Below are 1,153,433 nucleotides of genomic sequence, written 5' to 3'. Positions count from 1 at the left end.
TTGGCACTCCGGGGGAAAATCTAGGACACGAAGCAGCGCCAGGTGCTCGCCGAGACACAAAGCAAACAGAGCCAAGACTGAGGAATGAACAGAGAGCGAGGGTCTCAAAGGGAGAAGGACCTCTACACGGCAGACAGCATGGCCTTTTAGAAACTGGATCGTCTTGAAAACACACAACGCGGCCGTGTTTGCTCGCGCTGGGCGCACGGCCCGCTTTTCATGGCCGCGATCGGGGCCTGCCGGTCGGGTGCGCGCCCACAACTCGCGGCGGCCCCGAGTCTCCCTCGAGTGCCTGCTCTCCTCCCCCCTCCCTCCGGTGACCACGGCGGTGACTCACGAGAGAAGGCTGGATTGAGGTGACGAAAAGCAGTCCGGTCGTTCTCAGCAGCTGACCACAACGTCGTGAGGGCTTCCTTTTGAGAGTTTGCTAGATGCAGTGTCTGCGTTCGGTCCTCGTGCAGCAAACACAGGCGCTGTCATCGCCCGAGAGCCCGCTACAGAGCTGCCGCCGCTGCGTGTTCGCAAGCCGCAAGCCTTTACGCAATCAGCAAAGAGTCTGCAGCCGTTGATCAGCCATGCGAGGTCAACGCAGACGACTATAATGTGAGGAGCTGACCTGTTCGCGCTGAGAATTGCCCTATTGGCGGAATAGGTTAGATTTGACATAAGTAAGTTAGGCTGTAAATTGTGCTGCGCAGTGTATCGGTATACAGCATATAAGCTCAATTTAAAGGCCGGAACGGTGCACGAAGCCATTCACTTGTTAGGGCGCTCCTCGCAAGCTTTAGACTGAAGGAGGCTGCGCCTATTCATATCGAGCCGATATCCTGGCATATAACATCTGTAATGAAGACAATATTAGCACATCCGTTGACTGTGAAAACGTTGGTGTTAGCAATACGCTGAAATAAATAAACGAGGCTGTGCTCTTAATGTCCAAAGGGAGCCAGCACACTCGCTACCAAACATGCTACAAGCAGTGATTACCAAAGCTCAAGAAAAAGCAACGAAAACAAGCCGCCATTCCACCTCCCCTAACCAGCTCCCCTTTCAAAACACAGGTCACCGAAACATTCATTCAGCGCACGTTCGCATTGTAAAGCTAGATAGTTGAAACACGAATTGTTCGCGTTAAGCAGGGAACACATGTGCGACAACTTCGCCGACGCGCCGCACCGATCGTCGCGTGCGAACTGCCATCCCACTGCAAGCAGGGACACACGGAGCGGTGAGCATCGCTGCGCCGCTCTACCCAAGCTCCGCCCACAACCGCTGTCGCACTTCGCCGCCGTGCAGCGGTGCCTCAGCGCTGCTTGTGATCGTGTAGAAATATCCCAAGAAAATACAAGATTGTCTTGTTATCAGAAAGTCTGCTCGAGCAGCGACAAAGCATGCCTGCATATGTTGCGAGCTTTCGGCAACGGCACCGCTCGCAGGCGCTCCGGGCGACGAGCTCTGCTACTGCCTGGCTGCCGTGGTCGTCGCTAGGCCTATAGCCTCTTTCGTATCGAAGCCGCAGCGGCCGGCGCTTCGGAAGTCGCCTGAGCCATAATAAAAGGCCTACTCCATACATCGCTCTACTGTCAACAGCATGATCTCACAATAAAGTAATAATATGGTCAATTTCCGCGACGCCTTCGGCAGCGAAGCGAGCGGGCGCCAGGCGAGCCGGCCAGCGGCAGCTGCGAAGCTGTTGTGGAAAGAAGTTTGCTTGTATCGCAGTCGTTACTTTTAGCAGCAGCTCAGTATTGGTCAGCGATCCTCAAAAATGACATATTCTTTCACATTTCTCATCCCAGGGTTTATTATTTAAGTCAAGAACACACTTTAGCTCGTTTTTATGACACCGGCAGACGGGATCCAGGCTGGCCGGCAGGCCGGCATGGCTCGGCCCCGAGCGCCCTGAGCATCGCGCTCTACGTCATCATGACGCTGCCGCTCTCCGCGCTCGCATTGGCTCCTGCTTCCCGTCGTTGCGTTTGTCGCATGCGGCTCGTCGTTGGCATCCAGCAGGTTGGACGCATGCGACGAGCTGCGTTCGGTCGTTGCGACGACGGTCGCAACGACGCGCCGCAGCGAATCGCACGCACTTTTCGCACATGTGTCCCCGCCTTTATACTGCAGGCGAGCGCTCTTTCCAACGGCGAAGGCTCACGCAGACTGCGCATGCGAGTAAACAGAGTTGCTGCCTTCGCCACGTTAGGTTTGCCTACCCAAGCCGGGAGCTTCGATTCTTTACTGTTTACGGGTCGTTAAGCGCTGCGTAAGTTACTTCACTTGCACCGCTTCCACGCCGGCACTTTCCTTCGTATGTCCTGTCTCTCCCTCGCCCCGTTCTTGCCCGCCACCCCCGCCATTCTTTTTCTCCCCATAGTAAGGGGCTAAACCACGCGGCGCGCTCTCGTAGTACACGTTGTGGCCTTCTTATCGTGGCGCGGTTGGCACGAGTTTGACAGGAGGCCTTGCAGTCTTCCATTCTCCACAAGTTGCCGTGGACACGCGTCGCCGCGAATTGAGATGTAAGCCGGCGCACGCTCTCGACACGCCGCGCTTGAGCACGAGAACAACGCAGTTTCTTTTCCTCTTCACTCTTCCGCGGACGGCACGCGAAAGGAACAGAGTAGGAAAGCACAGCAAGCGATTCGCAAAGGAAGCTGAACTCGGCCTGGCAGCAGGGCCTGGTTGCGTATATTCGAAACTTTCTCCCAGCCCTCTCGCATTGGCAAGCAGTCGCTAATCGGTTTCCGGCGCTCACTGCAGCCGTATAATCAGGCAAGCGAAGCAACGGGGGAAGCCAAGTTGAACAGCTTCCACGCGAAGAGACACTCGCAGTCCGAGCAAAGGTCGCTGCTGTTTCGTTTTTAGTTCTTTCTGCCCGCTCGCGGAACGTTAGTTTTCCCCACGGGAGCGTAATTGTTAACCGGGGAGAGCGGGCCGCTCTGTTTGTGCCAAGTGCGCCAAGTTGCGGCGACCAGCGCGAGAGGTGGCCCGCAGGCTTAATTGTCCGCCGCGCGCAGGCGTCGTCTTCGCCGCTGAGTGATGCCGCCTCTCGCGGGAGGCGCGCGCCGATGCATCCGGTGCGCAGGACGCTGCCAACTGGCCGTCGCTGCGCCCGGCCGCAGGAAAGGAAACGCGCCTGCTACCGTGCCGGAGCACGCCATTTGTCTGTCTCGGCGATCGGCTCTCTTTTGCGCGTCACCCAAGAAGAACGCGGGGCGCGGGCACCGGTCGATGATTACCGCACGCCCCCTTGCGTCTTTCCAGCACCGTTTTTGACTGTGCGAACGCTGTGTGGGATGGCTTAAATAGGAATCGTCACAACCGTTTGTACGCAGTATGCTTCAAACAAGACCTCAGTGTGCTCTTTTCTTTTTTTTTTTCCTTTCGATTTTATCCATTACTACCTGCTACTCGCCTCACACGGTGGCTGATCCAAGTTATAGCGGGAGCGTGGCTTCGGCTCAGCCGAGAAACGAGAAGCGAAAGGAACACAAATCAAACGGAATTGAAATAAAATTGTCGCGGTATTCCAATCATGGACACCTTGGATCTTGACACAGTGTTAAAGCGCCGGAGGTGGCATGTGTCTTCTTCGAACGGTCGCGACGATTTAGCGACGCCGCATCTCAGTGCCACTGGCAGATCATTTCCAGTTCGTGCCACTGCGTCGCCTTCCGCGTGCGACAGAAACGAGTTGTTCACCAAAGCCGCGGCGGCCGAGTCCGGGACGCGTCGAGCCGCAGCGGCGTCCGCCTCTTCCAAGGCTGATCCGCGGAGGAATGCGAGCGCCCTCGTCTGTCGACCAGGGGCGCTCGTTGGGCCGGCCACCCGTCGAGCGGCGACCACGACTGCAGGCGGCGGCGGCGGCGGGCGCGCCGCATTCGACTGATTTGACGCCCACCGAGGGCTCTCCCGGTGACAGAGAGGCTCTCCGCGGCTCCGGGGGCTCCGGTGCGGGGGTCTCCTTGCTAAGCATGACGCATTCGCCTTGGCGTCTCCGCCACACCTTGCACCTGGCAGGGGCGCACGAGCACTGCAAAAAAAGAAAAAAAAGAACGGCTTCACGAGTTTTAATTGTGCTGCGTCGTAGTGAGTTGCAGTGTGCCGCGAGTCACCGACCGCGCATCTCACCCACCGATCGTACGGCGCCTGGACATACGGCGTCTCCGTTTGGAGTGTTGCGAATCTTTGTTCGGTGAGCAGACGCCATTTTGTGTCAGGAGTGCGTACAGCTCTGGTATGGACATGGAGCTTCTAAATTCCTATCTGAACTCGCGTGGCCCATGCAGAGAGCCGAACATGCTGCCTTCTGAAGTAGTACTGAGGCGGTGCGACACTAAGTTTCTGACCCAAAATGGCATGCATGGTTGTCTGCAACTTGATCGGCCGAGTTGGAAATCCAGACACCCTAACCGATTGCGCCGCGAGGCTCGCGGGTCTGCACGATAAGGTCCTAATGCACGACCTCATTAGCAGACACAAGTGATCTGACGACTGTACTAGAGGTCCGACAGAAGTTCAGACAGCAGGCGCTTCCTCTAGAGCATGCGCAAGTTGTCGTTGTGGAGGTGGACGGACGTTATTTCGCGCCACCGTGACTTGAATGAATTTCGCGTGACTTGAATGGTGTACTCAACTTGTTCTTGAGTGGAACCGCATTTAAAATCACGTTCATGTGTGATCCGCTCTGAAGCTTGTTACTTCTGAAAACTTCACACGCTTCAAACTAGAGCCCAGTACAAACATGCATCCAGCGCTGGAGCATCCCTTGCGTCGGCGACCATGTAGCCAGCTGCGGCAATAGTCAGCATTTCAATGACACGTAAGCGAACCAAACTACCCAATGATAATGCCTAAATCACACTGCAGTAAAAAAAAGGACAAAATCTTGGCCAATATGCGAAAAAAATATTTTGTCGCTTTGTCGTAACGACATATTTTTGTCTAGTATTTTACTGCTTAAGCAGTATGAGTGTCATAGGTGAAAATGCTGACGTGTGTCTCTGCGTTACCACCGAGAAGAAGCCTCTGGAGCCGGCAGGTAGCCGAGCATACAAAAATAATTACCGAGCCATAAAGCCAGCAGAAGTAAACCGAAGTGTTAACGCAGCAAAGGTAAAGCATAAAATCATTAGCGAGCATAAAAACCAGCCAAAGTAAAGTGAAATAAATTGGTCCAGCTTTCAGGCAGCGGGATGGGGTAAAAGGGAAAAGCCTCAAAACGAAAAGCGTCATCTTAAAGGCGCATTCTGCTTGCGCAGTTCGTCGCACCAGACTATCTCAGCGTCTGTCAATTTTTTGATGTGGTTATGCCGCCACGACAAGGGAGAGTACATTACTACAGAAAGTTCTGCTGTTTAGTGCGATAATTAGTGTAGTTACACGTTCATGGCCAATAGAACTACAAAAATTGGTTGTGACGACAGAAAATTTTGTGTTGTGTTTTTCGACTGGTATATTATGGTGGATATCTGTCAGTAATACAATAAAACCCAAAGAATTAGTCGCGAAATTCATACCATGACAAGGAGAGCACAAAGGAAGCATGTGTTGTTCCGCTGCCAGGCACTCCTGCTAGACTGTCTGTCAACAAAGCTTCATGAAGCTTCGACTTGTCTTTTTAAAAAGGCACTGAGAACAACTGCATCCAATCATTGTTACCGTTAAAAATTGATTCGCTGGGTTTTCCTGGCTATGTTGTCGTTTGTTCAGCAGCAAAAAATGGCGCCGTGAACTGGATCTAAATGTCTTCCCGACAGTCGATTCACACTTGCGACGTCCTTACCGAAAAGGACGAGTTGCCATTGTATTGAAGTGAATGGCCGTGTAGCCTACCCTCTGGGATCCGCGCCAAAAATCGGCTTCGACGCACGCATATTACTTGAGGAAAAGGCCGGTTATGGCGACACCTATATATCGTTTTTTTTTTTACTTTTCTAGCACATAAAAGCTCCGTTTTCGATGGCATCGGTCTATTCGTGATTAGAACGCGGGGCTGTGTATCTATACAGGCCAACTTCTATATGTCCTCAGCGCCCCTTCAAGCACCAACGTTTCAAAAGTCGTCCATCGTAGAGTGCAACGTTAATTGCAGCTGTTGGTTTCTTTTGCATGAAGGGTAGGCGCGTAAGTGTAACTTTTCAGTTGCTATCTGCGATGTATTATCAACAGCCTATTATCATAAATCCGTTCCGTCGCTGCAAGGAGGGGAAACAACCATTTAGGTACATACGCAGTTTCAACGAAGCAACTCCTCCACAGAAAGGGCATGTTTGTACTCTTGTCGAATTCCTGGGCCAATTCTACGAAACTCCGCACGATTTCGTTTTGCCAGAGTTTATAGCAACGACCGCTACTGTCTCTAAATCGAGAGCGACTGGCCCCTTATTCAGTCAGGACTTTTATAATGCTACAACTTTGTTGGTATGGTATGGTATGGTATGGTATGCTATGCTATGCTATGCTATGCTATGATATGATATGATATGATATGATATGATATGATATGGTATGGTATGGTATGGTATGGTATGGTATGGTATGGTATGGTATGGTATGGTATGGTATGGTATGGTATGGTATGGTATGGTATGGTATGGTATGGTATGGTATGGTAACGTTGCAAAGCTGTACATAGGCTATATGAAAGAGCAGAGGGATCCGGACTAATTCCGACTACCTGGAGTTCTTTAACGCGCACTAGCAACGCACAGCACAGTGGCGTTTTTGCACTACGACTCCATGGATATGCTGCTGCCGCCGCGGCCAGGATTCTACCCCACGACCTTCGGATCAGCATCCGAATGCCGTAGCCGCTTGAGCCACCTCGACGTGTTGGTTTACTTTCGTTTTCTTGTCAATTTACCTGTCAGATTAAATTTTTGAGTGTGCGCGTTGAAAAAAAAATCTCGAAATTTTGTTTAATTAAGCTATTGTCGATTAACGTGAAAACCCTTGCTCGATCACCTTCGATCTCAACAAAGCTTCATTCACAGCAAATGCCTTAATGATGCACTAACTGTTATCGGCTTAAATAACTAGGCTAAATTATTCGTCATTACCCTACGTTGTTTTTTCCTATCGTCCACTGCGGAATGGTAAATTGCTCGTCGGCACATTTTATTTCAACATTTTCCCCTTGTTTGCGGGATCTTTAGTTCTGGGCACGGGGTGCTAGGGGAGTCTGTCCGACAACTGGATTTTATTTCAGTAAGGCTTCGCACAGAGTCTATTGGGGATCTGTAGGAAATAAAAGGGCGTTGATTACAGTTTGAAATAAAAACTGGTATGGCGCAAGAAACGGGGACACAGAAGGCACACCATACCAGTTTTTATTTCATCATGAACCAACTCGCCCAAACTAGAGTTTTACATTACCGTTTGGCGTGGCCTGTCATTTTCGTCTTGCTCTAGGTGGTCTCTGCTCCATCCTTCAAATCTGCTGTGACCCACCACTGTGTCTGATTGTCTGTGGCGTTCGGCTGCTGACTCCAAGGCCGTGCAATCGAATCTCTGTCGCGGCGGCCGCATTGCGTTGGAGGCGAAATGCGAATCCATTCGTGTGCTGTGCTGCGCTGTCAGCGCGCTCTAAAGGAACACCCAGGAGGTCGAAATCAGACCGGAGCCTTCCACTACGGCGTCCCCCACAGCCAATGTGTCGCTTCGGGACGTTAAACCCCACATACCCAATGCCAGATCTGCTCCGGATTAAAATACCTAGGCGCCCACACCTCCTGACCGCTAACGCTGGCGCGTAAGCGCGCCCAGCTAGCGCAAGGAGGCGCTCCTCTCGGCGCCGCTGTCCAGCGCGCAGTCCGGCCGCGTCGCGGTGGCGCCTCTCGCTCAAAAGGGCCGCGGTTCGTCAAACGCGGCACCGTCCTCGGTAAATCACACGGTCGAATTTGAAACAAAGCGGCGTCAGAATTTATAGCGATGTTCCTCGGAGGCGTATTTTACGCGCGTCGACTGGGGCCCTTTTCGTGGACCCGTTTGTCGTGCGCCGGCGCTGTCGCGGTACATTGTGTAACGCCCGAAGGGCCCGACCAACAAAAGCCACGGCCGGACGTTTATGGAGCGGCCGGTGTGATCGTAAATCAGCGGCGCCGCTCGGGGGCGCATGCGTCGCCGCGCGGCCGCCTAACGTATGCAAATTGGCGCCGCTTCGCAGCAGCAGCAGCCGCGGAGGGCGCATGCCGCGCCGTCTGCCGCGCGCGCGCGCCGGATTAGCGCCTGCTTTCCCCCTCTCCCCCCCCCCCCCCCTACTGGAGAGAGAGAGAGGGATAGCGACACCGCTGCTCCAAGTCCGCGGGATCCAATGTCAGCCCCACGCAGCGTCCCCTTTCCTTCAACGCTGCCATGTAGAAGATTTAGGTGACAGACTTTTCGATTGCCGAATGAGGACCCCGAGTGCGACTTCCTTTGTTCGTTCGCCTATTTGCTGCCTGTGCATCATTACTCGCGCGCTGGGGGCCACTCGTCTGAGTATACATCATCGTCGCGGCAACACAGACCCAACAGTTAGCAGCCGGAAGCAAAGCAGTGCTTGCGGTTCTCTTGCGAAGACTGCGAAGGAGTCTGCTAACTGATTAGGACGCTCTTGATTCTACAGCAAAGAAGGTCCATTTCATTCGGATTTCGAGTCTGGGTTCGCAATAGACTGATTTGTTTCGAGGTCCCGGACGGGCACAAGTGGGCCCCACATCTTGACATCACTTATTTCTTCGCCAAAAGGCATGCGTTCTCACCGCTTTGGAGCGCAACTGTCCCTTGTAAAGCGCTCTGACGCTCGATTTCAAAGCTCAAATCGTAGGCCTGCATGTAAAAAAAAGAAACAAAAAAAAAACTACATATATCTTTGATATGTCTGTGTTAAGTGTCGTCCAAAGTCCGAAGTAGTGAAAAAAAAAAGCACAATATCGAATACTAAACGCTCTTCATTGCTTCTGGAGGCCACCGCGCCTTCATTTGGAGCGATTTTCCTCGAGTACCTGTCTACCGACACGGCAGATGAAAGTATCGCTTCACCTTCGCTCGTGAGCCTAGTTGCAGCCGTCAGTCGACACCGGCCGGATCCAAGAACAGTGGTCCCTTGCGCAACGATGCCCGCCGCCGCCAGTGACGGAGCGTTGCGCACTAGTCCCCAAACGAGTGCTCTCCATAGGGCGCATTAAGCAGGGGCCGTGGTAACAGCGCGGCCCCGGGGCATCCCACGGGCGCGCGGGAGGCTGTCATCGGAGCGCGATGCCCACGTGCTCACGCCCGGCGAGCGCGGTTTCACAACTTCGCGCTCCTTTCTCGTGACCGCAGTAACCGTCCTAACGGAATCTAACCTTGAGACCCGTCTGGCGGGATTTTCCAATGAGATCATTAGGAGCAGAGCGCACGAGTGGACGCTCCTCGCAGTCGCGCTCGCCGTGCGCGCGCTTGCGACACCCGCGGCCCAACAAAGAAGACGGCGCTGGTTCTCGGGAAACCGGGCTTCGCCGAGACGAGCCGTATTATACAACCACGACGAGCGCCGGATGCATTGGAAATGCGCCGCCGCCAAAGCGCGCGCGCGCTCGTACACACACACGCTTTACGAGCCATCCCGCACAGGTATTAAAAGGCGCAATTAACAACGGGTCCGCGCGGCCGACTCGTACGCGGAGCGGAACGGAGAGAGGCCTACGGGCGCCGTGCAATCGCCCTTCGCAGAAAGGCAATTCGATGGACACGTGGAGAGCGAACGCCGGTCGAGCGCTGCACAGCCACGCAGCTTTGCCCGCGTGGCCGTGGAAACCGGCCGTTGCCGGCCTCGCGCGGTCAGACATTGGACCAACCACAAATTTCTACCATAAAGTAGCGCGCTGGTCTGTGCACATGAGGGGTTGCTGCGAATACTCCCCGAGTTGGTTCGCGAACTTCGTTCTTGATTGCAAATTCATTCTGCGGAGCTTCCATTCATACCACATAGGGTATGGTCATCCATTCCTTAGCGCAACTGGATATCAGGACTTGCGAGTGAATCACATTGGAAATCACGTTGGAATTTGAAAACAATATGCATAGTCTCCAGGCCAAGAGATATCAAACATGACACGCAGACTGGCTCAAAAGTAGAAGTAAAATCAACGAATTCCGCGTATTATGCTTTTGTCCATAATACGCTGGAATATATAGTCCCCCTTGAAGCAATGCACAAAGTTGGGCGAGTTGGTATGCATGTTGAACTTAGCAAAGCGCAATAAAAAGACAGGGACAAGAAGAAGAAGCACGCAGGACAAACGCTTGACATCAACTAGTTCTTTACTCAGGAAAAAACACATATATACAGATACATAGAGGGCGGAAACAAATTATTAACCAAACAATGAATCGGCTTTATCACAAGTGTGTTTAGCGTGAACAGGTATCAAAGTAGGCAATTTCCTTGCGTGATAAGGTCAGGGAAGGAGTGCTGATACAATTTTCAGCTTTCTTTACAATGCGATAGGCCTCTATAATTTCTCTGTCAAGCCTCTTTTTTCCTTTACCGCACGTGCGTGTGGCATTAAACTGCGGCTCATTTGCTTTACATTTTTTACATGACTTGCAGTGTTCTGCCAGGTGCCCATCCGTTGCTACAGCTTGCACAGCACGACGGTGTTCCCTCAACCTATCGTTCAGGCTCCTGCCTGTCTGGCCAATGTACGACTTCTTGCACGAGAGCGGAATCTCGTAGACCACCCATGTGACGCAGGTTGTGAAACGGGTGGCATGCTTCGTTGTGCACCCAGGATGGTCATTCACCTCGTTGACAGCTGGACACATCTGTGAGAGCTTATTGGGCGCTTATTGGTCGCACCGGCTTAAAAAAGTGGCCGAGAAGTGCGGGGTATCCGTCGTGTTTTCAGCGCCCAATAAGCTCTCACAAATGTGTCGAGCTGTCAACGAGGTGAATGACCATCCTGGGTGCACAACGAAGCATGCCACCCGTTTCACAACCTGCGTCACAGGGGTGGTCTACGAGATTCCGCTCTCGTGCAAGAAGTCGTACATTGGCCAGACAGGCAGGAGCCTGAACGATAGGTTGAGGGAACACCGTCGTGCTGTGCAAGCTGTAGCAACGGATGGGCACCTAGCAGAACACTGCAAGTCATGTAAAAAATGTAAAGCAAATGAGCCGCAGTTCAATGCCACACGCACGTGCGGTAAAGGAAAAAAGAGGCTTGACAGAGAAATTATAGAGGCTTATCGCATTGTAAAGAAAGCTGATAATTGCATCAGCACTCCTTCCCTGACCTTATCACGCAAGGAAATTGTCTACCTTGATACCTGTTCACGCTAAACACACTTGTGATAAAGCCGATTCATTGTTTGGTTAATAATTTGTTTCCGCCCTCTATGTATCTGTATATATGTGTTTTTTCCCGAGTAAAGAACTAGTTGATGTCAAGCGTTTGTCCTGCGTGCTTCTTCTTCTTCTTGTCCCTGTCTTTTTATTGCGCTTTGCTAAGTTCAACCCCCTTGAAGCTTGCGAGCTCAGATATGCGTTTGCCTGCATAAACTATATATTCTACGGCAGCGCACAGACATTGAAGCGTTAATCCGAAAGCCGAGGTCCGAACGCTTGGCAACATACCTTTTGTAAGAACTTTTTTTTTTTTTAGATAGTAAGCTAAATGCCCCAAAACCAAGCATGGCATCGATGTCGTGCTAATGCACTCTGTACACCCCAGTAGCCCGCCTGACCTAAGTGGACGCAGGGGACGAGAAATTAATATTTACTTCCACTTACTCCATAATTGGGAAGAACAGATTCTGGTAAAAACAAGCCGAAAAGGAAACAAGAGTTTGCGGCTCTGTGGGCGCGAAGATTCGACCTCAAGTATACAGCGCTTAAAGAACAGCCACGAGATGGCTTATCTGGACCTCAGATAACTGTCGCTCAAGTTCGAACTTGAGCGACATTTATCTGAGCTCGTCGCAGTCCTCGTTGTTATTTTCAGGACTGTTCTCTGGCAGAAAGCAAGCAGTTTCCGTCGAATCCAAAAACAAGCACGAGGAAACAACAAAAGGCATCACACCTTGTGGCGCACCTTGCGTCGCTCTCAGGAGCACCACACAAAAAACGACATCTTGCAATTTTCTGTTTAAGCTCAAACTAAATTGCAACCGAAAGGCAACGCCCTTTGTCGCTTTCGCCATTCTAAACATTCCATTGGCAGCAGGAATAATATAAACATGGCTTGAAGCTGATTGCATGACATAAGCATGCGAAATGTTTGTGAGACATTGTCAGCCCTTGTGATAAACACGAGCACCTGGTCTAGAAGCTTTTCGTCCTCGCTCAAAATTGTTGGCAAATCGTTCGGTGCACACAATGAACGCCCGACGAAAAGCTATTCTGTCTGCGCATGCGCGGCCACAACGGCGGTGGCGTCACGAATAGCCATCCGTTAATACGAACAAGGCCGAAAAGGCGACTGCGAGACCGTTGTCTTCGGTCGAAGGTCCAGCAATGTGGAGCCGCGAAGTCTGCGGGCACCGCAGGAACCTATCGAACGAGAGAGAGACGAAAAAGAAGAAACTCTGGACACGCGATTCAATGGTGCTGATTTTACGCGGCCACTGCCAACTTATCCAGTGTCGCCACTTCAGTGCCGCGGCAAGGCCGCGTCCTTGTCTCGATTCACAATTTGCGCTTTATGGGGGCCGCTTCTTCCCGCGAGCGCCAAAGCGGTGGGCGCAGAAGGGCGCCTTTTTGTCTTTGGGGCAGAGATGGCCGCTGGGCCCTCCTCCCCCGCCGGCGCGAGACGCCGCGGGGCTTTTCTCTCGCAGCGGCGGCGCATTATGCAGCCGACCTTCGCTTTCTAAAGACGCTGATTGCAGGTGTAGCGTCGGTGATGTGGCTGCCCTTGAAAAGCGAGAAACTGGAGAAAGTGAAGCAAAAATAAGCGCGCAAGGAGGGGCCGCGATCTGGAAGTGGTCCAGCGCGGGAAGCGGCCATCCCAGCGCGGCCTTGCTGGCCGCGACGCCCTAATTGGCAGAGTGGGCCGCCTCAAGGACCGATGGGGGTTCGCCGCCCGCGCTTCGGGGCTCGGGCTCGGTGTCTCTCGACCAACGGCGGCCGAAGCAGCACGTCTGGCGTACCTTTGACAAAAGGCGATGAAGGACGAAGCCCGGCCAGGCCCAGTTCGCGTGGTATCTTTCTGCCGCGCACATCGCGGACGAGGGACGAACACTCGTGACGCCTTCGGTCGAGGGCCAAGCTGTGGCGCTGCATCGACCGCGGCCTGCTTACCAGCCTAGCTCGCAACGAGGAGGCGTTCTCGAGCGCATGGCGGCGAGCTGGTCATGCCTCGCATTAGCCAAGGTCGGTGGGTCGGCCGGCGAAAGGCCAGAGCGGCTATGTATGACAAATATAGTCATGCGCAACCAGACGGGGGCGGTTCGCCGACTCGTGTAATGAAGCGCACGATCCGCGGACCCTGCCAGGGCACGTTCGCGCGGCCAGACCGCGGCGGGGCTGCGGCCTACATTTCTGCGGGGCCCAGGCCCGACGGACGGAACGCGAGGACAAGATCAAGGGGACTTTCATCTTCGCATTGCAGTGCACACAATTAGCAGCGGTGGCCTTGGGACCACGGCGCGGACACCGCGCCTTTGTTTCTCCGCCGGCCTCGCTCGTCTAATTGGGCGCCGGATAAAAGCGCCGCCTGCCAAAGTAACGGGCGATGCGAAAACTCGGCAGAGTCCCAAAGCAGGGCTGCCGGTTCTCGCGGCCTTGATCCTTAAGAGCTTCGGCAAAAGGCGCGTATTACACAGGGAGAGAGTCGGCGTTGCGTAACCGCTTTCAAGGCTGCTCCATCCCGCGGGTAGGCGTCGCGGCCAAGGCGTTCGACATCAGGCCGAATTCCCCGCGCAGCTGGGTGCAGCGCCCACGTCTCTGGCCGCTGGAACAGGTCCCCCTGACCGTGAAAGCGGCGAAAATAAATACATCACCGGCGCGGCACAACTGGGCCTCGAAGGATCGGCTCCGCCCGAGGCCTTCTTGTTTCACAACTTTAAACGCCCGATCGCCTGGTAACTGACAATCGCCGCGGCCAAAGCCTTGGTGCCCATCGATGTATTCCGAACACGCGCCATCATCGGGTGCACCCCAAAACGACCGCCAGTGAAAGTGCTGCTCAGGGACGCCTCGTGAATGGCGCGGCCGCCGCCGCTCGCAGAGATACGCGCCCGTTGGCAACAGGCGCGCGTCGGTGCGCGGACGCGTTATCGCCGCCGACGGTCTTGCCTGCGGCCCACGACCGCGCTGCGGCACGCGTCCCGCGTCAGGCATGCGGAAGGACGCGGTTTTCGGCCACGCGTCGGAGAAGCGTCCGCGCGCCAGCTTTCTTTGGGAGGTGCGCAGGATGTGCCCCCGGAGACAGAGGTCCCCGTACTGAGTGGACCGGTAAGCGGGTCTTCACTAAGGAGGGGTCGTGACGTTATTGATTTTTTATACAGCGCACACTGCAGATTTCCGAAAAGTCCGATGGGTTTCGGCTGTAGTTTGGCATGACAGGGACGAAAAAGCACTCAGAAAGACGAGAGCCCACTGAGTGTCTGTCTTTTCGGCTCTCGTCTCTTTACAGCTTTTTCGTCGTATCATTCCTGAAAGTCATTGGCTTGGCGAGAATTATTTTGTCATTGATATTGGAGAGAATGCACTCTTAATTTTTTCGTGTCTCCAGAGACAGCGCCCGAAGAAAAAAATTAAAACAAACGTCGAATGCCGACCGCAGCTGACGGTTGCCGGGCTTAAGAAATAGGAGGTCCACTCCGTACGCTTATTCTCTATGGATTACTGAACTCCCAACCTCTTGGCTGAGTGTTACCGTTCCCGGAGCCGAAAGATTCGTAATCCTCGCAACTCTCATCATGTCCGTTTGCGGCATATACTTGACATATGTCAAACCTTTTCTGTCAGAAAGTTGGGCGAATTGGTGAACGTTTATGTCTGTCTGTCATGCCTGGCTGTCTTTCGTGTTTCCTTTGCGCTTTATTTTGCATCATTTACCAGTGCACGTCCAGGGGCTACTTGGCCAAATACGTTAAGAGAGCACACTGCGATGAAGGAGAAAACAAAGAAAAAGGGGAGACAGGGCAGACTGCGCTTGTCCTGTCTCCAGCTCTTCTCTATTCTCTCTTTCAACGCAGTTTGCTCTCTTAGCACCGCGCTGTGTAATGGAATGCGGTCGCCATGCAACAGCAGCAAAAAAAAAAAAGCAGCAAGGCAGCGCGCGGCGTCATGGCCGTGCAGCCCTGACCATGACAGCAGGCGAAAGTCGAGGTGGGTGGAAAGAGCGGAACAGCGCGTCTGGGTGACATGCGCATTTTAAGGAACAGTTTTCAGTGCGAAAACACTGTTCCGATAGGTAAACCTCGAGCAAGATCTTGCAGTGTTTGTGGGTTTGTGTCACGTGAAATGAATAAATAAATAAACACAAAGACTGAAATATATATCCGCCACTGGGATTCGAACCTGCGGTGGCGCGAACAGATCAGCTTCGCTGGCCACTGTGCGACAGCACTATGCTATCGCCGCAGCCGATCACGCTTCGTGCTAAACTGCAACACACTCCCTCGCTGTGCATTACACATTGCCTTCTTCATGAACTAATACTACTATCAAACTAATATTCTCGTTTTGAGCTATGTGGCGGTAGTGACAGATCTGCGCTGCACGCCTTGGTGTGGACAACGCTGTGGCAGAAACACAGCACTAGAGCAATACGCGTTGGCGTTGACAACACTGATGCAGAAACATAGTACTGGAGCATAGGCGGCCGGCGTACATTTGCTAAATTGGCATTAACGATGAAAAAGTTTGGAGACGCGCGTAACTGGCCCCCCGGGGTCAGTGGACACCTCAATCGCGCATTGAGGTACGTGGCGGTGGTGTCCGCCTGCAAAAATCTGTGCATTCGCACAATATTTCGTGCTTAGCAATGCTAAACCAACCGCCATTTTTTTTTAGCGGTGACATTGCAAGTGTTCCGTGTCACTTTTCCTAAAAAAAATCTGCGCATTTTGGTAGGCGTGTGCCTTGCAGACTTTTGTTGTGAATGACTTGCTGCGGGAACACATGTCGCTTGAAGGGCTTCTCAGAGGCAATCATGTCTCTTCAAATGGCTCGCCAATGTTCGTTGCTTTTGTTGCGCGGCTAGAAACAAGATTGACCGGTTTCTCAGTCCGACGAAAGAAGGGAGAGCGTTTGCGAGCATGTAATAACAAAAATAAGACAGTGGGTGGAAACAACGATAAATCAAAATCAGTCAAGATTAAAAAAAAAAAAAATCTCCTTCAGCGGATGGCTTTTCAGGATTCCTCGATGTCTTAGCGATAGCATGCATATGAGAGGGCGCTGCGCGCTCGTTTCGCTTTCAGTGAATTCATGCAGCCTCAGGTCGCATGGCAACCACCTCGTTCTTATTACTAATGCACAATAGATGTTGGCAGGCACTTTCTTCCGTCTCATTCCGGCGAGAAGGACGGCCCGCTGTTAAGTCAACGTTACAGACGATCGGCAGACTAGTTTGATGATAAATTAAGACCCTTGCCAGGAACGCGAGGCGACGCCCACTACCTCCTTTGCCGTGTTGGTCTAAGCGGCAGTTAGCTGCAGCAGAGTAAGATGCTGATCGGATTGTAGCGTTAAAAAAGGGAAGCTTGTGACACTGTCTGCTTGGCGTCGCTAGCACAGAGCGATGTTCAAACCTGCCAAATGCTATCACTCACACACGCAAAAACAAAAATGTTTTTGAGGCCAAGTTTTTCACTTCAATAGCACTTGCAGGGCTCATAATCATCGCGTTATGCGATCATGGGCATAATTCTTTCTTATACTTCGGAAACTAGTTTGCTGCCACAGTTGTTTCGATGTGATCCTGCGCGATCATTAAGGCTCACTATACGCGCACAGGAAATGACTAAGAAAATTGGAGGCGACGCTTAAGCTGACGTTAAGAGTATGATGCGATAGCGTTAATGTGTTTTACCTATATATGCGGAAGCGGTCATTCTCGGCTTTACATTCATAGATCGTTGGAAGTCCTAACACCCTTCCTGGAGCAGTGGTGCAGCGATGCACCACTGTCTTGGGATGGCAGGTGCTGCCACCGGTGGGGCTTGCGCGACACAGGTTGCTCTTCCCGATTGACCAATCATTAATTTAACTGCCATCTGCCACGGTGGGCAGTTTGCTCACAGTCCGGTGGGCAGATTGTGATACAAGGTCACGCGACCTAGATCGCTCACCTAGGTTGCTTGGTTTTCTGGCTCACAACGCCAACAACGCCGATGACGACCACCGAAGACGACGACGACAAAGCCGGATTTTCTGCAAAACGGAACCTTAACGGTGTTAAGGAGGAGAGCCAGGCTTTTTGATTATCAACTGCTCTGTCGTACACGGCGATCTTCTGCGCAACGAATTTGGAAGGAGATTAGCTGTTGATCATCCTACTCACGCAGTGTCTAGTGCCTCTGCGGTTAGTAAGCTGCATATTATCTTCTGGAAATTTATGAAGTATTTCTGCAGAACGACACACAATAGCCACAGAAACTAACTACGGCTGGATTCGGAACCCAACGCGCTATTCTAAGCTGTAACTGCCCCACGGGAGCAAGGTACCGAAACCAATGGGTTAGCCATGGCACATGTATTTTGCACTGTTTCGCCACTTCTTTATCGTGCCTAACTATAGCGCAAAGCATGGCGACCTCGCAACATAGGAAACAACCAAAACGACCTTCTTCTGTAGTAGGACATGCAAGATCAGTTTTAGGACATCATCAGGTCATGTAAGTATATAAAGTAAGGGAATTACGCTGAAAAGAAACTTTCGGAAATTAGTCGGGAAACGAACCATTCACCCTTGGATTGCGAGTCACACGCGCTACCCCTAGGCCACGCAAGCACGTTCGTGCGGAATGGTTAAAGCGGGACTTTATATGCTTGTCGTGTGGTCTTTCACATGATATGCAAACAGTGTCTGTGTCTGCGTGGGCAAAAGTAGCCGCTGACGAGACCCATTGACGTAATCACGTCATACCCGTTAAAGGCTTTTTTTTTTTTTTTTTTACATGTCACTGAGTCGAATTGCTTCAGCACGGGAGTATACCCTACCCACAGGGACCTCAGACGACGGCCTGTGCGTCAAAAAAAGGGAAAGAGGGAATGCTCTCGGTGGCTTCTCTTGAGGGAATGCCCGGCGCCAGCGCAGTGCTCAACGCAGCCACTTTGACGCTTCCAAAGCGAGTCAGCGGGCAAATAACCACAGCTGCCTTTGAACCACGACTCGTGAGGTGATGAGGTCGCTTTTAAAGAAAAAGCACTTGCTTGGTTCGTAAGGCAGTTCAGAAATCATGCACTTTCTAGTCTTGCTGCAAACAGTCCCTCTGTAATGTCCATGGCAGAATGATTTGCAGCCGGCTTCAACTCGCAGCTGCTGCCGTTTTGTGTGACGTGTGATGCTAGTTGCTGCAAAATAAAAGGTACAAAGAAAGCAACTAAATAGATTTAAAGGTGCATCAAAGAGGATTCTTAGCTCGTCTTTTTACCACGGGAACTCGATCTACACGCTCCGAGCATTCTTGGAAACTTCCAATTATTGCCCTGTTCCCTATTAAATCCCCTATTAAATTTCCCTATTAAATCGGATTAAATGTCCCGGTTCCCGCCTTCATTTTGAACTGACCTCCCAGAGTAGGAGGAGCCAACAAACACGTGGAGTGACCTTCAGCCAGCCACGTGGCGGCTTCGCTTTCGCTTTTATTTGTTTTTGTTTTTTTGGTTTCCGTGAATGAATAATTTCAGTCGCAGACAACGTAGCCGCAAATCAGGCTCACGAAAATAAAAATAGGCGTGGACTCTTTGCTTTACGTATCTCTCCACCGATGGCAGAGCGGCAAGCCGCCACGCCACTGGCTGAAGGGCACTCCACCCGTTTGTTGACTCCTCCTACTCTCGGAGGTGAATTCAAAAAAAGAAAAGGCGGGACCTGGGACGTTAAATTCGATTTAAATTAGGGGAAATGGCCACACAGTACAATAATGCGAAGTTTCTAAGAATGCTCGGTGTGTGTAGATATATAGTTCCCGCAGTAAACAGATGAGCTCAGAATTCTCTTAGTGCACCTCTAAGGTTAAAAAAAAAATTCTGTTTAAATGACTAAGTAGTTCAAGGTGAAAGAGTGTATCCAGTGAGCGGGTGCGTGCAATATGGCTCTGACGACGCCCCCCTCGTTAATGCATGGGCAGACAGTCAACAAACCGACATGAGCTGCTGCGGCTACAGCGCTGAAGAACGGCAGCCGCACGAGTGCGCCTCGCCGTGGCCGCCACCAAAGCAGCACGCGTTCTGCGCGACGTCTCGTCCCTGCTCGGAGAGGCTGATACCGAAACGCCATATTTGTTCCTTGATGCAAGGGAGTTGGGGAAGTCGGAAACCTGAGCCCTTCACAATAAGATGGTACGACATAATTTGCGTGCTACATTGTAACGGAGTACGTTGTAGTAAACTGGGGTCTAAGATGCAGTAAAAAAAAAAAAAAAACAGGACAAGTTCAGTCTCTCACCTAAACATCTTAAAAAAGAGCGCATAGCCATGTCAGCATATGCGCATGCCCAGAATAGCCTACACTGCAGTATGTTCAAAAGCCAAGAAGACTATTGGGCTCGCTGACACTTGCTAAATAGTGCGTGAGCACGCCATCTTCGCACTCGTATTAAAAAAAAAAGAGCATAAAAAGCACGTGCATGAATGCATTGCGATGGCTAAGCATGCTATGCAGGGGAAAAAAACTAATTTTAGCGCATATTCACGGGCTTGTTCCGATGTTTTGCAATTTTGGTTTGGTTTATAGGGGTTTAACATCTCGAAGATTCTCGGGCTATGAGGAAAGCAGCAGTGAAGGGCTCCGGAAATTTCGACCACCTGGGCACAGTACAAGGGCCTCTAGAATTTCGGCTCCATCGAAATTCGACCGCCGCGGCCAGGATCCAATCCGCGCCTTTCGGGTCAGCTGCCGAGCACCATAACCACGTAGCCACCGCGAGGAGGTAGCCATTGCGCTTGCTGCATCGGACCCGAATTCGAAGGTAATCATCACAGATTAGCGTGGAGCCTTGAACACTACCTGGCTGGCGAAGTTTCACTTTTAGCCTACCATATTCTAAAGCTGGCAGTAAGGGAATCGGACCCTTCACCAAAACGCATAGTCTGGACTCCGGGCCATCAATGCCTTCGAGGTAACGAGATTGCGGTCGCGGCCGCCCGAGCGCATACCCACCGGGCACCTCATCCAGGCTCCTCCGGCTCAGACATTAGGCAACCGCTGCTGTGGTTCAGGGAAATTCTGGAACACTATTGAGAACGGCATCGGCTTTTCCCGGTCCCTGCTAAGGGACTGAGTAAAGCAGATGAGCGAACTCTGAGGCGCCTGCAGACACACACTTTGTTGTGTGCTGCAATAGCGAAACATTTTGACCCCAAAATGGATGGGCGCTGCCCTCACTGTGGGGAAGTGTCCGACAACTTCCACATGGTTTGGGCCTGTCAGGAGAATCCTTCCCTTCCCCCCAATCCTTCCCCTTCGCGAGAGGCATGGGAGGCAGCCCTGCTCAACTGCTCGGGGCTGGAGTCTCAAAGGGCTCTAGTCCAACGGGCGCGAGTAGCGGCCTCGTCCAGCGCGGTCCCGGACTAAGGACTCCACTTATGTAAAGGGCTATTGTTGCCTGCAGACTCTCACTGAATAAAACATTTTCAGCACCAGCACCGCAGTTTTGCAGTTTTCCAATATTCTACTGAGCAAACAACAGGTGATCGAAACGCTCTATTTTAAGCACAACCTTTTTGTCGAGCAATTACATCCTAACAATTCCGTCTACACCTCTGTTTTTAGCATAACCGAGCAGGAAAGCAGGCAGTCATGGGTTTTTGATCCATAGATGGCTCGAAGAATAAAAACCAGACCCTGGAAGAGACGCAAGACTTTTTGCCGGTCATATCTCCCCCTTCCCCCCCTCCCCCCAACACATCTGGCCATCCTGTAGCACTCAGCTTCCGGAGATGTGTAGAATGGGAGACTTCTTTCTAAGAGGCAAACTTAATCGGTCCGTAGCGCCACGCAGTCGCAACAGTCCACAGTGCTTTCGCGCACGGGGTCGGTCCCAGGAAGGGTTGCATGCACGCACGCTCGCAAGTTCGCACCCGCGAGGAGTGAGGAAGGCGCGGGGAGGGTGCTTGAACTCGCGGTCTTCTCAGGGAGCGGCCGGATCAATAACCACGCACGCGGAGACCGCGCAGGTTGTGCAACCACGAGCGTGACGAACATGACAGGAACGATTACTGGCGCCGCAGACAGAGCGGTGATTAATTAGCACAAACAAAGAAAAAAGGGTCGAGGCGCGTCATGGATTCCCCGCGTGTAGAGCGGCACATCCGCCCTCGCCTGTTTGTGTTTTGCGTCCCGTCGCGCGGAGAAAGCGGCTGCTGCGCCCTTCCTGGTTGAACTTGGTTGCGAAAATCATCTCCAGCCAAGTTTGAGAACAATGGGGTGATTCCTCCAAAAAGGAGAGAAAAAAACGAAGAGGAGAGGGGACAGAACAAAGAAGGCGGGCTGCGTGATTGACAGTTCTTTCCGATCGCCGCCGACTTCCTTCAGTTCCTCCGTTCTTGGCGGCGCGCAGAGCTCGTTCCACCCCGCTGGGGCGCACGCTGCGACGACGAAAGGGGGCCCGCAGAGATGGAACTGGTGCGCCCGGGAGACAACCCGTGCCGATGAACTTCCGCGTGCACCCCGACGCCACCGGCGCCGTCGGCGTCGTCGACGTCGGGGCTGCCGGAGCGCGCGGAGCCCATCACTTCTCGCGAGCGCCTTTTTTTTTTTTTTCATTCTTTCGCTGCTTTCTTTCGTTCGCTTCCGAGCGCAGAGCCTCGCTCGCTCTTCAGCGTTTTCCAACGACTTTTTTTTTTGTTCTTTTCTTTTTTTTTTGTTTCTTTGAGCGTGTTGTCAAACAAATGAGCCGGTTCACAACGGCAACGACGAGTCGCGGCCCCGCTTCCCTTTTGCCGCTTTTCTCGGTTTCCTTTTGTTTGGGCCCCGGCTTATTGCCCTGGTCGTACAGTGTGAGCGAGACAGACAAGGCTTTGCGGGCGACGACAAAAGCCGCGATAGACAAGCGTTCGTCGGCCACAACGCGACAGGAAATGTAACGTCGTCGGCTGTCGCCATTTCTTCCTTTTGTTGTGAAGTCGCTCTCGAATTGCCTGCTGCTCACGCTTGTTTGTTTTGGGTGAAAAGCACGAATTTTCTTTGTTGTGTGGAGAAACCTTGGAAGCCCTGTAGCACACTTTGGCGATAAGGTCTCTTTAAAAAATGAGCTCGCAGCGTGAACAAAAACACTGTGGCAAATTGATGGCACCAAACGCGCTAAAATTGTGTATCTAGATGTTGCGGCTCCGATTCATCAATACAGACCGTCACGATAAACTTTTGCTGCTATCGCCGGAATTCATCGTGAAAAGTGATAGCTTAAACACTGCTGTTTTCCTATTGACCTTTTCACTGTCTGCGGCTTGACTCAGCGTGCGCGCGTGTTGGACTGTGCTGCGCATGGGCAGTAGATTCCTGTATGAAATCCGCCATTCAGAAAGCTGCTGGCATCGCCCTGTGGAAATATGGCTCCGTCCAAACAGGGAAATGTGAAAAAGTCTGCAGCTGTTGCTACAATGAAAATTTGGCCCGAGGGTAACTATGGAAAAGCTGCGGCTCTGCATTGTCATCCCAATCGACAGGCATAACGAAGAGAGTTGAAACACTCAGCAAGTGCGTATTTGTTGATATATTTTATTAATGAATACCTACCCACAACTCACATTAGAGGTCTGCATGTAACTCGCAACATTAGGCGTTGTCTCAATCTTACAGTATTCGTTATATCCAACTGAGATATTTATCGGGTTATGCGTAGACTGTTGCCAAAGAAATACCGAGCTTTCGCTTCGAGTAACGTAACAAAGCACTACGTCGAGGCGACACGCATGTTAACGCGAATGTTAAGTGGTATAAACACGGTGTGCTGTAGAGAGACATCTCTCTTTTCTAAACAAGTGTGCCGGCCTTAAATATCGATACATAACCTCTTTAAAAAAAAAAAATAGCGTTGTTCAGCCAGACAGTCCTTGCCGGTGACGAGATTCGCACGACAAATGTCTTTCGATGACATTGCTACAATGACTGCGTCGTCTGTGAACTTTCATAAACTATTCGGCGAATATTATAACACCTACACGTGTCAAGCGTACAGCTGCCATATACCCACGCAATGCAAAGCTGAGAGGAATTCAGCGTCACAAATACAGTAGCGTCAAGTGCTTCTGTCACTGTGTTAACGTAATGACCCGAGCAGCTAGACCGATGGCTGAGTTGCTTTGACAGCGTATGCTGTGGCACTGCTGATAATTGCAACACAAGGGCTTTGGCTTTCATGTCCAACATTTTTGGACAAAAATTTTTAATATTAGGAAATTAATTGCAAGGTACTGCTATGGAAATATTGAAGGTAATGGTTCGTGCTTCCGATGTGCAGCAAGATTTTCTTTTAAAATTTTGGAGCACTTGAGTCTGTTATAAAGCACCGATGGGGAACGTTTTTGTCGATAGCAAAAACGTTAATAACAAAAAATGCAAGCCTGCCGAAGGGAGTCCTGCCAATATATTGATTGTTCTAGTGAAATCTTACGACATATGAAAAAATTACGTTCATAAACAACTTCCCGTTGAAAAATGCGCTTGTCCGGAATTTCTGGGTATGGCAAGGATGGCTTTTTTAGATAGATGGAAGTGCAGTAGTAGTGAAACAGATGAGGTACGGGGCAAGAAAGTTCGCTGAAACAAAAAAAAAAAAACACCAGTGAGCGTTTTGGAATCCCGTTGGCGAGAAGATCGTAACGGCATTCTTCCGTTCCACGCAGTCTGTTTGCACTATGCATGCTGTGAAGAGGTCCACTTTAGGGAGTTGTATACTGAATTTGTCGGTACGCAACGAAACGTATTATTCGGCACACTTCTATATGCTTGACTTGTAAGCCCTGTTCTATTTTTTTTCCCCCTAAAATGTCTACTTGCTTTCGGCTATTTGAGGGCTAAAAGTTATATAGTTATATACGAGAAAATGAAAGGCGCGGTAGCTATCTCGCTCTGGGTGTGACGGTTAGCACACCGCTACCTGTGCTTTTGCTACAGGGGAATTTGCAGTGTACAGGGCTGGGCGATTTCCATCGTTACGGTCCAGTAAACATCTGGTTTGAATTCACTCACGCACTGCAGCGTGCGTACGTGATAAGCAAAAGCGTTGACAGCTGACAGTTATATTCACACGTACAGCGCGAAACGACGAGGACGACAGCGCCCATGTTGGTCCTCTCTCTGATGTCTCCGTCCTTTTGCGCTTCAGATACGAATATAGCTGCGTGCTACGCGCCTGCATACTTCCTCTCGCTTCACCCTTTTCTCTTCCTTCAACCATTCCTTCACCGCTTGCTTCAAGTGGCCACCCAGAGTGAGACAGACGGCTACAGCGCCTTTCTTTTCTCACTGAACACCTGTTTTTCAGGCTAGCTCGCCGAATTTTATCCGTGTAATTCTAAGGCACGTATGCATTAAATATCAGTATCCGCTGTTTTTCCGTCAGTGAAAACTACGTCCGCATGCTTTGCACGTAGTAGACGTTTACATACCCCGATACGAGTTACATCATTGCAAAGCACAAGACTTCAGAAATCAAAAGCAATTGATCTCATAATGCTTGAAGGACGCAGAGCTGCACAAGAACAGTCGGAATTGACCCATGCACACTGTTACAAATGGTTTGGTTTAGTTTGGTTTATGTGGGTTTTACGTCCCAAAGCGACTGAGGCTACTAGAGACGCCGTAGTGAAGGGCTCCGGAAATTTCAACCGCCTGGGGTTCTTTAACGTGGAATGAAAGGCGCACTGCTTAGCTACAATAGCATATACCACGCAAGGTGGGGTCGAATACAACTCAAGAACGAAGGGGCATGCAGATGGCCCTCTGAGGAGGCGCTCCATCCAATGACGTCGACCGATGTTCATGAAGTCGCCGTTAATCCGATTAAGTCATGGTTAGCCCCCATGCTTCTGCCACCCCCTGGGATGTCACATTATAGACGGATACAACTCAAGAACGAAGCGGCAAATGCCCCTCAGAGGAGCCCCTCCAGACAATGGCGTCTTCCGATTCTCCCCCTTGACCGATTCTCTCCCTCTCCCCGTTAATCGGCTCCCTTGGGCCGGTTAGCTTGACGTCGCAGGGGGTGGCAGATGAATGGGGAGTAACCAAGGCTTATTCGTGTTAACCGCGATGCAACGGAAGTCGGTAGACGCCATTGGCTGGAGGGCCTCCTTTGAGGGGCGTCTGCCGCTTCGTTCTTGAGTTGCATCCGTCTACAGCAGCTTCAAGGACTTCACGACGTCATGAGATCGGTCGACGCCATTGGCAGGAGGACTAGGGGATATTCAAAATTCCGCAAGTGCGCTTTCCCGCATAACAATGCTGCCCCCAACAAGATGGCGGACCATGCGTTTCCAGCTGAAACAAAGCAAGATAGACTGGTTTTTTGTTTGATTCTTCCAAAATACGTTTCTTACATTCTATCCACACCTTTAGGGCCTGTCCTGATGCCCATGTAGTTCCTTTATAGCGAAGTCGGCCATCTTGTTAGGGGCAACATTGTTATGCGGGAAAGCGTACTTGCGGAATTTTGAATATCCCCTATTGGGGAGCATCTGCCGCTTGGTTCTGTTCTTGGCTTTCATCCTCTGGCCAGACACCTGAATCGCACCGTGGGGGACGAAAAGATGAAGGGAGTGAAAGTAGAGGAGTTAAAGGTTGCCGCTTTAAATAAAGGAAAGACGCATCGCGGCACCAGAAAGGATCATGAAGAAAGGAAAGGCGCGGTAACTGCATGTCGAAGACGAGTGGTTTATACCGAAAAAAAAAAAAAAATTGTTACAGACATTACTGCCTCAAACATACGGAGTCTGCGGTGACAGGTAGTTTAGTCAAATATTTATCATTTAGAGGCCCTCTCCCTTAGCATTTTAGCACTTTCACCAAGGGTGTAGCCTCGACAGACGTGTCCAGAAAGAGAAACTGCGTGTAGGCTTTCCTGAAAAACAAACCGCTGTATGCGGAGAGAGAGAAATTTTATTTTTCAGCTCATGTCAGAGCCTACTCAATCGCCCTTTCGATGGGCGCTACGTAGAGGCTGTGACGGAGCAGGACTGGCCGCGTTGCCTTTCGACTACCGTTGGCGCAGGAGGTGAAGGAATGCGCAGTTCGCGCAGTGCGCGCTCAGCGGCGCGGCCGGCAGGTTTAAATGTTCCTCAAGAATACGTATAAAGCACTGACCCGCAATATTCTTGCAGGTGCAGCTTGTAGTATACCCTTTTGGGCTTAGTGTCTTGAAATGCGTTTCGAGAACACAAAAAAGTGTGAAATTTTCTTTTATGTGAAATCTGCTTTGGTTTGACGCAGGAGCGAGTATATAGAGCGCATATGATTGCGCTACAAGGTGTGCTATGAGTCGATTTGCATGCAGTCTAAGAACGGTATACCCCTCCTCCAGCCTCTCTAAAGCACGTTCAGCATAAGCAGGTATGGCCTTCCTGCAGGCACAAACTTTTTTTTTTCGCAATTTTAGCTGTTTGATTTACATGGGTATAAAAAATTGCCCTAGTGACGAAATCTGGAACTGATGACATCGAATTTCCACCATCGCGCGGTGCCTGAAATGCCATAAAAAAAAATACGTCGTGAACGCCACTGTCGTCACTTGCGCAATCAAATTACAGCCTTCCTCATTCTCAAAGCTGCAGTTAACTATCGAAATGGCGCTCAATGACGACAGCACCGTTGAGGAGGATGCGGCAGGAAGCAGCAGCGGCCCAGCGCGCGCTGGGCGTCTAATGGCCGTGTAACTTTTTTTATCGCTGGCGGGCGCACACCTTTCAGCCGCGCGCCCAGGGCGACAAGGGATCCCCCGAGGGCGGCGCGAGAGGACGGGGCCGCCCAGCTCGCGGCCGCGAGCGGTGTCGCACGCGCTGGCGGCGCGGCAGCGTGCCGGGCGCCCACCACCGCGGGGTCCGGGATTCGGGCGTCCCAGCGGTGGCCAACGCGGCCGTAAATAAGATTCCCGCATACGGATCTCGGCTGACGGGGCCTGTTTAATGCGCGTCCCCCCCACCACAGCCTCTGCTGCGGCGCGCCGCGGCTCTCGCAGCGGCTGAGGCGTCCGCTTTTGTTTTCGGCATTCCTGGAGCGAAAATTTACGAGAGACGCCCGTGGCCGCGGGGGCAAGAAGAAGGGCTCCCCCCACCACGACGCGGAGGCGCTGCGCTGGCCAGCGCCGCTTTGGCGGCGCCCACCGCGGCGGCCAGGGGCACGGAATGTCAAAGGCCGGGGGAGATCTTTATAGACGTCATCGGGCTTCCACGACGCCTGCGGAGGTGGTGCTGGACGGCGGGGACCGCGACGCGCATCCTGTTCTCCCGACATTCCTGCGCCGAAGCGCCGCCTTTTCTAATTGGAACAGCCTCATCTGCACGCCTCGAGGCATTCGCTGGCTCACCACACGTGAAACAACGCGACTGACTTCCTGCTGGTTTTGAGCTCTGTCCGACAAGACTTTTTTTTTTTCCTTCCTTGTAGAAGCTAACCATACAGGCGTTGTTACTTGGAGCGCAGCTGGAGTTCAGAGCAGAAAAAAAGAAAAACAAAACCGTCTGCTTTTGCCTATACGGGCGCTGCTCTGAAGGAACACCGACTCCTGATGTTGTTCGTCTCGAGCACGGTGCGCTGTCTGTCGAATGGAAATGGTATGGCATAGTGAGTTTAGCGTCCTGAATCTGTACGTGCAGTAAGGGATATTAGCGGAAGGCTCCAGAATAATTTAGGCCACCTGACACTGACACTGGGCAGCAGGCGGGCGTCTGTGCACTTTGCCTCCGCCGAAATGCGGCCTCAGCTGCCGGGATTCGATCCAGCGACCTCGAGGCCGAGGTCAACACCCGATAGTCAAATCAACTGAGCTACCCCGGCGGGGCGTCAAGAGGAAAGTATGTAAGGGCTGAACTTCTAACCGAAAAAAAAAAAAAACGATATAAGTATGCCAAATTCAAATTTTGAAATTCGGTTTAAATCGAAGAAGATCCTTGACATAGCTGCTTGTGGAGTAGCAGTTACACTCAGGGGAAGGCGAAAATTAACAAAGTATGGAAGCCACAGGCGTGATGACACTGTGGTAGCGTCGGATTAGCGCAGTTCTGTGTTTTGATGCACTGCTCCGCCACCTTACACGCCTCTGCGGACCGGCAGGCTTCACCTCCTGGTCGTCTGCTAGAGAAGCGCTGTTTTTTGGCTGTCATCGCCCACCCATATAGGCAGTTACTTGGCAAAGTATGTTTTCTGCACTGCGTACGTAAGTTCACTGGCGTGCAACATGGCATAAGCGCTACGAAAGAGTGTCACGTTCTGGACATCTCGACGGTTCAACAACATTTTCCATCGCTGCCGCCAACACGCCGACCACATGACGCCTCAACATTTCGCTCAGCCCAGCACAGCGACGCGATGATAACATGAAAGCGAACTTTTTAGAAGCAAGCCTCCACTTGCGATTTTGTCTGTCGGTTCCATCACTTCACCACGATTATTTCTTTTTACTGGCGATAGCACCACCTTCTACAAGCGCAGCTCTAAGTACTACAATTTCTTTCATTATTTTGAAATCCACTGCTCATGCTGACAAAAAGAACAAGACTAACTGTAAGCTACTTTTCACAGCACAGAAGTATAACGTTATCCCACCGAAAAACAGTCACTAATCCACCCGTTGAAAAAAGATGTTCGCCGAAAGAAAAAAACGCAAACTGCGTTGTGAAATAAAGACAGAAAGAAGATCGCCGAATTTTCAAAAAATAAAAACATAGAAGTCCAACCCCTAGATGTTCTCGAGCTGAGTTAATTGCGACATTTCTCACACTACCAAATGCGAGAGTCTAAAATACTACCCCTAAGTACTTTCCGTTGCCATTAAATCAAACTCCTTAGAAAAAGTTATGTTAGCGCAAAAGCAGAGCCGAAAACTTTACCAGTAACTCTTAGAAAAAAAGTAATAGTACTTACTGACTTTATGGGTAGTAACTGGTTGTCACATATGTTACTACCCTGTCAGTAGCTGCAGTTAGTAACGGGAAGGTTAGTAACAGTTACTAACCCATTGAGTTAGTAACGGCTGCTACCCGCCGTTAGTAACGGGAAGCTGGTATATATTTACTTTAAAAAAATGAATAGAAACCTGCATATGTTGCTAGATTCATCGTACGGTGTGCTGGCGTGGCCTGTCAAATTTATGCGTGCTCGAAAAATAAAAAAAAGCTTCATAGTGAACTTGACTAATTCCAGAATCTAGACACAGCTATCAGAGCGTGCTGGCCGTAAATCACACTCAGGTTTAAGCTTATCGCGCATTACATGTACAAATTATGCGAGGTGATGGCATCAGCAGCCCTACCGTGCGCACACAAAGGTTCAGAATGTAGGAAAAGCACAAATCTGAAAGAGTCACACTCGCGCACTGCGCGTGCACAGGTAAGTCTTTCTCAGTCTTATATACTCCGTAAATCAGGCTCTCATTTACGGGCTAGTGGCTCTTACCGGTTGAGCTAAGATACCAGCGTTAATTAGGAAGTTGAGATTGTAGAAGCAGCTTAGACTACCTAACCATATGCCCCTGCAGAAATGTTTAGTTACAAAACCAATTTATTGGCACGACATTCTGTGTCAGTTATATTCTTTGACTTTACTTTAGGTTTAAAGGAACGGTTACTAACACAGGTAGTAACTAGCGACCATAGTTAGTAAAAAGGTAGCAAGGGCTACTTTTACTAACTATACCTTGAAGAGGGTAGTAAATAATAGCTGATGAAAAGTAGTAAAAGGAAGTCAGAGTTAGTAACTGTTGCACTTACTACCTTTATACTAACTTTTTTTTAAGAGTGTGCGTAAGAGTGTACCAGCTGGCCAAGCATCACGATTAACTCCATAAAGAAAGCTTCGCCGGCATTTGTCTCAGGCGCGTGTTTGTCACTGTAGCACGTGACGCTGTGAAATGCACGAGGATAAGTCATTCAAGGTTTGTTGCTTTGTCGACGTGTTTGTTACCTCCTCTGATGAATTCCATTTCAGTGGAGCCCTGCATCCATTTCAACTATGTGACGGCGTCCAGTTTTAACCAAACTCCTGCCGCTGCTGCCAGGCATTGCTACGTAATCCATCTAATGGCTGATTAAAACCAGCAAACAAATAGTATGATATTGTAGTTGCTGCTGTTTAAAAAACAATCTTGGCACTTGGCTTCATTAGCCAATCATGACACCAATATGTGGGAAACGGACCAAGAATAGTTCTTTCGCATTAATTGCAAAATAGTATGCCCACTTTTCCAGCTTCTAAATAGCCCAAAATGGACAGACCAGAAAGGAAATGTACGGAGGTTATTAGCGACCTGTTCACGATTAAAACAGACATTTTCTGTTCTTACAGCAGATGCATCCGAAGTACCAGTCACGCGGCCCTTCGCTTTATAAAAAATTTCTTGAAATATGCATACACCTCATTATAATTCAGTTTGTATATTTGTACAGTAAAACAGTGAGCATAGACAATTTTCTGCACGGATTAATGTGCATTGTGTGCTGTGCGGTCTTTTGTTTTGCTGCGGTCCTGGTCTCTTAGGATGGTTGGCGTCGTATAGACGCACAGCGCGTGCGTTTTGTGCATGGTTTTATACCGACCGGACTGTTTGCGAAAGAAGGTAAGCGGTGCCAATTTTTCCTATTTGGTATGGATAACGTGCTATACTCCTTTTAATGAATGACGTGTAGCAAGGTGGCACTGTTATTGTGCAGACAACGCGTTATCCTGCCCTACTGAATTTTTCGTCGCAGGACAGTGAACAGCCCTTAGTGGACGCGTGCAAGGTAGTCATTGTGGTCTTTACCTTTATCAGATATTTGTTGCGGTGTGCATGCATACACTCAGTGACGACGCTATTTAGAAAGGCCCCAGCCAGCGAGAAGTCGTACTAGGGCCGATAAAACTGTGTACGCGCTGTTGTAATGGGAGTAGAGATGCGTGCAGTATAAAAGGTAACATAAAAGTGCGTGGCGCTGCTAGCCGTCCGCGTGCATTGGGCCACTCTGAAGACGGTGGCAAGTGCCGTCGCAGGCGTGTGTTGTCTTCTCGACAGTGCAGGGCGGCAGTACACGCCGAAGGCCTCGATCAAAGCGTACTGTCGTTTGTGGAATGGGAACCACAGTTTTTGAAATTTGAGGGAACCCCATCGTGCTTATGACCAGCGCGCGGCCGAGCCGTAGTGCCAGGCTTTCGCGAGTAGACTTTCATATTCCCCACAGCTGTCGCCTGCTGACGCGTGCACAACAATAGCGCCAACACCGAGTCTGGGGTGATCTAGTTAACGAGATGGGCCTTAATAGCTGGTTGTTATATGTAAATTTATAAACTTCGCTATTTGATACCTATAATCTTGGTACCTCAGATGGCGGTTACAAACGACTGCAGTATTGGATTCATGCATTATTAAAAGAGCCGCCTACACTTTAACTCTCACTTTTCGCCTTTGGACCACTTTCTGTCACTGTTGTATAATTGTATTTGTTATGGATTTATTATCTGACCTAAATTGTCTAGATAGTTATGGTATGCCAATCTTAAGCTGGTCCTTTCCTTCCATCAGAGCCACCAAAGTTATGGATTTTAGGCAGCGTAACAAAGGAGAAGAAGCCCGCCAAGACCAGCGCGCCTGGCACAAGGAGCTCCTGCGCTAATAATCCCACTTCAAAGCGTCATGTTTTCAAAGTTCCTTGGGCTGTTTTCGACCAATAAACATGATTTTGCACAAACTGCCTGGAGTCATAATGAACGTTTAGCCAACAAGGACAACAAAATACGACAAAAAACAGTTCACAGAAAATATAAGCCGAAAACAGAAAGTCTGTAAAAAAAAAACATAAACTTACTTTTCACAAACGTTTTCTGTAAGTCAAAATAGAAAACGTATGTTAAAAAACAGACAAAGCTCAAAACAGAAAACACTACACTACAGATATTTACTGGCAACGAAGCTGCCAGAAAATTTATGTATTTTTCGAAAAAAAAATTTTGCATTGATATATATACACGCGACCAGAGCGCTCGGAAACGATCACGAACACTCGCGGCAGTTTCTGTGTGGGTGTGGAGAATGTTGTCGGTGTTTATAGTAGCAGACGACTTAAAAAAAAACAGCAGTTGCTAACACTGGGCCGCGGTTCGCAGTGTCCTGTATTAATCCGCTGGATAATCGCAAGAGTGAACGAAATGGGCTTTTTAATGTTTGTCTACATCAAACAATCCGGGTATCAAAATTCTAGAGCTCATAATTTTTTTCTTGTGGTAAGTTTCTTGTTTAGGTAACGAGAAACGTTTAAGCAGCGGACAACTTTTTCGTTGCGGAGGAATTCTGTGCGCGGAGGCTGAATGTGGGCGGAGCTTCAGTGCAGACTTAAGTTGTATCCGACTATAGATGCCTTATTGCAAACTTCGTTGTCATCTTTAAATTGAGCGCGGCTTAGAGCGGCGTGTATTCTGATCCGGACGACTCTCGAGAGCGCTCGCTGCTATCGCCGCAAGGGTCGCCCAAGTCTGAATGAGATTCTTTTCCGCATTCATTTTTTGCTCCTCTAATATTGGTAGCGGCCACCTGTGATGTCAGGACTGACAGCTAACAAGCAACGTTATTCCCCGCCATCGGTATATCAAAGATGCGGTTAACCAATGGTAAATAGGCAAAGTAAAGAAGCGTAAATAGAATCTGCACAAAATACGACCCTAAATGTGATTTTTTTTCATTTTCACGGTACTAGTGTTAGCAGTCCTGTGTGCGCACAGCCGTCAACACACTGAGCCTAACACCAGGACTCAGTTGGCAGGAAGAATGAGGGAAAAGGGAGAAAGAAAGACGCCTGTTTCAGTTGAGTGCTCGGGCTGCTGTCGTTACTCCGCTCCCGGCGTTTGGAAAAATTAAATCACATCTGCACTCTGAGTCGTCTTCAGAACAAGGCACTTGAAGGAACACCACTGCTCAGATCTGGAATAATTATACTTTCTTCTCGATAATGGTACGTTGTCACTTGAAGAAAATCAGGTCAGGAAACCCAGTCATGTGCTAATACCAGGCCGGATTCAAGCACGATTTCTCCTATGAGTTATTCCCCGTGTGCAAAGAGTCACATCGATGTGCAACCGCCTGATGAAGACACTTCGCAGGGTCCCTTTTAATAATAACAATAATGCCTCGCATGCGGGAGGGGCGGGTTTCGATCCCCACTGCCGCCGGGTATCCACCGATGATGTACACAGTAGATATACAAGCTTTCCCCTGGGTCTATGACCCCACCTTGTGAAGTCGAGAAAACACCTTGTGTCTTGGCGCTCTTGGGCTAAAGCTGCGCTTATGACATAAAGGTTCACTATCGTAGCAAATAATAATCGTAATCATCATCATCACAATTTTTTACTTTTCCGCCAAAGAGGCAACCATGAATCGTGCTATAGGTGGTCGCCGAACATACAAAGGCGAAAGGTTGCGTTGTGTTCATAGGCAATGTTCACATTTGATTTTGGCCTAGCTGAAACTGAGGGTATTAACGTGCGCTGGAGGCGATAAACAAAGAACATGGAGAAACAAATCTTCGCGGCCCTATGAAATGACGGAGCTATATATCTCGGAAATTAGATTGAAATTTTCGCTTCAGCATAACACTCCCTTCATAAGCTCATCGGATGTCGTCAACATCATTCAATTGTAGTACTAAAACGATCTCGCTCAGAGTTGAGCATTTGCATGGTAAGCTGAAAAATATATTGAAGGTGCTTTAGGTACGCCCAGTGTGACTGACAGTTTGATCAATTTATTAACTGTACTGATCCTTACAGCGTGGTACAACTTGTATTCAAGGGAATAAATCTCTCATAGCTGTAGCGTACTTGCGCGGAATGGTAAATAAATATTCTGCTAAACGTAAGCTACGCGGACGAAAGCATATGCTTACAAATTTCATGAGCGAATGCCTTGTGGAAAAATTATTACTCTTCCATAACGCGGGTATTTAACGTTATTTTTTGTGTGTGCGTGTGAGTGTGGAACGGGCAAAAAAGAAAAGCGCACACCGTCAGTGAAAGAAAACAAGGAGAGAAAGGAAAAATGATGAGTCAATTGCGGTTTTATCACATATTGTGCAGGCGAGGGGAGGGAAGCGGGGAGCTCGTTATGCCATACATGGAGGAAGCCAACAGTCGCCACAATCAATGAGCAAAGGAGATTGTATTATTTTGATATGTGGTGTTGATCAATGGTAGATTCATAATGTAATTATTCCATCACTTAAAGTTAACTGATTACAAAGCAGAAGAATAACAACCACGTGCCTCCGGTGTGATCCGAACAATCTCCGAATTTCGCGTCCGGTGCTGAACCAACTGAGCTACAGCGATGGCTGTCCAATCTTCTGCTTTCGGGGGTATTAATTAATGTGCAGTGTAACCTAACCTCGAGAGTGTTCAACAGTGCCACCCTCGTCCATAGCGGCGTACGTAATACGTCCTGCATTACCGCGAGTTCCGTGGTCGAACGCTGATGGCGGAAGCTGTGCGAGAACACTCTTGTGCTACCTGTGGCATCAAGATATAGCGAATAATAGGATATAGCTCCGAAATCTTGCTTTTATCGCTCTTCGTTTTCATGCTGGAGCGACATAAGTCTCCTACCGACAGCGATATAAATTGACAACATTTCATCTTGCACCCGATATCGTTTTCTTTTTTTTTTTTCTCGAAAAAATGCGGATACGATCGGCCCCCTTGTTTAATGCGAAACCGCAGTAACGAGCAAGAAATGAGATTGAAATACAGATGGCCCAACATCTTGGCGTGGAGAACATTTTGTGGGAGTCACTGGTCAACTTCAAGCAGCAGTGAAGTAATTTCCTTGAGTACCGATATTTTGGCATTATATTACCTTAATCTCGCGGTGATCTTTAGCCGCAAGGCACTACTTAGACTGGTTAATGAATCCTTAGAGAGTGAGAGAGAGTGATTCATAAAAGAACAGTAGCCGCTGAAATGACCAGTAAAAAAATAAATACGGTGTTAAAATTACCTGTTTTTTAAGCAAAAGTTTGGTCATGCCTCTGCGTTGCATTCGAGTGGCGCATATGAATACGGCGAGGTGTCCGGAGCCGCAACTACTGCATCAGGCACCATATTCCTCTTGTTTCAGCATCGAGGAAATAAAAGCAATTTGAAATATGGCATGTGACACTGGAACTAACAGGCCGTTCTACCATACTCTCCTTCTTTCGAGAGACGTTAGTCTGGCAGACGTAAGGAAATATATGCAATCGGCATTAATTTTGTTGCGTTGTGACTGCTTTCGACAAAAATATCAACACAACCATGACATGTTTCCTAACAGACTTGCAACACAGTGCTCTTCAAAAACATCGAAGCTGATTGTCCTGCCATACGACTAGTTTTAGAAAAGCTGAAAACGGTATCGAATGGCTCCTAAAGCGTTGCCGAGCGGAAGTGTCTTAACCGCTCAGGGAGTGCTACACTGAAGGAAATGTACCAAATTTAAGTGCAGAAAATTCATTTGACATTGTGAGCAGCGTTTCTGTAACTGCGCCTGCGGAAGCCCATCCATCTGGCTTTTATCCTTACGTATTTCGCATGTTTACTTGGAATTTCATTTTCAACATCGCTTCAAAATTCTTCACATTTTTGGCCGTAGTGGTTTGGCCTATGTCAGTATCAATGCTTATCCGTTTTCGGTCTCGTCAGAGTCAACTATCGAAAAATTCTGTTTCATATCCCTTTGGTTGCACCTTGAACGATGTTGTTGATGAGTCGTGTGTCGAACGCAAGTAGTCAATTTTTAATTAATAAGCGTGAAATGATTTTAGATCCCATTCTCGCCAGATTCAAGCGAACATTGTCCCGAAACCGTGGCGAAGCCGACGCTGAAACTACTCTGGAGCTGAAGCAGAAACTGTCCGAAATTTACCGCCCGAATGGTATCCAGCTGAAAAAGCGTCCCCATCCCAGCGCCCCGAGTGGAATTCAAAGTAACGCAGGTGCAAATAGATCAGTTTCGTTTCCCGACAGCCCAGACCACTAGGTTATTGGTGAAACGCCTCGCGCTGTGTTCGAACTGGAATATTGTTGTTGTTGTCCTCTGTTAGCACATCGTAGCGAGTAGATTGTCTTTGTTGTCGTCGTCCTTCTTCAGTTCCTTCTGCGCTTCCGAAAGCTCGGCGTAGTGCCGCAACCGTCGCCGTGTAATGGAGCCAGGAAATAAAAATGCTCGCCGGTGGCGCCAACGGCAGCTTGATGTCACTGCACACGAATGTGAGAAGGCGGCCGGACGCGTCGCTAAGACTGAAGAAGAGCGACCGAGCACTACGGCGCGTCCAGCAGAGACAGCAATGCCCAACACGAGGAGGAGAAGCGGCTAAACGCGGCGGCACACAAAGCACCAAAAGCGGCGGGGACGACGAGTGCGATGGCGAGCTGGAAGAGAAGCGGCTGATCGTAGCGGCTCGCTCAGCACCGAAAGCAGCCAGGAAGGCTAAGCGCGCGGAGCAGAAGTGGGCGAAGGCGGCGGCACGTTCAGCAGCCAATTTCAAGCGCGGATATACCATTGAACCGTCCTGTAGAACGTGCTATGACTTTCGTGTAATGCATTTCGTGCTTACACCTCTACCCTCGACGAAGAGATGGAGTACAATTTTACGTAAATATTTTGGAGTTTAGCAATAATCGGCATAGGACGTATAGGTATTGATGTGAAGTTTAGGCCAATATTTTCTGCGGCTACTTGAACCGGAAGAGATCCCATTATAAACCACCGTGGTAAAGACTCTTGAGATACACTTAATGTTACCCTAACAACCCGGGATTGTTAGGCAGCGTTCAGTTAAATATAACTGCACCTTTAGCCGCTGACGCGGCCATGTACGGCGGAATATAAAAATATGAAACCAAAAGAGGGCGTGGTGCGGTTGATTTGTGCAAGATTTAATTTTCGATATCTATAACCAGATACTTAAGCCAGTTTTGTAATGCAAGAAAGCCCACGCGTGGCGTTTAGGGACATCAGTAGTGTTGAATACGAATCTATCGGCTTTCGTCTTTTTTAATAACCGTTTTTTGACTTTCGCCAGCAATACGTCGCGCCGCGTGCCTCTGATAGCAGCTTCTCAGAACATTCCGCCATCTCTGTGACATCACTCACATCATTACACCATGTGGTCTGAGTTCCCGCCACGGACTATAGCCGGATAGCTCAGTGGTTATGGTGCTCGGCTACTGACTCGAAAGACGCGGGTTCGATCCCGGCCCCGGCGGTTGAATTTCTTTGGAGGAGAAATTCTAGAGGCCCGTGTACTGTGCGATGTCAGTGCACGTTAAAGAACCCCAGGTGGTCGAAATTTCCGGAGCCCTCCACTACGGCGTCTCTCATAGCCTTAGTCGCTTTGGGACGTTAAACCCCATAAACCAAACCAAATAAAGAATGAAGCGGCAAATGCCCCTCAAAGGAGGCCATCCATACAATCGGTCGATCGATTGTCATGACGTCGCGGGTAATCCAGTTATTCGGTGGTTAATTACTTTGCACCAGCTAGCCTCTTGCGATGTCTCGCTCGCAGGTACAAGGGGATAACCGCAACGCCATGGCAGACGAGGGACGCTGTTGGCTGGAGGGCCTCCTTTGCCACTTCACCATTGAATTTTATCCGGCTATGGTTTCACTCCTTCAGCATCGTGCTTTCACCTGCTTGAAGACCGTCGTCCTATTTGCAGAAGTGTCATAAACTTCCAGTCCACATTTCTACACCTCATTTCAAAAGGAGGCGCTGCAGCGGATAATTGGTTTTGGCTGCTCGGCTGCCGACAAGAAAGACGCGTGTTTGATCCCGGCCGCGGCGGTCGCATTTCGATGGAGGCGAAATGCCCGTGTACAATGTGATGTCAGTGCACGTCAAAGAACCCTAGGTGGTCGAAGTTAAACGGAGTCCTCCACAACGGCGTCCTTCATAGCCCGAGTCGCTTTGGGACCTTAAACCTCATAAAAACATAAAACTGATATCAGAAAGAAACAACGGCCTGCACAGCTTCAATACATGTCACGTTACAGCATTTGTACGCAATGCAACGCCACCGCCTGCTCGCCTATGTACAGGTGGCCTGATAATTCCACCAGCTCTTGGTTCGCCCATGATGACCAACTGGATTAGCGGTGTCCTTTCAGTAATGTCTGTCGTCATTAAGGTTGATGAAGACATCGTCCCTCGTTTCTTCAGCTGGGGAGGAACGGCCAGCTCTCTATACTGTTATTCGGTCTCATAGCCGAGAGGATTCTGGATTATATACTTTGCGATCCTACGAGTGGTACTGTACTGTGGATCATATCAGGAAGCGTTTTTTGTTAATTTGAAAGTTCAAAAGAACAACCATCCTGAAGAAATGCCCCTACCAGCTGACTCGCGAAATAATAGAAGCAGCCAAGATTTGTAACCTCAAGAATGAATGCGTTAGTACACCTTCTGTTTCACTTCCAAACAAAGAGATAGCGTTCCTGTCTGGTTTTATGTGATTTTGACCTGGTTTTTTCCGGTAGTTCTTCCTTCGTTTTTACTTTTGTTTTTACTCTCCTTTTTGTACCTCTGTTTTATCTCTTTTAGTCTTCGGGTTAGCACTTTTTACATCTCATTTGCCACCACTTTTTTAGCCGTGTTAGTTGTTGGCTCTCATGCACTTCAGATGTTTTTCGCCTCGGTCATCATCATGCTTAGTTACCGCGATTTGTGCTTTTACCACTTTTAAGAACGATTTCTGCCCAATGTTTGTTACGCAGAAAAAAAGGGCAACTGAAAGAATTTCTTGTCGCTGCTTCTTGTAATCTTTCTTCTTTTTGCTGTCTTGGTCACCTGTCTACTGTATGCTTAACTCTTGAATATTTTTTCTTGCTTGTGGCTTGACACGTGCAGTGATTTTAGGTTTTACCCTAGTGGGCGGTTCCTTGAGGGTGTATATGTAGAGGTTGGCGCCTTTTCTCAAATAAAGTTGCAGTTCAGCGCTCGTGTGTGTCTTTCCTCGTCTTGTGTCCTTGTGTAGCATGCGCTGTTGAAAAAAATTTAGTTGGTGAAGCATGTTAAATAGAATCCAGCGCAAAAAAAAAAACAACGGGCAAGGGACGAAGTAAGGGACGAAGTAAATGAACGTCTCTGTGTCCCTTACTTCGTCCCTTGTCCGTTTTTTTTTTTTTTGCGCTGAATTCTATTAACATGGCTCTTGTCTGTACTTGAAACTTGAGGCCCGCTGTAGCTGCACTGTCGTCAACCCTAGAATCTTGTCATGCTCTGAGGCTTTTTTTTTATTTCTTTAGGTCCACAGGGTTCCAACGACGGTTGTGAGAGCGGTCCTCGTGTGCGCAGTTTGTTCGTTTTCCTCTGATCCTTTCTTGCCATCTCTTGGATTTCTCCCTTGTCGCGATGAAAGCCAGCCAACCAGCATCTCCTCTGAGTGTCAGCTTCCTGCATTTCCTTCTTTATTTTCTGTGCCAATAATTCTTACTGCCTTTCCTATAGTTACGTTACCGTCTATTAATTTGCAGATTATTTATTCTTCGTCAGATTTTTAGTCGTCGCTGCTACAAATCCTCCCCTTCCTGGTGTATAGCGGAATATGCACCATCAAGCAAGTCTAAATGGCTGCACGTTCGTCTTGTTACTTCACCCGATTCTTCCTACCAACTCTCTCCAGCTATAAATTTTGTTTCAAATGAATGCTAATTGCTAACTTTGTCCTCTACCATTCTGCTTCTGTCACTGTATTGGGGTAGAAGATTTAGCCAGCAAGTGGTACACTCTAAACACGAATATGCCTACTTGGTAGTAAAAACGGAGCCAGCTGTCCTCTAGCGTACTCATTTTTATAAGAGTGAGCTAGAAGAGAGCTTCATTCCTTTTACTCCTTTCTGCTTGGAGTGCAAGGTGCAAAGGTGGCGCTGGGAAATCCGCAGACACTTGCTCTCTCCGCCTGGCGCAGCACAGGAGCAATCAGCGGTCGCTGCGAAACATGCGTGTATTTCAGTGATTGATGACGTGATGTAGAATGAGCGCTTAGAGCTCTTTTGAGAAGGGTTGAAATGCGGGCCAGTTGGTACATTGTAAACGGAGAAAAAACCAGTCACACAAGACGACGGACAAGAAGAGTGTACACACCACAACGACTGGACTAACAACTGAAGTTTATTGGAAAATACATGGTCCGAGGAAGGCCAGCAGAGCATGCGCAACAGCATCATCACTAATCACTGCGCAAAAAGAGACAAAGACAAGAAATCTAAACTATCGTGGACGACCTAAAAAAGCAAATTCTTTTTCAAGTAGACGCACCGAAGTTGTGCTTATACAATCAGAGCCTAACAAACCGATATGATATGCCTCCAGTATTTCCCGCTCCTGTTTTCCCTTGCCTCTACCAAGAATGGTGGTATTGCCGAACAAAGGATAACAGCCACATTCATTGCAATGGCGAGGCAAGTTTGCACCGCCACCGGACCCCAGGGAGGAGTGATGCTCACGAAGCCGGTCATTAATACACCGGCCAGTTTGGCCGATGTAAACTCTCTCGCATGTGAGGGGGAACTTGTACACCACCTGTGCGACACATGTCGTGAAGCGATTCTCGTGCTGCGTTGTGCAAACGTGGTTCCTTTCCCTGCCTCGAGAAATGCGCGAACACAGTCCCGACAGCTTGCAAGGAGCAGAGAACACCATGCTCACTCCCTGCTTGGCCGCCACTTTTTTCAATTTGTGGCTCACTTTGTGCACGTACGGCATGACCTCGAACTTCTTTCGTTCAGTTGGCCCAACGTCAGTCTTCTTCGTGCGTCCTTTCTTGAGGTTCTGAAGCAGCGATTCAGCCACTGCCTTCAAAAGTGGTTTAGGGAACCCCGCGGCTTCCAAACCTTTGCACTGATTGTCAAGGCTGGTTTTGATGGCATGGTGACAGCTTTTTCCCAGTGCATTGCGGAAACAGTTCATCGCAATCCCTCTCTTTACAATCTTAGAGTGCGCAGAACCGAAAGGTAACAAAGCTTTCTTGCTTCTAGGCGAAAACATCCAGCATAAATGGCCATCGTCAAGGAATGTTAGTTGCAGTTCTAGGAACCTGATAGAATGATTGCTAGGGAGTTCATGAGTAAAATTAAGAGTGCGTGAAGAAGCTTTAAAAGCAGTCAAAACATCGTCTACTGCTGCGGGCAGAGTGTCATTAGGTGAAAGGTCTAAAAATACTAAAAAAATCGTCCACGTACCTAAAAACTTTGCACACACGCTTGTCATGAAGTAAGTTTTGAAGTGTTCTGTCAAATTTTGCTAAAAATATCTGGGAAAGCACTGGGGCAACGCTAGAACCAATACATATTCCATTTTTCTGAAGGAACAAGGAACCTTTGAATTCAACAACAGTAGATGACAGGTAAAAAGATAACAACTCCAAAAAAGAATCAACCGGCATGCCACATGCGTTCTGAAAGTTCACAGGACTGCAATAATCAATAAGATCACGCACGGCTGCAAAGAGTTCATCGTGGGGAATGCTATAGAAGAGGTCCTCAATGTCAACCGAAAAAGCCGTGGTGGCACCGGGGATGCCGAGATTAAGTGCGTCAACAACCGCAGCCGAGCTGGCCACGCTATAAGGGTCCTGTACAGGAAGGGCCGTCAACTGCTGCTGAAGAAATTGGCTCACTACCTTCTGCCATGAACCAGTCTCCGTAACGATGGCTCTCAGAGGGCAACCCACCTTGTGTGTTTTGGCTGAAAACAACACTTGCAGGCGGTCACCCTTGCTTTTGATGACACCATTCGAAAGTTTCTCCAAGTTGTTTTCTTTCAGGAGCTTCATGGCGGCGGTCTTTATCCTTGAGGGCTTCCGACTAGTAGGCACGAAGTTCTTCGACACAGCAGCCAATGCCTTCTCTCCAAAAGACTTTGTCGGGAGGACCACGAAGCCACCTTCCTTGTCCGCTTGGAGGAGGGTCAGGTCATCTTCGATGAAGTGGTCGACAACTCGGTTTAGCGCTCGTTTGTATTTTCCAATAAACTTCAGTTGTTAGTCCAGTCGTTGTGGTGTGTACTGTTACGATTCATCTTGAGACCCGAGATTCCACGTGGCGGCAATTTTGACGGGTCGTTGTACTTCAACTTGACCCCACGATGACCTCGCAGAAAAGGGTGACTTTCTGGGAAGTGGCCGACGAGGCTCTTCCCACACTCGGCTCGGCGAAAACGACCTCCCCTTCGAGAAGCAACCGACGACAGGAGAAGAAAGGGTGTCCCTCGTCTTGAAAAAAGAACCCGGAACGAATCAGAGGAAGCCTGCGCAGCTGCGGCTGTGACGTCAACACGACACAATGCTATAGGAATGCGGACTGCGGACTTAGGAATGCGGACTTGCCAGTTCCCACGTGCGGGCTCTAAACAGGTGTCTTGGCCAGCTGCGTCTGTGACGTGTGGTGGCGATCTTTTGTGCCCCATGAGTTACCGCCTAGTGAGGGGGCTCAACAGGTCTTCGATGGTGGTGCTGGTGCCGATCTTTTGTGTCGCGATGGAAGGTCCCCTGGTGCAGGGGCGGAGTCTTGGGCTATATAACCTGCGACCAAAGTGGGCACGAACGCTCTGGACCTTCGGTAATAGGTTCATCCAGTGGCTCTGAGCCTTGGTTAACAGGCTCATCCAGACGCTCGACGCTATGAACTCTTAACTTTTGATTCCTTGCTCTTCTTTTTGTAAATTTATGTAAATAAGTGTCTTAGTTTCTTGCCATTAAATCTGCTTGTTTTTTGTAATCTCTAACCATCTGAAGTTAAGACAGTTCCTTCATCCCGGACGAGCCCCCTTGGTGACGCAACAACTGGCCACGCTACCTCGAGACGCAACAACTGGTACCAGCGGTGGGATCTGCTACCTTGAGTTACAACAACTGGTGAACAGCGGTGGGATCCGAAGCCGTGGGATCCGAAGCCGTGGGATCCGAAGCCGTGGGATCCGAAGCCTGGGATCCGAAGCCTTGGGATCCGAAGAGACTGGTGAGATACGAAGACCCAACAACTGTGGATCAGCGATGGGAATCTGAAGCCACAAGCGACAACAACGGTCGGCCAGCGAGAGTGCAGCTGTCTTGGACATGATCACGTGTGTGGGTGAGTGCTTGGCTTTTCCTTTGATGTGGACCAGGTTCTAAGAGAGGGTTAAAATTTAGAACTGGTAGACACCTGTGCTTAAATCTTACAGGTTTGGTATTTTTGCATAGTTGTTTTGGAAATAGCTCAGACTCAGAACTATCATGGACCTACAGAAACTGCAGGAGTCGGACCTGTTGCTGTTGTGTGAGGAATTGGGAATTGAGACAAGGGGTTTGGCACGAAAACCCGCGATCATTCAGGCCATTACTGATTTGGGGGCAGATGATGAGGAGCTCATTGAAGAGTGGAGTCTCATCGAACAAAAAAAGAAAGAGCAGGAAAAAGAGCAGCTCAGACAGCAGGAAGAGCGAGAAAGAGAGGAAAAGTGGCGTCAGCGCGAACGTGAGAATGAAGCAAAACTACTGAAGCTAAAGGCTGAGCTCAGTAAGTTAGAAAAAGAGTTGAGTGAGAGGTCGGGCAGTTGTCCCCAGCAAGTAGTACCTCTTCTCAACAAGGAGGCAGGCGAGAAGTGTAAAACTATTCCGCAGAAAAGCCTCCGCGTGGAGAAAGAACAGGAAGAGCGAAACCTTTGCGAGGAAAAAGAAAGGTGTGACGCGCGTACTGTTAGCCCTGAGGCAGATAGCGCGTTGGCAGATAAGACAGATGTCCCGCGCCAGAAAGAATGCAGCGAGGTTCGGTGTGAACGCAATGACAAAGCCAGAGAAGGGACACCGCTGGTGCAGCTGGCGAGCGCTAGCAGTCAGGAAGTTGAGGCGGTACTAAGGGGCACAAAGAGTGAACGGGAATTGCCTGACGGCAACAGTGAAGCGCCAGGCAAGAGCCCAACGCTCTCCGGAAGGTGCCACAGAAACGCGATTGATTCTGTAACCCGAAAGGGGTTTGATGCTGCTCCGAAAGAAAGGCAGCAGGAAAATGAGCTTTGGTGCTCAGATGGAACCACAGGAGTGGACGATTCAACAGTTGAGCCGCCACCTGGCACTGTGAGTAGTAAACCGCAAGTAGCGTCGCGGCGCAGGAAAAACCGCGAACGCGACAAGCGAATGAGGATTGCTAGGGCAGGTGTTAATGCTGATGCGAGGGCCGGCAAATTAACTCGGGACAGCACCGCGAGAACTGTTGAGGGAAAGGGTAAACCAACAGTGTCATTTTCCCGGAGGCGGCTGGGCCCGAGGAAAGCCAAGGTCACTGCCCTTGCAGGCCGAAAGCACCATTGTCCATCGAAGAAACATCGCGAACGCGACAAGCAATTGACAAGTGCCAGTGCAGGTGTTGATGCTGATGCAAAGGCCGGCAGATCAACAAGGGACGGCACCACGAAAGCTAGTGTGCGAAAGGGAAAATCAGTGAAATTTACCCGCAGGCGGATAGGCCCGATGAAAGCCCAGGTAACTGCCCTTGCGGGCCAAAAGAGGGACAGACGGCGTGGTCGTTGGACACGTGACGCATGCTACATGTTACGAAGAATAGGGCTCGACAGCCACACAAAAGGGCGCCACAGAGAGAGCGTGAGTCGGAGGGGGTCGCTGCAGGCAGGGACAAAGAAATGGTGGAGGCACCCTTTCCTCAGTAGGTCGAGCGGAGGCGGAACCAATCAAGCACGCAGTTTTCTTGAAGCACCTGCTTGTGGACCGGCCATCCGACCACGACCGCGCAGGGCGCGGCTAAAGAATGTCCAATTCGGGGAATAAGTGTTTGCCATTTTTTTTTGTTACATTGACTCACTGTAAAAAAAAAAAAAAAAAAAAAAAAAACCGGGACAGGGATGAAGGCAAACACAGTTTCAGTTTTAGTGGTAGTGGTTTTTGTAAACTTGATGATTTTCGATCAGTTTGCTGCTTTTAAAGATATTTGATTTTAAAGAGTACGTGCAAAAAGGGTACATTGCATGAAAATGCGGACGCGCTTTGCTGTTCTTTCTAAGCGGTCCGGAATGCTCTTTATGAACCAAAATTGCTACTATAAGTTTTTTCGTGCGTTTTTGAAAGTGAAGGGCACAGTAGCAGGTTCGGGTTTTCTCAGCTTGTGTGGGTCCTGGGAGTTTTCAGTGTGGGCTATTCACAACGGCTTTACTAACCGGATTATAGCACCCTCTTTTGGAACTGGTTTGCTCGGAGGAAAGTTGAGTGCTTGCTTGCGCATGTGGTTGAAGTTTCAGAGACGCCTCAAAGAATTTGGCCGGCGTAATAGAAGACCACGTTGCGAGCGGCAGAGGGCTTCTGGCATACTTCTGGCATGCTTCTGCAAGTCGTCTCTTCATGCAGCAGCGATGACTGCTACTCGCCGAGACTCGTCTGGCGGGGGAGGTAGCTGTTACGATTCATCTTGAGACCCGAGATTCCACGTGGCGGCAATTTTGACGGGTCGTTGTACTTCAACTTGACCCCACGATGACCTCGCAGAAAAGGGTGACTTTCTGGGAAGTGGCCGACGAGGCTCTTCCCACACTCGGCTCGGCGAAAACGACCTCCCCTTCGAGAAGCAACCGACGACAGGAGAAGAAAGGGTGTCCCTCGTCTTGAAAAAAGAACCCGGAACGAATCAGAGGAAGCCTGCGCAGCTGCGGCTGTGACGTCAACACGACACAATGCTATAGGAATGCGGACTGCGGACTTAGGAATGCGGACTTGCCAGTTCCCACGTGCGGGCTCTAAACAGGTGTCTTGGCCAGCTGCGTCTGTGACGTGTGGTGGCGATCTTTTGTGCCCCATGAGTTACCGCCTAGTGAGGGGGCTCAACAGGTCTTCGATGGTGGTGCTGGTGCCGATCTTTTGTGTCGCGATGGAAGGTCCCCTGGTGCAGGGGCGGAGTCTTGGGCTATATAACCTGCGACCAAAGTGGGCACGAACGCTCTGGACCTTCGGTAATAGGTTCATCCAGTGGCTCTGAGCCTTGGTTAACAGGCTCATCCAGACGCTCGACGCTATGAACTCTTAACTTTTGATTCCTTGCTCTTCTTTTTGTAAATTTATGTAAATAAGTGTCTTAGTTTCTTGCCATTAAATCTGCTTGTTTTTTGTAATCTCTAACCATCTGAAGTTAAGACAGTTCCTTCATCCCGGACGAGCCCCCTTGGTGACGCAACAACTGGCCACGCTACCTCGAGACGCAACAACTGGTACCAGCGGTGGGATCTGCTACCTTGAGTTACAACAGTACACTCTTCTTGTCCGTCGTCTTGTGTGACTGGTTTTTTCTCCGTTTACAATGTACCAACTGGCCCGCATTTCAACCCTTCTGCATACTATTTCTTCTTCCGTGGGCGTCTTTCTAAATGTTCATACTCCGCGCAGTCAGGCTACGCTTTGTGTTAGTGCAATTGCTTCCATCACTTGTCGAGCGCGCACCCTTTCCCATTGCCTCAAGGTCAACATTGCTCCACCAGAGCTGGTGGCGTTCTTCGGGTTGCTGGAGCCTTCGACCGGCCATTGGAAGAGAATGGTCAAGATCTGGAAATCGGAGTGCTGGAGGCAAGTGAGGCTTCTGCACGATTGGTTGCGAGTGTTGTGCCTCGCGGGACGTGACGAGCTGTCAGGAGCTCGCTGCCTCCAGGAGCACCGCCGTTTGGCAGGCCAGGCAACGGAAGCGTTCTGGAATCAGCTGAGGGTGCATCTGCCAAAAAAAGAACGGGCAAAGGAAAACAGAGCCTCAGTGGTATACCTGGAAGGTGCGACAGTGCCCAAGGATGTTGATGACCTGCTGAAAAATGGCCCTAAGTACAGCCTCACACCAAGCTTAAGGAGCCATGAGCTGCTAGCCACCGTACATCGGCTGGCTGATAAAGCACACAAGGATGAGAAACAGCGCTGTTTGTCTGAAGGGGTGGACGTTCTTTTGAAGGTTGATGGCAAGCAGTTAGTGCAGAGCAAACGAGCGCTAAACCGAGTTGTCGACCACTTCATCGAAGATGACCTGACCCTCCTCCAAGCGGACAAGGAAGGTGGCTTCGTGGTCCTCCCGACAAAGTCTTTTGGAGAGAAGGCATTGGCTGCTGTGTCGAAGAACTTCGTGCCTACTAGTCGGAAGCCCTCAAGGATAAAGACCGCCGCCATGAAGCTCCTGAAAGAAAACAACTTGGGGAAACTTTCGAATGGTGTCATCAAAAGCAAGGGTGACCGCCTGCAAGTGTTCTTTTCAGCCAAAACACACAAGGTGGGTTGCCCTCTGAGAGCCATCGTTACGGAGACTGGTTCATGGCAGAAGGTAGTGAGCCAATTTCTTCAGCAGCAGTTGACGGCCCTTCCTGTACAGGACCCTTATAGCGTGGCCAGCTCGGCTGCGGTTGTTGACGCACTTAATCTCGGCATCCCCGGTGCCACCACGGCTTTTTCGGTTGACATTGAGGACCTCTTCTATAGCATTCCCCACGATGAACTCTTTGCAGCCGTGCGTGATCTTATTGATTATTGCAGTCCTGTGAACTTTCAGAACGCATGTGGCATGCCGGTTGATTCTTTTTTGGAGTTGTTATCTTTTTACCTGTCATCTACTGTTGTTGAATTCAAAGGTTCCTTGTTCCTTCAGAAAAATGGAATATGTATTGGTTCTAGCGTTGCCCCAGTGCTTTCCCAGATATTTTTAGCAAAATTTGACAGAACACTTCAAAACTTACTTCATGACAAGCGTGTGTGCAAAGTTTTTAGGTACGTGGACGATTTTTTAGTATTTTTAGACCTTTCACCTAATGACACTCTGCCCGCAGCAGTAGACGATGTTTTGACTGCTTTTAAAGCTTCTTCACGCACTCTTAATTTTACTCATGAACTCCCTAGCAATCATTCTATCAGGTTCCTAGAACTGCAACTAACATTCCTTGACGATGGCCATTTATGCTGGATGTTTTCGCCTAGAAGCAAGAAAGCTTTGTTACCTTTCGGTTCTGCGCACTCTAAGATTGTAAAGAGAGGGATTGCGATGAACTGTTTCCGCAATGCACTGGGAAAAAGCTGTCACCATGCCATCAAAACCAGCCTTGACAATCAGTGCAAAGGTTTGGAAGCCGCGGGGTTCCCTAAACCACTTTTGAAGGCAGTGGCTGAATCGCTGCTTCAGAACCTCAAGAAAGGACGCACGAAGAAGACTGACGTTGGGCCAACTGAACGAAAGAAGTTCGAGGTCATGCCGTACGTGCACAAAGTGAGCCACAAATTGAAAAAAGTGGCGGCCAAGCAGGGAGTGAGCATGGTGTTCTCTGCTCCTTGCAAGCTGTCGGGACTGTGTTCGCGCATTTCTCGAGGCAGGGAAAGGAACCACGTTTGCACAACGCAGCACGAGAATCGCTTCACGACATGTGTCGCACAGGTGGTGTACAAGTTCCCCCTCACATGCGAGAGAGTTTACATCGGCCAAACTGGCCGGTGTATTAATGACCGGCTTCGTGAGCATCACTCCTCCCTGGGGTCCGGTGGCGGTGCAAACTTGCCTCGCCATTGCAATGAATGTGGCTGTTATCCTTTGTTCGGCAATACCACCATTCTTGGTAGAGGCAAGGGAAAACAGGAGCGGGAAATACTGGAGGCATATCATATCGGTTTGTTAGGCTCTGATTGTATAAGCACAACTTCGGTGCGCCTACTTGAAAAAGAATTTGCTTTTTTAGGTCGTCCACGATAGTTTAGATTTCTTGTCTTTGTCTCTTTTTGCGCAGTGATTAGTGATGATGCTGTTGCGCATGCTCTGCTGGCCTTCCTCGGACCATGTATTTTCCAATAAACTTCAGTTGTTAGTCCAGTCGTTGTGGTGTGTACACTCTTCTTGTCCGTCGTCTTGTGTGACTGGTTTTTTCTCCAGCTCTTTTGAGGTCCTTCAGCAAAAGACCACCGATCGTACTACCGCTACCGGCCATGCTTCGTTACGCCATTCACGGCACTACCAAAATCTAATTGCGGGCAGTAGGCGGTAGACGGTGTCCAAAGAAAATAATATTTGCTCTCTGATTGACTTTCCGATCTTGCCATCGCAACCCTGCGCGCATAATGCTTTGTCTGTGGCGAACTTAGAGGGAAAATAGTTTTAACATAGCGAATAGATTCTAGGGCAAATGTATACAAGACCACATGGGGGCCTCCTGCGCTTTCGCAGCGGGCAGGTGATTTTGCGCATGATCCACTGCGCATGCGCAGGAGGTGCTAGGCTAGTCAGGTATGGCTGCGCAAGTAGATCTCCGCCATGCCCTAAAACTCTCTATTACAAAGAGTTGCTTTTGTCTGTTTGAGGGTTTTAGAAAATATAACCCACTCGAATAGAGAGTTTTGGCATAGCAGAGACCTTTACAGGATTAACGCATACCTGCTGAGCACGCCTAGCGGCAGGTGCCCCCCCCCACCACCACCACCTGCGCGTGACAGTAAGCATACTTTGATCCGGCGTATGCCGACGCTAATAAGTCTCCGCTAATCTAAAACTCTTTAATAACTCGTAACTTATCGCTCGCGCCCACTCACGGCAATGAACCGTAACGCCACCATGGTAGCAAGGCTGAACCGCATCTTCTGCATTGCAGTAGCGTTTGCTCACCTCTTGCTGTCTGTGGTCGTCTATGTAGCGCTGTTTTGTCTGTTTAACAACCCTGAACCGACTCGTCCAACAAGCTTTGTTACACTCTCAAAGTTAGGTTACTTTTAAACATAAATACCCCCAAAAGCAGAAGATTTGACAGCCGTCGCCGTAGCTCAGAGGTAGAGCACCGGACGCGTAACATATTCAGTAATAGTCTAAATTGATGAACACCACAAAATAAATAAATTAAAAAAAAAATCCCCTGTGCCCCTTGGTTTCTGTGGCTGTTGGCTTCTTTCATTTTTATAACGAGCCCCTCATTCCCTTCCCTTGTTTGCTTAATTGCTTAGTGAGGGCCTCGGTTCTGGCAGCCTTGATGCCATAGGAAGCATAAGAGGGTTCTCACGCAGCTTTCACCCTCTCCGTTCGATGACGTTCTACGTCACAACTGCGGTAACTCAGGACGTTCTACGTCCGCCGCTTATGAACGTGGGTGGCGCTGATGAACACTCTCAAAGTTAGGTTACTTGTAAACATAAAAACCCCCAAAAGCAGAAGATTTGACAGCCGTCGCCGTAGCTCAGAGGTAGAGCACCGGACGCGTAACATATTCAGTAATATTCTAAATTGATGAACACCACAAAATAAATAAATTAAAAAAAAATCCCCTGTGCCCCTTGGTTTCTGTGGCGGTTGGCTTCTTTCATATTTATAACGAGCCCCTCATTCCCTTCCCTTGTTTGCTTAATTGCTTAGTGAGGGCCTCGGTTCTGGCAGCCTTGATGCCATAGGAAGCATAAGAGGGTTCTCACGCAGCTTCCACCCTCTCCGTTCGATGACGTTCTACGTCACAACTGCGGTAACTCAGGACGTTCTACGTCCGCCGCTTATGAACGTGGGTGGCGCTGATGAACACTCTCAAAGTTAGGTTACTTGTAAACATAAATACCCCCAAAAGCAGAAGATTTGACAGCCGTCGCCGTAGCTCAGAGGTAGAGCACCGGACGCGTAACATATTCAGTAATATTCTAAATTGATGAACACCACAAAATAAATAAATTAAAAAAAAATCCCCTGTGCCCCTTGGTTTCTGTGGCTGTTGGCTTCTTTCATATTTATAACGAGCCCCTCATTCCCTTCCCTTGTTTGCTTAATTGCTTAGTGAGGGCCTCGGTTCTGGCAGCCTTGATGCCATAGGAAGCATAAGAGGGTTCTCACGCAGCTTCCACCCTCTCCGTTCGATGACGTTCTACGTCACAACTGCGGTAACTCAGGACGTTCTACGTCCGCCGCTTATGAACGTGGGTGGCGCTGATGAACACTCTCAAAGTTAGGTTACTTGTAAACAAATACCCCCAAAAGCAGAAGATTTGACAGCCGTCGCCGTAGCTCAGAGGTAGAGCACCGGACGCGTAACATATTCAGTAATATTCTAAATTGATGAACACCACAAAATAAATAAATTAAAAAAAAATCCCCTGTGCCCCTTGGTTTCTGTGGCTGTTGGCTTCTTTCATATTTATAACGAGCCCCTCATTCCCTTCCCTTGTTTGCTTAATTGCTTAGTGAGGGCCTCGGTTCTGGCAGCCTTGATGCCATAGGAAGCATAAGAAGGTTCTCACGCAGCTTCCACCCTCTCCGTTCGATGACGTTCTACGTCACAACTGCGGTAACTCAGGACGTTCTACGTCCGCCGCTTATGAACGTGGGTGGCGCTGATGAACACTCTCAAAGTTAGGTTACTTGTAAACATAAATACCCCCAAAAGCAGAAGATTTGACAGCCGTCGCCGTAGCTCAGAGGTAGAGCACCGGACGCGTAACATATTCAGTAATATTCTAAATTGATGAACACCACAAAATAAATAAATTAAAAAAAAAATCCCCTGTGCCCCTTGGTTTCTGTGGCTGTTGGCTTCTTTCATATTTATAACGAGCCCCTCATTCCCTTCCCTTGTTTGCTTAATTGCTTAGTGAGGGCCTCGGTTCTGGCAGCCTTGATGCCATAGGAAGCATAAGAGGGTTCTCACGCAGCTTCCACCCTCTCCGTTCGATGACGTTCTACGTCACAACTGCGGTAACTCAGGACGTTCTACGTCCGCCGCTTATGAACGTGGGTGGCGCTGATGAACACTCTCAAAGTTAGGTTACTTGTAAACATAAATACCCCCAAAAGCAGAAGATTTGACAGCCGTCGCCGTAGCTCAGAGGTAGAGCACCGGACGCGTAACATATTCAGTAATATTCTAAATTGATGAACACCACAAAATGAATAAATTAAAAAAAAAATCCCCTGTGCCCCTTGGTTTCTGTGGCTGTTGGCTTCTTTCATATTTATAACGAGCCCCTCATTCCCTTCCCTTGTTTGCTTAATTGCTTAGTGAGGGCCTCGGTTCTGGCAGCCTTGATGCCATAGGAAGCATAAGAGGGTTCTCACGCAGCTTCCACCCTCTCCGTTCGATGACGTTCTACGTCACAACTGCGGTAACTCAGGACGTTCTACGTCCGCCGCTTATGAACGTGGGTGGCGCTGATGAACACTCTCAAAGTTAGGTTACTTGTAAACATAAATACCCCCAAAAGCAGAAGATTTGACAGCCGTCGCCGTAGCTCAGAGGTAGAGCACCGGACGCGTAACATATTCAGTAATATTCTAAATTGATGAACACCACAAAATAAATAAATTTAAAAAAAATCCCCTGTGCCCCTTGGTTTCTGTGGCTGTTGGCTTCTTTCAGCTTTGTTAACGTACTTTGAGGGCATTTACTGACGGGAGAGTTGGTGCATCGTTATTGAAATAGAGCTCGAGAATGGCATACGGGACGGAAGGAAGGCTACAGGGGCGCAGGGCGCTCTTAACCACTGCACGTTTTATTGCACGCGTTTAAGATATATACACGCATTACAATTTACTGTCGAGAAAAAAGTGCCAATGACGCGCGAGTGCTACACGAGATGTATCGTTTTGCCACCTGACGACTCAGCACTCTTTTGTGAAAACTTCATATGGCGTGTTGATTTGTGCTGCAAAGGCTGGTCGTCCGAAAATGACCCCTGAATTGTTTCAGTTATGAGATATCATGCAAGCGCGAAGCAGTGCTTCTACAGCAGCTTACATGGCGCACTGGCTGTAGAATATGGAGAATACCTTGTCTTTCGCGCCCTTTGTCCAAAGATGCCCTTGCGCCATAAAAGCGTATTGAACTATCATTATCATCGTCAGAACCTCAAAAATGATATGTTGTTTATCCGACGCGATGTTCTTGGCGACGCCTGATCAGAATAGTGGCACAAGCCGGGAGATACACTGACGGAATTCGGCCAGCGCTCGCGCTCGCTGTACACTTTTTACTCTGATAGTGTTGTAAGGAAACAAGAAAATAAAAAGTCAACATACTAGTGACTAGCAAGGCTATGTAATCAATACGCGGCCATCGTTGCGGTGCCCACTCGGGCAGAGACGTCGGGCAGAGACGCACGTATTACCTCTTCTGTTATACCTCAAAAGGCTCCATAATCCCTCTTCTATACCTTTTACGCTTCTCAACAACAAGCACGTCGTGAAACAACCATAGCGCTTGCAGTGAGCGCCAAGATTACCTATCTCATAGCCTTAGTCGCTTTGGGACGTTAAACCCCACAAACCAAACCAAACCAGTGTTTCGATCATCGTTGTATACAGTGCTCGCGCAGCCGGTCATTAAGGCAAATGTCCGCCCAACGTAATCTTTTCCACAAGATGGCGGCACACAGTACACAACTCTTTCCGTGCACGGGCCATTGCTTAATTTTGCAGCTTGGCGCGGAGTATTACATCCGCATTCGAAGCAAGTGCTGCGTAGCTGGAAGTAGTCGCGCTCTATCCAGCGCGTACTAAGGAACTTTAACGCTGCAGCCTTCACAATTTCAAATGGTTTGATTTTTTTTTTAATAGCGATGGAGAGTAATTATAGGCGTTTGTCGTCTTCTTCACGTCGGTGCGTCGAAAGTAATCACCAAATGTAAAATGTAGCTACAAGTTACTGACAGGCGATATGAGAAGGATGGAATAACCGGAAGACCACTCCGTGCTCAATCGCTTCTCTAACTGGCCGCAATTTCTTACTCGAAGGGAATGATGCTTTTTGCACAGCGCGACCACCTAATTCTCTGATGCGGCCTCAAAGGAAAACGCATAGCCAGGACATGTTTGATACCCACATGCAGCAGTATAGGAGGGCGCAGAAAAGAAATTTATATTATACTTATGCCCGAATTTTCGCTCGGCATCAAGTAATCGTCAGGCTTTATTCTCAAGTCCCTATTGACGCCTGATAGACTGCCTCAAAACTGTTTTGTGGCACCAGAAAAACACCCTTTGTTGTGCTCGGGAAGAAATTTTTTTGAAGTACGAAGTACAGCTGTCCAGCTTTTTAATCAAGTATCCATTGGTGGCTAATAAAGGCACGCGGTACACAGCACCGCTGTATTCAGCGTCTACGAATAAGAAATCGTTTTCACTGCGAGTTTCGTAGCGCCATTGGGGCGCACCGGTTGTTGGCCGCAGCGAGCTGTGGAAGCGCGCATTCCCTGGACGCCATCACCTCTAATAAATAAATAAATAAATAAATAAATAAATAAATAAATAAATAAATAAATAAATAAATAAATAAATAAATAAATAAATAAATAAATAAATAAATAAATAAATAAATAAATAAATAAATAAATAAATAAATAAATAAATAAATAAATAAATAAATAAATAAATAAACTGTAAAGAGCGGTATCAATTTTAATTTGCAAACACAAATACATTTCCAATGAGTGTGAAATATTTTAAATGAAGGAATGGTGTCGTAAGTCCTTCTGCTCACATTTCAGTGCAACATAGTACAATTTTAGATTTGTGCAGTCTCTTTTTATTCAAGTGATATTCTTCCCACTGGTATCGCACTGTTTGTTGGGAAAAAAATACCGACCGACAGACAAAGCTGTCCGAAATCAAGACGCGAGTCGGCTCGCCACTATCAAGGTTGCCGCAAGCAAATGGTGAGGGCTGCAGGCGTCATGGCTCAAGCCAAAGTGATGCGCATGCGCTGTAGGCGCAGTGTCATTGGCCTGTTTTCACGTCAGTCTTTTAGCACAGGCGTACAGAAGCTCAGCCAACACAATGGACACACTACTGTGCCAACCTGAGTTGCCGCCTGTTGTCTTCAAGCGTAGACGAAGGAGTGTTTTGGTTAACACGAGCATGATCAAATCCTAATTCTTGCGCTTTCCATGTACTGCTTCTTAACCCTGTTTCGAAAAAAAAAAACAAGAAGAAAGGTAAGAGACCTAAGCAACTCCTTCTGCAATGCAGGGAAGCGCGTTTGCTGCTTTTCATTGCCATCAGCTGTCGTCGCCACCCTTGCAGCTTTATTTTCTACGAGTGCGTGTTGGAAATCGAAGAAACTCTCTGGACGAGTTGCGCGGTGTTTTTCTGCGCTCTACCCAAATACTTTCTATATCCACAGCAGTGGGTTCCAAGGGAACTAAGTACAGTTTAAAAAGAACGGTGTACTGCATTTAAGGCCGTGAGCTTACTTCAAAACTTCTTCATACACTTTCTGGGGCCAATATTGGGAGCCAAAAGCATATGCCTGCACGAAGCGGCAAAAATGAGAGCAAAAATCCACATAAATCATCACATTTAAACAGTAATCTAAGATCTTAAAAGATCTGAACACTTCGCATATACGCGCTGGACGCGAGTGTGGAATAGGAAAGCTTTGTGCTTATCTTCCTTGAATACGTCAAGGCTCTGACATAATTGTATACGCCGCAGCTGTTACGCCTGGTGTGTCTTGATCAATACAGTTGCCGCATACGGCGAACGCATGCATCGCTGAAGAGACAGCGTCATAACTAGCGACAGTTGTCTCACCGCGTGAACAGTCGCGAACATTTTAATAACTAACCACACCTAATGAATGGCCCGTTCATTTCGATCTTGGCATAGTTATCCTGCAAGTATCGAGTGTCTCATAGAACAAAAAGCGCGCTGACTCAATTTCTTGTAACAGCCATGAAGTTTCCGTAACCCTTGACGGCCGCTTGGTGGATATATGGCGCTCTGGCCATGAGCATCCCTTCACGGATTTGATATTTGGAATTTCGATGGGGCGAAGTGCAAAAACTTTGGTGCACTTGAGATCTTGGTTCATGTGCGCAGCCCTATAAGAGATCGAAGTTAAGCGGGAGACCCGTTCTGCAGTGTAGTCCAGGTGTAGTTTCGATGTTATTGCGTGCTTTTATTGAAGAAAGTGACGAAATGCAAAACCGTGCTCTCAACAAAAAAAAAGTCTAGCCAGAGTTTCCCAGGTTTGACCTTTAAGTAAATCAAACGGATAGTAGGTACGAGTGTTAAGACAACCTAAGGCTTAAGAACGACGGATTTATGCACGCCTTAAGAATAGGAAAACTTTCTTGGTGTTGTTATAACAATAGGACGCAGTGCACCTGGCCCACGCGCGGAATCGTTAAAGCTGCTTGTTCTCGTGGTCCGTCCACGAGAAAGGCGATTCCCGCAGTGACACGCGGGCCAAGGGCACTGCGGAGGCAATAAGCGGTCCAACGACCCGGTGCCGCCAAAAGCATGCGTCGCCGTGAGGCCGGGCTTTAATTCCGCCCCCTCCGCAAACGGCGAAATACCTGCGCCCTGCCGCCGCCGCGCGTAGTTAATCAGTTCGCCGCCGGGCGCCGAGAGTATTTTCGGCTTCTGTCGCTAAGATTTCACGCCTTTCGCGCGACCAGTTCCGCTATGCAGTAAATCAGGCGGGCCGAAATATCGGCAAGAGCGGCTCGATGATCGTATCGCGCTGTTTGCATCATAAAGCGTGTCGGGACGGTCGGCCCTTTCTTTGCGGAACACAACAGGCGGACCTGGGGCCGCGGTGGATAAAAAAGCAGCGCCAATCACGCGGCGCCGATTGGTCGGCGCGGGCGGCTCAGGCGGCGGCGCCTCGCGGCCATTGGCGGAGGGCTCCCCCTCGGCGGGCAACAAATTTTCGGCGCTGAATCCGACAGGGTCCTTATGTGCTCCGGCCCATTTTTGCTTCTGGCGGCGCGCACCAAAGACCCCATAAAGCATGCTCCGTCGCATTTCTTTCCCGGCCAGGAGAATGTCAGGAGGAGACAAAAGCCGCGGGCATATCTTGCCCGGTTTCATGGAGCACCGTTTGTTTCGGCGTGCGCCGGCAGACGCTCTTTGATCTCCGCACGCGCGCGCCTTTTGTTTTGATCGGGACCGATTCACGCGGCCCGGAGAAAGGCGCGCCCGTCATCCGCCGGGTGACGGGGACGAGCCGCGCGTTCTGCGAACAGCGCGCCCAATCAAGTTGCCTTTGCGCCTAATTGGAAAACAGACGCCCTTCTCGCAAAGCTAGCCAGGCAAGGCGCACCGAGTTTTACTGAAGCTTCGCTTCGTCTAAACTTCAGGTCCTCGCGAGTGCGGCCGAGCAAAAGGATTAGTCGTTAAATGAGTAAATAAAAAGAGCGCGGAACAGAGAAAAGGGGAAAACTAGGAGTATTATCAGCAAACGCGCACCATGAAATAAAGGAACACGAGCCTGTTTTGCGACTGCGCAAGCTGATTTATTGTGCGAGTGCATTCCCGTATGATTCTAACAACGCCTGTAGAAATAACTATAAATAGGCATGCGACGGTCCAAGTGCATCTAGAGAAAAGCTTGAGTGTCATTCCTTGCTGAGGTGGATCAGCGGCTGCGGTGCTCCGGCACTCGAGGTCACAGGTTCGATGTCTGACCACAGTGGTCGTATTCTGATTGCGACAAAAGGCAAAAACACTGATTGATCGATAATGCGCCGTCCGTGAGGAGGCCCTGTTAAGCTTTGGCGCATAAAAATATTGCAATTCTAAACGTTTATTGTCGTTAAATTAAGGTGGAAATTAGTTTTTATTCGCAACCAAGCATAAAATTGGCTTTGCAACCGCCTTCGCAAGCCAACCCCTAAATAAAAAGCAGTGGGGCCGCATTTAATGCGAACCTGTTTCATGCATGCTGCAGTCTGTTGCTGCCTGACCACGTTCACCGACCGCGCATTTCGGCTCTCTCTCAAGAGCTCCAGCGCTGGCTTTGAGTGACTGCAAACGCTGGCTCCACTGGTGACTTTCTTTAAAGCCTTAAAACAAATGTTCGGCAAAGCTGCCCGCAGCTCTTTAGTGACGCCCGTGATAGTAGGGGATATCATTTGCGCAGTGCAGCCTCTCTTATTCTTGCAGATAACGAAACCCCACGGTAATTTGTACTGAGTTTAGCGCCCGCCTCTGCATAACCTCGTCGCTCAGGTTCACAAACCCGTAGAAAGAAGCAAGCTGAGGCTGGTTTCAACCAATGGAAACAACTGTGTTTTAAAGCACAGCTGTTTTGTAGGCCCACTTTAAGTGAAATCAGCACCCTGTACGTCAAGCAGGACGCGCCGAGCAGTCTTGTCTGATCTCGTGCCGGACAAAGGAAGCGAAATTTTGAAGAAGGTACTGTATTTAATTTACTATACTGGTGCTGGAGCGCAATAGCATAGGCCCACGAGCAACCAAGACACGAGCACCGTGCCCTTGCAAAGAGAGTACCTGAGCGAATATTTCGCTGTATTTATTCAGCACTATAGACCGCACCCTTCCGCCACTCAGACAAGCCTGTTCTTCGTGGCACTGTGTTATCACAGCTGCCCATGATGGGGCAGGAGCGGTTTTGGTGAAGCAGAATAAAACGGCGGTCACATTTCAGTTACGAGCAGCAACAGGCCTCGACTGGGGCGTGCGACGCAAGTCTTGTCTAGCACGCGGTCACGCACTTACGGTATTTCAAGAACGAGGCCCAGATTTCTTTCCGGACGATGCCTCGAATTGTGCAGGATGCCAAGGCATACAAATGTATCGTGCCAAAAGAAATATATATACGTCCCTTGTCAAATGCCTGGACACCAGGAGCGCACCAAAAAAAAAATGCATTTTCTTGTATGCGAGTAATCTGAACACGCGTGTACGAACACCGCTATGCAGCCATACATTTCAAGCGGTGTACATTGCCAGCAAGAAAAATTCAGATGTTTCGCGGCACACGTAACTGCTCTCGTTGGTGTGCCAACAACCACCAGTAATTCTGAAGACAGGTTACCTTGCATGCGGAGAGACATCGAACACTTTCTTTTCGTTTAAAGCTTTTCCATCCTCCTATATTCCTCCCTTTATATATACCAGGTGTTTCAGGGAAGACTAAGTAATTTTCAAAATAGGGTTTTTGGGGTAAAAATATGGATTTTGTGGCATAGTATCAGCGGTGTTTGCGGACACCAGAAATCCGGTGAATTGTCTCAAGTAGTAAGTTGGTTAACTAATTTCTGAAAATTAACTTTTGAACTATCACAGCTAGGCAACTGGTTGCGATTAGAGGTTTGTAGGCGGTCGTTAGTAATGGCCACATCAATTTTTAGAATTTCGAGAACATGATTATCCTCGGCGCTATGCCTCGACAAAATCTGGCTACATCGTGCCAAAATACTTGCGCTTTCGAAAAGTATATAGGCAAAGCAACCTCCCCAGTGTACGTAACTAGTAAAAAAAAGCCATATTTTGTCGAGCCACAGCGCCAAGGGCAATGGCGTTTTCTAAATTCGAAAATTGATACGGCTATTACTAACGACCCGCTAGAAATCTCTACTTCCAACTAGGTGCCCAACTCTAACAGTTAAAAAAACAATTACTAACCATTAGTTAACCAGCTTCCTACTTAAAACGATTCACCGGTTTTCTAGTGTCCAACAACACTGGTAATACCTATGCTGAAAAAGCCATATTTTTACCTCAGAAAGCCTATTTTTCGGAATTACTTAAAATCTTCCCTGAAACACCTGGCGTAATAGGTCTCTACGATAATCGCTCTAAGGACAGCAAGCACAGAAATTTATCTCCAGCCCTCCATTAAGGCGTCTTTAGCCCGTGGGCAGCTCAGGGCATTAAACCACACCGCACACTACACTATACTGGACTACACTACACTACACCACATAACACCAACGCACTACACCACACCACACAACAAAACACCACACAACACCAACACACTACAACACAACATCACACCACACACACAGCACAACACACCGCACACCATACCGCATCGCACCACACCGCAACCGAACCGCATCATACCAGGTCATACCGCACCATACCACACCATACCATACCACATGCAACGTCCCACTTTACCCCTTACACACCGCAACCACAGCGCACGATACAGCACCATACCTTATCATACTATACCCACCCTACCACACCATACCTACCGTACCTTACCGTACCATACCTTACCATACCATACCGTACCGTACCGTACCGTACCGTACCGTACCGTACCGTACCGTACCGTACCGTACCGTACCACACCAACTTTATGACTAAGTCATGCTGAAAGCTCCACGTATGCCGGGGGTGCAAGCAAAATGGAATGAAGAAAACAGACCAGTTATACGTTTTGCAAAGATGGCAGTCACAGTCAGCCACACCGCACAGCGTTTAATTTGAAAATGGGCAATCGCAGAGAAAAATTTACGGCAAGGAGGGCTCGCAGAAGAAAATATAATTGCGCATTTAGGCAAGTAGTTCACTGCGAATCCTGGGAGCGTTAGGGAACATGTTCCATCCGCTGGAGCGAATGTACCGGCTGCCCCCCCCCCCCCCCCCCCCCCAAAAGCCTCCTGTAGAATTCTGTCCAAGACTGCACAAAACGGAAATAATAATAATAATTCAAGCTGACCAAAACGCCAGACGCCTCAAAAAGTTCGGAGCGCCAAAAGGTTTAGCCAATATCTACTGAGAAGTAAAACGTTAAAACTGCAAACCAATAGAAATCGCGTCCGAGAAATAACGGACAGTGTGTACAGCCTTCGTCAAAAGTTTTCAGGCCAAAGGCTTTTCTTTCGGCCCGCATTATGGAGCCATGCATGGCGTCACCATTAAAGACCACAGGGCCTTGAAATGCTAGGGGAAGGTTTCTTCCCGCGGTAGAGAAAAGTTTGATGCTTTACGTGTTCTTTGAATGCGCCGCTACAGGGGAAATGAAATGAACATTCATTCTGCTAGAAGTGAACGCTGTGGCCTAAAGACTTTTGAGGGGGGTGTAGATGAACTTGAAACCGGGCATAGCACAGGATTTCTATATTCATGTAAACGGCCCTTTAATTCTTGGACACGGTTTCCTGCATTTGCAAAAAGGAAATAGGGAGGGGCGCATACTACACACCCCCTGTATCGGTGGCTCAGTGGCTATGGAGTTCGGCTGCTAAGCGCAAGGTAGCGTGATCGGTCCCCGGCCTTGGCAGTTGCATTTAGGTGTGGGAGAAATGCAAAATACGTCCGTGTGCTATGCGATGTCAGCGAACGTTGAAGTCATCGATACTCGAAATTAATCCGTAGCCCTCTTTCCCTCCTTTCACCCTCGCCTTTATCGCTTCCCTCACGAGCAGCCTCCGTTGAGTGAGGCTGCTCTTGCACTTTTCCTCTCCTAATTACAATCATTAATTATTATGCCACACCGATCACTGATCGGCCCAACACCGCGTGGAGAGCGCTCCTATCGGGATGCACGAAGCAGCACCCGATCTCCGCAAGGCCCCTCGTCGGACAGCGCCGTGTTGGAGAGTGGCGAAACAGAGGGGTGCAGGAGCCATTGCGTCACGGCGTCGCGTGCAGCAGCAGCAGTGCCAAAGTGCGGAAGATGCGACCACGCGCCGGCAGTTCCGCTCCGGCGTTCGTGGTCCGGCGGCGTCCCAGTAAACCTCCGCGGGGACCTTGGTTCGGCTGCCAGACAAAGGCGGCCGTTCTCCGCCGGCTGCCCCTGACAGTTGCAGGCCGGTTGCGCGCCCATCCCGGCAGAGAAGCGCAGCTCGGGTCCGCGGCGCAAAAAACAATGAACAAAGACTCGTTATTCGCAGCCATCCTCCGGGAGATGCGTGCGTCGTATTTGTACGCGGCATCGCGCGCATGGCCGCGAAGGATAACGCCAACCGGCCGCTCGCGCGGAAAGAACATTTGGGGGAGCCGTTGTCAACCGTTATGCGTTTTTAACTGCCTTCCAACGGCCCATAGCGGCTCTGGAAATACTGGATGCAAGGACAGACGGAGCCGGTAAGCCTTGTTTTCGCCGCTATCGGCCACGAATCGCCATCAACCGCCGGCGGAGCAGCACGATGCCTGAATGATCCGTCTCAATGCCGTTCGCCGCATTACGTGCAGAACATCGCGGTTTCGCCAGGCCGCGGAGATCGTCCCCCGGGGATGGCTCGCTGGGCCTCCTCGCCCGCCTCGTTGCCGGCAGTGATTTTGTTTGTTCGGGAGGCACTCCGGGAAGACGACGACGCGGATGGCCCCTTCCCTCTCGCCCTTTTATTTTTTAATCAAGTGTCACGTCAGCCCTCCCGGCACCGTTATGCTGACCGCAGGCACGTCGCACGCCGGGTGACATTTTAATCGGAAAGTCGCGCAAACATTCTGGGAGCGGCGGAATGGGCGCCTATGCATTAAGCCTCCATCGCCTTCGGACGAGCGCCAGCAGCTTTACGGCTCGGCACAGTCAAGCACGATTTATTGGATTCCGTGAACAGTTGTCGCACATATAGATTCGTTGCTACTGCAAGTTTTTGACTCACCTGTCCTTTCCGTTAAGTGCAGATTAAGCTTATTTCACCGTGCAGTAATTCGCTGAGTGCGCAGGATTGGCTCGGTACTAATGAGTTGATACGAAATACAGTTTTGTTCCGTAATGAATTAGCTGTACCTTCATTATCTCTTAATGTCCGGGAACCGGTCGAGACGTTATTAATGTAATGTAACCTCCCTCTGCTCCTGGCCGCCTAACTGGGGATGTATGCCTGCGAAAAGCGGCCGATAAAGTTCTACAAGCGACATCGGCACACAGGCTGGACCAATTTCGATTTATAAGTGCTTAGTTTTTGGTTATATGCTAGATACCACACACTGTGCACTACTTCACACCTTTAAAAGAGTTTCAAGAACAAAACATCTACAATACAAGCTCTTGCATTGTCGAGGAAGCTTTGATCCTTAAAGCATCAAAAGCTTTCCAGACAGCCGGTGTAGCTCTTTGTTCCCTTCGCGAAGGGTGCTCATCATTTGAAATACCCGTTTAGAATTGCTGCAATTGTGTTTAGAACGCCGACTGTATGGGTGGTTTATATGAATAAAATCCCTTTTTCAGTGGTGTAACGGTGCGAGATATAGACACCGCAAACTATTCTTAATGTCGAAAACTGGTTTCCGCTGTACATGCACCCCAAACGGCATTTTTCAAACAAACGTTTGCACTCCAACGACAGCTTCCGCGCAGATATAGTCTGGGACGTTAAGTCCGCAGTTATTGGGGCACAGGCTGTGCTTCTCTTCACAACTCTCCCCATGCATTCAACGTGATCCGACGTAACTTCCACGCTAGCGTTCCTCGCGTCGATAGAGCTTTAGCATTTTGAAATACTGAGCAGTTGGTGTAGTGGCCAAAAACACGTAAACGACACTATTAGGCCGCTGCAGGGCTCTCAGAAAGAACATGAAACCCTCACGTGAGAGCGTGGGGGATACAACAACGCGGCAATTTTACCGAAGAGTCGAGACCAAGCAATTGCCATATATTCGCGCCCGGCAATGTCTTATTTTAGTTAACTGAATATGAGAGAAGATGCTGACACCCTGAAGTGGCTCCGCCTGCTCGCAGTCACATAATACTGGAAAAGAAAAACAAACCAACAGATCAGTCCAGTGAAAATGGTGCATGTGCACGCACACAAGCAACAAAAGCGCGATGCAGCAGCAGCCCTCACTAGCGAGGTGAATGCAACATGTACAGGTGCGGACTATGGGTTTCTAAACCTCATTGCACGCTACCTAATAGGAATTGGAAGGTACAGCCTTTGTCAAAAGTTTAGAGCCCAGGGGGTTTGCTTCTGGGCCACACAGCATTGCTCGTAATGCGTCCTCAGCGTCCCAAATCTCCTGAAGGTAAGGAGATTTTTGGTCCTGCTCCCTCCGATGCGTAGGACTTCCATGAGTGCTACAGGAGCGCCACAATAGTGCTTAGAAGCAAACCCCATGGGCTCTAAACTTTTGACAAAGGCTGTACACATGTGTTTCATGGACGCACATAAAGCAGATTTCTGCCGGGAAAGCCGCGATTATGCTTGTAACAATGTAGCTTGCTCCGTTTACTTATGTCCGCCCTTGCACTCTGATGCAGAAGAAAACATGGTTAGCTTTAAAAAATAACGGATAATATTCTTTTTTGGCAGCAATACTTTAAGCCACGAGTGCTTCTGCTTAGACAGCTCTTGCTGGTTATCCAGAATAACTGGCCAGCGATTAGGTACTGCCAGGTCGTTCTTCAACAGCTGTCATTGCAACATCACGCGACAGACAACTGCGACAAGAGATATACGCGCCATCTTAAGCGTGGCTGCCCGGGCGCAGTCGACAGAGCACACACACGTACCCAGAAATTCTTTACAAGCGCATTTTCGACAGAAGTTGTTTATGAAGGCAGTTTTTTTTTTCATATACCGTAGGATTCCATTATGACAATCAATATATGCGGAGATCTTCCCTCGGCAGGCATTTTTTTTTTTTGCTAACGTTTTTGCTATCGGCAAAAACGTTCCCCATTACCTTTCTACGGCAGTCTTAACTACTACATGCGAGCGATGGACAAACTTCAAAAAAAAAAAAAAGCGTTTGCTATACACATGGGAAGCATGGACCATTACCTTCAATATTTCTATAACAGTACCTTACAATATTCTACAGTTGCTTCACAATTAAAATTAATGTTCAGGAATCCTGGACTTGCACTATGCGAAAGATGCCTCCTGTATATTTTGCACATTCCCATCCTAATTTGAGAGTTTGGCATTTTTTCTTGCGGTAAGTGGATATGCCATGTCTGCTCAGCAGAAGTGGTCAACAAATATGATTTCGGATCATTCATAAACTTAGTCAAAGTGCACCCGCTTTTGTTAAATATGGGACAAGCATTTGTTCCATCGAAAGGCGTTCCCAGCACTCCTTTACTTCCAAGAGTGTACTTGACCGCCCATTTGCCACCTCAGGCGTTAGTGCAGTGTTTAGCAGAAGGAAATGATGTACATAGTTCGCTCCCATCAAACATTTTTAGGAGCCTTCGCAGCGTTTTAGAGGAAAATTGAGTCAAGCAGATACGTATCACTGTACGTGCACGGGATTGTTGCAGCTTTAGGCTCGATCCCAAGCTGTACAAAGAGCGAGTGCATTATCCCAATTTTTTTTTTGTCCCTTCGCATTCGCATAAAATTTCTTGCTAAGGCCAGCGACAGACGTTGATGACAAATCCATCTTTGTCAGCATTAGTCGGTTGATCACTTTGGTCTTCAGTAACTAAACAGCCCGCTGCGGTGGCTCAGTGGCTATGGTGCTCTGCTACGGAGCAAAAGGTAGTGGGTTCGAATGCGGGCCGGGGTGGCCGCATCTTGATGGAGGCGAAGTGAAAAAAAGAAAAAAACGCATAAGTCGATACTCAGTGATGCGTTAGTACATGCAACGCAGTAGATTTCCGCGATTGAATTAATAAGTTCGTTGTAATTTTCTTGTTATAATGAAAGTATTAAAGTCACGTTATTCAGACACTCCACATGTTTTCTTGATAATTTGTCTTCTTTATTTAGGATTGTTTTTTCTTCGAGATTAGAAGATCCATGTTTCCATTCTGTTTGTCTTCTTCATTTGGGATTTTTTTCTCAAGATTAGAAGATGCATGCCTCCTTTTTGAGGAATGAAGACATGCATCTTCTAATTAAATAAACAAGACAAAGTATCACGAAAACATGTGGAGTGTCTGAATAACACGAGTTTAATACTTTAGATAGAACAGAGGAATGAGATACGGGTTCGATATCCCGACCGCAGTGGTCGAATTTCGGTGAAGGCGAAATTCGAGGCCCGTGTACTGTTCGATGCCGGTGCATGTTAAAGAACCACAGGTGGTCGAAATTTCCGGAGCCCTTCACTACGGCGTCCCTCATAACCTGAGTCGCTTTGGGACGTTAAACCTTAATAAACCAATAAACCTTTTTTGAGCAATGTTCGTCAGAGCGAACATTGTCATGCAGGCGTTTCGGAATCAGGGTGTAGAAGTCTTATTTGAAAATACTGGAAGATATCTATAACGACTGCACAGCTACCATACTCATTCATTAAGTCAGCAATACAATTCCAAAAAGGAATGGTGTCAGGCAAGGAGACACGATCTCGCCAATGATATTCACCGCCTTTTTATAGGAGGTATTCCGAGGCCTGCAATGCGAACAGTTGCGGATAAGAGTTAAAGGATAATACCTAAGTAATTTGCGATTCGCTTATGACAATGTCTTGCAAAGTCACTCAGGAGATGAGCTGAAAAGCATGATCAATGAGTTAGACAGGCAGAGCAGAACGGTGGGGCTAAATATTAACATGCAGAAAACCATAGTAATGTTCAACAGTCTCGCAAAGGAACAGCAGTTCACAATTGATAACGAGGTGCTGAAAGTGGTAAGCGAATACATCTGCTTAGGGCAGGTAGTGGCAGCTGACCCGGATTCTGAGAGAGAAATAGCTACAAGAATAAGAATGAGGTGGAGTGCATAGGGCAGGTTCTCTCAGCTCGTGGATGGCAGCTTACTAATATCCCTCAAGAGAAAAGTATACAGCAGCTGTATCTTATCAGAACTCACCTATAGGGCAGAAACGTGGAGGCTAATGAAAAGGGTTCAGCTTAAGTTAAGGACAACGCAGCGAGCTATGGAAAGGAAAATGATAGACATCGGAAGCGGGCAGAGTGGGTGAGATTAAGAAGTTTGCGGGGATAGGGTGCCCCAGCTGGCACAGGAGAGGGCCAATTAGAGAGATATGGGAGAGGCCTTCGCCCTGCAATGGGCTATAGTCAGGCAGATGGTGGTTATGATGATTATGTACTCTTACTGCCGTACAACGTTCGATCTCAGACTGTCCAAAGTCGATCCAGATTCGCGATGGCTGACTTTCGCTGCCATGTTGTATATACCCCAGGAGTGCCACCACATCATTAACTAAGCAATCAGCCACGTCCGCATTCATGATGAGCATGTAAGGTTTTCCTAAGCAGAGCATTATGAATTCTCGGCGCATCCTCCCTTCTCAGCAACAAAAAAGATGCGGCGCGTGAGGAGCGCTCTGGCTAGTCACGTGATGCGCCTAAACACCACCGACACCGGCGCTCAACCGGAAAATGAGCCATTAGCAACTGTGATACATAAGACGCTCGTGTGCTGAGACTCTGGAGCTTGTTAAATATCCCCAGGTGGTCGAAATTAATCCACAGGCGTCCACTACAACGCCCCTCATAGCGTTCCCACGGCACGTAACTTTCAGCAAATCACAAATCAGTACAAACAAAAAATGTGAATGTCTAAGTGCCTGAGCTGCAATACTGGTGTACCGAGAACGGCAGCGTTCTAGCGCTGCGTACGAACCCACAACTTTAACTGAGGGGAAGAGATGAGAAGACGCGCGTGACGGTGCAAGACGCCCAAAAAATATGCACTGTCGAGAGCGAAAGGGGTGCATACCAGGTGAGCCTCGACTAAACTGCATCGCAGTGAGCGACGAATAGAAGCGAGGCAAATGGCATGCCTGCAGATGAAAAGGGTCTTCATTCCAGCTCTCTTGGCAGAGGTGGCGACTTGAACATGGCAGAAAGATGCAGCCTAGTCTATAGTTTAGTCGAAGCTCACATACGTAAGAAGCTCGCTTACATGACAAAGCATGGAATGTTATGACAGACTAGGCCTCGAAACGCCTTGAGGTAGTAGTTGGCCATACGCGCTACAGTCTTAGTTCCAAAGTTCACAGTCGACCACGCGGCACGCGCAGCGATCGAGGCGCATATTTTCTACAGATTTTGCATCCCTTCTCCGAATAATACCAGTGATTTACATGCATTGAGATTAAAAAGAAAAAAAAAAACACAACGGCCTGATTTCTTCCTTGGTAAAACTCAGCCATTTCAGGAAGGATGTTGAATCAGGAATAGTTACCCCGCTGTGTAATAGTGCGCATGTCTATAACAGCTGTGTGCAGAATAATTCAGGAAACATTTGTCCATGCTCGAGTCCCAAACAGCTGCCGTTCCTTCTGCAGGGTTAACCTGTGAGTATGACCCATAACGCGGGGGAAAAAAATAGAAAAGGGCTGTGCAGGAACTGTTTATTCTTGTTTCCAGAGAGAGAGGGAAAGAGACAAAACGACATCGAGAGGGCAGACAGAAACAAGTGCCACGCATTAATACGTGCCGCGCTCGTAAAAGACACGAGCGACGGCCTTAACAAGGGTCGTTCCGATTGAGGCCGCCGTTAAACTTCTCCGGCGCAGAGGGAACATTTCGAGCGCGCTCGTGGACGCCGTGGCGGCGAAGGTCCGATTCCGCTTGATACACGGCGAAAGCGAAACCATTTCCGCCGGAAGGTCACCCAAACGAGCCCGCGCTACGAATCATAACAGGGTCGTTTAGGAGATATTTCCGTTCGAACGCTGTACGACGGCGATTACGCCTGATGGGCGGCAGCGCGGCATAATGCGCTCGATACCGGAAAAAGTGCGGCCACCCGGAGGCAGCTGCGCAACAGCCGGATCGTGCGGCGCACCGTTTCTCCGGCGGCGGCGGCTAAGCACCGCGTGCGGCCCGAGAAAGTGTCCAAAGCGGCGGGCATCGTCAAGACGATCACGAAGCCGCTGATGACGGACGAGAGTGACGCCTCGGAGGACACGCGGGCCGCCTGATGCGCCCAGGGGTCGGCGCCGCGCGCTGGCAATTACTGCGGACGCTGCCGGCGGACAAGTGGGTCGCGCGGCCGTCGCTTGGGCCGGTCGCTTTGGCAGGTCGCTCGGAGCGCGCGCTGCCCGCGTTGACGTGAACCGAGCGACCTCCGCCGCGGGCACGATCTCTGGCGCAGCCGTCGTTTTGTGGCGTACGGGGAAACTTCTTCCGCGTGGAACAAAAAGTGGAACGCCATGCTGCGCCGCTGCACAGAAGAAGGCCCGCGGCTGTGTGCGCGCGAGCGCACTGCGACGCACCGGCCCCTGTGCCGTGCTCGACCGGGATAGAAAGCATCGCCGAATCCGACGGGTGCTCAGCCAGCGCGAAACAGAGCACGAAATTGTGATGAATGGCGGGGCTGCAACATCTCAGAAGTGAATCAGCTTGCTTCATGCACTGCACTATACCCGTCTAAAAGCATATCCTGTGCGTCCATGTTCGCGCAAAAAAAGAAAAGAGAGAAACGAACTGCAATCAACGGAATGCTCACTAGTCGACCTCACAGCGCAAGCTACGAAGTTATTGAGTTCTCAGTTATGCGATAACAACCACGAAAATGGTGCTCGCGTTTCTCCCATAGCAGACAGCTCATCCTCGTGATTACACCCGCAAACGACACGCAGTAACACGCGCACACTCTCGCATCGAACGTTGCAGCGGCAACACAGCAGAGCGATCCAACTGTGTCGAATGAGGGTCGCACCCTTTGACGGCCGCTCTAAACATTCCGACATGTTCCGAGCCGGTCGAATCCGATGGCCCATTGTTGGGAGCGGCGCCAGCGCACGCAAAGCCCACGGGGTGTCGCCGTCGATGGCGCAACGGCTCCGCCGACGGCATGTTTAGCGCCGTCGTCGCGTCCAATGTCGCCAGCCACCACCAACACGATGAGCGCGCGCGCGGACGAAACTGGCGCGTGCCCAAATCACGTGCGTGCACTATTTCCGGCTTCCGCGTTGCGCATGCGGCATACAGATGGACCAGCTGTTGATGGTGCGGCACCGCTCGCTCCGCGGCTGATCACCTCGCCGCCTCCGCCACGCGCGAGTAACGGACGCGCCGCGGGGGAGGCGGCGCCGTCGTCGCGACACTCGGCGACCATCGGCGGAGACCGATTCTGCTACAACAGCTCGCGGCTAATGCTCGTCGTCAGGGTCGGGGATACGTGAACAGCCGGCAGATGCAACTCCGACGGAGACGGAATGCGAAACGTTTCGGCGATGAGATCTCCGCGAAGGGTGAAAAAAACATTAAAAAAAAAGCAATGAAAAACTAATGGCTTCGGTAGCAAAAAAAAGCAGCGCGAAGTAGGCAAAAATTTGCTCATCTTTGTTTCCAAATTCCTGCTCTTTTTTTTTCCCATTATGCAGTTCTTTCTCTTCCGTTTATTTTTTTTTTATTTTATTTTGAATAAACCTCTTAAAAGGTGTTCGGTGGCATGCTGGTCGAAATTAACCCGGAGCTTTTCATGTACGGCGTACCCATATAGCTACACGTCAACAACGTGTAGATTTGAGATGCACATTCAGCACATACATCAACTGCTGCAAGCGACTTATATTTCTCTCAGCTAAATATTTCGCGAATGCGGCTAAAATGACCGCTTACGTATATTTCGCGGGACTAAATTTCGCGGAGTGGCAGGCCCCTGAGTTTTCCCGTCCTTCGTGAGAGTTTCCCGCTATTGTATGCTGCTTACGTAAAACAGGTGTATCGGAGCAAGTACTATGTGCAGTGGACGAAACGGCGAACTTGAGAAAAAGTGCGATGAGGTCCATTCACGCCGCATGGCTCACTGAAGTGTGTCGTGGACTCGACAGACGCAAGGACACTGTGCAGAAGGGGTAGGCTGCGGCAAATAATGTGAAATATAAATGTCTTTCAGTAAGAATGAGTTCCGGCTCGTGGCGTTCATTTGTATCAACCACATGCGGAAGTCGGGAACAACATGCTCTCCTTGGAGAGAAACTGACATTTTGTCCGAGTTTTACGCGGGAACAATTTTTTTTGAATTATTATTATAAGCGATTCTCGAAAAATGCGAAAGCTTGGTCCTCGCGAAAGTTGTCATTTACAGTATTCTACTGACCAATGTTGATCAGTTTCATTGCTAAGTGCTTGCAGAAAGCCAATGAAACAACTGCTGACGAACTTCTGAAGGAACCAGCGCACAAAACACAACGGACAAGAAAAAGGTGGAACACGACGGACAGGAGCGCTGAACTTACAACTTTATTTCGGAAGTACAGATGCAACGTATATATATATAGCCATGTCAGGGGGGCGTGCCAAACAAGGAAAGAAAGAACAAGTGGAATCAGCAAGGTCATGAAGAGACAACAACAACATGCTCATGATTACAAGAACATGATTACAACAAGAACATGATTACAACGCAAATGTCCAAAAGTGCCGTCACATTGGTATCCATTGTCGGGACTGCAAAGATGTAGAAACAGGATGTGTGCCACACTTTGAAAAAACTCGGGTAATGGCCACAATCAGAAACACGAGGCCCCGTGAAATAGTTGAGGCAATCACAATAGCTGCGTTAAAAGAACAGTGCATTAGCCAGCCTTCAGTGTCGCTATCTGAGAAAGAACTCGCCTATCTGGCAAAAAATTCGAGGCACTAACTTTTTAACTTGCCACTTTATGCATCCGTCTTTTTTCCCGCCAACTTTATTCCGCTATTTGATACACAAGACTTAACCTTATGTTTCTGTGGGTTTTACCTTTTAGCTGTTAGCTTTTCCGCGGTGTTTTCTTAATTTTAGCTGTTAGTATTTTTGCCGTGTTACTTGTTGGCATTTTATCTTTTTCATTTCCATTGCCCTGTTAACTTTGTTGCTTTTATCGCTTTTATTGGTTTTTACCTTTTTGTTTTTATCTGTTTTTTATTATCAGTATCAATTTTCATCTTCACGAAGTCTGGCATTTTTCCTTGTTTTTTCCCTGTTGAAACTTCTCACCTTCACTTGTTATATTGGTTAAGATCTTTGGTTTGCTTGTGTCGATTGTCTCTTCATGACCTTGCTGATTCCACTTGTTCGTTCTTTCCTTGTTTGGCACGCCCCCCTGACATGGCTATATATATATACGTTGCATCTGTACTTCCGAAATAAAGTTGTAAGTTCAGCGCTCCTGTCCGTCGTGTTCCGCCTTTTTCTTGTCCGTTGTGTTTTGTGCGCTGGTTCCTTCAGAAGTATGTATTACCAACTAGCCCAACAACAAGTGTTGCTGACGAAGACCGCAGGCGACAACAAGAAATTTAAAGTTTCAGTTATACTTTGAAAAAAAAAAAGTAAAAATGATTTTCTCTTGATTGTGTAGTCGGCGAACACAGACTTTTACACCTTCATTGTCCGCTTTCGCCTTTACGGAAATATATCTTTGGACCATTCGGTCACGATGCTCCAATATCAGCACGTAAACTTCGTTGGTGTCGGTTTAGATTGCTCGCTGGATGTAATGTGCGGTGAATGACTGGAGCTTATATTTGAAACCCGCTGCGGCAAATCGCGTAAGCCATGTATCACAACCCCGACCAACAATTATAAGCAACAGAGAAAAGACCGAACCTAAGCAGTGTATAGCAGTGTATAAGCAGTGTATGCGGCGAATGAACTTGGCGCGGTGATGGAGCCTGCAGTGACACATCGACGCATTACACGTGTGCGCATTTACAAGTGGCGTTATCGTAGAAATGAGCCCTCGACTGTAAAAGGGACTCGTTCCGCGCTGGTTTCGTGCGCACAGTTTGGAGGAATGATTCGCTACGATGACGAAAGCCAGAGGCAAGATTGCGCCCACTGCAGTACAAAGGCCGTCTGCCGCTGATCTCCAGTTAGCCCTGTCCCGCAAATTTACTAATCTCAACTCCCCACCTGGCTCTGCCACCGCTGCCCATGCTGTTTTTCCTTTGAAGTGCACTTTGTGAATCTGACGGAACAGCGGTTTTACATTCAGATCATTGTGTGTCCTGCCAGAGCAGACTTCCTCCTCCCACTTGGAGGCGGGACCACCGTATGCGTACTTAATTATATAGTAGGAGTAGTACTATACTTGCATAATTAAAATAATTGGGGGATCAATACAAGGTATAATGCGAGTCTCCACATTTTCAGACTCACTAATTCGCGAAGCCGGCGTCATTTAGGCCCTGAAGTTTCCCGGCAACCGCATGTTAACGAGCTCGCTGCACCTTGACGCCATATCGCCCCTCTAAGTAGTCACGCGGTGGAGGTATTCTCGCCGACATCTACCAGTTCCCATTTCAAATGGGAAGTGGTAGTGGGCTCTATTTCTGGCTATATTTCGGGCCATATTCAGTGGGCTATATTTCTGCTTTCAAATTAACCTCTGCAGATCTGCTTGCCGATGCATGCATCCTGCGTTATAGTCTCAACATCTATAGATACCGCCGGAGTGGCTAGGCAGTGTTTACTCCCGGCCATCATAAGCTAGCCTCTACGATAGCCCGCAGGGGCGACGGTATTTCGATGAAGGCGAAATGTGCAAACGTCCGTGCACACAAGCATCACATACTTGTTTATGTGCCATAAAACCCCATATAACTAACTAACTAATACAAGCATCAATGTACAGGGTGTTTCACCTAAGACTTTCTGCAATTTTTAAAAATAAGCTATTTGAATTAGATGCGCGCTTTTTCTGGCATAGCATTGTCAGTGGTGTAGTACATCATAATTCAACTAAGACGTGCTAGCTAGCAGGCTTGTTAACCAATATTTAATAGTTAACTTTTAAACTATTACCGTTGGGCTCCTTAATTATTGAGAGGCATGCAGCCAACCGTAAGCAATGTCCATATCCGTTTTTAGAATTTCGAGAACGCGATTATCCTGGGCGCTGTGGCCCAACAAATTTCGCCTACATCGCGCCAAAATACATGCGGTTTGAGAAGCTTGCAGGCAAAGCAACCTCTCCAGTGAACCTAACTCGTCGAAATAGACAAAATTTGTTGGGCCACAGCGCCGAGGATAATCGCGTTCTCGATATTCTAAAAACGGATATGGGCATTACTTACGGTGGGCTACGTGCCTCTCAATAATTAAGGAGCCCAACGTTAATAGTTTAAAATTTAACTATTAAATATTGGTTAACAAGCCTGCTAGTTAGCACGTCTTAGCTGCATTATGATGTACTACACCACTGACAATGCTATGCCAGAAAAAGCGCGCATCTAATTCAAATAGCTTATTTTTAAAAATTGCAGAAAGTCTTAGGTGAAACACCCTGTATATGTTAAAGGACAACAGCGGCCTTATTTCTACACGTTTCATTTCGTCTTCTGCCATTGGTCCGCTGCTCCCAATCGCGTAGGCCGTGGCTATATTCTAGTTCACTATAGCCGTGGCGCATGACGTCACGCTAATATTGATGCCCATGATGACACTTCGCCACACGCCCATGCCGCCCCGGCGGACAGGCAGCGACGCCGACGAATCACGGAGCGCTGCGGTAGCTCATCCACCAAGGAGAGGAGGAGGAATTCCAGGAAGTGGGCATTTTGTATTTGGTTTGGCTGTCGCTGGGCAGAAAAATTCAGGGGGCACTTTGACTGTCTAAAGTGGGTAGAGGCGGAAGCGTTTTCCGCACCACCTTCGCTGTTTCTGTGGCACTGGTGGCGTCACATATATTTGAGTACTAATTACTAAGTGATGACAAATCACTAATTAATGGTTAATCACTGATAAATGCCTGAATACTAATTAACTGCTAATTAATGACGCTTAAGCTTCGCCTTTAGGAGGGGAACGCGACAGCGCGTTGTAGCGCTGCCAGGGAGTCCACGGAACGCCACCACCCGTTCGGCGCGATGCGTTGCCCTTTGAACGGAACGCTTTTGAGGAAAGGAAATGGCGCAGTAATTCTCTGTCATCTCGGTGGACACCTGAACCGCACCGTAGAGGAAGGGAGGAAGTGGGAGTGAAAGAAGATAGATAAAGAGGAGCCGTAATGAAGAAACTGAAAATTGTATTTGAGGAAAGGAAATTACGCAGTAACTGTGTCACAAAATTCATGGGGCACTTTTTTGACCTAAAGTGTGGTCACTGATGTGTGGTTAAGATGTTAAGCTTCGCCCCTAAGAGTGGAACGCGACAGCGTCTTGCAACGCTGCCAAGGAGTCCATAGAACGCCATCGCCCATTCGGTTCTACGCCTCGCTCGTCCGTAAATTGGTTTTTGAGGAAAGGAAACGTATCTGTCTCTCATTTGTCGGTGGACACCTAAACCTCGCCGGAAGGGAATGGAGGAGGATGAGAGTGAGTGAAGACACCGTATTCACTAGACGCGCCTTTGTTCATTCCAAACCATCGAGCTGGCATGGCGGAGTGGATAGATGCTCGTCTCTCACGCCGAAGACCGGGGATCGATTCCTGAGCTCGACCAATTTCTTAATCGGTTTTATTTATTTATATGGCCTGACTAGTAAAGCTAATTAGGCTAATTGGGTAATTAAGCAATTAACTAAGCTCAGTCCCACTTGGAGCATCACTATACGATCCCTTCAATTGGTTGCATGGTTACTAGCCAAAGTACAATTGGCCCCGTTTGAAATTCGCGCACTGTGACGTCACGACCGTTTCCACCAATTGAAAAGCGTGACATTTTCTGTCGACAACTGCTGCTTACAACGATGAGACATTAAAGGCTTCCGCCTTAAAAGACGTGGATTCAGTCGCAAGCCCAAGAAATACTTTGAACGAGACTACAGTCGGATACAGCTCAAGAACGAAGTGGAAAATTCCCTTCAAAGGTGCCCCTCCAGCCAATGGCGTAGATAGATTCTTCCCCTTGAGCTATTCTCCCCCTGCACCCCTGGACCGCTCCCCTTGGAACTGGTAGCGTTAAATCGTAGGGGGTGGCAGATGAATGGGGAATCACGACATCTTAATCGGATTAACTGCCGCGTTATGAAAATCGGTCGACGCCATTTTCTGGAAGGCCTTCTTTCAGGGGCTTCTGCCGCTTCGTTCTTGAGTTGTGTTCTACTATAACACCGAACATTCGCTTCCGTTAATTTTATTAAGGAAGTGAAAAACGCACTGTCAAAAGAATTAATTCGGCGCGCAGAGGACAGCGTCGAGGCGAATTGCCAGCTGAATCCATGTTTTCCGCTTAACACTAACACGGCCTAACATGAAATGTCCATTTCCCGAGATTGCGGCGGTGAATGAAGTGCTTTTTTAAGAAACTGCATAGATGGTGGCGACTCTTTTCCCACCGGAGAAATTTGAGAAACTCTATGGCCCGGGATTGATTGTTTGCTACTCCATCGCGTGTTGATTTCGTCGCAGTTGACGGCACGACCAAGCGAAACACAAAACTAAATGAAACGTTACAAACTACATCCCCTGGTCGTTGACATTAATCCCAAGCCTTTGTTGCGAGGTCTTTCATTGCTTTGGGTCTCTCTCAGATGCGGGTTCTAGGTGCTAGGATCCACTGTAATAATAGGTTTTACAGAGAGAAAGACGGATAACAGTAAGCTCAGACTGATTCTGCGGGAGAAGAGCCACCCAACGTCATATAGTCAGTCAATGCAGAACACCGACCGCTGCCAGCGGTGAGCGGAGTGCGAGGAGAACCGACACCACCTACGGAACGAAGTAGAGACATGCGCCATGCCCCCGTGTCGAACACGATTAAGTCGGCCAAGGCGACTCCATTTGTTCAATCACCGACGCTCGCAGAAAGAAAAGCCCGAGCCGGCCGCAGCAGATCGGTGGCAGCCCCCCTCTCGCCGCGAGCTCAACGAGGAACGGCGGCCTGCTCGCCGCGGCGACCCCCGCGCAACAGGGTGTAACAGGACTCGTATATCGTTCGGCGTACGCGCGCGCTTGTTCGTGACAAGAGGCGCTCGGAAAAAAAAAAAAGGCGACCGCGTCGCAATTCAATGTCGCCGGCAGCCGGCGTCCTCAGACGCATAACTCAAACGCGCGCCGAATGGCCGAGCAGCCTCGGTGGAGCTCTCCTCCCAGTGGACGCACGACGGGAGTGTTCGGGGAATCGGCCGACATCGCGCAGGGCGGCCTGGATCGGCGGGGCCATTTTCGAAGCTGTGCAAACATTGCATGCTGCGAGCGTGATGTAGCGCCCGAGGTAGCAGCGCAGCGCCGCAAGCACGCTGATTTACGGCGCTGCGTGTGCTGCGGCCGCCGCTCACGCGATTGCTCGCCCAGGGCTGGTGTGGCGGCCGTGGGCAGCGAGCGCTGTCGCTGTGCCCCGGCGCTGCCCGCGCCGTCACGCGCCTCCTCAGCGCCGAGAGGCGGCACAGATGGAGCCGGCAGAGGACCCGGAGCCAGGAAAATGCCATCATCCTTTTGCTCGGATTCTATTCTGTTTTTTTCATCCAAGCAGGGCCCATCCCACGGGGACACGGCTTCGCCAAGACCAACGATGAGAGGTGAAATCCATCAGGGTATGGAACGAAACTGAGACATGGTAGTCTCTATCCCGGCTGTACTCGTTCCAAGAAGCAACACATAAAAGCAATAAAATATTGCATTTACACAAATCCCAGCCCTAACTACTTCCCGACGAAGGGTGTAAAAGCCGAGTACCCGAAGAAAACAGCCTCTTCAGTATAGTCCTAACTATAGACCGATAAGGTTTTGTGATTACTGGCAAGAAAGCTATCAACACCCTGCGTCACTACGTTTCTCCGCAACTTATGGATCATAAGTAGCGCGCAGTGGACTCTACAGGAAGGTTAGCGCTCAACTTTGGTCAATGTCAGTCCAGTAGACTGCGAGTCCGGACGTCTTCTGAAGGCTACACTTGGCGCAGCGTGGGCTCTCACATTGCCGCGCTCCGCTGCCCCACAGACGCATCGAGAGATGTTAAGCTCTGCAGAGTACTAGAGGCACGACTCAGACAATGTTGCTGCCGTGAATGGTCAGTACGTGAGTACGCCAAACAGCAGAAAGTCCATCCTCGAATGTGACCGCCTTTCCCTGTATGCCAACTTTCGTGATCTATACGCCGCGCCATTATCCCACATTACAGGATTAGCTGAACTAGGAGCCTGTGGCGTTTCCAAAGTGTGCTCTCTTCTGGGGTCAAAGGGCTTCTTTCTGACGGAAGAAATTTGTATTCTTCCGGGATTTAACTGCGAGCCCCTAGAGGTCTGTCACCACCAGTTCGCCGCAGCCAAATATATAGACTCTGCACGTCTTGGCTAGTCACAGAGGCGGATGGTCGAAATGTCTCGTTTAATACTGTTCTGCAATTCTGAGAATGTCGTGCACACCTAGCTCTCACAGAACGACATCACGAAAATCAAGGGCGCAAACACAACTTTTTAGGATCAATCCCGATTGCTCAAGATGAGCGTACGTACAGTCTTTGTCAAAAGTAACCAGGCTGCACGGTTTTTTTCTCAGTCGTATATTAAAGCTATTGTGCCAGCCATCAAGCTCTAAATCTCTCTATGGTAAGAAGAACCCCTGTTCTCACCTTCAAATAACTTTTTGGTCTTTAGGGAAGCCTTGAGGGCGCTGTTATACGAGTGAGAAGCAAACCATGGAGCCAGGTTACTTTTGACAAAGACTGTACGTACAGGTAGCTCCAATGTGAAATAGAATACATTACCATTCAACCAGTGACTTCTTCGTCAGTATGAGAAAAAACACTTTTTTTTTGTTCTATGGAGTTTTCCTCTAAGCGTATAATGCCCATGCGTCAATGCAACTTCACTGCAGGAATAACAGAATTCGTTCTTGCATGTAAACGAACCATTCCCTTCCATATCCATTTGATAACGCTATGCACGCAATGCGAAAAAGCGCTTTGCAGTGGCGTGTCCTAGCTTTCATGCGGAGAGTGTGCAGTTGCCGTCCTGAAGGAGGCATACAATGGCAGTAATAGCCCTCGCGGGAGGTTCGGTGCGTCTGTAGGGAAGGGATCTCAACACAGTCGGATACAAGTCAAGAAGGCAGCGGCGAATGCCCCTCAAAGGAGGCCCCCCAGCCAGTGGCGTCGACCAATTTTCATGACATCGCTGTTGCAATGAACCATAGGCTAGGCAGGAAAGGGAAGGGTACGATCCTTCGTCCTCGTGCCATAAGGAGTGGGCTATTCGTTGTTCGAGTTATATCCTAGTTGTATTAGTGGTGAGGAGAGGTAAAGGGGGGAAGTTGGAGAGAGGGTGCGGGGTCGCCAGTGCTGAGGAGACCCACTGCACGGGGACAAAGGACCGTCTCCTCCTCTTTCTTGCCTAGCCTCTGCTGCATTGCCGCAGAAAGCTGTCCGGGAGAATCACAGGTGACTGGCAAGTTCCTCTATGAAATGGGATTAACCGCGACTTCACGGCAATCGGTCGACGCCGTAGGCTGGAGGGACTCCTTAGAGGGATATCTGCCGCTGCCTTGCTGACTTGCATCCTACTATAGATACTACTATAAGGATATAACCAGTGTCATGAGAGTGTTCTTGTGCACGATAGTTTCCACCCGGCCTGAGCAATGAAAATTCAACAAGAGTACGTGGTCACCGCTAATATGGCACCTTCGCAGGGACAAATGTCCGGTGATGACATCAGGTGACCGCTGAAGTGACGTGAGAGTTGGCGACACAGTTATATATTGTGTCATTCCGTTGATATAGTGAGTCATTTACAAAGTCACAGAGCCCCTGGTTTTCTCTTTTCCATCAGGTAGCAACTCTTGCGTTGACGCCAGCGAGCCTCCACCGACGTCACCTGCGCAGTTCCGCGGCCTTCGGTCCAGAGGCGAACGCAACCCCATGAGCCCGCGTGGTGCCGCGCGCGGTTTGTCGGCGCGCTCCTCCAAGGAAAAGAATTCCGTTTCGGGAAACGCTCTCGATCCTGGTCGCGGGGCCTTAATTTCGCTTCCTCCCCCTCGAGGAACATAAAGTGCGCAATTTATGCCACAAGGAAGCCACGTGTTTGCAAAACGGGGGCTCCTCCGCGGTGGCCTTTACGAGCGTCCGGGGCGCCCTCCTCCTGGCCGCGGGACCGCTGGTGACGAGCCACTGTAAAGCTGTCAATCGAAGCCGGAAGGCCGCTCGGCGGCGGGGCGGGGCGCACCTAAATCACGGCCCGCGCACGGGGTCGCCGCCGAGGCCTTCTGGGAACGGCTAATGCCATTAGCACCTCGGGGGAAATTACGAGCCGGCGAGCGCGGCGGCCGCAGTGAGAGCCCGTCGACGCTTCTCGGCCGCCCACCGGACACCACGTGCGTGAAGGACGGGCCGCGGCGGGAGGCAGCCCCGGGAACGCCGCCGCGCGCTGCACGGCGATAATCTGCTATTCTGAGTGCGGCGCCAGTCAGTTACGCAGGCCCGAATTCTTGCCTAAAATGCGCTGGGATGCCCGATGCGGGATACTCGGCTGCCTCATAAACTGGGACCCCAGTCGTTCCAGGTTGTATTTCTCTTTACACAATTAGTGCAAAGTTTGCATGTGCTGAAGTACGCCTCTCTGAATGTATCGGCTATCACGTTCCTGCCACAGATAAATCATTTGGTGCGATATTTGAAATCTAGACCACTGAGGTGCAAGTGCTACTGCAACTCAGGAAGACTCGCTCGATCTATCACCAGAGATGTTTTGCAAGCAGGGCCTTTAAAAGTGAAATCCGATGCGGAGACGCTATAACGCGTGTCACGAAATGCCAGGCTCCTCTCCTAACACTCCATCTAGAAGAAGAAACGAGTGAACGCCACGATGTGCCAACTTTCTACACTGCTCGCACAGTGCCCCCAGCGAGGCGGGGGCCTCGGGCGGAAACGTGATGCACTCTCGCGCAGCACGATAGCAAAGTGCGCGGGCAAGAGGGGCTGAAGACTTCGTTGACAGCGTCACGTGCACCGCTTGGCCCCGTGATACGTTTCCCCGTTCTCGGGGCGCGTCAGAGAACCGGCGCCGAGGCAAAGACCTCGCGGGGATTCCGGCGCGCCGTGGGAACCAGCCGAAGGGGGTAAACGCTGCGCAGCGTCGCCGCGGGGAGCGATCCGTCCTTTTGTCTTCCCGCATCCACGGACAGGTTCCGCGCTGCCCCGGAGACACCTGTTCGCCGGCCTGGATGAATGATTTTTGAGTCAGGGCGACACGAAACTGGCAGCCCGCTTCGACGCCGCTTTCCCTTGCCGCGGCTTCCCACGCGCCGCATGTTTGGATCCCGGCTACAGCGCTGATTACCGGAAACTGTCACCGATGCAGCGCCGCAGAAGGGAGTGACGACCACGCGATGGGTGCGCGAACAGCGCGCGAGAGGGGGACGCCGAAAGCGCGGGTCAAACGAGGACAAACAAAAGGGCGAGCTGCACGCCGAACGAATGATTTGATGCCCCGCGCGAAGCTGGGGCCATTGGCCGCTCGTGTCAAAAGTGAAAGCCTGTCGACGTTGCCCCACGTACTACTAAACGACTTGAGTGTCTCTGCGAATCACCCCAAAACAAAAGACACCTGTGGATGAACTCTGGGCGCGGTGCTCGCGTCATACGGAAGTCCGCCGTTAGCACTGAGCGCAGGTACGTAGTCGGTCAGCAAGTAGGTAGAAGGCAATGGGTCAATAAGCGCATGACATGACTCGTTCCATCCTAAAGCAACATAAAAGGTGGGAATTAATGAGCTGAAATAATTTAAACCCCCCTTCACAATAGTAATATATTTATCGCGTGACGGCTACACATGCGAACACGTTTACTGTACCGGCTTCTCTGGAGTGCCCGTCGCAGCGGCGGCCTTCGGCCTATAGCTGGAAGGAACTTGATTACAAAACCTATGGCTGACGGCTTCCGCATGGGAGTGAAATGGTGTAGAACAGATTAAACAGGTCTGTCTCTCTCCCTGCCCTCGGTGGGCGGCTATACCCATATACCCATAAAGAACACACACGGCTTGGGAGATGCCCCTCACCCTCCGCCCACAAGACCTGTAATACGCAACGCCTTACCTCACCTTCCCCAAGAACCCCTTTGAGGAGGTAGTTCGCACCCCTACTGAAACAACTCCAAGAAATCTTACCGTCTCTCCTGAACCAGCACGCCCATAAACTGATGCGAGGAAAGCTGTGCCGTGGGCACGGGCCGGGTGTGGGGAATGAAGTCTCTCTGATTCTTTCTTCCTATCCACCTGATCAAGAGAAACGTGAAGCCTTACATAAATGAAGTGTACCTGTTGGCGGCCGGCTGTTGTAGGCTGGCTATTGTATTATATTTACTGAGTTCGCTCGAAATTCGTCGTGGATGAAGAACCACGTGTTTTAAACACTGTAAACGCGCCGCTTTGCAGGAACATATTTTCTCAAGAGAAAACGTACAGGGTCAATCACACTTAGAGGGAACACGGCTCCACGTGACTGCGCACACGAGGAGCACCATTGCGACCAAGCCGGTAGCAAACCAGCGCAAAGGGGCAGATGACACGAAGCACCACGTCGAGTTCTCTCTTCTAATGGCCACTCTGCATTGATTCATGAACGGGTTAGATGCAGTGGCACTCCGCAGGTACGTGGCCACGCGGAGCCGTGTTCCCTCTAAGTGTGATTGACCCTGTACAGGCCTCGCAATAGGCAGCCAAATTGCTACCATTTCCAGACAAGTTCGCATGCTCTCTCAAGCGATTATTGGCCCATCTCCCATCTAACCAACGTAACTAATGTCGCACGAGTGCGGAACCTCGTAGACCACAGACGATACACAGAGTTCCGTGAAATGAATGGGTTTGCTTTTTCTCACGTCTAGGTTTTAGAGCAAGTAAGGAAATGAAATTATGAAGAATAAGGAAATAGAAATGAAATGATACGAATACTGTGCGTTTTAGAAAAAAAAATGAATAAATGGTATAAGCCATTATAAAGCATTCTTACAGCTCAACAGGATAATAAAACGAAAACGAGAGGAGAGAGGTCAAACGGATGTTTTCGTGTTCTCAAAGTGAAGAAGCTATAAAAGGGGGAGAGAGGTTAGTCAAATGGAGCTAACTGATTTGCCACAATCATTGTCATTTTTTGGGACTAACTGCAAAGGGTCCACCTGTTGGTACCCTAAAGGTAACGAGTACAACAGTTAGTCCCTGGCAGAAACCGTCTAAAGAAAAATGCGAACGAAGTTATGTTTCTGAATTCATTTGGAGTTGGATAGCAGCAGAAATAAACATACAAGAATATACGAGGACTCGAACCCACGACCTTTGGATTAGGAACCGAGCGCGGATATGATATAGCAGACGGCGCAGAGCAAGAAACAAAAGCTTTATATATACTATATACGTAGCACGCAAACTGCTGTGGTTTACGGCTCGCAGTTTTCTCAAACATATTGCAGTTTAGTGCGAAATAGTGATTTTCGTGTCGTATGCTTTTGCAACAAGCTGCGGTAAGCCTTAAATCATACGCATAGCGGTTTAAATCGCACTTCTGACGGAAAAAAGAAGTGCCGAACCGTGTATACTTTACGCCCGTTACTTCGAAAGCACAACTAGTTGTTCTTTGTCTTTTTACGAATAAGGTGGGCTTATTTGTAGCAACTGGCAGCGGCACATTACGGTCTGTTGAAACCAATTATAGAAGCTCGTGGTTCACTTCGTTTTTTTTTGTTTTTTTTTGTTACTGATGGGTAGGAGCGCCGGTTAACTGACTGGCTGTCTGCCACTTACAGTTCGGTGTCGCCGATGCTTACACAGCATTCCATAATCTTGTAACAAGCGGCAAAGAAAGGAAATTACGCACACTTGCTTAATTCTTACAACTCACATTGGGCACGTATTGGTATATGCATAACATGCTTATGCACTATCTCAGCTGCCGGTCGCTTCCGTTCCACGAAACCTTTATCTCGTGCGGAAGAGAGTATCCGCTTCGACGAGCACAGCGGCGGTGCTCCCCCTGGCCTAAAGGCTAGTTCACACATGCAAGCGACTGAGCGAATCGGGCGATTGAGCGGCGCGTCGCGGCGAAAAATTTTGTTGCAACCTCGTCGCGGCCGCTCGAGCTGCCGAGACGACTCAAAACAGTTTTTTTGCAGGCTTTACACGACTCATGTACTTCGAAAAATCGAATAGTATATTGCAGTTGAGGCTTTCTCGCGCGATTTTCGTGTGCTGCTATGCTGCGGTTCGTCCCTCCGTTGGTCTCTTTGTCAGCATAGCCCATTGAGTCTGCGAACGGCACACATTTCTGGTAAAGAGACCTGTCGTGTACAAACTCGGGGACTAACGGCGGGTTTTGAGGACTAAATTAAGTTGTGTTTGCTCTCCCACTAGGCCGGTTTATTTCTTAGAGATTATACAGGGTGTTTCACCTAAGATTTTCTGCAATTTTTAAAAATAAGCTATTTGAATTAGATGCGTGATTTTTCTGGCATAGCATTGTCAGTGGTGTAGTACATCATAATGCAGCTAAGACGTGCTAACTAGCAGGCTTGTTAACCAATATTTAATAGTTAACTTTTAAACTATTACCGTTGGGCTCCTTAATTATTGAGAGGCATGCAGCCCACCGTAAGTGATGTCCATATCCGTTTTTAGAATTTCGAGAATGCGATTATCCTCGGCGCTGTGGCCCAACAAATTATGGCTATTTCGACGAGTTACGTCCGAATTACGACGAGTTACGTCCGAATTTCGACGAGTTACGTCCGAGTTACGCCGAGGATAATCGCGTTCTCGAAATTCTAAAAACGGATATGGACATTACTTACGGTGGGCTGCATGCCTCTCAATAATTAAGGAGCCCAACGGTAATAGTTTAAAAGTTAACTATTAAATATTGGTTAACAAGCCTGATAGTTAGCACGTCTTAGCTGCATTATGATGTACTACACCACTGACAATGCTATGCCAGAAAAAGCGCGCATCTAATTCAAATAGCTTATGTTTTAAAATTGCAGAAAGTCTTAGGTGAAACACCCTGTATATCTTTGGTACGCTTGAACGGGTACAAAATCGAACAGCTCGATATGTCTATATACATATACATATGTATATATATATATGTATATACATATGTATGTATATACATATATATACATACATACGAGGGCGAGTCGAATGAGAATGAGCCAACCCACACAGCGCGTAATAATGGTTCGGTCCGTTATCTGTGAGAAATGCACGTAGCACACAGGCATCTCTCATTTAAGAAAGTGACATGTAGGTGTGAGGATAAATGTTTTTTAACACTCTCATACACTGGGTTGAACACGGTTGCGTGACATAATGGACGCTTCACAAGTTGAACAGCGCGGTGTCGTGGGGCTCGAAAGCCCCACGACACCGCGCCAGAAAGGTGTTGACTTTTTTTTTCGATCGTCAGGGGCCATTACTGACCGAATTTGCTAAACCGAATTTGCTAATTTGCTAAAAATTAATCGTTTCCAATATTGTGAAACACTGGATCGGCTGCGCGTCGCCATCAAGAACAAACGATTTGGAAAATTGACGGATGGGGTCATCTTGCTCCACGGCAATGCCCGTTCCGAAGTCGCTGATGTGGTTAACACAAAACTGGCAAAGTTCAAATGGGAGACGCTGCAACATCCACCATACAGCCAAGACCTAGCGCCCTGCGACTTCCACATTTTCCTGCAATTGAAAAAACATGCTCAAGGGAACCAGGTTCGTATCGGACGATGACGTGAAGGAGTCAGACTTTCTGAAGCAGCAGCCCAAGGAGTTTTATGGGACGGGAGTCACGCAACTCGTTAGTCTGTGGGACAAATGTCTAAATGCTCGTGGAGACTACTTTTAAATAAAGTACCCCGTTTGTCATATATTCGCACTGGCTCATTCTCATTCGACTATATATATATATATATATATATATATATATATATATATATATATATATATATATATATATATATATATATATATATCAGATAAAGTCACCAGAAATTGAACAACACAAGAGGATTTAATTCACGGCGTTTCGGCTGGAGGGCCAGCCTTTTAGGAGTCTTGCCCTCCAACCGAAACGTCGGGAATTAAATCCTGTTATGTTTTTGAATTTCTGGTGACTTTATCTGATATTGATTAATCAGCTGCCAAAAAGTCAATTTTGATATATATATATATATATATATATATATATATATATATATATATATATATATATATATATATATATATATATATATATATATATATATTCCGCCGCGGTGGCTGAGTGGTTATGGTGCTCGGCTGCTGGCCCGAAAGACGCGGGTTCGATCCCGGCCGTGGCGGTTGAATTTCTTTGGAGGAGAAATTCTAGAGGCCCGTGTACTGTGCGATGTCAGTGCACGTTAAAGAACCCCAGGTGGTCGAAATTTCCGGAGCCCTCCACTACGGCGTCTCTCATAGCCTTAGTCGCTTTGGGACGTTAAACCCCATAAACCATAAACCAAACCATATATATATATATATATATATTCCCCAAACATTGCATCATGCCCTTGAAGTTCAACATTCTAGAATCTACAGTGAACTGCAACACTCTGCAAGAAACGGACGGTTGTCACCTTCCACTAAGGCGTACAGATCCGATCATACGGCTTTCTTTGATCGGCAGTGACGGCGCAAAGAACGTGAAATTTAACAGCTGCTGCCGAATTCGAGACGCTGTGCAAACGATTTCGAAGGAAATAGTCAAGCGTGTACCTATGCGTCTCTGAGGGCAAAAGTGCTATACAATTTTAAAAAAAAACGGCAGTACGTGCCTAATGAGCACTTCGGCCCTTACTGCCGCGCCGCTTCCCACGCGAGCATGACGGCGCATTGCTTCTGCTTTGGAGAAGGGCGGGCGCAGCTGCAAGCGCTCGCGTGCTCCCCCTCGTATTACTGCGTAGCTGCATCCGTTCGCCGCTCGTGTGGGTCGTGTCGCTCTTGCAGTGTGGCTGCGCTTGAGCGCAAGTATTTCTTCCGGAGCTGAAGGGCCGCAGTCGGATGTCCCTTTGCTCCGCAACGCTATGAAGTGCGCTGGCTCCTCTACGTCAAGCTATCGCCATCAGGTTCCTCATTGCAGTGCAGCCGCACGCTTCCTGCCAGGGAAATAAAACGGCCCGCGCCTAATCGCGACGCTTGCCGAGTTGCATACGAAAGCGCGTCCACTCACCAAGGCCGCCGGAGAGGGAGCACCGCGGACGTAGATATCATTGGCGCGATTGGGCGTGCGCGATCTGACAGCGGCCCGGAAGGCTGGAAGCGTCGTCCTTCCCGGGACACGCGGAGCGACAGTGTCACTCGGGCCCCGCGCGCGCTGACACGGGGAAACTCGCGGAGGCTGGCCGAGGATCGACGGCGTCGACGCGTCCTTGTCATGCGCGTCCCATCCAGTAAGCAGCGGCCAGCGGAAAGCGCGCAGTCAAATGAGCCGCTAGACGCTCGTCACGGCTATTTTTTACGCCGACGTTTAGCCATTCCGAGAGCGTCGGGCGTGTTCGCCGGGGTGCGAACGGGATGCGCGCGTGCCCCGCGGCCGCACCTCTGCCCGCTTTGCATACGTGCGCCCACGACAAAGGGGCGCCTTGTCCGCGACACTGCGGGGACGCCGCGGCCGGCCGTTCCACTTGCGCGCACGAAGCGTCCGGTTTGCGTGGAGCGGGCCCGTGGACCGGCTCGTGTCAGCTCTCATATGTTCTCGCGTTAGCCTCTCTCTCTTCGCAAGAGTGGAAATGAAGAACTTCCTTTGTGACGCACATGGGCTCAAGTCAAGCGGAACGTGAGCGCCTGTGACAATGTCGCATATAAGGATATAGCGCTTATAACGAAGAGTTACTCCAGAGTCTTGCAGTCCTGTTTCGTACGTTAGTAATGCGCAATATGAGCAACGATGTTATCACCCGTGGCATATGTCGCTGTAATGACGACGCTCAGTGGTCCTGAAGAAACTCGCAATAAAAAGTAATAAAATGGTAAATAAAAAAATTGCCGACGATTATGCTATTTCCTAATGCGAAATTTGAGCGCAGCTCATCAGCTATTTCAGCTTTTCAATAGACTGGGGCAAAGAATGCGAGCAAGACATCTGTGTGTACAATTAGAGACAGCTTTTTATTTTTCAGGCATATTCCTTCTTCAAGAAACACTCCACTAACGGTAAAGTTACACTTGAGAGAGATTACAATACAAAATTATTGCACTTAAACTCCATACCACAAGAGAGAGAGAGGCAAACAAACAAAACACAATTTGTTCACTGAAGCTTAAACGGCGGCTCGGGCGGTCAACGCCCTTCTTATATAGGCTCGCTCCACGTCTGTCTGTTCTTCGCGCCAAGGCAGGCGTGCATATACACACAGTGTCGGTTGTGCAGTCTCCTTCTCGTTCTCGCGCTGGGCGCGCGTCCTCATTGGTCAAAGGCCGGGAGTGGCTTCGAGGAGCATCTGGAACTTTCTGTCGTGGCGCCGCCGTCATCGCGCGAGTGAAGAGGTGGAGGGCATCTCTTAACGCACGTAAGGCTACATCCTCTCCGTCAACATCTCGTAGAAACGACTCGGACAGTCTGGAACTGTCGACGGCAATCCCCCCGTGCGCTGCGTCGGCGAGCGGTGGGAGAGGGGCAGCCACACACACAAGGTGCCCAGTGGTTCCTCCTCCCCAGTTTTACGACGCGCGCCAGCGAGAGCCGTCCGCGCGGCGCTATTTTTTTTTGTTTCTTGCTAAGGAGGGGAGGAGGTTGTGCTTTTACCCTCTCCTGGTTACAACGGACAACGGCGACGGCGACGCCGCGAAACGCAGAAACGGGCGCCAAAGAGCTGCGCTCTAAAACAGACTTTTGAACTCGTTCTGAGCTGGAGCAAAAAGTATCACGGTGGACACGTGGTGCCTAAGCGAGCCGTCCTTCTTTGAAGCACTGCAGAAATGCAGAACACATCCGCTTGTAACGTCCAGTGCAAATGTGTTTCTTCGGGCTTATCGGTTCGAATAGAATCTTTCAATGTCAGGCTTCATTTCTTCATATTCATTACGACCTCTGAAATGAATGATTCAAAAGTTAATAAACAATTTCTGTTCTCAGTCATGAACTGATGTTTGGTTCGTTTTGGAGATGTCTCTAAGGCGAAGACTGTGACCGTTAAGTGAAAGTCACCACAGCGCAGTTCCCTTTTTTGTTTTACTATGGGGTGAGCAAAAAAAAAAACAGTATGTATCAGCTAGCGTCCTGTAGCGAATCGTTCACTCTCACTTGCAGCACCAACGAACCACCTTTGTCCCTGTCAGGTAAGTTGTCCAGTTGACTTTTTCCGCTTGTTACATGTATGTTTGAAATATGAGCAAGCCTGTAACGTAATATTTTTTTCTATGTGCAGTAAATAAGTCAGTATGTATGCGATACGATTATTACCGTCCGAAATCGAAATACACATCCTGTATACAAATTGTGCACAGGTGTTCGCGTAATGCTTGCGTGATATGTAGAAAATTAGAGCAGTGGTACACCTCTGTATTGTTTGCTCACATGCGTGCTAAACTGCCGGCAGGAAAATTTCTCGCCTGTTACGAACGAACACGGCCACGCGGTACGCGCTATGTTTGCATTCTTAATGAATGTTTCAAAAATATTCTGATTCGGTGAGCATAATAAGTACGGCACCATAAAACTCGTGCGGAAACGTCAAATTAAAAGTACCTCAATGCAAACGAGTTAGCTGGCCACGAAAAAAAGTGAAGGAAGCGAAAATTGTCCCACGGTTACGGGAATGCACTCCCCTGCTATGCTGCAGCGCCGAAGGAAGGCGCCGTACACCTCTCACTCTTAACATCCTGAGTAAAAAGGAGTCGTACGACTGGAGAAGGCTCCAAGCTCGAAATTTCTTCTCGCCCCTGTGGAGGAGTTGGACGGGTGCCAGAGGGCGGAAGAGGTACGGTGCAGAAACCGAAATTTGTAAATTTTGCGGCCACGTAGCAACATTAGATCACATAATTTGGAGATGCGTTCGTGCCCCAGGGCGCAACGCGATTAAAGCTAGCGATGAATGGGAGACCGCACTGAGAAGCTCCGACGAGAAAACTCAGCGCTTCGCCGTCCGCCTGGCGGCCGAGGCTGAAGACCTCTTCTCCTAGACGGGGTCGGATGTCCTCCGGCTGCGGTGCGACAGACTGCCTCTCCGGACGCCTGCGAGCGGACCCGGAGGTGGCTGCCGCGCGATATTCGGCGGAAATAATTGTTCTTCCTCCTCCTCCTCTCTGAAGACGACGACGACACCACGAAATCTGGAGTTGAGGCGCCAACAGCTGTCGCTGTTAAACAGCCTCGCAGTGACAGTGACGCGTGTGTGGCAAGTGTTGCACCACGAGCGGAGGTCCGGCAAGGAGCAGCTTCTGAGCGCGATGCACGTGGACGAACACGTGAAACTGGCCCCATTTTGCGAAACTCGTGCTGGTTAAGCTCCCTAACAGGAAAAACCGGGTCGTCCCGAAACTGTTATTCTGCCAGGCCGTAACGGTCTCGCTTTATCTCCACGCCCCGGGGATCAATCCGGCTGCTACTGGGAATGAAAGAGTTGGGGTGCACAATGTCTACACTCAAGAGTGACCGCCTTAAAAAATTCCACTTCCACTCTGCCGAGTGAACCTGCAGCAAATGTCGTCTTGGAATCCTCCACTTATGACCACCACCTGGAAAGTGTATCCACGCGCGATGAAAGTGCCGCAGCTGGACGACACACTGCAGATTGAGCATGTGGCCCATCATTCATGCCATTATGTCCGCCTGGCCTGCTTAAGAGCCGTGAGATATAGCGCGAGGCTGACACGTTTAACGGCTACTAACTAACGACGAAATGCATCATGCAAATCAGATCCGAGAACACTTTCACGGCAACTTTTCTTGTTAGCGGGGACCCTGAAATCATTCTCGCCTAAATGTGTAGACATTCTCGTCTACGCGTGTGAAAGAGGGAGAGAGCGACGCTGGCAGCCAGTGGTGACGTGAAGTGTGAGCGTCTATTTGACGAAGCGTACACGGGACCCTTCTGGGCATGCAGGAGCATTGATGTGGTGGCTCACCCACGTTTGCCAGAGCGCTATGTACTGACCGCATACATATATGGCTTAATGCAGTTTCTTGTTCCAAAAGCTGTTCTGACTTGCAAGGTGTGAAATTTTAGATCACCAAAGAGATATGGCGACGTACAGCAGATGATGACCGTTCCGAAAGCGGACGTTGCAGTATACTATGAAAAGTTGAAGGCACTCTGGGATAATTACTGCCCGTGCTCCCAAAGGAAGTGGACAGAAAAGAGGCGCCATTGTTCTTGGTCGCCATGTTTCTGGGAATCAAAAAAAGAAAAAAAAGCTGGATGGTTTCCAGACAAATCAAGCATAATGACTTCAAGACGAAGGTGTTTTCACAGCTGTTGTGAAAGCATTCATAGTCACACCCAGACATTCAAAAGCTGTTACTTTTCCACCATAGTAATGGCGAAAAAAATCTCGAAGGAGCATGCTTTATTCGTGTGTAACAAGCGCGCTTAATTTGCTGCCCCTCCACCATTTCTCTTTTTTTTCTTTTTGGCTTGGCTTGCGTGACATGAAAGAGAGGGCTTCATTTTATTTATTTTTTAAATTGTCTTCGGCTTAAGTCGTCAGGGGTAGTTACAGACCAGCTTATCCAAGGATAATGAGGTTTTTACACCGTATTGTAAGCTCTGAAAACTAAACCATTAATCGTGAAAAAACAGGCACTCTTTTACGAATGCTGCGAGTCACCCGAATAACGCACACTGCATTACTTTCGACATTCATTTAACAATACCGTCAACCCTTCTACGAGGGTCCTTACAAACAGGGTAATGAAGGAAATCAAACTTCAAAGACAACAACAATATTCACAACATCAGCGCTAAATTCACAAAAACTGTCATCTAGAGTTCATTCAAATTCAGGTAGATCACTTTTTTCTGTAACACGCATTGGCAATATATCCCACATTTCGATTACGCGAGGAAAAAAGGAATGTATGAAAGTATCAGCTGCGTTGTAGGGCTGGATGCCCTGATTATGATTTGTTCTAATGCTCCGTTTTTCAGGTGCTTGTACGTACGCTTTTTTTCCTGCTTTTGATTTGTCCTTGGAGTATCGGGAAAAATAGTTTCATTCGTGTTTTTGACTGCATATCTTTAGCAGGTCGAGGTTACAGGAACGAAGCATTTCTGTAACTGAATCTGTCCTTCGATATCGGAAGCAGACAAATCGTACCACGTAACTGTGAACTCTTTCTAATTGTTTTTTAAAATAATGCTGGTGAGTGCTCCATACGACTGACGCGTATTCAAGAACTGGCCTTATAAAACTTTTGTAAGCCATTAGTCTCACATCGCGAGTAGCAAGCTCAAATTTTTCTTCAGGAAACATAACCTCCGGAACGATTTTGAACATACGTCGTCTATATGCGTGCTCCAGTGCCTTAATATTTAAACTGTCTTGTATTGACCAACCACTTGTCACAAATAAAATATTGATATAAAAGAACGGATTTTGTTTTTTGTTGTAATATGAGTGTGTTGATTTCGAATAGTTCATTCCCATGCTCCATTTTTGCACTGTCCGCTTAAGGAGTGTAAACATTTGGCCATTTTAAGCTCGTCATCCGTGTTTCTGATTTTAAAATCAATTAGTAATCTGCGAGCAGCTATAGTTGTACATTTGGTTGCATGGCAGCGGAGATGTCATTAACAGTACACCAAAAATAGCAACGGTCCCAGTACAGAACCTTTCCGGACTCCCGAAAGCACTGCGAATGAACCGGAAACATGACCATCGAGTCCTGATTCCGGTTCGTTAAATATGCTCGAATCCATTTCATTATAGTCGAATTAATTTCAGTTCTGTGCCGTTTTAAAATCAATTTACTATGCGACACCTTTCCAGATGGTTTTACAACATCTACAGCGATTACGTCAATCTGTTGCCGCGCACATTCGCCTTTGCGAAATCATGAATTGTCTCTGTGAGTTGTGGAGTAGTTCAGTTCAGTTCAGTTCAGTTTATTACCTTAAAGACCCCCGTAGGGGTATTACATAAGGGGTGGATTATACAGAAAAATAAGTACAATGGTTGCCATGTGGGTTCAACATACAATATGATCTGTTAGTGCTTTGCAAAAGTTGGATGGGCAGGTGATAGCGGCGATGCTGTGGGAAAGGCCGTTCCAATCTAATGCTGCTCGTGGGAATAAGGAGGCAGCGAACGTGGTCGTATGGGTCCGAGGCCGGGCAACTTGAAGAATGTGACCAGTGCGATGCGATATGCGAGCTGGTGATGTGATGTAGCCTGCGTAACCGTGGGTGCTGTAAAAGAACTTATGAAACAGTTTTAGGCTGGCAATGCGGCGACGAATAACAAGGGTTGATAAGGCGGATTCTGCTTTTAAAGACGACACGCTGACTTGGTATGAATAGGTATTGTGGATGAATCTAGTGGCACGGTTCTGGACGGATTCGAGGGCATTTATGAGGTATATTTGATGTGGATTCCATATGGGGGATGCATATTCTAGTTTCGATCTGATTAGCGATTGGTAAGCCAGGAGTTTAACTTGTTGGGGAGCGTGACGTAAGTGGCGTTTCAAAAAACCTAGTGTTTTATTCGCGGATGATATTACATTTGAAATATGTGTGCGTCAAGATAAATCATAAGATAGCGTGACTCCTAAGTACTTAAATGAGTTAACTGATTCTATTGGGATTTGAGCTATATTGTACGAAAAAATAAATGGTTTAGTGCGACGGGTGAAGGATACAATCTTGCATTTCTGAGGGTTAAGTGTCATCATCCACAGGTCGCCCCATTTCTGAACGTTAGTTAGGTCAGTCTGGAGGGCTTCTTGGTCGGAAGAGTTATTAATAGTACGATAAATGACGCAATCATCTGCGAACATACGAATGTGACATGAAAGGCATGTTCTGAATCCGTGCTGATGTGGGTTAAGTAAACAGTTAGCTCTGCAGTGTCATCTATGGCCGCTGTGAATACGGACTAAAGAATTTATCAAAGTGATCTGCAATGTCTTCTTTCTTTATCAGAGCCTGATCTTCTTTTGTTGATCTCCCGTACTTGTTCCTTCCTATCACTGAAGTATCACCACACTTTTGTAGCGCTTGCTATGTTCTGAGCATGCGGTTGATGATGACGATGATGATGATGTTGTCCTCGGGCTTAATGGCACATACCCACGGTTGGGGATTGGACAGGGTGCATAGCGGATACAAACGGTTAACCTCCCTGCCTTTCATCTTCTTCTTCTTCCTCATCCTCCTCCTCCTCCTCCTCTGAGTAAACGGCTATGCGTTTCATCGAAAAACTTTCTTTTAGATTGTTGCAAGGCCTGCTCCAGCTCATATCGAAGTCGTGAAATTTGAGCGGGTTTACTTTCTTTTTACGCAATCTTTTTATTTTTTTCGTATGAATTATAACCCAGGGGATCCAGGGGCTGCGATGCTTCGTCTTCTTTATGCTAATTAGGACATATCTCTCTAGGCAATGCTCTATAGTTATTCTAAGGCGTTGCCGCAAATGTTCTACCATTTTGGAATCGTAGAAAGCAGTAAACAAACTTTGCGGGCTCCAGCTGCCCTCGTATAAAACACGCAAATGTTTTCATTTCCGCAAGAACAAAAAAAAAAGGGAACTTGTTGAAATTAAATAAACATTACAAAAATCGGGGAGTTAGACCTTGACTGGGTATATGCAGGAAGAGTTATGTATACAAGTCCTTTAGTGTGTCGCTAGCAGCATCATATAGAGAGGTGTGACTTAGATATGGGCTTTTAGAGTTCACTCTCTGTGCCAGATGGCTCAAGTACGATGCCAAGTGGACAGAGGCGATGCGAAACAAGCCCAAAAAATCTGGGCAAACGTTTCCATATATATAGTTTGCGTACCTGCCATCACGTGCCGCCGTGCGCTAGATGAAAAAATTACTGTGGGAAAATTGAATGTTTGGTATATCCCGTTGGTTTCCTATGGCGAGCCCAGGAGGCATTTAATAAGCATTTTAAAAGTCAGATTCAGCAGCGTGTAGGAGTAGCAAAGTAGGCCGTCACTATGTACTACTTCGCGCACCATCTTGCAGCACTCTTTGGTTTTTCTCTCAGTTACAAATGCAAATATTCCCACTGATTGGATTGGAGAAACTTTATAGATCTAAAAGATCAATGGGGTCGGATGCATGGCCCCCTAAAAGAGGGCGACCTTTCCCACCCAATCCGCAGGCTTGGCATGCGTGTTCTTGCCAGGCTCCCTCAGGAGCCTAAGCCAGGCCTCCCGGGAGGGAGCCGGTAGAAGGTCTTTCGTAGGTGGATTTTCCTTACAGTCCCTATGAGGCGTTCGCTGCTGGCGGCCGAAAGGTGGCGCTAGTTTGTCATGAACAGGAAAGCTGGGCATGCACACCAAACGAAGCAATCGCAAACAGTCATTACGAAAGACAAGACGCGTTACAGAACTGACGCGCCCCTCAAAGTGAGAGGCAAGGAAACAGGGGAAATCTTAAACTGAGCATGTGGCGCGAAAAAAAAAAATTTGGCTGTTGCTTAGCTAAGGTTAAGCCTGGATATCTCGAAGCGAAAAGCTGCGGCGATGCTCGTGGTTTAAGGTTATACTTGCTGTTACACGTAGGGTATAGCTTTCTGGCTTTTTCGAAACGTATTGTCTTAGCTATACAAAGTTTGTACGGAGGCGGAGGAGGAGACGCGCGTGTAGTGAATAAGGTGCTATCTTAGAAGGTTGCTTTAGACATGCACTGTGGTGTGCATTACTTTCGGGTGTACACCAAGATATCAGAGACAGGCATTTGCTTTCCTTAAAACCAATTTTCATTTCTTTTCATTTTCCTTCCCTTACGGCGCGGTTCAGGTATCCACCGAGATATGAGAGAGACAGGCGTCGTTTCCTTTCCTTAAAACCAATTTTCTTTTCATTTTCCTTCCCTTACGGCGCGGTTCGGGTGTGCACCGAGATATGAGAGTTTCCTGGCGCTCTGTTTGTCTTTCAGTTATTTTTTTATTTGTGATATTTTATTTTTCTCGTGTCTTTTTTTTTAATTTTTGTTTGTCAGCGGCGGCGACGGCGGCCACCTGGGCCGTGCACGTCACTCGGTTTCGCGCATGCGCAGAAGTAGCAAATCTGGCCTCCGGCTCACGCGAAGCGCGGTGTTGACGAGCCTAGTGAAGCTTTTCGATTCAAAAGGAGGGAGGACTGGGAGGGAGGGAAACAGGATAGGGTAGCCTATGACATACCAGATATCGCGGAGGCAGTAAAGCTCTTTGAACCTCATTGCACAGAGTAACGGATGCAAGTACGATGAAGAGACAGTTCGAGAGCGGCTACCAGCCCAGTAATGACAGTGGGCGGCACAATAAGCACTAAACTTGGTAATCCATGGACTGGCTCCCGATTGGTTGTGCTGCCGGAAGAGGCTGATTTTAAGTAGCATGTGGGTACACGTGCGTCCAAAGTAATACGGAGCACGCTTCGGCGTGCGAACTTTTCTCACGCGTTAAGCAAAAAGAACGAGTACATGAAGGCTTCCGGGGTTTATAAGTGAGCGTACCAGCGGGATTTTCTGGCACGTATGTTAAGTACCTTAAAAATTTTCGATAGGTAAGGCGTGAGAGGAGCTTCATCGTCGAAGCGTGCTTCGTAATATTATGGCTACGACCGCATTTTTATTTTAGAAATCTAAACATATCTTTTAGACAATCTCAAAGCGGAGGGGCTAAAGAAATAATTCACGAACATGCATGGTCCAGTACTCGCAGCTTCTGGCTCATACGGAAGGTAGAACCGGATGGTTGTGCATCCGACGTCGAAAGAATTAGATGCGGTGCTCTATGTTGTGGCCTCCTGTGAGTGCCTTTCGGGAGGGCCGCGAAACGCTCGCAAATCTGCAGGCAAAGCGTTCGCGTAAAGAATGCGAGGAGCCGCGGCGGCTGGCCAGACCGATGCGATAGGGAAGGGGGGGGGGGGGGGGGGGGGGGTGCTCCCTGACATGCGCGCGGGGCGGCCGGCCGAGGGAAATGAAGAGCAGCGCCGGAGCCATTCGGCGGAACGCGGCGGCGTCCGAGGAGGGAAAGAGGCGTCTGACACGGTCTCGGATATCCGTCTCCATAACTCAGCGCCACTCCAGCTTGTGCAACGGAATCGGGATGACGTCAACGCGTGATCTCTTCCAAGTAGGACTGGGCTCCGCTGTCATTATTGAGGGGCCATCGTGCCAGATCGCCCCGCGTCATTTACATATAAACAACTCACGCCAATCAACATCGACACTGATCCACAAGAGGCTAGTGACAGACGGCGGCGAGGAAGCGCGTCAACGTCACTGCGGCAGCGGCCCATTTCAAAACCAGCCGAAACGCGGCAGAAGAACGTCGATCGCCTGTCGGGGGGAGCGCGTGTCGCTCGCCGGAATCCCCGCTGCGGCCGCCCAAGGACGCCGCGGTCACGCTGCGCGGCGCGGGACGCGAGATCACGACCCAAGCCCGCGACCTCCCATCTGGGTCGCCCCCGCCTGCGGGCCCAACACCTTTGGCCGGGACTCCGCCACCGGCGGGGGGCAGCGCAGAAAGCGTATTTGCCCTTGCACTGTCCAGGCGATTGAATGAAAGGAAAAGCTGCTTGATTTCGCTCCCAAGCGACGCTGTTCGGAAGGGAGAAGACGGAAACACAATTTGCCCCTTCGCCGTGGACGGGCGAATGGGGCAGACCTGAAGTATGGCGGAGGGGAATGTGTGCCGCAGCCACCGAGTGACGTATACATGTTGGGCGCGCCTCGAAGCCATGTTTCAGTTCCGCATGCACGCACCGGCTCCGCTCGTACTGTGGCGGCTGGCGCTTTTTGTCCCCCGCTTGTAGAAGTCCAACGCGCATCGTGATGCGACAAGCATGCGTTTCTTCTCCGAAGCGGACTTTGCACGAGTAGGAGAAACAGAAGCGGCTAAAGATCAGCGAAGAAACACCCAGAACGGAGAAGATCTGTGCTTGTTTTGATAACGCAGATTAATCGAAAGGTATTGCATTACAGCTTGGAGCTGGGTTAATACGTTGGTGTGCGACGTTATATAGCCTGTTGAGTCGTCCCTTACTCGATGCCAGACTCTGCACTGCTGTCTTCACGTGACGTCGCATGAATCTATCGAACAGCAAGTTAAATACTGTCTCTTTTTTTCTGTTTTGATACTCTTACAATCTCGTATTCAGAAATGTGCTTAGTAGTATCCAATATAAACAGACCCAAATGACTGATAGATCAATTCAATCGATCAGTTGACCGACCGACCGACCGACCGACCGACCGACTGACTTACTGACTTGTAGCGCCACCACATGCGCAATCGTTGAGGAGAACACGCGGTAACTACCACGCTCCTTCAAACTTTAGAAATAGAATACCCTAGGTTGCAGGGGACAGCTGACATGTCCGACAGCTTGCGACTCCACGCTTCGGACTGCCGCGAATAAATGTGGGTGCCTCCCCACCGTATCGTTGCTGTTTTCACACGGATGAAATCTAGCGGCAGTCATCTGCCTTCCCACTGTGACCACGGTCACCCGGAATGGGCCGCCAGTGCCGTCCCTTCACCGTTCACCATGGACGGCAGACCTGCACAGGCTAAATGTCGTCGCGAGTGGGAGCGCAGACTGCAAGCTTTGCTAGCGTCAGCAGCTCGAGAGTGTGACTCGCGTGGGGTCGACGGGTGGCGGAGGGAAATGAAAAAGAGGCCACTTAATTACTTTCTTCACGGTCCACAAACTGACACGTTTTCAACGCCAGTGCCTCCCCTTCCCCTAACGCAAGCAGTGTCTTCCAGCTCTCGCGCGTTCGGCGCTGGTGCGGCGGTGCCCGGGCGAAGCATTTAACCAGAGCCGGGCGGCATCGGCGCTGGCGGTTGATCGGGCCGCGTTCGGGGCTGGAGCGTGCGCCGCCCGCCTCTCGGCGAGTGTCAAGAGCCGTGAAATCAATTGCGCTGCCCGTTCTGGAAGGGGCGCGGGGAGGGTCGCGGCCCGGAGGCCGAACTGGGCCAGCGCCTGTCAGCGTGCTTCGGGTCTCGCCCCGCGCCCTCCGACCCCGCGGCGCTTGACCCCGGCCGCTGCCCTCGAGGCCGCACACCCGACGCCCAGCCCATTACGAGCGCGGCGGCCTCCGTGCACGCTCGCTTCGATTCCCCGGCGCGCTCTTGTTACCGATCGCCCGCAACTGCGCCGCCGTGCGAGGCTGTGCGGCAAACTCAATCACAGGCCTCGCGCCGAGTACGTGTAGCGAAGGAAACCATCGCGTTCCGTCTTCTTTTTTTATCCCGCAGGAAACTGCACGCCGAGGGTGCGGGTGATCCGGGAAAGAGAGACACCTGCAAGTGTTAAACGAAATTGCCGCGTGCCTTCCCGCCGACGAAGTCCGCCTTTGGGTACAACCTCGCTGTGACCTTATGCATGATGCAGTTATACGGACCATACCTCATGCCAATGGAAGAACCGATCTGGCGGGGAAAAGGAAACGGGTCCGGCACATATATGCTGTCCGTAGAATTTTCAGTTGCGATGAGTGTTCAGCCAAGTACCCTCGCATGCGGAGTGCGCATCCGACTCACGTTCATTGCACGCCGTGACATTCAAAGATGGATCAATAAGCAGCATAGCTCCAGAATAAACAACTCGTACCGCCCCCCCCCCCCCCTTTCTTTTTGTTCGTGCGACGGCGTGGAAATATTCGAAGGAAGCTGAAGGCAGCTGTCAAGCGTACGTCTCTCAATTTTTCAGCAAGCTTTCCACATAATTTTTCAAAGATTACTGCGTGCGATGAATATGCTCATGAAAAGGAGAAAGACTGCATGCATAAAGACTCATTCGCTGAGGTTCCCATGCTCGTGATTTCCATCAAGGCGTTGTTTAGTTTCCCACATGCGCTTGAGTTTTTCCAGGCAACACGAAAACTCTTTTTTGCATAGTTTCTTGTCTTGGGCAAGCTGTCGGTGTTTATGACCAACTTCATCGGCAGAGTCTCTGGGACAGTTGGTAGGCAGTGAGCTATGCAAAGGAGGAAAAAAAGACAGGCAGCTTACTTTAACATTTCATCGGGGTCGAAGAACAAGGTATTGTTTTATGAGACGGCAGCCGCGTCGATGATTGATCAAGATCAAACTGTCGCTAAACCCCATTGTCACGTCTCTGATGCGTTTCTAGCAGCCTATGCCATCGCTCACGTCATTAGGACGCCGCTCGCAGCGTCACAGAAATAGCGAGCCGCTACTGACCGGCTTCCTTGGCCGAGAGGAAAGAAGAACGCGTTCAGGGGTGTATTGCCCAGAACGAGGATAGTAAAGACACAGCACGATGCCGTACGACTGGCCGGCCGTCGGAGGCATCGCATATGCTGCACAGGCGTCACCGCACCGCATGGCAGCAAAGCCGCGAGGGGAAAAAAAAGGAGGCGCAAGGAAACAGCGGTTTCGATGAAGTGCAAATGGTTTGAAGGCCATCTGAAGCAAGAGCGAGCTATTTACACCCATCCTCAAGTTTTTATTTTTGCTTTAGACGCGCTCATGAGGAAACAGCGCTGACATGGGGTGAGTGACAGTTCAGCTTCGATCACGATGCCGAAATCGAGACCTCGCAGCCGAGTAAGGCAGTGTAAGGAGCATTTCTGCGCTGTGTACTACGTCACCGCACCTCCCTCTAGCATTCGGAGAGGGCGCGGCAAAGAGTATATAGCGGCTGCGGTGTGTGCGGGCTGTTCGTCTGCATGGCGCCCCGTTTCCTGCCGTGCCCGTTATTTCCTACCGCAGTGCACCGCAACGCCGCGCGAATCGGAATGCCGCCTCGCGCGAGCAGCCGCCCCGGGAGCGCGCCAAGGTTCCGAGCTCAATTCCCGGCGGCGAATAACGGATGATGGACGCCTCTGCAGGTTCGCGCAGCGCGGGAGGCGCCGCGCGGGGGCCCGCCGCGGAGGTGGAGACTACGCGATCCGGGAATGTGGTAGCCGCCGAACACTTCTGCCGCGAACTGCTGGCGCTCCAGGGTGAACGCGGCGTTCTTTGCCATTTTCGTGCCCGAAACTTCTGTCATCAAAGTCTTGAGTGTGAATCTTGAGGGCACGCGTTGTTCCGGGGTACATGGAAGCAAAGGAGGAGACTGGAATATTATTTATTTTCGTCTAAACACTTGCACTAACTGGTAGTGGGAAGCCCACGCACGAGTGTAGAGCGAGCAACTCAGGGCCTCTGCCATTACATCGCATAAAGCACCAAATTTGCGAAAGGAAATGAAATGTTATATTTCAGTGTTCATGCAACCTCTGTTGCAACAAATTTCACGTCTTACCTGCTTCCTTTTAACGTTTCGCAGCAACAACTGTACGAGCGTATAGCCGTAGCACAGCTGCTCAGGTTACATGACTCAGTAAACAGGGTTTAAAATAATTTGACACCGCGTTACATTCTAAACTTCTTGATAAACTTAATGCTGCACCAAAATAATCGTCATTTAGTTCACTGGACTTTAAGCTTTTTGTCACTTTGCACCCAGTTAGCCTCTTACAGTTCGACTGACTCCGCTGCTGCTGATGTGACGTCAGGAGTGGGCCGAGGCTTCGTCCTTGGGCCACTACTTACTTCGACGCAGATGAACGATTTGACACATGACATTTCTTCTAACAGTCGTCCTTATGCCGATAACTGCATTTTAACGCGATAGCCTTGAAGGCCCCGTTACCCAGAATATCTGGCGTCGGCGTTGCCGGCTTTGAGAGCAAAAAATCACAAGAATGACTCTGGCAGGTGGTGCCCAGAGAGCAACCTGGGAGGCAGGTGGGCCACCTAGGTCACGTGACCCTGAGGCGTCATCCCAACCTGCCCACCGGAATGAGAGCGAACTGTCCACCGTGGCAGGCGGCAGTTGAATTAATGATTACTTGCTCGGGAAGAGCGACCTACAAAACGGAGCAGCCAGGTTCATATCCAAACATTATTCAAGAGAAGCTAGCGTCACTGACATGAAAAATACTATCGGGCTAGAACTATTGGTGGAAAGGCGGAAAAAAAGTAGGCTCAAGCTGACGCAGTTCATATATTATAATGTGACAAAATTCGAGGGCAAAAAAAGTGGCGAACAGCGGCGGCTATGCGTTTCGGCTTGGGCGTTCTGGAGGGAGATGGCGCCAGGAGCGCGCGCAGCTAGAGCAGCGCGCTGCCCCGGCTGCGGAGCTGGTTACGAGGGACAACGGCGACGCCGCGAAACGCAGGAACTGAGCGAGATGTAACTCCACTGTTCTTGTTTTGTTTTTGCTCTTACCGTTAAGACCTGTTTGCACTTTTGTTGTTTTTATTATCGATTGCATTGTGAAACTCACTTCCCTGCTGTAATGTCTTTTGCGCTGCAGGGTACAGTGTAAATAAATAAATAAACAAGCAAAAATAAACCTGGGCCGTAAAAGGCCCACCGGTTGCAGCACCTGCCATCGCAGGGCAGTGGCGCATCGCTCAACCGCTGCACCCCTGCGCCAGGTGGGGTATGGGGACTTCCAGGGATCTATGAATGACCTTCTGCATATATGGGAATTAACTCAGTACGTTATCGCGTCATACCCTTACGACGGAGCTTAAGAGTCCCCTCCAATTTTCATACGAAGTGATTAATTGTTTTAATGATCATTGTCACCTCCAAGAGTCAACTGCCACGTTTTGCAATTGGTGCAGCAACTTGCAAATAATCGAACATTAATTTGAATAAAACCTCTCTGATGTCTTTCTGTAACAAATATTGCTCCTCCATTTTCATTTATACACTGTCAATGGTCCTGCCATACATGAAGTTTCTAAATTACTGGCGGTGCATGCTTTCAACAATGTGGAAAAATACAACTGAAGGTGGATAGTCTCCTTAAGTACCTTGGTGTCATTTTCACGCATAACATGTCATGTTCTAATCACATTGATTACATGTATTATAAAGAACTGAAAAATAGTAATTCGTCCATCCTGTTTTTGATTAGCAATGTGTAGTTCGGAACTAGTATAAGCGGTTAGAGATTAATAAGTTCAAACCAATCTATAAAACCCCTGTGCGATTTATATGCCGTCGTTATGACCTTGACTTCTCACACTCTTCTGCACTTCCTTCGCTGAACTTATCCCCGCTCCGTTTACGCCGCCGCATTGTACAAATAAAATCCGTGCATTGCATCGTCAATTTTTCGGCTAGGCTCTCAGGTAACTGTGTCCGAATCCCCAAAGAAAAGACACGAGGACCAAAACTTGATACCCTACTACACACGAACTAGCGTGTTCAAATTCACCTGGTTAAATTCGCTCATGTCCATCCCGAAGTTTTTCATCCGCCATTCAATATGCATAATAACTGCACATCCGTGCCTGGCGGCCAATTGCAAACTTTTTTGTTTATATTCCTTTTTTTCTGTGCATTGTATTATTCTATTTGTTCAGTCGTGCATATCGCTGTATGTTGTCACCGATGTGTATATATGTTCTAATTTTTCTTCAACCCACTTCTGACACATTGCGCTGCAGAATAAATAAAAAAAAGATAATGAAACAACCAAGCATAAAAATAAATCAATTTAATTACAGTGTTTGCCCGTGTGCTCTAACAGGCATGCGTTGATAAATTTTGTTTATTCGTACAAACATATGAATACGGAAAATAGAAAGGAAAAAGCGCGGATAACGAAACAAAAAGTGCTGCCAATACCGTAAGCAGTGCCGCAGGAGCTCAGAAATTATGTCGATGTGTACCGATCAGTGGTGGTAACCGTGCATCTCTCATAGATAGCAAAACAGAGCGGCTATAATAACTGTAATAGTCTGGTTTAATAATAATAATTATAGTGATAGTATTGCGTCCTACTCATTGTTTACTTCCAGAGGGATAGCTAGGCCATGTGCGTTAACATGTCGCTGTGTCAGCTGAAAAAGATAGCCAGCTGTTTCTGCTAGGTGCTTTGCTTGCCGGTGCAATAAGTAACGCCTGGTATCTCTAATAACATAATTCTTTAAGGATAAAAATCGACGTTTCCAGCCGCCGACGTTCACCTAACGGAGAAAGCTCACAGAACTTCGCATGTCTCATAGTGAATAGTTTCGAGAAAATTTGATATAATAAATCTAGCTATATGGGACATAATGTATTTGGAGGCATAATAAATGAATAATAAAATAAGCCTCTCCCGCACCACTACTGTATCGCGGGTTCAAGCCAATCAAAATAAATGAATTGGCCCGTAGGCAATTGTAATTTCACCACCCGAAGGTGGAAAGAAATCAATAAGGGAGTACTACTATAGCGACCCACAGCCTGGAGAGCGGGCCCGGGGAGGCTCCCCTGACCTCCCCTGGGAAGTAGCGGAAAGGGAAATGGGACATGGGAGGTGAATGGGGACAGCGAGTGTTTTGCTCTGATCCTTCAATGACTCGACTCCATTACTGGCCTGCCTGGCCAGGACAGGGAGAGCGTCGAGTTGCCCAATGGTGCGGCCCCGCTCACGGGATGCCCGACCACCCACCATACGCAACGGGCTCCGACCGCCGTCGCATAAGAGTGTTGTGCGATGTCTATATCTTACTACACTATTCAAAAGGGTAGAACGCGCCTTGCCTGCCTGAACAGTGACCGCAGATTAAAAGAATGACTTGGACAACAAGGTTCGAATACGCCCTGCAAATTGAATAACGTCCGCGGCCTTTGCTTGCGATAACGAAGTTATCGGTGGTCCCCTTGGATGTTTTGCTATTTTATCAACACAACGCACTGCTCTCACTTTGCTGGCAGTACCACGAAATGTGGAAGCATGGAAAGCTTACGGCAAGGCAATGATTTGCTTACTTGAACTGTTGGGTGCTTTTGCGTAACATGCGCTGCGTAGCAAAACAATGGTAGCAAATAGTAGCAAAAAAAAAAAAAATAACAGGCACACCTAATAACATCACGTGTTGGAAATGCGATAGCATTAGCAGCTGTCGATGCCTTTACCGGAAGTGACGTCACTTCCAATCTAATGACGTCACTGCTATCCCGCCATTCACCAAATTTTATGAATGACGACACCTGTTGGCCCCATGGGGCTTGTAATGATGTCGTATTAAAAAAAAAGGGCGTGTCAATCACTGCAGGTAGAGAATGTGCAGAACGGTGTGTGAACACGCACACAAATGGAATTAATGATGACACAGAGTGCCCCCCCCCCCCCCCCCCAAGAAAAAGAAGTTGATTACATGCGCAGTAAATGAAACACGGTGTACTACTATATGGTGGCACTACTGAACATGTAGGTGAAAAAAAAACAAGTCATTAAGGGCCAATAAAACATACTGCATTAGGGCTGGTTTTCCTCTACAGAGACGATACAAAGCCTTCTGAGAATCCGTTTCTTTTTTCTCTTTCTTTTTTTTCAGAGGACGCGGAAGAAACCAGCTTTTCCTAGGGCCGCCGAAAAATGCTACACCAGCCAAACCGTTTCGGCAGCGTGAGATACAGCGCGTAAAACTTCGCAGCGGGTGTCAATACATCTTCAGTGTATGACATGACTCTATGGAAGCCAATCGGCGCGCACAGGAAACAACATGCGATATGTCGCCGGCTCTTCGGCAGGACATCAGTCACCTTCCGTTGGGGACCGATCCCATGCATACCACCGAATCCTTTTGCAGTCCGCTATGACTCATGCTCCGTCATTCTGCCCTCTTTTCAGCTCTAGGCGTTCGAGCATTTATTGGCCAATTTTTGTCTTCCGTTGTTTTTAAATTCTCCCTGTTCCATTTATCGATACTGAAAAGTAGGCAAGATAACCGCTGGTCCTTAAGGGTAACGGAGTGGGTTCCAAAAGAAGGCAGGCGTAGCAGGGGGCGGCAGAAAGTTAGGTGGGCGGATGAGATTAAGAAGTTGGCGGGGATACGGTGGCCGTAGCTGGCAAAGGACCGGGTTAATTGGAGAGAGATGGGAGAGGCCTTTGCCCTGCAGTGGGCGTAGTCGGGCTGATGATGATGATGAAGATGAATCAACACTTGGGGCGCTGTTTTTATTATGGCATTTTTTTTTCCTTTTATATCATGCGCGCAGTAATTGACATTAGATACTAGGGCTAGTGGTGGGGGAGGGGGGTTTCGGAAATTTAGATCTCTTGGGGTTCTTTAACGTGCACTGACATCGCACAGTACACGAGCCTCTAGAATTTCTCCTCCATTGCAACCCGACTGCCAAGGCCGGGATCGAACCCGTGTCTTTCGGGTAACAGCCGAGCACCATAACCATTGAGCCACCGCGGCGGCTAACCTTCCAATTCATTCATGCAATACCATGCCGCAACACATAAAGCACCGCATACGACATGATGAGGATGGTGCGGGTTCGGCTCCCACTGGTGGCATCTCCTGTTTTTTCTTGTTGTTATCTTCCTTTACCACATAAAAAAAAATAATAATAGAGCCATTTCCTCTAGCCAATTGATAAAAATCGCTGCTATATCGAATGGTGAGTCATCATTGTTTGTGATGGCGTAAATTTACTTTCCTTAGATTTGTTTAGTATCATGTTTTGTTGCCATGTATTGTTACCATAGGCATTTGTACTTTTACCGTGTCAAAACGACTGTTTTTCTGATATGCTTTTCTTGTTTAGTGTTTTGCTGTCAAGTGCCAACTGTCGTTTCCATGTAGGGGGGCGGGGACCAGTCAACCTGCGGTTGCAGCTTTTAGCCCCGTCTCCCCCCATCTTTTTGGATGGAAAATAAAGTTTATCTTATCTTTTCGGCATGGCTCCAGTGATGTTAGCTTCTCAACAAACCACTTAGCGTACCTTCGATATTTTTGTGATCACAGAAGCTCATGTGCCTCCGCAGGCGGTGCGCGGCCGCTCGAGCGGGGCGCGGGCCGCGTATATCCGGCCGCGTTCGCTGGCCCAGATCGGCGGGGAGGCCTTGAGAGAAAGGCCCCGAGAGGCAGGGGAGCCGCTGACAAAGCAGCGCGGCCGGAGAGGAGGGGCAAAAAACAAGACGGGACGAGGCGAAATTGCGATAAGAAATACGGTTATGACACAAGTTGAGTTTGGCGGAAATCAAATATTCATGAAGAATAAGCCACGGTCCATTGGGGGGTCGCACAGTATGAGGAAAAGGCGACATTTGCATACCACGACGACTTCGCCGGATTGCGTACACGAGGGATTTGAAATGCAGCAGCAGAGGAAAATGAAAACGCTTACGGCTCCCCCTGACGTGTTTTCGCGGTTGTCGTCTTGTCCGAGTTCACAATCCTCCCACCCCCGAAGAGGAAGTTGGCTAAACGCCGCTCCTCGCGAGCCCAGGCGCTGTTCCGACGCACAACATGCGCGGCCCTTGATCGCCGCTGCCGCGAGACGCACGCGGGGGAGGAGCCACTCGGTAACGGTCCCCAGCCAACGGTCCGCACGAAGAACGTCCCCTCCCGCTGATCGACAGCGCGTGTGCGGTTGCCGCCGGACACGCGTCAGGCGCGTCGGTGCTCTGTGGCGCTCGTGCAGCAGATCTCTGCAGTGTCAATGCAGGAATGGGCATTGAGAATAATTACAACTCGTTTGTCGCGCGTATGCATGTGCAAATGTGGCGTAAAACGACACTGCGCCTGCCACCGGACGATCGCCTGCGTGCAGAATCCAAAATCTTATTTTACATTTGCTATGTTTATGTCGGATGGCAACATTTAGATATAAACAGACATAGCACGTCACACTCCTCCAGGTAGGTGGCACGAATTAAAGCCTGCGCTCTTCTTTTAATGCAACGACTAATGTTGCATTGTCGGTTTTGGTTCTGGTATCAGTTTAGCGGACTGTCTTGTGTCTTGTCTGTGTATATGTATTTGTTGATTGGCTATCAACTGTCACGTGAGTTAATGTCATAAATATTGATGTCCTCGTCAAAGAAATGTTGTTCATCGTTCCACTCAACCATTGAGTCTCGTCTCCGTTCTCCGGGGTCCAGACCCCGGGCCCCAACTCTAGAACTGACACATAAACCAAGTCCACCTAGGTCACGGGCAGACACTGTAAGAAGTACTGCTCCTGCCACAACACAGACTGCCATTATCCCCACCAGACTAGACTCGTATTCATGAACCCAGCCCATCTTCCTTGCTTCTTGTCTCGTGCTCTCTGTAGCAGCCAATAAATCGATTCCCAGCCTATAGGTAGACATGCCAAAGTCATTTGGTTCAGCCGAACGGAAAACTGGGCGAGTTGGTACAGATTATTCGAACAAAGCCGAAGACTAAGCAGGGCACACACGTTTTTTTTTTTTCGGGGTGAGGGAAGGGGGGAGCAAGGTGTTGGAGAAATTTTGTTTTATTTTATTTTTTAAACCTTTACGTCCTTGATCGGAGCATGGAAACTGCGATGACGGCGATAACATCGCAGGGTTACTGTAGTAAACGGTTACAGACGGAAAAGAGCCCAAAGGAACCAGAAATAAACGGAAGTTCGGAGGGGCTTGCGCATGTACCCCCTAGCTTTGTCTTCGTAATGCATGTCCTTTGCTTGTATACAACATCCCCGCAACGTGTCCACGTTTAGCAGTGGTGCGAAGAAAAAATTAGTCACCGTCGCACTGAGATGTGGAAAACCGGATTTTATTGTTTTGTGAGTTGTTAGACGTTCCTTGCACAAAGCAGCGAAAATTGACCCGTTGAACTGGTTATCCACGAGCGGGAATGTTGATAAAGCCCCCCTAAAACTCTGCTCTTGCCCATTTCTTCTGTTTCAGCCTCTTGCCATCTATTGTCAATAATGCTGCATACTTATGGCTTATTGTGTGTCATTTCAAATAAAACGTCACACATTGCTACCCAGCAGGAAGGCAGGAAAGCGAGTTGATGAGCGTACAGTTTCAAAAACTAATGTGAATGCAGTCCCGGGCGTAACTGGGAGTACTTTAACGTGCTACATAATCCGCGCCTTTCTTTTCAGCACTCAGCACAGTGGCCATCCAGAGAGAGAGGGAATGACTCAAAGAAGGTGAGCGAAGGTTTATGCGGGGATTTTTAACTCGACTTCCTCCCACCCCTCACCAAGAAATCTGGCATCAAGGTGTGACACGACAAATCACTTACTTTTCATATTGAAGCGCTGAAAGTACTTGTCTGTGCTACTCAAAGCCGAAGTGAGATAAATCTGGTAGTCAATTCAAATGCAGTTATGAACGACTCTGCGATGTCCATGCGTCACACGGCGACCACGGTTGCTCCACAAGGACATCTCGCCTCTGAGTTCCAGTCGGTGGAACGACGATGCAGTCAGGTAAAAGCAATGTGCTCAGTTTCTCTCCTGTTCCTTCGGCACAAGAACTGTGATCCCCGAGATTCGTGCACAGCTAGGCCACTTCATTCCAGAATTCTGAGGTGGAAGTGGCTTCAGTTCCCGCTCGCATACCGACAGTTCGCCGCCATTCATATTCACTGTTTTTCTGTGGGGTACCTCATGCACGGCTAAAGGTCACGGTGCCGTCAACTATCCGTAAAACTGTATAATGCCCAGGCAGTGAAAACGTCGGATAAAAGATATGAGTTTGCCGTATTTCTCTACAAATGGTCCCTTCGTTGCGGAAATGTGAAAACGTGGAAGCTTTATTAGCAGAATTACCTAAGTTTTTCCGGTGATTTGCGAATGTGTGAGGATGGTAAAACTAGACGCAAGTACGCAGGCGAATAAAGTAAGAGCAAAATTCAAAATTACCCCATCATCAATCTATGCAGCATTGCGGCCACAGAAATTTTAAATGAACTCGACCTAAGGACAAACAGAAGTTGGCCTTGATAGACTACGGCATACTGCTCTCAGAGAAAACGGAGCTGTTATAAGCTAGAAAGGGGAAGAGAAAAAAAAAACGGTGTCGCCACCACCGGCCGATTCCGCAAGTAAACTGTGTGCGCCAACACCGAATTCTTTCGCGAATCCCAGAGGCTATGCTGCATCGCCATTCAGTTGAAAACAGCTGAAACCCCTCCTCCTCTCACGAGTTTGAGTCGAGTGCCAGGAACATTTTTAAGCTCGGCTTGCTCAGCGATAAGGCTTTTTAGCTCCCGGACAAGCGTCAACATAGCCAGAAATAGCCAGAGAAGCCGCCGCGGTGGCTCAGTGGTTATGGCGTTCGGCTGCTGGCCCAAAAGACGCGGTTTCTATCCCGGCCGCGGTTGTCGAATTTTGATGGAGGCGAAATTCTAGAGGCCCGTGTACTGTGCGATGTCAGTGCCCCTTAAAGAGCCCCAGGTGGTCGAAATTTCCGGAACAATTCACTACGGGCTACCTCACAGCCTGAGTCGATCGAAACCGAATCGAAACCCATCGAAACCCATCGAAAAATCGAAACCCATAAACAACCAGAGAATCAATTTTTACTCAGGGCAGCAATTAAATGGAGCTCTCTTCAGTGTAGCTTTCCGCTTTTCTGCCGTTAGCGCGAGTTTTTGCATGAATAGGTCTTTCAGCAGGATTCCTGCGCCTCTCGTAGATGACGCTTCGACCCTGCAAGATAAATATATTGGAAAGGGCAATTTCTGCAATTATGCTAGCAATTAGCGTAGTTCTGCGAACCCGCTCGGCTGCTGACCCGAAAGACGCGGGTTCGATCCCGGCCGCGGCGGCTGAATTTCTTGAAGGCGAAATTCTAGAGGCCCGTGTGCTGTGCGATGTCAGTGCACGTTAAAGAACCCCAGGTGGTCGAAATTTCCGGAGCCCTTCACTACGGCGTCTCTCATAGCCTCAGTCGCTTTGGGACGTTAAACCCGAACAAAACAAAACAAAGTTCTGCGAGCAGAAATGTAAATTACTCGAATTCTCACACTCTGCATCGCCGGTGATACGACGGGCATTACCGGGTTAATTGAGACGGCACGAAAGCCGTAGCCTCTAATAGCAACCGCTGTGATACGATTTCCCATGCAGTGTAATAACTGAAAAGTCGGGCAAACCGATGTTTAGTATTGTATTTAGCGGTGCCGCAGCAGCTTTGTTTGCACTGCTTTCAGAGCGAAGGCCTCTCGCAGCTCGACGTGCGATTGCTCTAAGCCTTGTTTTCAGTTTCTAACTGCGGTCCGAGTGCCAGTCCCCTCCTCCGAAGTGATCCCGAGCACTGCCTGCCCGGCAGCATGCATCGCTGTGCCCCGGCGAGAGACGTGCGCGGCCGACGCATGCGCGCCGTGTCCGCCGGCACGCATCAATCACGGCTGTGGACGCCGTGAGCCCGCAGCAGCGCGGGGCGCCTGCAGGAGATGCATTGTGACGACCGCGGAGCGCCTGTTTTGTAAACATTCGTGTAATTGTCGGCTTGCTCGCCGGCGCTGCCGCGCGTGTCGCTCTTTTCTATGCGCGGCCGCTTTCTCTCCCCTTGCAAAAGCATCGGAGCGGCGTGTCTTGGCGGAGCCTCCCGGGCCGTGAAATCCGCCGCGCGTTGCGTAGGCGGCCGACAACTGGGGCGTGAACAGTCGCCGTTGTAAAACACTTTCTGCCGGCCGCCGCTGTTCAATGCCAACAAAGCGGCAACAACTTTCCGCGCGGCTGAAGACAACGAGGCGCCCCCCTCCGTCCCCCCCCTCCGCTTAATCTAATTGGCATCTCGCGACGAAAACTGCGGAACCGGCGGGAAGAGGGCGGCGGGGGGAGAGCACGCAAATAAGGAGGCCCGCGAATTGCCGCCGCATCCAGGTTAGATCCAGGGGACGGCCACGCACAATGGCCGCCGCGCGACAGCGGGCCGAGGGCGGAGCTATTACTGCGCCCCTTTGGAAACATCGCGTTTCGGGTCGGAGATTGTGGGCTTGTTTCTTTGTTCCTTGCATTGTGCGGCTGTCCTTTGGCGCTGCTTTGTTCCAGGCGCTGTTTTGTACACAGCTTGCCCCGTCGTCGCCTCCGCCGTTACCCTCGCATCATATTGCGGCATGTTCAGCCTCCCTCCGCACTGCTCGATCGCCGGAAACGGCAGTGTTTAAAGCAAGGGGCCCCCTGCGCGACAATTTACGAGAGGTCACCTTTGTGCGCATCGCTGCAACCGTCGGCGTACATCTAACACAGAAAAAAAAATCATGTCCCGCTCTCATCACCTTTCAACCTCTCTCCGTTGAGCCTAACAGGGCCTTTAATCCACTGTTCTCAGGGCAATTCATAGTTAATGATTGGTGTATTTTTGAGTGTTAAAGCAAGACTGAAAGCTATGAAGCACAACTACAGGGCTCCGGATTGATTTAGACACCTCTTTTTTTTGTTTTTTTTTTTTGTATTAGCATGCACCGAAATCTCAGTTCAAAGGCGCTTGCGCACTTCCAGTCTGCATATATAGGGTGGCCACTGCCGTGTTTTTTTTTTTTTTTTTTGAAATTATTGGAGCCCTGGTTGACTCTGGAGGTGCAAAATGGCGGTAATGTTGATATGAGGTGTCATTAGCCCCATAGTAATCTTCTGAGCAGCTACTTTTGTTGTGCATCGTAGTGACGTAAGCGTTGTATGCTTAAAATGCCACTGTCGTCTATAAACTTCAGAGGTGACTGAGCTGGCGTGCGCCTGAGTGTTGCGTTCGCAAAAGGTGTGCTCGGACGCCATCAAATTGAGCGATCGTAAAACTTCACAACCGAGATAAGGTGACAATGGATTTTAGTGGCAAAGTCATGCTTTCAATACAGGCGTGCAGTCGAGTGCTTAAAGCTTTAACCGTTAGTTAATGGCGCATAAGTTATGCATCTAAATCTTCTTAGACTCCAAGCTGCGTTTCAGGAACGTAATAGACCTATAAAATTCATGTCTATTCATACGTCGTGCGCATTTCCTGTTCATTTCAGAGTGCCAAACAAGGCTAATTTACCTTAATGCTTTCCGCACTGTCATCTTCGTCTTATCACCAAACGTCGTTTCTTCATACTTTAAGGAGCTGTTCATTTGAATAATAAAAATTAAATGTGGAAGTTTCTCAACCAAGGAGAGAAATGTGGTATACGCCCGGGTCATCTGAAACTATGTATCATTTTATGCATCATTTTACTCCTCTGTGAGCTTTCTTTTGATTCTCAATGGAGTAATTCGTGCGATTATTAATTTTTGTAGACACTGTACGTCCTGGCTTTGTAGCAACTATTTGGGCTTGTTTTCGTAACATTTTCTTGGGACAGCGTCAGTATACTCACGAGCAATATTAGCAATTCTTTTCTTTGTAACCGTATCCCTTGCTGCCCCGCGTAAGGGGTTCTGGGACCTAACCCACTCGTGCAGGCAATAAACTGAACCGAACTGAACCGAATCGCGCCCCTGGCAGCGCCTTTCACTGCAGCCCCCGGCAGAGCACAAGGGGCGACGCTGTGCGGGCCGCGGCGCACTTGACCGCGCCGCGGCATCCGCCTGGGGCCACCCGCGGACCACCGGGCGGCCGCTTAGCGCCGACAGCGGGCCCTAACTCAGGCAAATTAACTTTACGGCCGCGGCACCAGGATGGAGCGGCCGGAGGGGACGCGACGAGCGACACACTGTCGGGCGGGGGTGACGCGGCGCTAAGTTACGGCGCGCGCCCCCGCGGCCGTCGGACCTTCCTGGCGCGTAAATCTACCGCGCACCTCGCGGCTCCCCCGCGGCGGCGCCAAATTTATAGCGAAAGATGGGCCGCCGCGCGCCGCCTATTATACGCGCCGAGCGGAGGCCCGGTTTTGTGTTTCTGCGACGGCGCTAACGCAAGCCAAGGTTAACCCAGGGTTAAGAAATGGGTTGTCGCATAAATCCTCCGGCCGGGAAATGAGGAATCCCGGGAGATATCCGTCTCCGGACAAGCGCCGACTCGGTTTGTTTGCGGGGCGACTTTCGGTCTCGCCCGCCGCCGATCGGGGTCGCGCGCGCAGCCGGCGTGAGGGAATCATTCCACTTTCTTGAGAGACAACCCCAATCCCGATCGCGCGGCGGAAGAGGGCGCTGTCGCAACCGCGCTCTTCCTCGGGAATCCATCGCGCAGGATTAACGCACGCGTCCCGCCGGGTCACGGAGAGGCGACGACGACGACGCCCGAAGGCCGCAACCGGACGCGGGGGGCGACAAAAGCCGGACGCCCGCCGTCGTCGCCTCCGCGCGGTCACGCTCGCGCCTGCGCGCCGCACTTTTCCGGTAACCTCAACGCCGGCGGGTTGTTTTCGCCGAGGAGGCACTGCTTGCGCACGAGCGCTGTCGACACTGCCGCCGCAGAACACGAGGCGTTCTTATTGCACGTGGCAGTCATCATTCTCAGCGCACTTAATCGCCATCACCGTGACGCGTCAAATAAAGGTGTCTCAGACCTCGAATCTCCCTCACTGTGGCTCTCTCAGGCGCTGTTAACCAACGGGCGGCACGCGGTGGTGAAATGGCCGACCAGCCGCAGCGAGACAAACACGAGCTGAGAAATTAACGCGCGGCCGCGGGCAATCAAAGGAGATAATATGACTCTGTTGCAAGGCTGGTGGTGAAAGGAGTCGGCAGGGGAGTTCTGTGCACCGAAACAGCCCCGCTGTCTGAGACTGATCATGGCTGCGCACGCAATTTAGAGCTCCATTAAACGAGAACTTTCAGTGCAAATGGAGTTAGCGACAGCTTAGCTCCCGCACGGGCGCTGAAATGAAATACAGTCCGCTTCATTTGCAACACACTTTCCTGCAGAGGTCCGTGTGTAATAATGCACCTGCATCCTACAAACAGAATTTTTGAACGCTGACTTACTATAAGTTGTTTTTTCTAAACTGCCACGTCCGCACGAGTTTTGCGCATTGCGTGTGACGCAACTGAACATGGTGCAGGGCGATGGCAATCGAAAGCAGGCGTATTTTGCTTCAGAAATTGAGCGTAGTTTTTCTGATGCCTCCCCCGTGTTTGCCTCCTTGCACGCACTATTGCTCACCGAAAGCTACACATTTGCCACTGCAATAGTTATCATACCAACGTTACCTGCTTTTATGGGAATAAATTACAACGCGAAATATCGCCTAGTTAGCCGAATGCGACAGGACCGTCGGCTATCGTTCTTTCAGTCGATTCCCTCACCTAGCCCTGCCGTTCTCCTATCACTCTACGGCACATAACCAATTTTTATAGCGCAAATGCGGGAACCTTTCCGTCCCATTAAAGAGAAGCTGTCGCCAAAGGTAAAGTCAATACCTGACCTCTTACTACGCTCGTCGACAGATAAGGAAAGAGAGCGCACCCGGATTCGCCTTCTTCCAGTCAACACGCTTGCCCACCAAGCGGCACATGCCGAGGAATCCTGTACGAGTACTATATATATATAACCACCCGCTTCAAATGTTACAAGTAGTTGCCGGCTGTTTTAGCGCAGGTCTCTCGAACCTTTTTCTTCATGCCTGAGCGATTACTGCGGAAATCATGCCGCTTGCTTGCAAGCGTGTAAGATCTTCAGGAAAACGTCCAATGCTTGCGTGAACTGGGCGACACGCAAGAAGAACACGCATGACGATGAGTTCCGCTCCAGTCCAGTGTTCTTGGTCGCCGTCCAGTGCGCGCAAGCATTCGAGATTTTTCGGAAAATGCGGCTACCTAGCCCGACATGTTTTCCCTAGCAGCGCACAGTGCTGTCGTTAATTTGCAGAAAGCATAAATCAGTCCGAGTCCGCAGTGACAAAACAGATTGGTCTAGCAGACTGGCATTGCTGCAGGTATTTGTGTCATACGGCCGCTAGGTGCGATCGCAGAACATTTGCATGAAGACAGTCGTCAGCATTCAGGTGGTGGCTATGAACTTCGTGTACAATGACAAAGCATAAGGGTAGCTCACACAGGCTGCTGAGGGGCAGAAAACTCACTCAAATGTCCTGCAATGCCCTTTCTCCCATCTGTCTGTTCTCCAACACGGCATGGTCCGGAAGCACTGTCCGAAGGCAAGGTCTCATGACGCTACTTCTGCACATCGTACATCATACACTGTAAGGGGCGTCCTGAAGCCACATACTCTGGGTTTTGTCCCCTAGAGACAAGCATGACGTCCACTGACGTCATTCACGTGTTTGCAAACGGCCACAACCTATTCTCACATTGCCCGCCTGCTGGGCTGGCGTTTAGAATGGCAGTGAAGTAATTATAATTAATGCAATACTGGCGTGAGCGTGACAGCTTGAGCACCATTACAGCTCAATCGCATGCGATGCAAGGGTTGGCAAGCAGTGTCCCAAAAGTTGCCCAAGGAGGCGCTCTGCTTGGCCATCGTAAAGGGCCACGTCGGCGGCATATTTGAAACCAGTGGCACAGCTGTATGTGCCCCTGTCCCCCCCGTCTGCCTCCTCTTCTGTTGCAGGGCACGAGAGATCAGCCTCGAAACGGGGAACCGAGCAGCGTAACGCGGTGCGAGACGAGAAGAGCATGGAAGGACGCGAAAGGAAAAGCCCGAGACACGCGGCAATGATGCCGTCCTCGGAGGCGCGCGAGCACGTGACCCAAATCATAAACCCAGGCGGTATTTTCATTGCGCAACCGTTCCATAAAAAAGATGCATAATTGCGCACGCTTCTTGACCTCATTGAGGGTTCGCGCACCTCGGTGTGGTAGAGGCGGGGGGGGGGGGGGGGGGGGGGGGGGGGGGGGGGGTTGGCGGTGACGTTGGTCGCGCCGCCGAGTGATTAGCCCGCGTACTATCGGAGCGTGTGTACACAACAACCGGTCCGCGGCCGTGCCAAGTGCGCGCAAGTCGGAGCGCGGCTCATCCGAGAAACCGGTGGACCAGTGTGGGACGGGTCCGCCACCTCTGCTCAGCGGTACCCACGGCCGCTGCTGCGCACCGATAAATCTCGGGCACGGGAGGCGCACCAGCATTAGCCAGCGTGGGCCGCGGCGGCAGCCTGGCTGTTTGCGTAGCATAAAACGAGATGGCTATCGGGGAGCGCAGCTCCGCCCTCGCGCCCCGAGACCCGCGGCGCGCCACGCGGGCCGCGTCTCGGAAATGGGCGCATCTCTCCGCCCCCGTGCTGGCCGAGGAAGCACCGACGCCGCTGGGAGGCGCGGAACGCGTGAATCGCGGTCGTTTCTTACGGTCTGCGTGCAGCACGTGCACTCTACGGGAGTAGCCACCACTGCCTGACTGAAGTGACGCCAAAGATGATACAGCAGCAACACCCCTCCTGCAAGTACTGTTACCTTGCCGCGATGTCCCCTTTGTCGCACGAAATAACTGCCACCAGGACGATCATTTCGAGAGAGCAAAGACTTTGTCTCGAGTGTTGAAAGCTGCCACAGGCATTTATCTGGGTTACATGATTATCCACGGCAAAAGATTGTGAAGGTTTGTTAAAATAATCGGCGTACTCTCGCCACGATAATTACAATACGGAGGGCCTGATAGAAATAAAAATGTTCAGAAAGACAGGGCACAGAACAATTAACCAGGAAGATTACTATGAAGAGCAGGTACAGATGAGTGAATCGTAAAGTGAGGCTGCAAGATGCACCCTAAAAAGGTGCCTCTCAGTGCATGAGATAACCACGCAGCAGCTCTGAATTTAGTTACGATGAATATACTGTGCCAAAGTACTCATACGCTCACCAACACCGGCCAAGAATCTTGTCACAGTACGTACGTTCACTGTTCACCGTACGTATGTACGATCTTGAACCGTTGCCTATAAACCCGAGTTACTACCCGAGCTTACCCGAGTTACTCGGGTAAGTTCGGTGGAGCGTTGCGCCAGCTGCGCGAGGTGCTGCTCGGGAAGAGTAGCATGGGTCGCACATCCCTGCTGCGGTAGAAACAGCCACCTTAACCGTTGCGTCTCAACCGCTGCGCCACTGCGCTGTCGTATGAGGACTCGCCGCAATCTATGAATCTGAAGCACAGAATGACCAATTCCGCATGTATGGGCATTAGCCCACTAAAAATGTCACGTCATACCCTTAAGGAGGAACTTAAGCATCCCCTCCAATCGGTTTAACTACGTTAGACCCCTGCAAAGCTTTTGCCACTTGTTTATCTCATACTTTTCGAACAGGGTCGTAAATCGGATTTACGACCCTGTTCGAAAATTATGAGATAAACAAGTGTGATACATAATGTCATTCACTTTCAAGATACAAAGTTCCGCGCGCGTGCCTGCTAAAGGCCGATTCACACGACGGACCGTTCGCCCGCGGCCCGCGCACTACGTGTGCATACGTCAGCACTTTGAGAGGCGCGCTGGATGCATGGATGGATGGCGGCCGACAGCGCGCCCCTCAAAGTGCTGACGCATGCACACGTAGTGCGCGGGCCGCGGGCGAACGGTCCGTCGTGTGAATCGGCCTTAAACATCGGTTTCGTGTGCGGCACGAAGAACAGCATGATGCAAATGGAACACGGAGGTAAACCAGAGATTATGAAGTGCAGTGTAAGGAAGTACAGAGCAGTAAAGAGTAGCATAGAATTACGGCAGTGGACGACGAAGGCGAAAGGTTTCTTCCACTAGTACTCCAAAACACGCAGTAGACTTCGACAGAAGACCGCTCGACGTCGTTCGTGGTCCCCGATCAAGTGTACGATACAGTTAGAGACTGACGTGAAGTACGTGAACTTCCCGTTACATACTTATTGCAACGAGCTGGCGTCAATGCGCGCGTCCATACGCCTCTTCATTCCCTGCAACCATCAGACAAACTACGCTTGTCAGTTCTGTGCACTCAGTTACCGACGATGTTTAAAACTCCGAATGGTGCAGGCATTCGTGGCTAAATTTGGCATCCGGTACAAGCTATAGTTAAGGCGCTGGAGCGAGCAAATCTTTTCTCGGGGAACGCGCACAGACACACAAATTACGCGGCAGAAGATGTTTAGCGCGAGAGGGGACGATTGAGGAGGGGGCGCCCGCAGAGGTTCTCCGCCGCCGGGAGAGCGCGACAACGTCGCCGCCCGCGGGATGATAATCAGATCTTGGTTGCTTTGTCAGCGCCGCCCTCGTCGGCTGTTACTCGCGCCGTCAGTGTTTCGCCGCCTCAGAAGGAAGGAGGAAATGTCGCGTTTGATGAACTGGAAGTGCCATTAAAACGACATCAACCTTGAGAGTTATTGCCGAGCTTCATTTCGTTCACGGCGAGCCATTTCCTCGTGCGCGCGCCGCGTGGTGGCAGTGCGCGAAGCCGCTATGAATATTTCAAAGCCTAACGAGATTGCGGCATTACATCCGCGACTGCGGGGGCGCCCGTTTTGAAACAATACCCCAGCGGCGGCGGCCGGGAGAAAGCACGCAGCGAATGACCCAAAAGCGGCGAAAGACGGATTCACGGGGAAAGTCATCAGCATCCGCGCGCGCTGGGAGCCGCCGAACTTGAGGACACACACGTCGCCGCCGCCTTGGCGCGCCTCTAATCCCGGCGCGCGATTCGCGCCGCCTCGCCTCTAATCGGCGCCGTCGTTCATCAGCGGGCGCTGGGGTCGCGGCCGAAAATGTGGCTCGCTTTCGCGCGGAGGTCGGCCGCGGCAGCGACCCAGAGACGGAACAAAACCGCGCCGGGCATTGAGCGTCTTCCTGCCGATAACAAGAGGCTAACGACGCCCCCTCGCGGCGGCGGCAGGACTCTCCCTTTCGCACGCTTCTATTTCGAGGGAGGGCTCCCCGCGCGTTACATAATAATAGCGCGACTCCACGCTCCCTTGGGCAAACCCCGCCGGCCTTTTGTCCGCCCTGAGAAAGCGTCACCGGCGTTTCTCACAGTCCTCCTAATATAATTAGTCTGTCTGAGGTGAATGTCAAGCAAAGGCCTTTGTCTTTCGGCCAGGGGCTGATGACTCCAGGCCCCACGGTCGGCCGACCTTCGAGTTAAATAACTGGCGTGTGAAGACGCCCGAAAATAAGAATGTCGCTTCATTAGGGGGCAAAAATTCGCCCCCCATGGGACGCGGATGACCTGCGCGAGGACCTCGCCGGTGTGAAAAGCGAGGCGTTTCCGCGTGTCTCCTCCCCGGGCGGGGGTCGTGCGACGCGCACCCGCGCGACGCGCAAATTGGAGGCGGCGTCGTCTCCTCCGGTTGCCCAGGCTGGAAACACATGCACCCGAACGCGCTCCGAATGAGGCGCACACTTGCAGCACCGCCTGCGAAACGGAACGGATTTTCGCTCCAGACGGAAGTTTAGCGGAAAAACAATTTATCTGGGCCTGACCGTGCAGCACCCTGAAACGAAAAGTGCGTTCAGAATTTCACAGCGAGCATTGCCCACGCCTGGTCGAGCGATCGATTAGCTTTCAAGTCGATCAAGTAATAATTCAATTACGGACAATTTGCTTACCCAGCTCAAGAAATGCGACCTATGAAAGCCTTAAAGCTGAGTGTACGCTTCCCTGGGGCTTGCTTCGCGTGAAGGTAAATTGCTTTTTGTGGCAGCAAAACACGAGCGTTGTACTGAAAGTAATGCAAAAGTTGACCTAACGTCTTTATTACCTGGTACACATTGCCATAAATCTGCGCCTTCAAGAGAAACTCGTTCTATAATAGCCATTCGCTTTTTTTACGGATAACTTATGGATTTCTCGCAGGAAACTAATGGATCGTTTTCACTACATGCAGCTAATAGCATGGAATGCGAAGGCAAGACAACCGATGGTCGTTAAGGGTAACGGTCTGGGTATCAAGAGAAAGCAAGCGTAGCAAGGAACCTGCAGAAAGTTGAGTGGGCGGATGAGATTAAGAAGTTTGCGGGGATAGGGTGGCCGCGGCTGGCACAGGATAGGGTTAATTGGAGAGGTATGGGAGAGGCCTTTGTCCTGCAGAGGGCGTAGTCGGGCTGCTGCTGCTGATGATGATGAAGACCTAATAAATTCCAAGGAGAAGCAACGGGCCGTCACGAAGTTTTGACGAAGGAAAGATGCAGGCTGTCCGACCATTCACCGACACCATTCACAAGAGAAATAGGCTTAGATTAATTAAGAAGTTTAAGCAAGGAATACCAGCGTTGAGAACAAACCGTGCTGTGGGAGAACATCAAATGCGACCACTCATAGAAATCATCAGCGAGTAGACGAATTAATACTGGCCCAAAGGTACCGCTTGTGACGGAGGCTACTTTGAGCAGTTATTGGCATAAAGAGTTGCTTTACAAACATGTAGAATTTAAATGACGTATTTCAGTTAATAAACAATTCATACGAACTTTTGCTTACTTTCGGTACAACCCTCGTATCAAGCACAGCAGTTTCTTTTTCATTTTCATTTTTGCTCTCTGGTAACCTCCTGATGCAGAATATGAAGTTTGATTTTAAACTTTATACGTCTGAATAAATAAAAGCGGTTAAAAGCGCTTAATGAACGTTATTCCCTATTAATGGAAAGCCGTCACAGCTCATAACATATATACCTTTCCACCTTTGGTTGTCGATAACACTGAGAGATTCGGTGAGACCAACTGATATCGCTGGTTCAAGACCGCATTATGACCGCAAGTTTCAATCCCGCTGCTCTTTGAATGCGAATCATTGCCCATTGCAGCGGTTTAAATGTTGAAATTGAGTCACAGAGAAATGTTGAGTTGAGTGAAATGTGGTCGCAGATTCCTTGTCACTGAGGCAGTTTTTGTGATGCAGTGAAACAAACCCAGTCGCTAGTTCTGCGTATGACTGCTGTCCTCTGTTTTCTTTCGCACTGGTTTTTGTTCAGCACGCAATGCCAACTAGCGCACATCGCTGTGCAGTAACGCACCCTTTAGGTGACTGGCGCCCGGGCAGTAATTACTTGCGCTGTGCATGCGTACCTGCATCCAACTGTGGATAAAAAAAAAAAAAAAACAATCCTTTCTGCGCATCACCACACTTTCTCCGACAGCACTACAGTTCATGATTACGCCTTGCGTTAACATTCGTTATTTATTCATCCCCAGGGGAAACGACACAAGTGTTGTACTCACGCCGTTTTCCTTACACGAATAATTCACCGTAACCTTGGTCAACGTGAACGTAGCCATTTAAGCGTTAAACGCATCATCGAGCACAGCTGCACTCTTATTTCGAACAGCGCAGTTACATCTGTCGGTCGTACGCGTTTATTTCCATACAGTCTTTCCGAAACCAGAGAAGGCCTGTTTCTGTGGTAGCGTATATTGCGCGCTCATTTGAGCCAAAGCCAGTTCGCCGAGAGCCCTTGGATGAATGGCGCCGCGAAAGTTAAAAGTAAAAAAAAACGGCGGAGCTTTTTCCCATATGGAGCTCGGCAGACGCTTTTCCAGTTCAGGGATGCGCGCCTCGTAATCACCGCGCTCGAAAGTGTCGCGAGCCTTTCGCAGCCGCTCCCGCCGTGAGGCAAGAGCAGCGGCGGCGTCTGCCACAATGCGCGTCCCGATAAAGCGCGCAGCGACAAATAAGGCCGGCCCGGCCGCGACGCTGGCGCCGCCCCCCCACGCTTCTTCCGCTTTTGTCTGCGCGCGAGCGGTGTCGCAATCGGCGCGCCCTCCCTCCTCAAGGGTAATTAAAGCGGCCCGTGTATGACACACGCGCGACCCCCGGCCTGAAAGGAGCCGCGTCGACAATGGCGCGGAGGCCGGCAGTGAAAACAGCCGGCTGAAAGGGCTCCTTTCAAGCAGGCCTCCTCGAGCCGGCAAATCCTCGATTACGGAAACAACAAACCCGAATACCCGCGTTGTCCTGACGCAGCGCGTTCATTTAGGCCAGCGGCGCCATCACCTAGAGGGCGCGCACGGAGATGCGCGCAGCCTTAATGATTCCCTCTCCAGTATCAATGTCGGCAACCCGCCCCCGCTTGGCGAAGAGGATCGCCCTCTTGGCGAAACAGTCCGTCCTCGTCGATGAGGTGATGATCCTTGCCATTGTTGCCGGCCCATTTGGTCGTGACTGGAGAACGCCGCGCGTTGCCCAAGTGGCCGCCGGGCAAAGCCGGCCTCGATGGGCGCCCCCTCCTGACGCAAGGCTCTGCGCGCAGCTCTGGCGGAAAAAAGCACCTCTCGGAGCGCGCTGGCCCCTCGTAACGGGAGCCGCGCTTGTTGTACAACTCGCCAGGCCACGGCCTAGCGGGACGAAAACGAAGCGGCGAAGGAAGCATGGCGCAGTTCAAGGCTGCATACCATAGACGGAAGCTCTTGGGACCATTAAAGTGCGGAGTGAAGCCCGCGAATGTTCTCGCCTCAGAGCTGGACACACTGCCGCTGACGCGGCGGTATTCCGTCGTGGCCAGCTCTGACACATGACGCAGGGGCTGCGGTGCAGGCCAGCTCCAAAACAGATTCATCCAGGAACCAGGCACTCGATCATTATAATTGGGCATAACCCTCTCGCCGGACACCGTGTAAGGTCCGTTGAAAGGCGCCATGAATAAAGATACACGATTGAGTGGCTGCTAATCATCGAACCTGCGGCAGATCTTCTTTCCCGAGGCTGCCTTCACGGCATTTCCGATCCCCTGAGTTTAAAAGGACGGCCGCTGTGGAAGGGAAGCAGCCGCTCTTCCCGGGGCCCCGCGGAGGCCCCCTGGACGGATGGCCCCGCGAACCCCACGTCAGGGGGCGACCGCCCAGCAGCGCTCGAGAGCGTCTGACGCGGCTCGCGGGCCACCGCCGACTGGAATCCGAAGCCGGTCACTCGCGCGGCGGAGGCCGCGTTCTCGCGAAGACGGATGAAGCTCGGCGTGATTCATTGCGCCGACCGCGTTGCGCGCTGGGAAACGGCTGCCGTAGCTGCAGCGGCGAAGAGCTTCGCCCCTCGGTGCCCGGGAACCGCTGCGGTTCGACCGCCGGCGACAAACGTCGAGGAGACGAGGCTGCGTCGAGTCTTTCGGCAGGAGGCGAGATAAAGCACGCGAAGGACCGGCGGGTGTCCCGGATACTCAGGCTATCCGTCTTCGACGAGCGAAGCTGTTTTGTCCCAGAGCACACTTTGTGTCACTGTTCACACCGGGCGCTGCTTTTCATGCGAACAGGATGCGAGCGTTGCGCGCAGACGCACTCTCCGCAGACTCCTCTGCGCCTATGTTTTGTTGGCTGCTATTTCGGTGATTTTTCACAACACAGAAAAAACGAAAAGCTCGACGCCTGTTTAAAACACCCATCTTCCGTTGCGTAAGAAGTACGGGCTGGTCCAGAGAGCTATTTTGATGTGCGTACAGTTTCTCCTCCAGTTCATGATGAGTCGTGCACTACTACAAAAACGAAAGCAATGGAAAATTAAAAAAAAAAATGTGCCTAAGGCAGACGAACTTTAAACCATGTGGTGGTGGTAGTGGTTTATTTTAAAAAATAAAAATAAAAAAGTTAAGCAAGAGAGCGTTGCCGGCCGCGGCAATTGCTATCTAATATCTTAAGCACCCGAGCTGCAGCCGGCGGAAATGAAAGGGAAAGGGAGAGGATAGTGAGGAGAAGTATGTTCCACATTCCGTGCTTGGGACATCGAATCCCCGAAGTTTGAATCGAAGCCGCCGCGGTGGCTCAGTGGCTATGGTGATCGGCTGCTGGCCCGAAAGACGTGGGTTCGATCCCGGCTGCGACAGCTGAATTTCTTTGGAGGAGAAATTCTAGAGGCCCGTGTACTGTGCGATGTCAGTGCACGTTAAAGAACCCCAGGTGGTCGAAATTTCCGGAGTCCTCCACTACGGCGTCTCTCATAGCCTTAGTCGCTTTGGGACGTTAAACCCCATAAACCAACCAAACCAACCAACCAACCGAAGTTCTATGCGCACATGGCCACCGCTTACGAAACAGATATTCGTAAATGCATACGTAGCCTGCAGCGACTTCTCAACAGTTGCCGTTCCGTCGAACCAGGGGCACTGCGAGAAGGTGCGCGTTTGTATCAACGGCTTATCGCCACCTGCTCCGGCCTTCACTGCGGAAGCTATGCGCGGTACACCCTCATGGCGCTGGTGACGTCGGGTCCAAGCCATGTACAGAAATTAACCAAAACATACCCTTGGCTGGGGACGTTTGTGAACCGCCTTTCCTACGTCCAACAGCTGTTATATTTATTTTATTTCACCATTTTTTCATGAAGCATCTCCATAGTCAGCCAGAGAGCCATGTCCGCGCTCCTGGTGAGCCTGCCTTGGTTGGTGTACGGTGTTATTGATTTCAACATTTTTAGGTTCCCAAAAGTGCAGTTATGAATTTAGTTCGCTGTGCTATATCAGCACTTCAGAGGTCCTAACTCTGACTGAGGCGTCTGTTGCCTGGAGAGACAAGACATGGACGCGGGACTTAACACATAGTAGCATGGGGCCCTGTTAGGCAGTCAGGATACGCTGCGCTGATTAATGTGAAAGTACGCACGCAGGGCAAGCTGACGTGCAGGCTGATTCTGTTACTTCGCTTGACGCATACCTGTATATTGTATCCTATTTCTCTCTCTCTCTTTTTCCCTATTCGTGGAGGCGTTCAGCAGCGTAATGTGGCTGCCTAAACTTATATAGTGGCTGTAACCATTAAAATCTCTGGTAAGAAAAATTACATCGTTTCCGAAAGAAACTTTATTGCAAGAAAATACTGTTTTGGTTGGGTTTTGCTTGCTTACGGTATTGTTGCGTTTCACTAAAGTGAGAAAGCCTTGCCGGCATATAATGTCCTGACTGATAAACGACTTCACTTAACCCGATTATTCAAGCAATTGCCACACAAGCCAGACAGCAGGAGATAACCGAGTTGTTGTAGAATAACAATGCGTAAGCTCTGGCAAGCCGATGCTATCTTGGTTTCTTCAATATTTCGTGTGGCAGGTGTCAAGAACAGGGGACCTCGCACAACGTGCAGTTCAAGTGCTTCTCGGCCTCTGTACAGGAGGAACACCTGAAATGATCTTTGGAGTATTCCACGGCGAATATACATCTTGAACTGTTATCCCAGTGCGACGGGGCGCCAGCCTTGGTAATTGATAGGCACTGTTCGCTCGCAGCCATGCGCAAACGTGACAAAGAGAACTGTCACAAACAAAGCGGTGAGCCAATAGCTTGCAAGGAAAAAGCACCTGGAAAGTACGAATACATTTTAAGAAGGATCCTTAAAATCATTTCTTCAAGCCCGGGACGACAATTAAAAACCTGAAAGAATTATTCAACACCTCTTTCGTTGGTAACTTTGACCTACCTGATTCATTTAACCACCTGTACAGCTTCCATTTTCGATGACAAGATTGCTTACTTGCGATGCCTAATACATAAATTACACAGCTCAGTACAACTCAGACCTCCACCAAAGAAGGAACAGCCCAGCCTCAGTCCGCTTCGGCCTCTTACATTTGCAGTCGCTATCAAGCGCGCCTGCACGCGCGACATTTGGTCGGTAATTGGCCGCCGTGCAAGTGAGCCTTGTTGTTTAGACACCCAAGACTAGCGGGAACGTCGTGTAGCTGCCAAAAGGGGAGTCTGGCGGTATTCTTCGCTAGAGGGAGAAAACTAGCGGTTGGGTCGTGCCACATGTTGCGTCAGGCCCGGGTACAGTGCGCTCCCTGATTTGCCACTGTTACATGATGATAGGTACGCCACAAGGATAAATCGGTGGCCAGGCACGCCTCCGGACATTAGGCCGCCCTTAGCGGGGGCCGCGATAAGAGCTCCTGGAAAGTACTCGCTTAAGAGCCGTAGAAGGTCGTGGGCAGAGTGTGCGCGGGCCCCGGCGGCACGAAAGGGCCGGCTGTCGGCTGAGATGCGCCCCGTTAGAAGTCTATTGCACAAGGTCCGCGGCCGAAGGTCGCTGTCTCAGAAGAAGTGCGCTTTGATCAGCCCGGCGCATCATCCTCGCCGCAGTGAAGAGAACGATTGGCGGCGCAGTCCTGGAGCCTGGCCAGCAGCGCCCGTCCAAGGATTGCCGCGAGTGCGCTCGACGTCGCCGGGCTTCGGCGAGTGGCCCGCGGTGCGCGGAAGCCGCGCGGCCGACGTGTTAATGAGCGCGGCGGGAACGGCGACACGCCTGGTGGTGGTGGCCTTCTCCCGCGACGGGCCGCGTACACTGGTGCGCCCATTTTCTGTTTGATGGTGATGAGGAGGAGGATAAGCGGCCTTTTCACTCCCTCGCTCCTGGTGTTTCGTTTCAGGCAACAACGGCAATGAACCTCCGCTTCGGGTCATTCGTTTGTTTGCGTAAGTGAGCGAAAAAAAAACACAGTCTATCCCTGGTAAACGCTTGAGTGGAATCTACCAAGACGCGGTGTAGAAAAATACACCTTTGCTCGGGAATACTTTTGAAGCTCCATGATGGCACTTTGCGCGCAACTGCTCTCGTACACACACTGAGGCTTGTCAGTTTACTGTGTCGGCGTGCAGGCACTCGCATTCCACTTTCTTTTCTGGCGGAAGGAGTTTGGATTGCTTACATTTCGAGACAGAGCAGCGTCGCTCCAACAAGAACGCTTTCTCAAGTTGACGCGGGCTCTGAAGGGCTTTTTTTTCTTTCCCTATAGGTCAAACAATGTTTGCGCATGTACTGACGTTTATTTTTTTTTTTCCTTTTTGTATATCGTCCGAAAAACAGGCGTCACTCGGAAGTCCCGCGGTGGTCCGTCACTTGCGTAACCTTTTCTCCCTCCGGCGGATCGATATTTGGTTCATTATGCAGCGACCAGCGGCCCAGCCCCTGACACTCCTTTCGAAACATACCGGCAGGCTGCCAGCATTCTGCGGACAAACCGCTGATGCAGCGCAGGAACGCGACACTCTGACCGACGAGGCGGCCGCAGTCAATGCAGTGCGCGCAGCGAAGGGCGCCTTCCGGCGGCAGCCGATCGGAAGCGCCGCTGGGTTCCGCGGTCCTTGAACCGCAAGGCCGCGGCCAGCGCGGGGTCTCCGTCCAGGCCCCGTCCGAGGGCTCCGCTCGGACCGACCTGCGGGCGCCTGCGCGTGTCCTTGCGAGGACCTCCGCTGGAAATGACAGGCGTGTCAGTGTGTATCCGCGTAAGGGAGAAAAGCCGTAATTCCCCCGGCCAGTGTCCATTTACAAGCGGCGCTGGCGGGACGCCGACTATGCAAAAGCGAGGTTCGTCAGCGCCGTATGCATGCAGGTGCCACCGATGGGTCCTGCCGGGGCGCGCCGTCCACTCGCCGCTGTTTTAGAATAATCCTTTCGGTTTTGCATAGCCATCAAGCAAAGGAACAGAAGCGCGGGCTTCAAGGCGTCTCATTCGGCGACTTGCAATGTACGGAAAGTAGTTATTATAATGCGGAGCCTAATCTGCCGGCCCGCTCAGATACCGTCGGGAACAGCGTACTGTGGTGCGCCGTGCCCGATACCACGGTCGATGACAGTGTTCGCGTGGGTCGCCCCTGGAGAGACCCGACGTCTCCCCTGGCGAGACGCCGCTGGTCGCTCTGCATGCGGCCTGCGGCGCCCAGTGCGAGTTTAGGGGCCTCTCGTCAGTGCTGGCCGGAGATGGTAATTGACCAGCGCTGTGCGTAAACAGAAAATTGCTTCAAACGCAGCTCTGCGGAAAAATAAGACTTCGTAAAGCGTCACCTGCGCGTGATGGTCAGTTAAGCTCATCTGTTAAGGTCTAATAAAGAAGGAAACGCAGCCAATTACTGCTTCCCTTGAAATATACGTGTCTTAATCCCTGGAGTGTCACCTGTGCTTTCAAGGGCAGCTTAAGCGTACATAATTGCAGAAATGATCATGCGTCGCAAGTCGTGACCCGTCAAATTCGTCTCTTGCGTAGGTATTGCATATATATACTGCAGAGAGATAATGAAGTGATGTAGTATTCGACAAGTAAACAGGCCCACTTCTGCCAAAGCCAGTACAGCAGCAAGAACGGCAACGGGATCATTTCTTCGGGTGCAGTGTGACGAAACTATACCACTTCCATATTTTCAACAATTGATTTGTGCATACTCCTGTCTAGCGAGCAATTGCACACAGTATAGGTTGCCTTTTGCAGCTGTTTCGCTAACAAGAGCATTGTGATGACCACTAAATACGGCTTCATAAAACATTTCCACCTTGAAGTCCTTTAAAGCTACCATATCGATACTTCCTCGGGTTTCTGTGTAGGTAGTTATTGAACGTGATGAATATAGCACAAAAGATGAACAATAGCAGAAGGCAGAGACAAGGCGCTGCATCGCTATTAAATGTTCGTCAAGACATCGACACATGCATACGATGCTCAGTGCTGTACTCAGCGTCGGGAACAAATGAAGTGAGGACGGGGCAACTGAAATCAGCAAGAACAAGCTCAAAAATAGTAACGAAATAAGATCCAGTGCAAACCAGTTGGCTGTCAGTTTTGAAAAATGCTCATCGCACTTTCGAGGCGATAATTAACCATGAAGCCTTTTAATCACTCCGTTGAAATCTTATCTCATTCCTCTGATCACCGTTGAATTTTTCCATCCGCGTAGTTAGTTCTCGGGCACGTGAGCGCACGCACACACATACAGCAGAGCTCAGTATGACTTGGTACACGCAAGACGTTGTGCAAGCTGCCTTCACGAACACAAAGAAGCCCGATAGAGGTGAAAACGTATGCCTATCAAAAGGGCTTTCTGCAGGGCGTAACACGCTGCATACTCGAGATATGTATCTAAAGCGCAAACCGCACTATTGGCACCGTCGTTGGGCTGCAGGTAATACTGAGCGCGACTCTATACTGAACGGAGGGGACCCGCGGTCGGGCTCCGGCGCGAGGCAACGCGTACGTGAAGGGCCAATTGACGCTGGCAACTTGGCAACGGGCACGCCGCTGGCTTGATGGATACCGCACGCGGTGGCGCTGTTTTCACCGAGCCGCGAAGATAAGCGATGGCCATCCCACGAGGAAACCCGTGGGGGGAGAGCGGGGCTCGTTTTCCTGGGCCAAAATAAGCGCGTCGTTCGCCTCGGAAGTAGAACAAGATCCCAGCATGTGTCTGCGGGCGGCAGATTTTTCTCCGCGAGACAAGCGGAGAAGTGTCGGCCGCCTCCGGGAAAGAGTGATGGATCTGGCCACTTCTGTCGACATTGTCTTTCCTGCTGCCGCCCGGGCGGTGTCGCCAAGCGGATGCGGGCCGCCGCCATGCATGCTCTCTTTTGCCCCCTCCCCGGCGGGCATTCATCACAGCTGCCCATCGCATATGCGCGGCACGCGCGGGGCCAAGGACGCGCACCCCCAGTGCAGAGCACAGTGCTCGGCTGCCGGCGACACCGCGTTCCCTTAGCAGCGCGAGGCACGGCCGCCGCAAAGCGTTCGCACTCGCGGCCTTGCGTGCTGAGCTTGTTATGCCACGGCAAACGACTGCCGGTGCAAACTGGGAATGTGAAACGCCGCCATCCCGCCGGCCGAACAACAAGGTGAATGAGCGAAAAACAAAAAGGGCGCCCATTCATGGCGCCGCGTGATGAACAGCGCGGAGTGACGTTTGCCATAAACGCGCATCGGTGGTGCCCCTCGGGGCCGGTTCCCTCTTTGGGGCCTCACGCGCGAGCAATTGGACAAACAGATCGCGGTACCGGAACGAAGCTGCGCGGAATCCACCTGATGCGCATGGCACGCACCAATTAGGGCGCCCGTCGTGAGGGCCCGGCTCTATCGGCCGTGCTGCGGCCGCTTGGGGATGCAAATGGCGGCAATCACACGGCCGAGCAGCGGTCGTTTATCGATCATGGGGGTCGTGACCCGGCCAAAAGAGAGAGGCCGATATGCTCGTGTCTCTGCCTTTCGTGGCTGGCCTGCAGCTGACCGGTTGCGCGCGGCGTCACGAAGAGAGCGCCCACACGGTCGCGCGCTTCCGTCGGCCGCCAACGTGACGAGCGCGCCCGCCTGCAAGGCTGTGATGCGCGGGCTTGTCGCCTGAAACTTCATCCGCACGTATGCGCTCAGGAGCTTCAATGCGCGCTCGCAAGCTGCTGGCGCGCATAGTCTTGGTCGCTGACAGCTTCCAATGTCCCGACATTGTTAGAGTGCCCATCGCGATGGGGCGCGCTGGAAGCGTATGCCTCCGGCGCTGTCCAGTTTCAGTTTTTGGAACTGACTGCGCAGCATCGCGCGCTCATTCCGTTCAGCTGTTGAAAAAGAATATTTTTCAGTTCCTCGCGGCTATTATCTGGCTCATACAGGGAGAATACAAGACCTGTTTTACTCAGAGGATGGCGGATTGCGCTCAAGGTAATTAATCAGGATTTGAACACCAGCATCACACCTTAATTCTCCTAAGAATAACGTTGTAAATGTAATTTTACTAATTCTGCTAAAAATGATACTTTAGCAGGATGCCTCACATGTTTACTGCATGAAGAGTAAATAAACCGAAAAAGTTTACTGATAGAGAGCAGATACTCTGTGAGGACTAGTTGAATAACGCCAAGGGCTTGAAGCTGCGAAGGTCGGTGTACAACTGCGCGCACCGCTGTCGCTGAGGCTTGAAGATGTAGCTTGTTAAATCATTTTTACATCTCTCTTTAGGCCTCAGCACTCAACAAGTTATATCATAAGCCAGTCTGTAAAGAACGCGCGCCGCTTTATAAAGCTTACAAAAAGGCATCTCCTGGAACATGGGAGTTATCGTTTTGGACCCCTGAATACAGAGTGCGCACGCACAACGCGGTGGGTATTTCCTCCCTTATGACAGAGGATAACATGCGTAGGGAACGCAGCCCCACTCTAGGCCTACGCATGCGTGATGGCGAAGGGACCGATACTAAAGCATTCATAATTAAGGCCTGGAAACTCCGTCAATGTCGCCTGCGTACCGAAACAAACGGAATATAAGTTAGCAAGCGATATGCTCTCGGATCATGTGTACACGAGTCGGATACAACTCAAGAACGAAGCGGCCTTTCCCCGTTATAGGACCACCCAAGTTCCAGCCAATGACATCGGCCGATTCTCATGAGCCTGCTAGCGTGACAATGCAGAGGGGGGGACTATCACCTTTCATCTGCCACTCCCTGCATTGCCACGCTATGGCAGGCTCGTGAAAATCAGCCGACGCCATTGGCTGGAACTTGGGTGGTCCTATAACGGGGAAAGGCCGCTTCGTTCTTGAGTTGTGTCCGACTGTAGAATGATGACGGGACGGCTCTGTGTAGCGCAAAACAGAGAGGACAGATTCGAAACACTATGGGAGGCCAAACTATGCCGACTCAAAGCACGACCCCAGCTGGGACTGTGTTTTGAGCCACCGAAGTTACAAAAAAGCTTTGACAGGTGGCTTCATTTTGCAGAAAACTTCCCCGTCGACGCTGCTTAACCTGTGGACAGCAAACAATGTAAAAAGCTAGTTGTCGGACCGGATGTTGGTAATGCCGCGAACAAGGTTAGTTGTTTTTTGTAGTCAGCTTGAGCAGCTTGAACTACACGGGTACAGAAGGAGAGGAATAGGGAACGTATAGCAACGGTACGAATAAAATAAAGCGCGAACGACGAGTCAGTTTTATTGGACGAAGATTCCGCCAGATCATGACCATGAGTAGGTATAGGACGCTAAAGGTGCGAGGAAAAACGCGAAAGTTTGAAACAGTAGACGTAAGGGCGCGGTACGCCATTGCATTATATCGCCAAAAAACTTCTTTTTGGTCTAGTTGGTGCACTTTGAATTCAGAGAAAAATAGCAGCGCTAAAGCATGCAACCACAGAAGAGGAAAGTACTGCTCTTGTGTCTCGTTCTTTCTTCTTTTGTGGCTGCGTGCTTTAGCATTACATCGCCTTCTGACGTGTCAAGGCTGCTACCTGTGCGGGCTCTTCAATCAGCGTAAAACGTTGGGGCAAAACGTGCGTCGAAATAAAACGAAAACCATTTTGCGATTCGCTGATTTTCTTGTTTAGGAGCGATCTGAACTCATGTTTTTTGCAGGGTCCCCTTTCCTTGAGCTTCTAAATCGTCAGGTAAATTGTTTACGAAGCCGCGGTTAGCCGCCATCAAATATCAAAAGCTCGTTAGTGCCTGAAAATTAGTTTAAGTATGTATGGACAAACCTCGGCATCAGGAAGCCTCTAGGGCATAATCGCTCTTGTGAGCATGACTGGTCGCAGCGGACGTGACGTGCGACGTGTCTTCATTTTATAGACACACTCATGGGGCGTGGCCGGGCCCTATGATTCCAGAGGACAGAGTATACCGGCTGACAAAACGTAACTCTCGGGTAGGACAAAGTGTTGGTCCTCTACTTACAACAGACGGCGCGTTGCGCAGGTGCAGGGTGGTACCTACCCCGATTAAAAAGGCTTCCACTAGATGGCCCTGGCTGTCTCACTATTTTCTTTCTGGCGGTGCAGTTTATTCGAAGGATGTGCTTGTGTTTGCTGTAGCTCCACTGCTCTTTGTGCAGCAGTCATCTCAAAATCAAAGGCGAGAATAGGCGAGACGAAATTCTGACTTTCCGGGGTAATAAAATGCAGCGGCATTACTCATAAATTGCCACTTTACAGAATATACTGCGGTTGCAAGTGTGCAAAGAACAAGAAACAAAGTTCCACAAATGATGCTTATTTAGGCGGAACTAGACAACAACTGGATGTCATCAAGGCTACAGATATGCGCACACCTGAACATTCTAAACGACTACACACGACACTTGAGAACGCTTTGGATGCTGCGCTGCACACGTGTTTCAGCGGCCAAAGCGAACGTTGTCCTAGCTTGAGAACAGCTTAGAACGAGCCGGTTTGCTGCTCAAGCCTCACGAGTCCACCTGTGAAGCTACACCTATAATCGTTAGCAGCTTTGCACTAGAGTACGGCCTTCAAGGCGTAATTATTTGCGTATATGTGTTAATTTGTTCATATCACACCGTGTAAAGGAGGCGAACAGTCACCGAAACCAAGGAAACCATGGGGGAATGTTTCTACGTAGAATTTTTTGTTTTTTAATTTGTGGTGCTGTTCAATAGGAACTTGGTCGAGTATAAATTTTTCACTTCAACGGTAACTGTTTAGAAAGTAGAATAAAAAACAACCCCATGCCGTCGGTGGGATCTGAACCCCAGACCTTCGCATGACATGTGCGGTGCTCTACCAACTGACGTACGAAGGCAGCTGTCCAATGTTCTACTTTCGGTGGTATTTATGTTACATGTAACCTAGCCTTGAGAGTGCTACCAGCGCTACCCTTGACCATAGCGGCGGGCATTCTTTCTAATATTGGTACTTGATTTCATAAAACCATCAATGCTGTCTGTACCTTGCTAGGACCCTTAAAAGGGCGCCAATTTGCCATCTTATTGTTGACAACAAAGTTGGAAATAAATCATGCAAGTCCTCCTCATGAAAAGTCTACGCACGCGCCTTTTCGTGACGTCCATTGTATTAGTGCTCCTGCAAGTGCCTCGTAACGGTCACTACAATGCAGATCCAAGTTCCTGACGAACAGCATGTCGCCACTGTATGGGCGCTAAAGCAACTAAGTCCCCATGCGCCCGCATAAGCACAGTGGCTAAAATGAAAAAGCATCGCGCGGCATCACTGTTGTCCCTTTTTTTTTCTGTGGGCAGTAATTTATAAAACGCCAGCCTGTATCTCACACTTTAATCCTTCTGCAAACGTAGTCATGCGCACGCACACGTAAGGATGCGGCGTCCCTTCAGATCGCGTGAGATAAGCTTCGGGCTTTCGATATAGCCAAATACCAACCAGTTCAACCGCGAGTAAAATAAACGGCAGGGCGCTCATTCCGCCAGGCGCTCCATGGTGGCCTTGGATTTATGCGACGCGGCTTCAGGTTTCCTCTTGAGCCCAACACAGCTTGCGGACTGCAGTGCTGCGGTGGTCGGCGCCTTTCCCGCGAACTGGGGAAGCGGTCTCTCGTGCCGTGGCATATAGCAACGGACGTTGCGAGCTCACCGCGGCGTGGGTTCTGAATCCGTTCCCTGATCAATCTTTGTCGCCTCGTAATGTTGCAGAGCATCCTAAGTAGTCGTTCAGGATTTCTCGAGCTACTAAGAGGGTTACTGTTCGTTTTTTTCGTCCTTCATGAAAAAGCACAAGTGCACTTGGTGGCACGTAAGACGAGCTCAATTTGCTTGCATTTTCTGCGCGTGCTTTGTATTTCGGAGGGCGAGAAAAGCGAGAATCTGGCGCGTTGTGCGAACACCGCTGCTCTCGTAGGGCCTGGATCCCAAAGCCAGTGTGTTACGTCAGCTCTGCAATAACTGTGGTGTGGAAAAATGCTGCGAAGGCAGTGATATTTCTTAGGATGCGCGCGAATGTAGTGACGTGCTTGGGCCGCGGCCTACACCTTAATACCGTAACTTTGGAGAATTAAAGCACCGGTGCATGGTGAACTGATTTGCTTTTGCGGTGGTTTGTGCGTTGTTGCAGTCGTAAACAACGCTGGTTATAGCAAAAAGGCAGAATAGTACGCGGTCAATTTGAGCAAAATGACGACTTATGCTCACGAGGAAAGATTACGCCTGAAACATTGCGTTTCAGTCTATGGCTTCATCATTAGGCTGACTACGCTCACTGCAGGGCAAAGGCCTCTCCCATGTCTATCCAATTAACCCTGTCCTTTGCCAGTTGTGTCCACCCTATCCCCGCAAACTTCTTAATCTCATCCGCCCACCTAACTTTCTGCCGCCCCTGCTACGCTTGCCTTCTCTTGGAATTCACTCCGTTACCCTTAAGGACCAGCGGTTACCTCGCCTTCGCATTACATGCCCTGCCCAAGCCCATTTCTTCCTCTTGATATCGACTGGGATGTCATTAACCTGCGTTTGTTCCCTCACCCACTCTGCCTGCTTCCGGTCTTTTAACGTTACACCTCTCACTTTTCTTTCTACAGCTCACTGCGTTACTTAAGCGGAACCTTTTTCGTTAGCCTCCGCGTATCTGCCTCATAGGTGAGTATCGGTAAGATACAGCTGTTGTATACTTTTCTCTTGAGGGATGTTGGTAAACTGCCATTGATGATCTGAAAGAACCTGTCATGTGCGCTGCACCTCATTATTATTCTTCCAGTTATTTCCGTCTCATAATCAGGATCAGCGGTCACTACCTGCCCTAAGTAGACGCATTCCCTTACCACTTCATGCACCTCGCTGTCAATTGTGAATTGCTGCTCCCTTGCGAGACTGTTTGACATTAATTTGGTTTTCTACATGTTAATTTCTAGGCACACACCGCCCTGCTCTGCCTTTCTAACTCACTGATCATGCTTTGCAGTTCATCTCCTGAGTTACTTAGCACGTCAATGTAATCAGCGAATCGCAGATTACTTAGGTATTCTCCATTCTCTCTTATCGCCAACTGTTCCCAGTCCAGGCCTCGGAACATCTCCTCTAAAGAGGCGGTGAATAGCATTGGCGAAACCATGTGTCCCTGCGTGACACCCTTCCTTATTGGAATTTTATGGTTTTTGGTGTATGGGGTTTTAACGTCCCAAAGCGACTCGGGCTATGAGGGGCGCCGTAGTGTAAGGGTCCGGATAATTTCGGCCACCTGGGGTTCTTTAACGTGCACTGACATCGAACAGTACACGGGCCTCTGACATGTCGCCTCCATCGAAATTCAATCTCCGCAGCCGGGATCGAACCCGGCCGTGTCTTTCGGTTCAGCAGTCCATACATTGTGTGCCTGTGGAAGCGCGTAGTTCCAGAGGTAACGTAAAGGAAACGCGTACAAGGTGATCGCTGCAGTCGCCTCGCAAGAACTCCAACGGGGCGTCCCCCTTTACACCCTTGGAAAAATTCAAAATTTCAAAATTGCAGTTAGCAATGGAAGGAGGAAGAGAGATACTTTAATGAATAAAGGGGAGGTCTGCCTACAATGCAAGGAGGCTAACCTCGAGACCTCCGGCACCGCGTTTAAAAGAAAATGGAGGAGGCTTTTAAACGCGGCCCCGGAGATGTTCAGGTTAGCGAATAAAGGAGAGTGAAACATCGGATAGCATCTTCGTAACTTGCATGTTTACAAGAGGGAATTGGTTTCCGTTGCTTTTAGGGATGAAAATGTACCCCAGGGCTTGGGCACAAATACCTTTCCCCTGAAAGGGAGTGCAATAGAGGGCAGTTTACTCCCTTTTTATTCCTGCAGAGGCTAATTCACTGCTAGTGCCCCTTACATGGTAACTTTGGCACGCGTGTGCAGTGGTGAGATGCGTGCGCCCGCGTGTGCTATGGTGGGATGCTTGTACGCCCACGGCCATGGCTGACATAGGTTCATCAAGCACCACGCCGATACAAAAATAACGTTGCGGAGAGTAGGACTGCGCTCTTCTAATGGCGAGCTTCCGAAAGGGTTGTTTATTACCTTTCTCCTTCCATGCAGCTGCCCTGCAGAGGTGAAACACGAGGCTGAATTACACTAATGTGCGCAAAAGAGGACGCTCAAAGGGCAAGCTAAAGAACCCCAGGAGGCGTTTGAAATTAACCCGGAGCCTTCCACCATGCGACTTGTCTCATGGTTCTCAATGCAGCTTTGACCCGTAAAAATACATTAATTAATAATTCACTTTCGTCTTAACACGCTGATACTGAAGAAGAGGATAACGCAAGTTTTTTTTTATGCTTCACTAGCACTGACAGCAAAGGAGACAAGAACCACGTGATTCCGATGAGTCCATTCCTGTCTTGGTGTGCGACAGAGCGTGCAAATGCAGACGCCACTGTGGCCTCCCATGGGCGGCACAAGGGACGCCTTCGCGCCTGCCTGCCTCGTCACCGTAGAGCCACAAACGAAGGTCCCTCTGACCGCGCCGTGTGCATCGACGCTTCGTACTGTGTGTGCTTCCTGGCGGCTGAAGCTCGCGGCAAGCGAGCCTTTGTTTGACGCAGCCGGTTATGAAGACATCCGCCTGTCTGGCCAATGTATAACCTTGTCACAAGACAAAAGGGCCCTGTACGGCGCACCTTGCACGCACGCATCCCACGTGCCTGCACCCGTGCTGCACGCCCCACCACTCAGCCCTTGTTCCAGAGCGGTTCCTGCGTTCACTCTCGAGCACGTGCCCCTAAATTCGCCGCTGCTGAAGGCACAACACGTGCACCTTGTGCGCGCTGATGACCTCATTCGGCTTTTATGGAGCGTAGCGGCAACGCAGCCAAAGCGTCCTTGTCCCGTTTCTTAAGTTTACCTTATAACCATATTTAGTGTCAAAACATGCGCGAGCATCAAAGGCTTATTCGCAGTCATCTAGAATCGACCTATCGCATTCCCAAGCGCTCGCCAAACTTCTGCATGCGAAATGGACGGCTACTACAGTAATCCCTGGTTGTGCCTGTATCGTGCGGCAGTGCTTGTTGTGTCCCGATTTTTCTCACACGCCACGTTAAAAAGTCCCAAGTCGCCACTAGTGCAAGAAGATGACGGACCGAAGGAAGGCAGAGATAACAACGCTCTAGCGTATGTCCTTTCTGCTTCTCTTCCGTCGGTCGTCTTTTCCTTCATGCCTCAGACGTCGATTCGCCAACTAGCCCAACTAAACGCTTGGTCAAATATATATGAGACATATTACCGGAGTAGACTACTACACGCAGGTGAATTCATGGGTGACTCTGGCAGGGGGTGGTTGGGAATGGGGCGGGTGGTCTCCTGTGAACCATTCTAGTGCGAACTTTCCTGCTCGAAAAAAAAAGTGGGGTTGGGAACGGTTTCTGTGTGCAGATTTTCTCACATGTGAGGGTGAAGAAGTTTTTCTCAATTGAACCCGACCCTGCTACTGCACGTTTCGCAGTTGATAATGGTACGAGAATCGAGCTCCGCTGAGGGTTCGTTCATTTTTTTTATTTCTCTCTTTCATCAGTCGTCGTCAGTGAGGCCAGGAGCTGGCTGACACGTTTCGTTGAGCTTGTAGGAGGCTCATCACGGTCGTTCAGCGCTGAGACAGGCGAAAACTGAATGACGACGAGAGACGACACCAGCGTAACTCGGTGCCTTTCTTGCCATCGCTGCGTGAACTAGTTGCGATGCTGCGCGACAGCCCTGATGGGACACGAGCGAGAAGCACACTGCTGCCACCACTTGCCGGCCCGCAATGAATGAAGCGGGGCCTGAACGAAAGTGCAACTTGCGTGGCGAAGGCGAAAGCAGCTCGGGCCGCCCTGCAAAAAGCAGAGCGGGGGGTGGGGGGTGCAGCGGGGAGGAGGGGACTCCCAATAAACTGGTTTATCTGTCGTGCGCGGTTCGATCGGAGGCCGCGCGGTTGGTCATGCTCGTGCAGGGCCCATCAGGCACGGCCGCCGACGGAGCCGTGAGCGCGCGTCGCCCGGCGGGAGAGGAGTCGGCCGCGGACCCCCAGGCGCGCCGCACGACCGCGCGGGGCGGCGCCGGCGACCAGTCGCCGCCTCGCGCACAAACAGCCGGCCAAGCGCTGCGCCCCCGAGGCGCGATCTCCTTTTGAGGTGCGAGGGCTTCCGGACGGCCAAAACGCAGCACCGACGACTGGCGAGGCTCCCTTGAGTCAGACACTTGTCCTAGTGAAACTGGAGAGCTTTGGATTAATTTCGACCACCTGAGGTTCTTTAGCGTGCACCGCTGTGCCACTTTACAATGGCGCTATTGCACTTCGCCCCCAACAAAACGCGACCGGCACCTAACCCGCGAACTCGTACACAGCAGCCGTCCGCCACAGCCACCGCGGCAGCTGATTTCGAGAGCGACTAGCAATGCTGCGAATACTCGACGCCTGTTACTACTTGACACAGAACATCATGTGCGCCCTGGCGACATGAAAGACACTTTAAGATTGCTTGGTTGGCTTATGGGGTTTAACGTCCGAAAGCGACTAAGGCTATGAGAAACGCCGTAGTGGAGGGCTCCGGAAATTTCGATTAGCTGGGGTTCTTTAACGTGCACTGACATCGCACAGTACACGGGCCTCTGGAATTTCTCCTCCAAAGAAATTCAACCGCCGCGGCCGGGATCGAACCCGCGTCTTTCGGGTCAGCAGCCGAGCACCATAACCACTGAGCCACCGCGGCGGCCCCACTTTAAGATGAGCAGACGTCTGCTCATTGTGCAAGGAAGTGTTTAATTAAAAGTGGAGAGCTTCTAGGTGCACACACGCCTCTCCACACAGCCTGATTTCCCTTTCCACCCATGTGGAGTAGCAAGATATGTCCACGGCAAGGATAATATTTTTCGCAGTTTCTTGCATCTCTCTCTCTTTCAACCGTTCCAAGCACTGCTGCTATAACAGTCAGCGTGCAACGGTATTGAATAGCCGCTATTTCTTTCTACGTCATTCCAGACCGCTATTCACAGATAGTCACCCTAGAATACATTTCGAGCCCTCTGGTACGACCTCGTTACATGATGACTCCGCAACGTTTCGTCAGAAGCCTCATGTTCCCTACACCTCAAACCATCTGATGTACCATGTGATGCCACTCGCCTGGCTACTCTTGCTATTCTCAGAGGACATTGACCTTATAGGGCAGTGGTAGGAGACATATTTTGTTTAGCTTACGTAACGCATGCCGAGCAGTACTAGACACCATCAATGTAGCTTAATCCTGGCTAGTCTTAACACAACCACCGTCACCACCACCGCTGGTCGCGGTGGTGGTATTGTTCAATCCAGAGGAAATTAAAACCTCTCCCTGATTCCACGCGCCCGCAAGAGAAAAAGACTTCATTCGATGAAGACAGTTCCTCAGTTGCAAACTTCCCTAACCGAAAGTACGTACCATCCGGGCCATCCAGCTTCGCCACTCCGTAAGGAGTGAATAGATACTGCATTAATACCCCTGTCAGACGAGCAAGTTTAGTGTCATTTTCAACGAGTGACACTCGCCTGTAGTGTCATTCGCATCGTGTCACACGATGAACTTTAATGATACTCGCTGCTGAACGCACTCGGCAAGAAGTGAGTTTGGGGAACTCACTTCACTTTTCCCGAGGGGCGAAGTGTATAGCCTCGGTAGCAGCGTTTCGAAATTAGAATACAACGTCGGCAATAAAGATGGCGTTTTATTGAACGCAGCTAATTTTTTTTGCCCTCTTGTTCATGTAAATTTATTTGCGTTGCCATTAAATATATATACTGCACATATTCCGACATTCTTGTTTTCAGCTGCAATAATTTTTTAGGCAGCTGCAGCGGTATGGCTATGGCGGCTAGCATGGCGACCGTAGCAACCATCTGCAACCGTTTCGGTGTGACGGTGCAACAGTGCAGTGTTTGCAATCCAACGAGGTTCTTTGTCAGTGCAGTGAGTGTGTGCAACATGGAGTTCTGCGCAGCGGCTGATGCAAGAAGAGAGCGGGCGTCAGCTGCGCAGAAACGTTATCGTCGTGGGTCGCCATGATGCTTCAAAAAGGGAAGTACTGCTCCTGGCTTGTCTCGTCTTGCGAAGCCTTTTTTGTAATCGCAGATATTGCACAAAGCTCCTTGATAATCATAAAAAATTGCTTGCAGTTTGGAATCTACTGTACATTAAAGCTTTGAAGCGCGGAAAGTAATATTTTTTGTGCCTTACTTGAAAAGCCATCGTCACCACCATCAATTCCGAATGACACTTTATTTTTCCGTGTAGTTTCGTTTTAAAGACAGCACCAGCATGACCGACCACATGCGAATTTAGAAGTGCTTGTAATTTCGTAGTATTCCTACTACGCGTGACTTCAATTATTTTTTTTTATTTATTTACCTGTGCTTTTGTTTTCGTATTACAGGCGTTCAACCTGCTTAAAAGCTGCGCTGTCTCCTTCTTAAATGCAGATTCGTGTTTCATCTTTTTTACCTGTTCTCTCGTCGTTCTACCCTCGGTCTGTGGTATTCGTACACCATTTGTCAAAAGCTAAGAGCCAAGGGGGATTTGCTTCGAAGCCGGGTACTGGGATTCTGGTAGCAACCATGGAAGTCCTAACCTTCGGAGGAGGGAGGACCATAGTTCCTCGTATACCTTCAAGGGATTTGGAGCGCTGGTATTGTATAACGGGCCTCACGGCTTGGCCCATCAGCGAACCAAATTGGGCTACAAACGTTTGACAAAGGACATACGTTAACTAAAAGACAGAACAAAAGCAGCGTTTTGTCGAAGAGGACCAATGATGCCGCCTCTTCGTTCGCGGTTTCCCAAGAATTCTGTGCTTCCCCCGCTACCTCTTCCGAAAGAGGACAGCGTCGAGGGGTGAAGTGCCGAGGCGGCCTCCTGGCGTGTTGACCCTTCGCTGTCGGAGAAAGGAGCGCGGTGCACCGGCGCGCTCCCTTTATGCATCGCAGCTCGGCGGGGCAGAGAGCGCACCAGGGTCAGCGCTCTTGGGAGTATCGGCGCGCGTAACCCAGATCCACGCGCGCAAGCGACTCCGGCTCTTTCCTCACGATCCTGGGCGCTACGGTTTCCCGTCATAATAATTAGCCGGACTTCGTTACGCTTGATTAGCGGCAATGGGCGAAGACGAGCGCGCCATAAATAAGGGTCGTGCCGCGGAGGCGGTGCGCATGGAAATAATGGCCGCGTCGCCCGGACGAGTCACGGCGCGGGGCCCGCAACAATGGGGCGCGCGCGCGGTTCGCGATGAAGACGCGCGCGCCGCACCTTCGGCGACACGGCGCGAAGGCAAAGGGCGCGCCGAAAGCGCGCGGCGGCGGCGAAAGCGCGTCGCGGGGCCTGGAGAGGGAGTCCGATTAATCACCGCGTGAGCGGCCGTGACAGCGGGCTAAACGGGACCCGCGCCGCCCGACAGTCGCGGCTCAGGAGGAAGCGCCAACAGATCGCGATCACGGGCCGCGTGAGTAATGGCAGCCACCTCCCGCGGCGCTCGAGCCGCCTCCGGAACCAGTACTCGAGGCCTTCGCGACGCACAACGCTAATCCCCGAGGCCCAGTCCTGCGCGGTCATTTGTCGGAGCGGGCGACGTAACGCGGGATTCGAAAGCGTGATTGTTCCGGGGGCGTGACTTCCCCGACGCTGCCTTGTACCTGGGTTTAGAGGTTCATTGAAATCTGCCTGCCCAAGAACTCGCTGAGAACTCTTCACTGGTTCACTGGTATGCGCCTCGCTAATTGACTGTGGTTCACTGGGCGAGTTTGTTTATACCCGCCATAGTGTAGCAGCGCGAAAGATGACAGTCTGTCGTCTTTCGCGCACTTACAGTATAGAAAACGGCTACTCCTCCGTACGGCTGCGCTTGGGTGGACGTCAATGAGTAATTACTCCCTCATTACAAATCTACTCCACCTTGGGGGATTGCCCTAAACATCTTACCAACACTGTCCCCACTTCGAGTTATTGATCAATTCGCTCTCGCCCTACCATAAGCTTGCCGTCCCGGTTAGCTCAGTTGGTAGAGTGACTGCTCCGGTGAAGCGGAGGTCCCGGGTTTGAACCCCGGACCAAGACGAATTTTCTTTAACTGCGAAGTTTCTGAGAAAGCTGTATAGCTTCCTCTTGTAGCCGTATGTCTGCGCTTGGGTGGACGTCGATCAGTAATTACTTCCTTATTAGAAAACTCTCGAGTATGTTTGCGAGTATGTTTTGAAACTCTGTTTTGAGAGTTATGAGAGTTATGAGTTATGAGAAAACTCTGTTCGCCATGACGATGACGCCGCATGAGATTTCCAACGTGTCTTGACACTCTCATTCTCAAACAACCGCTGGATGGAAAGCCGAAGTATCGCTCTCCTGTGCTCTGCACTCTTTATAGGTGCGCGGTCGGACAGAGAGTTTTATTTCGGTTATCTTTCGTCACGATATGAAGGAAGCGCGCGTAACCCTGGAGCAGTACAAGACTGCGGTGGTCAAGGCGGGATGGTTATGGTGTGAGGCAACCCTTAACATCCGGGCGGTGAGACTGAAGCGTCGCAGAGTTGCGCGACTGTCTTCCCCGCGCCGCTCGTAACACTATTCGCGCAGCGGCGACCACATGATCCCGCTGACGGCTGACGTCATATGTTCCAATTTGTGTCGGCTCATACCCAACATGTGAGCCAGAGGGGGACAGCCACTCCCATCGTGAGCGCCGTCTGCTTTGTTAACAGACTGAGGGGGTATTGTATAGCCACCACCGGGAGGAGGAGGGCTGCCTCCAAACTGTCTTGTCGTGTGGCTCCTGCCACTCGAGAAGCGGCTTTCCCACAGAGCTTGGAGCTAAATGGCGGTCCTTCGCGCCACTCTGCTCCCTGCGGTCTATAGAGGAGCATATAACTTATTTATTTATTTATTGTACACCTCAAATGCCCCTGAATAGGGGTATTACATGAGGGGAAACAATACACAAAATAAATCTGAAATGAATGACATGGGGTTTAAAACAGAACATTTTCAATGGCTTTTTTTAAAATGGACGGGGCTGGTGTGGAGTGCTTATTTATTTATACACTACTTATTTATACACTATTTATACACTACTATTTAACACTACTGAGGCGTAGTGTTCCAAATATGTTCCCAAGGGAGCAGAGTTACGCGACGGTTTTCCAGCCGCTCGTAACACTATTCGCGGAGCGGCGATCACATGATGCCGCTGACGTCAGATGTTCCAATTCATGTCTGCTCATACCCAAGGTATCAGCTGGAGGGGGCCAGCCACTCCCATGTAGTCTGCTTTGTTATCCGACTGAGAAGCATTGTGAGCCCCCCCCCCCCCCCCTCCCTCCCCCACAACGGCAGGAGGACGCCGCCAGCTGCTCCCATCTTGAGGGCAGTCTGCTGTGTTATCCGACTGAGGGGGTATTGTGAAGCCCCCACCGGGAGGAGGATGGGGTAGGGTGCCTCGATGCGCGCCCGGAGAGCGGGCGCGCATCGAGGCACCCTAGGATGGGGCCAGCCGCTCCCATTTTGAGCGCAGTCTGCTTCGTTGTCCGACTGAGGGAGTACTGTGAACCCTCACCGGGAGGAGGAGGGGTGCTTCCAAATTGCCTTCTCGTGAGGCTCCTGCCACATGAGAAGCGGCTTTCCCGCAGAACTTGTAACAAATTTGCGGACCTTCGCGCAGCTGTGCTCACTGCGGGAACATACACAGGAACACTACTGAAGCGCGCGTTCAGCGCCACCAACACCGGTGCCCAGCAACGTTGAGGTGGCCGGCCCGGTCTGGTTGCTTTCGAAGCGACCGTCGGAAAGTTGAACAAGGCGCTTTATATTTTTTTTTTCAGTTTAAGGCCATAGATGGTTCTTTAGACCGTTTTCCACCACCGATATTGCCTCAAGAACGCCGCATATTTGAAAACGACCATGCATAAGTCATGCAAGAAGTGAACGGCAAGGACCTCATGGTGAAGCACCTCTAGCGACAATATCAGCATGAATGCGACGTTGAACTTAACAGAGCACAGGGAGTACTTTAATTACGTTTGCTTATGCGCAAGCTGATCGAACCATATGATGTTTACTTGACAAAACACTGAAAGCGAGAACGAAGTTGAAAGGATATCAGTTGCTTCTTGTTGTCTCTTTTCCACCAGGATATACAGTCTCTCCTCGTGATCTCACCCTGTAATTTCATATCATGCCTTAAAGTTGCGCTTGCCACTCGCAGCTATCGACAACGCCGCGAAGTTCAGAGGCAGACAAGTGCACCTGCCGGTACGACTGTCTTGATCGTAATAACTGCTTGGAATACCGTGGTTCGGTAATAAGCCCGAGCGGGCTCCTTGAACCAGCGCTAAGCAAGTGTGGTGGGAGCCAGCGGGTAAGCAAGCGCTCAACGATAAAGCATTAACCAGAGAGCTCTTGTATGATATGGTGCACTTGCTTTTACGCACCAAAGAGCTACCGTTCACCGCGAAGTACTCTAAAATCTTACCTGCTGCGACGCCATGCGCCGCAAATTCGTGCTGCATTTTCTTTTTGCATTTCATCGCAGGGAACGCCTCCTGACAACAGAGGCAGGCATATAGATCCTCAAGCACCTTGGCTACCCAGCGGTGCTTCACGCTATACAGCCAAACACAAATATTCCATCACCGTACTATGCTAGGGTACATGACGCCCCACTCCCAAAGAATGTGTCTGCAACCAACAATGAAGGCAGAAGGAATACCAGAGTGAACTACCTAAAGCGCACAGCAGGAAGAAGCCCGAAGGCGATATACGTGGACGCTGCCCTGCAGCAGCTGTAGGGATAAGCTCTTCCTGCAAGGAAGTAGCTGAGCATTTCCATCCCACAATGTACAGACACTGTAGCTGGGGCTTCAGCGATAGTACTAGCCGTCCACCCCGGAGACGCGACCAACCGAGAACTCCACATTATTACCGGCTCCCAAGCTGCATGTTGGCTCCTCACTGCAGGCAGAATACCTCAAAGTTTAGCGCATTTCACTACTAATTCACTGACTACAAAGTCGTCACTCAAACATGAGATCACTTTGGTCCCGGGCACTCAGGACTGGAGGGTAAAGAGGTCGCGGACCGACTAGCTCGAGGGCATATAAACCGAGCGCTCGCAGTCCAAGAACCCACAGCCACTCGAACCACTGGGGTCTTAAAATGAAGACTCCACTCGCGGTACCTCTTCTCCGTCCTTAGGGACCTTTCACACTTGCCCAGAAATCCGGCGAGCGAAGCGGATTAGGCCGCTTTTGACGCCGACCAGGGCGGAAAGAACAGGTCCTAGTTTTTTCGGCGAGCGAAGCTGATTCGCTCGCCGGATTTTTGGACAAGCGTGAACGCGCCCTTACTCTCCTTTTGCGAAAAAATGTTCTCTTCTACTACTAAAGTCCGGCTTAAAAAAAATGTACGTAGTGGTCTCTCCTGAATTCTGTCCTTCCTCCATGACCAACCTGAACCGCGTACTCGGGAGGAGACGTGGAAAAGAGAGGGTCCAGCACAAGCCGTCGCGCCCCTGTTCACAGCCAGTTTCTGGGAAGCGGGGGAATGCACCAAGAAACAGCCTCGAAACTCCCTTGCAGCGATCCTCCTTTTCACGTTCCGTGCTTGATTGCTTTGACCCCGGATAGTGTTATGGTTTTTTTTTTTCGGTCGCATGCTTCGCATTCATATTTTTCCCGCCCCATCCTTCTTTCTTTCCTTCGAAGCACCAGCCTCCTCTTCTTTTGTTGCCAGGCGACTGTCTTCGTGTCCCGCCCCTTTCCCTTAATTCGCTCTCTGACTCCTCTTTCTCGATTGCCTTATTCTGTCGACAGACCTAACCAGGCCTGTGCCATGGGCGCACGTGTTTCTGGTTTGGTGGGTGGTGGTGGTGGTAGTGGTTTATTAAAAAGAAAAAAAAAAACGCATGCGGCTTCTGTAGGGACAGCGTGGTGCAGCCGGTCACTAGGCTTATCCAGTGCGGTGGGTACCGAAGCGGCTCTAATCGGAAGAAGAAAGATGGCGGGGGACGCTGGACATCATGGAGGAAGGGAAGAACTCCTTCCTGGACATCAACATGCAAAAACCGGTTCAGTGTAGCCTTCGCTCGCAGGCGTCACGCCGCAATGGTGGTGGTAGTGGTTTGTTTAAAAATAAAAAAGTGAAGCAAAAGAGTGTGGTGGTGGTAGGTGGTGGTAGTGGTTTATTAAAAAAAAAAAGTGAAGCAAAAGAGTGTTCCCGGCCGCGGCAATTGCTATCTAATATCTTAGGCACCCGAGCTGCAGCCGGCGGAAATTAACGAGAAAGGATAGTGAGGAGAAGTATAGAGGGGAGCGACAGCAAGAAAGGACAGGGGAGAGCTTTGTACACTATTTACAAAATACAAAAGGAATCAAGTTCGCGCCGCTCGCGCGCTAATGTCCAAGCATTGTCCGAAAATAAGTTCGCGCGAGCGGCCACTGCGCACAATCGGCTGTGCGGCTCTGCGTAAGGGTGCGCGGGCAAAAGGTAACCTGGTTACTTTTACTTTTTACTTTTAATTTTTAGCGCGATAGCACTAGAGCGGACTTTCCGAGGAAAAGCCGTGAGCACTGTAAGCCTAATTCAGGATCGGTCGACGGTGTTGTGACGTCACATGCTGAGCTGTGAAACGAAAATAATTAAAATGCAATGTTGTAGCATCACTCAAATGTCATTATAACATGTAATGATTTAAAGTAAACTAATTACGCTGAAAAGAAAATTGCTCTAGTAAGTAGAGAATCGAACCCCTGAAATTTTGGGTTGTGATTCACACGTGGCACACTTAGGCCACGGAGGTACTTTTTTTTTCTTTATTGCATGGAAGAACTTCCGTAGAAAGGAGGAAAACTTCAATCAGACTGGTTCGCGTCTCAAGTTACCGGGCTGCTTAATAGGAGCCCGCCATAGCCCTAACTCAACACTGCATCCCCATCAAAACATCAAAATTAAGGGAGGCACACACATGCTCGTACGACTTGGTTAAAAGGAGACCTTACGTGTCTAGTATGCCTACTAATGTACGCTAATGAGTGCGTGTAATTATAAAGAGGAACTAATTAAAAAAGAATTATTAAAGAATTTATCTGTCTGTTTATTTCGACATTTTCAGAGCTTCTGCGTTACAGAGAGGAATAGTTATTATATAATACTAACAAAACTCAGAACTTTTGAAGGATGTAAAATCAGAAATGGTACCGATGGAGATGGGGACGTGGTTCCAGTCCGATGTTGTCTTTAGTAAAAAAGTTTTGTAGTGAACATTGTGAGCCTATATGAACCTTTTAAGCAAAATCGATGCGGGAAGAGGCGTAAGAAGATGGGGAAAAAAAGCTCGCGCTTGAGCTCTGGGTTAGTGCAATAAATTTTATGGAAAAGGCAGAGACGCGAGATTTTCCTGCACAGCGCCAAATCAGATCCAACTCAAGAACAAAGCGGCTTTTCCACTTCAAATTACCGTCTTCCCGGTAACAGCGTCGGTCGATTCTCATTGTCCTGCTAGCGTGACAATGCAGGGAGTGGCCGATGAAAGGGGATAGTCTCTACTTCCATGGGCGGGGTTAGATTTCATGGAAGACATACCGGCAGAGCGTGAATTGTAAGTTACGATGTAACGAGCGGGCCGGTTTTGAATGGATTCAAGCAAACAAGTGAGAAATGTCAAATGAGCATCCCAAACTCAGAGACATATTCTAGTGTAGAATGGACCTGTGTTTTGCGCAACAATAATTTTAATTAAAAAAGGCCTAGGGGAAAACTGCGACGTAAAAATCCAAGCATGCGGTTACCTCTCGCTCTCATAATTGATGTGCGTTTGCTGCGACAAATCATTAGTTATATGGACACCTGAATATATGTAAAAAGTGACCGTATAGACTTTCCCTCGGAGGGTCCCGTTTTCCCTGTTTCTGGCTTCTGGTGCAAACGTTGATTTTTCATTTCTTTTTCATATTGTGAGAACCCCTCAGTACACTCACTCATTTCTGCGTTTTTATGGGCTCGTGTATATACTGACGTAACCGGCGCGAAGGTTCAGCTTCTCGCTGCACGCGGATGCCGCGTCATTCGCTGTCGGTCTTGGTGAAACGCCTGTGCGGTCGCTCGCCAACGTCGTGTCACACGCGGCCGTCCGCACCCGGCGGCCGCCGGCTGACGAGGCCCGCTGAGACGCCGCTGGCCAAGCCAGCGAGTCGACAAAGCGGTGATACTTAACCCCCCATGGCGACCCCATCGCCAGCTTGTGCGTCTCGTACCCGGCATGATGAATGGACGCACTTGCTCATTCAATATCGGTGGGCTGCTCAAGTTTGGAATTCATAAGTCATTAATCTTGGTTTCCCCGCGCCGGCTATTAATTCGCCTCTTTACACGAAGGCCTCTTTGTTTCGGGCCGCCAGAGGTTGCGCGCCGCTCCAGGGGCCAGCGAAGATGCGGCCGCGCATTTTCGCAACATCACGGCGTTCGCCCGCTCCGAACGTGACTCGTTCGAATCAGCGGGCGCGTGCCCGATGACCGGCGCGGCGGTGGCGCCAGCCGACCGCTCTGCGACTGCGCCGAGCACTTGAGCTACGCCCGTGACATGTGCAGTGCTGCTTTGCACATTTAGCGAGCCGGGCGCTTGCTTAGGGCATGATCATCCGCAAGGCAGCTTTCATCCACGCCCAGTGATGGTGGCATCGCGCTGATATCAGTCTTTGAAGCGCTTTGCTGGTCTTCGTTCTAATGCGCGTTCCAGCGGGCATGGCGCATGCGTGCGCACTCAAGGCCTTATCCCTCACACTAACTTGAAACCGCGTCGCTATTTTCTGCGTCGAGAATCTGCACAGAGCTGGCACCTGTGGCAACGAACGACTGCGGTCTCAAATTCGGCATCTTCGTTCCGTCCGGTATAGACTACCGCACGCAGCCGAAGGTGCGCCGCAACTCACACTGCTGAGTGTTCTTGGCCCACAAGATCAGCACAAGACTGCGCATCCTTTTGTACGAAGCCGGGCCATGCTGTTCAAAAGAGACGAGGCGTACGAACGCGGCCCCCATGCAGTGCTCTCTGCAGTGCACCGCTTGTCATCTATTCGGAGACAGAGGCGTGAGCGAGTCAACAAAGTAAGCATCTTTCCTTGCCTACCGATCTTTTTCAGTGCGGTGACGTAACCCTGAAGTGGTAAGGAATCTGAGCAAATATCATCTAACGCCGATTGCATCCTCTAACGGAAAAAATCGTCACGGGCTTTTTTTTCTTTTCTTTCGCAACACGCATTCAGTGTGCAGCGCTATTCTGCGGGAAGTCAGGAGGAAGGAATAAAACGGCAAACGTCTGAAGTCACTTCAGCGGGACCGCAAGGGCAAATTTTCTGGTCGCTAATGGTCTTAGCCGTGGCCAAGGCCACTTCCACACTACTTCCACTAATCGGGTATTCTAATCGAAGTTCCGAATCTGCGAAGGAACACAAAATCCGACTCGGCCAATAAGAATTCAGGACTTGAATCCAAATCACTCATAGAAGCACGCTTTTCGGTTCGCGGAGTAAAAAAAATGTGCTCCGGATCGCCGATTGGAATTCACCCTTAGATAGGAAACGCACAGAGGCTCGTCTCCTGAGCGGAATTTCCGGATGGCACAGTCCGCTGGAGCGGACTCGAGCCCCGCAGGTCGAAAGACGCGAAAACGAAGAAGGCGTGCACTGCATACAGCTTTTCAGAGGAACACGGTTAGAGAAGCAAACACGGCTGCGCTATTTGCCTGAGCAAAGAAGACGTAGTGTACAGTGGTCCGAGTTTTCAGACACCGTTGCTTGTACTTTCAGTGAACCTGAAAACATCAAGCGACTTCCGCCACGCTTTCCGCGGTGAACGAGGAAGGGTTAAACAAAAAATATATATATATATTCTTCCATTTCACTCACATTCATTCTCGTATCAAGAAGACGGCAGATTCTCGTGACCATAAAACAATACGTCTCTCCCTGGCCGACCATGGCGAGCAGCGCTGAAACAACGTTTGTCGGAAAAGCCAAAGCGAAAATAGAGGCAGAGAGCGCGCACGATGCCGGGAATCGTGACGGCGCTGTTTCGGCCGCCATTCACCTTGTTCATGCTGATTTCGAGCAGCTAGTAAATGGCCGCGGCAGAATGAGACGGCCGAGTGACGATCGATTCCCAGGCGCTCGCCCAGAGTGCGGCACTCAGGCCGGCCCATCACTGCCGGCCGGCAGGGATCATTTAGCCGCCAAGGTCGCGACCTTCGTCCCGCGACAGGGCTGCCGCTGACACGCGCATAACTCGAGCGAAACAACGCAGCTAATGCGATTTTAAAAAGGCCCACGGCACGCTGATGCATCGAAGCTCTCGTCATGTCAGTAGGGCAGCCGCCGTTCGCCGCTGCCGGAAGAACGCCCTGCACCGGCAGCGCCCGTCGCATGAGACGTCAGCAACGAAGAGTGAAACCGACTCAGATCGGCTTGAACTGCGTTCCCGCTTTGAGGCGGGTTGCGAGCTTCGCAGGGCAGGAAAGCGTGCCCTCGTCTGATATCTAGTAATGGCAAAGCGTAAGCGATATACCCTTGAGCTCGGCGGCGGTTGCCTTGAGGCAAGGCCGCGCCACAGACCCAGTGTAGTGGCTCACGCAGAAATGTACTTGACACGGGTGAAATCTATGAGTTGTGCTAATCGGACGCTCGTATACTTAAATATAAAATGTGGCGCCACAGTGTAACGAGTGGGTGCGCTTTTGTTTGTTTAGTTGCTCGTGCACTTGTTTCTATCCCTGTCTCTATCCATCGAAACTTTGAAGTACGGTGACGGCGACTGCTTTTCTTAATGCATCTCTGCATGGGCTGTGCTAGCGATCGTGTTCCGCCGGCGGGCGCGGGTCCATGACCTACGTCTTACGATTCTTTTGAGTGTGCTAAAACTGCCGTTCACCTCGCGTCTCGAGGCCTATGACCACGGATTCCCCCCAACATTCCATGGACTGATCAGTGAGCGCCGCCAAGTAGAACTCAGCGTACGCAGGCAGAAACAAAGCCTCACGCGGACCGAACCCGGATGCGCCGCGGATCTGTTTTTTCCTGAAAAGGCGGATCATAAAGCGCCATCCCCAGACGTGCCCTGTAACCCCTGACGCTACTGCTGCTCCTGCGATGACCCCAGCGATCGATCACTTAATCACCCCGAAAAAGGCAGAAGCTGTGTACCTACCGCGGGTTCCTCTGCGGAGGATAGAAGACACTGCACGCAGAGAGGGCCGCGTATGGGGCACCCGTGCTCGCATTGTGATCGCAGAACATTACCGACTGTTTTGATGGCACGGTCGACAGAGGTTGCCCAAACGGAGGACGCTCCTTCTGGGTCGCGTATCGCAGTCCGGGATGCCCGAAAGCGCGCCGCAGGTCCGCGTGACGGTGCTTCTGGAATCTCGGCAGTCAGTCGCGATATTGTTCATGGTGCCCCTTCTCAACCATTAAAGCTTCTCTCTCTTCCCGGTGCCTGGATCGGATTCCGCATTGTCGGAACGTAGGCTGGCCTGCATGAAGTGGCGTCCGAGTCGGATGGCGGCACCGCTGAGCCTGTGTCCTCTAACAGTTCAATAGAATGACCACGCCGTTAGTGCACTCAAGTGCATTTATAGTTAACTAACCATATACTATATTCACATTATAAGACTAAGTAAAAGGTTTTTTTTTTGTCTTCGTTTCCTTGGACATGTCGCCTTGTCGTCTTGAAGTGGCATACCAAGCATAAAAACAACAAAAAGCGACATAAATTTTTTTTCTACGGCAGAACCGAGCTGGATCGAATTACAGCCCATTTCATGTCAGCTAACCTGCTGCTAATATTGGCAGTTTGCCTGCGCACAAGGTTGAGCTAAAAAAAAAAATGAAACTTTTGTTGCTTTTCTTTCTTTGTTTTTGTTTCTTTACTTGGGCACGCGTGCTTGTCAAATCTTCTGAACCGAGGCGCAGCTGTGAGCTACAAACGCAAACTGAAGGAAGTCTAGACTTTTTAACTGATTGCACCTTGATTGAGCGCGCGTGCGTGTTGGACTGTGGTGCGCATGCGTAGTAGATGCCTGTATGAAATCCAATGAGAACGCTGCTGGCACAGCCCAGTGGAAGCGTGACAGCGCCCAAAAAGGCAAATGTGAAAGGTCTATACTGCTGGGTCGGATTCAACCACAAACACTCTTATGCATTATATCTCGTGCCTTTCAGTTTGCACTTTTTGGTGAATACGCACTTCGCAGTGCAATTTGCGTAAAAAAAAAAAAAAAACGTGAATTGCGCTTTTTGCTTGCGAAAGAAAGTTCAGGGAAAGAAAAAAAAAACGTCTTCAGTTGATAAACGGTGATCGCCGATTCCGGGCCAGTAGTAAACCGATGCAGGTCCTTATTGATACCTGTGCCATGCTCAACGAGAAAGACACGTTCGAGCACGCGAAAGAAGCAAAGAATAAAGGCGGGTCTACAGATCGCAGATCATTCGCACTACACTTATTTTCGGACAATGCTTGGACATTAGCGCGCGAGCGGCGCGAACTTGATTACTTTTGTATTTTGTAAATAGTGTACAAAGCTCTACCCTGTCCTTTCTCGCTGTCGCTCCCCTCTATACTTCTCCTCACTATCCTCTTCCTTTCCCTTTCGTTTCCGCCGGCTGCAGCTCGGGTGCTTAAGATATTAGATAGCAATTGCCGCGGCCGGCAACACTCTTCTGCTTCACTTTTTTATTTTTTAAATAAACCACTACCACCACCTCTGTGCAGAGGCGATCAATGTTGTGAATTTAGGCGGTCTCAGCCCTTATGTCGACACAAACACTCGATTCACTTATGGAGGGTTTGATGCATGTGTATTAACAGCTACATGACATAATTTTCTATCAGGCAGAACAGCACACATTGCGTCTTTGCCGGCTTTTTCATCTGCAATGACAGAGCATTAATTGCATTCGACAGTGTGAGGCAACGAACACGCAGCACAAAAAGGAAGTCAAGTGTACGAAAAGAAAAAAAAAACTGACGTGTAGCGACGTGCCATTTTTCGCAGCGCTTAAGTAACACAGTTAATGCGGTCATTAAAGGTCATTCATCTGCCACCAGTTTTGTGAGCAATGTACAGTAGTTTCCCGTACAACTTGTATTTGGCTCTGTGTAGCTCTGTTCGCATCCTATCGCTTTCATCCCAGCAGATATATCGAGCATGTATTTAGCGACACGGTTGCCTCTATCTTACTTTTGACAAAGCAGTTCCGACAGCACTGCATATGAGTGGATATCACTGTTCCCTTGCCTGATATGCAATAACCGTACATGCCGGTGAAAATGCTCATGCCGGTGAAAACGCTCAGCAGTGTAGACGTTTACACGCATTCTACACAGTCCGGCTGAGCTGGTTTGTCGCGTCGGAATGTGCTTGCCACATTCATGGAAATGCCGTTAACCGGTCCGCCGAACGGGCGGCGGGGTCGTCCGGGCGGGTCAACCCGCCTTCGACGTGTCGGTTCACTTGACGCTAAGAAGCGATCCGTACAAACACGGCAGGGTTCGGAGCGTTTTTTAGCTGACAGCCGCTCGCCTGAGACCAAACTCGGTGCGCTTCCTGTTTCGTGGGGAGACCAAAGTCAAGACCCGTATACTTGCAGCCGGCCCCACTTGAAGGGCTATAGGTTTATTATTCAAACGTCGCTGCGGCGATCAAAATCCTTTCCTCCTGTTTTTATTTTATTTTTAATCAACGAGTAAGAAATCCAAGCATACTTGGATACCGCAATACCGATTCGCATCGCCCATTTGACCTCGACTTATATAAAGTAAGAGGGTTCGCACAGAAATATTGTCGAGAAAATGGCGACAGTCCTATGCTACGTACGGGTTGGAACTACGAAATGCAGTTTAGTTCAACAAGAACAATTGCAGTTAATATGTACCGGGCGTCAATTATAATTACCCGATGTGCGGCTACGTTTATGTAGATGCTAATTGTAATTGTTCTTGAAGATGTCTGAGCGAAGAAAACAAAGCAGGGCCCAAGAGTAGGGAGACCCTTGTCGGAGATGCACGAGCAGTGTGCGTCTTCCTTCTGTCGAATCTCGCTCTTTCCTCTTTGGCATTTTTTTTTTCTTCAGCCGCCAAACCAACTAGGCACAAATCTCACTGCAGCAACCATTTTCTTGCAAGATACGAGTTTCGAATGAAGGTGCACGTGATACGCAGATAGACGAGCTTCGCTAAGGAACGGTGCGTAAACACGGCGCCCAGTCGCCGAGCCACGCGCCAGCCCGGTGTATGGTCGGCGCACACTGGCGGGTGACAGACGCGTGCGTGGAGGAGAGCCCCAGCCGCGGACCGCGCGCACCCATGCGGCGGCGGTCCCAGGCCGGGCCTAATTACGGAGCCGCGTATCCGCGCACGAGAGAAACCCGCGCGGAGGTCGTTGGCGCGCTTAACTTGCCATCCACGACCTGCCCAATTTATTTCCGGAGGGCCTCCCCGTACCGCACTCGCGCATCCGGCTGGAGCGCACGCTTGATTTAATTAATTGAGATGCAGCGCGTTTCTCGTCTCACGACCAGCGCAAAGGGCGCGCGTATTGGCCCCAGGGGGGGCGGCGCCCCGAGCGTGCAACGCGACTGCAGCCATCGTTCAGACCGCGAACCTGTTGCGCGCCGCAGCGCAAACACGGGCTTAAGTAACGCCGCCGATGAATCACGCTGCGCTGCGCAAATCAAAGCGCGCGCAGAAACGGCGCTCTGTTTGCGGAGAAAAATCGCGGTCGCTTTGGTCGCAGCGGTCGCGGGAGCATTCGTCTTGCCACAGTTCTGGCCGTCCATGCGCGGACCGCCCGCGCGCCGGCGCGCGCTCATGAATGCATGATGTGGGGCCGCCTCGTGGGATCGGACGCGGGTCGTCAGCCCCGCCACCCGAGGTCTCTATGAGAGGCTACGCGACTGCACCGATGATGGCCGGACGCTTCTGCCGCCCCAGAGCGACGAACGACTCCATAGCGCTTCGATAGGTACGGAATTCGAATACATTCGACAAAACGCTGACAGCTTCGCATCTGCTTCTCAAGTCGCACTGCCGATTGCCAAACGTACCTAAAGTTTCATTGAAGCGTTCAGCCCACCGTGCTAGGAACTGCTTCTTCCACCATGCCCAAAGCCACGGGAAGGTTTCATGACGCAATCAATGTCATAACTTCATGATATGATTCCATCACATAACTCCATGACATAGTGTTTCTTTAGAAGCTGTTTGATTGAAACTTCAAGCAATGCCCATTTTCCTGGCCGATTTTTATGTGAAATGAAACTGTTCACAATGATTAAAGCTGCTCGGTAAAAAGCGGAGCCGAAGAGTTCGTGATCTAGCGCACACTAGCTTGTAGGCATGTGTACCATTCGTACGCCTGCTGAGTGAGCAATGGTGTGCACTTATAGTGCTATAAAATCTGCATCCCCCTAGAATCCTCGCCTTTTCGACTTGAACCTCATGCGCATAGTTTGGCGGTGTCTTGCAGACGGTCGCGAATAGATTCCACTGCGATATTTGAACTCCCGCCGCAGTCGCTCGTTGCCGGCAAACGCGTGAGCTGCTCCGTTCGGTGGAACGAAGGTGTACAGTCTTTGTCAAAAGTATACAGCCCAAGAGGTTTCCTTCTGAGCCCTGCAGCATGGCTCGTTTTGCATCCTCAGCGACCTTAATCTCACAAAGGCGGTTGCAACTCGCGCCCTCGACCCTCCCAAGCCTAGGACTGCCAAGTGTGCTTGAGAGCCCCGCTACATGATTTGGAAGCAAACCCCTTGGACTGTATATTTTTTACAAAGGCTATACCTATTGGAATCAATATTAGATCACAACAGACGGAACCATTTTTTCGGCTCCCTAAGCAGGAGGAAAGCTTCAACGTCACTGCTTTTCTGTCACCGCTCTGGCTGGCTGCGCAGTTCCTAGTGTCGCTAATATTACCAATCTCCAAAGCCATCAAACCAGCTGACCGCAGCTTTGCAGAACGATTAAGAATTTCACCAGGTTTATACTTCAGATTGCCAATGACCTGTCACAAGTTGCCGTTGTAAGTATCATAACAGACGGTCATTGTGTTTGTAAAAATTTGCGTTACGTTCAAGAGTTTTCAGCCCCGATTGAATACAGGCACGTTCTGTATTGTGTGCCCTTCAGGCTCACTTTGCTCATGGCATCAGTGCGGGCGTGTGGCTCCAACGTAGTGACGGTGGCCTTGGCGGATGCTGGTATGGTCGCCCCCAACTGCCGTAAAGCATATAGCTCGGAACTTTCAAAACGAATTCCGCGAGTTTCGCCAAGAGCAGAGAGAAGGCTTGTGCTGTCGGAGCGCCATGTCGCCGTACGTGTCCAGGCTGATCGCAGAGGGGTGCTCTGTGAGCTGAGCTCTCTTGTGCATGTCTCCATACATGGTTCCCATTGCCAAACTAGAAGGGCGGCGGCTGCGGCGCTATGGCACCGATGGCACATGCCTTCGTCGGGGTAGTTTCGAATAGCTGGTGTCCGCGTGTCCTTTAAGTGGAGAATCAATGCGAGGTGCTAAATTTCTTCAGTTCCTGGCGACTATACCGTGATGCTAGATGCGTAGAACCGACATTCGCCCAGCATCAGTTTGGTTAGGTAGAGTACGTTCATGGACTAAGCCTACAGCCGTGCGCTCTATAGGAACTTGGACGACGCTTAAACTTTGAGAGTACGATGCGATAGCGTTAGAGATCCCTCGTTTCCCCAGTACTCCTTTGTCGCCTAGGCTCTGGCTACACGCCCATGTATGCGGAATTGGTCATTATGTACTATCGCGCTCAATATGAGTTGCAACGCGCGGTCATCGACCGGGATTCGTTCCGTGGGGTGCCTCCTCCAAACAGTCGCTCGGAATTTTGGGAGAAACTTTTTCCTGAGCGGGGGTTCTGTTGTTTCCTGGAACAGCAGTTTCTCCCAGAATTCCGAGCGACTGTTTGGAGCAGGCACACCACGGAACGAGCCCCGGTCGATGACCGCGCGTTGCAACTCATATTGAGCGCGATAGTACGTTACTTTACCGCCTCCCCCGCCGTGGCCGGTTGCTCACAGCCCGGTGGGCAGGTTGTGATGACACCACAAGGTCATGTGACCACTCTGGACTACCGGAGTGGCCATCAGAGCAGGTTGGGATGATGTAATAACAAGGTCACGCGACCTGTTTCGACCAATCAGCGAATTTCTTGACATCGGACGGCGGATTTTGCTCCTGACGTGACCTTTAATGCCATCTCATTAATGAGCATACTCTTTCAACATCAAATTATTATTAAGCCTTATCAGTTCTTTGATGGCACTGTGAGGCTTCAGAACTCAGGCATGGGTAAGCTAATTCACTACGTTCAGCAAATGAGCTTGTTAATCTAAGCGCGTCGCCCACAGCTGCAGGCTCGGCCACGACCTCGCATTCTTCGGAGGTATACCGCGATAACGCGACGAGCGCAAAAACTGCTGCGCACCTACAAGCTCTGCACCCGCTGCATGGGCGCACCGCAGGCTATAGCAAGTCCAAAATACATTTGCTATGCATTTTACACGTGTCAACATATGTCGTCAATGCGCACGCTCAGCGTAAGGCGCATAGCTCCGCGCTCGCTGCTCTAAATGTCACAGATATGAGACGTGTCCTCCGAGGAAGCGCGGGAGCAGCTCGTCTCGCCACGGAACGCAAACACGGCAGGTAAAACTGCCGCGACGCAGAAAGCAGCTCAAAAGAGGGGCTATATTTGAGGTCCTGCGTCCGTGAACTGGCAGCAGCAGACAGAGTGCCAGGCCAGCGGTGCTCAAGCGATCCTGAGCGAAGCCAGACGCCAGTGACTCGGGAACAAATACTGGGGAGACGGCGTTCCTCCAGTGTTTACGTTCAAGGTGGAGTGCTCGACGCAGCGACCTCTCGCTGCCGAAGCGCGTCTCCCGCAAAAGCAGGAAAAGAGTGGGCTCTCCTCTCGTGGCCTTCCCAGAAATGGGTCTCACGCGGAGAGCTCCAGGACGATGTGGTGCACCCCTAAGCGCCCACGGCTCTGCGGCCGCCACCAGCCCCTGTGTCGCCGCCACCGCGCAAGTTCGCAGGCCCGCGGTGGATAGGCGCCGTCGCATAGCATTCCCCAACTGATCGGCGCCAAGACGATCTCACGGAACCCCCGAGGCGTAAGTGCCGGAACATTATAGCGAAGGCTACCGTGTGTTCGCGGTTTCCTTCGCAAACAGCTATAGACATCGCGAAGCGTGTGAATAAAAGCACCTCTCTTGGACCGGGCTTCGTAAACTTCCTTCACGAGCCGATATCACCTGCTAAGTACACGGAAAGCCCACACTGCCCTTTCCATCGAGATAAAATATGAAACAGCGCTTAACAGTTCCTTTGGTGTATATTGCCTTCCGCCGCCGTGGACTGCTTAGTTCGACAGGTGTGGTGGTGTCATGTGGCAAACCACTTTAAGCGGGTATCCGTAAAGTGAAGACAACTGTCTAGCGTCTCCGGTTGCACACTTAGATGAAACACAGCGGCTGTGCATATACGTGGAAAGGAGACGCACTATGTCCTGATAGTTACTGATAGTACCTCGGAAGCCTTTCGCGTCCCGCAGCCAATTATTTTCCAACCCTGCAGATAGGAACTTAGCGCAGGGAAGACACGCAAGTACTGCCAACAACTTATTCTCAATTATTTTTCCCAAAGAGAAAGAGAACACCGATCAAGCTTCGATCGGTGCCCCGCATGAGTCGACTGGCACCCTGTAGTCTACATACTAGGTTTTGAAGCCCTTTGATAGCATGCTGACACAGTATGGCGCCTTGATGGCAAAATCGAAGTGATCCCGTAAAGTTTCTGAGCTTGTAGAAAAGTTCCCGCTGAATTGAATCGCCTAGTTTTACATTGAGGAGCGTCCTATTACTCGTCGCTGAAAATACTGAATGAATTAACCTGCAGAATGCTACGATATTTGTGCAGCGACATTTGGCAAGCTTTAAATCACTAGAAGGAATACCTCACAAGTTATGAAACCACCACTAGCCTCCGTCGTAATAGGGGGGAACGCGCGGTCGTAAGACGACGCCACACGCTTCCAAACGCCTCTCGGACGCTGCATGTGGCTGGTATGGGCTCTTTCAGAAGCTCCAGCGTGCCTAAATGCGCTCGAATTTTAATGGGGTTCACGGGAAAAAAATCAAACGTTTTAGTGAAGGAGAAATGTTGGCGCGCAAATAGTCGGCTAAAACTATTATTTTACAAAACAGACGGCAAAATGCAGAAAAATCGCACTTTTAAACGTGTCCTTCCTTGTTATCTCCCGAAAAAAAATACCCCCCCCCCCCCCCCCCCCCATCTTTTTCTATCCTGATTGTTGAGGCACAGTTTTCATCCATATCGAGACTATGTTTTGCGTTGACTGGCTTTGAAAATTTTGCGCATAGTTTCTGCGTAGATTTGAAATTCCCGCCAGCTTTAACTGGTACGACGTGGCTCTATCTGGTGCCGAGTTATTTTGATACTACAATATACCGCCAACCTTGCACGTGCACGGTGTCTCGGACCTAATTGCACCTGCATTAACTTCGATTTTCTTTTTTGCTTGGGCTGTATTGCTGTTTATTTCTTTTTTTTTTTTCTTCACCATGCGCGACCAAGAGCAAGTGGGAACCGGGGCTAATCGGTGCAGGTGCCGTCCGGTACGCGGGCAAGACACGGGTGCACCGCTTCCACAGAGCGCGCCCTCGCTCCTGAATGTTGATAATCCTGTTTCACACATTCCAGGCCGTCTCGAGACGATAGTTTCAAACGGAAACCGAGCGCTCCCCTGAAACTGGAGGGGGCAGGGAAATTTCGCTCGCGAAGGCTCGTCGCCTAGACTGGTTACAGAGAACGACTGGGTGAGGGCACGCAAGGAAAAGCGTGGATAACATTCTTAGCCAGCAGATCTGGGGGGAAGTTTTCGGCCATCGCTCCGGACAAGAAATACTGCGCTTGAACCGAAATGAAAGCCATGCGCACTTTGCTACAGTAAGGCAGGAAGACTCAACAATCAAGTCCTCTGGTAGCGTTCCAACATGCCTCCCTGACACCTGATTGACAACAACTTGGTTTTTCCAGAGCTACTCGCGCTATGAGGGACGCGGTGCTGAAGGGCTCAGGAAATTTCGACCACATCCGCAAGTCTATGCCCGCAACTTTCAAAGGTGAAAAGTGAAAACGTGGCAAAGTTTACGCCATGCTATATTGCTGGGAATTCACTTGTCCGCACTGGTGACGCTTCACTCTTGGTTCGTAGCACAGCTCGAGACACGAGCGTCCTCGCCGAACCCACACAATGCCCGCCTGCCTAGAGGGTTATAAGTATACGGTTCCGAGTTTTCCATGTTTATTTTTCTTCAAATTCAGGGGCTCTTTATCGACGTTGATTATTTCTCTTTGATTCGGTGTTTTTCGGAGCATCATTTCAATGCTCTCAAGGCAGAACGCTGGACTAGTTTGTGCTTCGTGATTAATTCCTCTCTTTTTCTGTTCCTTTGTTTAGCGCTCGTCCTTTCTTTTCCTGTCCCAGTCCTATGTGCTAGTCTTTTTAATTAATAATTAAACTCATTTAAATACCGCAGAGAAATCGCTGCTTATCGGAGCTTGTGCTGTAAAGCGAGTGTTCAATTACTGAAGAAAGTATAAAACACACCTGACATTACACAACTTTACTGAGCACATGATAAACACAATACACAATGAATTAATGCGCCAATAAGTGAAAATAACAACTGAAACGCGACGCTCTCGAGAACATGAAATTACTGAGCACAGCTTGTACTTTGCAAATCAGGCGACCAAACTTTTAGCATACACAACTTTAGTCAGATCACAACTAGAATATGCCGCTTTCATCTGGAACCCACATCAAGCATATCTTGCGGATAAACTGGAATCACTTCAAAATAAGGCTGCTAGGTTTATCACAAGGAAATACGCGCGCTACTCCAGCATCACAGATATTAAATCATCTCTAAATTTAAGCTCTCTTGGAAAGCGAAGACTTGTAACCCTGCTATGTCACTTTCACAAGATGTATCACAATCACTCGCCATTCACAGATTCTCATATCAAACCAGCACATCGCATTTTCCCCCGATTAGACCACTGCTTCAAAGTGCAACCCCAGATAGCTCACACTGAACTTATGCGTCATTCGCCATTGTTCCTTGCCATCTATCACTGGAATAAACTACCTGCAGAAATTGTTCTCGAAAACAATTACGACGCATTTCTTAACAAACTGAAGAGCTTACTCTTTGCTGGCCCTTAATGAAATATTATCAGAAGTGTATTCTTTTTTAGATTGTCTTGAACAATGTGGTCCACGTGTGTGCGTGTTTTAAAATACTTTATTTATCCTGTTGTCTTCCCTATTTATCTGAGCTCATGTTTGTTTATGCTTTGTGATATTTTTCACTGTGTTATGTAATACGATTGCTTTATTGTTTTTCTTTAACCCCCTATGTAATGCCTGTAAAGGGCCTTTAGGGTATTTGAATAAAAAAATACCTAAACTTATAGCAAAAATGTACATGTACTAACGGGGACAAAAGTTTCCAGGGCGCTTGCACCAGGAACAAAAGCAGGAACCTTTGCTATTAGTCAGTAGCTCGTGATCACTCTTGTTGTGGTGAAAACCGCACTAATGTTCTTAATCTGTTGTTGTCAAACGAGGTGGTCGTTGGTGCACATCGCTCCTTTGCGCCTAGATAGCGTTTCGTGTGTCGTCGAGACTTTTGTCCCCTATATTAGTAAGCGAAATATCTGCCAGCCATCTGAGCACACCCCTAGCACCCGGGAAACGCAGGCCAGAAAACGCGAGTTCTACGTTTGCGCTTGAAGCGGGGATGGCATGAAAATCGGGGGCAGCTTTTGACAAGACCGAGCATGCCTTTGTGTGTGCTCTCCAGAAGCTGCGAGAGCATACTTCAGCAGATGGGACTTTATGCAGTGAATATTCTAAGAGTTCCTTTTTAAAAGATGGTAGGTCTTCACCCAGAGTTCACGACGGGCGAAAACCATACACGGAAGTCTTTTTCTGCTGTCATTATTTTGCGTTCCCTAGCCGGATTCACAACTTGCACTTTATGCCTCAAGTCATTTGTCCAGAACTGAAAACTGGCCATAATGTTCCTGTTTACAACGGCTTCCCACTTTTTCTTAATCTCAGGGAAGTGTTCGCGTAAGCTGCGCACGCATTTCTCTTGGACGTCAGAGCTCACTGTGTCTAAGAATATGGCGGTCTTCGCACAAAAACTTGGCGCTCAGGAAAGCATTGACTCTGATCAAGTGGGAAGAGTGTAGTGTCTCATCTTCCTTTTTCCAGAAAACCTATTCCTGGCCTAAATACTTGGAAACTGTCATGCTGGTAAAGATAGAACAAGAGAGCGGGACATGTTTCGACAGAAAGGGATGACCGCAAGTGCAGTTCAGTAGGGCAGAAAAAATTAGGGCAGATTCCTTCCCAAGTCGATGGCGCTTTTTTTTTTTTTTTTTTTTCAGGGCAGCTGAAATTCGAAGTGTTTTGGTTTTGACCGATTTAAAGAAAACCGCCTTGGGAGTTATTTCTCGGGGTCCATCGCTATATACCGAAACCACGGAACCCTAGATATAAGTAGGGCCCTTCCTTCAGCAGTAAAACCCGATTTCAACCCGGAAATGCATATTTCCGTAATATTGTTAGGGACATATGAGCCGTGTAGGCTATAGCTTCACGGAGGTGTTCTGGCAGGTTTTGGTTCGTATGTTCCGCGGTTAACGGCGCTTACGCCGACAAACCAAGCATAAGACGTTCACTGATACCGATGGTGTCAGTGGTTCGTCAACCTTTGGAAGCACGTGGAATTGATAAATGAATAAAGTTGGGCTAGTTGGGGCTTTTGATCCACAGTCAGCGACATATTACTAGCGACAATAAACGGCAGTTGAAGTCTTGCGTCTGTCCTGTGTGTTTCTGCTCTCTGTCCTTTGTGTGTATTTTAACGCTAGTAATATGTCGCTGTCTGTGAAATTGATAGTACCAGAGCCAGAGCCGGAAGTTTGAGCACGGGCTGAAAGGTCACCACAGATGACGCGTGTCTTCGCATGCAAGCTTGGCATTTGATGTTGATGTCTCCCTGCTGATACAAATAAACGAGTTTGTGCAGGAAAAAGCCATTCGCTCGCAACTTTTCACTCGGCATTACCACTGCAGTACGCGCGGAATAAACGGGTTGTTCAGTTCAAGCTGCCCTCTTCTGGGAAATGCCTCTTTGTTGTATTCCTCTGCGCAAAGCAACCTATGACTCAGTGGACGCCAAAGTCGCTCGTCACTTTCACAGTGCCACTGCCTCGAAGGTACATGTCCTGTGTGCAGGACAACAGCCCAATTCGCTTCCTGTGGCGCCTTGCTTGACAGCATTGCTGTCAACAGCGCATCCTGCTGACGATTCCTAGCCGACTTCTGAATTCCGCGCGCAGTTCGGCCGCTCTCCTAAGAGCGTCTTTCCCATTTGCCTGCCCGCCACATTCTTTTACCTGTGCAGCGGGAACCGAGACTCTCTTTCCGTTCAGAAAACTACTGCAGTCATTACTTTAGTGGGGGGTCACGAAAGGCGTTTTATTCGGAATGTTCTCACCCCCGAAATACCTGCTTGGGCGTTTACCCCTAGCAGTCCTCTACAAAAAATAGAAAAAGTTACTACGGGCCTTCCCGAAAAAAGTGTCCGGCTAGGTTCCTGCTCCGTTTTCTTTTCTCCGGGTGGTTTCACGCGAGCCCGGTAAGGCGAATGCAAGCGGCAAAGACTCCAGCCTTGGCACAAGCACATTTCATACCCAGAAATTCTGGACAAGCGCACTTTTAGAGCAAAATCTTTTCTTCATGACTAAAGCTGCAAAGGCCGATTCATCGCTGAAGCCTCGATCTTGAATAAATAAAATAAATATTGCCGCGACTGGGATTCGAACCCGCGGCGGCGCGAACAGGTCTACTTCGCTGTCCACTGCTCGAGAGCACTATGCTATCGCCGCTGCTTTTCGTCTTCATTGCATGGCAGTTCAGTGTACACTGACAGGCTTCAAGTCCGACTCAACCAGGTCGCATCACGCAACCCGTCATACACAATCACACCAGCATCCTGCTCGCAGTTTGTCAGCACATCAGAAATCCGACGATGCCAAACATGACGATGCCATAACAGTTTTTGAAACGAAGTCATTCTCTTAATAAGCTCTGCAGCACGATGAAATCCAGCGGTTCTTACACAAAACCGAAACCGAGCGCACGCGATGCACCGCGGTACTCCCCTTTGGCACTAAGCATTGGAATGTCCTAATTTAAAGGTTAATGAGCGGCTTTGCTTAATTAGTTGCCTGATTATAATTTTTACATTAACTGACGGCCACTGTGTCTGGCATGCCAGTTCGCTCCCGAAAAGATTTTTGCTCGATATCAAAGTCGATATTTTCAGGTTATTTTATAAAGTGTTCGCTGGAACACCCTGTACATGCTCGGGTAAAGGTCACTGCCACTGGTGGTGTCCACCCTTCGATGTCGCAGATGCGAGTGTAGGCCGCGGGACTGCTAAAACGCCGGCAGAGCCTCATTCACTCTTCCACGCCGTTCCGCGTTGCCTCGGTGCGGGAACAGAACACCCTTCAAAGCGCGGGCAGGAGCGTCGCCGTCCTCATGCCGCTGGATCTCCCTGCCCCCCTACATACCCATCTGCCCCGTCAGCGCCTGCGCTTTTATTGGCGGTTTTCATTAAATCGATGCCAGGCTGCGGTGGCGCCGCGAACTAGTCCGAGAAGGATCGGCGCGGCCACAGTGCCGTCGTTTGCTTCGATGATTGAGTGGTCCACCGGCATATTCAGGCGCTGCTGTCAGTTTTTATGTAAAAATGTATATATTGAGTTTTCTCGTTAGCCCGAAGAAGAGCCGCTAAACGTCAGTGAACGAGTTTTCTAGCGCCAGCAATGCAGAGGGAGCACGGGAACGGGACGTTTCCGCACTGTAGTGGAACACTAGCAAGACCATGGCAGCGCAATTATCAGGCACCCAACCTACATTTTTCAAGACATGATTTGCCCAAACTAGTAGGGCGTATGTAGTACATAACCGGCGCTGCTTGTTATTTAGGATCGCTGAACTCTGAGCATACATTACTAACGGGCACATTTCAAGCGCGAAGAATTTTGTGCGGGACTGCCCCTGTACTCGAGGGCCTCATTGCGGCATGCGTGCGTGGTGCTTTCTTTTACACTGATAATGGACGGAACGTGATATCAGGATTCCATTCGAATTCCATTTTATTCTGACTATTTTTTCAGTTTAATTGGTGGTGGTGGTAGTGGTTAGTTATTAAAGAGAACAAAAAAGGAAAGAAAAGATTTTTGCACTTTTTCGAAAAGCACCTGAGCTGCGGACAGGGTATGGAGAGTGGCATGAAAACACTGAAAATGGCGTCGCAGCCACCGCGATTGTATTGCCCCACTTTAATTGCCCCACGCCTTGATGTTGCTGGAATAGGTCAGAAAGACGGGCGGATTGCAAGAGTAGAATAGAATTGGACGCAGATAATTTTGTCATAATGACCTTAAATTCATTTCTTACCTTTCATCTACTCCTTACGAACAAACTGAGTCCATAAGGTGCGGTGAAATGTTCCCAGATGACAGTCCAGGGAAAAAGACGATTTAATTGTTCTCCCTTTCCTCCCGTGCACAAGATTATAAATCTGTATTCACATCTGAAGTAGCACTTGGTTAATAAAATTTATGACCCCGGAACCACCGAAAAGGACAGAATGGCAGATCTTTATAAATGAAAACTCAAGCGACACTGACCGGCAAGCTTCTTGTTTTCTGCGAAGATGCAATCACTGGGTCTTGCTTATCACACCATCTGCTTTTGCCATTCACCTGTTGTACAAGACTATTTATTGTCGATGTCATGAATTTTAAATTGTCTCCAGAACGCGCGTCGACCGCCTGCTGCTCCTCTTTCACAAACAGTCGTTTCCAAACGAGAGCAGTTTTTTCCATTTTTTCTCGTTCGTTTCTTTTATAGCCCCGAGAAAAGAGACTGGCTCGCACGAGGTTACCACCTTCCACAAACAAGCGCGAATTAATCGCGATATTTTAAAACAAGCGCGATTTTACATAGGCTGACCCCGGGAGCAATTCTACGTGGCGCCGCCATATTGGATCTAGGGTGCGCTAATTGGATCAGGCCCTGAAAACCTTCAGTACCCGCAGTTGCTCCTTCGCCGTCTTTTATCGCGTGATTCACTTATTTTTCATGTGATCCCGCTCTACCTTCCTTGTTTCCGCTTTGTCTGTCGTCTTCTGAGAACCAAAGGAGAACATCTCTACTACCGGAAACTAAACAACTTCTACTCATCAGTTTAAAAAAAAGTGCTGGGTTTTAACTTCGTTAAACCGAGTAGACGTGCGGAAGCATGTGTTTAGCCTGGTTGGCTCATGGTTTTGCTCTGCTGGGTCGTCAGGTTAAGCTCTGATCGAAGTTGAGCGGATCTGATCCGTTCGCGCTGCAGATGGAAGTTGATGAAGACGACGATGGGCCATGTATACAGCGCGAGTGTGTGCTGCAGTTTAAACACGAAGCGGGATCGGCTGCGGCGATAGCATAGAACACTCGCGCAGTGGCTGTTCGCGCAGCCGCGGGTTCGACACCCTGTCGCGGCAACATTTACTCTATTTCTGTATGGGCGCCCTCACGGTCAAGCTTCGCTCAAATTCGGTGAGCCGGTTTCAGACCTCGTGAAGTAGTGTTATCGCACTAAAATATTGGACGGCTGAAAACGCGGCCCTTCTCGTTCTTCGGACAATGCTTGGACATTAGCTCGCGAGCGGCGCGAACTTGATTGCTTTTGTATCTTGTAAATAGTGTACAAAGCTCTCCCCTGTCCGTTCTTGCTGTCGCTCCCCTCTATACTCAGCACGCGCTGAGGTGCTTGCCCAGCCATGCCTGCTGTTCTTTAGGAGACAGCGCATTTAACTGTCTAGTTCTCTCATTAAGCAGAATCACGCATTCTTTGCGTTTGGAGCAGGCAGCGCTGCGGCAGGCCTTAGCTCTCAAGAGGCGCTCATGGAACTTGAGTTTGTTAGCTACCTCCAAGATCCTCGAGAGGACTTGACCATGCTTCACTCTTCTCCGTTGGTGAAAAGCGCCTTCATCAAGTACAACACCGCAACTTAGGCTCGCCTGCTCCTGTAGAAAGGCGGCTTTCATTTGCTTCGCTTATAGCAAGGTCGAATTGCGAAGCTTTCCCGACCGCTGGTTTGAGAAAATGCTGTTGCTTAAGACTTTCAAATACTGGTAACATCGTCACTACAGAGATTAAAAAGATCGTTTCTATTATTGACTTCGTTTTTATTTATATATTTCATTTTATAGTTGCCGCTAATGAATACTTGCAGCCCTTTTATTTTTGTATCTTCTTTCCAGTTTTATACACACAACGTTCAACATGAGACGTCTGCAAAACCCACTGCCGGAGAAATAACTTATCGGCTTCCCCAAACGCCGGAGCTTGTCCCTTTCAGTACAGGGCAAAGGCAGCTCTAGGCGAATGCTGCATGTAACTAATAAAGAGCCCCAAAAACACTTTGAAGCTTACGCGATTGCAGTTTAGCGGTCACAGACAACTCCGCGGGAGGAACATAAGCTTTAAAAAAAGATTTTCCTAGTCTACCAAATATGGCCCCTCAGTTTCCTTCCCTTGTTTGCTCAGTTAAATATGGCGTCAGTCCAATGCTTACCTTTTAACGAAATCAGTGGCGCCGACGGTGCACCTTGAAGAAATAGCAGCCTAATTAAATTCGTGCGACCAGGCTAGTTTAAGCTCTTAAAAATAGCTTGCTATATTGGGCGCACTAAAAATTATAGGTACCATGGAGAAATTAACTTAGGTAATCACCGTATCATCGATTTCAATAATGTATCAAAGTTTCGAAGTATCGAAGATACAGTCTCTAGCATCTGCACCGAAAATACAATTTTTAAGGGGATCGATCGGGTGTCCCCTATCGGTGTCGAACATACTTTTTGAAGTATCAAGCTCAGCCCTGGTGTGGAAGGATCGACTGACTGATTGACTGTGACTGACTGACAGACTAAAATATGCGGACAGGGAGATATGAAAATATAGCCGTTAAATGAATTACTGCGTTGCTATGCAGCTTTCCCGCACACTTCGTAGCTCAAGAGAAATTCGTCCTGGTTCTGAGATTGTTCTCGTGATCACCGACTGTCCGGGCATGTAGCTGTACTAAATAACCGCGACTCAAGCAGTCGATTAGCAGTAGCTGCTTTCCGAATAATAACTACAAGTATAGAGAAAGTGAGCGTTTCTACTAACGACAAGTATAGATAGTAGAAACGCTCACTTTTACTAGAAGGAGAAAGTGACGGGCGGGAAGGGCACCGGTTTGATCTGATCGGCCAGTTACTAGAGCCATGGAGCGTTCGTGGTTTAGAAGCAGTACAGTTCGCAAGAAAGTGAGTGCCGACGCACAAAGGAAGTAACTATGCGTAATTCTACTGGAGACGACATGGAAAAAGTAAAAAGCTTTAGAATGCAATGTACTAAACGTCGCAGGAATCGAATATTCAAGAACTGAACGGAGAATACTAGCACATGACAAGAGACGCATATTCAGAACACACAGCGCAGGCTTCGAAATTATTTAATCGCAAACCAAAAGAGGCATGCGCATACGGGTGTACGCGCAGCAGCCATCATGAGGGCTTATCACACCAAAACAGCAGCAAGCTGACATTAAGAACATCCGTGAGACACACTAATCGCTTACACAGCGAATGTCGGCATGCGACAGGCGAGGATGATGAAAAAGTATAGAAAAGTAAAATGAGTATGGCTATGAAATGAAGCTGCAATGGTGAAAACACGAGTGTAAATGGTAAAAATAAAAACATAGGGGCGGTAACACTAAAAAGAAAATGAAAAAGGAAAAAAAAACATGCAATTTTATTGCTCCCTCTTTGGCCACGAGCGTTGCCCTCTCAATTCTTCTGGCACAAGTCCGCGTATGCTGCGGTGTCACGTTTTCATGTCCTTGTATTTTCCGCTCAGTTTTCAAATAATCGAAGATGCGTTAATTAGCCCGTCGAAAGTATTCCAGAAATCGCTAGGATACAACTGTGCACGATGCAATCGGAAATAGAATACTCGTACCAGTGCACTGGAAGCATAACGATTTACGAAAAATCCCACTCGTAAGAGGGGAAAGCGAGTCATAAGACCACGGTAACAGGGATCCAAGCAAAATAGTTGTGCTGATGACGAGGTACGGTCCCGGGAAGGCACCGGTCTGTGGTGCGTGGCGGAGAAGACTGCACTGAGCTCGAGTAGTGAGCTTCCTCGTTGCTTTATGTCCTTGAAATAACCCTTGACCGCGTTTTGTGGAAGTTCATTTCCAGACTAATTATTTGTCTTCCGTGTGAAAAGTCAACACCACCTTCCCAAACCTATGGCCGGTGATATATTGCTTGCTGGCTATATGAGCTCTGGCATCACAGGTGGTAGTGACTAGTAACGTGGGAGCTAAATTCCGATGGAACGCGACTCCTGCATGCGCCGATTCTCCCTTCCGCACGTGGGTTTAGTTTTTCTCCTCCCTCCGAGTCGTCGGGAAGCCGTCAGGCCGCGGGGTGCACGGCTGCTCCCCGCGTGTCTGCGTGTTCCGATTGTGCGTGGCACCCTAGCACGCGTTCACCCCAAAGAGCGACCGGTAGGTCCCCGAAAAAGCTGAAGGAAAAAAAAAATTAAAGACGTGAATTTGTGAGAGTTTTGAGGTACGCACTTGCCGCGAAGGCGGTACCATTCCAACGATTGGCGAGCTTTCACCATTTTATTCGTTTGTTCACGATTTTTCTGTTTTCCTCGGACCAACAAGCACGAAGGCTTTGCGTAGCGTCATTATTAAGGCGGAAGCCTTTAATACCTCATCGTTGTAAGCAGAAGTTGTAGACAGAAATGTCACGCTTTTCAATTGATCGAAATGATCGTGACGTCGCAGTGCGCGAATTTCAAACAGGGCCAATTGCACTTTGGCTAGTAACCCTGCAACCAATTAACGGTATGGTATAGTGATGCTCCAAGTAAGTGGGACTGAGTTTAGTTAATTAGTTAAACAATTAGCCTAATTAAACGTTACAGTCAGACCAGAAAGATCAATAAAACCGAGCAGGAAATTGGCCGAGTTGTCGAATCGAACCAGGGTCTCCGGAGTGCGAGACGAGCACGCTGACCACTACGCTATGCCAGCTCGATGGTTTAGAATGAACAAAGGAGCGTCTAGTGAATACGGTGTCTTCGTTCACTCCCATCTTTCTCCCTTCCATTACGGCGAGGTTCAGGTGTCCACCGAGATATGCGGGACAGATACATTTCCTCTCCTCAAAAACCAGTTTACCCACGAGCAAGGCGTAGAGCCGAACGGGCGATGGCGTTCTGTGGACTCTCTGGCTGCGTTGCAAGACGGTGTCGCGTTCCACTCTTATACCCGTGTTACGGCGTTTTCAACGGCAGTTCAGTTAACCCTCGGTTGAGTATTTCAACTGTCGTTGAACGCAACTGGATTGACTTGCTGTTACACGAGCACTTCGCGTTCAGTTCAGTCACCACGCTAACCACGTGACATTGCATCTAGAGCGAATTGAAAATAAAGAAAAATAGCGTATACATTTTTTTGTGTAGTAAATGATCGTCTTGTACAGTCAGGGACAAAAGTCTCCGGACCAGGTGTTCCTCTAACGAAGCCGATAGCTCTGCTATTGGTCGGCGGATGGAGACCACACTTGTGGAGGTAAAAGTTAAATTTTTGTTCTTTCATCTCCACAAGTGCGGTCTCCAGCCGCTGTCTGATAGTAGAGATATATAAGCTTCGTTTGAGGAACACGTGGTCCGGAGACTTTTGTCCCCGACTGTACATATTCTTTCCTATAGCGGCAGATCTTGTGTGCTTTATTTTTGCTTTTGGGTAAAAAGTTGCGTGATGATGTCGGTTCAGAGCTAAGACTATCCGATGTGGGTCGGTTCGCTGGTTGTCGTCGTTTTTTTGTTTTTGTTTCCCCACTTCGACTGCTCGACGCACGCGCTATGTCTACGCGTGTTTAATGAGTCTCCAGTTTTATTTGGAGTGTTTTCTTAGTTCGCTGCTTTGCGCAAGCCGCAGTACACTGAGCCAAGACAATCCACTACGGGAAATTTTTTTATCCCTTGGACGCCATCTTAATTGTCAGTTGGCCGTTCAACTGGGACCCCTGATCTCAGTCGGACTAAACTGCAGTTGAGATTTGAACGGCAGTTAGCGCTGCTGTGTGACACTGCTAACTGCCGTTCAGTTCAACTGACGGTCAACTGAACTGCCGTTGAAAACGCCCGTGTAACAGGGGTATTAGAGGCGAAGCTTAAAGGGAAACTCCGGCGATTTTTCAGCCATTTTAAGTTAACGGCTATTTTGTGTTCCTAAGAATCTCCTCTAATGTGTACGATACAGGGTTTTCCAAAGCAACCCTAAAATAATTTTCAAACAGCAAAAAGCGCAAAACTCGAAACCGAAACCGCGAAACCGAAACCGGGGAGGTGCCTTCATGCGGTATTGACTGTGACTTCACTAGCGCTGCGAAGTTCGTAGCCGCGCTGTCGACGTGACTGAAGCGCGGAGAACAGCTTTTCCGAGACCAGCGAGTCTTTAGAAGACGACTTATTCGACGATTTCGGACTGGGCGAGTCGCCTTTCAGGTATGATCCAGCGCCGCGCTAGCTAGCCGAGTCGCACCACAGGCCGCATCACCTGCAGCACGGAGACAGTCTGAACTCGGAGAAGTAAGTATTTAAGTCATTTCACGTACATGCATTGGTGACACAGTCGTCAGAACAAAAGTTAATGTGATGCTCCCGCTGATAGCTGTTCGTGTGGCGAGTGCCGGCCGACCCAGCCTGATGAAAGAATCTGCTGCCGGAACGTTGCCGCGGTGCACAACGTCCTTACAGGGGAATGCATCACCAACAGTCCTCTCTTTGCGAAGCTTTGTCTCGACGGCGAGCTTTTGGAAGTGAATTAAGTTCTACATTCAACGTACTTTGAGCACGCTCACTGTGGTCCGCTTCCTCTTGACGGCCGCGCTTCGTACAGCTGGCCGCTGCGATTGGCGGTTGTGCTCGAATAACGTTGGTACAGAATCTGCCTTCAAGCGCCGGTTGAACAAAGCCTTAGCGAGTCCAAAGCTCCCTCTGAGGTACACGCTGTCTTCATAGCAATCTGTCGCGAAATGTTCCGAGCACAAGCGGGAATGATTCCTCGGAGACCAGTTGACACGGCGGACAGCTCTCATCCAATTGTTGCGAAGGTTCTTATCGCTAGGAAACCTGTGGTAGATCACTCCCGTTGTCACAGATGAAGAATTTGTGCAGCCCACAGCACATCAGAAGTTGCCATGACCCATCACTCTGCCGTACACATCACATCAGACACGTTGAGATGGCGCGAAATTGCACAGGTGGTCGAAATAACTCCGGAGACCTGCACTACAGCACCTCTTTCTTCTTTTCTTCTTTCACTCCTCCCTTACGTCGCGGTTCGGGTGTCCGTTACTGCGCCATTTACTTTCCTCAAAATCAATTTTCAGTTTTCTCCTGCACTGCCAACGCCAGCGCGCGCCCGACCAGCTTGACACGCCGACACGCTAGTGACGTCACAGTACAGGGTGGCCTGTAGAAGTTGCTCGATCAATGAGTGCCGCTCGCGTCGAGGAGCGCTTGTCTTCAAAACTCGCTTGCGAAAAAACTACGCCGCTTTCAGGTGCGAAATTTTACATGAGATGTCAGACTACCATAAAGAATACAGACTTGAAATTTCATTTCGATCGATGAACATCGAAAAATCGCCGGAGTTGCCCTTTAACATCTTAACCACACATCAGTGACACAAGCAGCAACACCGCGCTTAAGGCTTTCGCCTCACCGCACTTTAGGTCAACAAAGTGCCCCCCCTGAGTTTTAGCCTCTCTTCACAATTTCGCCGTTTTATTCGGAATTTCGCTACCGTAACTGCTAAAGCTCCGAAATAAAGCTTCGAAGGGATTGCTTCTGGTCTAGATTGTGATTCTGTCTAGATTGCGTTGAAAAAAAATATTCCGTACTTTAAATATATATGCGACCTTGATCAGAAGTGTTCAGGGTTTAGTTTAGAAACGTGTAGTGGGGCGCACTGATGGCCCCTATGGAGCTCGAGAGGCTGGGAGGGCTGAAGGCAGTCTTACGTCCACTTCTGAGGTTTGGAACTTCAGGTGTGCCGGAACGTGATAACAATGCGGCTCACATGCAAAAAAAAAAAGGGAAAACCTTGCATTTTGTATACTTATCAGTGCGTAACCGTATTTTCCACACCTCACATTAGTATCTATCATTTTTCTGAGTTCATTGCAATCTCACTTATGCTATTCTTGATAGAATATTCAAAAGCAATCCATCCTCATAATCACAAACAGACCTTTCCACTCTGGCATCAGTCTTCATCTGTGCAAAAAACATTTTATCTTTTCATAATTTGTTTCTCCATAATCTTGGTGTTAAGCTTTTTTCAACTTTTCAGCAATCAACCACCTCACAAATTAATTGACCATGATCTTTTGAAGAACCATGATTCCACTGCGTTTGCGGCAAACTACAATTTTCTACTGCTACAGGTTCACACTAGTAAGACAAATGACATTAATAGAACTTTTGAATTTTTAAATACTTTGCCATTGCCAATGAAATCCTGTTCGTTCTTTTTTAACCAAGGGGTGCGCATAGAGGCTAGTATGCATTACACAAATTGTACGCGCTTATTGAATGTGAATTTTTATAATTATCATGCACTCGTATGATTATTACTATAATTAATATCTGGAAATGAAATAGAAATCACTTAATAATTAATCTGCTATTGTCTGTTCGTTAACCAGCTCGTTTAGTTCTTTCAGTGCTCATTTCCAAAGCCTCGTCCGCATGCAGCGCCTGCCGAACCATCCTTGGCCTATGCAACAACGCGAGTCTGCCGTGGGGCTAACACTGCCACTGGAAGAAGCATAGAAGACGTATGCTACCGCCGCACTCCTTCATTCTTTGAAGCCAACAACCACAACAGCAACAACCCCGCAAGCACCGACGAAACACAAGCGACGTAAAAAAGTGCGCGGTAAATGACTGGAATCCATCGTAATCTTGGTGCAAATCATGGGCGTTGGTTTAAACAACAGATACTTCGGTGTTGGATACATAAAATTGCATTGGACACTTGAGCTCACGCAGCAGCGCTTGCCCTCGCTTCTGTTCAGTGCGCACTTCGGGTTCAGCGCTCGCAGGCCCCTCATCTGTTTCCAAAATGTCTTTTACTGTCGTTACCTGCTACTGCAAGCAAACGACCAGTCTTTACAGAGCCGCCGCGGTGGCTCAGTGGCTATGGTGCTCGGCTGCTGACCCGAAAGACGCGTGTTCGATCCCGGCCGCGGCGGCTGGAATTTCTTTGGAGGAGAAATTCTAGAGGCCCGTGTACTGTGCGATGTCAGTGCACGTTAAAGAACCCCAGGTGGTCGAAATTTCCGGAGCCCTCCCCTACGGCGTCTCTCATAGCCTCAGTCGCTTTGGGACGTTAAACCCCATAAACCAAACCAAGTCTTTACAGACGCGACAATCTTTTTTAGCCATCTCTGGCTACAAGTCTAGAAAAGGCAAATAAGCACTGCACCAGTCGTGAACGGCTCTTCTCATTTTTTTTTCCCCGTCGCAATCCCTTTCTAGGAGGCTTTACCCGTACAAATACGTACCCATTTCAAATCATTCCCTGGGTGCCCAGGCGAGCCGTTCTTCTTCCTTTCTTCCTCAAAAGCTTAGGCATGCTCCAGCTCGTTGTAGAGGGGGAGAAAGAGGTGAGTGGCACACAAAGGCCGTGCACTGCCGTCAGTGCACAGTTCACAGCAGGGACCCAGCCGCCGCTCCACTGTTCCGTTTCGCTCATTTAAAGTAAGTGCACGGCCTGGTCACAAACGGGGTCGGTGACCTCCTTCATCCGGAGTGCTGCTATGGTGGCTAGTGCTGCTGCTCGCCACATTCCGTCGTGAGGAAGGGCGGCGAAATTGGTCGGGAGCTTGTGACGACCACTGTCTGCCCCCCGCCGTACGGCGGCAGCCATCCTCTTTCCGGGAAGGCTTCGGGGAAGGCGCCATCCCAGACGGGGATAGAGCAGCGGCAATACTCCGCGAAGCGGCACCCATCGTCGAAGAGTGCTCCTTTGTGGCAAATGGACGACCCGGAGAGCAAGGCCTCGCTGCCGTCGCAAAAAGAAAAAAAAAATCTGCAATTAGGACGGCGTCATCCTTGGTCTGTCAACCGTCTGAAAGGGTAGAAACATCTTGGGACACGCCGGCCCTTTGTGTACTTTTCGGATGCCGTTCTCGGAAGCTAAGTGGGAGCCGGCGTTAACGCGCTTATCCCCGCCGTGGGGCGCGCTTGTCAGTGGCCTCCGCCTTTGTTCTTCCCAGCCGCCAAATGGTCTGCGGCCCGCAAACATCTTGAGCGCTCTTCGCGGCGCCTTGACGCGGTCACATTGTGCCTCTTCTCAGCCGCCGCGGGTTACAGAGCAGGTGCCCGGTCGCCGCGGCGGGGGCCATTGGAGCGCCCTTTTTTTTCCGCGGCGCCCCGGGCGCGACACCGGCCCTGTTCGATGCTGCGCTCGTTGACCGCGGGGCCGCCTTCGCTGGAGTGGCCGCGCACCATCATTCACGGTCGGCGCATGCTGAGCCGCTTCGCTCCCGGCGGTCAGGCCTAGCGGTCTTACCGCGAAAAGCAAATGACCGACCGCTATGGCTGTTTTGGCACATCTCAAAATATAAATACGGTCCTAATCCCTTTAACCATCGGCATGCATGAGGTGGATGAACTTTGCCTCGTATACGTCAGTCACGCGGTATTTCATGTGTGTACCGTGGACGAATAAGGCAGCATCCCCTGACCAAAGCTGAAAGTCCTTTTCCACTCGATTGGAACGCGCCGTGATGTCGTGCACGTCGGATTTCGTCCGCTCGGATACGATGACGCGCGAGTACTAAATGAGAGGACGGAGGCTGGTCCACCCCGCTCTATGTGCGCCCCACGAAGTGAACTCAATTCCGTTACACTACGCAGTTTACTGCTGACATTAAATCCCTAATCGAAGACCTGGCCATTAATGTTGCCGCACACCCCGGGCTTCTGAACCTCGCAATGCATCACCACGTATTCAGCGAAAGCGCATCGAGGTACAGCTGCGAAACTTGGAAACATTGGAGAGCGAACTGAATGTCCTTATGTTCAACTACTTCACCGAATCAAAGAATGTTACGGTATCGAAGAATGTTACGGTATCTGTGGCTATAGGGAAAATAAAGAAAAAATTAAAACATAATTATCTACACTGACTTTCTGCGCATGATCACAGTGTTACACTCGAAAAATGCAATCTAACCCTTACTAGGCTACATAATACATAATGTGTTAATCGCTAACACAATTACAAATAATTCAGTTTTGCTGGGTCCCAGCCACATAGGAATCAGCGATAATGAGAGAGCTTGATGCATGTTCCGCTGCAGCCAGAGACGCAAAAATACAAGTAAATATACCACATAAAGTTCCCACGAAATGTATACACAGAAAACTGAGACCAAAATGGCAGACTTTGTATATGCATACACCGATACTGAGGCTTTATTCAGTCGCGATCGCACTCCATGTCGAAAATAAGTGTGTCGTCGCATTGTCACATAAGTATCCCCATACTGTCATGGACAAAACGCTGGATCATGGACAAAACGCATTACACACAAAGCATGTTACTGATGCTTAAGCCGGTACTTTATGCGAAGACTGTGAGGTCTAATTCGTTTTCAGTTCGGCGGCTTCCCTGTTTTATTTGTGCTGTAATTCAGCTCCAAAAATACTGCTCGATTGCACCTAGCGGCAAAATTAGACAGCAAAATTTATGGCCTCCGCAATCGAGCACACGATTATAATCAGGAGTTTGAGACTATAATGTTCAAGAAAGAACTTTGTAAACCAAGTGAGCAGCAACAATAATTATCAAGAAGATGAGGATAATTGTTTACTTATAGCACCCGGGAATAGCCAAAGCGCATGCGCAGGGCCCTAACCAGAGGGGCATTATTGCTTACCATAGCGGCCGCTGCGCCAGCTTGCGCCAGCTTGCGCCAATGCGCTTCTGTCGCAGCCATGTAAACTCAGCTAGTGTCATTCTTCGCCATCGTTTTTTTTTTTTTTTCGTGAGGGGCACGGCTCGTTAAAGCAGTCATGTGCAACAAACTAGGCCCAGTTCTCACTCTTTACAAGGAAACGTTGCCTAGCAGAACAGTCACGAGCAGAGAAACTAAGTGCGCTATAAAAAAAAAAAAAGAAACAAAAACTCTATCTCCATAATATCATACACATGAGATAGAGGCACGTCAGAAACAGTGTATAGAAATGCACTGTGATGAGTTTTTAGGGAGTTGGATAACACTTTCGTTTTTGCGGCGCTCAAAAGGTCGTTGTTTCTTGTGTACCATTTTTTGCAGGCGTTTATACCTGTCTGAAGAGCAGTAGGGCCACTAACACTGATAGTCGCTTTAAATAGCTGATGTCATCAGCTTAAGGAAGAAATGAGAACTGAGTATTGTAGCTTCGACGCCATTAACACTTAACAATATATAGTGATATGAGTGAAAACAGCGCGAAAGAAGCCCGAAGGCGAAACGAAGAAAGGACAGGAAAGAGCGCTGAACTGGCAACTGAATTTTTATTGAGCGAAATTCGTACAATGTATAGGAAGGTAGTGGTAAAGATAATCAGATGCAGTCAACGTCACATGGTGTAAAGAGCCATAAGAGCGAAAGAAACATAACAGGGTGAACAAGCTAAAAGTCAACTGAATCAAACAAGGGATGATAACAAAATGAGAAAAAAAATACACTTGATGACTATGAACAGTGAAAGTAACAAGGTGTAAAGAGCCATAAAAACGGATAAAACATCTATAGCGGGTAACAAGGATAAAACCGATAAAAACTGACGAAATGAAATTGTGAAAGGAATAAAAAGTGACTTAATGTGACATCGTGGGGCTAAAAAAGTGCACATACCTTAACAATAAAACGATGAAACAGAAAATACTGAATTATTGAAACACGCATAGTCAGCAATAAAAATTTAGCAATTTAGTCCTAAAAAGGCAAGTTCACTCCCGTACAATGATTTTGACGCGTCACTGACACATTCCAAGCCCTTTCTTTTTATAAAGAAGGCTTCCTTTAACTCCCGGGCTACGCTGTCTCTACTTCTATCTAGAACGACAGTTTCGCGTAAACGAGGCATGCATTTGCATTCTTTGCAATGAGGCGCTAGATTAGAGCCAGTGCCTTTTTCAAGTGAACGCTCGTGTTCCCTTAAACGTTCGTTCAAGCACCTTCCGGATTGTCCAATATAAACTTTGTCGCAAGTAAGCGGAATCTTGTAGATCACCCCTTCCCTACACCTGACGAACATGTTGGCGTGCTTTACGCCACAGGTTTGCTCACTTAGTTTTTCGTTATTCTATTACACAACGTAGCTAGCTTGCAAGGGGCAGAAAACACTACGGGAATCTTATATTTATTGGCGACTTTTTTCAAATTATGTGCTACACGGTGGGAATACGGGACTACGGCTGGTCTCACCCTCTTGTCGCTTTCCTGAATAACATTTTTCTTCCTGCCTTTAACTTTCTGAAGCAAAGCTTCAGTCACTGCCGATATCACTGAATACGGAAAACCTGCCTGTAGTAACCGTGCGGTCTGCAGTTGGAAACTTTCTTGCATGCAATGCTCACATGATTTCATGCAATGCTCACATGCATGCAATGCTCACATGCTCACATTAGAGCAGATCCTAATCCTGATTTGGCTATGGATCGTTTCACTGTTTTTGAGTGAGCTGACTCGTAGGACAGCAGCTCTTTTTGACTTCGAGGTTTGTGCATCCAACAGAATCTGTCTCGTTCCAAGGAGAGTTCCAAGTCCAAAAACTGTAACTTGTTGTTCTGTTGCAATTCACAAGTGTATTCCAAACCATGACTGAGTTCTTTAAACGCATCCAGAATTTCATTTGTAGTGGCTCTGTAAGTTGGTGCGTCTTGCTTGGTTAACACAACTAAAAAATCGTCATCATACCGGAAAACCTTTAAGACTTTGCTCTTGTCAAACCTGTCGTCCAGATTTCTGTCAACTGCTGCGAGAAAAATAGTACTTAACACTGGCGCAACGCAGGACCCTATGCAAATTCCTTTCTTCTGTATGTACACCCGATTGTCAAACTCGACCACAGTAGCACTAAGGTAGAATTCCAACAAAGATAGAAAACTCTCCATTGAAATACCCGCTGAATTTTGAAACAAAACACCTTTCTTTTCCATACAAGACTGAACAGTTGGGAACAGATCTTTGTGTGAAATAGAATAGAAAAGGTCCTTGGCATCTACCGAAAACACGCTACCAATGCTTTTGCAGGATTGAAAGAACGCTATAATTTCCGTCGAGTTCTTTGTTCCGAAGGGATCCTCAATTACAAGCGAGTTTAAATGCTTTAACAGGTATTCGCTAATAAGCCTTTGGTAAGCGTAGCGCTCACTAACAATACACCGGAACGGAACCTCCTCTTTATGAGTCATAGCAGTGAAAAACATGGTAAGAGTCTTTTCTTTGCCCTTACTTATATAATTTGCCAACTGTTCCAATTCCAGGTTCTTGCAGAGGGCGACAGCTCGCGATTTCACTTTACTGGGCTTGAGGCTCGTCAGAGTGAAGTTCTTTTCCACCGCACAGCGGGTCTTTTCTTTGTAGATTCCGGGCGGCACCACCACAAACCCTCCTTCCTTGTCAGATTGTAGCAACCGCAGATGTCTTTCCTTGAAAAAAATGACGACGGCGTTGACTCCAGACTGGTCGCTTGGGGACTTCTTCGATACTGTTCTTGACAGAGCATCCACTCCGTCCAGCAAGCAGCGCTCCCGATTCTCCGGGGAAGCTTTCCCAGAAATACACCTATTCAGTGACAGGTGCTCGTGTGCCCTAACCGCAGGTTCGAGGCTAAACTTCGGTCCCTTCTCAAGAACCCTGTTGACTTCATCCGTAATCTGAACATGCCCCAGCACCTTCACGACTCCGCTTCTCTGTTTCTTGCCAGAAGCCTTAGGAGTGTGGTTCAAGATGCGTGATTCAAGACGGGCTCCTTTCGCGCTGTTTTCACTCATATCACAATGAACCAACTAGCCCAGCAAAAAGTTCTGCTTAACAATATATAGCCCCGAGCTGGATTTTAACCCCCGCCAGCACAAACAGACCAGCTCCGCTTCCCGATGACAGACCACTCACCTACCGCCACTTGCTTTCTTTGTCTTTTTCACACGCTGGATGCTCCAGCTGGTGGTCTGTACACTACATGTATACGACTGGTATGCTGATTGCGCGAAAAAAAAAAGTGACACAAATTTGCCAATCTCTGTCGCTTCATTTTCCACTCATAAAGCTGCACCTTTCGCCGCGCACTGTTTTCTCAGAGCAACCATGCCTAGTGCTCTGTATTCGTACGTAGCAGACACAAGACACTTGAACGTTAGGCTGGTATCGCAACTATTCTTTCCGTTCCATCCTTGCTGTCCGTTTCTGAGTGAATGGCTCCACTGACGAGGGCAATGACGAAGTGCAAACGAATCAGGGTGAAATCTAATTCGAATCAAATCAACTAAACCACGTATAATAAAGTACTATAACACCATTTACGCTTGTCGTAATAAGGTCTGTATTTAATGCGTTCGCATTAGAACGGCCATGCGAGTGAAAACCGCGTCCGTCTCTCGGTGTACAGCCTCCGAGAAATGCTAAAAACTTTACATTTGGCCTAGAGCGGGATTTGAACCCGCAGGCGGTGTGAACAGGTCTGATTCGCTTGCCGCTGCTTTAGACCACTCGGCCATCGTCGCTTTTTGTTCTTCAACATGTTATTTATTACAGTGATGCCACCTTCTATGCGCATGAACTACGTACAAAACATAAGGAAAACAGTGGCACACGAACGCGACGCACAATCGCCGACACCTTTCCACCCATGTGTTAAACTGCCAGCCTTGCACCCTGTGCTTTAGAAACCGTCGTTTTCAACCAGCCTTCAACAGTGTCCGTTACAGTCTAAACGCGAAAGCACGAGGGCACTCGGACCTGTGAGCCAAAGTTGAAACGCGTGGACGATCTGTAGCCTACGCTTGATAGCACTTTATTAAACGCTTGATAAAACTGGACATATCATTTGAACAAATTGGACAATATCCCAAACGATTTCAAAGAATTGAAAGTATGCGAAGCAGTTTTCCTTCCCGTGTGTAAACTGCCATTTTCTCGCATTGTGTCACTAATCTGCGCAGCAGCGCACAGAGGGCGCCAGAGATCCGTGGCGCACACGCTAGTTGACGTCACTTCGCAACGTGGTCGCCACGAGTCAGTGCGCCAATGAAACTGGAGCCCACGTGCTAACGCATTCCTATGCTAACGCGTATCACATGCTAATGCATAACGCACATGCTAACGCATGTCATTGATCACCCGAGAATTTTCTCCGAGACAGTCATGCCCAAATTTGTTCACGCATGAAATGTGCCCATTAGTCTTGTGTGCTCAGCGATCGTTGTAACATACAGTACCTCGTATTTACATCGAAAGTTCTATCGACAGGCGTATAATCTCTTTAGATATACAGACTGAGCACCTGTAGAAGAACTGTGCTGTCATGTTCCGGCAAGCGCTCCACTGCACAGTGGAAACCTCCTGTTCACATGCTCTCTCTTTTTCTGGCACAAAAAAACTCATGCAATGGCGCTTAGTGGCTCTTCCATCTCGGCAGCGGGAAAGCATCCATGTAACAGCGCTCCTATGATATATGTTTGCAACATTACTCGTAAAACGACGTCTGAACGTGCCGTCGAACCACTATAAGGCAACGGAACGGCGCTGTTCCATGCGCCTACCTTCTTGGGCTAGTTCGCGACGCCGCCGCAGCATGGCGTCGATGTCGTGTAAATCGCTTTTAGGTATCGTGGCCACAGCTGAAACGTGCGCTTGCGCGGTGAGCTTGGTCGGATTGGTTGATTAGTGATTCCCATTTTTTTTTTTTTAAAGAGCTATGAGTGAAATAGTGGTACGTTCGTATTCTGTAAATTGATTTAATAAACCGCATTCTGTTCGGGAGCAGTACCACGTCCAGGGACATGGTATGGTCAGCAATGTATACCCATTTTGTTCCCTGCATCTCCAAAGCAGATGACTTGACAGCTCATTGTTCGAGCCTGAGCCCGATGGGTGGTAGCAGTAATAAACTACATGACACAAAGTGATAGGCAGCTGAGCACCTCGGGTGGGATCCCCTTGAACCGGAGGCCAAAGCAGCGTGCAGGAGATAAGCCGGCCTAGTAGAGATTGGAGGCCAAGTGGGCAACTGACATCCTTCTTCTTCCAGGCGAAGGAGACTTCAATATGTCCGCCACGAATACCTCGCTGTAATCCTCGAAGCAGTCGGCCAAGGCCGCGAACAAGACGTGGCCGCGGAGTGGAACACTATCGACACAAGTACTGGGACGTCAGACTCGCTTCGAACATTAATGCCTCTAGACCGTCTGAAATACTGCTGCAGTACCTATCTGCTTCTCAGTATTGATAAAATGCTGAAAGGCCAAATGAAAGGAACTCGAAATTCGCGATGAGTATCAGAAAACATTTCCGTTTTCACTGGTGCTCCTGTCCTCGTAAGAAATAATGCACTGTATCTGAACAGCATGATTTTAGTTACTGGTTCAGGATGAAATTACTGATTTCTCATCCGGAAATAATGTAAATTATTAATCTGATAAAAAAAAAAACGGGAGACAGATAGTGAAAGTGTCTTATGGGATACCCTTTGCCAACGAATAGTTTACTTGGTAAAGTAAACTAATGCAGTAAACGAGCATAGTAATATTTGGAAAAAAAAAAACAAATTGAAGAAAGTAGCTGTGGTAAGCATTTGTTTATAAGGCGTGTCGTATTAGAATCAGTATTCCGCCGAATAAAAATATAGAAGGCATGTAAAACCACTGCAATTTTTTATCTGCGCAAGCTTAAGCAAAACTGGGATGAACACATCATTTTTTAGCGTTTTGCGCATTTTTCTTCATATTTCCAATGAAACACTATAACAACACGCGAAGCCTATCACTTTAGAAGAAGCTTGTCCTCTCAAGTTCACCTGAACCTGCTAACAAGAAACATCGCAACAATTAAGCGTTTTAACAATTCACAAGACAGTTCTGATTACTGTGACCAAATGATGCAGGTGCACAGCATAGTGCATAGGTGCACAAACTGCTGCTTAAAGAATGTTCAAAAATTCTCGTTTCGTGTTTAATGGAAGTATTAGTCCACGGTACTGTCGGTTTGAGCATTGCCATCTACGTAGGGTTTTAAATTATCGCCTAAAATAATCACGTTGCGTGATCTACGTAGGGTTTTAAATTATCGCCTAAAATAATCACGTTGCGTGGGCACATAAACTAGGCATCACAAAGGTGATCGTTGTACTGGATACGCTAAGCAGCGGCTGCCGTGTGCCTTCCAAATCCAGAGACGTGGAGAGTAGGAATACGGTACTCTGGCAAAGCTTTCAGTGACTCTCCGCACCTCTATTCGTATAACGAAACTTCCCCTTCCCTTTCTTGCCTACTGTCTGCCTCATGAAAACCAGTCAACGCCATTGGCTGGATGGCTTTTTTTTTTTTTGAGGGGCATTCTCCGCTGTTTTCTTGAATTGTGACTGACTATAAGTAAAAGTGAATTCCATTACTTGGCAGGAGACTTCCAACAAAAGAAAAATAGTATGCTGGCGGAGTTCGCGGCATCGGATTCAGGTTTGCGACATTAGTATTCGCATCAATATTTGTTGAGAAACCCTTCATAGTCATGCAATTTTGTCTATCAGCCAGAGGCTGATTTAAGGAGGGTACGGCCAGTTAGGGGGGAGCCTCCGCCACCTAGAAAGAAATTTTACATACGGAAACCATGCTGAACCATTTTTTTTTTTTCGAGGGAAAGGCTCAAGAAATCCATGTTTTAGATGTGACCCGTCACCCAACCGTTCCTTCCAGAGTACCAATAAATCCGTCTCTGCTCTCAGAGTGGGGTGGCCACGGTGTTTTCTAATCATAGTAATTTTCTGCGTTGTAAAATAACTAGATTTGATGGTTATAGCTCGCAAATAAAATCAAGACAAAAAAGAAAGCGGAATCTAACATGCGACCTTGTCCCATATAAGCGCATGAGTAACATAAGAACCTTTTTGCTGTGTTTCTCACCCAGTAATGGTTCTGAGAGAGAGATATCAGAAGAAAACAGACAAGATATTCGCCACTTTACAGCCCACTTCAAGTATGTGTAAGAAAAAAAAGCAGGAAATTGCCAGTGCAAAAACTCGGCGAAATTCATCGGCTCAGGCAACATGTTTCGGATTATAATCTTTTATTCCAACCGCGAACCGAGGCAATCTGACGCGCTCGGGTCGGCCGCTGGAGGGGGCTTCAAGTGCGCGGAAAAGGAAGAGAAAATGAGGCCTTTTAAAGTGGCAGAGACAGCGTTTATCCAATCTCGCGCGACACGCGGACCGGCGCGAGAACGCGTGACTGTTTAGCGCCCAGAAACGGCGCGAAGCGGGCGCGCGGCCGGCGAGGGGCGGCACGGCTCTGTGGGCCCCGGGCCGGAGCCCGCGGCGGCGGCGCCAAGACGCGGCGTCTTCCCGGAGCGCGCGCGTCCGGCACTTTCTCGCGGCGAGAAAGGGTGCCCGTCTTCCGTCCGCCCCCTCGTCGGCAGAAGATGCACGGCAGCAGCTCATTGGCGGAGTGGTGAGGAATCACCTCGGCAGGCCCACCGACCCCGATCAGACGTGCCCCTCCTGGGCGAGGGGGAGACCGACGTCTTGCGGAGCGCGTGCCCTCCAGTGCCAGCGGCTCCTTTGGCACGGACGCTCCTCCGCGCGCACCGCCGCCGCCGACACCGCCGGGCCCCCCCGGATACCTGCCGGCCTGGGGTCCTCGCCCCCCACCCCCCTGGATTACAGAGAGCCGCCGCAGCGCTGGATTGTGCGCCGCTCGCGGACTCCGACCAGTGTGTGTGTTTTCGCGTGTTCAACCGGCCGCATCTGCCAAGGTACGAGGCTCCATCCACACCTCTCGCGCCGTCGGGCCCTCTCTCGGCTCGCCAGCCCAGAGGGGGCCCGGTCTTTCGCTGGTAGTGCACGACCCGGGACTCCGGCGGCGCGATGCGCGGAGTAGCGCGGTGTAATGAGTGTGGCAGTGAGGATAAAAAAACTACAAAATCTGCCCGTGGTCAGATTTTGTGGTTTTTTAACGCCCAAGGAAATGAGAATAGTGCGGTGTCTTTCGAAAATTTTGAGGGCGGTGACATATCTCCTCGAGAGAACAACTTCTAAGAGCGAAAACAAGCGTCCTGAAATAATGTGGGAACGTGTGTTTGGTTCGGGCATTACTTTCGTGTTACCCGCCCGTCCTTTGCCACATGAAACGAGGCGGACGTTTTATTTTGGTTGAGCATGTGCATTAAGTCAATAGCCTCACACTGTTTTCCACAAGCGTCAGACCGAAGTCGGAAGTCATTCGACACTGATTCGCAGTGTGACAGAATGCACTGATCATGCAGGCGCGCGTTCTTTGTAAATTGCCCACTCCCTCTTGTTCGATAGCAGTGACGGTGCAGCATTGATTGACCTTTTTCTTTTGTGCGAGAATTATCAGCTCGAGGCAAGTTCAGTCTTTAAAAAATGCGGTGAATGGCTTGTCAGCCGGCTCCCTCAAAAAGAACTAAAAAAAAATCAATTGCCAATTTCGCAAGCTGAATAACGAAGTAAAAAACAGGCGCGAGCCGAAATGTCGCTTTTCTGCAGAATGCGCACATGCTACTGACTGAACGCAAGGATCATTTTGCGCGCATTTAGGACTTAGCAAATTCCCGCATCGTGTGGAGACCGTAGTCACTTTTTTCAAGGCATTACAGCTTCGTGTACGTTACTCTTTCTTTCCTTCCGCTCAGTTTCGCTGCTGTTAACGCAACGACTTACCTTGAGATGAGATTGCAAACAAATGAGCACTCTTATGCTTAATGTTCCTTTCTCCATAGACAATAGCGTCAGGCACTCCTGCCAGCCAAGCCGTCATTGTTTAACTCTCCTCGGAGCTAATAGTGTGGCTGCTCGCTTGTGCCGATCTTGTGTGTCTTGATTTCCGCTTTACGCCTGGTATTCTTCAGCACATTTCCCTCATTTTTCTTGGCTGCTGACACATGCTCGAAGTTCAGTCTTCCTGACTAGTTTTGTGTTAGGCATGATTGCGGTTGCGAGTTGCAGTTCGTGCCTGTGGCGCCTGGTACAGCAGGAAGCATCTTCTCTGCCGGATATATTTCATGTTTACTGTGCGTGGAACTGGTCACAAGCTTCTTTTCTTGTTGCTCGGGTTGAAGGAAAGAGAAATGCCTTCGTTTCATGTTCGCATGCGCAAGTTTGGACATGCATGAGCGGTGAAAACCGAAGTTCCTTTCTCAACAAGTACGTGCCGGAAGAAGAAACGGTGCCTGGAGCAGAGGGCGGATGTTGCGCTTCCATTAGTGCGACACAGAACGGGCAAACGATGCGAAGGCATTGAATGTTTACAAGAAGGCGTCTGTGTTGGCTGTAGATTCAGCGGAGCGATTGAGGTAAATACTCCGGCAACTCTGAGGCGAAACTTCAACGCGCTTTCATCGCACCTAATCTAGACCCCGTGAAGTTTTATGGGTGCACACGTCGGCGCAATCCTCTTACAGAGGCGAGCGGGTCAACAAGGCGTCTGAAGGTGCTTAAGTGGGGGCTTGTTTTCTGACCGCACTGCCACAGTGAGTGCAGATCCTAACAGCACTGCCGTCGAAGCATTCACGGCTCTCGCGAGGAGCGCCGACAGTGATTCATGAGCGAAGTGCACGTGGGCGGTCTGCTGGGTCGGCGCAGAAGAGGGGACGGGCGCCCGGGGCGCAGCGCCGGTAGCCGAGAGACCCGTCGCTCGGCGCTCCGCGCAGTCAGTGCAGCAAGACAACGCGCGTGGAGTGATAGCCACTTGCGACAGCGGGCAATTAGAGAGGCCCCTTATTATGGCCACTCGCCGTCGCGCTGTACCGTTACGGCCCCTTCGGGAGCGGGGCCGGCGGAGCGTCCCTTTCCCTTTCAGCGGCCCAAATATATGCACACCGCCGATGCCAGCTCCTTTTGTCCGACCCCGGAGGCGCCTATTAACACGCCGGCCCCGCGTCCAGAGACCCACAATGAGTGCTGCCGGATAGCACGCGCCTGGTAGCTTGCACAAATCTGCTCGCGCTGCGCCTCCCTGGGTCCTTTGTCGCCGGGGTGGCTCGAGACTGTTTCGCCACCGGGCGTCCCCCAAGAAGCACCGAGCGCGAACCGCTGCGGCTGGGTTTCCGACCTTGGGGCAGCCCTCGGTCACCGCTTGCCGACTCACAGGCGACAATTAGCAGCGTCGCCTCAGCCTGTGGCTCTCGGCTGATCGACTGTCCGGAGAAGCGACGTAACGAGTAAGGACGCGTATCAAGAGACTTCCGAAATGCGGTCGACTCTGCATAGCAGAATGTCTTCACCTTAGATCATTTTCCGAGACATGATTGCATCCTCTTTCTGTACAGTTTAAACCATTTTTTTTTTTTCATGGTGATCCTTGAGTGATGGAGCGGGTTCAGTAGTTTCGGTATCCACGGTTGCTGAACGGTGCAGGGTCCCACACATGGTGGTTCCACCTTATCTTGATGGTCATGAGAATTTCGCGTGTCTCTTAGTTTTAGTGCCGAGATACTTTGGGTCGAGGTCTGCGCTATTGGACGCGGCGCTGGAAAGCCATCATGGTGGCTGGACATGTCCAGAGAAGACTGTGCAGACCAGTCATGTGAAATATCTTGGGTGTGTCCACCCCTCTGCTCTGCATGCCAATTGTTCCCTCTTGCCTGGGAGCGTTGCGGGGAGGGAGTAGTAGAGCGCGAAGCATACTATAATGCTCGCTCTTGAAGAGTGTCTTTCTTAGCAGCGAAATGACGCCGGGGACCGTTTCTGGAGGATTTGCGTAGAACGTCGAAAGGTATCTCAGCAGCTGTCTTGATGCAGAAACGGATGTATACTGTTTCTGGGATAGGCCGCAATACCCCTGTAGCCAGTCAAGCGTTATAATGCTTTCGTGTTTACGGGTATTCCGAGCCAGATACCTAGCTCCATTCAGTACGAGGCTCGTGCACTGTGCAGACCCTGATGTAATATTCTAAAAAAATCATTGATAAGTGCTGTGTAGAGGATGCTGTGTTGCGCGGAAGTAGAAACACAAGGAGTGAGCGTAAATCCGTCTTCCGGATTAAGTTTAAGATTATGTTGGGAATCGGTAATCCTGGTGCCCGCAATAGGTTTGCGTGTGTTCGCCGCACAGAAGCCCCAGCTGTAGTTAGCAAGCAGGGCAAATAGCCTGGGACGAAGGTGGCTAATTTTAAAAGTGGAAATCTATTCTCTCTTTCTCTATTTTCTGGCGACGCTGGCATACTGAGAGGATCACAGCGGAGTACTGCATTCGCAGGTAGCATCTAACGTGTCCGATGATTTTTTTTTTGCTTTAAAAAGAAGCCACCAGTAGGTTTTTGTTTTATTCAAAAACTGGACCATAAGTACTGATTCTTGTTCAAAAGACTCTAACCTAAATACAAATACAATCAGTAAATAGTCTATCATAAGCGTGACTGGAGGCAGCCTAAAATTAAATAATCGCTAGCGTCAGAGATTCCAGGACAATCATTCCGCCATGCGAAACCGGTCTTGATGCGCAAAATCAATTCACTTATCCCTCCCGCCTCATTCTCGCGAACTTATGTTTGTTCACTCGTGTTCAATGATGCTGATGTCCACCTAGTGGCCGGAGCCCGAGTGAGACCAGCGTTCGCCTTGGTGAGGTCGTTAAGCAAAATTTGAAGCGGTTGAAATCGCGAGTGGCGAGACTGGGTGCGAAGTTAAAAATATTTTATGTGGACGAGGCCATTTCAGTTTTATTTCGCCCGCGTAATTGAGCCGCTTTTTCTGTTTCATTAATTTTTTGTACGTGCGACATCATTGCAGTGCCGTCACCGACAGTGGTGACGAAAGCATCCAATAGCCATTTCCACATCATTTCCTGGTAGCTGGCTTGACACGATGTTAGTAAGTAATAGCCGAAATGACAGACTTGCTCCTTTTGTTTACTATGCGCGATTGTCAACAACCTGCGTACACCCAAAATACTACTTAGTGCGCAACAACTGTGGCACTCAACAGAGATACAGCTGCAGAGAAAAAGTAAATGGGGGCCGCGTTCGCTGAACCACGCTTACGCAAGAGGGCAGCGTGACAGGCTGCCGCACGAGCGCTGGCCAATCATGATAGCCGACGAGAATACGCCACCCAATTGCGAGAGCTGTGCTCACGTGAGTTCTGTGAATAACGCCCCTGATGTTCTGTGCGAGGCTGGAAGTCGCACACTGGTTTACGTAGTTAGCCTCGCAGACCACCCCTCCTCGTCTCAAACCGTACTTTCTACTCCAAATGGCAAACGCTAAAAAAACAAGAACATCTTCAGAGTCATCAGCCGTATGTCTACTGAAGCTTAAAGGGGTAATAAGGATAACTCCATCCAATAGTCGTTCTTAGTGAAAATAGATTCAGTGGCTCTTTCCTGGCATATTGATGTTTTTCCAGCAGCAAAAGACGCATTTACTTGTGAGAAAATTACATTGTAAAATATCCTCGCCACACTCGATTCCAACTCGTGACGTCTACACCGAAAAAGATTCCGTGATCTACGTTTTGCAGTTCATGGCGCGGTAGCCTAGCCTCTGGGATCCGCGTTAAAGAACAACTGTGTCGACGCACCGCAGTTTATTTGCGAAATCGGCCGGTGATGGCGGCACCCGTATGATCTCTTCTTGCCTACAAAAGCTTCTTGTACGGTGAAATAGTAGAGTCTATGTTATCAGAATGCGGTAATCTATTGACGCGGGCCAAACTCAGTTTATCATCAGTGTCCGTTTAAAAGGCATGGAGGAGGGGGTCTACCACTTTTGCTCGCTGTTGTGCGTATACGTTGATAGGGTTGTAAATCCTCAAGTGCAACGTTTAAAACTGTAACTTCCAAGGAATATCAGCTCAACTAGGAATTTACTACATCCTGATTCAAGTGCTTTCAAATCAAATAGTTCGTGGCGTCCTGTTCATGTCTTGTCCTGTCCTGTCCATGTCCACATTGAGGAAAGACGAGTCGTCCACACACGGCTCTGTACAGCGCTAGGTAAAGTTACCAGGAGCACAGTGCTTTCTTCACGTAAACTCCGTTTCGTGGCTCGAGCCAGAATCCTCACATTGACCTGGCACTTAACACGGGCCAGGATACAAATCACTTTTGCCTCGCGCCCATTTCCCCCTTTCTGTCCCCCGGTTGGCAGTGTGCGGCTGCTCGAGAGTGGGTGTCCGCAGGATGCTGTAGTCTCACACAGCGGGCGCCGACTGCTTCAGGTCTCCGCAGTCTGGGCAACACGACCCTCTCCAATGCGCGGCGGGGGTGGCGAGAATGCATGTCTCGCAAGCGAAAAAGCGGCCAGGGATACAAAAGCCGTTTGAAAGACTTTGTAAACAGCATAGGATGCATAAAAAGAGGAGCATGAAAAACATTGCATGGGTCAAGCATTTGCCACCGTCGGAAGGAGCCGATGGTGCGCGCGCAACGGTTTTGTTGTTTAGAACGCCGCCAGTTGTACTCTTTATGCGTTGGTCAGAAGACACAGGCACTGCTCCAAAGCCACAATGAAGTCTCGCTCTATATTCAAGCCAAGTGAAGGTAGCCTTTCAATATTCTCATGTAGGGATTGAAATAGTCCTGCGCCCAGAATACCTTTCGCGTGATATGGCGATTTTAGCGCCCATGGAGCCTATTGCACTCGAGACGTTCTTGGGTCTGCAGTAATTGCTGCACCACATCTCCTTAGTCCTTACTGTCATTGCCGTCGAGTCAACGTATTCCAGTGACCAATCTTTCTTGTACGTACATTATTTTTCTTTTTTTTTGCGTTTACAAAGCCGTAGAGTTGCTGCATGTCAGTGGCACTTAAAAGGAAAGCCTTCCATGCTAGTAAGCATGGACTGTATACTGCAAGGGAACTACATAGGAGAAATCAGTGCGGAAAAGTTCAACTGGTTTTCATCATCATATGTATTTTACAGACATTAAAAGCGCTAAACTGCTCATGTGACGTTTAATCAGCGTGAAGACGTCAGTTTTGCTACTAAGAGAGCAGTAATGCTGGGACTGCGAGGGGCGAAATAAACTCGCTCTCCACGCAGTCTCGATCTCATTAGGCTCTCCTCCGCAGTGGGAAAGACGCCGCACTTTCATCAAGAAAAGGGATTGTGAAAAATACAGAGGCCACAGGGTCTGCTTTTGAGCAGTATGGTCTGGTTCTTACGGCGCCTATACACCTACCAAGGTACCCAGCGCTCAGGATAGAACTCCTCCTCACCCTGGACAAGGCTTCGGGAGTTTCGTAAGTGCCCCACTACAAGGCTCAAAAGCAGACCCTTCATAAACACATAAACAGTGTACTCGTTCCCTGCGCGAATATTTATGCCTTTTTGGCCGCTTTTGGCGCTTGTCTCTTCTTGCGGATTTATTTATGTTCACTTAGCAGGCCCGAAAAAAGATTCGCCTGAAGGCAAAAACAAACAATCACTACAGCGACTGCTCGCGGGATCGAATCGGTGGTATATTCGGTATTCGGTATATTCGCGGAATCGGTGGTATATTCGGTGAGAATCGAACTCACGAACTCCTCGTGTGAATGAGCAGCTCAGTGGCGTTCTGCAGGCTCGATATGAAGCGAGTACTAAACCTCGCAAAGCTTTGGCACGCAAAGATACGTATTTTAAAGGAATGCGCGGACAACAAATTTTTTTTCGTTTTTTTTTTTTGCTTTCGTTTGAGCGGTGCGTAATGCATTAATACACGGAAGTTCGACTACAGCTGCTAAATAATTAAAATTTCATTTCTCCTCTAATGTTGTTTCGATTCCGGTTTCAACCGCCAAACGGTAGCTGTAACGCCATAGATGAGTTGAGCGACGTTGAAGTTGTGTGAGGTAAAAATAAGCGAGCACTGTACCTTAATTTCCGGTGTACAGTCCGCCCCTAGAGTAAAGGTTCGCAGAGCTCTATTTTGGCTTTTCTTTTTTTTTTTACTGGACTGTCCGCACTCGGTACATTGTCCGTACGCGGTGCATGTGATCGCATTGGACATTTAATGCAGTATTGGATGATATTAAAAACGAAAATGCTGTACAGTGCTTAACCAAATTTTAACTTTTAAACATGTATAGACCGTGGGCTGTGTATCAGAATAAAGATAATAGTTACTTGTTCATTTGTTGTCCTGGCGGCTCCTAGGGACAGGATTGCAAAAGAGTTGGAGCGATTTATAACGACGAGCGAGCAGTTATATCGCAGTATGTTCATGCCCCACCTGACCTCAACACAGCCGCCGCGGCGGTCGTATTTCGATGGAGGCGAAATTGTTGAGGCCCGTGTGCTGTGCGATGTCAGTGCACGTTAAAGAACCCCAGGTGGTCGAAATTATCCGCAGCCCTTCATCACGACATTCCTCATAGAATCGCTCTGGGACGTTAAATCTTGTAAACCAGACCTCAACATTGTTTTAACTCATCTCTGACGTCATAGCCCCGTTTGGCTGTTGAAATCAAAATGTAAACAACACGTGAGAAAAAAAAATTACCAAGGGCACTTAAGGAACTTAAGAGCGAGTAATGCGAAAGCGTTGCAATTGTATTCCAATTCTGTTCTAATTCTATTCTTTTGTAGTTGGTGCACTCGTAAGTACTAGTAATATTACTTATGACGTCGCACCGTTTCAACCAATCGCGAGTTTGTAACGCCAATTTTCGGTCGACGCTGGATTTTCGTCCCGATGAGCCATCTGTTGCTTCCGCATGAATAAATTATAAACCCTGTACCGGACGTTGGCGAATCCCGCGTAGCCACCCATGTTTACTGGTGTCTTGCGCATCGTTTCAAAGAAAAGAACGTAAGCAAAGCTTGCTGTAGCTACGCCGTTATAAGAAGTACAAGGTTCTCATGGCAGCACAGAAAACTGCTTCGTATCACACAAAAGATAGCCAAAAATAAGGTATCAACAAGCAAACGTAACGGCATCAAAACTAAACGGTAGAGAAGTTGCGCAACTCCACCACTTACGCAACATCCGTAACAACTGAATTGTTCAAGATATATATGCCTAAAGGAGACGACGTTAGCAGTTATGCCAGGTGTCTCAGCTAAATGTAACCACGCTTTTAAAAAACACGGGGTCTCGTAGACGTCTGAAACCAAATTAGAGTTGTTTAAAGTCACGTGACCTAGTGTGCAGTATTTTTTTCGTTCTTCAAGGTTGAATAATTAGTTACGCTTAATTAACTAACTTTTTAATTATTGACCTGAGGAACAAAGTGCCAATGGAAAAGCTGTAGATCGCTTTGAGAAATTGGCAGCATTGGCAGCAAAGTAATATTTACGTAAAGTGGTTTTTTTACCGGCCTTTAACCATAACCCGCACAGTAAGAAAAAGCTTCCACATGACAACTGTACCACTTCAACGTCCCAAGACGCGCCTTAAAGCATAAAATCCGTTTTTTCTGAAGTCCTCTCCTCGATGAGACTTTGGGTGCACATTGGGGCAGAAAAGTGAGCGAGCAGCTGGTCACGTGATAACTTTCTTTTAAGGCCAATAAATGAAGCTACGTAAATCGTAACTTGACGGAAACAGCACTACTAGCGGTTTTTCGAGGTGATCTAAAACTTTTGCATTGGCACTTTCTTCTTGAAGTTAATAATTGAAAAGTTAGCTAATTCAACTTATCTAATTAACTTTGAAGAGCGAAAAAACACTCAAGACTAGGCCACGCGACTATGAACAACCCTGAGTTGGTGTCACTGGACTTGGACACTTCGCCTCTTTTAAAAGTTTGGTTACATTTAGCTGGGACACCCGGTATACACAAACACAGTCTAAATTTAAAATAATGTCTGTAAGAAATGGCTGCATTATAGGCCCATAGGCTGCCCCGCATAAAAGGAAAGATGCTTCCATGGGCTGAAATGTTTACAATCGGCATTCCGCTTCATGTAAGTGAGTAATGCGGTGGACACTAGGTCGATCAGTAGTTTCCGCCTTTCCAAGAAAATCAGCTGTCCAGCTTGGTCCAACGGTCTGGTGATGCAATATGCTTCATTCTGTGAAATGAATAAAGATGAAGGAGTGAAGGTTAAAGGAACTGGGTGTTTTATACATCATGCACATTTGAGAGATGGGAAGCGCTTTTGTAGCTCAGCGTAGTTCAGCTGAGTGTCTCAAATATCTTTCCTCAAAGGAATGCGTATATTGATCAGAAGGGTCCGGACATGCGGTATTATTATCTGCGTGACTTCAAGAAACCGCATGCTGAATAAAGCAACAGTGAGACTAATTGCCGATAACCTGATGGCAGTAAAACACGGTGCATCAAAAAGGCTGTGAATTAGAAATCAAAGAAAACCAACAGCTAGATATCCAGGTGCGGGGAATCGATGCATTGTTGAAGCTCAGTTGAGCAATCGCACCACGAGCCTTACTCGGCTACTATTTCCAAAGGTAATTACTGCAGCTGTAGTGTTACGCGAGCGGCGAATGGCAACTGCATATAATTGTAAGTGCATCACAATGGCGGAATTGCGCTCGCGAATGACGTCCTGTTTATTTCCGCCTGTGTATGTGAAAATGTAAGCGTAAATTCCTAATGCTTCTAAAACAGTTCTACTATTGTATGTGCGCCAAATTTAGCTTTCGCTCTTGGTCACTTCGAAACTTTAGTAAAATAAATTCTCAGAGTTTGATGCGTTTATCCTTTCAAGAGCACTCTTCTTAAACATGGCGCAGAATGAGTGCCAAAAACTCCGGTCTTCGACTCCTGACAGCAGAACCCTCTCCAAGCTGTCAGACGAGACATTTGCCGCAGGCCTTCCACATATCTGACCACAGCCGTACGACTGAGGACTACCGGCCTCAAAACCGGTCACGCTAAAACAGAGACATGCAGTGAGCATAGGGGATTGGTTGATTGACGGAGAAGCTCTTGACTGGTGGCCACCATCCACCTCCGGCATGCTGCGTCAATGTCCGCTTTCTATTGTTTCGAACTTCTCGCTATTTACACATCCTAATGCCACACTTCACGCACAATGACTTACTTCTGTGTTGTAGCCACCACGGTGCGGGCGCCTTCTCGATAGTCAGTGGAGCTATATAACTCTGCTGAATTAGTCCTTAGGCATAAAAAAAACAAACAGCACCGCTGCATGGTATGAGTCACTTACAGTTTGAACGAATCAAAGGCAATGCAACGATGCCGCGCAACAGGCACGGCCTTCTAGGAGCCCGGTAGAACGTCGGTAAGTTCAACAACGATGACGCTCCACGTCAGTAGAAACTGCCCGCGTGACTCCTTTGTTAACTGCCTTTGCCCAAGGCTAACGGCTCTCCAATTGTTCCCTCGATAAAGGGGTAACCAAAACCTGTAATTTTGTTGCGACTGCGCAATAATTTCACTGAAAGACGCGGTCGCTATTGATAAAGCCGTTACAGCTTTGTTCAGAGCTCTGAGTGTTTGCGACGCACATTCACAAAAGTGTATACATAGAAGCTAAGTCGTTTTGGTTGCGTTTAAATTAGCGAAAATGTAGGTAGTGAGCCGTGCTTCACTACTGACTGTTCTGACCACACCTTTTAGTACTTTCCGTCGAATTTCAGTCCTGCGTCTCGCCTTCCTTGTCGTACAGCCCTGAAGAATAATTCTTCAGCGTATGTCCAAACTAAATTAGAGGATTTTGAGGAAAGGAAATGGCGCAGTATCTGTCGCGCTTAACGGTGAACACCACAACCGCGCCGTGAAGGAAGGGAAGAAGGTGGGAGTGAAAGAATAGAGGAAAAGGTGCCGTAGTGGAGGGCTGCGGAATAATTTCGACTACCTGGGGATCTTGCACTTACATAGCACAGCACACGGGCGCCTTTTGACTAGAACTTGTATAGACAATTTTTTCAATGGCCATGGTCTTGATCGATTACATATGAAAGATCAAGGCCGCATGCGCTGTTCTTTGCAGTGTATAAATCGCAAAAGATACGTTGTATAAGCTCAACGATGAGAGTGACCGACAAAGCGGGAAGTTGAGTGGCATTTTATCGGTGCACTGGCAGGACGTATGTCCGCCGAGTACAGCTTCTGCTGAGAAACAAGGGCTGTATGGTGCCAAGTCATCAGCCCATAAGGATGGAATAATCGGCCACGGTTCTCTCCTAACGGAGCTTCATGCATAGCTGCTTTTAGTCGTGCCCGTACTTCTGCGAAATGAGCGCCGGACAGAAAACATAGCCCCCGCAGCATAGCAAAGTACGATCACAGCCGTTGCTTTCGTGGAACTGCGTGGCGACGCGGTCTGCGTGCAAAATACGGGCTCCCCTTCGGTGCCCGTCCCGATGACGTCACACGCTGACGCGCAACGGCTTCGATGTGCCCGCTTCCTTTCTCGGCTGGCATTCTGGCCGTTTTCCTCCTTGGTCCCCAGCGCCGCTGGCTTGGACATCGGTTCCTTTTCTCGGGTTATAAAAAAACCGTCTGCCGGGCAAAACAGACTGGCGCTGCCGATGGGCGGCCTAATGAGCGGGCCTCCGCGGCGCGGCCTCGTGTGCGCGCGAATAATGAAAAAGCCCCGAACCGGGCACGTGTGCGCCCGGTGAAATTCAATGATGGCCCGCTCCACAATCACGTTTGCCTCGCAGCTCCCGCGGGATGTGCACGGTCGCGCTGTGTGCCGGATGCGATTACGCGTTTGCCATGCACGACCGGCGGGAAATCGCCGACCCGCGGCCCACCGCGGACCAGGGGGAAGGCGCAGCAGTTAGCGCCCGCGTACGGTATCAATAAGCCCGCCTTTGTTGCTCTTTTGTGGGTCGTTCACCTTAAACTGAACCGCTCGAGCAAACCGCCGGGTCGTTAATCACCGGCCGGCCCATATATCATGGCACCACGGCTCCCTCGCGTCTCTGCAACCTTGCGCGAAAACGAGAACCAGACGTGCTCATGTTGCCGGTGACGTCACTGCGGGAGGGCCCAGAAAGTCGAGCCGCTCGCGCAGCATGCAAGCGGAGCATCCTCGTACCTGCCAATGTGTCTGTAGCACAGGCCGCGTTTTTGTTTGCTGGGTAGTTGGTTCTTACCCTGCCGAGCATGCCCCGAGCCGAACTGTCGAACACGGTCCACCACCGGCTCCGCGTGCTGTCTACCTTTTTTTCTTTCGCTGTAGCTTTCTTTCTTCTTTTTCTTTATTTCGCTTCGCAGTGGGACCAATGAAATATTCGCGGGCCATCTGGAGAGTAAGGTTTCCGACGTGAGCGCAGCTACAGGTTGCGTGTGCCTGAATGAAATGCGGAATGGCGAGGCGGTGACGCTTGACCGGCTATCCACTCCTGCTGAGGCAAAACTAGCTGCTTCGCATGCCTACTACTGCGGCGAGTGCAGTTCTTGCAATGCTATGATAAACTCACTGGGAAAAAAGTTTCCGCACTCACACACTCTCTTCTCCTCCTAGTTTAATGAGAAAGAGATGGGGCTGTGTAAGCGCATGCATCGCTTGTCCCTGAAGCTGCATCTTTAGTATTCTTTCATCGGCATATTCGATCATCGTATGGCAGGGTTCTAACCTCGCGCCAAATTCACACTGGGGCCACGCTGTGTCTCAAGCACCCCACCAGTCACAACCGAAAGCGACATCGAGCCGCCTCACTGTGGCTTCGCGAATTAGGGAGGCCCTGGCGGCGGTGGTCTCTCACCGCGGTCTCCGATGGCCGCTGAAAAGGCCGCTAACGAGGCGTGAGGACAACGACCCAGAAGGGCCGTTTCCGTTCCAGCGGCGGGAACGTGAGAGCGCGAGCCGCCTCTTCGGTGGACGGCGACCGCTTTTGTCTCGCCCCGTCCTTCGTCGCTAATCAATTAACGGGCGCGCCAACGATGCCAATCTGGGTCCTCCCGGCGGGTCGGGAGGAAACGACATGTGCCGCTACCTAACGACGTCCCCCGTGTAACGGCAGAAAGAGAGCGCCGACGCAGCGGAGCACGAAACATTCCGTGCGAAGAAATCAAGCCAGTTAGCGGTGCAAATCAGCCCTGCAGAACACCTGCCCGCGGGACCCGTCTTCTTTTCCTGCCTGCCCCGAACTTCCGCGCCCCCGCCACCACCTGCGTGCGGCGGATGGGCCGGCGCGCAACACATTGCGCGGCCAGGCTCCCACCCCCACTCCCCCCCTTTTGTGCTCGGAACGGTTGCGGGCTGCAGCCCCGAGTGCTCGAACAGCTTCTCCGCGTGCCGCCGGTCGCATTAGGCTGCACTCCTCCGGGTTGGACACACGACGACCGTCTTCGGCGCTCCAGTTACCGGGGCAACACCTCCTGGTGAGGGTCGTCTAATGCGGATGACACAGCATGGCGTTTTGTTTCTTTACGGCCATTTTTAGTTTTTTTTTTTGTTAGCGCATTCTTGAAAAGAAATTTTCATGTGCAGAAAATCGATGAGGTGTGGTGGTAATATGCGTGAAAAAAGAAAGGCAAAACGAGCACGCAAGATAGCTACTAATTCATCATGTCCGTCTGGACACGAACATCCATTAACTACTCTTCGGAGACAACGCCTACACGTTTTCGGGTTGGAAACTGCGGCCATAAGTGAGCGACGAAAGAAGCCAACGAGAAAAGAGGGAGAGAAGCGGTATTAAGTTGGAGACGTGCGTGTACACAGTCAACAAGAAATGGCGAAAAAGCACGCCTCAGGTTGGAACTGAACCCACGACCAAACGTGTGTGGGTTGCAGCTTGGTAACTGCAGGACTACTGCGGCTGCGATCTACTCACCTGGTTCATGCGATAAGAAAGAGAAAAAAAGTTCCTAAGAATTTAGCTGCAAACAGTAACCGGGCCTCTCACGAGAGCGCAGGATTGCGTCCATTCCTGTCCACAGTCGTCCCGAGAAGGCGGCGTACCTCCATGAGTTGTCGGAGGTACAGAATTCTGCCTGTTGGGCGACTGGTGTGGCATGCGAGATAATCCGATAGTGTCAATGAACACAGTTTAAACGATCACTTTGTCAAAGTAATTTCAGCAAGGTTAACTTCCACACGCTCCGGCTGGTCGCAGAACACGTGGCATGGCGCAGGGAGTGCTGATCATGCATATCGACGAAGGTTCGTTTCTGATCTACAAAAAAAAAAAAAAACACTCTTGTTGACTAACAGACTCAGTAACTTTCGAAAAGCAACTTCACTGAAGTAAAAAAAAGGCATATATATACCTATCGAATCTGACACCCTTGATGTCATAGGTAACAAAGAGGGTTCTCGCAGTTTCCGCCCTCACCGTTCGACTACGTTCCTACGTGGCACTCACGATAAAAGAGGACATACTTCGTTCGCCGCTATGGACGAAAATGGCGCTGGTGAACACTCTCAAGGTTCGGTTACACTACACATAAACACCCCCGTAAGCAGAGGATTGGACAGCCGTCGCTGTAGCTCAGTTGGTAGTGCACTGGACGCGAAATTCTGAGGTGGTGGGTTCGGATACCACTGGCGGCATGTGGTAGTTTTTTCTTCAGCTTTCTTATAATTTATCTTAAAGCCATAAAGTAACAATTAATTTCCAAGTAATTAACACTACAAATTAAACAGAAAAAAAACATCCCTATTCTCCTTGGTTTCGACGACTTCCACCATGAATCTCCTTCTTCGTTATTTTATAAAGCACAAAGCACATTTTCGGATGAGGGATGTGTTCTAAAAGTCCGCGCCACAAAGGGATTAGCTAAAATGGTCGTTCGGTTTCGGACCGGTGACGCCACTTTGCGGCGCGTTCTTCCTGTTTTCTCTCCCGCCGTCCCCCGTCTCGGAGGCGCGTTCGTCAACACCCACCGAGCGTCGTGCGAGGAAGGCTGCCGCGCAAAACGGAGCCGCGCTGTCACGCGCGAGTGTGTGTGCTTCTTTCGTTGCGCACCGCGTCTTCTGTTGCTTCACACGTGGAGCGATTCTAGTGCGCGCGAAAATCCTGGTAGCTTCCCCAGCGATCAAAATTAGCCGGAAACTGTGGTTATAGCTTTTAGCTTATAAGAGGTGCTGAAAAAGGAGTGCTTTGTGAGGATGTAAAGCATTGTTTTGGGCGTCTTGGTGGCACATTATGGTTAACAAAGGTTCCACTGCGAAAGAGTTGTAAAATGAGCGGCCATGACTGGAGGACACAAATGCGCTGCACAGAACATCGTTGCGTATTTACAAATCAGTCTAGAAATAGATAACTCCCAAAAAAATGCGCACTCATGTGTAAGATGAAAGTCGCAGCTCTTACTAATCGGTAAAGAAAGGTATCGCCAGAGAGTGTATTACGCAATCATTCAAGAAGTCTCGTTTCCACAGGTTGGCCGAGGGCTCGCAGTGCAAATGGGCCAGTTTGCTGAGTCGCGGTTTACCAGCGCGAGGCCTAGCATTTATTGCAAGACAGCGCCTGAAGCCGCATGCGTCACGTAAAATAAGATAGAAACCGTGCGACGCGAAAGGAACGCTCGTCGCGCCTTACGCAAGTTCTCACACGTGCAGACGGCGCTTTGACGTAGTTTTTTGGGCAGCGACCTTGCGTACAGAACAGCCTACAGAAGCTACAATACGAACAAAAGCGAGTCTTCTTGCGTGTGTAGGCGCAAAAATAACGTCGTTTCGTACCGAACATACTTTGTTAACGAAATTTTCCTGTCGTGCAAAAGTTGATATGTTGGTCAAGGGAGCCGTCGTGTTAGCTAAGGTCTAGTAGACCACGGATTTGCTTGTTCACTGACTAAGGACAGGAAATCTTAGCAGTGTGTCTATAAAAAAAAATGCTGATGCTCGGCGATGTTCGGTAAAATTGAAGTTCTCCACACTGTGTACTGTTCGATATTCGTTGAGGAGGTCGCAGTCAATCGGAGTCCTCCGCTACAGCGTACCTCACAGCTGACAGCGTTGCTGTGGTTCGTAAAGTCATATTCATCGTCATCATCATCATCATGGAAAGGAAAATGATAGGTGTAACGTTAAGAGATCGGAAGAGGGCGGAGTGGGTGAGGGAACAAACGCGGGTTAATGACATCTTAGTTGAAATCAAGAGGAAGAAATGGGCTTGGGCAGGGCATGTAATGCGAAGGCAAGATAACCACTGGTCCTTAAGGGTAACGGAGTGGATTCCAAGAGAAAGCAAACGTAGCAGGGGACGGCAGAAAGTTAGGTGGGCGGATGAAATTAAGAAGTTTGCGGGGATACAGTGGCGGCATCTGACAAAGGACAGGGTTAATTGGACAGACATGGGAGAGGCCTTTGCCCTGCAGTGGGTGTAGTCAGGCTGATGAAAGTCATATTAGTTTCGATTAATGTAATCAGTCACAAGTTACTTTATTACGCCTTAACTGACAAAATGTACAACCAGGTATGCCCAGGAAGAGTGGGCCCCACTCCTATCGTTTTTTTTTTCGTGTAGTAGGATCTCACACTATAGTAGGATGCAAATCAAGAACGAAGCCGCTTCTCCCCGACAAAGGTGCTTCTTTGGCGTCGGCCAATTCTCATGACCCTGCTATCGTGACCAGTTTAAAACAGTTTAAAACAGCGAATTAAAACTGCGAACCGAAACCGAAAATCAGTCTGTGGCCAGGGTCGTTGCTTGGCGTGGAGCCGCGATGAGGTCGCAATTATTATTAGAAAAGCACTCGTACGCGCGCTGAACGGCTGAAATAGCGAGCGAAAACGACGACTCCTTTCATTAAATGCTTGAGACGACCTATTTATTACAAGTCTCAAAATTTCGTCACTCAAGCGGGGAGCGGGTATTAACGTGCGGGTAATGTATGTGACGTCGCAAATGCAGTGTTGCCCACAGTAGTCATCGGAACTTAGGCCACGGAAACGGTAAACTCCTTCCTTACCGCGGGAAAACAGGTGGTTTCAAGGTGGTGTGCGTAAAAAATGTAATCACCCGTAAACTGAGAAGTTTGCTTTATTCCAGCACGTCACAATGTATAGCTAAAAGGCTCTCCTTTTAATGCCACAAGAAAAACAGCATGTGTATCTGTTTACGAAGAAAAAACAAAACTTTGATTTGCAAAATTTGAGAGACTCCCACAAAAATCAAAATCATATTAAGTATACTCACTCAGAAAATAGGAGAATAAAAATCTAGAATTAGGTATTATGCGTTGCTATGACAGAAACAAGATTTCAAAGTTACAGAACTCTTGACGCTAAACTTTACGATCAGCGAAGAGAAAATCAATCGCTCGCGCGAAACACTTTGGATTACTCCACAGAGCATTAATTGCCAATGACGACCTTGGGCTGCGTTGTAGGAAACTTGATACGCTTCCCTGCTGGCGACACGGAATCGTTCAGAACATTCTCGGTGCCTTCAGAGAGGCTCGGAAAGCGGCGAAGCTCCAGTAGGCTACGGCTAAAACGAAATTTTGCAGACAGGCAGCTGTCGATAGTTCGGGCTGAGCGGAGCGGTCATCTCTGTCCGAACTAAAATGAGACGAATGGACGTCATCTTTTCGCACAAAGCTGTCGCTAGCATCGACAAAGTCAAGAGTCGGTGCTGCGGAATCGCAAGAACACCGCCGTTGCTAAGAAGGGTCGCGATGCGAGACGAGGACGCCACCTTGGACGACGTGCTGCCCGTGATCGCCGCTCGTTAACATGTTTCGAAAGTTCAAAAATATACTCTCGTGCGGCTGACGAACAAACCGAATTCGAAACTACAGTTTTACATACTGGATAGCCAAACCTGGTAGAAGGAATGAGAGAAAAACCTGCATAGGTATCGTAACCGCAGCAGTGGCCTAGTGGTCTGAGTATCCGCCTCGCATGCGGGAGATACGAGGTTTGATCCCCACTGCCGCCGGACACGACCCCCCCCCCCCCCCCCCCCCCCCATCTGATACAATGGGTACAAGCTTTCCCTTAACGTGGTGTTCGGCTTATCTGGGGTGAAATGTTTGGGAAACGGGTCTTTGACCCCACCTTGTGTAAACAAAAATACCGTGTGCCATGGCGGTCTTTGGCTAAAAACTGTCGTTGAGACATCAAAATTCGTCATTAGTGTAAGTTACATTGGAATATGGTAAACTCGAAAACGCCCCCGAGTTGCCCTCTAAGTGCTAGGATATAGTGCTGAAAAGCAGACCCCGTGGCCTGGGAACTTTTAGGCACTCTGAATTTACATTTCTTTAGAGAGAGTCTCGCGCAGAGGAAATATGAGGGAATTTTAGCATAGTGCGTGCCGCGCGTCGCCTTAAGGCATGTGAAGATCGCCCCGAGGGCGCCAGATGGCACCAGGTGGCACCAGGTGCCGACCAGCTACGCACACACTTTACGCGACGATACCATCTGCATAGCCATAGCGTGCGGTGCTCGCTAGGTGTGTCGATATACGTACTATGCTGAAAGCCTCAATATACTGCTTTTATGCTCGGTCTAGAAAGTTCTTTCATCTGGAGCGGAGGGTATTAAATAGTTTTAGCAGAACCGGACAGCGGTACGGCCACTACGCCAACCCGTTGCCTTTTGTACCGTTGCTGCGCTTGCCAGGCCACGTTTTTTTTCCGCACGGTCGTATAGTTGCCGTAGTTAGCGTCTTTACCGTATGATGGTGCTAAAGCACCCGACTGCCTATGCATTTCGTCACGGAATTGTATTCCGTTTTCGTACTCGTGTCAGGTTTCTCTGCAAGGTGTTACCGGGATAGTTGGCGGCCGGTTTGTCGGAGGCATTATCCCAGTCAGCAGAATCAACATGCGCTCTCGGAACAAGAATTCTTGCGCGGGCAGTTTAAAACCCCTTTCTATCGAGAAACTAACCCCTGGCATGGCAGACATTCATCCAGTCATTGAACTGCTACGCTTAGAACCGCACGTGCTAGTGGGTTGCAAAACCGTCTTTGTGCTCGTTTCTATCATTTTTGTTTTTTACTTCTGAATGAAGTTTAAAGAATTCGTTCCGTTCTTTTTTTTTCCCTCCACACAATGATAGAGTTGCGCTGCCAGTATTATTCGCTACTTTTGCGACAACAAATCCCACTGCCGCGACAGTTGCATGAGGGAGTTCATTTTGTTCAACATTCGTGCTAGCTTCTAATCAGAAGCGCAGCGCCTGCTCGTCACTGTTTCTGTTCAGTCAGATGTACCTCAGAGCTGCAGCCTCCGCCCTACTGGCGGATATATGCTCCTCTGCAGGAATTTGTGTAGAGCCCTGGGTGGTATTTAACTGCGCCATGAATGTTTGGTGGGAGCAGGGGCACTAATATGCAAATAATAAGAAAAATAATAGGAAAACTACTGTTGCTGCTGTGATTATGATCATGATGATGGATTATTACGATTACTGGTCTAGGGCATCAATGGAAGAACAGGGTCAGCAGCATAATAAGCATGAGGAACCGTTACGAGAGGCAGCGCCATAGGTGCACCACCGGCAACTGCGTCAAAGTTCCACCGCGAGCACGAGGTACTAAAGAGAAATGTGGCCTTTCACGCTAAACAAACGAGAGGAAGCCAGTCAGATATCACACCGAAGCGGAATGGCGAAAACATGACCGCGCGCGTAAGAGGCTTTTAGGTGCCCCTCGCGAAGCGCCGCGGTCCTTGAGACCGTGCATCCTGGCTGTCACCGCAGAGCAAGTGGGTCACGCCGCGCGTTCTTTGCCGGCTTTTTCGCTTGCGCGGCCCGCCCGTGGGAAACGCGTAAACGGCGGAGGTGCGCGCACCCATGAGGCAATCGCCGGGGCCGAACACCCGAGCCGCCCACGCGCCCCGAGGTGGCGCAAAGGCAGCCAGGGGCAGCTCGCGATGCGGCAAACACGCCATTTCCATATTCGCGTTTGCTCAAGTCTGCACTTTTCCTTCGCAAGGCCCCCCTTTGACCTTTCGCAATGCTCCCGGTCGGAGGTTGTCGCCGACGTGCGCCAACAACGCCCGGGTCGGCACATGGTAATGCGCACGCGACCGAGATCCTATCGGCTGCGCGCCGAGCGCCCCACTGCCGTCAGCGGCGGACGTTTGCTCACAGGGCGGCCCCACAGCGGCTACCGCGCTGCGCCCACGCCGACGTTGGGCCTCCGCTTTTCCTGGCCCGGCGAACCCCGGCACGCCTAGCGCGATAAGTGCTGCTGCACAGCAGCCGGAACAGTTGGGGCATTTGCTCAGCGCTCTGCACATTCCCCCGGGCGCTGTTTCGCGCTGGCATGGCTGTGGTAATAGTTATCCTCTGGCGAGCAACCGTTTTGCTGTAGATCGTCGGATGCGCGCGAAGCACGTACACGGGCGACACCCCGTCTCACGGGGGCACTCCGCAGTTGGTTGCTGTTTTGTACTTTTCCTTTTTGGGCACGTGACCAGCCTTTCGGGCCGCGCTGTTACGAACCAGCGGCCGCTGATGTTTCACTGCTATTTCACGTCTGTTTACGCGGAGGGCATTGCTCCACGGCGGTGCAATTATGCCGCGCGAGAGTTCTTGTACGAAGACGGGAAGCGGTTTGCAAACAGCGCGTTCACTGTACTTCGGACGACAACGGCACCAAGTTTTGGGAAGGAAAGCGATGATTGATTTGTCGCCGTCGTCTATTTTTGTGCTCCCGCGCTGTAAAGACACGTCACGTCTTTAGAAAGCTGGAAAGCAGTCGAGCCTGACGACGCCACCGCGCGACTGCCTGGGCTGTGCGTGGCGTACCCTCCGCAACGCTGAAAACTTGGCTCTTTGTCTGCGGTGCAAATTATTTCGTGTGCAGGAAGGGGAGGCAGTTGAAAATACGTTTGCCGTGCTGAGGCGATCTCGGTCCTGTCGATACGGACGTTGTACGGGCAGTGCGTTGGAATGAAGATGCGCAGAAGGAGAGGAAAAGCGAACATGGAACTGACGGAAATACGAAAAGGAGCCCATGGGGACGTGCTGCGAGGGCCGCCACCTTTTTCCACGAGTACCTCCTTAGGTCTACATTCTGAAGGTGCGGAGTATGGAGCCAGACGACGTAGGCCAGCACATTATGGGGTGGGAAGCCACCTGAATAGTACCTTTATAGTCGGATACAATTCAAGAACGCGGCGGCTTTTCCCTGTCAAAGGATCACCCTTCCAGCCAATGGCATCGGCGGAATCTCATGATCCTGCTAGCGTGACAGTGCAGGGAGCGGCGCCACAGTGGAGAGAGGGGGTCTATCCCCGACCATAGAGGGAAGGGATTATCCCCATTCCTCTACCACTCCCTTCTTTGTCACACTAGCAGGGTCACGAGAATCGGCCGATGCCGCTTGTGTACTGTGCAATGACAGTGTATTAAAGAACCCCAGGTGGTCGAAATTTCCGGAGCCCTCCACTACGGCGTCCCTCATGGCCTGAGTCGCATAAACCAAACTAAACCAAACCGGCCGACGTCATTGGTTGAAAGAGGTTCCTTTGACAGGGAAAAGCCGCTGTGTTCTTGAACTGTATCCGACTGCAGCAGGTCAAAGGAGATCGGTCAAGGAGGAGAATTGGTCGACGCCATTGGCTGGAGGGGCTCCGTTGAGGGGCATTTGCGGCTTCGTTCCTGAGTTGTATCTTACTATAGAAAAGTAAAAAAGGTAGTACAAGAGGGTATTAAAAGGTATAGTAAAAGAGGGTATTGTGTGGCGAAAAACATCCCATTTGCCAATATATCAAGCGAGCAGGCCTCTTTTAGGCTCCTGTTAGGGCCTCGCCATCTTGACGGGCCCTTGGGCGTCCCGGCTAATTATGGTCGGGAGAGCGCGGGCGAGCCGCACATGAAAGTTCTCCCACGGCGGCACGTGGTATCAATGTCGATGCCACCACTGAATGGGCAAGCAACACAGATCCCCGCCCTGTCGGGGTCTCGTGTCCCTCATTTCTCACCTTAATCTTGGCTTCTAGAGTGGGGTGTGCTAGGTGTCGGTGGAGTTCTTCAACAATCTCCCTGTGTCCGAAAAGACCGGTCAGGACTCGCAGCAGTTCCTGTGCAGGGTCTCGAGTTTGAGATTGGCTGCGTATCCTAGTAATTTCTCTGTAACTTGATCGCCATGTCAACGCTGCCATCGTCTGCGTGAGACGTCAGCCTTCCCGTTGCTATGGCGACGCATGACGTCATCTTGCTCTCTCCCCGCAGCCAGGAGGGGCCGGTCGTGCCGCGCTCCTCGAGGAGTCGCGCCATTGAAGTCACCGACGAAGAGTCTATATCTGAGTCTAGTTGCTCTACTGCTTCTGAACAGCTTAACTCTAAGGCGACAGCCAAGCAAGCTAGGCTTACTTGCCCCCCCCCCCCCCCCCCCCTCAATTGTCACGCCGCTCTCTGCACTATCACCCTAGCAGGTCCATGAGAATCGACCGACGCCATAAGCTGGAAGGGGCTCCTTTGTTGGGGAAAAGCTGCTTCGTTCTTGAGTTGTATGCGACTATATATAGTCCCGTTACGATTAAAGCCGATGACGTGTGTGTTAGTGTACGTACTCGCAGGTGGTACAGAAAATCCCAGCGACGGCAAGAAAATAGGGTGACGTCATCTAGCGGCCGTATAACGCACACAGCAAGCCGAGCACCGCCACTTCAGGCAGTACAATACACGTCGTTTGTCTATATACCCCCTCCGACCGACCTCAACGTAGCTCCACTTTTCCCGACAACATTCGTACCAAAATTCTGACGCAACCGATTGCCATACAGCGTTAATCCGGAACGCTGGTGTCATACAGTTTCTCGTTGCATACAGCTTACATGTGCTAGTCAAGTTGGAGGCTAGCTTGCCACAGGGATTCGAACCGGCGGCATATGCACCTTCAGTTGTATGCCTTCCCAGACTCTCTTACCCTTTCCATTAAAGCGCGGTTCGGGTGCCCACCGATATGTGAGGCAGTTACTGCTCCATTTCCTTTCCTCAAAAACCAGTTTACTGTCACGCAACCGTTCGTACAGCGTTCCGCGTGGTGTCATACGTGCGTGTGCGTGTATGGGTGGTATGTGTGTGGGTGGGTGTCAGTGCACCCAGGGACAGTAATGCTTTCTCCCACGCGTAAGCAATTTTAAGTGTCTCTGGCGAGTTTTTTTTTTTTTTTTTTGCGAGTTGCTGCATCTTCGTAGAAGCAGTAGCACCCTTTCGTTGCAACTCCCGAAGCGCTGTTTGTACTTCTTCAGCTGTCTTCAGTGATTCCTCTACTGAGATTTTCCAGGCTTGCGTTGCGAGCGGTCTTTTCATCTGGTCCGGTTTGTATGACGCCCATTCATCATTTTTTACGACAGGATTGGCGGCGCCCGTTTTCTTCGGAAGTCGGGAGGGCGATGCTTCGGCAGAGCGCGCGTTCGGCCTCTAAGTTGGATGCCCGAATCGGGACGATCTGTGCGAACAGAGATCCCTCCTTGCCAAGGATTCATGGAAAGGAAACCAGTTCACGTGTGCGCGGGGTTGTGAGCCGACCGAGCGGGAGGCAGTGACACTGAAAATTCCTAGCCAGTTATCGACGGACGCCGCCGTACGCGAAGAGCATGGGGAGGACGCTTATTCAAAGCCACGAGTAAAAGTGACTCAGCGTGAGACAGCATATCGCCAGAGCACAATGCATTCATCGAATGTAACGGAGGCGGATTTTGTATGTTCAATGCTGGAATGCATTTGACGTCTGCATTCGCGGTTCTCGGAGAACATTACGTCCGCAACTTTCTTCTGTTCGAACCCCCAAAATCTCATCCAAGTGGCCTGGGAAGATGGTAGAGTGCAATGTTATCCAGGTAGAGTTCGAAAGAGAGAAGAGGCAGGAGAACGAGTGGACGAAGAAGAAAGCTTCGATAGAGGACGTGGTTTTCTATACGAAAGCCCCCGTGAGAAGATATCCGCGATTGAATAAAAGGGGATTCTCATGCGCATATAATACCGTCGGGAAAGAGTAAATGGACCACGAAAGTGGCTTTAATGTTTTATCGGCTGATAGGTGAACGCTGCAGTGAAAGATTGATGAATTGAACAAGGACTTTTTCCACGGAAGTCCTTCAGGTTGGGTTTGAAATATAAAAGTTGAGAATTACTGACACTTACCAATGTTCACTAGCAGCACGCCGTTTCGGAACTTACTCGGTCCCTTCTTCAGGGACGACTGAATAACGGATTGAGTGGATCCCGAAACACTGGGGCTGCTGATAAATATTGGTTGGCGTCAGTATTCATGAACTTTTCGGGAATGGCGAGGGCAATAGGTTCGTCCTACCGTGCTTAACACCTACCGACAGAGCAGACCGTTATTGCTACGACAGGCTTGAAGGGATAAAAAACTTTTATCCCTTTCCATGATTCATTTACTTTTCCGGCAGACAGTACATGTAGGTACCTGCGCTTTTCTGACAATCGATTTGTCTCAGGCACTGCACCCGATTCCTGCTCCCGGAACGGTTTGACCGCCATGGTGAAGGGGTTTTCGCTAAGCAGAGGAGCTAACTTCCAGAGTTTTGCAAAGAGTCCATTATGTGTGATAAGAAGTTTTTTTCTATTTTCTAAATAGTTTTCACCGGGTATATAATATCCACAGGTCATTTTAAACTTTAGCACAGAAGTAACCAAAGCTTTCGTCATTTTGTGCAAACGAGTTGTTCACTTACATATTGCAGGGACCTGTGCAACTTTATTAATGCAGTAATGCATTTAACGCCTACATTCGCGGACATGAGACGACCTTGGATCTAGACACAAGTTTAGAGCAGAAACTTACGAGGGTGGTGCGAAGAGCAAAGGGGCGCGATAGCACGTGGGTACCTGAGCTCGGTCACTTTTATCCTTGCGAGGAGGAGGAGGTTGTGGGCAGCTGGAAAGCGCGGTGACTGCCTCGCGAAGCCCCCCCGCCTGTGTTCGCTCGGTGGCGCTCAGCGTTGAGGTCTCGTCCAGCATTCGCTGAACTGACCGCAAATTTTTCACTCTAACGTGTGATACAGATGTCGCACTATCTCAGATTGGCGCCATGAAAAACGCTCGAGGCTCCTATAAACTAATGTATACAGGGACAGGCGTTACACTAACTGCTCGATAGCTGTACGTGAAGAGGGCTGCGTTCAGGGAAGATGATGTAGGCGTCGTAGCGCGTCGTAACCCAAAATTCCCGAACTGACTTCTCTCCTATGAGGATGTCGTTCAGGTTCATCGAGGAGTAGCAGCACCGCTACTCCCTGTACGCATTTAAAAGTGTAACTGTGACGGAAGCAGTGCATAAACTAGCGTATACCTTGTGCTTACGTGTAGTTTATATGTGCGGGTACCATGTTCCATTACCCCCTTGTGGTCTATATTTTTATTGATGCATGTATCTGTGTTTTGCAGTGTAGTATTTTCCATCACTGCTGTAAACAATGGGTGCAATACAGCTTCATAAGGATTAATTAGGGCGTCGTGAAACTCGGTAGACGCCATTGTCTGGAGGGGCTCCTTTGAGGGGCATCTGCCGCTTCGTTCTTGAGTTGTATGCAACTAGTCGGACGCAATTACGCAGCGGCTTTTCTCTCTCAAAGGACCCCCTTCCCGCCAGTGACGTGGGCCGATTGTCGTGACCCTGCTAGTGTGACAAAGCAGGAGATCCTTTGACAGGGAAAAACCGCTGCGTTCTTCAGTTGTATCCGACTGTATAGTATTTCACAGCGAAGAAGCAAGGCCATAATCCGCGGCGCGTCATTGCGAGATGCTCTGATCCCAACCGATAGTTCTGCGCAGCGCTGTGCGAGCAACGGGCGACTTCAAGCAATTAAGACAGCAAATTACCGCAAGAAGACGTTCATCCCTGTATCTCGTAACCTGCTTGACAATAAGGCGATCGATACGCAGCATTTAACGCACTAGAATTCTTTCCAGCCTGAGTGCAAAGTATTCAGCCCAGCCCAACTTGGACTCAGCGCTCAAAAGAATGCAGCTGATGCAGCCTAAGCGCGTGGGAATCGCACCTTTGGCAACGCTGATGGACTGGGCGCAACGTCCACACTGCGCAATGCAAGCGCGCGGAGCAGTCGAAGAAACGCCGCGTTCCGGACTCGGGCGCAGCTTTGGCGCCGAGCCCGTTACGGATAATCTGAGAGGGAGGGGATGGGGGGGGGGGGGGGGGGGGTAGTGATGCGCCACGTACAGGTGCGCTCGCCCCCAAATCGAAGCACGCAATGCACTTTTGACGATAACAGTCCACCTGCGCTCTGGGCAGCCAGAGGTACCATCTGCCTTGGAGTCCGTTGAAGGAGCCGGCCCCGATGGGGTGGAAGGACGGGCCCCGGTCGCGTGTCTGACGGGCACCGCCGGAAGGAGGAGAGCCGTCATTATCCGCGGCCGCTCAGAGCCCCGGTTTTTTGGCGCGAGAAACGCACTGTGTAAAAAAAAAAGGAAGAAAAAGGTAACGGGAAGCGAGGAAACACGCGCAGGCTGGCCGTCCAACTGCTGCCCCGGTCGTCTTCAGGACGCGCGCAAAACAAACACCTCTCGTTCCTTTCTTCCACCAATCGCTGATCAGCTCTCAGTCGGTTGAACTCGCGTTGCACGCAGCACCGGGAAGCTCCTCTTTTGCTGTGTAGTATTTACGTAAGTTCCCTCCGGGTCCTGGCAAAATAGAACTCGCCGCTGGTTTTATTTATGAGCTCTGCGCAAGGACATAAATGCTTCCATAACTTTATCACGCATATGCACCATTTGTAACTCGGAGGGCGATAAGGAACAGGGTTCCGGAGAAACCTCAGCGGCGCTTTATCTGCGCCGCGGAGGCCGCCTCTGCCTCCGTTTTCCGCTTGCGGTCATGGTCCGCGTCTTCAAGGCCTTGAGTTCAGTGAGATTTCTTTGAGCACGTTGCGAAGAAGTGAGCGCGAAAACTAGAAGAGGGGAAGAGGAAATCCATGATGGTATAGTAGCTCGAAGGAGGAGGCCGACAGGAAGACAGTCACCATAGTTGTCGCTGTCTTCTTCACATGTAGGCCTAATAGCAGCTAGTCCGGTAGCATGCTCTCCTGATCAGCTCGCATACTTTGCGTGGACAGTCGGTAAAAAGTATTATCGTGAGCAAAAGTTACAACCCCCCCCCACGGGTTGTATGATGCATGATTCCATTAGTACGATTTTGACATCTCCGCCATTTTGGAACATAAGCTCTTTAGCCACATCAAAACATACTTGCCGAAATTGCATTTTCGCGTGTTTTACGCATGATAGCGTCTAATGCGGCTTCCAGGCATCGAAGTATTAATTAAGATGAAATTTTAGGAGCTTTTTCTATTTCAGGATTCGGAAATCTGTTCACTCAAAATTCCCTCTCTCAATCGGAAAATGGGTATCGGCAACCCACCAACGGGTGTCGAGACCGGCACAATGATGGCGTCCCGCATGCAGCGCGGCATGGTTGGGCACGTGGTCGGGGTGGCTGGATTGGGGTATTTTGCTCACAGTAGTAACATCCGGTATGCGGTGGGCTTCTACTGGAGTCATTTCACACAGTGGATGTTGATGCCGCATCTGTGGACCCCTTTGGACGTCTTGTACAGATCATGGTGACATAACTCCGCATAAAGCGCGCCGTCAGCAGCCGCTCACGGTTATTTCTGAACCATCAGAGACGCGAGGCTCTGCAGTGGGCAGTTTAGAAGGAGCGAAGTTGACAGCGGCTTTGTAAAATCGCTTTTATTCATTTGCGGAACTGCAAGTTCCGCAAAAGCGAAATCTGCAGCTCAGCTTCCTCGCAAGGCTTGTGTTCCAACCGGAAGGTCTCGAACCGAGATGACACCCTCACACTCATCATGGGAAAGAGAAGTCCGGGTGGTCGCGCGCTGCCTGCACGAAAAGGAGGGAGAGCGGCCATTGTCGCCATTATTCCGTCGTGAGTGGGTTGTTGGTTGTTTGGGCTCGGAGTATTGAGGGGTGAAGGGAGGAGCTTGGGGCGACGTGGCGGGGTCAGTCTAATTTGTACAGCTGTAAATTTATAGGAAATTTTTTATGAGGTAGCCTACCAGCAGGCGAACAAAGGCCCATTTTCTTCCATTTCCTGTCCAGCCTCTGCTACAGAAGGTTGATCCCTATTCTGTGTTGTACCATTGTACTCTTTCGACAGCTCACTCGGAGCCTTCTTGGAAACCAACTGGAGGCATTCCTGAGTGTACTCAGAAGCGGTGCACTCGACTCTTCGTTTCCACGAAGAATGCGGAAGTCATCTCTGAACGAGACCTTTTCGTTCGAAAACAAGCGTTTGCGGAGAATCTGACTTTCAGATTTCCGCGAATGATCCGCACGGAAGCGGAGGTCATCATCATCATCATCATCAGCCTGACTACACCCACTGCAGGGCAAAGGCCTCTCCCATGTCTCTCCAATTAACCCTGTCCTTTGCTAGTTGCCGCCACTGTATCCCCGCAAACTTCTTAATCTCATCCGCCCACCTAACTTTCTGCCGTCCCCTGCTACGTTTGCTTTCTGTTGGAATCCACTCCGTTACCCTTAAGGACCAGCGGTTATCTTGCCTTCGCATTATATGCCCTGCCCAAGCCCACTTCTTCCTCTTGATTTCAACTAGGATGTCATTAACCCGCGTTTGTTCCCTCACCCACTCCGCCCTCTTCCGATCTCTTAACGTTACACCTATCATTTTCCTTTCCATAGCTCGCTGCGTTGTTCTTAACTTAAGCTGAACCCTCTTTGTTAGCCTCCACGTTTCTGCCCCATAGGTGAGTACCGGTAGGATACAGCTGTTATATACTTTTTTCTTCATGGATATTGGTAAGCTACCATTCATGACCTGAGAGAACCTGCCATACGCGCTCCACCCCATTCTTATTCTAAGAAGCGGAGGTAAACTTTATAAAGAAGAGGTCTTGTGCCCCTCCCCGCGGTGGGCTAATCTTCTAGGCCGGACGCCAGGTGGCCGACCGACGATGTCGTTCGGCGACCTCTTCGGCCCGCTCCGTGACTCGGAGTTGAACCTCCGGGTCCGAGCTGAGCAGCGCGGGCTCCCACCGCGATTGGGTAGAGAGCTGCAGACTCTGCGATAACTTGTCTTGATTACATGAGTATAGGATGCGCGGGGTGTCTGCCTTTTGGTGTCCACAGAAAGAACAGACGGGGCTGAACTGCTCTGGGAACCGTATAGAGTACATACATGTACGGATTAAAGAAAGTGTCTGTTTCGAGCTGCCGCCAACTTACTTGTGTTTTACTTTGAGATCTTTGTGCTTCTGGGAATATTTGTCTTTCTTTCTTAAATTGGGTTGTAATTTCCTTGTAGGATGTTTGGCCGACCTGAGCTCGGGGTAGAGCGCCTCCCGGTTAACTACGAATCCTCGGGCAAATTGGTACGCCGCCTCGTTTCTAGGATGGTCCGAATGGGCGGGGACCCAGATCAATGTGATGTGGCGGCTATTGGAGATTTTTTGTAAGATTTTGATGGCTGCGGAGTAGGCCTTTCCTTTGGCCAAATTTGGAATTGCGGTTTGAGAGTCGCTGATGATGTATGTGGCAGTGGTGGAGGTAGTGGCTAAAGCTGTGGCAGCTTCTTCGGCCTCCTCCGGAAATTTTTTGTCGATCGTCGCTGATGCAAGGGGAGAACCTCGATGATCGACAACTGCCAGGGAAAAGGCGTCGCTGTGCGCATGTTCTGCCACGTCCACGTGCGCCTTGTCTTTCTGAACTGACAATCTTTTGTAAAGATTCATGTCCTATCCTTTCTTCTGTCCGTATCGTAGTGTGGATGCAAGTTTCACATAGAGCATGCTGTCAAGTCGTGCTTTTAAATTTCGCGAGCTTTCATTTTTTGACGAATAAAACTGCCTACGCAGCGGTCACCTTGTGGGAAGCACGTGGGTCGAACCGTTTTCATGGCACTCAACAATTTTCCAATTCACACCTGAGCGTTTAAAGCATTTTTTTAATTGTAATTAAAATCACTTGATCAATAAATAAAGCACGCGGAACAAAAAAATACTGGCCGGTGCTTGAAATAACTGCTAGTAGTAGTAGTAGTAGTGGTTTTGTTATTTTGCATTGAATATGGAAGGTAAAAGAATTTTTACCCCGGCATCTGCTATCGCTGCTGGAAGCACCTGAGCTGGGGCAGCGGAAATGAAAGGATAGCAGGCAGAGTGTAGAAGTGAAAAGAAAGAGGGGAGGGGATAGTAGAAAGGACAGGGGGAGGAGCACACTGACAATAAAGCTATTTACACGCGCGTGAAGGTCTGATAGAACACAGTACAAACACACGCGCACGACACAAAGCAGTTCCCTTAACTATCAAGCTCTTGCCCCCGTCACGTGTACACGGAAGGGTGACAGGTGGCAGCAGGACTTCGTCAGCCTCCACCAGATTCTATGACTGCATAGACACGTGCATACACAATCTCCTGAACAATAGCGTCTGCAATTTGCTCTCTCCCACGTGGCTTCCTGGAAAACCTAGCTTTCTTGTGGTGAGGCTGTCTTCAACAAGCAATCGTAACACTGCATATTGTCGGGCCTGTAAAACGAGGGCGAAGTGTAGTTCGCGGAAGGGGCTGCGAGTCAACCCTCCTTTCGCGGCGGAGTTGGGGGTTTTCCTCTCCAGCCACGTAAAAGACCGGTTGCAACATTACTTGATTTGTAGAGCGCAACAGGTGGGTCGAATATTTGGCGTAAACTTGTCTCTTGACCATCTCTTTCCGGACGACATTGTGCCGCGGAATGGCATTTGGCCTTCTGTCCTCCAGGCTTGACTACAGTGTCACAAAAAGCTGTCTGCACGTGCACAAGAAGAAACGCCTACCTCCCAGCTACCCCACGCTCACTACCACGAAGGCAAACAATAATACTTTGCATTACCACTCTCACTCCCTCACGCCTTTTCTCCACAACTACTGCCATGACGCGAGCTGGCACTGAAAATCTCCTCTTCACATGGCAAGCTGCCCCTCCCTCTTCCTTAACATACATACATACATACATCTTTATTAACTCTCACAAGGTTACATCAGTAACAGAGGAGAGAGGACGCAAGGCAAAAAGCTGCGTTGGTGCAGCTTGAGGGCCACCCTGCGCCCCCTGCCGGCGGTATCGCCTGGCAGCTAATCACAACAGCAGTGGAAGAGCGCACTCACAAGCACAAAAGAAAATACAGCCACAAAATATATACATCAACATTTGCATGACGTTATGCCTCTGTTATCACTCGACATTATTGGACAAAAGAAACTGCTCAAAATTTTTATGTACAGGAAACGCATTTATAATCAACCGAGATACAAATCAAGTAGAAAGAAGATACACAAAGCTATATATATATATATATATGTTCTAGTCATGATGTCAAAATGATGCACATTCAAACAAAGGAACACATTCAAACACATTCAAACAAAGGAATAAGTGTTATTAATTTATGCCGTGAAGTCTTTTCAAGTATGATGTTGTTCTTGTGCAGAACATTGAGGTAGTGTGGTAGACTATATGTCACTGACTGCTTACCGTATGTAGTGCGGCAGAAAGGTACGGACCATGACATTTTGTTCCGTGTGTTATAAGATGGAATCGAACGAATGAGGTTGAAACTTGATAAGAGGAGATCATTCTTAGTTGAAACAGCATTTTTATACATAGAGATTAACTTGAATGGGAATAACTCTGAGAGTTTCATGATACTGAACCTTGCAAAGTAGGAAGCCGTATGAGTACACCATGGCACATTAGCTATTAATCTAATTGCTCGTTTTTGCGCCATTAGAATTTTCATTTGGTTTTGCTTGGTTGTTGTCCCCCAGACCATGAGACAATAAGTTATATGTGGCAATATAAATGCATTGTAAATTAATAATTTAACTCTAGGCGGAAGTGTGTGCCTCTGGCGGCATAGGATGCCATTAATCTTGTTTATTTTAGGGCAGATATTCTCAGTATGTTTATCCCAATTAAGTGATTCGGTCCAAACAACACCAAGACATTTCACAGCTGGCACGACATCAATTTTTTTGTTTCCTAACCAAAGGTCAAAATTTGCACGCACCATTCTGTGTTTAGCTCGGAATATTATTGCTTTGGTCTTCGTGATGTTTACCCTTAGGTAGTTCTTAAAGGACCATTGACGCAGGAATTCTAAGAACTTATTGCCGTGTTCTAGCAGGTCTCTTTCTGTGTTACCTGAGGAAAGCATTGTGAGGTCGTCTGCATACGCTATTATGTTGACAGGAAGGGGAGCAGAAAATATATTAATGTAAATATTAAATAACAGGGGGCCCAGAATGCTGCCTTGTGGTACACCAGAGAGGATAGCTTGCGAGGTTGATATAGTGTTATTAAGGGAGACCATTTGTTTACGATATTTCAGATATGATTCAATTAAAGATAAGCTGTTACCTCTAATTCCATAGTTATTGAGTTGTGTTAATTCCTGGAACGCTTGGATTACGTCAGACAAGCCTGATCGCCAGCTGGCCATGGCAGAGCAGGGCCAGGGAGCTTTGCGCCTGTGCTCTGCATTCACTGTACAGCGAATATAGAGCACAGATAAAACCGATTTGGGCGTGCAGAACGGCTAGGCCACATTCGAAGTGGAACGAAGCCCTTGCCTTAGCCTCTTCCATGACACTCTTCACTAATATGCTGTTTTGACGCCGACGTAAAAATCTAAAACACTCGGGGGCGCTCCCCCTTTTGTGCACAGCATATGCATACCTTCGTCAATCATTCAGCGTCCGTGGCTCACTGGGTGTGCCACTGTAGAAAACAGCGCTGGATTGCTTTGGTCCGCTCGACGCCCCTGTTTTCCAGTGACCTGGCCACCTTGTAAACACTGAACTGCTATAACAGGTACTCATGCTCACAAGCGCTTCTTGTCGCACAGAATATGGTTTATCGGCTTTGCCCTTTTCCGTTATCACCGCAAGTAAACTTTTTAACTTTTTTGTATGCGCCATCACGGGAATAGATTGAGTAAAAATTGGGGCGCGCATGCGTCCGGACTAATTACGTTTCGTTCTTCATCAAACCCGTGTGTTTTTTTTCCACTTTCAGGCTTTTTTTTTTAAACCACTTTGTTCAGATGACAGGAATGCAGAAAGAATCTCTTGCTCGTCATTTACAAAAATAGTACAGGAATTTAAAAGAAGTAGTGGCATGACTGATTATGTTACGTCACTTTGGCTATACCTTTGACCGCGAAATCTCAGAATGCTGGCGATTGTGTGTATTTCCGCCGAAATGCGGCCGGGAACCGAAGTTGCGAACTCGAGCTCAGCAGCGGAATGCCGTAGCCGCTGCTTATGGTTTTATGGGGGTTTAACGTCCCAAAGCGACTCAGGCTATAGAGAGCCTGCGCTGCCCAGGTGGCAATGCAGTTATTCCACTAGGCGACTAAAAACTGCTGCCGTCAGTCGCTTGGGCCGCTACAAACGCGAGAGCACATTCTGAACGATTAGAATCCCGCGTTTGGCTGACAGCATATATTTGTCTCGCTTCTGTAGACATAGGCCAGATACCTGACACGCACCACGTGTGGCTTCGACAGCGCCCGGAAGCTCACGCCAATAAGCTCAGGAAGGTGGCGTGGAATAGCCCCAAGAGCGCTCCCCAAAAAACTGCTTGCTCGTCTCGCTATGCTGTGTGTTACGGCGCTGCAATCGACACGGCAAACTTCAGCACAGGTTCCCTATGAGGGACGCCGTAGTGAAGGGCTCCGGAAATTTCGACCACCTGGGGTTCTTTAACGGGCACTGACATCGCACAGCACACGGGCCTCTATAATTTCGCCTCCATCGAAATTCGACCGCCGGGATCGAACCCGCGTCTTTCCGTAGCCGCTGTGCCACGGCGGCGGGCGCCGAACGAGGAGGCCAGTGCAAGCAAAAGAACGCGACGCGGGCTAAACGCGCCTTTGCCGAGCACGTCCTTTGTCTCGTTTTCACCAGATCAAGGTGAACTGTGCGCGACGAAACCTCCTTGTTTCGCTGAATAATGCATAGCGGGAACTTCGCATTCCCGCTTCTTTCTTCGAACATTTTCAAAGGTGTCCCAGAAAGGTGCTGCCCACATGCTACCGCCACGCGCCGCGAAACGGGGTGATTCCAGCTTTCTAGCACGCGAACACTCGGCTGTGCTCTTGCCGTGTAGCTACGCGAATCTGCGCCACACTTGGATACCAGTAAGGTCTGCGCAAGACCGCAGTCGCATACGAGCATGGAGTCCCAGCCCCTAATGCATCTCGCAGATATTCCGCGTTTACAGTAGGGGTGTGCGAATGGCCGAATCGAATGCGAATAGCGTAGCTTTGCTACCGAATCGAGTCGCTTTGCGAATATTCGTACAAACGAGTAAGAGTGCGAAACAAAGAAGCGCTAGCGGTGGCGCTGCCGTACGGCGCTATCCGGCAAGGGCACTTTTCTAGGCGTCCGCCCGTTTCGAAAGGAAGGCAACACTATCATCATCATCGTCATAACTTACGGAATTACAACTCTATATAGCCGTCAAAAGATGCAACACTGATGTCCACTGGAGGTACGCAACCCGAAGTCGGTACATTCTCTATGACCGTCAGGCATACTCAGAAGACAATTACTATCTGTCGCTGATGACGGCAGCGAATAAATTGCGGAGAACCTCAGTAGGTGAGCGGGGCGAGAGCCACGCGTGAGCCATGGCCTCCATGATTGGCTAACGCCTCCACGCGAATGGACCGCGTTGCGGTGCTGAGCCCTCCATCGCGTGTAGACCGATCGCGGCAGCATGCTGTGAGGCATCGAAGTGTGCACTGTTTCTGAGCTAGTCGTTGAATAAAACTACGGGTGCTTTGTTCGAACTTCGTGCCAATTATTCGAGCGTCTGACAGCATATTCGATCCGTTTCGATTAATTTTGAACGTGCTCTGTTTAATTCGTTCAGAGAATCGGGAGAATCGGAATTTTCGCAATTCGAAAATTTTCAACCCCCGTGTTCGATTCGGTGAAAGTTCAAAATTCGTCGGAACGGATCGAGTATGCTTTCAAGTTCTCGAATGCGCTCTAAACAAAGGATTGAAAAGGCAGTAAGCTGTCTCTTTTCTCAAATGGAGTGCGCTTACTTACTTCTTTGTCCCATGTAGGTTTGTTCGGGTTCAGAGTGCAATTTTCGAATAATTGGTACAAAGAGTTGCTATTGACAGGCAGGAACCACAGCGACAAAAGCTATTGACGTCGCTGCCGTGAATTTTCGTGGAAAAAGGTGACGTGGCTGTAGCCCTAGGCTTGAGGAAAAATAAACGGACTGCACATTTCCTGCTACGCCCGTGCCACACGCGCACAAGAAATGGCAGCAAAGGCTTCAGGCCTTACGTTTGTTAATGCTATTATTTTCGGAGTGGGTGCTACACGTTCCACATTTAATGTCATTATACGAAAATCACGATGACGACAACGCTTGCAGGGCAGTCAGAAATTCGATCTGTATATAAACAGTGCTAACTAGCACAATATCTCGGGAATGTTAATATAAAAGTTATTCTGCAGAAAACTGCGCTGTTCTTGCTTCACGGGTCGCAAAAGTAGCCATAATCGCACGTGTTAGCACAAAGGCCGTGAGTATGTCAGAAGTGCTGTAAAAATGGCGTCCTTCGCGTCGAACGTGCAGTACAGATGCCTCATCTGAGTGAAAGTTATGTATTAACCATTTGGTACTTGTTAGGAAATGGACAACTTGCAAAATTGCGGGAAAGCTGACTTACAGGAAGATGTTGTCCAACCAAAAACCCTCGTTCACAGGCACGTTTTCGCTTCCTGCCCTGCTGCCTGAAGGGTTTAGCGCGAGGGGAGATGAGTCAGCAGCCCTGCACTGTGTCCTTCTTGGAAAAAGTGTGCGGGGCTGCCCCCAAATCTGCGTGAACCTGAAGCCCCGCCGGACATTACCAGCTTCCGAGGTATACAGTGTAAAGGAAAGTTGTGCAAAGGTTACAATGATGCATTCCCTTGACGAGAACCTATCTCGACCCGCTCCTCTCGTTCGCGCCTCGGCTTTATTGTGTCCTTTCAACAATTTCCCTGGCACGGGTATTATTGGTGTCGCTGGTGCTGGGTTCATATCAGTTGACGAAAGCGGATGTAGCATGTACCGCCTTTTGCTAAAGATATTCGTGAACACTTTTCTAGAAAAAACAGCGCACAAAGACTAGCCGAAGGAACAGACGCACACGAGCACTGACTAGCAATGAGTGATCGTATAAACACGCAGAACGACATGTGCGCGGAAAGAGAGAAGGGAAAGCAACAACAGCAAAAGCGCTCCTGCCGCACCAACGTAGCTTACGAGGTGCCCTTTTCTTGCGGGGCCTCGTATGTTGTATCAGTGATCGCCTCAAAGAACTTGCATCGTCCCTAGATGATATTGTTCCCAAAAGTTACCTAGCGCTCCGCTATAAATCGTGCCAAGAATGCGTTCCGCCTTTTGATCAGTGCGTAATCCTCAAATGTTACTCCGAGCAACGCATGAGCGAAGTCTATGAAGCCCTTGTCATCGCGCGCGAAGGGGCTTCATGCACAAGCAAACCCTCAATTTCACGGTCCCACCACGGGTTGACATATCTTCACTCATGATTGACAAGCCTAGTCTTTTTGCTGTTGCTTCCCCTCGCCCAGTGCACGCGGCGGAGGAGTCCAGCCACTCCCAAGATCCCGGTCTGCTTTGTTATCCAGCAAGGGGGGTATTGTCCAAGAGAGACCCTTACGTCTTATTTTTTGAAGGCGAGCGTGCCGCCCCCCCCCCCCCCCCCCCCCCCCCCCCCCCGCCTCCCCGTCTCCACACACAAGGGAATGCTTCACTGTAACCTTTCCACAAGAGCCATTTATTCCTTATTCACACGTAACTGAAAACGCTAGTGAATCCTACCTTCGCCGCGCATAAACCGGTTTTGATTCACCACGGTGGGTGAGCACGCGCGGTTCCACGAATTTGGAAATTTTCGCTGAGGAGCGCCACTCTGACTTTTTCGTTCAAAGAGTGCAGCGGAATTTGACTCACTTATCTCCTCTCTCTCTACAATCCCTTTGCCGGCAGAGCAGGAAATGTAAGTGTAGCACGTGAACTGAGCTGTTTGGTTGGAAGAAAACTTATATTTCTGCAATTCTGCACGTTGTCATTTGGCTGTGCCACCACCTAGAGGTACTAGCAGTCCTTGCAAGGCACCAGATTTTCATTACGCGTTTTCGCGTGCACCTGGGATAGCGAGTGGTTCACCTGAGCTTTCCTTCTACCATGGGGCGAAAGGACGCAAAGGGAACAAAGGTAAGGACGCTTGATTTGAGCGCATTTCTGTTTTTCTTCAGCGATAGCCGACATCCCCGACACAAATGTTGCAGAAACGTCGCCACTTGTTGGTCGAGAGCATCGCGCGACACTTTTCTTAATCGCTATGTCGCAAAAGATATTAGGAAGAAAACATTTCGTCGGCACCAAGAAAATACCCTACAAAAGCTGTTTTTCACTGCGGTTCAGTGTAAGGTGCTGCAAATATCGGCCTCGCTAGGGGCAACCGCGGTCCGCTGTTTTGGTGGGGGCCGCAGCCTATCTCAACTGCAGCTGCTACATTCTTAATCCGGTCACCTTTATTAAAGGCGTACGTTTTCAGGATTTCTATGCTTCTAGTTTATAGGTTATGCGCAACCTTTAGCTATGGTTATGCATAACCTCTTCGAGGCGCCTGCACCCGCCACGTGCCTCCGCACCCGCCAGTTCTGCGTCCCCGTCGTGAAAGCCGTGTAAGAAGGTAAATTCTGAAGTCACCGCAAACGATGAATGCTCTGTAATGCACCAGCAACCGTATGTTGAGTGCGCGAAAAACGTCGTGTACTCGATACCTTTGTCCTGTGGCCGAACCTATATCGGCCAAACGGGAAGGAAGATGCCTCAACGAAAGCCTCATGGAGGACAATAACAACGTCATGGGGCTTCTCGTCACCTAGGTGTGCACTGCCGTAACTGTAAGCAATCCAAGGAACGTGGGCCCCTATTAGCAAGAACCTATATTCTTCCTAGGTACGCTGACAGATACGCCAGACAGATTGCTGAGGCTGAGAGATTGCAAAGAAAGCAGAAGACTGTGTCAGTACAATCATCGTTGTTTTTAAGTGAACAAGAACTTGTTTTCTCAGGATTGCAAGGAGACAGTTTATTTAAAAGGTCTTGGTCTTTCGTACTCGGTTTCCACGTTATCACACTTCGTATTTTTTTTTTTTTTTTGCTGGTCTCATGTATGGGCCACGTGGGGGTCGCTGCTGCTGCCGGAGATAGCGTCTTATTGTTTTTTTTTTTTTCCTTTTGCTTCGCGTGCGCGCTGAACTGTATATATGTAGGCGCAGCGCGTGGCTATACACTTAGTTGTAATCAGAGCTTTGTGGTGTTCCTCTGTCGTCCTTGTCCTTTTTTCGCGCTGTGGAATTGGAAGGAAGGCTGCCCCGTCGCCGCGCTTATCAGCCTAAAGGAAAGGCGTATTATCAGTGGCGTTCCGCTGCTCATTTCTGTGGGATATTCGTCCATAAATGATGTCCAAGGTTTCTTTTGGGGGTGGAACACTACTAGGGGCGCGAAACTTTTTTAAATGCATCGTCAAGCGATTGTTGTGATCTGTCCGACTGGTGTGTCGCGATAACACGCAACAGTGCGTCATCAAATCTATAAAATAATGGCAATAAAAACATCTGAAAGCCAGTGCCTAGGCGCTCAAACCGTATATTTGTGTTTGCGCAGCTATTCCTCTGCAGACACTTTTACGGCACGTTGCCGCTCATATCATCTTCGAACGCAGTGACATGCTTTCCCAAACCAGCAGCCTGCAGTACAGTGAACTAGATATTCTAGGTCACTGTATTGCAGTGTGTCTAGATATATTCGCAAGTTACACAGCTAGACGCGCGAAAAGAGGGAATGCCACGACGGTGGCCGCTGGCAGCGCAGTGCGTTTCCGTGCGTGTCTTTGTGCCGTGTTGCTTGCTCGTCGTGATATTTCCTGCTCCTTTTCTTGCAATCGACAGAAAATACCGGAGCAACCGCATGTGCAGTGTGCCACAGTGCACCAACGGGGCCGTTCACAGCGAAATAAGCCTGCATTCATTTCCGAAAGACCCTCGTTTCAAGAAAGAATGAAGGTTTGCCATGTTCTTAGACTTTTATCACTTTTAGTCTTCGTTTTGTTATCCGTCATTTCACTGCGGTTTTTAGCAGCTTTAATTTCTAGCCATGTTCTTTGTTTTATCTTTCTCATAGTAAAAAGGTTCACTCTGCCTTTATTAAACCTCCCAATTGATCCTTTGATTCGCTTTGGGTGTTTGTCTCTTGGCAATGATGCGTTCTTGGTTGTTATTTGAGAAAAGAAAAGTTTTCCAAGTCCGTTGCTCTGCGTGGGAGTGGTGGTTGGTGTGGAGCTATCACCTGAGCTGCAGTTTTATCCCTTTCTAGAGCTTCACCTTGAGATTTCAGTTCGCTTATGGTGATGACTTTTATTTCGCTTGGGTCACGGTTCGGTTTGTTGCAGCTGGGTTTTTGTCTTTTTTTTTCGGTTGTTTTGTTCCCTGCGATCCTTTTTCCTTGGTCATGAGGCCACGTAGAACAAGCGTTGTGTATACTTAGTTAATCACGTGGGAGTGAAAACAGGTAAGAGAGCCCGAAATGCAATAAATGAAGTTGCGCGCATCTCTCGTTTACTTCGGTGCCCTTGTCCTTTGCGCTGGTTTCCACGAGGCAGAAGCGCCGCATTCGAGCGGAAGAGTCGAAGACACGAGACTCTGGCATTAGTATAGCATCTGGTAATCCTTTCATCTGCCACGCCCTGCGATGTCATGCTAGGAGGTTCAATGTGATTAATGATTAACCACGACTTCATCAGAATCAGTCGACGCCATTGGCTGGATTGCCTCCTTTGAGGGGGGCATTTGCCGCTTCGTTCTCGAGTTATATCAGACTTACAGAAGCGCACTGTTATTTTTTTTTTTCGAAATGACGCAAACTAGACAAGTAAGCACTGCAGTCTGAAAATGAAGACAATATTGTTTTTGGTAACGATAAAGCTGAAAGAAGGGAAGGCCACTTTTGCCTCCGGATTTCCTCCTCCAGCTTATCGACAACTCAATCTAGAAAATTACGCTGGCGACCGACTTCCTTTCTTTTCTTTGTAAAGCAGCCTCTTTCTCTGCCGTGCACGACGTATTACAGACTTATTATAGGCGCCCTTGAATCCCATAAGCCTACATTTTATCCCACTTCGTCAGCAGTGCCGGTAACGACGAGGTTAAGGAATGAATAAAAATAACAGCGACAAAATAAGAGCAGCGCCATTGTTTAAGCGTGCTGCGGTGCAGCACATGCTGGCCACCAACCGTGCTGATCAGCGCCGAGTCAGGTGGCACAAAGGCGACGTGGTAAAATAAGCGCGGTATTGGCGTTTTCTCCTGGCGCTTCCCATCGTACAACGTATAGAAGATTCCGCATGCGATCCGCCGGGTCTTTTAATGAAGGCTCCTTACCCAAGACTTCTTGATGACCCCTTTGCTCGTACATCGCGCTTTGGCGAATCCTTTTTGTCAGCAGACTTTTCGTCAAGCGCCGCGCGCTGTTCACCACCCTTTTAGGCAACGTCCAGCATGTTTTCAATTCTCTGCGTATCCGCACTTCTACAGATACCGTAATTCGAGCATGTTCAGTGGCAAAAAAACAAACAGCAAATGCTCTTTCACAGCCGCCTACAGGACAGACCTGCTCAGAGCAGAGTGGTAATGCTCCGACGTGCACGAAATAAGCACATAGAATGGGGCACGTTATGAATGCTTTCATTTTTTGCCTTCTCGTAGCCGCGGCGCTCTTCTCACGTTGAAGACACTAACCGCTTATACCATCCTGAACTGTCTGTGATGTGTGGATGCAATGTTACGCATGAGCCGCCGCGGTGGCTCAGTGGCTATGGTGCTCGGCTGCTGTCCCGAAAGACGGGGGTTCGATCCCGGCCGCGGCGGTTGAATTTCTTTGGAGGAGAAATTCGAGGCCCGTGTACTGTGCGATGTCAGTGCACGTTAAAGAACCCCAGGTGGTCGAAATTTCCGGAGCCCTCCACTACGGCGTCTGTCATAGCCTTAGTCGCTTTGGGACGTTAAACCCCATAAACCAACCAAACCAACCAATGTTACGCATGATGTTCTCACGCGAATGGCGTGCGGCTCCTCTCGCCTGCAGTCAAGCCGACATGAAACGCAAGAAAAAGTTTCTTGTGGCATTTTAAATTATATATGCGAGAATAACTGTGACCGCCGTGAAATTAGTGATACGGGGAAAAAAAAAAAAAAAGAACGCTAGCGGTGTACTCGGCTGCAGTGGCAGCAGTTGTCAAATTATATTGCGCAATCTGTAGCGGGGAAATCCGCAGGATCGTTTTTGCGCTGCACGGTTCGAGTTGTCCATTGGTGGAAAAACTGCATTTCCGTTGGGAATTTCTCGAAAGGAATGGGATTGCATTACAAATCATCCCGGATTTAGAATAATGACATTGCATTATTTCAGTCCGTAGCTGGAAAGTGCTCCATGGCAGGAGGAACGTAGGCGTTTCGCGGGCTCCTGTTGCTGCGCGACAAATGCGCCCATGAAAAACAGAAGTTCGGACCTGCGCTGGACGCGTTGCCGTTGCTGTGTCCTAGCCTTCCGGCGGCGTCCCTGAAGCGCCACCCTTCTGCGACGTCTCCCCGTGTTTGCCGACCGACTCTGCCCGCACCCCATGCCCGCACGTACGTTAACTTGTACTTCGACGCGTAGTACTTTGCACGACGTTACTCGGAACCTTCGACGTACCTGACTTCAGTCCTCTGGGATGGCAGTCCGCATTGCTTCACTTCGTAATTCTAGTGGGCACCGGAGATGAATGCGGGTACACTCTAAACACAAGGGAGTGAGAACAGAGTAAGCTTGCCTCTAGCGCACACCCTTTTAATAAAAGGGAGTGCGCTAGAGAGGCAGCTTACTCCCTTTTTGACTCCCACATGGGAGTATTCGTGTTTAGAGTGGATGGTGTGCATCCAGCATGACTGACAGCAGCTCCCCTGTGCGATGAAAGCTCAGTATAACCTCTGCCTATTTGTAACCTTTTCGCAGAGCGATCGAATAGGAAAGGTGCTGCATTTAAATGAAAGCTTGGAGCGCCGTCTTGTCCAGACGAAGGTCGCTTTACAGCATACCATCTTCCTCAGCGGCTGTGCCCTTCCGCCACAGGTGCGCTATAGCCGGATAAAAGCCAAAAATGAGAGGGAAACACCCCTCATAGGAGGCCCTCCAGCCAATGACGTCGACAGATTGTCAGGATGTTGCGGTTAATCCGCTAATCCGTAATTATAACCTTGCCGCGCGGTCACTTCGAAGGCCCTCGAACCGGCAGTTTATCGACTCAAAGGCCAATTGAGCGCTGCTACACGGGCGGCTCCAACATCATCATCAGCCTGATTACGCCCACTGCAGGGCAAAATGCCTCTCCCATGTCTCTCCAATTAACCCTGTCCTTTGACAGTTGCGGTCACCGTATCCCCGCAAACTTCTTGACCTCATGCGCCCACCTAACTTTCTGGCGCCCCCTGCTACGCTTGCAGTCTCTTGGAATCCACTCCGCCACCCTTGAAAACCAGCGGTTATATTGCCTTCGCATTACATGCCCTGACCAAGCCCATTCCTTCCTCTTGATTTCGACTACGATGTCATTAACCCGTGTTTGTTCCCCCGCCCACTCTGCCCGCTTCCTATCTTTACGGGCGGCTCCGATGGCCGTCAAATTATCGAGTCAACGGAGGAGCGCGGAACTCCATCGAGATTTCGGGGGCCTTCGATCGGCTGCTGCATGTGCTCTCGGACGCGGAGCGCTCGCAGCAACGCGCTGGGAAACAATGTCAGACCAGTATCATCTCTGAAAAGTATGGAACTTCAAAATATGCAGCTTATTTCGCAGAAAAAAAGTACCGGCCAGGAGACAAAACACTGCAGCACGCATAATACCAGTGCGGCCAGCAATACAAAAACAACCAACATCAGCTTTTATTTCAAGAGTGCCTAATATTACTGTAACGAATAAACATTTTGTTTTAACCTTTTCAGGTGAAACTTTTTGGTTGTTTGCTGGCATGCCTGCGAAATTATTGGTGGTGATGGTGGCGCCACAACACGTTGTTGCGAGATGATGGAATCTCTCGACGGCGATCGAGTTTGCCGTGTATAGCAGCGTGTACGAACTCCTTCGAGTTCGATAGCGGTTGATAATCTCGAAAGCTTTCGACTCACTAGCCTTTGGAAGTGTTCGTGTGGCAGTAGCATTAATCACCTAGCACCTGCCAGCCCCTTGCATTGCTACGCTGCCAGGTGCAAGGGGGTTAAGCACGATGTCGTGACAATTAATTGATGCCATTGGCTGGACGATCTCCTCCGAGGCGCATTTGCCACTACAATCTTGAGTTGTATCCGACTAGTGTTTTCATGCCGCAGTATAGAATAATGAGGCCGGGTGTGGACGACACCATGACACGCTGCATTGGTGACGTCGTCGTCAAACGCGAAACTCGCGCCCGTCAGATAATCTTTCTCTCTTCCTTTCTTGGAGATGCGCTAGTCAAGGCTTGCTCCTTTCCTGTTTTAAAAGAAAGCGAACAATAGAAGATGGCAGATTGCATGGCGAAACAAATAATCGCGGTGCGAATGATGGACAAAAGACAAAGAGGGAACAATAACAATGCGACAGTGTCGTTGCATCTGTTCTTAGAATAAAAGCACCCTTTCTCTCGTCTATTCCCACCTCGGCAGGACGCTAAGGTTACGCGATACACCATTTTAGAAAATAGTGTTCAAACAATATACGAGTATCGGAAAGAAACTGTGATGCTGAAGGTATGTGAGCATTTTCCCCAAATGACGGCTGTCCAAGCGGGGAAAGATATTCCTGCCTTGAGGGTTTAGAAAACAGCGCGCCTGTGAGACGTGGCCGATGGCCACCTACGTAGGCGACTGTCTCAGACCGGGCGTGCTTTCGGTGAGGAGGGCCCAGCCGCCCAAGGGCAGAGCAGGAAGCAGAACGCCTGCGGAGCCGCGGCGCTTCTTGCCGACCAGTGGTCGCCCACCGTGCAGCCGCGTCTTCCTGTTTTGAGACAGCGGACGCCGAGCCGCCTGAAACGATTGCCGGACGCTGGGCCCGGCAGATGCGGCGTAGGCTCATCGCCGATTCCCTCCGCGCGGCCGTCAGCCCCAAGCAACGACTCCCTGCCGCGGCGGCTGTTGCTTCGGTGGAAATGAACGAGTGGCGACCTTTGCACTCGCTCCGGGTTTGCTGAGGACGTTCATCATCACTCGGGCTGACAAAAAGGGCTTTTCTCGCACAGGTCAATGAAAACTTTCCTCTGCAAATGCAAAGCAACATGTGCCCTGAACATATCCGATAAGCGGCTAGCATTTTTAGATGATCTGCACGGTCATGTGTATCCGGTGAACTTTCCTGGGAAGTCTGTATAGGTAATACACTAGTGTTGGTAAGCCAAATGATTTGAAGGAAAGTTACTTCGTATGTCAACACTTCGACACACGAACACAAAAGGAGACGGGGCAGGCGTGTGTTAAAGTGTTGCGCTACAAAATCCCGTTTTCAGATAATGAGCCAACAAGGACCCAAACAAACGCTGCTGAAATTACTTCGTATATTTTTGTCCGAGTAGTTTTGTCGATAGGTGGGAATGGTGCGGGTTTGATTCTGAGTGCTTGGCGAGTACCATTTTTTATCCTTTCCGTCCAGCGGCGATTCTGCTTGAGTTTATCACCCGCCCTTCGCCACTTAACCGTCGCATAGCAGCGTTAACTCACCCAATAGATTCGCTAAGTAGGAATTCTGGACTAATCCCTCACAGTGACCCGTGTTCCTACTCCTCAACCGTACTTTTCGTTTTCAATAGCCCCGTTTGCAGTGTGGAAGCCATGCTGTTATGTCCATTGCTCGCATGCTTTTGCGTAATCGCGTTGAACATTCTTGCGTACACACACCGCTGTTCCTCGGTGGTATTGGAGTTCGGCTGCTGAGCGCAAGGTCTAGGGATCGGATTCCAGCCGCGACGGAAGCATTAACATGAAGGCGAAATTGCGGCATCCCTCACAGCCCCAACGTGCAGCTTCGGGATTTCCCACATTCGTGGCGGTTGTCTTGGCTTTTTAGAACTTAAGTTTACTTGCCTGTGCATGTTCACGGCGCGGGGGATGATTCGCTGGTGGAGCATAACGAGTAACTTCGAAGACTGTCGAGCGAATAACCAATGCAGTGGATGAACGCTTCAGCTTCACAAGCTTGAACTCAGGGGTGAAAACACGTGCACACCACCTCGTACTCTTCCTGCAGCGCTGCTTTTCGCGCGGTTTCTGAGACGCGTTCCGCCTCTGCTGGCAACGCGCATATGACACGCGCCTGCCCCCTCAGATGAGGATGGCGACGAAGTGAAATTGATCGTCAGTTGGGGGAATAGAACGGGTAGAGCGCATCGTCAAAGAAACCGTTACATTTGAGCGCCAAGAGAGTCCCGGCAGGTGATTTCCTCCAGAGGGACATCATGTCGCAGCCGCGGTTCCGGCTTCGTGCACGGATTACGCCAGAGTGCTCAGCTGGCGCGCCACCAGGAAGAGGCGCTCAGCTGACGCGTAGGAAGGGCTCTTCCTCTCCGAGATTTCGCCCCTTCGCGCTTGAATGCCTCGGCGGAACGTGGCAGACGCCCAAACTGGGCCAGGCGCGCCCACGGTGAGAGACGGGCAGCCGAGGTGGCAACGAAAGTGTATCACCCAGATTTGCCGACGCGCCCGAGCGCATAAATGATGCGCGCCTTGGCGGGGCTGCACCGCCGTGGCTGCACGCGTCCTTGATAGGCCTATTTTGGTGGCGGCGAGAAAAAGGGAGAGTCTGCCGGCGACGACGAAAGTAAACACGCCCTACGGAGAGCGAAAACGCGGCACCCTCATCCGCGAAGCGGAAAAAAACGCAGGCATGCGGCGCATGTCCGGGGGGATGCACGGACCGCATATTTGCCCCAGGGGGAAATGCAGCCATCGGAGCTCTGACAGCCGTGGCAGGGCTTGGGAGCCACGGTCGAAAGGGCGCTCCGCTGTCACTGAACGCCTGGGGCATTAAAAAAAAAGTTTTGATTGATTGATTGATTGATTGATTGATTGATTGATTGATTGATTAATTAATTGCACAATCTACACATAATGACTGCCGTCGCGGCGCATGTACACCATCCGTTTTTGCGTGCAGCGAAAGTTGACAATGCTGAGTCTGGAAAGGGCGATCTGCAATTCTATGACAACTATTTTTCGAGTCAGGAGATGACTGAAGGTTAACACTGATTACTGTGAAAATTGCCACTCAAAAGAAGACGAAGTGGGTCATTTACGTTAAGTCCGCTGGGATTCGAATTAAACGCCACTATTATACTAGTGCAAGGCGCCCTCACATTTCTCCCTCTCTCCGAATCCTTTTTAAAAGCCGTTTAATCGTCAGACACAAGTAAGAGGTGCAGATTGCTTTAAACCGGAGTGGCGGGGGGAGGGGGGGGGGTAAATATCTCGTAACGGGGGAAGGGAGGGGAACAAACCCAACAATAGTACTGCTAAGAGAATTGAGGGAGGTCTCGGTTCTGGCAGTCTTGATGCCACACGAAGCATAATAGGGTTCTCGCACAGCTTCCGGCCTCACTGTTGAATGACGTTCCAGGTCACACACGGGCTAATACAGGACGTACTACGTCTGCCGCTATGGACGAGGGCGGCGCTGGTGAACGCTCTGAAGGTTTGGCTAGGCGCAAACATAAATACCCCCGAAAGCAGAAGACTGGACAGCCGTTGCCGTAGCTCAGTTGGTAGAGCACCGGACGCGAAATTCGGAGGTCGTGGATTGAAATCACACCAACGGCATTTGGTTGTTTTTTCTTCTGCTTTATGATTGTCTTGCAGCGACAGATAAATCACAGTATTATTCTCTCATTGATGAACACCACAAATTACAAAAAAAACAAAAACAAAATTGCCTATGCCCGTTGGTTTCGGTGGCTGTTGGCTTCATTCATATATCTTGGTTGTAACTGGGAATTTTGCGGAAAGCTGCGGGAAGCACAGACTGATACGATAAACAGGGAAGGGAAACACGTCTTTTCACCGAACTAGAGTTAACCGCATGTCCGATATACCGCACGTGTTGCAGGTCTGTTATGGGTCAAACAAGTTAGTGGCATTACTTGCTAACTCTTTTATTCCAAAAAAGTGAAATGAAAGGCCCTAGTTTTGCTAACGGTGCAACATGAGTCAATGAGTTTTTAGTCGAGGGGTTGTTTTAATGCGCATACGAGAACGACGGGATACATTTCGCAAGGTTGAAACAGCAATTATATTATTTTTTAAATGGTTGCGCCTTTGGTCAGTAATACTGAATGCCTGCTTTGAGGCTTAATACGAGAGTACATGTTTAAACATCGCGTAAGCGAACTGGGCGTCTCCATTAACCTGAGCTGTTCGCAGCAGACATGTTTTCGTTCAACCATGTTGCAGCTGATTAGGTACAGGGATGATTATCACAAAAGCGTGGGTAATTGGGTAATTAGCTAGGATGCATTAACTTCTCTCTGAGGTCCTGTCCATGGAACAATAATACGCTTCTAAGGAGGAGAAAACACTCATTGATCATCGGTTGCCCGCCTTGTAAGCTTCGTATTATAAGCGTGTGTTTTCAAACATTCGCCACGAGAATTACCGCTGACATCACCGCATCAGAAATCGACAGCACAAAGCCTACCGCGGGAACCCTCTCTCACGTGACCAACGCGCTGGGGAGCCGCGCTTATCAGTCAGCCGACCAGATAGATCGTATAAGCTCCGACTCGACACGGCATCGCGCACCGGCATTAGCATGTGACCGCGCTACGTGACGTCGATGCCGGGGCACGCGATGCGCTTGGTTACGCAACAAGGCGGAAGGCTGCGAGGTAGTGGCGGTAGGGGGGTCTATGTATTTGTCGCAGAAGGCGCCCTATGCGAGAGTTTTGAGAAATGAGTTGTTCTTACATTATCATTTTTCTCTAATTCCGTATTATTAACATTGCCAGTAATGCAAAACCGTTATTGAAAAGCTTGAAGAATTTTAAGCAATATGGTTTCAGCGACAATAACCATTTTTGCTGTAAGCTCTGTCAGCAGAGGGCAACAACACAGATGGAATCTGTGCACATAGTTTTTGTGTTGGGTTTTATGGTACGTAAGCGGCCAATGTTGTCATGCGTTTGCATAGCTTTGAAAAAAGAGAGTAGTTTGGATATTATTAAATGCCGCCACACTGTATGCGAGGCCTAATGGTCGGACAAAGTGGCGAGTGGCTCGACTTCTGCAGACATCCTGTCGTTAAACCTTCAACGCCTCGTGCCGCAAATTCGTTCGACATACTGTTTGCACGCCGTTTACTCATTGCAACTTGACGCTTGAACACAGTTTGGCGTCAACATGCTCTCAGTAGCCACGCTTTCCAGTCAGAATGTACGGCTCCTTTGTAATGAAGCTGTGTGAAGGAAAAGGGGGAGTAGATGTGCATCCTCCAGCCAACGTCTAACAATTCGGGATGTCTCACTTACTGACAAGTATTACGGGACGAATATTTGCTGGGTAAGAGGTATTTGTTGAACAAAAAATCGTCTACTGCATCCGGGCCTCGGAGCTTGCTCGAAGCCTTCGATTTGGTATTTCATACAACGCGGACTAGCTGCACAAAATGGACCAAATGTTAACTGTTGCCAATTGAACGGTGACACACCGATTCCGAAAATGTTAGCGTCGCTAACAAACTTTTGCCTTTGAATATGGGTTTACTATCTAGCATAACGTGGATGTGATGGTGCTTCTCTTTAATTCATCGATAACTCATGGTTCCCTCATAGGAACCGAGGTAATCCGCATTAGCGCAATGCTCACGCGTAATACTTCCTTAGGCGCGTTCCCCGGGGCCCGCTGAATTGCTGCGAGCCATTCATGTAACACCTACAGCTCTGAAAATGATGATTATCACCTTCTGAGGACTTTGTAGTGGTAGAATAATAATCATTGGAAAAAAAATCGTAACTGAGATGAGAAGTGTCTTGCGGGACCCAAACGGAACAAGATTGTTCCTTTTATGTCGTTTACCCACCGTGATGCTAGCTTCAAAGTTATGCGTATCGAACTGTCCCGCGGTAAGAGCGCCTGCGGCGAATGCTTAGATCGTATCACCAGCGCAGTGCCTCTGCCGGACGACGAGTGCAGCCTGACGAGGTGTAGACCTCCTCCCCACTCCCCGCATCTTAAGCTGAACCTCTGCTCCTCGGAGATGGGAGAGGTTGTTTTCCGCGACCATTTCACACCGTTATCCCGCATGTTTCCGCCGAAGGCTGAGGACGGCACCCGTATGTTTAATTCCGGTCACACTGAAGTTTTTCTCATCACGTCTTGTTATTGACGATCGGTATACCTACAAAAGGGCAATGCGAGGCTCTAGCGAAAAGAAAAAAAAAAAGAAGAAAGCAAAAGAGAAGGGAACGTAAAACAGCTACCGTGTGTTATTTGACAGAGCTCTTGTTGATGTTCATCACACGTTGAGCCTCTCCATTGGAGACATTCCGCCGCGTCTCTTCGCATGCATGGCGTATACCAAAGCCGCGTATACTCTATGCGATGCCAGCGGACGCAGTGAACACAAACTTGCCACACGCACATGTTTGGGCGAACAGGTGGCATGTCGCCTTAGCGTCCAAGGTGGTAAAACTGGGCAGGGGAGCGTGATTTCTCTGTGCCTGCTCCTCTTTCTATCGCTGTCTTATTTTTTTTATTTTTCTTTCAACTTGCAGCGTCATCTCACGAGCGTTCCCTTTGTCTTGTCTTTGCAGATGGAAATAGGCTTGAGCGAGCCTTGCATGCCAAAGGAATGGTGGCCGAACCGAGTAAATACCCTCTTCCTCTATTCTCACCTACCCTCGACCGCGGTGGTCCGAGCCGGGCGAGCCGGTGCCGCCACGACAAGGGCGGTTCGCGCCGGCCGCCCTTCGCATGCACCGAATGGGCGGGTCGTGACAGTCACCGAGGCCAAAAGGTCCCCGGGCCCGTCTCCTTTCGGGAGGGGTCGCGACCCTCCCGCGTGCCAACGGCCAGCCGCCAAGAAGGGCGCGACAGATGCGGCGGTCAAAGCAGCCGCGTTGCCTACAAGGGGCTCACACGGCTGCGCTGCAGTGCGCGGCCATGTCGGGCACAGGTCGCAGTCAGGTGCACGTTTATAGTGCGCCACAAAGCACACGCGTTTCACCTTCATACTATGACACAGCTCATTAGTTTAATGATAAATCGCCTTCGTTGCTAGGAGCCCGCGTTGGGAATGCAACCCCGAACGTATGCGAATAGTCTTCCTTCTTGAGAGTAGGCGTTGTATTTTGGGCGCTGAGCTGAATATCGCGGGGTCGACAAGCGGCACTGCTAGCGTTTTCCCGCGCTCCGCCCAACAGCGCTCTTGGTTTCCCCCATCGCTTAGACGTGTCGTGTTGACGTACTCGACAGTAAAACGCAGCACGGTAGCCGAAACTAGGAACCGGTAAAAAGATAGGGAAACACGGCTGCCCCTCGACAACGTATGGGTTTTGCGTCAAAGGGCAGCAAAACAAACAAGTACACGAACCGAGGACACGGCCTCTGCGGCGACACTCAAAAAAGAATACGATTATGGGAGAAGCGGTAACGACGCAACTGTGATCATCATAACCGTCGTCATCATCCTCCAGGTAGGGTTCACTGCAAGAGGAAGGCGTCTACCCCTGGTCTACGATACGCCAGCTGCGGACACGTTAACCCCCCATCCCCCCCCCCCCCCCCAAAAAAAAAAAAAAAAAAAATCCACCCTTACTTGTTTCACGTGACTGCCGCCAGCAGCAGTTTACCATTACAAGCATCAATTGGCCCGAAGATTTCACCGGTGCTTTTAATCCCGACCTCGGCGGTCGCATTACGATGGAGGCGACATGCTAGAGGCCGGTGTACTGTACCCAGTACTCCCACAGTCGCCACCATTTATGGCGGAGTTTCAGGAATCGCTGCCGGGATCGCCTAGCAGCAATAAGCTTCCATTGATCAATCCGCACTTTTTCTGTAGTTAAAATGCAAGAATGAAGAGTAGGCGCTCTACGCGGCATTCGTTTAGAGGCACTAGCCCGAACCAGCTTTCTGCTGATGGCATCAACACCATCGCATTGCGTTTCCTCGTCTTTCTCAGTAAACGTTTTTCTTTATGCATTACTAGAAATAATTTACGAATATTTTAACTTTCCTTACTGATTTTCCAGCGGAGTAATACAGAACGCCACGGACCGCGTCCCAGTGTTAGCAATTGCAGTTTTTTTTTTTTAGGTTGTATCCTACTATAGCCGCTACATCGAAGGAATCAATCACGTGGTAGCTTCAGGGGACTGCTGGTTACTGCTGCAGAGCGGCAGCGCGGCGGGGCAGCGCTGCAAGCGAGCCTGACAGGGCCGCTGGATGCTGGAGCAGGTCAGCACCGTGGCGGGATCGCAGAAAACCGCCATAGCTAGCAGCGTGAAGATGCCCCACGCACGTGGGGTGTACGAAGGGCAGCAGGAACGCCGGAACAGGGGCCGCTGCCGACGCTGCTGCAGCTAACGACGACGGCCAGAAGAAGTCCTCGCTGTAGGCGCAGGAGACTACGCGGCCGACGGCCTGGAAGGCCTACTTGAAGTAGGGACACGGCCGCCTGAGCGGCCGACAGCCGGTGGAGAAGCCCTTTGAAACAAATAGCCCTAGTTACGGCGCGAAAGCGGCGCGGGACGCACGCGGGGATCCTCGCACTCGAAGTCCGCAGGACAGGGAGCACGAGTAACAAGGCGCGGCGAGGGCTGAGGCACGACGGTAGTGCTCTTGCCACTATTTTGTTACAAGCTCTGCGGGAAAGCCGCTTCTCGTGTGGCAGGAGCCCAACGAAAAGGCAGTTTGAAGCACCCCTTCTCCTCCCGGTGGGGGCTTCACAATACCCTCTCACTAGCTTAACAAACCAGACCGTGCTCAAGATGGGAGCAGCTGGACCCCTCCGTCTCATACTTGGGTGTGAGCCGACATTAACTACAACATTTGACGTCAGAGGGACCATGTGATCGCCGCTTCTCGAATAGTGATACGGGCGGCGCGGGGAAACAGTTGCGCAACTCTGCACACTGCGGGAGGATGTATAGGAACACTAGACGAAGGCGGCGACGTCGAGAGGCGCGAATACTTCGCGGGAGGAGCTGCAGCAGAAGGCATCCGCTCTCCTCGGGGGTCCAGACGGAACGAGAGTGCGTTCGGAATTTGTCGCCTTTCTTACCCCAAGGCTGATGATGATGATGTGTTCGTGGTCTTTCTCTTTGCAACGGAAGATCGACAGGGTCACCCGGATCTGTCAGAAAGTAGAAAAAATGAAAAAAGAAAAGGAATGCACTTCCAAAGTATTGCAGGTGGTGACTGTTCCCGGCGCTCATGTGATATTGACGCGTGTGTGCCACCAGAGCTCCAACCATCTCTTCGTCACCTCCACCGCGTCCCAGCATGGCTGCCCGTTTAGCCTGCTGGAGCCAAGTGCGTTCGCCAGCCTGTCCGCAGTGGTGCCTGGGCCCGTAATTCGGTCCCTTCTTCAGGGGTGACTGAAATGCGAGCCAGCAGCAGCAGCAGGGAGCGGCCTTCGCTTTCCCTTTGTCCGTTAACGTATGGAATCATATTTGCTAGCGCTTAGTGAACACACGAGTCAAGAACACAAATGCACAGGACAGAGCGTCTGTTCTGTGTATGTGTTCTTGTCTCGTGTGTTCACTAAGCGCTAGCAAATATGATTCCAAACGCTTTCCAACTAGCCCAAGTTTCCGCCTTCATAACCGTTAACGTAAGCGGTGGTTAGACACTTTTATACTCCATCCTATAACTAGCCTGCAACTCTAAGAAAGGCAGAGACCTCCTCAGCCAATCAAGAGAGCGCGTTAAACGTGTTCCTCCGCACCAAGCTGTCTGCGTGTCATCTGCTCGCGGAGTACACAGATATGATTCGAACAACGTGTAAATCGACGCCGTCCATGTTTCATAACCTATTGGAAGCTCACGTACGCTAAACGTAAGCATTTGTCATGACGTTACGCTCGTACTTTGTCTTTTAGTTCAGTGCATGCAAACTAAGCCGCAACGATTAGCTCAGCTTTGTGGCGCCGTCTGGTGATTACAGCGGGAAGCACTTGGCAACAAATCGACGCTTCCGTTTAGGACTAAAAGCGGCAGAATAGTCACTCTAAACAAAAAAAAACAAATTTATCGCTCAAACATTTTATTATAAGCGTGATGAGACGAAGCGAGAGCCCTGTGCCCCATATATGGCAAGTAAACGCACTGAAAACGGTAGTAACAACCACAAATTCAGTCCGAGGCGAGAGGTCCTGCTTCAATGGGTGCCGCCATTTTAAGGCGAAAGCCTTTAATGTCTCATCGTTGTAAGCAGCAGTTGTCGACAGAAATGTCACGCTTTTCAATTGGTCGAAACTGTCGTGACGTCACAGTGCGCGAATTTCAAACGGGGCCAATTGTACTTTGGCTAGTAGGGATCGTATAGTGATGGTCCAAGTAAGTGGGACTGAGCTTCGTGAATTGCTTAATTACTCAATTAGCCTAATTAACTTTTCTAGTCAGGCCATGTAAATAAATAAAACCGAGTAGGAAATCGGTCGAGCTCGGGAATCGAACCCCGGTCTTCGGCGTGCGAGACGAGCATGCTATCCACTCCGCCATGCCAGCACGATGGTTTAGAATGAACAAAGGCGCGTCTAGTGAATACGGTGTCTTCGCTCACTCTCATCCTCCTCCCTTCCCTTCCGGCGAGGTTTAGGTGTCCACCGAGATATGAGAGAGAGATACATTTCCTTTCCTTAAAAACCAATTTACCGACTAGCGAGGCGTAGAACCGAATGGGCGATGGCGTTCTATGGACACACGCACACGCGCGCGCGCGCGTGTGTGTGTGTGTGTACACACACACGCGCGCACACGCGCACACACAAACTGTCACGCTGCTCTTGTCTTTAAAAACACACATATTAAAAACATGGGTTCTAGCCACCGCGGTTCTAGCTCAAACTACTTGGCCTTTCTTCTGCTGCGGAAGAGATGGTGGTTTAAATCTACTTGCGGCTCTGCAAGTGCAGTACACAGGATCAAGAAACAAAAAAGTAATAAATTCTAATTCACTGGTAAGACCGCTCATACCTGCTACATTCTTATCTGTGGCATCGACTAGCCGGTCCTGAATATAGCCCCACAGTCGCACTCCTGCAAGTGGCGAAATGCGAAACTTATTGGATCGGGAAATAGAACAGCAGCGGAATCACTGCCGGTGGCGGTGGAGTAGGGGGGTTTCTGCGAACAGACGAAAATGCCCTTGAATCCCGTATATTGCTCGCAGGAGCATGACGTCATAGCCGCTGTTATGAAAAAGGAGCGTGTATACGTGGCTGCTGGCAGCACTCGAGCGCGGAAGCAGAGCCGCGCACTACTGAACAAGTGTGGAAGTGAACTCTTGCTACCGACTGGCAACAACGCTTTATTCAGTACCCAATACTGCATGCAAAGCCTGTCCTCGAGTGTAACGTGGGAACAGCTGCATGCAGAACTGCATATGACAAATTAGTTCATAACAGAGCTCTGCGTGATAATGCTACTCCGCGTCACCTTGGATGGCAGAATGGACGGGTTCCAAGCACGACTGTGAAGGAATGTGCTTTTCGTGTCCGTGAAACACTAAACGTCCATTTTACAGGACCTCTCTGCTCGCGCTGGGGTTGAACTGCCAACACATTCTGCCCACATCCCAACAAAAGACCCTTCGGCTTCATAGTGGAGGTTGTCATGCCTGGAAACAAACAAAAAAAAAACGACTAACGCGCTTTTACGCGTTTACAACTCCAGTCTGTTGCGTAACATCATCGCGTAACTAGTTGCTTAACATGCGAAAACGCGGATCGCGCCAGTTGGTCGCATGTCCGGTGGACGTATAGAAACGCGGCAGGGGTGCGCGGCGTAGCGGTTCATATAAATCGCTCGCGTCACGTTCCGGCCCGACAGTACTTCGGTGCAAAGCTCCCGGTGTTTTCGCAACGTCTGGAAGTAGACCGTCCGTCAGTGACGCCGCAGTCTCATCCCGTGCCGCCGCAAGCAGCGCGCGTGCCCGTCACGCCCGGCAGGCCCGCGGCGAAGGTGACGCGCTGCGTCGCTGCGGCGGCGCTGGGCGCACACGGATCCGCTTGGGCGCCCCTGGCGCCGAAGGCGAAAGGCCGCGCTCTCCCTTCCTGAGCCCGCAAGCGACCCAGTTTCTCAGTCGTTGAGACAGTGCTTACCGTCGTTACACCTGCCCGGAATTAGCATACAATTCCGCCGCCGCGGTCTACGGCATCGACTTGGAGCGGAACATGACTGGCAAGTCCCGAGTGCGCGCCCAGCGCCGGAGCCGCTGCGCGCGACGACGAGGAAGCGTGGTGCCGGAAGGGCCGGGTCCCCGGCGCAGTCGGCGAGGGGCGGTTACTTCAGCGCATCCCTTGTTGTCAGGAGGGCAGTGCAGTGTGGCAGGCACGTTAACTGTCGTTATAGCAAATGGGCTTGTGGCCCAGGAGGACTATTCAAAGAGCGCACATGATTTCAAAATTGCGTCGGTAAGCTGTTCGATATTGCAGCTACTGCATTCTACTCGCACCGAAGCGGAAGCTGTACAACAATGACCGGAACCGAATGCCAGACGTTCCCTCCCCTGAAGAGGGGACACACTGCCCTGGCGAGGAGGGCATTATCTCCCTTGTACTGATGGCAAGCGCAGCTTGCGTTGTTCAACACAGCTTGGTGGTATACCTGTGTTTGTGAATATCGGGACTGGCACCAACGCAAGTCGTCCAGGCATTCCCACGGGGCAACGGTATTTGCCCGCGTGCTGCTCTGCGTTGTGGTCCGGGCGCGGACGAGTGGCTCGCGAAAGCGCGCGCAGCGAAATGCGGGCGGCCCCGCGGGACGCTCATTTGCGCAAGCGGCGCTGATCAGCGGCCGTTCAAGCGCGGCTGGCCCCCTTTCGCGTGCTTCGTCACGGCGCCCAGGAAGTGCTCCCCGGCCGTCATCATGGTCCGATCGTAAACACTGCGCCCGGTGACATCTCGCAGCTCGACCAGGCGTAATGCTGCGTTAGCATAGGGCCGCCGCTCTGCGCTGGCGCACATTACTGTGACAGATTGCATTCGACGCATCCCCCGCACAACTGGGCCCCGCGGCGGATCGGCTCGCCATTGTTCCGGCCCTCCCGCCGCCGCAGAGCGCGCTATTGCGTCTCTGACGCGAGAAGAATTGACCCTAATCTCCCGCAGGACTCCGAGAAAGACTGGCCTGTTACTCTGCGGCTGCTGCCGAAGCGGTTTTACAAGCCTGTAGAGCACGGCGTCGAGGTCAGCTGCCGCTTCTCCAGTGGTGGCCGCGCGTCTTCAGGGCTCCCCGCCTCCTCTCTTCAAAAGATACCGCACTGCGAAACACCTCGATCTGAGCTGTATGTAAGCGAATCGTCGCATTCAATGTAATTATGGGCTCGTCATCAGGCACAAGCACAGCCTTACTGGACCACAATAACGCGGCGTTCTGTGAAATATTCATTCCCACACCAAGGGTAATTTCTGACCACTGAAGAAAAAAAGGTTCTACAGGCGACTGCTCTTATACACTGTTGTCGGCAGTTCACTCTTGGAGAGATTATTCGCATGCTCTTAGAACTGCATACATGGCGATACCATTGCAACGATTGGACGTTGCTTCGGGCGCGCCTCTTTTGAGACGCTAACGTTATGGAGCCTGTGTCGCAGAAAAGCCGGCGTCGTCGTCGATGTCGTTCACCGTGAGCGAAAATCCACGAAAAGTCACTACACAACCAACCTAGGTGGGCCACCAGCGTCACGTGACCTTTTGGCGCCGTCGCAACCTGCCCACCGGATTGAGAGCAAATGCCCACCGTGCCAAGTGGCAGTTAAATCCGTGATTGGTCGCGAAAGGAACAACCCTTAAGGCGGAGCTTAAGTGCCCCGTCCAATTTTTTGGGGTGGAAAGACTGTCAGTTTTGGCCCTTTTCGGCGCACGAACAGCACTAGTACGGCCCGCGCCATCTACCACGCCCGAGACGATGGCAGAGGCTGGCTTGGGGTTGTGGCGAATTATCAAACTGGCCGAGTGAGGAAGTTCTGCTAGGTAGACAAAAAATAGCAAACCTTTTTTAGATAATATAACGTACCGCGATGCAGATGTTTCCATCCATAAAGTGCGCGGTTAGAACCTTCTGTTTTGCGGTCTGCCTGTGTTGCCGACGGTGGCAAAAGGAGCCGGCCGGGACACACACAAAAAAAGAAACTGGTTAGATAAACACAGCTCAGATTTCCAACTTTCATTTCTCCGACCATCATTGCTTCGAGTGAGATTATCGGTATCAATTGTTTTGCAAAACTCGCTCAGTGAAGATAGTTGCAGCCATGAGCTTGTTGCGTCTACATTTACTTGCACGATTATAGTCTGCACAAAAGTTGGGAAGACTGTGCCATGTTTGTCTCGCCAGTTTTCTCTTCTTTGTCCCCGCTTCGTTTACAGCCATATATGATGGTCGAACTATGTGCCAACTAGCGCGCCAAAAAATGAAACTTGTTGACGCTCCGGCGCCTCGTTCTACGCACTGTCGTGGCAGCAATATTAACATCTTCATCGCGCTTCTTGTGGCTTGATGTTCGTTCCTATCGTTTGCTTCTTTTATTCTTCTTATTCGCTGGCCTGCCTCAACTGCTTTCAATGTGCGCCGCGGTACATCCCACGCTTATGTGCACAGTGGGCGTTTCTTTGCGCCTTCCGCCCCATGACGATGCAGGGTAGCCAGACAGATCTGATAACCTCCCCGCCTTTCCATCTTTTATTCGCTCTCCGCCTGCTCTGACGAGTGGCCACTGCGGCCTGTGCGGAATTCGTCGGTGAGTGTGTACTACAGGTTAGGCTTGAAAAGGGGCCGTTGGTTCTGCATACTGATTTGCAGGAGTGTGTTAAATTCTGAGCGAGACACGTTGGAAAAACGACACAAAACAACTCAGTGCAAAAATAAACATCAGTGGAAAGTTCGCGCTCAATTGTACCTTGTCGCTTCGTTCTCCGTGTCCAGTCCCTTGGTGTGAAGTTAGCGCACACCTGCAAATCTACGCACACGAGTGGTTTATCCGAAATAGAATCAGGAATGCATGTTTAAGCGTAAACGAAGGAAGGGAGGAAAAAAACTTTATTTAGACTAGCACTAAGGCCCAGTGAAGAGCTCTTGCTCCGCCAAGGCCCACTGATAATCTGCCGAGCCCGAGTGAAGCCAAGCACTCCATGAATGGGGGGGAGGGTAAGGGAAATAATGAGAGGTAATGGCAGTGTTACATGGGTAGAGAATGTGTTCCTTGTCTGCCTTGATCTCAGGACAGTTGGGACAGTAAGCTGTGTCGCGCCATCCGAAGTTGTAGAGCATTAGTGGAGTGCGGAGAGCGTTAGTTTGAACTTTGCGAAGGACGTGTGCTCGTTCCGTATTGAGTGACGGGTGAGGTTGGCTTAAACGAGGAACCCTCATTTCAGTCCGGCACAAGAATTCGGGCGCAACTAGATGAAGTGACGTTCTGCGGTGAAGAACTGCAACTATCGACGTGACGGTAATTTTCTTTTTTTCGAAATGAGCCAAATTCATCTTGACGAACTAAGTTATCCGCAGCCACTGCAGCGCTAGGCAAGCTTCCAATTCCACTGCACGAAAAAACGGACCAAGACGACAGAGGAACACCACAAAGCGCTTTGTGGCGCTCCTCTGTCGTCTTGGTCCTTTTTTCGCGCTGTGGAATTGGAAGCCCAACAATTCGTTTTGAGCAAGCTCTATGCAAGCTGTCCGGTGTTATGCTTTGAAATGCTAGTTATTTCGCCCATTTCATTTTGATAGTATTTCCAAAGGAAACAACGACCCAGGTAGCACCGAAACATTGCGATAATGTTACATTTTTGTTACGCTCAAATGTTATTTCTATGTCCTTTTTTTTCTAATGTTTTTGTAATGTTACATATTAATGTTCGAATAACCTTCCCCAAACATTCATGAAACATGTAAACAACATAAATGCAACATTCTCGAAAATGGTGAAGCAGCCCCGCACAAGCATGCAGGCCTGCCAGTGGTGACGGCACACAACTTACAACACTTTGCAAGAACCAACAACAAGAGCGACACCTTCTCCACTACACTACAGCACAGCAACTCGTATTCACTCACCTCCAAACGGATATCATGCCGCCGAGCTTATATACTCGCTACTGCGGGATGTCCCATGAGTGACAGTGGGGAATGGGTAATAACTAAAGTTTTGTGACAAAATAATGGGGCTCTTCATGTAATCTATGGCGACTGCTATCTAAGAGATGTGGTTACAAGGTAGTGTTAGTTGAAAAACATCTTTACTCTAAGAACAGTGAGAAAATGTCTGGAAATCCGTGCTCGAAATATATTTGCAATGTTGTTTTATAGTTGCGACTCTAACATTATAATAAAATTTAGAAGATTATATTAAAACAACGTTTGTTTAGAATGTGAAAGTAACGTTTCCTATGTAACTTATAACGTTATATGTTAATTTTTAATGTTAATGTAAAGTTACTATGCAACATGTAACATTACTCCAACTTACATAACATTTTTATAACACTATTCTAATGTTCGGTGCTACCTGGGGACAAGTTAACTTACCCTTGCAGCTTATATTCAATTAGTTTCGGTTTCTGGAGTTGACTCATTTCGAAAAAAAAAAAAAAAACACTAATGCACCCCATAACAAGACTGAATTCCGGTATGCATTTATTTTAAACACATCGTTTGAAGGTAGCTATATTTTTCCAGCGTTTGCGATTTCATCAGTGCGTCTTCTGATGCACAGAAAGCTTATTTTGAAAGACTGCGCTAACTTCGCATCGACATTGCACGCCGTCGCGCACCACCGCTTTTGTGCGCATGCGTACGTAAAAACCCGCTCAGTAATCCTAAATCCTAATGGTAAATCGAGCTACAGTTAGTAATCAGAAATGAGCTAGCATCCTGCTCCGAATGCCCCCCCAAATGATAGTCAACCGCGGCACCAAGCCGACTAATTTCAGCCAACTAATTTTCCTCCGCCAGTTTTCAGCTGATGCAAATGAAAGACGACGTTCTCTTTGCCTGCCCTCCCTTCTCGATCTCGTCATAACGTTGGCCATGATCTTTATCAACCTCACTGCTGTTTCCCAGCTAAGCATTTGAACGTCAGTACCGACGCTAGGGCAAAAATGCGCTTCGAACGCCTCTCGCGGCATGAACAGGAAGTCCACGGAAGTTCTATTTTTCTTTATCTGCCGTCGAGAACGTCTGGCATTGGAGCTTCGCAGGACGGCCGTTCCACCCGCTTGTGACGAAGGTGGCCCCGAATCACTTCCGATCTGCCGACGGCCCACGCATCCACGTTTTTCCCGCCAGGTATGCAGCTCAGCGCAACTGACATCACCGCGATAGGCTCCGTGTCTCCACGCGGAGGGCGGGCACCGAGCGGATAGTGCGGCAGAAAAAGGCGCCGCCTCTCTGCCTGGCCGTGCATCTAGAGACTGCCGGCCGTAATTTCAGTGGAGGTAACCAGGAAAGTGGTATGAATGAATCACGTTCCCGGAATACGTGACCGCCCAAGCATGAAACTCATATTCTTTGGACGCTGTGACTCGAGTTTTCCAAATTGCTGCCGAGTTATGATCGACTTCGGCGATCTACGATCGTTCTCTTCTATCTACTCCTCTTGTCTGAGCAACACGCTTAGGCGAATTGTTCGCGTATGGCAGCGGCAGAAGCTGCCAGAAAAGCCCAACTTACAGCGTCTGTAACCCAGTGTCGTATTGCTTAGTGCGGTATAAATCCATCGGGAATAACCGCATGGACAGAAACCACTCACTGCACGCTCAACTGCAGCCTGCCAAGTTTAGCCGATGTCCTTGATTATTACTATTTCACGAGGGTTGCGTGATCCGTAGGCATGACCTCGCCTACCCCGCGTGTTTTCCCTTTGGCTACCGACCTTCACCCACGCTAGCCAAGTTTCGTCTGACGGTGCATCCAACGGCACAGCTCCTCTGCGCCGCAGGTAGTTACGCGTTCATCTGCCGCACTGACGTCAGGCCTGGTCGGGCAACGCGGAAGCTCGTGGCCCGCCCGGAGCCCGCCGAGAGGGCCGGGCCGCGGGCAGGTGCTGCGGCCAACGGCCCCTTTGGCGGAGGCGGCGGCACCTGGTCGGCCAACAGCTGTGGTCCACTCAATGGCCGCCGCCGCCGCTCGCTCGCTCTCTTCTTCATTGAGGCGCGGAGAGGGGGCGCACGCCGAGCGGCGAGGGGGCCAAGACGCAAGGAGAAAGTAGGAGGGCCTCATAAGTCAGGTAATCACTGACGTCACGGGACCTTGAAGCACGTGCAGTTTCCCGGCGGACCGGCGCGAAGACGCTTACCAACAGACGCGTCTCGGGCAGCCTGCGGGTCGGACGCGCTGCTGCCGTCCGGCCGATGCGCGCCGCTCCTCGCGCTGGATACCCATGCTGGACTCGCGTGCGCCTGCAAGCCAAGACGCTGGGCGCGCGCTGGACCGGATTAGTGTGTGCTCCGTGGCCGCTCCGACAGGGTCGCCGCTGCACGGATGACTCTGGGAATGGTGAGTGGCGCGCCTCTGGGCTCGGACGCGTGCTCGCGCGACCGCGCTCTGTCGCCCGAGCACGCGGCCCATCTCTGCTGGCGCGAACTGTCCACGTGCGGTCCCAACACGCGGGGGTCTTTCGGTTCCATCTTCTCGCACTTACCTACTCCAGCACTGAACTCGCTTGTTTTTTTTTTTCTTTCGCTCTTTTATTTTGTCAGGGAATTTTTTAAAGGGTGCCAACTTTCCATTTTTGGGTAGACAGGAATAGTTCCGACATCAGCCTTTTTCTTTTTCTCTGCACTTCATATTTTTTTATGCGTGTGTGCGCGTGTTCGTGTCAAACTGATTCGCTCAGTTAAGTGTAAAAGTTCCTTTGTGTGTTTATTGCGATTGGTGCTTCGGCACGACGGTTTACCAAACACCCGAACTTCGGCCTGCGCCGCACCAACGTTCTTTGCCGTCAAAATTCGAATCCATTTCTTATGAACCGCGCTCTTTGAAATTGCTTGTGAGCTTGAAGCGTCGCAGTGTGATGTTCTCAGCTAGGCTCGCCTTCCGCCATAGGCAGACATGTGTAGGTCCATTCACCTACGAAGAACGACGCCCGTCTTGGAATGTGCTCCTTGCTGGGCTCTTCATCCCTTAACGATGGCATCAAGATGCGGAGGACGCTGCCACAACCTGCCCCGCATGATTAAGTTCCGTGTGGAGGGAACATGCGCCGCATGGCTCCTTTGTGTTAATGCTGACGGTGTTTCTTCTTTTCCCCCCCCCCCCCCCCCCCCCCCCCTGTCTCCCGTTTCCTCCACTTGGAGTGCATGAACTCTCTGCCGGTACTTTCCTCCGTTGTTTACGCATGCCACCTACACGGTTCATGCATCGTTATTTTTCAACCGAGCGTCTATTGTGCCGTGCCCCAGCGTTTGGTACTAAAGATAGCTTTGCCGCCATGCCATGTTTATGCGTTGCTTTTTGTTTTTTCTGCCAACCTCTATAGGTAAGCATTATTCACGGGCAACTGATACCTTGCGCCGAATCGATATAATAGCTTCTCTTGCTCACTGCGTTTATAATTATTTCCTCCATCGTAATTTCCTTGAGCGACGCACCCGTTATGACGGGGTGATAGCAAAGATAAAGAATCGGAGGAACCCCCTCGGACACTGTTTGATTCCGGCCCTGCTTATCCCTTCGGATTCTCCGTGCTTTGGCGGTGCTTGCCGACCTGTTTCCGTAGTCGCCCGTCTTATGTCCCCTGGAAGCGTGTTTAAACCACCACGGCATTCGAGTGTGGGCTGAAACACCTCGGCTCCTTCTTTGTGCCAGTGCGGCTTTTTCGTCTCGCTGTTTTCGCGCTATTGCGCTGAATCAGACGCTGCGGAGCGCGCTTTGTTTACGCGCTGCTCCTCGACCGAGGCGAGCGCGGCGATGTCGCCCCAATGAGGTGCGCGTGTTGGGCTTCGAAGCCTGCGCCTTCGCCGAAACCGGAGCCCGCGGAGAGAGCGCGCGGGTTTTCGCGCGGCACGTCACGATTCCGAGACACTGGGCACCGCTGGCCGCGCCGAAAGCGGAGCCAACTGCGTCGCTCTTTCGGCTGCCGCGGAGAGAGGCGTTGCACTGGCGCGGTTGCGCAACCCGCGCAGCTCCCGAGGGCTGCTTGGGAGAGATAAGTCTTGGCGCCAAGTGGGGAATTTTAATGTCGTGACCACGCTCTTCTGATTGGGCAACGTGTTTTGTCGCATTTCCAGCGTTATGAAACTCGCGCGGCTTTGCGCGAACGTGACGCGGGCCCGTTGCCCCGGCGAAAATAGATTGCTCACACCGAGCATGCATTTCGCGGTGTTGAACGCACACACGCACGAGGAAAAAAGGAATGGGTGGGATCCGCCGCCGTGGCCACTAGAGTGCGTTCACGGCGAGGCCTGGGGAGTAGAGAACGCTCCTACACCGAGCGACGTTCACGTGGAGCCCTGGAAATTTGTGGATATAGTAGGAAAGTCATCCCTTAAAAATAAATACAAATTATCGCTATTGAACTGCCATGCTTGGTGTGGAATAAAACTCAGCAGACCCAGTGCTTATACTGGGACGGTAGCGCATGTTCAGTTTTGATTCCTCGGTCCAGCATGTATCACCACAGCGTTAGCATCTTAGGTGTTGCAGTGTGTTCTATTCACCATTCGTGGGTTCTAGTTCTACGCGACTACTGGGTAAGCCGCACAGTGGGTATTTTATGGTCACTTTTTTTTTTTTGCTGTGACATGTACGCGGTCGGAGATTTACGTGAAGGCAGCGGTGGGTCGACATTTGTTGTAGTTGAATGTACTCGCCTCTCAACAATTGGCGGAGCACGATGCTAGTTGAAGTGCCTGCTTGCGATTCGGCACTGTTGCTTGTTCGGCTCAAACATGCGCCTCCACTGTGTCAGATAAAGCACCGCGAAATATTTTACTTTTGGGCAAGAGGCCTCTCTGCATGTAGTAATGTCGCCATGAGTGGTGTGAATGCGAGCAATGTATGGCGCTTGTGTCTGCATCAGATTAGTTGCACACTTTCTTGGCCAGATGTCTCAAACTCACCTCGCCAAGCGGGCCGCATCGGTAAACTTGTCTGCCGCGGGCCAGTATTCGAAAATAGGAGAGAAGGAAGGAAGAAAGGCGAGGAGGCATCGCACTCCTCACGTCGCCTGTGGCCACCAATTTTTTTTTCTGCTTTGGACGGATCGAACCTTAAACGGTGATTCAAAGCTAGTGTTAGTGGATATTATCCACCCCTCTATTTGAGCAGAATGTGTGCCTTCTTGCTGATCTGCCAATAAGATGCGTTTATTAACTGGCCGCAGTCAAGGTGTGATGGTGCAGTACGGATGGAAAAGCAATCAAAAGCAAAGGCCGAAATTTTTTTGGCCAGTTGACCGCGTGTTCGAGAACCCTGCTATAGGGTATCGGCGTCCATCCCATCATCTTTTCTGATGTACTTTTCGGATTTCATATAAAAAGAACTCCCTTAGTTCTTCACTCATGTTCTTGGTTAGCTGAAGGCAACAAGGTGGATTTCCCGTCAGCTTTTCCGATAATTTTATAAAATCGCTCTTTCAGCAGAACGCATGCAGAAACTTTTCTTCTAAGGTGAATTGTATGGGAAAGATCCCTGCGGGGCTGGTCACAGATTTGCGCAAGTGTGTTTGTGCACGAGGTTACCATAAACGGTGCCCGCGAGCGGTTGCTTTGTTTTTTCACCATCCAGTGAAGTTATAAATGTGGCAGTAACGCCTGCACAGGGAAGCAGGCTATCCTCAGTGCAGCGTACGAATGCGTGAAAAAAGGCGAGTGTTTACGCGCGACTGCCTGTGAGCATTTTGTCGCTACAAAGGGTTTGTTTCATCAATGTCTGTGCGTTAACCCCACCCTTACTTCTGCGTTAAAGCGTTAGCGCGGCCACTTAAGGGGGTGGATGCGCTTGCGTTCCTGGAATAAGGCGAATCATGATCCGTTAAGTATTCATGACGCCGTGATTGAGCAAACAAACAGGAATGACGCGGGCGTCTTCACTTTGTTAGTTCTTTTTATTGTTCAATGCTTTCGAGGGGGACTTGAATCGCAACATATTGGCTAGCTCTCGCATGATTCATATGGCGCTCGGGGATTGTCGGGCAGGTCTTTTTTTTTTTTTTGTTCTAACGATAACTGCAGTGCCATTCCACACATCCGGCCTCAGTGCCGTAGCTGTTTGTGGAGGTCGAAACAGCTCCATTCTTGAATCCGCTTCGGATCTAACGGATATCTGTCACGCTCTGATGCTCCTGCAGAGAGGTACGAAGAAAGAATGCCAATCTTCGTAATAAGCAGCGATAGTGCAGGTGGTCGCCCACTTTCACGTAGCCCCGTTTCTTTTCAGACGTGTTTCGATTTGCGAGGGCTGGTAAACGCAGCGGACGAGCGTCGTTGTCATGCTACTCAGAGCAGCGCCAGCCGGCCCTTGCGCCGCTTTCGTCGAGGCTTCAATACACTGTTGAAACTTTGTGTCACGTGGTGCCCCGTTTCGCGCGAAAAGCGCAGATAAGCAAAAGGAAGAAGCGGTGGTGGATCATGCAGCGCGAGAGGGTTGTGCGGATGCGCGCGTGTAACGGCGCACCTGCGGGGCAGCAGTTCGGGGCCGGCCCCCGGCGGCGGCCTAACGGTTGCGTGATCATCAACGCTCCAGCGCGCTGTCCAGCGGCGCGCGCCCGCTCCCTCTCCGGACGCCATTATGCGGCGGCGAAAGTGCATCTCCGACGGGCGGCGCGCCACATTGTCCGCGCACGGCGGCGGCCGTCCAGGGCGCGGCGGCTCCCAAGGACGCACGCCATCCGTGGCGCGGAGGAAGAACGGGCGCCCCCACTGGAAGGCCGCCGTGCGGGTGTCGCGCCGACACTTTCTTGCTAATCGCGAGGGGTGGGCGAGCTGGCGATTACTGCGCGCAGCTTCCGACGACGACGACGAGGCGCGCGAAAACAGCACAGGCGGGCCTTGGGCAACAATGTATCTGGAGAGAAGATTTTTCTTTTTTTGTTTGTTTGCATGTGCTGCCATCGACGAATGCAAGTAACATTTCGTTCCGTCGCAACAAGTTTTCCTCGCTGACTAAGTGGATACGATGTGCATGGATATCTTTTTTTCTCATGAAATGTTTACAGCCAGTTTCCGAGAGGAGGGTCTTCAGCCCGTAAGCCTCGCCCCGCCCCTTGGTGCATGATGACACCATGCTGCAACCTCGAATAGCGGTGATATCAATCCAGAGTGCAAGAAAGGATGTAAGCTGTCCAAGTTCGCACCTTGTGCCCTTGTAGCTACTGTGTAAAAACCGAGTTTGCCCATCGCGCTCCGCCGCTCTGCCATGCGTCTTTGTCATCTCGACGCCTAGCATTTCGCCCCATTCTTGATATCAGAGAGTTTTAGCTGAGCGAGTTTGTGCGCTCGCTCCGCTCAGCGAGCTAGCGAGAGCGCTACTGCGCATGCGCGAAACGCTCAGGCGGGAGCGCTCGAGCGGAACGGCTCCTCGGTCCCGCTCCCGCGCGATGAGCGGGCCTCGCGCAAAGCCTTCTGGGCTCGCGCTAGCCGGACCAAACCTAAACATTCAACATGGCAACCGCCAGCGCTACTTCTGTGACAACAGGAGAGGGTCTTGCAGGACACTTTTCGTCATGGCGAACAGGTTGCAGGCGGTGTCGGATAACTTGCGAACGCAACTCGATCTCGATAGACGAACGCATGCATAGATGATGAATACACACGCTAGACAACGCTACACATGCGTACACGCGCACGCTGCGAGGGATGGCTTGCGTGGTCTTGGCTCTCGCAGTGGCAGACTTCAATTTTTCGTAATACGAAAACTTCACTCCAAAGCACCGCTGTTACCAAAAAGCATACAGCAAACGTAAACAGCTATTATTTATGTATTCACACATAAATCAGACACTGTTACTTATGACTATTTTCTGGCAAGTCCAGTTACCACCTCCAGGAGGCGCAACGAGGCGCCTCGCTTGAGCGGACGCGGAAGGCCGTAAGGAGACTCTTGCTCGACGCACCGCTGTGACTCCGCTGGGAACTGCGATCGGAGCGGTCAGTAAACCCGCTAAAACTCTTCATCAAATCAGGCCAATTTCCTTTATTTCTGCCTTGTAGAGATACAGATGCCCGCGGCAGCGCACGGTTGTTTCTGATCATGCAGGTTGTGGCAAACAAGCTATGGAAGAGATAGGCATCAGCTGTCAGAAACGTGTAGTACAACTACAGCAACCATTTTCAGACCGCGTTGCCGTGGCGTTTGTGCGCCTACGTCCATTTAGCGGCTTCAAAGGTGCAAATAGATGAAAAAGAATGTGTTGCATAAGGTCTCTGTCTCTCAGCCGGGCTCGGTTGGCGTGAGCCTGTGAAGCAAGCCGAAGGCTGGCTGAGACTGGGTTCCGAAGAACATGGGTGAGCTCTCACCCGAGGCGGCCCTGTAGAAAATAGGGCTAATCTGTGCTCCCTAAAGGGGGGTACGGCGCCTCGGGGCTGGCGGTTATTGGGAAGTGGTGAACCGCAGCCCCAACTAGAACATCAGTAGTATCTCTGATGATGGGCTGGATTGACTTGTGCGCAGTTGTCGACTGGAGGATCGGCTACCTGGACACAGTTAAGTCTGTGACCTGGGCTGTGGAGTACAAGGTTTGCTCCCAGGACGGCTAACACTGGGAGGGGTAGTGTCCTCCTGTAACCTAGCGGGGTGCTGCCACTAGCGATGAAGGCTCTAGGTGTAACGCTGGGGGTAGTCGCGCGCTCCTGTAATCCAGTGAATAGGAGGCGACGCTAATGATGAACCTGGGAAGGGCTGCTGGTGACCCTGGGAGCGAGAGAGTTCATACGCCATGAAAGCCTAGGGATAGGCTGCTGCGACCAAGTCTCAAGCAGAATCGCTGCAGGGAAATCCCCGATGAATAAAGTCATCAGGGGTAGGGACGTCCCTGTGTAACCCGAGCCCTTGGATCACTCGGGAGCGCTGCTTGGGTCTGTCCTCATTCCCCCTCCGGGAAACCAGGGCCATCTCTGGGAAACGCTGAGGCCTTCGGGCGTCTCAGTGGGCTAAGAGAGCGAGGGCGAAGCGAAAGCAGAACTGGCGCTTGCGTCCTCTGAGAGTCGCTCGAAGCGCGGCACGAAGAGACTACCCGAAGTCGAGGGTGCCTCGGCGTCTGGCAGGGGTGCGCAGCACGGAAGCGCACCACGGGGAGTAGCGACCCCGGCTGTCCGAAGCTCGTGGGTTGGACCCACACACGACCAACGAGGTGGCAGTAGTGGACCAGTCCGCCGCGCTCGCTGGGAGGGCTTTCGAGCCCGAGGATGACCAGACCAAAGTGGTACAAGAGCAGTCTCTGGTGTGGGGGTCCACCAGTTATAGGGAAGTGGTCTGACCCTGGCCGACTCCGTGTACGGCCGGGGGGAAGCTCTTTGGGCAGACCGCAAACTTCCTACCGCAGCGGTGGCTTAGTGGTTTGAGCATTGCTTCGCATGCGGGAGGTGCGGGGCTCGATCCCCAGTGCCGCCGGGTACCCACCGGTGATACAATCGGTACAAGCTTTCCCATGGCGTGGTGCTCGGCTTCATTAGAGTGAAGAACAGCCTGAGAAATGGGTCTTTGACCTCACCTTGAAAAGACGAAAATGCCTTGTGGCATGGAGCTCTTAAGCCCCAGATTCCCTTGCCCCCCCCCCCCCCCCAAAAAAAAAAAAAAAAAAAAACTGTGCCGTTGCTGCCCTATAGCATCTCGCCTCAGAATGACGCATTCAGTGGGGTCGTATTCGGAGCACGCTGACAGGCATTCGCTCCCGCATTTTGTCCTTTTTTATTGCTGCAGCGATGGGTGGCCCCTCGAAAATATGCGAATATTCTTCAGAGATGGGTTTTGCCGACGCCGTAGCACACGTACGGTGTGTGGACGGCCTTTATTTGTCGGCTTTCACGGACAGGCGAAGTAACCGATTGGTGGCTGTATTAAATGCTCTCTGCAGTGCAACGATCCCGTGAGTACATGAAGTGCTTGAAAGCCTCGAGTGTGGCTTGAGGGAGAAGGGAAAAATTGTCGCTGCCGTCGCAGTAAACATTGTTACGTGTGCGTGAATATGCTTTTATGTGCCCCTCGCTTTTGCGTGCCATTTGTGACGAGTATTTTCTGTAACCTTCGCACATAATTGTGTTCTTAAATCTAACCAAAAATTTGCCGACGATTACGTTACTTCCTAATGCGAAATTTGAGCGCAGTTAATCAGCCGTTCCAGCTTTTCGAAAGATTGAGACAAAGAATTCGAGCAAGACAAGTGTGTACAATTACAGACTTGTTATTTTTCACACATATTCCTTCTTCAAGAAACACTCCACTAACAGTTCTTGATTGTCATGAAGGAAGCTTTGTGGTCGGAGAAATAGATGGATATATTCTCGACTTGCTGCACCAATGCCTGGTTCTCAAAGACGAGGTCTGCGCATGTATTTCGCGAGGTTATCACAGCTGTCAGAGCCGTTACGAGCGAGAGGAACGGGATGTTCTCCCGCGTAAGTGGTGAGAAATTCCCGCTTGTTTTTATATCTACATTAAAGTCCCCACTACGGCGGCGCGAACGGCAGGGTCCTCTCGGCGGCGGCGCTTAGCCTGTGTCTCAGCGACGCGCACTTCTGGATCATCTCGATGGCGGCGACGGGAAGCTTCCCCTTCGGAGGCACGTACCTGTGGATTCTGACGGCGACGGCGCTGGGCCTCTGCTCTGGCAGCTCGTTTAGCAGCAGCGGCAGACGAAGGACTTCCATCGGTTGCCTCGCTCATGGCTCACAAAGAACTTGCAGAGAGCAAACTATTTATACAGGCAGGCGGTTCGCAGTGACAAACGGCGGCGGCTGTGCGTTTCGGTTCGGGCGGTTGTCACCCAACTTCGCGCACTTGTTGCGTGCGTTCCCAGACACCCTTAGAGCGTGTGGGCGTAGTGGTCTCGGACACAAAGGAGATGCCCTCGACTCAGCGTGGCAAGCTCAGCGGACACCAGCTACCAAGTGACAGGAGGTTTTTCGTCGTTTGGTGCCCAGCTTTCGCCGGTCGCAAGCCAGCGAATGGGTCGGAGCCAAACGTTCACAAAACAAAGTTATACAGCAATGAGACGATACAGAGGATTTCACAATCGCTAGTACAAGCACATACAAAGTGATTAACAAAACAATGCAACTGGTGCAAAGTTTCACTTGAGAGAGATTACAATACAAAAGGATTATTGCACTTAAAGTGCACTGCCACAAGAGAGAGAGAGACAAACAAAATACAATTTGTTCACTGAAGGCGGCCCGGGCGGTCAACGCCCTTCTTATATAGGCTCGCTCCACGTCTGTCTGTCCTCACCAAGGCAGGCGTGCACAGCAGTGTCGGCTGTGCAGGCTCCTTCTCGCGCTGGGCGCGCGTCCTCATTGGTCAAAGGCCGGGAGTGGCTTCGAGGAGCATCTGGAACTCCAGGGGCTCCTTCTCCCCCGTTTTACGACGCGCGCCGGCGAGAGCCGTCCGCGTGGCGCTGTTTTTTTTTTCTTGCTAAGGAGGGGAGGAAGTTACGCTTTTACCCTCTCCTGGTTACAACGGACAACGGCGACGCCGCGAAACGGGCAGCCGAAGAACTGCGCTCTAAAAAGAGCCTTGTCGATGAACAGTTCCCTCATCGCAGACAAATAGTGGCTCCCAGCAATGTGTATGAGCACTAAATGTATATAATGTCTTAAAACAGAAAGGCGGTCGCTACCGCAGTTTTTGTTTTTTCAACATAGTTATATTGCGACGCGTTCAGTGTATGGAGTCATATGCTATTGGGCCGACACTAGTTGGCCTCTCTGTAAGCAGCTCCTGTAATGTATGTGGAGGCCTTCGCTCTATCATTATAGGCCAGGTGGATGCTCTGCCTGTAGGCTGTAGTCTTCACTCCCTCTTCTGTCCCTCATGTCGACTAGTTTTCACAGTCGAATTCGTACGCAGCGCATATACCGCTGGAAGCTTCAGAATTCGAGACGCCTAGTTTTTGCGAGTGGTCGGCTGCAAGAACGGTCTACTCCAAATGAGCAGCCTGTCTCGTTAAAAAGGCCGCAAGGATGAACCTGGGACGCGCGTTTACTCGACGCTTTTAAGGCGAAAGGCTTTAATGGCTCTGTCGTCTGTTAGCAGAGGGTGTCACACCTTTGGCAGCGTTTAACTCGTGTTAACTCGGGAACTAAAAACGATAGGAGAAAACGAATGGTTGCTTCAGATAGAGGAGGAAAAAGTGAACCTAGAAGCCAAGTTTCATGACTGTAGATTAATTGGTTAATTAATTATAGGCAAAAATGTCGAAATTGCGTCGAAATAGCGCGGACGTCGATATAGCCACGGGAACGGTGTGACGTCTTATCTATCGGAAGTCGTCACGGCATAGTAAAAATTGTCACAGAATGGTCGGGAAAACGTCGGATTTGTGTCAAATTAGATGGAAAAAGGTGTAATTAAGCGTAATTCACACTTAAGATCCACGAAAGATGTATAATTTGGGTATCGATATAGCCACGGGAACGGTGTGACATCACATCCACCGGAAGTCGTCACGGCATAGTGTCCTAGGCTTTCGCCTCTTTTAACACTTTAGTTACCAAAGTGTCCTCGCAATATTTATTTTTCGCAAAAATTTTTTCCTTCCAAGTGGATCGTGGTTGTTTCTTTTTACACCGTGCCGTTTCAGGTTGTTGTCAGTTCCTTTACTATGTTCTGATGGGAACCGGGTTTTAAAACTGTTCACGCCTAATTGTACTGGCTGGCAGTTGCGACTCTCTCAAAACTAGCTGAAGTGCTCGAAAAGACATTGAAGATACAAGAGGGTAAGTGTGAAGCCGTGTATGTCTTTCTATGCAGCAGTACAGAGTTCTGAGTGGCGCAGTATGAACTGACGTTGGATAAAGGTCTTCTCTGTGCATCGCAAGGAGTAACCGTAATCTGTTAGGCATGGTTAGGGCTAAAGTGGTATTCGCTTGGAAGTAAGTGTTCACTTTACGTTCTAAAATGCCAAGAAAACAAATTCAGGGGGGCACTTTGGTGACCTAAAGTGCGGTGAGGCGAAAGCCTTAAGCGCGGTGTTGCTGCTTGTGTCACTGATATGTGGTCAAGATGTTAAGCTCGCGACAGCATCTTGCAACGCTGCCAGGGAGTCCACAGAACGACATCGCCCGTTCGGCTGTACGCCTTGCTCGTCGGTAAATTGGTTTTTGAGGAAAGGAAATGTATCTGTCTCGCATATCTCGGCGGACACCTGAACCTCGCCGTAACGGGAAGGGAGGAAGATGGGAGTGAATGAAGACACCGTATTCCCTAGACGCGCCTTTGTTCATTCCAAACCATCGAGCTGGCATGGCGGAGTGGTTAGCGAGCTTGTCTCGCACTTCGGAGACCGGGGTTCGATTCCCCAACTCGACCAATTTCCTACTCGGTTTTATTTACTATTATTACTCAATTCGTCATTAATTATCATGCAATTATCATAGAATGCCTTAAATCGCGTTCCGATGTCATTCGAATGCCATCGATGAAGTATCGATTATGTAATGATTGGCATGTGCCCATATGAGGCATGTAACCGAAACGCGGAAAAATCTGCCGACACGGCTGCTAACGACAGTATCAGGCATTAAAGGCTTTCGCCTTAAAACTGGTATTTCGATCGCGCCGGTTATGCAGTCAATGAAGAGAGAGTACCTTATTAGAATATTCGATCCATTTAAAATTTCACAAGAAATCCTTATCTGTGGCTGCGGCGGGCTTTAATCTACCAAAAAGCTTCCCAGAAAGGGGGCTCTTCGCGGTGCTCGCGAAGTTGGCTTTTCAGTCAAAGGTTGAGCTACGGCTGACTAATGACAGCAGTGCGCCCACTTTGCGGCCCGAAAGGAGGTAGCCGAGCGCCGGCGACTAGCAGTGTTCGCTGGCGGGTTCACAGCGCGTGGGTAATTGTAAACGAATGCTGGGATACGCGCGCAACGGCTTCTTGCAGGGCCGCCGTAGTGTTCAAAATCTAGTTTCCTAAGCCTGGAATAAAAAAAAAGAAAGGCGCACAAGGGATTGGATGAAAGCGACGCAAGCAGCGCGCGAAGGCTCGCTCGGGACCCGGACGGTAACGATGCCTCCATCGGCGATGTCGAGGAAGGGCACGTTCGCCGATGTTCGGCGCACATCGCTTCTGCCGAAACCACAATGGGCGTTCCTTCGCCGCGAACCGGGTGACCCCGAAACCTAACGGGGTGAAAGGAAAAACTCGGGGGTCTCTGAAGGAGCCGATCGGTGGAGTAACGACCCATTAGCGGAAGAAGACAACGGTAAACCCTCCGGGCTGCAGCTGCTGCTATTTGCGGGGGAGGCCGTATTGACAAACGCGGGAGAGGGCAGCCGCCACTTGCGCGCGCGGCCTCCCTTTGCCGGGAGGGAGGACGGCTCAGCTGCGGGCCGCTTTGAGTCGCGGGGCGGGCCGGCGCATTGATATCAATTTGCCGCTCGAAGCGACCTTTTGTGGCGGCCGCGAAGAGGCGGAGCGCTTAATTTCATACGGGCTGTCCATCTCGGGGCGAGCGCGGCTCGCTAATGAGACCATGCCCGGCTCGCGGTCATCAATCAGTATCGTTAGCGCCGTAAATCCAGCGTCGCTGCTGTTGTTTTCTGGCAATGACCCGCGGAGTCACGCGCAGCTCGTCCGTCGGCGGCCCCCTTTCATGTGCCGGGCCCCGCTTTGTCGCTTTTGGCCCCCGCGCGCCGCCGCCGCGGCTCGAATCCAGATGAGCCCGCGGTCAGCGCATTTCCATACGCTGCATGCGCCGTTTATTAAAGGACACACGCCTATATTCCGATCGATTTGGAAAGAAAAAGAGAAATCCTTCGTCTTGCAAAAAAAAAAAAAAAAATGTGCAAAAAAGAAAGTGTCCGAGGTATTTTCTTAACCAGCTGAGCTAGGAACACAAAACCTTATTCTTTTTGTTTGTTTGTTTGCTTGTCACAGATGAACCAGCTGTGCAAGGTGTGCGGGGAACCCGCCGCTGGATACCACTTCGGCGCCTTCACGTGCGAAGGGTGCAAGGTGAGCATCGTGTCGGGTGCCTCGTCTCGCTTGGCTCGGCGAAAGTTGACGGGTTTCTGACCTCACCCGCTGGCTTCCCTGCGAGCCGCTGTGCGCGCGCCTGCTTCCACGGCGCGTTCGGGAGACGCGCACCGCGCGGGGCGGTCTCGCCAGCCACCGCACCAAGCGGGCCTCGGCGCATGCGGCAGGTCGGCGAACAATGCTCAATCGTCCGCGAGCAGTGACAGGATCATCACCCACGGCCGCGGTCAGCGCCTGCTGGTAACGCCAACAATAGACACCGTTAGCGTTCCGTGATGTGGTACTCGGCAGGGCGCGGGATGACCTGTCACTCACGGGGAGCGTCGCGCATTGCGGGTAACAGCGCGGCGCCGCCCGTGGGAAGGAGCCTGGGCCCCGTCCACGGCTGCTGGGGAGCGTAGATTCGGCGCCTGCCTCCGCGTTTCTATCGAGGCCAGCGAGTGCAGCATTCGATGAAATGCGCCCGGAGTGGAACGAATGTTTTTGGTGCGGGGCTTTCAAGTATGCATGCGGGCCTGGTTCCATCTTCTCGGTCATGTCGGCAAAAAAGACGTTTCGCAATGTGATCTGTCGCCATAGTTATTTCAAAGAAACATGCACTCCGCAGTACTCTTTGGCGTGAGTGTAGGTGGCGATGATCGGCAGGCAGGCACAAGAAAGCTTAGGGAAGTAAGTAAACCTTGTTGGGCGAACTTGCGTCCCCAAAGAAACTCCGCCGTTCACACCAGCGGCGGTTGGAGGAATCTGAACGCTCGGGATTCTCGGCCGTGGTCCGTTTGAACATGACGCAGAGCTTGATAGATGACAAGCGAACGTACTACCGTGAGCAAAAGTGGCTCCCTTCCCCCTTCCCCCATCGAGCCATGCCGCAATGTGGCACGCGCTGGGGGTGTCGCTTACTTCTGCTCACGACAGTACAGGCACGAGGCATGAAAGGACAAGGTCGGTTGGTAGGCAAGGATCGAATTTGTTTCGTCTTCTGCGCCGCCAATTATAATGCGTCAGTAGCTGAGTCAAGGAGTAAGTACTCACTGGACTACGAAGGAAATTATTTTTAAAAATGTAATCATCGCCATCATCAGGCTAAGGCTTCAAATGCAGGACAAAGGCATAAAAAAAGCGTGCGCACGTCTCTCCAATTTTAGGGGCATTAACGATTGACTGCGCGCCAGTTCCTTTTCATGTTGTCGGTCGTCTAGAGCTGTCCTGATCATTGGTCACAGGTGTGTGGCAGCGATCGTTCGCGAGCAAACAATTTGCTTCGTGGGGACATAAGATTCTTTAACTCGATCAGTGAAGCGGGCCTGAAAATGGCACCGTGCGCCGGCAGCGGTAAAGGAACAACACAGATTGAGAACGGGAGCTTCGCGGCTGTGTACTGGCCGAATCGCCGTGGTTTGTCGATGGCACACTACGGCCTCGACATGGAGCGGATATATGGGTCACTCTTAGAGGGGGCGGTTAGAGGCGGGGGGTGCAGTCCCATTCGCACCATGCGTTTCTTAGGGCTTTTCCGTGGAAAAATGGGGGTCAGCCAACACCACCTAGACTTTTTTTAAGGCCTCTCCACGTTTGCGTGACGTCACCGCACTGCGACGGCCCAGTAGGTTCGGCTTCCGCGCTCGCACGCATTTCGCGCATTTCAGAGTGCTGATTATGTCTCTCGAAAAGAAAATTACTTTTTTTTTTAAATCGTGCTTTGCTTGCCCACAACCTAACGAAATGTTTCTTTTTTGTTCTTGTTTCTTTCAAAGTATAAGCAGTTACATTTTGGCAGACTTTTACTGATTTCATATCAAAGCGTGCATTTCGCATGTGTGAAGATACGTTCGTAATATTTTTTTATTTAAAATTAACAATGCAGAGGACTTTCACAAGTCGTATTTTATCTTCAGGTGAGAAACACGATCAGTAGCAGTAGGAGGTAAGGAAACTGTTACAGCAGTGAATCATAAAATGCAGTAAGTGAAGCCAACAGCAGAAAAGCTGTAAACAGAAAGCAAACACAAGAAAAGATGCAGAATATATATTGATACAACGCAAAAACTGGTTTCAAATTTAAAAAAAAACTAACAAAAACAGTCACAAGCACACAGAGTAGTCAGTTCTTCAAAGTCTTCAATTTTCTCTCTTTTTGCTGCCTTTTCAACTATAAGTTGATCATTTTTTCTTTCGCAAAGGTTATTTAGAAGCGTGTTTGCTGCTGCACTTAGGACATAGTCCATTACCAACTGTGGAGTGTGCCCATTCTCACACACATCAAAGTCAATGCCGTCGTTTATCACATCATGTGTGAGTGCCAAGAGAGCCTCTTTTTGATTTGGTAGTGCATGAAATTGTGTCGCATGCTGTTCACTTCTCAGTTTGTCAAGAACTATCTCAGCAGTAAGAACAGCATTTACTATGGCAAGCTGTGGCACAATAGCCAGCAACGTAAGTGGTTGCTGGGAGATTTGGCGCCTTCTTCGCATAATCGTTGTCCGTTACCTCAATGTCAAACACTTCAAGTACTGCATCGTTTACTGCTACCGCATCTGTTGCAGCCTCAAACTCCGGGAACTCTAGGATGTTCTGCAGACGAAGCTTTCGCTCTGACTCATAGACTTGTCTTATGGAAATGTGGTATTGCGCACCGGAGAGTTGGCAGTATTTGCCGAACCTCTCTTCCAAACAATCAGTCTGAAGCTTTCCTAAAAGTACATACTTAAAGTTGATTTCATCTAGGCAATACCTAGTTACCTTTACTAAGGTGTCTGTCGTGAGTCGGAGTGCACTATGAGTCTCTCTTGTAAGTATGCCTGCGTCAAATTTGAGAGACTGCCACAGATCTAGCCACTCCACTATACTTAACAGAAACTGCACCTGTGGACTTGACGCTGATGTGATCGGTGACTGCAGCTCATCACGAAGTCGAGTGCCCTTGTTGCATGTCTTTACATTTACAATGTTCCACCACTTTGTTATTGTTTCAAGGAACTGTGCAGTACCAGACACATGATCGAGATCAAGTCTGGGCCCACATGCTCGCAGAGCTGCTGCCGTAGACGGGCTGAAAATCCTTAGCGCAAGCTTGACCTGTCACTCCTTATTCGATGGGTTCAGAGATTTAGATGAAAGCGTTGGTGCTGATTTAATCAGCTGACCCTGTTCTTTCGAGTGAAGTTCTTGAAGTGTTTTAAATGAAGCTGTAAGTATAGGTGGGTTTATGCTAGGTCCTGTGGGGCTAGGAAAGAACATGCATGTTCCAGCATTTTGCTGATTAATCCAGTTATTCCTGACGCATTTTATTTAGTGTATAAGATCAATCAGAAAAAAGAGGACGTTTAGAGTCTGCAGGGTGTGGATACACACTCTGAAGTTTGCAGGGGGCCCAAAAAGTGATATTGTTTTCTGGTTGATTGAGTTATTGTCAGTTATGACTGCGATTATAAACAACCCAACATGCTCTAGCTGAGTAATGATGCTATGCAGAATAGTGTGAAGCTGCTGCGCGTTGATGCGCTCTACTGGCAGTATGTGCACAACATTCTTCTGATGCGAAAGCAAGCTTTGCATCATAAAAACATGGGCTGTTTTTGCTGCATTAGGGCTATTGGTAGCTGCACCAACAATTGCTCCTCCCTTATAATCAAAATAAGGCTGCAGGTGAATTTCGTCCATCATGAGTACAACAATTTTTTCATGCTCCTTCATTGCTGCGACAAGCTTCTTTGCATAAGATAGGAAAGAAGTGCCTTGCTGCTCAGCTGCCGGGCTTACGTTGTAGGAGTTACATATACGACGTATTGTAGATTGATGGGGTAGTCTAAGGTTTCCGGAACTACGAAGGAACCTATAAGCATGCAGAGAAACTGTAAATAAAATGCTTGAGAATACCAGCAACTCTGCAGAATACCATGATGACCTGCTATGCTTGACAAGAAGAAGAGAAACTTGCTCTTTCAAAAAACTAACTGCATTGAGTTGTTCAACATCTGCCAGTTCACAATTAGAGGCATCTTCAAGCAGGGAAACCATCAATTTTTTCTTCGTGCTTAGACAACAATTTTCCGTGAAACGACTCTACAGCATCCAGCAGACCTGTCAAGCAACGGATATCATGTACTTTGTGAGGGATAGTATCTATGCCATCAATCGTAGTCAGCTGCACATTTCGGTAATGAACTTTCACCGTGAGGCCCTCTAAGACCGTGAATGACGACAAAACACGAGGGACGTCATCAACAGCAAGATTGAGAAAAAGGACGCAGGCAGGTCGAGAAATAACATTCCAAAAATCAGAAAGCTTCATTTGAGGAAGGCACTCCAGTAGAACTTGGAAAGTGTCAATCTTGTTCTTTGCTTCTTCCGATGTCTCCTTTCAATCGTGATGTCTCCTTTCAAATGATTGCTTTCAAGAATTTACCAAAAAAACTTCATAAAGTAAGCTTTAAAAGATTGGACAGTTTCTAGAAATGCGAACGAAGATTTTTGCATTGAACGAAATATTTAATATTTTTCATGTCTTCTAACACGGCCAAATTCATTATCTTCAATTTTTTTATACGCAAATACGCCTCGGAGTACTCCGCCCTTGAACGGTTTGAAACAGCGCGGGAGGCATGGAGGAAAAAAAACTCCATGGCGGGAGGAGAACGGCGGCAGCGGCCGCCAGGAGGTGCTGCCGCACCTCCTGTAGTAGAGTGGTGCAGTAGAGTTAGTAGAGAGGTGGCTGCTCCCGTCGTCGTAGTGCGGTGGCGTCACGCGTCTGAGGAGGAATCGAGGCCTGGGTCAACGCAGTATTGCTGCGTAAAATTTCTCGCCTGAATGAGGGGCGAACCCCCGCCTAATAAATCCGCCCCAGCTCTCGACGCTTTAACTGCCATAGTAAGTGACGTAAGCTTGCATGTCGGCGACTAGAGCTCATGAATTGGCGTTCACTGTGAAAATTATTTTCGTGAAATGCACTTGCTTGATGCGGTTTGTACAGTTTTTCAAGTTTGTCGACCTACAACCGCTTAACGCAACGGGTTATGCTGCACGAAAGGCTGCTATGCGCATCTGCAGTCCTATTTGACTAGTTCCTTGAGTGCGCGGACCAGCTCGTGTAATTTACTGTACTTCTTTATCGAGCTAATTATCGCGTTCAACTTGCCTCTTTCCGCTTTTCGCCCTTTATGTTTTCCTGTTATCTTTTGACGAAACGCCAGCAGTCCGAAACAATGCAGCGAAAAATATGACCTCTTCTAAATACATTTTGCAGTCTGGGTGCGCACATAACTGTACACACAACATTTTGCAGCCACAGGTCCAACAGCTTTTTATCGAAGACGTTTCTCCATGCTCTCTGTACGCCTTCAGAAACATATCAGCGTCTCATGACGAACATTTAATTCAGTACCATCAGCAACGAATGAAACGCGAAAAAGAGAACTGAAGTGTCCATACAGTAATAATAAGCACCAGTGTGTAAGCTCGAGGAGAGGGAATGCAAGCCAGGCTGGTTAACACTTCTCAAGTACACCCTTCGTGCCTTCGGAGTGAGATTACCCGAGCTTCCCCTGGCTAAGAATTTTTTGTTTTGCTGTTCGTGGCTCAGTTGTCTTGTTCGCGTTTTATTTGTTGCGGATAGTACATACCGGGCAGAAAGCACGTTCAAGTGAAAATAACAAATAATGGCATGATGAAGAGTGATCAACTTGAGAGCAACCAGCCTTGAAGGCTTTCTTAGTGCTCCCATATTCCTGCTACTCGTTGAAAGCGGTACTACATGCACTGCAAACAGTTTCAAACTCTTGGCTAATGGCGTATAACTCACACCTTTACACCCCTCAAGAAAGGCATTTATCGACAGCAAAACACCAATACACTGGGCGCTTTACGCTATACACGTTCTTAAAAGGGTGTTCGAACAGATCAGCATCATTCGGAAAGCACCATTGCAGGAGTTTTCTGTGAGGATTCAGACTCAGAACTGTACGTGTCCGTGTACATACAGAGACCGACAAAGGCCAACGCATGCACGACTCCATGGCACCAGAACGTCCCGCAAACATTGCTTGCACCACATGTGCCATCTAGCAGCTAGAGCAAGTGGCGCTGCGTTGTTATGCAAAGGTATTTTATCTCTCAATAGTCTCTGAAGGCCCGAATAATGAATACAACAGCGCGCAACAGGGTTCGAGGAAGCGTTATCAGAAATACCGTTACAATTGACGCCGTATTATACAGAGCTGTACGAAGGGCTCCCAGTCATCCCCAAGATTGCTTGTACACAAGCAATCGCCAGATGTCACCATGCTGAAGACACAGTTGTTATTAAAATTACCGGTGTTGTGAGGGTAGTATTCCGATTAAGTGGGTAGATTGGTGGGAGAACAGCGGGTATTATGTTGCTTCTAAATCCAGTGGCACTTGGTTCAAGAACGCGTTCTTATAATGCACGCGTAGTCTGACGAGGATAAGCTGAGCAACAGGTCTTCGCATTTTCACATTGGCGTGTAGCGGCGAGGCTAAGTATTTCCGCCACGTTCTCAGGCGGAAATTACATTCCCTCGCGTTATGCTTTCGGTGCGGCCGAAACGGCCCCGTCCGACATCGCGCATGAAGATTCGCGGACGTTACCGAAGGCGGCGCGCGCATAGCGCTTCTCACCGAGCATCTCTCTCCGTTAGCTCGGCCGCTCACGATAGCTTCGCCTTGTAATTTGTTCTTTGCCGCCGTGAGAGACGGGTGGCCTGCTCGGCTGGGCCAGCGCGTGTTGCGCAATGCTCACGAGCGGCGATAATTTGTGGGGCTCTGCCGACCCGCAATACGAATTGCGTATACGCGTTCGCGGTCGAACGGCCGGCGTGTAATGTCGGGACGCGCCGCCGGTGGTCTGCCGCCGCCAGGAGCGTCACACTCAAGTGAGAACAGCTTGATATGCTTATGAGCCGAAGCGGGCCCTCCACTCGCTCCGTGGACCGTTCAACCTCTAAACTGGCGGCCGCCATTGAAGAGGCGTCGGGATTTTCGCACGCGCAGGCGATCGTTCCGAACCACGTTGTGCTCAGTGCGGTGATGTGCGCTCGGGGTTTCTCGGAAGGCTGCTGTGCTGGATGCCCGAGTCACCTTGGAAATGTTGTGCCAATGAGAGTGAGTCGAGTCCTGAGCGAACTGGGTTCTGCCGGGCTCGAAGGCCGACTTTTTAGAGCCTCGACTCGTGCGAGTCTCGTTCGCCACTTAACAGCCTGGCCTCAAGCCACTGGGGCTCGGACAAACCAACCAAACAGCGGCGCAGGCAGGCGCGCAGCGGAGGTGAATGTGGTGGCAAGACCTCGTAGTCGTAAGATTCAGGCTGCCTGTATCAGTCATCAAGGAATGAAGATTTTCGCGTTGCGAGCAATCGTGCAGGTAGTTTGTAACGACAGAACAAAACCAGGATGCCTGACGTAGTACGTGACAGTCGGTGGGAAATTTGGATTTGCTCTGCCAAATGCCGAGTCGGACACTCGGGCTCGTCGATTTTGAGCAGATGCTGAGCGACAACCCAGAAAACAAGGGACGAAATGATGGAGCGCTCTGTGTGTATCTCTTCATTGTTTCGTCCCTTGGCTCTTGCTCGGCAGCTGACCACGGTGGCGTGAAGTGAAGCTATTGCCTGCTTGCTCGCATCTCGTTCGAGCTAGGACGGGCCCAGTCGACCTTCAACATCGGAGCTCGACAGCTCTCGCATTCGGTGTTGGCGTGAGGCGGCGTTGCGAAAAGGATCGCCGCATTCTGGCCAGTCGTCGCAGAGCGTCTTCGGGGTAAACGCGCGCCGCGGAATGCCCGATTCCTGCCCTGCGTGCGCGCTTTCCTTGTTTGGTCCGACAACGGGCAGTCGTCCCGGTTACGGCCGTCACACTTGGGCCGGCCGTGTTTCGTCGTTTGGGAAGCCCAATTCGGGATCGCAACTCGGCCCAAAAAATAAAAAGGATTTTCTTGCCAACTTGTTGGCATCAGTACTTGCGCGTTTTTATGCGCCGCGGTTTCCTTGTCCTCTGCAGAGCGCGACTGTGTGCGCGGTCTCCCCTGTCGGCCGCAAATTTCTGCCCGCTGAAATGTTGAGATGACGGACGCTCCTCGTCGCGCCGTCGAGGCCGCCGGAGCGTGCGAGCGGTGAGGCAAACGTTGTGAAATCCACGCTGTTGAACTGCTGTCTGTTGAGCGAACAACTCGGGCCGACGAGATGATTATAAAATATTACATATATTATAAACGGAGATGATTACGAAAATAAAGAATGCCGCGCGGCGACCGCTACGTGCAACTGCTCATGAGAATGCGCACTCGCGGCGAATGGCGCATGTGACTGCGCAGTTACCAACCGCTTGCGCAACTTCTGCGCAAAGTATGAAGGTTGCTCAAGGGTCATTCATGAATTATGAATTGCCTTTAAGCTGCCGCTGATCAGGCAACGCACCCGAGCGCACCACATGCACCAAGGCATGCCTGATGCGCACCGAAATCGCCTATCGGAGCGGCGAGGGGAGCCAAGTGCCGCTTCCGGAGACCAGTGCGGCCCCGCGAACCTTTTTTTATGAGCCCCGCTGCAGTCGCGAGCACTTCACGCTGGCGTTGTCGGCTCAACTCTTTGCATTGCGGCTTAGGGCGAAACTTGCCCAGAAGCGAGGTGAGCCGACGACGGTGGAAAGTGCGCGTCTGCGCAGCTATTCCCGCGCGAGCGTTGTCCCGCGGGATCGAGGTCGTGTCTACCGGGCGACCCCCGAGCACACAGGGGGCGCTTCTCCTCGCCGCTTTGTGCCCGCCTCCGTATTCCCGATTCGCCAAGGTGCATGCGGCGACTGATGGCGAGCGGCTAAAAAATCTAGGTCCAATCATTAAAAGAGCGGCCTACTTTGGCTCTCTGCGGTCGCGTTCCAGCGTGGCCGCCATAGGTCACAGTGAAAGCGAAGGGCGCTGCTCCTTCCTGCTCGCGTCGGGCCTCGCCGACACGTTCCGTCCATTTCCATATCCCATTACCTTACGTGCACTGCGGGCCGCGGACGGCACGTGCAGCGCGTGAATCAATTTCTCCGCGCGACCATCGACATCGCCGCGTTGTATCGCGTGTGAACAGAAGAAACAATAAGGGGGGTCAATGGATGCGCTCAAGCGAGTTCGCGCGTTCAGTGCTGCGCACAGCGAAACTGCTTGGCATACGAGGATTCTTCAGCGCGCACAACACACTCAACAGCATAACGCGCGACCGCGGACGCTACATACGAAGCCCGTGTGTGTGAGTATGCACGCATATACAACCTTCAGAATATGATGACCGATACCGGGTAGCCGTGAAAGTAATCAGACAAGCGTCGGCAGAATAAGCAAGCACATGCTCGCTAGAAATGCACCTGGCGCCATTTTCATACTTGTAGCCGATCAGGAGCAGCATTCGTCGTAACTGGCTCACTCAAGCGCCTTGGTGAACGTCGACCTGGCGCGTTCATATTTAGACTTATTGTTCAATATGTCTTTACAGTTCGATGCCCAGTGAGCGAGGGAAGTCAGTAGGTTTCTTATTTTCTTATTATATTTTGCCAGTCGGCAGGACATGTGAATAAAATTGCCCGTCCTGGAATTGCGGCTGCCAACGCGCTTCCGCACCGTTTAGAAAGTCGTCTGGCACAAGGGGTCGTGCAATTGGCTGCGCTCCCTCACTTGTCTATAGAGGTCTATAGAAGCACGTAGCTTCAGCTCGTCCAGCACTTACTTTTGGCACGCGCTACGGTTGCCACGGGTCCAACTGTCAGCACTTAGTCCGAAGAAAAACTGTGCTCTGTCTACGGTTCATCACAACGCGAAGAATCGCAGACAGACGCTGCGCCACCAGCTACTGTTTGCGTCTCTGGAACAGTCTAGGGAAGATGCGTGGGGATGGCAGGTACCTAAGATTTCTTTCTCGTTTTAATCGGCCGCATGCGCGTTAAGCAAGAATGACAGCGCTCGCGTGCCGAACAATGAGGCGCAAACCTGAGGGCCCGCACATGCGCCAGCGCTTGGGGGGCTGGCGAGCGCCCGTCACCCCGAACGACCCGCAAGTGGCAGCGGGCCGTTTTTCTCGTCTCCTCCTCCCCCCAGCCCTCCGCGGCGGCACGCGTGCCACCCCGGGGCGGGCCATTAATTTCTCCGCGCCGATAAGAACCGCGAGGGACGGCCTAATCGGACGCGCGCGGTCTCCACCGACACCTCGTTGGCGAGGCCGGCCCTGCCTCGGCAATTTGGAGCGCCGCATCGGAGCCGACGACGCGCGCCCCGCGGTCACTCCGGAATGGATGGAGTGCTCGCCGGCTGCTCCCGAGCGTCGCCGCGCTGTCGGTGACGAACGGGCCTCCGCCGCCTTGTGTACCGCGTCGTTCTCGCCGCCTCATTGCGATAGGCGGCGGATACGTCTGCGGCCTTCGGCATCGGAGGGCGGCGACATATCGCGTCCGCGCACTCGGCGGCCCGCCTTTCGGCCGGCACGCGAGACGGCTGCGTGGAAGCGGCCGCCCTGCCGTTCCTGCTCTCGCAGTGACCCCCGCGCTTTCGACCCGCGCGGCCCTTTTCAAAAGGGGTGCGTATCAAAAGCAGACGCGATACGCCCTTTTGCGTAGCCGACTAGTGTTTCACTTTCGGCCGCTTGGCGCGCGACCTGGTTCCCAGCGCGGGCCTTTCTCTCCGGGAAAAACGCTTTCTTCTCTGTCGCGGCCCATCGCGGCCAACGCCGCTGCCGCTCTGCGGTCGCCGCTTTCTTTTTGCCCCCCATCTGCCGAGGTGGACGCTGCGAGATGTGCGGCGAGGACATTTTCTGTCCGATTCGCGCGCGGCGCAGCGAACGCGTTCATAAACCCATTTTCCTGAGTTTCGGGCATTCACGGCTTGGACGACTATCAACTTCTGCGTGAGCTCCGCGTGGAAGCGGTTTCAAGAAGGCAGGAGATGAGACCATTTCGGTGTATAGTCTACGAAGGTACCCTAGCATCCATTTGGGGCCCTTCGTTTTCGGCTAGACCCAGATTTTAGCCAATTCTTGCTCGCTGAACAGATTTCTTAAAAATTGGGCGAAACTCGACTTCTGGCCGTAAACGCATATTCTAGAGAACGTATACGTTTTGCTGCACCAAGCTGAAGGCAGCGCACGTTTTTTGGTTTACTGGTGACCTTAAACCCCTTAGCGCTCCCGTTAGAGGTCCCGTTCAAAAAGCAGGTGGCCCACCGGCTTGTGGGCAACCTGCCTACCATGACAGGTGGCAGTGAAATTAGGTGTACTAAGTTGTTTTTTGGTCAGGGCAGCTTGTTGAAAAAGGCGCCCGGACACTCACTAGAAGTGCGGTGGGAGGGAACACCTCGCCCTCTTGCTCGTGGCCAAGCCCAGCTACTAGCTTCCATTTAAATGTTATATTTTATATTTTTCACCGACCTCACAACACCGCATTCACGTCATATTTAGATTCCATTTATTGATTCTAGCTATCCGCACTGGATTTGTAGTCTCGTTTTTAATGCACAGCGTATCATGAGTCCATACCATTTTACCTAGTACAACACACGAGTTAAATAATTGTTCTGGCGCTCTTTGGTCTTAGTTGCCCTTGCATCATTAAACTTCCAACTAATAATAATAATAATAATAAATAATAATCAAAATAAATTAAACGCAACTGCCTATTTCCCACCGCGGTACTGCGTATCAGCTCATTGGTCGATGGAGAGATAGCCTCCTGCAGAGAACTATCTGTGCGAAACCGTCCTCCAAGTTTACATGACGCGGCTTGTTTAAGGGATAAGATCCAAAAGTGCACATTAGAAGCAAAAGGTCGAAAGGTGGGCACTGAACAGACGTCTTATTAGAGGCCTTTAGAATAGGTTGACGCTATCGGTGAGGAGCACAGGGGAACAGCAGGGGGCCAGTGCGCAGGCGCAGAATAATAACCGGATGGTGGTGGTGGGAGGTGGGAGGGGCGTTATTGTTCTGCGCCTGCGAACTGCCCCCGCCCCCCTCCGGCCGCCGTTCCCCTATCCCCCTAACCGATAGCGTCACTCTATTCTAAAAGTCCTTATTGGCGTCATTCGACGTTTTTAGCGTACCGGAGACGCAAACTGGAGATGTATACCGGAGGCGTACACCGGTTTACCGGATAACTGCCGCCGTGCAGTGACATGGGTGTGACCAGCCGGGGCCACTGCGCGTGCGCAGCCGGCGTCCGGTAAACCGGTATGCGTCTCCTCTAGTACGCCTCTGGTATGCTATAAAGCGGGATCTGGCTTAGCGAAAATGTACGTAAAGTGGCTGGGGCGGGGCCAGGTTACGTCTGGTTACGTCTACACCAGTACGCTTCCGCTATGCCAAAACTTTCTGTTGTATCCAGCGCTATTTACACTAACGACGGCCTGCTCCGAGCCTCATACGCGTTTAAAATGGCCGCTATGGTCTTGAGAGTGGGAGAGGGAACAAACGCGGGTTAATGATATCCTAGTCGAAATCAAGAGGAAGAAACGGGCTTGGACAGGGCATGTAATGCGAAGGCAGGATAACTGCTGGTCCTTAAGGGTGACGGAGTGGATTCCAAGAGAAGGGAAGCGTAGCAGGGGGCGGCAGAAAGTTAGGTGGGCGGATGAGATTAAGAAATTTGCGGGGATACGGTGGCCGCAGCTGGCAAAGGACAGGGTTATGTGGAGAGACATGGGAGAGGCCTTTGCCCTGCAGTGCACGTAGTCAGGCTGATGACGTTGATGATGGTATAAGGCGGGCGGGTCTTGCGCAGATGTGAAGTGCTGCTTGATAAGCTGTTTTTTTTTAATGCAACCTGCCATCTCCATGGTGTTTCCGTGTCCCATAAATCCGTATTGTAAATTTTTTTTTGATCCGAAACATGAAAGCTTTTCGCGATGGTTCTGTCACGCCAGCCTCAGCAGTTGGCGTCTGGATACCACCAACGCGGACCACAACATCGGCGACACTCAGTCGCCGCACTTCGACTACTGCTACCGAGCTGGCTGCTCTGCGAACAGCTTGTACTTACATTCTTCAACAGTCCTCTGCAGCGTAGGTTGTCTTCGCTGACTGTCGCGCAGCACTACAGCCGTTAAGGTCATCGCGCATCCAGGAGCAGCTCTTCGTCGACTTGAACGAGTCACACGACGAGGCCTGCGAGGCTACGTCACCATGTACTGCAGTGGTTACCCTTTCACTGCGGCCCCGCAGCCAACGTTCACGCACACGGCGCAGCGAAAGCGGCGCATGGTGATACCTCCGTGCTGCTACTCATTCCCTTTTTTTTCGTAGTGTTTCAGAAACAGCCGATGCAGTTACTTTAGCAATGTACCTCCTCCGGAGCTCCTTTTACCGGCATTTGAAAAAGCCCGTGCAATACGAGATAAAAGAAAGGAGGAAGAGGGGGGGGGGACCGTGTCTTTACGCTACCTTATTCTACCGCCTCCGGCTGCGTTTTGAACGAACGAAGGACACGCTCCTACCGTGTCGAAGTGAGAGGCCGATGTCGATTTCAGCATCGGGCCGAAATGCATCAGCACACTCGTACGGAGCATGCAAAGCGTGCGCACCGCCGTCTCCGTTAGGCGATAGGCAGGCCACCGACAGCTAGTTGAGACAACGCTCTTATTTGGTCATCGCACTGGCAGAACAAAAAAGGAAATGGAAGCGGTGAAGTCACGTAGATAAGGTAGGCTTCTTTTGATTTTTTTTTCTTTCTCTCTTTGCGCAGGCTGTCGAAGCGAGCGGCGGCCTTTGGCACGGTCAGGATGTTCATAGTCACGTGTTTTTTTTTCTTGGTATTTCGCGTTGTTTTTTAAGCGCCGGAAAAAAAACATTACGGATGTATGGACGTTGCCACAAAAACTGTTAGGGTGTTTCCGAACACCTCCACAACTTAATGGTAGACGTTGGGCCTTAAAACTAAATTACAAATTTTACTTTAGCTAATAACCTTATTTAAAATAACAATTTAAAATATGCTCCGAGTTGTGCCGCAGGGCGGCAAACAGGTGGCTTTGGCGCACCACTTTTTTCAAAGCCTTGGCTTATGTTCCATGAAACACCCTGTTGAAGGGTCTGTGATGAGTACGGGGAGCTGCGTGTGTTGTTGATGAGCAAACTTTGTTTGGGACCGGTTCCTTTTCTGCTATTGTCGAGGCTTCAGGAGTGCAGAACTCAAAAAGGCCGCTGTGCCCGAGGCGAAAAGCTGAAAGGGCGCTTTGCCGAGGACGTTGCCTTCTGCCGAAACGTACCAGCCTCCTCTTTGCAGGACTTGGCTCCGGACTAACGAGGGAAACTTTCCAAGGGATGGTGGTATTCATTGTGAACAACATTGGCGGAAACAGGTGCCCGGCGGGTGGTAGCCTACTCGAAACGACCCTTTTGGTGGCGCCGAAAAGGAGTTCTGTCCTGCGCCTCGCCGCGAAGGCCCTAACAGGGCACTCGCATTGTCTTCTACTTTCTGGGAAAGAAGGCCTCGCGGGTCAAGCGACCGGGGCCCCTGACGTATGCGGTTAGCGGTCCCACTTTGTCAGGAGGGCGCATCTTCCCCCTCTGCGAAGCCCGAGGCAACAGCTAGGGTCTCTGCCTGAGCGCTGAGACGGCCTCTCAACAAGTTTCTGCCCTCCCGAATGGGGGTTCGACTGTCGAAGAGTGCGAGGTCATTCCCGTCGCCTGGTGAAAGGCGCAGGAGTTTGCAGGCCCCTAATTGGACCTTGGAGGAACCCGAAAGTGCCCGCCATTATGCGACCACAAAGGACGCTCCCGGTTCGCGCTGTGTCCAGGGACGGCGCCTGCGTGGTACCCCCCCCCCCTTCCGTCCACATTCGCCGAACCAGTTCGGGCTGATAAGGCGCGACCTTTTTTTTTTCTGCTGCTTCCCCCAACAGCTCTCTCCGCCTGGCTCGACTGTCTTCCCCGCGCCAGCCGCGGGATGGTGGGATGGCATGCATGCCCGGGACGGCACTGCCTGTGGGTGTTTGACCTGGTCCGAGAATTTTCGCCGAGTCTTGCAATGGGCGCCTTGTAGGAAGAAACTACTGTGTCAGACCTGAAGACTGTGTTTTTCTATTTGCTTTGGGCGATGGCCCACCACTACGTTGCGTGGAAACGGCTTAGCGACTATAGTTTGTTCAGTACAGGGCGCTCAGCTGCACTGACGAAACTTTTTTTTTTTTTTTGTGAAGCCCGTACGCGTTATGCGTCGAGTATAGGCACAAGATGTTCTAACCGTCCGCCACTCTTCGCATTGCACGATTACATGATTACTTAACAGGACTGCAGCCTACATCCGCCAGGAATCCCGCCCACACGTGGGGGTTGGCCATGCTACGGTGGTGAATGCCATGGAAGTATTTTTGCGGGAAAAAAAAAGGCATAAGACGGCGAAGTGGAACAGTGGAATGACTGAAAATAGAAAAAAACGTGCAGCCAACCCGGAATGTCGCCAGCACAATGAGCGCCAACCTTGCCGGTAATTTTTTTTATCTGGAAGTTGTCATGTAGAATTCGCATAGATGCGCAAAGTGCTCTTAAAAAAAAGAAAAAAAAACTGGGGGCCTTCTTGACCACATTCTTGAATTGGAAAATGCCGTAGCATTTGGAAGTTGGCCCACCCCGAAAAATTCCGAAGCACTCCTTAAATTTTGGAAGTAGGCCCACCCTAGAAAATGAAGTAGGGTGGATTTGTGGGTGATTTAAGGTGAATTAGTAGGTGAGCGGGGATCAGGGGCTGGATTACCGTAGAAGAGTGGGCCGGGTTTATATAATCCCTATGATAATCCAGTGGAAGGTATTCGAGCATTCTAGTCCACAGATCTTCGAATTTGGCGGTGCTGATGGCGTCACGACCCTCTCTACCAATCAGGGAATTTCATTGCGCAGAAACCCGGTGGTTTGCCATCCAGCAGCAATATTGAAAGTGTTGCTTCGGCGCATCTCGCGTCAAGTAAGTCGCCCCAACGTTATCAGGTAACGTTGGAGTGCCGCCCATTCGTTCCGCTCCAAGTAAATTGCCAAGCGAGAGCACGCGTGTGTCGATGTGTTTACTGAGTGACGAACTCCGTAGGAAGAATAATTCTTCTTCAGCGGTTTCGGAACTGTTGAACGCAAATCACTTTATACAGGGTGAGGCTGCAGGAAAATCGTGAAGCTACGCGCTTTGTTCTCGCTGCAGAATAAAGACCTGCTCGCTTCTAAACACGCCGCTCAGTGGTAGTTACATCTGAAGGCTACGCGCAAGATCGTTTGGAACGCTTTCCAGTGCCATGATTTCTCTTGGAGTATAGAGGCATATCCGAGATCGTTCACACTTGGCCCTGAGAAACCTCTTACGTTCTCAGTGAAGGTTAGTGGTGCTGGACAGGAAAATCGCTTCGCACGGGGATGGTACCTAAGCGACATACCAGATAAAGCCCCAAGTTGCATAATGTTAAGAATGGAATGTACAGCATGTTTGCAAGGACAGCGTACACCCTCGTTATAGAGAAGGCGCCTTTTCCTTCACTTACCGCACTATTGCGAGTCTTAAGCGGGTCGTTGATTCTGTTACTGTTTCAATGCGCTCTCGCCTTTGCTCGAGGGCCGCTCATGCTGAATTATTTCGCTATTTCATTGACTACGTTATGCCGAGGATATCCTGCGTAACTCCCATTGCTGTATCCAAATCTTTCCCGAGATAGTTTTGCCTGCACCCGTTGTATAATAAAAAAGGCCGTTATCCAGGAGGCAGTCGGCGAGTGGAAGGCAGGCGAGGCGCGCACGGCACACGAGAGGTTGATTGCAGGCTTGACGATTTCATACCGAATTGGCGCGTCTGACAAATGAACATCTGGCCATAATTCCTAGCCGTGCACCATAAGTATCCGCCGTGTATTTCCCATGGCGGCGGCATTTTGCACGAGGTGCAAAGCAGTGCTGCAGAATCATGAAGTACCGACCCCCGCCAAGGCACGCGCGTTTGCCGGCTTTTGCCGCGAGGATGGCAGCTTCGCGCACAGAAAACGCGAGGTCAAGGGATGTCGTGCAGCTTTATGTTAACGTTCTGCCGCACTGAGCTCTCAGGCGTCCGAGAAGGAAGTTGATTTGTATATATAGCCGGCTTATCAATCAGTCACACCCGTATAGCCAGAGACGTGCGGGCACTGCCCCGGACTGGATGTCGCAAACAAGTAGCTGCCCGCACGGCAAGCTGTGCTGACGAGCTATATGCCTGCGAATTTCTGCTCGCGCGAGGTGCGATGCCGTGAGCGAAATGCGAAGAAATGCCACCAGCGTATACTTCCTCCTGTTGCGGCTCATCAGCGTAAAAAATTGCAGCGCCCGACGTCCGACAAAAAAAAAAGTTTAGCCCGCCCCGTAGCCGGCAGTACAACTACGCATGATATGGCTACAAACTAATCAACCGTGATAAACACGATGAGTGGCAGATATACCCGCCATGGTAGTTGGGTACGCTTTGTGGTTATGGATAGCGTGTTAACGGCAGCCAAGGATTGTTTTCCATTTTCGACCTCCATTGCGGGGTATGCCAGAACCAGTAGCGCATCCGAGCGAAATCTGACGCTGATAGGACTATGGTTCAGTCGTTAACGCGCTGATTTTACATGTGTGGTGCTTGGGTTCCATTCGATCGTCGGGTGAACCTGTGCGAGGACTGCAGGACCAAGCGGGACCTTGGGACAGTGGGTGACAGAGCGCGCCTGCCTGGGGGAGACTGTTGCGACACTCTGCGAGGTTATGTTTGACGTGAAACCTGCTACACTTCGTCGTTGAAGCTCATCGGGCTTTAACGACGTTGACTGAGGAGTTAAACGATGAAACTCGCATCGTGCGGTGTTTTCATATGCTTTTTCCCTCCCCGACGTGGGTATACGGCTCTTACCTCAACACGTTTGCTGCCTGCGTATTTGCTGTCACTTTAGTGGTCGCTATTTGGACGGCAAAATGACTCACTTTTTAAAGTCACTGCTCGAAGGCATGGGAGAATGACAGTAATGTGTATGGATGCATGGGACTAATTAATCGGTAATCAATCCTTCTTCGCAACATTCCCTGGGAAGATCCACATACCGTGTATATGAGTCGCTCTATCGGATTCACTGGCTATGCGGGCACGATACCTGCCAAAATATTGTCGCTAACGCCATCAGCGAAGCACGGTTTCTGCACAAGGGGCACGACGCTTCCGAGACGACATATGGGAGTCTGGATTTCCTACGTTTGCGTGCAACTGTTGAGAGACAAGCCAGCGAACCGCGTGTGCACTTTGTTTCACTCTATACGAGGTCTGACTTCCGGCTGAAGCGAACGCCCCTTGCAACGTGAACCTGTTCGAGGCCGTCAGCCTAATCTTGGGCCGCTGTGCGTTTCCTCGTCGCGTTCCCTGCGTTCGTCGCGACGCGGGGCAAAGGTCCCCGATGCTCGGCGCTCGTCGACGTCACGCCCTCGGCGACTGACACCGCGCATTATCCGTTTTGCCGAACACGGTCACACCCGATAATGCACGAATGGCTGCAACCGATTTTCTGTGGTGACTCTGCCGCGAAACCCTGATCCATGCGCAGGCTGCTCGTGGATGGCTGGGACGCTTGCAGGACCGACGGAGAGAGACCAGGTACATTTTATAAGTATGCGTTGTCATGCAGAAGGAGCGTGTCACCACCGAAGCCCTGTGTTTCATCACTGATTACTGTTCATGCAAAACATTGATGAAGAAGGATGGTGCACTCAAGAGGCGTATGTCTTACATGCCGCTTGGTTTGGCGAAGGAAATGGCCGTACGATGTTTACTGACTTCTGCCCAAAGGCAGAGACGTGGCGACGGAATTTCCTTCTCTGCCTCGGCTTCGAACAAATGCGCCCTCTTCTGTCTGCTGGGGTGCATATCCAGAACTTCGGTGTAGTATGTCAATTCTGTTGTGGTCAAAAGGCAGGTACCCAGAGTGCGGCGGCATTTGTGCTTCTCAGTCACGCTTACTGTGTTCTTTTTGCGCTTCATTCGATGCTCACACAGTTATTCGGGCAGAAGGTGGTTAGCACGGCTATCATTCAGTATAGAGGGGCGGCGAAGGGAACGCGCATGATCTTCCATATCATATGCAAGAGCAAAAATGGGTGCAACACAGACGAGCACCGCAGACGCGACACTGCACTTCTTTGGTTCTGCTCTTGTTCGACTGACAGACGCGCTTCTATCTGATGTCGGATGAAGAATACTAACTAGCCCAGCTACGCACCATGCTAACGTGCCCATTTCGCTACTCCCGCAGGTACTTGGTATATCATGTCTTCGAAATTAGGGGAACGCTAATTTTTTTTTTTTTTTAAGAATCGCTGTCCCGTGGCGCCGCTTTCGGCCTAGCTGTTTCCTTCGTGTAGCTCAGCGGATATGGAATTCCACGCTGGACATCAGACGGCGCGCGGCGGCACTTATTTGGCAGCCAGGGAGACATGATTTTTTTTAAAGACATCCTGAGCATATGCTGTCATAAAAAAAGAAAGAATATTGGACGAAACGTGTCGACAACCTGTCTGTATATTTTTCTGCCTCGTTTACAGGAATAAAACGACCGCCACAAAACCGTGCCGAGAAGTATTGCTAATAGGATTTAAAATGCGCGTCACTAGCTCTGGCAGAAACTGCGTAAGCATTTCTTAGCGCCTTGTCACGCTCCCTGGCATGTGGAACTAAAGCTACGAATCTGTAAGAGCTAGCGACGTCGTGCGGTGGAGTAGCAAATACCTCCCGTTGTCTGAAAATTTTGCTTTTTTAAAGCATGAAATGCTTTTAGCATCCATCCTCGGAAAATTCAGGCGGACATCGTCCGTGGATCGCGGCGACGCTGAGGCCGAACATGAAGCCGAACTTTTTCGTCGAAGTATAGGGTTAAGCATGATTTTCCTATGTAAAATTTCTCGCTTGCGCGCTACTGTTGTCTTTTCACCCTTCATCCGTTCTCCCTGCGTTTTGAAACGCCGCCGTGGCTGATAGAAAGGATCGACCATGTCGCTAACGGCAGCTTCCGCGGACGAAAGACAAAAAGAGCGGCCAAGCGTCAAACAGCGAAAGCAGCGAGGGGCGTAGAAGCCTCGTAAAGCGGCGAAGGAAGCCATATGTCTGGTGACGGAGGCTGCTCAAGCCGCGGAAGCAGCCAGGGAGACCTTGCGGAGCGGGCGAAAAAAGGGACGCGTTTTTTTCGTTTTTTTTTTTCACCCTTTCGCGCTACTGATATATTCGTGGAATTCTCGCACTGCATTTGCAATGTGTGCGAAAGGTGCATTAGCTCTGTCAGGTGATGGTGTTGTTGGATTGGGTTGAATAGCGGGCCGCATCACCATAGTGTTAAAAAAAAAATCGCTTAAGAAGGCTTCGGAGCGAAAGCAGTCTTGCTAGACCCATTACCGTCTGCTGCTGGCATGTGCACCATCTGCATCCTGCTCCGTATACATCTTCGTGCTGCTAGCAAGGCGTAATCGAAGATTGCCTTTTTTTTTTTGTAGGCATTAGCTTCATATATTGCAGCAAGGCAGGATTTGACTCCATACTTACTGAACCGCTTTCCTACACCAAAAGAACTCTGTTATGGGTTTTTGTATGGAACACTTGTACGGAGTGGATCGAACTTCTTGGGGGTGTCGCACTACTGCTCTTTTGATCACCGATGCAACAGGTTCACTTCGGCCGCCGATTCATATTACATGCTCAGGGGGCGATAGGCCACCGGGAAGCCCGCCTACTTTTTGGTCTGTATCTGTAGTCATCTCCCCTTGGATAGCGATCCCGAGTTTGAAAAGTTGATTTCATTTCTCAACCTCCGCAAAAGAAGACAACCTGGACTCACCAGTGAGTGCGGAACTACGGGACGACCCAATAGCTCGTCCGTATGCGCTCGTAGGTAGACCTGCGAACGGCGGCGTTGTGCCCATGATCGCGCGTCGCGATAAAGCACCTTCGTCGCCACTCGTGGTCTGCTGCTGTTGCCGCTGGGTGGGGTGAACGCGGGGCGCAGCGAACGATAGAGCGAATCCGGGCGACTGCCGCCAGCCCACGCCGCGAGGCTGCGCGTTGTGCCCAGCAGCTTCGGGCATCGGCGGCGGCCGAGTCTCGCGGGCGGTGCGTGTTGGCGGTACGACGTCCGCGGACATCGCGGTCGGGACTCGATAGCAGCCACCGCGGGAGCTGCCTTCGAACGCGCGACACTTGGCGACAGCTGCGAACTGCGCGGGTCTGCAGCTGCTTTGCATAACTCTGGATGACTGAAGAGGCAAACGAGAGCAGCTCCAGTTGAGCGTTTTACACCCCAGTGAGCAGCGCTTGCGGAGGACGCGGCTGTTTCCATGGCAGCATCCGCTCGTCGCCCAGAGGCTTATGCATGCGTGAATCGGCGGTAGCGGGCGGCGAATAAATTAGTGAGGCACTGAGCTGGGCGCGCGCGCGCAAACACTGCGCTTGTTTACTTCCCACCCGTCTCCTACGGAAGGCGCACGGAGGAATGCCGCCGGTATTTGGTACGCGCGATGAGGAGCGCGCGCGGAACCGCGATTAATTTCGTCCGCGGCGGCCTTGGCGGCCGCCGTTTTGTCTTTGCGGCCCACGTGTCGCCAGGATGCCGAACGAGGCAGCGGTCGCATTCCGAGGCCCACAATCGGCAGCGGCGCCCACAGAGCTTTGTTCCCCGCAACGGGGCGTGGGCAGCGGAGGTCACCTCGACACTCGCGATCCTCCGACGAGAAGGCCGATGCGATAGCGATCTCGGATGCGTCGCTCATTCATGGCGCGGCCGGCGCGTGATCGGCATCCCCAAGGAGCACTTACGCATGCCGCCGGTGAAAGTGAAGCGCTCGGGGCGTGCGATTCCTCTGCGCGCGCATTTGGCGCGCCCGAGGAGAGTGCTTTGTTGTTTCCAGGGGACGGGGCGGGCGCGTGTGGCGAGCCGGCCGGGCTTCTTCTTCCGTTGCGGCAAAAGTCGGCAGGGCAATGCAAGCGCAACATCGCTGCGGGCATTGTGTTCGCTCACTTGTCGTCTGCCAAGGAGTTAACGAGCGTTCGTGGGCGTTTTGACGAACTTCACCCACAGCCATCAAAATCGCGACTGCAGATGAGATACAGTATACGGCCTCCTTTGTCTATAAATGCGCGCAGCTTGAAGCGAGGTGAAGAGGCTTATAAAGTTTTATTAAGTGAAAGAATCCTATTTTGAATCATGTGCGAAGCTTATAGAAGCGCATTTATGTCCCGGATCAAGCGCGCGAAATAAAGAAAAGAGCAGCGCCGTCATACTAGAATCATTAAATTACATAATTTAGTCATTGCACTAAACTAACTGGCGTAAATGTTAGCAGGAATGCATGAGCATCCAAAAGAATACGTGCAGTTATTGACGGTATTATTTTAAACAACTGAATTTATCCAGATATCGATTCACGACTTCATTATCCGTTTATCCTGAACAGAGGCTGAGGGCAAATAGAAGTTGCCCAGTACCGATAGGGTGCTGCGTTCGAATCACAGAGGCCACCCTTGCCGAAAAGGAAACTTTTATTAGATAAAAAAGACCGAAAAAAAAAAACTAAATACAGGTGTCGCCATCACCGGCCGATTTCGCTAGTTAGATGCGTGCGACAGCACCGATTTCTTGAACGCGGATCACAGAGGCTACGCTGCACGGCCATTCACTTCAATACAATGGCAACCCGTCCTTTTCGATAAGGACGTCACAAGTTTGAATCGACTGGAGGGATGATTTTTAAACCCAATATTATCGGCGATAAATGTGTGTTTTCCGCCGGACAAAAGTCCACATAGCCAGCGAATCAATTTTTTTTCTAAGAATGATTCGATGCAGCTGTTTCCACATTGTAAACATCAATTACCCTATAAGGAAGTATAAAAGGAGTAAACATTCCTCTATCGCACTCGCTTTTATTGCAGTGTCTCAAAAAAAAAAAAGAGATGGTGTAATGGAAGGCTCTTGATTAATTTTGAACACCTGAGATATTTAACGTGCGCTGACAACGCACAGCACACTGGCTACTTTTTTTTTTATGATTTCGCCTGCATCGAAATGTGGCCGCTGTGGCCGGAATTGGACCAGGCAACCTTGGGCGCGATCGGCCGCTGAACGCCATAGCTACTAAAGCCACCTCGAGACGGGGTTTGTAAGACGTAAAGGTGCGCTCACCGCATGGTGGTCCTCACATGCATACTGAGGCTCGTTAAAAGGTTTCCTTGTTCGATATACAGACAAGCCCAGATATGTCGATCCCGGATATTTCGAATTAATGGTTACATCGAACACACAGATTAGCCCCCTGAAAATCACGTGTAAAAGTGTAGGAAAGTGGCGCTCCATTTCGAACTACAACTTCGCCACCAGCTGGCACCCTAGCACTGTGGAATCTCGTGATGAGGTGAAAGTGTGTTGTCCTTGAGGGCGCTCTTCGATTTATTGTGCTCATTTTCTACATTGCATGGCTGTCATGCGATGAAGCGAATCTAACTAAAGCCTAGAGCTGGTTCTTGCCTGCCGTGCTTTGCTCGCTTATGGTAGTCAGTGGTTAGTTTCGAAGAACCGTCCGCTGCGGATTCGATGCGTACCTGGTTAGGTCTACCAACGTGCGGTGCTAACGTGCCGGCAGACAGCACGTCACTGCAAGAAGCGCGTCACTAGCGTTGCTGCAATGTATTATTGCGTCTAGGTTAGAGAGAAGCTTATCTTTTACCATTTTTCATATTCTGAATTATCGATATATTGAAATATTCGCGACCCCCTCCGAGTTCGATATATCTGGGTTGGAGTCTGTGTCGACTGGACTCACAAATTCTGAGCTCATTTTTCATTACAGTAGTGAACGGAACCTCCTCCTGCCCAGAGAAAGGCACGAAGTCACTTCCATAGAGGTTTTTGGATGCAATGGCAAAAAAAAAAAAGTACTTTTTGTGCAGTTATGATAGCTTGATAAAAGCCGTCCAATATGTCAGAAGGCAACTAGCAGCCCCACGAAGTGTCGCGAAACACTGGCAAGTCGTGTGATTCGGCCAGCTGCTGCGCGAGCGCCGCCAGCGCCATGGAGGAAGCGCAGAGACTGATGGTCGACATACTTTCCGCTGACATTGGAACCCTTATCTGACGGTCGCTGGGGGCTCGTGGGGGTCCGCTGCCGTTCAAAAAGAGACGTTTTCTCGCTTGCCTAGAGTGAACGGCAAAGGATGCCAAAGAACACCCCTCGCGCCTGTTATCGTGGCCAGGACCTGGTTTGAAATGCGAAGAAGCAAGCGAACACGTCGCACTCGCGCCAGCAGTGGCTCACTCGCTGTTTTATGCTGGTGACATCTGTTCCCGCTGCGGCGCGAGGGGTGGCGACTACGCAACTGGATTTAGTGAACTCTGTGAAGCAAACTTGGTAACATTCACTACTGGGCGGCGTGTAGTAAGACCGTGACCTTGGAAAACGACAAATCGTTGTATTTGAAAGGACCTTCACAAGAAGGTGACGAGCGTACGCATGTAAGCGCTTAAACGCATGGTCTGAGTCAAAACTGTCCGGCTTCTAGGGTTAGAACCATCCCGGCAGATGCCACTCGCTGGCGTGCGGGCAGACTTCTCGTTCTAGCTCTGTGCGGAGCTCTTCGGGTTATCACTGAGGCGAATTTCGCGGAAAAGAGCCTCCACCACTGACACAAAGCACGGTTGGGTAGTGAAGACACGCGAGTGAAATGGGCATGTTGCCTTCGCTTTGTTTTTCTCTCTCTCTCCTTATTTCTTTTCTTCACGAGGTACGGACTAAGTGAAATAATGCGACGTTTGCAGTAAGAAATCCAGCGCGTCGGAGGAGGTCTTTCGCTGTTTTCTTCAATAGGACACCTTAGTCCAACACAGACCAGGCGGCATCAACAACCCGACCGTTTAAAGCCGCAGCGTTGCGCGAGCTGGGCGCTATCTAGCGGCTTCCAGCCGCAGCACGTTGTTACGCAGCGGGTTGGCAGGCACGTCACTTGGCCCGCTCGAATGCGCGCCGGTTCCTCGCCAGCGTGGCAAAGCATCCAAGGCCGGGCTCCTTCCTCGAACGGACCTCGAGCCGACCGGCGGATTTCACACGGAGCCGCGCTTTCCCCCCTCCCCGCCCAAGAGCGTGACTCAGGAGAGGGAACCACTTTCCCCGAACGCGCACATCCCTGATGTCATCGCCGCGCCGCCGAACTGTTCGTCGGTGGGCGCGCAATTGGGCTTTCCGGTTCACCTGCCGCTCGCGTGCGGTTAGCAAGAGCGCCGCAACCGTTCGCGGCAGTCATGGGCGCGGACCGGCGGCGCACTGGAGAAAACCGTTGCGGGCCGTTCTTTTTCTTTTCATGACTCACGCGCCCAGCGGCTTGAGTCACAGCCCGATGACCATCGCGGACGGCACCCGCTACGCCGCTTTCTGGGTGAACCAGCTTGTTTACAGGCGGCGACAAATCTGCGCGCGCGACGACAGCCCACTCCGGATGTCGGTCACGTAGTCCGTCGGCGGTTATCGGCTTCGCAAGCGCGCACGCAGCGCACGCGCGCGCTGCCTACGCGCCGCGCTGCGGTCGGAGCAGTGCGCGCTTCTGTCTTGCGACGCCCGGCATGTGACCGTGAGGAATTCCACCGGCTTCCGCCTCCACTTTCTCCGTCACTGCGGCTCAGGCTCCGCTTGAACATGCGCAGCTGCGGGCAGCCTTTCGGAGGAGTAGCGTCGCGTAAAAAAATGTGCGGGCGAGTTTATTTGCCGGCGCCAAATCGCTGGCGTGGCGGATTTCAGCCTCTTTCGCGGGGGAGGGGGCCCAGGACGGCAACGCGGCGAAATTGGCGCGAATCGGTGACGCCGCTGCCCCACGTCTCTGAACGGCGTGACTAAGCCCGCGCGGTGCGCCGCCGCATTGCCTCAGCGAGGCGCGTGGTGGACCGGTTTATAAGGGCTTCCTCTGGGCTGACCCGTCGGGCCAAAGCAATCCCTCGGTGCCAGCATACACAGGTGCGTGCGGTACCAGCCCCGGCGCTCGTCGTGCGTGTACGCAGTTTGTTTTCACGCTGCCTCCTCTCGCAACAGCCTGCAATGCCCGCAGCTGCGCAGTACGTGCCTTCTTCAATGGCTGGTCGCAATCACCGGCGGCCTTTCGCTCGCCTGATACTCTGCGCTGTTAACATCGCGAGAAGGGCTCCTCGCGGCCTTTGTTGCCTCCCCGCGTCTCGCCATTGTTTTGCTTATTGAGCGTAACTTAAACGAATTGCGGTTTTCTCCGAGCCCTGCCGCCGGTGCTTTGTTCGCCAAGTGCGCGGACTGCGTTTTAAGCAATGCTGCGACTGCGCATTGCAACGAAATCGCGCACGTTTTGACGCGCGGAGAATCATATATGCCTGCGTGCGCTGGCTTGCCTCACATCTAGTTCGCCCGTAAAATTGTAGCGATGCCGCGTCTCCGCCGCGATGGCCCTGAGCGCCGTTGTTTGAGCGCAAGCAGACCCTAAGCAGGGCTTCACATGCAACGTACCGACCGCGGCACTCGGAGGCACGCGCATCCGCTAGGTAACGAGCCGGCCTTTCCATGGGACTACGCGCCTGCGCCTAATGCGTAGCTTGTAACAGCCGCTTCTTTAAACATGAGGGCAGGCCGGGTGCATGCTTGAAAGTATTCTGCGCCAAGCGTTGTCGAGAATGCCGCAAAGCCGTCTTCGAATAACGTTGAGCAACAGATCATCGAGCCCATAAACTGTTGCGACCGCACGCCTTCTGCTACCTTCAAAGCCATTCCTAGTAATGGACTATATCATAGCCTCTCTAGTGACTGTCCCTGCCGTCGACTGAACTCGTCGAAATGTTCGCAAGCTATTGTACGATGCTCCGCGTGGTTGCGAAATATGGTCGCGTCACACGTGGGCAACGTTGCCGTTGATTCGACGCTAGTCTTTTTGCGGCCTCGTGGGACGACGACAGTGAATCGCGCTCCCCGTCGGCGGAGGGCCAGTGCCGCAGACGTCCGGCGACGCTGGCGCAAAAGGGCGATATCTGCGAAGGGCTGGGCGTGCCCGGACGGGCCTTGGCTCGCGTCCAGCGAAGCAGCACCTGGGAACGGCTTTCGAAGCTCGTCGACTGGAACCTTCCTCAAATCGATGAGCACGAGGAAAAGAGAACAAAAAGCGAGCGCCGCCGCCGCCGCTCGACCAGCGGGAGGAGCAAAGAAAAACGACGCACCAAAAGAGGAACAGAAACGCAAGCCGGCCAGGTAGCGGCTCGAACTGGAAGAGTTGGAAAGCGTCCGGGACCTTGGGCCATCAAGAGTGAAAGTTTTCGTGATATGGTTTCGAGACTCTGAGAAATGCGTATTTACATCGTTTGGCGGCGGCGGCGGCGACCAAGGTCACGGCGCTGCTCTCCTTCGTGCGGGGTGAGAGCGATTTCTGGAACGACTGCAGGGGCGCCGTTGTGTGATGTGCGCGCGCTCCGCGGGTGTCGCGCCTCGCGGTGGTGGGCCCTTTTCGGCGCGCAGTTGCCGAGCGGCGAAGACACTCTATTGCGACCTGCGGCGGCGCGTATATACAGGTCGCCGAAGCGACGCTTTGTAAGCCTTTCTCGACGCTTTGCCCAACAGCCTCGGCCACGTCTTCGGTTCGTGATCGTACGGTAGCACGCTGCGGACAGCGCGCGCGTGCTTTTTAAACGAAACGTAATGGGGGCTGCGTCGGAGGCTTTGTTCGCCGCCAAGGTCAGAGAGAGGGAACCGATGCTGTTTGTCAATTCGTGAAGCGTGCGAGGCACCCGGAGGCCGAACGCGAGTCTAAAACAATTACCGCGGAGGACCCCCCTCCGCTGTTGCGGTGCGGCGCGCGGGTGCAGTGCACGCGAGCCGTCCGTCGCGGCGGCAGAGAAGGCCGGGCTAGCAGCGGAACGACACAATGCGCCGGTCACGAAGCGCGTCTCAGGGATGGCCAACGACTGCGTGCGCCTAAACGCGTCCAATTACGGGGCTAAATAGGCCATTCTCTGTCGAGGATGCCGCCCGCTTTATTGTGGCCCCAAGTTGCGCGGAATTATTAAAAGCTTCGCCTGCGCGTATTCGGTCAAAGGATGCTCGCTGGAGACCCGAGGAAGTGGCGGCCACCACGCTGCGACGCCGGTTGCTTCGTAGTGTCGTGAGGCGGGGCATTTGGGGCTCGCTTACAGTGAACTACAGGAAGTGTGCAGGAAATGTGCAGCAGCGATAAAAATGCAAAGGGCTCCAACTCCCGTCCGTTGCTTCTGCTTGCGTGTTTGCGTGGGGTGCAGGTTTCTCTCTTTACCAGCAGCAGGGTCTCTTTCCCCGCCACCTTGAGCGCAGTACTGCTCACCTAATAGCGGAACGGGCGGTGCTTCTGAAGCAGGAACTACGCGCCCAGTTGGTGTTCTTCCGTCCTCTCTTTACGTAACAAATGTCGACGCGATTCGCGCGGTGGCAAGACGCGCACCTGCAAGCGGTATCTGCGTGATCGGCACCTGACCGTTTTGTTTATTTATTACAATATTGTAAGCTCTTTCGGACTATTGCGGGATGGGACTGGAGTAACAGAAGAGCAGTTTCCAAATTACGTAACATACAGGGTGGGAATAAGTAGAACAAATAATTAGAGGGTCAACAGAAAAATGCAAAGAAGCAGATTTCAAATTAGACAACATACATTTCCAACTTCTTCACAAAATTAGTTTGTGTCAGCCTGCAGTCGTAACTGTTTATTATGAAGTCCCGTTGGCTCTGGAGTGCGTCACGGCGCATCACGGTCCTTTATTATTCTGTATATTCTATATGTATTCGCAGCCGGGTGTGTCATCTTTCGCGAAATTAACGGTCCTAATAGTATTAGCGTTCTGCAACATAACATTGATGCTATATATAATTGGTGCGGTTTATTGTGAATGGATCATAATGCCTGTTACGTGTGTCTAGAATTTCGATCCTCCGCTTATAACCGGTACTACCTGAATAACACAGTTCTTGAATCTAACTTCCTACTGTTATCTCGGCGTCCAAATCTCTTTCTGTCTCTCTTGGTCTCTTCACATTAACACCATAATCAACTCCAACCGCATGCTCGGCTATCATCGTCGTAATTTTTCTTGTGCCTCTGGGTCATGTAAAGTCCTGTCGTATTGTCCATTGGAAACAGAATATATCTGGGACCCTAACGCCGTCGAACTTGTTCCAAATAAGTCCGTGCGATTCATTGTACGTAACTACGGTCGTACTGCGAGCTTGTCGGTGAGACGCATATTTAACCTACCTTCATTAGCTTTACGAGGGAAATTTTGTCGCGTTTGCTTATGCCATAAAGCCTTTCGTATTTGTCCGAATATTCATGCCGTACTGTTTCTGCCGCCTTTGTACAGTCAGGCCGGAACGAAACGCGAACAGAGCATGTCAAGAAAACAATATTTTGCCTGCCTACTTTCAGCTGAAGTGTACAACTAGCCTGATTCATGTGTCTGGGTAAAGGGCCTACTGAAATGCATAATCGAAAATAGGTTGCAAATGAATATCTCGCTGCAAAGCAGAAATGTATGACATATGCGTGTTCGCGTTTCATTCCGGCCTGACTGTACATCTCGTAAGACCACGCTCACAATGCTGGAATCGCGCCGTGCAGGGCAGAAATGTGCAGTGGCTCGTTCATTCCGCGAGGGACTGGAACCACCTCTCCAGTCCGATTGACAGCATCCAAGGGATCCGTCATTTTCGAACCGCGTTAGCTAGCATTGCGTGTGTAGAAAACTGACTAGCCTGCATTTCGTTCTCGTTCGTGTCAAGTAAATAAAAGTATCTGTCGAATTACTCTCATTAAATAATTGTGGATAGAGGAACTTGATAGAGAAACTTTCAATTTTTCTGTTTTCCATGTTGCGGTCAGTTCTAGAAGTTGTGCCACAGCAAACAGGGCCATTACCGATTGGTGTCATTGGTATGCGGAAAAAAATCAATAACTACAAGCCTCTGAACTCGCTCAAGCCCTTGTCTTATCTTATTCAGGGCCGACGACGTCTTTATTTGGCCGAAGTACATCCTCGCAATTCCGGAAACACCCACAATACCGGAGCACGTTAAAAGAACTGCACAAGGTCGAAATTAATTCGCACCCCGCCGAAGGTTCAGCTTCGGGACGTTAAACCCCGCCAAAAAGAACATGCCGTCTTGGCTGCTGGAGGGGTGGCTGTTGTGTAGTAACACATCGATGCGCGGTTAGGATGAGCAGAGAATGGCCTTTGTGTCCTGTTAGGAATGAAAAGCCGATTTTACCCGTGTGGCCCCAGTGACGAACCTACTCAGTATCTAAAGGTTACGTAATGCTGTTGCTCATGTGCGAGAACATTTGTGTTCATTACTGATGAGTGTAAAGGCTATTTACGATAACACCTGATATTTATAATAACATCTGATCTGATCTCGTAGTTTTTCTGCCATCTGTCGAAGAGATGAGGATATTATGCTGTTACGCATCGACCAGGCGGAGTGTCAATCAGGATGGTCTGAATTGAGTTAACGGCTCATCGTCGGGAGCTTAGTGTAAAATCTGCGAAGCAAGTTTTGACGCTGGTCTTGACGATTTGTTTCATTATCCGCAGAGTTTACTTACCGAAGCAAGGCTCCCGAAATGGCTCTAGCACAGTGTCCGCGCGCTCCTCTCGATGTCGCAACCACCGAGGTCACTGTTCGCTTTTGTGGAATAGCATGTGGTATGAAGCCTGGCGGCCTTGGCATGGGTGCTGAGAATTGATTGGAGAGTACTGCCGCTGTATGTGTGTCCATCTCCTTCACCGTCCCTTGTCATTTGAGGCGCTACAACTCGGAAATGCTTTTACTGCGCCAGTTCCATGGTTATTCGTCAGGCCGCCGCGGTGGTTCGTGGTTATGGCGCTCGGCGGCTGACCCGGAAGACGCGGGTTCGATCCCGGCCGCGGTTTCGATGGAGGCGAAATTCTAGAGGACCCTGTACTGTGTGATGTAAGCGCACGTTAAACAACCCCGGGTGATCGAAATTTCCGGAGCCCTTCACTATGGCGTCCCTCATAGCCTGAGTCGCTTTGGGGTGTTAAACCTCCATAAACCAGAAGGTTATTAGTCAGGATGACGCCGCTGTTGGAGACTCATCCAGTTGTGTACAAGTTTCTCAGTGCGGAAAAGTAGTTGCTTCGCATATTTTCATGTGTGTGCCCAGTTTTTTTTTTCCCCAGCAGAAACCGTTAAAATTGAACTCCGCCTCCCAGATTCAGCTTTCGAAAGGTAAACGCCAACGGTGCGTGAAACAGCTTTTGTAATCGTGTGCCTCAAGGCTACCGGATTAGAAGAACGCAAAGAGGAGGCATGGCAGTCAGCCGAAATACCCCGGCGGCCGCGTGGAGACGGAGCAGGCCGCGAGGTGCACCGGGGTCGCACCGGTGCGGCACTGCACCGCGGGGCAGGCTGGAACGCGGTCTGCCACTGGTCCGCCGAAGCCGGCAGAGCCAGTCAGTCGGGCGCACGCGGCGCTATTAACCTCGTCACCGGGGCATCAAGTGAGCGTTCTCGTATGCACAGACCTCGATTCCTGGCGGGAGCTCCTTTTCGGCGGCGCAGTGAGTCTCGCAATGACCGATGGCAGACGCCGGGTCACGGGGTCGGCGGAAGATTAAATTATTGCGCTGCCGACAGGAACCGAAGCGCCCCTCGCCTGCAGCAGCCGCGCGGGCGTCCCCGTTTCGCATCCACCGCCGCGCTCCGTCTGCAGGCCCCCCACTGAGGTCCGCTGCTTCGACCGTGGCCCGTTCCGTCGGAGGGAGGCTGTCCTCTCCGGCATTCCATCGACTCGCGGGGCCAATGTGTCGCCAGAGTTGGCGGCGCCCGAGGGACCGAAAGTGCTGGTCGCAAATATTCCAGACACCGCGACAACGATGACATACAACAAGAACTTTTCCAGCTACACAAGATGCAGCTGCCGCCAAAGCGCAATCCCGTCGAGTGCTCTCAGAAGTTGATTCACTCTTTCGAGGCTGTCGTCTTCTTACCAGCCCACCTCCCTAACATGACTAACGTAGCCTCCCTACCATACCTTGTGTGCAGTGCGCGTGTGTAAAGACACAGCTGTTCCTTATTATCAGCCAAGTGAGCTCTGCACGAGTGTCGTCGCCAAGTGACGGATGCGAAAAGCCTTATAATGCATTTCTGCATTAAGAAGAGAAGGGCGTTGGCAGAGTGGGGCTTGATGGCTGTCGCATACCTCGAATTAGACGCCGAGCACGATGAAGAGTTCCGCTGATCCTAATCAGAGCGCCAGTCACGACCGCGGTTGGAAGAATCTGGCGTGCTTTTCGCTGACTTCTCTTCCCCGGCTGGGTTGTCCCGTGGCGCGTGAGCCCCCACACTGAGAAGCTGCATCGGTGCAACGAGGGTTCTTTGCATCAGTCCAGGCCCACTGGTACAAAGCCAGCACGGGAAGAAATTTCACAAGCTCAATGAGCCTCCTCGTCCGTTCCATAGACAGTCAGGGACGCGTGCGTCTCGTAAGAAAAGCCTGCTGATAATTATTTCTTTCGGTTGGACACAGAAGCCCGACTGTTTGCGCATGCGTGGGGACAATGTGAAGTACAGTTATTCTAATTTTCGTTCTTGTTCGTTCCCGAATTTCCGATGAGGTTTCACGGAGGGCGGCGCAGTGCGAAAAACAGGATCCGTGCAGAGGATGGAATTCAAACTGGAATTTCAACACAAACCCGCGGTGGCCTCGGTGAAAAGCGGTGCCTTTTAGCGCGTGAGCAAGCAACGTTTGCGCGCATTGCGCCGAGTAGCGAGAATGATGAGCAGCATTGCCGCTGCTTGGAGAAACGCGAACCACGAGGAGATCCGTCCCCTTTCGCGCGGCGGCGGCGGCGCTGTTCAAACGGCGCCGTTTGCCTTCCGCGTTTCCTCGGCCCGAGGCGGAAGCTTCCGCGTGCGTTTGTGCGGGCCCTGCTCCGAGCCTGTTTGCGGTGGGCGTTCCCCGGCGGCGTTTGCATACCGGAGATTTACCGAACGCGGGGCCGCGCCGTGCGCCCAGCTCCACGCGACCCTCGGGGGCAAACAGGAGCGCTTCTTCTGGCACGGGTCGTCGTGCGCCCCGCGGCCCATTCTGCCGCTGGCTTCGGCCTCCTCCGGGGAACAGGGCCGACTTACCGGCCCAAGCTCCGCTCTTCGGCGGAATGTGGCTACCGAGCAGTGGCCCCCACCTTGCCGTTTTGTTTCTCCCTGTGCTTGCAGGGTTACGCACAACAGCGGGCGCTGTACTGGAACAGTCGCGCGAGTTGCGTGCGGCATACTTGGGGCGTACCGGCGCGGCGCTTAGGGGAAGCTTTAGGCAATTGCGCCGGCACCACTTTGGATAAAACTTATTGCGTTCAGAAGGATGAACTGCACTTCGTATTGTCTGATATAAATTGAGACACCGTAACAACTGCCTCTACAAATAACACTTGGGTCTGACCTGCTGAAATTTGTCAAGTTGTTTCATTAATGAGTCATATAAAACTTTTGCATGCAGCCTAATCATAGGTCCATGCGCAATGTTAGGAAATATGATTGGATCTGTCCGCTTTAAACGTTCTGTCGGCTACAGTCTGTAAGCATTCAAAACTTGTTTTAATTATGGGACTCCTATCCTTTCTTTCTATCGATTCCCCGATTCTTTCCTCCTGTCTTTCTCCTTTTATTTCCCGCCAGCCGCAGCTCAGGTTCTTCAGGTTGCGATGGCAGATGTCACAGTGCCGATTAGTATAGTCAAACGGATTCCTCGTGCGTTCCAAACATCAGTGCAGAAAGAAATATTACACTCGGAGCATGCAAACGAAGGTTATTTCCTGAACATGCAGCGCTGACAGACGAGGGACGAATGAGAGACGACACACACAGCTCCCTGTGTGTGTCGTCTCTCCTTCGTCCCTCGTCTGTCAGCGCTGCATGTTCAGGGTGTCAAACCAACTTGCCCAGCACCACACCCTGCTGAAGGTTATTTCGCCTAGAAAATACAAGCAGCCACTTCTCATACAGCCGGCATTGCAGCTGATACCAAGAAGTTGGAAGCAGGTGTTACCGATCAACACGCCAGGGAGCGCGACTCGTCTGTGTGTGGATTTTTATTTTTTTCTTCTCAGATCAGGGCGCACATCATCGTCACAGACTGAGTGCAGAGCAGTGCTCACCATATGCGCGCGATCGCGTGCGGATTTGCATGGTTAGTTCAGAAAACGGCACTACAAGCTGCGCCTATGGCGGCGACGTGGCTATAGCGTTATTCGGCACGTGGACTGCGCAACATCTCGGAGGTTTCCGCGCGTTTCGCATGACGAAGCCGCGGGTCACCGGGCTGCTGCTGCCAATCTGCGGCGCGTCGATGTGCCGAGCATGCCGACCTTCGGCGGCGTGTCGCGCGAGCGAGGAGGGCACTGCGCGGCCAGCGCTGCTGCCGCCGCTGCTGTCGGGCGGCGCCGAAAGAACGAGCGGCGCTGACGAAAGCGACGTGTCGTCGGATGCCCCGGCGAAATGCATCGGCGTGACCCGAGGCGGGCGGCATGTGGGTCACGCCGCATTAATGGCGCCGCTCTCTTCGGCCGTCTCTCGCTTCTCTCGTCGTCGGGCTTGGCACGGTCCCGCTCTGCCTCCTGCGCTGCGCTCGAAAACGACGCCAGCCTGGATGCTTGGGCGAGTTATTCACACTTAAACCAGAAGACGGAAGTGAGGGACACTGGACGCCGGGACGTTATCGTTTTACAGTACTGACGCCTAGCAGTGTTTCCTCGCCCCACCTAACTTACTGAGCAGATCTCTGGCTGAAAATAGCCATCGCGAAATTGTCTGGCGGCCGATCTGAAGAATGCACGCAATCAACCAAAAGTCCTTAGGGAATGTGGTGACCCTGTCGTGTTGCGAGAGGTTGGGCTGTGTACACAGTTTCGAGCAGCTTCTGTGTTCACAGCATGTAAAACTGATTCTTTGGGGAAATACTCATTTCCTTCGAAAGGGAGGAGGGCGGGGAGAGCAATGTCACTGCTGGGAACCACTGAACAACACGATGTCAGAAACCTGGACACCTGGAATTGTCAGGGAAATTTCGTGCACCTGGAGAAATCGGAAAATTCTCAGGGATACCATCAAAACGTTGGCCAAGTCCAGGAAAAGGGGCTGACTGTAACAACGCTAACCGATGGTCTGGAGAGAATTGCAACGCTGCACTGAGTGTCCAGCACCCGGTCCGTGCAAGTTGGCGTCTCGTGTTTTCGATTCTTACGCATATAAAGCGTGGCATCCTGTCCACCTTGACTTTAGCTAGTTTTTCCTTCGTTCTTCACGAAGTGAGCCCTGCGTATGCTGGATTGCTCTGTCTGGTTGCAGCAATACTCACTCAGTTTGAGGCTAGTACAGGTCAAAAAACGTAGCTGCATTCTCGAGTATCTTCCACGTGGGAAGCGGGAATCACTAGTGGATGGATTGTGCTCACTTTCGGTTTTCTCGTGCGAGGCGCCACACTGCTGCACAGTGTTTGACGTCGCTGTCAGTCTACCAATGAGGAGATATCTGGTTATATCGGTCACTGGCGGAAAATACCTGTTTCTGTGGCCAGCGGACTTGCAGAAAATTTGGGTATTTCAAAGTATTTCCTGACATTCAGCAGCTCTGTCATGTAAGCATCAAGTCATACTGTGATATTCGACTTTTTTTCCCCTGAAAATAAGTATTCTCTACGCGAATTTTACTCGTGCTTCATTGCTGCCTTCCCATATTATGTTATCCTCAATATGCGTTATGGATATGATAAATGACTATTAGAAGGAGTAAAATAGTTGTGTGCAATAAGTGTTGCTCTTATTACAGTTTTTTTTAAACCTACACTGTCTGCGTTCTATTAGAGGATACTTGATTTTATTTGCAACCGATTTATTTTACTCTTATCCGCTTCTACCCCAGAAATTTGTTATTTGCGCACCCTTACTGAAAACGTTAGTCGTTCAAAAGAAAGGTAAAAAGCAACATTTATAATGCGCAGTTTGAAGCTCGACTTCTTTGAGGAAGAATACTAAAAAAAAAAAACTCGCTTAAAGAGGAGGAACCAATCTGTTTTCCATCCCGCGTCTGCAGTTTCAGTAAATATTTATTTTCCTTTGAATGGTTTGCGCAGTGTCTATTACCATCGGCTACCTTGTTTTTCCGTCCCTTCAGTGGTCGGGGAATTTTGTCTGAATTAGTCTGAGAACTTGAAAGAGTAGCCCTGAAGAGGTATTCGCTGGCTGCAATCTGTCGCCGCAGTACTCGTTCTTCTCCGTTACCGAAGATCGCACGGACGCCGTTTGACGCCAGTTGGCGCTAGCGTTGCGGCCCGCATAGGGTGCCTCGATGCCAGCGCTGCGCCGTACACGGCGGCGCTGGCATCGAGGCACCCTAGGCCCGCAGTGAAGCTTTCGGCTGCCGCCGCCTCGGAAGCGCGGCCAGTGAGTGCGCCGTTCCCACGGCCGGAGCCAGCGGCGGATCGCCACCTTGAACTTGGCGGCAGTGAATGGGGAGCACACCTTGAATGGAGCCACTCGAGCGTGAGCCCCGATGGAGCCCGCGGGCGCTCATGCGCGACTGACCAAAGCAATTAATCGGCCGCAGGTGCGCGTCTCCAGCAGTGGCGGCGCTCGTTAAAGGCAGCGCGCCGGTTTTAACGGCGCCGGGGCCTGTTTGGCCAGCGGCGGCCACTCGGGTCGGCCGGCTCTGCTCCTGTTTGCGCAAGTTCGAGGCGGCCGCAGTCGAGACCCCGGCCGGCGGCGCGTCGGCTGTTTGGGCCGCGCAAACACGGCACGCGTCGGTCGCGACCCCGCCTCGGAGCGCCCCACATAGCGAGGCGCACCAGCTCGTCACGGTGACCCGGCGGCAGTAGTACCCCCGTGCTGGCAAAACGAAAGCCCAAATTTCGGCTGCGGGTCGAGCCCCCCCTACCCCGTGCGGTCCAGCCCGGGCTTTCCACCATGGCCGAGCTTGTGCGCTGCCTTGTCCAGTACAGGCCCCTCCAATATGAAAGGGAACAAGGTGTTTGCAGAAAAAGACGAATTGACTATTTAATTCACTACTGAAGTTGAAAACGACGTTTTTATATTATACACCAGGAGGAAAATAGGAAACAAAAATTGGGCCTGCCACTAAAAGTTATGGATGAATCATTAATTGAATGCTCAAACTTTGTTCGCGTTCAGGTTGGAGGAACACGTACATAATGCTGCCATTTTTGTCGCTTTCCGCTAAATACTGCCGGCGCTCGTAGGCGTTGCGTCTCCGAAGGCAAGAATAAATTGCGCAGACAAGAGATGCCAGTTTACCGAAGTTTACTCACCGCGCGCGTATCGGCCAAGCTGGCAAGTGTAGCCAGAAGCAGAGCTGCAGCGTACTGGGTGAAATGTCCGGGCAGGGCGTGGGGACAGCTCGAGGCGAGCCGACGAACGGCCGGTGACGGGTGGCGTGCTCTCTCTCTTTGCAGTCCTTCTTTGGCCGGACGTACAACAATCTGTCGGCGCTTGGAGACTGCAAGAACAGCGGCCAGTGTGTCATCAACAAGAAGAACAGGACCTCTTGCAAGAGCTGTAGACTCAAGAAATGCCTCATGGTCGGCATGTCAAAAAGCGGTGCGTATTCACAGTGTTTATTGTTTGAAAGAAAAAAAAAGTTCACTCGAAGAACCTAACGCACCATGGGTGCGACACGGGTAGAGGTTGGGCATTTTGGCGTAAACGAGTAAAATTATATAACTAAGCCGAATTGAAGTTTCGAGATTGTTTTGACCGAAAGGGGTCATCGTCCTTGACATGCATGCCACAAGGAGCTGGCTGTTGTACGAATACTATGGTGGGACTAAGAAAAAGAACTAAAAAGAAAAAGATGTCCCGGTCCGTGCCACTATGTATAACGGGCTTAATCCAATATCAAGTAGAAAAAATAACAAATAGTAAAAAGAAAAGCTTATAGCAGAAAAGAAAAATTATTTCTACTGTTACAGCCGAAGCCATTGGAAGGCTGTTAGGGAGATTTATTGTATGATGAAGTTAAATGAGAACTTTTTTTTTTTTTCTGGGATGGCTTAGCTGATGATAATGAGAAGATATGATGAGCATGATGAAAAGGCCGAACTTCGGTACGTTCGCTCCTGGTGGCCAGATGAGGAAGCATTTCAAAAAAGATGGAGGGAGAATGATAGTTTAGAATCTTGGGTCTTGCTTCCGTCTCTTGCGGCGTTGGGGTAAACGGCTGGAGGCTGAACTGAAAAAGTAAAATTTAATGATGGGTGCTATGAATGCTAGGTTTTGGCTGGGGATTATCTGGCTGTAAGCTTTGTTGCGTGACTTATTGCCTCTCTGTGTCCTTGTAGTTTTGAGAAAGGTCTGAAGCTGCGTTTGTGACATAGAATGATCCCAAGGTGGTCTTTGGAGGGGGTTTCCGTTAGTAAATGTGGTGTCTGGTGTTGTGTGTGTTTTGAAAAGGAGCGTAATGGTTAAATTCGGTTAAAAGACAAAATTACAAGCACGCTAACCATGAGCGTGTTGGATTAAGCAGCGAAGTTGTGCGTTTTGAGGCGCTGTTCCGCTATACCTTACACCTCTGCATACCGGCAACTCCGCATACCTCTTCGTCAGGCGTCGTAAATACTAGCGTAGCGCTCTTCAGGTCGTTCAGGTAAATAAGGAAAGGAAAGTGAAGCGTCCCAAGGACTGAGCCCTGGGAGACTCCTGAAAGGTCCGGTGCTGTTCGCGAATTCGAATCGGATATCTGAACAAACTGGTGCCGTTGTGTAAGGCACGAGTCTAGCCATTGTACGACTTGCTGGTTGGTGAATCTCATCCGCTTTTTAATAACAGGTTGTAATGTGATACCCGATCAAAGACTTTTTCAAAGTCAATGAAAATTAGGTCTGCCTGTCCATTGTTACTTAGGGTCATCGTAATTTAATTTGTGGTATGAATCATCTGCGGCACTGGCGATAAACCTTGTCAAAATCTGTACTGACTTAACTGAAAAAACCTGCTGCGTTCTAGAAATTAACTTACATGCGTGAAAAGAAAGCGTGCTATCACTTTACTGGAAGGGCATAGCAGAGAAATTGGCTTGTGTCTCTTCACGCAAAGTTTATCGCCCGATTTATGGACAGGTCAGCCATCTTCCAATCATTTGGGACTTCTGTAATAGGCTTTAAGTGAACGTTACGAAAATGTAGTCCACCACTCGGCATATCTGTAAAGAAAGGCGTTTGGGATGTCATCGGGTTGAGATGATTTTTTTTGTGTGTGTGTTGAGGTGTAATAGGGACGAAAAATTAAATACCCTCCTCCTTGATGACCAAATGCGACAAATTCAAGCGGGTGGTTTGGAATTCAAGAGCTGGGCACCATACTGGTACTCAGGAATACAGAGGAGTGGTCATTGAAGGCTGTCACTATAGAGAAGTTATTAGTGATAACTGTGTTGCTGGCTTGAATTTACTACCCGCGTCGTTTTTTCGTGACAGATGCATCCATAAATTTTAGCGTGATAACTGCGTGATAAAACAGCGGGTGTTTGGAACGTGGCGGCTAAAGACAGCTTTGCGCTGAAAAACTGAATGGAAGAAGGCAGCAGTACTCGTTATCAGTAATTTATGGCAACTCCTAGCTACAGCTACGAACGAAGCCTTGTGGCCTATGGCGCTTCAATGGAAGAAGGTTTTTTTTTTGTTTTTCTGCATAACTGATCGCACAGATAACGCACTGGGTTTTTCCACATGATTTAGGTTCTGGATCGCCCCCACGCGTCAAAGGTAGCGACGTCTCGATGCCTCGCCTAACGTTTCTTCGGAAACCATTCGAAATTTAGACAATGGGCGCCCATGACAAGAAAGTTTAGTATGCTTTTTGGGTGAGAAAACACGATTTTTTTTAAGAATTTACAGCTCCAATCGCTTTTTTACTGATGGCTTTATAAAGAACAGGGACAGAAGTTCCCATCCTTCCATGTCATGTTTGTTTGTTTTAACAAAGCGGAAAATTGTCGAAAATCAACATTTTCACAACGCGGTAATCCCATCTCACGGTGCAGGGATATAAGGCAACGCGTCCATACGCATCTTTGCGTCACGCCGTGGCCGAGTGGTCTAACGGTGTTTCGCCCAGTAAGGAGGTTCCTTTTTCCAGAAGAGAATATAGCCGATAGTTCTTTGTCATGCGCCACGTGGTGGTGCAGCTGCCCCGAATTCCTGGTTACGAACAGGTGAGGTTCACAGAGCCATTCGCACTGACACGGCGAAAGAGTATTTTGCCTGCGTGGGAAGAGTGCCCGCAATTTGTGTAGCCGCCGCTTCGCTCTCGGGTATGCTGAAATGTGGAGTGCGTTTGTTGCGCAGGGTCCCGGTACGGGCGTCGGTCCAATTGGTTCAAGATCCACTGCTTGATCCAGGACCAGGCGGAAATGAACTCCCGCATCGCCGAGCAGCATCACCAACTGGGCGCGGCCGCGTCGGCGGCTGCACACCCGCTCGCGGCGCTCTACGAAAAGGACATGCTGGGCTACGGTGCCAAGACCGAGGAAGGCAACGGCACCAGCTCGCCGCTGTCGTCGGACAAGCCACCTTCGTCCCCGGCGTCATCGTACCCCCCGCCGTCGTCTTCGGCCAGCACGTTCGCGTCCACGCCGTCGGCCTTAGAGACCAAGTCGTCCAACGGTGAAAGTCCGACCAACACGGACGCTTTCGCGTACCACCCCATGTCTCCCGTGTCGCCCATTTCGCCCCTTCATCCGAGCAAATTCTTCTTCCATCCGGGTTCCGGCGTCTTCTTCGGCAAGGCCCCCGTCACGCACAACGGCCTCTCCAAGATTTACGCTGAGGGCGGGGGAGCCGTCGCGTACCCGTGCTCGCCGCGTTACGTGCCGTTCAGCCCGCTGAAGCCGTACAGGGACTTGCTCCACCCATCGACGCTGGTCGTGAACGGCGAATGCCTGGCTGACCTGCCCGAGCAGGAAAAACCCATCGACCTGTCGGTGCGCAAGCCTTGCTCCCCCAGCGCCTCGCCCGCTGACGACCACGCCGAAGACGTCGACGCCCAGGACTGCGACGTCAAGCCCGCGTTGCTGGCGCCCTCCTCATCGGGCGCCGAGATCCCGCTCGACTTGAGGAGCGCCAAGAAGTGATGCCACCCCCCTTTTCGCCAGCCGTCCACGTGTTCATAGGGACTCGCCACCGCCGCCCAAACGAGGTTGCAGTGCGTGTGTCAGAGCTCTAATACTGTGTAATATATGCCCCACATAAAATGACGCTTATGGACCACAGAGAGAGAACACGACGACAGGGAAACTTGTGTGAGCCTGCTCTTTGTAATAGTCCTTCGTCTTCCAGGGAGCCGCTCTGGTCCCATCAAAGTCTGCCTTTTACCGTTCTTCCCCCCCCCCCCCCCCCCCCCTATCGATTCACTAGGGCATTGCAGAAGACTTGGTAGCCAAGCGTCTCGTTGCGATCTGTCGGTCTTCTAACTCGTTCCTCCTCGTCTTCGCGTATCCTGTTTCCAATGTTCCTATGATCTGTGCCCTTCTCAGACGTGGACCACCGACTGTTCCATACCGCCACCAAAATCGTGCCTTTCTGCAATACATTTCGCCACCTCGACGACCATTCTTTTCATCTGCGCTTCCTGCTCGCGAGATGGCGCCAAAGGAGCGTCCTTTGGCGGGCCGCCATTGGTCGGGCGACTCGTCCGGTCCGAGCCGCCACCAGTATTACGCCTCGCGCCATCGGTAGTGCGCGGTCCGTACGTCCGCCGCCTGTCCACGAGTCCCACCCGACGACGTGCAGAGCGCTGCTGCCGGGGTCGTCGTCGTCGGCGGCGGTGGTCGCCGACACGCTCCCTTGTACATTTCGTCCCTCACACGCAGCCTGCCCGCCCAAATCGCTGCTAGTGTGCCACGAAAACTATCACTGCTCACTGGTGGCCTGGATCATTGTACAAAATTCACACACTGCATCCATTCCCAGACAGGCCTTCATGCGCATGTTTCGAATGAAACTGTCGTTGTTTTTAAGCGTTTAATGTTTCTTCTATTCCCACTGTGATAAAATCTTCGAACCAGGCGGTTCACTTCGAGCCTTGAATATATATATATATATATATATATATATATATATAGACATAAGTATATATATATATATAAAAATGTCGACGCGTGTAAATGTGTGTGTGTGTGTGTGTGTTGTGTGTGTGTGTCAACTTCGCGTATACACGCGCATCGGGGCTGTGGGCATTCTAGTACAAACCATTCCAAGTGGCTTCTGGCACTTTCCCCGTCCTTTCCGCATTGGGCCAGTACCTGATCAGGCTGCGTCCGTCCCTCTCCCGCCTTGAGGTGCCCTCCCCCAGCGGAGCACTGTGTCGGACAGTGTAGCCACCCGTGCGCGGACCGTGTTGCTGCTTTTCCCCTCGCATTTCCCCCACCCGCGGTGCTCTTTAACTGACCTCTGTCGCAGCTAACCAGGGCAGGTGCGCGCGCGGAACGACGCACGCGGAGAGCCTTCACCGTCGTCGGTCCTGTCCGTGCCGTGCCGCCGCGCTTTTCTGTTCGCGCAACTTGACAGAGACACGATTGTGACGAGGATTCGTGCTCGGCTGGAAACACCCAGCGTTTTGTGTTTGCGGGTAGCTGCCGGACCGCGAAGAATCGTCGAGTTTCACTCGCAGAAAAATTCGGCGAGGCGTACCTCCGAGCGGGCTTGAAGTGATTTCAAGCCGATGTGGAGGTTTAGAGAGAAGTCGTGCTCATTGCAGAGGATGTGCTCTCACTCGAAAGAAACGCTGTCAGCTTATCAGTTCTTTCAGCGGTTTCCGTATGTCTGGTTTAATTTTGTTAATGCTGTCTCACCATTGAAGCTAAAGCGTTGGTGAGGGGAAAACGAGGGGGCCAACTCGGTTGTTTTCTTTGCGTCGATAAATCGCGCTTCCCCGTCGGAAGAGGGAGAGCTACAGCGGGCTAGTCGCTTGACTGCTTTGAAGACGTCTGTCGTTCGTTCCATGGGCAGTGTTAGTCGCCGCCTCAAATTTCTTGGCGACCCACAGGTAGCCCACACTCGGTCGGTCTTACCGCCACAGCCGAGGCCCACCGACTCCATTCATCCATGCCGAAAACGGGGAAGTGTTCTGGAAGCAGCAACGAGGCAGTGTGCAAATCAACAGCACCCCCGTTTCACGAACAATTGTGAACATCGAGTGCCTTACCTGTCCCAGAGCATTAACTTTTTTGACATCGCAAGTCGATACGATGGCGTCACACAAGGTAGAGACATGTAGGGGTCATAAGGAGAGCAGTAAAGAACAGTAGAAAAGGCCAATACCTCTCAAGCACTGGAACTGAAGCTTGCCTTCTTCCTCAGCCTTACGGCACCTTCGGAATAGCGTAACGTGGATTTTACTGACAGCGGGTGAAGCCTGCCGCTTCCGTCCACAGACAGTTTGGCCCCGTTTTTTCTTTTGCATTGTGAAAAGCCGCCTTTGGGTGCTTTGAGTGATATGCGTTTACATGGTAGCTCATTCAAGGACAGTTTAGCCACTCTTGGGAAGCGTCAGGTGGCCTTTCGAAGACTGACTAAGCTGTCCACGAGCTCACTCGTCGGATGTCGAGAATCCCATGCTAGCGCTACAGTGTTTCGAGGCCAGCGACGTCGTTTCTGGTGTCTGTGTTTCTGGAATTGTTGTGTGCAAAATCAAACCACGCCGCTCGCGGCCTCGAGTGGCGTCGTGGCTGTAATGTTCGAAAGAGCGGACAGAGATTGTCAATGATTTTCGTGGAGCCATGCTGCTGGACCGTGTTCTGTCTGCAGCACAACTTGTCATGGCAGCGAGAATGGACAAGCCGGGCGATGACTCCGCCAGACCCCGCTTCCCGTCAGCGCATGCTTTACACGTTCACTCACGAGATCAAAATGCATTAACGATCACACTGATGGCTGTTTTCTTGTCGGGAAAAACACAATGCACGTTCGTTTCCTTGAAAAGTGTTGCGTACCTGCAGATGCCGTCCAGAACGCCTGTAGCGATGTTGCCAGTGCTGTTATTGGCAGTCACCCGAAGCTTGTGGCAACAAGCTCAACTAGAAGCGGTCATCGCTCGTGGAGCCTTGCTCCCCAGGCGAACAACTGCGAAGAAGGTCGCGGCATAGGTTGCCGGCAGGAGAGAGAATGCGGTGTACGGGGCGGCGACACGGAGCGTCACAGCTCATTCTACTTAACCAAGCCCCATGATCTCGCTCCCGAGGGGAAGAGCGCACAGAGCTCGCCTTCACGCGCCGCGCACGGGCCCATGTCACTCTACATTCCTTTTCGCATTGCCTGTCGTTCTCCCACTTGTTTCCATTTACAAGGGCAGCCAAAAAGCAACCCGAAGAGCACTATAAATATGCAGCGAGAGACAGATGCAGAGCAAGTGGCTTTGTGCACCACCTAGCGAGTGTCGTGGCAGGCAGCGGGCCGTCTGCCGTTGATGAGGCGGTTGTAAGTTGAGCGTCAGACATGAGTGTCTCACCAAAGATGAACTGCGCGGTGTGGTGCGATTCATCCGCGCCGAAAGGTGCGTCGACGGAGGAAAGTCGTTCGTCTTGTAAACTGTTTGTCGCCAAGCTGCATGCGCGAAAAGGAAAAAAAAAGGCGCGGTGCCGAAAGATCGGCCAATCAATCAATCAATCAATCAATCAATCAATCAATCAATCAATCAATCAATCAATCAACTAATCAATCAATCAATCAAGGTGGTCACCCAGGACTGAAAACTGGGCGCAAAGCTTGACAGAGGCCCAGGAGACAATTACATCACAGTTCAACTCAATTGAGCTATTGAGCTCCAGGCTGTGGTGTGTGCGTGGCTCACGGGCCAGCCGAAGGATTTTTTTAACAGCTGAATTCCGAAGCAAAATTACAGGGAAAACGCAATTGCAGCGGATAGTGCTGTACAGATGAGACGCCCCCTCCTTTCGCCACGCTTTCGGCGTGGTGTTTTTCCCGCTGGAGCAGGTAAAGCGCACTACTGAACCGCGCAGGGATTGCAACAAATACCAATTGTGAACTATTGAGATTTCTTCAGTAAGCCCCCTAGACCGTATCGGCTGCTCTTCGGCTGCCCTTCGTAAGTTCCATCTGGCACGTGCTCCTCCTGCCCCCTCTCCGACCAAGAGACCACGGAAGGCACTGTGCTCTAGGAGAGGCCATTCCAGCCGCGCGACTCACTTGTTCATACGCACATCGCCTCGTTCCCCACCAGTTTCTTTTTGTGCTTGTTTCAGACGTGAGTCTCACTTGTGCGTGTATTTAAAGAAATTCTTGCGTATTTTGAATATATAAATGACAGGCTACGATTGTAACATTGTTAAAATAAACGATGCGTTGAGCGTTTTCAACCCGAGTCCACAGTGGTGTTATTTCTCTACCTCAACATCGAGTGCCCCTGCCTGCTGTGACGCAGAACACAGTGGTCCTCTCTGCATTCGGCATCGCCGCATTAAGACGACACGCCCCGTACGTATGCCGCTGCGACTTGCGAGCGCGTCCCCAGGGGCTGCTACCCAGAGTGATGCCACGCCGTGGAGAAGGAAAGGTATGTAATCGCCACTATCCGAGTTGACCTATACTGCAGGCCAACGGCCTCTCTCGATGAACTCCAAATGCTCCTGTCTCGCTCCAGCAATGGCCCAGTGGGTATGCGACATGCAGTCGCGAGTGAAAAAGGTTAGCACTAGTGACGTGTCACAGGAGCGGCGGATAGCAGCGCTCGGCGCTGCGGTTAGGAACACGCCGATAACAAAAATGCCGGGTGCGTTCGCAAAGCACGGCGCCACGCCAGCCGCGCGGCGCGATGTTCACCACTCCGGTGACGTCATTGTGGTAATCTTTTTTTCACTCGCGACTGTATATTATCACGCAACATTGTTTTGTTCAGTTGGTGCCGTTTTTTTCTTTAATGTTTGTGATACGTTGCAAATAAGAGTTGGAACAACACTTTCCTGACCTTACTTAAATATTTAACCAACATATATGCGACTTTCTTTAAAGGGTAAAGTGACCCTGCAAGGCCAGACCCGCGAACTGTGATAGCACACAACATTAGCAAGGGGCGATGAGGGCAACTTTTGAACACTACAGTGCGTGCACCTACATGCAACTGATACTCGCCTACGAACGGATATGGCCTCAAGCCAAGAAGGGTCTCCCATAAGTGGTAGTCGTGAATGGGTAAAAAGCAACTTTTGGGTGTATGCAAGCAATATGTGGCGGGCACCAGCTGAGAGTTTTTTAGAGTCCACTTTGGTGTGCAGATGCGTGTTGCTGCCTGCTAAATATAGTTCGCCAAATATCGCGGTTTTCGCTGTTGTTGTACGCCTACGTAAAGCCTGTTTCACGTGCAAGCGAAAACGCTAGCGAATCCTGCCGGCGTGGCGCTCGAGCGGCGAGGTTCCAACATAATTTTTCGCTGCGACGCGCCGCTCAACCGCTCAGTCGCTTGCATGTGAATCAGCCTTAAGGGATATGTTTTGAAAACCAAGCCCTCTTCTGCGTACGTCACTTGGCACGAACCTTTGTGCTTCCGATTAATTTTGAGTAAAGACGGCTGTTTGTGTGTGAATTTATATTTTACGAACTTTTAGGAATTCACGAAGAAAGCAACTGAAAACTGAATACGGGCGCCAAGTCACGCACAGAAAAACGTACGCTGCTGGGAATGCGTTATGCGTGCGAAAAAATATGGTTTATTGGGGTTTAACGTCCCAAAGCGACTGAGGCTATGAGAGACGCCGTAGTGGAGGGCTCCGGAAATTTCGACCACCTGGGGTTCTTTAACGTGCACTGACATCGCACAGCACACGGGCCTCCGGCGATTTCCTGCCCGTGCGGAGTTAATGGTTGATTAACATAGCTGAAGGCTTTCTCATCACAGTACGCGAGTTCATTTCTTGCAGTAAGCACACAATAATATTAAATAAGCAAAGATCTTGAATCAAAATCGAAACTGCCGTGCGGGGCCCGGAATGCTACTTTGCGTGACGTCAGTGACGACGATACAGGTTAGGAAGCGAGCCGCATGCGCCTGCTGCCGCGCTGCGCGAATCGCTGAGAGAGCACCGTGTGTTGTCGGAGGGACCATCGAAAATCACCGATCCTTCCTCAATGTCACCAGGCAGTGACTGCGACGATTCGATATTAAGTTTAGCGCAAACTATTTCCCATTTACCGACGACCCGCCGCGACGACAGAGGCCCAACGGTGGTGATGCGGAGCGAACGCAGCACGTCACGCTGTGACACGACTGCGAAGGGTAAGCCCTTACTTCAACTTCGGATTATAGAAAGGTCCAACAGATATAGGAATAAATCGTACGCTGCCCTTACAGGTGCATATGCGGCGAATGCCAGTCGTCGATAAGAGACGAAAGGCTGCGCTGTCGGCAGGTCGCCGCTGTGCATACTGTGCTGTCCAGGATCGCTTGCATCTGTAACCACCGGCTTTTCCCCATGTTCTACCTTGACCGCGATATCAGCGGACATAAACCGACGCCAGTTGCAGCTTTAAAACCGCGTTTACCTGGAACATCCTAATGAGAACAGGTATGCGCACGCCATGAGTTTGAACTTTATTACTTGAAATATGCGAAAAATGCATGCATGTACTGATTGATCATACAGGAAGAGGTCCCGGAGCGATATGCTGGACCTCTTTATTAAAATGGGTAAACTAATGACAGTTTTTATAGCAATAGCAACCGCGAACGGCAATGAGTTAAAGCATATAAGGTAAGCATTATGACATATTAGATAAAAGCACATATTGAGACACAAAAGCCAGAGGTATTTCCGGAAGGGGAAACAACACAAGTAAAACAAAAAAACTTATCAGACTAGCAGTTGAAAATAAACATATTAAGCTGGCGTTTACATAACAAAGATGGAGCTATTTTAATATCATATGGCAATGAATTCCAAAGTTTGATGAATGAAAATTCAGCTCTGAATTCCGAAGTTAGTGCCAGCTTTCGGAAGCAAAAAATTATTCCGATGTGAAAGGCGTTAACATTTGAGCTTGTGATGTCCTTTATGAGTATGAATTGCAGAAGATTATGATCACTTACTATCCTATAACCAAATACACCTACCTTGAATTTAATGAGTTTATTAATTTGAGTATGTTAACCGCGGTACAAATGGGGGTGTAGGAAAAATACCGGTTATTCCATGTTAGAATTGTGACAGCTTGGTTCTGTACAAATTGAAGAGACGATAAATGGGAAAGGTACGTACGTCAGATATTAATCAAGAATCTAGAACTATGCCAAGAAACACACATTGATCAGTTCGATGGATAGGATGGAAGTTGATATACAGAGGACAAATGTCGTCTCGAATTACGGTCTTAGAGCTAAATATCACAAATTTTGGTTTGAGAGAGTTAATCTGAAGCTTTTTTTTAGTACGCTACGCGGAAACGTTAAGATCTTGATTAAGAGTCTTAGGGAAACCAATCACTTATTAGATGATGACGTGGTATCATCCGCATATAAAAGCCAGTCAGAATTAATGAGGCAGCTTCTGAGGTCATTCATGGATAATAAAAATAGAACAGTACTGAGAATTTAGCCGCCGCGGTGGCTCAGTGGCTATGGTGCTCGGCTGCTGGCCCGAAAGACGCGGGTTCGATCCCGGCCGCGGCCGTTGAATTTCTTTGGAGGAGAAATTCGAGGCCCGTGTACTGTGCGATGTCAGTGCACGTTAAAGAACCCCAGGTGGTCGAAATTTCCGGAGCCCTCCACTACGGCGTCTCTCATAGCCTTAGTTGCTTTGGGACGTTAAACCCCATAAACCAAACCAAACCAGTACTGAGAATATAACCCTCAGGGACGCCGATGTTAAAAAGATTTTTTTTTTTTTGTCAGAGAGGAAGCCAGAGATGCTTACAATTTGCTCCCAGTTTGATAGGTATCTGCGTAATAGATTAGGCGGGGTTCCCACGATACCGTAACATGCAAGCTTAGAGAAAAGAATGTGATGGTTAATCGTGTCAAAGGCTTTCTAATTTACAGCAGTCAGTAAAATATATTCATGCAAGATTAGTAAAAAACCCAGTTCGAAATCCAAATTGTTTAGAATATAAAACATTGAACTTTTTCAAGTAATTTGACAACCATCGTTGAATTGGCTTTTCAGTAACTTTACTGAAAAAAAAAAGGAATAGAAATAGGCCGATATTTAGAGAGTGAACATTTGTCGCCTTTCTTAAACACTGGAATAACCTTGCTTGTTTTTAATTCTTGTGGGAAGACGCCTGTCATGAATATAAGGTTTAATTATGTAGGTTAACGCATCGGCAATGATGTCAGTTATCACTTTCACGTGACTTCCATGAATACTGTCTAAGCCTGCTCCAGTAGCTTCAGGCTCATAACAAGGTTTCTTATTTCGTCCGACGAAAATACTGCCACAGGCAGCATATTCACTAGAATTTTGAAGCCATTTATACGCTCTGACACCTTGATACAAGTGACATATCTCGGCAAACAACGATGCTGCGATTATGACGCCGACTGAACGTTACTGCCCCTCCACATTTCCCCTCTAGCGTCGATACTGACTCAGCCGCTTCAATTAGCCTCAGTTGTTTTGGTTGCGGTTCGCTTCTTGCAGTAAGTTCCCTTCCTCTTCATTGCTGCCCCTCGGATTGTTGGCGGTTTAGCAGGCGTCGCGTACGGGAACGACGTAGGTACAACAGCCGACTTCGACCACCGATTGCTACTCGCGAGACCAAACTCCTCCATCAGAAGCATCTTTGCTTGGCAGCAGTCCCATGTGAAGTGTTCCTAGCACACACAGAACAGTTGATGCGCCGGATAGCACGAATCCATTTGCCGTCGTTCAGAATTCAGTCGTAAATCAGTGTCTTCTTTTCCGCTGAGTGAGTCGCACATCGCACGACACAGCACCAGCTACCACCCGTTGCTCCAAAGACCTCAATGCACTAAGTGCGAGCTAAAACTGCAAGGTGAAGCCAATATGCTGCTCCCAAGCAGGCTGCCGCCCGTGTGCGCTTTTGGCAGACTGTTTCGAGTAGCGACGCCGTACCGCAGTCTCGTGCCGGACTGTGCACAAAACGTAAAGCCCGTTTCACATGCAAGCCAGCAAAGCTGCGCGACTGTTTTCCCCGCGCCGCTCGTAACACGGAGCGGCGATCACATGATTTCGCTGACTTCGAATGTTCCGATTCATGTCAGCTCATACCCAACCTATGAACCGGAGGGGGCAGCCGCTCCCATCTTGAGCACAGTCTGCTTTGCTATCCAACTGAGGGGGTATTGTGAGGCCCCCGTCGGGAGGAAGAGTGGGCCAGCCGCTCCCATCTTGTGCGCAGTCTGCTTTGTTATCCGGTTGAGAGGGTATTACTGTGAAGCCTCCACCAGGAGAAGTAAGGGTGTCTCTAAACTGCCTTTTCGCGGGGCTCCTGCCACACGAGGAGCTGCTTTCCGGCAGAGCTAGGGAATCCAACCACCGAGGCACAAAAACCTGTTTCGAGTTGTAGCGGCGGCTTGAGCGGCGAAGTTCCAGTAAGTCTACAGGTGAAAACCCACATCTATTTCTCGAAACTGTGTCGACTTCAGTGTTCTCGGTAACAAGCCATATCGAGTACGGCCGCTGCGTTGTCGCCATCACCTGCTCCACCCTAGCTGCCAATATCTGATGTCATCGATCATAGGGTTAGCCGTAAAAAAATCTCATGTTGGGCTACGCGAGTCGCGAGTGCAGGGAGCTGTCTTTAAAATTACTTTATGAAAAAAAAAAAAAAAACTAGAGCGTTCTCAGCTGTGCTGTTTCGCACATACAATCTTGAAACTGAGAAGAACTTATGATGCACATTTCATCGACATCTGTGGGCATCGAAAACTCGCCGGAGTTGCTCTTTACGGGTATGATGCGATAGCGTTAATGGAATAGTGCCTACATACGCAGGATTGGGCGCTCTACACTTAACATTCATAGATCCCTGAAAGTCCTCGTAGCACTCCTGGCGAAATGCTTAAGCAATGCACCACTGCCCTGCGGTGGCAGGTGACCCACGCTGCTCTGCCCGAGCAACCTCTCACGGCAAATCATTAATTTATCTGCCACGGGGCTCAGTTTGCTCACAATTCGGAGGGCAGACTGTGATGACGCCACTACGTCGCGTGACCTAGGTGGCCCACCTATGCTCCATCTCCTAAATTCCTTGTGGCACTATAGAAGGTAGAAACCTCCCCAGCCAATCAGGAGAGCGCGTTAATTAAACGGGAGCCTTAAAGGGAAACGGCATAGGTTTTAGAAATCAGCGAGCTTAAGAGGGTCGAATGTGTGAAACTTGCAGGTAAAGCATGCGAAGTCTTTTTGGGCTAGCACTTGAAATAGTGAAGTAATCACCGATTAAAATCCGGACGCCCTTCAAGCTTCTCCGCAGCGCACAACGCCAAGTGGGGGGCGCATGATGACGTCATCGAAGGTATCGGCACATTTCCAACGCACAAACGCCTGCCTTGAAGGAAAAAAACAATGCAACCGCAGGCAAGCAATGCCGAGAGTTGTTTGGCAGCATCTAACGAGTCAGGGCAGGGTGCGGCTGACGACAGCGGTAATTTGAAATCATACCTTCCGTGACGTCACGCTGAATTTCCCTGCACTCCTCCGGTGCATTGAGGAGAAGCGCAAAATTCAATCGTCGATTACGTCACTATTTTAAATGCTAGTGCAAAATCACGTGGCATGCTTTACCTACAGCCTATATAGAGTTGAATCCTTGAATATCGCGAAATTCTCAAAAAAGTGCTGCAGTTGCCCTTTAAAATCTGACGAACGCTTGCAGCGGAGCGTTCGAGATAGGAACGTCGATGTCTGTACTTCCACTTTAAATTTGGCGCAAAAACTGCCACTGCACTAATTTTAAATTATGCATCTTAGTGATTTAACCCGCTTCGGTGGCTCGGTGGTTTAAGGCTTTCGTCTCCTGAGCCGGAGTACCCGGGTTCGAACCCGACCGCTGCGGCCGCGTTTCGACGGAGGCGGAACGCAAAAGGCGCCCATGTGCTTTGCGATGTCAGTGCACGTTAAAGATCCCCAGGTGTGGAAATTATACCGTGGACCTCCGCTACGGCGCCTCTCTCTTCCTTTCTTGTTTCACTCCCTCTTTTATTCCTTCCCTTACGGCGTAGTTCGGGTGTCCACCGAGGTATTCGAGACAGTTACTGCGTCATTTCCTTTCCTCAAAACCAATTTTCATGTTTATTTTCCTTGGCGATTTGCTAATCTCGAAAAAGCACTGAAGAATTGTGTTAACATACTGACCCTAGAGCATACCTCGGCACCCATAGAGGTGGCTAATCACACTCACACTCACGGCCACTCGCACTCACATCCACTCATTCACACTCACACTCGCATCCACTCATTCACACTCACACTCGCATCCACTCACTCACACTCACACTCATGACCACTCGCACTCACAACCACTCACTCGCGCTCACATCATAACCCCTCGCACTCACAACCACTCACTCACACTCGCACTCATCTCCACTCACACTCACAACCACTCACTCACACTCATGTCCACTCACACTCACAACCACTCACTCACACTCGCACTCACAACCACTCACTCACACTCATTACCACTCGCACTCGCACTCATGTCCACTCATAGTCATCTCCACTCACTCTCATTCATGTTCACTCACTCTTTTCTTGTTTGCTAACAACGGAGGGGGGAGAGATTCACTGTCGCGGCCGACTGCCCTCTTGGCTCCCCTAGCATAGCCTGAGTCGCAAAGATGGGGTGGTGAGCCGCCCAGGTGTTGTCGGGCTAGTGCCTGATTTTCACAGTTTCGATGCTCGAAGGAAGTGGTCGCTCATCAAGCATATTCCATGCTCTGAATGGTACGCACGCGTGCTCCCGGGCTTGCTGCTGAGACGATGAATGCCTGTTCAGCGTCAGCTAAGATGCTTAGACAAGTTTTTGAACGGTGTCCATAGGCGTGCGAAAGGTTCTCTATGAGAATAGGCAAAGTTTCTGCGCAGTGCCCCCCCACAACCTAATCTCACCTAGGCCCTTACGGCCAGAACGGAGCGCAAAGATGAGGAATGATTATAGAACATTTATTTCCATGTGATGTAATTTCAAAATATAGAAGATATTATTCTGCAGTTGTTTTTATTTTAATCTGTAACATCGGCAGAGCAATATATGGTATAGAGAGCATAAGCCGCTGGTTCCTTCACAATCAAAATGTGAACAAAGGGAAGGGAAAGCCTCGCGGTGCTTGCCAGCGTTTCCACACGAGGTCTTGTCTTCACCCAGACGAAGACAGCCCTCATGTTGAAACGTTCGCAAGCACCCTGAGGCTTTCCCCTCCCTTGTTCACCACGTGAGTACCGGCGGAGGAAGGCAGTCACTGCGTCGCTGAAGCATCAATGTAACATCGCGCTTCCAGATAAATTTTTCCATTAACTCTAGACCCCAGAAAATGTGACAGATTTGTTTTTGTTACGGTCACTGCAAAAAAGATCCTCGAAAGCTCGCCTCAAAATGACGCGGCAAGTAAACAGTTCTTGGAACGCAACATCATAGGCCTTCGACCACTAAAAAACCTGATTGGCCATAGCACTGCACTGTAAGCAATGACGGGACAGGTCCGACAGATTAAATGTATGGGGCAGACTTGACGATTAGGGGGCTTAGACTATTGAGGGGGTAGGGGGGGGGGGGCACCTCCCTCCCTTGTGCGCGCGCTTATGACGGTGTCCAAGTAACAGTAATGAGTTTGTTTTGACAATTGTCTTGGATGGTGCCTGATTACCAATATTTGGTCTTCCTTGACAATGACGTTCCGTCACTCTGCATGAACACATTGGAGTCAAGCAACTATGAATACTTTTCGCGGCATGGAAAATGGAGCGTGTTTTTCAAACGATCGAGTGATTTCTTCACGAAAAAAAAAATGGCTGGAATGGGCCGCAAGTAGAGGATTTCCACACGAAATAACGATGCTAGGGGGAGTTGCCATTAGCAATCCATTTACGAAACCTCCTAAGCTACTACGTGTGACCTATCTGTGGACATGTCTGCAGTGCAGAATGTTTTCTGCATTGCACATAATCCCTGTCTGAAGGAGGTTTTACAAAACAGTGCGATGATTTGGAGGCTAGTGCGTGCGGAGACCACGTGCGGATCCGCGTGGAGATAGGGGGCGCTTACATTTCACCTGATTATTCTTCAACGTCGTTCTCGTATGCAGGTAACTTGTGAGCCATTTTGTAGCGCACGCCCTTCTGAAACGAAAGGACTTTATTGTGAGAAAGCGCTATCCAGAAGTTCTCAGAGGAAATCATAGTATGCGGTTCAAATGATATCTCATGCTGTCCAGATACCAGTCTGGGTACGATTGCTGAAATCGATGCGTGCAAACATAAGCTAATCCACTTAGACTTAAAACACGAAAAATAAACAAAGTCGCATTTCACAAGCTCATTTCGATTTCACTCCCCCAGAGAAAAAGATTAGGTGCCACAAAACAGAATCGCGTCGTTTTTGGGCCTGAGCCAAGCTTGTGCAGTTCAATAGCTGGGCCAAGTAGATCAGGTTTTCTCGTGGGTTCGGCCCATTCAACAAATTACGGCCAGAGCCGAGCTCTGCAATGCGCACACCTGGGCACATAAAAAAATCTAAGAGTCCACTGCAGCACTCGAGATCCCATCTTAAGGTAGTTATTGCCGAGAAGCGGACAGTCGTTGTTTCAGCAGTAAGCATTGTAACTCCTGAGTATATGAGATCGAGCCGTGCGGGGAGCGTTGGAGGATACACCTGCCTATATTTTCAGGACTGGCAATGCGAAATTCGATAAAGGATCTCACAAAACTCGTAGCGGCTCATTGCATCCGCGAAGCGTCTGCGCCCATGCCAATGGTGAACTACAAATGCAACGAAAAATTGCCGTTCCTGTGCCAGCGGAATCCTCTGCTTCGGTTCTCCAAACACACCGCCATGATGTCTTATGCTGTCTCGAGCGCCCTCAATAGTGAATATTTGCTTCCCTCAGCTGTCAACAACATGAAATTAGATATCGTCGCAGCGAAACATACGAGACCGACTTCGCTGTCGCGTCCACCCACAACTCACATCCACTCATTGCCACTCACGTCCACTCACAACCACTCATTGCACTCATGCCCACTCACATACACTCATCAATCATGTCCACTCACCATTCACCTCTACTCAAGCTCACACCCACTCACTCGCACTCACACTTATCTCCACTTACACTCACATCCACTCACTCACACTCATGTCCATCCATGCTGACATCCACTCACTCGCACTCACACTCATGACCACCGGCACTCATATCCACTCACTTGCACTCACAGTCACATCTACTCACACTCACACTCATGTCCATCCATGCTGACATCCACTCACTCGCACTCACACTCATGACCACCAGCACTCATATCCACTCACTTGCACTCACAGTCACATCTACTCACGCTCACACCCACTCACTCGCACTCACACTTATCTCCACTTACACTCACATCCACTCACTCACACTCATGTCCATCCATGCTGACATCCACTCACTCACACTCATGACCACCGGCACTCATATCCACTCACTTGCACTCACAGTCACATCTACTCACTCACGACCACTCACTCGCACTCACACTCATGTCCATCCATGCTGACATCCACTCACTCGCACTCACACTCATGTCCATCCATGCTGACATCCACTCACTCGCACTCACACTCATGACCACTGGCACTCATATCCACTCACTTGCACTCACAGTCACATCTACTCACACTCACAACCACTCACTCGCACTCACACTCATGTCCATCCATGCTGACATCCACTCACTCGCACTCACACTCATGACCACCGGCACTCATATCCACTCACTTGCACTCACAGTCACATCTACTCACACTCACAACCACTCACTCGCACTCACACTCATGTCCATCCATGCTGACATCCACTCACTCGCACTCACACTCATGACCACCGGCACTCATATCCACTCACTTGCACTCACAGTCACATCTACTCACACTCACATCCACTCACTCACACTCACACTCATGTCCATCCATGCTGACATCCACTCACTCGCACTCACACTCATGACCACCAGCACTCATATCCACTCACTTGCACTCACAGTCACATCTACTCACGCTCACACCCACTCACTCGCACTCACACTTATCTCCACTTACACTCACATCCACTCACTCACACTCACACTCATGTCCATCCATGCTGACATCCACTCACTCGCACTCACACTCATGACCACCGGCACTCATATCCACTCACTTGCACTCACAGTCACATCTACTCACACTCACAACCACTCACTCGCACTCACACTCATGTCCATCCATGCTGACATCCACTCACTCGCACTCACACTCATGACCACCGGCACTCATATCCACTCACTTGCACTCACAGTCACATCTACTCACACTCACATCCACTCACTCACACTCACACTCATGTCCATCCATGCTGACATCCACTCACTCGCACTCACACTCATGACCACCAGCACTCATATCCACTCACTTGCACTCACAGTCACATCTACTCACACTCACAACCACTCACTCACACTCACACTCATGTCCATCCATGCTGACATCCACTCACTCGCACTCACACTCATGACCACCGGCACTCATATCCACTCACTTGCACTCACAGTCACATCTACTCACACTCACAACCACTCACTCACACTCATGTCCATCCATGCTGACATCCACTCACTCGCACTCACACTCATGACCACCGGCACTCATATCCACTCACTTGCACTCACAGTCACATCTACTCACACTCACATCCACTCACTCACACTCATGTCCATCCATGCTGACATCCACTCACTCGCACTCACACTCATGACCACCGGCACTCATATCCACTCACTTGCACTCACAGTCACATCTACTCACACTCACAATCACTCACTCGCACTCACACTCATGTCCATCCATGCTGACATCCACTCACTCGCACTCACACTCATGACCACCGGCACTCATATCCACTCACTTGCACTCACAGTCACATCTACTCACTCACACTCATGTCCATCCATGCTGACATCCACTCACTCGCACTCACACTCATGACCACCGGCACTCATATCCACTCACTTGCACTCACAGTCACATCTACTCACACTCACACCCACTCACTCGCACTCACACTTATCTCCACTTACACTCACATCCACTCACTCACACTCACACTCATGTCCATCCATGCTGACATCCACTCACTCGCACTCACACTCATGACCACCGGCACTCCTATCCACTCACTTGCACTCACACTCACATCTACTCACACTCACAACCACTCACTCGCACTCACACTCGTGACCGCCCACACTCACATCCACTCACTCGCACTCACTCGCACTCACACTCATGACCACCGGCACTCATATCCACTCACTTGCACTCACAGTCACATCTACTCACACTCATATCCACTCACTCACACTCACACTCATGTCCATCCATGCTGACATCCACTCACTCGCACTCACACTCATGACCACCGGCACTCATATCCACTCACTTGCACTCACAGTCACATCTACTCACACTCACAACCACTCACTCGCACTCACACTCATGTCCATCCATGCTGACATCCACTCACTCGCACTCACACTCATGACCACCGGCACTCATATCCACTCACTTGCACTCACAGTCACATCTACTCACACTCACATCCACTCACTCACACTCATGTCCATCCATGCTGACATCCACTCACTCGCACTCACACTCATGACCACCGGCACTCATATCCACTCACTTGCACTCACAGTCACATCTACTCACACTCACACCCACTCACTCGCACTCACACTCATGTCCATCCATGCTGACATCCACTCACTCGCACTCACACTCATGACCACCGGCACTCATATCCACTCACTTGCACTCACACTCACATCTACTCACACTCACAACCACTCACTCGCACTCACACTCGTGACCGCCCACACTCACATCCACTCACTCGCACTCACACTCATGTCCACTCACACTCACGACCACTCACTCACACTTACACTCACAGACGTGAGTGTGAGTGAGGCGATATGAGTGCACTCATGAGTGAGTGGCCGACCTATGCCCTAGAGAGAGAAAGCGACGGTGGCACTCCGATGCGAGCCTTTTCCACAGTCTAGCTAACCGCGGTGGCAGCCATAATGTTAGCGCATCTCAGCCTTCTGCTCTAAGACTGAACAATAACTGAACATGCGCATGACGTCTTCATTCGGTGACGTCTTTTCAGACCACGTCATTTTCACGAGACACCCTGATGGCCAGCAGAGGTCACATTTTTGCGATGTTTTTGTGATCAGGGTGCCTAGAAATACACAAAGATTACCCGAGAACGGATTTCGAAGCTGGTTGAAGCAATGAGACGTTGATTCTGTCTAAATTCTGTGCGACCTTTGTTGGCAGTGCCACCACGATGGCGCCGGTGATGGCTAGTACAGCCTCCTCTCTGCTCCCTCCCTAACGAGCGGGGTAGACCATGTGTTCCTGGCGAAAAACATGACGGTCTGGCATATTGGTCGCCGCTAGCGGCAGGGCGTTCCAGCTGTCATCAGTTTAAATTTTTTATTTAGTTCAGTTCAGTTTATTACCTTAAAAGTCCCCCCTAGGGGCATTGCATAAGCGGTGTATGGCTGTAAAGCATGGTGGTTGTACAGGAGTGAAAAACAAGTTCCAGCCGAGGCGATTCCTTGGGAGGTAGTTTCTGTTGATTACTCGTATTTTTCTACGAACAAAGCTCATGAAACACTCGAGGTGCGTTAGATTGCGGCGGCGTTCTCTGATTTCGCCTGTGGCCGCGCTAACTCGGACGCGCCATGGCGACGACTAGTGCCGCCAGGTATCGACTTCAAAACGGGTTAATGTATTTGAGCTCGAGGTGTTTGGCTGCAACGCACATGACCCGGCGTTTTCATGCACGCCGCGAGATCTCGAGATCGAACACGTGTGCCAAGCGTGTGGTGCGATGAGTGTTCCCAAGAAAGCATTTTTAGAGCGCAGCTCTTAGGCGCCCGTTTCTGCGTTTCGCGGCGTCGCAGTTGTCCGTTGTAACCAGCAGTGGACACCCTTTAAGCTGCAAAAGCCATGGAGCGAGAGCTTGGAAACCGGCACGCCAGTGGGGGGCGCAGGCGCAGCTGTGCATAGCAAGTGTGGCGTCACACAGTAGCGGCAGAACGAGCGCGCGCGCGTCGGCGGTGGCAGCTACACCGCCGCTCCTTCGCCAGACGTCTCGTTGCAGTCGAGTGATTGAGACGCATGGCTCCGAAACGGCCCAGTGATACCGCGCCAAGCGGTTCGGGGAAGCGGCAGTGGGTTGACCGCAAGGCTTTCGCCAAGCGCACTTTAGGATTTCCAAAGTGTCTTCGGTATTTTTTTGAGGAAAGGAAATGCGCAGTGTCTGTCTCCCTCAGCTGCGAAACCAATAGAGTGGGGGCTTGGAAAGCAGAGGGTAAAATTTGTGAATTGGTTTTTTTAGGAAAGGAAATGCGCAGTATCTGTCTCACACATCTCAGTGGACACCTGAACCAGAGGGAAGGCGCATAACTGCCCTTTTGGAACAGTGGACACCTCAATCGTGTTTTAAACGGCAACTCCGGCGATTTTTCGATGTTCATCGATCGAAATGAAATTTTAAGTCTGTATTCTTTATGGTAGTCTGACATCTCATGTAAAATTTCGCACCTGAAAGCGGCGTAGTTTTTTCGCAAGCGAGTTTTGAAGACAAGCGCTCCTCGACGCGAGCGGCACCCATTGATCGAGCAACTTCTACAGGCCACCCTGTACTGTGACGTCACTAGTGTGCCGGCGTGTCAAGCTGGTCGGGCGCGCGCTGGCGTTGGTAGTGCAGGGGAAAATTGAAAATTGATTTTGAGGAAAGTAAATGACGCAGTAACGGACACCCGAACCGCGACGTAAGGGAGGAGTGAAAGAAGAAAGGAAGAAAGAGGTGCTGTAGTGCAGGTCTCCGGAGTTATTTCGACCACCTGTGCAATTTTGCGCCATCTCAACGTGCCTGATGGGATGTGTACGCCAGAGTGATGGGTCATGGCAACTTCTGATGTGCGGTGGGCTGCACAAATTCTTAATCTGTGACAACGGGAGTGATCTACCACAGGTTTCCTAGCGATAAGAAACATCGCAACAATTGGGTGAGAGCTATCCGCCGTGTCAACTGGTCTCCGAGGAATCATTTCCGCTTGTGCTCGGAACATTTCGCGCCAGATTGCTATGAAGACAGCGTGTACCTCAGAGGGAGCTTTGGACTCGCTAAGGCTTTGTTCAACCGGCGCTTGAAGGCAGATTCTGTACCAACGTTATTCGAGCACAACCGCCAATCGCAGCGGCCAGCTGTACGAAGCGCGGCCGTCAAGAGGAAGCGGACCACAGTGAGCGTGCTCAAAGTACGTTGAATGTAGAACTTAATTCACTTCCAAAAGCTCGCCGTCGAGACAAAGCTTCGCAAAGAGATGACTGCTGGTGATGCATTCCCCTGTAAGGACGTTGTGCACCGCGGCAACGTTCCGGCAGCAGATTCTTTCATCAGGCTGGGTCGGCCGGCACTCGCCACACGAACAGCTATCAGCGGGAGCATCACATTAACTTTTGTTCTGACGACTGTGTCACCAATGCATGTACGTGAAATGACTTAAATACTTACTTCTCCGAGTTCAGACTGTCTCCATGCTGCAGGTGATGCGGCCTGTGGTGCGACTCGGCTAGCTCGCGCGGCGGTGGATCATACCTGAAAGGCGACTCGTCCAGTCCGAAATCGTCGAATAAGTCGTCTTCTGAAGACTCGCTGGTCTCGGAAAAGCTGTTCTCCGCGCTTCAGTCACGTCGACAGCGCGGCTACGAACTTCGCAGCGCGGCGAACACGCTAGTGACGTCAAAGTCAATACCGCACGAAGGCACCTCCACGGTTTCAAATTCAAATTTTATTTTGCCACCATGGTACAGATGATGGCGGGGACCCGTAGTAAAAGCTGCCGTTTGACAGCTTGACAAGGCCACGGGCCCCCACTTTGACAGCAATGCAGTGGCTTTTTTTTCACACACACGAAAAAAAAGAAAATACAGGAAATACAGATAACAAAGGAAAAAAATACATATAGTAGAGCTGTTATCAGGTTACAGTAGTCAGCATAAAATCATCAGCATTGTCCTGGCTGGAAAGAAAACTTACAATGATGGTGAAAGAAAGAAGAATTAGGTAAACAAATCACAGAAAAAAAAGGTTAGGTGTAGTGTAAAAAATACTCGAACAGTTTGTGGCGTGTTGTGTTTTGGAGATCAATATCGTTTTGTGCGAGTTTGTTAAGAAGTCGTGGTAGTTTATTTTCTAATGTTTGATTACCATAGAAAGTTCTGTATGTTTTTACGTTCCATTGTGCTATATTTCTTGTGTTGTACATTGCATCTCGTTTTTCTAAACCAGCTAATTTGGATAGAAAAGATATATTCTTCAACACCTCGTTTTTCACACACTTGCTCAGACGATAGTCATAAAGCTTAGTAATTGGAAGTAAGTTATACTTTAAGAAAGGTGCGGCCGTATGGTAGGTATGCGAAACATTTTCAACAATTCTTAGAAATTTTTTCTGTAACAAGTGTAGTTTCTGAAGATTGCCTGCTGTTGTTGCACCCCAGGTTAAATGGCAATAGCTGAAATGAGATTGTATCAATGAATTATATAGCATTAGCATTACATTTCGCGGCAGTATCTCACGGTTCTTGTAAAGAAGACCAATAATACGTGAACATTTATTTATTACAAAGCTAACATGATCATCCCATGACATTCTTTCATTAAATATTATACCTAATGTTTTAAATGAAGACACAACTTCTAAGGGTACGGACTGAAGGAATATATTCTGAGTGAGACAGACCTTCTTGTTTCTACCTCTGAAAACAACGACTTTAGTCTTTGCTGTGTTAATCCGCAACGCATTTCTGCTACTCCAGTTTTCTATTTGCTTCAGTGCATTGTTTGCAGTATCTGTGAGTTCAGCTGCATTATCTCCGGCAAGAAAAATACTGGTGTCATCAGCATAGATGATAAATTTAACGAATGGAGTTGCATGTACAATGTCATTGATGTAGAGATTAAACAGAAATGGACCCAAAATGCTACCTTGTGGAACGCCACAGCCTACAGATTGCATATCTGAGAGGAGACCATTTATTGCTACTGCCTGTTTGCGATCCATGAGGTATGACTGCACAAGCGATAGTGCATGGCCGCGGAAGCCACAACGCTCAAGTTTGCGAAGAAGTATTGTATGGTTCAATAAATCGAATGCCTTCGAAAAATCAAGAAAAATACCAATAACTATCCTATTATGTTCGAGTTCGTTCAATATATATTCTCGTTGATCTAATAGTGCAAGTTCAGTAGAGCGGTGCTTACGGAAGCCATACTGAGCCGCTGTTATAATTTTGTGTTTTTCTTCAAAGTGCAAAAAGTTTCTAAGTATTACTTTTTCTAATAGCTTAGAAAACACGGGTAAGATGGATATTGGCCTGTAATTTCCGAGTTGGTTTTTATCACCCTTTTTAAAGATAACTGTTACACGTGCAATCTGCATTTTACGAGGAAATACAGCGGTACTGACACAAAGGTTTAAGATATGCGTGATGTATGGTAAAATAAGGTCAAAAATATACCGTATAGGCTTTATCTGGAGGCCATCAATATCAATGGATGTGCTATTGTTTAGTTCGTGGAAGGCTGCCGTTACATCTGCTTCTTCAACCGGTTTGAGAAACACAGTGTAGCTTATATGAACAACATCACTGAGATTGTTATGCGGTACTTGATTTCTAGAAGCACAAACAAAGTGCGCATTAAACGTATCTGCTAATTCTTTTCCAGTTATACTTACACCATCAATATTTAGCATATTTAATTCATCTGATTTGCTATTTCTCCCCAAAATTGCGTTTAGCCGCTTCCACATAATGTCGACACGACCACAAGTTGACGTGAATTGATTTGTGTAATAGGCGTTTCTGGCTTTCTTGAGCTCAGTATTCAAGCGGTTTCGATATTTTTTAAACGCTGTCAGATCACATTCAGCTCTCGATTTAATAAACTTATGGTATAGGATGTTCTTTGTGTTTATCTTTGCCACCAACTCCGGTGTGACCCATGGTTTCCGACTGTGACGCCTTTGTTTTTTTGTTAATATTGGGAAACAGGCCTCGTAAATCGGCTTCAGAATGCTTAAGAATGCTTCGTAAGCATTATTGGCGTCATTTTATAAAAGGACAGGCCTCCAGTTCTTCTTTTCTACTGAGTTTCTAAATGTGGACAGTGTTTTTTCAGATATAAGTTGGAAAGAATATGTTGAACTACGTTTCTTTTTAGACATGTTTTTAACACACATAAATATTGGCAAGTGATCGCTGATGTCAGAAATTATTACTCCAGATGTGATTATACTAGGGTCATGGTTAGTGATAAACAAATCTATCAGCGATGAAGACGTGACCGTAACACGCGTTGGCATTTTGATTGCATTCAGAAGTCCATGTGTTCTAAGCAATAAATCTAAACTCATTTGGGATGCATCAACCGATAACATATTAATGTTTAGGTCACCACCAAGGACAATGTTTAAGTGCTGACTGGTTGCAAATGAAATCAGGCTTTCAAGAAAATTCAAGAAAATAGCTACGCAACCCTTTGGTGGACGATAGCACACTGCAAAAATAGTGTTGTTCAAACACATTGTTAAGATTTCATATTCTTTCACAGAAACTGTGAACCGCTCTAACATTTCAGGCCGCCACTTCTTTTTAAATGATATGGATACGCCACCACCAATACCAGCGTAACGATTCAGAAAAAATGTCTCATAACCAGGAATTCGAAAGACATCATAATCACTTGTAGACCAAGTTTCGCTGATCATGATAGCGTCAATGGGAACATTTAGTTGTTGAAAGAAAGTGTCGAAATATGCTTCTTTACGTCTGACGGATCGAGCATTGATATGAAGACATTTGAATGACGTCTGGAAAACCGGGCCAAGGTAATCTTTGAAGTTCTCTGGGAGTAGATAATTCTTTTCTGTTACAGTCTGCATTTTTTGCAGGAAACAAAATAAAAATTCAAAATCAATTCTCCCTTCTTATTGCAGCTTGCCAAGGTCGCAAGAGTGCTGCACTAGCATTGCTGACGCGCCATCAGTCTTTCTTATCAGAATCTTACCGTTGCTGTGCCAGACATACTTGTACTGATTTGTTTTCGCCCATTCTTTCACTTCCCTCAGCAGTTCTCGATTTCGCCTGGTCAGGTTTTCCAACATGTGAACATTGGCATCCGCAGTTGTCAACTCCCGCCTGCTAGCCCACCATTTGTCCCTCATGCTCTGTCTCGTGAAACGGCAGATGATGCCAGGCACTTTGTCACGCTTTGCCGGCAATCGATGAATTGCCGTGATGTCGTGTTCTGATAGCTGGGGCAATTCACTTTCACTGGCGAGAGCGTTAAGTTTTGACAAAAGATTTTCGCCTTCCGTTTGTGGTACACCATGAATTTCTAAGTTCAGTTTCCGGTTGCGCCATTCGAGGTCATCAAGTTGGACACTGAGCGATTCAAGCTGCTCTTTGTTCATTTCCGTTTTTGCGAGCCTAGTCTGGATTGCTTTAATATCTCGCTCATTTTGTTCTGTGCGCGTCATCAGGTCTGTCATCTGTTCGGACATAAACTGCACCGATTGCTCAATACCATCGACAGTTTCTTTCAGTGGCAACAAAACATCAAGTTTTCGGTTAATATCCTGAAGTACGACCAACATATCTTCTACGGTCAACGGTGCTTTTTCTTTCTCATCCTGGTTAACATGTGACGTTTGTACCCTACATTTCGGGCATTTCCATTTCTGGTAGGTTGATTTCTTAGATTTTATTGTTGCCTCCGACACTCCTGCGCAGCTTCCTACATGGTACGAAAGCTTACATGTCATGCAAGATATACTCTCTTTGGGGTCCAAGATTTCTTGTTCACACTCAACACACTCCATACTGACAAAAACAAGGTTCGCTCCTTTGGCAGCAGCAGTGGCAGCAACACAATAACACTCCCCCCAAAAAAGCCACTAACCTGTAACAGTATGCAGGAGCATTTAGGCAAACGCTCTTCCGAACACTGCTGCTGCCAAAGTGCCGTCTTGGACAAGGTAGATATACCATGGTAGCGAAGGCTCCATAGACGACCATTGGTCCACAGAATGGCGGCTCATGGGGCACCCCAGCGCCCCCATTTAGGGGGGCAACCTACGTAGGAGTGACGTTAAATGACGTCACGCATACGTATGCTTTTGGCGCGAATTATAAAGTGGTCTTTTTATAGAACCAGCATTTTCGAACCGGTATCTCTAGAAGGTTGCCTTTCAGCGCGCACCAACCTTTGCCAGTCAAATGTGCTCGCGTTCCTGCTAGTTATGGCCTTGTTAATGTGCAATTGGGAACCCAATGAAAGTTACTGGCAAAGAAGGCAGCAACTCTTTCAGGCGCTGGCTAAGGATGCATGATTCGTAGTGGAAACCTTGGTGAAAATACTGGTGCCAGTACTATTGAGTACATCAAGGTATGATGCACAAAGCACAGGCTCAAGTGCACAGTTTGCAATACAGTGTACGGCAAGTATGGTTTTCATATTTATGGTTTATTACAGCAACCAAAAAAATACAGTGATAAAGCACGCCAGCAAAAAATGCGCGTCACAGGCAGCTCAAGCAGTAGTTTTTTTAAGCTGGCTATTCATCTCAATGGTCACAGTGCGGATAGGAAAAAGCCCTGACGTTCCACGAACGTTGCCAAGTAGGAAATTGAAAAGTATAGAAAACAATGCTACGACAGCTTCCATTGAGGCAAAAATGACAGACATAAGTAGGCGCATCAACACATAGACCATGCAGCACACAGGGATTACTCTTCACATTTCGTTTCTTCAACTGAAAGAATATAGCAGTAATGTTTACACCAGCATGAGAATATTAAAAACAAGTTTTAGCATCAACAAATCTGCTCATCGCTAGAGCATTACACCATACAGAGGGCCTGCGCACAACCTCGAGACCCAATTCTTGTCGCTAACCGAAGTAATTTGAAGCAATTCTAATCAAACTAAAATATACATGAAGTGCAGTTTGAAGTGCAAGGACATTCAGTACAGCCACTCCTTCCTCGAGCAGGCACAGCATCGAGACGCAGCCATTCTGGCCGCCGATACACAAACAGTTCGAAGTGCTTGGAAGAAGCCCTCGGGTCTCGCAGCTGGCACGGCGTCTTCTCCAGGCTGAGGTTGCGGCAGAACTGCACCCACGTTTTGCACCTGTACATGAGGCAGCATCCACGTTATACAACGGCACCCAAATGAATACCATATACTCTAAACGTCAATACGCCAAGACTCCTTTCACCTAAATGCAGTACGTTATAACTATGGTAGAAAATGCTCGCGCCAAGCCTCAGAGTGCGGTTACGCTTGCCTGATACCACGCGGCTAGCTGCTTTTCTATGCTCAAAGAGTGACGAGAGCGATGCAGCGAAATGAGTTTAAAACTACATTGACGGTCATGTATACGTAGAACGGCAGTAACTACTACTGGCCGAATTCAGTTAAGGCACAGTCAATGCGGCGCACATACACATATGGTTGAGTTTCGATGCTGTCAGTTGCGAGGGGATCCTCAAATTGGCTTCACGGTGCTGCAAAACCCATTAATTAATGTCATGCTCAGAGCTGTTAGGCAGCGCAGTTGGTTTTAAATTGACCATGCGGCAAGTAGAGGGAACGTGGTTGCTCGTGAGAGCCCGGTATCAATTTCACGTTGGTGACAGTCGGCTGCACGAAACTAGCTACAAATAAGACAAATGATTTGTGTCTTTTGCACATCTTATGACTGCAAGTGCGTGCCCTGCAATTTACTAAAATATCCCGATAACATGCAGCCAAGTGCGTATGAAACGGTTACAGCTACGATATGCGCGGAAAGCCCGACAAAAGCATATCTAGAGCAGACGACAACGGCCAGAGCTCACCTGCGAAAGTCCAGAGGGAAGCGATGTAGTCTTGGTAAGACACCCACGGTACAACTCACGCTGTCACAATGTGCCACGGAGCAAGGTTTCTTCACATGCCGCAAGCTCATCTTGAAATGCAGAGCTAAGCGCTTGAAGCGATGAGCGCGAAGCCTCGGGAAAAGGTTTCGCACTGGCCGTACACCGAAGGAAACGCTGCAGGGGTGCAGCGGGGTGCAGATCTTGGCAAACGGTGACAGAGAGGCGACGTGCAAGGACGACAAAAAGTTTTTAAAGTGTCATTTCGAGACCGGCGAGCTTAATTTGGACGTTTTCCAAGGCGCGCCATAGCAGGCAGCTGGAGATAAAAAATCGCTTCGTAAGCTCCCGCAGCCACAGCGGCCGGCATGGTGGCCGGGTACCGAAAGAAGGCCTGCAAAGTCGCGCTGCAAATGCACCGCACACTCATCAACAGAGGGCGCAACAAGAGCGTTGAAAAAAATCATAAAATTCGGCGTAATGATTAGCTGAAATAGTTTACCGAACTTATAAAACGTGGCATTAAAATATTCATTTCTTTTTGCTGTTTTATAGCATTTTTATCTGTACTTTTGAATTTCATTATATAAGTGTTTCGGCCGCCAAAAGTGGCTGTGCTGCAGTCGCGCTAAACCGTTTTTGGGCCCAGCCTTCGCCACCATTCTACATCCACCTTGTCTTGGATGCGATGCCGCAGCTTTATAGCAGATGCGTCGATGCAAGCGCCACGCCAGGTGATGCCAGCCGGTGACGTCCTTCCTTGATAACTCTTAGTTGATAACCGGGGTCGATATGCAGCCTCAGAAAACGTGCGCTTCTCGGCTTATAGTGGTGTCGTCCTAGGATCCAGGGTTATCTGTAACAGTATGCAGGAGCATTTAGGCAAACGCTCTTCCGAACACTGCTGCTGCCAAAGTGCCGTCTTGGATGCGATGCCGCAGCTTTATAGCAGATGCGTCGATGCAAGCGCCACGCCAGGTGATGCCAGCCGGTGACGTCCTTCCTTGATAACTCTTAGTTGATAACCGGGGTCGATATGCAGCCTCAGAAAACGTGCGCTTCTCGGCTTATAGTGGTGTCGTCCTAGGATCCAGGGTTATCTGTAACAGTATGCAGGAGCATTTAGGCAAACGCTCTTCCGAACACTGCTGCTGCCAAAGTTTCGGTTTCGCGGTTTCGGTTTCGAGTTTTCCGCTTTTTGCTGTTTAAAAATTATTTTAGGGTTGCTTCCGAAAACCCTGTATCGTACACATTACAGGAGATTCTTAGGAACACAAAACAGCCATTAACTTAAAATGGCTGAAAAATCGCCGGAGTTGTAGTGACAGATGTGCGCTGTATGCTTTGGCATTGACAACGTTGTGCCAGAAACGCTGCCACCTACCAGGGTGGCAGGGTGGGTGGGGACTTTACTGTAGATATAAAGACAAGCGGGAATTTCTTACCACCCCGCCGCGGTGGCTCAGTGGTTACGGCGCTCGGCTGCTGACCCGAAAGACGCGGGTTCGATCCCGGCCGCGGCGGATGAATTTCGATGAAGGCGAAATTCTAGAAGCCCGTTTACTGTGCGATGTCAGTGCACGTTAAAGAACTCCCGGTGGTCAAAATTTCCGGAGCCCTTCACTACGGCGTCCGTCATAGCCTGAGTTGCTTCGGGACGTTAAACCCAAACAAACCAAACCAATTTCTTACCACTTATTCTGCACAATATCCTGTTCCTCTCGCTCGTAACGGCTCCCACAGCTGTGACAACCTCGCGAAATACTTGCGCAGACCTTGTCTTTGAGAACCAGGCATTGTGCAGCAAGTCGAGAATATATCCATCTATTTCTCCGTCCACAAAGTTTCCTTCATGACAATCAAGAACTGTTAGTGGAGTGTTTCTTGAAGAAGGAATATGTGTGAAAAATGACAAGGTGTCTGTAATTGTACATTTATGCCTTGCTCGAATTCTTTGCCTCAATATATCGAAAAGCTGAAATAGCTGAGCTCAAATTTCGCATTAAGAAGTAACATAATCGTCGGCAATTTTTTCATAGTCCGTCGGTGTGCGGTGTTGGCGCGTGGCAATAGGATTAAGCGTGCGTGTCAGTGGGAGTAAGTAGACTAGAAAATGCCTGTTATAGGCAGGTTCCCGCAGAAGTCTTCGGAACATGAACCTGCGTTCATGAACCTGCGTTTGGCGGCCTTAGCATGTAGCAATGAAGTTAATGGTGTGCTTCCCGGCGCGACCCGCACAATGCATGCACTTTACGGTACAGTCCGCGCCTTCAGGCTGATAAAAAATTCAGCTCTGTCGCTGCTTCCGTGCTTCGAAAAGTTATGGGGGAACGCATACATTTAGAGGGGCTTGCATGCTGGTTTATTCTCTCGCCCGACATAGCAGTCCCGTGGTTCAAGCGCAAAACAAAGGGCATAAAAACGCTTTCGGTCGGATGAGGGATGGCCGAATACGGAGATTTCAACCACATGGTTTCATACAGCCTGAGTGAGGTGCTGGCAGAATTCAGCATCTAAATGAGAAGGTTCCTAGCTGATATGTTTTGCCAGGCTAGTAGCGTGTTCCACCAGGCATCGGGCCCAGGAGCACCGCGGCTGTGCCGACGGAGGAAGGAACGTGGGCCGGAGACAGGGAGTAGGGGAACTAAAGGAAAAACTGTATTTACATATTTACAACATTAGTTACAAGCAATGACAAACAGGGTAAAATCTGAGAAGAGTCTCAGGGAATCGCTGAGGGAATCGCTGCTCGATGAACGTCTCGAGCGCGTTAAATAGTCCCTCCCGTGGTCTTCCCGCCTTTTTCGACCAATCGTAGGGACTTCGTCTTGAGCACCGCTTTTGAGTGGAGCTAACGACGCTCATTGGCTGGCTTTGTCATCTTGTCGAAATCGGGTACTCTTTAACGGCGCTCCCCGCTTCATCGTCTTCCTCGGCTGAGTCACTTGGATAAAGTCTCCTGGAAGTGTCCCTTTCGGCCAGGGGGTTCCCATATCTTGGTTCAAGGAAACGCCCGAAGGCGAACCCTTGCAGCGGCGTCACCCTTGCCGTTGACAAAAGAGCGAAGCGCGGATGAAGGGCAGACGCTCGTGTCCGCGCGTGGCAGCAGGCGTTGATTGAGGTCACCCTGGCGGATGTACACACATGGTCGCAGGGTCAATACTGCTGCGTTTGGTAGTCGGGAAAAACACGTGGTGGCAGTTAGGCAGCAGTGGAGGTACGTGGAATCCAGGAGTCGTATCCGTCCCTCGTGTCTGGTTCCACCTTTCTTTTCGGGAGGTCGCATGGGAGCGCGTGCTCGGACAAACACCACTTTAGCAGAACCACGAACTGCCACTGGGAATGGCGTATGTGGATACGGATGTGGCGGGAACACACAAAGAGAGTAGGGGGGGGGGGGGGGGGTGAGGTAGAGTCACAACTAGCGCAATTCGTCACCCCTGCACTTACAGACGTCGTCGAGGCCTTGGTTGACATCACACCATACGAGATCGTATTATATTGTGACGAAGACGAAGCTGGCAGTGGCGCGGGACGGAGCGCTCGCGCTAGGCCAGCGGCCATTAAACCATCTCACAGCCATCGTTCACCACGCCTCATTCTTCGGCTGGCCGCCGCGTAACATTTGGTGGAGGTGCTGGGTAAGGGTGGAGTGGACGGGCGTCGAAATTGCGGAGAACGAGAGCGGCGGATCTGAGGGGGGATATTGTTCGATCCTTCACTCAAGACCATCGCCATTTCGCCGTCTGTTCGTCACCGATCGGGACGATCGCTCGGAGGCCCCGGGTAGTGTGACGAAGACGATTAAACCATCTCATAGCCATCGTTCACCACGCCTCATTCTTCGGCTGGCCGCCGCGCAACAATATGATTCTGTCAGTTATTATAAGAAGACGTAAGGCTTTAAATAAATGGTGTTGCAAAGAAACGTCGCTCTTTTTTTTCACCCGCCTTTTGTATCTCTAGGGCCAGTGCCTTTGCAAGGCGTTGCTAAGACCTCGTAGCAAAATGATTAGCATTTTGCTTTAGCAGGCCAGGCAGCTGCGTTATGATTAGCCGTGGTACTCGGCAATAAATACCTGGTATAAACCTGCAGTGTATAGACTTTCACAGCCGATGACACACATACCAGTAATACAGCTTCATGAAGAGCCCCCGCTACAGGGATTTGGTCGTAAAACTTGGATCATGGGCCTCCAGCGGGAAAAATGATTGCGGGGCCCGTGAGACCATCGCAGGGGAAACTCCTCCGCCCCCCAGCCTATCGTCCAAGGAACAAGGGAGGCCATTGAACAGGAGCTGAGAGCTCCGGTAGCTAAACCATCGCCACCTGAATTCGATGGCCCCCGGCTGTGGGAATTAGTAAAGCGTTACCGATCGCTGGGGAGACCAGTATTGAGCGGTGCACTCAACAACTACTTGCGAGACGCCCTGCAAAAGGACCGCCACAAGACCCGGAGGCCCCGACCAAAGCCTCCAAAGAAACCCGAGAGCAGGCGCAAGGCGAAGTAGCGACTCTATGCTCAAACGCAAGATAGTACTTCTGCTGAGCTCTTGGCAGCAAATAATTAAGTGATTTATGGTTGTAGACGGCTTGGTCGGCATACTGAAGCACCAACGCATTCGTCTGGTTTAGCATTTCGTCTCCATGCCTTTAGGAAGCGAGAAGGGTGAGTGTACACCGCTGGCTAAGCGAGAAACCCGCATGTGCTGCCGTCCGATCGCCCGCGGTGACCCTCTTCCTGACATTTCTCCTTCTTACCGTCCGGTGGCGCGACGGTCTGTAGACATCGTAAATAGTATTCTTTATTATGGTTTATGGGGGCTTGACGTCCCAAAGCGACTCAGGCTGTCGAGACGCCGTAGTGGAGGGCTCCGGATAATTTCAACCACCTGGGGTTCTTCCTTACAAAATTAGCTTTGAGTTCCTGACAGATAGTTATTTGACCTCATGCATACACAATGTCAGGAACAAGGGCAAAAAGCTGAGGAAGCGTGGCTTGACGAGGCCCATGCTCTCTCTCAGTACAGGCTACTCAATTTTTACAGATCTCTTAACAAAACGATTTGGCATTGCAACGATCGACACACACATCCTATATTCTGTTGAGGTTTTGTTGACTCAACGATTTTTCAATGCTAATTCTACAGTCATTGAGTTTATTCAACAAACCTCAATGAAATTTTCGCTGAGCACTTCACAACAAAGCGTTTGTTGAATACGTGTTGTTGGGATTCAGTTGTGAAGGTGATGGTGTAGCTAAGCCTAACTTAATTAAAGTACACCAAATCCAGGTGCAACTGGTGTTCAGGGTCAGTCACACTTAGAGAGAACATGGCTTCGCCTGGCCACGTGCCTGCGGATTGCCATTGCATCTAACCCGTTCATGAATCAATGCAGAGTGGCGCACGAGAAGATGGACTTCGACGTGGTGCTTCGTGTCATCTGCCCCTTTGCACGCGTTTGCCACCGACTTTGTCGCAATAGCGCTCCGCGTGTGCGCAGCCACGCGGAGCCGTGTTTCCTCTAAGTATGAATGATCCTGTACCTCAGTCTTACCATGTACTCTATGCTCAGTGAGACCACAGCGCCTGTAAAGGCTCTTAGTAAGCTGCTCAAACTCTCCCTTTCAGAAGAAAGGAAAGTACCAATTCGTATGTGCGCCTGTGCAAAAGTGGCCCTTACTATTGGCTTTATTTTTGGTGCTTTTGGTGTTCTTGAAGGAATTATTCAACTAACAGAACGTCGCATGTGAACCTCATTAAACTGTATGGCAAATAAAATAAACAAATAGCCACAATAATAACTTAGATAACTTTGATGATGGTGCAGTTCATCACCTGCGTCGATCAAGACACCCTTATATAGTATATAAGGATGAAGCTAAGGTAAACTAGCATCAGCGATTCCTGTATAATGTGTATAATGAATCGTGTATAATATATATATATATATATATATATATATATATATATATATATATATATATATATATATATATATATATATATATATAAAACTGTGCACTGACATCGCACAATACACGGGCCTCTAGCATTTCGCCTCCATCGAAATGCGACTGCTGCGGCCGGGATCGAACCCGTGGATTTCGGGTCAGTAGCCGAGCACTATAACAATTGAGACACTGCGGCGGCTCATCACCTACTATCAAATTAAAAGTTGCATGTTTACGACATCGCTGTCGCTGAATAAATCAAACCCAGCGAAAGCCAATTGGTGCAACCTAGCGCGATTTGTAGGTTGTCACGCTCGTTCCGGCTGAAACGGACCAACTAAGTTTTCCTAGCGTGACGTTCACATAGCAGGCAACAGACATGCCGGTGCAGGATAAAGGAGTCCTTCGGCTAGCTAAGCTCATGTATTGTTGTAACCTTCTAGCGAAAGTAAACCGTGTGGAGCAGTCCATAAAACACGGCCCAGTCCTATTTCCGTTGCCGCTGCAGCGCCAATTGCACCCGCTATCTTACATGCTAGCGATAGCGACATAAGTCGGCGCGGCGGGAGGGCCTTTCACTGACGAGAGATGCTTTGGCGAATATAAATGTCAAACATCTTATTATGTGTTTATTTTACATGCATAACTAATTCCATTGAGCTGGCGTGTATTTTGATGTTCCATAAAACTGATTTTTTTTTTTTTTTGCGCTCGTTAACAGATATGCAATACGAGCAGCCAACCTCCCTTGAAATCCAATTGGTTAACGGCCGGGCCGTTCGCAGCGATCGTGTCGACGGTGCGCCACTGCGACCAACTCGTTGGCAGCCCGTCGCAAGGGGTTTGCTATGACACCGAGGCACCGTTATGTCGCAAAACGTCGCAAATCGCGCGCCAACTCGCCCTTCAAAGCAAAGCATCCAACCCATATGGGGAAGCCGCCACTCTTGCATGTCTGAGAAATGCTTGCCACTGCAGTTGAGAGCCGGTACTCGCGGAAGTTCAATTGTTTTCAGCTGTCAGACACAACTAATTTTGTGAAAAAATATTGCCTCAGTCAGTGAGTACTGCACCGGCAACACCAAAACAATACACAAGTTAACCGATCGCGGTTTGTGGATTGGTGGCGCCATCTGTTGAGAACACCACAAGGGACCAACGCTTTCTTTTCAGCGATGAGAAAAAACTTCTCATAAAATCAGGTTTTGGAGCCAAAAACAAAAATTTAGATGAACATATGCACTCGGGCAGAGGCAAGCCCCCAAAACATAGGGACCATGGGTGAACCAGTGCAATTCCGGCACCAGTAGCGTGCGAAATAGTGCGGAGGTCTGCTCATCTGCAATGCATGGATGCTTTGGCGCCACGTGATCGCTTTTGGCGCGAGTGGCACGTGGAAACAAACGCGAAACTCTGGCGCTGTTAGAAGCCTCTACAGTAACTTTAAAAAACAGGCGAATAATGTTAACTAGTACAGCAGTAAATTCTAATAGTTCACTTTTTAACTTTTACGGATACGCGCCCGCTTGCAATTAGAGATTTGCAGCCAGCCGTTAGTAACAGCCATACCAGTTTTCAGAATTTCGAAAACGCGATTACCCTCGCCGCGGTGACTAAACTGATAGGCCCCTCCTTGTTTGCAAACAATGTCACGTCAGAGGAGCATCTCCGGTCCGGTCTCCCTGCTCTGCGGAGCGTCGCGGAGCTGTAGGACGATGTTCATTTTCAGCCTGAAATAATGCATTAACGATATTTAGATGAGGCCCAAGTCTGCGGCACTCCAGTACACGGAGCCATTGGCGATTGGCATCAGGAAAAATGGCCAAGTGTCCGGCACACGTGCACCTCAGAGATATTTTCGTGTATCTAGATATAACAAGCTTCTGTAGGACGGAAAGCTGGTTTTCAATTGTACTAGCCATACTCGCTGTGCCAGTATGGCTAGTACAATATAACAAACCTGGCTCGTGCAGTGCTCAGGCACTGAAAGCCTCGCAATGGACGGGCATGTTCGGAAGAAGCGGTGGTTTCCGGCTGCGGGGCCGAGTTTACGGCGCCTCATCGTTCGCTCTAGTCGAGTTGTGCAGCCACAGATTGTCCAACATTCTTGGATAAAAATTTTGACTATTAGAAAATTGTAAGGTACTGTTATGGAAATATTGTAGGTAATGGTCCATTCGTCCGAAAATCTTTTATATTTTTTCCATCGCTCGCATCAAGCAGTTAAGACCATAGGCTGGCGAAGTCACTTATGAGTCGACTCACTCGGGTTTACTCAGACTCATTTCAGATCACGATCTGAGTCGTGAGTGAGTCTAGACTCACATTCAGTTCACGATCTGAGTCGTAAGCTCGGGCTCACATTTAGATCGTGATCTGAGTCCTGTTGAGACCGGCAGAGTATGTAATTTTTATGGCAGCTGCACTCTAGAACATTACTCAAAGGGAGAAAACTTGATTAGTAGCCGCGCTTGGTCTTGCTAGATATTAGTTGTGGCTTGCTGTATAGCGGTTGCTCTAGTTCTTCCTTTGCTGATTTTTAATTGGTTGCAGAACTTACGCAGCGGCCTTAGATCTTTACGTCCCGCGAGCGGCAGTTGCAGGTCTCTGAGCTAGGCCTGGCGGCTAGCTCATCGCAATACCGCATCTTTAACACCTTTCTTTTTCGCATTTTAGACGCGTAACTTTTGCCGTTGGGCGTAAAAACGATTCAGCTGTCCGATCTGTGAGCTTACAGTAGTCCCGAGTCAAGATGAGCCTGTGTGAGTCATGAGTTTTAAAGTGCAAGTGAGCCCGAATGAGTGAGCGCAGATGAGTTGCGAGTCGAAATGAACGAGTCCAGGCGAGTCATGAGTCGAAATGAGTGCGGCCAGGTGAGTTGTGAGTCCCGGTGAGCCGTGAGCTGAAACTAGTGAGCGAGTACAAATGAGTCGTGAGTTGAAATGAGTCAGTGAGCCTATAGTCGTGAGTCGCTATGTGTGGTTGACCCCGGGTGGCTGGTGAGTCTGAGTGAGCCCTAGTGAGTTGTGAGCCTGAATGAGTTTGAGTTCATGATTTTGAGTGAGCCGGGTCCTCTGTGAGTGAGTTTGAGTGAGCCCGTGGGTCGACCAAACTTTTGTGAGTGAGCCTGAGTGAGCACTCGTGAATTTGCCCTGGTATGGTTAAGACTGCCACAGAAATCCAATGGGGAACGCTGTTGACGATAACAAAAACGTGAATAGCAAAAGGATGCAAGCCTGTCGACGCGAGATCTGCGGATACACTGATTGTTTTAGTGAAACCTCACAATATATGAAAAAACTGCGGCCATAAATTATTTCCTGTTCAAAAATGCTCTTGTCCAGAAATGTCGGGTATGCGAGACGCAGTGCTATTGCCCTAATATAGGTATATTTGATGGTAGCACCACCTCTGTTCGCAATAAGCGAGTGTTCGTTATAACTGCAGCCGTTGTAAGTGGGATTTACTGAAGTTAAAAAGTTAACTATTATAATTGGGCTAATTACTTTACTAGTAAACATGATTGTAGAAGGGTGTCTTGTGCCGATTTCTGTGGTCGGAAACTAAACATAGTGTCCGCAAAAGTGTGATGTGTTTCCAGGTAAGTAGACGGCCTGTCTCACACCATAGCCTCCATCAATTTGCCGACACCAGATGTTAGGGAGATAGGGCGCAGATTCTCCACATCAACTGGCTTGCCTGCCTTAGGAATAAACGTCACTAAGGCTGCTTTCCAATCCTGGGGGAGAAGAATCTCTCCAAGCCAGATTTGGTTGATAAATTCAAGGAGTTTGATAGGCTGCATCTGGAAGGGTCGCCAGAAGTTTGACGGTAACTTTGTCCCGGCCCGGTGCAGTACCGTGTTTCATTTTGGCTAGGGCCTCCTTCACATCATGGAGCTCGAAAGGGGCGTCCAGCTCGAGATTTGTTTAACCAACGTATGAGCATTGGGAAAGGTGGTGGTGGTGGGAAAGATTTATTTACACATACACTACTGGAGGTATTGCATGAGCTGACCCAGAGGGGGCCAGCCCTTACAAGTACTAGGTTGAGGTCCCTAGTTCGGAACCCCAGTGGCGTCGGCCGCCGCCCGGGCTCGCGCGACCAAGGCCCGTTGGGCCTGCAGGTCAGAGCAGCCGAGCAGGGTCGCCTCCCAGTCCTCCCGGGTTGGGTTGGGGTGAGGGCGGATAGCAGGGTTGGAGGGACAGGCCCACACCATGTGGTAAATGTCCGAAGACTTCTCCGCACAGTGCGGACAGCTGCCCGAGAAAGAAGGGTCGAAGTGTTTGAGAGCTACCGGGCACAGCAAAGTATTGGTATACAGGCGAAGCAGAAGCCGCTCCTCCGCCTTTGAGAGACCTTTACACGAGCGGGGATAAAGACCGTGGCCAGATTGATAAAGTAAAACAATGTCTTTAAAGGAGTAAGCGGGAGTGAATTCGAGTCCTGATCGTCGGGGTCAGAGGGGAATGTCCGGTGAGAGAGCGCGCGGGCGGCGGCGTCAGCTGCCTCATTTCTCTCAAGGCCCATGTGAGCAGGAGCCCAAACGATACGCCGGTGCGCGGGGTCCCTGGTGTAGACGCTGTTTTGGAGAATGCAGTAGGCTAGATATGGTACCCAGCCCTGCTCGACGTTCCGACATGCCCCTCGCGAGTCGGAAATAATTGTTTTTGAATTGGAATCAGATGCAGCCAACGCAATGGCGACCTCCTCCGCGTGTGTTATGTCACGGGCTCGGAAAGTAAGGCCGTTCACTGTTTTGGATTGGTGGACGACTGCGGCCGTGTACCATCCCCCAAGGTGCGGGCCGGAGGCATCCACGTAGAATACGCCGGGTTTCGATCCATAGTGGCGGGCCAGGGCTTCCGCCCGCGCCAGGCGCCGGCCGTTATGGTCTTCACGGTTCATGTTCGCGGGAAGAGGGCGCACGTGGAGGGCGCATCTCCACTGGGATGGAATACGTACGCGCTCTTCCATAAGAGTGGTGTGTTGGATGTGCAGTCGGGCAAGGAGGCGGCGACCCGACGATGTCTTTGAGAGACGTGTGTATTGTTTGGTCAAGTGGGCTTCCCGGAGCTCCCGAAATGTGTTCACCATGCCCAGCCCCAGGAGGCGCTTGTTGGAGGTTTTCACAGGAAGGCCCAGAGCCCGCTTAATAATTTTGCGGAGGATGACTTTGAGTGAATCCTCGTCTTGCTTCCTCAGGTGGAGGTATGGAGTCGAATATAGAATTCGACTGGTTACAAATGCATGCGCCAGCCGCAAGGCGTCCTTACATCGTAACCCCTCATGCTTGTTAGAAACCCGGCGGACCAAGCGGCCTACCTGGTCCCCCACCTGACGGAGTTTGGCCAATGTTGTTTCTGACCGTCTGTTTTGATGTATGAAGAGCTCCAATACCCGGACTTCGATGTTTACAGGAATTGGACCTGTCTCAAGAGACAATGAAATTTTGGCTGTGCACTTTGGTGAGGGGCGTATGTGCACAAATTCAGACTTTTGGGTGGAGGATTGGAGGCCGCAGCGGCGAGCATAACGGTCCACTATGGTCGCCGCCTCCTGCAGGTTGGCCTCAATGTCTCCAAGGGAACCCTGTGTGGCCCACAGGGTGGTTTCATCGGCGCACAGCGCATGCTGCATACCGGCGCCAGCGCCCAGCTGGGCCGGTAGGCGCATCATAGCCAAATTGAACTACAAGGTAGAGAACACCGCGCCCTGGGGTGTACCCCTGGTTCCTAAATGAAAAGGGTCATGTTCTTTATCCTGGATTCGAATGTAAGATTGTCTGTCGGTTAAAAATTGCCGAATGTATTGAAAGGCGTTTCTGCCGCAGTTAGTTTGTGAGAGGTGGGTGAGAATGATCTCGTGGGTTACGTTGTCGAATGCACCCTTCAAATACAAGGCGAGTACGACCTTGTCATTGTGAGGGCATTCGACGGGGTCGAGGACATCCCGATTTAGTTGTAGCAGGACATCCTGTGCAGATCTGTGTGGGCGAAACCCGAACATGGTGTCTGCGAAAAGGTGTTTGGATTCCATGAACTCGGACAACCTATCACGTACCATCGTCTCCATGAGTTTGCCCACACAGGAAGTCAGAGAGATGGGGCGGAGGTTGTCCGTGCTGTAATGATCGGAGGGCCAGCCAGCGGAGAACGGCGAGCCAGTCAGACGCCATCAGGTATGCGACCAAAAACGCTGCTGTTTCTCGGAGAAGACGCAAGGAAAAGCTGGCCTGGGGGCGGCTTCTGGCGACGGCGTTGGCGTGGACAAAGGCTCTAATCCCCTTCGCCGGCGATGCTGAATGCGGCTCTGTTGCCGGACTGCGCTCCTGGGGACTGGCAGCGGAAACAGGCGAGCCAATCGGGCGCCATCAGGCCACTTCGGCCGAAGCACTGCTGCTCAGGGAAGACAAAAGAGACACTGCATGGGGCAGCTACTGGCGACGGCGTCGGCGTACACAAAGGCGTCTAATCCTCTTCGCCGGGGAGGCTGAGTGCGGCGCTTCTCCCGGACTGCCGTGGACCGACGGACGAGACCCAGTGGCGACGATGGCGGGGCGACGGCGCCGCGGAGGGGCGACACGGCTGATTTGTCCCTTCCACCGAACTGAAGAGGTCACCGGTGTGAGCGGTCAGCGCTCGCGTCCCCATCGATCAGGATCGTCACACAGCAGCAACGACCTTTGGGCCTGGTCGGCCCGCGGAAAACCAACAGTTCGCGACTGAGAGACGCCAAGTTCCTCCTTACCCGTGTGTGTGTGTGTCTGTGCGGGGTGCGCGATCACGTGGGGAGGGCGGAGCCTAAGAAGACGCTGGCAGCCCATTGGACGCTCAACCCGAGATCAGATTCCCTAGCTGGGTGCCTGGGGAATGTGAACTGCATTTAAGCAGCAATCTCTGGGATGCCAGATCATCCTCCCCCCATTTTCTGACTTTGGTCTACTTGCTACTGTACAAAATGTAAAATAAACCGTCAAGTTTGCTATTCCTCCCGAAGGCTTCCCTCCGTAGTCTGGCTGCTTCGCCCTAATGCGGTGAAGACCCTGGTCCCGATCCCCGAGCACATCAGTGCTGATGGCCTTGCCAGCTTTAGGAATGAAGGTGACCAGGGCGGTCTTCCAGTCGATGGGGAGTGGCACTTCCCCAAGCCAGATTGAGTTAATGTAATTCAATAAAGACAGGTATGCCGGGTCGGGGAGGTTGGCTAACAATTTGAATGTAATTTTGTCCCGACCCGGAGCGGTGCCGCGTTTCATTTTTGCCAGGGCCGCCCTCAGGTCGTGGAGCTGGAACGGTTGATCCAGCTCAACGTTCTGAGAACCTGCATAAGAGTACGCCGGCCCGCGGTGGTCCTGGGTGGTGCACAAGTACTGGTCCCGGAGTTTGTGCGCCAATTGAGTTGTGTTGCCCTGAAAGCTGTGTATTGCTCTTTGGAGGTGTTTTTGAGTTTCCGTGCGTGTTTGCGTTGGGTTAATTAGGGCGCGAAAGAGCCGCCACGTGTTCCGGCTTGACACTTGCCGCGCGGCCGTATTGCATCGGGCCACCCAGTTGGAGTCGGCGAGTTGGGCCGCATACTCAGCCGCTCGTTGAGTGAGCTCGGCGATGCGAGCTTTAAGTTTTCGGTTGTGCTTTTGCCGGCGCCACCAATGGACGAGGCAATGCCGGGCCTCCCAGAGGTGGAGCAGGTGGTTGTCCACATCCGAGACCGCCTCTGAGAGTTGAATTTGAGTTTCGGAGGAGCGAAGGCCAGAGACCAAATGTTGTGACCAAGACTGGCAGCCTTGCTCATGTATGGGTGTGGTAGTGTTATAATTTTGACTGAACTTGGTCCAATCTGGGAGTCGGGCTTGCGTTGTTGGTCGTGCGAAAGGATGGGTCCTAATCGTAGTGTTCAGGAGGCAGTGGTCGCTGCCGAGGGTTTCCTCGGTGTTGACCCAGTCTGCATACTGAATGTTGCGGGTGAAGGTCAAGTCCGGACAGGTACCCCTAGTCACGGAGTTGCCGATACGAGTTGGGTGGACTGGGTCAGTGTGAAGAGTGAGGCCCAGCGTTGACGCAAGCTCCGCCAACTTGCGTCCCCGCTTCTCTTCACGGCAGTAACTCCACATCCGAGAGGGAGCGTTGAAATCGCCCACAATCAGGAGGGGGTCCCGACCCGCAACTCTCAGCGCGCGGCTAAAGAGGTCCGCGAATGATACATTCGGCAATTTCGGATTGCAGTATACATTGAGTATGTGTAGCGGTGGGTCCTGCTTGCGGAGTGGGAGGAGGGTCACCATTATATAGGAGTATTCAAGTTGCATGTCTAAGTCGACCTGGTTGGCTGTATAATTTCTATGGACTAATAGACAAGACGAGGGGTCCTGCTGGAACGTCGTATAATTTGTTAGTACGGCGCCTTTCCCTGGCTCTTGGAGGGCAACTACGGCAGGCAAATGTTGAAAGGTTGAAAGGAAAAGTCGGAGGTCGGCCCGCTTGGAACGGGACCGGAGCCCCCGACAGTTCCATTGAGTAATCGTAATGGGGGAAGCCGATTTGGAAAGAGGGGAGCGCCTACACCGGTGGTGTCCCGCCATGCTCAGATTTAGAGGTGAGAGGTGGAAGTGAGGCTGCCCCCGAACCAGATACCACGGGCTGAAGCTCAGCAACTGCAAGGGGGCAGTTGTCTTCGTCATCGTCAAGGTCATTTACTCGGCGGGACAACCTGGAGGGCCGACCAGATACGTCCTTAAGAGGACCGGTTCTGCGAGAAAGGCGGGTGTTAGTCGCGACGTGTTGAGCGATCATAGAGGGGATGGCCTCCATGACTCTAGCGAAGAGGCGTTCCATCGCAGTTTCCAACAGGGTGTCAAATTTGGCATTAAGACGGGTTCCGAGTTCGGCAAGGGAAGGTTCCATAGTCGGCGTCGCCGCCGTCTCGCTCTCCATAGCGTCCGTATCGGAGAGACTAGGGGGAGGGGAGTTGTTTTAGCCTCTAAGGCTTGTTAAGGTCCTAGTACATGGGCCTGGAAAGACTACTTCCCGACGTGTGTCATCGGGAAGCAAGATGCGGTGTCAGGATCGAAGAACGCAGGTCTGGGAGAAATTACCACCAAACGTGGGTCGTCGTTAAGCAAGATACGGCGAAGGCTAAGCAGCGGCGGAAGCAGCTGGCACACATATGTCTCCTGGGTGGCTGAGAGTACCTGCTTTCTACTCGGCGACCGTTGCCCCAAGCCTGCCGTCATGGACCACACAGGGGACCCAGGTGACAGCTGATTCCATTCACCGAGCCCTTCCCGGTCGGAGTACAGAACCATAAATAAGGGGTTGAAGTTTTAGCAAAAACAGACCGCCTTTCCGAAGTCTCTTCAAGTGTCGCCGCCGCCGCCGCGGGGAGACCGACGTTATATTCCCTAATTGCTGCGAGCGTGCACGGGGACAAAGGGCTTGCTCTTTGGCGTGCCAAGCACCGCGACGAGCTGGCGGGCATCATTTGGAACATCTCCAAGGACAAAGGACCACTTTCCGGCCTTTTCGTGACCTCTTTGTTCCGGCCTCGAGCGGCGGATGCCATCTGAGGAACAACAGATGTCGGTGACCCGCGGGACTTTCAGCTGGCCAGAAACCACCACCTACCGCAGTCAACGCCTCGACGGCGGCCTTCTTTCCTTCGGAATCAACACGTGACAGGGGCGTGACCCTAAGTGCGGTGTTGTGTTTGTGTGCAGAGGTGAAAGTTATAGGCCCCTCCCACTCCGGCGTGGGCGTCCTCAACCTAGGGAATTTGGGGACGAAGAAGGGTATAAAAGTCGACAACGAATGCGGCAGAATAGTCTCTCACTCCGGTCTCTCACTCAGGTCTCTCACTTCTCTTACGCTTGTAAATATGTGAATAAACCTTCTGTACACTTTCCTCCTAAATGGAGTTCGCCATCTTCCTTTGGAGCCGGGACCTGCTGCCCTGAACGACACCCCCCAACTCGCTGGGCCCCTCTGTCCTCAACAGGCTTCAATTTTTGCAAGTAGCATCTCGTTTTGTGCCCGGAGAGAAGCTACAAGGTTGTGGAGCTCAGCGTCAGCCGCCGAGCGAGAGGGAGGGGAGAGGGGGTGGGAGGAGGAGGAAACCCCGCCTGAACCACTCACCTGTTTGCCATTTTTGTCGGCGTTGGCCCAGGAGCCGGTCGCGCCATTGTTGTTTTGGGAGCGGGCTTGCTTCTCCTGGCCGCCGTGTGGGGGCGGAGGTGGCACTTGACAGCTTTTGGCGTCCTTCCCGCTGGTACGCGTCTGCCGTTTTGAAGCATCGCTGCCGATGCTGCTTGGGTGACGTGGCTGCCTGCCCGTCCCGCTGGATTTCCCGCCCTTAGGGACGGCTGGCTTGGTATGGCGATATTTTGCAGTGCAGTCCCGCGAGTTCGTGGCATGGCCACCACTACAAACCGCACATTTTGGCATGGGCAAGCCTTCGTGGAGAATGCAGCAGCACTGAGAACGCCCCGGGCACCGTCAGAAATCGTCGGCTGAGCATGCCTCCACACACACACACACACACGCACGCGCACACACACACACACACACACACACACACACACACACACACACACACACACACACACACACACACACACACACACACACACACACACACACACACACACACACACGCTGGTTCGATACTGGCCGCCGCGGCTGAATTTCAATGAAGGCGAAATTCTGGAGGCCCGTGTGCTGTGCGGTATGAGTGCACATTAAAGAAGGCCAGGTGGTCGAAATTTCCGGTGCCCTTCACGATGGCGTCCCTCATAGCTTGAGTTGCTTCGGGACGTTAAACCCCAATAAACCAAACTAAACTAAACACACACACGCGCGCACACACACGCGCACACACACACACGCACACACACACACACACACACACACACACACACACACACACACACACACACACACACACACACACACACACACACACAGGCCGCCGCGGTGGCTCAGTTATGGCGCTCGGCTGCTGAATCGAAAGACGCGGGTTCAACCCCAGCCGCGGCGGTCAAATTTTCTAGAGACCCGTGTACTGTGCGATGTCAGTGCACGTTAAGGAACCCCAGTTGGTAGAAATTTCCGTAGCCCTTACACTACGGCGTCCCTCGTAGCCCGAGTCGCTTTGGGACGTTAAGCCCCATAAACAAAATGAAACCATGCACATAACCACACACACACATACGCAGCCGCGGTGGCTCAGTGGTTATCGTGCTCGGCTGCTGACCCGAAAGACGCGGGTTCGATCCCGGCCGCGGCGGTTGAATTTCTTTGGAGGAGAAATTCTAGATGCCCGTGTGCTGTGCGATATCAGTGCACATTAAAGAACCCCAGGTGGTCGAAATTTCCGGAGCCCTTCACTACGGCGCCCCTGTTTTTTGTTATGAACGGCTGTTTGATGCCCTTGACAAGAAAATGACAAGTAGCTCGGGTTATTGGGAAGCAACGTCGGCACGGCGTCCGGCGTCAACTCTGGTTTCCCGCGTGGTATGCGGACTTCTCCGTTTATAACGTGAACGTAATCTCTGAGAATGCACGATGGCTCGAAGTGCAGTTTTCATACCGAGTACGTTTCATCCAGGGTCTTGTCTTTCCGGTGCAAATTCCGCTCCCATATCTTCCTGCGCGCTTCATCTTTTGGAACGGCGAAAAGCGACGGCTGCTCACCCTTAGTCCAAAGGTAGCCTGTTGAGCACCCAGGTGTAAAGCAGTGCCGTTGCCGCCGACGATTCGGCATTTCTTCACTGTCGGACGGCCAGCGGGAATTATAGCACGAGAAAGGGATCACATGAAAAACTTTCTGTGAGCCGCGTACCACCCAACCGCGTCAATGCACGCGTACGCGTCACTGACTAGCAGACGACAACGAAAAGCGCGCCTTTTCCCGACAGCCCGTGCTACAGCAGCGCCGCCCTCCGGTTTCTTTCGACGCGCGCCGCGACACGCCAATGCATGGTGAGCGGCGGCGCCTGAACACACTACCCCATCTTCTAGTACACTATACCTCCATACAGCACATACCCGGTTGGTCTTAGCGCATGATCGTAGCGGTAGGGGTCTTTCTACACACAGTTTGTCGAACATTTTTTTGTTCTGGCAACACTGCGATTAAGCCCCGGAACGCTTCCTGTTTGACGGGGACGCGTATTTCGAGCAAGCATATACCCCACGGAAAAAAGCATCGAAAAGCTCGCGCGTCACCTGCGCCGGCGCCTTATCAAACGCAGCGTGGGACGCTTCGAATACGCGCTGCCTTATCAAAAGCAGCGCGACACGCATCGGCGCAAACCTTTTCAAACGCCGCGCCATTGATACCGGAAGCGCTTTGGGCATGGAGGAAGAAAAAAAAGAGTGTCCCTTTCCACACAACACACTGGGAGAAAAGTGTGGAGGAAATCACGTGGTTTTTCTACGATCGAGAGGCCATCTTGTCCAGGCAGCTTAGCAACTGCGTTGTAGTTGCTGCTATGGCATATGATGTCCTCGTGGGGGTTTTTCAAGAGGAGTTAGAGAAGGCCCAAAGAAAAAAGGGAAGAAGAAGGGGAAGACACGCCAAAAAGCTGGTGGGACAGGGAAGTGAAGGCAGCCATAGCGCGACGACAGGAGGCATTCAGGGAACACAGATTTTGGAACTTTCGTCACCTTCTGTGGCGATGACTGATGGTAAGCTATTTCATTCAGTGATAGTACGGGGAATTAATGAATTGGCGCAAGGCGATGAATGACACTTTACGCGTTTAGTTTCGCAAGATTGATCACGGCGTGGAAAGATGGCATGATGTGACAAACAAATCCGTTCGAAGGGATGGGTGGTGACAAAGCCTATGGAAAAGTGTTAAACGAGGAAGCATACGGCGATGTGACAAATCCTCCATTTCGGCACGTCTTTTTAATGCTGTAACGCTTATGAACGGTTAGTACCCAGTAAACCATAAAACGTACCATAGACATCAGCAAGATATTTACGCTGGACATTAGACACCTCCATTAGACATCCATATTAGTACCGTTTACGAAAAATCTACGTACCTACAACATGAAAATTGGGGTCCAGTTCACGTTGTAGGTACGTACTGCAGACATCACGCTCTACATTTATCAGATATTTGTGAACATGTAAGTACGCCCAGTCTACGTAGCCTAGACGTCTATATAAAGAGAATATGACTATACATAGATCAATATCCAGGTGAAAATTTCTAACTGGTTCCAGTCCTACTGTTTTAAGAGACACATTTCCAGACTGGAACCAGCTGCAATACGAGATGCAGCTGACACCTGTTACAATTCCAGATGGAACGGAGACCTACTGCATCCCAGCCACAGACTTCCCTATGGAGTCGTCGGGACGTCCAAGCACTCCAGCTAGCTCAAATACAGTTGAGTAAGCGAGTACATGGCCATCATGGGAGCCCAAAACACTGCAGATGACTTCCTAGTGCGTCAGTATTTTATTGCGCTCGGCGCTTTCACTGAATCTTCTCGTTGAGCATAATCGTCAGGTTAACAGCTGCGGTGGCATCAATACTCTTCTGCCGAGCCCAATAGGCCAGGGTTGCTGCAAAAGAAAGCATAATTGTTCACTTTTACAGGTGACAAGAGAATGGCACAGCAACCACGACAAACAAACCCAGTAATTTACGCCACTTTTACCGACGCAAGTCTATGAAGCGTGAAAGGTTGCCCTTGCAGCACTAAAAGGCAGTCGTGCTGAGCGGAGTGTGCTTGCACACGCACTTCGGCACACCATCCGAATGCATGCCCACATTTCGGTAGTAGAGGCCAGTTGCATACATCACCAGCCTTTGTTTCAATACACAGCGAGTTTGGCAAAACAGCCAAACGAGTGAGCGTAAAAATATAACGTGCCGATAAATGCGTTAGAATTTTTTCATTACGAACGCAAAAATAGCATAAAATACACTTCAATGAGTAAACTGAGACTGAGTACGCACCAAGAAAGGTCACGATCCCAGCCGGTGAAAACGACTTCTGGTCCTAATTCGTACTGACGGGTCCACTTCGCCGAGTAGTAAAAGCAAGCAAACTGTCTTCCTTCAGCTCCATCAAGGAAAGAACGGTTGAACAATCTCGCCAGCAATAATAAGGGAATAATTAATTCTGTGTCGAGGTTCTTCAAACACAATGTTCCCACGGAACACGACTGAAATCGCACACGCCCTGCGCTCTACCACTGCCGCCATGGCTGAACCTAGCCTCGTGCGGATGTGCGAAACTGTCACATATTTTGTATCGTCTCTTTTTTGTACTTAGTAGCAGGCTTGGTGTGGCATGAAAAATAAGTTAATTATTTTTAAATTGTAGCATATTACTTTTTTCACAGCTGCAATCGCCATGCGCAGTTTGCGCTATTATTGATAAAATACGATACGAACTACAACGCGATGGCGGCTTAGACAATTCACCGCACTTTCCCCGCCGCTGCCTGTCCGCAGCATAGAACAGGCATATGGGCAGCGCATGTAGCATGAAGGCAAGATGACCAATTATCATTAGGGTAACGGGCTGGATTCAGAGAGAATGCAAGCACAGCAGAGAGGATCAGGGCAGGTGGGCAGATGAGGTTCGGAAGTTTGCTGGGATAAGGGGGCCGCCGCTGGCACAGGGTTAACTGGAGAAATTTTTGGCCTGCACTGGACATGATTACAGTGTTGACATGATGATAAAAAGCAGGACTCAAGAAGTTTATTCTCAAGAAATATGAGGTCACACATTCAGCAACACAAATGCCTAAGCTTTCCTCAGCTCAACATTCCAATAGTTATCATTGCTAGCGCGATTAGCAGATTTAAGACATTTTTGAAAAAAAAAAAATAACTCCCAAAAATTGAACTGAACCAATTCTTGTATTTTAAATAGTTGGATAAGTTGAATAAAACATGCTTAATCAGAAAAAATGGTTACTATATAGTCCTGGCTGCTAAATAACAAGTTTTTTAGTGTGTCCTCACTTTTCAGTGTGGTTGAGATAGCTTGCAGGCTGTAGCACAAGGTATAAATTGAATGTAAGAATAGTAATGAAATAACAATGCGAATCCTGACCAAAGTGACTGGCATTTCAAACCAACTGCGTACAGTTGAGTCAGAAACCTGATGCGTGTGCATTCAGATTTGTCTTTACTACTTCCCGTATTTTTCTTCTTTCTAGGCAGGATAATGTTGCCGTGAAGCGAGCACGAAAAACACAAAAACACAGGCAGCGCTGGTCATGCCTCCAATTTGTAGTCAACAGCGATTTCAAACTTTAAATGCAGTAAGGCAACACGAAATATCGAACGATTGAAAAATATGGAATTCTTAAATTATATATCTCGCTTACATACCCAGGACGTGACAAGTAATATCTACGAGAAGTCTAGGTTAAGGCAGATATGATGTCGTGGGTACGTCTGCAGCTTTTCCACGAAAAAAGGTTGGTAGATAAGACGTCTGAGAGTTTTTTGTGGTTTGCTGGGTAGTCTCAAAATATGAAGCAAACAGCACGGTTCTGCAAGGATTCGATGTTATCGATAATGCAAGCTTGTGCAGGGTCCCAAATGGCCGCAGCATATTCGATTTTAGAGCGTATTAGAGTTATATAAGCTAGTTTCTAACAGGTTTCTAACAGCAGTGCTGCTTAAGCCGTAGGTTGTTCCGTTAGCCGTGCGCAACGGTGGCAGTGTTTGCAGTAATGAGGTCATGGATAAATAGATGGAAGCGCACTTTGAAAACGGGGGTGGTGGCAATTACCACCATGCTCAGGTGTTTTTTTTTTGCTAATTGTTGTTCAACAGTGTTAATTCTCAATAAGATTCGCCATGATCTTTCGCTACGGTTTCCTACACTTCTGACCTGATGTCACCTCTGCTTTTCAGCCACCAATCCTCCAATCGCTTTTTGCTAGCTTCCACTGCAGATTCATTTACATGACCATTTAAACCCTATTGCCTCAGGAAGTGACTGTGCCTTCATCGACCACCAGCAACCATGGACACCTGACGCCCCCTGTCGGAGCGGACGACAACTATTGTATTAGTTGTCCGCTTCGACAGAGGGCGTCAGTGGGTGGTACTGAAATAAACACTTGTATGTATGTACTGATGACTGTTCCTTTATCTTGGGGGGGGGGGGGGGGGGGTACTGTAGACAACATAGACACCATGGTGAGGTTCTCCAAGGCCATCAAAGAAAAAAACACAATACAGTGTCAGGCATTTATGCCTGATGATGCCCCTGTTTATTGCAATGCATGGGAGCAGGTGATGGGTCCCTTGGAAGAGTCAACTGCTTTGCAGCTGCCATGTGCTACACAACGGAGCATGTGCATGAATACAGTCACAAACAAGAACTGCAGGAGTACAATAAGGGACATGCGGCACGCTTTGATGAAGTGCACAGATGAGACAGAGTTTCAGCAGTTGCTCCGAGCATTTCGTGGTATCCATTCCCAAGAGCGGCAGCTTAATCGCCTTGGAAAGTGTAGCACATGCCATCTTGTTTTGATAGAAATGAGTATAATCACGGTTAACTTAGTCGAACCAAACTCAACAGCATCGCTGTGTCATCAGTCTTACACGAGAGTATAATCTGCCCTACAATTTTTTTTAACGTGTATAGAGGCGTCTGATGTTACGTTTAAGACCAAGTGAGCGCTTAGCATACGCAAGGGTAAGGTCGATATGGTGATGTCATGTTAGGTCAAACTGAAGGTGCACGTCAGGTACTGGTATGTTGTTAGTTCTACAGTATTGTCAAGGATATAAGCGGTTCGAATGCGTGCTGTATGACGAATGAAAGATGTGTTTTGTTTCAGAAACGTTTAATGTCATTAACCAGGACGAGCAACATAAGCTTGCTGCGTTCAGGTCAGATTATAGGGATTGGCAGTCACTGCCACTAGTAATGTTACAGTAAATTATGCAGCCACCAGCGAAAAGTCGAGCTCTAGATGTTACACAGGCAGGTAAATCATTAATATAGATTAGAAAAAACAAAGGTACGAGCATGCTTCATTGTGGTACCCCAGATGTCACATAAGTAGAGGAAGAGTTATAATCATTAACCGAGGTGAACTGTGTTCTAGATGACAGAAAGTCCTTAACCCAAGCAAGCACGTTAGGGTGGATGTTAAGCTGTGCTAGTTTCAGCAAAAGTCTGTGATGAGGAACCCGATCATAAGCTTTTGAAAAATCCAGAAACACTGCGTCAACCTGAAAGCCCGCGTCAGGTGATAACTAAGTCATTAACGAAGCCAGCTAGTTGAGTGTCACTTGAAAATCCCTTGCGGAAACTGTGCTGATATTTGAAATTAATGTTGCCATCTTCAAGGTAGTTAATGCCTTGGCTGTGCATGGTATGCTCAGGAAGTTTGCAAACCGTGCTGGTTAACGAGATGGGTCGATAGTCCAGTGGAGAGGAACGTTCACTTGATTTAAATACAGGTATTACTTTGGTTATCTGCCAGTCATTAGGAATTAGTCCGTGTGATGACTGCAAAAACAGGACAACACAGCGAATGCAAGTATCGGCCAAGGCGGCCGTACGTAGAGAACAAACACCCTCCACGTCAGCTGTTACCAGACTGAACTAATTCGACGCGCACAGGTATTTATAGATAACAAGCACGTTACACGAAGAGCTGATCCATAAGTGCACAAACAGAAACGAGCAAATAGCCAATGCATTAAACTGAAACCGACATTCAAGCAATCACAGCTTTCACATTCCCAAAATAAGAAAAATACAGAAAATCATATACACAGAATAGGCAATTTTTTTTAAGCAAAAACATAAAACACAAGGTATTAAATGTGTACAGGTATTGCATCTCATTCATTTACTCTCCTTCCTGTAAGGAAATGTATAAAGGCGAGGTGCGATGAACATTGTATCCGCCTTTGCCAACGAATTCACACAGTGCTTTTTAAAAGTGCAATTCAAGAAACAAAAACTCACGATCCTGCGTACTGCACAACAAATAAATACAACAATATGGTGAGCAGGACAATATCTAGCATAATTTTACATTTTAAAAAAATGTTAGAACAGCTTCAAGTACTTAGAGTGAAAGCAGTAATTGGTTGCGTAGTAGAAAAGATTACACAGAAAAAACTGTTAGCTAGTGTTATCTTTCTATAACGTTCGATACATGTGCATGGTCAAGGGATAAATATAAATTTGCACCCCATTGGCTTCTAGCACTTGAAACAAAGCTGTATAGACAACATAATACATTTGTGAATGTACGCCACATTGATAACACGACATTAAAGACAGACATAACACACTGATCCTCTTCTACATTATGTATACAGGAAATCACTGCTCACAATCATGTCAACAAAAAAAAAATATATATATATATATATATAGGAGAATCATTTAGGCACATAGTCTCATCCATATAGGCATTCAAATCTCCCTTTTAGGCCTAGGTCATTGGGGTGCTGAGAGGGTGATGGAGGTTGAGATCCTGGAACCAAATAGGGGCTCTGTAGGGAAGTGCGGATTCTCGAGGCAGATGCTGCTGACAGAGGACTACAGTCCCTTGTGTCAGGTGTCTCATTGCCAACCAAAGGCACAGAACTCTCTTTAAAAAAATAATCACTCACTACGCTCCGTGAAGAGGGCAGATGAGTCTCTGTAGGGATTCGGGGTTTAGACATGTCATAAAATGTGCAGTTCGGGATGCAGTCACAAAAGATACGTCGTGGCCGTCCAATAGCAAGCGTTCCCCAATCGGGAAGAGAGGCCTGTAACGAAACAATAGCGCAACATGACTTATAGCGAAGGATAGCTAAATATTGACTAAATCTCTAAGAAGCTGCATACTCAGCCACAGATTCACCAGGTTGCTGACAGAGATTCTGAAATAGATGCCTTTCTATGACCAAGTGATATTCAACTGCAAACTCTCTCTCCAGGAGAGTAAGTGTTTGCTTATAGCTATCTGGTATCGCATCACCAGTGGAAGGCTGTGACGCAGTTGCCTGTTCCTGCGACGCAATTCTGGTGAAGTAGATTCTACGGCCTTCATATGCCAAGTTGTATATCAACAGTAATTTTTTACTTTCAGCTCGTGCCGATGCTCCACCAGAAACACTCAAGTTCAAGTCTTACTGCAAAACGAAGCTTAATTACTTTCTGTCCACAGATTTGTCCATCACATACAAAAATTTAATTGAAAATGAAAAATGGTTAAGGTGGCAGGTAAACCAATATGGCTACTCGGCCTCCCCGAATTTCAAGCCACATGGAGGGCAAGCGTCTCCCTCGCATATACCGGGTGTCCCAGCTATATGTAACCAAGCTTGTAAAAAAAAGAGTATGTATGTTCCCTAGCCCTGTGAGACCAACTGAGGGTTGTTGACAGTCGCGTGTCCTAGTGTGCGGTAGATTTTCATTACACAAAAGTAATTAATTAGCAGAGACTAATTAGCTAAATTTTTAATCATTGCCTTCAGGAAGAAAGTGTCGATGCAGGAGTTGTAGATCACATAGAAAAATAACCGTTTCCCGTGTTTGCAACCAAGTACCACTGATACCGCCTCTTCTATTTGCCTTAAAAGAAAGTCCGCGAAATACAAAAAGAACCACAGCAGTTTCAGCGCTCCCAAACGACAGGTCAAGCAACGACATCCGCTTATGTTCGAAACGTTGTCCCGAACAGGGTTCCGTGTTTCGAGGTGATGGGTTCGGCGTTTCGAGGTGATGGCGTGATATGAGCCAGGAACTGCTTATGTGTCATGGAAGGTAAGCGGGCATAAAGCGCGGCTCGCATGGAGCGCTTTTTCACGCAAAACCTCTCCTCGAGTGATAGGCATGTGGCCGTGCCGCCGAACTTGCACAGTCACGCGCTGAAGAAGCGGTCGCCCTAGCGCCCATGCGAGAGTTGCTGGCGTATATCTCGCAACCATCGCAAAACGCCGAACCCCGTTCGGTACAGCTTGCAAAGATAAGCGAATGTCGTTGCACGACCGGTCTGGGAACGCTGAAACTTCTTCCCTATCACGTGGTTCTTTTTGTATTTCGCGGGCTTTCTTTCAAGGCAAATAAAAGAAGCTGTATCAGTGGTACTTGGTTGCAAACATGGCAACCGGTTATTTTTCTATGGGATCCACAATTCCTGCATTGACACTTTCTTCCTGAAAGCAATAATAAAAACTTAGCTAATTAGTATCTGCTAATTACGTTTGCATAATAAAAAAATACTGCAGACTAGGACACGCGACTGGCAACAACCCTCAGCTGGTCTCACATGGGCTAGGGCACTTCTTTTTTAGAAGCTTGGTTACATTTAGCTGGGACACCCTGTATACGACGCAGCAGAAGTCCATGACGCAGTAGGTCTCAACTGCGAAATTAAGCAAATAGCATCACACGCTATTTTGCTTTTGCAATGAATGCAATAATTTCTCTCTCAATGAGGAGTGAAAACACTTTCCGTCGTCCCTTTGACAAAAGCTTGATCACACAACCCTATTTGTTTGCTTGCTGCTGCCATATACCACGCATTTACGGTATACGTCAATCTCCTTCAACGTCATACACGAAAATGCAGTCGAAACAGTTCCTGTCACTTGTCTGCAATGTCCCCACCGAAATGCGATGACACTGAAGTGGATGAGAGACAACTCACAACTTCAGCATCCGCCGGGCACCCGAGGACCAGCGACTTCTTAGAAGAGCGGCTTGGGTCACTATGAAACGACGCAGAAAAGCTAAAATCAGCTGTACAAGAAAAATCTCGCTTTCAACTAATGGCAAAACATGCCACAAGCTTGTCTGAAACTACGCGAAGAGCCGATTACACTTCGGACAAATTGATTTTGTCCGATTACATTACGGACTCATACTGCGTGTCATCTAACCCATCCTCGCGTTGCCATTGTATTATCGGCCGATGCGGTCACGATCGAGCCAGTGCAACAGTTACCAAAGAGAGAATTTCTTCCACGCGCACACGTATTTATAGATAACAAGCACGTGACACAAAGAGCCAATTTATGGTAGACGTCAATCTTCTTCAAAGTCGTACACGAAAATGTCGTCGAAACAGTTTTTCTCACTTGTCTGCAATTTCACCATCGAGATGCGATGACACTGAAGTGGATGAGAGACAACTCACAATTTCAGCATCCGCCGGTCACCCCAGGAGCCCCAGGACCAGCGACTTCTTAGGAGAGCGGCTTGGGCCACTATGAAACGACGCAGAAAAGCTAAAATCAGCTGTACAAGAAAAATCTCGCTTTCAACTAATGGCAAAACATGCCACAAGCTTGTCTGAAACTACGCGAAGAGCCGATTACACTTTGGACAAATTGATTTTGTCCGATTACATTACGGACTCATACTGCGTGTCATCTAACCCATCCTCGCGTTGCCATTGTATTATCGGCCGATGCGGCCACAATAGAGCCAGTGCAACAGTTACCAAAGAAAGAATTTCTTCCGACACGCACAAGTATTTATAGATAACAAGCACGTGACACAAAGAGCCAATTTATGGTAGACGTCAATCTTCTTCAAAGTCGTACACGAAAATGTCGTCGAAACAGTTTTTCTCACTTGTCTGCAATTTCACCATCGAGATGCGATGACACTGAAGTGGATGAGAGACAACTCACAATTTCAGCATCCGCCGGTCACCCCAGGAGCCCCAGGACCAGCGACTTCTTAGGAGAGCGGCTTGGGCCACTATGAAACGACGCAGAAAAGCTAAAATCAGCTGTACAAGAAAAATCTCGCTTTCAACTAATGGCAAAACATGCCACAAGCTTGTCTGAAACTACGCGAAGAGCCGATTACACTTTGGACAAATTGATTTTGTCCGATTACATTACGGACTCATACTGCGTGTCATCTAACCCATCCTCGCGTTGCCATTGTATTATCGGCCGATGCGGCCACAATAGAGCCAGTGCAACAGTTACCAAAGAAAGAATTTCTTCCGACACGCACAAGTATTTATAGATAACAAGCACGTGACACAAAGAGCCAATTTATGGTAGACGTCAATCTTCTTCAAAGTCGTACACGAAAATGTCGTCGAAACAGTTTTTCTCACTTGTCTGCAATTTCACCACCGAAATGCGATGACACTAAAGTAGATGAGACACAACTCACAATTTCAGCATCCGCCGCGCACTCCAGGGCCAGGGACTTCTTAGGAGAGCGGATTGCGCCACTATGAAACGACGCAGAAAAGCTAAAATCGGCTTTACAAGAAAAATTTCGCTTTCTACTAATGGCAAAACATGCCAGAAGCTTGTCTACAAGTACCTGAAGAGCCGATTACACTTAATAAACATCGATTTTGTGCGATTACAATATGACCATGTGAATGGACACACTCGACATATAGTTACGAGAACGCGAAATCCCTCGACGCAGGCAAGAATTTATAGATAAAAAGCACGTGACACAAAGGGCCAATCCACAAGTACACAAGCACAAACAAGCAGATAGCAAATCCATAAAATCGAAACCGAAACTAAAATCAATGAATACAATATCAGGAGAGGCGGTTGCGTCCTAGTTTTTGAAGCCGGCTTCCCGCTGCGTCCCCCTTCTTGGCCGTCGTCTCAGCGCGCTTGCGCATCCGCAGCAAATATGTAGTTCTTTCCTTTCTCCATGGCATCAGACAATGCCGCAGACGACGCCGCTGCGCCCAGCGTTTGGCTGCGCCGGTGACCAAATGCTCCCAGTAGTCCTTGCGAAAGCGCGCGACTTCCGGTACATTTTCCGGCGTGCTGCTCTGATAGCGAGGGTAGCTCTATTGGTACACAGCGAGGGTATAGTGCATTCTAGGCACTATAGCGAGGACTATAGTGAATAGTATTCTAGTTCACTATAGCGAGGGCCTTAGTTTTCCTTCCTCCATGCTTATAGTATTCTAGTTCACTATATCCATGCTCCATGACGCACATGCAGCACGGCGGCCACCTTCTTCAAGAAAACAGGACTGCAGCATTTCAGAGCCCACAATACATATTAATCATTGCAGAAAATTGTCTATGTTCATTATTTTACTTTCAAATGTGCAACAGATTTATAATGAGTTGCATGCATTTTTCTAAAACGGAGGGCCACGTGACCAGTGCTAGCTGCTATAAGAAGAACTTTTTTTTTTCATGGAACTTTAACGGATATGTTCTGTATGGCAACCGAAACTTTCTGCCTGAATATCTCTAATTTTACGCGCACTTTTTCGTGTTGCAACGGCGGCGAAGAAGAATTGGCCAGTGGCCACGTGGACTCGTTTAGTGTGCACGCTCGCGTTCCTGCGCCATTTGCCGAAGGCAGAGCTGCGGCGACGTTGTACCGCTAGCATGAGCGCCGTTAATGCGGTTCACGTCTCAGTCGCAGCGCCACAGGGCTCTGTCATCATTTTCTTCCATGCAACCTGCTGTCGAAACGTCGTGGCCCTACAGGGCCCTACAGAGAGAGAATATGGTGGACACACTCTGCGACCTCGACGGCGTGTTCAGCAAGTCGGACCACAGCGGAACGTTCGCAGAGCTCCGTCTCGCCCATCGGAACACCTTTCCCTGTTCATACGACGTATGCGTGGCGTGCTTCAGTGATGCTGCCGGGCTCGAACACTGCGACAAGTGAGAGCCTTTGCTTGCACAGGACTGCCTCTGGGGTTCCTTTTTTGTATGTTCCCCGTACAAAGCCTCCTAGGAACCTTGCTTGTAGGACACATCTGGGACCTCGACGGCATGTTCAGCAAGTCGGACCACAGCGGAACGTTCGCAGAGTTCCTCATCTGTCGGAACACCTTTCCCTGTTCATACGACGGATGCGTGGCGTGGTTCGGAGATGCTGCCTGGTTCGAGCGCTGCGGCTCGAGAGGTGGTGGTGGTGAAGAGCATTTATTTAGTAATTTACAGAGAGGTGCTCGGGGAGAGGCCCCTAATGGGTCTCACCCCTTACAATACTAGGCGGAGTCCCTCATTCCGGGATCCCGTTGGTCGAGACCGCTACACAAGTCCGCCGAACCAGGGCGCATCTGTGGTATGTGACTGCGAAAATGTGTATCCAGCGCTATATTTGCATATTTTACTATTGTGAGACATTCCAGCGGCTAGAAAGACAGGCGTTCGTCCTGTCTCGTCTACCTTCGTCCCTGTCTTTCTAGCCGCTGGAATGTCTCACAATAGTACTACCAACCAACTAGCCCAACTTTGTACGCCTAATGACATACTTGCATATTTTGTTGTTTGTTCGGGGGCTTATGTATGTTAAATAAATGACGCAATTTGACGAGAAGATACACGTGTTGCGCTTTTTGCACAATAAATATTTATGACACAGAGTTGGTCCCCGAGGCTGGGGCTGCGCAAGGCAGCGGCCAACCGCGGCGGGAGGGTTCCGGAATTAGCACCGTGAAGGTTTTTGTTACAGTCCCAGAGCATGTGAGTTAAAGTGGCTACATTGGCGTTGCAGACCTTGCATATATTTGTCGGGTATGTACCGGGGTAAAGCCTGTGGTATAGCTCCGGGTTGGGGTACGTGAGCGTCTGCAGTTGTCTGAGGGTCACCGCGTGCGCCCTGTCCAGCTTGTCGCTGGGCGGAGGGAAGGTTCGGCGGGCCAGGCCTTGGTAATTTCGTTGTAGCTGGTCAAGCAGTCCTTGGTGCTATTCCACGGACGACGGTCGCCGGCGCGGTTCGCGAGCTCGCGCGCCTTGGCGTGTGCCGTCTCGTTGCGGTTGCGATACGTCCTCGATACTTCTCCCATGTGCGCCGGGAACCATTGAATTCTGGTTTGGAATTCTACCTCCTGCTGGACTTGTCGGTTCCTCAGGACTCGGGCCGCTCTCTGTGAGATCCATCCTTTGGCGAAGTTTCTAACCGTCTGACGCGAGTCGCAGAGAACCACGGTGCACGTCGGATCCGTGAGGGCGAGTGCCACCGCCGCTTCCTCCGCCTCTTCTGCGCGTTCGCACGCTACACTTGACGTTATGCGCGTTTTGCCGCACGAATCGACGACCGCAACCGCGAATCGCGAGCGTTCTGCGTATTCCGCGGCGTCAACGAACCTTGTCCCCGTATCGTCTCCGTGGCTGTGCAGGAGACCTCTGGCCCTGGCCACTCTTCTTCCCCGGTTGTGTTCCGGGTGGACGTTTCGTGGAATCGGGTCGACTCTTAGCGTTTGTCTGATCGCGTTTGGAATGGTGACTTTCTGGCCTTGTTGTACGTGGTAACGGATGCCGAGACTTTCCATGATCTGGCGGCCTGCTGTCGTTCCCGTTAATCTTTCCAGTTGTGAAGTGCGCTGCGCCTCGGCGATTTCGCTAAGCGTGTTGTGAAGTCCGAGCTGGAGCAAGCGATACGTGCTGGTGGACTCGGGTAGACCCAGTGCTATCTTGTACACCCTGCGAATGAGGACATTGATCTTGGCTTCTTCTCCCTTGTACCAGTTGTGGAATGCCGCAACGTACGCAATATGGCTAATGACGAAAGAGTGTATGAGTCGTGTGAGACTCTCCTCCCTCATTCCGTTTCTTCTGCTAGTGACCCTCTTGAGGATTCGCATGGCGTTAGCTGTCTTGTGCTTTAATTTAGTGATCGTTTCGCCGTTGACGCCGTTGGCCTCGATTATCATGCCGAGGACCCTAATTGTGTGTACTATCGGGATGGTTGCTCCGTTTCTCGTACGTAGTCTGATCTCTTCGTACTCGCGCTTTGTCGTTGCCGCATTCCGACCACTCCCGGGTGGTCTGCCCCTCTGCGTGGGGCGGTAGAGTAGGAGTTCCGACTTTTTCGGCGAACATCGTAAACCCGTACCCTCTAGGTATTCCTCTATTGTCTCGATTGCTAGTTGCAGTGCCGTTTCGATGTGACCGTCGCTGCCTTTGTGCACCCAAAGGGTTATATCGTCGGCGTATATTGTGTGCCGGACGTCTTTCAGTTCTTGTAGCTTTTCTGGGCCGTCCAGTAGGCCCGCGAGGCGACGGCGAGGCAGCGCCTCGACGTCCCCACGTGGGAGACCTAAGGCCCCGTCGGCGAAAGCTCTGCAGGACTATGAATAAAGTTGTTACCAACCAACTGATAACTGGGAGTTCTGAGCATGTTCATTGCCCTCTGCCCGCGACTCCTTTTGTTGGTAGTCCTCCCTCGCTGATGGTGGGCTTGGTTGTTTGCTGCGAACACAGCGAGTCAGCTCAGAGCTCCAGACGACAGCATCCATGAGTGTGCTCTTACGCTCTCGGAAGCCGACCAATCACTTCTCGAAGTCGTCTCGCAACAGCAGGCACGGTTCATGTTGAGACACTGCATACTGTGCTGCCCCTGTCCGCATAGCTATAAGTTTTGTTAGGCGCTAGCTGTAAAGATTTGTAGCTGGCTGTTAGAAATAGTATCGTGGGCACGGTATAAGAATATCTTGCACCGTGATCGTGGGTTCAGATAATACTGGCTGCATGTGATTATTTTCTTCCACTTTAATCTTCTTTCAGGCAAAAAATTGGCTGTGGTTTGACCAATGGCCGTCCCGAGTAGAATTGCGGAAGCAACGGCGCGGCAATCGCAGCGGCGCCGGCACCTCTCCGGCGTATTCTACGTGGATGCCTCCGGCCCCCACTATGGGGGATGGTACACGGCCGCAGTCGACCACCAATCCAAAACAGTGAACGGCCTTACTTTCCGAGCCCGTGACATAACACACGCGGAGGAGGTCGCCATTGCGTTGGCTGCATCCGATTCAAATTCAAAAACAATTATTTCCGACTCGCGAGGGGCATGTCGGAACGTCGAGCAGGGCTGGGTACCGTATCTAGCCTACCGCATTCTCCAAAGCAGCGTCTGCACCGGGGACCCTGCGCACTGTCGTATCCATGGGCCTTGAGGGAAATGAGGCAGCTGACGCCGCCGCCCGCGCGCTCTCTCACCGGACATTCCCCTCCGACCCCGACGATCAGGAACTTGAATTCACTCCCGCGTACTCCTTCAAAGACATTGTTTTACTTTATCAATCTGGCCATGGTCTTTATCCCCGTCCGTGTAAAGGTCTCTCAAAGGCGGAGGAGCGGCTTCTGCTTCGCCTGTACGCAAATACTTTGCTGTGCCCGGCAGCTCTCAAACACTCGACCCTTCTTTCTCGGGCAGCTGTCCGCACTGGGCGGAGAAGTCTTCGGACATTTACCACATGGTGTGGGCCTGCCCCTCCAACCCTGCTATCCCCCCTCACCCCAACCTAACCCGGGAGGACTGGGAGGCGACCCTGCTCGGCTGCTCTGACCTGCAGGCCCAACGGGCCTTGGTCGCGCGAGCCCGAGCGGCGGCCGACGCCACTGGGGTCCCGAACTAGGGACCTCCACCTAGTACTTGTAAGGGCTGGCCCTCTCTGGGTCAGCTCATGCATAACCTCCAGTAGTGTATGTGTAAATAAATGTTTTCCACCACCACCACCACCTCTGAGTCACCCGCGTAGCGGAGGTGACGGCGGTGGCCCCAGCGCCGCAGCTGTGCGCCGTGTGACGTCACTCCTCCTAGAGAATGCACTGCTGGCGCAGAGCCGTATATTACGGCTCTGTGCTGGCGCAGCGGCGACGGCACCTCTGAGTCACCCGCGCAGCGGAGGAGCCGGCGGCGGCTCTGCGCTGCTCTCCAGATGTGCGCCATGTGACGTCACTCGCTCCTCGCGCATGTGCAGTTGGGGCTCTCCGGGGCTCCTCGAAATCGCTCAGACCTAGCGTAGTGTTGCTTCCGCAACAAAAATGCACTACAAATTCCTATTGATTGACACTACAATTAAGTTATGGGGGCACCTATAAGCAGTTCTTGTCTGAATACGAGAGCACTGAGTGCGCCGAGTTGCCGAAGACTTGGGGCAGAGGGCTGAACTTTGTTTCGGTGCGTTGTGATGGTCGCGTACTTCGTCGGCAGTAAAATGCCTACTTCCGACCACGCTTTGCTGTCTCGCCTGATGATGAGAAGCGAGCGATTCATCTTGGAGGATGACTCCATAGCGCCGCAACCTCCGAAAGATCGAGGCCAACTGACGGCAGTAGCAGGGAGTTTCCCTTTTGTATAGTGCCTAGAATACCTGTTGTGTAACCTCTAGCCGCGTTCATGAATACGCCAGTGGCGCAACCTGTTTCCTGCATATCTCGCGGAGCCGACACGCCATTGTTTGCATGCACCACATAGTCAGGCGGGATAATGGCATCTCGCCCAGTGCATGCGCCGGAGGGGGCCAGCCGCTCCCATTTTGAGCCCGGTCTGCTTTGTATCCGAGTGAGGGAGTATTGTATAACTTAAAAGGTGGGAAATAGCGCAGAAGGTCACACGGACCGCGCGTGTTCGTGTCACCGTCTTCCAGACCTTGTTTTTTTTTTTTTATTGGGCTATGATCAGGCAAGCGTAAAAGGCTGCTTTGGGACTACCCAACAATGCATCGACGGAACGTTTGATGGGTCTGGGGGTGCACAACACCTCGGATGAGTTAAAGGAGGCGCATCTAACGATGCAGATGGCTAGGCTCTCGAAAACAGGAGCTGGGAGAAGCATTCTAGAGAAGATCGGCATAGGGGTGGAAGCTTCGCGTGGAGACAGGAAAACACAGCTACTGAAGGCGGTACGGAAGGGGTTGTACATCAAACCTTTGTCGACAAGCATGCATCCGGTGCATCATGAAGACAGAAAACAGGCGAGGGCGAAAGCGCTCTGCGCACAGTATAGGAAATGCGAAGGGGCTGCCTACGTGGACGCTGCTGAGTATGGAGACAGGCAAGCATTTGCGATAACGGTAGTGGACGCGCGGGCATGCTCGATCTCTTCCGGGACGGTCAGAACCAGGTCCTCCGAGACGGCAATCGCTCTAGCGATGGCTAGCACAAAGGCTGATCTGATTTTCGGTGACTCGAAAACGGCCATCTGCAACTTCGCGAGGGGCAGGATATCGGCTACGGCATCTCGGCTTTTGAGCCGAGTCAGACGTGGAGGTATGAGAGAGGCTGAAGTGGTATGGGTACCGGCGCACTCCGGAAACCCGGGGAACGAGGCGGCTCACGCACAAGCTTGAGGTTTCGTCAACCGAGCAGGTGAGTCGCCTGTTCCGGGAGGGTTCACGAGAGGTGGGCTGGTGCCCTTCCAAGACACTACAAGAGCCGTAGGGTTTTCCCGCCGCCGGATAAGACATTGGTCAAGGAGCGGGAGTGTGTTTGGAGAAGGCTCCAGATGAGATCATTCATAAGTTCTTATATACTCAGCGAAATTTATATCCGCAAGATGTGAAGCCGAAGTGTAAATGGCGTAAGGACACGGCGACTTATGATCATATCCTGTGGGAATGCAAGAAAGAGCCGCCTCCTGTGGCTCTGCTGCAAGATCCTTCTCTTGAGCAGTGGGAGGCCGCGTTGGCCAGTTCAGACCGGGCCGTGGAGTGGGCCGCCCAGGTCGCCGTCAGTCGAGGACTGATGGCCATCTAGCACGGAACAATCTACACGTGTTTTTGACGAAATAAAGTTTTTCCTCCTCCTCCTGTTGGACTGTTTCCCACTTTTTAAGTTATGCAGCAACTAGCCCAACAACAAGCGACCCCAAGGAGGAGGTGGGGCGCCCACAAACCTGTTTCCATTCATCACGGAAGTCGCAGAGTCGCATTTCGCAGTGCGAGTTTTCCTCTCGGGCCTGGATGGCGGCGGTGATAATTGCGATGGAGTGGAGGCGGAGGGGAGAGTCGCAATTAGCAGTGGGAGGAGGATTTTCCCTCTTCTCACTCGTGTGCGGCGTTTCTGTCACAAAGGCTGAGTGGTTAAGGCACTCGTCTACTGAGCCGGAGTACCCGGGTTCGAACCCGACCGCGGCGGCCACGTTTCGATGGAGGCGAAACGCAAAAGGCGCCCATGTGCTGTGCGATGTGGTGGTGGTGATGAAAACTTTATTTGCAACAGGGGATTTTGGGACACACAGGTCCGTGGGCCCCCGCACGGCCCCACTGCACTCAAAGTTCATGTCCCGGAGGCTCATGACGCTGGCAGCAAGGCCGATGGCGATGGCTTGCTTGGCCGGGTCCTCAGAACGCAGTAGGGTCTCCCAAGCCTCCCAAGAGGTAAGGTGCTCCAGGCCCCGCGGGTGAGGATCCGCCGGGCAGAGGAAAAGGATATGGTCGAGAGTGGCTTTGGGATGGTGTCAGAGGGTACAGGAGGGGTTTGTGTAGACTTGGTGATAGCGCGAGCGTATCTAAGGGGAGGGTAAAGTGCGTGTTTGGAGCCGCCTCCAAAGTGTCTGATGATAATTGTCGAGGGAGGGACGGGGTGGAGGGTAGAGCCGATGCTCGGCTTTGCAGGCCTGCGTCATTTCACTGAATGAGTTCATGCGCTCATGCATGAATGCGTGCAAGCGATCATGCATGAATGAGTGCATGCGCGTGAATGAGCGCACGTTAAAGATCCCCAGATGGTCGAAATCATTCCGTCCACTACGGCACCTCTTTCCTCTTTCATTCCCTCCTTTATCCCTTCCCTTACGGCGCGTTTCAGGAGTCCCTCGAGATATGCAAGACATTTGCTGCGTCATTTCCTTTCCTCAAAACCAATTCTTTTTCTGACTACGGCGGGGTTTTCGCACAATGAGCCAAGGAATGCTCTCGTATTAAAATCCTTAAGCTTTCCTTGGTTTCGATGACTGTTGGCTTCCTTCGAATCTATCGTAACAAGCCCTTCATGAGAGCCCTTATGCACTACCCTCGTCTGCTCAATAGCTTAAAAAGCGCCTCGGTGCTGTGCCGTCCTCGCTGTTCGATCAAGTTCAACATGGCACTTGCGGTATTCTACGTCCGTCACTCTGGATGAGGGTGGCGTTGGTGAACTCCGAAGGTACAAGCAGCACAAATACACTAAAAAGTAGAAGGAATTGAACAGCCGCCGCCATAGCCGAGTTGGTAGAGCATAGTACGCAACATACGGGTGGGTTCGGATCCAACTGGCGGCATGTGGTTCCTTCTGCTTGCTAATAAAGCTATTTCTGGCTGCGCGGTTTCACTTCCGCCCGTGAGCGGCCCCCAAATTCCTTGCGCTGCAGCGGAGACGAGAATGGCATTTCGAATATCTAGAAACTGATATGAATAATACTTACGGTGGATTTCACTTACTCTTTATGAATGAGTAGCGTAAGTGCAATAGTTAAGAAGTTAATTACTTATTATTACTTAACCAACCTATTAGCGCTTTAGCTGTATTATGATGCACACCACCGCTGACAATTCCATGCCGAAAAAAGCGCTCTTGTAATTCAAAAAGACCATTTACAAAAAAATACATGACTTAGATGAAACACCCTGTACGAGGGGGGGGGGGGGGGGGGGGGGGGGGCTGAAAAGTTCCTGGCTTTGCCCCCTTTCATGTCGAATTCAAAAATTAGTTTGGTACCATAAAAAAGCATGATATCTTTTTATGCAACTGTGCAAGTATCAGATGTTTCTTCTTTTTATATTTATTTTTAATTTCAGGCAGAACGTGAAATGGCAGAGTCACAGAAAACTTTCACGCCTGTGGAGTTACGGGTCGTGATGAAGTTTTTGTTTCTGTAGGAAAAGTCTGCAAAGGACATTCACAGTGAGATGTCACAAACACTAGGGGAGAAGTGCCCCTCCTGCAGCACTGTCAAAACCTGGGTTGCTCGTTTCAAGACTGGGCCTTTAACTGTTGAAGATGAGCCCCGTAGTGGGGGCCTCACAACCTCAACACACCCGGCAACAAGCGATTCTCTCCATAAGCTGATTCTTGAGGCTCGGGGAATATCCGCCAAAGAGATAGCCCAGATACTGGTCATCTCCCGAGAGCGCATTGGCTTTATTATTACCGATATCCTAGACATGCGCGAGCTTTCAGCGAAGTGGGTGTCGAAATGTTTGAACAGTGAACTGAAGGCGGCTCGAGTTGTGGCATCCAGAGCTGTTTTGAGCCATTTTGATACTACAAAAGCCCAATTTGAATAGATTAATTAGTAACTGAGGATGAAACATGGCTCCACATTTATGATCCCTGAACCAAGGAACAGTCAAAGAAATGGCGCCACAGTGGGTCCCTGCGACCGAAGAAATTGTGCGCCCAGAAATCGGCCAAAAAAGTCATGGTGTTCATTTTCTGGGACAAAGATGGAATTCTGCAGGTAGACTACCTACCTCAGGGCTGTAGTATAAGCGGAGAATATTATGCCGGCCTTCTCGACAAGCTGAAACAGGCAATTAAGACGAAACGCCAGGGAAAGCTGAACAAAGGAATCCCTTTGTTGCAGGACAATGCACCTGCGCACACGTCCAAAGTTTTGGCTGTCAAACTTAAGGCTCTGGGTTTCCAAATGCTCCACTATCCCCCCTATTCACCCGATTTGGCCCCTTCTGACTACCATCTGTTTCCCAACTTGAAGAAAAATCTGAAGGGTCGTCATATCGACGACATTGCTGACGTCAACCTTGCTGCTCAAAGCTGGTTTGACGACCTGTCACATAATTTTTTTTTTTAATTTACGAGAAAAGCTGAAGGAACGATGCAACGAGTGCATCAGACTCAGGGGGGGGGGGATATGTTGAATAAATGTGCACTTTCAAAACTCTGGCTACATTCTTTCTGTGCAAAGCCAGGAACTTCTCAGCACCCCCTCGTATATGCACCACTTTGAACGGCCTGCCGTTCAAGTGGAAGCGGGAACTGTTCCAACCCAGATAATCATAAGACACTCAGTTGTCGAATAATTGCGTTCTGCCTTCTACAAGGAACGGATGGCATAAGCGTCGACGCCTTTCCGTTTTAGTCGAGCGTGGAACCGAGACCAAGGTCGCTAGCGTCAGCGTGTATCTCGGTTTCTGTGTCTTGTTCAAAGTGGCCAAGGATTGGTTACGGCTGTAGAAGGCTTAAAGGTTATTGGACTAAAGTTTCACTGACTTTAATTAGGTGCGCACTCCTAGCAGGCGTCCATGGAATCACCGCTGAAAAGCAAGCGCAGCGCAACGATGTAATCTCAGTTAAAAGCAGCGTTGGAGGTCCCACAAATACCGCAAAGACTCGTCCTTTCGACCCCCGTTAATTCGGAAATCCGGATAATTCGAACTGCCGACTCGGTCCCGGCCAACGCCCGACTATAGGTCTACGGCGTCGGACGCCCGTTAATTCGGGCTCGAGTTCCGCACCGGTTATTTTGCTGTCGCTGATGTTTTCACCCCCTCCCATTATCTCGTCGCTTCGACACCGCTGAGCCGTTCCCTTCGCTTCCTTACGCGTGGTTCCAATGCGCCGAAACTACACTAATCAAGTACCATTGTTTGTGCGGTGAAGCCTCCTCCTCACACGCGACAGTGCCGCTTTATGATGAGTGTGACGCGGTGTCGATGGAGCCGCACTGCGCTGCACTGTTAAGGATACAAGAGGCCCTCACCATTTTGGAGCAGTTATGCTTCGATGGCCCCGACAGTATGCACGCAATAAAGCACTGATGAAAACGTGGAAAATAATCATTGCGCGCTGTTCTTATCTCAAAATCACGCAATCATTGCACAATCCTTTCACCAAACCTAAAGTGATGCAAGCAGCTTCTTTTTCGGGGTCATTCGATCATTCGAACATTTTTTCTGGTCCCTTGAAGTTCCAACTATCGAGCTTTTAGCACCGGCTGTGGCTAGAGTTCCGTCCAGACGGAACTACAATTTGCGCTAGAGTTCCGTCTAGACGTAACTACAATTTGCGCTAAAGTTCCGTCCAGACGGAACTGCATGTAGCGATGGGGTTCCGTCCAGACGGAACTGTATCTGACACCATACAGTTCCGTCCAGCATTATCTGCCACAAGAGTTATGTAAAGACGGAATTAAAGCTGGCGATAGGGATTGGGAAACCAGTTTGCTTCCAGACTTTTGCATGTTTATTTTAAAAAGTGGCAATCCTGTTCCGCCTAATGTGTGACAGGATATTCTGCTGCATCATTTTATTTTCCAAGCAGACAGTGAGAAATATAACGTGTTTTGGCTTTGGTTTGTTGGTGCGTTTGCATAACGCTTGTTGACCGTTTGTGTACGTCTTAGTCTTTTTCGCGCTACGTCATCTTGCAGCACAAACAGCGACACGGCTTCACATCACTTCGCGAAGAGTTTCTGCACTCTGCTTCTAACAGTGTCATTTTCCCGATCCTGCATGCGTGCACGGAAGTTATACCTTCGAGGATGTAACTGAACGCAGCATGCGGACAGATATTTTGGTGCCGTATACATGCGTAGAGAGAACATCTGGGTACAGCTTTGTCAACTGGCTACTACAGAGGCAAATAAATGCTTTGTGTGGGTAGAAATCACTCATTTTGTATAGTATGGACAGTACGGACAATAGACAGTTTTAGTTTTACGTACGTAGAACCTTCACGCACGTAAACGTGAGCAGTCTACGTAGCGTGCGCTCGTGTAGCTTCGTACAGTTTTAGCTACGCGTACAGGACGCAAACTGCGTAGATCTGCCATAGAGCCTAAAAAATGCGCTAGCATCTTGTGCCGCGCCATCTAGTACAGATAAAGAAAAGTAATTTTGTTTAGTCCAGCTGCTTGGAGCGGAGCCAGGCCAAGCGACAGTGCGGACGCTAAATACTTTGCCCCTTTCTTCTGAGAAACGTTGAGCGATTTCAGTCCACCGAACTGTATGTTGCATGTTATCTTCAAAAGGATTGCATTCCTTTACGTCCCGCGGCATATTTAAATCATTGCTTTTCGAGAAGCGAAGGCGCGCTGGTGTCCCACTCATGTTGACGACGTGTGCGTATTGATTGTAAAACATTTTATTCGCCGGGAAGAGCTTGGCAAGAGGCCGCGTTAAGTGGTCGAGAGTACATAGCCCTCGACGACTTTGTCAGCCCACTCCACCGCCAAAACTTGCGTTCTGGGGTCAGAGCTAGCCAGCACGGTCTCCCACCGCTCGAGAGAAGGAGCTGTAACTAGATCACCCGGAGGTGGCTCTATTTTGCAGTCCCACAGGATGTGATCGTAGGTAGCACGTTGGCCACAGTGTTTGCAGTTTGGGTTGTAAAGATCTGGATAAATGTGCGCGAGGAGTGATGGGGTGCGTATCGATCTCGTCTGTAGACGACGCCACGTAACCTCTTGTTCTTTAGTCGGGCTTTTGTCCGGAGGGGGGAAAGTTCTCCTCTCTAGTTTAAAATGATTGGTGAGATCATGATATGTGATCATTGAGTCCTTCGTGAAATTCAGGGAGCCAGACTCATCCACTGCCCGGTCGACGAAACCTCGGGCTTTATTGTGGGCTGCCTCGTTCCCCGGATTCCCCGAATGGGCTGGGACCCATATCAATTCGGAATAATTTGGTGAGAATTTGGTTGCGTTAAGGATTCTAAGGGAGGTGTTTGTAATTCGCCCTTTAGCGAAATTATTGATACCCATTTTGGAATCGCTGAGGATGATGCTCCCTTGGGTATGTGCTAGGGCGAGGGCTATAGCCGCCTCTTCTGCCGTTTCAGAGGATTTCGTTTTGATTGTCGCCGAGACGATGTGGTTACCATTCTCGTTCACGACCACAATTGCAAAGGCATTGGTATTTTTGTATTCTGCTGCATCTACATAAAGTGTTGCAACGCACTGTCTGTATTTCTTATGTAAGGCTTTGGCTCGTGCTTGTCTTCTACCCTCATGGTGTAAGGGGTGCATGTTTTTGGGGAGTGGTTTGATTAGTAGGGCCGTCCTATAGTCGCGGGGTAAGTCTACTTTAGCATCGTTATTCGTAGGTTGAAAGTTAAATCTGAGCCTGGTAAGAATATTCCTGCCAGTTCTGGAATTGGCTAATCGCGCTGTTTGAGCCATTAAATGGGCTTCTTTCAGTTCATTGTAGGTGTTATGTATTCCTAACCTCATAAGCCTTTCGGTTGAGGCATTTAGTGGGAGTCCTAACGCAGCCTTATAGGCCTGCCGTATCATGCTATCTAATTTGTCCTTTTCTGCTTTCGAAAATTTGAGATAAGGGGTGGCATAGAGTATCCTGCTTAGCGCAAAGGCCTGCACTAGGCGGCATAAATCTCTTTCCCTCACCCCTTGTCTGCGGTTAGCTATGCGGCGGATTAATCGCGCCGTTGCTTCTACCGTGCGTTTTAGCTTAGTGAGTGTGTCAGTATTCTTTCCATTTGTTTGTAAATACAACCCCAGTATTCTCATGGTCTGTACCTCTTTGACAGATCGTCCATTAACATAGACGTTTATTTGCGGGGGGGGATGTCGTGGTACGCCTACCTCTTTGTTTACGACGGATCACGAAGAGTTCAGATTTTTGCTCAGAACAAGTGAGGCCGGATTCCCATGCGCATGCCTCAATGATGTCCACTGCTGCTTGGAGTGTGTCTTCTATGTAGCCTTCGCATCCTTTGGTTACCCAAAGTGTGATGTCATCTGCATAGAACGTGTGATGTAGGTCTGGTATTTGTGCCAGTTTGGGGGGAATTTTGATGAGGGAGAGGTTAAAAAGGAAAGGGGACAGGACGGAGCCCTGTGGCGTTCCTTTACTTCCTAGTGTGATTGGGGCAGACTCTATTGTTCCGACCGTTATCACTGCTGTTCTGTTAATGAGGAAGGATCGGATGTAGTTGTACGTCCTTTCTCCGGGGTACGTGTGCGTATGGAGTCAAAACGTGCACCGTTTTGCTTTTCCCGCTGACTGTGCCGAGGGTCTCGCGATATCCCGCGAGGTTTTGAGCTTCGCGCGCTCTCGCGAGACCGTCGGCACACTCGTTGCTATGACGACCACAGACGCTTCTCCGTCAGGCTTAGGAGCTGCTGAAACGGATTTCTATGTGGAAAACAAAAGCTAGTTCTGACCTAAAACTTCATGCGAGAGCAAGAATGGACCAACTGAAGGCAAATACAGCAGTTTACAGCACGATACCACGTCGAGGGATTAGCGACGAAGCTGTTATCGTTGCGAAGCGGGCCGGCAGGGCGCCGCCATCTTGCCAACGCCACGGACGCAAGCAACGTGAAGACCGCCACGCAAAGATTCGAATCTCACGTACTTACGTCCGTGCGACCCACGCAGACACTTCACGTTCTTCGCATGCGCACTGGTGACCCGTAAGCGCTCTACTTACGTGAAGCTTCTACGTACGTGAAACTAAAAATTTCTATTATATGGACGGAACTCTAGCTGCAGTAAATATTCCGTCTGGACGGAACTGCTGCAGCAGCAAATGTTCCGTCTGGACGGAACGCTAGACACTCCGTTTAGGGCACCGCACCCCACCAAATACGTCCGCACCGCATGTTCGGTCGACTCCCCCCTGAAAAGCCGGCGTCGGCGTTATCGAAAAATCGGGGTTGGTTAAAAAAGTGGCTCTTACAAGAAGCTCTCATAGATGGCGTCAGCCACACCCGCGACGTTACAGCGACGAAACTGATCTTCAGCGATCGGAGCAACCGCGAGCAACACGCCGCGCACGGGCCGTCGGTCGCAGTCTTCCTCCTCGCCCTTGTATAAACGCGCAGCAGAAGAGTCGCGAAACTGCAAAACAAGCGGTGCAGCAGGAACTTCGGTTGCATCAGCCGGCCGACAGCCCCGCCCACTCCCATTCCGGCGCCTGGAACGCGTGGACGCCTCCATATTGCAGCGACTCAGGATCGGCAATTTGGACGTCTGGGCCCTGCTGCGTGCACCCTTCGGACCGGACGAGACGTTGGAGCACCTTCTGCTTGAGTGCCCAGAACTATCTGCCCACACCACCGTATTGGTGGCATCCATCAAGATCCCCTTGTTCCAAAGAGATCCCCTTCCGGCGCGGATCCCCATCCTCCGACATCCACGCATTCCGAACTCCGGTTTCTCATTCTAGTCTCGCCGCTCGGTTCACCAAAGCCAACTGCTAAGCCGTCGGAGCGTTTACCACCTTCTTTTCGTTTTTCTTTTTAAATCTTCCCGGGAGATTGGGTCCCATCCGTACCCCTTTTCTACTCTTTCCATCCACCAACCCCTAACTTCTCGCATACGAGTCATGCACTCGCCCCCCCCCCCGTGGTTCGCTTTTCCGCAATGCACCCCAACTGTGGTTAGCTCCCCCGCAACGCACTCTTCTCAGTTGTGTTGTTTGACTAACAGGGGATTGCGCTCGCGTCGCAGCGACACTAGCGCCACGGATGGCGTTTTGCTGCGCGCGCGCGGGGGAGAACGACTCTCTTCTTCTCGGCATCGGGGAAGCGCGTGGACGTTCACGCGCAAGGCTCCGCTCTTCGCCGGCGGGCCACCTCGTGTGAAAACATATGTTCCCGTCAGCGCGTCCCGTCCGGCCTCGGAGCTTCCCGTTTGCCCTAGCGTGGGCGCTCGTAACCGTGCTGGTGAGTCGGACATCCTCGATTCCTCAGTGTATTTTGTTGCTAGCTGGCGTCATTGTTGTTATAGCAATAAATGCCTTGTTTGTGTCAGCCAGTGTGTCGTTCCTTTGTTCCCGTAGAGCAAGGCCCGCCGTGGTCGGTGTGCGCTCGGTAGCGTACACGACCACGGGGTGGGGTCCGCGCGGTTTTGAACTGAGCCAGTGCGGTTGGCACCCACCAGGGATCCGTCCTCTCACCTTTTCTCTTCAATGTCACTCTCATTCCCCTTGCCCGCAATCTACAAACCATCCCTAACCTTCGTCATACACTTTATGCCGATGACATCACGCTATGGACCACCCATGGCAGTGATGGAGACATAGAAAATACTCTACAATCGGCAGCTAACCTCACCCAAACACATGCGCGGAGTATCGGACTCTCCTGCTCTCCGGAGAAGTCGGAGCTCTTTATGATCCGACCCACAACCCGAAACTGCCCCACAGCCCCCATCATGGTGACACTGGAAAACCGGCACATCCCGGAGGTAAACACTCTCAGGGTACTAGGCCTCCACATCCAGAACAACGGGAAAAACACACTCACCGTACGGAAACTCAAGCAGACGACGGTGTCGATATCCCACCTAATCCGCCGCGTTTCTGCACACCACCGGGGCATGAAGGTGCATGACCTATGTCGTCTCATTCATGCCTTCGTCCTCAGCCGCTTTCTCTTCACGCTCCCCTACCTGAAACCACCGGCAGACACATCCTACACACCCTCGGTATCCACCTACCAGCCACGGATCCCACACAGCTCCAGGTCCCCCGCCACATTCACCGCGAATTATTTATTAAACCTCTCTCCAAAAACATGCATCCCACCTACCACAAACCCCGCCGCAGAGCTCGCGCACGGGCACTCCACAAACACTATGGCACGGAACCGTATGCCGTTTGGGTGGATGCCGGATGCACGGGCGAGGACGCGGTTGTAGCCATCACGAACCCCTCCCTCCAACCGATTGCCACCCTTCACATAACCCCTACTGCCACTTCAGAGGAGGCTGAAGAGGCCGCCATTGCCATGGCATGCACGGAGGCCCGATATATTCTATCCGACTCTAAAACTGCCATACTAAATTTTGCTCGCGGGAGAGTTCACGTCCCTGCATTTTGCATACTGAACTCCCTCGCCACACACCCACCCCGCCATATGGAGTTGATATGGGTGCCTGCCCACTCCGGGAATCCCGGAAACGAGGCCGCCAACGCTTTAGCCCGAGGTTCTCTCAACCAGGCACCGGCGGCCTCCGACCTGGGATTCTTGCGGGAGCGCATGCACTCATTCAGTGAAATGACGCAGGCCTGCAAAGCCGAGCGTCGGCTCTACCCTCCACCCCATCCCTCCCTTGACCATTATCATCAGACACTTTGGAGGCGGCTTCAAACACGCACCTTACCCTCCCCTTATATATGCTCGCACTATCACCAAGTCCACACAAACCCTCCTGTACCCTCTGCCACCACCTCAAAGCCACTCCGCTCCGACGCCAATGCGACCATATCCTTTTCCTCCGCCCGGCGGATCCTCCCCCGCGGGGCCTGGAGCACCTTACCACATGGGAGGCATGGGAGACCCTACTGCGTTCTGAGGACCCGGCCAAGCAAGCCATCGCCACCGGCCGGGCTGCCAGCGTCATGAGCCTCTGGGACATGAACGTTTGAGTGCAGTGGGGCCATGCGGGGGCCCACTGACCTGTGTGTCCCAAATTCCCCAGTTGTAAATAAAGTTTTCACCACCACCATCGCGGTTAAGCGGGGAGAACGTATTTATCTCCCCTATTAAACCCCATAACCTGAACGCCGTTTACGTTTACCCGAGTTTGTTTTTAGAGGCCGCTCCGACGCCAATGCGCGCTTCCCTCGTTTTCGTCCGCGTGTTATTTCCGTTCTTCCAGCGTGCCAAACCTTTGGCCAGTCACGAGTAGGGGCTTTAGTCACGAGCTGTTCAGACCCTCGTTTGCGCAGTGAAGCCTCCTACCGTTCGACGTCACCTGCCAAGCTACAGCGGTACCGCGTCGTCGAATACTGAAAGCCGGGGATACCCGTACCATTATGAAGCAGTTCCGCTTCAGATACTCCTGGTAGCATGCATGAATTAGAGCATCTTATTTGACCACTGCAGATTTCATCAAATAAATGTGCAGTTTTTCGCAGTTTTGGGGGTCATTTCGATAATTCTACACTCGGATAATTCGGATCATTCTTCCACTATCTTGTAGTCTGAATTAATGAGGTCTTCCTGTATATGTAATCGCCCAATATGTTCCTGTGGTTGTAGTATTAGTCCAATAAGGGTTTGAATTAGTATAATTCGAAACAAGAACAAAATTATTGCAGTCTTCAATTACAGATTGTCACAGGGAAACCTCAAGTTCTTTGCACAGTGCATAACGAATATGCAGCAATATTTCAACAGCCTCGCTCATCAACTTAGTCCGCTGAAGGGTGGTTGTTTGAATATGGCAAATGTACAGCGGATGTAGAGGAAAGGACACTAGTGTTTGTGTGCTCCAAATGGACACTTCTGTCACGGTGTTGGTCCCGCAAATGCTACTGCAATAGCCTATCAGACTATTTGATTCATTTATTGCTATGTTAACTGCTTATTACTTGTCAATAACAAACAGACATTATCGTAGGTTGCCTCACATGGTAATGAGCTCATATACCCCTTATGAGCACAGCATCTGCTGTAATTAGGTTCGCTAGCTGAAGTCACTAAATGTCTGCACTTGTACAAGTCACACGAAGTTCGGTGAATTACAAGAAAGCTGGTGCAAGGCCACTAGAGAATTTTACTTTTCTATGAAAACAAGACCTGCACTTGCCGCCATATCCTGTGTGTGCCTTTCTACACGCAGATATTAGCTTCTTTCACAGGGACGGGATCACTAAAGGTGAAGTCCAATTGAAGGTTCAGAGCACTTCCAAATCAACTTTTTCTGCTCATTTCGGAGCAAGGTTATTGCAATGGCAGATTGGGATTGCCGGTCGCATCTCCCAATGACAAATTCAAAGCAGTTGCCGAGCTAAGGTTGCTATGCAGTGAAGTATGGAAGCAGTTGACTTCCTTCTTGCAAGTCGCTTCCTTCCATTCTGCCCGAGACTATGCATGCTTGGAAGATTGGTTTAGTTTGGTTTATGGGGTTTAACGTCCCAAAGCGACTAAGGTTATGAGAGACGCCGTAGTGAAGGGCTCCGGAAATTTCGACCACCTGGGGTTCTTTAACGTGCACTGACATCGCACAGTACACGGGCCTCTAGAATTTCTCCTCCAAAGAAATTCTAGCCGCCGCGGCCGGGATCGAACCCGCGTCTTTTGGGTCAGCAGCCGAGCACCATGACCACTGAGCCACTGCGGCGGCTGCATGCTTGGAAGAGCAAGAAAAGAGTGCGTACTTTGTCAGCGGTGTGCGAGCGCCCTCGGCTTGCTCCAAATGGAGCAGCAGGGCTCCAAATGCAGGTTTAGGATGAATGCTCTCTGCCGGATTCAAGCACTCTGTCGTGGACGAGGTGGATTGCACTGAATTTGCAAACAAACTGCACCATAAGATACTGACTCCTGAGCTTTAGTGATGTAAGAAAGAGCTATCCATGGAGCTATAGATTTCAAAGCTTTAGAACTTCATACACCAGTAAGGCTGCACTAAGATGCAACATGTAAAGATCATCAATTAGATCCAAAGCCGGAGGGTGGAAGAGCAAAAAATCAGAAGTGGCAACGTAGTTTGCACCTTTAACTTCAACAAGCTGCAGCTTCTGGTGAAACCTGTAAAAATGCCCCATTCATAACAATGTGGAGCACCGGGGAGCGCTATACACCCGACAGGCCCTCAACCAGATAACAGATTTAAAAGTGTGCAAGGGAACATACTTGCATATGAGCTTCATGCAAAGTATATAGATCTGAACATATCAAACAAATTAAAGGTAACTGTAATGTGACCTGGAACACATGTTCACGCATGTACGGTCAACTTTATTCCTTAGTACAATAACTGGCACAGAATCTCTCTTTACCAACTCATGCTAAGGAAATACAGATGCGTATCAAGCAACTAGCAAAAGTTCAGACCCCACTAGATTAAAAAATGACTGCATGCAACCTGACCACAAGGTGCACAACGCTATACATAACCTTTGAATATTTATGGATACAAAAGGTTCAGCAGTTTTTACAAACACAAGCAGAAAAGAAAAGAGCATATAAAGCAACAAAAAAATGGAGGAAAAGACGTAGAACAGCATAGATAATCAAGTTCTTGATGTGAAATAGAGCTCACTGGTATGACTTCACTCAGTCACCGGTGGAAGGACTGCTGGACCACACGTTCCACACAGAAAAAGTACCGCATTTACAAGAACAGGGTTTTTTTTTTCCTTCCTTCGTTGGTTTCAGAATGCATCTCACGGTATATTCGGAACCAGGGTACAAATACAAGGCGAATTTTTTTCGCACTGCTCAAGATAGAGTGAGCTTCACCACCAGATTCACGAGCAGCTAGGAGAAGCAAACTTCACAACAGCGTTTGGGTTACTCTAAGCGCACGGGTAAAGGAGATGATGGCTACGAACTTGGAAAAAGACCGGCGTAGACTGTTGAGAAAAAGAAGGCAACGAAAGATTTGTGGGTGTAGGGAAAGGAAAGAAGGGTGAAAAGGCACAGGATTGGGCAGCACTAAGCAGTGGAAGTGTTTTCGAAGCCTTCGTGTTATAGATGGCTTGAAGAGGCTATAATCATGATATTTTTTTTTATTTTTGAGCGGTCTCAAACTCGTCCCTCATGTTATATCCATGGTCGTGTTATATACATGTAAATACGGTAGCACTGCATGAAGAACTGCAGGTTAGCAGAACTGTTCCAGAAACCTCAAGTTTCTCTCAATCCCCTAAGCCTCTGAATACAAATGAAAGGCATTATAGTACAAATCTACCTCAAAACAGTGCAAGGGATCAGGTACAAGCTAAAGGCTTTATCGACAAGCGAGGACACCAAAGCATAAATAGCACTGGTCAAGTGAAGGTGAAGCAGGGTTCAAATTGCAAAAATGCCATAAAAATTTGAAATTTAGAAAACAGCACATTTGGAATATACAAGGCCTTTTCAATCACACTCTGGAAAGTTTCTGCTGGAAATGACCACACATTGCCCCTAAAAAAATGTTTTTGTGCCAGTGGGTGGCCAAGAAGCTGGCTGAAATCTCCATGATCTCCATGAAAGTGGCAGATTTTCAAAAGCAATATACCTGCGCTTTTCAATTGCCACTTGCAACAAGTTTGGTATCACTGGAACATTTGTTTAACCAGAGCTTTCTCTAATTTAGAATCACGTGCCTAAGATAAAAAATAAGTGCACAAACATTATAAATGCGGCGGTCTCTACAAAGCCGCTGCAATAAACTACTCACTCAACTAGTGTTTTTTGACCTGATGCTCAGATTGCAGAAAGCGTAGCATGGCAATGGCTTGGTGTATTTTCATGAGGTTTGTTGCACTGCATTACTTAAAGGGTCCCGAAAAGGGAGTTCGAGGTTGCCTATAACATGCTTGCATTCTGTAGAGTACAGGCCACCGAGTGTTCATGCCGCGCACAGGACCTCAAACGCGAACCAATCATTTACATTATATTTAAAAAAATTCGCACTTCCATGCCTTGCGTCGACCTGTGGTGCTGAGCTTTCACCCGAATGTGGTGCTCGTACATCAGCAGCGAAGGGCTGTCATTGGTTTGCCGTGATGTCTCTTTCTGACGTCACGCAGCTCCCATTGGTCACAGTTGGACGCTCTGCCCCCTCACCCCCTCCTCCCGCGTGTGTCGACAGCCAATGGAGGAGCGCCGACATTTCAGCGTGCAAAAAGTGATGAGAAGAAAGAGAAAGGCGTGAAGACGCGTAAATTCAAACTTTGACTGCAGAATTCAAACTTTGACTGCAGATAACTCAGCTTCCACAAAACGCATTAAGAATAATCTTACTGGAGGATATTTGTGATGCAGCGTCCTTTAACATCCTAGGCATGCCGCAGCTTTATTCGGAGTCCCTTTAATGAGGTCATTATGCAGTGACGTTCCTACATTTTTGAATTAGTCTTTTTTTTTTACTCTGCAACTACATTGACATGATGATAATGAATGCATTATGCAAGCATGGATATAATGTTCTGTGTAAAAAAAAAAAAGAATCAGGTTGACAGAAATATTTGGGGAATGTCACTGCATGAACCATTGACTCTAGGCTCCTAACATGTTTTTTGTCTAGCCAGCCTTTCTGAAAGTCTGGTATAGCAATTAACCACATAAAAATTTAAAATGTCAAAACTACTGAAGGTATACAAGCGAAAATATGCATTTAATCCTTGAGTGCTCTTCGCAATAAGCGTGCCAAGTTTCATCACTCTATGCCAAAAAATTTCGCTTACGGATTTCGGGATTCTTACGGCCTACAATACACACTTGCACACTGATGAATGTTATATACACCAAATGCTGTTTTTTTTTAATAACAAAAGGGAGCAGGGGGAACAAGGAGAAGGCACGGTTCAAATATCATGAGAGAAATCACGTATTTCCAAACAATGCCTCGTACGATTCATTACAAGACATATGCAGTGGCGAGAATCGCGAAGATTTAGGAGCAGGCTTTGTAGCAGGCGAAAATTCAATTTTGAGCAGCTTCACCGTGTTTTGTAGCAGGAGTCAGACAATGAGAAAAAATTCAGAGTGCACCTAGGTATGCTTACATGGAGGAATGAGAAAGCATGTGTTTTGAGGAAAGGAAAGGTCTTTGAGGGAAGGAAAGGACACAGTAGCTCTCAAATCTCATCATCTCAGTGGACGCCTAAACCACGCCATAAAGCATGCAACTGAAGGTGCATATGTCATTGGTCCGAACCCTTGAAACTACAACTTGACTAAAACCCAGCAACTTGACTAAAACATGTAAGCTATATGCAAATAGAAATGCTAGGACACCACCCAGAATGCTGTACAACGAACGGTTGCTTAAAATTTTGGTGAATGTTTTCGAGAATTCTGCCACCACATTGAGGTGAACCAGTGATGACATCACTGGGACTTCGTCTGTACCTGAGATATCTGTTGCTCAAACAAACCAGTGCAGTTGCTTCGGCAGACGCGGTTTTGCACCGTGCGTCTGTTTCCATCATTCCTCCACTTTTCTGTCTGCACAAGGAACCGATTGTGACTCAGCTGGGGTGTGATGTCATCACTTTCTAAATTTTGCGTCATCCTGTCACGTCATTTTGCACGCCAGCGGCCCAGGTTCGATTCTCACCTAGACCCCTATTTTCTTATTTTTATTCTAATGTCTCATGACGTCATATGACCGATGATGTCACAGGGGACCAACTTCCGGCGTCACATTTTGCAGACACTTCCGGCGTCAACATAGCCATCTTATGCTTTTGCATTAATAAGGCAGAAATGCAACTATATAGGATGTTTTACCTAACTGGTGTCAAAGGAGAGACGCATAACTGGCCCCCTGGGACAGTGGACTCCTTGACATTGTGGTCGATGGTAACTTCAAAAACTCATTTCATTGCTGCTCTTTTTTCCTTTTTTTTTTGTTGCGTTATCAGCACTACGCCAGGTTTTCGCCTCGTCGCGTAGTCGGTGGCCGGTAGGCACGAATGGCCTTGAATAGCCGTCGCTTAGCAACCGTTTCAGCCTAGATCCACCAGGTGGTGCTGCCGTCGCCGGTGCCGCGCGGATAGGCGTTTGCTCCCGCCAGATGCATGCTCTCCGCCGAGGTAGAGGGTGAGGACGTGGCGCTTCGTGGAGGTATATGCGCGTTTCGCCTCAGTGAAATCTTGTCGTTATGGAGAGCGCTAAAGAGAAGCAATGGCAACCTGACCAAGCTAGAAAGAGACAACGCGCTCGAGAAACAGCAGAAGAAACGCGCTGCACAACTCTAAAAGCGTCACAGCTAACGCAACTGACCAGGCTTAGCCAGAGCTAAACCATGCCTAATTTTTTTCCCCTTTGTTCCTCTCCCCATGTGTAGGGTAGCCTACTAGGAATCGCCAGGCCAACGGTGGTTGCAGCGCCCGCGCGAGCCAGTCTGCAAGCGTGACGGTGCAAGCTGCAGCGAACGCGCCGGGCATTGTGAGCTATGACATGATGGCCAAAGGTGACAAACACAAATTCGACGAGTTTTATTCACCACTGAGAGGCAAAACAACTTTTCTTTTGCCTGGCTCGCGCGGGTGTCTCAACCACTGTCGACATATCGGCCGGCCAGAGCAATGGGGTCGTTGCGCCATACCAGCAGCTGATTTCGTTCACTCAAGCCACGGTTGAGAGCAGCACAATCGTGGCGTGCGAATGCGCTAGTCATGTGATTTTTTTTGTATTTCGCGGGCTTTCTTTGGAGCTCGGAAAAAAGATACACGTGAGGCTTTCTTTATCGCAAATCAATGGAATGGGGGTTTCTGAAGGCACTCTCCAACTTTGCTATTCACATTTGCTGCATAAAGTTAATATTTATGCGTTTAGAAAAATTATCCTAATTGCTAATTGCAAAACAAAAATTGCCTATGATGCGCAAGCCGGTTGGTAGATGTAAGTGGTTTCCCTGGCCTACCTAAAATATTGTATTTTTTAACCCTTGGCTAAAGTGAGCGTGGACACCCTAAGGCTCTTCAAAAGCACTTTTTTTTTGCATATGCACTTGCCGTGTTTGTTTCGGATAATGTTGGCAGCGCTGTTGAGGCAGATATGCAAAATGCACGTATGCCATGTACTAACAGTAGGCAGTAAAGGGTTTACAAGTGAAAAGGGGCAGATTTGGACCGGTAGTTCATCCTTCTCGTCATACATTGAGAGAAGAAACCAGACTCAAGCCTGTGCATTTTCAGCCGTTACCTGTGCCACCTCGAATTAGCCGCAGTTCTTGGTTGCTGGAATGGTATTTTGGTGCACCATTGACGCAATTTCATCAAAAATCATCAATTTGTGGCAGCATGTAGCAAATGAAATGGTGCAGGTCGGCACAATTGGCACAGCATTCCCACCACTGCATATATTGTGGCAATTTTACTTTTACCTTCAGTGCCTGATGCAAAATTATCCTGGGCACTAACATACAAACTGTTGTTTACAAAAGCAGGATGCTGTTAACAATAGTTTATGGCACACATGGTGACATCACGGTGAGTGCCAGGTTTTGCAAGATGAGACAATATTTGCAGAATTTTTTAATGAAAAAGTATCATTACACAGGTGAGATCTGCATATGATCATTCAATGATCAGAAAAATGTTACATGCACACGACTTTTATCCATCATTATTGTGCTTAACTCCTCTAGCACATCTCATTCTCACACCATTCATACTAAAAGTAGAAGTAACCACAAAATAAGTCACTGCAAAACTGTCACGCTTCAAATGCGATTCAAATGGGCACACTTTCCAACTCACACAATTTTTAGGTTGAAAAAAAAAAAATTTAGCCTAATATCAAACACAAAATTTAGAAGCTTTACGACGATGAAGCGGCCCTCAGTAGATACTGCCTAACATCTTCAGTGTCCCTTGCAAGCCAGGCTGCATTCAGCCTGATGTTTTCCAAGGACTGCTGGACCACCCGTTCCACACCAGGAAAGTAGTTCTGGCTGAAGAACAACTGCAGAAGGTTAGGAATAGTCAGAAACTTGCAGCAGTTGCACTGTACACAGTAACGAATACAGATTTTCAATACAATGGTCAATAAAAAAAATTCAACAGACTGCAAGCGAGAACGCTTAACAGCACAATGGCCACTACTCCGTTGCTCCAATATTATTGGTATGATAAATTGTGACGGCATGGTGTGGTGTTATCAATGTTTTGTTGATTTGTTTTAGGGAGAAAAAAAATGCCGGATTATAAACCAGGCAACCACACAAGATACTATTTGGAGGTACAACATTTTGGTCACCAAAAAGCTATGATCATAACAGTGCCAACACGAACAGTTCCTTCCCCTTGTTCACATCTACCTCAAAACAGTTCCCATGAAGATGTAATTTAACCTTGACAGAAGGAAAAATACAGACCCATGCATTGACCACCTAACAAAGCACAGTATGGTATATGGGCTTTAACTCTTCCCCTACCACGCCCATTGAGCACCGTTAGCCCGCTAGCGATCGTTTCGCAGTCCGATTTCGGAACCTTACGTGTTGCTTACGACCATGGTGCAGATATAGCTTGTAGCCAAGGAACTGAAATTTCGTTTTCAATGTAGCTTTCTCTTGTCCTGCGAGGGGGCATTTTCTAGCGTGCTGCAAAGATGCGAAGATACAGAACTGCGCTCATTGTTTGCCATATTGCCCCCTAAAGACGACTTCGCTGCTAGACTTCGGAGCCTTCCGTGTTGCTTACAGACACAATGCACGTCTTGGCTTGAACTCAGAGAACTGAAGTTTCGTTTCCAATGTAGTTTTTCTTCCCTTGCAAAGCGGCATTTTTTGAACGTGCTCCAAAGACACTGTACTACCATTAAAGTTGCTTGGCAGCCTCTGCATGCGTGCCGCGCACTCTAAAACATCGCAGTCTCAGGACTCCGTTTCATCTGTGAGTGATGTAATCGACGAGCCGTGCAGCAACGAGTCTCAAGATGCTGAAGATGATTCAGTTTTGGCATTGGTGACGATGGAAACCAGCCTGTGCTGGGCCTGTGCTCAGCTCACGCTTGTTTTTAACTCTTTCCATACCATGGGGGAAATGACCATTTCCTGAAGTTTCAGAACATTTTTTTTTTTTTTTCAATATTTATTGTAATACCCAAAAACAGAGCTGAATAAAGGTGCTTTCTATTCAGATAAGTTTCAACAACAAATTGCATGTTGCAACAAAAAATTTTATTTGCTAAAAACGAGATTTTAGTAAAAAATTGAACACGCTTGTATTTCAAAAGAAAAATGTAAAAAAGTTTTTGAAATATGCAAAATGTTTGTTACTCTATTGGCCACCGTCTGCAAAAAAAAATCAATTCTGTCTTGAATAGTATTCTTGCTACAAACAATAACTGGAAACCCTATAGTTGTGCATCGGAGCGGGGCCGCCTGTGTTTCAGGCTGGTTTCCATCATCACCGATGTGAAAACAATCACCTTCAGTGCCTTGCAACATCTTCAGGCTCGTTGTTGCACAGGTCATCGATCAAATCACTTGCAGACGAAACAGAGTCCTCAGATTTGCTATGTTTTAGAGTGCATGGCGCGCATGTGGAGGCTGCCAAGCGACTTTGATGGTACCGCATCTTCGGAGCGCGTTCAAAAAATGCCGTTTTGCAGGGGCAAAAAAAAGCTATATCGGAAACAAAACTTCAGTTCTCTGGCTACAAGCCAGACGCGTATCGTGCCTGTAAGGAGCGACGAAGGCACCGAAGTCAAGCAGCGAAGAAGTCATCTGCGGGCAACATGGTGAGCAATGAGCGCAGGTCTGCATCTTCATTTCTTTGCAGCACGTTAGAAAGTGCCCCCTCGCGGGACAAAAGAAAGCTACAATGAAAACAAAACTTTGGTTCCTTGCCTACAAGCTGTATCTGTAGCGTGGTCATTAGCAACGCAGAAGGTTCTGAAATAGGGGCATGAAATGATCGTTAGCAGGCTAACGATGCTCAATGGGCACGGTACGGAAAGAGTATATATAAATGACCTAGCTTCACATGTGTCATGCAACATTCATATCTTCGCCGATAACTGCATAATCTATCGCACTGTTAACATTTCCGATCAAATGGCCCTTCAAAACGACCTTGACAGCATTCATAAATGGTGTGACCTCTGGTTAATGACGCTAAATGCTAACAACTATAAACTCGTCTCCTTTCATCGTCAACACAACCCCCTTATTTTTTCCTATGCAGTTGCTAACTCATTTATAGAAAGTGTTTAATAGTTCAGTTATCTTGGTGTCACCCTCTGCAGCGATGTTTCTTGCTGAACACACATCACCACAATCATATCATCTGCTAGCAGATCTCTAGGATTCATGAAACGTCATCTTCCGTCATGCACTGCAACACGTGAAGCTTCTCGCTTATAAACCTTCAGCAGACCCAAACTAGAGTACGCCAGTCCCACTGGAACCCACACCATGTATACCTAACAAATGCACTCGAATCAGTTCAATACCATGCCATTCGTTTTGTTCACTCTGCATGTTCATATAGCACCAGCATTTCAGCTCTGAAAACGAATTCTGGTCTTGAAGGCCTCGCAGCCCGCCGCAGCATTGCCAGCCTCTGTTTGCTACACAGTTTTTTGACAGCTTTCTAAATCAACCACCCTACACTAATCATCCGAACCACATATCTCATCGCACTGCTCATCCGTTTCAGATTGCCTGCCCTGTGTCCCTTACTGCAACCTTTTCACGTTCCTTTTTTTTTTAAACTTTGTGGACTGGAATGCCCTACCCACTGATATCGCTGCCATCACGTCCCCATCTGTATTTCCAGAGGCTGCAAGCACTTATATTTCAAGAGAATGACTTTTACTTGTTGATGAATATATCAACCCAACCCTAGCGTAATACCCCCAAGGGTGTCCTTAAGATAAATAAAGTGAAGTGAAGTGAAGTGAAACACAGGTGGCCACGTTCCGAAGCACAAATACTGGATTTCCAGTTATTGTTTTGTAGCAAAAATACCATTCAAGTAGCAAAAATACCATTCAAGATACAACTGATTTTTTGCAGACAGTGGCCAATACAATAAATATTTTGCATAATTCAGAAAAGTTTTCCTAAAATATTGTTTTTAGCAAATAAAATTTTTTGTTGCAACACACAATTTATTGTTTAAACTTATAAGCCTTTAAAGCACTTTTATATGACTTTGTTTTCAGGTATCACATTAAATTTTGAATGAAACAGTTTTCACAGAAAATAAACTGTACTCTTGCAAAGTGCTGTTAGTGGTGCTGCTAGTGCTATTACTCCATTACCTGAAATTGGGTAAAACCGCCTGAAACTTATGGACCATAAAACACAAACCACCAAAAGCAGAATATCTATGATCAGAAGTGAATGCAGTTGACAACAAAGCGCCAACACTCCATTTGCTCTCCGGAAAATGGAGAAGTTTCCACGGCTTGCACTTCTGTAGAGTGGCACTAACAGTTCATGTTCAAAAGCAGTGCAAAACAACAGGGTGCAGGAAAGGCACGGGACCACCAGTGTGCACTCATTACTGCCACTCAGCTGCGCAGTGCGATTCCAGCCCCAACAGCAGAGGCACAGTGGGAGCGGGGTTGGCGGAGAACGCCCATGATGCGAGACTATTTCCTTGGGCAACGGTGGCTCGACAGACCGCAAAAGGTGACACGCAGAAAGAGGTGGGTTTTTCCATCGCCGTAACTCTTCCAATTCCTGCATCCCCCCCTGGCACTGCACGAGCCGTGGCAGAGACAGGGAGCAACTACCATTGCAGTGCGACATCAACACAATCGCAAAATGTTCCCATGTGTTTACAACTTCGAGTAGCGGGGGGTTTTTATGAACGTTTGCTAGGCGATTTCATCTCCATTTATTTTTCATTTTAATTTCCATTCTGCATTGTCCTTTCATAGTCTTCATGGGGAAACTGCATGTAATGAAAAACTGCGAACTTCACACAATTTCGCTATATCCTAGTTTAAATAAATTTGATACAGAACAGGACATCAGAAACCGTATTACGCACCATGGTGCTCCAGGCCTGGCAGTATTAAGCATTTTGGCAAAGCATTCGATAGAGTTAGTCACAAAAACTTTATCCCAAAACCAAAAAAAACATTCCAGATAGTCAAAGTATTTGGATCATGACACCAATAGAGTATAGTTGATTTAGGCATGTGTAGGCATGTGCGAATATTCAATAATTTCAAATATTCAGCCTAATAGTAAAGTATTTGATTTGATCCGAATGTTTGATATTCGAAATCTTGAAGCACTAGTCTTGAGTAAATAACGTTTCTGGAGCTCTTGTCCCCTTTCCAACACCTGACGCGAGATGGCACTGGGCGTCCAGTGCGTACGCCTAGCAGGTGTCCATGGAATCACCGCTGAAAAGCAACGGCTGCACAACGATGCAATCGCAATGAAGGGCAGCAGTCGGAGGCCCCACACATAGGTCTCACACCCCACAGATGCATCGGCACCGCAAGTAGGTCGGCTCCCCCAAGTTCCGATGGCCCCTTTTACAGAAAGTCAACACAGCTTCAATGAGTGTGAGAAAGTTTCAATGCATTCTCTCTATATTTTTAATGTGAAGGCCTTGTGTGTTTTGAAAATTCCTATTGTGCCGTTCCATCTTATTTGTGTGCCAGAAGTACCCATTCGAAACATTCGCATCAAAATTACTCGCAGAAAATTACCATCTGCTTCAAACCAAAAAACCACTATTCGTAAATTACATGCAAGGATGCACTTTTCTGAACTTACCTCAATTTCCATAGCCTTTTCTTCAGTAGCAAAGTTTTCAGTAATGCACTGCAATAGATAATACCATGATCCATAAGTGAAAACAAAAATTTCTCAAGTAACAAGTGGTTTTTCCCATATCTGAACACACTGTTCAGTGAATGCAATAGCATTCTAACCTTTCCTTCACAGGTGCCTTTCTCTTAAAATTGCTGCAACAAGCATAACTGCCCACTCTAGCATGCTATATGTAATATCACCTTCTCTAACCATACGCAAAAAAAAAAAAAGACATTGATTCCAGTAGTGTGCACATATAACACCAAAGCAGAAAACGATGAATCCAGAGCATATAGCAGAAAGTTTTCGGCAAGGCATCCCAAACTTGCACCACATCAAACAGACATTGTTTCATCTACCAACTTCGTGATGTATGCTGGCTATCATATTGAAAGCGGTGCCTTTAAATAATCACAATACCACTACTAACATGGCAAATGCCCTTACAAGTGCTGCGCACACAATTTTACAAGCTATCCAGGATAAGTCTGCTCAGATCAAAGTGTTGTTAGCCGATAAAGTCGTGCTGATAACTACTGCTTAACGGAACATTCATGATGAGACAGAATTACTAAGAATTACAACATGACACAAGTATGAATGCATACCTACAATCGATCTGCCAGTCAAAATTTGGGACAAAATGGGGGCACAACATAAAGTACACATGTCCACAGGTTGTACTTGACTACATTAAGAGTGACTTTGCCATATAAGACTGCTCATTTGAAAAGCTTTCCAGAATAGGTTTTCTGAAATCTGTCTTAAGGGGACACTGAGGAAAAATTGAAGTTGGCCTTTATCGATAGGGTACTGAGTTCTAATCCTAAAGTGACCACTCTCACCGAAAACGGAGCTTTTATAAGCTAGAAACCAAACAACAAATTGAATACAGGCATTGCCACCACTGAACGATTTCTTAAGTAAAATGCATGTGTCGATACCAAAGTCTGGGTGTAGATCCCAAAGGCTATGCTACATCACCATTCACTTTGGCACAGACATCGTAAGTCTGAACTGAGTGGCAGGAAAATTTTTAATCAATTTTCTCAGCCAGAAATGCATCTTTTGCTGCCGCGCAAATGTCAACAGGCTCGGGAAAAGGCCAAAGATTAAATTTTTACTGAGAACAATAATTGGAAAGAATTGTTCTCGGTGTGCCTCTACAAGTAGTGGCCTTCTATCAAGAGAGGTTTTGTAGTGTCCAGTTAGGCTCCAGTGGCCTCTAGTGCCCACCTATTTTCCTGCCTTACAGCGAACCATTGCTGAATGACGGACCGTTTCCGAGGGCTCTCCAATACCACCACGGATGGTGCGCACAACAAGGTGGACCCCCCCCCAGTGCTGCCAGGAGCCCCGCCAAAGCTACAGACGTTTTTACGCGACTCAGTAAGTGCACACAGGCTTCAAGCTTTATCTGCATTCGTGGTTTTACAAATACAGCCGCTTTTTCTCAGGTTTGCCTTAAGCAACTGAAATGACCTTGGTGTCAATTTCTCTGGGAAGAGCAGAGCTCAGAGCTGTGCGGCAATGCTGGCTTTTACATTATCGATTAAATTTAATTATTTCATTTCCTAATCACCAGCCAACCAATTTTGTACATTCTTTTCACTGACTTTTTCCCAATGTATTTGAACTGAGGCAAGTGTAAAAACAGCATCAGTACAAAAAGTGCACCTTGGGTGATTCAGACCTGTAAATACTTCAAATAATTTCTAACCACTTTTTGGCTAATGGCCTGTAACGCAGAATTCAATTAAAATCACAAAACTGCTTATAACAAAAATTCTAATTCTGCTATTGAAACTCTTATTTGCATATTTGGACTAGACATAAAAAAAAACAGCGATTTTAGTAAGAATCCTACCATAAAAAAATTAAAAAAAAAAAGCTTCAAGATCTGCAATCCCACTTAAAGGGATACTGAACCAAACTTTTGGAGCTGCTCTTTTACATGTAAACAAGAGCTTGACTGCTAAAATTGATAAATGTGACAAGCATTTGAGCGAAAAAAGGCAGATAGCACGTTTTTTCGTGATTTATTGCCGTATCGTTGCACCTGGCGGCTGCTGCGGAAGTTGCGACTAGACGTCATAACACCCGCGCGCCCACTGTTCCCGCAGGAGCACGATTGCCATCGCTACTCGTGGGTTTTGCCAGTTTTGCGTCGGCAGCGTCGCGTCGGAGGTTGGGAGCTTTATCGCTTGGTCTACCCAAACTGCAGTGCGACATCGCGCATGACGCGACCGGTTGCTTGTCGGACGAGGGTGTCATGACGTCACGGTCTTCACCTCATGGCGCGCTCATGAAACATCAAAAATAAAACCATCCGCTGAAAAATATGCGAAGTGACAACTAGATTTCAGTGTAATCACATTCCGAGAATCTATTTTCAGCGTTTTTGTTCAATTTTAAGATTTTTCTTTAGTATCCCTTTAAGATAAAAAAAAGATAACAGCCCAATTTTTACCTGTTAGTTCTTGCAAAAAAAAAAAAAAAGAACAGAAAGAAGCAAGGGGCCCTGTACAGGCGCGGCCATAAGTAAACGGAGCACGCTATTGCGTTCGAAGTGCAATCACGCTTTCTCCATCGGCAATGAAGAAGCGTTGTCTGTCCACAAGAAAGCCCACCAGCGTCATCTACCAGCATGCGCGTACCACTGCGGGAAATTTCAGTTAGGTGACGCGTAAAAAATATTCGAAGACAGTTGCGTGCTCCGTTTACTTTTGTCCGCGCCTGTACAGTCGCGAGCAAAAAATATTAGCACAGATCACTGGCGATTAGAATTCGTATATCTCACCACGCGGTGCTGCGGTACGCAGACCTGCCTAACGGGCCGTTTCCATGTTTGCAGCGTAGGGGGGGACGGCATGAAGTAAGCTTTATCAAGCGTGCACCGCCCAAGCGTTGAAGTGCTGACCCTATGTGACTGTGCTTGCGGCATTTATTTTGGCTCGGTTATCATGAGCAAAGATGGCTTCTTTTTATAACTGTTTCTTTATTTCTGCGATGGATTGTCAAAAGGAACTCGCGGGAACAATAGATGATAGCGCTGCTTTTAGCCAGTAATTTTGCTGGTCCGTGGCAGTCCGCTGAACCCCCCTAATACTGTAGAATGGGAACGACCCGGCACTCTCGTTATCAGCCTCTTCGCCACCCGCAGCGCCACGCGTTGTCATTCCGGCGCTCCGGTGTTCCGTCATGTGTGCTAATCTTTTTTACCCGCGACTGTACATCCAAGCAAAGCAGGTACGGCACATACTGGACCTCAACCAAGACAGTTGCAACCATCACGTTCCTTTCTTCCCTTTTTAGTGATCACTGCTTGCATGCACGCATGATCACAGAAAGGAAAAAGATGTGGGCCAAAAGGAACGTCTCATTCAACCTCGCGCTGATAAAAGAGAACATTGCAAGCAAAGAGTTTGCGCTACAGCACCTCACTCAATGACAAGAGCTTATGAGACGACACTCAGACCAGACTGTGCTCTGCGCCGCAGCATGTATTCTCACGCGAAGCTAACCATCGAGCCATTTATGCTTCTGTAATATCACTTAGAAACTGGACAGCTGTATACCTATTGTGTGTCAGCTGGAGTTGCTTACCACCCTGCTTAGTATACTATGTAGAGATATGAATGGAGTAATGGAATGTGCTTCTGCACTTAGAGGGACTGCAGCTATTGCGAGGCATGACAAGCATAAACATTTAAATGCTTTCATACCTATGTAGACGGAAATAACCGGCTAAATTTGCGATGTGATACAACATTCAAAACATTCGCTTCTTTTTTTCACGTAAACAATGTGCATACCAACATGCCCACCACTCCAAAACAAGCACAGCTGACAGAAAGCAACTACAGCCAACCAAATTCAAGCTGATTAACAACTGTCAGCATGTTTGAGACACACAAGCTTGCCAATGTAAGCTTTAGCAACATGAAGCAACTTTCAAGGCCTGTTTATCAAGCAAATTACAATGCTAGCATCTAGATCTTCAGACATACCTTGACAAGCCGTGCAATGAGGAAGCCCGAGCAGTAGCGCTTCCTAACAGCATCCTTGTTGTTCTTGAAAAAGCTCCAAGTCAGGTCCCGGCCAACAGCCGTGAGGGCACAGTAGATAATGACGAAGACAGCATCTTGAGACTTCACTTCATCCTGTACAGTGAGATCAGAAATTCGCATCAGAATGTGCTGTAATTTTTCAACTGAGAGACAGATGGGGTTCATACCTACCGAGAGAGAAAACTCCAAAGTGGCCTGAATGAGTTCTGGGTTGGTTACCCCAGCAAGAGCAGCTGAGAGTCGGTTCTTTTCCTCCTGAAGGTCACTGTTCCTGTAGAGCTGCAAACATTTAGTTCGTCACTTTACTATCAGGAGTGTAAGTGTTAATGGTAAAAATTAATGTTCCCCTCAGCAGAGGACACTAACACAATTTCTATATAGCCTTTGTCTGCTCTTACGCAGTACGGCACCGTTAATTAGAACTCTACAAGAAACAAAATTTGTTTCTAATGCCAGTCCCTTTGATTACTGATGATAATACTCTTTGCAGGTTGGCACATGCTAACGGGACCACACAATCTTTGCCACCTGTTCTCTAATGCCCAACCTGAAGGAATAATTAGCATTTGTGATAATCCTGCAAAGAAAGACAGTTTGTCCCAGGCAGTGCTAACCAAAGTGAGTATTGTGTACTTGTGGCAAATTGCCTCTTGGTTCTCGACTTTTTCTTCATGATACCAAAAATGACTATAAGGTCACAAACAAACAGCATCACCAACAGTACAGTACGTCACCAAAAACTGCCACGTTTTCCTGGTGGCTTGTTACCAAGATGGGCCTGGGCTAGGTAACATTCCACATTTTCAGATTGGAAAAACTCTGAAAAACACTCACTGGTAAAATTCTTGGCAATTTGGATCTATCCAATAAGCTCCTGATTTTGTATGTAGTCTAGCCTGAAATTATGAACTGTTGCGCATACATTTCAGATGCAGTTTGTTGCGAACGTCTCAAACATTTTGTTGTGGCAAGCTATGTGACAATGAGAACAGAACAGCACAGAACCTGGCTAAAATTTATGAGCGGCTATTGAACATCAAACCCAGGCTAAGGATAGGTCACCCTCATGCCCGTCAACTGCCGCCTTTTACCCAAGTAGTCCTACCCTGCACGTCTTTTCCTAGAGCAATCCATTAATAGACCTCTTTCTAGGAGGGATCTGTGCATGCACAGGCTTTATAGACACTAGAAAGTGCCGGACAGTTGACGAAAACTGGTGCCTAGTATCAGCACTGCCATGTTAAGGCTTTGGAATGGGGCCATGCTGAATAACAAACTAGTGCAAGTGAACTGTACTACACTGGTGAGTCATTCTAGTATATTGGGTACAAACCATAAGTCCGAAAGAAAGAGGAAATGCCTCAATGATTGGATGCAAAACAATGATGTTCTCTCCATTGCACTACAGTTTATGCAATATCAGGCCCACAAAGTGAGGGCAATCCTGCAATGTTGCGCACTGAATCTGCCAATTTTTCCTGCATGAGTGTGAATGTTAAAATAGCTTTCCCAATGTTCCATGCCCTGCACAGCACACTAACAAGGAAGGTTGTCGACAGCCACACAATGCTTTTGCTGCTAGATGTTTGTTTTAATTTAAGGTTTTTATAATGGCACAGCATATTTGTGCATCAGAAAACAATTATCCACTTGGAAACTTCGAACCAAACAAACAAAAAGCAAACAGCAGCAAATTTCATATAAACCATAAAATATCGAGCATGCGCCGACCTAAAGTTTGAAGATAACCACGACGGACACATGGTGGAGTTGGCCCTTGCTTGGTCCAATGACCGAACATTAAAAACAAAGATGCATGAACAAAAACGAATGTGTATGGAGAGAAAGTAAAGACACAGATAACGTGACCATGTGACTGGAGACCCTCTGCATCAGCACCACTGTGTCGGCTCCCCCTTTCCTATGCTCCTTTCAGCATGTTTGTAGTTCCTATCCTTTCAGCATGTTCGTAGTTCCTAGATATTCTGTCTGGTTCGGTCTCTCAACCTTCCTAAGCTTTTCTGTCAGTCTGCTTGACCTTCAGCTTCGGTATATAGTCTCATTTTCGCCTCGATCTAACTGTGACCGCTGTGGCCGGGAACGAATCCATGTCTTTCAGCTCAGCAGCTGAGCACCATAACCACTGAGCCACTGTGGCACTGTGACCCTTGTTATATTATGCATTATATCACCAAGAAACGGTATGACTATTTCCAGCGAGTAGTACTGAAAGTACACTGAGGGAATCAATGTAGATAATACTGAACTCGATGCTCTTATTTATTATTTTCTCTACAGCTACCAAGACAGCATAACATTCGGCTGTAAATATTGATGCACACTGAGGAAGTCATATTATTTTTTCGCAGTATCCCTCCCCTACTGCACTTCCAACCATCCGTGTAAAACTCTGTGCAGCTATTTTTCTTTTTAGTGTGAGATATTCCTGCATGATATGTTCTGGTGGGGTTTGTCTCTTGTTGAATTGTGTAAGAGTGAGATCAGAGACTTTGGAAAAACTATGCAATATCATGCAATGTGTACAATATAACAAAACTGCAGTACATCTCTTCAAACTAAAAAACCAGTGGCCTCATTACTGAGGGTTTATGGTTATTATTACCGTTACTATTGCCATTATTCTTATTAAATTTCGTTCCCTTTCACTGCTTCTTGTCAGCTTCTGTTAGATCTGAAAAGCTGACAGCACTTGAAGATGTCACACTTTGGGTCCATTTCCCAGAGTATAAAAGGAACTACATTCAAACTGGATGTCCAAACAATTAGTAAGGCAACAAGGGAGTAATTACTCATTGGTATCCACCCAAGCGCAGCCATGGTCAAACGTTTAGGGGAATCCCCCAAGGAGGAGTAGATTTGTAATAAGAGAGTAATTATTCATTGACATCCACCTGAGCGCAGCCATGCGGCTACAAAGGAAAGATATACGGCTTTCTCAGAAACTTCGTAGTTAAAGAAAAATTCGTCCTGGTCTGGGGAACGAACCTGGGACCACCGCTTCACCGGAGCAGTTACTCTACCAACTGAACTAACTGGGACGGCAAGCTTATGGTAGGGCGAGAGCGAATTGATCAATAACTCGAAGTGGGAACAGTGTTGGTCAAATGTTTAGGGGAATCCCCCAAGGTGGAGTAGATTTGTAATAAGGGAGTACCGTATTAACTCGCATAATGATCACACTCGCGTAATAATCGCACCCTTGAATTTTGTTGGCAAAAATCAATATTTTTTATTCCCCGTGTTATGATCACACCACGAACTTGCCGCTGCAATTTGGCATGCGCCAAGTCTAGCCGACGATTTGTACTTGCCATCTGTCTGACAGATGGCACGTGACGATGACCATCTTGCTCTCGCGGAATTACAGCGGCAGCCGCCCGTTGGTTGACCTGCAGTCACACGGGCAGTCTAAATGTGGTTATGCTTAACCGCAGATACCAAACTTAACTGTGGTTATCTCGAATCACGGTTCACCATTGCCACAAGGCTCGCCACCATTCTGGGTTGTGGTGCAACGAACGAAGTGACGCGGTGATCCGGAGCGAAGCGACATATGCTAATATCTTGCAGCGCAGTTGGTGCAGTGTCGAGCGTGTTGTCCGGCGGTGCTATCCGGCTGCAGCACTGCCTCCACAGCCGAATACATCGCCTCGTCTCCCGCAAGCAGTCCGCGCCTGGGCAACATCTCTACAGCGTACCTCATGGCGCCAGCGTCAGAAAACCGTGCTAAACTTTCTTGTTCTCGTAAATAATAAGCCCTGGGGTACGGAAATGTCAAAAATGAATTCTCCTTGAGGATCGCTAACCTGTACCGAGTTGGTGGTAGGAATAACTGCGATACAAGCTAGTTTTATGTTCGCAGTCGCATAGCAGCTACTGTCGTTGCAGCGTGACTGACCCGATCTGCTTGCACGCCAGCTTTGCTGCTATGGCATCGCTGAAATCTATCGCATATATTTCTTTTAATATGAAACATATGTGGTTTTCAGTAAGGCAGCACCATAAGTAGACCATTTAGTATAACATTGGTCAATTCAAAAGCGCCGTCTGCTGTGGCTTCGATACAAAACAAGGCAGGCGTAGCAACGACTAGGGAGTAGCACACCAGAGCGCCGTCATCCGCCGTGCTTGCGGATGGCACCATTGCGGTAAGCGCGCGGAATCCGGTGCTGCGAGCACTGCGAACATGTCACCTAATTTAACGCTGCGGCAGGGACCGGACATTTTTTTGCGTAACGGCGGTAAAATGCGTAGCTTGAGCGTTGCGGGACATTGCTGCAGCACCCTGTTGCTGCACCTTCGGACGAGATCGAAGGCTGCATAAAAGTGCCGTCGTGCAGCACTATACACACTGCCTATTCTGATGCATTGCTCTTGGAACATGATTTAGTGCAAAGAAACTATGTTCTTGAAGTGTTCTTGAAGCAGGCCCGCTCGTGCGCTTTTCGCACTCTACCTCCTTGGTTAACGACTGAAACCGAGGTCGCCAAGCTCGGTTCTCGATAACCGCGTTTAGCAGCATAACGCGTAACTGTGGGTAGTGCACCCATGTGACAAGGGTAGTCTGACCAGCAACTTGTTTGCGTTTTCGGTGCTCACAAATTTTTTTTTGTACAAAATTTACTCCGCATAATGATCGCATCTCTAAATTTGCGTCAATTTTTTTTTAAAATTACGATCATTATGCGAGTAAATACAATTACTCATTGGCATCCACCAATGCACAGCCCTACGGCTACAAAGGAAAGCTATACAGCTTTCTCAGAAACTTCGCAGTTAAAGAAAATTCGTCCTGGGTTCGAACCCCGGACGGCAAGCTTATGGTAGGGCGAGAGCGAATCGATCAATAACTCCAAGTGTGAACAGTGTTGGTCAAAATTGGTTGGTAAATCTGGATGCCACTTCATTTCAGCTGCCAAAAATTGCCGCCGCGTTTCAACACCATTGGCTTGAAACGAGCAGTTTTGCACAAAATTAAAATAATAAATATAATGACTTCAGCAACCTCTTTGGGCGTTCAGGCATCACACTGTATCATACTTCATATACAAAGAATAAAGATTTCATGCTTGATTAATGTCGCAGGGCCGCTTTAAACTTACCTTCAGGAACTCATCGTACAGCTTCCTGTCAGCAACTGAAGCTGTTGCTTGGTAAACCTTGAAAAGAAAAAAACGGGGTTTCCTTTCTCAATATTCCACACTTGCAAATATCAAGTTCAAAATGCACCATTGAAGATTATCTTATTTACTTGCATATTAGTAAATACACCATAGCGATCAACCCTTTAACATCGAGAACCGAAAAAAGGGAAAAAAAGTTTGAACGTTGCATAGGTCGTTCCACGGAGACTGCACACTGTGCTGACCATGAAGAGTGTGTTCTGAGGAATGCACAAAAGAAGTTGCAAGAAACAAATGCCTTCACTTCGTTCTACAGTGAAGGCTCATTAATTTGAGCTTCAAGTGATAGGGAAAAATGTTCAAACTATCCAAAAAATCAAATTATCGAATTGAAAATTGATTCCTGAGAAAAAGAAATGGCGCAGTAATTGTCTCATATTTCAGTGGACGCCTAAACCATGCTGTAAGCGAAAGCAGGACGGTGGGAGTGAAAGAAGAGAGAAAGAAGTGCCGTAGTGGAGGGCTCCGGAATAATTTCGACCTCCTGGGGACCTTTAACATGCAATGACATCGCAAAGCACACAGGTGCCTTTTGTGTTTCGCTGCCACTGAAACGTGGCTGCTGCGGCCGGGTTCAAACCCGAGAAACTCCAGCTCGGTAACCGAGCACCCTAACCGCTGAGCCCCCGCAGCGGGTCCAGATTATCAAATGACACGCACTACTTCCACAGCGTCCGCAGCATTGCCAGCTATATATGAAATGGAGTACAGAATGCGAAACAAACTAAGCAGTGTAGCGTTCTCGGATACGGGGCTGCCTGTTTGTTGGTACGCCTACCTTTGCACACACGTTGGAGGTGAATGAGCGACTAATGAAATTAATGTTTTGAGCAAGGCTATTTTGACGATCTCTTGACGCGCTCGTCACACCAGGATGCAGCCTTCCTTCGGGAGCTCGTTCAAATTAACCAGAGCGAGACCCATAGCGTCAGAATTAGCGAACGTCTGACTCCATAGACTACATGGGTGTTGGCCCTCCCTTTTCTGCATTTGTAGCTGGGTTCGAGCCTCACCCCGTTTGTAATTCATGTATTGGGTCCCAAATTTGGATAGCAGGATCTGGGAGAAAAACAGGTCAACCTATATGTGAGTAGATATGGTAGTGCCTAATTAAACGCTTGATAATGATGAGGTGAACTCCCAAAATCAACATAATGGTACATTCAAATGCTGTACTTTTATGCCTCAGTAAAACGGTGAGTTGAGCGAGTTGGTATATACCTGAAGAAAACAGCGCAGCAACAGGGGCAAGAGAGAAGACGATGCTGCGCTCTTTTCTTCAAGTAACTTTTATGCCGAATGCCATAAACCAAGGAAGCGAATAGTGCAGAAATACAAAAAAATGCTTTTAAAAATGGCAACTTACTGCTCCTCGAATGTCAGCAGGAACAATTGCAGTCCCAGACACGTGGGCGTCGAACCTTCGCCTGGCTTCAGCCAGAACTTCTGGATCCTTGAAACGAGCCAGGCGGTCAATCACGGTGCTTCGCAGCAGTGTAGCCAAGTGACCTTAAAAGATATTTCATGTGTTTAGTGGCAACTCTTCCCATTTACAATGTGCTGTTCAAATATTTCAAGTACTAAAAACTGGCTTTGAAAGATGCAGCTCAAGTTCAATTCATTTGCACCTGCTTGATGGCTTAGTACTATGCTCACTTCAAACTTGCCCTGGCGACTTGGCACAAAAAGCAGCATAAGCATACATTTGGAATTCGCCTTGGCTGCAACGCTGCTCATGAGACTACACAGCCCAATTCATGAAAAATGAATGTGCCACCGCTCCATGCCACCACTGCCTCATAATGTTAATGGTAGTATGAAGAAAAAAAAGGTTTCACGCTGACTCCAAATGGCTTGTACATATGCAGGAAAAGTGCTTACTTTCATTAGGCTTAGGGTCCCAACCCAACTTGGAAAAAATCCTAGCCAGGAGCCGGCGTCCATAGACATGCAGAAGAGGTTGCAGATCAGTGTGCGAGAGCAGCTGATTCAGTTTGCCGAGACACGAGTTGATCGAGTTCCACACAGTATAGTTGTCCTCTTCCACGTATGCTTCCATGAGGCGAAGTATGTCTACAGTAGACTTGTGGCCACTTTGTACCTGACACGAGATATGAAGCGGAAAAAAACCATTCTCATCTTGACTGACTGTGTAAAAATTGCAAAATGAATAATTTGCCTTTAGTACTTTTTAAAATACCTTTACACAAAGCAGTATAACCTAAAACGAATGCGTTTCTTGCCAGTGAAAACTTACACACTCTTCAAGTTTTTTTTATGTATCGTCGAGCACATTCTTAATGGCACATGAAGGTGATGCTACCATCAAAATATGTACTATTAGGGAAATGGCACTGCATTTCAGATAAAATAAACAATCGTGGATGTATCACTCAGAGCGAACATCCCTTGCCTCTCCCCATGAAAGAATGTGGAGACCAGAAAAAAAGCAATAAAAAAGCAGCAATGAAGCTGTAGATTACAGCAGCAGAGAGTGCACTGACGGGCTAAGAGGTCAATGGGGGCATACTGCGCCTGGCAGCTGGGCAGAGTGCCTAAAGTGGAGGAGAAACGCGGTGGGGACAGGACAGGGCAGCGTTGAAAGTGAAACTAGTATACATGGCTGGTGATCAGCTAATGGCATAAATCTGAAGAGTTTGCATACTAGCCATAAGGTGTGCCTTGCTGGTCCAGCTGATGTGGCATGCATTGTCTGCCCAACTGGATCTCTACCACACAAGCTGCTACTGCATGCTGCTAAGGCACGGACAGCAGAAGTGCAGGTGCTATCCAAGAGAGATTGAAAATGTATGTCCGAACCACAACTTCAACAAAAAAAGAAATAATAATGGAAGTGTACCGGGAAGAACACATCCGAGCTTATTCCCTTTTTCGGAAAAAAAAAAATCAAAGCCAACTTCGTGGACGGGCCGGTTTTCCGCTATTCACGAAACATAACCTTTGGACCACTATAAAAAGAAATGGCTTGCACCCAGCTGTCCTCATATTTTCCTGTCGACACTCCATGTACAGTATAATGAGGCAATGGGTATGACTGTCTTCCAGGATGGGTGCCATGTAAAAAAAAAAAAAGGTAAACGTGACACATTTTGACAAATGTTCAAAAATGTGGAGGGGTATAGCTCCCTAAATTTGAAAACCAGGAACTTTAAACTTTGAGATATGATTATATGTTCTTTTGGCAATACCCACAATCAATTTGAAAAAGGGCCTGGTAGGACTCTTTCATGTTTGAAAGTACAGTCGATTGCAAGCATGACACATGTGTTCCCAAATTTTGAAAATTATTTACAAAAAAAAAATGCCACCTTCAGATCTCCCAGAAATGATGCTTTAGAAGAGGCCCGACCACACGCTTAAAAAATATGTTGCATTATTTTCGTATTTCTAGATCCACAGAGTAGTGATAATGACCCTCTTAGCGAGATTGCTGCTTGCTACCACTAGAGCAGCGGCTTAGAAGGGTCGGGTCCCAACTTGAAATGACAATAAGTGGTCAATGAGCACAAAAGAACTTCACTTTGCCTAAGAGGTCTTAAGTAGTATTAAAATAATTTTCATGCAAATATCCGCTTACATTTGCAAAACTGTCACCTCGACAAGGACTGAATTTTGAAGGTGACATGTTGGTAGCACAGCAACACTAACCAAAAAAAGAAACCTCGACATAAGCTTTTGAAAGGTGTCCTCTAGATCCACCTGTTAACAGTTTCTGCACTCAAGTCAGCTTCTCGGACTGGAAGACACTCTTCAGGCAGACGTCTTTTCAGCAAAACAATGTACAAATCCTGGATGCTGCAAAAGTTCCTCTCATATGAAATTCTTTTTTTTATGTCTCCTGAAAAAATCTGTGCAGTACATGCGCAGGGGGTCTCAGATCCCTTGCCAATACTAATGGGGGGGGGGGACTAAGACCCCTAGAGAGCCCTCCTGACTTTAAACTCCGATTTTGACTGAGGGGATAATTATTTTGCGCAGTTTATCACTACCACCCATAGTGCCTTAAGAGCCACATGCATGGAATCAAGCAGTCCTGAAACCAAGCAAAGATAAGTTAACAGGCAAGACACAGGGCTGCATGCAAATGAAAGATTTTCTAACTTGCTGGTAGCTAACCAAACAAAGTCATCCACACAGGTATATCACTTTACTGCAACATGTAACAATTTACTCAGGAAGTGAGTTGACCAGGGACCATGTGTCTGGTGCTCTTTGGGTGAAGATGCCCGTGTAGTATACGAAAAAATCCATCGTTATTTACTCAAACTGCTAGAACTGACCACTGCAACAAAATCCAGCGGGCACACCGGGGTCACATAGTACAGCCGGCCAAATCTTTAGCTGGCGTGCGCGATGGCCGCGTTTTCCGTGCTCCTGCCCCTTATGACGGAGCAAACTTGCGAAAATATCAACTCTAAGCACAGGCTCACTAAGCCCGTTCTTAATAAGGAGCTTTCCGAAAGTTTGCTTCATCGTAAAGAGCAGGAGCGCAGAAAAAGTGGCCGTAACGCACGCCAGCTAAAGATTTGGCCGGCTGTACATAGAAAACCTTGCATGCCCTGTGCGGCAAAGTGAGTGACACTTTATCATAGTTGTCAACTTTCAGACAGTGCTTGCAACCAAATAAGACCCCATGGTCACACAAGCCAGACATGAGCATCGGACCCCGAACCCAGCAGCTAGTTTATAACATCGCCTTTTTGTGTCCATAGCACACCACACCCATTTCTTCTGACAAACATCGTACTCTGCACCACAAAGGAAAAAAATGTGCTCTAATTAAGCTACAGCAACAGAGTTACCCTGAAGAAAACACGATTCGTGGCACATTCCCATGCTGTGCACTAAGGCATTGCCTTATTTCCTTTGGTGCCAGTGTGCTATATAACACTCGAATTCAAGATGCTTACACTATAAAAACACAAGGTGGTAGAGAAACCACTTGAAAAAAAAAAAAAAAAGAACAGCTTACAAGAGCAAACAAGTCACTTTGCAGGCCCAGCCTGTCCAAAGGTGGCAAGATCTTGTTTTCCACAGCTGGGATCAGCTGGCAGAGCATTTCAGAGCTGTACAAGGTCCTGTAGCAGCCAACAGTTCCAGCGTTGACCTAAGCAGGTTCAGAATTACATCCATAGACAGTTAAGACAGCACTGAATGACAGCAGTCCCTTTTTCTGCATTCACACACAGTCGGCATGTTCCATAAACCTGTAATAAGGCTTAAAAATTCGGCCATCCATTTTATTTTCATGAAAGCTAAAGATTTGTTTACTGACAACACTGCAGTACACCTATAAGTAATTACTGGCCTCTGGTGATTTCACAAGAGCAATTTTTTCTTTTAAAAGGAGAATATATGAAGGGTGATTCATGTGAACGAAACTACAAGAAATTGCCATAGGATCCATCCATCATAAAGTGTCGTTAATTGAACTGCTTTCCAGGGCAACTTTCTATTTTTGCACGTTTTCTATCACTGCCAACAAAAGCAGAAGGAAAGGTATAGCAGGGTACATCAATGTCCACTCAGCCATAGTAGTGCATATTACCCTAACTTTTTTTTGCAGCCTTTCCATCGCTGCCCAGAAAATGGAGGGTACATTATGTTACCTAGTTGAAAGTGCCACATTCAGACATTTTGCATGATCATCAAGGAGCTGATGTCATAACCACTGAGGCTTCAACTGAACAGAATTGTTTTACTGGCACCTTAATGATCAGGGCAATACTAGCTAGAACATTGATTAGTGTTTCCCAAAGGCAAGAGAGCAATGAAAAAAGTACTAGCAGTGGCATACACATCACATACCGCTCCAATTAATCCATTTCCCATCAGGACATTACTTTCATATTGTCTTAAGACAAACACTACATATTATTACACATTCTAGTACATGTTAGAATAAGGCCACCTCATACACAATGTAGATGGCACTTCTTAAATCTGTACAAACAAGTGTTCCTCTTTCAACAGTTGTTTCTGCTGTTCCTCCTATGCATGGCATTTCTCTTTTTGCTCCAACTTCAAAAGACTTGCTCAGAAGAAGACAGTCTAAAGGCTAGACTTTACAGATACAATACCTCACCTTTGTTCTCAATGAAAGGTTGTTTGCATTCCCAAGGCCTAGCTCAATTTCTGGCATCTGACAATAATCCTTTGGTGTTGAGAAAAATTACACCCAATCATTATTCTTAGTAAAAACTGATTCCCTGGCTCTTTCTAGGTATGCTGACACTGTTCTAGCAGCAAGAGATGCATTTGTTGCGGAAAAAATTGGATTCAATCTTCCCGCCAGTCGCTTCAAACTCATGATTGTCCTAACCAAAAGGGATGGGTTGCCATCAGTGCCGAATTTCCAAATTTCTGAATTAACGAAGGTCGAATTAAGAGCTTTTACTGCCTAAGGATTTACCTGCTGTAAATTTCGTATGCACTCTTTAATGTCAATTTTGGATAAAATGACTTCATTTGCAGGTCCAAATTAGGTTCAAATGACAGAAGCCAAGTGTACTATGGCATAGCATGCAACTTTTCAGAGGCTGTTTTGTTCTCGGCACCTCATGTACAGTAGCAAATAGCCTTGTAGTATTGAAAAGACCTCATAGTTAAAAATGTGATCTCAAAAAATACTGTATATTACCGCATATAAGCCACCTCCCTAACTCGAAGTCCCTGCTGGCCCAAAAAAAGTTGACTGCCAATATAAGTCAACATTCACCCCATAGCTGTCATACAAGTCACGCTGCATGTAGCCAGTTTGAAGCACTTTCTTTTTCTGCACTACAGCTAAACCAGGACTCAAATCAAAAAAAGATTACAGTTCCATGCCCATTAAATCAAAAATATTAATTAGCAAAACTACATACACATACATCAGGTGCCATAGTAATACTGAACCTGTGAGGCAAATCATGGAGAGCTTCACAGTTATACCCCTGTCACACAGGCATGCTGAACTCCTTTCAACTCCCTTCAACCATTGTAGTCTATTGAAAGAGATGAGCGTCGTGTGACATGGCAGTCCTTAAGGGAAGGAAGTTTAAATCTCATCTTCCAGTACAAGTATTCCAGCTTTGTTAGTTTTGTTTAATTCTAGCGACTGCACTAAGCTCTCATCCAGGGCACTTGATGGCCTGCCTTGACTGTGCCATTTTGTTTGTTTTGATCAAGCATGCTTGCAACTTGCATGTGTAGCCATGTAGCATTTCTCCATGCCATGTAGCACTATACCAGAGTCCCTGCTATACGATGGACGACACACATTCGAGCAACCCGCACAACCTCCACTAGTGAGCGCAAAATTAGCAGAGTCGCAATTCATTGCACAGGCACACAATGCCACGCATGGTGTCCAGCAGAGCAGACAAAAGCACTTTGCTGACAACATATTCATTGTTTTTGCAAAAATGTTTTTTTCATGTGACAACTGCACTTTGAGAGAAAAAAAAAGTATAAAAATTTTCATTCATTCTGAACATTATTCTTTTATGGGTTTGTACTGAATGAACACCGCTCAATGGGCACCTGGCAGATCCACTGAAAAGCTTGTTACAGGCCGTGTGACACAGTGACAACTTCTTTGAGGCAAAACTCCCTTGCATTCCTATAGGTCAAGGAAGCTCAAGGGAGTTCCAAGTCAGCCGTGTGACAGAGGTATTATGCTGCATCAGCAGCCCCTTTTCAAGCGAGGTGCAACATTCAGGTTTTGCTAGCAGGTTTCACCATACACTTGGCTAATGTTACATCAGGTAATGTCACATACAGTAATTGCAATCAGTAATGCAAGAGGGCCCAAAGTATGCGCATTTTCGAATGAATACATATATGATCCAGAAGTCTAGCCCTCTCAAATACAATCTGCTGCAATTGAGTTGGGGCATTAAGCAGAATTATCAAAACGTGAACCCATCCCTCCCTTTTTTTCAAGCTCATAACCATTCTATAAATGGCTCTACTTCGTGCCACTGCAATACTGTGATAGTACGTGCAGGATGCTCATGTTTTCTTTACCTTAACCCATTCGGCAGAGGAGACATCCTCCAGCACCACCACTGATGACGCAGAGTCAAGGAGGAACTGCTTTGCAATTGTTGTGGGTTCTTTTGAGGTTATAATACTGATAGGGACCATCCAGAGAAAGCCATCCTCTGAAAAAAGCAAAGTTTCTTTCAGTCTGCGCACAGAGGCGGCATGTGGTACAGCCTATAGGCTGAGACACATACTTGTAGCTTTCCCATCAGCATTGAATTTCTCCTGAGAAAACATCAACACCCGGTTCTTGCCATCCTGGCGACTTGTCACCTGCAAATGAATTTGGTAACCTGGTGGCATTGCCCTATAAAACCACCAGAACAAAGGCACATCTCTGTTCTTGCTTTTTACTCACTGATATCACAGGGTAGCCCTTCTGTTTCACCCACGTGTTCATAATGGCCTCCACAGGGACTTGACACACTGTTGCCAAGGCATGCCACAGGTCCTCAGTAGTGGTGTTGCCATATTTGAACTTTTTCAAGTACAAGTGCATGCCTTCCCTGAATTTCTAGATAAAATAGAAAACATTTCGTACATTCTGAATAAAGAAGCACAGAACAAAAATGCTTAAAGGTGAGCAGGCCCCTAATTCAAGTAACTACACAAGTAGACCAGTTATGATGGAGATGACTATGCCCCCAACGAAAGTACATTGGACTTAAACTGTGAAACCATTTGGTCAGTTCCCTCTATTGGGCAAGAGGACATCTCCAGGCAGCACCCGCATGACAATGGAAGGGGGATCGTGTCTGCTGCTCTCCTGCTCTGCAATGCATCTCGGGCCGTTTAGTTTTCGCATTTATGGCTTTGTGCTCCTGTTTACAGGACATCTGAGCAATTAAATCGACTTATCCAACGACAAAGCATCTCACAGAGTGAATGCAGCGTTAACACAGTGAGCAGAGTTTTATCCGTCGCTAAAACAGTGCAGCGACCAACATTACGCACCCATCATTCAGTGCACTGCCACCGTTGTGAAAAACACCAAACCAGCTATGAGGTGCACTGTCACTAAATCCCACTGAAAAGAGAATTTCTGCGCTCAAGGCAAGGAGCTGTGCAGGACTCCAAGTCATACCAATATAGTACAAATCAAATGCGGGCCAGTCAGTTTCATATTGTGCCGATGTAAGTGGCGCTGTTCGACTGCTTCCTAGTACTAGTACTGGTACTAGTGGCGAGTAAGGTAGTGGGGATGATACCAGGCCTCAGACAACACATGGAAACCTTTATATACTTAAACTGTGGAGGTGTGTTTGAGCCAGCTAGCTTTTTTTGGTGTCAGCTTCTACTTAGTAGGCAGTTTAGCGACAACTCCATAAGTGCAATCTTGCTCACTGACATGGTTGCTGCACACACGTCAGTGTGAACTCACTTTTTTTTGCTCATTCTTGGCGTGAATAACTACGATTCTCGAAGCATCCCATTTTCCGGATCAAAACCGGAGCATGAATCGAGCTTGACTAGTAGACGATGCAAAACACCACCTCCAGGCCTTTCTGCCCATAGGACACTTTCCTTTGATGCACGGCCGTATCGAATGCATGGGCGCTTCAAAGAGCGCAGCCATAAACTCGAGTGTTCACCCTAAGAGTGGATCATCCTTTACATTGGACATCGAGGCACTAATAAACCTCCGTCAGAGAAGCATAAATACTAATGTGCTACTGTTACCCCGACAACACGCGATCACAATGTGCAACGCAGGAACTCGCTAGCACAAAAAAATTTACTGAATAATGTGACCTGTGTTTTTTAAAACACAGAAATTCTTTCCAGCACCCTCTGCTCCCATAGCAAGAGGACTCACATGATCCCCCTTGCGGCGTATGATCAATATTAGCAACATTCACTCCAGTGATGGAGCTCGCGCCCTATACTCAATGTAAAAAATATCTGCTTGAGACGAACTGTTTCTCATGAAGATGAACTCTTGCAGCGGCTGCTAACCACGGATTCTGCACAGCGCTTTTCGCGGAGCGCCTGTGAGGCCCCCTCGACACAAGGATGCTTCCCCATGAAAAAATGAACCTCCACAAGAGAGCATCCCTGCATCTTCATGAGAAGGTGCAGGGAAGCTTTCTTGCGGGAAAATTTTCTCGCAGGGGTGCTTCTTTGCGCATGCAGGGAATGTGGAGCGCCTTCGCCCCTGCCTGTGCACAGTGCAGAGATATGGCACGACCAGATCTCGGTGCTGCGTGTTCCCTTCAGCTGAATAAGAAACGCGTAGACGCGTAGTGCACATCCTCGTCAACGTGGGGCTAAACGGTTAAGATAGGAGCCGGATTTTCAACTGATGCGGCACCAAAACATGCATTATCGCATCGCAGAGATTTTACACAGCAAAATATCAATGCTATCAATGCTGCGTGTGCGGCACTGCAGAAACTGCTGCGCTGCACAAGGAGTGAGATAACAGAGAGAGAAAGAAGAAAAGTGATCATGCAATTTTAAAGCCTGTATCGCACGGCTAGCCAGCTAGGAATCTATGGTGCGCTCAGAGCTGGAGGGAAAGCAAAAAAGGAAAAATGACATCAAATTGCAATCACTGTGAAAGAGAAAAGGAGACAGTGCAAGAAAATTATCCCAATGCTGACTTCCAATTACGATGGCGTGAGATGCAATAATGCAATAATGCTCTCTAGGCAATTACTACTTCAAGGCCATTTCACGCAACGTCTATCTGTACAGATTTTTATAGTTTCTAAAAAGTTTATCTTACAGGGAGTCTACTGCACAGACTAGGAGATGCACTAAGCTTTGACAATTTTCTGTATCCAAAGGCTGGCATGCATTGGTAGTGGCCTGCTCCTTTTACTACAGCAGCAAAACTCTAGAAGGCACTCAAGCCAAACAAGATTAACTTAACGTGCCTTGCATCTCCTAAATCCTGCCGCATATAAAGAGAAGATGCCACAGTCAAACAAGAAAAAAATATCTATAAGGCACAATTTAGCATCGCAACTGATGATGAAATGGACGACTTACATCATCACCAATGTAACTGTGAAGCATCCTGATAATTGATGCACCTTTGTGATAGGAAATATCATCAAAGATTTCATCTATCTCACTGGGATGATGTACAGGAACCTGTAAAAGACAAGCTCGAGTCAGACTTCAATATAATTAAATGAAAAAGCCAAGGGCTTCAATATATCACCTCAATAGGATGGCTGTTCTGCAGAGCATCCAGTTCCATGGCCTGCGCATAGCAGTCAGTGACAAACTGTGTCCAAATGTGGTACCTCGGGAACAGATAGTCCACGCAGAGGAACTCAATAAATGAAGCAAAGCCTTCATTCAGCCACAAATGTGTCCACCATTCCTTAAGAAGAAAAAAAAAAAGAAGAAAATTAAAAGTCTGTTCGCTTTACACACACTATTGCAACATTTTACACTGCATTTCATAGTGCCATTTTGTAAGCAGGATTGCAGGCTCTATGATGGCTGCACGGAGCACGCAGCAATATGGATAACTGAGGCATGAATTTCAGGGTAACAAAATTTCACGATGCTAACCTCGCGACAGCCCTGCTGTCGGAAGCAGGATGATCGTACCTCGCACGATGTTGGGATTGCAAAAACAGTACTCGGCTGTTTTTAAAAGGAAAGTAATAGTAGCTGCCGAAAGCACTGGCACCGTGTCAAGTGCTAATACGGCCTAGATGAGTTAGGGAGAACATGATATTAATGCTGCCAGATGGCTGTCACAGCCCTCTCCAACCACGCACTGCAGTTCTTTGAAAAAGACATGGCGCTACAAGTACACGCACAAAAAGACGAGAAGACGGACAGGCGCATGTACTTGTGTACTACTTTTGGTGCGTGTACTTGTAGCGCCATGTCTTTTTGAAAAATGCAAAACCAACTCTCCCGGCAACATACATTACTGAAGTACAGTCTTTGCCAAAAGTAAACGAGCAGCCAAGCGGCAGTGCTGCTCCCCGGCTGTGAGTGTAAACTGGGTGACGCGAACCCAGGCTCTCGCCCTCCTTCCTTGAATGATAAGATGTGCAGCAAGCAATTTTGGCCCTTTGGAGTGCCGTCATACTAAGCGAGGGCGCAAACTTATGTCAGCCAGTTTACACTCGCAGCCGGGGAGCAGCGGCCAGCGCCGAAGATAGCAGTGCCATTGCTTGGCTGCAAGACCACTCCGGCCACCGGCGCGGCAAAGACGGTACAGTGCAGTTGGATTGTGGATGCTTGGATCAGTACTCCCGAGGAGTAGGGGCTTGCCGTATTCGAACGAACCAAATAGCATACGTTTAAGACTATCGAAATTAATCGAATATGTCCCCAAGTTTACGAATACTTAGAATAATTGGCATGTAATTCGAAAGAGGCCTACCGCATTTTTCTTTCAAGACTATTCCATGAACAGGAACCATTCACGCCGCATATCATGCTGCCGTGATCGGTATGCGCGGGATAGAGGGTTCAGTGCCACGGTACGGCTCATTCCAGTGGGAGAGTTCATATTCCTCATTCATGGTCTCAGAGATTGCAGCAAAACAGGCCATAAAGACTGACCTCAAAAGCCATGCCTCATAGGTACCTATCATTCGTCTCATGCACTGAGATGTGGCGCTAGTTTATTAATTTTCGTTATCAACAGCAAAATTACTCTTCCTATATGCACAACATGACAATGATAAAGTTAATACACTGACTTCGTGTAGCGACCCCCAAATGGGGATCAGTCTTTTAACAGACAGCCATATCCGCAAAAGCAGCGCTTCACTGTTTCCCACGATTGCTCACTGAATATTTGCACAAGTAGCTAATATTTGTAAAAATATTCGATTCACATTCGACTCAGCTTTTAGCTAAACTATTTGCATTCGATTCAATAGCAAAGCTACAGTATTCATACTCGATTCAGTTTAGAAAAAGTACTATTCGCACATCCCTACCGAGGAGCCTGTTGGAGATGCTTTCAAGAAATGCAGGATACTAAACACACTTGACAGTACCAAAGACTAGTTTCTATAGAAAGGTGCCTCTGACAAGGAAATTTCTGAAGACAATACACCCAACGACAACAATGACCACTACAGTGCGAAATGCAGTGTAAATAAATGTTTTCAGTGAGCTTTCCTTGCTCACATTATATGCTGATGAATTTTTTTTTTCCAATTTTTGTTATCCCCAAATTACACCTCCTACTATATGCTGTTTCATAATATACGAGTGTTTTCATGGTGATTTTTTCTTTTTTTTTTTTGCAAATCACAAGCTGCTTATGAAAAAAAAAAAAAATCCTGCAAATAATTTTGGCAAAATATCAGCATACAATTGGGCAAAAACATTTATTTGATAATCATCACGTTTTCTATTTGCAGCTAGAAGTGGGAAGTGTGGTGGCAACTGCGCGTGACGAGTTGTTTTCTTGAAGTGAATGCGTCATCATTTCTAGAAACAGCTTTGTTTGCTTTTGGTGGCTGGGTGCTTGAAAATCTGTGTTTTCTTTTTATCCACTTCTCATCTTGCTAAATTGGGGGGCACCATGCAGCACGAGTCACACGCCTGCCTTTCCAGTGTCGGAAAGAAGAGAGGAGCACTAACGGGCCTGCCACGTTGGCATGACGAAACATTCTTAAAACTTCAGCCGAATACTTGAAATACTGAGCTTGCAAAAAATAAGTAGTTTACAGTGTATAAACCAGGACACTTCTAACACTAACAGCGAAAAGCATGAGCACATTCTGAGTAATACAGTTAACAGCATATTTCATTAACACAGCAGTGAAGTGCTATGCGTGTTCACGGAAAATAAATTATTGTAGCCCTGCCTCATGACCTGGTTGCCTGGTATTCTTGCCAACGAACGCATCATTGATGTCCCCTCGCACCCTTAGATGTTTCAGACACTTGGATAATGCGAAATGGAATAATACATTTTTTTCTGCACATCCACATCCTGTAAACTTTTGCCATCGATAGCTCATTACTTCAACTATTGCACAGCTCTCAAGACTCATGCCCACAGAATACAAATTTGTCGACAAAAAAATCATAAATACTTGAAAATAAAGCAAGTGTGTCACAAGCAGGTGTAAAAGATGATGGAAAAACAATATTCCTAAGCACCACATAACTGATGGCAACAAGAAAAATAACCCCATTGCATGACTTCGCCCAGGCAGAAGTCAAGACATGAATGCTAAAAAATTTTAACTCTGGATAGATATCTCCATATTTTGAGATGCACTGTGTATGACAGTGTCATTTTCACACACAACTACAGAGAGTTGAATAAAAATTCAACACAAAAGCAAGCAAATAGGTTAACTGGACACGTGTACAATGCAGAAAGAATGAAACAAAGACCCACCATAGTAACCAAGTTGCCAAACCACTGGTGAGCAATTTCATGAGTTACCACCAAAGCAATATTCTGCTTTCTTTCAGCAGATGTGTTCTGTTCATCCACAAGGAGGGCAGACTCGCGGTGGGTTACCAGGCCCCAGTTTTCCATGGCCGCTGAAAAACACATGAGCAAGTCCTTTTCACAACAGAAACTTCATAAAAGAGCAAAATCACGATTACACTAGTTGTTCTCTGAAATGTGGACGCCCCACAATATATGCATTATTCCAGGTCCCTTTCTAGAAATGGACACCACATGTCAAGTGCTTAACTTCCACAGTATCATAAGAAAAGTGCCCCAAGAGCATGAGCAGGTACTACTCACACGTTCGTATGCAGACTGTTCACTGCTTCATATACTACTTCCAGAAGTACACCTAGCATTACTACTCTTTTCACTAATACAGTCGTTTTGTTCGCTGAAAATGGACAGTGGCTTGCTAGCACTTAGTTATCTATATCAGCACCTTTACCACCTTCCTTTGCTCTCCTAACATGAAGAGCTATTTCTGATAGGCTTCTTTTTGACAGGCAAAAAACTTCCATCTGCAGCGTAAACAGATCAGATCATCGTAACCTCGATCAGAGCTTAACCTGAGTTTAATAATTATTAGCAAACACTAACAGTACAATCCTAAAATTTAGCAAAAAGCAAAACTGTACTTCTAAGTGCAAAGCCAGAAAGCTAAGACATTTCTGGTGATGCACTAATTTACTTAAATGCTGCCAATATGAGTTGCGATACAACACATGGCCTACAAGATAAAATCTTGATTTGCTACACCAACAATAAAAGCCCAACCAGTAAACACACCAAAAGTGTTAGTACTCAAAATATTGTTAAGTAAAAGGCATTTTAGTTCTCACATGAAAGCACTGTCTGCAATCATTAAATTTTTTTTTTTTCTTAAACCTCTCGGCCCTTAGGAACTTCAATGCTACAGATACTTCTGCTTCTATCATGGTTTGGTTTATTGAGGTTTAACGTCCCAAAGCGACTGAGGCTATGAGAGACGCTTCTATCATGAATAAGCCTGCTATACACGCTTCCAACCACGCTAAAGTGGCTTCTTATCAAAGCAACTGCTTGTAGAGGAAGAAATAAATGACATTTTTAGTTTGTCTGTTTTAAAAATTGAACACCTTTTTACAAAAGAAATAAAAGGTAAAGAAAACCACTCATTGCTTGATCAAACTGGCAGCAAAATATGAAAGAGACCTAAGTATAAGCAGCTGCCCTTTCTATAGTGGACTACTGAAGCTCGAATACATGCCCAACAGACAAGGGCGTCCGCAGAATTTTTTGCAGGGGGGGGCCCCGTTGGTGCCCCGGGGGGGGGGGGGGGGGGGGGGGGGTATGTTCGTAGCAGAAAGGCGCTATTTGCGGAGTAAATTTATTTATTTATATATAAATAAAAATTAAACAAAATACACACATGAAAGAAAAATTACAAACAGCAAATTAAAGCGCGGCTAGGAGAGGTACATTGGAGTTTATCAACGAAGAAACAACTAAAATTAATAAAAATGCAAAAAGATGCTATATCACTTCGTGGAGAAGAGTGCTCAGTCTTGCTGCATACGGGTTCTCGACTCACCCGGATTGATGACCAGCACACAGCACAATATGTTCACAAACACGCAACTAAAGTCACTCAGTCAGTCTTCCTTGAACAGCAACTGTAGGCGCCTCGGATTTTTCTGGGCGAATTGCGTAATTACACGTGTGATAAATTCACTTCTGTGCTTCATTACACGCTCTCGGTGCACACTCATCATACACATTGATTGGAAAAACTGTTGAACGCGTACGTTGAAAACAAAAGATGACTATATACCGTATTTACCCAATTCCAACGCGCCCCCGATTCCAACGCGCACCCAATTTACGGCACCAAAAAAAAAAAAAAATTTTCAAGCCCCGATTCTAACGCGCGCCCGATATTGGTAAAAATAAAAAAAAAACTACAAGCCCCGCTTCTAACGTGCATGTGACTTCTACGAATGAAAATAATTTGCAACCGTTTTTATATTTTAAGGGGAGATACGGGTGAAAAAACCGCGATTTTTTTTCGATAAAGTCGATTTTGTATTTTCTTGCGTTTTGTATTCCCCCAAGCCTCTTCTTTTATGTGTAAAAAAATCAAAGCCGATAATCAATGGGAAGTTAGTAAAAAATACAATTAAAGCACTCGCGGTGGCTCGCGAAAGTGCGAATTTGACCGGGCATTTCGCTCCACGGCGTCGCCCGCTCTTGAATATTCGCGGGGAAGTAGGCCTACCCATCGTCTACGAGAAGCCACTTCGGCAGCGGCGCATTCTTGATAAAAATACGAAAAAAAAGATCGTTTCCCGCCCGAGTCGAGCGTCGCGACTGGCCCTTCAAATCACGTGGTACGATCGGAGCCGTTCCATTGGCTACGAGCATTCCACCGCACGGTCGGGCGCAGACGCTCTTTCTTCGTTCTGCCGCCACCGAGACGTGAACCAACGCTTCTGCCCGGGTTTTTCTCCTATCTCCGCTATGGATGTGACTGAGAAACGAGATTTTCGCTCACGCAATTTCCTGACAAAGCATCAGTATAAAGGAAGACGCCCCAAGCGCAAGCGGAGAGCTCCGGTTACGGGAGGTTCGTCTGCTGCTAGGCGTAACTGCGGCAACGGCGATGCTTCTTGCGGAGCATCGATGACTTCGTCAGTGCGTCTGAGCGAAAGATAAAGATCTTCGACTGTAAAAACGGGCGCGGGAGCGCTGTTATCTGTGAGATCGGCATGATGCACGACCTCGTCAGCGGCGCGGCGTGCCCTGCCTGCGGACGATGTAATCTCTGAGAGTCGGCCGCAAAACAGAAAGGAGTCTCATCGTTTTTGGAACTTTACCGCCGAAATGACGCGTTTCGGATAACCGTTGTTTCATCAACATATTCTTCGATCCGCGTATCTTGGATCGTGCAACGGCAGTGATGAGGCGTCCGCCCGCGGCAGTGCACGGGATACCGTCGCCGTGAACACGGTCCGTGGTCGCTGCGCACGCGACCAATGACAAGCGCCACACCGGTTGAAAACGGCTCCTGCGACGCAGAAAACGACGAGCAAACGTGCTCCCATGTTTCCAGCAGTTAGTGAGCTCCCACATCGTATAATGGCGATGACGATGGGCAGCTATGGGGCAGTTTCGGTTTGCACTCGAATCCAACGCGCATGCGATTTTGAGACGTATTTTCCCCGAAAAAAGGTGCGCGTTGGAATTGGGTAAATACGGTATACAACGAAAACTTATTTACAAGATAAATGCACGCTCGCAGCTTCATACACCTAGCTCCATCTTGCTTGCGCATCCGCACAGTCGAGCAACCGCACACGCACTGCTCTCCGCTCGTCGTTTTCTCGTCCGCTGTCTTGGTTGTTCTCAGCTTCGCTGACAACCGGCCACTAAAAACACCCAAGCACAAACACAGAGGCGCGCACACGTGCAAGGGCTTACTTGCCGCAGTATCCCCGAATGCGCACTTTGGGGGTGAAAGGAACGCCGCGCAACTTCCGAGGGGAAGGGACACTCGCCACTCCAGTCGGAAAATTTGTTTTTGTGTTTTTATGGGGTTCAGAGCCCCAAAACGACTCAGGCTATGAGGGATGGAGTAGTACAGAGTTCCGGGTAATGTCGACCACCTGGGTCTCTTTACCATGCACTGACACGCACAGTACATGGGCGCTGTTGTGATTTGAGGCCCAGCCAGAGGTGACAGGCGAGCCAGGCAGGCGCCATCGGGCTGCGTTGACCAAAGGCGCTGGTTTTCGCAGAAGACGCAAAGAACGCTGGTGTGGGGGCGCCTCGGGAGACTGCGTCGCCGTGAACAAAAGCAGCTAATCCCCTTTGCCGGAGATTCTGAAAGCGGCGCTTCTACCGAACTGCGCTACCCGTGGATCGGAGGAGACAGCGAGCGGCGGCGGCGCCAACTCATCGCCCGCTTGCCCCTGAGCAGCCCGACAAAGCGGGGGTGGACACATCGGTGACCGGCGTAACGATAGGCGAAAACAAGATGCCCCGTGCACTGTCTGCCTCCGTGTCGCTATCTCTCTAGAGATCAAAGAAACAGACACCCATCTCAAGGCGGCTCGAAACACATGCTCGCCGGTGCCGCTGTATGTCTGGAACAGGTCGCCCTTCAGTAGAGCTAACGATGGCGTGGTTTGAAAACGGTGGAACGACGCACGCTCGGACGCGGCATTTCGCAGATGTGACCATGCGGGGCTGCTTTTACCCTTTTGACTGAGCGCACCACCGCCCCTGACGTGCGGCCATCACTCACGGTTCGAGTGAGTGATTTTCCAGGGGGGTGCAGCCGCCCCCCCTTGCCCCCCCCTTCCGGACGCCCATGCCAACAGAGCAAACATATCTTTCTTGTATAAAAAGTTAGAAAACAGTACATTACCAGCAGCCAAGTCAGGCACAGCAATCAAGTCCATTTTTGGCAATGGGTAGGCAATTCCAAAGTAGTCCTTGTAAAAAGGCAAAGCACGAGTAGCTACCTGAAATGTAATACAAATCATGTAAAGATACAGACATGACCCCTCAAGATCTTCACCATTTAAGTTAGTGTCGAGGTGATCCTGTTCAAAGACAGTGCTAGAGCAAGCCTGCATCACCATGCCAAGTGGTGCAGGCATGAACAAGAGTGGGATGAAATGTTTTACTCCTACCTGCAATGCAGTTGATCGGGGAGAGGCTAACAACTCCAAAGCACTTTCCCAACTGGTGCTCAAGCTAAGGCGTTCTTTGAAAAAAAAAAAACCACTTCGTTCCCTCATGGCTCACCCACAAAGATTAATGACAGTGTCACTAGGAGGTGTTTTATTTAGAGTGCAACAACTTACGGAATGATGGTGCAAATGTCAAAAGACAAGGTGGGCGTGGTTGAATTTTAAAGCACAGATCCTTCGTGATATGAAACTAGGCAAACATTATCACGAAAACATGCCCTTCAGGAAAAAAAGTTTCACAGACCCATCATGACTTCCAACCAAGTAGAGGCTAAACTTTTTATCCAACCTTTATATTCAGGAAGTGATCCAAGTGTAATGAATCTGTAGTAAGACCTTGTAGTAACAATAACTTCAAAATTACACCTGCACAAAATATGCAAATAGGCATCTATTCCTAATGAAATAAGCCACAACTTTCATGATGCTGTTCACAATAAAATACTACCTGCTTTGGCTTGCAGAGTAATTAAACAAGTAAAACTTATCAGGTTAGGACCAACTGCAAAAAACCAAAGTAGCTGCTCAGTGCAGATGTAGCCTGCCACACTAAAAATGGCTACTTTTCCACACGGCACAATTTTCTAAAAACGTGCACATACTAACGCTACAACATTGTCACAAGAAAGTAACGTTATGCCAAAAGCAATCACAAAGAAATGCACTATAGGCATCCACAACACTAAACTTTCAAAGGTCACATTCACTTAACTCAACCACAAACAACTGTCAACCGTTAATAATGCCAAGAAGAGGTAAACATACAAAATTTGACCCAAGATTGGCCATACTGCAGCAATGTTAGCACTGTGCTTTAAAGGGCCCCTGCCCACCCGCGGGCAGCAGACACTCTACCTCTCTTTGAGCGAGCCTCCTCTCCTTCCATTCCCTCCTCGAAATTCTTCTCTCCCGCCCCTCGTCGAGTAGGCTCGACAAGGCAAAATCACCCCTTCCTTCTCCGACGTAAGCCGGAGGCGTGGTGTCTGTGGAGTGCGTCACAGGGTACGTCATGGCCCCGCCTTCAATAGAATTCTTTTCTTGGTTTTTGCTGCTGGGTCTGTTCGAGGGGAGGGGGGGGGGGGGCGCTGCCGCGCACACTGAACGATCAAGAGGCGCGATCGGCTCAACCACCTAGACTTGTTAGCGAGCGCATCCTTTCATACATCTGTTTGTCATTCCCAGTTAACGAGCCACCTTTTCATTTTTTTTAGGCCTCCCCACCGCTTCACGAGCGGCGGAGCGAACCAACTCCCTCAGTTTTACTATTTTTTTACTTTTTATGGCTAGGGTTCAAGGCTGTCGCCGCACGTTCCCTCCACAGATTTTTTTTTTTTGTTCCTTCATGCGGGTTTGTAGGCATGAGCCAGAACAGAAGGCGCTGCGGAAAGCGTTGTGCAGACGACGCGACGCCAAGGCTGCGCCCAACCTTCTCCCGTCAGTCAGAACGATGCACCAATGAAGTGCCTTTAGCGAAAGTAGCCCCCCATGATGTCAACGGGGTTCAGAGTAGTGGGCCGGGCCCGTTTTTGTTGAAGGAAAGAACGAGCGGGCTTTGATTTGAATTTTTGCAGCTTTTCGGGGCACGCATGGCTCTAGTATTTTGCAGAGGTTATCTTCGATGCCTCATCTATGCAGTGGGCTTGTTTTTCAAAAATGTCCGGACCCTGGGCAGTGGCCCTTTAAGTGCTTCCGCAACTGTGTAGCATACAAGATACAGTTGAAGGCTCACAGGATTTAAACAAGACCCAGTAGAACCCCTCAGCAGGAAGAGCTTCCCCCAAGTGTAAAAGCCAGGTACTTACCCGTAGGGCATACTTTCCCTGTTCCTGTTTGCCTTTGGGTGTATAAATCCTGACCACAACACCATCATCCGATGTTCCTTCAATATAATCATACTCGCCCAGCACAAATGCCACCAGGTAAGTGGACATCTTAGGTGTTGTGGCAAAGGTGATCACACGCAGTGCTGGGTCTCCAGGACACTCAGCATCACTGATGAGATTCTGGTTCCACAATGGAAGGGGAAAATAAAAGCAACAATTATTCCTAGCATCAGTGAACCATGGTCATTTCATGCATCCTAAGTAACAAATGTTTCCAGGCAACCATGCCTGGCACATGAGTGCACACAGTGTTGTATTGTGATGAGATCAGTGCTGCCACACGTTGGTTTTGACACCAAGAATGATAGGAAAAAGCAGCTCTCCTGCAGCTCTCAAGTTTGCACTAACTGATTAACAAACTTCAGCAGTCAATCCAACACTGCATATGCTCCCTCTCTGGTGGCTGGCGCACAGACTTGGAAACCATAGTCACAGGTGACGCTTGCTTGTACAGGTGCCCACAAAGGTTTTTGGAACACTGATATCATCAAAAACTAAAATTTGCTTATGGCCTAGAGGCACAACCAGGCATTGAAGGGTGCATTGTGCAGGTCGGTCAGGTGGTGGTTGCAGAGTGCAACCTTTAGTTTATGGCTGTAGCATTAAACTGCCCAGCAATTAAGTTTTGTTGTATTTTTCATGTACCACAAACTTTTGTGGGCATTTATTCAGACTACAAGCCCCATCTCATACTAACACTCCCAATTCAGAACACTTTATAACTGATGAAACCAAGCCACTGCAATTGGTAAATTTTGCAACCTGAATTTTCATAAGCAGTAAGTTTTCACCAGCTTGCATCACCAGCCTATGGTAAAATTTTACTAACAAACACATGGATCCTAAAATGAATCAACAGTTCTTGAACAAAAGTCACACACGAGCACAGCAAGCTCCTCACATTCTGTTAGCTCATGACGACCTTATGCAGTCAGATCATTGCTCCAAACACTTCTGGGCACAAGCGGGTAAAATCTACATGACTGATAGCAAAGTGTACAAACCGTATAAGAGCCCACAAGGTACCAAAGAATGCTGTGTTCCTAAAATATTCTAATGCACTGTCATCAGAAGAAAGAAGCAGCAAGGCTATACCACATGCCATGTCTACAACAAGGAAATGAAAGGTACAGGTAAGGAGGACCTTTAGCAGCCCAGAGGAACCTCAATTACACCAGCTTGCTACCTCACCAAGCCCCAACTGCATGACTAATTAGTTTATACAAGTTTTGTCTGGCCTACAAGGTAGGACAATGTTAACAAACTTACAACCACTTTGTAATACATTTTCAATTTGTTATTTTTTGTCATGCTACAGTCCACATAACATCACATGGCCCCAGTAATATAGAAAATATTTGTCTCTCATACCCAAAATTGTAGTTCTACACATCACATAATGCTACCCAACATGAAGACCAGAGGAAAATACACAGGGTGAACAAAAATGAACTCATGAGCAATGGCTATGTAATATTCAGCCCTTTATATAAAAAAAAATTATTTTCAGGGCGTCTACCACACCCAACTCCTCAACTGACCTCTCCCCGCCCACATCATCGGTGCACGAGAGGCTGGTCTGGCAGGCTAAACATGCGGCTTCTGAGAGTGTAGTGCTGCAGTTGCAACACACACTGAGGCATCTCTAATTAAGAGAACAAAGGCGGCAAGGGAATGCTTAACACATGCAAAACCGGTTCACACGAGAAAGTAGGAGATTTCGACCATCGGCTATGCCTCTTTAACGTCATATTTGCTACGGAGAGGTTAATTCCATTCTCTAACCATGCTGAACAACATTTAAGTATGTGGCAAAATCGATGTGCTTACATAGCATGATAGTAAATTATAGTGCAATCTGCTACCGTGCTTACATAGCATGATAGTAATTTATAGTGCACTCCACTACCGTGCTTACATAGCATGATAGCAAATTATAGTGCAATCTGCTACCACAATACCTGCTTTGAAGAGATGCCCCAGCTACACATGAATACCACTTCTTGGTGCTCATTGGTGAACATCATTTCTCAAACCATGCATGCCCGCTAAACCATTACCGAGCCCTCATACACTAAACACAATCACTACTGTAAAGAGCAACAGACTCTTAGGAAGAATGCAAGAGCACATACACACTGGTACAGCCCCATACTGCAATAGCCCCAGTAGTCAGATACAACTCAAGAACACAGCGGCAAATGCCTCTCAAAGGAGGTGCTCCATCCAATGACGTCGACCAACTGCCACAATGTCATCGTTAATCCCCTTGCACCTCCTAATGTGACATCACCGGGGGCTGGAAGGAACCAGGGGATTAACCATGGATTAATCGAATTAACTCTGACATCATGGCAATTTGTCAACACCATTTGCTGGAGGGGCATTTGCTGCTGCATTTTTTTAGATTTATCAGACTACAGCATTATTGAGGCAAATGCATGTGCAGCGCAAACCAGGCACTAGCTCATACACAGAAACTGCCCCAGAGTGCATGCAATCGTGAACTTTGCCCTGTTACCTTACTACATACGTCAACACATGCAAATCCAGCCTTAAGTAATAAAACAAAGTATTACGGTGTTGGAAAGTGCAGTGTAACCCTTTGGAACAATGAGAGTCAGGTCAAAAGAAGCCTTCAGAGCTGGTTCATCCCAACACGGGAATGCACGACGAGCATCGGTGGGCTGGGAGAAAGAAAAGAGAAAACTTATGATCACAGGAGAACTTCCAGCAGCAAACAAAATGGCTGCATCTTCAAGTGCCGTGCTGTCAGCTAACCATAAAAAAAAAAACAAAAAAAACTGCTCACTGAGCAAGACTACAATGGAGTTGTTGCTTTCATTAGACCCTACGGTTCTGATAACGTTTAATGACGACTGCCTTTCATTAGCCTAAACCATCAGCAAGAACTACTTCACAGACTTTCCACCAGCATGTCAAAGGCAAGACAGATACTGCATTATAATAATTAAGCTGTACTCAGGGCACAGCCCAAGGTGGCAGCTATGGTTCATAAGAAAGTAGTAGCATAAGATTAGGCCCAGAGAAAAGAATAGAATGAACATATATTTTTAGAAGACAAAAGACATGGGGGCTTTCAAGGGCCAAGGTGTCTTTTAGGTCATTAGTAAAGCGTAGTAAAATTTGCATGGAATATTAATGATGCCCTAGTCACTAATTAAGCAATTAATGATGACTAATTTTCATTACCTACTCTGAGTAATCAGGCTACAGGTAAAAACTTAAATGGTGGTAGCAGAATGTTGGACAGGTATTCACATACAAAGCAACAATTACTCCTGATGCAGCAGCCCCAACTTTCCAAGCTGCAATACACTAGTATATTTTATTTATCCTTACAAGCAAACAAGAGGGCTTCAATCTGCTGCAACTAAACGAAACGATGCCATGTAACAAGGTACAAAGAATTCTTGCTTCAATCAAATTTACTTCACGGATGTCGTGGTGCTAAAAGTATAGCAGCTAAAGAGCTCACCTCAAAATGGGTAACACCTCCAAATGTGTCTTCACCATTCTGGCCTTTGAATTTAACCCAGTAGAAGCCTCTCAATTTGCCATTCATTTCACCTGAATAGGTAAGCTTGAGTTGCCCTGTGCCTGGGGCAAGGGTGGTGTCAAACTTTATAGTAATCCGCTCCTCGTCCTTGGATGTGGCAATGCTGCTTGCCTTCACTTCTGCAAAATTAACCAAAATCACCAGCTCACATCATCGGCAAGCCCGGTTATGAGCAAAAGACCTTATAATGTGCCTCCGGATACCTTTCTCAACATAAACCACAATGCAATGTAACAGTCATAAACTCAAGAAAAGATGCTGGTTTTTCCAAAATACCAGGCGTTTTGTATTCTTCCCCACCTGCAAGGTGAGGTATTTCAAACAGAACAGCTTAACCACTGTTTCAGTTGAGGCATACAAGGCCACACACACAAAAATGTGACAAGGCTGACAATTAGAAGCAAGGTTCTCAGCAATACACAGACCCCAAATGGCAGACATTTTTACAGTTTTGAGTATGTGAAATACAACAATGGTATGGTACAACAACAAAGAAAGGCCAGTCTAAGATTCCTTGCACACTAAAACTGCACCTGCTGGAGAACTGTGGCGAAAGACAACAGCAGAAGAAACAGAAGAACACGTGCCCACAACACTAACTAGAGGGCACGTGTTGATGATCCCGCAACCTTGTGATAATCAGCTGAACAACAAAGCCACTGACCCACTGCAGTGCGTCAGCAAAAAATGAAACATGCACTACCATAGCATGTTGCTTCCAAATAAAGCTGGACACTATGTGACTCACCTCCAAGATAATTCCTAGATTACGTCAAGGGCTGCTTGACATACCCTTTACTTACCAATTTCCAAGAATCTCATGAACTCATATTTCCCAAAAAATATGCTGTACACTCACAGTGATATTCCATTCAGGAAATTTTAGGAGCAAAATATGGCAAAAAGGAAAATCTTCAAAGGTTTTCAGGAGATTTTATGAAATGAAATTTTCTCACTCCTTCCAAACAGCTGGATTTTTCCAAATTGCTGCACGTAAAAATGGCCACACATAGGAATTTTTGTGACTAAATAAGAGAATTCCAGGTTATAGCAAGGAACATCACTGCTTGAAAATGCTTAAGAATTAAGAGTAGCATTGTTAACCTGGCAACGTAATTTCACAAAAGTGATTCATAGCATTCACAGTATTTTCTCCTCTGTGATGGTAACACCGACAATCCGAATAAAGATCATTTTTGTAGGAACGCTTAGACTACTGGTGGCCAGAGTCCTCCAGTGCAATTGCAAGCAATGAAGCGTCAAGCTAGTACCCATCATCCTCCTCGATACTGGACGCTACTGCTTCCAGTGCCAACTGTCTTTGTTAAAACTACATCTGAGCAATTAGGTGCCAAGAAATGATAGCTGGGTCATAGTAGGATTTCAGCCAGTCAGTGAGGATACTTTCATGGCTGTGGCAATGGTGATTAGGAGACGGCGTAAGGGGCTTGATCACGTAATTAACTGAAGATGTTTGCTCAAGGATGCTGCAGAAGCTTGCCACTTGATCAGAAGTTGATACATGCAAAGCCTAGTTTTTGCCTAGGCTGGGGCTGTAGGGCAGGACCCACAGTCATACCAAGGAATCGGGAATATAAGGTGGAAGAGATGCAGATGTAGCACGGCTGCTTCTGGCGGTGCTGATCGCAAGATGCGAAGGAAATTGGCAAGCCGGTGGTATCCTTTGGCATAAGTAGCAGCTTGGTACACAGTTGCGAATTTGGAGGCATCAAGCTGGTACAGAAGAATTGTGCCTATGATATAAAAAGGTTCACGGCCGTACAAAAGATCCGTGGTGGCTTCCATGGCAGAGTTGTAAGTGTAGGTGACAAAAGGTAACATTAAAATTTTAAAACAGTGTTTGATGCTGTTAGCCATTCCACTTTGTTAAATATCCATGATTATGGTTTTAGGAGATAAACACAAAAGTTACTGATTAGTTTTCTGTTTCATCACAAGTAGGTTGTGGTAATCAGCCTTTTTGACAAGATGTGGCACCTTCTGAGAACCGCGTGAAAATCTGACTGCTACACAGAAAAAGGGTAGAAAACGAATGGATGTGGATGCCCCTGTGCCCACTACAGATGCTACCCATCTGCACAAGGTGCCAATTACACATGCAAAATGGCAGGTGTGCACCTGCAGCTGCCACTTGCACCTGTCGCCAACATGAACCATGAATGTGCTGCCCTTCGGCAGTCAGACAGTGGTTTGCTTTCAACCAGTGCAGCACAGCACAGGAAGATAGGCGCACATGCACAGTGCAGCCACATGAAAAAGTTGAATTAACCTGGTTTTGCATCTGAAACCTAGTTTTGCACCTGATGATGGTGACCCGGTGACCCGGGTACCCGAGGTCTCTTATCCCAGACTTTTCTCCTTTACACTGAACATAAATCAGACTAATAAAGTACGTTAAAATGTTAATATATGATAACAACATAGCTCAAAATACTAAAAGTTGCACTATAAGCACACAATGACAATTCAAAGGACCTTACCTTTGCCAACAAGATGGCGGCCGCTGTGACGTCGATGCAAACTATGTATATAATGCACAGGTGTGGCCAAAATATTGTGAAACACGCTTTGGCATTTGAAATTTTCTCACACATCCCATAGAGACGATATCAGGGTTTCTTGGGTTCACAAGTGAGCACACCAGTGGCATGTGCCAACATATATATGCAAAGTACTTCCTAATTTTCGTTACGTAAGGTGTGAGAGGAGTTTGATCACCAAGGTGTGCTCTGTAATATTATGGCTGGAACTGTACTTCATAGTAGTATGCCCCTCAAAATGCTTTATGTCACAGGTGCTTATGTGCACCACTTATTTTGTAACCGTGCATGAAGTGCAATCAAAGCGCCTCAGAAATGATGAACAAAGTAAATTATACATACCTTTTCCATGCTCAGGAGTATATTCTGCAGACTTGACATCAAGGTCAAGTGAATTCAGCACCATGACATCACTTGGCTCAAGGACCTGCAATCAATTTCCAATGTAACAGGTGCCGATATAGTTATACAGCACTAGTGGTCAACCCTGAACAAGCTTACTCTAAGTCTCTTCAATTTGGTAGCACTTTCTGCACCAGTTCAAGGAGTGCAGCACTTCTGCATTCGTTTTGCCAGTGTAGCATCCGCTGATCTGAACGAACAAACGTAGCATTGAAATAGGACACAGAAAGATGAAAGATGTCCTCATCTTTGTTTCCTGTTTCAACGCTATGTTTGTTCGTTCAGATTATGTATGACCAACTGGCCCCACAGTGAACTCTGTTAAACTTCATTTCTTCTACATTGGGCACTTTTATTTGTTCTCGTCCCCTTCATGAGCAACGTGCACTCTGAGCAAGCCTTATTACCGTTACAACATGCCGAGCCCGATTCTTCAATTACTGCCTACGGAAATGTTGCTGCCCTCCTGAACTAGCCGGGATGTTTGGAGTCGTCGGTGCTTCCACAGGCCACAGGCCACTGGATGCGGATTGCGAAAATCATAAAAGCGGAGTGCTGGAGACAAGTAGGCCTTCTTCAGGACTGGCTGCGACTGCTGTGTTTGAACTCGTGAGGAGCTGGCTTGTCTGGCTTCAAGATGCTCAGAGATTTCCAAGGTCATGCAACCGCGGCGACGGAGTGGTTGTGGGAGAAACAACTTCAAAACCACCCGAAGACGCCCAAGAAGCAGGTAGGAAAAGTTCCAGTTACATTCTTGGGGAATGCCTCAGTACCAAGTGGAGTTCAGTGCAAAAAAAAAAAAAAAAAAAAAATGTAGCCCTGTCCTGTCCTCATCTTTCTGTGTCCTGTTTCAATGCTACGTTTTTTCGTTCAGATTATGTATGACCAACTGGCCAGACAGTGTACTCTGTTAAGCATCCGCTGCACTTTCATCTTCGTTTTGCAAAAGTGCCAGCCTAGTGCAGCTCGAGTTCTTGGCTGGCTTGCAGTGTCCGAAGTGGAAGTGCAGCTGTAGTGCAGCAATATGGCGGCACCGAAGTGTACAAGTGTAAATCGGAAAAGCAAAGAAGATATGACAGCAATGAAATGCTGAGACTTCTTTTTTAAAAGGAGAAGGTCAGTAGCTGTTCGTGGTCAGGTCGAGCCCCACAGGTAGCGTTTCAGCGCATATTCATAGATCTGTGTGTATACATCCAATTTGACTTTTTTTTCTTTTTCAGTGAAACGAAGATTTCCTGAGGCTGGTTCATTTCAACGCTTCACTGCGATATACTGCTTGAAAATTCTTCACGTGGTTCCGGATTTTTGCGGCCGTTGATGTCGGCGGCACGCAGTTGGCTGTAACTGGGTGGCGACGCCCGGCTAGCAGACGACCAGGCTTGCACTCGACCATTCGTTTTGGAAGCAGCCAGTGCCAAGATGCAGTTGAACTGCCAGGACCATAGAGTTTCTTACTACTACCTAGAGGGAAAGCTGGCGGCGCTGCACTTCAGCCAACATGGACGCTCAAAGCATCATGGGCGGTGAGCTACTTGTTGCGGCACAGTCGTAGTTTTTCGGGAACACAGAGTGGCAGTACTAAGGCGTTTCATTCCGAAAACGTAGTTCGTGTGTGCGCAGACGACTTTCGCGCGAACGCAGTGTGCAAAAGCCATAGTAGTGAAGACGCGACGACACACGACGCCAATAAAAGGTTTTACTCTTCCGAAATGCCATTAAAAAACCTCTTAAAGTATCTAAACAACAACATTTTTTTTTTGAAAACATATTTACTTTTAAAAGTGCGCCTGTTAATTACGAAATATTAGTTTTTTTAGTGTTCATCACTTGGCCAATAGGAAAGCTAGTCATCTCTTATTTTAGGCAAACTTTGCACTTAAATGCTTTTCTGCTCGTTTGTTGCAATCATTAGACAAGATATTGAATGTTAGGACGTTTGTAGCTATCAAACAGCTTTATTTTTTTATTATTTTTTGGCCAAAAGTTACAGTTCCGCAACAAGTAGCTCACCGCCCCATGATGCTTTGAGCGCCCATGGTGGCTGAGGTGGTCACGTGGGGTCTCCATGCAAACTCCCATAGACGGCTTGCCAGCTTTCCCTCTAGGTAATAGTAAGAAACTCTATGGCCAGGACCGACACTGCACGCTGGCGGCACCGCCGCGGAACTTCACGGAACTAGTGCAGCAAGTGCAGCCAAATCGAAGAGACGTTCTCAAATGCTGCAGTCACAAACTGACTACGTTTGTGAAGATTTACCGGTTTTCAAACTTCCCGCCAAACGCTACAACTTGCTTTAGCGCAACCAGCATGCAGAATAAGAATGCTGCCAACATGTTGTTGGAGGTAGTAGCGTGGACCGGCATGGCCTAGAATTAGTACAATCAGACCAAAATCCACGAAATAACTAGAATTAGTACAATCAGACCAAAATCCACGAAATAACTATCAGTGTTTTGTTACTCTAGCAATGTGCGCAGAGCAATGGCGCTGATTTACGGTACAGTCTTTTGGCTCTCCAGCACACGATACCGTCACACCGATACGAAATTAAAGGCTAATCAAGCTCTGAATAAAAACTATTTGAAATACCGAGTGCGAGAAAAGGAGGAGACATATTTCTAGCCGCGCAAAACAAAGAGGCAATGGTGCATTTGATTGAAAAAATGCTCCTGAACTTAGTCCAAATAGCCATTTACTTACTTGCAACGTCACCACCGTTCGGCCATCGAATGCGAGCTTCTTTAGGTCCGGCTTCAGCTCTATCTTGTAGTTCACAGGTCTAACATTCGTAGGCAAGCGCTCAGACGGGTTCTCGCCGGACATTGCGATGTGTCTGGGCGTGCTAGAAGGTAGTACAGAGCACAACACTTGTAGAAACTAACGAATTGAAGGCGTTACAGACGCATCACAACTGACTAATTACCACAATTGCCCGCAGATGCCGAGAAGAACGCCAGGCCTCTGATCACGAGAAGAAATCGAATAGCTTGCGCGAGGAACAGCGAAACGAGACACCACGAAGCTCGCGCCGCGAGGCACGAGAGCAGCGAGCATATCTCTGGTTTCTTGAGGTAAAGCTGGTACAGACTGGCGCAAATCTATTGCGTTCCTTTTTTCATAACTTTATTAATAATAAGCCTGCATTCAAAAGCCTCAAAAACAAAATTGAGAATAACCAAGATATGTCGTTTACGCGACTACGGCTACGTTAATCGTTTGACGTTTAATCTTACTATATTTTTCGTTACGAAAATTAAGTTTAAAATGCCCAAAAGAACTAAAGTATTTAGTGACAATAAATAAAAATTATGCTGATCTTGTAAACTTGCAATAGTAGCAAATAGTTTTGCTCTTTGCATTTTACAAGTCAGGTCAAGCGAGGCGGTGGTCAAGCCAATCACGGTCGTCATATGGCTAGTCAGCCAGTCGCTGGGAGCGGGCATAGTCTGCCTGACTCCGTTTTTTTCTCTTTTATGCTGCTCTTGCTATGGCTTCTACTATACCGGAGATACGAATATATTCTCCATCTGACAAAGGTGACGACACATCTGACTCTGATCGTAGCAGGATAACTGGGGACGGAAGTGACCGCAAGTCAGCTATGCTGTTCCGTGGCTCTTGTGAAGTGTTTTCAAGCGACAACGCGACCATGGTACCGTGGTTGAACACATTTAACATGCGTCCGTATAATCTTTCCTGCTTGCCATCCACCATGGCATATCGTCCATCGTGCCGATCACAGTCTGTGGCCATTAGTCGCGCGAAGTTGGGGTGTATTACGAGTTCTGCGAAATCTCTAGATGTGCTACGCCAGAACTTGCAAAAGAGTATCAACCGCGAAATAGACGAAATACTACAACGATATTTGGAGAAGTTCTTTAAACCAGGCTTGGAGAACGTACGCATCAACAACGGCGAGCACTCGATATCGGAGCAGCACATCCAGGCCGTGTGTCGACAAATCCTCGAAGAAGCCAAGAAGATGTACCATGGTAGCTACACTCGCGGAAACAGCCCGACTTCAGATTGCAACATTGACTCCGGTCGAAACAGCCCATCAGATTTGAAACTGGGTAGGTTCCTGAGCAAGCAGTCGGCGGCGGGCCGTAGGCGACGCGACAACTCGGACTCCGACTCGGAGGCGAGCTTGCAGCTGGTGAAGAAAAAGAAGGGCCGACCGCCGCTTCACCAGGGAGGAGTCCTGTCCGGTCGGTCGACACCATGCAAGTTGAAGGCTGATGCAGTGAAGCGTGAGGGCCCCAAGTGGGACCCAGCCCGGCTGCAGCCGGGCTCGCAGTTCATCATGGGTGCGAAAGCGAACAAAGCGCTGGGCCTAGGTGCCACGCGCGGCCGTCTTTACATCAAGCACCCGGAGGTGTTCAAGTACTCCGGTGACCAGGAGGACAAGCAGTGGCTGTACGAGCACAATCAGATGCCGGCCACGGGCGGCAAGGCTTACATGCTGCTCGTCGAGGACATCCGCGAGCTGGCCGAAACGGATGAGTATCGTGGCAGTCCGGGTCTGATGCTCGACGAGATCGTAGGCTTTTCTGTGCCTGACAGCATGCTGGTCAAGATGCAGGCCGCTATGCTGGCCATGCGCACTGACTTGCCGGCCGGGTCGCGTCGCCGCGGGACGCGCCCAGCCGATCTGCGGCACGATGACGGCTCGGCATCGCCCGCCGAGGAGCCGCTGGGCGCATCACCGTTCGGCCAGGGCTTTGAGGACGTCTCGCCGGCTGCTTCCGACGTGAGCGCCACGATGGAGCCACCCCTCACGGCGCCGTTTGAGTTGGGCCTAAGCCCCTAAGTGGCTGTTCTACCAGAAGTGCTATGCTGCAGAGCAGTGTCCTCGCCCATGTGTTGTTGAGGTCAGGGAGTGCGTGTTGTTTTTGAACGTCTTTGACCATCTCCCTGGGCACGTGAGCTTTACCACAGCATAGCAGCAAGCCATCTTGTGCTCCAGATGTGCTGTGCACAACTTTGCAGGTTATGTCCTGGATGCGGTGGGTGCATTTAAATTTAGTCTGAGAATTCAGAATATGTGGAGAACCAGGAAGTCTAAAATCTGGTATCGCATTGGTGGCTGTTTGACCATCTGCCTCATATGCAGGAGGTGTGGAGTTTGATCCCAAGTTCCAGCAGGTGCATGCTTTTCCTTGGCCTGATACTCAACCTCTCTGGTGCGAAATGATTGGAAGGATGGGCCTTTGTCTTCTCCTCGTGCCAAAAAATTTTGCTCGTAGCCTGGCAGTCCCCCTGCAATTAGTCAATCAGACCCTCGCTGACCATTTCTGGTTCGTCACATTATTCCTCCCTTGTGATCTGTCTTCACCTGAGCAAGTGTGTCGGCTTGGCCATCGCCACTTCCACTGCACTGCCACTGTAAAGAAAATATTCCTTTTCCCATGGCCGTAAGGCAGACCCACAAAATTTTAAAAAGTGAATGACCTGCTTGTTGATACCGAACGGCTAACAACATTTAGAGCAGGCTACGGGCGGGCATGCTGCAAGGTGACATACGTAATGAGCTGATAATGAGTGCTTGATCTCCAGTGCTGCTAAACTTAAGCAGTCAATCCAGAATCAGTTGCGGTGCATACGCTCACTTGCATAGTTTGCTCACTTACAAACTGACCCAGGTGACAGATTACGAGAGTGCTTACTAAGCCGGTGTGTGCAGGCACTAAACGAAAGCATATCTCCTCTGGTGCATGTTGTGTATGTCATCATCATTTGCATGAAGTTTCCGGTCAGTGAGAGAGCAACGATGCCACTCCTCATCATGTCACCCTCTTTTTCGTGCATATAGATCTCGTTCTTTGAAATCAATCACCACCGTCGTCATCAAAACTAATCTTGAGCCCTCGAGTACAGTGAGCCTCACACTCCACAATGTTGCTTGGGCATGTGAATATACTATAATTTTTGTTAAAAATGCTAGTTTGACAGGTCACACACTGCTTACAAGAGTCATTATTGTCACTGTTATACTATGCAGATGAACTGAGGATGCATATCATAAGTTAGCTCCTGGAACACTTCTTAGTTTTAGCTACAGGTGGCGTTCATGTGAAGTGATGAGTGTGATGATGGTGCTTAAAGCCGAGCTTCAATGATGCAGGTCAGAGCAAGTGGCAGTAAGGTGATTTGGCATGTGTACCTCTTTTCCATTGTGCTCCACATACACCAGCATGACGGCCACTGTGGCTTGACTGCAAGACACTTGTATGTAAAACAAATTTAAAAAAAAAAAGATATTTTATTTGTACACCCGCTGTCAAAAGTAAATGGAAGGCGACTGTCGAAAATAGGAGACATAATATGTAATGTGATAATAGCTGAAACACAAGAACAAAAATTACGGAGAGCACTCGAGACAGCTTACATACTTTGAATGAAAAGCATTGTTTCACGCAACAGCGTATACAGCTCGTTCAGTTGAAAAGCCGTCGGCGTAGTAGTAGTAGTCGGCATCGCGTGTTGAAAATAATCGGGGGCTGCGCAAAAATTGCCGCAGAATGTTTTGAATAGTGTCATACGATTCAGCGTTTTGTCCAGCACAAACGTGCTCATTAAGTTAGAGCCATTACCGTACAAGGAGGAAGATATGACATGAGCAGAGGAATGCATGACCAGCGGGTGGTTACAGTGAAAAGAGGGTATTGGGAGAGCGGAGGATTTTCCAGCCTGGGTGGTCAGCCTGGGAAGGGGAAGGTATGGCGAGAGCGTAAGAAGGGGCAATCAGCCTGCGGTTGCCGTGAAAACCACTCAGGGGGTAGTTACCCTGAAATGACCAGGAGGGTTACCATGGATGGAGGCCATGGATGGCGAGAGCGTTGTAAGGTATAACCAGAGGCTGGTTACAGCAGTAAAAGTCCGTAACCTGGTTACCATGGAAGGAGGAGGGAGTGGCGAGAGCGTGACAAGGTGCTACCGGTACTTGGTTGCCATGGGAACCAACCGGAGGTAGTTACCCTAGAAGGAGGAGGAGGGTACGATGAGAGGAGGAGGGTATGGCGATTGTGTAGGCAGGCATACCACGGTAACCATCCAGAACGTGGTTACCGTGGAAGTGGGACGAAGGGTATGGTGAGAGTGGAGGAATGTAGCACGGTCCAGCTGCGGCAGCTGCTGCAAAATATGTCGCCTCAGCAGAGGATCATCGGCGGCGCTTCGCTTCTAGAGTGGCAGTCTGGAGAGCAGACCTAGAAGAAAAGTGACTGTGTGGGAAACTAAAAGGACCACCCTAGAACAATGCAGATATGAGGTCGCTCCCTTATTCTTTACCACAACACGTCAAAAAGTAAAAATACCTTAACAGCTGTCACTGATTCTCACGTTAACCAGTGGTAACCATCTTGTGATTTTTAAAGTTTTATTTCCTTTTTCTTTCTAATGGCACACCTACTCATTAGCATACAGTCATAAGGCAATGCATATGCTAGATTCACCTTTATTCACCAAGAAGCAGTACAATTTTGTGGCCTATAGGTTGCATTCTTGCATTGCAATCTGAAAGTCCTGGGTTCAATTCCCTGCACCATCGGAAGAAATTTACGGTGACGTTATGTGGGATTTTTAGGACCACTGCTGCTGGTCGACGCCGATGCTGTTGCCAATGAGCCATATCATGTTTTCGCTTTAAAATTTAATTTCTTTGAATCCAAAGTGTAGTGCCCAGAGATTTATTGGTGCACTTTGTAATTCACAAAATTGCAATTAGGCTGCTTATAAATATTCCAGGACGCATGAAATGGGGGTGATGAAATAAATTTTTTTCTGTAATTTTGTCTTCCATTTACTTTTGACAGCACCTGTACGTGATGTGTTGCAGTACAGTCGAACCAGATTATACTGAACTCGGTTAGGTTGAATTATCTTTATATCAAATAATTTTTGAGCCCCATAAAGCTACAATGTAAATTTATAGGAGAACATACAGCTGTATCGTGGAAAAATTAGCTGTCACATCCGATAGATCGAACTTAGGGCAACATCAGGCGACTCAAGAAGCTGGCTTTCCCTTGACACATCTCCGGAGCTTAGCTTGCTCGCAAAGACCTGCCGGTGCTATTGGCGCTATGGTGCTACATAGAGCGCGCAGACCAAAGATGCTGTGGATATAACGTTCAGCAAGCCAGAAATTTGGGCGAGTTGGTACGTATGCATGATATTGTTCACAGCGCAACAAGAACGGGAAAAGACGAAAGACAGCGCTTGTTTGTGTTACTCTTCCGTCTTTCGTTTTTCCCCGTTCTTGTTGCGCTGTGAACAATATCATGAATGCTGTGGATTCATGACGTGGGCGGCGAGCGCGTACCCAGCCAACCAGAATATGTGTTTTTAGTGCATTGCGCCAGTTGTGCTAGTGTTGTCACGCAGTTCGTAGGTACGGTGCGTCGGGCTGTCATCAGCAATTTCGCATGGGTTTTGTTGTCTCTCTGTGCACGCAATGGCAGCCGCGAAACGGCAGAACCTCTGCTTTTCCATGAAACTGGAAATTATAAAGCGAGCTGAATGAGGTGAGAAGAAATCCAAGAATCCAAAAGATTCCAAGAGGTACATGCAGACCCAAAAGACACGAGTTCGATACTGGCTGGGGCGATCGCATTTCAATGGAGCCAAAATGCTTAAGGCCCGTGTATTGTGTGATGTCGGTGCACATTAAGAACCCCAGGTGGTGAATATTATCCGGAGCCCTCCACTACGATGTTCCTCATAGCCTGAGTCGCTTTGGGACGTTAAACCCGATATACCAAACCATCTTTCTGGTGCAGGAGGTTTTAAAAAAAAATGACGCAAGCAGGCAGGTTGAAAGAAAGTATTGTTTTATGCACCACATTTTTTGCTCACTCCAGTCGTTCCAACAATTACTGCTATTAACAACACATATCATTGAAATGTAGATACAATTGTCTTGTCTAAAGACATATAACTTGTTTTTCTGTAACAAAACTTTGTGCTGGTCTAGTTGGTGGGACATAGTTGAAACTTGGTTCAGCGCAAAAGACGAACACAAAGAAAGGAAACGACACACACGGTGTCGTGTCGTTTCCTTTCTTTGTGGGCCCCGCCGCGGTGGCTCAGTGGTTACGGCGCTCAGCTGCTGACCCGAAAGACGCGGGTTCGATCCCGGCCGCGGCGGCTGAATTTCGATGAAGGCGAAATTCTAGAGGCCCGTGTGCTGTGCGATGTCAGTGCACGTTAAAGAACCCCAGGTAGTAGAAATTTTCGGAGCCCTTCACTACGGCGTCTCTCATAGCCTCAGTCGCTTTGAGACGTTAAACCCAATAAATCAAACCAAACCTTTCTTTGTGTTCGTCTTTTGCGCTGAACCAAGTTTCAACTTTGTTTTTCTGTCATACGCAGAAGGACAATAGCAATCATGCAAACAGTGAAAAGTGGCCATTGTTCGTGAAAGCATGGGACCCCCACCTTAACTTCTTAAAAACAGACTGCTAGTGCAGTTCTACGTGTTTAATTATGCTGGGAGACATATTTGAAGCAGCCATAATTGTTGTGAGGAAGCATTACGACATGCAGCTACTGCTTTATCTGACAGTGCAATGCAATGAGTTGCAGGCTGTAATGCATGCTGTGGAAGAGGCCTGTAGTTTATTCTCGCAACCTAGAGTGTCTTAATGTGCACTATGTCTGAGTACAGGGGCATTTTGCATCTTGCCTGGATCGAGATGTGGCAGGTGGGTAGGGGCTCAGCAGTCGAGCATTGCGATCACTGAGCAACTGTGCAGTGTCCTAACATTTGTGCTTATCTGGTTAATTGTTAACACGACATATGCATGGTTAGTTAGCGTTCATAGTGACAGGGCGTCTTCTGTAATTACCACATGACCTGCCAGTAGCAGCTGGCAGGATCATGTGCTGCAGTGAATTGTTCCTCTGGGAAATGGTCAAAGAGATCCGAGTAGGATACAGACAAACTTAGGTTGGCTTAATTATGCATGCAGGAAAGGTTCCTCGTCATCATTCCATGGCATGTTCACATGACAGTGCCAGTACCAAAGACCATGTGCTCGTATGATTTTGTTCTTATGCTTCCAACAACACATAAGTTGTCATGCAGTGTGGCCATAATCTGCTTATGTTCTTTTGATCTTTTTAAAGCTGTGACTTAGAGTTAATATAAGGTGGTTGAAATTTCCGGAGCCCTTGACTACAGCATCCCTCATAGCCTGAGTCGCTTTGGGATGTTAAACCCCCATAAACCATAAACCAATTCGTGCACATAATGATCAATGTTAAAATAATGTTACTTGGTGTTGATGATGAATTTTAATGGCACAAGGGCAGTTTGGCCCCAGAGAAGCCGAGCACCAGGCTAGGGGAAAGCTTGTACGCATTGTACCACCGGTGGGTACCCGGCAGTACTGGGGATCGAGCCCCTCATCTTCTGCATACAAGAAAAAAAAAATAATGTCACTATAGCCACTCTTTTATAAATGGAAGTCACCATATCTTCTGGTGCATAAGTCGGTCTTCTTAAATTGCTGTCTGTGCAACTCATGCAGTGGTACATCGTATGTGCACACTGCGACAGCAGTAAGTGTGGCACTTGGCACAATTGCTGGCGTTATCTGTGTGAAGACAGGAAATTTTGTCTCTGTGAAGCTTCAGCAAATGAAGCTGCCACCCACCACCTACCTCCACCCTCCACAAGGCTTCCACCTACTAGAAGCCCATGCAGCAGCGGAGCGAAAAAGTGACAGCCGTATCTAATTCAAAGGCGCAGTGGGAAAGCCAGCTGCCCTCCAGCCACCTCCTCGTGCCACCCTCTGAGCTGGGTCTTTCCCACCTACATACTGCCACCCTCCAGAAGTTCCACCCACCTCCGCTCACCTTCACCCTCAAGAAAATTTGTGTTGCATGTGTGAAGCCTTGGTTTAGAGTTCAAGTATGAAAGTAACCATCGATTCAACTGCTATCGCAGCTTTCTCGCCTCATGTTTCATCATTATCGTGTCAAATTTGAAAAGCATGAAAGGCTTATCTATCTACTCCACAGCACATCCAGCAAGAAACCTTCATTGAATGCACGAGGGGCAAAAATCTACAAAGTGCATTCTGCCCACTGTTCAAATGGGCCACCAAGCAGCAGCAAACGATAGCACTCCTGAAGTGTAAGAATTTTATTATCTCATCCAATTTAATTGTCCTCTATGGCACGAGTTAGACAGTGCTGATATATGTAGGCGGAGCTGTGAACGTTCAGTGTTGATTTTGAATTGCTTTAACTGAAAACTGCGCACAGTGTGCTGTGCAAACAAGTGCCCTCTGCATAGTACGAGTGTAGACTGCTCACCATAACTGTGCAGTTCCCATCGCACTTTTCTATCGTCCGTATGGAGGGCTTTTTGCTCGTTTCACAGTAAGCTTGTCTTTTTATATTGTTACAACTACTGATCAGCAATGGGAAGGGACAGCAGCTGTTATTTTTTGGGTGACTACTATGTTGAAACAGCCAACTGGCAGATGTATTCTGCTTGATGTATTTGGTGATGGCATTTACACATATGCAGGTTTATCAGCTTGGTTTTATTGTGCCAACCATCAACCATATAAGGGGTGCGTCTTTTGCAAAGGTATGAGTTCGACAAAATTTTCAGAGAAAAGCACAGTTTGTGAAGGGATGTGACTGTTACTATGGTGCGGCTTATAGACCAGAAAGTATAATATATAATTGAGGAACGCATTTTGTTTCTTGATGGTACGCATTTGCTAAATTGTTTGAAGTGTTTGTGTGCATATATTACGTGATTACTAGGGTGCATAAAACGGTCACTGTACAGAAGGAAGTTATAGTACAACTGCAATTATAATATTTAATAATCTCTTGCGATTTGTTAGCAGCCTTGGGACCATCCCTCTTGTGTTGTTATTGGGGTTAGTCTCGGGAAGACAGAGCCTGGTTCTTGTGTTCTTGCACGTCTTCATGATAGCTGTAAGTGGCACATGCACCTGTGCTCCATCAATGGCATTTATTGTCTTCGTTGGTGGCGGGCTATTTGCTGCATTTGCGACTGCTGTTTCTGTACACACATGTGTGCTGGTCAAATTGTTGAGTTCGAGTTCTGTGTGAATCCCTCATGAAAAAATTAGCTGTGGTTCAACTACTGCTGGACCTGGTTAGAGAGTGAAAGCTATGGCGTATCGGGCAACTATACATGGCTTGGCATCTGTAATGTTGAGTGCGTTCCGGACACTGGATAGGCAGCATGCCCACCCTGCCACCTTGGTAGGTGGCAGTTAACGGTTGATCGCGAGAGTTTGGTCACCCAACGAACGCTGCGGCCTATTGCTGCAGTGCCGCATGTCTGCCACAATGTTGTCAGCGCTAACGCATGCAGCCCACATCTCTCTCTCTCCACCCCACGTACCTCAAAGCGTGATTCAGGCAACCACTGACCCAGGGAGCCAGTTATGCGCACTTGTTAATTAAAAGACTAGCGCATAAAACTAGGACAAAGAAAAGGAGACAGGACAATGACATACCAACTAGCCCAGCTTTCCGCCTTGATGCGCACTTCCTTTCTTCAAAATCATCGGAGTTCTAAAACGTTATCAGCGCCAACGCTAATGAACACAATGAACACCGACGGCCTATGGCCCAGTGCCGCGTTTCTGCCACAACGTTGTCGATGCCAATGCATGCAGCGCACATCTATCACTACCGCTACGTAGCTTAAGTCATGACTGAGGTGTCCACTGTTCCAAGGGGGCAGTTATGCACCTCTCCTTTGCTTTCGAAGCTCCTGCTCCATCAGTTTCGTACCTTAAAGCGCGACTAAGGTGTCCACTGTCCCAGGGGGCCAGTTATGCGCCTTTCCTTTGCTTTCGAAGCTCAAGGGCATTTGAAGGTGAAACTTGGGGCCACCGTGAAACTGGCTTCTCCTCGTGTAGTGAAGCTTTCGCTTCAAAAATTTTAATGCTAGTGGGGTCCATTTCTTTGCATGTCCAGGAGGCATATCATCAAATGCTGTCATGCCAAGTATATGTTAGAAAATTTATCAGAATGTGAATGTTGGCAGTGCAAAAAACAGTCTAAGCGAACTGGCCTGAACATGCTCAGATTCAATATTAGGTCTTTTAGGAGTCATGCCAAATGGCATTGGAACTAGTTATTTAAACTGATTTTATTGTCTGTTTAGTTTCTGTGACTTCTTGTTAGTTGAATGTGCCATTTCATGTCTCTGACAGTGCAAGTGTCCTATGCATGCTCCTCTTGTTTGCATGATGGTGGCTGCAGGAGAGCATGAATTGGAAACATTGCAGGGTTGCTTGTAAAATTTACTAGGGACATATGCTAAGTTAACCTTCATACTTGCTATTGGCCTTGTACTTTGGCCCTACTATGGTAAAGTAAGTGTTCATGAGAAACAAGGTTGATTAAAGGGACACTGAGGACAGCTCCGTCAAACTTTTGTTCTCAGTAAAAATTAATTCCGTGGCTCTTTCTAGGTATGCTAAGCTTTGTCCTGCAGCAAAAGGTGCATTTATTACCGACCAAATTTGAATACAAATTTTTCTGCTACTTGATTCAAATTCGTGACATCAGTGCCAAAAACGACCCCATGATCGCCGTTTGGAAGTGAATAGCAGCGTAATGTAGCCTCAGGGATGAATGCTAAAATTGTCTTGATGCACTACAGTTTGTTTGTGAAAGCAGGTGTTTGTGGCGACACCTGTGTTTCATTTTTTTATACATTTTTTTGCTTATAAACTTCCGTTCCCAGTGAAAGTAGTGCCTTTAGCATGAGAACACAGTAATCTATTTATACAGGCCAAATTCAATTTGTCCTGAGTGTCCTCTGGTATTGGTTGATCAGAAAATTGATAGAACTGGATATTTAATTTCTTGGCATTATTTTCTTTAGTGACTGGGGAGAGTTGCATGGAGCGATCTGTTTGTGAAGGAGTAGGGCTATCTGTAGCTGAAGCGAAAAAAAAAAAAAAAAGGCAGATTACTGGGAGAGATATTTGTCCTGCAGGAGGTTTAATGCAGCTGTTGTTGTTCGTGATGGTGATGGTAGAAAAAGGCAAAGGGGCAGAAAAGATTGTTTCATGCTAGTTAGAATAGAATCCATTACAGCCCTTTTCATGCTTTCCTGGCGAATGTGGACAGTGTGCTCAAGAGTGCAGTGGGCAACATTTATACACTTTGTTCTGGGCTTGGAAAAATTGTCTTCTTAGCATGCACTGCTGCAAGGAGAATGGTTTGTGCTTCATATTCCAGGAAGCGTCATGCAGTGCAGTTGTCATCAGTAAATTGCACTCCTTCTTTCAGAAGCATGCCATTCATTGGCTGTAGTGGTATGTAGTAGAGTCTGAATGTGTTTATTGAAATGTTACCTTGCAGTATGGGAAGGGTGGTGTACTACTTTTGCAAATGGGAGAGGTTTGGAAGTGCATGTCTTATTGTTAAGACATGCAGATCAAATGACTTTTACATGTTTAGTTGGTGCTACGGTTTGTTTATTGTTGCCCAATTAGCTTTCTTTCTTTGGGGGGAAAGGGGGGGGGGGGGTGTATCTAGGCACTTTGGTTGCAATAAAGTTGAGAAGTGGTGAGGGACAATGGAATTGCATCAACAGCTGCAGCCTTCTCTAAACAAATGACATTAAGCTTACCGTTGATTCCCTATCACATCAACTCCCTTTCACCAAAAGTATGTGCATAGTTGGGACAGCTGAACAGCATCTGAGAGGCAGCATCAGGTACACAGTTGTGTACTGTTCTAATAGTACTTGCCTGTCATGGCACTTCATTTTGCTTGTGGTGAACTAGGCAGATGCATTTCTTTCTTTGCTCAATTTTCTCATCATTTCACACTCCAAACAACCCTGTTGGCCAGCTCTTTTGCAGTTGTTTCGAAGCATAAGAATGTGCTGCCTTAATGATTTTTTACTAACACCTCTGCTTTGAGGCTATATGTGGTTGAAATCTTGGTCCATGATCCTCAGCAAAGTCCTTTGTGCATGCTGAACAATGACAGCAAGTGTAGGCTTTTGCAAGATCATTATTGTCTATATCTGCAAATGGTACTTGCTGCTCTTTGATAATAGAGGCTTCAATCCTTCTCTTTTGATTCATATCTGTGGCTCTGTTTCAGGATGATGACGTTGTTTAAGCCTTGTGGTCCAAGGTTTAAACAATATCACCACCAAGAACAGTTCACCACTGAGAACACTTCTGCTGGTAACAAAAAAGGGGGTCAGTGCAGATGAACAAAGTGTATGTGTGGCTGCAAAAACATAGAATCACTCCAGACAGTGTCATCATTAGGACAAAATATGGACAAAAGTCGCAAGATAATGGAGCTGATCTAAAAACAATAAGTCCTTGCAGGCAGGCACATTTAAAAGGAGGCTTGCTGTGCATAGTTGAAAAATGTGAGCAGGTAGAACCAGTGTTATTTCTAGTTTGCACTCCTACTGTGCGACTCAATGTACCTAAACCTAACATTTGTCCTAAGGGGACTGATAGAGGAAGGGCATTGATGGGTATGTGAACTATAGATGGTGCTTTTCTAAGGCTAGCAGTGCTTTGGACTACCATGAGCTGGCATGTTGCTTTTATGCATGCAGTCTTTGTAGTTTACAGCTTGTGAGGCAGAGCATGCAATGTCAGCCGCAGCTTTCATATGTAACTGTCCGCTTATGATGGCCGCATTTCATGAAACACTTGTATATCCTTCTCAGTGTTGGTCAAACTGTCCAGGTACACAACATAAAGGTCCTGCAGAAGTCTAAAAGCGTACTACCTATGAGTATATTCTTTTCTTCAAAACCTGTTTCTAAGGTGACTGCAAGCTTTGCATTCTCATCTGAAATGGATAGGCACTGATAACTGCAAAATCACATCTGGATTAGTGTTGATGTGTGATAGTTGTTGGTAGGCGTGGCATCCTGAATGCAAAATATCTTGTGTGACTGTAGCACAGCCTTCAGAGGGCCACTATGGGAAGTTGTTTAACATTTGGGTTGATTTCATTATATTTCTGAGGTTTCTCCATTGCAATAAACCATTCTTGAAAAGACTGAGGAAAGTGTTTAAAATAGGAGAAAACGGGGAATTGAAATAGAAACTGGGTTACATGGCTGAAGGCAGGGCTTCTTGTGAAGTAATGTTGTTGGCAAACACTCAGTGCAACTCATGCACACATTCAGTAGCTGAAGCGGCGAGTCCAGCTTATGGCCTATACATGAGATGACCAAAACAAGCCTAAAATTTTTTTATTCAGCTAGCACAGTGTGTGTCAATGGACAGGTAAAGTTTTATGCTAATGGTGGTGGAGATGCACCTTGGTGGTGGTGGCAAAACTCTATTGTCATCAAGACAAGGAGGATGAGGGGTAGGGGTTGAGGGTCGTCTTGAAATAATGTGCGTGGGCTCTCACGATGGCATCAGGTGGCGGGAAGTCCGTGCTTTTTGGAGTGGATTCCAACAACGCCAAAAGCTACATGTAGTAAAAAAAACTAAACGGTCCTGACAACTAACAACAGTAGCATGTTCCTCCTTTGCAACAATGTTTTCCAAGGCTACAAGCCTTTCATACACCTTAAAAACCGATGTCAAGACTGGTGTCGTGCTACTTAACACCACCAGTACTCATGGTGGCACTTAATCACCTCTACAGCTCAAGCACCTAATCCTTTCTGCCGCCTCCTACAAATCTGAATGCTGTTGGCAATGAGGCTGTCTTGGCTAGAGGCTGGATACTTTGGCACTCTGTGATAATATGTGCCACTGTTTCCTTTGTTTCACCACAAAAGGCACACTGCATTGGGAGCCTGTTGGTGTAGTCCATCATCATGTGAGCAGTGCATCAGTGCGTGCGTCGTGGCTGTCCTTACAACTATTGAAGAGCTCCTCTGTAATAATTCTTAGTTTCTGTACCACATGCACTGTCAGCAGAGACTTCCTTTTGGTTGTTTCCATCCATTCTGCTGTCCCTCTCTGTTGTACTTGTCTCCGTATTGTGGCAGTTCTCAGGTTGTTAGGAGCAGTGTATTGCAAGGCATTCATGCTGGTACTGGGAAGATGGAGCAGCTCTGTGGTTGCGTATGCATCCCACCCATCATGTTATGTCATGTTGGCATGCTCGCAAAAATGGCATGGATCTGGATCTGCCGTGCCTTCTGGTAACTTATCTTAGAAGCAGTAAACATGAGAACATAAGAGGACGACACAACACAAGTTCTCGTTTCATTTCATCCTCCTTCTTGTGTTGTCATGTGTCACGTTTCTTCTGAGACGAATTCCATCCAACTTGCCCAGCTTTTTACCCTACTTTCGCTAACTCATCATTGTCTCTGATATAGGGCCTTCGCTGCCATTTTACTCACCACAAGGGTGTACCAACCTGGGTTCCTATGGATACCCTGGTTGGATGTGTACTTGTGTACACCCAGTGTCGTTGGGCCTGCATCTCATTAGTGCCTGTCCAAAAATTCTGTTGTTCCTGAGGAAAAGCACAACACTGCATTCCTGTATGCGAATCCCGTAACTGTGACCATCATCATCATCAGCCTGACTACGCCCACTGCAGGGCAAAGGCCTCTCCCATGTCTCCCCAATAGACGATATGCGAAATGCGCAGCGCCATCTCTCGGTGCTCCAAGAACTAAGTCCTCCATGTTGGTTCGGTACAGAAAATGAAACCATGGCCCATCATTGGGTTAAAATGCCTTTGTTCGTTAGAAAAGTGAAATGCCAGTGCACTCGTGCGCTACGCTGTCCACTATGCAAAGACGCTACGGTGCGTGCCAGAACCAGGTGTGTGTCAGCTTTTCGCTTTTCTATTTTTTTACTCTGTCCCAACGTTCACCAAATGCCATGCGATCGCGGTATCATGTGTCAGCACGCCGATCAGTGCACAGGTTTCGCTTTCTGCACTGATTTTTCAGAGAGCTTTGTAGGTGATTTGTGTTTAAATTAAGATAGGGACCACAGCCTTTGTTGTCTCTGATTAAAATTAGAAGCCGATTTCGTGCATTATTAACGCTCCGATAGTGCATGGGTGGTCGGACGAGAATATATATAGACGCATGCTTGAACAACGTAATAGAGAAGGCAAATTTTTTAGCTGGCCTATGCCTGTGTTCCTCAGGCGTGTATTCCAGTCGCGAAGAAGCGCATTCATTAATGTGCAAGCAGATCGTGGCCATGGGCACTCAGTGCGCTCTGTCTACAAACCTCGATAGCTCGTGCCGTGGTGAACTAAGTGTACTTGAAGAACCACACGCTGATTACTGCTTAGTTTGCTGCATGTTCAGTTAAGTTTTTCCATGTTCAGTTAGTTTTAGAAGGGCTAGCAAGCTCTCTGGATCATGCGGTGGTTGCATGATTCCACGCACTGTTTTCTTATAATGTTGTGCGATCGTGCCCGCATATATCTTGTGCGCATTTATTTTTTCTTGTGAAGCAGTGCACCCTACGTACAAAAATTGAGGTGCAAATGCTTTATTTTTTTAGGATTCCTACATTCAATATCTGTGGCGATAAAAGTCTGTGAAAAAAAATTGGATATTGTAGCTTTATTGTGAAAGAGGGACGCCTTTCCAAACTAGTAAGTCTGTGTGACAGTGTTCTGAAAATGCTTCAGGCCGTCTAATTTTATTATCGTTGTGTCAAGCTCCAACAGCTTGCTTTGCAACAAAGCCATTTTTCCAGGTTTGGGAGTAAGCGAATTAAGTGTCGGAAGCAACCGAACATGCGAATTTCACCCCTGCACACACAGCTTGGCCAGCGTATCAAGTCCGTGCATGCACCTGCATCTGTAGCATCTTTCTCTAATCAAGCTGCCGCGGTGGCTTAGTGCTTATGGCACTCAGCTGCTGACCCAAAAGACGCAGGTTCGATCCCAGCTGGGGCGGTCAAATTTCGATGGAGGCGAAATTCTAGAGGCCCGTGTACTGTGCGATATCAGTGCATGTTAAAGAACTCCAGGCGGTCGAAATTTCCGGAGTCCTTCACTACGGTGTCCCTCATAGCCTCAGTTTCTTTAGGATGTTAAACCCATAAACCAAACCATATAATCAAGCGCACGCTTCATGGCAGCAGGGAATAAAGATCCGTGCTACCGTCAGTGCTGTTATTTAACCAGGTTGAGAGGTCGTGATTTCTTCTTTACCCAACTTTTTTCCTCGCTTTTCTCACAACATCTTGTTGCAAAATGAGGATATAGCTTGATTCAATATTGCAAGTACGAAATCTGGAAAAACAAAAAGGAAACTGTCTTTGCTTAAATATTTTGAATTGTATGTGCCTACTTTCCTCTTGTTAATATTGATTGATAACATCGCAATACTCGCTTCATCTGCATCTTAAACAAGGCGCGGTTTCAACGAGTTGTGGCGAAAATCATCCGGCACCGACCTTTGAAACGGTGACGTTGAAAACCACAGATGTGCATTGCACATTGAAGTAAAGGAATGGCATTAAGCAGCTGGTCGAGGGTCTTGTGTGATTTTACTGCAATGCACGAAGTTCCTGGCGTTCGTTTGCGCCATCACAGAAGTTTGTCAACACATCTGCGCACTCAGCGCAAAATAATCACTCGCTACCCTACCAGATGAATTCGCGTCCACCTGGGAATAAAATAACCATGATAATGCACGATGCTTGAATTGGTGCTTTAATGTATGCACTAAAACGACAACGGCACAGGGTTCGACTTTCCAACCCACTTTCGAGTGCTGGTTCTTGCTATCATCAGCGCCAGACTTCAAGCGAATCTGAGGACGCGGCACTGAAAGCACCTACATTTGGTACAAGATGAGCAGTGCAAGCAACGCAGCAGCTGAAGCTCACCTTTTGAAATTCTACTAGCAAGATTCATGACAGCTATACTTGTATCAAGAAAGTACGCATAAAAAAACGATGCACCAGCTCGACGAGCTCGACCGAACCAAGATGGAAACCGGAAACTGTGGGCGCGGTGTTGCCAGACCGCCAAGCAGTTTCGCATATCGTCTATTAACCCTGTCCTTTGCAAGCTGCGGCCACCGTGTAATGAACAAGTAACTGCGACCACCTTCCATTAAACCCTCACTGCTTCATATCTAATAAAATCCCACAGAGTCTTTTTATAAAGTAGTTCTTGCTACTCAAGCTGGCTGGTGAATGAGATAGCTTGAGACTGTGATGAGATACATATTGACATATTTTGTTGTACTTGTCAGGCATATATATTGCTACCCTGGAGAAGCCGCTCAGTCAAATGGGGTTGCTTCACGCCCCCGCATCATCACTGCACATTTCAAGTGGTTAAAACAGAAGAAGAGATTGCTCATAACCACTCTACATGTGCCAGGTATCTTCTGTAGTTTATCCAGACTTTTTTGTAAGAAGAGCAGTATAATTCACATAGATCAGGGCAGAAATCCGTCGTACCAGTGGCTGCCCCTGTTCCCATGTTTTAGAATGGAGCTGTGACCTGACGCCTCGAACCTTTGTGTCACTCCAGCCACATGAGCAGAAGCGGAAACAATGAACACCCTTGTTAAAATTGATGTGCAGTGTTATTAAAAACGGTTAGGAAGCTGCCCCAGTCCACCTTGTATGTTAGCCCAGTGCGAAGGGCTTTAAAGAAGTGAGTGTCTGCAATGTGACTGAGTTCCTGCTGTGTGCCCCAGTGAATTGGCCTATGCATACAGTCATAGGCATGACTAAATACTAAGGTCTTATCTGTTTGCAAAGTGGGTTCCAGGTCAGTTCAACAATCTTGATTCGCTGCATTTGATCCACCGGGATTATGGCATGAGGACAGATGCAGAGGAGGTGGTGCATGAGGGGTGTGCTGGTGACATGCTGGGCCACTGCCCTTGGTTCCACTGACCCTAGTCGCGCCTCGTTGCATGGCAGTTCTTGGAAGCGCAAAAATGGCCAACCTGTTATCTACTGACCTGCAGCCTGTCATAAGCTACTAGCTGTTGCCTTGAGAAATTGCTTGGCTAGGTTTAGATAATTTTTTTTCTTTTATGCGTTCCAAGAGAGATTATCAGTGTTTGCTAGCATTGCCTGTCCTTCTATGCTGTTTCTTGAATATGACTTGATTGCATTTGTTGAATCTGCTTGCAAAGATTCTCAGTTGCTTTTTCCTTCAAGCAATATTACGAACTTAGTTTTCTGATTTCGGTTATGTCAAACCCTTTGCTAGCACACCAAGCTGCTCTACAGGCATTTGTTAAAAAGAAACCTGCATGGAGAACCACTTCAGTGGCAGGTCTAGTGAGCTGTTTATAGCATATATCGTTTTTTTTTTAGTCCTTGGGGAATTGAAAATTGCCCTTTTTTTTATCCAAGAAAACTGAGGAGACAATTCCTGCAAAACCATCATGGTGTTTGCCCTGTTTTACTCAACTGGTACGCTGCGTGCCACAGTAATAGAAATCTGTTTCATGCGAGCATGATTGCAACACTGCTGTATCTTTCCAGGCACTGCTGCATTAGACTAACCTGTTTTCCTGCTTGTGTTAATAAACTTCTAAAGTTTGCATGGCTTGCTATTTGGGAAGATGTAGACTCGAATAGCATTGCTGGCTGCTCTGTAACTTGTGCACTGGTGTAATTGCTGTAGGTTTTAAATTGGCTACATGTGTTAACAGTGGGCCTCTTTTTTTCTATGTGCCGCTAGTTTCAATATGGGAATCCCCTAGAAAAAAATGGCCTATACGAGGGCGGTCTTTGAAGGCCATGACTAGACTAGGTGATGTTCTTAGCCACTGCAGATTCATAAGTTCCAACTTCATGAAACTAACTTTTGCAGCTGTAGCATTTACCGAAGAAAAGTCCTCATTCAGTGTGGTTGGTTCATGTCTGGAAAGGTGAAAGGAGGCTCATTGGAACATTCATCATTTGATGCGAGATAATTATAGAGATAATTATACAGAAAATATAAGAATAATTATTTAAAATTAAAGAATTTGACATACACTAGAGCATATATCTATGTTGCATGGCTGACGCCTCACACAAATCATACTGTACAATTCATATAACAAGCATGTGCCCCATGGTATCCACTACAGCAAAGTCCTTCCCAAGTCGGGCTTTGTTTTATGCCAAACCAAAACAAAGAGGAAAGCAATGACAGTCACTTTTCATCGTATTTTTTTGTGAACTCTTGTCTTCCCTCTCTTTGCTTCTGGTGCTACTCCCTGAGCACAGGGGATAACAAGCAGTGTGAAAATATCTTCTCTCTTACAAATAATTGCTCCAGAAGCGCTTTCGGGCCTCATACACGCAGATGTCCAGGTAATTAGGGCACCTTGTTGCACAGTGGTGCCTAGTCATGGTCACTACATCGTTTCTTGTAGTCTCCCCTCTCTGCACTCTCAGTTTCTCTTTCATTCAGTCGAAAAGCCGTCGGCGTAGTAGTAGTAGTCGGCACCGTGTGTCAGGAGTAATCGGGGCTGCGTAAAAAAACCTTAGCAGGATAATTTGTGGTTCTAGTGATCGATGATTGATTGGTATGTGATAGGTGATGACGAGTTAATGAAATCATTGTGATTAATTGATTAATTAAAAGAATAAAAAAATTGGAAAAGGGGACTCAAAGGTGTCAAAATGTTCAGAATGGAAAGTCAATGCTTGACTTAATTGAACCAATTGAAAAAAAATGAAAAATACATTCATTTACACCATAACCGCCTGCAACACGCTGTCGCGTTCTGCTCTTAAAGGCAAAACTTAAGCGCCCTCCAATTTTTATGCTTTCTCTTTACTTTGGAAGTGTGTCTCAAGCTTGTTTTCCTGTTTGCATTGCTCGCTAGGGGTTTCAGAATTGTGAACCTTGCCTCATTTTAAAAAATTTTTGCTACTTCATTTGTTCTCATTTTGCTATAAAACCTAAAGCCATGCCAAGTGGTGCATCTAGGAAGCATCGTGTGGAGGAGCCATTAATGGGCGTCATATTGCCTATTTCATCTCGAGGGCTATGCGCCCTCCAGCTTGCCTACTCCAGCTATGCTCCCTTGGCTTATCCCCTTGCTGTGAGGGTGGAGTTTTCCTGGTGACACTGTTAATAAGGTTACGTTGACTGGTAAAAGTCACCTTTTCTGTGTCCGTACACATTTTTGTGCAATTAACACCTTGAACAAAGTGTCCTGGTAATTAAGATTTTCCTGCAAATACTGAAAATAACACATCTGCCTTGCAGCTAGTGCAGTATCAGTGTTTCTGAGCACTTTATGAGCATGGAATTTTGCGCATGGCATGCTGTAGATATGTGTGGTTGGGCAAGTAGGCTAACGTGGGGCGCACCATTGAAGAGCATGACAACTGATCAGCATTTCAGTAGATGTGGGCCCCGATCTTCTTTCTCCACAAATTGCATCATCCAGTTTTAATTAAGTCTGAAATGTGTGTAAAAAATGTCTCATTTCTGTGTATTTTGTTCTGTTTTGGTGTATGAAGCTGCTGGTCAGCTGTCATTTGAGCCAGTTCTTGATTTGAAGGAACAAATGCACTTGCCTGTATTTTTAGCCAACTCTTCATACACTAGGTAATGTCGAGTGCTGAATGAGAAAAAAGTGAATTAAAGGGTGCAGTCATGCATGATAAAACATGCCCCTTTCTCCAGCCCATGGACAAACCAAAACACCCATGTTCCACTGCTTTTGCTCATACATATCATGTTGAAGTAAAGAATACTGTTGCTTTGTACAGAAATATGTTTAATTAAATGAAATCGTCTGTCTCACTGTTGTCTTGCTGTGCTTCAACATGTTGAATTGATTTGTGCAAGTGTTATTTGTAGCCCATGCTTGATCTGTTGAAAATATAATTTTATTGCGTTCATAGAAAGCTTTGGGAGCATCATTCATTCTTTTAAACATGCTACTGGCACTCTTCCGTTTCACACATCTGTTTTCTTTATAAATTAAGTGGGCTGGAAACAGTTCCATGAAAATTTTTCTCTCAGCCATCTTCATCACTACCTTATTTAGTTGCTGTTGGCATTCTTTATTGCAGTGTATGCACTGCTTATAATTTGTGTAGCCTTTCTTTTCTGTTTAGTTCTGGGTTAATTCAAAGGCAATAAACGTAAGTAGCCATGCTTGCTGTTATTTTGAATGATTCTGGCAACAGAACTTCTCTCCTTCATGACAACATTGTGTGTATAAATGCGCTTGTTAAATGTTTCAGTATTATTTGGGAATAATGTATTTGGGGAAAGAAATGAGAAGCTATGACTGTGCCGGGTATAATGTGGCTCATTCCTTCCGATCACAATTTTATCATATTCATGCTAGGAGGTCACAGCACTTGTGTGGCTGTAATAGTGATAATGAAGTGAAATAATGATGTCTAATAACATGAGGAGACTGAGAGTTTTGTCTTGTGAATAATTTTGGGAACCTTTGAGAGCTGATTGTTAGCACAGGATGAAGGTCATGTGTTCTGTTTCATGCACCGTTCATGCAGTTTGTTTTAATACCATTGTATATATAAACAAGGCACGGCCTGTTGTAATATTTGCTACCTTCTGTTGTAATATTTGCTACATCCTGTGGAGTATTATTGGAGTGCTTGTAATGTACAGGTAGCTCTAATATGAAAGGGGACAGTGAATTTGCGCAAAAGAACCAGTTCTCTTGTTACTTCTGTTCTGAACTTGAATATGTCTCATGGGTATTATTCATCTAGAGAGAAACTATTTAGAAGAAAGGAATATAAGTATGCTTGCCACTCATGGATAATCATCAGTGGAATGCTGACATGTTCCCTATTCATATTGCCAGTACTTGTGCATACACCCTTGCCTCCTACTGAAGTTGTGTGTGGTTGTCTGCTTTTGTCATGGTTGAAATGAAAGTTATGTAAATAGGTTCTTGTGTTTACACTTGTTGATTCTAATGGATATATGTCTGTGTACATAAACTGAAGAGCTTGAAGAGACTGATGCAAAGTGTGTGGTGCCGTGTAAAGAAAGTGTGCTTGTGGTTTTCTTTTTTGCTTTTTCTTTGGAAGAAAATGCTAACTGCACAATGTTTGTTACTCAAAGCAACTACTAAAATTTGTGATGCCCTCTTTGTGAAGCGCTGTGCAATGATCTCATCTGGTTCCCTGCACTGCAGTGGTTGGAAAAAGAAGCTGCAGAGCTTCAAGATGGGTACTTAAAGTGCCGTAATATTCGATTTGAAACCATGTTTATTGCAGCAGGGTCACTTATTTGATGCTTGGTGCTGTCCAGAAAAGTGAATAAACTTGACTTCTTATTGTATTGGAGCAACTTAAGTTCAGTGCAATGTGGCCTTAAGTATTATGTAGTAGTGGCCTTGTGTGGATCTTGCGTTTCAAGCATTTCATTGCCTTCTGACGCATGCAGTGCGAGTGGTCTACCAACAGTGCTACTGTGGGTGCACATCCCCATTTGGAAGATGTCCAAGCTAGCCACTTCTGTGATAAATATGTGCTTTGCAATTGTCTATGTTCTTATAACTGGTTCTGCCCTTTGACTCCTGGGGAAAAAGGTAATTTGTTTTAAATGGCAAAAAATACTCCCACTTGTGCCCTGTGACCACTAGCAAGGCTGTGCTGTACTCAGGGACAACTATTTGTGGCCGTGCAGGGAAAGCTATGCATGCAATGTGATATGCCTTCCACATGTTTAGGTTGAAAAAGCCAGTTTTAGACATTTCAGGAAAGCAAGGAAAATGAGTGATTTTCTGATATTTATTCCATACTTCGCACTAAAAGCGTGCCGTGCTACTCAAATATAAAAGCAAATTCTATTCACAAACTGTTCGAAATTTTAAACATTTCCATTCCTCTGTTTTCTCTGACACTTCGTTCTGTTGTGGAAGCATGCAGCCAACATTTGAAAGCACCAGCTTCAGTTTTGGTTTCTTTCTAGACAAACTTTTTCAGTGATCTTTTGGCGCAGGTGCAATTTTGCAGCATCGCAGCATGTTGACTTTATTTTGCTCATTTTTGTGCCACATCTATCCAAGAAGTCATTGAAAAAATTTGGGTATATAGAATGAAACCAGAACCGAAACTAGCGTTTTCAAATGTTTGCTGTGCGCTACCACAACAGAACAAAGTGCCGCAGAAAGTAATGGTGGTAAAGGTATGGAGATGTTGAAAATTTCCAACAGTTAGTGCAACAAATCACGTGGCATGATGCCATAGCCACACCTGCGGAAGCCTCCAGTTGTGGAGCTCTGGCTCCAATAATTGGAGCAGACAGTGTTTAAAAATAGGTTGCCACATGCCTCAAACGCCTTATTATGAAATAATTTTTACGTAAAAATTTCAACACATTTAAATCGGGATTCGAACCAACGACACTTCATCCATTCATCCAAACACGCATCCACACGCACACCAAAAGCCGGAGCACGTTTCAGACTAAAAGCTGGAGCAAGCGTTTTATTCCTTTAAAAGGTCAAGAAGGAAATCAAACTCGTCCATCTGTAAAAAGAAAGGAACTGGTCTCTTCTCAAAAGCTTAACTTTGTGTAACAACCAAAAAAAAATCGCTGCCTCAGTTCACAGCCTCACGTCGCAAACGTGAAGATATGAGAGCACTTCCCTCAAGCAGTCCTTGTTGAGTTGGTCCAATAGTGTCATGTTCTTGCTTTTGCGTATTGGCCGAATGCACTCGACATCCTGGTTCACTACCCCCGTAATCCGGAAGTAGTTGTCCTCAATGAAGCGCTCGGTATCCCTTATCAACACCTGTACAGATGGACGGCCCCAGCTTCTTGCGGCCTTGCCCAGTTCCTGACGAAAGAATGCATGATTCTTGTACAACTGGAACGCCTCAGCTCCCACCTTGCTCACTGTGTGAGCCAGCACAAACTCGACGGCTTGCATCATCCTGGACGTGTTGCGCCGGATGCACTCCCTGATCTTCAGTGCTGCGCAGCTGTCGGTCGTGTACACCATTTCCAGAAGCTGGATCGTAGTGTTCTTCGCAACTCCTGCACTGATTACATCCATGTGCTCCTCGTAGTAGGAGGGCCAGCCTAAGGTAATGCAGCATAGCGTCCTGTTGACCTCCAGAGTCTCTGCTATGGCCCTGCTAACGCTCATCGTGAGGGGTCCACACGGGACGCTGAAGCGCAAGATGCTCTTGTTCATCGCAAGACCTTTAAAAATGCGGATGAGGCACAAGGTGCTCATCACCTTCTTGGTGATTGTCACTACTTGGATAGTCTTTGTCTGCTCGAAGAGACGCGCAAACGGGGCCCCATCTTCGAAGCTGACATCACAGTTGATTTCGAGCTCCTGGATAGTACGGTTCGTTTCCAGAGAGGAGCACAGTTCCCTTACCTCTGGTATGGATGTGCAGATACACAGGTATTGAAGGGTCTCTGTCAGCCGAAAAGCACGCGACAGCGTCTCCATGGCGGGAGAGCCTGAGACGATGAGCTGCACGGCACGGATGACTTTGTTGGATGCCAAGGCGTTACTGAAGGCTTCCAGTGGCCTCCTGTCACCGTCGGTGGATTGCAGAGTGGCGTTTAGTCGCTGCAGAGTCTCGTTGCTGGCCAGCATTCTGGCCAACGCGGCGACCCCGTCCTCGCGACAGCTGTTGGCAACTAGTGAAATGGCCTTCAATGTTTTGTTATGAAGTAGAGACTCTGCGACGGCAACGATTCCCGAGTCTGAGATCGAATTGCCACACACGTGCAGCTCTTCGAGCTTGGCGTTCACGGAAAGCATCTTGGCTATCGCGTATGCTCCTTCGGTGCCCATCGCGTTGTCACGCAAGTCCAGGAGCATAAGTGAGCTGTTGATCTTCAACGCGTCGGCCAACGCTTTCGTCCCTGTGGTTCCAATACGGTTGCTCGCAATCCGCAAGGCTATCAGCGTGGTGTTCTCCGTTAGTGCGGACGCTATGGCCATTGCCCCTTTATCCTGAAGCCTTGCCTTCTGCAGAGTTACCGACTTTAATGTCTTGTTCTTTTGAAGAAGCTTCGCAAACTGTTGCGCTCCTCGTAGACCCACCGTGCTGATCTCAAGATGAAATATTTCTAAACTTTTGCTAAACTCGAGCGCCTTGAACAGCGCGATGATGTCGACCACTTTGATGCTGACATCAACGAAGAACAGCTCTTTCAGCGACGCGCTCGACTCGACGTAATCCGAGAACATCGTCACGTCACACTGGCCAAGTTTCACGTAGGAGATTTTTATGCTTACCAAGTGTCCACGCAACATGGCTCTTATAAGGCTGCACGCCTCGTCAGTCCTCATCCGCCATCCCTCAAGGTGGAACTCCTCCACGGCGGCGTTGGGGACCAGGTGGTCGAACGCCTCCGGCCTGAGCCCGAACAGTAGGTCCGCGTAGTCGTAGTGCACGGAGGAGATGCACCGGTGAATCGCGAGCAACTCTGCGAGGAGCTTCGCACACACTTCTCCGTAGCCGCTTGACCTGGGGCGGCTCCCGGGCACGAATGTGAACACTGACAGTTTACCGGGCAAGTGCTGGCGGAGCTCGATGCCAATGTTCTCAAAGAAGCTGTTCCACACGCCGGCTTTCCTGAAGAGCCAGCAGCCGTGTTGTCTCATCGGCGGCCCTACACCAGCCAGGGTCTCAGATATGTCGGGATGTGTGCAGGGAGCCCTCACGTCCAGCTCGAAGTGCTTGAAGTACGTCTTCAGGCGCTCTTCGCAGGTAGGCGGAATAATTCCCGATTTTGTTTGGGGGCTGTTGCGTTTCATGCTGGTCTTCCAAAGCACGGACGTCTGCCTGCGGGGGCTGAAAAAAAACGACTTCAAACACAGCGTGCTGCGTATAAGGTCTATCGCCGCACACAAAGGAGATGCTATTCTGGCGCGCGCTGCTCTGAGCGTGCCTCGTGCGCCCAGCAGGCTGGACGCGCGAGGCACGCTCAGAGCAGCGCGCGCTGCACGTGCGTCATTGCTCTCTTCTTCAAAATCAACACGTGACAAACGAAAACTGGCGCCAATAACGTCATCGGCTTTCGCCGCGTTATCGCGGATCGAGCGTCTTTTGCTGCGCGTGGAGCAACGCCATCTGGTCGCGGCTCAGAATGACACGCCAAGGCGGAACGCAAAATGCGCACGTGTGCTGTGCGATGTCAGTGCACGTTAAATATCCCCAAAAGTATCTTCTGGCGGGCTAGTTGGTCTGAATCGTTCATATTTAAAACTGCGCGAACAAAACAAGGACCGAGCAAGAACACGTGTGTGTGTGTTTTTGTGTGTCTGTGTTTTGTTTTGTTCGCGCAGTTTTAAATATGAAAGATCCCCAGGTGGTCGAAATTATTCCGGAGACCTCCACTACGGCGCCTCTTTCTCTCTTCTTTCACTCCCACCTTCTTTCCTCTTACGGCGCGGTTCAGGTGTTCCTTGAGATATGTGAGACAGATATTGCGCCATTTTCATTCCTCAAAAAACAATTTTTAGATAAAATTAAAGCTGCTACTTCTAGCTCCCCGCCGGAGTGGATTGTGAGAGCACACACCGGCGTAATGACACGCCTTGCTTATACTCCGTCTCACAAGATGTTTGCAGCACTACGAAAGGTAGAGCTCTCTCGTCCAATCAGGATGGCGCGCACTACATTAGTGTGTTCCTACGCGCCTGTGGCTCGATCCACCTGATGTCCAGGTGGCTTCTTTCTACCTCTAGCAGGTGGCGCTTGATGTCTTTTTATTCTTTTTTTGGTTTGTTTTTGGACAGGCGGACGCCCGTTCCAAAGGGACTAGCCCCACTTTTTTTTTTTTGTCGCAACCTGTTCTGATCAGTTCCTCTGTTGTCGCGAAGCCAGCTGCTTCGCCTGCTTGGGGAAACAGCGCACTGTCGGTGTAGAGCACACAGGAGACACAACAGACTCGACTGACGCCATGTTGGAAAGTGGCGACGCATCACTACCTCGCAGCAGGCCTCCGCAGAGCTTATAGTCACGGCTCAATAGGCGATGCATCTTGATATCTCTCTTCTTTCACTCCACCTTCCTCCTCCTTACGGCGCGGTTCAGGTGTCGATTGAGATATGTGAGACAGATATTGCGCCACTTCCTTTCCTCAAAAAACAATTTTTAGATAAAATTAAAGCTGCTACCTAGCACCCCGCCGGGGAGGATTGTGAGAGTACGCACTGGCGTAATGACACGCCTCTCTTTGTCACGGCTCAATAATCGATGCATCTTGATATCGCTGTGGATGTAGAATGATATCGCGCTTGGTGGCCCAAAGGCGTCTTGTGACGTGTCCTGATGAAAGGGTCATAGAGTTTCTAAAGGGCTTTAGAATAGGCGGCCCTGAGCCTTATGACATTTAAGAAGTTTGGGGCTTCGAAATGCGCATGCACAGAATGAAAGGCACGCCAGGCCTTTTATCCTGGGTTAACGTCAGCGGCGAACGCTGACTATAACATCCGCCCCAACGAAGCTCTACGTTCGAGCAACCTGGTAGTGCCCGCCGAAGCGAGGCCCCTCGCTTCCATGGAGTTTTTTCTTCCTCCATGCTCGCTTTTTCATCACTTCGTTGTTGCCGCTGAGCAGTGTCTCACGTTCACGGCAAACGAAAGACACATGAAGCTTTCGCGTTGCCTGAAGACGCCCGCTCCACAAAATTTCAGCGATAAAACGCGCCAAATTTTCAGTTTGCTTCCGTTTTCATAGAGCTACTAGGCTTAGCGAGTGCGCGTCATTTGACCCCAGAAAGCGCGGGAGGTTCAAACATGTTAGTGATTTTTCTCCAGTAAGGGGTCGCAAAGAGTTGGCATTCCGTTAACGCACTGTTCTCTTATTTAGGCAATAATGTTTATTTATGCGCTGGTGAACAAAACTCAAAATAACAACAAAAAAGTCAAAAGCATTCCTTGTATATTGCATTTGTTTCGTTGTTACACTAGTTAGTTCTGCAGAAAAGAAACCAGATATATGAAACAAAAGCATTTTCATGTGCATGGTTATGTTATTTTTTTAGCACTTCTCTTACTGGCCGCAATGGCGCTGCAGTGAACGAACCCAACGTTGTCAACCGAGATAATAGGTTCGTTCGCTGCGCCAGTTCTGTAATGTTCTGCAGCGGTGCCAGGAGCGCGCAGCGCCAGTTTCGGCAGTTCAAGGGCAGCTTGGCGGTGACTGCTTCCAAAACGAATGGTCGAGTACAAGCAGCTGGTTCGTCTGCTAGCCTTGTCCTGTGTGTGCACCCACCTCAACGGCAGCCAACATCCCGAACCGCGTGAAGAATTTTCTAAACCGGTCTCGCTGCGACTCTGCCGGAGCCATGTAAACGCCGCTGCTGACTGTGTCGCTGAGTTGTTCTCGGGGGCTTGTGGGGTGAATGTTGTTTCGCTGCAGCAGTAGCAGCAGCTCGCCTCGCACGTTCCGCTGTGTTGCGATGGTATTGTACCTATAGTCGGCAGTGAATTGCAGCGCTGTTCTGTCCCTTCCTTGTTTGGCTTCGAGCCGTTGCGCTGGTTTACAAGAACCGTGCTTTGCTGTCTCGCCTCAACGCGAGCGATTCAATTTCGGACGATAGCGTGTGTGTCAAAATTAATTGAATTTTCCTATTCAGCGTTCTTTAGGTGATGATTTTGTCCGCTTCCGGCGATAACCTCCCCTTTCCAAAATTTTGGATGGCAGTTCTGCTGTCGCTATTATGAACTTGGTTTCCGTTCCTACGCAAGCGAGCGCTATCGCAACTTCTCCGCCGTCTTTTATGTTGCGGCCTCTGATGAGGCGCCCTTTTTCTGATGGAAATAAAAGTTATTTCAATCAGTCAATCAACTTCGGACGATGAAGACTCCATAGCGCCGCAACCTGACTCTCCGTCGAAAGCTGAAGACCAACTGACGTTGGGGGCGGGGACTTTCCCTTTTTTGTGATCTCTAGCCGCGTTTACGTGAATACGACAGTAGGGAGGTTTACATGCACATCGAGCTCGCTTCGCTACGGGGTCGTGCGGAGTCGCAGCGGAGTGACTGCCCCAGAAGGTGGTGGGTCGAGGCCCGACTGCGCCTTCCAGAAGTGCATGTAAACACCAAAGCGCGTCGCAGCGAAGCTAGGGGTGTTGGAGCGGTGAGCATTTCCGGAGGACTGGGCAAGCCGGCAGCGAAACACGAGGAGTGCAATCACTTCCGGCTGCGTGAAGTGGAGCCTTCGTCTACCAAACGATGGTCCAATTAATGGCCCTTTTCCGAATCTATGTGCTGAGTTCCGTGTTAATATTTTTGTGTATATTTTTAAGCAGCGGTAAATTTTATGTTTGGAAAAACGAGAAGGTGTGTGTTTCGACAGTATGCACAATGAACAAGAAATATTTCATCCTTTGAGTTCTTATTTATTTATAAATTAATTTTTTTTTTTCAATATCGCCAGTTTCATTTGAAACCTGGCATGTGGGTGAGCGAAATGTAAAAAGAAATGGCAAGTTCAGACTGCACTCACGCACCGCGTGTCAAACAGAGGTGGACGCAAGGTAAGTTAGAAATAATAAGAAGACTAATAAAACATTACGTATCTAAGAGTCAGCTGTAGCATCACAATGAAAACGTCAACGAAATAACAGCAAACGAAAATAAGAATACAATGAAGTGTTGAAAGGCGTTTGCAAAAATTGCGTGGACACTTTAGCAACTAAAGGCAAAAGCAGAGAACACTATGCCGTGACGACTTTCGGTGGATGTGACGTCACACTGTTCCCGTGGCTATATCGACGTGGCGTGGCGTAATCACCAATTGAAAGCGCGATGTTTAAATCTCCCGCGCAAGCGCAAGAGAGAACAGCGGAGTGGGAAACCGTGTCAATGCCGGCCAACATGACGTCACGTTGAGGAGACGGGGATACTTCGACGCACCTGAGCGAGCTTTCAGCCAACCTTGTGTCTCGTGCTGCGTGCGTTGTTCCTCGTATTGCGTGCGTTGTGGCGTACAAGGCGGGTCAGCCGACCTTGAGCGTCAGGTTCAACGCGAGGTACTGCTCTGCGTTCGTGTTCACGAGCAACTACGGCCTCGACTGTGTCGTCTTCCACTGTTTTCCACAAGATCATAAGCTCGCAGCGCGGGCGCTCGCTGCTGTGACGAGGGAGAATTAAAGCGGACCAAAGCAAGCGTACTCTGCTCGAAGCACTTTCGTCAGAGCGGCTGCATGCAGAGCTTGTCCTTACGTGATCTCCAGAGATTTCTTTCAAAAAGGCACGGCTGAACCATTACACAGTTCCTTCGATTTTCCCTCGTATAAGATGCGTGTCACCACTGCCAAGAAGCACCTCTTCTAAAAGTAGAAACATGCTCACTCAGCCCCTGCAGAAACCTTATAGAGGCTCAAGCATGTGTCGCTCTCCTCAGCTTAGGCGCGGCCAGACCACCTGAGGCGTGCTCAGCAAGGCTCGGTTAGTGATTTTATACTCGGTTCGACGTGTCCAAGCAAGCAAGCAAAGCAAAGCACGACAAAGCAAAGCAAGCAAGCATCGGCGCTCTTCATATGCGGCATCTCGTTTAATCGTAGCTAAGCGATTAAAATGAAAACGTTCGACAGATGTCTGTCTGATTTCGGATGCAAATTTAAGATAGAAATGAACGCCAACCAAGTTTTTGCTTAAAAACACGATGTTTCGCAACTTACTCGGTTTCTTCATCAAGTTGTGGCAGCAGGCGAGTTGCAGCTTGGCTTTAAAACACACATAATAGTTGACCACCAGGTCACTGAACCTAAACTGCAGATCTAGGAAGGGCGAACGTTTTCGAGGCAGCGATTAATATTTCTGGCATCTGCTGAACGCGCCATGTATGAAGCAGCAGCCCTGTGGGCGTATTTGGCCTGGTTTCCAGCGCATGATTGCGTCAATATATCCTGTGGTCACATGCCTCGCAGTGCTAGGCCACTGCGCTTCGCTCATTTTGACATCAACTTTGTGCTGCTTCATCGTTTCCTTGAAATATTTTCTTGCCCCAACCCACAACGCCGGGTACTGAGAACAGGATTTTTTGTACACAACGCTTTGGGTCTTTTCTTTAGGATGACGCTCTTTCGGGCTAGCCAGGAGGCGTCCGGTGGTGGTAAATGACTTGAGTGTTGTTCGCACCCCTTCCTTTCCGAGAATACGAGCCGTACCGAGGTTGTGCTTGCACTTTTTACGCATGGACTGCATATGCGTCTTTCAGGCTGGCGTATGCTTGTGCTAGGCGTAGAATTTGGTGGTGGTAGTGGTTTATTTTAAAAATAAAAAGTGAAGCAAAAGAGTGCTGCCGGCCGCGGCAATTGCTATCTAATATCTTAAGCACCCGAGCTGCAGCCGGCGGAAATGAAAGGGAAAGGGAGAGGATAGTGAGGAGAAGTATAGAGGGGAGCGACAGCAAGAAAGGACAGGGGAGAGCTTTGTACACTTACAAAATACAAAAGGAATCAAGTTCGCGCCGCTCGCGCGCTAATGTCCAAGCATTGTCCGAAAATAAGTGCGCGCGAGCGGCCACTGCGCACAATCACTTACAAAAGAAGTAAACTCTATGTACATAGCCACGCGCACGTAGCGTCCTGTCTCGGACTAATCGCGCGCGCGGCACACTGCACTAGCGGCCGGGGTGGGGCACCCGGCCGTGTATCCGTCCGAGGCAGCACCCACGGAGCGTTCGTGTCACGCGTGCACTACCTTAGAATTTTTTGCTTCATTCCTTTTTGGTTTCAGGTGATACGTGGAATGAACAAACTGTAGTATCCTTTTCTTTGAAGGTCAATGAAAAAATAGTCGTCATATTCGCTTTTGCAACACCACGGAAAGCTGCGATCTGCACTCAACGCAGAGCCAGATCCGCATCGGCAGCTTCTCCAGTCCTCAAAGTGTCGTCACGACCTCTTGACCAATCGCGGGCGGCGGCGCGCCCCATGGTGTGCCCCCGCGGCACAGGCCGCATATTTCTGCTAAACAAGGCAATTCGCGCTTGGTTTTGACTTATTTGGGTTCGATATTCGAGCATACAGCATGAAAAACTATAGGACGCCGCTGCCAGCCTGATTTTCAAAAAAAGTGCTTCCTTTAAAGGCTTTCGCCTGAATATATAAACAAGTCTGCGTTACTGATGACTTGCTATGAATTAAGCCGTGATGTGAACTGAGATAATGAGTCTGCAGTAATGATTGGAGGATCGAGACGATTCCATCTTTTGAGTACGCCCGTTCGCTTACAGTCCAAGACGAGGCGACGCTAGTACCTTGCTGCACCGTGTGCTGGCAAATGGACAAAAACGGTACGGTGCCGTCCGTAGTAGAGCATAAGCGCAGCAAGGAATAAAATAATATGTAAGTTCGTCCACGGGAAAGCACTTGTGAGTGCGTCGTTTCCGCACATAGCGGACGTAGTTCGCAGGAGCCTCTGTCTGCGCTAGGCTAGGCCATCGTCCTTTTAGAAGCCGCCGAGAAACCGGAAGCGGAAGGGGCAAGCAGCAGCGCCCTACCCAGCTAACCATGAATGTCCCCAGGATGGTCTGTGCATATCGGACACGGTTATTGAAACATTCAAGGGATGTCCACTTCACATTTTTTAGATGTAACTGTGACTATCAATTTGAACACAACTGCAATCCCGTTTATATCATGACCGACATTAGTGGGCCCTTGCAGACTTTATTTAGATATGCTTTATTCTTAACTGCGCACAAGCCCACAGTTTGCACCTTTGTCCTCCTTGCTTGCCAAAGCTCTGGCAAGCAAAAAGGACAAAAATTCTGTGGGTTCATTGATTCATTAATGCAACCTGAATACAAAAAAAATTGCTCAGACATATTCTCTAAACTCGGGATGGTTGCTCTTACATGACATGGTGCATGGCTATAAATTGCACATTTTTATGCTGCTAATGTGCCAACCAGTGAGAAAAAGGAGAACATTGTGCTAAAAAATAATTTATTAAAGTATGGAAAAAACAACTGTGCTCCTGCTCATTAAAATCACTAAAATTGTACAATTCCACACTTTATGATAAATGAATAAAAAAGCTAATATATATATATATATATATATATATATATGGGCGTGTTCAGATAAGAACGGTAATCGAGGTCCCATGACCATTTTTTGTTTTCAATGAAATTTTTATATATGATGGGCAAATGTGTCCACACAAAGGAATGAAACTTAGTTTTGCAAGAAGCTTCGTAGTTTTCTCGGAAAAAAATCGCATGTCACAAGAGGTGGAGATTGTCGTTTTTGGCACTTCGCAAAGTTGCAAGTTTGAAGCCTCATTCCATGCACAAAAAATTTTTCCTGCGCATCGGCATTTTTTCAGAACTTCTTTACAACTTGTACAATCCGAGAAAATAAAAAAATGTTTTCTTGCTCTTTCAACCTTCCGAGTAAAAAAATTTCGAACTTCGCTTCTGTAGCTATGTGGTCCAAAAAAGACACTTTTCAGGGCAGCCTTAGGGCAAGATGCCTGAAGATCTTCCCACTGAATATTTTTCTCAGTATTTTTCAGCTGTTTTTACTCATCTCAGTCAAGTTCTGTTGCTCTAGACTTGACAGATAGTTTTCAGTACGGTCTCAAACTTGGCCGAAGTTTAAAAACGCCAAAAAAGTGATAACTTTGACTTGGGTTTAAAAAAAAACAACATCATCGATTTTTGTTAAAATTTGCCTGAATAATTCTCAATACATGCCAATTTTAAGGCACTAGAAATATGTTGCATTATATTGTTTTAAAATACAAAAGTAAACACAAAACTGAGTTCATGTTTTGGTTCTATGGATTTGCTTATTACTGCCTCTTAGAAATAGTAGCTGTCAGAAATTTGATTTAGCACTCATTTAACGTGGTTACATTTTAATTACCTCAATATCCGAACCATTCTCAATACTTATAGAGCTTCTATTCGCTTGTTAGCGGCGCTCTTAATGCGTGAAAATGGGAATAAATTCGCTATTTTGCCTGATGTCATAAGAATTGGCTGGTGGCGGTCAAACGTTGTTTGTATTCTCTAATTTATTCGTCGTACGGTCTATTGGTATATATAATCGATTCATTAAAGATATTAGATCATTTCTCGGTTCTTAGAAAAAAATTTGTATATAAAAGTTATTATTAATGCGTTTTTGAAGTCGGCGTTTTCGAACCTGCGTGTATTTACTTCTGTGTTCAGTGGTTCTACAAGGCACTGTCAGGAGACAAGACGTCGTCTCCTGAGGGGAACGATTTGTCTGCAAGGTTTTTAATCATGGGGAGTTTTAATCGGGAGGCAATTTAAAAATGGGATGCCGCTTCATGTGCACATTGCAATTCAGAAAATCGTAACAAGAAATAAACGGCGGCAGTTGATTTCGGTTTTGCGCAGAGTACATTGTCCAGCACGAAGCACTAACCAGATCACAGTCTCTTCCATTCCGAAGCAGCGGTGGAGGCCACGTAGGATGCACTGCCTTCTTTTGACTGAACCTACTTCCACAGGTGGAGCGTCTGAACTCCAGGCACTTTCTTTGCCAGTTTCCATTGTTCCTTCTTCACTTCGCCAAAGTCTGCAAGCTCCCTCTGTGGCAGCTCCAGAATGGTGATGTTCTTTAGTGTTTCTTGAATTGCGTCTACGAAGCCTCCGGCTCTGTGTATGGCCTCATTTGCACTCTTGTGCAAGTTGTGGTTTGATGCTCGATGATGTGATGCTGCTTCATGTTTCCTCAGGAATTGTGCCACTACCCACATGATGGCATTTTCACTTCGGAAAATTTTTAAATGAGCAGCGAGGATGAAGTGTTCATTGCTACATGGGAATACGGTGAGTTAGTTAAAAAAACTCTGACCGCTTCATCGTTTATGAGAGAATTTCTAAGCGTGGCCATGAGATGCATTCCCTACAACTATATTATATCTGTGCAATCAAGAGCAATACGTGAAAACACACGGCTGCAAGAGAGGTGCAGTTGTTTTACATTTTAATTTCGCCAAACAATGAACAGTTGTGCTTCCAGACTCAGTACAAGCGTACCATTGGGAGAAAAAGCAGGTAACCGTGTTTACCTGCGTTGTCATGTGAAGAAAATCGACTCGTAACTACGCCGTTAATTTCGACGGTATGGCTCATGATTCCGCTCATGCATGCTTTTCTCTGTCGAAAATCAAAGCACATCTCGAAGAAAACGCGGCAGTCTACACCAAGATAACTTATTTGATCGACGGGGCTCCCGCTCACTTCAGGAATAAATACCAGTTTCATGAGCTGCAGCGCAGTGAATGTCAACGGACGATATTGATGTTTTCGGCATTTGGACACTGCAAAAATGCTTGCAACGGCGTTGGTGGGCTAGTGAAACATCGAGCATCAAACCACAACTTGCACAAGCCTGCAAATGAGGCCATACACAGAGCCGGAGGCTTCGTAGACGCAATGCAAAAAACACTAAAGAACATCACCATTCTGGAGCTGCCACAGAGGGAGCTTGCAGAATGGAAACTGGCAAAGTAAGTACCTGGAGTTCAGACGCTCCACCTGTGGAAGTAGGTTCAGTCAAAAGAAGGCAGTGCATCCTACGTGGCCTCCACCGCTGCTTCGGAATGGAAGAGACTGTGATCTGGTTAGTGCTTCGTGCTGGACAATATACTCTGCGCAAAACCGAAATCAACTGCCGCCGTTTATTTCTTGTTACGATTTTCTGAATTGCAATGTGCACATGAAGCGGCATCCCATTTTTAAATTGCCTCCCGATTAAAACTCCCCATGATTAAAAACCTTGCAGACAAATCGTTCCCCTCAGGAGACGACGTTTTGTCTCCTGACAGTGCCGTGTAGAACCATTGAACACAGAGGTAAATAGACTCAGGTTCGAAAACGCCGACTTCAGAAACGCATTAATATTAACTTTTATATACAAAATTTTTTCTAAGAACCGAGAAATGATCTAATATCTTTAATGAATCGATTATATATACCAATAGACCGTACGACGAATAAATTAGAGAATACAAACAACGTTTGACCGCCACCAGCCAATTCTTATGACATCAGGCAAAATAGCGAATTTATTCCCATTTTCACGCATTAAGAGCGCCGCTAACAAGCGAATAGAAGCTCTATAAGTATTGAGAATGGTTCGGATATTGGGGTAATTAAAATGTAACCACGTTTAATGAGTGCTAAATCAAATTTCTGACAGCTACTATTTCTAAGAGGCAGTAATAAGCAATTCCATGTAACCAAAACATGAACTCAGTTTTGTGTTTATTTTTGTATTTTAAAACAATATAATGCAAAACTTTTCTAGTGCATTAAAATTTTCATGTATTGAGGATTATTCAGGCAAATTTTAACAAAAATCGATGCTGTTGTTTTTTTTTAAACCCAAGTCAAAGTTATCACTTTTTTGGCGTTTTTAAACTTCGGCCAAGTTTGAGACCGTACTGAAAACTATCTGTCAAGTCTAGAGCAACAGAACTTGCCTGAGGTGAGTAAAAAGAGCTGAAAAATACTGAGAAAATATTCAGTGGGAAGATCTTTAGGCATCTTGCCCTAAGGCTGCCCTGAAAAGTGCCTTTTTTGCACCGCATAGCTCCAGAAGCGGAGTTTGAAATTTTTTTACTCGGAAGGTTGAAAGAGCAAGAAAACATTTTTTTATTTTCTCGGATTGTACAAGTTGTAAAAAAGTTCTGAAAAAATGCCGATGCGCAGGAAAAATTTTTTGTGCATGGAATGAGGCTTCAAACTTGCAACTTTGCGAAGTGCCAAAAACGACAATCTCCACCTCTTGTGACATGCGATTTTTTTCCGAGAAAACTACGAAGCTTCTTGCAAAACTAAGGTTCATTCCTTTGTGTGCACACATTTGCCCATCATATATAAAAATGTCATTGAAAACAAAAAATGGTCATGGGACCTCGATTACCGTTCTCATCTGAACACGCCCATATATATATATATATATATATATATATATATATATATATATATATATAAGGGATAACAAAATCTTCAAGGCAACTGATTAAAAATATAAGAAGTTGGGGAAGTCACAATGAAAAACTTAACAGATTTATTCAACGTTTCGACCAGGGACTGGTCTTTTCCAAGAATGATCATACAGTGCATGGAAGGGTCTTCTTATAGCAGTGAACATGGCACACACAGAGCTTGAGAAAGAAAAAGAAAAATGAGAAAAATCAAAAGGGAAAGAGGAACACAGTCAAGATACGAAAACCAAATGCTAAGATGCGCCAGCAAAGGCGCCGCGTGAAAGAGGTGAAAGAGGGAGGTGGGCCCGGGCGGGCACGCGACTAGTTGGAAAAAAAAAAAGGCGTGGGGGTGGTTAACAAAAGAAGGGAAGTGCCTGCCAATTGTGTGCGTAAGTATCGCCTCTAGCCGCCTCTGTGTGGCCCCGCGCGACTCCAGAAGAAAACACGAGGACACACAGGTTGCGGCTGAGGTAAGTGTCTCCACACGGTGGCACGTGGACCCCAAGACCAGGTGGGTTTGCATATGAAGACCATATGGAAAGCTCCTTCTTTACAGGAGTAGAAAAAAGAATAAATAAAGACAAAAATGGCACTGCGATGGCCGAAGGAAGCAAAACCCCATGAGGGTCGCACATGAGAACCACATGGATAGGCTCCTTCTTTACAGGAGTGGAAAAAAAGTATAAATAAAGACAGAAAATGACACTGCGATGGCCGAAGGGAACAAAAACACACACACGCAGAGGTGACAAGAATACACAGAATACACACAAGATTGTGTCACTTTTGTAGCATTTTTTAGCAGAGGATATGTGGGGAAATGCGTAAAAGCCCACAAATTAAGATAAAGACAGCGCCTGAGTGTTAGAAAGTGTACCAAAAAGGCAAATTTCATTACAGGGAACACCGCTTAAGAATAACAAAACAACAATATTAGAATAAATACAAATGACACGCGAGATAATACAGGCGCCCAAAATAACACAGTTCAAGAGTGTGAAAAAATGTCCTAAGAAACAAAGTTTACCCAAACGCCGTGATCAGCAACAACAAAACGATAATAATGCGATGAATACACATGAGAGACGAGCGTCACATAATTCGTGCTTAACCACACAAAAATAATGTCAGTACCTCGAGTAGAAATGAAAGTGTTAAATACAGAACAAATCGTTATGCAACTGTCATCAAAGTAGATTTAAGAAACATTATTTTCGATGCAAAAGAGTTCACAAGGGAAAGAAAAACAAACAAACAAAACATTGCAGAAAGATTTAGCCAGAAAGGCTGGAGAGTTTGCCAGAGCTTTCATTAATTCCAGCAGACAAGGTGTTGAATTTAAATATTCGATATGATTCACAGGCTTCCCTGTCGTAATGTGTCTGGAAGCCAGATTGGAGTATTGTGGCCTTGAACTTTCCAAATAAATGGCCTTTTGTCGTTACGTGTCTTGAAAGACGCAGATCTGGCAGTGATCTTATATGTGCTCTGTGGTTATTTATTCTCAGTCGGAAAGGAGTTTCAGTTTGCCCAATATACTGATCACGGCACACACCGCACTCGAGGAGGTAGACTACGTTGCTGGTGTCACAGTTGAAATCTCGAATTTTGAATGAGAAAGACGACGCTGTGCTGCGAGCTTCTGTGACCTTATTCATCATTGGACAAAGTTTACAGCGCGGTTTATTGCAAGGTGTGCACCCTGAGACTTCACCGTTGTCTAGTTTCGAGGAGGTTACGGCATCTTTTATATATATATATATATATATATATATATACGCCCTCAGTTTTCAGAGACCTCGCAACAGGCGTGGAATGGCACAAAATAGCCACGTGCAAAGCTGGCGCAGTGATAACTTATACTAAATAGAACTTTCTGTTGAAAGCAGTAGATACAAGAGCTTTTTAGAATATATGAAAAATAGCAAACTTTTATCACCATATGAAGGGTATAAATTAACTTACGCACTAGGCACAGGGAAATTTACTAATGCCTTAAACACTATACTGGAAAAATCTGGAACAAAAAATTTAGTGGTCCTCCCATTTAAAAAGTAAGTCTATATAATGGTGCTCTTTAATGAGACAGATCAAGTTGCTGACTTGATAAAAATAAATTAAAAATAGTGAGCACGTCTGTGAAGCCAAATTGTGACGTTTATGACGAGCCAAGGTCTTTCCTAGGTTTTGAGGTTTCAATTTTCAATACAACACTGGAAAACTTTTTGTTTCGTTGCCCAAAACAGTCATGGTTGCGCCAGAGCGAAAATCAGCTTTGGAAGGCATGAGAATACTTTACTAAAGAACCCTTGGCGCGTCCACATTTCATTTATACGTGGAACTTGCTCGTTCGAATGCTGGATGAAGACATCTTGGTATATATTTAATTTCACATGGGACAACTATATAGATGTAATATTTTTCACCCAAAAAGTTTACATCACCTTGAGCTAGCTCTCACAAGAGATATTTCGCAATACATTTATGGACATCCACGGGACGCCCACAGAACGTGTTACGGACCAGATTATAAATAACAATAATCAGTGTCCCACGTAAACCTCCACACAACATTCATTAGACGTACACGGCTGCCCACGCACTTCCAGAAACATTTAGTGGACGTCCCACCAATCTGCAGCCAACTCGTGGACGTTGGAACCAAATTGGGACATCCCTTGGAGATAAGTGGTTGGTTGGGTAGCTTCCAGATGCGACACAAGGCGGTGCCACCATCGCGCTTAGATGCGCTTTCAAGCTTCCATGTAAACAGTGCCAATATTATACGCAGATACATATGTCCTTGGTGTGGCGATATTTCCACATTCACGCAAATTACATGGACATGCACAGCTAAACTAGCACACTGTAGCTAAACCCAACCACTTAAACCGCGCAACGCGGCGCTGGAGCAGTACGAGGCGACGCTGGTCAGAGTCACCCTGGAAGACCAGGAGGTGCTAGCCGTCATCGCCAAAGCATCGACGGAAGCTACTGGAGTCCTGGACTGAGCACCCCACCCGCAATCCGCTCCGGTCTCCCTTTACGCAATAAATGTTTATTTTCTCACTCTCTCTCTCTTATCGCAGCGACCGCTGCGTCAGCTCCTTCTGCTGCGACTCCGTCGCTGCCATGTAAGCGCGGCTAGTGGCGCATCTGATTTCCTAGCGTATCTCGCGGAGGTGACATGCCACTGTTTGCATGTACCACACGTCAGGCGGGATGGGGCCTCTCGCCCAGTACATGAGGCGGAGGGGACCAGCTGCTCATATCTGGAGTGTGTTCTGCCACTTCTGGGCTAAAGAAGTAAAGAAAGTGTTGTTCTAGACCGGCCATGGGTCTGCTTTGTTATCCGAGTGAGGGGGTATTGTGTAGCCACTCCAGGGAAGCTTCCGCTGCCAGCTTCCTTTCTCTTTGTGTTGTGCGTTGTGTTGCACCGAGGCGAAGGGGGTGTTGAGGAGAGTCGCATTCCGCATTGTAAGGAGGAGTGTTTCCCTCTCTTGCCTGGGCGTCGGCGGTGACACGCCCTTTGCGGGCCGCGTTTCTAAACGTTGGCGTTTCTGGCCTGCCACGGCTTTCTGGTAACGGCGGAGTTTCCGCACAACGATCCAAGTAATGTTCTCGCATTAAAGATTTTGAGGCTGCTGCGAGTCAGTCTTCGGGCCGGCGGCGCTCGCTATGATGCGCCTACCGGCCCAGCTGGGCGCTTTCGCCGGTGTGCAGCATGCGCTGTACGCCGATGACATCACCCTTTGGGCTACACAGGGTTCCCTTGGAGACATTGAGGCCAACCTGCAGGAGGCGGCGACCATAGTGGACCGTTATGCTCGCCGCTGCGGCCTCCAATGCTCCACCCAAAAGTCTGAATTTGTGCACATACGCCCCTCACCAAAGTGCACAGCCAAAATTTCATTGTCTCTTGAGACAGGTCCAATTCCTGAAAATATCGAAGTCCGGGTACTGGGGCTTTTCATACATCGAAACAGACGGTCAGAAACAACATTGGCCAAACTCCGTCAGGTGGGGGACCAGGTGGGCCGCTTGGTCCGCCGGGTTTCTAACAAGCGCGGGGGGTTACGATGTAAGGACGCCTTGCGGCTGGCGCATGCATTTGTAACCAGTCGAATTCTATATTCGACTCCATACCTCCACCTGCGGAAGCAAGACGAGGATTCACTCGAAGTCATCCTCCGCAAAATTATTAAGCGAGCTCTGGGCCTCCCCGTGAACACCTCCAACAAGCGCCTCCTGGGGCTGGGCATGGTGAACACATTTCGGGAGCTCCGGGAAGCCCACTTGACCAACCAATACACACGTCTCTCAAAGACATCGTCGGGTCGCCGCCTGCTTGCCCGACTGCACATCCAACACACCACTCTTATGGAAGAGCGCGTACGTATTCCATCCCAGTGGAGATGCGCCCTCCACGTGCGCCCTCTTCCCGCGAACATGAACCGTGAAGACCATAATGGCCGGCGCCTGGCGCGGGCGGAAGCCCTGGCCCGCCACTATGGATCGAAACCCGGCGTATTCTACGTGGATGCCTCCGGCCCCCACCACGGGGGATGGTACACTGCCGCAGTCGTCCACCAATCCAAAACAGTGAACGGCCTTACTTTCCAAGCCCGTGACATAACACACGCGGAGGAGGTCGCCATTGCGTTGGCTGCATCTGATTCCAATTCAAAAACAATTATTTCCGACTCGCGAGGGGCATGTCGGAACGTCGAGCAGGGCTGGGTACCATATCTAGCCTACCGCATTCTCCAAAACAGCGTCTACACCGGGGACCCCGCGCACCGGCGTATCGTTTGGGCTCCTGCTCACATGGGCCTTGAGGGAAATGAGGCAGCTGACGCCGCCGCCCGCGCGCTCTCTCACCGGACATTCCCCTCCGACCCCGACGATCAGGAACTCGAATTCACTCCCGCTTACTCCTTTAAAGACATTGTTTTACATTATCAATCTGGCCATGGTCTTTATCCCCGCCCGTGTAAAGGTCTCTCAAAGGGGGAGGAGCGGCTTTTGCTTCGCCTGTATACCAATACTTTGCTGTGCCCGGCAGCTCTCAAACACTTCGACCCTTCTTTCTCGGGCAGCTGTCCGCACTGTGCGGAGAAGTCTTCGGACATTTACCACATGGTGTGGGCCTGCCCCTCCAACCCTGCTATCCCCCCTCACCCCAACCCAACCCGGGAGGACTGGGAGGCGACCCTGCTCGGCTGCTCTGACCTGCAGGCCCAACGGGCCTTGGTCGCGCGAGCCCGGGCGGCGGCCGACGCCACTGGGGTCCCGAACTAGGGACCTCCACCTAGTACTTGTAAGGGCTGGCCCCCTCTGGGTCAGCTCATGCAATACCTCCAGTAGTGCATGTGTAAATAAATGTTTTCCACCACCACCACCTCAGCCGGTAGCGCACTGAAAAAAAAAAGGGAAGAATTAGGAAGAGACGATGCCAGCGCCATTTATCCGGTCAGTCGTCTTTCTTCCTACGTTCGTTTTTGGCATACAGATGACATATATGTTGCGCTTCTGCACACTCGGTGACAGAAAGGACAGGGAGATAGGTTCACCGTTATGGTAGAAACAACACCCCTTCACGACAAATAGCGGTGGTTGCCAGCAGAAAGGAAGACTTTCCCCTTCATATTCAGGAGCTTAAAGAATATTTTCTGTTCACTTTGCAACGCAATAAAGGTCACGCACTCTTCAAAACGCGGGTCAGTGGGGTCATCAGCGCCGGCAGTGTCAAATGCATCAGGTGATGCATTCTTTTCATTTGATGGAGCAACGTTATAACAAGCCATAGTTCTCAAGGTTCGCTAATGAAACTTGACTTTCTCAAAGGGGCTCTGAAACATCTTCCGAGGAGAGCACATCAACTCGCTCAATCACTGCAATGTGTTGTCATGAACACCTGAGCCAAGTAATACACGCAGCAGAGAACCCACAATCACGCGTGAAAGGTGGCGAGCCCTTCCGAGCGACTTTTTCATGCTCGCACCGCCCTCCGCCGCTCGCATCTAAGTTGAGAGATGACTATTGGCTAGACTCAGGGCAGCTACCATGGCCGCGGCCAATAAGTCGCGTAGCCCCGGCGATTCAGGAAGCGGCCTGCTGGGGGGAGTGCCGACTTTACAGCGTGCAAAAAGTGACAAGAAGAGAGGGAAAGCGCGAACACGCTGAAATTCAAATTTTAACTACAGATAACTCAGCTTCTACAAAGCGCTTTAAAAAGATACTTGCTGGATAATATTCGTGGAGCGGCGTGCTTAACTCTTTCGCTACCGCAGAAAAATGGACGGTTTGGAGTGTACGGAAAGAAAAATTTTTTTCACAAGAACTAATACACCCAGCACATATTGCAATGCATGAAATTGTAGCTTATTAGTTACACTTCTGAATGAAACAAACAGAAGAGTTGTGTGTGCGAAAGTAAATGAACATTTATTTGTGAAATTTGCTAAAAACACAAAAAAAGTATATAGCAAAAACAAAAATTACCGGCTGCTCTAAGCCAGAACTTGATTACAGGAAAACTGGAATATACACACTGTTGCACATGTTTATAGCTGTCAGTATTCACAGTTTCAGCTATGAGAAAAATTTAGTGCACTTTCCATGGCCTGTCAAGTCAGGGGTCATGACTGTGGTGCCACTGTGAAGAGGAATCAGGGGTGAAGATGTGATGCAGAGGTAGAGTGACAAGTGCTTCACATAAGGTTTTATCTTTGTTCCTCCCTTGTTCTCTGATAGCCGAGCTTGCAGTTTCTTCTTTTTTTAATTTTTTTCGATTGGTGTTGAATGGATTCTATGGGAGGATTGGGGGCGTGAACTTCATTTCCCTCATCATACCCGAAGATTTCTTGAATGAGCTGCTCCCTGCAAGCCAGCTGATAAAATTTGGCATTTTAGGCAAGCTCTAAAACATCAGAATCAATGAAATAAGTTTTAGCGATGTGGTTCGAAAGCCAGGACACTTTCCAAGTTTTGCCAATAGATGCTGCCGTCACTGAATCATCCAGGTCCGTTACGTGCAAAAAAACGAACAAAAAAAGCGAAAAACCAATTTTGAGAAATGATTTTTGATGGCAGAGGGCCAGAATAGATTATTCTGGTATTTCAGTAGAAATAAAGTCTCGGCAGGTCAACAATTCCAATGTATATGATGATTCCAATGAACATCAGCATCTCCAACAGATTCACGTCTTCCCATGAGCCGTCATGCCGAACTTGCTGAAAATCTTCATCCATGCATACTTATTAGTGTTTCTGCACACGGTCTTCATAATTTCCGCCGTGAAGAGCATCAAAAAAAAGTCGAGAAGTCGAGCTAATCTCCGAGCGCCGCTCCGCAGCGATGTGCCGATATGGACACCTAGCTGTCGTCTTGGTTGAAAAACGCGACGCGACCTTGAGCATTTGGCAAACTGCCTTCGCCATATGTTGTCAAGACCCTGAAGCACAAAAATAAACCACTCTCATCAATTACAAACCGTATCAACCGCAGAAAACCCACAGCGAACGAAAACAGAACTTACATGCAAGTACGCGCTGACGTTCCAGGCTCCCGAGGCGAAGTCTCGCTGTCGAAACCGAAATCCAACGCTTGTACATTGTTGCCCGACTAATAACCGCTGCTTTCGTCGCAAAAAACGAAACCGAAACCGGCCGACGTACTCGGTGTCAGCTTTCGTTTTCGAGGAGCGCACGGCAACGCGGACGCCATTTTCTCCGGCTGACGCCGCTGCGGCCGTTCAAAGTTTTATTTTTCACGGCGCCCCCTCATCTCAAAACACTGAAACCAAGGCTGCAATCGAAAGAGCAGTTGTTGAGCTCGCTAGCTAGATGGCGGAGCGCATACACGACTCTCCAAAATGAGCTTTTTTGTGCGGGCGATTTGAATCGATCATATGCGATCGATGGCCTATGGCGCGGTAGCGAAAGAGTTAAACATCCCAGGCATACCGCAACTTTATTAGCGCCCCTTTAATTATACCTCGGGGATACTCGAGTCGATGCGGCTATGCTTCACTCTTATCCGTTGATAAACAATCGGGGGACACTTAAGCCCCTCCTTAAAGATATGACACGACAGCGTCAATGGGTCCCTTCAGCGGCCTGGGGTCTTCCTTGCATACCACTTCACTGAAACGGACGCTGTTCTTTATTTTGTTTATTTTATTATTTTCTAATTTTCATTTTTATTTCTCACAGGGCCTCTCTTTAACCAAGTCGAACGAACTTTTAAAAATCAATGATGTGAGGAAGGAAGAGAGAGAGCGCGATGATGAAAGTGTATTGCTGTTTCGAACCCGCCTAGAGAACCTCCACCTAAATAGGCGTCTCTACCCCGCGCCACATAAGAAATTTCCCCGGCGGACTCCTACCAACTAAGACGCATCCAAACGCTCACTTTCCCCAATCTCCACCACCTACAACACCGCATTCGCTCAACGTTATACGCAGATACATGTCCCTGGAGTGGTGATATTCCTATACATTCGCACACATTGCATGGACATGCACAGCTTTAAAGCCGCCCAACGTGGCGCTGGAGCAGTGGGAAGTGCCGCCGACCCGCTGCACCCTGGGAGACCAGGAGGTGCTAGTCGCCATCGCCAAAGCGCCAGCAGAAGCTATTGAAGTCCTGGACTGAAGACCACACTCACAAGTCGCTCCGGTCTCCTTTTATACAATAAAAGTTTATTCTCTCTCTCTGAACTCGCTAAAATTAACACATCTGAAAGAGTTGGTATCTTCACTGCGAGCAAAGGTGCTGCAGTGTTGTAAACACCTGAACTGTATTGCATTGTATTACCACGCCTTTTAAGGCAATAAAAAAAAAATCAGGGGTCGAAAGGTAGCGCGCACGCTCACCTCTCAACTCAAGGGGCAGCGATTCGAGTGTGGTGGTGGTGGTAGTGGTTTATTAAAAAAAAAAAAAAAAGTGAAGCAAAAGAGTGTTGCCGGCCGCGGCAATTGCTATCTAATATCTTAAGCACCCGAGCTGCAGCCGGCGGAAACGAAAGGGAAAGGGAGAGGATAGTGAGGAGAAGTATAGAGGGGAGCGACAGCAAGAAAGGACAGGGCTTGACCGTTTTTCCTTTCAGCGCAACTGCTTTCTTTCAGAGGACGTAATGGTGGTGGAATGACGTCATGGCTCTGTAGACCAGTGAAAAATTCTGTAGTGACGTCATCATTCAACGTCATGTGATCGTTGTGGGGGTTACATGACGGCCCTTTCGACCAGTCCAGATTTTCTCGGCATGCTAACGCCAACTACGACGATTTCTCCGCTGAACGGGATTCCTAATAAACGCTATCGCGTTGAAAGCCACCTTTATCAAATACAACACGGCAACGCACTCGTGTGGTCCTGTTTACAAAGGATTTCTTCATTTGCACGGCGAGGCAAAAAACGTCAAAACAACAGAGATTAGCGAGATGTGTTTTGCCTAATATGGAAGCGATTGTTTCAACGCCACCATGGCTTCATTCCAATGCTAAAGTTTTAACGAAACCAGCCGCGCCCGACAGTGGCGCTTAAAGTAATTAGAGAAATCCGTGCGTCCGGATTCGTTTCAACCCTTTCAAACACAGTGCACTATATCAAATACACTAAAAATTACAGGAATCACGCAGACATTCCTTAACTTAGCAAATCATATTACAGCTTTATTAATATTGGCAATTTCAATGGTTTATCGAAGTTTCGACGGTATAGTACCGAGTATCTGTATCGTAAATCAATTTTGTTTCGATATCTTGCATCGACATCAGAAATACAATTTTTGTTGGTATCGGGTATCGGTATCGAGATCATCCCAGCCCTGTATATGGTGGGGTCAGATGTGCTTCACCGTCCTGCCGACGGCGGGAAATCTCACTACGAGTTGTGTGTAATGTATGCAGTTTGTTTCACCTAAGATTTTCAGCAATTTTTACAAATAGGCTTTTCGAGTTAGAGCGCTTTTTTCGGCATAGCATTATCAGCGGTGTAGTACGTCACAATACTGCAGCTAAGACGGGCTAATTAGCAGGCTGGTCAACTAATATTGAACAGTTAACTTTTTAACTATTACTGTTAGGCTCCTTAATTATTGAGAGGCTTGTAGCCCACCGTAAGTAATATATAAGTTTTTAGAATTTCGAAAGCGCGGTTACCCTCGGCGCTGTGACCCAACAAATTTGGGCTTTCGGCGAGTTACGTGCACTGGAGAGGTTCCTTTGCCTGACTGCTTCTCGAAAGCGCATGTATTTTGGCTCGGAACATCGGACATTCTGCGCATTGTAGATAAAGTGCTTCCACCGGGCAATTTTACGAATTCGTATCATTCGAAAATGGGGCAAGCGACGTTTGTTGACGCAGAGAACGATCCTTACGCGGCACTGTCGAAAGTCTCGACGCCGTACAAGGCGACTTTCGGTATGGCGTACGGCACTTTCTATTCCTGCATGCATGACGCGTCGTAGTTTACGCGATGAACGAAACATTTGTTGGGTCACAGAGCCGAGGGTAACCGCGTTTTCGAAATTCTAAAAACTGATATGAGTATTACACTTACGGTGGGCCAAACGCCTCACAATAATTAAGGAGCCTAACAGTATATGCTTAAAACGTTAACTATTCAATATCAGTGAACCAGTCTGCTAGTCAATATCCCCGTATTTTCGTATGTCCTTTGCTCCGTTTAAATTTGTGATATTTTTTTAGTTCAAATTCGGGCCCCAATCGGGTTTGCACATTTTCTGTAACAAAATAAAATTTTGTATTAGCGCTCGTTTTTGTGCGCGACAAAGTATTATGTACTTTATGCTAAATATTTTCATAGAGAATAACGAAGTATAATATGCGTTAAAAACTGTTTGTGAAATCAGGTATTTTTTGTTTTTCACATTTTTTACAGTTTATAAGTTTACAAGTTATTTATTACAACATCCATTTTAACCGTACGCGAACGAAGAAGCAGGACGTCGATCGTTATCGTTAGGCGCTTGATACGATGGTGCAAATAAGTCGCGTGGTTATTAGTGGTTGGCCTCTCGCTTCTGGAACGTATTTTTCGAACATATACTGGCGATAAGCTGCGTCATAAATTTGAAGTGTTAAAAGAGTTTTAAAATTATAAGGTAACTGAAAGCATCCCTCTGTAATAAGCAAAGGATATCCGCTTATTTTCGTGCAGTGTCTTCAGCTCTGTGGAACTTAAAACTACGCATTATTTAGCAAGCGCATTTTCGGGTAGATGTCGGCTTGGACCGGATACTTAAGAACATGTTTGGGGTGCAAGAATCATGTAAATACGTGTTTTACCCGAAAACGAAGGGTCCTATATATTTATATAGGTATATAAATACCACGTGTTTCAGGGAAGGTGATCATAGATTTTTTAAAAAAGGGATTTTTACGTAAGGAAATGGGGTTTCTGAGGTAAACAGAAGCTTTTTGCGGAATAGTAATACCATGGCGGACGTCAAAAAAGAGGCGAATCATGTTATTACGTAGTAAATTCGTAGTAAATTATAATATTTAACTTTTTTAACTATTACAGATATATGTAGCCGCCGCGGTGGCTCAGCGGTTATGGTGCTAGGCTGCTGACCCGAAAGACGCGGGTTCGATCCCGGCCGCGGCGGCTAGAATTTCTTTGGAGGAGAAATTCTAGAGGCCCGTGTACTGTGCGATGTCAGTGCACGTTAAAGAACCCCAGGTGGTCGAAATTTCCGAAGCCCTCCACTACGGCGTCTCTCATAGCCTTAGTCGCTTTGGGACGTTAAACACCATAAACCAACCAAACCTATTACAGATATATGCAATTGATTGCAATTAGAGATTTGTAGCCGGTCGTTAGTAATAGCCATATCAGTTTTTAGAATTTAGAAAGCGCGATTACCCTCGTAACTGTGACTCGACCAAATTTGGCTATTTCGACTAGCTACGTGCACTGGAGGGGTTGCTTTGCCTGCAAGCTTCTCGAAAGCGCATGTATTTTCGCACGATGCAGCCAGATTTTGTCGAGCCACAGCGGAGAGGGTAATCACGTTTTCGAAATTCTAAAAACTGATATGACTATTACTAAAGGCCGGCTGCAAATCTCTAATTGCTTCAGGTGCCTATCGTAATAGTTAAAAAGTTAACTATTAGAACTTAGTTAATCATTTTACTAGTTGACATGATTAGCCTGTTTTTTTGACGTTCGCCAGCACTGGTATTACTATGCCGCAAAAAGCTTCTCTTTACCTCAAAAACTCTATGTTTTAAAAAAATTAGTGATCACCTTCCATGAAATACCTCGTATCCCAGACAACACACCTACATCCTAAGGACGTCTTTGGGAAGTCCGCGGCAGGACTTTACGCACATCCCGCGGATGTCCCGAAAAAATCCTGAAAACATCCGAAGTGAAACGCCGAAAGAAGTCCTTCGGATGTCTGACGAGTACATTTTTGGGACCTTCACAGGACTGCAATAGGATGTTACTATTTTTATTTTTTCCTTGGCCAGGACCCAATATAACCTCGTGTCCTTTTCAAAAGTGTCGAAACTGGTCACGCATGACTGACCAAAATACCAGAAGCAGAAGCAGTGCCTCATAGCCGCAACAGAACCAGCTTCAGCTTCTGGCATTTCGGCCAATTGCATATGGCCGAGAGCGATGCTATAGTAAAAACGACACAAAGTTAGAACACAGGCCTGGATTATGCTGCACAGTGATTTAAAACACAAAGCTTTGGCTAAAATAGTTTTATTCAAATATATGGGGCATGATCAGGCCGAATGCTGATTCACAGCTTAATTTTGTTTTTAATAACAGCACATGAAACAGAACAACTCACATAAAGGAAGCACTAACACAGCTTTAACAGCTCCTCTCAGGCATTTCTCGTTATTGAGAGCAAGGTCATGGATGGTGTGCACGTAGACCTTCCTTCGCAGTGTGTGTAATAGGCTTCATTAATTTTGTTTACCTTGTGTGGTTAGTATTAGCCAAAATTATCACATTTTCAAACTTGAAGCAGTAGGATTCCAATACAATAAGTAGCCAAGCCAACCCCAGATGCACAGTTGCAAAATAGAGAGATGCAAAATAACTATACGGCTAAAACAGCAGGTATATACATATAAGTCATGTAAGGTCTAAACAGGCTTCAGGATGATTATCTTGGTCAGAAAAAAAATATTAATTGCACTGCAAAAAACATTAAAACAAACAGTAGCGGCATACTATAAGGCATAAATATTACATGACTGTCTTACAAATAATGAACGCAACAAAACACAAATATGCCACTCAGTGCCTCACTGGTCATATGGTGCTCGGCTGCTGACCCAAAAGACGCAGGTTCGATCCCAGCCACGGCAGTCCCATTTCGAAGGAGGCGAGAAGTTGAGAGGCCAGTGTACTGTGCGATGTCAGTGCATGCTAGAGGACCCCAGGTAGTCGAAATTATCTGGAGCCCTCCACTATGGCATCCCTTATAGCCTGGGTCGCTTTGGGATGTAAAACGCCAAAAAACCAAACTAAAAACACAAATGCAACTTTTTTTTACTGAAACAACAATACAAGCATACGCAGCAGAGGTGAAAAAATCTCGATCACACTGCACGTAGCATAGATAAAATGAGTCACATTATGTGACTGCAGTAAGGTATAGGAACTATTGTCTTATTTAGAATAATCAATGTTCTTAAAACACAAATGACCCTTTCTTGCTATAACAGTAATACAACCCAACTACACAGAGAGATTAAAATATTAACATAAGCACTATCTGTCAGGATCAAATTTCAGCAAGCATGCAACTAGAGACAAAAGCAGGTATATAGCTGTGCATAAGTAGTAGGTGGCCTTCAAGGCAATTAGCCGACATAAACAACAACAACAAGGCAAGATAAACATTTCAGTCAAGCTGCATGTCGAATGACTAAAATAAGACATGTTGTCTGACTGCTACAAGGTACAGGAACTATGCTTGTCTCACTCAAAACAATAAAGATTATTAAATCACAAATGAGCCTTTTTTTGCTATAACAGCAATACATGCACACAGATCAGAGGTTAAAATATTGACACAAGCACTACCATTCAGACTAACATTTCAGCAAGCACAAGACTAGAAATAAAAAGCACTTATAAGTGTGCATAAGGAGTAGATGGGCTTTAAAGGGTCAGTCTACTGAACTTTATTGACCATATTTTCTTTGCGGCAACCAATAGCTCTTTACTCAAATTACCGTTTAGCCAGCTGTGGTGCCAAGAAGTGCGGTAGAACATTTTAAAATAGAATTTATTGATGTGGGAACACATCTGTATGAGATGGTAGTCTGATCTGGCAACCATCTGGATTTCCGCCGCGCGGCGACAAACATGGCGGCGCCCGTCGAAGCCGGACCTCTCGCTTCGGACTGAATTCTCATTGTTGCTGCCTTTTTCAGTGCGTTCACTGGCCATAAATGGGGCGCCGGTCTTTTACTTCGTCTCATCTCGCCTATAAGGAAACATATAAAAGATAAATTTGCTTTATTTTAATTATTAGAGTGACGATTCTGCCGCTCCTAGGCTTAAGTGGAGAGTCGGTTTGTTTACAGCAACGGTTCCCGTCCTGACAACCAGATGGCGCCACTATAGGCTGAGTTTATTTTTGCGTCTCTGCTAGCATACGCTGAACTAGAAGTGGGAATGTGTCTGCGTTTTGCGTACGTGTAGCTATAAATATTCATGTGATTTACAGAAAAAGCGAGCGGTACACCTTCTAAAGTTTACTAGAACAAAACGTGCGTTTCTCTGACATTGGGGCACACAAACGGTATGTAGTATATTCACTTATGCTTCTACAAAAAAAGACTGCCACCTTCTTGAACAAAATGAACGTTTGGGGTCGCCACCATGCATTTTTACGCGACTTTTAACGCCGAAATAAAATATAAATTCCTGCCTAAACCGGGAGCAGTTCCCTCGTTATTGATGTTATAGGGTGCCAACTACCAGAATATGCCATTATTTATACACTCATCTCAGTGAATAGACTGACCCTTTAAGGCAACTAGCACGGCCAGAAGAAAAAAATCTAGAACACGCTGCATATAGTACGATATTAACATTAACAAGTTATAAGACCACTACAAGCCACAGGAACTATGGTCGTCTCTTACATAGACAATAAAAGTCATTAAAATCCACATATCCTCTCTTTTTTGCTGGAACAGCAATGCAAACGCACTATGGGGGTGAAAAATAACTCTAGTAGTAGCAGTCAGGAACAAATTTACACAAGCATAGTGGGACTAGAGACCAAAACAGCAAGTATAGCTCGATACAAGCAAATTTCAGAAGGGCAACAAAATGCCCAGCTTGGTCAGAGAAAAAAAAATTGTTCATGCACAAAGCATCGCATTTCTAGACACTTAAGTAAACTACAACTGCAAGGTATCAATAAAGTGACACGTTTTCAAGATATTGCTTGGCTTCTTTTCGGTTCTGCTATAGCATCATCGAAAAGAAGAGTCATGTATACATATAAAGCAGAAATCCTGCCACCTGGGCCAATGCTGAAATAGGCTGCCTTGCTGGAAGGAAGACAAAAAAGACCCAATACATATAGACACTTCTTTCAGTTCACCTTTTTTTAAATCACTGACTGCATTTGAAAAAAAAAAAAAAAACTTGCAGCACAATATTCAAATTTCAGCACCTTCACATGGTGTTGGCACCAAATGGTACTTGCGGCAAGGAATTAATCCTTGCACAAGTAAATGTACATACTTCCAGGAGTAAAACCACCACAAACAGACGGCCAAGTAAAGAGAGGTGCGTGAGGACTTAGCAGGCTACGAATACCCAAGTTAACTTAAAGATACATTTCATGATTCTACCTAACTACACAGGCTGATATGCAGAAGTTTTCACAGTATCTATTGAAATAATCTACAGAATTCTGTGCTCTCTCAAAATCAATCACCTCTCAGCACAGTGTCACAGGAAAAATATTAACAGTTTCGAATGAAAAATCCTCAACCCAAGATGTTAATATCAACAAAATATGTAGCACACTAGCAACACACTCACCATTCAGTTTTGCTCAGGAGCACAGCTGTGTTCGCCAGTTTTCTTGCGCATTACTCGTTCAGTTGCATGCTGAAACAATGACATGGCTGCCTTTTCGATTTATTTCAGCGTAGTTTGCTGTGCCCGAGTTGAGGTCTGCTGGTCGGTTAGGCAACCTATATACGAATGAGAGTATACATGTTATGTATTTTTTATTAAAAAAATATATCTCACCTCTAAAAATTTTTGTACCCAAACTTTACTGCATTTCATTAATTTTGAACCAGCAGGCAAAGGGCATGGGCTTGAGTAACAAAGGATGGCATATTTCAACACATCTTATTACCAATTCCATTGCTGGACCATGCCTTTTGTGCAGGCAGTATGAAAACAATCCCAAATGCACACTATGAAAGCTGTAATTCTAGCTTGTTCTAACCTGTGGTAACATTCATGGCACTGCAGCAATGAGTCAATGAACCAGATGACTACGAAAATCCATGTGGCTAGTTGTGAAGTGCGTGAATGTGCAGACTGAAAATAAACAAAGAAAATTTGGCATTTTTTTTTCGAAGCAATATCACTGGTCTTGACGCAATCCTACCAAGACCTACAAATTCAATTATAAACACTTAATGTAGATATTGATTCTGTGATCTGATTTATATTCGAAGTCTTAAAGGGATATAGACACAGTGTTTTGGGGTGTTCATTTTTCTGCTTTTAATGAGACGTAAAAGCCCATTAATCATGGAAATGAGCTTAAATATCTAGTCCACAGTGTGAACAGTTAAACTGTTTTATATGAGTACTTTTGGTCTCTGTCAGGTAAATGACAGTGCTGGAGTCCATTATGGCATCATGTGATGGCATGGTTAGGACTTACCCCATGTTTTGCTAGTGACTCTGCCAACCAGTCCATATACAGATGATTGATGTCAGCATTGGCTAACAGCTCCTCTGTCAATGATTTTTGGCATGTGGAATCAGTGAAATCAGAGAATTTGGAATAGTAAAACCCTTTGTGCCCAGGACCCAGATCGGATCCCTTATTTGAGTTTAAAATTTTATATCTGTGCTCCTTTAAGATTTGAAATAGCTTCCTCCAAATAATACTTACTACACATGATTTTGCATATATTCAGCTCACAGAGCCTGTTCTTCCCTTGGCGCCATACCAGCTGTAGCTAGGAGCCAGTTCAGATGTTAGAATACTTCGCAGAATGCGAGATGTCTTTTCTCTTGCAGTATCTCCATCTTGCACAGTCATGCGATTTCTCTAGATCAAAACAGAATTAGGTTCGAAATCAGACCAAGAAAATAAAATCAGGATTTCTCAAGTTAACAGTGGGGAACTCTATTGCTATAGTCAGTTTTTACCATACTGAAGGCAGCTGGCATGCTGTTGTGAAGTATCTCGATCTAGGTGGTACAATTAAACATGCATATGCCCTCCATTATAAGTCCTCCATATGACACAGGGGCAGATTTGGCCCTTGCCAACAAAAAATTCATATGTAAAAACATGCATGACCTCATTTTTTGGATGCAAAACGCCCAAACAATACATATAGTTCAAATGAAATTGCAATAGTTCTCTTCAACACTATATATATCTATAGGTTACAAACCAATCAAAGAAAATCTGTGCGCATGCAACAGTTATAAACAGAATACAAAATTAAAACAACCCCGCCCCGGCTCAGTGGTTACTGCGCTCGGCTGCTGTCCCGAAAGATGAGGGTTCGATCCACGCCGCGACGGCCGAATTTCGTTGGAGGTGAAATTCTAGAGGCCCGTGTACTGTGCGATGTCAGTGCCCGTTAAAGAACCCCAGGTGGTAGAAATTTCCGAAGCCCTTCACTACGGCCTCCCTCAGAGCCTGAGTTGCTTTGGGACGTCCAACCCGAACAAACCAATAAACCAAATCAATATTAAAACAGGAACTTTAGGCGCACATTCAGTCGAATGTTGAAGGCACGGAACATGCGACGAGCTAGGATCTAGTTGCTCTTGCGGCTTTGCAGCAGCACACGGATCAGACTAATAAGGGTCGTATGCAACACCATCGCCAGCAGCCGACGCTATTAGCTCAATAATCACGACGTGCCTCTCGGCGTGCACGCCTGTAAGCAGTACTCCTCGGCACCATAGCCATTATGCTGTCACCAGATTAATATACTGGCCCCCAGTAAGCTTCTGCTCATGTTGAGCCAGCACCAGTGACACTGAACTTTAATACCGCCGCTAAAATTACTTCAAAAGCTAGAAATCACGCTACACGGCTCACACACCAGGCAAGGACTACCGACTGCCACTTACTTTCACTTGCCGCATGTGCCATCCGTGTTTCACGCCGCTGGAAAAAAATACACTCGTTACGCAACCAACATACAGTAGGAACGTCAATTATTACCTGAAATTTTGTCCAAAAAACGGAAAACGGGCTAATACACGCCTCAAACCACCAAGCTAAGCAAAACTTGAATTGTTTCAGTAGTGCGATGACGATGGTGGTGCCATTGAGCTAATGAGCAAAGAGCCTTTTTATGCAAAATAAAACTGTGATCCTAAATAAAACAAAAAGTAACTGCAAAAAAGGATGTGTGTTATTAATTTTTATGATTACTGCTTTAAGAGCACGAACAGGTGGCCAGTTGTTTTTGCTGTGGTGTCCGTCAGTGGCTGTTATGGGCGGAAGGCGGGAATTACAGTTGGCGTCAAGGTGGTTATAGCGCCGTGTTGTCTGTCTTTCTGTGTCGTCGTCTCTTTGCGCTACGTTTTTTTACCTTTCAAGGTGGTTATGTTGTGAGCTTGGAGGAGAAGATTGTGTAAGCACACCCTCGATAGCTGTAACACTATTTGAGCCAGGTTCACATATGTCGCCCTGCCCTAATTTCGAAGTTTTAAAGTTTAGGGTCTCTGTATTCAGCTAATGGCCCTTTTGGAATTGCTTATTTTCGTCCTGCTTTTAACGTTTTTTTTTTTTTGGCTCTTTCAAAAAATAAGTACTGGGTTATGCATTACTTTGTGACACCTTGCGCTTATACATCGCATGGATTATTGTTTACTTGTTCCGAACAGCTGTATCAAGCCCGCTAGCCAAAGACGTCGGAAAAGGACAGTGGAGCGTGCCACTCGAGCGCTCATGAGAATTGTATGGCCATCTGCACGATTCAGACCCTATGAATATAAACACTTCCTTATAACATCCGGTCTGCGAGTGTTTTCGGCATGATCCCACCGCTGCTTTTATACGGACGTCATGTCCGTATAACGTTCGAGCCGCGACTGTTTCCGGGATAATCCCAGTGCGGACTTCATACGGATGTCCCAGGGACGTCCTATTAGGGATGTGGGACGTGCGTACATTTTTGGGACCTCCTACGGATGTTTGGTGTTGTCTGGGATGCACACACAATCAGTGCGGGAATAGGTTAAAAAAATTACAGCGTCCTCTTAGTTCTTCCCGCACCTGCACGTACTATGAGAACAAAAAAACGCGAACAAGAAATCTACAACAAGAACAGCAAAACAAGAATATAGCAGTTCAAGGAAATAATATCAGCATGCTTGATTATCACTTCGATGGCGCGAAGATCACTGTGTGGAAACGTTAATGGAGCTTTTCTGTATTTTCTCTCTGTCAGTATCATCTTCGTTTTAGCGTCTTCACGTTTCATTTATGCCATTCGCGGTTCACTTGTTGCTGATAGTACGTAGAACATAAATGCGGGTTTACATGTCTGGAATAGGCGGGAGTTGGTGCGGTCAGAGACGTCAGTACTTGCGAACAGTGTCCGTTTTCCTGAGCACGCTGTCGGCCTGAACGCTGTCGGCCTGCGCGCTGTCTCGCCAAAAGAGTTTGTGGAGTGCACAGAACAGCGCTGGACCGCACTGGCGAATTGGGTTCTTCATATAGGAGTACATTGCATAGCTTTTATTGATCGTATGCGGAAATCAAATTATGATCATTGTCGGGCCGATTTGCGAACTATTTAAGGCAGTCTCATAATGAGCAGGCAGCTCTTCTCGATTTTGTGTCACGTCTCGTGTACGCTCGTTACGCGCAGAGCCCTGCACAACTCGCTTCCCCGATTCCGAAACTGCCTCGGCCGCTGCCTCGCAAATCCACCCGTCGACGGTCACAAGCCTCTATGTTGATTCGGCCGATATCTTTGAGCAGCATGTTTCGGACTCACAATGTCGCAATGCAGAACGGTCCTTTTTTTTTTTCAATGCGGGGCACATGTAATGAAAATATGAAAATATCTTTGACCTAAAGTTTTTAAATGAAGTGTTTTTTAATAACAAAAAAATGCCTAAATGATGCTCAAAATTACAAGCATAAGTAAAATCAATGTTTAAAATCTGTTAACAACATTTAGATCTCAACTTCAATAGACATTTAATCCTTAACTTGCAAGTGAGTTAAAAAAAATACAAGGTGGTTGGTGCTGGCTCTGGCTCGCTCTGTTTAAACAGTTTAAACTTAAACATGCATTTATCGTCTGGTAACGCTGTACAGTCGGTGCCATGCCGGCCAAACTATGTCCATGTGTGTAGGCATGTGTTTATGAAACCCTTCTAAAGTCGCACAAATTTACTACCTCTACGATGTCCCGGTTTCTTACCGGCTTCGTGCGGCGCCTACAGGTTGGCTGCTTTCGTACAAGACTTGTTTAAATTAGCCTTCAGTGTTCTAAAAATTCTAAAAAGCTCTTTGAGCAGACTGGCGACGTGATTGTAGCAGAGCTGTTTCGTCTCTTCCAGGTGTTAAGATTTCTGTCAAACGAAGCGCTTGAAACAAGCGGAGAAAAAAGTTTGTCCAGTATTCTCCAGAAAAAGTTTCCGGAGGCGGCGGACATCCAGGTGAAGGATATATCAGGTAATATCTCCACAGTTCCTGAACTCCTGCTTTCGGTTCTCGCGAATAGCGAGTGATCTGTATTATTATGGTGTACTTCCAGCATCATTTTTTTTTTTTTGCGATTTCTTGCCTTCCAGGTGGCTGCGGCGCCATGTATGAAGTATACGTCCAGTCCCCCGTATTTAAGAATCTTTCCAGGGTGCAGCAACATAGATTGGTGAACGAAGTAAGCATCTTGCATTGCCCATTACTGTGTTTCGTTTGTGTACCGTCTTTGCCAGAAGCAGCCAAACAACGAGTGTTGTTTCTTACACGCGAACCGGAGCACTTGTGGCACACCTTAAGCCCGAAATCTAGGTAGCTAGAGTCGTTGTCCTCACATATCGATAACGTTTGGTCTTTAGGGGTGCCGTAACAAGGGCTCCAGTATTCGCGGTCTTCACGTACGGTGTCGCCGCCACGCGGCCGCCTCCGCTATCGCCTTTCGAGGAATGCTTTTAATGCGAAAGCATTATATGTCCCATTAGCACAAAAGCCGGCGTCCACCGTCTGCTGTCTATGGCACGAAATTCGGAAGATGGAACATTTGACGCGACATCGAATTTCATTTCGGTGTCGCGTCATCGTGGTCAACTCTCTGCGCATGACCACTATGCATCGCTTGCACATGTGGATCAAGATTTTCGCCCACTAGCGTCTGGTCTCAGTCACTGGGTATGGCAGCATCGAAAGCATTCGGAGCACTAATCTGTTTATCTACCTTATGCAGTTATACATATAATGCTTCGCATTCCCACACGTAAGCAGTCTTAAGTGTCTCTGCCAAATTTTTATTGCATAATTGTATTCTGGGTTGCGTTTTTGCACACACATGCGAGCGGGTTAATGCAATATCCATGTGTACAGCTGCAACGGAAAAAGAATGACACAAGTGAATCATGACCGGAGCGAAAAAAATCGCGACACGCGGCGCTATTGTGGCCGAGTACACCGATAGCGAGAGTGCCAGGAACATTCCATTTCCTAAAGCGGGGGTGGCCGGCAGAAAGCAGCGCACCTAGATATTCGCCCATCAGAAATGCAACATCTTAAACGAATGCCTGTAGGTGTCTTATCAGCCAAACCATGTGCTAAGGTGGCTAAGCACATATTCTCGTTTTAATTTTTTTTTTGCGCTGGCGTGGCGAGCAACGTTATCTTTATCACCGTTTTCCATTAAAAATGTGCTGGAGATGCACTGTCAAAAGTAATGTGTGGCAGTGCCTGCTTTCGGATGGGCTGCTTTCTGTCGGCCACCCCCACTTTGGAAAGTGGAATGTGCCAGGCACTCTCGCTATCTGCGCACACCATAGAGTTTCTTACTACTACCTAGAGGGAAAGCTGGCGGCGCTGCACTTCAGCCAACATGGACGCTCAAAGCATCATGGGGCGGTGAGCTACTTGTTGCGGCACAGTCGTAGTTTTTCGGGAACACAGAGTGGCAGTACTAAGGCGTTTCATTTCGAAAACGTAGTTCGCATAGAGTTTCTTACTAGAAACTCTATGGTAGTTCGTGTGTGCGCAGACGACTTTCGCGCGAACGCAGTGTGCAAAAGCCATAGTAGTGAAGACGCGACGACACACGACGCCAATAAAAGGTTTTACTCTTCCGAAATGCCATTAAAAAACCTCTTAAAGTATCTAAACAACAAAATTTTTTTTGAAAACATATTTACTTTTAAAAGTGCGCCTGTTAATTACGAAATATTAGTTTTTTTAGTGTTCATCACTTGGCCAATAGGAAAGCTAGTCATGTCTTATTTTAGGCAAACTTTGCTCTTAAATGCTTTTCTGCTCGTTTGTTGCAATGATTAGACAAGATATTGAATGTTCGGACGTTTGTAGCTATCAAACAGCTTTATTTTTTTATTATTTTTTGACCAAAAGTTGCAGTTTCGCAACAAGTAGCTCACCGCCCCATGATGCTTTGAGCGCCCATGGTGGCTGAGGTGGTCACGTGGGGTCTCCATGCAAACTCCCATAGACGGCTTGCCAGCTTTCCCTCTAGGTAATAGTAAGAAACTCTATGGCGCACACGGCTACAAGAGCGCCGCGTCTCGCAATTTTTCCGCTCTGGTCATGAGTCACTTGTGCTAATCTTTTTCCGTTGCAGCTGTACATGTTAAGTGCACAGTATGTTAAGAAAACATAAACGCAATCACATTTTTTGGCTTAACGCAGTGCTTGGACTGCGTGGTTAATGTCAAGCTAACTTGCCCACGTTCCCTTTTGATTCTAAGCTCAAGGAGTAGATAATCAAATTAATTAAAATCTAATTGTGAGCAAGTCAGTTACTCGTCGTGAAAAGATAAAGCAATTTGATAAAATGAGGACAGCAGTGAAACAGACAAAAGCACTAGCAATGTAGCTCCTGTTGTTTGTGTTTCTTCAGTGGTCCGGTTTTTCCCCACTGCTTTAAATATTCAGTGGGATCAAGTTTTGCATTACAAAGCCTGTCAACAAGAATATGACGGTTTGCAGTGCATATTTCTGCTTTGAGAAGTGATCTTGATTGGCATATAAATAACCCTGTCACATGGTCATTTCGAAGGCCCTCGAACTGATAGTCTGTCGACTCAGAGGCCAATTGAGCGCTGCTACACGGGTGACGCTAATGGCCATCACGTCAAGTCTGTTGAATTATTGGAGCACCACGGAACTGTATTGAGATCTTGACGGCCTTCAAGCGATGGCTTTGTGCCCTCTCGGACGCAAAATAACCGCAGTGTCATCTCAGAAAAACATGGTAATTAAAATTTACAACTTATTTTTAAGGAAAAAAAAGGCAGGCTGGGCTACAAAACACTGCAGCAAACATAATACCATTGTTGTCAGTGATGAAAAAACAACCAACACCAGCTTCTTCAAAAGTGCATGAATGCTACTACAACTTGTCCAGGATAACACAGTTAATTTCAAGAGTGATTAATATTACTGTAACAAGTATACACTATTTTTAACCTTTTCAGGTTAAACTCGTAAGCTGATTACTAGCCTTGCTATAGTCGGATACAACTAGTGAAGCTCTGCCCACGTTCAGGACTGCCGCACAGAATTCCTCCACACCGAAAAAGTAGTCCGTTGTTGAAACTTTTCTTGTATACCTAAATAAGAAGCTTATCACATAAAAAAAAATGATAAGCTCAATAGTTTTGATACCTGGCTTGTTTAAGATAGTCAAACATTAAAAAGCTGACTTCATTTACTGTTACGATCGGCCAGCAGACAATACAGGATGCCGCGATCCGTGGCCTAGTTTTAGCAACTGATTTTTTTTTTTTTAAGGTGTATCATACTATAGCATGCTTGAAAAATTATTGGTAGCGACGGTGGTGCCACAACATCTTGGCGTGAAATGATGGAAACTCGACGGTGATCGAGTTTACCATGTAGCAGTGGCACGGATCCTTGTAGTTTCAATAGCGATTGAGAATCTCGAAGACTCCCTACTCCATAGTCTTTGAAAGTGCCTGTGTGACAGAGGTATTACGTTGTGGACCACCTTTGAGGGCGACATTTTTGAGCAGTGACTACTTGACAGTAGTGGCACTTTTTGAGAAATTAAAGAACTATAGACACCTCAATGTAGTTGCTTGTTTTCTTCTCTATAATGATGCTTAAGACATTAGAATACACGAATGGCCATGTAGTATTCACTTATGACTGCTAAATAATTTATAATTAAATTTCTTCTTGATGCTGTTTTTATTTCAGTTTGAACAACCGAACGATGGCTGTGACATGTAAGAAATGTTGAGGTCACGTAAAAATGAAGAGAACTGCTATATATATAATCACTGATTCATTTGTTGTCATTCCAGCTCTTGAAGCAGGCTGACTTAAACGTTGTTGGGAATTAAAACTACTTATCAGTGATTACACTGCAGTTTTTTTCATGACCTAAACAGTTCTTACACGTCCCAGCCATTGTTTGGTTGTTGAAATTGAAACGGAAACAGCATCTAGAAGAAATTGAATCATAAATTATTGCAAGGTCATAGGGGAATACCCCAAGATGATCCTTGTATACTAATCTCTAACACATCATTTGAAAGAAGGAAACACGGGAGCAAAAATTTGGTGTCTGTACTCAATTAAAGATGTGTACCCTGCGCTTTTCAGTGTGTAAAATGCTCGCAATCGGTAGTCGCTAAATGCATGCTAAAGTCGGAGTATTTACGCAACTTTACAGAGGTTTGGAGCTGCATCCACAGCTGGTACTGGTACCCGGTAGAATTCCTGGCATAGAAGAAGTAGTAGCTATGGTGTTTCTTTAAATCTGGACCTGGAGCTACTTGGCTGGTCAAGAGATCACTGCAGAAAAATGGTTTTTTTTTAGGCGTGTTTACAGTCTACATCAGTAAAAATTTTTGCCTATTGGTGATGTCTAAAAAGAAATAAGCCAGGCTGTAATGCATTCTGCAAACGGTCATTGCTGCTTTCTATTCTTGCTTTGTTGTTGACCAGGCAGTCAGATGTGACAATGAAGGTGCTGTGGTAGAAGACTGGTCTACATTGGCTGCGAGCTCGGCATATTTGTACCACGCGTGTGAACGCACGCTACAACATCTTGCAGCATCTTGCAGATGCTGGAGTCCATAATTACCAGTAAATTGGATAAAAGCTGAAAATTTGCTTGGTATCCATGTTTGCTCTCTGCGCATGTGTTCAGCATTTCCCAGAAACCCCATCCTTCCTGGTGCAATTAGGGCTGCCTTTTTCTGTGTCACTTCTGCAGGTCCGCTCCATCAGCAGCAGAGTGTTTTGCATACCAGACCCACATGTCACTCAATTTATATCGCACCTGCCATGCATGCCTGCACTCGGAGGGCTTCTACCGTGACAGATGATACTGAGCATATTTTCACAGCACATAACATGGCCTGCATTGGGAGCTTCTTTGCCTAAGAGAGCACACTCGCACAAATGAATTAAAGCAGCTTCTCGGAACACAGCCCAGCAGAGCACAATGCTAGCACACCTGTGGAATCATCTTTTGGATTGCTGTATTGGATTTCCAGTGGCGCCCCCTATAGCCCGTGAAAGTTGTGAATACGGCTGAGGAGCAAACCACATTGCCTGGTTACTTTAGGCAAAGATGGTGCACAGAGAAATATCATTTTAGGTTTCACATATGTTGACCAAGTTGTGCTAGCATATCGTTTTAGCAGTATTCTTGATTAACACATAGTTTTAGTAGTGTTTCTCATTTGATGCGATGCTTTTTACAGGCCTTGAAAGCAGAGATACAAGATATGCACGGGATCAGAATCACAACAGCTCTTCCGGGCAACCAGTAGCGGTGTCCCTTAGCTTATCAACTTTGTACATTATGAGAGTAGCTTTCTGTTGGTTGGAAAATGCTGTATACTTAGGTGTGTTTAGCATGCATGGTCAGCTGTACCCTACACAGTTCAAGTAATAAATGACATGACTACCCTGCTCTTATATACTAAATGGGTTTTCACTTGAGAGCCATACTTTGTACACATCAATACTTCACCTCTAATAAACATGGATACTTTGCACAGAATGCTGAAAGCAGTCTACAGAAAGTACTTTTTTCCTTGTAGTACTGAAGACGCTCATTCCATCGAATGCTCATTGTTTGCCTCTCAAAATTCAACACAGACAACCTCCACATCTGATGTGTTTTCTTTGTTATATTTTAGGTGTCTAGTGTGCCTTTCGCTGAGCAGTTATGATCTGTGTGTGATGCTTACTAGGCCTGTAAAGATTATTATGATGCCCTGACACAAGTATAAGACATAGCAAATGAGCTTGGTTCCTGGTCTCTGCTATATCCGAATGCAACTCAAAAATGAATCTTCGAGTGCCCCTCATAAGAAGCCCTCCGGCCAATGGTGGCGACAAATTCTTGTGACGGTTAATCGCCATGGATCTGTTAGCTTGAGATCGCTGGGGCTGGCAGGTGCAAGTGGATTAAGCACGATGTTGTGAAAATAGGCCATGCTCTTGGCTGGAGGGCCTCCTTTGAGAGGCATCTGCTACTTCGTTCTTGAGTTGTCAAGCTATAATGAATGGCCGTGTGCAACACGGATATTTTGTAGTTCTGTGCATGTTATAGTACAGTATCTCATAGTCGTTGCAAACTATGGCAGCTAAAATTGAAAGAGGAGTTGCAGGCCCTCATTGCTTATACCATAGCACAAAGTAAGGATAGCGTAGAACAGATGTATATAACGGCAGTTTCACAAACTTGTAATTCTTAAGCTAGCACATGCAAGCTGAGACTAGGCTTCAGGAGGTAACTAGTAATGAGGTCCATGGTTAAAATGAACTGCTAGGTATCTTTAAATCTAAGTAAATTGACAGGAAAAGAAGGGAATATTAGACTTCCAACACTAGCTGTTTAAAATTCATTCATTCATTCATTTATTGATACTGTCAGCCTTTCTCAGGCTATTACAGGAGTGGAAAACCTAATAAATTCACATTCAAAACAAGGTACATTTCACAACTGCGATATCGACACAAAAAACAAAGGAAAAATCAAACAGTAGATAAGAATAACGCAAGCAAGTGCTGAGGCAAAACTATTACATTGGTGTACTACGGTCCAGGTAAGATTTTAGGCATTCTAGAAAGGCGTCGAGGGAGTTAATATTTACAATGGACTCTGGCAGCATGTTCCATTCTATTGTAATTGTTCCATTCTATTGTAAATATATTGTAATTTATGCTATGTGAAGCAGCAGCTGATTAATTTGCATTTAGTTTGTATTCACTTGTGCATCTGATAATTTTCATATACTGCTAGCTCTCACCTGGGTCCATGCTAAGTGGTTACAACGTATGCAAAAAAAATGTAATCAAACAGTGAACTGAGCAGATTTAAAGAAAAAGCGTATACAGTCGTGTCCTGTTAAGACAACCCCCATTAATATGGAGGGCTCTAATTATGGACAGTTTTTCTGGCGACCAAACTTTTTCAATGTATTTATGCCTCATTAATATGGAAACTTGCTGTCCGGACAATGGACTGAGTGAAAATGCACGTATCCCATTGGGAGCCATGTATTTTCATCTCGTTAATATGGACAACGATGAGAACTAAATCCCGAGTGTCCCTATTATATGCTCCGTCCCTTATAATTTGAGTGCAGGACACCAGTGAAAAACAGTGCATATGTGCAAATTCCTTAATAATGGACTTTTTGTGTGTGCATGGTTTCGTGCCTTACAGCAGCAAGGTGACTGGTTGACATGCCTTTTGCCACATTGCATGATTGTCTGAGAAAAAAAACTTATCTGTGTACTCCATTGAAAACCACATCCAGAAGCTCACACCCGAGTGAATACAGAGTTCTTGGGATGTGAACAGTCATAGTAGGAGATACTACATTACACCAAGAGGTACTATCGTGCACCTTATGGACCACTAGGTGCTTTATATATGCTTCAACCTACACCGCATGATTTTCAAGATAATGGCAACCTGAATAATGCACCTTGAGCTGCTAAGATTGGCTGATTTCGACTTCACTGCCGGCCAATATGCACAGAAGCCGTCTGTAATCAAATTTTTTTCTCCAAAATATTTTTGCTTTTTTCATGATTCGTTATTACAGGCGGCTTACTTTACAGACACTTTTCCTCAGGAACCAAAGTGTCTATACAAACAAGACACTGCTGTAAACATGTTCTGGGTGGGTATAATGTAAGGGGTTCTTTTTTATTCCACTTTTTTTTTCTTGCTCTTCCGATTGGCTCAAGAGACTGTACTCCCCTGCTATTGCTGGGCTTGAGCCATTGACTTGGAAGGAGCGTGGCGGTGCCTTGAGCCAATCAGAAAAGCACCCCCCCCCCCCTCAAAAGAAAAAGACAAGATGATTATGAAACCTGATGCGAGAAAGCTGTAGCAGTTGAATTTAATGTCATTGATTACTTTGATGCTCTAAGCTGAGGCTTCATACACATGACAGAATTTTTCTGGAAGCCAAAGGTGGGTGGTGGCACCTCTGGAGTGTGGAAGTCCGGCGGGGAGCTGAGTGGCAAGAGACCCTTAGCTATCTATAAGGGTTGGGTATGGGTTTGGTGGGATATGCTTTTGAAGGGTAGCTGGCTTTCCCATTACATCTTTGAATTCGATGTTGCTGTCGCTTTTTGTTCTGCGTAGGGTGGAGGCCTTGTGGAGGTACGGGGTGGGTGGTGCTTATGGAGGGTCTAGAGTATCTAAATGCCATCTATGTTTCACGCCATTTATCTAAACATCTATCGCCTTGAGCCTCACACGGACGACATCACTCTGTGGTCGTCGGGTGGCAGTGTTGGACAGATAGGACGCCCTACAGGAGGCAGCGTCTTGGTACATAAGTATGCCGTGGAAGAGTGTGGCCTTAGGTGCGCACGCACGAAATCAGAGCTCCTTCACATCACGGGGGACAAAATATCGGCAAGAAAAATTTAAATATACATAGATGGAACTCAGGTCCTGGAGGTAGAAACCATCCGCGTGTTAGGGCTTCAAATCAACAACAAAGGTAACGATGCCGTAGCGATTAACAAACTTAAGTCCACGTTCGAGCAGATCAGTAGGATGATTGGCACGGTATCTGGCAAGCACAGTGGATTCTTGGAAAAGGAAACGTTACGCCTGGTGCAGGCTTTCGTCGTTAACAGAATAACATATATGCAGTGACATACCTTAAACTGTGGCAGAGCGACAAGAAGAAATTAGACGTAATAGTTAGAGCGGCCATCAAGAAGGCGCTAGGACTCCCCTCCAAGGCGTCCACTGATCGCCTTCTCTACCTAGGAATGCATAACACGATGGAAGAGCTACTCGAAGCTCACCAAACTACGGCTATCAACGACAAAAGTTGGTAGACGAGTCCTGATCTGCACATAGTGCTGCCACCCACAACAAAGGATAGAGCGGACATTCCCAAGGCCTGGAGAGATAAACTATTAGTTACATCAGTTCCAAAAAACATGCATCCCGAACGTAGTTAAGGTAGGAGAGAAACTAGAGCTATAGAGCAGTGCTACGGCAGCAAAAATGGCACGTATTATGTAGACGCGGCGCCACGCACAGAATTTCAACATGCCTGTCGAAATTATATAAAGGGAAGAATAGCACCGCTTGCCAGCAGAATTTTAGCAAATGCGCAGCATAGCTTAATCCAGAGAACAAAACAGTCGGTATGGGTGCCCAGACACCAGGAAATAGAATTAGGGAACGATGCTGCGGACACAGCCACCCGAGCATCTTTGCCCCGGAGTTCCACTGAATTCCCATACTCTGTCGGTACTCCTATATCGAATACGCTTACGACTTATGCGGACATCACAGCATATCTGCGCCTTAGTAGGCACACTTTCCCAGAGCACGCCAAAGGCCTGGATAGAGCTGATGAACGATACCTCAGAAGGCTGCAAACGGGGCCATTTCTAAGCCCCACGATTTTAAAACACATAAACCTGACTTTTTCGGGGTACTGTAAGTTTTGTGACACTTGGGCAGACGCATATATCATATGGTATGGGCCTGTCAGAAAAATCCGGGATTAAAGAGAATAGATCAGCCAACAAGAGAAAGCGCGAAGGGGGGGGGGGAGGGGGGGTACCCTGTCCGCCTGCTTGGACCTGGAGTTCCAGAGGGCTCTGGTTCAAAGAGCGCGGGCACCGCCAATGGTGTCCCGGGATCAGGACTACCACCCAGGCAAGGGAGCGGTGAAACCCTCCACTCTTCCCTAAAACCCACCCCCAGTGCATCCAATAAAGTTTTTGCCAGCACCACTACAAAACAACGTAGTGATTGAGCGAGTTGATGTGCTCTGCTCAGAAGGTATTTAGAGCCCCTTTTGAGGCGGAGCTTAAGTGTTTCGTCCATTTTTTTTTTCTGCCGAGCGTGGTAGAGAGACAATCAATCAAATCACTGACTCGGGAGGAGCTATACCGGGTGTTTTTTTTTAGAAGGTCCAAAATTTTTAAAGAAAGGTAAATTCCTTTAGATTTATTTTACCCCTGGGGCTATACTGAGGGCTACGGCGGACGCCAGGTAAGAGAACTACTTTAATTAGTTCGCTGATTAACTGAATACGTTAAATAACTTTTATAATTTTTATTTTAGGGGATATGTTGTTTGGAAGACGAATTTTAGATCGTCTTCCAAACAGTCAAGCCAAGAAAAAAAATTTTCATGAAAAAATGTTTTGCGCGCGTTACGAAGCGAGAAAAAGTCACCCTGGTAGGCAGCTTCAAACTATAACAGAGCGTCTGTGAGCGCCTGTGACGTAGTTCGCTCCGCCCTGCGCTTTGTGCCAGTGCGTTTTTGTTCCAACGCCGCATTCCGTGAGGCCGTGGAGCGAAGCGAGATAAGCAGCGATAGCGCAGGCCGCCCGTCCGGCACGCGTGACGCAAAGCGGAGGGCGAAGCGAACTACGTCAGAGGCGCTCACCGCCGCTGAGTTACGGTGTGAAGATGCCTACCAGGGTGACTTTTTCTCGCCTCATAACGTGCATCAAAAATTTATTAAAATTGTTTTTTCTCAGCTGGATTGTTTGGAGGACGATCTCCAATTCTGCGAATACAACATACCCCCTAAAATAAAATTAGAAAAGTTTATTAACATATTTAGTTAATCAGCGAACTAATCAGCGAACTAAGCCCTGACCATTCTGTACTCCTCACGCAGGTCCGTTTCATCTTTCAAGAAGCCGTCCACTGCAGCACGCACGTGTGACGATCACAGTGACACAGCATCAAGAAAAGACATCTTTCACCGATAACCAAATCAGCCGACAGCGCCACCGACGTTCAACGTGCCCTCCCGCCCCCCAGAACGACTACTACATAAGGATCGACACCGCACAAGATCGACCATTTGGCAGCCGGGGTTGCGGCAGTGAACAAGCCCTGACCATTCTGTACTCCTCACGCAGGTCCGTTTCATCTTTCAAGAAGCCGTCCACTGCAGCACGCACGTGTGACGATCACAGTGACACAGCATCAAGAAAAGACATCTTTCACCGATAACCAAATCAGCCGACAGCGCCACCGACGTTCAACGTGCCCTCCCGCCCCCCAGAACGACTACTACATAAGGATCGACACCGCACAAGATCGACCATTTGGCAGCCGGGGTTGCGGCAGTGAACAAGCCCTGACCATTCTGTACTCCTCACGCAGGTTAGTTAGTTTCATTGATTTCCACGTGTACTTTTTTTTTTTTTTGCCGCAACCACTGCTGCCCATACCAGTCCTTTCTCTGTCACAATGCCCACCAATGCAGAATTGGCAAAAGATGTTGAAGAGCTGAAAAAAGAAGTGTCCGAATTGCGAGACAGCCTTGCTATGTTCAATGAACTCTACGAGGCAATGAAAATCAAGCAAGCTGACTTGACAAAAGAGAATAAGGAACTTGCTCGTTGCAATAAGCAGTTATCACAGCGATTGTCTGAACAGGAGCAATATTCCAGGATAAATAACGTTGAGGTTAAGGGAGTTCCTTCGACTCAGGGTGAGAGCTGCGTCGCAATTCTGGAAGAAATTGGCTCGAAAATAGGTTGTTCAGTTTCTAGCACTGACATTGAAGTTGCGCATCGAGTTCCTGCGAAAACCGACACCAACATCATAGCACGATTTTTTTCCCGCGTCAAGAAGGCAGAATTTATTTCCAAAGCAAGAAAAGCACGCATCTCCATGAGCTCCATCGGATTTAAGGTCCATGCTGACAATGACAAGCCCATCTACGTGAACGATCACCTAACCCCAGAGAACAAACGTCTTCTTGGCAAAGCACTGGCTCTGAAAAAAGAAAAAAACTGGGAGTTTGTGTGGGTAGACAATGGCCGTATCAAGGCAAGGGAGACCAAGGATAGCGACGTCTACCGTATCTCTGGAGTTGATGATCTTTCAGTCTTCACGTAAAAGGAGCACCACATATCAATAATCATCATGCACTTCTCACTAGACCACTTTAAAAGCCTCCTCCTTAATTCAGCTGATACCCATAAGTCTATTATTCATTTTAATTCTCGCAGTTTACCAAGGCATTACGATGACTTAGTAAACTTTTTAACGCTCGTTGATCACGCCTTTTCAATCATTTGTCTTTCTGAGACATGGCTGTCATCCGACGATGATAGGCTGTTTGCTCTTCCTGGCTATCACAATGAATACTATCACAGGTCAGCTGATCGACACGGAGGATCTGCTATCTTTATTTCTAACGCTATATCCTACAAACGCCGTCACGACATCGCGTTTCAAACAGAAAAGTGCGAATCAGTATGGTTAGAATTTGACAAAGCAATTTTTGCTTCACACAGAAACACTGTCATTGGTAGTATCTATCGCTCACCATCCGCGTCTTACGAGCACTTTTGCCACGAACTAGAAGTCATCCTCCAAATTCTAAATCGTGAAAACAAGAACATTGTAATCGTAGGTGACATTAATATTGACATAACTGACATTTCTGACAGCTCTTGTTCTGTATACACAAACTGCTTTCTCGGCCATGGTTTGGAGTCATTACTGGCGTCACCAACGCGCATTGCTCATCGAGGCTCTAGCACCCTCATTGATCATATATTATCTAATGTCATTACGCCTCAAATCGCAGGAGTCATCAACTTTGATATCACGGACCATTATCCCACTTTACTGTTAATTGAATGCCCTAATAACACGCCCCCCAGAAAACGCTATAAGCAAACATTTGATAGAAACCGGTTTGTTGCGATAGTGGCTGAGACTAACTGGGATAGCATACTACAAGAAACATGCGCCAATAAAGCGTTCAGTAAATTTTCTGCGAAGCTCAAAGAAATAATTAGCTCATGCACATCGGTAACTCCCATCACTCATTGGTACTCAGTTCCCCGGAATCCATGGATAACCAAAAGCCTTCTAAGCTGTATAAATAAAAAAAATAACCTTCTCAAAAAGGTTAGAAAGCAGCCATTTAACGTGCGCCTAAAACAGCGCTATCAAAAATACTCAGATACTCTCTCCGCAGCACTTAAACGCTCCAAACAAGATTACTACCAAAATGAAATACTTAGAAATGGAAATGACACTCGTAAGAATTGGGTAACAATTAAGGAATTTCTGAATATAGCTGAAAACAAAACGAGCATAACGAAAGTCTCTGACGGTGAGTGTACTTTAACTGATCAAACTGACATTGCTAATGCATTTAATTCCTTCTTCTCGCGCCGCGGTTCCCCGCCTCCAAGTAGTTACTGTGGCCCTCGTCGATGCCCTCACTCTTTTTACTTGCGCCCTACTTCACCAGACGAAGTCTTCCAAATAATTTCTAGCCTAAAAAATACCGCTCCTGGGATCGATGAAATTCCTTCTTTCAAAGTAAAGCTGGTGGGTCGTGAGCTGTCTAATGTTCTTAGTCACATTATTAATTTAGTATTTAGGACTGGTGTTTTTCCAACTGAACTTAAAAAAGGTAAGGTGACGCCGATATTCAAGAAAGGCGACAAAGAATGCCTAAGTAACTACCGTCCAATAACTATATTGCCTTTCTTTAGTAAAATAATAGAAAAGTTAATTGTTAATCGCATAATGAACTACCTCATTAAATTCCAGCTGTTAGCAGATCAGCAATTTGGATTCCGGCCTAATTACTCCACAGAACTAGCTTTAATCGAATTCACAGACAGTATTAAGCAATATATTGATAATGGGTTGTTTGCCGGTGCTGTTTTCTTAGATTTCACCAAAGCATTTGACACAATTAACCACACTATACTGTACACTAAATTAGAATCTCTAGGCATCTGTGGGCCTGCTCTAGCTCTTTTACGCAGTTATCTCACTAACCGTATACAAGTTGTTCAGCTACAAGAAACATTGTCTTCCCCTTTAACTATTAATTTAGGAGTGCCACAAGGTTCCATTTTAGGTCCGCTTCTTTTTCTCATTTTCATCAATGACTTACCTTTGTCTTTAATTAACACAAGATGTATACTTTACGCGGATGATACGACATTATTCACTCAGGATAGCAATTTCACAAGCCTAATAAACAAATTAAACATGGACTTACAGAATATTGTTTTATGGTGTGAAAATAACTTACTACAACTTAATCCTACAAAAACCACTTTCATGATATTCCGCTCTCATCAAAAGCATGTCATCCCGAGCCCAGCCGTTTATCTGGGACATCATATTATCACTGCCTCCGAATCCGTTACATTTCTCGGCATCACGCTTGACTGTCATCTAAAATTTCATCTACACACCAAATCTATCAGTAAAAAAATTTCATTTGGAATAAGGGTGTTAATAAAAACTAGACTTTTCTTTCAACGCCATGTTCTCTTATCCCTGTACTATGCTTTCATTAACAGTCACCTTAATTATTGCCTATCATCATGGGGTAATACCTATTCATGCCATATGTCATGTATTTCTCATCTTCAAAATCAAGCGCTTCGAATTCTATCTTTCAGCCCATACACAGCCACTGCTTCACCTCTTTACTCTGACCTAAACATTCTGCCATTGAAATGCCTCCTTAATCTTAGGTTAGGTCTTCTAATCTACCGCGCTCGCAATAATAACAACCAACTTCTCTGTTTTTCCGTATCTTTCCTTTCTAATTGCAATAACACTAGATTCTCTGAACAAAATAATATGCTTCTACCAAAAGTGAACACAAATTATGGAAAACAAACTGCTTTTTTCTCCGCCATCAAAACCTGGAATTCATTACCACTAGCAATCAAATCCGCACGTTCGCAGCCCGCTTTCTACACTTTACTAAAAAAACATCTCCTATCAACCCATTCAGCTTCATACCATGCTTAAGGTTGCCTTCATCTTATTTTATGTTCCCCACTCTGACAGCAAACGGTCATATTGTTAATCTTCTGGAACCTCTTTTTTTTTCTTTTTTTTTTCTTTCTCCGCCTGTGTATTATATCTGCATTTATTCAATGCCCATTGTTATCTTATGTCTTTTTGTGTTCTTTCTATTGCTCTTATGTTTTGCTATTTTATGCCTTTTTTGTTAAATTATGCCCGCTAACTATTGTATAACTTATTCATTGCCGCAAATTACACTAATAGATTTTAACTTGATTGTATACTTTTATAGCTCCTCTGCCAAACTTATGCACTTTCCTTATGTATTCCTGATGGGAGGTCCCCCAGACAGTTTTCACTTTGGGACCTCCTACTGTACTAACTTTTTTATGAAACTCACAACTCATTTGTATTTCGTTTTAATAAACCTTCAAACCTTCAAAAAAGCAGTTTCCCTCTTGCCTGGTGCCCGCCGTAGCCTCCAGTATAGCCCAAGTGCTAAAATAAGTCTAAAGCAATTTACCTTTTTTTTAAATTTTGGACCTTCTAAAAAAAAAAACCCCGGTATAGCTGACAGGCCACTGTAAGGCTGATACCGCCTGTACAATATATGTCGATTTTTCGAAGGCATTTTACCACCTTAATCACATGTTACTACTGAAAAATCAAGCTTCAAGTAGTATATGGTTTTCGAGGAATATCTTTGATGCTTTTGAGTAGCTATACCTTAGGAATCGACAATAATATGTTGAATTAAACGGCCAACAATCAATTGTTAATCCTATAGAACTTTTCCGGAGTGCCGCAAGGCAGCATTTTGGGCCCTTTTCATTTGAACATATACGTGAATGACATAACAGAAAAATACAGCAAAACAAAACTGGTTATATATGCAGACAACATCACTTTACTTTTTGCCGCCTCATGCGCTTCCAACGTGATTATCAAATAAAATTTAACACTTAGGCAACTTGAAAAGTGGACAAATATACAATGCCCTTAAAATTAGCACTTCGAAAACAAAAGCCATTACCGTCCAAAAAAACAAGGATGTGCACATTAACGATGATATTATGCTTAATAATTTTAAAGTAGAAATAGTGAATTTCTTTAAAGTACTAGGCGTACTTTTCAATGAGAAAATGACATGGGATATGATCACACAAATTACGTTGGATCGACACAAACACAGGCTCCCTATAGAAGTGAAATACTGCTCCATAATTCATTGTTCTGTTCACACCTAAATTATTGTCACTTGGTATGGAGAAAAGCATCATTCGCAAACCTGTGGAAATTACACATCAACAGAAAAGAATGCTGAGAATAATATACAATGTAGAGTATGACCATCCATCTAGACCAAGTTTTTGAGAAAGACAACATATAATGCCAACTCATGATATGTACACATACCTTAATTTCTAAATATATAACCGAGCTGAATAACAATATCTCGTTCATTGCACAACTACAGCTTCACTACGTACGCAGAAGGAACAACCCGTGCATAACAAGTAATACCAATATTTGGCACATATGCACTTATTCAGAACAGGTTACGGACAACGTATGCTTAGACACTCTTCCACACATCCTCAACCTCTGACACAGTCATAATTCAATCCTTGAGCGCACACGACAAAAATATTTCAGCCATTTTGTCTCAGTTATACATGAGCGGGTATATCGAACTGTGTGAAATGTGTATCAATTTTTCATATATATCGTTTTTTTGGTACGAAGATGTATATTTGTGTAAAAATTGGTGGTTTTTCTGCACTGTTATTTTCTTTCAATGTCCTGCTGCTGAACGTTTGCTGACATGCTTATGCTGTTTGCCTTTTTTATTTCGATGTATCATGTATTTTTGTTTCGGGGCGGGGGGGGGGGGGGGGGGGGCGAGAGCTTGTCAAGCGCGAATTCTAGCTTTTTCTCTCTGCCTCCCGCAGCCTTGTGAGGGAAAATAAAGGCATTCTCATTACACTAACACCGCGCTCTCCCTCTGTGAGAGTGCGGTGTAAGACTTCAGTCGAAACTTGCAGGTGGCCCCGTAGACGTACGCTGTGCAGATGCTCAAGAACCGAAGATATTGGTTCTGCTACAGGCAGCGATCGTTTTTAGCGTAGGTCTGAGATGTCGAGGCGGCAATGAATGTCATCATAAAACCATGGCGGTTCCTGCTGACGCCTGTGTCGCGTGAAAAGCCAACCCACTGCGCTTACAGTATGAAGGGCTGCAAAGAAGTGGCTTTGCGTCCTAGCTCGTAGTCGATAAAGCAGGATCTAATTAACCTGGCCAGGTCTCTCCAAGGCGAACTAGAAACCAAGGCGAACTAATTGTAGAAGCGGTATCTTGGAAGCCTGCAGACGTAATGGAAGGCAACGGGCTTCTTCTAAGACCTTACCTGGCGTGGGACTCCCAGTTCAGTCTTCAGACCTTTCCTGTGGGCTCAAGGCGGCTCTACTGGCTGTGTGATGGCGACATAACAGGTCAGAGGATCCATGACTATGCCAAGGCCTTTCTGAGACGTAGAACAGCAACAATCGGCATGGGTGACCTGAGGTCAGACATCATCAAAATGTCTAACAAGGGCCTACCTCGGGGCGCGGTGATATTCCCGATACTCTTCAATATCACCATGTCCGGACTTCTGGAACGGCTTGATAGAATCCCAGGCATTCGGCACGCTGTATATGCCGACGGCATCACGATGTGGGCCAGCGAAGGTTCGCTGAGGAGCCAAAAGTCTCGGAAAACGACTGGCGCGGGTAGAGCGAACGTGATCCACGTTGACACTGCTTGCTAGGCTGGAAGATCAGCGGTTGTTGCTACGGTAGAGGACTCTGCGTACAGAGAACTTGCCAGCGTCACCATCAGAGACTGTAGTCGTACCGAGGCTGAAGAGGTCGCTATGGCTTTAGCAGTAGCCATCGGCAATGCGCGGGGAGAGTCTCTGGCTCTACGCAGCAAGCCTGCAGGAATTACCTCAAAATAAGACTAAGCAAGACCGCCATGCGACTCATCCCTCAACGAGGCACCAGGACAGGCAGGGCTCTCTGGGAATCACGTGACTGGCTGACGTCATCGCTCGAGACCACACTTACCGAGCGGGGCTGAAGCGTGGCTCCTGGAGCCTGTACCCCGACGGCACAGCATAATACTGGAGCTTATGAGAGGCAGTAGGAGACCTTTCGCCTCATCCTAAGCTGACACGCTGGCACCAGCTTCAGACGGGCAATTTTCCGTGCCTCTCTCTACTTAGCAGAATTCATCCCACCGCTTTTGAGGACAGATGTCCTTATTGTAGGGATATTTCCACATTATTCCACACCACATGGGCCTGCCACCATAACCCGGTAAGTTCCACATCAAAGTCCCACATTGGAGTAGTGGGAGGCGACCTTGACAGCACGGTCCTGGAGGACCAGCTCGCCTTTATAGACCGAGCCTGTGCGGTGGCTGTCTCCGTGGGGTCCTGGACTAGAAGTCCGGAACGACTCACACTGCTACCATCGAGAAGACTTTCCGAATAAAGTTTATGCTTCTTTCCAGAGGGAGTTTGCTGCGATTTGTGCAGTAAAAGATCGAACTATTATGAGCAAGAAAAGCTTCTGTATCTGCGTCAGTGGCGTAGCAAGAAATATTTTTCGGTGGGTGTTTACGCCGCCGGTAAAAAAATTAAAAAGAATCGAGAGCCTAGGCCCATACAATATGTTAGTCATGCGTTAATAAAGCCGAAGGGTTAGCTGTTTCGTTCGCTGTAATATTTACATAGAATATGACTACGAGTACAGAATACATAAGAATCCGACTCTGAGGTCTTGATTCATAAAGAACATTTGTTCTCTCACAAAAAAAAACACTCGTACGAAAAATCGCGACTATTTACAGTATTTTTCACATGATAGAAAACAACACAAAAGCTTCTGCTCTACAACAAAGTCAGCAACTGCCAACGAATGGCATTTGTCAGAACTTCTATACCCCATGTATGTGAACCTGCGCCCGGCCGCAGAGCCGCTTTAAAAAAAAAAACACTTTTTATTTTCGCGATAGTTTATGATCATATGAGGGCAATGCAAAGGATGAAAAAGTAGGCTGACTTGAAAAGGTACGTTTAATTGGGTGAACTGTGCCTACAATTAAAAGCTAGGAGTGCCACACGTCGTGCGATGGCGAAGTGACTTTTTTTTCAATAACTTCCGCTTCCTGCTATAGAGCACCGACTACGTACATCAATCTTTTCGAGAATAAACAACAGAGAACGCAAATGCATCAGAATATTCCTGGATAACTACTGACACATAAAAACAAGGTCCACTGTTTGAAATTCAACACGGAACTGTTGGGCGTCGAGAAAGAGCTAGCGCTTTTGAAGTATGGTCTCGGCAATCCTCTGTGAGCTCCTCTACAAGCTGAACATTACTTAAAATCGTCCGGATAGGGGGGGGGGGGGGGGGGGATACAGCGCTCAGAAAATTTCGGGGAGTGTTCTGACACCGAACCCCCCACCCTGGCTACGCCCCTGATCTGCGTGTGTTCTTGCACTAACATGACTTATTTTCTCAGCCGTTCCCTCCAGGAAGGAAAATTGGTTTCTTCTGTCTGCCTGGACAGAAAACCGCTGCGTGTGCATCTTGGTCACCTCCCTTGGAGTGGATGATTAATGGCCACCGACAACCCGCGTTCATGCATACTACAGGGCGACGCGGTGACCTGCAAAGCGTTCCGGGTATTGGACATAATTTCCCGCTGATACCCCGATAGAGATTAGCAAAATCTCTTGTTCCAAAAATGTAATGCTCTTCATATTCAGAAGGGTTGAAATGCGGGCCAGTTGGTACATTGTGAATGAAAAAAAAAACAGTCACACAAGACGAGGGACAAGAGGTGTGTGCACTCCTCTTGTCCCTCGTCTTGTGTGACTGTTTTTTTTTTTTCCATTCTTCATGTTCGCCGGTCGTACAGCGTAGCTCTTGGGATAAAAAGAAATGAAACGAAGTAGCGAACGAAAGGCAGAGCTCCCTCCAAAAACCTGCATCGTGCGAGACGGGGCCGGTAGGGGAGAAAGAAAATAAGCTACATTAAGAAAACAGCACTTGGCAACACTGGGCCACGGTCCGCGCCGTCCCGACGTCTAGTCTTCGGTTTACGGTTTACGGGGGTTTAACGTCCCAAAGCGACTCAGGCTACGAGGGACGCCGCAGTGGAGGGCTCCGGAAATTTCGACCACCTGGGGTTCTTTAACGTGCACTGACATCGCGCAGCACACGGGCCTCTAGAATTTAGCCTGTACCGAAATTCGACCGCCGCGGCCGGGATTGAATCCGCGCCTTCTATAAGTCTACTCTACAAAGCAGTGAATTACCCTCAAAGGGGCCCTTTCAGGCAATGGCGTCGACCGATTTTGTGGACGATGCGGTCACGTCATGAAAATCGGTCCACGTCACATGCTGGAGAATCTCCTTCGTGGTCTCGCTTTGTTCTTGAGCTGTATCTGATTATAGTCGACCGACCAGGCGGGATAAAGAAAAACCTTGGGGAGGGCACGGCACGCAAGGTGATGAGCGTGGCGAAATCGCATGACTGCGACGGCTCTAATTCCGATATTAATGAGCATTGTAAAAACTTTTTGCGCCGACGATCTCCGGGATGATGCCTCACAGCCATGGGTACAACCGTGTAACATATTTTCTCACGCTTCTCTCTGCCATGCTTTCACGGGTTTTTCCTCTTACCCATCGGGAACTACCTTCGCAAGCGAATTTTTCTTCCACCTCCACATTTAGGAGAAGGCACGAAACATTTAAAATGCATACGTCATAGCTCGTGGCATGAGGGGTAGCGCAAACCAAGACGGCGTACAAAAAACAGAGACACACTGTCGTGTGGGTGTCTGGTGTGTGTATCTGCTGCTTCCGTCGTCTTGGTTTGCGCTATACCGCTCACAGATCACCGATACCGAGCGGGGTGGTACAAAATGTATGCTTTGAAGTTCAAAATTTCAATAAATTTTTTTGTGTTCCACTTCAGCTGGTATTTTCACACTTGAAGAGCATGATGCCAAGGCGGTGGGATATAATTCGGCAATGTTTGTTTTGTTGATACCCGCTGATAATAAAAAGAAAACGACAATTTGCAAATTTGTGTCGCGTTTTGCCGCACGACCTACTTGTTGCTCGGCTAGTCGGGGATCATTTATGATGAGTACACAGCGCCAAGGTGAAGGGCACACAACGAAGACGACGCTGAACCCCCTCCTGAGACCTCGGACTGCGGGCAGCGCGCGACCGACATCTACGCAGTCAGGGCCAACACCCAAGCCACCCGCCAGACCCACGGATGGGAGAACGCTTTTGCAGGTTAGTTGGTGCACGACTGGAATTGGTTTTTGAGCGCAGAAAGACAGCACAGGAAGGAACGAGCTCTGTCCTGTCAAATTCGTTCCTTCCTGTGCTGCCTTTCTGCGCTCAAAAACTAATTCCAATTCCACGGATGTGGACGTACGAGGCTCATCATCGAGCCCTATCAGCTTGCTCTGGGTGCCTGCGCACTCGGGGCACCCCTGCATCGAGGCCGCCAACAGCTTAACCCAAGGTCTGAACCGGGCACAGGCGGTCCTCGCGTCAGAGTTCTCTCGGGAGCGCATGCACACGTTCAGTGAGCCTACTCAGGCCTACCAAGCCGAGAGACAGCTCTACCGCCCGCCCCACCCCTCCCTTGACTATTACCATCAAACCCTACGGCACCGCCTCCAGACGCGAACACATTAAGTCCCGCTACCACCCCTTACATTAAGTCCCCTTACATTAAGTCCCGCTACCACCAAACCCTCACCAAACCTTCTTAAACCCTCTGAAACTATACTCCACCGCCACCCTAGCCCACATTCTATTCCAATGCCCGGCGGATCCTCCCCCGCGGGGCTTGAAGCACCTCACCAGCTGGGAGGACTGGGAGACCCTGCTACGTTCTGAGGAGTCGCTCCAGCAGAATAAGATCGCCACTCATCGGGCTCGTCATGGACCTGAGCATGAACGCTTCAGTGCAGTGGGGCTGTGCGGGAGGCCATATATGGGGCCAGCGTGCCCCAAACTCCTCCGTGTCAAAGTTTTCACTACTATTATAAACCATAAACTATAATCGAATCACACGGCACACAGACCACGCAGCACGAATAAAAAAAAAGAAACATGGATGAACAATGGCACAAAGCATTTTTTTTTCTGTTCCTTGTCCTGGTGTGCGTCCGTGCGTGTGTGTGCGCGCGAGAGCGAGTAAAAGAAGCAAAGAGCAGACGATGAGACATCTTAGGAAATATGTAATTCCGTGCCATGTCCACCACCGACTCGTCAATTAGGATAGCCCTGCGAAATACTTAAAGCCTCTCCCTACACGGGCGCGCGTTGGACTAAGTGAAGATGGCGAGGAGATTGGCTTTGACGAGAGACAACGCCAACGGGTTTTGATTTGAATTTTTATCGCCTTTCGGGCGCACATGGCTTAAATATTTTGCAGAAGCAATCAATAATAACGGCCCCGATCTATGCACTGCGCTTGTTTATTTGAAATGTCCAAACCAGATCAAGGGTCAGAATCGCCGACTGTGAACGCTTCCTTTACTTTCCTCCTTCTCTTCCTGGTGCAGAAAAAAAAGCGCTTAATCTTTAACATTGAAAAGGTAAATTAAAGCTTTCTACACGTAAAATGCAACGCATATTCTTCCCTTACAACGTGATCAGAAAGCGGAGCTTATACATTGCAGGGTAAAGAGAGGCCTAAGGCATAAGGCCGCCGCGGTGGCTCAGTGGTTATGGCGCTCGGTTGCTGACCCGAAAGACGCGGGTTCGATCCCGGCTGCGGCGGTGGAATTTCGATGGAGGCGAAATTCTAGAGGCCCGTGTACTGTGCGATGTCAGTGCACGTTAAAGAACCCCAGGTGGTCGAAATTTCCGGAGACCTTCACTGCGGCGTCCCTCATAGCCTTAGTCGCTTTGGGACGTTAAACCCTAATAAACCAAACCAAACCTAAGGCATAAGAGACCTCGGTGCGCATTCCGCCGCACATTGAGTTCCATTAAGCGTGTGCAACATGTCGCTTTCCATGGTTCGCGTACCCTTGGGATCAGGGGCAGAGTTTATAAGGAATGTAATCAACTAGGTAGCAGTGTCTTTAATTCAAGCTGCATATGGCTGCTTGCCGCAGCTACACTATGCCCCTGTTGTATGGGATAAAACCTGTAAGTCTTAGTGTGCTCATAGAAGGAGTGCAGAAGTTTTGGGCCGCAGCTAAATATTGGTTTTAATTGGCCGCAGCTTTAATTGGTAAAACCTTGCCCAAGAAGTTAGCTAAACAAACTTGTTCATACTTCTATGTATGAGCTGCCAGCGACGGGAGTTCACCATGTCTTCCTGTATGAGATCGCGCGTCATTGTTATGGGCGCGTAGATCCTCTTCGTTCTTAGTGCAAAAGCATTACTTCACGAGGTCAAACCGGCTCACCGGTTTTGAGCGATGCTTGACCTTGAGGGTGGCCTTGGGAAAACCGTAAATAAATAAATATTGCCGCGACTGGGATTCGAACCTGCGGTGGCGCAAACAGATCAGCTTCGCTGGCCACTGCACAAGAGCACCAGGCTATCGCCGCAGCCGATCGCGCTTCGTGTTATACTGCAACACACTCCCTCGCTGTGCATTGCACATCGTCTTCTTCACGAACTAATACTACTATCAAACTAATATTCGCGTTTTGAGCTATGTGGCGGTAGTGCCTGAAAGATGTGTGCTGCATGCGCTGGCGTAGACAGCATTGTGGCAAAAAACACGGCACTATAAAGCAGTACGCGTTGGCGTTGACAACATTGCTGTAGAAAAGCGACACTGGAACATACGCCACCGGCGTATATTGGCATTAACGATGAAAAAGTTGAACACGCGCATAACTGGACCCCTGGGTCAGTGGACACCACAATCGCGCTTCCAGTACACGTGCTCTGATGCTATCGCATTGTACTCTAAAGGGTATATATAGGTTAAGCGTTATATGGTGTTGAAAGAAAAAAACAATATCCGTTGTCTTCGAGGTGATATGCAAAGAGGACCCTAGGCCGCTGAATGGACCTTTTGTTCGAAGAGCTGAAGCGTACTTAACTCCTCACTTCATATATGACTTTCTCACGCTTGATTTTCTTCTTTTTTTATTTTACAGCTCTAGCTGTTCAACCGAAGGTCCCCAGCAAACGCGCAGTAATGTTTGTCGTGCGCGTCACCAAAGCCTTCCGTGATCACGTGACCACCTTGTGCACATAACCGGTGCCGCGCGCCTCGCGTTACCAGGTGAGGGGCGCGGTCGACCGCAACAAGATGGCGCCAAAAGCACTGAAGTGCACATGGAGAGAGGAAAGAACTCCATGGAAACACCCCTCAAAATTACGCCCTGAAATGACTGCATTGCGCAGGCATCCTGCGTGCCTGCGTAGCAGCAACCGCAGTATTTATGATAAAGCTGCGAGCGGCAACAGGGCATATCATCAGTCGCGTTGCGGGAGGTCCACGGATGCAGCCGAGGCGAGGTGCTCTCAACGCCGCACTTATGCGAGAGGCCAGATCTATACGTGAGTCGCATCGAACTCAGGACAAATGCTGTCGAAAGTCCGACCGCAAACGCGCTGCACGACATGACCTACGAAATACGGAAAGAGCAAGTAGGCATCTAAAAAAATGTCTCAAAAAACATTGACGTCTAAAAGAAGTTTCACCTAAACAGTTTTTGACTTAGACGTTTACAAGCCCAGCCCTGCAGCTTTGTTAACAGTATGCTTGTAGATGACTTGGAAACTTCTTACGTAGACATTTCCATGATTTTTTTAAACGGCTCTTTATTCAGAAACCGTACACATTTGAAGACTAATGTTAGTGTTAGCTTTAAATCCTGTAAGCTTTAAAAATGTTAGTTCATTTTTTCCGAAAGAAGCCGCTTCAAACTGAACTCAAAGCTGATCTGCAATGACGGGAACTATGAGCCAAGATTACGAGGGGTGAACGGCTGCAGTCAGAAGCTGGAAATGAATATGCTAAGTGTGAAAAGAAAGCGTGCTTCTCAATCGTTACGTTGTTCTTTATTGAATCAAATGCACACACACACAAAAAAGAAACTGACCAGGAAATTAATGTTACTAGCCACTGATAAGGTAGGTTCACTGGTTTGGTTGACACTGAAATGGTAAGTATCTGGATGGCGGGAAAGTGTCGAGCGGCGTTTCGGCTCTACTGTGGGGGCCTTGTTCATAATACGGATGTTTTGATCAGCAAGTTGCTTTGATGCAGATGGCAAGTAACTGCTCGGTAGGTGTTCCCAAATTCACTTTTCTTGCAAGGAAGATGCCAACTAGGAGAGGTAACACGAGGAAGTCAAATCCAGCTCTGTTCAGCAGCCTGCAGAAATGAAAAATATTAGGTGAACCAAAACACAGTTCTCGGAGAATGGCTAACCAGGAGTCGGAAGCAAGTTAATCAGGCCACAGCAAGTGGTGACAGCGCAGGCAGAAAAAAAAGATAACTAAAAACATAGATGCGTATGATGTCATTGTCATGCCTCACATTTGTGCACAGTGCAATGGCCCACCGTAAATTCAAGAAGCCACCCACCGTGAAAGTCTGTAATAGAAGCAGAATTCGAACAGCCTGCATAGACACAGAAAGCCGTGAAGTCAATCCTTTTTCACACAGCCGCTCTGCGCATGCGCGGCTCTTCTCCTCCAGCTCCACTGGTTGAAAAGAAAACCGCCAGCCCCTACTGCGAATGCGCAGTTCATGTTAGTGACAGGCGCATGCGACAGATGGCGGCAGCTGTCCAGCACACTTGCCGCAGCTGTTGTTTTAGCCACCGTACCATTAGCTCAAGTTGAGAGCATTTGCCTTCTGTGTTTTGCGGCTTAACTACCTTGAGATAGAGGTGATTAGACAAAAGAGAAGTATGTACAACCCATGTGTAGAGCTCCCGAGCGGTGCCCTGCACTGCATAAAAGTTGACACCTCTTAGTAACGTCTAGCATTCGCGGAAGTAGACCCACATGAACGTGCAAGCAAGGTGGACACAAGCAATGTGCCCGCAAAGCATGGACTGCTTTCTAATTTCACTTTTTACTGCGTGGTGCAGACTGCTCGAGCGCTACACATGAGTGACGCAGACTGCACTTACAGAACCTCCTGAGCTGTATCTTGTGAACAGGTTTTCTCTTGCCTACAGAGCAGTGAAGTGGCGAAGAACGGGGGGCACCGCAGCACGGGCGGGGCAGATTCCACGGAGGGACGCGAGTTGCTTGACGTCGCTTTGCGCTCTCCGCAGGAGCGCGGTTATCGAATGGGGCGAGAAATGGTCCAAATTAGTTGAGCCACAATGGCGAGGATGATCGCGTTTTCGAAATTCGAAAAACTGATATGGCTATTACTCACGGACAGCTACAAATCTCTAATTGAAACCAGGAGCCTACCGGCCCTAGTTAAGAAGTTAACTATTCGAATTTAGTTGGTCACTTTACACGGTAAACTACATGATTCGCCTGTTTTTTGACGTCTTCCAACGCTGGAATTACAATAACGCACAACATTTTCTTTACCTAAGAAACCCTACTGTTAGAAATCAGTGGCGGGCTTCCCTGAAACACCTGGTATGTGTACTTAACGAGTTTTACTTCTCTACTTATTTTGTCTTACGTTACCCGCCCCTTATGTAATACCCACAATACTGGGGCGTTTAAGGTAATAAAGCAAAGTTAGGACGACTGTAATCGCAATTATTTTTTTTTTTCGTGCTCCTATGCAAGAATGGCATGTTGCCCGTTTTGTGCTTTGATATTCATTTTTGTGAAGACTGCGCACGTCTGCGCAAGACTTCGCGATTGACACACGTCTCAAGGGGCGCACCTGCAGTCCGGTTCGCCGCCTCCATGAAGAAAGCCGTTGAAGCTGCTTACGAGTGGCGCTTTTGCATGCGCGATGCGGACTCTTCGGCGTGTTCCACAACGCCGACACACACTTCAAGGTAATTTTCTCTGGCCCGCTGCAGCTCCGCTGGCCGGATCAGTCAGAACTGCAGCCGCAGCGGTCGATCGTCGCGCCTACTCCCGGATCTGGTTCCAGGCTTCGTTAAGTGAGACTTCGCGACCAAGCTCTATATAGACACCGCACGACACGACAGGTTCAGCCGCCGGCCAAAGGGGCTCGGATGAGTTGGTCATCTGCTCCTCCCACTGCTCTCACATACGTCTACCCATATTCACTACAAAAGCGCTCTCCTTTCTGCGATTCCCTCTCTCCTTTTCCAGCCCTAGCTGTTTCCAGCGGCCTTCTTCCTCCGCTGAGACCTTTTTACGGAAACCTATGTTTTGAGGTGAGGAGAGAGCGTGCATAGGGGAGTTTAACACTGAAACTTTTTCCTGTCCTGCGAGCAGGTGTTCGCAGTTGCCTCGTCCAAAGTTGCGGCACCTTTCGACCCCGTTTTGAAAAGGTCCAACCATCTTTGAGAAGTGCACGAGACCTCACAGCAAAACTTGGTACCCACACTTCCCTGCGAATGCAGTCCTTGCCTCGATTCCCTAATACTGAAGAGGTCCCGCTAACCTGGAGACTCAGACTATTTGTGCTCCAAAAAACACTCTTGCAAACACGCATAACTGTGTTTGAGCTCAGAGTTACACGATAGCGCTTTGGTGCGACCGTGCGGGACAAACAAAATCATGAAGGGCAACGTTTCCGCCCTTCCACACCTCGCAGACCACTTTCTGGCATGGTCCCACGCCCAACAGCAACGATGACGGGCGAAAAACCACAACCCTAACCCTTTCAGTGCAGCCGTCTGTGCTGTTGCCCTCCACGTTTAGTACACCTACGTCGGTATGTTTTTTTTATCGTTTATTTATCGTTTTGAAGCCGACACTCTGAATCCCATCTTGTCGGGGGGACATATACATTAGAAAAACATGGACGCCGAGCATCTGAGCTAACAAATGGAATTTCAGCTCCCAGTAGACAACATTGCTAAAGTTGTTAACATGGCCCCAGCACTAGGAGCCGATATTTCATTCGATGCAATCAGAATCCGATATGACACCCACGCCTTAGCTCTTACAGTGAGAGTGCCCAGCTGGTATCGATATTCCATCGTTTTGAACTCAGTTGTGTCGCCTGTGGCTTGGTGTAGCTTTCACCAACCATTACTCTTTGTTGATCGGTATGGCTGAGCTCTGCCTGTGCCATCTGCGGGTATGACTATGTCCCACATTCTTTGTGACTGCCCTGCCTACAGCGTCGAAAGGCAGTCTCTCAGCCGTGCGCTGGAGCGTCTAGATCCACGCCCATTGACGGAAATGAAGATTCTCGGCCACTGGCCGCGGCGATCATCGGCGGTGAATTAAGGGCCTCCAAGGCACTGCTCCGCTTCTTGCGAACTTCTGGCCTGCATGATAGGCTGTGACTTTAACGAACGCTGACTTTTCATAGTGACTTCAATTTCCTGCTACTCTCTTTTCTCTTTCATTTTTTTATCTCCTCACCCCTTTCCCCCCGTGTAGGGTAGCAAACCGATTATCCTTCCGGTTAACCTCCCTGCCTTTCCTCTCTTCCTCCTCCTTTGAATTCAGTTGGTCGGCGTCCGTGTTTTAGAGCGAAAGCTGTGATAGCTTTATAGAAGCCATTCAGTACGAGCCATTTAGGGAGTGCAACGGCAGCCGTAACGCGTTTCGAGTAACGGGTAGGCAGGAAGGTTGGAATGAAAGAAGAAAGAAAGCGGTGCCGAGGCTCCGGCGGCTTGTTCATCGCGGAGGCAGGGGAGATGAAGAGGCTAGCGCGGCGGTCAAGAAGTTCGTTAGGCACGGTGGTGGAGCGTATCATGTAGGAACACCTGCATGACGCTGGCGAACGTCGCAAGGAGTCAGCTTTGGAGTTCAATGCCGCGTTGACGAGGTGCGAAGAAGAAGAGACCCCGACGGATGTTCGCGAAAACTGTGCCGTAGGATGCTCATATACTATGTGCGCCATGCCGGAGGAAGTGGATATTCTCCATTCCGACGGGAAAGTCAAAAGCGTGTTGATATCCGAGCTGAACATGCAAGATCGCACCGCTAGCGGTGGTGCTGGCTCATAAAGCAGCGAAGCCCAGAGGCAAAACGCGTTCGAAACAGAGAGGCGAAGCCAAGTAGCTAAACGTGTGCGAAATAGGAAAGCAAAGCCAAGTAGCTATTTATGTGTCAGGTTCGCTCGTCACGTGCACAAAATGTCTGTAAATATGCTTGTGCATGCGCTACCGTCCTCGTGGCTTGCATACGCCAGACCGACCTTACCTGAAGGAAATCAACTTCGCTAATTGACGCCAGCTTTCCCTGTCTAATACGCTAAGCCGGTAAGCTTAGCTGTACAAATTTTTTTTTCTAATTATACATTTCCTAAAAAAATATAAAGAAGTCAAACGCAAGTTATTCTTCTCCATCTTCCTGCAGGAATAAATCATTTATTATGTTCACGATAGGCGTGATTTCAGCTCCCGATCATCGCTCCTGATATCGGTAGATCGCTGTACTATCGGGCCGGAATGAAACGCGAACACGGGAACGCGTGGCCTGTGGCTAATTTTGGTACAGCGCGCGCCGTCTAGCAGCGTCCGCGATAAGCTGCTGACGTGTGCACTGGGTTGGTGGCTTCTTCCCTATGCAGCCTTTGCTCGACTTGCCGAGTTTGGCAATCCCCGTCTAGCACCGGCATGGCCCCAGCCACATCGCTTTGAATCCGACGTCATGACTGCGGTCCCGGCTAGCAGGATGACGATGTGGTTTTTGCTCCTCCTAACTACCGCGTTACTTCTCAGTGCAATGATGAAGCTTGACTGCCCAATGAGGTCGGTTATGATCGTGCAAGCGATATCTGCTTCGGCAGGATGTCGAAGGCTCAGGTCAATCTTTCTTGTGTGTATGCGTAAAAAAAATGCGACAATTTTAGTTAAACGTTCTGAAATGTCGCAGAGGCTATGACGGATGCCGTTGTAGAGGGCTAATTTTAATTTAGACCACTTAGGTTTCTTTAAAGTGCGCTTACATCGCACAGCGTACGGGCGGTTTTGTATCTCGTCTTAATTGATATACGACCGTCACCACCTGGATCGAGCCCGCGACATTGGAATTAATAGCCACTTGCCAAAGCCACTGAGGTGCCGTAAAAAAAGTTTCCCTATTTGATTTAGTTTTTATTGACTCTTAATTAATTAATTCACTCTTTTATTCACAGCACAACTGAAATTGCACAAGCAAGTGAATTGCACAAATATTGCACAAATGAAGTTTTACTGAAATGTATGTGATGCAAAAATTAAACATAGCCATCACGCCGAAGCGGCCGTCACTAGCACGTTCATGACAGGTCATCCGGCAGGCTAATGGCCGAGAGATCGCGCTGAGAGATAACGCAGTCATCAAAGAAAGAGAAAACCGCAACGTCATCCCGCTCGCCCAGATCGTGGACTGGCGAGTGTCAGTATCGAGGCAACACGGCTAGCGCCATGCTGGAGCTAGACGGGGATTGCCAAACCGCGGCAAGTCGAGCGAAGGCTGCACTTCTAGGCACAATAGCTGCACACAGGGCGGCTGGGGAAGAAGCCACCAACCCAGTGCACACGCACGGCCGGACTCGAGGGGGGAGCGCGCAGAGCGAGCGCGCCCCCCTCTAGACCGGCCGTGGCACACGTCAGCAGCTTATCGCGGACGCTGCTAGACGGCGCGCGCTGTACCAAAATTAGCCACAGGCCACGCGTTCCCGTGTTCGCGTTTCATTCCGGCCCGATAGTACATCATATGGGGCGTGAAAAGACTGCATTCGTTACACCTGATGGTCACTACACTTTAAGTGATACCATTCGGCCTTTGTAATGCTCCTGCAAATTTCAGGCAGATGATGGACTGTCGCCTTCGGGGTTTCAAGCGGTCGAGTTGTCTATGCTGCCTAGGAGACGTGATGTGGTTTTCTCGCCTACTTTACCTACACACCTCGAACACACCTTAGACGTTCTGATCATCGCCCACGAATAGCGCCGCGACCCCTCATTACGACCGCTGATTGATAGCCTCGGCTCTGAAAATCAGAATGCCTGCATACTGCGCGAGAACACTCTTCATCGTCGTAATGTCCACTCCGATGTGCCTGAGGTGCAGCTTGTGGTGCCCCAGCGACTCTGTCGGGCTTCTTCAAGAAAATCTATGAAGATGCTCACCGCTGGCCATCTTGGCGCGTCGCGCACCGGGTGCGCAGCCGTTTCTTTCAGCCCGGTTTATGCCGCATTGTATGCGGCTGCCTACGTTGCCTCCAGCGACCTGTGTGAACGCACGAAAAAGCAACCTGCGCAGCCTGCTAATAGCCGTCAGCATTCCCAGGGACCTTTATATCGCGCTGGTCTCGACCTGCTGGCACCTTCCCCAACATCCCACTCAGCAGATAAGTGCAATGTCATTGTCATTGATCATGCGACCAAGAATGCTATTATAACGAGCCGGTTAACCACGACCGATGCTGCAGATTTTCTTCTGCAAGATGATATCCATCATGGTTCTGCACGACAAATACCGATTGGGGCCGCTACTTTTTGTCAAACGTCGCCAATGATATCCCCCGCTCGTGTTCGAACCAACACAAACTGATCACACCCTATCATGCCAAAGCCACAGTCTTTACTGAACGCCTCAGCCGGACATTGATCGATATGCTTTCTATGTACAGCCTTTATAAAGAGGCTTTAAAAAGGACTGGGTAGCCGTCTTGCAGACCTAATTGGTATGGACCAGTTTACATGTAGCGCAAGAAAGGCACACCTTTTGTCCAGTGAGCAAAACCAAAATGATGTCACTCTTGTATCCTATCATCTTTGCGCCTCGGTAAACTGCCTGCTATAGATGTACCTTCAGCGGTTGTTCAGACAATCTGCGTTCACTTAAAGATATACCAGATTAATGCACGCAGACGCACGTACTTCGTTCGCTTCTGGGGACGCCCGGTGCGGTCTGTTCAGTCGACGGCGACGCCAGAAGCACAATCGCAAACGTCTAGCACGCAGTGCTGCCTCTGCAGGGGCTGAACGCTATGTCCAGCGTCTCACTAATATCTATCTGACCGATTAATTAAATGGTCCATTCAGCCCTGCATGCAAATGGTCCCTCCTTCGGCACCTTCTACAACTAATCAGTTAACGTTGGATACGACCATGATGGAGAGTCGCTTCGTGCGCGACCCCTGCGCTACAAATGTTTCCGCCGGTCACGTCTGCCTAAGTGGATCACACATGATCTCATCTGTCGGGTCCAATCACGATTTTTGAGGTCAATGTGGCCTTTGCATTCTTTCTCAGAAATGCGTCACTAGATCCGGATCCCGTCCACTACACTCTCTACTTTGAAATGTCTCCGACTGCAACCTAATGTGTCTCGTAGGCTCTTACGGCGAGAAGTGGGACTCGGGGTCTCTGCCGGCAGAGTGGAAAACCACGCAGATCGCCATCATACCAAAGCCAGGCAAACCGCTACACCTAGATCAATTGCGACGGACCTGGTTAGGTTATATCGCTCTCACATATTGGCGCAAAACTGCTTCCTACAAAAAGAAAAGAAAGGAAGACCCATCTCATTCAGCACCGCGCTCTACTTGCGTTTGTTTCAAAAATGACTTAGTAGCGTGTGACAGGACCTGATTCTCGCGAACCTCAGCTCTACGGGATGCAGTGCTACGGTTTACAACCATGTCCGGGACTTCGTGACAGGTAAGCGACCTTCACCCTCGGTCACCTCACGGCCCCACTGGTCTGTGTTGCAAATCTGGGTACACCGAGTTCAGTTCTATACCCTCTACTTTTCAATCTTGCGTTCATGAAACTGCCAGCCCTCCTCCTCACTATTCCGCAAGCCAAGCATTCCATCTATTGAAAATAAAACTTCTTTTGGGGCTAGTTGGCGAATTTTGAACCTAAGAAAAGGAGCAGCGCCAAAGCATGCAACCCCAGACGAAGAAAGGAGAAGAGAGAAGCGCTGACTATCAAATGATTATTATTCAAGGAAGGCACACCTTAAATAAGGCGAGGAACAGAGGTGAAGAGGAGGAGAACGAACACTCGTGAAAGATAACAGCAAGCCGAAGCAAGCAACAAGACATAAAAAGTCAAACGTTAGCTGCGTCTAAAAAGTCGACATCTGCTACAAAGAGTAATAATGAGGGAGTGCTGATGCAAGTGTCGCCACATCTTTTAATATAGCACGCTTCCAGGCTAACATGCGCAGTCTTGTCGGCACTCTTACCTAGAATCCTAGTCTCACCCAAACGAGCCACGCATCCTCTGCACTTACGTGCGCAACCAAATGTGCGTACTTATCTTTTAATTGACTTAAATTTCGGGCATGTTCCCTCAATCATTCGTTGATGCAGCGGCTGGTTTCGCCTACGTAAACCTTTCCACATGTCATGGGAATGGCATAAATCACGCCTGTTGAGCACTTCACAAACGGAGTGTCATGTCGTATCTGGCATCCTCTTTTTTTTTTTTTTTTCGGGGGGGGGGGGGGGGGAGCCGCAAATGCGTTGGCATAACTCTCCCAGAATGTTGGGTGCCGAAAATGTAACGGACGCACCATGCCTCTTGGCCACTTTCTTGATGTCGTGCGATGTCTTGTGCAAGTATGGCAACACGAGCCATAAAGAGCTACTTCCTTTTTCGCTAACTACCGGTGAACAAATTCCGCGTCGCAACGACACACGTTTTGCTGATCACAATAACTTCTTACTCCCTAAACATAACACTAATTATGGTAAACAAACAGTTCGTTTCTCCGCTACCACTTTATGGAACTCATTACCTGTTACCATTAAGCAATCATCAAATATCTGTGCCTTTAAATCCGCTCTTCGTCAGTTTTCACAATCCCTCTAATAGTATTTCTCATGGTAAATGGTACTAGTGTGATGGACCGGTTTCTTAAAATGGCCCTGGGTCCACACTGGGCATGAGGAGATTGATGCACAGACTCCAAGAATGATTTTAGAATATGATTTAATTAATTGATCTGGCTTGATGCCGCTTACGGGAAATGCAGTAGGGCTCGTCCACGTCGGGGCTCAGTCAGCTTGTGGCACGGGCTCGACGAATGGCTGGATGTCTGCTGCGGCCGGACTGGGAATTCTTCGCGGCTGTGCGGCGCTCGTTCTCGGCCAGGCGTTGGAGGAGCTGCCAGGTGCTGAAGCGCGCTGTCGGAGGCCGAACGCGAGCGAAGGCTAGACCCCGGGCTCCCTGGTCTACGCGCCGCCCCGGTCTTCTGCCTTCCTCCGTCTCGTCCGCCCGCTCGAATCGTCCCTCTCTGCCTATTCCTCCCGTCGGCTCCCCCTTTTAAGCCTTTTGCTTCTTTCTTTCTTCAGCCTCCCCCTTCGCCGTAGCCGCTGGCTGCTTCACGCCGCCCCCGCGGCGCCGCCCGCTCGCCGCTTCCTTTTGTTCCCTCCGCGCAGATCTCCCTCCTCGTGACAGCGTCGAGCCCCCCTCCGTGGCGACGCGAAGCCAGTCTGCCGCTTCCCGGGAAAGTCGTTGACCGGGTCCACTCCGCGCAGCTCTTCCCTGGAATCTTCGTGACAGACTTAATCCCCACCGTAGGAGTCGTCGACGGCCATCCTATGCGCTATGTGGCCTTGTTCCTCCGTGGCGACACGCCGCCAGGATGGCGCGGTCTGCCGCTTCCCGGAAGTCACTGACCGGGTTTGTGCGGCCACTGGTGTACGCGCACGAATCGTCACACTAGTTTTGTAATTTATATCACTCTATGATTTTTGTTTTGTGTTGTTCTGTACGATTTTAGGTGTGTAATCATTTTTCATTCAAATAAGTTTTTGCATTATTTCCTGTATCTCACTTTCTGCTCTTTACTGATGCTAACATCTTTATAATTTTTGCATCTGCTGCCCGATACTTATTCTTACAGTTGTTCTCACAGGAGGTCCCGTCCACAGTCTCTGACTTTGGGACCTCCTTCTGTATTCCAGTGTTTTTTATTCTTGTACCATAAACATGCAATAAACAAACCTTGAAACCTTGAAACGACAGGCTTATCGGGTCTCCGATGATCACCATCCATTCTTCTTGTTCGATTCTTCAGTTTCTGATTTAGGGTTTCAAGGACAGTAATCAAGACCGAAAGGCGGAAACTCGCCGCCAAAAGCCGGCTAATCTGATTTTGAAAACTGCTTTGCATCTGATGCGGGCACAATTTTTTGAGCAAGGATTCCATACAGCGCAACGCAATGGCTCTTTTGACAGTCTTCGAGTGCGCCAAATCATAAGGCTGCAAATCCTTTTTTGCGCGAGGGTATTTGCCCCAGAAAACATGTCTCGCAGAGAACGTTAGTTTAAATCTAAAAACTGTGAAACAGCTGCGTCAGGTAGTTCGTTGGTAAATTTTAGCCCGAGTCCATGTTTGTTAAAAGCGTCTAAAACTTCGCCCACTGTAGAGGGGAAGGCGAAGGTCGTCTGCATTTTTAAAAGCTCTAAAAAATCGTCAACATATCTAAAAACCTTTAAAACTAACCCCCACCCATTAAAATACCTATCTAACTGCTGATCTACTTTTGCTAAAAAAATATCGCACAAAATTGGAGCCACGCATGACCCAATACAAATTCCATTGCGCTGCAAGAAAGGCAGGATGTCAAAGACGATAAAAGTAGATCTCAAGTAAACCTGCAATAAACAGACGAAATTATCTACTGCCACGACTGATGAATTCCGGAAAGACACGTCGCCGTTTGCTTATACATTATTCCCCAGCCAACACAAACTGATTTCGAGGGACCGAATAAAACAGGTCTTGCACATCTACAGAGAACCCAAAGCCAGTATCATCTGTGCTGGCGAGAAAATGCGTGACATCAGCAGATTTTTTGGTAAGGAAAGGATCATTCAAGGCGAGCACTTTTAGTTGATTTTGCAAAAACTGGCTAACATTTCTCTGCCACGATCCTTCCTCGCTAACAATTGTACGAAAAGGGAATTCTGGTTTATGGGTCTTGGCTGTGAAGAAAGCATTTAGGCTATTACCCCTACTATTCAGTATATCCCTGACAAGTGAGCCAAGATTCCAACCCTTACAGAAGTTCATGAACTTTGTCTTTACTCTAACGGAACTTTTTTTGACAGGGACAAAATCCTTATTAATTGCCGATTGCGCTTTTTGATTGTACATTCCCTTCGGCAGAACAACAAACCTCGTCTCCTTGTCGGCTTGAACAAGCATAAGTTTATTTTTCTTAAACAGAGATACCACATCATTTAGGTGTCTTTTGTTGTTCTGCGCGGCTACATCATTTGCAGAGCACTTCCGCAGACAGTCCCCACCTTCCAGAAGACTACGGTTTTGGTCCTCTTCATTTCTTGCTTTCAAGGCCATTTTTCTGTTCACTTCAATCAGCTCAGGTGCTTAAACACTACGCTCCAAGCCAAATTTATGGCCTTTCTGCAGGAGGCGCATTACATTTTCAGGCAAGGAAACATTTCCCAGGATGGTTACACTTTTCTTCCTATTTTGTGTGACTTCCTTGTTCCCTAAGCAACATCAACATGTTCAAGACGCATCTCCAGTGGTACTCCGTGAGGTGAGCAGCTGTTTTTCTCAGTGACGCTAGCTCCCTGGGAGCGAGCCATACGGGGTGGTCAGCATAGCAAAGCAAACGAAGCCAGACTTGAAAAAGGCGGACTTGCCGCCACAGTTCTGGTCGCATTAACCTGTACAGTCTTTTAACGTGTCCTCAGGACGGTTGTACAGGGCCGAAGAGAGCACTTACTTCTTGCGGGACCAGGCCTTTGCGAATACAGAAGGCGTAGCATTTTGCTCTGCAGATATAGAGTCCACGATGTGGATGAGCAAAAGGTCATTGCAGCTTGAAGAGGGACGAACACAAAAGGAAGGGCCCACCGAACAAAGATACTTCAATAAAACTTCTTTTTGGGATAGTTGGTGCATTCTGAACCTAAGAAAAGGAGCAGCGCCAAAGTACGCAACCACAGACAAAGAAAGGAGAAGACACAAGCACCGACTATCAACTGAATTTTATTCAAGGAAGGCGCACCTTAAATAAGGCGAGGAACAGAGGTGAAGAGGGGGAGAACGAACAATCGGGAAAGATAACAGCAAGCCCAAGCAAGCAACAAGACATAAAAAGTCAAATGTCAGCTGCTTCTAAAAAGTCGAACTCTGCTGCAAATAGTGATAATGAGGGAGTGCTTGTCGTCTGCTTTTGCTGTAGGAGCTCGTTTGGTTTCTTTGCTTGTAGATAAAGGAATATACATTAGAATCAACCGCTCAAAAATGAAAAGCAGTCGCTAAGTAGTTTTCACGGTAGTGCATCACGCTATATTTGACTAAAACCCAGAGGAGGAAAGTTGAAAACACTCCTGACGGTAGCTTGGAATGGCAGTGTTTGCTTTCATATTCTCTTCTTTAAGGCTTGGCTTTTCAATATGACGGAGGAAAAATGTTGCCTCATCAGCTCAATCAAGAGCTCAGCGCTGAAACTATGTTCTACCACAATTTCATGCTCATGCAACACATAATCTGCTGCAACACACTGCGAGAACCACACTGAAAAAAGCCTGTGAGAATTAGGCCTAAGTGGGGGCTGTAACAGGGTGGCGACACTACCAAAGGGAGGTCTGGAATGGTTAGAGCACTGGAGGCTTCACAGGAGCAGTTCAATTATGCCGCTTACTGTAGCGGAAAATGCACTCCTTCATTATCCCTCTTTGCAGCAGAGATCGAATTTTTAGAAGCAGCTGACGGTTGACTTTTTATGTCTTGTTGCTAGCTTGAGCTTGCTGTTATCTTTCACGATTATTCGTTCTCCCCCTCTTCACCTCTGCTCCTCGCCTTATTTAAGGTGTGCCTTCCTTGAATAAAATTCAGTTGATAGTCAGAGCTTGTGTCTTCTTTCTTCGTCTGTGGTTGCATGCTTTGGCGCTGCCCATTTTCTTAGGTCCATCTATTGAAGGTAGGTGTGTGGGGTTTAGCGTCCCAGACTGCACACGCCACAGCACATATCCTAAGTGACTAGCAAGCCGCCTGTCGGCATGCCTATACAGTCGACTGCATGTTTCACCGATACTCGCTCATGCCAGAAGCCCCGGTACTGAGCGCGTTCATGCGCAGGCCCGCGAACTTACTACACTTATACCCCGAGCTTACAAGTATGGAGCGGCATTCCTGGGCCATCCCACTTTCTCATACTTCAGCCACATCCTCTGACATCGCGTAGACCAAAACTATTCCCCACCCCACCCTCTCATTCCCCATCATGAGGGCGCTATATTCCGCCAGTTGCGAATCGGCTCCTTCCTCACACTCGTTCATCGTTTACGACGCCACAGTAGCACCCGTCAGTGTCGCCGCTGTAGTGCGTACCCAACCCTCTACCAGGTAGTACTGGCCTGCCAAGCTACCCACCAACCCCACAACGACTACCCGGGAGCAGCCTTTACCAACACCACGGCTGCGGGTAATCACTGGTGGCTGAACTGGCCGATACGACTGTGGCTGCCTATGGATCCTGGAATAAGGACTTCACTCGCAACCCAATCAAGATCAAAAGAAGTTCATTCTCTCAGGGTAAGTGCTTGTGTGTTCATACCATCCTTTTATTGCGTTTACTCCTTCGCTGAAAACCTGTAGTCTGTGTGTGCATGTGGAGCCTCCACCCTCCCAGCTCCAGCCCATCGGTAAAATTCACCTCCCACCTACAAGCCTCCACCCCACCCACCCACCTACCTATAGACCCAGAAGATGCTTCCTCCTGTGGGTGATCCACCCACCGTCCACGAGGGCACACCGAAGGCACCTGCCGGGCCTCCACCCACCCCTTCTCACCCACCCGCTCATCTCCATCCTCCAGATCGAATCTCTCACCGACCAGAAGCCCACGGAGCAGCGGAACGAAAACGCAACGGCGAAATCAAATTCAAAGACGCAATGGGAAGGCGATCATGTGTCAGTACTTCGATTCAGCATCACGCGGGCACGTATCGGCCTAGGATACCACTCCTGCGCACAATCGCACAATCAGCCCCCCCCCCCCCCTCTCCTCCCCCCCCCCCCCCCCCCCGCCCCTCGACCTCTTTTGACTTCCAACTAACTATCCACGGAAGCGGCATCACGCGGTCAACCAGCGGAAGGATCACTTGAACAGGAGCCGCCGGTGTACGCACTGCAAAAAACGTGTGTTCTTGCACACAGGGCCAGGAGGGAATACTGAACACACAGCTTGCACGTGACGTCACGTCAGTGGGTTCACTGTGCGGCGGCAGTGTTCGCTTGGCTGCCGCGCGCGCTTCGAGGCGCGGATACACGAGCACGTTCCGTGCTGCGATCGGCTCCTTTCCGTTTTCTGAGTGGAAATGCTACCTCTTCCGAATGCAAAGCCTCTTCATGATTGCTACTAATCACAGCTAATCGGATCAGTGAGCGTTCGGTGCGGGGAATAGGTTCGGCACGCGAGAACGCCGACCCCTCACGATGCGCCAGAAACAGAAAAGAGCGCCGACATACTCCCAGTGGTCATTGAAACTCTCTCGGATCTCCGAATAAGATCCGGACGTCCAGATGCAAATTGGTCATCATGGGGACAACCACCGGATATTATATATTGGGCCGATTCTAAAATACATTTTCCTTTCTCCTGCGGACGTCCCTAATTCGTTTGTGCGGGGCACTTTGCCAACTTCTCTAGCCGGATTTCGTTCAAATTGGAGTCACGAAATTGCGCGCTTTGTTTTGAGCATTTTTGCGCTACAAATGGCCACATATATAAAACAGCCTGAAAATTTAAGCTATGGGGTTCCATCTAGGTTTATTTTATTGACCTCAGCGTTAGTAATTGGAATTTAGAACTAGTCCTTTCTTAACACAGCAAACGGTATAAACAGAAAGAAACTCAACCTGCCGATCGGGTGTTATTTTTGGTGGACATATACACAGAGATGACTTTCTGGTCTGGCTCACCACAGTACACAAGTTAAGATGCGAGCCCGTGAGGCTTCTGTAGCTGCTACAAAATGTTACCCCCGGATTTTTGCGCTCAAGCAATACCAAGCATATTCCTTTTGCGGACCGTCTCAGGTGCCAATCAAGCAGCCGACCACCTGGGTACGATAGGATTAGATTGCGTGATTTACGAAGCAATTACTCTAAACTTAGAGGTACTTTTACATATCCTTAATGATTGTTTTATGAATGGAGATATACCACCAGGTCTTAAGATCTCAGTTCTAAGACCCATCCACAAGTCCGGAAAAAGTCCGTTTGCATAATGCCATTCATTAGCATCATGATGAAGAAAATTGTGTATCATTCTGCGACATCTTTTTATGAGAAATATTCATGTTTGAGCACTACACAGTATGGTTGCCATCGTAATATTGATACACACGAGCTTCTCGAAGATTGCTGTGATTTCACCAACGGTAGCTTGGTGAGAATCGGCGTGTTTTCGGGTTGTTCTTGGATTTATGGAAAGCGTTCGATATTGTAAAGCACTGTTTTGTTAAATAAGTTAGAAGCCGCCGTAGTGGTACAGTGGTCATGGTGCTCGACTGCTGACCTGAAAGACGCCGGTTCGATCGCGGCCGCAGCGGTGGCGCCCGTGTACTGCGGTGACCGACATTTCCGGAGCTCTTCACTAAGGCGTCCCTCATAGCCTGAGTAGCTTTGGGACGTTAAACCCCCATAAACCAAACCAAACTAAATAGTTAGAATGTGTTGGGTTCAGCGGCCCATACCAAGATTTTTTCTCAATCTTTCGGAGCGTAAACAAGTAGTAGAAACAAAGATGCATTCAGTGCTTTTTCTGATATTCAGTATGGCGTTCCTGGAGGTTTGGTTAGGTCTCTTCTTGTTTAATATATATGTAAATGATATGGCAGACCTCAAAATAAGTGCGAAATTATTTCAGTACGCTGATGACACAGGCCTAGTGATATCGCATGAATCAAATCCACTGGAACTGAAATTACTTCACTACGATGTCAAAAAATTAAATTTTTTCTGCAAACCAAATATACATAAAGAAAAAACTGCGTTACTACGTTTCGGAAATCCGCACAAGATGGTGGAGCAACTGTTCAATTTACGAATGTTCATCGGTGCAGTACTCCAAAAGTGATCCAAGGGCGATGCGGCATGCGAACTGCGGGAGCTGGTGGTTCATAAAAATGGCGGACACATATCTCGGGATTCCTTTTACTACCTTCAGTGCAAGCTATGCATGTATACCATCGACGATACCAAACACAACTGCGCATGAACAAAATATCGATTAACTATTGCTCATCATTGCGCTTCGGTCCGCGTGTTTACAAGAGGCTCCAATTTTAATGGCGCCACATGTAACAGCGATTGCCGATATTCAGTGCATTGTTCATTAGGCACATATGCTTGTGATGTTTCTAACACGCTGGAACTTAAAAAAAAATGGAGGCACCGTATGTAGTTCAACATTGCTCCTATCCCAAGCGCCGAAAAAGAAATTTGAGTATATTCCTTAGGTGCGACAAGCTTGACGCACAGCTATCCTGGCACAAATGACTGTCTATTAGTCGTACGATCAAAAACAAGCACTAGTAGCTCAACGAAAAGCCCAGAGCAAAGTAACGCACTCACAGGTACCACTGTTCCTCAACCGCGGGAAACTGTTCGCTATACTAGTTGATTAGGGACATATAGGACCCATGTGGGGATTTTTGCGTTGTCTAAGGACAACATTTGACGGCGGCTCCCTCCCCGTCCATGTTTTGCCGGTATCTTGTAGCGTGTGGACGCGTTCGTACGTGCTGCAGCATTCGTTGCGATTTATCACGGTACCAGGCTTTTCGAATAACATTATGTGCGAGCTCGTGGAAGTGAAGTTGCGAGGTCGCCGTCTGCCCTGCTTTGTCGATGAAAGTGGAAAATGGCGCCTTTTCGTCGATGTTAGTAAAACGTTGCGGTTCAAAAAAGGAAGCCATGCCGGCCAGCTCACTTGCTTCTGTCAAAAAGCAAGGTAAACTTTTCTGACTCAAAATTCTGCTCCGCTGCTGCACGGAACTGCGTGATTTCAATCGTTGGTAAACCCAGTCTGTTTTGGCGCGGGCTCCCTCTGTTAGACTCGCAAAAAGTTGATACATGCTTATTCTTTTTGTAATGTTAGATAACAACTGGTTACTGCATAATCACCTATGTTCAGGGCCCATGAGTCAGCGGGATCCAACCTAGTTTTTATGTTCATGAATGATAACTGGCGTGCAAAGAGTGACAGTCAGGAATTTTTTTCGACTTCCGAGCAGAAGACCATGGCTGCTGCACCATGCAGCGCACCTTGAATCTCCAAACACAGAGCTAGCAGTGGCATGGCCCTGATTATTGAATGAGAGCGGCAGCTCATCAACACAGCTCTCGGCCGCGTTTCTTTTGCCACGCAGTATTAACGAAGTCCACTGTTGACGCATGTAGTCTAGCCTCAACACACTTTTCAGACATAGGGGTTATTTATTTAGTTTTCAGCTGCATGCATGGTGCATGATGCCATCAAATTTAAAAACGCCGTTCGCAGCGGAAGCTTCGTTCCAGAAGCTTAGCAGCTATGGACATAACTGCGTGGCGTCAACGGCTGTGACATTATGACATTGTTTTTGCTACGAGAAATGAGGCAGACAGGTGTAACAAATGTTTTTGTTTTGTTTAAAAAATTAGTGTTAAAAGCCGCCTAATTAAAAACAATCACAAACGAGAAATTTGCGCGTTTATTGCCTGTTTTCAATCTAGTCTAATTTTAATCGCAAGTTTTCTTTATGCATTTCGCACAGAAAAGAATACTTAGTTGCCGCTGGCACATTCCATGCTGTGCTGCTGATATTTACCCAACCGTATGGCACCGTGTTGTATCTTTATCTTTTTTTTTTCCACTGATAAAACATGCCCTTCTTTCGATTTGAGTTCAAGGAAGTTGGCCTATCATGCCATTTTTAAAAACCTGCAAATGACATCCGAATGCCATGAAGGGTGGCAAGCAGTGAGCAAAACAAAGGGAAGAGCTGGGTGGCATTGTGGCCCTTCGGGCAGCGATTCTGAATTTGGGGCAGTTGTGTGCTACACCAGTCAGGACTGTAAAGCGACACCTGGGCAAGCGTATAGCAAAAATACAGCAAGGCGGTTGTATGCTGACACAAGTGACCAAGTTCTGATGAAATTTTGTTCACTTGGTGACACGCATAATTACCTTACCCTCAAAAAGCCAGAAGTGACATTACAGCATGTTGAGCAAGAGAAAGTGTATATTCTGGACCTTGCAAATGCTCTCGGATCTTGCTCTTGGTTCTGCATGGTGGCTGCCTTTAATATTAAAGAAAATGAAAAGGACCATATACAATTGCTTATGTTCCTTATTTATAATGCTCAACTGTGAACCAGTATAACATAGATTTGATGTGAACAAAACAATAAGCAACAATTGGTTGATGAAGCTCAAATAGCAGTTTGGTTAATTTTCAGTTACAGAGAACAGTCACAACTCTTTGTTGTTGGTAATGAAATTTGAAATGACAACTCCCATCAGCTAACATCTCAGTATTCAGATTTTTATTATTGTACTTCTCTCTAACATTGCTATGGCACTGCATTCTTAAAGTAAGAACGAGCATAGCAGGTGCTCTTCATGTACTCCACTTTATTGAAACCTTTTACTTCAGTTGATGTAACGGAGGTAACCTCCATTACTTCAGTCTGAAAGGACCATGCAAATCACAGGCACCTGCTTTTTTAAGGACAACCCTTTATTTATAGTGACTAGCAACTAGTTTCTTGAAGTCAATGTGAACTTGTGAACAGATGAAATGTTGGAGTCTTCAGCCACCTAATGCAGACAAAACCAATTCCTGCATGAAATGAAAGCATTTCTTTCAGCCAAAATTTTACGGCAATACTTTCATAATATATGCAGCATATGAATTTTTGTTTGTGCTCGTAAATCCAGTCAAATAAAGACACATTATGCGGTTTCCATCCTCCTTTGATACTGTGAGCCATTTGTGACATTTATGCACTGTGCTCAGTTTTACTTTTAGGATGCATTAAAAAAATGTCAAATATAATTTCTGAAGCCCTCTGAAATACTCATAATGTACTTTTCATGTTACTGCCCCATTCATTTGTGTGCTGTTATGTGATGAAGTCTAGATAGGAGCTCTTTCAACAAGTGGGAACTATTCTGTTCAAAAACCAATGCTGCTGGGAACTTGCCTGCCTTTCTACTGAGTATGGGTATCCCCCAGCGAGATGCTTAGCTTTCTGACCAAACCCAGCAAAAGCCTGAAATGTGTTTCAGCCTTCAGCAGGGTGTGCCAAAGCTGATCAGGAAGGGATGTGAAGAGATGCAACAGTAACAGTCTACAACCTTGTTCTGCCACTTTCTAGAAGCATGAACACATAAGAAGCACAACAATTAATGTTTGACAAAATTTTCTTCCAGGTGACTAGACAGCAAAACACTGTACCAGGAAAAGCCATGCAAGCAAGCAGCGTTCAACATACAGCCCAAAATCTGTTTTCCCTTGCTGTGCTCCTTTGTGAAGTGTTGTATCATCAAACACATTGGCTTCCCAATTTTCGATTTCACATGAGTGGTGTGAGGCGCTGTACAGTTTACCATCAATGTGGCTGCGAGCAGTTGCTGTACTGTCGAACAGAAAGTGAAGTGGCATAAATACTGCAGTACCCATTCTTTTGTTTCTCGTGCCAGTGTGGTGTTTGGAGAACAGCCTACAAGGCAGTGTGATGTGTCCAGTGGAGTGTTTGCTGAAAGTGGTTTGCATGCTTGTGCTTCTGGGCTGTGCCTTCAAGTGATGGGAAAAATTTCAGAGCACCGCAAGCAGTGGTCAGTGGAAGAAAGGCCTGTGTTAACCTCCGATAAGGTGGTGATGTGCAGCGAGCTGTGGTGTGGACGTACAAGAAATGTGTGATTGTGCCCCCCAAATTTTTGTGGGTAATGTGATGTGATGCAAGTTCTGGAAGAACAAAGCTTGAGAACAGCATATGGCCGGAAACGTGGAAAAGATTTTTCCAGTGCAAAGCAAGCGGGTTGAAGTCTAAGTGGTCGTTCCAGTGATGTGCATTTCCGTTCTTCGCACTGACGCAAGTGCTACTGCTGGCTACTTCTGTTTGTGGCCACTCTACCACAAGCCATAGCTTGAATGAGGTGGACATAGCCATTGACTGTGCTGTGATAGACGCTCCAAGCTCATCAGGCATGCCACCTCTTCCAGCATGGTCTCGGAGCAAGTTCACACAGAAGGCTCTGGCCATGACAAGGTATGCTAAAATTCAAATCTTTTACTCCTTAGCGTGGTAGTTTCTGTAATCGTTTCGCTCCTACGTCATCATGGTGGCAGTGTTTTCTCTATAGATGCTGCAAGTTAAGCAAGAAGTGAGACACATTTTACAAGCTTCAGTGGTGTCCACTACATTAAAAGTACTCCAAAGTGCCTTCTGTCGACGGTGCTGCTTCTTTGTCTGTGAGGCTGTCTTCTCTTCCATCAGGTGTGCCAGTGTACTGCGAAGTACTGGGGAAGCACATGCAATGCCTATAATGTGCAGCTGGTCAGACTATGTCATGCTCTTTTTCATTATTTTTCTGTTGATGCGATAATATATGCTCTCATCTTCTTTAGCTGAAGAAAACTGGTGAAAACCAGCATTTTCGCTGACAAATAGAAAAAAAAGAACATACTGGCATAGCAGAAACGGCAGTGAGAGGATGGAAAGGTATAGAAACATGCACTGGATGTGGCCAGCGAGTGTGTTTCAGTGCTGCTTTGTGAAATGCTGCATTTGTTCCTGGACCTATTACGAAGAGGAAATTAGTATGATCGGAAGCTTATCAAACTGGTAGCTGACAAGCTGCTGCGCACCCGGTGCCCTTGTGACCTTAGGTACCATATTAAGAGGCTAAGCACACTTGCCTTGTTTCCACACAGCTTAAAAAGGGGGGGGGGGGGGGGGGGAGGCATACAACACATATAAAGCATGTGGTTCTTACTATTTATGTGCATAGCATGTGCCACATTGCAGTGCCTTAATGGCAAAGGAGATCGTCGAAATCATAATATTTAATATCTGAATCTGCTCCAGAAATGCTCGTTTCATGCCAATGGTGTCAAGAACCAGCAGCGATTTTCAGCAGCCAGACTGGGCACTGCCTTTCCGAATGGTTGGGCATTCTGTTTGAACTTAGCTCCTCTATACTTGTGAGTTAGAGTTAACTGCGCGAAAGGGTTAGGACACCAGTAGACACATTTATGACACTTAGAAGTGTAGTGAGATACTTGTGAGATGGTTTGGTTTGTTTGGTCTACGAGGTTTAAAGTCATGAAGCGACTCACGCTGTGAGGGACGTCATAATTATAGTGGCTCTGGATAATTTCGACTACCGGGGGTGCCTTAACATGCACTGACATTGCATAGTTCATGGGCCTCTAGCACTTCGCCTCTATCGAAATGCGACTGCCACGGGCAGGGCTGAACCCATGTCTTTCGGGTCAGAAGCCAAGCACCACTGCGTAGCAAGCACCACTGAGCCACCACGGCAGCACTTGGGAAATGAATCCAAAATAAGATGTCTCTGAGTGTTCTAGGCTTTTCGCATAGGAAAAAAAATGAAAACAAGCAGCATAAGTGAAAGAGAATTAATAATTGTACTAGGGGCAACACTTTCCATTTTGCTTCAAACAAGGTTGTAGGTGAGCATGTGAATTAGGTGCACTAACAGTTTGGTTTTCACGTTGGTTCCCGTGTTCAGATGCTTTGTTCACGGAGAGAAGTTGTTCAGATAGCGGTAATGGGCTAATATGCCCATATATGTGAAATTGGTCGTTCTTTACTTTACATATATAGATCCTTAGGTGTCCTCATATCACTCCTAGTGGAGTGGTGTAGCGGTTAAGTGATGCATGGGGGGACTGCTGGTAGCTTTCCAACTCTACAAATGGCAAAGGGATTACGGGAAACCTCGTGGAGTCGCCTTTGTTATGTTGCTTGACCCTGCCCTATTGGCAACATGCATGTGGAGCAACGACAGCGTGAAAATACATGGCTGTGGGCTGCTCTGGCAAGGCAGCAGTTACATGCAAGTTTCTGTAGCATGTGTGTAAAGCGTGGTTCTGATTGGTAGCATCCAATCTTGCCTCTGGCCGAAAGAAATGGGCAAGTGAAATGCTATTTTCTCGCATCTTTTTATTCTGAATTTTCAAAGTGGAATAACTTTTGTTTGTGTGCTCAGATTTTAGTAATTGCTTGCCATAGTGTCTCTAACGCATGAGAAATCTCTTTAGCCAGAATAATTGGCAGGGAAAACAATGTTGCAGTGCCCCTTGAAGCCGTGAAACAGTAGCAGCCGGCTACAGTGATGAGAGGGGTAATTGCGACGACATAGAGATAAAGCATCATCCACTCCGTGTAGGAGGCTCGTGGTTAGAATCCCGGTGCCACTGCAGTTCTTAACCAGTAAAAGAAAATAATAGTGGAGCGTTGATGTAACTGAACAACAAGGCCTGGGGTGCTGCCTGATGCCAATGAGCTGAGAACAGTGATGCTATGCTAGTTGAGGTTCAACCACATTACAAAGGCTCACTGAGGGAACAATGAAAAGCTTGGCCCTTAAGCAGAACATGGCCCTTAGCAGAACACTAGTTGCCTACCCTGGTGTAGAGCTTGCCCACCACCTCCTGTGGAAAAGGTTACTTAACCCCTCATCTCGGACCACAATGTCTGCGGAGCAACTAACCAAGGTGGCGTACAGATATGTGATGCACTGAGGGTGCTAAGAATCTCTGGATCCGGAAGGACTGTCACTACAGACTAAACCTGGCAACGTTTAACTCCAGAAAATTATCGAGTGAGGCTTGCCTAGCTGTGCTATTTAAGGAGCTTTCAGGCATTAAATTGGATGTCATAGGGATCAGCAAGCTTTTGAGGACAGATGAGGCATATGCAGAGTTAAACGAAAACGTATTCTGGTTCTCTGGAGAGGGGAGAACTAGATGTAAATTCTTGATTAATAAGGATATAGCTGGCAACAGTGATGAATTCATCATCAGCTTTAACGAGAGGGTGGCAGCTATCACAATTAAGGTCTACAAGAGGTTTGATCAAGTTGAAGGTTGCCCAGGCTTATGCACAGACATCCACTATGACGGTTGAAAGGTTCCATGAAGACATGAAGTCGGCAGTGAATAAAGGAGAAATGCAGTTTACTGTACTGACGGGTGACTTCAGTGTTGTGGTCGGGATGAAGCAGGCAGATGAGCATGCTGTAGGGAACTATGGCATAGGTGCCAGGAATAACAGGGGAGAATTATTAGTAGAATTTGCAGAACAGATTAATTTGAGAACCATGAAAACCTTCCTCTGCAGATGCGAAAATAGGAAATGGGCACGGAAAAGCCCGAATGGAGAGATAAAAAATTAATTAAATTTCATAATGTGTACCCACCCGGCGTTATGCAGGATATGGAGTTGCTAGGCAAGGAGAAGGTATAGAGATCATAGAATGATAAGGTCTATTAGCCTACGTTTAAAAGGGAATGGGAAAAGCTAGAGAGGGAGGAGGATGTCAAAGTTAATGGTAAGAGGGAAGTACAGGAGCTCACAATCCAGCATTTAGGTTATGAATGAGAACCTTACCAATATAATCATGAATTTTGCAACTGAATTAGGGAGCAGGAGGACAGAATGTTTATTTCTTTGAGCCCTTAGCTCAGGGCACCCTCAGTGGCGAGTGGTTGGGCTGGTGGCTTTGGAAGGAGATGGGCCCTGAGAGCCTCTTGTCGTTTTTTCGTTGTTTGATGCGACTGATTAGTGCGTCTAAGGTGGTAGTTCTGTACGGAGGCTCCGAGGGGGAGAGAGTCAGTCCTGCCAGGAAGTGGGGTGGTGAGAGTAAGGAATGGCGATGAGAAAGCACTGGAGTGAGGGTTGAGTACCAGGGTAACACCAGTAAGAGTGTTTGCTGTGGGTGTATCTTCCACAGTAGTGGCAGGTGGAGTGTACACAGCATTGCAGGAAGATATGCAAAGTGGGGAGAGGGAAAGGTGTGCATGTGTTCATGCATGGCAAAGTGTGGTGTCTTGTTCATGCCTGAAGGAGGAGTTGGGACGGACAAGATGTTCATAGTCTGTTGAAGACATTGGAGGATATTCATGTATTGTATATGGGCGAGTTTGAGTGAGAAATTTTGGGAGCAGGATTGTGGCCAGCAGGTCACAGGTCCTGGATGAGAGTAAGTGTAGGAGAGAGTTTGCCTGTCTATTGCCCATGACATGAGCGTGGCCAGGAATCCAATGAAGGTGAAAGAAGATGGAAGGGTAGATGGGGATGAGCAGAGAGAGAGTTGTGAAGGGTGTCAAAGAGATGCGTGGAAAGGGTGTTCTCTTTGAATACTCAAAAGACAGTCTGAGAGTCTGAAAAGGTGGTGATGTGAGGAGGTGAGAGGAAGGATTGAGTACAGACCTTTTCAAAAAGTGGTCCATGGGAGCTGCCATATTGTGCGCTGGGCTGTGCTCGCAGTACAGGAAAGAGTTCGGCACGAAGCTCCCCCACGTTCCCAGCACAGCCCAGAAAACCGGTTTTGCCGGGGGTCCTGAAAAGGTTTATAGAGAGGGCATGGGATATAGCGAAGCACATGGCCTGAGCTTCTAGATCTTCAGAGTAGGATTGTGAGCGTGAATGTGGGGCAGTAAGGCAGTATAAGGCGGAGTAACCGGGATCGGTATCAGGGTCGTGATTGACATCAGTGTAATGTATGGCGTGTTGTGCGCGTAAGTCATCAAGAAGTTGGTTGTGGAGGTGTGCCTGATGTTAGCGACGAGCAATGTTGGAGTCAAGGTGCATGTTTTCGGGTATGGGATCAACACTGATGTGGGAAGGATGGCCCACGGTAGGTACGTGGGGGGTTTGGGGTTGAAGTGGGAGGTATTGTGGCCAAGGGAGCGGATGTTACGTCGGCCCTGTTGGGAAGTTTCAGGGCACTGCTGTTGTCTCAGGCGGCATATGTCAATTCACTCTTCAGGGATGGTGAAAGGATAAACTGCTGAAAGTAAGCAGGGTAGGGAGGCAGGATACTAGCAAACTCTCCCATGAGATGAAAGATATACGTAAAAAATGCTGCAGCATGAAACCTATAGATAAGGTAGAAGTAGCAGAACTGTCAAAGCTAATCAATAAATGGAAGGTAAGTGACATAAAGGAGTTTATAAGGAGAGAATTCTCGTGCAGGCTGTAAAGTAAGGGCGCAGCCTCAAAACAGCAAAGAGAAAATTGGGCATAGGCAAAAGTCAGAGGTGCGCATTTACAGAAAAAAAAAGGAGGTCAATGTCTTTAGTAACTTGGATAAAATAGTTAAAGCACTAGACAGATTCTATATGGATTTGTACTGTGACCAAAATAATAAGAACAAAGTCAGAGGCAGTGATGCCGAGGAAACAGATATTCAAAGGGGTAATCAAAGAGGAAGCTAGGAAAGCCTAATGACCAATGAAGGGGGGAAAAACTACAGGCGAGGATCAAATAACTGCTGATCTGGTGTAAGGCAGTAGAAAAATTGTGCTAGAAAAGGTTGCTACGTCCCATAAGCAATGCCTTGTCACCTTGAACACGATAGAATCAGGCTAGAATGCTGGCATTGTTTTATTTCAACAGAAAAGAGGATATCAAAGAGTTGAATAATTATCAGCTGATGAGCTTACTACCCCTTTCTTACAAGGTATTTACTAACCTTAAAGAACCATAGCAATCTTGGATGTCAGTCAACCAAGGGAGCCAACTGGTTTACAGCAGGGGTACTTAACAATAGAGCATATCCAGACCATCAGTAAGGTTATAGAGAAATGCGTAGAATATAACCAAACTGTACACAACCTTAATACATTCTCAGAAAGCGGTTGATTCAGTTGAAGCATCAGAAGTCACACAGGCATTGCATAACCAGGGTGTGGAAAAGGCATATGTAAACTTGTTAGTTCTATTTGTAACAGCTGCAACGCAACCATAGCCCTCCACAGCAAAAAGCAATAAAATATTTAAGAAGGTTGCAGGCAAGGTGACGTGATCTCTCTGCTGCTATTTACCATATGTTTAGAGGAGGAATTTTCAGGGTTGGATTGGGGAGAGCTGGTTATGAGAGTTAATCCATGGCAAAGATCTCAGTAACCTTCAGTTGGCTCATGGCATTGCTGTACTAAGTAACTTAGGAAAGGAATTGCAGCACATGATTAAGGGACTAAATACCAGAAGCAGAATGGTGGAACTTAGAATTACACTTAGAATTGATTTGAAAAAAAAGTAATGTTCAGCAGTGTGGGAGGGAACCAACAGTTTATTGTAAGTAGTAATGTTTCGGAAGTGGTAATGCAATGTCGATCTACCTAGGGTGCAAGCAGTATCTGCAGATCTAAACCATGAGAGTGAAATAGGTTAGAAGAATGGAGTGCAGTGTATTTGGCAGGTGCTCCCGGGTCATGTATAGCAGCCTGCCATTATCCCTAAAGTAAACAAAAGGTGTACCTTGCCAGTACTCACCTACGAGGCAGATCTTCGTAGTATAATGGAAGGGCTTGATATTAAATTCTGGGCAACACAGTGAGCTGTGGAAAGGAAAATGATGGAGGTAATATTAAGAGAAAGCAAGAGAGCAGAGTGGGTTCAGAAACTAATGTGAGTTAACGATAACCTTGCTGAAGTCAAGAAGGAATGGAGATGGGTAGGGCATGTATTGTGGAGAAGAGATAACGATAACCAATGGCCCCTTTAGAGTAACAAAGTGGACTCGAAGAAGAGGTAAATGTAGCACGGAGTGGCAGAAAATTCAGTGTGTAGCTGAAATTAGGCAACTTGTGGGTATAGCCTGCTGCTGGTGCCTCAGGAAAGGGTTATTGGAGGTCGATGAGAGAGGCTTTTGTCCTGCAGTCTAGAGGTGTGCCAATAGTACTCTTTCTAAAGTGAATCGAATACGATCAGTGTAGCTAAAAACTGAATCAAATACAAATCGAATAGTGATAGAACAGAATCCAATACAAATTGAATATTTGTAGTAATATTTGCTAGTTGTGCGAATACCCATACAAAACGAACAGTTATGCGAAACAATGAAGCGCCAGTGGTACTGCTGTACGGCACTATACCTTATGGAGTTCAAGCTATAGCTGTTAAAAGACGCAACACTAAACTCTACTAAGGAGTCGCAACATGGAAGTCAGTATATTAACTCCATGACTGTCAAGTTATACATACAGGAAAACTGTTTTTTGCTACTGATGATGAAAGAGAATGAACTAGAGCCACACCTCAGGATATGAGAAGGGTGACAGCTGCATATGAGCCGTGGCCTCTGAGATCAGGCATCAGGGCAGGATTTGCTGAACTTGCCTGAGCCCTGCCATGTCGTCCAATCTTAGGGGCCACGTATGAACATTATGAGTGCCACCCCGCAAGGGTCATTTTTGGAAATGTCGTCAAAGAAAAATAGGGCAGTCTTATTCGAACCTCGTGCCAATTACTCGAAAAGTAGAGAAGGCATTTGATTCATTTCGAAAATTTTGAACATACACAATATATTTGATTCGTTCGACTAATTGAATAGGAGGGTGTTCGGTTCGCTACTCAGAATTTCCAAATGTTCACCACCCCTACTGCCATGGACTCTGTGGGCTAATGCTGATGATGACAGTGATGAGAGTTTACAAAGTTTTGTAATGAATGTGAACTAACTACGTTGATGGGATGATGCGACTATATCAAGTGTTTCAGGGAAGACTAAGTAATTTTCAAAAATAGGTTTTTTGAGGTAAAAATATGGCTTTTGCGACATAGTATTATCACTGTTGGCAGACACCAGAAAACTGGTGACTCGTCTTGGGTAGTTAGCTGGTTAACTAATTTTTAATAATTAACTTTCTTACTAAGAGAGTAAGGCATTTGCAAGTTGCAATTAGAGATTGTAGCCGCTCATTAGTAACAGCCAAATCAGTTTTTAGAATTTCCAAAATGCAATTACCCTTGGTGCTGTGACTCGTCAAAATTTTGCTTTTTCGACTAGTTGCGTGCACTGGAGAGGTTGCTTTGCCTGCAAAAAGGAAATGTATTTTAGCACGATGTGGCCAGAATTTGTTGGATCATAGCACCATGGATAATTGCATTTTTGAAATTATAAAAACTGATATGGCTGTTACTAACATCCGGCTACAAATCTATGATTGCAACCAGTTACCTGTGATAGTTAAAAAGTTCATTATCAAAAATAGTCAATCAACTTGCTACTTAAGACCATCCTCTGGTTTTTCTCGTGTCAACCAACACTCACAATACTATGCTGCAAAAGCCATATTTTTGACTCGAAGAGCCTATTTTTGAAAATTGCTTGAAGCCTTCCCTGAAACAGCTAATATAGAGCAACAGCAAAATGCCTCAAATATACTGCTGGACTGCCCCTGTACATGCCAGTTCTAGGAATATGAATGACATTTCATTACGTTCCAGTGAAAAGAATGGAGGCAGAAGTCGGGTAGTGGCAGCTTATTGCATGCACTGGATTGTTGCCATTACAGTTTCTCTGGCAGTGATCGATGTTCATGTAGCTGCATTACTTTGTTTATGGAAAGGATGCCAACACTATTTATAGCCTCGTAAATATTAATCAACGCTTACAAAAAACTTAAGTAAACAGTGATAAGCACAGAAAAAGGCTCATGCATTTGTTGTTGTTATGCATGACACTTGATTTTATGGTTTGCTCAAGGAGGCACTATAAATTAAGGGGCCAAGAAATGGATTTTGGTAACAGTTGTAATGAAATGCACGAGATAGAATATCCTCTTGTCAGTGAAAAGGGTGGTCCACTGTTAGGGTGAACACACAAGTGTGTGGCCGCATTAATCGGAATGGCAGTGTACTCGTAACAGCTGTGCATCAAAGCAGAGTAGTGCATCGAAGCAAACTGGCACAGAAAGAGAAGGATCTGGAGGTGGTTCTTCGCGTTGTCTGTACTTCACTTTGATGTACGGCTGCAATGGGCGCACTGATGCTCCTAAGAGCACTGCCACACACTCACATGTTCACCTTAAGAGTGAACCACCCTGTAAAAGGACGCATAATAGTGATGTTCTGCATCAAGAGCAAGCACAGTTTGTGAAATACGATTTCGCCTGAACTAGTGTGGTCATTTTTTTTTTTCCTTCATTGGTTTAAGCATGAATTCCAAGAAAAATAGTGCACATACTTTGGTGCTTCGAAATACAGACTATAGAGTTTGCTGAAAAATAAAGCTCAGCAAAGGTGGGAAGTGAAACTCATATGCTTGAATTAAGAGGCAAGGCTAAAAACATGTTTTATATCTCATTTTCAAAGGTTTTAACCGTCTTCCTACTGTAAACACATCCTGCTTGTTGTATGCAATAACAGGGTACAGACACAAAATTTCGAATGCAAACAAACAATATGATTTGTTTCAAGGGAGTAAGGAGATGCCTTCGAGCAAGTTTGAGTTGTAGGCATTGAGTGGAACATAATTTAATATGATTTTGAATGTTGTTCGAGGAGCTGCTCGGCATTTCCATCAACATCAAGTGAGGTCAAGGTGCACTTGTTCTCAGGGACCACCAGTGCTTGCTGGCGACACTGAAGTCGCCAGCAAGTGTAGTAGGTCGTAGTTGTAGTAGTAGTAGTTGGTAGTAGTTGGCCGGTCGGCTGTGATGTCAAGGTGCATCAATCACTTCCAGCTCTGACAGATGCTAATAAAGCTGGTGCAAAATCACTTGAAATTAGTTATTAACACTGCACACTAGTGTTCTGAGCTCATTTTCATGATTTCTAGGCCCGTAGGTCTCTTTCAAAGCAAAAAAAACAGAAACCCAAAAACTTTGTGGCTGTACCCGGGACGCTAGTTTCAAATGATAAAAATCTCTAAAAAAAATTTATTTTTAGAAAACATCATACATATTTGCTACCTATAAGGTCTTTTTAATTACATCCAAACAAATCTTCTCCAAAAATGGCCCAGTGACTTTAAATGTCACCGCAGGTAGCAAAAAAGTGGCTGCTTGTGCAACTTCAGTGCCAGTTTTCTCAAAGGTGTTTTTTGGCCAGACTTCTCTGCTTGTAGAAAACAGCGCAACAATGGCTTCATGAATTTTCAAGCAGTTTGTCACCTTGTGTTCCTTGATAAATTCATTATGCAGGTTCCTACTTTCTAATTTTTTTAAAATTTCTTTATGCAGGTTCCTACTTTAAAATTTTTATTTTTTACTCTGAAACTACATTGACGTGACAATAATGAGGGCTGTCACAGTGTCTCAGAGGTTATGGTGCTCAATTGCTGACCCGAAAGATGCAGGCTCGATCCCAGCCACACATTACATTACATTACATTACATAGGAGTAATGTATTTTTGCTTCTAGGCTACAGATAAACTGATCTATTCCCATTTTTTATATTTCGAATTCTAGATATATCGAACTATTTCGTGATTCCCTTTAAGTTCAGTGTATCCGGTTTCGACTATTGCAAATCTTTTCAGTAGGGTTGTCAAGTCTCACTTGAATTTGTAAGAATGCTTATTTTACTCTTTATTACCTCCTTCACGTCGACGTCAGGTGGGAGAGCCTTTCCACAGATGCAGAGGAGGACACAAGGTGAGTTTTATGATGAGCCCCTGCACGATGCATGAAAAGTGATATTTTAAAGGCCTGCCTTAATCTTTTCAGACATGTGTCATGTTCTACTGCAGGCAAAAATCTGAAAATCTGTGTGTGTATCTGAACCCTCTATTCCACAAAAACAACATGACTGGCTCAAAAACCTTAAAAATTTACGTATGCCATGCACTTCCATGTTAGCAGGTTTGTGGCCTTATTCTTTATGAAACACGTTTGTGCCCAATGAATTATTTTCTTTATTATCCGAAGCTGTTTCCTGAAGAAAACATAGCTAGTGCCCTTCAGTAAAACATTCCACCGCATCAGGGAAGAAAGAAGTAAGACCACCGTGGAGCACTTCCTATTATGTGCATCGCAGAATTTCACGATGTCCATCTTTATTTCTTGTTATGGAAAAGTGATTATGTTTTCTATAACAAGAAATAGAGATGCCATAATTTGTAACCTTCAGTTAGCTTTGAAGTATTCTGAAGTTTAAAAGTGTTTAAGAAACATTATTATTCATAAAGAGTTTAGAGAAATTCTCACTCAAGACACAAGAACACATAAAAATGTAAAAATGTAGGGCATATGCCTGGTACGCCATAATTCATGTACATTTTATTACCTCCGAGGTAGTGCTGACATAGCCATTTTTTGTTTGGTGAACTTGCTGGATGTTCTCCTTGTCACTCATGGCGACAACTATACGGATCCCGTTAGTGGTCGTTTCACAGGTTTCTGAAAGAACAAGCGATTATAATACTCTGAGCTAGAGTGCTACATATAACATGCAGAGTGTTATGGATTGTGTTAGGGCTAGTAGCTAATCCATTATTTTTTACAACTTCATGGATGCCAACCTATTTCTTTGTCCCATATATTCAATGAAAATTATTTCCTACATATTCATTTTGAAGTGAGAGGCCACTATTACACATATTTACGTGATAAATGCACCATGCACTCAGTATTCCACAGTTCCCATGTACAAATAATGTGATTTCCAAGAGAGTGTGATAAATGCTTGGTCATCACCACTTTCATGATTTTGGTTTGCAAGCATCACACAAGCCATGGTGGGCAGAAATTTCGTACCTGCATCCCAGAACACATTAATCAGAATGGAGAGTTCTGTGCATGCGCGTACACGTGGCCCCTCATCAGAAAGGCTCCATTACTCACATCAGGTGCATATTACCAGCTCTAGCATTGCATACCTTATCTTCATAGCAGATCTCACTGCCCTGTTGTCCCAAGCACTGGTGTTGCTGTAGCATAATGTGGCTTGTTCTAGCTTGGTTGTCATTAACATACCTAGGCTTGTTCAAGATGAAGGACCTGTTCAGAATGGCAAATTTTAGTAGCTGTTTACAGTATTTTCCTGTCAAAGTTGAAAAATGTGACAGAAAAACCTTATAATGAAGCTTGTATCAACAGTTAGAGCAGCCTGAGGTGTTCCAAAACTGCCAGGAATACATGGTGTGTGCAGTTAAAGTACCAGCTGCTATTCTGCAATCAGAAGCAAACAAAATAGGAAATTTAGTTCACTACAGGTGCCTGGAACAAATGGTGCTTTGGACAGGATGTGGCAGTATGTTGATTCTGCAGTTTTTTTACTATGGTATGACATGTACTACATAAAAGATGGGATTTGCACCACCTTTAGTATTCACAGCATATTACAAAGAGACTGGCCTTGGTCCATGGTTAAAATTTTGAAAGCAAGTTCAGCTTTTTGCTGATTGCAGTGGTTCTGATGTAGATACCCAAGTCGCGCACCCTGCCATGAAGTCATGCTGCCGCTTGTGCATGCTCGTGTGAAGAAAACCCGCACTGTGTGAGGTGCAGTGCTGCACAAATATTTAGCTGCTGCTATGCATCTATTGGTCGAAGTTTGCTGATGGTTGTTGCGCGCTGACAACAAACGCTGCGTTGCTTGGACATCCCGGCCATGTTTTGTATCCCCCTTGACCGGCTGCCGACTAGAATTATTGGAATGCATTTTCGCGGCTCCGACATTTTTTTCGGGAAGCTCCAGCTGACCTTTTATGCCAATCTGCAGGCTCCTCACGAAGCCCTTGCTTTAAAAGGATCGCATTGAAAGTTGGGCATAAACAAAACGAAGGGTTAACAATTTCGGCGATGGTACTTTGCCTGGACATAGTTGAAACTGGTGTCTGCGCGAATGAATGGCTGCATTCACGTGATGGCCATTCCGTTTGCGGCTCGCGTGGCACATCCATTGCTCCATCGCCTGTCGCTCTCCGCTGGGGCTCGGCTAGAAAGTAGGCCCGCCTGGTTACCATCGGATATTCCTTTCCTCGCGCAGGACGCCGCTACCAAGGCACTGCGCGCACCTCCGACGCTGTGTTTCGCGCCTTTTACCCCCAAATCGCGCCTAATTAAGAAATATGCCGGAGAACTCGACAACAGTTTTGTTCGATTTTCGTTGTCTTTATAAATCGCAGTTGTAGGGTTTTAGCACCGCCGGACAGCCGTACGGCCGTCCCTCCGTACGGCCAATGCGGTAACGCGTTGCCCTTGCTACCGTTGCCGCGCTTGCCCAGCCACACTTGCCGTACTGTAGTAGTTTCCATAGTTAGCGTATTTACCCTCTGTCGGAGCTAAAACTCTGTTATACGCACCTCATGTTAACAGGAATGTCAGTCTCCGAGCTGCTTTTCGAGCTGGCTTGAACCAGACCCGCAGACTCGTTCGTGCTCTTCCGCAAAACAGGGCTGGGGGGAAACCGCGGCATCGTTCAGCCATTGAACCGTTCCCATGTGGGAAGGCGGTTATGCGATCAAGGCACCCAAAAGTGTTGAAACGTGTCATATTCAGAGGCTCATTCGTAAAGACAAAATTTTATGCCTGCCTTTCGCGGCTTCACAATTGTCCCAGTGTGGTGAGATGGCACTCGAGGAAAATATCTGGCCGAAATCGGACGCTCATATGTTTTCATCGAGTTGGGCTTATTTATTGCGCCTGAGAAGCGTAATCCACAATGTGGGCAAGTTTTAGGTGCAGTAATAAATTGGAACAAACATCTTTATTCGCAATGATAGCAACCAGGCGCTTACACTGCTTACACCGTATTCAGCCTTTACCAGCAACAATCCGGCCACATTGACACAAACTTTTTGTGTCGGCAATTTACAAGACAAAGTATTAATATAAACAAGCGCTCATTTTTGTTTTGAAATGAATACTTCGGCATGCGAAGCGACGTCTTGTATTTTGAATATAACTGCTAAGCTCAAAAGTCTGGCAACACAAAAACGGGAAAGTCTGGCCACTTCGTCATAGTTTCTTTTCACGCATGCGCGAACTTCAGTGGAACGCGGTGCGCGGCGCGCTTTACGAATGCGAACAGATTGGATGGATTGGATCCCTTGCTGGCCTAGAGGAGGAGCCCACCGCGGGGAGGGGGAACATACCCCAATCCGCGCCTAAGACCTCCTCTGACCTCCTCCTTCCCTTGCTTTTGGCAAACTAGTGGCGAGTTTTATTTATTCCGTGGGCAGGAATGTGACTGCAGCCACTTGAGTTGAAAGTCCTTTATTGGGTAATTAAGGCGCATGGCCTTGAGAGGGGGTGACGAGGAGTAGACAGAGTCTGCAGTTTTCACGATCTTCAGTCACTTCACATTGCTCTGATCAGGCCACAAAGGGAGCCATATCTTGCAGACACCATTCGGGCATCAGGATCAGTTACTGTACGTAACATAAACTTTGTAGGCTTTCTCTGAATACTTGGCGAAAGGATATTTGTAAAATGCGCCAGAGCTTTCTGATGATACTCTACACTGCAGTTCAGACTGGAACGCATGCATTTGTGCAGAGATCTGCTTGGTCAGCGTGCACATCCTTCAGAGCGTTGACTGGACGGAGGCACTTTTTTTTCGTTTTTTTTTTGTAAGAGTCGTGAAAAATCGTGTGTCTTGCCTCCGTCCAGTCAACCCAGAAGAAGACTTTGGTCAGAGTGTGTGTGAGATGAATAAAAAAAAATACTGAAAAATATGTGCCCAGGCCCGTGGAAGGCGGCGTGTGCTCCAAGAGAGTATAGAAGTTTAGCAAAAAAAGCTTCCAGACATTTCTGTTAAGACAATAATCGCCCAGTTACGTTTTCTCACCTGCACCGGGGCCATAGGCGCCGCCGTATCCGCACCGAATGAATGAGCTGTTTATTTATAAAGGGAGGGCCGTTTATTGGGGAATTGTGTTGTTAAGGAACTAATAACTTAAATACTGCGCTGTTTAACTGACAGGAAACGAACGCCGACTGATTTCGTTAAAAAGGGAAATAGATGATGACATTAGTGTCGACAGTTCTTCCTCTGACCCGTACTGTTTTATAATTGCCGAATCTCTGAAAAAAGAAAAAGAAAAAGCATGCGAATGGTTCTACTGGTGACGCTTTGAAAGAAGCGATGCATCAGAAAAAAAAAAAAATCTGCAGAGGCATGTTGCATCTGGCGCCCGTGAGTCCTGGTATGCCGCTCCATAGTTATCCCCGAATTTTGCCGGAAAAGTCTCGGTGGTCTGCGGGAATTGTAGCATCCACATGGCATGGGCACTATTAAAATTAGTTTTTCCCCGCGCGTGCCAACTTCTTACGGACGAACATTTAATTGATCACCACAAAGAACCGGAAAGCGAAAGCGTCAACGCGCGTCGTCTGCTGCTTCTTTTTTGTTTTTTTTACCGAGCGCCCCCTTTCGAAAGGCATGTATCATATAACTAGATAACTACAGACATTCTTTTGTATCTGCGCGGTGGTGAGGGCCATCTTACCCAGTAAATTAAGGTGTTTTATCTGATTTATCCCCTTCCTCCCTCCCTCCATTTTTTTTTTTTTTACTTTGATTCCTGTTCCGACGCAGCGGCGGCGAATGTGCGTTGAGCCTGTTTCACCTGCAAGCGAAAACGCTAGAGAATCCAGCCGCCGCGGCGCAAAAAACCTCTTTTTGAGTCGTCGCGGCGGTTAGCGGCGAGGTTCCAACAAGTTGGAAATTTTCGCTGGCCTTCGGTACCCGCTCAACGCAAAGGGCTTGTGCTTGAGAAAGTTTCGCTAGCTCCGCTCACGGAAGGAGAAAAAGCAAGAAAAAAAAATCTTCCGTTAGTTGTAGTATTTTTCTCACCTTTTTCACGTAGTAGCTCGTGTTTTTAAAACGCTTGTGTGCGCAAGGCTCCCTTGTTTGCCGAAACTTTCAGAAGGCTTATACTCACTTGTTTGTCAATAAATTAAATGCATACATGTATTCGTTTGGGACAAATTTATCGGTCTGCAAAGAGACGGCTGCACGATTATTGTTCCCCCATGTATCATTCCTGATAGAAAGACTGCACGCTTTTTTTTCTCTTTTGCTGTTTTTGTTCCCAGCGCAGGTCTGAGCCGAGCGTGCATCGAGAATAAAACGCGCGTTCGCGCGGTTATCCAACCCTCTGCGCATACACATGTGCATGCAGTGAATAAATTTCTGATTTCTACATGCACTTGAGGACTTTCGGAGATGCATATCAGTAATGTGTGGTTCATGATTACGTGCTTAGAGTGCGCAACGAGCTTGGCGCCGACCGGTCAGGAAGCGCTGCTTCAAGGAAGACAGTTGAGGCACAGCGATCATTGCCTGGAGCATTTTTTTCCTTTGTTTTTTCAGGCTTGGTGCTAGTTTCCTCGGCTATTTGCATGGAATGTTATTCATATGAACTACTCATATTCATATGAACTACGAAAGACTGAAATCGGGATACATTTCGTATGTGAAGAAAGTCACGTACTGGTTTCTCTAATTTGTTTTTATTTGATTTTAATTGCGGTAAATGTAACAGTATTTCACAAAAGAATAGCAGATTTATGCAGAAGACCAACAAACACACAAAACTGGCCACATCAGCTGACTGAAGTGTAGTCTGCATACAGTGTGCTAGAAAGATGCAATAAAATTTTTCACTCTGTGCTCAAGATATAAAAAAAAGTAACGCGATTCTTATAAACTTGAAAATACGCTATGAAATTGTTGAGTTACTTGTACATAAAATGAAACATTGACTTAATGATCGTAATATTTGCACGAAAACCAAGCAACCATGAAAAATGTTGAGAGTGCCTGGAAGTCAGAGAACATTGCTAATTTTGAGATAAATTTTTAACTACAAATCAGTATTAGTACATTAGTACTCAGTGAGTTTTTATAGTAGTAAAAATGATGCATGGTATACATTAGGGTAGGAAAAAAAAAACATTTGACCATTCATATTGCGTTAGCACCTCTTGCATGCAAACTTTTATAAGAATTCATTTTGCATAACTACATATTCATATTTTTATTCAATCATAGTCTATTATTATTATTCAACAAGGTTTTATGGAAATGACTTTACATTGTATGCCAGTTCTCGAACTATTTTGTGGCGCCCTCAAGCCGCGCGTGTCAACGCAGTCTGTCTGTTAATTTGGTTTTAGTGCGAAGCAGTGTAGGGATTTGAGTTTTCTTTTTCATATTTATGGCGTATGAAAGGCCAACTGCGCGTGTACAAGTGCCAGTGTAGTGGCTGCAGTTGCAACAAAATTTCTAGAGGCGAGAAAACAAAACTAGTTTCGTTTTCGGTAGCTGTAGCAGCAGTACTCTTGCAGGCGATTTGTATCCCTCGCCGTGGAAGATTGCCAAGAAGCCCACACAGTCAGAGAAGTTGTGCACGCATGTAGGCGTCAAATCCGCTAAAACTTGGAATGCGCAGGTTGCTGACTTGATATCACCAGTTAAAGCAGGAAGGTACATCAGAGTGCTTTTCTTTGGCAGTGTGCTCATAGTGTGCTGATTGGTGACATTTATTGTGCGCATGCCCAGATTTTTTCTTATATTTGATGATGATTTGGTTTTAATGGCTCAAGGGCATCTGTGAGCAAATAGCGCCATGGCACGGTATTTTTGGTTAACCCTGGGTGGGGCCCGAGACACTATACTGAGCAGCATCAGCATCAGCATCATCGTCAGCCCGACATAGACTTACGACCACTGCAGGGCAAAGGCCTCACCGATATCTCCCCAGTTAACCCTGTCCTGTGCCAGCGGTGGCCACCGTTTTCCCCACAAACTTATTCTTAATCTCATCTGCCCACCTAACTTACTGCCCCTTGCTACGTTTTCCTTTATCCTACCTTCGCATTGCATGCTCTGTCCAAGCCCATTTCGACTAGGATGTCATTAATCCGCGTTTGTTCCCTCACCCACTCTGCCCTCTTCCTGTCCCTTAAAGTTACACCTATAATTTTCCTCTCTATAGCTCGCTGCGTTGTCGTTGCTGAGGCCAAGAGAAAGCTGGTACCCGGCGTCGCTGGAGATCGAAACTCGCACCTTCTGTGTACGAGACGGATGCTCAGACGTACAATTCCCTTACATTTCCGGCCTGTTCCACAAATAAGGGTGTATGAAATCATTCGATAATTCGCCACCATTCGATCGCCATTGTGTGGACAAAAGGGGTATGAGACCGCCGTCACGAGCTGCGTTGGCTGCATGATTGTTGATCAGCAGTACGTTCGGATCGTCGCGCGGGCTGCACCGGTCTGGCCCCCCGTGCTTTCCGCCACGCTCGCATTGCCGACAGGAGAAAAATTGAGCGAAAATAGGTTATTACAAGAAAGCTGCGTTTAGCGTACCCTTGAAATAAATCGCGGTTTCGTTCAGCTGGCGTTCGACGCGGTCGTGTGTACTCTGATGTCGCAGCTATTCAGCACTGAAATGTCTCGTGTGTTTTGTGCTCATGACGACGGGACGAATTTCGCGGGGATTCCCTGTATGTGACGTAACACAGCTTTGGCTATTGCCTGCAGAGTGCTCAGGTGCGCGGTCTACAGCTTGTGGTGTTGATGAGCGCTTCGCCACCTGCCGCTAAGGACATCTCGATTCCACTTGATTAGCTCTGCTTGAATGAATGAACTGAAGTTGCCGGTTTTGTTATTGGTTGGGTTGATTGACGGCGTACCACACGACCCGATGCAGAAACGAACCTGCCTCCCGCATCAGCATGTGCAGCATCCATACTCGCTGGCGTCGCTGAGAGGCAGGGAAGGGCAGTCGTGCAAGCATCCCCTTTGAGACGAGCCAATGGAGGGTGGCACCAAGGTCGTCTAATTATGTTCCTTCGAATATTTTTATGAGAATCTTAAGTTCCAGGTGACTATCAAGTGAAGTAAGTAAAGTTAAATATGCTAACGGTTTCCATAGTTTACTTGGCGTCGGTGCACTTCGGAGGCACGCCGTGGATTGAACAATGGTCGGGGCCGAACCCGCAAACTTGTACGTTGGTCTACCAACAGCGGATAAGTGGAGCGGCAACCGAAGTGGTCATGAAAAGTGGCCCGGGCCTTTGCGACGGGTTTTGTGGCGCCCGGACGAGCAGCAGACGACAAGCCTCGAGCCGCAGACTGCCATGCGCTCTTCGCGCCTGCGCAGTATAAAACAGGGAGAGCGGCGCCCTCTACAGCAATGCGTCACAATTCGTCTGCTAGGCCACTGCCCCGTCGTCATTTTGCGCTTCATCTACAGCTTTTATGGGGTTTAGACGTCTTCTCTTTCTCCCACAGGGCATGAATGCGTCAAGGTAATTCACTTAAACGGGAGCAGTAATGCAATAAGGAACGAAGGTCCCTCGCTAAGGACGCCTACCAAATGCTCTCTGCCCGCTCCCAGTCGGGTGCTGCGAAGGAGCATGCTACTCCCGAACGGCTGTGTGACGCGCGCTCGTCCTGGCCGCGCGTTTTCGTTTTTCACCAGTGTGCGGCCCCAAAATTGCTGGCGCTGACGCGGCGCCGAGAATGTCATTTTCTAAAATCTATAAACAGAGATGGATATTGCTTACAGTGGGCTACAAGAATCTCAATAAATATAAGGAGCGTAAGAGGTAAAAAGATAAGTACTCAGTACAGTCAAAATCGGTCTAACTAAACCCGATTTGCTAAGTTCCCGATCTAACGAACAAATTTAATTTCCCGGCAAGTGCCCATGGGGTTAATGTTCTATATAACCCGAAATAATGAAACAATTAAATGAGCATTAACCCCGATTTAACGAAGTTCTTCGGGAATAATAAATTTTGCCACAATGTTTCGCAGCTTGTTGGCAGCGTGCCAGTAGTATTATCTATGCGGCCAAGACACGACCCTGGTTTTTGTTTTGACAGGGCTGCAAGCTGCGCCGGTGCGCGGTACAAAGGCCTCGCCAGTCGGCGGCGCTTCCCACCTTGACTTCACAAATTTCGCGATTTAACTAAATCATTTGTGGCTGCTCTACATTTCGTCAAATCGGGTTTTAACTGTATTAGTTAACCAGCCTGCTAGTTGGCATGTCTTAATTAGCTGTAATCTGATCCAATACAGCATTGATAGTGCATGCTACAGCGACAAAAAGCACTCTAGCTCAAAAGCATATTTTTAAAATTGCTGACAGTGTTAGCTGAAATTGAAAATGGTTTCTGAGGAAAGGAAATGGCATATAGTAACTGTCATGTTCACATACCTCGGTGAACACCTGAACCGCGCCGTAAGGGAAGGGATAAAGGGGCAGTCAAAAGAATTCGAAAGCAAGAAAGAGGTGCTATATGGAGGTCTCCGGAATAATTTTGACCACCTGCAGATTTTTAACACACACTGACGTCACTCAACACACGGGCGCCTTTTGCGTTTCGCCTCCATCGAAACAATGGTCGATGGATGTGCTGTGCTGTGTGATGTCAGTGCACAAATTAAGTAAAAAATCATGTGGTTGTTCTAAAATTCATATCTTCGTGCTAGACTTCCACTGAACAGGCTGGTTAATTTCCCAGTTATTCTTTTACAATGGGAACTCATGACCAGTGTTGATATACTTTTTTACCTTTTTGGTCTGCGAGACACTGCAACTAATTGATATGACTCCATTGAAGTCGTTAAAGGAGAAATGACTGTTTCAAGAGCAACATACATGTGCGCCTACTGTGACTTGGCACTGATGTATTATGTGAAGAGTATTGTATTGTTTTGACATTCCAGAAAGATGTAGTGGAAGAAATTTAATAAGAAAGGATTACCATTCACATGCCCAAACACAACTGTGAGGCTACAACAGGTGGGTCCTTTCATACGGCAACTAAAGGGGAATCCCCCAAGCTGGAATCATTACTCAGCATTAGGCAATTCTTCTAAACGCATTAGAAAAACATCATTGTTCGAGTTTGTGGTTGATACAGTCTCCCACTGACCACTAGCCATCCTATTTAGTGCAGTTGTCAGAGCAACTGCCCCTACAAAAGGGTGATACCAAGTTAGAGTCTCAGAGCAGGACGACTTTTACTTCAACTTTGAAGATTCTTGAGGGGCTGCAGCTTTCCTTATAGTCAAGGCTAATTTATATGGCTGCTCAGAAGTGGGTGCTAATAGCAGTTATTTTCTCATTTGAAACCTAATTCACCTTGGTGGATTCTCTCCAGCACATTAGACCAAAACAAATAGCGCTTCGAAATGGAAATGTCTGAACGTAATATTACAGAGTTTCTGGTTGAATATATTGATGCTGATAGATACTGTCAGTCCGAAACTCACTTCCGTGCCCTGCAGATCAGCTGTACCAGCAATAGCCTGGCACCTCGACCGCTGATACATCTCATGTTCCTGGGCAGTCCTGAAAGGGTTATTAAGTGCCTTGATCGTGCCAAGCCTATTTTTCAGATGTGAAGAGCTTACAAAGTACTATCAGCGTCAAATGAAATGCGAACAAAACAACTGAAACGCGAGCAGAAAAAATCAAGCATATTAGAGGCTGGAGGTGAAATACAGTCGTGGGCTATTGACATTTCAGAAGAGCGGTCTTTTCGGCTTCAATGGCAAAATCAACTGCTCATGTATTTTGCCTCCCTAGTATAATATCTGCGAGTTGTGCTGTTCGCGTTTCAATTGGCTTGTTCGCGTTTCAATTGACGCTGATAGTACATATTTTGGATCTAGATGCCTAACAATCCAGAAAGGCAGCATTCAGTATGGTTGCCACCTCATATCCACTACCGAAAATCATATTTAGCCTACAGGCTGTAAGCCCAAATCAACTAGAATTTCTGTTAACTTGAGTAATCAAAAGATATTGTATTATTTTGTCATTCCTAAAAGGTGTAGTGGAAGAAAATGAATAGGAAACGATTACCATCCTATGTCCGGCCATTGCTGTGTGGCTACAACAGTGGGTCCTATCATAAGGCTACAAAAGGGAATTGATTGAGCAATTTGAGGCCGCATTCGTATGTGCAAGAAAAAAATACCTTGTGCCATGATGGCACTCTTTGGCGAAAGTTGCCCTTCTTTTCCTGCAATTTTGCTCATGAATGTCCGTCACCTTATGTCTTTGTTGTCTGCCAAGTAACCTCATTCTTAACACACCTGCCACAGGGACTTAGCAGCTGTGGTGTTCAGCGACTCACTGGGTTGAATCCTGGCCACAGGAGCCACATTTCGATGGAGGCGAAATGCTGAAGTGTCTGTGTTGTCTGCAATGTCAGTGTGTGTTAAAGAACTCCAACTGGTCTTAATTATTCTGACCCCCCCCCACTGCAGTGCCTGTCACAGCCTGTGTGCAGCTTCAGGACTGCAGCCCCCGCGTACCATACCATACCATGCCACCATTCTTAAATTGACTGACAACCAACCAGTACATGTCGTGAGATTAGGTTGGAAATGAAAGGATGTCCGCTCATATTGGCAGAATCAAATGTTGTAATACCTATTAAGTGGGGGTTTATAATAATTTATTGTTGAAAATCACATAAATCAAGCTGAAGCAATTCTCTAATGATATTTTCTGTTATTGGTGTATCCCACCACATGATTCTAATTCACCTTAACGTAACAATGTCTCGGTAAAATATGGCATTTGCTGTTAAATGGATAATAAATGTTCTTTTTGGGTATATTACGGGTTACACTCCCTTCAATGTGTCTGCCAGTGGAAAAAAAAAATATAGGACAAAAGGCGGCACTTCCTGAGCAGAAGTACTTTCAGTAGTTTTAGTAGATGGCTTTTGCATCTGTTGGTGGCAGTGGTAGCACTCTTCTTTAAAACTGTCGTCGACGAGACGTACTGTGCTTCGATGTTTCACAGTTGCTTTCCTTTGCAGAGACGCAAATGAATGATATGTTCGGTGAACACCCAGTGTATTTTTTGCTGCAGGATATCCATGTGGTCTCGTTAGGAAACAAGTTGCTAGTTGTACTTGTTATTATACGATGAATCATTACATGCCAGTTGAAGCCAGGCTCTGATCTCTGGTGTACTTAGTTGAGTTTGCCGGATTACCACAACCTCGAATTCCTTAAAATCCAGCAAAATGTTAATGCAGGAGCACTAATTTTTTTTTCGCCTTCATTGAGATGTGGTCAGTGTGGGTGGATATTTTATTTGTTTGTTTGAAGAAGCAGAAACACCAGTTCACAGTAATATTTTAATTGATGCAAAAGTTTTTGTCCGTCTGTGCTCAAGGTAGACCTCGCCTGGAAAACAAAAACAGCCGCCTGAATAATGAGTTCCCGTGCCTTCTCATAAGCGTACAAGCCATACATAGCATACACATGGCGGTGTAAACTGCAGAATATAGGCTATCCACGCCGTCCAGGTTACCTTGAAAGAAGGGGGAGAAGGAGCTGACATAGAGGACGATAGCCACAATGGAAGAGCAGCACTACAAAAACAATAAATAAAGCTGTTTTTCTTTGTAAGAACGCTTGGTGTATATGCTTGGCGAGCAGCACAACACGGCTCGCAGCATTCGTGCATTCCATTTCCAGTAGGATAAACCAGGCGTGTCATGGATTAGCCTGGAAGCTTTTTGAGGAACAGAACACTGACATGAGCATTACTTTGCATTGGCATGAGCATTTTGACTTTGACATGAGCATTTAAAGCAGGAATCATAACGCGAACGCAATAGCTAGTTCGGGCAATAAAATTTTGAAGCGAAAGTTGTTTGCTGTCTGTGAAGGAACCACGGCACACATCGCTCCACTTTCTTGTCATGCTGGTGTGTCGAGAAGGTATCGCATGCCGGGCAGCACCGTGTTGCTGCTTCTCTGTGCATGGAAGGAACCGCGGGGAAGCGAAACGTCCGATACAGGCATAAATCACTGGGTGCCAAGAAGGAAAGCAGTGACAGATATTCGTAGACTGGAATGACCTCAGGAAACCACATAAATGCGATACGTTGAGGTGTCGCTGAAGGAAACGTACGACCCACAAGAACCTAAGTGTACAGTCGTCCACACGCCTGTCTATAGAGCTGTCGAACGGCGCACCAGAGAGCACACTTACGTCATTTGTCAGTGGTCGAGGCTTCGAGACCTGATCTTATCGTGCATCAGCATATCGATAGATCGCGTTCACTCCTCATGTCTTTAAAAGCTGTACTGGGCCGGCCAGACAGCGGCGATTGTCGTTAATGCACAACAGAGCGTGCCGTTCCAGCGCTCTGGGCAAGCGTGTGGACGACTGTACGTTCGCAGTAAATGCGTCCGTGCCTATCGAATCAGTGCTCTGTTTGCGTACAGACATGCGGCACATGAACACTCCCTACAGCAATGGAACACACCAATAAAGGAATACAACCACAAGTACCACAAATCTAGAACACTATACCACAAGTACCACAAGCATTATGTGGATAGCAGCGTGGATATGCTTGGCTCGAAAGAATCAGAACCGGAACTTCATAGCTGAGTCGGGCAATAAGAATGCTCCGAGTAAAATCGTAAAAGAATAAAAAAAACCTTTACATGTATTCACTATTTAAATTAATTCACATTTCTTCTCTCGTTCTCTGTTCCATCTTCTAAAAGCGCTCTTGCTACTTTTCTGTTAGTTCAATCTTCACATCTTTAGACTTGGATGAAGACAAAATTGGCCACATTGTCACGTGGATGTTGTACTTCACTATTATTGAAGCTCTAAAAAGCGCTGAAAATAATACAGTGGTAGATAACTTCCATCAAAAGTTTTTAATAAAATAAAAACAATATAGCGGACCTACTATTAGAAATAAAAGTAAACAATGTGCTCGAAAGTCCAAAAACGCTGTGCAAAATGTACACCAAAGTTTGTCAACAGAACGTTGTATGGAGATACTAAACAGCCGAATGTGGTGAAACAAGATTTTGCTCACTGCCCTCTGGGAGTCAACTAGACGTACCATCCCTCTGCATGGTGCGAACGCGCTGTTGCTGACACATGCATGTCCAGGATTGCGAGGCATAGTGTTAATTTGCGAGGCCTCTCGTTTCGTAGGCAATGCCGTATGCTTTAAAGTACTGTATTCACTGCGCAGTGTTCTTTGAAATTAAATCTTTGAGTGTAGTGCGTTTACCGCCTATAAATTTTTTTCATTACAAATATTGCGAATACCAGTAATGCCATTTATTATACCCCTGATGTAATCTGCTGTTTTGGTCCGTGGATGATTTTGCTCTTATCAGTCATCCTCATCAACGCAAGCGATGTGAAACTAGATGGGTGGCACGAGTACACCGCTTTGCTCCCTCTGGCTACCCGCCGCGGTGGCCGAATGGTTGGGACGATCGCCTACTGAGCTGGAGTACCCGGGGTCGAGCCAGACCGCGGCGGCCGCGTTTCGGTGGAGGCGAAACGCAAAGGGCGCCCGTGTGCTGTGCGATGTCTGTGCTCGTAATAACTGGCCGGACGAAGCCTTTAGTTGCCTTATGTGCCCGTGCCTAATAGTAATAATAATAATAATAATAATAATAATAATAATAATAATAATAATAATAATAATAATAATGTTTATTGCAACACTTCACAAAGAAGCGGGCCCGTCAAAGCCGGCGTGAGGCTTGTTGGACTTGGCCCAACAAGATATACAGGGTCACGTTTCACCTCAGGCTTTCCAAAATTTTAAGAAATAATCGTTTTGAGTTAGAAGAGCGCTTTCTTCGGCATATATTTGTGTTAGCGGTGTGGTGCATCAGAATACAGCTAAAGGCTGGTTAACTAATATTGAATAGCTAACTCTTTAACTATTACCATTAGGCTCCTTTATTATTGAGAGGCGTGTAGCCCACCTCAAGTAATATCCTTATCACTTTTTAGAACTTCGAAAACGTAGTTACCCTCAGCGCTGTGACCCTACCAATTTTGGCTATTTCGACGAGTTACGTGCACTGGAGAGCTTGCGTAATTATCTGGAAGCTTCTCGAAATCGCATGTATTTTGGCGCGATGTAGCCAAAATTTGTTGGGAGGAACAAAAATCCATTCTTTTGATTTCTCGCGATATGACATTTCCACATTTTCCTCCTGAACAACACTTCATGTCTCATTTGCGTGCGAGCACTGTTTTTTGTTTTTTTTACATAAATGTCATTTTTAGAGACGTGAGTGTTGACCGGCCGAGCTCAGTATAACACGTATGAGTAGTGTACATGTGTAGCTCTGCTGTGTAAAAAAAAATAAAAAATAGGTATATTGATTTTCTCCGGTATTAGTGGGATTATTAGTGCGCGTCTGGCAAAAAACGGAAGGCTGCTTAGCATCAGATTCTGTTGTCCGAATGGCTCTGAATCTGGGCGTTGGTTTTTTTGAAAGGGCAGAAAATTTTATCTCCATCTGAAAGGCACTGACGCGTTTTTCGTTCTCGGGACAGCCGTGCGCTGCTAATAGCGAGCTTTCTATATTTGACTCTGAGGTTGCGATGCTGTCGGAATAGCTCTGAATTCGGGTGATTGTTTGTCAAACGAGGCAAAAAGAAAGAATTGTGTCTGCTTTTGAAAACCACTGGCCCGTTTTTCGTTCTCCAGACTGTTACCGCTTTCATGTTTAGCAGACGACGCGCCAAAAATGACCGTAGAATGAGCTGCTAATACCGAGCATGTATTTTGCTCTACGGATGCGAAGTTTTCATAATGGCTCTGAATTCGGGCTATTCTTTTTGTGAGAAGGTAGGAGGGAAGACTGTATTTGTTTTTATAAAAACACGCTTTTTTGTTCTCGAGAGAACCAGCGCCCTCATGTTTAGCAGACGACGCGGCAGTGATGACGACCGCAGTGTTCTTCGGCGCTGGATCATTTGCTGCGACAAGTCAGCATTTATTTGAGTGACGATTCGGTGCTGTCTGAATAGCTCTAAATCCGGGCTATCGTTTTTGTGAGAAGGCAGGAGGAAATGCTATCTGCTTTTAAAAGAACTGCCGCGTTTTTTTTGTTTGTTTTTTTAGAAGAAAAACGCGAACAAGCTGCTGCAAAGGATTTTTAATCAATGTGATCGAAGATAGCGGGCATGCATTGGTCAGTGCCTCTTCCTTGAACATGGCTAACAAAGCGAAATATTTCTTGCATACAGCATAGACGCAGGGCTTGAAAAAAAAATATAGACTGCCAGCGCCCTCATTTTTAGCAGACGACGCAGTAGTGTGTGTGGGCCTTGGAGGAAGGAAAAAAAGGGGAAAGGCCCTTTCCACACAACACACTGCGAGAAAAGTGTGGAGGAAAACATGTGGTTTTTCACGATCGGGAGTAGTAGTAGGGGGTGGGGGATAGGTAGATGTGGAAATTCAGCGGTCGTTCTTCCCTATTCCACGATCCCGTTGGCCTCCGCCGCTGCCTTGGCTCTCGTCACCAGCATAAGCTGTGTGCTCGGGTCGGAGTCAGTCAGGAGGGCCTCCCACTGCTCTAGACTAGGGCTATTTATTTTTGGTAATAAAGGGCTTTTTTTCACAGCCCCAGGTGGCGGGGTACGTTGTGGCGTAGCCCCCACACCACACGCAACTTTCGCGTATCTGTTCGGCCACATTTTATGATGCATATGGCTCTGCTTGGGTAGGTGTCTGTTTGTAGAGCATGAGTGGCGTAAATTAATCAGAACCGAATTATACACTACTCAAGCGTGGTAAAATATGTTAATGTTGAGCTCTTGTCATTGTCACACGTTGAAGCCCTCAAGCATTGGCTATATATACTCCAAGTTCGGGTGCAACAATGTACTTCATTAGTACATAAGCTGAACCTAAACAATGGATGAGATCACTGTGAGTGAGCTTTCATGTGCACCCGAGTGACACGCAGAAGCGTGAAGCAGTCCACATTTTTTTGCCAGTCGCCCACGACTACGTGGCGTCCTGTTGACATTTTGCTGATTTCCATATGCTTTAGTGCCAAGGCCGTTGTACGATCGTTCTTTGATGATGATGATGAAAAGCCTTTATTTAATAAAAGAGGTGAGGCTTTCTTAAAGAGCCCCGCAATGGGTGGAGTCCCTATTCCGGGACCCCATTGGTCGAAGCCGCCAGCTTAGCCCTCTTGACCAAAGCCTTTTGGGCCTGAAGGTCCGAGCAGCCAAGCAGGGCCGCCTCCCATTCCTCTCTGGTAGGGTTGGGGTGGGGGGAGAGGGCTGAGTTGCGCTGGCAAGCCCAAACCATGCATGTGGTCCGATCCACATGGGCGGATCCGCCAGCGAGCGCGGACCGCTCGCTTTCAGCCTCCGCCCGGGCGCGGGGCGGAATGGTGTGGTGGTGGTGGTAAAACTTTATTTCCCACAGTAGGGGTCCTGAAGGATACTCGGCTAGGCGCTAGGTGTAGAGGGCAGCTCCCACGTAGGCACAGAGAGCCCGAAGCTCTCCGCCGCCGCGCGGGCCTCCTGGACAGCCCGAAGCTGGTCGTGAAGTGAAGCACTCTTTAGTACTTTGTCCCAATGTTCCTTGTTCTGGGCGTAGGCGTCACTTGATGCACAACCACACAGCATATGGGTCAAGTCTGCACGTTCACTGCACTGGTCACACACATGTTGTCCGTCGTAGTCTGGGTCGATGTGCTTCATGCGCCAGGGGTTGGGGTATGAGTTCGTTTGGAGCAAGCGTAACGTGACGGACTGGCTGCGGGCTGCTGCTGGCGGACGAGACGGATGGTTCGAACGTTCCGATTGGCGCTCCCGGCAGTGCCGCCCGTCTAATCGCGTGCGACGGTACAGGCATGTGTTTGTAGCGAAACATGCAGATATCTTGCGGTAGAAATATTCAATACAATATCCGTTGCGTCAACGTTTCTTTTGCTGCGGGATTTTCGTCGAAGGTAGAATCGTGGTCGGCTGTAATTCGGGCTGGGACGGCACGGATCTCGGTTTAGATGGCCCCGACGGCCGCGAACCAATTCGCGACAAAACTTCGCAAGATCGAAGGCGAGTCTGCTCATCTGAAGCGATTTCGTCGGCAACGATACGTGTTTGGACTATTTCTACCCAAGAGACTGAAAAACGCGTCACATCGCAATCGAGTACTCCTCGTTCGACGATACGTTCTCACGATGGCCCGTGATTTCTGCCCCAAAATAACAGAATGCTGCCTGCTCTGAAAGTTACGCTGCCCCTACGATTTCACAACGACGACGCGATTTTTGCTGCGAATTCTCGATCGGGCCAGGCTGCAGTACAGGCTGCTAACAGCCGTCTGTAATTACAATCGGTATAATCACATTTTTTTGAATAGTTAAGATTACATGCTTAAAATTTTTAGTCATTCAAAATAGCACTGCAGTGTTTTTGCATTGCTGTCAGAGAAAAAAAATAATTGCACTTGCAGCCTTTCCCAAGCATTTTGCACAGTCACTGTAATATGTAAACGGTCTTCTCCTTGCCTCCCTATACTGTTACTGAAAAAGACACGCTGCTTATTCAATATATAAGGTGTGTGTCTGAATTACGCATGCATTTAACATTCACAATTTAGCACAACACTGCTGTCAAACACAAATTGGACATGAGAAATTGTCTCCAGCTAATTGGAACAGGTAAAATCAGTAGTAATTAAAGCAGTTCTGCATTTCACAGAACAGTGACACTGCAACAATAGTGATTTATTTTTGTCATGTTTTTCAGGCCATTATTAAAGCCAAAATAAAAATAGCACTATGTGGCTGCTAAAAGTGTATGACTTTGTTCTGCACAGTGACAGCGGGCCATCAAGTTGTGGTTTAGCATTCCTTCCTGAACTCATATTGCAGTTGCACAAGCCTGAATGCAGTGTTGAAAACAAGTATGAGAAGTTCTGCTAAAGGCCATGTCATTGTATATATGTACAAAACAAGCCGGCATATACTCTGTAACTCCAAAGCATTCTCAAATGTCGCTGTGAATGCAAAACAGAGTGGGTGCCTTTGTATTCCGTAAAAGTCTGTACATGCCATTCTCATTAATATAAGTATAATGAGTTGTCGGAGCCAGTAAACTGGATTACAGGTAGAGCAAAGGCAAGAGCCAATTTGAAGGGTTTGCATGGCCACGGCTCCCTGCTTAAGCTGAGAAAGAATACTTGTATAGTCAGGGAAACAGGGTACGATAACCATATATAATCTGGTTATCTTGAGCAAACACTAACATCTCAAGCAGAATTTGTAAAATTGGATTTCCAGTAAGGGAGATATGATGTCGTGCAATAAAATGAAACTACAAATAAGCCGTTTAAGTATGTGACGGGTATATATGCATATGTTATCTGGTACAGCCTTAAAGCAATGTCTGAAGTTATTTTCACTGATCAGTAAAATGTAGAATGGCTGAATGTAACGATGACCAGTTCCCAAGGTAGCAAGCAAAAGTGAGCAGTGCTAACTGTTAACTGATGTTCATACCACTTCACATATGCTGAATTTTAGAGTGTATTAGTTGCTGGCTATCAACATGTTCAGCAAAATATACCTATATCGTTGCCAGTCTGCTTTCAAAGAAAGAAATTAACTGAAGCATTGACAGGCAAGAGAAATTTGGAAAGGCCAATATGAAGTTAGGCCGAAGAAAAACAGAAAAGCAGTGATTGCTTATGTCGTTTCTGGCATCTCTACACTGCAACTTGAAGTTGACAGCTTTTGTGTTTAAGATGAACCAGCAGTCCTGTTAACACTATCCTGAATATATAAAAGTCATATGCATAAGTATGCATTTGCAGCATTCTCACCGAGCCTTGTTATGAAGCCGATGCCTTGCTTAGCTGAAGAGACGATAAAAGAGATGTGTCAAGGAAAGTCTGACACAGATAGGCACAGTAATGCATGCTTAGCTTTTCAGTGCACGAGTTTAGCTGGCTAGACTAGCTTGTGCAGTGTGTAAGTTAGCCTAAATGCAACTGTATACCGTCCGACAAAACTATTGTGTAAATATGCCCTGATATTACTTGAAATAGATTGTGAGGAAAGTTCTTACGCATAAGATAGCATTGTATTGGTTTGCTGATCTGAGCAAGCAGCTAAGCATCTCGTTAGAACAACTTATTTCTACATTTATTATATCTAAACAGTACTAAATGACATTACTTGAGTGGTGAGCTAACATAATACGCAAAGTAGGAACTTGATGAGGTTGTAATTTACTAATAAGTAATTAACCATTAGCATCGAAGTACAGCCATACCGCTACAAAGGAAAGCTTTGTAGGTTTCCTTTGTAGCCTTATGGCTTCACTTGAGTTGATGCTAATGAGTAATTACTCCCTTATCACAAATCTTCACCTTAGGGGATTTACCTAAGACAGTGGATGAGCATCATCATTTACTGCATGGATTTCTGCAGTGACTAGCTCAAAGGTCAAGAGGTTAGTAAGCCCTGTGAGTTGGAAGGCCATTCCAGCCTTTTGTGGCAAAAACAAAAATGAATCTTGAAATGCAGTGGCATGAGCTAACTGAGGTACAACACTGCTTGTGCGACTAGTGCAGAAGGAACCATGAGTCGGAACAGATTAGTTGGTTACATGACAATAAACAGTTAAAAAAACTGCAGTTTCTGCACGGCATGCAGAAATTTGAAGATTCACCTTTAGTGCTGTTACACTGCAGCTTCAAAAATGGTCATAGCATGATTCCATGATTCTAGTTAAGTTAGGCTTGTGCCATGTGCCATTAGAATACCCAAGTTAATGCCACACTGGGGATCTGAACGCAAGTAACTTGGAAGACGGTGATACTTTGGAAGACGGTGAACAACCTATGGTATTTACACCACGTCGTGGTGTAAATACCATAGGTTGTTGGTGGGTGTACGAGGATTATTAGGTGAGTATTTGAACCAGTATACAGTGAATATGTATACCTTTTATCAGAAGGCCTCATAAGTAGGCAAAATGTAATGCTGACAATAAAAAAAAAATTAGTGCATTCTTAGTAACATTAGCAAACAGGCCAATCCAGAGCACATAAAATGTTGTTTAGAGAACTGAAATGCTGGTATTGATTGCAATATGGCAGACCCCATATAGCTGTCAGTGAAGGCATGTGACAAAACACTGAAGGGAAGGTAATAATGCAAGCAATAAAAAACTGAGGCCCAAGGGAGTGCCGTGGGGGACGTCCGAGATTGCAGGAAAATGCTGGATGCATAAGAATTGGCAAGGGAAATCTGCTGACGACTGGGCATTTAAGCTTGGATCCAGTTTAGAGCTATTGGATGCAAGTTAAAGCACAAGAAAACAAGCCTTACATAAATAAGGGCTTTTTGAAAGCAAACAAAGAAAGCATCATAGGGGGATGTTGCTGACAAGGTGCATGTCGTGAAGAACAAGAGAAAGTTGGCTATTGCAGAAATGTTTTCTAAAAGCTTGCCAATTTGGATGAAACAACCTAATTGGCCAATTAATCTAGCAGGGGCAAGAGTATGAAATGTGTTTGGTGATTTGCAGCACATGCCAATGCCACAAATAGGGTGATCAAGGGTAAGAAACACAGAGGGACCAAGCTATGATAAGGCAGGAAGCTATCTGCACAGCATGCACTAGAAATGCCTACCCAACCTGCTTCCTCTCCCGTTGTTGCTTTCCGTAAATTTCACAGAACTTGATCATAGCGTACTGTGGGGTGCACCGGTGGCAAGTTGGCATGTCGAAACTGTGCTAAGGGACGACTACAGAGCAAGAATTGCTACCCTGTGCAGTGGTGTTGTTACTGTCGTCTTTGTTCGTAGCATAGCTTTACCAGTTGCACAAGGCTTATTTTGCATTCTGCAAGTAATTATGTCTGCAGCAAGCAGTCACGGGCAAATGAAGGTAGCAGATAGACATATGCAAGTGCATCGACGACATCTTCTCAAGGCTTCAAGAATGTCTTGTTAAACAAACTGCTGTGGCTGACCAAGGAAGTGCGGCTGAACAACCGCTTAACACTAATAAAGCTCATTTCGCAAGCAACACTGCAACAATAGCATTGTGAACACATCCAGTTTCGTACCGCTGATCTCCTGATTGAAAGGGACCGTGAGCAAAATCAACAACAAACACTGTCATTGCCCAAGAAGCGCTTCAAGACCACTGCATTTTTCTGATTGCAGTCGAAACCAACATCCCACTTCAACTTAATACTGCAAGGCATTTGTCAATATTGACTTAACACTGCTAAGCAAAAAGAAAAAAAAAAGCAATTGCAAAGGTTTTCTCAATATTTTTTTTCGTTATGCCCAACTAGCTCTGTGGACAGTTTTGATCGCATAAGCTGCTGCCACACTTTTTTTTTTTTTCGTGCGCTATATCAATTGAAATGCTCATGAAAAACACTTATGAGTTGGCACATATTAGAGATTTGTACACTGTCAACCAGCCGTGATTTAAATGCGGCAGTGATTCTTGTTTGTAATCGCGTAATACCATGTTGTCACAAAATGAACCGAAAAGGCTAGAGGAAGTGTTCAGTGACCCATTCATCACGCCGATATATTTATTGCAGGCAAATGTGCGCACAGCCGGTAGGAAATAAAAAGAAATGACGCTCCCGAAGATACATTTGCACTGTACCGATGTTTTCACACACACAGTTCCTCCGGCGAGTCGTAACACGAGCACCCATCATCACAAAATGTATTGAATGGAGCACCAAGGCGCAGATGGATGGCGACATCGCTGTTGTCGCCGCAGAAAACAGTCCGACGGCCGTGCAGCCAAGCTCGCGTCACGTCGCACACACGGCAATTCTCAAGCACACTGCCAACACAAATCGCGATCAAAATGGTAATGAATGCGTAGCGGAAACAACGTCATGTGCACGCTTCGGTCGCGATAACTGCAACCATCGCAACGAATGCGACCAGCTGCACAACGCCACGTTCATTTCAGCATTCCGAAAGCACGGCGTGCGTAGTGAGCTCTCGCAGGTGCACATTTCACTGCCTTGACGTAAAAGCACTCACTCCGATCGCAATCGCTTTCACTACGCGGACACAAGTCACTGTGCTAGGCAGCTCATGCACGCACAGAAGTTCACCGTGAGCAGTCGTTACTCGCCGCTGTGCGTGATGATCCAAACAGCTCCATATAAACACTTCGTGACACCGCCAACGCGTAGGCCTTGCGCCGGTTTGAAGAGGCGCTCTGTCAACTCCATCAGCGTCGATGATCACAGAATTCAACTCGGGAAACTATCGTTCGCCGCTGCTGCACGCGGAGAAGTTCGCAGTCGCTAATATAATATGTTTCGCGGCATAGCTGCCACCACTACAGCCACGACCTATGCCTCGATCCCCAGTTCAGTCGACGGACGGCTATCTTGCCCCGGCCGTAGTTGCTGTTTACGAACCGGGCGGTAGCAGACGGCCGCGGCGTAGCATTTGCGGGGCGGCATAAGCGTACTTTCCTCGACTGCTCGAGTTTGTTTTTGATCGTGCTCACAGGCTGACGTTGGCACCGTTCACTCACATCTCAGGTGGAATTCTCTGCAAAACTGTCGTTGTTGCGTGCATGGATTTCAACGTGCTCGGCGACCGCAATCGCACGAGCATTTTAATTGTCTACTGCGTCACTGCTCGGAGCCGTCGGGAGACCGCCGCTGCTCCCTGAGCATTCGCGCTGTTCGTTCACCAGGAATTCAATACGGCGTGCGCTGAGAGGTCGTCGGCGTATTGTGCGGACGTTTCGCGTCCTGTGCGTGCAGTGTGCGTGTGCCATTCGCGCTCCCGTTTCCATCGGCAGTGGAAACTCGTTGCTAGTTATGCGTGTTCTTGCAACTCTCCAGCGATTTTAACTGGTTTTGGTATAGCTGTCATTTTCGTTTTTCGGCGATTGTGCTTTGTGTGAGCGGCGGGGGCCATGACATTTGCGGAGAGCGATATTGTAAAGGAAGCAGCTGATCTGGCTTTGTTCTTAGTATCCAGAAACTTTGTTACATGCCCGTTTGAAGCGTGTAACGTATGAAGCGTATAGCGAGCTATTTGCCTCTGGGACGTGCCGGGCTCAAGTGTATTCGTTCATATCGTGGGCAAGTCTGTGTTTCTGGTCGCGCGCTATGTTTAGACCGGTTTCCTGTTGCAGGTTTGCAATTGCTTTTCTATCTGATGTCATGGTCAAGAAGTGCAAAAAAGGCGAAGCTCTAACTGAATGTGGAGGCCTTTTCTCACATGTGTTTATTGTGCCCATGTCCTGTAATAGTGTTATTTGTGGTAAAAAGTAGTTAGTGAAATGCGGATCCACATGTGTGCTGAATTTCATTGATGCCTGTGGTTATGTTGAAGAAAATAATTTGATGCATTCGTTATGTACAATAGGTTGACTTTCATTGTCTGTATTGCCATATTTCACCAAGTAGAGGAAAGCGGTGCGTACAGCTGCAGCTCTGCATGCACATTAAACATGAAACACAGCATTGAAATGATGCACAACCCCGTGAAACTTATACTGCAGCCACTGGGTACTCCTAAACTTCTAGAAGTCTGGAAAGCTACGGTCATATATATTATGCACTATGCTAGATCTATGGATGTGAAACATGCTATGGTGCCATGCTACAAAGGATGGATTTATGGAGGGGGGCAGTCACACTTTAAACATGTATTTCTTGGACTTTTTTCATTGAAAAAAAGGTGTTCAGAATGATTATCCTATGTAAAATTTCAGTCTTTTTGAGGGGGGCGACACTGCCACCCCATAAATCCTTCCCTGCCGTCTACTATATGCACTTTGGCCCTATCCATTTCTGTCACCTCTATGAGTCGCTGTAGGAGTTGTGAATCAAAAGTCATTGCTGGCACGGCCACCATTTCAGCACGTTATGATATTACATTTTGCATTCAGGGTCAAGAATTCAAACTTTTTAGTATATTTGCCCATCCTCACTGCTGTGTGAGAAAGCATTCCTTGCATGGCCAGCCGCACGAAAACATGTATTTCTTGAACTTTTTCATTGAGAAAAAGGTGTTCAGAATGGTTATCGTATGTAAAATTTCAGTTATTTTCAGGGGGACGACACCGCCACCCCCATAAATCCTTCCCTGCCGTCTACTATATGCACTTTGGCCCTATCCGTTTCTGTCACCTCTATGAGTCGCTGTTGGAGTTGTGAATCAAAAGTCATTGTTGGCACAGCCACCAGCACGTTATGATATTACAATTTGCATTCAGGGTCAAGAACTCAAACTTTTTAGTATATTTGCCCATCCTTACTGCTGTGTGCGAAAGCATTCCTTGCATGGCCAGCCGCACGAAAACATGTATTTCTTGAACTTTTTCATTGAGAAAAAGGTGTTCAGAATGGTTATCGTATGTAAAATTTCAGTTATTTTCAGGGGGGCGACACCGCCACCCCCATAAATCCTTCCCTGCCGTCTACTATATGCACTTTGGCCCTATCCGTTTCTGTCACCTCTATGAGTCGCTGTTGGAGTTGTGAATCAAAAGTCATTGTTGGCACAGCCACCAGCACGTTATGGTATTACATTTTGCATTCAGGGTCAAGAACTCAAACTTTTTAGTATATTTGCCCATCCTTACTGCTGTGTGCGAAAGCATTCTTTGCATGGCCAGCCGCACGAAAACATGCTATGAAAATAAGTATAGTATTTAAGACCAACAATAAAATACTGCAGAATTTTCTTATCCTCACTGCTGCAGCAGAAGGCACTGTTGACACAGCCAGCTTCCCAAACATTCGCAATGGAAGCAGATTGCAACATTCAGCAGCAAGAGCTGCATTAAAAGGCAGGTTGAACACTAAGGTTGGGTGTGATCATGCACGGCAGCATTGTTCATGACTCAGCCGAAAGCAGACACGTGCGCAGTCATTCAGCCATAAAACTGAGAGGTTAATGCTATCCACTAGAGAGCGCGATTAAACTGTGGCCAGTATGTGTGACCCTTCTATGGGAGCATAGCATGCAAACAACCCAATATCAATAACCTTGATCAGGGATTAAGCAGACAAGGAAAGGGGAATGAGGGGCTCGTTATAAATATGAGAGAAGCTCTCAGAAGGATCTTATGCATGAACCTCTACTCATTCTAGCAAAGAAGGATTTTTTTACAACCCCATCAGCACATTTGACAGCTGTCCACTCAAAAATCATTATGCTCTCAAAATAGAAAGTGTTGCAGAGTACCATTCGAATGTAAGCCTTGTTCCAGCAAGCTGGACATGTAAGGCTTCCAGGGTAGCCATATACTAAAACATTTCAGGAAGCTTTAGAGGCAGTACTTTACACTGCACTAAGGTGGGATAGTTGGTTCGGAAGCATCATGAAATATACTGTGCGATCCAAGACACACAGCATAAAAGAAAAGAAATTTAAAATGACGCACGGCATAGAGTAACAAGTTTTATTTCAGTGACACCATGTGTAACAGTTTATGTAAGAAAAAAAAAAGAACGCAAACAAGCATGCTTTTCAAAGTGTACATTAGATTTGGTTTTCTCTTCTGCTATATTTTGGCAGCAGCTGTTTACTGATACACAGTTCCACTCAGCTAAAATTTTGTGCCCTTCATTTCATTTGGTGAAATGAACCTTCTAGCCATGCGATTAACATGAGACTACGATGAACTGTGTGTAAGTATGATTTTGCCAAGTGCAGCCTGCAAGTATCCCAGGGGCACATATCTCCGCCGTAGCAAAACGACGCAGGCAAAATCGGCGAAAGACACTGCGTACCAATGTGGGCCACCGCAATAAGTGAAAGTTCCTTCCCGGGCTTTGCGATAAGCGAGTTCGCCGAATGCTACTTGATTATGACCATGCAAGGCTGGACTGTTTCGTTCTAACAAGAGAGCAGGAATGACGCGAAGCACCCGAATGTCTGGAAGCCTGGAAGCAGCCGAATGTCTTGTACGAATATTTCCGATAGCTCCAGTACATGAACAACAGTAGAAACCAAGCATCACTCGCACTGGAGTCTCTTTGGGCCTGCTCCTTCGCTGGGTTTGAAACGCGCGCGGACAAATGTTTGTAAACAAGAGCATGCCTGGACAACATGGCGCTGAGCTCGTTTCGGGCTTAAAAAAATGTCACGTGACGGCCTCTCCTCTAAATTTTCCATCCTCCATGGACTGGGCTATTGTTTTTGTGCGCAGGGAGCAGGAAATAACTTCATCTGCTTTTGAACAGCATACGTGTTTTTTGTTGTCGAGACAGCCAGCGCCCCCATTTTTAGCAGACGACGCGGTTGAGATGACAACCGCAGCTTTTGTTTGCGCTGCATTCTACTGAGGATATGTTTAGACTGTGATCTTTCTGCATGAAGGAATGGTTGTGAATCCGGGCTATTCTTTTTGTACGCAGGGAGCAGGAAATAACTGCATGTGCTTTTGAACAGCACTCACGTGTTTTTGTTCCCGAGACAGCCAGCGCTCCATTTTTATCAGTCGACACGGTTGAGATGACAACCGCAGCTTTTGTTCGTGCTGCATTCTTTGCTGGAACTACTAAGCATATGTTTAGACTGTGAGCATTCTATGCTGATGGAATGGTTGCGAATCCGGTTGCTTTTATGTGCAGGGAGCAGGGAATAACTGCATCAGCTTTTGAACAGCACTCACGTGTTTTTGTTCTCGAGACAGCCAGCGCCCCCATGTTGAGCAGACGACGCGGTTGAGATGACGACCGCAGATTTTGTTCGTGCTGCATTCTACTGAGCATATGTTTAAACAGTGATCTTCCTACGTGAAGGAAGGGTTATGGTTCCGGGCTATTGTTTTTGTGTGCAGGGAGCAGGAAAAACTGCATCTGCTTTTGAACAGCACTCACGTGTTTTTTGTTCTCGAGACAGCCAGTGCCCCCATGTTGCGCAGACAACGCAGTTGAGATGACAACCGTAGCTTTTGTTTGCGCTGCATTCTCTGCTGGTACTACTGAGCATATGTTAAGACTTGGATCTTTCTACACTAAAGGAATTGTTGTGAATCTAGGCTATTGTTTTTGTAAGCAGGGAGCAGAAAATAACTGCATCTGCTTTTGAACAGCACTCAGGCGTTTTTTGTTCTCGCGACAGCCAGCGCCCCCATGTTCAGCAGACGATACGGTTGAGATGACAACCATAGATATTGTTCGCGCTGCAATCTTTGCTGGAACTACTGGGCGTATGTTTTTACTGAGCTTTCTACGCTGAAAGAATTGTTGTGAATCCGGGCTATTGTTTTTGTACGCAGGGAGCAGGAAAGAACTGCATGTGATTTTGAGCAGCAGACACTTGTTTTTTGTTCTCTAGGCAGCCAGAGCCCCCATGTTGAGCTGATGACGCGGTTAAGATGACAACCGTAGCTTTTCTTCGCGCTACATTCTTTGCTGGAACTACTGAGCGTATGTTTAGACTTTGAACTTTCTACGCTGAAGGAATGGTTGCGAATCCAGGCTATTGTTTTTGTGCACAGAGGGCAGGAAATAATTGCATCTGATTTTGAACAGCACTCACGTTTTTCGTCCTCGAGACAGCAAGCGACTGTGTTGCATGGGTAACACGCATGTGTGCCTCTTGTGACTTGGCATTGATGTATTGTGTGAAAAGTATTGTATTGTTTAGACATTCTAAAAAGATTTAGTTGAAAAAAAAAATAAGAAACTATTACCATTCACATGTCCAAACAAAACTGTAAGGCTACAAAGGTGGGTCCTTTAACATGGCAACTAGAGGGGATTCCCCCAAGCTGCAATCCTTACTCCACATTAGCTATTCGCATAAATGTGTAAGACAAACATCATTGTCTGAGTTTGTGACTGAGTCGGTCTCGCCCTGACCGCTAGCCATCCTATTTAGTGTAGTTGTTAGAGCAGTTTTCCCTGCAAAATTTTGATCCCAAGTTGGAGCCTCAGAGCAGGGCGAGTTTTAGTCTCAAGGGGCTGCAGCTTTCCTTGTAGTCAAGGCTAAGTTATATGGCTGCTCAGAATTGGGTGCTAATGGCAGTTGTTTCTTCATTTCAAACCTAATTCACTTTTGTGGATAATCTCCAATGCATTAGACCAAAACGAATAGTGCAAACGTCTAAATGTAATATTAAAGGATTTCCTGTTTAATATACTGATGCTGATAGATACTGTCAGTCCGAAACTCACTTCCGTTCCCTACAGATCAGCTGTACCAGCAATAGCCTGGCACCTCGATCGCTGATACGTCTCATGCTCCTGGGCAGTCCTGAAAGGGTTATTAATGTGCCTTCATTGTGCCAAGCCCATTTAGCCTACACACTGTAAGCCCAGATCAACTAGAATTTCTGTTAACTTGAGCAGTCAAAATGTATTGTATTATTTTGTCATTCCAAGAAGGTGTAGTGGAAGAAAATGAATAGGAAACAATTACCATTCATATGTCCGGGCATTCCTGTATGGCTACAGCAGTGGGTCCTGTCATATGGCAACAAAAGGGGAATTGAGCAATTGTTTAAGCAACTTGAGGCCGCATTTGCATGTGCAAGAAAAAAATACCATGTGCCATGATGGCGCTCTTTGGCCAAAGTTGCCCCTGTGCCATTAAAATGCATCATCATCAATTCTTTTCCTGCAATTATTAAATTTTGCTCATGAATGTCCCTCACCTTGTGTCTTTGTTGTCTGCCAAGTAACCTCATTCTTAAAACAACTGCAACCAGGACTTGGCAGTTGTGGCGTTCAGCGACTCATAGGGTTGAATCCTAGCCACAGGGCCCACATTTCGATGCAGGCGAAATGCTAAGGTGTCCGTGTGCTCTGCGATGCCAGTGCGTGTTAAAGAACTCCAATTGGTCTTAATTATTTGGAGCACCCCCACTATGGTTTCTGTCATAGCCTGTGTGCAGCTTAAGGGCTCCAATACCCTCATACCATACTGTACCATCATTCCTAAAGGGACTGACAACCGACCAGAACACGTCATGAGATTGGGTTGGAAATGGATGGATGTCCAATCATATTGGCAAAATCGAGTGTTGTAATACCTATTAAATGAGGGTTCATAATAATTTACAGTTGAAAATTCCATAAATCAAGCTGAAGCAACTTTCTGCAGTGATATTTCCAGTTATTGGTGTATCCCACCACATGATCCCAGTTCCCCTTAACATGACAATGTCTCGGTAAAATATAATATTCGCTGTTAAATGGATAATAGTTGTCCTTTTTGGGTATATTTTAATTAAGGGCTACACTCCCTTCAATGTGTCTGTCAGTGCACAAAAAAAAATATAGGACAAAAGGCGGCACTATCTTTACATTCCTGAGCAGAAGTGCTTTAAGTAGTTTTTTAGTAGATTGCTTTTGCATCTGTCGGTGGCAGTGGTAGCACTCTTCTCTAAATCTGTCGTTGACGAGACGTACTGTGCTTCAGTGTGTCACAGTTGCTTTCCTTTCGAGAGACGCGAATGAATGATATGTTAGGTGAGCACCCAGTATATTTTTTGTGGCGGAATATCCGTGCGGTCCGGGTAGGAAACAAGTTGCTAGTTGTACTGATATTATGTGTTGAATCTTTACATGCCAGTTGATGCCAGGCTCCGATCTCTGGTGTACTTAGTTGAATGCGCCGGATTACCACCACCTCGGATTCCTTAAAAGACGGCAAAATATTAATGTAGGAGCACTATTTTTTTTCACTTTCATTGAGATGTGGTCAGTGCGAGTGGATATTTTATTTAATTGTTTGAAGAAGCAGAAACACCAGTTCCCTGTAATATTTTAATTGACACAAAAGTCATTATAACATGACCCAAATTCAAATAAACATTTCAGCGTTATTTTATAAACAACTGAGTTAAAATGAACACAATAAAAGTAATGATGCTGTGAAAGTCTGAACACTCCATGCCAAGCATACATAAAGGTTTCCAGAGGTTGTTCTAGCCATTCACCGCCCTCTGGAAAATGAATTATTAAAAAGAAACTTATTAATGTGTGGAATCCATTTATTATACGCCTACATTTTCACTGTCCCGTGTCCGCTTTGTGCACATTTTTGCCGTCTGTGTGCAGGGTAGACCTTGCCTTGAAAACAATAAGAGCCGCCTGAATAAAGGGCTCCCGTGCCTTCTCATGAGCGTACGCTGTGCATACTAGCCATACATAGCATATACGTGGCGGCGTTGATAGCAGGATATAGACTGTCCACACCGTCCAGGTTACCTCGGAAGAAGAGGGAGAAGCAGCGGACATAGAGGACGATAGCCAAGATGGAAGAGAAGCGCGACAAAAACAGTAAATAAAGCTGCTTTCCTTTGTAACAACACTTGGTGTGTATGCTTGGCAAGCAGCGCAACACGGCTCACAGCATTCGTGCATTCCATTTGCATTAAGGTAAACCAGGCGTGGCATGGATTAGCCTGGAAGCTTTTTGAGGAACGGAACACTGACATGAGCATTACTTTATTCCACACTCAACAGCATGTCGCAGTTACGTATCTTGCTATAAAAAATGCTATGTAGCTTCAAATGAACTTAAACAATTGTCATGACGACTGGGATAATCTGCACCTCAGGTGTAGGCGTCATGGCATTCGGTCAACGCCGTTGACTAGAGGGCCTCTTTTCAGGGATGTGCCGCTTTGCTCTTGATTTGCATGGAGGAAGGAAACAAGTCTTTCCTTCCTGCATGTTCAGTTGGGGGGGGGGGGGCTGATATGCACTCACACCAGGAACATGGTCAGGTTGTTTCGTTCGCTTTGAGCAGCAGCCTTGCCATCCCCTTTGCCTTGAAGCACATTTGAACCGCGAGTGTATCAGACAGCTGAATGCTATCCCGGCGGAAAGGAAGAGGAATTAAGAAGTTCATGCGAGTGAGGCATGTAATGCGGAGAGCAGACACACTCAGATTCACGCTCAGGTGTGGGACGGTGAGATAGGCGAATGTGTTGGGATAGGCCGACCACAGCTGGTGCAGGATAGGACTAGCTGGAGATCAGTGGGAGAAGAAATGCCTTTGTCTTGCAGTGGTCCAGAGTCCCTAGATAGGCGAGTTTTAATTTTTTTTCTTGAAAAGCCTATCAACGGACCTAACAGTAGACGTAACATCTTCATCGCAGCTGTAGAGATAGAGATGCTGCACACCAGCGGGACGAGAGCAGTCTACGCCAGCTCAAGTGTTCAGTTTTTTTTTGCAATTAGAGTGCAGAAAGAATATCCAGGGGGAAGATGGCTTTGTGTCGAAAGTGGCGACCATGCGAAACACGGTATTTTTTACGCTTATATGGAAACAGAACTATCTCTCAATACGAGATGCATTTTTGTCGGTTCTTATACGTTACCTGCTGACTGATATCTTGAATAGTTAGTTGGTTTGGTTTGGTTTATGGGGTTTAACGTCCCAAAGCGACTAAGGCTATGAGAGACGCCGTAGTGGAGGGCTCCGGAAATTTCGACCACCTGGGGTTCTTTAACGTGCACTGACATCGCACAGTACACGGGCCTCGAATTTCTCCTCCAAAGAAATTCAACCGCCGCGGCCGGGATCGAACCCGCGTCTTTCGGGACAGCAGCCGAGTTGTCTTTGGGGAACAGAACGAGAGACAGGAAAAAAAAAGAGAAGATTAAGCAGGGGCAAGCTGTCACGCTCCGTGCCGCTCGCACGGGCCGGCGCACCCCTTCGCTGGCGACGCTCCGTGCGGTAACCATACATAATGCGACTTAAAAGCAGGAATCATAACGCGAACGCGATAGCTAGTTCTGGCAATAAAATTTTGAAGCGAAAGTTGTTTGCTGTCTGTGAAGGAACCACGGCACACATCGCTCCACTTTTTTGTCATGCCGGTGTGTCGAGAAGGTATCGCATGCCGGACAGCACCGTGTTGCTGCTTCTCTGTGCATGGAAAGAACCGCGGGGAAGCGAAACGTCCGATACAGGCATAAATCACTGGGTGCCAAGAAGGAAAGCAGTAACAGATATTCGTAGACTGGAATGACCTCAGGAAACCACATAAATGCGATACGTTGAGGTGTCGCTGAAGGAAACGTACGACCCACAAGAACCTAAGTGTACAGTCGTCCACACGCCTGTCTATAGAGCTGTCGAACGGCGCACCAGAGAGCACACTTACGTCATTTGTCAGTGGTCGAGGGTTCGAGACCTGATCTTATCGTGCATCAGCATATCGATAGATCGCGTTCACTCCTCATGTCTTTAAAAGCTGTACTGGGCCGGCCAGACAGCGGCGATTGTCGTAAATGCACAACAGAGCGTGCAGTTCCAGCGCTCTGGGCAAGCGTGTGGACGACTGTACGTTCGCAGTAAATGCGTCCGTGCCTATCGAATCAGTGCTCTGTTTGCGTACAGACATGCGGCACATGAACCCTCCCTACAGCAATGGAACACACCAATAAAGGAATACAACCACAAGTACCACAAGGTACCACAAGTACCACAAGCATTATGTGGATAGCAGCGTGGATATGCTTGGCTCGAAAGGATGAGAACCGGAACTTTAGCTGAGTCGGGCAATAAGAATGCTCCGGGTAAAGTCGTAAAAAGATAAAAAAAGACCTTTATATGTACTCACTATTTAAAGTAATTTGCATTCTTTCTCTTGGTTTCTGTCCTCTCTTCAAAAAGCGCTCTTACTACTTTTCTGTTAGTTCAGTCTTCACATCTTTAGACCTGGTTGAAGAGAAAATTGGCCACATTGTCTCGAAGGGTTTCCTAGATTTATAAAAAAACCAGGAAAACGCCTGAAAATAAAACAAATCTAGAGAATTTATATCAAAAGTTGTTATTAAAATTAAACCGTAACTTCAAACTGCTTATTAAAAATTAAAGTAAAAATTGCGCACAGAAGTCTGCAAACTGTGTTCAAATAATTACACCGAAGTCTGCTAACCTTACGTCTTATGGAGATACTAAACCGCCTAATTCAGTGAAGTAATACTTTGCTCACTGCCCTCTGGAAGTCAACTAGAGGTACCATCCCTCTGCATGGTGTGAAAGCGCTGTCGTTGACACAATGGGTGCGTTCCAATTCTCTAGACGTCCGACAAGACGTCTAGTGTGACGTCTAGGAAGTCGTCTACATGTCTACATATTGGAACGTGTCTACTTCACGCGCCACCTTGCGGCAGATAAACTGAACTAACATTTGGGAATAGTTGCACTCCTATGTTCTTAAAAATTCTTAATAAAACAAGTTAAAAACGCGCTGTTAGTAGTTTGCTAGTACTTATTTTATTTTTTCTGCAATAATGGTGCGTTCATCGCTACCGCTTCAGCAGACGATCTCACCTGCATAGCAGACGATCTCACCCGCACGATTTCCTCTCGCTCGATTCACAAATATAATCGTAGGTCCACAAAGACGGCTTTATTTGCCACCAGTTCCTATAAAAATCAACTTAACGGAATGACTGACACTTGAAAGATGGTGCGTCTCCGGGCTCCAGTGCCCGCCAAGAGCACGGCTCACTCAGCTCTGACTGCACCAACTGCTCCGCCATCTTTAGACAGGAAGTTAGCCTGCATCGATGTGGACTTCGGCGAAGCAGTCTTCTTGGACGGCTTCGTGAAAATTGGAACGAGTCTCAAAATGGCGGCTGTCCGGCAAGACGTCTAAGTAGACGTCTACTTGGGAGTATTGGAACGCACCCAATATATGTCCGGGCACGCTTTGCGCTTTGCATCAAGCGGCCGTGGTCCGGGATTGAGAAACGTCTCAAGGTTGCGTAGTTATTGCCGTACGCTTTAAAGTACTGTATTCACTGCGCACAGTTCACTGAAATTAAATCTTTGAGTGTAGTGCGTGTACCGCATGTAAATGTTTTTTATTACAAAAATTGCCGGTTCCAGTAATGCCGTTTATTATGCCCCTGATATAATCTGCTCTTTTCGTCCGTGGATGATTTTGCTCTTGTTAGTCATTCTCATCAACGCAAACGATGTGAAACTAAACGGGTGGCACGGAAACACCGCTTTGCTCCCTCTGGCTACCCGCCGCGGTGGCTGAACGGAGGCGAAACACGCAAAGGGCGCCCGTGTGCTGTGCGATGGCTGTGCACGTTAAGATCCGCAGGTTGTCGAAATTATTCCGGAGACCTCCACTACGGAACCTCTTGTTTTCTTTCTTTCAATCGCTCCTTTATCTCTTCCCTTACGGTGCGGTTCAATTGCACGTCCACCGAGATATGTGAGCAAGTTACTGCGCTATTTCTTTTCCCAAAAAACACTTTTTCTCCCTCTGGGATTGCATGTTAAAGGGGCCATGACAGCCTATTTTCGTGCATACCCTGCTTATTGCATATAATTCCCTACACGTTAAACTACGTACGTTTCCCCGAAGTTTCATTTGATTCTGTGCGGTAAATATTTTTAAAACGGATTTTTTTCGTTTCTCTTGCGAATTGCTTGCTGGTCTGGTCACCTCTGCTCTCTGACCTCACAAAGGCATACTCGCCCCGCGTCGTCTGCTGCGCGCTGTGTTGAGGTGCTTGCTCGCACACTGTGGACGGCGGCTGCTCCAAAAGTTTTTTATGCGAAGCATACTAGCCGCACAACCGAGCTCTTCCTTGCTGCGCCGCGCACGGCCGTGTAGCTACCACTTGACCTTCATCGGCGCACCACGTGATATGACGTCACAACAGCTGTGAAAGCTGGGGCCTCGTGCGCTCGCTTGCGGACGCGCAGCCTCCGCCGGCAGCCTAACTCCCGCTCCTACCGCTAGGAGATACTGACGTCACGCAATTGTATAAAAGGCGACGCAATCGAATGCTTCGGCGAGCGCGGCTTCGGCCGCTTCTCTGTTTTTTGAGCAGCGTCTGCTCCGGCGGACGCAGTTGCTGTTGCGACGCGCGTCTTTTCTTTCCTTTTTCTCTCTTTCCTCTGATCTTTTCACTCTCCTCTGTCTGCACGAGGCAGCGGTGGTGGCTCGGCTCGAGCCAGTAAGCAGGCCCGTGCAATTTCCTTTTCATCCTTCTCTCAGTCACAACTGCCCTCCACTACGGCGTCTCTCATAGCCTTAGTCGCTTTGGGACGTTAAACCCCATAAACCAAACCAAACCAAACCAAACCCCTTTTGCAGATCCAAGCGGCAAGCAGAAGCCAACACGACTCGTATATGTTTCACTGCCCGCACGGACGAATAGCCGCCGCCACCAAAATGAGTGTTTCAAGATAATAGTGCATCACTTAGCATTTACTCTGTGTGCGCTAAGTCCACCAGGAATGTGACGATTACGATTACTGGAGCCCCGCGCTGAGGTTGTTTACATATAACTGTGCTCAAACAGTATACTGATCGTTTGCTTGGCGTGACACAAGGTGGGCTCTCCACATCTTAAATATTATCTACTCTTGCTTAGAAAATGTAGTTTGACTCATGTAGTTCCATTAGAAATGTAGTTTGACACACTACGATAACACTGCAATAAGAACCGATGCTGCTATCGCAGCTGCTTGGGAAACGCTTCGCGTACGTACGGCGCTTCTTCTTCTTCTTCTCCACATGAAAATGGCACATATCCACGCGGGGGGATTGAAAAAAAAACGACGCTTGTTGATAATTGTATCTGCTTCCTCCGATGCCACCAATTTTAAATCGCTTAACCTGAAAACACTGGAGATGTTGCGTAATTGTCTGTAAACTTCTCGAAAGCGCATGATTTTTAACGCGATGTAGCCAAAATTTGTTGAGAAGCTAAAAAACAATGATTTTTCTTTATTTTTCGCGATATGAAATCAAACCAGAAATTGAAAGAGAAATACAACCACTGGCATTGTGGATAGCAGCCTCGCTACATTTGGCTCCAAGGGATCGCAACCTGCAACTTAGGCTGTCGTAATAAAGGTACAGTCTAGCAGTAAGAACGGTATGGGTAGACTTTTAAACGCATTAAAAAATAAAAAAAAAACTTTTGTATGTGGTCACTATATAAAATTAATTCAGAGTCTCTGTCTTGTTCTCTGTCCGGTCCTCGAAAAGCACTGATTCTACTTTTCCGTTTATTCACACCATTACACTACGATGAAGAGAGAATTGGCGACATTGTCACGCCGATTTTAATGCATAACGAAGCGTTGGAAAGCGCCTGAAAATGAGAGAATTGTATATACGCTATGCGAAAATTTTTAAAAGCATTAAAAAATAAAAAAACTTTTGTATATCATCACTATGTATAATTAATTCAGATTCTTTGTCTTGTTCTCTGTCGGGTCCTCGAAAGGTACTGTTTCTACGTTTCCGTTTATTCACACCTTTACACCACGATGCAGGGAGAATTGGCCACATTGTCACGCAGATGTAACTGGACAACGAAGCGCTGGAAAGGACCTGAAAATGAGACAATTGTATATGACTTAAATCAAAAGTTCTTAATAAAATAAAAAGAGAACTGCAGACGTGCCGTTAGAAATAAAAGTAAAGAATGTGCTCAAAAGTCTAGACACGCTGTGTAAGCGTGTTCACAAAATGTTGGCAACATAACGTTGTAAGGAGGTAATACGCAGCCCAATGTAGTGGAAGAATATTTTCTTCACTGCCCTCTGGGAGTCAACTAGAGGTACCATCCCTCTGCATGGAGCGAACGCGCTGTCCTTGACACTGTGTATGACCAGGATCGTGAGACGTCTCAAGGTTGCGTTCAGGCGCGGTTCAGGTGTCCATCGAGATATATGAGACAGATGCTGCCCCATTTCCTTTCCTGAAAAAAAAACAATTTATCTTTATAACCTTATTGAGTAAGGTGTGCGATTTCTTCGGCATATAAGTATGTTAGCTGAGTAGTACATCACAATAACGCTAATGGCTGGTTAACTAAGGCTGAATGGTTAATTTTTAACTATTACACAGTTAGGCTCCTCAATTATTGAGAGGCGTGTAGCCCACCTTATGTCATATCCACATCACTTTTTAGAAATTCGAGAACGCAATTACCCTCGGCGCTGTGACCCATCAAATCTGGCCATTTCGACGAGTTACGTGCACTGAAGATGTTGCGTAATTCTTCTTTTCCCTTACGGCGCGGTTCAGGTGTCCACCTAGATATGTGAGACAGATACTTCGCCATTTCCTTCGATAAAAAAACAGTTTACCTTTATAACTTTTTTGAGATAGAAGTGCGCTTTCTTCGGCATAAAGTTATTTTAGCTGAGTTGTACATCAGAGTACTGCTAATGGCTGGTTAACTAGTACTGAATAGTCTATTTTTTAACTATTACCCTTGGGCTCCTTAATTATTGAGAGGCGTGTAGCCCACCTCATGTGATATCCATATCACTTTTTGGAAATTCGAAAACGCAGTTACCCTCGGCGCTGTGACCCATCAATTTTGGACCATTACGACGAGTTGCATGCACTGGAGATGTTGCGTAATTGTCCACTAGCAGTGGATAGCAGCCTCGCTACATTTGGCTCCAAGGGATCGGAACCTTCAACTTAGGCTGTCGTAATACAGGTACAGTCTAGCAGTAAGAACGGTATGGGTAGATTTTTAAACACATTAAAAAATAAAAAAAACTTTTGTATGTGGTCACTATGTAAAATTAATTCAGAGTCTTTGTCTTGTTCTCTGTCCGGTCCTCGAAAAGCACTGTTTCTACTTTTCCGTTTATTCACACCATTACACTACGATGAAGAGAGAATTGGCCACATTGTCACGCCGATTTTAATGCATAACGAAGCGTTGGAAAGCGCCTGAAAATGAGAGAATTGTATATACGCTATGCGTAAATATTTAAAAGCATTAAAAAATAAAAAAACTTTTGTATGTCATCACTATGTATAATTAATTCAGATTCTTTGTGTTGTTCTCTGTCGGGTCCTCGAAAGACACTGTTTCTACGTTTCCGTTTATTCACACCTTTACACCACGATGCAGAGAGAATTGGCCACATTGTCACGCAGATGTAACTGCACAACGAAGCGCTGGAAAGGGCCTGAAAATGAGACAATTGTATATGACTTAAATCAAAAGTTCTTAATAAAATAAAAAGAGAACTGCAGACATGCCGTTAGAAATAAAAGTAAAGAATGTGCTCAAAAGTCTAGACACGCTGTGTAAGCGTGTTTACAAAATGTTGGCAACATGACGTTGTAAGGAGGTAATACGCAGCCCAATGTAGTGGAAGAATATTTTGTTCACTGCCCTCTGGGAGTCAACTAGAGGTACCACCCCTCTGCATGGAGCGAACGCGCTGTCCTTGACACTGTGTATGACCAGGATCGTGAGACGTCTCAAGGTTGCGTTTAGGCGCGGTTCAGGTGTCCATCGAGATATATGAGACAGATGCTGCGCCATTTCCTTTCCTGAAAAAAAAAACAATTTATCTTTATAACCTTATTGAGTAAGGTGTGCGATTTCTTCGGCATATAAGTATGTTAGCTGAGTAGTACATCACAATAACGCTAATGGCTGGTTAACTAAGTTTGAATGGTTAATTTTTAACTATTACACAGTTAGGCTCCTCAATTATTGAGAGGCGTGTAGCCCACCACATGTGATATCCATATCACTTTTTAGAAATTCGAAAACGCAGTTAACCTCGCCGCTGTGACCCATCAATTTTTGGCTTTTTCGACGAGTTACGTGCTCTGGAGATGTTGCGTAATTCTTTTCTCTTACGGCGCGGTTCAGGTGTCCGCCGAGATATGTGAGACAGATACTGCGCCATTTCCTTTAATAAAAAAACCAATTTACCTTTATAATTTTTTTGAGATAGAAGTGCGCTTTCTTCGGCATAAAGTTATTTTAGCTGAGTTGTATACATCGGAGTACTGCTAATGGCTGGTTAAAGGGTCAGTCTACTGAATTTTATCGACCATATTTTATTTGCGGCAACCGATAGCTCTTTACTCAAATTACCGTTTAGCCAGCTGTGGTGCCAAGGAGTGCGGTAGAACATTTTAAAATAGAATTTATTAATGTGGGAACACATCTGTATTGATGGTAGTCTCATCTGGCAACCATCTGGATTTCCGCCGCGCAGCGACAAACATGGCGGCGCCCGTCGAAGCCGGACCTCTCGCTTCGGACTGAATTCTCGTTGTTGCTGCCTTTTTCAGTGCGTTCACTGGCCATAAATGGGGCGCCTGTCTTTCGCTTCGTCTCATCTCGCCTATAAGAAAACATATAAGAGATAAATTTGCTTTATTTTAATAATTAAAGTGACGATTCTACCGCTCCTAGGCTTAAGTGGAGAGTCGGTTTGTTTACAGCAATGCTTCCCGTCCTGACGACCAGATGGCGCCACTATAGGCTGTTTATTTTTGCGTCTCTGCTAGCATACGCTGAACTAAAAGTGGGAATGTACCTGCGTTTTGCGTACGTGTAACTATAAATATTCATGTGATTTACAGAAAAAGCGAGCGGTACGCCTTCTACAGCTTACTAGAACAAAACGTGCGTTTCTCTAACATTGGGGCATACAAATGGTACGTAGTATATTCACTTATGCTTCTACAAAAAAAGACTACCACTTTCTTGAACAAAATGAACGTTTGGGGTCGCCACCATGCTTTTTTACGCGACTTTTAACGCCGAAATAAAATATAAATTCCTGCCTAAACCAGGCGCAGACCCCTCGTTATTGATGTTATAGGGTGCCAACTACAAGAATATGCCATTATTTATACACTCATCTCGGTGAGTAGACTGACCCTTTAACTAGTACTGAATAGTTAATTTTTTAACTATTACCCTTAGCCTCCTGAATTATTGAGAGGCATGTAGCCCACCTCAGGTAATATCCATATGACTTTAGAATTCCGAAACCGCAGTTACCCGCGGCGCTGTGACCCATCAATTTTGGGCCATTTCGACGAGTTACATGCACTAGAGATGTTGCGTAACTGTCCACCAGCAGTGGATAGCAGCCTCGCTACACTTGGCTCCAAGAGATCGGAACCTGCAACTTAGGCTGTCGTAATACAGGTACAGTCTAGCAGTAAGAACGGTATGGGTAGACTTTTAAACGCATTAAAACACACAAAAAAAACTTTTGTATGTGGTCACTATATAAAATTAATTCAGAGTCTTTGTCTTGTTCTCTGTCCGGTCCTCGAAAAGCACTGTTTCTACTTTTCCGTTTATTCACACCATTACACTACGATGAAGAGAGAATTGGCGACATTGTCACGCCGATTTTAATGCATAACGAAGCGTTGGAAAGCGCCTGAAAATGAGAGAATTGTATATACGCTATGCGAAAAATTTTAAAAGCATTAAAAAATAAAAAACTTTTGTATATCATCACTATGTATAATTCAGATTCTTTGTCTTGTTCTCTGTCGGGTCCTCGAAAGGTACTGTTTCTACGTTTCCGTTTATTCACACCTTTACACCACGATGCAGGGATAATTGGCCACATTGTCACGCAGATGTAACTGCACAACGAAGCGCTGGAAAGGACCTGAAAATGAGACAATTGTATATGACTTAAATCAAAAGTTCTTAATAAAATAAAAAGAGAACTGCAGACGTGCCGTTAGAAATAAAAGTAAAGAATGTGCTCAAAAGTCTAGACACGCTGTGTAAGCGTGTTCACAAAATGTTGGCAACATAACGTGTAAGGAGGTAATACGCAGCCCAATGTAGTGGAAGAATATTTTGTTTACTGCCCTCTGGGAGTCAACTAGAGGTACCATCCCTCTGCATGGAGCGAACGCGCTGTCCTTGACACTGTGTATGACCAGTATCGTGAGACGTCTCAAGGTTGCGTTCGGGCGCGGTTCAGGTGTCCATCGATATATATGAGACAGATGCTGCGCCATTTCCTTTCCTGAAAAAAAAAAACAATTTATCTTTATAACCTTATTGAGTAAGGTGTGCGATTTCTTCGGCATATAAGTATGTTAGCTGAGTAGTACATCACAATGACGCTAATGGCTGGTTAACTAAGACTGAATGATAATTTTAAACTATTACAGTTAGGCTCCTCAATTATTGAGAGGCGTGTAGCCCACCACATGTGATATCCATATCACTTTTTAGAAATTCGAAAACGCAGTTAACCTCGCCGCTGTGACCCATCAATTTTTGGCCTTTTCGACGAGTTACGTGCTCTGGAGATGTTGCGTAATTCTTCTTTTCTCTTACGGCGCGGTTCAGGTGTCCGCCGAGATATGTGAGACAGATACTGCGCCATTTCCTTTAATAAAAAAACCAATTTACCTTTATAATTTTTTTGAGATAGAAGTGCACTTTCTTCGGCATAAAGTTATTTTAGCTGAGTTGTATACATCGGAGTACTGCTAATGGCTGGTTAACTAGTACTGAATAGTTAATTTTTTAACTATTACCCTTAGCCTCCTGAATTATTGAGAGGCATGTAGCCCACCTCAGGTAATATCCATATGACTTTAGAATTCCGAAACCGCAGTTACCCGCGGCGCTGTGACCCATCAATTTTGGGCCATTTCGACGAGTTACATGCACTAGAGATGTTGCGTAACTGTCCACCAGCAGTGGATAGCAGCCTCGCTACACTTGGCTCCAAGAGATCGGAACCTGCAACTTAGGCTGTCGTAATACAGGTACAGTCTAGCAGTAAGAACGGTATGGGTAGACTTTTAAACGCATTAAAACACACAAAAAAAACTTTTGTATGTGGTCACTATATAAAATTAATTCAGAGTCTTTGTCTTGTTCTCTGTCCGGTCCTCGAAAACCACTGTTTCTACTTTTCCGTTTATTCACACCATTACACTACGATGAAGAGAGAATTGGCGACATTGTCACGCCGATTTTAATGCATAACGAAGCGTTGGAAAGCGCCTGAAAATGAGAGAATTGTATATACGCTATGCGAAAAATTTTAAAAGCATTAAAAAATAAAAAACTTTTGTATATCATCACTATGTATAATTCAGATTCTTTGTCTTGTTCTCTGTCGGGTCCTCGAAAGGTACTGTTTCTACGTTTCCGTTTATTCACACCTTTACACCACGATGCAGGGATAATTGGCCACATTGTCACGCAGATGTAACTGCACAACGAAGCGCTGGAAAGGACCTGAAAATGAGACAATTGTATATGACTTAAATCAAAAGTTCTTAATAAAATAAAAAGAGAACTGCAGACGTGCCGTTAGAAATAAAAGTAAAGAATGTGCTCAAAGTCTAGACACGCTGTGTAAGCGTGTTCACAAAATGTTGGCAACATAACGTGTAAGGAGGTAATACGCAGCCCAATGTAGTGGAAGAATATTTTGTTCACTGCCCTCTGGGAGTCAACTAGAGGTACCATCCCTCTGCATGGAGCGAACGCGCTGTCCTTGACACTGTGTATGACCAGTATCGTGAGACGTCTCAAGGTTGCGTTCGGGCGCGGTTCAGGTGTCCATCGATATATATGAGACAGATGCTGCGCCATTTCCTTTCCTGAAAAAAAAAACAATTTATCTTTATAACCTTATTGAGTAAGGTGTGCGATTTCTTCGGCATATAAGTATGTTAGCTGAGTAGTGCATCACAATAACGCTAATGGCTGGTTAACTAAGACTGAATGATAATTTTAAACTATTACAGTTAGGCTCCTCAATTATTGAGAGGCGTGTAGCCCACCACATGTGATATCCATATCACTTTTTAGAAATTCGAAAACGCAGTTAACCTCGCCGCTGTGATCCATCAATTTTTGGCTTTTTCGACGAGTTACGTGCTCTGGAGATGTTGCGTAATTCTTCTTTTCTCTTACGGCGCGGTTCAGGTGTCCGCCGAGATATGTGAGACAGATACTGCGCCATTTCCTTTAATAAAAAAACCAATTTACCTTTATAATTTTTTTGAGATAGAAGTGCGCTTTCTTCGGCATAAAGTTATTTTAGCTGAGTTGTATACATCGGAGTACTGCTAATGGCTGGTTAACTAGTACTGAATAGTTAATTTTTTAACTATTACCCTTAGCCTCCTGAATTATTGAGAGGCATGTAGCCCACCTCAGGTAATATCCATATGACTTTAGAATTCCGAAACCGCAGTTACCCGCGGCGCTGTGACCCATCAATTTTGGGCCATTTCGACGAGTTACATGCACTAGAGATGTTGCGTAACTGTCCACCAGCAGTGGATAGCAGCCTCGCTACACTTGGCTCCAAGAGATCGGAACCTGCAACTTAGGCTGTCGTAATACAGGTACAGTCTAGCAGTAAGAACGGTATGGGTAGACTTTTAAACGCATTAAAACATAAAAAAAAAACTTTTGTATGTGGTCACTATATAAAATTAATTCAGAGTCTTTGTCTTGTTCTCTGTCCGGTCCTCGAAAGGTACTGTTTCTACGTTTCCGTTTATTCACACCTTTACACCACGATGCAGGGAGAATTGGCCACATTGTCACGCAGATGTAACTGCACAACGAAGCGCTGGAAAGGACCTGAAAATGAGACAATTGTATATGACTTAAATCAAAAGTTCTTAATAAAATAAAAAGAGAACTGCAGACGTGCCGTTAGAAATAAAAGTAAAGAATGTGCTCAAAAGTCTAGACACGCTGTGTAAGCGTGTTCACAAAATGTTGGCAACATAACGTTGTAAGGAGGTAATACGCAGCCCAATGTAGTGGAAGAATATTTTGTTCACTGCCCTCTGGGAGTCAACTAGAGGTACCATCCCTCTGCATGGAGCGAACGCGCTGTCCTTGACACTGTGTATGACCAGTATCGTGAGACGTCTCAAGGTTGCGTTCGGGCGCGGTTCAGGTGTCCATCGATATATATGAGACAGATGCTGCGCCATTTCCTTTCCTGAAAAAAAAACAATTTATCTTTATAACCTTATTGAGTAAGGTGTGCGATTTCGGCATATAAGTATGTTAGCTGAGTAGTACATCACAATGACGCTAATGGCTGGTTAACTAAGACTGAATGATAATTTTAAACTATTACAGTTAGGCTCCTCAATTATTGAGAGGCGTGTAGCCCACCACATGTGATATCCATATCACTTTTTAGAAATTCGAAAACGCAGTTAACCTCGCCGCTGTGACCCATCAATTTTTGGCCTTTTCGACGAGTTACGTGCTCTGGAGATGTTGCGTAATTCTTCTTTTCTCTTACGGCGCGGTTCAGGTGTCCGCCGAGATATGTGAGACAGATACTGCGCCATTTCCTTTAATAAAAAAACCAATTTACCTTTATAATTTTTTTGAGATAGAAGTGCGCTTTCTTCGGCATAAAGTTATTTTAGCTGAGTTGTATACATCGGAGTACTGCTAATGGCTGGTTAACTAGTACTGAATAGTTAATTTTTTAACTATTACCCTTAGCCTCCTGAATTATTGAGAGGCATGTAGCCCACCTCAGGTAATATCCATATGACTTTAGAATTCCGAAACCGCAGTTACCCGCGGCGCTGTGACCCATCAATTTTGGGCCATTTCGACGAGTTACATGCACTAGAGATGTTGCGTAACTGTCCACCAGCAGTGGATAGCAGCCTCGCTACACTTGGCTCCAAGAGATCGGAACCTGCAACTTAGGCTGTCGTAATACAGGTACAGTCTAGCAGTAAGAACGGTATGGGTAGACTTTTAAACGCATTAAAACACAAAAAAAAAACTTTTGTATGTGGTCACTATATAAAATTAATTCAGAGTCTTTGTCTTGTTCTCTGTCCGGTCCTCGAAAAGCACTGTTTCTACTTTTCCGTTTATTCACACCATTACACTACGATGAAGAGAGAATTGGCGACATTGTCACGCCGATTTTAATGCATAACGAAGCGTTGGAAAGCGCCTGAAAATGAGAGAATTGTATATACGCTATGCGACAAATTTTAAAAGCATTAAAAAATAAAAAACTTTTGTATATCATCACTATGTATAATTCAGATTCTTTGTCTTGTTCTCTGTCGGGTCCTCGAAAGGTACTGTTTCTACGTTTCCGTTTATTCACACCTTTACACCACGATGCAGGGAGAATTGGCCACATTGTCACGCAGATGTAACTGCACAACGAAGCGCTGGAAAGGACCTGAAAATGAGACAATTGTATATGACTTAAATCAAAAATTCTTAATAAAATAAAAAGAGAACTGCAGACGTGCCATTAGAAATAAAAGTAAAGAGTGTGCTCAAAAGTCTAGACACGCTGTGTAAGCGTGTTCACAAAATGTTGGCAACATAACGTTGTAAGGAGGTAATACGCAGCCCAATGTAGTGGAAGAATATTTTGTTCACTGCCCTCTGGGAGTCAACTAGAGGTACCATCCCTCTGCATGGAGCGAACGCGCTGTCCTTGACACTGCATGTGTATGACCAGTATCGTGAGACGTCTCAAGGTTGCGTTCAGGCGCGGTTCAGGTGTCCATCGATATATATGAGACAGATGCTGCGCCATTTCCTTTCCTGAAAAAAAAAACAATTTATCTTTATAACCTTATTGAGTAAGGTGTGCGATTTCTTCGGCATATAAGTATGTTAGCTGAGTAGTACATCACAATAATGCTAATGGCTGGTTAACTAAGACTGAATGATAATTTTAAACTATTACAGTTAGGCTCCTCAATTATTGAGAGGCGTGTAGCCCACCACGTGTGATATCCATATCACTTTTTAGAAATTCGAAAACGCAGTTAACCTCGCCGCTGTGACCCATCAATTTGTGGCTTTTTCGACGAGTTACGTGCACTGAAGATGTTGCGTAATTCTTCTTTTCCCTTACGGCGCGGTTCAGGTGTCCGCCGAGATATGTGAGACAGATACTGCGCCATTTCCTTTAATAAAAAAAAACAATTTACCTTTATAATTTTTTGAGATAGAAGTGCGCTTTCTTCGGCATAAAGTTATTTTAGCTGAGTTGTACATCGGAGTACTTCTAATGGCTGGTTAACTAGTACTGAATAGCTAATTTTTTAACTATTACCCTTAGCCTCCTGAATTATTGAGAGGCATGTAGCCCACCTCAGGTAATATCCATATGACTTTAGAATTCCGAAACCGCAGTTACCCGCGGCGCTGTGACCCATCAATTTTGGGCCATTTCGACGAGTTACATGCACTAGAGATGTTGCGTAACTGTCCACCAGCAGTGGATAGCAGCCTCGCTACACTTGGCTCCAAGAGATCGGAACCTGCAACTTAGGCTGTCGTAATACAGGTACAGTCTAGCAGTAAGAACGGTATGGGTAGACTTTTAAACGCATTAAAACACAAAAAAAACTTTTGTATGTGGTCACTATATAAAATTAATTCAGAGTCTTTGTCTTGTTCTCTGTCCGGTCCTCGAAAAGCACTGTTTCTACTTTTCCGTTTATTCACACCATTACACTACGATGAAGAGAGAATTGGCGACATTGTCACGCCGATTTTAATGCATGACGAAGCGTTGGAAAGCGCCTGAAAATGAGAGAATTGTATATACGCTATGCGACAAATTTTAAAAGCATTAAAAAATAAAAAACTTTTGTATATCATCACTATGTATAATTCAGATTCTTTGTCTTGTTCTCTGTCGGGTCCTCGAAAGGTACTGTTTTTACGTTTCCGTTTATTCACACCTTTACACCACGATGCAGGGAGAATTGGCCACATTGTCACGCAGATGTAACTGCACAACGAAGCGCTGGAAAGGACCTGAAAATGAGACAATTGTATATGACTTAAATCAAAAATTCTTAATAAAATAAAAAGAGAACTGCAGACGTGCCATTAGAAATAAAAGTAAAGAGTGTGCTCAAAAGTCTAGACACGCTGTGTAAGCGTGTTCACAAAATGTTGGCAACATAACGTTGTAAGGAGGTAATACGCAGCCCAATGTAGTGGAAGAATATTTTGTTCACTGCCCTCTGGGAGTCAACTAGAGGTACCATCCCTCTGCATGGAGCGAACGCGCTGTCCTTGACACTGCATGTGTATGACCAGTATCGTGAGACGTCTCAAGGTTGCGTTCAGGCGCGGTTCAGGTGTCCATCGATATATATGAGACAGATGCTGCGCCATTTCCTTTCCTGAAAAAAAAAACAATTTATCTTTATAACCTTATTGAGTAAGGTGTGCGATTTCTTCGGCATATAAGTATGTTAGCTGAGTAGTACATCACAATAACGCTAATGGCTGGTTAACTAAGACTGAATGATAGTTTTAAACTATTACAGTTAGGCTCCTCAATTATTGAGAGGCGTGTAGCCCACCACATGTGATATCCATATCACTTTTTAGAAATTCGAAAACGCAGTTAACCTCGCCGCTGTGACCCATCAATTTTTGGCTTTTTCGACGAGTTACGTGCTCTGGAGATGTTGCGTAATTCTTCTTTTCTCTTACGGCGCGGTTCAGGTGTCCGCCGAGATATGTGAGGCAGATACTGCGCCATTTCCTTTAATAAAAAAAACAATTTACCTTTATAATTTTTTTGAGATAGAAGTGCGCTTTCTTCGGCATAAAGTTATTTTAGCTGAGTTGTATACATCGGAGTACTGCTAATGGCTGGTTAACTAGTACTGAATAGTTAATTTTTTAACTATTACCCTTAGCCTCCTGAATTATTGAGAGGCATGTAGCCCACCTCAGGTAATATCCATATGACTTTAGAATTCCGAAACCGCAGTTACCCGCGGCGCTGTGACCCATCAATTTTGGGCCATTTAGACGAGTTACATGCACTAGAGATGTTGCGTAACTGTCCACCAGCAGTGGATAGCAGCCTCGCTACACTTGGCTCCAAGAGATCGGAACCTGCAACTTAAGCTGTCGTAATACAGGTACAGTCTAGCAGTAAGAACGGTATGGGTAGACTTTTAAACGCATTAAAAAATAAAAAAAAACTTTTGTATCTGGTCACTATATAAAATTAATTCAGAGTCTTTGTCTTGTTCTCTGTCCGGTCCTCGAAAAGCACTGTTTCTACTTTTCCGTTTATTCACACCATTACACTACGATGAAGAGAGAATTGGCGACATTGTCACGCCGATTTTAATGCATAACGAAGCGTTGGAAAGCGCCTGAAAATGAGAGAATTGTACATACGCTATGCGAAAATTTTTAAAATCATTAAAAAATAAAAAAACTTTTGTATATCATCACTATGTATAATTAATTCAGATTCTTTGTCTTGTTCTCTGGCGGGTCCTCGAAAGGCACTGTTTCTACGTTTCCGTTTATTCACACCTTTACACCTCGATGCAGAGAGAATTGGCCACATTGTCACGCAGATGTAACTGCACAACGAAGCGCTGGAAAGGGCCTGAAAATGAGACAATTGTATATGACTTAAATCAAAAGTTCTTAATAAAATAAAAAGAGAACTGCAGACGTGCCGTTAGAAATAAAAGTAAAGAATGTGCTCAAAAGTCTAGACACGCTGTGTAAGCGTGTTCACAAAATGTTGGCAACATAACGTTGTAAGGAGGTAATACGCAGCCCAATGTAGTGGAAGAATATTTTCTTCACTGCCCTCTGGGAGTCAACTAGATGTACCATCCCTCTGCATTGAGCGAACGCGCTGTCCTTGACACTGTGTATGACCAGGATCGTGAGACGTCTCAAGGTTGCGTTCAGTCGCGGTTCAGGTGTCCATCGAGATATATGAGACAGATGCTGCCCCATTTCCTTTCCTAAAAAAAAACAATTTATCTTTATAACCTTATTGAGTAAGGTGTGCGATTTCTTCGGCATATAAGTATGTTAGCTGAGTAGTACATCACAATAACGCTAATGGCTGGTTAACTAAGACTGAATGATAATTTTAAACTATTACAGTTAGGCTCCTCAATTATTGAGAGGCGTGTAGCCCACCACATGTGATATCCATATCACTTTTTAGAAATTCGAAAACGCAGTTAACCTCGCCGCTGTGACCCATCAATTTTTGGCCTTTTCGACGAGTTACGTGCTCTGGAGATGTTGCGTAATTCTTCTTTTCTCTTACGGCGCTGTTCAGGTGTCCGCCTAGATATGTGAGACAGATACTGCGCCATTTCCTTTAATAAAAAAACCAATTTACCTTTATAATTTTTTTGAGATAGAAGTGCGCTTTCTTCGGCATAAAGTTATTTTAGCTGAGTTGTATACATCGGAGTACTGCTAATGGCTGGTTAACTAGTACTGAATAGTTAATTTTTTAACTATTACCCTTAGCCTCCTGAATTATTGAGAGGCATGTAGCCCACCTCAGGTAATATCCATATGACTTTAGAATTCCGAAACCGCAGTTACCCGCGGCGCTGTGACCCATCAATTTTGGGCCATTTCGACGAGTTACATGCACTAGAGATGTTGCGTAACTGTCCACCAGCAGTGGATAGCAGCCTCGCTACACTTGGCTCCAAGAGATCGGAACCTGCAACTTAGGCTGTCGTAATACAGGTACAGTCTAGCAGTAAGAACGGTATGGGTAGACTTTTAAACGCATTAAAACACAAAAAAAAGCTTTTGTATGTGGTCACTATATAAAATTAATTCAGAGTCTCTGTCTTGTTCTCTGTCCGGTCCTCGAAAAGCACTGATTCTACTTTTCCGTTTATTCACACCATTACACTACGATGAAGAGAGAATTGGCGACATTGTCACGCCGATTTTAATGCATAACGAAGCGTTGGAAAGCGCCTGAAAATGAGAGAATTGTATATACGCTATGCGAAAATTTTTAAAAGCATTAAAAAATAAAAAAACTTTTGTATATCATCACTATGTATAATTAATTCAGATTCTTTGTCTTGTTCTCTGTCGGGTCCTCGAAAGGTACTGTTTCTACGTTTCCGTTTATTCACACCTTTACACCACGATGCAGGGAGAATTGGCCACATTGTCACGCAGATGTAACTGGACAACGAAGCGCTGGAAAGGACCTGAAAATGAGACAATTGTATATGACTTAAATCAAAAGTTCTTAATAAAATAAAAAGAGAACTGCAGACGTGCCGTTAGAAATAAAAGTAAAGAATGTGCTCAAAAGTCTAGACACGCTGTGTAAGCGTGTTCACAAAATGTTGGCAACATAACGTTGTAAGGAGGTAATACGCAGCCCAATGTAGTGGAAGAATATTTTGTTCACTGCCCTCTGGGAGTCAACTAAAGGTACCACCCCTCTGCATGGAGCGAACGCGCTGTCCTTGACACTGTGTATGACCAGGATCGTGAGGCGTCTCAAGGTTGCGTTTAGGCGCGGTTCAGGTGTCCATCGAGATATATGAGACAGATGCTGCGCCATTTCCTTTCCTGAAAAAAAAAAACAATTTATCTTTATAACCTTATTGAGTAAGGTGTGCGATTTCTTCGGCATATAAGTATGTTAGCTGAGTAGTACATCACAATAATGCTAATGGCTGGTTAACTAAGACTGAATGATAATTTTAAACTATTACAGTTAGGCTCCTCAATTATTGAGAGGCGTGTAGCCCACCACGTGTGATATCCATATCACTTTTTAGAAATTCGAAAACGCAGTTAACCTCGCCGCTGTGACCCATCAATTTGTGGCTTTTTCGACGAGTTACGTGCACTGAAGATGTTGCGTAATTCTTCTTTTCCCTTACGGCGCGGTTCAGGTGTCCGCCGAGATATGTGAGACAGATACTGCGCCATTTCCTTTAATAAAAAAAAACAATTTACCTTTATAATTTTTTTGAGATAGAAGTGCGCTTTCTTCGGCATAAAGTTATTTTAGCTGAGTTGTACATCGGAGTACTTCTAATGGCTGGTTAACTAGTACTGAATAGCTAATTTTTTAACTATTACCCTTAGCCTCCTGAATTATTGAGAGGCATGTAGCCCACCTCAGGTAATATCCATATGACTTTTTAGAATTCCGAAACCGCAGTTACCCGCGGCGCTGTGACCCATCAATTTTGGGCCATTTCGACGAGTTACATGCACTAGAGATGTTGCGTAACTGTCCACCAGCAGTGGATAGCAGCCTCGCTACACTTGGCTCCAAGAGATCGGAACCTGCAACTTAGGCTGTCGTAATACAGGTACAGTCTAGCAGTAAGAACGGTATGGGTAGATTTTTAAACGCATTAAAAAATATAAAAAAACTCTTGTATGTGGTCACTATATAAAATTAATTCAGAGTCTTTGTCTTGTTCTCTGTCCGGTCCTCGAAAAGCACTGTTTCTACTTTTCCGTTTATTCACACCATTACACTACGATGAAGAGAGGATTGGCGACATTGTCACGCCGATTTTAATGCATAACGAAGCGTTGGAAAGCGCCTGAAAATGAGAGTATTGTACATATGCTATGCGAAAATTTTTAAAATCATTAAAAAATAAAAAACTTTTGTATATCATCACTATGTATAATTAATTCAGATTCTTTGTCTTGTTCTCTGGCGGGTCCTCGAAAGACACTGTTTCTACGTTTCCGTTTATTCACACCTTTACACCACGATGCAGAGAGAATTGGCCACATTGTCACGCAGATGTAACTGCACAACGAAGCGCTGGAAAGGGCCTGAAAATGAGACAATTGTATATGACTTAAATCAAAAGTTCTTAATAAAATAAAAAGAGAACTGCAGACGTGCCGTTAGAAATAAAAGTAAAGAATGTGCTCAAAAGTCTAGACACGCTGTGTAAGCGTGTTCACAAAATGTTGGCAACATAACGTTGTAAGGAGGTAATACGCAGCCCAATGTAGTGGAAGAATATTTTGTTCACTGCCCTCTGGGAGTCAACTAGAGGTACCATCCCTCTGCATTGAGCGAACGCGCTGTCCTTGACACTGTGTATGACCAGGATCGTGAGACGTCTCAAGGTTGCGTTCAGGCGCGGTTCAGGTGTCCATCGAGATATATGAGACATATGCTGCCCCATTTCCTTTCCTGAAAAAAAAAAAAACAATTTATCTTTATAACCTTATTGAGTAAGGTGTGCGATTTCTTCGGCATATAAGTATGTTAGCTAAGTAGTACATCACAATAACGCTAATGACTGGTTAACTAAGGCTGAATGGTTAATTTTTAACTATTACACAGTTAGGCTCCTCAATTATTGAGAGGCGTGTAGCCCACCTTATGTCATATCCACATCACTTTTTAGAAATTCGAGAACGCAATTACCCTCGGCGCTGTGACCCATCAAATCTGGCCATTTCGACGAGTTACGTGCACTGAAGATGTTGCGTAATTCTTCTTTTCCCTTACGGCGCGGTTCAGGTGTCCACCGAGATATGTGAGACAGATACTTCGCCATTTCCTCCGATAAAAAAACAATTTACCTTTATAACTTTCTTGAGATAGAAGTGCGCTTTCTTCGGCATAAAGTTATTTTAGCTGAGTTGTACATCAGAGTACTGCTAATGGCTGGTTAACTAGTACTGAATAGTCTATTTTTTAACTATTACCCTTGGGCTCCTTAATTATTGAGAGGCGTGTAGCCCACCTCATGTGATATCCATATCACTTTTTAGAAATTCGAAAACGCAGTTACCCTCGGCGCTGTGACCCATCAATTTTTAGCCATTACGACGAGTTGCATGCACTGGAGATGTTGCGTTATTGTCCACTAGCAGTGGATAGCAGCCTCGCTACATTTGGCTCCAAGGGATCGGAACCTTCAACTTCGGCTGTCGTAATACAGGTACAGTCTAGCAGTAAGAACGGTATGGGTAGATTTTTAAACGCATTAAAAATAAAAAAAAACTTTTGTATGTGGTCACTATGTAAAATTAATTCAGAGTCTTTGTCTTGTTCTCTGTCCGGTCCTCGAAAAGCACTGTTTCTACTTTTCCGTTTATTCACACCATTACACTACGATGAAGAGAGAATTGGCCACATTGTCACGCCGATTTTAATGCATAACGAAGCGTTGGAAAGCACCTGAAAATGAGAGAATTGTATATACGCTATGCGTAAATTTTTAAAAGCATTAAAAAATAAAAAACTTTTGTATGTCATCACTATGATTCTTTGTCTTGTTCTCTGTCGGGTCCTCGAAAGGGACTGTTTCTACGTTTCCTTTTATTCACACGTTTACACCACGATGCAGATGGAATTGGCCACATTGTCACGCAGATGTAACTGCACAACGAAGCGCTGGAAAGGGCCTGAAAATGAGACAATTGTATATGACTTAAATCAAAAGTTCTTAATAAAATAAAAAGAGAACTGCAGACATGCCGTTAGAAATAAAAGTAAAGAATGTGCTCAAAAGTCTAGACACGCTGTGTAAGCGTGTTTACAAAATGTTGGCAACATGACGTTGTAAGGAGGTAATACGCAGCCCAATGTAGTGGAAGAATATTTTGTTCACTGCCCTCTGGAAGTCATCTAGAGGTACCATCCCTCTGCATGGAGCGAACGCGCTGTCCTTGACACTGTGTATGACCAGGATTGAGAGACGTCTCAAGGTTGCGTAGTTATTGCCGTATGCTTTAAAGTACTGTGTTCACTGCGAAGTGTTCTTTCAAATTAAACATTTGAGCGTAGGGCGTGTATGGCGTCTGAATTTTTTTCATTAAATTTATTGCCAATACCAGTAATGCCGTTTATTTTGCCCTTGACTTAATAACCTCTTTTCGTCCGAGGATGATTTTGCTGGTATTTGTCGTTCTGATCAACGCGAACGATGTGAAATTAGAGGGGTGGCACGGAAGCACCGCTTTGCTCTCTCTGCGTGGCCGCCGCGGTGGGTGAGTCGTTATGACGCTCGGCTACTGAGCTGGAGTACCTGTGTTCACGCCCGACCGCGGCGGCAGCGTTTCGATGGAGGCGAAACGCAAAAGGCGCCCGCGTGCTGTGAGATGTCAGTGCCCATTAAAGATCCCCAAGTGGTCGAAATTGTTCCGGAGCGCTCCACGACGACACCTCTTCCTTCCTTTGTTCTATAAGTCCCTCCTTTATCACTTCCCTTACGGCGCGGTTCAGGTGTCCACCGAGATATGTGAGAGGGATACTGCGCCATTTCCTTTCCTGAAAAAACCAATTGACCTTTACAATCTTATTGAGTTGAAAGTGCGCCGACTTCAGCATATAGTTGTGTTAGCTGAGTGGTACAGCATAATACTGCTAATGGCTGCTTAACTAGTACTGAATAGTTAATTTTTTAACTATTACCCTTAGGATGCTTAATTATTGAGAGGCGTGTAGCCCACCTCATGTAATATCCATATCACTTTTTAGAATTTCGAAAACACAGTTACCCTCAGTGCTGTGACCGATAAATTTTGGGCCATTTCGACGAATTACGTGCACTGGAGATGTTGCGTAATTGTCTGGAAGCTTCTCGAAAGCGCATGTGTTTTAACACGATGTAGCCAAAATTTCTTGGGAGGCGAAAAAAATTATTTTATTTCTCGCGATATGAAATGAAAAGAGAAATTGAAAGAGAAATACAACCACTAGCAGTGGATAGCAGCCTCGCTGCGCTTGGCTCGAAGAGATCGGAACCTGGAACTTAAGCTGTCGTAATACAGGTACAGTCTGGCAATAGGAACGCTATGAGTAAATCTTTAAAATCATTTAAAAATTAAAAACCTTTATATCTGGTCACTATATAAAACTGATTCACATTCTTTGCCTTGTTCTCTGTGCGGTCCTCGAAAAGCACTGTTTCTACTTATCCGTTTATTCACACCTTTACACCACGATGCAGAGAGAATTGGCCACATTGTCACGCAGATGTAACTGCACAACGAAGCGCTGGAAGTTGCCTGAAAATGAGACAATCCTATATGGCTTAAATCATAAGTTCCTAATAAAATAAAAAGAAAACTGCAGACGTGCCGTTAGAAATAAAAGTGAAAAATGTGCTCAAAAGTCTAGAAACGCTGTGTAAGCGTGTACACAAAAGTTTGTCAACATAACGTTGTATGGAGATAATACACAGCCTAATGTAGTGGAAGAATATTTTGTTTACTGCCCTCTGGTAGTCTACTAGAGGTACCATCCCTCTGCATGGTGTGAACGCGCTGTCCTGGACACTGTATATGACCAGGATCGAGAGACGTCTCAAGGTTGCGTTCGGGCGCGGTTCAGGTGTCCACCGAGATATATGAGACAGATACTGCGCCATTTCCTTTAATAAAAAAACCGATTTACCTTTATAATTTTTTTGAGATAGAAGTGCGCTTTCTTCGGCATAAAGTTATTTTAGCTGAGTTGTACATCAGAGTACTGCTAATGGCTGTTTAACTAGTACTGAATAGTTAATTTTTTAACTATTACCCTTAGCCTCCTTAATTATTGAGATGCATGTAGCCCACCACAGGTAATATCCATATGACTTTTTAGAATTTCGAAAACGCAGTTACCCGCGGTGCTGTGACCCATCAATTTTGGGCCATTTCGACGAGTTACATGCAATAGAGATGTTGCGTAACTGTCCACTAGCAGTGGATAGCAGCCTCGCTGCACTTGGCTCCAAGAGATCGGAACCTGGAACTTAGGCTGTCGTAATACAGGTACAGTCCAACGTTACTAGAACAAACTGAGTTTCACAGCTATGCCCGGATAGCTGTTTCAAGTGGCGGTCGCGCGAACTAGTGGCGCTGCGATCGAGCCTTGCTCCCTCGTCGCCGCTCGGTGTGGCTAGCTGGCCCTGCTGCGCCCTTTTTAAAGAGCGCTCGCGACAGCCGCTTTGTGTCGTCTGCTGCTGAGTTAATTTTAAGGCGAAAACCTTTAATGCCTCGTACTGTCGTTAGCAGCCGCGTCGGCAGATGTGTCCGCGTTTCGGCGTCACCACTTAAAAAAACTCTGAGGCTGAGAATCGAACCAGGGCCTTTGGCATCTGAAGTCATTAACTATAATTTGGCCTTTGAACTAATCATTAACTCATGACTAGTTAGTCATGATTGCTTAATGACTAACTAACCTGTCATGACTGGTTAGTGATTGGTTAGTTATTAATCACTCATGACTAGTCAGTCATGATTGGTTAGTCATGAATAGTTATTCATTTACCAGTCATTACTAGTCATGAGTGGTTGGTCGTTAGTCATCGTTAGTCATGACTGGTTAACCATGGCTAACCATGACTAACGACAGATTAGTGATGGCTGGTTAGTTGTTAAGCAGTCATGACTACTTAGTCACTAACCAGTCATGACTAGTCATGACTAACCAGTCATAACTAGTCATGACTGGTTTGTCATGACCAACATTACTAGAACCAAGTTCTGTTGGTCATGGCTAGCTAGTCATTAGCTAGACATGACTAGTTCATTAACCAATCATGACTAGTTGGTCATGACTAGCTAGTCAATAGCCAGACATGACTAGTTCCTTTTTAACCAATCATGACTAGCTAGTCATTAAACAGTAATCAATTAACTAGTCATGACTAGTTTGTCAATAACCACTCATGACTACTAGGTCATGACTAATGAGTCATGACCCAGTTAGTCATGATTGGTTAGTTAAGACTAGGTAGTCATTAAGCAGTCATGACTGGATAGCCATTAGTCATGATTAGTCATTAGTGGTTAGTCATGACGGGTTAGTCATTAATCAGTCATGACTAGCTAGTCATTAACCAGTCGTTAGTCATCGCTGGTTAGTCATGACTAGCTAGTCATTAACCAGACATGACAAGTTCGTCATTAACCAACCATGACTGGTTTGTCATGACTAGCTAGTCATTAACCAGACATGACTAGTTAGTCATTAACCAATCATGAATAGTTAGTCAATAATCAATCATGACTAGTAAGTCATGGGTCATGACTGGTTAGTCATGAGTAGTCATGTCTGGTTTGTCATGACTAGCCAGTCATTAACCAGACATGACTAGTTCGTAATTAACCAATAATGACTAGTTATTCATGGGTCATGACTAATTTAGTCACGACCCAATTATTCATGGCTAGCCAAACCAAGTTGCCCCATGGCCGCCTCGTGTGTGCCAACGGCCGTGCGGCCAAAGTTGCGTGGAAAGGCTTTCGCCTCGCGCACTTTAGATCGTCAAAGTGGCCCCTGAATTTTTTGTTAGTATTTTGTGACATCGTGCCTCTTCATGCTGACCTGCTTTGACCCGCGATGCAATAGCGGGTATCGCAGCGATGAGCCCACGGACAGTCATTTCTTCGGGCCACCGAAAGACAGCTGAGCCACCACCGCTGCCACCTGCAGACAGAAGAGAGTTGAAAGGTATGACAGCAATACATGGTAAATGGAAGGAAAAAGATTGTTGCTAGCCCTGGCATCTGCCATCGCCGCTGAAAGCACCTGAGCTGGGGCAGCAGAAATAAAGGATACCAGGCAGTGTGTAGGAGTGAAAAGAAAGAGGTGAGGGGATAGTAGAAAGGACAGGGGGATAGGTACACTGGTAATAAAACTATTTACATATTAACATAACAGCAAGAGAGAAAGAAAAGACGCGCGTCGCAGTAACCGCGTCCGCCGAAGCGGAGATCTCGAGGCTGGTTGCTGGCCCTGCTACGCCCTTTTTATGCATAGCATATTGCAATCACTCAGTTCAGCCCTTGGGCGCGGCCGGGCAGCCACCAAACCACGTGACGTGACATCACGTGGTGACGTGACGTCACCAAACCACGTGAAAAAAAAGAAAAAGAGAAGAAATAAAAGAAATAAAAAGAGATAAAAGAAAAAAGGACGGCTGAGCATCGTAGCGGTTGCCACCGCCCCGGTTCAAAGGGGGCGCTCCTATCCATCCATCCATCCATCCATCCATCCATACGTCACGGAGGTAAAGCTGCTGAGAAAATCGTGTGCCGCCAAGCAATACCTCGCGCAAAAAGGCCGCGCAATATGCAACGGATTCTTGGCTTAACCAAACTAAGCCTGGGCATCTTTTTTCACAATATTGACAGCCTAATTTCGCATCACACAAACTTGTTCTCCAAGATAACACGCTGCTTCGAAGGAAAAGCTGCCGTAATGGAAGTATTATTTTACTGCAGCCATATAGAGCGCAAACGCAGCTCACCAAAACCTCATATGTGCCGGCCGCTCCGCGCTTCCGCGCTGCATGTAGCAGACGACGCGCCCGGCAGGGAGCAAGGCTCGACTGCAGCGTCGTTCTCGCGACCGCCACTTGGGACACTCTCCTCCGCTGGGCGGTATGGGGAGCTGTGAAACTGAGTTTGTTCTAGTAACGTTGGTGCAGTCTAGCAGTAAAAACGTTATGGGTAAATTTTTAAAGTCATTAAAAAATAAAAAACTTATTGAAATTTTTCTATTTAAAAGATAAAAAATTTTTATATAGGTGGTCACTATATAAAATTAATTCAGATTCTTTGTCTTGTTCTCTGTCCGGTCCTCGAAAAGCACTGTTTCTACTTTTCCGTTTGTTCACACCTTTACACCACGATGAAGAGAGAATTGGCCACATTGTCACGCAGATTTTACTGCACAGCAAAGCGCTGGAAAGCGTCTGAAAAGGAGACAATCGTATATGGCTTAAATCAAAAGTTCTTAATAAAATAAAAAGAAAACTGCAGACGTGCCATCAGAAATAAAAGTCAAGAATGTGCTCAAAAGTCTAGAAACGCTGTGTAAGCGCGTTCACAAAAGTTTGTAAGATAACGTTGTATGGAGATATTAACAGCCTATTGTAGAGGAAGAATATTTTGTTCACTGCCCTCTGGGAGTGAACTAGAGGTACCATCCCTCTGCATGGTGCCAACGCACTGTCCTTGCCACAGTGTATGACCAGGATCGTGAGACGTCTCAAGGTTGCGTTGAGGCCCGGTTCAGGTGTCCATCGAGATATATGAGACAGATACGCGCCATTTCCTTTCCTGAAAAAAAAAAACAATTTATCTTTATAACCTTATTGAGTAAGGTGTGCGATTTCAACGGCATATAATTATGTTAGCTGAGTAGTACATCACAGTAACGCTAATGGCTGGTTAACTAAGACTGAATGATAATTTTAAACTATTACAGTTAGGCTCCTCAATTATTGAGAGGCGTGTAGCCCATCACATGTGATATCCATATCACTTTTTAGAAATTCGAAAACGCAGTTAACCTCGCCGCTGTGACCCATCAATTTTTGGCCATTTCGACGAGTTACGTGCTCTGGAGATGTTGCGTAATTCTTCTTTTCTCTTACGGCGCGGTTCAGGTGTCCGCCGAGATATGTGAGACAGATACTGCGCCATTTCCTTTAATAAAAAAACCAATTTACCTTTATAATTTTTTTGAGATAGAAGTGTGCTTTCTTCGGCATAAAGTTATTTTATCTGAGTTGTACATCAGAGTACTGCTAATGGCTGCTTAACTAGCACTGAATAGTTAATTTTTAAATTATTACCCTTAGCCTCCTTAATAAATTGAGAGGCATGTAGCCCACTTCAGGTAATATCCATATGACTTTTTAGAATTTCGAAAACGCAGTTACCCGAGGTGCTGTGACCCATCAATTTTGGGCCATTTCGACGAGTTACATGCACTAGAGATGTTGCGTAACTGTCCACTAGCAGTGGATAGCAGCCTCGCTACACTTGGCTCCAAGAAATCGGAACCTGGAACTTAGGCTGTCGTAATACAGGTACAGTCCAACGTTACTAGAACAAACTGAGTTTCACAGCTATGCCCGGAGAGCTGTTTCAAGTGGCTGTTGCACGAACTAGTGGCGCTGCGATCGAGTCTTGCTCCCTCTTCGCCGCTCGGTGCGGCTAGCTGGGCCTGCTGCGCCCTTTTTAAAGAGTGCTCGGGACAGCCGCTTTGTGTCGTCTGCTGCTGAGTTAATTTTAAGGCGAAAGCCTTCAATGCCTCGTACTGTCGTTAGCAGCCGTGTCGGCAGATGTGTGCGCGTTTCGGCGTCACCACTTAAAAAAAACTGTCGAGGCTGAGAATCGAACCAGGGCCTTTCGCATCTGAAGTCATTAACTATCATATGGCATTTGAACTAATCATTAACTCATGACTAGTTAGTCATGATTGGTTAAGGACTAACTAACCGGTCATGACTGGTTAGTAATTGGTTAGTTATTAATCACTCATGACTACTCAGTCATGATTGGTTAGTCATGAATAGTTATTCATTAACCAGTCATTACTAGTCATGACTGGTTGGTCGTTAGTCATGGTTAGTCATGACTGGTTAGCCATGGCTAACCATGACTAACGACAGATTAGTGATGGCTGGTTAGTTGTTAAGCACTCATGACTAGTTAGTCATTAACCAGTCATGACTAGTCATGACTGGTTTGTCATGACCAACATTACTAGAACCAAGTTCTAGTAATGTTGGTCATGGCTTGCTAATCATTAGCTAGACATGACTAGTTCATTAACCAATCATGACTAGTTGGTCATGACTAGCTAGTCAATAGCCAGACATGACTTGTTCGTCATTAACCAATCATGACTAGCTAGTCATTAACCAGTCATCAATTAACTAGTCATGACTAGTTAGTCAATAACCAATCATGACTAGTAGGTCATGACCCAATTAGTCATGATTGGTTAGTCAAGACTAGTTAGTCATGAAGCAGTCATGACTGGATAGCCATTAGTCATGATTAGTCATTAGTGGTTAGTCATGACTAATGACTGATTAGTCATGACGGGTTAGTCATTAATCAGTCATGACTAGCTAGTCATTAACCAGACATGAGTAGTTAGTCATTAACCAATCATGAATAGTTAGTCAATAACCAATCATGACGTCATGACTGGTTAGTCATGAGTAGTCATGTCTGGTTTGTCATGACTAGCCAGTCATTAACCAGACATGACTAGTTCGTAATTAACCAATAATGACTAGTTATTCATGGGTCATGACTAATTTAGTCACGACCCAATTAGTCATGGCTAGCCAAACCAAGTCGCCCCATAGCCGCCTCGTGTGTGCCAACGGCCGTGCGGCCATAGTTGCGTGGAAAGGCTTTCGCCTCGCGCACTTTAGATCGTCAAAGTGGCCCCTGAATTTTTGTTAGTATTTTGTGACATCGGGCCTCTTCGTGCTGACCTGCTTTGACCCGGGATGCAATAGCGGGTATCGCAGCGATGAGCCCACGGACAGTCATTTCTTCGGGTCACCGAAAGACAGCTGAGCCACCACCGCTGCCACGTGCAGACAGAAGTGAGTTGAAAGGTATGACAGCAATACATGGTAAATGGAAGGAAAAAGATTGTTGCTAGCCCTGGCATCTGCCATCGCCGCTGAAAGCACCTGAGCTGGGGCAGGAGAAATAAAGGATAGCAGGCAGTGTGTAGGAGTGAAAAGAAAGAGGTGAGGGGATAGTAGAAAGGACAGGGGGAGAGGTACACTGGTAATAAAACTATTTACATATTAACATAACAGCAAGAGAGAAAGAAAAGACGCGCGTCGCAGTAACCGCGTCCGCCGAAGTGGAGATCTCGAGGCTGGTTGCTGGCCCTGCTATGCCCTTTTTATGCATAGCATATTGCAATCACTCAGTTCAGCCCTTGGGCGCGGGCGGGCAGCCACCAAACCACGTGACGTGACATCACGTGGTGACGTGACGTCAAAAACCACGTGAAAAAAAAGAAAAAGAGAAGAAATAAAAGAAATAAAAGAAAAAAGGACGGCTGAGCATCGTAGCGGTTGCCACCGCCCCGGTTCAAAGGGGGAGCTCCTATCCATCCATCCATCCATCCATCCATCCATCCATCCATCCATCCATCCATCCATCCATCCATCCATCCATCCATCCATCCATCCATACGTCACGGACGAAAAGCTGCTGAGAAAATCGAGTGCCGCCAAGCAATACCTCGCGCAAAAAGACCGCGCAATATGCAACGTATTCTTGGCTTAACCAAACTAAGCCTGGGCATCTTTTTTCACAATATTAACAGCCTAATTTCGCATCACACAAACTTGTTCTCCAAGATAACACGCTGCTTCGAAGCAAAAGCTGCCGTAATTGAAGTATTATTTTACTGCAGCCATGTAGAGCGCAAACGCAGCTCGCCAAAACCTCATATGTGCCGGCCGCTCCACGCTTCCGCGCTGCATGTAGCAGACGACGCGCCCGGCAGGGAGCAAGGCTCGACTGCAGCGTCGTTCTCGCGACCGCCACTTGGGACACTCTCCTCCGCTGGGCACTGGGCGGTATGGGGAGCTGTGAAACGGAGTTTGTTCTAGTAACATTGGTACAGTCTAGCAGTAAGAACGTTATGGGTAGATTTTTAAAAGCATTAAGAAATAAAAAACTTATTATTTAAATTTTTTTATTTGAAAGATAAAAAATTTTATATAGGTGGTCACTATATAAAATTAATTCAGGTTCTTTGTCTTGTTCTCTGTCCGGTCCTCGAAAAGCACTGTTTCTACTTTTCCGTTTATTCACACCTTTACACCACGATGCAGAGAGAATTGGCCACATTGTCACGCAGATGTAAGTGCACAACGAAGCGCTGGAAATGGCCTGAAAATGAGACAATTGTATATGACCTAAATCAAAAGTTCTTAATAAAATAAAAAGAGAACTGCACACGTGCCGTTAGAAATAAAAGTAAAGAATGTGCTCAAAAGTCTAGACACGCTGTGTAAGCGTGTTCACAAAATGTTGGCAACATAACGTTGTAAGGAGGTAATACGCAGCCCAATGTAGTGGAAGAATATTTTCTTCACTGCCCTCTGGGAGTCAACTAGAGGTACCATCCCTCTGCATTGAGCGAACGCGCTGTCCTTGACACTGTGTATGCCGCCGCGGTGGCTCAGCGGTTATGGTGCTCGGCTGCTGACCCAAAAGACGCGGGTTCGATCCCGGCCGCGGCGGCTAGAATTTCTTTGGAGGAGAAATTCTAGAGGCCCGTGTACAGTGCGATGTCAGCGCACGTTAAAGAACCCCAGGTGGTCGAAATTTCCGGAGCCCTCCACTACGGCGTCTCTCATAGCCTTAGTCGCTTTGGGACGTTAAACCTCAGTAAACTAAACTAAACTTGACACTGTGTATGACCAGGATCGTGAGACGTCTCAAGGTTGCGTTCAGGCGCGGTTCAGGTGTCCATCGAGATATATGAGACAGATGCTGCGCCATTTCCTTTCCTGAAAAAAAAAACAATTTATCTTTATAACCTTATTGAGTAAGGTGTGCGATTTCTTCGGCATATAAGTATGTTAGCTGAGTAGTACATCACAATAACGCTAATGGCTGGTTAACTAAGACTGAATGATAATTTTAAACTATTACAGTTAGGCTCCTCAATTATTGAGAGGCGTGTAGCCCACCACATGTGATATCCATGTCACTTTTTAGAAATTCGAAAACGCAGTTACCCTCGGCGCTGTGACCCATCAATTTTGGGCCATTTCGACGAGTTACGTGCTCTGGAGATGTTGCGTAATTCTTCTTTTCTCTTACGGCGCGGTTCAGGTGTCCGCCGAGATATGTGAGACAGATACTGGGCCATTTCCTTTAATAATTAACCAATTTACCTTTATAATTTTTTTGAGAAAGAAGTGCGCTTTCTTCGGCATAAAGTTATTTTAGCTGAGTTGTACATCAGAGTACTGCTAATGGCTGGTTAACTAGTACTGAATAGTTAATTTTTTAACTATTACCCTTAGCCTCCTTAATTATTGAGAGGCATGTACCCCACCACAGGTACTATCCATATGACTTTTTAGAATTTCGAAAACGCAGTTACCCGCGGCGCTGTGGCGCATCAATTTTGGGCCATTTCGACGAGTTACATGCACTAGAGATGTTGCGTAACTGTCCACTAGCAGTGGATAGCAGCCTCGCTACACTTGGCTCCAAGAGATCGGAACCTGGAACTTAGGCTGTCGTAATACAGGTACAGTCTAGCAGTAAGAACGCTATGGGTAAATCTTTAAAAGCATTAAAAAATAAAAAACTTTTTATTTAAAAGCTTTTTTTATTAAAAAATAAAAAAGTTTATATAGGTGGTCACTATATAAAATTAATTCAGATTCTTTGTCTTGTTCTCTGTCCGGTCCTCGAAAAGCACTGTTTCTACTTTTCCGTTTAGTCACACCTTGACACTGCAGTGAAGAGAGAATTGGCCACATTGTCGCGCAGATTTTACTGCATAGCGAAGCGGTGGAAAGCGGCTGAAAAGGAGAATGTTGTATATGGCTGAAATCAAAAGTTCTTAATAAAATAAAAAGAGAACTGCAGACGTGCCGTTAGAAATAAAACTCAAGAATGTGCTCAAAAGTCCAGAAACGCTGTGTAAGCGTGTACACAAAAGTTTGTCGACATAACGTTGTATGGAGATAATGCTCAGCCTAATGTAGTGAAACAGTATTTTGTTGACTGCCCTCTGGGAGTCAACTAGAGGTACCATCCCTCTGCATGGTGCGAACGCGCTGTCCTGGACACATTGTATGATCAGGATTGAGAGACGTCTCAAGGTGGCGTAGTTATTGCCTTGTGCTTTAAAGTACTGTATTCACTGCGCATTGTTCTTTGAAATTAAATCTTTGAGTGTAGGGTGTGTATCGCCTCTAAATTTTTTTTTATTAAAAATATTGCCAATACCAGTAATGCCGTTTATTATGCTCCTGACATAATATGCTCTTTTCTTCCGTGGATGATTTTGCTCGTATTAGTCGTTCACATCAACGCAAACGATGTGAAACTAGACGGGTGGCAAGAAAACACCGCTTTGCTTTCTTTGGGTACCCGCCGCGGTGGCTCAGTCGATAGGGCGGTCGCCTACTGAGCTGGAGTACCCGTATTCGAAACTGACCACGGCGACGGCGCGTCGATGGAGGCGAAACGGCGCCCGTGTGCTCTGCGATTTCAGTGCGCGTTAAAGATCCCCAGTTGGTCGAAATTATTCTGGAGACCTCCACTACGGCACCTCTTTTTTTCAGTTGCCCGTAAATCCTTCACTTTCGGTGCGGTTCAGGCGTCCACCGTGATATGTTAGGCAGTTACTGCGCCATTTCCTGTCCCAAAAACCATTTTTCTTTCTCTGGGAGTAAATGTTAAGGCTAATGAATATGGGGCACGGTTTTTTTTTACGTTCATAGATCACGCCAGATATTACATACTTGAAGAGCCTTCGACGTGCCTTCGATAAAGGGCACTGCCTCCATAGTTTGTCTTTCATCCTATTGGCTACCTCAGAGGCCATACATAAAATTTGTTTCAAATTATGGCCGACAGATAGCACTAGTTCGAACCCGGTTAATGAAGCATGTCACATCGCAGCCCGCGCTACTAACAACCGGGCGGAGGGGCTGACTTCACCAGGGAACCAAGAACAGAATTCCCAGTGAAAGAGGGGAAAGGCTCCAATACTGCCAGTACCCCACACCTTGCAATGCGGAACAGTCAGTGGCCATAAGAAGGACACAAACTAGGCTCATCTTGAGCCGTAGACGGTTCGCAGCCATTATAAAGGACAGTAGCGTCTCGGGCTGCAGGTACGATGGCCTAGAACAGGGCGGCCAGGAGTACATCGCGTGGGGGTGCCCGAAGGACCCGCCACCGAGAAACCTCATTCGACGAGACCCCTCGGCATATGTAGCGACCCCGTTGGTCTCAGCCTCGCTCCCTCCCTGGCCTAGCATCCTCTTCCCATTTCCCTATCTCTAAAAGTTGTTTCCTCCTCTTTGCGAACCATGTTTTGTTTCTGCACTCATTGTATTCCTTCTCCTTGAATGTAGTCATTATTGGCTGCCGCGCCTGTAGAGCTGCGCTGACAGCCGCCTGTTGGTAATAATAACAATAATTTTTATTTTCTCCGCCAAGAGTAAATGCAGAAAAAAAAGGCTGGCCGAAGCCTTTAGTTGGCTTTTGTGCCCATGCCTTACAACAACAACGGCAATAATAATAATAATAATAATAATAATAATAATAATAATAATAATAATAATAATAATAATAATTGCAAAAATTCAGATACAACTTGAAAAAGAAGCGGGTCCCTCGAAGCCGACGTGAGGCTTGTTGGACTTGGGCCAACAAGCCAATAGTCAAATAACAGATTTTATTCACCTAAGGCTTTGCCAAAATTTAAAAAAATAGTCTGATATGCGTTGATTCAATATGGGCGTTGATTTTTTTTGAAAAGGCAGAAAAGTTCATCTCCATTTGAAAGGCACTCACGCGATTTTCGTTCTCGAGGCAGCAAGCGCCCCCATGTTTAGCAGACGACGCGGTTGAAGTGACGACCGTAGCTTTTGTTCGGCCTGGGACTGCTGAGCATATATTTCAATCTGAGGATTAGATGCTTCGGGAATTTCCTCATCACCGCTTTTAGGCTTCCTCCGTTCTTTTGAGCATGCTCGGTTCTCTCCATATTAAGCTGCCTTATGTCGGCAGGCATTGCGCTTATTTATTAATTTGGTAGCCCTGCTAGTTCTACTCTGTCTGTAGAGTTAGACGCCGTCATGCTTTTGCGTTTCTTTGTTAGATGTTTCGTCTCCTGAGCTAACTTGCCGCTATCCTGTTGAACCGTACTACCGCCTACTTCTACGGTGCACTCTGTAACGAAAGCTGTGAGATTGTCGTTCATTGTTTTAATATTATGGTCGTCTAGCTTCCTCACTTAGAGTGGAATATTTGCTCTGCAGCGAAATCTTGAATTGGTCTACTTTCCCTCTTACCGCTAGCTGAATGTCCCTGAATGTGGGAGTTCACTGCAAACCTAGGTTGTATCCGAAGTCAGTTCGTGACAGGGTTAAAAAAAGTGTGGAAGAGAAAACGCTCAGGTGAGCAGTTGGTACGCAAGCAGTGAGCACACCGATTGTTCAAACGCGTTATTCGACATTTTTAGCATACCGAAGAGGTATGAGCGGAGGCGTATACCGGTTTACGCCTGGCCATATGCGTGTCTCCGTCATGCTTAAAACGTCTGTCACCTTCCAAAAAAGACACGCGGGAGAGAACTGCACAGGACCCGGGCTGTACTAACTGAAATTTTTGTTTGAAATGAGACCGCCGATTAGCCTCTGTGCAGCACCAAGCCGGGGCAGATAAAATTGCAAAACATGGGGAAGTCACGTATAAGTGCCATGTATATAGGGCGTACGTTAAGGGAAACTGATTTCTTTTTTAATGATCATATGTAAATTGCGTGTCCCGGTTTGCGCATGCGTGGCTCTGTCGGTGGTCTATTTAAAGATGAGAGAAAGGAAGCGAACAGCCACAGAAACCAAGAGACAGAGGGGATTTTTTTAAATTTATTTATTTATTCTGTGGTGTTGATCAATTTAGACTTGGCTTATTGGGGTTTAACGTCCCAGAGCGACTGAGGCTATGAGAGACGCCGTAGTGAAGGGCTCCGGAAATTTCGACCACCTGGGGTTCTTTAACGTGCAGTGACATCGCACAGTACACGGGCCTCTAGAATTTCGCCTTCAAGAAATTCAGCCGCCGCGGCCGGGATCGAGCCAGCAGCCGAGCGCCGTAATTTCTGAGCCACCGCGGCGGGGCTGATCAGTTTAGAATATTACTGGATATGTTATCGCTTAAAGCTAATTGATTAGAAAAGCTGACGAAAAAACAACCACATGCCGCCGGTGGGATCCGAACCCACGACCTCCGAATTACGCAAGCGTAATTTCAAGAGTAATTACGAAGAGTAATTTCAGTTGAACCTGTGTCCTGTGGAGCTCTGTCTTGTGTGTACGTCTTTTTTTTTTTTTACTGGTAATAACGCTTTTGAACATGAATTTCCAACAGGTCAGTTTAGCCTTGCACAGACAGCGGGCATCAACTGTACTATAGCTGTGCGCTTGCATATACCGCACGCGACCGCCGTCGGCGGTGTTGTCTTTTTTTTGTCTGTTTTAACTGTTATTTTTGAGCAGCCAGGCCATCTCTTGGACTATCAGTACGGCTGCTTGATCGATTACGTGGTCGCAAAGGGTCGCGGTGGGCGTGCTTGGGAGTTCCTCCATTGTCGTGTGCGTCTGGAACGGTTTCACGCGTTTTTTTATCTCTCTCTCTCTCCCCTGTCGCTAGTTTGGCTGCTTTCTTTCCTTTCACTGAACCGATCCTCATCGCTGTTTTAACGTACATTGGAATTGCAAAGCGAGCTTGTTACAAATCGTGTATTCTTTCAGCCTGCAAGCTCTTTATTGTTGTCGCTATTTCTGCATCATGGTCACAACGCTGTGTGGAACGCTCGGCTGCACACATGCCGTGCTGTCGCAGTTTGGTTTACAGTGCGGATTGCAGAGAACGTGTGCATTCTGTCCAGCATGCAGTGTCATCTTATTAGGTGCAGGCATATTTGTAAAGGAGAAACAAGTGAAGTGTTTACTTCTCTTTCGGGTCGCACGTGGGCAGCGAAAATGTGCCTAAAAGCTTTCTGGCTAATCCGTGCTATGCATGCCTACACTGAGTTTGTACCGCTCTCATAAATGACCCCTGTATTGCGCGATGCTATGGTCTGTGCTCGCAAATGCAATGGGTCCAAGTGATCATGGACCTGTGCTGGTGAAAGCTCTCACTGAAGTCCACGTACTACAGAACTGGGCTTTTGCGGTACGTATGCCCACTTCACGACGCCGGACGTCCTGTGGTGAGAGGAGGCACAGCTGAGGGCCATTGATAGACTGAGAGGTGAATAAATAGACGGATGGACAGAAATGAGCGAGCACGCGGACACGGGGACATCGGACACGTTTAAATTTTCCATTCATTAAAAACAAGAGAGCACACAATGCAAATCAGACCGCAATGCTCTAAGTATTTTATTGTGCAAGCTATAAATTATCAAGTTCGCTTATGAGCATCAGCAAACACGCTTATACGAAGCAGAGGAGAAAAGAATTGTTTACTGAACATGCGACCTGCGCTCCCGTCCACTCGTGTCAACGCGCTCACGCTTGGGCCACGCCCCTCCAGCTTCTCCACTGTCCACACCTCCGAGACAATTTGGAATACCTTTGCGAGATATAGCACTCCTTGCTCAAAAATAAAAGTAAACACAAACAAAAACTACGACACCGACAACGGGGCCAAGCGGTACGCACGACTTGTACTCCAAAAAGAGTCAGCGTGGCCTCTCTGTATGCTCTCTGCGTGGATCTGCTCGACTGGATCGTCAACGGCTTTCCGGATTGTATTAGATGTGAGCGATTCAAGAGGAAAAGTGCCTAGTTCAGCAGATCCTTTATTTGCAGAGGTCTAAAAAATAGTTTCAAAGCCGTAACAAAGGCTCTAGTGACAGCAAAAGTAGCGCTATAAGCATCATATCGCTTTTTTGCGCTTTTAGCTCCTTTACGTAATATGTCGCTCATGTGTTAGCCACAATGAGTAAAATCTTTGAGAGTATAAGTAAGTGCGCAAAACTTTACGACTAGTTTGTAATAAAACTGCTTAAATTCGCTACGCAATTAAGTATATTGCAAAGATTTGAACTTTACTGTAAAAACTAAATACGAGTGCGCCGAAACCTGGCCACCATGAAACGTTGATAGCGACAAAACTAGGCAACATTGACACAATAATAGTGAACTTAGTTTTATTGCAATAATAAACTAAACAATTGCGTCTTTTTAAAAATGCATATGAAATAATTATAACAATTTGCTCGAAAACGCTTTGAGATATTCAAAAAGTAACACTGAAGTCTGGCCACCAATAAACTTTTAAACATCTGGCAACAACAAAAATGTTTCTCCTTAAACGCCAGTTTGAATGTTATAATTATTTTACTTCTTGAACTCTAACATTAAGTTTTAAATTACATCCTTTCTGCTGGGTTGCAGGTTCTTATGGCGTGTACTGGCAGACGACAGGGCATCGGTTTGTTGACGGCGATGCACAAGCGGAGCAGCTTCGTCTTTCGTCCGCCGTCGTAAATGCTTTGCATGCGGTTAGTGTCTGCTCCCATGGCCAGTCGTTGCTGTAGCACCGTCGACTGCAGGACGTTTTCCGAGCGACGTTCTCTGGCTGCGAAATGACGCAGTCGCAAGCGGTGTGGGCCGAGTCGGCCGAGTCGTCCAGACGCAGGCGGAGGTGATTCTCGGGAGGGAGAGACAGAAATACTTCACTGCAACAACTAATGTCTGAGTCGCGTTTGTGTGGGTGTTTTCGGCGCAACTTAGCCCAATGCCGTTGTTCCAAATCACGGTTTGTGAATACGCCATGGATATGTGCGGCCAGAAGGAGCCTTGGAGAGGTAAGCTTGTAGTTCCGGAGGCACGGCGGTCCGGCTCTGCTTATTAATTTGAGTGTTGTTGCATTCGTGTTAAACTCCGGGGTGTTCCTTCCGGAGAAAACCTTGTCTGTGATGCCCTTCGATGCAACGTTTATAGATGTATCTATAAACTTTGCTTTGCTTCGATGCGGGTCATCGAGACGCGGTGTCTAGGCGGCTTGGATGGCTCGGGCCGGGTTTCGTCTGCTCGCCTCACTCGAACTCTGCCGGCGAGAGTAGGCGCTGTCGGACGATTTGCGCGCGTGCATTTGAACAGCATTGTTTCAACAGCTGGAACATAAGCACCGAGTGGTCAGCTGATTGAGCAGTTTTGTTCTCATCAAAAAACCTATTTTCTTTGACGATGGATGGCGAAGTAGTTCAATCTTTTCGACCGAGGAAACCACAAGAAATACATTGCACGTGGGACAGCTCCCCCCCATTCCTCACCCCGGAAAAAAAAAATAGGAAAAAGTTCGCCAGAAATCGGCCCGTGGCTTTCCTTCTAATGCGCCTACATATGACAGTGCTAATTTGGCGGCTGAAAAAAAAAATGGAAAATTTCAACGTCGGCTGACATTTACTGCCTAAGCAGCGTACTCTAATAAATGAAAAGTGCCGCTTTTAATAATTTTTCAGAATGTGAATGCAGCTATACCCCCTGTGCATGGCGGTATGCTTAGCTCTTTCCTTACCGCGGGAATACGCAAGTTCAAGGTGGTGTGCGTCGAGAAGTCGGCGCGATCTTTGGGACTGAGCGGGCTTCATGTCTCGGTCTCTCAGAAGCTGCGGTTTTCCTTTGGCTTCACGAAGGAAGTGCTCCGTTCGACTGCAGCTGAAATTGCTACCTGCGCTCTTCGCGATGGAGAATATACTGATTATGCTGATTATAGTATTCCATGCTCCGCTAGGCAGAGACATCAGATGTCCGGGAATAACGGTCACATGATCTTGATTGCTCTGTTGTAATCTGCGCGGCTATAGTCTCGAAGCGCGTGAGTAGTGACGGACAAGTGACTCCGCGATCATTTTGTGACCGTAACGCATGGTCATATTTATTTATTTTTTTTTTCGGGGGGAAGGGGGGAGGGGGAGCAGGGGAAGGGCGAAAAGGGAGGTGTTGCGCACTTTCGTGGGGTGCGCACGGACGTCCTTGATCACTGGAAGCGTGCCCTTCTGGGGTGGTTTTTCGCAGTCCCGTTGCGCACCGAGATAATCGACGCTGCGTCCAAACGGGCTATTCGTGTAATAACTTATACAAACAGTCGGCCACTTTTTCAACGGCTTCACTACCAGTATCAGTGGCATATATTATAAACTGAAGATAGCTGAAATGGTAAATACTATAATAAGATCTAACAAACCCGTGCCCCTTAGTTTGTTTAGATCACCAATGAAGCAAACAAGAGCTGCAACTAGCAATCTATTTAATTTGCCGCTTTGTCATAATACGTACTGTCAGAGACATCTAGAAGCCCATGTGTGGAATGAAGGCCCAAATGAAGTAAAGGAAAAAAAAATATTTTTTTCGGCGTCTTTAATACATGTTTAGCTAATTTCCATGGAAATGTAGGAATGAAGACATTTGCGTTATTTGATTTAGGAATTTTGTTTACAGATGACTGTGTGTTATGATCTAATCGACCATACCCCGTAGTTTGTAGTTCAGTTCTCCGACTTTTTTTGTGCACTGCTGAAGTGTGCTGTTATTGTGTCCGGTCACGATAAGGTCTGCCAGTATTATTGTGCTTGTTTAGCGTTTGGACCCATTACTAGCCCTATAAAGGCCACGGGTCCAACCAACCTGTGGATTTACTGGTTTTGAAAATTAATAATAATAATAATAAAAAAGAGCAGTCGGCTAAGCGGCCGCAGCAGACGATGGTCGCAAAAGCGCGCTGCTCTCGGTCGCGTCTAGTCAAGCTCGAACATGTTTATTTCATTTTATGGGGGTTTAACGTCCAGAGGTGACTCAGGCTATAAGGAACGCCATAGCGAAGGGCTCTTGAAATTTCGACCGCCCGGGGTTCTTTAACGTGCACTGACATCGCACAGTGACGGGCCTCTAGGAATTCGCCTCCATCGAAATTCGACCGCCGCGGCCGGGATCGAACCCGCGTCTTTCGGGTCAGCCGAGATGCACCGCGGCGGCAAGCTCAAACATGTGGCAGTGAAGGGTGCCAGAATTAGAAAAATATTGCCGGGGCGTTTTTGCTTTGCGCATCATAGCACTGAACAGTAGTCTCCACAGGCGTAAAACTGTCGCATAAAGCCAATCGGCGTCAAGGGTTTTTGTGACAACTGTATCAGCGCACATAAAAAAAAAATACGGTAGGGTTTTAACGTAGTAAAACCGAGTAGACGAGCGGCTTACGGTTTAGCTCTGCTGGGCCGTTGGCTCGTCTGGCGACGATATTAGTTCGGTAGTAGTTCGGTAGTAGTGAAGGGTGGTTTCTTGGGACGGCGACGAGACTCTTGCACAGGTAATCGATGTAGCAGCGGGGCAAGAGGCACAAGGGGCACTTCTCCAGCTCGAGCGTCAGTCGGCCGCCTCAAGAGCTTCGTTGGCGTCGGCGCATGATCATCTTCATTACAGCATTATTGGGTGATGACGAAGACGATGTGCAGTGCACTGCGCCAGTGTGCGTATATTAGTTTCATAGTAGCATTAGTGGATGAAGACGACGGTGTGCCAAGCGCGATCATGGAATGTCCGTTCATGTAAGACAAGGCGGTGTGAAGTGTCCATGACGCTTTTGCGATGCAGAATCCCCAACCTCAACTTGTACTTATGCAGATGCGGGTTCGCTACGACAAACCTTTGTAACACATGCAGAGAAGTTGAAACAATTGACCATTATCTCCTCTCTTGCCGGCGGTTCGCATTTCAGAGAAAACAGTATTTGGAAATCCCTCTTTCGAGGTTAGGTCTCCCTTTGTCTCTACCCGTTCTGTTCTCGTTTGGTGCGAGCGCCACGGGTTTCTCGTTAAGTTCTATTTGCGGCCACCTTCATGATTACATCATTGCAACTGGTCGTTTACCCTGCTAAATCCATATAAAATTCCACCGAATGTCCAAAAAGCGTATTTTAATTGATTCCTGGAATATCTAATTTGTTAATTAATTAAATTTTTAACAATTCATACATATTTTCTAATTTCAAACATTCACTATTTTACTTCGCTTTTTTCCCGCTTTTTTTTTTCCCCCTTGGCATTCACCACCGTACCTTGGCCAATCGCCCCGCGTGGGTATGTGCCATTTTTATATGGTGAAGAAGAAGAAGTAACACGAGGCGTGGTCGGCTGCGGCGATGGCATAGTGCCCTCGTGCAGTGGCCAGGGAAGCTTAGCTGTTCGCGCCGCCGCGGGTTCGAATGCTGAGCGCGTCATTATTTTATTTATTTATGGTTTGGTGAAGGTCACCCTCAAGGTCGAGTTTCACACAGACTGGGTGAGCCGGTTTGACCACGTGAAGCAGCTAGGGCTTTCACACACAAATTTCCTCATAGATAAATCTCTTCATCATTTCTGCTTGTTGAGAAAACACGTATTAAATGCACCCACTTTTTCACGCGCACTTTTGGACTAGCGTAGTTTTATCTTACAAAGGTGCGCATGCTCAACGAGGCACGCCGTAATATATGGCTACAGTTCAGGGCGCGGATGTGCGGCCGGCCAAACCTTTAGCTGGCGTGCGTGACGGCCGCGTTTTCCGTGCTCATGCAGCTTATGATGGAGCAAACTTGCGAAAATATCAAACCTAAGTACAGGCTCACTAAGCCCGTGCTTAATATTGAGCTTTCGGCAAGTTTTCGCCGTCGCAAAATGCAGGAGCGGAGAAAAAGTGGCCGTCGCGCACGCCAGCTAAAGATTTGGCCGGCTGTACTTCGCATTTCGCTTCTAATCGGGGTTTGCCAGGATCAGGTGGTGAGCTCGGCGGCATATAGTATATGCTACCAGAGGTTGCTCAATTTACTGGCACCGAAGTGGGAGCTACAGCATCGATGTGATCACCTGCATTCTGAAATGTGTATGCTGCGATTGAGCACCGTGATCGGCCGGCGGCGCGCCTTGGTGACTTGCTTATCCGCGCGCCAGCATCGCACAGCGCGCCGCATAGGTTTCGGGGCGAGCCCCATCCCGTAGGCGCACTCGAGCAGACGACGCTCAAGAGTGCGAACACGTGACATGACGTCACTTCTGTCGACCGCACAAATGGCGACTTATGTGCGGCCGCCATGGACATGGAGGATGGCGGCCGCGGTATTTCCCCGTCGTTGTAAACAAGTAGTTCCGTTATAGATCACTATAGTTTCAGCGTAGGAAGGTTCCAAGGGTCTGTGAAAGCCGCCTCGTTGGATCCTGGATACTTGTCTGCGGATGCTTAAAGTGCGTCGATTCCAAGGGCCTGGGCAAGCTGCGTCGTTGGACGCTGATAATGCGTCGTCGGTCTCGAGCCCGCCCCTCGGCTCGTGTGTACTTTTTAAACGTTTGCTCGACGTTCGCCGTTCGCGGTATCGTTGTGCGTCGGAAAACTGATGGAGAAAATGGTGCACTCACGCCTAACCTTGGACCTGATGAACAGGGGAGTTTATCCTAGCGGTGTCTGTGTGTGAAGCTTTTTGAATATCAAGTGTAACTGGCGCACTGTGTCTGGATAACCTCAGTCGCGCTGTGAGCGGGCGGTGCGCGGCGTCCACCTACAGTGAGGTAGTTATTCGCCTTTCATTTTCTCAAACCCATCGGAAGGTTTAGACTCCATTGATTTTGAGAAAGGCACATCACTGCCTCCTTGGGTCAGTGGACAACCCCGATCGCGCGCCTTTTGGTACGTGGTGGTGGTGTGGCATGCAAAAAACTGTGCTTTCGAGCGATATTTCGTGCTTAGCAACGATAAACCGCCAGCCATATTTTTTGTGCGTTTCGTTAGTCCATTGACATATGACTGGTGTGTTGGTCAGGCGCCAGATAATTAAAGCTTGAGGATACTCTTCAAATACCAATGTTATGCAGAAAACGACATTTTGCATTTTTTTTTTTACTTTTTGAATACCCTGAGCCCTCGTCCATCTTTGCAAAAAAACAATGATTTTGTCTTGTGTCTTTCAAAAGTTGTGGGCTCTGTCGAGCTTGTCTGTACAGAACTTGTTATCCTCAATGATATTTTGCTGAAAATTCAGTTTTTTTTAGTTATGCCTAGTAAAGATTTTCCATTGAAACTTTGCTTATTTATTAAACCGGTTGTTTCAACAAAGGTGAACCTGAATTTGAAAAAAAAAAAAAACCTTCTGCGGCACAATAACACCTGTGTTGGTGGGCATCAGAGAGCAGATGAATAAAGTTAACGAGGCCTATGTCATCATGGAGTTTCTGTCTTGGACTGGAGATACTCCAAGCACGGCCAGATGTAGCAAAATTATAATTCCTATATTTCATCTACCATCAGAAAACTGGTTTACAGAAAGGTTAATATTTGCTTCCCCCACCAAAAAGATTCTCACGCCTCAAACATTCGAAAGCAGTGCTCCCGTATCTTGCAAAGACCGAACTATTTCAAAAATCATTCTCTCCACACACCATTGAGCAAGAGAACTGTCTGCCATTATGTATTGTCGAATGCGCTGATGTTGCTAGGTTTGAGCACCTCTCCTGCCTGGGCAGTGGCAGTGCCTTCAGTATTGTGAAATAAATGAATAAAGTGAACTGTTTGACTAATTTCTTATAATTAACATTGCACTTAGATGCCTAGTTGCAATTAGAGATTTGTAGCCGGTCGTTAGTAATAACCATGTCAGTTTTTACTAACTTTGAAAATGCAGTTACCCTCCTTGCTGTGGCCCAACAAATTTGGGCTGCATCGTTCCAAAATACATGCGCTGTCGAAAAGCGTGCAGGCAAAGCAACCCCTCCAGTGCATGTAACTAGTCGAAAAAGCAAATTTTTTTGAGGCACAGCGCTATAGGGCAATCGCTTTTTCGAAATGCTAAAGACTGGTATATATGCCTATTACTAACAACCGGCTTAACTGTAATAGTTAAAAAGTTAACCATTAGAAATTAGTTAAGTAGCTAATTAGTTATGTTGTTCATCTGTTTTTTGATGACCGCCAACGCAGGCATTATTGTGCTGCAGAAGCTGCTTTCATACAGCAAAAAGCCGATTTTTAAAAATGCTGGTTCGCCATTGCTGAAAGGTTTGGTATATCAAGGCATGCAGTGAACTAGGATTATCGAAATCCACCAATAATTTATATGTTGTGTGGCCTCTTATTTCTATATCCATGCTTGTGGAAAGCCAATTTTGGTGTATGCTTTGTTTTTTTTTTGTGGTAATTGCCTGCAAATCTGTTAAGCTCTTTTTTTTTCTAGTTCATTGCACAGCTATTAGGTAGACCTGCATAAATGCCAATGCATTATGGTCTACATTAATTAGTTTGCGAGTTATTACTGTACGCGAGAGTGGCAAATTTAGCATTTTAAAGTAAGATGTTGTGTCTAAAAGGTTACGAAATATATTTGAAGCTGGTGGCCTGCTAATAACGTTAACCTTGTATGCCTAAGAATTAAAACAAAAAGTAGTGAAGCAAATTTTATTCCATCGAATAAGCATTTGTTCTTCAAGAGTGCATCATACCTTAAGAAGTAGCAAGGGTGCTTTCTTTATTTTGAAGGCCTACACATTTTTAAGTGTACTTACATAGGATGGTACGTTTAAGATGCTGGCTTCTGGTTATGAGATGCTTTCGTGATAAGTTGATAACTTTATACGTATGCTTCTCTAAGTGGCCATGACCAGCTCAGTTCCAAAGTACCTTACAACAGTTTCAGCAGCTCCCTTCTTAATTGGTTCCTTAAATTTCTCTGTGTGTGCAATAAGTGCTCAGTTATTGGAGCCCTATACTCATTGTGTTGCCTCTCTTGTGTGCAGCTTCTAAGTGCAAATGAAAAGGAGATGTCTATCTGTTCTTCACACTGCCCCAAACTCCTCTTTCCTACTGGCCGGCATGGCTGACCTTGCTTGTGCAGTTTCCCAGTTTTCCCTTAGAGCACATATAAAGCCTTTATTTGACCTCTGAAAGTGATTCTATATCTCCCACACACAATACTACACTGGTGTGGGAAAGACCACCTCTTTTGTATCTGGTCCCAACCTACCCTTTCATACATCAGAAAAGTGGTATTGCATTGTTCACAGTTTGAAGTTTATTCCCTGGATTTATTATACAGATAACAAACATGCAATAAAGCAGGAACTAAAGGTGTAGCCTGACATCATCTTGTATAGACAGCAAACGTTGAAACTGAACAGAAAAGAAAAATTGTACAAACACTAACAAGCATGTAAAATGCATCAATACGCATAGTGCACGTTCAAGGTCAACAGAAAGTTAAATGATTGTATTCTAACAAAGTGTAAAATACATATTATATACATAGCACACGGTCAACAGAAAGTTAAATAATAATTAATAAAGTTTGTTTCAGTCTCCAGCAGGAATATTCTCAGTGACCTTTTTGAGATACTTGCCCTGAAATCAATCCTATTTCCTAGGTCACTTAAAAGGAGGGGGACTTGGTAGTATATGTGTTGCGTGCCATAGTTTGTATTTGTGCGTGGTGCTCTCAGTGTTTCTTTGCGTAAGGAGTACCAACTTGATGTTTTAGGCCGGACATTCTCATATTGCTTTTTTTTTATGAATTGTTTCAATCCAAGATTCTTTGTTTCCTGCAAAGTCTCCACATCATAAGGGAATGCTGGCAGAATGCACTTGCCCTGTGGCATTCACTGACATTAGCAAGCTACTATTTATCACATGGCTACTATTCATCACATCAACAAATATGCTCTAGTTCGTTTTTATTTGTTATCTAATCTGTCATGATTCGTGTCACCAGTCAATACTTGGCCATCTAACTGCACACTAAAGTTGCGTCAAGTATCTTCCCACTTATGAGAAAATTATTTACCAGGCATTACCTTAACTTGAGTACATTGCTTTATACATATAATTTTCAAACCCACCTGTCTATATAGCACCTCTTGAGGTCCTCAAGTATTTGCTACTGGTCACCTTCAGAGTTACTCAACAGGGCAATTTTGTCAGCACACCAGAGGCTGCCGAGGTACTTCCTGCCGTTTCCCATACCTCATTCCTTCCATTGTATTGCTCAGAACATATATTGGAATGTTGTGGTGAATACAGCTTGAGAAGTGTGCCTCCATGCATGATAAGTATTTTTCCACTGCTTATTTGAAGAATTAGGGTGGCAGTGGGGTGTGTGTGTGTGCATACATACGGGGTGTTTCACCCAAGGCTTTTCACAATTTTTAAAAGTAGGCTTTTTGAGTTAGAAGAGGGCTTTTTTCAGCATAGCATTGTCAGTGGTGTAGCACAGAGGAATACAGCTAAGGCATGCTTACGAACTGGCTCTTTAACTAATATTGAATAGCCAACTTTTTAACTATTACTGCTAGGTGCCTTAATTTTTTAGAGGTGAGTGTCCATTGTAACTAATATCGATATAAGTTTTCAGAATTTCGAAAATGCGGTTAGCATCGGCGCTGTGGTGTGACAAATGTTCATTACTTCCCAGGTAGCACCGAAACATTGCGATAATGTTACATTTTTGTTATGCTCAAATGTTATTTCAGTGTTCTTAATGTCCTTTTTTCTAATGTTTTTGTAATGTTACATATAAATGTTCGAATAACCTTTCCCAAACATTCATGAAACATGTAAACAGCATAAATGGAACTTTCCCGAAAATGGTAAAGCAGCCCCACACAAGCATGCAGGCCTGCCAGTGGTGATGCCACACAACTTACAACACTTTGCAAGAACCAACAACAAGAGCGACACCTTCTCCACTACACTACAGCACAACATGGAACTCGTATTCACTCACCTCCAAACGGATATCATGCCGTCGAGCTTATATACTCGCTACTGTGGGATGTCCCATGAGTGATAGTGAGGAATGGGTAATAACTAAAGTTTTGTGACAAAATAATGGGGCTCTTCATGTAACCTATGGCGAAGTACTATCTAAGAGATGTGGTTACAAGGTACTGTTAGTTGAAAAACATATTTACTTTAAGAACAGTGAGAAAAGCTCTGGAAATCAGTGCTCGAAATATATTTGCAGTGTTGTTTTATCGTTGTGACTCTAACATTATAATAAAATTTAGAAGATTATATTAAAACAATGTTTATTTAGAACATGAAAGTAACGTTTCCTATATAACTTATAACGTTACATGTTAATTTTCAATGTTAATGTAAAGTTACAATGTAACATTACTCCAACTTACATAACGTTTTTATAACAGTATTCTAATGTTCGGTTCTACCTGGGATTGCACCAAAATGCATACGCTTTCGAGAAACTTGCAGGCAAAGCAACCACTCCAGTGCATATAACTTGTCGAAATGGCCAAAATTTGTTGAGTCACAGCGCCAAGGGTAACCGGGCTTTTGAAATTCTAAAAATTTATATGGATATTACTTATGGTGAGCTACACACCTCTCAGCAATTAAGGAGCATTACAGCAATAGTTAGAAAGTTAATTGTTCAGTATTAGTTAGCCAGCCTGCTAGTTGCCTAAGCTGTATTCTGATGTACTACACTGCTGACAGCGCTATGCCGAAAAAAGTGCTCTTCTAACTCAAAAAGCCTATTTTTAAAAATTGTGTACAGTCTTTTGTGAAACACTTTGTACATGTGCACAGATACATTGACATCCTGACGGTAAAATGTGTGTATGATTCTGGGCATTTTTCCCGAATGAGATGCTTTTTCTATAATTCACGAAGTTTGTATACAATAAGGGTTACTTATGCTATGAAGCATTTTTTATATACCCTGATTAATGTCATGAACATGGTGTATGGTTGGCAGTGCTAGTAATATGCAAAGATTCATGCTGCACTGCACTAATTTTGAGATTAACTTAATAATGGCTAGCAAATTTGTTGAAGTGAATTCCACCGTTATGCATGACTGCCTAAATTTCAGCACAGCTGTACTTGTATACATGACAACCAGGGAATAAGATAGCACTTAGTGCACTGATTTAATGATACTCATAAACATATTGTGGTAATAATATGAGTGTCATGGTCTTGTTGGCTTGAAGTATTCAGTTTCCTCATGACAGTGCTGTTATGCGGTGAAACCACTCTACAAGGGGACAATGCCAGTGTGTAGTGGTGAAGTCCACCTGGCAGGCGTGTAGCTGCGAGTTTTTTTCTGCAAAACGTTGAGCAAGACTGCAGAACTTTCCATTGCTTGCACAGCTCGACTGGCATCATATCATTTGATTTCCATATGCGCACTAATCAGAACAAGATTTGGCCACCTTGCTGTAGTACTTGGCCGCAACCTTCCATGAACAAACCAATTAACCCTTGGCCCTCAGTCCCCAGCGGCTGCGGGGCAAGTGACCAAGGTGGCGGTCAGACCTGTGACGTAGCAGAGGGTGCTAAGAGTCACTGGCTCTGGACAGGTCGCCATTGGAAACTGAACCTGGCAACGTTTAACACAAGAACCTTATGCAGTGAGGCTAGTTTAGCAGTGCTGTTGGAGGAATTAGCGGGTATTAAATAGGATGTCATAGGGCTTAATGAGGTTAGGAAGAAAGATGAGATATACAGTACTAAAGGGCGGGCACGTACTGTGCTATCGGGGAATAGCAAAGAGACGAGAACTAGGTGTGGGATTCCTCATCAGTCAGGATATAGGAGGTATTCACTGAGGCCACGCTACCAGACGGCGCGAGCGTCGTCGCGGCAGGCGCGCCATGTTTGCGGTCGTTTCAGGCCAGCTCACGCAGTGTCACGGTGCGCCGTAAGGTACCCGGCCTGAACTGTTAGTGATCCGTAACATATTTGTACGTTGTTGAATACGTCAGCGACCACTTATCTTTGTGGAGCGCGTATTGTGCATAAAGCTTGCAGCAGAATTCTTCTGCGCCGTGTTATAACCGAGCTGCCTCTACTCGGCAGCAAAACTGGCTGGCTGCGCTGCACGCAAGAATGTACACGACTTGCAGCTTTTAATATCAGTTGATAACTGTCAGCTAGTCATGGAGGGCACATCGTGGATAAACGGCACGATTGATTACCGAAATTCCAGAACTGCCACCGCAGAAATTGATAATTCAAGCGCCTAGCTGTAGTCCGCGAACTGCTGACGCTTCTCAGACGTACGGTCTTTCAGCAGAAAGGCAAAGCGTCATAGCTGCCTTGTTTACCCGACAGAACGGCCAAACAAATACTGCCATGCGCTCGCAGCACGAACGGCAGACCAGCGAGAATGTTTTGCAGTTTTGATTGTAGCTACGTAGCGCTGCTTCGTATGCACAAGACCGTTTTCGCAGCAACGCAGTGTGCAGCCATTCCGCTAGATTCAGTTGTAACACGTCACTTTCAGCAGGTAGAGATGACAAGTTAAGCTACAGCTAAGTGAACAGACCCTTCGAATTACTCACCTCTTCAAAAACGGCACTTCGGCCGTCGGCACCGCGGACGTCGGCACCCTCAGCACGGCTCTTGCCCTCACCCGCTTGTCAAGTAATTGCACCCTCTCATAGGTTTATATCCTTTAATTCCTTGGCCTGCCTGCAAACTTAAGCCGTGCACAAGGTGGGCTTCGATACCGGTGAATTCAACGCGCGGCAGCAGTCTTGTATACGTCGCACACCATGCCGGTGCCTCCGCATTCCTACGGGGGTCGACCTTTTCACAAAGTAGAACCTTCTGAGCGTGCCCGCTCTTTTCTGCTTCGCACAGTTCACGGAATATTCACTCAGTCACGCGGCGGCACGGGTCGGACAGAAATTACGTGCGGCGAGACGCGAAATACACTCACATTTCACCCATCACCAGCTATTCAAACGCTGCGGTTGGCTGCGGCGGCCGCGCGCGCGACCACCAACATGGCGAATGCCGCGCCGGCCGCTAGCGCCCCTTGCGGATGACGTCATGTGAATACCTCCTATAGCTGGCAACATAGAGTAGTTTTATAGTCTTAACGAGAGGGTGGCAGCTATAGTAATTAAGCTTAACAAGAGGTACAAGCTGAAGGTGGTGCACGCCTAAGCGCCTACATCAAGCCATGAGGACCAGATTGTTGAAAGCATCTATGAAGATGTGGAATCGGCAATGACCAAAGTGAAATCACAGTACACTGTACTGATCGGCAATTTCAATGCGAAGGTAGGCAAGAAGCAGGCTGGAGACCATGTGGTAGGGGACTATGGCAAAGGTTCTAGGAATAGCAGGGGAGAGTTATTAGATTTCGCAGATAGAAATAATTTACGTATCATGAATGCCTTCATCCGCAAACGAGCAAACAGGAAGTGGACGTGGAAGAGCCCCAGTGGTGAGACTAAAATGAAATAGACTTCATACTGTGTGCTCACTCTAGCATCGTAGAGGATGTGGAGGTTCTCGGAAAGGTCCGTTGTAGCGACCGCAGAATGGTAAGGGCTCGTATTAGCTTAGATTTGAAGAGGGAACGGAGGAAACTAGTGAAGCGGAAGGCTATTAACAAGTTAGTGTTATGAGGGAAAGTAGAGGAATTCAGGATCTCGCTGCAGAACAGATTTTGTGCTTTAACTGAAGAAGACGACCCTAATGTTGAAACAATGAATGATAATCTCATAGCTATCGTTACGGAGTGCGCTGTAGAAGTAGGTGGTAGGATGCTTCGAGTTTTAACATCTGAATAAGAAACGCTAAAGCATGAGGATATCTATTCTGTGTCCACAGACAGAATAGAATAGCAGAGCTGTCGAAGTTAATAAATAGGCTCAAGGTAGCCGGCATCAGGAAGTTTAACATGGAGAAAATCAAGCATGCTCTATAGAGCAGAGGTTGCCTAAAAGCAGTGAAGAGAAAACTAGGCATAGGTAAAAACCAGATGTATGCGCTAAGAGAAAAAGAGGGCATTGTCATTAGCAATATGGATAAGATAGTTAAAGAAGCCGAAAGTTTCTACACAAATCTGTACAGTAGCAAATGTAATCAGAACCTTACTGAGAGAGGTGGTAGAGCACAGCCATGGGACATCCTACTAGTAACGAAGGAGGAAGTAAAGAAAGCCTTAGGAGCAATGCAAAAGGGGAAAGCAGCTGATGAGGATCAGTTAACAGGAGATTTGTTGAAGTAGATTGGGATTGAAAAACTAGCCACTCTGTATACGCAATGCCTTGTGACTTACAGAGTTACAGACCGATCAGCTTATTGTCTGTTGCCTACAAGGTATTTACTAAGCTAATCTCTAATAGGGTCAGGACAACCTTAGACTTCAATGAACCAAATGATCAGGCAGGCTTTCGTAAAGGATAATCGACAATAGACCATATTCACGCTATCAATCAGGTGATAGAGATATGCGGAGAATATAACCAGCTCCTATATATAGCGTTCATTTATTACGAGAAAGCATTCGACTCAATAGAAACCTCAGCAGTCATGCATGCATTGTGGAATCAGGCTGTAGAAGAGAGTTATATGAAAATATTGGAAGATATTTATAACGATTGCGCAGCTCCATAAAGTCCATAAAGTTCTCCGTAAAGTCAGCAATAAAATTCCAATAAGGAAAGATGTCAGGCAGGGAGACAGGATCTTGCCAATGCTATTCACCGTTTGTTTGCAGGAGGTATTCCGGGGCCTGAAATGGGAACTGTTGGGGATAAGAGTTAATGGAAAATGCCTAAGTAATCTGCGATTCGGTGATGATATTGCCTTGCTAAGCCACTCAGGACAAGAACTGCAAAGCATGATCAGTGAGTTAGACAGGCAGAGCAGAACGGTGGGGCTAAAAATTAACATGCAGAAAACCTAAGTAGTGTTCAGCAGTCTTGCAGGGGAACAGCAGTTCGTAATTTAGGTAGCGAGGTTCTGGAAGTAGTAAGAGAATATGTCCATTTATGGCAGGTAGTGACTGCTGAGGGAAATAACTAGAAAAATGAGGTGAAGTGCATGTAGCATGTTCCCTCAGATCATGAATGGCAGTTTACCAATATCCCTCAAGAGAAAAGTATACAACAGCTGTATCTCACCGGTACTAACCTATGGGGCAGAAACTTGGAGGCTAACAAAGAGGGTTCAGCTTAAGTTCAGGACAATGCAGTGAGCTATGGGAAGAAAAATGATAGGTGTAACGTTAAGAGATCGGAAGTGGGGGAGTAAACAAACACGGGTTAATGACATCCTAGTTGAAATCAAAAGGAAGAAATGGGCTCGAGCAGAGCATGTAATGCGAAGGCAAGATAACCGCTGATCCTTAAAGGTGCACTGAAGAGGATTCTGAACTTGTCTTTTTGCTGCGGGAACTCGATCTACACGTTCCTAGCGTTCTTAGAAACTGCAACTTATTGCCCTGTATGGCCGATTTCCCTAATTAAATCGAATTAACGTCCGGCTCCCGCCCTTTTTTTTTTTAATTCTGCCTCGTACGATGGGCGGAGTCGACCAACGCATGAAGTTCCTTTCAGCCAGCTCCGTGGAGGCTTTGCTTTCGCTTTATTTTGTTTTTGAGGTTTCCATGAATAAATAGTTTCATTCGCAGATAATATAGCCGCAAAATAAGCCCGCAGAAATAAAAATACGCGCGGACTATTTGCTACTACGGACTACTACGTATTAATCCGCCGATGGCAGAGCGGCAAGCCGCCACGGGACTGGGTAAAAGGCACTCCACGCGTTGGTCGACTCCGCCCACCGTACGAGGCAGAATTAAAAAAAAAAGGGCGGGAGCCGGACGTTAATTCGATTTAATTGGGGAAATTGGCCACACAGGGCAATAAGTCGCAGTTTCTAAGAATGCTAGGAACGTGTAGTGTAGATCGAGTTCCCGTGGCAAAAAGACAAGTTCAGATTCCTCTTCAGTGCACCTTTAAGAGCAATGGAGTGGATTTCAAGAGAAGGCAAGCGTAGCAGGGGCCAGCAGAAAGTTAGGTGGGTGGATGAGATTAAGAAGTCTGCGGGAATATGGGGCCAGTACTGGCAAAGGAGAGGGTTAATTGGAGAGACATGGGAGAGGCCTTTGCCCTGCAGTGGGCGTAGTCAGGCTGATGATGATGATGATGACGATCACTAAGTGATGTTTAACACTCTGCAATTATCAGCTATGTCATGCGCTCAGTCGTTTCTTTTTGCATTACTTGACAGGCTTCCTGCGCTTTCAAAATCTGGGCTACTGTGCAGCTAACTTTCTCAGCTCTTACCTCCTGTGGTCAGCATGTGGATGTTATGAAAACGGTTACACATTCATTTCGATTGTGCTAAACCGCCACAGAGTTCAGGCATTGACTGTAGGTATGCAGGAAAGTGGTAGTAGCACGTGCTGCTGGACTAACACAAAAAGCTAGCATTTCAGCTGCGGGATGCCCATGAAAAACAAGCAAACTATGCTGTAAAGCATTTCATTTTATCAGAGTTGATAACATCACTTCATTAACTATCTGCACCGACCTGATTCCACATGGAAAGGCTTTGGAAAATAAACTAAAGGCCGCTGGATGATCGTTTTTGAGGCGTATGTGGAAGCGTCTTTGCAACTCTGCGCACGGGTGCGTGAGTGCCTGGTTGCGTGGGTCGGAGGAGGTGTTGTACGATCAAGTTCGCTGCATGTGACCCAGCCAAAAGCCTTCTATCTCCGTGGGCCAAGCGGATGTCTTGAACGTTTTGATTGGCATGCCCGTCACTGCCGCCCATGCGGCGGCATAGGCATGTGTCCTAGCAAAACATGAAGATATCTTGTGGTAGAAATACCGACGTTGATTGTGGCTAACTCGAGACATCAGGACATGTTTAGCTGTGAGATTTTTCGTAGAAGGTAAAACCGCGATCGGCTGTGATAGCCATGGATATACGGCTCTGAATTCCGCAAACAGATCTAATGTATTGACTACCAGGATGTCCTGTCGTATACAAACCTTATCATGCAGGCTTTTGTCGGTACGGAAATGCGGCTACTGCGTTCTCCGGGTACCTCTGCAAGTTTCTACGCATAATGAGGAGGGGGGTTGAAGTCACAACTTTGCAGCACCACAGGTGTGCTTTATCTGAAACAGCATTGGGGGAAACGATTAACGTTTGTACCAGTTTTATTCCAGAAAGGGAAAAAAGGCATCACACCGCGGCCGTGTACAACTCGTTCGATCACTAATTGGCTATAGTCTCTGCAAGAAAACCACCTATATATGCGCCTGTTTTTTCCATGGTCTTGGATTATTGCCCCTGATATCTGAAGAGTGCCCCCCATTGAAAGTTTCACTATCTCCAAATGTGTAATAATGATTTCAGAATGATGATGTGATTTGTATAGCAAATTCTCAAAGCCAAGTACACGGGACTAGAACAAGCTAGGTTAGCAGTACATATTCGATGGTTTGTAATTACAACCAGGTAATTCGTATTGATTTCTTAAATAGCTAAGATCAGGTACAGGTTAGATCATAAGTTGTTCAAACTAGCACACTGCATTTTTTTGTAGCTTTTTCATTAATCCATGCAGAGTAGTTATAAATGTTGGTTGTCACTATAATGTAAACACTCCTCCTTGCTGTCTCCCCACTTAACTGTTATTGTGAAAGACACTTATTTTTCATTTGCATAAGAAGTGCGTGTCTCAGTTACGCACATTAAAAACTCTGTATTTTAGCACATTGCTGTCAAATACAGATCCAAATCCACAAGAAAATTCTGGCATTCCCAATAATTTGCAATATGTAAGATCAGTTGTAACTGCAGCAGCACTGCATTTCACAGAAGAGTGACTGTAGCAATGAAGAACACATCACGAGCTAGCGTGTAAGAATACTGATTTCTTTCTGTCATGTTCTTGAGTACATTAGAGAAGCCAAAATAGAAATAGCACAGTCTAAAAACAATCAAAGGGGCCAAGCCATGTGTCAGTGTGCTGAAGTGCATGGGTTTGTTTTTTGCACAGTGACTGTGGGTCACCAGTTGTAAATGAGCAGTCATTCCTCAGATCATATTGCGATGGCAGCAGTGCAAACAAGCCTGGAAAATCTGCTGAGAGCCAGTCATTGTTGACACATCCAGAAACAAGTTTACATGTTGTCTGTGCAACACTATTTAAAAGTGCCCATGTGAATGAAAACAAAGTGGTTGCTTAGTACTGAGTAAAAGGCCATACATGCCATATTCAGTATAAACGTAACAGGATGTGGGAGTTGGTAAACTGGCTTGCAGCTCCTGGACAGTTCCTGGTTGAGGCTGGGAAAGAATACTTTGTATATTCAAGGAAACAGGATACATTGACCATGAATAGTGCTGATCTCTAGCAGAATTCTTAGAAGTATATTTATGGGATGAAAGCTAGGATGTCTCAAACACTGAAATAAAAAATAAGCACTTAAGTTTCTGTGCGACATACATGCATCTCGTACAGCTTTAAAGTGATTTTTACGACTTTTTTCTGACCGGAAAAAAAAAGGGGATTGTAACAGAGATTTCGGTTCGTAAAGCAGCAGGTAAATGTAAGCATTCTCTACATAACTATATAAAATTTTGGAACATGCTATCTTTTGCTTATTAGTAACATCTTTAGCAAAATAAAGCGTATTTCATTTGAGGCTTGGTTTTCAAACAGCCTAGGTTCTCTTTAGGCATACCTTACGTTAAAATAACTGTGTCGTTATCCTAAACTGCTTGAAGATTTTTGCCCAGGCTATGTCTACTTTGCTGCTTTATACAGGGAGTCTATGGGAATTTAAACCATGCTGGAATGGCTGCACGTAATTAGGCAGACAAATGTCTTGTTTTGTGACCTCCTCTTAGAAATTTGTGCACCAAAACGATAATCCTCTTTAGGACGTTAATGAAAACAACTCATGCTACTAGTGTAAGGAAAACAGTGACTCTGTGATTAAATTAGTATTGAGTACAGGTTTGTGCTTTTGTATGTGTTCCTTTTCCATCAGTGTAAGAAAATCACTGTAGCTGTAATTTGACACCATTCAGGACGAGAGAACTGTGTGTAATTCAGTCTCATTATAGAGGAGGAGGAGGAGGCATTCTATGTTTTATAAACGCTGTAAACATATCTGGCTGTAAACATAACATATCTGGCTGGCTATTTCAGAATAGGGTAAGGATCAAATGACACACACGCACAAAAATCACACACATCATCATATATATGCCTAGCATTTTAACCACATCATATAATGGAAATCTCTGCATTGCTTCACTTGACACAGAGAAGGAGACAAATATACAAAGGGACTTCTGACACATATATGGGCTCGTAGTAGATGTCTAGCTATAAATGCAGTGCATCAGTTTAGCCATACAGAGGTAGCCTGTGCATAATGTGCAACTTTACCAAAACGAGACTTGTGGAAATCTGCTTTGATATTGCTTGAAATAGGAAGGAAATTCTCACTGGCCTCGTAATGCAGATAGGATTGTATTGATTTGCCGTGGTGAGTAGAAGAACAAGCGTTCTATTAGCCAATTTATTTTATTATTTCTTTAACCTCAACTACCCTAAATGACAATATTAGAGGGGAAAGCTCTGAAGCGGTGTACCAAGTAGGAGCTAGGTGGCTCATCATTTAGTTTCTGCAGTGACCAGTTCGGAGAACAAGAGGTCAGTAAGCAAAGCTGGGTGAATGACCAGGTCCAAGGCTATTCTACCCTTATGTGGTGTGAACAAAAACTGATGTTGGAATGCAGTAGAATGAGTCCAGACATAGTGTTAGTGCGACTGGTGTGAGAGGAACCACAAGCTGTAACAGATGACTTGGCTATGTGGTTGTACAGAGTAAAGAAACCTGCAGGTTTTACACGAATTGAAGAAATTTAAAATTTCACTTTAGTGCTGTGACACTGGAGCTTCAAGGATAGTCAGAGGATAAAACAAGCATCTTGGTTGTGAACTGATCGCAGGATTTAGCAAAGTTAGTTTTGAGTCATATATGGCATTAGTATACCCCTACTGGTGGTGGTGGTGTGACACTTTTTATTAACAGCCTCTATGTTAGGCATTCAATAGGTCCTGGGCCAAGGTGACGAGGGCACGTTGCAGGTTCAGGTCCTGGGAGGCAAGCCAGATGGGCCACGGTGGGGGTGGCGGGGGACTGGAAGGCTATGTGGCACTGTGTAAGGCAGTGTTCTATGTCTGCATACGTGTGTGGACAGTTTGGGGATTGAGGTGTGGAAGTGTGCCGGTACAGATAAAGTTTGGCTGGTGTACTTAGGAGTTTAAACTGTATTCGGCGAAGAATGCGAGCTTCACGGATCGATAAGCATGGTAGTGGTGGTGGTAAATCAGCTAAGTCTAATTTTTGCTGCGTGTAATATTCATCGACAGTGTGTCTGTAAGCCCTGACCGCCTGCTCCGTCGGTGGGCTCGTCCATGGGATCGCGCGGCGCCCGGTGTACAGTTTCGCTGGCAAGCTGGTGAGCCAGCTCATTGCCGGGGATGCCCATGTGACCAGGGATCCACCGAAAGGTCACCGGTCGTGGGCTTAATGCTACGAGGGCGGCATCTAAGGCCGATCGGGTAGGGAAAGGGAGGGCTCTTTCATGGAAGGCACGCAGAGCTGCCTGCGAGTCTATAGACAACGTATTGGGGGGCGGGGGGTAGGGTGGCAAAGTGTGTGATGGCATGGGCGATCCCGTGTATTTCTAGGGCGAGCGTGGAGGGTTGGAAGGTTGTGTGAGTGCTGATTGTAGAGAGGCAAGGGTGGAGGAAGAAGGCTGCTGTGGAGCCCGCGGTTTCCGTGAGACTGGCGTCTGTGTAGGCCACCGCTGCAGCGTCCAAGGGTGGCTTGTGGTTGTATGCGTATGCCTGGCAGCGGCCTGCGTGTGTGTGGGCGGACATGTTGCATGGAATGGGTGCGAGGCGGAGGTTAGGGGGGTAGATCGGAGACTGCGGGGAGTCTGGGAAAGAGATGGGTGCGTAGGGAGTCTGTGATAGTATCCACCGCCCAGCTGATGAACTGGACAGGCAGATGATTTGTCTCTTTCGGTGCAGGTTAAGGAGGGCTGGAAGAGGATGCAAAAGGCCTGTTCTGTACAGGGTGTCTGTAGAAGCCTGAGGGGGGAGCCCTAGTGTTGCTTTGTATAGTGTATTGAGGGCCCGGATTAGTTTGTCCTGTTGTGTACTTGTAAGGGGGCAGTACGGGATCTAGTATAAAAAATTGTTCAGGGCCAGCACATGAGCAATGCGGCTGGCATGTGTCTCGGAGAGGCTGGCATGTTTCAAGACTACGCGGCGAAGTAAGTGTGTGATTGAGTGGCATGTGCGTATGGACTGATTGATGGCAGAGGTGAAAGTGTTGGAGGTCAGTGGCATACCCAGATCTCGATGTTCCATAAAAGCTGCACTTACCTCCCAGTATCCAGCTACCTAAGAACCCACTGGCAGTAACCTTTGTTCATTACAACACTGTTTCCTTTATCACATATGCCACCTGGTGACTGTCCCAGTTGCTCTGGGACTGGGTATACTAGCCAGTATCGGCGAGCAGGGCCAGAAAGACGACAAATGCGAAAAATCCTCTTTATTTTAAAGAAAACGCTGGTGGAAGTCCTGACACTGGAAGAGGCACAGTCACTGGAGGCGCAACGCTGACACAGTGCAATTCATCAGGATTTTGTAGCCCTCCAGTCTTCGTGGGTCACACATGAAGGCATGCTGATGTCCTGCTCCATCTCGTCGGCGTTCACGTCTTGGTACAGCTCACATTACTGTCGTCGGAGTCGTCTGACGGGACGTCTATCAGTGACCTGACCACATCGCATACCCTGAGAGCCATCCCTAAGCTCATGCCCATGGTATTTACCAGGTAACCTATATTAAGGAGAGAAAAAACTCCATTGCCGGTTAGCTGTTGACGGAACTCTTCGGCACATCCTCCGCAGCTTGGAATTGTCTCGATGTAGGCAACAGCCTCCTCAACCGTCCAGCCACTCGGTTTCTCGGCAGCCAGCAAAGCTAGATGCTCTAGCAGGTTTTCCACTTTCTCGTGGTCAGCCATGTTAGGATTAGAGTGGGCAGACATGTTGTCCAGGATGTAGGCAACTGTCGTGGTAAGGTTCCTGAAGCCAGAGAGCTCCTGCGTAGAGTAAATATGCTGAGTCTAGATCTAGAGCTCCACATTCATGCAACAGCAGGCAGCCATTATGGCAGTGCATTTTAGTTTGGTTTGGTTTATTAGGGTTTAGCGTCCCAAAGCGACTCAGGCTACGAGGGACGCCGTGGTGAAGGGCTCCGGAAATTTCGACCACCTGGGGTTCTTTAACGTGCACTGACATCGCACAGTACACGGGCCTCTAGAATTTCGCCTCCATCGAAATTCAGCCGCCGCGGCCGGGATCGAACTCGCGTCTTTCGGGTCAGCAGCCGAGCGCCGTAACGAATGAGCCACCGCGGCGGGTCATCTTAGTAGCCAAATTATAGTGCCAGTACACTATGGCCGAAAATTACCATGCAAACTAAATACAGGGCGTACTCAATAGCGTTCTCCAAATTATAGTGTCTGTATAATCTAACCACTACGACAAAATACTGCGCGTACTCACCGGCGTCCTTCTGACAGTACGCGATCACGTGACGTAACTAGTACCGTGATAACAGCATTGCAAAACTTTTATGATCACATAGTGCTCAAATGGGCAAAAAATATTCTCCTTAATTATGCTTAAGCGGGAACCGCGCCAGAAAATTTTTCACTGGGGAGGCGCGGAGAATTAATCTTTGCACAGGCATACGATGGCTGCGTGACTATTTTCGTCCCTGCCCCTAGCGTTCCCTTGGCGCCGTCGCCGAATTTCAACTCTTGTTGAGCCTCGTTCTGACCAAGCATCGCAGGGGTTAATTAACACAACCTCCTCTCCGCGCTTTGCCACCATTCTTCCTGGAACACACTGGCCTCGTCCGCGCCGATGGAGCAGAGCCTTCGTAAGTGGGAGGATGTGAAACGCAGTCAGGCTCTTGAACCACATAAGCAGTGTACGAAAATTTCACGGAATGGCTCTCCACGTCCAGGCGAGGTTCCCCTACGAAGCTTGATTGGTTGGTTGGCCTCAAATAAAATGGCACATAGCCAATGGCATACCAGTCTTTGCAGTTGGTCAGCAGCAGCGGAGCTGGCCAGGAGAGTCTCTCAGTATGAGTCCGCCGTGGTTGGGGATGGAGGGTGCGGGAAGGTAGGGCATGCGAGAAGGACATGTGAATAAAGTCTCCTGGTTTCCCGCAGAGCTTACAGGAGGAAAGGAACTGATCGGGGTAGCGGGCATGAAGAATAGGGTAGGGAGCAGCACGGGTCTGGAGTCGGCGCCAGTGGGAGGCTTGGGCTGGGGTTAGAGAGGGACCCGGCGGTGCGTAACCGCGCTAAGGATATCTCTGAAGGTAAGCAGACGCTCCTGGGATGGCGGAGGAGGCCCAACTCCAGCCCGGAAAGTGAGGCCTCGGGCGAGGGAGTGGACCTCCTCGTTACTGGGCAGGCCTGCGTCAGATAAGGTTTACAGAAGCCGAGCCACGGAGCGGGATATCAGGGTTCAAATTGCAAAAATGCCATAAAAATTTGAAACTTAGAAAACAGCACTTTCGGAATATACAAGGCATTTTCAATCACACTCTGGAAAGTTTCTGCTGGACACGACCACACATTGCCTCTAAAAAATTGTTTTAGTGCCAGCGGGCCACTTCGGGCTTGTGTTGGAGTACCGGGAAAGTACGTTGGAGGTGCCGCGCGGTTTCTGCACGTGTACAGCCCGTAGCGTCGCGCGCGCCTTTATGTTCCCCTCCATTCATTGACCACTGCAACAGGAGTGCACTAAGCGCGCTCTGTACACAGTAACCTATCAGCTGGCAGAAAGTCGGGTATAAATGTAGTATAGCGCAGTATCTCTACGAGGCATGAAGAATTTGCGCCGCTTACCTTAATTCGCAGAGTCTGGTAGGAACAGAAAACGCACATCATGGAGGGAAGAAAGAACACGGGTGTATAGTTTTATTCGCGTTACCCCTAAGGGCCCTCAAGAAGAAGGTATTACATAGGGGGGGGGGGGGGGATACAAATAAAGGCTACACATTTTAGCAAAAAGCGCAATACAACAACAAAAAAACGTTAAAACATAAGGCATAACACAAAAACAGCATATGTTACACATTTCCGTCACAGCAAAGAGGCTCTTGGAATTTTTTGATGTCAGCTTCTGTGAAGATGACTGATGGCGAACTATTCCATTCAGTGATAGTACGGGGAATGAATTGGCGTAAGACGATGAATGACACTTTACGCATTTAATTTTGAATGAACACGGCGTTGAAAGATGTCATGAGGTGACTGAAACAACGAGCAAGTATACAGCGATGTGACAAATCTTCCACTTTGGCACGTTTTTATTAATCCTGTAACACTTGTGAAGAGTGAGCAGTCTGGAAATATGAAGCGAACAGCACGGTTCTGCAAGGATTCGATGTTATTGATAACGTATAGGCTTGTTCAGACTCCCTATTGGCAGCAGCATATTCGATTGTAGGTAGTATTAGTTATATAAATGCCAGTTTTTAAGCGCGATGCTGTTTAAGCCGTAGGTTGCTCCGTTAGTCGGGCGCTGCGGTGGCTTTGTTCGCATTAATGAGGTCACCCACGGACGCTCCCTGTCAGAGCGGACGGCGACTAATACAAATACCCAATCCAATAAATCGAAACCGAAACTAGAACCAATGGTTACAACATACTCCCTTCTGTCAGGAATGACACATATTGTAAACTTTTAATGCAAATAAGAAAATTTTGAAAAACATTCAAGCAAGCACAGATTTCGCATTCCCAAAATAAAAAATACAGAAAATCATACACAGAATAGGCACATTTTTTAAAGCAAAAACATAAAAAATAAGATATTAAATGTGCGCGGGCATTGTACCTCATTCATTTACTCTCCTTCCTATCAGGAAATGTGTAAAGGCGAGGTGCGATAAACATTGTATCCACCTTTGCCAACGAATTCACAGTGCTTTTTCATGGTGCAATTCAAGAAAAAAACTCGCGATCCCGCATACCACACAATAAATCAATACAACAATATGGTGATGAGGACAATATCTAGTATAATTTTGCATTAAAAAAATGTTAATCAGCTTTAAGTACTTAGAGTGAAAGCAATAATTGATTGCTTATTAGAAAATACAGCAAAAATAACTGTTGGCTAGTCTTATCTTTCTATAACATTCCATACATCTACATGGTCAAGGGAATAAAAATAAATTTGCAACCCACTGGCTTCTAGCACTTGAAGCAAAGCTGTACAGACAACATTATACGTTTGTGAATAAAACAATGTACTTAAAATTGCTACCACATGAATATATATCATGACTTAAAATGACATTAAAGACAGAGATAACACACTGATCCTCTTCTACATCATGTACGCAGGAAATCAATGTTCACAATCATCTCAGTCAAGAAACTATATATATATATATATATATATATATATATATATATATATATATATATATATATATATATAGTAGGAGAATCATTTAGGCACAGTCCTTCATCTATATAGGCATTCAAATCTCATTGGGGTGCTAGCGGGTGATGGAGGCCGAGATCCTGGAACCGACTAGGGCCTCTGTAGCGGAGTGTGGATTCTCGAGCCAGATGCTGCTGACAGATGACTACATACAGTCCCTTGTGTCAGGTGTCTCATCCATATGAAACACTGAGCACTGCCAACCAAAGGCACAGAATTCCCTCGAAAAAAAAAAAACAAAAAACAATCACCCACAACACTCCGTGAAGTGGGCAGATGAGTCTCAGTAGGGATTCGGAGTTCAGACGTCACAAAAAGTGCAGTTCGGGATGCAGTCGCAAAAGATATGTCGTGGCCGTCCAATAGCCAGCGTTCCCGGATTGGAAGAGAGGCCTGCAACGAAACGATCGCGCAACATATTAACCAAATCTCTAAGTAGCTATATACTCAGAGATTCGCCAGGTTGCTGACAGCGATTCTGAAATAGATGCCTTTCTATGACCAAGTGACATTCAACGGCAAACTCTCTCTCCAGGAGAGTAACTGTTTGCTTGTAGATAACTGTTTGCTTATAGATATCGTGCCGTACCACCAGTGGAAGGCTGTGACGCAGTTGCCTGCTCCTGCGACGCAATTCGGGCGAAGTAGATTCTGCGGCCTTCATCTCGCAAGTTGTAAATCAATAGTAATTTTTTACTTTCAGCTCGTGCCGATGCTCCACCAGAAACGCACAAATTCAAAAATCTTACTTCAAAACGACGCTTCATTACTTTCTGTCGACACATCTGTCCGTCACATAAAAATTTAATTGAAAACGAAAAATGGTCAACGTGGTTGGTAGTCAAACATGGCTAGTCGGCAACCCCGAGTGCCAAGTCAATATGGAGGGTCAAGCGTCTCCCTTCTGAAACGGTCACTGACGTTCAGTATGGCTCCTCGGACTCCCCGAAGTTAGCCAGTTAACCTTCAATGTGGTTGCTTGGCCTCCCCGAATTCCAAGCCACAATGGAGGGCTGGCGTCTCTCTTGCAAATATACGACGTAGTAGAGAACTCTATGACGCAGTAGGGCTGAATTGCAAAATTAAGCAAATAGCGCCATACGCTATTTTGCTTTTGCAATGAATGCAGTAATTTCTCCCTCAATGAGGAGGAAAAACTTTCCCTTCGTCGCTTTGACAAAAGCTTGATCACACAATCCTATTTGCTGTTTGCTTTCGCTGCTGCCATATACGACGCTTCTATTGTAGACGTCAGTCTTCTTCAAAGTCATACACGAAAATGTCGTCGAAATAGTTCCTCTCACTTGTCGCAATTTCACCACCGAAATGCGACGACACTGAAGTGGATGAGAGAGAACTCACGATTTCAGCATCCGCCGGGCACTCCAGGACCAGCGACTTCTTCAGGAGCGGCGTCGGTCACTATGAAACGACGCAGAAAAGCTAAAATCGGCTGTGCAAGAAAAATTTCCCTTTCTACTAATGGCAAAACATGCCAGCAGCTTGTTTGAAGCTACGTGAACAGCCGATTACACTCTGTACAAATTGATTTTGTGCGATTACAATATGGACTCAAACTGCGTGTTTAATCTAACCCATCCTCACGTTGCCATTGTATTATTGGCCGCTGCGGCCACAATAGATCCAGTGCAACAGTTACCAAAGAGAGAATTTCTTCGAGGCCCACAAGTATTTATATATAACAAGCACGTGTCATTTATGGTAGACGTCAAAATTCTTCAAAGTCGTACACGAAAATCTCGTCGAAATAGTTCCTCTCACTTGTGTGCAATTTCACCACCGAAATGCGATGACACTGAAGTGGATGAGAGTCAACTCACGATTTCAGCACCGCCAGGCACTCCAGGACCAGCGACTTCAGGAGCGGCCTCGGCCACTACGAAACGACGCAGAAAAGCTAAAATCGGCTGTACAAGAAAAATTTCCCTTTCTACTAATGGCAAAACATGCCAGAAGCTTCTCTAAAACTACGTGAAGGGCCGATTACACTTTTGAAAGATCGATTTTGTACGATTACAATATGGACTAAAACTGCGGGTTTCATCTAACCCATCCTCATGTTGCCTTTACATATCCCAGTGCGATTGTTAGTATACTGTTACCAAAGAGCGAAATTTCTTCGACGGGGACAAGTATTTATAGATAACAAGCACGTGACACAAAGAGCCAATCCGTAAGTACACAAGCACAAAGAAGCAAATAGCAAATCCATAAAACCGAAACTAAAGTCAATCATTGAACGTCAGGACAGGCGGTTACGTCATATTTTTGAAGCTTCCTTCCCCCTGCGTTCTTCTTCTTGGCCGCCGTCTCAGCGCGATTGCGCATGCGCAGCAGACAACGCCGCAGACAATGCCGCTGCGCCGGTTACAAGTAGTCCTTGCGAAAGCGCGTGACTTCCGGCCCACTTTCCGGCGTGCAGCTCGGATAGCATGGGTACATGGTTGGTGCGTTGGTTGGTACAGTAGCTTTATGGGTACATAGGGAGGGCCTCTCCCTAGTTTTTCTTCCTCCATGACGAACATGCTGCGCGACCGCCACCATCTTCAGGAAAACAGGACTCCAGCATTTCAGAGCCCACAATGCATATTAATCAGTGCAGAAAATTGCGTATGTTCATTATTTTACTTTCAAATATGCAACAGGTTTATAATGAGTTGCATGCATTTTTCTAAAACGGAGGGCCACGTGACCGATGCTAGATGCTCTAATGATATTTTTTTTCCATGGATCTTTAATGGATATTTTCTATATGGCAACCGAAAATTTCTGCATAGATATCTCTAATTTTATACGTATTTTTTCGTGGTGCAACTGCGGCGAAGAAGAATTGGCCAGTGGCCACGTGTACTCGTTCAGAGAGGGCTCGCTCGCGTTCCTGCGCCATTTGCCAAGGGCAGAGCAGCTGCGACGTTTTACCGCCAGCACGAGTGCTGTGAATGCGCTTCACGTCTGATTCGCAGCGTCACAGGGCTCCGTCATCATTTTCTTCCATGCAACCTGCCTTCGAAACGACGTGGCCCTACAGGGCCCTACAGAGAGAGAATATGGTGGGCACACTCTGCGACCTCGACGGCGTGTTCAGCAAGTCGGACCACAGGGGAATGTTCGCAGAGCTCCGTCTCGCCCATCGGAACACCTTTTCCTGTTCATACGACGTATGCGGGGCGTGCTTCAGCGATGCTGCCGGGCTCGAGCACTGCGAGAAGTGGGAGCCTTTGCTTGCACAGGACTGCCTCTGGGGTTCCTTTTTTGTATGTTCCCCGTACAAAGCCTCCTAGGAACCTTGCTCGGTGGACACATCTGGGACCTCGACGGCGTGTTCAGCAAGTCGGACCACAGCGGAACGTTCGCAGAGCTCCGTCTCGCCCATCGGAACACCTTTTCCTGTTCATACGACGTATGCGGGGCGTGCTTCAGCGATGCTGCCGGGCTCGAGCACTGCGAGAAGTGGGAGCCTTTGCTTGCACAGGACTGCCTCTGGGGTTCCTTTTTTGTATGTTCCCCGTACAAAGCCTCCTAGGAACCTTGCTCGGTGGACACATCTGGGACCTCGACGGCGTGTTCAGCAAGTCGGACCACAGCGGAACGTTCGCAGAGCTCCGTCTCGCCCATCGGAACACCTTTTCCTGTTCATACGACGTATGCGGGGCGTGCTTCAGCGATGCTGCCGGGCTCGAGCACTGCGAGAAGTGAGAGCCTTTGCTTGCACAGGACTGCCTCTGGGGTTCCTTTTTTGTATGTTCCCCGTACAAAGCCTCCTAGGAACCTTGCTCGGTGGACACATCTGGGACCTCGACGGCGTGTTCAGCAAGTCGGACCACAGCGGAACGTTCGCCGAATTCCTCACCCGTCGGAAAACCTTTCCCTCTTGATATGACGGATGCGTGGCGTGGTTCGGACATGCTGCCTGGGGTGGTTCGGAGATGCTGCCTGGTTCGAGCGCTGCGGCTCGAGAGGCGCATCTATATTATGTGACTGCGAAAATGTCTATCCAGCGCTATATTTGCATATTTTTTGTTTGTTCGAGGGCTTATGTATGTTAAATAAATGACGCAATTTGACGAGGAAATGGGTTGCGCTTTTTGCATAATAAATATTTATGGCACTGATAACTGGGGATTCTGAGCATGTTTATGGCCTCCTGCTCGCGACTCCTTTTGTTGGTAGTCCTCTCTCGCTGATGGTGGGCTTGGTTGTTTGCTGCGAACACATCGAGTGTCAGCTCAGAGCTCCAGACGACGGCTTCCATAAGCGTGCTGCTACGCTCTCGGAAGCCGACCAATCATGTCTCGAAGTCGTCGTCTTACAACGGTAGGCACGGTTCATGTTGAGACACTGCATACTGTGCTGACCCCGTCCGTATAGCTGAGTTCTGTTAGGCGCTAGCTGTAAAGATTTGTAACTGGCTGTGTAGAATAGTATCGTGGGCATGATGTAAGAATATCTTGCGCCGTGATCGTGGGTTAAGATAATACTGGCGGTATGTGATAATTTTCTCCCACTTTAATCATTCAATCAAAAAATGATTGCACTACAAGTTTGCTATTTATTGACACTACAAATAAGTCATGGGGCACCTATAAGCAGTTCTTGTGTAAAGGCGAGAGCACTGCGTGCGCCGAGTTACCGACGACTTGGGGGAAAGGGGTGAACATTGTTTCGCTGTATTGCGATGGTCGCGTACTTCGTCAGCAGTAAAAAAAAAAATATGGGAGCACTTTGCTAAAGTAAAGTGCGGCAAGGCGAAAGCCTTTGGTCTTGCCGACTGCGTTTCTAGCGTACATTTCTACGGCGACTCACTAGGAGGGAGGTGGCGCCACCAGCGTGCGCGCTGTTACCATGGCGACCTCTTGTGTGACGTCACCCTCTCCCGTCGTTATAGCGACGTCCGCGCTATATCGACGCATTTGGTTCTTTTCTTTTTTTTTGGCTATAATTAGCTATAATTAACTAATCACTCTACAATCATCAAACTTGGCGTCGGGGTTACATTTTGTCCCCGATCTGATGCTACCATTCGTTTTCTCATATCCTGATTAGTTGTCGCGTTATCCGCGGGAGACAGCGTTACACCGGACGTGACCTTGGCCGCGAGTATGAGCCATTAGAGGCTTCCGCCTTAATACCCGCCTTCGGCCACGCTTTGCTGTCTCGCCTGATGATGAGACGCGAACGATTCATCTTGGGTGGTGGTGGTGAAAACTTTGTTTGCAACTTGGGAGTTTGGGGCACAGGTCAGTGGGCCCCCGCACGGCCCCACTGCACTCAAACGTTCATGTCCCGGAGGCTCATGACGCTGGCAGCCCGGCCGGTGGCGATGGCTTGCTTGGCCGGGTCCTCAGAACGCAGTAGGGTCTCCCATGCCTCCCATGTGGTAAGGTGCTCCAGGCCCCGCGGGGGAGGATCCGCCGGGCAGAGGAAAAGGATATGGTCTAGAGTGGCTTTGGGGTGGTGGCAGAGGGTACAGGAGGGGTTTGTGTGGACTTGGTGATAGCCCGAGCGTATATAAGGGGAGGGTAAGGTGCGTGTTTGAAGCCGCCTCCAAAGCGTCTGATGATAATGGTCAAGGGAGCGATGGGCAGGCCTGCGTCATTTCACTGAATGAGTGCATGCGCTCCCGCGAGAACCCCAGGTCGGAGGCCGCCGGTGCCCGGTTGAGAGAAGCTCGGGCTAAAGCGTTGGCGGCCTCGTTTCCGGGATTCCCGGAGTGGGCTGGCACCCATATCAACTCCATGTGGCGGTGTGGGTGTGCGGCGAGGGAGTTCAGTATGCGAAATGCAGGGACGTGAACTCTCCCGCGAGCAAAATTTAGTATGGCAGTTTTAGAGTCGGATAGAATATATCGGGCCTCCGTGCGTGTGATGGAAAGGGCAATGGCGGCCTCCTCCGAAGTGGCAGTAGGGGTTATGTGAAGGGTGGCAATCGGTTGGAGGGAGGGGTTCGTGATGGCTACACCCGCGTCCTCGCCCGTGCATGCGGCATCTACCCAAACGGCATACGGTTCCGTGCCATAGTGTTTGTGGAGTGCCCGTGCGCGACCTCTGCGGCGGGGTTCGTGGTAGGTGGGATGCATGTTTTGGGGGGATGATGACTCCATAGCGCCCGCAACCTCTCTCCGAAAGATGGAGGCCAACTGACGGCAGCGATTTTCCCTTTTGTATATAGCCTAGAATGCCTGTTGTGTAATATCTAGCCGCGTTTATGAAGACGCCTGTGGCGCATCTTATTTCCTAGCGTATCTCGCGGAGTCTACACGCCATTGTTTGCATGCACCACATCGTCAGGCGGTACAGTGGCATTTCGCCCAGTGCAAGGGCCGGAGGGGGCAGGGTGCTCCCATCTTGAGCCCGGTCTACTTTGTATCCGAGTGAGGGGGTATTGTATAACTTAAAAGTTGGGAAACAGCGCAGACGGTCACACGGACAGCGCGTGTCCATGTCACATTCTTCCAGACCTCGTTTTTTTGTGTGGCTGTAATCGGGCAAGCCTACAAGGCTGCTTCGGGCCTACCCAACAATGCATCGACAGAACATTTAATGGGTCTGGGGGTGCACAACACCTTGGATGAGTTAAGGAGGCGCATCTAACGGTGCAGATGGCTAGGCTCTCGAAAACAGGGGCTGGGAGAAACATTCGTAGGGGTGGAAGCTCCGCGTGGAGATAGGAAAACGCAGCTACTGAAGGTGGTACGCAAGGAGCAGTAGGGCACCAGCCCTGCAGGTCTGCTCGCCGCATTGGCCTCGAAAAACTCGATGAGGAGCTGGAAAGCTAGGCCGTTAGCTGGTGGCGGGTCCGGGGCAGGAGGTCTTGCTGCGAGGTGGCCGGGAGTCCGAGGTTTCGGCAGCCGCTCGCAAGGCCTGTTGCGGGCTGCGGCGAGGGCGAGGCATGCATGCAGGCTAAGAAAATGTCCATTACTGTCTCGTCCTCCCCGCAGGAAGGGAAGAAGGGGCAGCAGTGGAATTTTTGCACCGCCTGAGCGTGCGCAGCCAAGACACGCACTTTGCCGATGATGGAGCCGACAAGGTGGTGGTGGAAAAATTTACTGCCAAGCAATGCAGATCTAGAGGGCAAACCCTGCCTCCCCTTACGTGGCACGAGGCAACCCTTAGGGGGTTGCCTTTAAAGGGCAAAGGACAGTCCTTGCAGGGCTATCCGCTTCAAGGCGTCGGCAATTATCCGGCGCTGGTCAGCAGCAGCGGAGCTGGCCAGGAGAAGCGCGGATCTGCACGCAAAAAAAAACAAAAAACGTTGTGGTTTAACGTCGCGAAGCACTACATGGGCCTATGAGGAGAATGAAAAAAAAAACAACTAAAACACGTTTCCGTATTACCATGTGATGAAGGGCCCCAACGACATACGAGAATCGGTCCCGACTTGAAAACAAAAATGTGTTGCGAATGGGTACTTTCTTGACCTGGTCGGTACATATGCTCATCAAGTAAAGGCACAGCGTGACCGATAAGGACGAAAGAAGTAGACAGACGCAGTATACAGACACAGCGCTACGTCTGTCTACTGCTCTCGTCCTGTCTCAGTCGCACTTTGCCTTTTACCAGGGGAAAACAAAACCTAAACTTCTCTGGAGTCGCTTTACAGAGGGCTAGGCAGCGCTACAGCTGACAGCAGTTACGTCATGTCACGTTCTGGGCGTCGTCTGCTCGAGTGCGCCTTGCGAGTTGAGACGTTAGCAGACTCGATGCCCGTCACTCTCTTCGCGTTTGCGCATACGGTGCAACTATTTAACTCGTAAACGAGTACGCAGTCTTCACAGTCAGAAATATGGATGAAGTTATTGTTAATAACGCACGATGGGATACGAACGCAGAACGCACGGCCGAATTTCTGTGTCCCATGGGGCAGTTCAGGCGATGGGGTGGAGGCAACTCCCGTAGCGGTATTCGCTTTTCAAAGTGGGACCAACTGTTGCACCATAACAAAAAAAAAAAAAACACCTGGGCGATATTTATGGTGAGAAATCTCATGGACCTTTCTAACAACCAAGACGGCCTCATTTATTTATCCACGTACCCGACAACGAGCGCTCCTGTGTGTTGCACGTAAGACGCGACGGTTGCAAAGCTTTTCGCGCTATATAATACCCTGCAACTACTGCCCTTTTCTAAGAGGAGCGCTGGTCTTCACGGCGAGGAATCTCGGTGATGGTTTTTGCTGGAAAAGTGGAAAGTTCATATGCTTTGTAGTCGGGTACAGTTCAAGAACGCAGCGGCAAATGCCTTCAATGGGGTGGCCTTCCAGCTAATGGCATCGACCGATTCTCTTGATGTCACGGTTAATGCCTTTGCACGGAGGCACCTGGCAGCCACCTGCGATTTCACGCTAGGGGGTAAACCGCAATGTTGTGAGCATTCCATTGGCTGGAGGGTCGTCTTTGAGGGGAATTCGCCGCTGACTTCTTGAGCATGGTTGAATTTTTTTTCTTCACAGCACCGCTAGACCTCCTGTTTGTAGCGGCCGCTGCGCAAAGCGACGTCCTCAACCATGTTTGCGTTTGAGATTGCAGTGCGCAGCAATTCTAATGATAGAAAGGATGGCCCTTATTTCATGATAGCGTCATAGGAAGAAATATGGACGACTACATCCAAATCGCTTAAGGAAGTCGATCGCCTTTTGAAGGACACGATCTCAACCTGCGGAGCAACTGTGGTCAAGAAAATTTATTATGATTTGGTGGGCTGATAAAAGAAGTCGATGTGTATTTTTTTTTCTGCCGTCCACAGCCTGCGCCCCTCTGTTGGCTATGCAGGAAACAATGAGTCGATGTGCTTTCGAAACGCTCGGCTCATTATCGGTGGTTCACGACACAGGTAGTGCTTCTTCGGGTAGCAGACGACGCGGCAGAGGCGACACCTACAGCTTAGTATATGCAAATACTATGCAACTATTTACTGTATAGAAAAAAAAGGCACTCATGGCCAAGGATCATGTTGCTGAATTTAATGACTATATGGAAGAAAAGGTTGTTCTGCACTAGAAACGCATATGCGAATTTTTCTTCTTCGCTCGACGCTAGCGCCCTCATTGGTAGCAGACGACGCGCTGAGGCGGCACCCGTAGTGGCGTTTGCAAATGCGAGCGCGGTGCAAATATCCATCCTGCCATCATGAGAGGAGGTGGTGTTCACGACCAAAAGTACATTTTAACAACTCGGTGGTTGGAAATGAGAGAATATATCAGCGCTACGCACGGACTAATTTATTTCAGCAGCAGACTCGAACCCCCCCCCCTCGCACAAAAAGCAGAGCTAAAAAGATTCCACAGCATGGAGACAAATTCAAACAAATTCATTTCCAGACCTCTATAAATACAGAAGAATGCATTGACCGCAGACCCGCGCACCTGCCACTGGCGTGACGCCCGCCCCGCACTCTTCCACATCTCATGGTGCGGGAGGAAACCCAAAAACCTAAAGTCCCCACATGTGATTTGATCAGCGATACCATGGGGCCCAGCAGGACCTAATCCAGCAGGTTCGTCGGGCGGCCAAGGACAGTGGAGTCCGAGTATGAGGCAACCATCGACCAAGCTCGAGAGAAGTCCCACCATGTGATCCAAACAAAGTTTCTTCTCTCTCTCGTTGAGGATACCGTCAGCGTTCCTCTTTGGTAGAAGAAAACGGGGCAGGGGTGATCCCGCGCCATTCTTAAAAAAATGTTAGCGGGGTGCCAGTATTCTTGACAGAAAGGAAGCGTCTGCCAACGTGAGATCAGTGCGTTTTTCGCGCTGTCTTTGGCTGCGAGCACTGGCTGTCGGAGAAACTCTCTGCAGGTGCGATGGGAAGATGCGCTGTACGCGTTAGGACCGCGCTGGTCCCATCGCTTTGGAAACAGCTGGCAGTCCAGAAACTGGGAGCGGAGCCGTCTGGCAAATGAAGAATATTGTGCAAGGAAGCGATGTTTTTCTGCAACTGATTTCGCAACTGAATAAAGAATAGGTAAATGCAATTTTTTTGTTATTTCGATCGTTTATATGGGCGACTTGTTGCCAGCGCGATCGACGCAGCCCCGACCCTCGTATCGGCCACTGACGAACCGCTTGCAACGGAAAAAGTTAAACGAATGATGTCGGCCGTCGTCGCAAACCTGAAAAATATGCTTGGCGACTTTGAAATACAGTGGTTACCGCCCAAATACGCACAGCTAGCTTCATCGCAAGCTTCAATCGAGGTGTACGAAGTACAGAGCATACGCCCGCTATCTTTCCGCAGCGGCCAAGTTTCGGAACGAGCAGTTCAGTAAGAATGAAAGAAGTAAAAGAATAGCCTGCCAAGCGACGAACGAATGCGTAAGAAAAAAGCGCGTAGAGTCTATCTTTGCAATTTCGGCGTGTTTCTTTGATTTTGCTCTTTTTCTTGCGCTACATACCAACTACTCGAGCCATCGATCGTCCAATGCTTCTTGATGTGCTGTTATACAATGCTTAGCTGGAAGTAAAATATGGCACTCGCTGCTCCGTGGACCGATTGTGAAGCTACGTCACACATTACGCGAGAAACAGAATAGAATAGAATAGAATAAACAGAACATAATAGAAGCTTTATTGTGCGCAATATTTACATGCTAATTTTCTGCCGCACCTAAGCACCTCGGGGCTTGTGGGTGGGCAGGCAGAAGCCTGTGCATACCGTACACCGGACAACGCAACGCTCACAAATGTACTCGTTTGATTCACAAATCAACACTATTAGTAAAAACGAAAAAGATAAAAGAAAGAAAAGAAGCGAAGAAGTACATCCTCAAAAAGCGATAGAGTACTGATGGTATTCAATTGAAAGACTTAACAATATGCAGAAGTACAAAAATAAAACCACGAAAAAGTATATAGTACCATTTCTCACAGAGTCAAATAGGAGAAAAAGAAAAAAAATGCTTTGCGTCGGAGCTCTGTGTGTACCGAAAATCCCGTGCGAGGTGCAGGACCAAGCAGGCAGCGCTTTAAATATTGTCGGTGTGAGATGTTTCCATGCATACTTCGGTGCACACGGAGATCCAGAACATCAGTGGCAGATTCCGAGTCGGCTGGTAGTGTCAGCGCTCCTTGAGCAGAAATTGTATGCAGCGGCGGCCGCAACTTCTTGAGATGAACCCGCAACGCTGAAATATGCAGCCTGATCTGACGTGGAAAAGTAGTGACCTTTCGTCAGAGGTAGTGGTTAGCGTCTTCGGCTGGTAATCAGAAGGTGCTTGGTCGAAATCCTGTCACTGGTTTTTTTTTTCGCCGTTATTATTTTTACTTTTCCAATGTTTTTCATTATATGCAATTATTTTACGATTTTTCATTTTTTAATCTAGGCTTTTTTTTTCTCCCTGCAACCGCGTCCCAGTATGCATCCCAGTATGCCGCGCCCCAACCTAGAGCGCCATACTGGGCACATAATCAGACACGGCGTGGGACGCTTGACCGCAGTGACACTGTGGTTTGCAGTAGTTTCGGGTGGTATTTTTTTTAGACGTCCGCTCGCCAGCGCTGGCCATCGAGGCACCCTAGTCCTATTTGTGGTATCAGCTACCAGCGGTTGCACAATTTCCTGGCACCGAAGTGGGAGCTACAGCATCGATGTGAGCACCTGCATTCTGAAATGTGTATGCTGCGATTGAGCACCGTGATCGGCCGGCGGCGCGCCTTGGTGACTTGCTTATCCGCGCGCCAGCATCGCACAGCGCGCCGCATAGGTTTCGGGGCGAGCCCGATCCCCTGGGCGCACTCGAGCAGACGACGCTCAAGAGTGCGAACACGTGACATGACGTCACTTCTGTCGACCGCACAAATCATACCTCCATGGCACAAATGGCGACTTATGTGCGGCCGCCATGGACATGGAGGATGGCGGCCGCGGTATTTCCCCGTCGTTGTAAACAAGTAGTTCCGTTATAGATCACTATAGTTTCAGCGTAGGAAGGTTCCAAGGGTCTGTGAAAGCCGCCTCGTTGGATCCTGGATACTTGTCTGCGGATGCTTAAAGTGCGTCGATTCCAAGGGCCTGGGCAAGCTGCGTCGTTGGACGCTGATAATGCGTCGTCGGTCTCGAGCCCGCCCCTCGGCTCGTGTGTACTTTTTAAACGTTTGCTCGACGTTCGCCGTTCGCGGTATCGTTGTGCGTCGGAAAACTGATGGAGAAAATGGTGCACTCACGCCTAACCTTGGACCTGATGAACAGGGGAGTTTATCCTAGCGGTGTCTGTGTGTGAAGCTTTTTGAATATCAAGTGTAACTGGCGCACTGTGTCTGGATAACCTCAGTCGCGCTGTGAGCAGGCGGTGCGCGGCGTCCACCTACAGTGAGGTAGTTATTCGCCTTTCATTTTCTCAAACCCATCGGAAGGTTTAGACTCCATTGATTTTGAGAAAGGCACATCACTGCCTCCTTGGGTCAGTGGACAACCCCGATCGCGCGCCTTTTGGTACGTGGTGGTGGTGTGGCATGCAAAAAACTGTGCTTTCGAGCGATATTTCGTGCTTAGCAACGATAAACCGCCAGCCATATTTTTTGTGCGTTTCGTTAGTCCATTGACATATGACTGGTGTGTTGGTCAGGCGCCAGATAATTAAAGCTTGAGGATACTCTTCAAATACCAATGTTATGCAGAAAACGACATTTTGCATTTTTTTTTTTACTTTTTGAATACCCTGAGCCCTCGTCCATCTTTGCAAAAAAACAATGATTTTGTCTTGTGTCTTTCAAAAGTTGTGGGCTCTGTCGAGCTTGTCTGTACAGAACTTGTTATCCTCAATGATATTTTGCTGAAAATTCAGTTTTTTTTAGTTATGCCTAGTAAAGATTTTCCATTGAAACTTTGCTTATTTATTAAACCGGTTGTTTCAACAAAGGTGAACCTGAATTTGAAAAAAAAAAAAAAACCTTCTGCGGCACAATAACACCTGTGTTGGTGGGCATCAGAGAGCAGATGAATAAAGTTAACGAGGCCTATGTCATCATGGAGTTTCTGTCTTGGACTGGAGATACTCCAAGCACGGCCAGATGTAGCAAAATTATAATTCCTATATTTCATCTACCATCAGAAAACTGGTTTACAGAAAGGTTAATATTTGCTTCCCCCACCAAAAAGATTCTCACGCCTCAAACATTCGAAAGCAGTGCTCCCGTATCTTGCAAAGACCGAACTATTTCAAAAATCATTCTCTCCACACACCATTGAGCAAGAGAACTGTCTGCCATTATGTATTGTCGAATGCGCTGATGTTGCTAGGTTTGAGCACCTCTCCTGCCTGGGCAGTGGCAGTGCCTTCAGTATTGTGAAATAAATGAATAAAGTGAACTGTTTGACTAATTTCTTATAATTAACATTGCACTTAGATGCCTAGTTGCAATTAGAGATTTGTAGGCGGTCGTTAGTAATAACCATGTCAGTTTTTACTAACTTTGAAAATGCAGTTACCCTCCTTGCTGTGGCCCAACAAATTTGGGCTGCATCGTTCCAAAATACATGCGCTGTCGAAAAGCGTGCAGGCAAAGCAACCCCTCCAGTGCATGTACCTAGTCGAAAAACCAAATTTTGTTGAGCCACACCGCTAAAGGGCAATCGCTTTTTCGAAAGGCTAACGACTGGTATATATGCCTATTACTAACAACCGGCTTAACTGTAATAGTTAAAAAGTTAATTATTAGAAATTAGTTAAGTAGCTAATTAGTTATGTTGTTCATCTGTTTTTTGATGACCGCCAACGCCGGCATTATTGTGCTGCAGAAGCTGCTTTCGTACAGCAAAAATCCGATTTTTTAAAATTCTGGTTCGCCATTGCTGAAAGGTTTGGTATATCAAGGCATGCAGTGAACTAGGATTATTGAAATCCACCAATAATTTATATGTTGTGTGGCCTCTTATTTCTATATCCATGCTTGTGGAAAGCCAGTTTTGGTGTATGCTTTGTTTTTTTTTGTAGTAATTGCCTGCAAATCTGTTAAGCTCTTTTTTTTTCTAGTTCATTGCACAGCTATTAGGTAGACCTGCATAAATGCCAATGCATTATGGTCTACATTAGTTAGTTTGCGAGTTATTACTGTAGGCGAGAGTGGCACATTTAGCATTTTAAAGTAAGATGTTGTGTCTAAAAGGTTACGAAATATTTTTTGAAGCTGGTGGCCTGCTAATAACGTTAACCTTGTATGCCTAAGAATTAAAATAAAAAGTAGTGAAGCAAATTTTATTCCATCGAATAAGCATTTGTTCTTCAAGAGTGCATCATAACTTAAGAAGTAGCAAGGGTGCTTTCTTTATTATGAAGGCCTACACATTTTTAAGTGTACTTACATAGGATGGTACGTTTAAGATGCTGGCTTCTGGTTATGAGATGCTTTCGTGATAAGTTGATAACTTTATACATATGCTTCTCTAAGTGGCCATGACCAGCTCAGTTCCAAAGTACCTTACAACAGTTTCAGCAGCTCCCTTCTTAATTGGTTCCTTAAATTTCTCTGTGTGTGCAATAAGTGCTCAGTTATTGGAGCCCTATACTCATTGTGTTGCCTCTCTTGTGTGCAGCTTCTAAGTTCAAATGAAAAGGAGATGTCTATCTGTTCTTCACACTGCCCCAAACTCCTCTTTCCTACTGGCCGGCATGGCTGACCTTGCTTGTGCAGTTTCCCAGTTATCTCTTAGAGCACATATAAAGCCTTTATTTGACCTCTGAAAGTGTTTCTATATCTCCCACACACAATACTACACTGGTGTGGGAAAGACCACCTCTTTTGTATCTGGTCCCAACCTACCCTTTCTTACATCAGAAAAGTGGTATTGCATTGTTCACAGTTTGAAGTTTATTCACTGGATTTATTATATAGATAACAAACATGCAATAAAGCAGGAGCTAAAGTTGTAGCCTGACATCATCTTGTATAGACAGCAAACGTTGAAACTGAACAGAAAAGAAAAATTGTACAAACACTAACAGGCATGTAAAATGCATCATTACGCATAGTGCACGTTCAAGGTCAACAGAAAGTTAAATGATTGTATTCTAACAAAGCGTAAAATACATATTGTATACATAGCACACGGTCAACAGAAAGTTAAATAATAAATAATAAAGTTTGTTTCAGTCTCCAGCAGGAATATTCTCAGTGACCTTTTTGAGATACTTGCCCTGAAATCAATCCTATTTCCTAGGTCACTTAAAAGGAGGGGGACTTGGTAGTATATGTGTTGCGTGCCATAGTTTGTATTTGTGCGTGGTGCTCTCAGTGTTTCTTTGCGTAAGCAGTACCAACTTGGTGTTTTAGGCCGGACATTCTCATATAGCTTATTTTTTTTTTATGAATTGTTTCAATCCAAGATTCTTTGTTTCCTGCAAAGTCTCCACATCATAAGGGAATACTGGCAGAATGCACTTGCCCTGTGGCATTCACTGACATTAGCCAGCTACTATTTATCACATGGCTACTATTCATCACATCAACAAATATGCTCTAGTTCGTTTTTATTTGTTATCTAATCTGTCATGATTCGTGTCACCAGTCAATACTTGGCCATCTAACTGCACACTAAAGTTGCTTCAAGTATCTTCCCACTTATGAGAAAATTATTTACCAGGCATTATCTTAACTTGAGTACATCGCTTTATACATATAATTTTCAAACCCACCTGTCTATATAGCACCTCTTGAGGTCTTCAAGTATTTGCTACAGGTCACCTTCAGAGTTACTCAACAGGGCAATGTTGTCAGCACACCAGAGGCTGCCGAGGTACTTCCTGCCGTTTCCCATACCTCATTCTTTCCATTGTATTGCTCAAAACATATATTGGAATGTTGTGGTGAATACAGCTTGAGAAGTGTACCTCCATGCATGATAAGTATTTTTCCACTGCTTATTTGAAGAAATAGGGTGGCAGTGGGGTGTGTGTGTATATACATACGGGGTGTTTCACCTAAGACTTTTCACAATTTTTAAAAATAGGCTTTTTGGGTTAGAAGAGTGCTTTTTTCAGCATAGCATTGTCAGTGGTGTAGCAGAGAGGAATACAGCTAAGCCATGCTTACGAACTGGCTGGTTATCTAATATTGAATAGCCAACTTTTTAACTATTACTGCTAGGTGCCTTAATTTTTTAGAGGTGAGTGTCCATTGTAACTAATATCGATATAAGTTTTCAGAATTTCGAAAATGCGGTTAGCATCGGCGCTGTGGTGTGACAAATGTTCACTACATCCCAGGTAGCACCGAAACATTGCGATAATGTTACATTTTTGTGCTGCTCAAATGTTATTTCAGTGTTCTTAATGTCCTTTTTTTTAATGTTTTTCTAATGTTACATAAAAATGTTCGAATAACCTTTCCCAAACATTCATGAAACATGTAAACAACATAAATGGAACTTTCTCGAAAATGGTGAAGCAGCCCCACACAAGCATGCAGGCCTGCCAGTGGTGATGCCACACAACTTACAACACTTTGCAAGAACCAACAACAAGAGCGACACCTTCTCCACTACACTACAGCACAACATGGAACTCGTATTCACTCACCTCCAAACGGATATCGTGCCGTCGAGCTTATATACTCGCTACTGTGGGATGTCCCATGAGTGATAGTGAGGAATGGGTAATAACTAAAGTTTTGTGACAAAATAATGGGGCTCTTCATCTAATCTATGGCGAAGTACTATCTAAGAGATGTGGTTACAAGGTACTGTTAGTTGAAAAACATATTTACTTTAAGAACAGTGAGAAAAGCTCTGGAAATCAGTGCTCGAAATATATTTGCAGTGTTGTTTTATCGTTGTGACTCTAACATTATAATAAAATTTAGAAGATTATATTAAAACAATGTTTGTTTAGAACATGAAAGTAACGTTTCCTATATAACTTATAACGTTACATGTTAATTTTCAATGTTAATGTAAAGTTACAATGTAACATTACTCCAACTTACATAACGTTTTTATAACAGTATTCTAATGTTCGGTTCTACCTGGGATTGCACCAAAATGCATACGCTTTCGAGAAACTTGCAGGCAAAGCAACCACTCCAGTGCATATAACTTGTCGAAATGGCCAAAATTTGTTGAGTCACAGCGCCAAGGGTAACCGGGCTTTTGAAATTCTAAAAATTTATATGGATATTACTTATGGTGAGCTACACACCTCTCAGCAATTAAGGAGCATTACAGCAATAGTTAGAAAGTTAATTGTTCAGTATTAGTTAGCCAGCCTGCTAGTTGCCTAAGCTGTATTCTGATGTACTACACTGCTGACAGCGCTATGCCGAAAAAAGTGCTCTTCTAACTCAAAAAGCCTATTTTTAAAAATTGTGTACAGTCTTTTGTGAAACACTTTGTACATGTGCACAGATACATTGACATCCTGACGGTAAAATGTGTGTATGATTCTGGGCATTTTTCCCGAATGAGATGCGTTTTCTATAATTCACGAAGTTTGTATACAATAAGGGTTACTTATGCTATGAAGCATTTTTTATATACCCTGATTAATGTCATGAACATGGTGTATGGTTGGCAGTACTAGTAATATGCAAAGATTCATGCTGCACTGCACTAATTTTGAGATTAACTTAATAATGGTTAGCAAATTTGTTGAAGTGAATTCCACCGTTATGCATGACTGCCTAAATTTCAGCACAGCTGTACTTGTATACATGACAACCAGGGAATAAGATAGCACTTAGTGCACTGATTTAATGATACTCATAAACATATTGTGGTAATAATATGAGTGTCGTGGTCTTGTTGGCTTGAAGTATTCAGTTTCCTCATGACAGTGCTGTTATGCGGTGAAACCACTCTACAAGGGGACAATGCCAGTGTGTAGTGGTGAAGTCCACCTGGCAGGCGTGTAGCTGCGAGTTTTTTTCTGCAAAACGTTGAGCAAGACTGCAGAACTTTCCATTGCTTGCACAGCTCGACTGGCATCATATCATTTGATTTCCGTATGCGCACTAATCAGAACAAGATTTGGCCACCTTGCTGTAGTACTTGGCCGCAACCTTCCATGAACAAACCAATTAACCCTTGGCCCTCAGTCCCCAGCGGCTGCGGGGCAAGTGACCAAGGTGGCGGTCAGACCTGTGACGTAGCAGAGGGTGCTAAGAGTCACTGGCTCTGGAGAGGTCGCCATTGGAAACTGAACCTGGCAACGTTTAACACAAGAACCTTATGCAGTGAGGCTAGTTTAGCAGTGCTGCTGGAGGAATTAGCGGGTATTAAATAGGATGTCATAGGGCTTAATGAGGTTAGGAAGAAAGATGAGATATATACAGTACTAAAGGGCGGGCACGTACTGTGCTATCGGGGAATAGCAAAGAGACGAGAACTAGGTGTGGGATTCCTCATCAGTCAGGATATAGGAGGTATTCACTGAGGCCACGCTACCAGACGGCGCGAGCATCGTCGCGGCAGGCGCGCCATGTTTGCGGTCGTTTCAGGCCAGCTCACGCAGTGTCACGGTGCGCCGTAAGGTACCCGGCCTGAACTGTTAGTGATCCGTAACATATTTGTACGTTGTTGAATACGTCAGCGACCACTTATCTTTGTGGAGCGCGTATTGTGCATGAAGCTTGCAGCAGAATTCTTCTGCGCCGTGTTATAACCGAGCTGCCTCAACTCGGCAGCAAAACTGGCTGGCTGCGCTGCACGCAAGAATGTACACGACTTGCAGCTTTTAATATCAGTTGATAACTGTCAGCTAGTCATGCAGGGCACATCGTGGATAAACGGCACGATTGATTACCGAAATTCCAGAACTGCCACCGCAGAAATTGATAATTCAAGCGCCTAGCTGTAGTCCGCGAACTGCTGACGCTTCTCAGACGTACGGTCTTTCAGCAGAAAGGCAAAGCGTCATAGCTGCCTTATTTAGCTGACAGAACGGCCAAACAAATACCGCCATGCGCTCGCAGCACGAACGGCAGACCAGCGAGAATGTTTTGCAGTTTTGATTGTAGCTACGTAGCGCTGCTTCGTATGCACAAGACCGTTTTCGCAGCAACGCAGTGTGCAGCCATTCCGCTAGATTCAGTTGTAACACGTCACTTTCAGCAGGTAGAGATGACAAGTTAAGCTACAGCTAAGTGAACAGACCCTTCGAATTACTCACCTCTTCAAAAACGGCACTTCGGCCGTCGGCACTGCGGACGTCGGCACCCACAGCACGGCTCTTGGACTCACCCGCTTGTCAAGTAATTGCACCCTCTCATAGGTTTATATCCTTTAATTCCTTGGCCTGCCTGCAAACTTAAGCCGTGCACAAGGTGGGCTTCGATACCGGTGAATTCAACGCGCGGCAGCAGTCTTGTATACGTCGCACACCATGCCGGTGCCTCCGCATTCCTACGGGGGTCGACCTTTTCACAAATTAGAACCTTCTGAGCGTGCCCGCTCTTTTCTGCTTCGCACAGTTCACGGAATATTCACTCAGTCACGCGGCGGCACGGGTCGGACAGAAATTACGTGCGGCGAGACGCGAAATACACTCACATTTCACCCATCACCAGCTATTCAAACGCTGCGGTTGGCTGCGGCGGCCGCGCGCGCGACCACCAACATGGCGAATGCCGCGCCGGCCGCTAGCGCCCCTTGCGGATGACGTCATGTGAATACCTCCTATAGCTGGCAACATAGAGTAGTTTTATAGTCTTAACGAGAGGGTGGCAGCTATAGTAATTAAGCTTAACAAGAGGTACAAGCTGAAGGTGGTGCACGCCTAAGCGCCTACATCAAGCCATGAGGACCAGATTGTTGAAAGCATCTATGAAGATGTGGAATCGGCAATGACCAAAGTGAAATCACAGTACACTGTACTGATCGGCAATTTCAATGCGAAGGTAGGCAAGAAGCAGGCTGGAGACCATGTGGTAGGGGACTATGGCAAAGGTTCTAGGAATAGCAGGGGAGAGTTATTAGATTTCGCAGATAGAAATAATTTACGTATCATGAATGCCTTCATCCGCAAACGAGCAAACAGGAAGTGGACGTGGAAGAGCCCCAGTGGTGAGACTAAAATGAAATAGACTTCATACTGTGTGCTCACTCTAGCATCGTAGAGGATGTGGAGGTTCTCGGAAAGGTCCGTTGTAGCGACCGCAGAATGGTAAGGGCTCGTATTAGCTTAGATTTGAAGAGGGAACGGAGGAAACTAGTGAAGCGGAAGGCTATTAACAAGTTAGTGTTATGAGGGAAAGTAGAGGAATTCAGGATCTCGCTGCAGAACAGATTTTGTGCTTTAACTGAAGAAGACGACCCTAATGTTGAAACAATGAATGATAATCTCATAGCTATCGTTACGGAGTGCGCTGTAGAAGTAGGTGGTAGGATGCTTCGAGTTTTAACATCTGAATAAGAAACGCTAAAGCATGAGGATATCTATTCTGTGTCCACAGACAGAATAGAATAGCAGAGCTGTCGAAGTTAATAAATAGGCTCAAGGTAGCCGGCATCAGGAAGTTTAACATGGAGAAAATCAAGCATGCTCTATAGAGCAGAGGTTGCCTAAAAGCAGTGAAGAGAAAACTAGGCATAGGTAAAAACCAGATGTATGCGCTAAGAGAAAAAGAGGGCATTGTCATTAGCAATATGGATAAGATAGTTAAAGAAGCCGAAAGTTTCTACACAAATCTGTACAGTAGCAAATGTAATCAGAACCTTACTGAGAGAGGTGGTAGAGCACAGCCATGGGACATCCTACTAGTAACGAAGGAGGAAGTAAAGAAAGCCTTAGGAGCAATGCAAAAGGGGAAAGCAGCTGATGAGGATCAGTTAACAGGAGATTTGTTGAAGTAGATTGGGCTTGAAAAACTAGCCACTCTGTATGCGCAATGCCTTGTGACTTACAGAGTTACAGACCGATCAGCTTATTGTCTGTTGCCTACAAGGTATTTACTAAGCTAATCTCTAATAGGGTCAGGACAACCTTTGACTTCAATGAACCAAATGATCAGGCAGGCTTTCGTAAAGGATACTCGACAATAGACCATATTCACGCTATCAATCAGGTGATAGAGATATGCGGAGAATATAACCAGCTCCTATATATAGCGTTCATTTATTACGAGAAAGCATTCGACTCAATAGAAACCTCAGCAGTCATGCATGCATTGTGGAATCAGGCTGTAGAAGAGAGTTATATGAAAATATTGGAAGATATTTATAACGATTGCGCAGCTCCATAAAGTCCATAAAGTTCTCCGTAAAGTCAGCAATAAAATTCCAATAAGGAAAGGTGTCAGGCAGGGAGACAGGATCTTGCCAATGCTATTCACCGCTTGTTTACAGGAGGTATTCCGGGGCCTGAAATGGGAACTGTTGGGGATAAGAGTTAATGGAAAATGCCTAAGTAATCTGCGATTCGGTGATGATATTGCCTTGCTAAGCCACTCAGGACAAGAACTGCAAAGCATAATCAGTGAGTTAGACAGGTAGAGCAGAACGGTGGGGCTAAAAATTAACATGCAGAAAACCTAAGTAGTGTTCAGCAGTCTTGCAGGGGAACAGCAGTTCGTAATTTAGGTAGCGAGGTTCTGGAAGTGGTAAGAGAATATGTCCATTTATGGCAGGTAGTGACTGCTGAGGGAAATAACTAGAAAAATGAGGTGAAGTGCATGTAGCATGTTCCCTCAGATCATGAATGGCAGTTTACCAATATCCCTCAAGAGAAAAGTATACAACAGCTGTATCTCACCGGTACTAACCTATGGGGCAGAAACGTGGAGGCTAACAAAGAGGGTTCAGCTTAAGTTCAGGACAATGCAGTGAGCTATGGGAAGAAAAATGATAGGTGTAACGTTAAGAGATCGGAAGTGGGGGAGTAAACAAACACGGGTTAATGACATCGTAGTTGAAATCAAAAGGAAGAAATGGGCTCGAGCAGAGCATGTAATGCGAAGGCAAGATAACCGCTGATCCTTAAAGGTGCACTGAAGAGGATTCTGAACTTGTCTTTTTGCCGCGGGAACTCGATCTACACGTTCCTAGCATTCTTAGAAACTGCAACTTATTGCCCTGTATGGCCGATTTCCCTAATTAAATCGAATTAACGTCCGGCTCCCGCCCTTTTTTTTTTTAATTCTGCCTCGTACGATGGGCGGAGTCGACCAACGCATGAAGTTCCTTTCAGCCAGCTCCGTGGAGGCTTTGCTTTCGCTTTATTTTGTTTTTGAGGTTTCCATGAATAAATAGTTTCATTCGCAGATAATATAGCCGCAAAATAAGCCCGCAGAAATAAAAATACGCGCGGACTATTTGCTACTACGGACTACTACGTATTACTCCGCCGATGGCAGAGCGGCAAGCCACCACGGGACTGGGTAAAAGGCACTCCACGCGTTGGTCGACTCCGCCCACCGTACGAGGCAGAATTAAAAAAAAAGGGCGGGAGCCATACGTTAATTTGATTTAATTGGGGAAATTGGCCACACAGGGCAATAAGTCGCAGTTTCTAAGAATGCTAGGAACGTGTAGTGTAGATCGAGTTCCCGCGGCAAAAAGACAAGTTCAGATTCCTCTTCAGTGCACCTTTAAGAGCAATGGAGTGGATTTCAAGAGAAGGCAAGCGTAGCAGGGGCCAGCAGAAAGTTAGGTGGGTGGATGAGATTAAGAAGTCTGCGGGGATATGGGGCCAGTACTGGCAAAGGAGAGGGTTAATTGGAGAGACGTGGGAGAGGCCTTTGCCCTGCAGTGGGCGTAGTCAGGCTGATGATGATGATGATGACGATCACTAAGTGATGTTTAACACTCTGCAATTATCAGCTATTTCATGCGCTCAGTCGTTTCTTTTTGCATTACTTGACAGGCTTCCTGCGCTTTCAAAATCTGGGCTACTGTGCAGCTAACTTTCTCAGCTCTTACCTCCTGTGGTCAGCATGTGGATGTTATGAAAACAGTTACACATTCATTTCGATTGTGCTAAACCGCCACAGAGTTCAGGCATTGACTGTAGGTATGCAGGAAAGTGGTAGTAGCACGTGCTGCTGGACTAACACAAAAAGCGAGCATTTCAGCTGCGGGATGCCCATGAAAAACAAGCAAACTATGCTGTAAAGCATTTCATTTTATCAGAGTTGATAACATCACTTCATTAACTATCTGCACCGACCTGATTCCACATGGAAAGGCTTTGGAAAATAAACTAAAGGCCGCTGGATGATCGTTTTTGAGGCGTATGTGGAAGCGTCTTTGCAACTCTGCGCACGGATGCGTGAGTGCCTGGGTGCGTGGGTCGGAGGAGGTGTTGTACGATCAAGTTCGCTGCATGTGACCCAGCCAAAAGCCTTCTATCTCCGTGGACCAAGCGGATGTCTTGAACGTTTTGATTGGCATGCCCGTCACTGCCGCCCATGCGGCGGCATAGGCATATGTCCTTGCAAAACATGAAGATATCTTGTGGTAGAAATACCGACGTTGATTGTGGCTAACTCGAGACATCAGGACATGTTTAGCTGTGAGATTTTTCGTAGAAGGTAAAACCGCGATCGGCTGTGATAGCCATGGATATACGGCTCTGAATTCCGCAAACAGATCTAATGTATTGACTACCAGGATGTCCTGTCGTATACAAAACTTGTCATGCAGGCTTTTGTCGATACGGAAATGCGGCTACTGCGTTCTCCGGGTACCTCTGCAAGTTTCTACGCATAATGAGGAGGGGGTTGAAGTCACAACTTTGCAGCACCACAGGTGTGCTTTATCTGAAACAGCATTGGGGGGAAACGATTAACGTTTGTACCAGTTTTATTCCAGAAGGGGAAAAAAGGCATCACACCGCGGCCGTGTACAACTCGTTCGATCACTAATTGGCTATAGTCTCTGCAAGAAAACCACCTATATATGCGCCTGTTTTTTCCATGGTCTTGGATTATTGCCCCTGATATCTGAAGAGTGCCCCCCATTGAAAGTTTCACTATCTCCAAATGTGTAATAATGATTTCAGAATGATGATGTGATTTGTATAGCAAATTCTCAAAGCCAAGTACACGGGACTAGAACAAGCTAGGTTAGCAGTACATATTCGATGGTTTGTAATTACAACCAGGTAATTCGCATTGATTTCTTAAATAGCTAAGATCAGGTACAGGTTAGATCATAAGTTGTTCAAACTAGCACACTGCATTTTTTTGTAGCTTTTTCATTAATCCATGCGGAGTAGTTATAAATGTTGGTTGTCACTATAATGTAAACACTCCTCCTTGCTGTCTCCCCACTTAACTGTTATTATGAAAGAAACTTACTTTTCATTTGCATAAGAAGTGCATGTCTCAGTTACGCACATTAAAAACTGTATTTTAGCACATTGCTGTCAAATACAGATCCAAATCCACACGAAAATTCTGGCATTCCCAATAATTTGCAATATGTAAGATCAGTTGTAACTGCAGCAGCACTGCATTTCACAGAAGAGTGACTGTAGCAATGAAGAACACATCACGAGCTAGCGTGTAAGAATACTGATTTCTTTCTGTCATGTTCTTGAGTACATTAGAGAAGCCAAAATAGAAATAGCACAGTCTGAAAACAATCAAAGGGGCCAAGCCATGTGTCAGTGTGCTGAAGTGCATGGGTTTGTTTTTTGCACAGTGACTGTGGGTCACCAGTTGTAAATGAGCAGTCATTCCTCAGATCATATTGTGATGGCAGCAGTGCAAACAAGCCTGGAAAATCTGCTGAGAGCCAGTCATTCTTGACACATCCAGAAACAAGTTTACATGTTGTCTGTGCAACACTATCTAAAAGTGCCCATGTGAATGAAAACAAAGTGGTTGCTTAGTACTGAGTAAAAGGCCATACATGCCATATTCAGTATAAACGTAACAGGATGTGGGAGTTGGTAAACTGGCTTGCAGCTCCTGGACAGTTCCTGGTTGAGGCTGGGAAAGAATACTTTGTATATTCAAGGAAACAGGATACATTGACCATGAATAGTGCTGATCTCTAGCAGAATTCGTAGAAGTATATTTATGGGATGAAAGCTAGGATGTCTCAAACACTGAAATAAAAAATAAGCACTTAAGTTTCTGTGCGACATACATGCATCTCGTACAGCTTTAAAGTGATGTTTACGACTTTTTTCTGACCGGAAAAAAAAGGGGATTGTAACAGAGATTTTGGTTCCTAAAGCAGCAGGTAAAAGTAAGCATTCTCTACATAACTATATAAAATTTTGGAACATGCTATCTGTTGCTTATTAGTAACATCTTTAGCAAAATAAAGCGTATTTCATTTGAGGCTTGGTTTTCAAACAGCCAAGGTTCTCTTTAGGCATACCTTACGTTAAAATAACTGTGTCGTTATCCTAATCTCTTTGAAGATTTTTGCCCAGGCTATGTCTACTTTGCTGCTTTATACAGGGAGTCTATGGGAATTTAAACCATGCTGGAATGGCTGCATGTAATTAGGCAGACAAATGTCTTGTTTTGTGACCTCCTCTTAGAAATTTGTGCACCAAAACGATAATCCTCTTTAGGACATTAATGAAAACAACTCATGCTACTAGTGTAAGGAAAACAGTGACTCTGTGATTAAATTAGTATTGAGTACAGGTTTGTGCTTTTGTATGTGTTCCTTTTCCATCAGTGTAAGAAAATCACTGTTGCTGTAATTTGACACCATTCAGGACGACAGAACTGTGTGTAATTCAGTCTCATTATAGAGGAGGAGGGGGGGCATTCTATGTTTTATAAACGCTGTAAGCATATCTGGCTGTAAACATAACATATCTGGCTGGCTATTTCAGATTAGGGTAAGGATCAAATGACACACACACACAAAAGTCACACGCATCATCATATATATGCCTAGCATTTCAACCACATCATATAATGGAAATCTCTGCATTGCTTCACTTGACACAGAGAAGGAGACAAATATACAAAGGGACTTCTGACACATATATGGGCTCGTAGTAGATGTCTAGCTATAAATGCAGTGCATCAGTCTAGCCATACAGAGGTAGCCTGTGCATAATGTGCAACTTTACCAAAACGAGACTTGTGGAAATCTGCTTTGATATTGCTTGAAATAGGAAGGAAATTCTCACTGGCCTCGTAATGCAGATAGGATTGTATTGATTTGCCGTGGTGAGTAAAAGAACAAGCGTTCTATTAGCCAATTTATTTTATTATTTCTTTAACCTCAACTACCCTAAATGACAATATTAGAGGGGAAAGCTCTGAAGGGGTGTACCAAGTAGGAGCTAGGTGGCTCATCATTTAGTTTCTGCAGTGACCAGTTCGGAGAACAAGAGGTCAGTAAGCAAAGCTGGGTGAATGACCAGGTCCAAGGCTATTCTACCCTTATGTGGTGTGAACAAAAACTGATGTTGGAATGCAGTAGAATGAGTCCAGACATAGTGTTAGTGCGACTGGTGTGAGAGGAACCACAAGCTGTAACAGATGACTTGGCTATGTGGTTGTACAGAGTAAAGAAACCTGCAGGTTTTACACGAATTGAAGAAATTTAAAATTTCACTTTAGTGCTGTGACACTTGAGCTTCAAGGATAGTCAGAGGATAAAACAAGCATCTTGGTTGTGAACTGATCGCAGGATTTAGCAAAGTTAGTTTTGAGTCATATATGGCATTAGTATACCCCTACTGGTGGTGGTGGTGTGACACTTTTTATTAACAGCCTCTATGTTAGGCATTCAATAGGTCCTGGGCCAAGGTGACGAGGGCACGTTGCAGGTTCAGGTCCTGGGAGGCAAGCCAGATGGGCCACGGTAGGGGTGGCGGGGGACTGGAAGGCTACGTGGCACTGTGCAAGGCAGTGTTCTATGTCTGCATACGTGTGTGGACAGTTTGGGGATTGAGGTGTGGAAGTGTGCCGGTACAGATAAAGTTTGGCTGGTGTACTTAGGAGGTTAAACTGTATTCGGCGAAGAATGCGAGCTTCACGGATCGATAAGCATGGTAGTGGTGGTGGTAAATCAGCTAAGTCTAATTTTTGCTGCGTGTAATATTCATCGACAGTGTGTCTGTAAGCCCTGACCGCCTGCTCCGTCGGTGGGCTCGTCCATGGGATCCCCGGCGCCCGGTGTACAGTTTCGCTGGCAAGCTGGTGAGCCAGCTCATTGCCGGGGATGCCCATGTGACCAGGGATCCACCGAAAGGTCACCGGTCGTGGGCTTAATGCTACGAGGGCGGCATCTAAGGCCGATCGGGTAGGGAAAGGGAGGGCTCTTTCATGGAAGGCACGCAGAGCTGCCTGCGAGTCTATAGACAACGTATTGGGGGGCGGGGGGTAGGGTGGCAAAGTGTGTGATGGCATGGGCGATCCCGTGTATTTCTAGGGCGAGCGTGGAGGGTTGGAAGGTTGTGTGAGGGCTGATTGTAGAGAGGCAAGGGTGGAGGAAGAAGGCTGCTGTGGAGCCCGCGGTTTCCGTGAGACTGGCGTCTGTGTAGGCCACCGCCGCAGCGTCCAAGGGTGGCTTGTGGTTGTATGCGTATGCCTGGCAGCGGCCTGCGTGTGTGTGGGCGGACATGTTGCATGGAATGGGTGCGAGGCGGAGGTTAGGGGGGTAGATCGGAGACTGCGGGGAGTCTGGGAAAGAGATGGGTGCGTAGGGAGTCTGTGATAGTATCCACCGCCCAGCTGATGAACTGGACAGGCAGATGATTTGTCTCTTTCGGTGCAGGTTAAGGAGGGCTGGAAGGGGATGCAAAAGGCCTGTTCTGTACAGGGTGTCTGTAGAAGCCTGAGGGGGGAGCCCTAGTGTTGCTTTGTATAGTGTATTGAGGGCCCGGATTAGTTTGTCCTGTTGTGTACTTGTAAGGGGGCAGTACGGGATCTAGTATAAAAAATTGTTCAGGGCCAGCACATAAGCAATGCGGCTGGCATGTGTCTCGGAGAGGCTGGCATGTTTCAAGACTACGCGGCGAAGTAAGTGTGTGATTGAGTGGCATGTGCGTATGGACTGATTGATGGCAGAGGTGAAAGTGTTGGAGGTCAGTGGCATACCCAGACCTCGATGTTCCATAAAAGCTGCACTTACCTCCCAGTATCCAGCTACCTAAGAACCCACTGGCAGTAACCTGCGTTCATTCCAACACTGTTTCCTTTATCACATATGCCACCTGGTGACTGTCCCAGTTGCTCTGGGACTGGGTATACTAGCCAGTATCGGCGAGCAGGGCGGAAAAACGACAAATGCGAAAAATCCTCTTTATTTTAAAGAAAACGCTGGTGGAAGTCCTGACACTGGAAGAGGCACAGTCACTGGAGGCGCAACGCTGACACAGTGCAATTCATCAGGATTTTGTAGCCCTCCAGTCTTCGTGGGTCACACATGAAGGCATGCTGATGTCCTGCTCCATCTCGTCGGCGTTCACGTCTTGGTACAGCTCACATTACTGTCGTCGGAGTCGTCTGACGGGACGTCTATCAGTGACCTGACCACATCGCATACCCTGAGAGCCATCCCTAAGCTCATGCCCATGGTGTTTACCAGGTAACCTATATTAAGGAGAGAAAAAACTCCATTGCCGGTTAGCTGTTGACGGAACTCTTCGGCACATCCTCCGCAGCTTGGAATTGTCTCGATGTAGGCAACAGCCTCCTCAACCGTCCAGCCACTCGGTTTCTCGGCAGCCAGCAAAGCTAGATGCTCTAGCAGGTTTTCCACTTTCTCGTGGTCAGCCATGTTAGGATTAGAGTGGGCAGACATGTTGTCCAGGATGTAGGCAACTGGCGTGGTAAGGTTCCTGAAGCCAGAGAGCTCCTGCGTAGAGTAAATATGCTGAGTCTAGATCTAGAGCTCCACATTCATGCAACAGCAGGCAGCCATTATGGCAGCGCATTTTAGTTTGGTTTGGTTTATTAGGGTTTAACGTCCCAAAGCGACTCAGGCTACGAGGGACGCCGTGGTGAAGGTCTCCGGAAATTTCGACCACCTGGGGTTCTTTAACGTGCACTGACATCGCACAGCACACGGGCCTCTAGAATTTCGGCTCCATCGAAATTCAGCCGCCGCGGCCGGGATCGAACTCGCGTCTTTCGGGTCAGCAGCCGAGCGCCGTAACGACTGAGCCACCGCGGCGGGTCATCTTAGTAGCCAAATTATAGTGCCAGTACACTATGGCCGAATATTACCATGCAAACTAAATACAGGGCGTACTCAATAGCGTTCTCTAAATTATAGTGTCTGTATAATCTAAGCACTACGACAAAATATTGCTGCACAGACAAAGTACTGCGTGTACTCACCGGCGTCCTTCCCACAGTACGCGATCACGTGACGTAACTAGTACCGTGGTAGCAGCATTGCAAAGCTTTTATGATCACATAGTGCTGAAATGGGCAAAAAAATATTCTCCTTAATTATGCTTAAGCGGGAACCGCGCCAGAAAATTTTTCACTGGGGAGGCGCGGAGAATTAATCTTTGCACAGGCATATGATGGCTGGAGGAGGGCGCTGCGGTCGCCGAGGTGTGTGGACGTGCTCCCATCGGCTTCATCATCTTCACATGATTCCGCAGCGATTTCTATCTAATTTCGCTGAAATTCTTGCACCAGCAGTTCCGTGAGGTTGCAAGGTTGTCACCATCTGGAGTACCGGTGGCAACGATGCGGAATTGGAAGCTCGCATGCAAGAAGCCATCACGGTTACCGAGGCCCATCTCGCCCCAATGGGACTTCGCTGCTCTTCCAGAAAATCGGAGCTGCTCATATACCACCCCCCAAGACCAGGGCGCCCGTCCAACGACTGGCGCAGACACCCCACTCCATGCATAGAGTTACACGACAGAGATGGAAATCGCATACCGGCGGTTGACAAAATACGAATTCTAGGACTAATCATCGAAAGCAACGGGTCCAACTCGGCAATGTTGGACAGCATCACGATCAAGATTGCAAACGCGATCCGGATGTTTCGGCGCATCATGAATAGGCACAGGGGATTGAGGGAGGACAATGCCGTTAGAATGGTCCACGCTTTTGTACTCTGTCACATCACATACGTGGCTGGGATGCTCAACTGGAAAAAAGTACATCGGAAAAGGCTCGAAGTACACATGCGTCGAGCTTTCAAGACAGCGTTGGGGCTTCCCGATAATGCCTCCACTGACCTTCTCTTACAGCTAGGAGTGCACAATACCCTTGATGAAATCATCGAGGCACAGCACACGGCACAGATCGCACGACTATCAAGCACTAAAGCGGGCAAAGAGATTCTCGTCAAGCTCGGCCTGAACACCATAGCAGAAAGGGACAACGTCCTGCAGTTACCTAAAGTCGTGCGAGAAGCAATTAAAGTGTTCCCCTTCCCAAGAAACGTGCACCCGATCCACAATCAAGGAAGAAGACTCGCCCGCGCCAAAGCCCTCGCTGCGGATGCGGCAAGGTTTCCAGACCAGACAGCTTTCGTGGATGCAGCGTACATACCGGGAAAGCATGCCTACTCGGTAGCAGTAGTCGACGGACACGGGCGAACGCGTAACCCACTCACACTTTTCACGAAGAAACCAGAGGTAGCTGAACAAGCAGCAATAGCACTAGCTCTCAAAGACTCGACCTTCACAACTGTGTACAGCGACTCTAGAGCAGCCTTTCGAGCTTTCGCCAAGGGCGGAATAGACAAGACGACGCTACGAATTTTAGGCGGAAGTAACATCACCGATCACTCCATCATATGGTTCCCGGCACACATGGGCAGCCTATAGGGGGTGGCCTGCGGAATCTCAACGAGATCGCACACGAGGCGGCGCGAGGGCTCATCGGCCGCGTCCCTCCGGTTCCCCCCGCTATCGAGTACAGTGATCAATTATTCACCTACAACGAGCTCACTAAGCACTTTTATCTAGGCAGACGAGCGTTTCCCCTCCCGGATAAGAAATTAACCCGCAGCCAGTCGGTCACGTTACGCTTACTCCAAACGAACTCATACCCCAACCCCTGGCGCATGAAGCACATCGACCCAGACTACGACGGACAACATGTGTGTGACCAGTGCAGTGAACGTGCAGACTTGACCCATATGCTGTGCGGTTGTGCATCAAGTGACGCCTACGCCCAGAAAAAGGAACATTGGGACAAAGTACTAAAAAGTGCTTCACTTCACGACCAGCTTCGGGCTGTCCAGGAGGCCCGCGCGGCGGCGGAGAGCTTCGGTCTCTCTGTGCCTACGTGGGAGCTGCCCTCTACACCCGGCGCCTAGCCGAGTGTCCTTCAGGACCCTACTATGGGAAATAAAGTTTTACCACCACCACCATATGATGGCTGCGTGACTATTTTCGTCCCTGCCCCTAGCGTTCCCTTGGCGCCGTCGCCGAATTTCAACTCTTGTTGAGCCTCGTTCTGACCAAGCATCGCAGGGGTTAATTAACACAACCTCCTCTCCGCGCTTTGCCACCATTCTTCCTGGAACACACTGGCCTCGTCCGCGCCGATGGAGCAGAGCCTTCGTAAGTGGGAGGATGTGAAACGCAGTCAGGCTCTTGAACCACATAAGCAGTGTACGAAAATTTCACGGAATGGCTCTCCACGTCCAGGCGAGGTTCCCCTACGAAGCTTGATTGGTTGGTTGGCCTCAAATAAAATGGCACATAGCCAATGGCATACCAGTCTTTGCAGTTGGTCAGCAGCAGCGGAGCTGGCTAGGAGAGTCTCTCAGTATGAGTCCGCCGTGGTTGGGGATGGAGGGTGCGGGAAGGTAGGGCATGCGAGAAGGACATGTGAATAAAGTCTCCTGGTTTCCCGCAGAGCTTACAGGAGGAAAGGAACTGATCGGGGTAGCGGGCATGAAGAATAGGGTAGGGAGCAGCACGGGTCTGGAGTCGGCGCCAGTGGGAGGCTTGGGCTGGGGTTAGAGAGGGACCCGGCGGTGCGTAACCGCGCTAAGGATATCTCTGAAGGTAAGCAGACGCTCCTGGGATGGCGGAGGAGGCCCAACTCCAGCCCGGAAAGTGAGGCCTCGGGCGAGGGAGTGGACCTCCTCGTTACTGGGCAGGCCTGCGTCAGATAAGGTTTACAGAAGCCGAGCCGCGGAGCGGGATATCAGGGTTCAAATTGCAAAAATGCCATAAAAATTTGAAACTTAGAAAACAGCACTTTCGGAATATACAAGGCATTTTCAATCACACTCTGGAAAGTTTCTGCTGGAAACGACCACACATTGCCTCTAAAAAATTGTTTTAGTGCCAGCGGGCCACTTCGGGCTTGTGTTGGAGTACCGGGAAAGTACGTTGGAGGTGCCGCGCGGTTTCTGCACGTGTACAGCCCGTAGCGTCGCGCGCGCCTTTATGTTCCCCTCCATTCATTGACCACTGCAACAGGAGTGCACTAAGCGCGCTCTGTACACAGTAACCTATCAGCTGGCAGAAAGTCGGGTATAAATGTAGTATAGCGCAGTATCTCTACGAGGCATGAATAATTTGCGCCGCTTACCTTAATTCGCAGAGTCTGGTAGGAACAGAAAACGCACATCATGGAGGGAAGAAAGAACACAGGTGTATAGTTTTATTCGCGTTACCCCTAAGGGCCCTCGAGAAGAGGGTATTACATAGGGGGGGGGGATACAAATAAAGGCTACACATTTTAGCAAAAAGCGCAATACATCAAAAAAAAACGTTCAAACATAAGGCATAACACAAAAACAGCATATGTTACACATTTCCGTCACAGCAAAGAGGCTCTTGGAATTTTTTGATGTCAGCTTCTGTGAAGATGACTGATGGCGAACTATTCCATTCAATGATAGTACGGGGAATGAATTGGCGTAAGACGATGAATGACACTTTACGCATTTAATTTTGAATGATCACGGCGTTGAAAGATGTCATGAGGTGACTGAAACAACGAGCAAGTATACAGCGCTGTGACAAGTCTTCCACTTTGGCACGTTTTTATTAATCCTGTAACACTTGTGAAGAGTGAGCAGTCTGGAAATATGAAGCGAACAGCACGGTTCTGCAAGGATTCGATGTTATTGATAACGTATAGGCTTGTTCAGACTCCCTATTGGCAGCAGCATATTCGATTGTAGGTAGTATTAGTTATATAAATGCCAGTTTTTAAGCGCGATGCTGTTTAAGCCGTAGGTTGCTCCGTTAGTCGGGCGCTGCGGTGGCTTTGTTCGCATTAATGAGGTCACCCACGGACGCTCCCTGTCAGAGCGGACGGCGACTAATACAAATACCCAATCCAATAAATCGAAACCGAAACTAGAACCAATGGATACAACATACTCCCTTCTGTCAGGAATGACACATATTGTAAACTTTTAATGCAAATAAGAAAATTTTGAAAAACATTCAAGCAAGCACAGATTTCGCATTCCCAAAATAAAAAATACAGAAAATCATACACAGAATAGGCACATTTTTTAAAGCAAAAACATAAAAAATAAGATATTAAATTTTGCGCGGGCATTGTACCTCATTAATTTACTCTCCTTCCTGTCAGGAAATGTGTAAAGGCGAGGTGCGATAAACATTGTATCCACCTTTTCCAACGAATTCACAGTGCTTTTTCATGGTGCAATTCAAGAAAAAAACTCGCGATCCCGCATACCACACAATAAATCAATACAACAATATGGTGATGAGGACAATATCTAGTATAATTTTGCATTAAAAAAATGTTAATCAGCTTTAAGTACTTAGAGTGAAAGCAATAATTGATTGCTTATTAGAAAATACAGCAAAAATAACTGTTGGCTAGTCTTATCTTTCTATAACATTCCATACATGTACATGGTCTAGGGAATAAAAATAAATTTGCAACCCACTGGCTTCTAGCACTTGAAGCAAAGCTGTACAGACAACATTATACGTTTGTGAATAAAACAATGTACTTAAAATTGCTACCACATGAATATATATCATGACTTAAAATGACATTAAAGACAGAGATAACACACTGATCCTCTTCTACATCATGTACGCAGGAAATCAATGTTCACAATCATCTCAGTCAAGAAAAAATATATATATATATAATAGGAGAATCATTTAGGCACAGTCCTTCATCCATATAGGCATTCAAATCTCATTGGGGTGCTAGCGGGTGATGGAGGCCGAGATCCTGGAACCGACTAGGGCCTCTGTAGCGGAGTGTGGATTCTCGAGCCAGATGCTGCTGACAGATGACTACATACAGTCCCTTGTGTCAGGTGTCTCATCCATATGAAGCACTGAGCACTGCCAACCAAAGGCACAGAATTCCCTCGAAAAAAAAAACAATCACCCACAACACTCCGTGAAGTGGGCAGATGAGTCTCAGTAGGGATTCGGAGTTCAGACGTCACAAAAAGTGCAGTTCGGGATGCAGTCGCAAAAGATATGTCGTGGCCGTCCAATAGCCAGCGTTCCCGGATTGGAAGAGAGGCCTGCAACGAAACGATCGCGCAACATATTAACCAAATCTCTAAGTAGCTATATACTCAGAGATTCGCCAGGTTGCTGACAGCGATTCTGAAATAGATGCCTTTCTATGACCAAGTGACATTCAACGGCAAACTCTCTCTCTCCAGGAGAGTAACTGTTTGCTTGTAGATAACTGTTTTCTTATAGATATCGTGCCGTACCACCAGTGGAAGGCTGTGACGCAGTTGCCTGCTCCTGCGACGCAATTCGGGCGAAGTAGATTCTGCGGCCTTCATCTCGCAAGTTGTAAATCAATAGTAATTTTTTACTTTCAGCTCGTGCCGATGCTCCACCAGAAACGCACAAATTCAAAAATCTTACTTCAAAACGACGCTTCATTACTTTCTGTCGACACATCTGTCCGTCACATAAAAATTTAATTGAAAACGAAAAATGGTCAACGTGGTTGGTAGTCAAACATGGCTAGTCGGCAACCCCGAGTGCCAAGTCAATATGGAGGGTCAAGCGTCTCCCTTCTGAAACGGTCACTGACGTTCAGTATGGCTCCTCGGACTCCCCGAAGTTAGCCAGTTAACCTTCAATGTGGTTGCTTGGCCTCCCCGAATTCCAAGCCACAATGGAGGGCTGGCGTCTCTCTTGCAAATATACGACGTAGTAGAGAACTCTATGACGCAGTAGGGCTGAATTGCAAAATTAAGCAAATAGCGCCATACGCTATTTTGCTTTTGCAATGAATGCAGTAATTTCTCCCTCAATGAGGAGGAAAAACTTTCCCTTCGTCGCTTTGACAAAAGCTTGATCACACAATCCTATTTGCTGTTTGCTTTCGCTGCTGCCATATACGACGCTTCTATTGTAGACGTCAGTCTTCTTCAAAGTCATACACGAAAATGTCGTCGAAATAGTTCCTCTCACTTGTCGCAATTTCACCACCGAAATGCGACGACACTGAAGTGGATGAGAGAGAACTCACGATTTCAGCATCCGCCGGGCACTCCAGGACCAGCGACTTCTTCAGGAGCGGCGTCGGTCACTATGAAACGACGCAGAAAAGCTAAAATCGGCTGTGCAAGAAAAATTTCCCTTTCTACTAATGGCAAAACATGCCAGAAGCTTGTTTGAAGCTACGTGAACAGCCGATTACACTCTGTACAAATTGATTTTGTGCGATTACAATATGGACTCGAACTGCGTGTTTAATCTAACCCATCCTCACGTTGCCATTGTATTATTGGCCGCTGCGGCCACAATAGATCCAGTGCAACAGTTACCAAAGAGAGAATTTCTTCGAGGCCCACAAGTATTTATATATAACAAGCACGTGTCATTTATGGTAGACGTCAAAATTCTTCAAAGTCGTACACGAAAATCTCGTCGAAATAGTTCCTCTCACTTGTGTGCAATTTCACCACCGAAATGCGATGACACTGAAGTGGATGAGAGGCAACTCACGATTTCAGCACCGCCAGGCACTCCAGGACCAGCGACTTCAGGAGCGGCCTCGGCCACTACGAAACGACGCAGAAAAGCTAAAATCGGCTGTACAAGAAAAATTTCCTTTTCTACTAATGGCAAAACATGCCAGAAGCTTCTCTAAAACTACGTGAAGGGCCGATTACACTTTTGAAAGATCGATTTTGTACGATTACAATATGGACTAAAACTGCGGGTTTCATCTAACCCATCCTCATGTTGCCTTTACATATCCCAGTGCGATTGTTAGTATACTGTTACTATAGTGCCTAGAATATATATTCTAGGCACTATACTGTTACCAAAGAGCGAAATTTCTTCGACGGGGACAAGTATTTATAGATAACAAGCACGTGACACAAAGAGCCAATCCGTAAGTACACAAGCACAAAGAAGCAAATAGCAAATCCACAAAACCGAAACCGAAACTAAAGTCAATCTATGAACATCAGGACAGGCGGTTACGTCATATTTTTGAAGCTTCCTTCCCCCTGCGTTCTTCTTCTTGGCCGCCGTCTCAGCGCGATTGCGCATGCGCAGCAGACAACGCCGCAGACAATGCCGCTGCGCCGGTTACAAGTAGTCCTTGCGAAAGCGCGTGACTTCCGGCCCACTTTCCGGCGTGCAGCTCGGATAGCATGGGTACATGGTTGGTGCGTTGGTTGGTACAGTAGCTTTATGGGTACATAGGGAGGGCCTCTCCCTAGTTTTTCTTCCTCCATGACGAACATGCTGCGCGACCGCCACCATCTTCAGGAAAACAGGACTCCAGCATTTCAGAGCCCACAATGCATATTAATCAGTGCAGAAAATTGCGTATGTTCATTATTTTACTTTCAAATATGCAACAGGTTTATAATGAGTTGCATGCATTTTTCTAAAACGGAGGGCCACGTGACCGATGCTAGCTGCTCTAATGACAATTTTTTTTCATGGATATTTAATGGATATTTTCTGTATGGCAACCGAAAATTTCTGCATAGATATCTCTAATTTTGTACGTATTTTTTCGTGGTGCAACTGCGGCGAAGAAGAATTGGCCAGTGGCCACGTGGACTCGTTCAGAGAGGGCTCGCTCGCGTTCCTGCGCCATTTGCCAAGGGCAGAGCAGCTGCGACGTTCTACCGCCAGCACGAGTGCTGTGAATGCGCTTCACGTCTGATTCGCAGCGTCACAGGGCTCCGTCATCATTTTCTTCCATGCAACCTGCCCTCGAAACGACGTGGCCCTACAGGGCCCTACAGAGAGAGAATATGGTGGGCACACTCTGCGACCTCGACGGCGTGTTCAGCAAGTCGGACCACAGCGGAACGTTCGCAGAGCTCCGTCTCGCCCATCTGAACACCTTTTCCTGTTCATACGACGTATGCGGGGCGTGCTTCAGCGATGCTGCCGGGCTCGAGCACTGCGACAAGTGGGAGCCTTTGCTTGCACAGGACTGCCTCTGGGGTTCCGTTTTTGTATGTTCCCCGTACGAAGCCTCCTAGGAACCTTGCTCGGTGGACACATCTGGGACCTCGACGGCGTGTTCAGCAAGTCGGACCACAGCGGAACGTTCGCCGATTTCCTCACCCGTCGGAAAACCTTTCCCTGTTGATATGACGGATGCGAGGCGTGGTTCGACGATGCTGCCTGGCGTGGTTCGGAGATGCTGCCTGGGGTGGTTCGGAGATGCTGCCTGGTTCGAGCGCTGCGGCTCGAGAGGCGCATCTATAGTATGTGACTGCGAAAATGTGTATCCAGCGTTATATTTGCATATTTTGTTGTTTGTTCGTGGGCTTATGTATGTTAAATAAATGACGCAATTTGACGACAAAATGGGGTGCGCTTTTTGCATAATAAATATTTATGGCACTGATAACTGGGGATTCTGAGCATGTTTATGGCCTCCTGCTCGCGACTCCTTTTGTTGGTAGTCCTCTCTCGCTGATGGTGGGCTTGGTTGTTTGCTGCGAACACATCGAGTGTCAGCTCAGAGCTCAAGACGACGGCTTCCATAAGCGTGCTGCTACGCTCTCGGAAGCCGACCAATCGTGTCTCGAAGTCGTCGTCTTACAACGGCAGGCACGGTTCATGTTGAGACACTGCATACTGTGCTGACCCCGTCTGTATAGCTGAGTTCTGTTAGGCGCTAGCTGTAAAGATTTGTAACTGGCTGTGTAGAATAGTATCGTGGGCATGATATAAGAATATCTTGCGCCGTGATCGTGGGTTAAGATAATACTGGCGGTATGTGATAAATTTCTCCCACTTTAATCATTCAATCAAAAAATGATTGCACTACAAATTTGCTATTTATTGACACTACAAATAAGTTATGGGAACCTATAAGCAGTTCTTGTGTAAAGGCGAGAGCACTGCGTGCGCCGAGTTGCCGACGACTTGGGGGAAAGGGGTGAACATTGTTTCGCTGCATTGCGATGGTCTCGTACTTCGTCGGCAGTAAAAAAATATGGGAGCACTTTGCTAAAGTAAAGTGCGGCAAGGCGAAAGCTTTTGGTCTTCCCGACTGCGTTTCTAGCGTACATTTGTACGGCGGCTCACTAGGAGGGAGGTGGCGCCACCAGCGTGCGCGCTGTTACCATAACGACCTCTTGTGTGACGTCACCCTCTCCCGTCGTTATAGCGATGTCCGCGCTATATCGACGCATTTGGTTCTTTTCTTTGTTTTTTTCGCTATAATTAGCGATAATTAACTAATAACTCTACAATCATCAAACTTGGCGTCGGGGTTACATTTTGTCCCCTCGATGTGATGATACCATTCGTTTTCTCATGTCCTGATTAGTTGTCGCGTTATCCGCGGGAGACAGCGTTACACCGGACGTGACCTTGGCCGCGAGTATGAGCCATTAGAGGCTTCCGCCTTAATACCCGCCTTCGGCCACGCTTTGCTGTCTCGCCTGATGATGAGACGCGAACGATTCATCTTGGGTGGTGGTGGTGAAAACTTTATTTGCAACTTGGGAGTTTGGGACACACAGGTCTCTGGGCCCCCGCACGGCCCCACTGCACTCAAACGTTCATGTCCCGGAGGCTCATGACGCTGGCAGCCCGGCCGGTGGCGATGGCTTGCTTGGCCGGGTCCTCAGAACGCATTAGGGTCTCCCATGCCTCCCATGTGTTAAGGTGCTCCAGGCCCCGCGGGGGAGGATCCGCCGGGCAGAGGAAAAGGATATGGTCTAGAGTGGCTATGGGGTGGTGGCAGAGGGTACAGGAGGGGTTTGTGTGGACTTGGTGATAGCCCGAGCGTATATAAGGGGAGGGTAAGGTGCGTGTTTGGAGCCGCCTCCAAAGCGTCTGATGATAATGGTCAAGGGAGGGATGGGGCGGAGGGTAGAGCCGACGCTCGGCTTTGCAGGCCTGCGTCATTTCACTGAATGAGTGCATGCGCTCCCGCGAGAACCCCAGGTCGGAGGCCGCCGGGGCCCGGTTGAGAGAAGCTCGGGCTAAAGCGTTGGCGGCCTCGTTTCCGGGATTCCCGGAGTGGGCAGGAACCCATATCAACTCCATGTGGCGGTGTGGGTGTGCGGCGAGGGAGTTCAGTATGCGAAATGCAGGGACGTGAACTCTCCCGCGAGCAAAATTTAGTATGGCAGCTTTAGAGTTGGATAGAATATATCGGGCCTCCGTGCGTGTGATGGAAAGGGCAATGGCGGCCTCTTCGGCCTCCTCCGAAGTGGCAGTAGGGGTTATGTGAAGGGTGGCAATCGGTTGCAGGGAGGGGTACGTGATGGCTACAACCGCGTCCTCGCCCGTGCATGCGGCATCTACCCAAACGGCATACGGTTCCGTGCCATAGTGTTTGTGGAGTGCCCGTGCGCGAGCTCTGCGGCGGGGTTCGTGGTAGGTGGGATGCATGTTTTTGGGGGATGATGACTCCATAGCGCCCGCAACCTCTCTCCGAAAGATGGAGGCCAACTGACGGCAGCGATTTTCCCTTTTGTATATAGCCTAGAATGCCTGTTGTGTAATATCTAGCCGCGTTTATGAAGACGCCAGTGGCGCATCTTATTTCCTAGCGTATCTCGCGTAGTCTACATGCCATTGTTTGCATGCACCACATCGTCAGGCGGGACAGTGGCATTTCGCCCAGTGCAAGCGCCGGAGGGGGCAGGCTGCTCCCATCTTGAGCCCGGTCTGCTTTGTATCCGAGTGAGGGGGTATTGTATAACTTAAAAGTTTGGAAACAGCGCAGACGGTCTCACGGACAGCGCGTGTCCATGTCACATTCTTCCAGACCTCGTTTTTTTTTTGTTGGGCTGTAATCGGGCAAGCCTACAAGGCTGCTTTGGGCCTACCCAACAATGCATCGACAGAACATTTAATGGGTCTGGGGGTGCACAACACCTTGGATGAGTTAAGGAGGCGCATCTAACGATGCAGATGGCTAGGCTCTCGAAAACAGGTGCTGGGAGAAACATTTGTAGGGGTGGAAGCTCCGCGTGGAGATAGGAAAACGCAGCTACTGAAGGTGGTACGCAAGGAGCAGTAGGGCACCAGCCCTGCAGGTCTGCTCGCCGCATTGGCCTCGAAAAACTCGATGAGGAGCTGGAAAGCTAGGCCGTTAGCTGGTGGCGGTTCCGGGGCAGGAGGTCTTGCTGCGAGGTGGCCGGGAGTCCGAGGTTTCGGCAGCCGCTCACAAGGGCTGTTGCGGGCTGCGGCGAGGGCGAGGCATGCAGGCTAAGAAAATGTCCATGAAAATGTCTCGTCCTCCCCGCAGGAAGGGAAGAAGGGGCAGCAGTGGAATTTTTGCACCGCCTGAGCGTGCGCAGCCAAGGCACGCACTTTGCCCATGATGGAGCCGACAAGGTGGATGGTGGTGGTGAAAAACATTTATAATACAATAAATATTTACAGAGAGGTGATTGGGGTAGGCCCTATTGGCCCTTTGCCCTAACAATACTAGGTGGAGCCCCTATTCCGGGGCCCCATTGGCAAGCAACGCCGCCCGCGTCCGGTGAACCAAGGCCTTTTGAGTCTTTAGGTCCTGACAGCCGAGCAGGGCCGCCTCCCAGTCCTCTCTGGTGGGGTTGGGGTTGGGGGGGATAGATGGGTTTGACTGACACGCCCAAACCATGTGGAAGGTGTCAGCCACCTCCCCACAGAACTGGCACGCGCCATCAAAGGATGTATTGAAATGTTTAAGCACCGCCGGGCACAGTACAGTGTTAGTAAGAATTTTGATGAGGAGGCGCTCGTCAGCGCGATCCAGACCCTTACAAGGGGCCGGGTAGCGCCGGTGCTCCTCCTTGTAGTAATCGGTGATTTGTTTGAATGTAATGGCCAGATTGTCTGATTGGGAGTACCCTTCCAAGGACAGGGAGATAGCCCGGGGAGAGAGTGCGCGGGCGGCCTGATCGGCCTGTTCGTTTCCCTGGAGCCCCTGGTGACCGGGGGCCCAAATCAGGTTGCGTGGAGTTGGATCTTCAGATCGACAGCTATATTCCAGTATGCGCCAGGCAAGCGGGGGAGCCCAGCCCAACTCGTAGTTCCGACAGGCCCCTCGCGAGTCGGTGATGATGTGTTTCGACTTGGGAGTAGTGAGAGCAAGAGCAATGGCAATCTCCTCCGCGTGTGTTGCGCTGTAGGCTTTGAAAGTGAGCCCGTTGACTGTGTTTGTGTTGTGTACGACTGCGGCCGTGTACCACACCCCGTGGTGTGGGCCGGCAACGTCTACGTAATACACATGTTCTTGGTTACCATAGTATCGCGTCAACGCTTCCGCGCGCGCCTGGCGACGACCGCTATGGTCTTCTCTGGACATGTTGCGGGGAAGGGGTCGGACCCGGAGGGCGCGTCTCCAGGGTTCTGGCACTCTCTGTGGAAACTCTCTGTGGAAGGTGGAGGTGGAAACGTTTATTGCCAAGCAATGCAGATGTCGGTGGCAAACCCTGCCTCCCCTTACGTGGCACGAGGCAAGGGCCGTTTCACATGCATGCGATTCTCGCCTGCGACGCTGCGAATTCTGTCGGTCTGCGACTGGGGAGGGCCGTCGGCATGGAGGAAAGAAGGAAGGCCGTCGGTCTAGCCGCAGACGGCCTGCGATCAAGTTCCGTCCGGTTGGAATCCAGTCGCAGCGTCGGTGTGTTCGCTCTTCGACTGACCAATGGGCAGCGCCGAGACGGCACGTGACGCGACGTCACGCGGGAGCAGCTGCCGCGGCTACAGTGGCTACCGCGGTCACGACCGGTCTCCATGCGCGCGAGCGAGAGCGCACGTGCGTCGAGACCGGCCGCGACAACAGCTCGCACGTGACGTGCCGTCTCGGCGTGGGGTCACGTGGGAGCTCTTCCCGCGGCGTAAGCAAAACTGTTTATTCTAATCAAAACATACGAAATATTGCCTTGCATCTAAAAACACGCTGGTCATAACATCGCCAACACATTCCGTGCAGCGTTTCTGTCGCGTTTAATCGTGGGTTTCCTATGCGAACATCGAGCAACCTTGCGTGTCCCTCCGACCCATGGATACAGTGCACTAGAAGGGGGCAGTGGGCTTACTCACCCGCTCCTCTGACGCAGTCAGCGTCGCATCCGAGAGGTGGCGCCACAGGCAACTTCAATGGGAACTTTGCCTGGAGCTCTCATTTCCTGGCGGTTCTGTTTATTTCAATTCAAGCCGTCGACAGACTTGTTGACTTTAATTTTAAAACACTTGAGAGTCTTTACATTTCTTTAGCAATCAGCGCATTTTTTTAGGCCACATGATATTTCCCACCTTAGTAACTTGCGTAAAAGGACGAGGGCAACTCGATCGGCTTGCTGCTTATCCTAACCGCGAGGCATTTTAACCAAATAAGGCGTCGCCGACGGATTTTGCTTGTGCAGAAAGGACCTTAAAATGTTCCAAATTATCAAGCAACCATTAAAAAAAATATATAGTAGAAATCTTGAATTATAGTGTGGGAGATGAAATATACCGTTTCATAACTAACCCAATATAATTTTGTATGAAGATTATGTCTGGTAGTCATACCTCCTAGTCAAGCTCAAAAAGAAAAGCAGGCATGCTATGAGGTTGGTTTGCCAAAATGAAATTGCATATATAGCTTAAATATCTCACTGTTTAACCTACGTTGTTTCACGTGTGACAGTATACTTCTACATTTGTTAACAACCATGCAGTTACAATCGTGACATGCTTGTCTACAGCAATATAAGAGTAAATAAAATAAAGACAACAGGGCTGTTTGTTGCTTACACGAAGCTTTTATTTCAAACAAGTGAAGTTCAACAGCCGGCCAGTGAGTCACGCAGCATCTTGTGCAACGGCTCAACTCGAGCTGCTTGGCCCTCGGCCGCTCTCCTGCCTTGTCGCTCTTAATTCCTTTCACATAAAAATGCAGACGTGTGACAACATAAAAACTAATAATTTTTGCTGTGAGGGAAGGAGCATGGGAACTGTAACCGACCTTCTCGGAGAGCACTTCTGCATTGGAGGTCAACACGGCCGTGCAGTACACGACATCGGCGTGGCCGGGAAAACTATGTTTGCTCCAGTATACTGATGGCATTTCTAAATTGAAATAAAACTGATTTAAAACATCGCAAGCGGAAGACGTACACGCTGGTGGGTATTTTTGACGGCTTGTTCGCGAAAGGACTTGGCGATCGAAGCTGTTTTCTTGCGTATCAACTGAGTCCTCGGTGCGAGAAGACTGCACGGCAGCAGCATTATCACACGGGCAGTGTCGGCTTCTTTGTAACGTATGTCGGCCAATTAGGAAGACTGGATGGCACGGCACCGGCGCGCAGAATCGGCTCCACGCGTGCTATCCTCACCTCTTTGCCTTGGATTACGTGTACATAATCCCTTATAACGCGGCTCGAAATGGAGCTCGCATACTGCGCTCGTGTCGTCCAGGGGCTCTGTGGAGGTTCTTCTCCCACTGCACGAAAAAACCCACGCGACGACGTCCACCGCAAACAAACGCAGCTGCGCGGAGCTGAGGTAGCTGAGGGAAATGAGCGCGCGGGCCGCTGCTGCTAACATCTGCTACATTGAAGCCGACACCAGCGCCGCCGCTCGGCCTCTCGGAGAAGCACATATCGTCGACGTTCGCGGAGCCACCGCTCCGCATAGCATGTGCCGGCGAGTGAGCCCACTGCCCCCTTCTAGTGCACTGTACCATGGAGGAATTCCTCCATGCTCCGACCTAATTCGCTGGGTACGCGTTGCATGTGAAAGCACTGTGCGAAAATCGCACTGCGGCGTCACCGACTAGGCCGACTATTTTCGTTCTAGTCGCAGCATGTGAAACGGCTCTTAGGGGGTTGCCCTTAAAGGCCAAAGGTCAGTCCTTGCAGGTCTATCCGCTTCAAGGCGTCGGCAATTATCCGGCGCTGGTCAGCAGCAGCGGAGCTGGCCAGGAGAAGCGCGGATCTGCACGCAAAAAAAAAAAAAAACGTTGTGGTTTAACGTCGCGAAGCACTACATGGGCCTATGAGGAGAATGAAAAAAAAAAACAACTAAAACACGTTTCCGTATTACCATGTGATGAAGGGCCCCAACGACATACGAGAATCGGTCCCGACTTGAAAACAAAAATGTGTTGCGAATGGGTACTTTCTTGACCTGGTCGGTACATATGCTCATCAAGTAAAGGCACAGCGTGACCGATAAGGACGAAAGAAGTAGACAGACGCAGTATACAGACACAGCGCTACGTCTGTCTACTGCTCTCGTCCTGTCTCAGTCGCACTTTGCCTTTTACCAGGGGAAAACAAAACCTAAACTTCTCTGGAGTCGCTTTACAGAGTGCTAGGCAGCGCTACAGCTGACAGCAGTTACGTCATGTCACGTTCTGGGCGTCGTCTGCTCGAGTGCGCCTTGCGAGTTGAGACGTTAGCAGACTCGATGCCCGTCACTCTCTTCGCGTTTGCGCATACGGTGCAACTATTTAACTCGTAAACGAGTACGCAGTCTTCACAGTCAGAAATATGGATGAAGTTATTGTTAATAACGCACGATGGGATACGAATGCAGAACGCACGGCCGAATTTCTGTGTCCCATGGGGCAGTTCAGGCGATGGGGTGGAGGCAACTCCCGTAGCGGTATTCGCTTTTCAAAGTGGGACCAACTTTTGCACCATAACAAAAAAAAAAAACACCTGGGCGATATTTATGGTGAGAAATCTCATGGACCTTTCTAACAACCAAGACGGCCTCATTTATTTATCCACATACCCGACAACGAGCGCTCCTGTGTGTTGCACGTGGGACGCGACGGTTGCAAAGCTTTTCGCGCTATATAATACCCTGCAATTACTGCACTTTTCTAAGAGGAGCGCTGGTCTTCACGGCGTGGAATCTCGGTGATGGTTTTTGCTGGAAAAGTGGAAAGTTCATATGCTTTGTAGTCGGGTACAGTTCAAGAACGCAGCGGCAAATGCCCTCAATGGGGTGGCCTTCCAGCTAATGGCATCGACCGATTCTCTTGATGTCACGGTTAATGCCTTTGCACGGAAGGCACCTGACAGCCACCTGCGATTTCACGCTAGGGGGTAAACCGCAATGTTGTGAGCATTCCATTGGCTGGAGGGTCGCCTTTGAGGGGAATTCGCCGCTGACTTCTTGAGCATGGTTGAATTTTTTTTCTTCACAGCACCGCTAGACCTCCTGTTTGTAGCGGCCGCTGCGCAAAGCGACGTCCTCAACCATGTTTGCGTTTGAGATTGCAGTGCGCAGCAATTCTAATGATAGGAAGGATGGCCCTTATTTCATGATAGCGTCATAGGAAGAAATATGGACGACTACATCCAAATCGCTTAAGGAAGTCGATCGCCTTTTGAAGGACACGATCTCAACCTGCGGAGCAACTGTGGTCAAGAAAATTTATTATGATTTGGTGGGCTGATAAAAGAAGTCGATGTGTATTTTTTTTTCTGCCGTCCACAGCCTGCGCCCCTCTGTTGGCTATGCAGGAAACAATGAGTCGATGTGCTTTCGAAACGCTCGGCTCATTATCGGTGGTTCACGACACAGGTAGTGCTTCTTCGGGTAGCAGACGACGCGGCAGAGGCGACACCTACAGCTTAGTATATGCAAATACTATGCAACTATTTACTGTATAGAAAAAAAAGGCACTCATGGCCAAGGATCATGTTGCTGAATTTAATGACTATATGGAAGAAAAGGTTGTTCTGCACTAGAAACGCATATGCGAATTTTTCTTCTTCGCTCGACGCTAGCGCCCTCATTGGTAGCAGACGACGCGCTGAGGCGGCACCCGTAGTGGCGTTTGCAAATGCGAGCGCGGTGCAAATATCCATCCTGCCATCATGAGAGGAGGTGGTGTTCACGACCAAAAGTACATTTTAACAACTCGGTGGTTGGAAATGAGAGAATATATCAGCGCTACGCACGGACTAATTTATTTCAGCAGCAGACTCGAACCCCCCCCCTCGCACAAAAAGCAGAGCTAAAAAGATTCCACAGCATGGAGACAAATTCAAACAAATTCATTTCCAGACCTCTATAAATACAGAAGAATGCATTGACCGCAGACCCGCGCACCTGCCACTGGCGTGACGCCCGCCCCGCACTCTTCCACATCTCATGGTGCGGGAGGAAACCCAAAAACCTAAAGTCCCCACATGTGATTTGATCAGCGATACCATGGGGCCCAGCAGGACCTAATCCAGCAGGTTCGTCGGGCGGCCAAGGACAGTGGAGTCCGAGTATGAGGCAACCATCGACCAAGCTCGAGAGAAGTCCCACCATGTGATCCAAACAAAGTTTCTTCTCTCTCTCGTTGAGGATACCGTCAGCGTTCCTCTTTGGTAGAAGAAAACGGGGCAGGGGTGATCCCGCGCCATTCTTAAAAAAATGTTAGCGGGGTGCCAGTATTCTTGACAGAAAGGAAGCGTCTGCCAACGTGAGATCAGTGCGTTTTTCGCGCTGTCTTTGGCTGCGAGCACTGGCTGTCGGAGAAACTCTCTGCAGGTGCGATGGGAAGATGCGCTGTACGCGTTAGGACCGCGCTGGTCCCATCGCTTTGGAAACAGCTGGCAGTCCAGAAACTGGGAGCGGAGCCGTCTGGCAAATGAAGAATATTGTGCAAGGAAGCGATGTTTTTCTGCAACTGATTTCGCAACTGAATAAAGAATAGGTAAATGCAATTTTTTTGTTATTTCGATCGTTTATATGGGCGACTTGTTGCCAGCGCGATCGACGCAGCCCCGACCCTCGTATCGGCCACTGACGAACCGCTTGCAACGGAAAAAGTTAAACGAATGATGTCGGCCGTCGTCGCAAACCTGAAAAATATGCTTGGCGACTTTGAAATACAGTGGTTACCGCCCAAATACGCACAGCTAGCTTCATCGCAAGCTTCAATCGAGGTGTACGAAGTACAGAGCATACGCCCGCTATCTTTCCGCAGCGGCCAAGTTTCGGAACGAGCAGTTCAGTAAGAATGAAAGAAGTAAAAGAATAGCCTGCCAAGCGACGAACGAATGCGTAAGAAAAAAGCGCGTAGAGTCTATCTTTGCAATTTCGGCGTGTTTCTTTGATTTTGCTCTTTTTCTTGCGCTACATACCAACTACTCGAGCCATCGATCGTCCAATGCTTCTTGATGTGCTGTTATACAATGCTTAGCTGGAAGTAAAATATGGCACTCGCTGCTCCGTGGACCGATTGTGAAGCTACGTCACACATTACGCGAGAAACAGAATAGAATAGAATAGAATAAACAGAACATAATAGAAGCTTTATTGTGCGCAATATTTACATGCTAATTTTCTGCCGCACCTAAGCACCTCGGGGCTTGTGGGTGGGCAGGCAGAAGCCTGTGCATACCGTACACCGGACAACGCAACGCTCACAAATGTACTCGTTTGATTCACAAATCAACACTATTAGTAAAAACGAAAAAGATAAAAGAAAGAAAAGAAGCGAAGAAGTACATCCTCAAAAAGCGATAGAGTACTGATGGTATTCAATTGAAAGACTTAACAATATGCAGAAGTACAAAAATAAAACCACGAAAAAGTATATAGTACCATTTCTCACAGAGTCAAATAGGAGAAAAAGAAAAAAAAATGATTTGCGTCGGAGCTCTGTGTGTACCGAAAATCCCGTGCGAGGTGCAGGACCAAGGAGGCAGCGCTTTAAATATTGTCGGTGTGAGATGTTTCCATGCATACTTCGGTGCACACGGAGATCCAGAACATCAGTGGCAGATTCCGAGTCGGCTGGTAGTGTCAGCGCTCCTTCAGCAGAAATTGTATGCAGCGGCGGCCGCAACTTCTTGAGATGAACCCGCAACGCTGAAATATGCAGCCTGATCTGACGTGGAAAAGTAGTGACCTTTCGTCAGAGGTAGTGGTTAGCGTCTTCGGCTGGTAATCAGAAGGTGCTTGGTCGAAATCCTGTCACTGGTTTTTTTTTTCGCCGTTATTATTTTTACTTTTCCAATGTTTTTCATTATATGGAATTATTTTACGATTTTTCATTTTTTAATCTAGGCTTTTTTTTTCTCCCTGCAACCGCGTCCCAGTATGCATCCCAGTATGCCGCGCCCCAACCTAGAGCGCCATACTGGGCACATAATCAGACACGGCGTGGGACGCTTGACCGCAGTGACACTGTGGTTTGCAGTAGTTTCGGGTGGTATTTTTTTTAGACGTCCGCTCGCCAGCGCTGGCCATCGAGGCACCCTAGTCCTATTTGTGGTATCAGCTACCAGCGGTTGCACAATTTCCTGGCACCGAAGTGGGAGCTACAGCATCGATGTGAGCACCTGCATTCTGAAATGTGTATGCTGCGATTGAGCACCGTGATCGGCCGGCGGCGCGCCTTGGTGACTTGCTTATCCGCGCGCCAGCATCGCACAGCGCGCCGCATAGGTTTCGGGGCGAGCCCGATCCCCTGGGCGCACTCGAGCAGACGACGCTCAAGAGTGCGAACACGTGACATGACGTCACTTCTGTCGACCGCACAAATGGCGACTTATGTGCGGCCGCCATGGACATGGAGGATGGCGGCCGCGGTATTTCCCCGTCGTTGTAAACAAGTAGTTCCGTTATAGATCACTATAGTTTCAGCGTAGGAAGGTTCCAAGGGTCTGTGAAAGCCGCCTCGTTGGATCCTGGATACTTGTCTGCGGATGCTTAAAGTGCGTCGATTCCAAGGGCCTGGGCAAGCTGCGTCGTTGGACGCTGATAATGCGTCGTCGGTCTCGAGCCCGCCCCTCGGCTCGTGTGTACTTTTTAAACGTTTGCTCGACGTTCGCCGTTCGCGGTATCGTTGTGCGTCGGAAAACTGATGGAGAAAATGGTGCACTCACGCCTAACCTTGGACCTGATGAACAGGGGAGTTTATCCTAGCGGTGTCTGTGTGTGAAGCTTTTTGAATATCAAGTGTAACTGGCGCACTGTGTCTGGATAACCTCAGTCGCGCTGTGAGCAGGCGGTGCGCGGCGTCCACCTACAGTGAGGTAGTTATTCGCCTTTCATTTTCTCAAACCCATCGGAAGGTTTAGACTCCATTGATTTTGAGAAAGGCACATCACTGCCTCCTTGGGTCAGTGGACAACCCCGATCGCGCGCCTTTTGGTACGTGGTGGTGGTGTGGCATGCAAAAAACTGTGCTTTCGAGCGATATTTCGTGCTTAGCAACGATAAACCGCCAGCCATATTTTTTGTGCGTTTCGTTAGTCCATTGACATATGACTGGTGTGTTGGTCAGGCGCCAGATAATTAAAGCTTGAGGATACTCTTCAAATACCAATGTTATGCAGAAAACGACATTTTGCATTTTTTTTTTACTTTTTGAATACCCTGAGCCCTCGTCCATCTTTGCAAAAAAACAATGATTTTGTCTTGTGTCTTTCAAAAGTTGTGGGCTCTGTCGAGCTTGTCTGTACAGAACTTGTTATCCTCAATGATATTTTGCTCAAAATTCAGTTTTTTTAGTTATGCCTAGTAAAGATTTTCCATTGAAACTTTGCTTATTTACTAAACCGGTTGTTTCAACAAAGGTGAACCTGAATTTGAAAAAAAAAAAAAAAACCCTTCTGCGGCACAATAACACCTGTGTTGGTGGGCATCAGAGAGCAGATGAATAAAGTTAACGTGGCCTATGTCATCATGGAGTTTCTGTCTCGGACTGGAGATACTCCAAGCACGGCCAGATGTAGCCAAATTATTATTCCTATATTTCATCTACCATCAGAAAACTGGTTTACAGAAAGGTTAATATTTGCTTCCCCCACCAAAAAGATTCTCACGCCTCAAACATTCGAAAGCAGTGCTCCCGTATCTTGCAAAGACCGAACTATTTCAAAAATCATTCTCTCCACACACCATTGAGCAAGAGAACTGTCTGCCATTATGTATTGTCGAATGCGCTGATGTTGCTAGGTTTGAGCACCTCTCCTGCCTGGGCAGTGGCAGTGCCTTCAGTATTGTGAAATAAATGAATAAAGTGAACTGTTTGACTAATTTTTTATAATTAACATTGCACTTAGATGCCTAGTTGCAATTAGAGATTTGTAGGCGGTCGTTAGTAATAACCATGTCAGTTTTTACTAACTTTGAAAATGCAGTTACCCTCCTTGCTGTGGCCCAACAAATTTGGGCTGCATCGTTCCAAAATACATGCGCTGTCGAAAAGCGTGCAGGCAAAGCAACCCCTCCAGTGCATGTACCTAGTCGAAAAACCAAATTTTGTTGAGCCACACCGCTAAAGGGCAATCGCTTTTTCGAAAGGCTAACGACTGGTATATATGCCTATTACTAACAACCGGCTTAACTGTAATAGTTAAAAAGTTAATTATTAGAAATTAGTTAAGTAGCTAATTAGTTATGTTGTTCATCTGTTTTTTGATGACCGCCAACGCCGGCATTATTGTGCTGCAGAAGCTGCTTTCGTACAGCAAAAATCCGATTTTTTAAAATTCTGGTTCGCCATTGCTGAAAGGTTTGGTATATCAAGGCATGCAGTGAACTAGGATTATCGAAATCCACCAATAATTTATATGTTGTGTGGCCTCTTATTTCTATATCCATGCTTGTGGAAAGCCAGTTTTGGTGTATGCTTTGTTTTTTTTTGTAGTAATTGCCTGCAAATCTGTTAAGCTCTTTTTTTTTCTAGTTCATTGCACAGCTATTAGGTAGACCTGCATAAATGCCAATGCATTATGGTCTACATTAGTTAGTTTGCGAGTTATTACTGTAGGCGAGAGTGGCACATTTAGCATTTTAAAGTAAGATGTTGTGTCTAAAAGGTTACGAAATATTTTTTGAAGCTGGTGGCCTGCTAATAACGTTAACCTTGTATGCCTAAGAATTAAAATAAAAAGTAGTGAAGCAAATTTTATTCCATCGAATAAGCATTTGTTCTTCAAGAGTGCATCATAACTTAAGAAGTAGCAAGGGTGCTTTCTTTATTATGAAGGCCTACACATTTTTAAGTGTACTTACATAGGATGGTACGTTTAAGATGCTGGCTTCTGGTTATGAGATGCTTTCGTGATAAGTTGATAACTTTATACATATGCTTCTCTAAGTGGCCATGACCAGCTCAGTTCCAAAGTACCTTACAACAGTTTCAGCAGCTCCCTTCTTAATTGGTTCCTTAAATTTCTCTGTGTGTGCAATAAGTGCTCAGTTATTGGAGCCCTATACTCATTGTGTTGCCTCTCTTGTGTGCAGCTTCTAAGTTCAAATGAAAAGGAGATGTCTATCTGTTCTTCACACTGCCCCAAACTCCTCTTTCCTACTGGCCGGCATGGCTGACCTTGCTTGTGCAGTTTCCCAGTTATCTCTTAGAGCACATATAAAGCCTTTATTTGACCTCTGAAAGTGTTTCTATATCTCCCACACACAATACTACACTGGTGTGGGAAAGACCACCTCTTTTGTATCTGGTCCCAACCTACCCTTTCTTACATCAGAAAAGTGGTATTGCATTGTTCACAGTTTGAAGTTTATTCACTGGATTTATTATATAGATAACAAACATGCAATAAAGCAGGAGCTAAAGGTGTAGCCTGACATCATCTTGTATAGACAGCAAACGTTGAAACTGAACAGAAAAGAAAAATTGTACAAACACTAACAGGCATGTAAAATGCATCAATACGCATAGTGCGCGTTCAAGGTCAACAGAAAGTTAAATGATTGTATTCTAACAAAGCGTAAAATACATATTGTATACATAGCACACGGTCAACAGAAAGTTAAATAATAAATAATAAAGTTTGTTTCAGTCTCCAGCAGGAATATTCTCAGTGACCTTTTTGAGATACTTGCCCTGAAATCAATCCTATTTCCTAGGTCACTTAAAAGGAGGGGGACTTGGTAGTATATGTGTTGCGTGCCATAGTTTGTATTTGTGCGTGGTGCTCTCAGTGTTTCTTTGCGTAAGCAGTACCAACTTGGTGTTTTAGGCCGGACATTCTCATATAGCTTATTTTTTTTTTATGAATTGTTTCAATCCAAGATTCTTTGTTTCCTGCAAAGTCTCCACATCATAAGGGAATGCTGGCAGAATGCACTTGCCCTGTGGCATTCACTGACATTAGCCAGATACTATTTATCACATGGCTACTATTCATCACATCAACAAATATGCTCTAGTTCGTTTTTATTTGTTATCTAATCTGTCATGATTCGTGTCACCAGTCAATACTTGGCCATCTAACTGCACACTAAAGTTGCTTCAAGTATCTTCCCACTTATGAGAAAATTATTTACCAGGCATTATCTTAACTTGAGTACATCGCTTTATACATATAATTTTCAAACCCACCTGTCTATATAGCACCTCTTGAGGTCTTCAAGTATTTGCTACAGGTCACCTTCAGAGTTACTCAACAGGGCAATTTTGTCAGCACACCAGAGGCTGCCGAGGTACTTCCTGCCGTTTCCCATACCTCATTCTTTCCATTGTATTGCTCAAAACATATATTGGAATGTTGTGGTGAATACAGCTTGAGAAGTGTACCTCCATGCATGATAAGTATTTTTCCACTGCTTATTTGAAGAAATAGGGTGGCAGTGGGGTGTGTGTGTATATACATACGGGGTGTTTCACCTAAGACTTTTCACAATTTTTAAAAATAGGCTTCTTGGGTTAGAAGAGTGCTTTTTTCAGCATAGCATTGTCAGTGGTGTAGCAGAGAGGAATACAGCTAAGCCATGCTTACGAACTGGCTGGTTAACTAATATTGAATAGCCAACTTTTTAACTATTACTGCTAGGTGCCTTAATTTTTTAGAGGTGAGTGTCCATTGTAACTAATATCGATATAAGTTTTCAGAATTTCGAAAATGCGGTTAGCATCGGCGCTGTGGTGTGACAAATGTTCACTACATCCCAGGTAGCACCGAAACATTGCGATAATGTTACATTTTTGTTATGCTCAAATGTTATTTCAGTATTCTTAATGTCCTTTTTTCTAATGTTTTTCTAATGTTACATAAAAATGTTCGAATAACCTTTCCCAAACATTCATGAAACATGTAAACAACATAAATGGAACTTTCTCGAAAATGGTGAAGCAGCCCCACACAAGCATGCAGGCCTGCCAGTGGTGATGCCACACAACTTACAACACTTTGCAAGAACCAACAACAAGAGCGACACCTTCTCCACTACACTACAGCACAACATGGAACTCGTATTCACTCACCTCCAAACGGATATCGTGCCGTCGAGCTTATATACTCGCTACTGTGGGATGTCCCATGAGTGATAGTGAGGAATGGGTAATAACTAAAGTTTTGTGACAAAATAATGGGGCTCTTCATGTAATCTATGGCGAAGTACTATCTAAGAGATGTGGTTACAAGGTACTGTTAGTTGAAAAACATATTTACTTTAAGAACAGTGAGAAAAGCTCTGGAAATCAGTGCTCGAAATATATTTGCAGTGTTGTTTTATCGTGACTCTAACATTATAATAAAATTTAGAAGATTATATTAAAACAATGTTTGTTTAGAACATGAAAGTAACGTTTCCTATATAACTTATAACGTTACATGTTAATTTTCAATGTTAATGTAAAGTTACAATGTAACATTACTCCAACTTACATAACGTTTTTATAACAGTATTCTAATGTTCGGTTCTACCTGGGATTGCACCAAAATGCATACGCTTTCGAGAAACTTGCAGGCAAAGCAACCACTCCAGTGCATATAACTTGTCGAAATGGCCAAAATTTGTTGAGTCACAGCGCCAAGGGTAACCGGGCTTTTGAAATTCTAAAAATTTATATGGATATTACATATGGTGAGCTACACACCTCTCAGCAATTAAGGAGCATTACAGCAATAGTTAGAAAGTTAATTGTTCAGTATTAGTTAGCCAGCCTGCTAGTTGCCTAAGCTGTATTCTGATGTACTACACTGCTGACAGCGCTATGCCGAAAAAAGTGCTTTTCTAACTCAAAAAGCCTATTTTTAAAAATTGTGTACAGTCTTTTGTGAAACACTTTGTACATGTGCACAGATACATTGACATCCTGACGGCAAAATGTGTGTATGATTCTGGGCATTTTTCCCGAATGAGATGCTTTTTCTATAATTCACGAAGTTTGTATACAATAAGGGTTACTTATGCTATGAAGCATTTTTTATATACCCTGATTAATGTCATGAACATGGTGTATGGTTGGCAGTACTAGTAATATGCAAAGATTCATGCTGCACTGCACTAATTTTGAGATTAACTTAATAATGGTTAGCAAATTTGTTGAAGTGAATTCCACCGTTATGCATGACTGCCTAAATTTCAGCACAGCTGTACTTGTATACATGACAACCAGGGAATAAGATAGCACTTAGTGCACTGATTTAATGATACTCATAAACATATTGTGGTAATAATATGAATGTCGTGGTCTTGTTGGCTTGAAGTATTCAGTTTCCTCATGACAGTGCTGTTATGCGGTGAAACCACTCTACAAGGGGACAATGCCAGTGTGTAGTGGTGAAGTCCACCTGGCAGGCGTGTAGCTGCGAGTTTTTTTCTGCAAAACGTTGAGCAAGACTGCAGAACTTTCCATTGCTTGCACAGCTCGACTGGCATCATATCATTTGATTTCCGTATGCGCACTAATCAGAACAAGATTTGGCCACCTTGCTGTAGTACTTGGCCGCAACCTTCCATGAACAAACCAATTAACCCTTGGCCCTCAGTCCCCAGCGGCTGCGGGGCAAGTGACCAAGGTGGCGGTCAGACCTGTGACGTAGCAGAGGGTGCTAAGAGTCACTGGCTCTGGAGAGGTCGCCATTGGAAACTGAACCTGGCAACGTTTAACACAAGAACCTTATGCAGTGAGGCTAGTTTAGCAGTGCTGTTGGAGGAATTAGCGGGTATTAAATAGGATGTCATAGGGCTTAATGAGGTTAGGAAGAAAGATGAGATCTATACAGTACTAAAGGGCGGGCACGTACTGTGCTATCGGGGAATAGCAAAGAGACGAGAACTAGGTGTGGGATTCCTCATCAGTCAGGATATAGGAGGTATTCACTGAGGCCACGCTACCAGACGGCGCGAGCGTCGTCGCGGCAGGCGCGCCATGTTTGCGGTCGTTTCAGGCCAGCTCACGCAGTGTCACGGTGCGCCGTAAGGTACCCGGCCTGAACTGTTAGTGATCCGTAACATATTTGTACGTTGTTGAATACGTCAGCGACCACTTATCTTTGTGGAGCGCGTATTGTGCATAAAGCTTGCAGCAGAATTCTTCTGCGCCGTGTTATAACCGAGCTGCCTCAACTCGGCAGCAAAACTGGCTGGCTGCGCTGCACGCAAGAATGTACACGACTTGCAGCTTTTAATATCAGTTGATAACTGTCAGCTAGTCATGCAGGGCACATCGTGGATAAACGGCACGATTGATTACCGAAATTCCAGAACTGCCACCGCAGAAATTGATAATTCAAGCGCCTAGCTGTAGTCCGCGAACTGCTGACGCTTCTCAGACGTACGGTCTTTCAGCAGAAAGGCAAAGCGTCATAGCTGCCTTATTTACCCGACAGAACGGCCAAACAAATACTGCCATGCGCTCGCAGCACGAACGGCAGACCAGCGAGAATGTTTTGCAGTTTTGATTGTAGCTACGTAGCGCTGCTTCGTATGCACAAGACCGTTTTCGCAGCAACGAAGTGTGCAGCCATTCCGCTAGATTCAGTTGTAACACGTCACTTTCAGCAGGTAGAGATGACAAGTTAAGCTACAGCTAAGTGAACAGACCCTTCGAATTACTCACCTCTTCAAAAACGGCACTTCTGCCGTCGGCACCGCGGACGTCGGCACCCTCAGCACGGCTCTTGCCCTCACCCGCTTGTCAAGTAATTGCACCCTCTCATAGGTTTATATCCTTTAATTCCTTTAATTCCTTTAATTACACTCACATTTCACCCATCACCAGCTATTCAAACGCTGCGGTTGGCTGCGGCGGCCGCGCGCGCGACCACCAACATGGCGAATGCCGCGCCGGCCGCTAGCGCCCCTTGCGGATGACGTCATGTGAATACCTCCTATAGCTGGCAACATAGAGTAGTTTTATAGTCTTAACGAGAGGGTGGCAGCTATAGTAATTAAGCTTAACAAGAGGTACAAGCTGAAGGTGGTGCACGCCTAAGCGCCTACATCAAGCCATGAGGACCAGATTGTTGAAAGCATCTATGAAGATGTGGAATCGGCAATGACCAAAGTGAAATCACAGTACACTGTACTGATCGGCAATTTCAATGCGAAGGTAGGCAAGAAGCAGGCTGGAGACCATGTGGTAGGGGACTATGGCAAAGGTTCTAGGAATAGCAGGGGAGAGTTATTAGATTTCGCAGATAGAAATAATTTACGTATCATGAATGCCTTCATCCGCAAACGAGCAAACAGGAAGTGGACGTGGAAGAGCCCCAGTGGTGAGACTAAAATGAAATAGACTTCATACTGTGTGCTCACTCTAGCATCGTAGAGGATGTGGAGGTTCTCGGAAAGGTCCGTTGTAGCGACCGCAGAATGGTAAGGGCTCGTATTAGCTTAGATTTGAAGAGGGAACGGAGGAAACTAGTGAAGCGGAAGGCTATTAACAAGTTAGTGTTATGAGGGAAAGTAGAGGAATTCAGGATCTCGCTGCAGAACAGATTTTGTGCTTTAACTGAAGAAGACGACCCTAATGTTGAAACAATGAATGATAATCTCATAGCTATCGTTACGGAGTGCGCTGTAGAAGTAGGTGGTAGGATGCTTCGAGTTTTAACATCTGAATAAGAAACGCTAAAGCATGAGGATATCTATTCTGTGTCCACAGACAGAATAGAATAGCAGAGCTGTCGAAGTTAATAAATAGGCTCAAGGTAGCCGGCATCAGGAAGTTTAACATGGAGAAAATCAAGCATGCTCTATAGAGCAGAGGTTGCCTAAAAGCAGTGAAGAGAAAACTAGGCATAGGTAAAAACCAGATGTATGCGCTAAGAGAAAAAGAGGGCATTGTCATTAGCAATATGGATAAGATAGTTAAAGAAGCCGAAAGTTTCTACACAAATCTGTACAGTAGCAAATGTAATCAGAACCTTACTGAGAGAGGTGGTAGAGCACAGCCATGGGACATCCTACTAGTAACGAAGGAGGAAGTAAAGAAAGCCTTAGGAGCAATGCAAAAGGGGAAAGCAGCTGATGAGGATCAGTTAACAGGAGATTTGTTGAAGTAGATTGGGCTTGAAAAACTAGCCACTCTGTATGCGCAATGCCTTGTGACTTACAGAGTTACAGACCGATCAGCTTATTGTCTGTTGCCTACAAGGTATTTACTAAGCTAATCTCTAATAGGGTCAGGACAACCTTAGACTTCAATGAACCAAATGATCAGGCAGGCTTTCGTAAAGGATACTCGACAATAGACCATATTCACGCTATCAATCAGGTGATAGAGATATGCGGAGAATATAACCAGCTCCTATATATAGCGTTCATTTATTACGAGAAAGCATTCGACTCAATAGAAACCTCAGCAGTCATGCATGCATTGTGGAATCAGGCTGTAGAAGAGAGTTATATGAAAATATTGGAAGATATTTTTTAACGATTGCGCAGCTCCATAAAGTCCATAAAGTTCTCCGTAAAGTCAGCAATAAAATTCCAATAAGGAAAGGTGTCAGGCAGGGAGACAGGATCTTGCCAATGCTATTCACCGCTTGTTTACAGGAGGTATTCGGGGGCCTGAAATGGGAACTGTTGGGGATAAGAGTTAATGGAAAATGCCTAAGTAATCTGCGATTCGGTGATGATATTGCCTTGCTAAGCCACTCAGGACAAGAACTGCAAAGCATGATCAGTGAGTTAGACAGGCAGAGCAGAACGGTGGGGCTAAAAATTAACATGCAGAAAACCTAAGTAGTGTTCAGCAGTCTTGCAGGGGAACAGCAGTTCGTAATTTAGGTAGCGAGGTTCTGGAAGTAGTAAGAGAATATGTCCATTTATGGGAGGTAGTGACTGCTGAGGGAAATAACTAGAAAAATGAGGTGAAGTGCATGTAGCATGTTCCCTCAGATCATGAATGGCAGTTTACCAATATCCCTCAAGAGAAAAGTATACAACAGCTGTATCTCACCGGTACTAACCTATGGGGCAGAAACGTGGAGGCTAACAAAGAGGGTTCAGCTTAAGTTCAGGACAATGCAGTGAGCTATGGGAAGAAAAATGATAGGTGTAACGTTAAGAGATCGGAAGTGGGGTAGTAAACAAACACGGGTTAATGACATCCTAGTTGAAATCAAAAGGAAGAAATGGGCTGGAGCAGAGCGTGTAATGCGAAGGCAAGATAACCGCTGATCCTTAAAGGTGCACTGAAGAGGATTCTGAACTTGTCTTTTTGCCGCGGGAACTCGATCTACACGTTCCTAGCATTCTTAGAAACTGCAACTTATTGCCCTGTATGGCCGATTTCCCTAATTAAATCGAATTAACGTCCGGCTCCCGCCCTTTTTTTTTTTAATTCTGCCTCGTACGATGGGCGGAGTCGACCAACGCATGAAGTTCCTTTCAGCCAGCTCCGTGGAGGCTTTGCTTTCGCTTTATTTTGTTTTTGAGGTTTCCATGAATAAATAGTTTCATTCGCAGATAATATAGCCGCAAAATAAGCCCGCAGAAATAAAAATACGCGCGGACTATTTGCTACTACGGACTACTACGTATTACTCCGCCGATGGCAGAGCGGCAAGCCGCCACGGGACTGGGTAAAAGGCACTCCACGCGTTGGTCGACTCCGCCCACCGTACGAGGCAGAATTATAAAAAAAAAGGGCGGGAGCCGGACGTTAATTCGATTTAATTGGGGAAATTGGCCACACAGGGCAATAAGTCGCAGTTTCTAAGAATGCTAGGAACGTGTAGTGTAGATCGAGTTCCCGTGGCAAAAAGACAAGTTCAGATTCCTCTTCAGTGCACCTTTAAGAGCAATGGAGTGGATTTCAAGAGAAGGCAAGCGTAGCAGGGGCCAGCAGAAAGTTAGGTGGGTGGATGAGATTAAGAAGTCTGCGGGAATATGGGGCCAGTACTGGCAAAGGAGAGGGTTAATTGGAGAGACATGGGAGAGGCCTTTGCCCTGCAGTGGGCGTAGTCAGGCTGATGATGATGATGATGACGATCACTAAGTGATGTTTAACACTCTGCAATTATCAGCTATTTCATGCGCTCAGTCGTTTCTTTTTGCATTACTTGACAGGCTTCCTGCGCTTTCAAAATCTGGGCTACTGTGCAGCTAACTTTCTCAGCTCTTACCTCCTGTGGTCAGCATGTGGATGTTATGAAAACGGTTACACATTCATTTCGATTGTGCTAAACCGCCACAGAGTTCAGGCATTGACTGTAGGTATGCAGGAAAGTGGTAGTAGCACGTGCTGCTGGACTAACACAAAAAGCTAGCATTTCAGCTGCGGGATGCCCATGAAAAACAAGCAAACTATGCTGTAAAGCATTTCATTTTATCAGAGTTGATAACATCACTTCATTAACTATCTGCACCGACCTGATTCCACATGGAAAGGCTTTGGAAAATAAACTAAAGGCCGCTGGATGATCGTTTTTGAGGCGTATGTGGAAGCGTCTTTGCAACTCTGCGCACGGATGCGTGAGTGCCTGGGTGCGTGGGTCGGAGGAGGTGTTGTACGATCAAGTTCGCTGCATGTGACCCAGCCAAAAGCCTTCTATCTCCGTGGACCAAGCGGATGTCTTGAACGTTTTGATTGGCATGCCCGTCACTGCCGCCCATGCGGCGGCATAGGCATGTGTCCTAGCAAAACATGAAGATATCTTGTGGTAGAAATACCGACGTTGATTGTGGCTAACTCGAGACATCAGGACATGTTTAGCTGTGAGATTTTTCGTAGAAGGTAAAACCGCGATCGGCTGTGATAGCCATGGATATACGGCTCTGAATTCCGCAAACAGATCTAATGTATTGACTACCAGGATGTCCTGTCGTATACAAAACTTGTCATGCAGGCTTTTGTCGGTACGGAAATGCGGCTACTGCGTTCTCCGGGTACCTCTGCAAGTTTCTATGCATAATGAGGAGGGGGGTTGAAGTCACAACTTTGCAGCACCACAGGTGTGCTTTATCTGAAACAGCATTGGGGGGAAACGATTAACGTTTGTACCAGTTTTATTCCAGAAAGGGAAAAAAGGCATCACACCGCGGCCGTGTACAACTCGTTCGATTACTAATTGGCTATAGTCTCTGCAAGAAAACCACCTATATATGCGCCTGTTTTTTCCATGGTCTTGGATTATTGCCCCTGATATCTGAAGAGTGCCCCCATTGAAAGTTTCACTATCTCCAAATGTGTAATAATGATTTCAGAATGATGATGTGATTTGTATAGCAAATTCTCAAAGCCAAGTACACGGGACTAGAACAAGCTAGGTTAGCAGTACATATTCGATGTTTTGTAATTACAACCAGGTAATTCGCATTGATTTCTTAAATAGCTAAGATCAGGTACAGGTTAGATCATAAGTTGTTCAAACTAGCACACTGCATTTTTTTGTAGCTTTTTCATTAATCCATGCAGAGTAGTTATAAATGTTGGTTGTCACTATAATGTAAACACTCCTCCTTGCTGTCTCCCCACTTAACTGTTATTGTGAAAGACACTTATTTTTCATTTGCATAAGAAGTGCGTGTCTCAGTTACGCACATTAAAAACTCTGTATTTTAGCACATTGCTGTCAAATACAGATCCAAATCCACAAGAAAATTCTGGCATTCCCAATAATTTGCAATATGTAAGATCAGTTGTAACTGCAGCAGCACTGCATTTCACAGAAGAGTGACTGTAGTAATGAAGAACACATCACGAGCTAGCGTGTAAGAATACTGATTTCTTTCTGTCATGTTCTTGAGTACATTAGAGAAGCCAAAATAGAAATAGCACAGTCTAAAAACAATCAAAGGGGCCAAGCCATGTGTCAGTGTGCTGAAGTGCATGGGTTTGTTTTTTGCACAGTGACTGTGGGTCACTAGTTGTAAATGAGCAGTCATTCCTCAGATCATGTTGCGATGGCAGCAGTGCAAACAAGCCTGGAAAATCTGCTGAGAGCCAGTCATTGTTGACACATCCAGAAACAAGTTTACATGTTGTCTGTGCAACACTATCTAAAAGTGCCCATGTGAATGAAAACAAAGTGGTTGCTTAGTACTGAGTAAAAGGCCATACATGCCATATTCAGTATAAACGTAACAGGATGTGGGAGTTGGTAAACTGGCTTGCAGCTCCTGGACAGTTCCTGGTTGAGGCTGGGAAAGAATACTTTGTATATTCAAGGAAACAGGATACATTGACCATGAATAGTGCTGATCTCTAGCAGAATTCGTAGAAGTATATTTATGGGATGAAAGCTAGGATGTCTCAAACACTGAAATAAAAAATAAGCACTTAAGTTTCTGTGCGACATACATGCATCTCGTACAGCTTTAAAGTGATGTTTATGACTTTTTTCTGACCGGAAAAAAAAGGGGATTGTAACAGAGATTTCGGTTCGTAAAGCAGCAGGTAAATGTAAGCATTCTCTACATAACTATATAAAATTTTGGAACATGCTATCTTTTGCTTATTAGTAACATCTTTAGCAAAATAAAGCGTATTTCATTTGAGGCTTGGTTTTCAAACAGCCTAGGTTCTCTTTAGGCATACCTTACGTTAAAATAACTGTGTCGTTATCCTAAACTGCTTGAAGATTTTTGCCCAGGCTATGTCTACTTTGCTGCTTTATACAGGGAGTCTATGGGAATTTAAACCATGCTGGAATGGCTGCACGTAATTAGGCAGACAAATGTCTTGTTTTGTGACCTCCTCTTAGAAATTTGTGCACCAAAACGATAATCCTCTTTAGGACGTTAATGAAAACAACTCATGCTACTAGTGTAAGGAAAACAGTGACTCTGTGATTAAATTAGTATTGAGTACAGGTTTGTGCTTTTGTATGTGTTCCTTTTCCATCAGTGTAAGAAAATCACTGTAGCTGTAATTTGACACCATTCAGGACGAGAGAACTGTGTGTAATTCAGTCTCATTATAGAGGAGGAGGAGGAGGCATTCTATGTTTTATAAACGCTGTAAGCATATCTGGCTGTAAACATAACATATCTGGCTGGCTATTTCAGAATAGGGTAAGGATCAAATGACACACACACACAAAAGTCACACGCATCATCATATATATGCCTAGCATTTTAACCACATCATATAATGGAAATCTCTGCATTGCTTCACTTGACACAGAGAAGGAGACAAATATACAAAGGGACTTCTGACACATATATGGGCTCGTAGTAGATGTCTAGCTATAAATGCAGTGCATCAGTTTAGCCATACAGAGGTAGCCTGTGCATAATGTGCAACTTTACCAAAATGAGACTTGTGGAAATCTGGTTTGATATTGCTTGAAATAGGAAGGAAATTCTCACTGGCCTCGTAATGCAGATAGGATTGTATTGATTTGCCGTGGTGAGTAAAAGAACAAGCGTTCTATTAGCCAATTTATTTTATTATTTCTTTAACCTCAACTACCCTAAATGACAATATTAGAGGGGAAAGCTCTGAAGCGGTGTACCAAGTAGGAGCTAGGCGGCTCATCATTTAGTTTCTGCAGTGACCAGTTCGGAGAACAAGAGGTCAGTAAGCAAAGCTGGGTGAATGACCAGGTCCAAGGCTATTCTACCCTTATGTGGTGTGAACAAAAACTGAAGTTGGAATGCAGTAGAATGAGTCCAGACATAGTGTTAGTGCGACTGGTGTGAGAGGAACCACAAGCTGTAACAGATGACTTGGCTATGTGGTTGTACAAAGTAAAGAAACCTGCAGATTTTACACGAATTGAAGAAATTTAAAATTTCACTTTAGTGCTGTGACACTGGAGCTTCAAGGATAGTCAGAGGATAAAACAAGCATCTTGGTTGTGAACTGATCGCAGGATTTAGCAAAGTTAGTTTTGAGTCATATATGGCATTAGTATACCCCTACTGGTGGTGGTGGTGTGACACTTTTTATTAACAGCCTCTATGTTAGGCATTCAATAGGTCCTGGGCCAAGGTGACGAGGGCGCGTTGCAGGTTCAGGTCCTGGGAGGCAAGCCAGATGGGCCACGGTGGGGGTGGCGGGGGACTGGAAGGCTACGTGGCACTGTGTAAGGCAGTGTTCTATGTCTGCATACGTGTGTGGACAGTTTGGGGATTGAGGTGTGGAAGTGTGCCGGTACAGATAAAGTTTGGCTGGTGTACTTAGGAGTTTAAACTGTATTCGGCGAAGAATGCGAGCTTCACGGATCGATAAGCATGGTAGTGGTGGTGGTAAATCAGCTAAGTCTAATTTTTGCTGCGTGTAATATTCATCGACAGTGTGTCTGTAAGCCCTGACCGCCTGCTCCGTCGGTGGGCTCGTCCATGGGATCGCGCGGCGCCCGGTGTACAGTTTCGCTGGCAAGCTGGTGAGCCAGCTCATTGCCGGGGATGCCCATGTGACCAGGGATCCACCGAAAGGTCACCGGTCGTGGGCTTAATGCTACGAGGGCGGCATCTAAGGCCGATCGGGTAGGGAAAGGGAGGGCTCTTTCATGGAAGGCACGCAGAGCTGCCTGCGAGTCTATAGACAACGTATTGGGGGGCGGGGGGTAGGGTGGCAAAGTGTGTGATGGCATGGGCGATCCCGTGTATTTCTAGGGCGAGCGTGGAGGGTTGGAAGGTTGTGTGAGTGCTGATTGTAGAGAGGCAAGGGTGGAGGAAGAAGGCTGCTGTGGAGCCCGCGGTTTCCGTGAGACTGGCGTCTGTGTAGGCCACCGCCGCAGCGTCCAAGGGTGGCTTGTGGTTGTATGCGTATGCCTGGCAGCGGCCTGCGTGTGTGTGGGCGGACATGTTGCATGGAATAGGTGCGAGGCGGAGGTTAGGGGGTAGATCGGAGACTGCGGGGAGTCTGGGAAAGAGATGGGGTGCGTAGGGAGTCTGTGATAGTATCCACCGCCCAGCTGATGAACTGGACAGGCAGATGATTTCTCTCTTTCGGTGTAGGTTAAGGAGGGCTGGAAGGGGATGCAAAAGGCCTGTTCTGTACAGGGTGTCTGTAGAAGCCTGAGGGGGGAGCCCTAGTGTTGCTATGTATAGTGTATTGAGGGCCCGGATTAGTTTGTCCTGTTGTGTACTTGTAAGGGGGCAGTAAGGGATCTAGTATAAAAAATTGTTCAGGGCCAGCACTTGAGCAATGCGGCTGGCATGTGTCTCGGAGAGGCTGGCATGTTTCAAGACTACGCGGCGAAGTAAGTGTGTGATTGAGTGGCATGTGCGTATGGACTGATTGATGGCAGAGGTGAAAGTGTTGGAGGTCAGTGGCATACCCAGATCTCGATGTTCCATAAAAGCTGCACTTACCTCCCAGTATCCAGCTACCTAAGAACCCACTGAACCTTTGTTCATTACAACACTGTTTCCTTTATCACATATGCCACCTGGTGACTGTCCCAGTTGCTCTGGGACTGGGTATACTAGCCAGTATCGGCGAGCAGGGCCAGAAAAACGACAAATGCGAAAAATCCTCTTTATTTTAAAGAAAACGCTGGTGGAAGTCCTGACACTGGAAGAGGCACAGTCACTGGAGGCGCAACGCTGACACAGTGCAATTCATCAGGATTTTGTAGCCCTCCAGTCTTCGTGGGTCACACATGAAGGCATGCTGATGTCCTGCTCCATCTCGTCGGCGTTCACGTCTTGTTACAGCTCACATTACTGTCGTCGGAGTCGTCTGACGGGACGTCTATCAGTGACCTGACCACATCGCATACCCTGAGAGCCATCCCTAAGCTCATGCCCATGGTGTTTACCAGGTAACCTATATTAAGGAGAGAAAAAACTCCATTGCCGGTTAGCTGTTGACGGAACTCTTCGGCACATCCTCCGCAGCTTGGAATTGTCTCGATGTAGGCAACAGCCTCCTCAACCGTCCAGCCACTCGGTTTCTCGGCAGCCAGCAAAGCTAGATGCTCTAGCAGGTTTTCCACTTTCTCGTGGTCAGCCATGTTAGGATTAGAGTGGGCAGACATGTTGTCCAGGATGTAGGCAACTGGCGTGGTAAGGTTCCTGAAGCCAGAGAGCTCCTGCGTAGAGTAAATATGCTGAGTCTAGATCTAGAGCTCCACATTCATGCAACAGCAGGCAGCCATTATGGCAGCGCATTTTAGTTTGGTTTGGTTTATTAGGGTTTAACGTCCCAAAGCGACTCAGGCTACGAGGGACGCCGTGGTGAAGGTCTCCGGAAATTTCGACCACCTGGGGTTCTTTAACGTGCACTGACATCGCACAGCACACGGGCCTCTAGAATTTCGGCTCCATCGAAATTCAGCCGCCGCGGCCGGGATCGAACTCGCGTCTTTCGGGTCAGCAGCCGAGCGCCGTAACGACTGAGCCACCGCGGCGGGTCATCTTAGTAGCCAAATTATAGTGCCAGTACACTATGGCCGAATATTACCATGCAAACTAAATACAGGGCGTACTCAATAGCGTTCTCTAAATTATAGTGTCTGTATAATCTAAGCACTACGACAAAATATTGCTGCACAGACAAAGTACTGCGTGTACTCACCGGCGTCCTTCCCACAGTACGCGATCACGTGACGTAACTAGTACCGTGGTAGCAGCATTGCAAAGCTTTTATGATCACATAGTGCTGAAATGGGCAAAAAAATATTCTCCTTAATTATGCTTAAGCGGGAACCGCGCCAGAAAATTTTTCACCGGGGAGGCGCGGAGAATTAATCTTTGCACAGGCATATGATGGCTGGAGGAGGGCGCTGCGGTCGCCGAGGTGTGTGGACGTGCTCCCATCGGCTTCATCATCTTCACATGATTCCGCAGCGATTTCTATCTAATTTCGCTGAAATTCTTGCACCAGCAGTTCCGTGAGGTTGCAAGGTTGTCACCATCTGGAGTACCGGTGGCAACGATGCGGAATTGGAAGCTCGCATGCAAGAAGCCATCACGGTTACCGAGGCCCATCTCGCCCCAATGGGACTTCGCTGCTCTTCCAGAAAATCGGAGCTGCTCATATACCACCCCCCAAGACCAGGGCGCCCGTCCAACGACTGGCGCAGACACCCCACTCCATGCATAGAGTTACACGACAGAGATGGAAATCGCATACCGGCGGTTGACAAAATACGAATTCTAGGACTAATCATCGAAAGCAACGGGTCCAACTCGGCAATGTTGGACAGCATCACGATCAAGATTGCAAACGCGATCCGGATGTTTCGGCGCATCATGAATAGGCACAGGGGATTGAGGGAGGACAATGCCATTAGAATGGTCCACGCTTTTGTACTCTGTCACATCACATACGTGGCTGGGATGCTCAACTGGAAAAAAGTACATCGGAAAAGGCTCGAAGTACACATGCGTCGAGCTTTCAAGACAGCGTTGGGGCTTCCCGATAATGCCTCCACTGACCTTATCTTACAGCTAGGAGTGCACAATACCCTTGATGAAATCATCGAGGCACAGCACACGGCACAGATCGCACGACTATCAAGCACTAAAGCGGGCAGAGAGATTCTCGTCAAGCTCGGCCTGAACACCATAGCAGAAAGGGACAACGTCCTGCAGTTACCTAAAGTCGTGCGAGAAGCAATTAAAGTGTTCCCCTTCCCAAGAAACGTGCACCCGATCCACAATCAAGGAAGAAGACTCGCCCGCGCCAAAGCCCTCGCTGCGGATGCGGCAAGGTTTCCAGACCAGACAGCTTTCGTGGATGCAGCGTACATACCGGGAAAGCATGCCTACTCGGTAGCAGTAGTCGACGGACACGGGCGAACGCGTAACCCACTCACACTTTTCACGAAGAAACCAGAGGTAGCTGAACAAGCAGCAATAGCACTAGCTCTCAAAGACTCGACCTTCACAACTGTGTACAGCGACTCTAGAGCAGCCTCTCGAGCTTTCGCCAAGGGCGGAATAGACAAGACGACGCTACGAATTTTAGGCGGAAGTAACATCACCGATCACTCCATCATATGGTTCCCGGCACACATGGGCAGCTTAGGGGGTGGCCTGCGGAATCTCAACGAGATCGCACACGAGGCGGCGCGAGGGCTCATCGGCCGCGTCCCTCCGGTTCCCCCCGCTATCGAGTACAGTGATCAATTATTCACCTACAACGAGCTCACTAAGCACTTTTATCTAGGCAGACGAGCGTTTCCCCTCCCGGATAAGAAATTAACCCGCAGCCAGTCGGTCACGTTACGCTTACTCCAAACGAACTCATACCCCAACCCCTGGCGCATGAAGCACATCGACCCAGACTACGACGGACAACATGTGTGTGACCAGTACAGTGAACGTGTAGACTTGACCCATATGCTGTGCGGTTGTGCATCAAGTGACGCCTACGCCCAGAAAAAGGAACATTGGGACAAAGTACTAAAAAGTGCTTCACTTCACGACCAGCTTCGGGCTGTCCAGGAGGCCCGCGCGGCGGCGGAGAGCTTCGGTCTCTCTGTGCCTACGTGGGAGCTGCCCTCTACACCCGGCGCCTAGCCGAGTGTCCTTCAGGACCCTACTATGGGAAATAAAGTTTTACCACCACCACCATATGATGGCTGCGTGACTATTTTCGTCCCTGCCCCTAGCGTTCCCTTGGCGCCGTCGCCGAATTTCAACTCTTGTTGAGCCTCGTTCTGACCAAGCATCGCAGGGGTTAATTAACACAACCTCCTCTCCGCGCTTTGCCACCATTCTTCCTGGAACACACTGGCCTCGTCCGCGCCGATGGAGCAGAGCCTTCGTAAGTGGGAGGATGTGAAACGCAGTCAGGCTCTTGAACCACATAAGCAGTGTACGAAAATTTCACGGAATGGCTCTCCACGTCCAGGCGAGGTTCCCCTACGAAGCTTGATTGGTTGGTTGGCCTCAAATAAAATGGCACATAGCCAATGGCATACCAGTCTTTGCAGTTGGTCAGCAGCAGCGGAGCTGGCCAGGAGAGTCTCTCAGTATGAGTCCGCCGTGGTTGGGGATGGAGGGTGCGGGAAGGTAGGGCATGCGAGAAGGACATGTGAATAAAGTCTCCTGGTTTCCCGCAGAGCTTACAGGAGGAAAGGAACTGATCGGGGTAGCGGGCATGAAGAATAGGGTAGGGAGCAGCACGGGTCTGGAGTCGGCGCCAGTGGGAGGCTTGGGCTGGGGTTAGAGAGGGACCCGGCGGTGCGTAACCGCGCTAAGGATATCTCTGAAGGTAAGCAGACGCTCCTGGGATGGCGGAGGAGGCCCAACTCCAGCCCGGAAAGTGAGGCCTCGGGCGAGGGAGTGGACCTCCTCGTTACTGGGCAGGCCTGCGTCAGATAAGGTTTACAGAAGCCGAGCCGCGGAGCGGGATATCAGGGTTCAAATTGCAAAAATGCCATAAAAATTTGAAACTTAGAAAACAGCACTTTCGGAATATACAAGGCATTTTCAATCACACTCTGGAAAGTTTCTGCTGGAAACGACCACACATTGCCTCTAAAAAATTGTTTTAGTGCCAGCGGGCCACTTCGGGCTTGTGTTGGAGTACCGGGAAAGTACGTTGGAGGTGCCGCGCGGTTTCTGCACGTGTACAGCCCGTAGCGTCGCGCGCGCCTTTATGTTCCCCTCCATTCATTGACCACTGCAACAGGAGTGCACTAAGCGCGCTCTGTACACAGTAACCTATCAGCTGGCAGAAAGTCGGGTATAAATGTAGTATAGCGCAGTATCTCTACGAGGCATGAAGAATTTGCGCCGCTTACCTTAATTCGCAGAGTCTGGTAGGAACAGAAAACGCACATCATGGAGGGAAGAAAGAACACAAGTGTATAGTTTTATTCGCGTTACCCCTAAGGGCCCTCGAGAAGAGGGTATTACATAGGGGGGGGGGGGGGGGGGATACAAATAAAGGCTACACATTTTAGCAAAAAGCGCAATACATAAAAAAAAACGTTCAAACATAAGGCATAACACAAAAACAGCATATGTTACACATTTCCGTCTCAGCAAAGAGGCACTTGGAATTTTTTGATGTCAGCTTCTGTGAAGATGACTGATGGCGAACTATTCCATTCAGTGTTAGTACGGGGAATGAATTGGCGTAAGACGATGAATGACACTTTACGCATTTAATTTTGAATGATCACGGCGTGGAAAGATGTCATGAGGTGACTGAAACAACGAGCAAGTATACAGCGATGTGACAAATCTTCCAGTTTGGCACGTTTTTATTAATCCTGTAACACTTGTGAAGAGTGAGCAGTCTGGAAATATGAAGCGAACAGCACGGTTCTGCAAGGATTCCATGTTATTGATAACGTACAGGCTTGTTCAGACTCCCTAATGGCAGCAGCATATTCGATTGTAGGTAGTATTAGTTATATAAATGCCAGTTTTTAAGCGCGATGCTGTTTAAGCCGTAGGTTGCTCCGTTAGTCGTCCGCTGCGGTGGCTTTTTCGCATTAATGAGGTCACCCACGGACGCTCCCTGTCAGAGCGGACGGCGACTAATACAAATACCCAATCCAATAAATCGAAACCGAAACTAGAACCAATGGATACAATATACTTCCTTCCGTCAGGAATGAGACATATTGTTAACTTTTAATGCAAATAAGAAAATTTTGAAAAACATTCAAGCAAGCACAGATTTCGCATTCCCAAAATAAAAAAAATACAGAAAATCATACACAGAATAGGCACATTTTTTAAAGCAAAAACATAAAAATAAGATATTAAATGTGCACGGGCATTGTACCTCATTCATTTACTCTCCTTCCTGTCAGGAAATGTGTAAAGGCGAGGTGCGATAAACATTGTATCCACCTTTGCCAACGAATTCACAGTGCTTTTTCATGGTGCAATTCAAGAAAAAAACTCGCGATCCCGCATACCACACAATAAATCAATACAACAATATGGTGATGAGGACAATATCTAGTATAATTTTGCATTAAAAAAATGTTAGATCAGCTTTAAGTACTTAGAGTGAAAGCAATAATTGGTTGCTTATTAGAAAAGACAGCAAAAATAACTGTTGGCTAGTCTTATCTTTCTATAACATTCCATACATGTACATGGTCAAGGAAATAAAAATAAATTTGCAACCCACTGGCTTCTAGCACTTGAAGCAAAGCTGTACAGACAACATTATATGTTTGTGAATAGAACAATGTACTTAAAATTGCTACCACATGAATATATATCATGACTTAAAATGACATTAAAGACAGAGATAACACACTGATCCTCTTCTACATCATGTACGCAGGAAATCAATGTTCACAATCATCTCAGTCAAGAAAATATATACATATATATAGTAGGAGAATCATTTAGGCACAGTCCTTCATCCATATAGGCATTCAAATCTCATTGGGGTGCTAGCGGGTGATGGAGGCCGAGATCCTGGAACCGACTAGGGCCTCTGTAGCAGAGTGTGGATTCTCGAGCCAGATGCTGCTGACAGATGACTACATACAGTCCCTTGTGTCAGGTGTCTCATCCATATGAAACACTGAGCACTGCCAACCAAAGGCACTGAATTCCCTCGAAAAAAAAAAAAAACAATCACCCACAACACTCCGTGAAGTGGGCAGATGAGTCTCAGTAGGGATTCGGGGTTCAGACGTCACAAAAAGTGCAGTTCGGGATGCAGTCGCAAAAGATATGTCGTGGCCGTCCAATAGCAAGCGTTCCCGGATTGGAAGAGAGGCCTGCAACGAAACGATCGCGCAACATATTAACCAAACCTCTAAGTAGCTATATACTCAGAGATTCGCCAGGTTGCTGACAGCGATTCTGAAATAGATGCCTTTCTATGACCAAGTGACATTCAACGGCAAACTCTCTCTCTCCAGGAGAGTAACTGTTTGCTTGTAGATAACTGTTTGCTTATAGATATCGTGCCGTACCACCAGTGGAAGGCTGTGACGCAGTTGCCTGCTCCTGCGACGCAATTCGGGCGAAGTAGATTCTGCGGCCTTCATCTCGCAAGTTGTAAATCAATAGTAATTTTTTTACTTTCAGCTCGTGCCGATGCTCCACCAGAAACGCACAAATTCAAAAATCTTACTTCAAAACGACGCTTCATTACTTTCTGTCGACACATTTATCCATCACATGCAAAAATTTAACTGAAAACGAAAAATGGTCATACACTCAAGTTCAAAAGTCTTACTGCAAAACGAGCCGCCGCGGTGGCTCAGCGGTTATGGTGCTCGGCTGCTGACCCAAAAGACGCGGATTCGATCCCGGCCTCGGCGGCTAGAATTTCTTTGGAGGAGAAATTCTAGAGGCCCGTGTACTGTGCGCTGTCAGTGCACGTTAAAGAACCCCAGGTGGTCTAAATTTCCGGAGCCCTCCACTACGCCGTTAGTAGCTTTGGGACGTTAATCCCCATAAACCAACCATCTTACTGCAAAACGAAGCTTAATTTCTGTCGACACATCTGTCCGTCACATAAAAATTTAATTGAAAACGAAAAATGGTCAAAGTGGTTGGTAGTCAAATATGGCTACTTGGCAACCCCGAGTGCCAAGTCAATATGGAGGGTCAAGCGTCTCCCTTCTGAAACGGTCACTGACGTTCAGTATGGCTCCTCGGACTCCCCGAACTTAGCCAGTTAACCTTCAATGTGGTTGCTTGGCCTCCCCGAATTCCAAGCCACAATGGAGGGCTGGCGTCTCCCTTGCAAATATATGACGTAGTAGAACTCTATGACGCAGTAGGGCTCAACTGCAAAATTAAGCAAATAGCGCCATACGCTATTTTGCTTTTGCAATGAATGCAGTAATTTCTTCCTCAATGAGGAGGAAAAACTTTCCCTTCGTCGCTTTGACAAAAGCTTGATCACACAATCCTATTTGCTCTTTGCTTTTGCTGCTGCCATATACGACGCATTTATGGTAGACGTCAGTCTTCTTCAAAGTCGTACACGAAAATGTCGTCGAAATAGTTCCTCTCACTTGTCGCAATTTCACCACCGAAATGCGACGACACTGAAGTGGATGAGAGAGAACTCACGATTTCAGCATCCGCCGGGCACTCCATGACCAGCGACTTCTTCAGGAGCGGCGTCGGTCACTATGAAACGACGCAGAAAAGCTAAAATCTTCTGTAGAAGAAAAATTTCCATTTCTCCTAATGGCAAAGCATGCCAGAAGCTTGTTTGAAACTACGTGAACAGTCGATTACACTCTGGACAAATTGATTTTGTGCGATTACAATATGGACTCAAACTGCGTGTTTAATCTAACCCATCCTCACGTTGCCATTGTATTATTGGCCGCTGCGGCCACAATAGATCCAGTGGAACAGTTACCAAAGAGAGAATTTCTTTGAGGCCCACAAGTATTTATAGATAACAAGCACGTGCCATTTATGGTAGACGTCAAAATTCTTCAAAGTCGTACACGAAAATCTCGTCGAAATAGTTCCTCTCACTTGTCTGCAATTTCACCACCGAAATGCGATGACACTGAAGTGGATGAGAGGCAACTCACGATTTCAGCACCGCCAGGCACTCCAGGACCAGCGACTTCAGGAGCGGCCTCGGCCACTACGAAACGACGCAGAAAAGCTAAAATCGGCTGTACAAGAAAAATTTCCCTTTCTACTAATGGCAAAACATGCCAGAAGCTTCTCTAAAACTACGGGAAGGGCCGATTACACTTTTGAAACATCGATTTTGTACGATTACAATATGGACTAAAACTGCTGGTTTCATCTAACCCATCCTCATGTTGCCTTTACATATCCCAGCGCGATTGTTAGTATACTGCTACCAAAGAGCGAAATTTCTTCGGCGGGGACAAGTACTTATAGATAACAACAACGTGACACAAAGAGCCAATCCGTAAGTACACAAGCACAAAGAAGCAAATAGCAAATCCATAAAACCGAAACCGAAACTAAAGTCAATCATTGAACGTCAGGACAGAGGAGAGAGTGCGCTCAGCCTCTGCAAGCCATCCTCCTCTGACGCCGCTGCCGAGGGCCCTTTTGTGCACTGACTCTTGGGAAATAGGCCCTCCTCCACAGTTACTAGACTGCCAACCAGCGGTGCTTTTTAGTGAACGTCCGTGCTCCGATGTAGCGCAGAAGCGCACAGCCTGTGTTGCAGCTTTCGCGGAATGCGTACCGAGCTCGAGGTTGTCTGAAGGCTCCACGTCTCAACACTTCTGTTGATTACACTCTTGAGTTTTTGGGTGCACTGTAGAAAACTGCAGGTAAACTTTTCATCAAAGGGTGCGGCCGCGACCTCATCACTGTTCAACTGTTGTTCATAAAGAGAATGGAGAGGAATTCCTTTCGTCGTTATACACACATACGGAGCGTTTATTTCAGCGCTTGCTATAAGCGGAGAACTCGAGATGAGGCGAAGAAACGAGCCTGTAAAAAAGGGCGCAGCGGCTTCCAGAGCGCTCACGGCGGACGGACGTGTTTAACGAGCGCTCCGGCGCGCTGCGCAAGATTCTATTTCTCGGGCAGGCGGACTTCGGCCCGCCCATGGGCCCGCCGTTCTCCGCTATTCTCGAGGCACAAGTCGTGCCGAATACGCTCGCGCACATACGCGGTTCCGACGTGAAATGCAGCAGTGAAGTATTTCTCTCTCTCTCGCTGTCGAGAGAGCGTGTCAGCGCCTTTACGTCTGCCCCTGCACGGGGTCTCCTGGCCACTGCGCACAATCACTTACAAAAAGAAGTAAACTGTATGTATAGCCGCTTGCTCGTAGCGTCCTGTCTCGGACTAATCGCGCGCGCGGCACACTGCACTAGCGGCCGGGGTGGGGCGCCCGGCCGCGTATACCGTCCGAGGTAGTACCCACGGAGCGTTCGTGTCACGCGTGCACTACCTGGCGAAGAGCGAGCGGGAAGTCAAGCCCGCCTGCTCAATGAGCGCACAGAGGCTCACCATTGTTCTGTCACGGGTGCGCGGACTACCGCGCGGCCACAGGAGCGCTTCGAGACTGTCCGGGATGATTCCCAGCGCCCTGCAGGCCGCGAGAATCTCGCGACGCGGCACTGCAGAAGCGGCACAGCGAAGGAGCATGTGCTCCTATGTCTCCACTGCGCCGCAGTCAACGCACGCATGGTGGCCGCTGCGGCGAGCGAGCAGTTTGCGCTCACCACGGAGCCGTCAACAATCAGATGGTCGCGCAGTTGCTCGTACAACGAGACAGCGAAACCAAAACCGAAATCCGGCTAAGAGCTACGACTGCCTTGTCACGTGAGGGCCTATTTCCCATGATTCTTTCCATTATATTTATTATGACTAGGCTTCAAGATTGTGACGTCATGGTCCCTCCTAGTCATGGAGTAAGGAAAAAAAGAGGAGAGGCCGTCACGTGACGTTTTGTGAAGCCGGAAACAAGCTCGGCGTCTTACTCCGGCGGGCTTCTGTTTACATTTTGCCGCCGCGCCGTTTGCGCGCGCGTTTCAAAGCCAACGAAGGAGCGTGCTACCGCATGGGCGCAGGCCCCCGCGCGAGTGGCGCTTGGCTGCTTGCCGGTTTAGGGTGCCCTATGTTGGTGTTGGTCAGCGGAAAAGTTAATAAAGCGGAAATACCCGTGTCAGACAGGCGGCTACTTCCAGTTACTGCGTCGTACAATGCTGCCATGCATGACCACACCCCACCTTAGCGTTCAATCTGCCTTTTATTGCAGCTCTTGTCGCTGAATGTTGCAATCTGCCTCCATTGTGTATGTTTTGGAAGCTGGCAGTGTCAACAGTGCCTTCTGTTGCAGCAGTGAGGTTTAGAAAAATTCTGCAGTATTTTTTTGTTGGTGTTGAATACCATACTTATCTTCATTGCATGTTTTCGTGCGGCTGGCCATGCAAGGAATGCCTTCTCATACAGCAGTGAGGATGGGCAAATATACTAATAAGTTTGAGTTCTTGACCCTGAACACAAAATGTAGTATCATAACGTGTTGTAATGGTGGCCGTGCCAACAATGACTTTTGATTCACAACTCCAAAAGCCATTCATAGAGGCGACAGAAACGGAGAGGGCCAAAGTGCATATAGTAGACGGCAGGGGAGGATTTATGGATGGGGGGGGGGGGGGGGGGGGGGCGTCGCTTCCCTCCAAAAGACTGAAATTTTACATAGGACAACCATTCTGAACACCTTTTTCTCAATTAAAAAATTTCAGAAAATATACGTTTAAAATGTGACTGCCCCCTCCGTAAATCCACCCTTTGTAGCATGGCAACATCGCATATGTTTCACATCCACAGATCTAGTATTGTGCATAATATATATGACCGTAGCTTTTCAGATTTCTAGAAGTTTAGGAGTCCCCAGTGGCTGCAGTATAAGTTTCATGGTGTTGTGCCTCATTTCAATGCTGTGTTTCATATTTATTGTGCAGAGCTGTAGCTGTACGCTCCACTTTTCTCTACTGGGTGAAATACTAGCTTGTAATGTCACTGCATAGTAGCACACTTTACTTGTGATCGACAATACAGGCAATGAAAGTCGATCTGTTGTACGTAATGAATGCATCAAATTATTTTTCTTCAACATAACCACAGGCCCTTTTGCTGGGCTAGTTGGTGTGACATTATGTTCAGGCAAGTGAAAACAGCATAAATTTTACACAAACCACACAGAAAGATGGACAGGACGGGCGCTGTCCGTCTTTCTGTGTGGTCTGTGTAAAATTTAGCGCTGTTTTTACTTTCCTGATCACAATAACCACCACAAGCATCGATGAAATTCAGCGCACATGCGGATCCTCATTTCACCACGTACTTTTTACGACAAATAACACTATCACAGGACATGGGCACAATAAACGCATGTGAGAAAAGGCCTCCAAATTCAGTTAGAGCTTCGCCTTTTTCGCACTTCTTGACCATGACATCAGCTAGAAAAGCAACTGCAAACCTGCTAAAGGAAACCGGTCTAAACATAGCGCGCGACCAAAAGCACAGAATTGGCCACGATATTGATACATGCATTCGAAGAGACAGAAGTAGTGCATGCACTAGAAGAGAAAGATAGTTGGCTCTCGCTCGCGCGCTCGGACCACTGAGGGACCGCCGCAGTTTTTCGTACTCCGGTGTTCGGTTTCGCGTTGCACGCTACAATATGAACGAATACACTTGAGCCCGGCACGTCCCAGAGGCAAATAGCTCGCTATACGCTTCAAACGTTACACGCTTCAAACGGGCATGTAACAAAGTTTCTGTATACTAAGAGCAAAGCGAGCGCAGCTGCTTCCTTTACAATATCGCTCTCCGCCCATGTCATGGCCCCCGCCGCTCAAACAAGCGCAATCGTCGAAAAACGAAAATGACAGTTATACCGACGTCAGTGACAATCGCTGGAGCGTTGCCAGAACACGCATAGGTAGCAACGAGGTTTCACTGCCGATGTAAACGGGAGCGCGAATGGCACACACACACTGAACGGACGCGAAACGCGCACTGGACGCGCACTGGACGCGAAACGTCCGCACAATGCGCCGACGACCGCTCTAGCGCACGCCGTATTGAATCACTGGTGAACGAACAGCGCGAATGCAGCGGCGGTCTCCCGACGGCTCCGAGCAGTGACGCAGTAGACGAAATGCCCGTGCGATCGTGGTCGCCGAGCACGTTGAAATCAATTCACGCAACAAAGAGAGTTTTGCGGCGAATTCCACCTGAGATATGAGTGAACGGCGCCAACGTCAGCCTGTGAGCACGATCAAAAACAAACTCGAGGAGTTGAGGAAAGCACGCCTACGCCGCACCTCAAATGCTACGCCGCGGCCGTCTGCTATCGCCCGGTTTGTAAACAGCAACTACAACGCCGTTGCTAAGCTGCCGGAGTAAGATGGCCTCCCAATCGAGAAAAAACCACGTGATTTCCTCCACACTTTTCTCCCAGGGTGCTGTGTGGAAAGCATGGAGGAAAAAAAAACTAAGGAGGGAGCATGACGTCACGCGGCCAGCGTTCGCAAGCCGAGTGTTTTGCAGTCGTTTTCTCCCTCAGTTTTTCGCTCTCCGAGCCGGTCCTTTATGTTTTGATTCCGGTATTTTTTAGTGCGCGCGTATGCGCGACCCGCGGCGCGGGCGTCTACAGCAAGGAAGTTGATCTACAGTTAGTCTGCCGCGCTAATCGGCGTATGCGCGCGCGCAGCGAGACTAGACTTTACCGCACGCTATCACGTGGTGCGATCACGGGGGGGACACACTCTTTTTTTTTTTGCTATATCCTTACTTGTTAAGACTAGGCTTCAAGGTTGTCGCCGGACGCTCCTTCCTCAGTTTTTTTTCCTCCATGGTGGAAAGGGCCTCTCCTCTTTTTTTCCTTCCTCCATGTTTTTGAAGCTTCCTTCCCCCTGCGTTCTTCTTCTTGGCCGCCGTCTCAGAGCGATTGCGCATGCGCAGCAGACAACGCCGCAGACAATGCCGCTGCGCCGGTAACAAGTAGTCCTTGCGAAAGCGCGTGACTTCCGGCCCACTTTCCGGCGTGCAGCTCGGATAGCATGGGTACATGGTTGGTGCGTTGGTTGGTACAGTAGCTTTATGGGTACATAGGGAGGGCCTCTCCCTAGTTTTTCTTCCTCCATGACGAACATGCTGCGCGACCGCCACCATCTTCAGGAAAACAGGACTCCAGCATTTCAGAGCCCACAATGCATATTAATCAGTGCAGAAAATTGCGTATGTTCATTATTTTACTTTCAAATATGCAACAGGTTTATAATGAGTTGCATGCATTTTTCTAAAACGGAGGGCCACGTGACCGATGCTAGCTGCTCTAATGACAATTTTTTTTTCATGGATATTTAATGGATATTTTCTGTATGGCAACCGAAAATTTCTGCATAGATATCTCTAATTTTATACGTATTTTTTCGTGGTGCAACTGCGGCGAAGAAGAATTGGCCAGTGGCCACGTGTACTCGTTCATAGAGGGCTCGCTCGCGTTCCTGCGCCATTTGCCAAGGGCAGAGCAGCTGCGACGTTCTACCGCCAGCACGAGTGCTGTGAATGCGCTTCACGTCTGATTCGCAGCGTCACAGGGCTCTGTCATCATTTTCTTCCATGCAACCTGCCTTCGAAACGACGTGGCCCTACAGGGCCCTACAGAGAGAGAATATGATGGACACACTCTGCGACCTCGACGGCGTGTTCAGCAAGTCGGACCACAGCGGAACGTTCGCAGAGCTCCGTCTCGCCCATCTGAACACCTTTTCCTGTTCATACGACGTATGCGGGGCGTGCTTCTGCGATGCTGCCGGGCTCGAGCACTGCGACAGGTGGGAGCCTTTGCTTGCACAGGACTGCCTCTGGGGTTCCTTTTTTGTATGTTCCCCGTACGAAGCCTCCTAGGAACCTTGCTCGGTGGACACATCTGGGACCTCGACGGCGTGTTCAGCAAGTCGGACCACAGCGGAACGTTCGCCGATTTCCTCACCCGTCGGAAAACCTTTCCCTGTTGACATGACGGATGCGAGGCGTGGTTCGGACATGCTGCCTGGGGTGGTTCGGAGATGCTGCCTGGTTCGAGCGCTGCGGCTCGAGAGGCGCATCTATAGTATGTGACTGCGAAAATGTGTATCCAGCGTTATATTTGCATATTTTGTTGTTTGTTCGGGGGCTTATGTATGTTAAATAAATGACGCAATTCGACGAGAAAATGGGGTGCGCTTTTTGCATAATAAATATTTATGGCACTGATAACTGGGGATTCTGAGCATGTTTGTGGCCTCCTGCTCGCGACTCCTTTTGTTGGTAGTCCTCTCTCGCTGATGGTGGGCTTGGTTGTTTGCTGCGAACACATCGAGTGTCAGCTCAGAGCTCCAGACGACGGCTTCCATAAGCGTGCTGCTACGCTCTCGGAAGCCGACCAATCATGTCTCGAAGTCGTCGTCTTACAACGGCAGGCACGGTTCATGTTGAGACACTGCATACTGTGCTGACCCCGTCCGTAAAGCTGAGTTCTGTTAGGCGCTAGCTGTAAAGATTTGTAACTGGCTGTGTAGAATAGTATCGTGGGCATGATATAAGAATATCTTGCCGTGATCGTGGGTTAAGATAATACTGGCGGTATGTGATAATTTTCTCCCACTTTAATCATTCAATCAAAAAATGATTGCACTACAAATTTGCTATTTATTGACACTACAAATAAGTTATGGGGCACCTATAAGCAGTTCTTGTGTAAAGGCGAGAGCACTGCGTGCGCCGAGTTACCGACGACTTGGGGGAAAGGGGTGAACATTGTTTCACTGCATTGCGATGGTCGCGTACTTCGTCGGCAGTAAAAAAAAAAAAATATGGGAGCACTTTGCTAAAGTAAAGTGCGGCAAGGCGAAAGCCTTTGGCCTTGCCGACTGCGTTTCTAGCGTACATTTGTACGGCGACCTACTAGGAGGGAGGTGGCGCCACCGGCGTGCGCGCTGTTACCATGACGACCTCGAGTGTGACGTCACCCTCTCCCGTCGTTATAGCGACGTCCGCGCTATGTCGACGCATTTGGTTCTTTTCTTTGTTTTTTTTTTGCTATAATTAGCGATAATTAACGATAATTAACTAATAACTCTACAATCATCAAACTTGGCGTCGGGCTTACATTTTGTCCCCTCGATCTGATGCTACCATTCGTTTTCTCATGTCCTGATTAGTTGTCGCGTTATCCGCGGGAGACAGCGTTACACCGGACGTGACCTTGGCCGCGAGTATGAGCCATTAGAGGCTTCCGCCTTAATACCCGCCTTCGGCCACGCTTTGCTGTCTCGCCTGATGATGAGACGCGAACGATTCATCTTGGGTGGTGGTGAAAACTTTATTTACAACTGGGGAGTTTGGGACACACAGGTCCGTGGGCCCCCGCACGGCCCCACTGCACTCAAACGTTCATGTCCCGGAGGCTCATGACGCTGGCAGCCCGGCCGGTGGCGATGGCTTGCTTGGCCGGGTCCTCAGAACGCAGTAGGGTCTCCCATGCCTCCAAAGTGGCAAGGTGCTCCATGCCCCGCGGCGGAGGATCCGCCGGGCAGAGGAAAAGGATATGGTCTAGAGCGGCTTTGGGGTGGTGGCAGAGGGTACAGGAGGGGTTTGTGTGGACTTGGTGATAGCCCGAGCGTATATAAGGGGAGGGTAAGGTGCGTGTTTGGAGCCGCCTCCAAAGCGTCTGATGATAATGGTCAAGGGAGGGATGGGGTGGAGGGTAGAGCCGACGCTCGGCTTTGCAGGCCTGCGTCATTTCACTGAATGAGTGCATGCGCTCCCGCGAGAACCCCAGGTCGGAGGCCGCCGGTGCCCGGCTGAGAGAACCTCGGGCTAAAGTGTTGGCGGCCTCGTTTTCGGGATTCCCGGAGTGGGCAGGCACCCATATCAACTCCATGTGGCGGTGTGGGTTTGCGGCGAGGGAGTTCAGTATGCGAAATGGAGGGACGTGAACTCTCCCGCGAGCAAAATTTAGTATGGCAGTTTTAGAGTCGGATAGAATATATCGGGCTTCCGTGCGTGTGATGGAAAGGGCAATGGCGGCCTCTTCGGCCTCCTCCGAAGTGGCAGTAGGGGTTATGTGAAGGGTGGCAATCGGTTGGAGGGAGGGGTTCGTGATGGCTACAACCGCGTCCTCGCCCGTGCATGCGGCATCTACCCAAACGGCATACGGTTCCGTGCCATAGTGTTTGTGGAGTGCCCGTGCGCGAGCTCTGCGGCGGGGTTCGTGGTAGGTGGGATGCATGTTTTTGGGGCATGATGACTCCATAGCGCCCGCAACCTCTCTCCGAAAGATGGAGGCCAACTGAGGGCAGCGATTTTCCCTTTTGTATATAGCCTAGAATGCCTGTTGTGTAGTATCTAGCCGCGTTTATGAAGACGTCAGTGGCGCATCTTATTTCCTAGCGTATCTCGCGGAGTCTACACGCCATTGTTTGCATGCACCACATCGTCAGGCGGGACAGTGGCATTTCGCCCAGTGCAAGCGCCGGAGGGGGCAGGCTGCTCCCATCTTGAGCCCGGTCTGCTTTGTATCCGAGTGAGGGGGTATTGTATAACTTAAAAGTTGGGAAACAGCGCAGACGGTCACACGGACAGCGCGTGTCCATGTCACATTCTTCCAGACCTCGTTTTTTTGTTGGGCTGTAATCGGGCAAGCCTACAAGGCTGCTTTGGGCCTACCCAACAATGCATCGACAGAACATTTAATGGGTCTGGGGGTGCACAACACCTCGGATGAGTTAAAGGAGGCGCATCTAACGATGCAGATGGCTAGGCTCTCGAAAACAGGGGCTGGTAGAAACATTCGTAGGGGTAGAAGCTCCGCGTGGAGATAGGAAAACGCAGCTACTGAAGGTGGTACGCAAGGAGTTGTGTATCAAACTTTTGCCGACAAACATGCATCCGGTGCATATGAAGACAGGCGAGGGCGAAAGCGCTCTACGCAAAGTATGGGAAATACGAAGGGGCTGCCTACGTGGACGCTGCTGAGTATGGAGACAGGCAAGCATTTGCGATAACGGTAGTGGATGCGCGGGCACGCTCGATATCTTCCGGGACGGTCAGAACCAGGTCCTCCGAGACGGAAATCGCTCTAGCGATGGCTAACACAAAGGGTGATCTGATTTTCGGTGACTCGAAAACGGCCATCTGCAGCTTCGCGAGGGGCAGGATATCGGCTACGGCATCTCGGCTGTTGAGCCGAGTCAGACGTGGAGGTATGAGAGAAGCTGAAGTGGTATGGGTACCGGCGCACTCCGGAAACCCGTGAAACGAGGCGGCTCACGCACAAGCAAGAGGTTTCATCAACCGAGCAGGTGAGTCGCCTGTTCCGGGAGGGTTCACGATAGATTGTGCCCTTCCATGACATTACAAACCACTACAAGAGCCGTAGGGTTTTCCCGCCGCCGGGTGAGACATTGGTCAAAGAGCGGGAGTGTGTTTGGAGAAGACTCCAGACTAAATCATAAGTCCTGATATACTCAGCAAAATATATCCGCAAGATGTGAAGCCGGAGTGTAAATGGTGCAGGGACCCGGCAACATATGATCATATTCCGAGGGAATGCAAGAAAGAGCCGCCCCCTGGCTCTGCTGCAAGATCCTTCTCTTGAGCAGTGGGAGGCCGTGTTGGCCAGCTCAGACCGGGCCTTGGAGTTGGCCGCGCAGGTCGCCGTCAGTCGAGGACTGATGGCCATGTAGCACGGAACCATCTACACGTGCTTTTGAGGAAATAGTTTCTCCTCCTACTCCTGGCACAGTTTGGGGATTTTCTTTAGGGTACAGGTTGCGCTCCCGTTGTTTCCGCCCGGCGTCGCCTTTCCTTGCAGGCACTCGAAAAGGATGCTTGCCGGGTTTCCGTGGTTGTATCGCTCGCTGGGAATCGGAAACAATGGACCTCGCCATATTACCACGGTAAAAATAAAGAAAACGGAACCACCTTTATGCAGAAATACGAAATGCTTATCCAGAGGTACTCAACCGATATATAAGATTATCTATACAACATGCTACACCGAGGGGTTGAAGGCACAGAACTCGATAACAGCAGTAGTAGTGTGCGATCGGAAGACAAATTAATCCCTGCGCTCCTTGCAGTAAATGACACATATAATTAAGAACCGCAATAAAAACTATCTGACTCTCAAAGTGTTGCGCATTTTGTTGCCTCTATTCGCAAGTTCCGCGACCTATAGGTGGCGCGACGAGCCATTCAATATGGCTGCCTTAGTGGTGGTCAAGCTAGCCGGGACCCGATGTTTACATCCTTTTTCGCCGTTGCTTGCTGTCGAGGAAAGGCGCCTGTGGAAAATGCTTTTGCCATTCTCGCAGGCGCTAACGTTAGGGGATATACTGGTTTGGTTTGGTTTATGGGGTTTAACGTCCCAAACCGACTCAGGCTCTGAGGGACGCCATAGTGAATGGCTCCGGAAATTTTGACCACCTGGGGTTCTTTAACGTGCACTGACATCGCACAGTACACAGGAGGGGATATACTGGAACACATAGGATCGCGCGAAAAAGTTACTTTCGTCCCTTTTCTCTGCTCTGTGGAGATTCGGAGTTCCCTCGCGTTTCGGCGCAACAGAAAGCGCAAGTAGTGACCGGTAATTTTTCCCTAAGTGCGCAGAAGACCTGGAGCGGCCCGCGTGAAAGCCAGTCTCCAACCGGAAAGCCGCGCTACTATCCTGCTTCCAATTACGAGGTTTCCTACTGTTAAGGGCATTCAGGAGCAGCGTAAGCATTGAACAAAAAAAAAAAAACGGCTCATCACTTCGCGAAAAGCAGCCAGTCTGAGGTGAATGCCGGGAGAATTACAACGGAAAGTTTATCGCCTGATGGCAAAATGCACGCTGCCAGTAATGCTCACTTTTTCTTTTCATGCTATATTTGGTAGTCGACAGTTTTTGATACGTTTCGTTTAACGTAACAGAATAAGTTATGTGAGACTGTTTGACAAGTAGCAGACTAGTGACACATTTGGATAGTATCACATTTGAACAATGTCTTCACCAAATGTGTCGAGCACTTCTTCATCTTCGATTAGGCACCTTCAGAGGAATTATTCTCATGGCACACTGAGCAGCTGATCAACTGCAAGTCCCAAATAAAAGCCAGGCGCTCTACACAGCACCCGAACTCGAACAATAATCACTTGCGAACTTGAGTACTATAAAGTGTGCGGCAGTTACAAGCCATGAAAGAAAACCAAATTGATAAATTGCCCTGAAGTAATAAGGAGCTAATCGGAGGGGACTGCCGGGAAAATTTCACCCTGGTGAGTCTGCTGCCGCCAGAATTGCCTACTGTACCATTCGTTTCAAGGCATAAGCAGAAATAGTTATGCGCTGTCAGTAGCATGCACACACAGCCCGGCTGGATAGTTTCCGCACATAAACATTGCACGCTTGCCGACACGTCGTGTGTGACAAACCGTACGTGCACCACTCGCAAAAAAATCGCATCTCGCAAGCAGACATATTCGCATTGGACGGAAGACATTAACAAAAAGCATATTCCCTGTACGGCTCCAGGAGAAGTCGCCATCGACGAAATTCACGCTGCAGACTTTCATTCCCCGCGTCACAGCCTTTCCGATCCGGAGTTTTACAACCCATTCTTTTTTCAATCGTTCGTCATTAAGAAATGAGTGCACACTAATCTGATTACTAACACCTCTATTTGTGCACTGCGGCACACTGCACATTAGCTTGCTTCCAGACTTTCTGTCCATCCCAAGCGAAGCAAAAATAGCGTGGTTATAATAGACACGCTGCCGCGAGCTGCCTCCCGCTGCCGGCAGTCACCACCACTGGACCGTTTCGCTCGTCGGCCGCGCGGTGGCGGGAGCGTCTACGGAACTTGCGAATATTCCAGCAAAATTGCTATAGTCACTCAGTTGCATTAGGAGCTTTAGGAATGCAATCATCAGCGAACGTGTGCTACTGGCTTTCCGATAGGCAGGAATGAGAGTAAATAAGTCGATAATCGTGTTGCAAATCCTAATTTCGAAGATAAGACTGTGAGCATTATTAGGATTGAGAGGCAGTCATGGATAGCAGGAACTAAAATGAAAATTGGAGGTTGTCAAACTATGTCCTCAGGCAGTGGCAAAATCGCGCACACCCCAGTTTCGGCAGCGCACGTCTTGCACGGATAATAATTAACCATACACATCCGGCGCACATGGACCTCCTGCCTAGCTCTGAGCAGTGTGGAGACACACTGCTGTATATTGTAAACGCCTTATTTTTCACGCGGACCTAATTTTCGCGTTTTTGCCTAGTCCCATTGAAATCGCGAATAATATTTCCACGAATCTAATCGGGCGAAAAAAAAAAAGTCTCTAAGAAGAGCACGCTCCCTGTCTTCAATAATATGTTTAATGCAGATGAATAGGCAGAACTCAAGCTTGTTCAAAAATATTTATTTTCAGACATATCTGCAGCGCGGTATCCGTTCTAAGCGGCGTCCTGATGGTCTTAGCGTACTGTCACTGAGGCCATGATGCTAGAATGAGACTCATAATGCTTGCTCTCTAATTCATCTTTACGATGTCCACTGCATATTACCCTTGTTGCAATAGCTGTTCTAGGCGCACAGCACAAGTAACTGAACGAAGGATGCACCTGTCACATCTGCATCGCTGAATTTGATGCCCGCGAAATGTTCTGAGTAAGTCGCGACTTGAGCCCATTCGGGATACGTGTTGAGCTGGAGGAAATAAATTTACACCATTTCGTGCTCGTGTCTGTCATGACGAGTTATCTAGAGTCACAGGTACCCACCGCAGAATTGCCCGGCTGCTGATCTCAAGGTCGCAGGTAGATCCCACCTGCGGCAACCGTATTTTGATTGAAGCGAAGTACGAAAACGACCGTGTGGTGTGCTATATGGATGCGTGGTGAAAGCGCACCGTAAAGCATAACAGATTGTCTTAATTACCCTGGAGCCGCCCACTGCGTACGGAGTCCCTCATGGCTCACCTGTCTCTACAGGACGTTAATTAAACCCTGCAATCTCATCATATCTTTAAAAATCTAGATTTACCAAGAACGCATCTCGTTGCACACCGCATTTGTATAGTAAGTCGGTATGCCACTTATTAACAGTAACTGCGGTAGCATTTTAAGAAGCGGTCAATAGCCCATTAATAATCTCTCACTGTCTATAGGTAGCTACAGCACGTCTGTGTGGCCTCATTTGCCACTCTTCCAAAAACGCTCAAATGCTGCTGCTACTGCTTTTACTACCACTATTGATGCTGCTACTACAAAAAATGCCTCCTGCATCCGTAGGCTTCGCGAAACAGAGGTACTCGGTCTTGCGTTTTGTCGCAGAGTGTGGTTTTTCTTTGTCTTCTTTTCCATCGTGAAGCGTTAGAACTTAGAAGGGAAGCGCCGAGGAATGAAACGCTCAAACCTGGCGCTTTTGGTAACTTCGGCTGCAAAAATAAACATGAAAAGCGCGCTGCTTCGAAACAGTGAGAACCAGGGTGTAGAACTGGAACCGAACCTGAACCCGAAAGCGGAACTGAATTCGTATTTTTACCCGGAACCAGAACCGAACCGAACCGGACCGGAACGATTGAAAGGAACCGTTCCGAACCGGTTCAGGACTCTGTTCAGCCCCTTTTTTCCTGCTACATGACATACTCTTATTTTCCTTCTTTTACACAAAATGAGCTGTGCTACCACATGGATTTATCCATCGAAAGCTGTCTGCGCTAGGCAGGGCGAAAATAGGCCCCAATACGCGACAGCAAAACTGTGGGAAGTGTGGTGTTGTTGTGTTTCTACCCCCCCCCCCCCCCCCCCCCCCCCTTAACTCTCTTTGTGTGTTCCCGTCACACCTGTCTCCACTTAGGCCATGACCAGATGCAGTGCGTCGTTCTGCGAAAGTGGTCTTCAGGCACGCGCTCCCGTGCAACCTCATAACAGGTGGAAACGAACTCCTGGATTCCTGGTACCACCACTTCTGCTTAGCTGCCACGACGTGTCTTCCGGAGTTCCCCTTAAACGTCACCCAAGACACCCAAGTATTGACCCTGCGACTTTGTGTGTGCATCTGTCAGGGTAACAATGACTCAAACGCCAGCTGCCACCTGCGGAGACGGGCGTCTGCCAAGCGCCTGCCATTCAACCGGTCCTAGCTCTTTTGTCAACCGCGGGGTGACGCCGCGGCAGGTGTTCGCCTTTGTGGCATTTCCTTGGAACAAGATATGAAATCCACCTGGCCGGAAACGACTAGCCCGTCAATATGCTCTTGTGGAGGTCATTTTTGTAAATAATCATGTAAATATGTGAATACAGTTTTTCCTTCACTTCCCCTAATCCCCGTCTCCGGCCCACGTTCCTTCCTCCTTCGGCACTGCGGCGGTGCTCCTGGACACGATGCCCGGTGGGATACTGCTACCTCAAAACATATCAGTGTCTACGAAAATAACCTAATTGCCGCTTATGTAATCTGCTTTGGGCAATTATAAAGCATTTTGCGCAGTGTGAAGGCTTGAGCTAGTTAGATTCACATGTTTGCACATGGTTTCAACCAAATTGTTAGCACTGCTTTAGTCAGAATTATTTTGCCACGTACCTAAATAGGTGAAACATAGGTGCAGCGGCCCAACCACGCTGTGCAGCATTTACTTTCAGAGGCGTTCGTTGTCTCACAAAGCCGATACAAAATAAGACCCGCCACTATGGCTCAGTTCCTGTGGCGCTCGGCTGCTGATTTTGAACTTAGACCACGAAGTTAATCTAGAGTTCTCCAGTACAGCGTACTGTTATATTTTGCCGATGCTAGAAGCGTGTCCCACCAGGCATCGGGTCCAGGATCACCGCCGCTGTGCCGAAGGAGGAAGGAAACGTGGGCCGGAGACGGGGAGTAGGGGAAGTGAAGGAAAAAACTGTATTTACATGGTTACATGAATATTTACATTATTTACAAAGAGCGGGACTGAGAATGGCTCTCAGTGGAAGGGCAACGTCTTCGTCAACCGTAGTCGACTGGAGCTAGCAGGCTTCCCTCGGCCACACTCACGGCCGAGTTAAATATCGTTCGGTTTCCCCAGATCCCTGGCTGGGGATTAATGGTCGACGAGCACTGTCCAATCGGATGGACCGAAGGGGACGTTCTTGTTACCACCCACGGCTGGGCAGGTGCGGGTTTTTCCACTCTAACGCAGCTGGGTCGATGAGAGGGGGAGAATGCTGACTCAACCAGCCCAGCGGGAAAGGAACCTCCCGAAGTCTTCCAGCAGGGGAATGAACTTGCCTCCCCGCCTATTTCCCAGAACGCGAGTCGGGGACACAGAATTCTTCAATTATCCGCCAGCGTGACCGGCGCCGCCAAGTCGCCTCCGCATTCACGGTGGTTGCTCGGACAAAAGCTCCTGGGCCTCGCCTGCCTTCGTCGCCGCTATAGTGGTCATCTCCGCTGTGGTCGCTGGGGTTTCTGCTGACAATGGCCCTCGACATTCTTGCTACACTAATCCGCTGAGGCTCGGAGGGGCATTCCAAACATCCCACTTCCCATGGTCGTCGCGGGGTTGTCGACCTTGGTGATTGTTCACGGTAGCTGTTTGATCGGGCCACGTGGTCCGAAGTACGGCTACAACAGCAGGCCTCGATGAATGTTCACGATAGCGGCTTGATCGGGCCCACGTGGTCCGAATTACGGTTACAACAGCAGGCCTCGATGAATGTTCACGGTAGCGGCTTGATCGGGCCCACGTGGTCCGAAGTACGGTTACAACAGCACGTCCGCCGCCCGAAGAGGTCTCGTAGTGGTTGCAGCCAACGCTGCTGCGCGCAGAGACCTGGAGTTGTGTCCGTTCGGCTTTTGGTCACAGCTGGGCCCAAAGGTTCTTCCTGCTTCGTTGACAGCTGTAACGAGCTCAACCAGCAAGGTACACAGCCCAACCAGCAGAAAGCGCCAAACCGACTTTAAGAACTGCCAAGCTGTTTTCGGTCGACAAAGTCTGTTTAGAAAAAATGAGCTGTCGCGTGAAATTTACGTCCTCCTCCGAAAGTTTCCAAGTTTGACCAAACCAGAATACACAGAGCTTGATTAGTCAAAAGGGAAAAATTTCCTAAAATTTTGGGGGGGCGCCGTAGCACGGTTTATGTCACAGAAAGCCACCGCCCGTGAGAGCACAAAGGGAAGGTGGAGCTGCTGAACATACATACAAAACAGAGAAAAAAAAAATGATTCCCGCTAAAGCAAAAAAGAAAATACAAATTTGCATAGCGGAATAACATCTGGGGAGTCAGGAGAGGGCATTACACGGGAAAGCTTCGGCTGAGGCCATCAGCGTTGCTATTACTCGCACCTTTCGGCAACGCATGTGAACTGAGTCCCGCAATGCCAAGCTCCGAAATTTCGCTCTCATTTCGCATAGGAGAGTGTAAAGAACAAAAGACAAAAAACAAGCATTAAACTCAATATGAGATTATGCGTCATATCCGCCCCTTGCGCGGCCGCGGTCCGACAGCTGCTTTAGCAGATGAGACATTGCATAATGCTAGGAATTCTAGCTTGCATTTCTGTACAGGAGAGTTAAATGAACAAAAGAGACAAGCAATAAACTGAATAGGATTATTCCTCGAAACCGTCCAGAAACAACGTTACGATTAGAGGAATTTACTGGTTCCTATTCTTCAGCCGCCCCCTGCGCGGCCGTGGTCGGATTGCTGCTCTAGCAGGTGCAACAGGACACAAGGCTAGGAATTTCAGCTTGGGACCCTTAACTGTTCCTCGTCCAAGTCTCGTGGTTCTGAAGTTTGGCTGACGCTCAGAAAGCAGAACGCGAGAAGGGAACGGACGAGTGCGAATGCCGTGCCAGCGAATCTGCCTCTCTCGGATTGGGTTCGCGCGTTGCGTCCCCTTAGCTTGTGTTCCCTTCAAGCGGCGCGTGCGAACTCTTGAGTGCTGAGGTGCCAAATTGGGGCGGGTAACCGGTTGTCCGGTTTTCTGTGCAGCAGTCAACATGAGGCGCACTTTCCCCTTCATTAACATTCCCCGTTGGGCCACCTCTATACGCCGCCGCTCTGTGGAAACCCTCGCTGTTGGTTTGCGGGGCGCGTCACTAGCCATCGCGGAACCGTCACAGGTTAAGTCGTCGGCGTTCGCCTCATTGTCAGTTTGTGATCCAGCCTGCTCTGGCTCACTACCGTTAGAGTTTATAAGGCTTACAGGGCCACGTTTGCCCTCTTCACCCGCGTGCTCTGCTGGCTCTGCGAATTCTGGAGCCTTCGAACTGGTAAGGACCTGCGCAGCATTATCTCCAAAACAAAGGCCTTTTTCTTTGGGCAGCATATCCAAGCGATTTGATAAAATCGAGGGATACTGCATAGGCAGGTTTTGGGAGACGGCTGCCTTGGTCAGACGCAGCTCGAGCGGGCTCTCGTTCGCGACGCGGGCAGTAAGTTGGTCGTATTGGATACCTTTCCTATCCTTATACTGGCGGTACAGCAGGCCAGAACGGAGCTGGAAAGGTATGTCCTTCCGTAACACACCTATGTCACTTTGGTGACTCGAGTTGCGTAGAGATTGGTCTTTCTCTTGCTCAGCGGTGAACGTTTCCCTGTCTACACGAAGGAGTTCGAGAAAGCCATCCGAGTGGGGTAACACTAGATTCGTATTCAGTTCCTCACCTAGCCCCAGCTCATCACTTGCGCCTGCTTCGGAAGACTCACTATAGACCTCCTCCATGTTTGCAAACAAGCGAGGTGGCGCTGCAGTCGCGAATGGGCTCGCGGTAGGCAAGAGGCCAGGGAGTGGCGTCGAGTTGAGGTGGTGCAGCGCCGGTTTTCAAGGCTTGTATGCGCGTTTTGAGTTTCCGAGAATCATAACAATGGTTGATGCTTTCAACTTAGTATTCCTCGAAGTACACGGGCTCGCGTTGGCCATGTACGGCGTATTTCGACACGGTGTGTATTGTATTATGGCTAGAAAGCGCTGCAGTTGGTTTCTACCCCAGGCATTCAATAAAATGATAAGTTTTTGACACTGAACTAGCAAGAATGATTTTACCTCGGGACCGTGCACTCACCGTCTGTTGACACACGTGTCGCACAGTGCGAAAAGTGGGGACAGCGTCGATCGTGTCCCGATCTCATCTGTCTCGCGTAGCCGCTCTTTTTAGCCGTCAGATCAGGCACCACGAGGCTGACTTCTCCCCTTCTTAAACTGGTCGATTTGGTGAAAAGTTTGGATTCCTGAAATTATATTTCTTCCAGCCCTGGGTCTTCTGTTTGGTTACTAAAAATTATAGTAAAATATTCAGTAGAAATTCATAAAATTACGGTTTTTAGATCTGTGGTCGTCAAAAATTGTGAGGTAATGGCGTTCCTGATGGTCCTGGCACGTCGCGAATCCTGCGGGTTTCCGACGACGGAGCACCACAATGGTAGTATGGTAGTACGCAGAAGAGGGATCAGAGGTTTCGTTGATTTCAGTGCGGCATTTCTTTGACCAAAACGAAAGCGAAGAGGCCATAAACGAGGGAAATAAACTTAAAGGTTTGTTTTGTGATCTACCACATTTTCTGATTGGCATCACTCACCCCTTCGTAAATTTGTAACGAATGGAAATAGAATGATTCTATTTGTCGCGAACGATTCCAGAGACATTGAGGAGTGCAATAAATCTCTCGACTTTTTGTTGCTACAGGAGCAGTAGTATGGTAGTCATTTTTGATAAGAAAGGTACTGCGAATCTAAAAAAAAAGAAGTAATACCGCCATCATAGAGAATAGGGTGTTGGCAACGTGCTGGCATAAAAAATTTCCGCATTTTCTACTTAATTATTCAAGACCCGTGGTGACTTGACGAGGGTGTTAATTATAATTATCCAAGAACTTTACCAGGTATAGCTGAAAATAAAACGCATTGCTGAAATTAGCAGAGCAATTTCATTTTTGCACCAAATTTGGTTACATATCTCAAGCATCAATAAAGAAAACACTTTTCATTGCCTCATCCGCTGTCAATCTCGCTACGTGCCTCTGTTGGTAGCCCGCCTGCGGTTGCTTCTTTCGAAACAGCCTTCGCGATCATGTACTACTTCATGAAAAAGCTTATGACACATGCGGGATGCAATGAAAGTACGCGCTGTTCGAAGCATGCCAACGCGACCGCGCAAGATTGTCACAACTTACCAGACTTTTCTACTACAATAAAATAATTATGTCGTTCATGTTAAGAAATATTTTGAAGTATATATTAAATGCCCTAAAATGCGTCATTACACGTTCGTATAACTTCTGCACACGTTATAACATGCTCCGCTATCAACAAAATAACGCACTCCTTGGTGGAGAGTGACCCTGCCGGCGCCCGTGCACACCAGCCGAGGGTGATAAATACGTTCGCAGCTACATACATGCTTTTTCTTTTCCTTGCGCAATTTTAAGCGTACCATGCTGTTGCTCAGGTGAATGAGCGCGGCAATTTCCGTGCTATGAAGTACGTTGACTGGCAGCGCCGGTCTACACCCAGACTTCGCGCTTTTACTACCACGGCTCATTTCCTAATGCGGCATTTATTTCCGAGAAACCTATTAAAGCTAATCTAATTTTTCGTTTTATGATACTACGCGGATCCAACAGCGACGCAGCTGGTCAGTACATGCTGCTTCTGCAGTGCGCAGCCACGATATGCAGCCGCCGGTAGCTGCGGCAGCTGCGGTAGGCACGGCCAGGCGGAACCTGTTTTGCCTACCACGCGAAAGTCGCTACTGACATCAGCGCCACCGCATCTCCGTGACGTCGCGGGGTGAAGGAGGTCTATAGCTTGCACTACTATCGGTGCTCTTTACCCCTGTGCTAAAAGTGAGTAAGTCCTGGGCTGGCTCGTCATTAGGTAGCGCGGAGCCGTCACGGGTTAAGTCGCCTGCGTTCGTCTCGTCGACAGTTTGCAATAGAGCCTGCTCTAGCTCATCACCGTGAGAATTTACAGGCTTCGGGCTTACAGGTTCAGGTTTGCCCTCTTCAACCACGTGCTCTGCTGGCGCCGCGACCTCACGAGCCTTCGAAATGGTAAGGACCTTCGCAGCGTTATCTCCAAAACAAAGGCCTTTTTCTTGGGGCAGCATATCCAAGCGATTAGAGAAAATCGAGGGATGCTGCTTAGGCAGGTTTTGGGAGACGGCTGCACCGGTCAGACGCACCTCGAGCGGGCTCTCGATCGCGACGCTGGCAATGGGCAAAGACACGCTGGTTTCAGTGGAGCATAACTCATTTTCGGGTGTTTGGTCGCGAGCGGCTGTCGTTCCCTGATCGTTGAACTGATCATTGTTTCGAGGCAGCGCTGAGGCGCATTCCTCGCTTACAATAGAGCTTGCAGTTGCCACTTTCAGCGCGCGACTGCTTTCTGGAGGACTGCCTTTTTGCGCTGCGCCTACGCCTATCTGGGTTGCAAGGAAAATCTGCGCGGCATCGCGCTTTTCATCTAACGCCGCGCTCTGGCTTGGAGCGCCACAGTCGCTGTCAGGTGGCAGACAACGACGCTCTGTGCCGCAGATTATCACATCAATTTCCCGACTGTCACTGTTCTTCTGAGCAACTACAATGTGCGTAGCTGACCAAGCGGGGCTCTTTGGCTGGTCGCTGACGCACTGATGGGGGCGCTGCTCGCTGCTATCACTTCGGATTTTAGACTCGGTCTGTACACGAATTCTGAAGTGTCGGAAGAGGGCACTTTTCGCTTTGTCGTAGTTTCTGGCATCCTCATCGGACAGTCGCGCTAATACGGCGCTGACATCGCAAGGAAGGATGGCCAGCAACATCATTGACCATTCGCCCTGATCTAGTTCTTCTTCCGCACATATCTGTTCAAAACTCGTGAGGAACGTTCTGAAGCTCTCGCCTCTCTGAAAAGTCCGCAACCGATCTCGGGCCCTTTTCCGTCTGAGAAATTGAGTCGTACGTATGAGCTCCTGCTGCTCTCGTTTACGTAGTTCCTCGAGCTCAGCGCGTCTCTTACGGCATTGCTCCTGCCATTCTATTTCAACCCTGTCGGCCTTCTCCTTGCGCTCTTTTTCAATCCTGTCAGCCTCCTTCTTAGCGGCTTCCTTGCGGCAAAGGCGTTCTTTTTCAATCCTGTCGGCCTCCTCCTTGCGTTCCTTTTCAACCCTGTCGGCCTCCTCCTTAGCGTTCCTGATTCCCTCCTGAATGACTTCCCAGGTCTCCCAAATTTTGTCACCCTCCTCCTTGGCACCACATTCCTTAATAGCCTCAATCAGCTGCGGCTTTCTGTGACTCTTCCTGGCCTCAATACCCAGCTTTTCACACAGCAACATCAACTCTGGCTTCTTTAGCTTGCTCAAATCCATGGCAATTCTCGAACGAGGACTTTCAAAAATAAGCTGCTACGTGAAATGCTTAAGCGAGCACGTGCAGAAAAACAATCTACAGGTAGTGATAAATTTCCAGAGTTATCAAGCCTGGCAGATTCTTAAAGAAAGTCAAGCGCTCACCACTGCTGAAGCCAGGACCAAGCGTGGAAGATCCCACCGCTGCCAACCAGTTGTTATATTTGTCGATGCTAGAAGCGTGTCCCACCAGGCATCAGGTCCAGGAGCACCGCCGCAATGCCGAAGGAGGAAGGAAACGTGGGCCGGAGACGGGGAGTAGGGGAAGTGAAGGAAAACTGTATTCACATATTTACATTATTTACATAGAGCGGGACTGAGAATGGCTCTCAGTGGAAGGGCAACGTCTTCGTCAACCGTAGTCGACTGGAGCTAGCAGGCGTCCCTCGGCCACACTCACGGCCGAGTTAAATATCGTTCGGTTTCCCCAGATCCCTGGCTGGGGATTAATGGTCGACGAGCACTGTCCAATCGGATGGACCGAAGGGGACGTTCTTGTTACCACCCACGGCTGGGCAGGTGCGGGTTTTTCCACTCTAACGCAGCTGGGTCGATGAGAGGGGGAGAATGCTGACTCAACCAGCCCAGCGGGAAAGGAACCTCCCGAAGTCTTCCAGCAGGGGAATGAACTTGCCTCCCCGCCTATTTCCCAGAACGCGAGTCGGGGACACAGAATTCTTCAATTATCCGCCAGCGTGACCGGCGCCGCCAAGTCGCCTCCGCATTCACGGTGGTTGCTCGGACAAAAGCTCCTGGGCCTCGCCTGCCTTCGTCGCCGCTATAGTGGTCATCTCCGCTGTGGTCGCTGGGGTTTCTGCTGACAATGGCCCTCGACATTCTTGCTACACTAATCCGCTGAGGCTCGGAGGGGCATTCCAAACATCCCACTTCCTGGTGGTCGTCGCGGGGTTGTCGACCTTGGTGATTGTTCACGGTAGCTGTTTGATCGGGCCACGTGGTCCGAAGTACGGCTACAACAGCAGGCCTCGATGAATGTTCACGATAGCGGCTTGATCGGGCCCACGTGGTCCGAATTACGGTTACAACAGCAGGCCTCGATGAATGTTCACGGTAGCGGCTTGATCGGGCCCACGTGGTCCGAAGTACGGTTACAACAGTACCTCATAAGCCCGTGTTGCTTCAACACGTTGAACCCCACATAATATTACTGTTGTTACAAAATAAAGGCTGTCTAAATTGCTGCAGTTCTTTTTCAGAACCTAAACATTCGTTGTTGCATGCGACGGAATTAGAAAAGGAAAGACGAGCTTGTGGTAGCTGTAGAGACACTTCAGAGAAAAAAAAATATTAAATAACGATTACACGAAGAGCTAATGCGGAAATGCATGCGCTCGCTGGCATATGCGATAATGATTAAGTATAGAAGATGCTTTTACACTGAAATTTAACTGTGACGAAATAATTTTGTATTACGCTGACGCGCTGAAATGGTCCTGCCTATTAAAAAACGGTTCGGTTTGTGGGGGTTTAACGTCCCAAAGCGACTCAGGCTATGAGGGACGCCGTAGTGAAGGGCTCCGGAAATTTCGACCACCCGGGGTTCTTTAACGTGCACTGGCATCGCACAGTACACGGGCCCCTCGATCCCGCCGCGGCCGGGATCGAACCCGCGTCTTTCGGGTCAGCAGCCGAGCGCCGTAACCACTGTGCCACCGCGGCAGAAAGAGTGCACCTAGAGAACGGCTATCATTTTTAAAATGCAACGAAAATTTCAGGGGGCACTTTGTCGATCTAAAACGCGCAAGGCGAAAGCCTTTCCACGCCGCTTGCCGTAGGCGCACACGAGCAGCCAAGGGGCGACTTGGATTCGCCATGACCCACAACTGACTAGTCATGACTGTTTAAGGACTAAATAGTCATGTCAAATTAGTTGATTGGTTAATGACTAGTTAGTCATGACCCATGACCAACTAGTAATGACTAATTAGTTGATGACTGGTTAATGTCTAGTTAGTCATGACTAATTAGTTGATGAGTAAGTAGTCATGATTGGTTAAAAAAGCGTAGAGCTCGTACTAATCAGACACACATGCAAAGAAACGTGCGAGCGTTCTTTGGATGCTGCTGCACGCTTATAAAAAGTTATTGGCTGCGCGGCACTATATGTAAATGCCACATTTTTTTTTGCTTTCTCTCCGCACCTTAGTCCAAGTCGACGAAGAGTAGTGCATTGTGGCGTACATTCCTTCTTCCTGTCTGCCTCCTCTCAGCGTCGCACGACTCCTTCTATTTCAGAGATGATTATTAATAGCTTCGCTTTTGCTCTATTTCCGTAGTTTAGATAGGGCTTCTGGTTTAGATAAACCAGATGCTGGGCCATCTTGATAAAAATCGGGAATATTGCACCATAGAGCTCCAAACAAGCTGTTTCCGAATTGGGCACCGCGCCGTGCACCGGCTATCTGCAGGCAGACAAAACGTTAGCTGTCGCCACCGTTTCAAAAATTTTTCCGTCCGTTGAAGCTCACATATAGCGAACATGAATGCCACGCGGCATTCGTTCCTTATGTCCCGAAGTTTGCTGAAAATGGACCAATAGAAACGAACGTAGCAACGTACGGACTTCTATCGTGTACTTGTCATTATGCACGAGCCGTCTTCCTCCGGCGAAGTTTGTGCACGTATATTCGAGTCGCTGCCCGTTTCTTTCTCGCCTACAAAACACGAGCAGCACAGGGATCGAGATGGTGGCCGATCAACGCACTCAAGCTTGCGTGCCTTTAGAACCTACCGTTCGTTGTCATGATTCTGACTGGCGGGCCAGAGAGCATGAGTCAAGCGTTGCAAGTTTCCTTTAATATCGTCTTTGCTGAGCGCTGACGAGCGACAGAGGGCAGAGCTCGCGCCGATGCTACGCACATGAGTGCGGCGGCGATGCATTGAGAGCGTTGCGCGCTATGCAGTAAAATTTTTGGACCAAGTAAGAGTTGCTCTTGTATAAAGTCAGTGCGAAAAGTCAGTTGCAAAAAAAATCGTGATCAGTGCGTGCAGCTTGGGAGATAACTGGTGGTACTGACGAGCGTGCGTCGCTTCCCGCGGCTCGGTTGAGGCTTGATGCGATCTTTAATTACCCGCTGTGTAATAGAACGTATATTTGTCACTTTTAAGGGGCGGGGGGAGGGGGGAGGCAGAAGCGTTGACAACTCATCAGTGTCTCGCTCCACTCCGCATCTGTTCCTCGAATTTCACACGTGCCTATAACTTGGGTTGCCTCGCTGCAAGTTCGAAATGTCTGCGGGACAGGGCGATGCTGGACTCGTGTGGAGGATTTTCTCCTCCTTTCCGTCACGTATATGTGTAACGCCCGTCGTTCGCTAATTCTTCGCGGAAAAGTTTTGACGCCCGCGTGCACGTTCGCGATGAGGACCGGGGCCGAGGGGCGCATTCCCGCACGCGGGCTTCTGGCCCCTGCGTCTTCATTACAACCAAGCACCGCTTCAGGGGACGCCCTACCATGTAGCGGAGTCTTCTGATCCCCAAACTCTCTCTGAGTATTAAAAAAGTTTTTCACCACCACCACCACCGTTGTGGCAGTGGTACGAAATGTTGCCCTGTGACGTTGTCTGAATGTTGCCGATTTCCTGTTGTTGTTTTTTTTGCTTGCGATATAACGTTTTTAGAAACGTTTTGAAACGCGAAGCAAAAAACCGCTTCTACAATAAGGAGATAATGTTTGCACAATGTTAAATTTAGCGTGATAATTGTATTTCAGGTAACATACAGCTTTAACGTTCTTACAGCGTTAGCACCATGTTGCGGGTAGCGATGGCAGTCATAATGGTGGGCTTAACCGCATCTTTAGCTCTTGCCCATTGTCACTGGTTTTTGACGGTACTCGTCAGAAAGCCAGCAACCATGTGCAAACGCTGCTGAGCTGTTTCCCGCATAACTGATTTGTGGTGTATTAGATGCTGGCAGAAGTGAATGCTTGTATGCAGCAGCAGCTCCCAGCAGCAGCTCCCACGAGGTCCACTGATGATGGGCGGCCAAAATAAAAGTTTGCACAGCACAGCAGGCCAGTGAGCTGAAAGCAAATATGGTGGCGTATACCTCTGCAGCTTGGCATGGAAATCACACAAGGTTAAAGTGGTAAAGAAAATATGACATGAAGGCCACATCCAGCATTTATTGTCTGTTGGGCCATATGAAACTCGCCACTTGATCCGCGCAGTGAGCAGGAGCATTAACTTCACTGGAACACATCCTGCACAAGTGGCGAAACACACACACGAAAAAACTATCACAGATGCACTGAGCAGAAAAATGCATATACATCAGCACTTCATTGCAAAATGCCTGATAAGCTGCCAAAACATTTCAGCCACACTGGAACTATGCTAGCCATGATGCTAGCATAGCTGTTTGTCATACAGTTTGATACAGTCAAAGAAGGTACACAGCAGTTCCAATTGATCATTTGCGTAAATCTGTTAAGCCAGCTTCTCCGCTAGGCTTGTTCTCCAAATAGAAGGTCCCGAACCCACACGACGCTCTCACGTCCTTCATGGGAACGAAAACTCCGTACGGTCGCGCACTGCCTACAGCAGAGGCTAGGCAGGGAGGGGAGGAAGACCGGCCTTTATCGCCACATGGTCCATTGAACAGCTCGTCTCTTGAAGAGGCATTTTACTTCCCCAAAACAGTAAAGATTTCATTTATGGGGTTTAACGTCCCAAAGCGACTCTAGGCTATGAGGGACACCGTAGTGGAGGCCTCTGGATAGTTTCGACCGCCTGGGGTTCTTCAACGTGCACTGACATTGCACAGTACACGGGCCCCTAGAATTTCGCCTTCATCGAAATGCGTCCGCCGCAGCAGGGATCGAGCACGCGTCTTTCAGGGCAGCAGCCGAGCACAACTAAGCCACTGCGGTGGCGTAGTCCAGTTACAGATACGCGATTTTGCAAAAATGAGGAGGCAAATGAACATCTCTGCGTCGAGGAGGTACTTCACCACTATACCAGTAAAAAAAAGAAAAAGAAAAGAGCCAATGGGTTTAATTGGGCATACAAGTTGGAGTAGCACTCTGGGCTAACAACCAGGCAGACCTGTCATGTATTCATTAAAGTCTCTCCCTCTTCCCTCTCCAGTTGGTTCCAATGGGAACCAGAGCTCATGAAACCAATTGGTTAGTTCATTTGGTTTCCCTAGTTCCACCTGGGCATTCCAGTTGGCTCTGCATTGCCAACTGGATTACCCAACTGCCTCGTGAGGTTCCAGTTGGTTCGGGCGCTCCCAATGGATCACCCAAATGGAGCTTCCAAGTGGAATCCAGAAAGCCACTTGCAAGCTGAGCTCTTAGTAGAGCTCCCAATTGGTTTCCTGGGTTCCATTTGGAAGCTCTAGACAGTTTCAATTAGGCGATCCAATTAGGAAATCCAAGGAAGCCAATGATATGTCCTTCACTGAGATTTGCATATATCCAGTTGTCTATTAAAACAGAACAGTGAACGAATTAGGTTCTTGTAAAAGAGAGAGTAGTAGCTTAATCTTCTGATCGTTTCATCATTTCCACTATCACAGCGGGTGTTATTAAATAAGAATAAAGGCTGTGGCTAAAGGCACAGTCTTGATCAAAAGTCCCAAGGCTACAGCGTTCACCTGCAGCGAAATGAATGTCCTTAGAATGCTCCGCGTAGCGGATCAATTCAAAACACAAGCCAAGCAGGAAGCTTCTCTACATCCAGAAGAAACCTTCTGCTAGCATTTCAAGGTCCTTCGGTCTTTAATAGTGCCGTAATGGCTCTGTTATGCGGCTGAAGCGAAAAGCCTTTGGCCTCAAGACTTTTGACCAAGACTTACGTCAGACGTACCACGTTCATTTTATTCCCGACTACGTTCTTTTAAAGTGCAGCTAAAGGTATGTCGCACGTGGACACGGATAATTTTTTTCACAAGTTCGTCGGACGGATATGACGTGTTTTTTGAAGTCCAACCATTAGATTCTCGCTCGATTTTGTTCTCATCGCGCTCGTTTGGATTGCCATCTACAAGCATGGTATACCTTTGGATCAGGAACGTTTACTCACTGCTCGGAATGGGGTATATTGGCGTTCGGTGCGCGCACTTCGAGAGCTAGCAAATAAACTTTATAATCTACACGCGTGTCTTCCGGTTGCACCGTTTGCAGCACGTCGTTTGGTTCCCGCGCGCGCTGCAAAATTACTCGTGGCTGTTTCCATGCCAGCATTGGACACATGTGCTTGGACGTGTGCCGAAGTCCGCTTCGTTAACTTGGAGGCTGGTTTCCTTGCCGCGAGCCTCTGTCCTCCAGTCGAAGTCGAGTGCACGCCGCATCAGTGGTTCAAATGCATGTGCGGCGTGGGGCAGTGGTTTAAACTGAATGTGTCCACTCTTTGACATCTTTTTTAAGCTGCGAATTGGGGACTGTCGTCGTCTTCCCCCCAAAAACGTTGCTGTTTGTCCGGGAGTGGCTCGTACACGCTTCCGGCATCTCACGGCTTTGCTGCTCCTCCCCCGTGTATTGCGGTGGAGTGGAGCACGTCTTCGCCTCGGCAGGCGTGCCGGCCTGGCCATCGCCGCTGTGCTAACGCGTTGGGGTCAGTTAAATTCGAAACACTACTGATTGTTTCAAGGCTGTGAAGCAGAAGTTAAAAATGTGAAAGATGAACATTTGATTTGCCTATAATGAAGAGCTAGCATGACATTTCTTACGTATTACGGATGGGTGATCTGCAGGGCGAGATAAGTGTGTATATATATAGTGCCGGGTACGGAAATGCTGCTGACAGCTTGCCTAAAATACGAGCAGAACTAGGTGACAGATTACGAGACTGTTTAGAAAGCCGGAGTGCTAAGGCACCGAGCGAAACACATCTCTGTTGGCGTACGTACGTACACACGTCGCGAGCTGCCGCCGCCGCCGCTTGCATGGGCGAGCGACTGCGGTGCTCACTGGTCGTCGCCGCCGTATCGGCACGAATAGATTCGACATGCCTTTTGCCACGGTTGTGAGGTGGACTAAAAATTTTGTCGTGATTAACATCCTATCTGCGCTGTTTGCGTTATTGAAGAACTAGCATTTCTTATGGATTACGTTCGGGCGGACGTGTTAATTTTGCACGATTAGATGCGTGCTGTGATGGGCACAGGCAGGCGATCCCCAGTATCTATCCCTGCGCTTCAGCGAAATACTTCAGATAGATTGCTTAACCTACGAGCAGATCGAGGTGACAGATTACGAGACTTAATTATTGAGTGCGAAGCGAAGACACCGAGCGTACGTCGCGTCGCCTGCCGCAGTCGCTTGCATGCAATAAACAGCGGCGCTCGCCGCGCGCGACCGGGCGTGAGGAGGCCAACCTGTGCCATTTGTGGGATATGTACAAAAGCGCGATATAGATATAACTTACTTTTGCAGTGCCTCAAAAGTACGTAGCATAGCAAGAAGCACGACGGGCGCTGAAAGGAAATAACCAAGGAGAGGATGTGACGTCGCTTTTTGCGAAGCGCCCTCGCAACCGGAAGTTGGGTCGCCTCTGCTCCTCGGTTTTCTCTCCTCGCCCCCTTGTTCCCCGCCGAGCTGGTTCGTTGGCTGGCCGAACGCTGCTTCTCATGAAAACATGAAAGCGAAACTTCTGAAAGCGTAGTGCGTAGTCGCGCATCACGATGGGTTTGAAAAGGCTGTGACTTTGGCAGTGGAGTGTCACACGTACGCCAGCTGCTGTGTTTCACGCTGCAAGTCGCGTACGCGACTTTTAGGAGGTGGATGTCGGTTTCTCGAGAGCTTACTCAGTTATAGAATTGTGTATATATTTGCGGGATCTGCGTGGCGGAGCGGCGCAAAACTGCATTCCAGTGCCATCTGCCGCCTCCAAGCATGTTGTCACTGCTCACGAAAATTGAGTGTGAAGCACGCTTTGCGCATGCCTATCTTTTCCTCGCTATCAAGCATGCCTTGACGCTTGCTTCCCCGTGACGCGCTTATCAGACTCACGGAAGGCGCTGTGGACGTTCGCAGCCAGTCCTACTTAGGCTCGCGCGAGGAGTCGGAGCACAAGTGCTGTGAGCCTCGTCATCGGGCGTCATCGCGGCCGATGGGTGCGGGAATGCAGTTTTGCGTTGCTCCGCCGCAGGCTGGAGATCCCGCAAACTTTTGCTGCGGACAGTACGTGTGTTTTTTTTTTTTTATAAATCTCCAGGCTGGTTCCGCAGTAAGTTTTTCAAATAAATTCTTTATCTGGCTGTCTTCAAATTATTCTGATTCTTCATAGAAATGTGATGATTGGTACCGTACGTAATTTGCACATGTTGCTGTTACATTACACATTTCCTTCGTATGTTTGCATATGTGCTTTGTGTATTGTGGTAGAGAATGCTTGAAGAACAGTGGTACATTCTTTTCAGCCAGCATGGCACCACTGACTTATTGTGATCATCACAAAGTGAACAAGGGAGGAAAGAGCCTCAGGGTTGTTGGCCAAGTTTCGACAAGTGGGCTTGCCTTTGCCCAGACGAAGACAAGTCCTTTTGTTGAAATGCTGGCAAGCACCCTGAGGCTCCCCCTCCTTTGTACACTTGCGGGAAGGGGAGATACCGCTTGAGTTTAAACATGCCAGGATCACTTTCATTCTGAAGCTGGAAAAGAAGTTTTTGTTATCAAGAAACCCATCTACCTGCCCTCTTTCTACCAAGGACTTATTGCGATCATGCATGAATTGGTTCATGCACAGATGTATAACCAGATATAATTAGGATTAGTCTTTTTTTTTGGTTGAGTTCATGTCCTGATATGCTGTAGTTGCAAGAGATGCCACACTGAACACCCCTCATAGATTGATGTTACCCATCTGGGCAGCATATGGACATTTTTGCATTTTGTGACCACCACTGCAGTGTGAATGCAACTGCTAGGATAATGCTTGCAACTTATGCCAAGCAGCTGAATGCCTCTGTGCCATCACAGCCAGTGAAGAAGCATTTATCTTTCTTTAAAAGTATTGTGCAGCATTTCAAGTAGTTGAGATAAATATAACCAGGCACGTGCATTGTACTGCTTTGGTCATGTCTGTACACTTTTACATATTTTATCTCGGTGCTCATTGTTTTCTTTTCTATGTAGACATGGGCTTGGTTTCCATCTTCCACTAGTAGCAGGGTATCCTGTGTACAGGTGGTAGCAAGTTTGTTCTGTCAGAGCATTGGATGCGTGCTCTCCCTTCCCCACCCTAGTTTTGTGTAGAGTAATGCGTTTATGTACATGCCTTCTGGCACATTTTTGTGTACATAGTTTTCACTCCGTAGTATCATTTAGTTTCATAGCATGAATGCACACTGCTTATTTATGCCCTCTCTGCATGATACACATGGGCTTGATTTTTATGCTGTGTTAGTAGCATGGCATCCGGATTTGCAGATGTTAGCAAATTTTGTTCTGGCAGTTATATAATGTATACAGGCCACTTTTATGTGCACACTTTGCTGTAGGACTAGAATATCCGCAGATGACAGTTAACAATTAACATTCACACTTAACACTTTTTTATTTGAAACATTTGTTCTGCTTTCACGTGGGGGGACAGTGTTTACAGTGACATATTGCTAGTGTAGCAATACACCCTATATGTGTTCACTGGCTGCATATGTTTGTTGAGAGAGGCTTAATAAATGTTGTTGACCAAAACGCATTTATGGTGTTAATGAATTACTTTGGCCATTGACAATATTAAACAACCAATGCAATGCAAAGACCAAGACCTGTGCACACTATATATGTTGACCACACTCATTAGGCTATAGCCAGCAGAACCATGCTTGGAACTAAGGGAACATTAAGCTAGCTTGGATATACCTTGTGCATGTTGAAGATGCATGAGTAGCCATGTAGGTTTAGCAGCGCTATCCCAAGATGTCCTTCGTTACACAAGGCTCAGAAAGACATGTAAAGAGGAAGATGATCAGCAGTCGGAGCAGCAGAACCGATGCGACGCACGAGACGAGAAGACGACGATCGGCAGCTGAAGCAGCAGAGCCGACGCTTGGCACGAGACGAGGGCGTCAACTGTTCTGGGACCGGACCTCTCCTTGCCCACTCTAACCGGCCTTCTCAACTGTCAATAAAGGCCGTTACACATGCTGTGTTCTACAAAGGTTGCACAAGTACCTTGTGCTTAGAGATTTTATGCCAACAAATGTACTAGGTGAGCTAGGTGAGCGCGGTCTCTGGGCCTCGCGCTGAGGCTTAGCACTAGCAAGGCATAGGGCTACCCCCCCCTCCAGGTCTCCGGTGTTCGCAATTCTCCACCGGGTTTCTTTTTTAGAAAGAAGACACTCCATGTGTCGATGGAACTGTACGAACAGGCCTAGGATACGGCCTGATCTCGGTGAATAGAACCGACATCGCACTTCCTCACCAGAGCAGGATTTGGCCACCCTGGTGTATATTGGCCACAACCTTCTATGAACAACCCAATTAACCCTCAGTCCCCAGTGGCTGCGGAGAAGCTGTCCGGGGTGGTGGTCAGACCTCTGATGCAGCAGAGGGTGCTAAGAGTCACTGGCTCTGGACAAGTCGCCATTGGAAACTGAACCTGGCAATGTTTAACACAAGAACCTTATGCATTGAGGCTAGTTTAGCAGTGCTGTTGGAGGAATTAGCGGGTATTAAATAGGATGTCATAGGGCTTAATGAGGTTAGGAAGAAAGATGAGACATATACAGTACTAAAGGGCAGGCACGTACTATGCTATCGGGGAATAGCAAAGAGACGAGAACTAGGTGTGGGATTCCTCATCAGTCAGGATATAGCTGGCAACATAGAGGAGTTTTATAGTCTTAACGAGAGGGTGGCAGCTATAGTAATTAGGCTTAATAAGAGGTACAAGCTGAAGGTGGTGCAGGCCTACACGCCTACCATGAGGACCAGATTGTTGAAAGCGTCTGAAGATGTGGAATCGGCAATGACCAAAGTAAAATCACAGTACACTGTACTGATGGGCCACTTCAATGCGAAGGTAGGCAAGAAGCAAGCTGGAGACCAGGCGGTAGGTGACTATGGCTTAGGTTCTAGGAATAGCAGGGGAGAATACGGATTATGAATACCTTCTTCCGCAAACGAGCCAACAGGAAGTGGACGTGGAAGAGCCCCAATAATGGTGAGACTAAAAATGAAATAGACTTCATACTGTGCGCTCACCCTGGCATCGTAGAGGATGTGGAGGTCCTCAGATAGGTCCGTTGTAGCGACCACAGAATGGTAAGGTCTCGTATTAGCTTAGATTTGAAAAGGGAATTGAGGAAATTAGTGAAGCGGAAGTCTATTAACGAGTTAGCATTAAGGGGGAAAGTAGAGGAATTCAGGATTTTGCTGCAGAAAGATTTTGTGCTTTAACTGAAGAAGATGACCGTAATGTTGAAACAATGAATGATAATCTCGCAGCTAACGTTACGGAGTGCGCTGTAAAAGTAGGCCGTAGGATGGTTCGACAGGATACTGGCAAGCTGTCTCAGGAGACTAAACATCTGATTAAGAAACGCTAAAGCATGAGGATGTCTAAGTCCACAGAAAGAATAGAAAATCAGAGCTATTGAAGTTAATAAATAAGCTCGAGGTAGCCGACATCAGGAAGTTTAACATGGAGAAAATCGAGCATGCTCTAAAGAGCGGAGGTAGCCTAAAAGCAGTGAAGAGAAAACTAGGCATAGGGGAAAAATCAGATGTATGTGATAAGAGACAAAGAGGGCAATGTCATTAGCAATATAGATAAGATAGTTAAAGCAGCCAAAGAGTTCTGCACAAATCTATACAGTAGCGAATGCAATCAAAATGGTACTGAGAGAGGCAGTCGAGCACAGCAATGGGGCATACCGCCTGTAACGAAGGAGGAAGTAAAGAAAGCCTTAGGAACAATGCAAAAGGGGAAAGCAGCTGGTGAGGATCAGATAACAGGAGATTTGTTCAAGGATGGAGGAGAGATTGTGCTCGAAAAACTAGCCACCCTGTATACGCAACGCCTTGTGACCTCGAGCGTACCAACAGAGCTTGGAAAAACGCTAAAATTATCTTAATTGATAAGAAAAGAGATGTCAAGGATTTGAAGAATTACAGACCGATCAGTTTATTGTCTGTTGCCTACAAGGTAATTACTAAGGTAATCGCTAATAGGGTCAGGACAACCTTGGACTTCAGTCAGCCAAATGGTCAGGCAGGCTTTTGTAGAGGATACTCGACAATGGACCATATTCACGCTATCAATCAGGTGATAGAGAAATGGGCAGAATATAACCAGCCCCTGTATATAGTGTTCATTGATTACGAGAAAGCATTCGACTCAGTAGAAACCTCAGCAGTCATGCAGGTATTGCGGAATCAGGGTGTAGAAGAGAGTTATATGAAAATATTGGAAGATATTTATAACGATTGCACAGCTCCATAAAATCCATAAAGTTCTCCATAAAGTCAGCAATAAAACTCCAATAAGGAAAGGTGTCAGGCAGGGAGACAGGATCTTGCCAATGCTATTCACCGCTTGTTTACTGGAGGTATTCCGGGGCCTGAAATGGGAACTGTTGGGGATAAGAGTTAATGGAAAACGCCTAAGTAATCTGCGATTCGGTGATGACATTGCCTTGCTAAGTCACTCAGGACATGAACTGCAAAGCATGATCAATGAATTAGACAGGCAGAGCAGAACGGTGGGGCTAAAGATTAACATGCAGAAAATCAAAGTAATGCCCAAGAGTCTAGCAAGGGAACAGCAATTTGCAATTTAGGTAGCGAGGTGCTGGAAGTAGTAACAGAATACGTCTGTTTAGGGCAGGTAGTGACCGCTGATCCATATTATGAGAGGGAAATAACTAGAAGAATAAGAATGGGGTGCAGCACATATGGCAGGTTCTCTCAGGTCATGAATGGCAGTTTAGCAATATCCCTCAAGAGAAAAGTATACAACAGTTGTACCTTACTGGTACTCACCTATGGGGCAGAAACGTAAAAGCTAACAAAGAGGGTTCAGCTTGAGCTAAGGACAACGCAGTGAGCTATGGAAAGAAAAATGATAGGTGTAACGTTAAGAGATCGGAAGCGGGCGGAGTGGGTGAGAGAACAAACGCGGGTTAATGATATCCTAGTTGAAATCAAGAGGAAGAAGTGGGCTTGGGCAGGGCATGTAATGCGAAGGCAAGATAACCGCTGGTCCTTAAGGGTAATGGAGTGGATTCTAAGAGAAGGCAAGCGTAGCAGGGGCCGGCAGGAAGTTAGATGGGCGGATGAGATTAAGCAATTTGCGGAAATACAGTGGCCACAACTGGTGAAGGACAGGGTTAATTGGAGAGACATGAGAGAGGCCTTTGCCCTGCAGTGGGCATTGTCAGGCTGATGATGATGATGATGAGCTGGAAGCTATTGGGACATAGTGCCCGAAGTTAGATTTTCATGACGGTCTTGTTTAAAATGTACTGCAGCAGAAGCACGTATTTTTAAAATTTGCATTGCAGTGTAGCTGTAGGGCTCAACGCAGATTTCAAAGGTGATTGCTTTCATATGTGCACCTGGGAGCGAATCTATTCTTGTCAACCAAAACCTCAGCATATCGCATACCGGCATTGTAAACGACACATTTTGTTACTTTTTATTAATCAGACATGACACGCGTACGTCCGTAGCATAAAATATCAACACAAAAATCAGCTGTGAAAGATCAGGATGAAATGCACCATTGTGAGCCGATGCCAGCAGCCATGGTATGAGCACAAACCCTGCCAACGCTTGTTTAAGTGTTTCTTGAAAGAAGATAACCGCACCGCTCGCTGAAATCCTCCTACACCACTTGCATCCCCCTCCCAGCAAACACACAGCTACACACAGACCGAAACACAGGTGTGGTGGACCTTTTCTGATGTCAGGCCGAGAAAGACAATATCACATGCCACTTGGTGCAGAGCACCGTACTCCTCGGGACTACGGTATGCCATATAGCTTTTGGAACGCAGGTTAGAATTGCCAAGAGCGGCTTCATGTTTTTGTGCTGTTTGACGAGGTACAAAAGTCTACTACAGTAATCATCGCCTCTTCTCGTGTCGAAGCACGATTCAGGAGTGCTTCCTTTTTGAGAGATTCATTTCAATGCACTGATCGCTTTGCAGCACTACACCAAGTTTGACAAACCAATATCAAATCTATGGTTATTCGCCGCTTTTTCGAACAATCCTGGATGCATGCGTAACATGAGGAATGTAAAACACACAAGGCTGAACACACCGTGCTGAAAGCCCATCCACAGCTGCCGATAAACACATCGGAGCCTTAGCAACAATGACGCCGTACACCGTTGCTAGTGGCCAGAGTTTTCATAGTAACAATGACAACATAGGTAGTGGCCCAACTTTTTACGCCTAAATTCTGATGTCACTTCCACCACACTTTAGCCAATGCATTGGGAATACGAAAGGCCTTTCCAGAATTTTCCTTCCTCTATGATAACCGGCAATAGTTTGTATGTGGCTGTAGCCATGGGCCTTCAGTGACGCACACGTAACCTCTAATGAGAATTAACTAGGTCCGTCAGACGTATCTTTAGACACTTCGAACAATAAATAAGACATCATTGCATAATAAACAAGCGTAGCAGGCTCCAGCAAGAAGGTCTCAAAATTTTGTGATATAAGTGACTCCAGAAGTGCGTTCTGTTGATATATGTTGAGAAGTTATGATAGTGTCCGAGCTTGAGGGTATGTGATACAAGCTTGTTGGTCTCGCTTGATTTTCATAATTTAATTATAATTTTAATTCCCTCATAGAAATGTTTGCAGATACTTTCCAGTAGTCCTAGAAGAAAAGTCAACTGGTTCCAAATTGAACTTTAATTTAGGGAGGGGGTCTGGCCATTTCAAATAATTTGGGCCCAATGGGTATGCGATTTGAGTTCAATTGGTGATCTATTTGGTCTGGTTGAGTGAGAAATTGTTTCTCATTGGAAGCACCAATCGGGCTCAATTGGTTGAGCCCAGTGGGTGGCAAAAACACAATTGGAAAACACAGAACCTGTTGGTTTCAACTGGAAATTTTCCAATTGGACCCTTTGATTTTTTTTTTAATTGGGTATACAGTAGAATCAGGGTATTCATATGACATCACAGGTGACATTCTGTTGTCGAGCACGTACCTAGTTTCAGCGGTGCAAACGGGCTGATGTGGATAAGCCGACTCGACACGTGCAGTGGCCTTTAGCCATGTTCCCCAAACAACGAATGGTGGCCATTGTGATGTGGGTGAATACTGTACAGATTAAACAGAAAACCACAAATAACTGACTGCCCCAGAAAGCTTTAACTTTGCTTTCTTCAGGTGCTCTTGTTTATACCATGCCAGAGCTACAAATGTTTTCTTTTTTTTTCAAATAATGCCTCAAGTTCCACAACTTTTCCTTGTTAAATAGTGCTTCTGGTCATAAATAAGGGTTAAATTCATGTTTGATTATCTTCAGCAGTCGTGGAGCAAATCATGACCAGAACTATGACGCTGTGTAGGGTGCTAAGAATGGTGCAGCTGTACTATTTATGGAGATATCAGCCATTATATGGGATATCACAGCAGTTAGGAGTACTGGTGAAGCATATGAAGGGTTAAGGAATGGGCACACATTCTCTTACAGAGGTCTGCCACATGTGGGAGAATGTGGTGTGGGTTTTAATGGTGAACTTACCATGATAATCATGAAGTGGAAAAGTGAAAAATATTAGGGAAGGTACAGCAAGGCGGAAACTGGGCCGAGTTGGTAAGTATTCATGATTTTGCTGACAGCGCAACAAGTACAGGACGTGACACAAAAGAGTGACACAAACAATCGCTGACTATCAACTGGTTTTTATTGAAGTACGAAAGGTATATATATACAAACATTAAAACACTTATCCACTTATCAAGACAACAGAAGGTAGCTAGACCAAATGCTCACAACCTGGAGAATAAAGATGAAGTAGCTTTTTGCCCAAGGGCCTTTTTCTCTTTTAGAGAAATAAAGATTATGTGTATGTATGTATGTGTATGCTTATAAAGAAACAACAAAGTGTGGAGCTCTCAAACCTCACAGAGAACACGGAAGTAGTAGAACTACCAAACCTAGCCAATAATTCAAAGGTAAGCAACGCAAGAAAATATACCATGGCCAGTATCGAGCAAACACAAACTCATGGATGAAACCTAAAAACAGCAACAAGGAAAGCGAGCATGCATAAGTAAAATATATGCAGTAGAAGACAAACAGCAAGTGACCTTAGATTTGTTGATGGTGCTGTTAAGTATTTAAAAGGATGAATTGCAGTGGCTGCTTGAGGCTTGAGACAAAGAAGTAAGTCGAGGAGCATTGGAAGTGGCAAGGGAGCACCATGTAAGCCAAGTAGAGTCCTCAGAGGTAGACTAGAAAGAAGTTACCAGGAGATGAAGAACTGACGGTGGGCATTCTCGTGTAGAGGAACATTGGAAGTGGTAAGGGAAACACACTATGTAAGCCAACTAGAGTTTGCACAGCTTTACCAAAAGAAAGAAATTACCAGGAGATTAAGAATTCCTGCTAGTGAACCGGGTGGGCAATCTAGTGTTTTGAAGCAGCTAAATGATGTTGCTCAAAAAAAAAAAGCCTAATCTTGAAACTTGGTGGCTAACGAAGAGCACTGAAATTTCTGAAGAGCAGCGGGCCATGGAGATGAAAATTATAGTGGTAACACGGTACTGTGATAACACGGATTCCAAACCAACCTGAGTTGTCAATATTGTTACAGGGTAGTTCCGCTTGGGATTGCAGAGAGCGGACACAGAAGACAGGGCTTCTTCACAAATTCACGAGGTTCTCCTTCTTCCTTGCTTATGTGCATATCAGTGCATACACCGCCTAATGTAACAATATTGTAACAGAACTTTAGAGAAGAAAATGGACCTGGGCAGTGCGTGCGGTTCAGAGAAGGAATGGTCTCTTAGCGCAACAAAATGAATTTGTTGATGGATTTTAATGGTGCAAAGGCATGTGTGGCCATAGAGCATTAAGGCTTAAAGTAATTTTGTCTACTCAAGGTGGGTCAGAGGCCAATATCCCAAGCATTTCTCCCCAAACAAGCCAAGCACCAGGCCAGGGAAAATCTGGTACCCATCGCATCACACCAAAATGAATTTCAAAGGAAGGAAAATGCTGCAGGAGATCTGATCGTAAGTTCGTGAGAAAGGAATCGTGCATTTCTTAGCATAGTGTGGCAAGCAGCTGGTGCAAGACAGTGATAACCAGAGATCACTGGCAGAGCCCACTGTTCTGAAGTGAATGTAACCTTAATATTGATGATAATGAAATTCACTACACCCCAACTTGAGCTGTTCAGAATCAGTACAGGTTTCATGCTTCCAAAAGAAACAAATTTTCTCAGTGTGACAGGAAGAAATTAAGCTTGTAAGTTCACCAAAGCATTGGTATTTTGGTGGTATCAGGCTGGAGATGTAGGCGAATTGATCCTGCCTCAAAGAAGAGCTACGTAGAACACAAAGCACTCTTAGGTCATTCCTACATTGACAGCTCTTAACAACAATTTCAAAACTGTTTTTTTATTGCACAAACAATAACATGTAGTTCATGTTGGTCATTTGGTTATTTTAATGAGCCTCTCCTAGAACTTTTAGTGAGAGCAAAACTACTGGGTTGTCTCAACTTAGTTTCTATAGAACCAGTGAACTTAAACACATGTGGGTTACTCAAGTAGAAGTTTTATTCTTCATGATGTGCCCTTCAAATATTAAACTACACTGAAAAGAAGTAGAGTGGAGTGCTTGTGCTACAATAACTAAGCCTCAACACCAGCGAGAACACAAGGTAAAGATAATCTGAAATCCCCAAAAGTCGAATGTTTGAAAGAACAAAAACAAAATATAGAAAACACAGCTGCAACGAACCAGGGTGACACTGAGCACACATTTGAAAACTGTTTACTCTAAATGAGCAGTCTAGTGTCCAGTACTCCTTAGCCAGCATGTCATTAAATGCACCACGAGTTCTGGTAGCTGTAATAGTACACAGGCATTTTGGCATGTGCACAGTAACCCTCAGTGACCACCATGCTGAATGCTTTCAGTAGGCCGTTCCAGTAACAATACTTTGCAACGAAACACTTCAAAAGTTATGCTTGCGTAATAATGCAATACCGTCAATCCTGTGAGTTTGCTACCACATGACTTGCTGACAACTCCCACAGTCTCAAAGTGTTGCAAGGGGATGCAAAAAAAAAAAACAAGATATACTTATTTTATAAATAGAAGTCAAGAGGCTCCAGTGTAATGGCACAATGGAAGTGCTGCAATAGGCAAAAGCAATGCAATGTAAACTTTACATAACACAAGAAAGCGTAATCTTTGATCATTAATTATGAAAATTTAAACATACCTTTGTATTCCATGATCTCATGTTTTCAGAAAGTAGGAGTCCGTTTCAGCATACAGGGTGCACCATAACTAATGCATTATATTCATGATATGTTTTCACTGAGAATAAACAGCTTGAAGTTTTTGCAGTAAGATGTGTCTATGGTTCTTCGGACGCAGCACGCAAGTTTTCATAGAAATTATGCTCCTCCCATCTTGATCATAGCTTGCAGTCGGGGTATTGTGTACCATGGATGGCAGGCATTGCTTCATTTCCATGTTTTTCTCATTATGTGCATGCAACCCTTGTGCTGGCCTCTCTGCAGCAGTTTTGTTTTGCTGGGTGAACTGCAGCATTCCTGTAAAGTCGAAAAGGTACTCAAATAAGAACTGAATGGCTTTCGAAAATGCATCTAATAAGCTACATACAGGGGCTCTAACATCACCTGGCACGTAAACAACATCAGTGTGGCCAGCAGTGTGTAGGTGCTGCAGTGGTGACATCATAAAAAAAAAACGCAGAGGAGAGTAGCAGCAGGTACACAGGCTGAAATGGCATGCTAGGACCTCCAGGCAAGATCACAAGAGCTTGTTGTGTTGAAACAATAGTCTATGGAGAGAATCTTTTTCAAAAAGCATGAGCTTCCATGTTCTCTTCACATGCCACCAGCAACAGCAAACACAACCTTCTTTCCCTTTCTTTTGTATGTCTGTCAAACCATGAGTGTTTTGATATTTGAAAACATGTTGAAGCTCTCTTTCAACACTCTGCCCATTGTTTAGACACAAACATCAAGGTTCATTATCATTTTGCTCATAATCCATGTCACCGGTGCTTGTCCATCAACTTTCAATGACCTGGACCATATTAACTGGATGACCTGTGCAGCAAGCATTGCAGAGCTGCTGAGTGCTATAAGAACACTTTGGCAATCAATTTTCAGCACAAAAGCAGCCTCAGAAGGAGGGCATCTAGCTTTGGTTCACTTAGATTTGATGTTTGTAAATGCCTGCCATACGCTGAAACATTTGCAATCAGCAATATGTTATTGTTCCAATGCTTTTCTTACCCATGAAGGAGTTAGCGTTTGTGATTGGTGGTTGTGCAGCTATGACTGCTGTGTTGCGCTGTGTTCACACGTGTTTTGCCCATGCTTTTTGGTTTGTCAGGTGGTTCATTTGCTTAACAAATCACAGCTGTAAGTTCGGCTTTCAACCTGTGCACTTTCTTCATATGTTTGCAATGTATTTTCAGCTGGTGTTCAATTTCCATTTGGAAGTCTCTTCTAAATGTTGGCCTCATCACGCTGTATTTTTCACAGAAAAAAATGTTACAGTAACATTCTTATCAAACATTGCTACAACACTTGAATGTAGCAGGGAGAAAGGAGGATTTGGTTGCCTTGGGTTTCTATTTATTGTTTCAAATGATGGTTTGCCTGTTGTGACATTCTAGAATGTCCATGCTATATTTAGAAGCATGTCAATTTGTGGGTCAATGAGCTCTATCAAATGATTTGCAGCTTGTACTACGTGGCATATGAGGTAAGGTTTGTTATATTTTAATCATATGTCGGCACTGCTCTACCTTGTAACGGTCTCTTGGGCCTCGTCAAGCTGCCCCGAGCAGCTTTTTGCCCGAGAGCTCCAACGAAAATAAATGAATTGAATTGAATTGAATCTGTTTTCTCTGTGAAAGTGCACGAAGCCGTAACCATCAATCAGCAGAAAGACTGCAGCAGCTTTGTTTGCATGGTAACTTCAGCCTTATAATAAGAGAGTAGGTAGGTAAACTTTAATGATCAAAATCAGGGGAATGGTTTTTGAGGATTGTGGGTGGGGTCTTCATTCCATGCCTCCACTGGCTTGTGCTGTGAAACGGACCTGTTTTATGAGAGCAATTACTCATTCACATCCGCCCAAGCGCATTGGTATGGAGCTACAAAGGAAAGTTGTACAGTTTCCACAAAAACTTAGTAGTTGAAGAAAATTCATCCTGGTCTGGAGTTCGAACCTGGGACCACCACCTCACCGGAGCAGTCACTGAGTTAACCGGGACGGCTAGCATGGCATGGGTGGATGCCAGTGAGTATAATTACTCTCTTATTACAAACCTACTCCATCTTAGGGCAGGGAACCCGGAACAGGGGGAGCAAGGGGGGTGGTCAACCCCCCTACCACCACCTCGGTCTACAAGTTGATCTAGTTTGCTTTGTAGCCAGTTGTAAAGCATTTCATTAAAGTAGCCTAAACTAATCATGTCCCAACAAAAGTCCTTGATTGCGTGACGCCTGTTGATGAGCAAGGTTAGCAGAATTTAAACAGACTGTGTGTGAACTTTCTCAGTGCAGCCGATCACTCCTCATTTGTACATCTTTATAAAGCTACCCATTTAAATTTAAGTTTACATTTTTATATACATTCACAAATGCACCTTTGAACAGTGCAAAATAATAAAGAAAAATATAAGCAAGAAATATAAAATTTAATATGTCAATAAATAAAACTTGGACTCAATAATGAAATAACTAGCCCCCACCCCTCCATCCCTGCTCAGAAAACGCCCTGGATTCCTTGCCTTGGAGGATTGAACTAACCATTTCATTAAAAATTATTGATCACTTTGCTCTCTCCCTACCATATCCTAGCCCTTCTAGTCAGCTTGGTTGGTAGAGCAACTGCTGTGATAATGCAAAGGTCTCGGGTTCAAAACCCGGACCAGGACAAATTTTTCTACGAAGTTTCTGCGGAGGCTGTATAACTTTTCTTTGTAGCCGTATGGCTATGCTCGGGTGGACGTCAATGAGTAATTACTCCCTTACTACAAACCTACTCCACCTTGGGAGATTCCCCCTAAACATATCTTCAGCCTTATGTCAGAGCACATGCAGCTTGAGCAGTAAAGTTCACCTTATGAAGCCCACCCTTCTTTTTTCACAAAGCACATGTGAAAAGTGCTCCCTTCATTTCCAACCTTCAAATCAACGTTTTAATATGAAGCACTTCGCAGAGACCTGATAACGTGTTTTCAGCACAAGGTGGCCTTTTAGTTATTTATTTTAGTTATTTTTTATTCATGCTCGTGAGGTGGTGGAAATTATGCAAACAGTTGCAGCAGATAAAGCTGCTTATATCTTTTTTATAGAAACCAAATTAGTTTGCTGTTCTGTATTAGCAGAGAGTAACATGCAGGTCCCAGTCAAGGCAGTCATTGGCTTGACTTTCCATTTGTGCATCTGGAACCAATTGGAATTAAGACCCAATTGGACATTCCAGTTGGCTCACTTGCAATTCCAGTTGGAGCTTGCAATTGCTTCCAAATACACAGCTGGAACCAACTGAGAATTGTTCCATAAGCCAGTTAAACTGGTTAATGTTTTCAGTTTTCTAATTACACTCAGTTCTTTTTTTTGTTTACTGGTATACTACTTGGAATCTCAGGAACCAATTAACTTGTATGTCCAACTGGAATCTTAACATGTTCGATTTATGCAAATGGTTTTGGAAATCCTGGTTGGTTCATAAAATTCCAAAATTTGGTGTTCTCTCCCATTTGGATTATCCAACTGGGCAACGGGACACCAATTGGAATCTTAGAACCAATTTGAATAGCCAGTTGGATAATCCAACTGGACGAACCAATGGCATTGATATGTCCTGTTGAATCCAATTTGGTCCAATTGGATCTCCACTGGTTCAGTTTGGATCCAACTGCGATTCCCAGTTGGCCCTAATGTTTAGTTTTTACTGTGATCCTAATTTACCAAGTTTTATATTTCTTGCTACTGGTTTGCATTATCATTCATTATGTCATACTCTGTACAGGTGCTGCGAGAATAATACAGAACTTTCTTCGGTGTTTAAGGTTTTCTCATGCGCTCTGTGAAGAGAGTACGAAGACTTCTTTGGTTTATAAGCTAGCCCTCAGAGTACTGGAATTAACAATGCAGCTACAGCACTGCTTTTTCATTGCACACTGCCTTACTTTTGAGATCTGAAGGTGAAATCTCAAAGCAGCATTGCTTACTGCCTTGGCCTGCTCTCTGTCAAACTGATGCATGTAAGGAAATGTGCTCACTGTACAAGCCAGCCACTGATCTATTTTGCTGAATCATGAATTGCCTTGAGGCTGCTGGAATGTCAGTGGACACTGAGATGCTTCTGGCTGAGCTTAACCTGTAGCAGTTGTGTGATATCATCATCAGCTGGATTAAGTTGACTGCAGGACAAAGGTCTCTTCCAATGTTCTGCTGTTACCCTTGGTTTGTACCAACCGCAGTCACTTGCTACCAGTGAATTTCATTATCTCATGGCTCTGCATATTCTAATGCTGGCAGTGACTACATTTACCCATTCTTGCAATCTGTTCTGTTTCTCCCACTGTTATTTGTTGTACACATCACATGACCTGCCAAGCTCCAATTCTTTTCCTTAAATTTAGTAACAATATTTTCATCTTCGCATCTTTTCTCTAGTCCATGCTGCTCTCCTCCTGCCCATTAACATTACACTTATTGATTACTTTTCCTATTGAGTAAAGCTGAAATTTTGGCAAGTTGGTTCGTATTCATTGTGTGTCACCAGCGTATCAAGGACGGGACAGAACACAGCCTTTCCGTTCTGTTCTTGATGCACTGTTAACACACAATGAATTACTTTACTGCCATCTGTTGCACTGTCCAGTTGCCATTCTAGATTTCTTTGTTAGATGGCAAGACTCAGCTCATAGGTAAGCTCTGCCAGAATGCATTAGTTAAATAATTTTATTTTTGGGTTTTATCAGCAAGCTGCTGTTCATCACGTGGGAGTGTCTGCTGTATGCGCTCAACAAGCCCTCTCTTATTCATCTGCTAATTTCTGCCATGATTTATGTCTCCTGTGATTACTTGGGCATGTATTGTATTGTGTGCTATTTCCAGTGTCTCCATACCGATAAAAAAAATGCTTTTTACGTGCCAGGAAATCCCTCATTAGGTGAACAAAATGAACAGAATCAGCTCTGTAAAGTTTTACTGTATTTAACAAACTATAGGTGTAAAACTTCTTGAGCTTGTAACTTTGTCTCGTGATTAGCTTCTTGTTTAGGTAACAAGAAAAGCTTTTAGCTCAGTCTACTTTTTGTCATGGAGGAATCCTGTTAGGCAATCCTGAATGTGGGTGGAACTTCACCGTAGACTTAAGTTGTATCCAACTGTGACCTTTTCACAACCCCCGGGAAAACTGGTTTTCTGGGCTGTGCGGAGAACACGGGGGAGCTTCATCCCCAACTCTTTCTTGTGCTACGAGCACAGCCCAGTGCCCACTATGACGGCGCTCATGGAACTCTTTTTGAAAAGGTCTATAGTCCCCGTTGATTTCGATTCCTCGTTTCTCCCAATGTAGGGCTGTAGGATTGTAATGAATAATATTAGAGAGGCTGTGCCTGACTAGTATTCTCCTGCTTTTCTGAAGCATTGTAACAGCATTGCTGTTATCGCAGATATTTTGCAACATGTTTACAGTTACTTCTTTGATACCTTAATGACAAAATGCATGCATGATTGCCGGAATTTGGAGTGAGGCATACACTTTTGTTATGATGTGTGATGTTCATATACAAGGGTTAATTATACTTTGAAAACCTTTCTCTGTAACCTGGCTAATCGCTTGAGTATGGGATTGATACTGATATGCAGAGACATATATATATTCCACTGCATTCCTTTTGAGATGATTCAGGTAGGTCAGAAAATTTGTTGAGTTCAAGAGAAATGCAATGTTATACATCATCGCCCTGATTTCAGCATAGCTGTACAGTCAAACCTCGTCATAATAGAACGGTTTATAACGATGGAATGGATATAACGAAGGAATTACTATTGCCCCTTCGAAGCTGCCACAATCCGCACCGTCGGGCGCAGCGCAAAAGGTGGAAACCTTCCCTTCTTGCTGCACACGGTCCGCTGGGAGCGCGCAGTGCTCCTGAGGTGCCATGCAGAGTATAGTGTCCATTTTCGCGGTGTGGTCGCAAAAATTAGAGACAGGGGCTGGAAAATGGAAGCGCAAAAACTACTCGTATCGCTAGCGAAGAAGCGCGGTCCGATAATCGAAGGGCTGGCGTGTAGCGCTGTCTACAACCCACAGCAACAATGGAGCAATCACTAAAGCCTTTACCCAAAGTGTGAAGGAGCTAGAGAAAAGCTGAGATCTTTTTGTCTACGAAGCACTTCAGCGCCCTTTTCAAATGGTTGTCCGCTAGCCTTCAGTCTGTCTTGTCTATTCTTGCCAAGACACTGCTGTCATGCAGTGAAGTGTTGTAACCAGCGGGCTCGTTCGTCTTGCAGGGGAGCCAGCCAGAAGGGATACTTGCGTGCTCCTCCGCGTGCCCTCTTTAGCCGCATTCCGAACGGCGACACGTAAGCGTGCTCGCATGCGACAGTCGTGTTGGTCAAGGACATAACACAGCAATGGCTATGATGAAGAGATCGCGGGGCCCCTTCGGATTCGTTATGAGGAGGCTCAACTGTACTCGTCTACACTGTCAGAATTAGCAAATAATGCTGCACCTGGTACAGTACTCGCAGCCATTATAAATTATGATGGAGTAGATATTGCAGAATTTGAGGCAGTCATATGCTCTTTAAAGTAACCTTTAATTTGGGACGTTTCATAGCATTCATTCACCAAAGAGAACTGACATAACTCTCTAACTTCCGACCTCATGCCCCATATTACCCACGGCAAGACTTCGGAAAAGAAAGATCTGTACGGCATATTCACTGTGATCTTTCACTATCAGCCGCAGATGTGGTTTTCCTCGATATTGCTCACCAGTCTTCTGAATCGTTGACTTGCAACTATTTCGGCAGCGTGGACGCGCGGAACTGGACGCAGGGTCGCTCTGAAAGCTACTGCGAAAAACTGTCCCCGGAGCGTCTGCTTGTCGGATTGTCGAGTAGGTGGTGGCGGGTCAGCTAGCGGCCCGCGGGAAAAAAAATTACATTAGTTAAGGCCAGTTAAAAAAGAATGAAAAGTAAACCAAAGATATTAGCAGTGCAATTACATGGAATAAACGCATGACTACGAGCGCGGTCTGAACCAAAGTCTGACCGCGAGAAGAATAAAAAAAAGTTAGATGACTAAATTTCAAAAACGTTGGGCCTTATAAGGGCGCGCGATTGAACTTGTGTTGAGTGTAAGTTGATATTATATATATATTGAGTGCTAGCACAAACATTTTGTACAAATAATTTAGCACTAAAATCTAGTAACACTGTACATTAAGCAGTTGTTGTAGTTAGACAACATTGAGCAAATACACAAATTGTTAAACTTCACTTGTTATAAAACACTTTAAAGTTGTTAACATAAATTTGTATAGTTATATTTGTAACACTGCAACCAAATATGCAAACTAAACATTTATTTTGAAGGCAAAAATCTGGCCACCATGACAAATTGTAAAAGTCTAGCAACATAAACTAAAACTTAGGAGTTATTAAGCGCAGTTTTTAATTTCTTAAACAACAGCTTTTTATTTTAAAATAGTTTTTTTGTTTAAAAATTATACATCAATTGTGGTCAATTGTTTATTGTGGTGCCGGGAGGGCTGCTAGTGCCAATGAGACCAATGATCTTCACTAGGGGGCTGGATGGCGCATTGAGCGGAAGTTAAAAATTGGATGAATTCAATGGAAAAGAAACATAGTGTAGAACTATATCGATTCTGGAAAAGGCAGATCAGGAAAGAATTTTTCTATGATAACTCAAGAGGCAGTGCCCTACTTTTTGAAGCTAGATCAGGGTGTCTTAGAACGCGCAGCTACAAAAAGAAATTTAACGAAGAAGATGACACATGTGCAGTGTGTGGTAGATCTGTGGAAACAATTGAACACCTCATAATCAAATGTGATGGTATCCATCCGGATGTCGATGCAGGCACAGTCACTCTTTCTGAGGCCCTAGGGTTTAAAGATAACAATGGTCATGTAAATAAATCTGCAGTGGAAGTCAGCAAAAAGCGATTGGAGGATTGGTGGCTGAAAAGCAGAGATGTGGCATAAGGTTAGAATAGTAGGAAACCCTAGGCAAAGTTGATGGAGAATCTTAATGAGAATTGCCAACACAGTAAACAAAAAAAAATAATAAATAAAGAAAAGCTGAGCATGGTGGCAATTGCCACCACCCCGTTTCAAAGGGGGCGCTCCTATCCATCCATCCATCCATCCATCCATCCATCGCCCGAACGAGAAGCCAGTGCACGAAATCAGAGCTCAGCACGGTTTTTCAGTTCCAGTTTTGGTTTTTCACTTAGCATTTCGTTCTCGTCTTTTTCCACGACAGTGCCTACCTGTTGAGCCGTCAACTGATCGAGGAGACCAGCAAAGTCTTCGGGAAAGACGTTTAAAAAAATTGGCAGTGGCTTAGCTCTGGTTAAGCCTGGATATACAAGCGAAAAGCTGCAGTTATGCTTTGCTTGACGTCATGGCTGTCGCAGTTCGCGCACAATGCATTGGGAGCACCACGATAGCGGTGCAGATTTTGAGCCAACTCCCTCGCTACCACTTCTGGGTCTTCTTTTCTTCTTTCCATGACGAATGTCTGCGCCTCTGCTACGGCCGCCGCCGCCGCTCACGCGTGCGTTCTCGCAACGCCTTGCGAAAGAACCTTCTCTTGGGACGGCGGCGGAGACCGCGCAGCAGCGGCAATGGGTAAACCGGTGGCGAGGAGGAGAAGTGGCGATGGAGCGCGCGCTGCGGCGCGCGGCCTCTTATATGTCCGCCGCCGCTGCTCGGGCGTTATCGCAACGCCTTGCGATAACGCCATAAGAACGCGATAAGAACCGCTAGCAGCGGCGAAGGGTAAACAGGTGGCGAGGAGGAGAAGGGAGGAGGTGGCGAGGAGGAGGAAGGGCGCGCCGCGGCGGCGCCCAGGGGTGGCTCACGCGAAGCGCGGTGTTGACGAGCCTAGTGAAGCTTTTCGCTTCAAAATAAGGGTCCATTGCATCTCAGTGGGACGACACTAGCAGACGACAGGACGTTGCTACACACAGCAAGTATGAAGCCTCGTCTGCCGTCCCATGCCAACTCTGCTCTTTACTGTGTTGCACGTTCCCGCGCTCAAGCCCAAATTATGCTATCAACGGGGGTAAATTTAAGAAAGAATGGAAACCAGGCAACCGACTTTGCAGTGACCATTTTACCGAATTATGTTTAGACCGAACCTGAGCGAGGGCTGGTGAGGTGTCGACGGTGTTCGGTTGGTTCACATTAGCGCCTCCAAAAGGGATGGTACTGCTTTTTCGACGGAGCGTGTCATATACTGTTTCGTATTGTAGCAAGTTAAGCAGTTTACTTCTAACAGCGCTTCTCACGCGCACTGCAGCATTCGTCTTTCTTGTCACTCATTCCTCTCGCGCTGTGCCTTTTCTTTGCTGCATGAAAATTCGGTTTTAAGGTGACGAAGCTTCATTGTCATTCCACTACTTCTCTTTTACGCTCGGAAGACAAGAACCAGAGAAGAACTTAGTGTTGAATGCACGAGCTCCTTTGCCGCGGCAGGGTGAGACCTGCATGCCTGTTTTCTTCGGTTTCTCTGAAATTACAGGGTTCTGCACACAATGCTCACATTTCTCGCGTTCAGATTGCTGTTCCTTTCATATAACAGCAGACATTAAACGAGAACAACGCAAAAAACGGAGAACGAAAGGGCGAAAAACGCGACTTTTTGCATTGAAATACATAGCAGACACCCGACTTCCGGAACAAGCTGTACAACTTCTGGTGGCTCATGGATGCTTTCCTTCCTCCATGTGGTGGCTTCACTCGCGCTCGTCTCGGAAAGCGGTAATGCGGCATCTAGCCACCATGATCACGAGAGATTTTCATCACATGATCCCATTGCTCTCTGCGCATGCGTCTGTGTACGTCGTCTGCTTCCCAGGGCGCCGCGTCCCCAATGTTGTTCGCGGTGCTAGCGGTGCTCGGGCATTTTTTTTAGGCAGTTTTCAGTGAAAGGTACAGACAGGCACGCGCCGCCAGTTCACAGGCCTGTGCCTTTTGCTTGTGAGCAGGTGCGAACAACAGGCTTGTGGAAGCCTGCGCCTCGCGATCACATCGGCCGATTCACAAGACGGTCCGTTCGCCCGCGACCCCCGCGTTGCGTGTTCATGCGTCATTGAGAGGCACTCTGTCGGCCCGCGGATTAGTCAAGCAAGGAAGCACAGGTGCCTCTCCCCTCGTGGGAATCAGCGGTGGCTCACGAAGATGCGTGCGCTATCTCTGGCAACTGGGATAACAAGACGGCCCAGGCCATTGAGGAATTGGACAAAGGGCCGCACCCACTCTGCAGGACTCCTCTGCAGTTCAATAAAGTTTTTTCTTTCAATCGCACAGTCACGGGTAGGGAGAAAAAGCCAGTTCGACCAGCCTTGCCGAACACTTTAAAATAATCTGGCAACTGTGGTACACCCAGCGCGTCGTCTGCTCCTTTGGTCCGTCGCGTCCGCTTGACGCCATGGGATTACAGGCCAGTTTTTACTGGCGTATGAACAAGTGGTGCGCGGGCCGTGCGCGAACGGACCGTCGTGTGAATCGGCCTGTAGCAGAGCAGCCGGGGGAGAAGGCAGAGAGTGGGGAGTCGACTCCTTTCACGGCGGCGTTAACTGAATATGACGGTGATGAGCACTGCCGGATCCCACAGATGACTTTGCAAACACAGCAGCAGTGACGAAGGTCTACGCAGAGTCCTCCCTGCTCTTGGAGACGGCGCGCATTCGTTTTGACTTCATATGCATTTTGTTTTCATTTGCGTTTCTTTGCGAAGGGCAGTTGAGCACTCCGCCGCTCCCCTCGAGCACTGCGCGCTAGTGTAGCAGTGGTTTATTGAAAGAAAAATACAAGAAAAGACGGAAAGCCCGCCGCAGCAGCATGCCATCGATCTTACGCAACCGGAGCTGCGGCCAGCAGAAATGGAAGGGACAGGGAGGAGATAGTGGGCACGAGAAAGGTTAGGGAAGAGCTGGGTGCTGTATTTACAAATTGCAAAAGCTGAGCGGAGCAAACAACATTACAACACACTGTATACAAAGCCACGCAGACGTAGCGTCCTGTCTCGGACTAATCGCGCGCGCGGCACACTGCATAAGCGGCTGGCGTGGGGCGCCCGGCCGCATTGAAGTAGCGCACACGAAGCGTTCCCGTCACGTGCGCACTAGCTCCTGCGCCGGAGACGCGACCATGAGCGCGCGTCGACGATGGAGATGCGCTCTCCTTGCGCGATGCGTGGAACCGGGGGCTGTCGACGGAGGTGATCGACTATCACCGCACAGACGTCCTCCAGGAGGCGCGGAACGTTGCTAGAGGGAATCTGATGTGCGGCGGTGGCGAGGGCGTCGGCCTCATCGTTGCCGCGCGGGCACCCACTGTACACGAGTGCTAATGCTGCGAGGGGATGATCCCGTGTTGTTATTTCTTTTCATCGCGGAAGTGCGTAGCCTTGTTTCAGAGTCACTCGATACCTTCAAACCATTCGCGGTGGGCTCTGTATCCTTATTTTAGCGTATGCTTTATTTAGTAGCTGACTCAGCGGCACAAGCACAATGTAAAAAAAATTATAGCAGCCGTGATAATTCGCATATATGCAGGCTGCAAGAGTGCTCAGCTCTGAAAGTTATGTTGATATAGGCGAGGTCGCACTGAAGGTCCGCACACGCCTCCCTAGATGGTGCATATTCTCTCCACATGTTTGCTCCTTTAAATCGAACAAACGTCTTCCGAGAATTTCTTCTTCAGATGCCGTTGACACGACGGCCGCCATGGGGAGGCGCAATGCTGGTAACAGACGGAAGCTTTCAACCATGCTTGCCATACCACCACTCGCAAATGCTTAAGCACGTGAGTTTCAGAGCACGCTAGCACCGCGAACGGCTTTGGGGTTTACTTCGGTACTTCGGGGCCGCGGCGCCCTCAGAACCAGACGACGCGCCAGCGCTGCGCATGCGCAGAGAGCAGCGGGAATGAAGCTCCTCCTTGCCTCACTGCTCTCACGTGACTCTACTTCGCCGGGCCCGAACAAGGTGTCGTCTGCTTTCATGCTGCGCGCTGCTGCTCAGGCTTTCTCTTAGCTTACGCCGCCGAATAACTTACGCCGCCGACCGCTTACGCCGCCGACCGCTAACTTAGCTTACGCCGCCGAATAATCGAAACGACGATGGATGTTCCAGTCTGCCCTGCTAGCCCTAGCTGTTTTGATCTTTTTGCCGAAACTCTTAACGGAGCTCCAGGGCGTCTCGAGCAGTCGTTGTATCTCCTCGTCGTTGTTTCGATTATCCAGTGGCGCAAGGTTAGTTAGCAGTCGTTGTTACAGAATAGCTGAACTTGAGCGTAGCCTCCGCTAAAACAGAAAGGGTGCGTAGCAGAGTCGAAGCCATGGTCGAAGCAGACGACACCCGGTCTCCGCCGCCGCCGCCGCTCTAGCGCCCGGCCAAGCGTTGACGCAGAGTCACGTGAGCGCAACGAGGAGCCGTCCCAACCCGGTGCTGTGAGATGTGTATCGCCCCCTGTAGCGCCAGTAGGCCAGGGCTTGGGTCAGTCTTCATACAGCGCACGCGTGATTATTACTCCAATCACGTATAGCCAGCCTCAGTCTTTGCTGCAGACAGTACAAGCAGGGCTAAATTGATGGCCTCCAAAAGACCATCGCATGATTTTGTGCTCTCTTTCTGCGACAAGCTGCAACGGAGTACCGGGCTCGAAGCTGCCTAGTATAATGCCCACTAGGGCTCAGTGCTGGCAATAAACGTTTTCCAGTCCAAAACAGCTGTACTTATTCCAACCCCATCATCACCAACGTTTCATCACGGCGCCGTTGTGGCAGCCTCATTGAGAAACATACTGTGGCAGCATGGCAACCACCGCGTCTTTCCTTTCCTCGTGAATTCACGCTCCCATGTGCAAGTTGTAACGTTCATAATCGCAATTATACCTTTCAGTAGTCGAGACTATAGTCCTCGTGTGGATTGTGCAGTCGGCAGGTTCGGTCTGCTTCTGTGCACTTTAAAAGAAAATATTGCTGATATTGGCTTGTAGTGTTGTGAAAAGGAAATTGGTGCGTTGTGTGGCTGCTGTGGTCCTCGAGAGCAGGGAGCTCTCATTGTTGTGCGGTGCGGTTTCCCGAGCAGCATCAGGCTTCACAGCACCGGCTGTGTTCTTCGAGACAAAAACGTCGCAACCGTGGACCGTCGTCGGAGCTGAACATGAAGAAGCCGTGGTCCTACTGTTGCTGCTACTGCGACGCAAGTAATCCAGATGTAGACGCCACACTATAGACGGACAAGCGAACTGGACAGGGGCGGGATGAATGTTCTAAGTTTATTGGAGAGGGACAGAGAGAGGAAAAGAAGAAAAAGAATCATTAGCGTAAATTAGCGCCCCTTGGAATTGTACTAAAAGGTCGCCAGAATTTCCTTTAGGGCAGTTCCACATCTGCGGAATGAACACGTTCGCGCATCTCCCTTGCTGCCTCCGCGATCGGCAAACCTCGTCGTGGCTCGCAGCCGTATACCGCAGCACCGATGAGTTCAGTGAAGAGCGTGCTACTCGAAGTAGCGCTCGTGTGTGCCTTACCTTTTGTGTTACCCTTTGTCCTTGTGTCCTGCGCTAGGTTTTCACAATGCAGTGCTGGCCCGTCAACTCGCGCATTCGCTGCACATTGATTTCCCAGCTTCCATGTCAGGCATACCTTCAAGTCTACTTCGGGATGAGCAGCGACGCTGATCGGCGTGGCGTTTTCTGCCGGGTCTCGGAGGCCGCAACCGAAGTCGTCGCAGTCGGCTGTCGTCCTCTGTCTTGTCTCGTTCGTTATGTTCTGTTCCCCGCCTTTATACTCAAAAATTTTTTCGTCAGCAAAGCTCTGGCTGCTCGGATTATCCGGTGAAATCAGCGTTGTAAATTTTTGTACCGCCAAAAATTTTTTGAATGGGGTGGGGTTTTGAATGGACTATGATTTCCTGCGAAGCGATGTTCAATTTTCGAGGTTTCGCTTTTTGTGGCTAACCGTAGACCACATCAAAAGTGAGCAAGTAGCAACGCTAGCCAGTTGAAAGTGCTTCACATGGATGAAGGAAATAATTAAGGAGAGTGTAAGGCCGCATTTCATTATGGCCTCATTATTTTTTTTTTTTTTTACAGTAACGTGAGGTCACTGCGCGGGCGAGGAGTCCCGCGTACCTAGGCTTTAACCTAGTACCGAGGCTTTAACCGAGACCTTCGTTCGATAAGTAAGGTCTTGTGGTGTGCTTTCTCTGTGCGAGATCAGTTCCTCTTAGTTGCAGTTTGCTCAATTCGTGTGTGTGACTTTGCTTCTGCAACTCTAAATTTTGCCCTTGTACATTCATGTAAATTTCAGTAAATATATTTCTTCGTCTCGTCTTCATCATCTGCATCATTGACCGTCTTCTCCTTCATCAACGCCGAATAGCCACGTTTGGAGAGGCCTCTCCAAAGATGGTTCTTTCCTTTCTTCAGAGGGGCATATATATGCCTCTCTGAAGAAAGGAAAGAACCATCTTTGAATTTACTGAGAGGCCTTTATGTCACATTCTTTGAAGCCAGACGTGAAGGCACCCCCCCTCCCCCCCTACTTGGCCGCCGTCTCAGCGCCTTTGCGCATGCGCAGCAGACAGGGCTGCAGTCGATGCCGTCGCGCCCAACGTTACTATTGACTACGCCGTCGGCTAAAGACTCCCAGTAGTCCCTGAGAAAGCGCGTGACTTGTGGCGCACTTTTTGGCCTGCAGCTCGGTTAGCGAGGGCGTCTCCTAAGCTTTCCTCCCTCCATAGTTCTCCATATGGCGGCGAATGGAAGGAGTGAACTGAGCGCAAGTTTATTTCATTCTCATTGCATGAGAAAAAAAAAAAAATCTGGCGCGTTGTCTGGCGCGTTTTATTTTTATTTTACTTTCCTCAGGCGTAAGGGAGTGCAAGGCTTTGTGGCTGTCGCGATCGTCGCAGAAGGTCCTGCGATAGCTCTCAATCTGCTGGAGCAGCTGTCGGTAGAACGGAGGGAGCGCACGGAGAGCGAGTGAAGCTGCGGCATGTTTACGCTCGTACTCCGTTTTCGCGGCGACCACCTTCACATCCTACGCAATTCCCATGGATCATAATAATGCAGAAACTCCGGCTTTCAAGCCACAGGGGGCGAGGAAAAAGCGGACGATGGTAACAAAAGCCCCTGCGACAACTCCCTCAGCAGCACTGTGCTGCGTCTCGCAGCATAGTTTCGTTTTTACGCTTTCATTTGCGTGTGCTTTTCTGGCTTCCCGCCGTAGCAAATTTGCTGAAGCAAATGAACGTCCTTACCCGCCGTACGCGCAGCCTTCTCGCTAAGGGCCATGGTTGTTGCCCCGGCCTATATGCCTCCGTATGTTTGACGCCCTCGCGCTAGTACAACTTCGTTCCATGGGGTGGCGAAGCTCCGCCGCCCGCCAGCTTTTGGGGTTGCTGCGCTGGGCGCATGTGGGTGCTACATACGCGGAGACGGACACCTGCTGCTCTATCTCCGCGAGCAGCGAAGGGGGTATGCGCTGATGTCACAGTGGCGGCCAGTTTGTGGTGCATGTAGCGCTGCGAAAGGTGGCAAGCATGTTTAAAGGGTCCCTGAAACGGTGTCCATGTAGGCAAAGAGAAGTCGAAGTATTGATAGACATTGAACGATCCATCATCCTACCGCAAAAATTTTTGATCTACCTTGTGCGGAACCAGAGATAACGGCTATTAAAAATGACCACCAGCCTTTTCCCTCTCAACTCGTACACCGGAGCGAACCATAAAAAAATAAAGATTACAGGCCGGGACCATGCTCCGCCCACAAATACGTCACCGACGAGATCGGTTTGTTTACTTCCGGTTGACGCGCTCTTTCGCTCGATCGCTCGCTCGCTTTCCCGCTGTCTGCTATGTTCACCTGTGTCTCGCAACCGTCGCTGCGGCTTCTCTCGTACTATAGACCCCGAGCTGAAGGAACGACTTTTGCGGATGAGTGCCGAAATGGGATTTCAGCCTTAAGGCGGGGACACATGTGCGAAAAGTGTGTGCGATTCGCTGCGGCGCGCCGTTGTGAACGACGTCGTAACAACCGATCGCAGCTCGTCGCCTGCGTCCAACCTGCTGGATGTCTACGACAAGCCGCGCGCGGAAAACGCAACGACGGGAAGCGGGAGCCAATACGAGTGCGGAGAGCGGCAGCGTCATGATGCCGTACAGCGCGCTGCTCAGGGCGCTCGGGGCCGAGCCACGCCGGACCGGCCTGCCAGCCTTGATGCCGGCCACCGGCGACTGAAAAACGCGCTAGTATTGTTTGTTCTCGTCCATAGCATTTCCCTTGGATAGATGCATGTCAAAAATGCATAATTTCTGACGATCGTTGGCCAATACCGAGTTGCTGGTAAAAGTGATGACTGCGATACAAGCAAATTTCATCCAACAGCCGATTTGGTGCTGCTGCTACTTGGTGCGGTTCGCCTACCGTCTGCTAGCTCCGTTGCTGAAGGCATCGTGGAAATCGAACATATCTTTTATTATGGGACGAGTTCGCAGTAAAGCGATGTGAATAGTAGGCCTTTTATTATAGCGCAGGCAACTTCCGAAGCGCCGTCAGCTGCGGTTTCAATGCGAAACCAGATAGGCCTAGCGACGACTAGGGCAGCCTGGGACCAGCGCGCAGTTCGTCGCGCGGCGTTGCCGCAGGCGGTGTCGTTGCCGAAAGATCCACTTTTGCACAGACATATTTTCGTTGCTCGAATCTAGGAAGCATCCTCGCTGGTATCATGGCTGTTTTGCATTTTCTTGTGCGAACGTGATGTACGCCGAGCATGCCGGCCGGCCGGCCAGCCTGGATCCCGTCTGCCGGCGACATAAAAACGAGCTAAAGTGTGTTCTTGACGTAAATAATAAACCCTGGGAGAAGAAATGTGAAAAATGTGTCATTTTTGAGGATCGCTGACCAATACTGAGCTGCTGGTAAAGGTAACGACTGTGATACGAGCAAATTTCTTGCCACAACCGTCTCGCAGCTGCCGCTGGCCCGACGTGGGGTCCGACTCGCCTGGCGCCCGCTCGCTTCGCTGCAGAAGGAGTCGCGGAAAGTGACCATACTATTATTTTATTGTGAGATGATGCTGTTGACTGCAAAACGATGTGTAGAGTAAGCCTTGTATTATAGCTCAGGCGACTTCCGAAGCGCCGGCCGCTGCAGCTTCGATGCCAAAGAGGCAATAGGCCTAGCGACGACCACGGCAGCCAGGCAGCAGCAGAGCTCGTCGCCCTGAGCGCCCGCGAGCGGTGCCGTTGCCGAAAGCTCGCAACATAAGCAGGCGTGCTTTGTCGCTGCTCGAGAAGTATTTCTGATAACAAGGCGATCTTGCCTTGTGATATTTGTACACCATCCCAAGCAGCGCTCAGGCATTGCTGCACGGCGGCGAAGTGCGACACCGGTTGTGAGCGGAGTTTGGGTAGGGCGGCGCAGCGATGCTCACCGCTCCGTGTCTCCCTGCTTGTAGTGGGGCGGCAGTTCGCAAGCGACGATCGGTGCAGCGCGTCGGCCAAGCTTTTACCGTTCAGAAATCGAGCGCTGAATCCTGACGACGACGACGACGACGGCTCGCTCACTTCCATCTTTCGGCAGACAGTGCCGAAGGGCAACATCTTGCCGAACCCTGGCTTTGCAACCAACGACACAGCACGGCCGGACCATTTTGATTGCGCATGCGACGGAGGTCGCGACAGAAATCAGTAGTGCGGTGACTTCAAATCGCACCTCGATTCTCGATTCGGTTCGACGGCGGCGCCGGCGGAGTGACACAAGCGGCACGAGCAGACGAAAACATTGTAAACCGGAAGTGCAGTACTAATTTCTGACACCGAACACACAATAACTGCGTAAACATGCATATAAACGAAAACTCTGCTTGCTGAAATGCGAAATGTTTCCGAAAAGAGTAAGAGTGTGAAGTATCTAGAGCTTCTAGTTTGTTAAATGCGTGATTTCACGTTGGCACCGCGAACCAATCATAGCCCAGCACTTGTGACGTAAAGAGTACAAACTGACGTAATGAGTACGGATTCGGGCGGAAGTTCACCGCCGCTGGTCGCCGCGAGGCTCGGGAGAGGTAGTTTTTGAAAATGTATTGTAAATTATCTACTCGCCTTTGATGTATTGTACGCGGCATGAACGTTCAGTGGCCTACGCTCTACATAATGCAAGTATTTGTTTGCCAACCTCAGACACCCCTTTCAGGGACCCTTTAACCGGCTTATCGCCACATGTATCGGTTTGCGCTCCTGTAGCTGTGGGCTGTATCACAAAAATTGCGCCCGTTAAAAGTACTTACCTTGAGACGACTGCGGCGTCTGTTGCTCGCTGCGGTTGATACCTGTGTAGTAAAGCTAAGCGAAGGGCCAAGCCGTCTGAAAATTCAAAATGGCTGCTGACACACGTTGCAAAAGCAGGCGCAGGGTGCAACCCGTGGCGAGTCATGCAGGCTAGCATTTCGTAACAAGGAATTGTAACTTGATTAGAAGTGGCGTGCAGCCGCACCTGCTGCTGCTGCTGTTGTTGGAACGTCTTTATTCCCCTTATTTGCCGGCAGTGATACAGGCTGATCAAAATATTTTTTTAAGAAATGAGAAATGAAGCGAAACACACACACACCGACTACAGTTCGCATTGTGCGTCTGGGTCCCAGCTACACTTCTTATAACGAACCACCACGCATGTGCACTGTTTCCGATGGTTGTCCCACGGAGAGGTGCTGTAATCTTAGGTCGCCAAGCCGGGTATCAACCACCCGTACCGCCGCTGCAGTTGGGTGTTCGCCGCCTGTCCTTCGGTAGCGACGACAGGGCCCTTTTTGGGGGTCGGAGTATATCGGGTAGAACCAGAGCAGGTGGTGTAGGTCCGCACGGGCCGCGAGTCCCGGATTCTTTACCGAGTGGCCCGGAATGCCTGCGTAATAGAAAGAAAGTTCGATCAGGCTCAGCAAATCCCTACATTTACATCGCTTCGCATACACGCTCTTGCCTTGGACATATTTTAAATTTCTAAGAAATTCTTGTTGTTATAGGACCATGACTTTCCGAATGCGTTAGTAAAGGACGTTCAAACCAGCGCGAAAGAATCCGTGAAGTCGTCATAGTCACATTTCATGCGTGAGGGACCGGACTGTTTGGGGGAGGGGGAGGGGGGGGGGGGGGCAGTTTGCGTATTTTCTTTTATGTATTCGCAAAATCGCGGAAAGTGAAGTGACTGGAAAACTTAAGCCGCTTGGAGTATGCTTTGTCTGGACAAAAATCCTGTAGATCACCATGCAGGTCGCCTCCCTTTCCTCCCCCTCTGCTTCAGTATGATGGGTGCGATTGTTCTTTGGCGCCTACAGGTACGATGACCGAGAGCTACGTTGATCGTGGGAGCAGTGCAGCTCATAGGCATCAGTGGTGACTTTTTTTTTTACGCAGTTCATATTTCCACCCAGCACTCGCCTTTCTGCTTCAGAGTGGTATTCCTGACGAGGTTTTACTCGCGCATGGAAGAGGAAGAAACTGCGTAGCGATGCATATACAATGAACGCTTCTGGCAAAAGGAGCGAATGCGGCAATGTGCAGTCGCGCCGGACCTGGCAGAAATCAGCGAAACATTCTGTGCCCATGAGGAAGAGCATCGGTGATCCCTACCGCCTTCGCCTCCCAACTGGAGTCGGGATTCATTCTCACGATACTTTCCTGTTCTGCCTCGCATTTCTTTGGCGCTGTGACTGATATGGACAACGCGAAAAAATTCAGGGGTGCACTCTGTTGACCTAAAGTGCGGTGCGGCGAAAGCTATAAGCGGGGTGTTGCTGCTTGTGTCACTGATGTGTGGTTAAGATGTTAAGCTTCGCCTCTAAGAGGGGAACGCGACAGCGTCTTGCAACGCTGCCAGGCAGTCCACAGAACGCCATCGCCCGTTCGGCTCTACGCCTTGCTCGTGGGTAAACTGGTTTTTGAGGAAAGGAAATGTATCTGTCTCGCATATATCGGGGAACACCTGAACCTCGCCGTAACGGGAAGGGAGGAAGATGGGAGTGGAACGAAAACACCGTATTCACTAGACCCGCCTTTGTTCATTCCAAACCATCGAGCTGGCATGGCGGAATGGTTAGCGTGCTCGTCTCGCACTCCGGAGACCCCGGTTCGATTCGCCAACTCGCCCAATTTCCTACTGTTTTATTTATTTATCTGGTCTTACTACAAAGGTTAATTAGTCTAATTGGTCAATCAAGCAGTTAACTAAACTGAGTCCCACTTACTTGGAGCACCACTATACGATCCCTTTAATTGGCTGCATGGCTACTAGCCAAAGTACAATTGGCCCCGTTTGAAATTCGCGCACTGTGATGTTACGACCACTTCGACCAATTGAAAAGCGTGACATTTCTGTCCACAACTCCTGCTTACAACGACGAGGCATTAAAGGCCTCTGCCTTGATGATGAAAACGTTTATTAAAGCCACAATGCCTTAGTTGAAGGGAAGGCTGATCGGGTCCCTAGTCCGGGACGCCGTTGGTGAAAGCCGCTGCCCGTGCTGTGGCGACGAGGGCTCGTTGTTCCTCGAGGTCCGAGCTGGACAGGGCCGCCTCCCAGCCCTCCCGCGTTGGCTGATTTATGATCTCAATGCTGTAATTTTTCTGACAAGCCTCTGCCTTAAAAACTCCTTTCTCGTTTTCTGCTCGGTCGTGCGCGTTTGGAGCGTCAGGCCGTGACATCAATGAGATGCGGCGGCGCTGGCGTCAGCAGTGACTTTTGTTGTGTAGGCGACCGTCCGCCTTGGGTATGCCACACTTGCGTGTTTCTGAACATAATTCGCGTTATCCCGACGAGTTGTGATGCGGTTGGTCGAGCCGGAAGGCTCAACCAACCACACCACAAGGTGAGGGATGCTGGTCACCACCAGCTTTTGAGATAGAGCGTAAGGGAAGTTGTCGAAAGATTACAATGATGCATTCCCCTTGAGGAGTACCTGTCCCGTCCCGCTCCTCGCGTTCGCGCCCCTGCTCTATTGTGTCCTTTCAGTCGCGAGTTGGTTTCGAAGTCAGCATCGCTTGGAGCAGTGTAGGCATGCTGCGTTTTTGTCGACACCCCGCGTCGCTCCCGATCGCAGCGCAACCTTTGTTTACAATCGAGGGTGGCGGTGCAGGGGGCGCTGTGAATCGAGGATTTGTAAGGATTTGAGTGCAGCGCACCATGAACCGATGCATGCGGTGGAGTGAACCGTGGGTGAATCAAATGCGCTGAGCATAGTGAATTATTCTCGGTCGCTCATGAGTAGATGCCCGAAGTATAAGCCCGCGCGGGCGCGCCTGACTGCACGCACGCACGCACGCACGCACGCACGCACGCACGCACGCACGCACGCACGCACAAAAACAAACAAAATAAGCAGGGGTTTATGCTGAAAAAAAAAACGACAATATCAGCTGAGAGCCAAAAATAAGTGTTTAATACTTCAGTTATAAAAAAAAAAAATTGAAGTTCACCTTTTCGCAGTGCTTTTAAAAAGATCAGTGCAATATCGATAATATTGCTTTGGTGATATTGCTCGAGCGCTGAAACCTCACACACTACTTGAAGCAAGCTGTAATGTTTACGTCCCGTGCCCTCTCGCTCTGTGGTTGGTTGGTTGGTTTGTTGGGGTTTAACGTCCCAAAGCGACTGAGGCTATGAGAGACGCCGTAGTGGAGGGCTCCGGAAATTTCTACCACGTGGGGTTCTTTAACGTGCACTGACATCGCACAGCACACGGGCCTCTAGAATTTCGCCTTCAAGAAATTCAGCCGCCGCGGCCGGGATCGAACCCGCGTCTTTCGGGTCAGCAGCCGAGCGCCGTAACCACTGAGCCACCGCGGCGGGGCTCTCGCTCTGTGGTCTAGGGAACTTGTCGCGAGCGGACGTTTCGGCGCGACGCTCCGCTCTCCACCAGCAGGGCGAAGCCTCGTAAGAACATAATTCATGAGCTCGTCCAGTCCGGCCCCGGATATATCCTGCCCTAGCGTGGACGACCACTTGCTCGTAACCCTGCCGATGGGTTGGACGACCTCGATTACTGAGCGTATTTTGTTGGCGTTATTGTTGTAGCAGTAACAAATGCTTATTGGTGTCAGCAGTGGAGCGTTATTCCTTTTTATTTTTTATCTAGAAATACTGCTGTCTCGGAGGAGAGACATAGCAGGAGTGGGTACATACATTAGTAAAAACAAATAACATTGGTAGCATAGAAATAGATAACACAGAAGTATTAAAAACAGAGCAACAGGTCAAATTGTCAGGCAACTGAACAACACTCTTCAATTGGCAATAAGCGAAGTGAGCCGTCCAATCCATTCCCAATTTCAACAGTTAAAGGGAAAAAAGAAAATTTAAAACAATCTATACGTGGTTTGAAAGGAACAGTGTTTATGGGTGGTTCCGTCGGGTTGCACGTGCGCTTGAGGACACAAATGTGAAGGGTGCCTGAATGCCAGGGACGTGTGAACGATCTTGTGCAGCATAATGATGCGTTCACGTGTGCGCCTATGTTCTAATGTTTGTAAAGATAATATGCATATGGGAAGAAGGTGAAAACTTGCGATCGTACCGGCCGAAGATGAATCGTATCGCTTTTCTTTAACTGGTTCTAAACGGTCAATGTCGCGCGCGTAACGAGGGGACCAGACAATTCAGGCGTACTCCAGGATGGGTCGAACTAATGATTTGTAAGCAGTTAATTTACATTCCTTCGTGGCATTTTTTAAGGGGGGGACACTACCCTAAACAGTGAACTTTTGAACCGCTTGCTCAATTTCATTGAAACTTGTGGGGCTAGTTTATATTACTGATCGGACCACCTCTGCCAAATTTAATTATTCTAGAATAAGTATGAAGCAGGTTATGCAACCTTTATGCCAAGGATGACTATGCTTACTTAGGAAAACTATTGTTTGAGAAATAAGGGTAATTTTTCCAATTTTTTGTGTTATGTGGCATTGGAAATGTCCAGAGCACATAACTGTGGAATTATTTTGCTTAGTTCTATATTTTGAAAGAATAATACTATATAAAGAATGACATTGGATTTTAATTTTGCGTCAATGTTTTTCAAGTCATTTTTTAGTGTGAAAAAAATGAAAAAAATAGACAAACTGAGCACACAGTTGTGTTCCTCATAAAATTTCACTCCAGAAAACCTGCTACAATACCAATATTATCACATAATATTGGAATGATAGTTTTTCTAAGCTGAAAGTTTACTGAAGACACAGGAGGTGAGAAAAATACTCAAATGATTGAAAATCATCCCATTTTATTTTAAGCATTACAGTGTTCAAGACAAGCCCCCCACTGAATAACAAAATTTGGCAGAGGAGGTGCCAGCAGTGATATTCGCAAGTTTCAATGAAATCGAGCCAGCGGTTCAAAGTCTACCTTTTAGGGTAGTGTCCCCCCTTAAGGTTCGTTTGAGATAGCCAAGTTTGCGAAGTGCTTTCCCAGATGTGTTGTTTATGTGAGCATTCCATTTTAAGTTATGCGAAGATATAACGCCCAGGTATCTGAACTCGCTGACATGGGTCAAGAAGTTACCGTTATACTGTAAGAAAAATGCAGCGGATTCTTTTTGTTACCAAAGGTCATTGCAACTGTTTTAGTGAAATTAATTTTCATGTGCCATGCGTTACTTTATTCACAGAACAATTTCTCAGTTTCTCCGGTGGGTGCGAGATGGCGCTACGGGTACCATTGCTGCGATGTCTTTCAGTTTTGGATCGTCGTCGCCACATACGATGGGGATTTCCTAAAAATTCTGACTGAATCAGGCAAGTACCCTACCTAAATGTAGTATAAAACAAAACTGACCACCAAATGCAACCTCTGTGCGAAATTTGAACCCAAACAAACGCGCGGTTAAGCCGAGAGAATTTTTCTTCGATTTTCTCTGATTTACGCAACACGCGATATAAGTAGTCGCATAGAGCACGTCCCGCCATGGTCCGCATGCTCTCGGTAGCGCTCGCGACCACGGGATAGGGTCGGCTGTTTGAACAGTAAGCTGCGGTTAAGCGGGGAAAGTTTATCCCCTTATTTCAACCTCACATCTGGTGCCCAACGTGGGGCCTGCTTTTGGAACATTGGATGATTGTTCGGTTCAAGAAACGCTGTTTGCCCGGACTTGACAAGGGCTTGACCTAGCGTGAATCAATAGCACCTGCGGCATGCTTTCTAGAGTGCGAGGTGAATTCCTCTGCTGCATGTTTCAGCTGTTCGACATGCCCAGCGCATTTTTTTTTTGAAGAATTTTCCGTGGAGTTTCTTAACTACTAGAACCACGTCCGCATCGAGGAAGCGCGAAGCCTATAGGGAACCCAAGCTCAAGTTTGGGAGCGCGACGCCAGCGCCGCAGCGGCGAGCAGCGGAAACTCGGGGCGGCGCCGTAGCAGACGCCCTGCTAGCTTTGTGTGCACGTGCGACGGGAGAGTCGCGCGAGGCGCAATCTTCGCGCTGACAGACGCGGTCTCGGCGAAGCAAAAAGGAGGTAGTACGAAGGCCGTAATGTAAAAACCAAAGCGTATGTACACGGTGATACACTCTTACCGCGAACACGCGAGTATGCGGCCGCGCTCTTCGGAGAGCCAGTGAGTCTGTCCCTACCATGCACGAAAAAAGTGGCAGACGACGCGCAGGCAAGTCGCTCGCTGCTCGATTTTCCAGCCTTGCGACTGCGAGTCGCAAGCCGCTGAACTAATCGGCGAGACAGTGGAGCTTTTGGCAATGACGCCGTCCGCGGACAGTAGAGCTTTCGGCAACGACGTCGCCCGCGGCCACGCCGGGCGACGAGCTGCGCTGCTCCCTCGCTGCCGTAGTCGTCGCTAAGCCTAATCATTTCGCATCGATGCTGCAGCTGAGGGCACTTCGGAACTGGCCAGCGCTGTAATAAAGGTGCTACTCGCGTCACCGTTTTACTATGTTCACCGTCACATAATAAAACAAAGACGTGATCGATTTCCGTGATGTCTTTAACTGCGGAGCCAGGTGACAACAGGCGAGCAGCACAGGGCATCAGCAAAGCGGCTTTGGAAAAGAAATATGCTTGTATCGCAGTTATCGCTTCTACCAGCAGCTCGGTATTGGCCAACGATCCTCAAAAATGATTCATTTTTGACGTTGCTCTACTCCAGGGTTTGGTATGAACGCGAACAAACAATATTAGCGTATTTTTCTGACGGCGGCGGCAGGCAAACAGGTCGGCAGGCCGGCCCTGAGAAGCGCGCCGCTGTCGCTGTCATCATGACGCTTATACGACTGCGGTGCACATCAATACCGTCACGACATCCTCCTGGTCACCGTAGTGCATTGAGAATCGCACCGAGCGCGAGTGCAGGAGACGCGGTCAAAGCAGACGAAATTCTCGAAAGCGCGCAAGCAATGTTATTCCGGAGAGTTTTCGTTTCAAGCAAGAAGGCGACCCGCAGGTCGCACTTGCAAGTGTGAACAATGGTGGTCAAATGTTTAGGGGGTTCCCCCAAGGTGGAGTAGAATGTTGACGAACTGTTGCCTGGTCGCATGTCCTTTCGACTCGCACGTAAGTGGATCGCCCTGCGCATCGCATGCAACAACTGACAACTACGATCAACAAGTGTCTCGCTTTATTTCTCAGGGCTGATAGTACTTCGCATATTTCGAGCATATAATTATACCGTGGACTTACCTCTAGTTACATGTCATACAGTACGACGTTAATACTCACTCGAGAAACGCATTTTACAGTCAAATGGGCCTCCTCATCGTCGACCGTCTGCTCCACACAGTAGACGCGACTAATCAGTTTCCCCCCTTTAATTAAGTTTGCATTGCAGTACTGCGCGTCAGTCTGAACGATCTTATTGTGGCTCATGCAGGCGACACATCGCGACAGCGCGGGCGCGCGCACGTGCAAGAGAGCGCGCGTGCAAAGAAGCGTGGTGAAAGCAGCGCGAGCAGCGAGCAGCGCCCCAGTTTTTACTTTTCTCCCATAGATGGCGCTGCACATCAGGCGCAGCAGCGCCACCCGGCGATGCTTTGGGAGCCTATATAGCGCCCGCCGAGTTGCCAAGCCCGAGGCGAGTGAGTATACTCTAGCCGCGTGGGTGGTCCGCGATTTCCCAGACATTTTCTTCGCTGCCAGCGAGCTTGCTGGCATGCAGCTCGGCACTGGGCGCTCCGACGGCGTCCGATACAGTGGGTGCCGACAGTTCCGAAGCTGCTGCATGGAGTGAGCAGAGTAAGACCATGCCACAGAGCTGATGTCTCCTCGCGGCTGCACGGAACCCTTTCCGGGTCTTTGTTTCGGACGGCGGTCGTTGTCAAGTCCAGTTCAACTCAAGAAAGGGCTTTGTTCACGCGAACTTTGCGTTTGAAAAGCCGCCCGACACGTTTCGCTTGCGAGTTCAGCATTGCGCCAAGAAGCCCATGCGGACGCCGTTTCCACTCCCGTGACCTACGTTACAGGCATGCGGAGAGCGTTTCGGCAATCATGCAGATTCGCTGGACCCACCCAAGCCTACTGTCCTGTGCACATGCCTGTGCACATCGCCTCGCTGCCGCCTGCTCCGACAGAGCTGCCTGCATCCTGCACTGTTAGCAAAAAAAAAAAACACCCAAAAGGGAGTGAATGACTTGCACACCCAATAGGAGGTTTTTTTACTCCATATGTATGGTGTTTTTTATTTACTCCCATATATAAGGGAGTTATTTTGCAATATAAGGGAGTAAATTTTTACACCCTCAGAAATGGAGCCCAAAAAAGGCGTCATGTTTATGTATTCTCATTCAGGCTCATTCTTACAGCAGTGACAGCGGGGGAAACGAGCAGTAGCTCTGCGGGCCGCCGGTAACCCAACTTGGGAAACGGCGCTGCTCCAATGTGACCCCGCGTCGCGCATTCTTTTCGCCGTCTGCTGCAAGTCTAGCGGCGGCGTAGGCGGCGCGAGTCGTCTGCTTGTCGTCTCCTTTTGCTGTACGGGATCGTTTGGTTGGCCATGTTCGTAGATAAAGGGATGTAACATTATAATAATCAGTTTAAAACTGAAACGCAGTAGCTGGGTAGTTTTCACGGTCGTGCACCACGCTATTTTTCACTAAAAACCAGAGCAGAAAAGTTGAAAACACCCCTGATGGTAGTTTGGAATGGCCGTGTTTGCCTTCATATTCACCTCATTAGGGCTTGGCTTTTCAATGTGACAGGAAAAATGTAGCCTCATCAGCTCAGTCAAGAGCTCAGCGTTGGCACTATGTTCTATCATAGTTCCATGTTCATGCAACACATAATCTGCTGCAACACATTGCGAGAACCATACTGAAAAAAGCCTATGAGAATTAGGCCTGTGCGGGGGCTGTAACGGCGTGGCGACACTAACAAAGGAAAGTCAGGTTAGAGCACTGGAGGCTTCACAGGAGCAATTCAATTATGTAGCGTAATGTAGCGGAAAACGGCGACAAGCCAATATCTTGTACCGCGGCAGGCGCCCGTGAAGGAGCAGAAGTCAGCAGAGATCCAGCGACGATGGTAACCAAGCGGTCTTCACTCACCGCCATCATCAGACGACTGACCAGAAGCAGACGAGACGCTAGGTGGTGGGGCGGACTGCACAAAATGGTGTTCTTTTACTCCATTTCGGCACTGGTGGAGTATTTGGCACAATTAACTCCCTTTCTAGACTGAAGTAAATGCACGTAAATCCTCATTTTTACTCTATTATTCCCTCATGGGAGTAAAATGGAGGACAGTCAACCTTTTTACTCCACACTCATGGAGTAAATGTTTTCACACATGGAGTAAAAAGGGTGGCTGCCACCGTTTATACTCCCTTTTGGGTTTTTTTTTTAAAGTGTGGGGCCGAATGCATCAGACGGTTCGCTTTGGAACCGGTTCACTTCCGGCCGCCGCGCGCCGCCGCCCGCGATTGGCCGCGTGTCGTCACCGCCGGCGTGACGATATCTCGCGGAGGCGAGACCGCGGTTTTTGTACACGTAACATGAGCTGTCAGTAAGTGAAAGCGAACCGGTGAGCCGGCCGCCCGTGGAACCGAGACGTCGGCGTTCGCGTAAAGCACGGTGGTTCCTCCGTTTGCCTCCTTGACGTGCGCCCTATTGAGTGATCGTTATTGGCGGCCGAACGTACGTGAGGATTCCTCAACATGACTGATGATTCTTTTAGGCGGCATTTCATGCTTTCGAAGGGATTAGCACGCCGGCGGTCCGCCGAACTACAGAACCAACTTGGGCCGCGATGAGAGAGAAATGGCATCTGTGCGCTTCGGTTTTTTGCAATCCTAGGCTTCCGAATGGACGAGACGGACGTCGGGCGCTCTTTGGCGTGAGCGTGCTGATATGGCCGTCTTATACCTGTCATACGCGCAGAAAATAACGGAGAAGGTGCTGTTGAGAATCTATCTGTGCCACTCCGAGTGTTGCCACGCGTGCTTGCTGAGTGAAGAACGGATAAGGAAACTCTGTCACTGAGCTCTGTATCATCACAGACGCTTCGTCGTGGCGCCTTACAGGTTTTATTCTTGAAGAACTGTTGCAGTTTCGCTGCGGTGATAGCAGAACAGTCTACAGCGCTCCACTTATCGGTGGTCTCTTGACGGAGCTGCGCCTCCTTGGTCAGCTGGTTGAGTCCAAATGCAGCCTTTACCACGTAACGCTGCTGCTTTTTATTGAGCCATACCACTTTCGTTGCCAAATAAACCATGAGACATGTTACAGGTACCCTGCATTTGCGTGGTTGTAAACAAGCTCCCGTTTTCTTGCAATAAACTTTGAGCTAATATTCATCGCAGTGGTACGTCAAAAAAGGATGCTGCACGCTTCGAGCTAAAACTAGCATTCTTGATTACCGTACGGATAAGTTTTGCTTGCGAGCTGATAGGGGCATATATCACCAGACCGACGTAGTAGCAAAATTTTCGTTTGTTTTATGGGGTTTAGCGTCCCAGAGCGACTCATGCAATGAGGGACATATCGTTAGGGCACCGGATGATCTTGACCACCTGGGGTTCTTTAACGAGCACTAACATCGCAAAGTATGCGGGTCTCTCATTGCGTCTCCATCGAAGTGCGACCGCCGCGGTCGGGATAGAACCGGCGTCTCATGGGTCAGCAGCCGAGCACCATAACCACTGTGTCATCGAGGCGGCTCAGTAGCGAATGTGGCAGCCAGCCATCCGTAATAGACAACGAGGTGCGATTCGTGACTGCTACGTGAACTATAATGGCGAGTTACTTTGGGTGCTGTCTCCTGCTCATCTGTTTTCTTCATTAGGTGCAGTGCAAGTATTCTGAGATATTTATATTAATATTTAGTCCACGCGTCTTCGTCCGGCTTCTGCTTACGAGCACCGTTTTTTCTGCACTGCATGTTCACCAACTAGTCCAGCTTCAACTATACTGCTCCATGAGCTCAATTGGCAGCTCGCGCTTTCGCAGCAAATTTGCAGACCCAGACAGCAGCCTCTACGTGCTGGCACTCTCACCGTATAACACGAAAATGACAACAACAAAAGTTCTGCAATACCATAAACTTCCCGCGCAAGTTCAAAAACGTGTGGCGCCCTCTCGGGATTGCAAAAAAAAAAGCTCGTGGGACCGCTGATTGGCTGCGGTCTCCCCCTCGTCCTCCCACTTGGTTCGCCGCACCCATATCGGCGTCAAAATGACGCAGCGGCAAAGCGAACCGGTTCCAAAGCGAAGTATTTCGTGGGTTCGGCCCCTGTTCGGCAGGAGGCACCTTACGTGGCCGGCTACTTTACGCTAGCCACAACTTTCTGAGCTTTCTGGACTTCGAAAGCTACATTAATTATGAGCGTGACCTCGTCTTCGTCAGCACCGCCTTATGTGTCCGCGGCTAAAGGGTGCACCATGTGATTGTTCTATAGCTAGCTGACAGCGCAACACAGCAGACCCCAAGGGGCCTGGGAAGTGAGAGTCACTGGAAAATTTTAGAGTACTAACTTCTTTCCCCCGCGCCAGCTGACTTGATTATGGCCATTGTGGCCCAGTGTTGCCGTGTTGCCAGCGAGCACGAAAATTTTCAGGAAAGTGCATAGAGCGGCGGCCGTCCAAAGTCTCTGGGCTCTCTCTATGGCCTGCATTGTTTCCTATTTCTTCTAAATGTTTCTCCACGATGCCATAAAGCTGTCTCTGCTGATCACATAGACGATTATTTTGTAATCTATAATATCATCGTTACGAAGGCAGAGGTCGCCATATACCTTCCATATCCGTTGGTGGGGAGAGGGAGATTGCGGTACTCTGAAAAATTTTCCAGGGAAGGAGCGAGAGCGGTTCCTCATCCGGCAAATCTTGCTAGGAGGGCGAAATTTCGGGAAGCGACTCACATATTGCGGTCGCCTGTGGAAACACTAGGTGCCACGCGAATGACGACTAGTAGTCGTTTTTCGCTGCAGTTTTTCTCTGTGCGTATGGATGGATGGATGGATGCATAGGAGCGCCCCCTTTGAAACGGGGTGGTGGCAATTGCCACCATGCTCAGCTTTTCTTTCTTTATTATTTTTTGTTTAATGTGTTGGCAATTCTCATTAAGATTCGCCATCATCTTTACCTACGGTTTCCTACAATTCTAACCTTATGCCACATCTCTGCTTTTCAGCCACCAATCCCCCAATCGCTTTTTGCTAACTTCCACTGCATATTTATTTACATGACCATTTATTTACATGACAGAACAATCGCAACGCCACCTGGAAAAGACAATCTCCGCTCGCAGCGCCTCGGGTGCGTGCCGGGTGCAAAGGCGCGCGCTGCATGGGATTTCTGATCACAATGGACTCGTGTAGAAGAGTATCGGTCCCAACGACGTGTGCGGGCGAAAATGAGTCATTTCATGCTTGTAGTAGGGCACTGCCCAGATCAACGATTCCCGCCATGGACAGCACCGACACTTCCACGCGGCCATTGCCCATCCCGAAGGGCTACAAGCGTGGTGACGACTCAACTTCGGCCGCTGCTGAGGTCCAACATTACTGCAGCTCCGACAGTCTCCATGGCGCATCGACGCCACCTGAGGATGATGACGATGTCATCGTTGTGGAATCGTATTTTCCGTCCACTCAGTGTGCGCCACAAGGCAGAAGACGCAGCATGTCGGAAAGGCAAGTCGGGGCAGCTAGCGACCCAGCTGCAGTGCGTGGTCGGGAGGGCATGTCTGCGGTCGCCACAGAACGTGACACCACGGACACTGTGACAACTTCGTCTGCTGAAGATGACGATGTCATCGTCGTTGATGACGAAGATGACGATGTCATCGTGATTGATTATGAAGATAATGATGTCATCGTGATTGCTTAGTGTTTGCCTGGGCGACAAAACGCGTCCCGGTGCGTTGGCATGCTTGTATAAAAAAAAATGCAATGTGCTCTTTGTTGTTCTGTGTTCATGTAGTGTGTGCATGATCGTTTCTTTTCTGCATTAAATCTTTGTTATTCCTATCTTCATTGTATGCACCTTCAATTCTTGTCCGTGCTTTTTCGGCTGGTGTTCGTTAAAGGGACCCAGAAAAGCTGTTTGCCAAGGTTACCGAACGCGCACGCAAGATCGGTATTCCATCACTTGTCACCGCGGCGCAAAAATTGTTAAGCGAACTTCATCAACACCGAAGATATCGCGGATTAAAATGATGTTCCTCCTCTCTCCTACATACTACCCTCAACTCATACACGCGAAGCTCGCTCCGAAAAAAAAAAACAAAAAAAAACTGGGCGATTCTCCGCCCATGAATACGTCAAGCAATGGCGCTCGGCTTGTTAACTTCCGGTGGTCGCAGCCATTTCGGGGACACGTGCGAAAAGTGAGTGCGATTCACTGCGGCGCACCTTTGCGAACGGCGTCGCAACGTCCGATTGCAGCTCCCCGCCTGCGTCCAACGCTGGATGTCAACGACGAGCAGCGCAAGGCAAACGCAATGATGGGAAGTGGGAGCCAATGCGCGGAGAGCGGCAGCGTCATGATGACGTACAGCCCCCGTCAAAAGTATACAGCCAAAGGGGTTTGCTTCTAAGCTGTCTAACGGGGCTCCAATGCACATCTAGTAGTCCAAAGCTTGGGAAGATGATGGCAAACAATAGGGCCATTTTTTTTACCTACACTGGCTACACTAGTGTAGCCAGTGTTCATTGATTTCATTATACACTTGCTACACCAGTGTAGCCAGTGTATGTAAAAAAAATGATCCTAATGTATCGTTAGCTTCAGCGGGCTGCGGTTTACCGCTTTTTTTTTTAAATCCTTGGTTCAAGTTACGTGAAACACCTGTAAAAAACTAGCCGTCACTTTGACGGTCACCCTTTTGTCAGTTTTGACGGGACCTCGGCGTCATTCGGAAAAGACGGTTCCTTCGGCGTGAATCAAGGGGAGAGGGCAGAGCAACGAGGAGCGCAAAAAAAATAAACAAAATTCTCGGCCTTCTGATTAGCTCTTCTTTGTAAACGTCATACGACCGATGACCTATCGCGATGCGGTCGCGTTTGGCGCCGCGCGGACTCTGCGTGCGAAGCATTTTTGGCCTCCTCGTGCGATCTTGTCGTAGCCGGTGTGTGCGGGCCTTGTTTTTTTTTTTCGTGTTCTCGCGCCATTTTGTTTTTCCGCGTTGGTGAGGAGACGGCGAGGCTTGGATTCATGGAAACGGCTGCTGTCTCAAACCAAGTACGCCTGATTACGGTAGGTGTACTGCATGTTTACTATATTTGCTTGCCTTTTTTTCGGTACGTGGTATATGACAAAAGCGCGGAGAGTCTCGTTCGAGCCGTCGTGGCGTGCACACCGTGGCGGCCGGCGTACGTTTCTGGAGCCCGTCGTGGATTCGTCTCGCGCTGTGCTCGCTCGCTTTCCTACACAAGGGTTACCATCTCTGCAAACTTTCTTCTGTGCGTTCCTTGTGAGCCCGCTCCTTCCTAACGCGAGAGGTGGCCTTCTATGCTTCTACACACAGGTGAAGGGAACACGCGAACCCGTTGCGATGCGAGCCGATCGCGCGCTTGTGGCTGTTGTAAAGAAAGCGGTGTCGTGCTTTCGCGCGGTCTGCTTACTAGACTGCTGGTCGCGCGGCTGGTAAGATGTGGTGTGACAGCTATCACCCCATAGTGCTCCTTCGGTGCGTATTCGGCTTAAATCGGCCTGACTGTTTTTAAAACTTTTACTGTTCCAAAAGTACAGCACGCACGCATCGTCTTGCTCAAGACGTGGCCTGCCTCCAGTTTTTAGAACAGCCGCAGGGGCTCGATCGGCCGGCATCGCGCTGATCCCGCGTGTTCGCTGCCGTATTGCTTCTACCTGTAGTAGGTGCGTTCGCCTTTCCCTTCGTTTTTTTGCGGGGACATCTCGAGCACGCCTGTATCGTTTACTTGCACGCTCTGCCGCGCCTATTTTGTCTGTCCGGAACTGTCCTGCAGCTCTTCGGTCGGCTGTACTCGCCCCGGCTCCTAACGCTTCAGCCGTGCGAGGCGGCGGCGGTCGGCCCGCTGGTTGTTGGATGTCCCTGCTGCACTGGCCGTAGTTTGACGTGATAACTCCGAGGTCCGGTGTGCCTGCAGCAAGCTGTGATGGCTTCGTGCAAGCGGGCCCCGATTTTCTAGAACGAACACCTTGTAGGAATACTTATTCGAAAGCAAAAGATCAGGCCAGACCGAGAGCCTTCGCTGCCCAATAGCCTTAAGGGTGAACCGAGTATAATCTCTGATGTCTTTCCTATGGCACCAAGCTTGCCGTATGCGTAGTCTGTATAAGTCTTGAAATTACACAACAAAACTTTTAACTCAATAGTGTTACGTGCTAGTAATTTTGTTCCCATGCAGGCTCAGGTGTGGGCGACATTCACTTACTTGCCCTTGCAGTCAACAGAGAGGGGTGCGTCTCCAAAACCAGTCTGGACAAGGCAGTGGGGCTCCTTCTTGGAGCCTTTCTTGTTTTCAACATCTGTTATCCACCCGGCAGCCCTCTCACTATGGAACGTTTACAGAGGTAAATGAGTGTGAAATAATTAGAAGGACCCTTTCTGTAAAGGTTGGAGTTTCAGGACCAGTGAGAAATTTATTCAAATATGCGTGACTTAAAATTGAGTACTACTTCAAACGAAGAAGCTTGGCTTTGTGGGCTATATAGGGTGCTGCAATACAAGGTGCGGGACTGAAATCTTCTCTTTCAGGGATTTCTGGTTTATGCACTTGTGAGTAATCTCATAACTTGGCAGCCCTTAGCAGAGCAAGCTGGCACTGGTCATATCGTGCATCATCACTTACAATGTTTACCAAATTTGTTACATGTTATTTCATGTTCCAGCAAAAAAAAAAAAAACAGCGAAAACTGAGACACAGGCCGATACACACACTACCACCGAACTTACAGCTAATTTATTTTTGCAAGCGCATATGCAAATGAAACACTCAAGCCTCATGCCTAGACTTACCACTGCTAATAATGTTCGTGCTGTGAAACAGAGGCGAGCATTTGCTACAGTCCTTCACATGCAAAGCAAGCTTGCTACTGGTGCCTGCTTGCAACTTCTTGCCGTGTTCTCTGCGACGTTAATTCAGGCATTGCCGAGTCTGCCTGATGTATACTTTCCCATTGGATATATGGATTTAATACTCAGCCCTCATTACACACATTGTGAACTCCAATTGGTGGTTGGTCTTGCAGGCTGAAAACACAAACTTGGTACCAACATTTTCAGACACTCCTTCAACCCATGGGAAATTTTATGGAAGTATGGGACAAGAAACACTGAGGTGATCCTGTTCTTTCATAAAATTTCCCATGGGCTGAAAAGAGCGTCCGAAAAATTTGGTGTCAACATGGTGTTTTCAGCCCCTCATGAGCTATCTGGTCTTTTCACCCGCATCTCTGGCTGTGCAGAGAACAAGCCTGCAAGACCAACCACCAAACGAGGTTCACAAAGTGTGCGGTGGGAGTTGTGTATTCAAACCCATGTGCTGTGGGAAAGTATACATCGAGCAGGCTGGGCAATGCCTGAATGAATGCCTCAGGAAACATATTGCTTGTGAGCACAGGGAGCAACCTGGCGTTGCATGTGAGGGACTGTAGCAAATGTCTGCCTCTGTTTCACCACATGAACATTACTAGCAGGGGGAAGTCCTTGCACGAGCGAGGACTGGTTGAAGCATTTTTAATCAAAAAGAATGAGCGGTCCTGCATAAGCGAGCCATCTATCCTTAGCATAGAGAAAGAGTGCCGCTTTTTGCTGGGGATGGAAAGATGATCGAACTTGATTTTTTTCATTTGCATGGGCGCTTGAGCGAGAAAAAAATGGCTTCAAGTACGTGGATGAGCCAAAAATGAAGAAGGATGGATAACTGGGCGAGTTTGTACTGATACATCGTGGGAGGGAACAGCGCGAAACAAAACGACGGACAAACGACGTCTTTGTGTCCTCTTCCTTTGTCCGTCGTTTTGTTTCGCGCTGTTCCCTCCCACGATGAGCCAAAAATGAACCATTTGTAAGTCTGTCAAAAGTGTGCGACTTCTTCTGGTCCTATGCCACGGTTTTCAGGACATTGCAGAAAACACCTGGTATAATTGTTTATGTAATTCAAAATATCTTGGGTCATCTATGATGCTCTCTCAGACTTGAAGCAAGTAATGCGTAACTCTATCAGTACATTTGTTGTACACCTTGTGATGGTCACAAGTGCTTTCCTCCAGAATGATGCATTGATCCGCAAAAGTTGTCTAGTTGAAAGGAATGCTTCTGATACCTTCCACTTCCAGACCTGCCCTCCTAAGACTGCATAGATTGGTTTATGTGCTGTTGCCTGCTGATCAAAGCTTTGCCTTGAGGAAATGTGATTTGTACCTCTCTTCGACAAATTAAAGTACAGTGACTATGTTGCTTTCAAGTGGTAAATGTAAAGTCGTGTATATAGCCTAATGGTTACATTTGCAAAAGGATGATGCAATAAGGAAACAAGACAGTACACCTTTCGAACTACAGTAAAATTTATCCACAGGGTGCGATATATCACAGCGGTGGGCTGTCGTCGCAACTTGACAAAGCCCATGCCTTGCACGCCACGTTAAAGAGTCAGGTTAAAATTCATTGTTGTGCATGGCAGTTGAAACGCAACACAGTTCATAAATGGAAGTTGGACAGATGTGTTATCTCCCTTTTGTAGAAAAGAGAATTATGTTTTGATTTCATGTACAAGTATTTAATGATGGCAACAAATTTGTTCCTTGTCATTTTTTGTCTTGGTGTGGCCCTTTTCTCATGGCTTCATATTGTACAATTTTGTACATATTCTTTGTGTATCATCCTTGTATCTAATCTGGATATACGTTATTTTCTGTTTTTCAGATGCCAGGGTCCATGGATGTTATTGGGGGAAGCACCTAAGGCAACACAGGAGCTGCAAGTTCTGACGTCTGTTTTTGTATTTCGACAACTAACAAAGCACTTAGGAGCAATAAATACCTTCAAAGGATATCAATTTTTGCAGGATCTTTCATAAGATATTCCATAATTCAAACAACTTTAGCTTCAGAAATTAACAAAAGATACAAGCGATCTTGTGGACTTCCAGTATTCTGGGTACCCTTGATCAAGGAAGGAGCAAGAGAAAGTTCAAACAACAGTTGAGATCGTGTCAGGAATGATGACCATCAGGCTCGACCTTGCTTAGGCTTATAGCAATATACACAAATATGGACCGTAACTGTACAGAATTATAGGTGGACTGTGCAGAAAACACACCAGGCTGTCCTATTAATCTAAGTGTGCTCGAGATTGACAAAGAAAAATTTGAAGTATAGACAAATTTTTGCTTGTGTGTTTTCATCTTTAAAGTAATGCGTAACACATTAGAATAAATGGATCACCACATGGTATTTAGCTGCAACAGCTACAGATAATTCAGTTTCTTGTTACTGTTTTGGTTGCATCAGAATTGGTTGCTGTGATGTGTAGAAGTTGTTTAGGTCGCGTGAGGCATGAAAAAATAATATAACTGCTGATACGTCATTTGTTGTCATATCTTCGTAAATGAACACTATGTGTCAGCCATTATAGTGTAGTTTGATTCATGCCTCACGTGGAATAAACCAAATACATGTCACATGTATTGCTTGGCTGGTGAAACCGAAAGACATCAAGAAATTAACTTGTAAATTGCGGTTATGCATGGATTGCCATGCGTTGATCTATGCATTCTAATGCGTAACACATCGTTTGCAACAAGACTCGCAACTTAAATTTGATGTCTGTTATCCTGAATTGATTCCACATTCTACATGAAAAGACCTCCGGCTGTGATACTGACGACATAAATGTATTTCAGGTTGAAAAAACACTGTATAATGAATAGACGCCATGTCATCATATTGACAGCGAATCGTTTAAATGACGGCATACTGTAATATGAAAAGACATGAGGCCGTCATTTTCACGGCTCAGTTGTATTCCTAGTTGACAAGCAGAGCGTCAAAATGATCTAAAACACCGTCATTTGGAAATGACGGCCGGCTGTCATTTTGACGGTTAGATGCTTGGAAGTAGAGCTGCCAAGCTATTTCCCGTCATTTTGACGGATTTTTTTTTACAGTCTAAGGCGCGCTTGCCCATAGAACAGGCGCACGCTGCCGCGCGCTATGCGTCCTCGTTTGACGTTCGCCGCAAGCGCGTGTTTATCGCGGATCACCGAAGCTTTTCGCTTCGAGATATCCAGGCTTAACCTTAGCTAAGCCCCAGCCAATTTTTTTTACTAGCGACAATTTTGCAAAATGGTTCTAATGCTTGCGGTGTGCGGTGACGCTGATGAAATGAGCGGGAACAGCGCGTTAGGCGCAGTGGTAAAAAAAAAAAAAAAAACAGTCAAGGTAAGGTGGCAGCAAATGTGGGCCGGAACCGTACCCCGAAACGGTTCGGAACGGTTCCTCCGATTCTTTCCCGTTCAGGTTCGGTTCCGAGATGGCGGGAAAAAAAATTCAGGTTCTGTTCGGTTCCGGGCAAAAATTCGGGTTCGGTTCCGATTCCACATCCTGGTTCACACAGGTGAGTCGTGTTTGCGACTCGCTTCCCGATACTTCTCCCTCTGAGTTAGAATTAGCGGGGGAGGAGAGGCGCCGCACGCGCGTGCCTTTGTATTTCGATTTCATGCAGTGGAGGAAAAGTATCGAAGTACGCGAATGTGCAGTGCGCCATAGTGCACGAATAGAACTGTCAGCAATCAGAATAGACTCCACTGGTGTTCAAGTGACCAACGTTAGAAGACGGAATGGTGAGTAAAGCTCCGGATCAGAAATGCCGTGACGCGGAAAAGGAAGGTCTCCTGCGTGCGTTATGTCGGCGACGATTTCTTCTGGAGCAGTGTTAGTGTCATCCACCACATGCGAACCTTTCTGCTCGCGCGAATCGAATTTTCGTTAGAGGTACAAGTTGTTTGTGAACGGTTGCACACGATGTACCTATAAACCTATAGATGTGAAATGTGCACATGCGGAAACGATCCACATCAGTACGTCGGCGCTGTTTCATCTCGCTCCGCTCGAAATGTGGCCGCCGTGATCAAAATGGACTCGGGCGCAATTTTCTATTTGAGACCTGCACCGCAACGTTACGCATTTTAAAACAAAGGACACGAGCAAAATACTGAAAGGGTGCTCTCACCGCAGGCCTGAACATTGCTAGAATATAATTTTAAGTCCTAGAGACGAGACTGAACGAGCATGGGTGCCACCTACGGATGTGCCCGATGCGCGCAACTCTCCTTTATTATGTGCATATACACATATATTGCTTGAACTGGAAATGGCTGCATAATTTAGGTAGAACATCGGTCTGCATTTTCTACGAACAGCTTACAGCCGCTCGAAAAGCGCTTCAGTTTTCCTTCAGGCAACTCACAACAACATGCACCTTCGTCCCCTGTGACCAATAGGGAAACAGCTCAAAACAAGCCCGCATACCTTGAGAGAGCGGTTGGGGGTATAAATAAACGATAGTTCGTGCGGCCTGTCCTTCACGGTGGAAGTTTGCAGGCAAAGTCCTTCACCAGCATTCTGCTATAATGAATTTTTCGCGCGATCCAACGTGTCCCAGTGTATCCCCTAACGCTATTACCTGCGAGGGCGGCAAATGCACTAGGCATGGCCATCAGGCTAAGCGAATATACGGAAGAAAATGTATTCTACTCCGAAAACTATGACTGGATTCCGACCCTATCTATCCACGCAGGATATCATGCTGCAGCTACAACGCCAGCTGATCGAGGCCACGACCAAAGCTGCGAAGGTGATCCTGGGGCTAGACGTTGCCGAAGCCTTCGACAACGTCAAGCACACGGCGATCCTAAACAACTTGCAGAGTCTAAGCGTAGGGAGAATAATGCACGAATACATAAGAAATTTCCTAACGTATCGCTCTGCAAACGTCGGCTTTGGACAAAAGACTCCCTAAGGGATCAGTCCAGGCAACAAAGGAAAACCGCAAGGCTCAGTCCTATCGCCGACGCTATTCAACATCGCGATGTTAGGGCTTCCTTTAACGCCTGGAGAAAATAGAAAATCTCAACCACAGTATCTACGCAGAGGACGTCACCCTTTGTAGCGAAGGGAAGCGGCGGACAGATTGAAGAGAGATTGAAGGAACCAGGGTCCCCCCCATAAGGCGCCGACTGCGGGGGGCTGGAGGGCTCGAGGCCCCCCTCCCCGGAAAAATTTCCGGGGCGATGGGGTCAGGGTGCAGCATTTCTTCTGCTACATTCACACGGGTGACATGTGGCCGTTTCCAGCCACACGCTTCGCGACAGGAACGGCGTAGTACACTGGGGCGAAAATCATGTCCGGAATCACTGGGTCTTTTTGGTCGAAAATCGCCAGGCTGCTTCTCCGCCACTCCGCGCATTATTCTCGACCTACCTCTTGAAGCTATAGCTTGCATTTGATAGCAACATGGTCTAGCTTTATATGGCATTTTTCAAGGCGGCTATCACGGTGTCTCGCTTTACGAGCTTTGGGTGCGAGAGTGAATATGGTAAAAATGTATTTTGCACCCATGGTCCATAGCACCGGCATCCTTAGGTCACATTATTATCTGAGGATCCAGAATGCGAATGTTTGGTTTTGGCTTATATGATGTTTAGCCAGCATGAACAAGCTGCCCTCTGCTCCAGCTGTCACGCGGCTTGTGTTATGGCACAAACTGTAAGGTGTATTAATCAATTTCTGAATTGTATACGCGATGTAATTACGAGATGAAACTTTGCAGTCGCTATTTGTTTTGTTTTTTTATCTTATGAATAGTAATGTCAAACATTATAAGCACGCCTCTGGTCTTGTTTAAAGAAACGGACATCCGTCAAAGCTTCAAAAACAGAAGCTAGAAGCGAGGCACAGGAACACAACCAGCACCGCATATGTTTGGTTCCTTTGGCCGGCACACGTAAACATTTGGCCTAGCTCAGGCCGTATCAACTCGGTGCCCTCGGTTTTCTCTAAGTTGCCCCGCAGCCGTTCGGCTTTGAGTTACCGCACGAATTTGAAGCCTCGTAGAAACCGCGGGAGATGAGCCCTCATTAGATCACTCGAAGGCTGGCTGTTTGAACCAAGATTGTCTTTCACATTTGGCGCCTCAGCTGCCAGCTGTGCGGGCAGTAGTTGTAGTTTGGAAGATGCGCTGTTAGATCCAATTTGTGCTCAGCGCATATCGAATGCGATGCAAGCGAAGTTCACCAGAGCAGGATGCCTTCCGGTGCACAGCATACCAACAGTTTGTTCAGTGGCTGTGGCGTCGCCCAGGAAAATAAACGTAGTCTGATCTTGCCAGCCTATTTTGTGGCGAGGATAAGGGCATCGTACCTGACAAACATACCGACAGGGTTCAGATAGGCTGAATATTAGGAGGCAAGAACAGCCGAATTCTCAGGTTCTTGTAGTGTGGGCTGAAATGTCTGCTCTGAGCAGGTTGTGGTGAAAGAGGTGCGTTCTTATTACCTGTGAATGCAATGCATAATGCAATCATTGCGTAGGAATGCCATAAGCTTCAATAAAACATGGTGCTGGGCTAGTTTGTAATTCATACTTGGTAGGAAGACAGCGCAAAAAACGACAATCACAGGGGAGGACAAGACAGAAAAGAACGCTACTATCAACTGATTTATTTGTCATCAGGTCACATTTACCCTATCTAACCAGTCAGTCACATCACATGTCACACTTTGCGGTGCCAGCTATCTTGGACTAACAGATATGAAAGGTGTTATCACCTCTTCAGCTGCAAAAGTAGCTATAGTCAGATACAGATTGCAAAAAAAGGAAAAAAAAATGAAAGAACTGCGCATGACATACGACCAGGCAAGTAAGAAAAATGTACTACAAAGATTGTTATAAAAATTCTTCCAGAAAACCGCGCTCCGCTGAGTACAGGCTTATAGTGAAGCATGTTTTGGCATGCAAGTGCGTACCCGACTTCAAGGAGGCGAAGATGGGCAGGAGTTTTTCCACAAAAGCAAGACTTTTGCTTGAAGCTTTCCATATCGACAAGAAGGACGACCACTACGATAGCGATCAGTCTATAAGCCTGTACTCAGCGGAGCGCGGTTTTCTGGAAGAATTTTTATAACAATCTTTGTAGCAGATTTTTCTTACATGCCTGGTCGTATGTCATGCGCGGTTCTTTCATTTTCTTTTTCCTTTTTTTTGCAATCTGTATCTGACTATAGCTACTTTTATAGCTGAAGAGGTGATACACCTTTCATATCTGCAAGTTTAAGATAGCTGGCACCGCAAAGTGTGACGTGATGTGACTGTCTGGTTATATAAATGCGACCTGATTGCAAATAAATCAGTTGATAGCAGCGTTCTTTTGTGTCTTGTCCTCCAGTGTGATTGTCGTTTTTTGCGCTGTCTTTCTACCAAGAATGCCATAAGGGTTATGGCGCTCGGCTGCTGACCCGAAAGACGTGGGTTCGATCCCGGCCGCAGCGGTCGAATTTCGATGGAGGCGAAATTCTAGAGGCCCGTGTACTGTGCGATGTCAGTGCACGCTAAAGAACCCCAGATGGTTGAAATTTCCTGACCCCTTCACTACGGCGTCCCTCATAGCCTGAGTTGCTTTGGGACGTTGAGCCCCAATAAACGAAACCAGGAGAGAGGGAAGGAGGGCAGATGACTGGAAGGCATGCGCGATAGCGAGGACCTCGAGTGAAAAAGCGCCCAACAAACTTCTGCATAAAGTTACGGCCATCAGAATTTTCCTCCACGGCCGTATATACGCCTGTATGTTCATATGACTAAGGTCACGCAAGAGGCCGTCTACAGCCTTAATCGGAGATATTCGAGACAGAAAAGGTGTTCATCAATACCGATCGATGGTGAGGCTGTACGCGTAAAGCTTATGCAGTATGTTTTCGAAAAGCCACTTCGGCTTTCATACACACGGCGAAATAGCCTTTCGCCTCGCTTCCAGGCGAGTTCTGTCTTTGAGAGCGCTGAAGAGCGATACCTGCTCCTTGCAGGTCGCGCAACCGCTTTCGGAGACAGGCTCAAATAACTTCTTGCTGATATTAAGATATAATTACGCATTTCTTGCAGTAGAAAAGTGCGCAGAACATTCAAGAGAGCGGTTGAAAGCACGTCTCTCCAGTCCCAGTTGAAGGAAACGCATAAGACGGTCCTGCACATCGTCGTACACCTGTAAGCTGAGCTGCCGGTCACCCGATCATGGATTGCTATCGGCGGCACGATGTCGTGAAACGGCTCTTCAATTGGCGAGACGAAGCGGCAAGCGCTGCGTCGTCTTCTCTCTGGTCGGAAGTCGAGGTGCTTGGACAGTAAACAGTGTGAAAGCTTCTACCTGCTCAGAATTAGGCGGTTAAATAAAGAAGTGAGGCATATATTAAGTTTCGGTATTTAAATGCTGTCTGAGGTCACAAATGTTCTGCGCATAGAATCGGTGGAGAGGATAGCCCCCTTAACGTAAGCCCCCTGAACCCGTGCTGCTCCTAGCGGCGGCCCTCACTTCCGATCGCAGTAAGTGGTCGTTCCCTCACCACAGCGCGGCCGTGCCGACGGAGCACCTTTCTTTCTTCCATCGTGCTCTGTATCGTCACGGATGTTCTGGGCTAATGCTACAGGCTGTTTCCATGATCTCATGCGTTTCCAGGCAAAAGAAAATTTTCCTTTCGTGCATTCTTTGACGAACGCTCAGACAATTGCCCATATCAGCATAATTAAGGCGCTTTCATGCAAATTAAAAATCCGTACCTAACTCTATGCGTGGTTCATAAAAGAGTTTATTGCAATAGGCCAATTTTGCAAGCGTCAGGAGGCCAGTGAACGGAACGACTTTGCGTTTTCTTTGGGTTGCAGATACGTGGGTCAGATGCCAGCTCAAACAAACAAACAAACAAAAAAACAGAAAAGATAGTCGGTGTGCTACTCAGCTTTCTTGCTGTCGCTCCCATATATACTTCTCCTCACTATCCTCTACCTTTCATTTCCGCCGGCTGCAGCTCGGGTGCTTAAGATATTAGATAGCAATTGCCGCGGCCGGCAACACTCTTTTGCTTCACTTTTTTATTTTTAAATAAACCACTACCACCACCACCACTCAGCAGTGGCAAGACTAAATTTTTACTCACAGCCGTTATGTTTATAGGTTCTACCTTTTCTAGGTTCTACCAAAGCTTTCAGCTAGCGCCATATGGGTCACATTTTTCAGCAATCTATTTAATCAGCGGCGTGACTATAAAATAGGCAAATTGATCCCAGTCCTGGAGATGGGGCCTTCATCTTATCGTCATAATTATCGACCAATATCCACCACTTAATGATATCACTTCGAAGCTAATGGAGCATAATCTTCTCTCACTTTATAAAATTTATGGTGTCTGTTAAATTTTTTGCGTCTAACCAACATGGCTTTCTGAAATGTTTATCTTGCGACACGTAATTAGCCCTCTTCATTAACGACAAAGGCTCCAGCACTGATCTTAACATTCCAATTGACACCTTCTTCGACTTTAATCTGTTTTTAATTATACTCGTAGTTTCTTCACTAACCGACAGCGGTTTTTTCTCGCCAATAAATGCTCATCTCCATCTTCCTCCGTTATGTGTGGGGTACCTTAGGGAACCGCCATGGGCCCCTTCCTTTTCCTCATACATGTAAGTGCTGTTCCAACGTTCGCAAGTGATTTCGTCATCTACCGCCCAACAGCGAAGACCTTTTGCTTATTCTGTCTGACATTCAGCACGCATTAACAAGGCCGAATTACGGAACGATCAAATTACAAACCTGTCACAAACGGATCCATTAGTGCGCCTGTCAGAGCCAAAAATAGGAGCGGTGTTTGTGATCGTTTTGTGACTGTTTAGAGATTGTGATCGGTCCGTAATTCGGTCTTTGTTGCAATAAATCGCTAATATTTAAGTACAAAGAAAACATCTCTTGTATCCTTCCACTGACGTCATTCGCAAACATCAAGATATCGTCGATTCGCAGGTCTTGCAGAAACTAGAAATATTTACGTTCGGGACCCCATCAAAATAACCGTTCTATTATTTTCGAAGTAGTAGAAAATTTCACAACGAGATTAATCTTCTCGGCCTTGCAATACAAGTGTTACTGTACTAAAATGTAACGCTAACCTCACATCCCTAGCTGACCGCCGAAAAACTGCCCCACTGTTTTTTTTTCGTAAGTTCTTGTAATCCATTCCATAATGCGATTACCAGCTCCGCTTTTCGCATCTCCAGACGCACAAACCACGGGGAGGCCGTCGACCTTCCCACTGCACAGACATCTGCGCATCTGTAGTCATTTTTTGTTCGTATGGCAAGGGATTGGACTGACCTACCGAACGCCATTCTTCATCAACTTGACCCGTCATCCATCGAAAGAATCAGTTGTTCAGCTCTCCACCTCCTCATCAATACCCATTTAGTGTGGCTAACTCACAATAAATAAACAAACAAATATATATATATATATATATATATATATATATATATATATATATATATATATATATATATATATATTGGTAAGAACGTAGACCAACGTTTCAAACGCTTGAAACAATTTATTGACGTTTCGACCGTGGAACGGCCTTCGTCAGAATGTCCAGAATGGACATTCTGACGAAGGCCGTTCGAAGGTCGAAATGTCAATAAATTGTTTCAAACGTTGGTCTACGCTCTTATCCTTTTTTTTTTGCATTATATATATATATATATATATATATATATATATATATATATATATATATATATATATATATATATATATATATATATATATATATATATATATATAGGCGATGTAAATGCTGTGAGGGAAAAAGAAGTCCTTCACTGTTCTGTTGACAGAGAACTCATGCGCATAACTTTGTCACCGTTATTTTTTATTACTGTGCTTATGGCTATGTTCATTCACGAAGTAGGCGCCTACTGCGTGGCGTATGAGCGTTTCCTCGCGTACTGTAACCTCAAATTCAAGTTCTTATTTGCGTCGCAACTCGAACGGAGGATCGACTCATACAAAAGTGCACCAAAGTCACTGCGCCCTTTCGTGCGACTGGTACCTTTACGTGCTGTTTGTCGGCAGTTATGTAAGGAATCGCTACGCATCCCGTGTCGAAGTAGTGAGCACACAGAAATAGGAGGGGGAATCTGGAAGCAGCATTCGCTTCTGGGGAGTCGCGCTGCCATCGCATCGCCTTTGGGATCTGGGAGAAGCAGCGACGGTTTCATCCTGCAGCGCATCATAAGCCGCGTCTGCTACCCGGCCGGTTGGCCACGCGAATTTATAATAGCTCTGCTAAAGAGCCTGTCAACACTGCCCACAAATGTGAGCACCAGCGCAGTGAGGGTTTAGTTTACATTATAAGCATTGGGTGGTCACTCAGTGGTGGTTAGAGATGTAAAATTTCAAGAAATTGTGAATGGCATAAAAAAACATTTTTTTCGGTTTTTTTCTTGAAAAATTGGAAATTTTGCAAAACGTGTCAAAAACAGATTTATTTGCAACAGCACAACGGTCAATAATAATGCTCCGAAGTTCAGTCGAATATGCAACGAGAAGATAAATATGATTCGCACTTCACGCGAATATGGAGATATAAATATCATATTTGTGGAACGAACTTCTTGTTCTATTGCACCGAGAAAGGGAACATGAAAACTGATATATAAGTCACTCCATATCGGACTTAGAGTCACTGTCGCTGGATGCGGCACTACGCGCAGCAGCATGGATTGAAGTTGTATCCACAGCTAGGTTGGACTCCACATACACAACCTTTCGAACGCGTTCCCCTGAAAGCCTGTTGCGAATCCTTGTTCCCACGTTTCCGAAACGTACGTGACCAGTTTCGTTCGCAGCTAGCGGTTGATTGTGGTATCTGCAGCAGTCGGCAAGCCAGAGGAGTTAGCGGCTGGTTGATGCAAAGGCCTTGCCTCCAGGTAGATGGGGCACGTGCTTCGCTGAGTCCCAGACCCCTGTCCTGGATTGAATTCCTGCGGATGTCCTGTACTCTGCTACGTTGGAAATCAAGAAGCTAGGCTTGTATTGGGCTAAAACCGCTTACGTGCACAGCAGCCTATGTTATTTATCCTGTGTGTGTAGCGCTGTAGAATTTGCAGCAATTTTGTTCTAATTCAGCCGTGAGTTCAAGTATTAGGGTAACTTTAAGTAAAGCCTGGATCTTATATGTGACCTGGCCTTCAACCCGCGTACTCGCAGCACGAACGTTTTAAAAGCACTACCTAGCACCGGCGATGACGACCGCTCTCTAATCGTTCAACGATGCACACTTTAATGGTTTTCTAAGCAAAAACAAAAACCTAAACTGAAAGCAAGCAATCATAAAACCTTGAAATTGCATTGTGAGATTTTCGATGTTTCTTTCCATTTTTTCTCGTCTGAAAAAATAAAAAAAACGTTTTTTCCCCCCAAAATTGCCGTGTTTTTTTCAGACCTTCACATCTCTAGTGGTGGTGGCTCAAGTAACAGTTTCACATTACACATTTGCACTGCTGGATCGTCGAGCCAAAACATCGCGTCACAAGCATTGCAACACGCAGCGCAGAAGCAGACGACTTCACCGTTCTCTACTCCGCCGCATCCGTACTCCGTCCGCAACGCCTTGGCATGTGCAAAGCAGCTGTGGGCGGAAGCCACGGCGGTAAACCTCTCAACCCGGTCCACCGTGCCCCGGATCAATGCGAGACGCAGAACACCAGGACCACTACGGCTATTTTACAAAGGGCCGCGCAGTGCTGGGCAGGTTGCATTGGAGTTGTAATTAACATTTAATTCAAGCTGATGTCGGGTTTAGCAAAGCAGTCAGGTGCATGGATCGTGTCGTGTATGTGGCCGAAATCAACTAACGCCCGTGACCTTTTGGAAAGCGCCGGCTGATTCAAACCTTCAGCTACAAATCGTTCCAATGTATGCACACGCGGGTATTTGGCCACTTGCACTCACCAGCTGTAACTCCAGCAAGGATTTCTAAGCAGTGTTCGGCTAACAAATTTAGAGCGATTCTAGTGCTTGCAGATGTGGAGGAATTGCCACTGCTGCTAAGCTGCCGAGCAAAAAAAAAAAAAAAACGAAAAAGCATGCAGTGAGAATTTCGGCCCGCTAGTCTGGGGCGCATACCGCAGCTTTCTGAGCTCGTTTCCCAAGTTGTAAGTGTGCTGGCTTTGATCCCAGCTCGTGCGCTTCCTTCATGCAGTCACTCGACGAGGTCACCGTTTCTTTTCCGCAGTGCCGTGAGTGGCGTCGCCGTGTCACAGCGGCGGTTGGAGGGGCGATCTCATTTGCACTGTGCATTCTTTTGGCTTTCTTTGCCGTAAAAATGGGGGCCAGCGTAGCAGTTTCACTGAAACATGTTCGCTCGAAGTTCCACACGATTCGTGACGTCTCGCTCCTTCGTGAAACGCTCCTTCGCGGTTCGTGCGGCGCGCTCCCCGCGCTATGCATTCTTTGTGTCCATCTACGTGGAATCATGTGCCTGCCGCAGTTCCTATCCTTGGCGAGAACTGTAATGTAGCTGCCACGTCTCGCCACCGCACAGCGCAAGCAGAGCAAACTGTTGTCCTGGAGGTAATCCACACTGGCGTTGAACAAGGCGCACGAGTCTGTAGCATTTTGGATGCGATGGGATCCGCTCTGACGATGGAGAGAGGCGTAAACTTGCCTGCTTCAGGAGTAGAATACTATGGTAAACACCCTAAACACTGAACGATCGCACACTGCGGCGCGCATCGCACAGATAGCACAGAGTATCCACAGCGGAATGGATCTTGCAGGGGTCGGCTGGTTTGCCGCAGTGTAAAAAAAAAAAAAACACAAGGCTGAATGTTAGCAAAGAACCCCGTCTTTTACGGCTACATATTGCTAATTTGAAAAAAAAAACACTTTTATAAAATTACCATTAAAAATTTGAAAGTAAAGGAAAAGCATCTTTTATTTATTAAGTGACCAAAATCTGGCAACGCTGTAAAAAACTTTTGCAACAATTAGGCAACATTGGTAAATAATAAATGTTTTCAACAACATTTTTTACAATATTGCAAAGGAAATATAAAAATAATACAAGATAAAATTTAATAAGTTGCTTTGTTGATTAACAAGTTTAGTGTTTTAAAATCTGGCAACGCTGTAAACTGAAAGTCTGGCCACAGTTTTAGACCATAGAAACTCTATGTTTTAGACAGCACTTTCTTTTATCAATTATAGCTTGAAAAACATAATGCTGAAAGTTTGCAATGTTCAAAAACATAACATTCAATACTAAATAAGGCATTTTTTATTACAATTAGGTATCTAATGCCCGTTTCGTTCAATGAAGGTTATGGCAACAATGTGCGTATAGCTATAAATTTGGAAACACTTTCATTTTAACGCTTAAATTTTAACCGATCTATCCTACCAAAAATTAAGGACAGGCCATTTCTTGAAGCCTGGGCCGGGGTCGAGTGTAGTTTATTTGGAGGCGCTTCCAACGTGCGAGCAGTAAAGCTAGCAGACGATGCGCCTCGTCGTGCGTCGTCTGCTAGCGTGTTGCTGGTCGCTGCCGCGCAGAAACCGTACTGTACATCGCCAGGCAGAGAACACCCATGTCTAACAGCATCAACGGCTGCTCTCTGAAGATAACTGGTGAAGCTACAGTTTGTATCGAAAGTATTGGCGACTAAAATCAGTGCCGCAGAATTTTTGTTCGCTTTTACTATTGCATGCTATTCATCCTTACGAGCGTGCATATGAAAGCGGCAGCTTTCTGCGTTGTGCTTTTCTGGAATTTAAGGTAGGAGAAAGCAAATAGTCAGCTCTGAAGAGCATCGTGGAGTTTCTCAGCTCACTATGCACGCCCGAGCTTGCTTTGTGCTGTGCCGCGCGCGCTTCATGTGTTCATTAAATTGTCTGGGATAGCTAGCGAGAACAGTAGATGCGCGAAGTTTTGTTGATCTGTAATGGAAAGGTGGCTGAGAATGCTTGCATAGTTCTCGGCATGCATGCATGAATAACATCGAGCGATCGAATATTCTACGCATAATGATAGTGCACACTCGGTTCGATCAGACTGCCAACTGGTGAACCCAGTTGGTCTTGCCAAATGCATTCATTTGACCTGGCCAACTGCACCGAATGTATCCGTGGGCATTTGCACATTCTACATATGAAGCAGAACTGATATTATTTCTGTAATAAGAGCTATTAGCAGCTTAATCTGCTCAACTGTACACATCATTTGAGCTATCTCTGCAGTCGAAATTAAGTAACTGCATTTGTCTGCAAAACGCCGCCAGCCCCAGCATGACAGACCAAAAATCTGTTCCGGGCATACAGGGTCTGTTCTGAAAGTAGTAGGACTGGTTTTTCCTGCGCGAACGGGCGGACGAGAAGCGGTCTGCGCGTGCAGGATCGTTGAAGGGGAATATTAGGAATCCTGGGGAAAATCTGCAGTCGGCTCTCGGCCGTTGAAGATAGCAGGTCGCTTGTACTGTGAACCCCTGTCGAAACGTCTCGTCATGCAGAATCATGGAGTGTTTACTGGATCAGCGATACGCGATCAAATTTTCTGTAAATCATGGTAAAACGGGCAAAGAGACTCGCGACATTATTAAGGAGGCCTACGGTGACGCTGCCATGGGTAGATCAGGTGTTTTTTGAGTGGCACAAGCTGTTCCGAGAAGGTAAGAAAAGAGTGAAAGACGACGACCGCTCCCAAAGCCGTTCGACCAGCAAGACCAACGAAAATGTGTAGCGAGTGAGACATTTACTAAACAGTGATCATAGGATGAGCATCAGAATGATTGCTGATGACTTGAGCATTCCTCAAACCCAAATTTTTGAGATCGTGACAGAAAACTTAGCCATGAGGAAAGTGTGCGCGAAGTTGGTGCCGGGGGTGTTGTCAGAGGAGCAAAAGGCCAACCGGAAAGCGATCTGCCAGGATCTTCATGATGTGAATGAGGACCCCGATTTTTTGCCCAGCAAGGGGCAACGCTGCCTCAGCCCCCCTACAGCCCCGACTTGGCCCCGCCAGAATTTTTTCTATATTCAAGAATAAAATCGACGCTCAAGGGGAAGCATCACGGATCGGTAGAGGCGGTTTAACAGGCCGTGACGAGGGAGCTAAACAGCATTCCGGTCCAGGCGTTCCTGGAGGCGTACGAAAACTGGAAAACTCATTGGCAGCAGCGTGTAGGTGGGGAAGGTTGCTGCTTTGAAAAATTCTAATCGGTTGTACTATTCTCTTGAATAAATTTTATTTTAAAAATTGAGTCCTACTACTTTCAGAACATACCCTGTATGCATGCATTCGGTTTATGCTAGGAGGGTTCCTTGAGTGTGACGCATGCTTGTTTGCTTGGCTTGATTTCTACAAGATGTTGAATAGTTGTCACAATTTCAATCCCTTTATCAGAACATTACAAGGGAGAGCGCCTTCACAAATCAGTTTTTGTTTTGCGCCTTGGTATCTCTCACATTGTGGGCTGCGCAAATTAGTTGGGAGGTACAGCCCCCGTCAGAAGTATACGGCCTAAAGGGTTTGCTTGTGTGGCCTACTGCATGCCTCGTTAGGCATCCTCTGCGACCGTAATCTCTTGAAATGGGAATGGCTTCGTGTCCTCAATCATCCAGAGCTTAGCTCTGGACTGCTTGCTCGATGTGCTATAGGGGACCGCAGCTTCGCAGGGGGGCGCTGCGGACGCCAGTGAAAAGCGCCCTCTCCGATCGGCTCCGTATTTTTGTCCGGGCAAACCGGTCACCCCTCCCATTGAGTAGCTGCGCGAGCAGCGCGCTTTCCCCTGAAAAAAAGCCAGTTCTGCACGTACTTTGCACGTGTTGGCCAGCCTGCAAATCTCTTTGTGCAGTCCCGAGCTTTTTCCCTCGTGCTTGAACGCTGGCGAGCTTCAGAGGATTAGCAAAATGTACAGGGGCGCTAGAAAAAAATGCGAACAGCACGGCGCCCACGCGCTGCGCAGTCGGAATTTATCTTCAATGCGTTTTTATCTCGGTAGTAACAAAAAGACGCTAGAGTGGTACATTATTGTATCACGGATGTCTCTAGCGTATTTGTGTTGCGAGCCAAGTATAAGCGTGACGAAAATAAATTCCAACAGCGGAGAGCCTAGGCACTCCGCTGTTCGCACTTCTTTCGGTCGCGGCAGTACGCTCTGAGATGTAGGTTAAAAGAAATAGTGGACAGTGAATTTTTTTTTTTTCGCTGCGAACTTGAAAAAAGAACTGCTAGTGGATCAGGCCCACTACGTGAAGCAGATTGTTGACGAAAAAGCCGGTACCGTAACGGCGAAATGTGTATCGCAAGTAAATGACGAGATCATTTAAGACGTGGAATTCGAGGTAAATACCATTTTTTTTTGGCACGGCCATCTTCGCAAGATGCTTAATTTCGTTGGGTGACTGAGCACTTCGGTGCATGCAGGTTTGTTGGCCAAATAATAATGATTTTGTTACGTGTTTCGATTAATAATGATGGAAATAATTTTTATTTTAACTTAAAATAAAGTGGCCTTAAGGCGACACGCGAGGCTGAGGAGAAAAACGAAAACACGCACGAAATGCGCCTACCAGCTGCTTGCTATATACGGCTAAGAGAAAAAATGCTCTAGTTTGTCAATCGCTACAACGGAGATAAGCGGCTCGTATATTTATTTTAATTCCGATTACAGCGCACGCGCATCCCCAAAACAATTATTTGCAGAGCCATCGCTCATATGCAAACGCTCATTCATGTGCAAGCAAACATTTTGATTATTTTTATTTTTGAAATTTTTTACATGTAAAGCAACTTCGAAAATTGAGCCCGGCGTCACAAGTCGGAACATTCAGGCGATCACTGACCTTGCCTCACACGCGTCTGCATAATGCCGCTAGCTGCAGTCAGTCTCCAAAATAAAAAAACGGTAAAAAAAATAAGTTTCGTTAGCGCGAGCTTTACTAAACACTGCATGCTTAGTGAATTACAGCAAAAACTGCGCAGAAATAATATTACGCGTGCGACATACCAAACGTGTTTAGTAACAGGAAAAAGTTTACTTCACCCTGCCCATAGCAGTTATCGAGGCCTGCCGTTTCTCGTTCTGATCCATTTCATACGCTACAATTCCGGACAAAAACATTTTTGAATAGTAAAAAATGTATGACCGTATTTTTTTTTCATATACTGGAAGATTTGACTATAGCAATCTCCCATCGATAGGCTTGCATTTTTTTTTCGTAATAACGTTTTTCCTATCGTCAACTGCTCGATACGAGCGATGAAAAATATTTAAGATTTTGCTGCATATAGAAAGGGTGGACCATTACCTTCGATATTTCCGTTACTGCACGTTACAATTTTCCAATATTAAATTTTTTTTTCCCAAGAATGTAGGACATCACCAGGAAATCTGTAGAATTACACGGGCATTCCTTGGCCGTTGATGTTCAGAGAACTATTGTGACAGCCGCACACACAACCAGTTTCTCCACTCTTAGAACGTCGCGGAATTCACAGCGAGCGGCAACACCACTTTTGTGCGCCCGCGAGCAGGACGGCACGTGCTCGCAATGAAAGAGAGAGTGCCAGCTGCGCGAGCAGCACGCGCGTACCAGCCGACAGGCTGCTGGCTCAATGCGCTCCGCCGGCGACGTGCCCGGACAGCAACGCCAAAATGACCGGCAGGGGAGAAGTGGCGCTGGTGCAGTGGAAGCAAACTTCAGGTGCGCTTCCCTATAGGGAGCCCCGCTAAACAGCTTAGAAGCAAACCCCTTGGGCTGTATACTTTTGACGGGGGCTGTACGTTCTGTGTAACTCTGCTGGACGCATAACTGCTTGCACATGGGACCTAAAGGGGGCTTGCTATTCGGCGAGTTCCAGCTGGCTTCAATGGGTCCAGTTGTGTTCTAATGTTTTATTGGAAAATTCCACTCAGGTCCAAACGGAAATTACCAATATTGGAACCAATTTTCTTTATCATTTATTGCCACGGGCGTCCGGCAAAAAGACGGCAAGGGGGGGCGGGGTCCCCCCCCCCCCCCCCCCCCCCCCCCCCCCCCCCCCCGCTTTTGGAAATACGGATATTATTTATGTCCTAGTAGAAAACAACTACAAACCTACTGCCTCCCCCATCATACAACCCCCCCCCCCCCCCCCCCCCCCCCCGGAAAAAGTTCTGCGGAAGCCCTTGTTTATTGCGAAGGGAATGTAGTATGACTAACGGAGAAAGACGCAGCTAGCTCTGGCAAGGCACACGAAAATGCATGGTAGCAGCTCTCGGGTGATTTGAAAGGCACGCATCATTGTCACGTGATTGAAGCCGTCATTGTGCGCCAAGTTCAAAAAGTATGAAAAATAAGCGTGGATTAGTTGAAGCTCGGCTTGCGGGCTGCGTGGATTGCACATCGACCGATCACCCCGCCCCTTTACATTCCGCAAGACACCTATCCCACTCGATTTCTTCCAAACCTCTCCCGTTGTCGCGCTATGACAGTTGTCGCACGCTTATGGGTCATTTCACGCGAAACGTCCCAGACCTCAAAAACGACCACAGTCAAATCTTCTGAAAAAAAAAAAAAAAACGGACTAGTTGGCCCATTTTTGAGTTTCATACATTAGATTTCAAAATAGAGTTTCAGCGAAGTATTTTTCTCTAAAAAAATTTTTTGCTCACGTGAGCGCTTTTTGAAGTTTTCCTCTAAGAAGCAAAAGTTAGTAGGAGTTAAAATTTTTAAAATCAAATGTGAAAAAGAGTAAAATGACAAGCCTTATTTTAAAATATTTCACTTTTGCGATGTTCGTTCACCTGCCTTCATTAATGAAGCCATGCTGGAATTATCGCCGTTTTCTTGGCTCAGTACAAAAAGGCAAAAAAAAAATGTGGCGTTTTAAGCGAGTGAGTGAAAAAAAGACATTTATTCATCGAAAAAAAAGGGAGGGATTAGTGGGTAGTCAGTTGTTCCAGACGGCCGTCATTTGAAGTCAGGCGGCGACCTCTTCAGCTCGGTCGGTGCCCTCACTTCCGCGGTCGGATCCGAGCTGAGCAGCACGTACATCTCGTTGAGTGAGGGAGAAGCCAGGAGATCTGAAAAAGGGGGATCCTCCGGGCAGTCCCGTATGTGTCCTGGGGCGTTTTAAGAAATTTTTTACGTAAACGCCATCAACGTTTCAGCCACAGTAACATTTTCCTGCTTTCACCTGTTGCTGTAGGTTATGCTAAATGTAAATTTAGATTGTTAGAGTACTTTTTAAGGCAATTACTTCCAGAGTTCGCAAAAAGTAACTTTTCTTGAGATTCAGACCTGAAGGATCAAGGCCGTACAGATAAAGATACATGAGAGGGACACACACTAACTTCGTCGCTTGTAATGTTGGAATTTTAAGTCGAGTAAATGTTCTTTGAGGCGAGAAAAAAACAGCGACGACACTGATAGATAGCTTTTTTTTTTTTGCCAAGTTCTATAACCACGTGGTTTCCCGCCCCCGCGCCGGCTCCGTCCGCACCTAGTGGGGTAATTCTCGCTGCGGTATGCAATAAAAAAAAAAATCCGCCACGAAGTACAGGTCCTTGCCATATGAGAGGGAACAACCATGTTCGCCCAAAAAGACAAATGTTTTTGGTTATTTACTAAAGTTGAAAATTGCTTTTGAATATTAAAAGCCAAGAGGAAAACTAGTCAGAAAACGAGAGAAGTGTGCTTGTCCCACATAACTGTTGAGTAATCATTAAGTGAATGCTGTAACTTTATTCCCTTTCATAACGGACGGGCCTGTATTCCCGATTGAGGTGCTACGAAGAATGTGTGGACACAAGCCATTGCGAGCAGTTTTTTTAGCAGAGTGAACAATTCGAAACTATGTGCTGTTTGACCGACAACGTCGTTTCGCGTTTTCCGGTTTGAAAATGACAGATCAGAAAACCGAAAGAATGGCATATAGTAGATCGCTGCGACAACTGGCGTAGCCTTCGCTTTCCTCTGTCCGTGCACCGCTGCTCCTCAACTCGCGGAACTTGCGACAAGAATTGAACTCCAACTTTCGCATTCTGTTGGTTACCTGCGGCTGGTTCTTTCTTAGGCAGAAGACGCCCGCGGGTCTTCCTGCCAGCGCATGCGCTCTCTGCTGCCGCGCGGCGTTTCTGAACACAAACTGTACAGCGCACCAGCACAAAGGAAGGAGAGCGCTGTATCTCGTCTGTTCTTCCCTCGTCATCCTGCTGCTGATGCGTTGTTTCATCTGAACGTAGTAATTTTGAAGTCATGATAACAATGGTGACGATTTCTTCCCGTATCGACCTTCATGTAAAATGCCTATACACCTTATTCAACCGAGTCAGACAGCAGCACCAGTGCATGTTCGCAAATTTGAAAGGGTGCTGCCAGAGCCTCCCGCGTTCCTTCACACATTTAATGGCGCTGCGGTAACTCGGGTCATAATGTGCAAATATGACAGTTTCTAGTCATTTGAGGACTTCGCAGCGGTCTGTAAAATAGTTCGAGGCTAGCGCGCGAGCACATTTTTGTTGAGGCTATATAGCTTCTCTTAACCAAGAGTATGACAAAGCCGTCGGGGTGGCTTAGATATCAATTATGGACGAGTTACGCATGGCAGTTTTTGCTTGCTGCATCCGAAACATTTCACGAAGGTGCACTTTGACCAGGAATTCGGAACAGCGACCAGACTATCGCGCTAAGCAGCGCTAAGTCACTCTCGCTTTCTTGCGTCACCGATGGTGTGAACGCGCTATTTTTGAATGTCCAGTGCCATATGCTCAAAGTGGTGGCAGCCATGGGAACTAGAAGCACTTGTCCTGAATTCCTGGTTGCATTGTGTCTAAGGCGCAGCCGTAACTCGCCATATTTCTACTGCCTAAATTCCATATTCGCGTTTTTTTTTTTAATAAATCTCTGTTTTTGTGCCCTACTTCAGTTCTCGTCCCTCACCAAAGCTGCTTTACAGCCTTGCAGCGCAGTCACTTCTCTGGTAAAAATGCAACACACACACACACTCACCCCGCCGCGGTGGCTCAGTGGTTACGGCGCTCGGCTGCTGACCCGAACGCGGGTTCGATCCCGGCCGCGGTCGAATTTCTAAGCAGGCGAAATTCTAGAGGCCTTCACTACGGCATCCCTCAGTCCCTCATAGCCTGAGTCGCTTTGGGACGTTAAACACCACTAAACCAAAATATATATAAATTCGGAGGTCGTGGGTTCGGATCCCACCGGCGGCATGTGGCTGTGTTTTCTTCTGCTTTTCTAATCAATTAGCTTTAAGTGACAACATATTCAGTAATATTCTAAATCATACAAGAGCACAAAATCAATAAATAAATTAAAAATCCTCTGTGTCTCTTGGTTTCTGTGGCTGTTGGCTTCTCTCTCATATATATATATATATATATATATATATATATATATATATATATATATATATATATATATATATATATATAATTTCGGAAACATTAGAGGCCCGTGTACTGTGCGATGTCAGTGCACGTTAAAGAACCCCAGGTGGTCGAAATTTCCGGAGCCCTCCACTACGGCGTCTCTCATAGCCTTAGTCGCTTTGGGACCTTAAACCCCAGTAAACCAACCATCCAACCAACCAATTTCGGAAACAATAGGCATACACTAATAACCGATCGACCAGAGTACACTTTCGGGCTGCCACGCGAGGCAAGTTGACACAGGGCGCATACGAGAGCAGCGGCACCGCAGAAGTTTGGCGCAGGTCGGCATTTTTAACGCCTGATGAGAACCGATGCAGGCCCAATAACACTCCGCAGCGGCCCAGCTCTCGATATACGCGGTGCACAGAGCGCACAAATACACAGCTGCTCCTTTTCCTGTGCTTGCTGCTGCATCCGTAGACAATTAACGCAGTGGTACCCAGAATACTTCTTGTATTTGCAGGAGGATGACACGGGCATAGCTCGTTTGTGCGTGGCGCAAAGTCGTTGCATTCTGGCAGCCCACGGAAAGATGGCTCCTGGGTCGACAATAATCTGGGGTCCTCGACTATGACGTCCCTTGTAGTCTGTCGCTTTCGGACGTTAAGCCCCATAAACCAAATCAATTCAGACCTGAAATGACAAGTTTGCAGCAATACATGCATATCACCGAGATCGTGGCACTGAGACGAGAGGCCGCTGAGTAGTCGTACGCGCAAGCAGCGACAACGCGCTGTAGTTAGTGCGCTTTCCCGCAGTGTTGTCCGGTGCACACAAGCGCTGATGATGCAGAAAGTTAGGTGCGCTTCACCGCAGAGCAAGCACTGTGCGCACCCGCGCTGTAGCAGACGACACGAAGCACCGCCTCCAGGCCCGTGTGCGCCTGCGCCGCAGAGCTTCGATGCGCGACCGCGCCGGATGCGCTCACGCCCCGCGAAGCGCGGCCACGCTGCGCTGTGTTCGTACTTAGACTGGACGACCCTGTACATTAGTCGTTTTGAAGCACACTGACATCAAACCTGGTTCGCCCACGCAGAAAGCTTGTCTGACAGGTGACCAACAGCATATCTGGAAATCTTCCTGCCGGTCTACTGAGAAAAAAAAAAAAGGAGCTGCCACACGAGAAAATCAAGGAAAAACAAGCTGAGCTGCAAATATGGTGGATTTTACCCGTCCTGGACATTGGTTTATGGCATTTGTAGTTATTTCTAATCTTCTTGCTCGTTTTCCTCTAAACGCAATTTTTTTAACTTTAACCCTGATAAGTTATTGAAGCCTCGTACATTTATGTCATATATATCTAGCTGCGCAATGAACCGCAATACGTAAATTCATGTAATTTGTTTTCTTATTGCTCCATTTTTCTCCCAAAATGTGCCTATACAAAAACCACTCTTTTTGGTCATCCTACTGTTACGCAATGACAGTTGATATGGTATGATTATTGTGGTTCATTGCACGTCTCCTGTTTTTATGTATATTCACAGCATAAGCAGTTTGAGTTGCAATGAACTAAATTAAGGTTGACTGTTCACGTCGGATCACATTAAAAAAAAAAAAATATTTTTTCCCAACAGTTTTAACATCTAAAGCTAAAACAACGCCCTTTTTAAGACCGACAAATAATTCTTTTCTTTTTATGTGATTTATTTTTTTGTGAGGAAAAGCGGCCCCTCATACCCTGGGTCGAAAGAAAAATTATAAAACGCTTCTGTGCAAGAAAGTGCACCCTTACAAGGTAGCTTCTTCGCACTGTCGTGCCAAAGTGCGGGGAAGCTACCCTGCCGGAGCGCAGAGATGACAACTACGTACGTTGGGGAAGGCGTAAGAGACATATAATTAAGGATACCAAACTGTGCGTGCACACCTTCGGTTCCCTTCTAGTAAACAAAAAATAGAGTAAAAAGAAAGCAGAGACTTTTTGGAACAGTACTGTTTTAGGCACGATTGGAACTAGTAGGGTTTAAAAATCAATCGGGGTCAATTGGTTTGACATTCAATTGGTTCCTAATGGTCCCAATTATGTCCAAAACAGAACTAGGTAGAGTTAACTGATTTTTCTCAGGGCCCCAGGACTTCTAGGGGATGCTCTGCCTTGTGCCAACAGTTCTACAAAGAAGTTGAAATTATGAGAATTCAATGCTTTTAGGGAAGTGAAGCTGTAAAAGCCAGAAGGAACACAGCTGCAAACGTAATTACTGAAACTCAATTTTACGTATTCCCTAAGCGCAATTTTGCTCCCACTTATGTACCCTATTCAAGAGACCCCCCCCCCCTAGCTGCTGAAGCCAGTGACACATTGTCCACTGAGTGAAGTTATTTCATTTAATGATGCCGATGGTGAAAAGAATTCAGCATGCAGATAAAGCTGCTAACATATTAGTGCACTGTTCTGGGCTAATACCGAGCAATATCGAGAAGCAAATCAAGGCAGTCATGAAGTTCCACTTGGATTTTCCACTTGTGTAACTGGATCCATTTGGAACATCCTATATAATCTTCTAATTGGTTCAGTTGCAATGCTCAAAGCATTCCAGTTGGAATTACCAGTTGCTTGATGATTGGTGTTGGATGTGCTGTGCATGCCTTGTTAGCCTAGCCAGTAGGGTATTATTTACAATAAAGCACAGCTGACAGTCCAGGTAGTTGTGTTGTGTGCATTCCCAGTGAAAAGAAAAGATTGGAAATTTCAAATGGAACCAATTGGAATGATCTTCCAGTTGTAACCAATTGGTTTCAGTTGTTTTTAGCCACCCGAACATTTGGACCCAATTGGACCCATTAGCCCAGGCAGTTATTGCATCCAGAAAATATTCAGAAAATATACCTCACAATTAAGTTGCACAAAATACACTGTGTGAAAAATATTTACACAACTTAACGTAGTATTAATGAGCAAAAAGAAGACTGATTTGTGAGGACTGCAGAGAGACACTCTGCCTGGTGCCAATCAACATTTCTAATTACTACCAAATTGAAATTAACATGCTTTAATGGAAATCAAGGCCATTAACAGACATGCATAAGGGATATCACACACAAGAAATACTACACATTCATACACTTGTAGCACATATTAGCTCAATATGTATATCCAGAGAACACACTTCTGCTCCAGCTGGTATACCCCATCTATGAGGCCCTCATGCCGGGGCAGTGGCGCTTGGTCCACTGAGCACAGTTATTTAATTTCGACCGCAGTGGTGGAGTAGATGGTGAGTAAAATTTAGTAGGTTAAGCTGCTGATAGTTCTTATTATAAGAACCATATTAGTTCTGCCTTGCTTGTCAAATATGCAAACATTCTTATGGATACATTGGGTGCAGTTGGGCAGACCAATTGGATAGTACATTTGGACTATTCTGTTAGAGCACCATTCCAATTGGAACCAGTTGGAAACTGAATTGGTCCAATTGGGACCAGTTGGAAATCTAACTGGTTTCAATAGTCTCTTTTTCGACTGGGTTCCTTTATCTGTCCTTTGTCTTTTTGAGTAGTTTTCCTTTCATAAATGTGTATATGACTGGCCCAGATTTCAACTCTCCTGCTTGATAATACACAAATGTGAATACTCTATTTTGAAAGTCTAATTGAAACCTAATTTTTCCACATCATTTGGCAAATTGGAATCTCAGCATTTTCATTTGTCACAATGATTGCGAGCATTCCAACTGGGTTCCCAAGATTCCAATTGGTGTCATCTCTCCTAATTGAATTACAGAATTGGGAGAGGTGGCTCCAAATGGAATCTTTGGAACCACATGGAATAGCCAGTTTTAATCTGTAAAACCAGTTGTATAATCCAGTTGGATCAACCAATAGTATTGATGTGTCCTGTTGAGTCCAACTGAATCGAAATGAAACCAGCTGGATCTAATTCAAATTCCTAATGGATTTCCATGCTTTTCTTTTTTTTATGGGGTTGAAGCTGAAGGAAAAGCAGCACACACGCGCACAGAGAGAGAGAGAGCTGCTGCTGCAGCAGAGAGAGCTGAGAAGAAGAACCAGTGAGAAAGGAAAACTAGGCGAATACTGTTTTCAAATTGTATAATGGAAGCTCCTTTTCTGCCCTAACTCTTTAGTCCATTTCATGCACAGTGCAATAAATGTTCTATTTGCAGTTATTCTGCTGCTGATAGCCACTTAATTCGCTGTTTTCATGTAACTTATTTGGACACGCCTAGGTAGCACACTCATATGTCTTTTTTTTTGTGGGGTGGGAAGGAGGGGGCACTTCTGTTAAGATGAACTTCTGATAAGACAAACACATTTTCAAAACAGTCTACTGTAGTTGGAGGTCCAATAGCTGTATTGGGCTATAGACCTATTGGTCCATGGTAGTCTTGGTTATGGAGCTGCCTTAGGCCACACAACCAACACAAAGACAAAGGCAGAGGTTTTGAATGATGCTTTATACTTTACTGGTTACTTTTCCATGCCTTCATAACAACTGCAGACAGCACAGCCATAATTTTTTTTAGATGCTGCATCTCCTTGCCAATTCTCAGGTGCACTCCAACTCCAAACCAGGTAGTGCCTGAAGAAAGCTGCAGGAAAAAAAGACATTCAAAGAAACATACTAACATCATGCTATGTAGTGTTATCATAAATTTCAAAAGGAGCGCCAGATAGTAACATGTTGAATGCAATACTCTACCCATGACCTTCAGGGTGCTTGGGTCTATTTTATGCACATAATGCGAAAATTTGCACTCTGTGGAAAATATGGACCACTCACATGTGGAGCCCTCTCAGAGCATGCACATTTGAACAAGGTGCACACTGTACCAAAGGCCACGCAGGCCTATTATATGTTTCATTCATTGTGCACTGATGAGACCATCGATTCCTGAGAACAGTCAGTAAGTGTGTGATCTTCAGGTAAAGCCTCTTGTGTGAACCACTGGCATTATCAGTGAGACACAGGCCTACCCACATCTGGCTCCTCAGTGGCGCACACCCAGAGCAGTGCCCTACAGCAGCAAGACCTCTAATGATGGTGGGTTCTGGAATCCATTGTCTATATGGGCTTCAGCAAGGGTTGGCAGTAATAAGGCCAGTGCAGCAAAATAACCGTACGGTCAAGTAGATAGCTTGACAGAATTGCCCCAGACAATATGGAAGCACACGCAACTGAGCAGCCAAACTCGGGTGCTGCACAATGCATGTCATCAGATTGATTCTGCTGCAGGATTACTAGAAGACTGTAGCACGAACGCATGGTCACCAGAAGTCAGAAAACAATTGTGGGGCCTGTATAATGCCTTGTTAACAGCATATGAAACATTACTGTGCATTTTACGGACACTTACCGCCGAAAGGGCTGCTTCCATGATTTGTCTACAAAAGCTGCCTGTATATCACAACAAGCCATTACCGCAAAAAAATGTCTCAGACATTATTCAACAGCTGTAAAGCATTCAATAAACCTGAATGCATGATCTCAGCACTTAAAAGTTAGATACAGGACAAAGAAGGAAAACAGGAAGGGTAGGTTCCATGATTTGTGTACAAAAGCTGTCTGTGCATCGCAACAAGCCATTACCACAAAAAAAAATCTCATACATCATTTCACAGCTGTAAAGAAGCATTCAATAAACCTGTGTACATGATTTCAGCACTTAAAAGTTAGATACAGGACAAAGAAGAAATACATACACATTGGCACCATTTGTCTGACATGCATATGTTTCTTCTCTGTCTTGTGTGTGTCTAACTTTTAATGCGCTGAAATTACGTACCCAAGTTACAGTGACCAACTTGCCTGTCTTTCTACTCTTTAACAAAATGTGTAAGAAATTTTGAATATACATTCTGAATGTGTTATGATGTGTTTATACAGCAATACTCACAAAATTGCTTTCACCATCCTGCATCAAATAAAGTGTGCAGCTGTCATGTTTCTTATTCATGCTGTGATACAAAGACAGTAATATAATTAGCATCAACATAACATCTGCATAGTATTTTTTTGTCGGAGATGGGAAATGTGCACACTTCCTCCCGCAAAACTGCCAAAGAAAGTAAGTATACTTTTTGTTTGCGTGAGCTGGTTCCTCTTCCAATTGCCTCCGCTGCAAAGGAACCTTGCTAATTATACGCCACTTTTCCTAAAGACAAACCTAAATCCAGTTTCTGAACAAAGAGCATACACTTTGCACACAATTATGTATGTTGCAAACTTGCAGCTTTACTTGCGAGTGTGCCCTAGCTAGCACTTATTTCTTCATTTTGTGTGAACTTAGCATCCTCCATCTTAAAGGAGGGCACTTTTTAATGCCATCTAACCAACACAGCAACAAATACTTCTCAAGACAGTGAGCTTATCGGTAGCATGTCTTCCGCCATTTTCTTGCAGAAAGATTTTGACACCAGTAGTAATGTCCATTTTATTTTTCCTCAAAACACAAAATGATTGCATGACCTTGTTTTCTTTATAAATACTGTTCTTCTATTACTACAGTTTGCAATTTATTTATTTATTTATTTAATGTAATACCCACAGCACCACAAGTGGCATTATAGTTGGGGGGAATAACACATCATGGAAACGAAAAAAAGGCAACAAATTTCTACACATACAATGCAACCACGAACATAGCATCATTACAGCCCAGCAACAGCATTCACAGAAAGGAAGAGAATAAATCACATGATGTATTTAACACTACCTCTTCAGGGAGCCTATTCCAATCTCTTATAGACCTTGGGAAAAAAGCATACTTGTACATTTCTGTGTGTGCATGTAAAAACTACCCATTAGTGTTTTTCCCGGAAAAAGTAATAAATGAGCTTTGTTGAAGCCTAGATATGTTATTTAGGCCAAAAAATATTTGTTTCGAATCCAAAGAAGTGCCGCCCGGAAGGGTTAAATGGAAGTCCAAAACGAAGACCATGTATGATCATGGCGGAGGACCGGTGCTTGTATCACAGAACAAATGAGTCATGGGAAGTGTGACTAGTGAAGTGTGAATAGTGAGTGTGCTCAAGAGAAAACCACAACAACAACATATACTACTGTCAGTATAGTAATATGCCGTTCTTGCTTTTCTTGTTTTTCGAAGGCATTCTATGAAGCATGATGTGTGCATGACCAGTTGGTTGGTGCCTGTCAATTGTTGGGAATTTTCTTTGAATAATGAAAATGCTGCTTGGTGCTTTTATCTGAGATTAAAAGCTACACAAACTAGAGTAGCTTTTAGCTGCTTGCACCACGTTCAGCTACTATGTCTTTCATGCAATACATCTGCCACCGCTTTTGCAGTCTTCCCTTAGTGCTTGTATTGTGTGATGTTTCATACAGTGCAGAGGTGCATGTGCCGATTCTTTGAATTGTTGTAATATGCAAGCTGCCCAGAACCTTTAGAACAATGTACAAAATGGCCAAATGCATGATGTAGCTGAAAGTAGGAGAGGTTTAGATTTAAGAGGCATGCTTTCTGCATTTATGCACAGTGTTGAGCACTAATGTGGTCATTAAAACCCTTAAGATCTTCCTTTCATCTCCGTTTGGTAAAGCATAAAGGTAAAAACAGCACAGGAGTCTTTGCAAAAAAATTTTTCATGCTAAAATACTGGCATCAGTTCTGGGTGTGCCATGTTAGTATGCTGGCCTGAGGAAGACTGCGAATAAACATTGAACCACCGAGCTGCACCAGTGCTGCTCACCTTACTGCCCACATTAGTGTCGATGTGTTCAGTGTTCAGTGCACGTTCTTTGCATCGTGTTCTTGATGAAGTAAAAGCATCTTTTATGCAAGTATTCTAACTCAGTCACTGTGCACCCTCTACTATTGTGTCGTGGTTCACCAGTGGGTCACGTTATGTAATTATGCTGTGCGGCATGAATACTGAATGACGCTATGAAGCCGTGGGACAGCTCAGATTTTTACAAGGTCCTGCAAAAAACACACATGCCAGGTTGCTATTGCCATCTGTTGTTGGTTCTAACAAGTTGAATTCGCCAGAGACTCACTGGTAGGTCACACCGCACTCCTGAAAATCTAAGGGGTCCCCACCGGTGGGCCATGACGTACATGGATGATGGCCCTGAAAACCGCTGCCACGGTGACCATGTTACTAATTCTGTTTTCTGCCTGATATAAATTTTTTCACAATTACTGATGCTAATGATACTGCTGTTATCAACAGCTGTTCGTTCACTTTTGATTCTCAGTAAGCACAGTGCTTTAGAATTATATTCTAAGATTCAGTAGCAGTTTTCATTGTTAAAACATTGAGGTCCAGCCAGTAAGCTCTCCACGCCTCTTTCCCATTAAGCCAGTGACCTTAAACCTAGCATCTGAGTTTGTTGGTCAAATGGTTAGTTTGGAGTTTGTCATTCATCGAGTGGTCTGAAGCATTAGTCACTTATGTTGCAATTCATTTCTTTTTCACAAGCTGAATCAGTATGTAGTCGAGCTAGTTGGTAAATGGTGCTTCAGGCATATATCTATCAGCAACAGAAAATGCGATGGACAGGAGAGGTAGGATACGTCCTCTCTTCAGCTCATCACCTTTTTTTTTATTAAGTTAATATGCTTCAAGCAGCAACAGCATTTTTGATTGCATGCAGCTTTAAAAGTCTTTCTAATTGCCTGTCCCAAGACTGCTCCTGGTGGAAGTCACAAAGGAAAACATTCACGCAGGGCATTTATATCTGCTTGACTGCTGTCAACCATCTGATAATCCGAGCTCTAAAAATATGAATTTCACTTCATAAAAACCGTGAAAGCTTCCGAGATGCAAGTTCTGATTTAAAACATTGGAAGAAAAGTTACAACTGCTACATAGCTATAAGTGACTCTTGTCTACAGTCAGAAAAAGCAGTGAAGATTAGTTGGTTGTCTCACTGGTTGCACACAAGTGTAGAGCAGAATGGCCAAAGTTAATAAACCTTTCTGAGTTATGTTGATAAAAATGTTTTTTCATAATCACTCCAGCTCTCTTTGTACATCACCACTGTCACATATGAGTCTATTGCACACTTTCTATGCATTTGGCATGAAAAAAAGAAATCATTCCCCGGTTTCTCCTTTCTGATGGGATCCATCATGTCCTCAAGGGCAACGTTTGTCTTCGCGAAGTGAAGAGATCGACAGCTTACGTATGGCTTAGGTTCATTCAGAAAAAGAAATTAACCCCAAAACAAGGCCCAAGCACGGCTTAAGTGTTTAGACGCTTGTTGTTCCTTCGTACACAAGGCCTACTACCTTAGCTGATGCTTTCTTCCTCAGAGCTTGAATGAAACCTGTTCACTGATGAAATTTATACTCTTAGTGAGAACTCATTAACGATATTATGCTGTAATTGTGTGGCGTAGTCTCGACGTTTGTCCTCAAAGTGGATTTCCTGCCCTAGCCTTTATTAGCCTTTATTCTCTAGGTATTTTTGATGCCTGTGCCATTGAGGATGCCACTCAGAAAATGCATAACAATCACTCGAAAGTAGCTTAATAATTAGAACTATACAAGCGAATTGGCTGCAGTGCGACTGAAAAGATCAGTATGCTTTCCTGTAGATTTTTTCAGGACCATTGCTTGCAGCTGTCACTTAATATGTAAGAAATATTTATTCTGTAACATAAAATGCTGCAACTAGCCTACATTGATTAGAAATATGAACTCATTGCATGCCTTTGCTTGTAACATTTGTGCTGGCTCTATAAGGCTAAATGAATTATAGCATAAAGTTTAGCATTCATTTACCATATGACCACTGAGTAGAAATTTTATTGCATTTTGCTGACATAATCTGCCCCAGATAACCAAAAACCCCTGAGAGACGTCTAGCTAGACGTCTGTGAGAGGTTTTTAGTTTTCTGGGTGTGTTCTTGCTGTATTGTGTACGAACAAACAATACGTCATTTATGATGTAGCTCCCTGGAACATGCACACAGCTGTCTGAGCATATGAATCTCCAATAAAATGGCTACCATATATATTAGACAGCTGGAGCATGCAAACTTGCAGGAGCATAGCTATAAGCATAAATAGACTTGTTCTTTGTTAGATAGCTGGAGCATGCAAACTTGCAGGAGCATAGCAATAAGCATAAATAGACTTGTGCTTTGCTATGCCGCTGACGTGTGATCATGCTTTCCAGTGGTAAAGACGTGAGTAGTTCCACATCAAAATGTAAGCTGCACTGCTCATTCCTCTGTGTTATTTATCTTCATGTGTTACTCTTACATGTGTTACGCAAAGGGCAAAACACTGAGTCACAATGCGTTGTCAGACATGCCTTGTAAGTGCAGATAGGAATAGGTGATTACGGACAAAATCAAGCTATTAATGTGTGAGGGCACATCATAGACCAAGAGTCAACCCAAAAATTCAAGTAACTGTGAGGGCACGACAGGGCTAACAAAAAGCAGTTGTCACTTCTAAAAGCTGTAGCATTAGTCAAATAACGAACCTGCAACAGCAGTAACATCCGCTTAGGCATGTTGCCACTGGGCCAGGTGCCGTGCCCTCTCAAGCCTCCCTCGCTGCTTGGCTCCTTTTGTAGCAGGTCCACTGATGTGAAGTCACTGTTATTGACGAAAAATGATCCACCAGCCGGATGCCATCAATCCCAAAGTCTTGATAAGGCTTGAAGAAAAGTAGTGCATTGTCTGGACTGCAGACCGATGTAGCGTTGACGCAAATCCATGGCAAAACCTGCAACAGCAGTAACGTCTGCTTAGGCATGTTGCCGCTGGGCCAGGTGCCACATCCTCATTTGTGCCTTTTTATTTGCATTTAAAATTTATCATAAGTGCTCAGAACCCACCATTTCTATTTGGACAAAACAGAGCTGTTAACAGTGACTGAGAAAGCAAGAGTTGAATGTAAAATCTTCAGCACAGCGTTTACTGTCAGTTTAGGTTGCGCACAAGATTGCACAGTATCGATAAGGGCTCCGAAAGGGACCCTCAATAAAGGTGCGGTATTCCTGGGATGTTAAAGGACACCACTTCCATAATATCCTCCAGCAAGAATTTTTTCAATGCATTTTGTAGAAGCTAGGTTGAGTTATTTATGAACAAAATTTGAATTTTACCGTCTATGCGCCTTTCGCTCTTGTCTCGTAACTTTTTGCACCTGCAATGGTTGGCGTTTCTCTACTGTCCCCACCGACGATGCGTGAGGGAATTCCTTGGGGGGCAGAGCTTCCTTACCTGCCAGAGCAATGCTATTGACAGGCCGTGGCCATGATAGCTGCGTGACAACTCAATGGGTTATGGTTTGGTTTATGGGGGTATTTAACGTCCCAGAGCGACTCAGGCTATAAAAGGTACCGTAGTAAAGTGCTCCAGAAATTTCGACCACCTGAGGTTCTTTAACGTGCACTGACATTGCACACTACATAGGCCTCTAGAATTTCGCCTCCGTCAAAGTTCGACCGCCGCAGCCAGGACCGAACCCGTGTCTTTCGGGTCAGCAGCCGAGCGCCGTAACCACAGAGACATCCCGGTGGCGCGCAACGCCAGTAATCTAGCCAACTGCCATCTCTGAACAGAACTGCTAAGGAGCATGCGAGCATGCAAAAGTCGCTGGAAAGGACTCTCCAACTTTTGTGCGATTGCGCATTCTCTGCTGTGTGTAAAAATTATTTGGCTCAGCTGTTGCTGATGAAAGAATGTAGCCATTGAGCAAGTTTATGTAGTCACCTTAGAAGGTGTTTCAGAGCCTCCTTAAACTATAATATCCTTCAAGTAAGACTACAGCTATTGATGTTTTGAAAGCATTAAATTATCTGTCGATCCAATGGTTATATACCTCAACAAAAACGTAAACATTTTATGGTATATAAGGTCATCTGGTTTAAATACACCTGCTGTACAGAAGAAAGCAGAATATTTATATTTCATCAAATTAAATGTTCTTGCATGATGTAGCTCTTCGACTTGATCAGGTATCGAAGATGCTAGCCAATTTCGTATTAATGTCAGCTTCATTTAGTACGGTGCACTTACTATCATCAGGCAAGCAAGTAGGAAGGTACTGTTGTGTTGTAGCTGCAGATGTGCTGGTGCCTAAAGAACAAAGGATGAAATGTGTAGCAGTAAACAGTTTGATGAAGCACTGTAATGTTCAGTACAGTTCTTTTGCTATATTCCTGGTCTGTACGGCATGTGTCAATTGGTGAGCAATAGACATCTAGAATTTTTTTACTAAAAAGTGTCAGCACGACGTTTTGAATGTTTTTATCATAATTGAATATCTGCTGAAGCTAAATAGGCAATTTCTGTGTAGATAAAACACTGTTATAAGCAGTCCATGTCATGATATATATATGGTGAAAGAAAATTAAGGTACTGTCAGTGATATTAAAGGGTAAGACATGCCTTACCAGGAAAATTGTAAGATTCCATTTTTTCACTCACTGAGGCTGGTGACAGGCACCTGCAAATAAAGACAAATGTCTATTCAAATATGTGTTCTGTAAAAAAAAAAAATCAGAAAACACAATGCAAAATAGACAGTGATTAATTATTATAAACTGCTAACTGGCCTCCGGCTCTGTGAAAACTTTTTCTGGCACTCCAAGAGGTACTATGATGCAGTGCTGCTCTCACTTCAGTACTGTATTACTGCACACTGCTGCAGTGGTATTGCATGAAATGAATAAGTTCACTGGTGCTGCATGCAAAGTAGTGGTGCACTTTTCTTTCCAGTTTCGTTAAATCATTACAGAAGTATAACTGGAATAGGCATAACCAATGCCCCCTGCTTTCCACCACATTAACCTGAAACAGATTAAACCTTCAAAGTCCCCAGTTAGGCCCCCACTGACAACACAATACGGCTCCTCCGGTCTGCTGTTGTGCACCACCCCACAAGCACCACATGGTTGAATTGCACAGTTTTTCTCACTACGCATGTTGCGCTATCTATTGAACCACTTGCTGCACAAATGTTGTTGAAAGACTCCCAGCAAACCAAAAACCTCTCAAAGACGTCTAGCTAGACTTCTCTGGGAGGTTTTTGGTTTGCTGGGCTTGGACATATAAAGAAATACCAAAAATAAGCATTGCATGAGTTGTTCTTGCATAGGTGCACAGTGGGTAGAAGTTTCGGACTACTGCGTGCACCTAGCTGACTGCCTCACAATTGCCAGTGTTGTCAGCAATAGTGGTGCATGGTATGTGGATTGATTCAGTTCCAGACCGCGCTGGACAGTATTAAAGAACTTTTTTAGTTGCTTCCAAGAAGAACATGTCAGATCGTATAAATGTTTAGGTATGCATTTCTACGCATAATGCACTGCTGTGTGCTTATCGTGGTCCAGCAAAGGTGCAGGAAACATGCAGGAGCTGGGGGGGGGGGGGGGGGGGGGGGGGGGGTAGTACCTGGATAAACAAATAACGCACAATAGCAGATCATGGCCTGCAACAGAGCACTTTCTACTTTTGTACACAGTCTGAAGCAACTAGGAACAGCTGTTGCAAGAAAATTAATCTGAAAAGTTTTCCACACTGCAGACTATATGCATAATCCTTGCTTAAGCTTTGTGTTCTTCCAGGTTAATTTTGCAGGAAACTTTTTTAAACATATCTTTTTACCTTCTTCCAGTACACCTTTGTTTTCAAAGAAATCTGTAACAGAGAGCTCAAACAGTAAATATGTGCTCAAGGTTCAGAAGTAGTTGCAGGACTCGGAATTTTGTGTACCTGAATGGACCGAGGTAATGAAGCGACCATCGCACACCATCGCGGAAGCGACCACACCACATAGGAACCTTGTGCAGTGAGCACTGCTGAAGTGTTTTAAGTGCAGCCTGCATATTCCATGCACTTGCTGTTCAGGCTCTTGGAACAAATCCGGCCGCTCTGTCCATTTCAGCCAGGCTTCAGATCTGAAATCACAGCCAAGTAGCATGAGAATGTCGGTGTTCCTGGTGTACTTAACCTTTCACTACCAAATTTTTCATTTCCTTCACACCCTTCTTTGAATTATTTCTTTCGCATACTCTTTGATGATTGCAGAAAACATTGCAATTATAATTTTGTTATCAGCATATTTAAAAACTTTTGAATTAATATTGGTAAATGGACATCTTATGGCCCATTGTCATAGTCAAATGTTTTTGCTTCATTTCGCAGGAAAAATAACTGTCAATGAACAAAACAGAACAAAAGTAATGACATATAGCTGGCGATTTCATGACAGAAAAAGAATTAAAGCCTGTTTTTCACTCGCAGTAAATTTTATGCAGACGTTCCTGCAAACGCTATGAGACGGCTTCTGGCAGTAGCAAAATCCAGTGACAGCTAGGTGATACTGCTATCTGTTTTGTGCATGACGTAAGCACTGCCCCTTTGTGTCAGTGGAATGTGTAGGCACAGACTTGCAACTAATTCAAGACTATAAGGAGGAAATCTGTCTTATAGACGGAACTTCTTTTTTCACACCTTTTCCTTCCAGTCATGTGTGGCTCGTTTGAAATGAACTTCATAACAATTTTTTTATCACACACTGTACTTCAGTCAGTGAGCTTACAAAGAAAGTATTTAATTACAAACAAAGTATCTTTTTCATTGGGTCATCCCACGAGACAAGTCCCACACCGCAAAAGTGACCACTGCAGATTCTTTTGAAAAAAATAAATTGGGCTTGTTGGCACTTATGTGAATAGAGTTTCAACAATGTATTTTTTTCTAAAAAATTTTTTTCTCATGTGACTATTTTTTGAGGTTTTCGTGAAGAAGGAAAAGTTGGTTGAAGTTAAAAATTTTAAAATCACATGTGAAACATGATACAATAATAAATCTTATTTTAGAATGTTTCACTTCCATTGCTCTTTAACCGGACTTTATTCATGAAGCCATGCAAGAATTTTTGCGCATTCTTTGGTTCAGCAAAAAAAAAAGCAAGAAATGTGGTGTTTTAAGAAATTTTTTACATTGCTTTCAACCATTGCAGTAGATGATGCAAAAATGAATTAAATTTGGTAAACCAAGTATGCTTTGAAACATTGCAGTAGCTTATGGAAAAATAAATTAAAATTGGTCAACCAAGTATCTGTTAAGAAAATTACTACTAAAGTTCATAAAAAGGGACTTTTTCCTGAGATTCAGATGTAAAGTAATGATCAGCGCCCTCCAGATAAAAGTATGTGAGATGGCTTATACTACACACCAACTTCAGTGCTTGCACTCTAGAAATTTTAATTTGAGTAAATTTAGTTTGGCGAGAAAAAAAATTTTGAAGCCCGCAGCCAGCCTCCTCAGTAGGTACTGCCAAACTGTGTCTTCACTGCAGAACATGTACTATTGTGCTCAATATGAACTGCAATGCATAAGATGTGACAGCACATCATCTCTTGGCAGAGAGCCACAGTACCATAAAAATAAGCAGTGGCACATGCTATTACACTCAATATAGCTTGCAACGCGTTCAGTGGAAACCAACTGATGCTACTGCTTTATGGTAAATCATTGTCCAATGTCAAAAACCACTCCATTTACACAAACATTCGGTGTACATTGTTGTTTGTATCAACAGCTAACTCCGATTTCTAGCATCATTGTGCTTGCACTATCTCACGAACTGAGCTCCGATCAGACCTTGTGCAAAGCGGTTCATGATAGTACATGTTCTGCAGTGAAGGCAGTTCGAAAGTATCTACAAAGGAGGCTGGCTGCAAACTTAAAAAATTTTTTTCTTGCGTCAAACTAAATTTGCTCGAATTAAAATTTCAACCTTCAAAATTCAACCTTTTCCTTGCGGAAGACAATGGAACCTACTTTATATATAATTTTCTGGGAATCCGCATCCCACAACCTTTTGTCCTTGACTGTACACCCTTAGAGGAGAAGCTCAGAGATACGCCAGTAGCAAAAGTACTTTTACGATATTTCTTTTCAAGGTTCCCCTTCACTGAAAACTTTCCAAGCCCACTTCAGTTCTGAAAAAGGAGCAGCTGGTAAGAGAAGCTAGGCAATGAAGTGAGATCACAGTTTGTAGGCCCAAAGGTCACATCTTAATGACTGAAAGAAAAGACGAACCGAATTCCCAGCAAAAATAGACACGGGTGTAATGTCAGTTGAAAAGTCGCAGAGGCAATGATTTTTCTCATAATATGCCAGAGCATCTCTGTTAATGTCTATTCCTTTATTTCCATTACATACTGAATGGCTAGCTCTCCAAGTCTTTCTAATACTGAGAATTAAGTGTTGCGTACAAAAAAAAAAAACCCTAGCTGTCGACCTGTTTTTCATATTTCTCATGTTCTCTGAAACAAATATGTGCTCTGAGCTTGCCTTACTTCAAGGGTCTCCTTGTACTGCTTTAGTCATGTTTCTTCCTTGAGTAAGCGTTTCCTTTTGTCCTTCTGTTCCAGATCGCTCTTCTGCCTTCAAGCACGGAACAGCGCAACGAAACGTAAGTCATGGAACCATTACCTGCTTTTACACGCACTGTTCTACATCATATGTGTGTTTCCTCTAAAGTGCTGTGTTACTATGGCCAAATTTTTTTTGTCTCTCGCGATTACCTGTTTGTGTTTCTCCATATACGTTCAGCACTCTCCCATGCTAACGTCTGACATGCTTCTGCATTCTGACCACATGGTCTTTACTTTCACTGAGTGTGCAAGATGAAACCACATGGTACCTTCGGCGGTGGCCCATTGGCATGGCGTTCTGTTAATGCGCGTATGGCTGCAGATTCACTTCAGGCAGTCGTGGCTTCATTGCAGTGGAGAACTGAAAAACACCTGTGTACTGAGACTGAGGTGCACGTGAAATAAATAGCTTGGGCCACTTGGACGCGTTCACATTTGATGTCACTCTCAGCTAGCTGCGCTACCCTGCGTGTACCCACCAGAGGCAGCCGGGGGAAGTGAAAATGCACAGATGGAACACCATGCCAGAGAAGGCGGCGCTCGGGTGAATTTTGCCATCTTCGATGATCGCTCGCAATGCCCCGGCGCCAGGAACCACGGCGGTCTGTCTTCCTGCGGGCAAAGAGAGGGAAACAGTTGAAAAACATTAGAGGGCACTGCGGAAACCACAATGGAATAATGCGAGAGCATTGACGCACCTCACCACCACTAGTTGCTCCTCTTTGCCTCTATGCTATGTCGATTTTGACATCCGTCTGACAATTCAATCACATAATTCACCTTAAACCACAGTTAATGCACCCTACTCTATAATTAATTTGCATTTAATTCGCAATTAATTAATTTAGTTTACATTCAATTCACAATTTTCGCAGAATTATTCCAGAATAATCAATTTATTCACTATTAATTCATTTAATTCGAAATCGATTCATTTAATTCGTAATTAATTTTCAATTGATTTACCCTTTTATTCATTGCAATTCAATTTTATTCATTGTATCGTTAAGTCACATTATACCCACATTAATCCACCTTAATTTATAATTAATTCACCTTAATTCACTGTAATGCACATTAATTCATCTCCATTTACTACTGGCGTTTCTGTAATTTATTATTGATTATATTTAGGTTAACTCCAAGGCACCAATCACTTCACCTCGGCATTCATTTCGGACACTCAAATTTCACGCCCCGCGTTGGCTCCGCCCACTTTTCCGGTCACGTGGTATATCACATGGTGTGTCACGTGGCCCCGCACTTACGACGATTAAAATTTCGCGCCAGTCCCGGCCCGACCACGCGCATTTTTGATCACTTTTTTGGCTCTAATTAATTAACTAATTATCCGATCGGCACCAGAATATTTGCGCCGCATCCTCACGTCATCATCCTTCCATTATAACCACTTTTGAGACGATATCTCTTTATAGTTTCATAGTTTCCCACAATCGCTGCGGACACGGTTTTGATGACAATAAGCCGCCGACGTAATAAAATACAAAAAGGAAGTAAAAGAGTTTGTTGGCAGCGACATCTGCCATCGCATCCAGAAGCGCCCGAGCTGCAGTAAGCGGAAATACACGGGATACGGAGGGGACAGTGAGGGAAAAGAAAGAGGGATGCGGCAATAAGAAAGGACAGGGGATGGAGGAATAATGTGTAAAACCTGTACGCCTGTACATAATAAATAGCTCCACGCGCGCGGCGACAGTCTATTCCGGGGAAATAACAAAGCCGGCGGGCGTACACTTTGAGAGTGAGCCCGCTGGCATTTGTCCACGGAAATCGCATTTGTTTTGAACTGTTAGTGATCCATAGCATTCTTGAACGTTGTTAAATGCGTCAGCGACCACTTTTCTTTGTGGAACGCTTTTTGTGTATGAAGTTTGCAGGAGAATCCTTCTGTGCCGTGATATAACCGAGCTGCCTCAACTCGGGAACAAAACCGGCTGGCTGCACTGCACGCAAGAATGTACACGACTTGCAGCTTTTAATATCAGTTGATAACTGTCAGCTAGTCATGCAGGGCGCATCGTGGATAAACAGCACGATTAATTACCGAAATTCCAAAACTGGAGCAGCAGAAACTCTTATTTCCAGCGTCTGCAGTCCGCGAACTGCTGAAGTTTCACATCGGTGTTTCAGCAGAAAGGTGAAGCATTATAGCGGCCCTATTTACGCGACAGAACGGTCAAGAAAATACGGTTTATGGGGGTTAACGTCCCAAAGCAACCCAGGCTATGAGGGACGCAGTAGTGAAGGGCGCCGGAAATTTCGACCACCTGGGGTTTGACATCGCACAGTACATGGGCCTCTAGAATTTCGCCTCCATCGAAATTCGGCCGCCGCGGCCGGGATCGAACCCACGTCTAGCAAATACTGTCATGCGCTCGCAGCACGAACGGCAGACCCAGCGAGAATGTTTTGCAGTTTTGATTGCAGCTACATAGCGCTGCTTCGTGTGCACAAGACGTCTTGCCCTTTCGCACGAACGCAGTGTGCAGCCATTCCGCTGGATTCAGTAGGAACACGTCACTTTCAGCAGATAGAGATGACAAGTTAAGCTACAGCTAAGCGAAGAGACCATTCGAATTACATCTCCAAAAACGGCGCTTCGGCCGTCGGCACCTCGGACGTCGGCACCCTCAGCACGGCTCTTGGACTCACCCGCTTGTCAAGTATAATTGCACCCTCTCATAGGTTTGTACGCTTTAGTTATTTGGCCTGCGAGTTCCACCTTGCCGTGCGCAAGGTGGAACTCGATACCGGTGAATTCAACACGCGGCAGCAGTCCTGTACGTCGCACACCGCGCCGGCGCCTCCGCTTTCCTACAGACGACCTTTTCATTCATTCATTCATTCATTCATTCATTCATTCATTCATTCATTCATTCATTCATTCATTCATTCATTCATTCATTCATTCATTCACAAAGTGGAACCTTTTGAACATGCCCGCTCTTTTCTGATTAGCGCGGTTCACGCGGTGTTACGAGTCGGACAGAAATTATCGGCGGCGAGACGCGAAATACACTCACATTTCACACTGCGGCGGCCGCGCGCACGACCACCAACATTGCGCCGCTAGTACCATGGAGGAAAAAAAAACTATTTTTTTTTCCCCTCCATGGATGACGTCATGTCGTTCGGCCGAAAAGCTGTCGGCGTAGTCGGCACCGCGCGTAGGAAATAATCGGGGGGCCGCGTAAAAAAAAAAAAAATCGTCTCATGCCAACCGCTTGCCGCGAACGTTCCGGATGGTGTTATACGATGCAGCGTTTCGTGCATCATAAACTCACTAGTTAGGTTAAAGCTTACAGCTCGTGGCAGGGATTCGAAGCGGCGACCTATAATCGAGGGCTGCGTTAAAAAAAATCGTATCAAGGTAATTTGCGGTTATAATGATTGAGTGGTGTGTGATAGGCGATGACGAGTTAATGAAATCACTGTAACTAACCGATTAATTAAATAAATAAAAAATTGACAAAGCGGGGGTTCAAAGGTGTCGAAATGCTCAGAATGAAAAACCAATGCTCGATGATGGTAATTAAAATTTAGAGTGTAATTGATCAATTAACTAATTGAAACAATTTAAGAAAAAATGCGCCCAAAGGTGTTAAACTGCTCAGAATGAAAAGCCTAACCGACTACGTAGTCGCGTCATGACCTTAAGGCGGAACTTGAGTGTACTCTGCGATTTCTTCCTCCGCCCCCAGCAGAAATTGTTCTGGACAGCAAGCGTTTCGCATGCCTTACCTCGCATACTTAGAATTTTAATTCTGGTCTAGCCGTCTCGCTTGACCTCCGATTGCCACTTCTTTTTCTGCGCGCACTGTAACGAGCAAAGCGTGTCAGGCGGTGCCCTTTTATAATGCGTGCAGAACACCCAACGGCCTTCTTAGCTTGATCTCTGAATGCTGCGTCACACCCGACACGAGCTGACTTCAACCAAAGGGGCGTGGCCCGATGGTGGAAATTGCCGGTTTTCGCCTCGGTTTTGCATGTTTCGAGCGTTCTCCGACGCCTTTCTTCTCCCGATTAGAGGCACCTCGGTACACATCGCATCTGCACCTCGCTATCAGATGTCACGTGTTCTGTCCAAAAGACCAGAAGCACTTGCGCCGGTGACGCAGGCCAGGAAGCTGAAAGGCGAGTGTTAAAACCTGCCGGGCCTCATCAAAATTTGCCGAGCGCCTTCTTCACAACTTGACGACAAGGACGTATTATTTACGCGCTCTTGCGGGTAAGCGAGCACGTTTTGTTCAGTTTATTATTTGTTTTTCCTTAATGCCTCGAAGACATTATAACTCCTCCCCTCTCTGCTTCTTTGCGTGAGCTTCTGTGCGTCTGTAAGCAAAGAAGTCGTGGCTGCGTGACGTCACGCGAAAGGCGGCTTTTTCCCCCAGTAACGGTCAATTTTTCTTCCTTTTCGTATTGCTTTTAAAGAAACCACAACTGGGGGAAAAGGCTCTTTTCGTTGATGTCACGCAGCCACATCAGTAAAATTCATCGCGCGTGTTTCTGGGCAACCATGTCCTATGATTGCCCCTTTTTTTTTTTGCCTCTTTTGATGACAGCGGGGATGAGTGCTTGTCTGTCGTGCTTACTAGTCCGCGTCTTTCTGCGCACTTTACCTCAAACGTGGTTTTCCAACTAGCCCAGACCCGTACCTTAATGAGAGATTTAATGCCCTGCCCGACGACAATCGCATGAGGCAGCAAGCCAGCGTCTTTTGGAAACTGGAGCAGACGGGTCCGCGGAAGCGAATAAGGCGCGGCCTGTGTTGCTCCGACTACTCTTTAGCGTGGCGGCGAGACCGGGCTTCAAAAGAAGTATTTATCAGAGGGCTGATTTAGTCGGGCCTCTTCGTGACTCAGACGCCTTTAACGATTTTTTTCATGCTTCGAAAGGAAAAAAATAATATAAATTATTCGTTAGATTTGCCCTCGAATAAAGCTACTCTGCCACTACGAATTGGGAAGACATCGTCGCATCGCATCATCAGTATAAGTGTAGTCAATACCAGCCAGAGGGAAGCGCAACCATCTGCATTATTTCGTTGCGGTACAAGCCACTAAGAGAAGCAGTTCAGAAAATATAACCGTTTGGTTTGGCGTGTCCTCAGCTTTTTACTCCAGATCAGTGAGGCGACAGACCAATGGAAAAAAAAATGCCGTTACTACATAGAATTTTTTCGCATATGGTGCATCAATAAGACAAAGACACCTCAGAGAATGTTAGAGAAGTGGGTGGTAACTACACAAAAATATATTGGGCAGGTCATCCTGCCAGCTGTTTGCGTACCCGAGAAACTTGAGTGGGGCCTTGTGAGCAGTCCTTACGTTCAAAACAACAGAAGCAGCATAATTCTGTGCGATTCGGCGACCCTGATATAGTATGTGTTATTTGCTATCAAGGAAGACCAAATAACCGCTGTCCTTTTTTTCAGTGCAGCCGGTGTCTGGAAAACACAGCAGTCCGTCATTACTTTTCGGTGGCCGTGTGGTTAGAGCGAGTTCATCATGCATAAAATGCACTCAAAACTGCCAGCACATTACTGCCACGAGTGAAACACCTATTTACTGTCTATGTACAGCCTCCCTGATTTTTAATAATATAGCGCGAGCGTCGACCGAACTGCTGGTCAGCGCCTTATAACGGCGATAAGCGTGCAACAAGGCGAGAGTTCGCGCACGCGCACGAAGGCAGAGCGTCGTCTGCTAGGCTGTTCCAAGCACGAGGACACACGCCCTGCCGCAATATCAGTTCGCAAGATCCCGCCAAGCCGTAAAGCGCATGCGCATTATTAATATGTGAGACTGCATGAGACATGATTTCTTTCTCTCTTTTTTTTTTGTTTGCCTATTACGGGAGGCCAGCCTGGCGATGCAAAGTGATAAGAAAAAATAAAAGTAAAGAAATATAGCAGCACATTGAAACCATTACCTGGATCGCGATAAGCGGGGTTCCAACCAGCTCTTTAATGAGCCTTGCAGTGTCTCGACGGTATAAAAAGGCACCGCAGCTCTCAAACGCCCACTTCGGCGGAGAATGCCTCCTTGCGAGTTATCATTTTTCGGTTTTTGTGGCTCTGGACCAAGGCCCACTTATGCTGTCTTTTTTTGTTGTCTCAATTCTGTAAAGTTTACCCGCTCACTCCTGAACTACTTAAGCAAAACCACGGAGCCACGAATGGTTGCGCCTCCTTTTTTTTCTGCAAGAAGGTTGCCGCTTTCAGCATGCGTCACCTGAGCTGGAAATGGCAGTCGCCACGTTAGGAGCGATGAATGCATTGAGAAGCGTGGGGTGTATAAGCTCGTTCTTTCAGGAGAGGAAGGGGTAGTAAGACACAGCTGCATGTATCCGCGAATGTAGAACACTTCTGTGTATTTTCATCAAATAACCTTTATTTCCTTGGTGCATTTTAGAACTGAAACAGGGCCTTGTCTCAAGGCTCTCACACATCATACATATAAGTTAATAGCGCTGAAACTCGCCTCCGGACTGAGCAACACCCGCGATGCGCCTGGGCAGGGAGTCGAAGAGTGCGGGTACAAGGTCCACGTCATCCTTAAGGGCATCCCATGCACTCTTCACGGCTTCCCACAAGCCGTCTGCCGATGCATCGTGGAGACTCATCTTTGACAAGTTGGACTTGAGGATACCCCAAACATTTTCAATTATATTCAGGTCCGCTCCCTGGGGAGGCCAAGACAACGTCATGATGCCTAGTTGTTCCAAATGTTCCTTCACGGCGCGTGCAGCATGCACCGGTGACAGGTCATGCTGTAGGTAGAAGCAACCATCCGTGAAAGGGCCGTCCAGAAGATGGGGAAGAAGCTCCTGATCAATAATTTCCAGGTATGCTTCAGCACAGAAGCGGCCCGATATACGACGGAGCGGGCCAAGGCCGTTCTTAGTTATTACGCCCCAAATGTTTACGCTCGTCCTGCCACTAGACTTGACCTTCTGAACATAGTGTGGATCATACCTGCAACAGTGGAAGAAAATTTTATACACAACATAAAGTGTGTCAATGACTCCTAGACAATATTAAACGACACGTAATGAAAATATTACAGCGACAATACACCCCCTCTTCACATGGAAGTATAATCCATCCACAATCTCAGCAAACATCTTTTAAATTTAACCAAGTATAAGTAATTCTATTTAGGAACCATTTTACCCGCCTGTGCTGCATCATCTATTTCTTGAACAGTGATAGCTGACATTGATAATCACATGTCACCCCGGGAAGCAAATGCCATATACTTTCGCAGGTTTAAAGGGACTATGAAACAAATTTATTGATATTATGTAAAGATAGGCAATCCATCACTCGTCACTCCAGCGCAAGAATTTTTGAGCTAGCATCAATAACAACGAAGTTATAGGCGATTAAAAATCACCCTCCTCCTCTCCCCCCTCAACTCGTACGCGCGGGGCACCATAAAAAAATAAAGAAAACAGCTCCGGGACTGGGCTCCGCCCATGAAAACATCATTCGCTGACGTTCGGTTTACAACTTCCGGTTGTCGCACTCGCAAGGAGCAGCGTGCGTCGGCAGCGTCTCTCCGGTCTCGGCGCTTTCTTGGATTGCGGCGCGCGTCGGGTTTCTTTGCTAGTTGGCAGAATGGACCCGGACCTGTTCCCGGCTCACACAATGTTTTATTTTTTTGTGCGCTGGGTCGGCCGTCACACCGATGCTGCCAAGTCTTGGTGTGAAACACCGTGCATATACTGAGCCTAGCTCTCGAATGATGTTGGACACCCGGCTGCGGGATCGCAAAATCGCGCCGCCCGACTTAGAACACAAGGAACATACGGTATTACGGTCGTAAAACGGACGGGAGAGTCAAAGAAGGTCGGGACCGAGTCTGCATGTTGAAGCAGCAGCCGAATGTGAACAGCAGCAGTACGTAGCCGTCAGGCCAAGGCCCTCCGCGACAGCTAACGCTTCGAATTCGTCCTGTGCCCTAAGTAAATGCGGCACCTTTTTTTAAGTTCTCGTAGATAAAATTGTCTTCCATCGCAGATCATATCGTGTAAACGTCCATACCGATCGCTGTAAGCTGAAAACTCACCTTCCCGGCGGGAAGAAACAATGTCGGCAGCGACTTCGGTCAAAACTTCAGGTGCTTGACATTCATGCCTGACTATCGAACGAGCGCTGGGTTATAGTAGTAAGCGTCAGGTGCGAAGTGTCGACCGCAAACGCGGAGTCTTCGGCGTGCGTGCGACGCTGGCAGTCCGATGCGCTCCATCCAGGCTGCTCGCTCACGCACGTCTCTAGGAGTAACATGCCTGAGTTCAACACCTCGCCAGTCACTGGGTTTGCAGCCGACGACACAGCAAGGCGTATTCATCTTGGGCGGTCGAAAAAGGCACTGCTAGTGGCTCCCGAACTCGCGACAGAAAGAGGCGGCAGAGGTAAATTAAAACCATATGCGCGAAGGCAATGCCCTCGCTCGCGCTTGCCCCAGGGGGTCGCGCGGCAGCTCGAGCAGACGATTTTCACCGCTACCGGAAGTGTGCCCGTGACGTCGAAGCTGCCGCAGCTCTAGCGAATGACAGCGTGTGGTGGCCTGCCGACGTCATGGGACTAGTGACGTCTATCTTCCCGGTTTTGGTTTCAGAATTGCTCCCTACGAAGACACCAAGCGGCCCGCGAATTTTGAAAAACACGGTTTTTAAAAATTCATAATAAATTGCCGGCTGAGTTCCGAAGACTCATACTTGGTGTCAATGCTTCTGAGCATCACTTCTAACATTTACAAGCGGCTTTTAATTCTTTTCATGGTCCCTTTAAGCCAAACATAGCCAAATCGAAAAAATGAACAATGATAAATCACCAACCTCATGAGGTCTGGCCGGTAAACTTTCTGTTGCTGGCTCCATTTTGTGCAAACCGTGGACTCGTCTGTGAAGACAACATTTTTCCAGTCCTCCACGGTCCATTCAATATGGTCGCGTGCAAACTGTAGCCTTTTCTCCTTGTTAGTCGCCGAAAGCTTCGGCTTCTGCACCGCAACTCGATTGCGAAGACCTGCTTCTCGAAGTCGGGTACGCACCAAGTTGTCACTCACGTCCACTCCAGCAACCTGCTTCAATTGGCCAGCAGTCATGAAGGGCGCTACACAAGCCGCAGCAACAATGGCATGGTCCTCTTCTTCCGTTGTCTTGCGCTTCAAATGTCGAGGAGCGTCACAAATGCGCCCTTCGTCGCGATAAGCCTGAACTATTCTGCTTACGGTAGCCTGAGTGACTCCAACGCTCTTAGCAATTTCATTCTGAGACTTCCCGCAAAGCGACATTGCGATGACGCGGTGGCGTTGTTCCAGTGGCACGCGTGGAGGCATTCTCCGCCGAAGTGGGCGTTTGAGAGCTGCGGTGCCTTTTTATACCGTCGAGACACTGCAAGGCTCATTAAAGAGCTGGTTGGAACCCCGCTTATCGCGATCCAGGCAATGTTTTCAATGTGCTGCTATATTTCTTTACTTTTATTTTTTCTTATCACTTTGCATCGCCAGGCTGGCCTCCCGTAATAGGCAAACAAAAAAAAAAGAGAGAAAGAAATCATGTCTCATGCAGTCTCACATATTAATAATGCGCATGCGCTTTACGGCTTGGCGGGATCTTGCGAACTGATATTGCGGCAGGGCGTGTGTCCTCGTGCTTGGAACAGCCTAGCAGACGACGCTCTGCCTTCGTGCGCGTGCGCGAACTCTCGCCTTGTTGCACGCTTATCGCCGTTATAAGGCGCTGACCAGCAGTTCGGTCGACGCTCGCGCTATATTATTAAAAATCAGGGAGGCTGTACACACTTCAGTCGCATTATTATACTGCTGTCACACGGGCACTTTCGATCGCGATCGAGTCGATCGAAATCGAACTCGATGCAGATCCGGCGTTGCTACACGGCGAATTCAATCGCGATCGACCTCGATCCTGCTCGAGCGCATGGAGCACGATCGAGGGGATGCGTTGACAAGATGGCGGCGCCCTGCTCGCCCGCTTCGGAATAAATACATGTCACCGCTGGATTCTTCGACGCGATAGCTCGCTCAAATGGTAGCGGTTCGCTTTTATTTCGCACACTCTCGCCCACGCGTAGAGATTTAAGCGACAACTAGCCCCTGTTTTTCAGATAATTTGTTGATTTTCAAGCTCTTAGGCCTAACTAAATGCAGTGTGTTTACCTCGCAAGAGCGACACCTGGCGAAGCAGTTGTCTTGCTTTTAGTCAGTTGTTACATTTTCTACTATTTGCAGTTTTTCTTCTTGGAACGAAAAATAGGCTTGCAATGCACTGACCATAGCTACCAGTAATTACGGAAGAAAACTTCTTCATCACAGCGTTGATGTGATTTGGCGCCTCGTCAGATGGCGCTACCATTCACGCGTGCACCGAGCGTTGTTTTGCTGCTGTTCGCTATCGAGTCCACTGCTGGTTGCAGCAGAAAGTAATTAAGGTGCTTTTTCTGCTCTCAGTTTGATATTTTCACAAGAAAGTTTTATTAACTATTGTTATTATAAATTTATTAAAAAATCAATGGTGATGATGATAGTACAAGCAGCGCCATCTCGTATGTAGCAATTCAACTAGTCGATCGGGATCGAGTGGATACGTGTAGCAGCTGTCCATCTCGATCGCGCTTGAAACTTCAACCGCGCTCGAGACCGATCGCGATCGAAAGTGCCCGTGTGACAGCAGTATTAGTCGCTGCGCAGCCGCACAGAAACCGTGCCAACGCGCGGTGCGCGACGGGCGCGTGGGACCTAGAGTTACTGTATATGCTGCCGTACAGTAACTCTAGTGGGACCCAACATGCCGCTGCGAGGGGGAAACGGCGGCGCGCGGTCGTACAAAGGGTGCCCCCACCCTGAAAGCGGAGGCGAGCGGGCATCCAGGCACCCTACCTGCACGTTATGTGCGCGAGGTGGGCCACCTAGGTCGCTGACCTTGTGGCGTCATCACAACCAGCCCACCGGATTGTGAGCAAATAGGTGGCAGTTAATGATTAATCGCGAGAGGCTGCTCCGGAAGAGCAACCTGGGTTGCTCAAGCCCCTCCGATGGCAGCACCTGCCATCGCAGGGCAGTGGCGCATCACTTAACCGCCGGGAGTAGTGTGAGGACTCCGAGGGTTCTATGAATGGAAAGTCGATATACTCGTTCCGCATATATGGGCATTAACCCATTAACGCAGCTGCGTCATAACCATAAGGCGGAGCTTAAATGTACCCTCCAATCTGTATTGTGGCCTGCTTCCATGGAACCAGCCTGCACTGAGGGCGCGCTTGCGCGACAGTCAGCGCGGCCGCGCCGCTAGCAGACGACGCGGCAGCGCTGGTGGCGCCGCCGCAATGGAGGCCAGGGCGGCACTGGCAGGAAACTGCGAAGCATGGAGGAAGTGCGAAGGGACGCTCGAGCCGGCTGCTGACTCCTCCGAGGGATTCCCCCGTTCGGGAGGGGGAGGAGAAGGATGACCCAGTTTCGAGGCCGGCGTAGACGGGGGTCGTCTGCCGCGACCTCGGGTTCCTCGCTTCCCTCTCCATCTCACGAAGGTTGTGTGGGAAGGAGAACCGCGGTGAAGGAGGGGCGCGCCGCGTCTGGCCGTCTGGCGCGTCGCGCTTTTTGACCCCTTCCTCCTCGCCGCTGCCTGCTGCCTCCTCCGACTTCCGTCGCTCGGGGTTTGCTGTCTGCATAGCTGTCAGGTCGATGTAGTGCTGCCAACCCTAGGGATTTTTCCCTGGATCTAGGGAATTTGGACGTCGTTTAGGGGAAAAGGGATTTTTGTATAATCTGGGGAAATTTCATTTGCTCGGTTAGTTCTTTTTTTTCTCTCTCAAATTGGGAAGACAGTACAAGCTTTTCGTTGTTTTTTCTCTACAACTAAAGGCCGTTGTACGATCGTTTTTCGGGCGGATCCGCCAGCGAGCGAACCGCTCGCTTTCAGCCTCCGCTCGGGCGTGGGGCGGAATGGTGTTGTACGATCACTTTGCTGCTGGCGGACGAGACGGATGGTTCGAACGTTCCGATTGGTGCTCCCGTCAGTGCCGCCCGTCTAATCGCGTGCGGCGGTACAGACATGTGTTTGTAGCGAAACACGCAGATATCTTGCGGTAGAAATTACCCATATTAATTGCGGCGTGTTCAAGACAATATCCGTTACGTCAAAGTTTCTTTTGCTGCGGGATTTTCGTCGAAGGTAGACTCGTGGTCGGCTGTGATGGCACGAATCTTGGTTCAGACGACCCTGACGGCCGCGAAACAATTCGCGACAAAACTTTGCAAGATCGAAGGCGAGTCTGCTCATCTGAAGCGATGCCGTCGGAAACGATACGTGTTTGGATCATTTCTACCCAAGAGACTGAAAAACGCGTCACATCGCGTCCCCGTTCGACGATACGTTCTCACAACGGACCGTGATTTCCGGCCCCATAATAACAGAATGCTGCCTGCTCTGAAAGCTGCCCTGACGATTTCGATGCGACGACGCGATTCTTACTGCGAATTCTCGATCGGGCAGCCTGTACACTGCAGTACAGGCTGCTAACAACCGTCCGTAATTACTATCGGCATAATCCCATTTTTTAAAATAGCTACGATTGCATACTTAAAATTTTTAGTCAGTTATTCAAAATAGCACACTTCAGTGTTTTTGCATTGCTGACAGAGAAAAAAAAAATAATTGCACTTGCAGCCTTTCCCAAGCAATTTGTACAGTCACCGTAATATGTAAACGGCCTTCTCCTTGGCTGTTACTGCAAAAGACATGCTTACCTATTCAATATATAAGGTGTGTGTGTGCGTGTGGGGCTGTGTGTTAATTGTGCATGTGTTTAACATTCACAATTTAGCACAACACTGCTGTCAAACACAAATGCTAATGGACATGAGAAGTTATGTTTCCAGCTAATTGGAACAGATAAAATCAGTTGTAATTAAAGCAGTTATGCATTTCACAGAACAGTGAAAATGCAACAATAATTTATTTTTGTCATGTTTTTCATGCCATTATTAAATCCAACATAAAAATAGCACTATGTGGCTGCAAAGGGGCTAAGACGTGCATCACTGGGCTAAAAGGGCATGGCTTTGTTCTGCACAGTGACAGCGGGCCATAAAGTTGTGGTTTAGCATTCCTTCCTGAGCTCATATTGCAGTTGCGCAAGCCAGAATGCAGTGTTGAAAACAACTATGGGAAGTTCTGCTGAAGGCCATGTCATTGTTGCCATGTACAAAACAAGCTGGCATACACTCTGTGCAACTCCAAAGCATTCTCAAATGTCGCTGTGAATGCAAAGTAAAGTTGGTGCCTTCGTACTGCATAGAAGTCTGTGCATGCCATTCTCATTAATATAAATATAATGAGATGTCGGAGCCAGTAAACTGAATTACAGGTTCAGTAAATGCAAGAACCAATTTGGAGGGTTTACATGGCCACGGCTCCCGGCTTAGGCTGAGAAAGAATACTTGTATAGTAAGGGGAACAAGGTACGATGGCCATATTATCTGGTTATCTCGAGCAAACACTAACATCTCAAGCAGAATTTGTAAAATTGGATTTCCAGTAAGGGAGCTATGATGTCGTGCTATAAAATGAAATTACAAATAAGCCGTTTAAGTATGTGACAGGTATATATGCATATGTTCTCTGATACAGCCTTAAAGCAATGTCTAAAGTTATTTTCACTGATCAGTATAATGTAGAATGGCTGAATGTAACGATGACCACTTCCCAAGGTAGCAAGCAAAAGTGAACATTGCTAACTGTTAAATGATGTTCATATCACTTAACATATGCTGAATTTTAGAGTGCTATTAGTTGCTGACTATCAACATTTTCAGCAAAATATACCTATATCACTGCCAGTCTGCTTTCAAAAAAAGAAATTAACTGAGGCATTGACAGGCAACAGAAATTTGGAAAATAGCAATATGAAGTTAGGCAGAAGAATGCCGAAGAAAAACAGAAAAGCAGTGATGGCTTTTGTCGTTTCTTGCATCTCTATAATGCAACTTGAAGTTGTCGGCTTTTGTGTTTAAGATGAACCAGCAGTCCTGTAAACACTATCCTGAATATATAAAAGTCGCATGCATATGTATGCATTTGCAGCATTCTCACTGAGCCATGTTATGAAGTCGATGTCTTGCTTACCTGAAGAGACGATAAAAGAGATGTGTCAAGGAAAGTCTGACACAGATAGGCACAATAATGCATGCTTAGCTTTTTAGTGCACGAGTTTAGCTGGCTAGACTAGCTTGTGCAGCGTGTAAGTTAGCCTAAATACAACTGTATACCGTCCGACAAAACTATTGTGTAAATCTGCCCCAATATTACTTGAAATAGATTGTGAGGATAGTTCTTACGCATAAGATAGCATTGTATTGGTTTCCTGAGCTGAGCAAGTGGCTAAGCACTTTATCACAATTACTTATTTCAACATTTATTATACATAAACAGTACTAAATGAGAATACTTGAGTGGTGAGCTAACATGATACGCCATTTAAGAACTTAATGAGTTTAATTTATACTAATAAGAAGTAATTAACCATTAGCATCCAAGTACAGCCATACTGCTACAAAAGGAAAACTTTGTAGGTTTTCTTTGTAGCCTTATGGCTCCACTTGAGCGGATGCTAATGAGTAATTACTCCCTTATCACAAATCTTCACCTTAGGGGATTTACCTAATTCAGTGGATGAACATCATCATTTACTGCATGGATTTCTGCAGTGACTAGCTCAAAGGACAAGAGGTTAGTAAGCCCTGTGAGTTGGAAGGCCATTCCAGCCTTTTGAGGCAAAAACAAAAATGAATCTTGAAATGCAGTGGCATGAGCTAACTGAGGCACAACACTGCTTGTGCGACTAGTGCAGAAGGAACCATGACTCAGAACAGATTAGTTGGTTATGCGACAATAAACAGTTCAAAAAAATCTGCGCACGACATGCAGAAATTTGAAGATTCACCTTTAGTGCTGTTACACAGGAGCTTCAAAAATAGTCTGAGAGAATAAAACAAGCGCCTCAGGTCCGAACTCATTCCAGGATTCTAGTTAAGTTAGATTTTGTGGCATGTACCATTTGAATACACAAGCTGATGTCACACAGGGGATTTGAATGCAAGCAACTTGGAAGACGGTGATACTAAGGACACGTCGAGTGTAAATATCATGGGTTGTGGGTGGGTGTATGAGGATTATTAGGTATTTGAACCAGTATACAGTAAATATACCGTTATCAGGCCTTATAAGTTGGCAAAATGTAATGCTGACAATAAAAAAAACAATATTAGTGCATTCTTAGTAACATTAGCAAACAGGCCAATCCAGGGCATGCTAAATGTTGTTTTGGAGAACTGAAATGCTGGTATTGATTGCATTATGGCAGACCCCATATAGCTATCAGTGAAGGCATGTGACAAAACACTGAAGGGACGGTAATAATGCAAGTAATAAAAAGCTGAGGCCCAAAGGAGCACCTTGGGGGACGTTCGAGATTGCAGGAAAAGGCAGGATGCATAAGAATTGTCAAGGGAAATCTGCCGAAGGCTGGCTGTTTAAGCTTGGATCCAGTTTAGAGCTATTGGATGCAAGTTAAAGCACGAGAAAACCAGCCCTACATAAATAAGGGAATCGCATGCTTTTTCAAAGCAAAGAACAAAAGCATCCTAGCGGGATGTTGCAGTCAAGGTGCATGTCGTGAAGAACAAGAAAAAGTTGGCTATTGCAGAAATGTTTTCTAAAAGCTGGCCGATTTGGATAAAAAAACTTAATGGGCCAAAGCAATCTAGCAGGGTCAAGAGTATGAAATGTGTTTGGTGATTTGTAGCACATGCCAATAACACAAATAGGGCCATAGGTGCTGGGTGATGAAGGGTTAAAAGCAGAGGGGCCAGGCTATAATAAGGCAGGAAGCTATCTGTACAGCATGCACTAGATATGCCTATACAACCTGCTTCTTTTCCCGTTGTTGCTTTCTGTAAATTTCACAACTTGATCATAGCGTACTGTGGGGTGCACCGGTGGCAAGTTGGCATGTCGAAACTGTGCAAAGGGACGACGACAGAGCAAGAATTGCTACCCTGTGCAGTGATGTTGTTACCATCGTCTTTGTTCCTAGCGTAGCTTTACCAGCTCCACGGGGCTTATTTTGCACTCTGCAAGTAGTCATGTCTGTAGCAAGCAGTCACAGGCAAATGAAGGTGGTAGCAGACAGACATATGCAAGTGCATCGACGAGATCTTCTCAAAGCTTCGAGAATGTCTTGTTAAACAAACTGCTGCGGCTGACCCAGGAAGCGCCGCTGAACAACCGCTTAACACCAATAAAGCCGATTTCGTGAGCAGCTCTGCAACAATACCATTGCGAACACATCCAGTTTCGTACCACTGATCTCTGGATCGGATCGAAAAGGACCATGAGCAAAATCAACAACAGACACTGTCATTGCCTATGAGGTGCTTCAAGACCACTGTATTTTTCTGATTGCAGTGTCAATATTGACTTAACAATATTGTCAATATTGACTTAACACTGCTAAGCAAAAAGAGAAAAAAAGCAATGGCAAAGGTTTTTTCAATATTTTTTTCTTCTTTTTCATCAAGACTCGTTATGCTCAACTTGCTCTGTGGACAGTTTTGATTGCATAAGCTGCTGCCACACTTTTTTTTTCTGCGCTGCATCAATTGAAATGCTCATGAAAAACAGACTTATGAGTTGGCACATATTAGAGATTTGTACACTGTCAATCAGTCGTGATTTAAAAGCGGCAATGATTCTTGTTTGTAATCACGTAATACCATGTTGTTACAACCTAAACCGAAATGGCTAGAGGAAGTGTTCAGTCACCCATTCATCACGCCGACATGTTTATTGCAGGCAAATGTGCGCACAGCCGGCAGGAAATAAAAAGAAATGACGCTCCCGAAGATACATTTGCACTGCACCGATGTTTTCACACAGGTTACACAGTTTCTCCGGCGAGTCGTAACCCGAGCACCCATCATCACAAAACGTACTGAATGGAGCACCAAAGCGCAGAAGGATGGCGAAATCGCTGTTGTCGCTGCAAAGCAGTCCTACGGCCGTGCAGCCAAGCTCGCGTCGCGTCACGTCGCACACACGGCAATTCTCAAGCACAGTGCCAACACGAATCGCGATCAAAATGGTAATGAATGCGTAGCGGAAACAATGTCATGTGCAGTACGCTTCGGTCGCGATCACTGCAACCATCGCAACGAATGCGACTAGCTGCACAACGCCACGTTCATTTCAGCATTCGGAAAGCACGGCGTGCGTAGTGAGCTCTCGCAGGTGCACATTTCACTGCCTTGACGTAAAAGCACTCACTCCGATCGCAATCGCTTTCACTACGCGGACACAAGTCACTGTGCTAGGCAGCTCATGCACGCACAGAAGTTCACCGTGAGCAGCTTTTGCTCGCCGCTGTACGTGATGATCCTCGCAGGAATTAGGAACTCTTGCAGCAACCACAAACAGCTCCATATAAACACTTCGTGACACCGCCAACGCGTAGGTCTTGCGTCGGTTTGAAGAGGCGCTCTGTCAACTACATCAGCGTCGATTTCAACTCGGGAAACTGTCGCTGCTCGCCGCTGCTGCACGCGGAGAAGTTCGCAGTCAGTCGCTCTGAACACTTGTAATATCAACATGTGGCCCATATAGTATGCCTCGCGGCATAGGTGCCACCACTACAGCCACGACCTATGCCTCGCTCCCCAGTTCAGTCGACGGACGGCCATCTTGCCCCGGCAGGAGCGGATGCCTACGTCACGTAAAATTGATTGATTGATTGATTGATTACTTTGGGGTATTCTTGGGAGGGGATACTGGTGGCATTCACGGTGGCATTCACGTAAAAAGCAGCCAATCGCTGCAATTCGGTCGCCAGGCGGTTCGCTCGTCCGCTCGAAAGTCGAAGTTCGCCAACTTTCCTGGCAGTGACGGTCCAGGGTTGCCAGATTGGGCTATTAATAGCCAAATTGGGCTACTTTTTATCCGAGTTGGCGTCAGAAATTTCGTTTTGGCTATGTGGCTACTTTTGGGCTACATATTTTTCATGCGTGAAAAAAAAAAAGTTAAAACAGTTATAATGTGCTCTGTTACAATTACACAGGGACAGAAATAAAAGGCATGTTGGAATCGAAATTGAGCGTGTCTGCTACAAAATGACAATTTGAAAACGCTGTGTTCGAGAAAACTTATGTGCGTCAGGCAGTCAAGGATCACAGCCTTTCGACTTCTTTTATAAAGAGTGGACACTACGTGAAAGTTGCCCCCAGGAAACACTTCACGGCCTATAGGCTCCACTGAATCCGTGCACTAACGCCACCCGCGCGCGCGCGCGCCACCGAACATAGACTGTTGCCGTCTGCACATGTGAGCGTTCTCCCATTGACGGTGCACCGCGGGTGACCTTGGCGCCAGAAGAGAGGGAAAACACAAAGAGAACTTAAGTCTCCCTACGTGGTGCGAATGCGTAAGCATTAAATGCTACTGCTTCGCTTCTGTTGCGTGGCTTCGTGATCCTCACATGTTAACCGTTAACCTAGTGGTTTGGGAGCCCGCGTCGGCTGCGGTAGGTGGCTAGTTGGAAATCCACCGTCAGGCATGTCCTTTTCTTGCATTTGTTATCCTGGCTCTGCGGACACAATCTGCTCAAGATACGCATGAGGCAAGTAATGCTTACGCATTAATAAAGTCTTTTTCTCTCTCTTCCTATTCCCGTGGTGGACACAGCAAGCGCGCCACTCGCAAGAGCCTACGCTGTTTTCTCATGCCTCAGGGAGCACACGTGCAGTCCTCGAGATTCATTGCGAGCTACGCGAGAGCGCCGTGTCCGTTGCGTAATCAGCGTGCACTTATACGGAGCCATGGCGCCATCCTTCAGCGCGGCGCGGAACCCACGGTAACTAATGAGGGCGGGGGAAGTTAGTGGCATAACATGGCATTAGATCCGCTGCTACGAGAACTTTCAGAATGGCCAAGTGGGCGAAGTACATCCGGATCTACAAGAAGGCATAGAAAAAGGAGCCGGAATTCAAGGGTAATATGTTTTTTTTTATGCGAAGCATATTACTAGAGCTACACTACAGCCCGTCGAGCGCGGCGGTGGAGCTACCATTGACCTTTAGCGTGACCACGTGACACCACGTGACAACATGACGTCACAGCAGAGGAGAGATGGGCTGCTGGCTCGCGCGGTCGGCCGCGGCGGTGGAGGCTCCACATCAGAGGCGCGGCGGCTGACCACGTGACAACATGACGTCACAGCAGAGGAGAGATGGCTGCCGGCTCGCGCGGTCGGCCGCGGCGGTGGAGGCTCCACATCAGAGGCGCTGCCTGCTGCTGCTGGGGGTACATCAATACAGTCTATAGGGAATGGTGGCGGTGGTGGAATAACTAAGGGTGTTTCCAATGTACTTTCCATGGGTGCCAAGAATGCTGTTGTAGCCGGTGCTGGGGCAGCGGTTGTACACTCTGCATTGAATTCACCCATGATCCCGTATATAGCTGCCACGGCAATCCTTGCTACACTTCTAGTGGTTGTATTAAAATGACCAAGTATTCAACCAAGGAAAGCCATGTATTACCAAGCCTATCCATCAATATGCTTCGCATCTGACTAGGCTTAACCTTAGCTAAGCCTCAGCCATTTTTGCTCCTTTTTTCATTATTGCGAACGTGCTGTTAGACTGAAGATGAAATTGACGTAGATCATCATCTAATGGCATATATCCTTGATTTATTCTGAGCTCATGCATATCGTCGAATGTATATAGCTTCAAGATGGCGCATGCTAGATGTTTGAGGTGCCGCTCTCAGTGAGAACCTTTCTCTTAATGCATAAAATTGAAATGTGTCTACTTTAGATGTGCCTAATCTACGCGCGAACATTTAAAAGGTGAAATATTTTTAAACTAAAGCTGGGATTGCGTTATATAGCGCCGCCGTTCTGTTGCGCGTGCAGACTGGCTGTTGTCATCAGCCTCAGGTGATATGGCCCACAGCCTCGCCTGCAAAGTGGAACTGCAGCCACATCTTCAGGACCTGGTTAGCCGCACTGGTTAGCGCACATCACGGAGCCGAAACGTAACAATAGAAAGAACACGCCGTGTGGACTACCTCAGACATAATGTGCGGGAAAAAAAATGGCTGAGGCTTAACTTGGTTAACCCTGGTCAGATGCGAAGCATATTGATGGCTAGGCTTGGTAATAGATGGCTTTCCTTGGTTGAATACTTGGTCATTTAAATACAACCACTAGAAGCCTTCGTCTTGGGGGAAGACAACGGCATGGCTACAGCGGAACGCCGACTAACCCCGAGACGCGCGTTGGGTGGGCGCGTGGATTGCCACGGAAGCCGCGACCGCCTGCCCGGTGGAGCGAGCGTTTCACCTACACCGAGTGTGAACGCGCGTTCGAAATGCGCGAGAATGCCGCTCGAGGACATTCCGGTGTCTGTGCGATGGCATCGTTCTCCCTCTCCCAGCGCGTGACGGCGATCTGTCGTGACGTCATGTGTCACGTGGTATGTCACGTGGTGTGTCGTCACTGTACCACGTGGTCTGCACGGCGTGCAACCACAGCGACGCGCGAGGTGGACCCTAATCTTCCTCTGTCGTGACGTCATGTGTCACGTGGTGTGCACGGCGTGTAACCACGGCGAAGGGCTGTAGTGTACCTCCGTTTTCCTCTGTCGTGACGTCATGTGTCACGTGGTGTGCACGGTGTGTAACCACGGCGAAGGGCTGTAGTGTACCTCCGTCTTCCTCTGTCGTGACGTCATGTGTCACGTGGTATATCACGTGGTGTGACGTCACTGTACCACGTGGTGTGCACGGCGCGTAACCACGGCGAAGGGCTGTAGTGTACAACCTTTGTCAAAAGTTTGGAGCCCAGGAGGTTTGCTTCTGAAGCACACTGTCTGGATCGTAATGCATCTCCAGCGCTTCAAATTTGCTGTGGGTAAGAAGAGTTCTGGTCCTGCCTCCTCCAGTGGGTAGGACTGCCACGAATGTTACAGGAGTCCCACTGCGAGGCTTAGAAGCAAACCCCCTGGGCTCTAAACTTTTGACAAAGACTGTACCTCCGTCTTCCTCTGTCGTGACGTCATGTGTCACGTGGTATGTCACGTGGTGTGACGTCACTGTACCACGTGGTGTGCACGGCGCGTAACCACGGCGAAGGGCTGTAGTGTACCTCTAGTAATATGCCTCGCATAAAAATCTAATATGTAAATATTCTTGCCGAAACAAAAACAAATATTTTTGGCTACTTTTGGGCTACGCAAAAATTTCGCCTTTGGCTGCGTTTGGGCTACTACAGAGATCAATTTGGCTACCTGAGGTCGGAGCGATCTGGCAACCCTGCCTCCCGCCCGCCGAACGGGGCGGTTGCCTATTGTCTGGTCGTTCGGTCCGCCAGTCCGCCTGCCTGGCGGATCCGCTCAAAAGCGATCGTACAATGGCCTTAACGGAGGCCCGTACAACACCGCCGCGCGCTCGAGTAAAGCCTGTTTCACATGCAAATGAAAACGCTTTGTTGCTGCGGCGCAAAAGCTGTTCAGAGCCATCGCGGCTCCAGCAGTAAAAGCGGCGATGTTCCAAGAAGTTACAAATTTTTCGCCGCGCTGCGCTGCTCAGTTTGCATGCCCTTGCATGCGTGTGAACCAGCCTTTACACGGACGTAGTCGGACATGTATGGTCCCGGCCAGTGGCACCCGCTGCTGTGATCTGGCGCGCCACCGCCTTCCCTCAACTCGCGTGCCCCTTCCTCACGCTGTATTTGGAGTTAGCTGCACGACATGAAATTCCTGTTTAGTAAGCATATCTGCATGTTTATTTTGAAAACTAGAACAGAAAAAGGGAGCCATTTTTTGATAAAGGAGCGCCGTGTTGAAAATCTTCCCAGTCTTCCCAAAACAATTCCAAGTTCACCCGCCGCGGTGGCTGAGTGGTTATGGCGCTCGGCTGCTCACCCGAAAGACGAGGCTTCGATGCCGGCCTCTGCAGTCGAATTTCGATGGAGGCGAAATTCTAGACGCCCGTGTACTCGAAATTTCCGGAGCCCTTCACTACGGCGTCCCTCATAGCCTGGGTCGCTTTGGGATGTCAGACCCTCCAAAATCATAAACCATTATTCCCAGTTCCACCACGGCGAACAAAGGGAGTTGAGGTCACATGAGGCATACAAAAGCTGTAACAATCACTGCTTCATTGTTTTAATTGACTCTAACTGTTACGTCAGCCACCCTCTAGAGCAATCGCAGCAAATGAAAAACCAGCTTTCATATTGCAATTTTCGTACACTCCTCAAGCGACCTCCAGGCATTTTGTACGTAGTATCCTTTGGCTGAAGTCTAAGCTGACACAACATGAGGGAAAAAAATTCAGTTATTTCAACATGCCGATGCATGTTTACTAATATCTTGCGTACAGTGAAGAAAAAATAGACACAATATAGGGCCTTTAATTTATAATTTCCAAAGAGGGCTACGGTTTATCTTGTGACTTCATTTAGGAGTTCATTTTAGATCCTTCATTTCAAGTTTAGAGCTAATTTGCTTACAAACTTCTGGTAATAGGGCAGCTGCATGATAAAACTTGCTACTGAACAAAGCATAAGTATACATTTTTTCACAATTGAACACCATTTTTCGTATCTAGGGAAATCTAGGAAATTTTTGGTTGCAAATTGGGGGAGAAGCGGCTCTCGAGGTTGGCAGCACTGGGTCGATGTTACGGGGCTTCTTCGATTAACCGAGCTCTGTTAGTCCTCGGGCAGTTCGCGGTTTCCTGTCACGCTAGAAACTACTTAATGATCACGTGCGAGCGATGCTGGCCGGCAGTCTGCGGGCAGTCAGCGCGGAGGGAAGAGGGGGGCGATGCCGGTCGAGAAATTTAGTGCGCTTTACTTGGGAGCCCACTTGCAGGAGTCTCATAGTTCCGACTCTGGGGAATCCGACGACGAGGATTTTGCAGGCGCAGTTGTAATGTGCCTTCTGCTCACACACCTGCGCTAGCTTGCGCGTCAGTTTGTTACGTCTACAATTAAGCAATACACCAAACATACGAAAGGAGCGATTATAGCGCTTAGCTATATGACAGTAGACTCCTTCTTCAAAATCCGCACGACCGACGGTCATTTCCAGAACCCTCTCAAGCGTTTGCCACTTGTTTTCTATTTGGCTTGGTGTTAAGTTGCCTCAGAAAACCTCGTTGACTCTCTCCGCCAGCACTTCCCACATTTATTTCCTCGTCTTCAGACGCCACCCGGGGTTCCCTTTGAATTCCGATCTGCCTGAGCAGCAAAACGTTTGTTTTGGCCAAAGCTCACCTGAGGCACAGTCTGAGCCAACGTACGAGGGAGTAAGCGAATGGATTTGTGAGTGAGAGGGTGAGTTAGTGTGTCGCTGAGTGAGTTAATCAGTGGATGACTCCCTCCAGAGTCCTCTAATTTGTTGGAGACATTATCTGCAAAATCGGTAAACTGTATCGCAAAAGACCATCAGCATAGGCCTTATGAAGCGACAAGAGCAGCCCCAACGTATTCCTGGCATCAATTTGAAGATTTGTGACGCTGCTGCATGAAAACCGATTTCTTTACACTGCTTGACACTCAGAAAAATAGCTTTGATCAGTATATCGTGTACGGGTGTTACTCCACATTTTACGCCACCCGGGTGCCGACTCAGGGAGTGATCCGACTCATTTATTAAGTTCTTGTACATATCGCCGTTTTGTTTCGTGCCCATCATTCTTCTTTCTTCCCTATACCCTTCCCTTGTGGAGAATTGGAGACAAGATAAAGAGGTTTGAAGGTTTATTTCCACAACAAGTTGTTGCGAGGAAAGCCGGGGAGAAAGCTGTACGAACAGCTTGAGAGATACTAGCTTCCTCATTAAACAGCAGCATTGACATCAAGAAAACAGACAAAACGAATTAAAATAAGAAAAACACGTATGCTAAGCATGAATGTACGCGCGCATTATATAATACAGTTGTGATAGGAGGGGGGGGGGGCAGCATGAGGTCATATAAGAGGAATACTGGTACAGTCGTACGCAGCAGGACTACGGTGAGAAGGAAATAAGTGAACATAGAGCGTAATTGACAGGAGTCGCCGAAATGGTAATAGCCACAAAACTATTACGCGAATATTTGGCGATTTTTCTTGAGAGAAATATCGGACAAGGGAAGATTGCCACGGCAGTACAGCTGGTTCCATAGTGTGGGTAACGTATGTTGTATCATTTGTTGGCAAGGGCGTCCGCAGAATTTTTTGCAGGGGGGGGCTCCATTGGTTCTTGGCGCCAGAGGGGGAGGGGGTATGTTCGTAGCAAAAAGGCACTATTTGCGGAGTAAATTCATTTATTTATATATAAATAAAAAAGAAGGGAAATACACACATGAAAGAAAAATTACAAACAGCAAATTAAAGCGTGGCTAGGAGAGAGATATTGGAGTTTATCAACGAAGAAACAATTAAAGTTACTAAAAAATGCAAAAAGATACTGTCACTTCGTGGAGAAGAGTGCTCAGTCTTGCTGCATACGGGTTCTCGACTCACCCGGATTGATGACCAGCACACAGCACAATATGTTCACAAACACGCCACTACAGTCACTCGTCAGTCTTCCTTGAACAGCAACTGTAGGCGCCTCGGATTTTTCTGGGCGAATTGCGTAATTACACGGGTGATAAATTCATTTCCGTGCTTCATTACACGCTCTCGGTGCACACTCATCATACACATTGATTGGAAAAACGGTTGAACGCGTACGTTGAAAACAAAAGACGACTATATATACAACGAAATATTTAAAAGATAAATGCACGCTCGTATACACCTCGCTCCATCTTGCTCGCGCATCCGCACAGTCGAGCAACCGCACACGCACTGCTCGCCTCTCGTCGTTTTCTCGTCCGCTGTCGTGGTTGTTCTCACAAGCTTCGTTGACAACCGGCCACTAAAGGCACCGAAGCACAAACACAGAGGCGCGCACACGTGCAAGGGAATATCCCCGAATGCGCACTTTGGGGGTGAAAGGATTACGCTGCGCGACTTCCGAGGGGAAGGGACACTCGCCACTCCGGTCGGAAATTTTTTTTTGTGTTTTTATGGGGTTCAGAGCCCCAAAACGACTCAGGCTATGAGGGACGGAGTAGTACAGAGTTCCGGATAATGTCCACCACCTGGATCTCTTTACAATGCACTGACATCGCACAGTACATGAGCGCTGTTGGGATTTGAGGCCCAGCCAGAGGTGACAGGCGAGCCAGGCAGGCGCCATCGGGCTGCGTTCACCAAAGGCGCTGGTTTTCGGAGAAAACGCAAGGAACGCTGGTGTGGGGGCGCCTCTGGAGACTGCGTCGCCGTGAACAAAAGCAGCTAATCCCCTTTGCCGAAGATTCTGAAAGCGGCGCTTCTACCGAAATGCGCTCTCCCGTGTATCGGAGGAGACAGTGAGCGGCGGCGGCGCCAACTCATCGCCCGCTTGCCCCTGAGCAGCCCCACAAAGCGGGGGTGGACACGGCTGATTTGTCCTTCCCTCCTGAAGAATTCATCGGTGGCCGGCGTACGAACATATCCGAAGGCGAAAACAACATGCCCTGTGCACTGTTTGCCTCCGTGTCGCTATCTCTCTAGAGATGAAAGAAACAGACACCAATCTCAAGACGGCTCGAAATACATGCTCGCCGGTGCCGCTGCATGTCTGCAACAGGTCGCCCTTTTGTAGAGCTAACGATGGCGTGGTTTGAAAACGGCGGGACGGCGCGCGCCCGGACGCGGCATTTCGCAGATGTGCCCCAAAGCGTGGAAGCGGGGCTGCTTTTACCCTTTTGGCTGAGCGCACCACCGCCCCTGGCGTGCGGCCATCACTCACGGTTCGAGTGAGTGATTTTCCAGGGGGGTGCAGCCGCCCCCCCTTGCCCCCCCCTCCGGACGCCCATGTTTGTTGGCCATAATTCGTGCGGCATTTCTCAACTTTCCAAGGGTCTGCTTTGCGGATTTCATACATTGTTTCGTTTCGCTCCGAGCAAGGATAATGAAGGTCTCCTCGTTTTTAATTATTGCAAGTTTATATTTATGACTCAGCCTATAGTGATATGTGGACTTGATTTGTCTAATGTTGTGGTTTTGGAAAAGACTCGTGGTGTGGAACAAATATGGCACTTTACATTCAATGCGCAGAAGGCCACCCTCAAGCACATTTCACGTGCACCTCATCACGCAGTTTCAAATGGCTAGTGCTGCCAGTAGGTATACTCAAGGCTGCGACCCGATCCGTCTCCGCACGCGAAAAGTAATCAAGCGTCGTTACAGAAAGCGCCACTTGCAGGGGCGCGGTGTTCCGGTGAACACAAGTTCGATAAACGCGAACAATGTTGCTATATTTTGCATGCGATATAAACAATATTTTATATATCCGGGATCGACTGTAAGATGTGTCGCCATCAGCACCCAACGTCGTTACTACTGCCGTTTTCAGTATGTTCACTGGCCCCAAATTGGTCATGAAACTTTAGCTGCGTCTCATCTCGCCTATAACACCCAGATGGCGCCACTAGGCTGAGCCTGTCGTTACATCTCCGTCTGCATACATTGAACGTGCGCTGAACTGAACGTGCGAATGTGACAAACGTCGTAACGTCCTGCCAAATGCTTTCGTTTAGCGCAAGTAAGCATGCTTGCGCTTATGGTACGTAGACAGCGTATGGTACGCAGACTCCTTTCTAACCATATCGGTGTACGCCGCGATCAGACGACCAGGCGCGGAAGAACACATTTAACGCGCTTTCCTGATTGGCTGCGGAGGTATCTGGCTTTGGTAGTGCTGCAAGTTAGTTACGGCAAGCCGACTTGGCAGTGCGCAGTTCAGGCCGGAATACTCGCCCGCTCGTTCTTCTGGCGGACGCGAGCTGGTGATACCGGTACCGCCTCTGCGAAATGTTGCTTTTTGGAGAAGTGGCAATTTGGGCTAGTTGGTTCATCACGAAAAAACCAAAGCAGCGCAAACGAAACGAACACGACAAAGACAAAAACACGCGCTGACTACTACCAATTGAAGCGCGGTTTATTTGCGTAAGCAAAATACCGATGGAAGAAAAAGGAAAAGATTTCGGACTACACTTGTCCAGAATAACTAAAAAACAAAACGATTCGGACAGCGATTAAGGTAATTAAGAGGTCAGATAATGCAGTTCCTAATTTAAAAGCGCGATCGATGGCATGATGACGCAATTGGTTCCACTCGTGTGGATGGGGAAAGCTTCGCGAATATCACTGGCTGTTCCGGGTTCGCCGTCGCTGCAGACGACGGGGATGTCCGATTAATTTTGACCAAATCAGGCAAGTAGTCACCCAAAATACGATGCAGGCGGAGAATCATGAAGCGTGGACACTGAAGGAAATGGATTGCGCAACGAAGCAAAAGCACGTCAAATGCATTTCACTTTCATGCGGTCCGTGCTGGCGATGTGTAAATTAGTGGCACATCAATGGGGACAAAAGTAGGTCCTAATTATGCCAATATATTTATGGGCATTCTGGAAACTGAATACCTGGAGAGCTGTCTCTTCAGACCCCTTTTTATAGGAGGTTTATAGATGACATATTTCTTATATGGTGCCATGGTGAAGAAGAGCTACTCAAATTCATCGCTAACTTTAATAATGCTCACAGAAGCATCTCTTTTTCCCACACCTACTCAACCTCTACGATCAGCTTTCTGGATGTAAAACTTCAGATCTCGCAAAACTAGCTTGTCACCTCCGAGTTTAGGAAGCCAACGGACAGGCACCAATACTTGCATTTCGAAAGTAGCCACGTAAAACATTGCAAGAAAGGAATACCATATAGCCAGGCTCTCAGATTTAAGGCTCATTCACACTTGCGAGTCGCAAAGGGCGTGCGACTCGCAGTCGCTTGCGACCAAGCAGCAGCTCGACAGCACCGGTGTTCACACTTGCAAGCGCGACCAGCGGGTCGCCTTCTCGTTAGATTCTCGTTTGAAGCGAAAACTCTCGGGAATGACGTTGTTCGCGCGCTTTCGAGAGTTTCGTCTGCTGTGGCCGCGCCTCCTGTACTCGCGCTCGATAGTCTAAACTGCTATTCGCAATGTAATACAACTACCCGAGCGAAGATTAGGTTGTCGTGACGGTTTTGATGTGCACCGAGGTCGTACAAGCGTCACGATGACAGAGGCGCGCTTCTCTGTAGGGCCGGCCTACCAGCCTGCAGTATGCCGGCCGCCGCGGCGTCACAAAAATGCGCCAATATTGCTTGTTCGCGTTCATACCAAGCCCTTGGGTACAGGAATGTAAGAAATGAATCATTTTTGAAGATCGCTGGCCAGTACCGAGTTGCTGGTAGAAGGGATAACAGCGACAAAAGCAAATTTCTTCCCAGAGCCGCTTTGCTGCTGCTGCTCCATGCGGCTCGACTGTTGTCTGCTAGGTCCGCTGCTGAAGGCGTCGCGGAAGTCGAGCATGTCTTGATATTATTATGATATAAGGTCCACAATAAAGTGGTGACGAAAGCAGCATCTTAATTACTAGCGCTGGCCAGGATCCGAAGCGCCCTCAGTTGCGACATCGATATGAAACCGGCTAGGCTTAGCGACGACTACGGCAGCCCGCTGGGAGCAGCGCAGGTCGTCGCCCGGCGCGCCCGCGAGCGGTGTCGTTGCCGGAAGCTTGGCTCGCTCGCTGATTGGTTCAGAGGTTTGCGACTCGCAGTCGCGAGGCTGAAAAATCGAGCACCGAGCGACTGGCCCGCGACTGTCGCTTTTCGACCAGGGCGACCGTTTGCGACTGTCGCTTTTCGACCAAAACAGTCGCGCGACCTCTGCGACTCGCAAGTGTGAACGGGCCTTTAAACGTATCTGCTCCCGTGAAGAGGACTTCGCTTCTAACTGTGAGACACTCCGCAAGGATTTGGTCCGACAGTGCTACCCGAAGCCTATCATCGACGATGCCTTGGAAAAAGCTGCAGTACAAGACCGCCGTACAATGCTAAATAACACCACGACTGCGCAGACGAACTACCCAACTAATCTGATATTAACCTACTCTCCAACAGCACCGAATGTTAATGCTATTCTCAGAAAGCATCACAACATTCTCCTTCAGAGCGACAAAATGAAGCGCTTGCTTCCCGAACCACCCCGTGTCGTATATCGGAGGGCAAGAAATATCAAAGATGCCGTAACCTCCTCGAAACTAGACAACGGTGAAGTCTCAGGGTGCACACCGTGCAATAAACCGCGCTGTAAACTTTGTCCAATGATGAATAAGGTCACAGAAGCTCGCAGCACAGCGTCGTCTTTCTCATTCAAAATTCGAGGAGATTTCAACTGTGACACCAGCAACGTAGTCTACCTCCTGGAGTGCGGTGTGTGCTGTGATCAGTATATTGGGCAAACTGAAACTCCTTTCCGACTGAGAATAAATAACCACAGAGCACATATAAGATCACTGCCAGATCTGCCTCTTTCAAGACACGTAACGACAAAAGGCCATTCATTTGGAAAGTTCAAGGCCACCATACTCCAATCTGGCTTCCAGACACATTTCGACAGGGAAGCCTGTGAATCATATCTAATATTTAAATTTAACACCTTGTCTGCTGGAATTAATGAAAGCTCTGGCAAACTCTCCTGCCTTTCTGGCTAAATCTTTCTGCAATGTTTTGTTTGTTTGTTTTTCTTTTCCTTGGGAACTCTTTTGCATCGAAAATAATGTTTCTTAAATTTACTTTGATGACAGTTGCATAACAATTTGTTCTGTATTTAACACTTTCATTTCCAGTCGAGGTACTGACATTATTTTTGTTGTGGTTAAGCACGAATTATGTGACGCTCGTCTCTCATGTGTATTCATCGCATTATTATCGTTTTGTTGTTGCTGATCACGGCGTTTGCGTAAACTTTGTTTCTTAGGACATTTTTTCACACTCTTGAACTGTATTATTTTGGGCGCCTGTATTATCTCGCGTGCCATTTGTATTTATTCTAATATTGTTGTTGTGTTCCCTGTAATGAAATTTGCCTTTTTGGTACACTTTCTAACACTCAGGCGCTGTCTTTATCTTAATTTGTGGGCTTTTACGCATTTCCCCATATATCCTCTGCTTAAACATGCTACAAAAGTGACACAATCCTGTGTGTATTCTGTGTATTCTTGTCACCTCTGCGTGTGTGTGTTTTTGTTCCCTTCGGCCATCGCAGTGTCATTTTCTGTCTTTATTTATACTTTTTCTCCACTCCTGTAAAGAAGGAGCCTATCCATGTGGTTCTCATGTGCGACCCTCATGGGGTTTTGCTTCCTTCGGCCATCGCAGTGCCATTTTTTGTCTTTATTTATTCTTTTTTCTACTCCTGTAAAGAAGGAGCTTTCCATATGGTCTTCATATGCAAACTCATCTGGTCTTGGGGTCCAAGTGCCACCGTGTGGAGACACTTACCTCAGCCGCAACCTGTGTGTCCTCCTGTTTTCTTCTGGAGTCGCGCGGGGCCACGCACACAATTGGCAGGCACTTCCCTCTTTTGTTAACCACCCCCACGCCTTTTTTTCTTCTTTTTTTTTCCAACTAGTCCCGTGCCCGCTCGGGCCCACCTCACTCTTTCACCTCTTTCAAGCGGCGCCTTTGCTGGCGCATCTTAGTGTTTGGGTTTCGTGTCTTGGCTGTGTTCCTCTTTCCCCTTTGGTTTTTCTCATTTTTCTTTTTCAAGCCCTGTGTGTGCCATGTTCACCGCTATAAGAAGGCTCTTCCATGCACTGTATGATCATTCTTGAAAAAGACCAGTCCCTGGTCGAAACGTTGAATAAATCTGTTAAGTTTTTCAATGTGACTTTCCCAACTTCTTTATATATATATACAGGGTGTCCCAGCTAAAAGTAACCAAGCTTTTAAAAAGACGAAGTGTCCTAGCCCCGTGAGACCAACTGAGGGTTGTTGCCAGTCGCGTGTCCTAGTCTGCGGTATTTTTTTTATTGTGCAAACGTAATTAATTAGCAGAGACTGATTAGCTAACTTTTTAATTATTGCCTTTAGGAAGAAATCGTCAATGCAGGAATTGTAGATCCCATAGAAAAGAACCGGTTGCGGTGTTTCCAACCAAGTACCACTGATACAGCTTCTTTTATTTGCCTTAAAAGAAAGCCCGCGAAATACAAAAAGAACCACGTGATAGGGAAGCAATTTCAGCGCTCCCAGACGACCGATCAAACAACGACATTCGCTTATCTTTGCAACCCTGTCCCGAACGGGGTTCGGCGTTTTGCGATGGTTGCGAGATATACGCCAGTAACTCTCGCATGGGCGATAGGGCGACCGCTCCTTCAGCGCGTGACGGTGCAAGTTCGGCGGCACGGCCACATGCCTATCACTCGAGGCGAGGTTTAGCGTGAAAAAGCGCTCCATGCGAGCCGCGCTTCACTTCCTTGAAAACCAGCGCCCGCTTACTTTTCATGACGCATATCTCGCCACCACCTCAAAACGCCGAACCCTGTTCGGGGCAGCGTTGCAAACCTAAGCAGATGTCGTTGCTTGACCGGTCGTTTGGGAGCGCTGAAACTGCTTCCTTATCACGTGGTTCTTTTTGTATTTCGCGGGCTTTCTTTTAAGGCAAATAAAAGAAGCTGTATAAGTGGTACTTGGTTGGAAACACCGCAACCGGTTATTTTTCTATGGGATCTACAATTCCTGCATTGACACTTTCTTCCTAAAGGCAATAATTAAAAAGTTAGCTAATCAGTCTCTGCTAATTAATTACGTTTGCACAATAAAAAAAATACCGCAGACTAGGACACGCGACTGGCAACAACCCTCAGTTGGTCTCACGGGGCTAGAACACTTCATTTTTAAAAGCTTGGTTACTTTTAGCTGGGACACCCTGTGTGTGTGTGTATATATATATATATATATATATATATATATATATATATATATATATATATATATATATATATATGCGCCGCCGCGGTGGCTCAGCGGTTATGGTGCTCGGCTGCTGACCCGAAAGACGTGGGTTCGATCCCGGTCGCGGCGGTTGAAATCCTTTGGAGGAGAAATTCTAGAGGCCCGTGTACTGTGCGATGTCAGTGCACGTTAAAGAACCCCAGGTGGTCGAAATTTCCGGAGCCCTCCACTACAGCGTCGCTCATAGCCTTAGTCGCTTTGGGACGTTAAACACCAATAAACCAACCAACCAACCAAACACATGCGCGCACACACGCACACACACGCGCGCACACACACGCGCACACACACACACACACACACACACACACACACACACACACACACACACACACACACACACACACACACACACACACACACACACACACACACACACACACACACACAACCGAAATTTCCCAGCGGCAGTTTTTGACAAACGAACGGATGAAAATGATCAATACAAGCTTTTGCAGGAAAAAAAGACTCATAACGCCTTTTTGTTTGCGATTTTTATCGTGCCGCCGCAACTGGCGGCCGCTTCTGGAAGCTGCATGCCATAACCAGCGCGCCCCCATCGAGACCGGACGTGTCATAACACCCCCGTTGCTCCTGCGGGATTCAAATCGCTATACGCGTGGTCGACGGGATATAGCTTTCTGTGTATTAGCTTTGTCTAACACTCCACTTTCCTTTGATCCGCCTTCGTAATGAACCTTTCAGTGCGGCGAAACAAAATGACGAGGCACTGCTACGCTCAAGGCCGTCAAAACAGCACTGTTGCTCAAGACGCACCTTACGTTTCTCAGATATGCGAAGGTCCGAGAACTATGAAACCATCATGGATAAAGTGTGCGTCTTTGACTGGTGAATTTCTTCGTACCTTTTTCTTCGCGTGGATTGTGCATCTAGTGCAGTTGTGTTCAGAATTCTAGCTAGGCATGGCGCTCGCAAGTCAACACCGAAAGTCCGACGCTGTTCTATTTTTTTCTTCTCGGCAAAACACAATGCTGATAGGACCAAGTACGCGCGTCAGGCGTGGAGGGGAGTGGAGGTTGACACTGTTTTCTTACTCAGGCAGCGCTAAGGAAGAGCACTGCGCTTGGACAGGTATGACGCGTAAGATAGTAAATAAATACCGATTTATATAATTAGATTTTTTTATTAATACGAAAGCATTACTAGGCTATGTGTCCGCAAAACGTGTCGCCAGGATGTCACGATCTGAAGAGTGGTCGAGTCAGAGTCATTAGTCATAGGTCACCAGCATTAGTCATTAATTAATGTAATGATATTGATTTATAATCTTGATTAATGACGCTAATTAATGAATGAACTTATTTGGTTTTATTAATGGGGCTAATTAGCGAGACAATGTGACGCCATCCGTACGTCTGATGACGTCGCGCCTAAAACCAATCAGAACAAAAAAGTGCACACTGTCGAGTGAGTGGTAGCATTGGGGATCGAGGAGTGGCGGTCGGACCTTAACGGAGTGGATAACTAGACGTAGAAACGACTAGGAGCCGCTAACGTCGCGTAAAACGCTAGTGCTTTCGCATTTCTCCAAAGCAGTCTCTGGAGTGATCGCTAAGTTTTTGCCGTCGGTTAAATCCCGGTCCGCAATAGCTTGAAAAACTTCTTGTCTAGAGCCCCGTGTACTGTGCGATGTCAGTGCACGTTAAAGAACCCCTGGTGGTCGAAATTTCCGGAGCCTTCCACTACGGCGTCTCTCATAGCCTTAGTCGCTTTGGGACGTTAAACCCCATAAAACCAAACCAAACCATCTTGTTGTCGTCCCAGTCTTATATAGTAAGACTGTTAAGCTGAAAGAATAGCAATGTGACGTTCGCTACTGATATCTAGACTGATGCGCTATTAGCGTGGGAAAGCACAGTGCTTAGCTTACGGCTATGTTTAATTCAACGCAGCAATGAGTTCTCTCAGTTCACATTCTATTTGTCCCGTACAGCGGTTAGTTATGCTTAGTAAAGTGCAGAGAACAATTTCTGGTGCGCTCGCGTTTGTTCAAATTGGCTAACTGTCAAGAAGGCGCAGGTTCAGGCTTCGTGTGGTTTGAGGAGGTAAACGGATGCTTCAAATCGAATCGGACAAGAGAAAGCGATGTACGATGTTATTAGTAACGCTTTGGTAAATAGCTGCCTTTCTGCCTCTACCCCGAATGATTGCGCACAACGCAGCGTCATTTTAACTGTTGCCGAAATTGTAGTAAGCATGCGAGAGAAAAGCTCAAGGTACTGCTGGTCCCTACATGCCCGACCGTTGCATAGCCACGAGCCCTTATTTTATTTTGTTCCCATAAGTGCGAAGACTTAATCGTCAGAGCCCTATTCGTAACTTGTGTAATGACTTTTGCGGTCAGCAGAACCACGCTTCATGTTAAACAGGTGTGCGGCGGCAGGCTTCAAATAGGGCAGCCGGCTCCTGGTCCGATAAGGGCGTTATGACGTCACACTCTTCGCCTCGCGTTTGACGAGCCGGCTTGGCGCGTGCTCATGAAATGTGAAAACTAAAACCATTCGCTAAAAAGTACGCGAAGTGGCTACTATATATATCGGTATAGTCACACGCCGCTGATCTTTCATTTTCAGCGTTTCCTTCAAATTGTAACATTTTGCTTCAGACAGGAAGCATATACGGTAGCATTAGCGTGAGCCATTACATAAAATGCAGCTCAAACACAGTTCACAACTATTAGTCAAAAGCAAAACCACTGGTCACTCGGAGGGACCTCCTGAACGGCTATTAAAGCTAGTCATAGACGAGATTGGCAATTTGGTCCTCCGAACTGTCCCGATACGTTTTTATTCTTGGTACGGATGCGATCGCTATGCTTTTAGGCCGCGGCTAAAGGCACGTCTGACGAACCCGATACATTTTTCCCCCGGGTACGTCGGGCTGGCCATCGCTACTTACTGCAGCAGTGTAAGCCTCAAACAGATTCAACATGCCTTTTGCCATGGCTGTGAGGTAGAACCGAAAAAATATTTTTAATGATGAACATCACATCTGCTCTGTTTACCGGCAAATAGAGCTTGCAAAACATTTCTTAGGGATCACCACGCATCACGGACGGGTGTTCTGCACGGTGAAAGCGAGTTGTGCCGTGTACGACGGCGCCGAATCTCAGACGGCGGAAATTCTGGCTTAAATTACGAGTAGATGGAGATGACAGATTACGAGACTGTTTACCAAGTGCGAAGCCAAGGCAGCGAACGAATTCCTATCTCTGCAGGCGTGCGGCGTGTCACCTACCGCCGTGGCTTGCAGGGCATGCAGCCTGGTGCGAGTTACAGCGGTGTTCGCCGCTCGCAACCAAGCGTGAGGACGCCGATCTGTGTCGCTTGTAAGAATGGGCGAACTTCTAGCACCTCGTCGAAAGTCGCGAATGTAGCGTGCAACCTGCGTGCCTTCCGTGGGGCCTGCAGCGACGTCCGTGGTAAACTTTCAAAGAGGTCGGACGCGCAGTCGGACAAACACAGGAAGAAACGAAGAGACAGAACAGAGCGCTGACTAACAACTCCGGCATTTTATCGACCGAGCAGTCGCTTATATACAGCAGCTGCTCATATCAACAAAACAGAATGGCAGGATAACGTAAGAAAAAAATCAGATCAACTGATATCCCGTCATTGCACCAACTAAAGGCATGAAACAGCGCGAGACATTTGTTTTTAGTTTTTTTTTAATAGAAAAATTGAGGGGTTGCTGACAAACGAGCTACCGGACTTGGGATATCGATGACGGGATATCAGTTGTTTGATTTCTTCCTACGTTATCCTGCCATTCTGTTTTGTTTATGTGAGCAGCTGCTGTATAAAATGCCAGAGTTGTTAGCGCTCCGTTCAGTCACTTCGTTTCTTCCACTGTTTGTCCGCCTGCGCGTGTAAAGTACCCCTTTCAGTATGCACCAACTAGACTGCGAAAACGTTCTCGCAAGTCCGTAGTAAGTTTAATGAGAATCGACTGGTACAGCGGACTATCTTAAGACACTATCGTCGGGGCTTTAGACACTGTGTCGTCTGATTTTCGAGCTCCTACACTTCAGAAGTACCAAAACACAGTGGCGTTGGGCACAGGCACTTCTTGAATTTAAGTACAATGAAAATTCCACAAATGAAACAAAATGGAAACCGCCTCACGCTTTACGGTTAAAGAAAAAAAGCAAACAAAAACTTCACACCTTGGTGCCAGTGCTAATGAAGTGGGGCACGCCAAGTTACGCTAAGTATGACTTGCAACAAAGTGGACAAAGAAAACAAGCTGCTATTTGAGGTCCAAACACAGTCTCTCAGGCGACCAGGCAACGCGTGAAACCGTCTCCGAAGACGAAGACGCTCTGGACCAAGATCTTACCCGCAGCAGGCACCCGCCCTTGCAAAGTGCCTGGAAGACCAACAGGCGGTTCGGGGAGAAGGTCAGCAGACGAGGTGTTCACAAGCCAAAGGGACCGCTGCACAAATCCTTCGTGCGATACACACATCACCTGTGCTGCACTCCGATCGGGTTGAGGAAAAATTGTTTCGACTTTCCGTGCGCGCCTGTCGAACAGACCACCGCTGTGCGGCCATGTGCCGCTGCAGAAAACCACCACGACAACGTCGCAGAACAACAAAAGCGGGAAATTCTTGTCCTTTTTGCACTTTGAGTCCTTAGCGCTTTTTCTGTGCCACAATAAAGTAGGCAATTTGTTTCATATCCGATAACGACGTCTATTCGGTCCATTTGGTTAGGTCCGTCAGGCGGAAGTACTGCAAGCTGCCAGAAGTGGCGCTGTTCGCATTTGCACTTATTTTTCACACTGAACTCTGAAGCAATATTTGTACATAATTACTTAAAATTTGTCAGTATAAATACTTTGCAATGTTGGTGGGTTGTGGAAGTAAGCAATCAGAAAAGTAGGAGTTGTGTAACTTAAAAATCTGGCCACCATGTTCAATAAACACATTTCGAAACCTGGAAACACTGTAAATAAACTTATTGTAAAATATACTAATGAAAAAATATTTTATTATTGATGCAATAAGCTTTGTATGTTTAATGCATGTTTCATTTGTCTAGTAGAAGAAACACAAAAATTATGTTTTTATTAGCAAAATCTGGCAACATGTGTAAAACGCAAACATCTGGCAACAAACACAAGCATTTTTTATTCTTCTATTCACAATGATTTTATTTTTTTTGCAATATATTTTTACTTCCAACATTGCAAAATTTAGGACAGACAACGTTCTGACCACGGTGCAAGAATAGAAAGGTGTCTCAAGGAGCGCTCCGCAGCTGGTACGGATAGGCACAGAACCCCTCGCAGTTCTCGGCACTCGGCCAGATGGCGCCACACGACTGCGACCGCTTTTGAAGTTAGAAACGGCGAAGTTCGTTGGGGCAATGAGGACAACTAGTTTAAATGCAAAGCTTAGCCATAATGCGTAAATAAGAAAAAAATGAGATGCATATTTTCCGATAATTCTCAGTGCTTACCAGTCGTTCTCGTGGCCTTCAGGCTATTAAGCGCGTGCGAAACATTGGTAATACCAACAGTTCGCTTGCCACCAGGCCGATAAAAAGTGGATGCCTGTATTGATCGGTCATCCGTAATTCATCAGCTCGTAAAACCGAAAAAAAAAAAAACGTTAAGGGGATTCAGTCCAACATGACAGACAACATCGTCATCCGCTTGTTTGGACAAAGCTCGGCCACATTTTCGGCGCTTCGTGTTTCGTTTTGGCAGCTGAAATTCATCTAGCGAGGTTTGCCCTCGGTCCTCAGTGCCGTCTACGATCCGTGTCGACACGGCTAGAGGAGACGGGATTGGCGGTGCTGTCAGTTAAGTGCATGCATGGTCAACTTTGATGCGCTCAGCTTTCGAATTAAGTACACGCTTCTGACTCCCTCTAGTTCGAGTCGATGCCAGCCCCAAGAGCTAGAAGGTAAAATGTTCGGCGACACTTCGAACAAGTAGCTGAAGCCGCGCAATGTGGTGTCCGAGGAGGATGATTCCTGCGGGCCCTGCTCCGCGTAGACGGGTCTTGATTCGCCGCATCCTCTTGAGGACCGTCGAGCGGCTCGTGAAGAACACGGCGTTTTTTTCTTTTATTTTGGCACCGGAATATCGCGCCACTGAGCAGGCCTTTTCCGTTCCTTCCTGACTCTCGGCAGGTGTGCAGGACAGTCAGGGAACCTTGTTGGCACCGCATCTTTCTCAAAATCACGGTCGCCGCGGTCTTCGTACGAGGGCCCTTAATTGTATACATGACTTCCCACGTTTTCGGCGCGAGCTGAGGCTCGATCGAAATGCTGTGCTCACATAAATAGTCTGAAGGTTGCAGCAAACAGACCTTACGTAGGATGACATTTCTCCACTCCTTCAAACGTTCTTCGTCCTGTGGTGCCGAAAACAGCGACAAGTTTTCTTTGCACGACTTGTAGCCTGTCGTCCATACCGGCGACAGCAGCACACACAACCGCAATCAAAATTCAATACAGAACGAATTGGGAGTCCGTGCCGAACAAAACTTTCGGTCAACGGCGCGTTCACTGCAAGCAGACGACAGCGATGCAAACAGTAACTCTAGGATGGATGGATGGATGGATGGATGGATAGGAGCGCCCCCTTTGAAACGGGGTGGTGGCAATTGCCACCATGCTCAGCTTTTCTTTATTTATTATTTTTTTTTGTTTACTGTGTTGGCAATTCTCATTAAGATTCTCCATCAACTTTGCCTACGGTTTCCTACTATTCTAACCTTATGCCACATCTCTGCTTTTCAGCCACCAATCCTCCAATCGCTTTTTGCTGACTTCCACTGCAGATTTATTTACATGACCATTGTTATCTTTAAACCCTAGGGCCTCAGAAAGAGTGACTGTGCCTGCATCGACATCCGGATGGATACCATCACATTTGATTATGAGGTGTTCAATTGTTTCCACAGATCTACCACACACTGCACATGTGTCATCTTCTTCGTTAAATTTCTTTTTGTAGCTGCGCGTTCTAAGACACCCTGATCTAGCTTCAAAGAGTAGGGCACTGCCTCTTGAGTTATCATAGAAAAATTCTTTCCTGATCTGCCTTTTCCAGAATCGATATAGTTCTACACTATGTTTCTTTTCCATTGAATTCATCCAATTTTTAACTTCCGCGTTTTTAACCTGTCGTTTAATGCTCTTTCTTTCTCCGTCCTCATGACCGGCATACTTACTGGTTAGTTTTCTAGTTCTTTTCCGCCACTGTGAGTCAACGTTCTTTCTGTATAAATATTTAAATACCTTAGCTGCCCATCTGTTATCGTCCAATTTCCTCAGGCGTTCTTCATATAGTATTTTACTCTTAGCTTCCCGTGCCTCGAACGATGCCCAGCCCATATCCCCTTGTACTGCCTCGTTTGTGGTTTTGCCGTGGGCACCTAGTGCTAATCTTCCAACAGCTCTCTGATTTACGTCTAATCTCGACTGAACTTCTGCCCTTAAGCACAGAACCGCATTGCCGAAAGTAAGTCCCGGCACCATTATTCCTTTCCAAATACCTCTTAGTACTTCATATTTGTTGTACCCCCATAATGCCCTATGTTTCATTATCCCGGCGTCTCTTCGTCCTTTTGCCCTAAGAGCCTGTTCATGCTTTTCCGTGTATATCTGCCCTTCGTTTAGCCATATCCCGAGGTATTTGTATTCGGCCACTTTGGGTATTTCGTGTCCTTGTATTGTAAGCACCTGATCAGTTGTATCGTTAAAAATCATCACACCTGATTTAGTTGCGCTAAAACTGAATCCTAGAGCGTCTCCTTCGTCTCCACAGCAATTAACCAAAGTTTGTAAATCTTCCTGGCTATCTGCTAACAGTACAATATCGTCCGCATACATTAAACCCGGGAGTCGCTGCTCAACTACATTTCCGCCTAATCTGTACGATAGATTATAACCCAGATTACTTTCTTCTAGCCTTCTTTCCATATTTATCACGTAAAGCATGAACAGCAGCGGTGATAGAGGGCAACCTTGCCTTAATCCTTTGTGCACCCCTACAGTTGTGGTACTTTTTTTCCCTTCCCATGTAATTTCAACTTCATTATCTCGGTAGATTTCCTGTAGAAAATCAATTACCTCATCACCAATACCTAAATCTTTCAATATGCTCCACAGGAGTTCCCTGTTCACGTTATCGTATGCACCGCTTATGTCTAGAAAGGCTATAAACAGAGGTCTATTTTCCGCCTTAGCTATTTCTATGCATTGGGTAAGCACGAACAGGCTATCATCTAACCGCCTACCCCTTCTGAACCCATTCTGAAGTTCTCCGAGTATCCTATTCCCTTCTACCCATGACTGCATTTTTAATTTCACCGCCTGCATTGCCAGCCTGTACATAACAGATGTTATAGTAATCGGACGGAAGGATTTTATGTTCATCTTATCTCCTTTCCCTTTATAAATCAAATTCATTTTACTCTGTCTCCAGCTGTGCGGAATTTGCTGATTTGTTATGACTGCCTCCAATGCTTTTATCAGCGCGTCCTTGCTTCTTGGGCCAAGTTCATTAATCAGCTTAATTGGAATTTCGTCTATCCCTGCGGATGTGGTTTTAGGAATATTCGCTTCCGCCTTTTCCCAGTTAAGACTAGTCAGTTCTAAGCTGTTCTCTTTTGTGCTGTCCTGTGTTGCCGCCTCACTTGGGGAGATTACCCCATTGGCGTCGCTAAAAGACGCAGCTATAAATGACGTAATGTAGTCCACAGCATCGTCTCCCTCCAAACATTTTCCCTCAGCATCTATAATCTGTTCCTGCTTTCTTTGATTTGTTTTTCCCAACCAGCTTATATGGTTCCAGAATTTTCTTGGCCCCCCTTTATTTGCCTCGCGAACTTCAGCCAGCCATTTATCAGAGGACTGCTTTATTTTAGCCTGGACTAGGACCTGAACTTGCTGTTTCTTTTGTCGATAAGATTCCCATTTTTTTCCTATTTCCTCTACAGATAACTGCGCCCTCTTTGCTTCTCTGTGTTCCCTTGAAGCCACCCGTCGTTGTTCGATGGCCTCCTTAATTTCCATATTCCACCAGCTTCGTGGCTTCCTCTTTCCTCTCCAGCGGTTAACTCCTTTCACTTGTTTCATTTTTGTAGCGATGAGCAGTTCCAACTGATTTTAATCCCAATTTTCCATGTGGCGTTTCTCAATTATTTCTTCTATATCGGCTGATATTAGCGCTATTTGTTCATCATTTAATTTTGCGTTGTCTTTTGGACTTCGTTGCATTTCTCTTTTGACTAGGGCTCCCAACTGTAGACTAATACGTTTATGATCACTTCCTAGGCTGTCCTTCCCCTCTTCGTCTATTTCCATTATTGCGAGCTTGCTATAGATGCCCTGCGACATTAGACAGTAGTCAATGGTTGTTTGCCTGTTACGGGATTCCCACGTGATTTGTCCCTCACATTTAGTTTCTCTATTGACAATAACTAAGTTGTGCCGCTCACACAAGTCTAGCATTAACTTCCCGTTACAATCTGTGTATCCATCCAGATCCTCGATGTGGCCGTTCATGTCTCCAAGCAAAATAATATCGACACCGTCTCATATCTGCTTTATATCGTCATTGAGGCACTTAACTAGATCCTTGTTTTCTTGCCTGCATTTGTCCCCGGTCCCTAAATAAACTACCCCTAGCCATGTCCTTTTGCCAGCAATTGTACCTGATACCCAGACATGTTCTTTGCAAGTTGATTTTATTCTTTGCCAATTTGTTCCTTGATGTATCAGCATACCTACTCCTCCTCCCTTCTTCTCCGTTGTTGTTCTGTTGCACCCTTCCCAGACATAGCCATCGATGAAAGGTGGATCTTCTAGATCCCTCAGATGTGTCTCGCATAGAGCGTACACACCTACTGCTTCGTCCTTTAACTGCTGTTCTATTTCTAGCCATTTCGCTCTCTTTCTACCCCCTTGCATGTTTATGTAACTGATCCTGGCGTTAAATTTCTTTTTCGTAGTTTTCTTTCTGGGCCTCCTAGTGGCCATTTTGTTGGGATCAGCCGCCATTGTTACATTTACATCGCTTCTACCTACACCTACGCCCTGAGCCACCGTGGACCCCCTAAAAAAGCTACCGCTCGGCCTCCCAGGCGCCTGCCTATCTCTTCTCCTACCCTTCCACTGAAATGGATGCCATCTCGTCCAAAGTCTCTGCCCGAACCTGCCCTGTGCACTTCCTTGTTTATTTCTACCACCTCAAAGCCTTTCTCGAGGCCTAACTGCCTTATCTCGCGATTAAGATTCACAACGTCTTTAGCAACCTCTGCATTCCTTCCTTGTACCTCAGGCACTGTACACACCACGATCTGCGCTTGCTGTGCTATCGCCCTTATACCGTCAACTCCCTCAGCTAATGTTTTCCCTACTTGTGCGGCGTTACCATTCAGGACATCATTTAGCCCCGCCGCTACCAGGCAAGCTTTTCTGCGTCGCCATCTGTCGCCAGGTAGCGAAACTGCGAGACTTATTATGTAATATTCGGAGCGCAGTAAGCGGCGCCATTCGTACGCCTTTCTGTCGGAAGATAATTGCATGCAGATAGGGTGGCTAATGCAGAGCCGTGATTACCCGTGATGCAGGTGTCAGGCGGCAAGGTTTGTGGATAGGCGCATTTTATTGCTCAAAACTATTGCAGATTGCTCTGGAAAAAAGGTTAACTTTGATTCCGTTGTTCTGCGCATTGAAACGGTTTTTTTTCTTTTTTTGATCTGATTTTTCAGAGTATGCTCGGCACAGATTGTGTGAGGCTGCGCTCTCAAATGAGCCCCGTGGTCGACACCATTCCGCGCCGAGTATATGCGTATTTCGTGGTGTTGTCTTTCTGTTGCGCGAAAGCCGGATGCATCGACGGTAGTCGGAGCTCTGTCATTTGGCGCTGGCTCGGGACGACGCCTATTGAGCAGAATAAACTTTGGTATTTAAGTGAAGGGATTGTCGACACTGACAGCCGTTCAACTCATTTGTGTACATATTGGTCACAGCGATCTCATTTGTAGAGTGCGCGAGCTGGCGCTTGACGGCCGGCATCTGAGCTCCTTACTACGACATAACCATAGGCGCAGACAGGTCATGCCAACACGAAAGAAGGTAACCGTGGTTAGAGCGCCACAAGGGAAAGCTTTCTGCCACTCGAGCTCACCCCGCACTGCTCTCTGCGTGAGGTGCGTCGTCTGCTTTTGCTTCTTCCCACGGTGCAGCTGCCCCGAAGCCGTTCGCGGCGCTAGCTTGCGCTCCGAGTTCAAGTCATGTGCTTGAGCATTCGGGCCAAATTTACGGCCGACGGTACGGCTGTAGCGTTGCAAGCTCCGTCCGCTACCAGCACTACGCCTCGCCATGGCGGGCTTCGTGTCAGCAGCATGTAAAGAAATGCTGCCTTCTATGCTGCCTTATGAGCGGCCGTTGTGACAATCTACGACCACCTTTGTGCGAAAGAGCGACTGCTCCAGAGTGGTAACAAGGCTTCCCAAGTCCAGTCATGAGTATGCGTTGTGTGCAGATGACTCCCACATAATCGGCGCCTTTTGTCAGATATTTATGTGGTGTGCTCATGCACAGCAGACGCCGTACAGCGAGAGGCCGAATGACCGATCACTTGTCCGAGAATGTGTCTTGACTAAATGCGGCTCTCTTGTTTCATATGGAAGCGCTGCTGGCATTGACCGCTATTCGAGCTTCTATCCCAGAATCGAGGGGAACCCAACCCGCGACCAACTTTCGTCGTTTTCGCGGCGGGCTCTAGCAGCGATTAAGCGCAGGTGGTCAGCCGAAGTGGCGTTCGTTGACGACGTATTTGGTGCGGCCCATAAAGTACCGGCGGAATATCCGATGCACGCTGATTCCAAACGCCAGTCTGAATGCGATACGCGAAGTGACTGTGAAGCGAGGATGCTAACACTATAAAAAAAAAAAAAAAACGCCTAAGCGGAATGTGGTTAGCTGCACAACCGGCGCAGCCTCGAACCGCTAGTCCGTTACGAGTCCGAGGTTACTAGCGCCGCTTTGCCGATTTCTTAGCGACAGCCAAAGCGTATCGAAAGTAAACACGATTTATAAGCTTGCTCACGGATACATTTTGCGTTTCGCCTCCATCGAGGCCGATAAGAACTAACGTGTGAGACACACGTGTTCGCACTGTTCTAACAGCGCCTCTGAGGTCCGCAAAGTACCGATTATTTATTTTCCGCAGTCACCTATATGCAGCGCGGGGTGCCGGAGAAGAGCGGTGGAGGGCTTGCCATTCGCAAAAGAAGTTCGTTTGGTTGGTTTAGAGGTATTTAACGTCCCAAATGGACTCAGGCTATGAGGGATACCGTAGTGAAGTGCTCCGGAAATTGCGACCACCTTGGGTTCTTTAACGTGCACTGGCATCGCACAGCACACGGGCCTCTAGCATTTTACCTCCATCGAAATTCAACTGCCGCGGCCGGGATCGAACCCGCGTATTTGGGGTCAGCGGCCGAGCACCATAACCACTGAGCCACCGCGGCGGCGCAAAGGAAGTCCAAATGAACACACAGTGCATGTGATAACAAAAATGCTCGAGCCGAGAAGCGGGTCGTGTGCGTAGACCTTTGTCACTGCTGTTGAGTTTGCAGTGTCATCCATGCGATCCAGCAACGCGCACCACCTATGTGCATATTCATTTAAAGCGACTATGCAATAAATTAATTGAGATTACATAAAGCAGACGGGAGATAGGCATTCCATAACTCACGCCACCGCAAGAATTTTTTAGCTAGCATCAATAACCACGAAGTTATAGACGATTAAAACTTAACACTCCTCCTCTCGCCCCTCAACTCGTACACGCGGGGCACCAGAAAAAAATAAAGAAAACAGCTCTGGGACTGGGCCCCGCCCATGATTACGTCAATCGCTGACGTTCGGTTTGGGACTTCTGGTTGTCGCACCCAGCCATACCCAGCACCCCAGCAGCAGGGTCGGCAGCGTCTCTCGGGTCTCTCTTCGCCTTCCTGGATTGCGGCGCGCGTCGGATTTCTTGTTACTGCTACAAATGCACTGCGAGTGGCTCCCGAATAGGGTTGGTTGGTTGGTTTATGGGGTTTAACGTCCCAAAGCGACTAAGGCTATGAGAGACGCCGTAGTGGAGGGCTCCGGAAATTTCGACCACCTGGGGTTCTTTAACGTGCACTGACATCGCACAGTACACGGGCCTCGAATTTCTCCTCCAAAGAAATTCAACCGCCGCGGCCGGGATCGAACCCGCGTCTTTCGGGACAGCAGCCGAGCACCATGACCACTGAGCCACCGCGGCGGCTCCCGAATAGGGAGCCTATACATGTCGCCTGCGACATGTAAGCTCCCTACTCCCGAACTCCCGACAAAAAGAGGCGATGGCGGTAAATTGAAACCATATGTGCGAAGGCAATGCCCTGGCTCGCGCTTGCCCGAGGGGGTCGCGCTGCGGCTCGAGCATATGGTTTTCACGGCTACCGGAAGCGTGCCCGTGACGTCGTGGCTGCCGTGGCCTGTCGACGTCACGGGACTAGTGCCGTCTATTTTCACGATTTTAGTTTCAAAATTGGTCACTACGAAGGCGCCAATCGGCCCGCGAATTTTAAAAAACATGGTTTTTAAAAATTCATAGTAAATTGCCGGCTCAGCTCCGAAGACTCGTACTTGGTGTGAATGCTTCTTAGCATCATTTCGAAGTACTGAAAACATTTACAAGCGACATTTAATTCGTTGCATAGTCACTCTAACGCCGCCGTGCAAGCAGACGACTCTCCTCGGCGCTGCTCAAGTATAATAATGCTTAAGCACGTGACATGAACTTGCAGTGTGCGCTGGCCCCGCGGACGCCTTTGGGGCCGCGGAAAGCAGACGACGCACGTGCCTAGCCGCGCCTCTATAGCAACGCTGCGCATGCGCAGAGAGCAGAAGATTGAAATTTGAGATATATAATTTGAGAGTGGGAGATCAAGTGACAAAAACTACTCCAGCGCCACCGAGCTACGCGCGCTTTTCGAAAGGGGTGCGCCGTAGCCAAAATCATCTCAGCCACAGCGCCGAGGGTGATCAAATTTTTGATGGAATTCTGACAGCTTATATTGTGACGGCCCTAATGAGGGGTCACAATTCGCAACCTGGTAAGTTGCCGTACTAAGATTCGTGCAGAGGGTGGAAGCGAACGAGTCAACATCACAACTGACTGATAAGGAAGGATTATTTATTCGTCAGCTGTGGCCGCCCGAAGGGAGTCGACGATCTGCTCACCAGGTGACGAGACGGCGCTTCGTTGTGGCCACAGGACGTTGTTCATGCTTTTTGTCGTTACGGGTGCTGTGGAGGGGAGGGGCAGCGTCAGCTTCACCACGGGACCACAGAAGGGTTCAGCAGCTTAGGGTCCAGAGAAGTTCCAAGGCCCTCGATCCCTGTCGGTCGGGGTGAATCTCAGCCGCCCGGACGGAACTCCCTTGGCCCTCGCGGTCCTCTTCCCGCTCCTCCAGACTTGCGGTTTTTATCCAGTTGATATATTCCCTAGGCACCTAGCCAGGGAATCCGGTCGCTGGTGGAGTGTCCAATGGGACTTGAGCCTCTTCATAGGCTCCGCCCTCACCACATGACCGCGCACACACCACCGAAACACGTGCAGGCAAGGAGGGATCATGGCGCCTTGCAGTCGCGGACTCTGGCTTGCCGCGGGCCGTCCAGGCCCAAAGGGTCGTTGGCTGCTATGTGGCGATCCCACCGTGGGCGACACGAGATCGGACGGCTGGCTCTTCAGGAGGGGAGGATGAATCAGCCGTGACCACCCCCGCTTTGTCGGGCTGCGCAGGGGCATGCGGGCGGTGGGTTGGCGCCGTCGTTGCCTCCGCCGTCGCCGCCACTCGGTGTTTCCCCCGTCGGTCCACGGGAATGCACTGTTCGGGAGAAGCGCCGCACTCAGCATCACCGGCGAAGTCGGCACGCCTGTCCCATTTTCGTGATGTATACATGCAGGCTCCCTACGTTGGGTGCGTTGACCTGTTTGGGGGGGGGGGAGGGGGGGGGGGGGGGGAGTCTGCAGTCGCGTTAGGGACAGCGACGGTGCTTGCTAGCTGGGTCGAGCGTCTCTGCGAAACCGATGGCGGGAACCGCTGCCGCCGGCCAATGGCCAGCTACAAGTATATAATAGCAACGAATGAAAAAAAAAGCTATCGGAAATCAGTTAACCAGTTTATTGGGTAACATATTGCCTGTTTTCGTACGACAGCGAGATGCTCAACTAGGGATATATGCGTTTTAAAAGGCTGGATCCAGCCATGACCTTTGCCGTTCCATGTGCAATTTCACGCAGCCATGCAAGCCTTCTACATAGTCTGAAATTTGGCGCGGCTTTCACGCGTAGGCACTTACCTGCATTACAACCAGGTACCATGCAGCCCACCGTCAGGAAGGTAGCCAGTCAAACACAGCACTGTTCCAGTAAGCTCGTTGCTCTGTGTCGCACCGTGGGAACGAGCAAGGAGTTATAGGAACTCCTCTTCTTAATTTTGTACTGAACCCGATAGTTCAGCCGGATTGCCGTCCTCAAAAGCATATGTGGCACGTGCGACACCATACGCATGTATGCACCATATAATACGGAATGTTCACCCTCCCAGTTTTTTTAGCGTCGACTGCCCGGCACAGCGGCGCGGAGGCGAAGCAGAGCGGAAAGCGGGAGGGGGCCGCGTTTCGATGGAGGCGGAACACAAAAGGCGCCCGTGTGCTGCGCGATGTCAGTGTACGTCAAAGATCCCAGGTGGTTGAAATTATTCCGGAGCCCTCCACTACAGCACCTTATTCTCTCTTCTGTCACTAATACCTTCCTCCTTTCTCTTATGGTGCGGTTGGGGTGTCCATCGAGATATGAGGCAATTACTGTGCCATTTTCTCTCCTCAAAAAACAATTTACAACGAGCGTGTACGCTGGTCATGCCACTCTAGCGTCGTCGTCTGCTTGGCAGTTCTGCTTTGTGCGGAGCTGTTCCTGCAAAGAAAGTTATATAGCCGAGTTCTGAGGGTGTTTGGTGTTCTATCTGCTGCATGTACGCAAATGCGTAAAGTTCCAAGCACGACGCTAGACCCAGGTTGTATTTGTGGGTAGCGTCCCAGGACGTTTTCTTAACGAAGTTAATGCGTCAATATCGAGGGTCCTCTACAATCAGTTTAATGTAAGTAGCGATTGCAACTGGTTCCTTGCGCAGGCTAGGCTGTTTGTCGCAAATGTGTTCTCTTTTCAGTATCAGGCACTATATGCAGTGGATCAAAACAGTTGGTCGCAACTTCTTTGGGCACCGGTGCATAATAGCCAGTGATAAGCAGGCGTTGCTTTGCCCTAATGAGAACAGCTTAGCAGACGATACTTACTCCAGTAGCAGGAATTTTGAGTATGCCCTTGCCCTCGTGCGCTTTCTCATCCTTCGGGCATAGCAGCGCAAGCAAAAGGCACCCGTGTGCTGTGCGATGTCAGTGCACGTTGAAGATCCTCAGGAGGTCGAAATTATTCCGGAGCCTTCCACTATAGCACCTCTCTCTCTCTCTCTCTCCTGTGCTCATTGAAATCTCTCTACCTCTCTGCTTTCACTCCCACCTACCTCCCGTACCTCACGGCGCGTTGGAGGTATTCACCTAGAAGTAAGTTACTGCGCCATCCGGAGGGTGGATTACCCTGGCAGAAGGAGCTAGAGTATGGCGAGAGCGCAAGAAGGCGCACCCAGTCGATGGTTGCCATGGAAACCACCTGGAGGGTACAGTTACCCTGGAAGAACGAATAGAGTTACATGGAAGGAGGCTTTGTGGCGAGAATGTAGGAAGGCGTAAACACAGGAAGGTTCCAATGGTAACTGCCGGAAGGCCGTGGAAGGCTGAGGATGTGGCAGAAGTGGGGAAATCCCCAACCGGAGGATGTTTACCATGGAAGAAAGAGGGTATGGCGAGAGCGTGAGAGCGCAGAAATGGTACATGGTTGCCGTGGGAACCAACCGCAGGGTAGTTACCCTAGAAGGAGGAGGAGGGTTGCCGTGGAAGGAGGGTATGCGAGCAAGAGGTTATGGCGAGGATGTAGGAGGTACCACGGTAACCATCCGGAACGTGGTTACCTAGGAAAGAGGAGAAAGGATGTGGCGAGAGCGGAGGAATGTAGCACGGTCCATTTGCAGCAGCTGCTGCGAAATGCGCTGCCTGAGGAGAGGATCCTCGAAGGGGCTGCGCTGCTAGAGCGGCGGACTGGAGAGGAGACCTATAGACAAAAACGACTATAGGTGGAACACTAAAAGGAGCGCTCTAGATGTGATGTCGGTCTCGTATTCTCTACCACAACATATCGTAATTTAAAGTATATATGCAGTTGAACCTCGTTTTAATGAAGTTGTAGGGACCCAGCGATTGCATCGTTAGCCCGTGTTGACCGAGCTTCTAAGGGAAATCGTCATTCCTTCGCTATGTTCATTATTTCGTTATTTTTTTTGCCGTAACGCGGAGACTTATACCGGTTTAGCGGACGCCTCCTGCGCACGCGCAGTAACTTGGGTGGGGCCAAGCGGGGCAACTGCACGTATGCAGGAGGCATCCGCTAATACATCTCCGGTATGCTGAAAACTTCTATTAATAAAAAAAAATGGAGGGTGTGCGTAGCACTGCGGCATCAGCTCCAGTTTTGAGAAATATGAACAATGAAGGAGGAAAAAAAATATTACGCAGGCTGAAAGTTGAGGCACCTTAAACAAAAATTCTAAGGACCACGAAAGCATATATTGTAGCGGGACTACAGGCTCGTCCAGAGAAACCTACACCCGGGAGCCGGAGAGCAGACGAAGCACCGACCGGCGTCGGCCAATCTTTATCGTCCTCTACGCGCGCTTGCTCCCCCGCGCCTCCTCTTCTTGCGAGCACGGTACTCGGCCGGCGTAGGCCGTACGACATGCGTTGTTTTCCGTAACATATTTCCACCTGGGGGGAGGGGGGGGGGAGGGAACGAAAGTAAGTCCAGTGAGACCAGTGCGACCGGCTACTGTGGACGCTCTTCAAGTCGCTGGCCGAGAGCGACGGAAAGTGATGGCTGTGTAGGTTTGTCTTCCGTAGCAAGCGATGCAGGCACACGATGCCGCCGCATTTTGATGGTTTCGCCCCACAAGCAGCTCGTTTCCGTCTGGCGCTTGCTGGGCCACCTAGTGGTTGTTGAGGTCGTCGCGATTCTGCGTGCCCATCAGCGATTGCTGGCTGCTGCCGTCCGAGCAGCGAACCTCGTGCGAGTGCAGTCGCACGTCACATATCGGTAGGGGAACTGACCTTGGGCGTCGGCGACCAGATCGCCCAGGAAGGCAGCAAGCACAATTCCCTAACGGCTCCGCGGGGCACACTGCCGAGATGTGCTCGAGAGCGCCCAGTCAAAAAAAAAAAAAACCATTGAGATTTCCAATTGGAAACAGTTGATTTTTGGGCACCATTGGAACCAATTGGCTAGAAACCAATTGGAAAGACCAATTGGTTCCAGTTGGCTTTTGAGCCAATTGGTTCCAATGGTGTCTGAAAACCAATTGGTTCCAATGGTTTTTTTTTACTATCCAGTCAAGAAAAACCATTGAGATTTCCAATTGGAACCAGTTGATTTTTTGGGCAGCATTGGAACCAATTGGTTCCAGTTGGCTTTTGAGCCAATTGGTTCCAATGGTGTCTGAAAACCAATTGGTCCCAATGGTTTTTTTTTTTTTGACTGGGTGGTGCCAATCAACATTTTTCTATGGAATTGAAATTAACATGCTTTTATGGAAATCAAAGCCAACAGACACACATACATCACACACAAGCAACACTGCACATTCAGGCACTAGTAGCATACATTAGCTCAATATGTACCGTCTTTGTCAAAAGTAACCAGGCTGCATGGTTTGATTCTAGATTGTATAGTGGAGCCCTTGTGGCTTTCCTAAAGATCAAAAGGTGTTGGAAGATGAGAAGACCCCCAGTCCTTACCTTTAACGGCCATTTCAGCTTCAAGGAAGCTTTAAGGGCTCCACTGTACGAGCTAGAAGCAAACCATGCAGCCTGGTTACTTTTGACAAAGGCTGTACATCCAGAGAACACACTTCTGCTCCAACTTATATACCCAATTTATTAGGCTCTCATGCTGGGGCCGGTGGCGCTTGCCCACTGAGCACAGTTATTTAATTTCAGCTCCAGTGGTGGTGTAGGTGATGAGTACAATTTATTAGGCTAAGCTGCTGACAGCTCTTATTGTAAGTACCATATTAGTTCTACCTTTTTCGTCAAACATGCAAACATTCATTGGATAAATTGGGTGCAGTTCGGCGGACCAATTGGATGCAATGGGTAAGACCAATGGAAACCCAAAGTGTCCAATTGGATAGTCCATTTGGACCATCCAATTGGAACACCATCCCAATTGGAACCAATTGGAAACCCAAACAGTCCAATTGGATAGTCCATTTGGACCCTCCAATTGGAACACCATTCCAATTAGAACCAATTGGAAACTGAACTCGTCCAATTGAACCAATTGGAACCCATTGGTTCCAATGGTTTTTTTGACTGGGAGAACAGGTTATTCGCAAGAAATGATTCTTTTTCTGTTAGAAACGTAAGAAATTTGTGATCACACTTATCTTAACTCCGTCATAATATAACTCTTCCCCCTTCAAAACTGTTCTAAATACGAAAGTAGCCTGTCTACCAAAAATATTTACTTTATGTGAATTAAATAAATAAGCTTTTAGAAATTTCATTAGGGTGACTTATGATTCAGTAAAAATAGCAGTCCTGGCAGAACACTATATTAAAAAATGTATTCTTTAAGAAAATATGAGAAAAAATGATAGGTATAGAAAAAGACTTTTTTTGGGGGGAAGTGTCACCCAGAGAGGATGCTTCCACAACATAGAAAGATTCATTGTTAAACAGCACGGGAAGACTGGACGTGGGAAAGAAAGACGCTCAACACAGGCACTGACTCGCAACTGATTATTATTTAGAGAAACTGTCCTTATAAGTTTTCCTTTCCAGAAAAAAACAGCACTAGGCCTAAAAGAAAAAAAAAGAAACAATACTACTGATCATACAATATGTCGGAAAAAAACGCACATCGCAGTGATGCAACCACACATGAAGTTAGAATGTTAGATGATGGTAGTTAGAAAGAAAGATGGTAGTTAGAAAGTTAGTGAGAAAGTTGAATGAAAGTTAACTTTCATATGCAGTTGCACCACGGCGGTGTGGTGTTTGCTGCGTTTTTTCTGGAAAGATTGAATAAAAATAAGTTGCGAGGCAGAACCTGTGTTGCGTGTCTTTCTTTCACATGGTCTTTCTTTCTGCGCTGTTTAAGAATGAACGTAGGAAGATTTGTGTCCACAACGAAATATCGCAACTAAAGCCATCCAAGAAACGGAATAATGTTACTTTTCTCTATGAACACAGCCTAATGAGCAAATTATTATCTCAACTCAAAAGTATAACCACAAAAATTAGTTTTATATATCTGCAAACAGTATGAATATTATGTCAAACATTGTCTTGTTGAGCGACACTAGACAAAACAGTCAGGATAGCCATATAAAAATAAAGGCTAAAGCTCCTCCAATAATATTTTGCCACAGTGGAGCTACTAAAGTGGATTTAATTTACTTGAAGGCATCACTGTCAACCTAGAGCAGAAGTGCATTTAAACTGTCAATCATGTAACGCACTAGCCAGGATCGCTACCGATGGAAACTTTATGAATGCAGTATTGAGAGGCAGGTTACGTTGAAAGTAGACTAACACAAAGCCAACAGCAAACAGCACCACACAAACAGGCAGCTCTGAAATGAGTGCACTCAAATACAACACTAAATTTAATTTAACAGCAGGCCGTCACTATTGCACTTTAAGGCACATGCACGCTTGAGACTGCAACACTTGACAGTTCTGGCTGGCTCTAGAGCTTGCCGGGCACCATTACATCAGTATTGCTATAGTTTTCCTGTACTATCAACATGAAATATTATTTTTGCTGCCTGTTGGTACAGAGTAAACTAAAGGTAGGTCTTTATTGTCCAACTCAAAATTTGATAACCTGCTGCCACTCAGCAGAAGGACCAGTCTCATTAGATGAACATTGCTTCAGAGCTCATATTCTAAGTGACTACTACCTTCTTTGCCAATCCCAAGTGCTAGGTGCACAGTGTGCAGCCTTTCTGATTGAAACACTCTTGAAGCCATTGAGCACCCGGGAGATTTCCTTTGTGTAGCAGCACACCTGAAGGTCACTGCAGAAGGTTGTATAAGGCCATCTTACTTGGAGAGTCAAAGAGAAATGACTGATAATATAAGTGAAGCAGCAGCACAGAAAAAACAGCCCCGAAAACTAGCTCCCATCAAATTTACCAATCTGAGCAACAGCAAAAAGTTATTTATTTCAGAATTACTGCCAGCCTTCATAGAAGGCCTTAGGCAGGAGTGGGATGCACAAGCTTTATGAGAGGAAAAAGTACATAGCAAAGAGGATAACCAGCTTAACAAGATGAAGCAGCTAAGAAATCCGACATGATCATCCCGCTTAGGGGCTTGCGACCGAAAAAGTGGGTCGAAACACCTACACATCAACACGCTCTTGGTACTATAAAAGTGGCACCCAGAAAAAAAAATTGGAACTAAAAGCAGACATATGAAACCACACGCGCGAAAAACAATAAGAGCAATACAGGAGCACCATACCTGAAGAGATAAGATTAAGAATGGCAAACCACATGCACAAGAAACGCCAAGAGTAATAAAGGAGCCCCCCACGCGAACATATTAAAAACATTTCAATTTTGATAGCAGACACTCCACAGTATCAGCAGGAAGTGCGTTCCACTTGCTGACTGTTCTAAGGAAGAAAGAATTTTTAGACGCGTTGGTTTTGCATGTGTATTCTTTCAATTTTTTTAATAATTTGCGCATGTAGTCCACTGAATAATAGGTTCGATAAATAGGTTCTGGTTTATTTCTAGTTCACTATGGTACAGAAGATGCATATACTTGAGTCGTTCATGATGCGACACAACTGTAAAAGATCTAACTTAGCTTTTTGTACGAGAGCAGTAGTTGAAGTGTACCAACTGTATGAACTATAAATGAATCTAGGCAATTTTTTTGGAGTGTTTTCAAGTTTGTTAATATTCATTTTAGTGTAAGGATCCCATACAACCGAAGCATATTCAAAAAGTGGCCTGATAATTGTTTTGTAAGCTAGGAGTTTTATTTTTTGAATGGACTGTCGTAGGGTTCTTCGCAAGTAACCAAGTTTTTACATCACGTTTTTTCAAAGTAGCACGCATGTTCATTCCACCTAAGATCCGAGGGTAGGATTACACCTAAATATTTATAACTTTTAATGGATGTAAGGAAGTGGCCATTAATGGAGTAAAGAAAAGTCAGGGGCTTCTTTTTACATGTGATTCTCATCGCTATTGTTTTTCTTAATTATTTTCATTTGCCATGTTGTGCACCAGTTTTCTATTTTAGCTAGCAATGAATTGAACTGAGACTGGTCATTTAAATATTTAATTTCTTGGTAAATAATGCAGTCAACTGCAAAGAGTTTTATTTTTGCAGACACACCGGTGACAATATCGTTAATGAATACTAAAAAGAAAAGAGGCCCAAGAACAGAAGTGCTCGACCCGACTGATTCATAACACACACTGGCACCATGAGAAAAGATATGCCGCTATCCAGGAAAGCAGCAAGTCATTTCTAAGTATTGGTTGCAAGTTTAACAATAACTTGTGGTGGGAAACGCCGTCAAACACTTTTTAAAAATCTCAAAAAATATCTATTTGGCTCTGTTTGTCTATAGCTGCCGCAAAGTCATGTACTGCCTCAAGTAGTTTTGTCACCATTGATGCCCTCCTGCGGAAATCATGCTGCCGAAAATCTATTAAATTGTGCTTTTCAAGAAAAGTGGATGTGTTTAAAGATGACGATGGTCATCATCATCATCAGCCTGACTACACCCACTGCAAATCAAAGGCTTCTCCCATGTCTCTCCAATTAACCCTGTTCTGTGCCAGTTGCGGCCACCCTATCCCCGCAAACTTCTTAATCTCATCTGACCACCCAACTTCCTGCCGCCTCCTGCTACGTTTGCCTTCTCTTGGAATCCACTCCATTACCCTTAAGGGGGAAGAGGGTCTAAGAAATAAATTTTTATCAATGAAGTCACAACTATGAAATCCTCAGGGAACACACATTTTTCCTTGCTGATTCCAAATAAGTAATTTAATTTAATGTGCAACAAGTCCTTGTGCACTTATGATATATGCTAGGTAACTTTTGCCGAGAGTTAGAAAGAAATTCTACTGCAGGGAACTTGTTAGATTGCGTGCCTTTGGTTTCTCTTCACATCAAGCCGTGCAGTAAGGGTAAAATTATCATCCTGCTTGTTATAGAAGGCAAGTTAAAGGATTTTGAAATCATGAGTTTCTTCCCGTTTGTGAAGTGGCAAATTCAAAACCCTGTAACTCAACATCTATGATAGGCAAGTTAATAATTTTGTCCTTATTGCACAGTTAGATGTCAAGACAAGCCAATGGCATGAGTCCTAGAAAGTTTCCTGCAGCAAAATTTGCTGAAAGCTCTTGGCAAAAAATTACATAACATATTACATAAATGCACAAGGAGTTGTTTTACATAAAATTAAATTACATATTTGGAATCAGCACACAAAAATACATGTTTCTTGATGATTGCATTATTGTGACTTCATGAACAAAAATTTTTTTTTCTAAGACCAGCTTCCCCCCTGAAGGAGCGGTAACCTTGCCCTCGCATTACATGCCCTCCCCAAGCCCATTTCTTCCTCTTGATTTCTACTAGGCCAATTAACCCTGTCTTGAGTCAGCTGCAGCCATCTTACCCCTGCAGACTTCCTAATCTTGTCCACTCACCAGACTTTCTGCTGCACCCTGCTGTGCTTGCATTCTCTTGGAATCCAGTCAGTTACCCTCCTTAACAACCATCAGATTATCTCGCCTTAGCATTACATGCCCTGACCATGCTCACTGCTTCTTTCATTCGACTAGAATATCATTAACTTATGTTTATTCCCTGACCCACTCTGCTCTCATCCAGTCTCTTAATGCTACATTTATCATTTTGCTTCCCATACCTTGTTGCATTAAGCTCAACCTTTTTCAATAGCCTCAGTGTTTCTGCCCCATAGCAAGTACCTGCAAGATACAACGTACTCTTCTCTCGAGGAAACTGGTAAACTGCCATTCACTATCTGAGAATACTTGCCAAATGCAATGCACCTCAATCTTATTGGCATGGGCAACTTGCCATTCATACGGTTTACTTGTGAAGCAGTTCACTTTATCTTCAGGACAAACTCTTTCTTCCAGGACTCTAGTCTGACCTGGGGCTCCAGTATAGAGCACAGTTTCCCAATGGTTCTGAGCAACGAAGACGCAGAGAGTACAGTGGGTTCACATTTCACTCAACACTTTTTTTATTGATGCAATAACTACATGCATTAGCATGAACGCTACAACTGTCTTGTTTCCAAATGTGTTGTGTAAAGTAAAACTTGCTTTACTAAGCGAAGTGATTGCCACTTTTTTTTTTTCCAATAGGATTTATCGTGTACAACTGCAGGTTTACAGTTATGATCACTGATAAAAATGTCACAACATTCACAGGGTTGCTGTCAGTAGCAGTTCTGAATGCACTGAGTGCTACAAAAAATTACGCCCACTGTCTGGTCGACAGCACATATGTCAGCAAGAGAGAGGACTATTTTAATGTTGATGAAGTTAAAGCACAATATACCAACCGCCTTCCTCAGGCATTTGTTTGACTCCACAATAACATGCAGTAACATCATTGCAGAAACAGTGCAGGTATTGTCTGAAGTTCTAAAATCTGTTGTCATGCTCCCCTCGAAAAAGAAAATTGTTGAACATTTGGTAAAGCAGAGCAGTTCAGTAATGTAAGAGTTGTTGTTGACTGCACCAAGAAAGCTTTGGGGCAGCCCAACTGTTTGCACTGAGAGTGTATTCGCACTACAAGAGGGGATTCACAGCTAAAATTATGGTAGCCGTCACTCCAGCTGGCATGATTGCTTATATAAGCGAAGGCTATGGGGAACGCATGTCTGATAAGGCCATATTTGAACAAAGTGGCCTGATTGATGCACTTGAGCCAATATCAGATGCAATCATGGCTGATCGTGAGTTTTTAATTGACGAAATTTGCACACACTAACCTCATTGATCTTATCCGGCCTCCATTCAAACAAAAGAAGCAGCTAAGGGGGAAGCGCTTCGAACCCAGACAATTGCTTCGGCTAGGGTGCATGTCGCACGTGCGATCCAATGGATGAAAATGTTCAAGATCCTGGCAACAGAAGTGCCGTGGAACTTGGTTGGGCAGTTGGATGACATCCTCATGGTCACTGCTGGTATAACGAACCTTTCATCCCCAATTATTGCTGCACATCGTTTCCTGTGAGATACTGCAATTGTGTGTCAATTTTTGTAAGTTTTTTCTATGTGAATGCTAAATGTAACAAAATGGAAAAATTGCTGTTGTTGAAGAAATGTGCTTGCATACAACTGATGAACTGATTTTATTTAAGGTGCAAGGAACACCATGGCTGAAGTGTGGTCTGCTGGAGGCGGGGCAAGCAATCCATTTTTCTGAGATATTCAAACACAAAAGCTTATACCCAGTGGTCACTGTTTGGTAGCATTGGGCACTGAACCTTGCACATCCTGCATACGAAGCCAATGCTCAAACCACTGGCCACTGCTGTGGTTGCATGCGCACAATTGTTTTGTACCTCTATTTTGTGTGCCCTCCGCGCTGTGCTGTAACCTGCTATCCTTTGGGTATTCACCTCTCTTCCCTGAGTGCGTACTGGGCATAAATCTGACATGTTTTGCATGCATGACAAACCATATCCAAACAGATTTTCAGCTGGCATTTCAATAAAGGCTTGTTGAAAGACAAGGATCATTGCAAGGCATTTCTAGTGATGACGTGTTAGGCGTGACCATCAAGCACTAACAATTCCAAAAGCCAAGGCAGTGCATACACATACTTCGAGCATATTCTCGTGAAACAACAAGAAGTAGGTAGTTGTAGCTTGAGCACAGCTGCCTAGCTCTGCAAAAAGATGAAAAGGCATTCTTAGGCTTTATTTCAGATTTAATACAATGAAAAATGCTCTCAGCCCCCTAATTTCAACAGCTGTGCAGAAGGGTAGTCGGTGAGAAGCAGGAAGTAATGTTTACAGTTTTCATACCACAGACGGAGCACCTGCCATAATGTCCTAAGCATTAAAGGGGCCACTAACTGGTATGATAACAAAAGAGCAAGGGAAATGGCTAAGCATGTTCCCTGGAGCAGTGCAAAATTGCCCGGGCCAGCTAGAACTTGGCCGACCAGCTTCACCTGACCGGCCGGTCAACAGCAGTTTCAGTTGCCGTGGGGCTCCTGGAATAGGGGGCCCTCCCCAGCACACTTCTCAACACTGACCAAGAAATAAGTTTTACCATCTCTCTGAGCACATTAAAGAACCCCAGCTGGTCGACAGCCACCACGGTGGCTCAGGTTATGGCGCTCGGCTGCTGACCCGAAAGACACGGGTTTGATCCTGGCCGCGGCGACCGAATTTCGACGGAGGCGAAATTAACATGCACTGTGCGATGTCAGTGCTAGTGCACTGCACGGGCTCGGGCCAGCCCGAAAGCCCGGGCCCGGCCCGGCCCGCGGGCCGGGCCGGGCCGGGACGTGATTTATATTGCCGGGCCTGGGCTGGGCCCGGGCCTGAAGTTGCGGGCCCGGGCCGGGCTCGGGCTTAAAGCTGCGGGCCCTAGTCGGGCTTGGGTCCGTACAGAAATGGCTGGTGTCTGACTTTTCATTCGCTATTGCAGAGTAAAGTGCACAACTGCGGCATTGAAGCAGCGACACGGATGAGCTATGGGTTATAGTACGCGCCGAGAAAAAAAAAACAGCTTTATTCGTTGACTTATTCATTTCCTTATTTCCACGCCGCGGTGCGGTACGAGTAAAATTCAACCGGCCTTAATTGGCCATTGATCGTTCGTCATCCCAAAACATACATACACTACTAGAAATGCATTCGGGAAGAACATATATCAGTTTAGGACGCTTATAGTCTTTAAGCACATACCGTGAAATACTCAAGCCTTTTAGCTTTTCGTTTCTGCTGAAAGGTGACCAGTTCAGCTATGAGGTCAACCTGTGAGATCGCGTTCACTAAAAGAAATGTCATCCCACTGCTTGCTAGGCAGCTTTAATATTTATACTTCGCGTGCGGCAGAATATATATAACTGATTAAAATCATGGGGGAACGCAAAGTAGACTACAACGAGTGTATGCAGCCCTTTTTATTTAGCTCTCTGTACTTCCGATTTTTTTTGGGCCAACCTACACGAGATCACTGTCCAAAAGACGGGCCTAGTGAGCACTACTCTTCATCACTTCCTTCTGGGTTAAAAAGAACCAACTTTCTAAAAGCCAAACTGCGGTTTCAGAACCTTTGTCGGCCAGTTTCTTATCGGTGTAGTAGCGGTCTACTTGCTCAGAGTGAGCAGTATACCTCAAGCGTTACTGTGAAACGGGCCGGGCCGGGCCCGGGCTGGGCTTCACTCCGGGATTCACGGGCCGGGCCGGGCTCGCTAGAGCGATAATTTAGCGGGCCTGGGCCGGGCCCGGGCTTGAAGCCGCGGGCCTGGGCCGGGCTCGGGCTTCAGGCCTCGGGCCCGGGCCGGGCTCGGGCCTCAGATTGAGGCCCGTGCAGTGCTCTAGTCAGTGCATGTTAAATAACCCCAGGTGGTTGAAATTTCCGGAGCCCTTCACTGTGCCATCCCTCATAGCCTGAGTTGATTTGGGACGTTAAACCCCTGTAAAACATAAACCAGCTGGTCAAAAAAAATATGGAGCCCTCCAGTACAGAGTCCCTCATAGCCCACAGGTTGCTTCAGAATGTTACACCCCAGAGTTTCCAGTTTTTTTTCCCTTGCTCTGTTTTCATCATGCTTTATGGCCTCTTTAAGCAGTGTGATAGAACATCTGACAATTAAGAGCGAAGACACAAGGGACTAAATGAAAAAAAAATTACTGTCCTACTTTCTGCAAAAGCTCAGACACTGCACGTGCCTTGTAGATGTCAACAAGTGAGTCCTTGAAAGATTCGAAGATCTCTTCATCATAAATCAGACCTGCACATGTAAATTCCAGGTTATCGCAAAAAACAAAAAAGTACGCTTCCTTAACACCACAGATAGCCATCTGCACATTTAGCTAAGTGACATATTCTAACTTTGGCCTCAGCATTTAACTACTGCTAAAAGAATTTTGCAGCTTTACAGGGCACTTAATTTCCAATAGGACCTCCCTGCTCTCGCAGCACTGGCAGAGAAAGGTCACCCTGCCATCGGGAGAGCAGCCAATAAATGGCAGATCACTGTGCAAAATCAGGCCAGTCAGCTGCAACTCGATTTTATGGCCCTGGGCTCGTATGGCAGGCGTGCTTACACGGGATGTTCTGAGGATGAGGTTTAGAAATGGACCAATATTTGGTGCGGCCTTTGTGCACAGATACGTCTTGGCACGGGTCATGCAAGCGTGTGCAATGCTTGCAGTTACAAGGCCCTTCCTATATTTGTGCCACGCTCGTGTAGATTGCTGACCGTGTGTTACACACTCTATCTCTTCCTGGACAGTCTCCGAGCCATACACGTCACATATGTATGTCAACACGCCTTCTGCAGTCTTGCTTTCGAAGTCCTTTGCTTCTTCCTTGAGCAGCACCAGAAGTGGCGGAGGGCAGGAATGGCAGTGGGTCTTTTTGTCTGCACAAATAAGCACATAGCTACCTTAAAACAAATGTTCTTGAACATCAAAAAAAAGCAGCGGCCCTAGTGAACGAACACTCACTTACTTTTAGGCATCTCTGCCTCAAAAATAGCCAGCTACTTCCTACAACAGTGCAGTTAATCACTTCATGTCGAGCCACTGCAATCAGCACACGACGATGCAAGTAACTGCTTTGTTTAGCCGCTTAATCAGCCATTGATCTATATCAGACAATACAGAGCAAGAGCACTAATGAACCATCTTGCTTTCGTTTTTTACCTTGAAATAAGAATCATGCCAGCACTACGTGTTCCTCAACGTACACCTCTGCAGTCAACTTACTTTGTGCTCATTGACTGGTGTTCCTCTGGTGCCAGTTATTCAATAATTAGCTTTAGTTTCAAAAAATGTATATATGCCTACCTTACCGTCTAAACATTCCCTTCCTTTATGGTGCACACCAAATGCACCAGAATGAGGAAGCTTTTCTTTCACCTTGTGAAAGCTCTAAATGATTTACTTGAAAGGTTTACATTTTATAGATTTGTATGAAGCGAGTGGAGTAACATAGAATTATTTTAATGCTTGCCAGGCTTTTTCTTATGTGTTTTTCTGCATATGTTTTTCCAGTACCTGCAAAAACATATTCAGTGCATGTTCAAAAGCACATTCCAGTACCAGCAAAAGCAGTCAGCGCTGTGTGTGTCCTCTCTGTCTGCGTCAATTGCGCTGTTTAAAGAAGCATATTCAGCTTTTCATAATGTCGCAAAGCAAAGCACTTTTCCTAAAATGCTTCTGAGCCACAAGACAATAAATTTAAGATAGTTCCAAGAGCTATGGCATCCGTTTCACCACCTAAACAGCTCGAAGGTGAAGACAAAAACGTACTAATTATGAATGACGCTACACGAGCACACTGCACCAAAAAATGTTCCACTGAAAGCGCTGTGCTGTGACACTGAACACAAGTGGCAAACACGTTACCATACTTATATAAATGTGCAGACTATTGCAGCACTTTTGCCTCACTGCAAGAACAGAAATTTATTTTGCATTGAGCCACATTCCTTCTGAAATCAGCAGGCTATAATGACAAAGCGGTAGGCCTCATGATGACAGTTATAGCACGGTAGTGCTTTTATGTGTTCCGTTATGAAAACAGAAGCTATGCTACACAGACTTCACTGAATAAGTTCTTTAGTCCAGTTATGGCATGTAAAAAAATATATGATACGAGGCTGTAAGCATGTGCTTACCATTACACGAAATGAAAGTTTCTGCTACTACACTTTTTATTTTTATTGCACATTTATGCCAGAAATTAGTGTTACATCTTGCCAATACTCGCTGCTTATTCCTTGAACAGGCATTGACGAGTTCAGCTTTCCTTGCTACTTGCGTTTTCTGCACTAGAATCCAATGTAGTGTTGTTGAACACTTGGCAATAATGAAGTGCACCTCACTATGAACAAGACTTGAGTGAAGAAGCAGACATATCTTTCTGCTTTTTTGGTCAGTTCACATAAATTTCTTGAGTACCACGCCAAGGTCACAGAATATGATTTATCATGGCTCATAAGCATTACAACATACATTGCAAAGCAGTTGCAACACCCAGGGCCATCTGTGTCTTCACTTGTCTGTGGTCATGACATTCTGTTGTCTGTAAGTATGCTAAACTAAGCTGCCTGTATACCGTATTTACTCGCATAATAGGCGCACTTTTTTTCCAGAAAATCCGGCTCAAAGTTCGGGGTGCGACTATTACGCGGGGTAAAATTTCCGGAAATTTTTCGACTCGCAAAATTGAACACACCGCGTAAACGCACTCGTGTACGGGCCGCACCCCGTTTTCGCGAAGAAAATGTAAAAAAAAAAAAAGGGTCCGTGTAAGGGCCGCACCGAAACTTTCGGAATGCACGCGCCGAGGCCTCCGCGATCGGCTCCGCGCAACAGGCGCTTGATCGCGGAGGCCACACACGCGCACAGGAGCTTTCAGACGCCGCCCACGGAGGGCACCCAAGGCCAAGCTCATCATCACCATCGTTTTCCTCCGCCGCGAGCTTTCGCTATCCATATCGCCATCAGCATCTCCAGCTCTTTTTTTTGTTGTTGTTGTTGTTGCTGTCAAGCGCGGGGATTTGCGGTAGCGCGATAGTTATCGTGGTTTATGGCTTTGCCGCGGAGCGTTGATGTTTTAGCTCGACGGGCAAGCACCACACGGCTGGGAGTTTGCTCTCGAACACGGCAAGCGTGCGGCAGGTCGGAAAATACGACGTGGCCGAGAAGTGCAGCAGTTGCGACTGCGGCGTCCCTAAATTTTCGTACGCGACTCCAAGCGTCGAGGTTTTCGCGGGCCTAAGTCGGGAACGTTTCCGGCTGGAGATGAAGCTTTCCAAACCGGCGTTTAAAGTGAGCACCCCTGAAAACTGTGTGCGGCTGTTCTACGCGATGTCGTTGTACGTGCTGTGGGTCCGCAGCAGCTGCGACGGCAGCAGCACTAGTAGGGACTAGTAGTCAGTTCAGCAAAAACTTTGTTAAAATAAAGATTGGGAAGCGGGGGGTGGCGAGGCGTCGGCTTGCAATCGTGTAAATACAGTATTGATCACAGTGCCAAGTTCGGGGTGCGCCTATTATGCGCGGAAATAAAAAAATCTGATTTTTCGCGCCCTAACTAGGGGTGCGCCTATTATGCGAGTGCGCCTATTACGCGAGTAAATACGGTACTTCTTTTATTGCTAACAGTAACATCTGTGCAGAACCTTAATGGCGCATTTTACATTGAGTGGAATGTTAGCATTTGCCTAACCAAAGTAGCATGACCGCGAAGGAAGGTTGTGCAACTTTCTCGAAACTTGGCAGCTGCAGTCGATGCAGTCAAAGGAAATAAACCTACTCTGCCTTATGGGCTGCCCAAATCATTTATTTCAGTGTCAAGCATCATTATATTATGGCAGTTGAGTACTGCCTTACCCTCAATTTATATCAGAAAAGTTTATTTATGAAAAACCATGACTGTTGTGTAAAGCTGCAAAAGCAAATGAAACAGGCACTTAAACCTCGGTACAGACTCAGCAGAGAAATGCATAATGCGCAGAAGGAGCCACACTTAAAGGAGATGAAGAAATTAACCAAAAACTCCATACACAATATTGAAGAAGCATAGCCGCCAAGTGCGAAGCACGCCAAGTGCTTCTGTTTGTCGTAGCAGACAAGTACGCAAACTTGTATGTTGCAAGCAGTTTCGCCTGATTGTGAATCGGGTGTTGTACCTGGTGCTCCTACTGCTACTTTCTGGAGATATTGAGCTCAATCCTGGCCCTCTTAGTGAATGTCATGTGGAACTGCTTAAGAGTTTACAAAGCGGTCAGGCAGCTATTATGGCTAAGTTAGATAACATCGACGCGAGGATCGCTAAGCATGAAGCCATCATAGGGGATATAAGCAGTAAACTTGACAAAGCTGGAGGACAGATTGACGCTCTCGACAAATTGGTTATTGAACAGGCTAATGTTATTGAACACTTAACGCGAGAGGTAAAGGATCTGCATAGCAAGAATACCGATCTTGAAAATCAAAGTCGGAGGCAAAACCTTGCCTTCTATGGTGTTAAGGACAGCAACCAATCAGAAACATGGGAAGAATCTGAGAACCTAATCAAAAGCATCTGTCAGTCAAAGCTAGGGATCGAATTGAAAACTGTACAAAGGGCGCACCGTGTCGGGCGTTTCAGTGATAAGACTGCACGACCTATAATAGTGAATTTTGCCTCCTATAAAGAGAAACAAGAAGTCATGAGTTGCGCGAAAAAGTTTAAGGGTTCTGAGTATAGCGTGGATCAAGATTATTCAACAGAGACACGTAATGTTCGGAAGCGACTGTGGGAATACGCAAAAATTCAGGAGGCCGACAAAAGCAAGATAAAACTAAAGTACAACAAACTTATTCTGAATAGAAAGGCTTTTATGTGGGACAAAGAAAAGCAGGTGGTTGTTCCCGCCATGAAATGATGACGCCCCATTCATCCAAGGAAAAGCCTCCAACGAGATTTAGTTGCCGTAATCGTTAACTGCAGAAGCATTGTAAATAAAGTCGATGAGTTTGCTAGTCTTCTAGAGTCTGTAAAGGCAGACATAGTATTTGGTACTGAATCATGGTTAGATGCATCAATCAAGGATAGCGAGGTGTTTCCTAAAGAATTCATTGCTTACCGCAAAGACAGATTCCAGTTTGGCGGGGGGCGTCTTTCTGTTGGAGCATTCCTCTTTAAGATCATCATTACTAGATGTCGATTACGATGATGTTGAATCAATATGGTGTACACTTACGCTGCACGACAACTCGTCATACGCTGTTGGATCATTTTATCGCCCTCCCGGTTCTGATCTGAGCACTTTTGCAATCACTTTATGAAATTATTTCCGAGGTTTCCCAAAAACCGATATTGCTCGGGGGTGATTTCAATCTGCCGGATCTGCACTGGGGTGATGGCATGTGTGTAACCACAACAGGTTGTGGAATCGATATAGAAATGAAGAGCATCATAGATACTTTTGGCTTAGTACAGTACGTTCAGGAACCAACTAGGGATAAAAATGTTTTAGATCTTTTCTTTTCCAACTCTCCAGATCAAGTTAATGCTGTTCATGTTATTCCAGGCAGTAGTGATCATCAGGCGGTCATTGCATGCATAAAAGCATCGCATAGTAGACAAAAGAAATGTGAGTCAAGGCGAGTCTTTTTTTACTATAAAGGTGACTATGCTAGAATGTCCGAAAAATTACAAGATCACTTGCCCGTTTTTGAGTGCTTTTATGATGAGTGCGATATTCATGTTTTATGGCGTTTATTTGAGCAAAAACTTTTTGAACTGAGGGATGCACACGTGCCAAGTATAGATTCAGCTAGACTGAAGAAATGCAGAAAGCCGTGGGTGACTGCCAGTTTGATAAAAATGATAAGGAAAAGAAGGCGTGCGTACCTCAAGTTTAAGAGAACAAAACGTGAAGATGACTTTAGCAGATTACTTGTACTAACGCGTGAGCACAAAGAAAAACTAAAAACTGCGAAAGAGGAGTACTTTAAAACGCTGGACGTTAAAATGAAGGAAAACCCTAAACTTTTTTGGCACTACTTAAGGGAGTGTGGATCAGATTCATCTGGTGTAGGTGAAATCGTTTATAATCGACAGGTCATCTCAGGTGACTTAGAGAAGGCAACGTGTTTTAATAATCACTTCAAGTCTGTTTTCTCCCCTAACGATATCAACAGTCACCAACATTACAAAAGTTATGCACCAGCAATGCCACCAGTTGAAATAAGTGTAAGAGGGATTCTAGTGCTCCTAGAGGATATAGATGAATCAAAGGCCTGTGGTCCAGACGGCATATCACCCCGGTTGCTAAAGAACTGTGCTCATCCTATCTCACAGTATCTATGCCTTATTTATAAAAAAATCTTTGGATACAGGTCTTTTACCGCACGACTGGAAAATAGCTCATGTGGTCCCGATTCACAAAGGCGGATCAAGAAAAGATGTGTCAAATTACAGGCCTATTTCTCTAACATCAGTTTCATGCAAAATCTTTGAGCACATCTTATACACAGAAATAATGAACCACCTGGTAAAGAATGATTTGCTGATGAAGGAACAACATGGGTTCCGGAAAGGTTTATCATGTACTACTCAACTTGTTGAATTTTATCACGAACTTGTATCTGAAGTTGACCGCGGGGGCCAAACAGACTGCATATTTCTGGATTTTCGGAAAGCGTTTGACACTGTGTCACACCCACTCCTTCTCTATAAACTAAAAATGTTGAATCTGGACACAGCTGTTATAATATGGATTCAGAATTATTTGCTTGGCCGCTGCCAACGTGTAGTCCTAAACGGTGTATGTTCAGATTACGTTGATGTGACATCAGGGGTCCCACAGGGGTCGGTCCTGACGCCACTCCTGTTCTTAATCTATATAAATGATATTTCACTCGGTATCTCCTCAAGTATACGTCTGTTTGCAGATGACTGCGTTTTGTACAGGAAAATTAACAACGCCAATGATGTCGTTCAACTCCAAACTGACTTAACACTTATCCACGATTGGTGTCTGAAATGGAAAATGTCTTTGAATACGGAGAAATGCGCTCATCTTTGTCTTTCACGAAAAAAAATCAAAGTCCAAGCTCAGTATCGCATAAGTAATGAATTGATCACACAGAAGTGTACTTACAGATACTTAGGTGTTATACTAACAGATGACTGTTCCTGGAATGCTCACGTGGATCATGTGGTTACCAAAGCCGGTAGGGCACTAAATTTCATACAGCGGAGTTTAAGGTCTTCGCAGCCAAACCTCAAGAAAACTGCTTTTCTCTCTTGTGTTCGACCTATCATTGAATATGCCTGTATTGTATGGGACCCTGCACATCGGGTGTTAATTGAAAAACTTGAAAAAATTCATAACAGAGCAGCAAGGTTCGTCTTGGGCAGGTACGGGCGAAGGAATAGTTGTACAGCAATGAAAAAAGAATTGCAATGGGAACCACTCGCTTCCCGTAGAAGAAAATTGAGGCTAAAATTGCTGTACTTAATAGTTCACGGAAAAACGGGGATTGATTTTGAAAATTACTTAAAACAGCCCTTTTACGTTTCTCAACGACATGACCATTCCTGTAAAATTAGGGAGTACCGTACCAGGACGAACTTGTTTGCAAATTCATTTTTTGTTAAAACAGTGGAACAGTGGAACCGGCTTTCCGAAATGCAAGTGTGCTCTGCAAGTGAAGATGTATTTTTTGCCAATCTGTAACCCTCCTGCTATAACGCCTTCGGGCAAATGCGGGGTAACTCTTGAATAAAGAATAAAGAAATAAAAGCTTGTTGGGCCAGTTGGTGCATGGTAAGTAGAAAACCAGCAAAAAGGACGCGTTCACAAGGAGGAGAAGTACACACGACAACGCTGGAAACACAACTGAAAATTCTTTACTTGATGAATCGCCAACATCTGGACAGGGCGCACATGCACGAGAGCAACCAGAAACGTTAACAAAAACAACAAATACGAAATAGATTAAGCGATCGAAGAAAGCGTGTGGTAACCTATGTCCCATTCATGAAACTATACTCTTTTGCAGTGAACCTAACAGAGCTGTCGCTGATGCATTCAGTTCCTAACTGCTTGATTTTGAAGGCTTCTAAGATTTCTCGTTCTATCTGCGTTTTGCCGCTGCCAATGATTCTTACATTATGGAACAAAGGGCCAGTTGGTGCATGGTAAGTAGAAAACCAGCGAAAAGGACGCGTTCACAAGGAGGAGTCGTGTGCCGCAGTGCGCAATTGGCGCAGTCTAGTCTTTGCAGTGGTTACAAGATCAGCCTACGGCTTACTGAACCTTTACAAACCTCAGGGGAAATAAACTCTATATCAATGCACAAACACGTTTAAAATGTTCTGTACACCCCTACCCCACTACAGGCTATTCGATATTTGTCTCGGCGAAAATGCCAAGCACGTGCAACCAACAGCTTTACGAAAGGGAGGACAATTTCATGGGCCGCAGTGTGCAATTGGCGTAGTCTAGTGACTTCAACTTTTCAAACCATTTACTTCTTTCATATCAGCGAGACAGCTCGACATAGATGCAGGGACTCCGGAATGTTTTTGGGAGTGGGGGGGGGGGGGGGGCAAGTATTGTCTTTTCTTCATCATCATCATCAGCCGGACTAGACCCACTGCAGGGCAAAGGCCGCTCCCATATTCCTCCAATTAACTCGGTCCTGTGCTAGCTGCATCTACTTGACTCCTGCAAACTTCTTATTAATTATTAATGTTTTAATTCATTGTAGCCGTTTCAATTTTACATAATTGCATCCTTGCTTATTCTACATTGGTATATAAACTTTAAAAATGGTTGGAAATTTCATAATTACTGAAACCTGCGCAGACCACGCAAGTGAGTAAACGGATTCAAAAGCTGCGAGAAAAACATTTTTAACGTTTCTGAATTCGCACTCACACTAAAGCAAATGTGAACTGATATATTCATGCAAGTAGACATGAAAGTAGGCACTAGGTGCAAAGCTAGAGTGTCGCAGACTGACGAGCTTCAAGGCTAGCAGGACAAGAGGACATTGGGCAGGAGAGGTTTTCAAAGGAGGCCGAAGGTTGCTGTTCATTCTGCCGTTCTAAATACGAACTCTTTCATAACAGCATCGAAATGCAGGTCTGCAACTCTCTTCTTGTGCACATGGAGGAGGAGAAGGTGTGTCAGCCTCCTCTGTGTCATTCGATTGCGCAGAAATGTTTTTACTCTCTTCAGAGCACTGAAAGATCACTCTCCTGAAGCAGCTGACGCAGGCACAGAAAACATGAGTTGCAGATACCGGACAACCTGTTCCATCATATTACGCATGTCTGCAGACTTCCCCTGCACAATTTGTAAAATGCGTTCACTTGCGACCGGACCCTCGTCACGCAGGAGTGTTTGGAGAAGCACGAGTTGCGCTGAAAGCCTGCTGATGTCAAAATCTGTACGTGTGCTCCGAAAAGCTCATTTAAGTCATTTGACGCGAAGTTTCAACCTTCAGCAGCGTCAGTCAAAATGCGCTCGAGGCTAATCAGTTGCTCCATGCCAGGCTGTTCAAATCGCCATTGGATCTCAGTGGTGATACGATCGGTAGCGGCAAAAGCTCTTTTCTCTGTAATGGCTTGCCGTCAAGCGCTGCAAGCTCCTCAGGCTTGTCTGTGAATTGAAGCCTTCTGGGCGGCTGCGAAACTCTGGGCGCTCGAGGTTCCTTTAGACCTAACTCTATTGCTCTTGAGTTCGTCCGCTGCCACAGGACATCAAATGAGGTGTCAGGCCGTAGCCCTAACAAGCAGTCACAAGGAGCCTCTGCTGCTTCTTTTGCTCCTGCAGCGCGGTAAACTGGGCGTTGAAGCATCCTTGCCAATTCCTCGCACGGGCCAAACAGGGCTATAGAAAGGTTGATGCCGAATAAAGTTCTGAACTTCTTTAATACTTTCTCATATCCTTTCAAGGCTGTCTTGCCAGTGCCACTGAGAGAGCTTTGAGCTTGCATCAGTTCCTGCAAAGTTGCCTACACCCTTTCATATTTCTCAACGAGTCTTTCCATTGATTTCACTCTTACTGTCCACCTCGTTGAACACAGTGGTAGCCGTAGGGGTAGCAGTAGCAGTAGGGGGGGAAGTACAATGCTCGAATAAACAGTCTTCCTGTTCTTCGATTCGAGTATTGCATTGGAAACATCCTTTACAATATTGAGAGCGTCGCCGATGACATCACAGTTCCTTGCGACCTCCTGAAGTGCCAAGTCTAGGCAGTGGTTACTGCAGTGCACAAATATCGACCGTGGTTCAGATTCCGTAATCCTTTTCTGCACGCCAGTAAATCTGCCTGCCATGTTCGCGGCCTCATCAAAACAGTGCCCCCTTAGGTTCTCAAAGTCCAGGCCCAGATGCAAAATCATGTCCCTCAAGGCTTTATACGACATCTCGGCTCTGCTATCTGCTGCATTGTACATGCCAAGAAATTACTCACAAACTTCCAGTGTTATCCCGTCTACCAAATGCACACAAAATGTGAACTGCTCATTGCTTGTTACGTCAGTGGCGCCAGCAATGATTCCATAAAACGAACTGCATCTGATGCCTTTGATGATGCCTCGCTGAACGCTGTGCGCCATAATTTCTATGAGCTGGTTCTGTATGTCGCTGCTCCCTTGGGGCTAGCGTGCGACAGTGGTGGGATGTCGCAGGCGAGCCCCATGTAACAACCGGTATAAGTCTACATTTGGTACGTCTATGAGCTTAGACCGAAGCGGTGAGCACCGCTGATCGGGCGAACCGCATCAGCTATCGGGAAACATCCAGGGGGGGTGCTGCTAAGCCTAACGGCGCCGGGGCCTGCGATGGCCCCGGTCGGGGATCCCTCGGCTCTGGCGGCTCCAAATCAAGTCACCGGATACGACCCGCAGTCCTTGCAGATCGTAACAATGGATACCCATCAATCCGAGGATACGACTCAAGGCGAAGATCCTCTACCAACCGAGGACGACTACTTACAAGATATGGTCCGCGTCTGGCGCGGAAAGAAGAACGCGGCGGCGGCATCGAGGGACGCTGGTGCTGGTGCCACCCAGCAACAGGCACCGGCTAGCTCTGCGCATACGCAGGGTGGGAGTGCACTGAACGCAGCCTCGAAGAGCTCCAAGCAACTCCGGTGGCGGCCGCAGAACACGCCGCGCATTGAAAAAGATGACATCGTTGTGGTGCTGAAACCAAGAAACACGGTCGACCTCAAGGCAACGTTTGGTCCTGGACAAGCCGGCGCTGCAGTCCGCAGCCTCCTTGGGGACGACGCAAATGCTGCACTTGCGGTGTGGCCCGTTTGGGACCAAAACGTCCTTGTATGCGCACTGAAATCAGTCGACGCCGCGGAGAAGCTACTCCGGGATATTGTGCTGCCGATAGGGGAACGCGAGCTACCGTTCCGGGGACACCCTAAACTCTCCGGTGCATTCTGTCGAGGCGTCGTGACTGTTTCGCCAGACGAAACGTCTGAAAGCGTTAAAAGAAAACTCAGTGCGGAACAAAATGTGGTGTCTGTGCGCAAGCTAGGGGGAACGCCGGTTGCGGTGATCACCTTCGCGGGGACCAAGGTGCCACGGACGGTGTTGTACAGCTACGAACGGCTCCCTGTTCGCCTGTACAAGAAAACAGTGCCAGCATGCCACCGCTGTGGCACAGTGGGCCATCGAGCCGATGCGTGCCCGCGACCGCAGCCGGGACGCTGCAAACGCTGCGGAGTCCAGGTTTCCGATGCCACTCCTGAAGGCCTGGCGGAACATGACTGTGTTCCGAGCTGCCTCATCTGCGGAGGCGGCCACCCTACCGGAGCTCCTGGCTGTGCTGGGCGGTTCCGGAAAGCCATCAAACCGAGCTCCCCATCCGGATCGAAACCGAAGAAAAAGACGGGGCCCAAGCAGGCTCCTCCGCCCAAGGCCAAGAAAGCGCCAGCCGATCAGGAAATCAAGGCCAAACCCGGCACATCGAAACCTGTCAAGTCCGGGACCCAGGCGGTGCCCCCGGTCCTCAACGCCAGGGACTTCCCGCCCTTGGCACCCATCAAATCACAGGTGAGCAGTTGGAGTAGGGCAGTCTCTGGGCCCCCTACCCGTCCCTCCCCTACCGAAACCGCCCTACAGCAGCAGGTAGAGGAGCTCAGGCGCCAGAACCAAATTCTAGCGCGCAAAATTCAGGAATTAGAGGCCAAACAGGCCGGGTCATCCGAACTAATGCAAGAACCTGAGCCAGATGACGAGGATGACGGATCATCCGTAACATCTTGCCTCACTAGCGTCTCGCGGCAGAGCGGGGACACGGTAGTTGGATCAGCTGGTCGCGTCGCCGGCCTAGAGGCACTGCAGCGCCAAACCGAGCAACTGGAGGAGCAAGTGGCGGCCCTCCCGAATCAAATCATGTAAGCAGTCCGCGAGTCCTTCCAGGACATGTTCAAGGCAGCTTTAACGCAAGCACTTCCCGACCTTATGGCCCAGGTCACTGACTCGGTCCTTAAAGCCGTGCAGCCCTGGGTCAGCACCCAAATTCAGAACGCCACTAGCTCCGATTCCCCTCACCTCAAACGTAAGACAGCCTCCCGCCAGGCAGCGAAGGAACACGGTTCAGGCTCGGCAGCTGTTGGGTCGGTGCGGCCCCTCGCTGGGGTTGCGCTGGCTCCCGGCCAGAGCTAGTCCGCTCGCCCGTAAATAAATAGAACAAGATGGCTTGCACATCTAATAGGAATGATAAAAACCTTGAAAAATTCCAAATCATCCAATGGAACTGCAGGGGTTTCAGGGCTTGGAAAAAACGGTCACACCTCCAGCTCTACCTGCAGTCCCTAGGTGACATGCCGGCACTCGTTGCCCTGCAGGAGCCCGGCATAGACGCTAAATTATCAGGCTACAGCACCTTTCAGGGGGGCCCCTCTACGTGCATCCTGGTGAATAAGGCTTACACCGGGGTTCAGGTCGACTTAGACTTGAGTACCGAGCAAGAATATACAATGGTCCGGGTACTGCCTCTCAGACGCCGCGACCCGTCAATACATATCCTCAACATATACTGCCCTCCGCATAAGCCGCGCGTAACTTTTAATGAAATCTTCCTTCGCGCGATAAAAATGGCAGCCAAAGAGCCTCTAGTGATCGTTGGAGACTTCAATGCTCCCAGCCTTCATTGGGGCTACCACTTCGAACAGGCAAGAGGACGTAAGCTGGCGGAGCTCATCTCCACCCTCAGCCTCACGTTGCTCACAGACCCGGCGTATCCCACCCGAGTGGGGAATTCGGTAACCCGCGACACGTGTCCAGACCTTTCTCTTGTTAAAAATGCTAGAGCGGCTGTTTGGGAGAACTTGGGAGATTCTCTAGGCAGCTCACCGATTGGCACAAATTCCGAAATAACACTATCCCTCCCGTCCTATTTTCCGGCGGCTACGCGGAGTGGGCTAACCACATATACAACATTCAGAAACAACACGTCACAACACTACAAACCACCGAAGAGATCCCCGCAGTGGACACCCACCTCCTGCATTTGTGGGAGGCGCGCCGGAGCTTAACTAAACGGTGGAAAAAGCAGAAAACTAATCGCAAATTACGCGACCGCATAGTCAAACTCACAGAGCAAGCTGCAGCGTATGCTGCCGAACTCTCAGATTCAAATTGGATAGCACGCTGCGACGCCGCAGCTCATCAGATGAGCTCGAAGGGGACGTGGCGTCTCTTTCGCAGTCTAATCGACCCCTCTCAAACGAGAGGGGAGACGCAAAAGCAGCTCCGGCGGGCTCTGCAAGGGTATCAAGGTACGACGGCGCAACTTGCGGACACTCTGTGCGACAGATATCTTTGTCGTACGGAGGACCCGCCTGAGCCTGAGTACATGTACTCTGGCAGGCCTAATGAAACACTTGATGCCCCTTTTGAGTTGCACGACCTTAAGGCCGCCTTAGCAAAAATGCGCCGGGGTACGGCTCCGGGACGGGATCACATAACAGTGAACCTGTTGGCGAACCTACCGGACTCAGCCTACCTCCATTTATTAGAATACATCAACCAGATCTGGGACGGGCGTCCACTCCCTCCCGAGTGGAAAACGTCACTTGTGACGTTTATCCCTAAAACAGGTAAGGCCGTGAATACGGACAACCTGAGGCCCATATCACTGACCTCATGTGCGGGCAGGCTTATGGAGACGATGGTTCGGGATCGCCTCTCTCCATACCTGGAGAGTAAGGGCTTCTTTGCAGTCACCATGTTCGGGTTTCGCCCCCACATGTCTGCACAGGATGTCCTTCTCCAGCTGCACAGGGATGTAATACGACCCACAACTATGCAACACAATGACAAAGCCATCCTCGCCCTTGATCTGAAAGGGGCTTTCGACAATGTTAAACACGGAAGCATCCTGGCCAACTTGAGTTCTACCGATTGTGGGGCTAGGGCCTACGTGTATGTAAGAGATTTCTTGACTAATCGCCAGGCCTTTCTTCGGATTGAGGGCGAGGAATACGGCCCTTACATGATGGGAACACGGGGTACCCCTCAGGGAGCGGTGTTATCACCACTCCTGTTCAACATAGCTATGATGCGCCTCCCAAGCCAACTGGCCCGGGTGGAAGGCATTCAACACGCGTTATATGCAGACGACATTACAATTTGGACCACTGAGGGGAGCCTTGGGGACATGGAGGCCCGCCTTCAGCAGGCCGCTTCCATAGTCGATGCGTATGCTATTGACTGTGGACTCCAATGTGCTCCAGCGAAATCAGAGCTTTTGCATGTCAGAGCGAACCCAAAGGATAGGACAGCAATTCACATCTCTCTGTCAGGAGGTCCTATTAGAGAGGTGGAGGAGCTCCGTATTCTGGGCCTTTTCATTCACCACAGACTCAGACCGGACTCCACCATTCTGAAACTCAAGAGAGTAGGCGAACAGGTAGGGCGCATGATCCGCCGCGTTTCCAACAAGCGGGGCGGTCTGCGGGGCAGGGACGCGCTTCGGCTCGTCTATGCCTTCGTGACTAGCCGGATCCTCTACGCCGTGCCATATCTCCGCACTACTAAGCAAGACGAGGCGCGAATAGACGCCGTCATCCGCAAGGCAACTAAGCGAGCCCTGGATCTCCCGGTGGCTACCTCTAATGCCAAACTCAAGGCATTGGGGGTGCTAAACTCCTACCAGGAGCTGCGGGAGGCCCACCTTGTGAACCAATACACGCGGCTGATGCAGACGGCCCCTGGGCGCCGCCTGCTAAACCGCTTACACATCCAACACGACTGCACTCCAGAGGAGGCGGAGCGTATCCCAGTACTGTGGCGCCATATGCTCTGGGTCTCCCCGCTCCCCCGTAACATGGACACCGACATGCACGTAAACAGGCGACAAGCGCGGGCTCGGGCTCTTGAGAGACAACACGGCTCCCGACCTGGTGTATATTATGTAGACGTAGCAGGCCCATCGCCCACGGGATTTTACACGGCCGCTGTCGTTCACCAGGAAATGCACGTTGATGGACTCTCCTTTCGAGTCCCGAATTCAATGCGAGCCGAGGAAGTAGCGATAGCGCTTGCTGCCGCCCACGCCAATTCGAGAATCATCATTACGGACTCCCGAAAAGCATGTGATCATTACTTGGCAGGGGAGATCTCCCCCTTAGCTGCTTGTATTCTAAGACGAACTGCCACTGATCCAACACCCAAAAGAATCATTTGGGCTCCTGGCCACCAGGGCTTACGAGGTAATGAGGCCGCTGACGCGGCTGCCCGAGCGCTTACTCACCGGGCTCCTCATCCCAGCTCTTCTGGCTCGGAGACTAACCAGCCGCTGCTGCGATTCAAGGAAATTATAACGCATTATAGCGACATCCACCGCCTTTTCCCGGCCCCTGCAAAGGGGCTGAGTAAGACGGAGGAGCGAACTTTAAGGCGCCTGCAGACAGGTACTCTACTCTGTCCTGCAATCTTAAAGCATTACGATCCTAACACGGATGGGCGATGCCCACTGTGGGGAGACCTGTGATATTTTCCACATGGTGTGGGCATGTACTCAAAATCCCCACCTCCCCCCTTCCCCTACCCCTTCCAGAGAGGCATGGGAGACTGCCCTTCTCAACTGCTCCTTGCTTGAGTCCCAAAGGGCTCTGGTGAAACGGGCTAGAGACGGGGCATTGTCATGCGGTGTCCCGGACTAGGGACGCCGACCATGTAGCGGGGCCACTCTGTGGCTCCCAAACTCTATTTCAGTAATTAAAAGTTTTCACCACCACCACCACCCCCCCCCCCCCTGCACCCCGGTTCCGGAGTCCCTGCATAGATGGCACTAGACGAACAGTAAGTCGTGCTTTCCTACACCGATGTTTTACACCGGCTGACGAAAACGAAAAGAGCATTCTACTTACCTGTACAGGTGGATGAGGACTGCAGCAATGTGTTTGCATTTTGCTGAAAGTCCAGCTGTGCAGGAACAGGTCCCCTGGACCACCGCAGGCTCTTGAAAACACTTGTCCCCTTCACTGATATCTCATGCGGGTCTGAACCCATGCCGGATGACTGTACGCACAAAGCGACAATATGTGTCGCTATCGATTTTGTTTTTTGCGCCAATTAAGATGATGTGTCCTGCACCGAGGACTCGTTCGCCCTCAATGAAACGTCGGGAGGTTACATCGCAATTCAAGAACCCCACTACGACCCATGCTATGGCCCCTAGAGACAAATTTTGCGTGACCCTCCCTCGATGGAATGTATGGATGATAATGGCTTTACCCTTTGTATCGGGCGGCAGCTTGCGCCACCTAGCCTATACTTCCCCCATTGTTAATTGATTTTTCTTTTCCCTTTCTTTCAGTTTCGCTCTTACAATGTCTAGTTTGGATATCTTTTTCCCCTCCAAATTCACCCCTCTCTTGATTTCCTCCACCAATCTTCCAACCTCCCCTTCGTCAACGTCACGCCTTTCCCATCCACTCGCCCGTCCTCCCCAGCAAATCCCAGCGCTATCTCTATGTCTTTTGCTGTCCCCTCTGGGAGGGCTATGCGGAAGTTCTGCGCACCTCAGAACAAAGTGCTCTATGGTCTCCATTTCTGTTTTACAAGCAGAGCACAAAATATCCACTTCTTCAAATTTGGACCTATACGTTTTTGTTCTCGGAGTCCCTGTCCTAGCCTCAAAAAGCAGTGAACTGCCCTGCGAATTATCAAATAATCGCAATTTTTGAATGTCCTGTTTTCGTGCCCTATATATACTTAGGGCCTATTTTTCCTGCATTCTTTCTTTCCACATCTTTCTTTCCGTCTCCTTTACCTCCGCTTTCACGCTAGTATTTTGTTGCGTCCCATCCCTCACCCGTAAATACTTCATTCTTAGCTTTCGGGTTCTATTTGTCCATTTTGTGTTAATACTTTTCATGCACAGATACTTGTACACCTTTTTTGCCCACATTGTTTAATCCATTTGGGTTAGTCTCTGATGATATTTCAGTTTGCTGGTTGCCTCCCGAACCTCGAACGACGCCCAGCCCATATCTCCCTGGACTCCCTCATTCGGAGTGTTCCCATGGGCTCCCAAGGCTAGCCTTCCTACCCTTCTCTGCCTGACCTCTAGACTTGACTGTATTTCTGATTTCATGCACAGGACTACATTTCCAAATGTGAGGCCCGGTACCATGATACCCTTCCATACTCTGACCACCTCATACCTATTATAGTTCCATAGTGCTCTATGTTTCATAATGTCTGAATTCCTTTTTCCTTTATCCTTCAGAATCCTCTCATGCTCTTCCAGATATTTTTTCCCTTCACTTAGCCACACACCTAGATACTTATAAGTTCTCACATGGTCTATCATAGTGTCCTGTATTTCTAGTGGTTTCCCCTCTCATCATTATATATCATTATCCCTGACTTCTCTCTACTGAATTGGAGTCCTAGCTTCCATAATCCATAACTACAGCGCAAACGACAGGACAGAGATGAAGAAGGGACACCACACAGCGCTGTGTGGTGTCCCTTTTTCATCTGTGGTGTCCCTTCTTCATCTCTGTCCTGTTGTTTGCGCTGTAGTTATGGATCATCGAAAACACCAACTCGCCCAACAAATGCTTTAGTCCTAGCTTGTTGCCCTCCTCACCACAGATCTTAACTAGTTCCTGCAGCCTACCTCGCTTGTCTGCTAGTAGTACGATGTCATCCGCATACATTAGTCCAGCCAGCACTTGGTTTACCTTCTGACCTTCCGGCATATAACTCACGTCAACTCCTACCCTACTCTCTTCCAATCTCTTTTCCATTTGACTCACGTATACCATGAAAAGTAGGGGTGATAGTGGGCAGCCCTGTCTTAACGCTCTTAATTTTAGCTGGTTTTGTAGTTTCTCCCTCTCATGTTACTACCACCTCATTGTCTGAATATACACGTTGTAGAAAGTCCACCAGATTTCTATCGGCACCATATCTCTTCAATTGGTCTCAAAGTTTTTCCTGATTGACATTGTCATATGCCCCCTTAATGTCTAAAAATGCCATCCATAGAGGCCTCCGACTTGCCTCATCTATCTCTATACACTGTGTTATGACAAATTGATTGTCCTCCAACCGTCTGTCCTTTCGGAAACCGTTCTGCAATTCTCCCAAGATCTCCTCTCACTCTGTCCATCTTCCATTCTCATTTTCACCATCTGCTTTGCTAGCCTGTATATAACTGATGTGACCGTAATTGGTCGGTAGGATTTAATGTTGTCTTTGTTTCCCTTGCCTTTGTATATTAGTCTCATCCTGCTCACTTTGCTGTCTTTTGGAACGTCTCCTCTCCCTACTACTTTTTCAATGATCTGTCGTAATTTCAATTTGCTTTATTCGCCTTGTATGGTAATTAATCTCATAGGTATGCCGTCTAGTCCTGCCGCTGTTCCAATGGGAACCTTGCCTTCTATTCTGTCCCAGTCCCCTGCTGTTCTCTCTCTAGGCTCTTCCTCCCCTGTCCCATTGCTGTCCCTGCTCTCCTCTAGTCTGTCTGCCACAGGCTCTGCAAATACTGCTTCGATTGTTTGCCCGATAAATTCTTGTGCTTCCCCTCCCTCTACCCTTTTTCCATCCTTGTAGCCTTCTGTGCTCCCAGAACCTCTTTGCAGCATTCCTATCTTTCCTATTTACCTCCATCATCCACTGGACTCCTGCCTTTCTTATTTTGGCTTGGACTAATGCTGCTGCCTCCCTTTTGCTCTCAAGGTATTCATTCCATTTTGCATCCACTTCGCCTGGTGCCCCCCCCCCCTTTTTTCTGTGCAAATCTCTGTTCCCTAGATGCCTCTTGTCGTCGCGCTATGGCCGCCTTCACCTCCCTGTCCCACCAGCTTTTTGGTGTGCGTCTTCCCTTTCTTCTTCCCTTTTTGCTTCGGGCCTTCTCCAACTCCCCTTGAAAAACCCCCACTAGGGCATCATATGTCCACTCCCTATACGGCTGCTTGGATACTATGTGAGGTTATGTTTGCTTTCCCTCCCTTGAGTTCCTACTGCTGGTATTGCACTACCAAATGTAATTTTGATTCTTCTGTGGTCGCTTCCCAGGCTTTTCATACCTTCTTTGTCAATTTCCATGTCCCTTAACCTGTCATACAGTCTGTGAGACATTAAGCAATAGTCAATAGTTGAGTGCGAGTTATTCCTTGCCCATGTTACTTTCCCTTCGCATTTTATTTCTGTATTAACCATTACTAGACCATGGGCATCGCAGAATTCTCCTAACATCATCCCCGTTGCATCTGTAGCTTCGTCAAAGTATTCCAAGTGAGCATTCATATCTCCCAAGATGATTATTTCCTGATGCGAGCCTAACTCCCTGATGTCTTGAGACATACATCCGAAATACCCTTTATTCTCCTCACTCGACTCACTCCCTGTTTTAAGGTATAGAAACACTATTATTGTTCTTAGACTCCCCACTATGCCCTGGAGCCATAGATACTCTCTGTAGTTCTCTCTTACCCTTTTCCAATCTTGCCCCTTTACTAATGCCCCTACGCCTCCACCTTTACGGTCCCTCTCTTTTCTGTTACACCCTATCCAAGTGTAACCTGCAATGTGTGGCGGTTCTTCCATGTCTCTCAGGTGAGTTTCCGCAACCGCATATACCCCAATGTTTTCAGATTTTAGTTGTTCTTCGATTTCATCCCATTTAATTCGACTTCTTCCCCCTTGCATGTTAATGAACCCAACACTGAGAGGTTGTTTCCTTTTCGTTCGCCGTGCCCCTGTCCTGCCCCCCCTCCCCTCCTTTCACATTTGCTGCCTAGCTCCTTGGCCTGCAGGGGTATCCTACGTGCCTGTAAAAAAGCAAGTGCCCTACGGCCCATCCTCTTCCCAACCTGCCATCCCACTGGCTCGGCGTAATGGATGCCATCAGGGCAGAATGGGGGAGAGTTTCTGTCTCTGTAAATCATCCGGTTGACATCCATCACATCGCACCTGAGTTGGCCCTCATGACCTGGTCTTCAATGCGTAGGCCCTGTCCCCTGATCTCTGGGACTGTGCACAGAACAATGTGCACTGCCTCAGAGGTCGCCCTGAGTTTTTCCACCTGTCTGTATTTGTTTTCCCAGGTGCTTCCCTCTATCCTGCAACACATCGTTGACCCCCGAGAACCATGAGGTTCTCACCTTTCATGTTGTCCCAAAGCTTAGCCTTGGCCTGTTCTTCCACCTCTCTAAAACACCCACCTGGAATGCTCTTGGCCTGAACCTTCTCATTGTACTTAACCATTTTTAGTGGTGCTCGTTTCACTCTGTGTACATTTGAGCTTCCCACTACCCAAACCTTCCTACTGCTGCCCGGCTTTGCTTGGTCTACACCCTGCTCCTGTTGCGTTTCTGGTATTGACCCCTGGGTCCCCTCTATTACACGGTACTTCTGTTCTCTGCCTTCTCCGACTGCTCGCCTCTCTTCGACTTTGGCGCCCCCTGCAGGTCGCTTGACTTGCGAACTGGCTGCGCCGTCTGCCAAAGACTCCCTCTAGTCCTTGTAAAAGCCTGTCGATAGCTTAGTGGTCCAGCGTGGTATAAAAATCGTCGAGTTGAGTGGGCCGCTAAAGCAGCGACAGCGACGTGTCTCCGGGCGCAGATTCTGTCACACGCAGGGTTGCCAGGTTTGGCTACTTTGCGCCAAATTGGCTACTTGGCTACTTTTTGGCTACATTTGCATTCGAAGTTAGGACTGAATTATAGACCTATTTTTCCTAACTTCGAATGCAAATGTAGCCAAAAAGTAGCCAAATTGGCTACTTGGCTACTTTTTGGCTACATTTGCATTCAAAGTTAGGCATGAATATTAGACCTATTTTTTCGCCAATGGTCCCAGTGTATCTTTGCTTGAGTGCGTTAGAAGGCCACGCATGAACACTATTATTCTACTGTGCCTGCCCTTTTGTTGAAAATTTACCTGTAATCATCTCCTAGACATAAAATACTTCTCGCTCCTGTGTCCACTTATTGTTTTCCCAGCCGAGACTCCGAAACTCTGGCTTGCAATGCTGATATGTAGCTTCCTTAGAACTAACAATAAGAAATGTCCTATCTCCACTCAATTAATACGCCTCAGGTAAATTGGCTATTTGGCTACTTTTTGGCTACATTTCCATTCGAAGTTGGGACTGAATAATAGACCTATTTTTTCAGCAATGGTCCCAGTGTATCTTTGCTTGAGTGCGTTAGAATGCCACACGTGAACACTATTATTCTACTGCGCCTGCCCTTTAGTTGAAAATTTACCTGTAATCATCTCCTAGACATAAAATACTTCTCGCTCCTGTGCCCACTTATTTTCCCAGCCGAGACTCCGAAACTCTGGCTCGCAATGCTGATGTGTAGCTTCCTTAGAACTAACAATAAGAAATGTCCTATCTCCAGTCAATTAATACGCCTCAGGTAAATGAGGAAGTGACTTACTATTTAGCTCATATACCTTGTCCTTATGTCCTCAGTTGAATATTGGTCCAAAGCAAGTTGATCGGCCGCACATGCCAGCCCGGCAGCCACTTGTATGATGCTGAGAATTACAGTCCTGGTTGAAATTTTTCAGGGCCTATGGTTTCTTTTTAGCTGGTTAGTGGGGAACGTGAAAGACCAAAGAGTTCTGAAACATGATGACAAAGGATCTCCGTATCGCACAGCGATATAGAGCTTCAGGGGAGCCATAAGTGGCTGAAAAGCAAACCCATATGGTCTGAAAACCTTTGGCCAAGACAGCATGCTTTCTATGCCTTCAATACATATGAACTGCAAGTGGCGTTCAGTCTGTTTTTGCAATGGAAAGCTGGAAAAAAAAGATCACAGGAGGAAAACAGAAAAAAAACACGGATATGAAATCATGCCCTCGTTTACAGAGCAGTGAAGAAATTTCGTGCAAAAACGCCATGCATGCCATATTTGTATGGGAATGCAATTTGTTATGGCAGTGGCTTAGAAACCCAAATTATTTCTCCTCTGCAGGGAAGAAAAACTCTTATGGTAACTTTTCCCACATTTTCACTGCCTTCAGAAATGCTTCGCGCGTTTCCGTCGTCATGTCCAATGATGTTCATGCGTTACCTTCCATTTGATTTGATGCTTTTATACTTGTTATTGGCATCCACTGTTAACTTGCTTCCTGCAAGAATTACAAATTTCTTGCGACTTTTATACATATGGCATACTTCTCGTGCCGCTTTTCTGCAATTTTGGCGCTTTTTGGCTACTTTTGTGATTTTGTGGTGCTTTAAGGTTAGGGCCTGGCAACCCTGGCTCTGGGCGCGCTGTAAAATACGACAGTTTGTCTCAATGTGAGTTTGTCCTAGTCATGGAAGAAGATCCAAATGAAGACATTCATCAGAATGTGCCGGCCCGCCCGGTGGCTGGGGACGAGGCGGCCGCAGATGAGGACTCGAATGACTCGTGCTACATCGTCGAGTCAGCGGCTGTGCCTCAGCACGAGGCAACGGAGGCACCCCCTGACGACCCTGACACCGACACCGAGGACCAGACGCCACCCCGTAAGAAAAAAAAGAATTTCGGGCAGAAGGAGCCCTACAGCTGCAAGACATGTGGCATCCAGTTCAGAACGCGTGCTGGCCTCTATTATCATTTAATTCACAGTGACAGGTGTGGTGGTGGTAACGGCGGCGGCGGCGGCGGCCGCCGGCGCCGCGGCTGCCGCGGCGCCGGCGGCAGCGCCAGCGGTGGCGGCAGTGCCAGTGCCAGTGCCACTGGCAACACTGCAGCTGCCAGCATGGCTGACGATGATACACCTTCGGCTGCAACGCTTCAGGAGGACAGCGGCGGGTCGAGCACTGTGCCCTGGGGAGACGGCCCCTTTGGAGGAGCACGTGGCGGTGGCCCTTTGGGGGACAGTCCCCTGGCTGGATTGAGCAAGTTTCCAGACTCCTTCCTGAAGATGCACGGCTCATCGGAGGAGGGCGGCGCCCCCACTGGTCCCCTGCACCAGCAACTGCCCACGTGTGGCCCCGGACTGCAACAGCAGCAGCAGCACAGTGCCAGTGGGAAACCCCTGGCCAACCCCATTCCCTACTGTGACTTGTGCCTGGGTGACAACAGCGAGAACAAGAAGACCTGGCAACCCGAGGAGCTCATTTCCTGCTCAGACTGTGGCCGCTCGGCTCACCCATCTTGCCTGCAGTTCACACTGAACATGACAGTATCAGTAAAGAAATATCGCTGGCAATGCATGAAATGCAAGTCTTGCTGGCTCTGCAGAACTTCGGACAATAACGACCTGCTGCTGTTCTGCAATGTCTGCGACCGGTGCTACCACGTGTACTGCCTCCAGCCACCCCTGTCCAATCCACCTGAAGGCCTGTGGAGCTGCCATCTGTGTGTGGAAGAATATGGCAGAGCAGAGCAGCGACCATCAGCAGCAGGAACCCCTCCCTGAGGTCAACCCACAGTTCACTCTGCTCGAGGCTGGTCAGCTGGATTTGTGGCAAGTTTGAAGCAAAACAGCTTGAAGATACAAATAAAGTTTTGAGTTCTTGTAGGCCAAAATAAAAAATATATAGATGGTTTAGCGTGGCTCTGGCACCTCTCTCTTCTTTCACTCCCACCGTCCCCTCTTTTTGCGTTTCGCTTCCACTGTTATGCGGGCGCCATGGCTGCTGTAGGCTCTGTGAATGTCTAATGGTGGCTTAGGCATCATGAACCCACGGTCAGCTGCCGAATACACTAAAGCACTGTGCTGGGATTGAATGGCGTCCACCTGCACATCATGAGTACTGCTTTTTCAGTCATATCAATTTCTATGCAACATCGGCGAGGAACCATTTTTTATTTTTGCAGTTTTTACAGTTGGTTTCCGTCATCTCTGCGGGTTTCAAGTGGCTACTACAGAATCAGGATTATGGGTATGAATGACGCTTAAGGCACCTGAACACAATGAATAATGCTTTTTCGATCATGTTTATCAATTTGTATTCAATATATGCACTGGAAACCTTTATTCTTTTGAAGTTTTTAGTTTTGCCGTGCGTTTTCATCAACTCTGCGTGTTTCAGGTGTTGATTATAAAAAAGTCGATTTTTTTGTTTCCTTTAAAAGTAGCTAAAAAAACGCTCTTATGCAGTTTAGTCAAGCACGAGATATATGAAAAAAGTGGAATATAATCAAACGAAGTTGCATGCTTTACTTTAAAATCACCCATTACAATAGATCTTTGATAGGTGCTTAAATTTGAGTTGCAAAATATCGCCTTTCGAGTAGCTTTTCTCGCGTATTCGAAAGACAGCCATCATAATGGACAACCTTGATAAATGGACACAGAAAAATGCTTTGCAAATTAATGTTAGCAAAACAAAACCAGTCATTTTTCAAGCCAATAATAAGCAAGTCACGCTGACGAAACAAATGTTTTAGATCTTGTGTGCTGGAAATGGTATCACAGTTCCAACCCCCTCGGCCTTGTGTTTAATCAGTAAATGTGCTGGGGTGTCCAGATGCTTGCCTTATGTCATTCTTATTTGTCACATATAACTGAGCTCCTTATCGCAACAGTAAAATCTTACCATCTCGTGTTATGCTGTTAGTTTATTACTCTTCATTCCATTCTTGCATTAGCTACTGTAGCCTTATCTGGGAGCTGCAACGTAGGAAAATCTGAACAAATTACTTGTACAAGAAAAGAAAGCTTTACGTATTGTTAATAACTGCCTAGGTTAGATCACACAAGAAAAAGTTTTTAGATCAAAAATTTATTCCAGTTACAAAACTAGCCAAACGTTTAAATAGGAGCTCTTGATTAAAACACTGCTTACTGGAAATCTTCGAGGCTTGACACAACACGAAGCAAGCTATCGAACAAGAAATAAGGACGTGTTGGAAACTAAAACGTTTCAGACAAGATGCGGTCTGAAAATTTTAGAGAACGAGCTTCCAGATCTTCTTACTGATCTTCTGACACACCCCGACGTGTCACATTACACAAGCTCTTATTTTACTTTCTTTCTCAAACTCTTATTGGTTCTTATTGCGTATGCAACGGAAACACAATCGCTTTGCAGAATGGTGGTATTACTCTGTTTTGTTTCTATATTTTTTGGTAAAGTGTCTTTGCCCTGTATTTGCATTGTGCAAATTATCAAAACCACTTTTATATTCTGCCGTGTGTATATGGCATTCTTTTTAGTAAAACATCTCTCCAAACGCAGCTTTTATATTGCACCTCTACATCAGATACTGTAGTGAAATGTAATCAATGCGTGTAGTGCTTCTTTTCTAATTCAGTTATCTTTCTTATGTCACTTTGCAAGCTGTTGCCAATAGGAGGGCCCATTGCTTTGTGGAAAGACAGCTTTTCTTTCAGTCCGCCTGCATCATCACGTATGACGTGATGGTCAAATAAAACGATTATTATTATTATCGGAACGCGACTTGCCGATCGAACATAGATATAATCGATGGTGTGCAAAGGAAGTTTTTATCAATCTATAGATACAATTTTTCCTGCAGTATTCATGGCCTTCAGTCTCCCTAATCCACTTCTAATCTCCTTCCCGCCCTGAACTCAAGACGCGCCGCACAGGCTGACCTGAACTTTTTGCTTAATCTTGTGCATGTTTCTGCATCCTATCCAGACCTACTGTGTGAGATCTGCCTGGAAACACAGCCGAATCACTAGAAAATCTCCCTTCTACACATCCACATCATGCAACAGATACTATCCATCCTTCAGACAGCAGCATACATATAACATTTACACATAACCTCGATATATTTCAAAACTCACTCTGTTCTTTCCGGGTAGAAGTGCAAAATATGCTTTTAACTTCACTACCTAGTTTTCTCTCTCTATTGTTCTTAGCAATTTTTTAATTTCCACTGTGGACCTGCTCTTATTTTTTCCTCTATATATTGTTACGTGCTTAGTAAGCACATGGGTTTTTATTTACAGAGGGATCAATCGAAGCAGGACTGCAACGAAGCCTACAAACGTCCTTCTGCCCTTTCTCTTCTTTTTTCTCTACGGATCCCTGGACCATTGATCTTCTTCTTCTTCTTCCGTTAATGTTCTATGATGGGGCATGACATTTCCCTTCTCATATACGAAGCCCGTCGGGCGAGTTAAATAGAACCTGTCGGGTGAAATCTCTTGAGGTAGGATACATGCCCCTCCTGAGACTGGCGTAACCGTTGACGACTTGCAGTTAGGTGTGCTGTAACGTAATTCAGGTCGTTTATGTCTTCTAATACAACAAACGGTCCAGTGTAGTGTGACAGCAGTTTCTGAAAAAGACCACGCTTGCGTAGAGTTGTCTCCAGAACCATACAATGTCACTAGGAACATAGGAAACTTGTTGGTGTCAGGTGTCGTAGCAGTTCCTAGACCACTCTTATGTACATGAAATTCGAACGCGAGCAAGCTGGCGAGCTTCTTCAGCTCTGCAGAATGGGCTGCCAAGGGAAGGTTCATCTTGAATGAAAAATGGCAGTATGGTGTCGAGGCCACAGCGAGGTGGGTGAGCATACAGCATGTAGAAGGGGCTGTAGCCAGTTGTCTCATGTTGGGCTGTGTTGTATGCACGAGTATTAAACGGGAGGACGCCATCCCAGTCCTTACGATCTACAGCGACGTACATAGCCAGCATGCTGGTGAGCGTCCCATTAGTGCATTCTACCACGCCTTTCATTTGCTGACGATATGTCGCCGAGTGGCGAAAACTGCAGGGGCTCAGGGCGGCAAACTTCTTCGACAACATCCGCTGTGAATTGGCGTCCACTGTCACTAATGAGAACTGGAAGGCCGTGCCGAAGAATGACGAATTGAAGTAGGAAATGAGATACTTCAGATGCAGTAGCGGCTGGTATCGCGGCTGTCTCACAATAACGAGTTAAATAATCTGCACAAACAAGAATCCATAGATTCCCTTTAGAGGACCATGAGAAAGGTCCAAGAAGTTCAAGGCCAACTTGCTCAAACGGGCTGTTGGAGGTGTGACTGGCCACAGTTTTCCTGGTGGACTTGAAGTCGGCAGCTTTAGTAAAATTGAATTCTTGTAGGCGCAAATCCCATCGAGTGAGCCGTCCAAAGGGGTCACGAAGAGTCACTAGCCAGCAAAGCGAGTGGTGGTCGGTCACGACAGTGAAAGCATTCCCGTACAGATAGCAGTGGAAGTGCTGTACAGCGAAAACAATGGCGAGACATTCTTGCTTGGTAACCATGTAATTCCTTTCGCACTTACTCAACGAGCGCACACTATGGCCACACTATTGTGGCCATAGTGTTGTATAAGTACAGCGCCGATGCCGATACCACTTGCATCAGTGTGTACTTCAATTGGTGTTGGTGGGCAGAAATAGCGTAGGATGGGGCCCGAGATGAAAAGAAATTTCAGATCACAAAAAGCTGCTTCAGATTTGCTGGTCCAAATGTGAATGGTGGATCTTTAGGCAGCAGACACGTGAGTGGGTAAGTGATATCCGCAAACCATGGTATAAAGTGTCGAAAGTACAAGCAGAGCTCTAAAAAGCTCTTCATCTCTTTTACTGATTGGGGCACCGTAAAACTTTTGACAGCTTCAATTTTCTTGGGATCTGGTCGAACACCTTCTTTATCATTTAAGCGACCAAGAAGAATTGTTTCACGGTTCAAAAATGACATTTGTTTGAATTCAGGACCCGCGTTGCAAACATCTTAGATCTAATCTTGACTACCCACCCGGAAGCCCTCTCATCTATCACTTATCTACGCGAAATCAGCGACCATAAAGTAATCCACGCCACATTTGAGTTCCACCCATCACGACGCCAGAATCAAAACAAAACCATTCGTCTCTACGACAAAGGAAACTATGAAGCCTTTAGTCCTGAATTAAACCAATATCTCACAACATTTGAAGCATCTTTTCACGATCATTCAGTAAATGATAATTGGTCCCGTTTTAAGAAAAAGGTTAGCGAACTAACCAATAGATACATCCCCAAAATAAGCTTCCACCCGGACCGCCAGAAGCCATGGTATACCAAAACGATAGAAAGACTCGACAATAAAAAGAAACGCCTTTTCCGTGCGGCAAAATTAAAGCAATACGACGAGTGCGCATGGGTGAAATACTATGCAGCCGAACACACCTACCTATCAGCAATTCGCAACGCAAAATACTCTTTCTTCACAACGACCTCCCCAAATTGCTGACTTCCAATCCCAGAAAGTTTTGGCAGGTCATAAGTGAACACCCCGCACATACCATCACTCTAACTAAAGAGTCTGGAGAAGAAGCCGATGACATTGAGTGCGCTGAAATTTTTAATAACGCCTTTTCATCTGTGTTCACTAATGAAATTCACCCACCAACTGCAACTTTCGCCGTCAATATAGAGTCCAGCATGCCTGCTATCGCGTTTTCTGAAGCCGGCATTTCCTCGCTCATTGAACACCTTAAAACTTCATCATCGGCCGGCGTCGACGAAATTAATTCCAAAATACTGCGAAACACTAAGAATATTTCTGCAATGTACTTATTGTTATTGTTTTCACAGTCGCTTTCTACAGGTTCCATTCCGGATGACTGGAAAGTGGGAAAGGTCATTCCCGTCTTTAAGTCCGGTAACAAAGATTCTCCTTTAAATTACCGTCCGATATCATTAACCAGCATACCTTGCAAAATCATGGAACACGTCATCTATTCTCAAATCATGGACTTTCTTGACGCTAACAACTTCTTTCATCTCTCACAGCACGGGTTTCGCAAGGGTTTGTCATGTGAAACTCAACTGGCCGTCTTTCTTCATGACGTTCACTCTAACCTCGACCTAAATTTACAAACTGACGCTATTTTTCTAGACTTTGCTAAAGCATTTGATAAAGTTCCCCACAGGCGTGTACTGCTAAAACTAACCATGCTAAAACTGCATCCTAACGTCTTAATGTGGATCGAAGAATTCCTTTCTAACCGCTCCCAGTTTGTTCTCGTTAACAACCAGAGTTCCAACCCTCTTCCAGTAACATCAGGCGTACCCCAATGTTCTGTACTTGCTCCCCTCCTATTCTTAATCTATATAAACGACTTACCCTCAAACCTGGTTTGCAACGTTCGTCTGTTTGCAGACGACTGCGTTATTTACCACACGATTTCTAACACCTTTGACCAATCACAGCTCCAAAACGACATTGACACAGTGCATGCCTGGTGCGATGATTGGCTAATGTCGCTTAATCCTAATAAATGTAAACTCATGTCTTTTCACCGCCGGCGTAACCCCCATATTTTCCCTTACTCCGTTGCTTATGTTCCACTAGAATCTGTATACTCATACAAGTACCTAGGTGTCACCTTGTGCCAGGATCTATCCTGGCACTCTTATGTAACGAACATCGTCGCATCAGCTAACCGGTCATTGGGTTTTTTGAAACGTCATCTATGGCACGCCCCTCAAAGTATTAAACTTCTCGCCTACCAATCACTCATTCGACCAAAACTAGAATACGCATCTGCTATCTGGAGCCCGCAACAAGCATATCTCATCAGTTCACTAGAATCTGTCCAAAATCACGCCACGAGGTTCATTCATTCTGCCTATTCATACGACATCAGTGCATCGTCACTTAAACGACAATCAGGTTTATCAACTCTTGCCCATCGTCGTCGCATTGCTTCTCTTAGTCTGTTTCATAAGTTTTTTTACAGTTCCCTCGGACAACCACCCTACATCACACCGTCCGCTCGCATATCTCATCGCACCGGCCATCCACTGCAAGTGTCATGCCAACGCATCCGCACCGTCACTTTTTCCGCATCCTTTTTTCTTCGCACTGCTAAAGACTGGAATGGCCTTCCCCACGACGTTGATGCCATCACCTGCCAATAAAGTTTTGTGAACAGTCTAAATATGCATTTCATAAATATCATGTAAGCAATCATTTTCAACCTATATTTGTACTCCCACCCCTTATGTAATACCCCCAAAGTGGGGTCTTTAAGGTAATAAAGTGAAGTGAAGTGAAGTGAAGACAAGCTCGTTCCACGCAATCAAGCATTATATCCAGACGGCTGTTGTGCTCACTAAATGTTTTGCTGAAAATTACGTCATGCAAATAACATAAACAAATTTACCACTTTGGTCCACGCAGGATTGTATCCATGAACCTCTCGAATGTTGCAGGCACATTATATAATCCAATAGACATAATGCTAAATTCATAAAGTCCATCTATTGTTATGAATGCTGTTTTTTCTTTATCTGCAGCGTGCATGGGGATCTGCTAGTAGCCTGATCTCAAATCAATGGAAGAAAAGTATGAAGCTGAGTGCAGACAGTCAATTGCGTCATGTTTACGTGGAAGCGGGCAGATGTATTTTTTCGTGGCTGTATTTAAGCGACGGTAGTCAACACAGAACCTCTATGTGCTGTCTTTTTTCCTAAAAAGGAAAATCGGAGCTGCCTGAGAGCAGACATATTCCTTCTGCAGTTTCATAGTACATCATATCATTCATGGTGCTTGGTACAGGGCAGGAAGATGGGATTCTTGACAGCAGAAAACAAAGTGGACAAGTGTTGAGGGAGGAGCCGTATTATGCTTAGCCAATGTTTTGACCAGCAGACACGTCTTCATCTGGGCGAAGACAAGTCCTTTCTGCTGAAATGTTGCCTTAGCAGACTGAGTTTCCCCCCTCAACCGTTGTTCACTTTGTTTTGTATGCATATGGTGCAATTATGCTGCTAAGAAGGCCAGACTGGTAAATTTAGTTTCATCTGGGAGCACTGCAATGCACAGAGGATAAAATCATGGAGTGTTCTTAGCCAGGCCTGGTGAACAGGTTTACCTACTGCAGTGCATAATGAAGGTTAGCTCAGAGCCTCTTTACTTAAAGTACATATGTATTTTGACACTAGTTGGTATTTTCGTGCATGCTTTTTTAACTCATAGTACTCTTGTTTTCACATTTCAGGGGAACAAAACTGACAACAGGAAGAGGAGGAGGAAAAAACTTCATTAAGCCTTTTGTTGTAGTTAGGCAGTGGCACTGTCGTCTCAGGTGGCCTCCATGGGGGAGCAACCTCAAGGATCCAGTTTGCAATACTCGCTTGTACTTCTTTGTTGTCATTTCTTATAATCTTTTTCCAGCTGGCAGCTGAGGTATATTGCTGGAGCTTTGCCAGCTATCACTGCACACAGAACATGCACTGCAAACCACTGCAAAGTAAGCAGCGTTTGCTTGCACACCTACTGCACATTTTTATCTGTTTTTTATTTCACAGAACAAAAACTTGCTTTGAAAACTTCTCTAGTCATTTCGTATTTACCATATAAGCTGTATTTTGAACTGTCAAATTCTCTAGTCATTTCATACAGTGTAAGAGTTCTTTGTTGTTTTATTACTGCAATGTTTCTACGCAATAATTAACCCATTAGGGCCAAGAAAAATCTAACAGAGGGATTTTCTTTATTTTTAGGGCACAATCCTCTCTTTTAAAGAAAAACATATCAGGTAAATTTCGTTACGATTGCTTCATTCTTTCTAAGTTACACAGGTGTACTTTTTACAGTACGCTGGGTCCTTCCCATAGCACATGTGGCTACTGTTCCCCACTCCTACTTGGTGGCATAAATTTTATCAATGTGTCGGTGATTTTTACGCAGGGTGATGCAACTCTTCTTGCATGCCCTCATGAATCTTTTCTGGCTATACTGGCACTGCAGTTATTCTAATTTGCACGGGACGCTTTCTCCTTTTCAAGGACGCATCATACATGATTGAGCCAGAGTGTCTGCGAACTGCTGGTTGCGGCGTGAAAGGCGTCGGTAAGGACGAGTAACTTTCTTACCAAATCAAGATAATCAGCAGACTCATCTCTAGCAATTTGGCAGATTGTTCTAACGTTCATAATTGCAAAGTGGAGGTTTCGTGTCGACAGCCACCCCCCGCTTTTTGTCCCTGATGCCGATGTCGTAGCAGTTGACAGCTTGATCCGAAAAGTCAACACCTGCCATGCCCCTGTTGCTAAATGAAAGGAGTTTTGGCTTAAAAAAGTCCTGTTTTTTCGTGCGCTCTAGGCAACCACCCTTTTACAAAACATGTTGGGTGAATGTTGTTATAGCTGCAGGCCATACTGACATACACTTTTGTCCATAGACTTAAAAAAAAAAGCATGTTACCTACACCACTGAAGCAAGAACCGATTTTTCCTGGCTGATTCTATTCCATTGCTTTCTTTGGATCAAGTGAGCTCTTCCTAAATCTGTTTTGGCGAATGGTTCCTGTCGCCAGAAATTCCTCCCGGCAGAGCGCTATAAGAATGTCTTGACTGTTAAAAAATTTGCCAAAAAAGATGAAATGGCCACTAAGCGTTGAAATCACCTCTGGCAACAACAGAACAACGCGCGCTTACAAAAGTTTCTTTTGCGAACTCAAGGGCTTTCCACAGTAGGTGTGAAATGCATAACAGTAACCATCTGGTCTGCAGACCATCCAGTTCTTATCACCAAAACTTTACTATGACCAATTAAAATCACGACATCGTCACATCCAGGATAGCTAGCGGCAAGTACAGCAATCTCTGAGATCGCGCTGAGCAGACAAAGGGTTTTTTTTCCAAAGGATTTTAAGGAACCATAAGATCTATGACCTGGAAGACATAGGCGCCGTTGTGCACACAGGAAGACCCAGTGTACTATAGAAAGTACAGCAGCATATAATCCATCATAGTGCAAAAAAAAGCCAAAGTTGCGGGACATTCAGAGCATCCATTGTTTATTTTGGTCTTTCATGCTGCTCTACATTTGAAACTAGCATGATATGTACAGTCGGGGACAAAAGTGTCCGGACCACGTGTTCCTCTAACGAAGCCAATAGCTCTATTATTAGTCAGTGGCTGGAGGCCACACTTGTGGAAGTAAAAGTTAAATTCTTTGTTCTTTCATCTCCACAAGTGCGGTCTTCAGCCGCTGTCTCATAGTAGAGCTATAAGCTTCGTTTGAGGAACACATGGTCCGGAGACTTTTGTCCCTGACTGTACATAAACGTGGCCACGAGAAAACTGTAAGCCAGTGACTACCGGTCCAGTTTGGGGGAAACAAACATCCTGAAGTTTCACCATGAAGAAATGCCATACTGAGAAGAGGACACGCGCCTTCTTAGATAAGGGGCATCGGCCGCTCCCCTCGTGACAAAAGCATGACCTACTTGAAAAGAAAAATTCAATCTTTCATGTTTAAATCATAAACATTTTAGCTGTACTTTTAAAAGTACGCTGGGTGCTAATGGGTTAAATTGCTTTGGAGAAGAAAAACTTCTACCTTGATGTATTTTTTTGCTTTGGAGAAGAAAAACTTCTACCTTGATGTATTTTTACATATGCCTGTTTGATGAAGACACAAAAAAATGTATGAGTGCCTTTTATGTAGAGCTCTACATTTACCACTCAGTACAGTGGTGGCCATCCATGTAAGCTTGATCATCACAAGTTGACATGCCCATGCAGCTAGTGTGAGAATTAAGGCGATTTTAGAGTGGTAGCCCTGTTCTCAGTTTTGCACTTTGTTTAACCCCTTCACCGTTTTCTTATATCAACGAATTTCTTAACAAAACTGCTTATTTTTTTTATTCCTGATTTCGATTATCATTGGAATAAAAAGCATGCATTCGATCTTTAAAAAAATATTTGAAGCAAACACGAAGTCAAATTAGCATATTCAAATTTATTATTTCCTACAATGCACAAAACCAACTTCCTGCTGGTAATAAGCGATAAATATATTCAAGCAAGTCATCAGGCAAGCATATAGTGGTCTAATCAGGAACTGACAGAAAAGGAAACAGAGGACGTCGCGTAGGGATGTTGCTGACGTCGATCTTCATCCACTGACGTGCGCTCACGAAGTTCGCCTCGGAGCTGTTCTCTCTTCATCGGCAGAACTGACCAGCACAACGAACGTCATCACTGTTGTCCTCGACGGGTGAAACAATGCACACTTCGATGTCTGAATCACCATCGTCTGAAGAAGATGACGACAAAGAAAAGTGTCTTTTCCGAGAAGACGGCCCAGCAAAACATGCGTCGCCTCCACCGGATGCCATTTTTAGAACCCAAGTTGCCATATGGAAAAAACGTTTATGCGGTAGAAGAAAACGAAATTAACAGATCAGTGCTGCCATCTATCGAGCAAAATGCCATCTAAACCATACACGAGCACTGTTCGTCCGAAACGCTGAAGGGAAGAACCTGTTCAGCGAGGACGAGCTACAGTCGTCCATAACAGTTTGGGAACGGCTTGGCAAGGACGAGCGCAGCTCGTCCGAAAACGGTTAAGGGGTTAATGCTATCTGCCTCAGACAAAATGGCATTAATTGATGGACTAATGAAAACAAATTTCAGCAATGATTGCTAATCATTAACTCGGGCTATTTGTGTCTTTTACAAATTGCATGAAAGATGTGGGCCTGGATTTCTTTCACAATTAGGCTTTCCGTAGAATTCATTGCAAGCAAGCTTACTGCTGAGCTTCTATAAATAGGTTATGATCATAGCACAGCATCGGGTGTGGTTAAGAGCACAGCTAGTCAATGATTTCTGCATGGCGCTGCTTTCTGCTCTGATATGGGCAAAATGAATATCATGTAAACAGATAAGTGCACGACGGCCGAGCCAGCACGCATTGACAGGAGTGGGCAAGTGTGTTACACCACCTGTAACATAAGTATGTGCCTGAAATTTCGCACAAATGTGTGTTTATATGCCTTTAAAGCTTTATGCAAAAGAAGGAATAATTTTAGTCAATCAGAACCAAGAAATCAAGCACTAACCATTTGGGGCTCTCCCTGGGGGACACAACTTTTTGGACCCTGCTAGTTGTGGGTACGTTTTTTGGATGTGTTCGGGAAAAGTGAGCACCTCCTGGGCAGATTGCAAATGTTTTAGGGCTTTATTTTTGGGACATTTTGAGGAGGTTTTGTGTCTCTTGGGGCTAGACCCAGAGGAGATATAACTAAAAAGATTAACCAATATTTTGAAGCACAACTTCATCTAAACATGAAGGGAATACAAAAATCAATAGAGGGCTTTCAAGTGCATCTTCAGGTCACACACAGAAGTCAAAGCAAAAAGTTCATCTGGTAATCATTAAAGATTTCACGAATATAAGCGTAGCACCTTGCTTTCCAGTGCCTAGTTAGACTCCCTGGTACATAATAACGGAAGGTTTTCCTCAATAATAATAATAACGATCAGTATTTTATTGCACATAATAAGTACAGTGCACACTAGGGGAGGTGAAAAGATACATCGCAAGTACAATATATACCTATGCATTACAATGCAAATTATGAACTGAAAAAATAGAACTTTGAATTTGAATTTATATACTAGTAGTATATGCAAGGACAAATAAAAACAGGTTCACAGCAGAAGCCCAAAAGAAATTACAAAGAACAATAATAATAAAAATAATCAGTCATTTATTTATTTACGGTGTCCAGGAATGGCGATCCTTTGAGGTGCCAAACTTTGGGAGGGAAAGAAAAGTAATACAGTGCAAATACAATATAGGTATACAGATGCATTACAATTCACATAATAAACAGAAGAGATTGAACATTGCAGTTACATTGTATTGTCCCGCGCCTTCATAGAACATTAGCGCAAGATGAAGATCAGTAGAGAAAAAAGAAGACAAAGGGCAGAAGGACACTTGTAGGCTTAGTCGTGGTTCTGCTTCCATCGATTCTCTGTAAATAAACCCCCATGTGTACCAACCACACAACAGCTTTGGTGAGAGGTGCCGGGTATAGACCACGGAGCGTTTAATCTATGAAAGAAGCCGTAGGCTCTCTGGCTTCCCACCACAGCCATCGGACACGACTCGAGACGACAATACCGAGCAACCAGGACCATCCACGGTGAACAACTGGCCACATTATCGAGAGCCCCGGACATTCTTTGGAAAACCTGAGGAGGACATTGACAAGTGACTGACACACTACGAAAGAGTGAGCAAACATATCCGCTGGAACGCTGCTACTAAACTGGCTAACCTGGTGTTCTTCCTTCCCGCCACTGCCTTCGACTGGTATGGGAATCGTGAGGATTCACTAAGTAATGGGCTACCCTTACCAGCGAGATCAAGAAAAATTTTGGGAATGAATCGGCAGAGAAGGTTGCGGAACAGACATTGGTTCACCGTGCGCAAGTACCTGAAGCAACTTGCACTGCATACATCGAAGCTATCTTAAAGTTGTGCAAGCTAGTGAATTCCGGTATGCTTGAAGAAGGCAAAGTCAGCCACCTCGTAAAAGGAATTGTGGAAGACGTTTATAATTTCCTGATTACATTGTAGAACATTCGAAGCTCTCAAGATCCATCGAATCACTCCCAAGTTTGGAAGACTGGCTAATCTGACCTCTGTAGGCAGTGTTGAAGTCTGTCCTCTACATTGTATGGCTGATATGATGCGGGAGATTGTGCGCGAGTAATTGTTCAGATCCAGGGACACCTTCGGCCGTGCAGAATATTGATGTTGTTATTGGTAGACTAACGTGTGGAACAGAATTCGCAGTGCTGCCTCGGTCAACGCATGATGCGATTCTTGGGATTGATTTTCTGCAAGAGTGTGGTGCAACTTTAGACTGTCGTATGGGAGAGATTGCTTTGAATTCTTCACTCCTTTCGGTTCTTGTGGATGACTCGACACCTGATTTTGGTGCATTTGGGGTGGAAGTAGTCACTATTGTACCAGCTTTATCTGCAGCATTCGTGCAGGCTTCCTCTATTCGCAATCAGTGTGAATCTTTTGAAGCTGTGGTAGAAGCTACGACGCTCGCCTGCTCAAAGAAGAGTATTCTCATGCCTCATTGCGTTGTTCCCGTGGTCAGAGGCCATACCGAGCTGTGGACAGTCAACCACTATGAAGAGCCAGCTGTGTTGCCTTGGGGCTTCAAAAACTCGCGCGTTTTGAGGAAGGCATGTCAGGTCCATCACGGCGTTAACCAGCTTAGTCACTGAGCTGCACGTGCAACGAGATATGGAGACCTAGCTACATGCGCATGTCAACTAGTGATGATCAAGCTTACATGAATGGCCACTACTGTACTGAGTGATAAATGTAGCGCTCTACATAAAAGGCACTCATACATTTTTTTTTGTGTCTTCATCAAACAGGCATATGTAAAAATACATTAAGGAAGAAGTTTTTCTTCTCCAAAGCAATTTAATTATTGTGTAGAAACATTGCAGTAATAAAACAACAAAGAACTCTTACACTGTATGAAATGACTAGAGAATTTGAAAGGGCAAAATACAGCTGATATGTTAAATACGAAATGACTAGAGAACTTTTCAAAGCAAGTCTTTTGTTCTGTGAAAAAAAAACAGATAAAAATGTGCAGTAGGTGTGCAAGCAAACGCTTTCGACTTTCCAGTGGGTTGCAGTGCACGTTCTGTGTGTATTGATAGCAGGCAAAGCTCCTGCAATATACCTCAGCTGCCTGCTGGTAAAAGATTATAAGAAATGACAACAAAGAAGTACAAGCGAGTATTGCAAACTGGATCCTTGAAGTTGCTCCCCCATGGAGGCCACCTGAGACGACAGTGCCACTGCCTAACTACAACAAAAGGCTAATAATGAAGTTTTTTCCCCCTCCTCTTCCTGTTGTCAGATTTGTTCCCCTGAAATGTGAAAACAAGAGTACTCTGAGTTAAAAAAGCATGCACGAAAATACCAACTAGTGTCAAAATACATACCCAAGCAACCACCGATATCCTTCGGACGGCCGACAGATGTCTGTTTCGGATGTTCTGTACGTCCGCTGAACATCCGCAAACAGCCGGTAGACGTCCGTCGGCCATCCGAAAGGTGGCCAAAGGTATACGGTTCGTCCGCCGACGGACGTCCAGTTGAGTACGTCCATTGGCGGATCTTTCTCAAATATTCGCATATATGGTGCATGCGCGCTTTTTACACTCCGCGCGATGTAATAAAACCAAAAACAATTTGATGCATAGCACGCATATTTTATTTTGGTTGATGATAGATCAGCAGAGCAATGGGTTATATTCAGAAAATTTCTTAAATGTGACTCTTCAATGTGGCAAGCTTGGGACACACATCCGTAATCTTCCCACCCACAGGATTTCTGAAATAAAAAAGAATGCGGCAAACATCAGCCATGTGAAACAAATGGCACAATGCAGCAGCCCAAGTAAAAACATTGGAACCAATTAATAGAAGTGTTAAATGCTGCAAGCATAACAGACAGTGCACTTTAACAAACACCTCAAAGTATAAGGCAATAACAGCTCTCACTTTTCCACACCATATTTCACAGTGTATCTGTTCTTTATTTATTCTCATGGGCCTTAGGGTACTAACCTGCGCAGCACTGTATGTACGCGACTGTGCACAGAAAGCCGCAAAGCTTCCGTTGCGAACCACTGCGAACTACACGTGCTCCCTATGGCCTGCCTTTCGCGCGTTGTCACTCTTTATATAGGTACAGTGAACCTAGCGATGCCTTAAAAATTAACAAGACGCGAAAATACTCCGTCAAGCCGCGCGAGTTTAGGGCTCCCGCAGCTGTGTGATATGTAGGCTCCCGAAAGTGTGAGAACAGCACGCACTTGTGGAAGCCATCTCCTCGCGCTTACTGCTCCCACTGTCCTGTGAACGAATGTTATATGAGCATGCTGCACTGTCCTAGAAGCAAGTTCCAAGAAGTGTACTTTATACATACCTTCGTAGGCAATCACATGTGCACTAAGCCTTCTTTAAACCAAGGTCGACGCAGTACGGGATTCCGGTGCTCCAGAAGAGCTTCAGGCGCTTCCCGTATCTTTCGAATTGCTTAAGTTACATACTACTTTCGTCCACAGACTGAACAAAGCCACACATTATAATAACAGAGCTATAAAGCTCTACGCGACAAATCAACAAAGCGCTATGGAGCCGTACTGATGGATTGGATTGGACTGACCGCGAACTGACATCTATGATGATGGTGATAGCAGAATGCACGGCAGTTTTGATTGTTACGAATGGTTTCAATGGCAAGTTTAGCTAGCAAAACGGTGGACATGTCGCACAACTCCACTAATTTGGAGAAGTTTTATAAATATAAAACTAGTCATTGAGTTCTTGCAAAATTCTGCAACACCTGCTTCTCCTCTTAGATAAATTTAGCTCGTTGGCGGCCAATTTACAAACATCTTCGCGTCAAACCCTCCAACTGATGCAAATAAAACAGTATACATACACGAAAGACGCGAATTTTCTGTGAAATAAAAAACGTCCATACTCATGGCCTGGGAGAATACTCAGCCTTACATCCTTCGGACGTACACCTCGGCTCTCATGCGGATATACAAAATTGGACACTGCCCGTACGTCCGGCGGATGTACGAATACGGATATCCGAAATCGGATTGTGTTCGTACGTCCGATGACGTCCGATCTCGGCAAAGGACGTTCGGATCTAGCTCGTACGTCCGACAGATATCTGTGGTTGCTTGGGTATGTACTTGAAGTAAAGAGGTTCTGAGTTAACCTTCATTATGCACTGCAGTAGGTAAACCTGTTCACCAGGCCTCGCTAAGAACACTCCATATTTTTTATCCTCTGTGCATTGCAGTGCTCTCAGATGAAACTAAATTTACCAGTCTGGCCTTCTTAGCAGCATAATTGCAGTATATGCATACAAAACAAAGTGAACAAGGGTTGAGGGGGGAAACTCAGTCTGCTAAGGCAACATTTCGGCAGAAAGAACTCTTCTTCGCCCAGATGAAGACGTGTCCACTGGTCAAAACGTTGGCTAAGCATAATAAGGCTCCTCCTTCAACACTTGTCCACTTTGTTTTCTGCTGTCAAGAATCCCATTTTCCTGCCCTGTACCAAGCACCATGAATGATATGATGTACTATGAAACTGCAGAAGGAATATGTCTGCTCTTGCTGTAGTTCAAACATAACGAGCTCACACCAGGCGACAGCACTTTTCAACTACTAATACAGTCACCACAAATGGGACAAAGAGATGTAAATATTTCAACTGTTGTGACTACGCTACTGTTTGTCTTTGTGGCGTTTCTAGTGCGTCCACTTATTACATTCAGCAGAGTGATCCATACTGACAGTATGCAAATAAAGTGATTACAGTTGACTGTAATCATCCAAGCTTGAAAGTACCAAGAATTTGAGTTAGGCAGGGTTCAATTGAAGGGAAGCCTTTTAAGCGCAGTTAATGGATAAAAGCTTCGGTTCGCGTACTCTAGAGATAAGTGAGTTGTTACCAAGAGTTTTCTGCACCTTTTATGAAACTCCACAGGTTCTAAGCTAAGCTGCAGTGGCTTCTTCTAAACCTTATAAGTTCCATTCATGCAGGGGCAAAAATACTGAAGACAGAACTTGATCATACCTCACAGAAGTGCTGTTTTAGTAAATTCCTACGAACTTCCGAATAAATGTTAGCAACCTTGGATTTTTTATCACTGTGTTTAAGTTTACTGCCATCACCATGCATCAACGTATTTTGATCCAAGCCTAGACACAATATTTATTTTCTTTTCACATCATATGCATTGAAGACAGTTTGAAATGAAATTGATCAGTAGTTACAATTTTGCCTGATTTTTATGTGCAAACTACTGCTGTCTTTTCTGCAGTAAGACCGTACTAGATTTTTGTGCTTGGAATGCAGCAGCGCTACATATTCTAAATGGCTTAAAATTGGAGATGTGAAGTTGTCTCCTGCGTTATAGGTTTTTCCATGCAGCTGAGCAATCAATCAATCCAATATCACCTAGCTCAATGCTACCATTAAATAATGCCAGTGAATGCATTCGCAGTTAATGTGAACACCACTTTCACTTCATACACCATTAACAGTTCCAAAAAAGTCATTCACTATGGCACCAGCCTCTTTTAATGCATTTTACAGCATGCACCTGCTTAGCATTAGCTTGAGTTGCGAAAAAGAATTCATCAGTATCAGCTTGAAAATCACTGACTGTAGTAGAGCCAATTTCAATTTATGAAAGCAGAATATGGAGCAAACCAGCTGCCTATAGTCTTGCTTAAGGTTGTACATGGAACGTTGTGAAGAAACATATAGCTCAGAGAAAAATTTTTTCCATTAAATGAACTCTAATCAAGTGACAATGGCATTTGTGATTTTTGTTTGACAGCGAATGACATTCATTGCTGAGAAATTTGCAATTACAGTTGCTTTATTGCTTTCTGCCACTCTGGCACAGACTTGTGATGTCACTGATGGAATTGGGCGACATGGGTTTGCTTTAATTCATTTACGTACGATGTTTCGTACCTCTAACATTCATTTGTGATGGAAGTGGACCAGCTGTTGTAAATCAAAAGCTGACTTAATATTCAGGTGCATAATCTTTCATTTCATCTTTGATGTAAAGAAAAAAAACCTACCCATACATCACCTCTATTTAGACATAGAAAAGGTGTGCAGTAGCAATATAATCATTGTTCAATTTTTTAGGTTATAAAAGTTCTGCTTGCAGTAACAGTGACATCTTTTTCATTACAACTGGTAATCCATTAATCAAGGCTAATTTTAATTTGTCCTTGGCACCCCTTCAGGTTCATATGCTGTATATACAGTACTGGCAGCCGATAACAGTGTCACCTTTTTGAACTTATGACTGTGCATGGGGAAGCCAAGACTTGATAGCCTCTTCAACTAGAAAGGCAGTTACCATTGCGCACAATTTGTTTCCACGCACAGCACCTGAAAAACGAAACAAAGACAACACCAGGGAAATTAGTACCTCCTAGAAAATTATGGAAAAATACTTTAAGTAACATGACCTATCCGACAATGGCTCTAAAGCAGCAAGGTGTATGCAACATCACTGGTGGGACTTTGGAGGAGATGGTGGTGTTACAGGAAGATTTAGAATGAGCCAGCCTACGCTGCAAATATTAAGTGACGAATGCTAGTATCAGCCATTGTCTGTCTTCCTCTTCCACCACAAGGAAATTTCTTTGTGCGGTGCAATATTCAGACTAGCTACAGTAATGAAAATTTTAAAATCCCACTATATATAGGTTTCCCAGTCCATGTCACTGCAATAATGTACAAAAAGAAATGTATTTAGAGGTGTTTGTTTGAAACACTTAAACAACTCTTTTGAAATTCGTACTTTTGTACACAAACCAAAGAAGAATCTCTATCAGTGCATATTTGTCTCCTGCGATTTCTCAGCACGCTCAGGCAGTTATTAACAGCGAGTGCTGACGAGCCGAACAATCTAAGTTATTTGCACAATACATGAAATCTACAGCACTTCCCCAGACTAGCTTAAAGCTGTATAACTTACACCATGTAGCACTTAACATGCAAGGATGCTACCACAGCAAGGGAGCCTGGCTGTAAAATACAGCTAGAATAACTGGAATGTCACGCAAAATTACACTTGCCAGAGTCAGCAATGAAAAACGGTTTTTCTCTTTTTGGCCGAGCCATTTAAGCTTAATGGCAACGGTGTCGGTAATTAAGTACTTAAGCATCCACCTGACTGTGGAAGGTACATTGCCCCACCGAACCTTGCAAGCTTTGCAACTTATTAAAATAAATGGGAGGGAACTACAACCAGGAAGCTAGCTTCAAAATTTCCAGTATAAAACAAGAATTCTCAACACTTCACCTCAGTATATTATGCATGATAAATGCACTCTAAATAATCAACACTGAATAATAAATTTGATCATTTTATACAATTTTATTTCATATATAACTATAAATCCTTTGATATATCATAAGCTCATTCCTCACTGATCTCTATTCTAAGGCAGTTCCAAGTGAAATGAGGTTCAAAGACGAAGAAGACCATACAGAGTATCAGATAATGAAATGAACTAGCATATGTGCAAGCCCTGGTCTAGCACTATCCAGACCTATCATCAATAAAATAGTGTTATACCCACTCGATTTACTAGTAATAACTCAGATAGGGGGTGGACTTCTCGGTCCAAAATAAAAAAAAAGAATGATTAAAAGTATGTTGAACTCAGTTTTTAAAATTCGGTTTTAACCGAAAAAAAGGTACATGCACTCTGCAGCCAACTGGCAATTCGAGTAGGATTGACACTCCCTCAAAAGATAAAATAATGTGAGGAAGCCATGGGTGTGGTGAGACTGTGTACTGTTTGATTAAGCAGCAAAGTTGTGTATTGAAGGAATCACTCCACTGCATAACAAGCATCTGCGGATGAGAGGGCTTCACATCGCCGCAAAATGTCATCATAGAGCTGTTAACCAAGTAACTGTTAAGGACAGTTATTTGGTCACACATGTGTCTCCATTGCATGTAGGGATGCTCGAAACCATGCTCAGGTGTCAAGAAAAAGTGTTTTGGCTACCATAAAGGCTCAGCGGTAGTTTAATCGCTGCCGTCAACACACAGATCATATGATGCCTACACTCTTGCTCGACCGACCTACCGACTTCGAATTGTGTTTTCGTTCAATATTTCTATCCTTTAACTTCTGTTAATTTTTAACTGACGACAGTAGTAGTAGTAGTAGACCTTTATTCGGCCATAATTTACAGGCCACGCATGTCGACCACCTGGGCGACCAGAATTCGCTGTTCTCCCTCCCGTTCAGTGCCAAGCCAGGCGAGACAGGTGGCGATGGATAGAGAATGTGGGGTTAGGAACCCGACTGCTGAGCAGCCGGGCAATAGAAGAGGAAATGGGCCAGGTCTGCATAGATGCAAGGGCAGTTGGGACAGGAAGGGTCCGATCGATAGCGACAGAGAAAGAGGCGGGACGGGGTGATGACTGCATTCATTTGGATATGCCGAAAAACGTGAGCCTCCGGCGCTGTGAGTGATGGATGAGAGGGAGGGTAAAGGCGCTTGTCGAGGCAGAGCTCGAGGTAAACTTCTTTTATGGTGCAGCGAAGGGTGAGTTTCCCACCGTCCTCTGAGGGCTTGGGCCAGGGGATCAACGGTGCCCGGAAAAGTGTGTCGCGGGCGAGCTGCAGGGCCAGCTCATTGCCGTAAATCCCTGAATGCCCAGGGACCCAGCAGAGGAAAACGATGGAAGGCTGCAGTGCGGAGACCGCTCGTTCGACCTCCTGTTGGAGAGAAGGGGTGAGGGTGCGTTTCTGTATGTGGTGTATAGCGGCTTGTGAGTCTGAATAGACTGTGAAGTCTGGGAGAGAGGGAAGGAGGGCAAATGACTGGAGGGCATGCGCAATGGTGAGGACCTCGAGGGACAATGCGTCCGGAGAGCGTAGATACGGCCCACTAGAGTGGGTTTTAGGAGCGGAGAGGTGGGGATGGTACAGGGCGTAGCCACAGGAACCTCGAGGAGCCACAAAAGAGGCATCCGTGTAGGCTACACCCTGGGTATCAAAGAGAGGGGAATGGTGCGGCGCGGCTGCATGACAACGGCTGGCGTGCAGGACGGGGGACATGTTGGTCGGGAGGGGGAGGATACGAAGGTTGGGAGCCGGGGTGGGAATAGGAGAGGTAAAAGGGGAGATGGGAATGGGCGAGATACCCGCTTGAGTCAATAACCACTGACCCTGACGGGTAAGGGTAAGCAGGTCAAGCTGCGAGTCATGATGGAGAGTGAGAAGAGAACAGAGAGGATGAAGAGGCCTGTGGCAAAGAGCTTAGCGGAAAAGATAGTGACAGGGAGGTTGAGAGCTGCCTTGTAGAGGCCCACAAGGGCAGTCTCGAGAGCGTTGAGTCTGAATGAAGGAAACGTAGGGTGCAAAGTACAAGACCTTGTTGAGGGCCAGTGGGTGGGCAACTCTCCACGCATGAGCCTCGTGGAGACCTGAAGACCGAGTGACCACGCGCTGCAGGAGGTGAGTTACCGAGTGGCAGGTGGTGACAGCGTGATGGAGGGCTTGCACATTCTTGGCCGCATGCAAAGGGAAGCCAAAAACTTTGCACTGCGTGACGACAGGAATAGGAGAGCCAGAAAGGTGGAGAGAGATGAAGTGGTTGTGTGAGCGATGGTTTGAGGAATGGTTGAGGAGAAGCTTGGATTTCTCAGGAGCAGGAGAGAGGCCAGCGGTGGTGAGAAAGGAGTCGATGAGATCTAGGCCACGTTACAGGGTGTCCTGTACGTGACCGGGAGAGCCACAGCGAATGCCAGAGAGTGATGTCATCAGCGTAAAATATATGATGCAGGTCGGGAATTTCAGCTAGCTGCGAGGCGAGAGGGTCCATAGCGAGATTGAAAAGGGTAGGTGAGAGAAAAGCACCTTGAGGAGTGCCACGGGTGAGGTGGTGGGGGTCGGACATATGGGTGTCTACTCGAAAGCGAGGCACACGTTTAGAGAAGAATGAGCGGATATAAGAGTACATGTGGAAGCCACAGTCCAGGGAGGCGAGTTGAGAAAGGATGTGGTTGTGGCAAACACCATCGAAGGCCTTGCGAATGTCGACGGTCACAATTGCATGAATTTGAATGGGGGTAGGTGACAGAAAGGTGTGCTGGAGAATCAGAAACATGCCCTGTGCACAGACGCAGTGTCGGAAGCCGATGAGAGAATGGGGGAAGAACTCCCTCGCCTTGAGAAAATTAGAGAGGTGAGTCAGGGCCATTCACTCAAGGGTCTTACCAACGCACGACGTCAGGGAGATTGGGTGGAGGTTAGAGAGAGAGGGAGGTTTGCCCAGCTTTGGAATCATAGAAAACAGGGAGGAGGTCCAGGAGCTCAGCAAGCAGCTGCTGTCCCAGGCCTCATTGTAGGTTTGAAGGAGGAATCTTTGGCACAGTCAGGAAGGTTACGAAGTGTGGTATATGTAATGTCATCCTCACCAGGAGCCGAGCGTGTAGCGTTAGCAGCCAGAGCCAATTCGAGCTCCCAGAGAGTGAAGGAATAGTCCAGATCGGAGGTAGGTCCGCCCGAGTGGACCAGGCAGGAGGGTGCCAGTGGGGTGGGAGGTACAAAGAGGCGAGCTGATCATAAACATCGGAGGGAGTCCCCTGAGTGAGGGCTTTAGCTAGAGTGGGAGCAAGGGCAGGCTTAGTGCCAAGAAGGGATTTAAAGACAGACCACGTGGCTCGCAAGTGCAATGCAGAGTCAAGGCTATCACAAAGAGCACTCCAACGAGATTGCTTTAGGGAGGCGCAGTGGGCGACGATCTCAGCCCGCAGAGCAGCGATCCAGGAAGAAAGTTCGGCATTGTGGGGTTGGAAGCGAAAGGAGCGTTGAAGATGTTTACAGCGACGCCATAAACAGAGAAGGTGAGGATCTGGGTCTGGGATTGGGTGACGAGAGCGAACGCAACGGCTACTAGACGTGAGCGCTGCAGAGATGCGCGATGTCCAGTCGTCGTAGGATTGAAAGGAGTCGGAGGCGAGATTAGTGCGACAGGCGTGCCTGTCAGTGTGAGTGACCGGATGACATCGAGATATGTGTGAAAGAGAGGTGGTAATATGGATGAGAAAGTGGTCACTGAGAAGAGTTTCGGCTGTCACCTGCCAGTGAAAGGAAAGTGAACCACGAGAGAAAGTGAGGTCGGGTGTCGTGGGGTGCTGTGAGGCAGTGCCTGCTCGAGTAGGGGAGCCAGGAGTATTAAGAAGGGTTAGGTGGCGTTCCAAGGCCAGACAGTGGAGGAGGAGGCCGGGGTTTGAGGGTTTGGGGGTAGCCCCAGAGTATGTGAGGGGCATTAAGTCACCACCAAAGAGGAGATGCGAGGTAGAAGAAAGAGAGTGAAGGAACTTGCCCAGAGCAGAGAATAAAGAGGAAGTGACAGGGGGGTTGTAGAAAGACAAAAGGGCGAGTGAGATGCGGGAAGAAGGGTGGTAATAGACCACTCCAACTAAATATTTAAGGAAGGTGAAGGGGATGTCAAGTGGCTCGACGAGTACATTGCTACATACATAAATAGACGCAAGTGGTGTGGCCGTAGTGGCATGGTAGCCCAGTCAAAAAAAAACCATTGGAACCAATTGGACATTCCAGTTGGAACTAAATGGACATGCTTCCAATTGGATTTCCCAATTGGAACCAATTGGTTCCAGTTGTGTTTCTAGGCCCCGACCAATTGGATTCAACTGGACTAGCCAATTGGACCCATTAGGCCAGGCAGTTATTTGACCCAGAAAATATTCACAAAATATGTTACGTTCATTGAGAAAGATAGCTAAATGTTTGAATAATATGCTCTAGGATCTTGGATGAATATTTCTACAACTTAACACATTGCAATGTGCAAAAGGAAAACTGATTTATGAGGACTGCGGGGAGACACCCTGCCTAGTGCCAATCAACATTTTTCTACGGAATAGAAATTAACATGCTTTTATGGAAATCAAAGCCAACAGACACACATGCATCACACACAAGCAACACTGCACATTCAGGCACTAGTAGCATACATTAGCTCAATATGTACATCCAGAGAACACACTTCTGCTGCAACTTATATATACCCCACTTATGAGGCTCTCATGCTGGGGCCGGTGGCGCTTGCCCACTGAGCGCAGGTATTTAATTTAATTTCAGCTCCAGTGGTGGTGTAGGTGATGAGTACAATTTATTAGGCTAAGCTGCTGATAGCTCTTATTGTAAGTACCATATTAGTTCTACCTTTTTCGTCAAACATGCAAAGATTCATTGGATAAATTGGGTGCAGTTCGGCGGACCAATTGGATGCAATGGGTAAGACCAATTGGGCTCACCAATTGGAAACCCAAATCGTCCAATTGGATAGTCCATTTGGACCATCCAATTGGCACACCATTACAATTGGAACCAATTGGAAACCCAAATTGTCCAATTGGATAGTCCATTTGGACCATCCAATTGGAACACTATTTCAATTGGAACCTATTGGAAACTGAACTCGTCCAATTGGAACCCATTGGAAATCCAATTGGTTCCAATGGTTTTTTTTTTACTGGGAGGCGCGGTAGCCTGGGACAGTGCGGGCCGTCTGAGTCTCCTGGAGAATGAGAAAATGGGGCAGGGAGGGGCGGGTGAGTAGATAGTGGTGGAGGGAGGTTAGTTTCACTGCACAATCTCGAGGTCCTTGCCAAATGCTATTATGATAGTGCAGAGGTAGGGGCTCGTGAGGGTGCGCGTCCCTTCTTTTTGGCCAGGGGCAGTGACTCATGCAGGAAGTGGAGCATAGAAGTGAAGGATTCTCATTGCTTGTATTGTGCTTGGAGGGTGGTAAGAATCTGGAGAACTGAAGTCTGAAGCGCCGAGAGGCGGCGCCACCCGTTCAGCTGTCCGGTCCCTACAGACTCTTACCAGGCGATTACACAATACTACAAAAACCTAAGAGCGTGTCTGCCCCCTCCGCATGACTCGCTAAGAGACCAAGCTACAACTTGGAGAAGACTACAAACTAAGTCGGAACCCAGCCCATGGACATACGCGAATATCTTTCTAGAACTAATTATTGCATACTGTAATCTGTGGAAACCCCGCAATGTTAGATCACATAACTATAGAGGCTAGAAGTTTTGACTAGTGTCATGAGCGGGCGCCCTCGCCAGCCGCCGCGCCGAAACCTGTTTCGATGCTAGCGTAGGTGGCGCTGTTCGCGGCAGGCGAGCCGAGAAGACCGATGCCGCCGCCGCAGCTCCTCGTGTCGCTCGTCGAGTGAAAGGGCGTCTTTCTCGTTTGTTTCCGCTTCGCTCAATTCGTTCCTGATTGCCTGGCATGTTTGCACGCAACGCATGACAACGCATTTGATAAAATGCATGTCTGCCTAGCCTTCCAGCAGTTCAGCGATGAGATTTTGAATGGTCTTTTTTTTTTTACAAGGATAAGCTCGACAAAATTTTCCGTACTACTGAGCCAACAGAACGATTTGTGAAGCTCATGGAACGCTTGATATTTGTCATGGCATCAAGGATGCCCTCCAAAGGGCTTCGCCCAGAGTAAGCAAGTGCGAGATTTCTAAAGAATTTCTAGCTTTTTTGAATGAATGGGAACGGTACGCCGCTCAGCACGGCGATGGATTTCTCAGTGCAGGGACTGCCCTCGGACTTCGTGTGACGCTGAAAAGCACACTGTCACTTGTGAATTATGTGACGCGTCATCAATATATAAAATACAAATATCTCCTGACAGCCAATTGGAGCCACGACAAATTGGAGAATTCATTTGGAATTGTAATATTCGGCTGCAATGACCACCTCTCCAGAACAGTTTTTTCTTATAGTAAATGACTTTGCCTTCTACAAGGTCGCCAAGGAATGGAAATTCACCAGCTGAGGTTGTGAGTTCTCTTCTGCAGCTCTGTGATGTAAGGAAAGAAAAGGCGGAAATCTCGCACATGCTTCAGCAGTGCTGCAAGAGCAGGACACCATGTTTGACCGTAAAGGCTGTGTAGAAAAGAAAAGCGACAGCCGACTCACTTTTTATATGTCGCTGGCTGCGTTGTCAGGAAATATTCTCGTGAAATATTCCCGTGGCCCTTCGCATGTGCATCTTGGCTATATCTTGCCCCTAGAGGCTGATGAAAATGCGAATGCCTCACTGACGAGGCAGGATGACCATGGAGGTTTGGTGAACGCTTCAAAGCGCATTGAAGTGCTAATAACTGCACTAGAAAATGCATTCACTGCCTTTTTCAGCAGAAACAAGCTGCATATGCTGGTAGCATGATGTCTTTTTTACATTTTCTACAAGGGCGCGTGAACTCCAAGAAGTTGCAGCGAGCACTCCCGCGCTCTTATATGATTAAGTTTTATGTATTGACGAGGTAGCATTTTTTTACTAAGTCAATGAGCAAAGATAAGGCGTCCAATAGCGGGAAGCAAAAGCTGCTCGAGGCGGTGCCAATGAAACTGCATCAGCGAATGTTCCTGTAAACAAACATTCCGTTACTGTGTTCTGTTCCCTTATTTATGTGATTACATTAATTGTATTCGGGGCTGTAACGACCATCCGCGAGTGGTGCCTTCCACACGTGAGGCCGTAATTCCGCTCGGTCGCTATCCGAGAGAAGCTAAACTCTTGGATGACGAGCCTTTTTTGTTTTTGCGCATGTCGTGTTGTGCTCGTTCCTTTCCCTTTGTCGCTGTCTTGTTGCCCACTTTTTCTTTGTTCCTTTTTCTGCGAAAATGGGTCAACCAAAGCATAGAAAAGCAAAAATATAACTGCTCGCGGCTTCAACAGGCTGTGTCCACCTGAAGCAGTAGCTTCGAAAGTGGTTTGCTAAGAATACCGTTTCTGACCGACGCCGCATGCACCGCAGAACATATGGACTCTCGTATTATATTTTATGCTTTGACCAGACGAATATCGCAGCCGTTCCAGCGAGATGCGCGCAGCGAAACGCGTTTCCCGGCATTGCTGCCGAGCGCGCGCACAACACACCTGCTAGCGGCAGCGCCATCTGTGAGCCGTCATTGCAAATCATTTCCACTCCGCTGGCGCGTTCACGACACTAGTCAAACCTTCTAGCCTCTATAACATAACCTGGGTACAGTGAACTAGAATATTGGGTAGTGTGCTCACTCCGCGCCGGCTCAATGGGGGAGCGGTGGCCCAGCGAATGTCGACAGGTTTCTGTTTCGCGGCGCCGACACGAGGTGGCGCCACAGTAGACTTCACGGTAGGATTTGCCGTCGCCGTCAGTGCGCCGTGTGTATTTGTGGGCTCGTTGTTGTTCTGTTGTGCGGTTTTGCACTGGTTTGAGCGCTTCTCGGGGGGTCATTTCACGTTTTTGTTCACGTATGGTGCCAGTGCTCGTTCAAGCTTGCCCAGATAAGCGGCCTTCAAATGCAGGGCCCTCCAGATTCAAACTTGGGTGCCTGCGCATGACCACGATGAGCACGTAGGTAGAAGTGACTGTAGACTTGTTTTCTACGTAATAGGGTATGTTGCACGGAAGTGTGTACTGGAGACAAATTGCCAAATGTGCATTACCTTGCTTACAATGCAGTCTCCCAATGAAAACTGTTTTCCTGCGAGGCTGACAAAATACCGCGACCATGGAGGACTGCTCTACCCACCGGCGCAGCTTTATGGATTTGTGTTGAAGCTTGAAAACCTCTCCACAGAAAACCTCACAGAACCAACTTCTTTTTGAAGTCTGCTTCTAACCACTTCCAACATATGAAGAATGCTTTCGGAATGTAATTCATTGCAGCGAAGAAAAACTCGAACGGGCGAAGCACCTTAAACTGAGCCGTTGCTGACGCTGCTCTGAAGTGCTAGAAAAAGTTGAACGAAAAAGAGGCGAAGTGGTTTAGTTTACGGGGTTTTATCGTCTCTGAGCGACTCAGGCTATGCGGGACGCTATAGTGAAGGGCTCCGGAAATTTCCACCACATGGGTACAACTCACTGTAACCTGGGGTTCTTCAACGTGCACTGACATCATACAGTACGTGGGCCTCTATAATTTCGCCTCCATCGAAATTCGACAGCCGTGGCCGGGTTCGAACCCATGTCTTTCGGATCAGCAGCCGAGCGCCATCTGAGCCACCGCTGCCAGAGGCGAAATGAGCGAGCATAAATGCATGCAGTGATGACAAATCTGCCTCATTTATTTTTTTAAATAGCAGTGGATGCTGCATGGCTGTTCAAAAAAATGTGAAGTCAGTTACTGTTGTGTCGAAATTGTTTCGGTACGCGTGCCTCGATCGTATTTAGCGCAAAGCGCTAATTTTAAATAATGTATATGCCCCCCCCCCCCCCTTCCTTGTACTTTCGCTCACTTATGTGTCTCCCTTCTACCTCCCTGCCCCTCTGTGTTATGTGTGCTGCAGCTTGGCTCCTTGCGAATAGAAATAACTGCTGCCGCCGACACACTCTCCATTCCGCGTTTGTCCCTGGCATATAATCAAATTCCGCCACACCACATGCTACTACTATTAACTTTAAGTATTAAGACAAAAAGCTGTATGACCCCTCGGTACGCAGTGCGTTGTAACTGCAAGGAAACATTGCAGGCACGAGTGACAATACGTGATCATCCCTGCGTGCCAAGCGTATACTGATAAAAGTTGCTCATGTAACCCCTCATGCAATGTCCCTTGTGGAACTTTGAGAAATAAATAAACATGTGCACATGCCAGAAATTAAGTTCCATTCAAGATCTGCCGAGCCATTTCGATGACACACACGCGAATGTTGCGATAATAATTCAATTTGTCGGCGCGGCTACCACGGCTACTGCGACGCCAGCCGAATGCGCCACTCGCTTTCACCCGTGAAGACGCGTGCAGCGCCACCACGCCCTGTCGACACCGGCGGGGTCACCCCGAGCGGGCCTGTGAGCACACTACCCAATATTCTAGTTCACTGTAACCTGGGACTGCCCAGATGATCCACTTCTGGTAGAACTACTGAACCAAACTTTTGGAGCTGCTCTTTTACATGTAAACAAGAGCTTGACTGCTAAAATTGATAAATGCGACAAGCATTTTAGCGAAAAAGGCGGATAACACGTTTTTTTTGGCGATTTATTGTCGTATATTTGCACCTGGCGGCCGCCTGTGGAAGCTGCGACTAGACGTCATTACACCCGCGCGCCCACCTTTCCTGCAGAAGCACACGATTGCCATCGCTACTCGCGGCTTTTCCATGTGTGTCGTCTGCTCACGGCGTACACACATATGTCAAGATGTTAATCGATGCTGTCTACATACCATAACAGTATGCACGCTTACGTCCGCTAAATGCAGCTAATTTTTCCGGACCTTACGCCATTTCTAACATTCTAACAAACCTAAATTGGGGGCAGAATCGTCACTCTAAATAAAAAATAAAGCAAATTTATTACTAGTACGTTTTCTTATGGGCGACAGGAGACGAAGCGAAAGACCGGTGGCCCATTTATGGCCAGTGCACGCGCTGAAGAAGGCAGTAACAACGACGAAACCAGTCCGAAGCGAGGCTTCATGCATCGAAGGGCGCCGCCATATTTGTCGCCGCGGGAGGGTGCCATGACGTCACGCTCTTCACCTGCGCCGGCCGGGAGGGCTTGGCGCGCGCTCATGAAACATCGAACATAAAACCATCCGTTGAAAAATATGCGCACAGACGACTAGATTTCAGTGTAATCACATTCCGAGAATCTATTTTCAGCGTTTTTGTTCAATTTTAAGATTTTGCTTCAGTATCCCTTTAAGTCTGCAGGGAAGCTCTGCTAACGTTCAGGGCCGCCGCACAGAATTCCTCCACGACGAAAAAGTAGTCCGTTGTTGAAATTTTTCTTGTTACCTAAACAAGACACAATTATCACAAGAAAAAATTACTAGCTATGAATTTTGACACGTGGCTTGTTTAATATAATCAGGCATTAAAAGGCTGATTTCGTTTACTGTTCCGATTAGCCAGCTGAGTAATACAAAACGCCGCGGACCGCGGCCTAGTGTTAGCAACTGCTGTTTTTTTAAGCTGCATCCTGCATCCATTACCTCAAGGGGTGTTCGGAAATGAAAATTTTGAAAATGCCCTTCAGAAAATTGTGTAAATACTGTGTTCTAATTTTTCATGTATTTGTGTATGATTGAATTGTGTTATTTCTTGGCACTAGTTACCCATCCTGCCTGGACCATATGAAGTAAATAAATAAACAAATAAAATAAGCAGATGGCGTGGAAAGCGGTGCGCCTAAAATGTTTGCTCCTCTTGCTGGTTGTGCTTGTGCTTTACAGGGTTGGGATCGACACGAGCTGCTATCTCAATTTCGAAGAACGTGGACCTACGCAGAAACAAAAAGTGGGTCTGGAATAAAGGACAGTGTTCTCTTTGAAAATTATCGTCAAAGGCTTTGCAGAAGCAGGCCCACGAACACACGTCGTCTGCGCCGGATGAAGACAGCAGCAGCGAGGTTGCTCGCTCGCAGTCTCTTCCGACGGAGATGCTCACATACCTCGTCGCCAAACAGGGATCCGAGAACAATACGACGAGTCTTCTTTCGACGTAATAACGACAGTTTTTTTTTTGCTCCGATCCTGCACTAATAAGCGCGTGCATGTACATTTTTTCTACAAGCGGATAGCACACCCGGTCCCTGCGGACTATGTACCGGGCGCAAACAATCTAGTGAAACTTTTTTTTTATTTTTTTTTTCAGGCAGAATTCAGTCTTACCGACTATACACCGTGTGTATAGACTGTACACCGAAAATTACGGCATGCTGTTCCGAAACTTTATACATTTATCACAGATGGATTCGCTTCTGCTAAAGGCCCTGCGCTCGCAGTCGCAACACCGACTGCGCCACCTTTCCGCGATGGGGCGACGCATGAGCAATTCGTGCCTCGCCGAACTATATCACGGCAGTGGATTGCGCTGTGGTAAAACTTTTCTCGTTACATCGTTCCTGGCGGCATGGGCGTCCGGAGGGGGGGGGCAAGGGGGGGCGGCTGCACCCCCCTGGAAAATCACTCACTCGAACCGTGAGTGATGGCCGCACGCCAGGGGCGGTGGTGCGCTCAGTCAAAAGGGTAAAAGCAGCTCCGCATGGTCACATCTGCGAAATGCCGCGTCCGGGCGTGCGTCGTTCCGCCGTTTTCAAACCACGCCATCGTTAGCTCTACTGAAGGGCGACCTGTTCCAGACATACAGCGGCACCGGCGAGCATGTGTTTCGAGCCGTCTTGAGATGGGTGTCTGTTTCTTTGATCTCTAGAGAGATAGCGACACGGAGGCAGACAGTGCACGGGGCATCTTGTTTTCGCCTATCGTTACGCCGGTCACCGATGAATTCTTAAGGATGGAAGGTAAAATCAGCCGTGTCCACCCCCGCTTTGTCGGGCTGCTCAGGGGCAAGCGGGCGATGAGTTGGCGCCGCCGCCGCTCGCTGTCTCCTCCGATCCACGGGTAGCGCAGTTCGGTAGAAGCGCCGCTTTCAGAATCTCCGGCAAAGGGGATTAGCTGCTTTTGTTCACGGCGACGCAGTCTCCCGAGGCGCCCCCACACCAGCGTTCTTTGCGTCTTCTGCGAAAACCAGCGCCTTTGGTCAACGCAGCCCGATGGCGCCTGCCTGGCTCGCCTGTCACCTCTGGCTGGGCCTCAAATCACAACAGCGCCCATGTACTGTGCGTGTCAGTGCATGGTAAAGAACCCAGGTGGTCGACATTACCCGGAACTCTGTACTACTCCATCCCTCATAGCCTGAGTCGTTTTGGGGCTCTGAACCCCATAAAAACACAAAAACAAATTTTCCGACTGGAGTGGCGAGTGTCCCTTCCCCTCGGAAGTTGCGCGGCGTTCCTTTCACCCCCAAAGTGCGCATTCGGGGATACTGCGGCAAGTAAGCCCTTGCACGTGTGCGCGCCTCTGTGTTTGTGCTTGGGTGTTTTTAGTGGCCGGTTGTCAGCGAAGCTGAGAACAACCAAGACAGCGGACGAGAAAACGACGAGCGGAGAGCAGTGTGTGTGCGGTTGCTCGACTGTGCGGATGCGCAAGCAAGATGGAGCGAGGTGTATGAAGCTGCGAGCGTGCATTTATCTTGTAAATAAGTTTTCGTTGTATATATAGTCATCTTTTGTTTTCAACGTACGCGTTCAACAGTTTTTCCAATCAATGTGTATGATGAGTGTGCACCGAGAGCGTGTAATGAAGCACAGAAGTGAATTTATCACATGTGTAATTACGCAATTCGCCCAGAAAAATCCGAGGCGCCTACAGTTGCTGTTCAAGGAAGACTGACTGAGTGACTGTAGTTGCGTGTTTGTGAACATATTGTGCTGTGTGCTGGTCATCAATCCGGGTGAGTCGAGAACCCGTATGCAGCAAGACTGAGCACTCTTCTCCACGAAGTGATATAGCATCTTTTTGCATTTTTATTAATTTTAGTTGTTTCTTCGTTGATAAACTCCAATGTACCTCTCCTAGCCGCGCTTTAATTTGCTGTTTGTAATTTTTCTTTCATGTGTGCATTTTGTTTAATTTTTATTTATATATAAATAAATAAATTTACTCCGCAAATAGCGCCTTTCTGCTACGAACATACCCCCCCCCCCCCCCCCCCCGGGGCACCAACGGGGCCCCCCCCTGCAAAAAATTCTGCGGACGCCCTTGCCTGGCGGCTACCCCCGTATTTTTATTTCCAAGCCTCACCGTGTCTGGGCTGCTTCCGATTTCCGCGTGTGCCCTTGTATAATATACCCGCGCCAGCTCCCGCAGGTTTCACGAAACGTGTCAGCACAGCATCACGTCTCTTTCCCGCTCCGTGCAGTCACGACAAAGCTCGGGAGGTTCGAGCCTGAGAAAACGAACCCGTGCTTTTTCCTCCCTTCCTCTCTTCTCCCTGCCACGGTTTGCGGCCCGCTTTGAATGCGGTGGAAATTTGGGCCGATTGGCGCGAGTCAGCAAGAACCACACAAAACCGCGCAGGGACGAGACGAAGCGCACGGGTGCGGGAAACGAAACATATCCCAAGTCGTTCAACTATCCGTGTGTTTGATATCGTCTGCACTGAGGAGGTAATACAGCCAGAACGCACGTATCCATGTATGCAACGGTTGCGTCGCAGGAGCAGACGAAGCCGAAATGATTTTCGTATCACATCTGCATTTTCCTCTGTTTTTATCTATGCTTCTTAGTTTCCTGTTTTACGCGTTTGTGGTCTGATGAGGGCGTATAGGGAACTTTCAGAAGCTCCACATGAGCAGTGAGAGATATGTGAATGACTCCAAATAAATTTCGACCACCTGGGGCTCTTTAGGCGGCGCTAACATCGCACTGCACGTAGCAGTTTTTACATTTCGCCAGAAGTGAAATTCGACCACCGCGGCCTAGATTTATCACGTGCTTAGCAGCAAAACGCCTTCGTCACACTGTAAAAAAATAAACCCAAAAGTAGTATAAATGGTGGCGGCCACCCTTTTTACTCCATTTGTGAAAACAATTACTCCATGAGTGTGGAGTAAAAAGGTGGACTGTCCTCTATTTTACTCTCATGAGGGAATAATGGAGTAAAAATGAGGACTATTACCTGCATTTACTCCAGTCTATTGTGCCAAATACTCCAACAGTGCCGAAATGGAGTAAAAAAAACACCATTTTGTGCAATCCGCCCCGCCACCTAGCGTCTTGTCTGCTTCTGGTCAGTCTGATAATGGCAGTGAGTGAAGACCGCTTGGTTACCATCGTCACTGGATCTCTGCTCTCTTCTGCTCTTTCACAGGCGCCTGCCGCGGTACAAGATATTGGCTTGTCGCCGTTTTCCGCTACAATACGCTACATAATTTAATTGCTCCTGTGAAGCCTCCAGTGCTCTAACCATACCTGACTTTCCTTTGTTAGTGTCGCCACCCCGTTACAGCCCCCGCTTAGGCTTAATTCTCACACGCTTTTTTCAGTGTGGTTTTCGCAATGTGTTGCAGCAGATTATGTAACTGTGATAGAACATAGTGTCAACGCTGAGCTCTTGATTGGGCTGATGAGGCTACATTTTTCCTCTGTCATATTGAAAAGCCAAGCCCTAATGAAGTGAATATGAAGGCAAACATGGTCATTCCAAACTACCATCAGGGGTGTTTTCAACTTTTCTACTCTCAAATATAGCGTGGTGCACGACCATGAAAACTACCCAGTGACTCCTTTGCAGTTTTTAACAATTCATTATAATGTTACATCCCTTTATCCACGAACATGGCCAAACAAACGAGCTCGTGCAGCAAAAGAGACGACAAGCAGAGGACTCCCGCCGCCTACGCCGCCGCTGGGCTTGCAGACGGCGAAAAGAAATGCATGACGCGGGGTCACATTTTTTTTTCAATTTTTTCTTTATTTATTCTCAGAAACAGTACAGTACTGTACAGTACACATTAGGGCAGCGCAGTTTGCCAAGTTGGGTTGCCGGCGGCCCACAGAGCTACTGCCCGTTTCCGCCGCTGTCACTGCTGTAAGAATGAGCCTGAATGAGAATAAATAAACATGACGCCATTTTTGGGCTCCATTTTTGTGGGTAGTAAAAAAATTACTCCCTTATACTCCAAAATAACTCCTTTATATGAGGGATTAAATAAAAAACACCATACATATGGAGTAAAAATAACCTCCTTTTGGGTGTGCGTTAGAGGACAAGCCATTTACTCCATGTATGGTGTTTTTTTGCTAACACTGTTAGGAAAAAACACCCAAAAGAGAGTAAATGGCTTGTCCTCTAACACACACCCAAAAGGAGGCTTTTTTACTCCATATGTATGGTGTTTTTATTTACTCCTTTACATAAGGGAGTTATTTTGGAGTATAAAGGAAGTTATTTTGGAGTGAAAAGGGAGTAAATTTTTTACTACCCTCAGAGATGGAGCCCAAAAATTGCGTCATGTTTATTTATCCTCATTCAGGCTCATTCTTACAGCAGTGACAGCGGCGAAAACGGGCGGTAGCTCTGTGGGCCGCCGGCAATCCAACTTGGCAAACTGCGCTGCCCTAATGTCACCCTGCGTCACGCATTCTTTCCGCCGTCTGCTAGCCCAGCGGCGGCGTACGCGGCAGGAGTCGTCTGCTTGCCGTCTCCTTTTGCTGTACGAGCTCGTTTGATTGGCCGTGTTCGTAGATAAAGGGATGTAACATTATAATCAGTAGTTCAAAACTGAAAAGGAGACGCTGGGTAGTTCTCACGGTCATGCACCACGCTATATTTGACCCAAAACCAGAGCAGAAAAGATGAAAATACACCTGATGGTAGTTTGGAATGGCAGCTGTTTGCTTCCATATTCACTTCATTAAGGCTTGGATTTTAAACATGGCTAAGGAAAAATGTGGCCTCATGAGCTCAATCAAGAGCTCAGTGTTGACACTATGTTCTATTCATACTGGTGAACAGCGCAAAAAAGGCGGGACAACAACAAGACAAGCGCTGACTATCAACTGGGTTTATTGAAGGACGGAAGGGTATATATACAAAAACAAAAACATAACACAAAGAAGTAAGAAGATAGTGTGAAAAGGGCCGTGAAAATCAAAACTTATGTCACATGTGAAGTGATGTAAGCCAATTCCTTGTTGCTAAGCGCCTTTTTTGCGCTGTTCACCAGTATGAATGCATACCAACTCGCCCAGATCTCAGCCTTACTATGTTCTATCACAGTTCCATGTTCATGCAACACATAGTCTGCTGCAACACACTGCGAGAACCACACTGAAAAAAGCCTGTGTGAATTAAGCCTAAGCGGGGGCTGTAACGGGGTGGCGACACAAAGAAAGAAAAGTCAGGTATCGTTAGAGTACTGGAGGCTTCACAGGAGCAATTCAATTATGTAACGTACTGTAGCGGAAAACAGCGATAAGCCGCGGCAGGCGCTCGAGAAGGAGCAGAAGTGAGCAGAGATCCAGCGACGATGGTAACCGAGCTAACCAAGCGGTCGTCACTCACCGCCGTTATCCGACAACTGACCAGAAGCAGACGAGACGCTAGGCGGCGGGGCGGATTGCATAAAATGGTGATTTTTTACTCCATTTCGGCACTGGTGGAGTATTTCGCACAATTAACTCCCTTTCTAGACTGGAGTAAATGCTGGTAAATCCTCATTTTAACTCCATTATTCCCTCATGGGAGTAAAATGGAGGACAGTCTACCTTTTTACTGCCCACTCATGGAGTAAATGTTTTCACAAATGGAGTAAAAAGGGTGGCCGCCACCATTTTTACTCTCATATGGGTATATTTTTGTTTACAGTGCAGTGCACTGTGCCGTCTCAGCAGTGGCGGAGTACTCAGCTGTCTTTACACTCAAGGGTCGTGTTTTAATGCGGAAGCATTACTAGTCCGATTACGAGAAAAGTTGGCGACGTGTGTTAGTGTGTACTCGCAGATGGTACAGAAAATCCGAGCGATGCCAAGAAAAAATAGGGTGACATCATCAAGCGGCCGTAGGACGCGTACCGTAAGCCAAACGCTGCCTTTTCAGACAAGTGCACTCTGAATTTTTTTTTATTAAATAGCTAGCTGTTCTTCGCTCTTTAATCAGGTTTGCGCCTTTGGCGTCCGCAAGCTCACCGTCAGACACCAAAGGTAAGAACGCATCCAGCACCTGCCACATGTGCGAGGCGGATGCTCAGACCTCTAGGGCACTGCTGTGGTGGCCAGCTACATATGAAATGCCTCCGCCCGCCTCAAGCCCAACACCACCGTTTCGGAGGCCTTACTAATCTCCAGCTCGCAACCTACCCCAAAGCATTCCCCAAATACAGGAACATCGACCTCAATGCGTTAGCAAAGTGCAAGCCTGAACTTCGCTTTGACCATACGCTGCCGCGTAATGCGAAGAACTTCTAAATTGTCAAACAGCCTGGAAGAATATCTGTTCCATTATCGGAGTCATGGTGCCTTTCAACATGGCGAAAAAGCGGCAGTATAGTATTTATTCCCATGCGCTAGATTGTAGTCATTCTGCCCGGGTCCTAGATTATACGCCAGTTTTTGCTGCTGAATTTCTAGCTGTTGCACAGCGCAAAAAAGGCGGGACAACAACAAGACAAGCGCTGCATACCAACTCGCCCAGATCTCAGCCTTACTTCTAGTTGTTGGTCTGACACTTCAAAATGTTCTCCGCGATATTTCTCATGTCATTGTACTCTCGGACTGCCTCTCAGTCTTAGCAGTGCTTGAAAGATTGAGGACTAGTCTTTTGCAAAGATCCCCTATGTTCATTCTACCCCTTCATGCGCAACAAGTGCGTTTTCAGTGAATCCCAGGGCATCGCGGCTCAAATACGATGGCTTATTTCTTAGCGAATTCAGCCATCAATGGGCCTGTTGCCCACGTCGTTTTGTACGTTTCCAACTACTTCACAACATGTGCAATGACCCCATCCTTGATACAGCGGACTTCGCGCATTTAAAATTCCCACGGAGCGTACGTTCATGTCCTTCACGGCAATGTGAGGTTTCCATGACGCTCTTACGCTGCAAGATTCCACGTCTCATTCTTGATTTATGCCGTTTTGGGTTCACGCCTTCGAATCTTTGTGCGCCATGCGGTGACGTTGGATCCTTATATCGTTACTTCCTCTCCTGCCGGTGGTTTGCACCCCAGAGAAATAAGTTTTCGCAAACTCCCGTCGCTCGATTAGGGCTGCCGTTTACTATCCCCATCCTCCTCTCCTTCGCTGCAGCCATCAAAGGGCATGCCCTAAAGCCGATGTGTGAGCTTCCTCACAGTTATATTAATGAAAACGAGAGATATGTGTGTTAACGTTTTTTTTTTCTTTACATTTCTCTCAAAGTTCGTTTTTTATTCCTCGTCTCCTCGTTTCCTAGAAAAAGACTGCCATTCCTATCACCTCAAAATCTTTCAAAATTAATTATCCATTCCTCAATCTTTATTTATGAACCGCTTGAACTAATCTGGGTGAACTTTTCTTCTGCTTGGATCTGCGGCAAACTTTGGCCAGTCCACAATCGTGGGCTTGTCGTTTGAACATAATGTGCTTCAACGTGATAAAACTGGCTGCCAATCGATGATTTCAGTGTTTGGCAAAGGAACATTTTATATGATCTTTTCTACTTAACAGATAAGGGTAGATGGCATGAATATGAGTGGTGTGTTGAATTCAGGCCATTTGCTGCAATCACTAGCTGCCCGTTCCGGCAGCAGCTCGAGAGGTAAATTGCTCACTGAGTCTCCTGGTGCACAAGTAAAGAATTAAGTGGACGGCAAATGCGCTCAAATCGCAGTAACGCTTGAAAAAAAAAATTGGTATGGTAAGCACAAAAAGAAAAGATGAGGCGGGTTCGCCCGCTCGACTTTTTGAACAGTGATCTTGTCTGAACAGCCCCGGAGTTCCGACCAAGAGCCAAAGGAAGAGGGCAGCGTACGCGCGAAATAAACTTTGGGTTACCGCTAGATTTTTTTTTATCGGTCATAATTTTCGGCCCGCGCTATTTAAATATTAAAACGGCCTGAAACCCGTAGCAGTGACATTTCATCTTTGTTTTTAATGATCGCGATTTCGCGGTCTGAATTCATGGCTGCACAGATCTATGGAGACGAAAAGAAAAAAAGCGCGTGCAGTACGTATGAGGACCCGAGATGTTCTAAACCAATATCCCCTTCTCGAATGGCGTTTCTCGTAGCGCACAGAGATGAGTTTTTGGGAAGCGAAGGCAGGCAATCGAAGACTATCTTGGAGCGGAGGGCTGCAACAATGCCAGCCGTCCCTAAGATGCTTAAAATGTCCAGTCGTGAGCGGTGACACAAAACCGAGCAGATATTGCGGAGCGCGTTCGGGTAGATCCGACGGCTTGTGCTCGCTGAAAGCTGAAACAGCCCAAGCCAGCGGTGCAGTGTACTTCAATGAGTTGTTAGTCCAGCGTTGTCCTGTGCTGTTCTCCTGGTGTCTCGTACTTTCGCTGGTGAAGTTATGTCTGACTGTACTTCAGTAGGCAAGCGCACTCATGCAAATGCCTCGCGTTCGAGGCATATTACAACGCTCCACTAAGAACGCCGCTGTATACAGTGCAGCCCGCTGTTGGATTTTGCGCGTTTCCGTTTTAACTTCTCGTCTATCGTTAAACGCGTCCAGGCGTGAGCGTCCGAAGTTACTTGTGCACAGCACTCTGAGTAGCACTGATTGAACGCGTTCTACAAATGAACTTTCTCTCGTTCGGCGTCAACGAAAAGTTCATAGTTGTAATAATTTATTAATAAACGCCTGGAAAGTTTTCAGTTCCGACATTCCTGCGTTTCCGAGGCCTTCCGGGCAACAGTACGAAAAAAAAAAATCAGTATTGTTTGTAATTTTCTCGCGTAAAGAAAATGCAACTCTTGCAGACACCAAAAAGAAGGAAATTAGCGCTGGATAATTCTTTTTTTTTTCTCTCAGTCACCACCGTGGCCTTATTTCATCCGTGTCGCTGCTAGAACGCCCCCAAAGTGTACTTTACCCTCCAATTATGAATCAAAAGCCGCACACAGCCCCGCTATGTAAGGGCCCGAGCCCGGCCCGGGCCCAGGGCGGGTGAATCAACACTTTTTCTCACCTGAGCACCGGCAGATGCCACTCAGAGAAAGCCCTCAAGCCAATGGATCGATGGATGGAACTTGGGAGCATACGCTTTGAAACGGCGTGGTGGCAGTTGTCACCGTGCGTCGACCGATTTACATGACGCCGCGGTTGATCCGATTAAGTCGTGGTTAATCTCCTTTCATCTGCCACCTCTGCTATGTCACGCTAGCATATATATAGCATGCTGCATGTCCAAGAAGCCGCCCCGATGGCTAAGTGGATATATAGTGCTCGGCACGGGAGCTCGGCGAAGCCGGTGTGATCCCGGACGCGGCGTTCGCATTTCGGTGAAGGCGAAATCCTAGAGACCCATGTACTATATGCGATGTCACGAAATCATCCGAAGCCCTTTACTACGCCGCCCCTCACACAGAGTGAGTCGCTTTGGGGCTTTAAACCACATAAGGCAAACCAGCATAGCATGCCCAAGGGGATGCACCACGACGTCGAGAGAATCGGTTGCCGCCATTGGCTGGAGGGCCTCCTTTCAGGGGCATCTGCCTATTCCTCATGGAGCGGCATCCAACTGTAGTGCCGAGTCAGTCAGTGCTGCGAGCGTTGCGAATTACGCTGCATTAGTGATGACATGGATTTGCATTTAGTCAGATTAAGCAATGCATGTGCAATTTATTGTGCCACGCTCCGAGGTAGCCTACGTCTCTGTGGACCGGACTGTGAATGACGCAGTCATATGCAAATAAGCGTAACTTGTGTCAGTCGTTGTAGAGAAGCAAGAGAAGGTGGAGGTGTCCTCACTGCAGTACACCAAGATCTGCCATGCTAATATTTAATCAGCACTCCAACTAACCTTGAACAACTACGCGTGATGCCAAACTGTCGAAAAATTGACTGTCGATAGTATCGATAGTTTATTTGAAACTAACGATAGTGTAAAAAAAACTATCCATAGTGCTACTATCGATAGTCTGCTATCGATAGTCTACTATCGATAGTCTACTATCGATAGTCTACTATCGATAGTCTACTATCGATAGTCTACTGTCCATAGCAATGCTATCGATTCTACTATTGATAGTATTACTATCGATAGTGAAACTGTCTATGGTACTATGGATAGTAGCAATATTGATATTACGCATTTGTTGGCCAGCGATATAACTAAAACATTTGCGATACCTGATTGGTTTCACGGTCTCATGAGGCTTAACGTCCCAAAGAGGCTCAAGCTATGAGGGATGCCGTAGTGGAGGTCTCCGGGTAAATTTCGACCAGCTATGGTTCTTTAACGTGCACTGGGGCAGTTCAGAAAAATACCTGGGACTGCATCCGATGAAAGAACAAACTGCACAAGTTGTGCTGGCTTATACGACACTATTGTGCACTGCAGACTTCGTCTTAGTGACGTAACCACTGCAGAAATGCTTTTCGCACACATGCTTCGCAACTGGGACATCCGCACACTAACATTTTATTCCGCAACTTTACGTAGGGAACATCCGTAGAGCTCGTTGACGCGTAGGCCGCGTAAACGGGCGAGTCCTGTCAGATACTCATACCATCACCTCCATACCACACGCTCGGGAAACCAAGTTTAGGATGCAGTGGGTACGCGTGGTTGATTTTATAGAATCGATAGTACCATATATAACAAGTAGTATCGATACGACTCTATCGATAGTACTTTCGATACTACTATCGAGAGTATTAACTATCAATAGTACTATCGATAGCGCGCGCTATCGATAGTACTATCGATAGTCTTTTTTACCATCGATAGTTCGATAGTGACTCAACTATCGATAGTATCGATAGTACTATGGATAGTTTTGCATCACTAACAACTACGCTTGCTATGTAATGCTGCCCCGCTAACATTGTTAACTGTTTGTTACCGTCCGCCCAACAACAGCCCTGACTTTTCCGACAACCGTAATGAAGCTTTAAATTCATTTACCAGAAAATACCCAAACGCGCAAATACTTTTGCTTGGCGACGTCGACTACCCTGAAATCAACTGAGACGACCAAGCTAACCCAACTGCCCGACATGAGGAAACCCGCGCCTTCATAGAATTTTGTGTGAATTTCAACCTTACTCAGCTTTCAACATCCCACGCGTGCCAATAAAGACTGTGCAATATTCTTGACCTCCTTCTTGACCTCTAACGTTACATCCCGAGCATTTATCTTCGATTTCATACTTGAAGGAAATCAGTGACCATAAAATAATTCATGCCGTGTTCAGCTCCAAGCCGTTAACAAAGCACGCCCCAAAGAAAACAATCACTCTTTACGATAAAGGCATTTACACTGCTATTAATACGGAACTCAACTTCCTCTCGATTGTTGAATAACCTTTCATTCACCACACCATTCACGAGAATTGGTCCCTTTTTAAGCAAAAGATTAGTGAACTAACAGTCAAATTTATCCCCAGATAGTTTCCGCTCTAATCAGCAAAAACCTTGGTACACTAATGACCTCAAAAGGCTTAGTAACAAGCAAAAACGCCTTTTTCGCGCTGCGAAACGAACTTCTAACCACAATACCTGGGCAAATTACTATGAAGCTGTATGTATTTGCAACTAAAAAAGTGAAACATACTGAACTACCGAAGATGCTAACTGCAAACCCTACTAAATTCTGGCAGACCATAAACACTCAATTCACGCGTACTGTTTCCCTTACAAATTCCAACGACGAACCGGTAATATAGAACGTGCCAACATATTTAATGCAGCTTTCTCCGCCGTTTTCGCCATTGAAATCGACGCATCGCATCCCTCGTTAAGCGCTAGCATGTTTCCTGCTATGTCATCCGTTACCATTTCTTCTTCTGGTATATTGAATGTCTAATCGAAAATCAAATGTCATCCTCATAAGCCGAACCGGACGAAATTAACCCGAAGATCCTAAAGAACACTAAGCATCTCACTGCTAAATACTTATGTTTGCTCTTCATGCAGTCACTTCATGCAGGTTCACTACCAGATGATTCGAATATGGGGAAAGTCGTTCCCGTACACAAATCAGGTAATAAAAATTGCCCTCTCAACTACCGCCCCATTTCCCTGACCAGTGTGCCTTGCAAGCTGATGGAACATGTCATTTATTCTCTGATCATATATTTTTGAGACTCAAAATTTCTTCCATCCATCACAACACGGATTTCGCAAAAAAACCTGTCATGCGAGACTCAGCTGGCCATTTTTCTCCATGATCTGCAGAGCAGTCTTGATATTAACATGCAAACCGGTCCCATCTTTCTCGACTTCGCGAAAGCATTCCATAAGGTTCCGCACAATCGTCTGTTCCTGAAATTTTACAGCTTAAAGCTACACCGAAATGTACTTGCATGGATTAAATAATTTCTTATTAATCGTTCTCAGTTCGTTTCACTTAACAATGCCAACTCAAATCTCTGACCAGTTACTTCAGGCGTTCCCCAAGGGTCCGTTCTTGGGCCCCTACTGTTCTGAATCTACGTCAACGACTTACCTCTCCATGTGTCATGCCATATTCGCTTGTTTGCTGACGACTGTGTCATCTGGTGACCTGTGACTAACTCTTTTGATCAAGACTGGCTTAAACAACATACAAGCATGGCGTAATCAATGGCATATAAATATTTGGGAGTCTCTCTGTCTTCCAATTTAACCTGGCAGGTACATGTAACGAACATCATCTCATCTGCTAACCGGTCATTAGGTTTCTTGAAGCGTCCCCCCTCCGTAGTGCTCCTCACCATGTGAGACAACTCGCTTACGCGTCAGTGTTGCGTCCCAAATTAGGATATTCATCTGCAATTCTTCTTGGTGGGACCAGCCGAAATAATAAAACGCAGACACAGAAAGGAACACATAGAACGTAGACGAAGCTACGTAGACGAACCAACAAGCTCAGATTTCTACTCTTTTAACATTCATCTGCAGTTTGGATCGCCACCAATTACATCTTGCTATAGCGCCCTTGAGGGGTTCAAAATAGAGCCACTAGGTTCATACATTCATGACACTCACGCGATGTCAGCATTTCATCCCTCGAAAACCAATCGGATCTACAGCATCTATTACTTCGCCGTCGCGTTGCCAGTCTTTGTCGTTATCGCTAGTTTTTTTCTATTCTGTACTTCACCAGGAACCCTATATCAAGCTGCGCACCTGCTTCACGTTTTTCTTTGCGCACTGGTCACCCCTTTCAAGTTTCAAGACCTCGTACCCGGCCCACCTTTTCAACGTCATTCTTTCCAAGAACAGCAGCCGACTGGAACGACCTTCACCACCACATCGCTGCCACCGCGTGTCCCACGATGCTTCGTGAAAGTGCTTCCGCGCATCACGTATAAAGAGAACATTTATATTATTTTTTGTCAGCCCCTTACGTAACACCCCAAACGGGGTTTTTAAGGTAACAGAATGAAAATTAAATGAAATGAAAGCCGACTGCCTGCTGGACATGTGATGGGAGAACAAAAAAATGGTTGGCGGATTAGCACTGCTAAGCACGAAACATTATGCGAAAGCACGGTTTTTCGCAGGTGGACACCACCGACACGTAGTGCCTCAAAGCGCGATTGGGGTGTCCACTGACCCAGGGAGCCAGCTATCTCAAAGTCAACGGAGTCTAAACCTTCCTCTGGTTTTGAGAAATGTGCATAACTGCCCCAGATTGTAGGTGGACGTCACCGCCTACTCACAGAGCGATTCAGGTGTCCACTGACCCAGTTACACTTGCTACTCAGAGCCTTCAGACACACACCGCTGAATCCTGGGGAGTGCGGCTACAAGTGCTTTCGCACTGAAAATGCATGGCTTGCGTCTTCTCAGCAGTGTTTTATAGAGCAATCGCAATAGATGCTAGCTCAGCAGAAGGTAGAACGCGATCAAATGCTTTTGAAGTATGTAACAAATAGCTGGTAATTCATCACGATATTAATGATTTATTCAGAAGTTCACCTTTAAAAAGCAGAAATCTCCATAGCACACTTGGTTACCCGACAGTCGGTATCTGTTACGGTTCACTCAAAAAAACGGAGTTAGCATAAAGATAGTATTGGCATTAATTTCATGAAAACATCTTGAGATACCCTCTGAATAAATAGGATGATACATGTTCAGGCAGCTTTGTCGGCGTGCTAGGAGAAAAATGGAGCCACGTCGAGTTCTTGCAGTCATGCGTTATAGGTACAATTCGTGCCTTGTTGCAGTATCTTCTGTGTCTAAATAGCGCAAATACCAGATGCAATGTATGGCGAAGAAGTGAGACAGTTTTTCTAGATAGTTAGCTGTTGCATGGTCGTAACCGACACACGCCCATAAATTGATATAATTCTAGATGTGTGTCTTTCGGGGTAAACTTGGATATCGGCCATGGTTTAGATGAGAGTACAAAAATTAATTGCAGCCAAGAAATAATACGTAAGAGAGTTAATAAAATCCATTTCACATTGTTCGCTTTTAATGAATTCACCCTTATAACGTGAATTCTACGTGGTTAGTTTGCGCCGAAGCTATGCGCCAACATTTGTTAGCGTTGCACCGAGGGTGAATAGTAAATGGAGAGTGAAACCTGGCGATTCCTATAGGTACAACATGCCGTGCGCACGGACAGCATTTTTAGGTGAAATATTGCCCCTTTTTATTATTTTTTTTACCTACCCTGGAGGAGATTTTTTTTTCTTCAATTTTTTTGTGTTATTGTAGAAGGTTGAATAATTATTTTCATTCCGAAACGTGGGGGTGGTTGTGTACCTTTCACGACAGTGATAACGGGTTGCAGAGAATGGACCCGCGAACGGAAGTCTGCTTCCCTGTAGAGACAAATAAAACGAAAAACAGTGATGAACAACGGGTGAAACGACCTCATAGAAAAAGAAATAAATCCGACTCGCATTTGAGGTAGCCATCATGTCACTGTGACACTGCCCGCGTGGAGATAAAGTGAGCAAAATACAGTGACAACGTCCTCCACGTCAGTGTGTAGAAGAAGCGCCCTGCGGATGTTTGGTGCCGCCCAGCATATTTTGAGAGTGATGGCCGCCTCCCCTTGGGGCTGTCACTGAGGAACGTGACTGAAGCGGCTGAGATGCCTCGTCTTCAAGATGAAAGCGTCAGTAGTCCTTCCGTGGCTTAACATGGACGTGCACGGTTACGCTGCATATGCCTTTGGTTGTTTCAGGTTTTTTTTTTCCCCCTGCTTTTTCATAATCGAGGGATTTAAACTCCGGAAGCGACACATGGGCTATATGGTGGACGCCATAATCGAGGGCTCCGGATTCATTTCGACCATCCGGGGTTCTGTAACGAGCGCTGAGGTCGTACGCCACACGGGCGTTTTTTTTTTATTATTATTATTATTGTTATTATTATTATTTCGCCTCCACCGAAATGCAGCAGCTGTGCGCAGCATCCAACCAGCGACCTTCGGATCAGCATCCGAATGCCAAAGCCACTGAGACACCACTGCGGGTCCTATCTGCTGCTTTTTGTTTATGTGGCGGGAAATTCCACCATACGAATGTGCGTGTGATCAATAAATTTAGTTGGAAAACTTTGTCTTTCAGTTCTCACCCACCGGCAAGGAAGCTTTGTTTTGCCTCTGAGTGAACAATTTGCGAGACAAGCGGTCGGTTTTTCGCTGCTGATATTTGGAGTGCGGTAGGCGGGTGTGATAGCACTTTTAGTTCCAGCTGCAAATCTAGTCAGCTTTCATCTACAACTTGTTGAAGTAATCTTTTTCGCAGCCATCTGAAACGAGAAATATTACTTTCTCTGGCGCATTGTTTTTAGCGCCGTATAGTTTTCGCTTGAGTTAGCTGTAGCTCTGCTACACGGTTTGGCTGTGCTGGTTTGTTTCGGCAAATTTTGGGTGCTTAGAGCAGATGTTATTCAGTACCTGTCATCGCGCTCAGTGAGAGCTCCAACGCACGAGATGTGGTAGGAGCTCAGTTCTCGAAGCAGTGCGAACCCTGCGGTGTTGAAAACATGTGCATTTAGATGTTGATGCGCTTAACGCTGAATGTTTGTGCAATTTGGGTGTCTGTGTAAGGGGTCAGCGATTTACTGCAGAGCAGAAACCTCAGTTCATTCTCGCTGCGTTGAAAGTCATAACGAGCGCATTTACAGTCGGCGTCACCCTCGCGTAAAGAACTCGAGCGGTGCACACCTTTAGCACACCATGTTACCGTTACCGGAGTACCGGGAACCCGCCCACCAGCACTGCGCACGCGCCGATTGGGCCCGATGGGGCAGGCGTGCGTGCAGCTCCGGGGTACGTGGCGCCATCAAAGAGATCTGCGCATGCGCACTGACGGCGTGCGGGCTCCCGGTACTACGGAAGGTGCCTAATAAAGCCTGAAACGAAATGTCTAAAGACACTCGACGTACCCAGTTGATTCTCATTAAAGGTCACGGGTAGATCTGTGAGTCACTCTTGGAGTGGGTAGTGCCATTTGAATCACGTATTTCTATACGTGGCTCAAACCACCGCAACTAAGCGAAGTTCATGCGACGTGAAGTACGATGCGACGGCCGCCGGCAGCGCTGCCGCTGGTACACCCACACTATTTGTCGGCTGAGCGGCGCGTTTCAGCTGTAAGCCGCAGCGGTGGCTCAGTGGTTATGGTGCTCGGCTGCTGGCCCGAAAGACGCGGGTTCGGCCCCGGCCGCGGCGGTCCAATTTCGATGGAGGAGGCATTCTAGAGGCCCGTGTACTGTGTGTTGTCAGTGCACGTTAAAAAACCCCAGGTGGTCGAAATTTCCGGAGCCCTTCACTACGGCGCCCCTCACAGCCTGAGTCGCTTTGGGACGTTAAATCCGAATAAACACACCTAAACGCGCGTTTCTTGTCTGTGTGTGTGCGTGCTTGCGAGAGTTTTGAGTCAGTGTTTTGCTTCATCTTTCTCACCCTCATCTGGAGTGACCTGCCAGTTCAATTACCAGGCCAGCATCCCTAGTGATCACAAAAAGATGTAGCTGTGTTTGGTTGCGGCCACTACAATGTTCAGTCACCTCGCGTTATCAGACCTAGCACCCCATTTTTATGACCAACAGCATGAAGCACATAAACATAAAAAGGGATGCGATAAACACCCTTTTCTGTTCCACGATTCCTACCAGGCTTTCAGTGAACTGTTTAGATGCACGGGTATTGACGATGGACGCAATCCTTCGTAGGGTCCAATGTAGCGGCTTAGTAGCTTCACTGCCAAGCCTGGGCAACGACAAAGGATCCACTCCCACACTTTGTCGTCGGGCTCGTACTTAACGCGTCGGTGTCGTTGGCCGCAGTGGCGTGTATCCGTCCCCTGTTGCCGCCTGATGTGCATACGGGCCAGACGATCAAGGCATCGACAGTTCCTTCGCTGAAACCGCGCTAGAAAAATGTACTCCGCTCAGAAAATAAATCGGAAGACATATATGTACAAGCGATGCGGAGAGCGACAGAGTTTCGGAGGCCCTCGGCTCATCGTGCGAAGCCATCGAGCGGTGTGCTGCCGCAAATGGGGTTAGCGCACCTTATATGGAGCACCACGGCGGCGCGCACTCAACTTCGATCGGAGTAGAGCAGCTCGCCGTAAGGAAACAAGCCTCCACGCATACAGCAGAAAAACATATATGTGCGTCATCCCAGCATGGAAATGGCCGGGAGTAATTCGCACGCTGCAAGCAAACGATGTGCGACAAGCGATACAACCGGAAGACGTGTTTATCAAGCGTGTTTATCATGCGTACCATGCTAGCGCACTCGAAGTAGGCGCATCGAATGCTTATCACCCCATTCCGGGCAGTGGGCAAACATTCTTGAAGGAACGGTTCTCGTAGATAGTAATCCTCGTAGACTGTGATCCAAAGGAGCGCAACGAGACCAGAAACGGCTGTGCTCCTAACGCTACTCCAAGTTATGCCACCGATTTCACCACAGCTACGACCAGCCGCCGCTGACCCGAAAGGTGCTGGTTCGGTCCAGCACCTTTCGGCGGTCGAATTTCGATGGTGGCGAAATTCTAGAGGCCCGTGTACTGTGCGATGTCAGTGCATGGCAGGTGGTCGAAATTTCCGGAGCCCTTCACTACGGCGTCCCTCATTGCCTGAGTCGCCTTGGGACGTTAAACCCCATAAACCAAACCACTGCTACGACCCAAGGTGGACAGAAACGCATCGGCTTGGCAGCTTCGAAATGGACAAATTATCGTCGAAACAAGAGCTACTTCTCTCTTGCCCTTTGACGCCTGGCTTAGAATGTGCAAATTCCACTTTAATCGAGCAATCGCATGCAGAGCGGACAGTGCATTTGATGCGAAGCGGGCGTGCAGGGAGCCAACGCGCCTACAGTCCTGCTAGGCGGGCTTCACCATGCAATAGCAGCGGCCCCTTATACGGTGGCTTCACCGCGCTGCAGCGGTGCCGTGAGGATAATGGGCACTCTAGATCGACAGCTACCGCAATATGTCTGACTTTTGATGAAAAACACTGATCGGATATGTCCGATGTGCCCGAAAAAAAAAACAATTACTGGGTCCGTCCATGGTAGCTTCAGCCACCGCCAAACTGAAATTTTACTGCGGACCGGGGTTTTCGTGTAATGTGCTCGTGCCCAGCTGTCGCGAAGGTCTGCATGGCCCCACTTCCGCGTAAGCTTCGCCTCCGGAACCAAAGAGGGGCAGAGACGTGTCGGTTGGCTTACAGGGCAGTGCACCGCTGGAGCGTTCTACATAAAGGCGACGCAAACTGTACAGCTGCTTGGCCGTCTTCTAGCCGTTTGATAGCATCTAAAATGGGCAAAAATGTGAGGCAGTAGGTAGTAGTTCACTAGCGTCAACCACATCACCTGCGCAATGTACACCTAGTAACAGCACCCCAGCGATTAACCGGCAATAGAGGTGCTGGTTTAAAGTGCTCTCGCGCCTACCAACATGACCGGCAGGCCAATTTCGCTTCCACCAGGACAGGTACTACTGTAGGCTACACGATGGGAGTTCCTTTGAGGAAAAACGCATATTCACCGTCCCGCTTACAGCCTCTCGGCACAGAGGCGTTTTTTTTTACTGCCAAACTAACATCTAATGAGCAATGACGATTCCGCCGAGGCGGAGTGGCACATTAATTTCGGTTCCCACAGTGTCTGTCCGAAGTAATTTTGGTCTGCTTACCGGACAGCGCCCGCTCGCCTTGGTTGTGTATGCCGACTCAAACTTGCCGCCGTAAGCTCTTCTTCGGACACCTTCGCTCGGGATATTTGTCAGACGCTTACTGTTGCGCGTTCATCGTGGACTATCCTTCCCGTTGCGGGTGTTAGCGACCCATATAGCTTTTCTTTTCTAGAGATACAAGTTGCTGCCGTCGGGCTGACGCATGGGCTGACGGATGCGTCTGGCTACTATCAGTTTCGATAGCGAATGCTGGCAGATCCACTTAGTAAAAATTAAACTGTCATCATCGTCTTGTTGACATGCACATGGCGCTGGTTCTTCAGAAAAGTACGATAGCTGTATAAAAAAGACGCAGGAACGACAATGTTTCGTCCTAGCCGCATTTATTGAGCGACAGTCAATGAGTGAGCGAGCAGGCTTCTAACAGGAAGCATAGTGATCATGTCTAGCCACAGTGAGGACTTATCTACAAATAATCCAAACTGTTAGCCAAGTAATGTCTGAATTAACAACTTATTTGTTAATAACGTGGGAGAAATTTATGAAGAGAAGAATATGTTTCATGCTTGTTTATTACGTGAAATCCAGGCAACATTGTTGTTATAAGTCGGTTAGTGTCAGGCAACCATGAAACAAAATAAACTTTTTCTGCTTTTAAACATTTATTAATGCTTGTTATAATTGTACAATAAAAATTTATAGTTAATTATTTGTAGTGTTAAAGTATTTTTTTGTGTGTGTGCACAAAAATCTGGCAACATGCACATTTGAGTGAAAATCTAGCCACACTCGCAAATGTCTCTTAATATACAACTCTGAATATAATGTTTTTTTGCACTCCATAGGATTTTGCGTGCTTTAATTTTAACATTTGCGCACATAAGTGACTCTATTTAACGCAAATATCAACATTTTTTTTTTACCACGTGACCTGGCAGTTGGCGCGGGTGATTTCAACGGGGCCGGCAGGAATGAGAGGCGGCGAAAACGAAAATTAGCCGGCATGAATGGCTTTTGACCGAGTTGCCGAGTCGGTGGCGCAGCTGCGGATCCTAAAAATGCGTGACGTTTTATGCTCGCGTTACGTTATCTTTGTCGAGTTTCATCACACCACCGTGCTTCTTGTTGGAAGCCTGCTCGCTCACTCATTCACTGTCGCTCAATCGATGCGGCTAGGACAAAACACTGACGCTCCCGCGTCTTTTTCATACAGCTATCGTGCTCTTCTGAGGAACCAGCGCCATGTGCAATGAAACGCACACATGCCAGCAGCCGCATAAATCACGGATACTGCAGTCCGTACGCTGCTTGTGTTTAGAATCCTCGAGGGATTAAAAAAATCTCTGCCTCTCCGGTAACCGAGAGTAGAGTAAGCATGAAATGTTTACGGGCATAACACATTGGTTGTAGATGGTCAAAGTCTTGAAATGGGTCTAGTGTTCAGCACACCACACCACACTCTTCTTGTTGCGTCGAAGCGATCGCCTGCAATAGTGCGGGCTTACGTTGCAGCCGCGACTTAAGCAGCTGTGACGGTGGCGGCATTGAAATGCAGGACGATGCAGAAGCGTACGCGGACACGACGAGACTCAGGCCTGACAAGAATGTATATGCAGCGCGTTCGAAACTGTATAAAGTGCGTAGAGGCGAAAGCGTTTTCCGCACCACTTTGCCTATGTGACACTGGTGGCGTCACCACTGGATTACGTCACACATAATTGATGACGAAGTAATGACAAATTAGTGACTAATTACTGATTAATGACTAAATACTAATTAACAGATAATTAATGACGCTTAACTTTTAGGAGTGGAGCGCGACAGCGTGTTGTAGCGCTGCCAGGCAGTCCACGGAACGCCACCACCCGTTCGGCGCGATGCTTTGCCCTTTGAACGCAACGCTTTTCGAGGAAAGGAAATGGCGCAGTAATTCTTTGTCATCTCGGTGGACACCCGAACCGCACCGTACAGGATTGGGAGGAACGCCTCCACCCGTTCGGCGCGAAGCTACCGGCGCTTGTATGCCGGTCCTGTAGGAGGGCTTAGAGAGTCTAATTAAATCTCGTACGGTGCCCGGATGCTCTCGTTTCATCTCCCGGATGTGTGGAATTCAGTGCCCGGATGAGTGGAATTCAGTGTCCGGATGTTCGCTCTCGGTTCGGCGTGACGTCACCGCACTGCCGACAATGGGAGCTAAAAGCATTTCATGCTTAAAACAATGAATAAAATGAAGTGGAGGAAGCCTGCACCCAACGTTGTTATCGCGGGCTTAAACCAATGGAAGATAAAAGAATAGGAGCAGCGATAGAGCCCGAAGCAGAAACTTCGAAAAGAAAAGCCAGTTGGTTAAAAGAAAAAAAAAAGTATCTGCTGGTGGGGATGGGGGGCACAGTAGTAGATGAGCGCAAAGAGAGAGCAAGAAAAGCACAGAGCCCTCAGCGCCACCGGTCCTTGCGGAGCGGCATACCCAGAAACGATGAAGGAAGTCAGTTCCCCAGAAGGTAATGACAGCCAGCTGGAGGAGAGAAAAGTTGATGGCTCTGTCCGTTAGAGATCGAACACGCGTGTCCGATCAACATTTTCTATTTTACCGCAAAAGTATATGTAGTAATGAAAGTGCGCCCGGAAGAACATATCCAAGTTTACCTTTTGAAAAAAAAATCACGAGCCAACTTTTTGGGCGGGCTGCTTTTCCGCAATTCGCGAAACATGAACTTTGGACCGCTATTAAAAGGAATGATTTGCATCCAGCTGTCCAGGTATTTCTCTGTCGGCACTCTACGTACAGCATAATGAGGCGATGGGTATGATTTTGTCTCCCAGGATAGCTGTCGAGTGAAAAATAGAAGGTAAACGCAACACCTTTTGAAAAATGTTCAAAATATGGAGGTGCTTATCTCCGATCGATTGCCAGCAAAACGCGTGCTTTGCTAAATTTTGAAAAAGTATATTTAAAAAAATACCACCTTCAATTTCTAACTTTCACATATTAAGCATCAGAATATGCCCAATCGCATGCTTTAAAATATGTTGCATTATTTTTAGCATTTCTGGACTTAGAGTAGCGAAATGTGACCTTGTTAGCGGGATTGCTGCCGCTGCTGGAGCAACAGAACGGAAGTGGTCGGGTCGCAATTTGAAACGACTATAAGTGGTCAGTGAGTATGGAAAAACTTATTTGGCGTTAAAGAGGTACTACGCGCCACGAAAATAATTTTTATGGAAATATACGCTTATATTTTTAGCTTTATATCATTTTATAAGCGATGCAGCAAGAAGTGTCACTTCACCAAGGACGGAATTTTTAAGGTCATGTGTTTGCAATGCAGCACTACCCTTTTTTTTTTTTTACTCGACGCGCTCCTGGGAGACAAAATCATACCCATCGCCTCATTATGCTTATGTAGAGTGTGGACAGAAAAATATCTGGACAGCTGGGTGCAAACAAATTAGATTTTATAGTGGTCCAAAGTTTAGGTTCAGGGAACTGAGGAAAAGCGGCCCGTCCACGAAGGCTTTGTGATTTTTTTTTTCTTTTTTGGAAAGGGATTTTTTTTTTTAAAGTAAGCTCTGATACGTTCTTCCGGGTGCACTTCCGTTCCTTTGAAATTAAAAATGTCATTTGGATATATGCGTGCTCTCTGGAGGAAACTGGAAAGAATTGAGCACTGAAAAAACGACGGAAAATCGCAGGAAAGGTATTTCTTGGGAGGGGAAGAAAAGATACGTGTACTAGGGCATACTTAACGCCTGTACGAATCGATAGCCAGGCCCGCAGGCGCACGGGAAGCGTCCGCGACCTGCAAACATCAGGAGCGCTGGCGGGCATCAGGGCCAAGACGAGGTCGTAACGGACATTCACCTGAACAGTGCGATCAATGCGAATACGGAGAGCGCGCGTACAGGGCGTGCGTAAGAGGCGACCACGTGTAAGCCCGGACGTAGACCGCTGCGGTGCGAGAGAGGGTAGCGCGTCGCAAGGTCAACTGCACGCAAGCGACGGAGGCAGGCGACGCGATGTACGCATTCGTTCAGGGCCTTCGCACTTCGGCTCAGCAAGCAGTTTCGTAATCTTTCACTTCGATCTGCTCGTAAGAGAACAAGCTAGCACCAGCATTTCCGCCGCCTGTGAATCACCACTGAGTTCGGAAACGCAGCGGTATGTCCTGGAAATTGAGCATTGTAACCATACGAAATGTTACGCTGGTCCTATTTACTCACAAAATATAGTAATTTTATTATTATTTTTCTAAATTTCCGACTCTGCTTCGCAGCAGCCGCAGTCCAATAGTTCGTCGCATTTTACTTGGAGCCTTCGGTGGCACAGCATCGACGGCAATACCGGTGTACCGCAGGGCGAGTTTTTAGAACGGGGGTTTTAGAACGGTTTGGTTTAGGTTTGGTTTATGGGGTTTAACGTCCCAAAGCGACTAAGGCAATGAGGGACGCCGTAGTGGTGGGCTCCGGAAATTTCGACCACCTGGGGTTCTTTAACGTGCACTGACATCGCACAGTACACGGGCCACTAGAATTTCTCCTCCAAAGAAATTCTAGCCGCCGCGGCCGGGATCGAACCCGCGTCTTTCGGGACAGCAGCCGAGCACCATTTCTCGGCCTTTTGGCTAAGATCAAAGGTTTTAGAACGGGGGGAGACAGATGAGGTTATGGCGTCACGGGCAGAACCGTTCTCTTCACAGCCTAGCTCAGAGCTAGGCCTTTGGAGCGGAAGTTCATCGCATGGAAGTTCGCGTACTCCTGCGGGTTCGGGCTTAGCGCAAGACGAAATGTCTGATCAGCCAATACCACACGGCTGCGGGGAGCACTAGCATCTCGCTGCAAGGGAAGTAGCGTCCAAGTTCACGAAGCGGGTTTCTACAAAAACCATATATGCGCCGCGTGTTCTTATAAAAGTAATCAGCCGTCGAAACATTCTTGAATCAGGGTTCAGAACAAGGGCAAAATTGAGCACACCACTGGGTGCGAGTCAAATGTCCAGGGTGTATACAGAAGCGGCCTGTGCCATCGCGCGACCCGCTCTGTGCGGTATCGAGTTTGCCTACTATAAGCTGTATCTTACCGGTACTCACCTACTGGGAAGAAACGTGGAGGCTAACGTATAGGGTTCAGCTTCAGCGGGCTATGGGACGAAAAATGGTACGTGTGAGAGGCCGGAAACGGGAGGAGTGGGTGAGGGAACAAACGCGCGTTAATGACATCCTAGTAGAAATTAAGAGGAAGAAATGGGCTTGGACAGGGCATGTAATGCGAAGGCAAGATAAGCGATGATCCATGAGGGTAACGGAGTGGATTCCAAGAGAGGGCAAGTGTAGCAGGGGGTGGCAGAGAGTTTGGTGGCCGGATGAGATTAAGAAGTTAGCGGGGATACTATGGCCGCAACTGGCAAAGGATGCATGGTTAATTGGAGAGATAGGGGAGAGGCCTTTGCCCTTCAGTGGGCGTAGTCAGGCTGATAATGATGATGAATGACGGACGTCATTGAACTCATGTATCCCCCCCCCAGTAACTTTTTGACAGTAAGCTAGTTAACTAATTTCTAATAATTAACTTTTTAACTATCACAGCTAGGCAAACTGTATGGTTGCAATTAGAGATTAACAGCCATATCAGTTTTTAGAATTTTGAAAACGCGATTATCCTCGGCGCTGTGGCTCGACAAAATTTGGCTACATCGTGCCAAAATACATGCGCTTTCGAAAGGCATGCTGGCAAAGCAACCTTTCCAGTGCACTTAACCATAGTAAAAAAAGCCAAATCTTGTCGAGCCGCAGCGGCAAGAGTAATCGCATTTTCTAAATTCTATAAACTGATATGGCTGTTACTTAAAGACCGGCTGCAAATCCCTCATTGCAACTAGGCGCCTAACTGTACTGTTAAAAAGTTAATTAAAAATGAGTTAACCAGCTACTTGAGACGATTCGCCGGTTTTCTGGTGTCCGGCAACGCTGGTAATACTATGCAGAAGCAGCCATATTTTTGTTTCAAAAACATATTTTTGACAATTAAAGTCTTCCCTGAAGTACCTGGTATGTCTTATGATTGCGCAAGCATACAGGATGGCCCACGCGAGTAATGAAGCTGAAACATTGTTTACTGTCGTCTGAACGAAACGCGCGTGTGAGTGACTTTTGTAATGCTTGAATTAGTTAAAAAATCAGTAAGCTACAACAAGCCAGGTGGAGTTCAGTTGACCTAATTCCAGAAAGGATAACTTGATTGAGAACGTTTCCTCCACGTTCCCATGACGCTCAAAACGTCATGGGAAAGAGCGGGATGCTCAAAACAGGTTCTTTGCCTGTTATTTCAGTTCGGATGTAGCGTGCTTCCTTCATAACCTAAAAATAAAAAAAACGCCTAATTTGCTGTAAATGTCTAAAAATTGGCAGTGGTTTAGCTCTGGTTAAACCTGGAGGATTGCGACAGCAACGAGGAGAGAGAGAGAGAGAGACGATGGAGAGCGTGCGGCAGTGGCGGTGGCCCCGGCACGCTAGTTATGCGCCGCTACTGCGCATGCGCAACTGGCGACCAGGCGGCGGCACCTCTGAGTCACCCGCGCAGCGACGGCGGCGGCGCGCCACCTGTGCGCCGTTTGACGTCACTGTTCCTCGCGCATGCGCAGTATGGCCTTTCCTCAGCTCCGCGAAATGGCTCGGCGACTCGCGTAGTGTTGCTTTCGCAAAAAAAAAAAATAATAAAAAATAAAAAATGTGTGTTGTGGTTCTTCCTGACAGTCTACAACTTTGTAGTTCAAAACTTTCGCTCATCTCAAGGGGTTTAAATGTTCATTCATTATTTTTTAGTATGCACCAACTCTTTAAGTGCTCAATGAGCATTAATTAGGAGTGTTTTTGCTTCTAGTATTTAATGCTCCTTTTGCTAAAAACAGTCAGCACGTGCCAGTAAGTATAGGCATGGCTGTCGTGTCTTTCGGGTATCCGGGCACAGCGACTGAATTTCGCGCACTAGGTTTGCAGAAAATGGATAGCGCTGATGGAGAGGCCCTCACGAAGCCGACAAAAACAGGAGTCCCGTGGCGCTGTTTCTGTTTCGTCGGCGAACGAAAGCGGGCGAGAGAGGGGACGCGACACCCACAGGCAGCTGTGCGCGGGCGTGTACTTACCTGCTTCTTTCGCCGCATTCCTTGTCGCGCAGCTTGAGTTGCATGCACCTGTACATCGATTTGTTCAAAAGGTCTTGCTGTCGGAGCCTTTCTTAAGGTTTAGTTTGGTTTTATGGGGTTCAACGTCCTAAAGCGACTCGGGCTATGAGGGACGCCGTAGTGAAGGGCTCCGGAAATTTCGACCACCTGGGCTTCTCTAACGTGCACTGACATCGCATAGTTCGCTGGGAGTCCTCATGTCCCTCGTGGCGCAGTGGTGCAGCGGTTATTAAAGCCCCTCAGTTTGAGGGACTTTAGCGGTTAACCTATGCTGGTACTGGTACTCTAGACTCATTTTGAAGCGGGACCGAACAGCGCACAATGGACGAGGACACAAGGGGAGAAACGAGGAGACACACGAGCGCTTTCCTGCAATACCAACCTGCCCAAAATTGCTTTGTTAGTCATGTTTAAATGATATGTTGTTTATTTATAAATTTCTGTGTACTTGTGCTACTCTATGATCTACTGTTGTTCGCATACTTGTTAATATGAGCAGAACCTATTGATGTAAAACCACGACTGCCTTGTGCAAGGGGTCATGGGCCTAGTTAAGCTGTTGAGACAGCTTTTAGTCTTTGACCGTTTCCAGAATGCATTATTTCTGAAGATTTAATTGAACAGAACTTGTTGCAATTTTTCTTAAATCTGTTGTATTTTTTACAGGTCCATCGAAATTTCAGCGCCCGTAAGGGAATTCAGGGTGACTGAAGTCGACCCTGATCTCTCACCTGTTCGTGTAATTAATAACAGCCTCGCTGCTGAAGGAGTAGCACTACGGCGTTTCCCTGACAGGGGCGCTTTGGCGCGCATAAAGAAGTTAAAAGTGTTGATAATTAGCCAAACCGTTGGTTCTAATTGGCTAGAAAACTGAATAAAGTGGCGCTAGAATGGCTGTAAAGGCGCATGAAACTGCTTATTAAGCACCGTCTCTGTTTCTGCACTCTTTCACAGAACAAGTAACATTACAGAGTGGGTTAAAGGGGGTGGTTTTCGAGGCAAGGAATTTCAAGGACAGGGTAAGAACCACCTTCAAGCTGCTGCACTGCAGCTTCTTATAGAGTCCTTGTCCCAGCTAATGGCATTTCTGAAAAGACATTTCTCCCAGGATGAGAGTGAACGCCGCGCACGTAAACCACTGGCGTAAGTCTGCGTCATTCTTCTTCGCAGTGGATTCCGTGGACTCGTTTCTACATGTGAAGTGGCTCTTTCCGGAACACCCCTGCTCATGCCGCCGACTGGCGTCTTCGCACCTTGGCATCACGGTGAGCTTCACGTCATCACTTTAATCTTCCTCTCTCTCTCTAGCCTCTGCGATGACTCAGTTGTTGTGGCGCTCGGCTGCTGACCCGAAAGACGCGGGTTCGATCCCGGCCCCGGCGGTTAAATTGCGACGGAGGCGAAATTCTAGAGGCCCGTGTACTGCGCGATGTCAGTACACGGGCCTCTAGAATTTCGCCTCCGTCGCAATTCGACCTCCGCGGCCGAGATCGAACCTGAGCCTTTCGGTTCAGCAGCCGAGCGCCATAATCATAGGGCCACCGCGGCGGCGGGTTGGGGAAGGAGACGGTCTTATCGGTCTGAAGGCTTCACGCCACCTGCTGCTCCCTCGAGATGGAGCGATGAGGAGGCATGAATTGCCTTCGTCGGAACTTGAAATTGGTTCCGTGGTCGGGGTAAGAGGTTAGGACTTCGCCGGTTGCCTCCGGGTTCGGACCTTCCGCTGCTTGGTCGGATCTAATTCGAGCTTGTGCGCGGGCGGCCTCGTTTCCGAGGTGTCCGGCGTGCGCTGGTACCCATACCAGGTCAGTCTCGGAGGGGGGATGTTTCGTGAACATCTTCCAGGATATTTCTGGCCGTGAGCGAGATGCGGCCTTTGGAAAAGATTGTGATGATATAGTGCACTAGTGATGGTGTATTTGGAATCGATAACAGTAGTTGTAGCATCCGTAAAGGCAATGGCAGCAGAAATTGCGGCTACTTCTGCGATTTCCGCGTTTTTGGTGAATACCGTAGCGGAAAGTCTCGGGGATGGGATAGATGGCGATTTTGTGGGGCTGGTAGTTGGCTGCATCGACGTAGATGACGTCTTGGAGTCTCAGCAGGTGTCGATGCATACCTCTGACTCTTGCCTCCCGTTGACCCCTTTTGGGGTTACGGATGCATGTTCTTTGGTTTTATTCGATTTTTTTTTTCGGATATGGCTAGGAACGCAGCCTGAATGGTCCGCCATAGGCCACACTTTGATGCTCAGTATATATTTGATAATTTTGCCCTCTAGGGTGCTGGAGAGTCGAGCCGTCTGTGTGGCTAGGTGGGCTTTTTTAATTTCAGAAAAGGTATTGTGTACTGCCGGGGCGAGGGATTTCTCGTTGGCTGTGAATTTATGTAGACCCAACGCCGTTTTATATGCGTGCCGTATAAGGGTGTCAATCATTGTTCTGCCTTCTTGAGACATGGAGGCATGGGAAGGCGTATGTAATTTTGCTGATGACGAAGGCTTGAAGGAGTTTGTGTAGGTTTCGCTTCTCCATGCCTCGTCCCTTTTTGGCGATGCGCCTGATTATGCGTGCCGCGTGAGAGCTTCTGGGGGTGTTGGAGACGTCGGGTCCTAAGAGCTGTGTGTTCTCCATTTCTTCGATGCTTTTGGCTTGGATCTTTAGTGTCGATTAGGGTCCCGTCTTCGGGTTTTTTTGCTGCGTCGAACGACGAGGAGTTCTGATTTGGGTTGGGAACACTCGAAGCCGGCTCGTCTTGCTTCCTCCTCCACCGTGTCAGCCGCTGCTTGGAGACCTTCTTCTATCTGCCCTTTCGAGGCGCGGTTCGACCAGATGGTCACGTCGTCTGCTTAGAGTATGATGGATGTTTTCAATAGCATTGAGCCTGTCAGGAAACTTGAGTAAAGCTAAGTTGAAGAGGAAAAGTGAAAAGACCGCCCCTTGTAGTGTTTACCTGTTGCCGAGCCCGATTGGGTTGGATTTCACTGGCCCGAAGGCGACCTCTACCGTTCTGTTTTCTAGGAAGACTTTGAGGTATAACTGTGCGCCCCTTCGCCTGGGTTGAGGTATGCCAGGTGTTGCAGGATGGTATTATGCTGTAAGTTGTCGAGCGCATTTTTGAGATCAAGTCCCAATATTGCTCTCGTAGTTTTAATGGAGAGGTCGAGGATGTCACGTAATAGCTGGAGCATGACGTCTTTGGTGGAGAGTCCTCTCCTGAAGCCCATCATAGAGTGTGGCATCAGATTGTGGTCTTCGGTGTAGTCTAGTCTGTTCAGTATGCACGTGCTCCATGAGGTTCTCGCGAGAAAAAGTTGTTTAAACCGAGTAGGCAGGCGAAAGCAACGTTTTTAGATCCCTTTCAGTTCGAAAGCTGCGGTGCGCGGATTGTCGCCTTTCCGTTTCCTGCCGCGCGGTGGCGCTCGCCACGCTGTTTGCCCGACCAGCGTGGCCCTTCGCGTCTACGCCATCGTCGCCGCCGCCTGATTTGGAGCAGCCAGCAGATATCAGCACGGAAGATATCAGCTCGCCTGTGCCAGTTGTTGGCAGTGACGCTTATCTTACAGTATACAAAAGCTTCAAGCAAGGGTGCTTAAAGCATCCCACCAAAAAGATGCTAGAGTTTACCAACATTGTAAACAAAGCAATCTCGATTTCTTTGAAAGAAGGTCCCGTTTTTGGGGACGTTTTTTGAGAGGTGTAGACGAGCTGGAATTGCAAAACGTTGCTCGGCTTGGATGTGCAGAGCATATGGCCAGTTTTACGTGCCAAGTGCTGCATTTTGTCATAGTGACACGCATGCACTTCTATGCGAGAGACGTGAACCGTCGGCTGGAGAACAGAGAAAAGGTTGTCATTGCAAATAAAAAAGCTCGCCTTCTGTAGCCATTCCCTCCGTGCTTGATGTCGTGTTCGTCGACCAAGCGACGCCAGGCCGCTCCATTAACACTTCCGACTTAGTGTGTCTGCATTTAATGCTTGTCTGTGTTCAATGAAATTAACATTCTAAAAATGAAAGTGCAGGACGCTGCTTTCGTCTGTGCGATCATTGCAAATAAAAAGCTCTTCTATAGTTATTCCCTCTCTGCATCCAGCTCAGTGTGTCTGCATTTATACTTGTGTTCACTGAAATTGGCATTTTAAAGAATGTGCCAAATGCTGCTCGTTTGTGCGGTGCTTCGTTGATAATATAGCGCGGAATTTCGTGATTGATTTAGAAGCGGAACATGGCTAGTTTTAACCTTTCATTAATGTTTCGTGCATTCTCCCGAAGAAATATTGATAGCTTTACTCCAACACACGCATATCATCAGCGCTAAACATCGCAAACGCGATGCGATAAAGCGCAATGCAAACGATTGTTTTTTTGCGAACTGGCATCAGTCTGCTCTTTATCTCAGCCTTACTAGCCAGGCGAAACATTTCTTTAACCATGAGACTGAAGTTTCAATGTGACAGCTCTAAAAGTACAGCAAATTTGAGTTCGACGTGTTCGTTCCCAATCTTATCGCGGATGACAACGGGCTGTCACAGCAACTGGCAAGCGCAAGCGCTCCGGCGGTTCCGGGCCGCGTATTCGCCAACTGCAGCCTGTACAGCCACAAGGCTTGAAACCACGGTGAATTGATCACGGTGACTGAAGATTGTCACTACGCCTTACCTAAAAGGGATAATAAATCCTCTTAAACGGCGTTATATGCCACTAAGCATCACGATTTGCGACCTAAAAGGGAAATAATTGAAAAAAATGAAATTAAAAAAACAATAAAACTACAGTACAGAGAGCGGAGTCGAACGGCCGACCTTCCATACGCAAAACGAGCCTCTAATCCACTGCGCCATAGCAGCGATGTCAAGCTGTCGTTCTGAATGAATATTTATAACCAGCCTTAATGTGGCTGCTACCTGCCGGTGGGCGGCGCTGTCATCGCTGGCTGTACCGGCTGCATTTGGCGAACACGCTTCCGGGCCGACAGCGACAGCAGCGCCGCGTGGTGAGTGGAAGCGGACGGGGGCCGCTTTCTCGGGCGCGGCCCGGGGGAGCTTGCAAACTGAAAGGGATCTAAAAACGTTGGGCGAAAGCATGTGTTTAGTCTGGCCACGATATCAGACTGAGGTTAATCTCTGATCGAGGTTAAACAGATCTGATCTGTTCGCGCCGCGGATGGAAGTTGATAAAGACGACAGTGTGCAAGGCACAGCGCGAGTGTGTGTTGCAGTTTTACATGAGGCGTGATCGGCTGCGGCTAGTGCATCTTTGCTTAGGTGTGTCGTACTATGATGTAGTAGTGATGTTGCGCCTTTTCTCGTCATTGGTTCAGGTGTGTCGTATTATGCATTGTGTTGATTTGCGATTGTTTTCTTCATGCTTTGTACATAGTTCATCTACATGGAACATTACTGTAATAAATACCATTAAAAAAGCAAAAAAGCGGCGATAGCTTATTGCTCTCGTGCACTAGCCAGCGAAGCCGATCTGTTCTTGCCGCCGCGGCTTCGAAACCCAGTCGTGGGAATGTTTATTTTATTTATTTTTTAGGTCAGACTTCAGCGATGAAACGGCCTTTGCAGCTTTGGTCGTGAATTACGGGTTTCCCTCTAAAAAAAGGGCACGTGGTAGAGCTCTTCCAGTGCCTCTATAGTACGAAGGGCATCGCGGCACGATGAAGCAGTGGGCGCGCACGCATACGAGGATATAGCTTTGATATTTGCCGTATGGGCGGCCATCGCGAAGCAGCGCTGCTTCCAGCAGCGCACATCATCGACACTTTTGGCGCTTCACGCTAGGATTCATATTTGAAGCGTGAAAAGCGAAGAACTCTCACCGAAGTAGTTGCTCTGAAGCGCTATCTACCACCTTACAAAAGCGGTGTCGAGACCGGCGCAGCGGGCCCGTTTCGACATTAGAAGTGCTTTGTCAGGTGGCACCCACACGCAGAATGGCACGGGTCGGAACTTGGAGGGGGGTCTGTTACTTTTGTCCCCGATGGTACACACCTCGGTGACACTCTCCCGCCGTCACAACTTTGTTATTACGCTCCACAAGCCTTTTACTACGGTTGTGCTTCACGCGCATAAGCGACAACTGTTGAAATGTTGCGGTGACCGCTCGGTATTCGTGACGTGCTGGCTTGGCTGCTGCATCAGCTGCGTATCGACCAGTGTCCAGTTCGCTAGGCTTCGCTTCTTCAGCAACGGACCGGTGTTCCTTTGCGTCGAACGCAACTTCGCCCATGTGACAACACGTGATAGTGTAAATATATTTTACGAAGCAAGTAACTGCATACAACAAGTGGCAAACGCCTTGACCCCCTGAAGTTAGTGATGATTTGCTCATGCCTCTGAATTGTAACTTCGCCCATGTGACAACACGTAATAGTGTAAATATATTTACCTGTTACGAAGCAAGTAACTACATACAACAAGTGGCAAACGCCTTGACCTCCTGAAGTTAGTGATGATTTACTCATGCCTCTGAATTATCCTCCAAAGTAATCACTAACAGCTGAATGAGCTAAATCGGCCAGTCAATTGTGAAAAGTCAACGACTTCTGACTTGTGTGTCGTTGCTGAGCGTGTTTCCATAGTGTGTTTTTCTAGTGCGGAGACTAGTGCCATGTAATTCAATCATTCGCTTCATGCCAGATGAAAGCCTAAATTAACTGTGCCAATTTTTCGTGCTCTAAGCAGGCGTCCTCTTTAGGGCCGTTTGTTTCCAGGGAATACCCAATACGCCCGAATCTTTTTGGTGCGAGAGTGTCACGAGAAAATTAGCTTTCACTTGATTTTTACTACCTGGAAAGGTGCTTTCAAGAAAATGTTTGCAGTGGAAAAAAACTGACGCCGATGAGCGGATAACCTTGGAAGATTTTCAGGGGCGCTGTTTACGCATCAGTGTTTATTTTAAACCTCCTTTCAACGGCGTGGCTCAGGTCAGAATAAATTAGACCGCAGTGATATGAGTGAAACGCGCGCTACCTATGAGCTAATGGAGCAAATTTTTTTACACTCATTTCTTGCAAAGAATTGAAGCCAGGCTTATTATGACGCGTCATTTTACTCTCATTCCATGGCTTTCTCTTCAATGTTTTTTTTGTCGCCCTCTTTGATGTCGTAAACCTGGTAATTTTTTTTTTCTCCTGCATTCTGAACGGACCAATCACGACAACAGTTGGAGTTTTTGCAATGAAACGACTAGAACGTGGGAGATAACTTTCGCCTTATACATATGGGTTGCACATTAGGTCGCGGGCGCAGTCTGCAGAGGAAACGAGTACCTGCGCGCCGTCGCATAGCCGAACCACTACGTCATAGCTTGCAGTCACGCCACAAGTGCCGTAGAATAGGTGACGATGTATGAGGTGTAAATGGCGACGATATGTCCTCACTTTCAGCCTTACTTTTCTCTCCCTGCCGCTCTTTCTCAGCGAAGGAAAAGACGCAAAATATAAGAAGTCATTTATCCAATCACCCTCTTTCCAGCATGCGATTACATTGCAGAAAGAAAGCATGAGAAAAAAAATGACTAAGAACGTTAGCGAGAACACACAAGAAAGGAAAAAGTGAGATGTGAGAAACTCGCCGTGATGAGCCTCGACGCGTACTTGTCCTGCCCCCTGAATGGATGCCTCGTGTTTAATCTAGCCAGCCCCCGCCAGCACCAGCTCAGTTCTGGTAGCCGCACTCAGTCACTCACACATCGTGTCTATGGTCACGCTGGTCATGGTGCCCTGTCATTGCCCGCCACACCCGGAAATCTTTTGCGCACAGCGTTCAAGGTCAAAAAAACGATTACTGCACACGCACGATGTAAATGGTTGCTCCCAAGTCCGACGAAGCCCCGCTCCCCCGCAGCGGCGCTGTAGAAGGCAGGGACCAGCGTCCCGTCCATGGGGAGAAGTGCCGCCCCGGCAGGCACGCTCACGGAGGCCGTCTTCTGTCGCAGCGCCCCGTACCGCAGCCGAGGCCGGTGCAGCTCCCTAGTGCTTGTCGCCGTCGCCCTGCGCCTGGCCAACGCGGCGAATTCGTCGCTTGCGGCCAGCCTTAGCTGTCGTTAGTTGCCCACATCCACTCCCGAGTAATCCATCCTGCGACAAGGGGTAGTGGGCCTCGGTGGCTGACGGGCGGGCGTCCGTCATGGGCTGCCACACACCCGGTGCTAAAGCCACCGCATTGTTCGGCATTCACTGCGGCAGCGCTCGCCGTTCCGTCGGGGAGCTCAGGTGGTGCATCTCGGATGGTCCACCGAGGCAGCGCCAGGAGGTGACCAGCGCCTCCGGACCGCGACCCCGAGGTGCATTCATTGACGCTGCGCGGCGGACCTCAGCGCACCGCGGCGCCATGGCACCGCACGGCGTGGCAGCTGTGGGTGGAGCTGCAGCCGCCGCCCAGGCTTCCGAGTGCCACGCCACCGCGGGTGGCTCCATGCACGTGTGTTGGCGCCCCTTCTTTGTCTTCGCGACCACTGCAGTGATGGGGATGCTGCGCATTAAACCTGCTACATGCTGCTTCAAGTTGGGCCCGGCTTTGATGAAATTGCGATACGGCTGCGTCAAAAATACTTTCAGCAATCAAGAGTCGCGGCGAATGCGGAGAGGTTGAGGCTGCCGCCGGAGGAGCACACACAAAACTCTGCTTCCTTTTCCGGATGTGCGACGAGAAAGGTTACCCACACAATTCAGTTCCGTGCCGTCTTGCTCTCTATAGCTCCATCTATACCGCCATGGTACACACCGTGCGCGCGTCTTGCACATCTGCTTCTCCGGCGCTGCCAACACTTCCCAAACGTACCCCTTTGCCAAAAGTAACCGAGCAACAGGTTCTTGCTTCTCAAACGTATAACGGAGCATTTACAGCAGCCCTAAAGACCGAACGGTGCCATTATGTAAGGACAAGGTCTCACCTTTCTTTACACAGAATCAGAGCTCAAGGGCTGCCATGAGTGCTGCGCTACGCGGCTGAGAAACAAACCACCTGTGCCGGGTTACTTTTGGCAAAGACTGTACATGTCGAATGAACATCCAGAGAAAAAATTTCTTTTAAGGGGCTCAAGTGGTGCCAAATTTCGGTGCTGCTAGATTTATTGGGTTTTCGCGCAGCACCGTTACTTGCTCCATAAGGTCACATAACAGCGAGAAAGGCTTCGGGCACGCTCCAGCTATACAGGTTGCCACGTATCATTGTAGTGTCCGTTTGCGCACAGTTTGCGCTCAAGGCCGCAGGAAAGGGGTGTTATGATTTTTTATTCGTGACGCGAGAAGCGACCGGACTAATCTCGATTGATCACAGCCATGAAGAGCTGCATCTACGTTTTTCCAGATTACTGTAGATGATCTTGCCCTGTTATCTAGAAGCTCTTTGCCGGCTTTAAATATAGCGATGCCGCGAGCTGTGGGCATTCGTAGTTAGACGACTGACGAGCGCGTTTGTTGCTTACGTTGATTACTGACATGCTCAGTGCTGCGTCACTGCGCATGTGCTTGAATGATCTGAGAATTAAGTTCATCTGTTTTGTTGTGTTTTCTATGCTATGACAGATAAAATAAACTTCTCTTTCTACGCCGCCGCCGAGTGATTCATTTCTTTTGCGGGCGCAAGTCAGCCTAAATAAAGAGCTTCGTTAGCAAGTCTTGTTGGTGTCTTCCTGACCGCTGGACTGCCGTCACTACAACGTAACATCTGGTGGAGGTGCTGGGTACTCTTCCATGTGCCGACACCCCCTGCAAGTCGTAACGCCAACCCTCTAAGTCATTCATCGGAGGACCTGACTACAGTCCAACGCGCAAGCCGACGTCTGCTAAGGGACGCACCTGAGTTCGGGGCTCTGCTGTAGCCTACCCGGAAGCTAAAGCGAACAGCAACGTCCGCCGTGAGCTTGCCCCAGACGTCGACTACAAGCATACTGCAGCAGCCCCGGGTGCCACTAACCTTCGACGCTTCTCCTGGCGCCAATCTCGAAGAATTGCTGGAACAGTTCGAATGTGTGGACCTCATTTGCGCTCGCTCTAACAGCAATGTCAACATCCGAGCTTTCTGTTTGTTTATGCAGTAAAATCACGTTAATTCGAACTCAGCAAAGAAAGTTGGTTCGTGCGAACAGGAGTTGTAACTAAATTGAACCTCTTCCAATTATAGGGTGGCATCTCCATGGGTTGGAATGCGGTGAACACAATCTGCACGTGTGATCTCGAGGTTTTCTCATTGCTGGACGTCGTCCGACACACGAGCTTGAGTTACAGTTACGGCACAATGAAGTACGAGCCTAGCCTCGTTGTCACAAACAGGCAAGCGCCGAGGACTGCGCATGCCCGTTTAAACGGTTCGTCGCGACAGGAGCGGCCATGTTGGACTGCATAGGAGTGCAAGGAACTTGTGAAAGGGCATTCTCGCGCTCCTCCTGCCGCATCGTAACCCTATACGAAGCACAGTCGCTAGCTGCGCTCATTCCGGAACCGTCATGCGGCCTGTTTATTCATCCTGGCTTTCCCTGACGTACAAATTCTTTTAATCGGAGCGCGTTTGAGATTGCTAACATCGCGACGCAGGAACTCAGTCAGGTCTTAATTTTGTAATCTCGCGTACTTTATGTTTTTTAAAAGAAACCAGGCTATAGTGATGTTAACGACAAAAAAAAACTAAATTAGGCTTTGGTCAAGATTCTCTGCAACTCAGAAAAATTTGCATAATTGTAACAAAGAAAAATGAGCGAATTTTTTTTTTTAATTAAACAATAAGTCACTAAGTGCGAGCAACGGTGTAGGAGGGTGCATGAAGACGGTTTTGACGTGCGGGACGAGTTGTTTCGACGTTTTGACATAGGAAGGAGCGACGAACTCGCCGTTGAACTTGGACGTGTGCGGGTGAGTGCGCGGTCAGTGGAGCGGCAAGTGCCTGTGCGCACTGCACTTATTCGCCGCCGATGGGTTTCAAGGCACCGTAGGAAATGTATTAACGCCGGCGTAGCCCAACCGACTGTGCGCAAGTGTTTGCGGCGGGTTGCGAAGGCCACTGTCAAAGTTAAGTCGCAGAAGGTGGGCGCTTTCCGCGCCGAGACCCTCAAGACAAGGCGGAGGAAGGCTTCCTTCGCTTAAACCATGGATGGCTTAAAGGGACACTGAGGAGAAATTGAAGTTGGCTTGTATCGACAGAATACCAGCACCTGACTACAAAAACGCCACTCATACTGACAACAAAGCGCTTGTAACGTAGAAAAGAGCAAGAACCAAAATACAGGTATCGCCGCCACAGGCCAAACTCGCAAGTACAAGCGTGGTGACGTCATATAACAAAACAGTGTTGCTAGAACCAATGGTTCTAGCAACGCTAGGACACGAGAAGCACAAATCACTGAGGCGCAGCCAATGCATGCGCAAATCTCCTTGACGTCGCCAGATGGCGCCACGTGCCGGGCAGCTACGCGCTCGCCTGAAGCATCGGGACCAATCAGCGCCTGCTCGCCGGCGTTAGGCTGGCTCCCGGTATTCCGCTAGCGGTATCAAGGTACACGGTATGCTAAAGGTGTCTATTTGCGAGAACTTCGTTGACGACTTCGAGAACGAGATCCATCGTAACGCTCGCAAAACGCCGGTGCAAACGTAAGCGAAGCGACTGTAGCGACGGCCGCAATAGCCGATAGATGCCTTCAACGTGCGGCCGGCGGTAGCTTTCTTTTCGGCTGCTGCTAGGCCGCACTGCTGGCCGCCAGAAATCACGGAGTCTGCATCACGTCATGCACGTCATGTTTCACGTCACTTAGTCCTCTGTCGTCATAGCCGAATCCCAAGTTTGAGTCACAGCGGCGGGAAAAACCTTTTCAACTTCGAATCCAAATTTCTTAGAAATCAATGCATTTTTCGCTGCCGGCCAAGTGGCAACAAAGCCATGACATGCCGAACTATCGGATTTTGCTATAAAAAATATATTAATAGTGCTCTCCTCAGTGTCCCTTTAAACTTTCGCCACCGCAGTATCCCCGGCGGCGTCATCAAGCTCCCATCATCCGGACGGAACGGCAACAACACGACGGCAACAACACGAACATCAAGTGCTTAGCCCGAAGCGGGCGGCAGTAGTTGCGAGGCAGAGAGCGATTGTTGCCACAGTGACCGGGCGTGCCGGCTCTCATTTCCCGCACTGAGATTGCAAGCTCCCAGCAGCTGCACCGGTCTGCCCCCGTATGTTTACAGTTGCTGCAGTGTGATTATTCATGGTCGCCTGCTATTTTCTGAACAAAAATAAATAGAACCACGCATCACCCTTAGAGCACATTTGCCATCGATACGACCAAGTGCACAGGCTAGGCGGGTTCACACTGGCGACTCGTGGGGGTCGCGCGACAGGTTTAAATAGAATTTTTACGCTCCCTCCTCGCTTTACAAGTGCTTCGGAAACCGTAACTAATTGACCGAAATCGGTCGCGCGACGTTTGCAACTCGCCAGTGCGAACTTGCCTTAAAGCTGCCTTCATCGGTTTTTGAGCCGAGCGCTCATTGCTAAATGATCTCGGCAGACCTGTAGCAATTACGGCCTTTAAACAAATTTTTCCGCGCACTTAAAGGGGTGGAGACACCAAATTTTGAAGCTATAAAAAGCCTGCTATGGGATTCCTATGTATGCAAGGGCACTCACAGCCAGGTGTTGGACGCAACAAACGTTTCAAAAATATTTTAATTCGGTTACAAAGATTACCTAAATGCTCACTCTCACGATCTAGACCCCATCGCTAGCGCCATCAACGCTGACGTCACAAGGGGGTAAACAAATTAAAGTTTTAGTGACGTCATACCAAAATACAGTGACGTATGATGAGCGGGGCACAGCCGCGTGAGCGCAGTCGACGCACCAGCGAGCCGCATTTGCTGCTAACCGCCACTCGCTCGGTTTGCGGCGCGCCGTTGCGAACAGCGTCGCAGCGTCCGATTGCAGCTCGTCGCCTGCGTCCGGCCTGCTAGATGTCAACGGCGAGCCGCTCGCGACAAACGCAACGACGGGAAGCGGCAACCAATGCGAGCCCGGAGAGCGGCAGCGTCATGATGAAATAGGGCGCACTCCTTGGAGCCGGGCGGCCTGCGCCAGTCTTCGTGCCGACCACCGGCATCCGAAGAACTCGACAGTATTGTTTGTTCACGTTCATAGCAAACCCTGGGATATATGAATATCAAAAATGCATCGTTTCTGACGATCGTTGGCAAATACCGAGTTCCTGATAGAAGTGATGACTGCGATGCAAGCAAATTTCATCCCATATCGGTTTTGTGCTGCTGCTACCTGGTGCGGTTCGCCTGCCGTCTGCTAGCTCTGTTGCTGAAGACGTCGTGGAAATCGAACATATCTTTTATTGTGGGACGAGTTCACAGTAAAGGGGTGCCGAGCGGAGCACGTTTCTGAGCGCTGGCCAGTCCCGAAGCGCCCTCAGCTGCGGAGTCGGTCGTGAAACCAGCTCAGGCCTAGCGACGACTAGGGCAGTCTGGGACCAGCGCGCAGGTCGTCGCCCGGCGTTGCCGCAGGCAGTGTCGTTGCCGAAAGATCCACTTTCAGTACAGTCATGCTGTCGTATCTCGAATCTAGGAAGCATCCTTACTGGTAGCATGGCTGTTTTGTGCGGACGTGAAGTACGCCGTGCCTGCCAGTCGGTCGGCCAGCCTGGATACCGTCTGCCGACGTCATAAAAGCGAGCTAAGGAGTGTTCTTGACGTAAATAATAAACCATGGTACAAGAAATGTGAAAAAAGTGTCATTTTTGAGGATCGCTGACCAATACTGAGCTGCTGGTAGAGGTAACAACGGTGATATGAGCAATTTTCTTGCCAGAACCGCCTCGCAGCTGCCGCTGGCCCGACGTTGGGGTCCGGCTCGCCTGGCGCCCGCTAGCTCCGCTGCCGAAAGCGTCGAGGAGATTGACCATACTATTATTTTATTGTGAGATGATGCTGTTGACACTAAAGCTATTTGTGAAAAGTATTCCTTTTATTATAGCGCAGGCGACTACCGAAGCGCCGGCCGCTTGCGAAACAGGCTATAGGCCTAGCGACGACCACGGCAGCCAGCCAGGCAGCAGCAGAGCTCGTCGCCCGGAGCGCCCGCGAGCGGTGCCGTTGCCGAAAGCTCCCAACATAAGCAGGCATGCTTTGTCGCTGCTCGAGTATAGCTGGCAGTTCTGATAACAAGGCGATTTTGTCTTTTCTTGTGATATTTGTACACCAACCCAAGCAGCGTTCAGGTACTGCTGCACGGCGGCGAAGTGTGACACCGGTTGTGGGCGCAGCGCAGTGATGCTTACTGGCATTTTCCAAAGTGCTTCGCATCCTCACGCGAACCCGCGAAGGCGATATTAGCGTGCGATAAAAAAAAAAGTTGATGTCCTCACTCATTGGATTCAGATCCGTCAGAATCCGAGCTGCTGGTACTAGACATGCTGTTGTTTTTTTTCATGCGCTGGTCAGCACGTGTGTGAGAAAGCAGACGATGCAGCAGTAGGTGCGTCACAACTTTTGTGGACCCACGTGACCAAGCGAAGTAGTTGATCTTCCCCCTCTGTGACGTCACTGTCCAACTCGGCGTTCCGAAACCGATACCGAAAATCGTTCACCTAAAAATGCGATAATAAATTATTCACTGTGAATATATGAATCTCTGAGTGTGTATCATGCTTCCTGGAGCCATAAGAAACGTTTGAAACTAAGAACGCCCGAACCACAAATTTGGTGTCTCCACCCCTTTAAGGCGTCCGCACAGTACCTTGATTCGAAAAAAAAAAAAGAGGATAGCCATCGAATCAGCTGATTTTTTCTCTGGCTGCCATGTTTACGATGGCTGAGTATGTGGGCAATGTGTGTGGATGTATAAGGCTTAATCCTTTGAATCGGGCGGCAGCTGACGCCACCTAGTCGGCGCTTTTCCAGTGTCAGCGCACAATCGCGGCAGCAAAAGTGACTGAAAAACAAACTCAGTTGCAGAACTGAGGACGCTTCAATTGTTGTGCTTCATGTTGTTAAGTTTGAAACATAGTTTGTTAGGAAAATAAAACGTTCACTTTATTAACGGCGTGTTTACAGCAAAACATTAGCATACGGTCCCTTAATGCGCAACTAAATGCTTCCTGGTTGGAGCCCTACTACTAGCCACCACAACCTCGCTGCTAACTGGTTGATTTTGTGTCCAGCGTGTCGCGGTGTCATTTCGACGTCACAGTCTCAAAATTGAGACAAACTCGTAATCGCACCCCAGGCTTGTGCAGGGTCCCAAATGGCCGCAGCATATTCGATTTTAGGGCGTATTAGAGTTATATAAGCCAGTTTCTAACAGCAAAGCTGCTTAAGCCGTAGGTTGTTCCGTTAGTCGTGCGCAGCGGTGGTTGTGTTCCTAGTAATGAGGTCATGGATGAATGGATGGATGGTAGCGCTTCCTTTGAAACGGGGTGGTGGCAATTGCCACCATACTCAGGTTTTTTTCCTTATTTTTGTTCAACTGTGTTGTTAATTCTCAACAAGATTCGCCATCATCTTTCGCTACGGTTTCCTACACTTCTAACCTGATGTCACCTCTCTGCTTTCCAGCCAGCAATCCTCCAGTCGCTTTTTGCTAACTTCCACTGCAGATTCATTTACACGACCATTGTTACCTTTAAACCCTAGGGCCTCAGGAAGAGTGACTGTGCCTTCGTCAACATCCGGCAACCACGGACGCCCCCTGTCGGAGCGGACGACAACTATTGTATTAGTTGTCCGCTTCGACAGAGGACATCAGGCGTCCGTGGGTGGCACTGAAATAAACACTTGTACATACGATGCCTCTTCGTTGATCTTGGGGGGGTCACTATAGAAAACATAGGCACCATGGTGAGGTTCTTCAAGGCCATCAAAGAAAAAAACACAATAAAGTGTCAGGCATTTATTCCTGATGATGCCGCTGTTTATGGCAATGCATGGAAGCAGGTGATGGGTCCCTCGAAGAGTCAGCTGCTTTGCAGGTAACATGCGCTACACAACTGGAGCATATGCTTGAATACAGTCACAAACAAGAACTGCAGGAATACAATAAGGGACATGCCACACGCTTTGATGAAGTGCACAGATGAGACAGAGTTTCAGCAGTTGCTCCGAGCATTTCTTGGAATCCATTCCCAAGAGCGGCAGCTTAATTGCCTTGGAAAGTGCAGCACATGCCATCTTCGTTTTGATGGACCAGTTGCTGCGGCGCAGGCAAACTTAAGGATTAAGTCTATGTGCATATATATGTACTGCTCGTAATTTAATGGTTTGCCTGTTTTCTACCTGCATTGATAGAAATGAGTATAACCACGGTTAACTTAGTCGAACCAAACTCAACAGCATCGCTGTCATCAGTCTTACACGAGAGTGTAATCTACCCTACATTTTTTTTAACATGTATAGAGGCGTCTGAGGTTACGTTAAAGAAGACCAAGTGAGCGCTTAACATACGCTAGGGTGAGGTCGATATGGTGATGTCATGTTAGGTGAAACTGAAGGTGCATGTCGGGTACTTGAATGTTGTTAGTTCTACAGTATTGTGAGAATTTAAGTGGTTGGAATGCGTGCTGTATGACGAGGGAAAGATGTGTTTTGTTTCAGAAACGTTTAATGTCATTAACCAGGACGGGCACCATAAGCTCACTGCATTCAGGTCAGATTATAGGGATTGGCGGTCACTGTCACTAGTAATGTTACAGTAAATTACGCAGCCATCAGCGAAAAGTTGAACTCTAGATGTTACACAGGCAGGTAAATCATTAATATAGATTAGAAAGAACAAAGGTACGAGCAAGCTTTATTGTGGCACCCCAGATGTCACATAGTAGAGGAAGAGTTAGAATCATTAACCGAGGCGAACTGTGTTCTAGATGATATAAAGTCCTTAACCCAAGCGAGCACGTTAGGGTGGATGTTAAGCTGTGCTAGTTTCAGCAGAAGTCTGTGATGAGGAACCCGATCACAAGCTTTTGAAAAATCCAGAAACACTGCGTCAATCTGAAAGTCCGCGTCAAGTGATAATAGTAAGTCGTTAACGAAACCAGCTAGTTGAGTGCCATTTGAAAATCCCTTGCGGAAACTGTCTGATATTTGAAATTAATGTTACCATCTTCAAGGTAGTTAATGCCTTTTGCTGTGGATGGTATGCTCAGGAAGTTTGCAAACCGTGCTCGTTAACGAGATGGGGCGATAAACCAGCGGAGAGGAACGCTCACTTGATTTAAATATAGGTATCACTTTGGCTATCTGCCAGTCATTAGGAATTAGTCCGTGTGATGATTGCGAAAACAAACAGGACAACACAGCTAATGCAGGTATCGGCCGAGGCGGCCGTACGCAGAGAACAAACACCCTCCGCGTCAGCCGTTATCAAAGACTGAATTAATTCGACCCGCACAGGCATTTGTAGATAAGCACGTATACGTGACATGAAGATTTGATCTACAAGTACACAAACAACCAAATAGCCAATCCATTAAATGAAAACTGAAACTAAAACCAATATTCAATCAATCACAGCTTTCACATTCCCAAAATAAGAAAAATACACAAACTCATATACACGGAATAGGCGCATTCACATTCCCAAGATAAGAAAAATACACAAAATCATGTACACAGAATAGGGACTTTTTTTTAAGTAAACACATAAAACAAAAGATATTAAATGTGTACGGGCATTGCATCTCATTCATTTACTCTCCTTCCTGTCAGGAAATGTATAAAGGCGAGGTGCAATAAACATTGTATCCACCTTTTCCAACGAATTCACACAGTGCTTTTTAAAGGTGCAATTCAAGAAACAAATACTCGGGATCCTGCATACTTCACAACAAATCAGTACAACATAATGGTGAGGAGTACAATCTCTAGTATAATTTTGCATTTTAAAAAAATGTTAGAACAGCTTGAAGTACTTAGAGTGAAAGCAGTAATTGGTTGCGTAGTAGAAAAGATTACACGGAAAAAACTGTTAACCAGTGTTATCTTTCTATAACGTTCCATACATGTGCACGATCAAGGGAATAAAAATAAATTTGCACCCCATTGGCTTCTAGCACTTGAAACAAAGCTGTATAGACAACATAATACATTTGTGAATGTACTTCACACTGATAACACATGAAGAGAACATGCCCCGGGTGAGGTCAAGGAGCTGAAGGAGAATAAAAATAACGGTGAAGTCAAGAAGGAAGAACAGCAACACAACAAGAAAAGCACAAGCATGCACAGCAGCAAGACAGCACACAAAGGGGGCAAGAAATGCAAGGCTTACATGGCCCACAGTATTTGAGGGAGGCAGCATCACAGACAAGCAGTGGTATTCTGGCAAAAGCTTCATTAATGCAGCATGATAACACTGGATGATGTGGATTGATTTTGGCAAGCCCTGTGCACTCCACGAGCAATCTACAAGAGGCCTCAGTCATGTTTCTAGCCCCTGATGTGCAAGTGTTCCCTCTACACTCCTGATCTCATACATATCAGGGCCATTGTTGGTTCTCTTTGAGCAGTGGATCACAATGCCGCTAGGCAACATTTACACCATACACTGACGCAATAAAGACCCTGTGATGCCACTATTGTGCACTGCAGGAGAGTAATGCTCAATGAATTGCGTTCACTTTCAAAGTAGTTTCCTTTACTGTGCACTAAAATAGGCAACTCTCTATGTACACTCAAAATATGACATCTACAGTTCAGTGAGGGGCACCACACCAGATGTAGGTGCTGAAATGTCGGCAAATGTCTGAAAGGACACTGAGGACCAATCAAAGTTGCTCTGCAACAGCCCTTGGTTGGCAATAACTTTATTAGTCCCACTTCAGTGGATCAGGTGAGGGTGGGTGAAGGGGTGCTGAACAGGGCGGCGGCGACCCTCAGGCCACTCTAGATGACCAGGCACTGTTTGGCTGCGGTGACCTTCAAGGCCCAGCCCATGATGCAAAGCTGTAGCTCTGCCCGTGAGCTGTGCAGAGCAGCCTCCCATCACTCCTATGATTCCATCCCTTGGAAAGGAGGTTTTGGTTTGTTTGGGCAAGCCTGATAGGTGCGTTTGAAATCCGCTTTGGTGCTCAAGCATAACTGACAGGTTGGAGATTTCTCCCCTCAATGTATGTATTAAACTCCTTCACTGCATGCAAAAAAAAAATAGAACACTTAAAATGCCTAGTGGTGTGTGCACATGGAGGGCAAATTGGTTTTTTGAGCATGATTAAGGCAGCTTGAAAAATGGTAAGCAAGTCTGATTCAGAGTTTCCACGAGGAGAGTGTTAAATAAATCAACCGGAACTATTCATCACCAATATAATGATAGAACAGGTTGCAAAATATTGCTGAAATTACAGTCATTGCAAGTGCCCCTGCACAAAATTTAAGCCCCCTGAAAAATTACTATCTTGTACAGCTTTGCTAGCTATTTTCTCTTGCAAAAGTATGAAACCAAACCAAGTCAGGTGGAAACAGGCTGCTATTCTTTTTCAACACTACAAGAATAATTTTTTTTTTCTGATTAACACCAAGTAATATCATTAGTGCTGCATGGTATGTGATGGCATCGCAATTAGTGCTAAGAAGTTATTGGTTGCCATGAGCAACCAGAAAAGGAAGGTATGGAAAGCCTGCACACACCACTGTCAAGGAGAGAGGCTGCCATTCAGCAGAAAACCCAGTGTTATCCAGCCGGCATTGTGTCAAAAAACAAGCTTCACGTGTGGATGTCCGCAGTGAAAGTCACTGAAAAGAGGATTTGTAATCTGAATCAAACGTAAGCACATGTCTGAAACTACTTCACTTTATAAAGTAATAGATTTTACGTACAAAAATTTTAATTTCTGTCTGCTTTGAAACCCTTGACCCCTGCATCGCCAGCCAGGCACGCTACCAACTAGGCCGTGTAGGCATATTGACTTTGCTGAGGTACGAAGGGGGAGGGAGTGATGTATGGATGCTGTTGGCATAATTTGAAGCTGAGTAATGTATTTACTGCAGTGAACTAGACATGTGCCAATTAGTGACAAAGTAATTACAGTAACATTATGCAGGTGAACTGCAGTGTGGAAGAGTTCAGACAAGAATGTGGAACCTGTGTTCAGGCAATTGTGATAAATGTGTGAACACGAATGAAGAACAGAGACTGTGTGTGTGAAGGAAAACCGCTGCAAGGAGCCATAAACACTGTCGTGTCATACCCGTGAATGCTGAGCTTAAGTGTCCCCCTACACTTTTGGGGAGTTGTCATGCCTCTTAGGCGTTGCATATTGCCTAAAAGGAATGAGGTGTCTTTTACATGCACAGTAAAAAGTTTGTGGAAGCCATTATTGGCAAAACAATTTATTTTCATCACTCAACTTCATGCATCCTAGAATTCATTATGCAGACTAGATGCGAATCATTACCTAGTGCAACAATACATATTGACGAATATGTCTCGTCTACAAAGATAAGAATTTTTTCGAGACAGACCCGTGTTTCATAAACGTTTCAAAGTGGTGTACATGCACATTAGTGTTGCCTAGTTTGCAAACTGAAGTAGCCACCAGTCACCTTTGCCAAACGGAAAAATGGCAGCACGGACACTGACGGTCCAGTCACACTAAGGGTGCAGAGGGTAAACAGGTTGTCTAGGATTTGTCTTAAAATGATCAAACAGCAACCCCAACTTATATGAAGCAAAGTGCAAGGGGACGAGTCAATGAAAATGGGATCTAACACAGTTTCACAGGGCGGACAGGTGGGTAGTGACCTTACATTCAAGGTTGCATTCAAGGTTGATAGCCCAGCACAGAAAAAGATCCCAGACCTGGGAAGACCGCCTGAGTAACCCAGAAAGAGCAATAGTGCTTACTACTACTACTACTACTACTACTACTACTACTACTACTACTACTACTACTACTACTACCACTACTATTATGATCCATTTCCAGCTGACTTATTGAACCGGATCATGCCCTTCCAGCTACAAAATGCCATTTGGAGCTTTAGTATTGAAACACAAATTATGTCCAGCTGCATAATTTATACTTCCAGTTACCTTCAACTGAATTAATGTACAATTTGTAGCTTTTCGTCAGGGGTACAAATTTCAGCTAGAAGATGGGAATGGGTACACGTGTCAGAACACTGGCCAGGCCTTGCATTTTCATCTGGGAAATTGACCATGAAACAATTATGTGACTTTTCCTTCAGGAAAAATAGTTCACTGCTGTATAGCTACGTGCAGCATGTGAAAGAAGCAGTCGAAAGCAAGCATACAGAGGCAACCAAATGCCATGAGGCAAAGCATGTTGTGATCTTATCACACCAACAGTGCCACACAAGACGTGTTGCACCCTGAAGAAGAGATGTTGTAAATAACTAGAGACACAGCGACCATGCTATATGTTGAGCATGTTCTGGACTACTGGCTCTCAACAAACACCAAAGCAAACAGAAAAGCACTGGTGAAAGCAAGTCCAGTCAACACCCTGGTGCTAGAAGGAAAACATTTTGGTGCCTTCCTGTCCTTCACTGAACTTAAGCACCAAATAAAATGTGCGTTGTGTACAAACAGAACACATAGGGAGGCACCACACGAAGGGGCGGCACTTCTTCGCCATCACCAAAGCATGTGTTGAAGCACACACTCAGCAAGTTGGCAGATGGTAGACTAAACACTTGGGGAACTTCCTGACTCGCACATAACTGCAGCACCCGTCAAAAATGATCTCTACTGTCATGGGTACCACCAATACGGTCCTATTTAAAGAACAGCACCAAAATGATGACTTCACCAGCTTCCTTGCAGTATGCTATGAAACTTGAAGCAGAGCAAATGTACGCTGATTACTTGCGGCATAGCTACACGTGAAAACCACGGCAGTGAGTGCAATGCCTGCACACAGCTGCTGATCATGCACTTCCTGTCTGTCAGGTAGAATCCAAATGGTGCTGGGTCCTCCTCCTTGTTGTAGATGTTGGTGCTCCTCCTATTATCACCATTTGCCAGTGGTGTCATGGTCCTGCAGCTGAGTGTGGATGAATATGTTGTGTTGCACAGTGCAAGCTCCACTGACCTTCGCAGAGAACTCTTGACCATGCCGTACAATGACCATGACACCTTTGCAGACACCTCATGTAATCGTTCAGGAGCCCAGTATGACAACCCAGCTAGGCAGCCAGTCCAGCCGAGGGGTGAGCGAAGATGAATCTGGCATCATGGCTCCCGAGCACACGAGACCCCACGGTGAGAGTGGTCCACCACATCTGCATAAGATGCACACCATCACCTGCACGTTAATCATTAACGCTGTGCACTGAAATCTCCCAACAATCTAGACATTGCGTTTCCAAATATGTGAAATGGTTGAAGCCACAAGTTCAACTATATTCTAGTGCTACGTACAAATGTAAAATACGCTGACTGCAAAATCAATCATTAGTATCAAAACGAAGTGTTGCCATATAGCTAGAGGTACTTGATGGCACATTTCCCAAACTGATGGACACAAATAATTAATAGTCTTTTTATACTCAAGAAAACCACCACAGAATGCACAGCAAGGAAGGGCACAAGTTGAACTGTTTATGACTACCTTGAGTTTTTTAGTATATCCTCCTGAGACCCGTGTATGGCAATTTGTCCAATATATTGGACATTAGCTTTTAAGCCAGTACTCCCGCGCCGAAAGATTCATCTTCATAAAACCCGCTTGTCCAATACATTGGACAACTGGTTGCGCCATCTGTGCACCTTTTTTAAAATTAAACTGCTCACTTTCCCGCCAAAACACTTTGAAAATGACGGCGTTCAGCGGCGCGGCGTTCTATGGCACCTGCCGGAGAAGTAAGTGTTGTTTCTGCGATTTTTACGTACTTTGAACGCGTAAATTTTGTTGGATATCAACAAAAATAGAACAGGAAACATGTAGATATTATAATTGTAACTCTACATGACATAACTTTTCTGTGCTTTCAATTTGATTTCACATGTCCAATACGTTGGACGCTGGGACTCAGCCCGGTTATTTTGACCGCGCTTTTGATGTGGCTTTCGCAACAACTGTAAACGAATACTGCTGGTATGTAACGGCTGGGGACGAAATAACGTCTTTTTTTGTTGTAGGAGACAGTACTCGCGTTCCTGATGAGACGGCCGAAGCAGTTTTACAAAGAATTGCACAAGCCAACACATCAGACATTGACCTATCGGACAGCGACGACGACACTATTGTCGATCCAAAAACAGCAAGAAACCCAAAAAACGTCAAGAAGCAAGAAACGTCAAGGAAAAAAACAGCAAGAAACAGAGAGTGACAGTGAAGTTGAGTGGAGCCCACCATCAAAGCAAGCTCGACCATGGCCGGGCTAGAGGGGTGACGCGCGCGCGCGCGTCACCCCTCTCGCCCGGCCGTGGCTCGACAAGGAGAGACCAACAAAAGTGCCTACCACTTCCCAAGGCTGTCTGACGCAGCTAACGCTGCGCGCTGCAGGTTTGAGGGGTTCACCATGAAAACAAAGTTTTTTTGCACAAAATGTCAGCAGTTCTTCTGCATAACAAAACACAGAAGATGCTTCGAAAAGGCACAAAGCAAGTGAGCACAGCGAAATTTTTTTATTCACTTGACGTATATTTTGCTACTTTGACTTTTGTCATAACAAAGTATTTTTTTTGCACACTTTTCACAGCTTTATCTGAAGTATTTTGTGGCATGCCCACTGGGTGGGAAAATACGGCTAGAGTCCTAGTGTCCAATATACTGGACATCGTGCTGAGCTGAAACTATTCGTTCTGTTGAAAAAATATCTCTCACTTTTCACCTTTGTACTCCTACCAGCTTATTCTGAAACCGTACAAAGTTTTTGTGCACTCAAATTCACTTCGGGTCTCAGGAGGATATGCATGCTTTTGCATTTTGCACCAATTGAAATGAGGCTACCTTGACATTGGTCACTAAGAGAAATCCCAAGCCACCGAACAATACTGTGTGTCACCCACACCTATCTCCACTGTCACCTGAAAAGTACAGACATGATTAATTTACATTATTTTCATATGTGGTTCTATTTACACTGTTCTTGCTTGCTCAATAAACTATATATAAATGCAGACAGACATCATTGGCCACATGCAATCTTACTGCAGGCAAACATGGTATCCCTTCATGCCTGCCACAACACACTAAGCACGTGCTCACCAGTTTGACGATTTCCATGCGGGCAGCACATGGACATGGACTGCACATAATTGGGTCATGGATGGATCCCGCACGGACTTCTTGTGAGCTGGAACCTTCACCAGCAGGAACACCACACCTGTAAATAAAATGTACAAGACTCATATATGTATATTTGTTTTCCGTGTGCCCTTAGAAAAATAATTTTTTCCACCCTCCTACGGTAATTTCCACGTGACTGCTGTGTAACTGATGATGTAACAGTTATGGAAATTTCAGCTTGAATAGCGAAATCACTTTTGTGTGCTTCATTAATAATGCTTAAGCCAGGTTATAGTATTCTTTTAGGGTTTCAAGCAATTTTGTTTTCACACTTAAGGAAACTACGCCTTCCAGCTGATTTCACCGATGCTGCTTTTCACATTCATCAACACCAAAAACAAAGAAATCGACCAACGTACTAGCATGCTAGGTTTTGTTTTCTATACGTGGCGCTGTGTGCAAAAACTGAAACACAGTATGAAAAAAGCAACGCGAAATGCCGAACACAAATTTCGGAATCGCAGCTTGTTTTTAAAGTAATTTCCAGCAAGCATGCGAAAGGAATGAGAATGATACTACACACACAAGGAAGTCTCGTCGAGAAGATTGACCTCAGATTGACGCTCAACCTCCAGAGAACCATATCTTCCCCACTTTATTATTCTGAACACGAATGCGCAAAGCTTAGTTAATAAAACTGAACCCCTCGAAGTAGCCTTGCTTACTCATAATCCGCACGTAGCCATCATAACAGAGACCTGGCTTTACCCTGATATTAGTAGTGGCTGTATCTTTCCTCCGTCGTACTCTGTTTTCAGACGTGATAGAGCATCACGTGGAGGCAGCGTCGCAGTGTTACTAAAACAAAACATTAAAGCTACACTTCTACAACAAATCGACAATCATGAAAGCCTATTTCTAGAGATCACGTACAACTGCCGTACCTTCATACTATGCGCACTGTATAGGCCACCAAATTCTGACGCTGATTACCTGGGCAGGCTGCAGGATCACCTTTCATTGTTTGGCAAGAAGAACATAATTCTTGCTGGTGACTTTAATGTTCCAAGCATCGATTGGTGTACTGAAAATTTCGAATCAATGCATGACTCAGGCCTTCTTTGCGATATTATGTTTGCTCATAATCTCAAACAAGTCGTCTTGGAACCAACTAGGGTAAGCGGATCTGCCAGCTCTATTCTCGACCTAGTGTTTTTAAACCGTTCGATTTCCGATTCTTCAACCGTAGTATACAATGGCATATCTGACCATAAGATAGTAGTTATATCTTTCGCTCTATCGAATGGCCATCAAACAAAACCAATCAAACACAAAATCATTAAAGACTATTCAAAGGCAAGAGACGAATCTGTACTGGATCACTTAGAACTGGCATTTGAAACATTCTCAGCCGAGAACGTGCCAGAATTATGGGTAAAACTGAAAGAGCTTTGTCAGTATTGCATTAATAACTTTATTCCAGATAAAAAGATACGCTTGAAGAAAACAAATCCATGGATTAGCCGGTACATTATTCATTTGAAGAGGAGGATTAAACGCCTAAAAAGAACTAAGTCCCCCAAATCGAGTTCCTTAAACGCGTTGATGGTGGATTTGTCCTCTAGCATCCACTCGGCCAGGCAACGTTATTTCACTGAAACCCTTCCGCAGTTTATGCACAAAAATCCTAGTAAATTTTGGAACCACCTCCGGGATTCCACTCAGCCTGTTCAGCAGATAATTGTGAATGATGAGGTCATAACATGTCCACAACAAATGGCAGCGCACTTTAATTCATATTTCCATTCTGTGTTTTCCATTAACGATGATGTTAATAATCTGAACATTGTTCCTAATTCCTGATTTGAGCCTGTTATCTTGGTATCTTATGAGGGCATCGTGGAGATGCTTCTCAGACTTGATCCAAAGTGTTCTACTGCATTCTTAAGACGTTATGCAGAATCCCTAGCCAATTTCTTATGCAAAATCTTCTGTGAATCACTAATGTTAGCTTCATTACCTCCTGATTGGCTCACAGCCAGAATCGTGCCTATTCACAAGAACGGGGACAGTTTTTCGGTGGGGAACTACCGTCCTATCTCTTTAACTTGTTCTTCATGTAAGCTCATTGAACACATGGTTGCAAATCATATAATGCAGATTCTAAATACAAATTCAGCGCTTAGTCCATGTCAACATGGTTTTAGAAAGGGATTTTCAACTGTTACACAATTAGTCACAGCTATCCATACCTTTAGTGCCGTATTAGATAAGTCCGGACAAGTAGACGTCATTTACCTCGATTTTAGTAAAGCATTTGATAAGGTTGTACACAATGAAGTACTACTCAAACTTAAAATAATAGGAGTACCTCCACCACTCATAAAATGGATTGCTGCTTACTTACGGCATAGAAAACAGTATGTGGAGATTGACGGTTTCAGTTCCCCTCCTCTCGAGGTCACCTCAGGTGTTCCGCAAGGGAGTGTGTTGGGTCCCCTACTGTTTTTGGTTTATATAAATGATTTAGTTTCTGCCATTGATGAAAATGTAAAGGTTAATCTGTTTGCTGATGACTGTATGCTATTTAAAGAAATACGTTCGGTTTCGGACCAAGCCCTGCTTAATACTGCTTTAAATGATGTTTCATCCTGGTGTACGAAATGGGGAATGTCACTAAACCCTAAAAAAACTGTATTTATGCGTATCACAAGGAAGAAGGTGCCTCAAATGTTTAACTACACCCTCAATTCTACAACTGTAACTCAGGTAACCAAGTACAAATACTTAGGCATAATCATTAATGACCAGCTCACGAGTGACCACATTAGTCATATAACTTCTTCTGCAATGAAAAAACTGGGATATTTAAGACATAAGTTAAGGGGAACACCAAGTAATGTAAAAAAATTAGCTTACGAATCCATTATTAGGCCGAAACTCGAGTACGCTGCCGTGGTATGGGACCCTCACACGAAAAAGGATATTGCGCAGGTAGAAAAAGTCCAAAGGCGTGCCGTGCGCTTCATTTACAATAAATATAAAACCTCCGAATCTCCATCTCTCCTTATGCAAACAAACCAGATAAAACCTCTCAGCATCCGAAGAAAGATAGCTAGAATAGAATTTTTGTACTGCTTAATTCAGGGAAAGTTTGGCATCTCGGCAAGTCCTTATGTTACTCCATCATCAGCTCGAAAAATGCAACACACACACAACTACAGCTTAACTCCTCACTTCGCAAAAACAAACTCCCATAAGTTTTCATTTTTTCCCGAAAACAATCAGTGATTGGAACTCACTACCGGAAGAGGTTTTTACGTGTCCTAACTTCAAAGAGGCCATCACAAATGTCTTTTAACAAATGAAAATGCCCTTCTGAAACGTGCATTTGTGACTATTTTATATGTGACGAAGATGTATATCGGAGTGCTTTTATATCTGCATGCATGAATTTTAAACATATATATGTACGTAAGATGTTCTCTAACCATTTCTGGTGCATTTTGCTTTTGCCCTTCCTGCTTGGACCAAAAAGGTCTGCAGTATCATGTAAATAAAAATAAAAAAAGCGCGACACATTCCTGGAGTGTGTTGCTCGACCGCGCGAACATCTGTCGTGTCATCCACTCATCACGCGCGCAAAGCCCATCCGTTCAGCGACGTTTCACTGCTGGTGATCGCCCCTCAGAGCTCGACAGTTCGGCACTGCTTCTCGCCGCAATGCATCCTTGCATAGCCACCACACCATATGCCTCGTCAGGTGATTGCACAGACGAGCTGTCTAGTCAGAGACAACTCGAAAGCAGCATCGCGGTGACCTCGAGAATAGCTCACCTTTCCCACTTCTAGGGTTTAACAAACGACGAATGAATGCAACGAGCAGCAAATCGCAGCGCAGGCACCGCCATTCGAGCAAATTTCGTGCTACACTAACCGCACGGACGGATGATTTCACACTGCGAGCGAAGGGTTTGCAACAGGAGAGCAGTTAGCGCCCCTATGCGCTAACGGCTTTGCGCTTAAGCCTTCACTATTAACGCTCTCAAGGGTTGCTTATTTCAGATGCGCCCTTATAACGCGATATCATTGCATTGTGCAATCAAAACAAGCCTTTTGTAAGCTTAGTTTTGTCTTGAAATAAATACCCGGTAAAATGCGGCTACCTAACGCCGTATAAATCAGCATTTCACTAACTCATTTGCATGATTCGGGCACCTTTCGCCGGGCGAAATGCTAGCGGCGAATTTCAGCCATTTTTTGCAATGGCGGCACAACGTGAATGTGATGAAACGCCATTCTGACATCACTCCAAAATGTGTGCCTATCACGTGCTTTACGTGATACTGTTCCAACCAATCAGATTTTAAGAAGTTGCCATTTCCAGTGTGCAGTTATTTTCTCCAAATTGGCAAGTCGAGCGCAAGTGCTCTCCCACGGACCACTTGTAGCGTCTTTTCCCTTCACAATCACGTATATGTACAGTCAGGGACAAAAGTCTCCGGACCACGTGTTCCACAAACGAAGCTTATAGCTCTACTATCAGACAGCGGCTGGAGACCGCACTTGTGGAGATGAAAGAACAAAAAATTAACTCTTACCTCCACAAGTGTGGTCTCCAGCCGCCGACTAATAGCAGAGCTATGGGTTTCTTTAGAAGAACTCGTGGTCCGGAGACTTTTGTCCCCGACTGTACCAGCCAGGCACCAAGAATAGCGCTGCGAAAATACATTTTCAATGCCACGTCAAATCGACGTCACCGCAAAAAGTGCGCCTGTAACCGACCCTGATTAACACGCCCATTGACGGCGATTGACACTTCTGAGAGCCAATCAGACAGGCGCCGACAGGCGAATGTGAATATCGAGAATCGGGCCCCAGGACCAGCGACTTCTTAGGAGAGCGGCTTGGGCCACTATGAAACGACGCAGAAAAGCTAAAATCAGCTGTACAAGAAAAATTTCGCTTTCTACTAATGGCAAAACATGCTAGAAGCTTGTTTGAAACTACGTGAAGAGCCGATTACACTTTGAACCAATTGATTTTTGCGATTACAATATGGACTCAAACTGCGTTTCATCTAACCCATCCTCGCGTTGCCATTGTATTATCGGCCGATGCGGCCACAATAGAGCCAATGCAACAGTTACCAAAGAGAGAATTCTTCGACGTGCACTAGTATTAATAGATAACAAGCACGTGACACAAAGAGCCAATTTATGGTAGTCGTCAATCTTCTTCAAAGTCGTACACGAAAATGTCGTCGAAACAGTTCCTCTCACTTGTCTGCAATTTCCCCACCGAAATGCGATGACACTGAAGTGGATGAGAGACAACTCACAATTTCAGCATCCGCCGAACACTCCAGGACCAGCGACTTCTTAGGAGAGCGGCTTGGGCCACTATGAAACGACGCAGAAAAGCTAAAATCAGCTGTACAAGAAAAATTTCGCTTTCTACTAATGGCAAAACATGCCAGAAGTTGCCTCAAACTATGTGAAGAGCCGATTACACTTAAAACTAATTGATTTTTTGCGATTAATGATTACATTGTGGAGAAAATAAAGTTACGAAGGCGAGAATTTCTCCGACGCCGGGAAGTATTTATAGATAAAAAGCACGTGACACAAAGAGCCAATCCACAAGTACACAAGCACAAACAAGCAAAAAGCAAATCCACAAAATCGAAACCGAAACTAAAATAAATGGATAAAATATTAGGAGAGACGGTTGCGTCATATTTTATGAAGCCGGCTTTCCGCTGCGTCCCCCTTCTTGGCCGCCGTCTCAGCGCGCTTCGCTACTTCTTCGTTCGAAGTACTTGCTGTGATGATGTTCGCGTGAAGTTGTTGTTGCATGCCTCGGTGATGGCTCGCGCGATTTCTATCGCCTTCAGCGCCTTGATCGGCAGGCCATTCTTTGGTCTGAAGATGATTTTTGCGAGCAACGGTGTAGGAGGGTGCATGAAGACGGTTTTGACGTGCGAGACGAGTTGTTTCGACGTTTTGACATAGGAAGGAGCGACGAACTCGCCGTTGAACTTGGACGTGTGCGGGTGAGTGCGCGGTCAGTGGAGCGGCAAGTGCCTGTGCGCACTGCACTTATTCGCCGCCGATGGGTTTCAAGGCACCGTAGGAAATGTATTAACGCCGGCGTAGCCCAACTGACTGTGCGCAAGTGTTTGCGGCGGGTTGCGAAGACCACTGTCAAAGTTAAGTCGCAGAAGGTGGGCGCTTTCCGCGCCGAGACCCTCAAGACAAGGCGGAGGAAGGCTTCCTTCGCTTAAACCATGGATGGCTTAAACTTTCGCCACCGCAGTATCCCCGGCGGCGTCATCAAGCTCCCATCATCCGGACGGAACGGCAACAACACGACGGCAACAACACGAACATCAAGTGCTTAGCCCGAAGCGGGCGGCAGTGGTTGCGAGGCAGAGAGCGATTGTTGCCACAGTGACCGGGCGTGCCGGCTCTCATTTCCCGCACTGAGATTGCAAGCTCCCAGCAGCTGCACCGGTCTGCCCCCGTATGTTGGCAGTTGCTGCAGTGTGATTATTCATGGTCGCCTGCTATTTTCTGAACAAAAATAAATAGAACCACGCATCACCCTTAGAGCACATTTGCCATCGATACGACCAAGTGCACAGGCTAGGCGGGTTCACACTGGCGACTCGTGGGGGTCGCGCGACAGGTTTAAGTAGAATTTTTACGCTCCCTCCTCGCTTTACAAGTGCTTCGGAAACCGTAACTAATTGACCGAAATCGGTCGCGCGACGTTTGCAACTCGCCAGTGCGAACTTGCCTTAAAGCTGCCTTCATCGGTTTTTGAGCCGAGCGCTCATTGCTAAATGATCTCGGCAGACCTGTAGCAATTACGGCCTTTAAACAAATTTTTCCGCGCACTTAAAGGGTCAGTCTACTGAATTTTATCGACCATATTTTCTTTGCGGCAAACGATAGCTCTTTACTCAAATTACCGTTTAGCCAGCTTTGGTCCCAAGGAGTGCAGTAGAACATTTTAAAATAGAATTTATTAATGTGGGAACACATCTGTATGAGATGGTAGTCTCATCTGGCAACCATCTGGATTTCCGCCGCGCGGCGACAAACATGGCGGCGCCCGTCGAAGCCGGACTATAGTGAACTAGAATGTATTCTAGTGGCGCGAACGGCGACGCCCAGGCACGCCGTTTCGCATTGACGCCGCGAGGTGGCGCCACTGCAACCTTCTCTAGCAGACGTTTCAATGCATTCCGGCTATTATCTGGCATATACCGATGTTTGTGTGTGCTTATTTAGTGCAAAACGGCGATTCCTTCCTTATGGAGATTTATTCGGAGCTGCACGTACATTAGAACGCGTTAAATTCCAAATTGAGCTTGCCTTCACGGCTGCACTAGCTGCGGAAGTGCTCATCATTTACTGGCGTTAGCTACGGCTGATATCGGACGAGTGATCGCACACTACAAAGCATCCTGGCCACGGCAGGTGCTAGAGGCAGTGCATTCTGTCCAGCCGTGCAGGACCCGCCTTCTTAGAGGGCAAACTCAAGTATCAGCGAGAAACTGGCGGCGCGCTGTTCCTTAGAGTGGCCGGCTGACAGGCGCACGGGTTCTAGCTTTCCTCGTTAGCTGCGCGCGTCGGTTCATGTACCAATTCTTTCTCCTTTTTTGGAATTAAAGCCTATTATTGTAGTATGAAATTCGGCATTTTCAGACCAGCAGCCGCGAATTCTTCATTAAGCAGGATACCTGCATATTGTTAGGCAGCTGGGCAATTGCAAAGCTAAAGAGCAGCTTTGAGATGTTACGTTTTTGGATTTCATCCATGGTGCTAGTAGCTTGTTTCAGCACATCAAAAACTTTTGTATTGAATCCAAAGCCTGCCTTGTAGCAACTGAGATACTTGCGAAGAGTTGTTTTAGAGGGTAATGCAAGTATGTTCTCTTTTCGCATGTACTCATAGAGCTTTGCACTCCTCATTTTCATCACTATGCACTCCAAAACCCACTGTGGCGAGTACTTCATGCCTTTCGGACTCTTGCGTGATGACGCTTCAAATACGTGGTGTACCGCTTCGCGCTGTTTCGGAGGAAGCTTAGCGACTCTGGCAGCAAAATCTTCCTTGGCAATCTTTTTGTTTTTTGCCGCCATCGCGACAAGCCGCTCTTCCATGGAGGTGGTGCGTTTTCTCAGACGAGCTGTTCTTTCCTTTTCCAGCTTGAGCCGCAATGCAGACGATCTCTTCACCGACAGGTTGGCTCTGGTGCGCGCCGTCTGTGACTTTCTTGTAAGGAGCAGCTTTCGAAGGCCCTTGCATTCAGCGCAAGGAGTTCCTGAAAATTCAAATATTTGACCATAAGAATCACATGTACATAGACAGGAAATAATATAGCGCAGTTGTACTTAAAAAAAAAAAGGCTAAGAGGCCGAACTTACCTTCTTGATATACTTTTCCTCGACATTTTGTGCTGAAAATGCCACGCCCACTCACAATATGCTTGCCGCCCGTAGTTTTTCTGTCAAACGCTCCGTTATTTGACTGAAGTCTGTGTCCAGCATGGCTCCCTTGCAGACACAAATTCCCTCTGTCCCTCGCAGCGCATTGTCCGCTTCTGTCAGCGAACACACGACAGTGTCACTACATAACGCACCTCTAACGAATACTTGTGCGAGCACTTCATCTCCGGTGGCAGCAAACAAAACAACCTTGTCATGTACAACCTCAATTCTAGGGCTTGTTTCTATGCTTGTTGTCACAAAGCAAAGACTTGAGGCACCATCGTACATAAATCGGCACCAGTACTCAGGGGAAACTTCTAAACTACGAAGTGGACCAGTCGTGAACGCTTCGCTTCCCGATGAGTCCACAATTTCATTGTCGTCGTTCGCTGCGCTACTGACGGAATCCTGGCGCTTCTTCTTATTTGTTGACACGCTTGCTGGAGCTGGTCTTTTCCGCTGAGTCCTTGCTCCCACGGGCTTTACGGAAAGATAGGCCGGGCAATCAGGCAAGAGCGTAGGCACCGCGTCAGGTACCGCCTGGAATCCGCACTCTGCCGTTGATCACATGAACGTAGACGCGCAAAATGAAATGCGGCTCAAAGTGGTGCTCGCATACCGCAGCGGTTTCTGTGAGAGGCTTGTCCTGTCTTCGCAAACTCCGCTCGCACTTTTTTCGATGCTCCTTGTCCCTCGGAGCAGCAAACAAGGATGCTCCCGGAGCAAAACAGTGAGAGTCCCGTCTTTCTCTTTGCCATTGCGTACTTCACATGGTGCTTTCGAAGAGATATAAGACGTCTTCGTTGGTGCTACGCGAAACACACGTGAAATTTCAAGGCGACAAGCAGAAAAACGTGCGCAACGTACCGAACGCAAAGTCGCAAAGATTTCGACCGACGCGCGCGCGGTCCTAGAAAAGAGACCTGCAGCGCCACCAGCGGCCGTCAGTGGCGTCCGGCGTGTCAAGAGCGCCCATTTCCCTTCCGTTCGCGCCACTAGAAAGTATTCTAGTTCACTATAGCCGGACCTCTCGCTTCGGACTGAATTCTCGTTGTTGCTGCCTTTTTCAGTGCGTTCACTGGCCATAAATGGGGCGCCTGTCTTTCGCTTCGTCTCATTTCGCCTATAAGAAAACATATAAGAGATAAATTTGCTTTATTTTAATAATTAGAGTGACGATTCCGCCGCTCCTAGGCTTAAGTGGAGAGTCGGTTTGTTTACAGCAATGGTTCCCGTCCTAACGACCAGATGGCGACACTATAGGCTGAGTTTATTTTTGCGTCTCTGCTAGCATACGCTGAACTAAAAGTGGGAATGTGCCTGCGTTTTGCGTACGTGTAACTATAAATATTTATGTGATTTACAGAAAAAGCGAGCGGTACGCCTTCTACAGTTTACTAGAACAAAACGTGCGTTTCTCTGACATTGGGGCATACAAATGGTACGTAGTATATTCACTTATGCTTCTACAAAAAAAAGACTACCACTTTCTTGAACAAAATGAACGTTTGGGGTCGCCACCATGCTTTTTTACGCGACTTTTAACGCCGGAATAAAATATAAATTCCTGCCTAAAGCGGGCGCAGACCCCTCGTTATGGATGTTATAGGGTGCCAACTACCAGAATATGCCATTATTTATACACTCATCTCGGTGAGTAGACTGACCCCTTAAGGCGTCCGCACAGTACCTTGATTCGTAAAAAAAAAGAGGATAGCCATCGAATCAGCTGATTTTTTCTCTGGCTGCCATGTTTACGATGGCTGAGTATGTGGGCAATGTGTGTGGATGTACAAGGCTTAATCCTTTGAATCGGGCGGCAGCTGACGCCACCTAGCCGGCGCTTTTCCAGTGTCAGCGCACAAACTCAGTTGCAGAACTGAGGACGCTTCAATTGTTGTGCTTCATGTTGTTAAGTTTGAAACAGTTTGTTAGGAAAATAAAACGTTCACTTTATTAACGGCATGTTTACAGCAATACATTAGCATACGGTTCCTTAATGCGCAACTAAATGCTTCCTGGGTGGAGCCCTGCTACTAGCCACCACAACCTCGCTGCTAACTGGTTGATTTTGTGTCCAGCGTGTCGCGGTGTCATTTCGACGTCACAGTCTCAAAATTGAGACAAACTCGTAATCGCACCCCAGGCTTGTGCAGGGTCCCAAATGGCCGTAGCATATTCGATTTTAGGGCGTATTAGAGTTATATAAGCCAGTTTCTAAAAGCAAAGCTGCTTAAGCCGTAGGTTGTTCCGTTAGTCGTGCGCAGCGGTGGTTGTGTTCGCAGTAATGAGGTCATGGATGAATGGATGGATGGTAGCGCTTCCTTTGAAACGGGGTGGTGGCAATTGCCACCATACTCAGGTTTTTTTCCTTATTTTTGTTCAACTGTGTTGTTAATTCTCAATAAGATTCGCCATCATCTTTCGCTACGGTTTCCTACACTTCTAACCTGATGTCACCTCTCTGCTTTTCAGCCAGCAATCCTCCAGTCGCTTTTTGCTAACTTCCACTGCAGATTCATTTACACGACCATTGTTACCTTTAAACCCTAGGGCCTCAGGAAGAGTGACTGTGCCTTCGTCAACATCCGGCAACCACGGACGCCCCCTGTCGGAGCGGACGACAACTATTGTATTAGTTGTCCGCTTCGACAGAGGACATCAGGCGTCCGTGGGTGGTACTGAAATAAACACTTGTACATACTGATGCCTGTTCATTGATCTTGGGGGAAGGGGTGGGGGGGGGGTACTATAGAACACATAGGCACCATGGTGAGGTTCTTCAAGGCCATCAAAGAAAAAAAACACAATAAAGTGTCAGGCATTTATTCCTGATGATGCCGCTGTTCATGGCAATGCATGGAAGCAGGTGATGGGTCCCTCGAAGAGTCAGCTGCTTTGCAGGTAACATGCGCTACACAACTGGAGCATATGCTTGAATACAGTCACAAACAAGAACTGCAGGAGTACAATAAGGGACATGCTACACGCTTTGATGAAGTGCACAGATGAGACAGAGTTTCAGCAGTTGCTCTGAGCATTTCTTGGAATCCATTCCCAAGAGCGGCAGCTTAATTGCCTTGGAAAGTGCAGCACATGCCATCTTCGTTTTGATGGACCAGTTGCTGCGGCGCAGGCAAACTTAAGGATTAAGTCTATGTGCATATATATGTACTGCTCGTAATTTAATGGTTTGCCTGTTTCCTACCTGCATTGATAGAAATGAGTATAACCACGGTTAACTTAGTCGAACCAAACTCAACAGCATCGCTGTCATCAGTCTTACACGAGAGTGTAATCTACCCTACATTTTTTTTAACATGTATAGAGGCGTCTGAGGTTACGTTAAAGAAGACCAAGTGAGCGCTTAACACACGCTAGGGTGAGGTCGATATGGTGATGTCATGTTAGGTGAAACTGAAGGCGCATTTCGGGTACTTGAATGTTGTTAGTTCTACAGTATTGTGAGAATTTAAGTGGTTGGAATGCGTGCTGTATGACAAGGGAAAGATGTGTTTTGTTTCAGAAACGTTTAATGTCATTAACCAGGACGGGCACCATAAGCTCACTGCATTCAGGTCAGATTATAGGGATTGGCGGTCACTGTCACTAGTAATGTTACAGTAAATTACGCAGCTATCAGCGAAAAGTTGAACTCTAGATGTTACACAGGCAGGTAAATCATTAATATAGATTAGAAAGAACAAAGGTACGAGCAAGCTTTATTGTGGCACCCCAGATGTCACATAGTAGAGGAAGAGTTAGAATCAGTAACCGAGGCGAACTGTGTTCTAGATGATATAAAGTCCTTAACCCAAGCGAGCACGTTAGGGTGGATGTTAAGCTGTGCTAGTTTCAGCAGAAGTCTGTGATGAGGAACCCGATCACAAGCTTTTGAAAAATCCAGAAACACTGCGTCAATCTGAAAGTCCGCGTCAAGTGATAATAGTAAGTCGTTAACGAAACCAGCTAGTTGAGTGCCATTTGAAAATCCCTTGCGGAAACTGTCTGATATTTGAAATTAATGTTACCATCTTCAAGGTAGTTAATGCCTTTTGCTGTGGATGGTATGCTCAGGAAGTTTGCAAACCGTGCTCGTTAACGAGATGGGGCGATAAACCAGCGGAGAGGAACGCTCACTTGATTTAAATATAGGTATCACTTTGGCTATCTGCCAGTCATTAGGAATTAGTCCGTGTGATGATTGCGAAAACAAACAGGACAACACAGCTAATGCAGGTATCGGCCGAGGCGGCCGTACGCAGAGAACAAACACCCTCCGCGTCAGCCGTTATCAAAGACTGAATTAATTCGACCCGCACAGGCATTTGTAGATAAGCACGTATACGTGACATGAAGATTTGATCTACAAGTACACAAACAACCAAATAGCCAATCCATTAAATGAAAACTGAAACTAAAACCAATATTCAATCAATCACAGCTTTCACATTCCCAAAATAAGAAAAATACACAAACTCATATACACGGAATAGGCGCATTCACATTCCCAAGATAAGAAAAATACACAAAATCATGTACACAGAATAGGGACTTTTTTTTAAGTAAACACATAAAACAAAAGATATTAAATGTGTACGGGCATTGCATCTCATTCATTTACTCTCCTTCCTGTCAGGAAATGTATAAAGGCGAGGTGCAATAAACATTGTATCCACCTTTTCCAACGAATTCACACAGTGCTTTTTAAAGGTGCAATTCAAGAAACAAATACTCGGGATCCTGCATACTTCACAACAAATCAGTACAACATAATGGTGAGGAGTACAATCTCTAGTATAATTTTGCATTTTAAAAAAATGTTAGAACAGCTTGAAGTACTTAGAGTGAAAGCAGTAATTGGTTGCGTAGTAGAAAAGATTACACGGAAAAAACTGTTAACCAGTGTTATCTTTCTATAACGTTCCATACATGTGCACGATCAAGGGAATAAAAATAAATTTGCACCCCATTGGCTTCTAGCACTTGAAACAAAGCTGTATAGACAACATAATACATTTGTGAATGTACTTCACACTGATAACACATGAAGAGAACATGCCCCGGGTGAGGTCAAGGAGCTGAAGGAGAATAAAAATAACGGTGAAGTCAAGAAGGAAGAACAGCAACACAACAAGAAAAGCACAAGCATGCACAGCAGCAAGACAGCACACAAAGGGGGCAAGAAATGCAAGGCTTACATGGCCCACAGTATTTGAGGGAGGCAGCATCACAGACAAGCAGTGGTATTCTGGCAAAAGCTTCATTAATGCAGCATGATAACACTGGATGATGTGGATTGATTTTGGCAAGCCCTGTGCACTCCACGAGCAATCTACAAGAGGCCTCAGTCATGTTTCTAGCCCCTGATGTGCAAGTGTTCCCTCTACACTCCTGATCTCATACATATCAGGGCCATTGTTGGTTCTCTTTGAGCAGTGGATCACAATGCCGCTAGGCAACATTTACACCATACACTGACGCAATAAAGACCCTGTGATGCCACTATTGTGCACTGCAGGAGAGTAATGCTCAATGAATTGCGTTCACTTTCAAAGTAGTTTCCTTTACTGTGCACTAAAATAGGCAACTCTCTATGTACACTCAAAATATGACATCTACAGTTCAGTGAGGGGCACCACACCAGATGTAGGTGCTGAAATGTCGGCAAATGTCTGAAAGGACACTGAGGACCAATCAAAGTTGCTCTGCAACAGCCCTTGGTTGGCAATAACTTTATTAGTCCCACTTCAGTGGATCAGGTGAGGGTGGGTGAAGGGGTGCTGAACAGGGCGGCGGCGACCCTCAGGCCACTCTAGATGACCAGGCACTGTTTGGCTGCGGTGACCTTCAAGGCCCAGCCCATGATGCAAAGCTGTAGCTCTGCCCGTGAGCTGTGCAGAGCAGCCTCCCATCACTCCTATGATTCCATCCCTTGGAAAGGAGGTTTTGGTTTGTTTGGGCAAGCCTGATAGGTGCGTTTGAAATCCGCTTTGGTGCTCAAGCATAACTGACAGGTTGGAGATTTCTCCCCTCAATGTATGTATTAAACTCCTTCACTGCATGCAAAAAAAAAATAGAACACTTAAAATGCCTAGCGGTGTGTGCACATGGAGGGCAAATTGGTTTTTTGAGCATGATTAAGGCAGCTTGAAAAATGGTAAGCAAGTCTGATTCAGAGTTTCCACGAGGAGAGTGTTAAATAAATCAACCGGAACTATTCATCACCAATATAATGATAGAACAGGTTGCAAAATATTGCTGAAATTACAGTCATTGCAAGTGCCCCTGCACAAAATTTAAGCCCCCTGAAAAATTACTATCTTGTACAGCTTTGCTAGCTATTTTCTCTTGCAAAAGTATGAAACCAAACCAAGTCAGGTGGAAACAGGCTGCTATTCTTTTTCAACACTACAAGAATAATTTTTTTTTTCTGATTAACACCAAGTAATATCATTAGTGCTGCATGGTATGTGATGGCATCGCAATTAGTGCTAAGAAGTTATTGGTTGCCATGAGCAACCAGAAAAGGAAGGTATGGAAAGCCTGCACACACCACTGTCAAGGAGAGAGGCTGCCATTCAGCAGAAAACCCAGTGTTATCCAGCCGGCATTGTGTCAAAAAACAAGCTTCACGTGTGGATGTCCGCAGTGAAAGTCACTGAAAAGAGGATTTGTAATCTGAATCAAACGTAAGCACATGTCTGAAACTACTTCACTTTATAAAGTAATAGATTTTACGTACAAAAATTTTAATTTCTGTCTGCTTTGAAACCCTTGACCCCTGCATCGCCAGCCAGGCACGCTACCAACTAGGCCGTGTAGGCATATTGACTTTGCTGAGGTACGAAGGGGGAGGGAGTGATGTATGGATGCTGTTGGCATAATTTGAAGCTGAGTAATGTATTTACTGCAGTGAACTAGACATGTGCCAATTAGTGACAAAGTAATTACAGTAACATTATGCAGGTGAACTGCAGTGTGGAAGAGTTCAGACAAGAATGTGGAACCTGTGTTCAGGCAATTGTGATAAATGTGTGAACACGAATGAAGAACAGAGACTGTGTGTGTGAAGGAAAACCGCTGCAAGGAGCCATAAACACTGTCGTGTCATACCCGTGAATGCTGAGCTTAAGTGTCCCCCTACACTTTTGGGGAGTTGTCATGCCTCTTAGGCGTTGCATATTGCCTAAAAGGAATGAGGTGTCTTTTACATGCACAGTAAAAAGTTTGTGGAAGCCATTATTGGCAAAACAATTTATTTTCATCACTCAACTTCATGCATCCTAGAATTCATTATGCAGACTAGATGCGAATCATTACCTAGTGCAACAATACATATTGACGAATATGTCTCGTCTACAAAGATAAGAATTTTTTCGAGACAGACCCGTGTTTCATAAACGTTTCAAAGTGGTGTACATGCACATTAGTGTTGCCTAGTTTGCAAACTGAAGTAGCCACCAGTCACCTTTGCCAAACGGAAAAATGGCAGCACGGACACTGACGGTCCAGTCACACTAAGGGTGCAGAGGGTAAACAGGTTGTCTAGGATTTGTCTTAAAATAATCAAACAGCAACCCCAACTTATATGAAGCAAAGTGCAAGGGGACGAGTCAATGAAAATGGGATCTAACACAGTTTCACAGGGCGGACAGGTGGGTAGTGACCTTACATTCAAGGTTGCATTCAAGGTTGATAGCCCAGCACAGAAAAAGATCCCAGACCTGGGAAGACCGCCTGAGTAACCCAGAAAGAGCAATAGTGCTTACTACTACTACTACTACTACTACTACTACTACTACTACTACTACTACTACTACTGCTACTACCACTACTATTATGATCCATTTCCAGCTGACTTATTGAACCGGATCATGCCCTTCCAGCTACAAAATGCCATTTGGAGCTTTAGTATTGAAACACAAATTATGTCCAGCTGCATAATTTATACTTCCAGTTACCTTCAACTGAATTAATGTACAATTTGTAGCTTTTCGTCAGGGGTACAAATTTCAGCTAGAAGATGGGAATGGGTACACGTGTCAGAACACTGGCCAGGCCTTGCATTTTCATCTGGGAAATTGACCATGAAACAATTATGTGACTTTTCCTTCAGGAAAAATAGTTCACTGCTGTATAGCTACGTGCAGCATGTGAAAGAAGCAGTCGAAAGCAAGCATACAGAGGCAACCAAATGCCATGAGGCAAAGCATGTTGTGATCTTATCACACCAACAGTGCCACACAAGACGTGTTGCACCCTGAAGAAGAGATGTTGTAAATAACTAGAGACACAGCGACCATGCTATATGTTGAGCATGTTCTGGACTACTGGATCTCAACAAACACCAAAGCAAACAGAAAAGCACTGGTGAAAGCAAGTCCAGTCAACACCCTGGTGCTAGAAGGAAAACATTTTGGTGCCTTCCTGTCCTTCACTGAACTTAAGCACCAAATAAAATGTGCGTTGTGTACAAACAGAACACATAGGGAGGCACCACACGAAGGGGCGGCACTTCTTCGCCATCACCAAAGCATGTGTTGAAGCACACACTCAGCAAGTTGGCAGATGGTAGACTAAACACTTGGGGAACTTCCTGACTCGCACATAACTGCAGCACCCGTCAAAAATGATCTCTACTGTCATGGGTACCACCAATACGGTCCTATTTAAAGAACAGCACCAAAATGATGACTTCACCAGCTTCCTTGCAGTATGCTATGAAACTTGAAGCAGAGCAAATGCACGCTGATTACTTGCGGCATAGCTACACGTGAAAACCACGGCAGTGAGTGCAATGCCTGCACACAGCTGCTGATCATGCACTTCCTGTCTGTCAGGTAGAATCCAAATGGTGCTGGGTCCTCCTCCTTGTTGTAGATGTTGGTGCTCCTCCTATTATCACCATTTGCCAGTGGTGTCATGGTCCTGCAGCTGAGTGTGGATGAATATGTTGTGTTGCACAGTGCAAGCTCCACTGACCTTCGCAGAGAACTCTTGACCATGCCGTACAATGACCATGACACCTTTGCAGACACCTCATGTAATCGTTCAGGAGCCCAGTATGACAACCCAGCTAGGCAGCCAGTCCAGCCGAGGGGTGAGCGAAGATGAATCTGGCATCATGGCTCCCGAGCACACGAGACCCCACGGTGAGAGTGGTCCACCACATCTGCATAAGATGCACACCATCACCTGCACGTTAATCATTAACGCTGTGCACTGAAATCTCCCAACAATCTAGACATTGCGTTTCCAAATATGTGAAATGGTTGAAGCCACAAGTTCAACTATATTCTAGTGCTACGTACAAATGTAAAATACGCTGACTGCAAAATCAATCATTAGTATCAAAACGAAGTGTTGCCATATAGCTAGAGGTACTTGATGGCACATTTCCCAAACTGATGGACACAAATAATTAATAGTCTTTTTATACTCAAGAAAACCACCACAGAATGCACAGCAAGGAAGGGCACAAGTTGAACTGTTTATGACTACCTTGAGTTTTTTAGTATATGCATGCTTTTGCATTTTGCACCAATTGAAATGAGGCTACCTTGACATTGGTCACTAAGAGAAATCCCAAGCCACCGAACAACACTGTGTGTCACCCACACCTATCTCCACTGTCACCTGAAAAGTACAGACATGATTAATTTACATTATTTTCATATGTGGTTCTATTTACACTGTTCTTGCTTGCTCAATAAACTATATATAAATGCAGACAGACATCATTGGCCACATGCAATCTTACTGCAGGCAAACATGGTATCCCTTCATGCCTGCCACAACACACTAAGCACGTGCTCACCAGTTTGACGATTTCCATGCGGGCAGCACATGGACATGGACTGCACATAATTGGGTCATGGATGGATCCCGCACGGACTTCTTGTGAGCTGGAACCTTCACCAGCAGGAACACCACACCTGTAAATAAAATGTACAAGACTCATATATGTATATTTGTTTTCCGTGTGCCCTTAGAAAAATAATTTTTTCCACCCTCCTACGGTAATTTCCACGTGACTGCTGTGTAACTGATGATGTAACAGTTATGGAAATTTCAGCTTGAATAGCGAAATCACTTTTGTGTGCTTCATTAATAATGCTTAAGCCAGGTTATAGTATTCTTTTAGGGTTTCAAGCAATTTTGTTTTCACACTTAAGGAAACTACGCCTTCCAGCTGATTTCACCGATGCTGCCTTTCACATTCATCAACACCAAAAACAAAGAAATCGACCAACGTAATAGCATGCTAGGCTTTGTTTTCTCAACTTGGCGCTGTGTGCAAAAACTGAAACACAGTTTGAAAAAAGCAACGCGAAATGCAGAATACAAATTTCGGATTCGCAGCATGCATCCTGCATATACTCCTCTGCTTGTTTTAAAGTCATTTCCAGCATGCATGCGAAAGGAATGAGAATGATACTACACACACAAGGAAGTCTCGTCGAGAAGCGCGACACATTCCTGGAGTTTGTTGCTCGACCGCGCGAACATCCGTCGTGTCGGTTGGTTGGTTTGGTTTATGGGGTTTAACGTCCCAAAGCGACTAAGGCTATGAGAGACGCCGTCGTGGAGGGCTCCGGAAATTTCGACCACCTGGGGTTCTTTAACGTGCACTGACATCGCACAGTACACGGGCCTCGAATTTCTCCTCCAAAGAGGAGAAATTCGAGGCCCGTGTCATCCACTCATCACGCGCGCAAAGCCCATCCGTTCAGCGACGTTTCACTGCTGGTGATCGCCCCTCAGAGCTCGACAGTTCGGCACTGCTTCTCGCCGCAATGCATCCTTGCATAGCCACCACATCATATGCCTCGTCAGGTGATTGCACAGACGAGATGTCTAGTCAGAGACAACTCGAAAGCATCGCGGTGACCGCGAAAATCGCTCACCTTTCCCCATAGAGTTTCTTACTACTACCTAGAGGGAAAGCTGGCGGCGCTGCACTTCAGCCAACATGGACGCTCAAAGCATCATGGGGCGGTGAGCTACTTGTTGCGGCACAGTCGTAGTTTTTCGGGAACATGGAGTGGCAGTACTAAGGCGTTTCATTCCGAAAACGTAGTTCATCTGTGCGCAGACGACTTTCGCGCGAACGCAGTGTGCAAAAGCCATAGTAGTGAAGACGCGACGACACACGACGCCAATAAAAGGTTTTACTCTTCCGAAATACCATTAAAAAACCTCTTAAAGTATCTAAACAACAACATTTTTTCTGAAAACATATTTACTTTTAAAAGTGCGCCTGTTAATTACGAAATATTAGTTTTTTTAGTGTTCATCACTTGGCCAATAGGAAAGCTAGTCATATCTTATTTTAGGCAAACTTTGCACTTAAATGCTTTTCTGCTCGTTTGTTGCAATCATTAGACAAGATATTGAATGTTAGGACGTTTGTAGCTATCAAACAGCTTTATTTCTTGATTATTTTTTGGCCAAAAGTTGCAGTTCCGCAACAAGTAGCTCACCGCCCCATGATGCTTTGAGCGCCCATGGTGGCTGAGGTGGTCACGTGGGGTCTCCATGCAAACTCCCATAGACGGCTTGCCAGCTTTCCCTCTAGGTAATAGTAAGAAACTCTATGCCTTTCCCACTTCTAGGGTTTAAGAAACGACGAATGAATGCAACGAGCAGCAAATCGCAGCGCCAAAACCATGGAGGAAAAAAAACTAAGGAGGGAGCATGACGTCACGCGGCCAGCGTTCGCAAGCCGAGTGTTTTGAAGTCGTTTTCTCCCTCAGTTTTTGGCTCTCCGAGCCGGTCCTTTATGTTTTGATTCCGGTATTTTTTAGTGCGCGCGTATGCGCGACCCGCGGCGCGGGCGTCTACAGCAAGGAAGTTGATCTACAGTTAGTCTGCCGCGCTAATCGGCGCATGCGCGCGCGCAGCGGGGCTAGACTTTACCGCACGCTATCACGTGGTGCGGTCACGGGGGGACACACTCTCTTTTTTTTGCTATATCTTTACTTGTAAAGACTAGGCTTCAAGGTTGTCGCGGGACGCTCCCTCCTCAGTTTTTTTTCCTCCATGGCCAAAACCGCCATTCGAGCAAATTTCGTGCTACACTAACCGCACGGACGGATGATTTCTCACTGCGAGCGAAGGGTTTGCAACAGGAGAGCAGCTAGCGCCCCTATGCGGCTCTACGCATAAGCGTTCACGCTGTCAAGGGTTTCTTATTTCAGATGCGCCCTTATAACGCGATATCATTGCATTGTGCAATCGAAACAAGACTTTTGTAAGCTTAGTTTTGTCTTGAAATAAATACCCGTTAAAATGCTGCTACAACGCCGTATAAATCAGCTAGGTTTTTTTTTTGTCTATAGTAGGATACAACTTAAAAAAACAGCAGTTGCTAACACTGGGCCGCGGTCCGTGGCGTCCTGTATTACTCCGCTGGCCAATCGAAAAAGCAAACGAAACCAGTTTTTTAATGTTTGACTATATCAAACACTGCACGTAACAAAATTCTAGTGCTCATAACATTTTTCTTGTGCTAAGCTTCTTGTTTATGTAACAGGAAACTCTTAAGCAGTGCACTATTTTTTCGTCGTGGAGGAATTCTGTGCGCGGAGGCTGATTGTGGGCGGAGCTTCACTGCAGACTTAAGTTGTATCCGACTATAGCTTTCTTTCTAGTTTTTTTTTCTCTCTCGTTTTTTTTTTTGCCTTTTCTTATGTATGACCGTCAGACACTTGTATCCCCCCCCCCCCCCTTATGTAATGTCCCCACGGGACCCTTAAGCGTTAATAAATGATGATGAAATCAGCATTTCACTAACTCATTTGCATGATTCGGGCACCTTTCGCCGGGCAAAATGATGGCGGCGAATTTCAGCCATTTTCTGCAATGGCGGCACAACGTGAATGTGATGAAACGTCATTCTGACATCACTCCAAAATGTGTGTCTATCATGTGATATTGTTCCAACCAATCAGATTTTAGGAAGTTGCCATTTCCAGTGTGCAGTTATTTTCTCCAAATTGGCAAGTCGAGCGTAAGTGCTCTCGCACAGACCACTTGTAGCGTCTTTTCCCTTCACAATCACGTATATGTACAGTCAGGGACAAAAGTCTCCGGACCACGTGTTCCACAAACGGGCTGGAGACCGCACTTGTGGAGATGAAAGAACGAAAAATTAACTCTTACCTCCACAAGTGTGGTCTCCAGCCGCCGACTAATAGCAGAGCTATGGGTTTCTTTAGAAGAACTCGTGGTCCGGAGACTTTTGTCCCCGACTGTACCAGCCAGGCACCAAGAATAGCGCTGCGAAAATACATTTTCAATGCCACGTCAAATCGGCGTCACCGCAAAAAGTGCGCCTGTAATCGACCCTGATTAACACGCTCATTGACGGCGATTGACACTTCTGAGAGCCAATCAGAGAGGCAATATGGTGCCGACAGGCGAATGTGAATATCGAGAATCGGGCCCCAGGACCAGCGACTTCTTTAGAGAGCGGCTTGGGCCACTATGAAACGACGCAGAAAAGCTAAAATCAGCTGTACAAGAAAAATTCCACTTTCTACTAATGGCAAAACATGCCAGAAGCTTGTTTGAAACTACGTGAAGAGCCGATTACACTTTGAACTAATTGATTTTTTGCGATTACAATATGGACTGCGTTTCATCTAACCCATCCTCGCGTTGCCATTGTATTATCGGCCGATGCGGCCACAATAGAGCCAATGCAACAGTTACCAAAGAAAAAATTCCTTCGACGCGCACTAGTATTAATAGATAACAAGCACGTGACACAGAGCCAATTTATGGTAGTCGTCAATCTTCTTCAACGTCGTACACGAAAATGTCATCGAAACAGTTCCTCTCACTTGTCTGCAATTTCCCCACCGAAATGCGATGACACTGAAGTGGATGAGAGCAACTCACAATTTCAGCATCCCCTGGGCACACCAGGACCAGCGACTTCTGAGGAGAGCGGACTGGGCCACTACGAAACGACGCAAAAAAGCTAAAATCGGCTGTACAAAAAAAATTTCGCTTTCTACTAATGGCAAAACATGCCAGAAGCTTGTCTACAAGTACGCGAAGAGTACACAAGTACACAAGCGCAAACAAGCAAAAAGTGAATCCATAAAATCGAAACCGAAACTAAAATAAATGGATAAAATATTAGGAGAGGCGGTTGCGTCATATTTTACGAAGCCGGCTTTCCGCTGCGTCCCCCTTCTTGGCCGCCGTCTCAGCGCGCTTCGCTACTTCTTCGGTCGAAGTACTTGCTGTGATGATGTTCGATCCTGTTCTTAGTCTGACTATAAAGTCTTCATTCGTGAAGTTGTTGCATGCCTCGGTGATGGCTCGCGCGATTTCTATCGCCTTCAGCGCCTTGATCGGCAGGCCATTCTTTGGTCTGAAGATGATTTTTGCGAGCAACGGAGACGCCTAGTTGCAATTACGGATTTGTAGCCAGCGGTTAGTAATAGCCATATCAATTTTTAGAATTTCGAAAACGCGATTACCTTCCCCGCTGTGGCTCAGGAAAATCTGGCTGCACCGTGCAAAATACATGCGCTTTTTAAAGCTTGCAGGCAAAGCAACCCCTCCAGTGCACGTAACTAGTCGAAAAAGCCAAACTTTGTCGAGCCACAGCGCCAAGGGTATTCGTGTTTTCGAAATTCTAAAAACTGATATAGCTGTTACTGACGACTGGCTACAAATCTCTAATTGCAACTAGGGGCCTTACTCTGCTAGTTAAAAAGTTAATTATTAAAAATTAGTTAACAAGATACTTAAGACGATTCACCGGTTTTCTGGTGTCCGCCAGCACTCCTAATACTATGCCGCAAAAGCCATATTTTTATCCTAAAGAGCCTATTTTTCAAAGTTTTTTATAGTGTTCGCTGAAACACACGCCGCGGAACTGTTCGAAATAGTAAGGGCAAGATAGAAAGGTATACCGTAGTAGATATAGTAAGGCACACCGTTATTCCCAACAGGGCCTGCGCGACTGCAAAGTAAGGGACGCCAACCGGCGGTTTCCAGAAACCGATTGGGGCCCGGTGCCTGCATCGCACTAGAAAAAATTCGAAAAGAAGCGAAGTTTACAGCGTCCAACAACCCGCTGGCAAAGAGGACTCCGAGGGATTGGGGAACTTCGAGGAGACTCGGTCGAGACAACTGTTTTGGAATTGGTAATCTGGACAGTTTCAGTAGCGTGAAGAGAGGGCGCACCGTAGTTGATGTAACCGATGTTGCGCACCGCGTAAAATAAATTCTGGTTTCGGCAACTGGTTTGGTCCGGCTGAATCGAGAGGACTGAGGGAAGAGCTGAGGATAGGAAGAGGAACCTGATTTGGCTAATGGCAACACAATATTTTTGTTAGTAAAAGTGGCTCCTGACAAAAACAACGGAATGCGTTTGTCTATTGACGAGCATGTCCGGAGCGCTTTAATCGTCCACAGAACAGCCACTACAGGGCCGGATTAATGCAGGGTGCGGCTGGGGAGGCTGGGGCAGTTTTCGTCGGAAATAATTGGTTTGAGTATGGTTTTTTAAATGTAAATTTTCAGGCTTTGAAGAGAGCCCCCCCCTCCCCCTCCTTCCCCTAATCCGTCTCTGGTCCACGAGCGGCGGTTTTCCCACCAGCCATACCCGAGAAATTTCATTCCTACTTATTCTGGTGGCAGAGCTCGAGCGTACCGCGAAAGAAATATGTGCATTCGTCGGGAAAATACCCCGTTAAACAAACGCAAAAAAAAAAAACTTTCTATTCCTTACAGTCGCTATACCTTACAACCTTGCTTTTAATTGCACAGATCGAGCAGACGTTGGGTCGACGCTAGAAAGATTCGCATTCTTTAAGTGCTAAACACTGCGATACGCACACCGCTCTTGGACAGTGGACGCATCGTCGCGACTGAATCAGCTCATGCGCGATGCGAGGACGCTGGCACTCACTGGTGTTTCGCAGTCTGCATGCAGCAACGCTACGAATCCGGCTCTCGGTGGACAGCAAACAGAACGCAAATGATCAAATTTTTTCAGGGGAATCCTCCAAGGTGGAGTAGATTTGTAATAAGGGAGTAATTACTCATTGACATCCACCCGAGCGGAGCCATACGGCTACAAATGCGGTTACAGCCATACAGCTTTCTCAAAAACTTCGAAGTTAAGGAAAATTTCGTCCTGGTCCGGGCTTCGAACCCGGGACCACCGCTTCACCGGAGCAGTCGCTCTACCAGTTGAGCTAACCGGGACGGCAAGCTTATGGTAGGGCGAGAGCGAATTGATAAATAACTCGAAATGGGACAAATGTTTTAGGGGAATCCCCCAAGGTGGAGTAGATTTGCAATAAGGGAGTAATTACTCATTGACATCCACTCGAGCGCAGCCATAAGGCTACAAAGGAAAGCTAAACAGCTTTCTCAGAAACTTCGAAGTTAAAGAAAATTTCGTCCTGGTCCGGCGTTCGAACCCAGGACCACCGCTCGAACCCCGTACCGACGGGTAACCGCTTCGAAGTTTTTGACGAAGCTGTATAGTTTTCCTTTGTAGCGCTCGGGTGGGTGCCAATGAGTAATTACTCCCTTGTTACATTAGCCACAGATGTGAACAACCCTGCTTTGCAACGAGCATGCTACCTGGCCCACACGATAAACGGCTCGAAATGAGCTTGGCAGCCGTGTAGCCGTTTTCCGCCGAGGCGTCCGTGGCGTCGGTGCATGGCGGGTTCAGCTGATGTAATAGTGCGACGACGCTGGCGCTCCCTGGCGTTTTTCCATCACGTTACAGCGCTCAAAAAAGGGCGTACGGTGAGGACGCGCCTACCAGGACTTCATCACAAGTATGTTTCTCAGTGTTCGTGATAAACGGCACAAAATACATGTAGCGAGCTTGTCAGTCATGTTGGCTGGCAGTGAAGGCGCCCACGCACTGCGACGAGCGATGGAGCGTCCATTTAGACAGAGGTCCCTCACTGTGTAGCGACGAGAGCTCATGTGGTGGCAACCATTGGCAGGCGGTTGTATACCATACCAATATCAAGGGCATTGGGAGGCGGGGCTGGTACGCAACATATATCTGCAGTCTATCGATAACTGGCACAATTGCGCGTGATCGATGTCGAACGTAATTCGTTGTAAGTATGGTCCTATTCTGTAGCTGTTGACCGCAAGCTCAAGATTTTGTTCAAGGATGGTGGCCTTCCAGTGGGCGTCGCGCTTGTCCAAGGGTTTGTGGCGACGAAGTGTGCGCGCACATGGGGGCACGTTGCTCAAGCGGCGATGATGAGATCACGTCGGAGAGTTTCAGCACAGCGCGATTAGCAGTGCCCTCCGGTGAACTACTTGCACGGAAATCAAACTGCGCTTGCAAAGTGGTGTGCGCGCGCATGTGTCGCATATCGAGGCACCGGATCGCATGCATAAACTCCCCGCGATATGCTACAAGACTCTTGTTTTCTGCCAATATACGACTGAATGCCTTCCGGCATTCAGTCGTCCGAAACACGGACACACGAAGAAACGACACACACACACAACGCTCGTGTGTGTGGCGTTTCTTCGTGTGTCCGTTCGTCGCGCTGTTTCTTCCTTTAAATGCATTACCAACAAGCCCGGAACCTTGCTCTTCTGAACTTCGTCTTTAAAGGGTTCCTGCGAGACCAAATGCTAGCTGTTATGACTGACAAGTTCAAGGCGTCGGAAGTAAGTGCTGCCCGCTCGAAGTACATCCGTGACAGTGACTACGTGCAGTGCTTATCCCTAATAGCGGCACAGCAGAACAGTGACGCGGTTTATTTGATTTCATCCAGTCAAAAAGTACTGAGACAGGAGGAAGTGAGGTATGGGCTCCTACGTCTCATTTAGCGATGAGAGACACTCGGGGCCTTCGGCGTATGCAGTTTATATGCCTGTCTTAATTTCTAGCGCAAGGGGACGCGCCTTAGACATTTCCAGTGTGCGCTCCTTGGGCATCCCCATTTTGCTCACTGGAGTGTGCATCGGGCGCAAGTACGCTGGACACGGTAGCACAAGTAGCCTGCACCGGTTTGCGACGGTCCGTGGAGCAGTAGTTCTGAAATCTGCGTGAATCATATGGGAAGGTCTATGGGATACAATCTTCTAAATTGTGCCCTGCAGATAGGGTCTATCCTCCTTGACTGACATCCATAGTGCCAATAAGCGCCAAAAAAGAAAGGAAAACCTCTTCACTGAGACAAGGAGCAAATAAATATTGGCAAATGTAGGCAAATCGCTATAGATTGCAGATGACTGACAGCTCATCTGTCATCGTTCTGACATGGCACTCCATAAGCGAAACCCGCCAGTGCAAAGCGAAGAGTTGCGTTAAGGGGCAGAAACCGAAAGTACTGAAAAGCGCTTCCCCATAAAGAGCTGGAGAATGCGGAACCTCTTTTATCCGACCATGGAAGAAGAGAAAGATGGAGTTCGCTTCAAAGCCCGCGCACCACGCGGCACGCGTGCCTTCGAATTTCCGTTCGCCGCTGGTCACGCTCTGAGCGTGACGTGCCTGCTGCAGGTCGCCATTTTGTCCAGAGGCTTGCATTCTCGGTGCTTTTCGCAGCGAGTTTTGCAACGGGCATCGTCGAGAATTCGCAGAGCCGGAGAGCCGTACCGGGGCAACCCAGCCTGTAGCGCAAGCTCCCAGTTGCGCCCACGTAAGCGGCGTACCTCGTCAACTTATCTCTGCTCTCGTGCGTCCAGCTGCGATGCCGCAACGCCTCCCTGGCAGGCTGAAGATGGAGCAGCAACGATCGTCCAGGAGCCGCTGCTTCGCGCCTGACGCGTGCTTTGTGAAAGTCGACTGCCCACGTGCCTTCGGCGAGTTGTCCAAAGCTTCAACAGACTATGTTCTTCAGTTCGTGCTGGTCCTCCTTCGGAGCCCACATTTTGAGCACAAGAACAGTCTTCTTCGTCTACCCCATCAGTGCGAAATGCCTGCCCCTGGTGGCGCCCAAGAACCCTCTGGTAGGATTTCAGCGGACGCAGGGCACAATGTCGCCATCGCCAGTGGCCAGCACCTGGTAGCACCCTTCCCTCGATACCCACGTCGTCCTCGCAGCAAACCGGACCGCCTTGAGCTCCAGCTTTCGGCTCAAGCTGTCCCGCGACTTCAACGTCTTGCTACGACAGACACTGCGCCGGGACCAGCTCTAATCGTCGTAGAAGCGGGACAGCTAGCCCACCTGCTGCGAGATGGGACGGAACCTGTCACTGATGCACCCGGAGCGCATGCACCATCCGACCTCCGTGGCGTCAGAGAAGACGAGGAAGAACTTGTGCACCAGCTGGCGGCTTTCGCCAAAGCTGGTGCCCCGCTTCCTCACTGACAACTTGCTCATGGTGCGTCCACGACCCTTGTACAATCTGGGCTCCATGTGGTCGAAAAAGCGGAACACCCATTCCATTTCTTGGAGGCCGATCATCTCCCCTCCTGCTCATTTGCGGGGAAACGGGAGGTATGGGTGCGACTCTCGCCGGGAGCTGGACATGGAACGGGAGCGGCAGCACGATCTTCGTCGTAGCCTCGCATCGACCACAACCAATGAAACGAGCAATGAATGAAGCGACAATTTATTTACCAATTGACATGTTAATGAAACAATAAGATCATGATTTTACTTGTCCCTTGGTGCTTCAAGTCTGAATTCGTTCATATATGTGTGCTTCCATGCATATTTCGCTCAGTGGGCAAGGTGTCATTATTTATTAATGAATTGCGTGCTTACTCCGTTAAAACGAGCACAAGCGTTCCCGCTATCCAAGGAGTGCTGGGCTGATCGGTCCATTAGTGCCATTTTGTTCTCTGGGTATACTTCCCTCAATGTGGCATTTACAACACATTATTTCGTAAGCTTTACGAAACGTCTTCTTTGCGTGTTTGCCACCGTAAAAAAAAAAACAATAAATATCTATCCTGCACTTGAGCGGGTTCGATCCCGGCCGCGGTGGTCGAATTTTGATGGAGGGGAAATTCTAGATGCCCGTGTACTATGCGCTGTCAGTGCACGTTAAAGAACCCCAGTTGGTCGAAATTTCTGGATCCCTTCACTACGTCGTCCCTCATAGCCCTTTGGAGTGTTAAACCCCTATAAACTATTAAACTAAACTGTCGTGTACATTAATTTCTTGGTCGTGCATTAAAGAGAACCTGCAGAGATGCTTTTAAACGTGCTTAAAGTGCTACTGACAAAAAAAAAAAAACGTGCCGTAGAGCATTAACTAGCTTCAAATCATGAAGCAACCGCCGGTGATCGAGGCTCCGTTTCTTGAGGCCGCGTTTCGGAGAAAACGAGATGCATGCCGCACGTGTAATATGGGATGTTTAGCGAGCCAAAGCGACACAGCCCAATTTTAGCTTTGGCTCATTAAACCGAACGCAATAATGAAATACTGAAGAGGTTCAGAGTTAAAGGGGCACTGAGGAAGTTTTAAAACCTTATTCTTATAAGTAGGGGGTTGGAATATTTGTTTTGAACCGGAAAAAAAGGCTTATAAACGCACCAAATATATTTCTTTCTTTTTAGAATTCGGGGAGACTTGTCCAGTCGCAGAGTTCGCTCCGTGCAGCCGCGGGAGCAGGACGTACAGTCGGGGACAAAAGTCTCCGGACCACGTGTTTCTCAAACGAAGCTTATAGCTCTACTATCAGACAGCGGCTGGAGACCGCACTTGTGGAGATGAAAGAACAAAAATTTAACTTCTATACATCCACAAGTGTGGTCTCCAGCCGCTGACCAATAGCAGTGTTATCGGCTTCGTTAGAGGAACACGTGGTCCGGAGACTTTTGTCCCCGACTGTACTTTCCCAGCTCCTGCTGCACGAGCCCTCTTTGCACGTGGTGCACTACATGTGGGGGCCCATCCATCCCTGCACGCCACCGTCGTCCACCATCCACCTGGTGCCAACCCTGGGACCCTTACGCGCATGGGCGCCTTTGCCATTCCGCGCAGGAAACAACGCGGCCACAAAATACCACTGCGGACCCACCTAAACTCCTGGCCAGAACAGAAGGCGGCGATCGATTGCCTGACTACCATCGCCTAATAGACTGAATCTCTGCAACATACTCCCATGCCCTTGGCTCAGAATACTCCTCACAGTCCTGTGCACGAAGAACTTATCTGCGGGAGTTCATAATCGTTGATCAGAAGCAGATTTTGCCAGAACCACTTGCAGACTGGCAAGACAATTTTGCTGCTTCTAGCGCAATTTCAAAAATCGCTAATTAAACTTGGGGTTTGTTAATGTTAATGCTTGAAGGATAGCGCTATACTCACTCTGATCCATTCGGATAGCGGTTGAAGTAGCTCAGAAGGCAGTAGCAGCAACGATGACGAAACCTAAGTATCCAACGAGACTTTTATTAATGGACTGTTTCCCGAGTCTTCTTACAAGTGGCCGAAAATCACTGGCTGCATTGACGACGGAGCACATAATTATTCGCGGGAAAAGGTGTGAATACATATGTTCATGTGCATTCATTCCCGGTATTGGGTCACTTAACTAGTTGATGATTAAGTCACTTTCGTACAGATTCGACTCCTTAGTTGTATCCAGCACTGCAGTTCTCCACGACATATGTATTTTAAAAAAAAGATGGGCGGAAGGTTTTTTCCCGGCTCCTTTTTTTTCACCATCATCAAACTCCAACGGCCCACGTGCGCTTGTGGATAACTTTAAAATGAAAAGTGTTGAATGCACGACAAAGACCTATCCTATATCACTCCAACAAACCCTGCCCTGTGCCAGGTGGGGCCACCTTATCGCTGCAATGTAATCCGCCCATCTGACTCCCTGCGTCGATTGCCTAGACCTGGAATCCAGTTCGTTACCCCTAGAGACCAGTACATGCCCTTCGCATTGCGTGCCCTTTCCATGCCCTTTTTGTCCTCGATTTTCGCTCAGACATCATGAACATGAACATGTTCTTCCTGACCTGCTCCTGCTCTTATAACGTTACATCTGCAATCAAGAAGAAAAAACGATACACCCTTTAATGCAATAGAAATTCAAGAGTTTTAAGGACCCACAGAAATTCCAGGACTCTCAAGGCCCTTCAAAACAATTTTTTCCATAGACAGGCGTTTTAAGGACCCGCAAGAACATATGATACAGAAAGCACAGCACCCTAGACGATTCCAGTCTAGCAGTTACACGAAGGGGCAGGAGCTCAACGCGAGATGCTGCTGCACCGGCGAGAATCGCCGCCACGTGGCACCGAGCGCACGCCGCCCACGGTTCACCACGTGGAGGCCGCCATCGCCGCGTGCCCCTAGCCCCCTCTCCTGCTTCCCAGGTACCGCATGACAACAACAAACAACGACCTGAGAGCAAGGCTATGACAAGGCTCACAGCACACCGCAAGCACTGACCGCAAGCGACGGTGGTCGGCGGAACCAGCCGGCAGCGTCGAAGAGGAAGGGGCCAACAAGCACGCCGCTCTGCGCCCCCTCTTTCTCCACGGGTCCCCTTCCCCACAACCTTCATGAGAAGGAGAAGGAAGCCATGAAACCACAACCGAGGTTGCAGCAGACGTCCCAACGTCTGCGCCGGCCTCCAAACTGGGTCATCCCTCTTCTCCCTCTCTCGAACGGGGGAATCCCTCGGAGGAGTCAGCAGTCGGTTGGTGAGCTCCTTCGCAGGTTCCCGCCACTGCTGCCCTGGCCTCCGTGGCGGCGGCGCCACCAGCGAGGACCGGGAGCGCTGCCGCGTAGCCGCGTCGTCTGCTAGCCGCGCGGCCGCGCGCCCTGACCGCAGCGCGACAGCGGCGGGCTGCAGCCTGGTTTCGTGGAAGCAGGTCACCACAAAAGCTCAACGCCGTCGACAGCCTGCTCTACATCGAGCAGCAGCTGCGGTACGGGAACCTGACAACCGAATGGGCGCACTGCTGCTCCAGCCTGCTGACCGGAGTACCGGCTGCGTATTCGCCAACTGCAGCCTGTACAGCCACAAGGCTTGAAACCACGGTGAATTGATCACGGTGACTGAAGATTGTCACAACGGCTTACCTAAAAGGGATAATGAATCAGTAAATAATGCTTAAAAGTCTATACCAACCTATTGTTACTAACCATGTAATATTTAGTTTAAATTCAAAACTGATATTCCAGCGCTCTGAATAAGCTGTGTTAAAGTATGCAGAAAATCTTTTTTAAATCTTAAACGGCGTTATATGCCACTAAGCATCACGATTTGCGACCTAAAAGGGGAAAAAAATAAAAATGAAATAAAAAAACAATAGAATTACAGTACAGACAGCGGAGTCGAACGGCCGACCTTCCATACGCAACACGTGCCTCTAATCCACTGCGCCATAACGGCGATGTCAAGCCGTCGTTCTAAATGAATATTTATAACCAGCCTTAATGGTGGCTGCTACCTGCCGGTGGGCGGCGCTGCCATCGCTGGCTGTACCGGCTGCATTTGGCGAACACGCGTACCGGCTTCACCCAGGACCGAGGCGGCGGAGGTGCTTGGACCGCGACCGGGACTCCTGGAGGTCCGCGTCAACACGAGGCGCAACGTGGTGGCCGTGCATGCGGACTGCGTGGCCACATTGCGGGCTCTGCTCGGCACCATGGCCACCTGCGGCATTTCGGCACGCGGCAAAACTGTTCCGCGCGGCCAGTCCACGAGCCTTGTATTCGCCGTGGACTCCCGGGACTCCGCGGACCAGCTGCTCGCTGCGGTGGAGACCGAGGAGCAGATCGTGTCGGCATCCCTCTCGGGGAGCTTTTTGACGGTCTGCTTCGTAGTTCCGACACCCCCGGTGCAAGTCACCGTCCAGAAGCAGCGCATGGGTGCCAGGCCATGCCGACCGCGGCTCCTGCAGGTGCACGAGGTGCAGCGGCCTGCCCTTTCGTTCTCTCGGTTACCTCTTTATTTCCCCTCCTTGTCCTCTCCCTATCCCTTTTTTTTCCGATGGATGTGGCTCAGATGCATCTGGATGCGACGGCAGACGCCGCGGACAGCAAAAACATTTTATTTCCTTTTTGTATTTTACTCTACAATAAACCACCACTAATAATAATAAGGGCACGCTTCATCTCCTGACATCACGTGCGTACCATGTGTTTAGGTCGTCGGTAAAGTGCAAACGTTCGAAGACAACAGTATTTCCAAAGGCAGCAACGCCGCTGACTTGCAAAAAAAACGGTTTGCTGGCTGCTGTCACGCTGCACGCAGGGCGCTGAGGTTACGTGCCAGTGCCGGAAGCGACGCTGCGTGCGTTGTGACCAACGACCCGATAAGCAAGTAAGAACAGAAATAGCCGAACCCGCCAGGATTGGAACCTGGAATCTTCTGATCCGTCGTCAGAGGCTTTATCCTTTGCTCCACAGGCTCAATGCGTTGCTAGTCTTGTGTTTATTATTGATAAATATATATTAAAATAACACTGACGCAAGGAGTGCAAAATAAGAGGAGTTCGGGGCAGCTGGCAGCCAAGTCCGGCAGTCGGACCTCATGCGGATGGCAGCTCAGCATCGGTGGCCGGAACAGCACAGCGGCTGACCTAGACTCCCGGCGCACAGTGCGAGCATCGTGATGGCCAGCACTTCGTTATCACAGATCCTCCGGCAGCGAAGCACGCCAAGCGAGGGCCTCCAAAAATGGCTACATTTAGTTGGCTTGGCTTCACCGCATGACAGCGATGTGATGTGGAAAATAAATACAAGATACCAAACACCACCCTCAAGCACACCCCACGTTCACCTCGTCACGCGGTTGCACAGTGTTCCCTTTTATACGTGTTGCTTCTACTTGCGCGCTATGCATGCAGAATGGAAGCTAATCAAGAAACTCTCCTGGTGTGGCAAGAAGCCGTTTTAATATTTTCCGGAAAGTTTTGCGGACCAGGCAGGGCCCCGTTCGAAAAACGCAAGCTCTCGACTGGGTTGCTTACAGAACAAATATATAATACCGCCATTCTCTTGAGCAAGGGCAACTCGATCAGTATTGAGTGAACTGCTCGAGATACCGAAGTTCATGACTGAACTGCGAGGAGGTAGGTGCGCTATAAGGAGCCTAGGTATTCTCACCAACGAGGCCCATCGGTTTTCAGACTACTGTCTCGATGTCCAGCAACGCGCGAATGTAGAAAGGCGAGCGAAATGCTTCAGTACCAGCTGAGAGTGACACCTTTCTTTTTTATCCCCTTTCCTTCCTACACTTGCTGCGGTGGACAGAAATGAACACGGTCGAACACGCGCGCATGCATTGAACTCGAAGGATATCGCCAAATAGTTCGATATCTAAACGACCATAAGTAAGCCTGTCTTTAACCTGGAAGCAAGAATGCATTGCATCCACGCTAGTGACGCGCTTCTTGCAGCGACTGCTGCCTATCGTTGTGCTGAGAGCGCACCTCTCGCTGTAGGCGTTGGTGGGCTCAACTTGCTTCGCATCGAAATTGCAATTGAAAGTGCTCCAAATTAGTCGCTGCCTACCATAAGATGATTAATCCAGTGGCCAGCACATTGTAAACAGAATAATCTCTTTAAAATTAAGGTACATTTGATTTCCGCAGCGCCTTCGGCAGCGAAGCACGCCAGGCGAGGGCCGTAGCTATGCTTTTAGTTAGTCACGCTGACTTCACCGCATGACAGCGATGTGATGTGGAAAATAAATACAAGATACCAAACACCACCCTCAAGCACACCCCACGTTCACCTCGTCACGCGGTTGCGCAGGGCTAGCAACGCCAGCAGGTGCCCAAGGCCGCGCAGCTGACCCGCCTCCGTGGGCATATCAAACGTTCAGCTGAAGGCGAGTTCGATAAACGCGGACAATGCTATAGCTTTGTACGACATTTTCAAGGGGACTTTAAGACTTTTTCATATGAACAATAATTCGATATATCCGGTCTCAACTGAATAGATGAAGGAAAGGGTAATAGACAGCGCAGCTGCAGCTGAAATGAGATACTGGACTGGTGTCTCGGCCGTGTTGCAGCCGGGGAGTCATGTATAGTCTGTTTCCCAGGGGAGGTACCGCCGGGTCGCGGGGCAGCCTGATCAGAGCTGGCCAGGATTCGCAGGCGTGCTCGAGTGGCGAATTTATGGGCAGGCCTGCAAGGACGTGGGCTTCGTATCACGTTGAACGGTATTGGTATGCGCGCCCAACAGCGCTGCGCGGCGCCGCGTGACGAATAGCTTGCGGGGATGGAGAGAACTCAGGACTACTGACTTCTGCCCAATGCGCAGACGGCAGTTGCGCTCCTCGCACCTCGGCATCGTGCGTGGCGTTGACAACCAATGTATGGAGAAAAGAAGCAGCGCAACAACACATCGGACAAAGAAGAAACAACCACCACCACGCTGACTCCCATTAATTTGATTCCACTAATTTGATCAGCGATTATCAGAGGATCACTTTACCAGATGGTGGTGGTGGTGGTGAAAACTTTTAATTGCTGAAATAGAGTTTGGGAGCCACAGAGTGGCCCCGCTACATGGTCGGCGTCCCTAGTCCGGGACACCGCATGACAATGCCCCGTCTCTCGCCCGTTTCACTAGAGCCCTTTGGGACTCAAGCGAGGAGCAGTTGAGGAGGGCAGTCTCCCATGCCTCTCTGGAAGGGGTAGGGGAAGGGGGGAGGTGGGGATTTTGAGTACATGCTCGCACCATGTGGAAGATATCACAGGTCTCCCCACAGTGCGGGCATCGCCCATCCGTGTTAGGATCGTAATGTTTTAAGATTGCAGGTCAGAGTAGAGTACCTGTCTGCAGGCGCCTTAAAGTTCGCTCCTCCGTCTTACTCAGCCCCTTTGCAGGGGCCGGGAAAAGGCGGTGGTTGTCGCTATAATGCGTTATTATTTCCCTGAATCGCAGCAGCGGCTGGTTAGTCTCCGAGCCAGAGGAGCTTGAATGAGGAGCCCGGTGAATAAGCGCTCGGGCAGCCGCGTCAGCGGCCTCATTACCTCGTAAGCCCTGATGTCCAGGAGCCCAAATGATTCTTTTCGGTGTTGGATCAGTGGCAGTCCGTCTTAGAATGCAAGCAGCTAAGGGGGAGATCTCCCCTGCCAAGTAATGAGCACATGCTTTTCGGGAGTCCGTAATGATGATTCTCGAATTGGCGTGGGCGGCAGCAAGCGCTATCGCTACTTCCTCGGCTCGCATTGAATTCGGGGATCGAAAAGAGAGTCCATCAACGTGCATTTCCTGGTGAACGACAGCGGCCGTGTAAAATCCCGTGGGCGGTGGCCCTGCTACGTTTACACAATATACACCGGGTCGGGAGCCGTGTTGTCTCTCAAGAGCCCGAGCCCGCGCTTGTCGTCTGTTTTCGTGCATGTCGGTGTCTATGTTACGGGGGAGCGGGGAGACCCAGAGCATATGGCGCCACAGTACTGGGATACGCTCCGCCTCCTCTGGAGTGCAGTCGTGTTGGATGTGTAAGCGGTTTAGCAGGCGGCGCCCAGGGGCCGTCTGCATGAGCCGCGTGTATTGGTTCACGAGATGGGCCTCCCGCAGCTCCTGGTAGGAGTTTAGCACCCCCAATGCCTTGAGTTTGGCATTAGAGGTAGCCACCGGGAGATCCAGGGCTCGCTTAGTTGCCTTGCGGATGATGGCGTCTATTCGCGCCTCGTCTTGCTTAGTAGCGCGGAGATATGGCACGGCGTAGAGGATCCGGCTAGTCACGAAGGCATAGACGAGCCGAAGCGCGTCCCTGCCCCGCAGACCGCCCCGCTTGTTGGAAACGCGGCGGATCATGCGCCCTACCTGTTCGCCTACTCTCTTGAGTTTCACAATGGTGGAGTCCAGTCTGAGTCTGCGGTGAATGAAAAGGACCAGAATACGGAGCTCCTCCACCTCTCTAATAGGACCTTCTGACAGAGAGATGTGAATTGCTGTCCTATCCTTTCGGTAGAACTCAAGTTCGCCAGGATGCTTCCGTGTTTAACATTGTCGAAAGCCCCTTTCAGATCAAGGGCGAGGCTGGCTTTTTCATTATGTTGCATAGTTGTGGGTCGTATTACATCCCTGTGCAGCTGGAGAAGGACATCCTGTGCAGACATGCGGGGGCGAAACCCGAACATGGTGACTGCAAAGAAGCCCTTACTCTCCAGGTATGGAGAGAGGCGATCCCGTACCATCGTCTCCATAAGCTTGCCCGCACATGAGGTCAGTGATATGGGCCTCAGGTTGTCCGCATTCACGGCCTTACCTGTTTTAGGGATAAACGTCACAAGTGACGTTTTCCACTAGGGAGGGAGTGGACGCCCGCCCCAGATCTCTTTGATGTATTCTAATAAATGGAGGTAGGCTGAGTCCGGTAGGTTCGCCAACAGGTTCATTGTCATGTGATCCCGTCCCGGAGCCGTACCCCGGTGCATTTTTGCTAAGGCCGCCTTAAGGTCGTGCAACTCAAAAGGGGCATCAAGTGTTTCATTAGGCCTGCCAGAGTACATGTACTCAGGCCCAGGCGGGTCCTCCGTACGGCAGAGATATCTGTCGCACAGAGTGTCCGCACGTTGCGCCGTCGTATCTTGATACCCTTGCAGAGCCCGCCGGAGCTGCTTTTGCGTCTCCCCTCTCGTTTTGGAGGGGTCGATTAGACTGCGAAAGAGACGCCACGTCCCCTTCGAGCCCATCTGATGAGCTGCGGCGTCGCAGCGTGCTATCCAATTTGAATAAATAATGCTTCACCCTGACCAGACGGTGTTCCGTCGAACCTTGGACTATATTTGAATCTGAGAGTTCGGCAGCATACGCTGCAGCCTGCTCTGTGAGTTTAGCTATGCGGTCGCGTAATTTGCGATTAGTTTTCTGCTTTTTCCACCGTTTAGTTAAACTCCGGCGCGCCTCCCACAAATGCAGGAGGTGGGTGTCCACTGCGGGGATCTCTTTGGTGGTTTGTAGTGTTGTGACGTGTTGTTTCTGAATGTTGTATACGTAGTTAGCCCACTCCGCGTAGCCGCCGGAAAATAGTACGGGAGGGATGGTGTGATTTCGGAATTTGTGCCAATCGGTCAGCTTGGCCTGACCCCATTTTTTGCGCGCTGCCTTCGCCACGAGTGTAATCCTGAGAAGGAGGTGATCGCTGCCTAGAGAATCTCCCAAGTTCTCCCAGGCAGCCGCTCTAGCTCGGTGTGTGTGTGTGTGTGTGTGCGCGCGCGCGCGCGCGTTTGTGTGCGTTTGTGCGTGCGTGCGTGTTTGCGTGCGCGCGTGTGTGTTCGTGTGTTGGACACCCCAACCGCGCCGTAAGGGAAGGGTGGAGTCGAAGAAAAAACAAAAAGAGGTGTTGTTCCTGAGGGCTCCGGAATAATTTCGACCTCCTGGCTATCAAAGGATGGTGGTCGCTGGAATGATACAAGTTGTATGTGAAATTATTCGCAATGTGGTGGCTATTACGGAAAAATAAAAGGAGCCTGCCAGGATTCGAACCTGGAGTCTTCTGATCCCATGTCAGACGCGTTATCCGTTGCGCCACAGGCCAATTTTTTTTCTCTAATGCATGGAAGAACTTCCGTAAAAAGGGGGAAAACTTCAATCAAACTGGTTCGCGTCTCAAGTTACCGGGCTGCTTAATACGAGCCCGCCATAGCCCTAACTCAACACTGCATCCCCATCAAAACATCAAAATTCAGGGAGGCACACACATGCATCTAGGCACGGCAGCCCGCTTCGAGGTTCTTCGCGTGCAGAATATACACTCCTCACCAAAGCACACTGTTCACGAAACACAGATTTGAACGATCTTGGTGGCTCGGCATGTCTGTCCATCATACGGCTTTTCCAAAGACTGCATAGTCCCATCAACACAAACAGATCATAATACACAATAGAATTTTTGCCAACAGGCAGAAGTCTAATAGTGTATGGTGTAATTTCAATGTCCTTCTTAAGAGTTCGTTGTAGTATGTCCCAAAAGAACATGGCATCGCGGCACAATATGAAGCAATGATCAATTGTCTCAGGCACGTTACACAGACGGCAATTCAGATTCAAGGGTACAAACATCTCGTTGTCATTAAGAAATGTCTTGACAGGCAGCGTCGCTGTGTGTAGTTTGAAAAAGAACGTTTTAGCGGCTGCCTGAATGCACATCCGCCTAACACGCTTTAGAACATTGATGTCCAAAGACCCCAGATGAGGCTGCCGATACAATGGTGTAGGGAACAAAGACTCAGTGAGAGCCTGGGTCAGCAGTTTTCTCGAGAGGCTATAGAGGTAATCTAAAGAGAAGCGCACAGTGAGGAAATTGAAAATGTCAGCAACCTCCTTAAGGAATCCCCATAAAGTCCCCTCACGAGCCTGCACAGTCGGTGCGAATAAGTAAGGCAAATGAAAACTAAGCCGCCTTATGAGCACAGCTACCAGAAACGGTGGTTCGCCGATTTGAATAAGAAAAAAACGGGAAACAAGTTGATGCATGAACAGGTGAACAAGGCCCACTCCACCACCCTCTAAGGGAAGGAAAAAGTTGGCAAGCCTCATGGGCTCCCATTGAGAGCGCCACACGAATGTTGCAAATATTCTGTATATTGCTTGCACCTTCCTCCTCGCACAATGCAGGACTTGAAGGACATACGTGAGCTTTGCAAACAAAAATATGTTACATACCTGTGCCCTCTCAAACACTGAGAGTTCCCTACCCATCCAAGCCTGTGTTTGCCGCCGTAGAGTTACAATTTGTGAATCCCAGTAGGCTGTACTGTTGCGAACTTGGTGCAGCGGAACGCCTATGTACTCAAGAGGGCTACAGTCCCAGCACAGGCCAACGACGGGCACCGTCTTCATGTATTTTATTTATTGAAACAGGCCAAGATTATGACCAAAAATAAACTACCATGTTACTTTCTTTGTGTCAGTGTGTTGTTCCGAATATCCTTTTTTTTGTTGTTTCCTACACGTTAGAATTAAACGTTGGAGTAACTTTTCCTAACATTCATTACACATTTAACCTTCGCAGTGTTTAACCATGCAACTACAGAATAATGTTGCAGTATGCGGCCACAAAACGACACGAACTACAAGAGCGCAACACTAATGCGTGCGTCTCATACACTCCCCTCGTAACGGACAGCATCTCCTCAAAATTGAACAGCCATCCGTGAAGGTTGCCAGAAGTGATAGCGGTTAATCGGTAACATGCAGAGTTTTCTCCTGAAATTATGGGACCGTGCATGCGATCTATGGCTAGCCCCATCTCAGATGTAAGTAAAGCAGTGCTATAGAAGGTGCCCGAAGATAATACGAAAAAGGGACACCTTCGAGCACCTTCTATCGCGCTGTTTAGTGATGTCAGAATGGACCGACTAGGACAGCAAAAGTTCTACTCGAATACCATCTCATATCACCGAAAAGTTCTGCTAGTCGGAAAACCTCAGTACCGCACAGAGAAATATTCCGAGGTAGATCAAAGCTTTGTTATATTGGTAATGTTAGTTTATGGCTATGGTTTGACATTATATCAACATTACAGTTTGCAATGTTGCTTTATGGTTATGACGTCAACACTGATGTAAAATTTCGAACCCAGCATTCGAATACGTGCAATATTGATTAATTGTGTTCATGGTATTCAGATTGTCAAGAACCAGTTGTTGCGTAATGACCGCGCACGTTTACGACTGTTGTGTGTCGCCCATAAGCTCTTGGGCTTCTGCGGACTCTCGCAATCTATAACACTGTTGTGTACAAAAGAAACTGACCCCCCTCCTCCCTCTTGCAAGTTCCAAACCGTGACACAGTGCAGCAGAGTTCAGTTAAACTTGGAGAGGTGCCAGCTACTTTTGTCTCTGGCCCTCTCGACTTATAAAAGAGGGTAGGGGGGGGGGGGGGGGGTTAGTTTTTTTCTATGAAGTAGATAAATCTCTCAATAAAGGTCGTGTATGTATTTTACTGCAACTTACAAAACAATCTTATAGCATTATTTTAATGTTCAGTGCTACCTGGGTATGTATTCTGGGGTAAAATAGAAAGGAAAGCACATTCAATCGGAACAGTCTGGGCAGAGTAGCGCGGGTTCCGGAAAAAACGATCCCCGAAAAAACATCCCCAGTTGGGAAGTGGGAAAAAAATGTCCCTAGACGAGATCCTTCAAACGTCCTTTAACCATAATACAATGAAGGGTAAAGTCGGATGAAAGACATTGACAAGCGCGGCTGAATGCACAATAAATAAGCTGCATTTTTGTTATTTTTGCTTTGTGATGCTTTTGGGTCCTGATTTTCGTTTAGCAGCACGTGGTTTAGAGCTAAAAGCTAAGAACAGGACACTAGATCGCACGGACTTCTCGATACAGAAACTACATACCGCGTGACGACCGAGAAGACACAATGACTGCACTGAAATGTCCAATGCCGGAAGGTACCGGAGAAATGCTATACTATTTTTATACAACACATCATGCCGGTGCCTACAGGCAGAAAAACAGAGCTAATAACATGATGTTCTCTTGATGCAGGACACACAATAAATAAATAAAACCATGCGGAAGCATGGCGCAGAAGGCTGAGAAGCGTGCTTGGCCACAGCTGCAAAAACCGCGTGGAAAGCCATTGATGCATTGCGCTAGGAAGAAGCGATCATGGAATAATTACGGCCCGTAAACTGTTGCAGACAGACAAGTTAAAATAAACTATGCGTGTATTTTGAGCTGACAGGCGTCCACAACAAAACCCCCAAAAAAACGGTAATTCTAGCGTTGGGAAAAATATTTGCCAAAAAAAACCCTTGAAATTCCGTTCTGAGATGAACACCGGAAAAAAATACGCTTAGTTCTTAAAAATGAACACTGAAAAGTCCAACTAATAATTTTAAGCTGCATGAGTAAGTAGAAGAGACGCCTTGGGCTAGTGAATATATTATTACGGCGAGAGCCGTTATACGGAGCCCACCCAGGGCCTTCGCGTCGAGGAAGTCCGCAGAGTTGGACAGGTGCCCGGAGGTGTAACCCCCCACTGCAGGGTGCTGCTCCCGATGAGGCGCCTTCAGCGGGTCGAGAAGGTGCCGGCCGGGAAGTATAATATTTTTACTAGTCCCTTAGCTAGTTGAAACGGTAGTTTTTTTTTTTTTTTCAGTTACAAATTGCGGGCTGGCGCGATCGCGTAATATGATTGCTTCGTTCACTCTCTCCCGTCTCGCGCTGAGCGCTGGCGAGGACAGCGCAGGGAATCCTTATGGGTGCGCCGTTAGTGACCTCACGGTGAGGAGCCGTAGGGAGGCTCCAGCTAAGAACAAAAAAAAAGAGCTAGTTGGGGTCTGCGTCCGTCGTTCTTCGGCTCTTCATTCCTAACACGAAAGTTTTGGGCGAAGAAAGCCTGTCAATCGGTTTTGAGCAGCGGATTCAAAATGCCGAGGTAAAGCTCGGCGCTGGCGCACGAGCACCGACGGTCGCGATGAATTCGAATTTAAAGGGTTCCTGCGAGACCAAAATCCTGCTGTGACGACTGACAAGCGTCGAAAGTTAGTGTTGTCTGCTCAAAGCACATCCGTGACAGTGGCTACACCTGCAGTGTTTATCCCTAATGCGATCATTCAGAGCGGCACAGCTGAACACTGACGCGGTTTATTTGATTTCATCATGTCAAAAAAGTCCTGAGAGACGAAGAGGTGAGGTATGATCTCCTACTTCTCATTATAATTCCACTGCTATAGCGACGGTTGGGGTCTGGTTTTTGTGCGGAAATATAGGTGTAGAGTTATCGCCCCCGGGGAGTACAATAGGAGAGACCAAGCGATGGGAGACACTCACGGCCTTCGGCGTATCCAGTTTATATGCCTGCCTTAATTTCTCGCGCAAGGGTACGCGCTTCCGACCTTTCCAATATGCGCTCCCTGGGCATACCCATTTTGCTCACTGGAGTGTGCATCGAGTACGCTGGACGCGGTAGCACAAGTTGCCTGCACCGGTCTACGACGGCCCGAGGAGCAGCAGTTCTGAAATCTGCGTGTATCAGATGGGAAGGTGTTAGGCTACAGTCTTTCAAGTTTTGATCAGATAGCGTTCTCCACCTTGACTGATATCGATAATGCGAATTTGCGGCAAAAAAGAAATACAAACTTCTTCACTCATACAAGCAGCAAATAAATGCTGGCAAATGTAGGCAAATAGCTATACATTGCAGATGACCGGCTGCTCATCTGCCATCGTTCTGACATGGGACTCCATAAGCGAAACCCGCCAGTGAAAAGTGAAGAGTTGCGTTACGGGGCAGAAACCGAAAGCGCTGACAAACGCTTTCTCACAAAGAGCCCGAAAATGCCGTACCTCTTTTACCCGACCATGGAAGAAGAGAACGATGAAGCCTGTTCGCTTCAAAGCCCGCGCACCACGCGGCACGCGTGTCTAGAATTTCCGTTCGCCGCTGGTCACGCCCAGATCGTGCCGTGCCTGCTGCAGGTCGCCATTGTGTCCAGATTCTTGCATCCTCGGTGCTTCACAGAAATTTTTCCAGAGGGCAACGTCGAGACTTGACAGAGCTGCGCAGCCGTACCGGGGCAACCCTGCGTGCAGCGCGACCCCACAGCGGCGCCCACGTAAGCGGCGTCCCTCGTCAACTTATCTCTGCTCTCGTGCTTCCAGCTGCGATGCCGCAACGCTTCCCGGACAAGCGTCAGATGGAGCAGCAACGGTTGCCCAGGAGCCGCTGCTTCACGCTTGACGTGTGCTTTCCGAAAGTCGACTGCCCGCGTGTCTTCGGCGAGTTGCGCACATCTGCACCAGAGTACGTTCTTCACATCGTGGCGGCCCAGCTTCGGAGCCCAGATTTTGGGCGGAAGAACAACCTCCTTGCTGCACCCCATCAGTGCGAAATGTCTGCCCCTGGCGGCGCCCGAGAAATATATGGGAGGATTGCAGTCGACGCAAGGCACAATGTCGCCATCTCCAGTGCCCGGCACCTGCCAGCACCCTTCCCTCCATGCGCACGTCTTCCTCGCAGTAAACGGGACCAGCTTGATATCCAGCTTTCGGCCCGAGCGGTCGCTCGACTTCTACGTCTTGCTGCGACAGACACCGCACAGGGATCAGCCCTCATCGTCAAGCGGGACAGCTAGCCCGCCTGCTGCGAGATCTCGTCCAGGCTGCTGCTGCCATGCTAATCGCTCTTGGGACAGAACCTGATACTGATGCACCCGGAGCGCATGCACCATCCGGCCTCCGTGGCGTCAGAGAAGACGAGGAAGAATTTGTGCACCAGCTGGCGGCTTTCGCCAAAGCTGATGCCCCGTTCGTCGCCGACAACTTGCTCATGGTGCTTCTACGGCCCTTTTGCAATCTGGGCTCCATGGCCTTAAATAAGTGGAACACCCGTTCCATGTCGTGTAGTCCGATCGCCTCCCGGCCGGCTCGTCGGCGGGGAAGCGGGGCGTCGGAGCAATGCCTGCCGGGAACTGGACATGGAACGGGAACGCCCGCACGATCTTCATCGTAGCCTCGCATCGACCTCGACCAACGGAGAGAGAAATGAGAAGCGACTGGATAAATTTGCTTACCTATCGAATTGTAGATGAAAAAACAAGATGATTTTCACGCGTTCACTGGTGCTTCAGATGTGAATTCCTCCATGTGTGCGCATCCACGCATGTTTCATTCAGGGGCACGGAGTTATAAGTTCTGAAGAAATTCAATGCCCCTCGGCTAAAGTGAGCACGAACATTGCCCCGACCGTTCAGTGACCTTCTGTTAGTGTGGCATTTCCAGCACAATATTTCGTAAGCTTTTTCGTCACCCGCTCTATGACGTGTTTGCCTTCGTGCGTAAAAATCAAAGTAAAAGAGCTTTGCATTACTTGAATATTTTTGGTATATGGCAGTATATCGCAATATATAGCTAGTATATGGCAGCTAGACGATTCTACTGCAACAAAAGATCGAGAGCCCTACTCATGAGCAGTCCGAGGATCTAGCTGACTCAGTCAGACTCGCAGAAACAGCTTCGGCTGATCGGACGGGCAGAAGAGGCAGCTGAAGCCGAAAGACTTTGTATTCAGGCGTTTGAAGGACTCGCATGGACCTGCGATACAGGAAGCACAGTGCGCTGGAGGATTCCAGCCCAGAAGCTGCAACGGAGGCGCAGAAGCTCCGACGCGAGATGTTGCTTCATTGGCGGGAATCGCCGCCACGTGGCACCGAGCGCACGCCGCCCGCGGTTCACCACGTGGCGGCCGCCGCCAGCGCCTAGAACCTTCTCCTCCCGCTCAGGTACCGCATGACAACCACAACGACCTTAGAGCCAGGCTCTCAGCACACAGCAAGCACGGGCCGCAAGCGACAGAGGTTGGAGGATGCAGGCGTCAGCGTCGAGGATGAAGGGGCCAATAAGCACGGCGCATTGTGCCACGACCTAATTGAGAACGAGAGGGAAGCGAGGAACTAACAGTCGAGGTGGCGGCAGCGACACCCCGTCTGCGCCCAACGTTGTCTGCGCCGGTCTCCAAACTGGGTCATAACTCTCTTCCCCCTCCCGAAAAGGGGAAATCCCTCGCAGGAGTCGGCAGCCGGTTCGAGCGTACCTTCGCAAGTTCACGCCACTGCTGACCTGGCCTCCGTGGCGGCGGCGCCACCAGCGGGGACCGGGAGCGCCGCCGCGTCGTCTGCTAGCGGCACTGACGCGCGCCCTGACTGCAGCGTGACAGCGGCTGTCTACATCCTGGTTCCGTGGAACCAGACTGCGGAACCAGGTTCCGTGGAGCCATCACCAAAGCTCAACGCCGTCTCCAGGCTGCTCTACAGCGAGCAGCAGCTGCGGTGCGGGCGCCTGACAACCTGGTGTGCGCGGTGCTGCTCCGGCCTGCTGACCGCAGTGCCTGTTTCACCCAGGAGCGAGGAGTCGGATTAGCTTGGACCGCGGCCGGGGGTCCTGAAGGTCCGCGGCAACACGCGGAGTAACGTGGTGATCACGACCATCTGTGGCATTCCGGTACGCGGCAATATGCTCCGCGCCGCCAGTCCACGAGTCATGTCTTCGGCGTGGACACCCGGGACTCCGCGGACCAGCTGCTCGCTGCGGTGGAGACCGAGGAGCAGATCGGGTCGGCGTCCCTCTCAGGGAACGCGTTGACGCTCCGTTTCGGGGCTCCGACACCCCCGGTGCACGTCACCCTCCAGAAGCGGCGCATGGCTGTCAGGCCTTGTCGACCGCGGCCCCTGCATGTGCACGAGGTGCACCGACCTGTCCTTTCTTTCTCTCGGTTCCCTCTTTATTTCCCATCCTTGCCATCCTTGCGAGTTGTGTTCAACAACTCGCAACGTTATCGCAAGTGAGAATAAAAATAGCCGAACCTGCTGGGATTCGAACCTGGTATCTCCTGGCCCGTAGTCAGACGCGGTATCCGGTGCGCCACAGGCCAAATGGGTTCATAATCTTGTTACATTAAATTATTAAAATAACAGTGGCACATGGAGTGTAAAATAAGAGCAGTGGTCAAAGAGGCCTTCGAGGCAGCTGGCAGCGAAGTCCGGCAGTCGGACCTCATGCGGATGGCAGCTGAGTATCGGTGGCCAAAACAGCGCAGCGGCTGACCTAGACTCCCGGCGTACAGTGCGAGCATCGTGAAGGACAGCACCTCGTTGCGACAGGTCCTTCGGCAGCAAAGCACGCCCAGCGAGGGCCGCCACTATAGGCTAGAGTTGAGTTGGCTTCACCGCATGACAGCGATGTTATGTGTGAACTGAATGCACGATACCGAAACAACCCTCAAGCACACCCCACGTTCACCTCGTCACGCGGTTGCACAGTGTTCCCATTTGTACGAGTTGCTTCTACTTGCACGCTATATGCATTCAGAATGGAAGCTAATTAAGAAACTATCCTGGTGTGGAAAGAAGCCGTTTTAATACCTCCTGGAAATTTTTCCGCACGAGGCTGGGTGCCGTTCGAAAAACGCAAGCTCTCGACTGGGTTGCTTACAGAACAAACATACAATACAGCCATTCTGTTGAGCAAAAGCAGCTAGATCAGTTTTGAATGAACTGCTCGAGATACCGAAGTTCACGACTGGACTGCGAGGAGGTACGCGATAAGCAGCCAAGGTGAAACAGAAAAGCTCATTCTCACGAACGAGGCCCCATCGGTTTTCTGCCCGCCGTGTCGATGCCCAGGAACGCGCCACTGTAGAAATGCGAACGAAATGTCTCAGTACCGAGTCAGAGTGAGTGAGAACACTTTTATCCGCTTTCTTGCTTACACTTGCTGCTGTGGACGAAAAGAACACAGCCGAACGCGCGCGCACATCGAAATTTGAAGGAGATCGCAAAATAGTTTGAGATATCGATAATTCGATATATAAAACGGCCACAGGTAAGCTTATCCTGAACCTAGAAGCAAGAATGTACTGCACCCACTCTGATGACGCGCGTCTTGCAACGACTGCTGCCCTTCGGCCTGCTGGCAGCGCACAGCTCGCTATTGGTTTTGGAATGCACAACCTGCTTCGCATCGAAGCCGCAGCGGAGAGTGCTTCAAAACTAGCCACTGCCTGTCAAAAATACCTAATCCTGTTACCAGTACACACGTCGTAGCATAATCTCGTTAAAATTAAGGTGCAATTGGATTCCACAGCGCCTTCGGCAGCGAAGCACGCCAGGCGAGGGCCACCGCTATGCTTTAGTTTGTTGGGCTGACTTCACCGCATAACAGCGATGTGGCGTCGAAAATAAATTCAAGATCCCGAAGACCACCTTCAAGCACGCCCCAGGTTCACCTCGTTACGCGGTTGCACAGGGCTAGCAATGCCAGCAGGTGCCCAAGGCCGCACAGCTGACCCGCCTCCGTGGGCAACAGGAGATCGAGGAGCGCCGTTTGCAGAAGCGCCACTTCCAGAGATGCGGCGCGCCGTTTGATATATCAAACTTTCTGCTGAACGCGAGTTCGATAAACGCGGACAATGCTATAGCTTTTGCTTAAAATTTTCAAGAGGACTTTAAGGCTTTTTCATATAAACAATTATTCGGTATATCCGGGCTCAACTGAATGGATGATGGAAAGAATAAAAGGCAGCGTCGCTTCAGTGTTAAAGCGACTCCAGCGAAAGTCGCGCCGCTAGTACAAGGCGGGACGGGTAGTGTGGAGCCATCGGCGAGTAACTTTTGTAGCGAGAGCTACATTGGCCACGAACTTGCGATTTCGCTCTGGCGGTGCTCTGTGGAGGCACACAGACCGACCTTGATCCGTTGCCTAGCAAGCGCCGCAGCTGGAGGGACGCCGCGCGCTCGCCGCGCCATCTGGCATGACGTCACACCACGCGCCTCGCCACGGAGTGCCGCCGCCGATTGGTATGACGTCACACCGCTTGCGTCGTAGTTGCGCTCGCCTCCGCTCGCTTCCCCAGCTGTGTCGCATGCCTGATAACATCTCGGTGGACTGAAAAGGAGAGGTCGCGTGTGCCGCAACACAGTTGAGGTGGCAGTTTGACAGAGTATCTCAAGCGGAAAAGGCTGCTAACGTCTCTGCGTGGACATCGGCCACTGGTTCGGTTGCATTTCGCTCCGTATGACCCGGCTCAGCCGAGCCGAGCCACAGCCATTTTTTACTCCAGGCTCAGGGTTATCTCACCGGCGAGTGCAACGGGGAAGTGCGAGCTATTAGGATCCGCATGCACTGGCTAGAACGAGGAGGAAGGCTGCGCATGCCAAGCCATCTGCAGCACGGCATTGGACTAGGGAGGCGCCGCTCAAGACCTCGTCCCCTTTACAGGTCATGGTTGTCTGGTGCAAGTAGTGACGCCGAGGCAATGCCAAAATGCGCCGCTGGTCCAGTTCACGTTCCTCGAGTAGCAGCGCTCGACAAAACCGCAGAACAGAGCGTCGTGTACCAACAGTGTGTGTTTAAGCCGTGCCTGGTGCAGCAGTGATGAGAGAACAGCGCGCTTCCACGGCACGGAGTAAGAGGCGAGACACTGCCTCAGCTGTGTCCCGTGCCAACGCGCTGTTTCATCCCCGCTACTGCACCGGCGGATCCTTAGGCCAGGAGCGCCGAAGATAACCGGTGCAGGAAAGCGCAGCGTTCAATGTTGGGTCATTCCACGCCACATGACTCAGACCTTGCACGCGACCATCTCCCATTTCTTAAAATAAAAATTTGTGCTATCGTGCCAAAGGCATGAATACAAAGCTACCTTTCCGGTGCACGTAACTAGTCGAAAAAGCGAAATTTACACGAGCCACAGCGCCAACGGTAATCGCGTTTTCGAAATTCTAAAAACTGATAGGCCTATTACTAACGACCGGCTACAAATCTGTAATTCCAACTATTCGCCTAACTCTATTAGTTAAAAAGTTCATTGTAAAGCTGCCCCGGTGGCTCAGTGGTTAGGGCGCTCGGCTGCTGCCCCGAAAGACGCGGGTTCGCTCCCGGCCGTGGCGGTCGAATTTCTATGGAGGCGAAATTCCAGAGGCCCGTGCAGTGTGCGATGTCTGTGCACGTTAAAGAACACCAGGTGGTCGCTGTTTCAGGAGCCCTTCACTAGGGCGTGCCTCATCATACGATGATCATACGATGCATTAATCGACTCTCACAGGTAGGTAGGTAGGAAAGACTTTTATTGCTCTAGAAAGGTGCTAGTAGCAGACGAGAAAGAAGAGGTCCATCTTCCTTCTTCTCACAGGGTCGGTGCCCCTATTCCAGGGCCCCGCTGAGCTTCGCTGCTCGTTGAGCGTGCTGGATGAGACCTTGTTGGCAACCCAGATCGCCGCTGGAGAGCCGGCTCTCCCACTGTTCTGCACTCGGGTCTTTGCGAAAGCTGTCGTTCATTCTGCATTCCCACGTGATGTGGTACAACGATGGTTTGCTGCCACACCACGGGCAAGTGTCCCGATATTGCGTCGGGTAAATCTTGCTAAGGATATGCAGGTTTGGGAATGTTCCTGTCTGCAATCTTCGCCAATACACTGCCTCTAGTTGATTTAGATCAGGATGAGGCGGCGGATAGCGGATCCGTACCCGCTTATAGTAGTTGAGAATGTCTGAGTACGTAGGGCTGACTCGGTCGGGTAGATCGTCCGATTGGGAGGAAGCTCGGCTCGTATACCCTCGAGCTACCTCGTCGGCGCGGAGGGCGCGTGGGCCCAGTAATGCTGCTGTCGAGATCTAGTCGGGGAAAAAATGGCGAAAAGGAGGGGTCGATCTGAAAAGATGAGTTAGGCAACTGGCATGACTATAGCTCTTTCATGAACTACGGACACGTATATATTCAGGACGCCACAGTCGAGCACTCTAAACACTGTAGTGAAGAAACAAAGATGAACGGCATGTCCCACCTGTGGACGTACAAGCACATACGAATAATATGTACTGCCATCTGTCGGTTGCCTATGTTACTACTTTACATTTCGCGTTACTCCAGGTTTAACCAGAGCTAAATCACAGCCAATTTTTGTGCTTATGCTATCCAACCAGTTGTCGCAACCATAGCATTTTTGCAATCCAAAGGAAATTCAATGCTCTTTCTTCGTACCATAGGTTCCAAACGCACCTCTGCCCCGCCGCGGTAGCTGCAGTGGTTACAGCCTTCGGCTGCAGTCCTGGCCCGAAAGACGCGGGTTCTATCCCGGCCGCGGCTCCCGAACTTCGATGGAGGCGAAATTATAGAGGCCCGTGTACTGTGCGATGTCAGTGCACGCTAAAGAACCCCAGGTGGTCGAAATTTCCGGAGCCCTTCACTACGGCGTCCCTCATAGCCTGAGTCGCTTTGGGACGTTAAACACCACTAAACCCATAAACCAAACAAATGCACCTCTTCACTGTTGTTTTTCCCATCAGGAACAACCACATAAAAATTGGCAGTGGTTTAGCTCTGGTTAAACCGGGTAAATCGCGTTAGCAATGATGCGCGCGTTCTTCTGGCGATTCTTCGGCGCGTTGCCTTCGCCTGGTACCATTGCGGCGTTCCTGAGCAGTCAGGTGTTGAGATTCATCGGTAACCCATGATGTGGAATCACTCTGCGAGGTAAAACGTTGTCGCCGAGCTGCATCCTTAGCACGACACGTTGCAAGACGTTCTTCACGCTGTTCTGGCGTCTCTTGTGCACGTTGTCTTTTTCGTGTCGCTGCCACTTCTCAGAGGACTGCATAGCAAAGCATTCACGCCAAGACAAGCGCGCATTTATAGACGCTTTACAGCGCGGGAGCATGGGCGCCGCCATATTTGGTCACGTGACCATTCCGCCACGCTGCCAGGGAGTCCACAGAACACCATCGCCCGTTCAGCTTTACGCCTCGTTCGGCGGCAAATTGGTTTTTGAGGAAAGGAAATGTATCTGTCTCGCATAGCTTGGTGGACTCCTGAACCTCGCCGTAACGGGTAGGGAGGAAGATGGGAGTGAACGAAGATACCGTATTTACTAGAAGCGCCTTTGTTCATTCCAAACCATCAAGCTGGCATGGCGGAGTGGTTAGCGTGCTCGTCTCGCACTCCGGAGACCCTAAAACCCTGATTCGATTCAACTACTCGACCAATTTCCTACTCGGTGTTATTTATTTATGTGGCCTGACTAGAAATTAGGCTACTTGCTTAACCGATATCATTCGAATTCCATGGATCCACTGCGCGCCAATGCTGCTAACGCCGGCTTTCAAGACCAGAAGTGGCAGACCTCCTAGTGGCGCCATCTGTCGTAGACAGAGCAAACTGCTCATGATAATAGGAAAGACAACGGATGGCGCATCGCGCCCACACCTCATGTAAATAAACGAGGAGCAGTATGTGAGAGATGGCAGAAAGTTTTCCGGATCTGACCGCCCACACAACGCGGACTGACACGCGAGCACCTGATCCATTTTGGTCGCTCATTATAGATAACGCTTGCTGGAGCCAAAAGGTGCCCGCATTACAAGCGTCGCATCTCGAAGTGGGCAAATCGTGCGAGCAGGATGCATTCCATAGGAACGCACGCTTCAGTAACGACTTTCGTGGCACCCACCGAGCGCAAAACGAAGCAGACGCTAAGACAGCAGAGCACTATACAGACGCCTGACGAAGGCTATCGCACATTCACAGATGCTGACAGTAAAAAGAAAAGAACGTTATGTGAGTGTTACTGGTGCTACTTAGCGCCCCTATGAAAATTATGTGGTTTGGTTTTCGTTTGGTTTATGGGACTTAACGTCCCAAAGCGACTCAGGCGATGAGAGACGCCGTAGTGAAGGGCTCCAGAAATTTCGCCTACCTGGGGTTCTTTAACGTGCACTGACATCGCACAGTACACGGGCCTCTAGAATTTCGCCTCCATAAAAATTCAGCCGCCGCGGCAGGGATCGAAAATTATTTGAATGCGCACAAATTGCAACACCGTCATTTGTTGTCCAGAAGCTATAATGTCATAACTATTACTATTTGTTTTATACTTATGAATTTTATTCATACAGCAATTGATGTCGACTGCAGTCGACTTAGGAAACTGTAATGCAGACTGAAGCTTACAAGAAAATAATAACCTTTTACCAGGCACAAATTAAAAAGACGTCGTTTTCTGTAACGCAAATCTTGTCCCAAGAAAGAAAAAGTTTTTCCTTTTTTTTTTGTGAGCACATAAAACAGGCCACCACACTCTTCTAAGTTCGAAAATCTACACACAATGTGCCTCATACACAAACTTAGAATCATAATGTACGCGTTGGCAATTTTGAGTCATCATTTTTAATGGCGTAAAGTATTGTTAATTGATTCCTAAAAGTTATTATTCACAAACTAAAAAGTTATTTAAACTAGAAAGTCTGGCCACTAGGGACTTTTAAAGCTAGAAAATCCAGACCCAATGTACGTAATGCACCAATTTTTGAAATCATACTGTACGCGTTGCCAATATTAAGCCAATATTTTTATTGTCGTGAAGTAATACTTGGCTCTTGAAAAATATTATTTTAAATTCAATAACTAATTGTTTTCGAAATCTGGCCACAATGTTTTTCACAAGCGTCTGGCAGCAAAATGTAATTTTCAAACAAACATAGCATTCCTTGTTTGCCAAATAATTTTATTTTTAAAATTGTTCAATTATATTTAAAGTATGACTAGCATTCGCAGCTCTTATTGCTTGGAAGCACTATCTATGGATTCGAAAATGTGCTCTGAGACTACCCTCGTGCAGGGCTGTTAAGCGCTGGCTTTTTAGCGCTGGTTTAGCGCTGTTTAGCGCAGGCTGTTTAGACTGCCACTTTTGCTCGGACAATAACAAATAACACCATGCTCTCAATGAAAAAGGGGAAAAAGACATTTTTTTTTTCAATACAGTATGGTTTCGCCGACTGCGTGTTTATGAAGTTGAAACATATTGTTCGACTGATATTGGAATCACCTCCGTGCAGCTCAGGAGCAGTGCATAGGACGGTGGCTCCTCTGCGAAACACTAATAAAGCAAAATGTTCACTTTGTCAGCTTTTATTTCTTGATCAAAAGCTTGTGCGCCAGCATATTACCAGCAAATACTGTACTTTCAAGCCGCTGGAGAGTCGACTCAGACTGGCACATTGGAATGTACTCCCTGAAAGTAAAAATAGAAACTAAATTTTTGTGCCGTGGAAAAACGTGCTTATGTATATTAATTGCATTTTTACCTACTTCTCTGTACCTAACCCACCGCGTGGTAACTGTGACTCCTTATTCTATGGCCGATCCCCTGGTTATCAGGCGTAGAAGACTGGTCTTCTATGGCTGGTCTCGTAAACTGGTCTTGCCCAGTTTGTTTTAACGATTGGTTTCAGCTCTCTCTCTTTCTCGCTCTCTCTCTGTGTGCGTGTGCGTGTGCGCGTGTGTGTGCGCGTGCGTGCGCGTGTGCGTGCGTGCGCGTGTGTGTGTGTGTGTCTCCAGTTCTTGAGACCGTGTCAGCGATTCTGAGAGGATAACTCTATCAGGTGGAGGCACGCACAGCCGACGATTACTGACGGTGCCCGGGGCGCAAGCATTCGCTCGTCGTCAGCGTTCCCAGTGCTGCTGCATACTCCACTAAGGCTGCGCATAGCATGCCTCTCAGTAGTGTGTTTGGGTTTAAAACGATGAAGGTTCGTGAAACGCGCACTCAGCTGCTTTGGCGCGTTCGTAACCTGCGCAGCGCAGTCGCCCACAGTGTGACCTGCAACGCAACGGTGGCAACCGTGTGGCCGTGAAGTAACTGGAAGCCGTACCCTTTTGACTGCCACAGAGTGTCGCTGCCTGTAAGGATGTAGCGGATTTTATTGCCTGTTTGAAAACAGTGAAATCATAAATTTCATTATTTGCCTTTTCGTTTGTGTTTTGGATTGTGTTTCCATCCCCACTCCTGCTTGGACTCCAGGAGGAGTCTGCAGTGTTGTTAAATAAATAAATGAATGAACAAAATGATGCTCAGTGTGCTTATGCACGGCGTCCGTCTTATTGTGAGTGTTGATACAGTTCCGAAGTCGCAGTGAGGCCAATGAGCACAAAGGAGCGGAAACGAAACTATGCCGTGAGACGGCGCGCGGGAAGCGCTTTACGTAAGAAGCAACGGTAAGAAGGAAGTAGGAAGAAGCAGCCGTGTATTAATTACGGCACGGAAACTCCGTTCAAACAGACAAGTTAAAGGACAGGCGTCCAATAAATCACACAAAAAACGATAATTCTTGCGTGCGGAAAAATATTCGCCAAGAAAAAAAAACACTTGAATTTCCATTCTGAAATGAACACCAGAAAAAAATACGCTGGATTTTCAAAAATAAACACTGAAAAGCTCGAATAATAATTTTAAGCTGCTTGAGTAAGTAGAAGAGACACCTTGGGCTAGTGAATATATTATTACGGCGAGAGCCGTTATACGGAGCCCACCCTGCGCCTTCCGGCGGAGGAAGTCCGTAGAGTTCGACAGGTGCCCGGAGGTGTAACACCCCACTGAAGGGTGCTCCGGAGGAGACGCCTTCAGCGGGTCGAGAAGTTGCCCGTCGGGAAGTATAATATTTTTACTAATCCATCAGCTAGTTCAAACGGTAGTTTTTTTTGTTTCAATTACAAATTACGGGCTGGCGCGATCGCGTATTAATATTGCTTCGTTTACTCTCTCCCGTCTCGCGCTGAGGAGGACAGCGCAGGGAATCCTTCTTAGTGTGGCGTTAGGGACATCACGGTGAGGAGCCGTGGAGAGACTCCACCTAAGAAAAAAAAAGACGAGTGAGTTGGGGTCAGCGTCCGTTGCTTCGATCAGGACCTCCACCACTTGGGCTCATCCTCTTGTCGAGCGAGAGTCACATAATCGTGCATGTGAGTAGTGATATGACAAACGGGCTGGTTCTCATGCCGGGAGGCTGAAGAAGAGAAGCCGCATTTTAAACTATAGACGGATACAGCGCAAGAACGAACTCTACTGAAAATTCTAATAGCAGAGGCCGACTTGCTTATCGACAAATAATATCATGAGAGACCCGGAGCCAATTCGGCGAATCTGCGCTTGATCCATCTCCGTCGGCGGCCGGACAACAGAGGGTTTACAGGGAATCGTGTCATGAGTCACCATGGTCAATCGAGCTTCACGTTACCAAACAGCGCGTGCATACACCTTCTCCCAGACATGTGAGCGAGTGAATGGGTAGGGCTTGGTGCGCCAGTGGATCTTTTGATATATGGAACTTCTCTCATTAGGGAACGAAGGACTTTGTATAGACGATCTGCAGAGTATAAAAGCCCGTGTTCTGTTCTATATAGAGACCCCGCATTTTCATTTCTGCCATGTGAATAAACCGTTGTTGCGTTTTCTCATCGTCGTCCCTTCTCTGCCTCAGCGAACTCCTCTCAATGTTCGAATCCCCGTGGCCCGACGTCTCGCCCGGACAACGCTACCTTCGAGGCCCACTCTCGCAGTAGGCACAAAGACTGGTTGGCAGCTGTGGGATCCTCGCTGCGACAGGTACAGTGCTCTAGAATATTCCAGGGCACTACATACAGGGGTCACACCAAGTACAGCCGAGAAATTTTACTCGGGGAAAACTATGCTGTACCCCATTTTGTCGGTGAAAAGAAGTGCAAGAAATGCATGGCTGAAATGGAACCGCCCCCTCCCAAAGTGACCCTCATATCCAACCCCACTTTGTCAAAAGTAAAGAGTTCAAGGAGCGTCAGTGGAAGATCCAAGTTTCGGAGGGGTGAGGACGAAGAGTTCCTCCCGCCTTCAAAAGGTTTAGAATGCTGGCGATGCATAAATGAGCAACACAGCGAATATAACGGATCCCCGTTGGGATCTACACTTTTGACAAAGGCTTTTGTAGCTCATTCACCCGAACGCCATTCAACAGGGCAGCTATCGTCCACGAAGCACACTCGCGCTAGCGGTCGTGCCAGGCCCTTATGAATCGTGGTACTGCCGCTCCGCACTGCATACTGCTCTACTGCCGCTCCGAGCCGAGCACCGTCAACATCTCATCCCAGTGCATTCCCTCGGCTCCGGGCTCCCCAGTCTCAGCGTGTACGCAGCTACGCGAGGACACTGAACTCTCTTCACTCCTCTTTCTCAAGTGACTGTCTACCCTGTTTGTATGCTTTCGCTCTAATAAACAGTTTTACCTCTGACTCTGACCAGAGAACACTTCAAGTGCATAGCACCCTACCGTTCAGCGCGTCACCCAACATACAAACCTTCTTGGTACTGCTAATCCTAAAAAGTTCATTTACCCATTAAATATTCCTGGATCCCTAATGTATCTTATTTCAAGATACAATATGCTTCAAAGATAGGGTGTGGACGCATCTGCACTATAAAGCACTATACCTGCATGACAGGCGTCTCGCTGCGTTGCTTTGGCGTTTAACCATATTTCATTCTGAAGATGAGGTTTTCTTGCTCTCAGGTCGCGCGTCGCATTCTGTAGTAAAACCTTATGCCATTCCCTTTGCTGGGCATTTCGTTTCTTTTTTTTCTGCGTCGTTGCCTGAATGTGGTCAAGAAGTTATTACTCGCGGATTCGTATGCTAAGGGTAGGTTTACGCGGACGTATTAAACGCTCGCGTTTAATGAGGTCGTTTTAGGAAGGTCAGTTTTAGAGGGAGTTATATCAAGCGGTCTGTCCGTCGTGCTTGGTGCTCGCCTTCACCGACGCTGCAGTCAGTGATCCATTAAAACACGCATATACATAAGGACGTGATGGACCTCAGTATAATTTGCAGACGTTTAGGCTTTCGCTCTTGTCCTTTAAACTTTTTGCGTTTTCACTTACAATGACTTCTGTAAGCTTCAAATGAAACGACAGCAGAAAATTGAGTCGTGCAAAGCATCACATGTTTTTGTAGTCCAAGCCAACTGAGAAATAGCACAGTTGATTTTTCACTTCTGAGGTGTGTCAACAGCTCTTTTTGGCGGTAACAAACCTAGAACTGCGTTTTCGAGCTCTCGTTATCATGTGCGCGTTTCTTTTGCCTTTGAGAGTACATTGCTTGTCCGTCAATGTGACCCTTTCATAGTCTGCCCACGTTTCGTTTGCATACGCTGCGCTCAGATCATTTTGCTGTCTCCTGGGCCAACGTATACAAGACTCCATGGCAGCGGAGTGGAGGACGGTTACCTTCCTACCGTTCAAGATTTCTTTTTATTTCAAGACGTGTCTTAGTGTGTAATCTTGAGAAAATAAATTTGTGTGTAATGAAATCTCTTAAGCAATGTGATTCACTTTTTTTTTGGTGGATGTGGCATTACCTTCAGGGCTCTAATGGTTTAAGAAGCTGCCTCCAGAAAAAAAAAAAACAGCACCATGCCTTTACATGACGCGCGATGAAAGACAAGGTGCAACGGTGCTCTAACGATCGAGTGAGCTGAGAACCCGGCTCACTGCCGTTAAGTCGACTTATAGTCGGATACAACTTAAGTCTGCAGTGAAGCTCCGCCCACATTCAGCCTCCGCGCACAGAATTCCTCCATGAGGAAAAAGTAGTCCGCTGCTTAAACGTTTCTTGTTGCCTAAACAAGAAGCTTATCGCAAGAAAAAAAATTATGAACTCTAGAATTTTGATACGCGGATTGTTTGATATAGTCAAACATCAAAAAGCTGATTTCGTTTACTATTGCGACTGGACAGCGAAGTAATACAAGACGCCGCGGACCGCTGCCCAGTGTTAGCAACTGCTGTTTTTTTAAGTTGTATCCTACTATAGCAGTGAAAATTGCTGTTAAGTCAGCTCCAATCTGCCGACTTGCGCGAGCTCCGATCTATCTTCGTCGCCTTTGGCTTTGTGGTTTGTCGTTCATATACAGAGAGAGAAAGAAAAAATATTAAACTGCGCGCCAAAAACGTCATCATTACATGCAGCTTTTTTTCTTTCTTTGTTATTTCACCTTAATTCCCAGGTGGCGTTACGAAACCCGTGCTCTAGCCTCCAGGGTGCCTCGATGCGCGCTTCCCCTCGCCCACCGGGAGCGCGCATCGAGACTGTCGAGGCACCCGTACCTCGATCTGTCGTCACGCTGGTGCCCTTTGAAACGTCTTTCATGATGGAAACAAAAGCTGTTCACTCAATCAACATGGAACTTCCGCTACCAATTGATCTACCTTGTCATGGCTCCAAGAAACAAGCTCCCTATAGTAGCACACTATGTTACTGTAACATTGCAACAACATTGTAAATGCTGCATTATGTTGCGCTAACATTGGACCACATTTCTCCAACAATGCAAAACTAAGAACATTCTTCAGCATTAGATAATGCTGGTGCAATATTGCCAAGTAACGTGCTGATAATATTGCTCTAAAGTGGTCTTTTCACATTGCCGCAATTGTCAAATGATGAATAAATATTGAACCACATATTTATTTATTTATTTAAATACCTTAAAGGCCGGCAATACATTGGGGGGGAGGGCATGAAAACAACACAATACAGAATACTTGCACACAGTAGTTAACAAATACAAAAATAAATATACATACAAATTGTAGGTACACAGCACTGCAGTCGCTGCAGTCGATGCCATTGCTATGAGATTTATGTTATAGGCTATTTGTCTGCTCTTTCACGCTATTTCTGAAGCCCAAATAGAAAAGCCGGTACCAAATCACTTCTCACCATGCTAATATTTATTATTATTTTTTTTTACTTCGAGTGCAAGCTTTTGTGGGGTGTGTAAGCAGTGCAAGTGTACTTAACTCTGTGACACTCTGGTAGAAAGATATATATTTATCGACAATATTTTTAAACAGCTGAAATTAAAGGAATTTAGTTCTGGATTCACTGACGCCCCGCAGTCTAATGGCCATAAAGATCACCATTACAAATCCAACTCGAGGCCACACCGAGAGCCAATCCTGCGACGCGCGCTCCACGAAGAAGGAAGAACCTGCGTGTCAGCGGCAGACGTGGGAATGTCTTCACGTTTTTTGTTCTTTTAGCATAGTTTTTTTTTGCGATCACCGTGCCCGTGTTGCTGTGTTTCGTTGTGGTTTCACTGGAATTCAGCTGAAAGGGTGCAGGCTTGCCCAGAGGATGATCTCAATGGTGAGTGATTTCTAGACTTGCATTGTTGTGCTGTGACATGTGTTGGTCGGCACAAAGCCAGTAGTGTATATTGTTACCCATGCCATTCGTGATAGTTTGATAAAATGCTCCATTCGTTGTATCATGAAGGGAATGAAGTTCTCGCTCAGCCGCTCATGGAAAGTTCTTGCTTCCAATATCTAACAATCATTATGGTCATCGATGTCTCCGTTTTTCTGGTGTCAAAATTTGGAATGCAATCCCATGCTCAGCCATATCTTCACCTAATACATTTAGAGCATTGAAGAATTTTTTCCTTCAAACAGAAGCGTCTCAGTGAAGCGACACTATATGCGTCTGTGGCGTGGCATAATACTACAAATCTATTGAACGTGGTAATCTGAATGTAGAATGACATTTATTTTTTCTTTGGTTATATGAATGTCATACGATAGTGTTTCAGTGTGTATTTTGTATTGTATTTTGTATTGTATTTTGTATTGTACTTTGTATTGTTTTTTGCATTGCAATTGTTTCATTCTATACCGACAAATGTGTATGTTTTTTTCTTCTCCTGAATCGTCAGTAGACTTATTTGTATTCATTTTGGGATCCACGACTAGCCTCTGGCTAAGGATCCTTGAGTGTCTCTATGTAATTACATGTGTACTTTGAAATAAAGAAAGAAAAGAAAGAAGGAAAGAAGTGTGCGCTAAGCGAAGTGTCCATTCGGCAGCGACGCCGAAGAACAGCAGAGGCTGTTCACGACGAACTAGAAAACTGTTTGACAGTTGTCAGTCTTGATAATGGTCTTGATGGAACAGCACAAAACATCGGGACAAGAGACAAGCGCTGCTTGTCTCTTGTCCCGATGTTTTGCGCTGTTCCATCAAGAATGAATAACCAACATGCTCAAGCTGCTGTCCTGGTTGATAATGGTCGTGGCAGCAGATTGTGCGTAACGGGAGCAGAACAGGATCAAGATGCCTTTTCATCGCATAATGTTGTTTTATCCTCTTTATCAGCGCCAACTGAGGACTCAGATGAAAGCCGCAGTTCTCTTTTGTCCGATTTTGGCACCACTAGCAGCATCTCTGACAAGGAAGTGCAACGTAAGAGTTGTCGCGGATTTCTGACCATGAGGATTTGGTGCCCAGCAAACCAAAAACCTCTCAGAGACGTCTAGAGGTTTTTGGTTTGCTGGGTGGATTATGAAGATAGGATACCGCCCGAGTCTGGTGCCGCTACTCAATGTCTAGAGTACGAATTGCCTGCTTCACACCTGAATTCCCTGCTTAAAGTGCTGAAGCCATCCATCCAGAGTTACCCGCGGATGCTAGAACATTACTAAAGACACAGAGGCATACCGATCCAGAAGTGGTGGCTGCTGGTCATTACCACTACTTTGGAATTTCTCGTTCCGTGGAAGAACATGTTGCGCATGTTCCTTAACGTCTACACTTTGTGCGAGGGCATTATACCAGTTCTCATGCATTCTACTGGAAGATAGCGTAAATACAGCGGCATTGTAAGCAAAGAACCAGAGTTTATCCTTTCACTCAAAATTGACGCTGCTGCATCATGCCTAGTAGTTTAGTCTTTGCCCTCTCATTCCAATACTCTTATAACCAACATTAATATTAGGGACTGTGCAGCGATTTTAACCAAGGGTAAGAAAAGCGAAATATTGATTGGTATTCAGTCACCCTTCGTCATCATCAGCCAGACTATATACCCACTGCAGGGCGACGGCCTCTCCCTTATTCCTCCAATTAACCCTTTCCTGTGCTAGCTGCATCCACTTGACCCCTGCACCCATCATCATCGCACAAAAGTTTGTGATCTAGCTTATGTAGCATTGGAAGAATTAGCCGGTAGCAACTTTGCCTTTTAAATTGTGTACAGCAGTAAGGCTGAAAAAGACTCTAGGCTGGGTCTGCCCTCTTCACTGGGTTTACTTTTTTCGGCCGCCCACCATTGCACAATTGAGGGAAGACAAAGGGAGTGATGTGCCACCACTTCCAGCTGGCTACGCTTTCATCTACAAACATCCTTGTGATTTTAAGCAAGTCAATGGCTGTCCCCACGGCTGACACCACTAGGTCAACTTGTCGTAAGGCAGGATTCAAGCGAGACAGCAGCACTGGCCATCGCTGTGGGGTGCGGGAATGGGAATTTTTGTTTGTAAATTATTGGCTTGCTTTTGAAAACTTTTAGGTGGCATGAATAGTCTATGTCTTTTATGTACTGAATGCATTTTTTAGGCACTTTCAGAACTATTTGTTACTCAGGCCTTTAAAATATGCACACGGTGCCAGGGAAGGGTAGTTTTTTTCACTTTTTTGGTTTGAGTCAAGTGATTGGACAAATTCTCTGTACAGAGCTGTCCACTGTCTCTGTTCATTGAGGAGTGTAAAAGATTTGTTATTAGAGTTGTGCCCACTATGATGCTTATATTAGGAAATTTTTGGTTTTCTTTTTTTTTTTTGCAGGGATGCAGCTTCACTTATGACAACGTCATGAATTAGAAGAGACCATCATCATGGGCAGTTGGAGGCTACCAGGGGACAAGCATTTTCTAGACGTGCTGAATTGTTCAGGCAAATGTTGACAGTACTTTAAATTTGTAGTTTTCCAGTGCAACGGTGCATGCCCAAAGAAAGGAAGAAAGATACTTGGAAGAAAATAGCACAGCAACAGGGACAAGAGAGAAGATGGGACAGGGGCTGACTTGCAACTAAAGGTTTTTTGAAAAGCAACGCATAAAATATACTCCCTTTACAATGAAGAGCGTGCATGAGCTGCACCAACAACACTGATAAGCTGTCAACTTCAGTCATGGTGGTCAAGATACAATAGTTCACAGTCATGAACGAGGACGGATGGGGTGCTTACACGTGTCGCGGAACCCATCCATACAACTGAAGTATTGCTCGCTCATTGTGAACCAGCTTTTTTAGTATAATGCGCCTCTGTTGGTTCACATGTGGTTTGTGGTCTGCTTCTGCTAAAGATCTTCACACTTGAAAATCTGTACAATCACTGAATCTGCCCTCATTCTTTAGATCTCTTGCGTACAGATTGCATTTATGGGCCTCTAGCATTTTGCCTTCACCGAAATGCGACCACCGCGGCCATAATAGAACCTGCGTCTTACAGGCCAGCAGCCGAGCACCATAACCACTGAACCACCACGGTGGCTCATGTGTGTGTGTGTGTGTGCCGTAAGATTAGAAAACTATGAACTTAAATAAATGATGTTAACTAGCCCAATAATTAACACTGGTGTTCATAATACCTCTGCTTCTTGTTTCTGAATGGCCAACTAGGTTGTACTGCTACTTTGTATCTTTGTTGCAAGTTTCTGCACAAAATTATTGACTCATATTTGTGAAATGCAAAGTCCAGGTGGTGCATATTTTCAAGGTGTGCTATTGTTGTGTAAATAGTTTACTGAAGTGTTTTATATTTATAACATGCAAGTTGAGAGGTGTGTGTACGCTTTCATGCTATGATAATGTGCCTAGTAACTGTTCAAAACATAAGTTCTGGTTCTTGTTCCTGAGTAGTACATATGTGCTGTTTTTTTTTTAGATTTGTTCCGTTTCTTTATAAGGTAATTAAATAAATCATATCTGTGAAAATGTAAGCCCACATGGTGTATTTTTCAAGCTATGCCAATGTGTTTGTGTAAATGTTGATTATATTATAAGTCAGCTTCCTTTTTCTAAATTATATTTGTCTATATAAAATCATTCTGATTGTCAGAATAACCACATGCGGTGGCATCTTAGGTCGTGGCAGCTTGTAGCATCTAAATGATAAGAGCACTGGTAGAGAACTGATGAATATTACATTTAAGGACTTCAATTTTAGAGTAAGCGCTCTGAAAAGTATGGAAACACAATGTGTTGTGCAGTGCAGATCTGTAAGTATTTGTATTCTATAGCACAGCACCACATTAGTGTGTAGCAAGGAGTAATGCTCAGTTGCTTATTCTTGCGACCTTAAGCTGCTGTACGTGTGACGATACCATTGCACACTGTTTAGCCTTTCACGAGATCACTTTATTGTGCAGCAGCCATTTATAGCTGAAATATTTCGGTAGTTTAGAATGCTGTCTGAAAGTTTCTGAAACATTATGATAGCATTGCAGCAGTATTGCAGCAGCATTGTCATGGGAATGTTGCATGTGTGCAAATAAAAAGTTGTATCGACATTAAGAAAATGTTGTAGCAGTGTAGCATTAATATTGTCTCCAGAAGTTGCTTTAACATTGACTGAAAGTTGATGTAACATCGGAGCAATATTGTTTCAATGTTGTCTTATGTATGTTGCATCAACGCGGCAAAAAGAGGACGCTAGCAATGTTAGAAGCTAACATTGTGGCCACACTGAGGCAACAAAGTGTGCTACTAGGGCAGTTGCAATTAATATTTCTATTATTATTACGATATTATTTTTACGATAGTAAGGCAGAACTAACTGACCCCGCCAATTTTTCTTGTGATTAGCTTCTTGTTTGTTTGTTTTAAAATATAAAAATAATTTTCTGTTGCTGCACCAGTTTGGCACCCTTGCTATCGCATGGTTCAGTTTGATGTTGCTGCCAATAGATTTTGGCTTGCAACTGATCCCTTCTAGTGTGACTATAATCTTCAAATGCTTCACTGTGGCTCGTTTCAACGAGGAAAAAAGTCAGGCCGCATATGATGATGGTTTGTGCTATGCAATGCGCAGGAAAACTGGCTGCCGCTGGTACCGTGTTGTGTGGCCTACTGCCTACTACACCGCCTATTAAATGTGGTAAAGGGCTACACAAAAGGTGACGGCAAAAACCTCAAGGTAAAAGTGGGAGGGGGAAGAAAAAAAGAGAAAACTGATTGCAAGGATGAGTATACACCTGCATTGTGGCTACTGAATATACACGGTCCTGTGCTTTGGTTCAGTCAGTTTTTGAAAGAAAGCTGTTGTGTTTACTTTCAACCTCATCATCTCAAAGCATAAAATTTTCCCACATTTGCTTCATTATTTCGAGGGCACTAAATTCCAGAAATGTAATATTTTTGTAGTATTTAATTACAGACCCTTTCAGTCTATTGTTCCAGGAGTGCAAGTTCAGTTATAAACATGAGAGAATCATGTAAAAAAAAATGTCAGAAAATACCATTCTGTTGTTATCCTATAATTCTGCGAAAAAGTTCTGAACACAATTGAGAGGTGCTGCATCACTCATCTTCCTCCAAAGTTTCAGCCAAACAGGTGACGAATATGGTCCGAAATATACATTCCCTTAAGTGTGCGAGGAGATGTCATAAGCACTTACATGAAGCAAATGATGCACAGAAATGTCTACATGACAAAAAATGTCACCTGAACAAATGACATGGGTAAAGCTTGCCAGGTGTTGCAAGCCCCTATAGTGATGAGGGCCATATTTCAAAAATGGTAGCTGAAGTCAACCACTCAGTCGTGTTCCTCTGGGCAGAGATGCCCAGAGCTCTTATAACTCAGCCTCGCTGAGATGATTTTGGCAAACATGAAAAAATGCAGTGTGCTAAGCAATACCACATTCAAGGTGTATACCTACCCAGCCAAGCAGAACAAGCCAGGAAGCTCTGGTTTCTTTACTCATTTATTGCATTTTCAGGTTGTATGACATAACACCTATAGCATCAAAACATGAAAAAATTAAATCCTTAACTGGGAAAATGAATGCACATAAATGAGTCAGTTGGTCTTTTATTGATGAAACTCACCATAACAGAGATCAAAGATGCATCAAGCCAGGGGAAATCTTCGCTTTGGAACAAAAAAAAATATGGATAACAGTTTCCCTTTCATGGTCAAACACGGTTAAATGCCACACTTTTCACAGCATGGAGGAGTCCTTGAACGCCATCCAGAAAGTCTATACATGTGCCCTTTTGTGGTAGCGAGAGGTTCATTTTCGGGTGTTTTCTCCAACTAGCTAGACAGGCTTAATTATTTAGTCAACCCTCACAAACGTGGGCCAGGCCAGAACATGTACACTCCCTGTCAAAAGTATACAGCACAAGGGGTTTGCTTGTCAGGCGTACTGTATGCCTCGTTATGCATCCTCAGCGACCGTAACCTCTCGAAAGAGGAAAGGCTTCGCGTCCTCAATCCTCCCAAGCTTTAGACTGCTAGATGTGCATTGGAGCCCCGCTAGACAGCTTAGAAGCAAACCCCTTTGGCTGTATACTTTTGACGGGGGGTGTACATTTTTGCCATTATATGTGCAGGGCTGTAAAGGTTTAACCTCTTATTCAAAACAAGACAATTGTTTAGAACGTGGCACAGTGTGCTTGGCATGTTATGAAAGAAAACTCAAGGGCATTTTAGGAGGCATAATACCAGCAGCAATAGGCACTGGTGATTTGAGAACACCAGAAAATCGGATATCTGAATGAAATGCCTCGGATAGCAAAATGATCTTCCCTGTTAGTCACTGTAGATTTACAGAGCTTATGGTGACTATGTTTGTGCGCTGTAGCAGTATGCATCTCTATATGAGAACAATGTATCAGTGGGCAGCGTGGGCCGAGGAAGAGGGACTAAACCTTTGCTATCTTGAAGCACAGTATCTGGTCTACTCAGACTGACCGACATGCCAGACAAGTGGTTTCTCCTGCTTATCAGCAACTAGTTCTGCCACTGATCTACTACACTTCATGTTTGCAAGGTAAACAGTGAACGTCGAACTCTTTCAGATGTTATGTACTTAGTGAACACACAGCTTTATGTACTTCGTGAACACGCAGCTTTTTTTTAGAATACTACAGCTAGCAGCAATCTCTTTTTTTTTTTTTTTCAAATGAATTTAGCATTCTTCACATTTCAACTCAGATGCTTTTAATGCATTCACATCAGAACCCCCATGTTGCAAAAACCTGTCTGTTTCTTCGTTGAAAGCCTCAGATGGCAGGAGTAAAAGTGGACAGGGGGAAATGCTCTCCACTTTCAGGGGAGGGGAGGCTAAATGGGAGGAAAGAGGGTGGCCCGTGTCATGGTAGAGAGAGGGAAAGTGAGACATAGAACATGAAGAGAGGGTGGGTGACAGGCAGTGGAGATGGCACAGGGCTGGAACTGCTGGTTTATGTCTGGATGTGCAGCTGTGGTACATCGTATCACATTGACAGACTGGATCATGCCACCCATCACGCAGTCTGAATCTGGCAGCAACTGCTCTGTCTGAGGAGAACATTAATGTTAACACATATACTAGCTCTGCTGGATCAATCGCATTGATCATCTAATTTTTTTATGCCGACTAGCAAGTTCAGTGTCACACTTCTAATGAATGTTTTATTTGAAACGTTGCAATTTGCCATGACCGTAACAACTCGAGCAAGAAAAGTAAAAAGTGCATATACACCAGTGTCCAGGCTTGCTATTCCACAGTCCCCAATGCAGTTAGTTGATGCAACATGTTGAAGTAACATTTCTCAAAACAATGCACTGTTTTGAGCTCGGCAGCATGTCCATACCATCACCCGTATTAGGTTTGAATGCACGTATTGAATGAATCGTATTGCTCATCTCTAATGTTTAGATACATTACGATGTTAAATGCAATTTTCTGCATATGCCTGCAAACATTGGAGATAATGCAGTCTGATACAGTCCAAAAACGAAGCAGCAGATGGTTCTCAGAGAGTCCCTGCAAACAACTGTTTTGGCCTATTGTCATATCTTAATGGTCATCTGCCTTGCACCTTAGAGCGTGCACCTGCTCGTGGTCGTAGCAGGCACAAAAAGGTTGTGAGAGCAGAAAAATACGTCAACATCATGGAGGGCCTCCTCAGAGACACATCTGCTGTTTTACTATAAAGTTGTATCTGCCAGTATCAATCCTGAATGTAAAATTCACCCATCGTATGAGCACACCCAGTAAACTAATAGAGGAATGTAAATCCAACTGCTTTCTCCCTGTCATATTATGAAATGAGACCAGCATAACTGATGCACTCATACAGTAATAGACAAATACAACCTTTATCAGTGCATTGCATTATGAAGTGATTGACCAAAACAATTGAGACACCAATACAGGAACAGAAAAATAGAAGCTGTATCTGTGCATGTGTCTTTAGTTTCATAACACAATAGGAAGAAGCTAATAGGATTTTTATGTGTTTATTATAATACAATTTTTGCAAGTGAAGACATTACAACAAAGGACAGCACAGCAAGCAACAGGAAAATGATGCATTGTCTAAAAAGCTATACTGTGCTAACAGATGCAGACAACAGAAGATCAAAATAAACATGACTTGCATTGACTCACAACTGATTTATTATGACCACTTCTGCCTTCTTTGTGTCCACATCTGTTGTGCAATACAGCCTTTTTGAGAATGCATCTGCATCAACTAGCCCAGCCCATCGCTCAACTGCATTGGAAAATGACCAGTGTAATAAGAGACAAAATGCAGGTTAGTAACACTAACTAAACCAATTAACCCTTGGCCCTCAGTCCCCAGCAGCTGTGAAGCAGTGGAGGGTGCTAAAAATCACTGGCTTCAGACAGGCCGCCATTGGAAACTGAACCTGGCAACATTTCTAGAACCTTATCCAGTTGTCTAGAACCTTATCTAGCAGCGCTGTTCGAGGCACTAGCGGGCACGGCTAAGTGAGGTTAGGACAGATGAGGCGCACACACTGCTAAAGGGTGGGCACGTCATATGCTGTTGCGGATTAGAGGACAGACGAGGACTAGGTGTGAGATTCCTCATCAATCAGGAGATAGCTGGCAAGATAGAGGATTTTTATAGCATAAAGGAGACGGTGGCAGTTATTGTAATTAGGCTAATAAGAGATACAAATTGAAGGTGGTAAAGGCCTACACACTTGCATCCAGCCATGAAAACCAAATCGTCGACAGCTTCCATAAAGAGGTGAAATCGGCAATGAGCAAAGTAAAAGCACAACACAACTGCACTGATGGGTGACTTCAATGCCAATGTAAAAGAGAAGCGTGCTGGAGACCAGGCAGTAGGCGACTACTGCACAGGTTCTAGGAATAGCAGGGGGAAGTTATTAGTAGAGTTTGCAGAGAGAAGTAATTTATGGAAAATGAATACCTTCTTCCGCAAATGAGAGAACAGGAAGTGGATATAGAAGAGCTCCAATAGCGAGACTAAAAATGAGATAGACTTCATAATATGCGCTAGGATGTGGAGGCCCTCGGAAAGGTGCGTTATAGTGACCACAGGATGGTAAGGTCTCAAATTAGCCTAGACTTGAAGAGGGAATGGAGGAAGCTAGTGAAACGGAAGAGTTAGCAACAAGAGGGAAAGTAGAGGAATTCAGGATGTCGCTTCAGAACAGATAATCAGAACCGAACAGGAACATGCAAGCTCTGTCAAGAGCAGTTCTGGGAGAAACCTGCCCAAGCATTGTAAACACTGTGGGCTGAGAGGATGCACTCCCTTTCTTCAAGAGTCTGTATTCCTGACAAGAAAAAATGATGAACTAACAAGAAAAGTTTTGGAAGCCGTGGCGATAATCCTGCATTAGCACTTTGTCCCTTGCACCGACAGATAAAAAATTCAGTTATTTTGGACAATTTTATTGTTTTTAAAGACCACTGCTTTTAACCTTTCACCTTACTTCTGGTGTGGCCCTTTACACCCCCCTGTTTTTTGCCTATTGTTTGTATAATTTTCACTTTTATGATTTTTACCCTATTTACGTGGCTACTTCTGTTCACCCACCATTGCGCAACAGCTATCCTTCCCTTCTGTTACACCCTCCCCTCTTTTCACTATATATGTGCTCGTTCTCTTGAATAAAAGCTCAGTTGTTAGTCAGCCTCGTGTGTGTGTGTGTTCCTTGCTGTGTGGCATCCATTCGTTGTCTGTTGTTTTCCAGTATGTCACACCAACTAGCTAAGGCACAAGTCCTTCTGCAGATATTTTGGCTTTAACTAAAGCCAATGGACCTTAATATTCAAGCTATGAACGATAATCTCATAGCTATCATTACGGAGTGCACCATAGAAGCAAGCGGTAGGAAGCTTCGACAGGATACCGGCAAGCTATCCCAGGAAACGAAAGATCTGATAAACGCCTAAGCATGAGGACGTGTAACTCCACAGAGAGAACTAGCAGAGCTTTTGAAGTTAATAAATAAGCGCAAGGTTGCCGTCATCAGGAAGTTTAATATGGAGAGAATCGAGCATGCTCTAAAGAACGGAGGTAGCCTAAAAGCGGTGAAGAGGAAACTAGGCATAGGCAAAATGTATGCGTTAAGAGACAAAGAGGGCAATGTCATAAGCAACATAGATAAGATCGTTAAAGTAGCCAAAGAGTTCTACACAAATCTGTAGAGTAGCCAATGTAATCACGACATAAATGAGATAGCAGTATCATGTAGCACTGGGATATCCCACCAGTAATAGAAGAGGAATCAGAGCAATGTAAAAGGGGAAAGCAGCTGGTGAGAATAAGGTTACAGCAGATCTGTTGAAGGATGGTGGAAGATTGTGCTAGAAATACAAGCCACCCTGTATGCGCAATGTTTTATGATTTCGAGTCTATTAGAAGCTTGAAAGAATACTAACATAACCTTAACCCATAAGAAAGGAGGTGTCAAGGACTTGAAAAATTACAGACTAATGAGTTTACTGTCCATTGCCTATTAGGCATTTACTAAGGTAATCTCTAACAGAGTCGGGACAACCTTAAACTTCAATCAACAAAATGATCAGGCAGGCTTTCGGAAAGGATACTCGACAATAGACCATATTCATGCTATCAATCAGTTGACAGAAAAATGCGTAGAATATTACCAACTCCTACATATAGCATTCATTGGTTGTGAGAAAGAATTTGACTCGGTGGAAACCTCAGCAGTCATGTAGGCATTTCAGAAGCAGGACGTTGAAGAGTCTTCTGTGAAAATACTGGAAGAAATCTGTAACGACTGCACCTTCCACAGTCTTCCATAAAGCTTGCAATAACATTTCAATAAGGAAGGGTGTCAGGCAGGGAGACACGATCTCACCAATCCTATTCACCGTCTGTCTACAGGAGGTACTCAGAGGCCTGGATTGGGAACAGTAGATGATAAGGGTTAAAGGAGAATACCTTAGTAACTGTGGTTCGCTGATGGCATTGCCTCGCTAAGTCACTCAGGAGATGAAATGCAAAACACGATCAATGAGTCAGACAGGCAGAGCAGAAAAGTGGGTCTGAAAATTAATATGCAGAACACCAAACTAATGTTCAACAGTATCGAAAGAGAACAGCAGTTTACAATTGGTAGCGAGGTGCTGGAAGTAGTAAAGGAATATGTTTTTAAGGCACGCATTGACCGCAGATCTGAATAATGAGAGTGAAATAACTTAACAACAAGAATTGGGTGCAGTGCATTTGGCAGGTGCTCTAAGATCATGAATGGCAGTTTACTGATATCATTTCATGAGAAAAGTATACAACAGCTGTATCTTACCGGTACTCATTTATGGGGCAGAAATGTGGAGGATAACGAAAAGGGTTTCAACTTAAATTGAGGACTGCGCAGCGACCCGGTACAAAAAAACGACTGGAACCAATGGGCTTTCCAACTTCTGATGGGAACAATAGAGTTTGGTGCAACCGCAAATAGTGGAACCAGTTACAATTTCAGTTTCGAACTGGTTCCAATTGGTAAAATGGACTATCCAAATAAACAAATTGAGTTTAAACCTGGTGGGCCCAATTGGTCTCACCAGTTGCGTCCAATTAGCCTGTCCGACTACACCAAATGTATCCACGTGAACATCTGCATATATGGCATACAAGGTAGAACTAATATATGGTTCGTATAATAAGAGCTATCAGCAGCTTAACCTTCTAAATTGGGTGCATCAGCTGTAGTACCACTACAGTAGAAATTATTAAATACCTGTACTCTGTAGGTAAGCGCTACTGGCCACAACGTGAGAGCCTCATAAATGAGGTACACAAGTTGGAGCAAAAGTGTGTTCTCTGGATGTACAGGTGCCGTCAGAAGTAAATGGAAGGCAATATTAATGAAAAAATTTAATCATTGCCACCCTCTGTTCATGTATCTTTGAATACATACATGCAGCCTAATTGTAATTTTGCGAATTGCACTGTGCACCAACAAATATGGACCATTATGTTTTAGATTTAAAGAAATCAAATTCTTTTGACAAAGTTGCCTTCCTGTTACTTTTGATGGCGAGTGTACATAGTGAGCTAATATATGCTAATAGTTTCTGAATGTGTATACTGTTTCTTGAGTGTGACATATGCGTGCCTGTCGGCCTTGATTTCCATAAAAGCGTATGAATTTCAATTCCGTAGTAAAAATGTTGATTAGGACCAGGCAGAGTGTCTCCCTGCAGTCCTCACAAATCAGTTTTCCTTTTGCACATTAATAATATGTTAAGCTGTAAAAGTATTTCTCACACTGTATTTTGTGTAACTTAAATGTGAGCAATAATTTGTGAATATTTTCTGGATGCAATAACTCCCTGATGGGTCAAATTGGTTGGTCCAGTTGAGTACAGTTTGTGAGGTGGCTAAAAACAATACTCGAACCAACAGGAAAATCTGACTAGTTCCAAATGAAATTTCCAATTTTTTTTTATTTGACTGGGAAGCTATGGAAAGGGAAATGATAGATGTAATGTTCAGAGACAGGAAAACGGCACAGTCGGTCAGGGAATAAACACGGGTTAATGACATCCTAGTTGAAATCAAGAGGAAGAAGTGGGCTTGGGCAGGGCATGTAATGCGAAGGCAAGATAACCGATGGTCCTTAACAGTAATGCAATAGATTCCAAGAGAAGGCAAGCGTAGTGGGGGGTCAGAAAGTTAGGCGGGCAGATAAGATTCAGAAGTTTCTGGGGATACGGTGGCCCCAGCTGGCACAGGACAGGATATTGGAGAGGCCTTTGCCCTGCAGTGGGCCTAGTCAGGCTGATGATGAGTCCTTTAAGTCAAAATGTACTTGGCCGGACCACGTGCACAGAGAAAATAGTGGGCTGTAAGAACGACAAAGCAGATGAGAAAGAGGGTCAAGAAAAGCAAAGGCTTTTTAAAATGCTGTGAGCAGTCTAGAAACAGGGCTTGCACCATTTCAAGGTTCAGGTGCAATGCAGAGATCGAAATGTGTCAAGTTTGGTGATGTGCAGTAAAATACTTGCATTCATCCAAGTGTGTTTCTCACAGGGAAGTTCAGCCCCTCAATTAAGCTATGCTAATGACATTGGAACAAAAAGAAGAAAATGGGGGGCAGTAACCAGAGTAACAATCAGCACAAGCATGATCAGCTTTACACTTTCCAGCTCCCATTTCAAGCTGCAAGGAAGCGAACTCCCTGCTTCTGTAAAAGCTATGTTATAAGACGTATTGCAGTGTACCACTCTTTTGTCTTGAGTTTCACAGTCTTATTGAAAAAACGTTTTCAATATGCACAGCATTAGTGAAACTATAATCAATACACCTGCACCTACTTTTTCTGGTGCATGATCCAAACTTCAGCCAGGAGTATGGAAACACAAGCAATTCTTCACTTATGCAGCTGTGAAAAGAATAACTGTCCTATCAGGCCAGTTTGCTTTCATTTAGCAACCAACAATGTCCATGTTGTGCTAGTCCTTCTTTCATTGTGTTTACATATGCCATTAGAGACCATTCTCTGTGTGCTGAAAAAAGCACGGACTAATGAAGGCAAGTAGACAACTTCCTCCTTTACCATTTCCACATGGAATAACTTGCATTCTTTGTTGAAGTCATCGATGCCGTTGCATAGGTTTAAGAAAATGTTACAGCAGCATATGTTTAAATCCTTAAATATTTAATATTGCCTTGTTCTTAGCCATTCTACAACCATGTACATTTTTTTGTCTTTTGTTGCTTGCTTTTATTTTCACTATCTGATTTTGCTTTGCACCTTGGATTCTTGTGCATATCCACTCATGCAGTTACTGGAGGCCCTGTTTGCTGTTTTAACTTGTGAGCCTGCTGTTTTATTTACTTCCTATCTGAACATATACAGTGAAGCCACAGTTTAACTTTATTTTAGCATCCCCCAGGTAGGATTGAGATACGTGCATAGCACTCACACGGAAAGAGCTCATATGATAAGAAAACAAAGACAGAGACAACAATAAATGAAACCCAAAATCCTAGCTGAGTGTGTGAGAATAGCAATTAGTTTACACTAGGAAAGGATGCCTGTTAGGGAAGTTTCCTTTGAAATACTTTTTGGATATGAACTGCAAGTATGCCTGTTCCACTTGCATAATTCTGAAAGCCTCCTGGAACAAGTACAGCACACAAAAATGCAGAATTCACCAAAATTCACATGGTCACTTCATCTCGTTTCATTTTAAGGCCAGCTGTCTTGGTCAGCTGCCCTCTTGTTTTCAATATGGAAATTGATTCCAGGTGATGATCGATCGCCATCAGCTGCCCATTAATATCTTACCTTAATTGTTTTCAATAGCTGCTTCAAATTTTATATTTATTTATTAGAACAGTAAATGACTGGAACATTATCAACAATTATATTTTGAAGAATCCGCTAGCTTTGTTTTAGTCACATTTAAATTGGAATGGTATGTCCTTCCCACCTCAACGGACGCCTTGCTATTTTGGCATCTCTCAGATTGTTGGTGTGTTCACAAATTTTGCCAATTTGCATTTTTTTCACAGTACTTTAGCGATGTACCCAAAACAGAAGCTGCTAAGCAAAAAAATTTTCATGAAAACAATCAAGTTTATGCCCAATATCAAAGGTGGTTACCTTATTAATGCCGAATTATGTTCCTCACATTAAAGCCAAAATTACCTGCTCCTAACTTTCCCAGCAAAAAGAAACTCTTCTGCAACTTTAAAGCCTATCAACTAATATTTGGTTACATGCAAACCGATTGCTATGCACACTTGATGGGCATGCCATACCTGCATAATTTAGGAAATCCTGGAACCTCCATTCTTTGTCGGCCATGTACACAGAGCAGGCATCTGCTGTGTCATGTGAGCGTGTATATCAACCAGCAGCATGCAACTTATTAGCAGTGACCTCATCATAAGCACTTATAAAAATTGCGGCATGTGAAGCGGTCCTTGTTTTTGTGCCCTTCACTAGATATAGCGACTTCACCATGAGGACAACTTATAAAACGCCGCACGTCAAATATAACCTGCACTTTTCCACTTTTGCTATTGAGCTGTTCACTCGATACACAATAGCAACCACTCAGTCTTCTAAGTTAAATTCATGATGTTTCTTATGAGCAACCTTCACTACCCAATGAAACTTTTAGAAAACAAACACGGTTGAGAGCCACAAATTAAATAGCAGAAACTCAATGATGCACACAAGCAGCGAATGAAAAGTTACTATGTGCCAGCCTACAATGTGGTTTTCCAGTAGTTATAAATCTTTAATAAGTTCCGTGCACATTTCCCTTCTATATATTTCCTACCCTCCACTTGTTCACGCTCTGCTCAGACTGTCCTCCTCCTCCATACGTAACCATGGACCAACACATTTAAGATCATTTAGTATGTAACCTTTGTCTCTACAAAAAAAAATTTAGGATCAATTTAGGTTGGACAAGTTCGAAGCTACAAAAGGATGAAATCTGGCAGGTGCCATGTATGACAGCTGCCTGTCTGTGAGAAAGATTTACAATACCTGTCTTGGCTCTTTTTTTGTGCAGGCAAGACATTGCCTAAACTTCGTAGGCTGATCCCCAAGGCTATGAGACAACCTCGCTGATTTATGCGTCGCAGAACTGTTTTGAGTCAGGCAACCGCTCGGCCATGCAGGTAGCTGATTTCTTGAAGCAAAAAAATGACTCAAAACTGTGATTTATGGCCACTGAACAACGAGGATTTTCTTTTTCTATTATTTTTATTTTGTATTAGCACTTCCGCAATGAAGTAAAGGCAGCCGAACGAGGGCCACCATATCTTTTGGCAGTAAATAAACACAGTGAAAATGCAGATGCGAGGACGAGCCTGGTGCTTGTGCGACAGCAACCATACACAGTGTACGTTGGCCAGACAGGACGTTGTGTTAACGAACGTGCCAACGTGAGAACATGAGCGGGCACAGCACGTCTCCTCCATAATTCAAGCATGCTTTAACACGTGGCAGCATCAGCTTAGACTGGCTAGGTTGGCTTCAGCTCGTGATGCGTGAAGGATGGGTACACCAAACTGGCACACCAAACAATTAATAATGTACTCATCCTCAGTGAAACATAGGGCATGCCAAACAATTCAAGTGTGGTGTCAATTCTCATCTGTGCTAATTAATATGCATTGCCATTACCTCGCTCTTGGTTACATTAATTGCTGCAATATAGGCGCTGATGAAAAAGGATACTTCCAAAAGGGCACGGCAGCTGCCGAAAACAGCATAAATTGCCTTATGACATTGAGCGAAAACTCAGTATTGACTACGGGAACAGACTTGCGCGAGTAGAATTTACCTTCACAAATCCACAAGTAGCTGCACTACCTAGTGCACCTTGAGCGTTCAAATGATCACTATCCACCCCTGCAATGAGGAACTAAACTTTCTACAGGTAAATTTTACACCGCAATGAGCTCAGTCTGGCTCACTGCGTGGTTCCCAATGCGAACCGTGAGGTTCATAGTTTCGCAATTTTCACTGGGAGAAAAATATATATGAAAACGTTTTTTTTTCATTTTCGACTTTTATATAAGGCGAAATTAATGCTTAAATTTGCTTCACCGCGGTTAATATCGACGAAGCATATCTCGGCCGCGCTGACAGCAGACGACGCGGACACCAAGGGATAACTAGACGCGCCGTGCTAGGGTACACCGCATTCATACGCGTAATTGGCCCGCAGATAACTGGCGTTAGTTGTGGCTTCCACTCGAGTGTCAGATAACTGCTATATGCAGCAAGTAACATGCAAACTCACTTTTCCGTAAATGCCTCCGTACCCGCAAGCGGAGCGAATGCGTTAGTCTACACTCTGCGCCTTAAAACAAGTGGCGCAATACGAGATGCTTCGGTGCCTTTCTCTAGCTACTTACTCAATAAACGAGCACTAAGGTAATTATTACTGGTCGCTACCTCCTCGTCAAGCGGCCGTGTCGGCCGTGACACGACAATCACTGCACAGCACACTCATTGTCAGACGACCAGACGACGTCAAACGCCACCAGGCGCCGATCAGTGATCAGCGCGCCGAATCAAACAAAAATTTCGGCTAACACCTGAACCAAAATTATTACTATAAGCATATAAAAACAATAATTTGCTATTTTAAATGAAGTAAACCTATAAAAGTACAATTTTTTTTGAAATTCACAAAAATCTGGCTACGCTGTTCGAATTTTTGTGCACAAGTCATATAACACTGTGTGTTAATTTTTTTAAAAATAAATTGATTGCGCAAACTTTCTGTTTCATTAGCATATGTTGTGCAATTAAATATTTTATTGTCACTAGTTTTGTTTAAAAAACTTTATTGTACAATATTGATTTTTAAAATCTGGCCACAATGTAAATTCACAAATGCCTGGCAACATAATAAAACATTGTTGCCAGGTAAAATGTATTACCTGCCATTTGTTTCATCAGTACAACATACGAGTTGTAAAATTATTTTGCGTCAGTAAAAATTTTAACTTTATGTTTGCAGTTTATTTTAGGGCAAGCTTCAAATTCTGAAAATTGTGCACCGTACTACCTGGGCGCGGCTGACGCACAGGATCGTGAGCTGTCCCCTTAGAGATTGGCAGCCTTCTTTACGGCGTTAATATTCGCACAAGAGAGAACGACTTCGCTTTGAAACACTGTGGCAAGGCTGAGCGAACGAGAAATATATTCTAAATTCCGCTCCTAACATCGGGCAGAAACCCGTACAGCTCCAGTGCACTGGCTGTCGTCGTTTGTTCGTTTATTAAATTTCACCCCTGTGCTGCCAGAACTTTTCTCAGCAGAAACAAAAATCACGGTAACCGCTGAGAATGCACTTAGTTCAATAAATTAATAAATTTCCTTGGAGGAAAAGAAAGATTCATTAACTACCTCACTCTCTCGTGACAACCTCAACCGTGTCGTGTTGAAAGGGATGCAGAAATTAGGGGCTGTAGTAGAAGCAACTTCAGAAGCAATTAAATGATAAAATATAAAAATACAGAAGTAGTGACCGCAGGGTGTTACATTAGAACATATTCGAACAAAATCTGACTCTCAAGTAGCGCGCTTCTTATGGTTTGTATTAGTAGAAGCGTTTCATATGCTCTTGTCTATCAGTAAGCCACATGACAAAACTAGCCGAGTACACAGTCTCGTCCAGGACGAACGAGTTAAATTGTATGCAGAGCGCATTAGGTGCAAAATTCTTCCCCGTGTCCCCGACTTTCCTTTCTTCGTTGTTAACGACAACGCTCGCAAAGCGTCGCTAATGTCAATCTGGTAGCCATGTCGCATACCGCCCGATTTGGTTGGGTGCTTCAAAAGCTCGCGAATTTTTACGCTTCTCTGAGCCGCGTTGGTGTTCTTGTGTGGAGTGCCTAGGTAGTGTATTTGTGATCCGCGTTCGCTGTGTCTGCGGACTAGTCGATGACGTTGCGGCAACCACTACCAGCGATGGCCGCGGAGCGGTCGTGTCTGCCGGTGTTCCTATTTGCTGCGTTCAACGAGAGGGGTGTGTGATGCGTGCCTGTGTGATGCTTGCGCTTTACACTTCTGGTTGGTGAAGCCCTTGTCTCAGAGCGTAGGGCGGCTCACAACCGCAGCGCATCTCGCTTCTTCCTGCTGGCAAAAGTCAAGCTCGATCGACATGGCGGAGGAGCGCAATGCGAAGATCAAGGTGGATATGGGAACTAATGAAAGGCAGTGACAGCGATACATGAGTGTGGGCCGTGTTCTGTATCTGCCTTGATATCCGGACAGTTGAGAGGGCTTGAATCAGGTGGTGGCCGCGGCGGTGAAGCCGCGCTTGACATGCATGCCTTCGTCTTTGAAGTTTCGCGGGGGACGTTAAAATCGCGCCTGACACTTACGGGTCTGTTCGATTCAGAACTGGTTCTCTGCACTAATTCTGAAAAAGTTCCGTTGGTGCCGGCTTGGTGCAGGTGCAGCGCGTCAGCAGCGTCACAAATCACTGGTGCGGAGATTTTCAATCGAGCGCGTGCACGCACAGGCCTTGTCGTCTGCTATCCGGTTCTCCTCCGTCGTGGTGTGTTGTGTTGCGGTGCGTCGCGTCTGTTTTTCGTGCCTCGTGGAGTCATGGACTACGACATCGCCGAATCCACTTTTATAGAATTTTCTTAGTCGTCAGACAGCGAAGATGAGGAAGCCGACGTGGTGCTTTCTTTCGCAGCAACACAGTTCGGACGGACCGCAACAGAATCCCCAACTACTACGAAAGCGTAGTAGCAGGTATTTCAGCTTCGAATTCAAGAGGCTGTTCAGGCTGTCGCGAGAAACGGGAAAAACTTCCTTTAGTTGGCCATTGATGTTAACAAACAAAACGTCGGCTGCGCTCGTCGTCTGCTTACGCCGTCAAACACGTGCACCACTATCCTGCACCTCCGTCTCTGAGGGTGCCGCGGTTCTTTGCACCGAAGCGGCACCACGACTGCACCAAAATCAATCGCGGACGGTGGTGCAGGGGGCGCTGTGAATCGAGCGCTTTGGTGCAGCGCACCGCGAACCGGTTCCGGCGGTGCAGAGAACCACGGCTGAATCGAATGCAGCTATTAGGGTGGCAAAGTGTGTGATGGCATCGGCGATCCCGTGTATTTCTAGGGCGAGCGTGGAGGGTGGGGAGATGTATGGACCGGTTGTGTGAGTGCTGGTTGTAGAGAGGGAAGGGCGGAGGAAGAAGGCTGCTGTGGAGCCCGCGGTTTCCGTGAGACAGGCGTCTGTGTAGGCCACCGCCGCAGCGTCCAAAGGTGGCTTGTGGTTGTAATTAAACCGAGGTCCATTTGAGATATGGCAAGGCAGTCTAGGTGGCATCGGTTTTTTGTGCGAGTTGTCTACGAGCCTCGCATACACGCAGCTGTTTTGACCAGGGATATCGGTGAGCGCAGGTGTGGCATGAAAGTGGTCACTGCACCCGGTGGCGTTTGGGGGCCGCTTTTGCCACCAAAGATAAACATTTGCACTGATGCAAGAGAGAATTTGTTTTTTTGTGTGTGTATTATTTGGACGTGTGCTCTCGGTGCTTGAAGAGAGACGGTATATGTTAGCAAAAGAACTTCTCACAAAATGTAGTAATTTTCAGCATAACTTTTGTATTCGCATGTAGCCTTTATAGGGCAATTTTCTGATGGCAGCACAGCCGCTACGGGGAAGCAGGATAAGGGAGAACTTCATTCGGGGCGAACAATAAAGCCCAGTGAAAAGGAGCGCTAGCGCTCCGCTATGGCCCGTTGGTCACCTGCCGAGCTTGGCTTTAGCCGAGATCAGTATACTATTCTTACACCGTGGCCGAGATCGAGCGAAGCCAAGCCCTCCAGGAGGAAGGGGGAGGATATGGGAGCTAATGAAAGGCAGTGACAGCAATACATGAGTGTGGGCAGTGTTCTGTATCTGCCGTGATATCCGGACAGTTGAGAGGGCTTGAATCAGGTGGTGGCCGCGGCGGTGAAGCCGCGCTTGACATGCATGCCTTCGTCTTTGAAGTTTCGCGGGTGACGTTAAAATCGCGCCTGACACTTACATTCGCCCGACTTGAAAGCAGAACACGGCTCACGAGGGCCTGAAAGGCAGTCGGGAACAGTGATGTACGCTGCGCGTGTGAGCAGTCGCGGCCGCTCATTGGAAATGAACGCGGTACAGTGAAGGCGTGAAAAAGGTTATGGATACCTGCTGCTGAAGACAGCAGAGTGGAGACTACGTCAGTAACCACTAACTACTTCACTCTTTCGGTGAACCGTGCCGAGAGGAAAAAGGGATGAAGAAAATAGCGGCCGCAGTAGGGTCAGTTTCAGGAAGAGATGATAAAAGGTTTGGTTATCGGAGAAAAATGCAGACGCAGTGACTGCAGGGCGTTAACGCCATGTCGCACACGGCATGTTTGAGCCCGTGTCGGTGGCCCGACAGCTCGCGTATTGTCTAGGTCGCGTTGGTGTTTATTTTGGTAGGCAAAGGCTTTCAACTGCTTATCTCCCTAACAGACACAACTGGTTTCGGAAATGGTACCAAAACGATAATTCAGTTGAACTTAGCAAAGCGCAATAAAAAGACGGACAAGAAGAAGAAGCACGCAGGACAAACGCTTGACATCAACTAGTTATTTACTCGGGAAAAAAACACATATATACAGATACATAGAGGGTGGAAACAAATTATTAACCAAACAATGGATCGGCTTTAGCGTGTTTAGTGTGTTTAGCGTGAACAGGTATCGAGGTAAGCAATTTCCTTGCGTGATAAGGTCAGGGAAGGAGTGCTGTTACAATTTTCAGCTTTCTTTACAATGCGATAAGCCTCTATAATTTCTCTGTCAAGCCTCTTTTTTCCTTTACCGCTCGTGCGTGTGGCATTGAACTGCGGCTCATTTGCTTTACATTTTTTCCATGACTTGCAGTGCTGCAATCTTAGAAAGCCACAAAAATGCTTTGGACGAGCACACGCCGCCAGAAATTAGACGACAAGCTGGACTCGGGAGCCAGGAACGACAGTCAGCTGATGAGGGAGTGAAGTTCCTGTTGCATTTTCTTCGTAAATGAATTTGTTCTCTACCTCTTCCCTGGCATGAGAGTAATGAGCGACTCAGTGCGCTTGGCTATTACGCTACAAGACAGCTGCGTTGCCATGCCTGACTAAAGCAGACGTGGCGCATTTCTGCAACAGAATGTATTCGTACTGCGAGGTGCGGCAAGCTGGAAGCTTCACAATTGCAGTGTGAGATTTCGCGGGATAAAACTGCTGCTTGTTGACTTAGGTAGACCTATACCGAAAACATGTTCACTCATGCAGGAGTGAAAGTTGAGTGTGCTGAAACTGGTTGAGCTGAAGCACATTTGCAGCGTTTTTATTAGATACATTATATGGTTTTGGCGGGAGGTCGCGAAAAATGCGTTTAGCTTAAAAGTTCTTTGGAGTGATACTTCACTGGATTTAATGCAACCCTGATTTTGCTGGCAGGTGTGTTGTTTGCTAAAGAAAAGGCGCCCTACAGCACTTTCTAGCGATGAACTACGTCGAAGAGAGGTCATCAGCTCGCATATGTCTTCCCGCAGCTTTTTTCGCAAGAGCTTTGTACCAGCAGAGTCACGGAAACAAAATGCTTGCATTATTAAACGAATTGACTCCCCGTACGTGCGAACAGCGCTTTCTTGAAAGCGAATCGAATATTTTGTTTTTTTTTTTCGCCACTCGTACCAATATTCGCGCAAAACAGCGAAGCACTATATAGAGGGGGTCCTATAAGTCCTGGAAGTCGAAAGACGCTACAGTGGTATCTCGAGAAAGAGACACGCAACACGAAGTCAGTATATCAACTCTGTAACCGTCAAGTGATACGCATAGGAAAACTGCCTTTTGCTTTTGATGACGACAGCGAACTAAGGAGCGGCAAATCTCGGATGGTGATGACAAGTTTCAGACATCGGCCCCGGCTCGCTAAACTGGGCGGAATCCTGTCGCGCTGCGCATTCTTGAAGGCCATTTAAGTATGAGGATTATGAGCACCGCCACACGGGCGAACCGCGTCGCGGCGCTCAACCAGCCTTCCCTCACAAACACATCAAGGCGGCATGCTGTGCGGCTTTGAACTGAGCGCTTTTTTGTCAGCAGTCGTAGAAAGACACTACAGTGCACCTCGATCGAGCTTCGTGCCAGTTGCTCGATAATTCTTTCTTTTGGCGCTTACAGGCGCGATCACCGAAACCCGCGTTCCTCGCGCAGAGGGTGCAGCTTATGGGCATCAGTGGTGGCCTTTTTTACACAGTTCATATTTCCACTCAGCACTCTCCTTTCTGCGTCAGACTGGTATTCCTGGAGAGGTTTGCCGCTCAGTAGAGGAAACCAGTATGCGGATGACAACACAGGAGGCCGTACGTTTCTGGCGTCACCGGTCTTGTGTATCAGATTCTTATCCTTTGTGGCAGCATGTGCTATCGCGATGAAAAGAAATACATACTGCGGAATGCATGGCTTTTTTCACAGTCGGCGGAGCCTAGCGTCGACGCACTAGCCCGATGGAAACACAAGAAGAGAACGACACAGGACAACGGCTTGTCCAGCCGCTGTCCTGTGTCGTTCTCTTCTTGTGTTTCCGTCTTTTTTGGCTGGTTTTCTCCCTTGACTAGCCCGATGATCCGATATGCCCTGGCGGTCGCTAAGCAAATCGGCGCTTGCAGTCGGCGCCGCTGTAGCTCAAGAATCTTGTTCCGGCTGCCGGTATCGCCCCGCGTGTGTTCCGAGTGTCTGACCTAACCAAATGATGATTAGCTTCCCTTGCCAGTATGCCCAGCGAGCAAAATACAGCAAGCTTTCATGCCGTCACGATGAATTGCGTGCACTGCTAAGAACTAAAGCATGAATGACCTCCAAACCATTAATTGATTGATTGGAAGCCCTTTATTTTGAGAGGAAGGCGAAAGGCCGCTGTGGGGGGAAATGGAGAAAGAGCGTTAGTCACACTGGAGGTCCGAGTCGGTCTATTGTCCATTTTGCTATGGCTGAACCCGATGAGAAGGACTTTAGTCGGCACCCCTACACCACCCTGATCATGCCGCTTTGGCTCCCATATGCAGCAAATAGGAGCTGTGTGTCGGTAGTCGTGAGCAGCACGGTTCGGTGTTGTGGAGGGTCTGGATGGGCATTCTGCCAGTTTCAAATGCAAGTACATTGCCAGAGTAAATGGGCACGGCCGCTAGATGGAAATGGGTAAGGGCCGCGCGGCAGTGGAGCCCGCAGTGCGAGCAAGTTACCGCGGTGTTGTTGAGCCGTCGCCATATCGCCAGAGTGTATGGGGTGTATGCGAAGTCAGCGTAAACATTATGGATGAAGACCTCTTGGGAACGTGTAAGGTGCGTCTTGCACGAAAAGAGGACCGGCAGAGTAAGTTCCTTGATGCGGGAACGACTGAAGTATAGGAGAGATGCATGGGCGTATAGTGCATGGCAGCTACTAAGCAGGTTGTGTAGCTTATGAGATCATAGGGGTTTCCCCTGAGAAGGGGGGGGGGGGGGGGGGGTAATGAAAAAAATTGGCAGTGGCTTAGCTCTGCTTGGCCAGGATATACGTAGCGAAAGCAGTTTCGTCTGCGGACGCTACCGAAACGGTAGCGACACGCTCTTTTTCTTTTCTGTTACAAATTACGCCATGGTGCGATCCCGGTTTAATATTGCGCCGTTTACTCCCTCCCGTCTCTCGCTGAGGGCTAGAGAGGACACCGCAGAGAACCCTCATGGGTGTGGCGTCCGTGACATCCCGGTGAGCAGCCGTGGTTGGAGTTCACATAAGAAACAAAAAAAAAAAATTCAAACGAGTTGGGGTCACCGTCCGTTCTTCGGCGTTTCATTCCTAACACGAATGTTTTGGGCGAAGAAAACGTGTCAGCTCGGTTTTGAGCAGCGAATTCAACACGCATAGGCAATTCTCGGCGCTTGGGTGCACGAGCACCGACGGCCTCGACGAGGTCGTCTTTGAAGGCTACCTGCGAGACCAAAAGCTTCCTGTGATGACTGACGCGTTCAAGGCGTCGAAAGTAAGTGCTGCCTGCTCGAAGCACATTCGTGACAGTGACTACGTGCAGTACTCATCCTAATCCGATCATTCAGAGCGTCACAGCTGAACAGTGACGCGGTTTATTTGATTTCATCGTCTCAAAGTCCTGAGAGAGGAGGAAGTGAGGTATAGGTTCCTACTTCTCATTTAATTCCACTCCTATAGCGACAATCCTGGTCTGGTTCTTGTGCGGAATTATAGGTCTAGAGTTATCGCGACCGAGCAGTACAAGAGGGGAGAACAAGCGATGGGGAACACTCGGGGCCTTCGGCGTATGCAGTTTATATGCCTGCCTTAATTTCTCGCGCAAGGGGACGCGCTTTAGACCTTTCCATTATGCTCTCCCTGGGTATCCCCGTTTTGCTCACCGGAGTGTGCATCGGGCGCAAGTACGCTGGACGCGATAGCACTAGTTGCCTGCACCTGTTTACGACAGTCCGTGGAGCAGCAGTTCTGAAATCTGCGTGTATCAGATGGGAAGGTTTATAGGATACAATCTTCTAAATTGTGGTCTGCAGATAGGGTCTATCCTCCTTGACTGACATCAATGATGCCAATAAGCGGCAAAAAAGAATGCGAAGCCTCTTCACTGAGACAAGCAGCAAATAAATATTGGCAAATGTAGGCAAATCGCTATAGATTGACAGCTCATCTGTCATCGTTCTGACATGGCACTCCATAAGCGAAACCCGCCAGTGCAAAGCGAAGAATAGCGTTAAGGAGCAGAAACCGAAAGTACTGACAAAAGCTCCCCATAAAGAGCCCGAGAATGCGGAACCTCTTTTATCCGACCATAGAAGAAGAGAAAGATGGAATTCGCTTCAAAGCCCGCGCACCACGCGGCACGCGTGTCTTCAAATTTCCGTTCGCCGCTGGTCAGGCTCTGAGCGTGGCGTGCCTGCTGCAGGTCGCCATTTTGTCCAGAGGCTCGCATTCTCGGCGCTTCGCAGCGAGTTTTGCAAAGGGTATCGTCGAGAGGCGGCAGAGCCGGAGAGCCGTACCGGGGCAACCCAACCTGTAGCGCGAGCCCCCAGTTGCGCCCACGTAAGCGGCGTACCTCGTCAACTTATCTCTGCTCTCGTGCGTCCAGCTGCGATGCCGCAACGCCTCCCGGACATGCTGAAGATGGAACAGCAACGATCGTCCAGGAGCCGCTGCTTCGCGCCTAACGCGTGCTTTCTGAAAGTCGACTGCCCACGTGCCTTCGGCGAGTTGTCCAAAGCTTCACCAGACTATGTTCTTCAGTTCGTGCTGGTCCTTCTTCGGAGCCCAGATTTTGAGCATAAGAACAGTCTTCTGGCTGTACGCCATCAATGCGAAATGCCTGCCCCTGGTGGCGCCCAAGAACGCTGTGGTTGGATTGCAGTCGACGCAGGGCACACTGTCGCCATCGCCAGTGGCCAGCACCTGCCAGCACCCTTCCCTCGATACCCACGTCGTCCTCGCAGCAAACGGGACCGCCTTGATATCCAGCTTTCGGCCCGAGCTGTCCCGCGACTTCAACGTCTTGCTACGACAGACACTGCGCCAGGACCAGCTCTCACCGTCGTAGAAGCGGGACAGCTAGCCCACCTGCTGCGATATGGGACGGAACTTGTTACAGATGCACCCGGAGCGCATCCACCATCCGACCTCCGTGGCATCAGAGAAGACGAGGAAGAACTTGTGCACCAGCTGGCGGCTTTCGCCAAAGCGGGTGCCCTGCTTCCTCACTGACAACTTGCTCATGGTGCGCCCACGACCCTTGCACAATCTGGGCTCCATGTGGCCGAAGAAGCGGAACACCCGTTCCATATCGCGGAGCCCGATCACCTCCCCGCCGGCTCACTTAGGGGAGAGCGGGAGGTGAGGGTGCGACTCTCGCCGGGAGCTGGACATGGAACGGGAGAGCCTGCACGATCTTCGTCGTAGCCTCGCATCAACCACGACCAATGAGACGAGCAATCAATGAAGCGACAATTTATTTACCAATTGACATGTTGATGAAACAATAAGATCATGATTTTACTCGTCCCTTGGTGCTTCAAATCTGAATTCGTTCATATGTGTGCTTCCATGCATCTTTCGCTCAGTGGGCAAGGTGTCATTAGTTATTAATGAATTGCGTGCTTACTCGGCTAAAATGAGCACTAACGTTCCCGCTATGCAAGGAGTGCTGTGCTGATCGCTCCATTAGTGCCATTTTGTTCTGTGGGTATACTTCCTTCAGTGTGGCATTTACAACTCATTATTTCGTAAGCTTTCTCGCCACATCCTCTTTGTCGTGTTTGCCTGCGTAAAAAAAAGTAGATATCTATCCTGCACTTGAGCGGGTTCGATCCCGGTTTCGGTGGTCGAATTTTTATGGAGGGGAAATTCTAGATGCCCGTATACTGTGCGCTGTCAGTGCACGTTAAAGAACCCCAGTTGGTCGAAGTTTCAGGAGCCCTTCACTACGTAGTCCCTCTTAGCCCTTTCGAGTGTTAAACCCCCATAAACTATTAAACTGTCGTGTACATTAATTTCTTGGTCGTGCATTAAAGAGAGCCTGCAGAAACGCTTTTAGACATCTTTAAAGTGCTGCTGAAAAAAAAGGGAAAACAACGTGCCGTAGAGCATTAACCCATAGCTTCTAATCATGAAGCAACCGCCGGCGAGGCTCCGTTGTTTGAGGCCGCGTTTCCGAGAAAGCGAGATGCATGCTGCCCGTGTTATATGGAATGTTCGCTAAACCCTATGCACCAATGAAATACTGAATATGTTCAGAGATAGAGGGGCGCTGAGACAGTTTTAAAATCTTATTCTCATAAGTAGGGGGTTTTAATATTCGTTTTGTACTGAAAAAAAAAGACTTATAAACGCACCAAATTTATTTCTTTTTTCAGAATTCGGCGAGACGTGTCCAGTTGCAGACGTGTCCAGACGTGTCCGTGCAGCCGTGGGAGCAGGACGTACTTTCCCAGCTCCTGCTGCACGAGCCCTCTTTGCACGTGGTGCACTACACGTGTGGGCTCATCCATCCCTGCACGCCACCGTCGTCCACCATCCACCTGGTCCCAACCCTGGGACCCTTACGCGCATGGGCGCCTTTGCCATTCCGCGCAGGAAACAACGCGGCCACAAAATACCACTCGGACCCACCTAAACTCCTGGCCAGAACAGAAGGCGGCGATCGATTGCCTGACTACCATCGCCTAATAGACTGAATCTCTGCAACATACTCCCATGCCCTTGGTTCAGAATACTGCTCACAGTCCTCTGCACGAAGAACTTATCTGCGGGAGTTCATAATCGTTGATCAGAAGCGGATTTTGCCATTACCACTTGCAGACTGGCCAAGACAATTTTGCTGCTTCTAGCGCAATTTCAAAAATCGCTATTTCAATCAGAACTTGGGGTTTGTTAACGTTAATGCTTGAAGGATGGCGCTATACTCACTCTGATCCATTCGGATAGCGGTTGAAGTAGCTCAGAAGGCAGTAGCAGCAACGATGACGAAACCTAATTACCCAACGAGACTTTTATTAATGGACTGTTTCCCCAGTCTTGTTACAAGTGGCCGAAAATCACTGGTTGCATTGACGACGGCGCACATAATTATTCGTGGGAAAAAGTGTGAATACATATGCTCATGTGCATTCATTCCCGGTGTTGGGTCACTTAACTAGTTGATGATTAAGTCACTGTCGTACAGATTCGACACCTTTATTGTATCCAGCACTGCAGTACTCCACGACATATGTATTAAAAAAAAAAGATGGGCGGAAGGTTTTCTCGCGGCTCCTTTTTTTTTCATCATCATCAATCTGCAACGGCCCACGTGAGCTTGTGGATAACTTTAAAATGCAAAGTGTTGAATGCAAGACAAATACCTATCTCATATCCCTCCAATTAACCGTGCCCCGTGCCAGGTGGGGCCACCTTATCGCTGCAATGTAATCCGCCCATCTGACTCCCTGCGTCGTTTGCCTGGTCCTGGAATCCAGTTCGTTACCCCAAGAGACCAGTACATGCCCTTCGCATTGCGTTCCCTTTCCATGACCTTTTTGTCCTCGATTTGCGCTCAGACATCATGAACATGCATTTTCTTCCTGACCTGCTCCTGCTCTCATAACGTTGCATCTGCAGTTAAGAAGAAAAAACGATACACCCTTTAATGCAATAGAAATTCAAGAGTTTTAAGGACCCACAGAAATTCCAGGACTCTCAAGGCCCTTCAAAACAATTTTTTCCATAGTGAGGCGTTTTAAGGACCCGCAAGAACATGTGATATAGGAAGCACAGCATCCTAGACGATTCCAGTCTAGCAGCTACACGAAGGGGCAGGAGCTTAACGCGAGATGCTGCTGCAGCGGCGAGGTTTGGGATAGAGGGTAGGGATGGGTTCCGCTGGCCCACACCAGATACTGGGAGGCGACCCTGTCCGGTTGCTGCACCCTCGAGGCCCAAAGGGCCTTAACGCAGCGCGCTCGGGCTGCGGCAAACGCCAGTGGGGTACCTGACTAGTTATCCCACCTAGTGGTTGTAAGGGCGTGACCCTTCAGGTCACGACCCCCAACACCTCTCCCTATGACTAAATAAATGTTTTCACCACCACCACCACCGGCGAGAATCTCCGCCACGTGGCACCGAGCGCACGCCGCGCACGTTTCACCACGTGGAGGCCGCCACCGCCGCCTCCGCCGCGTGCGCCTAGCCCCCTCTCCTGCTGCCCAGGTACCGCATGACAACAACAAACAACGACCTGAGAGCAAGGCTCAAAGCCAACACCCTCTAAGAAAGAGGGTGTTGTCACAGCACACCGCAAGCACGGACCGCAAGCGACGGTGGGCGGCGGAACCAGCCGGCAGCGTAGAGGAGGAAGGGGCCAACAAGCACGCCGCACTGCACCCCTCGTTCTCCACAGTTCCCCTTCCTCATGACCTTCATGAGACGGAGAGGGAAGCCATGAACCCACAACGGAGTTTGCGGCAGACGTCCCCCCGTCTGCGCCGGCCTCCAAACAGGGTCATGCCTCTCCTCTCCTCGTTCTCTCGAACGGGGGAATCCCTCGCAGGAGTCAGCAGTCGGTTGGTGAGCTTTCGCAGGCTCCCGCCACTGCTGCCCTGGCCTCCGTGGCGGCGGCGCCACCAGCGGGGACCGGGAGCGCTGCCGCGCCGTCTGCTAGCCGCGCGGCCGCGCGCCCTGACCGCAGCGCGACAGCGGCGGGCTGCAGCCTGGTTCCGTGGAAGCAGGTCACCACAAAAGCTCAACGCCGTTGGCAGGCTGCTCTACAGCGAGCAGCAGCTGCGGTACGGGCGCCTGACAACCTGGTGGGCACGGTGCTGCTCCAGCCTGCTGACCGGAGTACCGGCTTCACCCACGACCGAGGCGGCGGAGGAGCTTGGACCGCGGCCGGAGTCCTGAAGGTCCGCGTCAACACGCGGCGCAACGTGGTGGCCGTGCATGCGGACTGCGTGGCCACATTGCGGGCTCTGCTCGGCACCATGGCCACCTGCGGCATACCGGCACGCGGCAAACCGGCCCCGCGCGGCCATTCCATGGGCCTTGTATTTGCCGTGGACGCCCGGGACTCCGCGGACCAGCTGCTCGCTGCGGTGGAGACCGAGGAGCAGATCGTGTCGGCATCGCTCTCGGGGAGCCTTCTGACGGTCCGTTTCGTAGCTGCGACACCCCCGGTGCACGTCACCGTCCAGAAGCTGCGCATGGGTGCCAGGCCATGCCGACCGCGGCTCCTGCAGGTGCACGAGGTGCACCGGCCTGCCCTTTCTTTCTCTCGGTTACCTCTTTATTTCCCCTCGTTGCACTCTCCCTACCACTTTTATTTCCGCTGGCTGTGGCTCAGAAGCATCTGGATGCAACGGCAGACGCCACGAACAGGAAAAACATTTTATTTCCTTTTTGTATTTTACTTTACAATAAACCACCACTAATAATAATAAGGGCACGCTTCATCTCCTGCCATCATGTGCGTACCATGTGCTTTAGGTCGTCCATAAAGTGTAAACGTTCGAAGACAACAGTATTTCCAAAGGTAGCAACGCCGCTGACTTGCAAAAAAACGGTTTGCTGGCTGCTGTCACGCTGCACGCAGAGCGCTGAAGTTACGTGCCAGTGCCGGAAGCGACGCTGCGTGCATTATATCCAACGACCGCATAAGGAAGTAAGAACAGAAATAGCCGAACCTGCCAGGATTGGAACCTGGAATCTTGTGATCCGTCGTCAGAGGCGTTATCCGTTGCGCCACAGGCCCAACGGTTTGGCTGTCTTATGTTTAAGATTGATAAATATATACTAAAATAACACTGACGCAAAGAGTGCAAAATAAGAGGAGTTCGGGGCAGCTGGCAGCCAAGTCCGGCAGTCGGACCTCATGCGGATGGCAGCCCAGTGTCGGTGGCCTTAACAGCACAGCGGCTGACCTACACTCCCGGCGCACAGTGCGAGCATCGTGATGGACAGCACTTCGTTATGACAGATCCTCCGGCAGCGAAGCACGCCAAGCGAGGGCCGCCACTATAGGCTTTAGTTATTTGGCTTCACCGCGTCACAGCGATGTTATGTGGAAAATAAATTCATGATACCGAAACCGCCCCGCCGCGGTGGCTCAGTGGTTACGGCGCTCGGCTGCTGGCCCGAAAGACGCGGGTTCGATCCCGGCCGCAGCGGTTGAATTTCTTGAAGGCGAAATTCTAGAGGCCCGTGTGCTGTGCGATGCCAGTGTACGTTAAAGAACCCCAGGTGGTCGAAATTTCCGGAGCCCTTCACTACGGCGTCTCTCATAGCCTCAGTCGCTTTGGGACGTTAAACCAAACCAAACCATGATACCGAAACCACACTCCAGCACACCCCACGTTCACCTCGTCACGCGGTTGCACAGTGTTCCCATTTATACGTGTTGCTTCTACTTGCACGCTATGCATTCAGAATGGAAGCTAATTGAGAAACTCTCCTGGCGTGACTAGAAGCCGTTTTAATATTTCCCGGAAAGTTTTGCGCACCAGGCAGGACACCGGTCGAACAACACAAGCTCTCTACTGGGTTGCTTACAGAACAAATATATAATGCCGCCATCCTGTTGAGCAAAAGTAATTGGATCAGTTTTGAATGAACTGCTCGAGATGCCGAAGTTCGTGGCTGGACTGCGAGGAGGTAGGTGCGCTACAAGCAACCTAGGTATTCTCACCAACGCGGCCCCATCGGTTTTCACTCCACCGTCTCGATACCCAGGAACGCGCTAATGTAGAAAGGCGAGCGATATGTGGTATAGTGCGAGAGCGAGTGACACCATTTTTTTTATCCACTTTTTTTTCCTACACTTACTGCGGTGGACAGAAATGAACACAGTCGAAGACGCGGGAATACATTGCACTCGAAGGAGATCGCCAGATAGTTCGATATCTAAAACGGCCATAGGTAAGCTTATCTTTAACCTATAGAAGCAAGCGTACATTGCACCAACCCTAGTGACGCGCTTCATGCAGCGACCGCTGCCTCGCGTCGAGCTGGCAGAGCACCCCTCGCTACAGGCGCTGGTGGGCCCAACCTGCTTCGCATCGAAATAGCGGCGGAAAGTGCTCCAAAACTAGCCGCTGCCTACCATAAGATGTATAATCTTCTAACCAGTACACTGTAACCAGAATAATCTATTTAAATTTAAGGTACATTTCATTTCAGCAACGATTTCGGCAGCGAAGCACGCCCGGCGAGGGCCGCCGCTATGCTTTAGTTTTTTTTTTTTATTCGTGAAGTCTGCCTTGAGGCATAAGTTGAGAAAAGGGGGAGTGGAATGTAGGTTACAGAAAGTTAAAAGAAGGAGTGTAGACCAGTTTCGGCGAGGTACTCGCATAGGCTGCTGGTGAAGTGATTGTCCATAGTCCACTTCACATAGACCCCGTCGCGGTTCCACCACAGGCCGACCTCCCTGAGGAGCCGTTTTCTAATAGGGGCCGTCGCTGGGCAAGTCCACAACAGGTGCCGCACATCACAAATGTCCGGTGCAGCGCCGCAGTGAGGGCACCTGTCAGTTGCTGGCAGATATTTATCACCCCACCGATAACGGACAGATGGGGTCAGGGCCGCCCCTGCCCGAATCCGGCGCACTGATACCTCCTCCTGCCGAGTTAGACTACGGGGGAGAGGGTGCGAACACGGAGGAATTAGAGCGCGTGTTCGCTGGCGCAGAGCTTGTGAATCGGAGACATGGGACAGGAACGGATCTGGGGGAAGAGGGGAAGGTTGCGGGTCGTCTGATGTGTCAATGTGAGTCATAGCATCTGCTTGAATGTTATGTGGATCGTGAGCATGACCGCGAATCCAGTGTATGCCTACAGGACATGGGTATTTTGCGCAGAGTAGGTGAATTGATTGTGTAATCTGGAATGTGCGTCGAACAGCCTTAAGCTGTTTAAGGGCGGCGAGGGAGTCTGTATAAATATGAACTGCATTGAATGTGGGAATGAGCGGAAGGGAAGCAATGGCATTGTAAATGGCTTGAAGTTCCATTGCCAGGGGGGTACATGTATCTGCGGTGTACGTCGCACGAGAGTTGAGATGCGGATGGGAGGGACTATATACAGCGGTAACTCCCCGCTCTGCAGTATGTGACGCATCGGTGTACAATATGCACCCTTCAGGCAGATGCGCGGCTGATACCGACGGGGAAACAGTGGGGCGATTGTCTGTGAGCTGACAATACGACCACGGAGGGAGCGTCTTTAAACGATGAAGTTGTAGAGACTGTTTGCGAGCTCTGTTTGCCACCCGCTGGTCGATGAGTTCACTGAGAGTATTAATTTGGGCGAATAGTCACGCTGACTTCACCGCATGGCAGCGATGCGGCGCGGAATATAAATACACAATGCCAAACACCCCCTTCAAGCATGCCCCACGTTCACCTCGTTACGCGGTTGCACAGGGCTAGCAACGCCAGCAGGTGTCCAAGGTCGCGGAGCTGACCCGCCTCCGCGCGCAACAAGTGAGCGAAGAGCGCCGTTCGCAGAAGCGCCACTCACGGAGGTGCGGCGCGCCGTTCGGTATATCAAACGTTCTGCTGAACGCGAGTTCGATAAACGCGGACAATGCTATAGTTTTGTATGACATTTTCAAGGGGACTCTAAGGCTTTTTCATATGAACAATAATTCGATATATCCGGTCTCAACTGAATGGATGAAGGAAAGGGTAAAAGACAGCGCCGCTGCAGCTGAAATGAGATACTGGACAGGTGTCTCGGCCGTGTTGCAGCCGGGGAGTCATGTATAGCCTGTTTCCCACGGGAGGTACCGCCGGGTCGCGGGGCAGCCTGATCAGAGCTGGCCAGGATTCGCAGGCATGCTCGAGTGGCGAATTGATGGGCAGGCCTGCAAGGACGTGGGCTTCGGATCACGTTGAACGGTATTGGTATGCGCGCCCAACAGCGCTGCGCGGCGCCGCGTGACGAACAGCTTGTGGGGATGGAGAGAACTCAGGACTACTGACCTCTGCCCAATGCGCAGCCGGCAGTTGCGCTCCTCGCACCTTGCATTGAGAAACTGGATACGTCGGCATCGTGCGTGGCGTTGGCAAATAATATATGGAGATTAGAAACAGCGCAACAACACATGGGGCAAAGAAGAAACAAACGTCACCATGCTGACTCCCACTCATTTGATTCCGAAGAGAGGCATTACACAGGCAGATAGTATAGGTGGAAACAGACAAAAAAAAACGGAAACAAAGCACGGTTTCGTTCGCGTTACAGAAGGGACGAAACAAAACGCGCAATGTTATGGGGTAACAAGGGGAAACGAAGACAACAAAAAGTACAGAATACAAAAACTGTACAGGGCGTAAAAGGACAAAAGAGGCGGGATTTGAAAGATAGTGATAGAAGAGGTAGAATTGCACGCGAGAATTTTAAAACACAATTAGAAAGAAAAAGAAAAAGCCAGATGCACGGCCAGGCGGTATACCGCCTCAGTTACGTGCCGGTTAGGCACTCCAATTCAAGCATCTGAAGGGCAATAGACCTAGTGCTGACGCAGTCATCCCCTCATATGGCAATGTTTTTGGCTTCGACTGTCTTGCTGCCAGTCTGCACATTTCACACCTCCCAGCTTCAATCAAGCAATGCGTGGTCCTTTAGCTTTTGTCTGCACCTATACGCGTGGGACACATGGGACATTGCACTCCGAGACGCCCCTTCACAGTTCTGTATATATTGATGTCATCATCATCAACCTGACTACACCCAGTACAGACAAAGGCCTCTCATATCTCTGCAATTAACCCTGTCCTATACATTGCTGCATTGGTCCATAAGTCTTTCATGAAGGCACCTACCGGTCTGGACAACATGCTTCTTGGCACAGCTTAAGCGATTTGGTTGAAGACGCCGTCTATATCGCCATCAGTTATTTGACTTGAACATCGTCGGCGAAGAAGGTGCCCGGAGTAAAAAAAAAAAAAAATCCGACAAGCCCTGATACCCGAACGGCCCTTCGAAGCAAAAACAACCGATCATAACAGCGGCGACCACATGGCGACGCCAAGGCGCCCACACTTCTCGTTCCTCCACAGTCGCAGCGAGTCCTGCCAAAGTCGCGCCGCTAGTAGAAGGCGGGAAGGGTAGTGTGGAGCCATCGGCGAGCCAATTTTTTACGAACGACAGGACGGATTCGCCGAAAGGTATAGGCGAATCTGAATGCCTTAGGGTTATCTCACCGGCGAGTGGAACAGTGAAGTGTGAGGTATTGGACCCGCATACGCTGGTTAGAGCGAGGAGGAAGACTGCGTTTGCCAAGCCAACTCGTCGCCAGCAATCCCTTTTCCAACTCTTCCCAGTAATAGCGTTTTTGAAATTCTAAAAACTTATAGGCCTATTACTAGCGACCGGCTACAAATCTCTGATTGCAACTAGGCGCCTAACTCTACTAGTTAAACAGTTAGTTGTTAAAAATTAGTTAATCAGCTAACTACGTAAGGCGAACCACCAGTTTTATGGTGTCCGCTAACACTGGTAATAATATGCCGCAAAAGGCATATTTTTGCCACAAAAAGCCTATTTTTCAAAATTTTTGAAAGTGTTCACTGACACGCCCGGTATAACCGATAGCGTGACAAGGCGGAAAGTTCATTGGCACTGAAATAAAGCGCAGGCTCTATGGGTCATTGGCTCACTGTCGTTTTGTCCTTCGGCGATGTCGTAGCGAAGGCTTCGACTTTTCCATTTCGAGTTAATAAATTACCATATTGCACTTCGTGATTTCATGGCTTGGCCCCAGAGAATCTGAACAGGTCATTGTAAACAAGCAAGCAACACTGTCGATATCGTCAGTTGTAAAACTCCTCAAAGCTTATATACTTTAAAAAGTGTCCAGCCAATACTACTAAATTTTGGAATTGCATACTGTACCGCCCTTTACGGGCAAGTAGCATAAACTCTGGAAAACACTTCTAAGGCTACAATTGGGCGATGCCAAAAGCACATATGACGCATTAATCGACACGCACAGAGGGCGCGTGAGCCCTGTAACGCTGCTGTTGAAATCAAATCCGGAAAAAGGAGTCGATCTCAGAAGCTGTGTTCGACAACTGGCATGATTATAGCTCCCATTTACTTCAGACCATACAATTTCCTCTGAAGTGGAAAGCTGCTTTGGGCGACGCATGGTCGGATAGCATAGGCACAGATGTTTAATAGGAATGAAAAGTACTACCTACAGATGGCGGACATATTGTGCATGTCTGCTTGTGCGTCCACCGGTGGGACTTGCTGCTCATCTTTTTTAGAGTACTCTACTGTGGCGCCTTCAATGTGTCCACAGTTCTTGAAAATACAGACCACTGGACGCTTATGTACAAGGTCTTACTTCGTGCCGTAGGTTTCAACATAATTCAGTTGCGCACGTTTTCACTATTGTTAGGAACGAGCACATAAAGAACTAAATCGTAAAAAACTGAGCCAAGTCAGAGAAGTTAAATCCTCGCGCAGTAGAGAGCAAATTTACAGCTCTTACAGGGCGTCTTTCGCGCGGCGAGAGCGTAGCTTTTGAAATTTATTCCTCCTTTCAGTTGTGTCCATCTTTCACTACCCATTCATCGCATTAGGAAAGAAGGAGTATATATACGCCCGTCTCCGACAACGGATGTCGCATCTGCACACACGCCTGACGTAAATAAACGAGGAGCAGCATGTGCGGGATGGCAGAAAGTTTTCCGGACGCGATCGCCCCAACAGTGTGAACAGACACGCGAGCACCTGATCCATTTTGGTCGCTCATTATAGATAACGCTTGCTGGAGCCAAAAGGTGCCCGCATTACAAGCGCCGCATCCCGAAGTGGGCAAGTCGTGCGAGCAGGATGCATTCCGAAGGAAAGCACGCTTGTGTATAATGACTTTTGTGGCCTCCATCGCGCGAAAAATGAAGCAGAAGCTAAGACAGTAGAGCACTGTGGACGCCGGATGAACGCTATCCCACACTGAGCAAAAAGAAAAGAACGTTGTATGCGTGCTACCTAGCGCCGCTATGAAAATTGTATGAATGTTCGCACAAATTGCAACGCCGTCATTTGTTGTGGAGAAATTATAATGCTAAAACTATTACTATTTCTTTTACAAGTACGAATTTTATTAGAAGCCTTACCTGCCCAGCAATCCATCTTGACTGCAGTCGACATAGGAGACTGTAATGTAGACTGATGCTTGCAGAATTAACAACGTTTTATCAAGCATTAATTAAATACACGTAGTTTACTGTAACCCAAATGTGATCTTAAAAAGCACTTATTTTTTTAAGCGCAAAAGTCTGGCCACTACTAACTTTTAAAGTTAAAAATTTAGCCACACTGTACTTAACACAAAACTTTGCAATTATACTGTAAGTTTAATATTTTTTAAGTTGTCAATTTCAATGCCGTAAAGAAATATTTAATTTTTAAAGATTGATATTTTAAAAATAAATTACTAATTTGTATTTGAAATCTGGCCACGTTGTTTTTTCACAAGTCTCTGGCAACAAATTTCTAATTTCAAACAAACTTACCGTTAATTGTCTTGCAAAAATAATTGCATATTTGAAATTTTAATTACATTTAACGTATGATGTGGATTGGCTACAGTTATTTGTTGGGAGCAGTATACACGTATTCGAAATTGTGCACCACAGCTGCTCTGGTGCAGAGCTGTTTAGCGTTTGTTTCAACGATTGTCACTTTTACTCGGTCAATTACACAAAACACCGTGCTCACAATTGAAGAGGAAAAAATTGGCCTTTTTCAATACAGTGTGCTTGCGCCGAGTGCGTGTTTACTTAGTTGAAACATACGGTTACACTGAGATTGGAACCAGCTCCGTGCAGCTCAGGAGCTGTGCATGAGACGTTGGCTCTTCTGCGAAGCTCCAATAATGCAAAATGTTGTTGTCAGCTTTTATTTAATGATCAGAAGCTTGTGTTCAGAAGTATTTGATGCTAATATTCCCACATTACCATGAAATACTGCACTTTCAAGCTGCTGGATATTCGGCTCAGTCTGGCACATTGGAGTGCACTCCGTGAAATTGAAAATAGGAACTAAATTTTTTATGCCGTCATGGAAAGACGCGTTTATTTATGTTAAATTCATTTTTACCCATTTCTCTGTTACTAACGCTCGGCGTCGCTGCTGTGACTCCTCCTTCTATGGTGGCTACTGCAAACTGGTCTTGCGGCCAAGAGCCGGAAAACCAGGTTGTTTTAACCATTGGTTCCACCTGTGGGTGCGTGCGTGCGTGTGTGTGTGCACGTGCGCGCGCGCGCGCGTGTGTGTGTGTCGTTTGCGCGAGCGGTGTTTCTGCTCTGCGTTAGCCGTGTCAGCGATTATCAGAGGTCAACTCTACCATATGGAGGCACGCTCAGCCGACGATCACCGACGGTGCCGCTGGTCGTCAGCGTTCCCAGTACTGCTGCATTCTCCACGACGACTGCGCAGAGCATGGTCCTCGTAGGGTGCTTGTGTTCAAAACCTCTATCCTCCTCAGGGTTCTGACGCGTTGCCTGTTCGCGCGTGCCGCTTTGATGCGCAACGCAGTCGCGTCCAGTGTGACCTGCAACGCAACGGTGGCTACCGTGTCCCCGCGAAGCAACTGGAAGCCATACCATTCTGACTGCAACAGAGTGTCGCTGCCTGTAAGTATGTAGCGGATTTTATTGCCTGCTTGAAAATTGTGAATGCACAAATTTGATTATTGCCTTTTTGTATTTGTGTTTTGGTTTGTGTTTCCTTGCCCATTCCTGCTTGGACTCCAGGATGAGTCTGCAGTATTGTTAAATGAACGAATGAATAAATAAATTGATGCACAGTCTGCTTATGCTGGGCGTCTGATTAGTTGTGGGTGCTGATGCAGTTCCGCCGTCGCAGTGAGGCGAATGAGGACAAAGGAGCGGAAACGAAACTATGCCGCGAGACGGCGCACGGGGAGCCCATTACGGAAAGCCCCTCAGCTGTACGGGTCGCAAAGGCGCAGTTGCGCGATTCGGCTCATGCAGCCTACGTCCAGCCCATCCGCGCGTCTGCACGCCGAACACCCCAGTGGGGATGAGGGGGCGCGCAGTACCTCTGAGAAGCGTCCGTCGTAAACGAGTATAGCAGCCACGGCGAAGGCCGCGTGTTCACTGCGGTGGTTTCCTGTACTGTGGCTGAGTAGACAGAAATACGCTAAGAAAGCAGTACCTCCAAAACAGCAACGCCGGTTCATGTGCCCACACAAATAAGATCGTAGGTTGGCCGCGGTCGCATTCCACACAGTGGAAAAATGGGTTTTTGAGGAAAAGAAATGGCGGAGGAATAGTTTCACTTCTCGTTGGACACCCCAACCGCGCCGTAAGGGAAGGGTGGAAGTCAAAAACAGAGAGAAAGAGGTGCCCTTGTGGAGGGTCCGGAATAATTTCGACCACCTGGGCATCTAAGTTACATTTTGGTGGTCTCCAAGAATGTTACATCATCATCATCATCATCATCAGCCTGACTACACCCACTGCAGGGCAAAGGCCTCTCCCATGTCTCTCCAACTAACCCTGTCCCTTGTCAGTTGCCGCCACTGTATCCCCGCAAACTTCTTAATCTCATCCGCCCACCTAACTTTCTGCCGTCCCCTGCTACGTTTGCTTTCTCTTGGCATCCACTCCGTTACCCTTAAGGACCAGCGGTTATCTTGCCTTCGCATTACATGCCCTGCCCAAGCCCATTTCTTCCTCCTGATTTCAACTAAGATGTCATTAACCCGCGTTTGTTCCCTCACCCACTCCGTCCGCTTCCGATCTCTTAGCGTTACACCTATCATTTTCGTTTCCATAGCTCGCTGCGTTCTTAACTTAAGCTGAACCCTCTTTGTTAGCCTCCACGTTTCTGCCCCATAGGTGAGTACCGGTAGGATACAGCTGTTGTATACTTTTCTCTTCAGGGATATTGGTAAGCTACCATTCATGATCTGAGAGAACCTGCCATATGCGCTCCACCCCATTCTTATTCTTCTAGTTATTTCCCTCTCATGATCCGGATCTGCGGTCACTACCTGCCCTAAGTAGACATATTCTCTTACTACTTCCAGCACCTCGCTACCAATTGCGAACTGCTGTTCCCTTGCTAGGCTGTTGAACATTACTTTGGTTTTCTGCCTGTTAATTCTTAGCCCCACCGTTCTGCTCTGCCTGTCTAACTGATTGATCATGCTTTGCAGTTCTTGTCCTGAGTGGCTTAGCAAGGCAATGTCATCAGCGAATCGCAAATTACTCAGGTATTCTCCATTAACTCTTATCCCCAACTGTTCCCATTCCAGTCCCCGGAATACCTCCTGTAAGCAGGCAGTGAAGAGCAATGCCGAGATCGTGTCTCCCTGCCTGACACCTTTCCGTATTGGAATTTTATTGCTGACTTTATGGAGAACTATAGTAGCTGTGCAATCGTTATAAATATCTTCCAATATTTTCACATAGCACTCTTCCACACCCTGATTCCGCAGTGCCGGCATGACAGCTGAGGTTTCCACTGAGTCAAATGCTTTCTCGTTATCAATGACGGCTATATATAGGGGTTGGTTATATTCTCCGCATTTCTCTATGACCTGATTGATAGTGTGAATGTGGTCTATTGTCGAGTATCCTTTACGAAAGCCTGCCTGATCATTTGGAATGTTACATGTTGTACGTTTAATCATTCGCAATGGGGTGGCCAATAAGGGGAAAAGTAAAAGCGAGCCTGCCAGGATTCGAAGCTGGAATCTTCTGATCCGGAATGAGACGCGTTATCGATTGCGCCACATGCCCCCGTCGACCACCGGCTTCATCTACTACATTTATTAAAACAGGCGAAGAATATACCGAAAAATATACCACTAGGTTACTGTTTCTTTTTGTGTCAGTGTGTTGTTTTGAACGTTCTTTTTTGTTTCTTTGCTGTGTCGCCTCTGGCTTGGTGTAGCTTTCACCAACCACTACTCATTCTTAATCGGTATGGCTGATAGTCCTGCATGTTCCATCTGCGGGCATGACGAGACCATAACCCACATTCTTTGTGACTGCCCTGCCTACACCACCGAAAGGCAGTCTCTCAGCCGTGCGCTGGAGCGCCTAGATACACGCCCTTTCACGGAAATGAAGATTCTCGGCCACTGGCCGCGGCGGTCGTCGGCGGAGAAGGCCTGCAAGGCACTGCTCCGCTTCTTGAGAACTTCTGGCCTGCACGATAGGCTGTGACTTTAAGGAACAGTGACGTTTTAGAGTGACTTCAATTTTCTGTTACTCTCCTTTCTCTTTCACTTTTTTTTTATCCCCTCACCCCCTTCCCCCGTGTAGGGTAGCAAACCGATTATTCTTTCGGTTAACCTCCCTGCCTTTCCTCTTCTATATCCTCCTCCTCCTCTTTTTTGTTTGTTTCTAAACGGTAGAAATAAACGTTGGAATAACTTTTCCTTACCTTCATTAAACATTTAACCCTAGAAACGTTTAACCACGCAATTAATATGACGTTGCAGGCTGGGGCTACAAAGGGACACGCACTACAATAGAGCACAGCTAATAGGTGCATCTTATACATTCCCCTTCTAACGGACAGCATGGACTCCAAGGTGAAGCAGCCTACCGTGAAGGGTGCCATAATTGATCACGGCGGATGGGTCACATAAAAAGTTTTCTCGTGAAATTTTGGGACTGTGCATGCTATCTATGGCACGCACAATCTCAGATACAAGTAAAGCAGAGCGAATGAAGGAGCCCGAAGGAGAAATGAAGAAGGGACGCCTTCGGGCACCTCCATTCGCGCTGCTTTGCTTAAAGGCCTACTTGACCGAAATTTTTCAAACCGTAAAAAGGTTGTTTTCTCATAGTACACCCCCGTATTATGCTACCCACAAAACATTACGCTCCAGTTTCAAGCAGTTACGGTGAAAAAGGCACGCAAAAATCGGAGTTTTCAATACCGAAACTGGAAAAACGGGCGCCATTGCCGCCCGCCGGAAGTGACGCATGTTTGAGACTACTCCGGACGGGTTCGGAGCGTCTGCTCGTTGCGGCTCGAGCAAAGCGCTGGTAGCGGTAGCGCGTGCAGCACTTTGTGCGATAAACACTGGTTATATGTGAAAACACACATCTTGGAACGGATGAAACGCCCTAGGAAAAGTTTTAAATGTGTTTTATTTGCTGTAGTAGACTAGAAAAGTCCTGGCTCAACCTCAGGGAAGATGATCGCGCCGAAATGCTTGTGAGCGCTGTTTGCCTGGCAGTATTCGATTACAGCTTGTGCAAAGTTCGGATATAGCGGAGGAAGGAAGCATATTCAAATGGCGGCCAAGTAGAAGTGCTTGTATTATAAAGTCGGCTTTTTTGAGCGGGCACGCGCGTGCCAACAGCACATGTGCGCTCTGCTGTGCGTGCAATATGGTTTTTGTTGTCTTGATAAAAAAAATGACCTGCCTTCTCCTTTTCCTTCTCATTTTTCTCCCCCGTCGAAAGGTATTCCTGCCTGTGCACAGAAATTTAGAACAGGTGCTGTGAACGCCAGTTAAATCAATAAAAACAGATGGATGTGTAAAAAGAGAGCTGGAGAGAATTAAGTGCTGCGTTAAGCGAAAGAATATGCCAGAAGCAAAATTTGTGTTGCAAAATAAATATATATTTTTCTCTTCGAGGACCATGGCATCAGTGCGGTGCCGATGGTGGGCTGCATGGTTTATCTTTGCGTGGCTCGGTCGGGCAAGCGACTGCGCGTTGCGAAATACATGTCGATTCAAATGAACAAAAACTTATGCGTTGCGTTCATTACAGTATTTACCTAGACCCACTTAAAGTCCGCGTACTGCAGGGACGGAAAGGTTTTTCTAATCTTTTCAAACCACACAGCTGGGCAGAACGACGTGGTTGCCGAACCCCAGTCGACCGTATACGCCCACCGCGCAAATTACCGTAAGTGTCTCTAACCAAACATATAAATTTGATATTTATATGTTATGGATCACCAACTAGCCCGCACCCTTACCCTACTGAATAAAATCAAAATTCTTTGAAAAGATTATCATTCAAATAACATGCGTGCAGTTCTCTGGGGTCTTGAAGACGCGTCTCGAATGGTAACGCTGAAGCTTCCTGTAATCGACCTCAAGTGTGAATGGCGTGAGGCAGTAAGAAAGTCGACGTTTTCAGTAACGCTTGTGTGGCCTTCCAGGATTCTCAGCCCGGCCTGCAAATCTTCGAGGCAGCAGATACACTCGGCGCACGACGGCATTATTGCGCATTGGGCAGAGCTGTACCTGCAATAAACGGGTGTGCATATGTTGATTCCTTTTCAGACGAACCAGAGACCTCTGCCTGGTGTAAATAACGTGCCGTCAAAAGGGCGTTGCTCGATGAGCAAAGCCGTCCACTTTAACTTCTGGACCGGCTTAGCTAGCTTGTGACAAGCGGTTCCCCCTCCTCTTTATTCTCCCGATTAGAGACGCCTCGAAGCCTTCGGTTCGTGGCATGCTTTGCCGATCGGGCCAGAAAGACGTAGGTGCTCTGATGCATGATGTAGACCGGGACAGGTCTATTGACAAAGCCCAACCCAGAAAAGGGGTTAGCGCGAGGCAGAAGCGTCAGTCACCCACCATTATCTTTTTTGAAGAAGAGAGGGGAATTCGCGTTAAAACCTGAGCTCCAGACAGCTGACACCAGCTTTCGAGATCGGGGGTGAAGGGCAGTGGACGAGAGGTATACATGGTACTTTCCGCATTCCTCGTATTCCCTTCCGCGGCCATGCACTTCGTCTACATGATGCCAGCAGTTTATTTTTCTCGGATACCATCGAGCTTCGCGGTGAAAACAGCCAGAAACGCGGCAGAAGAAGAGCTTACAGGGCGCGCGCACTCACTTCAGAACGCCTGAAACTGGCGAGCCGGCGATGCCGGTGTCTCAAATGTGCGTCATTTCCGGTCAGGTTTGTTAGTTGTTCAGCACACCGCTAGGGGTCTGCGTCGTCTGCTACAGAGGTTTTTGAACGCTTCTAACTAAAATTCTAGACGCTTCACAGCCCTAATATTAAATATAAATATTGTTAATAACATGCACACTATATCGAGCGCAAAATTAGCCGAAGTAAAGTTTCGGTCAAGTAGGCCTTTAAGTCAGAATGGACCATCTATCCCAGCAAAAAGTTCTACTTGAATACCACATCATAAAACCCAAAAGTACTGCTAGTCGAAAAACCTCACTACCGCACAAACAGAGAAATATTTCGAGATACGTCAAAGCTTGGATATATTGGTAATGTTGCTCAGTGGCTATGGATTGTTACTTTATGGTAATAACTTCAACATTGACGTAAGATTTCGAACACGGCATTAGAACACGTGGAATGTTGTTTAATTATGTTCATTGTATTACGATTGTCAACTACCTGTTGTTTGGTATTGACCGCACATTGTTGCGAGTGCTACCCGCCTAAAAGGTATTGAGCTTCTACGGGCACTCACAATACTATAGTGTGCAAAAGTAACCGACCCCCACTCCTCCACGTCCCCAAAACGTGACGAAGTAAAAATTGGTAAATTTGTTTTTGAGGAAAAGAAATCTGTCTCACATAACTCGGTGGACACCTGAAAAGCGCCGTAAGGCAAGGGAGGAAGGTGGGAGTGAAAGAAGAAAGAAAGAGGCGCCATGGTGAAGGTCTCCGGAATAATTTCCACCACCTGGTGATCTCTAACGTGCACTGACATCGCACAGCACTACCTGGATATGTATATTGTTGTAAAATAAAAAAAGGAAATCACATTCACACGGTACAGTGTAGGCAGTGTAGCGCGGGTTCCGAAAAAAAAAAACGACCCCCGAAAAAACGTCCCCTGTTCCGAAATGGGAAAAAATGTCCCCAAACGGGTGCCACCACGTCCGTTACGTCCGGTAACCACAATACAATCAAGGGTACGACCAGATGGAAGACATTGGCAAGCCTGGCATAATGTATAATAAATAAGCTGCAATTTTTTTATTTTTGCCTTGTGATGTTTTCGGATCCTGACCTTCGTTTAGTAACCCGTGCTCTAGAGCTAAAGGCTAAGATAAGGGCATTAGATGAGAAGGACTTCTTAATACAGAAACTGGACACCGCATCACCACCTATATTGGGATACAACTTAAAAAAACAGTAGTTGCTAACACTGGGCCGCGGTCCTCGGCGTCCCATTTTACTCCGCTGGCCAATCGCAACGGTAAACGAAATCTGCTTTTTAATGTTTTACTATATCAAACAATCCTCGTATCAAAATTGTAGAGCTCTTAACTTTTTTGTTGTGCTAAGCTTCTTGTTCACGTAACAAGAATGGTTTAAACAGTACGCTACTTTTTCGTCGTGGAGGAATTCTGTGCGCGGAGGCTGAATATGAGCGGAGCTTCACTGCAGACTTAAGTTGTATGCGACTATAGAAGATGGAATGACTGCATTGAAAGGTCCAATGCCAGAAGCATCCCGGGAAATACTAGATTATTTTTATACAACACATCATACCGGTAAGCAGTTCTGAAATCTGCGTGTATCAGGTCGAAAGGTCTTAGGATACAATCTTCTAAATTTTCTTCCGATAGCGTTATCCTCCTTGATATCCTCCTTGGCAGCAAATAAATGCTGGGAAATGTAGGCAAATCGATATATACATTGCAGATGACCGACACTTCATCTGTCACCGTTCTGACATGGGACTCCATAAGCGAGACCTGCCAGTGAAAAGCGAAGAGTTGCGTTACGGGGCAGAAACCGAAAGCGCTAACAAACGCTTCCTCACGAAGAGCCCAAAAATTCGGAACCTCTTTTACCCGACCATGGAAGAAGAGACAGATGCAGGCTGTTTGCTTCAAAGCCCGCGCACTACGCGGCACGCGTGTCTTCGAATTTCCCTTCGCCGCTAGTCACGCCCAGAACGTGCCGTGCCTGCTGCAAGTCGCCATTTTGTTCAGATGCTTGTATTCCCGGTGATTCACAGCGGGCTTTTGCAGAGGGCAACGTCGATAGTTGGCAGAGTTGAGGAGCGATACGGGGGCAACCCTGTGAGTATCGCGAGTCCACAGTTGCACCCACGTAAGCGGCGTTCCCCGTCAACTTATCTCTGCTCTCGTGCTTCCAGCTGCGATGCCGCTACGCCTCCCGGACAGGCGTAATATGGAACAGCAACGGTCGTCCAAGAGCCGCTCCTTCGCGCTTGACGCGTGCTTTCTGAAAGTCGACTGGCCCCGTGTCTTCGGCGAGTTGCCCACAGCTGCACCAGAGTATGTTCTTCAGTTCGTGGTGCTCCTTCTTCGGAGCCCAGATTTTGAGAGCAAGAAAAGTCTTCTTGCTCTACCCCACCAGTGTGAAATGTCTGCCCCTGATGGCGCCCAAGAACGCTGTGGTAGGATTGCAGTCAACGCAGGACACAATGTCGCCATCCCCAACAAACACAAAACCTCCTCAGAAACTCCAAAAAAGGATGGAATGTCCCAGTCCCAGTACAGCATTTATCAAACGTTTCCAGACCATAGAGGCAAGACATAGAAACACAAGAAAAAAGGCAGTGCTCCCACTAAAGGTCTAGAAACGCTCTTTCCAGAGTTTTAAGCAGCAACAAAAAAGAATTAATGCATTTTGGTCCCAGAAAGGTAACTGGGTATAACGTTTTCGGGACCAATGGTTTTCAACAAGAAATAAAAATTGACAGCTCGCTCTCTTTTCTCTCTCCCTCTCGCCACAAGCTGCGGGGAGAGAAGGTTTTCCTCTTGCACTCGCCGTTTTGAGAGATGGAATAGCAGTTTCATTCGAACAGCCGAAGGAAACAGCAAACCCCGCATCTCTCTCGGCGCATGCGTTTCTCGCACGTGGCCGTCGGCTCCATGCTGCAGGCACGCAGCGGCGGTCTGCTTTTTCATCGCGCCGCCGGCAGCGGCCGAGCTTTCCAGTCTTCTAACGTTTTCCCAGCTTCCGCCCAACTTCAACATTGTGTGGTGGTCCCTCCAGGCGTCTCCGACTCTCGGCACTCCTCGCTGCGCCGCTGTCTAGCAGAAGTGCGGTAATGGCCTCCCGTCGCTCGCCCGGCTTCCTCGCTGGACGGACGCCATTTTGCGCGCGCTTATTCGCGCTGCCCGAGACGTTCGAGCTTAAGCCCCAGCGCGCGGCAGTTCTTGCTCTCGTCACTGCTCCAACTGGGCTGTCGTGGACTTCGTAGCTACGGATTCACGGAAGTTTTCCCGCGCACCTCGGCGTGCCCACACCATTCCTTTTGGAGCTGATGCCGCGGCGGCGCATCGCAAGTCCTTCGCGCAGCTCCACGGCCCTACTGATGCCGCTGTTCGAGGCGGCGTTCGCGGCAGCGGAGTTCGTGGCAATAGGTGACTCCTCGCACGCACCCTGCATTCCTCAGCGCCTCCGACGACTGCAGCACGTTGGTGGTGGCCGCGTGGCCGTCTACTACGGTCTGAGGCGGGAAGGACCTTCGGAGACCCACCACTCTTTCTGCGAGTGCCCATGGATTAGCCTGCTCTACCTACTTCGCCACCGCGCAGCCATCCTGCCGCAGCGGTATAGTTTGTGCAGTGTTCGCGTGGTTATATTGACTCTCTTCCACTGAATTAATCGTGCCTTGATCTCGACTCCCAAGCTGGACTGTGCCGCATGCGCGGTCTGCCGCACCATGGATGCAGCGCGCCACCGCACGTACCTGAGCACGTTCACCTTCCCGCCTGGCTCCAAGCAGTCTTATCCCCACACTTAGTCACAAGAAAATAAAACTCCCAGGATCGTTACGAGGGTGTAACGCGTATGTTTGAGCGAACGCTGTGCTGTGAGAAGGCGCAGGACAGATGCCTGCGTTTAATTTATGGTTTCAGCTGTTGCAGCCTTGTATTTCATCCCTGGGTTTCCGTAGGCAACGTCGTCAAGGTATGTTGGTTTATTTTAATTAATTATTTTATTTATTTATTTATTTATTTATTTATTTAAGCATACTGCAGACTCTTTTCACACTTTTTTTATTTTCGCCTAGTAGAACTAATGTTTTTTTTCTGTTTTGATAACACGTCGCTGAAGCTTGCTCCGAGTCTCTAAGCGTGAGGGGAGTTTCAACTTGAAGAAAATCCGTGACCTGAAACTGCGTGTCTGCAGCGTACGCACATCTCGTCTTTTCTTTTGTCACCCAAGTTGCTCTTTACATACGTTTGCTTTTGCATGCGCATATCTGCTTTTGTAGCCCTTAGAATGCTCGTTTAAGGTGCATCAACTTTCAGCCTGTATTCTGTTTTACTTGCTTCATATTGCAGATTTCTCAGGGCTGGACAAAAAAGTGGCCATCATTATATGCATGGCGCCGTAGTGTATGTACACTGTATATTAAATGGTGCATACGTTTGCGTCTGCTGTTTGTATTCATTCAGATTTGCGCCGTTGAACGTAAGTTTTGTTCGGCACGGACTTTCAATTTGGTCTGTATTGTTTTTCTTTGACTGAAACATGAATGCATTTTGATTGTGGTGGTGTATGGTGCGGTCGCCGGCATGGACGACAGGATACAATTCGTGCTAAGAGCACAGCTAGTAAACTGAAATTACTTCTGTATGGCGCTGCTATTTGCTTTTATATTGACCAAATCGGGTGACTTTTTGAGTTCATATTTCCTTTGTGTGCAAAACGCTAGGACATTTCACGTAAACGGATAAGTGCAGAACGGCCGAGCCAGCACGCATTCAGACGAGTGGAAAGGTGGATTACACCACCTGTAACGTAAGTATGCACCTGAAATTTGGCACATATGTGCGCTTGGATGCCTGCAGGCTGCATGAAAAAGGAGGAATAATTTTATTGAACCAGAGCCGAGAAATCGAGCATTAACCTTTTGGGGCTTTCCATAGGACGCACAACTTTTTGGACATTGCTAGTTGTGGGGACGTTTTTTAGATGTGTTCGGGAAAAATGAGCACCTCCTGGGGAGATTCCAGATGTCCCGATGGGTCATTTTTGGGAGATTTTGAGGAGGTTTTGTGTTTGTTGGGTCCCCAGTGGCCAGCACCCTTCCCTCGATACCCACGTCGTCCTCGCAGCAAACGGGACCGCCTTGTGCCCCAGCTTTCGGCCCGAGCTGTCACCCGACTTCTAGGTCTTGCTGTGACAGACTTTGCACCGGGACCAGCTCGCATCGTCGTAGAAGCGAGACAGCTAGCCCGCCTGCCGCGAGATCATCTTTTCAGTTCTAGAAGCCTAATACTCTAAGACAGCAATACTTCCAAAGCAGCAATGGTGGTTCACGTGCCCACACAAATCAGATGGTATGTTGGCCGCTGTCGCGTTGCTCACAGTAGAAAGATTGGTTTTTCAGGAAAGGAAATGGCGCAGGAATTGTCTCACTTCTCGTTGGACACCCCAACCAAGCCGTAAGGGAAAAAAGAGGTGCCTTTGTGGAATGTTCCGGAATAACTTCGACCACCTGGGCATCTAGGTTACATTTTGGTGGTCGCAGGAACGATACATCTTGTATGTTAAACCGTTCGCAATATGGTGGCCAAGGGAAAAATTAAAAAAAGAGCCTGCCAGGACTCGAACCTGGAATCCTCTGATCCGAAGTCAGACGCGTTATCCGTTGCGCCACAGGCCCACAGAGACCTCCGGGTTCATCTATTTTATTTATTTATACAGGGGAAGAGTGTAACCAAAGATTAACTACCACGTTCCTTTTTTTTGTAAGTGTGTTGTTCTATATGTTCGTTTGTTGTTGTTTTCTAAACGTTGGAAATAAACGCTGCAATAACTTTTCCTGACCTTCAGTAAACATTTAAACTTTGAAACGTTTAACCACGCAGTTAATAAGACGTTGCAGCCTGGGGCTACAAAGCGACACGAAATACAACAGAGCACAATTAATACGTGCTACTTAAAAATTCCCCTTGAAACGGACAGCATCGACTCCAAGATTAAACAGCCTACCGTGAAGGGTGCCATAATTGATCACGGCGGATGGGTGACATTTAGAGTTTTCTCGTGACAATTCGGGACTGTACATGCGCTCTATGGGAATCACAATCTCTAAGACATAAGTAAAGCAGGGCGAATGAAGAAGCCCGAAGTAGAAACGAAGAAGGGACGCCTTCGGGCACCTTCATTCGCGCTGCCGAACTTACGTCAGAATGGACCATCTATCCCAGCAAAAAGTTCTACTTGAATACCGCCTCATGAAACAGAAAAGTTCTGCTAACAGGAAAACCTCACTACGTCCCAAACATAGAAATATTCCGAGATACGTCAAAGCTTAGAAATAATGGCAACGTTCCTTTATCGGTATGGTTTTACATTATATTAACATTAGTTTTATTCGAAGCTTTACCTGCCCAGCCATCGATGTCGACTGCAGTCGATTTTGGAGACTGTAAAGCAAATTCAACCTTTCAAGGAAATCATAACTTTTTAGCACACATATAAAAACACGTCGTATACTGTAACGCAAACCTTGTTTCCAAAAAGAAAAAGTTGGTTTTCTTTGTCAGCATATAACTCTGGCCACCACTCTTCTAACTTCGAAAATCTGCACACAATGTGCCTCACACACACACACACATAGAATCATAATCTACGCGTCGCCAAATTTGCGTCATAATTTTAAATGACGTAAAGTAATAATGGACTCCTAAAAGGTGTTAAAACAAAGTCATTTAGCATAAAAGTCTGGCCACTATGCACTTTTAAAGCTCGAAAATCTAGACACATTGTGCGTATTACATAAACTCAAAATTATAACGTACGCGTTGCCAATTTTAAGTCATCATTTTTATTGCCGTGAAGTAATATTTGGTTCTTAAAGAATATTGTTTTGAAATAAATTACTAATTTACTTTCGAAATCTGGCCACAGTGTTTTTCACGAGAGTCTGGCAACAATATGCTATTTTTCAAATAAACGTAATATTGCTTCTTTTGCCACAATAATTTTTTTTTGTAAAATTTTTGAAGTATATTCAACGCATGATGCGCATTCGGAGCTGTTTTTAGTTGGAAGCAGTATGCATGGATTCGAAAATGCGCTCATAGACTACCCGGGTGCAGAGCTGTTTAGCGCTGGTTTGTCTCAGTGACTGTCAGTTTTGCTGGGACAATAGCACTTAACACCGTGCTCTCAATGAAAGAGGGGAAAAGAGGCATTTTTCTCAATACAGTGTGGTTTCGCCGAGTGCGTGTAGATGAAGTTGAAACCTATTGTTAGACTGATATTAAAAAACAGCTCCGTGCAGCTGCATAGGACGGTGGCTCTTCTGCGAAACACTAACAAAGCAAAATGTTCACTTTGTCAGCTTTTATTTCATGACCAGAAGCTTGTGTTCAGATGTATTTGATGGTGATATTTCCATATTACCAGGAAATACTTCACTTTCAAGCTGCTGGGGATTTGACTCTTACTGGCACACTGGAATGTGCTCCCCTGAAGTGAAAATAGAAACTAAATATTTATGCCCTCATGGAAAGACGTGTTTATTTTTATTAAATTAATTTCTACCTATTTCTCTCTTACTTACGCTCCGCGTCGCTACTGTGACTCCTCCTTCTATGGCGGCTATCGCAAACTGGTCTTGCGGCCAGCAGCAGCAAAACCAGGTTGTTTTAACCATTGGTTCCACCTGCGTGTGTGTGTGTGCGTGATCCTGTGTGCGCTCGTGTGTTTGTGTTTACCGTCCCTAAGCAACTCAGGCTATGAGGGACGCCGTAGTGAAGGGCTCCGGAAATTTCGACCACCTGGGGTTCTTTAACGTGCAATGATATCGCTCAGCGCACGGGAATCTAGAATTTCTCCTCCAAAGAAATTCAACCGCCGCGGCCGGGATCGAACCCGCGTCTTTCTGGTCAGCAGCCGAGCACCATAACCACTGAGCCACCGCGGCGGCGTATGTGTGTGTGTGCAACGTTACTAGAACCAAGTCAGTTTCACAGCGGTGCCCAGAGAGCTGTCCCAAGTGGCGGTCGCGCGAACTAGTGGCGCTGCGATCGAGTCTTGCTCCCTCGTACCCTCGTCGCCGCTCTGTGCGGCTCGCTGCCCTGCTGCGCCCTTTTTAAGGTGCACTCGCGACAGCCGCTTTGTGTTGTCCGCTTCTCAGTTAATTTTAAGGCGAAAGCCTTTAATGCCTCATACTGTCGTTTGCAGCCGTGTCGGCAGATGTGTCCGTGTTTCGGCGTCACTACTTAAAAAGCTGTGTCGAGGCTGAGCATCGAACCAGGGCCTTTGGCATTTGAAGTCATTAACTACTCATTTGGCATTTGAACCAGTCATTAACTCATGACTAGTTAGTCATGATTGTTTAATAACTAGTGATGATTAACCAGTCATGACTGGTTAGTCATTCGTTAGTCATTAATCACTCATCAGTAGTTAGTCATGATTGGTTAGTCGTGACTAGCTAGTCATTAACCAGACATGTCTAGTTCATCATTAACCAATGATGACTAGTTAGTCATCAACTAATAAGTCAAACTAGCTAATCATTAACTAGTGATCAATTAACTAGTCATGACTAGTTAGTCATTAAGCAATCATGACTAGTTAGTCATCAACAAATTAGTCATGACTTAAATAGCCATGACTAATTAATCATTAACCGATCATGACTAGTTAGTCATCAACCAATTAGTGATGCTACCTAGTTCATTGACCAGTCATCAATTAACTAGTCATGGCTACTTAGTCATTAACCAATCATGACTAGTTAGTCATTAACTAATAAGTCAAATTAGCTGGTCATTAACCAGTCATCAATTAACTAGTCATGACTAGTTAGTCATTAACCAATCATGACTAGTTAGTCATCAACTAATTAGTCATGACCTAAAAAGTCCTGACCTATTAGTCATTAACCAATCATGACTAGTTAGTCATCAACTAATTAGTCATGTCTAGCTAGTCATTGACCAGTCATCAATTAACTATTCATGGCTAGTTAGTCATTAACCAATCATGGCTAGTTAGTCATTAACCAATCATGACTAATTAGTCATTAACCAATCATGACAAGTTAGTCAATAACCAGTCATGACTAGTAAGTCAATAACCAATCATGACTAGTAAGTCATGACTAGCTAGCCACTAACCACTCATGGTTAGTCATGACTGGTTAGTCATTACTAACCATGACTAATTACTGATTAGTCATGACTGGTTAGTCATTAAGCAGTCATGATAAGTTAGTCATTAAGTAGTCATGACTAGTTATGATTGGTCAATGACTGGTTAGTCATGAGTAGTTAGTCATTAAGCAGTCATGACTAGTTATTATTGCTTAATGATTGGTTAGTCATGACTAGTCATGACTGGTTTCTCATTGCTGGTTAGTCACGACTAGCTAGTGATTACCAACAATCAATTAACTAGTCATGGCTAGTTAGTCATTAACCAATCATGACTAGTTAGTAACCAATCATGACTAGTAAGGCATGGGTCATGATCCAATTAGTCATGGCTAGCCAAACCAAGTCACCCCATTGCCTCCTCGCAAAATAACGTTGGTTCTGCCGCCTCGTGTGTGCCAACAGCCGTGCGGCCAAAGTTGCGTGGAAAGGCTTTCGTCTCGCGCACTTTAGATCCTCAAAGCGGCGCCTGAATTTTTTGTTTGTATGTTGTAACATCGGGCCTCTTCATGCTGACCTGTTTTGCACCGGGGTGCAATAGCGGGTATCGCAACGATGACACGACGGACAGTCATTTCTTCGGGCCACCGATATACAGCTGAGCCACCACCGCTGCCACGTGCAGACAGAAGAGAGTTGAAAGCAATACATGGTAAATGAAAGGAAAAAGATTGTTGCTAGCTCCGGCATCTGCCATCGCTGTTGAAAGCACCTCAGCTGGTTCAGCAGAAATAAAGGATAGCAGGCAGTGTGTAGGAGTGAAATGAAAGAGGTGAGAGGATTGTAGAAAGGACAGGGGGAGAGGTACAATGGTAATAAAACTATTTACATATTAACGTAACAGCAACAGAGATAGAAAAGACGCGCGTCGCAGTAACAGCGTCCGCCGAAGCGGAGACGCTGGTTGCTGGCCCTGCTACGCCCTTGAAAGGACGCGCGTCGCAGTAACCGCGTCCTCCGAAGCCAACGTTTCTAGTAAAGACAGTTGGGAAACTGCGCCGGCGAGCCAGGGAGCAGAGCGGCCCCACGCGATCACCGTCTAGGCGGTGGCGCTGCGGTCGCTTTAGGATGAGCGCGTCGTCTGCTACTCCCAGCTCAACGTTTTTATATAATATTATCAACATAAACTACGAGGAGGCAAGCGGTACGTCATGTTTCTCTAAACTGCGGAAAGAAGGGCTTCCAGTTTTTTCCGATATTTACAGCCAGAGGCTCAACCTCGAGCATCCTGCCCTGACGTACCCCAGACGTAGAGCGCACGCGGACTTCGCAATTCGTAGATGAGCGCGGCTAGAAGCAGCCGCCCCCTGCGCAGACGATGCCAGGCGCGAGCTAACAGTAATCATTCGCGCAGCAAACTGTGACCAAGCGGAGCCAATGGGCGCCGCGGCGGTGAAGAGAAATCGTGGCCTCTGAGATCAAGCGCGGTGTTAAAGTACCGATGCTTGAGCTGGTTACGGAGGCAGGGAGGCCATGGAAGAACAAACGCGGTACTCCTACCAGCCGAAAGATGGCGCTCGTATCTCTTTTAGATGAAATCGGCGGCAGAAAGGGGCCGCATACCCGGAGCATGTTTTCCAACTCTCTTTATCTAGAAACGTTGGCCGAAGCGGAGACGCTGGTTGCTGGCCCTGCTGCGCCCTTTGTAAAGCGCGCTTGCGACAGCCGCTTTGTGTCGTCTGCTTCTTAGTTAATTTTTGTTTGTATTTTGTGACATCGGACCTGTTCATGCCGACCTGCTTTTCACCGGGGTGCAATAGCGGGTATCGCAACGATGACTCAACGGACCGTCATTGCTTCGGGCCGCCAAAAGACCACATCGAGTTTAAAAGATGGGAGCGTGCACTTCACAGAAAGGATCGCAAACTGACCTCGAAATGCAAAGTTTGTGATCTCCATTTCGAAGAAGAAGACCTTCTAAAGGACTATCCCCATGTAGTGCAAGGTACGGAAGTGCTTTTGGAGACAGGGAAATGGATGCTGGCACCAGGCTCTCTTCCGAAGCTGTTTCCTTTATTCCAGGCGCATATTTCAAAGCCAAAATGCACTACGCCGAAGAGAAAGCCTCCAATGGATCGCGGTGCCCAGTGTGTCGCGACAGCAGTGCCACGAGGTAACTTAGAGAATTCCGAGATCGCAAAAGTGCATTCCGAAATGCCCAGCTGCGCTGCACAAAGTGACAGTCTGGAGTCCGCAGCATTACCGACAACGCAGTGGATATTCGAATATTCACTACGTTCCCTCCTAAAGTAGAGTGCACCCACGCACTGAAACTTTGTCTGACCTCTTTACATTATAGGAACTATGCACTCGGGTACGCGCTAGAAAACACAAGCCATTGAGCAAAGCAAGAAACAAGGCTCGCGAGCGTGTTGCCAGCATTTTAGGACTTTTTTCACAATATTAAAAGCCTAATTTCGCATCACACAAACGTGTTCTCCAAGATAACACGCAACTTCGAAGGAAAAGCTGCCGCAATTGAAGTATTATTTTACTACAGCCATGTAGAGCGCAAACGCAGCTCGCCAAAACCTCATAAGTGCCGGCCGCTCCTCGCTTCAGCGCTGCCTGTAGCCGACGACGCGCCCGGCAGGGAGCAAGGCTCGACTACACCGCCGTTAGTTCTCGTGGCCGCCGCTTGGGACACTCTCCTCCGCTGGGCGGTATGGGGAGCTGTGAAACTGAGTTGGTTCTAGTAACTGTGTGTGTGTGTGTGCGTGCGTGCGTGCGTGTGTGTGTGTTGTGTGTGTGTGCGTCTGTGTGTGTGTGTGAGTGTGAGGGTGTGTGTGTGTGTGTGTGTGTGTGTGTGTTTGTGTGTGTGTGTGGAGGCACGCTCAGCCGACGATTTCTGACGGTGCCCCGGGCGTTCTCAGTGCTGCTGCATTCTCCACGAAGGCTGCCCACATCATGCCCCTCAGTAGGGTTTTTGGGTTTAAAAGCGTGAATGTTTACACTGAAGTACGTCACTCAAGTACGTCAAGTACCTCTATGCTCTTCAGTGTTCTGACGCGTTGCCTGCTCGCGCGTGCCGCTTTGATGCGCAACACAGTCGCGTCCAGTGTGACCTGCAATGCAACAGTGGCTACCGCGTGGCCGAGAAGTAACTGGAAGCCGTAGCGTTTTGAACGCCACAGAGTGTCGTTGTCTATAAGGATGCAGCGCATTTTATTGCCTCTTTGAAAAGTGTGACTGCATAAATTTCATTATTTGCCTTTTGTTTCTGTTTTGGTTTGTTTCCTTTCCCAATCCTGCTTGGATTCCAGGATGAGGAAGGCTCGAACTTGAGCTGAAAAATAAAAGTCATCTCTCCCTCTCTCTCCAGGATGAGTCTGCAGTATGGTATAGCCACGGCGATGGCCGGGTATTCACTGTCAAGGGTTCGTGTCCGACAGAAATACTCTAAGACAGCAATACTTCCAATGCAGCAATGATGGTTCACGTGCCCACACAAATAAGATGGTATGTTGGCCGCTGTCGCGTTGCACACAGTGGAAAGATTGGTTTTTGAGGAAAGGAAATGGCGCAGGACTTGTCTCACTTCTCGTTGGACACCCCAACCACGCCGTAAGGGAAAAAAGAGGTGCCGTTGTGGAGGGTTCCGGAATAACTTCGACCACCTGGCCATCTAGGTTACAGTTTGGTTGTCGCAGGAACGATATATCTTGTATGTTAAACCATTCGCAATATGGTGGCCAAGAAGGGAAAAATTGAAAAAGGGCCTGCCAGGACTCGAACCTGGAATCTTCTCATCCGAAGTCAGACGCGTTATCCGTTGCGCCACAGGCCCACAGAGACCTCCGGGTTCATCTATTTTATTTATTAATACAGGGGAAGGGTGTAACCAAAGATTAACTACCACGTTCCTTTTTTTTGTCAGTGTGTTGTTCTATATGTTCGTTTGTTCTATATGTTCGTTTGTTGTTGTTTTATAAACGTTGGAAATAAACGCTGGAATAACTTTTCCTGACCTTCAGTAAACATTTAAACTTTGAAACGTTTAACCACGCAGTTAATAAGATGTTGCAGCCTGGGGCTACAAAGCGACATGAAATACAACAGAGCACAATTAATACGTGCTACTTAAAAATTCCCCTTGAAACGGACAGCATCGATTCCAAGATTAAACAGCCTACCGTGAAGGGTGCCATAATTGATCACGGCGGATGGGTGACATTTAGAGTTTTCTCGTGACAATTCGGGACTGTGCATGCGCTCTATGGCAATCACAATCTCTAAGGCATAAGTAAAGCAGGGCGAATGAAGAAGCCCGAAGTAGAAACGAAGAAGGGACGCCTTCGGGCACCTTCATTCGCGCTGCCGAACTTACGTCAGAATGGACCATCTATCCGAGCAAAAAGTTCTACTTGAATACCGTCTCATGAAACAGAAAAGTTCTGCTAATAGGAAAACCTCACTACGTGCCAAACAGAAATATTCCGAGATACGTCAAACCTTAGAAATAATGCAACGTTTCTTTATCGCTATGGTTTTACATTATACTAACATTAGTTTTATTCGAAGCTTTACCTGCCCAGCCATCGATGTCGACTGCAGTCGATTTTGGAGACTCTAAAGCAAATTGAACCTTTCAAGGAAATCATAACTTTTTACCACACATATAAAAACACGTCGTATACTATAACGCAAACCTTGTTTCAAAAAAGAAAAAGGTGTTTTTCTTTGTCAGCATATAACTCTGGCCACCACTCTTCTAACTTCGAAAATCTGCACACAATGTGCCTCACACACACACACACACACACACACACATATAGAATCATAATCTACGCGTCGCCAAATTTGCGTCATCATTTTAAATGACGTTAAGTAATAATGGACTCCTAAAAGGTGTTAAAAAAAAGTCATTTAGCATAGAAGTCTGGCCAGTATGCACTTTTAAAGCTCGAAAATCTAGACACAATGTGCGTATTGCATAAACTCAAAATTATAACGTACGCGTTGCCAATTTTAAGTCATCATTTTTATTGCCGTGAAGTAATATTTGGTTCTTAAAGAATATTGTTTTGAAATAAATTACTAATTTACTTTCGAAATCTGGCCACAGTGTTTTTCACGAGAGTCTGGCAACAATATGCTATTTTTCAAATAAACGTAATATTGCTTCTTTTGCCACAATAATTTTTTTTTGTAAAATTTTTGAAGTATATTCAACGCATGATGCGCATTCGGAGCTGTTTTTAGTTGGAAGCAGTATGCATGGATTCGAAAATGCGCTCATAGACTACCCGGGTGCAGAGCTGTTTAGCGCTGGTTTGTCTCAGTGACTGTCAGTTTTGCTGGGACAATAGCACTTAACACCGTGCTCTCAATGAAAGAGGGGAAAAGAGGCATTTTTCTCAATACAGTGTGGTTTCGCCGAGTGCGTGTAGATGAAGTTGAAACCTATTGTTAGACTGATATTAAAAAACAGCTCCGTGCAGCTGCATAGGACGGTGGCTCTTCTGCGAAACACTAACAAAGCAAAATGTTCACTTTGTCAGCTTTTATTTCATGACCAGAAGCTTGTGTTCAGATGTATTTGATGGTGATATTTCCATATTACCAGGAAATACTTCACTTTCAAGCTGCTGGGGATTTGACTCTTACTGGCACACTGGAATGTGCTCCCCTGAAGTGAAAATAGAAACTAAATATTTATGCCCTCATGGAAAGACGTGTTTATTTTTATTAAATTAATTTCTACCTATTTCTCTCTTACTTACGCTCCGCGTCGCTACTGTGACTCCTCCTTCTATGGCGGCTATCGCAAACTGGTCTTGCGGCCAGCAGCAGCAAAACCAGGTTGTTTTAACCATTGGTTCCACCTGCGTGTGTGTGTGTGCGTGATCCTGTGTGCGCTCGTGTGTTTGTGTTTACCGTCCCTAAGCAACTCAGGCTATGAGGGACGCCGTAGTGAAGGGCTCCGGAAATTTCGACCACCTGGGGTTCTTTAACGTGCAATGATATCGCTCAGCGCACGGGAATCTAGAATTTCTCCTCCAAAGAAATTCAACCGCCGCGGCCGGGATCGAACCCGCGTCTTTCTGGTCAGCAGCCGAGCACCATAACCACTGAGCCACCGCGGCGGCGTATGTGTGTGTGTGCAACGTTACTAGAACCAAGTCAGTTTCACAGCGGTGCCCAGAGAGCTGTCCCAAGTGGCGGTCGCGCGAACTAGTGGCGCTGCGATCGAGTCTTGCTCCCTCGTACCCTCGTCGCCGCTCTGTGCGGCTCGCTGCCCTGCTGCGCCCTTTTTAAGGTGCACTCGCGACAGCCGCTTTGTGTTGTCCGCTTCTCAGTTAATTTTAAGGCGAAAGCCTTTAATGCCTCATACTGTCGTTTGCAGCCGTGTCGGCAGATGTGTCCGTGTTTCGGCGTCACTACTTAAAAAGCTGTGTCGAGGCTGAGCATCGAACCAGGGCCTTTGGCATTTGAAGTCATTAACTACTCATTTGGCATTTGAACCAGTCATTAACTCATGACTAGTTAGTCATGATTGTTTAATAACTAGTGATGATTAACCAGTCATGACTGGTTAGTCATTCGTTAGTCATTAATCACTCATCAGTAGTTAGTCATGATTGGTTAGTCGTGACTAGCTAGTCATTAACCAGACATGTCTAGTTCATCATTAACCAATGATGACTAGTTAGTCATCAACTAATAAGTCAAACTAGCTAATCATTAACTAGTGATCAATTAACTAGTCATGACTAGTTAGTCATTAAGCAATCATGACTAGTTAGTCATCAACAAATTAGTCATGACTTAAATAGCCATGACTAATTAATCATTAACCGATCATGACTAGTTAGTCATCAACCAATTAGTGATGCTACCTAGTTCATTGACCAGTCATCAATTAACTAGTCATGGCTACTTAGTCATTAACCAATCATGACTAGTTAGTCATTAACTAATAAGTCAAATTAGCTGGTCATTAACCAGTCATCAATTAACTAGTCATGACTAGTTAGTCATTAACCAATCATGACTAGTTAGTCATCAACTAATTAGTCATGACCTAAAAAGTCCTGACCTATTAGTCATTAACCAATCATGACTAGTTAGTCATCAACTAATTAGTCATGTCTAGCTAGTCATTGACCAGTCATCAATTAACTATTCATGGCTAGTTAGTCATTAACCAATCATGGCTAGTTAGTCATTAACCAATCATGACTAATTAGTCATTAACCAATCATGACAAGTTAGTCAATAACCAGTCATGACTAGTAAGTCAATAACCAATCATGACTAGTAAGTCATGACTAGCTAGCCACTAACCACTCATGGTTAGTCATGACTGGTTAGTCATTACTAACCATGACTAATTACTGATTAGTCATGACTGGTTAGTCATTAAGCAGTCATGATAAGTTAGTCATTAAGTAGTCATGACTAGTTATGATTGGTCAATGACTGGTTAGTCATGAGTAGTTAGTCATTAAGCAGTCATGACTAGTTATTATTGCTTAATGATTGGTTAGTCATGACTAGTCATGACTGGTTTCTCATTGCTGGTTAGTCACGACTAGCTAGTGATTACCAACAATCAATTAACTAGTCATGGCTAGTTAGTCATTAACCAATCATGACTAGTTAGTAACCAATCATGACTAGTAAGGCATGGGTCATGATCCAATTAGTCATGGCTAGCCAAACCAAGTCACCCCATTGCCTCCTCGCAAAATAACGTTGGTTCTGCCGCCTCGTGTGTGCCAACAGCCGTGCGGCCAAAGTTGCGTGGAAAGGCTTTCGTCTCGCGCACTTTAGATCCTCAAAGCGGCGCCTGAATTTTTTGTTTGTATGTTGTAACATCGGGCCTCTTCATGCTGACCTGTTTTGCACCGGGGTGCAATAGCGGGTATCGCAACGATGACACGACGGACAGTCATTTCTTCGGGCCACCGATATACAGCTGAGCCACCACCGCTGCCACGTGCAGACAGAAGAGAGTTGAAAGCAATACATGGTAAATGAAAGGAAAAAGATTGTTGCTAGCTCCGGCATCTGCCATCGCTGTTGAAAGCACCTCAGCTGGTTCAGCAGAAATAAAGGATAGCAGGCAGTGTGTAGGAGTGAAATGAAAGAGGTGAGAGGATTGTAGAAAGGACAGGGGGAGAGGTACAATGGTAATAAAACTATTTACATATTAACGTAACAGCAACAGAGATAGAAAAGACGCGCGTCGCAGTAACAGCGTCCGCCGAAGCGGAGACGCTGGTTGCTGGCCCTGCTACGCCCTTGAAAGGACGCGCGTCGCAGTAACCGCGTCCTCCGAAGCCAACGTTTCTAGTAAAGACAGTTGGGAAACTGCGCCGGCGAGCCAGGGAGCAGAGCGGCCCCACGCGATCACCGTCTAGGCGGTGGCGCTGCGGTCGCTTTAGGATGAGCGCGTCGTCTGCTACTCCCAGCTCAACGTTTTTATATAATATTATCAACATAAACTACGAGGAGGCAAGCGGTACGTCATGTTTCTCTAAACTGCGGAAAGAAGGGCTTCCAGTTTTTTCCGATATTTACAGCCAGAGGCTCAACCTCGAGCATCCTGCCCTGACGTACCCCAGACGTAGAGCGCACGCGGACTTCGCAATTCGTAGATGAGCGCGGCTAGAAGCAGCCGCCCCCTGCGCAGACGATGCCAGGCGCGAGCTAACAGTAATCATTCGCGCAGCAAACTGTGACCAAGCGGAGCCAATGGGCGCCGCGGCGGTGAAGAGAAATCGTGGCCTCTGAGATCAAGCGCGGTGTTAAAGTACCGATGCTTGAGCTGGTTACGGAGGCAGGGAGGCCATGGAAGAACAAACGCGGTACTCCTACCAGCCGAAAGATGGCGCTCGTATCTCTTTTAGATGAAATCGGCGGCAGAAAGGGGCCGCATACCCGGAGCATGTTTTCCAACTCTCTTTATCTAGAAACGTTGGCCGAAGCGGAGACGCTGGTTGCTGGCCCTGCTGCGCCCTTTGTAAAGCGCGCTTGCGACAGCCGCTTTGTGTCGTCTGCTTCTTAGTTAATTTTTGTTTGTATTTTGTGACATCGGACCTGTTCATGCCGACCTGCTTTTCACCGGGGTGCAATAGCGGGTATCGCAACGATGACTCAACGGACCGTCATTGCTTCGGGCCGCCAAAAGACCACATCGAGTTTAAAAGATGGGAGCGTGCACTTCACAGAAAGGATCGCAAACTGACCTCGAAATGCAAAGTTTGTGATCTCCATTTCGAAGAAGAAGACCTTCTAAAGGACTATCCCCATGTAGTGCAAGGTACGGAAGTGCTTTTGGAGACAGGGAAATGGATGCTGGCACCAGGCTCTCTTCCGAAGCTGTTTCCTTTATTCCAGGCGCATATTTCAAAGCCAAAATGCACTACGCCGAAGAGAAAGCCTCCAATGGATCGCGGTGCCCAGTGTGTCGCGACAGCAGTGCCACGAGGTAACTTAGAGAATTCCGAGATCGCAAAAGTGCATTCCGAAATGCCCAGCTGCGCTGCACAAAGTGACAGTCTGGAGTCCGCAGCATTACCGACAACGCAGTGGATATTCGAATATTCACTACGTTCCCTCCTAAAGTAGAGTGCACCCACGCACTGAAACTTTGTCTGACCTCTTTACATTATAGGAACTATGCACTCGGGTACGCGCTAGAAAACACAAGCCATTGAGCAAAGCAAGAAACAAGGCTCGCGAGCGTGTTGCCAGCATTTTAGGACTTTTTTCACAATATTAAAAGCCTAATTTCGCATCACACAAACGTGTTCTCCAAGATAACACGCAACTTCGAAGGAAAAGCTGCCGCAATTGAAGTATTATTTTACTACAGCCATGTAGAGCGCAAACGCAGCTCGCCAAAACCTCATAAGTGCCGGCCGCTCCTCGCTTCAGCGCTGCCTGTAGCCGACGACGCGCCCGGCAGGGAGCAAGGCTCGACTACACCGCCGTTAGTTCTCGTGGCCGCCGCTTGGGACACTCTCCTCCGCTGGGCGGTATGGGGAGCTGTGAAACTGAGTTGGTTCTAGTAACTGTGTGTGTGTGTGTGCGTGCGTGCGTGCGTGTGTGTGTGTTGTGTGTGTGTGCGTCTGTGTGTGTGTGTGAGTGTGAGGGTGTGTGTGTGTGTGTGTGTGTGTGTGTGTTTGTGTGTGTGTGTGGAGGCACGCTCAGCCGACGATTTCTGACGGTGCCCCGGGCGTTCTCAGTGCTGCTGCATTCTCCACGAAGGCTGCCCACATCATGCCCCTCAGTAGGGTTTTTGGGTTTAAAAGCGTGAATGTTTACACTGAAGTACGTCACTCAAGTACGTCAAGTACCTCTATGCTCTTCAGTGTTCTGACGCGTTGCCTGCTCGCGCGTGCCGCTTTGATGCGCAACACAGTCGCGTCCAGTGTGACCTGCAATGCAACAGTGGCTACCGCGTGGCCGAGAAGTAACTGGAAGCCGTAGCGTTTTGAACGCCACAGAGTGTCGTTGTCTATAAGGATGCAGCGCATTTTATTGCCTCTTTGAAAAGTGTGACTGCATAAATTTCATTATTTGCCTTTTGTTTCTGTTTTGGTTTGTTTCCTTTCCCAATCCTGCTTGGATTCCAGGATGAGGAAGGCTCGAACTTGAGCTGAAAAATAAAAGTCATCTCTCCCTCTCTCTCCAGGATGAGTCTGCAGTATGGTATAGCCACGGCGATGGCCGGGTATTCACTGTCAAGGGTTCGTGTCCGACAGAAATACTCTAAGACAGCAATACTTCCAATGCAGCAATGATGGTTCACGTGCCCACACAAATAAGATGGTATGTTGGCCGCTGTCGCGTTGCACACAGTGGAAAGATTGGTTTTTGAGGAAAGGAAATGGCGCAGGACTTGTCTCACTTCTCGTTGGACACCCCAACCACGCCGTAAGGGAAAAAAGAGGTGCCGTTGTGGAGGGTTCCGGAATAACTTCGACCACCTGGCCATCTAGGTTACAGTTTGGTTGTCGCAGGAACGATATATCTTGTATGTTAAACCATTCGCAATATGGTGGCCAAGAAGGGAAAAATTGAAAAAGGGCCTGCCAGGACTCGAACCTGGAATCTTCTCATCCGAAGTCAGACGCGTTATCCGTTGCGCCACAGGCCCACAGAGACCTCCGGGTTCATCTATTTTATTTATTAATACAGGGGAAGGGTGTAACCAAAGATTAACTACCACGTTCCTTTTTTTTGTCAGTGTGTTGTTCTATATGTTCGTTTGTTCTATATGTTCGTTTGTTGTTGTTTTATAAACGTTGGAAATAAACGCTGGAATAACTTTTCCTGACCTTCAGTAAACATTTAAACTTTGAAACGTTTAACCACGCAGTTAATAAGATGTTGCAGCCTGGGGCTACAAAGCGACATGAAATACAACAGAGCACAATTAATACGTGCTACTTAAAAATTCCCCTTGAAACGGACAGCATCGATTCCAAGATTAAACAGCCTACCGTGAAGGGTGCCATAATTGATCACGGCGGATGGGTGACATTTAGAGTTTTCTCGTGACAATTCGGGACTGTGCATGCGCTCTATGGCAATCACAATCTCTAAGGCATAAGTAAAGCAGGGCGAATGAAGAAGCCCGAAGTAGAAACGAAGAAGGGACGCCTTCGGGCACCTTCATTCGCGCTGCCGAACTTACGTCAGAATGGACCATCTATCCGAGCAAAAAGTTCTACTTGAATACCGTCTCATGAAACAGAAAAGTTCTGCTAATAGGAAAACCTCACTACGTGCCAAACAGAAATATTCCGAGATACGTCAAACCTTAGAAATAATGCAACGTTTCTTTATCGCTATGGTTTTACATTATACTAACATTAGTTTTATTCGAAGCTTTACCTGCCCAGCCATCGATGTCGACTGCAGTCGATTTTGGAGACTCTAAAGCAAATTGAACCTTTCAAGGAAATCATAACTTTTTACCACACATATAAAAACACGTCGTATACTATAACGCAAACCTTGTTTCAAAAAAGAAAAAGGTGTTTTTCTTTGTCAGCATATAACTCTGGCCACCACTCTTCTAACTTCGAAAATCTGCACACAATGTGCCTCACACACACACACACACACACACACACATATAGAATCATAATCTACGCGTCGCCAAATTTGCGTCATCATTTTAAATGACGTTAAGTAATAATGGACTCCTAAAAGGTGTTAAAAAAAAGTCATTTAGCATAGAAGTCTGGCCAGTATGCACTTTTAAAGCTCGAAAATCTAGACACAATGTGCGTATTGCATAAACTCAAAATTATAACGTACGCGTTGCCAATTTTAAGTCATCATTTTTATTGCCGTGAAGTAATATTTGGTTCTTAAAGAATATTGTTTTGAAATAAATTACTAATTTACTTTCGAAATCTGGCCACAGTGTTTTTCACGAGAGTCTGGCAACAATATGCTATTTTTCAAATAAACGTAATATTGCTTCTTTTGCCACAATAATTTTTTTTGTAAAATTTTTGAACTATATTCAACGCATGATGCGCATTCGGAGCTGTTTTTAGTTCGAAGCAGTATGCATGGATTCGAAAATGCGCTCATAGACTACCCGGGTGCAGAGCTGTTTAGCGCTGGTTTGTCTCAGTGACTGTCACTTTTGCTGGGACAATAGCACTTAACACCGTGCTCTCAATGAAAGAGGGGAAAAGAGGCATTTTTCTCAATACAGTGTGGTTTGGCCGAGTGCGTGTAGATGAAGTTGAAACCTATTGTTAGACTGATATTAAAAAACAGCTCCGTGCAGCTGCATAGGACGGTGGCTCTTCTGCGAAACACTAACAAAGCAAAATGTTCACTTTGTCAGCTTTTATTTCATGACCAGAAGCTTGTGTTCAGAAGTATTTGATGGTGATATTCCCATATTACCAGGAAATACTTCACTTTCAAGCTGCTGGGGATTTGACTCTTACTGGCACACTGGAATGTGCTCGTCTGAAGTGAAAATAGAAACTTAATTTTTATGCCCTCATGGAAAGACGTGTTTATTTTTATTAAATTAATTTCTACCTATTTCTCTCTATACCCCTGTCAAGCGGGCAACTTAAGTGCACTTACGGGGAGTGCGCTTTGGCATCCCGAGTGACACTTTGGGCTACGCGGTGCTAAACGGGAAAGCAAAGTCTACTCATAGTAAAAAAATAATTGCTACAGAAAATGAGCGGAATTTCTGAACAGGCCGATGGAAAAGAAAAAGGACTAATAATATTTGATTGCTTAACGTGATAGTGCAAATAAAGCGAGGCTCAACAGTTTTTAACGATGAAAAAAAAATTTAAATAGCAGAAAAGCCAAGACCAGCCAAGGCTATCCAGAATTTCGACAACAAACAAGATGGCGGCGGGCAGCGATGTTGCATCTGATCACGTTTACTTGTTTTGTTGCTTCGGTTGCAGCTATAACCAACGAACTTTTTTCTGAAAACAGTTTATAACACGTAAAATAAAGTTGTAAGTACATTTATGGATTATAAATTTTGTACCATTGGAACCGCTGGCGTCTAGGCTACGCACTCGGCCAGCAAAGTACGGTCCGTGAACGCACTCCTGGCGGAGCGCACTTTCCGCGAGTGACACTCCACTTGCGTCGTTTAGATGCGGCAAAGTGTACGTACAGCAAAGTACACTTTCCGTAAGTGCACATAACTTGCCCGCTTGACAGGGGTACTTACGCTCCGCGTCGCTACTGTGACTCCTGCTTCTATGGCGGCTATCGCAACTGGTCCCTCGGCCAGCAGCAGCAAAACCAGGTTGTTTTAACCATTGGTTCCACCTGCGTGTGTGTGTGTGCGCGTGATCATGTGTGCGCTCGTGTGTGTGTGTTTACCGTCCCTAAGCAACTCAGGCTATGAGGGACGACGTAGTGAAGGGCTCCGGAAATTTCGACCACCTGTGGTTCTTTAACGTGCAATGATATCGCTCAGCGCACGGGCATCTAGATTTTCTCCTCCAAAGAAATTCAACTGCCGCGGCCGGGATCGAACCCGCGTCTTTCGGGGCAGCAGCCGAGGACCATAACCACTGAGCCACCGCGGCGGCGTATGTGTGTGTGTGCAACGTTACTAGAACCAAGTCAGTTTCACAGCGGTGCCCAGAGAGCTGTCCCAAGTGGCGGTCGCGCGAACTAGTGGCGCTGCGATCGAGTCTTGCTCCCTCGTACCCTCGTCGCCGCTCTGTGCGGCTCGCTGCCCTGCTGCGCCCTTTTTAAGGTGCACTCGCGACAGCCGCTTTGTGTTGTCCGCTTCTCAGTTAATTTTAAGGCGAAAGCCTTTAATGCCTCATACTGTCGTTTGCAGCCGTGTCGGCAGATGTGTCCGTGTTTCGGCGTCACTACTTAAAAAGCTGTGTCGAGGCTGAGCATCGAACCAGGGCCTTTGGGATTTGAAGTCATTAACTACTCATTTGACATTTGAACCAGTCATTAACTCATGACTATTTAGTCATGATTGTTTAATGACTAACTAGTGATGATTAACCAGTCATGACTGGTTAGTCATTCGTTAGTCATTAATCACTCATCAGTAGTTAGTCATGATTGGTTAGTCGTGACTAGCTAGTCATTAACCAGACATGTCTAGTTCATCATTAACCAATGATGACTAGTTAGTCATCAACTAATAAGTCAAACTAGCTAGTCATTAACCAGTCATCAATTAAATAGTCATGACTAGTTAGTCATTAACCAATCATGACTAGTTAGTCACCAACTAATTAGTCATGACCTAAATAGTCCTGACCTATTAGTCATTAACCAATCATGACTAGTTAGTCATCAACTAATTAGTCATGACTAGCTAGTCATTGACCAGTCATCAATTAACTATTCATGGCTAGTTAGTCATTAACCAATCATGGCTAGTTAGTCATTAACCAATCATGACTAGTTAGTCATTAACTAATCATGACAAGTTAGTCAATAATCAATCATGACTAGTAAGTCAATAACCCATCATGACTAGTAAGTCATGACTAGCTAGCCACTAACCACTCATGGTTAGTCATGACTGGTTAGTCATTACTAACCATGACTAATTACTGATTAGTCATGACTGGTTAGTCATTAAGCAGTCATGATAAATTAGTCATTAAGTAGTCATGACTAGTTATGATTGGTCAATGAATGGTTAGTCATGAGTAGTCAGTCATTAAGCAGACATGACTAGTTATTATTGCTTAATGACTGCTTAGTCATGACTAGTCATGACTGGTTTGTCATTGCTGGTTAGTCACGACTAGCTAGTCATTGACCAGACATGACTAGTTCATCATTAACGAATCATGACTAGTTAGTCATCAACTATTTAGTCATGACTAGCTAGTCATTAACCAGCCATCAATTAACTAGTCATGGCTAGTTAGTCATTAACTAATCATGACTAGTTAGTAACCAATCATGACTAGTAAGGCATGGGTCATGACCCAATTAGTCATGGCTAGCCAAACCAAGTCACCCCATAGCCTCCTCGCAAAATAACGTTGGTTCTGCCGCCTCGTGTGTGCCAACAGCCGTGCGGCCAAAGTTGCGTGGAAAGGCTTTCGTCTCGCGCACTTTAGATCCTCAAAGCGGCGCCTGAATTTTTTGTTTGTATGTTGTAACATCGGGCCTCTTCATGCTGACCTGTTTTGCACCGGGGTGCAATAGCGGGTATCGCAACGATGACACGACGGACAGTCATTTCTTCGGGCCACCGATATACAGCTGAGCCACCACCGCTGCCACGTGCAGACAGAAGAGAGTTGAAAGCAATACATGGTAAATGAAAGGAAAAAGATTGTTGCTAGCTCCGGCATCTGCCATCGCTGCTGAAAGCACCTCAGCTGGTTCAGCAGAAAAAAAGGATAGCAGGCAGTGTGTAGGAGAGAAATGAAAGAGGTGAGAGGATTGTAGAAAGGACAAGGGATGAGGTACAATGGTAATAAAACTATTTACATATTAACGTAACAGCAACAGAGATAGAAAAGACGCGCGTCGCAGTAACAGCGTCCGCCGAAGCGGAGACGCTGGTTGCTGGCCCTGCTACGCCCTTGAAAGGACGCGCGTCGCAGTAACCGCGTCCGCTGAAGCCAACGTTTCTAGTGAAGACAGTTGGCAAACTGCGCCGGCGAGCCAGGGAGCAGAGCGGCCCCACGCGATCACTAGGAGGATCGTATCGGAGGAGCGAACTTTAAGGCGCCTGCAGACAGGTACTCTACTCTGTCCTGCAATCTTAAAGCATTACGATCCTAACACGGATGGGCGATGCCCACACTGTGGGGAGACCTGTGATATCTTCCACATGGTGTGGGCATGTACTCAAAATCCCCACCTCCCCCCTTCCCCTACCCCTTCCAGAGAGGCATGGGAGACTGCCCTTCTCTACTGCTCCTCGCTTGAGTCCCAAAGGGCTCTGGTGAAACGGGCTAGAGACGGGGCATTGTCATGCGGTGTCCCGGACTAGGGACGCCGACCATGTAGCGGGGCCACTCTGTGGCTCCCAAACTCTATTTCAGTAATTAAAAGTTTTCACCACCACCACCACGCGATCACCGTCTAGGCGGTGGCGCTGCGGTCGCTTTAGGATGAGCGCGTCGTCTGCTACTCCCAGCCCAACGTTTTTATATAATATTATCAACATAAACTACGAGGAGGCAAGCGGTACGTCATGTTTCTCTAAACCGCGGAAAGAAGGGCTTCCAGTTTTTTCCGATATTTACAGCCAGAAGCTCAACCTCGAGCATCCTGCCCTGACGTACCCCAGACGTAGAGCGCACGCGGACTTCCCAATTCGTAGATGAGCGCGGCTAGAAGCAGCCGCCCCCTGCGCAGACGATGCGAGGCGCGAGCTAACACTAATCATTCGCGCAGCAAACTGTGACCAAGCGGAGCCAATGGGCGCCGCGGCGGTGAAGAGAAATCGTGGCCTCTGAGATCAAGCGCAGTGTTAATGTACCGATGCTTGAGCTGGTTACGGAGGCACGGAGGCCATGGAAGAACAAACGCGGTACTCCTACCAGCCGAAAGATGGCGATCGTATCTCTTTGAGATGAAATCGGCGACAGAAAGGGGCCGCATACCCGGAGCATGTTTTCCAACTGTCTTTATCTAGAAACGTTGGCCGAAGCGGAGACGCTGGTTCCTGGACCTGCTGCGCCCTTGAAAAGACGCGCGTCGCAGTAACCGCGTCCGCCGAAGCGGAGACGTTGGTTGCTGGCCCTGCTGCGCCCTTTGTAAAGCGCGCTTGCGACAGCCGCTTTGTGTCGTCTGCTTCTTACTTAATTTTTGTTTGTATTTTGTGACATCGGACCTGTTCATGCCGACCTGCTTTTCACCGGGGTGCAATAGCGGGTATCGCAACGATGACTCAACGGACCGTCATTGCTTCGGGCCGCCAAAAGACCACATCGAGTTTAAAAGATGGGAGCGTGCACTTCAGAGAAAGGATCGCAAACAGACCTCGAAATGCAAAGTTTGTGATCTCCATTTCGAAGAAGAAGACCTTCTAAAGCACTATCCCCATGTAGTGCAAGGTACGGAAGTGCTTTTGGAGACAGGGAAATGGATGCTGGCACCAGGCTATCTTCCGAAGCTGTTTCCTTTATTCCAGGCGCATATTTCAAAGCCAAAATGCACTACGCCGAAGAGAAGGCCTCCAATGGGTCGCGGTGCCCAGTGTGTCGCGACAGCAGTGCCACGAGGTAACTTAGAAGATTCCGAGATCGCAAAAGTGCATTCCGAAATGTCCAGCTGCGCTGCACAAAGTGATAGTCTGGAGTCCGCAGCATTACCGACAACGCAGTGGATATTCGAATATTCACTACGTTCCCTCCTAAAGTAGAGTGCACCCACGCACTGAAACTTTGTCTGACCTCTTTACATTATGGGAACTATGCACTGGGGTACGCGCTAGAAAACACAAGCCATTAAGCAAAGCAAGAAACAATGCTGGAGAGCGTGTTGCCAGCATTTTTGGACTTTTTTCACGATATTAAAAGCCTAATTTCGCATCACACAAACGTGTTCTCCAAGATAATACGCAGCTTCGAAGGAAAAGCTGCCGCAATTGAAGTATTATTTTACTGCAGCCATGTAGAGCGCAAACGCAGCTCGCCAAAACCTCATATGTGCCGGCCGCTCCTCGCTTCTGCGCTGCCTGTAGCAGACGACGCGCCCGGCAGGGAGCAAGACTCGACTACACCGCCGTTAGTTCTCGTGACCGCCGCTTGGGACACTCTCCTCCGCTGGGCGGTATGGGGAGCTGTGAAACTGAGCTGGTTCTAGTAACTGTGTGTGTGTGTGTGTGTGTGTGCGTGTGCGTGTGCGTGCGCGTGTGTGTGTGCGTGTGTGTGTGTGTGTGTGTGTGTGTGTGTGTGGAGGCACGCTCAGCCGACGATTTCTGACGGTGCCCCGGGCGTTCTCAGTGCTGCTGCATTCTCCACGAAGGCTGCCCACATCATGCCCCTCAGTAAGGTTTTTGGGTTTAAAAGCGTGAATGTTTACACTCAAGTACGTCACTCAAGTATGTCAAGTACCTCTATGCTCTTCAGTGTTCTGACGCGTTGCCTGCTCGCGCGTACCGCTTTGATGCGCAACACAGTCGCGTCCAGTGTGACCTGCAATGCAACAGTGGCTACCGCGCGGCCGAAAAGTAACTGGAAGCCGTAGCGTTTTGAACGCCACAGAGTGTCGTTGTCTGTAAAGATGCAGCGGATTTTATTGCCTCTTTGAAAACTGTGACTGCATAAATTTCATTATTTGCCTTTTGTTTCTGTTTTGGTTTGTGTTTCCTTTCCCAATCCTGCTTGGATTCCAGGATGAGGAAGGCTCGGACTTGAGCTGAAAAATAAAAGTCATCTCTCTCTCTCTCCAGGATGAGTCTGCAGTATGGTATAGCCACGGGGAAGGCCGGGTATTCACTGTCAAGGGTTCGTGTCCGACAGAAATACTCTAAGACAGCAATACTTCCAAAGCAGCAATGATGGTTCACGTGCCCACACAAATAAGATGGTATGTTGGCCGCTGTCGCGTTGCACACAGTGGAAAGATTGGTTTTTGAGGAAAGGAAATGGCGCAGGAATTGTCTCACTTCTCGTTGGACACCCCAATCACGCCGTAAGGGAAAAAAGAGGTGCCGTTGTGGAGGGTTCCGGAATAACTTCGCGCTCCTGGCCATCTAGGTTACATTTTGGTTGTCGCAGGAACGATATATCTTGTATGTTAAACCGTTCGCAATATGGTGGCCAAGAAGGGAAAAATTAAAAAAGAGCCTGCCAGGACTCGAACCTGGAATCTTCTGATCCGAAGTCAGACGCGTTATCCGTTGCGCCACAGGCCCACAGAGACCTCCGGGTTCATCTATTTTATTTATTAATACAGGGGAAGAGTGTAACCAAAGACTAACTACCACGTTCCTTTTTTTTGTCAGTGTGTTGTTCTATATGTTCGTTTGTTGTTGTTTTATAAACGTTGGAAATAAACGCTGGAATAACTTTTCCTGACCTTCAGTAAAAATTTAAACTTTGAAACGTTTAACCACGCAGTTAATAAGACGTTGCAGCCTGGGGCTACAAAGCGACACGAAATACAACAGAGCACAATTAATACGTGCTACATAAAAATTCCCCTTGAAACGGACAGCATCGACTCCAAGATTAAACAGCCTACCGTGAAGGGTGCCATAATTGATCACGGCGGATGGGTGACATTTAGAGTTTTCTCGTGACAATTCGGGACTGTACATGCGCTCTATGGCAATCACAATCTCTAAGGCATAAGTAAAGCAGGGCGAATGAAGAAGCTCGAAGTAGAAACGAAGAAGGGACGCCTTCCGGCACCTTCATTCGCGCTGCCGAGCTTACGTCAGAATGGACCATCTATCCGAGCAAAAAGTTCTACTTGAATACCGTCTCATGAAACAGAAATGTTCTGCTAATAGGAAAACCTCACTACGTGCCAAACAGAAATATTCCGAGATACGTCAAACCTTAGAAATAATGCAACGTTCCTTTATCGCTATGGTTTTACATTATACTAACATTAGTTTTATTCGAAGCTTTACCTGCCCAGGCATCGATGTCGACTGCAGTCGATTTTGGAGACTGTAAAGCAAATTCAACCTTTCAAGGAAATCATAACTTTTTACCACACATATAAAAACACGTCGTATACTATACCGCAAACCTTGTTTCAAAAAAGAAAAAGTTGTTTTTCTTTGTCAGCCATAGAGTTTCTTACTACTACCTAGAGGGAAAGCTGGCGGCGCTGCACTTCAGCCAACATGGACGCTCAAAGCATCATCGGGTGGTGAGCTACTTGTTGCGGCACAGTCGTAGTTTTTCGGGAACACAGAGTGGCAGTACTAAGGCGTTTCATTCCGAAATCGTAGTTCGTGTGTGCGCAGACGACTTTCGCGCGAACGCAGTGTGCAAAAGCCATAGTAGTGAAGACGCGACGACACACGACGCCAATAAAAGGTTTTAGTCTTCCGAAATGCCATTAAAAAACCTCTTAAAGTATCTAAACAACAACATTTTTTTTGAAAACATATTTACTTTTAAAAGTGCGCCTGTTAATTACGAAATATTAGTTTTTTTAGTGTTCATCACTTGGCCAATAGGAAAGCTAGTCATGTCTTATTTTAGGCTAACTTTGCACTTAAATGCTTTTCTGCTCGTTTGTTGCAATCATTAGACAAGATATTGAATGTTAGGACGTTTGTAGCTATCAAACAGCTTTATTTTTTTATTATTTTTTGGCCAAAAGTTACAGTTCCGCAACAAGTAGCTCACCGCCCCATGATGCTTTGAGCGCCCATGGTGGCTGAGGTGGTCACGTGGGGTCTCCATGCAAACTCCCATAGACGGCTTGCCAGCTTTCCCTCTAGGTAATAGTAAGAAACTCTATGTTGTCAGCATATAACTCTGGCTACCACTCTTCTAACTTCGAAAATCTGCACACAATGTGCCTCACACACACACACACACACACACACACACACACACACACACACACACACACACACACACACACACACACACACACACACACACACACACACACACACACACACACACACACACACACACACACACACACACACACACACACACGCACATATAGAATCATAATCTACGCGTCGCCAAATTTGCGTCATCATTTTAAATGACGTTAAGTAATAATGGACTCCTAAAAGGTGTTAAAAAAAAGTCATTTAGCATAGAAGTCTGGCCACTATGCACTTTTAAAGCTCGAAAATCTAGACACAATGTGCGTATTGCATAAACTCAAAATTATAACGTACGCGTTGCCAATTTTAAGTCATCATTTTTATTGCCGTGAAGTAATATTTGGTTCTTAAAGAATATTGTTTTGAAATAAATTACTAATTTACTTTCGAAATCTGGCCACAGTGTTTTTCACGAGAGTCTGGCAACAATATGCTATTTTTCAAATAAACGTAATATTGCTTCTTTTGCCAAAATAATTTTTTTTGTAAAATTTTTGAAGTATATTCAACGCATGATGCGCATTCGGAGCTGTTTTTAGGTGGAAGCAGTATGCATGGATTCGAAAATGCGCTCATAGTCTACCCGGGTGCAGAGCTGTTTAGCGCTGGTTTGTCTCAGTGACTGTCACTTTTGCTGGGACAATAGCACTTAACACCGTGCTCTCAATGAAAGAGGGGAAAAGAGGCATTTTTCTCAATACAGTGTGGTTTCGCCGAGTGCGTGTAGATGAAGTTGAAACCTATTGTTAGACTGATATTAAAAAACAGCTCCGTGCAGCTGCATAGGACGGTGGCTCTTCTGCGAAACACTAACAAAGCAAAATGTTCACTTTGTCAGCTTTTATTTCATGACCAGAAGCTTCTGTTCAGAAGTATTTGATGGTGATATTCCCATATTATCAGGAAATACTTCACTTTCAAGCTGCTGGGGATTTGACTCTTACTGGCACACTGGAATGTGCTCGTCTGAAGTGAAAATAGAAACTAAATATTTATGCCCTCATGGAAAGACGTGTTTATTTTTATTAAATTAATTTCTACCTATTTCTCTCTATACCCCTGTCAAGCGGGCAAGTTAAGTGCACTTACGGGGAGTGCGCTTTGGCATCCCGAGTGACACTTTGGGCTACGCGGTGCTAAACGGGAAAGCAAAGTGCACTCATAGTAAAAAAATAATTGCTACAGAAAATGAGCGGAATTTCTGAACAGGCCGATGGAAAAGAAAAAGGACTAATAATATTTGATTGCTTAACGTGATAGTGCAAATAAAGCGAGGCTCAACAGTTTTTAACGATGAAAAAAAAATTTCAATAGCAGAAAAGCCAAGACCAGCCAAGGCTATCCAGAATTTCGACAACAAACAAGATGGCGGCGGGCAGCGATGTTGCATCTGATCACGTTTACTTGTTTTGTTGCTTCGGTTGCAGCTATAACCAACGAACTTTTTTCTGAAAACAGTTTATAACACGTAAAATAAAGTTGTAAGTACTTTTTATGCATTATAAATTTTGTACCATTGGAACCGCTGGCGTCTAGGCTACGCACTCGGCCAGCAAAGTGTGGTCCGTGAACGCACTCCTGGCGGAGCGCACTTACCGCGAGTGACACTCCACTTGCGTCGTTTAGATGCGGCAAAGTGTACGTACAGCAAAGTACACTTTCCGTAAGTGCACTTAACTTGCCAGCTTGACAGGGGTATATTACGCTCCGCGTCGCTACTGTGACTCCTCCTTCTATGGCGGCTATCGCAACTGGTCCCTCGGCCAGCAGCAGCAAAACCAGGTTGTTTTAACCATTGGTTCCACCTGCGTGTGTGTGTGCGCGTGATCGTGTGTGCGCTCGTGTGTGTGTGTTTACCGTCCCTAAGCAACTCAGGCTATGAGGGACGACATAGTGAAGGGCTCCGGAAATTTCGACCACCTGTGGTTCTTTAACGTGCAATGATATCGCTCAGCACACGGGCATCTAGATTTTCTCCTCCAAAGAAATTCAACTGCCGCGGCCGGTATCGAACCCGCGTCTTTCGGGGCAGCAGCCGAGCACCATAACCACTGAGCCACCGCGGCGGCGTATGTGTGTGTGTGCAACGTTACTAGAACCAAGTCAGTTTCACAGCGGTGCCCAGAGAGCTGTCCCAAGTGGCGGTCGCGCGAACTAGTGGCGCTGCGATCGAGTCTTGCTCCCTCGTACCCTCATCGCCGCTCTGTGCGGCTCGCTGCCCTGCTGCGCCCTTTTTAAGGTGCACTCGCGACAGCCGCTTTGTGTTGTCCGCTTCTCAGTTAATTTTAAGGCGAAAGCCTTTAATGCCTCATACTGTCGTTTGCAGCCGTGTCGGCAGATGTGTCCGTGTTTCGGCGTCACTACTTAAAAAGCTGTGTCGAGGCTGAGCATCGAACCAGGGCCTTTGGCATTTGAAGTCATTAACTACTCATTTGGCATTTGAACCAGTCATTAACTCATGACTATTTAGTCATGATTGTTTAATGACTAACTAGTGATGATTAACCAGTCATGACTGGTTAGTCATTCGTTAGTCATTAATCACTCATCAGTAGTTAGTCATGATTGGTTAGTCGTGACTAGCTAGTCATTAACCAGACATGTCTAGTTCATCATTAACCAATCATGACTAGTTATTCATCAACTAATAAGTCAAACTAGCTAGTCATTAACCAGTCATCAATTAACTAGTCATGACTAGTTAGTCATTAACCAATCATGACTAGTTAGTCATCAACTAATTAGTCATGACCTAAATAGTCCTGACCTATTAGTCATTAACCAATCATGACTAGTTAGTCATCAACTAATTAGTCATGACTAGCTAGTCATTGACCAGTCATCAATTAACTATTCATGGCTAGTTAGTCATTAACCAATCATGACTAGTTAGTCATTAACTAATCATGACTAGTTAGTCAATAATCAATCATGACTAGTAAGTCAATAACCAATCATGACTAGTAAGTCATGACTAGCTAGCCACTAACTACTCATGGTTAGTCATGACTGGTTAGTCATTACTAACCATGACTAATTACTGATTAGTCATGACTGGTTAGTCATTAAGCAGTCATGATAAATTAGTCATTAAGTAGTCATGACTAGTTATGATTGGTCAATGAATGGTTAGTCATGAGTAGTCAGTCATTAAGCAGACATGACAAGTTATTATTGCTTAATGACTGCTTAGTCATGACTAGTCATGGCTGGTTTGTCATTGCTGGTTAGTCACGACTAGCTAGTCATTAACCAGACATGACTAGTTCATCATTAACGAGTCATGACTAGTTAGTCATCAATTAATTAGTCATGACTAGCTAGTCATTAACCAGCCATCAATTAACTAGTCATGGCTAGTTAGTCATTAACTAATCATGACTAGTTAGTAACCAATCATGACTAGTAAGGCATGGGTCATGACCCAATTAGTCATGGCTAGCCAAACCAAGTCACCCCATAGCCTCCTCGCAAAATAACGTTGGTTCTGCCGCCTCGTGTGTGCCAACAGCCGTGCGGCCAAAGTTGCGTGGAAAGGCTTTCGTCTCGCGCACTTTAGATCCTCAAAGCGGCGCCTGAATTTTTTGTTTGTATGTTGTAACATCGGGCCTCTTCATGCTGACCTGTTTTGCACCGGGGTGCAATAGCGGGTATCGCAACGATGACACGACGGACAGTTATTTCTTCGGGCCACCGATATACAGCTGAGCCACCACCGCTGCCACGTGCAGACAGAAGAGAGTTGAAAGCAATACATGGTAAATGAAAGGAAAAAGATTGTTGCTAGCTCCGGCATCTGCCATCGCTGCTGAAAGCACCTCAGCTGGTTCAGCAGAAATAAAGGATAGCAGGCAGTGTGTAGGAGAGAAATGAAAGAGGTGAGAGGATTGTAGAAAGGACAGGGGATGAGGTACAATGGTAATAAAACTATTTACATATTAACGTAACAGCAACAGAGATAGAAAAGACGCGCGTCGCAGTAACAGCGTCCGCCGAAGCGCAGACGCTGGTTGCTGGCCCTGCTACGCCCTTGAAAGGACGCGCGTCGCAGTAACCGCGTCCGCCGAAGCCAACGTTTCTAGTGAAGACAGTTGGCAAACTGCGCCGGGAGCCAGGGAGCAGAGCGGCCCCACGCGATCACCGTCTAGGCGGTGGCGCTGCGGTCGCTTTAGGATGAGCGCGTCGTCTGCTACTCGAATTGAATTGAAGAAAATAGCGCCAGAGCATGCAGACCACGAAAAGACAAGGACGAGACACAAAGCGCTTTGTGTCTCGTCCTTGTCTTTTCGTGGTCTGCATGCTCTGGCGCTATTTTCTTCAATTCAAGTATGCACCAACTCGCCCAAGAAGAAGTGTTAGTCTGCTACTCCCAGCCCAACGTTTTTATATAATATTATCAACATAAACTACGAGGAGGCAAGCGGTACGTCATGTTTCTCTAAACCGCGGAAAGAAGGGCTTCCAGTTTTTTTCCGATATTTACAGCCAGAAGCTCAACCTCGAGCATCCTGCCCTGACGTACCCCAGACGTAGAGCGCACGCGGACTTCCAATTCGTAGATGAGCGCGGCTAGAAGCAGCCGCCCCCTGCGCAGACGATGCGAGGCGCGAGCTAACACTAATCATTCGCGCAGCAAAATGTGACCAAGCGGAGCCAATGGGCGCCGCGGCGGTGAAGAGAAATCGTGGCCTCTGAGATCAAGCGCAGTGTTAATGTACCGATGCTTGAGCTGGTTACGGAGGCACGGAGGCCATGGAAGAACAAACGCGGTACTCCTACCAGCCGAAAGATGGCGATCGTATCTCTTTGAGATGAAATCGGCGACAGAAAGGGGCCGCATACCCGGAGCATGTTTTCCAACTGTCTTTATCTAGAAACGTTGGCCGAAGCGGAGACGCTGGTTCCTGGACCTGCTGCGCCCTTGAAAAGACGCGCGTCGCAGTAACCGCGTCCGCCGAAGCGGAGACGTTGGTTGCTGGCCCTGCTGCGCCCTTTGTAAAGCGCGCTTGCGACAGCCGCTTTGTGTCGTCTGCTTCTTACTTAATTTTTGTTTGTATTTTGTGACATCGGACCTGTTCATGCCGACCTGCTTTTCACCGGGGTGCAATAGCGGGTATCGCAACGATGACTCAACGGACCGTCATTGCTTCGGGCCGCCAAAAGACCACATCGAGTTTAAAAGATGGGAGCGTGCACTTCAGAGAAAGGATCGCAAACAGACCTCGAAATGCAAAGTTTGTGATCTCCATTTCGAAGAAGAAGACCTTCTAAAGCACTATCCCCATGTAGTGCAAGGTACGGAAGTGCTTTTGGAGACAGGGAAATGGATGCTGGCACCAGGCTATCTTCCGAAGCTGTTTCCTTTATTCCAGGCGCATATTTCAAAGCCAAAATGCACTACGCCGAAGAGAAGGCCTCCAATGGGTCGCGGTGCCCAGTGTGTCGCGACAGCAGTGCCACGAGGTAACTTAGAAGATTCCGAGATCGCAAAAGTGCATTCCGAAATGTCCAGCTGCGCTGCACAAAGTGATAGTCTGGAGTCCGCAGCATTACCGACAACGCAGTGGATATTCGAATATTCACTACGTTCCCTCCTAAAGTAGAGTGCACCCACGCACTGAAACTTTGTCTGACCTCTTTACATTATGGGAACTATGCACTGGGGTACGCGCTAGAAAACACAAGCCATTAAGCAAAGCAAGAAACAATGCTGGAGAGCGTGTTGCCAGCATTTTTGGACTTTTTTCACGATATTAAAAGCCTAATTTCGCATCACACAAACGTGTTCTCCAAGATAATACGCAGCTTCGAAGGAAAAGCTGCCGCAATTGAAGTATTATTTTACTGCAGCCATGTAGAGCGCAAACGCAGCTCGCCAAAACCTCATATGTGCCGGCCGCTCCTCGCTTCTGCGCTGCCTGTAGCAGACGACGCGCCCGGCAGGGAGCAAGACTCGACTACACCGCCGTTAGTTCTCGTGACCGCCGCTTGGGACACTCTCCTCCGCTGGGCGGTATGGGGAGCTGTGAAACTGAGTTGGTTCTAGTAACTGTGTGCGTGTGCGTGTGCGTGTGCGTGCGTGCGTGCGCGCGCGCGCGCGTGTGTGTGTGTGTGTGTGTGTGTGTGTGTGTGTGTGTGTGTGTGTGGAGGCACGCTCAGCCGACGATTTCTGACGGTGCCCGGGCGTTCTCAGTGCTGCTGCATTCTCCACGAAGGCTGCCCACATCATGCCCCTCAGTAGGGTTTTTGGGTTTAAAAGCGTGAATGTTTACACTCAAGTACGTCACTCAAGCACGTCAAGTACCTCTAGGCTCTTCAGTGTTCTGACGCGTTGCCTGCTCGCGCGTGCCGCTTTGATGCGCAACACAGTCGCGTCCAGTGTGACCTGCAATGCAACAGTGGCTACCGCGTGGCCGAAAAGTAACTGGAAGCCGTAGCGTTTTGAACGCCACAGAGTGTCGTTGTCTGTAAAGATGCAGCGTATTTTATTGCCTCTTTGAAAAGTGTGACTGCATAAATTTCATTATTTGCCTTTTGTTTCTGTTTTGGTTTGTGTTTCCTTTCCCAATCCTGCTTGGATTCCAGGATGAGGAAGGCTCGGACTTGAGCTGAAAAATAAAAGTCATCTCTCTCTCTCTCTCCAGGATGAGTCTGCAGTATGGTATAGCCACGGCGAAGGCCGGGTATTCACTGTCAAGGGTTCGTGTCCGACAGAAATACTCTAAGACAGCAATACTTCCAAAGCAGCAATGATGGTTCACGCGCCCACACAAATAAGATGGTATGTTGGCCGCTGTCGCGTTGCACACAGTGGAAAGATTGGTTTTTGAGGAAAGGAAATGGCGCAGGGATTGGTTTTTGAGGAAAGGAAATGGCGCAGGAATTGTCTCACTTCTCGTTGGACACCCCAACCACGCCGTAAGGGAAAAAAGAGGTGCCGTTGTGGAGGGTTCCGGAATAACTTCGGCCACCTGGCCATCTAGGTTACATTTTGGTTGTCGCAGGAACGATATATCTTGTATGTTAAACCGTTCGCAATATGGTGGCCAAGAAGGGGAAAATTAAAAAAGAGCCTGCCAGGACTCGAACCTGGAATCTTCAGATCCGAAGTCAGACGCGTTATCCGTTGCGCCACAGGCCCACAGAGACCTCCGGGTTCATCTATTTTATTTATTAATACAGGGGAAGAGTGTAACCAAAGATTAACTACCACGTTCCTTTTTTTTGTCAGTGTGTTGTTCTATATGTTCGTTTGTTGTTGTTTTATAAACGTTGGAAATAAACGCTGGAATAACTTTTCCTGACCTTCAGTAAAAATTTAAACTTTGAAACGTTTAACCACGCAGTTAATAAGACGTTGCAGCCTGGGGCTACAAAGCGACACGAAATACAACAGAGCACAATTAATACGTGCTACATAAAAATTCCCCTTGAAACGGACAGCATCGACTCCAAGATTAAACAGCCTACCGTGAAGGGTGCCATAATTGATCACGGCGGATGGGTGACATTTAGAGTTTTCTCGTGACAATTCGGGACTGTACATGCGCTCTATGGCAATCACAATCTCTAAGGCATAAGTAAAGCAGGGCGAATGAAGAAGCTCGAAGTAGAAACGAAGAAGGGACGCCTTCCGGCACCTTCATTCGCGCTGCCGAACTTACGTCAGAATGGACCATCTATCCCAGCAAAAAGTTCTACTTGAATACCGTCTCATGAAACTGAAAAGTTCTGCTAATAGGAAAACCTCACTACGTGCCAAACAGAAATATTCCGAGATACGTCAAACCTTAGAAATAATGCAACGTTCCTTTATCGCTATGGTTTTACATTGTACTAACATTAGTTTTATTCGAAGCTTTACCTGCCCAGCCATCGATGTCGACTGCAGTCGATTTTGGAGACTGTAAAGCAAATTGAACCTTTCAAGGAAATCATAACTTTTTACCACACATATAAAAACACGTCGTATACTATACCGTGAGTGAGTGAAGAAACTTTATTTCCGCCAGAAGAAGACCCGTGCCCCTCCGGGTCCGCACGCAGGCGTCCGGGGAGGGGCAGCGTCGCAGCTGGAAGACTAGCAACGGTATAGTCGCGCAGCTTCTGCTGCCAGGCGGGTAGCGTATCGTTGTATGCTAAGGTCGGCACTTCTGAGTATGGTCTCCCATTCCTCTGCATTATTGATTCTGCCATATCCTGGGGCACTGGGGCATCTCCATAGTATGTGTTCGAGTGTAGCGGTATGCCCGCAGAACTCGCACACCTCCGCATCCTCCCTCGTGTCACCTCCTGTCCAGCTCCTCCAGAGCGGGGATGCGAAGTTTCTAGCTTGGAGTCTTCTCCAGTCATAGGCCTCAGCCGAGCTAAGCGATCTATCCGGAGGAGGATAGATCCTTTTGTTCTTTTTCTGAATGTCTGTGATGCTATTAAAGGTATTGGTTTCCTCTTTAGTGCTGAATTCGTATGAGGTGTCCACGGCTCCCCGAGGTAAAGAGGAGCGGGCGAGCCTGTGGGCGGCCTCGTTTCCAACCAGACCCGAGTGGGCTGGGGTCCAGATAATTAGAATATTGTGGGCTGGGATAAAGTCTTTTAGATATTTAGCCGCCATTTCGTGGATGCGTCCCTTGCTGTAATTTCTAATTGCGGCTTTGCAGTCGCTTACTACGTATTTGGTACCTGGCTGAGTTAGAGCGATCGCTATTGCAACCTCCTCCGCCACAAGGGGTTTTAAGTCAAGGTGTCTTACAACGCGTAACGTTCTGCCTGAGTCCCCGACGGCTACGGAGACGGTGTCTCCTAGCGTGCCTACCGCGGCATCAGTGTAGGCCACGGTTCCCTGTGGCATCTTGCCTAGCTTAGCAGTCAGCTGTGCGACCCTGCTTTTCCTTCTGCCTTTGTCGTGGATGGGATGCATGTTTCTAGGTATGGGAGCGATAATAAGATGCTCTCTTATTTCTCTTCCCAGATCTGTTCTGGTGTTCACTGTGCTATCTACGGTTGTCCATTTCGCTAGCTGTAGGTATTTCCTTCCTGCGGGTGTGGATGTTAGCCTTTCGATTTGCGATGTTCTAACCGCTTCAGTCAGTTCTCTCCAATTGTTATGCAGGCCCATTTTCTCCAGTATATCATTGGACGTGGAAATGGGCAGCCCTAGCGCTCGTTTGACACATTTTCTGATGATTGTGTCTAATGCCTTTTCTTCGGTTTTGTTTATTTTCAGGAATGGGGTTGCGTAGCATATCCTGCTAACGATGAAGGCCTGCGTGAGTCTTAGTTTGCTGGACTCTGAGAGTCCTTCCCCCCTTCTAGATACCTTTCTGAAGGCTCTGACGACAAGTTCAGCTTGCGCTTTGAGCTTGTCTAGCGTACTTTTGTTTTTCCCTTTTCTGTTAATATACATGCCTAGAATTCTTATTTCCTCGACAATTGGTATCGTTCTATTTTCAAGTGTAACCTCGATTGCCGGTATCCTTTGACTGCGCTTGCTCTTTGCTACAAATAGCTCAGACTTTTGCGGAGAGCAGCTGAGACCCACGCATTTCGCATGCTCGTTAATGATATCCGCTGCCTTCTGTAGCTTTTCTTTCATTTCTGATTCGCCTCCTTTGTTTAGCCAGACATTTACATCATCTGCGTAGAGGCTGATGTTTAAGCCTTCTATCTCTCTAAGCTTGCGGGGAAGGGCCCTCATTACCAGATTAAGAGAAATGGGGAGAGGACAGCCCCTTGTGGGGTTCCTCTGCATCCCATGGGGAACTCATCGGATGTGATGCCCTGAAAGGTAATGATAGCAGTCCTGTCCCTTAGGAACGATCGGATGTAGTTATAGGTGTTTTTTCCTACAGCTATCTCATTTAGCCCATCAAGGATGGCGTCATGGCTGACATTGTCAAAGGCTTTCTTAAGATCTATACCTAAGATCGCCTTCAGGTTGCCGAGGTCCAGCTGATCTACTATATCTCCATAGAGTCTTAGCATTGTATCTTGGGTGGTGAGCCCAGGCCTAAATCCGACCATTTCATCTGGCCAGAGGCCGTTATCCTCCATGTATTTGGTCAGTCTGGTCAGGATGACCTTCTCAAGCAGTTTCCCTACACATGATGTTAGTGAGATCGGCCTGAGGTTCTCGAAGCTCGGAGGTTTGCCCTGCTTGTGTATAAGCGTGATCTTGGCCTTCTTCCACTCCTCGGGGACAGCGCCTGCTTTCCACACTTGGTTGAGATACCTAGTGAGGCTATTTATCGATTCTTCATCCAGATTTCTCAACATTCTGTTTTCTACTCTGTCGAGCCCCGGGGCTGACCTTCGTTTTAGCTTCAGCAGTTCCATTCTGACCTCGGCTCTTAATATGGGGGCATCCAACTCCTCATTGGGTTGTCCCTTATAGTCGTCATATTTAGCGGCCCCATGGGGAGCAATATACAGTGACTTGAGCGTGTCAATAAGTTGCTCATCTGTGCCATTAAACTTATTCCTAGCTTTTATTTGCTCAGTTCTCATAGCCGTCTTAGATTTATTTGGGTCTATAAGAAATTTGAGCAACTGCCATGTACTAGATTTTCCCATGCTTTTCTCCATTTCCTCGCATCTATTATCTCATCTCTGAGATTCCAACTGTCGAGCATACCTTTCTAATTCTACATTGTGTCTAGCTATTTCCCTCCTTAGGTTTCTGTTCCACCTTTGGCGCTTCAGCTGGTTATTTAGCTGTTCCTTCCTTTTGTACATGCTGAAGAGCCTGCTGTCCATTCTATCTTGGGAGTCATCTACCTGAACCTCCTCAGTTGCCCTTTCTACATGCTCAAGCAGCGTTGCCGTCCAGTTCTAGATACAGGTTATGTCACTATGCTCATGTTCTTCTCTGATAGCTCTGAATTTATACCAATCCGTAAGCGATCGCTATTGCAACCTCCTCCGCCACAAGGGGTTTTAAGTCAAGGAAAAAGTTGTTTTTCTTTGTCAGCATATAACTCTGGCCACCACTCTTCTAACTTCGAAAATCTGCACACAATGGGCCTCACACACACACACACACATATAGAATCATAATCTACGCGTCGCCAAATTTGCGTCATCATTTTAAATGACGTTAAGTAATAATGGACTCCTTAAAGGTGTTAAAAAAAAGTCATTTAGCATAGAAGTCTGGCCACTATGCACTTTTAAAGCTCGAAAATCTAGACACAATGTGCGTGTTGCATAAACTCAAAATTATAACGTACGCGTTGCCAATTTTAAGTCATCATTTTTATTGCCGTGAAGTAATATTTGGTTCTTAAAGAATATTGTTTTGAAATAAATTACTAATTTACTTTCGAAATCTGGCCACAGTGTTTTTCACGAGAGTCTGGCAACAATATGCTATTTTTCAAATAAACGTAATATTGCTTCTTTTGCCACAATAATTTTTTTTGTAAAATTTATGAAGTATATTCAACGCATGATGCGCATTCGGAGCTGTTTTTAGTTGGAAGCAGTATGCATGGATTCGAAAATGCGCTCATCGACAACCCGGGTGCAGAGCTGTTTAGCGCTGGTTTGTCTCAGTGACTGTCACTTTTGCTGGGACAATAGCACTTAACACCGTGCTCTCAATGAAAGAGGGGAAAGAGGCATTTTTCTCAATACAGTGTGGTTTCGCCGAGTGCGTGTAGATGAAGTTGAAACCTATTGTTAGACTGATATTAAAAAACAGCTCCGTGCAGCTGCATAGGACGGCGGCTCTTCTGCGAAACACTAACAAAGCAAAATGTTCACTTTGTCAGCTTTTATTTCATGACCAGAAGCTTGTGTTCAGAAATATTTGATGGTGATATTCCCATATTACCAGGAAATACTTCACTTTCAAGCTGCTGGGGATTTGACTCTTACTGGCACACTGGAATGTGCTCGTCTGAAGTGAAAATAGAAACTAAATATTTATGCCCTCATGGAAAGACGTGTTTATTTTTATTAAATTAATTTCTACCTATTTCTCTCTATACCCCTGTCAAGCGGGCAAGTTAAGTGCACTTACGGGGAGTGCGCTTTGGCATCCCGAGTGACACTTTGGGCTACGCGGTGCTAAACGGGAAAGCAAAGTGCACTCATAGTAAAAAAATAATTGCTACAGAAAATGAGCGGAATTTCTGAACAGGCCGATGGAAAGGAAAAAGGACTAATAATATTTGATTGCTTAACGTGATAGTGCAAATAAAGCGAGGCTCAACAGTTTTTAACGATGAAAAAAAAATTTAAATAGCAGAAAAGCCAAGACCAGCCAAGGCTATCCAGAATTTCGACAACAAACAAGATGGCGGCGGGCAGCGATGTTGCATCTGATCACGTTTACTTGTTTTGTTGCTTCGGTTGCAGCTATAACCAACGAACTTTTTTCTGAAAACAGTTTATAACACGTAAAATAAAGTTGTAAGTACTTTTTATGCATTATAAATTTTCTACCATTGGAACCGCTGGCGTCTAGGCTACGCACTCGGCCAGCAAAGTATGGTCCGTGAACGCACTCCTGGCGGAGCGCACTTTCCGCGAGTGACACTCCACTTGCGTCGTTTAGATGCGGCAAAGTGTACGTACAGCAAAGTACACTTTCCGTAAGTGCACTTAACTTGCCCGCTTGACAGGGGTATTACTTACGCTCTGCGTCGCTACTGTGACTCCTCCTTCTATGGCGGCTATCGCAACTGGTCCCTCGGCCAGCAGCAGCAAAACCAGGTTGTTTTAACCATTGGTTCCACCTGCGTGTGTGTGTGCGCGTGATCGTGTGTGCGCTCGTGTGTGTGTGTTTACCGTCCCTAAGCAACTCAGGCTATGAGGGACGCCGTAGTGAAGGGCTCCGGAAATTTCGACCACCTGTGGTTCTTTAACGTGCAATGATATCGCTCAGCGCACGGGCATCTAGATTTTCTCCTCCAAAGAAATTCAACTGCCGCGGCCGGGATCGAACCCGCGTCTTTCGGGGCAGCAGCCGAGCACCATAACCACTGAGCCACCGCGGCGGCGTATGTGTGTGTGTGCAACGTTACTAGAACCAAGTCAGTTTCACAGCGGTGCCCAGAGAGCTGTCCCAAGTGGCGGTCGCGCGAACTAGTGGCTCTGCGATCGAGTCTTGCTTAGGGTGCCTCGATGCCAGCGCCGCCGTACAGGGTGGAGACAACATCGCGGGCGCCGCCATATTGAATCACACGGGATCAGCTGCGCTAGCGTGTGTAACGGCGCCACTCTTACTTTCGGCGGGCGTGAGAGTGCTTTTGACTGGAACTGTCTTTCTCATCAACATCGCACTGCGTATCTTTTCACTCATAATAGCCATTTTAACATGCGGGGGTCGAAGACGTAATTGCATGACTTAATTTTACAGCCCCAGGTGGTCGAGGTTGAACATTTACTGTTCCGTCTGTTGGTTTGAAAAACGCGCTAATATTTTAAAGATCTGTTGCCGGGCAGGTGCTGCTGCTCCATGCGGATAGAAGAAATTGCTGCCTCTTTTTTTTCACGATATTTTGGATTTTAATTCCCACGTTCTGTTAACGCCCGCGTGTCGTCAGCCGCTCGAGCGCTGCGGGTGGTTTCGCTATCGTCGTGCGGGGTGTTTCCGCTTCTTCTGCTCGCAAAAAACTGGTGTCAGTTTGCTTTCTAATCTTTCAAAGGGTAACTGCGAGTTGCTCGCCGTTTATTGCTCACAAGGGCGCAATTACATCTGCTTATGGGGCGGGCGCTGGTATATACAAATGATGCCGCCGTACACCGACGTTGCCACTGCTCCTGCGTTTTCTTTCTCGAGGCCAAAGAAAACGAATCGCCCCTCGTTGGCGTTAGCATAAAGGGTCACTAGAAGTTTCTCTCGTTTCATTTTTATGAGGAGCGCACAACCACCGAATGTTCTTGCGTGCGCACGCATGCACACTTCGCTTGCGCCCTGGACATACGCACCGGTTGCTCTCCTGCGATTCCTCAGTTTGTGAAACACAATTCTACATATATTTTTATATTTATTTTATTCAAGCCAAACGATATTCATTAATAAACCATGCATGTAAACCTGCTCAAAAAAGATTGGATTTTAGTCATTAAAAAAACTGCAGGAATTCTGAAAATTTTAAATTCGAAATCGAATTAATCGACATTGAAAAGTCACGCTTTTCGAAAAAAATCGACCGCAGAGGGTTTTGTTAAAAAAAAAACAACGCGGTTTTTAACGTTGGCTATCCGTGTATTTCCTATTCTGTCTACAAAATTGTGTACTGATGGGTTAGGCTGTTCGAAAAATAACTCCTACCTAAAAGTTGATCTTTATTACTGAGGATGACAAATATGTAACATAGCCTTTCAGCCTACCCTCTTACAGAGTGTACAGAGAACAAAACAAAAGATAATGCAAATTAATCATTTAATGCCAACTGTAATTGCAGGTCATGAAAAAAACACGAACTACAATATAAGCAAGCTAGACATTGGGACAGAAAAGTGAGTCATGTACCGTGGGGTGTAACCTTAAAGGAAAACATAAAAGCAAAGCATGAAAAAGGTTCAAACCACGAAATAAGTCAACATGATTTAGGGGAAAAATGTTGTGCGCAGTGTGGTGACCTTCGCCGCAAACATCAAAACAAAGTATGAAAAAAAAGGTGCAAACCACGAAATAGCAGAACGAGACAGAGTGGTAAAAAAGCACAGTGAGGTGTAACATTTAAAGCAATGTACTCTAGAGCTGAACCCGCTTTACTTGAGCTTCCCATTTTTTCTTTCGCTCGGAGTCTCGGGGGAACCGAAAACAGCGTAGGCCTCTACGCGTTGACCCGGCGCACATTGGCACACAACAACCCGTCATGCTGCCTCGTTGGACTTGACAAGCTCTTCAGTCATGCGGTAGAGCACTGTCAAACAAATAAAGCCACCAGCGATCGTCCGCAGCCACTGGGCCTCGAAAAACGGAAGCTCAGCTGCTTGCAATAAGCAACTGAGACCAGCCCGACCGGCCGCTGTGATTCAAAATGGCGCCGCAGGGGGAGAGAGGCGGCGTTGGAGCGGTCAAAGGATGGCACCACCCTGAACGGCGGCGCTGACATCGAGGCACCCTAGTCTTGCTTAAAGCTCCTCGATAATTTGAAAGTAGCGACACTCTCCTCCACTCCGGCGTTTTCCTCCTCGAATATCCTCGCCCGCCGGCTGCGCGCGCTGCACACGGCACGCTTTTTTGGCCATCGCTCGCTCGCCGTCCGGGCAGTTGGCTGGCACATGCGCGCGCTCTTAAGTTCGCGCTTTTTCCACGCTCTGTTATTGAATAAAAACACGAGAAAGACATGCGACACGCGTGTCTACCACGAGCCACATAAATTAGCGTCTTGTACGCGCAATGCAAGTGCCAATACGAGCGCTTGCGGCACAAACAAAACCACTTGCTGCATACATCTCACATCCTTTTTTTTTACTTTTCAATACCGTCTGTCTCAACACGGCATAGTATATGAAGCATAATATTTACAATATATTTGAACATTCCTGAATATTTTCAGCATACCAATGTTTAGTTAAATGTAGATTCACTTCGAACTAATTATCGCGGAAGTACAGTTTATGAAGTTGTTCACGAGTGGAGTTTCAGAAGTGGGATGGTTGCTGGGAGCAGGCTGGGGCATTTGCTTCGATGGCCGTCCTAAAATTTTTCATTAAGGTTCAGTCTGAGTTTGGCACCGCGCAGCGCACATGCAACGGCTTCATCGTTTTGGTAGTAGAATTTTCGCGGTGGCTTAACAAGAATATGAACTTTTTTCTACTAAGCATGAAACGACTTCAGCTCCCGCTGTCGGCGACCTTGAGGTGATGTCGAGCCGAAGCCGAGAGCCAAAGATCCGCGCACCGATTTTCCATCATCCAAGGAAAGTGTCCGCACCCCAAAATTTGGCCCTCTCAACCACTGAAATTTGACCTTGTCCGAATTTCATCAAAATTGGTGTCAAGCCTAATTTTAATATGACCAATTCAATGGTGAGCTCCAAAATTAGGTGGGCTATCCCCAAAATTTGTCTCTCCGGAACCCATAAATTTGACGTCGTCCATATTTGACCAACATTGGGGTCCAACCTAATTTGACTATGGGAAATGTTGGCTTCCAAATTTAGGTAGACCACCTCCAAAGTTTGGCACACTTGGGCATTTTCCGCCCACATTCTATTCCTTTTTAAATCCGCTTAAAGAGATGTTACGTTAGGAAAGAAAAAAACTGATAGCAACGACCGTGACAAAACCCAAGAGAAATTTATAGGGTCGTGCCTGACTAATATAAGTCGTGAGTATAAATACAGTCACAATATGACACACAGTTTTTCAGATGCAATGTTTATTACAGATGAGTCGTGTTGATTTACGCCAAAATATACCTTAAAACCACGAATAAGCCAGCTGTGGACATCTGTCACCCGTTGGGTGCAGTCCTCAAAACAAAACACAGAAAACAAAAACATACTTAGGGAAATGAAACAGCTCAAATGTAGGCCTATAGTTTTTTGAGCGGATGATGTATTCAACAAAAGGCTACGCGACCATGCTCAACTAAAGCAAATGATCACAAACTGTAGCAATGAAAATACAAAAATGGCATGCATTGGATATTTACAATACTTGAGTACATTCAGGCAACAATGGAAAGCACTGAAGTTATTAAAAAATGAATTATTTATGTGAATGCAATATGAGGTCTTTTCCGAGAATGTGGCATTAATAATCTCACCTGGTAGAAGCGTAACGGTTCAGCAAAACAACAAATAAGCGTAGATCGTAAGACAAGTTGCATTCATAAAAAAAAATCTAGGTTAAATCTCGCTCGGGACATGCGCCGCATTACTGCGATGTGCACCATTACCAGAGGTGCGAAAAATTTACCGCACTGCGGATACCACTGCATGCATACCAACGCTTTTGCTTATAATAACACGTTGAGCGGAACCATGAAGCGACAACAATAACACGCATAACGACGCAAAATGATCAGTGAATTAAGTGAGGTTGTTGGCTTTGTGATGCGCATGCATGCAGTTTCAGTATACGCAGTCGCTTGGAAGAAATGCACAGTTGCTCGCAGAGGTGGGCAGTCTTCGTCGGGGTAAAGTTCTTGCGGCCGATGTTGTGCAGCCGCTTTTTTCTTCTAATGCTGTCTTTCTTGCCGCTCGGAATCGCGGAAAGAACAAAGGCTTTTTCACGCCGGCTTGTGCACTGAAATGCACAGCAACTCGGCATAGCGCTGCACTAAAAGAGCTCGAATAACGCGAAGTGCAAGCGCGCAGTGCCAGGGAGCTCGGTCGTAGCAGCGGCGGCTGGCCAAAAAATGGCGCCGACGAAAATGAAAACACAAAAAGAGCGAGCTTTCCGCGCGCTTTTCCCGGAGACCGCCCGCCGAGCCAATCACCGTTGAGAAAAGCGCCGATGGGAGAGGTGAGAGAGGAGGATCGGCGAGGGAGCGCGGCGCGGCGGCATAGTTCACAGAAAGACGCTACTTTCAAATTATCGAGGGGCTTTAGTCTTGCTCCCTCGTACCCTCGTCGCCGCTCTGTGCGGCTCGCTGCCCTGCTGCGCCCTTTTTAAGGTGCACTCGCGACAGCCGCTTTGTGTTGTCCGCTTCTCAGTTAATTTTAAGGCGAAAGCCTTTAATGCCTCATACTGTCGTTTGCAGCCGTGTCGGCAGATGTGTCCGTGTTTCGGCGTCACTACTTAAAAAGCTGTGTCGAGGCTGAGCATCGAACCAGGGCCTTTGGCATTTGAAGTCATTAACTACTCATTTGGCATTTGAACCAGTCATTAACTCATGACTAGTTAGTCATGATTGTTTAATGACTAACTAGTGATGATTAACCAGTCATTACTGGTTAGTCATTCGTTAGTCATTAATCACTCATCAGTAGTTAGTCATGATTGGTTAGTCGTGACTAGCTAGTCATTAACCAGACATGTCTAGTTCATCATTAACCAATGATGACTAGTTAGTCATCAACTAATAAGTCAAATTAGCTAGTCATTAACCAGTCATCAATTAACTAGTCATGACTAGTTAGTCATTAACCAATCATGACTAGTTAGTCATCAACTAATTAGTCATGACCTAAATAGTCCTGACCTATTAGTCATTAACCAATCATGACTAGTTAGTCATCAACTAATTAGTCATGACTAGCTAGTCATTGACCAGTCATCAATTAACTAGTCATGGCTAGTTAGTCATTAACCAATCATGACTAGTTAGTAACCAATCATGACTAGTAAGGCATGGGTCATGACCCAATTAGTCATGGCTAGCCAAACCAAGTCACCCCATAGCCTCCTCGCAAAATAACGTTGGTTCTGCCGCCTCGTGTGTGCCAACAGCCGTGCGGCCAAAGTTGCGTGGAAAGGCTTTCGTCTCGCGCACTTTAGATCCTCAAAGCGGCGCCTGAATTTTTTGTTTGTATGTTGTAACATCGGGCCTCTTCATGCTGACCTGTTTTGCACCGGGGTGCAATAGCGGGTATCGCAACGATGACACGACGGATAGTCATTTCTTCGGGCCACCGATATACAGCTGAGCCACCACCGCTGCCACGTGCAGACAGAAGAGAGTTGAAAGCAATACATGGTAAATGAAAGGAAAAAGATTGTTGCTAGCTCCGGCATCTGCCATCGCTGCTGAAAGCACCTCAGCTGGTTCAGCAGAAATAAAGGATAGCAGGCAGTGTGTAGGAGAGAAATTAAAGAGGTGAGAGGATTGTAGAAAGGACAGGGGATGAGGTACAATGGTAATAAAACTATTTACATATTAACGTAACAGCAACAGAGATAGAAAAGACGCGCGTCGCAGTAACAGCGTCCGCCGAAGCGGAGACGCTGGTTGCTGGCCCTGCTACGCCCTTGAAAGGACGCGCGTCGCAGTAACCGCGTCCGCCGAAGCCAACGTTTCTAGTGAAGACAGTTGGCAAACTGCGCCGGCGAGCCAGGGAGCAGAGCGGCCCCACGCGATCACCGTCTAGGCGGTGGCGCTGCGGTCGCTTTAGGATGAGCGCGTCGTCTGCTACTCCCAGCCCAACGTTTTTATATAATATTATCAACATAAACTACGAGGAGGCAAGCGGTACGTCATGTTTCTCTAAACCGCGGAAAGAAGGGCTTCCAGTTTTTTCCGATATTTACAGCCAGAAGCTCAACCTCGAGCATCCTGCCCTGACGTACCCCAGACGTAGAGCGCACGCGGACTTCCCAATTCGTAGATGAGCGCGGCTAGAAGCAGCCGCCCCCTGCGCAGACGATGCGAGGCGCGAGCTAACACTAATCATTCGCGCAGCAAACTGTGACCAAGCGGAGCCAATGGGCGCCGCGGCGGTGAAGAGAAATCGTGGCCTCTGAGATCAAGCGCAGTGTTAATGTACCGATGCTTGAGCTGGTTACGGAGGCACGGAGGCCATGGAAGAACAAACGTGGTACTCCTACCAGCCGAAAGATGGCGATCGTATCTCTTTGAGATGAAATCGGCGACAGAAAGGGGCCGCATACCCGGAGCATGTTTTCCAACTGTCTTTATCTAGAAACGTTGGCCGAAGCGGAGACGCTGGTTCCTGGACCTGCTGCGCCCTAGAAAAGACGCGCGTCGCAGTAACCGCGTCCGCCGAAGCGGAGACGTTGGTTGCTGGCCTGCTGCGCCCTTTGTAAAGCGCGCTAGCGACAGCCGCTTTGTGTCGTCTGCTTCTTACTTAATTTTTGTTTGTATTTTGTGACATCGGACCTGTTCATGCCGACCTGCTTTTCACCGGGGTGCAATAGCGGGTATTGCAACGATGACTCAACGGACCGTCATTGCTTCGGGCCGCCAAAAGACCACATCGAGTTTAAAAGATGGGAGCGTGCACTTCACAGAAAGGATCGCAAACAGACCTCGAAATGCAAAGTTTGTGATCTCCATTTCGAAGAAGAAGACCTTCTAAAGCACTATCCCCATGTAGTGCAAGGTACGGAAGTGCTTTTGGAGACAGGGAAATGGATGCTGGCACCAGGCTCTCTTCCGAAGCTGTTTCCTTTATTCCAGGCGCATATTTCAAAGCCAAAATGCACTACGCCGAAGAGAAGACCTCCAATGGGTCGCGGTGCCCAGTGTGTCGCGACAGCAGTGCCACGAGGTAACTTAGAAGATTCCGAGATCGCAAAAGTGCATTCCGAAATGGCCAGCTGCGCTGCACAAAGTGACAGTCTGGAGTCCGCAGCATTACCGACAACGCAGTGGATATTCGAATATTCACTACGTTCCCTCCTAAAGTAGAGTGCACCCACGCACTGAAACTTTGTCTGACCTCTTTACATTATAGGAACTATGCACTGGGGTACGCGCTAGAAAACACAAGCCATTGAGCAAAGCAAGAAACAATGCTGGAGAGCGTGTTGCCAGCATTTTTGGACTTTTTTCACGATATTAAAAGCCTAATTTCGCATCACACAAACGTGTTCTCCAAGATAATACACAGCTTCGAAGGAAAAGCTGCCGCAATTGAAGTAATATTTTACTGCAGCCATGTAGAGCGCAAACGCAGCTCGCCAAAACCTCATATGTGCCGGCCGCTCCTCGCTTCTGCGCTGCCTGTAGAAGACGACGCGCCCGGCAGGGAGCAAGACTGGACTACACTGCCGTTAGTTCTCGTGACCGGCGCTTGGGACACTCTCCTCCGCTGGGCGGTATGGGGAGCTGTGAAACTGAGTTGGTTCTAGTAACTGTGTGTGTGTGTGTGTGTGTGTGTGTGTGTGCGTGTGCGTGTGCGTGTGTGTGTGTGTGTGTGTGTGTGTGGAGGCACGCTCAGCCGACGATTTCTGACGGTGCCCCGGGCGTTCTCAGTGCTGCTGCATTCTCCACGAAGGCTGCCCACATCATGCCCCTCAGTAGGGTTTTTGGGTTTAAAAGCGTGAATGTTTACACTCAAGTACGTCACTCAAGTACGTCAAGTACCTCTATGCTCTTTAGTGTTCTGACGCGTTGCCTGCTCGCGCGTGCCGCTTTGATGCGCAACACAGTCGCGTCCAGTGTGACCTGCAATGCAACAGTGGCTACCGCGTGGCCGAAAAGTAACTGGAAGCCGTAGCGTTTTGAACGCCACAGAGTGTCGTTGTCTGTAAAGATGCAGCGTATTTTATTGCCTCTTTGAAAAGTGTGACTGCATAAATTTCATTATTTGCCATTTGTTTCTGTTTTGGTTTGTGTTTCCTTTCCCAATCCTGCTTGGATTCCAGGATGAGGAAGGCTCGGACTTGAGCTGAAAAATAAAAGTCATCTCTCTCTCTCTCTCCAGGATGAGTCTGCAGTATGGTATAGCCACGGCGAAGGCCGGGTATTCACTGTCAAGGGTTCGTGTCCGACAGAAATACTCTAAGACAGCAATACTTCCAAAGCAGCAATGATGGTTCACGTGCCCACACAAATAAGATGGTATGTTGGCCGCTGTCGCGTTGCACACAGTGGAAAGATTGGTTTTTGAGGAAAGGAAATGGCGCAGGAATTGTCTCACTTCTCGTTGGACACCCCAACCACGCCGTAAGGGAAAAAAGAGGTGCCGTTGTGGAGGGTTCCGGAATAACTTCGACCACCTGGCCATCTAGGTTACATTTTGGTTGTCGCAGGAACGATATATCTTGTATGTTAAACCGTTCGCAATATGGTGGCCAAGAAGGGAAAAATTAAAAAAGAGCCTGCCAGGACTCGAACCTGGAATCTTTTGATCCGAAGTCAGACGCGTTATCCGTTGCGCCACAGGCCCTTTTTTTTTATTTATTGCCTGACTTCGGCAAGAACCACAGTACACAAATACACTTATAGAGCGCAATGAGCAATACTTAACAACACTATCCGCCCGGGGGTGCGTGGCTTCGTCATATTAAAACTCCTTAAGCGTCACCAAAGGCTCGACTCTTTCGAGCCACTCGGGAGCTTCAGGAGCAAGTTTCTGAACTTCAATATACCTATGCATGCACTCCCGAAAATAGATCCGTGCTGGCCGTGCATCAGGATCGCAATGATATCCTGCCATTCTGGAGCGCCAAATACAATGGAGGCCCATTAGCATAATGAGGTCGAATGGTGTCCCATCCTCACTCTCTACAGGCAAGTACCGAATACCATGAGCGTCGAGCGGAAATTCCTTTTTTAAAGTCCGTTGCAAAATGTCCCAAAAGTATACCCCCTCCCAACAGTGCAAAAAAACGTGGTCTATTGTTTCTGGTTGTTACAGAGACCTCCTGGTTCATCTATTTTATTTATTAATACAGGGGAAGAGTGTAACCAAAGATTAACTACCACGTTCCTTTTTTTTGTCAGTGTGTTGTTCTATATGTTCGTTTGTTGTTGTTTTATAAACGTTGGAAATAAACGCTGGAATAACTTTTCCTGACCTTCAGTAAACATTTAAACTTTGAAACGTTTAACCACGCAGTTAATAAGACGTTGCAGCCTGGGGCTACAAAGCGACACGAAATACAACAGAGCACCATTAATACGTGCTACATAAAAATTCCCCTTGAAACGGACAGCATCGACTCCAAGATTAAACAGCCTACCGTGAAGGGTGCCATAATTGATCACGGCGGATGGGTGACATTTAGAGTTTTCTCGTGACAATTCGGGACTGTACATGCGCTCTATGACAATCACAATCTCTAAGGGATAAGTAAAGCAGGGCGAATGAAGAAGCCCGAAGTAGAAACGAAGAAGGGACGCCTTCGGGCACCTTCATTCGCGCTGCCGAACTTACGTCACAATGGACCATCTATCCCAGCAAAAAGTTCTACTTGAATACCGTGTCATGAAACAGAAAAGTTCTGCTAATAGGAAAACCTCACTACGTGCCAAACAGAAATATTCCGAGATACGTCAAACCTTAGAAATAATGCAACGTTCCTTTATCGCTATGGTTTTACATTATACTAACATTAGTTTTATTCGAAGCTTTACCTGCCCAGCCATCGATGTCGACTGCAGTCGATTTTGGAGACTGTAAAGCAAATTGAACCTTTCAAGGAAATCATAACCTTTTACCACACATATAAAAACACGTCGTATACTATACCGCAAACCTTGTTTCAAAAAAGAAAAAGTTGTTTTTCTTTGTCAGCATATAACTCTGGCCACCACTCTTCTAACTTCGAAAATCTGCACACAATGTGCCTCACACACACACACACATATAGAATCATAATCTACGCGTCGCCAAATTTGCGTCATCATTTTAAATGTTGTTAAGTAATAATGGACTCGTAAAAGGTGTTAAAAAAAGTCATTTAGCATAGAAGTCTAGCCACTATGCACTTTTAAAGCTCGAAAATCTAGACACAATGTGCGTATTACATAAACTCAAAATTATAACGTACGCGTTGCCAATTTTAAGTCATCATTTCTATTGCCGTGAAGTAATATTTGGTTCTTAAAGAATATTGTTTTGAAATAAATTACTAATTTACTTTCGAAATCTGGCCACAGTGTTTTTCACGAGAGTCTGGCAACAATATGCTATTTTTCAAATAAACATAATATTGCTTCTTTTGCCACAATAATTTTTTTGTAAAATTTTTGAAGTATATTCAACGCATGATGCGCATTCGGAGCTGTTTTTAGTTGGAAGCAGTATGCATGGATTCGAAAATGCGCTCATAGACTACCCGGGTGCAGAGCTGTTTAGCGCTGGTTTGTCTCAGTGACTGACACTTTTGCTGGGACAATAGCACTTAACACCGTGCTCTCAATGAAAGAGGGGAAAAGAGGCATTTTTCTCAATACAGTGTGGTTTCGCCGAGTGCGTGTAGATGAAGTTCGAAGCTATTGTTAGACTGATATTAAAAAACAGCTCCGTGCAGCTGCATAGGACGGTGGCTCTTCTGCGAAACACTAACAAAGCAAAAGGTTCACTTTGTCAGCTTTTATTTCATGACCAGAAGCTTGTGTTCAGAAGTATTTGATGGTGATATTCCCATATTACCAGGAAATACTTCACTTTCAAGCTGCTGGGGATTTGACTCTTACTGGCACACTGGAATGTGCTCCCCTGAAGTGAAAATAGAAACTAAATATTTATGCCCTCATGGAAAGACGTGTTTATTTTTATTAAATTAATTTCTACCTATTTCTTTCTTACTTACGCTCCGCGTCGCTACTGTGACTCCTCCTTCTATGGCGGCTATCGCAAACTGGTTCCTCGGCCAGCAGCAGCAAAACCAGGTTGTTTTAACCATTGGTTCCACCTGCGTCTGTGTGTGTGCGTGATCGTGTGTGCGCTCGTGTGTGTGTTTTACCGTCCCTAAGCAACTCAGGCTATGAGGGACGCCGTAGTGAAGGGCTCCGGAAATATCGACCACCTGGGGTCCTTTAACGTGCAATGATATCGCTCAGCGCACGGGCATCTAGAATTTCTCCTCCAAAGAAATTCAACCGCCGCGGCCGGGATCGAACCCGCGTCTTTCGGGTCAGCAGCCGAGCACCATAACCACTGAGCCACAGCGGCGGCGTATGTGTGTGTGTGCAACGTTACTAGAACCAAGTCAGTTTCACAGCGGTGCCCAGAGAGCTGTCCCAAGTGGCGGTCGCGCGAACTAGTGGCGCTGCGATCGAGTCTTGCTCCCTCGTACCCTCGTCGCCGCTCTGTGCGGCTCGCTGCCCTGCTGCGCCCTTTTTAAGGTGCACTCGCGACAACCGCTTTGTGTTGTCCGCTTCTCAGTTAATTTTAAGGCGAAAGCCTTTAATGCCTCATACTGTCGTTTGCAGCCGTGTCGGCAGAGGTGTCCGTGTTTCGGCGTCACTACTTAAAAAGCTGTGTCGAGGCTGAGCATCGAACCAGGGCCCTTGGCATTTGAAGTCATTAACTATTCATTTGGCATTTGAACAAGTCATTAACTCATAACTAGTTAGTCATGATTGTTTAATGACTAACTAGTGATGATTAACCAGTCATGACTGGTTAGTCATTCGTTAGTCATTAATCACTCATCAGTAGTTAGTCATGATTGGTTAGTCGTGACTAGCTAGTCATTAACCAGACATGTCTAGTTCATCATTAACCAATGATGACTAGTTAGTCATCAACTAATAAGTCAAACTAGCTAGTCATTAACTAGTGATCAATTAACTAGTCATGACTAGTTAGTCATTAAGCAATCATGACTGGTTAGTCATCAACTAATTAGTCATGACTTAAATAGCCATGACTAATTAGTCATTAACTGATCATGACTAGTTAGTCATGAACCAATTAGTGATGACTACCTAGTTCATTGACCAGTCATCAATTAACTAGTCATGGCTAGTTAGTCATTAACCAATCATAACCAGTTAGTCATTAACTAATAAGTCAAATTAGCTAGTCATTAACCAGTCATCAATTAACTAGTCATGACTAGTTAGTCATTAACCAATCATGACTAGTTAGTCATCAACTAATTAGTCATGACCTAAATAGTCCTGACCTATTAGTCATTAACCAATCATGACTAGTTAGTCATCAACTAATTAGTCATGACTAGCTAGTCATTGACCAGTCATCAATTAACTATTCATGGCTAGTTAGTCATTAACCAATCATGGCTAGTTAGTCATTAACCAATCATGACTAGTTAGTCATTAACTAATCATGACAAGTTAGTCAATAATCAATCATGACTAGTAAGTCAATAACCAATCATGACTAGTAAGTCATGACTAGCTAGCCACTAACCACTCATGGTTAGTCATGACTGGTTAGTCATTACTAACCATGACTAATTACTGATTAGTCATGACTGGTTAGTCACTAAGCAGTCGTGATAAATTAGTCATTAAGTAGTCATGACTAGTTATGATTGGTCAATGAATGGTTAGTCATGAGTAGTCAGTCATTAAGCAGACATGACTAGTTATTATTGCTTAATGACTGCTTAGTCATGACTAGTCATGACTGGTTTGTCATTGCTGGTTAGTCACGACTAGCTAGTCATTAACCAGACATGACTAGTTCATCATTAACGAATCATGACTAGTTAGTCATCAACTAATTAGTCATGACTAGCTAGTCATTAACCAGCCATCAATTAACTAGTCATGGCCAGTTAGTCATTAACCAATCATGACTAGTTAGTAACCAATCATGACCAGTAAGGCATGGGTCATGACCCAATTAGTCATGGCTAGCCAAACCAAGTCACCCCATTGCCTCCTCGCAAAATAACGTTGGTTCTGCCGCCTCGTGTGTGCCAACAGCGTGCGGCCAAAGTTGCGTGGAAAGGCTTTCGTCTCGCGCACTTTAGATCCTCAAAGCGGCGCCTGAATTTTTTGTTTGTATGTTGTAACATCGGGCCTCTTCATGCTGACCTGTCTTGCACCGGGGTGCAATAGCGGGTATCGCAACGATGACACGACGGACAGTCATTTCTTCGGGCCACCGATATACAGCTGAGCCACCACCGCTGCCACGTGCAGACAGAAGAGAGTTGAAAGCAATACATGGTAAATGAAAGGAAAAAGATTGTTGCTAGCTCCGGCATCTGCCATCGCTGCTGAAAGCACCTCAGATGGTTCAACAGAAATAAAGGATAGCAGGCAGTGTGTAGGAGTGAAATGAAAGAGGTGAGAGGATTGTAGAAAGGACAGGGGGAGAGGTACAATGGTAATAAAACTATTTACATATTAACGTAACAGCAACAGAGATAGAAAAGACGCGCGTCGCAGTAACCGCGTCCGCCGAAGCCAACGTTTCTAGTAAAGACAGTTGGCAAACTGCGCCGGCGAGCCAGGGAGCAGAGCGGCCCCACGCGATCACAGTCTAGGCGGTGGCGCTGCGGTCGCTTTAGGATGAGCGCGTCGTCTGCTACTCCCAGCTCAACGTTTTTATATAATATTATCAACATAAACTACGAGGAGGCAAGCGGTACGTCATGTTTCTCTAAACCGCGGAAAGAAGGGCTTCCAGTTTTTTCCGATATTTACAGCCAGAGGCTCAACCTCGAGCATCCTGCCCTGACGTACCCCAGACGTAGAGCGCACGCGGACTTCGCAATTCGTAGATGAGCGCGGCTAGAAGCAGCCGCCCCCTGCGCAGACGATGCGAGGCGCGAGCTAACAGTAATCATTCGCGCAGCAAACTGTGACCAAGCGGAGCCAATGGGCGCCGCGGCGGTGAAGAGAAATCGTGGCCTCTGAGATCAAGCGCGGTGTTAAAGTAGCGATGCTTGAGCTGGTTACGGAGGCACGGAGGCCATGGAAGAAGAAACGCGGTACTCCTACCAGCCGAAAGATGGCGCTCGTATCTCTTTGAGATGAAATCGGCGACAGAAAGGGGCCGCATACCAGGAGCATGTTTTCCAACTGTCTTTATCTAGAAACGTTGGCCGAAGCGGAGACGCTGGTTGCTGCCCTGCTGCGCCCTTTGTAAAGCGCGCTTGCGACAGCTGCTTTGTGTCGTCTGCTTCTTAGTTAATTTTTGTATTTTTGTTTGTATTTTGTGACATCGGACCTGTTCATGCCGACCTGCTTTTCACCGGGGTGCAATAGCGGGTATCGCAACGATGACTCAACGGACCGTCATTGCTTCGGGCCGCCAAAAGACCACATCGAGTTTAAAAGATGGAAGCGTGCACTTCACAGAAAGGATCGCAAACTGCTTCGAAATGCAAAGTTTGTGATCTCCATTTCGAAGAAGAAGACCTTCTAAAGGACTATCCCCATGTAGTGCAAGGTACGGAAGTGCTTTTGGAGACAGGGAAATGGATGCTGGCACCAGGCTCTCTTCCGAAGCTGTTTCCTTTATTCCAGGCGGATATTTCAAAGCCAAAATGCACTACGCCGAAGAGAGAGCCTCCAATGGATCGCGGTGCCCAGTGTGTCGCAACAGCAGTGCCACGAGGTAACTTAGAGAATTCCGAGATCGCAAAAGTGCATTCCGAAATGCCCAGCTGCGCTGCCAAAGTGACAGTCTGGAGTCCGCAGCATTACCGACAACGCAGTGGATATTCGAATATTCACTACGTTCCCTCCTAAAGTAGAGTGCACCCACGCACTGAAACTTTGTCTGACCTCTTTACATTATAGGAACTAGGCACTCGGGTACGCGCTAGTATAGTGCCTAGAATATACTGGCTAGTGTGCCGAGGGCGCGCGCTCGCGTGGCCGCCGTGGTGATGCCTTCCCGAAGCCACCGCAGGGTGGCGCTGCCAGTCGCTAAGGTGCCACCGCGCAGCGTTCGCGGCCTTGGCCCGGCGTTGGAAACTAACTATGCGCTGCGCTTTTCGCTACGCAGCCCATCTTTCTCCGAGCTTTGAGAGCACTTTTGTTCAAAACCTTTCTCGACGGAAGATAAACTCAACGTCCTAACACTGTCCGTAGAAAATCATCACCCGAGATAGCGCCGCGAGACCGACGATGCGTTGTACAAGTACTATGGTTGTACCGATTTACTACCAGATCCAATCCGTAAAATTTTTATTCTTTCCACCGTACACTGAACACGCTGTATACTGTACAGCGTCACTGTACAGAACCCCTGAAGTGAAAAAGAAAGGTAAATTAAATGCCGAATATCCAGCGAGAGGCCCAGCTTACCAACTTGAAACAAACACCGAAGGCTGACAGCTGCGGCCACAGTATCCCCGAAAACTCTCCGATCCGGATTCGTTGCTGATACATGGGAACTTTCGATCACGATTTTACTCGATCCGAATTCAGTCGACTGCGATCCGCGCATCTCAACCGCGACCGTAGGCTGTTGAGATGCGCGGATCGCAGTCGACTGAATTCGGATGGAGTAAAATCGTGATCGAAAGTTCCCATGTATCAGCAACCGCGACCGTATAGCTGTTGAGATGCACGGATCGCAGTCGACTGAATTCGGATCGAGTAAAATCGTGATCGAAAGTTCCCATGTATCCGGATTCACTGCTGATACATGGGAACTTTCGATCACCATTTTACTCGACCCGAATTCAGTCGACTGTGATCCGCGCATCTCAACCGTGACCGTAGGCTGTTGAGATGCGCGGATCGCAGTCGACTGAATTCGGATCGAGTAAAATCGTGATCGAAAGTTCTAATGTATCAGCAACGAACGTAGGCTGTTGCGCGCGCTGTCATGCTCATCCAGCAGTATTGTTGGGTCTGGGGCATCCCTCCGCTGCCACCACTGTTGGGACTGGGTGTCCGAGCCAGGAAACGGTCGAGGCGACGGTGAGTCAAACGACTTTTATGTACAGTATGTACAAGGGCTTTTACATGATACAAGGGCCAAGAGCACCATGGGCTAGCACAAAGAGGAGAGCGGCCCCGGCGGCGAGCGTAGCTCCGGCGTGATGGCTCTTCTGCTGCCCGTCTGCTGCTCGGGTTCAGCGCGGCTCCGCTTTTAAAGCCGCTGGTAACGGTTACGGCAGCCAGCCGTTCAAATCCTCCAATCAGGTCACGGCACTGGCCACCGTTCAAATTAGACCAATGGTCGAGAGCCGGCGAGCGTCGGAGGAGTTCGCACCGACGGAGAGGAGGGGAGGAGGAAGGGTCCGTGTCGGCGCCGCGGTGGCGGAATGAGTCACGCTGCACGTCGCGACATGTCCGAGAGAGTCTGGGCCTGCTTTGAGCGCCGGCGGGCGCGCAGCGCTGGTTTAGACGGGCCCGCCAGCGAAATGGGAGCTCCGGCACTACAGTATCCAGGTGGCTGGACCTCGCAGCGGCGACCATTCTTAAATCGCGATAAAAAAATGTTCACCCCAAACGGATCGATAGCGATTGGAAGCGCCCGCGTGACACTGGTATTAGGAAATAGCATCCATAGCTTTTGCAAAGCTTATGACCCAAGGGACTTCTGTTCTACAGTTCAGTGCTACACTTCTGGACATGTTATGGCGATGATTTTTGCAGTTCAACCGCCGCGCGTACTGGAATTTTGATATATCAGTCAGACAATATTTAATAGCGTCGTGTATGTGCAAAAAAAATCGCAGGGGCTCTTTCCCAACATTGCATCTGTTTGCGATGATCGTATGTAATGAACACATGCAGCCTGAAGAGGACTCGTTGCATTTCATTTGGAAGTTAGAACTCGCTTTATACAGAAGTAGTTTTTATGCAGGTGTCTGCGAATTTTCGTTCCATCTTTTAAGGGAAGAAAAGGCAAGAACGAAAACAAAAAAGTGATCCTATTAGTGATTCTCTTCTACAAAGGGCTACAATATATTGCAAACTGTAAAGCTGCAGCCATAATAAACAGGTAAAAATAACTGGTCACTGCTAAAAGTTTGTACAAAGTAAGCAAGGCACTGAATTATTTATTAACTGAACAAAATATCTGAAGTTGGTCGCTGGAGAGACCGTTCATCAACAGTTATAAAGAGAAGCGCCTAGAAACAGTACACAGCCATACCATTTAAGCAAGGCACTTTACATATATACAGCATGGAAAACACTGTATTGATATTAGCAAACTAGTTGCAGTGTGTGAACTTCAACAATTTTTTTCGTTGCCTTTGTGCCTCTCTGTCTTTGTTTAGCCCTTTAACATAAAACGTAATTCTTAGCAAAACATAAAACAACAATCCAGAGCCTGGTTGCTGCCTCGTGTTCGGGGCAACCAAGTTTTGGCAAGGCAACTGAACTGAAGCAACTTAAGCACGATTAGTCGCTGCAACTTTCAGTTCATTTGCTCAAATCACAGCGCAAACAAAACCAAAGAAACGCGCAGACGCAAGCTAAACACAGTGCACAACACAAGGCTTGGCTGGGCAACTGCAGCAATCCAGCACCTTTACGACAGGAAGCGCCCTCTGGCGGCGAAAATTGGAAGGCAGCGCTGGCGCTGCCACCTCCTCCCATGCGGAGGCCCCTCCGCTCGAGACACTAGCCAGTATTCTAGGCACTATAGCGCTAGAAAACACAAGCAATTGAGCAAAGCAAGAAACAATGCTCGCGAGCGTGTTGCCAGAATTTTTGGACTTTTTTCACAATATTAAAAGCCTAATTTCGCATCACACAAACGTGTTCTCCAAGATAACACGCAGCTTCGAAGGAAAAGCTGCCGCAATTGAAGTATTATTTTACTGCAGCCATGTAGAGCGCAAACGCAGCTCGCCAAAACCTCATAAGTGCCGGCCGCTCCTCGCTTCAGCGCTGCCTGTAGCCGACGACGCGCCCGGCAGGGAGCAAGGCTCGACTACACCGCCGTTAGTTCTCGTGACTGCCGCTTGGGACACTCTCCTCCGCTGGGCGGTATGGGGAGCTGTGAAACTGAGTTGGTTCTAGTAACTGTGTGTGTGTGTGCGTGCGTGCGTGCGTGTGTGTTGTGTGTGTGTGTGTGTGTGTGTGTGTGTGTGTGTGTGTGTGTGTGTGTGTGTGGAGGCACGCTCAGCCGACGATTTCTGACGGTGCCCCGGGCGTTCTCAGTGCTGCTGCATTCTCCACGAAGGCTGCCCACATCATGCCCCTCAGTAGGGTTTTTGGGTTTAAAAGCGTGAATGTTTACACTCAAGTACGCCACTCAAGTACGTCAAGTACCTCTATGCTCTTCAGTGTTCTGACGCGTTGCCTGCTCGCGCGTGCCGCTTTGATGCGCACCACAGTCGCGTCCAGTGTGACCTGCAATGCAACAGTGGCTACCGCGCGGCCGAAAAGTAACTGGAAGCCGTAGCGTTTTGAACGCCACAGAGTGTCGTTGTCTGTAAAGATGCAGCGGATTTTATTGCCTCTTTGAAAAGTGTGACTGCATAAATTTCATTATTTGCCTTTTGTTTCTGTTTTGGTTTGTGTTTCCTTTCCCAATCCTGCTTGGATTCCAGGATGAGGAAGGCTCGGACTTGAGCTGAAAAATAAAAGTCATCTCAATCTCTCTCTCTTCAGGATGAGTCTGCAGTATGGTATAGCCACGGCGAAGGCCGGGTATTCACTGTCAAGGGTTCGTGTCCGACAGAAATACTCTAAGACAGCAATACTTCCAAAGCAGCAATGATGGTTCACGTGCCCACACAAATAAGATGGTATGTTGGCCGCTGTCGCGTTGCACACAGTGGAAAGATTGGTTTTTGAGGAAAGGAAATGGCGCAGGAATTGTCTCACTTCTCGTTGGACACCCCAACCACGCCGTAAAGGAAAAAAGAGGTGCAGTTGTGGAGGGTTCCGGAATAACTTCGACCACCTGGCCATCTAGGTTACATTTTGGTTGTCGCAGGAACGATATATCTTGTATGTTAAACCGTTCGCAATATGGTGGCCAAGAAGGGAAAAATTAAAAAAGAGCCTGCCAGGACTCGAACCTGGAATCTTCTGATCCGAAGTCAGACGCGTTATCCGTTGCGTCACAGGCCCACAGAGACCTCCGGGTTCATCTATTTTATTTATTAATACAGGGGAAGAGTGTAACCAAAGATTAACTACCATGTTCCTTTTTTTTGTCAGTGTGTTGTTCTATATGTTCGTTTGTTGTTGTTTTATAAACGTTGGAAATAAACGCTGGAATAACTTTTCCTGACCTTCAGTAAACATTTAAACTTTGAAACGTTTAACCACGCAGTTAATAAGACGTTGCAGCCTGGGGCTACAAAGCGACACGAAATACAACAGAGCACAATTAATACGTACTACTTAAAAATTCCCCTTGAAACGGACAGCATCGACTCCAAGATTAAACAGCCTACCGTGAAGGGTGCCATAATTGATCACGGCGGATGGGTGACATTTAGAGTTTTCTCGTGACAATTCGGGACTGTACATGCGCTCTATGGCAATCACAATCTCTAAGGCATAAGTAAAGCAGGGCGAATGAAGAAGCTCGAAGTAGAAACGAAGAAGGGACGCCTTCCGGCACCTTCATTCGCGCTGCCGAACTTACGTCAGAATGGACCATCTATCCCAGCAAAAAGTTCTACTTGAATACCGTCTCATGAAACAGAAAAGTTCTGCTAATAGGAAAACCTCACTACGTGCCAAACAGAAATATTCCGAGATACGTCAAACCTTAGAAATAATGCAACGTTCCTTCATCGCTATGGTTTTACATTATACTAACAATAGTTTTATTCGAAGCTTTACCTGCCCAGCCATCGATGTCGACTGCAGTCGATTTTGGAGATTGTAAAGCAAATTGAACCTTTCAAGGAAATCATAACTTTTTACCACACATATAAAAACACGTCGTATACTATAACGCACAACTTGTTTCAAAAAAGAAAAAGTTGTTTTTCTTTGTCAGCATATAACTCTGGCCACCACTCTTCTAACTTCGAAAATCTGCACACAATGTGCCTCACACACACACACATATATAGAATCATAATCTACGCGTCGCCAAATTTGCGTCATCATTTTAAATGACGTTAAGTAATAATGGACTCCTAAAAGGTGTTAAAAAAAAGTCATTTAGCATAGAAGTCTGGCCACTATGCACTTTTAAAGCTCGAAAATCTAGACAAAATGTGCGTATTACATAAACTCAAAATTATAACGTACGCGTTGCCAATTTTAAGTCATCATTTTTATTGCCGTGAAGTAATATTTGGTTCTTAAAGAATATTGTTTTGAAGTAAATTACTAATTTACTTTCGAAATCTGGCCACAGTGTTTTTCACGAGAGTCTGGCAACAATATGCTATTTTTCAAATAAACATAATATTGCTTCTTTTGCCACAATAATTTTTTTTGTAAAATTTATGAAGTATATTCAACGCATGATGCGCATTCGGAGCTGTTTTTAGTTGGAAGCAGTATGCATGGATTCGAAAATGCGCTCATAGACTACCCGGGTGCAGAGCTGTTTAGCGCTGGTTTGTCTCAGTGACTGTCACTTTTGCTGGGACAATAGCACTTAACACCGTGCTCTCAATGAAAGAGGGGAAAAGAGGCATTTTTCTCAATACAGTGTGGTTTCGCCGAGTGCGTGTAGATGAAGTTGAAACCTATTGTTAGACATATTAAATAACAGCTCCGTGCAGCTGCATAGGACGGTGGCTCTTCTGCGA

At 47.5% G+C, this 1,153,433-nt stretch overlaps 11 protein-coding genes, 14 long non-coding RNA genes, 7 other non-coding genes and 5 pseudogenes across 59 annotated transcripts; 7 read left to right on the top strand and 30 right to left on the bottom strand.

Moving 5' to 3' along the window:
* The first annotated feature begins 186,023 nt into the window (after positions 1 to 186,023).
* Positions 186,024 to 306,103, top strand: LOC149350153 (uncharacterized). Of its 5 annotated transcripts, XM_089579120.1 has the most exons (5): positions 186,024 to 186,205; positions 236,162 to 236,215; positions 260,603 to 260,680; positions 298,183 to 298,327; positions 301,072 to 306,103. In XM_089579120.1, the coding sequence occupies exons 2-5, from the start codon at positions 236,162 to 236,164 to the stop codon at positions 301,854 to 301,856; spliced, it is 1,062 nt and encodes a 353-aa protein (XP_089435246.1). In that variant the 5' UTR covers positions 186,024 to 186,205; the 3' UTR covers positions 301,857 to 306,103. The 5 variants fall into 5 exon arrangements, with proteins under 5 accessions (XP_089435246.1, XP_089435242.1, XP_089435244.1 ...); XM_089579116.1 differs by lacking the exons at positions 186,024 to 186,205; positions 236,162 to 236,215 and adding an exon at positions 247,886 to 248,067; XM_089579118.1 differs by lacking the exons at positions 186,024 to 186,205; positions 236,162 to 236,215 and adding an exon at positions 258,358 to 258,459.
* On the bottom strand, positions 262,568 to 263,938 carry LOC149350155 (uncharacterized; annotated as a pseudogene).
* On the bottom strand, positions 263,974 to 269,599 carry LOC149350154 (uncharacterized; annotated as a pseudogene).
* Positions 306,104 to 326,527: 20,424 nt separating the features above from the next.
* On the bottom strand, positions 326,528 to 328,510 carry LOC149350152 (uncharacterized). Its single transcript, XR_016289439.1, has 2 exons — positions 327,928 to 328,510; positions 326,528 to 327,217 (listed from the first exon to the last, which is right to left on the bottom strand). It is a non-coding gene; the product is annotated as an uncharacterized LOC149350152 (long non-coding RNA).
* An 18,839-nt stretch (positions 328,511 to 347,349) lies between these two features.
* Positions 347,350 to 347,911, bottom strand: LOC149350151 (uncharacterized). The gene is made up of 2 exons (XR_016290255.1): positions 347,875 to 347,911; positions 347,350 to 347,477 (listed from the first exon to the last, which is right to left on the bottom strand). It is a non-coding gene; the product is annotated as an uncharacterized LOC149350151 (long non-coding RNA).
* Positions 347,912 to 350,121: 2,210 nt separating this feature from the next.
* LOC149350150 (uncharacterized) lies at positions 350,122 to 356,318 on the bottom strand. The gene is made up of 5 exons (XR_016290254.1): positions 356,045 to 356,318; positions 355,546 to 355,615; positions 355,047 to 355,116; positions 354,558 to 354,618; positions 350,122 to 352,671 (listed from the first exon to the last, which is right to left on the bottom strand). It is a non-coding gene; the product is annotated as an uncharacterized LOC149350150 (long non-coding RNA).
* A 25,158-nt stretch (positions 356,319 to 381,476) lies between these two features.
* Psa (puromycin-sensitive aminopeptidase) lies at positions 381,477 to 426,799 on the bottom strand. Its single transcript, XM_089579114.1, has 21 exons — positions 426,557 to 426,799; positions 426,334 to 426,475; positions 423,573 to 423,657; positions 420,589 to 420,788; positions 419,669 to 419,776; positions 417,009 to 417,209; positions 414,879 to 414,975; positions 410,411 to 410,559; positions 407,237 to 407,401; positions 407,062 to 407,166; positions 404,426 to 404,581; positions 404,262 to 404,340; positions 404,050 to 404,186; positions 401,012 to 401,146; positions 397,900 to 398,119; positions 397,385 to 397,527; positions 395,938 to 395,994; positions 390,986 to 391,093; positions 390,755 to 390,907; positions 386,706 to 386,753; positions 381,477 to 381,919 (listed from the first exon to the last, which is right to left on the bottom strand). Exons 1-21 carry the CDS (start codon positions 426,685 to 426,687, stop codon positions 381,776 to 381,778), a joined length of 2,763 nt encoding a protein of 920 aa, XP_089435240.1. The 5' UTR covers positions 426,688 to 426,799; the 3' UTR covers positions 381,477 to 381,775.
* A 259-nt stretch (positions 426,800 to 427,058) lies between these two features.
* On the top strand, positions 427,059 to 707,160 carry LOC149350138 (deoxynucleotidyltransferase terminal-interacting protein 1). 2 transcript variants are annotated; one of them, XM_089579105.1, is made up of 2 exons: positions 427,059 to 432,903; positions 707,117 to 707,160. In XM_089579105.1, the coding sequence occupies exon 1, from the start codon at positions 427,121 to 427,123 to the stop codon at positions 428,441 to 428,443; it is 1,323 nt and encodes a 440-aa protein (XP_089435231.1). In that variant the 5' UTR covers positions 427,059 to 427,120; the 3' UTR covers positions 428,444 to 432,903; positions 707,117 to 707,160. The 2 variants fall into 2 exon arrangements, with proteins under 2 accessions (XP_089435231.1, XP_089435232.1); XM_089579106.1 differs by lacking the exon at positions 707,117 to 707,160 and adding an exon at positions 475,076 to 475,140.
* Positions 450,005 to 452,332, bottom strand: LOC149350148 (uncharacterized). Its single transcript, XM_089575511.1, has one exon. It carries the CDS (start codon positions 452,330 to 452,332, stop codon positions 450,152 to 450,154), a length of 2,181 nt encoding a protein of 726 aa, XP_089431637.1. The 3' UTR covers positions 450,005 to 450,151.
* Positions 476,291 to 482,942, bottom strand: LOC149350147 (uncharacterized). Its single transcript, XR_016290242.1, has 5 exons — positions 481,976 to 482,942; positions 481,882 to 481,918; positions 480,680 to 480,838; positions 479,999 to 480,093; positions 476,291 to 479,735 (listed from the first exon to the last, which is right to left on the bottom strand). It is a non-coding gene; the product is annotated as an uncharacterized LOC149350147 (long non-coding RNA).
* LOC149350146 (bolA-like protein 3) lies at positions 484,060 to 489,916 on the top strand. Of its 3 annotated transcripts, none has more exons than XM_089579103.1 (4): positions 484,060 to 484,215; positions 484,333 to 484,447; positions 484,567 to 484,655; positions 488,936 to 489,309. In XM_089579103.1, exons 1-4 carry the CDS (start codon positions 484,177 to 484,179, stop codon positions 489,068 to 489,070), a joined length of 378 nt encoding a protein of 125 aa, XP_089435229.1. In that variant the 5' UTR covers positions 484,060 to 484,176; the 3' UTR covers positions 489,071 to 489,309. The 3 variants fall into 3 exon arrangements, with proteins under 3 accessions (XP_089435229.1, XP_089435230.1, XP_089435228.1); XM_089579104.1 differs by lacking the exon at positions 488,936 to 489,309 and adding an exon at positions 488,661 to 488,818; XM_089579102.1 differs by lacking the exon at positions 488,936 to 489,309 and adding an exon at positions 489,700 to 489,916 and having other exon boundaries at positions 484,144 to 484,215.
* On the top strand, positions 495,710 to 496,363 carry LOC149350145 (uncharacterized). Its single transcript, XM_089575510.1, has one exon. It carries the CDS (start codon positions 495,710 to 495,712, stop codon positions 496,361 to 496,363), a length of 654 nt encoding a protein of 217 aa, XP_089431636.1.
* Positions 509,365 to 543,010, bottom strand: LOC149350144 (uncharacterized). Of its 9 annotated transcripts, none has more exons than XR_016290251.1 (9): positions 542,901 to 543,010; positions 542,671 to 542,763; positions 541,438 to 541,534; positions 541,243 to 541,363; positions 540,651 to 540,763; positions 539,961 to 540,039; positions 535,913 to 535,977; positions 533,846 to 533,975; positions 528,102 to 528,222 (listed from the first exon to the last, which is right to left on the bottom strand). It is a non-coding gene; the product is annotated as an uncharacterized LOC149350144 (long non-coding RNA). The 9 variants fall into 9 exon arrangements; XR_016290245.1 differs by adding an exon at positions 537,387 to 537,455 and having other exon boundaries at positions 542,671 to 542,968; XR_016290249.1 differs by lacking the exons at positions 528,102 to 528,222; positions 533,846 to 533,975 and adding exons at positions 509,365 to 509,702; positions 537,387 to 537,455 and having other exon boundaries at positions 542,671 to 542,967.
* Positions 526,114 to 1,128,873, top strand: LOC149350121 (uncharacterized). 3 transcript variants are annotated; one of them, XM_089579110.1, is made up of 6 exons: positions 526,114 to 526,352; positions 528,816 to 529,654; positions 539,981 to 540,019; positions 821,467 to 821,507; positions 963,316 to 963,410; positions 1,128,715 to 1,128,873. In XM_089579110.1, the coding sequence occupies exons 2-6, from the start codon at positions 529,610 to 529,612 to the stop codon at positions 1,128,741 to 1,128,743; spliced, it is 249 nt and encodes an 82-aa protein (XP_089435236.1). In that variant the 5' UTR covers positions 526,114 to 526,352; positions 528,816 to 529,609; the 3' UTR covers positions 1,128,744 to 1,128,873. The 3 variants fall into 3 exon arrangements, with proteins under 3 accessions (XP_089435236.1, XP_089435233.1, XP_089435235.1); XM_089579107.1 differs by lacking the exon at positions 1,128,715 to 1,128,873 and adding an exon at positions 1,072,776 to 1,075,804; XM_089579109.1 differs by lacking the exons at positions 526,114 to 526,352; positions 528,816 to 529,654; positions 539,981 to 540,019; ... (1 more) ...; positions 963,316 to 963,410; positions 1,128,715 to 1,128,873 and adding exons at positions 1,063,671 to 1,064,035; positions 1,066,763 to 1,066,896; positions 1,072,776 to 1,075,802.
* Positions 631,625 to 633,589, bottom strand: LOC149350143 (uncharacterized). The gene is made up of 2 exons (XR_016290241.1): positions 632,661 to 633,589; positions 631,625 to 632,194 (listed from the first exon to the last, which is right to left on the bottom strand). It is a non-coding gene; the product is annotated as an uncharacterized LOC149350143 (long non-coding RNA).
* Positions 635,608 to 637,902, bottom strand: LOC149350142 (uncharacterized). Its single transcript, XR_016290240.1, has 3 exons — positions 637,472 to 637,902; positions 636,993 to 637,052; positions 635,608 to 636,023 (listed from the first exon to the last, which is right to left on the bottom strand). It is a non-coding gene; the product is annotated as an uncharacterized LOC149350142 (long non-coding RNA).
* On the bottom strand, positions 663,778 to 664,992 carry LOC149350141 (uncharacterized). The gene is made up of 2 exons (XR_016290239.1): positions 664,833 to 664,992; positions 663,778 to 664,347 (listed from the first exon to the last, which is right to left on the bottom strand). It is a non-coding gene; the product is annotated as an uncharacterized LOC149350141 (long non-coding RNA).
* LOC149350140 (uncharacterized) lies at positions 668,056 to 671,696 on the bottom strand. The gene is made up of 3 exons (XR_016290238.1): positions 671,405 to 671,696; positions 670,926 to 670,985; positions 668,056 to 669,954 (listed from the first exon to the last, which is right to left on the bottom strand). It is a non-coding gene; the product is annotated as an uncharacterized LOC149350140 (long non-coding RNA).
* LOC149350139 (uncharacterized) lies at positions 700,456 to 701,635 on the bottom strand. The gene is made up of 2 exons (XR_016290237.1): positions 701,511 to 701,635; positions 700,456 to 701,025 (listed from the first exon to the last, which is right to left on the bottom strand). It is a non-coding gene; the product is annotated as an uncharacterized LOC149350139 (long non-coding RNA).
* LOC149350137 (uncharacterized) lies at positions 705,134 to 708,807 on the bottom strand. The gene is made up of 3 exons (XR_016290252.1): positions 708,430 to 708,807; positions 707,951 to 708,010; positions 705,134 to 706,641 (listed from the first exon to the last, which is right to left on the bottom strand). It is a non-coding gene; the product is annotated as an uncharacterized LOC149350137 (long non-coding RNA).
* LOC149350136 (uncharacterized) lies at positions 733,877 to 755,228 on the bottom strand. 3 transcript variants are annotated; one of them, XR_016290235.1, is made up of 6 exons: positions 755,166 to 755,228; positions 754,934 to 755,076; positions 748,146 to 748,482; positions 746,483 to 748,056; positions 744,891 to 745,003; positions 733,877 to 733,972 (listed from the first exon to the last, which is right to left on the bottom strand). It is a non-coding gene; the product is annotated as an uncharacterized LOC149350136 (long non-coding RNA). The 3 variants fall into 3 exon arrangements; XR_016290236.1 differs by having other exon boundaries at positions 746,483 to 746,615; positions 748,004 to 748,056; positions 754,934 to 755,226; XR_016290234.1 differs by having other exon boundaries at positions 754,934 to 755,226.
* LOC149350135 (uncharacterized) lies at positions 766,673 to 796,497 on the bottom strand. Its single transcript, XR_016290253.1, has 2 exons — positions 795,833 to 796,497; positions 766,673 to 767,103 (listed from the first exon to the last, which is right to left on the bottom strand). It is a non-coding gene; the product is annotated as an uncharacterized LOC149350135 (long non-coding RNA).
* LOC149350134 (uncharacterized) lies at positions 814,948 to 858,254 on the bottom strand. Of its 2 annotated transcripts, XM_089579111.1 has the most exons (5): positions 857,858 to 858,254; positions 821,949 to 822,081; positions 817,474 to 817,526; positions 817,097 to 817,156; positions 814,949 to 815,798 (listed from the first exon to the last, which is right to left on the bottom strand). In XM_089579111.1, exons 1-5 carry the CDS (start codon positions 857,982 to 857,984, stop codon positions 815,707 to 815,709), a joined length of 465 nt encoding a protein of 154 aa, XP_089435237.1. In that variant the 5' UTR covers positions 857,985 to 858,254; the 3' UTR covers positions 814,949 to 815,706. The 2 variants fall into 2 exon arrangements, with proteins under 2 accessions (XP_089435238.1, XP_089435237.1); XM_089579112.1 differs by lacking the exon at positions 817,097 to 817,156 and having other exon boundaries at positions 814,948 to 815,798.
* Positions 878,050 to 879,335, top strand: LOC149350133 (uncharacterized; annotated as a pseudogene).
* LOC149350132 (uncharacterized) lies at positions 890,357 to 891,015 on the bottom strand (annotated as a pseudogene).
* On the top strand, positions 904,232 to 905,470 carry LOC149350131 (uncharacterized). Its single transcript, XM_089576849.1, has one exon. It carries the CDS (start codon positions 904,293 to 904,295, stop codon positions 905,382 to 905,384), a length of 1,092 nt encoding a protein of 363 aa, XP_089432975.1. The 5' UTR covers positions 904,232 to 904,292; the 3' UTR covers positions 905,385 to 905,470.
* Positions 919,607 to 955,172, bottom strand: LOC149350129 (uncharacterized). The gene is made up of 3 exons (XR_016290233.1): positions 954,969 to 955,172; positions 920,665 to 923,681; positions 919,607 to 920,067 (listed from the first exon to the last, which is right to left on the bottom strand). It is a non-coding gene; the product is annotated as an uncharacterized LOC149350129 (long non-coding RNA).
* On the bottom strand, positions 925,280 to 927,801 carry LOC149350130 (uncharacterized; annotated as a pseudogene).
* On the bottom strand, positions 982,448 to 992,305 carry LOC149350128 (uncharacterized). 3 transcript variants are annotated; one of them, XR_016290232.1, is made up of 5 exons: positions 991,673 to 992,305; positions 990,933 to 991,049; positions 986,311 to 986,428; positions 984,190 to 984,379; positions 982,448 to 984,135 (listed from the first exon to the last, which is right to left on the bottom strand). XR_016290232.1 is itself a non-coding variant. In XM_089579098.1 (4 exons), the coding sequence occupies exons 1-4, from the start codon at positions 991,681 to 991,683 to the stop codon at positions 984,284 to 984,286; spliced, it is 342 nt and encodes a 113-aa protein (XP_089435224.1). In that variant the 5' UTR covers positions 991,684 to 992,301; the 3' UTR covers positions 982,448 to 984,283. The 3 variants fall into 3 exon arrangements, 2 of the variants coding, with proteins under 2 accessions (XP_089435224.1, XP_089435225.1); XM_089579098.1 differs by having other exon boundaries at positions 982,448 to 984,379; positions 991,673 to 992,301; XM_089579099.1 differs by lacking the exon at positions 990,933 to 991,049 and having other exon boundaries at positions 982,448 to 984,379; positions 991,673 to 992,269.
* LOC149350127 (uncharacterized) lies at positions 997,642 to 1,008,897 on the bottom strand. Of its 6 annotated transcripts, none has more exons than XR_016290230.1 (5): positions 1,008,740 to 1,008,897; positions 1,007,999 to 1,008,115; positions 1,004,652 to 1,004,769; positions 1,003,817 to 1,004,029; positions 997,642 to 1,003,762 (listed from the first exon to the last, which is right to left on the bottom strand). XR_016290230.1 is itself a non-coding variant. In XM_089579094.1 (4 exons), the coding sequence occupies exons 1-4, from the start codon at positions 1,008,748 to 1,008,750 to the stop codon at positions 1,003,886 to 1,003,888; spliced, it is 390 nt and encodes a 129-aa protein (XP_089435220.1). In that variant the 5' UTR covers positions 1,008,751 to 1,008,897; the 3' UTR covers positions 997,642 to 1,003,885. The 6 variants fall into 6 exon arrangements, 4 of the variants coding, with proteins under 4 accessions (XP_089435220.1, XP_089435221.1, XP_089435222.1 ...); XR_016290231.1 differs by having other exon boundaries at positions 1,003,817 to 1,004,006; XM_089579094.1 differs by having other exon boundaries at positions 997,642 to 1,004,029.
* TRNAR-UCG (transfer RNA arginine (anticodon UCG)) lies at positions 1,094,913 to 1,094,985 on the bottom strand. Its single transcript has one exon. It is a non-coding gene; the product is annotated as a tRNA-Arg (tRNA).
* On the bottom strand, positions 1,102,208 to 1,102,280 carry TRNAR-UCG (transfer RNA arginine (anticodon UCG)). Its single transcript has one exon. It is a non-coding gene; the product is annotated as a tRNA-Arg (tRNA).
* Positions 1,109,531 to 1,109,603, bottom strand: TRNAR-UCG (transfer RNA arginine (anticodon UCG)). The gene has a single exon. It is a non-coding gene; the product is annotated as a tRNA-Arg (tRNA).
* On the bottom strand, positions 1,117,748 to 1,117,820 carry TRNAR-UCG (transfer RNA arginine (anticodon UCG)). The gene has a single exon. It is a non-coding gene; the product is annotated as a tRNA-Arg (tRNA).
* On the bottom strand, positions 1,126,560 to 1,126,632 carry TRNAR-UCG (transfer RNA arginine (anticodon UCG)). The gene has a single exon. It is a non-coding gene; the product is annotated as a tRNA-Arg (tRNA).
* Positions 1,128,874 to 1,141,176: 12,303 nt separating the features above from the next.
* Positions 1,141,177 to 1,141,249, bottom strand: TRNAR-UCG (transfer RNA arginine (anticodon UCG)). The gene has a single exon. It is a non-coding gene; the product is annotated as a tRNA-Arg (tRNA).
* A 10,462-nt stretch (positions 1,141,250 to 1,151,711) lies between these two features.
* Positions 1,151,712 to 1,151,784, bottom strand: TRNAR-UCG (transfer RNA arginine (anticodon UCG)). Its single transcript has one exon. It is a non-coding gene; the product is annotated as a tRNA-Arg (tRNA).
* Between the last annotated feature and the right edge of the window lie 1,649 nt (positions 1,151,785 to 1,153,433).

This window comes from Amblyomma mixtum, chromosome 3 (assembly GCF_055824585.1).
Source record: "Amblyomma mixtum isolate Tamu chromosome 3, ASM5582458v1, whole genome shotgun sequence".
NCBI lineage: Eukaryota > Metazoa > Arthropoda > Arachnida > Ixodida > Ixodidae > Amblyomma > Amblyomma mixtum.
This window is presented reverse-complemented; position numbering and strand designations above follow the sequence as displayed.

Coding starts and splice junctions, on each gene's coding strand:
- LOC149350153 (XM_089579120.1), top strand. CDS start 236,162: ATGGAAATAGGCTTGAGCGAGCCTTGCATGCCAAAGGAATGGTGGCCG. Junction 260,681..298,182: donor TCACGTGCGAAGGGTGCAAG/GTGAGCATCGTG, acceptor CTCTCTTTGCAG/TCCTTCTTTGGCCGGACGTA. Junction 298,328..301,071: donor GGTCGGCATGTCAAAAAGCG/GTGCGTATTCAC, acceptor TTTGTTGCGCAG/GGTCCCGGTACGGGCGTCGG.
- Psa (XM_089579114.1), bottom strand. CDS start 426,687: ATGCTCGCTGCTCTCGTGCCTCGCGGCGCGAGCTTCGTGGTGTCTCGT. Junction 419,777..420,588: donor GAGGTGTTACCCATTTTGAG/GTGAGCTCTTTA, acceptor TCTTTCTCCCAG/CCCACCGATGCTCGTCGTGC. Junction 407,402..410,410: donor TTGGCAACTTGGTTACTATG/GTGGGTCTTTGT, acceptor TTTCTTCTTAAG/GAATGGTGGACACATTTGTG.
- LOC149350138 (XM_089579105.1), top strand. CDS start 427,121: ATGGCTTCTACTATACCGGAGATACGAATATATTCTCCATCTGACAAA.
- LOC149350148 (XM_089575511.1), bottom strand. CDS start 452,332: ATGAAACGCAACAGCCCCCAAACAAAATCGGGAATTATTCCGCCTACC.
- LOC149350146 (XM_089579103.1), top strand. CDS start 484,177: ATGTCCCGGTTTCTTACCGGCTTCGTGCGGCGCCTACAG. Junction 484,448..484,566: donor CCAGGTGAAGGATATATCAG/GTAATATCTCCA, acceptor CTTGCCTTCCAG/GTGGCTGCGGCGCCATGTAT. Junction 484,656..488,935: donor AACATAGATTGGTGAACGAA/GTAAGCATCTTG, acceptor GTTGTTGACCAG/GCAGTCAGATGTGACAATGA.
- LOC149350145 (XM_089575510.1), top strand. CDS start 495,710: ATGCCCACCAATGCAGAATTGGCAAAAGATGTTGAAGAGCTGAAAAAA.
- LOC149350121 (XM_089579107.1), top strand. CDS start 529,610: ATGGTCTCGGAGCAAGTTCACACAGAAGGCTCTGGCCATGACAAG. Junction 529,655..539,980: donor AAGGCTCTGGCCATGACAAG/GTATGCTAAAAT, acceptor CGTCGACGTCAG/GTGGGAGAGCCTTTCCACAG. Junction 963,411..1,072,775: donor CTTCGCACCTTGGCATCACG/GTGAGCTTCACG, acceptor TTCTTTTTTCAG/AATTCGGCGAGACGTGTCCA.
- LOC149350134 (XM_089579111.1), bottom strand. CDS start 857,984: ATGTGTGTATCGCACGAAGGATTTGTGCAGCGGTCCCTTTGGCTTGTG. Junction 817,527..821,948: donor ACTTCCCCCGGCTGCCTCTG/GTGGGTACACGC, acceptor CTTTATTTGCAG/GTGCCTGTCACCAGCCTCAG. Junction 815,799..817,096: donor TACTTGCTTGCCTGATGATA/GTAAGTGCACCG, acceptor CTGCTGTTGCAG/GTTTTGCCATGGATTTGCGT.
- LOC149350131 (XM_089576849.1), top strand. CDS start 904,293: ATGGAAGAAGATCCAAATGAAGACATTCATCAGAATGTGCCGGCCCGC.
- LOC149350128 (XM_089579098.1), bottom strand. Junction 986,429..990,932: donor TGGAGACCACACTTGTGGAG/GTAAGAGTTAAT, acceptor TTTTATTTACAG/GTGTGGTGTTCCTGCTGGTG. Junction 984,380..986,310: donor GCATGGAAATCGTCAAACTG/GTGAGCACGTGC, acceptor CATCTTATGCAG/ATGTGGTGGACCACTCTCAC.
- LOC149350127 (XM_089579094.1), bottom strand. Junction 1,004,770..1,007,998: donor TGGAGACCACACTTGTGGAG/GTAAGAGTTAAT, acceptor TTTTATTTACAG/GTGTGGTGTTCCTGCTGGTG. Junction 1,004,030..1,004,651: donor GCATGGAAATCGTCAAACTG/GTGAGCACGTGC, acceptor ATTAACGTGCAG/GTGATGGTGTGCATCTTATG.